Source organism: Eurosta solidaginis, chromosome 1 (assembly GCF_040869045.1).
Source record: "Eurosta solidaginis isolate ZX-2024a chromosome 1, ASM4086904v1, whole genome shotgun sequence".
NCBI lineage: Eukaryota > Metazoa > Arthropoda > Insecta > Diptera > Tephritidae > Eurosta > Eurosta solidaginis.
This window is the reverse complement of record NC_090319.1, coordinates 314,083,237-314,895,800: the sequence shown is the minus strand read 5'-3', so window position 1 is coordinate 314,895,800 and position 812,564 is coordinate 314,083,237. Positions and strand designations below refer to the sequence as shown.

General features: G+C 35.7%; 18 protein-coding genes across 89 annotated transcripts; 8 read left to right on the top strand and 10 right to left on the bottom strand.

Annotated features, from left to right (window-relative positions):
• The first annotated feature begins 6,029 nt into the window (after positions 1-6,029).
• LOC137237672 (protein hook-like) lies at positions 6,030-7,543 on the top strand. Its single transcript, XM_067761633.1, has 3 exons — positions 6,030-6,298; positions 6,374-6,642; positions 6,727-7,543. Exons 2-3 carry the CDS (start codon positions 6,388-6,390, stop codon positions 6,844-6,846), a joined length of 375 nt encoding a protein of 124 aa, XP_067617734.1. The 5' UTR covers positions 6,030-6,298; positions 6,374-6,387; the 3' UTR covers positions 6,847-7,543.
• A 5,635-nt stretch (positions 7,544-13,178) lies between these two features.
• Vha100-1 (V-type ATPase subunit a family protein Vha100-1) lies at positions 13,179-86,405 on the top strand. Of its 5 annotated transcripts, XM_067761626.1 has the most exons (12): positions 13,179-13,232; positions 15,651-15,905; positions 16,077-16,253; positions 23,426-23,554; positions 46,299-46,396; positions 59,795-59,836; positions 63,249-63,375; positions 68,497-69,655; positions 73,427-73,641; positions 74,080-74,302; positions 74,391-74,562; positions 81,952-86,405. In XM_067761626.1, the coding sequence occupies exons 2-12, from the start codon at positions 15,789-15,791 to the stop codon at positions 82,061-82,063; spliced, it is 2,571 nt and encodes an 856-aa protein (XP_067617727.1). In that variant the 5' UTR covers positions 13,179-13,232; positions 15,651-15,788; the 3' UTR covers positions 82,064-86,405. The 5 variants fall into 5 exon arrangements, with proteins under 5 accessions (XP_067617727.1, XP_067617728.1, XP_067617729.1 ...); XM_067761627.1 differs by lacking the exon at positions 59,795-59,836; XM_067761628.1 differs by lacking the exons at positions 46,299-46,396; positions 59,795-59,836 and adding an exon at positions 33,446-33,537.
• A 10,628-nt stretch (positions 86,406-97,033) lies between these two features.
• On the bottom strand, positions 97,034-98,378 carry Slbp (Stem-loop binding protein). Its single transcript, XM_067772267.1, has 2 exons — positions 98,097-98,378; positions 97,034-98,034 (listed from the first exon to the last, which is right to left on the bottom strand). The coding sequence occupies exons 1-2, from the start codon at positions 98,241-98,243 to the stop codon at positions 97,324-97,326; spliced, it is 858 nt and encodes a 285-aa protein (XP_067628368.1). The 5' UTR covers positions 98,244-98,378; the 3' UTR covers positions 97,034-97,323.
• A 10,667-nt stretch (positions 98,379-109,045) lies between these two features.
• Positions 109,046-118,231, top strand: dgt6 (dim gamma-tubulin 6). 2 transcript variants are annotated; one of them, XM_067772254.1, is made up of 4 exons: positions 109,046-110,086; positions 110,950-111,333; positions 111,418-112,079; positions 117,954-118,231. In XM_067772254.1, the coding sequence occupies exons 1-4, from the start codon at positions 109,216-109,218 to the stop codon at positions 118,194-118,196; spliced, it is 2,160 nt and encodes a 719-aa protein (XP_067628355.1). In that variant the 5' UTR covers positions 109,046-109,215; the 3' UTR covers positions 118,197-118,231. The 2 variants fall into 2 exon arrangements, with proteins under 2 accessions (XP_067628355.1, XP_067628347.1); XM_067772246.1 differs by having other exon boundaries at positions 109,047-110,086; positions 110,917-111,333.
• A 6,561-nt stretch (positions 118,232-124,792) lies between these two features.
• On the bottom strand, positions 124,793-126,477 carry LOC137243913 (uncharacterized). Its single transcript, XM_067772234.1, has one exon. The coding sequence runs from the start codon at positions 125,968-125,970 to the stop codon at positions 125,008-125,010; it is 963 nt and encodes a 320-aa protein (XP_067628335.1). The 5' UTR covers positions 125,971-126,477; the 3' UTR covers positions 124,793-125,007.
• A 7,918-nt stretch (positions 126,478-134,395) lies between these two features.
• On the bottom strand, positions 134,396-137,797 carry LOC137237667 (uncharacterized). Its single transcript, XM_067761623.1, has one exon. It carries the CDS (start codon positions 135,562-135,564, stop codon positions 134,602-134,604), a length of 963 nt encoding a protein of 320 aa, XP_067617724.1. The 5' UTR covers positions 135,565-137,797; the 3' UTR covers positions 134,396-134,601.
• A 135-nt stretch (positions 137,798-137,932) lies between these two features.
• LOC137237666 (CLK4-associating serine/arginine rich protein) lies at positions 137,933-159,129 on the bottom strand. Of its 2 annotated transcripts, XM_067761622.1 has the most exons (8): positions 159,089-159,129; positions 158,836-159,032; positions 158,659-158,756; positions 150,438-152,387; positions 149,843-149,966; positions 148,450-148,546; positions 148,242-148,347; positions 137,933-138,979 (listed from the first exon to the last, which is right to left on the bottom strand). In XM_067761622.1, exons 2-8 carry the CDS (start codon positions 158,932-158,934, stop codon positions 138,136-138,138), a joined length of 3,318 nt encoding a protein of 1,105 aa, XP_067617723.1. In that variant the 5' UTR covers positions 158,935-159,032; positions 159,089-159,129; the 3' UTR covers positions 137,933-138,135. The 2 variants fall into 2 exon arrangements, with proteins under 2 accessions (XP_067617723.1, XP_067617722.1); XM_067761621.1 differs by having other exon boundaries at positions 158,836-159,123.
• Positions 159,130-160,789: 1,660 nt separating this feature from the next.
• LOC137237665 (spindle and kinetochore-associated protein 1-like) lies at positions 160,790-167,162 on the top strand. The gene is made up of 4 exons (XM_067761620.1): positions 160,790-161,301; positions 161,359-161,498; positions 165,940-166,112; positions 166,181-167,162. The coding sequence occupies exons 1-4, from the start codon at positions 160,912-160,914 to the stop codon at positions 166,336-166,338; spliced, it is 861 nt and encodes a 286-aa protein (XP_067617721.1). The 5' UTR covers positions 160,790-160,911; the 3' UTR covers positions 166,339-167,162.
• LOC137237664 (uncharacterized) lies at positions 166,803-198,752 on the bottom strand. Of its 4 annotated transcripts, none has more exons than XM_067761616.1 (4): positions 198,372-198,752; positions 171,566-172,045; positions 167,596-168,987; positions 166,803-167,419 (listed from the first exon to the last, which is right to left on the bottom strand). In XM_067761616.1, exons 1-4 carry the CDS (start codon positions 198,375-198,377, stop codon positions 167,255-167,257), a joined length of 2,043 nt encoding a protein of 680 aa, XP_067617717.1. In that variant the 5' UTR covers positions 198,378-198,752; the 3' UTR covers positions 166,803-167,254. The 4 variants fall into 4 exon arrangements, with proteins under 4 accessions (XP_067617717.1, XP_067617718.1, XP_067617719.1 ...); XM_067761617.1 differs by having other exon boundaries at positions 166,803-167,389; XM_067761618.1 differs by having other exon boundaries at positions 167,596-168,876.
• Positions 198,753-258,126: 59,374 nt separating this feature from the next.
• slo (calcium-activated potassium channel slo) lies at positions 258,127-673,890 on the bottom strand. Of its 50 annotated transcripts, none has more exons than XM_067761569.1 (27): positions 673,512-673,890; positions 655,768-656,522; positions 649,855-649,996; positions 601,454-601,792; positions 521,044-521,202; positions 517,695-517,806; positions 517,356-517,507; positions 513,913-514,080; positions 505,857-505,948; positions 449,178-449,288; positions 434,034-434,139; positions 425,643-425,795; positions 416,454-416,609; positions 403,995-404,107; positions 397,924-398,082; positions 394,719-394,795; positions 377,442-377,513; positions 357,847-357,918; positions 349,739-349,771; positions 348,837-348,993; positions 345,370-345,435; positions 277,387-277,564; positions 275,865-276,372; positions 271,137-271,273; positions 270,882-271,024; positions 270,587-270,806; positions 258,127-265,930 (listed from the first exon to the last, which is right to left on the bottom strand). In XM_067761569.1, the coding sequence occupies exons 3-27, from the start codon at positions 649,912-649,914 to the stop codon at positions 265,793-265,795; spliced, it is 3,681 nt and encodes a 1,226-aa protein (XP_067617670.1). In that variant the 5' UTR covers positions 649,915-649,996; positions 655,768-656,522; positions 673,512-673,890; the 3' UTR covers positions 258,127-265,792. The 50 variants fall into 50 exon arrangements, with proteins under 50 accessions (XP_067617670.1, XP_067617668.1, XP_067617673.1 ...); XM_067761567.1 differs by having other exon boundaries at positions 673,683-673,890; XM_067761572.1 differs by lacking the exon at positions 673,512-673,890 and adding an exon at positions 673,245-673,457.
• Positions 673,891-683,615: 9,725 nt separating this feature from the next.
• On the bottom strand, positions 683,616-690,492 carry LOC137237659 (bolA-like protein DDB_G0274169). Of its 3 annotated transcripts, XM_067761561.1 has the most exons (5): positions 690,363-690,415; positions 686,848-686,951; positions 686,583-686,797; positions 686,382-686,523; positions 685,838-686,257 (listed from the first exon to the last, which is right to left on the bottom strand). In XM_067761561.1, the coding sequence occupies exons 2-5, from the start codon at positions 686,870-686,872 to the stop codon at positions 686,193-686,195; spliced, it is 447 nt and encodes a 148-aa protein (XP_067617662.1). In that variant the 5' UTR covers positions 686,873-686,951; positions 690,363-690,415; the 3' UTR covers positions 685,838-686,192. The 3 variants fall into 3 exon arrangements, with proteins under 3 accessions (XP_067617663.1, XP_067617662.1, XP_067617664.1); XM_067761562.1 differs by lacking the exon at positions 686,848-686,951 and having other exon boundaries at positions 683,616-686,257; positions 690,372-690,492; XM_067761563.1 differs by having other exon boundaries at positions 686,256-686,523; positions 690,363-690,408.
• Ppox (protoporphyrinogen oxidase) lies at positions 684,613-686,359 on the top strand. Its single transcript, XM_067761560.1, has one exon. The coding sequence runs from the start codon at positions 684,763-684,765 to the stop codon at positions 686,194-686,196; it is 1,434 nt and encodes a 477-aa protein (XP_067617661.1). The 5' UTR covers positions 684,613-684,762; the 3' UTR covers positions 686,197-686,359.
• Positions 690,493-694,079: 3,587 nt separating the features above from the next.
• Positions 694,080-707,218, top strand: stck (LIM zinc finger domain containing stck). 5 transcript variants are annotated; one of them, XM_067761557.1, is made up of 7 exons: positions 694,080-694,195; positions 703,286-703,405; positions 703,479-703,784; positions 703,861-704,002; positions 704,686-704,802; positions 705,797-705,938; positions 706,005-707,218. In XM_067761557.1, exons 2-7 carry the CDS (start codon positions 703,302-703,304, stop codon positions 706,199-706,201), a joined length of 1,008 nt encoding a protein of 335 aa, XP_067617658.1. In that variant the 5' UTR covers positions 694,080-694,195; positions 703,286-703,301; the 3' UTR covers positions 706,202-707,218. The 5 variants fall into 5 exon arrangements, with proteins under 5 accessions (XP_067617658.1, XP_067617659.1, XP_067617657.1 ...); XM_067761558.1 differs by lacking the exon at positions 694,080-694,195 and adding an exon at positions 694,269-694,287; XM_067761556.1 differs by lacking the exon at positions 694,080-694,195 and adding an exon at positions 694,295-694,588.
• Positions 707,219-707,239: 21 nt separating this feature from the next.
• Ipp (inositol polyphosphate 1-phosphatase) lies at positions 707,240-717,605 on the bottom strand. 3 transcript variants are annotated; one of them, XM_067761554.1, is made up of 5 exons: positions 717,587-717,605; positions 711,623-711,830; positions 711,430-711,562; positions 711,219-711,350; positions 707,240-709,921 (listed from the first exon to the last, which is right to left on the bottom strand). In XM_067761554.1, exons 2-5 carry the CDS (start codon positions 711,827-711,829, stop codon positions 709,287-709,289), a joined length of 1,107 nt encoding a protein of 368 aa, XP_067617655.1. In that variant the 5' UTR covers position 711,830; positions 717,587-717,605; the 3' UTR covers positions 707,240-709,286. The 3 variants fall into 3 exon arrangements, with proteins under 3 accessions (XP_067617655.1, XP_067617653.1, XP_067617654.1); XM_067761552.1 differs by lacking the exon at positions 717,587-717,605 and adding an exon at positions 711,938-712,285; XM_067761553.1 differs by lacking the exon at positions 717,587-717,605 and adding an exon at positions 712,100-712,285.
• Positions 717,606-720,720: 3,115 nt separating this feature from the next.
• FipoQ (F-box/LRR-repeat protein FipoQ) lies at positions 720,721-762,123 on the top strand. Of its 4 annotated transcripts, none has more exons than XM_067761549.1 (8): positions 720,721-720,850; positions 748,029-748,143; positions 749,783-750,107; positions 750,182-750,800; positions 756,941-757,108; positions 757,174-757,281; positions 761,730-761,825; positions 761,891-762,123. In XM_067761549.1, the coding sequence occupies exons 2-8, from the start codon at positions 748,057-748,059 to the stop codon at positions 762,024-762,026; spliced, it is 1,539 nt and encodes a 512-aa protein (XP_067617650.1). In that variant the 5' UTR covers positions 720,721-720,850; positions 748,029-748,056; the 3' UTR covers positions 762,027-762,123. The 4 variants fall into 4 exon arrangements, with proteins under 4 accessions (XP_067617650.1, XP_067617649.1, XP_067617648.1 ...); XM_067761548.1 differs by lacking the exon at positions 720,721-720,850 and adding an exon at positions 739,086-739,243; XM_067761547.1 differs by lacking the exon at positions 720,721-720,850 and adding an exon at positions 739,153-739,315.
• Positions 722,456-730,911, bottom strand: LOC137237654 (uncharacterized). Of its 2 annotated transcripts, none has more exons than XM_067761550.1 (3): positions 730,694-730,911; positions 725,765-726,202; positions 722,456-723,230 (listed from the first exon to the last, which is right to left on the bottom strand). In XM_067761550.1, the coding sequence occupies exons 2-3, from the start codon at positions 726,088-726,090 to the stop codon at positions 722,801-722,803; spliced, it is 756 nt and encodes a 251-aa protein (XP_067617651.1). In that variant the 5' UTR covers positions 726,091-726,202; positions 730,694-730,911; the 3' UTR covers positions 722,456-722,800. The 2 variants fall into 2 exon arrangements, with proteins under 2 accessions (XP_067617651.1, XP_067617652.1); XM_067761551.1 differs by lacking the exon at positions 730,694-730,911 and adding an exon at positions 726,280-726,535.
• A 3,730-nt stretch (positions 762,124-765,853) lies between the features above and the next one.
• Positions 765,854-795,725, bottom strand: Trc8 (TRC8 ring finger protein). 2 transcript variants are annotated; one of them, XM_067761543.1, is made up of 7 exons: positions 794,597-795,725; positions 778,789-779,359; positions 778,185-778,725; positions 777,937-778,111; positions 770,427-770,623; positions 770,172-770,360; positions 765,854-766,760 (listed from the first exon to the last, which is right to left on the bottom strand). In XM_067761543.1, the coding sequence occupies exons 1-7, from the start codon at positions 795,030-795,032 to the stop codon at positions 766,584-766,586; spliced, it is 2,286 nt and encodes a 761-aa protein (XP_067617644.1). In that variant the 5' UTR covers positions 795,033-795,725; the 3' UTR covers positions 765,854-766,583. The 2 variants fall into 2 exon arrangements, with proteins under 2 accessions (XP_067617644.1, XP_067617646.1); XM_067761545.1 differs by having other exon boundaries at positions 770,427-770,608.
• A 2,419-nt stretch (positions 795,726-798,144) lies between these two features.
• Positions 798,145-800,572, top strand: LOC137243908 (transmembrane protein 179). The gene is made up of 4 exons (XM_067772223.1): positions 798,145-798,351; positions 798,434-798,577; positions 798,638-798,881; positions 799,421-800,572. The coding sequence occupies exons 1-4, from the start codon at positions 798,242-798,244 to the stop codon at positions 799,601-799,603; spliced, it is 681 nt and encodes a 226-aa protein (XP_067628324.1). The 5' UTR covers positions 798,145-798,241; the 3' UTR covers positions 799,604-800,572.
• The last annotated feature ends 11,992 nt before the right edge of the window (positions 800,573-812,564 follow it).

The following is an 812,564-nucleotide window of genomic DNA, read 5'->3' as shown; positions in this document are numbered from 1 at the left end:
TTATAGTTTACGCTGCATACTTCTAGGCTCTTCGATTTCCAGAAGTTACTAGTTAGTTTCGGCTACAAAATCGCCAGCCACAACTACGTGCACAAATTATTGCTCGCTCTTGTGACAACTCAGATAAGATATATGCATGTGTTTGTGCATTGCCGCTCCGCTGCTCGTATACGTACATATGTGTAGACGCAATTATTTATTCGTTTATGTAGATACATAATGATTGAATTATTGATGTGAATGTTTGTAGTTTACAGTCTCTCGCGCATACATAGGCGTATAAGTAAATGCATCTGTGTGTGACATCTTTCGGCTGCCTTATATATGTGTATACATGATTTGATTATTGACGTAAATACTGCTTATCGTGGCCTTGGCATCGCCTTAGTGATGGTATAACTTAGTGATGTTAATATCCGTGACACTGCCCTCCACCTAAGTCTGATCGTCCCGATCAGACAAATCTCTTGATCTAAACGCCGCTAGCATCTCCAAATGAACCACCTTTCTATTTCGTGGTTTGCCAATGGTTTGTATGTGGTAGATGGAATTACTGATCTTCTTCACAACCTTGTACGGGCCTTCCCAAATGCACCAAAATTTGGCTGGAACACCTTTCCGCCGGTGAGGGTTGTTTAGCAGTACCAAATCTCCCTCCCGGAAACCTTCCGAATTATTTTCCTGGTCGTACCTGTGTTCCATCTTGCTACTCATTATTCTGGATCGTTCTCTCGCACTCTGTTGCTTGACCAATGAAGAACTACTTTGTAGAGCTTGCTCTTGACGGATTGGCTTCACATACTCAGTATCGTTCCGACGTTTCCCAACAGAAGTGCGCGCTGGCTTGAAACCATCCTTGCATTCTTTCTGAAAAATTCTTTCAGTCATTTTAGTGCATCCATTAGGGTTTGTCGATGCCGCTCTTTTTCTCGCAAGTACTTTTAATTTCGCTTTATTTGGCACATTCGATCCATCAACCTTTCCTTTTGACTTTCGTGGCCTTTGTCGAGTCTTCTCCACCTGCACTCGCTTACTGCTGAACCCTTTTTCCAAACTGAAGTTAAGTGGCGCATCTTGGTTCTCATAATGCATCACCCTTTTCTGCATATCGATCTTGATGTCATGGTCAACCAAGAAGTCCACTCCCAATATGACTTCATCAACGATTTCCGCCACAACGAATTTGTGTAAAACCATGACCTTCCCAATCAGTAATTCACATATCACTTCTCCCTGGACTTGGTTATACTCGCCTGTGACCGTACGCAACCTTGCTCCAGGTAACGGGTTTACTCTCCTGTTGACTAATTCAGATCGAATCAAGGAATGAGATGTGCCCGTATCCACAGTCAGTACACGCTCCTTGCCATCGACATTCCCTCTGACGGTAAGACTGTTCGATTTTCTACCAATTGCAACACAGGTATCACAGGGCATTCAATAGCTGGATCTAGCTCTCGATCTCTACCTCTTACTCGCTCTTGCTCATCTCCTCCAGCTTTGCGTTTACGGCCACACACATTGTTGGAACTATTAGGACCAAGATCGCAATGACGTGCAATGTGACCGGACTTCCCGCATTTGAAGCATTTGATAACTTTTTCACTCCGCTTTTGCGATCCTTTCAGCGCCTCCAATATTGCGTCTACCCACTCTGGCCTTTATACTTCCACACGGCGTGCTTTATATGCTGGTTTACTCAATAGGGAGGCAGTTTCCTGAGTCAATGCATGTGATACCGTTTCAGCAAATGTCAGTCTTGGGTTCGCGTATGTAGCTCGCTTCGTTTCCACGTCTCGTATGCCATTTATAAAACTCTGGATTTTTACCCTCTCGGTGTATTCCACGGGTGCGTCCGCATTTGCGAGATGAGCCAACCTTTCAACATCTGAAGCAAAATCCTGCAATGTCTCATTTGCTTTTTGGTAGCGGTTTTGCAACTCAATTTAGAATATCTGTTTTCTATGCTCGCTTCCATAACGTCGTTCTACAGCAGCCATCAATGCTTCATAATTGTTCCGCTCTCCTTCGGGAATCGTCTGTAGGTTTTCCGCTGCTGGCCCTTCAATGCCACGAACAATGCAGCAACTTTATCTTCCGCATTCCAGTTGTTCACTGCTGCGGTCTTCTCAAACTGTAGCTTGAAGGCCTGGAAAGGAACAGAACTGTCACTGGAGTTTTTACCTTTGTATTACTCGCTGAAGCAGCCGGCCGATTAAGTTGCAATTCCTGTATACGACCTCTCAACGCATCCACCTCTGCCTCGAATTTTTCTTCAAACTGCATTATTTTTTCGTCCATGCGCGCTTCGAGTTTTGATGATATACGCGCCTCTTGTGCTTCTAGTTGTACTGTTATGCGTGTCTCTTGTTCTTTCAGTTGGGTTGCCATATATGTCTTTTGTTCTTCCAGCTGTGATGACATATTTGTGGATATTTGTGATGACATTTCTGTTATACGTGCCTCTTGTGCTTCCATCTTGGATGTTAAAAGTGTCTCCTGCGATTCTAGTTGTGATGCCATATATGTCTTCTGCTCTTCCAGTTGAGATGACACTGTCGATGTTTGAGCAGATATTGCAGCTAAAATCATGTTCAAGTCTGTGCTGGTAACCGTCTGCGATGTTTCGTTTTTCTCATCAATTTTTGTTGTCTCCTCGCCATCAAGATGAAAGACATACTCTTCCACATAAATTCCTTCTGCTTCCATTGCCTCTCGTAGCCGTGCCTGAAGTTCAAGTTTAACGCCGCTTGTATTCAATCCACGGCTCTCCAACTCCTTCTTTAGTTGCTGGATCTTCAATTCACTGAACTTTGCCATGTCCTTGTTGTCCTCTGGAATTTATTCAACAATTCCTCTTCTGACACCAATTGTAACGAATTTGCTTGCAAATCCTCTTATTTGCAATCCTCTGCTAAGTTCGAATCACTAAACTGTTGAATAAATAACTCCAATTTGTAATAATGCAAAATGGCCTTTATTAAAGTACTTCACAATAACAAACTGTGCAACGAATAGCTTGCTTAATAACCACACTGATTGATAGCTCAATGAAACTCTACTATTCAAAATAACACTACTATTGCTCGCTAGATATCGTCTTAATCAAACTGCTTGACAACTCAAATCAAACTGAATTACTTCTTACTCGCCTGCCCCGCTTTTATAGTTTACGCTGCATACTTCTAGGCTCTTCGATTTCCAGAAGTTACTAGTTAGTTTCGGCTACAAAATCGCCAGCCACAACTACGTGCACAAATTATTGCTCTCTCTTGTGACAACTCAGATAAGATATATGCATGTGTTTGTGCATTGCCGCTCCGCTGCTCGTATACGTACATATGTGTACACGCAATTATTTATTCGTTTATGTAGATACATAACACAGTGCTACAAAAAAAAAAAATATCTAAAGAACTTTTGTAGGTACCTAGTGTCCGTTGTAGTTCTTGATGAGTAGATCCAGATGCCGTGTTTCAAAATTTTCTAACACCCCGAAATTTTCAAGTTATTGTTCAAAAACTGTTTTTCTTGTACCTCGCGCATTCAAAAATTCTCTACTCCGTCATTTTTCCATCAATTTTTGGTTGCTTAATAGTCTTGGAAAGCTGAAAGATTGGGCTTTAAAAATATATATACTTGTTCACACTTTTTATAGCAAATTTTTGAGATTTTTTAAAAGTTACCTAAAACCTTACCTTTTTAATGTATCATTTCTGTAATGAATTATTTTTTTTCTTAAAGAGGTTGAGAGAACATTCTATTTCGAGTAAAAAAAGTACAGGTTGATCAAATTCGGTTGAGAATTGTTGAAATGACAACACTTTTTGTGAACAAGAAAATTTTGCTCTCATCGTAGAATCGATATCGCGCCATGTCAGGATTGAATGTATGATTTCAGTATATCTCTGCCATCGTTTTGAACATTCTTATCGTTTCTTTTATTCCACCCATTATTTTTTGTTATAACAAAATTTCATTATTCACTTTAATTATTTAAATTTTTTATTCACTTTAATTATTTAAACAATTTCGATATTTTTTATTTATCTACATATATCATCTCTCGAGTAATTTTATTTCGCTCCTATGTTGGAGAGAAAAAATAAAGAAATAAATAGTTGCAAATATATTTACATAAAATTTTGTTTTATATTATGTACTTAATACAAAAAAAAAACTTCGAATTTCGATAGCTGTTAAAAATGTTTGCTAGATGTTCTACGTTTATAAGCCACATCGTCAGTATTGCGTATTAGAGACCAGCAATAATTTGCCAGAATTCTGATCTGACTTTTTCCGACAAAGTGTTTTTCGATCTCTAATAGTTCCTGATGGAACGTTTCTCCCTGTTCGTCACTGAATTGTCCAAGATTTTCAGGGAAGAAATCCAAATGTGAATGCAGAAAATGGACTTTGTGTCGTTGATTTCTAGGCCGTCAGAGTTTTCTTCATCATCAGCTTCTAATGAATTTTGCAGTTCGGAAATTGCATCACGAATAGTCGATATTTCTGCCTTGATTGGATGAGATACAGTTAACAAATTAGCATATTGTATACGGTCACGGGTTTTGTAGTGAGGACCAACAGTATTTATTTTGCAGAAGTAGCAATCTTCTGGCTTATGGAAAAGTTGACGATGCCATATCATTGGAGTTGAGAATGGTAAAGGTTGTTTGTTGCATTTCCCAGTTTTCCATTTTTTGAGTGCGCTGCAGCACTTCACACAAGCATACTCTGATTCATACAATACATTTTCACTATACACGCGATTAAAGATAGATGTGAAAGCTTCTGTGAGAGCTGCATTGGTTTTTAATTGTATACGATGTTTCGTATCAACGAATAACCCGTAGACGTAACAAAACTTATTACGCTTATCACACATTTTTAAAAAAGTACCTTGTAGCAACACGTACAACCACTGACTGATTTGATTCTACCAAAATGACAGTATCCTAACTTTCGTCTTGTCATTTATCTTACAGAGGCAAAGAGGCAAATGTCTCAGAGAGCAATTAAATAACTGTGTATCTGACTTCCACAAACAAGAAAAACCGTTGTCAAAACCGTGGTCATATCAATTTTTCCTAACACATGATTTGATGATAAAAGTAAATAATTTTGTTTATCTTTGTTTCATAATTAAATCTTAAAAAAAGGTTAAACGGAGCATAGAGAATGCTCAAAACAACGGCGACGATATACTGAAATCATACATTCAATCTTGACATGGCGCGATATCGATTCTACGATGAGAGCAGAATTTTCTTGTTCACAAAAAGTGTTGTCATTTCAACAATTCTCAACCGAATTTGATCAACCAGTACTTTTTTACTCGAAATATAATGTTTTCTCAACCTCTTTAAGAAAAAAACGAATTCATTAAAGAAATGATACATTAAAAAGCCGTCAAACTTTGAAAAATTAAAATAAAACGAGAAAATTTTAGATAACTTTTAAAAAATCTCAAAAATTTGCTATAAAAAGTGTAGACAAATATATATATTTTTAAAGCCCTATCTTTCAGCTTTTTAAAACTGTTAAGCAATCAAAAATTTATGGAAAAATGACGGAGTAACAAATTTTTGAATGCGCGAGGTAAAGAAAAACATTTTTTCAACAATAACTTGAAAATTTCGGGGTGTTAGAAAATTTTGAAACACGGCATCTAGATCTACTCATCAAGACCTACAACGGACACTAGGTCGCTATTAAAGATCAAAATCAGTGTAGCACAGTGTAATGATTGAATTATTGATGTGAATCTTTGTAGTTTACAGTCTCTCGCGCATACATAGGCGTATAAGTAAATGCATCTGTGTGTGACATCTTTCGGCTGCCTTATATATGTGTATCAATGATTTGATTATTGACGTAAATACTGCTTATCGTAGCCTTGGCACCGCCTTAGTGATGGTATAACTTAGTGATGGTATAACTTAGTGATGTTAATATCCGTGACAATATGATTATTACAGCGATGTATTAAGTTATTCATTAGCAGATTTTCCTCGACCTGATGTACAACGTATTGCCGAAAAATGTGGTCTTGGCGAGCTCGAGCGTTTATTAGAGCTTGTACTAGGTAGCGCAGTAAATTGTGCTGCCAAGCAAGATTATATACGACAAATAATGTGCTTGGAAGAAGCACTTCAAGCTAATATTATGCGAGCCCTGCAAGATCTTGAGGAGACTGCCATCTCGTAGCTCGTCAAGTATAGCTAATTTGGATTATAAAATATTGCAGGAAGAACGAGATGGTTTGGCTCAGAAGTGTTTTGAATCTGATAAAAAGGTATTTGGTGGAATTGAGTTTTACTTAAAAAAGGTTATTTGAAATTTGATATTTTACAAATTTTATTACTCATAGAAGAAAAATCTAACATGCAACAAGAGCTCAATAAACTGCAGCATGAAGTTCATCGGTTGGAAAATACAACTGCTGAAATTGGTGATGATATTGTATCATGGTGTCCTGTTCAAGCTGTTATTGTACGTTATTCTGAACTTCGTCGGCAGCTCGATCGAATGAAAAAAGACCATATACAATCCGATGCTGCACGAGAGGACCTGAAATTGAAGGTTCAGCAGCAAGAAGAGGAAATTCAAACAATACAACAGCCTAATGACGATCTGATGGTAAATATCGTCCATATTTATAATGCAACCAAAGATTTGCTATTTTCATTCACGTATTAATTTTATCTTTTTGCATTAAAGAAGTTAATACAGCTTAAAGATGAAGTTGACGTGCTTGCAAAATCTAACAATAAGCTGAAAGACTGCACCATTCAATTGGAAACATATATGAAAAGACTCGAAGAATATAACGATTTATTTTAAAAATTCGTGGAGTAACGAAAATAATTTAAATGAAACGAAACTCGCTGGGTTTTCAAGGCGCCACCCCGTGTTTCGAAGAAAAAATGTTGGTAATTTCCCACCTCTTTTATACTAACATAACGCCAACTTGTTGGTTACAAGTAAAATATTTGCCACGATAAAAGTTACCGTTAGGTAGTATACAAGATTCATTTTGGTTCCAACAAATTAAAAATTTCTCAGGAAAAGCAAAAACCTTATATTTTTATATTCAATACATGGAGATATGACTCTTTAAAACGCCGTTGTTGTTAGTTCTAATACTTTCATATTTTTACTGCAGTGTATTTGAATATATCATACCAAAATCTGTGAAAAATCTATTGGTTAGGGCCTTTGTGAATTAAGCTAACGATATGTACCTGTAAGATAACAAATAAAAAGAATAACAATTTTTATCAGGTCTTTTTTTATTTATAAGCTAAAATCATTACATGATTTTTATAACTAAATTCATTGTATTTAAAAACACTATAGTATTTAAGAAAAGGTACTGCAATTACTACAAATACTGTAAATGTTTTGAAAAGTAACTTAAAGTAAACTTGTTGTTTTAAATTTTATATAAACGTTTTCAGTATTTAGGCTATGTGCGAGTTGACCTAAATTTCTACCTAAATAAATAAGGCAGTGCAAAATACACATTTAGAATTTTTATGAGCATACTTTTCAACCTAAATTCAAATGTCAAATTTCAACAAAAATATTGATTTTTCAATATTGTATATGCAAATTAATGGCGCTTGTCCATTCAATTTAAGTAAATCATAGAGCATAGAGCGATGATCCCTGCTGCGATTAACATCCGATCGATTGTACCTGATGGTGAGCTCAATTTTGTTCAAGCTGATGTTGGCGACACAAGAATGGGATCCTCTTCAAATATGGGCCGCAATCTGAACATATTTGGCAGCCAAGTGTACCAATTGGCCTAAAGAAGTTATTGGAGGTGTACCAACATTACAGTATTGAATTCGAGATTGTGGGAAAGGTCATTGTGCACGTGCTCCACTAAAAAAAAAAAAAAAAAAAAAAAAAGTGCTCCACTATGTCCGAAAAAAAGCCTTATAAAAGGAGCCACTGCATTTTCTTGAACTGCTATCTTGGGATATGTACTTACCGCGGACCCTAATTGACCTCTGTTATTTTTAAGCATGAAAACGCATCAAAAATACCAAATTTGCCGTATTGTTATTGTTTTCTTAGCAGAAATAAACAATTTAGGTTTTCAAATCAACTCGCACAGTTTTGACAGCTTTTTCCTAAATTATTGCAGTGCTGAAATTTCCAGTGGAATATTAGTTTAGGTACCTAAAATTTAGGCGAACTCGCACCCAGACTTAATATATTTTATAAGTTTTGAAAGTAAATTGTAAATCTTTACAAAGAAATACGAGAAAACTATTTGTCAATATTTTTCAACTTGGAAAATTTCAAATTATTTTCATAAATGTTTATTCATGAGAGGGAATGGCTACATTTAAACCGTTTCCTGGATTCCCATTAGAATTGCAGCCATTCTTCATTAAATGTATGCATGAAATTCAGTATACATACACATAGTATGTATTTGTTAATATTATTAAAATGATTGAAATAAAAGTTGTCATTTATTAAAAGCTTTCTTTTAGAAATTACATTGTAAGCTTAAAAGTAAGCAGCCGTTTCGATTATTTCACGTCTAATTCTAAACAATTTTAAAACAAAAAATCAACGTTTTGTAAGCGTTTTGAAATGGGAGATAAATGGAATGAGGTATGGAGAAGAATAAGCAGAAAAATATAGTAGAAGAGAATGGGATTGAGGGTGAAGGGGATGGGGCTCACATTTTAAATGTAGGCAAAACCAATTTATGTGTAAGAACGTCTGCCGGGTAAGCTAGTTATGTAAAAAAAAGTATATAAATTGAATATGATAAAAATGTTCGCTATTTTTTGAGCACAGGTGTACAACATGTAATGCCTTTATTCGGAATCGGAAAATGGATTTAAGTCCCGCTTTCTCAGTTCGATTTCTAAATCGTTAAGGGCACAAACACGTTTGTGTTTTTCTTCCCTAATCTGTAGCGTCCGCTCCTGGATTTGCAATATCCGCTCTTGAATCTCCACGAATCTGCCAAGCTTGGCATCCATATTGAGCTTTGCCTCATTTGCGGATTTTAAATTTTGCTCCTCACCAACTTTTCTCCTCCTCAACGAAGTGGACGGAGCATTATAATCTTCAAAGTCATAATCAGTAACTTTGAACTTCTGTGTCGAAGTTGTTGGGTTGTTGTCCGCATCAATTTCAATTGAAGGCATCTCTTCCTGCAAATACTCAATGGCTTCAAAGTCCTTGCTTACCTCGTTTGGAGATTCAGGAAATGGTTGGGAAGATCTCTTCGAGATGTTACCCCAGGTTTGCACTCTTTGCAGACTCTCAACCGTCGCTTCTAATCCACTTGCTTCAATTATATTTTCCTCCGCTGAAGTAATTAATTTGTCTTCGTTAGGTCCACCACCAGTCCGAGACTTTGAGCTCCAGTTAAGTCAGTTTTCGTTTGGCTTGGTATTTTTGGTCAGCATATGCCTACAAATTATAAATATCAAAAAATTACATATTAGCACTGAACTAAATATGTGTACATATGCGTATGCTTAAAAGATTTCGCCACATTTAAAAGCAAAAACACGGAAAGAGTAAAGAACTTGAAGAAAATGTAAGGAAAATAAATAGTTTGCTTACCTGCGAAACTATTTAAATGTTAATAATTATATCAGTATCTTAAATTTTTGTGTATGTTGGTAGGTGATTTGTGAACAAAACAGATGTTTTATATTAGTGCTACCAGCTCTCATAAAGTTGATCCAGATCGTTCCAATGAGATTTGATCATGAGCCAGAGCTCGATAACTCAATGAATCGCTCCTAATGTCTTTAACCCGTTTATTCGGCGATGACCGGCGGCTGCCAGGAGCTAAACAATGTAATACGATAAATAAACGGACATTTTTAGGTTGCTTTAACATAATATTATTGTGCATTCCTACAAGTGAAAAATTCTCCTATTCCTCAATTGCCAGGTAAGTAACCTGTCAAATAAGGCTCACAGAGAGAATGGCTGTCATGGATAGAGAAAAGAAGAAAGGTTTGGTTTTTGCTCGCGGTAAATAAATTGATTCGCCGTGAATTGCTCATTTGTGTGAACAGTGGTCGACTGCTAAAGCGTCTCCGAAAATATCGGAAATACGCATCTTGATCTTAGCTATAATTATCCGAAGGCGGAACAATTTTAATAATGTCTAGAGATATTTTCTTGTGGTTGTTCAAATTTTCATAATTTTGTTATACACAAAGAGAAAAAAAGTATAGAAAGATGTTTCGCGCGGATTTTTTTTGATCCCAACCCGGTGCTGGTCCTACCCAGTGTAGTTTTTTATAAACTTGGTCAAAGGCCGCCAATACGCAAAAATACTAGGATGCCACCCCCGGTTTCGGGGCGTTTCGGTGAAATTGTTGGTTTTTCATAAATATTGTATGACAGGTTCAATTTTTTTTTTTCGCCATCGGGCTATTGATACGTCAACTGCCTGACAGGATGTTCAAGATGGCTACTTTGAATCGTTCTGGCAGCGTTTTGACAGGATGCTCAATATGTCGGTGCATAGGGTCGGCTATATGCAGCCGGTGATAGAAAAAGATACAGAATGAGACAACGATGATAAATTAAAAATCAGGTGATCAGTTCTGTTTGTAATTTTGACTTCTATTACCTATATGACACTATTTTATTTTCGTGTAGTTTTTCTTGTATTTTATCTTAATTTTTTTTGCACTCCCTCCTATTACGGCTTCAGTACTGCTATAAGTGTGCAAACTATATTTCAAAAACTAACGAAATACAAGGAAAATACAATCTAGTTCATTAAAAACAAACGAGCCAGTTTGTATTTCGATAGGTTTTTTTGACATTCGGCCGATTTTCTTTATTTTTTTCTGACACATGAAAATTTTGTTTTTAGTTTGAAAATTTGGTACATAAAAACACAATTAAAATCAACTTTCTTGTGAAAAAAGTGAACCATTAGAGACCAAAATAATTTTCGCGTGTTATTTGCATTGTTTTTATTGTTAAAAGTGTTAATGTAAAAATAAAATGTAAAACATAAACAAAAACATGTCAAACTCACTAATGTGGGGGAATAGTGGTCTCGCTTTTTCATGATAGAAATTGTTTTTGTCTTTTAAAGTTCCGAAAAAGTTTCGTCAGTTTTTTTAACTTGGAATCCAAGCAAAAATAAAGTAGTGTCATATATGCTTATGCAGAAGTTATCACACTTCTCCCATAACGATTTATAGCATGTTGATTAGCGAACCGTATTCCAACGGGGAGTACCATAACAATTTACAATAACCAAACTGCGAGAATAGTGGTGATTAGTGATGGACGCTACAGCGATTTTGAGCTATCAGTGGAAATAGATGAGGCGATTTTTGAATCGCGGCTATTTTTTGTAGCTATAGCCATCGCTTTCATTTATTTTTAATAGTATGTTCAAACAGAAAAATAAATTGAGGCAATATCAATTCAAATTGAGTGGTGTTCATACAACTCAATTTAGCTTATACAATAGTAATTTGATGGCCGGTTGGCTCATCTCTACAGCAACAACATACTTGTGTTCAGAATGTCAAAATGTGCGTGTTGGAATTAGGTGAATGGAATGGAATGAAAACATATAACTTTGAAATTTGTGTGTGTTGTAAGATAATGTCATGGTTCAATTATGTACAGGTTGGCTCATCTCATCAGCTGATTTTATTTATGTCATTGCATGGTCGAAAGGGATTGTCAAAAGGAGATGGCAAACTTAAAATGAAACCAACACATTGGCAACATTTTACTTACACATACAAAAACTGCTAAGTTTTATGTTTCCATTCCATACCATTCGCACCAACACCAATACACAGATTTTGACAATTTGAACAGACATATTTTGTTGCTTTACAGATGAGCCAACCTGTATATAGTTGAACCATGGATAATGTGTTCAATGTTTTGGTTTCATTTTGAGTTTGCCATCCTCTTTTGACAATTCCTACTCCAGTGAAATGAAAAAAAAATTTCAGCTGATGAGTTGAGCCAACCATATAGTTGAGCCATGCGCAAGTGACGTTTAAATCTACTCAATAAACACACTTTACAAGGTTGTATTTACTGTTTGGAACAATTTATTACGCAATTTTTTTTAAATTGGCAATTTGTTATTACAATTTATTATATGATAAATTGCGTAATTGCCCAAATGGTATAAATTGCCAATTTGGCTTGTGTTTGTACCTAGTATAATAAGCGAATATGCAATTTGTATACTTGGATATACAAAATTAATGTTTAAGTTTGTTTACCGGAGTAGATTGAATGTTATACATTAATTTAATTTAGTATACAGAATATGTGAACCAAAATTGGAATAAAAAGAAAAAAATATGTAGCTTTTATTGTAAACTGATGTAATGTAAAGTTCTAATTTTCTGAGATATTATGATACAATATTATTAACTGGCTGACGACACAATGTTTAGTCTCGTATCACACTCAATGCGATAAAACTAGCTGAAATAGATGTCTATGCATCTTTGTTTTATAAATTTTGCTAATTGATTTTTAAATGTAAGATGAATCAACCCGAAATAAATCTGTATATGTAACACCATAAAAATATGATTTATTACTATAATTTTTATACTACACCGTTGTATTCAGAAGTCCTCCATATGAATTTGTATTTGGCTGCATAATGTTTTTATAGTAAAGTGAATAAATTTTTAATGAAAACTGCAGAGGAAAAATATAATAAATTCTTCAAACTATTATAAAAATATTCTTTGAGAGAAAATTAGCCACCCACTTAAGTAACATCGAAATTAGCTGGAGAATTTAACCATAAAATATGACAAAACTTGAATTGCATTCTCCCAAAAAACCTAAAGTGTGATTTACATCTGTATACAATAAGAAGCGTGATATATATTTCTATAATTATTTTATTTTTCCATCAAAAACACAAATTTTATAAAACTGCTAACGGCTACTGCCTAGAAGTAAGCAACCAATCTTAGACCAAGTCTAAAGACTCAGGTCTATTTGGCATCATTTGTAATTAAAAAGCAACCGAGTGAAGAAATATAGCTTCGAGAAGAAATATCGCTATTTGCGAAATGCTGCCAAAATCGCCAATTACTGATATATTTGGATACCAATAGCTATCGCTATTAGCGATTTTTAATTCACCGCGTTGCAAACAAGAATAGCGAAATATCGTTCCATCACTAGTGGTGGTTAACTTTCTTTGTGCAGCGGATGTAAGTTCTGTGAAAATAAAATTGTTTGGTGTAATTTTCATATTATTTGTGCAAAATTATATTGAAAGCATTACAAAACTGCGCTAGTACCTATAGAGTATCTAAAAAATAAGAAATACAGATGTTAAGTACTTTTTATAAGGCGTATAAAAGTTCTTTAAATGTTGAACCGTGTCAAAGTAAAAATCGATAAGTTCCAGAGCAAATGTATAGGCTCCAGGTGGGGTGGTGGGCGGGAGCCATGTATAGGTCCACGTTACTTATATTCTTTAATTTTTTTGTTCTCTGCAGTGTTCAGTGGGGTAATGTTACCATATGGGAGGTCTATATGCTTTACTACATCAGCATTGCTTTGCTATGGATGCTATGAATAAGCGCTATTGATTTTTATTTGTGTGTTGATTTGGCATAAAAGGCAGCAGAATCAGCAGCAATAATGGTAGCTTGACTTATGCAGTGGTTGAAGGTGCAAACTAAATTGTAATTTATGTAAATTCTTTTGCCAGTATCTGCAGTGTTGTTAAATTGATGGGTTTCTTAAAATATATCCTAAAGTGTATCTTATAGCTTTTTAACCATGGGTTCGGTTATTAGGACAATAAGGGGACGTTAAGTTGGTTGAAAGTTTAAGCGAATCTTATAACCATTTATGCCTCAAGAAGGGGCGGTAATTACAGTGGTTATATTTAAGGTGTACGTTGGCCACTTTAGCTGGAGAGTATGCGAAAAAAAATATACAAATTAATTATCCCAGTGGATTTAGAGAATTTAGATTGGGTAGTATTTTGTGACTACTCTAAAGTGTATCTTATAGCTTTTTAACCAAGGGTTCGGTTATTAGGACAATAAGGGGAAGTTAAGTTGTTGGAAAGTTGAAGCGAATCTTATAACCAATTATGCCTCAAGAAGGGGCGGTAATTACAGTGGTTATATTTAAGGTGTACGTTGGCCGCTTTACGAGTGTATGCGAAAAAAATATACAAATTAATTATCCCAGTGGATTTAGAGAATTTAGATTGGGTAGTATTTTGTGACTACTCTAATCTTTGTTTTCTAGGTAACTCCCCTATATATTATCATATAATATTTGCAAAACCAATAATAGAACATAAAGCCACTCACATGAGCAAACAGAATTAGTAGTTATTACTTATTTCATTAAGGAGTGTGCGTATTGTGTTTTGTGATATCTAAACTCAATTAATCATTACACAAACAGTAATTCGTCATGCCACTGTGTACTAAACCTTAAAATTTCATCAGGGCTAGACTACCGAGACGTTGTCAATAGGAGTTGGTTCCGCATAGCAGTTGAATGGCTGCTTTGTAATAGAATGCTCCACATACAGGATGTACATTATTGACGTGCGGGTGTTTAGTACGAGTAGATAAGAATTGGTTGGTGCATTAGTTTTGCAATGGCCGTGTTTTTGCTGAAGCGCATAATAGTCTAAATCGATGTAGTGGTCATGTCAATGAAGTAATGTTTCTACAACATCAACAATTCACTTCAAATTGTACTTAAATAAAAAAAAAAAAACAAAGTATTTGTTTAACTTGTTGCGTAGATTTCCTCTGGCATTGTTTTTTTTTATAAGAAGCATTTACATACACACAAACATGTCATACATTTATACAGACAACTTGGCTATTTGTCAGTATCAAATACCTTAATTTATTTAACAATGAATTAAGCGCTTTAAAGCAAATTTTTTATGAATTGAAAAGAATGTGAAACTTACAACTTGATAATGATGAAAGGGCAAACCTTTGTTCTCATTTACTTAATGATTCCTGAAAGATTTTAAACGGCTAATGGTTGTTCGTACAGGAACCCTGTCTTTTTAACTGCAAAAGTGTATGTTATGCGAATGAAAGATGACGCTCCGGCTAAAAAAGTATTCATATCGGAACCTGCCTATGGATGCAGAGGTAGAGGGGGCTCCTACGCCTTGTTGGCCAACCATAATTAACGTGTTACGACAGGCATGCCTACCGCAGGAATATTCTAAGCCACTTAAACCTGTTTAATCCCATCGGCTAAGCACCTTGTTGTTGTTGTTATAGCGATTAGGTTACTCCCCGAAGGCTTTGGGGAGTGTTATCGATGTGATGGTCCTTTGTCGGATACAGATCCGATACGCTCCGATAACACAGTACCATTAAGGTTCTGGCCGGACCATCTCGGGAACGATTTATATGGCCACATTAAACCTTCAGGCCATCCCTCCCTCCCCACCCCAAGTTCCATGAGGAGCTTGGGGTCGCCAGAGCCTCGTCTGTTAGTGAATTGACAATTGGGTTGGAGAAGCTATATATTGCGCTACACAATCCCTTGAATCCCTGGCTAAGCACCTGTTAACGATAAGTGGCGATGCAATACTAATTAACTGTTTTCTATTTCTAATTTTATTCCAGCCACATAAAGCAATTCAATTAAATAAGAAATACATATATTGACCAGAAAGCTGAATTAGGAAGTCCGCTGCTTCAGTACACTAGGTTGCTGTTGTTGTAAGCAAAAAAAAAAAACAAAAAAAACGAAACAAAACCAAGATGGGGTCTCTATTTCGTAGTGAAGAGATGACCTTGTGTCAACTCTTTCTACAGAGCGAAGCTGCCTACGCTTGTGTCTCAGAATTAGGCGAATTGGGCCTGGTGCAATTTAGAGATGTAAGTATTCAAACCTCAGTAAAAAAAAGATCTCTGAAGAAAATTCTATCTTAGAAAACTATATAAAAGTGCACCGTCCCGGAATAAAATATGTTAGACAAAGCGTTTTTGAACGAAATTAATTAGCGCTTTCTAAAAAAAGGAATAATTACCACTATATTTATCTTACAGCTCAACCCCGACGTAAATGTTTTTCAACGTAAATTCGTCAATGAAGTACGTCGTTGCGACGAAATGGAGCGTAAATTGCGTTATTTAGAAAAGGAAATTAAAAAGGATGGCATACCCATGTTGGATACGGGTGAGAGTCCGGAAGCACCACAACCCAGAGAAATGATTGATTTAGAGGTATGAAGTAATGGGATACTAATCGAAATTATTCATATATGTATGTAATACTCCTATATTGCTAATAGAAAATGTTCGCAATGTGTTTTGAATTCGAAATCAAAACAAGACAGCCTATAAAATTTGTGTGATTGTAGCAGCATAAGTGTGACAAGAAAAAATTTAAATGATGTATATTGGCACGATTTTCCGTCATCCCTTGTCAAATTTGTTTTTGAGACAAACCGGTTTCGGCGATGTGCCATCATCAGTGTCGATTTTCGTTCTGATCTGTTGTTGTCGTTTGTCCTGTATTTATAGTTCGTAGGTATATGAGCAGGTATTGTCAAATTGATGCTTGTGTATATTTAGTTATGTGTATGTGCTGTGTGTTCGTTCAGAACCGAGGGTGGTTTACTAATCGATTTGTGTGGCTGACTGGGGTAGGTAGAAATCTGTGATTTTAGTCGTTTGACCTTCTTTGTCGGTTTTTTGTTTTGGTGTGTTCATTGTTTTGTGTTTATTTGTTGTTGTGTGTTTGTCTGTTGTACCTGTGTCATTAAGTTGTTTCCTGTAACCAAGTTTTAAAGGCTCGAATATTGTGTCAGAAATTGTGTTTATCTGTTTGTTTATTATTCTACCGTCGAATGTTTTCTGTTTGTAGATTTCCATGTTTTCGAGTACGTCGAGACGTCGGCCCTTTTCTTGTATGTGAAGAACCCTAACTGTTTTATTGATGTTAGCTGGGGAACATTCATTCTCGACCATGTGATTCGCGAAGTTAGACTCGGGTATAATGTTTGGATTCCGTATTTTTTTGTTGTAATCTCTAATATGTTCTCTGAACCTCGTTCGTATTTGCCGTCCTGTTTGTCCTATGTAACTATGCTGGCATCCGCATGTAAGCTTGTATACGCCGTGGCTGCTAAACGGATCCTCTGAGTTAATGTTAGTTCTTAGTTTTCGCCCTAGATTGTTCGATGTTTTGAATGCTGTGTTAATGTTGTATTTTTTAAAGAAGTTTGCCAATTTATATGTTGCTTTTTCAGTATATGTCATAGTCGTCCAGCTATTATTTTCCTTTTCATTATTTCTTTTTGGTTCTCCATTTGTCCTTCTGAGCTTATCTACTAGTGCTTTTTTATATCCGTTGTTTGCAGCGATATTATATATGACCTCAAGTTCTCTCTTATATGCCTCTTGTGTAAGAGGTGTTCTTTCAAGTATATGTACCAAGTGCCTTAATGCTGCATTTTTATGCTGTTGAGGGTGATTTGAGGTATTGTGTATTATTGTGTCGGTGGCCGTTGACTTTCTATATATGTCATAGTTAAATCTTTTGGCTGATTCGATTATGAATATACCCAGCCAAAATTTTTTCAAAATTTTGATCAAAAAATATTTAAATATCATACCCCAAGATGGTTTAAAACGTTCAAATTTAAAAGCATTTTCTATTCGAAAATTAATGTATCGTCGGGAGAAAAATGTAACTTAAATGTGATTATTCTTGAATAATCATTTATGATTCCTATTTCGAAACGCTTTTTATTCATATTTGATATCCATAATCGAATCAGCCAAGATCCCGCATTCCGGAATTGTTGTATTTGTAATCGAATTTGAAAAAAAAGTTTGATGACGTAACGCTTTTGAAATTTTTCGACTTATTACATTTCTCTCATATTTCGCTACCAGTGTTCGGAGTATTTAAAACTGTTACCTGAGTAAACGTCTACGCCGGAGTAAAAATTAAATTTTCGGAGTATATTTTTTCTTCCTTTTTGAAAGCGGGCGAACAAACAACATCAAATTGATTTGGTGGCTTGGCAAACCTTTCGATTGTGTTTTTGGAATGTTTCTCAGCAAAAAAGTTATCTGCCTTAGCAGATGCACATGGAGTCGGCCTAAAACGTGTAGGATTACCAATTAATGCTCCCATTAACACACCACATTCTATCTCCCCGCATATTTATCGCGAAAAGATATTATTATTATTTTCGGTTTACCATACATACTTCATGCTCTTTTAATGACAGAAGGTTTCAAGACCGGGCAGATTCCTGTAGGAACGATAATGGCGACCTGGTAACTGACGTACAGAGTGTGGGGGAAGACGAACCCGATACCCCGATCGCCGATGACGAAAAACACTCCCCCGCATCCAATATCACTGCTAAAAAATCGCAAGGTGCCAAGAAATGACGGCATACCCACCGGGCTGTTCAAACATGGAGGCGAACAGTTGGTATAAGATAAAGAAGCAAAAAAAGTTGCAGTAAATTTTGACAAGGCCTTTGTAGCCACGTCACTGTTGACGGATATAAATTTGAGACTGTGAAGGATTTCGTTCATTTGGGAAGCAACATTAAAAGCAAAAACAATTTCGGCCTAGAAATCAAACGGGGAATAAAATAACTCTTGCCAAGAAATGATTCTTTAGGCAATTGAAAAGTAAAGTCCTCTCTCGACGAACAAAATTCTAGCTCTACAAGCCACTCAACATACCTGTCCTGATGTATGGCTCGGAATCATGGAAGGTGTCGAGAGAATATGAGATGGCTCTTGGAGTATTCGAGAGAAAAATTCTCCGGCAAGATTTATAGTACTATCCGTGATGTCGACGGCGAGTATCGAAGGAGGTATAATGATGAGTTATATGAGCTTTACGCAGACATGACGATAGTGCAGCGATTGAAAATCCAAAGGCTTCGCTAGCTAGGACGTTAAGCGGATGAACGAATACGCTCCGACAGTTTGTATACAGAGGAAAGAGAAAACCTTCACTGAGTTTTGAGAGACAGTTGGAGGAAGATTTGGCCTCGCTTGGTGCCCGCAATGGGCACCTGTTATCGCAAAACAGTCGTAGCTGACCTCAATGCCTCAACGTTCTTCATTTTTATATAAAGCTACAAGAAGAGATGTATGTTGAATTTTGGCAGGATTTACAGATCGCGTCCGGACACATTTTTTGCTATTCCCGTTCCGTACGAAAAAAGTACAAAAACTGAAAAAAGTGTAAAATGTGAAAAAACATGTCTTAAGACACGAAACAGTTAAGACACGAACAGTCATTTCATCCAATCGGCACTTGTAAACAATCAGCTTTTCATGCGTATACAATAAAAACTTCAACCAAAAGATATTAGGTAATGTAGGGTCTATATTTAGTTATTTATTTTATTTATGTTAATATTTTTACTTGTTTCTTAGTTGTGATATTTCAAGTTTTTTTTTTAAATAATTAAGTTACCTTTTTTAAATGAAAATTTTTAAATTAATCAAAAAAAGAAAATTATATAAACAAATAAATTTTGTTCAATAAACATCTAAAAATAAATGAATATGTATAAAGATTTATAAAATAGTTTTTATAATAAACTATAGGTAATTATACTATTCAGTTTCCAACTCGACCCAAATAAACCTTTGAGATATAAAATGTAGTAGGAGGTAAGAGCGGAACAAAATAATCCGATTGGAATATAGTTTGAACACTGCGTCAGCAATGAAACATTTTATCAAAAGCGTGACGCCACATCCAGAAAATTTATTTGACAGCTTACTATGATTTTTTGCTCTCTCATTTTTTAATGCGGGATCTATTTATTGGTTCATTTTTGATATCATTGTAAAATTGAGCTTTAATTGTTTTAGAGTAATATTTGACTGCTTTTCACAGTAATTTTCTGATCATATTCGTCAACATATTTCATTCGTTTAGGTTGAGATTTTTGAACCATTTTTGAATGCGATTATGATGCAATTATTATTCATATCTTATTCAAAATAAGATACCACATAATAATCTTATTTCATCAGCGAAAAAAAGCATGCGGAAGTGAGCTATTTGAACTAAAGGTCACTTGTAAACAAACTTGACAGATATCCCCCTGCGACTACAACATCCAACATCAGCATTATCGTCTGCATATTAAAACACGGATGCTATACTGGATGTTGAAGCCGTATCCAGGTATGTCAAGATAGTTTCACTTAACTGGGGGTCAAATAGCTCACAACCTTTGTATTTTCTGGGAAGCGTGTTACGGTCTGCTGTTATGGTCTACGGTTACGGTCCACTTGGGAGCGTGTTCGCGCGAACACACCTAGTGACTGGTGATGGGGCGAAAGTTGCGATAAAAAGTATCGGAAAACAAGGAAAAAAACAGACCGGCCATCACTAGAGAAAAAATTGGCAATGAGTTTCCGGAAAAAAGTGTGATTGGCTGCAGCTAAAATTGTGGCGGCCTGGCGATATATAAAAAAAAAGGGATCGTGTAACATCGGTTGACACAACTTCAATAGCAAGGCGCCAACTACTTTATTAACATTATTGCTACGTCAACTGCACATCCCCACTTATATTTAACGAATCGCGGAAGAATCAAAAGACTGCAACGAGGAATTGCAGGCCCAACTACTTGAAGAACAAACAAGTGGGAATAAACCTTATCACGGTGGTGTCGTGTTGACACAAGCGCAACGTATATAATATCTAGTGAAGTAAGTCGGCGTTTCACAGTCACACTTAGTGAGGAAAGTTTTAGGATTCCGATACGGATTCGGACGGTACTGAGCTAAATGTTGATGAGAACCGTTGCAATCCGAAGATAAACCCCTTTCTCTACGTTACGAAGTACCCTACCACCTTCGGAAAAACGTCCGACCACCAATTCCGCCTCCAGGGCCAGCAGTACGCTGCCGCGTAACACAACTAACGTCAAAATGGCCAAGTCATCCAGATCGTAAAGGCCAGCACAAAGCTTTATCGCCACCAGGTTCATTCGATTACCTCGGACCAGAGCGCAACAACTACCAACAGTACCAACACGGCGTGCCCGAGACCGCGTACCACAACCAACAACAGCGTCGGCTTCACCGGCAAAGTCACCTTCACACGCCGGCAGAGACCCATGGTACGTACTCTGTCGGCCATGTAAGTACCAGCAAGGTATAACTTTAGATATAATTACCCTACAAAAAATTCTGGTCACGAAACTTACCCACGCCCATGCAAATGTGACTAAGAATATAACCTATGACTGTATAATAACTAGTCAAACGGCGTGGAATGACGAGAGCATTTTTACAGGGTAGTTAAAGGAATTTCCAAGTGGTACTTAGAGGGTTTTATACAGCCCGGGTAAACCATTCGACAAGGCTCGATCTTTTTTCGTCAAAATCACGACATTTTTTAAGAATTATCAGCATAAAAGATGAAAGGATAGTTCAACTTATTATAGAAAAAAAAAGTTACACATAAATGATTTCCACTATTTAAGTTTAGCTTGTATTAATTATCTAACCAAAAGAATTACTACATGAACACTTATGTTTTGCAACTTGACAAGATATTAAAGAATGCAACAACAGATTAATATGCAAAATTATTTACACATTTAAAAAGGGTTGTTCACAAATAAACAGGCAGTTTTGTCTCAGTCAGGTCAAGCAGCACTTACCTGTTAGAACGCTCGACACTAATTCCAACATACGCCGTTTTTTGAGAATGCATCTTATATACATTATATTGAACAAAACTCCTTAAATATAACTAAAATTGTATTCAGCAATTTACGAGTTTAATTCCATTTACCTAATACCTACCTAAGCATTAGCTTTACAAAAAAAAAAAATAAAAGGCATACATTTTTTTTATCATTTTAAGAATATATTTTGTCGCTTTAAAATGTTTGAAGTTAGCTCTATAAATTTTATTGATAATAAGCCGTCGCTATCACGTGAAACATTTTAGCGATTAATTTTTGGGAGCTCAACCATAAATTTAAAGAATTTTTTTTTTTGCGACAGCAACCATTCGTCGATTATGCACGAATTGGCAAAAGGATTTTGAATTTAATTTTTTTTCTTATATCTTACAAATGCAATATATATATATATATATATATATATATACATACATATGAATCCCTATTGCGAACAACAAGACGAAAGTAATCTACGTGCACGTAATACATATTGCTATCGCAATTTCATCCTTATTGCTTTTGTAAACACTCTTCTTGGTACATATTAGAAATTATTATCATTATACTATGCACACTAGCATTATACCAATTTGATATTAGGTTACCCGCAAAATAAGTTCTACTATAACATCATAATAATTTTTGTAAGTGAAAAAAAAAACAGATAATATAGTGATTATCATAACAATGTACTTTAAGGGCAACCCCTTATGATAATAACCAAAACAGAACTTTATATATATTTTTTTGTTAACAAAATATAAGCAAATTATTTGAATACCTTTGTTGTTAGAGAGTGTAGTTTATATTAGAATTTAGCTAATAATTCAATGATTTTTCAGAGAAAAGGTTTAAGGCATTAATAATGAGTATTGAATAAAAATTGTATTTATAATGGGAATGCTGACGTCGCCCTTTATTTAGAAGGGATAGGGTAAACCAGGTAAGGGGCCACAGGAAAATATAGGTGCGTCGGTGGCCATGGATTTTGAGGGTGGGTATAAGCACCGGGCGTCGCAACAACACCCGCGGCGCCCCCATGTATATTCGGCCCTTTTCTTTTTTATTTAAATTTTTCAGCGTTTTTTTTTTTGGAATTTCAGCAGTTAGTAACCGGTCGTGTCCGGTTCGGTAATTTTTTTTTTTTTTGCGCCAGTTTTTTTTTTGAATTTGAATTTAAATTTTTGAATGTTAACTTATTCAGTCAACAAATATAATCAGAAAATATTCAGAAAGGTGAATTAAAAATGATTATAAATACTACTTGATCACCTAAAGTAAACACATTTCATTCAAATATGATTCCAAAATGTCATTGGAAAACTATATTCAGTTTTTGATCACCGAATGTATTTATATTTGATTATTCTTTTTGTTGTTTTTTATGAAATATTAAAATTTAGTCATCAAGGGACTTCAAAAATGATTCCAAAAAGTGATCGAAAAATGTTTTTCAATTTTTGATCATCAAAAGTATTCATATTTGATTATTTCTTTTGTTCAATTGTATGATAACTTATTATTTAGTCAGAAAGAGTAATCAAATTGTATTGATATGTAGAGGAATTCAAAATTTAATCACCTAAATGCTGAGTGGGTATCGACACTGATGTTTGGGAATGTACCTAGCCTTTTGTAGCAATATAGGAGTATTACATATATGGAAGTATTATTATAAAATGTTGTAACTTTAATTTAAAGGCCACTTTTGAAAAATTGGAAAACGAATTGCGTGAAGTAAATCAAAATGCGGAGGCATTAAAACGTAACTTTTTGGAGTTGACCGAATTGAAGCATATTTTGCGTAAAACACAAGTTTTCTTTGATGAGGTAAGTTGGCTGATGGTTAACATACACTTAAACATACATTTATATACAGTATTTTATTTAATTTACTATATAATAGCGTACACAGATATAGATTAATTAATTAATTAAGATTATTAATCATCCGGTTATTTAAATAGTGGGCTAACCGTAACAAATATTTTCAATTGTATAACAAAACACAAACCGTGGCTTAAACACACTTTTACGTATGCAATACAAGGATTTTATATCGTAAATGCTTTTGCAAAGCAACTCATCGAGAGTCATAGATTTTGTTATTCTTAGCTTCAATCATCGATTTACCATGAAGCATTAGGGTGGTTACAAGGTATATGGTGAATAAATTAATTTTTGTTCTATCTTTCGGGCACCCTCCTAAAATATGCCAATAGACCAGAAAACGATTATTGCAAAGTTTCAGGCCAATCCGATAATATTAACACGTGCCTCATTAAGGTCAAAGTGGGGAAAAACAGCGATTTTTCAGAAAAAAATTAAATGTTTCGTCAGTAAAAGTGAAACCATTTATGCCATGAACTTGACTCGTATACCATTGAATATTGTAACGTCCATAGACGTTTGCATGGAAATTCAAAATTATTAACTATGACCTGATCTGATAAATGCTAAATACTGCTAAAAATAACCGTTTTATAGAAATATTATTAAGATCAAAATCAATACAAATAAAATTACCTATCGAATGGTGTACGAGTCAAGTTCCTTGCTTAAATGGTTTCATTTTTACTGACGAAACACAAAAATTTTTTTCTGAAAAATCGCTGTTTTTCCTAATTTTGACCTCAATGAGGCATGTGTTAACATTATGGGATTGACCTGAAACTTTGTATGTATCATTTTCTAATCTATTGGCATATTTTATGGGGGTGCCCCAGCGGAAAATCTAAAATTGATTTCTTGTGGCCACCCTAATGAAGCATGTATAAGTTTATTGAAAATGCCAACCATTCACTGTTAGAGATTTCTTATAAATTTGATTATGCATTTTTTCATTCGAAAGTTATAGCTGATCATTATTTTGAAATAAACGCACTTTGATCCCTTAGTTTGTATTAGGTTGGAGCAAGTTCGAACGGTTTTCCTTAAACCATGTTGTAAATTCGAATTATATATATGAAGTTTACATTAGCACTAAGATGGTACATTTTAGATAAAAACAAATTCATGCTTGATGATGATAAATGTACAAACACCATTTCGAGCATATTTAATATTTAAATTCCAATAATTTTGCAAAAGCATCGGCGGTATAATATAATATACTATAATAACAAATCGAAAGCTTATATTCAATATAATTTATTTTCGAAACTAACTTGTTCATAATAACATGCACCATAAGTCCTAATGTCATATAAAAAATTCAATTCGATCTTTTATCTCTCCACTAATTCTAATAAAACAAATTTTTGTGAAAGTTTCAGATATAGGTATTATGTTGAAGCTAAGCTCTTGTGATAAATCCTTTTTTTTTCAAATATTTTTTCTAATCAAATTAAATTACTAATGCACACATGAGTGAATCTAGAATAACCTTATGATTACCTCCACATCCCGCACTCCACTGTTATGAATGTGTTTTGAGTTGAACGCCCCCCAATACGTCCGACACAAAAACCATTCGCACGAAAAATAAACAAATTGTATGAGTGATTAATAAGCAGAATATAATCACAAATAAAATACACTTTATACCCATCAAACTTTAGCAATCAACTACATAGAAACATGTTTTTTTTTATATATATTTCATTATTCTAACACGCGATTATACCCAAACTAAAAACACCTTGTAGCTTGACCATACACCTACACAGAGTTGGTAGTTAAGGATTACATGTATAACTATTGCATTTATGGTAACGTTTACTTTAACGGTATAAACACATCCGTTTAGTTAAAAAAACAAATACTAAGAGGCCTACATTACCACTAAGCCAAGCATCACGCCCGGCGAACTCCTTTATCACAGTCAAATATCCAGAAGTTTTGCAGAAAAAGAAAGCAGACTTTCCAGAGAGCCACGCGTCGATTTGGCTCGACTTCGATGACATGTTTAACTCTCACTTATTCAGGCTTAATTACGCGACGTGGGATAAGATCTCTAAAGCCTAGGACCAATTCTATAATCAGAACTGAGATTCCAGCCTTTTATATTCACTAGGATCTCGTATGCTTTGGTCAAAGAGTTGGCAGCTGCTTCTATATGCCATTTTTAAGTTATATTATTGTGGCGAATATTAGCAACACTAAGGGATACTATCTTCTCTAAGCCGATACTAAGCAGTCACTGGTATGTACATAAACAAATCAATTATGTCTACACATATGTACATACAAGTAGCGGAGAGATACGCACAAACACATGCATATATCTGAGATACTCACAAAAGTATGCAATCATCGGTGGAAGTATTACTCACATAAACACGCGCATATGGATATGCGAGAGGCTATAAACGTGCTTCTGTAGTTTATAGCTGGTAACTAAGTAGTAAATTCTAGAAGAAGAAACGCCTAGAAGTATGCGAACGAGACAGCAGAGAGTATAGAAGGAGCGAAAGCTGAGTAAGCAGCAATCAGTTTGATTTAACCACGCTATTGGTTGCGAAGTGAAGTTTAATTGCGAAGTACTTTCAAAGTAGTTTAATAAAAGCCATTTTGCATTATTGAATATTGGAGTTATTTTATTCAACAGTTAGCGATACGAACGTTAGCAGAAGGTTGCTAATAAGAGGAATTCCCCGAAATTCGTAGCATTATTTTATGTTGGGTATCACTGAGGCATAAGATCCTGATGGAGTTCATGCATAAAACGCGTGCATATGACCAGATTCCAGACATGAGTAAAAAATCAAAGCTTAGCAAATGCTCACTTTTTATGCATTTGTGATGAAGAATTTCAAAGCCGAAGTGGTTTTTGATCAAACAATTTTTCCAAAATCACGCTTGTTGTTGTTGTTGTAGCAGTGCTTCACCCCATCCAATAGGTGCGACCGATCACAAATTGTCATCAATATCCTCTAACGGGAGTCCAAGGAAACTTGCTGTTTCAACAGGGGTGGACCATAATGAGAGGGGTGTTAGAGGCGTTGGTTCCACATTACAATTAAAGAGATGGTTGGTGTCATGTGGGGACACATTGCAAGCGGGGCATACATTTTGTATGTCGGTGTTGATTCTGGATAGGTAAGAGTTTAACCTGTTACAGTATCCAGATCGAAGTTGAGCTAGAGTGACTCGCGTTTCCCTGTGGAGTATGCGTTCCTCTTCCGCAAGTTTTGGGTACTGTACTTTGAGTACTGGATTCACCGGGCAATTCCCGGCATAAAGGTCCGACGCCTGTTTGTGGATTTCATTGAGGACCTGCTTGTGTTTTTTGGCTTCATACGACTGAGTTCTCATGTGCCGTATTTCCTCATAATGCTTACGTAGATGACTCTTTAAGCCCCTGGGCGGTGTTGGCTCATCAATCAAATGTCTGTTGGGATGCCCATAATTCTGGGTGGGCAGGCTTCTTGGTGGGCAGCACATCACAAATTGGCAGAGAAGCTTGGCATGAATCTCTATAAGGTACATATATCGCACCAAAGTGTCTTCATCATTATACCTAGTTTACATATAACGAGATTATCTTCATTTGTGTACTCAACTCCTAATCGTTAACTAAATTATACAACTAAATTTCTCATACAAAATTTTCGCTTCGGTAATCGTTAATTATGATAAAATTTTAGGGATGCCCATCTTTTTTCATAGAAAAAGTTCCACCTCTAGTGTGTAATCTATAATTGGAAGCACAAAATAAAATAGAAATTTGAAAATTTGACAGAAAATAATCTAGTTCCTAGGGATGCAACATATGTAAACGCGTAGATTATCTATTGACGATGTATAGTAGATTAGGGCATGTGTAAGCGTGGTCTTACTCCAATAAAATTCTAAGTTGTCTGAATTGAAATTACTGTAATCGGCATTGTCGTTTAAAGCTTTTTAGGGCTGCTGCAATAGTTATCGTTATCCAATCGTAATCCCTTTTGCCCAGCTCTGCCTCTATAAATAAATATTAACACAATATCAATTATTACATTGTTGGCTTCCCTGCTATATGTACACACCTCAACATAAAACTGGCAGCCACAATTTTTTAATTATTTACAAATGATATGTGCATTTTTGTTTGTTTTTTATTAAGCGGTTTTAGTATCCTTTCTAGTTCCTCCGAAATATATGTACATATACGACGTATATTATACGTATTCCAATTTTTTATTGTATTTGGTTTCCATCTTAATTTTCTTTGATGCCTAAATGCTAAGTTGTGTTAACTGTTTAAAAGTTGATTTATTTATATATATTGTTTAATACATTTATGATTTAAGTTTCTCATCATTGTATATATGGAACATAGCTTTTGCTTAATCAGTTTCTTTAATGACTATGTTGTTTATAAAGTTTTTGATTTTACTTGTAGATTTTGTCAAAATAACTTTTTGTAAATATTTTAAATAAATGAAAAAAAAAACATGTTTAATATTTGCTTTAAAATATTATAACTTTCGGGCATTATTGTTCACTTCAATAACATTCGGGGTCCCTAGCTTTCAGTGAACCCAGCTCATTTCATTATGAGAAGTTCGTTCTCTTTGCTCAGCAAGCGTATCAATGTATTAAGCCTATTTCATATGTCTGTCAGAGTTTTCAGATGAAGTATTTACTTTTTTAGAAAAAAATCTGCTTTTGAAGATACGGACATCATCAGACAATACGCTTAACTCTTGAGTTATTAGTTTCCAAATTTTCTTAAATATATGATCTTTTCATTGAAATATTGATATAGTCGCTCAAATGCAAGTTATTTTCTCCATTCATTTGTAATAGACTGAATCCTTTTCGAAATGCATATCTCGTGTATTTCGAAAATTTAAGTACGAGAAAAAAATGGCGCCCAACATTGGGCGCACTAATGTGGCTTTGGCCACGGAGTGATTTATCGGAAAAATATATAAGTCACAAGAGATGCCGCCTTGCAGTTTACCACTGAAGTTGGATTTACGAAGGGTGTTTGTGCGAAATAAAAAATGTTTAACATACTTGCAGGAACCGCCACTGATATGCGGAAGTCACCAAGTTTATGTCGTACCATTGGGCGGATTTGTGATGGATGGCTACATGAGAGTGGCTCTATGGTGCTACAATAGGGCTTATAAAGTAGTTTCAGGGAATATCCTAGGAGGGAATGAGAAGAAGGGCCATAGGAACTATATGCGACAAACATTTAAGCAGTTAAAGTTTTGATTTTCGTATGGCTAACTTCACTAAGCTAAACCTCCACGAAGGCGAAAAATAAAAACTTTAACTCGTTCAGAAGATATTAATCAAAAACCAAACACCTTCTGCGTTGACGGCCTTTGCGGCCCGCGCTTATAAAAAATTACCCTGGCCGGTCCACCAATGGGGTGGGATCTAAATAAAAATTGCCATCTTCAACTGGAGATATCTCCTGACAGAGTTACATTTTTTCTTTTCCACCTTCGGATTATTGTTGTCGAGGTCAATACGCGTCTTTTAACACCTCACAATATTTTTGGCGCCGTATTAGTAGTCGGCCCCTGTTCTAGACTTTTACCATAGATTTATCCTTACCCAAATTAAGATTTCTCTTCTTGGTTTGTTTAGTCTTTCCAATTTGTCGTACTGAGTATGCTACATTAGCTTTTTGCGTGAAAAATCATAACGCCGAAATAATGCACATACGAAAAACTTAATATTTAAATACTTTTATTTTTTATTTTACTGGCATGCGATAAAATATCTCATTTATAGGCTGTCTGCTAGTGATGGCAAACATACTATCGATAGTGACTATAGTATTAAAGGGCCAATCAAACTGTCGTAACTATACCCATAATAACCATCTCCATTGTGATCGATTAATGGTGCTATAACCTCAAACAGCTGACATTTTCATAAAAATGAGGAAAACGCAAAAAATTACAAACATATGCCACAAACAATAAGTCTCTTACCCTGCAAAAATTGTTGGATTACGTGTTCCATTTTCTTCATGTTGGAGTACTCTAACAATACTCCTTTGCAATGCGTGTGCGGACCACCATCAGCCGATTGTCGTCTTTCAGTGAGTTTTACAGCTCCGGCTCACGCTCAATTCTCACGGGAATGCTCTGGATCATTGAGAGACTTGAGAAGCAGATGTCGTGAAATTTTCGCACACGTGAAATGTGATAGGCAGATGTCGCCGCTGTTTTTCATTTAACGCATACGGCGAAAGGCTAAGCAGTGACATCTATTTTTGAAAAAGTAGGTATATTAAAGGGCGCGTTGCCAACCTAAAAAGAAGTAATTAACAAATTATCTGGGTCACAAATTGAACCAGACTTCTATCTGGATTTATCTGGCTCAAATCGTTGTTGTTGCATTTACATGCAAAATTATTTATCTGGCTCAGGATTTTGCCACCGGATGATAGCTGATCATTGCTCGTGTTTTAACGGCCATGATCACGACACGATGACGATCGAACAGAGTTGCCAAAAGTTAAATATTGCATACAAATAACTGATAATAAAATTTTACTATGACAACTCTGATAAAATGCAACCGCGCACTGGTTTTATGTATACATACTATAGTATAGAGAAATATTAGTTTCTTTATTCACGCAAATGCTAAATAACATAAGAATATTCGTAGTAAAAAATATAAAAGTTGTATTGCCCCTCTTCATTTACCTTCATTTTAAATTAAATTCACTCCGATAATTCTTTCCGACACAATTCCTCTTTAGTACTTTGGCATATGATCCTCTGTGGGTGCTCCATGGAGTACTATAGTGAAAGTACTTTGGAAAGTACTCTCACGTATGTACTCTATGGAATACTCACAAACAAAGCGAGAGTGGGATCACCTACTCCTCTCCTAGGACATCGCAATGTTAATTGGAGCACATTTTTTGTATGAATACAGATAAGTTTTGGAATACTCCTATACTCCCAAAGGAGTATTCCTTGCATTATTTATGGAGTACTCGCGTTTTTTGAAGGGTAGTCAAAACGTATCCAAAACAATGAATAAAATATACAAAAAGTTAATAAATTCACCAACTCAAATATTTTTAGGTTATGAATATGGCGAAAAACCAAAAACCAATTGGTTGGCTATGGTATGGTTATGGCTTTAGCGGTATGGTATGGCACCATTAATCGATTACATTGATTTCCATAAACAGAAATCAGGTGTTCTATCAATCAATTAAATCTTACAGCTTGCGCTGCCATCTTGCGTATGGGAGCAACTCCCGGTAATGCAGTGCAAATTTTCACAATAGTGCCATAGTACAAATAGATTTCTTTGTGTGCTCACAATCGTTTATTTTTAACAAATTATTTTAATAAAATACAGCTAAACTAAAGCACTATGACCAAAATTTTCGAAAGCTCGCTAATAGCCCGAATCTCCACCATCTTTACAACCAAAACTTTATATATAGATTTGAAATCCAAATAAGAGCGAAAAAGGGACCCGAACATAAAAACAGCAATTAGAAGTAATATATATGATTATAGGTAGCTGTAATGTATATGCTTCGTAATGGTAATTGGTCAATTACAATTACTTTTTACTGGTACTTGGTAATGAATATATCTCTTTTAACTCTTGATCAATTATTTCAAATTTTGTCAATTATTTGCTAATATTTGATAAACTAAAAGCGAAACAGGAATTAGGGTAACGAAATTCCGAAGATTTTGAAATGCAGAAATCAAAAAGTAATACTTCCGTTCAAAACAATAATTACCTTGATCTCTAAAATGATTTTGAAAGTGCGATATTTCACTTTACAAGAAAAGTTACTGTACAAGTTCCGGAGGATGCTGCCAGTTAAGCTAGCTCATAGAAACATCGTCGATAGTATGGATAGTGACATATATACCAATCGATGGTACGTTGGCGTTATTGGACGGTATCTGTTCAGTAAATTGACGTAAAATACTCAACGGTGCGTTCAGAAAATTATAATTTAACGACTGATCCACAGTTGTGTTTTTCTGAAAGCGGCTTTCGATAGTTTGCCATCTCTACTGATTTATGTTAATTATTGTATTATGATTTTTTTAATAACTTCGTTATTTCCGTGATTCAATCACAAGAGGTTTGCTGGACTGACACATTTTTTGACAATTGCAGCCATTTGGTCCCAAATCGAACTGACATCCGTTAACTGGTGTTGTTTCTTTGCGATTTTGTGAAAAATGTTAGTAGTAGAATAGGAAGCAATCAGTTTACAAATACCCGATAAGTACTGAACTGCATAATTCCTTAGAACATTTTTTTCTTTTAAATTTTATGATGAGTTTATTAACTGTGCTACGATCTATTAGTGTGGCTGAACATACGTTTTATGAAAAGTACGGACACCAAGGAATCGTGCACTTTCGAAAACCTATGAACATACGAAACTTTAACCAATTCAAAATTCATCGTTCAACGTCAAAAAATCGAGTAGTAAATCAATTCACGTAAAAATGTCATTAGTAAATAATGGAGATGCCATAACGAAAGGTACTCTTTGAGCATGTCAACTTTGTCATTCCGTATGTTTGGAAAATTCCTCACCATTTAAGCATTTGGGGAATCGGTTTATATTTGGAATATTATGTATATTTATTTGATATTTTCGAACCTCGTGAGGTAGTATCAAACGAATGTGTTCCGAATATTCTAAATTAACGGTTTATCCGAAAGTTCTAAAACAATTAGCAATTTTTTTATTTTTTTTTGTCAGTTCTTTGCGGCTGCTGAGTAGAGTATCACCTCATGTCGGCTGCCTGTTGGAAATCGTCCTCTCAAAAATTTTTAATTTCAGGATTTGTCACAAAAAAGCCCTATATTAGAATTAGATTAAAAAACCCCTTATCTCAGAATGCTTTTCATTGACTCCCTCTTATGTTAAAATGCATTGAACATATGCTAATATAGAGTTTTTGAAACAAATTTTTAAATACTGTACTGTTTTAATAAAATTCTGACGAACGATATTCTTCAAACAATTTCTGAAAGAACGACCATACCAACATAACCAACACAACTCTATCAATTCACGAAATATTAACTGCTAAAGGTACTTTTTAACTACAATTTTCGCTGAATGGGATTAAATTATTCCCCTTTTTCCTAACTTCGTAAAAGCAACCAGTCCAGATTTTAAAATTTGGCAGTGTCAAAGCTCTGTCATCATTGGTGAACAAACCTCTAGTAATTGAACCACGGTTATTTCATTAAATAGAATTAAACTTGAGTTGTTTGCTTTATTTGTTGTGTACTCTAGTGCAAGTTATAATTGTTTGTTTAGGTAGTTACATTTTTGATTTCCGTTTGAGTTAAATTAATTTTTTTCGTTTATTTTTTCTATTGTTATATTTTCTTTTATTTGTTTAAAACGCTCTTCAAACATTATCTACGAATTAAAATACAATAAATAAATATACCAACCACACGCACTCGTAACAAACACCTTCAAACGTTCCCGCAATAATAACAACAACCACAACATGAACAAACTTATCATACGTTCACGCTTTGAAATCCCGAAATCCTATAACGTAATTCACAACGTTTTCAACAATCAACTACCTCTTGCAATCCACAATCCCCATATCAAATCTTTTCCCGACGAATTATATATCCTGAATATGATGCCCACTTTTTCGGTTCGTTATCTATGCGTTTGTTGTGTTGTATTGCCTAAAGACGGTGCCTACAGTTTCTTACAATACTTACTCCTCCTCCTCCTCCTCATACAATACTGCTACTACTTTTAAATCACGCTGGCGTTATGCGCGGAGACAGATGGCCGATAATCAGAACGAGGATGAGCAAGCGCAATTGCTGGGTGAAGAAGGCATACGCGTCAGTCAGCCCGGACAGAATTTGAAGCTTGGGTAAATATGTACTGAAATGAAAGAAAGGAAAAAAAAACTCCAAAACACAATAAATCTCAAAAGATTATATGCTTTTAAATGTTATTTCTTTTGTGTTTTTTTTTACAAAAACTAAACTCAAAAACGTTATGTTCCATGCTAATACTAGCTAAAGACGAAGTAATTTTATACCCAGCTGTACTTGTACACATGGTATTATAACTTTGATTGGATAACGGTTGGTTGTACAGGTATAAAGGAATCGAGATAGATATAGACTTCCATATATCAAAATCATCAGCATCGCAAAAAAATTTGATTGAGCCATGTCCGTCCGTCCGTCTGTCCATTAACAAGATAACTTGAGTAAATATTGAGATATCTTCACCAAATTTGGTACACGAACTTCTAATCTGGACCCAGAATAGATTGGTATTAAAAATGAGCGAAATCGGATGATAACCACGCCCACTTTTTATATATATAACATTTTGGAAAACGCAAAAAAACTGATTATTTAGTAAATATAACACCTATAATTTTGAAATTGGAAGTGTGGACTGATATTGAGACTTGATAAAAATAAAAAATAAAATGTAAAATGGGCGTGGCACCTCCCACTTGTGATAAAATCAATTTTACGAATATTATTAATCATAAATCAAAAATCGTTAAACCTATCGTAACAAAATTCGGCAGAGAGGTTGCCTTTACTATAAGGAATGCTTTGAAGAAAAATTAACGAAATCGGTTAAGGACCACGCTCACTTTTATATAAACGATTTTTAAAAGAGCCGTGGACGAATAAAATAAGCTATATCTTTGCAAAAAACAGCTTTATATCAATGGTATTTCATTTCCCAAGTGTATTTATAACAATAAATAGGAAAAATTTAAATTAAAAAAATGGGCGTGGCACCGCCCCTTTTATGTCTAAGCAATTGTCTATGTTTCGGGAGCCATAACTCGAAGAAAAATTAGATCAGAATAGAACCATATATATATGTATTATTGCGCAGCCTTGTAACACTATTAAGCACACAAAACAAACAACAACAGCATTTCAAGTGTACAGCTGGGTATGTAATGTTCGGTTTCACCGGAACTTAGACTTCCTTACTTGTTTTAAATAGTTACATAAGTACATGTACATATAGTCGATGTTATGCTTTACATTTAATTCATCAACTTTAAAGCACCTCTGTTTTTGCAATTTGCACCGCCACATACTCATAATATTTGCTTGAATAATTATAATTTTCTTTTCTTTATTTGATAAGTTAACTTGGTACTTTCGTTGTTTGTGTTTGTTTAGCTTGTTATTTTGTACGTAGTGTGTGTGAAAAATTAATATACAGTGAGGGCCATTTGAACCGGGTAAATAAGAATTGACAGATGCAACTATGAGGTGTTAATTTGTAAAAAAAAACTATTGCTCCTTGGGAATGAGAAAAGCTAGAAGATCGTTAATTTTAATTGGGAAAACATTTTTAAATTGCGTTTGGAAATGAGAATGGTCCATTGTAAATCAATCGTATGTTTACTAGGGCGGGTCGATTTAAAAATTGATCATTGCTCTGTGAAAATCGTATTCTAGTGATCAAAATAAGAAACTTTACCGAAGGAACCATACCTCTAAAACGAATTCTAATGTCCCCCAATTTGGGTCGAACTTTTGGGTAGGGGCAAATTTTGAAAAATCCCACTTCGACCCATTTAGAGTGCTTCAATCGAGTTCAAATGTATGACCGACCCCCACTAACTTTGGAGGCCCGACCCACCGATGCCAGTGGAACACCCCCTGGAACCCCCCTGGGGGTTCACCATACAAACATTTCAAAAAATCGCAGGTTTTGCACTTTACATGAAAAAATCAGCTAAATGGCTATGTTTTTTCTTTATTTTTATTTATTTATTTATAATAATATTTATTATTTATTTATAATAATATCTATTTTTTCTCTTAAGCAATTTATTAAGCAGAATATATGTAGATGAAAAAATTAATTTAAGTGAGTTATAGAAAAGAAACTAAAAAAAATTATTGTTTGGCACAGTCGCGCCTTTCTTTGCTATCATCAAACAACATTGATAACAAGATATTTTCCGAATTCGCATAATATGAATTATCTTTAATTACTTGATTGACAATTTTGCGTAAACGAGGTTCTAGAAATCGTGACCAACCAATGAACTTGAAAAATAATGCACTGCCGTACACGACAGAGCTGTAATACTTGATATTGAAGTACATTGGCACATAGCATTTAATTATAAATTCAACCAGAATTCTTAAATTTGCATCTGGATTTTCCGTTGTCACATATAATCGCAATAATCTAGCGGCCTTGGTGAGCCACCGAGAATGTACAATTTTCCCTGGTTTGATGTTAGCCAGATCCACCGGAACCACGCCGCTAGAAATTGCATGGGCCATGTCGTATAAGTACTTCGAATCGGTGGAAAATTCAATTTTTTCTGGAGCAGGGGGCATATTTTGCAACTCAATTTTCTGGAAGCCGTCCACCACCTGAAAATATATAATAATAAAATAATTAAAAATGGTTGACAATTATAATAAATGAGTGATAGCAATAACTTACCGGAAGAGTTTCACAAGTTGCGATTTGACGGCTCAGTTTTCCGGTTGCCGATCTTGGTCCAGTGCTGGTTGATTTATCCAAAGCTTCAAACAAATGCCGAAACGGAAGTTCGTTGAAGTATAGAAGGCAAACGAACCAATGCAATGGTCTTTTTAACAGCAATTCGAATCGTCGTATAATTCCACCGTGTGGGCCAGTGTTTGTTGGCTCACCGTCAGTGCATATTCCAATTAATGCATCCAGTGATATATTTTTATGGTTGAAAAAACCATTTAATTTGGTTGTTTTGTAATCAGCGGTTTCGTGTTCCAGTCTTACGTAACCAATCAATTCAGAATTGGGTTCTCTCAAAATAACAAGATGAGGTTCTTTTACCATCCTAGTATGATACTTCTCATCAATTTTATCTATCGTTTCTTCTCTTGATTTGCTCTTGATACTTGTCAAGCAATTTATTCAATTTATTAAATACACTTTTTTCAGCATTATTTCCATACCAAGTTTTTCCCAAATTCCAATCAACTTATCTTGTACTTGAATAGTGAATGATTTATGGGACAACTTTTTTTGTTCTGTTTTAGCACGTTCGCTTAAGTAAAAATAATATCTCAAGATATCCAGATGGGTTGGTAAATTAAGATCAGTTAAATCAAAAGACACACCAAAAACAGTCACATCATGCTTGGGTATATGACTCATTGTTGATAGTTGTTGATGTAGTTGCTTCATCTTGCGGTGTAGAGGATGGTGGATTCATTGTAAACTTTTTGATTTGGAATGGTCACTTCACTTATTATTTTTTTTGAAATATTTTTTTATCTGAAATTAGCACTTCACACTTTGAGTTCTTCACAACGACTTAATGCATTCACAAAAACTGTTGCGTTATATATGGTCTACGAGACGAGGTAATAAGAATGAAATGGTAATTTTAATTCTACCTGCTGTGTCTTGTGGTGGCTTAAAAAAAACAACACAAGCAATTTTACGATCTGCAATTGTGTCACAGTGATACCTTCATTTTTTAAAACGGTTGAATAAAAAACCCACAACTATGTTTACGACATGCAAATGCTTCACAGTGATGCCTTGGTTTTAAAAGGGTTGTAAAAACGCTAATTTCTAATAATTTTTTTAAATTTCTTTTCTATTACTAAGTTAAATTCATTTTTCCATTTACATACATATGTTCTGACTAAATAAATTTCTAAAGAGAAAAAAAACCTCCAAAAAGAAAAAAACATAGGCATTTCGCTGATTTTTTCATGTAAAGTGCAAAACCGGCGATTTTTTGAAATGTTTGTATGGTGAACCCCCAGGGGGGTTCCAGGGGGTGTGCCACTGGCATCGGTGGATCGGGCCTCCAAAGTTAGTGGGGTCGGTCATACATTTGGACTCGATTGGAGCACTCTAAATGGGTCAAAGTGGGATTTTTCAAAATTTGCCCCTACCCAAAAGTTCGACCCAAATTGGGGGACATCAGAATTCGTTTTAGAGGTATGGTTCCTTCGGCGAAGTTTCTTATTTCTCATTTCCATGTGACGCTTTCGCATTTACAATTGACTAATCTTATTTCCAAATGACGCTTTCGAAATTTCATTTACAGTTTTCTCATTTACAAGTGACCATTGTCATATCGAAGTGACACTTTCGCATTTACAATTGACTATTCTCATTTCCATATGACGCTTTCGCATTTATGTATATCTGACGCTTTCTCATTTACAACTGGAAATGGTGTAGTTCTGCTGTAATCTTAGTTGGATAAAGCAATGCTTTCTTTTCCGATTCCTATTAAGTTGTTTTTGCTTTTGTTGCTAAAAGGTTACCCTAAGTGGGATGCCATTTCGCAGACATCTCATTTAAGAAAAGCTTTGTAAAACGCCGAATGTCAGAATTTGTTGAAAAAAAAAAACTGTTTCCAAAAAACACTCCATCTCAGAAATGCTCTCTTCATAAATTTGGTACATTTTCAGCAGAGCTTAAGTGTTTAACAAAAAGAATTCAAAGATATAGATTTCGCATTTACAACTGACTATTCTCATATCGAAGTGATGCTTTCGCATTTACAATTGACTATTCTCAATTACATATAACGCTTTCTAATTTACAACTGACTAATCTCATTTACAATTTACAAATCTTATTTTTAAATTACGCTTTCTCATTTCCAAATGACGCTTTCTCATTTGCAACTGGAAATGGTCGACGATACGGTTTCCTTAATTAAAATATTTTGAATAAACTATATTATATTAATCATAATCATTTAAACGTCGTTTAAGATTGCACCAATCAGAATAAAAATAAAATTTAAACTACAATTGCTGTAATTATGCTTGCTAATACCTAAATTAACGGCTACAGAAATAGTAACTTAAAAATATTTAAAACTACGATTACAGTAATCGTTTTACTATGTACAATCGCTTGCACATTATAAAGATTGCGATTACAAGACGATTACTATTATAGTAATTTTACGTTTTTTTTAAACGAACTTTAACGAATTTAAAAAAATTTAAAAAAATTTTGGAACTATGATTACTGTAATTATTACCGCAGATGTCTAAATCAATGATTACATAATTTTTAAATAATGTGAAATATTTTAAGGTAACCGTAATCATAAAAGCAATTAATTACAGATACCGCACACCTAGATCTAAATATCGATCAACACAAAAATTCCCATGCCCCCGCTCCTCCCATACCTGCGAATTCAATTTTTATCTTTTAAAAAACCTTTTCTCGCTGATAAGTGGTGGTGTTAGTCAATCGAGTATACAGCGAATTGGGAATCCCGGAGGTACTAATAACTTCAAATTTCAAATTTTTGAGTTAGCTCTCTATTGATTTAGATGTGCGATAGATATAATGCTTATCGCCCAGCTCTGACAAATATTCACTTCATCAGACGTTCATGTGCAAAATGTCACAGCAAATTTATGTACATATATACATATGAATGTATTACAATATGTCTATGTATAAATGTGTGTTTATTTTTCCGTTCGCCTTTTTCTTTGATCCTTTCCCTATGTTCCAATATTCTACAAAAGCCTTCGAAATGATTTGTATATCAATAAATTCGTTGATGTTGCGTGTTTAAGCACTTGAGTAATTTCCTGACCCAGAAAAAATCTTGATCGAATATGAAGAAAATTATATACATACGTTAAACAAAAAATAATAAAAAAACGGACATACGTAAAATGCACATATAATTTGGTGCCATTCCCTAAAGTCACAACTATTTAAATATTTATCTCCATACTACTACATACATAATAAGGCATCAAGAATTTAGGTGATTCGAAGTCACATCATAAAGGTCTTAGAATGTTAAGTATTAAACTGATTCATTGTCAATACAATGAATCTATTTTCGAAAACCTTATACTATGTTCAAACAGAAAAATAAATTGAGGCAATTTCGATTTAAATTGAGTGGTGTCCACTCAACTCAATTTAGCTTACACAATAGTAATTTTATAGTTAGTTGGCTCATCTCTACAGCAACAACATACCTTTGTTCAGACTGTCAAAATGTGCGTGTTGGTATTAGGCGAATGGAATAATAAAAACATAAAACTTTGCAATTTTTGTGTGTTGTAAAAAAATGTGTTCAATGTTTTGGTTTTATTTTGAGTTTGCCATCTTCTTTTGACAATCCCTACTCCAGTGAAATGGAAAATATAAAATCAGCGGATGATATGAGCCAACCACATAATTAAGCCGTGCGTAACTAACGTTTAAATCTACTCAATAAACACACTTTACAAGGTTGCATTTGCAGTTTGAAACAATTTATTACACAATTTTTGTTTTAAATTGGCAATTTATTATTGCAATTTATTATATGATAAATTACGTAATAAATTGCCCAAATGGTGTAAATTGCCAATTTTGTGTGTGTTTGTACATAGTATTATTATGAACTTCACTTTGTATTCGCATTATCTGATCTTCAATGTCTACAATCAACGTAAATATCTACGTATCTCTTTTCAAGATTCTGGTTGTGGATGATTTTGTGCTTAAAAATTAACTCTACATTTACTTCAACTAAAACTGCAACAACTTGCTAACTGAGCTAACAATTATTTATTATACATATAGTGGGCGCTAAAGGTCTACATACAGTAATTTTTCATTACAAGGAAGGTCCATACTTGATATAGGAAATTTGTGCTATCTCATTCCCTCTTATCACTAACTCTTATATAATACTATGCACTTTCGGTTTGTCCCATATTAAGCCAAGTGAAAGTCGTAATTTTTTTTAATTCCAACCTTCTCAGGCTGGGTTGTCATAGTTTTTAAAATTTTTGTAGCATATCGTCTATTAAAACCATTTAGTACTACAGCTAAAGGACTATCGAGGTTTTTTTTTTAAAGCATAATTTTTTTTTTTTTTTTGTTGATAGTCGATAGTACTTCTTCGGCAAAGGCTTCTTCTTGGTGGCCGCCGAAAGTCCTGGGTTTAACTGCCGGTAAAAGGAACATCAAAAATTTAGAAACAAGTTTTTTCACTTAGAAAAAAGTTTTTCTTGCATGTCTCTTGTAACTTTATATTGAATTGGCTGATCCGTACCAAATTGTTACAGCATTTAAGTAATGGTACGTGTTAATTTAAAAATGCACTTTCTAGGATTTTTTGATTTGTTTGACCTCCCGAACTTCGAGTCACCTCACTTTATTTATATGGTATTATTTGAAGACGTTGAGATGTGCATATGTGTGTATATTATGGTGGTCCTTACAATTCAAATAAACTATATTTTCCAGTTCCACCCTTTCAAACGGTAATACTCAGGTCCCGGACTATAATTTATGTGGGAGTTTCCACCAAACCACATTCTTCTGAGCTCATAAATAAATTGCATCTTGCGCGATTTAAAAACGTTTACATACGTTCACGTAAGGCTATTTCATTATCATTAAAAAAATTGTTGTATTTGAATATTGTGACGAAATTGAAAGCTCGGTTCAAAGTTGATAACAAGATTATTTAAAAAATCTTTAAAATCATAATCGAAGCTGTAAAGATTTTTTCGAAGTTTCCCTTCTTTTACAAACATAAAATTAAGCTGCTATGAATTTGACAAACTTCTTACCTAATTCGAAACAAATCTCAAGATCTTTGAAAGTATGTACGACTCACAGTAAATATCTAAACTTTAAAAGAAATTGTGTCGTAACAATGGAACATGTCGCGAACGTAACATTTTAATTGCTACCCTGCAAACATCGACTACCCAAACTACTAATACAGTGATACAAATTTTAATGACACTAACACCAATAAACTGAAAGTAAATAAGCATTTGGTAAAATTCCAGTAGCCCTCCTTCATAATTACCAATTTTAGAAATTATTCGGTAATTTTTGAGTAATTTCTACGTATAATATCCGATTTAAACGTAATTACTGCCTCAAAGTAGAATTCTGATATTTGTCCCTCTTTAATACTATATGTGATTTGGAGTATGTTTCAAGTAATTTTTTAGTAAACTCCCAGTATATTCGTAATTTAAAACATAATTTTTCCTGAAACTGTTGAAAATATACATATGTACATAAGTAGGCTGTATGGATTGAATCAAATGGTCTTTCAAATTTTTTCAATAAATAAATAATTTTGGTCGATAAACATACATCAATGTAAACCAATGGTCCGCATTGTCTAGGTGAACTTCATTTCAGGAAACAGGTAAACATATATTTTATAATGATTTATCGTTTCTTCAACAAGCAATCCACAAGTTATTAGACATCTTTTTATATCTTTTAAATTTAGACCTACGTTTGTAAACTAAAAAAAAAAACAAAACAGAAACATATGTAAATAAAATATGCATAAGGTAATTAAGGCATTTAACTTAGAAAAAGATTTCCTGACCAATACGTTACTGGCAAGGAAAATACAAGTAGTCTATGGGAATTTAAAGAGTATTTCATATATAATTTTCAGGGAAAATACCAATATCTTCCTTTATATATTAAGGAAAACTCACCCAAAAGCTACTGATTAATTATTTGAAACATATTTGTAAATTTCCAGAATTTGAAACCAAACTTTGAGGTATGTTACAAGTAACTACTTCGGAAATAGCATATTTTCATGTAGGCTACCAAAATCCTACCTCTTAATGTTCACGTATTGTTTTGGTATAATACCCGAAAATTTCAAAACAAAAAAAAAAAACTTCTGGTTTATTCCAGTTTTTGTATTTCCTATTGTACTTAAATAAATTCACATGTACATGAAGTATATAGAGTAATTTTAACCCGAGACCAATTCTGTTTAACTGAAGAACTACTGGTAAATTATCTAATAATTACCGAATAAATACCAGTAGTATGTTTTCAGGGTATGGCATGGAAATGAGTTCCACACAATTTATGCAGTTTATAATGTCGCGACCGCAACGCTCTTCTGTGACCTTTCCTGCACTCTACAAATTAAATTTTTAAATTTGTAATTTTCCAGACCACATTTCTTACTTCTTGCAGTATTTTTTGGGAATAGTAAAATAATAAGAGTTCTTTAAAATTATAAAAGTATCGCAACCGTAGCAATGGAAACACCCATAAAATTATAAAAGTATCGCAACCGTGGCAATGGAAACACCCATGTATGACATCATCTACTATAGAATTATCGATTTTGGGCTAAAGATATTGTAACGAATATTAGCAGCACTAAGGGATCCCCGGCGGGTTAGGGGGTCAGAATATACCCGCGGTAGGTATGCCTGTCGTAAGAGGCGACTAAAATACCAGATTCAAGGGGCTGTGTAGCGCAACCCTTCAGGTTGCCAGCGCAATATATAGCTTCTCCAAACCCAATTGTCAACCTCACCTATCCGCGGCCAATCCTGTTTCACTAATAGACGAGGCTCTGGCGATCCCAAGCTCCTCATGGAACTTGGGGGTGGGGAGGGAGGGATGGCCTGAAGGTTTAATGTGTCCATATAAATCGTTCCCGAGATGGTCGGGCTAGCACCTTAATGGTGCTGTGTTACCGGAGCGTACCGGATCTGTATCCAGCAAAGGACCATCACATCGATAACACTCCCCAAAGCCTTCGGGGAGTAACCTTATTGCTACAACAACAACAGCACTGAGGGATACCATCATCTCTAAGCCGATGCTAAGCAGTGACTTGTATACACATCAATAATTCAATCATTGTGTCTACCCATATGTACGTACACGCAGCGGAGAAGCAACGCACAAACACATGCAGATATCTTATCTGAGATGCTCCCAAAAGTATGCAATTATAATTGTGGAAGTGTCGCTCACAAATACACGCGCTTATGAGAGCTATACACGTGCATCTGTAGTTATAATTATATAGCAGTAACTAAGTAAATTCTGGAAGAGCCTAGAAGTATGCAAACGAGAAATCACAAAGTATAAAAGGCCGCAACAGTAGAGGCACGACAATCAGTTTCATTTAAGCAAGCTATTGGTTGTGAAGTATCAGTGTTATTGTGAAGTACTTTAATAAAGCCCATTTTGTATTATTGAACCACCGTAATGTATATGTTAAACACATTTTGTTCGGAGTTGGATTTACAAAACTATCGATAGTATTTTTAAAACTATCGAAAATATTGAATGGCGCTGCTATCGATAGTTTCGCAGCTCTAATTATTTCATAAGTTGCCACAATTTTTTTGGTCACAACTGTTTTTTTATTGTCTTTCGCAGGGATTAATGATTGAAATTATATCGAACCCATTTTGGTCTTACCTTGTAAATCGGTTTCGGTGTTGTGCCATTTTTACCAAAAAATAGCAAACCCTTTGGTGATGAAACAACTGAGTTTGACTTGAGTGATCGTTTCCCCACGACCCTTCTGATCTACTCTACTTCTACTTCTGTTGTTGAAAGAGATCGCCATTTTTTCCGCGTACTTAGCTAGTATTCTGTAACCTGTAGTTGTGGCTGAGTATGTAAAGTCGGCTTTACTCGATCTTGTTCTGCCTTTACATAGAATATTCCTACTGTTGCTGACAGCATTGAAGGATGCGATTGGTGAATTCAACGACATGAAACTTGCTTGGCTGATTGAACATGTGCCCATCTAGCGATATCTTATTTCTAAAAAAGTAGAAAGCTTTTCATTATCAAATATAATAAAAATATAATAAAAAAAAATTTAAGCACTTCCTTTATATAAATGGACAAAAATCAGCGAAAAATATCTCCTTATATAAAGACATATTCTTACTACACTTTGGTTTTTAAATTTTGACATTTTGATCTGTTAAGTTTTGTGCTTGTAGTTCAATGAGCACTTACTTAAAAATCAATCCCAAAATTCCCTCCGTTCCGTTCGATTTTTCTAAATATCTTATCTCGTACGCCCCCTACCGAAACTTTTTGTATTGTGTCATCGGCTGACATCGACCTCTGAATTAAGCTCTAAATTTTTAGCCTCTAGCTCATCGAGAAGTTACTTAAAACCCGGTTTCAAAATTCCAAATTATTATCTAATTTTTTTGATCCGTGCGCCACTAACGGAATTTTTTTCTCCTTTTGTTCCTTTGTCACGGTGCCTTAACCTGTCTCTGAGGTTTCATGTTTGTAACTCAATGAGTAGTTACTTCAAAATCGATCTCAAAATAATAAATTTCCAAATTCTTATCTAAATATTTCGACCCGTACGCCCCCTAACGGTATTTGTTCTCCTTTTCTTAAATTTTCTCGGTGTCTTATCCTATCTGTGAAATTTTACAGTTGTAGCTCAATGAGAACTTACATAAAAATCAATCCCAAAATTCCCTGCGTTCCGTTTGATTTTTCCAAATATCTCATCCCGTGCGCCCCCAAGAAATCTATTTTGTATCGTGTCATCGGCTGTCATCGACCTTTGAATTAAGTTTTAAATTTCAAGTCTCTAGCTCATCGCAAAGTTACTTAAAAGCTGGTTTGAAAATTTTCAAATTCTTATCTTATTATATCGATCCGTGCGCCACCTAACGGCTTTTTTCCTTTTTATGCATGGTCACGGTGTTCTAACCTATGTGTAAAGTTTCACGTTTGTAGCTCAATGAGAAGTTACTTAAAAATCGATTGCAAGATTTGTATGAAAAGCGGACAAACATTCAACCGACCTAATATAAAGAAAGTAAAATACTGACCAATATCACAATGATTCTGGGCATGATTTTGTTCGAGAGATTGATCTGAAAAACAAAAATATAATTTAGCAAGAGATTTGGATTATTCTGTAAAATGTGTTCTTTCATTTTCAGAACTATTCTTGTAAAAACTATAGAGATGTGAAGCAGTAAAGCATTCAATATCACTATAGAATTGGTTCCATTAGTGCAATTCTACAGACTATAAGTTCATTTTTCCGTCAGTGAAATTCTCTTACTTGCTTACTTAATTGGCTCTTAACCGCTTAAACGGTTATGGCCGTCCAACAAGCGCGCCAGACGCTTCTTTGTTGGGTTAACTGGCGCCAATTGGTCACACCAAGGGAATTTAAATTGTTTTCCACCTGGTCCTTCCAACGGACTGGTGCCGTCCTCTTCCTCTACTTTCATGGGCTTGTTCCGACAAAAATATTTTCTTAGCCAGAGCATAATCTCTCATTTTCATAGCATGTCCTAGCCAGCGTAGCCGCTGCGTTTTAATTCACTGGGCTATGTTGATGTCTGCATAAAGCTCGTACAGCTCATCATTACATCTTTTTCGGTACACTCGCCGTCGTTAACGCTTAGAGGTCCGTACATCTTTCGAAGAACTTTTCTCTCTAACACTCCCAGAGCCGACTGATCTGATGTTGTCATGGTCCATGCTTCTGCACGATATAGCATGACGGGTACGATAAGTGAGGTAGGCAGTCAAATTCTCAATCAACATTAATAAGGGATTTTGTTTTTTGTTAATAATAAAAGCTAAGCGTACGTAGACTTTTGGCACACACTGTAACTATATATTTACACATAATTAGCACTCCGTTTGGTGATGGACATGACCTATTATTGACTAGAAATAGGCCAATTAATTGTTTAGTAAGTTATGGTTAATGATAAAAACAACCAAAAACTCATATAGTATGTACTTTCATTTATGCCTAGCAAATATCCATTCAACATACTTACATACATACTTGTGACATCTTGTATATGTATTTCTTAAAATTTATAGCAAGAGGGTGGCATCGGTACCACAACTGAATCGATGACACGCGCTTTAATCACCGATGAAGTGCGAACTGGTCACTCAATGGGTCCAGTTCAGCTTGGGTATGTATTGTTAATCATATTAAGAAATTACAGACTATGGTGTCTATTACAAAGTAGGAGATGTCGTCTATAAGCGAAAATGCCTGGCAAAAGCGAAAGTTCTATAAAAACTCGACATACGCAATTACAAGGCATTTACGTACTTGAATTAATACCCTTATTATAGAGAAAAATATTTACATTCATACATATGTACGTTCGGGTGTGTAATTTTTTGTGGTAATTTCTTCTAGACTCGTATCTGCTACTCACATATCTTGTTAGATAAATAAACGGTTTTATTTAGCTTGACAGGCTGGCCGGCACGAATTTTGTAATTGAAATTTAAGTAACTTCCCGATAAGCTACAAGCTTGAAACTTGGAACATAGTTCAGAACCCGATGACAATGCAATAATAAGAGAAAAAACTGCGATAGGTGGCGCATGGATCGAAATATTTCAAAAAATAATATTTGTGGTCCGATTTGGTTCATATTTGGAGCACATAATACATATATGAATAGAAAGCGACCTATGGAAAAAAATCGCCGCTATGTGGCGCAAGGATTGAGATATTCACAAAAATTGTATTTGTGGTCCGATTTGATCCATATTTGGAACACATAATACATACAAGAATAGAAATAGACCTATGAAAAAAATCGCCACTAGGTGGCGCAAGGATCGGGATATTAAAAAAATCGTATTTGTGGTCCGATTTGGTTCATAATTGGAACACATAATACACACAAGAATAGAAAAAGACCTGTGAAAAAAATCGCCGCTAGGTGGTGCAAGGATCGAGATATTCAAAAAATTCGTATTACGTACATGAATAGAAAACGGCTTGTGAAAAAAATCGCAGCTAGGTGGTGCAAGGATCGAGATATTCAAAAAAAATCGTATTGTGGTCCGATTTGGCTCATATTTGGAACACATAATACACACAAGAATAGAAAGAGACCTGTGAAAAAAATCGCCGCTAGGTGGCGCAAGGATCGAGATATTCAATAACATCGTATTTGTGGTCCAATTTGGAACACATAACACATACATGAATAGAAAACGGCCTGTGAAAAAAGCGCCGCTAGGTGGAGCAAGGATCGAAATATTCAAAAAACACGTATTTGTGGTCCGATTTGGTCCATATTTGGACCAAATATTACATACAGTCCGGTAGAAGTGACATCAAAATATTTTGGAGTTCGAGGAGGGACAAGCATACATGGCGCAGAGTTGAGTAAAGTCTTTGGAAGGATTATGTATTGAGGACATAGATTGTAACAAATTGTCAGGAAAGAGTTCTTGTAATAATGAGTCACTAAATGAACTAAATAGAATGAGAAATAATAGGCAATTAAATAAAGACTAAAAACTTAAAAATAAAATAATTAAAAAAAAAGTTTTTAAGTTAAACGGTTTTATTGAAAACAATAGTTACATGAAATAATAATAATACTAAAAGCTAGAAAATAATTACGTAGGTCCTAGGTAGTCACCACACTCCTCATCAATCTAGGGCGTTGATCAGACAATTAAATAAAAGCGTTGAACGCGTGAAATTTCTAAAAAATGTAAGGCGTAGCATAACCTGATTAAGGTTCAGTTGTTCTTATATATGACTATCAATAGAAATTTCACGCGCCCAACGCTTTTATTTCTCTGATCAACGCCTTAGATTGATGAGGAGTGCGATAACTAGTACCTAGGACCTACCTAATTATTTTCTAGCTTTTAGTATTATTATTACTTCATGTAAGTATTGTTTTCAACAAAACCGTTTAACTTAAATTTTTTTTTTTCAATTATTTAATTTTTTTCCTGAAAATTATTGACCTAACTCAGTCACAAACTTAATTTATCATACGATCACGTCGCAACCATTTTTGTTCTTGACAAGACCAAAATACAAAATGGATATCCCTTTTGAAACCACAAATATTGACCTTTCAAATATATGATTTTAACTTAATGAAAGGAGTTCATGTGATAAAATGACGAACCAAAAATAAAAAAATTACACACCCTAGCATACATATGTATTTACATACAGTTGTGTGCAAAATAATGAGGATCAAATTGAAAATAGTAGAAACCACGAGAATATATCTGTTGGGGACTTATTCCGAACGTTACCGGTTTATTTGTTACCGGAGTATTATTTAACCAAAAATCGTTGTCAGCTCATGTAACCGCGATTCTGGCTTACACGGTTATACTGTCAAAAAACAAAGATGCGCAATGTAGAATAAGAGACGTCGAAAAGAATTTCTTTTGCACGTAAGCTCTATGAGACCAAATTGGCAAAAAAAAATTTGTGCTTATGGGGACGACGAAAAGTATTTGAAAATGGACTTAAGAACGTTGCCAGGCTAAACAGGTGTAGAGAGGTGAGGATATTCCTAATTTGGAAAAAACCATATAGATAGAAAGTTTTGCAGAAAGGTTCTGATTTGACAAGGTATTTCTTTAGATGCGTGTATAAATAGACGCCGTTCTTTACCATCAACACAGAAATATACATGAAAGAGTGTCTTGAAAAACGACTTCTGCCAATCCTACGTTCACATTGGTCCAACTATATTTTGGCCGGACTTGACTCCAGCACGTGTCAAACAAAAGCTCGAAGATAACAATGTACATTATGTTAGAAAAAACTTGAATCCACTATGTAAACGTGATTAAAAGGCGGCCAATTGAGCGATATAGGGCTCTGATGAAAACAAAACTTTTGCAAATAGGGAAACCAAAAGAAACTTACAGATGTAACAAGTAAGGACGGGACTGTATGGACTGGTTGTGTCCAAGATTTCATGCCTTTAATAAATAAAGCGCAGCAATAATCTTATCCCATTCGTAACATCCAACCGCTACATATACTGCGATTTTTTAAGACAACAATGTGTGTCATTTACGAAATAATTTCGTGAAATTTGAAGCTTTTATCTGATAAATTGAGGAAGATATATGACAAAAAAACCTCTTTTCTGTAAAATCGGTTGTAGGGGGGATATATGCTATAGTGGTCCGACCCGGTTGTTTCCGCCAAATGTCTAATCGGACAATATACCCGCTGAGCAAATTTCATCAAGATATCTTAAAAAATTAAGTTATGGGCGCTAAGAGAATGTTTGAGGGGAAGTAGTTTAAAAGACTTCTTAAATGTTTAGAATGTATTGCGCTGCGGTCATAAAAAGAAATATTTCTTAAGCCAGAGTAAGTTTGTTCATAGTTCACCGTACTACTCGGCCTTTGCCTTGTGATTTGGGTAGCTGGATTCATGTAACTAACACGGTTAGGAATTTGCCCCCTCCCCTTCCCCTAATGTGGAAGGCATATTTATAAAAAAAGTGTTATTTTTTTAACCTTTTTCACGGCTTCTCCACTTCCATAGGCGGGTTCCGATGAGAATAGTTGTTTGGCCGGAGCATCATCTTTCATTAGCATAACATGACATAGCCAGCGCAGCGGCGCCAGTGGTCTGGATTTGGCTTTCAGTGGACTTAGCGAGTTGAAAAAAATATTAGTTAATAACACAAACACTTTGATGGGGATCGATTTTAAGTCTCATTGACGTTTTTATATATGAGTATTTTTTCATAAAGTCTTAAACAAAAAAGTTATAGCAAATAAAAAAATAGTATGTATGGGAAAAATCACATTTTTACCATTGACTCATTTTCCTCACATTTTCTTAAAACTTGATTAATTTATTTATATAGTTAGGGTTATATACTATGCAATGTACCTCGGTTTCATGGTTCGAAAAGGTTCGCGTTTTTTATACTCAAGAGTGCTTTGCACAAAGAGTATATTAACTTTGATTGGGTAACGGTTGGTTGTACAGGTATAAAGGAATCGATATAGATATAGACTTCCATATATCAAAATCATCAGTATCGAAAAAAAAAAAAAATTTATTGAGCCATTTTCGTCCGTCCGTCTGTCCGTTAACACGATAACTTGAGTAAATATTGAGATATCTTCACCAAATTTGGTACACGAGCTTATCTGGACCCAGAATAGATTGATATTGAAAATGAGCGAAATCGGATGATAACCACGCCCACTTTTTATATATATAACATTTTGTAAAACACAAAAAACCTGATTATTTAGTAAATAATACACCTAGAATGTTGAAATTTGACGTGTGGACTGATATTGAGACTCTTGATAAAAATTTTGAAAAAATTTTTAAAATGGGCGTGGCACCGCCCACTTGTGATAAAATCAATTTTACAAATATTATTAATCATATATCAAAAATCGTTAACCCTATCGTAACAAAATTCGACAGAGAGCTTGTCTTTACTATAAGGGATGCTTTGAAGAAAAATTTACGAAATCGGTTAAGGACCACGTCCACTTTTATATAAAAGATTTTTAAAAGGGTCGTGGACGAATAAAATATGCTATATCTTTGCAGAAAGAGCTTTATATCAATGGTGTTTCATTTCCCAAGTGTATTTATAACAGTAAATAGGAAAAACTTCAAATTTAAAAAAATGGGCGTGGCACCGCCCCTTTTATGACTAAGCAATTTTCTATGTTTCGGGAGCCATAACTCGAAGAAAAATCAACGGACCGTAATAAAATTTGGTACACAAATTTTCCCTATAGCAGGAAATATTTCTAGAAAAAATGGACGAGATCGGTTAAAGACCACGCCCACTTTTATATATGCCCCTATTACCGTTTACAACTCAACTCTGGTTGCGTTGAAATTTCGCAATTTGGTATTACAGATTACAACTCAACCTGTCAAAAAAAAATATCGGTTGAGTTGTCTAGTCTAACAACTTTTTGTGGCATTACCGTTTACAACCTTGTGTTGGTGTAGTTGTCAAAGACGTCAAAATCTTACAACTGATTACTAGCAGTTGTCTCAGAAAATTTTGCAGTTGTTTTGAAAAAATTTAACGTTTTACAAGAAGTTTCACCACCTAATTTTTAACAAAAATTTTCAAAGTTGGTATCAAAAGACACGTTTCGACCTCCGATTTAAGAATCCGAAAACAAAAATTAAAAATTAAATTTCTGTCATATCATTTCGGTTCAAATTTTCATGTGGTTGTTGTATTTTGCCAGATTTTTTGCAGAAAGGCGTTCGGCCCACCCAGGGTTATTTTTACAAATCGCGGTCAAAGGCCGCCAACGCAGAAAGATGTTCTGTGCAAAAAAACTGTGGATCGGGCCTCATATTTGGGACCCTCTCGAGCCATTTTGTGGGGTTTTGTAAATATTTTTCGACAGAAATAACATTTTTAATTTCCGGATTCGAATCCTAAAAACGGAGATCGAAACGCGTCTTTTGATACCACCTTTGATAAGAGTTAGATGGTGCACGGGCCAAAAAAAATGTAAAGCCGGTAGTTAAACCTTTTTTTAAAACAAACAATAATCAACAATTTTGTACACATTTATAGAAAAAACAACGTTTAAACGAAGGATTACATTGAATAACTTTTTGACTTTATGTAGCGACATTCCGAAGTTGAACGAGGCTGCCGGCAGTTCGGATGCAGCCAAAATAGGTGAAATTATGCGAACGTGAGTCCCATTGATACTAATCACTACTACTGGGAATCCTGTTTGAGTAAAATGCATTTTTTTTGTTTGGGTTTTAATCCACTTCGCACAAATATGCTCCTCAATAATATCTAAAACCAGTCCAACACCAAAATCATTTCCACAGCATATTTGATAGCTGCCGTCAGCAAGGAATCGTAGTGGGGCGCATAATTTTAAAATACGAACGCGTATGCGGAAATGGTTCTTAATTTTGTTTAATAATGAGCAAAATGCTTCCTTCAAACCTGCAAAATAGCTTATTTGAAGCTCATCACTTGTCACTTAAACATTTTCTTACTTTGTGCCTGGTAGTTCCAAGGGATTGGAATGATCACGCGAATGTTTTCCGTATTCGCGACATGTCAATCACCAACATTTTTGCCATTATAAAATAGATTTCGTATAATATTAATAACAAAATCACATTTGCAAATGCTTAAATTTCCGCCACAAATTGAACAGCTGTTCATTTATTTGTCAAATCATCACTTGCTGAAGTTGGCAACTCAATTCAACTTCAACTGAAATAAGTTGTAATTCGTAATACCAAACAGGAGTTGAGTTGTCTTAAAGTTGAGTTGTTTTAATTACAACCAAACTAAGTTGAGTAGTAAACGGCAATAGAGGCAATAAAAGATTTTTAAAAGGGTCGTAGACGAAAATAATAAGCTAGATCTTAGCGCAAAAAAGCTTCGTATCAATAGAATTTTACTTTCTAAATTGAATTATAACATTAAATTGGAAAACACTAAAATTTTTGAAAATGGGTGCGGCACCGCCCCTTTTATGACTAAGCAATTTTCTATGTTTCGGGAGCCATAACTCGAAGAAAAATTAACATATCGTAATGAAATTGTGTACACATATTTTCCTTATAGCAGAAAATATTTCTAGTAAAAATGGACGGGATCGATTAAAGACCACGGCAACTTAGATATAAAACAAGGTTAAAAGGGTCGTACACTAGAATAATAAGCTATAACTTAGCAAAAAATAGTTTTGAATCAGTGATATTTCACTTATCAAGTTTTATTGTAAGAGGAAATGGGGAGACATTTTTTTAAACGTGGTATGTAGAAAAGTAATTTATCTGAAATGAAATGTACAATTGAATAGACACCTTTACTTTTTTTTTATTTTAGTATTGCGAATCACTTTAATTCTGGGTAATATTTAAAAACAAAAATATTTGATAATTCATATTATACATTTAATTTTTTTATATTGAATTTAATTTAACAATCCAAAAAAGGTTCAAATCAAAAATTTAGCTATTCCAGCTTGTTCGTAAATTTTTTTGTTTGTTTATATGATGCTTACTATTCCAGCTTGTTCGTTAGTACCAAAAGAGTAATTAAAAGCAAAAATTATTCGATCGGTCAATAGTCCATGAAATCCCCAAATATATGTATATATAGGTATATGACCAAAAAAAAAAACTAAAAGAAAACAATTTTTATTATTTTAAGCAAATGTTGCGTGTCATATGTAGTATGTATATTCGTACCCAATTAAAATTGTGAAACTAAAATATTTAGTTTTCTGTATCATAGTCGAGGCTTTGCGGTAGGAGTAGTCGAGATTTCACTTCTTCGGATATTTCCTCATGCTTACTAGGTAATTTCGATCTCCTCGATGAAATAAATGAGCCAGAAGTAACTAACAAATTATTTAAAATGTCCTCATTTGTGGCTTTGCGGCCAATTTTTCTTGCATGGTCTCGACGATATGCTCTAAAATCTTGTATGTCTGGATTCAGCGGCTTCTTCGGACAACTTTCCAATAGGAATAGAACCAAAATGCTCTATTATTGAAGCTCCGTGTACTAAAATTGTATGCACACTTGAAGGCATGTAATACCATTCATATAGTTCGACGTAAACTCGAATGGTTTCTCTGGCGTACATGTTGAACTTTTGTACATCTATTGGACACCCACATGAAAGTGCCCCTAATATTGTAGATAATCTTTGAATAATATTTTCACTAACACCAGTTATAGAGGCGGTTGTTTTAATGTCAGCGAAAAATCGTCTAACGATATTTCCATCACTCGTTGTACCGTGTCCTTGCTTTACCACGTCTACCAATAAACCAAATAAATAAGAATTTGTCACTAAATCACAATCAATTTCCAAAACAGCGATTCGTAGATAGTAAGTTAATAAGGCAGCCTTAAGCTAATGTCTAATGATTGATTTGATTCTCTGAATTTGAACAACAATCTATTACTTGATTTGTTAAAAATATCGTTTATAGCAAAAAAATATATGTCGCAGGATTAGGATCCTTTATTGCAATATAAGTTAGTTTGACGCGTACATTCTAAAAACTTAATGCCCAAAAACTTCAATAATTTTCTCAACTTTTGTTTCAGGGCGTACTATCAACTCTTGGTAACCTTTTTATAGCAAGTAAATCTAAGTGTCACTTTGATTTCATGGCCAACTATTAACTCTGTATAACCTCAAAGATTCATCGAGTTTTCGCGATTTTTGCACACATTTTTAAAATAAAATCGAAAGCTTCTGGGTTAGACCTTGATATATATTTTTATTGAGAAATAGTAAAAAATTTTTTAGTGAAGCCAAAATTTGCTGAAAATTGGAAAAAATACCTAGATGTACACATATGCTCGTTAGGGTATGTCGATATGAAACCCGATTACTAAAATTGTCATAACTTATTATTATTATATTATAATTAGGTTTTACGAAAAATGTTATCACAGAATCGAAAATGAACATTTAAAGTCCCAAATCCCAACTTTTCAATTTCGGTCCACTGTGCGGCGTAGATGTTGTCATGGTACATGCTTCTGCACCATAGAGCATTATCTTAAAGATATCTCTGTTTAAGTGACTTAAACTATGAACATTTTTCTTTCGTTCGTTTCATTAGCCACTGAATGCGCTTGTAATTCTCAACTGGTTAGCGAAATATTCTAAAGACATAGTTTAAAATTTTTATACCAACGAGAGGTTTTTCATAGCAAAATAAGGTGGCTCAAAACGCAGCCAATACCGTAGAGCCCAAGTGCTCACCCGCAATAAATACATAAACGGTAAAATGGCAGGGCTTTTACAGCGAAATGAGGAAACTTTTCACTCAGAGTCCATGTGCTCGCCCTCATTAAAAATACATACAAATGTGTAACAGGTACATAGCGACCTCTGTTCTTCTACAAGAACAAACAAATAAAGTAAACATATAAAATATCATACAGTCCACTAAAATAATAAATGATATAATTATAAAAAAAAAACTATTCGCCCTCCGAATCACCAAAGCTTAGATAATCTCATAAAATGAGGGACTAGTTTGCGTTCAAGCAGATATACAGACATGGTCTTTCTTATATATTTTAAGGACCTAAAATTTTGAGATTCTTGACAAACTAAATATACCATATAGCTTTCATGAACGGTTACTTCACATCCGATTCATATATTATTTATGTCGTTTAGAAGCTCCAAAAGTCCCTGCATTTCCTTTGCGATTGTTATAATCAGCCTGCTTTGCACACAGAGTATATTAACTTTGATTGGATAACGGTTAGTTGTACAGGTATAAATGATTCGAGATAAATATAGACTTACATGTATCAAAATCATCAGTGTCGAAAAAAAATTTAATTGAGCCATGTCCGTCCGCCGGCCGTCCGTACGTCTGTCCGTTAACACGATAACTTGAGTAATACTGAGATATCTTCACCAAATTTGGTACACTAGCTTATCTGGATCCAGAATAGATTGGTATTGAAAATGGGCGAAATCGGATGATAACCACGCCCATTTTTTATACATATAACATTTTGGAAAGCACAAAAAACCTGATTATTTTGTAAATAGTACACCTAGAAATTTGAAATTTGACTTGTGGACTGATATTGAGACGCTTGATAAAAATTTTAAAAAAAATTTTTAATGGGCGTGGCACCGCCCACTTGTGATAAAATCAATTTTACAAATATTATTAATCATAAATTAAAAATCGTTAAATCTATCGTAACAAAATTCGGCAGAGAGGTTGCCTTTACTATAAGGGATTCTTTGAAGAAAAATTAACGAAATGGGTTAAGGACCACGCCCACTTTTATATAAAGATGTTTAAAAGGGTCGTGGACGAATAAAATATGCTATATCTTTCCAAAACAGGGCTTTATATCAATGGTATTTCATTTCCCAAGTGGATTTATAACAATAAATAGGAAAAACTTCAAATTTAAAAAAATGGGCGTGGCACTGGTCCTTTTATGACTAAGCAATTTTCTATGTTTTGGGAGCCATAACTCGAAGAAAAATTAACGGATCGTAATAAAATTGGGTACACACATTTTTCCTATAGTAGAAAATATTTCTAGTAAAAATGGACGGGATCGGTTAAGGACCACGGCACCTTATATATAAAACAAGTTTAAAAGGGTATTAGACTAGAATAATAAGCTATAATTTAGCAAAAAATTGTTTTGTATCAATGAAATTTCACTTATCAGGTTTTATTGTAAGAGGAAATGGGGAAACATTTTTTTTTAAACGGGCGGTGCCACGTGTTATGTAGAAATGTAATTTATCTGAAATGAAATGTGCAATTGAAGCTCACGCTGAGTATATAATGTTCGGTTACAGCCGAACTTAGACTTTACTTGTTTTCACATGGTCATATGTTTTCATAGCTTAGTTTAACGAGAAGCATACTTTAAAGCTCGTTTAGCATACAAATTAGCCAAGTTGAAATAAAGAAATAATTGAACTGCATTAACAACGATATGAAAAATTATTATTATTTTTTTGTTCTGAGACCCTCTCAGCACGCTTCGATTATAGCCACGAACCTCTGCATCTTTTTTTCGACCCAGTCTCATCTCAAAAAAGCCTTGTAGTTTGAGACTACGTGAAAAATTACATAGCAGTTTATTAAAAAATATCCTTATAATTTTTTCACAACTGTATGCTAAGTTTAAACAAAAAAACTCATTATATTAAGTTAGATATTAGATACTCTTGCTCACAAAAACTTTAAAAGTGCATAATACCAGGAAGTGTTAAAAATACATGCAACTAATAATTCATTTTATAATTTAATAAGTTGTATTATGGTTGACGTTTTTGACGTAAAACGATGTCGATAAGGAAATCTATAACTAATCGGTGTCATCGGTGCATACTTACTTGAAACTTCCCAGGAAGTAATAGAGCCAATAACGAGTTAAAAGCCCTGACAAAGTTGACATATCCATATCCGTACAAAACAGCTGATCCAACCAACCTTATGGAAATCAATTTAGCTAGTCAATGGTGCCATACCGTATCGCTCTAGCCATAAGGGCCAATTAATGGTGACTTATAACCATAAAACCATAACCAGATAAAACAGCTGATCGAACCTACCTTATGGAAATCAATGTAATCGATTAATGGTGCGATACCATAACGCTAAGGCCATAACCATACCATAGCCAACCTATTGGTTTTTGGTTGCTCACTATATCCATAACCTAAAAATGTTTGAGTTGGTGTATTTAATAACTTTTTGTAGATTTTATTCATTGTTTTGTTTACGTTATGACTAAGAGACTTATTTTTTGTGGGATATGTTTGTAATTTTTTGCATTTTCTTCATTTTTATGAAATTTTCACGAATTTTAGGTTAATGCACCATTAATCGATCACATTGGAGATGGTTATGGATATGGGTATGGTTACGATTATGGCATTAGGGTTAAGGAAGTTTAATTAGCCCTATAACCATACCATACCAACCATACCGTATCCATAAGCTATAAATATTTCATTTGGAGAATTCGTTAACTTTTTGGATATTTTATATGTTGCTTTGGATACGTTTTAACTAAGAGACTTGTGGAATTTGTTTGTAATGTTTTGCATTTTCTTCTTTCTTTTGAAATTGTCACATATCTTAGATTAAGGCACCAATAACCGATGCCAATTGATATGGATAAGTAAAAATATGGTTATGACTACATACATATATCAACTTTGCCAGGCCCTTTAAGCGGCATCGTTTGCTGTCGACACTTTTTGCTGATGTTTATTTTTTGGTCGTCGGCGTGATTTTTTGTTAATGATCACAACGATAATAAGGCTGTATATTTCGATATGATTTTGCTTAAGCTCAACATTAATAGCACTGTGCAAATAATATACACGAATTGGAAAATTCTAACCGAAATGTCTAGCTGTATTCGTTTCACTTTGTCTCAAATGTATACTGCAACGATTCCCCGCCATCCCTTGTCGAATTTGGCTTGTAGACAAACCGGTTGTGCCATCTTCAGGGTTATTTTTCGTTCGCGAAATTGGTACAACGCCGAAACCGGTTTGTTTCTGAACCAAATTTGACAAGTATTGACGGAAAATCCTTGTAATACACAGCAGTTATCCACTCTTCGGAACATTAACAAAACAAAATGTCTCACAGTGTTATTTTTACATGGCATAATTTATAGTTAGCTGCTTTTCAATCATGACTAAATTTTCGATTTCCTGGAAACGCGCTGTCTTAACATTACGTCCACAAAGTATCTATCGTCGTTGCGAGTTTGCATTCTAACATTGCGTACTTTATATTCTCAATAGCACAAACAAGTAGTAGCCCAACTACTAACTAGTGATCTGTTCACCGTTATGACGGAATATTTATCTACATATGTAGTTTCGTTTCAATTTCAAGCACTCAATGAAATCTTACTTCAGGGCAGTATAAATCTACGTTCTATACTACCTTTACTCCCTTTACTCCCTAAATGAAAAAATAATAATAAATATTCCTTATGCCGGAGTAAAGTTCGGTCATATAATTCGCCCTACTATTCGGCCTTTGCCTTGTGATTAATACTATGTTCAAACAGATAAATAAATTGAGGAAATTTCGATTTGCAGTTTGAAACAATTTATTACGCAATTTTTTTTTTAATTGGCAATTTATTATTACAATTTATTATATGATAAATTGCGTAATAGATTGCCCAAATGGTATAAATTGCCAATTTGCTGTGTGTTTGTACATAGTATTATTCGTTTCTTCCCACATATTGCCAATCTCATTTTCCATCGCCACGATTTGGGGGGTGTTGGGTTTATCATCTCCCTCGCAATAACGTGTAATTAACACGGTCTTGGCATACATACGTCACCCCAAGTTACGTAATATTAATGTGTCCAAATGTGTTTTAATTCGCTGAAAGAGAAGCTTGGCCTAAAATCTCTTCGGTGGCTATCACGCCTTGCATTTAATTTATTTTTTGTTTACCTGCTCATAACTCAAAAAGTAATAAAGATATCCGGTTTTACCAGTTTCGGGAACGAACTTTCATTTGTGTAAAATCGGTAGAAAATTGTTTTTTTTTTTCAAGTTAGGGGTCCTTTCTGGCGGAGTCTTACATATATAGACCTAAAAAGTTTCAGTTTTAGGGTCCAACTATAAAATCGTGTACGCTCTTCTCGCGGTTACCAGATCACCAGCATTAGTGATGTGAGACTTTGCTTCGGTCTGGAAACCTTCCTTTACCTGTGAGCATAACTTTCGTATAAGATTCCCATCAGCCGGCACATCTATTCCCACGCGTTTCTGTATCTCGGCCTACCGCTCACTTTTTCTAACTAGCGGCCCCACTTCCTTCGTGTTACGTTGGTGATGAAATTTAAAAAAACAAACTGGTATTTATGCACTACACAAAAACGAATCAATAAATTACATGCACATTTTAATAAAAACTGCAAAAACAACAACAACAAAAAAAAAACAAATATGCTGAAAATAGCAAAACTAAAAAGTTACGAAAATTGTATTACAATAAATAAATAAATTTTGCTTGCTTGTAGTTTCGTGGATAAGAGCAATGAGCGCGAAGATTACCTCCCATGGTTTGTACAAAAAATATTTATTTTTTATTTCAAAAACCCATATTAGTTAAATAATGAGAAGAAGGCAAAGAAAAATCGTTTCATATACAAAATCATTATTTGTGTGTGTAATGTAGAAATGCACGCATTTAAAATTCCCAATTCGTGTACAATTCAGATCACCGTTTTCGCTCGTCTAAATGTTTTTGCAAACAACTCACATTATGATATGACCAACTAAACGTACAAATGTAGCACATCCCTATCGTTCGCAAAAATCGCTAAGACAGGCTCAGACGTGGAGACTGGTCGCTGATCTATCATCGGTATACGACTAGCGAGCTGCCGGCCCAGAGGTCTTCCTGGTCTTCCTATCTGAATACTGCCTTATCATTAAAAAAAAACGAAATTTTTTGTTTAAATTTCATGTTTCAATTGTTTGCATGTGCAGCAGTTTACATTTATTTATTTGTTGTTTTTTTTCATGTACGAACACTACATAAAAATAAATTTCCATGCATATTTTTTGTTTGTTTGATATATGTATGTATGTATATGTATTAGAGCGGGTCAAATTATATGGATGGATTTTTCATCAGGAGTATAGCAAAAACGTAATCGTACAGATGATTCTAAAAAAAAATTGCTGAAGACACCATAGCTCTAAGTCCGATTTCGAGTCCCCCACTTTAGCAAAATAGATATTTTGCCATATGAATGTAGGGTTTGGCCAAAAAATATTCATAGCCTCTGATAGAATTATAGGAAAAATATCATATTGGGCTTACTTCAAAGGTATTTTACGTACATTTCAGAATCTGTATTAATATCTATGGTGTTTTTCAATTTTAGTAGAGATATCAGGCTTAAATTATGAGAAATTAGCCTAAAATAAACTTTTAACTACTATATTATTATCATTTTTAACAAATTTCTTATGGAAATTTTTTTTGTTTACAGCTAAAATAAGTTCAAACATTTCCAACAACTTTCATTCAGTCAGTTTTTCTTTTTTCGAATTCGTTTTAGTAGAAAAAATTAAAAAAAAAAACCTATATTTTCAAGTAATAAGCAAACAAACACAATTTTCATAATTTTAATCAGGCATGCTTAACAAACGAACCGATATCATTTCGTTACGATAATTAACGTAATAAACGAAATAAAGTCATTTCGTTTCGTTTATTAACGTTAATAACGTCAAATTAGCGAAATCAAATCGTTTATGTTGATTATTAATTTCAAACTATGCTGGCAAAGCTGATTGATGGCGGAGTCAATAAAGGTGAAAGCATTAGCCAAGCTGATTGCAACTTTTCTCATGAATTTTGACAGTACGAACATTTCTCAGAGTATTTTTGATATTACCACCAACGAATTACACAAACAAATTACATGGATTTTGTGTGTATGTCCGCTCGCTGTTACCACTTTACGGCTTCACCATGGCTATAGCATTGCCAGCGCAATTCAAACATAAAGTATCACATTTTTGTTAACGTTTTTAACGTTAACGAAAGATTTTCGTTTCGGTTAAAAACGAGATACAATTTATCTTGATAATTCCTTTATCGATTATATTTCGAAGTGTTTCAACGGACACGGTGGAAATTTTTTGATAAACGATTAGCTTAACGTTAAGGTGCATCCCTGATTTTAATGAAATTTATTTAAAAAATTATTTTTTACTTTGAATTGATCATTTTAACGTATTTTTTAAAATAAAAGTAATGTTATTATTTTTTAAAATCTTTTTTGCTCTCCATTCGTGGTTGTTTTTCACGGCTTTCTGCTGTAACAGCCATAACACCTTCACATTTTTTTTCTATAACACGTTTGGAAACAGATGTTAACAACTGTACATATCTTTCTGTTCCTTGTAAATGCATTGGAATATTAGGATCATCTAGTGTTGGCTCATCATAATCTAAGAATTGTACCAAGTGACCGTATGGAATATTTCTTGTGATTGCCGGTTCAGATAGTAAATTATCGTCATTCAGATCAATCATATCAGTATAATCTGAAGCAATAAAATTGATATTATATTTTTTGTGAACTCTTGAGTTTAGTTGGATCAAGTATTTTTTCTCAATAGCATACGATTTTTTTGATAGCTCTATCACGTATGGCTTTTCTTTCATGAAATAACATTGTTAATAAAATGTTTTCCGGATCAGCGTAATATGAATTATTTTGGATTACACCATCTACAATATTAAGTAAATTACGTGGTAGGTATCGTGTCCAACGAATAAACTTTGATAAAAGTACACCGCCGTATACAACAGAATTATAGTATTTTACATTGAAATACATTCGCATATAAATTCTAATAATATAAACTGCTAGAGTTTTCAAATTTTCCGATGGTGTATTAGTTGTTGTATATAGACGTAATACCCTGCTTGCTTTGGTTAGCCATCGAGAATGTCAACTAACTGGTCCTGGTTTTATGTTAGCTAAATCAACTGAAACAGCACCATTTGAAATTGCTTTCGCCATTTGATATACATTTTTTTATTTTATTTTGAAAAATACGTTAAAATAGTCAATTCTAACAAAAAAATAATAATTTTTTAAATAAATTACATTAAAATTATAAAAATTGTGTTGTTTGCTTATTACTTGAAAAAAAAAGTTTGTTTTTGAAAATTTTTTTCTACTAAAACGAATTCGAAAAATGAAAAACTGTCTGAATGAAAGTTATTGGAAATGGTCTGAACTTATTTTAGCTGTAAAGAAAAAAAATGTTTCCATAAGAACTTTGTTAAAAATTATAATATAGTAGTTAAAAGTTAATTTTAGGCTAATTTCTAAGAACTTAAGCCTGCTATCTCTACTAAAATTCAAAAACACTATAGATATTAATACAGATTCTGAAATATATGTAAAATACCTTTAAAGTAAGCGCAATATGATATTTTTCCTATAATTCTATCAGAAGCTATGAAGATTTTTTGGCCAAACCCTACATTCATATGGCAAAATATCTATTTTGTAAAAGTGGGGAACTCGAAATCGGACTTAGAGCTAATGTTGTCTTCAGCCATTTTTCTTAGAATCATCTGTACGATTACCCGCCCTAATATGTATACATTCCTACCATGGCTCAACTATAGTTGAGTCATTCATTCCTTCACTCCTACTGACCTTCATCTTGCATCATTTCTTTTTCGTTTTTACAATCACATGATTGTCAATCACTTTATTGATCATATACATCCATATAATAAAGAAATCCTTTATCATTTACTGTAATGCTACAAAAATGAAGCATTCTTCATGACTAAAATTTTTGAGTTTAGTTTTTGCATTTGTAAATAATGACAATCCTATTCAATTTGCGCAGTATTTTGACCCACATAGAACTGTATTTATTATATATTTTATATTTTAATCTAATTGGACTTTTATTTTATATGCAATGCAGTTTTGTTGCCGGCGTCATTTTGCGTGAGAGATTAGCTGCATTTGAGCGCATGTTATGGCGCGCTTGTCGCGGCAACGTATTTCTTCGTCAAGCTATGATTGAAACACCGCTCGAGGATCCGTCAAATGTAAGTATGTACATGTGTAATTAATAGGGCTCTCGTTAACAAACCGATATTCTTAAATTTATTAAAAATTTACTAGCTGCTATTCGATTTCAACTTGAGACGTGATGAACTGTCATTATTCGAATACTGACCATTTTATAAATAAAATTTAAAATTAAAATTTAAAAAATAAAATTTAAAAAATTATGTATTGTATGTGGATAAATAAGACCTAGTTTACATATAACGAGATTATCCTCATTTCCGTACTTAACTCCTAATTAAATAACTAGATTTCCCATATAAATTTTTGCCCTCGATAACACTGGATCACAAATTCCAACTTTTTTTCTGCTCGAGAGACGCCATTATGAAATTCCTATATAAAATCACCCCCTGATTATTTTTAATTCTATGGTAACGTTTTTGAGATATTTACGAATTACCGTTTTTTCAAAAAAAGAAAAAAAATTGGGTCCACTTAATCATATACATACATCAAGAACGAATTGAGCAATTCAAAAACGGTTTGAAGCTTTTAAAAGGTAAAATTTGCTATAAACTGTGCATACAACACTTTTTGCTAGGCCCTGCAGATTCAAAGATAACGAATAATCATTACGGATTTTTAAATTTTTTTTGTAAAAATATAAAAAAGTTGTACTTTGCGAGGAAGGATCTCGAAAACTTTTTTATTTTTTTTTAAGATTTTTTTTCTCTCTAAGCTCTGTTTTATTACAAAAAAAAAAAAAAATTAGATTTCATGCAACAAAATCGATGGACTAATAAAAAAGTTATCAGCATTCAAATAAATATATCCATATAGTAAAACTTAAGTACCCTACAAATAATAGCATATGTATATATGATTCTGTCTTAACTCTATGATCTTATTTTATAATTGAAAAAGTTATGTGTCTTGATGCAAATTTTATTACCTTCAAATTTTAGCTTCAAACCGCTTTGGAATTGCTCAATTCGTTCTTGAGATATATATGATTAAGTGGACCCAATTTTTTTTTTTTTTTTTTTTTTTTTGAAAAAAACGGTTATTCGTAAATATCTCAAATAATTGATTTCGGAATGGGGGGTGATTTTACATAGGAATTTCATAATGGCGTCTCTGGTGAATTTTGGCTGTAAACCAGTGTAATTAAAACCAAATAACGACGGTATTCGGTTGTGCGTGACCATATACATATCGTTCATAAATGTCTGATTGAATTTTAGGGATGTAAGATGCTCGGAGAATATAAATCCTTATATCGAAATAAACAATAATACTGTATAACAATCGCCTGGGTGTTGGGGGAAACGATTTTTATACCCAGTGTGTATCTTACACAAGGGCATTATAACTTTAATTGGATAACGGTAGTACGTAATGTCATTAAGGAACCGAAATAGATTTAGACCCACTTATATCAAAATATCAACATCGCAAAATATTTTGATTAAGCCATGTCCGTCCGTCTGTCCGTCCGTTAACAGGATAGGTTAGGTTAGAGTGGCCACCGGTGCGAGCACCAGCGCACTTAGGCCCAAAAGGTCCCATTGTGATACCACGTGGATCTCTCCCCTACACAAACCAACAGGTCGATTCAGAAAATGTCAGGAATTTCTTAGCCAGATCAAAAAGATCGTCAAAGAAGGGAGATCCCAGAGATTTCATCCTCTTGCGCCAAAGGGCATGACAGTCGCACAGAAAATGCTTGACTGTTTCTATCTCCTCTTCGTCTTTGCAGGTCCTGCAGTAATCATTATAAGGAGCACCCAGCCGTTGTGCTTCCCTATTGCTATGTGGCCGGTTATAAGTCCAACCACCAGATATATGCCCCCCTTGCAAGAAGAAGGAGACTTCTTGTACGTCTCGCGTCCCATTCAGTCCACACGAGCTTGGTGTGGTAGCAGGATTCGAGATTGCTCCATCTCACACTTGCTTCCCTAACGAAAATTCCTTTCAAATTAAGCGTACAGGTAGCGAGCAGCATGCTCAATCCCTTCCAGGACGACGAAAGCGGAACGGATGTGCCCCCTCTTGCAAGTTCGTCAGCCGTCTCATTGCCCGGCATTTCCGAGTGTCCAGGCACCCATACCAGACTGAGGGAAGTTTACTCAGCGATCTCGTTAAGAGATTTGCGGCACTTCTCTACTGTCCTGGACTTACATGTGACCTATCAAAGCGCTGTTAGTTCAGCCTGGCTGTCAGAGTAAATACAAATTTTATTATAGCCGTGAACAGCATTCCTCAGGTGATCAACGGCCTCATTTATAGAAGCCACCTCCGCCTGAAAGACGCTGCAATTATCGGGTAGGCTAAGGGAAAGATTCCACCTAAGTTGAGGTGCAAAGACCCCGCTGCCCACCTTTTTATCCAGTTTGGAGCCGTCAGTATATATCTGCAGCATATCGCTCAGTTCCGGCGGCTCCTTCGACCAATAATCCCTATCCGGGATAACAACCTCGTACTTCATATCGAAAAATACAGTCGGAGCGCAATAGTCCGACGAGGGCGAATCCAGATTCTTAAGGATGGCTGCATGGCGAACCATATTGTTTCTCCAGCCGGATAACTCTCGCAGCCGTAGAGCAGAAAAGGCCGCACATTGCTGGCCATTAAATCTATTGACAACACATTAAAAAGAGTATCCAGCGCCTCCGCAGGGGTGGTGCGCAGAGCGCCCGCCACGCAGACTAGAGCTCTACTTTGTACCTTCTGGCATACTCGTAGGTTCGATTTTGTATCTACGCTCGTCCACCAGACCAAAGTCCCGTATAGAACAGTATTACTTGACCAAAAATTGAGATATCTTTACGAAATTCAGCACACTAGCAGATCTGAACGCAGAATAGATTGGTATTGAAAATGGAGAAATCGAACGACGAAGGATTGTTTTTAAACAAAAAGCATAATCGAAATGTAGTTTAATTTTAGAAAATGGGCGTGGCACCCCCCACATTGAGTAACAGAACATTTAAAAGTTTTGCAAGCCACAAATCAGAAGCTGTTAGTACCACTTATGTATAAATATATCTGAGAAAAATTCGTTAACGACCACGCCCCTTGTTTTTTTTTAAAGTTACTTAAAGTTTTAGTGATGGCTAAAATTGGCAGTGTATTAAAGACACGTATGTAACTACAACACCTTTATAGACATATAAGTACAAAGTACGAAAATTTAAAAAATATTGGTTCTGATACGCTCTTCACAAAATTTTGAATACCAAAGTCGATCAAAAGGTGACCAATTTCAACGAGATTTGGTAATAACATTGTTTTTTGACAGTTACTGTTTTGTAGCTACTTACGGGAGAAGATAATTGCATATTAACAGGCAGTGTGTTCCTTTTGAAGATCTGCCTTTTGACCCCTCATCATACCTGTTCTATAAGCTTGAAAGAAAAATGTGTACATGTCAAATAAGTAACGAAGACAGGCCATTTATTTTTATACTCAGCTGAGCAGAACTCACAGAGTATATTAATTTTGTTCGCATAACGGTAATCCGTAACGGCATAAACTAATCGAGATAGATATAGACTTCTATATATCAAAATGATCTGGGCGAAAAAAGAAATTCATTTAGCCATGTCCGTCCGTCCGTCCGTCTGTCCGTTAACACGATAACTTGATTACATTTTGAGGTATCGTAATGAAATTTGGTATGTAGATTCCTGGGCACTCATCTCATATCGCTATTTAAAATGAAAGAAAACGGACCATAACCACGCCCACTTTTTCGATATCGCAAATTTCGAAAAACCGAAAAAGTGCGATAATTCATTACCAAAGACGGATAAAGCGGTGAAACTTGGCAGGTGGGTTGACCTTATGACGTAGAATAGAAAATTAGTAAAATTTTGGACAATGGGCGTGGCACCGCCCACTTTTAAAAGAAGGTAATTTAAAAGTTTTGCAAGCTGTAATTTGGCAGTCGTTGAAGACATCATGATGAAATTTAGCAGGAACGTTACTCCTATTACTATATGTGTGCTAAACAAAAATTTGCAAAATCGGATGACGAACACGCCCACTTTTAAAAAAAATTTTTTAAAGTCAAATTTTAACAAAAAATTGAATATCTTTACAGTATATAAGTAAATTATGTCAACATTCAACACTAGTAATTCTATGGTGCAATAAAATACAAATCGAAATCGGCTGAAGCAACGCCCAGTTTTTATACAAAGTCGACCGTCTGTCCTTCCGCTCGGCCGTTAACACGATAACTTGAGCACAAATCGATATATCTTTACTAAACTTAGTTCACGTACTTATCTGAACTTTATCTTGGTATTAAAAATGGGCGTAATCCTACTATGACCACGCCTACTTTTTCAATATCAAAAATTTCGAAAAATGAAAAATATGCCATAATTCTATACCAAATATGAAAAAAGGGATGAAACATGGTAATCGGATTGGTTTATTGACGCAAAATATAACTTTAGAAAAAACTTTGTAAAATGGGTGTGACACCTACCATATTAAGTAGAAGAAAATGAAAAAGTTCTGCAGGGTGAAATCAAAAGCCCTTGGAATCTCGGCAGGAATACTGTTCGTGGTATTACATATAAAAATAAATTAGCGGTACCCGACAGATGATGTTCTGGGTCGCCCTGGTCCACATTTTGGTCGATATCTCGAAAACGCCTGCACATATACTACTAAGAGCCTCTCCCTTTTAAAACCTCATTAATACCTTTAATTTGAAACCATTCCATTTGATACCCATGTCATACAAACACATTCCAGGGTTACCCTAGATTCATTTTCCTACATGGCGATTTTCCCTTATTTTGTCTCCAAAGCTCTCATCTAAGTATGTAATGTTCGGTTACACCCCAACTTAGCTTACTTGTTTTTTTTTTACGCTTCGAACCTGCTAGTCTGTGGATTTAAGTTAGCTTTTATGATATGTATGGAGCGGGAATATTCTTAGTCCCAAACCCACTGGGGTTTGGTCGCATAGTCTCATTGTTGGACCCTTATTCGTATTCTAGTAAAGCAGACGATTAACGGAATATACCATTTCATGTTCATGTTATAAATGGATTTCCGGTCGAATAGCAACTTCATTATTATTTATTCATTTCGAATGTGTATAATTAATATTTTTTAATAAAATTACATATTTACAGGGAGATCAGGTGTACAAATCTGTATTTATCATTTTCTTCCAAGGCGATCAGTTAAAGACACGCGTTAAAAAAATTTGTGAAGGTTTCCGTGCTACACTGTATCCATGTCCCGAGGCACCAGCCGATCGGCGTGAAATGGCTATGGGTGTTATGACACGCATTGAAGATTTAAATACAGTGCTCGGTCAAACGCAAGATCATCGGCATCGTGTGCTAGTCGCTGCTGCTAAAAATTTAAAAAATTGGTTTGTCAAAGTGCGCAAAATAAAAGCAATTTATCATACATTGAATCTCTTCAATTTGGATGTGACACAAAAGTGTTTAATTGCTGAATGTTGGGTGCCGGTACTAGATATGGAGACAATACAATTAGCATTACGACGTGGTACTGAACGTTCAGGCTCATCTGTACCGCCCATTTTGAATCGCATGCAAACCTTCGAAAATCCACCAACCTATAATCGTACTAACAAATTCACCAAAGCTTTTCAAGCATTAATTGATGCTTATGGTGTTGCGTCGTATCGTGAAATGAATCCAGCACCATATACAATTATAACATTTCCCTTCCTTTTTGCTGTGATGTTTGGTGATTTGGGGCATGGTACTATAATGGCATTATTTGGCTTGTGGATGATACGTAAAGAGAAAGGTTTGGCTGCACAGAAAACTACAAATGAAATTTGGAACATCTTCTTTGGTGGTCGTTATATCATTTTTCTAATGGGCGTGTTTTCTATGTATACTGGACTAATTTATAATGATATATTCTCAAAGTCTTTGAACATTTTTGGATCACATTGGCAAATTAATTATAATAAGACGACAGTGTTGAACAATAAACATTTACAATTGAATCCAAATACCACAGATTATGAAGGTACACCTTATCCGCTTGGTATGGATCCAATTTGGCAAGTGGCTACAGCCAATAAAATAATCTTTCATAACTCATATAAAATGAAAATATCAATAATATTTGGTGTAATTCATATGATTTTCGGTGTATCATTGAGTCTACACAATCACACTTACTTCAAGAATCGTAATGCATTGCTCTATGAGTTCATACCACAATTGGTCTTCTTGGTAATGATGTTCTTCTATTTGGCACTTTTGATGTTTATTAAATGGAATCGATATGCTGCCTCTAATAAAAGTAAGATTGTAACTAAATATATATTGTTTTAGCTTAATTCGCAAAGCCCTAACCAGCAAATTTAAAATTTTTGAGCAAAAACCAATTCTTTTTGCACTCACTACATGCGGACATGGTGTTTGAAAGGAGGCAAAACGCCGTTATCTCCAAAAATTTGTCGATCAGGTTCTTTATGAATGAAGCTTACTAAAGTTTTTTTTTTAATTTGTATAAACCGCATCCACGGTCTTTTTAACGGCTGTTTTCACAGTAGCGAGTTAACTTACAAAATTAACTTTCGATTTCAAATCGTCATGTCGTGTTCAAGTAACTCAAGCGTCTCGACATACATATGTGAGTTGAAGTCTTAACGTAACTAAACATAAACTGAATTGTAACGAATCCTGGGAAACTGCGCTTATTTTACACCTTTTGCTAACGTTCGAATCGCTAAACTGTTGAATAAATAACTCCAATATTCAAAATGCAAATTGGTCTTTATTAGACTAGTTTGAGCGTACTTCACAACTAATTAATTGTGTATATTGGAACGGTTTTCCGTCATCCCTTGTCAAATTTGGTTTTGAGACAACCCGGTTTCGGCGTTGTGCCATCATCAGTGTCGATTTTCGTTCTGATCTATTGTTGTCGTTTGTCCTGTATTTATAGTTCGTAGGTACATGAGCAGGTATTGTCAAAATTGATGTCTGGGCTGCGTTCATTCAGAACCGAGGGTGGTTTACTAATCGATTTGTGTGGCTGACTGGGGTAGGTAAAAATCCGTGATTTTAGTCGTTTGACCTTCTTTGTGGGTTTGTTGTTTTGGTGTGTTAATTGTTTTGTGTTGTTTTGTTGTTGTGTGTTTGTCTGTTGTACTTTGTTTCTTGTAAACAAGTTTTAAAGGCTCGAATATTGTGTCAGAAATTGTGTTTTTCTACTCGTTTATTATTCTACCGTCGAATGTTTTCTGTTTGTAGATTTCCATGTTTTCGAGTACTTTGAGACGTCGGCCTTTTGTTTGTATTTGACTTGAGAACGTAGAGCTAACAAGGAAGAGCAAATTGGTATCTTTTGACATAAAAGATTTATACCCATCTATACCACTATCGGAGACTTTGGACATAGTTAGCTCAACAATAGTTCATAATACAAAAAACAAAGTGAAAAGTATGCAAATCACAAAACGCTAAGAACCACTTTACGTCAAAACTATTTTCAATTCAACAACAAAAAATAAAGACAAACAAACGGTCTTGGAATGGGAAGCCCCACATCAGCAATTCTTATGGAAGTGTTCATACAAAATCTGGAAGAAAAGTACACACAGGAGATGAAGTCCAAATTCGCCGTGTCATTTTATGCTAGATACGTGGATGACATAATATGCGTTTTAACTACTAATAACGAACATATTGTACTAGAGTACCTCAACAAACAGCACGGAAATATAGAATTTACAATGGAAACCGAAAAAGACGGAGGAATCAACTATCTAGACCTCACGATAAATATTGATAAAGAAGCCAAAAGATTTAACTATGACATATATAGAAAGCCAACGGCCACCGACACAATACACAATACATCAAATCACCCCCAACAGCATAAAAATGCAGCATTAAGGCACTTGGTACATAGACTTGAAAGAACACCTATTACCCAAGAGGCATATAAGAGAGAACTTGAGGTCATATATAATATCGCTGCAAACAACGGATATAAAAAAGCACTAGTAGATAAGCTCAGAAGAACAAATGGAGAACCAAAAAGAAATAATGAAAAAGAAAATAATAGCTGGACGACTATGACATATACTGGAAAAGCAACAGATAAATTGGCAAACTTCTTTAAAAAATACAAAATTAACACAGCATTCAAAACATCGAACAATCTAGGGCGAAAACTAAAAACTAACACTAACTCAGAGGATCCGTTTAGCAGACACGGCGTATACAAGCTTACCTGCGGATGCCAGCATAGTTACATAGGAAAAACAGAACGGCAAATAAGAACGAGATTCCGAGAACATATTAGAGATTACAACAAAAAAATACGGAATCCAAACATTATACCCGAGTCTAACTTCGCGAAGCACATGATCGAGAATGAATGTTCCCCAGCAAACATCAATAAAACAGTTAGGGTTCTTCACATACAGCAAAAGGCCGACGTCTCAACGTACTCGAAAAAATGGAAATCTACAAACAGAAAACATTCGACGGTAGAATAATAAACTAGCAGATAAATACAATTTCTGACACAATATTCGAGCCTTTAAAACTTGTTTACAAGAAACAAAGTAATCACACAGGTACAACAGACAAACACACAACAACAAATAAACACAAAACAATTAACACACCAAAACAACAAACCCACAAAGAAGTTCAAACGACTAAAATCACGGATTTTTACCTACCGCAGTCAGTCACACAAATCGATTAGTAAACCACCATCGGTTCTGAATGAACACGCAGCACATACACAGGCATTGAATTTTGACAATACTTGCTCATGTACCTACGAACTATAAATACAGGACAAACGACAACAACAGATCAGAACGAAAATCGACACTGATGATAGCACAACGCCGAAACCGGTTTGTCTCAAAACCAAATTTGACAAGGGATGACAGAAAATCGTTCCAATATGCATCATTTATGCACCCTGTCGGAAAATCAACAAAACAAGATAAGACAATTAATTGCGTGTTTAAATCAAACTGCATAGTCATGCCTCAGCTTGCTCTGCTTTTATACTCACTGTTTCCTCGTTCACCCATTTCTCCTAAGGTCTAGTAATTTCGTGAACTTCATGCTTAGTTATCAGCTATATTCATGTATTTTTGTGGTTTGTATCCATATGCGTGTGTATATGTGAGTACTACTTCGGCTGATGATGGCATGCGTTTGTGAGTATCTCTCTACTGCATGTGTGTACATGATGATTGATTTGTTTACGTACGAGTGTAAGAGTGCCAGCTTGCTTTATTGTTGTTGTGCCCTTATTTAATAACCGCTAAGTGATGTGAGTATCACTTAGTTATGCTAATATTCGTCACAGAATGTTGAAAAGCGCGTGAGCTTTTCGAGAACAAATTTGAGAAATCGTAAGCTCTATAAAATACATGCAGCGATTAAATTGAATGTCGAGAAGCTCGCGAACAATTCGAGTACTTCGATATTGGAGATCTCGCGAGAAGTCAATACTCCAAAAAAATTACTACGCGTACAAATCGAGAAATTGTAGGCTCTGCAAAATTCGTGAAAGACAAAGCAAAGTACAACTTTAAATATGGAATATTATCTTTATATTGTCTGTTATTTTAGATTCATTTTTTTAAGAAAAAGAAAACATCTAGACTTTCGATCTCGATTTCGATATCGCGCCATCGATTATTCGATAGGATTTGGACTCAGGAAAAAAGTTTCACTACGCATACCCAAAAAAATAATTTTCGAGCCTGCGAAAAAAAATGGCGAAAGGGTCAATTTCTCGACCAAAACACTCCCCAAAACCCAAAAAATATTTTTTTTTTTCAAAAACTGTCGTAAAAACGTTGGCAATAACAGTTTAAAAAAAAAAAAATTTTTTTTGGGTGTTGGGGAGTGTTTTGGTCGAGAAATTGACCCTTTCGCCATTTTTTTCGCAGGCTCGAAAATTATTTTTTTCCTGAGCCCAAATCCTATCGAAAAATCGATGGCGCGATATCGGTTAATAAATCGACCCAGTCTAATGTACATATTAGTTTGCATAATTACTGATAAGTATGCTTTTAATTTATGACAGATCCTTTCGATGCTGCTTGTGCTCCTTCAATTTTAATAACATTCATCGATATGGTGTTGGGCAATACGCCAAAACAAGTTGAAAATTGCAGTCCTTATATGTTTGCTGGGCAATCGTTCTTCCAAAAACTATTTCGTTTTATCGCCCTATGTTGTATACCGGTTATGCTGCTCGGAAGACCACTTAAAATTATTCAGGAACGTCGACAAGCAAATGTAAGTTTAGTAGCTTTAATAGATTGTTATACGTTAAGAAAATATTATAAGTATGATGTTTGTTCATATGTATGCTTCACCAAAAAGCTGCGCTGTTTTCAAACATTCTATCATCACAACATCATCCATTTATTCACTAAATCAATTATCGTTTGAAAACATTTAAACTGAACAGGATTTTATAAGTGCTGTAAATTTTTAATGGTTTTATATAATTATTTTGTACTTTTCCCTCTAATTTCGGCAATTACACCAAAAATTTAATACAAAAATATCCCATACAAATTATATACCCAAACAGGAGGAGGTTAGTTTTATTTGTAGATATTATATAATAAATTAGTTTGTATATATAAAATTGCAATATTTATTAATTATTTGTATATCTATTTAATTTTATTTAATTATTGCCACAACTACATATAAAAATTAAAATAGCGACAAAATTTAACCGGCGCTACCAGTGACGCTGAGGTTGGCATGACCAATGGTACAGCTGGAGGAGTTGCTGGGCATGGTGGTGGCGGTGATCCTCATGAAGAGGAAGAACTTTCGGAAATTGCTATACACCAAGGCATACACACAATTGAATTCGTATTAGGTTCCGTCTCGCACACTGCATCATATTTGCGTTTATGGGCATTGTCTTTGGCACACGCACGTAAGTTGTATTTGCAATTTATCCACAGTAAAGCTGTGCCCGGTGTACGCTGCTATCAATCATACTACTCTTTTTTCACTTTTTTCAGAATTGGCTGAGGTTTTGTGGAACATGGTTTTGTCGATTGGATTGAAGCAAGAGGGTTGGCCCGGTGGCATTATGTTGACTGTAGTATTTGCTTTTTGGGCTGTACTCACCATTGGTATTTTAGTTTTGATGGAGGGTTTATCAGCATTTTTGCATACACTGCGTCTACATTGGTGAGATATATTTTTATGTTTTTATACTCAGCTGAGCAGAGCTCACAGAGTATATTAATTTTGTTCGCATAACGGTAATCCGTAACGGCATAAACTAGTCGAGATAGATATAGACTTCTTTATATAAAAATGATCTGGGCGAAAAAAGAAAGTCATTTAGCCATGTCCGTCCGTCCGTCCGTAAACATGAAAACTTGAGTAAACTTTGACGTGTCGTAATGAAATTTGGTATGTAAGTTCCTGGGCACCCATCTCAGATCGCTATTTAAAATGAACGAAATCGGACTATAACCACGCCTACTTTTTCGATATCGAAAAACCGAAAAAGTGCGATAATTTATTACCAAAGACGGATAAAGCGATGAAACTTGGTAGGTGGGTTGACCTTATGATGCAGAATAGAAAATTAGTAAAATTTTGGACAATGGGCGTGGCACCGCCCAATTTAAAAAAAAAGGCAATTTAAAAGTTTTGCAAGCTGTAATTTGGCGGTCGTTGAAGATATCATGAGAAATTTGGCAGGAACGTTACTCCTATTACTACATGTGTGCTAAATAAAAATTAGCAAAATCGGATGACGAACACGCCAACTTAAAAAAAAATGTAAGTCAAATTTTAACAAAAAATTGAATATCTTTACAGTATATAAGTAAATTATGCCCACATTCAACTCCAGTAATGATATGGTGCAACAAAATACAAAAATTAAACAAACTTGCAAAATGGGCGTGGCTCCGCCCTTTTTCATTTAATTTGTCTAGATTACTTTTAATGCCATAAGTCGACCAAAAATTTACCAATCCTTGTGACTATACTGTTTTCCGTGAAAATGGGCGAAATCGGTTTTTATATACAGTCGACCGTCTGTCCTTCCGCTAGGTCGTTAACACGATAACTTGAGCAAAAATTGATATATCTTTACTAAACGTAGCACACGTACTTATCTGAACTCACTTTATCTTGGTATTAAAAATGGGCGAAATCCGACTATGACACGCCCACTTTTTCGATATCGAAAATTTCGAAAAATGAAAAATGCCATAGTTCTATACCAAATAGGAAAAAAGGAATGAAACATGGTGATTGGATTGGTTTTTTGAAGCAAAATATAACTTTGGAAAAAACTTTATAAAATGGGTGTGACACCCACCATATTAAGTAGAAGAAAATGAACAAGTTCTGCAGGGCGAAATCAAAAGCCCTTGGAATCTCGGCAGGAATACTGTTCGTGGTATCTATATATATAAAAAGAAGTGTACATTTTGATTGTCACTCCATAACTCGAGAACGGCTCGACAGATTGCCATGAAATTTTTAGGAAAGATACAGGAAGGAGAGATGATGGTTAGTTGATTTTGAAATCCCAAATCGGTTTAGCCATATATATATAAAAATGAAATTCTGTGTGTGTGTGTGTGTTCGTTATGGAAACGTATTTCCCACACATCAATCATCACCAAATTTTGGTTATGGGTTCCTTCGATCAACGGGAAGGTTTTAGGCTAAAAATAATTTCGATATATAAAAGGGGCGTGGCACCTCCCATACAAATGGAATCTTTGGTACTGCATACCTTAGAAGGTATACATGCCAGAACATTGAAATTCAATGAGGAGTGATATGAGGTCAATCCCTAGCACCAACAAGAAAATGCGGAATTTGGAGAAAGGGGGCGTGGCACCTCCCATACAAATGGAATCTTTAGTAATGCATAACTTTGAAGGTATACATGCCAGAACATTGAAATTCAGTAAGGAGTTATATGAGGTCAATCCCTAACACCACCAAGAAAAGGCGGAATTGGGAAAAAGGGGGCGTGGAACCTCCCATTCAAATGGAATCTTTCGTACTGCATAACTTTGAAGGTATACATGCCAGAACATTGAAATTCAGTAAGGAGTTATATGAGGTCAATCCCTAACACCACCAAGAAATTGCGGAATTGGAAAAAAGCGGGCGTGGAACCTCCCATTCAAATGGAATCTTTGGTACTGCATAACTTTGAAGGTATACATGCCAGAACATTGAAATTCAGTAAGGAGTTATTTGAGGTCAATCCTTGACACCACCAAGAAAATATGGAATTGGGAAAAAGGGGGCGTGGCACCTCCCATACAAATGGAATATATTATACTGCATATATCTGGATGTCGTAATGGTAGGATAATTAAAATTGGTAAGGAGCTATGTGACGTTAAGTCCTAAAACATCCAGTAAAATGTGGAATGGGGAAAACTATGGCTACCGTACACACTTAAGTTATTTTAACATCTAAAGTTTGACTGCATTGTTGAGTTTAGCTGTTATGCCTTTTGGACGTTTAGTAATCTGCCGCTGTTAAAAAAATAGTTTAGCTTCAGTCTATGTACATCTTCTATAAAAAATCAAATTCTGTGTGTGTGTTCCCTATGAAAACGTGTTTGCTATACTTTGATCATCACCAAATTTTGGCTCGAGGTTCCTTCGATCAAGACGAAAGTTTTTCATATTTCAGAATTAAGAATTTTAAATTTAAATGTTTTTGTTTTTTGGCTATGCGAAAGAACTATCTTAGCTCCCAAAAATGATCATGTTAACAAAATCAATGATCGCTTTCAAAATCAATTTCCTGGTGAAGTGACGAAATATAAATCGATCGATACAGTTACAGATGAAGATAAAATTGTGAATTATCCAAATGAATCTCTATACTCCTTAGAACCAAAAGGAATGCCTGCGCATATATCAACTTTGAAAATTGGCTCACCAGTCATGCATCTTCGGAATGTAATCAAAGCAACAATCATCAGCGGCAAAAGCAATACAATAATATTGTCACGGATATTAGCATCACTAAGCTATACCATCACTAAGGCGATGCTAAGGCCATGCCAAGCAGTATTTACGTCAATAATCAAATCATGTATACACATATATAAGGCAGCCGAAAGAGATGTCACACACAGATGCATTTACTTATACGCCTATGTGTACTCGAGAGACTGTAAACTACAAACATTCACATCAATAATTCAATCATTATGTATCTACATAAACGTATACGAGCATCGGAGCGGCAATGCACAAACACATACATATATCTTATCTGAGTTGTCACAAGAGAGGGCAATAATTTGTGCACGTAGTTGTGGCTGGCGATTTTGTAGCCGAAACTAACTAGTAAGTTCTGGAATGGAAAAGCCTAGAAGTATGCAATTAGAAATCAAAAAGTATAAAAGGCGCGACAGTAAAGGCGAGGAGTTGGAGTTTGATATGAGTTGTCAAGCAGTTACGACTAAGACGATATCTAGCGAGCAATAGCAGTATTATTTTGAATAGTGGAGTTTCATTTGAGCTATCAGTTTGGTTATTAAGCTATTCGTTGCACAGTTTGAGTGTTATTGTGAAGTATTTTAGTAAAGGCCATTTTTCCATTATTCAATATTGCAGTTATTTATTCAACAGTTTAGCGATACGAATCTAGCAAAAGGGCAACTAAGAGGAATTTGCAGCAAAATCGTTACAATTGGTGTCAGAACAGGAATTGTTGAATAAATTCCAGAGGACTACAAGGAAATGGCAAAGTTCAGTGAATTGAAGATCCAGCAACTGAAGAAGGAGTTGGAGAGCCGTGGATTGAATTCAACCGGCAATAAGATCGAACTTCAAGCACGGCTACGAGAGGTAATGGAGTTGGAAGGAATTGATGTGGACGAGTATGTCTTTTATCCCGATGTGGAAGAGCCAGCGACTAAATTGGAAGAGAAGATAGAGACTCCGAATCCATTGGCGAGTGTAGACACTAACGCGATACTAGCAGTGCTGAAGCAAATGTCGTCACAAATATCAACCGATATGTCAACACAGCTCGAAGTGCAAAAGACAGATATAACATCTCAACTGGAATCGCAGGAGACACGCATAACATCCAAGATGGAAAAACAACTAGAATCACAGGAGAACCGTATAACATCGAAGATTGAGGCACAAGAAACGCGTATGCAGAAATGTCGACACAGATAACATCTAAGATGGAAACACAATTGGAAGAACAGAAGACATATTTGGCATCTCAACTGGAAGCGCAAGAGGCACGTATATCTGAAATGTCGGCACAAATTTCGGAACAGGTTCATCGCAGCTCTTTGTGAAACTGGAAGAGCAGTATGCAAAAATTTTACAACTCGAGGACAAAATTGATGCCGAAATAGAAGCGTTAAAAGGTCGTATGGAGCAGTTACAACTAAACCGCCAGCTGTTTCAGCAAGCAATCCAAAGGTAAAAACACCATCATTTGACGGTTCTGTTCCTTTCCAGGTCTTCAAGCTACAGTTTGAGAAGACCGCAGCAGTGAACAACTGGAATGCGGAAGATAAAGTTGCTGCACTGTTCGTGGCATTGAAAGGGCCTGCAGCGGAAATCTTACAGACGATTCCAGAGTACGAACGGAACAGTTATGAAACTTTAATAGCTGCTGTAGAACGACGTTATGGAAGCGAGCATAGGAAACAGATATTCCAAATTGAGTTGCAAAACCGTCACCAAAGAGCGAATGAGACTTTGCAGGAGTTTGCCTCGGATGTTGAAAGGTTAGCTCATCTCGCAAATGCGGACGCACCCGTGGAGTACACCGAGAGGGTAAAAATCCAGAGTTTTATAAATGGCATACGGGACGTAGAAACGAAGCGAGCGACATATGCAAACCCAAAACCCACATTCGCAGAAACGGTATCCTATGCACTGACTCAAGAAACAGCGTCGCCATTGAGTAAGCCAGTTTTCAAAGCACGCCGTGTGGAAGTAGAAAGGCCAGAGTGGGTAGACACAATTTCGGAAGCACTGAAGGGATCTCAACAGAAGAATGCCGGAGTTATTAAATGTTTCAAGTGCGGCAACTCAGGTCACATTGCACGTCATTGCGATCTTGGTCCTAATAGTTCGAACAATGTGGGTGGCCGTAAACGCAATGCTGGCGGAAATGAGCAAGAGCGTGTCGGATGTAAAGAACGAAAACTTGCCCCGGCTATTGAATGTCCTGTGATATCTGTGTCGCAAATTGGAAGGAAATCAAGCAGTCTTGCCGTCAGAGGGAATGTGGATGGTAAAGAACGTATACTGACTTTAGATACGGGCGCATCTCATTCCTTGATCCGATCTGACTTGTTCAACAGGAGAGTAAAACCGTTACCTGGAGCAAAGTTGCGTACGGTCACTGGCGAGTATAACCAAGTTCAGGGAGAAGTGATATGTGAAGTATTGATTGGGAAGGTCATGGTTCTACACAAATTTGTTGTGGCGGAGATTGTTGATGAAGTTATATTTGGAGTGGATTTCTTGGTTGACCATGACATCAAGATCGATATGCAGAGAAGGGTGATGCGTTATGAGAACCAAGATGTGCCACTTAACTTTAGTTTGGAAAAAGGGTTCAGCAGTAATCGGGTACTGGTGGAGAAGACTCGACGAAGGCCACGAAATTCAAAGGTAAAGATTGATGGAAGAAATGGGCCAAAAAAATCAAAACCGAAGGTACCTGTGAGAGAAACACTGGCATTGAAAAAACCTAAAAGACGCAGGAAAACGAAGCCACGAATTTCCGAGAAAGAATGCGAGGGTAGTTTCAAGACGGAGCGCACTACTGTTGTGAAATGTGGGAACGATACCGATTATGCAAAGCAAATCCGTCCAGCGCAAGCTCTACGAAGTGGTTCATTGACCAAACAACAGAGTGTGAAGGAACGGCCCAGGGTAATGAGTAGTAAGATGAAACACTGGCATGACAAGAACTTTAATTCGGAAGGTTTCTTGAGGGGAGATTTGGTACTATTAAACAACCCTCACCGGCGGAAAGGTGTTCCAGCCAAATTTCGGTGCAGTTGGGAAGGCCCGTACAAAGTTGTGAAGAAGATCAGTGATACCATCTACCGCATACAAACCACTGGGAAACCACGGATTAGAAGAGTGGTACATTTGGTGATGCTAGCGGCATTTAGATCGGGAGATTTGTCTGATCGGGACGATGAGACTTAGGTGGAGGGCAGTGTCACGGATATTAGCACCACTAAGCTATACCATCACTAAGGCGATGCTAAGGCCATGCCAAGCAGTATTTACGTCAATAATCAAATCATGTATACACATATATAAGGCAGCCGAAAGAGATGTCACACACAGATGCATTTACTTATACGCCTATGTGTACTCGAGAGACTGTAAACTACAAACATTCACATCAATAATTCAATCATTATGTATCTACATAAACGAATAAATAATTGCGTCTACACATATGTACGTATACGAGCATCGGAGCGGCAATGCACAAACACATGCATATATCTTATCTGAGTTGTCACAAGAGAGGGCAATAATTTGTGCACGTAGTTGTGGCTGGCGATTTTGTAGCCGAAACTAACTAGTAAGTTCCGGAATGGAAAAGTCTAGAAGTATGCAATTAGAAATCAAAAAGTATAAAAGGCGCGACGGTAAAGGCGAGGAGTTGGAGTTTGATTTGAGTTGTCAAGCAGTTACGACTAAGACGATATCTAGCGAGCAATAGCAGTATTATTTTGAATAGTGGAGTTTCATTTGAGCTATCAGTTTGGTTATTAAGCTATTCGTTGCACAGTTTGAGTGTTATTGTGAAGTATTTTAATAAAGGCAATTTTTCCATTATTCAATATTGGAGTTATTTATTCAACAGTTTAGCGATACGAACCTAGAAAAAGGGCAACTAAGAGGAATTTGCAGCAAAATCGTTACAATATAAAATAAGATACAAGAATAAAATGTTTTAACAGAAAATTTCACCAAATATGCGTACAACATTCAATTCAATTTACAGAACAATAAATTAAATTATCAACAAACAAAACAGAAAAAATAACGCAACATCCATTCGATCTCGGGCGTTAAAACGTGCGCCTGGTAAAGCTAGTTACATATATAAATAAATTAGCGGTACCCGACAGATGATGTTCTGGGACACCCTGGTCCACATTTTGGTCTACATCTCGAAAACGCCTTCACATATACAACAAAGGGCCACTCCCTTTTAAAACCCTCATTAATACCTTTAATTTGATACCCATATCGTACAAACACATTCTAGCGTCACCCCTGGTCCACCTTTATGGCAACATCTCGAAAATGCGTCCACCTATAGAACTAAGGCCCACCCCTTTTTAAAATACTCATTAACACCTTTCATTTGATATCCATGTCTCACAAACACATTCCAGGGTTACCCTAGGTTCATTTTCCTACATGGTGATTTTCCCTTATTTTGTCTCAAAAGCTCTCAGCTGAGTATGTAATGTTCGGTTACACCCGAACTTAGCCATCCTTACTTGTTTTGTTTGCAATACATTTTTATTATTTGTATTTATATATGCTTTCTCATTTTTTTAGGGTTGAATTCCAAAGCAAATTCTACAAAGGCGCTGGTTACGCTTTCCAACCATTCGCTTTTGATCAAATAATTGAAAATGGTGACGCTGCTGCAGTTGAAGGCGCTGTGTAAATGAATAACGTGATTTTGGCTGGGGCATGTTATGGTAAAGCTTTACAATAATGACAGCGCCACAAGCACAATACATTAAATAAAACAAAATTAAAAGAATTTATGCACACATATAATTACAGTATAGTAAATATATAATTAAAGTATTCCATTAAGCGTGTATGTATGTATTTAGAACTTGTTGAATTTAATGTATGTATTAGAAGCGCATAGTAAAATTTTGCGCAACAAGCTTGAGGGGAGTGACAAAACTGCATTAATACACATATAGTATATGCATACATTCAATAATCAGATATGAATCTACAAAAAAATTTGAATTTAATAAAAATAAATTAAGACTTCCGAAATGATTTGAATGCAACTTTGAAAAATGGTTTTAGAATGCATGTTAAAGTTTTACGCGCGCCCTTTTGCTTTTAAGGCCCGGTTTTTCAGTACAAGTTTGTCAATTAAACTACGCTTAAATTTATTCTGCAGTTTTTCGGTCTGAACTCAAGTTTAAGCTGAGCTTAAGCGGCCGGTCTGGCAGGGTTAAATTCTAGTTAACCTATCAGTTGTTTGCGTTCGTTCGAAATGGCGTCGAATATACCCAACAAGCATTTCGGCTTGAGTACCTTAGAGCTCATGTTGATAACTAGGCATACTTCTAAAATCTCAAGAGTTGTTTCGAAACAGTGGCTCAACTCGAGGATCATAGCGTACTCAGTAAAAGAGGTAATTTTTTATAAAGCAAAAAATGCTATCACTTAAGTTAACAAATTTAATTAACAACTTGTGGTTCTTTAACTGGCTCAAATGTAAGATTCCATACTACAGTTTTTTCACGTAAAAAATGAAATATATATAATTAAAAAAAATAAAAATAAATGTGACACGAAGAGATTTTAGGCAGAGCTTCTCTTCCAATTTGCGTCGTGCTCCTTTTAATTTTTCCTACAAATTGGCCGGACGGGACCTATTTGTTTTATACCGACTCCGAACGGCATCTGCAAGGTAGATGAGTTTTCACTTAGAGCTTTTCATGGCAGAAATACTCTGGGAGTGTTTGCCAAACACTGCCGAGGGGTGACCCCGCTTAGAAAAATTGTCTACTAATTAAAAAATCTTGTTTCTAAAATTTTGATGTTTTTTTGCCTGGGGCTTGAACCCGGTATCTTCGATGTGGTAGGCGGAGCACGCTACCATCACACTAACTCGGCCGCCTATATAATTTATTTTTGATTAATTACGCTTCGTTACTGCTATCAACCAGGTGTTTATTTCTCACAATAAAGAGCTGTGGGTTTTTATGGTACCACCTTGGAGATTTTTTTCAACTCCACCTCAACTCGATATGCAATGTAGGACATCAACTGGAGAAATGTATTGAATATTCATTTGAGAATTATATATTTTTCAAAATCTCTCGAAATAATAATTGGAAAATATTATTGACGTTGTAGATCAACTAGAAAACTTATAATTTTACAAAACTTCTCAAAGGTTGGATAGTGATTGGAGAATGAAGTTGGATATTAACTCGAGAACTATCTGGTTTAAGAATAATTAAATAATGATGTTGGATATCACTTCCGGAACTAGATATATATTTCGCTGGAGATTTTTTTTTCATGTTTGTTGGTTAAACAAAATCCAGCTGTTGCCGTATCTACGAATTATCTAGATAACAAAAAAACCAATGTTGCCGCACAAAAAAGCATACCCCAAAGGCGGGTTTAATCTGTGACTGAAAAACTGCTCCTTAGTTTAAGATTAGCTTAACCAACTACTGATAAACCGGGCCTAAATGAGATTATCTTCTTTAAATACATATTTACTTTTATATTCATATACATACATATTAAGGCAACCAACTCAACTCAAACTATCAAATGCCTCATACCCATGGAAACCAACATTTGCACGGTTTAGACATTTTACGTGGTCTGGGAGGCGCTTGAGATTTTTCGTGAGTTGCTCTATTTATTTTAAACATGCGAATTTATTACATATACATAAAATATGATTTAAAATTTCACAATAAAAATAACACCGCTCAGAAATATTCTCTAGCATGATGAACAAAACTTCGTTGTCAAAAACTGCATGACACTTTTTCGAGTAAATAGATTTTCGGAATAAAAATTAAATGAAATTAACTTATTTGAATACCTCTTACCACATCGCCTTTTTTAGTTTATATATTTATTTCTAAGGACAAGTAAATGTTCTTTAAGGAATGTGCTGGTCTTAACGAAATATATTCCAAGCAGAAAACTATAAAAAATTTTTGTGATAAACAACTTTTCAAACCTCAGAAAATATTCGTTGAGCCCTGTTATTGGTCAGACTATGTATAGCGCTGTGACACTTTGCGTCCAAGTCACTCACATTTACATTCACCAGTACATAATGCCAAAAATTTTACAAAGGCACTCCGGTATCAAATGTTGTTGTTGTTGTTGTAGCAGTATCAAATCATTAGCATTCGTGGGTGGCTGCAAAGAAAAATATTTCTCGGATATATTTTCGTAATACAGTTCGACTGGTGTTGCTGATCTCAACTTCTCAGAATTGATTCCAGAAGAATCAAACCCAAAATATACACTTAGAGTTAGAATAAATATGAAACCACGTATCTTTCGAACGGAAAGATGTGCAAAATCACTAAGACATTATGGTGTTAAACTTTTCAACAAACTTCCAGTTGAAGTTAAAAATGCAAGAAATGTGCAATGCTTTAATTCGAGGTCAAACGGCCACTTCTTACAAATTTTGATTTTAATATCTAGATGCAAAGTACGTTCTACACTATACTTTTAATTATACTCATATAATATTAAATTATTAAGCTAAATTTTAGTTTTAATTAAATTTTAATTATTATTATTTACTTACTGTTGTCTTTCATTGTAACCTCTCATAACAATTGATAACAAATAGAGTAAAATAGAAATAAGCTATTTTGTCTCGCAAAAACTTCGCTTTTTTTGAGAAATCTTATAATAATTTTAAACTTTGTTGTCAATAAAGAAAAAAACAAAAAAAATTTAAACATTGGGTTAATCTCAAATTGGTGGCAAAGATAAGTGCTAGCCTTGGGTTTCCTCAACAAAATTAATTTAGATGATGCAAGATTTTAGCTTAACACAAAAAAACAACATGTTTTTGTTGCTGTTGTAGCGATCGTCCCTTGCCGGATATATGTAGATCCGGTACGTTTCGGTAACAAGCACCATAGGTTTACAAGTTCGCCCAACTCGGGAACGATTTACTAGGGTGGGTCGATTTATTAACCGATATCGCGCCATCGATTTTTCGATTGGATTTGGGCTCAGGAAAAACAAGTTCCACTACCCTCGCATACCCAAAAAAATAATTTTCGAGCCTGCGAAATTTCATTTTTTTTAACTTTTTTTCGACTTTGATTTTTAAGTTTTTTTTTATGACCTACTAAAAAAATTTCATTTGATTGTACAATTTTCATGTATACCCTGTTCGAACCAAAAATGTCCGCTAAAAACGTTGTCGATAACAGTTTTTAAATAAACATTTTTTTTTTTTTTTTTTTTTTTCAAAAAACTGTTATCGCCAACGTTTTTAGCGGACATTTTTGGGTCGGACATATGAAAATTTTTTAGTAGGTCATGAAAAAAACCTTAAAAGTCGAAGAAAGTAAAAAAAATGAAATTTCGCAGGCTCGAAAATTGCGTTTTTGGGTATGCGTAGTGAAACTTTTTTTCCTGAGCCCAATCCTATCGAAAAATCGATGGCGCTATATGGTTAACTTTCGTCCATACAAATCTACTCACCCTAATGACCACATTGAATCTTCTAGGCCATCCTTATTGCTACAACAACAACAACAACAAAAGAAATGCATAGAGTAGAGTGAACCATTTTGGCAGCTTGTGTTATATCTCTTGTCATTTCTTCAAGAAACACGCATTTTGAAATTTTCATGTTTGGTGTGGTGTTTTATGGGTGGTTTCTAGGGGTTAGGGGATACGGGAGTTGATGGATTAACAGCTAAGTTGGTTAGCTCACTTGTGGTATGAAATGTCTAGATAAATAACACGTATTTTAAGAAAAATGTGCGAGTAAACGCTGTCCCCAGGGTTAAGTGGGTTAGCCTGCTTGCGGTATGACATGCGTAGTTGCTAGGGGTTAGGGTTGTGTGCGACTTAGTACCCGAGGGTTAGTGTAGGGGTCTGGTGAGTTAGCACACTTATGGTCTGAGACATAATTTTAAGAAAAATAAGACTCAATTCAAGAAAATTAGTAATCTACTATATCATGTCTATGTTATCTCAATCGATTTTCAGGAGTAGAAAAATTTAGAAACATGAAAATTTCAAAATGCGATACCTCAGCGAAAAAAAAATGATATTTGAGCAAACTCCGCCATTTGAAAGAAGAAAACTTGTATTTAAAGATGCCACCCTTTAATTTTGGTGAAAGAAAACAGCTATCATCCGTGGCAAAATTCTGAGCCAGATAAATAATTTTGCATGTAAATACAACAACAACGATTTGAGCCAGATAAATCCAGAAGTCTGGTTCAATTTGTGAGCCAGATAATTTGTTAATTAGTTCTTTTTAGGTTGGCAACGCGGCCTTTAATATACCTACTTTTTCAAAAATAGATGTCGCTGCTTAGCCTTTCGCCGTATGAGTTAAATGAAAAACAGCGGCGACATCTGCCTATCACATTTCACGTGTGCGAAAATTTCACGACATCTGCTTCTCAAGTCTCTCAATGATCCAGAGCATTCCCGTGAAAATTGAGCGTGAGCCGGAGCTGTAAAACTCACTGAAAGACGGCAAACATCTGCAAGGCTACATAACCCCAAATATGGGCAAAACGGTGTTTTTTGCACTTTTAGGTTAGGATATATCGTAAACCAGATAGAGCAATTCTGAGGCCAGATTTGAATTCAGCGCATCATACACCTTCGGAAATATATAGTCTGGTTTCTGTATGAATGTTGGTTAAATTTTGTCGACCTGTGTTATTATTATAAGCTTTAGTTTGTTTTCTGAGCGCAGTTAATTAAACACATTTTTAAAGACTTTATATACTAAAAATACATATGTATGTTTGAATATAATGTTGAACATTGCACTTTCTCTTTCAATTGCTTTCAAATGCATCACGTCAAATTTTGAATGCAAAAAATGTGAAGCAAATAAATTTACAGTCGTACTTTCTTAATAAAACACTGTACCTACTGAGCTTGGATTTTGGATTGTATAGAGAAATAAGATAATTTTAATTGAAACCTAACAAACAAGTTAAAAAATCAAGTTGTAACTAAGTGAAAATAGGCCCATAAATAAACAATTTAAATGGTCATCATAAATCGACGGGCTATATGCCAGAACACCTCTTTCAGAAATTGTTTCTAAAATGGCCTATCCCAAAAAAATGACAACTGAGATAGAGCTTTTTAAATGAAATTCTAATAAAGTGCATCCTTCAGCCCATGTCTCAGATAGGGCACACTTTTTAAATAATTTCAAAGTTAAAGTGTTTTTGAAATCGTTTTAAAAGAGTTCGTCGAAATACATACGCATATAATATATATTATAAAACTGAAGTAATTCTATGATTAATTAACTTACTTGATTAGGTTATAGTTAAACAAACATTATTAAAAAAAAAAACTAAAAAAGTGTTGTTAAATGGATTATTTAATAAAAATAAAAATAAAACAGCCCATGGGCGACAAACAAACATAATTTGAGTTCTTTGCAATTGATAGCTCCATACAGCGCGCGGTCGGGTATTGGATCAAAATAATTTTTTTTTAAGAAATCAAGCCATTAACAAACAACTAAAGGTGTCTAAGTTCGGGTGTAACCGAATATTATATACTCAGCGTGAGCTTCAATGGTACATTTCATTTCAGATAAATTACTTTTCTACATAACACGTTTAAAAAAACTTCTCCCCATTTCCTCTTACAATAAAACTTGATAAGTGAAATATCATTGATTCAAAACTATTTTTTGCTAAATTATAGCTTATTATTCTAGTCTGCAACCCTTTTAAACTTGTTTTATATCAAAGGTGTCGTGATCTTTAACCGATCTCGTCCATTTCTTCTAGAAATATTTCCTGCTATAAGGAAAATATGTGTACATAATTTTATAACGATTCGTTAATTTTTATTCGAGTTATGGCTCCCGAAACATAGAAAATTGCTTAGTCATAAAAGGGGCGGTGCCACGCCCATTTTATTAAATTTGAAGTTTTTCCTATTTATTGTTATAAATCCACTTGGGAAATGAAATACCATTGATATAAAGCTCTTTTTTGCAAAAATATTGCATACTTTATTCGTCCACGACCCTTTTAAAAATCTTTTATATAAAAGTGGGCGTGGTCCTTAACCGATTTCGTAAATTTTTCTTCAAAGCATTCCTTATAGTAAAGGCAACCTCTCTGCCGAATTTTGTTACGAAAGGTTTAACGATTTCTGATTTATGATTAGTAATATTTGTAAAATTTATTTTATCACAAGTGGGCGGTGCCACGCCCATTTTAAAATTCCATTCTAAAATTCTCAATATCAGTCGGCATGTCAAATTTGAACATTTTAGGTGTATTATTTACTAAATTATCAGGTTTTTTGTGTTTTCCAAAAATTGTATATATATAAAAAGTGGGGTTATCATCCGATTTTGCTCATTTTCAATACCAATCTATTCTGGGTCCAGATAAGCTGGTGTACCAATTTGGTGAAGATATCTCAATATTTACTCAAGTTATCGTGTTAACGGACAGGCGGACGGACGGACTTATTTTTGCTGAGGTATGCCCAGTCCGTTCAGGGTTTCTGTGGTTAGCCTTCGTTTTTTGACTTGATTTCCGTATGTCCTTGTTACCTTCCTTTGAATATCCTTTTTGTAAAGCCTTGATAATTTCCTTGATCTTTCTTAAGCCTGCTCGGGCGACATATGTGTTTTTGTTTATCGTCCATGCTCGGGCGCCATATGTGATGGACTTATTTTTGCTGAGGTATGCCCAGTGCGTCCAGGGTTCCTATAGTTGGTGGGAGAACCTATTCCGATTGTAAGAAATAAACAAAGGGGTTCTGAAAATATGTTAGAAAATTTATTTAAAATTGAAATGCCCTTAATAGCTACTTCTATTCTCTGGCCCTGTCTCGATAAGAGTAGCTGAGGTAGGACCTCTCTGCCAAGCTCTCCGTCAGTTGGAGTAGAAATCTCCTACTGAATATAAAACTAATCACGAAATGAAGTAGAAACCTTCAGGTCGTGTTCTGGTCAGTGGTAGAAGCCCACTGTTTCGTATGCCTATCTCCTAGCTTTCATCTTACAAGCTAATTTGTCGCCCTTATATACGATTTCGTTCGTCGACGGACGGTTATTTTCTAAAAACAATTTATTAGTAACAATTCCTCCGTTATAAAATTATGTAAGACTGCGCGCGGGCAGTCAGTAATTTTACAATAACAATTATAACAATTATAAAAGGTAGAAATGCAAAAATCGAATACTAGTCTAACGCTACTTTCGCTGTATTCTATTAGTATATACATACCCTTACATGCTAACATACGTTGTCCCTTCTTCCATTATCCCTATGGTTTGTACATATACATATATATGTATATATGCATACTTTCGATCATGTAGGATAATCCGCTATCCCGGCATTTAGCTCTACCCCAATTTTCGGGAGCCGTAATATACATAAAAACCAGTGTACCTAGTGTCGTACATCTGTTTGTTGTATGCCCGCCGTGTTTTCCAACCTTCGCTTTAACTATTGAATTCAACCATTTGTGTTTATGCGTGTGTTCGCTGTCCCTTGGTTCTGATGGTGCCATGGTTCAATTATGTACAGGTTGGCTCATCTCATCAGCTGATTTTATTTATGTCATTGCATGGTCGAAGGGATTGTCAAATGGAGATGGCAAACTCAAAATGAAACCAACACATTGGCAACATTTTACTTACACATGCAAAAACTGCTAAGTTTTATGTTTCCATTCCATACCATTCGCACCAACACCAATACACAGGTTTTGACAATTTGAACAGACACATTTTGTTGCTTTACAGATGAGCCAACCTGTATATAGTTGAACCATGGATGGTGCGTTGGCCTCGCTTGATACTTTCGACTTTTGCTTACGGCGTGTGTTGGTGTGTCGTATGCTTGTGCGTAAGTATGTATAGCAAGATTCCAATTAGTAGCGGCGCTTATTTTTGGCGACTTGCTGCTGATCTCCGTTTATTCAAATTATTATGTATGTTGTATTTGTAGTTGAGTGCATTGGATGCGCAAAGGGTTGGTTGACCGACGCAATCTTATGTTTTGTGCGTATCCCCTTCCCTTCCAAATGTTTTAGTGTATGTTAGGGTGACCTATATTTGAAATTTATGTGGGCGAAAATGTAAATATTTTGTTTGCGCGCAAAAGTGCGCAAGTCTGATTTGTCCTTCAATTTAGTAATTATTAATTCAATATACAACAGAATAGGTATATGTATTTTGACGTGGAATTCATAAAGATATAGTACATGTCGTAAATATGTATAAATGGTAAATTCAGGGTTATAAATTCAATTATTGTATAAAATGTATGTAAAATGAATATGTAAGTATATGTTGTGAGGGTACAAAACCCTCGGTTTTGGGGTCCTCACAGGACGGACATGGCTCAATCAAATTTTTTTTCGACACTGATGATTTTGATATATGGAAGTCTATATCTATCTCGATTCCTTTATACCTGTACAACCAACCGTTATCCAATCAAAGTTAATACACTCTGTGTGCAAAGCACGCTGAGTATAAAAAGCGATTCCCCATTTTTCAAAGTTAGACTCTGAAATGTACATAGGTATTAGGCCTTATGCATAAAATTGTTTAGGTAAAAGGTGGCTTCTTTGTTTTTGGTACACAAACAAAATAGCCACCTTTTACTAAGATTCTGGCCATTGGCTTTGGACCGCTCTTGATACCTAGCAAACATTCGGTGTCAAAAAAAGTGTTATAACACACACCTAAATCGGAGCGCTTACATGCATTATGAGCTCTTTTTAGAACCCGAAATGAGTTTATTTCCCTTCTTACAATGGCCTTCCGATATGAGCCTTATTTCATACATTATGTGAGACTAAAGACCACAGCGAAGATCCTGGATTTACGCCCCGGGCAGAGCACCATCAAAATTTCTGCCATGAAAAGTTTTTCAGTGAAAACTTATCTGTCTTGCTAATGCCTTTCGGAGTCGGCATAAAACAAGGAGGTTCCGTCCCGCCAATTTGTAGGAAAAATTTAAAATGAACACGACGCAAATTGGAAGAGAAGCTCGGCCTAAAATCTCTTTAGAGGCTATCGCGGCTTACACTTATTTATTTATTTATTTTTAAATAGGAGTCCGATCAGACTCCTAAATAGGAGGCCGATCAGACCCCCAAATAAGAGTCCGATCAGACTACTTTACTCTCATAAACAGCTCATGATTTACTTCTTAGGCCCACTTACAGAATGGCAAGTTAGAGGGGTTAAATTCATACATTTCTTTTTTACTTTTGAAATTAACTCTGACCTAAAAAAATAACTTGTAGTTCTGTAAGTAGACCTTAGCATACCAATTTTCAAAATAATTAGCAAGAAACGTTAGGTTAGGTTAGGTGGTAGCTGCCCTGATAAGGATAGCTCACTTGGACAACACGAAGGTCCGTTGTGATACCACATACACCAAAAATAACGGTGACTTAGATCTAGCTACTTAGAGAATCGTTGAGTAGCAACGATAAAGCTCCGAATGATACCGATCTCAACTTTGGATAAATCCTCGGGAGGTCCAAGTGAGTCGCGACCGAAGTACTTTCGCCTAGTTCTGGCAAAAGCTGGGCAATCCAGCATAAAGTGATTTGGTGATTCCACCTCATCGTCCTCCATACAGCTGCAGCAAGAAACGTTATTACATTCAAATTAAATTTGAAAGAAAATTTTCCCAAAATAAAATATGAATATCTGTTCTGAAGTTGCTTTGTTTGTTGAATACCCTTGGCATAAGGCTCAAATTTTTCATCACAATGGAGTCATAAAAGACATTATTATTTCTGAGGCTCATGTTGTTGTTGTTGCGATAAGGTTTCTCCCCGAAGGCTTTGGAGAGTGTTATCGATGTGATGGTCTTTTGCCGGATACAGATCGGGTACGCTCCGGTAACACAGCACCATTAAGGTGCTAGCGCGATCATTTCGGAAACGATTTATATGGCCACATTACACCTTCAGGCCATGCCTCCCTCCCCACCCCCAAGTTACATGAGGAGGTGAGGTTGACAGTTGGGTTTGGAGAAGCTATATATTGCGCTGGCAACCTTGAAGTGTTGCGCTAATAAGCCCCTTGAATCTGGTATTTTAGTCGCCTCTTACGACAGGCATACCTACCGCGGGTATATTCTGACCCCCTAAGCCGCTGGGGGAGGCTCATAGTTTTCATATATTTCGGACTCATATCGGGTTCCTAAATTATTAAAGCTCCGAGAATGACTGGTATAGTTTATTTTTTATTTTATTTTAAAAATGGGTGTAACCTACCATCTTTTCTCGATTGAATTGTCGCTGCTGAACGATTATTCGAATATTTAAATATTCCTAGGCAAACTTTAAGGGCCACTTGTAGACCGGCAAGTTATCGGCCTATACGATTACTCAAACGATAACAATGAAACTGCCGATGGCTTTGGGGAGTGTTATCGATATTGATGGTCCTTTGGCGGATATAGATCCGGTATGTTGCGGTAACAAAGCAGCCAGAGGTAGCAATGATTACTTTAGTTATTAAATTACCATCAATTCACCATTACATGTACTTGAGGAAAGTAATCAATACCTTCCCTCCACAGCAAAGGAATTGATTACATTTCAATTCCTCAAAAAAGGATACCAAAAGTAATTTCGTTTTTTGGAAACGTAATTGAAAAATTCTTAGCGTAAAAAATATTTTTGCGATTCAAGCGGTGATTTTATGAGGCCATAGCAACTCCTTGGACCATACGAAAATTTTTGTAGAATAGAAGCACTGTCTTCTATGACAGGCAATTCATTTCTCCTCGCCGTATATGAGGACGGGTATGGAAAGATTGTATCATTGTAATTTAGATTTGCTGTTGAGCGGCCGGTCAATTGCTTTGTACGTGGCTTTATATTGTAACGAATTTACTGCAATTCCGCTTATTTCAAATCTTCTACTAAGGTTCGTACCGCTAAACTGTTGAATAAATAACTCCACTATTCCATAATGCAAAATGGCCTTTATTAAAGTTCTTCACAATAATACTATTGCTCGCCAGGTGGCTTCTTAAATCAAACTGATTCTCGCGCCTCTACTGTTGTCGCCTTTTATACTGTCTGGTTTCCTCGTTGCATATTTCTAGGCTTTTCCATTCCAGAAGTTACTAGTTAGTTATCAGCTACAAAATCACCAGCCACAACTACGTTTATAGCAGGGCCATTCATTTCATAGCACAATTGTGCCCTCTCAATTCACACGCATATGATTCGCTCTGTCGTCGTTAATTGAGTTAGTCGCTGCTTGGCACATTGTTTACTATATAGTTTGGCAGCTTAAGTAGAGGTTATGTTGCGAATAGAGTGGAAGGCAGTGGACTAGGCAGTCGAATGTCATATAATGAAGGAATGGTGTTGGGAGTTTTTTCAAAGTTAAAAAAAAAAATGTTAAAAGCTTTAATATAAATAAAACTATTGTTTTAATAACAACAAAAACGCCTTATATATTCTATATACATAAATTCGTAAGGATAATCTCACTTTAAAAATTGAGTTAAACAATCTAAAATTTGTTTTTGAAATTGAGTCGAGAACTGTGCGTGTGAATGTGCGAATTTTCACCGATCAGCTGTTAGTTGCGCTACTTGGTAAAATTTACAATGGCTTGGCACTTGGCGTAGCTACATCAGTAATGGGTATCGGCTGATCGGTATCAAAATAGTATGAAAAATTATGCGCGATACACATGCTTGTTGCTTGCTAGTAAGCGACTAAATGAAAAATCAATTCACCCGCACGATCATCGCGACGATTGCGCTCTCACTAATGCAGATGCACTTTCAGTTTTGAATGGCCCTGGTTTATAGCTTCTCATATGCGCGTGAGTAATACACAAATTATTGCCCTCTCTTATGAGCACCTCAGATAAGATATATGCAAATATTATCGGAAATTAAGATGTTGCAGTCGCAAACGTCGGTGGAAAGCAGCGGAGCGTAACAAAATTCTAGTAGGTCACTTTCACCACACCAAAAACTTTAACACAATTTTGAACATAATTTAAGCACAGAAATACACTGATTGGAGTTTTAGAGAGTAAAAGTTAAAATTCTGAACACATTAGCTGAATAAAAAGTGTACAAATAATTGTTAAATAACAAATACGGACAGTGGTAGTTTAACAAATTCTGCTGTGGTAAGTGGTGAATGTGACCTACTAGAATTTTGTGAAGCTTGCTTCACACGATTTTTCGTCCCTGCAAGATCTTTATTTTCGATAATCTTTGGTGAAGATATATACATGGGTTTGTGCGTTGCTTCTCCGCTGCGTGTACGTACATATGTGTAGACATAATGATTGAATTATTGATGTGCATCAAGTCACTGCTTAGCATCGGCTTAGAGATGACAGTACCCCTTAGTGTTGCTAATATTCGTAACAATATTTTCCCTAAGTGCTGCTGATAAGCGACTTGAGGATTTTGTTGCGGCTTTGTACTTTAGATAAAACTTTGATGGCATACGCCTTGAAGGTGAGAGTGTCACCGAATGTTACCTCTAAGATCTTTGCCTGACTAACAATCTTGACAAATTCTGTATACCAGAATGGACAGATTTCTGCAAACCACATACCATCTTTTACAAAGGATATGAGATATTAATCCCTGAGAGGGAACAGTGGGTGAATGACGCAAATTGGCCCACTGACATCATTCAGATCTACACATATGCATCTAAACTGGATAAAAGGGTCGGAGGGGGTGTCTCTTCGGAGCGATTGGACATTCAAAGATTGTTTCGCCTTCCGGATCACTGTAGCGTATTTCAGGCCGAGCTTGCGGCCATACAAGACGCTGTGGACTGCCTTAGGCAGGGGGCAGTGTCTCAGAAGCACATTTATATTTTCTCAGACAGTCAAGCAGCACTGAAAGCCCTTGACTCTATCACAACTAGTTCTGAAACTGTAGTAGGCTATAGCAGATCACTTAACGTGATGGCTGAACAGTTTACTCTGCATCTGGTATGGGTTCCGGGACATAAGGGCATGCCAGGTAATGAGATGGCGATGAGCTTTCAAGAAAGGGTACCTCCCTCCCACTTTCACCATCCGGGAAGAGGTTGGGCATGCCGCTAACCACCTGCAAGCTCAAGATATAGGAGGCTCTACTGATGGAAGCCGGAGCCAGGTGGAAGCATCGTGATAGATACCACACTGCAAAACTCACATGGCCGGAATGGAATGAGAAGAGATTCCGAGAGCTTCTCACCCTCAGTAAGAGTGATATTTCCTTAGTTGTAGGTCTTCTCACTGGTCACGTTTGTATTGGACCGCATGCGAAAAGGATTGGCGCTCCATTTAATGACTATTGTGGAGCTGCGGCAACGAAGAAGAGCCTGAAACTGTTAGGCATCTACTCTGCGAATGTCCAGCGCTCGGTAGAAGAAGGCAACGTTTTATGGGCAAGATGTTTCTCGTAGATCTGACTGATATAGCTAAGGTCAATACACGACGCTTAGTTAGCTTCACAAACTCAACGAAGTAGGAACAAATCCGTGTGGTTTCACAATGGGCCTATGAAGGCCTAGGTGTGCCGCTACGATGCGGACGGCAGCCACTTAAACCTAACCTGACCTAAAATTCGGCAAAGTAACACCATCGACGTGAACGTCCAATATTCCATATCGTAAAACAGCGTGGTCGTGGATTAGGTCGGCTAGGTGCAGATAATTTGCAGTCCATTTTTATCCAAAAGGGGAAAGGGTGAACCTTCTATATTTTGGAGTAGAGAGCCGTGATTAACTGTTTTAAAAGCTTTTGGCAGCGCTGGTAGTGCTATGAATTTTGCGTAAACCATGCTGATAAGTGAAACAGGATTCGATACGGATAGGTGAGGTTGACAATTGGGTTGGGTTTGCAGAAGCTATATATTGCGCTGGCAACCTGAAGGGTTGCGCTACACAGCCCCTTGAATCTGGTATTTTAGTCGCCTCTTACGACAGGCATACCTACCGCGGGTATATTCTGACCCCCTAACCCGCCGAGGGAAGGATAATGAGATCATATTCATTGGTGTTTCCAAATGCCTTCAGTTGCAACTCACAAGAAAAATCTGATGAAATAATGAAAAGTGTGACCCGAAAGTCTCCCACATCAACCGGAGCAAGTTCTTATACACAGATTAACTTGTAGCTTTTCAATAACTTTCGCAATTCCTTTGAAGAATGGAATCGGAAATTCGAAAGTACTTTTTCCATTCCTCGTAACATAATTGAAGGAAATTTCGATTACATTTCACATTCCTTTCGAAAGTACTGGGAAAGAAATTGCAATTGCGCAATTTTTTTTTTTTTTTAATTAATTAAATTAAATTAAATTAATTTTGATATTTTTTTTTTGGGAATTGAAATGTAATCAATTCCTTTGCTGTGCAGAATAGGAATTAAATTAACCCAGCTCTGAAAGGTACCAGCCCGACCATCTCGGGACCGATTAATATGACCAATTTAACCTTCTAGGCCTAAACGCTCTTCCGTATAAACTCATTGCAAGGCGGAGAAAGACTCTATGGGAATCTATCGCCTACAATTTCATTAAATATATACCATGATTTCAACCCATCCTACCCTTCATTGCACCTTATCGGGAACATGACTGCAATATTGCAGTTTGGTGGCTGTGCTATATTAAAAACAAATATTCGTGTTCTTTTCAAAAGCCTTTAATGTTAGGCAACCAAAATATAATATACTACATATATGTAAATATTCAATATTTCACCTTTAATACAAATTTTATATTTTTTGCATATTTAACTTATTTCCAAAAAAAATGAGAAAACAGTTCTAGCGATATAATAAAATATGTAAAACGAAAATTAAGCATTTACTACGAACAAAAAAATATGTTATGTAAACATGCGAACGCACGCAAAAAATAATAATCATTAGTGAAATATATATATAATGTATGTATGTTAACATTAAATACAGCCGCTAATCCGATTCAGTATCATCATCATTCGCCCCACCGGTTGCTGTGCCAGCAGCTGGTTCTGGGTCATAGTAGTGTAGCTGCTTGCGCCACACTTTTACTATCCCATCAAATGTGCGACGACTATATTTTCCAAACTTATCCGGTGTTCGAGGATGATCGCGTGTACGTTGATGTCGCGGTACCATTTCTATATAACGTTCATATGCCAAAGTATTTTTGCCATATTCAATTTGTTTTTGACGACGTGACAATATAGCTGGATCGTCTTCTCTTTCCCCTCTATTTCTCGATGAGGATGCATGAGATCCGTTACTATTATACCGTGAACGTTTTTGTGCGTCATATTGGCATTTGCTATGATTAGTGGAGCGCTTAAAATTTCCGTTTTCGTTAATACAATGATCATTATCAAGCCCGGCGCCATCTCCATCACCATAATCACTATTCCAATCATTAGGACTATCAGAGCGACTGTCATTACTTGGTGTGTGTGAGTAGCGTCTTTTGAAAGGTGTTTTTAATTTATCCTCTTTTAATAAACGCTCATACTTTTCTTCATTAACTCCTTCTATGAACTCTAGTGATATCTCACGATCCTGAGATGCTGCAGATTTAGAAGTATTAACTTCCTCTTGACTACTATCATTGTCATTTGCTATTTCTTGTCCATTTCTATTGTTGATTTCTACACTTTTATTTAGTGACGAACGCTAATTTTAAAATATATGTATATTAGGCATTAATAAATTAAAAGTGATCTAAAAGTACTTACACGACTTTTGTCATGTTCAGCGTTGTGCACCTCCTGCGCCCAAGATCCATGAAAAGACATGATAGACGAAGCTGAAGAATTGTGACTGCATTCGCCGATACTTTTTCGCAAAGGCGATCTTTCTGCAGACGTTGCGTTACGTAACATTGGTGTTTTTTAATTATTTATTTATTATTCAGAAATTTTACAACTTTTATAAATATGTGAAAAATTTACAGAATTTGTACTGTTTCCCGCGCACCTTTTTGTTTATTTTCTAACAAGCTTCTTTCAGTGATGGAAAGTTGCGCTTTGATAGAGATGGGAAAGGGGTAAATACCCAAAAGGTAAATACCCGGCAAATTGGTTATATATGGTGAAAATGCGTAAATACCTAAATATTTACCCAAAAGTAGGGTAAAAATAATCTTTTGAAAAATATGGGAAACAAATTCAATCCAAAATGTGGTAATTTTTTACGACAGCATGACACTGCTAATACGCGTCAAAAAATATCGAGAGAGATGTCAAAAGACGCGCATTAATCTCGAGAACAATAATCTCACAAAAAATTGTGAACATAATTGTTTTGTGCGGATATAGTTTTGGCCTCCAAACCGGTGTTGGACCCACCCAGGGTAATTTTTTATAAGCGCATCCAAAGGCCGCAAACGCAGAAAGGTTTTCTGTGCAAAAATACTATGGATACCTCCCCCAGTTTTGGAAGTACCCGCGGGTCTTTTTTCGGGTTTTCGTTAATATCTTTTGAACGAGTTAAAATTTTTATTTTCCGCCTTCGGATTATTAATACTGATGTCAAGACGCATCTCCCGATATTTTTGGACGCGTATTAGCAGTGTCATGCTGTCGTAAACAATTACCCAAAATGTACACAATTGTGATATATTAGTTTTAATCTGTAATCTAGCGTTTTTCAAAAATATTTAGCCAATAATGCATGGCGTTGCAAAAATTTAAGTTTACCCAGTAAACATTTTAAGTCAAAAAAGAGTCCGAAAAATATCTAAATTGGAGCGTTTACAGTCGGTATGTGCTCATTTGGGAGGCCGAACGCAATATTTTTCGTTCTTGCAATGGTCGTCCTATATGAGCCTATTAACGTATATCATTTGAGTCTAAATAAGAGACCGACATAAGTCTTAAAAGGCGTTTAAACAGCTCATATTATTATCTACTGGAACTCTCCGGCGTCAATTTTAACTGTAATAAACTCTGATTATATGACACATATATGGCCTATTTATTAGGCATCGTCAGCGCTTATTGGGCCATATATAGTTCGACACACCTGGACAGAGCGTGGCAGCTTTGCGGTTACATTAAAAATGTCGAGAAGCGTCCATGAATGGAAAAACGTCGATGCTTATACAAGAAGAGAAAAGCAAGGTTAACAATAATGTACAAATGTAATTCATTTTGTATTAAACTTTGTTCCAAACTTGCTCTGACGAACATAAATAGTTGTAAATGATAATTGTGCATGCTAGGTTTGGAGCTTTTAGGCCGTTAAATAAAAGGCAAAAGTTAAATTTTCTTTTACCCTCCTACGCGTTTCGACGCTTTTCTGATTCCTACATTGCCCACTTATTTTGGACTCGTTTCGGATTCTTAAATTATGAGCGTCGTGAGCATGTTTGAGGGGTAGCTTTGTTTGCGTAAATATGTGTACCCTATAAATATTCTCGTACAGTTCTGGAGTTCAATATGGGTCCGAAAAATATCAGCTTCAAATATGCTATCACCTTAGAGCCTTTTATGACTCCAATTTGATGAAATTATGAACAAACGAAAAATATTAAAATCAGTAAACTAGGCAGTTCCGGAATAAAAACTCAGATATTTTTCTGCGACAATTTATTCTAAATAAATAATTAATTCAACTAATACTTATTTCATTTCTATCTTATCCTCATGGGAGTTTTACCACAACAATTTTCTCCCCTATGTTTTCTGCTTCGGATACAGTAGCATAGATAGGAGGGGTGGGCGATTTAGGGGATAGATGGCCCTCCATCGGAGTCGGTAATGTATATATGTATGTATATGTATATTCAGGTTTAGTCTCAAAAAATTATCAAGGTTCTGCTCAATGTTCCGTTTTCAACTTCATTAATTAAAAAAATATTTGTCTTCCCAATTTAATAATTCATACCGAAAACTAGTAGTTCGTAAATAGTGTTTGGTGATGAGTGCACGTTAGGTTGCGTGCTAATCTAACTCCCCGTGGTAAATGCAATTTGCTTCATGGTGAAGTCATTGATGAGTTATCTAAAAAACCCCCCCGCCGGCTCGATTTTCTGTTGTAATAGACCGACAGGCATTTCGTGTTAAAAACACGTAGAAATGAAAGTTTTACTTTTTATAATAATAAATTTGTTTACTTTTGTTGACTAATATATAAACTAAAATGCTAAAGACTGATTTCCTATGTATTATAGCACTGAAATTATAATTACGTCATTGCACATTCTCTATCCCTCCCCATGTCCCAAGGCTATCTACGCCACTGTTCGGATATATGTCAAAAATTCTTCCTAAAAGCCCTGAAGTATGTCATTAAAAGACTCAAAATTAGCAGTATATGACGCCGATAAGGCTCATATATGATATCGGAAGGAGGCCTGTATAAGACTTGTGTTCGATGCAAAATATGAGCATATAGCATTCGCTTCAGGCTCCTAAATGAGTTCATAACGAGTTCAAACGATCCAAAGTTTGGACTCCTTTCAGACTAATTGTTGACTCCGAGTGTTTGCTGGGTTGTTTGTTTAAAACCAAAACGAAAATTTCAAAGGACGTATAAATTTAATTGCTGAATTGTAATTCCAAGCAGCCCCGATTCAAATGAGTTTTAAATACCCAAAAAAAGATACAAAAAAGGAATATTCCGGGTATTTTCCTGGTATTTACCCATAAAAATGGTAAAAACCTGGTAGAATCCCATCCCTAGTCATATTGTCACCCCGAAATACCGGGACTATATTTTCAAAAAATATGAGATTTGGGAAGTGTTTCGGGTTCTGCTATTGCACAATAAGGGACGCGATATGTTTATACGCAGGCCGGAGAGATTACTGCCGCTTCATATGAATTGCTTGTTGTTGTGGTATTAACGATAAAAGCGATCCCAGAAGGTTTTGGGAAGTGTTATCGAGGTGGATGGTCCCTTGCCGGAAATAGATCCGTTACGTTCCAGTAACAACCACCATCGAGGTAATAATAGCCCGAAAATCTCGGAACCAATTAATATGACTACATTAAATCTTCCGCCACCAAAATCTACGATAAGTAGTTTGACGCAAGGCCCCAACCGTTGACTGGTCGAAAATACTCAACGGTGCGTTCAGAAAGCTATCACTAAACGATTGATCAACACCCACAAATCACACACACAATATTGCGCATTGCGTATGTTTTTTATGGGCAATTTTTACGTAATTTTCCTTGAGCTCTTGTATTTTTCTCTCTTTCTTTCATTCGCTGAAGCAATCAAGTGTGACGTAGGTGCGCAGAACGAAGCAATTTTGAACTCGTGAATGTACAATCTTCTGAGTGTGATTTGTGGTGATCAAGAGCCGTGTTCGCTGAAAGCACTCAATCCTCGTGTTCCAATGGTACATGAACCAGATACGGACACGGATGAACCATATGGATCAAATTGTTGTTGCATTTGCATGTTAAATCTCTATCCGTATCTGGTTCATGTACAATTGGAACAGGAGGAATATAATCAAGCAGCAGCATAACTAGCAGCGCTTCAGGAAAAATTTCTGCACATATATTTGGGATTATGTGCCTAATGCTGCATCACAAATTTCAAAAAAAAAAAAAAAACATAAGCTGTATTTCGTTGCTAACTAGTACAACTAAAACACTAGCTACCTTACCGAATTGCATGGGAAGCAACAATAAAAAGTAATCGAGTTGAGTTGGCTAAGCGCTTTCAGTTGAAACCGCTTAGGGAATTGTCGACCTGACTCATAGTGTACATGTACAAGTGTCTTGACTTCTTTCTAACAGGCACTCGCTTAAGTGTGCATACCAGGAAAATCTGGGTTGCCATTGTTGTTTCGGTTGAAAATGGTCAATTAGGGTTCTGTGCAGAGACGTAAAAGAATGCAACAGGGTTTATGTAGTCACAAAAGTGTTGCTCCTGTTCCACAGCATTTTAATTTTATATCATGGCGAAAAGTGTTCGGTTCAGAGTTATTGATTTTCATTAAAAGTTTAATTTATTACGGAGCGTTACTCCTTTAATTGTAAAAAGCAGAGAAAACGTAGAGTTTTTCAAATTATTCTGAAAAACTTTTTAATTTGAATTTCTGTACCCAAGTTCACTATGAAAAACTGAAAAATGTAAACTTATTGAAAACTCATTTGCACACACAATTTACACTTTGAATTTAATTGTGTTTTTATGCACAAAATTTTGAAACTAAAAGCACAATTTTCATTTGTCAGAAAAAATAAAGAAAAAACTAACTAATGTCAAAAAACCCTATCGAAATACAAACTGGCTTGTTTGTTTTTAATGAACTACGTTCAATTTTTCTTGTATTTCGTTAGTTTTTTCAAATATAGTTCACATACTTTCACTAGTATTGAAACCTTATTGGCTCCCTCGACAAAAAATATAAGAGAAAATACAAGAAAAATACATAGAAAATAAAGTAGCGTCATATAGGAGTTTGATTTATTTGCGTTTACAGCACCATTATACTTGCAGGAGGCTTTCACAGCTACAAAAATTAAGGCGGATTTAAACAGACGCTTTGGTTTTCTTGCATTCATTAATTCATCTGTCGGGCGAAGTATCGAAAAATTTACATAAATGCTTTGGTTGCGTGCCTACGCTAAACTATATTTCAAAAAACTAACGAAATACAAGAAAAATACAACCTTTCATTAAAAACAAACGAGCCAGTTTGTTCTTCGATAGGTTTTTTTGACATTCAGACAAATGAAAGTTTTTTTTTTTAGTTTGAAAATTTGGTGCATAAAAACACAATTAGAATCAAGTTCTTCGTGAAAAAAGTGAACCATTAGAGATCGAAATAATTTGCGCGTGTTATTTGCATTGTTTTATTGTTAAAAATGTTAATGTAAAAATAAAATGTAAAACATAAACAAAAACATAACAAACTCGCTAATTATGGGGGAATAGTGGCCTCGCTTTTTCATGATAGAATTTTTGTTTGTGTTTTGAAGTTCCGATAAAGTTTCGTTAGTTTTTTTAGCTTGAAATCCAAGCAAAAATAAAGTAGTGTCATATATGCTTTTGAAGTGACCAAAGCGTTTTATATAATTTTGCCCTTATGCATTTGTGTAAACAGCCTTAGAATTGAAATTTTTCCATGTTACACGTGTGGCGATTTATATTTTGACTCTAATTTAAATAAATTTTGCTTTCCGTATGTTTCCGCATTGTTGCAGGCTACAAATCTAGTATTCTTATTTCCGCGGAAATATATTCAACTATTACATCTGTAAATACTACAAAGTTTTATTAAACTATTAAATGCAACTCAGCTTGAAGTACTCTTACGTACCAAAAATGCAACTCTAGACCTGAGATTTGCATCAGGTGAGCGAGGCTGTTTGTAGTTTTGACGTTTATCGCTTAGTTGACACACTTGGTATACGTACACTATGACCTGACTGATGTTGTATAGTGTTGCATATTCAAAAATAGGGCACTATTGTGAACGAGCGAATGAAATGAACATACGAATGTGCAGATAAACAAAAATAACAAAATAACAGCGTGGCGGCAGGGTGACATACATACAAAGAAACACACGCATTTCATGTATTTTGTTTTTTTAATTCTCTGGTTGAGTGTCAAAACATACTGCGTTAGAAGTAGAAATGTCATAGCAGCGAAAAAAAGTAACAATTAGGTGATAAACCTCCACCATCTGTATGGTTTTGGCATAATGAAACTGTTTAGCATTGTAAATTTTACCAAGTAGCGCAACTAACAGCTGATCGGTGAAAATTCGCACATTCACACGCACAGTTCTCAACTCAGTTTCAAAAAAAAACTTTAGATTATCTAACTCAAATTTTAAAGTGAGATAATCTTTACGAATTTATGTATATAGGATTTATAAGGCGTTTTTGTTGTTATTAAAACAATAGTTTTATTTATATTAAAGCTTTTATGATTTTTTTTTAACTTTGAAAAACTCCGAACACCATTCCTTCATTATATGACATTCGAATGCCTAGTCCACTGCCTTCCACTCTATTCGCAACATAACTTCTATTTAAGCTGCCAAACTATATAGTAAACAATGCTGTTTAGCTAGTTGAAGCGTTTTCTTCAAGCTCGCTTGAAAAAAAATACACGGCCATAACCGTTTAGACGGTTAAGCGCCAATTAAGTAAGTAAGTAACCTAAAAATCGTGAAAATTTCATAAAAATGAAGAAAACACAATAATTACAAACATATTCCACAAAAAATAAGTCTTTTAGTCATAACGTATCCAAAACAATGAATAAAATCTACGAAATGTTATTAAATTCACTAACTCAAACATTTTTACGTTATGGATATGGCGAGAAACCAAAAACCCATTTGTATGATTTTTAATAATCGGGGATTGCCCATATTGCTTTTTTTAAATGTATGAAAACATTTATTTGAAGCAATTTTTTAATTTTATAATTTATTTAATAATTTGGGAAAAATTTAAACAACGTGACATCAGGACGGACAAGGCGACAGCTGTTTCGATTATACCTTGTAAATCTCTTCAAAGCCTTTTCTCCCGGGAGTGGGAGTCGAACCCGCACCCCTACGATAGTTGAAATGGTTGTAAACGCATTCAGCTACGTCATGCCTGTTGTGAAGTCTTTCCCAATTGCCTTCTTTTTGCATATTTTAATCTTTTACACATTGCATACTTCGTATGCAATTATGTGTTAAAGCTATGCTTGGTACGGCGGTTTTCAAAGAAACTTTGGTTTTGTTGCTGTTTTTCGTTCTATTTATAGAACTACAACGAATTAACCAATTTTGTCTGTTTGTATGATTTTTAATAATCGGGGATTGCCCATATTGCTTTTTTTAAATGTATGAAAACATTTATTTGAAGCAATTTTTTAATTTTATAATTTATTTAATAATTTGGGAAAAATTTAAACAACGTGACATCAGGACGGACAAGGCGACAGCTGTTTCGATTATACCTTGTAAATCTCTTCAAAGCCTTTTCTCCCGGGAGTGGGAGTCGAACCCGCACCCCTACCATAGTTGAAATGGTTGTAAACGCATTCAGCTACGTCATGCCTGTTGTGAAGTCTTTCCCAATTGCCTTCTTTTTGCATATTTTAATCTTTTACACATTGCATACTTCGTATGCAATTATGTGTTAAAGCTATGCTTGGTACGGCGGTTTTCAAAGAAACTTTGGTTTTGTTGCTGTTTTTCGTTCTATTTATAGAACTACAACGAATTAACCAATTTTGTCTGTTTGTATGATTTTTAATAATCGGGGATTGCCCATATTGCTTTTTTTAAATGTATGAAAACATTTATTTGAAGCAATTTTTTAATTTTATAATTTATTTAATAATTTGGGAAAAATTTAAACAACGTGACATCAGGACGGACAAGGCGACAGCTGTTTCGATTATACCTTGTAAATCTCTTCAAAGCCTTTTCTCCCGAGAGTGGGAGTCGAACCCGCACCCCTACGATAGTTGAAATGGTTGTAAACGCATTCAGCTACGTCATGCCTGTTGTGAAGTCTTTCCCAATTGCCTGAGTGATCGGTGAAAATTCGCACATTCACACGCACAGTTCTCGACTCAGTTTCAAACAAAAATTTTAGATTATTTAAATCAAATTTTAAAGTGAGATAATCCTTACGAATTTATGTCCATAGAAAATATAAGGCGTTTTTGTTGTTATTAAAACAATAGTTTTATTTATATTAAAGCTTTATCATTTTTTTTTTTAACTTTGAAAAAACTCCGAACACCATTCCTTCATTATATGACATTCGACTACCTAGTCCACTGCCTTCCACTCTATTCGCAACATAACCTCGAATTAAGCTGCCAAACTATATAGTAAACAATGAAATAGGATATATAAATAAGAGCCACCAGTCTGCTACGAGTGGCGAGTAATTCGCTGGAAATCAAAAAAATTGATGTCCAATGTTTTCTGTGAGGAACATTTTTAATTGTCCCGCATTTATCCATGCCGTTTAGTACCCTTTTGCAAATGTGATTTTTGGAGAGAATTAATTAATTAATACAGCCGGAAAAATATACACAAATACCCCACGAAATGTATAGAAGACATTTATGCACATCTCGCCCAAAAAAAAAACCTGCGTTTGCGCTAACCAAAAACATTAAGCAAAGTAAAAGCCACGACACATAAGCACTTTTTCATATAGATGAGTTTAACACAAGCTTATGCATTATGAGTAGATTGCACGCATTTTTATGGAGAACGGTAGAATGAGCGACACTGGCGACATCTGATATTGAAAAGTAGCCATCTCCCAAATTTTGTTACAAGCAAAGCATAAGAAGAAGAATGTGACATTTGTTTTGGTTAAGGGTGTTGACACATTTTGCAAGTGAAATTATTTTTCCCACTGGTTGGTAAATTTTCTAACATTTTTCGCAGGTAAAAACTGTAATATAACAAATGAATACGACACAAAATATGTTAGCAAGTATCTTTGTTGTATAGGGATAATGTTTATACCAGTGCTTCGCGAAATTTTGTATGTGAATGGGCAAGACGAAATAAACTTCAATTGCCACGTCTGAAGTTCCTTCATATTTACAAACGCAACATCTTGGTTGATTGTGGCGATGTATTGGAATGCATGAGCTTGTGTTAAACGCATCTATATGAAAAATGTCATTGTGGCACCGCCTTAACGAGAGACGTCCTTATTATATTTATTTATTTATTTATTTAAAGTCGACGCAAACACAAAGCGGTCGACTAATTATTGTAATAGACAGATATATATGTACAATACAGAGCCATTCTTAAAATTAAAAAATTCAAAAAGGTACATAGAAAATTTGTATGTTATAAACATTTGACATCGCATTGTATAAGAAAAAATAAAATTTAAATATCAGGCTAAACATAAGAGTATAGCAGTATGTAAAGCAGCAAACGAACATTCAAAGCCAATGCAGTTATACAAATCATTGTACCGCGAGCACCAATGGCGCAGGGGACTGTTTCTAGCAAAATTTTGCCGGCATAGAGGTAAATGAAAAGGCACAAAATGTCTGGACGCCCTAGCAGGAACCGCAAAATTTAGTTGACTGATTAGGTCAGGGGAGTCAATCACACCAATGATGAGCTTGTGAATGAACATAACGCCAAGTAATACTCTACGATTCTCTAGAGATGGCAAATTAATTAGAAGAAGTCTATTCCTGTATGGTGGAAGATGAGTACTTGATTCCCAGTTGAGACCTCGTAATGCAAAAATTAAAAACCGTCTCTGGACCGACTCAATCCGATCAACATGGATTTGATAGATCGGAGACCGGACACATGAACAATACTCGAGAATAGGACGTACCAGCGAGGTATAAAGGATCTTTGTGAAATAAGGGTCATCAAACTCTTTAGCCCAACGTTTGATAAAACCTAATACACCAGTTGCTTTGTTTATAGCAGTTGAAATATGTGTGGTAAAACTTAATTTCGGATCAAAAATAACTCCTAGATCAGTTACAATAGATATCCGCTCCAAGGGGTCGCCGTTAAGTGTATAAGATGATAGGACCGGCTTCACACGGTGAAAAGTCATTTGCTGACATTTAGAGTAATTCAAAAAAAGTAAATTTGCAGTACACCAGCTTTGAAATGAGTCAAGATCGGCCTGAAGCTGATTAAAACAGAAAAAGTTCGAAGGCAGATATGTGTAACAAAGTTTTATATCATCTGCATACATAAAAACTCTAGAATGTAATATAACCTTTGGTAAGTCGTTAATGAACAGGTTAAAGAGTAATGGACCCAAATGGCTACCCTGGGGCACGCCAGAAGTTACATCAAACGACTTTGAAAGATTGTTGTTAAAGAAGACTCGCTGAGTCCTATTTTCAAGATAACTTGAAATCCGACTTAATAGAGGCGCTGGAAAACCCAGAAGATCAAGTTTGGTAACTAAGAGCTCGTGATTAACAGAGTCAAATGCTTTACTAAAGTCGGTGTAAATTACATCTGTTTGTTTGCAAACTAAAAAACCATTCATAACAAAAGACGTAAATTCAAGCAAGTTGGTAGTAGTTGATCTCCGATGAACAAAACCATGTTGGCAAGGCGATATTAAAGAGCTAAACAAGTATTGAAGCTGGTATGTAATTATCTGCTCAAAAGTTTTAGGGATAGCTGAGAGCTTAGCTATGCCTCTGTAGTTCTCAATATTAGACCTACTACCTTTTTTATGTATAATAAACGATTGTTTCCAAATAGATGGGAAAGATGCGGATTCCAGAGACAGTTTAAATAATTTAAAGATAGGCTCTGATAAGCTGACAGCACAGTACTTAAGTACACAACTAGGAACACCATCTGGACCTGGTGAAGATATCGGTTTCAATGCAACAAGTTTATTAAGAACAGTATCTTTATCAATAAATGGGTTTAAAATATTATTAGAACTTTCCAAGCAATATGGATAAAGATTAGACTGGACACATTGGGATGAATAGGTTGATTTAAAGAATTCAGCAAATAAATCTGCGATTTCGTGATCAGAATTTGCGTTTTTGCACCCATAAATAAAAGTAGATGGGAAACCAGAAGTTTTCCTTTTGGAATTAACAAATCTGTAGAAACGTTTCGGATTATTAGTAAATTGGAATTTGCAACATGATAAGTAATTTATCCCCTTTGGAAACACTATATAAATGGGCAATAAGGAATTGAATTGACATTTCGTCGTTTATCAACACCTTAGTCGGGTGTCAAAATTTTGTATGAATTCCAATTTGAAAATTCCGCAATTGTCCATGAAAAATTATATATTTTTGAAGTGACAATCAGTTGCCACAAATGTGTCCGATTTTATTCATTCATTAATAAATAAAGATTGCAAAAACAGAGTGTTTATTGTTATGGATCGCACCGTCATCGCTGTACAGCGTGCTGAAGAGCGGGATATCAGTGAGAAACTGTACAAGAAACTGCGCGGGTTGGGCCTGCTGCATCCTCAAACAGAAGATTTAAGGAAACATTTGAATCAAGATATGTTTATTAAACCAAACCCTCAAGCATTCTTCCATGTTATGCACTATTTGTTTTGTTTATTGGATCCTATTGAATTCAGAAAGCGCTTCTATTGGCCCATAACTGATAAACGTTCAGAGGCAAACTTTCGGACCAGCACAGTCGAATATTTAAAGTATTTAAATGAGAAACATAAACTTCATTGGGGCGATATTAAGTCGTATTTAGTGGTTATGCCGGGCGGTAAGAAATTCATTTTATTTCTATTAGAATTGGTAGCTTTCGTGGTGCAAGAACAAATCCGCCAACGAGAAAAACTTTTGGGTTCAGAGGTAGAAGCTGGAAATATGGCTGATCTTAATTTAAAGCGAATGCGGAAACAAAATGCTTTTCTCAAATGCTATACATCGGATTACATAAGCAATGTAGATGAGCAAATAGTGCAATTTCGTGATAAAACACAACAATTAAAACTTATATTTGATGCATTGGTTGAAGATACGGGTGTAGACAAAGCGCAATTATACAGCAACCAATTTATCGCGTTATTTGAAAAATCAAATAGAGATTTGTTTCAAGATAATTATGTGAAAGATACGAGTATGTTAAGGAATTTAGAGAGACCATGTGCGGTGCTAACAGATCTCATAGAGAAGTTTCAAATAAAAGAATCTGAATTAAAATATGATAAGGGTCGCGTGAGCCAAGCTTTACGAAAGATAAGCGATGCGGTGCCTGAGGAAAATACAGACAACTTAGGTAAGTAAGAATATGTTATATAAAGCTGATAGCAATAGCAGCTACTTCTCTTTTTTTGTTAGCCTTAAAATCTATTTTAAGCCTTGTTGTTGTTATTGTTGTACATGTAGCGATAAGGTTGCTCCCCGAAGGCTGTGGGGAGTGTTATCGATGTGATGCAACTAAATCATGTCTACTTCTCGTAGCTATTAGGTCCTTTGCGGGATATTCAATCGCCTCGTTTCGCAATATTGCACCATAAAGGTACAAGCCCGACCGTACGGGAACAATTTGATAGGACCACGTTGAACCTCCTAGCTAATCAAACCGCCTCCTTCCGTTAGGAGCTTGGGATCGCCAGCTAAATAGGTGAGGATGACAATTAGGTTGTAGAAATTATTAACTACGTTGGGAACCCCTTACAAATTTTGCGTAACACGCTCCCTTGTATCTCTACTTCGCTTCTAACGCCGTTTTGCATTCTATATCGATACCAGTGGCTGCATAATTACATCGCTCGGGTACATTCTTTAAAGAAGAAAACGATTTTTTCTCGCGTAGAGCAAAAAATCCATTTGTACTAATTAAACAAAATTAGATACTGTTTTATACTAACTTAGGCCCTTTCGCAAGACAGCTCACTCCTTATAATTTTTACATTTAGCATACCTACTTTTGAAAAATGTGGCTTAGACTGACAAATATGCCAAAAGCTCCTGCTATTGGCCAGTTATCGAGATATTTATGATGTTAGACCGTACAAAAACCAAAATCGTGTACAGCTTTAGATACTAGTATTCAAAAATTATTATAGTAAGATATTACATCAATTTATCTTTTATATTATTTAGAAGTCTTTTTGCATCCAAATGTAAATAATTTAGATGATGTGAAATTGGATGAACTCATAAGTGCATTTAACAAAATTCAACCGATCTTAGAGAATGCTTTTAGTGAGGTTGAGCAAACGAGAAGTTGTGGCGACTTAATCACAGCTGAACTAACGTCACTCAAGGATGAATTTCAACAAATAGAAGCACAAATAACCGCTTTCCAAATGTCACTAGTAACGCAGATGAAGACGCGTTCTACGCAACACAAACAAATCGAAAATGAAAATTCAAATTCTTTAATGCTGAAGTATATTTGCACACCACCAATAAAATTGGACTCACTCAATTGTGGGCGAATGGATAATATGCGATTACCACTTTTCAATGATATTCCAGCTAAATTTGCTACTGATTCTTTTAGTGGCAACGTGTCAGGTATTTAATGCTCACCATACAATCAAAAAATTCATACTATAATAAGTAATAAAAAAAATATACCCAATAATTTATTTTCCTTAGTGCTGCCACGCTCCGCTCGTAAACATCTACATGCAAAGGACAATTCCATGGATATAAACATAACTATGAATAAATCACGTATTATCGACTCAACACAACTATTACGAACCATACATAAGGGCACAGCGCGCGCACAAAGAAAAATTAATAACAATCTTTCAATATCCTCAACATCTTTGTTAAGTACAAGTTGGCGGGAACGACAAAATATGTTTCATAATGATTTGGTATCCGAACCCATAGCTACTAAAACTGATACATCAGTAAAATCGCATACTAGTGTGAATTTGATCAACACTAACGATCAGTTAGATGGGACAGATGTAACTAAGGGTATACATGGAAGCGAACAATGTCGATCCAGTACATCACCTTATACACCTTTCAATTCTAATGAACGCACACGAATAGCACGTAATCAACTACTCGAGGCGATAAGCAGTAGCAGTGGAAGTGGTAGTGGAACGAAAACAAAACTCTTTTACACAAGGCGGCTGTCAGCATTGCAGAAGGTACAAGGTGATTCATTGAATATTACCAATATGAGCACGAGTCCGTCTGGGCGGCTGGATCCGCTTGTGCCTATATCAATTGAATATAATGAAACTCCAAAACTCATGCTGAATGACATAACAATGCAAGATAAAAGTTTACCTTTCAATGTAAGTAGAATAGGTAATATGTAATAGTAAAACATAATTTCTTAAATAGTGGCGTTTCGGTGAAAAGGTATACAAATTGTGTTCCGAACTTTTCGTCATTATTATCAAGATATTGAAAATGATTGCTTAGATGAAGCAGGTCCTATATTACTTTTTACGATTAGTGACTGAAAACCGTTTTCACTAAAAAGTGAATCAAACCATGATGCAATAAACCAGACAGGTGAAGTCAATATCGAAAAAAAGCGGAGTCGCCCTCGCCCTCATAAATTCAAGTATTGCTTCTTGACTTATCTGCAGCGTTGATTTTTTCAATATCATAAACAAATACTACATTAATATCTTTCTAAAATATGAAGTAACGTTCAGGAAAATAACTCCTGCGGTTTGTATTACCTTTTGTGGGAGGGTTAATTTACTTTTTCTGAGAGGAAATGGAAAAGTTTTAGTCAAAGGAACTGAATTGCTAGAGTAAGGATATACCATTTTCCACAACTATGGCAATGGTCAATGAGATGATTGATGATCTGAAACAATGTCATGAAGGTGTGGATGAGTATGTTGTTGTTGTTGTAGTAGCGATAAGGACACTCCCCGAAGACCTTGGGGAGTGTTATCGATGCTGATGGTCCTTTGGCGGATGCATATCCAGTACGTTCCGGTAACAAGCACCATTAAGGTACCAGCCCGATCATCTCCGGGACGATTTAGTATGACCACATGAAATCTTCAAGGCCATACCGCCCTCCCACCTCCTAGACCCATAAGGAACTTGGGGTCGCCAGAACCTCGACTGTTAAGGTAACAAGATTCGCCACGAGTAGGTGAGGTTGACAATGGGGTACGAGGAGCTATATTTTGCGCTGGCAACACCTTGAAAGGATTGCGCTACACAACCCCTTGAATCAATTTGGTATTTTTGCCGCGTCTTACCTTACGACATACCTGCCCCGGGTATATTCTTAGCCCCTAACCCGCTGGGGTGTGCGGATGAGTGTCTAGAAGGCTTGTAATACGAAAACTTGGGATTGATGGTATACGGTAAACCTATCGTTGAGGTAGACTCATTAAGCAATTTCTACTTTTCTCTTTAAGAAATTTCCAGTGGAACTCTGGGTATAATCTTCCACCTCTTACTAGTCGGTTGAAGCTTATCAATCTTCCAACTCTTGCAAGTCGTAGAGAAATGCTAGGCTTAATATTACGGCTAAACTACTGAATGGATTGATTTCTAGCCCAATTCTCTTGAAAGAAGTAAACTTTTTACCATAAATAAAACTGTCCTATCCTATCTTAACTCGTAACAAAAACAAATAAAAATAAAAATTTTACATACCAAAAATGTTCATTTGTGTACTTAACAATTTACTTACTTACTTAATTGGCGCTTAACCGCCTAAACGGTTATGGCCGTCCAACAAAGCGCGCCAGTCGTTCCTTCGCTCCGCCAGTCGCTCCTTCGCTCCGCCAACCGGCGCCAATTGGTCACATCAGGGGAGTTTAAATCGTTTTCCACCTGGTCCTTCCCTTGGAGTGAGGGCCGCCCTCTACCTCTGCTTCCATAGGCGGGTTCCGATAGAAACACTTTCTTGGCCGGAGCATCATTTTTCTTTCTTAACATTTTACTATATGAATAATTCCTAACTGTTATTTATAATACTCAGCTGATGATTTTTATTCTGTAGCTGAGCAGTTTTAGATCCCAATGCTTAACAAACCTCCCCTCGCGTCGGTTGGGCGGGTTTTGGAGGGTTTTAATCCGTTGGGTATTATTATTATTAAGTTGAAAGAGGTGGTTGGTGTGTCACTGTTAACACAACAACAACAAGGTGGCTTATGTCAAAATATATAGCAACAGAGGTTTTACAACAACGATGGTTCAACAAACCAGAGCTTATAGATTTACCAGATGGTAAAAAAACTTTGGCTTTTAAGAACATAATTTTAACAGCTCTGGCTAACGCTGGAAACGTTTAGACAAACATGATAAAACCCGGCAGACATTGTTCTGTCTTTCTCTCTATCCACCTTGTCTAACCCTCATCTTCTCCCCTATGCATTTTTTAGTTTGCCTTAATCGGCTTATTCTATTTCCCTATTTCTCCCATTCTTCCGCAAATCTTCCTGCTCTCGCTCTTATACAAGTCTCAAAATTATCCCTAATACTACCCTCATTCTTCATTTTCCAATTAACCTACTGTTACTACTTTATCTCAATCCACTACCCTTATTCCTACTTTTGCTCTCGCTGTTTCTCTTCTTCTCTTGTTCCCTTTACCTTTCCGACTTCCCTCGAACTTTCTCTACTTTTTCTCTCCATTTCCTCTGTTTTCTCTTCTCTTTTCCGTTTCCATGGAGTTTGGCCTTTTCCCGCACATTACATTACAATATATTAAAACAGTAGCAAAACAATATCAACAATTTTCCCTCCCCACTACTTTAAAATTCATTTTCGGATTATGAGGGCCGTTACCATGATTCAATCACTACAGGTTTGTTCTCCAATGATGACATTTCGGAAAGCTCTTTTCCGTTAAGTATTCATCGAAGTGTTCCGGATAAACCGTTAATTTAGAATATTCGGAACACCTTCGTTTGATACTAGCTCACGAGGTCCGAAAATATCAAATAAGTATATACATAATATTTCAAATATAAACAGATTCTTCAATTCTTAAATGGAGAGGAATGTTCCGAACATACTGAATGAAAAAGTTAACATGTCAATGGGTACCTTTCGTTACCAACCACCCGTTGCTACCCTGCAAAAATTGTTGGATTACGTGTTCCATTTTCTTCACGTTGGAGTACTCTAACAATACTCCTTTGCAATGCGTTTGCGGACCACCATCAGCCGATCACTGCTCGTTATTTAACGACCGTGATCATGACACCCCTGCAAAAATTGTTGGATTACGTGTTCCATTTTCTTCATGTTGGAGTACTCTAACAATACTCCTTTGCAATGCGTTTGCGGACCACCATCAGCCGATCATTGCTCGTTTTTTAACGACCGTGATCACGACACGATGACCATCGAACAGAGTTGCCAAAAGTAAAATATTGCATACAAATAACTGATAATAAAATTTTACTATGACAACTCTGATAAAATGCGCACTGGTTTTATGTATACATACCATAGTATAGAGAAATATTAGTTTCTTTATTCACGCAAATGCTAAATAACATAAGAATATTCGTAGTAAAAAATATAAAAGTTGTATTGCCCCTCTTCATTTACTTTCATTTTAAATTAAATTCACTCCGATAATTCTTTCCGACACAATTCCTCTTTAGTACTTTGGCATATGATCCTCACTGGGTGCTCCATGGAGTAGAACAGTGAAAGTACTTTGGAAAGTACTCTCACGTATGTACTCTAGGGAATACTCACAAACAAAGCGAGAGTGGGATCACCTACTCCTCTCCTAGGACATCACAATGTTAATTGGAGCACATTTTTTGTATGAATACAGATTAGTTTTGGAATACTCCTATACTCCCAAAGGAGTATCCCTTACATTATTTATGGAGTACTATCAAACAGAGTTGCCAAAAGTAAAATATTACATACAAATAACAGATAATAAAATTTTACTATGGCATCTCTGATAAAATGCAACCGCGCACTGGTTTTATGTTTACATACTATAGTATAGAGAAATATTAGTTTCTTTATTCACGCAAATGCTAAATAACATAAGAATATTAGTAGTATAAAATATAAAAGTTGTATTGCCCCTCTTCATTTACCTTCATTTTAAATTAAATTCACTCCGAGAATTCTTGTCGACACAATCCTCTTTAGTACTTTGGCATATGATCCTCTGTGGGTGCTCCATGGAGTACTACAGTGAAAGTACTTTGGAAAGTACTCTCACGTATGTACTCTATGGAATACTAACAAACAAAGCGAGAGTGGGATCACCTACTCCTCTCCTAGGACATCGCAATGTTAATTGGAGAACATTTTTTGTATGAATAGATTAGTTTTGGAACACTCCTATACTCCTAAAGCAGTATTCCTTATACTACCCTTCAAAAAACGCGAGTGCTCCATAAATAGTTCTTGTTTAGAACACCACTAATGGCCATATTACGGAAATCTTAGGGAAATTGAAGTTAAATTTTTAAACAGACATAAAATGTTATAATTTTGGAATATATAGCATCTAGGACACCTTAATTGCAGTAATTGAAAGAAAATGTTTGCTTATACTCAAGTATTTAATTATTTTTTCTAAATTTATCTTTAATATTGATGCAATGATTGATCCAATGCAACTCTGGTCTTCCTACTGTTCTTCATTCCACTCCATTCGAGTGCCTATTTTCACGGCCTGCGAGTGCCTTCCACTCTATTCGCAACATAACCTCGAATTAAGCTGCCAAACTATATAGTAAACAATGCATTCGACTGCCTAGTCCACTGCCATTGTTTACTATATAGTTTGGCAGCTTAAGTAGAGGTTATGTTGCGAATAGAGTGGAAGGCAGTGGACTAGGCAGTCGAATGTCATATAATGAAGGAATGGTGTTCGGAGTTTTTTCAAAGTTAAAAAAAAATCATAAAAGCTTTAATATAAATAAAACCATTGTTTTAATAACAACAAACACGCCATATATATTCTGTATACATAAATTTGTAAGGATTATCTCACTTTAAAATTTGAATTAAATAACCTAAATTTTTTTTTGAAACTGAGTCGAGAACTGTGCGTGTGAATGTACGAATTTTCACCGATCAGCTGTTAGTTGCGCTACTTGGTAAAATTTACAATGTCCACTGCCTTCCACTCTATTCGCAACATAACCTCTACTTAAACTGCCAAACTATATAGTAAACAATGGTCACACTACTGATTTAACCTGTCTGATTTTATTGCGTCAAACGATAAATATGCTACTGTCAATCAATCAGGCCTGTTCTGAACTCCGACTCGGAATGAAAAGTAAAACGACATTGATTTCGACTCGGTTTCTATTTGGTGTTCTCAATTCCGATTGTAAAAAATCGATTCGAAGTCGATTTCGAATCGTTTTCATTCCGATTCGGTAACCAGTTTAATCAGCTGTTTTTGTTTATGTGTTTTGGTTTAAGTATCATAAAATTTTATTTTAATTAAAAAATGCCTGCAGATATGGTTTTTGATGCGCAGACGCAAAAATACGTGCTATTGTGCGTGCGAATCGTAAAAATGCGCTGGATCGGAATTCAGAACAGGTCGACTTCATTTCGATCAGCATCGATTTGTTTGCCTAATAGATTTCTTGATAGAAGTTTTTAAAGAAAGATTTATTATGCCAATTTAACTCAAATTTAAACAAAAAATACACACAACTCTTCCAAATAAAATGAAGAATTAAAAAAAAATTATTTGAAAGACAAATATCGCAACATTTGTGTATAATCTGCCAATTAATTTTCATTCCGACTGCTCAGAGGCAATACTTTTCACACCGATAATTTTTGTCGGAATCGAAATTGAGAACACCAATCCATTTCGATTCCGAAAAAATTGATCGGCATCGGAATCCAGAACAGGCCTGAATATTTAAAAATTATAAAAATCTACCAATTATTATTTGTCTCTAGTTCACACATGTCATTTAACCGATCGAAGTAGTTTTAGAACTTGAAATTTGTTCGGCTCCATTTCCCTCTACAATGGCGATTATATTTTTTATAAATCTGATTGAGAAGCGAGTAGCTCTAGCAGAAGCCTTTAAAATGTCCTTAATGTATTGCCCAGTATGTAATGGTTCATGTGTTTTATACAAAAAAATATGGTTAGAATCGCCCTGCAAAAAAAGCTCTATTCAACTGTTTTCCTTGTATCGAATGTTTGATATTATAAAATCTTTGTTTAGAACACCAATGAGCGTATGACAGCTATTCAACAAATGGAGGTTTCTTCAGATTGTGGGCTAATAACTGGGGACCATCAAATAGTGCCGCAATCAAATGACGAAAATGATCAAAATATTAACAATAATTCGCTGGATTCACAAACGATGAAATGTGTAACGCGAACACCACATGTGAAAGTCAATGATTATGATGATGATTTATTTAACATAAGTGATACTGTGCTAAAAGATGTTACAATGTAGTAAAAATAAAAATAAACACACTAACAAACACTATAGATACCATAACCTGAGAATTATTAGAAAAAAAAAATATTTTAAGTTGAACGGTTTTACTGAAAACAATACTTACATTAAGTAATAATAGCTGTGTTTTTTTTTTATACTAAGCTGAGCAGAGCTCAGAGAGTATATTAATTTTGTTCGCATAATGGTACCCCGTAACGGCATAAACTAATAGGGATAGATATAGACTTCTATATATCAAAATGATCTGGGCGAAAAAAGAAATTCATTTAGCCATGTCCGTCCGTCTGTCCGTGAACACGATAACTTGAGTAAATTTTGAGGTATCTTAATGAAATTTGGTATGTAAGTTCCTGGGCACTTATCTCAGATCGCTATTAAAAATGAACGAAATCGGACTATAACCACGCCCATTTTTTCGATGTCGAAAATTTCGAAAAACAGAAAAAGTGCGATAATTCATTACCAAAGACGGATAAAGCGATGAAACTTGGTAGGTGGGTTGACCTTATGACGCAGAATAGAAAATTAGTAAAATTTTGGACAATGGGCGTGGCACCGCCCAATTTTAAAACAAGGTAATTTAAAAGTTTTGCAAGCTGTAATTTGGCAATCGTTGAAGATATCACGATGAAATTTGGCAGGAACGTTACTCGTATTACTTTATGTGCTCTAAATAAAAATTAGCAAAATCGGATGACGAACACGCCCACTTTAAAAAAAGAATTTAAAAGTAAAATTTTAACAAAAAAAATTAATATCTTTACAGTATATACTAAGTAAATTATGTCAACATTCAACTCCAGTAATGATATGGTGCAACAAAATACAAAAATAAAAGAAACTTTCAAAATGGGCATGGCTCCGCCCTTTTTTCATTTAATTTGTCTAGAATAAAATTTACCAATCCTTGTGAAATTTGGTAAGGGTATAGCTTCTACGACAATAAGTATTTCTGTGAAAATGGGCGAAATCGGTTGAAGCCACGCCCAGTTTTTATACACAGTCGACCGTCTGTCCTTCCGCTCGGCCGTTAACACGATAACTTGGCAAAAATCGATATATCTTTACTAAACTTAGTTCACGTACTTATCTGAACTCACTATATCATGGCATTAAAAATGGGCGAAGTCCGACTATGACCACGCCCACGTTTTCGATATCGAAAATTTCGAAAATTCCATAATTCTATACCAAATACGAAAAAGGGATGAAGCATGATGATTGGACTGGTTTTTTGACGCAAAATATAACTTTAGAAAAAACTTTGTAAAATGGGTGTGACACCTACCATATTAAGTAGAAAAAAAAGGAAAAAATTCTGCAGGGCGAAATCAAAAGCCCTTGGAATCATAGTAGGAATACTGTTCGTGGTGTTACATATATAAATAAATTTGCGGTACCCGACAGCTGATGTTCTGGCAAAGAGGATAAATAGAATCACCCTCATGGAACTTGGGGGTGGGGAGGGAAGGAATGGTCTGAAGGTTTAATGTGGCCCGTAAATCGTTCCCGAGATGGTTGGGCTAGCACCTTAATGGTGCTGTGGTACCGGAGCGTACCGGATCTATATCCGGCAAAGGACCATCACATCGATAACACTCCCCAAAGCCTTCGGGGAGCAACCTTATCGCTATAACAACATCACGGATGTTACGATTTGGCCCCTGGTAAAAAACAAACTTTGCTAAAATAAAGAGATTCATTTCTTTCTTTTGTCAACTTCACCTATCCGCGGCGAATCCTGTTTCACTAACAGACGAGGCTCTGGACCCCAAGCTCCTCATGGAACTTGGGGGTGGGGAGGGAAGGAATGGCCTGAAGGTTTAATGTGGCCCATAAATCGTTCCCGAGATGGTCGGGCTAGCACCTTAATGGTGCTGTGGTACCGGAGCGTACCGGATCTGTATCCGGCAAAGGACCATCACATCGATAACACTCCCCAAAGCCTTCGGGGAGCAACCTTATCGCTACAACAACAACAACATCACGGATATTACGATTTGGCCCCTGGTAAAAAACAAACCTTGCTAAAATAAAGAGATTCATTTCTTTCTTTCCTTATTTTAATGATCAACTAAATATTGTGACGAATATTAGCATCACTAAGCTGATACAAAATAAATAATCACGCAACAATAAAAAACATGAGGCAGCCACTCGTATATACATGAAAACATTAATCATCATTTACACACATATATAAAAGGCAACGAAGAGATAATTCACACACAGCTGTGGTCATCAGCCGAAGTTGTTACTCACACATACACACGCATATATGTAGGTCAATTACCAAGCAGGAAATACAGCAGTTCTAGAAGGCGAAACGTCTAGACTTTAGTAGAAATATGCGAATGAAGCAACGGAGTATAAAAGCAGCGCAAACTGAATAGGCAGTAATCAGTTTTGATTTATGCCCCTATTACCGTTTACAACTCAACTCTGGTTGGGTTGAAATTTGGCAATTTGGTATTACAGATTACAACTCAACCTGTCAAAAAAAATGTTAGTTGAGTTGTCTCGTCTAACAACTTTTTGTGGCATTACCGTTTACAACGTTGTTAGTGTAGTTGTCAAACGCGTCAAAATCTTACAACTGATTACTAGCAGTTGTCTCATACAATTTTGCAGTTGTTTTGAAAAAATGCAACGTTTTAGAAGACGGTTCACCACCTAATTTTTAACAAAAATTTTCAAAGCTGGTATCAAAAGACGCGTTTCGACCTCCGATTTAAGAATCCGAAAACAAAAATTAAAAATTTAATTTCTATCATATCATTTCGGTTCAAATTTTCATGTGGATGTATTGTGCCAGATTTTTTGTACACACTAATGCAGAAAGGCGTTGGACCTACCCAGGGTTATTTTTACAAATCGCGGCCAAAGGCCGCCAACACAGAAAGAGCTTCTGTGTAAAAAAAACCGTGGATCGGGCCTCATATTTCGGACCCTCGGGTCGATTGCTAATACGCTATCAAAAACTACGAGAGAGGTGTCCAAAGACGCGTATTGACCTCGAGAAGAATAATCCGAAGGCGGAAAAGAAACATATTAGCAGTATTAGTAGTCAACCCCTCAACTAGACTTACCAAAACGGTGATCGAAACGCGTCTTTTGATCCACCTTTGATGAGAGTTAGATGGTGCACGGGCTCATAACACGTTACAAAAAAAAAAAAAAAAAAACAAAAAATTTAAAGCCGGTAGTTAAACATTTTTTAATCAAACAATAATCAACAATTTTGTGGACATTTATAGAAAAAACAATGTTTAAACGAAGGATTACATTGAATATATTCCGAAGTTGGACGAGGCTGGCCGCAGTTGGGATGCAGCCAAAATAGGTGAAATTATGCGAACGTGAGTTCCATTGTTAGTAATCACTACTCCTGGGCATCCTGTTTTAGAGTAAAATACAATTTTTGCTGTTCCACTTCGCTGAAATATGCTTCTCAATAATATCTAAAACCATTCCAACACCAAAATCATTTCCACAGCATTTTTGATAGCAGCCATCAGCAAGGAATCTGAATGTGACGCATAATTTTATAATAGGGGTTCAGCCTTCCCTCGAAAGCGTTTGTGGAATTGGTCCTTAATTTTGTTTAGTAATAGGTAAAATGCTTCCTTTCAAATCTGCAAAATAACTTCATTTGAAGCTCATCATTTGTCACTTAAACATTTTCTTACTTGGTGCTTGGTAGTTCCAAGGGATTGGAATGATCACGCGAATGTTTTCTGCATTCGCGACATGTTAATCACCAACATTTTCGCCATTATAACATAGATTTCATATCATATAATATCTCTTAATAACAAAATTACTTTTGCAAATGCTTAAATTTTCGCCACAAATTGATCAGCTGTTCATTTATCTGTCAAATCAACACTTTCTTAGGTTGGCAGCACCAATTCAAGTTCAACTGAAATAAGTTGTAATTCGTAATACCAAACAGCAGTTGAGTTGTCTGAAGGTTGAGTTGTTTTAATTACAACCCAACTAAGTTGAGTTGTATACCGTAATAGGGGCATTAAACACCCTATTGGTTGTGAAATATAATTGTGAAGTTAAAGGAAAAATTGCAAACTCGTCCAATTACAAGAAAAATGAAGTTTTCACATTTCGGAGCAGTCCTTGAAAGCAAGAGTCTTATTTTATTTTTTATTTTTCGTCATAAAGTCCACCTAAATATTAAGTTTCATCACTTTATTGATCTTTGGTTATGAATTATCGCATTTTTCGATATATTGATATCGTTTATTTTTAAAGTGGGTGCCGTTTATTTCCACAAAGCATATACATATATAATAGTAAGGATACCCTTCGTGCCAAATTCAACATGAAATCTTCAAGGGTTTTTGAATTCGACTTGCAAAACTTTCGAGTTTCCTTGTCATAAATTTAGGCGCTGCCAAGCAAATTTTCCAAGATTTTACTAAATTTCAATTTTTCTTCAGAAAGTCAACCAACATATCAAGTTTTTTCACTTTATCAGTGTTTGGTAATGATTTGACGCAGTTTTCCCATTTTTCGATTTCGATTTTTGATATCGTTTTTTTAAGTAGGTCGCCAACTGATTTTTTTAATTTACATAAAATAAATCTGCAATAGTAAGAATAACCCCGTCAAATTCCCACATTTCCTCTTTGTAGGCGGTGTCACGCCCATTTTCTATAATTTTTTCAGATTTTTATTTCTTATCATAAAGTCAATCCACATATCAACTTTCATCACTTTATAGGTCTTTGATAATGAAGAATCGTGTTTTTTGTCATTTTTCGAAATCGAACAAGTCGGTGTGGTTATCGTGCGATTTCCATACAGCGGTGGTTTGCGCCCAGATAAGCCAGTATACAAAATTTCGTAAAAATATCTTTACTCAAGTTATCGTGTTAACGGTCGTATGCTGAAACTTTGATTCTATATCCAATCAAAGTATTGTAATGAATTCTCGGTATTTCTGATAATTATGCACCTTCTACTAACGCTCGAATCGCTGAACTGTCGAATAAGTAACTCCAATACATATTCAGTATTACAAAATTGTCTTTATTTGGACTACTACAATCATACTTCAATATCACGTACTTTACAAAAGCGTGTTTAACTCAAAACTGATTCCTCAGCCTGCTCTGTTTTTATACTCTCTGTTGCCTCGTTCGCATATTTCTCCTAAGGTCTAGACGTTTCACCTTCTAGAATAGTTCTGTCTCCTGCTTGGTTATTTAGTTATATGCGTGTGTATGTGAGTAAGAACTTCGGCTGATGACTACAAGTGTGTGTGTGATATCTCTTCACTTCGAGCTGCTGTCCATGTGTGTGCATGTTCATAAGCGTGGCTGCTTGCTGTTTTTGTTGTTGTGATTATTTACAAACAGCATAGTGATGCTTATATTCGCCAAAGTATTATTACCCTTGTGTATAAGTACACGTTGGGTAGGTATAAATAACAGTTTTAGCTGTTGCATAAGTTTAGATTTTTTAAAGCTTTTTGTTGATGGCTTTTCTTACAGATGTATTTTAATACAACATACAAATAAATAAATGCAAGGCGCGATAACTCCGAAGAGTTTTTAGGTCGAGCTTCTCTTCGTTTACATCGTGCTTCTTTTAATTTTTCCTAAAAATTGGCGGGACGGGTCCTACATGTTTTAAGTCGACACTCACGAGTGCTTGCAAAATCTTTGCCGAGGGGCGACCCCGCCTAAAATTAATTGAAAAAACTTGTTTCTATAGGTTTGATATTGCTTTGTCCGGGGCTTGAACCCAGGATAATCGATTTCATAGAAGGAGTACGCTACCACCCCACCACGGTGGTCATTGTCTTCACAAGGGTATCTGTAAAAATTTACTACATAAGACAAAAAAGTTCCGATGTACTCACTTCGATCGAGTATACTCGTTACCTTTTATTGCGTATGAGTACTAGCATCTTTACTTTGATCCAAGTATTTTAAGAGAGTACAGTTATCGATAGTTTTTCTTAAAGTTTTATGACTAGCCATTACGTACAACCAAGGCGAATTCATTACCAGGTGGTGGCAAAGCGAATTCAATCAAATCGCCGTGCAGAAGTATGTCAAGTCAAAATAATATTTTCATTGATTCCAATTAAACAAGGCGAATTCAGTACCAGGGGTTATCCCAACAGCTGATTGCTTCTTCTTGATTATTTTCCATACAACGCCTGGCACTAAAGTATGTCTGTTAATCGAAATCAATGAAAAACTTATTTTGGTTTGACATTCTTCTACACGGCGAATTGGTTGAATTCGCTTTGCCACCACCTGGTATGGATTCGCCTTGACTACATGTCAGTTAATTGGAATCAATGAACATTTTCTCTTGACTTGACATTCTTCTGCACGGCGAATTGGTTGAATTCGCGTTGCCACCACCTGGTATGGATTCGCCTTGCAACTAACTGACATGTTGTAGTACAAGGCGTTGTATGGAAAATAATCAAAAGAAGCAATCAGCTGTTGGGATAACAACACCTGGTATTGAATTCGCCTTGCGTACAACCGTTATGCAATCTAGTACACGCTGGGCATACAAATTTAAATAAATTTACAATGGAATTGCCCATATACATTTATACACACATACATTTTATTACATAATTTTGCGATTTGCATTTTTTAAATTTTTTTTCAACATAAAATTTTTTGCCAATAAATAAGTAAAGAACTAAATATTTATTTTAAACGTTTAATCGTGACAATGTTTTAAATTAATACATACATACATATACATATGTACTCGCACCTACATATTTGCATACGAACTAAGTATAATTTATTAATTATTCATGAATGAATGTTGCCTTTTGTTTGGGTTTAAATTTGATCTCATCAATTTCACGTACAATCGGCTTAATATGCGTACAAATTTTTGGTCGTTGATTAAGTTCCATTGTAGCTTTCGATTTTTTATAACTCAAAATATTCATAGCATTTTGACGTTGTGCGTAGAATAAATCATCATAGAGATTAACTTTTTTATCTGTTATAACTGTATCAGTTCCAGCAATGCTCATTGTTTTGGAAGTATCGCCAACAACTTTGACCTCACCACCATCACCACCATCACCATTGTCTGCACATTTATTGGCATCATCTATAACCATTCTTTGCACTACATTACGTAATTCCTCGCGTATCACTTCTGTATTAATTTTAAATTTCTTAGCTTGCAAATGACGCAATTTTGGTACCGTTTGTAGTACAGTTGAAATACGTTCCTCCAAATTGGTGATACGTTGCTCTAATATTTGAAAATTCTCAACAATTAATTTATTCTTATCTGTTTCATTTAACATTTCCACAGTTACTTCGATCTCTTGATTGTCGTCATCGTCGTCGTCCGGCAAGGATTCTGCACTGGTTGTTGAGCTCTTACCATTATCGATACGTGATTTTTCTTTTAAGCAACGTTCGATTAAAGCATCGATCTCTTCTTTGCGTATAAATTGATCGGTAACGCATAATTCTTGTAAAATATTTTGAACTTCTTCGCGCACCAAACTTGTTATTGAATAAGTATTGTAGAAGTTATTTTCCGATAGGCTTGTGCTCGATTGTGAGCCATTAAAATCCATCATTGTTTTAAAGATTTGTTGTGTCAATGGTATCAAACGTAATTGACTATTCCTTGGCGTACGATGATCGTTCGCTAAGCTAATTAAAGATCCTGCGTAGTTTAGCTCTATTTGTTGTTGCTGTTGCTTTGGTAGCTTTTGCTTTGCAGAATGGAAATCCCTTTCCATATACTAAATAATTCGCGCGTTAATCTCGCTTTTATTGTTTGTCCCCCTTTTTGTTAATATAATTAATTAATTGATTTTTTTTCCTAGATTTTTAAATTTTTGGCACACTTTAAATTTAGCTTTTTAAACTTTGATGACAAATGACTTTAAAATTTTATAAACACACGTTCGAGATTTGAAATTTATTTCTTTTTTCTAACGTAAAATTCAAAGCTTTTTGTGTCTATCCATGATGTAATAATAAAGGTGATGTCAACAACATAACCTCACTTTTTCGGCAGCTCTAAATGCCAGTATTTACGTGCATTTCAAAAGTAATAAATTTGGATTGCTTAATTTTTCGTACAAATTCTTCAAATAAATTAGTTTTCTGCAACATTTTGTCTATATTTTGTTAGAGAATACAAAGTTACGTTAATCTTTTTGGCTAAACAATTCTAGTAACGGCTTATATAGTTATAATATTTCTTAACGTACCCTGCAAAAATCGTTGGATCATGTGGTCCACTGGAGTACTTACCATTATACTCCACTGTAATGCAGCAATGGACCATCTCATGTTTCTACACGATCGTATTATAAGCCGATCATTGCTCGTTTTTAACGATTGTAATCACTACACGATGTTTATTGGACTGTGGGTACTCCATGGATTACTCTGATGTAATGCGGAGCTGGAATATATGGTCCAGTCCTAGGACATCGCAATGTTAATTGAACCATATTTTTTGTATGAATTGTGGTTAATTTTGGAGTACTCGGTTGGTCCATAGCGAGTACTCCATACGTGCATGCATGGAGTACTCGCGATTTTTGCAGGGTATGGTAAAATCTACTACGATCGTAGTAGAAATCAAAGGCAGTTCTGTATGATAGACAACCCTCTAAATTATGCATGCCGAACTTGTCAGAATAAGGGAAAACGTCAACGGGATGAGAACACCTGAATATTAATTTCATCATGGCGTCTATCCATGATTCAATTACTAGATTTTTGTTCTCCAATGAAGAGAGAGTTTTGACACTCCCAAATTGAAAAATCTGGACGGGTTGGTTTTACGAAGTAAGGAGAACGGGGAATAATTCCATCCCCTTCAGTGAAATTGTAGTAGACAAGTATCTTTGGTAGTATATTAGTAGTGATAATAAATTTGTAAATGCCAAGAGTTTTTGGGAAAATAATTAATTTTCGTCTAAATATTTCGTTTTATGTTGGTTTGGTCCTTCTTTCAGAAAATGTTTGAAGAATGCCGTACGTTAGAATTTTATTCAAGAATGCACTATCTCAACATTTGTTTCCAAAACTCCCACACGAGCATAAGTTCAATGCATTTTGTCATAAGAGGTAGTTAATGAAAAGTATTCTGAGATGAATCGTTCTTCAATCTAACTCTAATATAGGGCGGTTTTGTGACAAATCCTGAATTGGGAAAATTTTGAAAAATATTTTGAGATAGCATGATTTTGAACAGGCAGCCGACTACTCAGCAGCCGCAATGAACTGACAAAAACAAAAATAAAAGAAAATGGCTTATTGTCTTAGAACTTTATACCTACCTTGACTTTGACAGAAGAGTTAAGCTTTTGTTCGGTCCTGCTACACAGGGAGTATTCACCTTTTTATTCTGAAATTTCGGAAAGCTCTTTTCCGTCAAGTATTCATGGAAGCGTTCCGGATAAAGCGTTAATTTAGAATATTCGGAATACGTTTGATACTACCTCACGAGGTCCGAATATGTATAATATTCCAAATATAAACCGATTCTCCAAATTCTAAAATGGAGACGAATGTTCCGAACATACGGAATTAATAGAACAGAAGGTCGACTTTTAATACGCGCCCAAAAATATATCGAGAAGTGTCAAAAGACGCGTATACACATCGATAACAATAATTCGAAGGCGGAAATCAAAATTTTAGCTCGTTCAAAAGATATTGACGAAAAACCGAAAAATGACCCCGGGTTGCGTTTGCGGCCTCGCGTCGGTTGGGCGGGCTTTGGAGGGTATTAATCCGTTGCGTATTATTATTATTTCAATGCACACTCAGATAAAGACACTTTAGAGGCTTAACTACAAGAAATACGGTTGTATCTGAAATTTTCTTCCCATAAGCTTTAAAGTCCCCTTATAAGATTGCGGGATAAAAGCTGAAGAATTAATTTAAATTGTATTTTGACCTTGTGACCCACAATGACACTGTCAAGGCCACCAATCATCCCTTATGAATCTAAAAAATCTGTATGTGATGCAATGAATTCCTATGCAATGCTATTTTTTAAACATACTCCTTTTGTGTGAATGAGCTAAAACAAGAATTACATACAAACTGGTTTATCTGAACATAAGCATAAAGATACAATACTTGTTTTAGTAGTTATTAACATTTCAATGAACTTTATTATGAAGCAACGTTTTCCATTTTATTATTCTGTTTATTGTGTTTTTAAATAGTTCAACCCTTATGATTAATTCATAAATATTCAATTCAATTCAATTTATTTAAACTTTTTAAATACACGGTTTTAGATGATATGGCTTCTTAAATAAACCTTACAACTATAGTATTATAAGTGAGTTTAAAATATATCGATTACTAAAACTTAAAGTTGATATAAGGGAAAAAATTTAGCTTAGGAGACTTAGGATTTAGCTTAGAAAAAAACCTTGGAAAGTATATTTTGCATTAAAGTTAATACTACCTATAAATACTATTCATAAATATAGTATGCAGTTTAATTATATGATAAACTAAGAGTAATGCGGCAGTTACCCACCGACGTGCGCCGTACGTACGGACGTTTGTCGTACGAAGCACGTTTGACCGAATTCTCAAGCCCGTAGGAATCAATGTGTGCGTCTGTGTACATGTACATAACATATTTGTGTGTGTATTGTTTACAACAAAGCACTGTTGCCATTGGCCAGTTTGTATGCATGCTTATGGAAACATCAACTTTTTCCAATTTAATTTTTGATATTGTAAAAGGCCGGAATAAATATTAAATAAGTATAAATAGATTACATATTTATAATCTTCACTTTTACATAATTATTTCGAATTATTTTCACAATTTTTCAAACTTTAATTAGGTGTTTTTGCATAAAAGTGCAAACGGTCAAAAATTAGCGCACAAAAGTTTACTAGGCAACTCTGTCTAGTGAGAGAGCGATCAGCTGACACGTTCTTACGGAAAAAATCAAAATTGTTTTGATTTCTACGTTCCGGGCTACGTACGTACGGGCGTTGCACGTCGGTGAGTTTTCGTTTACATTGCACACTCATAAGATAGGTCGTGTCAGCTGACACGTTTTTGGTACGTACGTTCGTGAGTAACTGCCGCATAATTTAGATTGTAAATTAGTGGATTTGTAGATATATCACAGAGGCGTTCAAATTTGTCAGTTATTTTTTCAATACGGTCCGAAACGAGACTGATTTTGTTTTGTGTGTGCAACTTTGTAGTTGAAAAATGCCACGGCAAATCAAACATAATTTTCAACAACTTATTTTGTTTAACTTGTATTTTTTCAATGTGCGTTTTGGCACATTTACCCCAGACTGGGCACCCGTATAAAATTATAGATTGAAAAATAACTTTAGCAATTGTGGCCTTATTTTCATTACTGAGCTTAGATTTTCGGTTTATTAACGGATACAGAAGTTTTAGAGCTATACTAAATTTAGTTTGAATATATTGGGTGTGATCTCTAAAGCGTAATTTTGGGTCAAGTACAATTCCAAGATATTTGATATTGGTCGACCACTGCACCTCAGTATTGCATATATTTGGTTTAGAATTGGGATAGTAACAAGAACTTCTTTTTCTTGTGAAAATTCATAAATATAAAGAGAAAACAAATTAACAAAAGAAATCGAGACAATTACTACCCATCGAAGCTGTGCTGTCTTCTTCTCAGTATGCCTAGTCTCTAGTAATCAACGAGTTTCTTTAGTTTTGGTGGTGCAGATATTACAATGCGATTTAGATTCGTATTATTTCCAGTGCTAACGCTACTACTGTCAGTAGCAGCTTCATGTCTATTGTTGCCAGTTGCATCACGTTGATGCCGCTCCTTGCCTCTATCTCTGTCCCTTTCCCTATCACGATCACGTTCCCGTTCGCGCTCCCTGTTCCTATCTCTCTCCCTGTCTCTATAACTATCCCGTGATCGTGGCTCATTTCTTGAACGTGACCGTCTACTACGGTCCCGATCCCTATCACGATCGCGCTCCCTATCTCTATCACGATCCCTCTCCCGTTCACGTTCTTCGTAACGTTGTGTGCGTTGTTGACGTGATGCACGCTCGCGACTCGTGTCACGATGTCAACGGGAACGTGATGCACTTCGACGCCGGCGTCTAGAAGCGCTTCGACGACCACGCGAACGTGAACGTGAGCGTCGTTCACTAGCCGCCGCCGCAGACCGTTGCGTTTGATAATAGGATTGACTGCGACTGCGTGAACGATGGGTGCGATCATGGCTTCTACTTCGTTTTTCTGACCTATGCTGATGAGAACGATGATGATGTGTTGCCGTCGCTTCTGTTGATTGCTGCTTATCTGACAGCTGTTGTTCACTAGAACCAGTTTGTTGTTGGGTTACTTTTTCTATGGGATTCTTTTCCGTTGCTGTAACCATTGTTGTTGTACCGCTACTACTCGCCGATCTGCTGCGCGTTTGCGATGGTTGATTTGATTTAGTTGATTTTGCATCTCCTGAAGCATCACTGTCCGAATCCTTTTCGCTTGTCGGTGTACCATAACGATGGCGCAGTTTACGTTGCCTTTGTCAAACAAACGAACAACATAAATAAATTCAATCTAAACGAGCAATTCTTGCATATTTGTATGTTTGTATAGCCGAACGATCTCGGGAACGGCTAAACCGATTTAAATGAAATTTGGCAGATATAATGTATCACCTTCTAAGACTTTATACCTAGGTGTTGCCACTCAGAATGTTTCACAAGGTTGCCACCTATTCGAAATTAAAAAAAAATTGCATGAGATATGCCGATATGGGTATCAAACGAAAGGCATTTCACTCCGCATTACAATAGGGACATTTTTGAGTAGGGTTGCGGTTTAGGGTTGCCACATATTCGAAATTAAAAAAATTGCATGAGATATGCCGACATGGGTATCAAACGAAAGGTATTTCACTCCGCATTACAATAGAGAAATTTTTGAGTAGGGTTGCCACCTATTCGAAATTAAAATAAAAATTGCATGAGATATGCCGATATGGGTTCAACCGAAAGGTATTTCACTCCGCATTATAATAGGGACATTGGCTCGCCATTTAGGGTTGCCACCTATTCGAAATTAAAAAAAAAATTCATATGCCGAAATGGGTATCAAACGAAAGGTATTTCACTCCGCATTACAATAGAGACATTTTTGAGTACGGTTGCCATATAGGGTTGGGGTAGTTAGACGAAATAGTACTCTACTTAGGCATTGCAATAAGTACATTTTTGAGTAGGGTTGCCACCTATTCGAAATTAAAAAACAATTGTATTACATATGCCGATATGGGTACCGAAAGAAAAGTATTTCACTCCGCATTGCAATAAGGACATTTTTGAGTAGGGTTGCCATTCGAAATGACCTATACGAAATTAAAATAAAACTTGCATGAGATATGCCGATTTGGGTATCAAACGAAAGGTATTTCACTCCGCATTACAATAGGGACATTTTTGAGTAGGTTGGTCATTTAGGGTTGCCACCTATTCGAAATAAAAATTTCATGAGATAAGCCGATATGGGTATCAAACGAAAGGTATTTCACTCCGCATTGCAATAAGGACATTTTTGAGTAGGGTTACCATTTAGGGTTGTCACCTATTCGAAATTAAAATAAAAATTGCATGAGATATACCGATATGGGTATCAAACGACAGGTATTTCACTCCGCATTACAATAGAAACATTTTTGAGTAGGGTGGCCATTTAGGGTTGCCACCTATTCGAAATTAAAATAAAAATTGCATGATAAGCCGAGATGGGTATCAAACGAAAGGTATTTCACTCCGCATTGCAATAAGGACATTTTTGAGTAGGGTTGTCATTTAGGGTTGCCACCTATTCGAAACTAAAATAAAACTTGCATGAGATATGCCGATATGGGTATCAAACGAAAGGTATTTTACTCCACATTACAATAGGGACAGTTTTGAGTAGGGTGGCCATTTAGGGTTGCCACCTATTCGAAGTTAAAATAAAAATTGCATGAGATATGCCGATATGGTTATAAGACGAAAGGTATTTCACTCCGCATTGCAATAAGGACATTTTTGAGTAGGGTTGCAATTTAGGGTAGGGAAAGTTAGGAAAAATAGTACTCTACTTATATCTTATTAAAACTTTAAAGAAGAACATTAAAGTTAAAAATCTTCGTAAAAAAATCTTACACATGATTCGACTTAATTTTCTTAATTTCACACACGGTAATAAAATTTAAATGCAATATCAAGGCACCATGGAAAATTCTAGCAAAATATATTTAAATGCATATTTTTGGTAAATATGAAATGAATAACTGCAATTTCTCACAGATTACTATTAGAAAGATTTCTCACCATAGCAAAAAGATATCTCACCATGGTAATTTGCTACCGTTGAACACTAGAGGCATATGTTCAATTTGAAAACGACATCTAACCATTTAACAACTTTCCAACAGATTGTGCTTAGGGAAGTAAGTTGACATTTAATTAAACTAACTGATAGTTGTCATACTGGAAATTTACAAGTTTTTGGAATGTAATAAAATTGTGAGACTTTCATAATGTATAACTAAAAAATCTTTGAAATTAATAATTCTGCGCATGAAGATACTCGACCTAAATAACTTAGTTCTCGATTTCACTATATGTCATAACAATCAATTATACTATAGGCTGGAATGACACATTTAAAATTTTTCATTCCAGTTCATTTTGCAGTTAGTGATTGATATGTTTTTGCAATCTATTTTTAAGGAAATCAAATATTGGTAAGTAAAAATATCAGCCCTATTCTGCATTTCGACTTGGATTGGAATTTTTTCGATTTGGCAATTTTGGTATTCTGTGTTCCAATCTCTTTCGATCCAACTTCGAATCGTTCGATTTTTTGTATTCTGCATTTCGATCGTAGTTCCGTTTTTCTAAGTTGCAAAAAAGTTGGCGGAAAAATATTTTCTTTTTATTTTTTTATTAATTTATAACAGAATTTTGACAAAAATATAAGTAAAACTTGTTAAGAAACGTAGAAGGATTGATGATGATTGTTTTTTATATGTTTCCAGGTCAAAAACAACATGTCGATGTCGAAGTCCTTGGACGTATTTGCCCCGCAAAAGTATCTAACACATACTTGAAAGCATACTTGTTAAGTCGAAAGTTATTTTTGAACCTAAATAAGAAAATAAGTCATTAAACTATACCACTTTTAAGTTCAATTTCTTACAATTCGTCACTCATCTCAAATGGATTACACAAATTTCGCAATATTTGCCTTTCCATTCTTGCCTGGCAATTTTCGTATGCGTTGCTTTCCAACTCCATAAATAATGCCGCGGCTATTGATTCCATTATAATAGACAGCTAGAATTTGTGTCTGTTCGTTGGGTCTAGTTATATGCCAAAGCAAGCTGCCGGCGTAGAGGAAGGTGAAGCGAAAACGTAAACAATCCGTGCGGAAAGAATAAATAAACCTTTATAAAGTATTTTAGGCCAGTGCAATGAAATTAGCATCCTTAAAATTCAGAAAATGTCAACTATATTCGTGCAGGAATCCGTTTTAACAAAACTTGGTGGCCACGGCAGGGAATTGGCCAAAAGAACGACAAAAACACACTTACAATTATGAAAGAACTTCACTCAAAAAAATATAACACTGCGGCAATATATTCTATTGCTTTTTTTGTACAAAATGGCGTGGATAATAAAATATAAACGTTTTTCAGTGTTTTTTACAAATTTTCTTTAATTGATTTTGTTCCAATGTTCACATTCCGTACCAACAGCTGATTTCGAAAAATCATTTGCTCTTCCTCTTATCTTTACGATTCCGTCGTAATGCAGAATACCAAACTTCGATTGAAGCGGAGCGTAGAACGGGAACGTAATCGAAATGCAGAATAGGGGTGTATATAATATATTGTTACGAATATTAGCAACACTAACATTTTCTCTTGACTTGACATTCTTCTGCACGGCGAATTGGTTGAATTCGCGTTGCCACCACCTGGTATGGATTCGCCTTGCAATTAACTGACATGTTGTAGTACAAGGCGTTGTATGGAAATAATCAAAAGAAGCAATCAGCTGTTGGGATAACAACACCTGGTATTGAATTCGCCTTGCGTTATGCAATCTAGTACACGCTGGGCATACAAATTTAAATAAATTTACAATGGAATTGCCCATATACATTTATACACACATACATTTTATTACATAATTTTGCGATTTGCATTTTTTAAATTTTTTTTCAACATAAAATTTTTGGCAATAAATAAGTAAATAACTAAATATTTATTTTAAACGTGTGACAATGTTTTAAATTAATACATACATACATATACATATGTACTCGCACCTACATATTTGCATACGAACTAAGTATAATTTATTAATTATTCATGAATGAATGTTGCCTTTTGTTTGGGTTTAAATTTGATCTCACAAATTTCACGTACAATCGGCTTAATATGCGTACAAATTTTTGGTCGTTGATTAAGTTCCATTGTAGCTTTCGATTTTTTATAATTCAAAATATTCATAGCATTTTGGCGTTGTGCGTAGAATAAATCATCATAGGGATTAACTTTTTTATCTGTTATAACTGTATCAGTTCCAGAAATGCTCATTGTTTTGGAGGTATCGCCAACAACTTTGACCTCACCACCATCACCACCATCACCATTGTCTGCACATTTATTGGCATCATCTATAACCATTCTTTGCACTACATTACGTAATTCCTCGCGTATCACTTCTGTATTAATTTTAAATTTCTTAGCTTGCAAATGACGCAATTTTGGTACCGTTTGTAGTACAGTTGAAATACGTTCCTCCAAATTGGTGATACGTTGCTCTAATATTTGAAAATTCTCAACAATTAATTTATTCTTATTTGTTTCATTTAACATTTCCACAGTTACTTCGATCTCTTGATTGTCGTCATCACCGTCGTCCGGCAAGGATTCTGCACTGGTTGTTGAGCTCTTACCATTATCGATACGTGATTTTCCTTTTAAGCAACGTTCGATTAAAGCATCGATCTCTTCTTTGCGTATAAATTGATCGGTAACGCATAATTCTTGTAAAATATTTTGAATTTCTTCGCGCACCAAACTTGTTATTGAGTAAGTATTGTAGAAGTTCTTTTCCGATAGGCTTGTGCCCGATTGTGAGCCATTAAAATCCATCATTGTTTTAAAGATTTGTTGTGTCAATGGTATCAAACGTAATTGACTATTCCTTGGCGTACGATGATCGTTCGCTAAGCTAATTAAAGACCCTGCGTAGTTTAGCTCTATTTGTTGTTGCTGTTGCTTTGGTAGCTTTTGCTTTGCAGAATGGAAATCCCTTTCCATATACTAAATAATTCGCGCGTTAATCTCGCTTTTATTGTTTGTCCCCCTTTTTGTTAATATAATTAATTAATTGATTTTTTTTTCCTAGATTTTTAAATTTTTGGCACACTTTAAATTTAGCTTTTTAAACTTTGATGACAAATGACTTTAAAATTTTATAAACACACGTTCGAGATTTGAAATTTATTTCCTTTTTCCAACGTAAAATTCAAAGCTTTTTGTGTCTATCCATGATGTAATAATAAAGGTGATGTCAACAACATAACCTCACTTTTTCGGCAGCTCTAAATGCCAGTATTTACGTGCATTTCAAAAGTAATAAATTTGGATTGCTTAATTTTTCGTACAAATTCTTCAAATAAATTAGTTTTCTGCAACATTTTGTCTATATTTTGTTAGAGAATACAAAGTTACGTTAATCTTTTTGGCTAAACAATTCTAGTAACGGCTTATATAGTTATAATATTTCTTAACGTACCCTGCAAAAATCGTTGGATCATGTGGTCCACTGGAGTACTTACCATTATACTCCACTGTAATGCAGCAATGGACCAACTCATGTTTCTACACGATCGTATTATAAGCCGATCATTGCTCGTTTTTAACGATTGTAATCACTACACGATGTTTATTGGACTGTGGGTACTCCATGGATTACTCTGATGTAATGCGGAGCTGGAATATATGGTCCAGTCCTAGGACATCGCAATGTTAATTGAACCATATTTTTTGTATGAATTGTGGTTAATTTTGGAGTACTCGGTTGGTCCATAGCGAGTACTCCATACATGCATGCATGGAGTACTCGCGATTTTTGCAGGGTATGGTAAAATCTGCTACGATCGTAGTAGAAATCAAAGGCAGTTCTGTATGATAGACAACCCTCTAAATTATGCATGCCGAACTTGTCAGAATAAGGGAAAACGTCAACGGGATGAGAACACCTGAATATTAATTTCATCACGGCGTCTATCCATGATTCAATTACTAGATTTTTGTTCTCCAATGAAGAGAGAGTTTTGACACTCCCAAATTGAAAAATCTGGACAGGTTGGTTTTACGAAGTAAGGAGAACGGGGAATAATTCAATCCACTTCAGTGAAATTGTAGTAGACAAGTATCTTTGGTAGTATATTAGTAGTGATAATAAATTTGTAAATGCCAAAAGTTTTTGGGGAAATAATTAATTTTCGTCTAAATATTTCGTGTTGTTGGTTTGGACCTTCTTTCAGAAAATGTTTGAAGAATGCCATACGTTAGAATTTTATTCAAAAATGCACTATCTCAACATTTGTTTCCAAAACTCCCACATGAGCATACGCTCAATGCATTTTGTCATAAGAGGTAGTTAATGAAAAGTATTCTGAGATGAATCGTTCTTCAATCTAACTCTAATATAGGGCGGTTTGGTGACAAATCCTGAATTGGGAAAATTTTGAAAAATATTTTGAGATAGCATGATTTTGAACAGGCAGCCGACTACTCAGCAGCCGCAATGAACTGACAAAAGCAAAAATAAAAGAAAATGGCTTATTGTCTTAGAACTTTATACCTACCTTGACTTTGACAGAAGAGTTAAGCTTTTGTTCGGTCCTGCTACACAGGGAGTATTCACCTTTTTATTCTGAAATTTCGGAAAGCTCTTTTCCGTTAAGTATTCATGGAAGCGTTCCGGATAAAGCGTTAATTTAGAATATTCGGAATACGTTCATTTGATACTACCTCACGAGGTCCGAATATGCATAATATTCCAAATATAAACCGATTCTCCAAATTGTAAAATGGAGACGAATGTTCCGAACATACGGAATTAATAGAACAGAAGGTCGACCTTTAATACGCGCCCAAAAATATCGAGAGAAGTGTCAAAAGACGCGTATACACCTCGATAACAATAATTCGAAGGCGGAAATCAAAATTTTAGATCGTTCAAAAGATATTGACGAAAAACCGAAAAATGACCCCGGGTTGCGTTTGCGGCCTCGCGTCGGTTGGGCGGGCTTTGGAGGGTATTAATCCGTTGCGTATTATTATTATTTCAATGCACACTCAGATAAAGACACTTTAGAGGCTTAACTACAAGAAATACGGTTGTATCTGAAATTTTCTTCCCATAAGCTTTAAAGTCCCCTTTTAAGATTGCGGGATAAAAGCTGAAGAATTAATTTAAATTGTATTTTGACCTTGTGACCCACAATGACACTGTCAAGGCCACCAGTCATCCCCTATGAATCTAAAAAATCTGTATGTGATGCAATGAATTCCTATGCAATGATTTTTTTTAAACATACTCCTTTTGTGCGAATGAGCTAAAACAAGAATTACATACAAACTGGTTTATCTGAACATAAGTATAGAGATACAATACTTGTTTTAGTAGTTATTAACATTTCAGTGAACTTTATTATGAAGCAACGTTTTCCATTTTATTATTCTGTTTATTGTGTTTTTAAATAGTTCAACCCTTATGATTACATTCATAAATATAAAGAGAAAACAAATTAACAAAAGAAATCGAGACAATTACTACCCATCGAAGCTGTGCTGTCTTCTTCTCAGTATGCCTAGTCTCTAGTAATCAACGAGTTTCTTTAGCTTTGGTGGTGCAGATATTACAATGCGATTTCGATTCGTATTATTTCCAGTGCTAACGCTACTACTGTCAGTAGCAGCTCCATGTCTATTGTTGCCAGTTGCATCGCGTTGATGCCGCTCCTTGCCTCTATCTCTGTCCCTTTCCCTATCACGATCACGTTCCCTTTTCCTATCTCTCTCCCTGTCTCTATAACTATCCCGTGATCGTGGCTCATTTCTTGAACGTGACCGTCTACTACGGTCCCGATCCCTATCACGATCGCGCTCCCTATCTCTATCACGATCCCTCTCCCGTTCACGTTCTTCGTAACGTTGTGTGCGTTGTTGACGTGATGCACGCTCGCGACTCGTGTCACGATGCCAACGGGAACGTGATGCACTTCGACGCCGGCGTCTAGAAGCGCTTCGACGACCACGCGAACGTGAACGTGAGCGTCGTTCACTAGCCGCCGCCGCAGACCGTTGCGTTTGATAATAGGATTGACTGCGACTGCGTGAACGATGGGTGCGATCATGGCTTCTACTTCGTTTTTCTGACCTATGCCGATGAGAACGATGATGATGTGTTGCCGTCGCTTCTGTTGATTGCTGCTTATCTGACAGCTGTTGTTCACTAGAACCAGTTTGTTGTTGGGTTACTTTTTCTGTGGGATTCTTTTCCGTTGCTGTAACCATTGTTGTTGTACCGCTACTACTCGCCGATCTGCTGCGCGTTTGCGATGGTTGATTTGATTTAGTTGATTTTGCTCCTCCTGAAGCATCACTGTCCGAATCCTTTTCGCTTGTCGGTGTACCATAACGATGGCGCAGTTCACGTTGCCTGTGTCAAACAAACGAACAACATAAATAAATTCAATCTAAACGAGCAATTCTTGCATATTTGTATGTTTGTATAGCCGAACGATCTCGGGAACGGCTAAACCGATTTAAATGAAATTTGGCAGATATAATGTATCACCTTCTAAGACTTTATACCTAGGTGTTGCCACTCAGAATGTTTCACAAGGTTGCCACCTATTCGAAATTAAAAAAAAATTGCATGAGATATGCCGATATGGGTATCAAACGAAAGGCATTTCACTCCGCATTACAATAGGGACATTTTTGAGTAGGGTTGCGGTTTAGGGTTGCCACCTATTCGAAATTAAAAAAATTGCATGAGATATGCCGACATGGGTATCAAACGAAAGGTATTTCACTCCGCATTACAATAGAGAAATTTCTGAGTACGGTTGCCACCTATTCGAAATTAAAATAAAAATTGCATGAGATATGCCGATATGGGTTCAACCGAAAGGTATTTCACTCCGCATTATAATAGGGACATTGGCTTGCCATTTAGGGTTGCCACCTATTCGAAATTAAAAAAAATTTCATAAGATATGCCGAAATGGGTATCAAACGGAAGGTATTTCACCCCGCATTACAATAGAGACATTTTTGAGTACGGTTGCCATATAGGGTTGGGGTAGTTAGACGAAATAGTACTCTACTTAAGCATTGCAATAAGTACATTTTTGACTAGGGTTGCCACCTATTCGAAATTAAAAAACAATTGTATGACATATGCCGATATGGGTATCAAACGAAAAGTATTTCACTCCGCATTGCAATAAGGACATTTTTGAGTAGGGTTGCCATTCGAAATGACCTATTCGAAATTAAAACAAAACTTGCATGAGATATGCCAATTTGGGTATCAAACGAAAGGTATTTCACTCCGCATTACAATAGGGAAATTTTCGAGTAGGGTGGTCTTTTAGGGTTGCCACCTATTCGAAATAAAAATAAAAATTTCATGAGATAAGCCGATATGGGTATCAAACGAAAGGTATTTCACTCCGCATTGCAATAAGGACATTTTTGAGTAGGGTTACCATTTAGGGTTGTCACCTATTCGAAATTAAAATAAAAATTGCATGAGATATGCCGATATGGGTATCAAACGACAGGTATTTCACTCCGCATTACAATAGAGACATTTTTGAGTAGGGTGGCCATTTAGGGTTGCCACCTATTCGAAATTAAAATAAAAATTGCATGAGATAAGCCGATATGGGTATCAAACGAAAGGTATTTCACTCCGCATTGCAATAAGGACATTTTTGAGTAGGGTTGCCATTTAGGGTTGCCACCTATTCGAAACTAAAATAAAACTTGCATGAGATATGCCGATATGGGTATCAAACGAAAGGTATTTTACTCCACATTACAATAGGGACAGTTTTGAGTAGGGTGGCCATTTAGGGTTGCCACCTATTCGAAGTTAAAATAAAAATTGCATGAGATATGCCGATATGGGTATAAAACGAAAGGTATTTCACTCCGCATTGCAATAAGAACATTTTTGAGTAGGGTTGCAATTTAGGGTAGGGAAAGTTAGGCAAAATAGTACTCTACTTATATCCTATTAAAACTTTAAAGGAGAACATTAAAGTTGAAAATCTTCGTAAAAAATCTTACACATGATTCGACTTAATTTTCTTAATTTCACACACGGTAATAAAATTTAAATGCAATATCAAGGCACCATGGAAAATTCTAGCAAAATATATTTAAATTTTGGTAAATATGAAATGCATAACTGCAATTTCTCACAGATTACTATTAGAAAGATTTCTCACCCCAGCGGGTTAGGGGATCAGAATATACCCGCGGTAGGTATGCCTGTCGTAAGAGGCGACTAAAATACCAGATTCAAAGGGCTGTGTAGCGCAACCTTTTAGGTTGCCAGCGCAATATATAGCTTCTCCAAACCCAATTGTCAACCTCACCTATCCGAGGCGAATCCTGTTTCACTAACAGACGAGGCTCTGGCGACCCCAAGCTCCTCATGGAACTTGGGGGTATGGAGGGAGGGAATGGCCTGAAGGTTCAATGTGGCCACATAAATCGTTCCCGAGATGGTCGGGCTAGCACCTTAATGGTGCTATGGTACCGGAGCGTACCGGATTTGTATCCGGCAAAGGACCATCACATCGATAACACTCCCCAAAGCCTTCGGGGAGCAACCTTATCGCTACAACAACAACAACAACAGAAAGATTTCTCACCATAGCAAAAAGATATCTCACCATGGTAATTTGCTACCATTGAACACTAGAGGCATATGTTCAATTTGAAAACGACATCTAACCATTTAACAACTTTCCAACAGATGGCGCTTAGGGAAGTAAGTTGACATTTAATTAAACTAACTGATAGTTGTCATCGTGAAATTTACAAGTTTTTGGAATGTAATAAAATTGTGAGACTTTCATAATGTATAACTAAAAAATCTTTGAAATTAATAATTCTGCGCATGAAGATACTCGACCTAAATAACTTAGTTCTCGATTTCACTATATGTCACAACAATCAATTATACTATAGGCTGGAATGACACATTTCAAATTTTTCATTCCAGTTCATTTTGCGGTTAGTGTTTGATATGTTTTTGCAATCTATTTTTAAGGAAATCAAATATTGGTAAGTAAAAATATATAATATATTGTTACGAATATTAGCAACACTAAGGGGTACTGTCATCTCTAAGCCGATGCTACGAGTGACTTGTATAAACATCCATAAACCAAACATTATGTATCTACATAAACGAATCAATCATTATGTCTACACATATGTACGTACACGCAGCGGAGAAGAGATGCACAAACACATGCAGATATCTTATCTGAGATGCTCCCAAAAGTATGCAATTGTAATTGTGGAAATCACAGAGTATAAAAGCACCAACGGTAGAGGCGCGAGAAGCAGTTTTGATTAAGCACGCAATCTTTCGGGCAATAGTACAGTTATTTATTGTGAAGTACTTTAATAAAGGCCATTTTGCATTATTTAATATTGGATTTATTTATTCAACAGTTTAGTGATTCGAACTTAGCAGAAAGTTGCAAATAACAGGATTTGCAAGTAAATTCGTTACAATTGGTGTCAGAAGAGGAATTGTTGAATAAATTCCAGAGGACAACAAGGACATGGCAAAGTTCAGTGAATTGAAGATCCAGCAATTGAAGAAGGAGTTGTAGAGCCGTGGATTGAATACAACCGGCATTAAACTCGAACTTCAGGCACGACTACGAGAGCCAATGGAAGCAGAAGGAATTAACGTGGAAGAGTATGTCTTTCATCTTGATGTCGACGAGACAACAACCAAAATTGGAGAGAAAAACGAAACTTCGCAGACAGTTGCGAGCACAGACTTGAACATGATATTGGCTGCAATAACTGCTCAAACATCGACAGTGGCATCTCAGCTGGAATCGCAGGAGACACGTTTAACATCCAAGATGGAAGCACAAGAGACGCGTATTTCAGAAATGTCGACACAGATTACATCCAAGATGGAATCACAGGACACACGTATAGTATCTCAACTGGAAAGCAGGAGAACCGTATAACATCGAAGATTGAAGCACAAGAGGCACGAATATCCGAAATGTCGTCACAAATATCAGCGCAGATCTCTGCACAACTGGAAGAGCAAGAAGGACGTATTTCTTCGAAGATGGAGGCGCAAGACACTAAAATTTTGCAACTTGAGAACAAAATCGATGCCGAGATTGAAACATTGCGAGGTCATATACAGGAGTTGCAACTAAATCGCCCAGTTGTTTCAGCAAGCAATACGAAGGTAAAAACTCTATCTTTTGACGGCTCTGTTCCTTTCCAGGTGTTTAAGATTCAGTTTGAGAAGACCGTAACAGTGAACAACTGGAGTGCTGAAGATAAAGTTGCTGCACTATTCGTGGCATTGAAAGGATCTGCTGCTGAAATTCTACAGACTATTCCCGAGGGGGAGCGGAACAACTACGAAACATTGATGAGTGCTCTAGAGAGGCGATACGGAAGCAAACACAGGAAGCAGATACACCAAATAGAGTTGCAAAACCGTTACCAAAAAGCTAATGAGACTTTGCAAGAGTTTGCTTCGGATGTTGAAAGGTTGGCTCATTTGGCAAATGCGGACGCATCCGTGGAATACACCGAGAGGGTAAAAATCCAGAGTTTTATAAATGGCATACGGGACGTCGAAACGAAGCGAGCCACATACGCAAACCCAAAGTCAACATTTGCTGAAACGGTATCACATGCATTGACTCAGGAAACTGCCTCCCTATTGAGTAAACCAGCATATAAGGCTCATCGTGTGAAAGTAGAAAGACCAGAGTGGGTAGACACAATTTTGGAAGCATTATAGGGGCGACAGCTGGCTCCCTCAATTGATCTCCATCTCGCAAATTGGAAGAAGGTCAAGCAATCTTACTGTCGGAGGGCATGTGGATGGAAAGGAACGTTTACTGACTGTAGATACGGGTGCATTTTATTCCATTCGGGAAGATTTCGTCAACAAGAAGATAAGACCATTGCATGGAGCAAGATTGCATGGAGCAAGATTGCGTACAGCCACTGGAGAAGACACCACGGTTCTGGGTGAAGTAGCATGTGAAGTCGCAATTGGGAACGTCACGGTAGTACACAATTTTATAGTGGCAGAGATTGTTGATGAAATTATAATTGGAGTGGACTTCTTAATCGACCAAGGCATCAAGATCGATATGCAAAGTAAGACGATGCGATATAAGAACATGGATGTGCCACTTAATTTCGGCTACGAGAGAGGCTACAGCAGTAAACGAGTGCTGGGGGAAGAGAGTCAGAAAATACCACCAAAATCCGAAGCAGTCATCTGGGCAAAGGTTGATGTAGATTGTGGGACAAACAAATTGTGGGTTGTCGAAGCAGCAAACAAATCAGCACTGAACATACTTGTAGGAAAAACCCTGGCTATGACAAAAAAACAAGATGGACGTATTCCGGTAAGAGTGCTCAATGAGTTCAAGTCACCACTCAAACTGACCAAAGGAGCTATTTTGGGAAGATGCCAAGAGGCTGAAGTACTTATTATCTGTGAACAGCTCCAGGAACATGTTTCATCTAGTAATACTGATCTTTCAAATGACATCACGACATAGACGCAGGGGCTAGAGGAAGCCTATCAGAGTAAGGCAAAACAACTGGTCCTAAAGTACGCGAACGTATTTGACCAGGATGGTTCCAAACCAGGCCGCACCAACGTTGTGAAACATCAAATTGACACTGGAGACGCGAGGCCGATACGTCAAGCTCCTCGTAGTGTTCCACTGGCGAAACGGGAAGTTGTGAGTCAAATCGTATAAGAAATGAGCGACAGCGGCGTCATCGAACCATCAGCTAGTCCATGGAGCTCACCGGTGGTACTTGTGAAGAAGAAGGATGGGAAAATGAGGTTTTGAGTGGACTATCGCAAGTTGAACGACGTCAGGAAAATGATAGCTACCCATTGCCAAGAATTGACGACACTCTGGATTCGCTATCTTGTACGAAATGGTTTTCCACACTGGACTTGAAAAGCGGCTACTGGCAAGTTGAGGTGAAGGAGGAAGATAAAGAGAAAACAGGATTCAGTGTCGGTGATCGTCTTTGGCAATTTACAGTGATGCCTTTTGGACTTTGTAATGCACCAGCTGAGAGACTCATGGACCAAGTACTGAAAGGACTACATTGGAAAACATGCTTGGTGTACCTGGACGACATCATCGTATTGGGCAAGAACTTTGATGAACATCTTAAGAACTTGGAGGAAGTTTTCCAGAGAATAGCTAGCGCTGGTCTGAAGTTAAATCCCAAAACGTGTGCGCTGTTTAAAAAGGAAGTAAATTATTTGGGTCACAAGGTAACGACAGAGGGCATCTGCACTGCAAACGGAAAGATAGAGGCTGTAAAGGATTGGCCAAGACCACAGAACCTACATGAATTGAGAAGTTTCCTTGGGCTGTGCACATATTACCGCCGATTTGTACCAAATTTTTCCAGCGTAGCCCATAGCCTCCATGAGCTTACAAGAAAAAATAAAGCTTTTGAATGGAAGAAGGAGTAAGAAGTGGATTTCCAAACATTGAAGGAGCGTTTGTGCACTGCCCCAATGTTAGCATATCCGATTCCAGGAGCAACATTTATTCTAGATACAGATACGAGTGGATATGCTATAGGAGGCGTTTTATCACAACTGGTCGATGGACAGGAGAAGGTAGTTGCATATTACAGCCGTTCGATTGGAAAACCAGAGAGGAACTACTGCGTTACGCGGAGAGAGCTGTTGGCATTGGTAGAGTGCATTAAACATTTTCACAAATACCTCTACGGCCACCGCTTCCGTAATCCGGAAGGATAATTGGCACGGTGGATCGAGCGACTACAAAGCTATGACTTTTCCATTGAGCATCGAAAAGGTAGTACCCATGGAAATGCCGATGCAATGTCACGAAGACCATGTAGTTTGGAATGCAAGCACTGTTCAAAGGCCGAGGCTAAAGAAGACATTATAGATGTCCGGCTAATGACTATAACGTGTGCGGATGAATGGGACAAGAAACAACTAAGGAAGTTTCAGCTAGAAGATACAGATCTGTCACATGTTATGCAAGGGCTCGAACGAAACGAAAGACCAAATAGAGAGGAGATGTCAGCAGAGAGTCCCATTGCGAAATCATATTGGGCACAGTGGGACAGTTTAGAATTGATATCCGGTTGCTTGCATCGAGTATGGGAGAGTGAGGATGGCAGGAATTTCGAATCACTTGTATTTTTTATTTTTTTTTTTGTATTCCAGGAAATGCGTAAATCATTGGGCATTCGAAAAACACGGACAACTGCATCGCATCCTCAGTCCGATGGTATGGTGGAACGATTCAATAGAGCATTGGAGGAGCACTTAAGGAAAGTAGTGGACAAGTACCATAAGGATACCCGCATATCATTATTCTTGATGGCTTACCGATCAGCAGTGCATGAGACAACGGGCCAAACCCCTGCAAAAGTATTTTTTGGCAATGACCTTCGACTGGCAGCTGATTTGAAGTTTGGGATAGATGCCGATGTGGAGAGAAATGTCAAGAAATCCACTGGTGTCTTGGAAGAAGAGCTGAGGGAGATACACGAGCTGAGGGAGGACAACGAGCAAAGATTATGAGTGACAAGATGAAAGCCCGATACGATAAAGCAATTAATTCGGAAAGTTTTCAGGAAGATTTGGTGCTGTTATACAACCCACAACGAAAAAAAGGTTTGTCCCCGAAATTGCAGTGTAATTGGGAAGGCCCATACAAAGTTGTAAAACGGATCAACGATGTAGTGTACCGCATACACACCATTGGCAAACCACGAACCAAAATGAAAGTGGTTCATTTGGAAAGGCTAGCAGCGTTTAGATCGAGAGATTTGTCTGATCGGGACGATCAGACTTAGGTGGAGGGTAGTGTTACGAATATTAGCAACACTAAGGGGTACTGTCATCTCTAAGCCGATGCTACGAGTGACTTGTATGCACATCCATAAATCAATCATTATGTATCTACATAAACGAATTAATCATTATGTCTACACATATGTACGTACACGCAGCGGAGAAAAGATGCACAAACACATGCAGATATCTTATCTGAGATGCTCCCAAAAGTATGCAATTGTAATTGTGGAAGTGTCGCTCACAAATAAACGCGCATATGAGAAGTTATACACGTGTATCTGTAGTTATAATTATATGGCAGTAACTAAGTAAATTCGAACTTAGCAGAAGGTTGCAAATAAGAGGATTTGCAAGTAAATTCGTTACAATATGTACATATAAAAAGTAGAGTTTTATTAATGCTGACATGTAGAACAAAGTATGTTATGCGGCATACTCGAAGATTGCCGAGCAAACCTCGGTCGCCCAGGTACTTTTATTATTATAAGCGTTATTCATTTTGGTTGTACTATAAAAGATCTTACATCTTATTCTACTAATATCGTGCCAATAAATAAATGTAAATGTAAAAAAATCGGTTATTACTGGACACTTTATTCAAAGCCTTTCACGAGTAGAGTTGTACAATAATCTGATGTAATTTGAAAAATTCATTTAATATGAACAATCAGCTGTATGGGACATACATATGTACATATATATATGAAATCATCTAGTGAACATCCAATTTTGTAGCAATCAAATTAAGGAGAAATTGAGAAAAATTTAACTATTAAGATAAGGGCAAAATGGCGAACCCCTCTTATGTAAAAGGTCGGTTGAATGGGAGATGTAGATATTGGTATATGGATCCGGTCGAATCGAACGGACAGACGGACATGGCTAAATCAATTCAGATCTTCATCCCGATCATTTCGGTGTATTTATTGGTAGGTCCATATCTTCTCCTTTAAGGGCTTACAGTTTTAAGATCGTGACAAACTTCATATACCATTATATTTTCATGAAAGGAAAAAAAAAAGACTAATTTTTCGGAGACTCTAACTTCGCATTTCGAAAGCCAATCAGGCCTGTTCTGAATTCCGACTCGTTTTGAAAAGTAAAAAGAGGCTGATTCCGAGTCGATTTATTTTTGGTGTTCTCAATTCCGATTGAAACAAATCGATTCGAAGTCGATTTCGAATCGTTTTCATTCGAGTCGATAATAAAGCGAAACAGCTTTTTTTATTTATTTTGGTTTTAGTTGAATTAAAATTGTGCAAACATTTGAATAAAAGCCAGCACCAATGGTTTTCGGAAATGCAGAGGCAAGAAGACGTGCAATTGTGCACAAAAACCGCAAAAAGCGATCGAAATTGAGAACACGTCAGTTTCCTTTCGACCAGAATCGCTTTGTTTAGCTTGGAAACTTTTTGATAGGAATTTTCAAATCAAGATTTGTTATACTAAATAAACAAATAGTTCAGCAAAAAGTTGTTATAAATCTTCCAAATAAAATGCAAAATTTAATAAACTTATTTGTCGCAAAAATATTGGCAAAATTTTTCAAATCGATCAAGTCTGGTCGGAATCGATATTCAGAACACCAATCCATTTCGATTCCGAATAAATTGGTCGGAATCGAAATCTACAACAGGCCCGAATATCTACATATGTATATTTCGAAGGCTAACTTCGAAAAACGGGGAATTTGGTCTTTTACTAACGGTTCAAACTCCGCAAAAAAATTGGTTTGGTCCAAAACCGAGCCGAGTGTAATACAGTGTTATATAAATATTTAGTATAAATGTCGTACCTTCGTCTAAGTTTCAGTGCCATTTCCCGCATTTCATCCTCACGTTCCTGTTGCAATTGGCGTTCACGTTGCCATTTCTCGATTTCAGCACGTTTGTCCGCTTTGTCTATAAATAACAAAAACAGTTGAGCTTTGTAAACTGCAGCTTGGCATTAACGGTGGTTGAATTGTTGAGTAAATGTATATATGTGTGTATGTATGTACTTACATTGCTTGTTTAGTAAATTTTGCATTTTCCGTTTCAGCCTTTCGCGTAAATTCAAACGAGCGCTGCCTTGAGGCGTTGATAATGATGAGGATGACGTCTGTAAGAAATTACTAGGAATAATTAGCAAAGGTGCTCAACCAGTTTTTTAATGTTTTATACTTTGCATACAAATCGAAAACCCTTACACAAAAGCAATAGTTGTTAATTTTTTGTATGTTGTTCTTGTAAGACGTTATGTCTAAGAAATACATAAGTTAGTGTTGACATTTGGCGAGCTAAATCTATCTATCTATCGCTATACAAAACAAGTTCAATCATGTGCGAAAGGGGGAAAATTATGCTTAAACCTTAGAGATTGCGTTGAGCTTTTAAAGACTAACAGATTCATTGAGCAGTAATTTAGAAAAATTGCAATAGTTTTTCTATATAATTTGCTTAATGTATAAAAAAAGAGTGAATTTTATTTTTTTGTCCTTAATTTAGTAAAGAAATTCGAAAAACTTCTTAAAAATTTAAATTGTTTTTCCTTTGTTCGCTCCCTATGTTGGAATTAAAAAAAACATGATCTTGAATTCAAAAAGGATATTTTTCAGTTTTTAATTTTGGCGGCCATTATATTTAAAAAATCAGTTATATGCATTTTTTGGGAAAATAAAAAAGATGTTTGACGCTATTTACAGATGAAGTTTTCAATAGAGAAAAATGTTCCTCGTTCATTTAGAAACTCGCATATACATTGGATCGGGTCGATTTGCATGAACGAAAGTTAACCGATATCGCGCCATCGATTTTTCGATAGGATTTGGGCTCAGGAAAGGAAGTTCCACCACGCATACCCAAAAAAAAATTTTCGAGCCTGCGAAAAAAAAATGGCGATAGGGTAAATTTTTCGATCAAAACACTCCAAAACCCAAAAAATATTTTTTTTTTTTTCAAAAACCTGTTGTAAAAATGTTGGTAGTTAAAAAAATATATATATTTTTTTTGGGTTTTGGGGAGTGTTTTCGTCGAAAAATTGACCCTTTCGCCATTTTTTTTTCGCAGGTTCGAATATTATTTTTTTGGGTATGCGTAGTGGAACTTTTTTTCCTGATCCCAAATCCTATCGAAAAATCGGTGGCACGATATCGGTTAATAAATCGACCCAGTCTAATATACATATTCTCAAACATTTTCCTAGTTACAATCTTTTGGCTTTTCTTTTTGTGGTTTTTGTTGTAATCTATATGTTAAATTAGAATTTGTCACATAAAAGTCATGGTCCGTTTAGTAGAATTTGTGTAAATGCAATTTAGCATCCTATCCTTCAATATTAAAATTTTGTTTTATGCCGGCATTTCTCGTTATTGTGTTGCTGAAATGGATAAAATATTTTTTGGTGGTTCTTACTGACTTTGGTTTCTGTAGCATTAGAAAAACTTGGATTGGTTTTCGCCAGAGCTGTAGTGCTATATTTGCCTGTTTGTTTACCAGTAATTGACATCGATGATGATGGCAATGGGTTGGAGCGTTCAGAGCTATAAGAAAAGTTGTAAAAGAAGAAAAAAGTTTATTGTTTAATTATTTAGCAAAGGAAGCCAACAAACAAACTCCCTAATGTTGGAGTAATTTCGGTTATCACATTAAATAGTTGCGTAGCGTAGTTCTCTAAACATTATCGAGTAGAGAACGATGTAAGAGACCAAGATTAAAAATTCTATTTGGAAACTATTGGCGAACCATAGCAAATTCGTTGCACATTATAGAGTCACATAAACAGATTTTTCCAGATCTTAGAATTAAATGTCTTTTTTTAATTTCAAATCGAGTTGTTCTGTCTAGCACCAATTCTTAAATCATTGTCTACTCAATTTCTAACCGAAATGCTTGCTGGGTACTTGTCTATAATGATTTTTATGTATTTATGCATATATTTATGATTTTAAATAAAGAACTAAATATGGTGGTTCAACTTTACCATAGATGCCTTCCTTGTGCGCTTAACTTACGTAGTGTCCACATCCATACGTTCGTCACTGTCATTTCCATCGCCAGCATCAGACGCTTTCTGTTTTGCTATATCTTTATTGTCGGCATTGGTATCAGATTCAGAATCGCTGTTAGAGCTTGAAGAATCATTACCCCTTTTTCGACCGTAGTAACGTTTTAGTGGCGGCGGTGGTGGTTCAACCACTTGTGGTAATATGTTCGTTACATTCGTACTACCAGTTGCGCCAATACCTTGTAAGAATGTTGATGTCAAAACCGATTGTGGATGCGGTGGTGCTACCTTGGCCGCAACCGCTGTAGTCATGCCTGCAATTCGCGTTGATAGTGGATAGCTAATCATAGACGGTGCTGTAGTAGTAGTAGAAGTTATAACGACACTTGGAGCGCAAACCGGCAGAGCGCTAATAGGGGCTGTTTTGATTTTTTCGATTATTGCTGTAGCGCCGCTTTCAAGTGTTGTAGCACGAGTTTTCGTTCGCGACCTTGAACGCGTGCGTGTACGGCGGTGATGTTGATCTACAGGCGATTTACGTTGCTTAGAATCCAGTTTACGCCGTCGATCGGAATACCTGCTGTTGCTAGAAACTGAGCGAGAGCTACGCCGTCTCGACCGACGTGATGAACTGCTTGTTGAGCGATAACGTCTTTTACGGGATACATCATGTCTACTACCACGTGACCGTGATCTAGACCGTGAACCAGATATGGTGCTTGAGCGTCTGGAGCGCCGTTTTCTTCTTGAACGTGCATATGAACTAGAGCGCGATCTTCTATGACGATGTCGTCTACTAGGTGATCGCGAGTGTGAACGCGAACGTAAGCGGGAATGAGGGCGTCTGTGTCGTTCGCGGCTACGTCTTTTACTTCGTCGCCGACTCCGACTTCTGCTAAGTGATCGCCTTCTGGAGCGACTACGAGTTCGACTCGTGCGACTAGTCATCTTTCCAGTGGATATTTGACGTCTTGCGCTTTCATTAATTTGTTTTAATTGGTCGAAATTATCTTTTACTTTTTGTGCGTATGTAGTGGTTTGTGTGGTTAATTTACCAGCTACTGCTGAAACACCTGCACAAGATTCCCCTAATGTGTGAGGTGTTCGTCCAATACTTATAGAAATTTTTGAATGCGGTTGTAATTCATCTTCACCACCAAAAGATGTGATATACGTTATTTTGCCGGCATTAGGATCTGGTGATGGTGAATGCGAATCACTCTCTTCATCTTTCCTATCGCCAGTTTCTTCTTTAGCCGCATAGCTTGGCGGGCTAAACGGGCGATTTGCAATTCGACGCTCTTTCTGTGCTCTACGCTCACGACGTGACCTACGCCCACTTAAGAGCATTTTTTCTTGTTCTTCTTCGCGTGCAATACGTAACGCCTCAGCCTCATCTGCATCTCTTGTAAGGTAAGAGTAAAAATCATTGCTTATCATGCCATAATTTCGGCCACATGCATTTAGTTCATGAGCTTGTGCATTATCCAATTTTGTAATATCTATTGAAACATCCATATCCATGTCAGAATCAGTTTCAGAATCGGAATCATTTTCCGATTTCCCTGAAGTTTTTGTGTCTTGTGTAGAAGCATGAAATGGGTGACCACCACCAAGTGCTGTTCCTGATGTCTGACTTTCCTCATATACATAACCAATTGTAGCGCCACTTTTGGATTGCTTTTTTTTATTAGAGCTACGTTCGGTAGTTTCTAAGGGCGCACTTGCTCCGAATTGCTCTTCCAAGTATAGTTGGTGCAGAAATTTATCTTCAGTGACACTCAGAAAATCGTTTTGTGCTAAAATGCGGTATCTTTCATAGTTGCATTGGCGCTCTTCTGCCGAAGGTTCTGTACTCTCTCCTTCAATAAGCTTTGGTACTGGTGGAATAAAATCAAGATGAGCCCGCACATCGAAACGATCAATAAGGTTATCTTGTTGGCCCTGCCATGGCACACTAAAAACAAACGAAAAGATAAACTTATATTCTAAATACGAAGATAGCACTGTACAAGTACGGCGGTGCACCACCTAATTTTGGGCCAAAATTTTCGAGTGTGGTATCAAAAGACGCGTTTTTACCTCCGTGTTAATAATCCGGTAGAAGAAATTATGATTTTTATTTACGTCAAGAGATATTAGCAAAAAACTGTTACAAATTATAGTGAATTTAGATAACTTTTACATGGCGGCACACTACCTAACCTCCGCTTTAAGAATGTTAAAGCCGAATTTACCACTTTTGTTTCTGTCAAAAGATGTTACAAAAAATCTAAGCAAATTTTTTTTTCGGTTGTTAAACCTTGCATGATTTTTTTTGTGTGCACATACAGCAATATAGAAAGGTATTCTGGGTTAAAAAATTTAGGAAGCGTAGCTGGTGTTGGATTTTTTATTCCAAATTTTGTTTTTTTTTTTAATACACACAATTTATTTATTTATTTATTTATTTATTTATTTATTTATTTATTTATTTATTTACAGTCTTGTAGACCTAAATTAGGTACATGTATGTATGAGATCATTATCTAAATGGTAGTGCTTTGCAATAGTTATATAATAATTTCTTAAATTTATTGATATTTGGACATTGTTTTATTTCAAATGGTAGATCATTGTACTCTCTCAATCCCTCGTAGTATATATTGTTCTTGTCGAATTCTGATCGAACAGCTGGCAGACGGAAGTTATTCCTGTTTCTTGTGTGGTAGTCATGAACCTCGTTGTTGTATGTTACTCGGTCATTTAAATATTTCGGCAGGTTGCCTAGTTTCATGTTGTGTATGAATTTTAGAGTGTAGTATACAATGAGTTGCTTTACACTCAGCCAATTTAAACTTTCTAACATTTCATGTATTGGGGTATCCTATCGTTTTCTAAGAATAAACCGCATTGCTTTATTTTGTTTCACCTGTAGTTTTGCGATGTTCGAGTCGGCTAACATGAATAATATCGTAGGGCAGTATATGAAATGAGGTTCTATAATGGACCTATAAACCATAATTTTATAATATTTGCTGACGTGCTTGCATGTCCGGAACATAAATCCAATTTTTTTTGATATCTTTGCCTCTGTATACTTAAGATGCTCATTGAACTTAAGTTTCTCATCAATTATAATTCCTAGGTATTTAATTTCTTTAACTTTTTGTATGGTACTATTTGCTATTTTCAAGGCTAAATTATTTTCTTCTGCATTCTTTCTTCTCATGGTCATCCATTTCGTTTTTTCAATATTTATTTTAAGCTTATTTTGACACAACCAATTATAAACAGCATTCAAGTCCGCTTGCATTTTAGTTATAGCTTCAATCTCCGACGAACAACTTATTGTCAATAATGCATCATCTGCGAAGAGTCGTATCTTGCAGTGGCTAAGACAGCTCTTTATATCGTTTATATATACAATGAATAATATTGCAGCAAGAATAGATCCTTGTGGAAGACCTATGTCAACATCAACTTCCGGCGACGATGTGCTTCTAATTATGGTTTTCTGTTTTCTGCTAGTAAGGTAGCTTTTAAACCACCGCAGTGCTGTATTACGTACCCCAATATTATGCAGTTTCCTTAGTAGGATGACCCTGTCGATGGTTTCAAATGCCCTTTTTAGGTCCAGAAAGACCGACACTGTTACTAACTTGTTTGATAGGCTTTGTTTCCATTCCGCTATAACCAGGTTTAGAGCGCTTTCACAAGAGTGTTTAGTTCTGAACCCTGATTGTTCACATATAATAATTTGATTTTTATTCAGGTAATCGAGAAGCTGGTCTTTTACGATTTTCTCTAAAATCTTTTCATCACTAGGCAACGTATTAATAGGCCGTATTTCCTCTGGTTTTTCAGTCCCTTTAACTTTTTCAACTGGTATCACTGTCGATGTTTTCCAGCATGCTGGGACTACACCTTCTCTAAAGCTCTCATTAACAATACATGTATAAGCGTATCCCAAATATTCCATACTGTCTTTATATACACCTTCTGTTACCAGTTTTTTTCCTCCATACTTATTTTTTAAATTAGTTGCTGTTCTCAACAGCTGTTCCACATTTATTTGCTTCAGTTCAAAAACACTCCCCCTAATATCCTCTGTGGCCTCATCTGATGTAGCTGGTTCAATGGTATTACATATTGTTTTGATGCTCTCGACAAAGAACTGATTCAAATGGGTCGCGATATCGGGGTCTCCTTCAATAACTGTACTATTTATTACTATACGTTTTACTTGGGCTGTGTCATGACTCATGTTTATGGCATCTTTAAGACATTTCCACATTAGTTTCTGATTGTTGCAATTAAGCGCTATTTTATTTTCCATGTATTGCTTCTTTTTTATTTTTACAAGTCTTTTATATATACGTTTTGTATAATTATAACTATCCCACTCATTTGTACTCTGTGCTATTTTGTAAAGCTCATATTTTAATTTGTTTAACTCCGTAAGCTCCCGGTCATACCATTTATTTACTAATTTAATTTGCACTCGTTTCTCGTAGGTAAGCGTTGCCATTATATCCCCTAATATATTGTTAATAGTTTCAACTTTAAGTCCTATATCACATTTATTCAGTTCCGATATATTGTAATTCCTAAGGAGAGCAACCAGACTTTCCTTTGTATAATTATCCCAGCATACGCGGTTTTCATATATTCTCATTTTGTGTCTTTCTTGAACAGGCATTTTGAAGCAGATCGTTTCATGGTCTGATATTCTATGGTTTTCTAGATTTTTTATTTCAATTTTATCATTGTTACTATAAAGAAGGTCTATTTTTGTCTGTGACACTTCTGTTACCCTTGTATTAAACTTAATTAGTTGGTGCATTGATGCTATCGCGAATATATGATTTAGCTGGTTTGTGTACGTTGACTGTACATTCACATTTATGTTAAAATCGCCTATAATAATATTGTTTTCAGTTTCACAAAAATATTCTTCTAACACCTCGCCCATATGGGTTATAAATTCAGCATCGCTTGTGTTTGGTGAGTGGTATACTACACCTATTTTCCATTTAATCGTGTTTTTTATGGTTTTAATCACAATACACCATAGGTTATTATTAATGCTGTTATTAAATACTACTTTAAATTCGATCGATTTATGAATGTATATAAGGACACCACCTGTGTGTCGGCTATGCGAATCGCATCTAACGTGATTATATCCAATAATATTTATTTCTGTGTCACTTATATTCTCTGTGGTGTGGGTCTCAGCACATAACACAATACTGGGATTTTCTTCTTCAACCATTCTTTGGACTTCGGCTTTGTTTGCCGTAATACTGTTAGTATTGAGGTATATACACTTCAACTCTGCTTTCACTTTATTTTGTACTTTTATATTGGTACCTTCAATATTTCTTAATTGCTAATAACCGAGCTTTTGTTTTTTTATTTGTAGTTTATTGATATAGCATGGGCACTCTTTATCAAATGTGTCGTGATTAAAGTCTATTTCTAACTTCAACTTTTCTTTGGCCTTTATACAATTTAGGCATTTATTTATGGGGGTTTCTTCACACGTTTTTGAGCTATGTTTTCCATGGCACCTATTGCAGGCTTCATCGCTTTTACAATCTGATGCTCTATGATTGAAACCTTTACATTTGTAGCACATTAGTACGCTAATCGCGTCATACACTTTGCATCTTTCCCACCCGATGTTAATTCTCTCAGCTGCCAAAATCTTGGAAAAGTCCTCTTTATCAATTTCAAAAATTATATCTTGCACCATTGTGTTACCTCGTTTTCTCTCGATTTTTTTTACAATTTTTAGTGAACTCTTGCTTACACATTCATTTTGTTTTTTTATGGTGTCTATTAGCACATCATTTTCGTATTTAAAAATTATGCCCGAGACTACAAAACTTGGACGAATCTGCTCAGGCACTTTTACTTCGTATTCTCTACCAATGTTGTTTTCAATTGCTAATTTTATTTTTTCACGCTCATCATTATTTTCACTATGGATTACCATCACCCCATTATTTCTTGTTTCGATATTTGAAATCTTTAGGTTTTTCGGATCAACCTTGTTGTTCAGATCTTGCTTTGTTTTTTCACTAGTTTGTTTTCCTTTCGGTTTCACTATTATTGCGACATCTTTTTTAAGCTGTGGTACTTCACTCTTTTTATTATTATTTCTTATGGCATCAGCATATGACACTCTCTTTTCATTATTATTGCTGTTTATTTTTTTTATTTCAGTATGCACTTTTTCATTGTCTTTACCAATTAACTCTGCATGCTTTTTCACTTCTTCAACCATATTCTGTACCTTTTCACTGCCTTTGCCAATTAAATCAGTTTTATTTTTTATCTCTTCAACCATGGAATATAAACTTTTCATTTCTCCTATTTTCTTTTCAAATTGCTTTTGCGATTTTTCTATCATCGCAGCACGTTGAGTGTAACGACTCTCAACTGCTTCCAATAGAGCTTTTATTTCATTTTGGCTTGTTTTCATTACACTTTCAAACTCAATTTGTTGAAAAAAGCGTCGCAAATTTTCCAATTTTTTTTTTTTTTAAATACATATTTGATCTGGAATCATGGAAGGGACCTATTGTGCGAAAACAAGTTTTCGAGAAAACCGCGTTTAAAGTTTTTGTTTAGCTTGACTCTGTGTATCGGGCGGCCGTTGTGAACGAATTTTGTAATTAAAATTTAAGTAAATTCCCGATAAGCTACAAGCTTGAAACTTGGAATATAGTTCAGAACCAGATGAAAATGCAATAATAAGAAAAAAACTCCGATAGGTGGCGCATATTTCAAAAAATCGTATTTGTGGTAGCTGGATTTTTTATTCCAAATTTTTTTTTTTTTTTTAATACACACAATTTGTTGAAAAAGTGCTGCAGGCAAAAATTTGGAATAAAAAAGCGTAGCTGGATTTTTTATTCCAAATTTTGTTTTTTTTTTTTTAAATACACACAATTTGTTGATAAAAGCGGCGCAGGCGAAAATTTTTTTTTTATAAATAGGTACTATATATATACAATTTGTTGAAAAAAGCGCCACAGGCGAAAATTTGGAATAAAAAATCACGCGCTCTTTTTTAAACGGTTTTATTTAGACTTGACAGGCCCGTTGTGAACGAATTTAGTAATTAAAATTTAAGTAACTTCCCGATAAGCTACAAGCTTGAAACTTGGGAATACAGTTCAGAACCCGATGACAATGCAATAACAAGAAAAACCTCCGATAGGTGGCGCATGGATCTAAAAATTTCAAACAATCGTCTTTGTAGTCTAATTTGGTTCATATTTGGAACACATAATACATACATGAAGAAAAATCGCCGCAAGGTGGCGCAAGGATCCATATATTAAAAAAATCGTATTTGTGGTCCGATTTGCAACACAATACATACATGAATATAAAGCGACCTACGATGGCCGATTTGGCTCATACTTGGAACAAATATTACATACAGTCTGGTAAAAGTGACATCAAAATATTTTGGAGTTGGAGGAGAGACAAGCACACGTGCGCAGAGTCCAGTAAAGTCTTTGAAAGGATTATGTATTGAGGACTTAGATTGTAACAAATTGTCAGGAAAGTCTTTGTAACAATGAGTCACTAAATGAACTAAATATAATGAGAAATCATAGGCAATTAAATAAACACTAAAAAAATTTAAGTTAAACGGTTTTATTGAAAATAATACTTACATGAAGTATTATATTCTCTTCTCTTTATAGAAAAACGTGCCTGTAACGGCATTTTTTAAAATTACACTGCCTGTTTTCCTTTTTCCCACATTGTTTGTTCTACGAAAAACCCAGTAATTTTTGTAAACACTTCAACGTCTATTGCGTTATCGTTTTGTTTGCAATCACACCATAGCTTCACAAAAATTGCTTCAAAATATTTTAGTCATGTATGGAAATTAATAATAGATATGGTCAAGTCAATGCTTATGTTAATGTGTAATTGTTTGCAGTCTTCGTGTTTCCGAAGTTTTGTTAGGAATTGTACTTTTGCAGTTTTTTGTGCATATCTTTTGGCAGATATAAAGAATTTAATTTCCGCTTTCGGATTATTAATACGGAAGTTGAAGCGCGTCTTTTGATATCCCCATTGCCAAATTTTGACCACAATTAGGCAGTGTACCGTCATCTAGTACGTATGTATAAATTACAAAATAAATATTCACTACGAATTTAATCATATATCTATGTAAAAACTTAAAACTCGGATATTTCCGAAATATGACTTGCATGATGGCGGCTCCATCGCCGGCAGCTGCAGTTGTGGGATCAAGGTGTATTTTGCAACGCCGTCCATGTAACTGTATAAATTGTGTAGGGTCCGCTTGCTATGTAGGATAAAAAAAAAAGAGTGTTTTATTTTCTTTATAGTTGTAAAAGCACTTGTCATACACTTTCGTCACTCACAATTTTCTCGTAAAAATCCTGTCTCCGTTCAGCACGCTTACGATAATCGACAATCATGCCGCGTATCCGGCGCTCCTGCTTGCGTGCCTCGTGCCACATTTTCTACACTGGTACACTTAAGGAACTTTGGAGTGTGTAAAACCGCTTTTTTAAACATCCGTGTATTGTGTAAGGATTTTTGTTAAAGACTAACTCCACTGAAGGCGGAAAATAAAATGAAATTAATTTTTTAAGGGTACTATTACAAATTTACCATTTTTTTATAAAACGAAGGATTGGCCAAGTTGATTTGACGTGTATTTGACATTTCGTATATGCCGCTTGCCGGTCCCATTTTAGGGTTGCCGGAAATCTGTGCAGTAAAGCTTAAGGGCAAATTAAACTTCCTTAACCCTAACGCCATAGTCGTAACCGTGCACGTATCCATAACCATTCCCAATGTGATCGATTAATGGTGTCTTAACTCAAAAATCGTGAAAATTTCATAAAAATGAAGAAAGCGCAAAAAATTACAAATATATTCCACAAAAAATAAGTCTATTTGTCATAACGTATCCAAAACAATGAATAAAATCTGCAAAAAGTTATTAAATTCAGCAATTCAAATATTTTTAGGTTATCGATATGGCGAGAAAACAAAAACCAATTGTTTTGGATACGTTATGACTAAGAGACTTTTTTTTTGTGGAACATGTTTGTAATTTTTTGGGTTTTCTTAATTTTTATGAATTTTTCACGTTTTTTAGGTTAGGGCACCATCAATCGATCACATTGGAGATGGTTATGGATATGGTGATGGAAGTTTAATTGGCCCTTTTAGTTTTCAAATCAAACTATAATTCGACATCAGTTCTTTTAGTTTCCCTAAAAGATGGTTGAGAGCCCCTTGTTGTTGTTGTTGTAGCGATAAGGTTTCTCCCCGAAGGCTTTGTGGAGTGTTATCGATGTGATGGTCCTTTCCCGGATACAGATCCGGTACGCTCCGGTAACACAGCACGATTAAGGTGCGAGCCCGGTCATCACGGGAACGATTTATATGGCCATATTAAACCTCCAGGCCAACCCTCCCTCACCCTTCCCCCCCCCCCCCCCCCCCCATCCAAAGTGTTCTGCGCAGAGCGCCTTTCTGCTATGGAGGCCTTCGGCCGCTATTTTTAAAAATTACCTTCGGTGGGTCCAGCAACGGTTTCGGGATCAAAACTTAGCCCACGCAGAACAATTTTACTCGTACTTTTTTGTGGGTACCACAAAATCATCAAAATTACAACAACCACATGTATATTTAAATTTTGTTTGCAAATATCTTTGGAAAGATATTAAATTTTCAATTTCCGCTTTCGGATGCATGATCCTGCATTTAAACCGCGTTTTTTGACACCTCTCCCGAATTTTTTGGACTAGTTTAAGCGGTTGTGAGGTAAAGTAAAGAATTATATCTTATATATATCAAAATCAGTGTTGTTGCTGCATTTGCTTGTTTATTTTTGATCGGGGTCAGTGCTCGTTGGAACTCAGCTAATAACAGTAGTTTCTGCCGCATGCATATGGCTGCATCATTGACACCATTGTTTACTATATAGTTTGGCAGCTTAATTCGAGGTTATGTTGCGAATAGAGTGGAAGGCACTCGCAGGCCGTGAAAATAGGCACTCGAATGGGGTGGAATGAAGAACAGTAGGAAGACCAGAGTTGCATTGGATCAATCATTGCATCAATATTAAAGATAAATTTAGAAAAAATTATTAAATACTTGAGTATAAGCAAACATTTTCTTTCAATTACTGCAATTAAGGTGGCCTAGATTCCATTTATTCCAAAATTATAACATTTTATGTCTGTTTAAAAATTTAACTTCAATTTCCCTAAGATTTCCGTAATATGGCCATTAGTGATGTTTGTGTATGTGTGCAAATTTTGAGCGATCAGCTGTTAGTTGCGCTACTTGGTAAAGTTTACAATGATTGGGACTTTTCTAAGGAAATCTTATGTGAATCGCCCTCTACGTTTTTAAAATTAACATTTTAAAAAGAGTTGAATTTAAGTTTTTGGAATTTTACTGAAAATAGTCCGTAAAATATGGAAGAAATAACATCCGCAATAGAGGAAAAAATTACCCTAATAGAAAACTTTATCTCCTTAAGCTTACGTCGTGAGAAAGTGCACGATGTTGCTGCCACATTACTTCGAGAAGCAAAGCATTTGCAGACGCTCATGGACAAAGTGCAAAAGGCGGTAAAAGATTTAAATAACTTGGAGGAAGATCATGGAAATATTTTAATACGAATACAAAGACAACAAACACAGATATTGGAACATGTATTAACCGAGCGTAGACGTAAAATAGGGGAAGCAGAGAGGAGGAAGAATGAGGTCAAAGTTGCTTTCAATATATCAAACTTGCCAAAAACGGAAGAAAAACTACCTTTAACTGCATTAGAAAAAGGTTTCAATCGATTAAATTTCAAGGTTGTAAATCTAATCCTTTCTATCGTAAAAGATATTCTCAAAAACCAATCTTTATAGAATGCGTTAACACCAAAACTTACTTTGAGCTCTTATAAAGAATCGCCTCTGGTTAAACAAAGGCCTCTCTATCCCGTGCCATTTACATTTGTCGATTTCGAATACCATATAACAATAGAAAAATTTGAATCAATACCTAAGTAAGTACAATTAGTATTTAAGTGTGTGCCAAATCCAGGGCTTATTGGTTAAATATAGATGATTTTGTTAAATCCCATGATTGAAAGAAACTTCCTTCGCGAGCAGCATCAGCGCCGTTGTTGTTGTTGTTGTTGGTGTAGCAATGCTCGCCCCACCTAATAGCCGCGACCGATCACAAATTGTCATTAATATCCTCTAACGGGAGTCCAAGGAAACTTGCCGTTTCAACAGGGGTGGACCATAAGGAAAGGGGTGTTAGCGGCGTTTGTTCCACATTACAATTGAAGAGATGGTTGGTGTCATGTGGGGACACATTGCAAACGGGCCATACATTTTGTATGTCGGGGTTGATTCTGGATAGGTAAGAGTTTAACCTGTTACAGTATCCACAACGAAGTTGAGCAAGAGTGACCCGCGTTTCCCTGGGGAGTATGCGTTCCTCTTCCGCGAGTTTTGGATAATTTTCGTTAGGTACCGGATTCACCGGGCAATTCCCGGCATAAAGGTCCGACGCCTGTTTATGGAGTTCACCAAGGACATGCTTGTGTTTTTTCGCTTCATACGGCTGGGTTCTCAGGTGCCGTATTTCCTCAAAATGCTTACGGAGATGACTCCTTAAGCCCCTAGGCGGTGCTGGTTCATCAATCAGATGTCTGTTGGGATGCCCAGGTTTCTGGGTATTCAACAGGAACTGTTTGGTCAGCATCTCATTTCTCTCCCTGATGGGGAGTATTCTCTCCTCGTTATGCAGATGGTGTTCTGGGGACATAAGAAGACAGCCCGTGGCGATTCTGAGAGCAGTATTTTGGCAGGCCTGTAGTTTCTTCCAGTGGGTGATTTTTAGGCTTGGTGACGCGTAGCACGTAATCGGCTGGCTAATTGCTTTGTATGTAGTCATGAGCGTTTCTTTATCTTTTCCCCAAGTACTGCCAGCGAGGGATTTGAGGATTTTGTTACGGCTCTGAATTCTCGGAACAATTGCGGCTGCATGCTCACCAAAATGTAGATCCTGATCAAACGTCACACCCAAGATTTTGGGGTATAGGACAGTCGGTAGCGTAGTGCCATCGACGTGGATGTTCAAAATGGTCGACATTTGGGACGTCCATGTGGTAAATAAGGCCGCGGAAGATTTAGTCAGTGATAATGCCAGGTTTCGCGAGGCGAAAAAACCGGAGAGATCAGGGAGGTAGCCGTTTATTTTATTGCATAGCGCATCGATCTTTGGGCCTGGGCCTGTGGCCATTATTGTGTAGTCATCGGCGTAGGAAACGATTGTGACTCCTTCCGGTGGTGAAGGTAGCTTAGATATGTAGAAATTAAACAAAAGTGGGGGTGGACACCACCCTGTGTGGTTGTTTAATTCTTGGTTTTGATGTTTCGTTTCTAAATTGCACCGATGCCTGCCGACCACCCAGATAATTTGCGGTCCACCTTTTAAGACATGGGGGAAGAGTAGACCCTTCCAGGTCTTGCAGTAACGAGCCATGGTTGACCGTATCAAAAGCTTTTGATAGGTCTAGCGCTACGAGTACTGTTCTATGGTGGGGGTATTGATTTAAAGCGCAATTTATATGGGTGCTAATGTCATTTAGCGCGGTGGTAGTGCTATGGAGTTTTCTGAAGCCATGCTGATGAGGGGATAGCTGCAAATTTGCTTGGAAATAAGGGAGCAAAATGGCTTCAAGCGTCTTTGCCACTGGCGATAGGAGAGATATCGGACGATACGACTCACCTATGTTAGCTGGTTTCCCAGGCTTTAGTAGCGGGACCACCTTGGCCATTTTCCATTTCTCAGGTATGATAAAGGTGGAAAGAGACAGGTTGAAGACATGCGCTAAATATTTGAAACCCTCTTTCCCTAGGCTTTTAAGCATCGACATGGCTATGCCGTCTGGGCCCACTGCTTTGGATGGGTTAGCACGACCAATGGCGTCCTCAACCTCTTTAGCGGTGATGGTGATTGGGGACGCGCTGAATTTGTGTTTATGTGCGTGTCTATTGGCTCTCCGTCTATCTTTGTCGACCGTAGGATGCATTATATATTGTCGGCAGAAAGCGCTCGCGCATTTTTTCGCGTCCGACGGCACTTTGTCGCCAAAGGCGATGGAAACTTTGTCTTTGTGCTTAGTCGGATTCGATAGGGACTTTACGGTGGACCAAAGTTTACCCACACCGGTAGAGAGGTTACAATCTCTTAGGTGCTCCTCCCATTTCGCCCGCTTGTGTTCATCCACAAGCAATCTGATGCGTTGGTTTATATCCCTTATTTGGGGGTCGCCTGGATCAAGCTGTCTTATAAGGTCACGTTCTCTCACTAAGTTTGCGGTCTCCGCTGGGAAGTGGGGCCGTATTTCGGGAATTCTCCCGGCGGGAATGAAATGTGCCGAGGCGGATTTAATGACCTTACGGAAGGCACGCTCCCCTTGGCGGGCATCAGTCGGGATAGGGAGGGCAGCAAAGCGGTTGTCTGTAAAGGATATATATTCTTCCCACTTTCCTTTTTTGAAGTTTATGAAAGTGCGTTTTTCAGTGACGATGAAGTCGGCGGTACGATCAAGCGAAATAAGTATGGGCAGGTGGTCGGATGCCAATGTTACCATTGGCTGCCAGTTGACGCAGTTTCCGAGTTCTGCACTCACGATTGAGATATCTGGCGAGCTGTGACAGCTTCCTACCATACGTGTGGGGGCGTCTCCGTTTATTGTGCAGAACGTCGTTTCTTCTATTTGATCCGCCAACATCTCACCCCTATTGTCCGCCCGCAAGTTTGCATGCCATAGATCGTGATGGGCATTGAAATCGCCTAAGATAATGCGATTGTTGCCAGTGAGTAAGGCCCTGATATTAGGGCGGTATCCACTGGGGCAAGGAGGGATGTAGATGTTGATGATTTCTAGGTTTGCATCGCCTGACCGGACAGATAGGCCTTGACGTTGTAAGACATTGTCCCTGCGGTCGATGCCAGGATCAAATATATAATATTGCACAGAGTGGTGTATGATAAACGCGAGAACGCCTCCATTTCCGCTCTCGCAGTCTTTCCTGTGGACATTATACCCAGAGCAGGTCTGCAATGCAGATCTTGCTGTGAGTTTAGTCTCTTGAATCGCAGCAATGCGGATGTTGTGCCGCTTCATGAAACCGACTATCTCCGTAATCTTCCCAGTTAGTCCATTACAATTTAACTGCAGAATTCTGAAGTGCATAAGGGGAGACGCCGTCACTCTGGGGGTAAGTGACGGGTGACTACGCCTGGGTTGTGGAAGGCCAGGACGCAATTGCTGTTGTGGACCTGGGACTGGGCGTCCTTGGGCAAGCATTGGGGTACCCGGATGATTTGGGTTTGCGACCTGGCAACATGGCGCGATGAAACCCGTCGGGGGGTTGCCGTCGCGGAGACCAGAACATCTAGGAAAGTGGCAACACCCAAGGCAGGAGCTGCATTGGGCGGATGTCGCAAACCTATATATTCTGTGCTGGCAGACGGTGCAAACGGAGGTAGGGACTAAGAGTCTGTTTCCCTGACCTGCACGATTGCTGCCGGAAAAGAGGGGGGGGGGGAAGACGGGGGCAGGGGCTGATGCTCAGCATTGCTACTAACTCTACTACGAAGGTAGTAGTTATGAGTGGTATCAGCTGTTTGAGTTGTTGGCGCCGTGGGGCGCGAGCAGCAGCGGGTACTTGTTGTGGCTTGCTGAGCAGCGGGGCTGCTGGAAGGTAGTGGGGGCGGTTAGGCGTAGGCTACGGGACGCCCTTGGGCGTGAACAGCAAGGAGCCACAAAAGATTTATAAAAGTTACGTGGACGTCGGGTTTTGGGATCAAGCCCAGAACAACCTGTCTGATGCAACCATCCCTTGCACGAGACACACTGAACAGAGTATGACCGTCCTAAAAATATTCTTTTCCGGCAGATGCAGAAAAACCATTTCTCAGGACCGGGGTCAGGAGACGGACCCGGATTGGATTCGATGCCTTCCCGGAGTAAGAGAATATGGAGCAGTCCTGCTGCAAGGAGCTGCTGGGAGGATGACAATTTGTGGGAGGGACGAAACAAATTAGATGTGGTCACACTGAAATGACAGTCCTTGGTCGGGAAAAATCCCGAGTCGCTCCGGTACATAGAACCGACTGCCTTGGGAAGCGCCGTCTTGTTGTTTTATTAGGGATGGAGTCACTCTCAGAAGTTCTTTGGGAGTGTTATCTAGTATTGGATAGTCCTTGCCGGATATTGATATGGCACGTTTGGAAGTTATCACTATTAAGGTACATCAGTCCGACTATACTAGGAACGTTTGATACGACAAACTTCCTAGGGCATCCTTTTTCGTTAACGCTAAGTCCAATTTCTCGAGCGTGTTTTGGATATGCATCAATTTTCTTCATAAAACTACATTCCCACCCATCTTAATTTTTTATTTATGTATCGTTTTTGTCAGATATATGCGTGGACGTGAATCTGTAGATGAGTTACGAAGTTTTCTTGATACAGTAATAGTTCCTTGCTTTAATAAAAAGTATCAGCTAATGCATCGCCAGCGAAGTACAGTAAAAAATCGTAATGATTTAGATATGTGGAAGGTGTACAATCAGCAGTCATCTTATGTACCAGGTTCATTTAAATAATTAATAAACTAAAATGAATTATTGTTTTAAACTGCTTTCAATTCACCATTACAGGGCGGAATTTTATTACGACCGGCGATATTTCACAGCATATCCATAGAATGTTGGATAAGAAGCAACAAAATCGTATCGTTATGCTGAGGCATATTGGCGTCCTGCAAGAACAGCGCGTTGGTCAAACTGTTTGTTATATATGGAATGCTGGAGTATAATAAATACACAACTAATCTAGTGGTGCGCTATTTTCCTTTCCAAAAAAGAGCATACTGTATTTTAACCGCATATTTTATATTAACTTTCTTGCTTTCTTATTAATGAAACAAGATTTAAACGCCAAACGGTCTTAAGTAACAAAATGTTAAATATTTCAATTCGATAAAAATCAACATCTTATATACTTATTGTCAAACACAGAAAAACTCGAAGTAACTTTTGCTTCAGACCCTAATTTATCCATTTCCATACTTTTGTTAAAATGAACAAATGTGTTAAAATATTTTTCTCGTTTAACGATTTGAAAAATTCTACATTTCCCAAAAAGCATTAACGATTCTTTGTTAAATGTTCGATTGAACTTGGGATGAACTAACGGAAATTCTAGAAAACTATAGTTGCAAAGTTCTGCATCCTTTAAAACAAACAGCTACTGATAAAATTGTTCGGGGTCGATAACTGGTTTGCTTACACTAACTCCTACTTAAAAAACAAAAATCGTAAATATAGAAATGCGAAAATTGAGTTACGAAATACAAAAAATATCGTTCGGGCATCTTTGTTTTGGAATCGAGTACTTGAAAAATTGCATTGTATGAATGCTTTTTTGTAACTTCGTGACATTTAGACAGCTTATAAGACAGGGCTTAATAATGCTTATGATTGGCTATAGTTAACAATGTATCCTATCAAATGTATGTAGTAGGTATTGCTGCAAAAAATATAATATAATATAATATAAACTGAAAATATAAAGATTAAGTTAAGTACTAAGTATAAATAAATATATTTTCTTTTTTATTAAAAGCTACAATACAATATGTATCTTTGTACGTATGTACTTCAACATTTCTTTGCAAAATGTTATTCGTTAAAATATGTGACTAAAAGCACGGGGTTTGCTGCATTCAACATCTACTTATTGTCAGTCGTTTGTTCGGCTTTTTGGCTCTCATTTGATACCTCAACAGATGACGATACCTCGAATAGGTCATGGTCGGATGCAGTGATGTTTCCGTTGGCCGTGCTCGCATCTTGTACGGTACCTTTCTTGATAATATCGGAACGTTTTTGCAAGCGCTAAAAATTTAAGCGAAAATAGGGATAGTTTTGATTATTTATTCAAATAAATAAAGTAAAATATTTTACGTTACTAATCAAAAAGTTTTTTTGAAAACCAGTGTTATTTTTTTAATAATCTAATATAAAGCATTTGCTGATTTTCTTGCAAGCGATACATACATGAGTAAACTTACCGTTTCTCCAGCCGCTTCATCGTCTGGCACGAATATTCGCAAAGGTGTATCGGCACCCAATTGTTGTTGTACTAAGCGTTGATGTTCGTGGAAAGCGGCAGCAGCCGTATCTAATGATTGTTGCTGATGATTAATATATTGATGCTGTTGTTGTTGCTGTTGCTGTTGTTGCTGCTGCTGCAACTGCTGTTGTTGGTGTTGCTGCTGCAATTGATGTTGTTTCTGTTGCAATTGCAGATGGCGCAGTTGCTGCTCTTGCAATTGCTGTTGCTCGGCAAGTTGTTGATGCAGTTGTTGTTGTTGTTGCAGTTCCTGTAGTTGCTGTAACTCCTGTTGTTGTTGTTGCTGTTGATCGTGTTGCTGTTGCAATGCCAAAAAATGTTGCTGTTGCTGCTGATGCTGTTGTTGCTGCTGTAGAGCATATTGTTGCTTTTCTTGCTCAGCTTCGATTTCTAAACGTTGCGCTTCCTCTTCAGCATACGCTTGCAGCAACTGTGTGTTGTCTTGGTCAGAGTTGTCATAATAATTGGATACAACAAATCCACTTGCTGGCGCTGCAGATGTGGCAGTTAGAGCAGCAGCTTGTGGTTGTAGGCTATTATAGTTTCCAGTTGCTTGTTGTTCACTCAATAACGGTGCAGCTATAAGCGCAGCAAATTGTGGCGCACCATCCAACACTGGATGAATATTATGATGTGGATCTTTCGCTGCTTGTAAGATTTGTCCATCACTAGCGATTTCTTGTGTCAGGTCGGCATTCGGATAACCATTTTGCACTAAATTAATACTGGGATGGAAAAGTTGTTGTTGATGTTGGGTATATAACTGATTTGACTGTGTCACCAGATATGTTGGATCGTAGAGTGGTGCTGAGGCCGCATGAATGGCTGCTACTTTGGCACTTACCAACGGTTGAAGTTGGGCTTGTTGTGTGAATTGTATTGGATATATTTCTGGGGTAGCCACTTCTTGACCACCGATGATCTGTACTAACGGCTGTGCGGGCACAAGATAATTAGTTTGTACATCAACTGGTAATGGCTTGCCATTGCTGGGTTGATTGAAGGATTCTGTGACTGGACGCAAATGTGCAGCTGGTAATGATGGATCTGGATCGGGAGCGAACAATTTCTGCGAGCCAGAATGCGGATCACGTATGGTGTTATCATTGGTGCATTCTTCCGTGACCTGATATTGATTGTCGGTATTATGATTGACTTGGGTTTGGTGGTAGGTGGATTTTTCAGATTGTGATTGTGATTTTGGTGGCAGGTACGTTTCATGGGAATGATTTTCAGGTAAGGAAAGATTTGGTGCGGGTATTGTATGAATGGGTGCGAAATGATCGTAGTCGAGTGCGTGCTCAGTGATGAAATTGCTATGTGTCTCCAACTGTAAGTGAAGTGATGTGATTTTGTTGTTGTTTTTTGTTTGATTTTTGTTCTTGTGTTAAGTGTATTTTGGTTTCCCATTCCAAATAGCACATCTCGAATATCAAGAAGAGCTCTCGAATATTTTTAATGTTGTTTGCTTCGGAAGGTTCAGGAGGGGGCGTTACGGCTATGGGCAGTTCTTTATCAGATTTGAAAACGGTACGCTTCAGCACTAGCACCTGTTGTACTAACCTGACTACCGCGGAAACGGGTCTGTGGCCTTTATCGCTTCTTAGATACGTCAGACATGCTTCAGCGCGATTATATTATAAGCCTCTTAATCCGTTGAGAAAGTATTCATGCCGTTCGTTCGACATTAGATATTTATTACAGCAAATAGTATGATAAACAGTAGAAAACAGGCAGTGCGATCACAAACCCAGAGCCCTGAAAAGGTTCCGAAATTGATAGAATCAGGCAGGTAACTCTATAAGACCAAGGGTGATGAATTCTCAAGCTAAACGAAGAAGAAGAAAAGTGGCTTTGTCACTGCTTTGCCGATTTGTAGAGAGTCAATTGAGTTATTTTTTTAAATGATCAAAACCAAGAAGAGTTAAACAAAGGGTGCCACAGAGTTGTGTCATATCCCCACTTTTGTTTAACTTCTACATATCAATGCTACCTTCCCCACCAGAAGGAGTTACTGTCATCTCCTACGCCAATAATGGCCCAGGCCCACAGATCGATGAGCTGTGCAACAGAATAAACGGTTACCTCCCTGATCTCTTCAGGTTTTTCGCCTCGCGAAACCTGACATTATCACCGACTACATCCTCCGCGACCTTATTTACAACATGGACGTCCCAAATGTCGACCATTTTGAACATCCACGTCGATGGTACTAAGCTACCGACTGTCCTACACCCCAAAATCTTGGGTGTGGCGTTTGAGCAGGATCTACATTTTGGTGAGCATGCAGCCGCAATTGTACCGAAAATCCAGAGCCGTAATAAAATCCTCAAATCTCTTGCTGCTAGTACTTGGGGAAAAGACAAAGAAATGCTCATTACCACATACAAAGGGGATTCAAGGGGTTGTGTAGCGCAATATATAGCTTCTCCAATCCAATTGTCAACCTCACCTTCGAGCGGCGAATCCCGTTTCACTAACAGACAAGGCTCTGGCGACCCCAAGCTCCTCAGGGAACTTGGGGGTAGGGAGGGAGGGATGGCTTGAAGGTTCAATGTGGCCATATAAATCGTTCCCGAGATGGTCGGGCCAGCACCTTAATGGTACTCTGTTACCGGAGCGTATCGGATCTGTATCCGACAAAGGACCATCACATCGATAACACTCCCCAAAGCCTTCGGGGAGTAACCTAATCGCTACAACAACAACAACAACAACCACATACAAAGCAACACAGCCGATTGCGTGCTACGCGTCCTATAAATGGTCGCCAAGCCTAAAAACTACTCACTGGAAGAAGCTACAGGCCTGCCAAAATACTGCTCTCAGAACCGCCACGGGCTGTCTTCTTATGTCCACAGAACACCATCTACATAATGAGGCGAGAATACTCGCCATCAGGGAGAGAAATGAGATGCTAACCAAACAGTTCCTGTTGAATACCCAGAAACCTGGGCATCCCAACAGACATCTGATTGATGAGCCAACACCGCCCAGGGACTTAAAGAGTCATCTCCGTAAGCATTATGAGGAAATACGGCACCTGAGAACTCAGCCGGATGAAGCCAAAAAACACAAGCAGGTTCTCATCGAACTCCACAAACTGGCGTCGGACCTTTATGCCGGGAATTGCCCGGTGAATTCTGTACTCGAAGAACAGTACCCAAATCTAGCGGAAGAGGAACGCATACTCCCCAGGGAAACACGAGTCACTCTAGCTCAACTTCGATCTGGATACTGTATCAACCCCGACATACAAAATGTATGCCCGCTTGCAATGTGTCCCCACATGACCACGAACCACCTCTTTAATTGTAATGTGGAACAAACGCCTCTAACACCCCTCTCATTATGGCCCACCCCTATTGAAACTGCAAGCTTCCTTGGACTCCCGTTAGAGGATATTGATGACAATTTGTGATGGGTCGCACCTAATGGGTGGAGCGAAGCACTGCTACAACAACAACAACAACGGATTAACCGCTGCAGACAATCCGACTCAGGTTTCTGAAAACACGTTTCTTCGATATTCTGTTGGAGGAACCGGAGGTTTCGCCACTTGTTAAGTCGGCAGGGCAAAGTAAGTGGTTGAAGAGAGATTAAGCAGGAAATACCTGATTGGTTGTGTGTGACCCAGTCATCATTTACTGAGGACATTCACATTGGTAACAAATGTCTTCGAGTGGAATTGTGTTAACTTTACATAGCCTAAACCAAACTAAGTATAACAGAATTGATACTGTATCAGTGTACGAAAGAAGGGGATTTCTCCAATTGATAGGAAAAAATACCTTAGGAATGATAGTCGCGCCTACCACAGTTAAAAAGATTTTATCCTCGAGGAAATTATTCGAATCGAAGACAAACAACATTAAAAACCTACCACCCTTTCCAAATTGATTACTCACCGGTAATTGCTGTGCTTCATTACCCAAGGGCGGATAGGCAATATTATTTGTGGGCACCTCAAAGCGGAATGGCACATCGTAGCTAGACGCCGGCTTAGTTTTTAGCTTCGAGTTAGTTAATTTAATTTTCAGCGGGTTTTGTTGCAATTGCTTATATCCCATTGGTGCAGCTTTCAAATAAATTGGGCCGGTTAACTTTAGAGGGCGCACGCCACGTAAATGATTCAAGCCATATCTCAGTTGTGAGTTACGTCCTCCTTTTAGTACCAGCGGCACCGGTTGATCGCTGCGTATTTGTACCACCAACGTACGTTGTTTGCCTCCCAAAAGTGCCGATTTCTGGCGTCCGAGCGCTATTTGCTTGGCACTCTTCCCCGCCCATTGCGGATAACTAAAGTGACGCCTCAGCAGTTGTGGCTCGCAATGGATGACCACAAGCAAAAGAGATGAGAGGCCGATAAAGAAAACTGGCGATTGCAACTGTAAGAAATAGAATGAAATACGTTAAAACAAATAATTTAAAAATAAAAAAGTACAACTTTTAAAGCAGGTTGTAAAATCCCAGAACGAAAAGCTTTTATTTGAGCCTTCGAGCCATTATGCTGTCTTTCCATTTCTGGAGTTGTTTTAGTCGGTTAACAGAAAAAAAGAAATACATAAGACTCATAAAGTTTCCTAAAAATTTTGAGCTGCCGTAAAACGAGACTTAAAAATCATTGTACCACCGTTTCCACATATACGCTTGCGTGAGCTGACTACTTCCGGGCATAACTCTCATCCCTCTAGCTGTATGAATGGTGCTGTCATGTCGTGTCACTCTTTGCTTCGCAAGGGGGACGAGATGAAACCGTTTGGGTTATTTCGCTCGTAGGAAAGAGCTTGCTGCTTTATGACTACAAAATTCCTTCCCCTTAGCTTTGGCTACGGCTGTAGACCGATATATGAACGCACGGGGTTACCGCAGTTCTTTTAGATCGCATTGTACAACTCTGGCCTAAAATCTGTCAAGTTTAATATAAGGCGCAGCTTTGAAGGCGGTGGTGTCCAGCAAGGCAGTCTGTACTAACCTAAGACTTCGCATTTCGCTTACTTGACGAGTGGTCATCAAGTACAGTCCAACGCATCTACGCGCAACGCCTACCGTGCAATAGCAGCCATTAGAAAGTAACACCCGATCTCTACAACTCCTGCTGCATCACCGACGCTTACTTCCCTCCGGGTTTGCTACTTGTACAGTAGAGATATACGCCGCCGATAAACGCCGCCGCCGCCGCCGATTTTGGTCGTTTTTCGCACGCCGCCACCGAATGTCAAAAATATCGGCGCGTCGGCGCGGCGTCCGGCGCGTTACTATATTTTCTACTCGTTTAACACTGTTTAGGCCATTTATTGTTCATGTCGAAAATTGGTCTGATATGGTCGAAAGTGGTATAAACGGATGCGCATCACTGCCAGTTATAAGATACTAATTGCGAAACTTAACTCTTTATAACTATTCAAAAGTTATTTAAAATAACAGGCGCTTTCGATGTCAGCTTAACACGGACTTTGCATCACCCAATTCAGCAAGTTATTAAAACAAAACACTACAAGGAAAGTTATGTAATAAATTTATATGCTCACTTTACATTTTTGAAAAAATTAATAATGAAGAATTAATTCAAATAAAATGACCCAAGGCGAACATGTTTTTAAATTGTCCTCAAGAATAAGCGAAATCAGTGATGCAAAATCCTTTAGTAGGTTCTAGGGGCATAAACACTCCTTTGAAATTATTCTTACCTCATACTTAAGTTGAGGATATATGTACTTATGAGAAGGGTTTGAAAAATCATTAATCTTGCATTCAAACATCTGTTGTTTATTTGCGAAACTATACAATAGCGTCTGAAATGTTAATTTTGATTTTCACACTTCATCCTTCAACACCCAAGTCTCCCGGTTTGACATTTCCTAAAGTTGGCGGCCCTATCCAAAACTAGTCCCTTGGAGTGAATCGCATTGATTATAGCCTATCAACCAAGTTTAAATATCACCAACACGTTACGGTTCCTTTTACAAATGTCAATACGTAGGCACATATATTTACCAGGTGAGGCTTTGTCCTTCGCAAGAACACTCAAAGTGGTGAAGCAAAAACTTTCCCAAGACAGTGGAACTAATGATCGTGTGTGATACTACCCTAACGTAGTGGACAGTCGAACTTGTCTGAAAACTGAAGCTACGCGGTCATCCATAATGAGCTCCTATATCGTAAGGCCGGAAAACAGTAGTTAACAACTTTCAACTTAAAATCCGTCGACTTTCATTCTAAATTTGATTTAACGAAGACTATTGAAGTCAATGTTGTGAACACAAACGTCTGCAATCTTTGGTCTACATTTTAAAAATTTTATCCAGGGTCCTTGTAATACGATTTTCACCCATTCCGCAATGACATACACTTAGACGAGGGCGGCATCCTTGGCCGAATAGTCACTCCCTAACATTTGAAGGTCCTTCTGTTGTGTAGATCGGAAGCATAGCTCGACAAAAGCATCCGTTGGAAAGTCTGCGGAGCTACGCCTAGAGCTTCTAGGAAAGTGACGTACGAAGGTATGAGTTCGAAGCCGCAGTGCTATAGCTTCTGTGCTGGCATATGGTGTGAGGCTCAGGAGGCGTGGTAGCGACTGTTGGTAGGGATCCCTACTGTTCGCACATCGGGAATTATAGCTCTTAAAAACAGCCGAAAAAACTGGAGGCACCCTGTGCCACGAGAGTCATGAGTATTAATAGACCATTAGTAGCAACCCTAAGTCGCCTTTATGCGTGACCGCCAAGGAGCGACATATGATTTAAAGAAATTGTATTCGCGACGATTATTAGGAGTTAACACTAGGTGAAACTATTACGCTTTGCACGAGATATACAGGCAAAAGTGTGACTATTTTATGTATCTCTATTTCTTTTCAGCAGACGCAGCAGTACCAATTCCATAGACCGGGGTTAGGTTCAAAGCCTCTCTAGAGCAAGCGAACGAGGGACAATCCCTTCGCAAGGAGCTACTCCTGAAAATTTTTGAACGGTCTTTTGATGCAAAAACCCCGGATCTTTCCGAAATGGCCAACACGTTGATGTCCTTAAATACATATAAACAAAACCCTTCCTAAATATTATTTATATAAATAGAAAAATCAAGATTTTAAAGTAAGAACACCGGCGTACGCCGGCGCGCCGCCTACGCCGCCGCCGCCGGTATATAATAGAGCTTACGCCGCCGCCGCCGATAAAGTGATCGGCGTAAACCTCTATTGTACAGCACCTCTTCACTGCAGCTGTTGGTCGCGCAACTGTTACCGTCTCGAAATTCCCTACTCCGTGATCGTTTGCCCTACTCTTGTCGGCCGCTGATCATCCCACGAATAATCTCGCTAACATTTCGTCCTCAACTGTTCAAAAAGTAATAGAAACACATTCGAGTAAAAGTATAAAATAACTAAGTACCTACGTACATACATACATCATACATACATGGATAAACACATGTGCATATGCATACATGAGCAGAAAATAGTTATAGTAAAAAAGTAGTCAAATATCAATAACAAAGGTGAAACTTTGTTTGCAGTTGAACGACGCATGGCACATTTTAAATAGCATTGGCGCGTCCATACACACATGCATTCACACAATTCACACATTCATACTTAAACAAAAAACATCTTCTTTGATCGCATACATTCCTTTGCAGTGATCATTTTTTTCATTATATTTGTTTTTAATCTGGTATTTAGCGTATTTCACGCATATAAACATATATTTTAAAGCATAAAGTTTTACGCACCAGTTAAATTTACTATCTAATTATGTTTATAGCAGCTATATAGATAGCTACTTATTAACCTGCTTATTGATTCATTCCGATTACTTGCAATGAAATTTTGTAAAAGTTCGTGCTTAAGTCTTTTGTATGAAATTGAATAGGCTGTTGTAAAGGAGCGCACTTGTAGCGAAATGAGTAGATTTACTGATGATATCGATTTTAGAAACAACTTGTTGATATACTACATATAAATATTAAGAAAATATATGTAAAATACAACTGTGTAATGTGTATAAACATCTTTGTTCGTGGTATTGGAGAGTTCAGCTAGTTACGGGAATCTTTTCCAAGCCGAGGTCTATGCTATAGACAGAGCGACAAAGCTGCTCCAAGATAGTTCGATCTCCAACACCGACGTAACAATTTTTGTTGACAACCAAGCCGCCTTAAGGGTATTAGAGTCCAACATGATAAAATCGGACATCGTGCGGAGGTGTAGAGCCTCTCTGGCTTCTATAAGTCATCCCAACGTCTCCCCTTGCTGGGTCCCTGGGCACAGCGGCATTAAAGGGAATGAACTCGCGGATGAGATGGCTAGGAAAGGTTCCGTTTTAGACGTAAGTGAGGTGGACAGATCCTTCCGACCGCCGCTGAGTTATCTCCTAGGAAGAATCGACGAATATGAGAACAGGACAACGGACTTGCTATGGACCAATATGGTTGAGTGCAAAGTCTCAAGGTCCTTATGGTCATGCTTGGATAGGAAAGGCACCAGTTTCTTCTTAAACTGAACAAATCTGCGGTGACGGTACTTACCGGTGTCATCACAGGTCATTATGCTATCGCACCAATGCTCCGACGGTGGCGAATACCAACAAGCTCCCTCTGCAGAAGCTGTCAGGATGAGGAGGAAAAGGAGTCGATCTACCACTTTCTCTGCCGATGTCCGGCGCTTCAAAGAAGAAGGCTCAGATTTCTGGGCTCACGCTTCTTCGACAGCCTGGCAGAGGTTGTGAAGGTGGACGTCTCGCTTCTTCTTGGAAAAGCAATTTGTTCGTTGAGGACCACTAGGAGGTAATGGGGCTACACGAATTTGCCGCCACCCTGTACTTACTTAGGGCACTCACAATGGACAAAAATGTCTCCAAGTGGAAGTGTGGGTAACACTCACGCACGCCCTCTTAACCTAACCTAACCTAACCTACGGGTATATTTTTGCATTACTCGTTACATGTAACTACATAGGAGTTGATATTAGTGAAAATAGACATCACGGTAAAATTTAAGGGGGGCATAATCCAAATCAGCATAGCAAATTAAATATTAAGTAAGCAAGGAAAAAAAATACTAGCCCTTATTTGTTTATTCCATTGTAAACCTGCTGGTCACATAGTAGTGAAGAGTCCCGTAAAGTGCTTCTCGATGCATATCACGCAGACAACACTTACACTTCGATTATGGAGCGGGTAGTGATGGGCTTGGTGACTGATACCCGACTCTAAATTGAAATCGCCGTGCATAGGTGATATTATCCCGGCTATGCTAAAAATTTCGAGTAGAGCGATCGTGGAATGGCTTAAAACTAAATTCGACGGGTGCATAAGACTGCATCATGTACCCAACTCTTGCAGAACTGCTTGTGTCGTTTTCCTATCAAAGGCAGGGAAGGTCAGTCCTATCGCAAGAACTATAGACCAATTAACTTAACTTCGTTTCTGCTCAAATCATTTGAAAGGCTGATAGATGTGCATATAAAGTCCAACATGGATGAAACAGGGCTCAAAAGCACAACACCAAAGGAAAGTTGGTAGACATGGAACTGTATAGGGTGGTTATAAATATAAAGAAAGCTTTGGAATATAAGGAGAACTTCTTGGTTGTATTCTTAGACATAGCTGAAGCTTTCAACAATATCTCTAAACAGAAAATCATGGAGGGTTTTAAGTGCATTAAAGTACACAAGCCCTAACCAAATGGATCGGCTGCATGCTTAATTGCAGGAAGATAACTTCGCAGCAGGGGCTGTATGAGACCATAAAATCAGTGGACAGGAGCACGCCATGGGGTTAACAACCAAATGCGCAGTCGGTTCGAAGATCAGCCCGTTATCATAAGTGGAAAGTTCGCTCCAATTAGCTCTTTTATGGATGGGGCGCTTCGGAATATACATACTTCGGCATCTAGTGTCCTGTTGAGAGGAGCTTGAAGGGGTGCCTCTGCAGTAGAATACTTCTAGAAAATATCTAGGTATCATTCTGGACAGTTAGTTATCGTGGAAGCACAACATAGAGGAGAGAGTTCAGCAGGCCGCGACGCACTTTATGCATGTAAAAGAGTGTTGGGGTGTACGTGGCGTCTATCGCCCTTCTCTCTCATTGGGTATTTATAAATATGGGAATAGATGAAAATGAAAAAGTGGATAAGCTAGCTAAAAAGGGAGCATCCCTCGAAGCTTGTACCGAAGACGTTCCAATAATATTGAGCGAAATTAATAGAGCTGCACATGATACACCAAGCAGGAAAGGCGTGGACACAACAATGGGGCTGCAAAGTGCCGAAGAACATATGCAGGTTTTACACGCATAAACCAAGAAAGTTACTCTTATTATAAAAAAAGAGAAATCTGCAAGCCCATGAGGGGTATTCTGACTGTGCACAGCCTTTTGGCGTCACGTGATTTCAAATTAGGTCTAGTTAGTGATAGCAGATGTAGGAAGTACGGGATGGAGGAGGAAACTATCGAGAACGTTTTGTGTTCGTGCCCTGAACTCGCCAGGCCAAGACTCCCACAACTTGAAGTGGTACCGGGTTCAAATCGAGCTCAAGTGGTACCATTTCATCACCGTCATCAGATCCAGAAGCCGCAAGTGGCATAGGTCCTTTAAAGTTTCTAGTATTTGCAAAGAGTTTATAACATAGGTTCTGGTTTGTGATAGGGTTTTTCAGTTTGGTCCTTGAGAAAAGTTCTGCTGACACTGTTGAAGCAGATTAATTCAATTTGTATTTCTTTGATCCACTGCTATACCACTGTGCCAGTGTTTTAGGCATACATATCTACATACATAAAGCACATCATGCGACGGCCGCCTGGGGCTTACCTTACTTATGTATATGCATATTTACATACATATTTACAATAATAATTACTCATTGATTTGTAAGTTAGGCTTTTGTCCATGGATATACAAATGTACACATAAGAACATTTCTCAACCTGAAAATAACTGCATTCTTATGTAAATTGTTATTACTATTTTTTCACTCAACATCATTCGATGTCAATTAACTGGACTTTTCCAATATATTTTAGGCTTATAAATTTCTTTCGCAATATGTAACAGTCAGTCGTAATAAATTTGTGAAACAAACCATTTGGGGTTTTATTATACCAGGCTCATTAAATTGAGTTCATACATTTGGCGACCGTGACAGGACATATACCCGGCAAAAGGTTAAGTCCTGAGTTCGTTTATTTGGTTGAATTAAATTTCGTATTATTTTGAACAAGTGTTCAAAGTACAATTATAGCGCTTTTAAAATACCATTCGAGGTAATTAAATCGAAAGCGTCACCGCTGATTCTATTATCGTTGGAACAGCATTAATCACTACACAGTATCGTTTGGATTTGTCAACCATTTCATAACTAGCTACATCTGTGTACTAGTAAAATGAGCAAGGGAAAATTGGACAAGCCAGAAGAGCAGTTACCGGCACTGCTTCAACAGCGCGCCACTATGGAAAGAAATTTGAAGAGCATTGCCGCCAAAATCAATCAGGAGAAGCAGGGTGATCTTGCAGTCGTTGAATGCCAAGCAGATATTTTGGAGGCATATTTTCAACAAATTTGCAAGCTACAATCGCAGATAGAGAAATATGATCCAGAAGACGAGACTCGCTCGGAAATTGAAGATTTGTTCATCGCTGCAAAGGCAACTGTAATAAAACGTATAGGTAAGAGTACGAAAGAGAAAGTTGTTGACTCCACTGTAGCCAATGTTTCAAATTGCTCTAATATATTGCACCAAAATCGTTTACCCCCATTAAAATTACCGAAGTTTGATGGAAAATACGGTGAATATAAACGATTCATTACTTCATTTAACAACCTGGTTCATGATGATAAATCTATACCAACAATTGACAAGTTTAACTACTTATTGAGTTCTTTGTCAGGCAACGCATTGAATGTCGTCGCACCTTTCCAAGTATCGGAGAATAACTATGAAACTGTGCTCAAAGCCCTTGCGGAGCGATACGACAAAAAGGTATTAATATTTTTAGAGCACATATCTAGTTTGTTCAATATTCCAACCATTCCTAAGTCGGATCCATCAGGTCTTCGCACATTGTTAGACACAGTTTCTGCTCTCCGAGGTTCATTGTTATCTTTGGGCTCCGAAGAAAATGTGATGAATGCTATTATCATTCACCTGGTTCTATCGAAGGTAGACCTTCAGTCAAAATTGAGTTATGACAGGAAGCAAGACTACGAAAAGTTACCTTCCTGGGAGTTCTGTTACGACACATTAAGTCGACATTGCCAATTTCTTGAAAGTAACATGAAACCGCAACAAGAAAAGAGCAAAGGTGCAAATAATAAGCAATCGTCAAACTCTTTCGTCACTACACAGAGCAAATCAGCGTCATTTTGTTGCAAATGTCAGTCAGCAGATCATTATTTAGCCATTTGTCCACAGTTCTTGTCGCTATCTGTAAGTGATAGGTATAAATTTGCCAAGCAACTAAATCTTTGCCTCAACTGCCTTCGTAAAGGCCACATGATTTCAAAATGCCCTTCAAAATCAAAATGCCGTGTATGCCAAAATTCTCATCATACCATTTTGCATCGTGTTACTTCAGGGGATAACAATAGACAGCGAAATGCTGACACAAACTCTATGCAACCACCACTTTTGTCGTTAGTTTCACAGAGCTCGCGACGTGCCCTTATTCCTACAGCTCTAGTGTTAATCAAGGATAAGTATGGGGGCATTCAAACAGCACGAGCTCTTCTTGATTCGTGCTCCGAAATTAATTTCATAACTGAGGAGCTGGCTAAAAGACTTCAACTTGGGTTCCAGCGAAATAATCATGAAATTTGTGGCATTGCGGATGTTCGTACCAATTTGAGGTTTTCAGTGAAAGCCGTGATAACATCTAGATTCTCTAGTTATGAATTCACTTCAGACCTTGCCGTCACAAAAAGAATTTCGCTTCATCAACCAGATCATTGCTTGGACACAACCAACTGGAACTTACCAAAAGGGATTAAACTGGCTGATCCGCTCTTTTTTAGACCACAAAAAAATCGATTTGTTGTTAGGCGCGCAAATATTCTTTGACATTATCTCTGAAAACACCTTAAGTCTCGGTGAAAATTCCCCGCGTCTGATCAATACCACATTGGGCTGGATTGTTGGTGGAAAGCTCGATAACAACGTTAAATCAAGTCCATACACATGCAATGTCATGAGGAGTTGTGGTCTCGATACAATTTTGAAGAAATTCTGGGAGCTCGAAGATTTCGCATGTGACCAGGTTACACCTCACAAATATACACCCGAGGAACAAGAATGTGAAAATCATTTCAAAGAGTACGTAAAGGTACTAGAAAATGGTCGCATTCAAGTTTCATTGCCATTTAACCAGTCTCCAAATTTACTTGGAGAATCTATCGAGTTTGCTAAGCGCCGTTTTCTCCAACTCGAACGTCGTCTCGAACGCGATGCTACATTAAAAAAAAATGTACACATCTTTTATGCAAGAATACTTGGATCTTGGACACATGAGCCCAATCCACAATTTGGATGTGACTTTATCACATTACGTAATCCCACACCACTGTGTAGTTCGGCCAGAGAGTTCAACAACGAAGTTACGTGTGGTTTTCGATGCGTCCGCTAAAACTACAGCTCGTTGCTCCCTCAACGATTTAGTTATGGTTGGGCCCACAATTCAGCAAAATCTTATATTAACATTATTAGCATTTCGATTGCATCGTTACGGCCTTACCGCAGATATTTGTAAAATGTATCGTCAGTTTTTAATACAACCAAAAGATCGTAATTATCAATTAATTTACTGGAGAACATCTGTAAATGAGCCTCTAAGTCTTTTTCAGCTGAACACAGTGACATATGGCATGGCATGTGCACCATTTTTGGCCATCAGGTGCCTATATTTCATTGCTGATCTTTACAAAGAACAATTTCCTCTTGGATCCGCAACTATTCAGGAAGATATGTATGTAGACGATCTTTTGACGGGCGCAGATAACATTAGGGATCTACAGATAAAGGCCATAGAAACAACCAAGTTGTTAGCAAAATCAGGTTTGCAGTTGGCCAAATGGAAATCTAATCATCGTGAGTGGCAACCCGACTGTGAAGAGTTCCAAATAAGACTCGAAGAGCTGGACGTGACTAAGGCTCTGGGCATGTCATGGAAACCACAGGATGATGTTTTCTGTTTTAAATATAACTTGCCAGTCATAGAGTATCCAACGAAACGGTCTGTAATTTCTACAGTTGCCCGTTTGTACGACATATTAGGCTTGGTAAGTCCAGTGACAGTTCGCTGTAAAATCTTCGTTCAAGAGCTTTGGATACGTCGCATTGGCTGGGACGAGCCACTACCCAATGAGCTTATCACTCAATGGAAGCTAATCGAGGAAGACTTGCAACATTTGAACCACATTGAAGTACCCAGGTATGTACAATCCGCTTTGACTTATAAATGTGATGTACATGGGTTTGCAGATGCATCTCAGCGTGCGTATGGCTGTTGTATTTATCTTCGCACAAATATAAACGGCCAACTTACCACAACGTTGTTGATATCAAAATCAAAGGTGGCTCCACTAAAGGCAGTCTCACTTCCCCGCTTAGAGTTGTGCGCAGCTGTTTTACTGTGTTCAACATGGAAAAAAATCAAATTTAAACTATCTCAATATATTAAAGGTATCCACTTTTGGACCGATTCAACCATAGTTTTACAATGGATCAAGATGCATTCATCCACTCTTAACTGCTTCGTTGCCAATCGAGTTGCGGAGCTGCAGGACAATTCAGTAGGCATCAATTGGAAATATGTACCAACCAAACAAAATCCAGCAGACATTGTATCACGTGGTTGTATGGCACGTGACCTATTGAATACAATATGGTTTAAGGGACCGACATTTCTCTCTTGCGACTCGGAATCATGGCCCAAAGAGCCAACAAAAATATCTCTCAGTAACCTCGAATTAGAACAGAGGAAACATGTTACTCTCAACTGCAGCATAGGTTTCAGTAATGATAACATCATTGAAGGTGTCATTGCAAGATATTCATCGTACCGGCGCATATTGAGGGCGATGACATTCATACTGAGGCCGTTCAACAAAATTCCACCTAGCAAAAATTCATCACAAAATTATGCATTCATATCACCATATGAACTACAGCAGACGTTTTTATACATAGTTTCATCTATTCAGCACTCACACTATGCCCATGAAATAAAGTTGCTCAAGGAAGGCAAGACACTAAAGCTTGAACTACAGAAGCTGTCCCCGTTTTTGGTCGAGACACCGTTGCAAGTTTCAACTAAGTTAGTTCTACGGGTGGGAGGCAGACTCAATCAAGCACCAATCGAATACAATGCAAAGTTTCCTGCCTTATTGCCAAAACAACATAAATTTACGCGCAAATTTGTAGAGTACTTGCATGTAATGAACAAGCATGCAGGGCCCAAGGTGTTAATGGGAATTATGCGTTCTCAAATTTGGGTAATAAATGCACGCGAATTGGTCCGAAAAGTAGTCAACTCTTGCATGCATTGCTACCACTACAAGCCGAAGTTGGTGCAACAAATAATGGGCTCTCTTCCAGCTGATCGCTTACTTGCCCAACGTCCATTTCTGGTCGTAGGTGTAGACCTATGCGGTCCATTTTTTACATCGTATCGCATTCGCGGAAAAGCACCTTACAAAACATACGTGGCCATATTTATCTGTTTTTCGTCGAAAGCAGTTCATGCAGAATTGATTTCTGATTTATCTACGAATAACTTTGTTCTTTCTTTAAAGCGTTTCATTGGCAGACGTGGTATACCGCAGCGTATATACTGTGACAACGCTACAAATTTTGTGGGCGCACAATCACAACTTGATGAATTCAAGCGTCAGTTCTACAACCAGCAATCATTATCTGACTTGGAACAGTTTAGCAGCGAGCACGGTTTTGAATTTCGATTTATTCCTCCGCGAGCTCCGCACTTTGGTGGTTTGTGGGAAGCTGCTGTCAAATCAATGAAGACTTTGCTGATAAAAAACATTTCGCAGTCCAATTTAACATTTGAAGAGCTTCAAACCGTTGTGATTGAGGTGGAGGCCATATTGAACTCGCGGCCTCTAACTCCATTGACTGACGACCCAAACGATGGAGAGGCGCTGACACCAGCACATTTGCTCATTGGTACTTCATTACACACAATACCGGAGCCACAACTCAATGACGTTAAAGAATCGCGTCTAACTAGTTGGCAGCGAATCACTTATCTAAAGCAACGATTGTGGGACTTGTGGCGTCGCGATTATCTTCATACATTACAAGCGCGCTCCAAATGGCTGGAGACGCGGGAAAACATCGTTCCTGGTCAGCTAGTATTTATTCATGATGACAATTTGCCACCACAACAATGGGCTCTTGGTCGTATTACAAATACATTCCCAGGGACAGATGGACGTGTACGTGTGGTCGATATTTTAACCAAGCGAGGTACCTTAAGACGTCCAGTGCATAAGATAGCCCCATTACCAGTTGAGTAAAATATTGAATGGAACCTTTCAACGGGTGGAGTATGTTGAAGCAGATTAATTCAATTTGTATTTCTTTGATCCACTGCTATACCACTGTGCCAGTGTTTTAGGCATACATATCTACATACATAAAGCACATCATGCGACGGCCGCCTGGGGCTTACCTTACTTATGTATATGCATATTTACATACATATTTACAATAATAATTACTCATTGATTTGTAAGTTAGGCTTTTGTCCATGGATATACAAATGTACACATAAGAACATTTCTCAACCTGAAAATAACTGCATTCTTATGTAAATTGTTATTACTATTTTTTCACTCAACATCATTCGATGTCAATTAACTGGACTTTTCCAATATATTTTAGGCTTATAAATTTCTTTCGCAATATGTAACAGTCAGTCGTAATAAATTTGTGAAACAAACCATTTGGGGTTTTATTATACCAGGCTCATTAAATTGAGTTCATACAGACACTATGAGCTCATTCAATCTATGTGAGGTCCTCACGGACCGGCTAGTTCAACCTAACCTAACCTGCAAATTTTGAAAGGTAAAAGGATCTGCGTAACTTATTATCTTTAAAATAAAAAAATACAAAAATTTTAAACATTCTATACAGATAAATGGTTCAAAACGCAGCGGAATATGCAAACATTTTAGGTTGGACTGGCCGGTCCGTGGGCATCTCACATATACTGAATGAGCCCATAGTGTTTATAAACAGTTAAGCAGAAACAAAACTATAAAAGTATATTATAATTCATAAACATATGTGTAATATCTTCTTTACTGCGAAGTTTCCAATCCAGATGTACTTTAAGTAATTGTTCACCTGGGTTTGGTAGTTGCGCCCTATCTTTTTGGATTTGTTTCTTAAAAGCTATTTACAATAGTCATTCACCCTTATTGTCATTGTCGTCGTCGACATCGTGGTCGTTTTTCAGTCAACGTCACATCGTATCGACGTCGTCGGCACTTCGACACCAAATCGGTATTGGCTAAGCTTGTTGAGACGACGACGAAAATCGATAAAACGAAAGGAAAATATACCATCTCTGCCATTTCTGGATCAGCTGTTCGCTTTTTTATTTTACTATTTCTGTATCTTTTTCGCGATTTGAGATTTGTTTAAATATTTCTTTTCAAGATTTTACATAAATGTTTTATTATGACAGTCGTGGGAGCTCTAGTGACGAAAATAATAAAGAGGAGCTTAGACTCAAGAGAAACCAAATCAGAAATAACTCCGATTTTTTCTAGCCCAGCTACAAGAACCGCGAATTGTTGCGCACTCGTTATTTTCATTTTGAATATCTAAAAAACAATGCATATTACATGTTCGAATATTTAATTAATTAAAAAAGAAATGTTTTACTTACAAATTTTCTTTCTGTCGTCAGTAAAAACAGCGTCGATAAAACTGGCGTCGTGTGAGGGCGACGACGACAGCAAATTTGCTTAAGCGCCAAATACACGACACGAACATTTCCGCGAACATTCCCGTTATGTCATGTTTCTGCGACCTTTGCTGTCGTGTATGGTGGTGTTTGCCAGTTCGCGCAAATGTTCGCCAAAAATCAAAATATTTTAATTTTTGGCGAACATTTGCGCGAACTGTTCGTGCGTGTATGGCGAAATAGCTCATAATCGTAGTAATTTCTGAACGGAACAGACGTGCGCGGAAAAGTAAAATGGACAATAAAAAATTTCTGAGTGAATTTATTGAAATGTATAAATTTTTTTTACGCTTATTTGCCACAGCGAGCAATTGCAGCACAATTGTTGTCCGTATTCATTGCTGTCTGAAAGAGAACTAATGTTCGGCCAAAAGTTCGTATAGTGTATGGCCAAAGCTGCGAACAAGATTGCGGAATGTTCGAGGAAATGTTCGTGTCGTGTATTTGGCGCTTTAGCCAATACCAAACATGTGTCGATAGTCGTCAATAGTTACCGAAAACGACGATGGCAATACCGAATTTAACACGTCGTCGTGAGTCATCGTCGTTCAGTGACGACGACGACAGTGACAATAAGAGGGATTGTTAATGACATATTTTCCAGCAAGGATGACTTGATTGAAACTCTCATTTTTTGCGCTCTCACGAGGGATTTATCTCAAATTTGTGCTGGCAACAATCACAGATAAATCCCTCGCGCCAGCCGAAGCGGGTGCCAGAACAAAAAATGTGCCAGCTAAAACGAAAAACAGGCCAAAATTTTCGGTAAACTTTAGGTTGACCCACAACTGTAGAAAAGCGTTCAAAAATTATGGGAAAAATAAAAAAATACTTCTTTTGGTGTAAATATTATTAATTCGAAGGCGGAGGGTAAATATTATTTCCCATTCAAAAGTTATCACTAAAAACAGGGTTTGTAAATAAGAAGTCCCGATGCAACCAGTCCATTTTGATCACAGAACCTGGAACGTCAGACATGTAAAATAAGCCTTATCCACTAAATAAAGTTGACTATTATATCCTAGGTCCGATTCATCTATGTTTTCCAGTGCGTTTATAAAAAAGAAGTACTTGTCTACACAATTTTTACATACTTAGTTGAAACATACAATTTATGTATGATTGCGTAGATTTGATTCCACTTTCCTTCTTACTTTACTGTAAGCAAAATTTTTATGTTGAAAATAAACATAACCAATAAACACAAATAAATGTATAATTGGTTAAGTTAAGAGAAAGAAAGTAAAGCGAATTAAACGCTACTTACTTATTACTTTTACATACATACATATCGCTCATTTACTTCAATAGTGTCATAACTGAAAAAACACAATTTTTCAGGAGAGCCATTCAAACATTTTAACTGCCATATGTTGCGCATATAAAGGCATATTTTCATTTCTATAGCACGTGGTAAATTATTAACTGGATCACAAAGATTTTTTTATACAACGTAGATCATGATATTGGGTACGTTTATATGTTATTAACTCAAAAGTCGTGTTTTTTGAGTTATGATACTATTGAAGTAAATGAGCGATATGTACTTAAGCATCTATTTCTATGTACATCGGTAAGTGCACATTTACGCCAAGTTGATTGCAAGCCTGAGTTTTTCAAACGCATGACTGGTTTTTCTTGCCAGCACATAAACACTCCTAACTGTAATTTACAAGTTGATAAGTGACGTGCTGCTGCCTTATTGGCAGCCAAAAACATTACTGTCACGTACGTAACATGCCATCACTCCAAACACTTACATATGTATGCCCGTAGGTTGGTTCGGAACTTTTTGTATTATCCCTGCAACCAACTCAACAAGTATCTGACCTCTTCAATATACTAAAGCTACAGTTTTTCTACTCGTTATCATATTTTATGAGTCAGAGCATTTTCGCTTGCCTGGGTTATGTAAATTTCTAGCTCATCATAAATTTTTTTCGGCATTAGCCGTCGGCAACAAAGCGAGGTTTTTAAATATTGTAACGAATTTAGGGAAATTCTTCTTATTTTGCACCTTCTGCTAACGTTCGAATAGCTAAACTGTTGAATAAAGCACTCCAATATTCTGTATTGCAAAATGGTCTTTATTAGACTACTTTGGGAATAGTACAATTATACTTCACTTCGCAACTGATAGCGTGTTTAAATCAAACTGGTTAATCATTCCTCAGATTGAGCTGCTTTTATACTCTCTGTTGCCGCGTCCGCATATTTCTATTAAGGTCTAGACGTTTCGTCTTATAGAACTGCTGTATCTCCTGCTTGGTAATTCAGCTACACATATGCGTGTGGATGTGTGAGTAAAAACTTCGGCTGATGACTACATCTGTGTGTGTCAGGTATCTCTTCGTTGCCTTGTACATAAGAGTGGCTGCTTCATGTTTTTGTTGTTGCGTGATTTTTAACTTGCCTAGTGATGTCAACATTCGCCAAAATATGGTACGTATAGCTGCCATGCTTCTGCACCAGATAGCAGGATAGGGGGCCAGTTTATGTTCTGTGAAGTTATAAAATTGCCTTCTATTGCCTTCTTTATCGAAGGTATATGAGAAGTTATTGGCAACGCAAATAACTGAACATATAACTACAAATAATTTGCTATCGGACGTCCAGTCGGGATTCAGAAGAGGGCACAGCTGTGCGTCATCCGTGTTAAAGATTCTTGAAGATATACGACCAGCCTATGACAATAATGAACTCACTGTGTTAGTACTACTGGATTTCTCCAAAGCTTTTGATACGGTTGATTTCAAAATACTTCTTTTCAAGCTCGAAGCCAGCTATAATTTCAGCACTTTTGGAATCAGGTTAATGAGAAGTTATCTCCTCGAGCGATTTCAACAGGTTCAATGCGATAACCAAGTCTCTAGTCTAAAACCAATCACATCTGGTGTTCCACAGGGATCGATCCTAGGACCATTATTGTTTACACTCTTCATCAATGACATAGTTACTTGTTGCCACAATGCCTCCATACATTTATATGCAGACGATACCCAATTATACATGTTTCGACCTATCGGTCTTTCCGAAGACTTATTTGCTAGACTGAATGAAGACTTAAGACGTATAGCAAACTGGGCTAACCTAAATAAACTATCTCTCAATGCAGCTAAATCTAAGGCGATTGCGTTAGCAAACACATCAAGTAAACAACTTTCCTGATATTATTCTCAATGGAGATAAAATCATTTTTCATAATGTGGTAACTAATTTAGGTTATAAAATCAACTCTAAACTGACTTGTGTTGACCATATCAACCTTGTGGTAAGGAAGATATATAATACCTTGCGTAATTTATACAGAACTGCCTATTTGTTACCACGAGACGCTAAGATGAAACTGGTCAAAACTCTAATAATACCTCAAGTCTCTTATGGTGAACTAATATACGGTAACCTGGTCTCAATGTCACTCAACAAATTGCAGCTGGCCTTTAACAATGTTGCCCGGTTTGTTTTTTCTAAAAAGAAATTTGAGCACATATCTTCATATGCAATGCAGATTCTCGGATGCGGTATTTATAATTTCCTAAAAATGGGAAATCTCTGTTTTTTGCATAAGCTAATACACTCACAAAAGCCGCCGTACTTATTTAACAAACTCAGTTTCTGCCAATCTACACGGACTTTGAATCTATTAGTCCCGAATTTTAAGTACACAACGTCATCCAGAATGTTCTTTGTCAGTACAATCCGTCTATGGAACTCACTCCCATACGCAACTAAAGCTATTAGGAAAGCAGGATGTTTTAAGCAAGCAGTATTATCTTTTCTCAACTCTTAACTTACCTTTTAATTATATATCTTTATCCTTGTCACAAAAATTTGAACTGAGGATGTTTAATTGTTAAAAAATAAGTTTATTTTATTATCTTTTTAAATCTTGTATTTATGTTATATTATATTATATTATATTATATTATATTATATTATATTACTCTATTTTTATTTTTGATAATGTGATACGAATGATGTACTATCTAAAATACTATGTCTTACTTGTACAAAAATTCAAATAAATGAAATGAAATAATGAAAAAATTACAAAAAATTTTAATGCACTGGAACAAATTTTTGTATGAGCTTTTTTTCTTTTTATCACTTGGAGCGACACTTCGGTGTTCTTTTAAAATCAGTTACAAAATGATATTTTCTGCAGGAATAAGCTGAAAACTTAGAACCTACTGCCAATTGCGGAGTTTTCTTGAAACATTTTGTGGCATTCTCCCACCCACGGATTTAAGCCCATTTATAATTGTCCTTGCTTTCCATACTACCATCCCACAGTGGCCGGTTTCATAGGCCAAAAATAAAAAAATCTAAGTGAAAAGTGTGTCACCAAATTTGCCGTTAGTATCTCTTATTAGAACAACCTTTAAAGAGGTATATTTGTTTTTGTTGTATTCGAACTGTAATCTTTAAGAATAGCTTCAAAAGTGAGGTTATGGTATTAGTTGGTTTTTGCAGTGTGAGCAAGTTAAAAATAAAATCCAAATTTAAGCTATTTAAAAATACATAAAATCTCATTGTATTGAAATAAGTAAAAATGAATATTGAAGTCAAAAATATTTACTTCATTTTGAAATAATTTTTGTGTCTTTAGCTTGCTGTGTTTTTTGTTATTTAAAATTTCACCAGTGCCTTTATTTGCGTTTATTTGCACAAATAGTTAAATTTCAGCTAAAGTTTTAGTTGGGTTCCTCATCGATCCTCACGTTATTATTAGTCAAAGTTTTAAGATTCTCAAGTGTTAATATCAGCTGCCACTTTCTGCCACTAACTATGTCTTGCGACAGTTTTCTGATAGCGTCACCATGATAAATTATTGTCGTATGTTATATGTGCTCACATGTAACATACGACATTATTTTATCCAGTCGACGATATACAAATGTAAACTTTTGTGTGTGCTTGTTGTTTTGTTATTTTATGCATGCAACATCTTTTAATAACTTTAATTTATTTATTTAATCCTATTAAACATAGTATTTGCGATAGACACATCTTACCAATTTTCTTTGTTTTTTGTATGTATGCGGTGAAAGTGGGTGGTTGTGGGTCGGTATGAATGTATCACCCGCACCAGTTTTATGAAAAAATAATTCTCATATATTTGTAAAGCCTCGACCAAAGTTTCACGTTGATATCTCTACTGGAAGTATTTTTGGCCCCCAACTCCGTATAAGACCGATCAGTGTGCATCCGTTTTTCCGGGCTCATTAGAAATCAATCATATCCTGCTTTCTGTTGCTGCTTAGGTTTATAGACGAAACATTTTTACTTGCGAAACTTTTCCTGGTTGTGATGAGATCTGTAGTCTGTGTAAATTTATCTCGATTGATTACAGCTGTTACATTCAAAAGGACGATGAACTATTGACACATCGGCATCTTTACTAATAAGGGTGCTGATAAGTCAGGTGCATTAAATCAAATTGGTTTCCTTGAAATGCTTTTCGTCGCTACTTTTGACATCGCTATTGTTGTGATGCGCGACAAATCTAACGCACGAAATTGGCTACATAAATTTTCTTGAGTCTTATCGTAATCATCATTACGGACGAGACAATACATCTTTAGTAGAACTTTTCTCTCACACACTACAAGGGCCATCTCAACACCGTCCATGCGGCATTAACAGCTATTAAGAGATTTCGGGCACGTTAACTGGAGGATGGAAGAGCAGGAGGAATGAAAAAGCAGATGAACTAGATAAAATGGGTGCATGCCGTGAAGCTTGTTCCGTATACGTCCCAATTAGACTGGGCGAGATTAAGAGAAGGCGAGAGGTGCACATGATCGACCAAGCGGGAAAGGCGTGGGTTCAAGCGCGGGGGGCTGTAAAGTGTCGAAGATTATGTGTAGGTCTTACAACCTTGGACTAACAAAGTTGCTTCCATCTTTAAAAAGAGAGGACTGTAGACTCATTACTGGTATTCTGACTGGACACTACCTCGCTTTTGCCTTTAAATTAGGCTTGGTCAGTGATAGCTGATGTAGGATTTGTTGGAGGAGGAAACGATTGAGCACGTTCTGTGCTCATGCCCTGCGCTTGCCAGGCTAAGACTCCAGCTATTAGGAGTAATACAGCTGTCAGATCTAGAAGCAGCAAGTGGCTTAAGTACTAGAAAGCTTCTAATATTTGCGAAGAGGATGGAGTAATTTTATAACATAGGTCCTGGTTTTTGATAGGGGTTTTCAGTTTGATCGTTAAAACAAACTTCTGGTAACACTACGGACTCATTCAGTCTATGTGAGGTCCTCATGGACCGGAGAGTTCAACCTAACCTAACTGGAAGATTGAGAAGAAATGTTGGGACAGTGTTTATATTTTTCTCTATTTGGCAACTCTCGCTACCGTTCCACTGATTTTCAAAAATGCGCTTCTAATATATTCTCCAAGGACAAGTAGCTCAAAATTGTAGGTACAGATCACTGCTTCCCGTCCTCATAGCAAGTCAGATATGCTTAATTCTTACACTGTGCACAGTCACCGTTTGAATACACCCAACTAACACCTAACTGAAGCAGAGCTGCTTCTCAGGCGTACACAGAGATGTTTTAATTGGAGACCAGGCTATTACAAAAATTGTTTGTGCTTTTTTTTTTTTCGAACAGAAATTTATCGCGATTATCGGCTACTTGCGAGGTTCTCGAATCTTGTAATATTCGCAAAGGCCGCGAGCTTCTTGAGATTTAATTTAATCGGTACATTGGCAGTTTTATATAAAGCGTGTAATATCTTCTTGAACAGCAGCGCGTATTTCGAGTATTTCGAGATTCGAGAATCTCCCAGGAAGCCAAGTTCTCATGTAAGCTATACATGAGTGTTTCGAGATTTGGGAATCTCGCGAGAAGCCAAGCTGTCGATTTCTCGAGTCGCGAAATACTCGCTTGTGATTGAGAAGAAATCTCAAACTCATCCAATACCACCTTCCATCAGCCTTCATACTGTCGAAACAACCTGTTTCTTAGTTCTTAGTTGGACAACCTCGATCAACAAACTCATTTCCTTTATAACCTTTCTCATAGACTGAGTATCTGCATGCACTCCGATTTCATAAAATGCGCTATAATTTATTAAGATAATTCAATTAATACTGTGGCGAATGTTGACATCACTAGGCTGTTAGTAAATAATCACGCAACAACAAAAACATGAAGCAGCCACTCTCATATACATGTCCACATTACAAGTAGCAACACTTATGTAGAAAGCAACGAAGAGATATCTCACACACACACATATATAGTCATCAGCCGAAGTAGTTACTCACACATACACACGCATATGGCTATAAATTACAAACATATACGTATATGGCTTGTAACCAAGCATGAGCTACAAGAGTTTTAGAACGGAGAGTATAAAAACAGCGCAAGCTGTGAAGTACTACTCCCAAAGTATTCTAAATAAAGACCAGTTGCCATACTGAATATTGGAGTGATTTATTCAACAGTTTAGCGATACGAACGTTAGAAAAAGGTTGCGTAATAACCAGGATTTCCCAAAATTCGTTACAACACTTTAGTATCTTCTGTGGCGGATGAATGCATATTACGTAAGTGGAATATACAAAACACCGTCAGATCTAATTCATAATTCAATGATTGATACCTTAACTTAAGCACGTACTTATACAAATATTTCGATACGAGCGCAGAAGTAATCATCACGTCCCTATTTACTAACACCGAGTAAATGCGGTAAAACTTATTTTTTGCCTTTATGTAAGTGCAAAAAGAAAGTGACGTTTAGTACGAAAATTACCGCTAATAATATTGCAGTCAACATCGTTTTTACAGTTGACCCAACGTGGTTGGGTGAAGTAGTTGATGAGGAAAATTGGTTGTAAGTATTTAGGTATTTTACGAGTTTTTCCAATTGGAAAGAGTAGTTTTTGTAAGATTTTGACTTATAACGGAAGTTGTTTATGGTAAAATTTTTATTTACCAGCTTATTCAAAAATTGCCAATAACTGAAAAAAACGAGCCATAATAAAAAAAGCTAAAAAATTGCAATGTTTACAATCGGCAATTGTTATTAGGACATGTTTCTGGTACATACTTATTTTATATGCTTTTTAATCCTACTTGTGTGGAATAAGTATAGGCGCGCTTAAGAGCTTAGTAATGTTCGATGTTCGATTGTCCTCGGTGTAATTATGAACAATCAGCGTGGTGATGAGCTAAAAAGAGAATGGGACTCTGCAACAAGTCCACACCGGCATATTCGTAATAAAGACAGGCTGTAAGTAGTCGGCTGTCTTTGAGCAAGCTGTTTGTTGTATATAAAATTGTAATGTAAACGTAACGACGCAATTTAAGCTAAGTACTACACTAAGGATATGCACATTAGGCTGGGTCGATTTGCATGGACGAAAGTTAACCGGTATCGCGTCACCGATTTTTGGATAGGATTTGTGCTCAGGAAAAAAAAGTTCCACTAAGCATACCCAAAAAAATAATTTTCGAGCCTGCGAAATTTCATTTTTTTGACTTTTTTCGACTTTGATTTTTAAGGTTTTTTTCATGACTTACTAAAAAAATTTTCATATTGACTGTTAACGGAAACAACAAACATTTAAACTATGCATGGTGTTAACGGTCCAAGCCATACATGGATGAAAAGCTGTAAAGCTGCAATCCGTAGATACGGCACTGCATAGTATGGTTATAAACATAGAGAAAGCTTTGGAATATTAGGAGTGCTCCTTGGCAGTCCTCTTAGACATTGCCGGGGCTTTTAACATCTCGCCAAACAGGCGATCATGGAGGGTTTCTAGTACTTTGAGGTACATCCAGCCCTAGCCAAATGGATAGGAGGAGGAGAGCGGTATATCGCCCCTCCCATTTGATATTTACAGCGATTACAAAGCCCCGTCCCATACTATCAAAGAATTAGAGACGGTATTTAGGCTATCAATGCTTTACATAACAACCCCGACGGTTGCACTGTGTACCATTCTGCACATTCCATCTGTTGACATGGTGGCGAAGAACATAGCGTTAACAACTGCAACGAGACTCAATGCCTAGGGGCAGATTGAGCGCAGACCATACGGCCGTAGTAGCATAGCGCCATAAAATCTTGAACGGACAGACTACCTAGTTCTCAAACTGCGCTTCGTTGGGTCTCTTAAAGCCACAATAGAGGTGGAAGGTTGGTGCAAGGGCGCTCAAATGGCAGACGATGCGATACACGTGTATATCGATGGTTCCAAAGTAATAGGAAAACGTAAGATCTGCGGTGTAATGTGCTGGTCCGGAATTGAGATCACTGTAGCATTTTTCAGGCGGAAGCATTATTCGTGCCTAAAAAAATAGAAACACTGAAGGAAAATAGATTAAACTGCAGCCGCATAAATGTTTGCATTGACAGCCAAGCGCGATACGAGATTAAAAGAAGACGAGAGCTGCACTTGTCAGTTATAGCAGTTGTAGGAAGTGGGTTAGAGGAGGCAACGACCGAGCACGTTTTGTTCTCACGGTCCAGCGAGTCCAAACTTACCTAAGGTGTTTACGAATCGTTCATTGCCAAACAACAGCTTTTACACCAGCGGGTTAGGGGGTCAGAATATACCGGCGTTAGGTATGCCTGTCGTAAGAGGCGACTAAAATACCAGATTCCAGGGGCTGTGTAGCGCAACCCTTCAGGTTGCCAGCGCAATATAGAGCTTCTCCGAACCTAATTGTAAACCTCACCTATCCGTGGCAAATCCTGTTTCACTAACAGACGAGCAGCTTGGGGGTGGGGAGGGAGGGAAAGCCCGAAGGTTTAATGTGGCCATATAAATCGTTCCCGTGATGGTCGGGCTAGCACCTTAATGGTGCTGTGTTACCGGAGCGTACCGGATCTGTATCCGGCAAAGGACCATCACATCGATAACACTCCCAAAGCCTTCGGGGAGCAACCTCATCGCTACAACAACAACAACAACAACAAACAACAGCTTTTTATATTTATTTTTTATTTCCTTTATATTAGGTCGGTTGAACGTTTGGCCGCTTTTCATACAAATCTTTACACATAGGTTAGAACACCGTGACAATGCAACAAAAGGAGAAAAAATCCGTTAGGTGGCGCACGGATCGGATTAATTAAATAAGAATTTGAAAATTTTCAAACCAGCTTTTAAGTAACTTCTCGATAGCTAGAGACTTGAAATTTCATACTTAATTAAGAGGTCGATGACAGCCGATGACACGAAGAAAGAAAGAATCGCTAGGGGCGCACGGGATGAGATATATAGAAAAATCGTACGAAACGGAGGGATTCTTGGGATTGATTTTAAGTAAGTTCTCATTGAGCTACAACTGACAGGTTAAGACACCATCACAAAGGAACAAAAGGAGAAAAAAATTCCGTTAGATGGCGCACGAATCGAAATATTTAGATAAGAGTTTGGAAATTTGGTGCTTTGAGATCGATTTTAAAGTAACTCCTCATTGGGCTACAAACATGAAACCTCAGAGACAGGTTAAGACATCGTGACAAAGGAACAAAAGGAGAAAATAAAAATAAAATAAACAAGTAAGGAAGGCTAAGTTCGGGTGTACCCGAACATTATATACTCAGCTGAGCACTTTAGAGGCAAAATAAGGGAAAATCACCATGTAGGAGAATGATATGGGTATCAAATGAAAGGTGGTAATGAGTATTTTAAAAGAGGGTGGGCCTTAGCTCTGTCGGTGGACGCCTTTTAGAGATATCGCCATAAAGGTGGACCAGGGGTGACTATAATGTGTTCGAACGATATGGGTATCAAATTAAAGGTATTAATGAGGGTTTTAAAAAGGAGTGGCCCTTAGTTGTATATGTGAACGCGTTTTCAAGATATCGACCAATATATAGACCAGGGTGACCCAGAACATCATCAGTCGGGTATCGATAATTTATTTATACATGTAATAACACGAACAGTATTCCAGCCATGATTCCAAGAACTTTTGATTTCGCCCTGCAGAACTTTTTCACTTTCTTCTACTTAATATGGTAGGTGTCACACCCATTTCACAAAGCTTTTTCTAAAGTTATATTTTGCGTCAAAAAACTAATGCAATCACCATGTTTCATCCCTTTTTTCATATTTGGTATAGAATTATGGCATATTTTTCATTTTTCGAAATTTTCGATATCGAAAAAGTGGGCGCGGTCATAGTCGGATTTCGCCCATTTTTAATACCAAGATAAAGTGAATTCAGGTAAGTGCGTGAACTAAGTTTAGCAAAGATATATCGATTTTGCTCAAGTTATCGTGTTAACGGCCGAGCAGAAGGACAAACGGTCGACTGTGTATAAAAACTGGGCGTGGCTTCAACATAGTTCGCGATTTTCACAGAAAACAGTTATCGTCATAGAATCTATGCCCCTAACAAATTTCACAAGGATTGGTAAACTTTTGTTCGACTTATGGCACTAAAAGTATTCTAAACAAATTAAATGAAAAATGGCGGAGCCACGCCCATTTTGAAATTTTCTTTTATTTTTGTATTTTGTTGCACCATATCATTACTGGAGTTGAATGTTGACATAATATATTTATATACTGTAAAGATATTAAATTTTTTGTTAAAATTTGACTTTTGAAAAATTTTTTTTGAAGTGGGTGTGTTCGTCATCGGGTTTTGCAAATTTTTAGTTAGCACACATATAGTAATAGGAGTAACGTTGCTGCCAAATTTCATCATGATGTCTTCAACGACTGCCATATTACAGCCAGCAAAAATTTTAAATTACCTTCTTTTAAAAGTGGGCGGTGCCACGCTCATTGTCCAAAATTTTACTAATTTTCTATTTTGCGTCATAAGGTCAACCCACCAACCAAGTTTCATCGTCTTAAAACGCTTTTCTTAGCCGTCTTTGGTAATGAATTATAACACTTTTTCTGTTTTTCGAAAATTTCGATATCGAATAAGTGGGCGTGGTTATAGTCCGATTTCGTTCATTTTAAACATCGATCTGAGATGAGTGCCCAGGAACTTACATACCAAATTTCATTAAGATACCTCAAAATTTACTCAAGTTATCGTGTTCACGGGCAGACAGACGGACGGATGGCCATGGCTAAATGAATTTCTTTTTTTGATATATAGAAGTCTATATCTATCTCGATTAGTTTATGCCGTTACGGATTACCGTTATGCGAACAAAATTAATATACTCTGTGAGCTCTGCTCAGCAGTATAAACATTTTAAGCACTTCCTTTATATAAATGGACAAAAATCAGCGAAAAATGCCTCCTTATATAAAGAAATATTCTTGCTAAATTTTGATTTTTAAATTTTGACATAGAAATTTCCAAAATATTTATGAGAAGTAAAAATATAAAGGTGGAGCGCAATTGATTGATTAATAATCCTCGTGCTCCAATGAAACGTGAACCAGATACGGATAAAGATTTCTATTCGTATCTTGTTCATGTTTTATTGGAACACGAGGAATATCTCCTTACCTACCAACATTCCAATCTAATTAGTGTGCGCTCCTCTTTTATATTTTTACTTCTCATAAATATTTTTGCAATTTCTATGTCAAAATTTAAAATCAAAGTTTATCGAGAATATGTCCTTATATAAGAAGACACTTTTCGCTGATTATTGTCCATTTCTATAAAGGAAGTGCTTAAATTTTTTTTATTTTATTCTTATTTTTGTTTGTATCTTATAATTGAATTAATTCTCTTAAGAGAAAATATTTGGAAAACACAAAAAGAGCACTCACCTTCATAGTTTTTTTTATATGGTTTATTTATTAATATTCCAATAAATATTCTTAAGATATTTAAATGACTTATTAACTTTTCTTATATTTGGAGGATGAATTTGCAGCACTCAAAAAATTTCCCTTACACACTTTACTCCTCCAAAAGAATGTACAGAAAAATTAGAATCGAAATTAAATAAAAAATAACGTCCAATATCTTCATGTCCGCAAGCTGGTCTCCTTATTATATATATCCTTTATTAACGGTTAAAATTGGACTATATTTTTTTTGTTTAGTTCACTGCTTATCACAAGCTCGACAACTAATTTAACGCAGGCGCGAAATTTGAAAAGCTAAACGTGTGTATCGTACCGTCAAGTGCGTTAGAAATTTCAAAGTCGACTGAAAGAAATTTCAACTAGCAAATCAAACAAAACCCTCAATGCCATCGAATGCTTTTGCTGCTGCTGCCACTGCCAAGGATGCAATTGTTGTTGCCATTGTTATTGCACTTGTTGCCATTCGTCACACTGTTAGCTGGCGGCTTTTTTCTCCAGCTATAGCATGCAAAAAAACCATACCAAACTGGCGCTGCATTACATATTGGCAAATAACTAAAACGCTTTTTCCAGTAATAATTTGTTATTGGTTTCTTGTTTTGTTGTTTGCTTTGATTTTTCTTTTTCTGTTATTGCTTTCCAACCAATTTTGGTATTACTGATGAAAGTGCTGTCGTTTATGTTGAAGAACGCAGGCATGTTTATGTATGTATTAGGGCGGGTCAATTTAAAAATCGCTCATTGCTCTGTGAAAATCGTATTCTAGGGATCAAAATAAGAAACTTTGCCGAAGGAAGCATACCTCTAAAACGAATTCTGATGTCCCCCCTTTGGGTCGTAGGGGCAAATTTTGAAAAATCCCACTTATTTTGATCCCTAGAATATGATTTTCACAGAGCAATGGGCGATTTTTTTGCCTCCCCACAAATCGACCCGGCCTAGTATGTATATATGTATGTTGGAATTGTTGTCTGTTTTTTGTTTTGTTTTGTGGAGTGGTCAAGACGCTTTCACGGTTGTCTGTTTTTGCCAGCGTTGGTCTACCACATCAGCTGTTGCAACTATGTCTGTTGTGGGCAATGGCATTGGCAATTGCCGGCAACAGTAACGGTTATAAACGATATACCACATACATACATACAATATTGATAGTAATTTTTTTAGCGTGTGCTATCCATATACCATTCATTTACTTACCTCCCCACTCCTTGCATCTTCTTTAGTCAGCACGCGATTTTGCGCATGCGTAACGATGAAGGCTATGATAATAAGCGCTGAGCTTTCATGTAGTAGTAGGTGATGGCGCAATATTAAATGCGCTGAGTTATTGGCGCAAACGTTATATATTGTGCTGAGTCCAGTGATTTGAAACATTCTTAAGGCGGAAAAATAAATGTATCCCAACACACAACTGAACCATCCAATCCGATCTATATATCTCACAAAGTTTGAAATGATCTCAAAAATATACTACCTTTTGCAAAAGATCAGTGTGCGTTTTGATAAGTTATTAAATTTAAATTTATTTAAGGCTGTCTTGTTCTCTGCGCCTGAGTCTTGCATAAAAGCAATCAAAATCATTTCACTGTATAATCTCTCTGCCAATCTCTCTGCGTTTTCTCTTCCTTTTCTCTGTAGCAATACTCTTGCTCTTATTCTTTCTCATCCTATAGCATTTACTCTTTCTCTTCTCCCACTCTCGACTTCACTCGTCCTCTCCAGCTTCTCTCTCACTACATTGCTGTCTGTTTCACCTTATCGTCTTCCTCAGTTTGTTTCTTTTGTCTATCCTTTCATATCTGTCTTTCTTATTTCACTTCGCTTTGACTGCTTTTCTAGTTTTCTGCTCCTTTCCTGTCATTCTTTCGTACTCTTTCACTTACTATCCGTACCTCTCGCGTTCTTTCTCTTATTCCTCTATCCTGTTCGGCCTTTCTCCTTTTCCTTCCGATACCTATACCATTATTTCATCCTTTTCCTTCTGTTTCTCATCATAGTATTTTTGTGCAAGGTTTACAATACCATATCGTAAAAGTTGTTCTATCTCTAAAAAAAAAAAATTGAGACTCATGATGATCATACTAATACAAAACAAAACAAGTAAGGAAGGTTAAGTTCGGGTGTAACCGAACATTACATACTCAGTTGAGAGCTATGGTGACAACATAAGGGAAAATAACCATGTAGGAAAATGAACCGAGGGAAACCCTGGAATGTGTTTGTATGACATGTGTATCAAATGAAAGGCATTAAAGAGTATTTTATGAGGGAGTGGGCCTTAGTTCTATAGGTGGACGCCTTTTCGAGGTATCGCAATAAAGGTGGTCCAGGGGTGACTCTAGACTTTGTTTGTACGATATGGGTATCAAATGAAAGGTGTTAATGAGTATTTTTAAAAGGGAGTGGGCCTTCGTTCTATAGGTGTTCGCCTTTTCGAGATATCGCCATAAAGGTGGACCAGGGGTGACTTTAGAATATGTTTGTATGATATGGGTATCAAATGAAAGGTGTTAATGAGTATTTTAAAAGGGAGTGGGCCTTAGTTCTATTGGTGGACGCCGTTTCGAAATATCGCCATAAAGGTGGACCAGGGGTGACTCTAGAATGTGTTTGTACGATATGGGTATCAAATTAAAGGTATTAATGAGGGTTTTAAAAGGGAGTGGTGGTTGTTGTATAGGTGGTCGCCTTTTCGAGATATCGCCATAAAGGTGGACCAGGGGTGACTCTAGAATGCGTTTGTACGATATGGGTATCAAATGAAATGTGTTAATGAGTATTTTAAAAGGGAGTAATCCTTAGTTCCATAGGTGGACGCCGTTTCGAGATATCGCCATAAAGGTGTACCAGGGGTGACCCTAGAATTTGTTTGTACAATATGGGTATCAAAAGAAAGGTGTTAATGAGTATTTTAAAAGGGAGTAATCCTTAGTTCCATAGGTGGACGCCGTTTCGAGATATCGCCACAAAGGTGGACTAGGGGTGACCATAGAATTTGTTTGTACAATATGGGCATCAAACCAAAGGTGTTAATGAGTATTTTAAAAGAGAGTGGGCCTTAGTTCTATAGGTGGACCCCGTTTCGAAATATCGCCATAAAGGTGGACCAGGGGTTACTCTAGAATGTGTTTGTACGATATGGGTATCCAACGAAAGGAGTTAATGAGTATTTTAAAAGGGAGTGGGCCTTAGTTCTATAGGTGGACGCTTTTTCGAGGTATCGCAATAAAGGTGGGCCAGGGGTGACTCTAGACTTTGTTTGTACGATATGGGTATCAAATGAAAGGTGTTAACGAGTATTTTTTAAAGGGAGTGGGCCTTCGTTCTATCGGTGTTCGCCTTTTCGAGATATCGCCATAAAGGTGGACCAGGGGTGACTTTAGAATATGTTTGTACGATATGGGTATCAAATGAAAGGTGTTAATGAGTATTTTAAAAGGGCGTGGGGCTTAGTTCTATAGGCGGACGCCTTTTCGAGATATCGCCATAAAGGTGGACCAGGGGTGACTCTAGACTTTGTTTGTACGATATGGGTATCAAATGAAAGGTGTTAGTGAGAGTTTTAAAAGGGAGTGATGGTAGTTGTATATGTGAAGGCGTTTTCCAGATATCGACCAAAATGTGGACCAGGGTGACCCAGAACATCATCTGTTGGATACCGCTAATTTATTTATATATGTAATACCTGCAAAGATTTTAAGGGTTTTTTATTTCGCCCTGCAGAACTTTTTCATTTTCTTCTACTTAATATGGTAGGTGTCACAACCATTTTATAAAGTTTTTTCTAAAGTTATATTTCGCGTCAATAAAACAATTTTTAATTTAATTTTTTTTTTTTAAAACAATCCAATTACCTTACCATGTTTCATCCCTTTTTTCGTATTTGGTATAGAATTATGGCATTTTTTCATTTTTCGTAATTTTCGATATCGAAAAAGTGGGCGTGGTCATAGTCGGATTTCGTTCATTTTTCATACCAAGATAAAGTGAGTAAGCACGGGAACTAAGTTCATTAAAGATATGTCGATTTTTGCTCAAGTTATCGTGTTAACGGCCATGCGGAAGGACAGACGGACGACTGTGTATAAAAACTGGGCGTGGCATCAACCGATTTCGCCCATTTTCACAGAAAACAGTTAACGTAAAATCTATAAATCTATGCCCCTACCAAATTTCAAAAGGATTGGTTAATTTTTGTTGGACTTATGGCGTTAAAAGTATCTTAGACAAATTGAATGAAAAAAGACGGAGCCACGCCCATTTTGAAAATTTCTTTTATTTTTGTATTTAGTTGCACCATATCATTACTGGAGATGAATTTTGACATTATTTACTTATATACTGTAAAGATATTAAATTTTTTGTTAAAATTTTACTTTAAAAAACTTTTTTTTTTAAAAGTGGGCGTGGTCCTTCTCCGATTTCGCTAATTTTTATTAAGCGTACATATAGTAATAGGAGTAACGTTCCTGCCAAATTTCATCATGATATCTTCAACGACTGCTAAATTACAGCTTGCAAATTTTTAAATTACCTTCTTTTAAAAGTGGGCGGTGCCACGCCCATTGTCCAAAATTTTACTAATTTTCTATTCTGCGTTATAAGTTCAACTCATCTACCAAGTTTCGTCGCTTTATCTGTCTTTTGTAATGAATTATCGCACTTTTTCGGTTTTTCGAAATTTTCGATATCGAAAAAGTGGGCGTGGCTATAGTCCGATATCGTTCACTTTAAATATCGTTCTGAGATGAGTGCTCAGGAACCTACATACCAAATTTCATCAAGATACCTCAAAATTTACTCAAGTTATCGTGTTAACGGACGGACGGACGGACATGGCTCAATCAAATTTTTTTCCATCCTGATTATTTTGATATATGGAAGTCTATATCTATCTCGATTCCTTTATATATGTACAACCAACCGTTATCCAACCAAACTTAATATACTCTGTGAGCTCTGCTCAACTGAGTATAAAAAAATGTAAGGCCCGACAACCGCCGAAGAGATTTCAGGCCGATCTTCTCTTTCAATTTGCGTCGTGCTCCTTTTAATTTTTACTACAAATAGTATATAGTATATTGTAACGAATTTACTTGCAAATCCTCTTATTTGCAATCCTCTGTTAAGTTCGAATCACTAAACTGTTGAATAAATAACTCCAATTTGTAATAATGCAAAATGGCCTTTATTAAAGTACTTCACAATACACTCAACTGTGCAACGAATAGCTTGCTTAATAACCACACTGATTGATAGCTCAATGAAACTCTACTATTCAAAATAATACTGCTATTGCTCGCTAGATATCGTCTTAATCGCAACTGCTTGACAACTCAAATCAAACTGAATTACTTCTTACTCGTTGGCGCCGCTTTTATAGTTTACGCTGCATACTTCTAGGCTCTTCGATTTCCAGAACTACTAGTTGTTTCGGCTACAAAATCGCCAGCCACAACTACGTGCACAAATTATTGCTCACTCTTGTGACAACTCAGATAAGATATATGCATGTGTTTGTGCATTGCCGCTCCGCTGCTCGTATACGTACATATGTGTGGACGCAATTATTTATTCGTTTTTGTAGATACATAAAGATTGAATTATTGATGTGAATGTTTGTAGTTTACAGTCTCTCGCGCGCACATAGGCATATAAGTAAATGCATCTGTGTGTGACATCTCTCTGGGCTGCCTTATATATGTGTATACTTGATTTGATTATTAACGTAAATACTGCTTGGCATGGCCTTAGCATCGCATTAGTGATGGGATAATTTAGTGATGCTAATATCCGTGACACTGCCCTCCACCTAAGTCTGATCGTCCCGATCAGACAAATCTCTCGATCTAAACGTTGCTAGCCTTTCCAAATGGACCACCTTCATTTTGGTTCGTGGTTTACCGATGGTTTGTATGCGGTACACTACATCGTTGATCCGTTTTACAACTTTGTATGGACCTTCCCAGTTACACTGCAATTTTGGGGACAAACATTTTTTTCGTTGTGGGTTGTATAGCAGCACCAAACCTCCTTCCTGAAACCCTTCCGAATTAATTGCTTTATCGTACCTTGCTTTCATCTTGTCACTCATAATCTTTGCTCGTTGCCTTACCAGATCGTGTATCTCTCTCAGCTCTTCTTCTAAGACATCAGTGGATTTCTTGACATTCCTCTCCGCATCGGCATCCATCCCATACTTCAAATCAGCTGGCAGTCGAAGGTCATTGCCAAAAATTACCTTTGCGGGAATTTGGCCCGTTGTGTCATGTACTGCCGATCGGTAGGCCATCAGGAATAATGATATGTGTGTATCCCAGTCCTTATGGTACTTGTCGACTACTTTCCTTAAATGCTCCTCCAATGTTCTATTGAAACGTTCCACCATACCATCGGACTGAGGATGCAATGCAGTTGTCCGTGTTTTTCAAATGCCCAACTTCTTGCACAGTTCTTGGAACACAGCTGATTCAAAATTCCTGCCTTGGTCAGAATGTAACTCCATTGGTACACCATACCTTGCAACCCATTCGTTTTTAACCACTTCTGCTACTGTTTCTGCTTCTTGGTTTGGGATTGGGTATACCTCTGGCCATTTACTGAAATAATCCATAACCACCAGTACGTATTTGTTTCCGCGGTTGCTAGTAGGAAATGGACCTGCGACATCCATGGCGATCCTTTCAAATGGTGCACCTGAAATATACTGCTTCATCTGGCCACGACTTCGGGTTTTGGGCCCTTTCGCTCTGTTGCATACCTCGCAATTAGCAATCCACTCGGTGACTGACTGACGGCAACCAACCCAATAGAATCTCTGCTTAATTTTCTCGAGTGTCTTCGTGATTCCAAGATGGCCTCCACTTGGACCATTGTGCAAATCGCTGAGCACGTCAGGAATCCTCTTTCTGGGAACAACTATAAGTTTCTTTTTGCATTGACCATCCTCACTCTCCCATACTCGATGCAAGCAACCGGATATCAATTCCAAACTGTTCCACTGTGCCCACTATGACTTCGCAATGGGACTCTCTGCTGACATATCCTCTCTGCTTGGTCTTTCGTTTCGTTCGAGCCCTTGCATAACATGTGACAGATCTGTATCTTCTAGCTGACACTTTCTTAGTTGTTCCTTGTCCCATTCATCCGTACACGTTATAGTCATTAGCCGGACATCTATAATGTCTTCTTTAGCCTCGGCCTTTGAACAGTGCTTGCATTCCAAACTACATGGCCTTCGTGACATTGCATCGGCATTTCCATGGGTACTACCTTTTCGATGCTCAATGGAAAAGTCATAGCTTTGAAGTCGCTCGATCCACCGTGCCAATTGTCCTTCCGGATTACGGAAATGCAGAAGCCATTTCAATGCTGCGTGATCTGTCCTGACATGGAATCGCTGGCCGTAGAGGTATTTGTGAAAATGTTTAATGCACTCTACCAATGCCAACAGCTCTCTCCGCGTAACACAGTAGTTCCTCTCTGGTTTTCCAATCGAACGGTTGTAATATGCAACTACCTTCTCCTGTCCATCGACCAGTTGTGATAAAACGCCTCCTATAGCATATCCACTTGCATCTGTATCTAGAATAAATGTTGCTCCTGGAATCGGATATGCTAACATTGGGGCAGTGCACAAACGCTCCTTCAATGTTTGGAAAGCCACTTCTTGCTCCTTCTTCCATTCAAAAGCTTTGTTTTTTCTTGTAAGCTCATGGAGGCTATGGGCTACGCTGGAAAAATTTGGTACAAATCGGCGGTAATATGTGCACAGCCCAAGAAAACTTCTCAATTCATGTAGGTTCTGTGGTCTTGGCCAATCCTGTACAGCCTCTATTTTTTCGTTCGCAGTGCAGATGCCCTCTGTCGTTACCTTGTGACCCAAATAATTGACTTCCTTTTTAAACAGCGCACACTTTTTGGGACTTAACTTCAGACCAGCGCCAGCTATTCTCTGGAAAACTTCCTCCAAGTTCTTAAGATGTTCATCAAAATTCTTGCCCAATACGATGATGTCGTCCAGGTACACCAAGCATGTTTTCCAATGTAGTCCTTTCAGTACCTGGTCCATGAGTCTCTCAAAAGTAGCTGGTGCATTACAAAGTCCAAAAGGCATCACTGTAAATTGCCAAAGACCATCACCGACACTGAAGGCTGTTTTCTCTTTATCTTCCTCCTTCACCTCCACTTGCCAGTAGCCGCTTTTCAAGTCCAGCGTGGAAAACCATTTTGTACCAGATAGCGAGTCCAGAGTGTCGTCAATTCTTGGCAATGGGTAGCTATTCTTTATCGTTACGTCATTCAACTTCCGGTAGTCCACGCAAAACCTCATTTTTCCATCCTTCTTTTTTACAAGTACTACCGGTGAGCTCCATGGACTAGCTGATGGTTCGATGACGCCGCTGTCGTTCATTTCTTGAATGATTTGACTCACAACTTCCCGCTTCGCCAGTGGAACACTACGTGGAGCTTGACGGATCGGTCTCGCATCTCCAGTGTCAATTTGATGTTTCAAAACGTTGGTGCGGCCTGGTTTAGAATCATCCTGGTCAAATATGTTCGCGTACTTTAGGAGCAGTTGTTTTGCCTTACTCTGATATGCTTCCTCTAGCCCCTGCATCCATGCCGTGATGTCATTTGAAAGATCAGTATTACTAGCTGAAACGTGTTCCTGGAGCTGTTCACAGTTAATAACCACTTCAGCCTCTTGGCATCTTCCCAAAATAGCTCCTTTAGTCAGTTTGAGTGGTGACTTGAACTCATTGAGTACTCTTACCGGAATACGTCCATCTTGTTTTGTCATAGCCAGGGTTTTTCCTACAAGTATGTTTAGTGCTGATTTGTTTGCTGCTTCGACAACCCACAATTTGTTTGTCCCACAATCTCCATCAACCTTTGCCCAGATGACTGCTTCGGATTTTGGTGGTATTTGCTGACTCTCTTCCACCAGCACTCGTTTACTGCTGTAGCCTCTCTCGTAGCCGAAATTAAGTGGTACATCCATGTTTTTATATCGCATCGTCTTGCTTTGCATGTCGATCTTGATGCCCTGGTCGATTAAGAAGTCCACTCCAATTATGATTTCATCAACAATTTCTGACATGACGTTCCCAATTGCGACTTCACATTCTACTTCTCCAATTACCTGGGTGTCCTCTCCCGTGGCTGTACGTAATCTTGCTCCAAGCAATGGTCTTATCTTTTTGTTGACTAAATCCGCTCGAATGATGGAATGAGATGCACCCGTATCTACAGCCAATAACCGTTCCTTTCCGTCCACATGTCCTTCAACAGTAAGGTTGCTCGATCTTCTTCCAATCTGCGAGATAGAGATTATGGGGCATTCAATTGCGGGAGCCAGCTGTCGCCCCTTGCGGCTGACTCGATTTAGTTTAACGATTGAGTGGTCTTGGATATTTGCTCATCACCTTCTGCTCTGCGTTTACGACCACCCACATTGTTGGAGCTATTGGGACCGCTGCTGCAATGTCGTGCAATATGACCTGGGTTGCCGCACTTGAAACATTTAATAACTCCGGCATTTTTCTGTTGTGATCCCTTCAGTGCTTCCAAAATAGTGTCTACCCAATCTGGTCTTTCCACTTCTACACGATGAGCTTTGTATGCTGGTTTACTCAATAGTGAGGCCGTTTCCTGAGTCAATGCATGTGATACCGTTTCAGAAAATGTCAGCTTTGGGTTTGCGTATGTAGCTCGCTTCGTTTCCACGTCCCGTATGCCATTTATGAAACTCTGGATTTTTACCTTTTCAGTGTATTCTACGGGTGCGTCCGCATTTGCAAGATGAGCCAATCTTTCAATATCTGAAGCAAACTCCTGCAATGTCTCATTTGCTTTTTGGTAGCGGTTTTGCAACTCAATTTGGAATATCTGTTTCCTATGCTCGCTTCCATAACGTCGTTCTACAGCAGCCATCAATGCTTCATAATTGTTCCGCTCTCCTTCGGGAATCGTCTGTAGAATTTCCGCTGCTGGCGCCTTCAATGCCACGAATAGTGCAGCAACTTTATCTTCCGCATTCCAGTTGTTCACTGCTGCGGTCTTCTCAAACTGTAGCTTGAAGACCTGGAAAGGAACAGAACCGTCAAAGGATGGTGTTTTTACCTTTGGATTACTCGCTGAAACTGCTGGGCGATTCATTTGCAACTCCTGTATACGACCTCTCAAAGCTTCTATCTCGGCATCAATTTTGTCCTCGAGCTGCACAATTTTTGTATCCTGTGCTTCCAGCTTTGATGTTACCCTTATCTCCTGTGCCTCCAGCTGCGAGGATATGCGGGCCTCCTGTGCTTTCAACTGCTCAGCGAACTGAGATGTCATATATGTCTTTTGCTCTTCCAGTTGAGTTTCCATCTTGGATGTAATCTGTGTCGACATTTCTGACATACGCGTTTCTTGTGCTTCAATCTTCGATGTTATGCGTGTCTCCTGCTATTCCAGTTGAGATGACATTTGTGACGACATTTCTGAAATGCGTGCCTCCTGTGCTTCCATCTTGGATGTTACTGTCGATGTTTGAGCAGTTATTGCAGCCAATATCATGTTCAAGTCTGTGCTCGTAACTGTCTGGGATGTTTCGTTTTTCTCTTCAATTTTTGTTGTTGTCTCGTCCCCATCAGGATAAAAGGCAAACTCGTCCACATCAATTCCTTGCGATTCCATTACCTCTCGTAGCCGTGCTTGAAGTTCGATCTTATTGCCAGTTGTATTTAATCCACGGTTCTCCAACTCCTTTTTCAGTTGCTGGATCTTCAATTCACTGAACTTTGCCATGTCCTTGTTGTCTGCTGGAATTTATTCAACAATTCCTCTTCTGACACCAATTGTAACGAATTTACTTGCAAATCCTCTTATTTGCAATCCTCTGCTAAGTTCGAATCACTAAACTGTTGAATAAATAACTCCAATTTGTAATAATGCAAAATGGCCTTTATTAAAGTACTTCACAATACACTCAACTGAGCAACGAATAGCTTGCTTAACAACCACACTGATTGATAGCTCAATGAAACTCTACTATTCAAAATAATACTGCTATTGCTCGCTAGATATCATCTTAATCGCAACTGCTTGACAACTCAAATCAAACTGAATTACTTCTTACTCGCTGGCGCCGCTTTTATAGTTTACGCTGCATACTTCTAGGCTCTTCGATTTCCAGAACTTACTAGTTGTTTCGGCTACAAAATCGCCAGCCACAACTACGTGCACAAATTATTGCTCACTCTTGTGACAACTCAGATAAGATATATGCATGTGTTTGTGCATTGCCGCTCCGCTGCTCGTATACGTACATATGTGTGGACGCAATTATTTATTCGTTTATGTAGATACATAAAGATTGAATTATTGATGTGAATGTTTGTAGTTTACAGTCTCTCGCGCGCACATAGGCATATAAGTAAATGCATCTGTGTGTGACATCTCTCTGGGCTGCCTTATATATGTGTATACTTGATTTGATTATTAACGTAAATACTGCTTGGCATGGCCTTAGCATCGCATTAGTGATGGGATAATTTAGTGATGCTAATATCCGTGACAATATGCTTTACGCCAACTTCGAATCGCATCCGCAAGGCAGATGAATCTTCACTGAGAAGCTTTTCATTGCAGAAATACACTTGGAGTGCTTACCAAATCACTGCCGAGGGGCGACTCCGTTTAGGATAACTTGTTGCTCTTCCAAATTTTTGATGTTGCTTTGCCCAAGGCTTGAACCCAGTATTTTCAGTGTGTTAGTCGGAGCACGCTACCACGGGTCGTACTTACAAGGCAGCAATAGTAGATGTAGGAAGTATGGTCGAAACAAATGTCCTGCGTTCGCGAGGTCAATTACTTCAGCCGCAAGGGACGGCTGGGCTCTAAAGAGCTCCCTTTGCCAAGAAGACTGAGCTATTTCATAAAATAATTCCATAAACCTAACTAGAATTTTCCTCTTAAGTTCTATGGGCGCATTAAATTTATGCGAGCCTTTCCCAAAACATGTACACCACCTTATAAGGTGTCGTACTTGGATAGTCTCCAGTTACAGTGAGCTGTGCTAACATTTTATACCGATATAAAGTGTTTGCATTCGAAGTGACCTTTCAATTCTCATCATCATAGAAACATAAGTCTTAGTAAACTTTAGAACTTCGGCTGACTGCTTTTCGTTACCATCCGGTCAGCAGAATCTCGACACCGTGTGAAGTAAGCTGTTTGCTTAGCTGAATCAAAGGCAACTTGTCCAGCAAGAGGTAACAAGTGTTCGCCCGTGATGCTGTTTTGTTCTAGCACTCATAAGATTTTATCCTGCTTTACCTCCGCTTGACATTCCGAGTAAACATTTAACTCCTTAAAAGGGTGCTGCACTTAAAAGTCGTCGCCCAATCCAAATTTCTTGACTACTCCGAGGCAATGACGAAACACGTTCTTGTTAAGCTGCCTCAAAAATAGGCCTGCAGCGCCGTCGACAGTCGGTCTCAACGAATCATGAAAGGATATTTCCTGGAATTTACGGCTGCAAGACCGAATGATGATGCTGCAGCTAATCAGCTACAAAAAATCGTCAGAGATCTCTGGAGTAACACAGCATTTATGCTATCGGACCGCATTGGAAAGGCTAATAGATTTAACCAGTTGGGGTTCCTCTAAGGAGTAACTAGTATCCGAACAGAACCTGCAAATGGTGATAGTACGCTGTCTGACGCCTGTGCAATCGAAACGTCAGGAGCAACTAGAGTGAACATATGGTAGGGATTCAAGGGGTTGATAAGCGCAATACAAAGCTTTATAGCTTCAAAACTTTCTCAACCCAATTGTCAACCTAACCTACGCAAGGGGAATCCTGTTACAAATATGAATGTATCATACACGGGCTAGTACTTTAATGGTGTTTTGTTACCAGAATGTACCGGGTCTATATCCGGCAAAGGACCATCAACATCGATAACACTCCCCAAAGCCTTCGGGGAGTGTGTTTATCGTTAATACAACAACAACAGAGTGAGCATAAGGACCGCTTACTGTCGGGCCTCCTTTGAGGAACTTTTAGAAAAATAATTGACAGATTTTGACAAAAAATCGAAAACTATTCTATAACAATCCAATAACTTCCCGATAAAAATCGATAGCTCATCCATAACCTCTATTATCGATAGCAGGTTTATACCACTTTGATAACAAATGAATAACGCGTCGATAACAAATGGATAACACCACCATATCCTGTCGAAACTATTTGACAACACGCCATCCGGTTTCGGTTTTGATTTCTAATATTTCCCTTCCTCTGCCCTCCTTTTCTTTTTCCGTTTCCTATTATTTCCTTTACTCTTTTTTTAATTTACTTCCCTTTACTTTCTTTTCCTTTCCTTTCATTTCCTTTCCTTTCCTTTCCTTTCCTTTCCTTTCCTTTCCTTTCCTTTCCTTTCCTTTCCCTTCCTTTCCTTTCCTTTCCTTTCCTTTCCTTTCCTTACCTTTCTTTCCTTTCTTTTCCTTTCCTTTCCTTTCATTTCGTTTCCTTTCTTTTCTTTTCTTTTCTTTTCTTTTCTTTTCTTTTCTTTTCTTTTCTTTTCTTTTCTTTTCTTTTCTTTTCTTTTACTTTCCTCTCGTTTGCTTTCCTTTGCTTTCCTTTCCTTTCTTTTCCTTTCCTTTCCTTTCACTAAACTTGCCTGTGCTTGACTTTACTTTACTTGCCCTACCTTACCCCAATTTGCTGTCTGATTTCGTTCAAATCAGCGCTACAACGTACACGTTTTCACACTACGCTACAAAGCAGTGATTACACCTATTTCTTACATTTCATTTCACTCGTATAGCATAAAAATTCTAAAGATTACGCTAACCCTTACACCTACCCTACGCTTACATTGTGAACTCCCATATACCGTGAACAAAACCACTTACAAGACTCATAAAGGGAAGTGGACACCTCACCGATGTTATTAAGTAATTGTGTTATTACATTTCGTTGCTGAAATCACATGTCTAACCAATTACTGGGTATCAGTGCACAACGCAGCGTTACCCAGCTCTAATTTTGTGTAAAATCGCATTTGAACTAATAAATACATACTTACCCATGTGTATATACAGACATGTGTACACATAGGTTTAGTAAAATATTTATCTGTGTAGTTATCATTCGTTGTTTTTATTGTACAAGTAGTTATTCGGCATCGTTAACTCATTAATTACGTGTATGAATGCTCTGCTACCTACACACACACAATTTGATTACTCCACTTTCGTCTGGCACGCGCCGAAAGTATTCCAAGTGGTATTTTGAATTTAAGAAGTCTCAACATATTGCTTCTCTATCGGGGACATAATACAGTTAAAGAATCATCATTGTCAAAAAAATAGTCATCACTGCTATATATGTAGGTTTCATTGATCGAACTAATTTGAAATAAATATCGTTCGAACAGCTTGCATTTGAACCAGCGACCATTTATTTATGGGTCTTGCACTATACTATTTACATATAGCTGCAATGGTTTCCTTACTTTGTTCACGGTAAACTCGTATGTTACGAAAATCACATTATCTATAATCGTGGTTTCAATAGACTCAAAACACGCTTTAGAAGGGAACGAAAGACTCAAGACACGAACTTTTATTCATAACTTTATTAGTTATGTTTATTGAAATTTTTAAAATATTGATACACATTAGAGAAAAATTACAAAGTTTACAAACGGCGATGGTAACTAGGAGATGTATTTGCATTTCACTTCATCAGCTAGCTTATCGGGAGCTGAGGATTGAACTCGAAATCTCCAACATTCATACTTTATACTAGTGTAAAGGCAGATGCCCTTACACACTCAGCCAGATGAATGCCCCGCTGCTCGCTTTGCAATTGGTCTCCAAGTGTTGCCTTTTTGTTGTTTTCTTATCGACTGGTTACAGATGCGTCAACGAAATATTGAAATTTTATCTGTTTTTGTTTCATAACAAATCGATTAGTCTTTGATAAGACGTTGATAACAATTCCATAGCACTCCGGTGATAAATCGATAACTCTTCGATAGAAAATCTAAAACGACAATAAAAAATTAAAACACTGCTATAAAAAATCCATAATATTTCGATATCAAATCTATAACTTTGTATAATACGCCGATAAAAAATCTATATCTTTTCGACAACTTTTTGATAACAAATCTAATCTTTTTTATAGTTTTCGATAAGATATCGATAAATGTTTGACAACAAATCCATTACTTATTAAGAAAAAAACGATAACATTTCGAGAAACAATCTTTAACTTTTCAATAATATTCTACAAATTTTCGATAAATAATCGATAACTCGTCGTGAAAAATCTATAATTAATTGCTGACCTTTCTAACAAATTTTTAACACTGCGATAATTCGTCTATACCTCGTTGCCAATCCACCTACATATAACAAACCGATAACTAGTCGATAAGAAATGAATAATACTCCCATAAACCTTCGATAACGACCGATAAGAAACTGTTAACAATTCGATGACAAATTAATTACATGCTGTTCGGTTTCGACTTATGTATGTATAATATTACCTTTTCTCTCCTCTAATTTTATTTTTTCCTATTTTTCGCTTCCTTTTCTTTTCTTGCATTTCCTTGCCTTGATTTGCTTTCTGCTTTTGTTCATATTAACTACCACGTATATTGTTCCAACATTACGCTAGCGTGTTGTGACTACGCCAACTCTTACGTTTTATACTCCTCCATATAGCTAATTATCCATAGTTCCATAGAGTACTTTTACGCTTACTTGTACTTCACGATTACCTTCTGTATTCTCTCATATCGTGAGCAAAGATGTTTAACTTCAAAAAGGGCTCTGTACATTTGAACAGAGCCACATGTCGACATATATTTTGACGTGATGAACTCGTGTTTGAGGTCTAATTATCTCGTACACCTCCCAAATTTCTCGTACTTTGCTAAACACCGTTAATAATCGACACGCAAAATAAATGCCGATAGATGAGTTTGGTCAAATTAACATACTACTTTCTTATTTTTTGTGAGCAAATGTAATTATTAAAAGACGAGTCAGTCGACAGGCATACATACTAGACCGGGTCAAATTGTAATTATAAGTAATTTTTTTGAAATTTTTTTTCTACTAAACCGAATTCGAAAAAAGAAAAACTGTCCGAATGGAAGTTGTTGGAAATATTCTGAACTTATTTTAGCTGTAAAAAAAAAAATTTTTTTTCCATAAGAAATATGTTAAAAATGATAATATAGTAGTTAAAAGTTCATTTTAAGCTAATTTCTCATAATTTAAGCCTAATATCTCTCCTAAAATTCAAACACACTACAGATTTTAATACAGATTCTGAAATGTACGTAAAATTCCTTTAAAGTAAGCCCAATATGATATTTTTCCTATAATTCCAGGCCAAACCCTGTATTCATATGGCAAAATATCTATTTTGCAAAAGTCGGGGGCTCGAAATCGGACTTACAGCCATGGTGTCTTCAACAATTTTTCTCAGAATTATCTGTAGGTTACGTTTTTGCTATAATCCGCTCTAATACATTCATATCTGCGCATGTACAAACTAATCAACATACTCGTCTAATATGACATATCTATAGTTACTGTAGACCGATACACCTGAATTAATAAAAAAATTTTCTATTCTGCTTTTACCATAAGGAGGCATAAAAACCAGGCAAACATGAATGGGCGAACGGGTTTCTTCTTCCATCCGCTTTAGATTGGCGATAACACAATTCACAATTTGTGGCGCCTCATTTTGCACGCAGATCTAACACGGCATGGCGCTTAAGTTGCAGGTTACCGCCGCACCGTACGTACTACAGTTTGTATTCTTTGCTACATAACACAAGACGCTTCCTTTAAATGTTGACTCAAAAAAAAAAAACTCAGTTGCTCGCTTGTTATATGACTTGTGCTTTTTGTGCTAATTTTTCTTGATCCCAAGTAAAAGTGTTGCTTCGTATAGTTGCCAACCAAACCGTTATATGTAGCAGTGCATGTTTTCTGTTTATTAATTTCTCACTTCAAATTCGCTACAAAAAAGAAGTTGTAGCTGCGGTGTAGTCTTTTCGAGACATACCACATTCAGCGGGCTAACAACTATTCTTGATATTCACTCTTACTTGAATAAGTGATGCTCACAGAGTATATTAAGTTTGATTGGATAACGGTTGGTTGTACATATATAAAGGAATCGAGATAGATATAGACTTCCATATATCAAAATAATCAGGATCGAAAAAAAATTTGATTGAGCCATGTCCGTCCGTCCGTTAACACGATAACATGAGTAAATTTTGAGGTATCTTGATGAAATTTGGTATGTAGGTTCCTGAGCACTCATCTCAGATCGCTATTTAAAATGAACGATATCGGACTATAACCACGCCCACTTTTTCGATATCGAAAATTTAGAAAAACCGAAAAAGTGCGATAATTCATTACGAAAGACCGATACAGCGACGAAACTTTGTAGATGAGTTGAACTTATGACGCAGAATAGAAAATTAGTAAAATTTTGGACAATGGGCGTGGCACCGCCCACTTTTAAAAGAAGGTAATTTAAAATTTTGCAAGCTGTAATTTGGCAGTCGTTGAAGATATCATTATGAAATTTGGCAGCAACGTTACTCCTGTTACTATATGTACGCTTAATAAAAATTAGCAAAATCGGAGAAGGACCACGCCCAATTAAAAAAAAAAAAATTTTTTAAGTAAAATTTTAACAAAAAATTTAATATATATATAAGTAAATTATGTCAACATTCAACTCCAGTAATGATATGGTGCAACAAAATACAAAAATAAAAGAAAATTTTAAAATGGGCGTGGCTCCGCCCTTTTTCATTTAATTTGTATAGGATACTTTTAACGCCATAAGTCGAACAAAAATTAACCAATCCTTTTGAAATTTGGTAGGGGCATAGATTTTATGACGTTAACTGTTTTCTGTGGAAATGGGCGAAATCGGTTAATGCCACGCCCAGTTTTTATACACAGTCGTCCGTCTGTCCTTCCGCATGGCCGTTAACCCGATAACTTGAGCAAAAATCGACATATCTTTAATGAACTTAGTTCACGTGCTTACTTGAACTCACTTTATCTTGGTATGAAAAATGATCGAAATCCGACTATGACCACGCCCACTTTTTCGATATCGAAAATTACGAAAAATGAAAAAAATGCCATAATTCTATACCAAATACGAAAAAAGGGATGAAACATGGTAAGGTAATTGGACTGTTTTATTGACGCGAAATATAACTTTAGAAAAAACTTTATAAAATGGTTGTGACACCTACCATATTAAGTAGAAGAAAATGAAAAAGTTAATAAAAACACTTAAAATCTTGGCAGGTATTACATATATAAATAAATTAGCGGTATCCATCAGATGATGTTCTGGGTCACCCTGGTCCACATTTTGGTCGATATCTGGAAAACGCCTTCACATATACAACTACCACCACTCCCTTTTAAAACTCTCATTAATACCTTTAATTTGATACCCATATCGTACAAACTCATTCTAGAGTCACTCCTGGTCCACCTTTATGGCGATATCTCGAAAAGACGTCCACCTATAGAACTAAGGCCCACTCCCTTTTAAAAATACGCATTAACACCTTTCATTTGATACCCATATCGTGCAAACAAAGTCTAGAGTCACCCCTGGTCCACCTTTATTGCGATACCTCGAAAAGGCGTCCACCTATAGAACTAAGGCCCACTCCCTTTTAAAACACTCATTAACTCCTTTCGTTTGATACCCATATTGTACAAACGAATTCTAGAGTTACCCCTGGCCCACCTTTATGGCGATATCTCGAAACGGCGTCCACCTATGGAACTAAGGATTACTGCCTTTTAAAATACTCATTAACACCTTTTATTTGATACCCATATCGTACAAACACATTCTAGAGTCACCCCTGGTCCACCTTTATGGCGATATCTCGAAACGGCGTCCACCTATGGAACTAAGGATTACTGCCTTTTAAAATACTCATTAACACCTTTTATTTGATACCCATATCGTACAAACTCATTCTAGAGTCACCCCTGGTCCACCTTTATGGCGATATTTCGAAACGGCGTCCACTTATAGAACTAAGGCCCACTCCCTTTTAAAATAATCATTAACACCTTTCGTTTGATGCCCATTTTGTGCAAACAAATTCTAGGGTCACCCCTGGTCCACCTTTATGGCGATATCTCGAAACGGCGTCCAACTATGGAACTAAGGATTACTCCCTTTTAAAATGCTCATTAACACCTTTCTTTTGATACCCATATTGTACAAACAAATTCTAGGGTCACCCCTGGCCCACCTTTATGGCGATATCTCAAAACGGCGTCCACCAATGGAACTAAGGATTACTCCCTTTTAAAATACTCATTAACACCTTTCATTTGATACCCATATCGTACAAACGCATTCTAGAGTCACCCCTGGTCCACCTTTATGGCGATATCTCGAAAAGGCGACCACCTATACAACAACCACGACTCCCTTTTAAAACCCTCATTAATACCTTTAATTTGATACCCATATCGTACAAACACATTCTAGAGTCACCCCTGGTCCACCTTTATGGCGATATTTCGAAACGGCATCCACCTATAGAACTAAGGCCCACTCCCTTTTAAAATACTCATTAACACCATTCGTTTGATGCCTATATTGTACAAACAAATTCTAGGGTCGCCCCTGGTCCACCTTTGTGGCGATATCTCGAAACCGCGTCCACCTATGGAACTAAGGATTACTTACTTACTTAATTGGCGCTTAACCGTCTAAACGGTTATGGCCGTCCAACAAGGCGCGCCAGTCGCTCCTTCGCTCCGCCAACCGGCGCCAATTGGTTACACCAAGGTAGTTTAAATCGTTTTCCACTTGGTCCTTCCAACGGAGTGGGGGCCGCCCTCTACCTCTGCTTCCATAGGCGGGTTCCGATAGAAACACTTTCTTGGCCGGAGCATCATCTTTCATTCGCATAACATGGCCTAGCCAGCGCAGCCGCTGCGTTTTAATTCGCTGGACTATGTTGATGTCTGCTTATAGCTCGTACAGCTCATCGTTAAATCTTCTTCGGTACTCGCCATCGCCAACGCGTAGAGGTCCATAAATCTTTCGAAGAACTTTTCTCTCGAACACTCCCAAAGCCGCTTCATCTGCTGTTGTCATGGTCCATGCTTCTGCCCCATATAGCAGGACGGGTACGATAAGTGACTTGTAGAGTATGATTTTCGTTCGCCGAGAGAGGACTTTACTTTTCAATTGCCTACCTAGTCCAAAGTAGCATTTATTGGCAAGATTGATTCTTCGCTGGATTTCAGTGCTGATGTTGTTGCTAGTGTTGATGCTGGTTCCCAACGAACTACTAAGGATTACTCCCATTTAAAATACTCATTCACACCTTTCATTTGATACCCATATCGTACGAACGCATTATAGTCACCCCTGGTCCACCTTTATGGCGATATCTCGAAAAGGCGACCACCTATACAACAACCAAACTCTCTTTTAAAACCCTCATTAATACCTCTAATTTGATACCCATATCGTACAAACGCATTCTAGAGTCAACCCTGATCCACCTTTATGTCTATATCCCTAAATGGCGTCCACCTATAGAACTATGGCCCACCCCTTATAAAATACTCTTTAATGCCTTTCATTTGATACACATGTCATACAAGCACATTCCAGGGTTTCCCTCGGTTCATTTTCCTACATGGTTATTTTCCCTTATTCTGTCACCATAGCTCTCAACTGAGTATGTAATGTTCGGTTACACCCGAACTTAACCTTCCTTACTTGTTTCGATTAAAAAATACAAACTTATATCTTTCATAAACATTTTATTGTCACAATGTAATAATATCAATAAAATTACTATCTACATTTTTAACATGTCGTTTTCTACATTTGTTTTTGGCCAATTCATCAATATCGATTTGGTTCAATAAATCTGACCCAATGCAAAGTATATCTAACATCTTGTCATACCTAACGCTCTTGTCGCATTGTAGCTGATTCTGTTTAATTGCGAGAAGGATCTTTCGGCAGAACAATTTGTGAACATTAATGCTAAAAAAATCCGAAGAGCTATTCCTGCGTTAGGAAATACATACATAGGCTAATTGATCTTCCATTAGAATCTTATACAAATGACTATGAGGTTTTTGTGCATCAGTGTGTCTGGAGCTCACGTAACTTTGGAATTGTTTCATTTCAATGAAAAATTCTTCCAAATCTCTAAAATAAAAGCGAACTAATTTATTTATAGCTTCGTGGAGAAAAGTTGATGAGAAATTCAAATCTCTCTGAAACTTCCATATACACTTTCGCACGCCGTTTGATTCACTGTGAAGATTGTCGATGATTTTACGACGAGTACGTTTTACGATTTCTGTATAACCTACACCAGGAAATAATTGTTTTGTTTTTTCTCGAAATCATTGAACTTTTCACGGAATGAAACTAAACTCTTTTTAACAATCCGTACAAAAAACCACACGTTTGCAAATCTGCTTTTTCACTTTGCAATGATTTACTTACTGAACGCATAGCAGTCAAAAGAGAATTCCGTAAAATCAACATGAAATCAAATTCTAATTTTTGCATTTTATTCGCGATACACGTCGCCTCATAACGAGTATCAGTATTTTGTGATTCATCATCAGCAATGATCTGTAGAGCCTCTAATATGATATAAAATGCATCGTAAACTGCATTCGTCGCATTCGAATGTGCTTCCCAGCGTGTAGTTGAAAATGTCTTCCAAGTTTTCTCATTGTTTTGTTTTATTTTTTAATACGCTCCAACGATAGGTGGAAGCGGAAAAAATTATATAATGTCTGCAATTATATAATGGCGAAAAAATATACTGCATAAAAACAGCTCTTCGCAGCATGCTCTCCAACCAAATTAAGGGAATGCGCGGAACAGGGAACATAAATCGCATTCTCATTCAAACGCACTTGCTTGGACACCTTTATACTTCCCGGACATCTTTAATGCGTTGTCATATTATTGTCCTCTACAATTTTGAATATCTAAACCACAGTCTTCAGTAAGAAAGTTTAAAGTTTGATTCGCTAGACTTTCACCAGAATGACCTTCAAACTGAAGGAAAGCTATAAACCTTTTTTATTATTCAATATATTCTCCTTTCACTTCGATACACTTCTTTGCACACTCATAAAATTTGTTAAATGAGTCGGAAATGTCCTTTTTAGGAACTTTGTCTAGTTTGTCGGTCATCGCCTTTTGAACGCAGTCAATTGAGTTTTATTTATTTGTGTAAAATTTATTTTCAGTGCTGATAGTATTTTTTTTCACTCTCTAGAATTTTCTGTTTGTAAGAAAATTTTAGAAGTCTTTTTCATTTTTCGGGGGCCCTCTAAAATCGGGGGCCCCAAGCATTTGCCTATTCTGCCTACCTGTTAATCCTGCCCTGTGTGTAAGCGTAGTCCTTGGAAGTGATATGCTATACCAGGAATGTAGAATGTAAGTGTAGTCACTGTTCTAATCTGTCACTGCAGTGTAATGTGAGAAAAATTAACGTGGTAGACTTGACATGAGCGGAATCGGACAGGAAATCCATTAACGATGATAAGTGCGTTTTTATGAAAAAGAAAGTGAAATGAAAAACAAAAGGAAACGAACAACCGAGCAACAATGCATGGTAAGGCAAGGCAAGGCAATAAAGGACAGGAAGGTAAAGAAAATGAAAGGAAAGGAAAGGAAAGAAAAAAAGAAAAGCAGGGGAAATAAAGATTATAAGTCAAAGTCGATGCCGACACCGGACAACGTGTTATCAATTTGTTATCGAAGTGTTGACCCTTTGGTATGTGAGCGTTATTGAATAGTTATAGGCGAGCTATCGATGTGTTATAAATTTGCTATCAACGACAAAAGTTTTCAAAGAGTTATTGATGTTTTATCGAAAAGTTCTCGGTTTGTTTTTGGAAAGTTATAGACTTAGTTGTTATCTAAAAGTTATTGATAGTCCATCGAAAAAAATTAGCGATTTGTAATCTGAAAGTCTACTATTTGTTATCAGAGTATTACCCATTTATTATCGCCTTGTTATCGATTTGTTAAAAAATATCGGTTTGTTATCGAAAAAATATCGATTTGCTGCCGAATTTTTTTGGAATTTATGTTTTGCGTCATAAAACCAATCCACCTACGAAATACGTTTTTGAATTAGCTTATATTTTCCATTTCTCAAAATTTGCGATATCGAAAAAGTGGGCGTGTTATGGCCCGATTTCGCTCACTTTCAATACCAATCTATTCTGGTCCAGATAAGCCCATGTACAGAATTTGGTGAAGATTTCTCAATATTTGCTCAAGTTATTCTGTTAACGGATAGACAGACGGACGGACGGACATGACTTAATAATTTTTTTTTTCGATACTTGTGATTTTGATATATGGAAGTCTATATCTATCTCGATTCCTTCATACCTGTACAACCAAGCGTTATCCAATCCATGTAAATATACTCTGTGTGCAAAGCACGCTGAGTATAAAAAGTTATCGGTTTGATAAAAAAAAGCTATCGATTTTTATCGGAGTGTTACTTATTCTCTATCAACCGCGACAGATAAAGTTTCACTAAAAATTTATAAGACATACATATATAGCCCGGCGACAAAAAGGCAATAAAAATTAAAAATACTTGGTGCCGATAATAATAACACGCCGTCGATAGTAAACCGGTAATAAAATTATAACTGAAAGGTATCAGTTGCTAAGATCAGAAACCGAAATTATTTGTTTCTGGTAAAGTTGCCTTTGTTGTTTACATCGAATTTCACGAGAACCAAGTACTTTTTTTTGGATATTATAAAAAAGATCGCCGACCTAAAAAATGTTTTAAAAAGTGAATAGTACTCGCCATTCGGATGAAGCCCGGGTGCCGAGAGAATCTTTTCATGCCAAAACACTGCAGAGAGGTAAACTCCGCCGCCAACAATGAGACCGAAAAAAACGGTAGTGGCATCTCTAGTCACCCTGTATCACTTCTGGGATGTAGTTACTTGTAGATATGTTTTCATTTCTGTGCTTCGCGTAAGCAAACAATTTAAATTGTAACAATCAAAATGCCAGTTCTTCCAGCTGGTAAAACGTGTCGATCCGAGAAAGTACTAAACTGTGGCAACATTAACAACATTCCTTCCAAGAAAATGTAGCTGGAAGTAAATTTATGATTATCATAGACTAAAAAAAAAAACGAAAGCTTTTAGGTTATTAATTTCGAAACTATAAAAGCTGGAATTCGCTTTTGAATCTTCATGAACGTGACCGAAATTTGGTAAATATTTTTATGTCCGCTTAACCTTTTTGCTTTGATTAATAATCGTAATCAATTTCACTCTCACTATTTCATGAAAGTGTCGCCATAACAGGAATACTACTTACTACATATGTAGTTGACAATGTGTTTTTGTAAGCAATCAGTGTTATTATGAAATTTGCATAAATTTAAAATACGCTACCCTTACTTAAACACACCGTTATATATTTGTATACACAATAGACTGGGTCGATTTATTAACCGATATCGCGCCATCGATTTTTCGAAAGGATTTGGGCTCAGGAAAAAAAGTTCCACTACGCATACCAAAAAAAAAATAATTTTCGAGCCTGCGAAATTTCATTTTTTTTTTCGACTTTGTTTCTTAAGGTTTTTTTCATGACCTACTAAAAAAATTTAAATTTGATTGTAAAATTTTCATGTATACCCTGTCCGACCCAAAATTGTCCGTTAAAAACGTTGTCGATAAGAGTTTTTTGAAAAAAAAAAATATATATATATTTATTGAAATATTGAAAAAACATATGAAAATTTTTTAGTAGGTCACGAAAAAAACCTTAAAAATCAAAGTTGAAAAAAGTAAAAAAAAAGAAAATTTCGCAGGCTGGAAAATTATTTTTTGGGTATGCGTAGTGGAACTTTTTTCCTGAGCCCAATTCCTATCGCAAAATCAATGGCGCGATATCCGTTAACTTTCGTCCATACAAATCGACCCAACCTAATACACATAAAAAATATTTTTTTCAAAAAACTGCTATCGACAACGTTTTTAGCGGACATTTTTGAGTCGGACAGCGTATACATATGAAAAAAACCTTAAAAATCAAAGTCGAAAAATAGTAAAAAAATGAAATTTCGCAGACTCGAAAATTATTTTTTTGGGTATGCGTAGTGGAACTTTTTTCCTGAGCCCAAATCCTATCGCAAAATCAATGGCGCGATATCCGTTAACTTTCGTCCATACAAATCGACCCACCCTAATACACAACTTTACCTTTCATAATATTACGAATTGCCTACTGTTTATCAAAATTGACATTTGTGCTGTCATATTATTACATTTGAATTTGCATTCGGAATTTCGATGTTTAACTTTCTGTTATTCTTCATTTATTTACAAAATGAGATTTAATTAAGCGGTTGCTTGGCCCATACCCATGCAGCTCTTTTTTTGTCGAATTTCACTAAGCAATGGTGACGGAATTCATGTACATATGTATGTTACTTAAGGCCGCGGCGCAATGACATTTTTCATAAAGATGCGCTTAACAAAAGCTTATGTATTCCAATAACATCGCCACAATCAACCAAGATGTTGCGTTTGTAAATATGAAGGAACTTCAGACTTGGCAATTGAAGTTTATTATGCGTTGCCCATTCACATACAAAATTTCGCGAAGCACTGTTATAAACATTATCCCTATACAACAAAAATACTTGCTAACATATTTTGTGTGGTATTGGATTGTTATATTGCAGTTTTTAATTGCGAAAATTGTTAGAAAATTTACCAACCAGTGGGAAAAATAATTTCACTTGCAAAGTGTGCCAACACCCTTAGTCAAAGCAAATGTCAAATTCTTCTTCTTATGCTTTGCTTGCAACAAAATTTTGGAGTTGGCTACTTTTCAATATCAGATGGCGCCAGTGACGCTCATTCTGCCGTTCTCCGTAAAAATACGTACAATCTACTCATAATGAATAAGCTTCTGTTAAACTAATCTATATGAAAAACTGCTTATGTGTCGGGGCTTTTACTTACCTTATTTGCGCTTAACCGTTTAAACCAATTGTAATTGTTGTTGTAGCAGTGTTTCGCTCCATTCAGTGGCATGGTTTCTAGGTGGGCCCACCTTAGTAGTGAAACAAATTTACTGTAGTAATCAAAAGTAATTTTAATCATAGATACAAATATAAACAATCATAATTTGTATGATTTAAATTTTTAAGGTTTCCCAGATAATTAATATTAATAGTACCTGGGCGACCGAGCTTTGCTCGGCAATCTTCGAGTATGCCGCATAACATACTTTGTTCTACATGTCATCGGAATTTACTCTTTCTAATGTGCGCTGCCGCTGATCCTCAAGCCGTTGGTATCTCTTCGATATTTTCAGTGGCCATGCGTATGAACGCACGTTGACGCAAATCCCCCAAACGCTACGTACGTTCCTCGAGTAATTCGTTAGCTAACCGTTGCGCCGTGCGGCAAAAATATGCATTTAAATATATTTTGCTAGAATTTGCCACGGTGCCTTGATATTGCATATCAATTTTATTAGCGTGTGTGAAATTATGAAACTTAAGTCGAATCATATGTAAGATTTTTTACTTTAATGTTCTCCTTTAAAGCTTTAATAGAATATGAGTAAGTAGAGTACTATTTCGTCTAACTACCCCAACCCTAAATGGCAACCCTACTCAAAAATGTTCCTATTGTAATGCGGAGTGAAATATCTTTCGTTTGATACCCATATCGGCATATCTCATGCTATTTTTTTTAATCCCAAATAGGTGGCAAAACCTTGTGAAACATTCTGAGTGGCTACACCTAGGTAGAAAGTCTTAAAAGGTGATACATTATCTCTGTTCCGAATTTCATTTAAAACGGTTGAGCCGTTCCCGAGATCGTTGGGCTATACGAATATACAAGAATTGCTCGTTTAAAGTTATAAGATAATGGTAAACGTTGAATTATGTCACTTTGAATACACGCCTAGCTTTACGTTCAGCAAATAATTCCATTGCAGAGTCCTAATTGATCAACGTCGCTACTGATCTTTCGATGTACAGAATTCAATAATTGTTCAGCATATCCTCAGCTACAGAAGCTCGGCGATATTTTTTTAACAATTTTCAACGAACTCATGACTCGTTCGGCACTAGCTGAACCGATAGGAAAAGTTAAGAACAGTCGAAATAAACTACAGCATTCAGAAACACTGTCCATCATATTACTTATAACTACAAACTTCAAATACTGTAATGAACTGTTGCCAGTAACATCCCCATTTTTTGTAAAATATATGTCAGTAAAAGCGACCCGTTCATTTTTCAAATCAGTAGTAAAAAACTCTTAGTACATCTTTGATAAAGTAATAACACAGTTTTTCAAATCATGCTGATCGAGATTTTTGAAAGTTTCAGGCATCAAAAAACTGAAAACGTTGTTTATTTCTTTGAATCCTTCAGCTCTTTCTTGCAGTTCGGTAGCCATTCAGACCAGTTCTAAATATTCCCTCGGAATTTGGTTCTCGCGGATATTTTTATTCCCGCGGAAAAATTCCTCCAATTCTTTTCTCCTAGGGAGAACAATAATAGGGGAATAGGAACTTCGAATTTTCGAGGTCAGTTGTTTTGTCAATTGAAATTTCGTTGCGCATTTCTTATTTTGTTTAAAAAATTTAAAAGTTTAATTATTGTTGCAAATTTGTTTGAAATTAAGAAATAAAATATAAACAATGCACAGTATTGCATTTCATGTGATATTCATTGAAATGAGTAATATATTGGTGCCACAGCAACATCAACAGAGAAGCATAAGAGGAAGAAGACGGCGGGATAACACAAATCTGCCGGAGTTACCTGCTTCCATTCAGCAACAAAGTCGAGTTGAACTTGTCTATCGTCATATGCCAAAATCTATTTAAGTCTTCTTAAAAAATCCTTGCGCAATTTCTGGATGGCTGCATCAAATATACCAAGAGCTCTTCCGTTGCTTATGATATACTTTTCGACTTAAAATAAAGAATATTGTGGTAGAATGTATGTGAAAGATGGTTCTTCCTTCAACTATTTTGATGCATTCCCTTCAATTTAACAAGTGAAAAACTCCTAAGAAATGGCAGAGAAATCTCCCTCTCACTCACATTCATAATACCTGTTTTTCTCCCATAACCGGTTTTTTGAACATTGTTCAGAATATAAGGAAAGGGAGAAGTGAAAAAATTCACAAGGAATTTTTATTTAGAATACGAGGAACGGGAGAAGGGAAGAAACTCGCACGGAATTTTTGTTTAGAATTGGGCTGATTGTGTCCAAAACTTCATAGTAGTCCATTCGATGTTTTGCATGGGATTCTAATGCTGAATCGGCAGTCTTCTCATCGAACATTTTCTTGACTATACGTATTCTGATAATGGGAAAATCAGCATTTTCCCAGCCCATTTCTAGTAATTTCTGCCTAGCTTTCATCACGAAATTTTCATACGTTCATTCATCTCTCAGATCTCTCGATTTTTTAAGGCCGTTGCCATGCACCGCTGTGCATTAATTAGATCGAGTTCCTTTTTTATACTCAGCTGAGCAGAGCTCACAGAGTATATTAACTTCGCTCGCATAACGGTACCCCGTAACGGCATAAACTAATCGAGATAGATATAGACTTCTATATATCAAAATGATCTGGGCGAAATTCAGGAAATTCAGAGAAGAAATTCATTTAGCCATGTCCGTCCGCCCGTCTGTCCGTAAACACGATAACTTGAGTAAATTTTGAGGTATCTTAATGAAATTTGGTGTGTAGGTTCCCGGGCACTCATCTCAGATCGCTATTTAAAATGAACAAAATCGAACTACAACCACGCCCACTTTTTCGATATCGAAATTTCGAAAAACCGAAAAAATGCGATAATTCATTACCAAAGATGGATAAAGCGAAGAAACTTGGCAGGATTGTTGAACTTATGACGCAGAATAGAAAATTAGTAAAATTTTGGACAGTGGGCGTGGCACCGCCCACTTTTAAAAGAAGGTAATTTAAAAGTTTGGCAAGCTGTAATTTGGCAGTCGTTGAAAACATCATGATGAAATTTGGCAGCAACTTTACTCCTATTACTATATGTGTGCTAAATAAAAATTAGCAAAATCGCATGACGAACACACCCATTTAAAAAAAAAAATTTTTAAAGTCAAATTTTAACAAAAAATTGAATATCTTTACGGTATGTAAGTAAATTATGTCAAAATTCATCTCCAGTAATGATATGGTGCAACAAAATACAAAAATAAAAGAAAATTTCAATATGGGCGTGGCTCCGCCCTTTTTCATTTAATTTGTCTAGAACGCCTTTAATGCCATAAGTCGAACAAAAATTTACCAATCCTTGTGAAATTTGGTAGGGGCATAGCTTCTATGACGGTAACTGTTTTCTGTGAAAATGGGCGAAATCGGTTGAAGCCACGCCCAGTTTTTATACACAGTCGACCGTCTGTCCTTCCGCTCGGCCGTTAACACGATAACCTGAGCAAAAATCGATATATCATTACTAAACTTAGTTCACGAACTTATCTGAACTCACTTTATCTTGGTATTAAAAATTGGCGAAATCCGACTATGACCACGCCCACTTTTTCGATATCGAAAATTTTGAAAAATGATAAAAATGCCATAATTCAAAAAGGGATGAAGAATGGTGATTGGATAGTTTTTTGACGCAAAATGTACATAACTTTAGAAAAAACTTTGTAAAATGGGTGTGACACCTACCATATTCAGTAGAAGAAAATTAAAAAGTTCTACAGGGCGAAATCAAAAGCCCTTGGAATCATGGCAGGAATACTGTTCGTGGTATTACATATATAAAGAAATTAGCTTTACCCGACCTATGATGTTCTGGGTCACCCTGGTCCACATTTTGGTCGATATCTCGAAAACGCCTTCACATATATAACTTAAAATACTCATTAACACCTTTCATTTGATACCCATATCGTACAAACACATTCTAGAGTCACCCCTGGTCCACCTTTATGGCGATATCTCGAAAAGGCGTCCACCTATAGAACTAGGGCCCACTCCCTTTTAAAATATTTATTAACACCTTTCATTTGATACCCATATCGTACAAACACATTATAGAGTCACCCCTGGTCCACCCTATATCCCGAAATGGCGTCCACCTATAGAACTATGGCCCATTCCCTTTTAAAATACTCTTTAATACCTTCCATTTGATACCTATGTCATACAAACACATTCCAGGGTTACCCTAGATTCATTTTCCTACATGGTTATTTTCCCTTATTTTGTCTTCAAAGCTCTCAGCTGAGTATGTAATGTTCGGTTACACCCGAACTTAGCCTTCCTTACTTGTTGTAATTGAATTTGGACAGAATTGATTGCGCTAAGAACTGAATGCCGCCATAACAAGTATAGTAAAAATAACCAGTTCATACAACGATTGAGTTTTGATTATATCTTCCCCAGATTCTCCGACTCTTGAAATTTCATTCTCCAGGCGGTTAACGATGCATTAAAAATTTTAATTCGAGATGCCCAACGTGTTGTACTCAATCCTTTATCGTGTAGTATCCTTACACCAGTGACAGATTCCTCACCAATTCGATCATAAGATGCGTCCTCTCCAGATTTATTAGCTAAACCAAATATTTTTTTCTTCATTCTTTTAGAACCTTGATGCCAAAATCGTCAGGAACTTTCGTTCTTTTTCAAAATTTCTTCTCACCATCGATATGAGTGAGCGAAATATACAAAAATGCTTTCAATTGTGGCGAAAAAAACTTTGATTGACGAAGTTGCATATTTTTTCTGCTGCATGAATCAAAACCAAGTCCTTATATGAGTTAACCGGGGATCGCCCGTATCGCTTTAAATGTATGAAAACATTTATTTCAAGCAATTTTTAATTTTATAATTTATTTAATAATTTGTGAAAAATTTAAACAACGTGACATCAGGACGGACAAGGCGACAGCTGTTTCGATACGGGCAATCGCCGGTTAACTCATATAAGTAGACAACATTTGGTTAATTCGTTGTAGTTCTATAAATAGAACAAAAACAACAACAAATACCAAGTTTCTCTGAAAACCGCCTTACAAACAGGCATAACTTCAACACATAACTACATACGAATTATGTAATGTGTGGAAGATAATATATGCGAAGAAGGCAATTGGGAAAAACTTTACAACAACTAAGGCATGACGTAGCTGAATGCCTTTATAACAATTTCAACTATCGTAGGACTGCGGGTTCGACTCCCACTCCCGGGAGAAAAGGCTTTGAAGAGATTTACAAGGTATAATCGAAACAGCTGTCGCCTTGTCCGTCCTGATGTCACGTTGTTTAAATTTTTCCCAAATTATTAAATAAATTATAAAATTAAAAATTGCTTGAAATAAATGTTTTCATACATTTAAAGCGATACGGGCAATCCCTGGTTAACTCATATAAGTAGACAACATTTTGTTAATTCGTTGTAGTTCTATAAATAGAACAAAAACAACAACAAATACCAAGTTTCTCTGAAAACCGCCTTACAAACAGGCATAACTTCAACACATAACTACATACGAATTATGTGATGTGTGGAAGATAATATATGCGAAAAGAAGGCAATTGGGAAAAACTTTACAACAACTAAGGCATGACGTAGCTGAATGCGTTTATAACCATTTCAACTATGAGGTGGGTTTTGTCGAAGGCTGAAGTAGCACTCAGTCAATCCAGGGTCAAGTAGAGGTCCCACAAACCCCCACTTAATAAGAACACAGTTGTTATGTGTTAATGACGAATACACGCACACACACGGCTTGACGGGTAGTGAAGGCAGCAGCTTTCTGTGCAAAGATGGCGGGGGAGGGAGGCGAGCGGCGGATAACGGTCGTTGTACTAGCAGAGAGGTCGGTGCGGCGGTCGAACGGCGGTAGGATCAGCACGGTGGCCGGACGGCGGACAGTATTAGCGGACAGATTTGTACAGCGGTATGCAGTGGAGGGATTAGCACGGCGGCTGGACGGCGGACAGTATTAGCGGACGGATGGATGTAGTGGTATGGACGTAGTGACGGTACCAACGAGCTGGTTGGACGGTGGTGAGGTAGCAGCGGCTAACGGTCGTCGTAGCAGCGGCGCAACGGCGGTAGGATAGCAGGCGGCCAACGGTCGTCGGAGCAGTAGCGCAACGGCGGTAGGATAGCGGGCGGCCAACGGTGGTCGGAGCAGCGGCGCAACGGTGGTTGGAGCAGCGGCGCAACGGCGGTAGGATAGCGACGGCAACAACAGGGCGACGGAGCGCGTACCAGTGGCGTGGCCAAGGCGAGGTGGCGGTGCAAACGTTCTACTTGGTTACCTTTTCGGGGGGTTACCAGTAGCGGCGGTTGCGGGTGGCGGCTTCCCGTGATGACGCTGTCCCAGTGGTGGCAGCGGGGGGACCTGCGAGGAATGAATCAGAGTTGTGGTTAATGCCGGTCCGGCAGCTGGACACCACCGCTTCCATGCCCGCACGAATGCAGGGCTGGACGCGGAGTTGTACCAGCAGGAATTCCGAAGGCCGATCCATGGGCTGAGGGGGAGTGCACCTTACGGAACAGCGGTAGCCCCTTTAGCTGCTGGACCGGTCGACGGCCGGGCCGGGGTGGAGGGGAAAAGGGCCGGATGGTCATAAGGCGGCAAGCCCCACGCTACGCAGCTGCCGAAGGAAGGGGCGGGGTAGCCCTAAGGCGGCGGGCCCCCGCTTACTTAGCTGGGACACGGGCGAGAAAACCATAAAGGCGACGACCCGTTGTCCCCGCAAGCAAGGGGTGACCAGTGCCAAGGCAGCACCCCTTCTACTCAGCTAGTCAGGAGGAGTGACTGGGTTGCTTAATAAAGCAACCACTTCCTCTGACTAACCTGCGAGGAATGAAGTAACAACAGCCAATTCATTCTCTTTTATACTGCTTCTGCTATGATGCGAGTGAGAAATGAACCGTTAATTGGGTACTTCAGTTTGCCATTTACTGTGAGTTGGCGTGCCGTGTGCATATTATTGTTATCGCCAAATGCTATTCGCATGCATTGGTATGTAGCTGCTGATGTTGGCTACCTGTTAATGTACTATGTATGTATACTCTCAGGCGTAGGTGAAAAAGGGTTAGAGTGGGGGTCTCAGGCGTAGGAGTAAAAGGGTTACAGTGGGGGTCATACTATTGTAACACTACGTTACACAACTATCGTAGGAGTGCGGGTTTGACTCCCACTCCCGGGAGAAAAGGCTTTGAAGAGATTTACAAGGTATAATCGAAACAGCTGTCGCCTTGTCCGTCCTGATGTCACGTTGTTTAAATTTTCCCAAATTATTAAATAAATTACAAAACCAAGTTCATTTGATGGCTGGGACAGGGACTATGCCGTAGAAAAGATCCATCGCCGTAGTCGAGAAAGTCTTTTAATTTCACTTGAAAACCTCTACTACCCACAGACATGACAGGGGAACCGTCATAACTTTGAGCACAAAGATATTTTTTCTCAAAATTAAATTTTTCAAACAAGATTGCTGCGATTTCATTGCAAATGGACGTTGCATCTCCTTTTTTCAATCGTATAAAGCACAGACAACTCTCTTTGATTACAACTTTAGGAGAGTTTGAAATATCTCTGTTAATCACAACATTTCTTACCAAAATAGCCATTTGATCTAAATTGTTATTTAGGGCCAAATTATGTGTAACGCCTACATAAAAATTTTATAGTAAGATTACTAAGTAAGCCTGGGACAACCCAAAGAGGGTGTCAATGTGGAGGAACTGGAGGAGTCGAATGAACTCCTAACAAAGGCGCGTATGACTGCGTATAACAAGGCTTGCCCTCTAAGAAGATTTAGGGGAAAAGCAAAGCCGACATGGTGGAGCAATGAGCTGGTTCTTCTAAGAAGACAGGTAAAAGAAATGTTTAAGCTCTCAAAGACCGCGGAAAGCGAAGCGTGTCGGGACGAGTGCAGGGATCTACTGAAGATCTACAAGCGTGAAATTTCCAAGGCGAAGAGAATCTCATGGAAAAGTTTCTGTACGGACATAGAGTGCTCCAGCGAAACAGCACGGTTGAAAAAAGACCTAACAAGGGGAAACATAGCCCAGGGAGTAATAAAGAAAGAGAACGGGGAATGGGCACGTAATAGTGAGGAACCCCTTGATGTGCTTTTCGACACACGGGGGACGGCTTAGAACAGCCAGCAGACATCACTCACACTTCAATCACGGAGCGGGAAGGACCGGGCTTGGTGACCCGTACCGAGATCGAATGGGCAGTGATGTCGTTTTCTAAGTTTAAATCGCCGGGTCCAGATGGTATATTCCCGGCCATGCTACAAGTTTCAAGTACGGCGGTCGTGGAATGGCTTAAAATAATATTCGATGGGTGCATAAGGCTGAATCATGTACCGCACTCTTGGAGAACTGCTCGTGTAGCTTTCCTATCAAAGACGGGGAAGATCGGTCACGTGTATGCCAAACATTATAGACCCATTAGCGTAACATCATTTCTACTCAAGACCTTTGAGAGGCTAATAGATGTGTACATAAAGTCCAACGCGGCTGAAAAGCTGCTCTCCACAACACAGCAAGCGTACACCAAAAGCAAGTCGGTAGACACCGCATTGAATAGGGTGGTAATAAGGATAGATAAATCCTTGGTATATAAGGAATATGCTCTAGGAGTCTTCTTGGACATTGCCGAGGCTTTCAATAATGTTTCTAAATGGGCGATTATGGATGGCCTTAATTACATTAAAGTACATCCAGCCTTAACCAGATGGATCGGCTGCATGTTAAATTGCAGGAAGATTACATCACAATGGGGATCGTACGCGGCCACCTCAGCTGTGGACGCTGGTCATCAATCAACTGCTCAGTCGATTCGATGAGGGACCCGTAAAACTTACGGCTTACGCAGATGACGTAGCAATTGTCATAAGTGGAAATTGCCTTCCAACGATTAGTTCTTTGATGGATCGCGCGCTTCGGGATATTCATACCTGGACATTTATTGTCGGGTTGAAAGTCAATTCGGAGAAGACGGATATGGTCTTGTTTACAAAGAGGTACAATGTCCCAAATTGGACCAGGCCTAAGTTAGGAGGGATGACCTTACGCTGTCATGGAAACTCAACGAGGATGAGAGGGTGAAGAAAGCCTCAACGGCACTTTATGCATGTAAAAGAATGCTGGGGTGTACGTGGGGCCTATCGCCCTCTCTTTCTCATTGGGTTTTTACAGCGATTGTAAGCCCTACGCATGCGACACCATTTCATTTTTATTCATCGGGATTAACCTCATTACATGGGGTGGAACGGTTGAGGGCCTATTTCTGAGGAGGGCCCAGTCGGTAATGTTCCTTTTGCCGCCCGTTAAATCCGCGACTGGCTCCATCCAATTGGTGCGACCGATTACAAATTGTCATCAATGTCCTCTAACGGGAGTCCAAGGAAACTTGCCATTTCAACAGGAGTGAACCATAGTGAGAGGAGTGTCAGAGGCGTTGGTTCAACATTACAACTGAAGAGATGGTTGGAGTCATGTAGGGACGCATTGCAAGCAGGACATATATTTCATATGTAGGGATTGATTCTGGATAGGTAAAAGTTTAGCCTGTTACAGTATCCAGATCGAAGTTGAGCTAGGGTGACGCGGTTTCCATAGGAAGAGTGCGTTCCTCTTCTGCAAACTCTGGGTATTTTTCTTTAAGGACTGGATTCGCGTACATAGAGGTCCGACGGCTGTTTGTAGATATCACTGAGGACCTGCTTGTACTTTTTTGCTTCATACGGCTGTGTTCTCAGGTGCCGTATTTCCTCATAATGATTACGGAGATGGCCCCTTAAGCCCCTGGGAGGTGTACCCTCATCAATCAGATGTCTGTTGGGATATCCAGGTTTCTGGGTATTCAACAGAAACTGTTTGAGCATTTCATTGGGGAGTACACTCGCCTCATTGTGTAGGTGATGATCTGGGAACATAAGAAAACAGCCCCTAACGGTTGTGAGGGCAGTATTTTGGCAGGCCTGTATTTACTTCCAGTGAGTAACCTTTAGGCTTGGCGACCATATCGGGGACGCATAAAACACGAGGAAGCTCGTAGCAGGGCATAAAAAATGATATCACTTTTTTTAGCTACGGCTCTGCTCCATCCTCTGCTCTTGTTAAGAGCCTGTGTCATAGCAAACAAGAAAGGTCCGGAGTTATAACGCATTTTCAATCACTGGTTTAAAAGGTTATGGCCGTCCAACAAGGTGCGCTACTCGTTTCTTCGTTAACTGGCGCCTAAATCGTTTTCCACTTGGGCCTTTCAGCGTAAGGGGGCGTAGCGGCTGTGTTTTAATTCGCTGGACTGTTTTGATATATGCGCAAAGCTCGTGCAGCTCATCATTTAGCCTTCTTCGGTACTCACTGCCACCAACGTGTAGAGGTACGTAAATCTTTCGAAGAACTTTGCTCTCAAACACTCTCAGAGGTGCCTCATCAGATGTCAGTGTCTATGCTTCTGCTACATATATATTGGGAGGGGTACGATCAGTTACTTGTATAACACGATTGTCGTTTGCCAAAGGAGCACGTTACCTGTAAATTGCCTACTTAGTCGCTGGATTTCAAAGCCGATGTTGTTTGTGTTAATGCTGGTTCCCAAATAAATGAAGTCTTTTAAATATTGATGATTTTTGATAGCCTTGTAAGTACTTATTATTGTAAAAAATTTAATGAGCTGATAGGCCTTAGTTAAATAAAACACCATATTTAAAGTTGTGTTTTAGTTTTACTTCGTCGATATTTCGATTTCAGTCTGAAATCATCTTCAGGACTGTCAAACACAAATAGAAAAAAGGACTATTAGAATAATATTCTATTTTGCATATAGGTATATAATAAAGGAACTTACACATATGACTATGTTTGATCGACTGATCAGATGTTCAAAAATTAAGTATAATAAAGCATAAGAACGAAAGTAAACAATAGAAAATACCGCAAGTGTAAACAAATTTTTGCAATAACAATAATACATAGGACAAAGAACAATAAGACAGAAAAAAATGCATGAGCCATAACTATGGTGTTTAGTTGTTGTCATTGGATAGATTTTTAGCGGTATGTTGGCTGGACGCTGTTTGAATTTGCTGAGCACCGTGAAGCTTGCACAGCATTTTGTCGTTGTTTCAGCAATAGATGTCGATAAGCATATGCACATTGGTCGGTGTCGCTTTTAAAATTCATTCTCTTATCATTAGGTGTGCTCATAATATGGAGCATTTCCAAAGTAAAACGCTTATTATAATGTTTCTCAATATCCAAAATAGAAACATTTTTGAAGTCAGGATAGTGACCAGTATCCTTACAATGCGCTGTCAAGGCCGTCTTATTGCCCGAAGCATTGTTTCTAAGCTTTATATTGGACTTATGACCGGAAATCCTTGTCTTTAGCTTTAATTTGGTTGTCCCTACATATACCTTATCGCATAAGTGGGACCCGTCACCGTTGCATGGAATTTTATAAATGATGTTGGATTTCTCATCTTTCGAGATTCTGTCTTTAGTATTGCTGTAAACCTGTCGTAACGTATTGTTATATGTGAACGCTAGTGTAATTTTCTCTTTATCATATAATTGCGATGTCTTTATTCTCTCCGATATTCCTGGAACATATACTATAGACTTGTATATTTTACTTTTCGTTTCACGTGTTACCTCATCATTAGAGGTTCTAATTTTGAAATTTCGTATGAGTTTGTTGATGAGATTACTGGGGAATTCATTTTCTTCTAGAGTTTTCTTTATAATCGCAATATTCTTTCCGTGGTATATTCTGTCGCTAATAGTGAGTACCCTACTGATGAAGTTTTTGGCTGTATTTAAAATTGTTTTCCTTTCATGGTGTGAGTTCTAGTTGATTAATCTTCTCGAAGCTGTGGGTTTTTTGTACCAGTCAAAATATATTTTATTGTTGTGCGTGTTTATTAGCGTGTCAAGGTATGGTAGTTGACCGTCTTTTTCGACCTCCACTGTAAATCTGATGTTCTTGTTGTAGCTGTTGAGTTCCTTCAGCATATTCTCTACTTCATCCGTTTTGACAATCGCAAATAAATCATCTATATATTTAGTTAGTAGGCGTGGTTTACATTTGGCTTCCATCTCAAATCTTGTTAGCAGCTCTTCCATGACGATGTCTGCTATGACCGTGGAGGCTGGGGAACCCATGGGCCTTCCTGTCCGTTGTTCATATATCTTTTCATTGTATTTGAAATATCTATTCTCCTTTATACAAAATTTGACAATCGTTAAAAAAAGTTCCCTTGTTAACGTTGTGTACTCTTTTATTTCATCCCACTTTGAAGAAATGATTTCCAAGGCCACATCAACTGGAATGCTTGGGAACAGGGAGACTACGTCGAAGGACACCAAGCATTCATCATCATATATCCTGACTTCAAAAATGTTTCTATTTTGGATATTGAGAAACATTATAATAAGCGTTTTACTTTGGAAATGCTCCATATTATGAGCACACCTAATGATAAGAGAATGAATTTTAAAAGCGACACCGACCAATGTGCATATGCATATCGACATCTATTGCTGAAACAACAACAAAATGCAGTGCAAGCTTCACGGTGCTCAGCAAATTCAAACAGCGTCCAGTCAACATCCCGCTAAAAATCTATCCAATGACAACAACTAAACACCATAGTTATGGCTCATGCATTTTTTTCTGTCTTATTGTTCTTTGTCCTATGTATTATTGTTATTGCAAAAATTTGTTAACACTTGCGGTATTTTTTATTGTTTACTTTCGTTCTTATGCTTTATTATACTTAATTTTTGAACATCTGATCAGTCGATCAAACATAGTCATATGTGTAAGTTCCTTTATTATATACCTATATGCAAAATAGAATATTATTCTAATATTCCTTTTTTCTATTTGTGTTTGACAGTCCTGAAGATGATTTCAGACTGAAATCGAAATATCGAAGAAGTAAAACTAAAACACAACTTTAAATATGGTGTTTTATTTAACTAAGGCCTATCAGCTCATTAAATTTTTTTACAATAATGAAGTCTTTTACTATTTCGAAATTATGGCTGCCAACAGTGGCGTGGTTGCCAAGGCGCATGTGCGCTGACTCTTTTTGGTTGATAACAGCATGTACTTCGTTTTATCCTCGTTCACCACCAAAACCATCTTCAGGACATTCGATCCGATGATATTAATATCATCAGCATACGCCAGTAAGTTTACGCTTTTATAGAATATATTGTTCCAGTGCGACCAAGCTCTGCAGCTTGTATAGTTTTTTCCAGCATCAAACTAAAGGAATTGCATGATAGGGGGCTACCCTGTCTGAAACCTCATCAAATTTCAAAAGGATCGGAGTTGTCCTTCACAATTCTAACTAAAATGATGGTTTTGCTCAACGTCATTTGGAACAGCCGTATAAGTTTTGCGGGTAAACCAAATTCTGACGAGCGGCATATAGCCAGCTCCTTTTGGTGCTGTCGAAGGTTTAAAATCGTCGAAGAGGTGACGGTGAAAGGCTAATTCCGCGTTAGTTGGTGCATTTTGCAGGATCCCCCTCTTGTTGACTGAGCAAATAACACAGAGTTTCCAATAGTTAGGCAGGCACTCGTCCGACCATATTTGGATGCATACGCATTACCAACTCCCCGCCACCGTATTTGAATAGCTCCGCAGGCAATTCATCAGAGTCCGCTGCCTTGTTGTTTTTTAATCTGGTTATTGATGTCTTGACTTCTTCATAATCGAGGGGGAGGTGGGGGCTGGGGGAGAGAGGACAATAATTCCATCATAATCGATTGCGTGCTCCGTCTCATCACCACAGGGCAGAGAAGTGTTCCCTCCATAATCTAAGTACTCTCTACTACAGGAGTTTTCCCCCGGGACTTAAAAGCTTTTGTCTCTCACCAAATTTCTGGTAAAATTTGAGGGCGTTATTCCTGGCGGCTGGCAGCTCAAACACACTACGCCTCTGCTCTTTTCTTTCTGGCTTTATTTCAGCTCTTGGTATCGTTCACACACTTTTGTATATATTTGAGGGGATACTGACTGCACGCATATTTGAATGGTCTACTTTTATTCGTTAAACCTGCAGTAAAATTTCAGATATACTCGTACTATTGAAATTTGATATGCGGATTACTTAATGCTCATCTAACATCGCTTTAAAAAATAAGTAATGTACAAGTATGGCCACGCCCATCAAAGCGAATATTCAGTAAATAACGATATCACAAAAACGAAGTTTGCCTTTTGTGGTACGTCGTATTTCGGCGGAGTCGTTAGGCTGATGTTTTTGATGTTTTAAAATACTTGCTCACAGTATGAGGGAATCCTGGATGTAACCGCAAGGCGTATGGGTAAGTGAAAGCGTAGTCGTTGTATGGTATGCTATATGGGGGATATATTTAGAATGTGTGGAGTACTAGAGAGAAAGAGAGAGAGTAGTAAAAAAATAATTAAAATAAAATAAAATAAAATAAAATAAAAAAATAAAATAAAATAAAAAAATAAAATAAAATAAAATAGAATAGAATAGAATAAAATAAAATAAAGTAAATCAAAATAAAATAAATTAAAATAAAATAAAATAAAATAAAATAAAATAGAATAAAACAAAATAAAATAAAATAAAATAAAATAGAATAGAATAGAATAAAATAAAATAAAATAAAATAAAGTAAATTAAAATAAAATAAATTAAAATAAAATAAAATAGAATAAAACAAAATAAATAAAAATAAAATAAAATGAAGTAAAATAACATAAAATAAAATAAAATAAAATAAAATGAAGTAAAATAACATAAAATTAATAAAATAAAATAAAATGAAGTAAAATAAAATAAAATAAAACTAAACAAAAAAAAATAACATAAAATAAAATAAAACAAAATAAAAATAAAATAAATTAAAACAAAATAGAAAAGAAACAATAAAATAAAATAAAAATAAAATAAATTAAAATAAAATAGAAAAAAAAACAATAAAAAAATAAAAATAATTAACACCGACAACATCGCTCACGCATACAGACATTTGGTAATGAAGAGAAGTTAGCAACAATAATGCTGAGGGTGTCCAATAAGTTAATATATACGTTGTTGTTAGCAGATATTTTGTTTATTATTACTGTTTATTATTTGTATACATCTTTGTTTTCTGTTTATGATATTCTGTGTTCTGCACTGAAATTTTAAATTAGTCGACAAGGTGCATTCACAAGTGTAAGTGTTAGATTATGTTTGTGCATTTATGGTTTTTATAGAAAAATGTATTTTTTTTTTTATTTTTTTATTTGAAGATGATTTCTAATTGAAATCGAAATATCGACAAAATAAATAAATACAACATATATGGTATAATTAATTGCATTTTTATTACTAATATATATGTGTGGCCTAGAGCTCGGAAATTCTTCTTGAAATAATTAATTTGAAAATAAATACTGTTGCCCCTGGTGATGCTGGAATATTCAGCGAAACGTAGGGCTCAAGGTGAGTTAAGCGTGTTATTTGCATAAATTAGATAAGTCTAGCCTACAAATCATAATAAATAATAAATTATTGAATTGATCGCAAAAAACCCACAAAAAAATTTATAAAATAAAAAAATTTAACGAAAGAAAAATTGTATAAACAAATAATATAACATAAATTAATATAAAATAAAATAAATAAATCATAAGAAAAAATAATAAATAAAGTTAAGTAAAAAGTAAAATAAAATAAAATTTAACAAGGAAAAAAACGAAGGTAAAGAAAAGCAAAGGAAATTAAGTAAAAGAAAAGGAAATGAATGGAAAGAGAAGGAACGGAAAGGAAAGAAAGCAAAAGTAGATTGACGTCTGTGGGGTTAAATGTCCTTCATTGTGTGGTAAATTTTTGTAAAAATAAAACACCAATATTTACTTTCATTTGACGTTTTTATTATATTTATTTAATCTTTTTAAGTTTTACTTTCATTTAAATATTGTTATTATACTTTTAAATATTTTCATTTGTTTAACAATTAAACATTAACAACATAATATCATTCTGATAATTTGTTTACATTATTTATAAATTTTTTTTTTAACTTAATTTATGCACGCGTCTTATAATTAACTATGTTCATATTTTTTTTTTTGTTATATATTAGTAAATTTTTACGCAATTTTCGGGGTCATTTAGCTTTACACACATATTAAAATTTTCAATTTTCTTATTAATTTTGCTATATATATTTTTTTAGTTTTCTTTTGTTGTTTATTTCATAAAAATTTTAACAAGTTCGTTTTAAGACTAACTGTTGAGTTTTTGTTGTTGTTGTTAAAACGCACGAATGCACTTCTTACGATTCACGTTAATTATGGTGGTGGTTTCATTGTTGTTGCTGTAAGTATGATTGAAAATGATTAATTGTGTTGTTTTTTGGTTATTTAAGCTGCCTTTGTATTCTAACATTAATGATTTATTTCAGATTTATTTATTTAACGTTTTTTTTGGTTCAATATATAATTGCATATCCTAGGTATTTTTGTATATATGTATGTATGTAAGGATTTTTAGCTAACGAGTATAAAACGGTTGTGAAAAAAGAAATTTGATTAATAAGTTATGTAATTTCGATTCGAAAATTCGATTAATCGTACATTCGGTTTTTGTGTGGCAAGATTTTTTATATCTTTTTGTCAATTTTGTGATTTGAATTACTCTTGCTGTAGTAAATTATAAAAATTGTTATAGCACTACTTTTTTTTTGCAAATTTTGTATACGCGTATGTATTAATGTATGTATGTAAATACATTAGGGTGTACCCTTTTCCGCCAAGTTTATGCTATCGGATATTGCATAAAAACCATTGAAATATGAAATCCGCAACTGTAGTTGTAAGAATTGGCTGCGCTATTTTTTCCAGAGTTTTTTTTGATTCAATATTAGCACGTTTTATATTACTTTTTCGATGTCGACCTATGGTGACTTTCTCTTAGATTTTGGATAAACTTCTGATAAAAAATTAGAGAAGGAATTTATTTCACAAAACTCACGACAAAACTGCTAGCTAAATATCTTCGAGTGAAATAATTCGACCTCAAAATTGTCTATACAATTTGAGATAATTCGGCACTTATACCAAGGTAAAATGACGAAGTGTATATTGACTTACAATATCATATAAAGTACGTCGTTCGCATAGTTCTTGGCATATACAGAAGGGAAAATTTATAGGAAATCCCATATGCCACGTGACTTTGAGGTGCCCATTGTGGGCAATTTTTGGGAATCCATGTACTGATCATAATTCAGAGGTCTGGTTCACGGATGGAGCGATGTTTGATAACGGAAAAAACCGGAGCTATGGGCCATGAAATAGCAGTTTGCGGCAGGGAATGTCTATGAAGAGGCTTATCCTCGAGGAGTATTTTCATTATGTCAGACTACAGCCAGCAAGAACCGATGATCTACTAAATAGGTCTAGGCAGGAAATACACAGAATCACGGCCACTATTACAGGGCACTGACCATTTGGCCCGCACGCGTGTAGAATGGGTATCCCCTACAGTGAGAGGTGTAGGAGCTGTAGACAGGAGGGTGCCGAGGAATCGGTTACCCACTTCCTCTGCGAGTGCCCAGCCCTCGCGAACTTTCGGTTCCGAACTCTAGGCAACTATGTGTTTCCCGACTTAAGGGCGGTGACAAACTGCCGCATCAAGGACATCAGTAAGTTTATAGTTTTAACCAAGTGGTTTGAGTAAAGCAACACGCACGGTACATCAGCCAACACATAATTGGTTCAAGGAGAAATGCATCAAAATGGCGCCTAGAGCAGCACAGCAACCAACCAACCAACCAACAGCCAGCCTTGCAGTCCTGCACAATTACTTCTAAGCAAGTGAATGGATGCACTGGCGTCTTTAATAAACTGGAAGGCAAAAACAAGGTTTTATGTGGTTGGGTTTCCGGGAATCAGGGGCATGAAGGTGATGAACAGGCAAGCTATCCAGCCAATCAGGATGCTACAGTAGCATTCTATGGTCGCGAGCCTTTCTGTAGACTCCAAAAGGCATACACTATGGAAACCATAAGTAACTGGGAAACAAAGCAGTTCGGACAACACCGGATTGCATGCGGACGGCAAAGACAGGCCAAACTGTTCATACTCCCAGCAACGAGAGTATCAGCCAAACTCATTAATTCAAGCGGAGAGGTCCTACGAACTTTCAATGATTACTATACGGGAAACTGTTGTCGACGATATCACTTATGTAAGTTTAATGTATCCGATACACAAATCTGTCGCTTTTGTAAGCTGGAGCACGAAATGCCGCTCTGACAAGACAGAGACTCTCCCATCTAGGTGGAGTGATTCTTAATCCTTTAGTGATATGGAGTAAAAAGCCTGAAGAAGTACTTACATACAGTACTAGGCTAAAATCTCAAGCATAATAGATCTATAAAGATGTCGCAGTGCATCGAGGCCTAATAATATTAATAGTAATATACCGAAGAGACTCTCGTATCATGCCTAGCGAACAAGATATGGTGCAGCCTATGCATACCTTAACGCAGCCTAAAATGAACTATAGCAAAATAAACACAACACAGTTATCAGGTCCTTAAACGCTTCGATACACAACAAACGTTTTCAATCGCGAACAAAATGCACATATGCCATTTTTGGTCAACTCACCGAAATCAACATTTTTAGCCATGGTGTGAGACTAGGTGTGAATGGTGGTGGGTGAGACTAGAAAAATTCGTTTATTTGTTTTGCAAGGTGCACCCTAATGTATGTAACTAACATTTTTTTAACATGCACATTAAATTCAATTTTAATGGTCTTTTATAAAAATCTGCTAGCTACCGAAAATTGCGCCCATCACTGCCTTAAAACCCATATTAAATTTTTATTTTTTTTGCTTGTTTTTCTTAAAAAAAGATTTTTTTCTTCTAATTTATTTCCATCTAGTTCTATGCAATTCTATGTAATTATTGGTGGTTTGGCGGCCACCGTGGTGTGATGGTAGCGTGCTCCGCCTATCACACCGTATGCCCTGGGTTCAACTCCCGGGCAAAGCAACATCAAAATTTTAGAAATAAGGTTTTTCAATTAGAAGAAAATTTTTCTAAGCGGGGTCGCCCCTCGGAAGTGTCTGGCAAGCGCTCCGAGTGTATTTCTGCCATGAAAAGCTCTCAGTGAAAACTCATCTGCCTTGCAGATGCCGTTCGGAGTCGGCATAAAACATGTAGGTCCCGTCCGGCCAATTTGTAGGGAAAAATTAAGAGGAGCACGACGCAAATTGGAAGAGAAGCTCGGCCTTAGATCTCTTCGGAGGTTATCGCGCCTTACATTTTTATGAGAAATATTTTTTATTATATATATGTAAGTATTTCTTCGAATCAGTATAAGTATATTATGTGTACGTGTGTATTGGAATATGTGTTACTGGTGTGTGCTTCATGAGAAAAAAGTACAATAAAAAATCATTTAGAAGTTTCTCAAGCTAGGTAAGTAAATATGGTAGTTATATTTACATATTTGTATGTATGTATACATATGTTTTTTTGTTTTTAATGTCATTATCTATAGTTTGGGTTTTGTCTTCAAAGTGCTTTCATCAAGTTTCACAACATCGAGAGTTTCTTTGTTTATGTATAGATTTTTTCGTTTTTTTCTTCTGTTTTGAGTTTTTTTGGCGTATTAAAACTATGTTTAACTTTTTGTGTTTATCTCATGTTTGCAAACATTCTAACTAATTTAGTAATGTTTTTCTTTTTTGTAAGTTTTTTAAATTAATTCTTCTACGTCTAAGCTATTATCTACTACTCTTGGCTTTGGTTGGCTGATAGAGGGATGCTCTTTTTTCTTTTTCTATATATTTCATGAGCGAAAGGATGAAAGCATTTAATGCTCTCCAAATCATGATAAAAACACTCACAAGGTACAATCGTTTCTGACGTTATTGACATTTTTCCGCAATGAAAAAAAACTGCAAATTTCTCAACTGCACACAAACAAATTTTAATATTTTACTTCGCTTTTTTTTGATATCCTTTTGTTCTGAGATGATTTTTAAATTTTATATTGCGCAAAAAAAAAAAATAAATAAATAAAAAAAATGACCAACCTCATAAGTGTTTTTTCATGCTCCAAATAATAACGTCATTAAGGATAAAGCAGTCAAGCTTATTTAAAAGGTAAAATAATAAAAATAATTGACTCCAAATTTTATTAAAAAAAAAAAAAACAAAATTAAAAACAATATATATATGTTTTTTTTATATATAAAATTTAAAATGTCTAATAGATTTACCTTTCGTGTCTTAAACATTTGATAATCAAACATTTTATTCTTATTATTTATTTCTTTCTTATAATTTTTTAGATCTAAAAACAATAAACAACTATGAAGGCGCATCATATTCACAATTTATTCTCTTCTTGCCTGTCTAATGATTAATTTCATTTAACTTTATTACAATGTCTAAGTTTATCTCATTTATTTGCTTGTTTACTATGTTTTCCGTTTTATTTAATTTAATTTAATTTTATTTTAGTTTTAATTAATTTAATTTATTTTATTTTATTTAATATTATTTTATTTTACTTTCTTTTATTGTATTTTTTTATTGTATTTTATTTTACGCTACCTTATTTTATTTTAATATATTTTACTTTATTTCATTTTAATTTTTTTTAAATATTATTTAATTTAATTTTATATTTTTTTTTAATTTTAGTTTGATTTAGTTTATTTTATTTGATTTTATTCTATTTTGTTTTAATTTATTGACTTAATTTTATTGTATTTTTTATTTCATTTATTTTATTTTAGTTTATTTTAGTTTGATTTAAATTAATTTATTTTATTCTATTTTATTTTACTTTGCTAACTTTATTTTATTGTAGTTTTGTATCTTATTTTATTTTATGTTATGCTACTTTATTTTATTTTAATATATTTTATTTCACTTAAGTTTTTTTGGTTTTATTTTTATTTTTATTTTGGTTTACTTTATTTTATTTAAATTTATTTTAATTTTCTTATTATTTAATTTAATTTATTTTTTTATTTTATTTTATTTTCATTTTAGTTTAATTTAATTTATTTTATTTTATTTTATTTTACTTCACTGACTTTATTTTATTTTATGCTTCCTTATTTTATTATATTTTACTTCACTTAAGTTTATTGGGTTTTATTTTATTTTGTTATACTTTATTTTATTCTAATTTTCTTATTTTATTATTATCTAATTTTATTCTATATCATTTTATTTTATTGTATTTTATTTTGATTTAGCTTTATTTCATTTAACTTTATTTCATTTAATAATTGTTTTTGTTTTTATCGGCCTAATGATAAGGGATTCCTGGTTCGAATTCGAGCTCAAGGCATATAACAATACCTTTTATGATAAATATTTTTTATTTAATTTTTCGAAAATTTTTTGACATTCCAAATTAAAAAATTATCGAAAAATTAAAAAATAGTTATCATAAAAAGTATTATTAAGGGCCTTGAGCTAGAAATTTTCAGTCACCCGCCATAGCTGCGCCATATGAAATTATACAATTTTTTTATAATTCATATTATTTTATTTTAATTTAACCTTTTTTTTATTTTTTGCATATTATTTTGGTTTGTTTTATTTTATGTTATTTTGTTTTATTTTATCTGTTTTTTTGTTAATTAAATTATTCTAATTTTTTCAATCCAGCTTGATTAAACTTGCCTCTTGTTTCAATTACTTAGTTTAAATTTAATTTCAATATTCATTTATTAAATTTTTTTGAATTATGTTTAAAATTTTCTTTCCCTATTATTATTTTGTAGCGTCATACTTATATTATCTTGGTCCTCCTGGCATTATAGATACCCCATTTTCTGTTTTCTTTTTTTAATATCCTGTGTTAGATTTTTTTGTTCATTTTTTGGTTTTCGATTTTTTAATATTTTCTGTTCGTATTTTTTTGTTTAATATACAACTGTTTAGTTATGTAAAAGCTCGTATTCGTTTTGTTTTCCTAAGGTTTGGTATATTTTACTAATTTTATTTTTATATGCCTTTATTATTTTTTTTAAATGCCGACTATTTTTATTTTTCTTACTTTTTAGAGAAGAAAAAATGTTGTTAAGTGCTTAAAAATTTTGGTTGGCTAAGGTATCGTAGACTGGGTTGGTCCCCATAAAAAAAAAAAGTTGCTAATGTCCGCCCATAAGTTTAAAGATTATGTTGAGAGGATTTCGGAAAATTTTTTTTTTTTTATCCTTTGAAATACAGCCGAAAAGGTTTTTTCGTTGTAACTTGGTTATTTGACGTCCGCTTTTTAAAATTGGAATGTCATTATTTTGGCCTTGAGAAGCTTCACATTTCCGTTTAAAGTCCTTTTAAGCTATGAACTCGTTTTCACATGATTAGGTCAGCTAACAAATTTAGGGGCGGACATTAGCAACTTTTTTTTCGACCCAGTCTAAGGTAGCGTCACCCGATTTGTTAGGAATCCTGTATGTAAGATTTTAACACTTGGCGGTCCGAAGCTGCTCAGTTTAGCATAACTGCACTATTAACTCATCCGAACGATGATCAACGTATAGAGTTTGCCATTAAAGAACTCATTTTTATTTAATAAATTTCTTCAAAGAAAGTATGCATTTCTAAATTTGCTTTGCGATTTTGAGAAAAATATATTTCGTTTACCAAAGCTGTTTAGCAAAAAGTTGTATTTTACATACACCAAAAGAAACAAAGCTAGTTAAATCAACAAATCGAATTTTTTGTTCTTGAATCAACAGACATTCGGTAAAATTTATCGCATTATGGTTAAATCCACTGAGTTTTTTGTCAATCGAACAAATTTGTTTAGTCATTTCAACATAAGGAAAACTGTTGTTCTCAAGTTTCCAAAATTATGTAAAAATTACATATTCTCAATCAATATAACTAATTTGTCTGTTAAAGGAACTGATTTCATTGGTAATTTTAACTGCGAAAAAACTTAGGATTATGCAAATGCATTACATAATTTTAAAGAGAAACTTGCGCCCACGACGCTCACTACTTTGTTCTTATGCACTTCACTGTCATTCTAATGCAGACGGAAATCTGTTATTTTCATTGCTATTCTTAAGGTGACTGTAATAACAATTATTATAAGGTTAGGGTGAACTTTGAACTTTAGAATTTATTCGTCCCATAAATACAACTTTTCTTCACAAAAATGCTTACATCGGACAGATAAACCTTAAAGTTTACTAGAGGAAACGGTTCTTTGAGAGCTTACTTATCAGTGTAATTTTTTTTTGTTGTATTCAAAGCTGGAACGGTTCAATCAGAATCAACAATTAGTTCAAAGTTAATTTAACACTTATTTGCGCTAGGTAAAAATTTACAGAAATTTTTTTGAAAAATGGTTTTCTTTGAGGCATTCTATTCTTATTAATATAACTGCGCTCAATTAATTAATGCATTGAAAGGCAAGTGAATTTGAACAAGAGGGTAATTCCAATTCTATTAAGTGAAAAAAATGCATACATGTGAATATAGTTTTTGTTTAATTATTACATCAAATGTGAATTGCCCGCAGTTTAAAAATATATTTTTAGTTTTTTTTTAACGGAAAAAGAAAATTGAAAATCTGCGTCGATTACAAAACTGTATTTTACTGTTTTCGCTTAATTTTTTGTTTTCATTCTTTTGGCAGTGTCATAATTAATAGTTTTTGCTACATTCTTTTCATACCATTTGCAAAATTATTTTTAATATTTTTTTTTTTCAATTTATTAATACTTAAAGAATTTACAAATTTAATTTTTATTAATGTTTTTATTTTATTTGTTTGAACATTCGAGGCTGCTGAACAATATTCGAGTATATTTTATTTAGATATATACATATATTTTTTTCAAAAGCTCATACATATGTACATACAAATAATTCGTGATTATATCTTTGAATTTTTACTGCTTTCTAGCTGCTGTGTATAAAAACATAGTAAAAACTAATGAAATATGTATGTATGTAGTTTAGCTATGTATTTACAAATTATTTACAAAAGTTTTATTTAATACATTTTCTTTTATTTTTACATATAAATACGCAGCGCGCGGCTGAGTGCAGGATTTCTTTCAGAAACGCGATATCTTAATATTAAATCAGAGTTTTTTTACGCGTTTCCTATGGTATGACGTTCTTTCACTTACCCTTCAATATATGTATATGTAAATTTTTTATATACATACATGTGCATAGCAATAGCTCATATGTCAATGTGTGAGAATTCAAAATATTCGAGTGCGAAAATTTGTTTAATGAGAATTAAAACTACAAAAGAGATGACCCTACTATATACGTATGTATGTGGGTTTATATGTTCATGTGTGTATTGAAGTTGTTTTTAATTATTATGACTTTGAAGCCGTATTTACAAGCTGTATTACATAGACACATACATATGTATGTATGTAAAACAACAACGTTGGGGGTTATACGATCTGTGATCGAAATCAATTTTCTAAATCACAATAGCTGTGAAATGGGGAATCTCTTGAATGACATATGATTACTAGTGACCATACGTACTTATTAGATCCATGTTGTATTACAATTTTTATAAATAGTTGGACAGACTCATAATTATCATTTGAGTGAAAATGGTTTGCAACCGTGATCGTATAACACGATACCGGCCCTGGTCGAAAGAATACCAGAGATTGTTAATTGAAATCAAACTTGTTCTGAAAATCCAATCTGGTTTCATGTAAAAAAAAGGTTTCTCGAGAAGTATGCAAAATCTAGAGATGGGTTTTCTAGGTCTAATTGCGCACCAATCTGCTATAGAATTACCATCCGTGTCTCTGAGATCAATTTGCAAAAGCTCTACAACAGAGATGCCCTCAAAAGCTTCGTAAAGCGTTGGAAATTCATTCGGCGTTCGTCTTCATATTGTGTGAGCGTAGCCATAGTACAGGTTTACAAGTATGATATGTATGAGAAGGAAACAATTCCTTTCTCTTTCTAACACACTGCCGTTTGACACTTCGGTCAGTGTCAAACTATTGTGGAACTCATTGGAACCTGCGTTTGATACTGAACGAAGTGTCAAAATTACCGGGGTTGCTGTAGTGGAAAGAGACGCAGGGAAACAAAAAAAGGAGCGGAATATCAGAGATGGGTTGTTGTGATGGTACATTTTTTTGAACGAATGAAAATGTAGTGCACCTATATGGATCCTACAGAAAATTATACAAAAGTCTTGAATTGGGGTATCTGAGGACGCGTAGTTATTCCAGTATTAAGAATACAAACACGGGTGCTAAGTTTTTCTACCCTTTCAAAAGTTCTCCGCGAAAAACAGTTTGAAACCGAGATCGACTGCAATAACCCGTCCAAAAATGTGTAAAGCGAAATGAAAACACGCGCTTTGTCCTGTTATCAATAGTCCAAAGGCGAAAAAGTATTCGAATTATTGGAAGCGAGGCAAAAATGCGTCTATTAATACCTCCCCCGACGGTTTTGGAGGTGTCTTAGCAATCGTCCCCGGTAATCAAGTATCACAATTTGTTAATTAAAATTGTCCAAAACATATGGATTTTAAAGAGAGATGTAATTAAGTGCTTGTTTGAAAGTAAATACGGATATATCTTTGTAATTTTACGATAAAAATTTTACGCAGTTTTCGTTAGCAGCTATTACACTTTTCTTGGACCTAAGAAGTACAACAGTGCCAAATAGCACCCACCAAAAAAAAAAACGAACAAGAACAAGCATTTTATCAGGTGAGCGTGGCTGTGTATGTGCGTGCTGCTACATATCCTACTTGTAGACCTGTACTATGCTTCAAGCAGCGTAAACTTTTCGCTCAACTTATTTCGCAATTCTTCAATATGTGTATAATAGGGCGGGTCGATTTAAAAATCGCTCATTGCTCTGTGAAAATGGTATTCTAGGGATCAAAATAAGAAACTTTGCCGAAGGAACCATATCTCTAAAACGAATTCAGATGTCCCTCCCTTTGGGTCGAACTTTTGGGTAGGGGCAATTTCAATTCTACCTGCTGTGCCTTGTAGTGGCTTAAAAAAAACAACACAAGCAATTTTACGATCTGCAATTGTGTCACAGTGATAGCTTCATTTTTTAAAACGGTTGAATAAAAAACCCACACAACTATGTTTACGACATGCAAATGCATCACAGTGATGCCTTGGTTTTAAAAGGGGGTTGTAAAAACGCTAATTTCTAATAATTTTTTTAAATTTCTTTTCTATTACTAAGTTAAATTCATTTTTTCATTTACATATGTTCTGACTAAATAAATTTCTAAAGAGAAAAATAAACTCCAAAAAGAAAAAACATAGGCATTTCAAAGTGGGATTTTTCAAAATTTGCCCCTACGACCCAAATGGGGGACATCAGAATTCGTTTTAGAGGTATGGTTCCTTCGGCAAAGTTTCTTATTTTGATACCTTGAATATGATTGCACAGAGCGATTTTTTTTGCCTCCCACAAATCGACCCGGCCTAGTGTATAAATATGCTAATATATGTGAAGCTTTGCAAGGTTTGGGCCCCACTGTTCTACAAGAAAGTTGACCGGCATTTGATTGGTCATCTGCATGCGAGACCTGCAGTGCTATCGAGTCTTAATTCGTGACAGATCATTGTAAATTTTACCAAGTAGCGCAACTAACAGCTGATCGGTGAAAATTCGCACATTCACACGCACAGTTCTCGACTCAGTTTCAAAAAAAACTTTAGATTATTAAACTCAAATTTTAAAGTGAGATAATCCTTACGAATTTATGTATATAGAATATATAAGGCGTTTTTGTTGTTATTAAAACAATAGTTTTATTTATATTAAAGCTTTTATCATTTTTTTTTTAACTTTGAAAAAACTCCGAACACCATTCATGACATTCGACTGCCTAGTCCACTGCCTTCCACTCTATTCGCAACAATACCTCTCTTTAAGCTGCCAAACTATATAGTAAACAATGTGACAGATATTTGGGAAACATTAATAACACGGTGCTACAGTGATTTTGCACTTTTCAAGTGACCTAGTGTACGTTGTACGCCTTGACAAGTACATCACAATAATGTGTCTCAAAACTGTCTAACACCCCCAAATTTTCAAGTTATTATTTAAAAACCGTTTTTCGTTTACTGCGCGCACTCTAACAATCATAAAATTGTCATGTTTTAATCGATTTTCGATTGCTTTACGGTTTGGGAAAGAAGATTAAAGCTTTAAGCTGATATATATTTGTTTACACTTTATAAAGAAAATTGGGACATTTTCTAAAGGTTATCTAAGGTTTACACTTTTTTCCCCGTTTTTCACAGTTTAACGTCTTTTTTATGTAACATGTCAAACAAAAATTTACTTTTTTACAGTCATTCTCAAAGAACTATGTATACAGAGTAAGAAAAGTCATGGCGTATCAAAATCGGTTGATAAATGTTTAAGTTACGACGCTTGTTGTAAACAAGAATGAAGTCGTTTTTAGCACAATTACATTAGTCAGTGGTTGTTGTCGTTGGTGTAAAGGTCTATAGCTGTTTTATTTTTTATACAATGTATAATAATAGTAAGAAGTTTTTTTATATCTGTAGGTTGTTCGTTGGCAAGCAACATCGCGTAAAATTAGAGACAAATAAAGCTGTAGAAAAAGCTTTTAACAATTTTTTCGACCGCGCGTATGATAAAAGTGTTTGGTATGAACCAAAATACGCCTGTCCAACGTGCTCCAGTGCACTCAAAAAATGTAAAACTGAAAATGCCACAAGCAAACTTTACCATTTTCAACCCCAATGGTTTGGCATCTTCAAATTTTCCATAAGGAAGAATATTGCTATTTCTGCCAAACAAACACCGTCGTTGGTCATCACTATAAAACTGGGGACCGCATAAAATATGTTGATATAGTAACCATATCTCACCCAATAAAGGAAGAAAAAACGAATACTCTTGAATCGAAAAATGCATTGCAATCTGAAGAAGAAAATTCTGACAGTTCAGAAATTGACAAGAAATTTCTTTCAACTGGGGTTATAACAACGGAACGTCATGTAGTCTCAAATGAAGATTTTCGTGACCTTGTGGAATATCGTGGAAAAGAACATTCAGGCTATATTCCCGAGGGATGACAACCTATCGTCCTTCCAAAAAATATTCCGATCCGACGACGTCAACAATAAACTTGTTCATTTTTCGGATACAGATGAGCACTTTGTTTGCCTTGATCACCAGCACCAACCAGAAGAGTGGTTTATTTTTGGACAGTTCGTGCAAATGTAAGTGTTGTATCGAAAATGTCAGTTTTTCATTTTTTGAGTGCACTGGAGCACTTTGGACAGGCGTATCAGCTCCGGAACTAGATATATATGTCTCTAAGGCTGGAGAAATATTTTTTTCCATGTTTGTTGGGTAAACAAAATCCGTATGCCGTATCTACAAATTATCTAGATAACAAAAAAACAGTATTGCCGTACAAAAAAGCCTACTCCAAAGGCGACCTTAAACTGTGGCTGAAAAACTGCTCAGTAGTTTAACTGGAGTTTAAATTTGACTAGAGTTTAAGCAAACTTAGTTTAAGCTTAGCATAACCAACTACTGAATAACCGGGCGATTTTGATAAACCATATCTTTTCTTACTCGGGAAAAATAGTTATTTGAGAATGGTTGTAAAAAAGTATTTTTTTTTAAGACATGTTACATAAAAAGGCGTCAACCTGTGCAAAACGGGGGGAAAAAAGGGTAAATCTTAGATAACTTTTAGAAAATGTTCCAATTTTTTTGTATAAATTATAAACAAATATATATCAGCTTAAAGCTTGAATCTTCTTTCCAAAACCGTAAAGCAATCGAAAATCGAATAAAACATGACGACGTTATGATTGTTAGAGTGCGCGCAGTAGACGAAAAACGGGTTTTAAATAATAACTTGAAAATTTGTTTAAAAAGTGTTTTGAACTTTGTTTTTGTAGCACTGTGTATTCACGAATTCTTTGTGTCTTGCATTTACTTTTAACATATGGGTGATTGTGTGCGAGAACAGAGCTTTGCAAGTTAGTTTCAGTTTTTGAAAAAAAAAAAAAATATATTTCTATATTTTTTGAAAACGTTTGTAGAGCCGCCACTTTGTTGATAGAGAACCGAAAAACTGGTGTGCGAAACGTTAGAAACAGAAAGTGTAGGATGTACCGAAATAAATATTTACGTATGTACATATGTACAAAACAGGAAATCTTTAAACCTTTGGTTTGTTACTGTAATTTTAAGTTTTTAATAAATAAATATATACAACATGTTTATAACTATTTTTTGTGCTGATGTCCTACTGTAGTAGTTTTTAATTTAATTATAGTTTGTGTTTTCGAATTTCTATGTACATATGGATTAGTATTTATGTATGAAATTTGCTTTTGATTTCGATAAATACATTTCAGAATACATACATACATATCATATATGTGTTTTATGTACATGTAAGTATTTAGAATTTTTTTTTTTAAATATTTAATTTATCATTTTAGCGCCTCTATTGCAAAACTCATCAGTGATCAGTGATGAGTCATCACTAACTAAATTTGTCAGCATATTTGTATTACGTATAGGCGACGTATATACATTAGACTGGGCCGATTTTTAACTGATATTGCGCCATCGATTTTTCGATAGGATTTGGGCTCAGGAAAAAAAGTTCCACTACGCATACCCAAAAAATAATTTTCGAGCCTGCGAAATTTCATTTATTTGACTTTTTTCGACTTTGATTTTTAAGGTTTTTTTCATGAACTACTAAAAAACTTTCATTTGATTGTAAAATTTTCATGTATACCCTGTCCGACCCAAAAATGTACGCTAAAAACGTTGTCGATAACAGTTTTTTGAAAAAAAAAACCTTAAAAATCAAAGTCGAAATAAAGTAAAAAAAAAAAAAATGAAATTTCGCAGGCTCGCAAAATTATTTTTTTGGGTATGCGTAGTGGAACTTCTTTTCCCTGAGCCCAAATCCTATCGAAAAATCGATTGCGCGATATCGGTTAACGTTCGTCCATACAAATCGACCCACCCTAATATACATATTTCTGCAGCTCATTATACGCTTTGTTTTATATTTTTAGATCATACGAGTTTATGTAGGATCTCGATTTAAAATTTATTTTATTTATTTCTTATTTTTACTTTATTTCGTTTATCTACAAAATTTGGTGTTGATTGTTGTTTGACTTGTAGTTTTCAGTAGGTTGTATAGTTGTTGTTTTATTTTTGTTCTTGTTTTTTTCTTTTCGGTTTTCAAATTCCTTTGTTTAATGTGTAGCTAACCTCACTAATGGTTCCCAGTTGCTTACGTCACACCATTTGACTTCGTTTTAAATGATTTGTGTTTTTTTTGAAGAATTTTCGTCGATAATGAAACTCAAAAATGGCGACGAAGATTAAATGAATGTTAACGTTTGACGTAAATATTAATGCTGTTATTATTAGATTAAAATGAACAGATGTTAAGTTGAAATAAATATCGTTTAATTGAAATGTGCATTCCTTTATTTTTCATTCATAAATGTGCAATTTCTCCAAATACTTAGATGACGTCCACTGTACAAACTTTGAAGTGCGCAATGAAATGTCAAAAACAAAATTAATAAAAGAAGGCAATTGAGTTTTAATTTTTGTGAGTTGAGGACTTTTTTTTCCAACTTAAGTGTAATACATGCGTGTAATACATGCGACGCCCAGGGTTAGTGCACCAAAACAAGCGAGATTTGTTATTTGTCAAATACTGAAAGGTATTCAAGCTGATGTTTAAAATTGTGCTCATTACAATCGCCTATTCAGGCCTAAATCGAACCCTAATGAAACGAACAAATAAAACAAAGAGTAAATATAAAAAAAACAGCTGACTCAGGCTCTACTTCTCGTACTATACTTTTCTTCTATTGTAGTTATTATAGCTGTAATTAGCCCTGGCATGTGAAAATTTCATGTGATCTTTCTAGAGCAACATTGTGAATTCATACAAGTGGCGAATGTTTGAAGAAAACGTTCACAATAGTAAACAGCATTGTGAATCAAACTAAGTGTGATATCTTATCTGTCAACTGCCTAACAGGATGTTCAATATGGCTACTTATTAGCGTTTTGACAGGGTGTTCAATATGGCGGCGCATAGGGCCGGCTATCTTCAGCGGGTGATAGAAAGAGATACAGAATGAGACAGCGATAGTCAACTACAAATCAGGTGATGCAATCCCTTTGGAATTTTGACGTTTATGCAGAAGATATAACACTTAGTTTAATTCACAATGGTAAACAGCCTCGATCACCTGTCTAATCGCTGATCGATTACTTAAATTATTTTCTCAGTAGTGTTTTTCAAATCGTTTTGTAGGCGACTGGTACATTGCATTATTTATATATTATAAAATGTTTGCTTATCTGGATGCTCATATTTTCTCTATTAACTAGGTTTTAAAAATGAATATCAATTTGTAGTCTCATTTTCTGTAAAAGAAAAGTTGGTTTGAAGCACAAATGGGCAATTCATGGCACTTCAATTTATGAACCGCAAGCAAAAAACAAACCTTTCTTCCATTCTCTGGCCATTCGCGACAGCCGTTCTCCCTGTCAGCAATTACTTGACAGGTAGGTATGGCAATGGAGGAATACAAAGACTTTTCACTTGTATGAATTCACAATGTAGAGTACCATCGACTAAGTAGATAAAGTCGATTCAAATGCTGTGAGGGCAAAGAGTTAAAGTAGAATCGATATTTTGCGTTTCTCAAGAGCTGTATATTTAGCTTAGGAAAATTTTACAAATAAAACTTTTCCTCCGCATTTCTTGAACGGCGTTTAAACTAAATTTTGCATTTCCTGATAGATGGATAACAAATACATTGAGGGAGCTGAAACTTTCAGGTTTTCGAACAAGATAGAAGCGATAGAAAGTGCGCTTTCTCCTCACATCTTAACATGGTATAAAAAAGAAGGCAGTTCAACTTACAAATTTTTGAAGTATTTGGCGATTTTTGGAGTTTCATAATGTTTGTTGTTTTGCTAGAAGCGTTGCCATACCGTAACTGTTTAAGGCAAAATTGTGTTTTTTTGGGATGGTGATTTCTTTCGGGATGAAAGCGCAATGGTCATCTGAGAAATAGTAATATGCTTAAGCATAGAATCCGGTAACACATGCAATTTTATTGAAACATAGTGGATAATGTCTCATATATTGGTTAATTGCTCATATCTTTATAGCAGCGTGATGCCAGGACAGAAAAAAATGCACGAAAAACCCTGTTATTCTAGCATGGCTGTTTAGGCAGGATGCCCAACTCTGCCTCAAAAACTTAATAAATACCTTCTTTTCTAAGCTGATATTTCGTATTAAAATATTTGTATTTTTATAAAACGCATGCGGCTGTGAAAGTAATTGTGTCGTATCCGTTAATATTATATAATATTAGAAAAATTTGTAACATTTTTCAATCTGGTAGCTTGTTTTTGGTGAAATTGTCATTGTCCCCCCAAAAGTCAAGTGGCTAATGTTACATTGAATGGAACTACCACCATTTTTGGCATCATGCATCTTAAAACTGAAAAAAAAAATATATATTTTGTAAACTTAAATTTTTTTTGAAAAAGTAATAAGTCTACTACGATTCAGTCTGGTTCTAACCCATTGTACAGGTCTACAAGTAGGATATGTAGCAGCACGCACATACACAGCCACGCTCACCTGATAAAATGCTTGTTCTCGTTCGTTTTTTTTGTGGATTCTATTTGGCACTGTTGTACTTCTTAGGACAAAAAAAAGTTTAGTAGCTGCTATCGAAAACTGCTTAAAATTTTTTTTTCTTATATTACAAAGAAATATACTTATTTACTTTCAAACGAGCACTTAATTACATCTCTCTTTAATAACCATATATTGTGGACAATTTTAATTAACAAATTGTGATACTTTATTACCGGGGACGATTGCTAAAACACGACCAAAACCGTCGGGGGAGTTATTAACAGACGCGTTTTGGCCTCGCTTCCAATAATTCGAATACTTTTTCTCTTCGGACTATTGACAACAGGACAAAACGCGTCTATTCATTTTTCTTTCCGCTTTTTTGGACGGGTTATTGCAGTCGACCTCGGTTTCAAACTGTTTTTCGCGGAGAACTTTTGAACGGGTAGAAAAACTTAACTCACGTGTTTGTATTCTTAATTCTGAAATAACTACGTGTCCTCAGATACCCCAATTGAAGACTTTTTTATAATTTTCTGAAGGACCCATATGGGTGCACTTAAAATTTCCTACTAAATTCGTTCAAAAAAATTTTCCATCACAGCAACCCATATCTGATATTCCGATCCCTTTTTTGCTTCCCTGTGTCGCTTTCGACGAAGCAACCCCGGTAATTTTGACACTTCGTTCAGTGTCAAAACTCATGTTCCACGCAGGTTCCACTGGGTTCCACGCTAGTTTGACACTGACCGAAGTGTCAAACTGCCGTGTGTTAGAAAGGGAAAGAAATTGTTTCCCTCTCATACATATCATACTTGTAAACCTGTACAATGGTTCTAACCCTGATGACGCAATTACGTGTAATTATATATAATGCATACAAGCATACATACCTTCTCGGATTGCCAAACAGTACAGTACTCGTATGAATATATTTCGTTTGGTGCATGAAGTGCTCATGAGTAATTGAAATGTTTGGTGCGTTTCGAATTCGGTGCATAAACAAGTAGTGAACGAAATCATGAGGTTGCGAGGTTGTGTGAGGGTGTTCAAAATTGTTTTTTTTGTCATTTTATTATTAATGGAGTGAATTGAGTGCAAAAAATGCGAGTTGATGTGAGTTTTATTTTTGAGGTTTGCGGGAGCTGGGAGCATGTGGTGCGGTAAGCTACGACTAAAAAACCCTTGTATTTTTTTAGAAAAAAGAAAGAATTATCAAATCGTCCAATATTCCTGGGTACTTTAATATACCAATGGGGATTAAGTTTTACTCTTAAGGCAAATTTAAGACGTATGCGACTTTAATGCAAATTTGGTACAGTTTGCTGAGATTTTAGATACTGTTGTGCGTTAGTTTTGAATTATTTTGAAAGGAATTATAGAATGGTTTAAGACTAATTTTCGAAAATATTTTGAAAAATCAAACGAAATTAAATGCGTGCTAAAATTAAAAATAGAAAATAAAATACAAATAATTTTTATGTGCGTTTTAGAAAAAATTTACGTTGGATAGATAGACACATAAAACTATTTCTAAAACAAAAAATACGATTTAGTAAACCTAAAACCTTTAGGCCAAATAAATCAATAAAAACATATTTAAATTGTTTTGAAATAAAAATATTTTATTTTAAATTTTTTAATGATTTTTCACACAAAAGAGCTTTTTACTCTCATTGACTTGGAGATCTTCCAGTTGGTATTAGTTTTAGTACGCTGATTATTGATTTTAGCTGAAAATCATAAATAATATACATTACTCTAACATGAAAGTTTTGAAAATAGCAAAACTTGTACGCAGTCTTAATCTAGGAATCTGCATTTTAGCTTATATCCCTCTAGATATGCCACAATATATAGTTAAATTAGTGAGGTATTTGGAAAAGTTTGAGTAGAAAAACACTGATTGGGTACATTGATTAATCTTAATAATGTGGTTTGTCGAAACGCCAATCACCATTGATTGATGAGTCCGGTGAACTCAAAAATTTTAGCAGACCACTTGCCTGCAAACGGTAGCGTATGCTTACTTGACTCGAGACCCATATATAGAGGAGGAGATCACAGGTGGCCAGGGGTACTCTGCATTCCCTACAGCCATCTATATTCTGCTCAGAATTAGCCATATGCGGTAGGAGATCCGCGCGACAGTCTCTGAGGCCAGGCATTGCTACACCACCCTCCATGGTACCGCATTTGAACTTAGGTATTTAATGGCCGCTTGACGGCAACCTCCACTTGGAATACGTTGCAGTGATCAGGAAACTTAAACCCATGGCTTACATTAAGCTACTGACGGAAAACACCTCCTCCAACTTCGACCCATTCGTGAACAAGTTAATAAGTCCACTGTCCGGTATAAATTCCTTTCCCCACTCCTCTCTCGAGGGGTTGACTTGTATGTGTGATTCTAGGAGTACTGTAAGTTATACTGACTCTAACAATTTAGTAATATTCGTCGTGACTGCCACTTCATAAAGCGAGTGATCTATTCTTGACGAAAGTCCTCAGCTCTTATACATGGCCCCCTGCAGCAGTACAAGGCAACCGAGGCCCTCTTAGTGCTATCCTTCACATTTGCTCCTCGAGACAGTTTATGCACATATAATATAATTCCCAGATACTTAACCCTATTAGAAATTATCAACAGTATTCCCCCAATAGAGGGCGTTCTGAAAGTGGGAGTCTTGTCTCTCCCCTTAAAAATAATCAGCTTTTCAGGGTTGATTCCCAGTCCACATGAGCAAGCACACCTAGTCACCGAGCCCACATAGCACATCATAATATGGCACAGGGTGTTCAGAAACTTACATCTCACAATAATTGTCCGGTCATCCGCATAGGCCACCTTTCACTTTGCTCCTTCAATGTCAAGAAGCAAATTCTTTTATTATATTTGTCAAAAATCCGATTATGTGACCGTTCTATGAAAAGGTGGCTTATGACTCAAAAAAGAAATTGCGAGAAACAGCTGTTAAAAATAAACAATGCATTTCTTCAGTTTCTTAGTAGTTTTTCTTTTGCATTATGAACAGTCATTCCCAAAAGGCAAAGCACAAACCAGTTTCTGACCGATATTTTGGCTCCATTGCCATCGAAAAAATGCTATCAAAAAATCTGAGGATGCTTCACCAGCCACCAAAGTGGCATCGAAGGAACCAAAGGCTTCATCGCGTTTCATTTGTGCTCTTCTTTCTCTACGTTTTTAGTACACTTCTAAGCAAGTTAGGACTTTCTAGTTTTCACATATACTTTTTCTGAAATGAGAATACTCTTGTAGAGGTAATTCTAACCAGAATCATTGTTAAGTTAAACTAATTTCCGCTAGATAGGTCTCTTTGCGCGCCCAGCCTAGAGAGTTACAAACATACATCATGTAAATTTTTCACAAGCGATTACGGATACACTCATGTTTTCAAGCTTAAAAAAAATATAAATGTAAGGCGCGATAACCTCCGAAGAGATATAAGGCCGAGCTTCTCTTCCAATTTGCGTCGTGCTCCTCTTGATTTTCCCTACAAATTGGCCGGACGGGACCTACATGTTTTATGCCGACTCCGAACGGCATCTGCAAGGCAGATGAGTTTTCACTAAGAGCTTTTCATGGCAGAAATACACTCGGAGCACTTGCCAAACACTGCCGAGGGGCGACCCCGCTTAGAAAAATTTTCTTCTAATTCAAAAACCTTATTTCTAAAATTTTGATGTTGCTTTGTCCGGGGTGTTAACCTAGGGCACACGGTGTGGTAGGCGGAGCACACTACATACCACGGTGGCCGCCGTTTCAAGCTTACAATGTGGAATAAAAATCTTCTCGGCGTTCGATGTTATAATAAATAAGAACAATTTTACACTTAGGAAAACGGGAGAAAATATCACTGGTGAAGAAGATAAGAGTAACGGGCCATAACACTACAATGGAGATGCACAGCGGAAGCAAGGAAATCAAGACGAACAGCGCAACATTTGTTGTCTAGGTAGTAGAATTAGTACTTACTTAATTGGCGCTTAACCGTATAAACGGTTTTGGCCGTCCAACAAGGCGTGCCAGTCGCTCTTTCGCTCCGCGAACAGGCGCCAATTGGTCACAGCAACGGAGTTTAAATCGTTTTCCACCTGGCCCTTCCAACGGAGTGGGAGCCACCCTCTACCTCTGCTTCCATAGGCGGGTTCCGATAGAAACACTTTCTTGGCCGGAGCATCATCTTTCATTCGCATAACATGGCCTAGCCAGCGCAGCCGCTCCGTTTTAATTCGCTGCACTATGTGGATGTCTGCGTATAGCTCGTACACCTCATCAATAAATTTTCTTCGGTACTCGCCATCGCCAACGCGAAGAACTTTCCTCTCGAACACTCCCGAAGCCGCTTCATCTGCTGTTGTCATGGTTCTTGCCTCTGCCCCATATAGCAGGACGGGTACGATAAGTGACTTGTAGAGTATAATTTTCGTTCGCCGAGAGAGGACTTTACTTTCCAATTTCCTACCTAGTCCAAAGTAGCATTTATTGGCAAGATTGATTCTTCGCTAGATTTCAGTGCTGATGTTGTTGCTAGTGTTGATGCTGGTTCCCAAATAAACGAAGTCTTTTACTATTTTGAAATTATGGCTGCCAACAGTAGCGTGGTTACCAAGGCTCGATGACAGCAAGTACTTCGTTTTGTCCTCATTCACCATCAAACCCATCCCGTCGGCGGGAATACCTTTATTAAGCCTTAGCATTACATTCTTGTCCAAAACAGCAACTGTCATAAAATTTTCCTGAATCTGTTCTGGTCTATCTTTCCCAATTTTTTTTTCTATTGTCAATTTTCTATCCTAATAGGGTCTACACGGTGAGTCTGACTCGCGAGTCAGCTTGTGCATGCGTTGAATCGCCGTCAAAATCGAATTCATTCATTTTGACTTGACTCGTGGAAGTCAGAGTCATGCCTGTGTGATTAATACTAAAATATTTTCATTAATACATCGAAACTGACTCTTGACTCTGAGTCACTGTTTTTAAATACTATAAAAAATATTGAAGTAAATTTTAAGTAAATTTTTTTTTAAATAGCTGAAACATTATTCTTGAATTTCATTTTTATTTTCTTGAAACCAATGTCAATAACAAAAACAATTGTATAATTTGCAATTCGAGCATGTCTCGCTAATTAAATACAGATAATAATATGGACATAATAGTGAACAGCGGAAGTACTACTTATAAAAGTAATGCTATAAACCAGGGCTTTTCATTTCATAGCACAAGTGTGCCCTCTCAATTCATACGCATATGATTCGCTCTGTCGTCGTTAATTGAGTTAGTCGCCACTTGTAGTGATGGGTAATGACATTATTTTTTGTGTGTTAACACAGTATCACAGGCACACTTTGCAGTGTTAACACATTGTGTTGACACAATTGTGTTATAACTGATTATCGAAAGTCGATATGAGTGTAGGCACAATATCAGAGCACAGTACTGTGTTACTTACCTCTAACGCCACGTTTGACGCCATTTAGAAGAGTAAATCATGGCAACATTTATCTTCTTTCATACTCCAATTTTTCAAAGACATATCATCTGGTCAAGAGGATAGTAAGTGCCCCTGTGGACACCATTTTTTTATGAAAAATCAAAATAAAATAAAAATTTTGAGAGCGCAGTTAGAATTTCAAAATCTTTTTAAATGTCATTATCCTCTTACCGGTTTTATCTTGTAATATTTGTATCATGTGTATAAATATGTTTTGAGTGAAGTGTCATTGGAAAGCAATACAATCAACACACAAGCACAATGGACTATCTATGCATGTGCACTCTGCATGATCTGAGTGTCATTCTCTGTGCTATATAGGCTGTTACTGTGTTATGAGCATTTACCAGTTTGAGCGGCATTGCACAGTCAGCTTTGTGCCATCGAGTGTGCCACTGTGTTATAAATGAATCGATAAGTGTGCGTGTGCGTGCCGCACATTACTGTGTGTTAACACAATAACACAGCACAGTGCTGTGTTACTCAGCCTTAGCCGCTTGGCACTTGGCGTAGCAACATCAGTAATGGGTATCGGCTGATCGGTATCAAAATATGTATGAATAATTATGCGCGATACATATGACGACGACGATTGCGCTCTCACTAATACAGGCGCACTTTCAATTTTGAAGAGCCCTGCTATAAACCCAATGTTACTAATAAGCTCTTAGGGCGCGCCTATAATTATTCCACACAATTAGGATTAAAAAGCATATAGAATTAGTATGTACCTAAATGGTGAATAAAGGAAAAGCAACAAAAAGGCAACACCAAAAATTGAGCCAGACTTGCTTCACACATATTCTTACTCTCTATCATCAGACGTAAGCGAGACAGCAACGAATAAATACTGTGCACGGCTGTCGCAAAAATGTTAAGGTTCCCTGTGAGAAATATTACCATTGGGAAACGCAACTGGTATGACGGCCGTTCCATATGCAGCTCATCTGCCAAACATGTGTACGTTTTTACCTTTTAGGTATGTTATATTAAATAGCTTTTCACTACAATATGAGTTTTTTAAATTATTTTAACAAAGATTGTAGCAATTTCATTCTGAACTCCTTTTTTTCTGAGCAAAAAAAAAATGTAAAATAATGTAACTTCAGCACTGCAAAAAACTACTATAGAATGTTAAAAAAACTTAGCGAAATAGTAAAAGAATTGGTTTCAATGTATCTTTATGTTTTCATTTCTTTCAGTTTTTTTCAAATTTTTTCTATAAATGCATCCTCTGCACGTTGTAATTTTACCTTTAATTTCCTACAGTGATGCTCATGCTCCCGCTCTCACTAATACACTTCCATTTTAATATTTGCCGACCACTGGAATAAAGGCATCTGCCTTTACACTCGTATAAAGTATGAATGTTGGTGATTTCCAGTTCAATACACAGCTCTCCCGAGAAGCTAGCTGATGGAGAAGTGAAATTCAGAAACATGTCCTAGTAACCATCGCCGTTTGTAAACTTTGTAATTTTTCTCTAATATCAATAACAAAAACAATTGTATAAAGCAATTTGAGCATGTCTAGCTAATTAAATACAGATACCCAAAAAAAAAGATAAAATTGATTGAAAACAGCAAGTCGACTTCAATACCTGGAGGTATTATCCCATAAGTTGATTGCTTCTTCTTGACATTGTCCGAGCAAAGCCTTGATTCAGATATATGTCAGTTAATCGAAATCAATGCAAATTTTTTTTACTTGACATTCTTCTATGTAAGGTGATGGCAATTCAAAAATTTTAAGTTTATCTTTTTCAGTTAATTACAGACAGATAAAAATAAAAGTACACAAATTTGTTGAAAACGCTCTTTTGTGTGCTTATACATATTTACAAAAAACATTTTTACATTTTAAATATATGTATCTATAAAAAAAAAAAAAAAAAAATAATTAAATTAAATACCAAAATATAGCATAAGAACTTACTTAACAAGTCATCGGCTAAATTCTACTTAAATAATAATTTAAATCTACAAGAGTTCAGATATAGCAAGGTGTTTTTTTAATATAAGCTAATTTCAGGTATATAGGTGGAGCTAAGCTATAAAATAGGTCTTTGAGATTCGGATAGGTTGCAAGTGCATTAAATAGTTAAGAATAAACTAAAAACAATTATAATATGAAGTAAAATTAAATTACTTAACAGTTAAATGAAAAAACAAAAACAATAAAAATACTTAATAAGAAAGTAGTAAACATACAATAAAGGATATCATATTTTTTTTTTTCGAAAAATTAACTAGGCATTTTGCGGAATGGTGTGGGAAGCAATCTTTTAACCATTTGAACGATGGATTTTACTTCAACTGATTCATTGAATCAGACATCTGTTGGAGCTTTGTGTTAATTTTAATTTGCAAAGACATTTGCTTAAATTTTTTTTTTAAAATTAAATTTAAAATTTTCACTTTCCTCACACAAACAATTGTAGTGAGTCGTGCATTTGGCGAATGTCTGTGCAAATATAAACGTACAAAATAGCGCATTTACTAGAATAATTATATTATTATTTTAAATTCATCTTGTTTCTGCCAATTTATAATCAATTTTGTAATTATCTGCGGTAGTTTGTTTTTTTCTTTTTAATAATTTTGTGATTTTAACACAACACTTTTCAATCACAAATCACACAAGAAGATTGCGCATGGCGCATGTAAATATTAGATCAGCTGTTTTTTATTTTTTAATTGACTCTTTTCCTTTAGCCCTTTTTTTCTCGCTCTTTTTTTTATTCGCTCGAGAGTCAACTATGATGTAGATGCGCAGAACGAAGCAATTTTGAACTTGTGAATGCGCAATCTGGGTAGGTGATTTGTGCTTTTCAATATTTGTTTGTTAGATTTTGCGTTGCCACGCGTATTATTTTTTGCCATATTTTTTCGATTATTAATTGCCAGAAATACGCTATTTTGTACCCGATCATTAGCTCCATCGTTCAAATGTACGAGTAAGGACCATCAGTTAAGGCGCTACACAGTAACAATCAAGAGTTATCATCCTTGTTTGAACCACCTCCACCGACCCCGGAACCTTGTGTATTAACAGCACGACCGCCAGCTGGCGCACGCACAGCGGCCGGTTTATATTCTAAGCCCGGATCGAATTGCATTAATACGAAAACCTGTAATGAAAAAATTAAACAAATATTTAAATCATTAATTTATACGGCAGTGAGACTTTAATTAACTCTACAAATCAAATCAAAAGGATTCGACTTAGATATGATTTCCAGTTCGAATTTTGACAACAGTTAGGCCCTCACCCTTTCGTGGGAACAAAATTTGTCTAGTAGCATATAAACAATGTCCGACAATTACAAGATTATAAGCGTCAACCCCGCGCTAGTGAGGTTACAGCACATTCGGTGATGGGAACTCTCCAGGTCGATGTCTGTTTATTATTTCTTCAACAAAATTAGGGCTAAAGTGCTAGACCTGGTGTCAGGCCTATGCTTCTATGCGAATAGTGGCTTAAGGGTTGTGTGTAAACGTGAGAGCTTCTTGTAAACGCTTCAAAAGCAGAGAAAGTACTTTGCCCTACCAACAGCTACCTAGACTACCGCTCTGAGCAAAAAGGCAAGAATTTCAATGCCAATAAATTTTTGCGATTATAATTAAAATACTCATTGACTAAACAAACACTCGTTTCGGGATCCCGTCAGGGTTATTTCAGGACATTTTCGGGACATTTCGCTATCATTAGGGGATCCTTCCGGGACCATTTCTGGATGGTTTTCGGGATCCATCCGGGATCCCGTCAGGGTCATTTTGGGGATTTTTCGGGACTATTTCGGGATAATTTGGGGTCCCTTCCGGCATAATTTCTGGATGGTTTTCGGGATCCGTCCGCGATCCCGTCAGGGTTATTTTGGGACTTTTCGGGACTATTCCGGGACCATTTGGGGATCCTTCCGGGATCACATCTGGATGGTTTTCGGGATCCGTTATGTATCCCGTCGGGGTCATATCGGGACTTTTTCGGGAATATTTCGTTATCATTTAGGGACCCTTCCGCGATCATTTCTGGGTAGCTTCCGGGATCCGTACGTCATCCCGTCGGGATAATTTCGGGACCTTTGCGGGATTATTTTGTGAACCTACCGGTATCATTTCTGGATAGTTTTCGGGATCCGTCAGGGATCCCATCGGGGATATTTCCAGACCTTTTCTGGACAATTTCGGGATCATTTTGGGACCCTTGCGGGATAAATTCTGAATGATGTTCGGTATCCCTTTAGGGTAATTTCGGGACTTTTTCGGAACTATTCCGGGATCATTTGGAGATCCTTCCGGTATCACTTCTGGATGGCTTTCGGGATCACGTCAGGGTCATTTCGGGGCTTTTTCGGGATCATTTGGGGATCCTTCCGGGATCCCTTCTGGTTGGTTTCCGGGATGCCGATGGGGTAATTTCTGGACTTTTTGTGGATGATTTTCGCAATCCGTCCGGAATCCCGTTTGGCTCATTTCGGGACTATTTCGGGATAATTTCTGTATAGTTTTCGGGATCCATCTGGGATCCCATCAGCGTTACTTCGGGACGTTTTCGGAATCCTTCCGGTGTCATTTCTGGATCCCGTGAGGGTCACTTCGGGGTCGGGGTTACTTCGGAACTTTTTCGGGAGTATTCCGGGATCATTTCTGCATAGTTTTCGGGATCCCGTCAAGGTTATTTCGGGAGTATTCCGGGATCATTTGGGAATCCTTCCGCCATCATTACTGGATAGTTTTCGGGATCCCGTCAAGGTCATTTCGGGACCCTTCCGGCATCATTTCTGGATGGTTTTCGGGATTCGTCCGGGATCAAGTCAGGGTAATTCCAGGACTTTTTTTGGATTATTTCGGGTTAATTTGGGAAGCCCTCCGGCATCAGTTCTGGATGGTTTCCGGCATCAATCTGGGATCCCGCCTGGGTCATTTCGGGATCCTTTAGGGCCTCTTTGGGTATCATATCTGGATGGTTTTCGGAATCCGTCCGGGTCATTTCGTGACTTTTTCTGGAATATTTCAAAACTATTTGTGGACCCTTCTGAGATTATTTCAGGATCCTTCCAGGATCATTTCTGGATGGTTTTTGCGATCCCGTCAAGGTCATTTCGCGACTATTTCGGGATCATTTGGGGACCCTTCCGGCATCATATCCGGATGGTTTTCGGGATCCGTCCAGGATCCCATCAGGGTCATTTCCTGACTTTTTCAGGACCATTTTGGGATCATTTGGGGCCCTTCAGGGATCCTTTCTGGCTGTTTTACGGAAACCCGTCAGGGTAATTTCTTGAATTTTTCTGGATTATTTCGGGTTCAATTGGGGATCCTTCCGGCATCATTTCTGGATGGTTTTCGGGATCAATTTGGGATCGCGTCGGGGTCATTTCGGGAGACTATTTCGGGATCATTTGGGGACCCTTCCGGCATCATTTCTTGATGGCTTTCGGGATTCGTTTGGGATCCCGTCCGGGTCATTTCGGGACTATTTCGGGATCATTTGGGGAGCCTTCAGAGATCCTTTCTGGCCGGTTTACGGAATCCCGCATTTCGTGACTTTTTCTGGATTATTTCGGGTTCATTAGGGGAAACTGCCGGCATCAATCCTGGATGGTTTTCGGGATCAATCTGGGATCCCGCCAGGTTTATTTTGGGGCCATTTAGGGACCCTATCAGGGTATCAGCTCATTTAGTTCTTTTTTTACTCCATTACAAAAATAAAATACGTTAGATAGAAAAAAATTTCTAAACAGATAACTTGATAAGCAGGCTAACGTGACCTGCCTATATATTTAATTTTATCCTCGCGGACGGGGCCGCCGGTAAAGGCTAGTAATATTATAAATGGGAAAGTTTGGATGTTTGGATGGCCAGATGTTTGCATTTGTGACTCAATCACGCTAGAACGGCTTGACGGATTTGAACGAAATTATATATAATTACATATATAACACATATAGCCAATAGTCTAGAAGGATCTACTAGCTATATCTTATTGAAAAGGGGGGAGGTCCCCGCCCCCTAGGAATAGTTATAATTTAATTATTCTATTTTTTCGTCTTTGTGACTGAATCACGCCAGAACGGCTACACGGATTTTGATGAAATTCCGGACACAGATAGACAATAGTCTACTGGCAAACTTTTTTTTTGAAAACTGAAAGAGGGGCTGGGTCGACGACCCCTCGAACAATTACTTTTTAATAATTTTTACACGTTATAACTTTAAGTATACTGACCTTCACCAATATTACAAACTCAATGGGTCAAATAAGTAGAGGACTTACAAAGTGAGGAGTGATACCCTCCGCCCCAGCTTAGGACCTCTCTGGCACCCTTTCTGGATGGTTTACGGGATTCCTCTGGGATCCTGTCTGGGTAATTTCGGGACTTTTTCTGGACTATTTCGGGACCATTTGGGAACCCCTCTAGCATCGTTTCTGGATGGCTCTCGGAATCCGTCCGGGATCCCGTCGGGGTCATTTCGGGACTATTTCGGAATCACTGTGGGACCCTTCCTGGATTATTTCTGGATGGTTTTCGGGATCCCGTCAGGTTCATTTAGGAACTATTTTGGGATCATTTGGGGACACCTCTGGCATCATTTCTGGTTGGTTTTCGGGATCCGCCGGGATCGCGTTGGGGTCATCTCGTGGCTTTTTCTGGATAATTTCGGGAGCATTTGGGCACCCTATCAGGTTATCAGCACATTTGGTTCTTTTTTTACTTCATTACAAAAATAAAATACATTAGATAGAAATAATTATTAATAAATTATATTAAACAGATAACTAGATAAGCAGGCTAACGTGAATAGCCCACATTTTTTATTTTCTACTTGCGGACGGGGCCGCGGGTAAAGGCAGGAAAAAACATATAACTATTTTAAGAAATTTCTATAGAAATGTCATTTCAAAAAGCTGTATAAATATTTTGTATTTTTATCATTAAGGGCATTGAAATTTTAATTAGGCACTTCTAACCAAAAATTTACTGAAGGAAGGTTAAATTGGTTTAATCAAAATTCAAATTGTTCAAATTCCTGGAATCTATTTTTATTTATTTTTCATTCACACGAGCCAATTATGTATAAATAGCGTCCACAAAATTGATTTTGTTGTTGTTGTAGCAGTGCCACAAAATTGATCTTTGTGTACTTTATATTTAAGAAGCGAATATCGGGATAATTTGGGGACCCTTTCGGCATCATTTCCCGATGGTTTTCGGGATCCGTCCGGGATCCCGTCGGGGTTATTTCGTGACTTTTTATGGATTATTTCGGGATAATTTGGAGACCCTTCCGCAATCATTTGTGGATGGTTTTCGGTATCCGTCCGTGATCCCATCAGTGTCATTTCAGGACTTTTTCTGGATTATTCCGGGACCATTTGGAAACCCTTCCGGGAGCATCTCTGGATGGTTCTTGGGATCCCCGGGATCGCGTTGAGGCCACTTCGTGGCTTTTCCTGGATAATTTCGGGATCATTTGGGTACCCTATCAGGTTATCAGCTCATTTAGTTCTTTTTTTTTAATCTATTATAAAAATAAAATACATTAGACAGAAATAATTTCTAAACAGATAACTTGATAAGCAGGCTAACGTGAATAGCCCATATTTTTTATTTTCGCCTTGCGGACGGGCCGCGGGTAAAGACTAGTAATATATAAATACCGAAAATCGGAAAGAGTTCTTTCATGGCCCCCAATCTAATTGAGATGTTTTTTTTATCCAAAAACGCATATATTTTGAAAAATCACTAGAAGTAGTGTACTTAGATTTTCTATAGACCCACCTGATCTGTTGGCAGTAGTGAAAAATCATCGGGTGGGTTCGTTATAACGTAACGTTTACTACTCGCATCACAACTCGAACTCGTGTCCCGAAATCGGTAGAGGCCAATACATAGCATTCCATATGATTTAAGCGCTGCCACAAATAAATCACCATATTTGCCACATTCGCCAAATTGTGCCAATGGACCGTCGTATAAAGAAATTTGGCCAACACGACATCTGTGAATAACATGGAAATTATTATAAAGGTATCTTACTGATAATGTTACACGAGAATATGCTTGGTAGTACTACCTGTCACGATTACTAAGACTCTCTACAGTGCTATAACCGCCCCGCAAACCAGCACCTTCGGCGAGTATGAGCTCCAGCTCTGGTGTAGCACCACCGGTAATCAGTGAGCGTATCAACGTTAAAGCGTTTTGATTAAAGTACGTCTAAAGAGAAATAAAATTAAAAATCAATATGCTGTGATCAAAAGAAGGCGCAGTTTTTTTTTCATAAGATAGCAGATTTCAACATTTATGTGAGTCTATTATTATAAATTACCGTAGACATCAGCGAGTCGAGAACACTAACGGCGAAGGCGGTTCCGCAGGCAAACGGCTGCGTCAGATATAATTCAGTATCCGGATCATCGTCATCGTCTTGATCGAGAAACTGCACGTTACTATCGTTGACCAGTTCTTGAAAGAACAACCAAAACATAGTTTAACGCTTTGACCTTTAACCAGCCGCGGACGTAGAATATTGGCGAGAACAAACAGCGACTAATACATACATTCACGGTCGGAGCGCATAGTTGGTACGAAGTTGACTCATTTTCTTCCGTGCAGAAACGCCTGGCAATGCCTATTTTTTCCTTGGTAAGGATGTAAGCCATTGCAAAGCGTTTTTGTTTGTTTAATGAACGACAGGTGTTTGGCAACTTAATAAGTTCACATAATAAGCACCTACATATGTACATATATTTAACTATCCTACTTAGAAGTTTTAATAAATATAATAACAGAAAGTTGAAACTAAGCTTAGTTAAAAAAAATATCAAAAATTAGTTGCCATTTATAAAAAATTTAAATTATATACGCGTTCAATATTTAATTTGAACAATAAAATTACAAATTTTTAATATTAAAAACAAAAATAATTTCGAAACGAGGTGCTGCGATGAAATAAGTTCCAGTAGTTTAGAAATTATTTTAAAATAACTAAAATTAGTTTAAGTGTCAAATTATTATAAAAAACCAGTCATTATTATTATTAGGCCTCGATGCACTGCGACCTTAATTTAGATCTATTGTGCTTAACCATTCAGCCTAATACCGTATGTGAAGGCTTTTTACGTATTTTAGTACATCCTCAGGCTTTAAACTTCATGTCACGAAGGGATTAAATAAAAGTCACGCTAGATAGTTGGGATAAACTCCGCCTTGCCAGAGGGCCGCATACGCAGAGAATGTGAAGCGGCGTTTCATCCCCCAGCGCACAAAAGCAACATCATTGTGTATCGTATAGATTTAACTTACTTAGGTGATATCGTAGACTACATTGCCATGTATAATACCCAAAGAGAGTTCGTAGGTCTTCTTTGCAAAGATTAATGAGTTTGGCTGATACTCTCGTTGCTGGAAGTATAAACAATTTGGTCTGTCTTTGCCCTGGGCAATCCATGCAAGGTTGTCAGAACTGCTTTGTTTCTCAGTTGCGTATGGTTTCCCTAGTGTATGTTTTTGTGGGTGTACAGAAGGGCTCTGGACCATAGAATGGTGCTTTAGCACCTTGCTTGGTTAGGTAGTCTTCCAGACCATTTAGGACTCCAATGCATTCGATCAATATCATAGAAGGAATTGTGTAAGACTGCAAGGCAGGTAAGGGTGCCTGACATAATGAGATACTTCTCGAGGACATTCAGCACCCCATTGGTAGTTGCCACGTATCAGAAATATATATTAAAAATTAAATACAAAATAAATCAACCCAATTTGTACTAAAGAGACTTTGATATTAACTATAAAAACCGAGAAATATTTACCTTCAAGCTGAATTTGTTTAAAAAAGAGATATGTGGAAACTGTTTTCTTTATTAAAATAAAGGATATAAGTTAAGCTATCGCTGCTAAAACGAGGGACGATAAGCTTTTAAGAAATCGGAAGAGAGTCTCCACCTTGTAATAAATCTAATTAAAATCATAAATAAATTATGGAAGAGCCATCTTAACCAAGCTTGATTGAAACGAAATATATTCAAAAATTCACTGGGGGAGAAACTGCCAGATGTTTTAATATTACGCATGTCAGACTAAATTAATAAATTTTATGAGCTTCGGCGAAAAAAAAAAAATATTAAAAAAAAGGAAAGCAAAGCAATAACAATATTAGCGATGTTAGTATAGAAAAGGGAAACATTGTTTCTTACACATTTTTTTTAAACAGAGTTGCCACTTAGTAAAACTTGATTGCGCAATAGAAAACCCGGTTACGTATTAAATGATAGCTACTACCTATAAATAAAAAACTGCAATATGGCCGTAAATGTCAGTGATGAAGAGGGCTATGAAGATGGTTAAGAAGAGGATTGCCACCTTATTTTAATTAAAGTTATGTAACTAAATTATAAGTAATACCAATTATGTACTACAAATTAGGCCTAAAAGTTACGATAATGCTTTGTCTCAAAAATAATTTTAATAGAGAACTGCCACCTGTTTAATTAGTTCAATTATATATGATTAAAAAAATTGTCAAACAGTTTAAAATAGTAAGAAATAAAAAAAAGCGAAAGCCATTATATTTGCTTGTTGCCATTATCTTTTCAAAAATAGTGATGTAATTTTCTAGTACGTTTAGCGAACTGTTTGTCAAAAACAAAAGCGTCACTCTTTAGAATAATAATAGGGTTGCCACTAATTATAAAGTTTAACACTAAGTTTATAGGCTACCAGGCTTGACCAAGCTTTATTTAAAAGTAGTTTTTACGCAATCTGGCAACTGATAAGAATATTTGATTAGCCTAAATTAATAAATGGAGTAAAGTTGAAAGGGCTTCCATAATATGGTGAAAGGTTGTTCGAAATTTATTTCAAATTGAATTGCCAAATCGTTCAAATCAAATTGAGGTATATTATATTAATTGTAAAGTAGTGATATCCATATGCATACCATTTTTTTTACATATTGGAACGAATTTTGGGAAATTCCTCTTATTCCAAACCTTCTGCTAATGTTAGAATCGCTAAACTGTTGAATAAATAACTCCAATATTAAATAATGCAAAATGCACTTTATTAGGCTACTTTGAGAGTACAATAACACTCATACATCACAACCACATAGCGTGCTTAAATCAAAACTGATCACTGGCTACTCAGCGCATTATACTCTCCGTTGCTTCATTCGCATATTTCTACTAAAGTCTAAACCAGACATCGGCAAATAGTGGCACAATTGTGCACACTCAATTCACACATATTCTTATTCTCTTTAGTTTAGTTGTCGCTGAGCATTTGGCGCAGTAACATCGATTGTGTTCGCCGCTCACTATGTTGACGAATGTTATTAGCAAGCAACAACAATGATCTTTTGTTAGTTTTTTCAATGCGCACAAGCGAAAAATATTTAATGTTGACCAACCCTTTTGCGCAAATACAATGTGTTTAATTGTATAAACATTTTGCTTGCCATTGTGCGCATTAAAAATATAATAACAAACGATCTTGTCTTGTTGCTTGCTAATAAGCGAATGAACTACGCAAACCAATGCATCAAGTGATGTGCGCGATTATCGCGCTCTCAAACACATCTATATTTTGATTTTGCCGATGCCTGGTCTAGACGTTTCGCATTCTAGAACTGCTGTATCTCCTACTTGGTAATTGAGCTACATATATGCGTGTGTATGTGTGAGTAACAGCTACATACGTGTGTGCGAGATAGCTCTCCGTCGCCTTCTATGTATGTGTATAAATGATGATTTATGTGTTCATGTATACCAGTCTGGCTCGCTTTAATGTTTTTGTTGTTGCGTGATTATTTACTAACAGCCTAGTGATGTCAACATTCGCCACAATATTATGTAAAGCATTATTACTTAACCTATTAAAAAATCATCACAATATAAGCGAGGTTATCGTTTATGACAAATTTAAAGAGCGTGCCAGCTGTTCAGCTGACTTGAATAAACATAAATTTAATCAACCACACTGTTTACAAAAAATGATGCTAGTAAAATTAAGACATCAGCTTTTTTGTTGTTGAATTAACAGGCATTCGGTTAAACTGAACGCATTATGGTTAATTCAACCGAGTTTTTTCTTAAGGAAAGAAATTTGTTAAGTAATTTCTACAGAAGAGGAACTGTTGGCCTTATGTTAATAATATTCTGTAAAATTTAGAGATTCTCAATCAATCTCACTGATTTTTTTGTTAAAAGCATTGATTTTATTTCGCATTTCAACAGCGCACAACTGCCAAAATTACGCAAAAACGTACGTTGTTCCTATCAACACGGTGTCACAGAAAGCACTGTCATTTCAGCAGCCGTCGCTGTTATTCTAATATTGCTAGAAACCTGTTATTTGGATAGTTTTCATTGGTATTCTTAGGGCGTCAGTAAGAATTGTAGGTTGAGAGCTATGGCTTACGTATGATGATTTTTTTTTTTGATAGGACTGTTGAAACGACAATTCTGAACACAAAATTTGGGTGAAAGTGATTTGACAGTTGTTTAAGTATTTGTAATGGATAAAAATCGAAAAAAATTTCGATAGAATTCACCTGTAGTTCCGTTGATTTTACAACTTTCTTTCTTTAAGTGTAGATATATTATGAAATATAGCTACTCAAAAACGATGCTAATGAGGCATAGTTTGGCCTTTATAAAAGCCCGTCCTAATGTTAAAATATATTGAATTTGAACTCAGATAGGGCGTTTTTGAAACAAATTCTGAATTAGGGAGTTATTCAAAAGTTTTCTGAGAGATAGTTATCTCAACACAATTTGATATTTCCGAAAAAAATTTCGACATATTAAGGCCTATCAAAAAGTTAGCTAAACTCTAACTTTTAGAGCACATGTGTTAAGAGCATTTTTAAAAGTATTTTTAGTAAAATAAAACTAAAATCGAATGCAACACATATTTACATAAAAAAGCTCGCTCATATTTATAAATATATATATCAGCCAACTTTGTACCCACGCCACCGACCGGAAGAGAATGTGTCGCATGTGATTTGGTCGTTTAATCGCAAACACAGCCAACTTAGTGCGATGCAGTTTACCTGTTATCATGGGCACATTCGCCCCGTAAACGGAGCCGCGCCGTTGCAACACAATTGGGCTGCCAGCGGTCGCGCTCAGATTATCGAATTCGGGCCCACGTTGACTCAGTACACCGATCGTATCGTCAAAGGTCATTGCCTTGATATTCAGCGATGCTAGAATGGCCTCCTTATCGGCCAATGTTGGATCATCGTTGCTAGGAACTTTCGCCGACAATATACAACACATATCGCATAAATTTACATTCACCGCACGTAAATCGGCACGACTTAACGGTGAACCATTCAATACCGATATTTTTGGTAAATTTTGTAACATTTTCCATTCACGTCGTATATAATCAACTGAACCGACTATTACTACATGCTTCAATTCGTGATAGTGAAAGTTAGAAGCACGCAATGGCATAACTAGATTACGTAAACCGATTAACGGCGAATCTGGATCGGCAAAAAGACATACGACCACATGACCATTTAAAACGGTCATTGCCGCTTGATTGCGATCCTGTAAGGAATTTTGAAAAAATAGTGAAAATAAATACTTGTTGTGAAAATAAAAAAATATTTTATTAATATTTGCAACGGCGAGTGTTACTAGAGCATGTTTTTGAATTTAAATTTTTCATCAGCTAGCTTTTCAGGTGATGAGTTTTGAAATCGAGTTCACCTACATTCATACTGGTTTTGAGGCAACCCATTGAACCCCCTTTTGTGGCCACTTCTTTAACCTACGATTTGGTCAATATATACTACAAATTTTTAGCCCAAATTGTGGGGAATATTTTTAGGCTCATTCAGTAGAACTTACATTTTTAACATATAAATAATATTGAAATATCGGTGAATAGCGAAAAGATTGCTCATGATGCATTGCTTTAAATCCAATGTCACTGATCAAGTTTTGTTGAGCGTACTTAATAATATTCCACACCATTTCGACTGCTGAGTGGAGTATCACCCTACTTCAGCTACAGTTTCAAAAGCTTCTATCTCAAAAAACTTTTCATTAACTTAAATTAAAAACTCTTTTTATCAGAATTCCGTTGAAGAACGCAAAATCTCAGAATTTTTTTCAAAAACGCTCTATCTTAAATTCAATACAGTTTGACATTAGCTGAGGCGTTTATGAAAAAGATTTGGAGATAACGCTTTTATGAAACAAACACAGGGTGCCATTCAAAAGTTTTCTATGAAAAGGTGTTTTCGAAACGTCAGCCGAGATAGGGTGATATTCCACTCAGTCGTCGATTTGGGATTAAAACATAAGATATACATATATGTACCCAGTTATAAATAAAAAGTAAAAGCAACAAAAAAGCAATACTTAGGGAGAATTTGCAACGCGCGCAGCGGAGCATTGAAATGATTGAATGGATAGAGGCATCTGCCATTACACCAGTATGAACGCAGGTGAGCTCGGGTTCAGAACTCAGGACCCGAAAAGCTAACTTTTCTGTAATATCAATAACAAAAAGAAAAATTGTATAAAGCAATAACATTTTAATCTGATTCGACTTACCAGTATGCAGTCTTCTAGATTTTTAGCCGGACTCCAATGGAACATACCCGTTGAATCGTATTTCATTTCTGTCTTTTCAAAATCGAAATCTTTCGATTGATCGTCCGCGATACCGGCTGGTAGTGTAACGCCACCGTTTTGATTTTGTGTACCACCGCCTGAACTGCGGCTGGTTGGCCTAAGCATCGGGAATGAATGAGAAAGTTTAAGAAATTTTAAAGCTAAAATTAAGTTTTAACAAATTAAATGTCAAAATGCAAAGTGCTTCACTAAATATTTATGTTTTTACTTATGTGATTTGCATATGCACAAATGAACGCTTACAAAATGTTCAAATACTAAAATAAGTAACTTGATTAAAATGATTAATACTTATGCAAAAATTATTATAAAATGTGCTTAAGTATATGTGCTAATATACAACAAAAATCTGCATTCATCAGCATTGTCTATTTAATAAGTTTCAAAAGTTAAAGTTCTCTAAATGAAAAACTAAAAAAAGAAAAAAGAAATCAACAAAAAAATCAATAAATGAATTTAATTTGCGCTTCGTATGAAAACGATGAATACAACGACCGAATCTAAATAAAACTTGAAACAAAATTGACATACTTAGGTATCAAACAATCTTATATCGAGAAAACGGTTACTCAAAACGAAAAGTATTTATCTAAGGTTATGGAACTATTTCTGCAACATTTCATATGCTGTGAAAAGCGTCGAAATGTGCTCTATTAAGCGACATAAATTTTTTATTCATAAGGTAAACAAAAATAAAGTTATCAAACTGAACAAAAAATAACTCTGAAGATGGCACAGCGCCGAAACCGGGTTGTCTCTAACAATTGACAAGGGATGACGTAAAACCGTTCCAACATACATTAGTTGTCGCACAATATATAATAGTATTTTTGAAGTAGAGGGTTTAGACCTTGCAGTGTGGAGGAAAGTGGATTACTTTTGACACATTTTTGGGAACAATATTTCTCGAAATATTATTGTAGTATCTTAAGGTACAATGTTGCTGTTTTCAAATAGAATTTTCAACATTTAAATATTCCAAAAATAGTTTTGCATAAGAGGTGGCTGTTGTGTTAACAGTGCTTCACCCCATTCGAAGTGTGCGACCACTCACAACGGGCGACCACCTATAACGGGACTCCAAGGAAACTGGCAGTTTCAATAAAGGTAGAGAATAGAGGCCGTTAGTGGCGTAAGTTTCACACAATAATTGAAAAGGTGCTAAGTGTCATGTGGAGACACATCGTATGCAGGACATACATAACGTACGACTGGGTTGCTTCTGGACAGTATCCAGAACGAAGTTGGGCCAGGGTGACTCGTGTCTCCCGCGGTAGTCTGGTTTCTTCTTCTGCAAGTGTAAGGGCGTGTATGTGGATAACGGGGTTCATCAGGTGAGACCTTGCAAAGGTGTTTACCGATTCAGTGTGGATTTTGTTTAGGTCCTATTAATGCTTATCTGGATCAAACGGCTGCGTAGGCAGGTCGCGTCTTATTCCTTTTGGAGGCGGTGCTAGATCAAACAGTTGGTGACACGTAGTGACATGGGCGGCCGGCTAAATCCTGTGTGATTAGAAACGTTATTTTTATATTTTCCCTAAGTGCTGCCGATAAGCGAATTGGGTATCATAACACCATCGACGTGAACGTCCAATATTTGAGTCATCTGTTACTTCCACGTCGTAAACAGAGTGACCGTGGAGGTGAGGAAACTAAAAAGACTGGGAAGATAGCTGTTTATTCTAGAAAAAGTCGCAGTTAATTTTGATTTTACATTTTATGGGAAACCCCATTTGGTGAATTATATTCTATTTAAGCGGGAGCCTTGACTCTTTTGGAGGCACATGGGCGAAAAATTTGTTTGTTCAATGAGTTTTATACCGTTTTCTAAATTCAAGAATCATAATTTAAATTAAACTGCCAAATGTAAGGCATGATGTAATTGTTTTATGTTCTTTCAAACACTTTAGACCCCTGAAGAAGAAGAGAGGTAACTTGTTTTTTTTCCTCAAATAACCGGACTTGATGCGACTCAAAAATTGCACATACTTTTTATTTACACTTATTTTGCATGCACAGATTTCGAATATTGCATTAAGAAGTGTATGAAAAAAAAAAAAATGAGATCTCTAATAATAGTCGCTCAACTGCTCTATCCTATGTAGTCATACATAGCTCATGTATCTCGAGGAAATAGCAAGGAGTTCGATATTAAAATTTTTTGCTAAAAAATAGTCAAATGATCTCAAATGTCGAATGCATACCCAAAACGGTCTTAGATAAGCAACAAAAGTTTACTTTTTAACCTGAGAAATGGTAAAACGGAATAAGGGCCATAACTATCCAACTTTCTTAGGTTAAGTGGAAATGTAATGGTATATATTTCCTTCTCGTTTCAAATTATTGCGCAAAGTAGAGGCGGAAAACTATCGATAGTATGTACTATCGATATACGCCAATAGTATCGAAGGGCAGTATCGATATATCGATTCTATCGAGAAATTTTCGTAGCGGCGGAGAATCTCTTATGGAGCACACCTGAGTTTTACAAAAAGACAAAACTGAAGATATTTGGGAATTGATGCTGTTATTTTTGTAGTTATAGTCGACTAAAACAAGAATTCTAATTTTCAAAACAATTATAAAGTTTCGAGTTACCTGTAAAAATAGGTTTTTATATTCAAAAAGATTGACGCAAAGCAATGCGGCGGTTGCAAAAAAAAACTAGAAAAAAATGGCGTATAGTACTGTACATACGTATTAATACTTTTAAATATGCAATTCAAGTCATTGCAGGTGTGTAAAGATTTTGGAGGAGTTTAGAAAATTAAGGTTCTTGTTCTAGTCGACGATACCTTCAGAGAAAGCAGTATCATCTTTCCAAAATCGAAAAATAACCATGCACCCCTCCGAAATCGGGGGTGGGATCCAGATCACTTCCTGCATTAGCGGTTTCTGTCCGAGCTTATACAAAATTACACTGGGTTGGACAAAGAAATCAAAGATCAAATTGAATCTGAGCAAAATACCTCAGTATCAATAATCCGAAAGCGGAAAAAAGTTGTATGTCTATCAAAAAATGTTGACGAAAAACCAGACATGATCCCGGACCACTCCGAAACCGGGGGAAAGGATCCATAGTATTTTTGCGCAGAACATCTTTCTGCATTGTAGACCATCGGCCGCGATTATAAAAAATACACTTGCCGGTCCAACGCCGTTTTGGGATTTAAATTAAATACGTGCAAAACCTTTTCTACACCAATTTTCTTTCTATGTGCAACAACCACATGAAAACTGTTAAATTCAACTTTAAAAAATCTCCACACAGAGCTTACATCTTTGTGTCGATACGTGCCGTTTGATACCCATCCCGATATTTTCGGACGCGTATTAGCAGTCGACCGCTATTCTAGATGTTTACTAATTTTTTTTTGGACGTGTATTAGCACACTTGCTAACGAAGCCAGTCCAGCTTTTGAGGTCGAGTACAAAGCGCAATGTGGAGATGATCCCACAAATTGCTTGTGTTGCCGCTTGATTTGAACTCCTTTTTTCAATAGAAACAAATCGCGGTGGGTTTATTTTTATTCGATTTGGAAAAATTATTCCAAATAGCAGACATCTTTACTTTCTTTTTGTGGGACACACTATTCATTTTGTTCAGAATGTGCGACAGCTGACGATTTATATAAATAATCGTGAACTTCTTCCTTATAACATTAAATTTATAAGAGTATAACAATGCGAAAACTCGTTCCAATAAGCGTGTTTTACGCACTTCTATTGCTTCTGTAATTTTCGCTCATTTGAAAAAGTCAAAATAAGAGCTACGAACATGCCAGCAATATATAAACTTACAATTCCTCCACTACAGTACTCTAGACGATAGTATTGATAGTCATAAAACATCGATAGTACCATCGATAGGTAAAAACTATCGATATATCGATACTATCGTCGATAGTTTCCCACCTCTAGCGCAAAGACCAAAGTCAGACGTGCTTCAAAGACTTTGCCTTTACCCTAATATCCCAAAATTTGGATAGTTACAGCAGCGAACAGAAAAAGAGCAGTGACAACTTTATTAAATTTAGCCAATCAAATTCCTCTCGGATTTTTTTTGAGTTTTCAGTTTTGTAGACCAATCAATTTTAGTCTCACAAAGTATAAGCTATAGATGTTTAGCCTTTCCCAACTTTTGAAATGAATACAGGGGAGTATTGGATCCTCCTTTTATAAGAAGTCAACTATATCCTTCCTTCTCTTTATCACTGTGTGCGACAGCGAGTGTTTCGCGATTTGTTGGGATTATTTAAAGATTATTTTCTGGACGGTCTCGGTACTTTTTTCAATATCATATCTTGGCATATCGTGCGGACTGGAACGCTATTTTAGGCTAGTTTTACGAATATGTGAAAGGTCAACAGACGTTTAAATCCAAAACAAATTAACGCCTTTTAACATTTAACGAAATATATTGATTATGTGAGCCCATTAAGTTCGGGCAGTGTTGTTGCTCATTGTTGTTGTTTTGTGGCAGTATACAATAGAAACTATTAGCAGCTTGGAAACAGATAAAACTAATTAAGTGCACGCTTTGCACACATCAGTTTGATAACACAATTCAACTGTGCAAATAAAAATATATATATAAACAAACGACTACTAGGAAAATTTCTTTTGAAAAAGTATAGCACAATATTTTGTCAAAGTTGCGTTCATTTCATTTCGTTGGAATATGCGTAAATATGAATATGTTTGTTTAACTAATTAAACATTTCCATTATAGTTATTAATTGAATATGCTTATTAGGCTCCTATAACAGAAAATTTATATGGAAATGTCATTACAAACGCTTAATAAGCTTTTTGTATTTGCCATAAGCATTTAGCAATCTATAATTGATCGAGGCGGCCGCCGTGGTGTTGTGGCAGCATGCCTACCACACCGAGGGTCCTGGGTTCATTTCCCGAGCAGAGTAACATCAAAAATGAAGAAAAAAATTTTTTCAATCAGAACACGTTTTTCTAATCGGCGTCACCTCTTGGAAGTGTTTAGCATACACTCCGAGTCCCTCAGTGAAAACACAGCTGCCTTGCAGAAGCCGTTCGGGGTCGGCGTTAAAACATGTAAGTGTCCATTTTGTAGGAAAAATTAAAAGAAGCACGTAGCAAATTGGAAGATAAGCTCGGCCTAAAATCTCTTCGGAGGTTATCGCGCCTTGCATTTATTTATTTATTTTGTTAACAATGGACCGAGTGAAAACACTCATTTTCTTATTTATAGCCTTGACTTTAATTAAGATGCACTGTTGTTAATTCAAATTCCTGGAATTTTGACAGAAATGTTTTTGTTTATTTTTTAGTCACATGACTCAATTAGGTATAAATAGCGCCCACAAAATTGATATCGGTGTACTTAATTCTTAAAAAGTTGTGTAAAGTTCTTAAACTAAAATTAATTCGCGCATATATTTGGTGCTCCTGTTTGTCGTTCTGAGCTGCCATTTATCCTTTACGAATGCGCAATTTTTCATTGTAAATGGTGTAGGTGTCAGAATACACGACAATACGGTTTGTGGTATCAATATTTATTTCTAACAAGTATCGCTGCGTTGGTACGTTAGTGTCTATGATATCGGTGGTTACAAATGGGCATTGCTTATACAAGGTAGTACCGAGTGATCTCCTCGTTCTAGCTGGTAAGGTCGATTTACGTGAAATGGAAACAGGAGGAGGGCAACAACGCAAAGCGCAGAGTATAATTCATCCTCGTGATTTTAAACACAGATTTCTATTGATGGATGTAGCTGTCGTTAAAGTGGTTAGCTGTTTTGAAAAGAGTGAGACAGTAGCATCAGTAAGCCTTTGCAGTTCTGCATTAGAACCGGGCATGGATATACAAGTTAGTGGATGGGGTGCGGTAACTTTACATGGAATGGATCCTCACCCTGTTCTCATAACTACTAAAATGCCCATAATAAAACGGGAATAATGCCAGGAATTTTATATATCAATGATTCTACCAAACACAATCATTTGTGCTGAAGGTGGTAAAAGCAATATGGGTTTTGGAGATTCTGGAGCAGGGGCAATTGTGGATAACAAACTTTGTGCGGTGGCACACAGTAGTTCTGATGCACAAAATGCTGTGAATTTATTTACAGATGTAACAAATATAAGCGTTTTAAAATTTTTAAAATCCAATATAGAATGAGAGATGTTGTTATATGTAAATTCACTGTTGCGTGGAATACATCCTTACTCGACAGAAACCTTTTGAGATATGTCTCTTTCGAAACAGCAGTTGAGATATGGTGACATTCCACTCAGCAGTCGAACTGACGATATTTTTTTATATATTTATACTGTACAAATAAATTGTTATAATTGCGACTAAATAAATATTTTTGATTTTATGCAATTAAAGTGGTACGTATTTCAATGCCTTAAATTGTGAGACCAAAGTTTGATCAGGACTGTAAAGTTCCCTGGTTTATGAATAGATCAGGAGATAAAAAGAAAATTGTGGGACAACTACTTTCAGACCCTGTCAAACTCCGTGTAAAACAGCTAATCAAACTTTAGCTATAAAGATACCATAGCCAACCGATTAGGGGTTTCTCTTCCCCCATCCCCATAATCTATAAATTTTTGTGCTGGCGAATTTATTCACATATTGGAGATTATATTTTTCGTTTGGAAATTTTTTATATTTTCTATTACATGAAGTCATCACATATTTTAGGTTAAGGCACCAATAACCGATGGCAGTATACATAGATCTATGGTTAAGTGAAAATATGTATATTTACAAATTCGGCGTTATGAATATGGAATGCTTTCCAGGGTTTTAAGCAGCTGATATATTACCAAAATATGATTTAACTTTGGCAAAAGGTGTTACTGGATGTCTCATTGATCAAACTATTTTGAAAACCCTCGGAAAGCGGAGTCGCTATTATAAAAAATACTTGGCACGATGTAAGCCTAAACTTCGCTTCCAATTTACGTTCTGCTTCTTTTTAGGTTTTCTTAAAATTCTTCTTGTTATATCGGCCTACTGATTTGTAAGATCGCGGTTTTGAATCGAACTCAAGGCCTAGCAATAATTATTTTATCATTATTATTATTATGATAAATTTTTCTTAATTGAAAAAAATATTAAATTAGAATAGAAGAAAGAAACAATTTAGACAACTGCCAAAACTCGTTGTATAGATCCAGTTCGGGAACTGCTAAATTCCTTCATCGGCAGCGTTTAGGCGCCGCTGCTATAACCATTCAGCCATCAGAGCGGTTTTTTGTTTGTCTTCATTATTTCTACTTTTGTTCTGGTTCTTGCCAATTGATATTCACAGCAGTGCGACATTATGAATCGAGCAAACCCGCGATCTTATTTTTCCTACAAATCGGAGGGACGGGACCTACTTGTTTAATGCCGACAGAAATACTCTCGGAGTATTTGCCAAACTATTGCCAAGGGCACGACCCGGCTTGGAAAAACTTGTTTCCTTATTGAAACAACGTTTTTATTAGTTGTTGATGTTGCTTTGCGCGAGCTTTTAACGCAAGATTTTCAATGGGTTTGGCGGAGCACGCTACCACCATCCCAGCGAATAATTAAATAAATGTAAGGCGCGATAACTTCCGGAGTGATTTTAGGCCGAGCTTCTATTCTAATTTTCGTCGTGCTCCTTTATAATTTTCTCCTACAAATTGGCGGGACGGGACCTACTTGTTTCAAGCCGACTCCGAACGGCATCTGCAAGGTAGATAAGTTCTCACTGACATCTTTTCATGGCAGAAATACACCCAGAGTGCTTGCCAAACACTGACGAGGGGAGACCCCGTTTACAAAAATGTTCTTCTAATTGAAAAATACTTGTTTCTAAAATTTTGATGTTGCTTTTCCCAGGGCATGAACCCAGAATTTTCGGTGTGGATGGCGGAGCACGCTACCATAACAGCACTGCGGCCCCACGAATACAGTATCTAAATTTGGATAAATATTGTGATTTTTAGAATTCTAATTTTGTTCCGTAGTGCATCTCTTATCCAAATCTGGGTCACGTACTTGGTTATAATTCGATTAGAGAACAATTTAAGAAACACTGAAGCCGACGTTGTCACAGTTATCAATCGAAAGTTAATCAAAAGTGTTGGTAGCTGCAAAATCAGTTTTTCATTTGTAATAATTAAAAGTAGTAAGAGAAAATGAGTAAAAAAAGTAAAATAGCGAAAGTGAGCAAAATATTGGCATGCTGTTTGACTGGTTGGTTTCGTTTTCCACAGTTCACGCAGGAGCCGCAATAGAGAAAACAAGTAATGAAGGTTAAGTTCGGGTGTAACCGACCATTACATACTCAGCTGAGAGCTTTGGAGACAAAATAAGGGAAAATCACCATTTAGCAAAATGAACCTAGGGTAACCCTGGAATGTGTTTGTATGACATGGGTTTCAAATGGAAGGTATTAAAGAGTATTTTAAAAGGGAGTGCGCCATGGTTCTATAGGTGGACGGAATTTCAGGATATCGCCATAAAGGTGGACCAGGGGTGACTCTGGAATGTGTGTTGTACGATATGGGTATCAAATTAAAGGCATTAATGAGGGTTTTAAAAGGGAGTGTGCCTTAGTTGTATATGTGAAGGCGTTTTCGAGATATCGACCAAAATTTGGACCAGGGTGACTCAGAACATCATCTGTCGGGTACCGTTGATTTATTTATATATGTCATACCACGAAAAGTATTTCTGCAAAGATTTCAAGGGCTTTTGATTTCGCCCTGCAGAACTTTTTCATTTTCTTCTACTGAATATGGTAGGTGTCACACCCATTTTACAAAATTTTTCTAAAGTTATATGTTACGTCAATAAACCAATCCAATTACCATGTTTTATATCTTTTTTCATATTTGGTACAGAATTATGGCATTTTTATATTTTTCGTAATTTTCGATATCGAAAAAGTAGGCGTGGTCATAGTCACATTTCGGCCATTTTTTATACCAAGATAAAGTGAGTTCAGATAAGTACGTGAACTAAGTTTTGTAAAGATATATCGATTTTTGCTCAAGTTATCGTGTTAACGGCCGATTTTACTAATTTTATATTCTGCTTCATAAGGTCCAACCCACCTACCAATTTTCATCGCTTTATCCGTTTTAGGTAATGAATTATCGCTTTTTTTCGGTTTTTTGAAATTTTCGATATCGAAAAAGTGGGCGTGGTTGTTGTCCGATTTCGTTCATTTTAAATAGCGATCTGAGATGAGCGCCTAGGAACCTACATACCAAATTTCATCAAGATACCTCAAAATTTACTCAAGTTATCGTGTTTCCGGACGGACGGACATGGCTAAATTAATTTCTTTTTTCGCCCAGATCATTTTGATATATAGAAGTCTATGTCTATCTCGATTAGTTTATGCCGTTACGGATTACCGTTATGCGAACAAAGTTAATATACTCTGTGAGCTCTGCTCAGCTGAGTATAAAAATTCATACCCTTAAGTGACACAGAAGTAATCACTCCATCGTTGTACTCAATATGGAAGATGACTACATTTCCGTCTTATATGCTATCACTTGATACGGTTTTGACATTCAATTCTTCTTCATACTATTCAATTCATGATCAAGACAAAAGGATCTTGATATACAAACTAGTGATATTTCGAGATCCGAGAATCGGAATTAGTTTATGGGGTATCGGCTATTAAAACATATCTGTATGCGAGCCCTAACCTATATTCCAATCACTAATCAACTGATCAATATATAAATCTACTCATACAAATGCCAATTCTATAATTCATATTTACACGGGATTTGTGTGTACTTGTGTGACTTGTACCTTCTGCTAACGTTCGAATCGCTAAACTTTTGAATAAATCACTCCAATATTCAGTAGTGCAATATGGTCTTTATTTAATCTACTTGTATCACAATTATGCTTCACTATTATACTGCACTTCGCAACATATAGCGTGCTTATATTAAACTGATTCGTTCTTACTCAGCTTGCGCTGCTTTTATACTCTGCGTATCTCGTCCGCACATTTCCACAAAGGTCTAGACATTTCACCTTCTAGAACTCTTGTAGCTCATGCTTGGTTACGTGTTATATACGTGTATATATGTAGTTTATAGCCATATGCGTGTGTATGTGTGAGTAACTACTTCAGCTTCCCGGAATGCAGATAACGTAAATTAATCTATATGTGCATATAAATTTACTGCTACGTTTATTGTCGCGGCCACATTGAAACTTATGTTCACTTTTATAGACAAACTTCTTCGGACATTCACATCAGTCCGCCATTCTCCTTGCTGGCTATCTCCAAAAAGAAACTTGTTACCGCTTTCAGGTTGCTTGCCATTAACTCATAGCGCTTTCTTTTCTGGCTATAGTGTTACGCTTTTTGTACGCCGCGCAAGGGTTGTTGTTCTATTCTAAAAAACAGGCAACTCCTTTATGGGGTATTTCGTTCTTTTGTTAAAATTGTTGCCTGCTCGCAACGCAAAAGCGTTACACTTTTACCCTGTATAAAATGGCAGTCTGGCAGTGCAACTCTGTGAAACTCTCAATTCCTGAGCCAGATAAATAATTTTGCATGTAAATGCAACAACAACGATTTGAGCCAGATAAATCCAGATAGAAGTCTGGTTCAATTTGTGAGCCAGATACTTTTTCAAAAATAGATGTCGCTGCTTAACCTTTCGCCGTATGATTTAAATGAAAAACGGCGGCGACATCTGCCTATCACATTTCACGTGTGCGAAAATTTCACGACATCTGCTTTTCAAGTCTCTTAATGATTCAGAGCATTCCCGTGAGAAGTGAGCGTGAGCCGGAGCTGTAAAACTCACTGGAAGACGGCAAATATGAGTGCAGATCAATTACCAGATTGCGCATTCACGAGTTCAAAATTGCTTCGTTCTGCGCAGCTACGTCACAGTTGACTGTTTGAGCGAATGAAAGAAAGAGAGAAAAAAGCATGAGCTAAAGGAAGATGACGTAAGAATTGCCCATAAAAAAGAGATGATCGAATGTTTATATGCGCAATGCGCAATCTTCTTGTGTGATTTGTGATATGAGTGAATATGGTGAGATGAAATGTTCTTTATATGCACTACAAATGTTGACAATTTTCTGGGGTAGGAGTAACACTATTAAGGCTTTACCATTTACTTAGGCAACAACTTTTTTCAGAAAAGAAAACGCTATCAGAAATTTGGCGTCGGCAATATCGAGCTAATCAATGTGCATATGGCGCCGGCACACGCTCACGACCATCGTCAAACAGGACCGACGAGATGCGTTTTAAGGTCCCATTGGCTCCACGATCCTACGATTGACAGCAAATGGTGGACCTGGTAAATTTTTGAGGCTTTGATGACACGGCGCTTGTTTTCAGCGTGTCACAGCGTGCCGCATGATCGTGTCTGGTACGTTTTTTCAGGGTAATGTTCGCACTTTTCGCTGAGGGAAGCTAACGCAGGTCTGTAATATTGGATAAAGGTTGGTTGTACTGGTATAAAGGAATCGAGACATATATAGACTTCCATATATCAAAATTATCAGTATCGAAAAACAATTTGATTGAGCCATGTCCGTGCGTCCGTCCGTCCGTTAACACGATAACTTGAGTAAATATTGAGATATCTTCACCAAATATACGAGCTTATCTGGACCCAGAATAGACTGGTATTGAAAATGAGCAAAATCGGTTGATAACCACGCCCACTTTTTATATATACAACATTTTGGAAAACACAAAAAACCTGATTATTTAGTAAATAATACACCTAGAATGTTGAAATTTGACGTGTGGACTGATATTGAGACTTTTGATAAAAATTTGAAAACATTTTTCAAAATAGGCGTGGCACCGCACACTTGAGATAAAATCAATTTTACAAATATTATTAATCATAAATCAAAAATCGTGAAACCTATCGTAACAAAATGCGGCAGAGAGGTTGCATTTACTATAAGGAATGCTTTGAAGAAAAATTAGCGAAATCGGTTAAGGACCACGCCCACTTTTATATAAAAGATTTTGCTAAAAGTCTAGTCGAGGGGTCGACTGCTAATACGCTACCAAAAATATCGAGAGAGCTGTCAAAAGACGCGTATTAATCTCGACAACAATAATCCGAAGGCGGAAAATGAAAATTTTATATATGTCCGGAGATATTTGTAGTTGAAGTTGGCGATTTTCATGTGGTTGATGTAATGTTTTGTACCCACAAACAAAATTGTGAACATTAGTGTTTTGCGCGGATATAGTTTTGTTCTCCAAACCGGCGTTGGACCCAGCCAGGGTAATTTTTTATAACCGCGGCCGAAGGTCGCCAATGCAGAGAGGTGTTCTGCGCAAAAATACTATGGATCCCACCCCCGGTTTCGGAGGAACCCTCGGGTAATTTTTCGGGTTTTCGTTAATATATTTTGAACGAGTTAAAATTTTTATTTTCCGCCTTCGGATTCTTAATACTGATGTCAAGACGCGTTGTTTACACCCCTCTCGATATTTTTGGACGCGTATTAGCACTCGACCCCTCAACTAGACTTTTAACAAAAATTTCAAAAGGGTCGTGGACGAATAAAATAAGCTATATCTTTGCAAAAAAGAGCTTCATATCAGTGGTATTTAATTTCCCAAGTTCATATATAACCATAAAATAGGAAAAATTTAAAATATTAAAAAATGGGCGTGGCACCGTCCCTTTTATGACTAAGCAATTTTGTGTGCTTTGGGAGCCATAACTCGAAGAAAAAATAGTTCAGAATAGGACCATATATATATGTATTATTGCGCAGCCTTTTAACACTATTAAGCACACAAAACAAACAACAACAACACTTCGAGTTCACAGCTGGGTATGTAATATTCGGTTTAACACGAACTTAGACTTCCTTACTTGTTTATTTTATATTTATATTAAAAATCGCTTAGGTATGTACATTCGCTCACTATATATTTCTTATGTTATACAGCCGATTATTTGCATATTACGAATGCGATAAAATTATTGTTCAGCCCCATTCATGAAAGGCACAGCCGTTAGGACAGTCCCGTCCTTACTTGTTTTTAATTAATTTTTTCGCCGACCAATACGATGCTGTCAATGGGAAGACTAACACTTTTCTGTTTTTCACGTAGAAACCTAGCACAGATCATTATTGGCGTGGAAAACTAGCATAGTTTGTTGTTTGAGTGGAAAATTAGGACACTTTAATTGTTCGTTGCTCCACGTGAACATGTTAGTGTTCCAAGGAAAACTGAAACGTGCTAGTCTTGCAATTAACAGGAAGCTCCACCAAGCAAATTTTGGGGTCGCGTTCAGCACTTTTACCGCAGAGAAGAAGAAAAAAAAATACCAAAATTGTGACCCTTTGCTAAAATGGACCAAAACTGACAAAAAGGGAATAGCGGACCAAAGAGGGTTGGAAAGGACCATTTTTGGTTCAAATTGACCAAAGTGGCAACCGTAGTCATACATAGCTCATGTTTCTCGAACAACTAGCAAGGCGTATAAGAGCACGATATTAAAATTTTAGATAAGCAACAAAATATTATCTTTTAAACGGTCAAAAGGAGTAAGGGGCTATAGCAAGCCAAAACCTTAGCGAAAACTATCCAACTTTTAATAGGCTAAGTGGAAATGTTTAATATACCATTATTTCCTTCTAATTTCAAATTAGTGCGCAAAGACCAAAGTCAGATGTGCTTCAAAGTCTTTGCCTTTACCCTAATATCCTACTTTGGATAGGTGCTGTACGAACAGAAAAAGAGCAGTGACAACTTTTATTAAATTTAGCCAATCCAATTCTTCTCCGAATTTTTTAAAGTATTCAGTTTTGCAGATCAATCAATTTTAGTCTGACTAAGCATAAGCTATAGATCTCTCAAAATTACCATTCATTTTTGCCAAATTTTTTTGCAAAGTGTGAACATTTCTCTACCGACTCTCCTTTGGGCAATCAGATGGAATTTTTTTGATTTCAAAGCTTTATGGAAGTGCTCTGTACAGCCTTTCCCAACTGTTGAAATGAATACAGGGGAGTATTGGATCGTCCTTTTTTAAGAAGTCAACTATATCCTTCCTTCTGTTTATCACCGTGTGCTTATCTCCGCGACTGCAAGTATTTCGCGATTTGTTGGGATTATTTAAAGATTATTTTCTGGACGGTGTCGGTACTTTTTTCAATATCATATCTTGGCATATCGTGCGGACTGGAACGCTATTTTAGGCCAGTTTTTGGAATATATGAAATATGAACAGACGTTTAAATCCAAAACAAATTAACGCCTTATTAACACTTAACGAAAGATATTGATTATGTGAGCCCATTAAGTTCGGGCAGTGTTGTTGCTCATTGTTGTTGTTTTGTGGCAGTATACAATAGAAACTATTAGCAGCTTGGAAACAGATAAAACTAATTAAGTGCACGCTTTGCACACATCAGTTTGATAAACCAATTCAACTGTGCAAATAAACATATATATAATCAAACAATTACTAGGAAATTTTCTTTTGAAAAAGTATAGCACAATATTTTGTCATAGTTGCGTTCATTTCATTTCGTTGGAATATGCGTAAATATGAATATGTTTTGTCATAAATAAAACTTGAATTTTAGCACGCATTTTCAGCCAAAAATTTACACAAGCTCTAATTGATCGAGGCGGCCGCCGTGGTGTTGTGGTAGCATGCTCCGCCTACCACACAGAGGGTCCTGGGTTGATTTCCCGGTCAGAGTAACATCAAAAGTGAAGAAAATAGTTTTTTCAATCAGAACAAATTTTCCTAATCGGCGCCGCCTCTCGGAAGCGTTTAGCGAACACTCCGAGTGTATTTCTGCCATGAAAAGCTTTTCAGCGAAAATTCAAATTGCTCGAAATTAAAATCTCCTCGGAGGTTATGGCGCCTTGCTTTTCTTTTTATTTATTTATGCATATATTACTAAAAATGGGCTTAACGTGTCCCTATGTTAGATGATATTAAGCCGGTAGACGAACTTTTTTATTGGAACTCTTTATCTATGGTACGGATAAAGTCACTAACTTACAGGCACGATGATAGAAAATATGGACGCACCGCATCCAATGGTTCTCAGAACGTGAGCTTAAATCCACAATTGCAATTTATATATCAGCGTATAACACGATATGTAAGATTTTCAAACATTTAACAAAGTGATCATTTGCAAACATTTTTTAAAGTGTTACTTTTTGTATGGCACGTCGATATATTTCTAAGCAAAATTTCAATACCTTCGGTATGCTTGCACGCCTAATAAATTCTGTAAGTTGCTAAATGTATACATTTTATTTAACCTTTCATGAAAATGAAATCGGACATTAACTTCGTCACGAATCCCAAAATTGTAAGTCATTAAAGGAAAATAGATAGACCCCCCATTAAGTATACCGAAATAATCAGGACGAATAGCTGAGTTGATTTAGTCATGCCTGTTTGTCCGTCTGTCCATTTGTCTGTTTGCATGCAAATTAGTCCCTCAATTTTTGAGATATCTTGATAAAATTGTGTGAGCGGGTGTACTTAGGTGTCCGATTAGACATCTCTCGGAACCAGCCGGATCTCACCACTATAGCATATATCCTCTATACAACCGATTTTTCAGAAAAAGAGAATATTTGTCATATCTTCCTGAATTTATCAGATTGAAGTTTCAAACATCACCATATGCTTCGTATATAGCATATATTGCTGTCTGAAAAAATCAGGGGCGGAAAATAATAATATTTTTTTTCGGAGTCGAAAAAGTCCTGGTTAAAAAATTGTGCTACGTAAAAATGTTTGAGTTCCCAGGTATCCCTATAGAAATATCATATCGAATCATGCATCCTTTTTATTTTTCAAACTTTTTCCATAAAAGTCCACATATAAAAGTAAAGTCTGTATTTTTATTTTTTGAGTCCGATAGAACTAGTTAAACTCGGGCTTTTAAAAGGAAAGGTCCGGAAATAAAAGTTAAATCCGGACTTTTTTGTTTTAAGGCCAAAATAAAAGTCCGGCTTGATAACAAAGAAACGGCTGATCCGAATTAAAACAATTAAGGAAGGCTAAGTTCGGGTGTAACCGAACATTACATACTCAGCTGAAAGCTTTGGAGACCAAATAAGGGAAAATTACCAAGTAGCAAAAGTAGCAAAATGAACATAGGGTAACCCTGGAATGTGTTTGTATGGCATGGGTATCAAATGGAATGTATTAAAGAGTATTTTAGAAGGGAGTGGGCCATAGTTCTATAGGTGGACGCCTTTACGAGATATCGCCATAAAGGTGGACCAGGGGTGACTCTAGAATTTGTTTGTACGATATGCATATCAAATGAAAGTTGTTAATGGGTATTTTAAAATGGAGTGGTGGTAGTTGTATACGTGAAGGCGCGACCCAGAACATCATCTGTCGAATTTATTTATATATGTAATATCACGAACAGTATTCCTGCCATGATTCCAAGGGCTTTTGATTTCGCCCTGCAGAACTTTTTCATTTTCTTCTTAATATGGTAGGTGTCACACCCATTTTTCAAAGTTTTTTCTAAAGTTATGTACATTTTGCGTCAAAAAACTAATCCAATCACCATTTTTCATCCCTATTTTCGTATTTGGTATAGAACTATGGTATTTTTTTCATTTTTCGAAATTTTCGATATCGAAAAAGTGGGCGTGGTCATAGTCTGATTTCGCCCAATTTTATTACCAAGATAAGGTAAGTTCAGATAAGTACGTTAACAAAGTTTAGTAAAGATATATCGATTTTTGCTCAAGTTATCGGGTTAACGGCCGAGCCGAAGGACAAACGGGCGACTGTGTATAAAAACCGGGCGTGGCTTCAACTGATTTCGGCCCATTTTCACAGAAAACAGTTATCGTCATAGAAGCTATGTCCTTATCAAATTTAACAAGGATTGGTAAATTTTTGTTCGACTTATGGCATTAAAAGTATTCAAGACAAATTAAATCAAAAAGGGCGGAGTCACGCCCATTTTGAATTTTTTTTTTACTTCCGTATTTTGTTGCACCATTTCACTAGTGGAGATGAATGTTGACATAATTTACTTATATACTGTAAAGATATTCAACTTTTTGTTAAAATTTGACTTAAAACAATTTTTTTTGTTTTAAAGTGGGCGTGTTCGTCATCCGATTTTGCAAATCTTTATTTAGCATACATGTAGTAATAGGAGTAACGTTCCTGCCAAATTTCATCATGATATCTTCAACGCTTGCCAAATTATAGCTTGCAAAACTTTTAAATTATCTTCTTTTAAAAGTGGGCAGTGCCACACCCATTGTACAAAATTTTACTAATTTTATATTCTGCTTCATAAGATCCAACCCACCTACTAAATTTCATCGCTTTATCCTTCTTTGGTAATGAATTATCGTACTTTTTGGTTTTTTCGAACTTTTCGATATCGAAAAAGTGGGCGTGGTTATAGTCCGATTTCGTTCATTTCAAATAGCGATCTGAGATGAGTGCCAAGGAAACCGCATACCAAATTTCATTAAGATACCACAAAATTCACTCAAGTTATCGTGTTTACGGACAGACGGACGGACGGACGGACATGGCTAAATGAATTTATTTTTTCGCTCAGATCATTTTGATATATAAAAGTCTATATCTATCTTGATTAGTTTATGCCGTTACGGGGTACCGTTATGCGAACAAAGTTAATATAGTCTGTGAGCTCTGCTCAGCTGAGTATAAAACAATTTATTTCGGATCAGCCGTTTCTTTGTTATGAAGCCGGACTTTAATTTTGGCCTTAGAACATAAAAGTCCGGATTTAACTTTTATTTCCGGACTTTTATTTTTAAAAGTCCGAGTTTAACTAGTTCTATCGGACTCAGGTAATAAAAATCCGAAAATAATTTTTATCTTGATCCAAATATATTAAAAGTCCAAAATTAATAGTTTTGCAAGGAATTATATTATAAAAGGAATAACACTTTCCGCTCCTGGAAAAAATTATAGAGATCGGTGGTATATATATTATATACCCCATACAAATTGTCATTTTTGTCCCTTTTTTACGGCTAGAAGTTTCTAATTTCATCAAATACTTACGCTTACGTCATATATTGTTGAAATAAGTCATTCGTAGTCATAGTTTTACATGCAGACCACAAAAAACGGGAAGCTTTGCATCCTCACACAAAGACCTACCTATTTTTTATACCCAGATGTACTTGTACCCAGGGTATTATATCTTTGATTGGATAACGGTTGGTTGTACAGGTATAAAGGAATCGAGATAGATATAGACTTCCATATATCAAAATCATCAGTATCGAAAAAAAAATTTGATTGAGCCATGTCCGTCCGTTAACACGATAACTTGAGTAAATATCGAGATATCTTCACCAAATTTGGTACACGAGCTTATCTGGACCCAGAATAGATAGGCGTGGAAAATGAGCGAAATCGGGTGATAACTATGCCCACTTTTTATTTATATAACATTTTGGAAACACAGAAAAAACCTGATTATTTAGTAAATAATACACCTTGAATATTGAAATTTGACGTGTGGAATGATATTGAGACTCTTGATAAAAATTTGAAAACATTTTTTAAAATGGGCGTGGCACCTCCCACTTTTGATAAAATCAATTTTACAAATATTATTAATCATAAATCAAAAATTGTTAAACCTATCGTAACAAAATTCGGCGGAGAGGTTGCCTTTTCTATAAGGAATGCGTTGAAGAAAAATTAAAGAAATCTGTTAAGCACCACGCCCACTTTTAAATAAAAGGCTTTTAAGAGGGTCGTGGACGAATAAAATCAGCTATATCTTTGCAAAAAAGAGCTTTATATCAATGGTATTTCATTTGCCAAGTGGATTTATAACAATAAATACGAAAAACTTCAAATTTTAAAAAATGGGCGTGGCACCGCCCCTTTTATGACTAAGCAATTTTCTATGCTTCGGGAGCCATAACTGGGAGAAAAATTAGTTCAGATCAGAACCATATGTATATGTATTATTGCACAGCCTTGTAACACTATTAAGCACACCAAACAAACAACAACTGAATTTCAAGTGTACAGCTGGGTATGTAATGTTCGGTTTCACCCGAACTTAGACTTCCTCACTCGTTTACTACTTCCTTTAAATTAGGTCGGATGAATGATTGTCCGCTTTTAATACAAATCTTGCAATCGATTTTTAAGCAACTTCTCATTGAGCTACAAACGTGAAACTTTACACATTGGTTAGAACACCGTGACAATGCAACAAAAGAGAAAAAAATCCGTTAGGTGGAGCACGGATAGAAATAATTAGATAAGAATTTGAAAATTTTAAAACCAGCATTTAGGTAACTGCTCGATGAGCTAGAGACTTTAAATTTCAAACTTAATTCAGAGGTCGATGACAGCCGATGGACACAATACAAAAAGTTTCGCAAGGGAGCGCACGGACTAATATATTTAGGAAAATCAAACGGAACGGAGGGAATTTTGGGATTGATTTTTAAGTAATTTCTCATTGAGCTACAAGCGTAAAATTTAACAGATAGGTTAAGACACCGAGAAAATGTAAGAAAAGAAGAAAAAAAAATACCGTTAGATGGCGCACGGATCGAAATATTTAGTTAGATAAGAATTTGGAAATTTGGAGTTATGAGATCGATTTTTAAGTAACTTCTCATTGAGCTACAAACATGAAACTTCATAGATAGGTTAAGACACCGTGACAGAGGAACAAAAGTAGAAAAAAAAATTACGTAAGGTGGCGCATGGATCGAAATAATTAGATAATAAATGTTTAGATGCGAATTTCGAAATTGGGAGTTAAGAGCTCGGGTTTTATGTAACTTCTCGTTGAGCTAGAGACTTTAAATTTATTTAAATTTATCCAAGCCTGGCATATATGAACAATTTTCAGGAGTTTAAGAAATAATGTAGCGGCCACCGTGGTGTGATGGTAGCGTGCTCCGCCTACCACACCGTATGCCCTGGGCTCGCACCCCGGGCAAAGCAACATCAAAATTTTAGAAATAAGGTTTTTAAATTAGAAGAAGATTTTTCTAAGGGGGGTCGCCCCTCGACAGTGTTTGGCAAGTGCTCCGGGTGTATTTCTGCCATGAAAAGCTCTCAGTGAAAACTCATCTGCCTTGCAGATGCCGTTCGGAGTCGGCATAAAACATGTAGGTCCCGTCCGGCAAATTTGTAGGGAAAATCAAGAGGAGCACGACGCAAATTGGAAGAGAGGCTCGGCCTTAGATCTCTTCGGAGGTTATCGCGCCTGACATTTATTTTTTTATGACGCATTTCTTTAATATATACTTTATTGTATAGATACAAGCGTTGTACGCATTCTTAATTAATAAGAGTAAGTTTTTCACCTTGTAAATCATAAGGTATAAGGAATATGCGTACTCTGTTCCACCTAGAACTGAAAAGGGAAAATAAAAATAAAATAAAAAAATTTTGAACACTTCTTTTATATAAATGTACAAAAATCAGCGAAAAATGTTTCCTTATATAAAGATATATTCTTGCTAAACTTTGATTTTTAAATTTTGACATAGAAATTGCAAAAATATTTATGAGAAGTAAAAATATAAAGGTGGAGCGCAATTGGTTGACTAATAATATCTCCTTTTCTACCAACTTTCCAATCCAAGTAATGTGCGCTCCACTTTTATATTTTTACTTCTCATAAATATTTTTGCAATTTCTATGTCAAAATTTAAAAAGTTTAGCAAGAATATGTTTTCGCTCATTTTAGTCCATTTATATAAAGTTTATAAAATTTTTTTTTTTAATTTATCCTAAAAATCGCTTAGTTATGAACATCTGTTCACTATATATTTCTTATCTTATACAGCCGATTATTTGTAAACTAGCTTTACCCGGCGTACGTTGTAACGCCCAAGATCGAATGAATGTTGCGTTATTTTTTCTATTTTGTTTGTTGATAATTTAGTTTTGAATCGAATTGATTTTTGTAAGCATATTTGGTGAAATTTTCGTTTAAAACATTTTATTATTGTATCTTATTAGCCGTGTTTTTTTTTACACGAGTAGGTATACGTTTACGCGTAAAACAAAACGCTTATCCTCGCTTAGAATACCCATCTAGCGGCAGTAGGTAAATAACTAGCTACAGCACAGGGTGTACCGAAAAGCGGAGACACAAACCACTGTTGCATGGCTGTGTATAACATATAGCTGAATCGGTTGCGCTGAATAGTGAATACACACCATTTTTAGAGGTGAAACATAGACACATATTTCAGTTGCATCTCAGTATAATGCGTATTGAAATTTAGTAGTACTAATTTTATGCGTACCAATTTCAGAGGTGTATTTAAAGTTTGTCGCTTAGCAGTCCATATAAAGTTTAAGCGTAAACGTATATAGATGTGAAAAAAAACACAGCTATTGTTATGCAAGTGGGTACACAATATTTTTGGTTTTTTTGTTCAGTGCAAAGATAAACAAATTTTTTGGCGTTCCAACTCTAGAGCAAGCAACATATAACTGGCCATGGGAAAAGCTCTAAATTTAATCCTGCATCAGCAAGCCATTGTCCCTGTGCTTTGTTGATTATAATTGCAAAAGCAAGGTGTACAGGAAACTATAAGCGCTTAAAATTGAATGGCAAATCTGTAGGAATCATTGGGATCCGTGATATGAGCATATCTTCACCTTTGCTTTTACCGCTGATGATTGTTGCTTCGATTACATTCGGCATTAATTTCTAAACGCAAAGTGTGGTTCCATTGCACAACTTTGGTGGGTCTAAATTCCGAAGAAGCATGATTGATGAGCCAATTTTCAAAGTTAATATATGCGCAGGCACTCCAGGAGGCGCTAAAGAGTTTAGAAATTCAATTGGATAATTCACAATTTGATCTTCATTTGTAACTGTGTCGATCGATTTATATTTCGTCACTTCACCAGGAATTTGGTTTTGAATGCGATCATTGATTTTGTTAACATGATCATTTTTGAGAGCTAAGATTGCTCGTTCACATAACCAAAAAAAAATTGAATTTTAAATTCTTAATTCCGAAATATGAAAAACCTTCGTCTTGATCGAAGAACCTATAGCCAAAATTTGGTGATGATTGAAGTGTAAATACGTATCCATAGGGATAGAAGATGTAGATAGACTGAAGCTAACAAATTTTTTTAACGGCGGCAGATTACTAAACGTCCAAAAGGAATAACAGCCAAACTCAGCAATGAAGTCAAACTTTATGTGTTAAAATAACCTAGGTTTGTACAGCAGCCATAGTTCTGAAAAATCCCATTTGTAGGAAAGGTGCCACGCCCCTTTTTTCCCAATTCCACAGTTTACTGGAGTTGTTAATGCTTAACATCATATAGCTCCTTACCAATTTTCATTATCCTACATTACTACATCCAGAGATATGCAGTATGATATATTCCATTTCCATGGGAGGTGTCACGCCCTCTTTTTCCTAATTCCACATTTTCTTGGTGGTTTTAGGGATTGACTTCATATAACTTCTTACTGAATTTCAATGTTCTGGCATGTATACCTTCAGAGTTATGCAGTATCAAAGATGCCATTTGTATGGGAGGTGCCGCGCCCCTTTTATATATCGAAATTATTTTGAGCCTAAAATCTTCGAGTTGATCGAAGGAACCTATAGCCAAAATTTTATGATGATTGAAGTGTGGGAAATACGTTTCCATAGCGAACACACACAGACACACACACAAACACACAGAGAATTTGATTTTTATATATATAGATATTACCAATGCGACAAGATTATTGTTCAGCCCCATTCATGAAAGGTATGAAGTCTTCGGCACAGCCGTCAGGACAGTCTCGTCCTTACTTGTTTTTAATTAATTTTATCGCCAACCAATACGATGCTCTGTCAATGGGAAGCTTTGTAAAATTTGCAAGAGGCAAAAATTCTTTATTCAGTGATGTACAGGATCGGCATCATTTTTATTTTTATTTGACTTGGCTTGCGACAAAAGCCTACCAAGATGAGTGCTTGAATGAATGAATCTATGTGATACATAGCTAGCAGTCGTGGGAAGAAATCCATTTAAGTAAATGGAAGATGATATCGTCGGTCCCATAGAAGACTAACACCTTTTTTTCACGTAGCAAACTAGCACAGTTAATTATTTGCGTTGAAAACTAGGATTTTATTTGATGTTTGAGTGGAAAACTAGCACGCTTCAATTGTTCGTTGCTCCACGCGAACAGGTTAGTGTTCCATGGAAAACTGAAATGTGCTAGTCTTGCAATTAACAGGAAGCTCCACCAAGCAAATTTTGCGGTCGCGTTCAGCACTTTTACCGTAAAGAAGAAAAAAAAAAAACCAAAATTGTGACCCTTTGCTAAAATGGACCAAAACTGACAAAAAGGGAATAGCGAAAGAGGGTTGGAAAGGACCATTTTTGGTTCAAATGGACCAAAGTGGCAACCATAGTCATACATAGCTCATGTTTCTCGAACAACTAGCAAGGCGTATAAGAGCACGATATTAACATTGTTTGCTACAAAATAGTCAAATGATCTCCACTGCCGAATGCACACCCAAAACTGTTTTAGATAAGCAACAAAAGTTTATCTTTTAAACGGTCAAAAGGGGTAAGGGGTTATAGCAAGCCAAAACCTTAGCGAAAACTATCCAACTTTTAATAGGCTAAGTGGAAATGTTTACTATACCATCATTTCCTTCTAGTTTCAAATTAGTGCGCAAAGACCAAAGTCAGACGTGCTGCAAAGTCTTTGCCTTTACCCTAATATCCTACTTTGGATAGGTGCTGTACGAACAGAAAAAGAGCAGTGACAACTTTTATTAAATTTAGCCCTTCAAATTCTTCTCCGAATTTTTTAAAGTATTCAGTTTTGCAGATCAATCAATTTTAGTCTGACTAAGCATAAGCTATAGATCTCTCAAAATTACCGTTAATTTTTGACAAATTTTTTTGCAAAGAGTGAAAATTTCTCTACCGACTCTCACTTGGGAAATCAGATGGAATTTTTTTGATTTCAAAGATTTTTGGAAGTGCTCCGTACAGCCTTTCTCAACTTTTGAAATCTATACAGGGGAGTATTGGATCCTCCTTTTATAAGAAGTCAACTATATCCTTCCTTCCGTTTATCACCGTGCGCTTATCTCCGCGACTGCGAGTATTTCTCGATTTGTTGGGATTATTTAAAGATTATTTTCTGGACGGTGTCGGTACTTTTTTCAAGATCATTTCTTGGCATATCGTGCGGACTGAAACGCTATTTTAGGCTAGTTTTTTGAATATGTGAAATATGAATAGACGTTTAAATCCAAAACAAATTAACGCCTGTGCCCGTGCCCTGCGCTTGCCAGGCTAAGACTCCAGCTATTAAGAGTTATACAGATGTCAGATCTAGAAGCAGCAAGTGGCTTACGTCCTAGGAAGCTTCTAGTATTTGCCAAGAAGACGGATTTATTTTATAACATAGGTCCTGGTTTTTGATAGGGTTTTTCAGTTTGGTCGTTAAAACAAACTTCTGGTAACACTACGGACTTATTCAGTCTATGTGGGGTCCTCATGGACCGGTCAGTTCAACCTAACCTAACGCCTTATTAACATTTAACGAAATAAGTTCGAGCAGTGTTGCTGCTCATTGTTGTTGCTTTGTGGCAGTATATAATAGAAACTATTAGCAGCTTGGAAACAGATTAAACTAATTAAGTGCACGCTTTGTACATATCAGTTTGATAAACCAATTCAACTGTGCAAATAAACATATATATAAACAAACGAATACTAGGAAATTTTCTTTTGAAAAAGTATAGCAAAATAGCTCTAATTGACCGAGGCGGCCGCCGTGGTGTTGTGGTAGCATGCCCCGCCTACCACACAGAGGATCCTGTGTTCATTTACCGGGCAGGGTAATATCAAAAATGAAGAAAACAGTTTCGTCAATCAGAACAAATTTTTCTAATCGGCGTCGCCTCTCGGAAGTGTTTAGCATACACTCCGAGTGTTTTCTGGCATGAAAAGTTCTCAGTGAAAACACAGCTGCCTTGCAGAAGCCGTTCGGGGTCGTCGTTAAAACATGTAGGTGTCGTCAGTCCAATTTGTAGGAAAAATTAAAAAAGCACGAAGCAAATTGGAAGATAAGCTCGGCCTAAAATCTCTTCGGAGGTTATCTCGCCTTGCATTTATTTATTTTGTTAATAATGGACCGATTGAAAACAAACAAGATTTTTTATTGTATAGCCTTGACTTTAATTAAGATGCATTGTTGTTATTTAAAACTCCTGGAATTTTGTCTGAAATGTTGTTGCTTATTTTTTAGTCACATGACTCAATTAGGTATAAATAGCGCCCACAAAATTGATATCGGTGTACTTAATTCTAGAAAAGTTGTGTCAAAATTCTTAAACTAAAATGAACTCGCGCATATATTTGGTGCTCCTGTTTGTAGTTCTAAGCTGCCATTTATCCTTTACGAATGCGCAGTTGCGCATTGTAAATGGTGTAGGTGTTAGAATACAGGACAGACCGTTTTCGGTATCAATATTTATTTGTAAGGAGTATCGCTGCGTTGGTACCTTAGTCTCTATGAAATCGGTGGTTACAAATGGGCATTGCGTATTCGGGGTACAACCGAGAGATCTCGTTGTCCTAGCTGGCACTGTCGATTTACGTGAAATGGAAAGAAGAGGAGGGCAACAACTTAAAGCGCAGAGTATAATTCATCCTCGTGCTTTTAAACACGGATCACTATTGATGGATATAGCTGTCGTTAAAGTGATTAGCTGTTTTGAAGAGAGTGAGAAAGTAGCATCAGTAAACCTTTGCGGCTCCGTATTAGCACCGGGCATGGATATGCACGTTAGTGGATGGGGTGCGGTAACTTTACAGGGAATGGATCCTTATACTATTCTCAAAACTACTACAATGCCCATAATAAAAAGGAAAAAATGCCAGAAATATTATAAATTAATGATTCTACCAAGCACAATCATTTGTGCTGAAGGTAGTAAAAGCAATATGGGTTTTGGAGATTCTGGAGCAGGGGCAATTGTGGACAACAAACTTTGTGCGGTGGCACACAGTGGTTGTGATGCACACAATGTTGTGAATTTATTTACAGATGTGACAAATAAAAAAGTTTTAAAATTTTTAAAATCCAATATAGAATGAAGGGCGTTGTTATAAATTCACTGTTGAGTGGAATGTGATCCTTACCCGACAGGGACATTTTGAGATAGGTCTTTTTCGAAACAGCAGTTGAGATATGGTGACATTCCACTCAGCAGTCGAACTGGCGATATTTTTTTTTATATATAATGTACAAATAAATTGTTGTGATTGCGACTAAATAAAAATGTTTGATTGTATGCAATACAAGTGGTACGTATTTAAATGCCTTAAATTGTGAGACCAAAGTTTGATCACGACTGTAAAGTTCCCTCATGTATGAATGCAAACTCCGTGTACAACACCTGATCCAACCAACTCTATGGAAGTCAATGTAATCGGTTATTGAAGTCATAACGATACCATACCCAACCGATTAGGTTTTGCTTTTCCCCCATAGCCGTAATATATAAATTTTTGCGCTGGCGAATTTATTCACATGTTGGAGATTATATTTTTCGTTTGGAAATTTCTTACATTTTCTATTTCATGAAGTTATCACATATTTTAGGTTAAGACACCAATAACCGATGGCAGTATACATATACGTATCTATGGTTAAGTGCAAAAGTATATATTTACGAATTGGGCGTTATTAATATGGAAAGTTTTAAACTTCGCTTCCACTTTACGTTGTACTTATTTTTAGTTTTTCCTACAAATCGGAGGGACGGGACCTACTTGTTTAATGCCGACAGAAATACTCTCGGAGTGTTTGCCAAACTATTGCCAAGGGGCGACCCCGCTTGGAAAAACTTGTTTTCTAATTGAAACAACGTTTTTCTTAGTTGTTGATGTTGCTTTGCGCGGGAATTTAACGCAAGACCTTCAGTGTGTTTGGCGGTACCACCATCCCAGCGAATACAGTATCTGAATTTAGAGAAATATTGTGATTTTACATAAGAATTCTAATTTTGTTCCTTAGTGCATCTCTTATCGAAAACTAGGTCAGAGTACTTGGTTATAATTCGATTAAAGAACAATTTAAGAAACACTGAAATCCGATGTTGTCACAGTTATCGATTTTTCGTAGGACATGATAGGGAGAAAGTTAATCGAAAATATTGGTAGCTGCAAAATCAGTTTTTTATTTGTAATAATTAAAAGTAGTAAGAGAAAATGAATAAAAAAAGTTAAATAGGGAAAGTGAACAAAATATTGGCATGATGACTGGTATTATGAGAAAAACTTGCCCTATCCTTATTTCATAGCAGCGCAGAGCTAAATACTGAAGGAATAAGTGTTAGCAAACATTTAGTTTAGGCTTTGAATTATTATAAAAAGCATTTGAAATATATGGTGCCACACATAAATTCAGAAAACAAAAATTCAGAGGCAAATTTTTTCAGAAAACATTGGTCAAACCATTAGTTTAGAAAGACAAAATTCAGAGGTCAAAAGTCAGAAGTCAAATCATGGAAGTCTTATTTCAGTAGTCAAATTGCAGACGTCAAAGTTCAGAAGTAAAATTTCAGAAGGCAAATTTCAGAAAGTAATCAGATGACAGAAAAGCTTTATTAAACAAAAACAAGTAAGGACGGGACTGTCTTCGGCTATGCCGAAGACTTCATACCTTTCATGAATGGGGCTGAACAATAATCTTATCCCGTTCGTAATCTCCGAATAATCGGATGTATAGGATAAGAAATATCTAGCGAACAGATCTACACACCTAAACGATTTTTAAGATAAATATAAAAGAAAAAATAGGTAGGTACTTTGTGTGAGGATGCAAACTTTCAGGTTTTTTGTGGTCTGCGTGTAAAAACTATGACTACGAATCACGTATGTCAACAATATATGACGTAAACGTAACTATTTGATGAAATGTTTTGAATTTTGAAGCTTCTAGCCGTAAAAAAGGGGCAAAAAAATACAGTTTATATGGGGTATATAATATATGTACCACCGATCTCTATGATTTTTTCAGACAACAATATATGCTATATACGTAAGCATTTGGTGAAATTTGAACATATCTAAACGATTTTTAAGATAAATATAAAATAAAAAATAGGTAGGTACTTTGTGTGAGGATGCAAAGCTTCACGTTTTTTGTGGTCTGCATGTAAAAACTACTAGTACGAATCACGTATTTCAAAAATATATGAAGTAAACGTAACTATTTTATGAAACTTGATGAATTTTGAAGCTTCTATCCGTAAAAAAGGGGCAAAAATGACAGTTTGTATGACAACAATATATGCTATATACGTAAGCATTTGGTGACATTTGAAGCTTCTAACTGTTAAAACGTGGCAGAAATTGCGCAAAGTTTCTTATCTGAACAATCGGTTGTATGAGATATATACTATGTATACACCCGAACTCAATGATTTTTTCAGACAACAATATATGCTATATACGTAAGCATTTGGTGAAATTTGAAGCTTCTAACTGTTAAAACGTGGCAGAAATTGCGCAAAGTTTCTTATCTGAACAATAGGTTGTATGAGATATATACTATGTATACACCCGATCTCAATGATTTTTTCAGACAACAATAAATGCTATACACGTAAGCATTTGGTGAAATTTGAAGCTTCTAACTGTTAAAACGTGGCAGAAATTGCGCAAAGTTTCTTATCTGAACAATCGGTTGTATGAGATATATACTATGTATACACCCGAACTCAATGATTTTTTCAGACAACAATATATGCTATATACGTAAGCAATCGATGAAATTTGAAGCTTCTAACTGTTAAAACGTGGCAGAAATTGCGCAAGGTTTCTTATCTGAACAATAGGTTGTATGAGATATATACTATGTATACACCCGATCTCAATGATTTTTTCAGACAACAATAAATGCTATACACGTAAGCATTTGGTGAAATTTGAAGCTTCTAGCTGTTAAAACGGGGCAGAAATTGCGCAAAGTTTCTTATCTGAACAATCGGTTGTATGAGATATATACTATGTATACCACCGATCTCAATGATTTTTTCAGACATCAATATATGCTATGCACGTAAGCATTTGGTGAAATTTGAAGCTTCTAGCTGTTAAAATGGGGCCGAAATCGCAAAAAAAAATATATATACTATATATATATACTATATATACTATATATATATACTATATATACCATCATATATATATTATATATATCACCGATCTCTATGATTTTTTGACACAACAATATATGCTATATACGTAAGCAATCGGTGAAATTTGAAGCTTATAGCTGTTAAAATGGGGTAGAAATTGCGAAAAGTTTCTTATCTGAACAAGCGGTTGTATGAGATATATACTATATATACAACCGATCTCTCTGATTTTTGCAGACAACAATATATGCCATATACGTAAGCGTTCGTTTGAATCTTCTAGCTGTTAAAATGGGGCTAAAATTGCGAAAATATATATATATATACTATATATATATACTATATATACCACCATACATATACTATATATACCACCGATCTGTATGATTTTTTCAGACAACAATATATGCTTTATACGTAAGCATTTGTTGAAATTTGAAGCCTCTAGCTCTTAAAATAGGGCAGTAATTACGAAAAGTTTCTTATCTGAACAATCGGTTGTGGGGGATATATACTATATATACGACCGATCTCATCAATTTTTTCAGGCAACGATATGTGCAATATATGAAAGTATATGATGAAGTTTGAAGCTTCAATCTATTAAATTGAGTAAGATATTACAAAAATCCTCTTTTTCTGAAAAATCGGTTGTATGGAGGATATATACTATAGTGGTCCGATCCGGCCGGTTCCAACAAATGTCTAATCGGACACCCAAATACACCCGCTCACCAAATTTTATCAAGATATCTCAAAAATTGAGGGACTAGTTTGCATACAAACAGACAGACGGACAGACGGACATGGCTAAATCAACTCAGCTCTTCAACCTGATTATTTCGGTATACTTAATGGTGGGTCTATCTATTTTCCTTTAAGGACTTACAATTTTGGGTTTCGTGACGAAATTAATATACCATTTCATTTTCATGAAAGGTATAAAAATAAAAAATGAGGACATGTAGCCAATTTATCAAGAAATTGCGGTGTCGGTTTATAAGGACCTCCTTTGAGCAAGCAATTGACAAACGTGTAGGTATGTTTTGTCAAAATGTTCTGAGCAAACCGGACACTTAGGAAGGCTGTATTCCCTTGTTTTGCATACTTCGATCCATGTTTGCTCCACCAAAGCAATTTTCGGGAGCTCGAAAAACTTATTAAATACCATCTTTTCTAGGCTGATATTTCGTATTAAAATATTTGAAGCGCATGCGGCTGTAAAAGTAATTGTGTCGTATCCGTTAATATGAAATCCCTCAAAATTAGAAAAATTCGTAAAATTTTTCAATCTGGTAGCTTGTTTTCGGTGAAATTGTCATTGTCCCCACACAAGTCAAGTGGCTAACGTCACTCTAAATGGAACAACCTCCATTTTTTGTAGCATGGTCAGACCCTTTTTTCAGAAAGCCAAAATTCAGAAGTCAACTTCCAAAAATAAAATTTCAGAAAGTAATCAGACAGCAAAAATTTAATGTTTTTCTTTTTGCTTCTAAATTTTTGTTTTAACTTGGAACAAGGCAACGTCGAAAGAAAGTGTTCTAACCAATCGAATTATGGAATATGTATAATATCACCAAATTGGGTGAAGTCCGTACAAATAATTCTATCGAAAGGTGGCACAACGTCATTCGAAGTGCGTTTGGGATACACTCCACCACACCACACCACCATTTCATAAATAAAATTAAAAAAACGAAGAGGCAATAACAGAAACAAAACTGCAGCAATTTTCAACTGGAGGCGAGCCATATCGGAAACGCCAAAAAAAATATAAAGACTTCGCCCAGCGTTTGTTTAATATTAGCCGTGTTTTTTTTCTTACACGCGTATAAGTTTACGTTTGCCCGTAAAAAAAACGCTTAGACACATATTTCAGTTACAACTGAGTTCAATGCATATTGAAATTTAGTAGTACTAATTTTATGCCCAGCAATTTCAGAGGTGTATTTAAAATTTGAAATTTAGCAGTCCCTAAAAAGTTTAAGCGTAAACGTCTATAGATGTAAAAAAAAAAAACACAGATATTGTGAAGATAAACGCGAAAAGATGATTTAATTAATTACATGCTTGCCATTGCACACAATTTAAAATTTTTAATTGTACTACTTTTCATTTATACCTTATACCTTCCAAATAAATAAATACATTTAATCAGAATTTTGTGTATTTGGTGTTGGAAACGATGCTATAACAAATGAAAGCTACGAATGGTGAACAACTTTTTTTCGTTTTAAGTTTTTTCTTCGAATATTTGGTTTTGTTATACCTTTCATGAAAATGAAATGGTATATTAATTTCGTCACGAAACCCAAAATTGTAAGTCCTTAAAGGAAAATAGATAGACCCACCATTAAGTATACCGAAATAATCAGAATGAAGAGCTGAGTTGAGTTAGCCATGTCCGTCTGTCTGTCTGTCCGTCTGTCCGTCTGTCTGTTTGTATGCAAACTAGTCCCTCAATTTTTGAGATATCTTGATAAAATTTGGTGAGCAGGTGTATTTGGGTGTCCGATTAGACATTTGTCGGAACCGGCCGGATCGGACCGCTATAGCATATATCCTCCATACAAACGATTTTTCAGAAAAATGAGGATTTTTGTAATATCTTACTCAATTTAACAGATTGAAGCTTCAAACTTCACCATATACTTTCGTATATTGCACATATTGTTGCCTGAAAAAATTGATGAGATCGGTCGTATATATAGTATATATCCCCCACAACCGATTGTTCAGATAAGAAACTTTTCGTAATTACTGCCCTATTTTATGAGCTAGAGGCTTCAAATTTCAACGAATGCTTACGTATATAGCATATATTGTTGTCTGAAAAAATCATTGAGATCGGGTGTATACATAGTATATATCTCATACAACCGATTGTTCAGATAAGAAACTTTTCGCAATTTCTACCCCATTTTAACAGCTATAAGCTTCAAATTTCACCGATTGCTTACGTATATAGTATATATTGTTGTGTCAAAAAATCATAGAGATCGGTGTTATATATAATATATATATGATGGTATATATAGTATATATATATAGAATATATATTTTTTTTTTGCGATTTCGGCCCCATTTTAACAGCTAGAAGCTTCAAATTTCAGCAAATGCTTACGTGTATAGCATATATTGATGTCTGAAAAAATCATTGAGATCGGTGGTATACATAGTATATATCTCATACAACCGATTGTTCAGATAAGAAACTTTTCGCGATTTCTACCCCATTTTAACAGCTATGAGCTTCAAATTGCATCGATTGCTTACGTATATAGTATATATTGTTTTGTCAAAAAATCATAGAGATCGGTGATATATATAATATATATATGATGGTATATATAGTATATATATATAGTATATATATTTTTTTTGGTTGCGATTTCGGCCCCATTTTAACAGCTAGAAGCTTCAAATTTCACCAAATGCTTACGTGTATAGCATATATTGATGTCTGAAAAAATCATTGAGATCGGTGGTATACATAGTATATATCTCATACAACCGATTGTTCAGATAAGAAACTTTTCGCGATTTCTACCCCATTTTAACAGCTATGAGCTTCAAATTTCATCGATTGCTTACGTATATAGTATATATTGTTTTGTCAAAAAATCATAGAGATCGGTGATATATATAATATATATATGATGGTATATATAGTATATATATATAGTATATATATTTTTTTTGGTTGCGATTTCGGCCCCATTTTAACAGCTAGAAGCTTCAAATTTCACCAAATGCTTACGTGTATAGCATATATTGATGTCTGAAAAAATCATTGAGATCGGTAGTATACATAGTATATATCTCATACAACCGATTGTTCAGATAAGAAACTTTGCGCAATTTCTGCCCCGTTTTAACAGCTAGAAGCTTCAAATTTCACCAAATGCTTACGTATATAGCATATATTGTTGTCTGAAAAAATCATAGAGGTCGGTGGTATATATATTATATACTTCATATAAACTGTAATGTTTGCCCCTTTTTTACGGATAGAAGCTTCAAAATTCATCAAATTTCATCAAATAGTTACGTTTACTTCATATATTTTTAAAATACGTGATTCGTAGTCATAGTTTTTACATGCAGACCACAAAAAACGTGAAGCTTTGCATCCTCACACAAAGTACCTACCTATTTTTTATTTTATATTTATCTTAAAAATCGTTTAGGTATGTAGATCTGTTCACTAGATATTTCTTATCTTATACATCCGATTATTCGGAGATTACGAACAGATAAGATTAATGTTCAGCCCCATTCATGAAAGGTATGAAGTCTTCGGCATAGCCGTCCTTACTTGTTTTATTTATTGTATAATTCAAGCGTTGCGCTTTAGGAGGGGGAACATTACCCTGTAGCTCTGCAGGTTAGCCACTAGTTATGAGAGTGTTTTTGCCCGTTGTACCAGGGGTCACCTGGGGGCAGCCGCGCCTATACGCATTCTGTGCCTTTTAGCATTGACATAGATGTGCAGACTTTGGAGGTACACTTTTTCTCAACATGCCGTGAGAAATATCCACTGTAGAGGCATAATAATAGGGCCATGCTAGAACAACAGGATTTTTCGTGTATTTTTTATTCTGTCTAGCGTTAGGCTAGCTGCCATAAAGATATGAGTCATTAACCAATGTATGAGTCGTTATCCACTACTTTTCAATAAAATTGCATATCTTACTGTATTCTCAATCGACATATATTCACATAAATCGTGCTAAAGCATATTATTATTGTCTCAGATGACCATTGCGTTTTCATCCTAAAGGAAATTTCCATCTCGAAAAAACACAATTTCGCCTTAAACAGTAACGGTATGACAACGCTTCTGGCAAAACAACAAACATTTTGAACATTCAAAAATCCCCAAATACGTCAAAGAATTTTGAGTCGAACTACCTTCTTTTTTGTACCATGGTTCTGACTAATGTTTCTCGAAACCTTATTGAAGTATCTTAAGGTGCAATGTTGCTGTTTTAAAATCGAATTTGCAGCATTTAAATATTCAAAAAATACTTTTCCATAAGAGGTTGTTGCTGTGTTAAAAGTGCTTCGCCCCATTCGAGGTGTGCGACTACTCACAACGGGCGACCACCTATAACGGGTCTCCAAGGAAACCTGCAGTTTCAACAAAGGTGGACAATAGAGGCTCTTGGCGGCGTAGGTTCCACATAATAATTGAAAAGGTGCTAGGTGTCATGTGGAGACAAATCGCATGCATGAAATACATAACGTACAATGGGGTTGATTCTGGACAGTATCCAGAACGAATTTGGATCAGGGTGACCCGTATCTCCCTAGGTAGTATGGTTTCTTCTTCTGCAAGTGTAGGGGTGTGTATGTGGGGTTCATCTGGTGCGACCTTGCAAAGGTGTTTACCGATTCAGTGTGGAGTTTGTTTAGGACTTCTTTATGCTTATCTGGATCAAACGGCTGCATAGGCAGGTCGCGTCTTATCCCTTTAAGAGGCGGTGCTAGATCAAGCAGTTGTATGCTAGGGTATCCCAGTTTGTGACAATTTACTTAGAAAAAACTGTATGTTCAGCATTTCGTTCTTTAACGTGGAGCTCTTTTGCCTCACTAGTAGTTGATGACCAAGGGTCATAAGAAGAAATCCCGTGACAATTTTGAGTGCAACATTTTAACAGCGGTCGGCCAAATGCTTTGTAAGTGGTTAGGAACGTTATTTTTATATTTTCCCTATGTGCTGCCGGCAAGAAAATTTAATAGCGTAAAACCATCGACGTGAACGTTCAATATTTGCGTCATCTGTTCCTTCCACGTCGTAATCAGAGTGACCGTGGAGGTAATGAAACTAGAAATATTGGGGAGATAGCTGTTTATACTAGAAAAAGGTCGGAGTTAGTTTTGATTTTACATTTTATGAGAAATCGCATTTTGTCAATTATACTCTCTTTAAGCGGTACCCTTGACTATTTTGGAGGCACATGTGCGAAAAATTTGTTTGTTCAATGAGTTTTCTACCGTTTTCAAATTTCAGATAGAATCATAATTTAAATTAAACTGCCAAATGTAAGGTACAATGTAATGGTTTTATGTTCTTTCAAACACTTTAGACTCCCTAAAGAAGAAGAGGGGAAACTTTTTTTTTGCCTCAAATAACCGGACTCAAAAATTGCATATACTTTTTATTTACATTTATTTTGCATGCACAGATTTCGAATATTGGGTTAAGAAGTGTATGAAAAAAATGAGATCTCTAATAGTCGTCGCTCAACTGCTCTATCCTATGTAGTCATACATAGCTCATGTTTCTCGAGCCAAAAAATAGTCAAATGATCTTAAAACTTTATTTTTTAACAAGAAAAAGGGGTCAAACGGGATAAGGGGCTATAGCAGGCCAATACCTTAGCGATAACTATCCAACTTTCTTAGGCTAAGTGGAAATGTTTAATATACCATTATTTCCTTTTCGTTTCAAATTAGTGCGCAAAGACCAAAGTCAGACGTATTTCAAAGTCTTTGCCTTTACCCTAATATTCCACTTTGGATAGAAAAAGAGCAGTGACAACTTTTATTAAATTTCGCCAATCGAATTCCTCTCCGAATTTTTAAAGTATTCAGTTTTGTAGACCAATCAATTTTAGTCGAGTATAAGCTACAGATCTCTCAAACAGTTAATTTTTGAAAAATTTTTTTGCACAGAGTGAAAATTTCTCTACCGACTCTCATTTTTTCTTTATTTATTTAATTATTTAAAGTCAACTAATAAGAGTGATCGACTAATAAAATACAAAGGAAAGTAACATAAAAAAAAAAGATAGCGTAAAAATATATACAAGTATAGAATTAAAAATGGAATTAATTAAAAATTTACAATTTTGTTTAACATTGAACAAGAACTAAAATTAAACTATCATTACAAATTAAACAAGTAAACTTTAAGATAACAGTTGAGACTAAAAAGTATAGCATTGCGTAAGGCAACAAACGAACATTCGATACTAATGCAATGATACAAGTCGTTATAGTACGAGCACCAAACACGTATAGGATCATTTTTGCAAAATTTATACGACACAGGGGTAAATGGAAGGGCACGTAGTGTCTGGATACCCTAGCAGGAACTGCAAAGTTCAATCGGCTTAGCAGCTCAGAGGAGTCAACCTCACCTAGAATTAGCTTATGCAGGAACATTACCCCGAGTAATATTCTACGATTTTCCAGAGTTGGCAAATTAATGAGAAGAAGTCTACTTCTATAAGACGGAAGATGAAGATTTGAGTCCAAGTTAAAGGCCCGTAGAGCAAAAATTAAAAATTGTTTCTGCACAGACTCAATACGCTTTATATGAGTAATATATAATGGACACCAAACACACGAGCAATACTCAAGTATTGGGCGGACCAGCGAAGTGTAGAGGACTTTGGTCAGATACGGATCCTTGAACTCCTTAGCCCAGCGTTTAACAAAACCAAGGTACCCATTGCTTTATTAGTAATAGCTGAAATATGTGAATTGAAGCTCAGTTTCGAGTCAAACAGAACCCCTAAATCGTTAAGATATACGCTCCACAAGAGTGCCATAAAGTGCATAAGACGACAGGACAGGCTTCACGCGATGAAATGTCTTGAACTTACATTTGAAACAGTTTAGAACTAATGCATTTATTGTACACCAACGTTGAAATGAGTCCAAATCAACCTGTAGTAGATTTGAGCGAGTTAAATCCGAAGGCAAGCATGTATAGCAAATTTTTACATCATCGGCATACATTAGAGCTCGTGAATGATTCAAAATCTGTGGCAGATCATTAATAAAAAGAGTAAAAAGCAATGGATCTAAATGACTGCCCTGAAATACACCAGAGATAACATTAATTGATTTTGAAATAATATTTTTATAAAGCACCTTTTGGGTTCTATTAGAAAGATAGCTTGAGAGCCATGAAGTCAGATTCTTCGGAAAGCTCAGTAAATCAAGCTTCAGAATCAGAAGTTCGTGATTCACTGAATCAAAAGCTTTACTAAAATCCGTATAAATCACATTTGCTTGCTTGCTCGTCAAAAAACCATCCCGAACTAAAGAGGTAAACTCAAGTAGGTTTGTGGTGGTTGATCTACAACTCACAAACCCACGCTGAAAAGGTGATAATATGGAAGCACACGAATGTTGAAGCTGACAAGTAATTATTTGTTCAAAGGTTTTAGGAATAGCTGAAAGCTTAGCAATTCCCCTATAATTCTCAATATTAGATCTACTACCTTTCTTGTGCAGAGGTATGATAAATGACTGTTTCCAAATTGATGGAAATGACGCCGATTGCTCTGTTAAGTTCACAGCACAGAACTTAAGCACACAGCCAGGAATACCATCGGGCCCTGGAGAAAAAATCGGATTCCGAGCTAAAAAACTCTGAAGTACAGTGGCACTATCAATGACTGGATTGAGAATACAGTTAGAACTAACTATTTCGAACGGATAACCACCGGTTTGGGTATAGGTTGACGAATAGGTCGATTTGAAAAAGTCTGCGAATAAGTCGGCAATATCATGGTCAAGGCTAGCATTCTTGCCACCCAAAGACAAAGATGATGGAAATCCCGAAGATTTGCGCTTTGAATTAACAAACCCGTAAAATTTTTTAGGATTGTTAAAAAACTCCATTTTGCATCTTGTTAAATACGATTTGTAGCAGTTTTGATTTAGGCGTTGGAAATTAGAACGGGCAACTAAATATTTAGAAAAATCTTCAGAAGAACCAGATCTTTTAAAACGCTTATAGAGCCTCGACTTAATATTGTTCAGGTTAGCAAGTTGCCTCGGGAACCAAGGTGGTTTACTACTTTTAGCCTTAACAAAATGAACCGGAACGCAACGATTAATAAAGTCACTTAGGTAACTATAAAAAATAGACGTGGCAGCCTCAACATCAGTACAAGCATAAAGGCAGACCAATCGTGGGAAGCTAGCAGTTGATTAAGCAAATCAAAGTTAGCCTCTTTAAAACATCTCGAACGAGAACGACATGACACTTCCATGAAATTAATCGTAGGCAGTAAATTGTCCAGTGTTACCTCAAGTGTGGGGTGCAAGGGATCTTCAGGCAGGGATTCGACTGAGACCAGTACCTATTGAACTATCACCAAAAACTAAATCTAACAACTTATTTTTAGAGTTCACCACATTATTAATCTGAACTAGCGGCAATTCCATAAGTGAACCAATAAAATCATGCTGAGTAACAGGAGTCAAAAAGTTTGAATCATCGTTGCCAATCCAACTAACGTATGGTAAATTAAAGTCCCCAAGAACCACTAGGCGATCGTTATCACGCAAACGAGAATGTAGGCTGTGGATAACTGCTTTATGGCAATCATAAACGTACATATCTGACCAAGGCGGTATGTAGGAATCAGAAATATATAAGAAAAAATTCGGGAACAAGAGCTTTACAGCTATGAATTCAATGTCAAGCACGTCCTCAAAGCTCAACAATTCAGTAGAAATACTGGACAATACAGCTATCAGGACACCGCCTGCTCTCGACTGACGATCACACCGAAAAACAACGTAGTCATTTGAAAATAACTCTGAATTTAAATTATCAGGTTTTAGCCAAGTCTCTGTGAAAGCAATCACTTCCGCTGTAAAAGTAAAACTGTTAAGGTAAAACACATTTAATTTAGAACGTAAACTACGAACATTCTGATAGTGAATAGTTACTTTTGAATCGTATTGGCTGGGCTGGTAATCAAGTTTTTTGAAACTATACGTGCGCGAGGCTCAGCCTTCGACTTTGTGGTGTACAAATGTACCACCGAATGTATAGGCCAAAAAGATTTGTCAAGAACCATATCAAAATATACATCTGGAACTGATATTTTAAATGAAGAAAAATCCCTCACATACTTAAAAACAAATTTATGTGCACTAATGTTAATAGAACCTGTACTATTAATCTTAGCTAAGATATAATTAACCACATCAGACTCCGTCAGAGATGGATGCAATTCGAAAATTGCCCGTCGGGGCGGCACGGCAGTAACCAACTTAGGACCAGCCCGATCTAAATTAGTATCACCCAAATTTCCAGCAACATCAACAATGTTATCGTTATTCGATACAGCGTCATTACCATTTAAATTACGCGCAGTGTTGCTATCATTTACAATATTTTGGTTATTAACATGGCGAAACGATGCAAGGTGGCAGCATGGTTACATACCTACAAACATATATAAAAATTCTATGTACTTTTTTTGTAAATTCGTTGGACAAATGACAAAATCGTACTGCGCCGAAAGTTGATGTATCAAATCAAATAAAAAAAGTTTATAATCAGCTGTCCCATGCTGCCATCTTGTATCGTTCCGCCATGGTTATTAACAGCATGAGAAGAGGCAGTGTTCATAGAAATGGTAGCGCCGGCATTAGCAGTGTTAGTAGCGCAAGGCACTTCGGCAGAGCTAACAGCATCATTGAAATTGCTTTGGACATTAGCACCAGAAACGGGGCCAGAACTCTTTTCAATGTTAGCGTCGGCAGAATTGTTAACCATGATTGTGCCTTTGTCTTTGTTTCGTTTCTTTTTTTTGCCAGCACTACCACGCAGTACACCACCCACCGCTTCATCATAGAGCTTATGTAAATTACTGAGCTCAGAACGTAAAATTTCTAATTCGCCTAATAACCGGTTTTTGTCCGCTTGCAGAGAGTGTATACCGGCAACCGCGCCTGCTTGCTGTGCTCGCAAACTTTTCACTTCGGCAAGAATAGACGATAACATAAAATTTAGATAATTATCATTTACATGTTGTTGCTGTTGTTTTTGTACAGCAATAGCATTGTCATCAACAGCACAATCGCCACAATATACATTTCGTCCGAATTTATAAAGTGCTCCAAATCGGCAGCTAAGGTACCAACAACACACTGCAGGTGATAAACTTTTTTACATTTTTCACACTGCACACTGCTTTGAGCGCGTTCAACTCTGTGTCCACAGAAACAGGGCATATTGTTTGTGTAAAACAGCTATGAAGACAAAAGCAACGTGTAGCCAAGGCAAAGAATATACGAAGCAGACAAACTGTCAACAGCTCAAATCAACATACATATTAGGCCGGGTCGATTTGTGGGGAGGCAAAAAAATCACCAATTGTTATGTGAAAATCGTATTCTAGGGATCAAAATAAGAAACTTTGCCGAAGGAACCATACCTCTAAACCGAATTCTGATGTCTCCCCCTTTGGGTCGTAGGGGCAAATTTTGAAAAATCCCCACTTTGAAATGCCTATGTTTTTTATTTTTGGAGTTTATTTTTCTCTTTAGAAATTTATTTAGTCAGAACATATGTAAATGAAAAAATGAATTTAACTTAGTAATAGAAAAGAAATTAAAAAAAAAATGATTAGAAATTAGCGTTTTTACAACCCCCTTTTAAAACCAAGGCATCACTGTGATGCATTTGCATGTCGTAAACATAGTTGTGTGGGTTTTTTATCCAACCGTTTTAAAAAATGAAGGTATCACTGTGACACAATTGCAGATCGTAAAATTGCTTGTGTTGTTTTTTTTAAGCCACCACAAGACACAGCAGGTAGAATTGAAATTGCCCCTACCCAAAAGTTCCACCCAAAGGGGGGGGGGGGGGGGACATCAGAATTCGTTTTAGAGGTATGGTTCCTTCGGCAAAGTTTCTTATTTTGATCCCTAGAATACGATTTTCATAGAGCAATGAGCGATTTTTAAATCGACCCGCCCTAATACACATGCACTGCTTTATAATTTATATTGTTTATATATATAATGAATTGCACGGAATTGATTTAAATCTGCTTTGCACAATTGTTAATATTTGATTATATTTGTTAATATTTGTTTAAGCACAAAATACATTTGTATTACACAAATAGAAAAATATCGTGAAACGAAAAACACAGAGCTCTACTTAGTGAAACACGTCCGTACACAGCAGAGACTGATATAAGTAGATTTGGGCAATCAGATAGAATTTTTTTGATTTTAAAGATTTTTCGAAGTGCTCTGTATAGCCTTTCTCGCGATTTGTTGGAACTATTTAAAGATTATTTTCTCGACGGTCTCGGTACTTTTTTCAAGATCATATATTGGCATATCGTGCGGACTGGGACGCGGTTTTAGGCAAATTTTCCGAATATGTGAAAGATGAACAGACGTTTAAATCAAAAACAAATTAACGCCTTATTAACACTTAACGAAAGATATTGATTATGTGAGCCCATTAAATTCGAGCAGTGTTGTTGCTCATTGTTGTTGCTTTGTGGCAGTATACAATAGAAACTATTAACAGTTTGGAAACAGATAAAACTAATTAAGTGCACGCTTTGCACATATCAGTTTGATAACACAATTCAACTGTGCAAATAAACATATATATAAACAAACAATTACTAGGAAATTCTGTTTTGAAAGAGTATAGCAAAATATTTTGTCGAAGTCGCGTTCATTTCACTTCGTTGGAATATGCGTAAATATGACTCTGTTTGTTTAACGAATTAAAAATTTCCATTATAGTTATTAATTAAATAGGCTTATTAGGCTCATATAACAGAAAATTTATATGGAAATGTCATTATAAACGCGTAATAAGCTTTTTGTAGTTGCCATAAACAAAACTTGAATTTTAGCGCACACTTTCAGCCAAAAATTTACACAAGCTCTAATTGATCGAGGCGGCCGCCGTGGTGTTGTGGTAGCATGCTCCGCCTACCACACAGAGGGTCCTGGGTTCATTTCCCGGGCAGGGTAATATCAAAAATGAAGAAAACAGTTTCGTCAATCAGAACAAATTTTTCTAATCGGAGTCGCATACACTCCGAGTGTTTTCTGGCATGAAGAGTACTCAGTGAAAACACAGCTGCCTTGCAGAAGCCGTTCGGGGTCGGCGTTAAAACATGTAGGTGTCGTCAGTCCAATTTGTACGAAAAATTAAAAAAGCACGACGCAAATTGGAAGATAAGCTCGGCCTAAAATCTCTTCGGAGGTTATCGCGCCTTGCATTTATTTATTTTGTTAATAATGGACCGAGTGAAAACAAACAAGGGTTTTTATTATATAGCCTTGACTTTAATTAAGATGCATTGTTGTTTACTAAAATTCCTGGAATTTTGACTGAAACGTTTTTGCCTATTTTTTATTCACATGACTCAATTAGGTATAAATAGCGGCCACAAAATTGATATCGGTGTACTTAATTCTTAAAAAGTTGTGTAGTTCTTAAACTAAAATGAATTCGCGCATATATTTGGTGCTCCTGTTTGTCGTTCTAAGCTGCCATTTATCCTTTACGAATGCGCAGTTGCGCATTGTAAATGGTGTAGGTGTCAGAATACAGGACAGACGATTTGTGGTATCAATATTTATTTCTAACAAGTATCGCTGTCTTGGTACGTTAGTCTCTATGATATCGGTGGTTACAAATGGGCATTGCGTATTCGGGGTACAACCGAGCGATCTCGTTGTCCTAGCTGGCACTGTCGATTTACGTGAAATGGAAACAGGAGGAGGACATCAACGCAAAGCGCAGAGTATAATTCATCCTCGTGCTTTTAAACACGGATCACTATTGATGGATATAGCTGTCGTTAAAGTGGTTAGCTGTTTTGAAGAGAGTGAGAAAGTAGCATCAGTAAACCTTTGCGGCTCCGTATTAGCACCGGGCATGGATATGCAAGTTAGTGGATGGGGTGCGGTAACTTTACAGGGAATGGATCCTTATACTATTCTCAAAACTACTACAATGCCCATAATAAAAAGGAAACAATGCCAGAAATATTATATATTAATGATTTTACCAAGCACAATCATTTGTGCTGAAGGTAGTAAAAGCAATATGGGTTTTGGAGATTCTGGAGCAGGGGCAATTGTGGACAACAAACTTTGTGCGGTGGCACACAGTGGTTGTGATGCACACAATGTTGTGAATTTATTTACAAATGTAACAAATAAAAAAGTTTTAAAATTTTTAAAATCCAATATAGAATGAAGGGCGTTGTTATAAATTCACTGTTGAGTGGAATGTGATCCTTACTTGACAGAAACATTTTGAGATAGGTCTTTTTCGAAACAGCAGTTGAGATATGGTGACATTCCACTCAGCAGTCGAACTGGCGATATTTTTTTTTATATATAATGTACAAATAAATTGTTGTGATTGCGACTAAATAAAAATTTTTGATTGTATGCAATGAAAGTGGTATGTATGGAAATGCCTTAAATTGTGAGACCAAAGTTTGATCACGACTGTAAAGTTCCCTCATGTATGAAGAGATCATGAGATAAAAAGAATGTTGTGGGACAACTACTTTGAGACCATGCCAAACTCCATGTAAAACAGCTGATCCAACCAATAGAATAACGCCTTAGTCATAACGATACCATAGCCAACCGATTAGGTTTTGCTATTCCCCCATAGCCGTAATCTATAAATTTTTGCGCTGGCGAATTTGTTCACATGTTGGAGATTATATTTTTCGTTTGGAAATTTCTTACATTTTCTATTTCATGAAGTTATCACATATTTTAGGTTAAGGCACCAATAACCGATGGCAGTATACATATACGTATCTATGGTTAAGTGCAAAAGTATATATTTACGAATTGGGCGTTATTAATATGGAAAGTTTTGCAGGGTTTTAAGCAGCTGATATATTACCAAAATATGATTTAACTTTGGCAAAAAGAGGCGTTGGATGTCGCACTGATCAAACTGTTTTGAAAACCCTCAGAAAGCGGAGTCGCTTTAAAAAAAAAAAATACTTGGCGTGATTTACCTCCGAGGAGATGTAAGCCTAAACTTCGCTTCCAATTTACGTTGTGCTTCTTTTTAGTTTTTCCTACAAATCGGTGGGACAGGAGCTACGTGTTTAATGCCGACAGAAATACTCTCGGAGTGTTTGCCAAACTATTGCAACAACGTACGCTACCACCTTCCCAGCGAATATAGTATCTGAATTTAGAGAAATATTGTGATTTTACATTAGAATTCCAATTTTGTTCCTTAGTGCATCTCTTATCGAAAACTAGGTCAGAGTACTTGGTTATAATTCGATTAGAGAACAATTTAAGAAACACTGAAATCCGATGTTGTCACGCTTATCGATTTTTCGTAGGACATGTTAGGGAGAAAGTTAATCGAAAATATTGGTAGCTGCAAAATCATTTTTTCATATGTAATAATTAAAAGTATTAAGAGAAAATGAATAAAAGAAGTCAAATAGGGAAAGTGAGCAAAATATTGGCGTGCTATTTGACTGGTATTATGAGAAAAACGGTGCCTTAATCCATATTTCATATCATATCATACTGCAAGAAGAAGTGATAGTAAAAATTTAGTTTAGGATTGGAATTATTATAAGAAGCATTTGAAGTTGTATATGGTGCCCCACATAAATTCAGAAAACAAAAATTCAGAGACACATTTGTTGAGAAAACATTCGTCAAAACCTTTTTTAGAAAGACAAAATTCAGAGGTCAAAACTTAGAGGTCAAATTTCAGAAAGTAATCAGACGACAGAAAAATATTAGGGTAGTTTGGGATTTTGTGCAAATGATCTAATATCATTGTATTTCGATTTCGGCCCCATTTTAACAGCTAGAAGCTTCAAATTTCACCAAATGCTTACGTGTATAGCATATATTGATGTCTGAAAAAATCATTGAGATCGGTAGTATACATAGTATATATCTCATACAACCGATTGTTCAGATAAGAAACTTTGCGCAATTTCTGCCCCGTTTTAACAGCTAGAAGCTTCAAATTTCACCAAATGCTTACGTATATAGCATATATTGTTGTCTGAAAAAATCATAGAGGTCGGTGGTATATATATTATATACTTCATATAAACTGTAATGTTTGCCCCTTTTTTACGGATAGAAGCTTCAAAATTCATCAAATTTCATCAAATAGTTACGTTTACTTCATATATTTTTAAAATACGTGATTCGTAGTCATAGTTTTTACATGCAGACCACAAAAAACGTGAAGCTTTGCATCCTCACACAAAGTACCTACCTATTTTGATCAAATGATCTTAAAACTTTATTTTTTAACAAGAAAAAGGGGTCAAACGGGATAAGGGGCTATAGCAGGCCAATACCTTAGCGATAACTATCCAACTTTCTTAGGCTAAGTGGAAATGTTTAATATACCATTATTTCCTTTTCGTTTCAAATTAGTGCGCAAAGACCAAAGTCAGACGTATTTCAAAGTCTTTGCCTTTACCCTAATATTCCACTTTGGATAGAAAAAGAGCAGTGACAACTTTTATTAAATTTCGCCAATCGAATTCCTCTCCGAATTTTTAAAGTATTCAGTTTTGTAGACCAATCAATTTTAGTCGAGTATAAGCTACAGATCTCTCAAACAGTTAATTTTTGAAAAATTTTTTTGCACAGAGTGAAAATTTCTCTACCGACTCTCATTTTTTCTTTATTTATTTAATTATTTAAAGTCAACTAATAAGAGTGATCGACTAATAAAATACAAAGGAAAGTAACATAAAAAAAAAAGATAGCGTAAAAATATATACAAGTATAGAATTAAAAATGGAATTAATTAAAAATTTACAATTTTGTTTAACATTGAACAAGAACTAAAATTAAACTATCATTACAAATTAAACAAGTAAACTTTAAGATAACAGTTGAGACTAAAAAGTATAGCATTGCGTAAGGCAACAAACGAACATTCGATACTAATGCAATGATACAAGTCGTTATAGTACGAGCACCAAACACGTATAGGATCATTTTTGCAAAATTTATACGACACAGGGGTAAATGGAAGGGCACGTAGTGTCTGGATACCCTAGCAGGAACTGCAAAGTTCAATCGGCTTAGCAGCTCAGAGGAGTCAACCTCACCTAGAATTAGCTTATGCAGGAACATTACCCCGAGTAATATTCTACGATTTTCCAGAGTTGGCAAATTAATGAGAAGAAGTCTACTTCTATAAGACGGAAGATGAAGATTTGAGTCCAAGTTAAAGGCCCGTAGAGCAAAAATTAAAAATTGTTTCTGCACAGACTCAATACGCTTTATATGAGTAATATATAATGGACACCAAACACACGAGCAATACTCAAGTATTGGGCGGACCAGCGAAGTGTAGAGGACTTTGGTCAGATACGGATCCTTGAACTCCTTAGCCCAGCGTTTAACAAAACCAAGGTACCCATTGCTTTATTAGTAATAGCTGAAATATGTGAATTGAAGCTCAGTTTCGAGTCAAACAGAACCCCTAAATCGTTAAGATATACGCTCCACAAGAGTGCCATAAAGTGCATAAGACGACAGGACAGGCTTCACGCGATGAAATGTCTTGAACTTACATTTGAAACAGTTTAGAACTAATGCATTTATTGTACACCAACGTTGAAATGAGTCCAAATCAACCTGTAGTAGATTTGAGCGAGTTAAATCCGAAGGCAAGCATGTATAGCAAATTTTTACATCATCGGCATACATTAGAGCTCGTGAATGATTCAAAATCTGTGGCAGATCATTAATAAAAAGAGTAAAAAGCAATGGATCTAAATGACTGCCCTGAAATACACCAGAGATAACATTAATTGATTTTGAAATAATACTTTTATAAAGCACCTTTTGGGTTCTATTAGAAAGATAGCTTGAGAGCCATGAAGTCAGATTCTTCGGAAAGCTCAGTAAATCAAGCTTCAGAATCAGAAGTTCGTGATTCACTGAATCAAAAGCTTTACTAAAATCCGTATAAATCACATTTGCTTGCTTGCTCGTCAAAAAACCATCCCGAACTAAAGAGGTAAACTCAAGTAGGTTTGTGGTGGTTGATCTACAACTCACAAACCCACGCTGAAAAGGTGATAATATGGAAGCACACGAATGTTGAAGCTGACAAGTAATTATTTGTTCAAAGGTTTTAGGAATAGCTGAAAGCTTAGCAATTCCCCTATAATTCTCAATATTAGATCTACTACCTTTCTTGTGCAGAGGTATGATAAATGACTGTTTCCAAATTGATGGAAATGACGCCGATTGCTCTGTTAAGTTCACAGCACAGAACTTAAGCACACAGCCAGGAATACCATCGGGCCCTGGAGAAAAAATCGGATTCCGAGCTAAAAAACTCTGAAGTACAGTGGCACTATCAATGACTGGATTGAGAATACAGTTAGAACTAACTATTTCGAACGGATAACCACCGGTTTGGGTACAGGTTGACGAATAGGTCGATTTGAAAAAGTCTGCGAATAAGTCGGCAATATCATGGTCAAGGCTAGCATTCTTGCCACCCAAAGACAAAGATGATGGAAATCCCGAAGATTTGCGCTTTGAATTAACAAACCCGTAAAATTTTTTAGGATTGTTAAAAAACTCCATTTTGCATCTTGTTAAATACGATTTGTAGCAGTTTTGATTTAGGCGTTGGAAATTAGAACGGGCAACTAAATATTTAGAAAAATCTTCAGAAGAACCAGATCTTTTAAAACGCTTATAGAGCCTCGACTTAATATTGTTCAGGTTAGCAAGTTGCCTCGGGAACCAAGGTGGTTTACTACTTTTAGCCTTAACAAAATGAACCGGAACGCAACGATTAATAAAGTCACTTAGGTAACTATAAAAAATAGACGTGGCAGCCTCAACATCAGTACAAGCATAAAGGCAGACCAATCGTGGGAAGCTAGCAGTTGATTAAGCAAATCAAAGTTAGCCTCTTTAAAACATCTCGAACGAGAACGACATGACACTTCCATGAAATTAATCGTAGGCAGTAAATTGTCCAGTGTTACCTCAAGTGTGGGGTGCAAGGGATCTTCAGGCAGGGATTCGACTGAGACCAGTACCTATTGAACTATCACCAAAAACTAAATCTAACAACTTATTTTTAGAGTTCACCACATTATTAATCTGAACTAGCGGCAATTCCATAAGTGAACCAATAAAATCATGCTGAGTAACAGGAGTCAAAAAGTTTGAATCATCGTTGCCAATCCAACTAACGTATGGTAAATTAAAGTCCCCAAGAACCACTAGGCGATCGTTATCACGCAAACGAGAATGTAGGCTGTGGATAACTGCTTTATGGCAATCATAAACGTACATATCTGACCAAGGCGGTATGTAGGAATCAGAAATATATAAGAAAAAATTCGGGAACAAGAGCTTTACAGCTATGAATTCAATGTCAAGCACGTCCTCAAAGCTCAACAATTCAGTAGAAATACTGGACAATACAGCTATCAGGACACCGCCTGCTCTCGACTGACGATCACACCGAAAAACAACGTAGTCATTTGAAAATAACTCTGAATTTAAATTATCAGGTTTTAGCCAAGTCTCTGTGAAAGCAATCACTTCCGCTGTAAAAGTAAAACTGTTAAGGTAAAACACATTTAATTTAGAACGTAAACTACGAACATTCTGATAGTGAATAGTTACTTTTGAATCGTATTGGCAGGGCTGGTAATCAAGTTTTTTGAAACTATACGTGCGCGAGGCTCAGCCTTCGACTTTGTGGTGTACAAATGTACCACCGAATGTATAGGCCAAAAAGATTTGTCAAGAACCATATCAAAATATACATCTGGAACTGATATTTTAAATGAAGAAAAATCCCTCACATACTTAAAAACAAATTTATGTGCACTAATGTTAATAGAACCTGTACTATTAATCTTAGCTAAGATATAATTAACCACATCAGACTCCGTCAGAGATGGATGCAATTCGAAAATTGCCCGTCGGGGCGGCACGGCAGTAACCAACTTAGGACCAGCCCGATCTAAATTAGTATCACCCAAATTTCCAGCAACATCAACAATGTTATCGTTATTCGATACAGCGTCATTACCATTTAAATAACGCGCAGTGTTGCTATCATTTACAATATTTTGGTTATTAACATGGCGAAACGATGCAAGGTGGCAGCATGGTTACATACCTACAAACATATATAAAAATTCTATGTACTTTGTTTTTGTAAATTCGTTGGACAAATGACAAAATCGTACTGCGCCGAAAGTTGATGTATCAAATCAAATAAAAAAAGTTTATAATCAGCTGTCCCATGCTGCCATCTTGTATCGTTCCGCCATGGTTATTAACAGCATGAGAAGAGGCAGTGTTCATAGAAATGGTAGCGCCGGCATTAGCAGTGTTAGTAGCGCAAGGCACTTCGGCAGAGCTAACAGCATCATTGAAATTGCTTTGGACATTAGCACCAGAAACGGGGCCAGAACTCTTTTCAATGTTAGCGTCGGCAGAATTGTTAACCATGATTGTGCCTTTGTCTTTGTTTCGTTTCTTTTTTTTGCCAGCACTACCACGCAGTACACCACCCACCGCTTCATCATAGAGCTTATGTAAATTACTGAGCTCAGAACGTAAAATTTCTAATTCGCCTAATAACCGGTTTTTGTCCGCTTGCAGAGAGTGTATACCGGCAACCGCGCCTGCTTGCTGTGCTCGCAAACTTTTCACTTCGGCAAGAATAGACGATAACATAAAATTTAGATAATTATCATTTACATGTTGTTGCTGTTGTTTTTGTACAGCAATAGCATTGTCATCAACAGCACAATCGCCACAAATATACATTTCGTCCGAATTTATAAAGTGATCCAAATCGGCAGCTAAGGTACCAACAACACACTGCAGGTGATAAACTTTTTTACATTTTTCACACTGCACACTGCTTTGAGCGCGTTCAACTCTGTGTCCACAGAAACAGGGCATATTGTTTGTGTAAAACAGCTATGAAGACAAAAGCAACGTGTAGCCAAGGCAAAGAATATACGAAGCAGACAAACTGTCAACAGCTCAAATCAACATACATATTAGGCCGGGTCGATTTGTGGGGAGGCAAAAAAATCACCAATTGCTATGTGAAAATCGTATTCTAGGGATCAAAATAAGAAACTTTGCCGAAGGAACCATACCTCTAAACCGAATTCTGATGTCTCCCCCTTTGGGTCGTAGGGGCAAATTTTGAAAAATCCCCACTTTGAAATGCCTATGTTTTTTATTTTTGGAGTTTATTTTTCTCTTTAGAAATTTATTTAGTCAGAACATATGTAAATGAAAAAATGAATTTAACTTAGTAATAGAAAAGAAATTAAAAAAAAAAATGATTAGAAATTAGCGTTTTTACAACCCCCTTTTAAAACCAAGGCATCACTGTGATGCATTTGCATGTCGTAAACATAGTTGTGTGGGTTTTTTATCCAACCGTTTTAAAAAATGAAGGTATCACTGTGACACAATTGCAGATCGTAAAATTGCTTGTGTTGTTTTTTTTAAGCCACCACAAGACACAGCAGGTAGAATTGAAATTGCCCCTACCCAAAAGTTCCACCCAAAGGGGGGGGGGGGACATCAGAATTCGTTTTAGAGGTATGGTTCCTTCGGCAAAGTTTCTTATTTTGATCCCTAGAATACGATTTTCATAGAGCAATGAGCGATTTTTAAATCGACCCGCCCTAATACACATGCACTGCTTTATAATTTATATTGTTTATATATATAATGAATTGCACGGAATTGATTTAAATCTGCTTTGCACAATTGTTAATATTTGATTATATTTGTTAATATTTGTTTAAGCACAAAATACATTTGTATTACACAAATAGAAAAATATCGTGAAACGAAAAACACAGAGCTCTACTTAGTGAAACACGTCCGTACACAGCAGAGACTGATATAAGTAGATTTGGGCAATCAGATAGAATTTTTTTGATTTTAAAGATTTTTCGAAGTGCTCTGTATAGCCTTTCTCGCGATTTGTTGGAACTATTTAAAGATTATTTTCTCGACGGTCTCGGTACTTTTTTCAAGATCATATATTGGCATATCGTGCGGACTGGGACGCGGTTTTAGGCAAATTTTCCGAATATGTGAAAGATGAACAGACGTTTAAATCAAAAACAAATTAACGCCTTATTAACACTTAACGAAAGATATTGATTATGTGAGCCCATTAAATTCGAGCAGTGTTGTTGCTCATTGTTGTTGCTTTGTGGCAGTATACAATAGAAACTATTAACAGTTTGGAAACAGATAAAACTAATTAAGTGCACGCTTTGCACATATCAGTTTGATAACACAATTCAACTGTGCAAATAAACATATATATAAACAAACAATTACTAGGAAATTCTGTTTTGAAAGAGTATAGCAAAATATTTTGTCGAAGTCGCGTTCATTTCACTTCGCTGGAATATGCGTAAATATTTTTGTTTAACGAATTAAAAATTTCCATTATAGTTATTAATTAAATAGGCTTATTAGGCTCATATAACAGAAAATTTATATGGAAATGTCATTATAAACGCGTAATAAGCTTTTTGTAGTTGCCATAAACAAAACTTGAATTTTAGCGCACACTTTCAGTCAAAAATTTACACAAGCTCTAATTGATCGAGGCGGCCGCCGTGGTGTTGTGGTAGCATGCTCCGCCTACCACACAGAGGGTCCTGGGTTCATTTCCCGGGCAGGGTAATATCAAAAATGAAGAAAACAGTTTCGTCAATCAGAACAAATTTTTCTAATCGGAGTCGCATACACTCCGAGTGTTTTCTGGCATGAAGAGTACTCAGTGAAAACACAGCTGCCTTGCAGAAGCCGTTCGGGGTCGGCGTTAAAACATGTAGGTGTCGTCAGTCCAATTTGTACGAAAAATTAAAAAAGCACGACGCAAATTGGAAGATAAGCTCGGCCTAAAATCTCTTCGGAGGTTATCGCGCCTTGCATTTATTTATTTTGTTAATAATGGACCGAGTGAAAACAAACAAGGGTTTTTATTATATAGCCTTGACTTTAATTAAGATGCATTGTTGTTTACTAAAATTCCTGGAATTTTGACTGAAACGTTTTTGCCTATTTTTTATTCACATGACTCAATTAGGTATAAATAGCGGCCACAAAATTGATATCGGTGTACTTAATTCTTAAAAAGTTGTGTAGTTCTTAAACTAAAATGAATTCGCGCATATATTTGGTGCTCCTGTTTGTCGTTCTAAGCTGCCATTTATCCTTTACGAATGCGCAGTTGCGCATTGTAAATGGTGTAGGTGTCAGAATACAGGACAGACGATTTGTGGTATCAATATTTATTTCTAACAAGTATCGCTGTCTTGGTACGTTAGTCTCTATGATATCGGTGGTTACAAATGGGCATTGCGTATTCGGGGTACAACCGAGCGATCTCGTTGTCCTAGCTGGCACTGTCGATTTACGTGAAATGGAAACAGGAGGAGGACATCAACGCAAAGCGCAGAGTATAATTCATCCTCGTGCTTTTAAACACGGATCACTATTGATGGATATAGCTGTCGTTAAAGTGGTTAGCTGTTTTGAAGAGAGTGAGAAAGTAGCGTCAGTAAACCTTTGCGGCTCCGTATTGGCACCGGGCATGGATATGCAAGTTAGTGGATGGGGTGCGGTAACTTTACAGGGAATGGATCCTTATACTATTCTCAAAACTACTACAATGCCCATAATAAAAAGGAAACAATGCCAGAAATATTATATATTAATGATTTTACCAAGCACAATCATTTGTGCTGAAGGTAGTAAAAGCAATATGGGTTTTGGAGATTCTGGAGCAGGGGCAATTGTGGACAACAAACTTTGTGCGGTGGCACACAGTGGTTGTGATGCACACAATGTTGTGAATTTATTTACAAATGTAACAAATAAAAAAGTTTTAAAATTTTTAAAATCCAATATAGAATGAAGGGCGTTGTTATAAATTCACTGTTGAGTGGAATGTGATCCTTACTTGACAGAAACATTTTGAGATAGGTCTTTTTCGAAACAGCAGTTGAGATATAGTGACATTCCACTCAGCAGTCGAACTGGCGATATTTTTTTTTATATATAATGTACAAATAAATTGTTGTGATTGCGACTAAATAAAAATTTTTGATTGTATGCAATGAAAGTGGTATGTATGGAAATGCCTTAAATTGTGAGACCAAAGTTTGATCACGACTGTAAAGTTCCCTCATGTATGAAGAGATCATGAGATAAAAAGAATGTTGTGGGACAACTACTTTGAGACCATGCCAAACTCCATGTAAAACAGCTGATCCAACCAATAGAATAACGCCTTAGTCATAACGATACCATAGCCAACCGATTAGGTTTTGCTATTCCCCCATAGCCGTAATCTATAAATTTTTGCGCTGGCGAATTTGTTCACATGTTGGAGATTATATTTTTCGTTTGGAAATTTCTTACATTTTCTATTTCATGAAGTTATCACATATTTTAGGTTAAGGCACCAATAACCGATGGCAGTATACATATACGTATCTATGGTTAAGTGCAAAAGTATATATTTACGAATTGGGCGTTATTAATATGGAAAGTTTTGCAGGGTTTTAAGCAGCTGATATATTACCAAAATATGATTTAACTTTGGCAAAAAGAGGCGTTGGATGTCGCACTGATCAAACTGTTTTGAAAACCCTCAGAAAGCGGAGTCGCTTTAAAAAAAAAAAATACTTGGCGTGATTTACCTCCGAGGAGATGTAAGCCTAAACTTCGCTTCCAATTTACGTTGTGCCTCTTTTTAGTTTTTCCTACAAATCGGTGGGACAGGAGCTACGTGTTTAATGCCGACAGAAATACTCTCGGAGTGTTTGCCAAACTATTGCAACAACGTACGCTACCACCTTCCCAGCGAATATAGTATCTGAATTTAGAGAAATATTGTGATTTTACATTAGAATTCCAATTTTGTTCCTTAGTGCATCTCTTATTGAAAACTAGGTCAGAGTACTTGGTTATAATTCGATTAGAGAACAATTTAAGAAACACTGAAATCCGATGTTGTCACGCTTATCGATTTTTCGTAGGACATGTTAGGGAGAAAGTTAATCGAAAATATTGGTAGCTGCAAAATCATTTTTTCATATGTAATAATTAAAAGTATTAAGAGAAAATGAATAAAAGAAGTCAAATAGGGAAAGTGAGCAAAATATTGGCGTGCTATTTGACTGGTATTATGAGAAAAACGGTGCCTTAATCCATATTTCATATCATATCATACTGCAAGAAGAAGTAATAGTAAAAATTTAGTTTAGGATTGGAATTATTATAAGAAGCATTTGAAGTTGTATATGGTGCCCCACATAAATTCAGAAAACAAAAATTCAGAGACACATTTGTTGAGAAAACATTCGTCAAAACCTTTTTTAGAAAGACAAAATTCAGAGGTCAAAACTTAGAGGTCAAATTTCAGAAAGTAATCAGACGACAGAAAAATATTAGGGTAGTTTGGGATTTTGTGCAAATGATCTAATATCATTGTATTTGGAAACTGCTGTACTGCTACGCCTCACATTTTTAGACGTTGCCTTGTTCCAAGTTAAAAACAATTTAGAAGTAAAAAAAAAAAACATAAAATTTTTTGATGTCTGATTACTTTCTGAAATTTGATTTTTGAAATTTGACTTCTGAATTTTAGCTTTCTGAAAAAAGCGTTCTGACCATGATACCAAAAATGGAGGTAGTTCCATTTAGAGTGACGTTAGCCACTTGACTTTTGTGGGGACAATGACAATTTCACCGAAAACAAGCTACTAGATTGAAAATGTTACGAATTTTTCTAACTTTCATGGATTTCATATTAACAAATACTATTAAATTATTTTCATTGTTATTTTAAATAAAAAAAGAAAAAAAAAAAATTAGCACCATGCCTTGGAAATATTTTAATACGAAATATCAGCCTAGAAAAGAAGGCTTTTAATAAGTTTTTCGCGCCCCGGAAATTGTTTTGGTGGAAGAAACATGGATCGAAGTATGCAAAGCAAGGGATAATAGCCTTCTTAAATGTCCGTACGCTTGCTCAGAACATGTTGACAAAACATACACGTTTGTCAATTGCTTGCTCAAAGGAGGACCGACACTGCAATTTCTTGATAAATTGGCTACAAGTCCTCATTTTTTATTTTTTTATCTATTGTATAATTCAAGCGTTGCGCTTTAGGAGGGAGAATAATACCCTGTAGCTCTGCAGGTTAGCCACTAGCTATGAGAGTGTTTTTGCCCGTTGTACCAGGGGTCACCTTGGAGCAGCCGCGCCTATACGCATTCTGTGCCTTTTAGCATTGACATAGATGTGCAGACTTTGGAGGTACACATTTTCTCAACATGCCGTGAGAAATATCCACTGTAGGGGCATGATAATAGGGCCATGCTAGAACAACAGGATTTTTCGTGTATTTTTTATTCTGTCTAGGGGTCAAGCTGCCATAAAGATATGAGTCATTAACCAATGTATGAGTCGTTATCCACTATTTTTCAATCAAATTGCATGTTTTACCGGATCCACAATCGATATATATGCACATAAATCGTGCTAAAGCATATTATTATTGTCTCAAATGACCACTGCGTTTTCATCCTAAAGGACATTTCCATTTCCAAAAAACCACAATTTCGCCTTAAACAGTAACGGCATGGCAACGCTTCTGGAAAAACAACAACAACTATGAAACTTCAAAAAAGCCCAAATACGTCAAAAAAACTTGAGTGTAACTACCTTATTTTTAAACCCATGGAAAAGTTTCTGTACGGACATAGAGTGCTCCAGCGAAACAGCACGGTTGAAAAAAGTCTTAGCAAAGGGAAACATAGTCCAGGGACTAATAAAGAAAGAGAACGGGGAACGGTCACGTAATAGTAAGGAATCCCTTGAGGTGCTTCTCGACACACATTTCCCACCGGGAGACGGTTTAGAAGAGCCAGCAGACATCACTCACACTTCGATAACGGAGCTAGTAGTGCCGGGCTTGGTGACCGATACCAAGATAGAATGGGCAGTGAAAACGTTTTCTAAGTTTAAATCGCCGGGATCAGACGGTATATTCCCGGCCATGCTACAAGTTTCAAGTATGGCGGTCGTGGAATGGCTTAAAATAATATTCTATGGGTGCATAAGACTGAATCATGTACCGCACTCTTGGAGAACTGCTAGTGTAGCTTTCCTACCAAAGGCGGGGAAGATCGGTCACGTGTATCCCAAAGACTATAGACCCATTAGCTTAACATCATTTCTACTCAAGACCTTTGAGAGGCTAATAGATGTGTACATAAAGTCCAACGTGAATGAAAAGCTGCTCTCCACAACACAGCATGCGTACACCAAAAGCAAGTCGGTAGACACCGCATTGTATAGGGTGGTAATAAGCATAGAGAAATCCCTGGAATATAAGAAATATGCTCTAGGAGTCTTCTTGGACATTGCCGGGGCTTTCAATAATGTTTCTAAATGGGCGATTATGGATGGTCTTAATTACATTAAAGTACATCCATCATTAAGCAGATGGATCGGCTGCATGTTAAATTGCAGAAAGATTACATCACAATGGGGATTGTACGAGGCCACGAAATCAGTGGATAGGGGCACGCCGCAGGGAGGGGTGCTATCACCTCTGCTGTGGACGCTGGTCATCAACCAACTGCTCAGGCGATTCTGTGAGGGCCCCGTAAAACTTACGGCTTACGCATATGACATTGTCATAAGTGGAAAGTTCCAACGATTAGTTCTTTGATGGATCGGGCACTTCGGGATATTCATACCTGGGCATCCAATGTCGGGTTGAAAGTCAATGCGGAGAAGACGGATATGGTCTCGTTTACAAAGAGGTACAAGGTCCCAAATTGGACCAGGCCTAAGTTAGGAGGGGTGATCTTACAGAGGTGATCTTACCTTGCACAAAATATCTAGGAATCATCCTAGACAGTAAGCTGTCATGGAAGCTCAACGTTGGGGAGAGGGTCAAGAAGGCCTCAACGGCACTCTATGAATGTAAAAGAATGCTGGGGTGTACGTGGCGCCTATCGCCTCTCTTTCTCATTGGCTTTTTACAGCGATTGTAAGCCTATTCTATACTATGGAGTTCTTGTTTGGTGGAAAGCCACACAAAAAACAACATACCTCAAAAATTTAGAGGGGGTATGCAGACTATCGATGCTTAGCATTACGGGAGCCCTGAAAACAACCCCGACGGCTGCACTGTATGCCATTCTGCACATTCCACCTGTAGACCTGGTAGCAAAGAACAAAGCATTAACAACCGCAACCAGGCTCGGTGCCTCGGGGCAGTTTGAGCGCCGACCAGATGGCTATAGTACTATAGCGTCATCAATCACAAGACAAACAGACTATCTGATTCCCTATCTGCGCTTCGAGGGAAATCTTAAGGCCACAATAGAGGTGGACGGTTGGCGCAAGGGTGCGCAAATGGCGGACGAGGCGATACATGTGTACACAGATGGTTCCAAAGTAGTGGAATGAGTAGGGTCTGCGGTATACTGTGCTGATCCGGAAATAAGCAGATCCTACAGGCTGCCGGATTACTGCAGCGTTTTCCAAGCGGAAATATTAGCCGTAACCAAAGCAGTAGAAACCCTGGAAGAGAAAAGCTTAGACTGCAACCGTGTTAGCTTTTATATTGACAGTCAAGCAGCAATTAAGGCAATAATCTCGCATAGCACAGCATCTAAATGCGTGTTAGGGTGTAAGCAGTCTCTGGAGAGAATCGGGACAGGGAGAAGCATACATCTATATTGGGTCCCAGGGCATATGGGAATAGATGGGAATGAAAAAGCGGACGAACTACCTAAAAAGGGCGCATCCCTCGAAGCTTGCTCCGTAGACGTCCCAATTAAACTGGGCGAGATTAAGGGAAGGCGAGAGGTGCAGATGATCGACCAAGCGGGAAAGGCGTGGGTTGAAGCGCGGGGCTGTAAAGTGTGGAAGATTAGGCTAAGACTCCAGCTATTAGGAGTGATACAGCTGTCAGATCTAGAAGCAGCAAGTGGCTTAAATCCTAGGAAGCCTATATTATTTGCCAAGAGGACGGAGTTATTTTATAACATAGATCCTGGTTTTTGATCGGGTTTTTCAGTTTGGTCGTTAAAACAAACTTCTGGTAACACTACGGACTCATTCAGTCTATGTGAGGTCCTCATGGACAGGCCAGTTCAACCTAACCTTATTTTTAAACGGTTTTATTTAGCTTGACTTGACGGATGGCACGAATTTTGTAATTGAAATTTAAGTAACTTCCCGATAAGTTACAAGCTTGAAACTTGGAATATAGTTCAGAACCCGATGACAATACAATAATAAGAAAAAAAATTGCTGCTAGGTGGCGCAAGGATCGAGATATTCACAAAAATCGTATTTTTGGTCCGATTTGGCTCATATTTGGAACACATAATACATAAAAGAATAGAAAGCGACCTATGAAAAAAAATCGCCGATAGGTGGCGCAAGGATCGAGATATTAACAAAAATCTTATTTGTGGTCCGATTTGGCTCATATTTAGAACACCTAATACATACAAGAATAGAAAGCGACTTATGAAAAAAATCGCCGCTAGGTGGCGCAAGGATCGAGATATTCCAAAAACCGTATTTGTGGTCCGATTTGGCTCATATTTGGAACACATAATACATACAAGAATAGAAAGCGACCTATGAAAAAAATCGCCGCTAGGTGGCGCAAGGATCGAGATATTCACAAAAATCGTATTTGTGGTCCGATTTGGCTCATACTTGGAACACATAATACATACAAGAATAGAAAGCGACCTATGGAAAAAATCGCCGCTAGGTGGCACAAGGATCGAGATATTCACAAAAATCGTATTTGTGGTCAGATTTGGCTCATATTTGGAATATTTGGCGCAGAGTCGAGTAAAGAATTTGGAAGGATTATGGATTGAGGACTTAGATTGAAATAGAAATAATAGGCAATTAAATAAAGACTAAAAACTTGAAAATAAAATAATTAAAAAAAGTTTTTAAGTTAAACGGTTGAACAGTTGAAAACAATACTCACATGAAGTAATAATAATACTAAGAGCTAGAAAATAATTAGGTAGGTCCTAGGTACTAGTCGTCACACTCCTCATCAATCTAGGGCATTGCTCAGACAATTAAATAAAAGCGTTGGACGCGTCAAATTTCTATTGATAGTCATATATAAGACCAACTGAACCTTAATCAGGTTTTGCTACGCCTCACATTTTTGGAAATTTCATGCGCCCAACGCTTTTATTTCTCTGATCAACGCCCTAGATTGATAAGGAGTGTGATGACTAGTACCTAGGACCTACCTAATTATTTTCTAGTTTTTAGTATTATTATTACTTCATGTAAGTATTGTTTTCAATAAAACCGTTTAACTTTAAATTTTTTTAATTATTTTATTTGCATCATGGTTCTGACTAATGTTTCTCGAAACCTTATTGAAGTATCTTAAGGTGCAATGTTGCTATTTTAAAATCAAATTTGCAGCATTTGAATATTCCAGAACGAAGTTGGGCCACGGTGAATCGTGTCTCCCTCGGTAGTCTTCTTTGTTCTTCTGCAAGTGTAAGGGTGTGTATGTGGATAACGGGGTTCATCAGATGCGATTTTACAAAGGTGTTTACCGATTCAGTGTCGATTTTGTTTAGGACTTATTTATGCTTATCTGGATCAAACGGCTGCGTAAGCATGTCCCGGCTATCACCATAGTGTTTACGAAGATGTTTTCTCATCCCTTTTTGAGGCGGTGCTAGATCAAGCGCAGTTTTCTGCTAGGGTGTCCCGGTTTGTGACAATTTACTTAGCAAAAACTGTCTATTCAGCATTTAGTTATGCTCTTTAATGTGGAGCTCTTTTGCCTCACTGTGCAGGTGAGGTCCAGAGGTCATAAGAAGATATACCGCGACAGTTCTGAGTGCAGCATATTAACAGGTCTACAACCTTTTCCTTCCGGTGGGGGTTTTTAAGACCAGTTGACCAGGTTGGTGACGCGCACCACATAAACAGTCGGCCAAATGCTTTGTAAGTGGTCAGAGACGTTATTTTTATATTTTTCCCAAGTGCTGCCGACAAACGAATTGGGTAGCGTAACACCATCGACGTGAACGTTCAATATTTGCGTCATCTGTTACTTCCACATCGTAAACTGAGTGACCGTGGAGTTGAGGAAACTAAAAAGACTGCGGAGATAGCTGTTTATTCTAGGAGAAAGTCGCACTTAGTTTTGCTTTTACATTTTATGGGATATCCCATTTTGTCAATTATACTCTATTTAAGCGGTACCCTTGACTATTTTGGAGGCACATGTGCCAAAAATTTGTTTGTTCAGTGAGTTTTCTACCGTTTTCAAATTTCAGATAAAATCATAATTTAAACTAAACTGCCAAATGTAAGGTACAATGTAATTGTTTTATGTTCTTTCAAACACTTTAGACTCCCTAAAGAAGTAGAGCGGTAACTTTGTTTTTTGCCTCAAATAACCGAACTTGATGCGACTCAAAAATTGCATATACTTTTTATTTACATTTATTTTGCATGCACAGATTTCGAATATTGGGTTAAAAAGTGTATAAAAAAAAAATGAGATCTCTGATAATCGTCGCTCAACTGCTCTATCCTAAGTAGTCATATATAGCTCATGTTTCTCGAGGACATAGCAAGGAGTTCGATATTAAAATTTTTTGCTAAAAAATAGTCAAATGATCTCAAATGTCGAATGCACACCCAAAATGGCCTTAGGTAAGCAACAAAACTTTATTTTTTAACCTGAAAAACGGTCAAACGGGATAAGGGGATATAGCAGGCCAAAAACTTAGCGATAACTATCCAACTTTATTAGGCTAAGTGGAAATGTTTAATATACCATTATTTCCTTCCCGTTTCAAATTAGTGCGCAAAGACCAAAGTCAGACGTGCTTCAAAGTATTTGCCTTTACCCTAATATTCCACTTTGGATAGTTACAGCAGCGAACAGAAAAAGAGCAGTGACAACTTTTATCAAATTTCGCCAATCAAATTCCTCTCCGAATTTTTTAAAGTATTCAGTTTTGTAGACCAATCAATTTTAGTCTCACTAAGTTATAAGCTATAGATATTTCAAAATTACCGTTAATTTTTAACAAATTTTTTAGTGTGAAAATTTCTCTACCGACTGTCATTTGGGCAATCAGATGGAATTTTTTTTTGATTTCTAAATTATGAATTAAAATATGAGACTGCGATTTTAAAATCAATTTAAAACTTTGCGATCCTGTTCTAATGTTCGGAAACCTGGCTCAACACAGTAAAAGTAGGATATGAAGCAAATGAAAATGAAGCTAATGAGTAGATCGAAAAAGCGCTAAAGTTCAAGGTATTCAAAATTTACAAACACTTGTACACAGAAAAAGAGATTGAATAAAGAGTTTTATATCACTTTTGAATGAAATGATTGCTGATATGCATATTGACACAATGCATCGATGACATAGAATGGTTCGAATGCAGTTATATTAGCTTTACTGTGAAAATAACCTAATGTTTCCTTTCGTTGTGCCGATTTTCCGTCAGTATGTGTAGTTAATGTCTTATCAAAATTGTGTTGGAAATAACCCGGTTTCTGCGTTGTGCCATTTTCGGTGCAATTTTTGGTTATCACATAATGATGTACAGCAGCGAACAGAAAAATAGCAGTGGAAAATTTAATCAAGTTTCGCCAATTAAATTCTTCGAAAATATGCAAACCAATATAAAAAACGTTTTCGAAAAAAATCGAAAATTGTGAAAAATTTTACGAAATTAATTTTTTAAGCACTGGGAGCATTTTTATGTATGTATATGTAAGAAAATCAGAAACACCTTTCGGAGAAAATGTAATATATTAAAATATCTTGGTGTATATTGGAAATACAACATTAACACAGCGTTCAAAACATCGAACAATCTAGGGCGAAAACTATGAACTAACACTAACTCAGAGGATCCGTTTAGCAGCCACGGCGTATACAAGCTTACCTGCGGATGCCAACATAGTTACATAGGACAAACAGGACGGCAAATTAGAACGAGGTTCAGAGAACACATTAGAGATTACAACAAAACAACACGGAATCCAAACATTATACCAGAGTCTAACTTCGCGAATCACATGGTCGAAAATGAATGTTCCCCAGCAAACATTAATAAAACAGTGAGGGTCCTTCACACACAAGCAAAAGGCCGACGTCTCAACTTACTCGAAAAATGGAAATCTACAAACAGAAAACATTCGACGGTAGAATAATAGACGAACAGATAAACACAATTTCTGACACAATATTCGAGCCTTTAAAACTTGTCTACAAGAAACAAAGTAATCACACAGGTACAACAGACAAACACGCAACAACAAATAAACACAAAAATATTAACGCACCAAAACAACAAACCTACAAAGAAGGCCAAACGACTAAAATTACGGATTTTTACCTGCTTCAGTCAGCCACACAAATCGATCACCCTCACCACCCTCGGTTCTGAATGACCACACAGCACATACGCATAACTAAATATACAAAAGCATCAATAACTGCTCATGCACCTACGAACTATAAATACAGGACAAACGACAACAACAGATCAGAACGAAAATCGACACTCATGATGACGCAACGCCGAAACTGGTTTGTCTCCAAACCAAATTTGACAAGGGATGACGGACAATCGTTCCAATATACATCATTAATCCACCTTGTCAGAAAATCAACAAAAAAAAAAAAAAAAAAATAAGCCAAACTATATTGGGCTTCAAGACTGCATACTCAAAATATCTAGGGAAATTCAAATAAAATTAAAAACTTCGAAAATTTCGTACAATTTACTCCAATTTTTTTCGAAAACGTTTTTGAGACAGGTTTGCATAGTTTCACTCACAAAATTCACAGAAGCTCTATGAGAGAGTCGAAAATAAAAAATTAAGATTACCACTACTATTATTCTGTTCGCTGCTGTACATCAACTAAGCAGTGTATTATCCAAAGAGTTTGAGAATCGAATATCTAACCTTTGAATTTGGCCAGAAACAAAGATTCTGAATGCAGTTGCATGAAACTCTCATAATTTGCTTCTTAACCATACAACAAGCTACAATAACACTACAAAAGCACACAATAATTGTAAGTCAATGAATTTTCTTGCCCCTGTGTCACCTCTAATGTCTCTATGTATACGTTAAGGAAATTGTTAATTGTCAGAATGATGTAATGAGTGCGATTATGCGTTATTTTAGAGTCATGACTTATGAGCTAACTGCATTATGTATATTCATATGAAGAGTGCATATAATATTAACTGTTTCTTCGATTATGCATAATGAGGTTTATACTGTCTGATGATTTGATGTCAATACTTAACTATATACAAACTATTTATATATCATATACACTCACGCTCACTGGAATAGGTTCAAAAATTTCTGTAGTTTTAAATGTGAAATATAAAATATTTTTTTATTAAACCAGCACTTAATATTTTGGACTTACTATAATTATTTTATATTGAGTTATTTGGTTTTATGTACATTCACTCATGATATCAATAGAAAATTCGAATCTTCTCGGACAAAAATAATTACATTTTTTAAACGAGCTGTTAAAAAGCTAATTTATAAAAAAATAAATCAGCTGTCTGTAGATGGATAAAAAACATAACAACATATATTTTTAATTAATTTAAATTTGTATCTTCGAAAATTTCAAATTGGTTGTACCCTTTTTCGACAGCCACACTTAAATAAGACAGCTAAGAATGTTGCGCATCAACTGCAAATACAAATCTTTCAGCCGGTAAGGAAACAAGTATTACTCCCGACATAATACGTAAAATAGTCCCGATATGGTGGGGAAATAGTCTCGTATTTATCGCGAAGACAATTCCGAAATTTTTCTGAATCAGACCCAAAACAGCCTTGAAATGGCCAGAAAATGCTACCGAACCCAATGCCGAAATTATGCCAAAAGGGTTTCTAAACTATTGAAAAAGATCCGAAACCTCACTAAATTTTTCTCGGAAAAGACCCCAAGTAGTCCTGATACAATTCCGAAATGGTCCCAAATCGGTGGCAGTAATTTCTCCAATATTTCAATAAAAAAGAAATGCAAATATGGTGCGAATCTGAAATATTTTCGGAGTGGCATCAGCATGGTAAGAGAGTCGTTTTTTAAGAACTAGCGGAAGTAAAGTTTCTCGAACTCAATTTGAAAAGTTGACTAATAAAGTTGACGCCTAATTATGTTACTCTATTCGAAAGAAATTTCTTTCGTATGCGAAGCAAATAATGTACGCAATTTGATAGTTTTTAAATCGCATTTCCTTTTGAATCGAGTTGCAGAAAAAGTCCCCTGTTCTCATTTTGAATTCAATATAATTAAAAAATTTCAAAACGGGTTTTAAAACAGTCAAAATCAAATATTTCCATGTGGGTTCAATCTCGAGTCGATTTTTTTTTGAAAACCGATTGTTTCTCCTTTTATGACATATTTTTAGAAGGAAAAATTTCCAAACCTATTCAAATGACCAGCAGTGTATATGTATTAAGACATAATAAAAACATTTACTGTGACTAAGTATAGCAATCACAAATAATTTTCATAAATAGATAAAGTGAAAGAAATGCGAGCACTAACAAACAAACATACATATGTATAGGACATTCCATGCCCACTGATCCTACCTGTGGATTTCACTAAATTTGGAACATATTTCTATGATTTTCTTAAAACTTTTCCTTCCAGCTACACGAGCGATATGAATTTTTGAAAATTTTGGGATTTTTATTTTAATTTTATAACTTGGTGAAAAATTATCATAATAATTAATAAAACTTGATTAAGCGTTGATTTCTTAATCGTATTTTTTATGAGTGCGTAAATGTGCAGAACGTAAATTATTTCGTCTCTCTGTTGGCCAAATCCTGTGGCGTACATGCGCAGACCGTATTTTTTGAGTTTTGAAGTAATAAAACAAACTTTGATTATTTCTAAAAATTAAAATACTATTTAGATTTTTTTACAGTGTACTTTTTAGTAGGTCCGTCGCCATTTTTTTTTATTTTTGGATATCAATTTTTCTTTCAAAGTAGGTGTGGTCACGCTTCCATAAGAAGTTTTTGGCGATCGCCGCTTTATAACAAACTGCACAAAAAGTTATTTTGATTTTTTTTATTCAAAATTATCTTAACAATTTTGGTAACCTTTGACAAATTAAAAAAAATCTAAAAAATACAACAGTAAGAAATTAAAATTCTAAGCCTAGTATTGTGATGCAGGCACCTTGTTGTTGGTGTGAGGACTTAGCCCAACTCCATGGCGCCCGACTATAAGGCTGAGCGCTGTAGCGGCCTGCATATACGTCGTTTTTTTCCTTAAGAGAGCGGTGGCTGTTATGCGCACCGTGCATGTTGGACAATTTGCAGCCAGGGGATATTTTCGGCTATAATTGAACGGAGCCACACAGGGGCCGCCTCATGAAGTAATGATGGCCTTTCTACAGCAAGGGCAGCGCTCCTGTAGCGGACGGTTTCTATTCCTTCAACACAGGATGGATGAGAAAGAAAAGGCGATTGTGACGCAAGCCGGGGAAGAGAAAATCACTATCAACGATGACTTGGACGCGGATAGCGGTGATGGACTGCAGTCAGTGGGCTTGGTAAAGGAGCGGTCTGCCTACACGGACAAAGAATTAATGTTAGGGCAGGTACGAGACAGGTAACTTAGGAGAACCCTCTCACAATACCGGGAAACATTAAGAATTATGCAGCGGTTGGGTGCAGTGGTCGGCCAAACCACCCACGAAAGCAAGCGTTTAGCATGGGCCCGTGAGCCATTGCAAGAATGGTAAAGGCAGCTCACTGACAAAGAACTTACTACGAGCAATCCTCAATTTCGTAAGCACATCGAGGAGGAAAAAGCCCCGACAGGCAACAAGCCTGCTTTTAAAAGGCAGAAGGAAGGTGAAGGGCAAATCCCCTAGTCCCATAAGCAGGAGTCGAGCTAGCCAGAATGAGAGGAAACACACCTCTTCATCTGCAAAGCAGAGCGTAGAGGGAAGTCTTAGTACTGAAAAGCCAAGTATAACACAAGCTGCAATGAAGAAAGAGGAGGGAAATAGTGGCATAAAGAGTAGAAACGAAACGGCTAATAAGCTAAAGGAAGGTAACGATGTCTTCCCTAAGGTGGAGATCCGTAGAAGGGGAACTGATTAGTATCATGATCAAAATGGTGCATAATGAACCGATTGTACAATGGGGCTAAACTGATGACTTGCAACCATAACGCGACGTGAGAATGGCTGCAGAGAGCTGCTCAAGAGTTGCTCAAGAGACAAGAAGCCGCGGGGTTGAAGGTGGTGGATAGAGCACTGACACCAACGATACCAAAAGCCAAGGTTTAATACCACGTGTGGTGAAGTCGGAGAATGCGTTAAAAATGCTGCCGCGTCAAAACTCGAATATACCAATACGGGTTTGGAAGGTGCTTCATTTGGGCCAGAACTACATCCTCCAAAAAAAATAAGGAATTGGAGAATGTGTTGCACTCATAGGTGAGGTGTATGTTCTGGGGCGCTAGCAGTACTTATTTGCGCCTTACAAACAGGTGTCTTAGGGACAATAGCCCAATATGAAAAGAAGGAGAGATAGAAAAAAACCGCCAGAACTTGAAAGTAGTGGCAAATGACGATAGCATATTCGAAGTGGTTGAGGTTTTGGATGAAGACAATTAGATCAATGGTGCTGTCAGTCTTGGAAATAAGTACAATATGCTTAAAGTAGAAGAGGTAGAAAGGGACTACGAGAACCTGGAAGTAGCGCCAAATGACGAGGGTATAGCCATAGAGACGGCGGTGCTGATAGTGAACAAACTGCTCAAAGGTGCTGCGAGTCTTAAAAATAACTATAAGACACTACGAGCAGAGGAGGTGGAAACGAATCTACAGAGCATGAAATCAGCTGCGAAAATCAATTGCGTGAGCACAATGGCGGATAATTAGGAGAGACAAACAGCTCAATGATGCAGATAAAATTAAAAAAAAAGTCATTTATATCTCTAGTTTTAGTGGAAGAAAAATTTAACAAATTTAAATAAAAAAATTTAAAACAAAATCCAACGGAAGTTCTGAACATGGAAAGCCCCATATGTAGATATAAACATTCAAGGAAGTACGAAGAAATTACGGTTATCATATTTATTGTGTATCAACTTAATAAAAATGATTGAATTGTAACACTTTAATTATTATATAATAATTCAACGGCAAAGAGGAAGCCATTCAAAGCTGGTATACAAATAGGGGTGAACGAGGTAAAAAACTCATACAAGCGAGCAAATATTGTATGCATGTGTATGTCTGTGAAAATGAAGTATAATACAGACGTGAAAATATGTTTTAATGTATAAAAAATGTATCAAGAAAGATAAAAATATTGCAATGACGAATTTGTTTTTAAGAACGTATACTTATTGTTTTTGTTTTTTCCAAATGTTTTTTAAATGGCTTATGCACAGATGAAAAATTACAATTAATTGTAAAGCGTGCATATTCACAAGTGCACACAAATTGTAGAAAGAGAATGTTTTTCATGAAATCAATTTACGCACATTTACAGCCTCAATTATTTACAACAAATATGTACATAAATTATTTAACAAAAATTATTTGGTTTTTCTGTTTTTAAAAATGTGGCATTACAACAACACGAGAGTCATTCAAAAGTTAAATAAGTATAGAGTAAATATATATGTACATAAGTATGTAAAAAATACTGAGTAATAGACAACAACTATTGTGTGAAATTTAGTATTGAAAGTAGTTAAAGCATTCACAAATTTAGTTTGTTTTTATTAGTAGTTTAGAATGAACGCATACATGAGCTTTTTAACTTCGTAAGCGAGTTGATAGCCCGCATATGGGTTAGCATCGTTTTCTGGCGGCCTGAAACAAAATTTTCAATTAAGAACTTTCTTCTTATTGTTATTATTTATAAGTGTTATTAGAATATATTTATTATGCATTTAACATTGCTTACAAACATATAAACGTATACATATACATAATTAGAGTAGAAAAACATAATGGAGAATATGAGCTTAAGAGTAATAGCCTAGACAGATGGCAGTGTTAATGCTGATTAAAGAGGTAATTAAGAATATATGAAGTATTTGTATTTAATAAATCAAAATCACTGTTAATCTCACACACTGAGTATGCAGCTTTAACTTAACAGTGATCGGTTAGGTTCATATTAAAGTTTAGTTCTTCTCGAAGTTAAAGCTGCCATATGTCTTAGCTACAAGTAAGTAAGTATACAACATTCGTTTTTTATAAATCTTTTCTCTGCAATTTTTTGAGACAGTTAAAAAGCTGCATATTTTACAAACGCTTGCTGTTAGTTTTAAAACACAAATATAAATAAGTTCGAAAAATTGGAAAAAATGCGTGAAATGAAATTGTCGATCGATGGTTTGGCAAATTGTCGCAAAAAATAAATAAAATCAATAAAAGATTTAAAACAGTATTGCTTCGCACAATCTAATTAACTAAATTTTGTTGTTTAATTAAAATCAATTGGAATAATTAGCTTTTCTAACTAAATTTGCTTGTAGGTTTGCTTTTAATGTATGCAGTATTTTAAAAAAGCTTGCGTTGCGAATTTTTTAAGTTTTTGCTATTTAATTCATTCATTTAATTTTGTTCAGTTCATATATAATATTAATTTTAATTTGACTCATTTCCATTCACGGCAGTAACATTAATTAAACTTTACTAAATTCAATAACGTCAATTCGAATTAGGCCAAAGACAAATTTTGTATCTTTTTTATTTAGCTCATTTGAAATTTTATTCATAATTCAACTATGTATTATTAAATTCACGGCAGGTTAAGTCCTTAACTTAACAACTCGCCTGACAAACATTTAATTAACTCAATTCAAATTCCTTACACTCAGTGATATTCAATTAAGCTATATTTAATTAAATTCAATTTTGTTCAATTCAATTCAAACCGACTTAATTTTGATTAAATTCATTGGAACGCATTTCCATTAAATTTACTTTTATGTTATTTGATTTATGTTCTGAGTTACTTGGTTTCATTTAATGTAATTTATTTATGTTTAGGTTTTTAATTGGGTTTAATCAAATTTATTTGATTTACTTTATATTTAATTATATAGAATTTATTTTCGTTTATTTCAATTTGGTTTAGCTCGACAAATTTGTTACAATTTATAATTTTTTCTTTAAATTAAATTCCTTTCACTCAAATAAATTTAAATTAAATTCAAATTTTCATCAGTTTAATTAATTGCACTCATTTAATTCACTTCGAAAAAAATAAATTTATTAATATTTTTGGAAATAATTGAAATAGTGCAACATCAGAACGGAAAAGCCAAAAAGTGTTTACATTACACCTTGTAAATGTTTTCGACCAAGGAGTGAGATGAAAATCCGCACTCCTGCAATTCTTGATCTGTTGACAAAGAGACTCGAAATGGCAATGTTTATAAATCTGACAAATTTGGCTACTTTCAGTAGGTTATACGGGGATGCATCGACAGATCTTCAACGCCAATCGTTCAGAGTTCCTTAATTGTGTTGTCAACTTTGGTCCGAAACATGTCGCAATTGGAGCTGATGTTTCCACCATAGTAAACGCGAGGTACTCTGAACCATTCAATGGAATTCCCTACCAGTAATGTTTACTTTACATTGAGTTTTAATATATTGTAGCGATGCTCAAGAATTTTCGATTATTCTCTCCCTTTTAGTCCTTCAGATCACTGATCAAATTTTATGTATGACAAATATTCTTTCCTTACATCACTAATATGGTAATAGAACTTCACAGTTGAAATTATTCACTTACAACGTTTTAAATTTAAACTGATGCACCATCACTTGGACCGCGCCACTTTTATACTCTCCAATGACTCGTTCGCCAATTTCTCCCAGGGTTTAGACTTTTCGCGAACAGGCTTTTCGTTTAGTTGCTCATTTACTTCTCTCATATGTCGCGTCTTATATTTGGCGTTGTCTGTTATGTGTATGTGTGAGTCATGTCTGCTCTTGTTGTTACCGTGTATATGTGTGCGTAATGTCGTCTGTTACTGGGTGCAATTTTTTGAAGTATATCAAGATTTTTCGATAGTCCACTCTTGGGTTTTTTCTTTATAATTTTTTGGTTTACATAAATAAATAAAATACCATATTTGACGATTTTTCGAAATTTGAATCTTTTTCGCAGTTATAACACTTTTTTTGGTTTTTTTAAATTTTTGCTAATTTTTGGCACACTGCGTGGTAACATAAACTGTTGCGTTTTATAAAAAAAGTAGAAATAACTTGTGTCCGTTAAAAAGTTTTCATGTTTTTATTTTTGACAGCAACTAATTACAAAATAAGTAAAAATACAAAAATATCAAAACGTCATAGGGTCATAGAGAAGTTAATAATATCACTATTTACCAACAAAAATATTCGCAAATAAAAAAATTTTTTTTTTAAAAAACATTAGCAGAAAATTAAAGTGATGTCAACTAAGTGTTCAAAAAATTAGCAAAATCGGCCGACGATATTACGAGTTATAAAGAAAAGCTATTTAGTTATGTCAACCAAAAAATTATAAAACAAAAAAAAAAAACAAAAACAAAAAGTCGATCATCGAAAAATCTTGATACACTTCACAAAATTTCACCCTGCTCTTTGCATGCTGTAGTTATTGTGTAGCATTTATTTACTAGCAGAATAGTGATGTGCTGAAATTGCTAATATTCGCCACAGTATGGAATAGATGTGACTTCACCCCTGACTGCCAGCTAATACTGCCTGTGTGAGTCGATGTTTCTACTATCTAAAGTAACAGGGACTCAATTAGATCATTGAAGTTATGAGCATGTTCACAAATTGGTCGAATTTGGACGGAAAGGGTGATGTTCCGCGATTCTCTTGGGCAGGCTGGATCGACTTGAATCGAAGGTCGCATTACTTAAAATTTTTTTTATAATAACTTATGTTTTGTTATCAAATTTATTTCATTATTGTTATATTTTAAAACTTTAACATAGTATTTTGTTTTATTTTCTGTACTTTATTTAAGTTTTTTTATTTTGCTTTGACTAAATTTATTTTGGTTTGATTCAAAATTTAATTTAACTTACTAAGCTAATATTGTGGGTATAATTTTTTTTGTTCATTCAGCTCAGTTTTAACAAAATATTGAGTTAAAGCTATCTTATTAGGAATTATATAAAGCCTTTAAATCAATTTTCAAAAGCTTCATTTATTTATAACATGTATTTCTTGTTTTGTTGTTGGTTATTGTTACTCACCTGTTGTATTGTGATGGTGATATCACTTGACCTTCAACCTGTTGCCGATTGATGGTTGGCTTCACTTTGTTAACTTGTTTCGCTGCTATCGAATTCATATGCATCCCTGTACTACCGTTACCGGTACCGTTTGTACGACGGAGATTACGATTAATGACTGCAAATACAAATTTTAAGTTTAGTTAAAATTGTTTGTGATTTAGGCGTCGACATTAATTGTGATTTGATTATTTCAGTTAATTTGTTTAAAGAAGATTAAATCTAATTATATAGAATGTCTCAAGATTTTTTAGGTATTAGGTTTAGTAATTTTTTTTTTAATTTGCATTAGCATTTCAAGAGCTTATTATGCCCGAAGTATATTAAAGTTCTTTTTATTTCGAAAGTAGTTGGATACCTCTCACATTGTATTTATGTTAATATGAGTATGACACCGGAATTCTGTCACAATAGACAGCGACATTTTAAAAATATTTCTACTAATTTGAGAGTCAAATAATATTCTTTTTTGAGTAGGTATAGAACAAATTAAATTTTTAGAGGCTTAAAAAAGCCGTCTATCCGTTTTCGAAGTTAGTTTTAGAACTTCTGCAAACAAACGAAAAAAAAAAAAAAAACTTCTCTAAAAAGGGAGTAAGCAAGTATTTTTCATGATATTTAATTGTATTTATGTTTTTTGTTAATAAATTGTTTCTAAAATAAAATTGTCCCTGAGGATGACGTGAGAGCGCCGAACGAAATGCCATCAAAGCAAACAGCAAAGTATAAAATTTGTGGAAAAAAAAACAAACGACCTATTTTAAAATTTAATTTTTCGAATATATCGCTGGTTATGTTTCTTTTTTCGACAATATTGCAGACAAATACTTGAACAACAAAGACAACCATCTTCAGATACTTACGGTTCACATCCTCTCTATCGCGTGTCATATCACCTAAGCACCACCCAAGCAATTATAAAAAATATATATACAAAAGAAGAAATTAAATATTAGTAAAATTGGCATTAGTGATATTTTTGCGTTGATTAGTTGGAAAAGAAAGTTAAATTTTCATAAATTATTGTACGAGTGTGTAATATAAATAAAACATTTGGTGTTTTTTGTAGCAAAACATATAGTACTAAGTATGTTTAAAGAAAAATATTATGTATGTTTTATCGTTCAAAATGTTAATTAGAGAGTTTGTGAGTTTGAAGCTACTAAATAAGTACTAAATATTTAGCACTGGTTGTGAAAACATTGATTTTAGCAATTTTGTTTTACATATTCTAGTGATGTGCAAACATTTACTAGTACTCTTTGACAGTTAGCATGTAAGCACAAATAACGGTGGTGTTTTGTTTAAAATGTTGTTGTTACAAGTAGTTGAAAGGTTTTGGAACGTTAGTAGTTCCTGTCTAAAACATTTCGTATATGAGCTATGAACTTTTTTCAGTTTATTCTGTACCAAAGTTATTAAAAATGAAATTGAAGAGAGACATAGAATTATTATAGTGGTTAAAGAGAGTGTAAAAGAGAGAAAGTAACTGAGGAGATGACATATATTTTAGTTATATTATGACGAAATGCTTATTAAAAGGTAAAATAAAACAACAATACTGAAATAACCTATTTTACAAATTAACTATATTAGTACATATAGATACAAGAAAATTTGATATGTACGAATACAAGTTATGGTATATATTAGTATAAAAGGAATTGAAAAAAAGTAAATAACAAGCATTTTATTGGTGTTATATTTAGTAAAAATGAGTTCAGTTGAAACACATTATAAACTAGAGATATACGAGTACGAACAATTATTAAATACACTTAGTACTGCATTTAGTACTATGCATTTAACAGAACAATAGTTTTGAAATTATTTTATTACAAAAAAAAAAAAACACATTATTATTAGATTAGACTAAAGATTTTAACGACACAACTTATAGTCAAAACAATTGCAATTTAACAAAACTACAAATTATTATTAATTTTTTGATTAAAACGAATATTAGTTAGTCGAAACCAATACTATTTCGACTATTAGTGATCGTGGCTGATTTTTTTTAATTTTTATTGATGATTTTTTATAAACACACATTAGTGACTGTATATTTGTTATATAACTAAGAATAAGTGATTAATCAGTTTTTCCAATCAAACACATTTTAAATAGACAATTACAATTGACAATAACTATAACAGTTAAAACATTACCGTTGATAAGAACAGTGCCGATTTTACTTAAGTTATTTTTGAGTTAATAATGCACTCTTTCATATTTTGCAACTAATACATAAAATAGACATTAAGGCTGTACAACTAGTTCATGGATTGGTTATAGTTTCGATTAATAAAATCTGCTGCTTTCCAAACTAAACGATTAGATCCATTTTAAGTTTAATCGAAAAGCAAATAAATTGAATAAAGTGTTCAATCATTCATTGATTAATCAAGGTTCGATTCGAGCTTATTTCGACGTATACTAAAAAAAAGGTTGTAACTTAAAAGTTTTGTAAAGAAGAACGTATCTCGGACAAACTGCTAATAAGGCCGTATCTGAGAGAAATCGTGAATAAAGTCGTATCTCAAGATTTCGCAAGGAGAACTCGATTTCTTAAATTTTATGGCATAGCAAGAGAAAAAAATAAGTTACTTTGTTGCAAATCTATGGGGTTTTATTACTGATATGGATAGATATAATTTTTGGATTTTGATTCCGAACCTGGAAAACTTTTTGAAAGTACTTTGAAAATCGTTTCTGTGTCGACTTAGGATTTCTTAGAGATTGTTATGAAAAAAACAAGTAAGGAAGGTTAAGTTCGGGTGTAACCGAACATTACATACTCAGTTGAGAGCTATGGTGACAACATAAGGGAAAATAACCATGTAGGAAAATGAACCGAGGGAAACCCTGGAATGTGTTTGTATGACATGCGTATCAAATGAAAGGCATTAAAGAGTATTTTATAAGGGAGTGGGCCATAGTTCTATAGGTGGACGCCATTTAGGGATATAGCCATAAAGGTGGATCAGGGTTGACTCTTGAATGCGTTTGTACGATATTGGTATCAAATGAAAGGTGTTAATGAGTATTTTAAAAGGGAGTAATCCTTAGTTCCATAGGTGGACGCCGTTTCGAGATATCGCCATAAAGGTGGACCAGAGGTGACCCTAGAACTTGTTTGTACAATATGGGTATCAAAAGAAAGGTGTTAATGAGTATTTTAAAAGGGAGTAATCCTTAGTTCCATAGGTGGACGCCGTTTCGAGATATCGCCATAAAGGTGGACCAGGGGTGACCCTAGAATTTGTTTTTACAATATGGGCATCAAACGGAAGGTGTTAATGAGTATTTTAAAAGGGAGTGGGCCTTAGTTCTATAGGTGGACGCCGTTTCGAAATATCGCCATAAAGGTGGACCATGACCCTAGAACTTGTTTGTACGATATGGGCATCAAACGAATGGTGTTAATGAGTATTTTAAAAGGGAGGGCCTTAGTTCTATAGGTGGATGCCGTTTCGAAATATCGCCATAAAAGTGGACCAGGGGTGACTCTAGAATGTGTTTGTACGATATGGGTATCAAATTAAAGGTATTAATGAGGGTTTTAAAAGGGAGTGGTGGTTGTTGTATAGGTGGTCGCCTTTTCGAGATATCGCCATAAAGGTGGACCAGGGGTGACTCTAGAATGCGTTTGTACGATATGGATACCAAATGAAAGGTGTTGATGAGTATTTTAAAAGGGACTAATCCTTAGTTCCATAGGTGGACGCCGTTTCGAGATATCGTCATATAGGTGGAGCAGGGGTGACCCTAGAATTTGTTTGTACAATATGGGTATCAAAAGAAAGGTGTTAATGAGTATTTTAAAAGGGCGTGGGGCTTTTCGAGATATCGCCACAAAGGTGGACCAGGGGTGACTCTAGAATGGTCGCCTTTTCGAGATATCGCCATAAAGGTGGACCAGGGGTGACTCTAGGATGCGTTTGTACGATATGGGTATCAAGTGAAAGATGTTAATGAGTATTTTAAAAGGGAGTAATCCTTAGTTCCATAGGTGGACGCCGTTTCGAGATATCGCCATAAAGGTGGACCAGGGGTGACCCTAGAATTTGTTTGTACAATATGGGTATCAAAAGAAAGGTGTTAATGAGTATTTTAAAAGGGCGTGGGCCTTTTCGAGATATCGCCACAAAGGTGGACCAGGGGTGACTCTAGAATGTGTTTGTACGATATGGGTATCAAATTAAAGGTATTAATGAGGGTTTTAAAAGGGAGTGGTGGTTGTTGTATAGGTGGTCGCATTTTCGAGATATCGCCATAAAGGTGGACCAGGGGTGACCCTAGAGTTTGTTTGTACAATATGGGTATCAAAAGAAAGGTGTTAATAAGTATTTTAAAAGGTAGTGGGCCTTAGTTCTATAGGTGGACGCCGTTTCGAAATATCGCCACAAAGGTGGACCAGGGGTGACTCTAGAATGAGTTTGTACGATATGGGTATCAAATTAAAAGTATTAATGAGGGCTTTAAAAGGGAGTTGTGGTTGTTGTATAGGTGGTCGCATTTTCGAGATATCGCCATAAAGGTTGACCAGGGGTGACCCTAGAATTTGTTTGTACAATATGGGTATCAAAAGAAAGGTGTTAATGAGTATTTTAAAAGGGAGTGGGCCTTAGTTCTATATAATATATAATATATAAATATCGCCACAAAGGTGGACCAGGGGTGACTCTAGAATGAGTTTGTACGATATGGGTATCAAATTAAAGGTATTAATGAGAGTTTTAAAAGGGAGTGGTGGTAGTTGTATATGTGAAGGCGTTTTCCAGATATCGACCAAAATGTGGACCAGGGTATCCCAGAACATTATCTGTTGGATACCGCTAATTTATTTATATATGTAATACCTGCCAAGATTTCAGGGGTTTTTTATTTCGCCCTGCAGAACTTTTTCATTTTCTTCGACTTAATATGGTAGGTGTCACAACCATTTTATAAAGTTTTTTCTAAAGTTATATTTCGCGTCAATAAAACAATCCAATTACCTTACCATATGTTTCAACCCTTTTTTCGTATTTGGTATAGAATTATGGTATATTTTTCATTTTTCGTAATTTTTGATATCGAAAAAGTGGGCGTGGTCATAGTCGGATTTCCTTCATTTTTATACCAAGATAAAGTGGGTTCAAGTAAACACGTGAACTAAGTTCATTAAAGATATGTCGATTTTTGCTCAAGTTATCGTGTTAACGGCCATGCGGAAGGACAGACGGACGACTGTGTATAAAAACTGGGCGTGGCATCAACCGATTCCGCCCATTTTCACAGAAAACAGTTAACGTCATAAAGTCTATGCCCCTACCAAATTTCAAAAGGATTGGTTAATTTTTGTTCGATTTATGGCGTTAAAAGTATCCTAGACAAATTAAATGAAAAAGGGCGGAGCCACGCCCATTTTGAAATTTTCTTTTATTTTTGTATTTTGTTGCACCACATCATTACTGGAGTTGAATGTTGACATAATTTACATATATACTGTAAAGATATTAAATTTTTTGTTAAAATTTTACTTTAAAAAATTTTTTTTTTAAAAGTGGGCGTGGTCCTTCTCCGATTTTGCTAATTTTTATTAAGCGTACACATAGTAATAGGAGTAATGTTCCTGCCAAATTCCATCATGATATCTTCAACGACTGCCAAATTACAGCTTGCAAAAGTTTTAAATTACCTTCTTTTAAAAGTGGGCGGTGCCACGCCCATTGTTCAAAATTTTACTAATTTTCTACTCTGCGTCATAAGTTCAACTCATCTACCAAGTTTCGTCGCTTTATCTGTCTTTTGTAATGAATTATCGCACTTTTTCCGTTTTTCGAAATTTTCGATATCGAAAAAGTGGGCGTGGTTATAGTTCGATATCGTTCATTTTAAATAGCGATCTGAGATGAGTGCTCAGGAACCTACGTAGCAAATTTCATCAAGATACCCCAAAATTTACTCAAGTTATCGTGTTAACGGACGGACGGACGGACGGACATGGCTCAATCAAATTTTTTTTCGATCCTGATTATTTTGATATATGGAAGTCTATATCTATCTCGATTCCTTTATATATGTACAACCAACCGTTATCCAATCAAACTTAATATACTCTGTGAGCTCTGCTCAACTGAGTATAAAAATAAATGTAAGGCGCGATAACCTCCGAAGAGATCTAAGGCCGAGCTTCTCTTCCAACTTGCGTCGTGCTCCTATTGATTTTCTCTACAAATCGGCCGAACGGGACCTACATGTTTTATGCCGACTCCGAACGGCATCTGCAAGGCAGATGAGTTTTCACTGGGAGCTTTTCATGGCAGAAATACACCCGGAGCGCTTGCCAAACATTGCCGAAGGGCGACCCCGCTTAGAAAAATTTTCTATTATTTGAAAAACCTTATTTCTAAAATTTTGATGTTGCTTTGCCCGGGGTGTGAACCCAGGGCATACGGTGTGGTAGTCGGAGCACGCTACCATCACACCACGGTGGCCGCCAGAGAGATTGTTATAGAATAACTTAAAAATCTACTTTCTGAAACATTTCTGGGTAACTTTTGAAACAAATTTAAAATCCTCCGCAGAACAATTTAAAATAATTAAGCACTGCTTCGGAGTTTTAAAGAAACAATTCCAGGTACGTTTTGGTTTATTTCGATATAGCTTTTGGACAATTTTGGTATAATTAGCGGATTATGTCGGTATTATTTTTGAGGTGGTTTCCAGGAGTGTGAAAATTTTCAAAAGAAAAACTGCAAGTGATAGTAGCCTGATGAAAAGTAAGTAGTTTCTAGAAAGAAACCAGTATCAGTCTTTAAAGGTAACCAGTTTCTTAAACCGTAACCAATTCCTGTTCTTCAAAAGTAACCATTCTTCTAAAACCTAATCAGCTCTTATTCTTAAAATCTAATACCTTTTTTACACAGAAGCTTAATCGAATCACAATCCTATTTAATGAAATAATTAAGTTCCCTTTTCACACGGGGCCTTTTGCTTCATTAAGCGAACATCTGCCAAAATATTTTGTTTTTACAAAAAATAGTTAAAATGGAAAGCAGCCGTTTCCTTCTTAATTATAAATACAATCAAAATGAAATGCATGCGCAATTACCCATAGATGTTGCACCTAACCAAATATGAGCCTAATTTCGAAAAAGCCATATTTTCTTTTGCAACGTGTGCAGCGAATATTCAATTTTGAATTTTTCCTGTTTTTCTATTTTTTGTAAATTATTGAAAATAATTTATTTTTGATTTATTTAATAATTTGGGAAAAATTTAAACAACTTACAAATTATTAAATAAATCATAAAATTAAAAAATTGCTTCAAATAAATGTTTTCATACATTTAAAAAAAAAAGCAATATGGGCAATCCCCGATTATTAAAAATCATAATTTATTTTTGATTGTCATTTGCTACATTGACAATAAAAATAGAAGCACCAAGCAAAACCGACTGGATTTTTCATTCGACTAGGCATTCAGTAAAGCAATAATGAGATAATTAAGGATTTGTATTTTGTATGGTATACTGAGTTCAATTAGGGCTTTAATGTAGAAAACTTGACTAATTATTTCATTAAGCCTCTGTGTGAAATTGGCATAACCAGTTCATTCACTCATTCATTACAAACAAGTAACTAGTTGTCCTCGCCAAAACCTAATAAGTTTCTAAAAAGTTACCAGTTTTTGGAAAGTAGCCGATTCCTACAGAGTAAAAGTACCTAGGTTCTTAGCACTAACATGGAAAGCAAACAGTTTCTGTCCTTAAAAAGCAACTAGTTCTTTTTACTGAAAATTAACCAGTCGCTAAAAATTAACCAGTTCCTAACAAGGTAACCGTTTTGTAAGAAGAATCTACCTCCTGTTTTTCAAAAGTTAACAGTTCCTTTCCCTAAAAACTAACCGAATTTCGAAAGTAACCAGTTCCTGAAAAAGTGACCAGTTTCTGTTCTTGAAAAGTAACCAGTTTCTATAAAGGAACTAGTTCCCGGTCGTAACCATTTCTTTTTCATAAAGCTAACCAGCTCCTAAAAAGTAAGCAGTTTCTGAAAAGGTACGAGTTCTAAAAAGTGGTCCTATATACCAAAAAGACAAAAAAGGTATAAATGGTACCGGGCTTACTACAAGATTAATTGAAAAAATGTAAGGGTAAGTGTTTTCAGCTTTTATTTTGTATTAATATCTGTATTGCCGATTTGTATGGACGAAAGTTAACCGATATCGCGCCATCGATTTTTCGATAGAATTTGGGCTGAGGAAAAAAAGTTCCACTACGCATATCCAAACAAATAATTTTCGAGCCTGCGAATTTTATTTTTTGACTTTTTTCGACTTTGATTTTTAAGGTTTTTTCATGACCTACTAAAAAAAATTTCATTTGATTGTAAGATTTTCATGTATACCCTGTCCGACCTAAAAATGTCCGCTAAAAACGTGGTCGATAACAGTTTTTTGAAAATACGTTTTTAGCGAACATTTTTGGGTCGGACAGGGTATACATATGAACATTTTTTTAGTAGGTCATGAAAGAACCCTTAAAAATCAAAGTCGAAAAAAGTGAAAAAAAAATGAAATTTCGCAGGCTCGAAAATTTTTTTTTTGGATATGCGTTGTGGAACTTTTTTCCTAGCCCAAATCCTATCGAAAAATCGATGGCGCGATATCGGTTAACTTTCGTCCATACAAATCGACCCACCCTAATATATATATATACATGTCAAGAAAACACACTTTTGAATGAAATGTTTCGTTAAGATATCTACTTTCTTTTAAAACAAGATTTATGAGTTTTTATGAATATAAAATAATGGATTTTTAGAAAACGGACTGATTTAATGTTTTCCTTACAATGAAATAGTCAAGCAAGTATGTATTTTTGTGTGTATGTATTTCTGTATGTATGTAGGTATTTGTGTATAGATATTTGTATGTGTGTAGTATAATTGTATAATTGTATAATTGTATAATTTTTTTATTACCCGTTACTGATCCGCGCATATGCACCCGCTTGGGCAGCTCTGGCGGCGTAAATGTGGGTGGTTGGAAATCATCTGTAAGATAGTCACAAATCAGCAAACTCGGTAGGAAAAAAAATTAATTTTTGATTTTTTTTCTTCTAATTAATACTTTGTTTTAAATTTTGTTTTTGTTTTCATTTCATCTTGGTATTTGTGATAATAATATCAATGGATGAGCAAATAAATAATTGCATGGGCGCATTTTTTGTTTAAGTTACTACATGTTGATGTTTTTGTTTTTTGTTTTAAATAAAAAAAAATAATTAATCTTTATTTTAAGTTCATTGTTTAAGATAATTACTAATTAAATAATAAAAAAAATATATAATTAATGTACGAGGAGATAATAATAAAGAATAACTTTAAATAAAGTACACAAACTAATATAAATAAAATCAAATTGAAAACTGATATTAGACCTCCTGATTTCACAGATTCCTGAAGTTACTATGAAAGGTTTACTTCGAGCAATAGAAAAAATAAATAACGGAGCTTCGTACAAGGATAGTATGAAGATACCAACGCTGCAAGCATTAGCCTATTATTAGCATGATTCAACCCGTTAAGCTTTTCCGCTCCAGATCCGTAACAGTGAAACGTTTCTTAAAGAGTACTTTGTTTAATTACTAGGTCTTGACACACTATAGCCACCAGTAAGATTTACTTAATTTTTAGGCTGTTACACATAGGCATTTTATAAACTTAAGAATGTACTCCAAAAACTTTCTGTTCGATATCGCTTACGGTTTAGGAGTAACGCCACCATCTAGCTAGGAGAGAGATATGCCTTACAAAAACTATATTTTAGCAGAATGTTTTATTGTCTAGTTTAGAATACAGAGCGGTTTGTATATCTATTAGACTCAGCTTACTCACATGGAAACTTGCAACACAGTGTCACATGTAGAATCTGGTGAGAGTGCGTATGTTGTCTCTGCTTAACTTGTCCAGTATTTTTTTTTACTGAAAGTTTCCCTGATTTGTACTTTGGTGTTCCCACAGTAAACAAATGTTAGCGTGGGAGGCAGCCCGTACCAGCAGAATTTTTTTTTGGCTTTCAAATCGTAATGCATTCATAGACAAGCTTTGTCGTAGCTGCGTAAGACAAATAAGCGTCTCTTCAAAGGCGCGCTTTCTCCTGCCAAATTTCACTGCATCTGATTAAGGGGATTTAGATATATATTCCAGCGGTAGACATGCCTGTCGTAAGCGGCGACCAAAAGCCACAGACCCAAAGAATCGAGGGGTTAAAAAGATTAGTTCCCGAGACAGTCAGATATATTTCTGAATTCATGTATGGCAAAGGACTACCTACATCTACAACATTCGTTTAACCTTCGGGGAGTGTTTTTACAGCTACGACAACCAATAAATGGATTTCTACCTGATAGTGGGGTACTATTATGATCCATGTGCATACTAGTATTCTGAATAGGGATCAGCTTAAGGATTCCCCCGTTTCGTGAATCACTCGGTTAACAATTAACACTTCGCAGTTCCGACAGATCCTGATCATAGGAGTTTTCGCATCACGTATCTAAAAAAATTTAACTCAGCTAAGTAACATTCAGGCAGAAAACTAGATAAGCTCAAAACTCTTTGACGTCTCTACGAGGTCGCCCAATTAATGCATTCATCCTTCCACGGTGATGTCATTAGAGGTAGAAATTCTTTGCGGAGAGTTTAAATTGGCTCCGTTTCGGCTAGTTTTCATGCTCTGCCCTTTTGGATACTTTAAAGTGTAGAGGCATATGCGAAATTTGCAGCTCTTGGGCGGTAGTTCATAATATTACTATAGAAATTGAGTTCTCGTTCCTGCTGCAATTAGACAGTAAAAAGCTCCAGCTAAAACAAGAATTCTCCGGCCGGTTATTTTCAGCGTGTTATATAAATAGACGCAGAATGAGACCGCGATGGTGGTGAGACTGTCTGTCAGTTACTTTGATTTCTTTGCCATAGATCACACTTCTCTTATTCAAAATGCTTCCTCTGTCGAAAAAAAAGCATTTTCTCTATAAGTTCATATGCAATTCAGAGACATTCTCTTAATGCCATTACTTATATTCAAGCTCACTGAACCCAACCTAACTTTAAAAGACTTTTTTTATAGCGGAGAAGGCATTGGCTGGAAAAATCAAGCGAATAGTTCAAAATCATCCTATAACCATTATAACCAAAAAAACAAAATAATAATAATAAAGAGAGGAGAAAACGGGAAACATTGCTTTGTTATTTAAAAGTTTGATTTTGTATAAATAAATTTTAAAATTATAAAAAATTGTAAATATTTTTAGAATAACTATTTATACATGCAAAGGTAGCTTTCAAGCCACTGAGCTTGTGACTTAAACAAATAAAGCAATTGGGAGTAAAAGGGGGTGGAGGTGGAACATACAGAAAGATAATCAATTACAATAGTTGCATTTGCATTAAATTTGCAAGTGAAAAAAGCGGATATTGCGACATGCAAGTAACAGTTATTTACAACAAACAAAGTAAATTTACATTCAACATGCGAAAGCTACAAAAGTACTACACGTAGTAGTTTCAAAGCTTGTGGGTGGTGGTCAAATTAAAGCGACATGCATACATATAAACGGCGACTTAACCGTAAATATATATGAAAAGTTTGCATTATGTGTTATAACTAATACATGCATATATGGAAAGCTATATACGTTAAGTTTACTTAGTTGTTACAAGTTTATATAAATATTTCTGTTCAGCTTCGCTAAATGGGCGAAGTATTTGTTTTAAAGTGTTTTGTTTACAGCCTAACAAAAGCAATATTGTTCAAAACGTTAATGCACCTTACCTAATTGTTCTAGACTAATTAATACACAAATTTATAAGCAAATCGTGAAAACGTGTGTATTCCAATACTATACTTATGTGAAAGTACAAATGTAAAATCATGTAACTTCATATAATACATTTCACTAAGTATTAAATATAGACAATAACCATAAAAAATAAACTGTATATGTGACTCGGTCTATGAAAAGGTGGCTTATGACTCAAAAAAGAAATTGCGAGAAACAGCTGTTTTTTTTGAGTCATAAGCCACCTTTTCATAGATAGGGTCATATATATTTTATGTTTATACTAATTCTTGGGTACACTCGTTATACTATGTACAAACACACACCAAGATGGCAATTTATACCATTTGGGCAATTAATTACGCAATTTATCATATAATAAATTGTAATAATAAATTGCTAATTTAAAAAAAAATTGCATAATAAATTGTTTCAAACTGCAAATGCAACCTTATAAAGTGTGTTTATTGAGTAGATTTAAACGTCAGTTACGCATGGCTCAACTATATGGTTGGCTCATCTCATCAGCTGATTTTATTTTTTTTTCATTTCACTGGAGTAGGGATTGTCAAAAGAAGTTGGCAAACTCAAAATGAAACCAAAACATTTAACACATTTTCTTACAACACACAAATGCTTCAAAGTTTTATGTTTTCATTCCATTCCATTCGCACGCACAGTCTGACAGTGTGAACAAAGTTATGTTGTTGCTGTAGAGATGAGCCAACCAGCTACCAAATTACTATTGTGTAAGCTAAATTGAGTTGTATGAACATCACTCAATTTAAATCGAAATTGTCTCAATTTATTTTTCTGTTTGAACATAGTATTACAAATGTACGAGTTTATAAAAAAGCATTGCGCCTCATGCATAAAAATTGAGCATTTGCTCGTATTCGAGCTTCTGAATAAAAGTTGGATATTTTCTTTCTGTACCAAGAGTATTCAAGCCACCGTACACTTGAGGAGTCAAGTATGAGTAAATGCTCGCTAGCACCAAAAAAAAAATTATCTCTTAAGCGCTGCTTAAATAGTAATTACAGCTCATGGGAATGAATACTTTTTATACGCGTTTTTTGGCCCAATCTATAACCAACGTTTGGAATCGCTCTTTCATCGACCAGACGCAGACGCAGAGTGCAAGTTCATACTTTAGGATCTTCGAAAAAAAAAAATATATTCGAAAAGCCAAGAAACAGTCACAATAGAAATTGTAAAAATAAAAAAGTGGAGCGCACATTACTTGGATTGGAAGGTTGGCAGAAAAGGAGTCAACTTATCAATATATAGCCAATTAATTGCGCTCCACTTTTATAATTTTATCTCTCATAAATATTTCTAAAATGTCTATGTCAAAATTTTAAACTCAAAGTGCAGCAAGAAGATGTCTTTTTATACAGACACATTTTTCGATGATCTTGTCCTTTTATATAAAGGAAATGCTTAAGACTGTTTTATTTTATTTCTATTTTCAACTTTTTAGTTCTAGGTACAAAGCTACTCTTTGCCTTATTTATTAAAAGGTGAAAAACTTACTTTTATTAATTCAGAATGCATACAATACTTGTATAAATAATATAGTACAGAAAATACGTCAAGCTACATTAGTTTTTAAGCTACTTGAAAAGTGTTCATATATGCCAAGCTTGAATTGCTACAAGTGAGTATGTGGATGAAGTTCCAAGATTGTAGCTCAATGGCAAGTCTTTTGAAAATTGATCGCAAGATTCTCTCCGTTCCGTACGATTTTTCTAAATATCCCAATTCATACGCCTCTATTGAAACTTTTTGTATTATGTTTTATACTGTCATCGGGCTCTGAATTTAGTTTGAAATTTCAAGTCTCTAGTTCATCGAGAAATTACTTAAAAGACTTACATCCAAATTCTCATCTGATCCGTGCGCCACCTGACGGAATTTTTTTCCTTTTGTCCCTTTGTCACGGTGCCTGAACCTATATGTGAAGTTTCACGTTCGTAGCACAATGAGAAGTTACTTAAAGATCGATTGTAAGATTTGTATTGAAAACGCGTACAAACATTCAACCGACCTAATATAAATATTTTTGTACCAAATTTGGAACATGTCAGTTTACTACAACGTTTTTAATTTTGTTCGGTTTAAATCTTAAACTTAACTGAAAAATAAGATTAAAATCGCAAAATTGTTTCAAAACCTTTCAAAACAAAATGTTTGAAAAAATCTTAAAATAGAAACTAGGCATTTCGAGTTCTAAAAAAAGCAAGGTTTACAAAATTTAAACATTTAAACTTGTATACACTTCTGATTTTTAAGCGAAACAAAAAGGTTTAAAAAATCTAAAAATTTAAGCTTGTACACATTTCTGGTTCTAAAACAAAACCAAAAATTAGAAAATCCTGGAAGTTGTAATTTGCAGACACTTCTGGTTTTAATGCAAAAGCGAAACTTAAAGTTTTAAAAAATCTAAAAATCGCATTAAAAAAATCTAAAAATTTAAACTTGTGGTTTCAAAATGAAACCAAAATGTTTAAAAAATCTAAATATTGAAACTTGTAGACAGTTCTGGTTCTAAAACAAAACAAATGCAAAAGAACTTAAAGTTTTAAAAAATCTAAAAATTGCATTGAAAAAATCTAAAATTGAAACTTGTGGTTTCAAAATAAAAGCAAAAAGCTTAAAAAATTTAAAAATTGGAGCTTGTAAATAATTCGAATTTTAAACAAAAGCACGTGTCTGATCTCGAGAACTTCCACTCGAAACCTGACGGCGAACTGCACAATTTTTGTAGTTTAAAACTGAAACCAAGTGCTACCAAGTTCTTCAACGAGTTATTTTTTCTCGTGTGAACGAAAGTTCGAACACTTCAACTGAATGCTTTTGTGAAATTTTTGGCATTATATATTGATAGATGTGAAAGTGAGTGACTTCGTCACTGCGCCATACATAATCTTGCCATAAATGCTCTGGATCAAAGTCGTACGCTGAACCCACTGAGTACCACATTTGTATAATAAACAAATCCAGAAGTGCATGCAAGTTAATATTTTTAGATTTTTTAAACTTTTTAGATTTGCTTTAATCCAATTTTGAAATTTATTATTCAGTTAAGTCTCAAATTTAAACCGAATAAAATTAAAAAATGTAGTAGTACATTTAGAGGTTTCTTGTTCAGATAAAGGCATTTTGAAAATTGCTTAAATTGATGAATGGTTTGAAATTTGGGCACACATTTTTAACCGTATATATACTTTAAAAGAAAACGCTATTGTTTTTGTTTTGGAAAATAGCTATGTTTTTATAAATTTAGTACATTACGAAATGTTGGCACTATTCACTAAGCATTCGAAGAAAAAATGAATGGTTACATAGAGGGCAACCCAAGATGTGGAAAAAATGAGTTATTTTAGGCGCTTACTAAATCCCTTTAAAATGTAAATTTATGCTTAACGGTATGCATTTGAGGTACTTATAAACCGTAAAATATGCTTTTCATATTCCGAACGTACCGGCTATACCAAAAGTAATAACGCTATTAGAAATCGCTATAACTTTTGCAAATGGCACTTCGGTTTTAATATTTGTAAGGTAAACAAACAAATCAGACTACAAACCTACATAAACTGGTTTCTTCTGCAAGAACGTGAAATATTTTGAAAGAAGAATTTCCGCCTCGCTTAGTCCCTTATTTTGAGGGTTTTGACTGGCCGGCCAGGGGCTTGACAGGGACAATTATGTCACTACAGAATTTTGTCGCTATGCAAGAGACAATTCAAGAGGTGTTTGATACACTTGTTGTATAGAAAAATTTTTAAAGTTTACCTTTATTTTATGTCAAATTTCATTAAAAGGTGACAAAATTGTCTCTTTCGGGTTTCAAAATGGTCGCTTACATAATTGTCATATTGCCAAAAGTCTTTTTTATTCTATATCAACAACATTTATGGACTTAAAAACATTAAAATTACAGAAAAATAAATAATCTGTACTCAATATTATACAAAGAACTGTGCAAAGTTTGCTTTCGATAGAACCATTTAGGTTTGTCATTATTGTCTGCAATAATTTTATCTGATGTAATTCTTCAGAAAGAAAACTTAACCTGTCTGTCGCCATTGTTGCTTCTATGTAACAGGCCACATACCACACAATTTTAACCGAGCCATAGGTTTTTGTGAAGTCCGGAATTATGTGAATACAAACTTCAAACTCTTGAAGCTCTTAAGATAAGATGCACAGGGATGACAGAACCTTTCGCCTAAGTTCTTGCAAGGGCGATAGATTCACCATAAAACGGGTCATCACCTTTGGCGGCGACGACTTGCCCGATGTTATTTTATTAAATGAACGCATTATACAAGCCGAACCAAAGTTTTTTATCAAAAAAATAAATGCCAAAAATATTCGATTGAGTCTCCTATGTATGCCAATTTGACAAAGAGGATAAAAACGTCGGTTTCATCGAATATAAATATTTTACATATCTTTACCTTAATGTGCAAAGATTATATTCTGGCATTACTAAAATTCATATTTTAGCTCTGACTATTATAAGTAAACAGGTTTTGAAATTTTTGTTTAATTAAAATTTTTTTAATTGGACATTGTGTTAGTGCACTGCCCTCAAGTGGCCCAAAGAATTTTGTTATTTATTTTTTTTTTATTTTTTCTTCTTTTTTGGCAAGTCACTGATGGGCAGTGATTTGTCAAGCGTCGAGATCTAAAACTGATCAGCTACAGAATAAATATAATCAGCTGAGTGTAAAACTAAATTAATAGAATAGAAACAAACATATACAACATTAATTATTAAGAGAGATAAGAACAGTACTTTTATTGAAAAAATTTAGTCCGTAATGCTATGTTCAAACAGAAAAATAAATTGAGGCAATATCAATTCAAACTGAGTGGTGTTCATACAACTCAATTTAGCTTACACAATAGTAATTTGATGGCCGGTTGGCTCATCTCTACAGCAATAACATACCTGTGTTCAGAATGTCAAAATGTGCGTGTTGGAATTAGGTGAATGGAATGGAATGAAAACATAAAACTTTAAAATTTTTGTGTGTTGTAAGATAATGTGTTCAATGTTTTGGTTTCATTTTGAGTTTGCCATCCTCTTTTGACAATTCCTACTCCAGTGAAATGAAAAAAATTAATATCAGCTGATGAGATGAGCCAACCATATAGTTGAGCCATGCGCAGCTGACGTTTAAATCTACTCAATAAACACACTTTACAAGGTTGTATTTACAGTTTGAAACAATTTATTACGCAATTTTTTTTAAATTGGCAATTTGTTATTACAATTTATTATATGATAAATTGCGTAATAAATTGCCCAAATGGTATAAATTGCCAATATGGCGTGTGTTTGTACCTAGTATAACATCAAATGTGTTTGAATGAGAGTTGTAATCTTGGCACAAACGCCGGAAAGGCTCGCTAAGTTTGAAATTCGTTCTAAATTATTTTATAAGAAGAGGCTTGTAGTGTCTCGTAGTTCGAGATGGAACACTAAAGTTCACTTCGTTGAGAATAAATGCGCTTGAAATCGATCCATTCAGTAGTTTTGTCATAAATATTACGCCAATTTGACTTCCAAAATATGCAGAAATATGCATTTATGGTAAAATATGCTATATATAAAGTATAGCCCAAAATACATATTTTTTGTGAATTGATTATGTTTTTGCATATTTTCGGTTGCCCTGGTTATGAAGCATGAAGTTTCTCTATTAACTATTCGTCCTTCTTGATGAAAAACTATTGCCCATCTTCCTTTTCTGTGTTGCCTCTAGTTAACGGCTAACTTTGATAGAAATTTGAGATGGAAAACAAGTTTTAGTCTTAACACAACAGACGGATAAAGCTTACATTTAAAAATAAAACATTAGGGTGGTTCAGTATTTTGTGCAAATGGTCTAGCTTCTTTGTATTTGCAAACCGGTGTAGTATTTTCACATAAAACGCAAACAAATTATTCCGCTACGCATTTGCTACTTCATGGCAAATACGCAACATCAAAAATCATAGTATATTTTTTCAACGTTGAATAGCAAATCAGCAACTGTCAATACAGAACAAAATATGAAAAAAAAATTTTTTAAATAAAAAAGTTTTTCACAATCCTTAGTTTATATTTGCTATTAAAAGTTTCCTATATCAAATGCACAATACTTTTAACTGCGCTATTATAAATATCAATCTCTGTTTGCTCAGCCTTTATAACAATTACTATAAATGATAATTTAAAAGCGAAGCTTGCTATGCTATGTTATGTTGACCATTAAATTAAATTTTTAATAGCATACATAAATAAATATATCTCATACACAATAAGTTGTTTATTCAAAATTTATACATAAAATTTTGCTTATATGCTTCAAGCTTTAAATAATGAATATTACAACAATTATAAAAAAATTATGCTCACTTAAAATACCTAAATATGTATCAACAAAGTTTTTTGATCCAAAAGCGTATTTGATATATAAAATACAAGACTAAACTCTAAAATATATTTTAAAAACTATAATTTTTCAATATTTTTCATATGCTTTCAAAACCCTTGCAAAACGAACATTCATATGTAGCGTATTTCCATTAATCTCATAACTAAACGATTTTAACAATAAAGCATTTTCGAACCTGCTGTTTATTCTATTTATAAATCGGGCCCTAACTGCAAAAAAAAAAAAAAACTCAAGCAAAGCTGCTTAAAACCATAGAGGAATTATTATTTCAGCAGTTTTGGTTGTTAGCAAAAATATTGTTTTTTATACCTTTCATGAAAATGAAATGGTATATTAATTTTGTCACGAATCTCAAAATTCTAAGTCCTCAAAGGAAGAGAGATAGACCCACCAATAAGTATACCCAAATAATCAGGATGAAGAGCTGAGTTCATTTAGACATGCCCGTCTGTCTGTTTGTATGCAAACTAGTTGCTCAATTTTTGAGATATCTTGGAGAGCGGGTGTATTTAGGTGCCCCATTAGACATTTGTCGGAACCAGCCGGATAGGACCGCTATAGCATATATCCCCCATAAAACCGATTTTTCAGTAAAGAGGATTTTTGTCGTATCTTCCTCAATTTATGATATTGAATCTTCAACCTTCACTACATGCTTTCGTATATTGTACATATTGTTGTCTGAAAAAATGAATGAGATCGGTGGTATATATAGCATATATCCCACACAACCGATTGCTCAGATAAGAAACTTTTTGTAATTCCTGCCCAATTTTAACAGCCAGAAGCTTCAAATTTCACCAAGTGCTTAGGTATATGGCATGTATTGTTATCTGAACATATAATAGAGATCGGTCGTAGATGTGGTATGTATCCCATGCAACCGATTGTTCAGATAAAAAAGTTTTCGTAACTTCTGCCCCATTGTAACAGCTAGAACCTTCAAATTTCCCATATGTTTTCGTATATAGCAAATATTGCTGCCTGAAAATTTCGAAGATATCGGTCGTAGATACATATAGCATATGCCCCCTACAACCGATTGTTCAGATAAGAAACTTTTCGCAATTTCTACATCATTTTAACAGCTAAAAGCTTCAAACTTCACCAAATGCCTACGTATATAGCATATATTGTTGTCTGAAAAAATAATATAGATCGGTGGTATATATAGTATATACCCCTTATAAACTGTACATCCGAAGACAGTCTCGTCCTTACTTGTTTTAATTATAATAATAATTAATTTAATAATTACAGCATCGCTATTTATTTTGCCACAAAACAGCTAAATGGTGGTTAGGGCTCGATATCATATAAATACAGATATGCACGTATACCTACTTAGTACAAAGGTATTTAGTATCTTCTCAGAGTTTCGCATTTGATTGCAGTTTTACAAAACACTAAGTGCGCTATGTTGTTGTGTATTATGTTTATGTATGTACGAAGTATTGTTTCACTTACTTGAGTAGAGCGAAAACTCATCATCTTCAAGCCATTTCGTTTAAAATTGTTGTATTTTTTGTTGTTGTAGTTTTTTTTTAAATTTTATTTGTTACAGATAAGTAATACACATACATATACGTAAATTAATTAGTTTAGCATAAATATTGTACGTATAGTTTAATACTTAACGAATGCTATGAAAAATTTTAGTAGTGTTTATGCCTGTGGGACAATTTTTGTTCTATGGAGTGATCAGAGAAAAAAAAATATTTATTCAAAAAATTAAATAAAAGGTATGAACATTTATTTTTAATTTGATCACTTCATAGAGCAAGAATTTCCATCTGAATTGCTAATTCGTTAGACGGTTGTAAATTTTTTTAAGTATATTTTGTTCTTATAAAATTATCGAATTTCAGTTAAAAAAAAAAAAAAAAAATTATAAAAAATCGATGTACAACCGACTAACAAGTTAAACGAATTAATAAACTTAAGACAAAAAATTCTAAAAAAACTAAACTGATATGTAAGCAAATTATAACTTAAGATGATTTATTGCGCTTATATGAGTGAAAGAAAAAATATGTTGTATGATTGTAAAAATTTAAAAAACAAGGTCACGGTTGACACTAAAGATTTTTCGCTATCAAAAGCATTCTCAAAAACTTTGAAAAATTGCGTTAAGTCTACCATTTTCTAAAAAATGCGGCAAAACTCGATTTGAAACACCATTTAACCCAAAAGGGTTCTCATAAGGGGAGCGTATTTAGGCTAGTTGGATCTTATAAGACCAAAATAAAACACAGCTGAAAATCTAAGTTTACTCATGGGGACATTGAAGTATACCATTTCCAAAAGATAATCGAAAGGACCAGTTACTACATTGGCGACGAAAATATATGCAAGAAATGAGAATCTACTTCTTACCGTTTTAATATTGAGAATAGACTGCGGTATTCATTAGACGGTATCGGTTTAGTGAAGTTCAATGGTCTTAATGCAAATTTGATAAAAAAAGATTTCAAGTCTCTAGCTCACTTAAAATACGATTCCAAACCTCCAAATCTCGTAATAGTTTTCTAATTATCCGTGCGCCACCTAACGGAAGTTTTTTCTTAATTTCTTAAGACATATCTTAGCACTAAACTTACAAGTTTTACGAGTCATACTTTGCGAGAAGTTGCTCGAAAACCAATTGAAAAATTCCTCAAGTTTGTACTGAGATTTCCGGAAAAACATGAATCTGATCTAATATATAAGAAGTAGAAAATTAAAAATCTGATTTTAAAAAGTATTTTAAGGCCCGGTTTTTCAGTACAAGTTCAACTCAGCTTGTCAGTTAAAGCTACGTTTAAACTTATTCTGCAGTTTTTCAGTATACTTTAACTGAAGTTTAAGCTGAGCCTAAGCGGCCGATCTGACAGGATTAAACTCTAGTTAACCTATTAGTTATTTGCGATCGTTCGAAATGGCGTCGAGTATACCCAACAAGCATTTGGTCTTGAATACCATTAAAGCTCATGTTGATAACTAGACATACTTCTAGACATAAACAGTGGCTCAACTCGAGAATTATAGCGTACTCGGCAAAAGGGGGATTTTTTTATAAAGAAAAAAGTGCTATTACTTAAGTTGAAAAAATTTAATTCCCAACTTGTGGTTCTCTAACTGGACTCAAATGTAAGATTCCATAATACAGTGTTTTCACGAAAATAAAATAAAATATATATAATGTATTTTTGATTAATTACGCTTCATTACTGCTACCAATCAGGTGTTTATTTCTCACCATAAACAGCTGCCGGTTTTGGTGGTACCACCTTGGAGATTTTTTTTTTCAACTCCACCTCAACTCGATATTCAATGTAGGACATCAACTGGAGAAATTTGATGGGTATTCATTTGAGAACTGTACATTTCCCAAAATCTCTCAAAATTAGGATAATAATTGGAAAATATTAACCACGTTGGAGATCAACTCAAAAACGTTTAGTTTGACAAAATTGTTCAAAGATTGGATAGTGATTAGAGAATGAAGTTGGATATCAACTCGAGAACTATCTGGTTTAAGAATAATTAAATAATGATGTTGGATATCGCCTACGGAACTAGATATATATTACGCTGGAGTAATATGTTTACTATGATTGTTGGGTTAACAAAATCCACCTGTTGCCGTATTTGCAAATTATCTGAATAATAAAACACCAATGTTGCCGTATAAAAAAGCCTACCCCAAAGGCAGCCTTAAACTGTGTCTGAAAAACTGCTTAGTAGTTTAAGTGGAGTTTAAGTTTGACTAGAGTTTAAGCAACTACTGAAGAACCCACCCTAAGGCTTCCAAAAAAATTGTTTGTTGTACAATAGAATAGAATTTTTTCGAAATCTTACACAACATACTGTAACGAAAACTAACAACACTAAGGGATATTATCATCTCTAAGCCGATACTGAGCAGTGACTTGTATGCACACAACCAAATTAATCATTATGTCTACACATATGTCCATACAAGCAGCGGAGAGCAACGCACAAACACATGCATATATCTGAGATACTCCCAAATGTAGGCAATAATTTGTGCAAGTATCACTCACATATACACGCGCATATGAGAAGCTATACACGTGCATTTGTAGTTATAATTTTATAGCTGGTAACTAAGTAAATTCTGGAAACGCCTAGAAGTATGGAACGAGGAAATTGAAGAGTATAAAAGAGCGCAATCTAAGGAATCAGCTTGATTTAAGCGCCCTATCTGTCAAAAAGTAGTAGTATTGTGAAGTACTTGAATAAACGCCATTTTGCATTATTGAATAGTGGAGTTATTTATTCAACAGTTTAGTGATTCGAACGTTAGTAGAAGGTTGCAAATAAGAGGAGTTTCAGTAAATTCGTTACAATACTATATTCAGGATATCATAAAAAAATTAGAGATCATGTAAAAGAAAGAGTATAGAACGAATACATGAATATGACAATGATTAAATATAGATGTATGCAACTCAGGCGGGGGTATGAAAGTAGAAACTGGTAATTACTAAATAAACAGACATTGAGGTATTAATGCACTCATAAGTACTACATACAGATAATACGCAAAAAGAATTATGTAAAAGATACTTGAATGTACATATAAATAGCGTAGTGAATTAACACATATGTATGTATGTATTTATGTGTGAGTATATAGATTCATTTAAATTTGTTGGTTGTAATTTTGGCTGAATAAAAAAAGAAGCGTAGCTTACGAAATTGAAAAATAAAGTTAATTGTTTGCAAAAATTTCGAAAAACGCATTTACTTAAAAAAATTTAAGAGTTTTGTTGTAAATTTTTTTTACAATTAACACTAACACACGTACACACACATAAACACATATTAATGTAAGAACAATTAAACACGCATACAAATGCTTGGAGGAAGAGAGAGTGAAAAGGAAAATAGGAACTTAATTTCGAAATGATTAACTTATGTTTGCATGTTTGTATGATATTTAAATAAGATTTTGAGTGTGTCTGTTGGGTTTAAGGATAACGCACACATTTAAAGCGGGAAACATTGTGAAAAGTGGCGGACGTGACGTTCAAACCTATTTATGTTTAAGCAACATTGAAATATAGCTGCAATCTCTAATTTTAATTTTTTTTCATTAAATTTGCATTTTTCAATCTAAGAATAACAGAAAGAAACAAAATTTTACTTTCATTTAAAATTTGCTTTGTTTTTGTTCATATTCATAATTAAAATAACTATGAGGTGTACAACTTTTTTGCATAGTTGTATTCGTATTTGTGTTTGCATTAATATGCGCTTTAAAATGTGTATGTGTATGCACGTGTGTGTGTATGCGCCTAAGTTATATCAGAAGAGTTGTTTTTTTGCTAGTTCGAAATCGCCCGAAGTTGCAGAAATATTGTTCTTGTACACAAAACAATACCAAAACTTTCAAACTGTGCAACTACTCACAACTTCAGTCGACCAATCGAACACAACAAAAACTATAGAAATATTTCTGAATGTGTGTTTTTAGCTAGCTAACAAAAAAAAATGCAGCTTGAAATGGTAGAATATGTAAGAATAGTACAGATAAAAAATACAAAGGCTTAAGTAAAAAAAAAAAATTGATAAACGTTTTTAAATGCATATTGAATTTATTTTATACGTACTTGCACGCCCCACCATTTGGACGGCGCGAACGCCTTTCCTGAATGTGGCCACTGAACATTTCGATCATAGAAATCAAATTTTTGATTTGATTTGCATTGGTTTAAAAAGGAACGTGTGAAAAGGTGATGACAGAATAATGAAAGATTTTTGATGATTCATATTTGTAATGAAAGTCATTTTAAGGGAATTCAAAACAAAATCGAGTACACAAAGATATTTGAAAATATGAAAACGATAAAAAAAAATCATTACTAAAATGAGTAGAAAACAAAAAACAAAAGCTAAGCTATAAGTCACACAAAAACAAGAAATACATAAAAGTATATAACGGAAGGTAAAAGAAACAAATATGTATGACATATACTTTATTGAGTACCCTACTTAATAAACGTACGCGAGTAAATCGTAGTTTTTATGGTTCACATGCTCTTTACATCTTTAGCTTCGCTTTTTCAGTGCAAGTTTAGACTCTTGTCAGGGTTGACTAGGGTTTAACATTGCCACTTTTGACGTTAAAGATGAGCTGAGCAGCAAAATCTTATGTTATCGAACAAAGCTTAAACTATTGTAAACTTTGATTGGAGTTTAAACTCGCACTGAAAAACCGGGCCTTAATCAACCCATAAGTGGTTGCGAAATTTTATTATTCTTTGAACGAAATACTAACTGTACTTAAAACTAAGCCTTCCTTTCAAAAATTCATCCAAAAATTACAGATCGCTAGAGTTTTAAAATTTTGAGGCGTAAATATTTTGTAAATTGGGACATTTTTTACTCTTTTATTCACGCCAACGAAAAATAAAATATTTCAAGCACTTTTGAATGATAATGTTTGCGTGGAAATTGTATTGGAATGATTGGTTGTGCCACCTTCAGTGCTATTTTTAAACTAAACGAACGACACAACACCGAAATCGAATAAAATTAAGGATATAATTTTGTATTTCAAACGACAGCTCTTCGAACGCACCGTTTCTTAGCGATTTCGTCTCTATAAATTTCGTTCGGTTTTTACAATTCTTACACTATGGTCGAAATTTCTCAAATGGGCCACTCTAAAATCGATTGTCTCAGTTTTCATTGACTAATATGGTTTTTAATCGGTTTGGAGGTAAAGACGATCTCCCCCGTTTTTGCAACACAATTCTTTTTTCCTCAGTTATTAACAGTTAGAGTTTTTGATCATGTTATTATCATGTTATTTTAAAAAATTAATAACTCGTGAACGGTTTATCGAAACTTAACATTTTCTACATCAAAATTCTCGTCAATTAATATACTTTGCCACAAAAAAATTGATTTTTATAACAAATTATTATTTTGCTAAAAAAAATCCTGTTTGTTTTAAATAATTAAAAATTAATAAAACTTCTCCGCATGCGAGAAAATTTTAACACATTTCATTCAATTCTACAAACCCTTAAAAAATTTTTGGTGAAAAAAATCATTATTTTGCATTAGGTCAAAAGTTATACATCTTTTTGTGACCGCGCTTCTACCTCCAGTGCTAGACAAGCACAGTTTATCTCATTACTACATTAACAACACAATTGAGATATTCTGTCTCTATATTAATTTGTGTGTTATGTAGATTTGTTTTTGTAAAATTTCTTCTTCGTTGCGAATGAGAAGCTTTGTAAACTCGGGCTCAGTTTTACAGTGGTTAAGGCAACTGCAGTTTCACCGTGTGATTCGCGGTTCGAATCTCGGTGAAACCTGTGATAACATTGCGAAATTGCCTGATGATGATTACGTGGCGGTTTTCGAAATGGTACCATCGCAATATGCCAGTAAATGTGTCTTCCTTTCTTTTCAGTTTCTCTTAGAAAAACATAATAATTGAATATTCAATTATTATAAGCCGGTTAAGCTCATGAATTCTTAATAATAAGTATAAATTGAAAAAACCATTAAAACAAAAAAAAAGAACGATTAAAACCCGTATTAATGTATGAAAACTGAGACAATCGATTTTAAATAGGCCCACTTGAGAAATTTCGACCCATTATGCAAAAGCAACGGCCGAATAATATGTTGCCACCATGTAGCATAATGCTTCGTCTATGAGGCCCAAATTTTCCTATGTTTTACTGCATAGGGTGATGAATCTTTAAGAAAAATCAAAAATCGATGTGTGCCTTACGGGAGCTTACCTAATAATGCTTGGTGGTGCTATGGATGCGTTGCTGCAACCACCACCACTTCCATATTGAAAGAAGATTCTTCACTTTTGGTATCACTGAGCCATAAATTTGGTTTGGTCTCAGTACTGAGACTGGGCTTACACATTTTAAGTGTGGGTCGGAAATGAGCTTCTCAAATTAAGATGGCTGACCACATTACCAGGGATGGCTTCAAATAGGCATTCCTGGGTCCGAAAGCGTTTAAGCGTCAACGAATCCACAGTAAACAACTTAGTGAATGTTTCATTAGATACTTTGAAAATTATGTCTAGCTGTGACATCAATCACCAGAGGTCTAAACACAACTTGTGGAGCGGCTGCCATGCCCCGGATAAATGCGGTGTGAGCACAATACATGAAAACAAAATCTGTCCTACCTGCCTTGAGGAGGATGAAATGGTTGAGAATTTTCTTTCAGTCTATCCCCTCCGCTTTAGGATTAGAGAAGAACGCCACAACCTATTTGCCATTAAGAAACCTTTCATTGTTTATAAGTTAATCAGATTGAGTTGAACACGCAAAAAGTGCACCTATACATCCATTTGCCGATGATTGATACGCAGCCACTAAAACAACTAAGATAATGAAACAGACTCAGAACGTATCTCTATGTATTAGCAAAAAAAAAAAAAAAGGAAGATGTGGGAGCGCACTGAAGAGCTTGGTCTATCTGACGCCCGTTATTGAACTCATCGTCAAAGATATGGGACAAATAATTTAATCCTTTACAACACCAGGCCACGATGAAGAGTAAATTCCTTTAACTTGGATATTTACAGGGTTGGGCATATTGCCCTAAAATTAAAGTGTTTAACTATCATTTTGGATTTTTTAATAGTAATAAGATACTGTACTTAACACAATTTTAATGTTTGTTCCAGAGTTGGGGTAGTACATTAATGCACCAGCCTTCACTCACAGTTGAGTGGTAATGCTAAAAATATCAGCCTCACTCAGCTATAGTGGCGACGAAGCTGACAAATTTTTCACTTAAATATTTTCAGCTTCAGCTTAGTGCACATACATTTTTCTTCACTCATTTGAGTGGAGCATAGAAAACTTTCAATAATTTTATTTTTTTCTTAGTGAAAAAATATAAAATGACTGCAATCGTTTTTTTAGGTGTTGTAGAAAAAGGCAGCCTTAGCATTAAGTTGAAAAATGTAGGGCGCACTAAAAATTTTGCTAGTGCAAGTAGAATGCAATCAACATTAAGCACACTACCGGCACTAATATGGTTTGTTCGGTTATTACACAAAATTATTTTTGAGCAATTTTAGCTACTGAAGCAATTTCAGAGTGTTTTATTTATGATTTAAGGTTTTTTTCAGGATGAGTTCGGTATAGTTTTGGTACCATTTCGAGATTATTTTAAGGAGTTTGAGATTAGATCGGTTAATTTTAAGACGCTGTTGATATAGTTTCGGCATTATTTCAGAATAATTTTAGAGTACAATTTCCAGTTAACTCTGAGACTGTTGTGAGATTATTTTCTAATGGTTTTTGGGGCTACTTCAGCATTATTTTTTGTATATATATATATTTGATATTTATCATCAAGGATCACTGCTCCGATGGCGAGTATGAAGAAACATGCTATAAGATTTATGCAGACATTGGTTGATTTTAAAAGGGAGGCAGGTGATAATCGTAGAGCATTATGATGAAATCTTTACTAATCATTTCGTACATACATAGGTATGTTTTTGTTGTTGTCGATGTCGTTTTTGTACTAAAGTTTTAAAATTTTCTTAATATCGCGCTTGCAATTAATTTCTTTAGAAATATGTAGTTTTTCTTACTTTTTTGTGTAATTATTAAGTATATTCTCTGACTTAATACTAGAACAAAATTCAGCTAATGAATGGCAAAAATGTATGATAGTCTACTAAGCATAGAAGTTAAGTCGCACATACTACATTTAGAGTTGCCTACAGCCTGGGTGGTAAATAATCGATAAAATTGTTTGAGAAAACCATATTTATAAGCAAAATTTGATTTGTATTAAAAGATCACATCTCGGTAAAGAATTTTATTAATTACAGCTGCATGAAGCAGTCTACATAAAAAAATTGAAGCTGGTTTGATTTTGTTAGACAGTTACCGTTAGTTTTATTGCATGTAAGCATTTCTGGCTGATTAAAAATGTTGCTAAAATTTTTATTTTTTACAATGTAGGTGATATTTAATTTCGAAATTTTACATGGATTTGCGGGTAATTCATGGCTAATGCATTAATTACATAGCTTGGATTTGGCACTAATTGGCATTAATGCTTTTTAACTATTATTTTGTAAGTCTTTAAAGCATTTACTTCGAATTAATGATTTCAGTTATTTTATTTAATCAGTTATCAAATGCAGCATTAGAATAGCTTTTTAAATATTTGGACTAAAGCATTACTGATTGATTATTGTTATTGTTAGTTAGTAATAGGGTTATTTGTTTGGAGTTTGTTTGACTCATTGGCATACCCTCTAATTGGTTAAGGACTGATGCAATGCCTTCATTCACCATTCCAGTCTGCATCATAATCATGCCCACATCTGCAATATGTTTTACAATTTGTTTGTTGTTGTTTTGTTATATTTAACAATGATTGTATATAAATATATGTATGTAATTGTACGTATAAAAACTCGATAAATGACTTAGAAGTTTTGATTTGAATACCTCCGAAATTGTGTGGAAATGTATAAAATATGATAATATTTAGATATTTTAAGGATGCCAGTGAATTCTAAAATTTTTTTTATAGTTAATTCAACACAATTTCCGCATACCTGTGGAAAACTTCTGTTTATATTGGGGAACAATTTATAGTCGAATGATTTCAAACGCGTTCGAAACCCCATATCCAGGTAATAAAACCGAAGAACCATTTTACATTTGCAGGAAAAAAATGTTTGCCATTATCAGAGATTACGTATCGTTTCTAAAAAAGTACCCGCGTCCGAAATACTATCCGGCTCCGAAAACGTACTCAGATTCCAAAAACGGCCCAATCATATAAAACTACCCGGATCTACCCGACCAAGAAGTGCCAGGTTCTGAAAAGTACCCATTTGTTAGAAGGTATTCGCCTCCGAAAGAGTACCCCGTTATGGAAAAGTACCGATTCTAAATAAGTTCCCTGATCCAAAAAAATACGCGCTTCTAAAAAAGTACCTGGTATGAAATTACCGGTTATAAAATTCGTCAAAGTACTCAGATCCGAAAAAGGGCTTGGTTTTGAAAAGTAGCCGGTAACAAAAAAGTATACGTTACTCAAAAATTACCGGGTTCTAAAAAATTACCTCTATCCCGAAAAATTTCCATTTCTGAAACATTACCCGGTTACAAAAAGTGGCCGAATCCTACAAGGTACCCGGTTTCAAAGCGTTACCTGGTTCTGAAAAGTTACACGGGGTCACCAGGTATCCGCTTCTAAAAAGTATCCTGATCCGAAAAAGTTCCCGGCTCTGATAAATTTCCCCGATTCGCAAAATTCCACAGTTCTGAAAATCTTCCCTATGCTGAAAAACTAGCCGGCTCTAAAAAAGTACCCTGATCTGAAAAAGTATGCGCGTCCGTAAAATTACCTGGTTTTTAAAAAACGTGCCCGGTTCTTATATAACATATGGTATTATAACTCAAAAACTAAAACTTTTGAGTTAATCTTATCTTACTTATGTATAAGTTAATCGGGGATTGCCCGTATTGCTTTAAATGTATGAAAACATTTATTTGAAGTAATTTTTAATTTTATAATTTATTTAATAATTTGGGAAAAATTTAAACAACGTGACATCAGGACGGACAAGGCGACAGCTGTTTCGATTATACCTTGTAAATCTCTTCAAAGCCTTTTCTTCCGGGAGTGGGATTCGAACCCGCACTCCTACGATAGTTGACAAATAGACACAATTGGTTAATTCGTTGTAGTTCTATAAATAGAACAAAAACAGCAACAATACCAAGTTTCTTTGAAAACCGCCTTACCACCTAGCATAACTTTAGCACATAATTACATACGAAGTATGCAGTGTGTAAAAGATTAAATATGCAGAGAAGGCAATTGGGAAAAACTTTAAAACAACTAAGGCATCACGTGGCTGAATGCGTTTGTAACACTTTAAACCAAAGCCGGCCAAAAGTTGCACATTGTGCAATTTGAGTTCGTATTTTCACACCGACACTAACGATGTGTGATCACGATCGTTTGCTTTCGTTTGTCACTCACTAAAATCAACAGTGAATGCAAAAGGAAAAGTTCATGTTACTTTTTGGGCACATAATAAAAACAATATGCTGTTATGTTAAAGTGACTTTTAATATGTTTTAGTTAGTATTATTAAGTTCCTTTGACCATACATATTAATATTGACAATTTAGATATTAATTATTAATAATAATTAATTAATTATTAATAAATATTGACAATTTAATATTAATATATTTTTATACGTTCTACTTAGTTTTATTAATTTTCATAAATTTTTTTTTTATTGAATACCTTTATGTTTTGAAAATATATATTTCTATCTTTACATTTACTTTGTTTTATAGTTCCTTCTTAACGAAAAAGTGAATTTTTTTAAGTAAATTTTGCTTTGAATAAACACCATCCCTTCTTTTATAAAAAAGTTTTATCTGACTAGCTCGACCTCCGCGTTCTTAGTTATACGAATATAAGTAAATATAGTCAGGATTAGCTTGAAATCAAATAACCAAAGTCTTTTTTGATTTCAAACTTCACAGTCCACATTTTCTTTTAGCACACTGTGGGGAGTTGTCACTCAATTTTTACACATACTTATGCAATTGTTTTAGTATTTGTGTGGCCGGCTCTGCTTTAAACTATCGTAGGAGTGCGGGTTGAAATCCCATTCCCGGGAGAAAAGGCTTTGAAGAGATTTACAAGGTATAATCGAAACAGCTGTCGCCTTGTCCGTTCTGATGTCACGTTGTTTAAATTTTTCCCAAATTTTTAAATAACTTATCTTACTTATATTAAAAATACCAAAGTGTGTGAGTATGTTTACAAGAGCAATCTTAGTGAATTTCTTTAACTTATTTTTGGATCTTTACGGTGTTAAGGTTGTATATCGAGCCCGGATCACACAATTTTGGGCCCATGTCGGGCCTATTACCTAGTCTATTTTTGAATCATGCGAAGATTTTAAGCGAGACCAAGTCGAGAACAATTTGTCAACTTTTTGGGCCCATTTCGTTATGATTTCGGTACCATTTCGTGTCAAGAGCAAACAACTTAAGTGGCAGGGATACACTTAAGTTCTCGTGGAAAAAGAAAAATGGCGCCAGTGCTACGAAATCCGAATTTCTATGATATTTAGCAGAACAGGAGCACAACGATTTGACCCATATTCCTCATTCCGATGACTTTTACTTCAGAGTGCAAAAAGATGTTTCAGTTTTGTTATGTCGGTTGGTATACAATCCTGGCATGCTGTTGTACTGTATCTATTCCCGAATTATTGGTACGTCATTGGCATCCCTAAAATAATCCTTTTTTCAAAAACGTACAACTAAATCATTCAGTAGGCTACAGAATTTGATCGTACATATAAATATACCTATACATAATATTAATAAGTAAATGTGTGCAATATTTTTTGTGAACGCTATATTGATAGTCGAATAAAATATGCAAAGGTCAGTTTTACGGTTGTCGTCAAGCTTTGTTTTATTGTGGTTGTGGTCTATAGGCGCAGTGTTGAATGTAATCAGCCCTACTGTTGGGCGGCGCAGATAGAGCATATATAGGCCTTCCACATAAGACTTTACATGCAGCATCGTGCACTGATAGATTAGTAGATTGAATGTGCTTGTATCGCAAAAGTAGCAAACTTTCCACTTTTGTTGCAAGCAAAGCATAAGAAGAAGAATTTTTCATTTGTTTTGGCTATGAGTGCTTTCAGACTTTGCAAGTGAAATTATATTAACCATTCGTTGGTACTTTTCAACAAATGAATAGGAGAAAAAATATGTCAGCAACTATTTTTCTTGTATAGTCAGAATGTTTGTAAATAGGCAAGTTGAAATAAGTTTCACATGTTAAGTCTGAATTGTTCTTTATATTTACAAACGCAAAATATTGCACGATTGTGACGATGTTCGCCTCCATAAAAAATTGCATGAATATGATCAATTCAATTCGGACGAGGCCATTAATACGATTGTGTTAACGAGTTGCGTTAATACCAAGCATGGCGCTGACTTCATTGTATCAGAGAAAAAAATGGGACCGAATACCAAACCACAAAGCAGTTAGGATACGTGCCAATTTATTTTGGTTACTGATTGAGAATGAAACGATAAAACAACAAATAAACTGATAAAAAAAAGATATTTAAAAGTCGTCTACAACATTAATATGTTTTGCATAATTTATTGGACTATCTAATCCATATACTAATTTGAATATCGCAGCATTTAATAAAACCTTTCAAATATCCTTAAATATTTACGTCCTTACAAAATATCATATGCGTTTATTATTCAGGCATAATTGCAATACGAACTCATGAAGCTTGCGCTACTTTTTTAAAATTTAAACTCGCAGTTAGTGGAGAAGCAGCTCGCCAGTATATCCTTGCTTAGCGAAAGCATCATTCAGTGCCTTCGTAATTCGTGAATGGGTAAGAGTCGCCGTTTATTGGGTAGCGATTAGTCACAATATGATTTCTAGAGTTATAGTATCTACGCGTAACGCAAACTATTTCACTTTGTAATCAATAGGATACTTAAGTAACTCAGTAATATTTATTTATTTACAGTATACGGACGACTGCCAATTTTTTTAGTGCAATTGGAACAGCAGCCGTAACGTAAACGCAACTACGAACGTTAAGTCTATTGTCTAATTGTTGGTATGTAAAAATTGCTCTACGAAAAACGTATTTACAACTTTTTTCTCACTAGTAAAAGTGAATAAACTACGCTAATTAACAATATTATTTAATTTTTTTTTTAGTATTTATGTTTCGATACAATGATTTTGAATTGATGAATCCTAACCATATTGGAAATTCCTAATTAAATAATTCTTTACGTCGATTTTTAGAAATAACATATATTTATATTACGGAGTTTAGAATTGGTGCCTATGAAGGGAGATGTCTTTAAGTTGCTTATTTAGTAATTTAATAAACATATTTATGACTTAACTTTCAGCTGTGTTAAGATAAAATAAAATCTAGAAAACACGCTGTTGTAAAACATAGAAAATATAATTAAAAACGATGTAAGACAGTAAAAAAAAAATAAAAAGTTAAAAATAAAACATATTGAAAAAGAAAGTTAAAAAAAATAACTAAACAATTAAACAAATAATTTAATAAAAATACACGAACTAAAATAATATAAATTAAAATAATTAAAAATAATGAAAAAAACTAATTAAAATAATATATATATAATAAAAAAACTAATAAAATAAAATTTAATCTAATATATAAATAAATTCAATAAATAAATAAATTACAACAAAAAAAAATTGAATAAAACTAAATTTAATAAAATAAAATAAATGTAAATAAAAAAGATTAAATTAAAATAATAAAAATGAGCTCAAGGCCTAACAATAATTTTTTTATCATTATTATTGTTATGATAAATTTTTTCTTAATTGAAAAAATTTTTAAATTAGAATAGAAGAAAGAAAAAATTTAGACAACTGCCCAAGCTCGTTGTATAGATCCATTTCGGGAACTGCTAAATTCCTTCATCGGCAACGTTTAGGCGCCGCTGCTATAACCATTCAGCCATCACAGCGGTTTTTTGTTTGTCTTCATTAATCCTACTTCTATTCTGGTTCGTGCCAATTGATATTCACAACACTGCGACATCTGTTGCAGAATGGCTGTGAAAATTGGACTTGTTTGTTGGCAATGCTGCCATAGTGTCATATTTTATTGACACTTTTTCCCCGTGCTCTGGGATGTATTAACAATTTTTGTTGTTATATCGGCCTACTGATTTTAAGATCGCGGGTTCGAATCGAGCTCAAGGCCTAACAATAATTTTTTTATCATTATTATTGTTATGATAAATTTTTTCTTAATTGAAAAAATTTTTAAATTAGAATAGAAGAAAGAAAAAATTTAGACAACTGCCAAAGCTCGTTGTATAGATCCATTTCGGGAACTGCTAAATTCCTTCATCGGCAACGTTTAGGCGCCGCTGCTATAACCATTCAGCCATCACAGCGGTTTTTTGTTTGTCTTCATTAATCCTACTTCTATTCTGGTTCGTGCCAATTGATATTCACAACACTGCGACATCTGTTGCAGAATGACTGTGAAAATTGGACTTGTTTGTTGGCAATGCTGCCATAGTGTCATATTTTATTGACACTTTTTCCCCGTGCTCTGGGATGTATTAACAATTTTTGTTGTTATATCGGCCTACTGATTTTAAGATCGCGGGTTCGAATCGAGCTCAAGGCCTAACAATAATTTTTTTATCATTATTATTGTTATGATAAATTTTTTCTTAATTGAAAAAATTTTTAAATTAGAATAGAAGAAAGAAAAAATTTAGACAACTGCCAAAGCTCGTTGTATAGATCCATTTCGGGAACTGCTAAATTCCTTCATCGGCAACGTTTAGGCGCCGCTGCTATAACCATTCAGCCATCACAGCGGTTTTTTGTTTGTCTTCATTAATCCTACTTCTATTCTGGTTCGTGCCAATTGATATTCACAACACTGCGACATCTGTTGCAGAATGGCTGTGAAAATTGGACTTGTTTGTTGGCAATGCTGCCATAGTGTCATATTTTATTGACACTTTTTCCCCGTGCTCTGGGATGTATTAACAATTTTTGTTGTTATATCGGCCTACTGATTTTAAGATCGCGGGTTCGAATCGAGCTCAAGGCCTAACAATAATTTTTTTATCATTATTATTGTTATGATAAATTTTTTCTTAATTGAAAAAATTTTAAATTAGAATAGAAGAAAGAAAAAATTTAGACAACTGCCAAAGCTCGTTGTATAGATCCATTTCGGGAACTGCTAAATTCCTTCATCGGCAACGTTTAGGCGCCGCTGCTATAACCATTCAGCCATCACAGCGGTTTTTTGTTTGTCTTCATTAATCCTACTTCTATTCTGGTTCGTGCCAATTGATATTCACAACACTGCGACATCTGGTCAATTAAGAAAAAATTTATCATAACAATAATAATGATAAAAAAATTATTGTTAGGCCTTGAGCTCGATTCGAACCCGCGATCTTAAAATCAGTAGGCCGATATAACAACAAAAATTGTTAATACATCCCAGAGCACGGGGAAAAAGTGTCAATAAAATATGACACTATGGCAGCATTGCCAACAAACAAGTCCAATTTTCACAGCCATTCTGCAACAGATGTCGCAGTGTTGTGAATATCAATTGGCACGAACCAGAATAGAAGTAGGATTAATGAAGACAAACAAAAAACCGCTGTGATGGCTGAATGGTTATAGCAGCGGCGCCTAAACGTTGCCGATGAAGGAATTTGGCAGTTCCCGAAATGGATCTATACAACGAGCTTTGGCAGTTGTCAAAATTTTTTCTTTCTTCTATTCTAATTTAAAAATTTTTTCAATTAAGAAAAAATTTATCATAACAATAATAATGATAAAAAAATTATTGTTAGGCCTTGAGCTCGATTCGAACCCGCGATCTAAAAATAAAACAGTGAAAAATAAAATAAAATAAAATAAAACAATATAATATTAAATAAAATAAAACAAAGTTTAAAAAAATATACTAAATTTAATGAAATAAACTAAATTAAAATAAAAAAGATTAAATTAAATTACATTAAATTAAAAAAACAAAAACAAAACATAATGAAATATAATAAAAAATAAACTAAAAGGCAACAAAATAATACAAAATAAAAAAAAACAAAGTTTACAAAAAATTAAATAAAATAAAATTAAAAAAATATAAAAAGAGATAAATAACAGAAACTTAAATAAAATAAAAAAAAAAAAAAAAAATAGAATAAAAAAATTGAAGTAATTTAAACAAAATAAAGTAAAAAAAGATCGCGGGTTCCAATCGACAAACAACAAAAAATTGTTAAGTAAAAAAAAAAAATAAAATTATATATAAACTGAAAGAAAACAGAATTGAATTAAGTTAAATAAAAAACTAAATAATTAAAAATTAAATAAAAAAAAAAAAAACAATAAAGCAAAACTAAATAAATAAAAAATAAACTAAAATAAAATAATTTAGGAATTCATGAGCATAACATCGGCTTATAATAATTGAATATTCATCAAGCTCAGGAATTCTTAAATAATAACTGCAAATTGAACACACTATTAAACAAAGAAACATAAATAGATCAAAGCAAAACAAAGTAAACAAAGTATAAAATAAACTTAACTATAAAAAAAGGAAATAAAAAAAAAATTAATAATAATATGAAATACAATGAAATCACATCAAATAGAATAAAATAAAATAAAAAAATAAAAAAAATTTACTCACATAGGTGAAGTAAATCAAAATAAAATAAAATAAATGAAAAGTGTAGGGAAAAACAAAACAAAAACAATTAAAAGTAATAGGAAATATAATAAACAGAGTACGATTAAAATATAAAATATGAAAAAAAAAAATTAACAATAACTTAAAAAAAAATTTAATAAATGTACAATAAAAAGTATAAACAAGGCAAATCGCGTGTTTTTTAAATGTTTCCTTTTTCACACTTACTTTTGTGTAAATACTTTAAACCTCAAAAGTTTTTAAATAAATGTTTATAACATCAAATATCTGATCTAAAGCTTATATTATTATATAACCTACCACAACCCAGAGAATCAATACAGGTCCAATATTATTTCTACGTTTTATGTTGTATATACTTATAAACTAACAAATAGTAGGTGTAAAAAGTGCTTAGTATCTAAAAAAATAGGTATTTTTTGTTATAATTCTTTTTATTTTTTATACTTCAAAATTTAACTGTTTCCCTATAACTTGAATATATATTTGTGCCAGTTCATGCACTTTTCATCAGATATCATAACAATGACGAGCTAACCAAGGGAAAAGCAACTTAAATTCAGGTGCAAAAGGGGAAAACTTGATAAATTCTTAAACAAATTAATAGTATTTATAGGGTTTGTAAATTCGTTAGTTGGTATTTCGGTAGAATGAATAATAGTATACAAAATCACAAAAAATTTACAATTTCCTTAATGGAAAAATATTGAATTAACAATTGTTAATATTCATTAATTTTAAAATAGCATAACTGGAAAGTACCGACTAACGAATTAACAATGCATATGATAGCAATTGGTATTAAAAATTTATTTAAAATTATATTATGCTGAATTTGAATGCCTGTGTGGAATTAAATAAGAGTGAAAACATAGGTTGACATTAAGTGATGGAGAGCCAATTATGTTTTATAAAAGTGAGCGCTTTTAAAGATCCTCTCAGATGACAATGTAGCAGAACGACTGAAAAGAATGTGGTGTCTTTTATTTCCTAAAGTGTGCAAATTAAACCGCTTAGAAGCCATAGGAAAATCTGTTGAGAGCGTTCTTCATGTAGTTGTTAGCGTTTTCGAGTCAAAACGGTAAACACTAAAGAGCACATGGACACCCTCACGGACTCAATGCTCGGTTGTGGCGTAGGTCATTTCTATGATGAACGCAACTTTGGGTACGGATCCGGTGCTGAAAATGAATACCAGAGTCAAGATGACAACCAAAATCAAGGACGAGTTTGTGTCTCATGAATGCTGGTATTGCGGTAGTATGATATTCTGTAAATCTTTGGAGCAGAGGTCGTGAAACAATAATTCGCGCTCACTTCACACATATTATTCTCTTTCGTGTATTAGTCGCTCACCAAGCCGAGTAGCAACATCGAAAGAGTTTCTTGTTTATTTGCGTATTTCGAGGAACATATTTTGCAAACAAACGCTGGTGCGCATAATGTTTTAGGAAAATACTATTTTTAAAGCATGTTTGCGAATTGTATTTTGAGTCTTAACAAACATGCCCTGCAAAAATTGTTGGATTACGTGTTCCATTTTCTTCATGTTGGAGTACTCTAACAATACTCCTTTGCAATGCGTTTGCGGACCACCATCAGCCGATCATTGCTCGTTTTTTAACGACCGTGATCACGACACGATGACGATCGAACAGAGTTGCCAAAAGTAAAATATTGCATACAAATAACTGATAATAAAATTTTACTATGGCAACTCAGATAAAATGCAACCGCGCACTGGTTTTATGTATACATACTATAGTATAGAGAAATATTAGTTTCTTTATTCACGCAATTGCTAAATAGCATAAGAATATTCGTAGTAAAAAATATAAAAGTTGTATTGCCCCTCTTCATTTACCTTCATTTTGAATTAAATTCACTCCGATAATACTTTCCGACATAATTCCTCTTTAGTACTTTGGCATATGATCATCTGTGGGTGCTCCATGGAGTACTACAGTGAAAGTACTTTGGAAAGTACTCTCACGTATGTACTCTATAGAATACTCACAAACAAACCGAGAGTGGGATCACCTACTCCTCTCCTAGGACATCGCAATGTTAATTGGAACACATTTTTTGTATGAATACAGATTAGTTTTGGAATACTCCTATACTCCCAAAGGAGTATTCCTTACATTATTTATGGAGTACTCGCGTTTTTTGAAGGGTGCGTGCATACGTTTTGCTTCTTTGCTCGTTTATCAACGACCAAACAACTATCACTACGAAAATAAATTTTACTTTTACAACCACAGTCACAGCTTAAATTTTGTTGAGCACTGCTTTATTACGCAACATGTCCCATCCTTTAGTTTTCTGCTTTTGAACTGAATAACTAACAGAAGTGTATAAGAAGAGTTTAAGAATACCATGCTTCACCTGAACATTAGTTCCTGGCTCTCAGGTATAGCATATTGAAGTGCCTTCGCGTGCGGAATGGGACCAAAGCTAAGAGAGCGGTATGTAAATTACATAATCTATATGGAAAGCAAAACGATTAGTCTATATGTGAAATATAAGCCAACCAGGCAATTTTAACGACATCCCGACCTTTGGCGTGTCTTCCAATCGGCTACTTTTGTCATAAGAGAAAATTATAGCATATTAGAGTTCCAGTGATTAATATAATGATTTCAATTGACACTCAGGCGGCGTGCCATGATGGCTTCTATGGGACATCCACCAATGTTTTCCCTCCTAAGGTTCCGTAGTAAACCCCTTCGAGAATAGAAATCGTTATGGATCGAGCGGTATGTTTGCGAGGTCTCAGGTTTCCTTGACTATGTTTGGATAAGAGAAAAATGAGCTTTCTTCTCAAACTATATAACTCGTGACATAATATATGTAGCTTCACTCTTCGACTTTAATAACAAAATTTGTAAGACGTGCAGAGGAATATTGAAATGTTTTAGTCTTGCCTCAGACGGGCGACACCTTAGTGCATGGAGTGGTAGATTCCAGCACATTCATCCTTTTTAAATATGTTTTTTTTTATTATATTTTAGGTAATTTATTCCTTAATATTTATTTATCCTATGTGTTCCCATGTATATTATAATTTTTGATAATTTTGAAAACATTTTTTGTTTTATTCTGCTTTCACCATTTCTTCTTAGGTCAAAATTTAACTGTAGGATAACATTTTTTCACTTCATTTGACATAGTCGTTTTAACCAACTCTGGGTGACCCATCCCTAGTTAAATCTATAATTGTAAGTATTTTATTGTAAAAATCGCAAAACTCTTTTGTGAATACGAAAAGCAGCTGACTTTTGCTTACACTTTTGTATTGCACTTAACTGAAAGCCGATGCCTCAGTTAGCATGCTGAAAACGAGAATCTCGTTAACTTATAAGTAAATGAATAACTGAAAATGGTGAAAACGGTCCTAAGTATTCTATAAATTTGGGCGTGATGCTAGTGATGGCAAAAAAAAAAATAATATTTGTGTCGTAAATTTTCTTTGTGTGTGATAAAATGCCTTAAGTATGAACTAAACGGTGATTAATTAAAATTGCCTTTGTAAAACTAGGGAAGAGAATGCAACGCACGCAAACATATTTACAGAAAAAAGTGTGAGGAGAAAGTTGTTATTATTTAAATTATTTAATAAGTAGGAATTAAAATTCGCAGCCATTTGATAGTGTAAAGGGCCAAAACATACCATAACGAGTAGTAATTGGAAGAAAATGAAATTTAAAGGTTGTGAAGAAAGATTAATATAAAAAAAATGTATGCAAGTGGAAATGGGAAAGAAAATATTGTGTAAATATGAGCGTGTGTGTATCTTTAAAAATTGAGACAAAAAAACCTTAACTAAGTAGTACCTACCAAAAATTTTTAAATTAATATAGGTTTTATACAATTCGTAACCCAAGTGCTTTAAAATATTATGATATAAGAAATATAAAAAAAAAAAGATTTTGAATGCCCCTAATTTAAAATAAATAAAACAAGGAAATTCGCATGTCCTCGTGGTCTTTTAAATTTAGTTTTTTTTACTTTTTTTATTAATTTAAATATATAAATGCAAACATACTTTTTAGTATATAAACTTATAAAAAATTATATTATTTAATTATTTATATTAGAGAAAAATGACAAAAGTCGCACACGTTAATGGTTACTAGGACATCTTTCCGAATTTCAATTCTTTCATACCAGGGTCCGTATCATATCGATATCCATTATTCACTCAATTTACAAATATGAAATTAGTACGTTAAGTCTAAGTATAGTTCACACATGTCTTTATTCGGACTCACGATTTCAGAGCTATTTTGATTTAATGTTTGAGTGAAATTACGAATACGATACGAATTGTAACATACGATACGGGCCCAGCTTTTTGGGAGCTGAGTTTTAAACTGTAAATCCCTCCATTAATCATATATATATTATTTCTAATTGCTGTTTTTATGTACGGTTCCCTTTTTTCCTTTTATTTGGAATCCAAATCTATAAATAAAGTTTTGGTTGTAAAGATGGAGATGCGGGCTATTAGCGAGATTTGGGCAATTTTGGCCGTAGGGCTTTTGTTTAACTATAATTTGTTAAAAATAAACGATTGTGAGCACAAAGAAATCTATTTGTACTATGGCACTATTGTGAATATTTGCACTGCATTACCGGTAGTTGCTTCCATACGCCAGATGGCAGCGCAAGGTTTAAGTTTTAATTGATTGATAGAACAGCTGCGCAAGATGCGCACGGGTCCGGCTCGTACTGGTTTAAAGGTAAATGCCTCTAGCCACTCAGTCATATGAATACCCCGATGCATGCTTTGTGAATCGGCTCTAATAATTTGCTTTTTGTTGCTATTTCTCTTAACGTAGAATTAAGTACATATATATTATGTGTTTTTAGTCAAAATTGAGGGGAATTTTTGTAGGCTCGTTCAATAGAACTTCATCAGTGGTAGAGAGAAATATGTCCTAGTTAAACATCGCCGAGTGCACATTTTTAAAATTTTCGCTAACATAAATAACAAAGCCACTGCATAAAGCAATATGAGCTTATCATACATATTATATTAATTTTAACAGAAAATTTTCAAATAATCATGTTAAAAAGAAAGATAGTTGGAGGATTTAAATGTTTTTAATTGTTGTGTTCTTTCAATTATTTAATATTGAAAAGTTAAACATCATGAAGATAGGGGCATATACGAATTTAGGAAAATAAAAACAAAACTAAGATATAAAAAAGAAAAGAAAAAATATAAAAAACAACACTTTTGTGGGCAAAAGTTGAAGAGCTGAGTGTAACAAGTTTATAGAACCCAACAAATTTCGTGTCGATCCAAAAATAAGTAGATCCTACAGGCTGCCAGATTACTGCGGCGTCTTACAGGCGGAAGATATAACCGTGAGGAAAGCAGCCAAAATTCTGAATATGAATATATATTGATAGTTAGGCGGCGATTAAGGCAATTACCTCACACATTACTTCGTCAAAAACCGTTTTGGTATGCAAAGTAGCATTGAAAAAACTTCGCTCAGGCCGGATCATATATCTATACTGAGTTCCCGGTGATAAAGGGATAGAAGGTAATGAAAAGGCCGATGAGTTGGCAAAATCATATACAAAGCCCACGATGTTAGACTCACAAAGTGGAAAACTTAATGCCTAGAAGCTGGAAGAAACGGTTGACCAGGTTCTGTGTTCGTGTCCTGTGCGATCGTCAGGTCAGGGCTCCAGCTTTAGGGGCGGCAGTGTTGCCAGATCTCGAGGCAGCAATTAAGCTAGGTCCTAGAAAACGTCTAGTATTTGCCATATAACATAAGTCCTGACACTTGATTGGGTTGATTTCGTTTGGTCGTCAAACAAATTCTGGTAACACAATGGACACATTCAGTCTATGTGAGGTTTTTGTTAACCGGCCAGTTCAACCTAACCTATAGCTTGTTTTCAGACTGTTAAAGGGTGAAGTGACATTTGATAAGCTACCTTGTGAATGGTTTCAACAAATTAAAAAATAGGCGTGAGCACCGAATACTCGTGAAGTTCGATGTTTTAACATATCCTAAATCTAATGTTTGTAAGTTTACTAGGAGTTAGGTTTGTTATCGGCTTTTTATCGATGGCTTAAAGATGTGTCACTTATTTTATTTAAAGTTTAATGAATATCTGTTTTATAACAACCCGATGAGTCGTTGTTGACAAATCGGCATTTATCGTATCGAAATTGGTAACATTCTGATAAGAAATCGATAACTTTTCGTCAACAAATCTATAAATTTTTGATAAGAAATCGATAACTTTGCGAAAATGTTTCGAAAAAAGATAAGTTTTCGATAATAAACTCCATAAACTTTTAATAAAAAATTGAGAATACACCGACCAAATATTAGTAGCACTCCGAGTCATATTTCAATAACAAACTTATGCCTTTTTGATAAAATCAACGACAAACATTTTTCGATATCAAATTAATAACACATCGATAGCAAGACGATAACTAGTTTATCCCTCATTGTTAACATACCTATAACCATATACATTTGTAATACTCCTATATTGCTAATAGAAAATGCTCGCAATGTGTTTTGAATTCGAAATCAAAACAAGACAGCCTATAAAATTTTTGTGATTGTAGCAGCATAAGTGTGACAAAAAAAATTAAATTTAGGTACATTCGATTATTGCATACAAAAACAAAAACGTTTAAACAGCAATATATCGGCATTCTGATGTTTGGGAATGTACCTCGCTTTTCGTAGCAATATAGGAGTATTACATACATAATTGCCTATAACAAATCTTTATTTTTTCTCTCCTTTGCTTTATATTACTTGCCTTGACTTGCTCTATGATTTGTTGTTGTTGTAGCGATCAGGATACTCCTCGAAGATCTGGGAGAGTTTATCGATGTCGATGGTCGTTTGCCGGATGCAGATCCGGTACATTCCGATAACAAGCACCATTAAGGTACTAGCGCGACCATCTAGGGAAAGATTTGGTATGGCTACATGAAATCATTGAGGCCATGCCGCACTCCCACCCTCTAGATCCATGAGGAACTTGGAGTGGCGGTTTTTAAATTATGTTCTTTCAAATTATTTGTTGGAAGGCTTCAATCTCACTGTAAATGACAACCTAACCACAGCTGAAATCACTATATTACCGATATGCAATGGCTTTTGATAGTGGCTACATTGCTACACCAAGATCTGAGTTCATCGAAACCTTTTGCTGAGATAATTTACTTGGATTATTTTGGGACTATTTCTTGGGTGTTTCGTGAACTTTTCGGAATGACTTCAGGAACATATCGATATTGTATTAAGGATTATTTCGAAACTATTTCTATACAATTAAGGATCACAACTGAATGAGTTTAGAACTAATTTGGAACAAATTCAGAAACACTTCAGGACACTATGTGACATTTCGAGATAATCTCTTGAGCACTTGGTACTATTTCGGGATCACTTTAGGATCATTAGGGACAACTTCTGAACATATCGAGACTATTTCGAACTAATTTCGGGACATTTACAGCATTATTTCAGGATCACTTCGGTATTGTTTTCGAAAATATGTCAAGACTGTTTGGGAACTAGTTTCCAATGATTTCAGGATCATTTAGCTAATATTTAAGGTATCACTTCGGGATAGCTTTTCATATTTTTAAACTACTTTAGGACTGTCATCGTTCATGGCTCAATAACCCCAGCGGTTAATGTGTCTTAGAATATATGCATTGTAAGGCATGCCAGTTTCAAGGAGGAATTCAAATCTAAGGATCTGAAGATTTTGGTGTTCAAAGAGAGTGTTCCCTAAAGAGTTGGGCTTGTACCAGAAGCTTTTCGTACCGGATAAGGTTTTATTCATATACGGAAAAGAACTGTTCATATCAGTAACACTCCCTTAAACTTTCGGGAAGCATTTTTGCGTTCTTCCCCAAATAATACTAATGTTATACAGTAGGGCTTTAAATAAGGGACCACAACCACATATGTATTTATAATTCGTTTTTAGCCACGCGACGATTGATTAAATTTTGTGGTTTTGGAAACGAACTCATAACTTGACTGACTCTTGCTATACCAGTTTTTAATGTGAATGTTATTCACTTTAACTCTTTTGATTTTCCAAAGTTCTTATAATCTCATTTCACTCAGCTCTACAAACACAACTAAATTTTGATAGAAAACTAAACTAGAAAGGCTTTTTTGTTGAAAAATAAATGTGTAAGTAAGTGTGTTCACTTAAATTGTGTGGGACTTTATTGAGATGACTTTTTTTGTTCTTATTTGTCTTCATATCCTAATTAAAAATCAAAGATATTTTCAAAAACGGGTATTTTTCTTTATTATTTTTTGAATAATTTTCTTATTCTAAATTAGTAAGAATAAAAATAATTTACCATCAAATGTGGTCCTTGGCTGTACTATCACTGTTCGGTTGTTGCATATCGATTTAATTCAAGTGACACATTTTTTTTTTAATATTTTCGAATAGAGATGAATGATTTTTAATTTTTTTCATGAAGTTTTATGTTAAATTATTAAGTTAAATTTTTTCACGCAGTTATGTTGAGCAGTGTTGGTGGACCGTAGAGGAGAAATTTTTTGTTTGGATATTGCGCAGGATCAATTTTATTATACATAGTAAAAATAATATAAAGAATATATTTGAAAAAGTGAGTATTTTAATTTAGCGCGTTTTAATCATAGACCATAATCAAGGTTTTTTTGTATATCTATACTATAGTTGTCGTAAATAAATGGCGTATTTTGTAGGTATAATATTTATATTTATATACAATTTATTTGTACATAATAAATTTATTATAGAAAAACATTGTTTAGAATTTTGAGTTCCCTGAACTGAGTTGAGTACTTCAAATCATAAAGACATAATACTATTTATAAATAATATATGCAATACATACATACATACAATAATAATAAATTTATACAATAAAGAGGTTTTCATAATTTTTTCTTTGTACTCTTTGACAATCACAAATGACGAATACATACATAACTATTACATCTATACATACATTTTCATATTTTTTTTTTTTCGTGACTCTTCTATAGTAAAATTAAATTTTAATTTGTAACCACAAAAAAAAAAAAAAAAAAATTAACTCAAATTTTCTTGCCAAAGAATCAAAATTATCGATAATATTTATTTTTAATAAATAAATAGTAAATAAGTCCTTTTTGGAAATCATATAATATATATCTGCATAATTATGAAAGGTGTACTTACAGTTTTTACATTTACATTTCTTTATCAACGTTTCATCTTTGATGTCTTCGTGACAAGCTTTGCAATAGAACCATGCGCTGAAAAAAAAGAAGGCAATTGAATTTATAGTAAACAGTTAGAATTCAAGGGCTTGATAAGCGCAATGCAAAGCTTAATAACTTCATAGCATTCGCAACCCTTTTTTCAACTTTCACTACCCGAGGGGACTCCTGTTACAGATACGAATGTATCACGCACAAATTTAGCATGCAAGGCTATGGCGAGGAACTTGGTGGCGAAGGAGGGTGGTAAATCCCAAAAAGTTCAATGTGGATACATTAAATCGTTCCCGAAATGATCGGGCTGTTACCTTAATGGTGCTTGTTACAGGAGCCAAAACTGACAAAACCCATCGACATCGATAACACTCTTCCAAATCTTCGGAAAACGCTACAACTACAACAACGACAGATTTAATACTACAAAGTTCCATTTCTCTATTAGCTTGTCAATATAAAATTTTAACTGCAAAACTTCAAGTGACCTTTGTGTCACTTAGCGCAAATTTTTTGTGAAGCCGATATATATTTTCTGCATACAATCAAAATCCAATGGTAAAGACGAGTTTTGTTTTTTTTTTATCGACAGCTGCGTCACTAGCGGAATATCAGGACTATTTCAATATAATTTTCATCACCTCGGCACTATCTCGGGATCATTGTGGCATTGTTTTCGGTATAGCCTCGGGGCTGTACATCTTTCTTGAGTATTAGTTAGCTGTGATCCAAGATTTATTGAAATTAGTTCAGCCGTTCTGGTGCGATTGTACCACCAAGGTAACAACTGGTAATGACGACATCAAAACATTCAGATATCCAGACAACCCAATTTTCACATCTTTATATATAAAAATGAATTTCTATCGCTAAATCTCAAAAACCACTTGACCGATTACGATATTTTTTTTTTTTTATTCGTTATGGTTCAAGGATGGTTTAGGAAAAAAATGTCTGGAAAGTGAGCGGGACCACGCTTAATATAAATCTGTGAAGAATTTTGGAAAAGTGGGCGGTGAAACGCCCGCTATTAGGAAAATGCGAATTCGATTTATCTTTGCAATTGTTAGACAAAGGAATTCAATATTTGGAACAGAAATTCCATTTAAGAGGAAATTGATGTGAGAGGAGTTGGAGTAAAAAAAGGAAACGGAAGTGGGTTTGCGAGTAGGAAAGCAACTGGGAGTGGACAACAATGAGATGTGCTGAAGAAGAAATGAATGAGAACAAAAAAGGAAAATAAAGTAGAAGAGAATGGGATAGTTTGAGAGCAGAGCAAAGCAATTTTCGGACAGCACAATATCTACCGCGTACGCTAGTAATAGATGTATGCTTCATGGTTAATAAGATTTTGATGGAAATAATTTTGGAAAAGTAGTCAGTTTTCGGGATAGTTAGAGAAGAGTTTCGGGATCATTCTTGGATTTTATGTCATTTCGCGACATTCTTCAAGTTCTTCCAGGGTCATCTTGAGGCAGTTTATGGATCACGATGGATTATTTTTGAACTATTTCATTACAGTTTTCGGACTATTTTTGGAAATATATCGGATCTTTTTGACGATGATTTTAGATTTAAATTTGAGGCTACTGGATTATTCTCTAGATTATTTCAAGATTGTTTTAGGAACCGTTTTGAAACAATTTCATGACAATTTAAAGGCGGTCCCTTCGTGATTATTTTAGGAACCCTTTCGTGGCCATTTCAAGATTTCTTTGGAATCGTTTAACGAGTGTGATCCGGATATTTTCGGGACTGTTTTGGAGCAGCTTCTTGGTTGTTATAGTAATAATATCACCGAGGCTATTTCGAGACCATTTCGGATTTATATCCGTATAACATTAAAATTGTTTTCGTAATTAATATCGGGATCATTTCGTAAAAATGTGTTTTTAGGAGGCTATTAGACCTTACCTTAAAAAAAATTGCTCTTTTATATTTTTCAGACTATTGGCTATCTGAATGCCAAATTTTTATTATTAAGTCACAAAAGAAAATATCTAGATATCCCGACATTGAAACATCTGAACTTTTTCACATTTTTAAAAAAGTTAGAAAGTTTTCATATTAATTACAGGATCATTTTGTGACTATATCGTGATCATTTCGGGACTTTCTTTGGATTATTTACTTAATTGGCGCTTAACTGTTTAAGCGCTTATGGACGTACGAAAACCAATGGAATTTAAATCATTTTCCAACAGGTCGTTTCAGCGGAGTTGCGGTGGGGTTTCTGACGGCGGGTTTCCATATTATAATTTATTATTTAGAGCCGTATTATTTCGAGACTATTTCGAATTATTTTAATGTTTTCTTATTATTTTGAGATGATTTCGGAACCATTTTTTGATCATTTCGGGTTTATCACCGCACTAGTTTTAGAACCATTACAGGACAGTTTCAAGACTATTTTCTGGAATGTATTTTTATTGTGTACAAAATCAAATCGGGACTTTATCGCAATAATTTTGTGTTATATTTTTATAACTTTCATGAAAATGCAATGGTATGTTAAGTTTGTCATGAATCTCACAATTGTAAGTCCTTAAAGGAAAAGAGATAGGCCCACCAATAAGCATACCGAAATGATCAGGATGAAGAACTAAGTTGATTTAGCCATGTCCGTCTGTCTGTTTGTATGCAAACTTGTCTCCCTAAATTCTTGAGATATCTTGATAAAATTTGGTGAGCGTGTATATTTAGGTGTCCGATTAGACCCTTATCGGAACCGGCCGGATCGGACCACTATAGCATATATCCCCCATACAACCGATTTTGCAGAAAAGATAATTTTTCTCACATCGTCCACAATTTATCAGAGTGAAGCTTCAAACTTCATCAAATACTTTCGTATATTGCACATATTATTTCTGAAAAAAAAAAAAAATAGATCGGTCATATATAGAGAATATATCCCATACAACCGATTGCTCAGATAAGAAACTTTTCGTAGTTACTTATGCCCCATTTTAACAGCTAGAAGCTTAAAATTTCACCAAATGCTTGCGTATATAGCCTCTATTGTTGATTGAAAAAATCATAGAGATCGGATCAGCTCCATTCATGAAAAGTATGAAGTCCTCGGCACAGCCGAAGACAGTCCCGTTCGTTGCTTACAGGGTTGCGGGTAAAGGCTAGTAAGTTATAATGCTAATTTGAGTTTTACTTACCGTTTGACTTCATCAGCACTTTGTGCTATAAAGAAGCCTTGCGTGTTGGCTTGGATTTTGGCGTTGCGCGGATTTATTGAAATTTTACTATCGGCGCCCTCTTCTGCTCCTTTAATTTCGATAGCGACCAACAATAATTTCAATTTTGAAAAGCACAATCTAAAGACATGATGTTTGAAGAAATGAACATATATTAGTAAACAGATATTAGTTAATTAAATTAAAATTAATATAAATAAATTGTTTTTCCACTTTAAAAAAATTAAAAGTAAAAAAATTTATTGCTATTAAAGAAAAATTTTGTATGAGTATTTACATTAACAAAACGTACTTTGGAGTAGAACAAAAATTCATGCATTATATGTAACGTAATATACAATATTTTGTGCTATGTTTTTTTTAGTGTGAAAGAAGCAGAAAAAACTAAGAAAAGAAATTAAGAAAAGGACGAGTAAAAATCAATTTCATTTTAAAATATCAATAAAAATCTAAGGCTTAAGCATAGGCCTGGTTTCTCCAAACTCTATTCAAATACCTCAGTCACTTGTTTGCTAACTGAAGCTTCTCGTCTCAGTCAGCTGTTTCGCCAGTTTTCGTGTATTCACAATAAATCTTTGCGATTTGTATTGAAAAATATTCACAATTAACGATTTAACCGCAGGTTGGTCACCCTGTGTTGGTTAAAGCGAAAATATAAATTGAAGCTATCCTCCAGGTAAAATCTAACTTAACGACCCTTGTTGGAGAAACTTGCCTTCAATTTTTCATTGCTATGAAAGCATACAATTAGTTTAACTACTTACAAAAATTCTTTCATAAGTGTATGGTACAAAATACATTCACATTTTGAAAAGCGAAGTAGTAGGGTTATGTAATGCGAGATTTCAACACAGGATACATGCCAAAGAAAATATATTATTTAGGGATTCCGTTGTGTTAGAGGGTTATGTAAGGAATATTAAAAAAAACATGCAGCAAGTTGTGAGATTTTCAAGATCAAAAATGGTGCTGGATAAGTGCATGGGGCAATGGGTAGTAAGTTTGACAGCATCGAGGAGCTACATTTTCTGTTAATATTAGTAAATTTTTTACGTATATAGGATATACTAAAATTTATACAAGCAATTATTATTAGGTTGGCATTTGTAGTCCGTGACTGTACAGCGCTGGTACGTACAATGTTTGAACTACTTCGGGGTTCAATACATACTAATACAGCAGCGAGCATGAAAGTAGTGAAATTTTTTATTATTTTCATCTGTCAAATTCTTAGTTTTCTTAGTTTCGATAATTAAAAAAAAAACTACTTTGAGTTTTGTAACTGAAACTATGCAAACTAATCTTTAAAACGTCTTGGAATAACTTAAAAAAAAAAAATTCAGAAACCTTTACGAACATTTTTTTGTTAGACACTTCTCAATTTTTCTGAGTATGCTGTTTTGTAGCACACTCAATTTCGCATTGATTTTTGACAAATCTTTTTTCCGAAGGTCGTCTGGAAGAAGATATCAAACACCCTTCTGCGAAAAAAATTGTCAAAAATCAATATGAATTTTGAGGCACTTATAACTTTTACTTCGTTGGACTTAAATTGATTTGGCTACAAAGCTGGATACTCAATAAAAAACATTCAGAAAACTCCAACCGATAAGTTCGAAATTTTCGTAAATTTTTTTCGAACGTTTGAATTTTTTTGAAAACTTTTTTGTAATTGCTTTGCATAGATTTCAGTTACGAAATTCATGACAGTTTTGTCTTAAAATATTGAAAAAATTTAATTAATTAATGTAAATTTCCGCTTTTCTTTTCCAGTACGCTGCTGCAAATACTTTGTGTATTGTGTTATATAGTTATTCCTCAAAAATTTCCAAATATTTTCTTTAAATAGAATAAACATTATTTATGAGTTTTTATATTTAATAAAGTACAGATGTTCTGTATTATGACTTCGTAAAATTTCGAGATTTAAATTAATGTGGGTTCTAAAACAATCAGAGTAAAAATTTCTTTTTTTATGTTTGGTGTTTCACTTCTCTTGAGCAAAATTTTGCTCCGCAAATTCTAAGATTCACTTTCCATATTTATAATGCCTCTCTAGTGCCTTTATAATTAGCTCTCCTGCGGGTCGAGTGCTTCGGGAAGTACATCGCGTTGACCTCGAACATGGAAAAGGTGGACGTAGTCATGTTTACAACACCTTTTCCAGTTTGAGTTCAGAAATTTGCAACTCAAGTTCAAAATATTGCAATTCAAGTTCAAAAATTCCAATTTAAATTCAGACATCTACAATTGAAGTTCAGAAAATTCCAATTCAAGTTCAGAAGTTCCAATTTGAATTCAGAAAATTTCAATTCAGAATTTTCAAGTTCAAAAAATTATAATTCAAGTTCAGAAAATTACACTTCAAGTCAAAAAATTACAATTAAAATTCAGAAATTTATAAGTAGGGTGCTATTTTTCAAAAGTTATTCCAATTCATACCAAGTAATGTAATACTTATATGTTATTTGCGGAAGTATTGATGCTTCGTTGACAATGGTAGCTTAGATATTCTGTACCCCAAATTTTCTCCAAGGCGTGTACATCCCGAGCTAAGAAATCAAACGATGATAACTCTTTGATAAAAGTGTTTGAGGACGCTCCGGCCATGAAGGTAATTCAGTCGACACCGCAGTTTGGAAGCAGTGGAAGGGGAAGACCTCCACAGAGTTGCCAGAGGCAGGTGGAGAGACTTGATCTGTGCACACAGTACTTATGCTCGGTTGACTGTGTGAGTGGTCATATCTTCGTCATCACTGCTGTTATACTCAATGCAGATCAATGCTTGTGACCCTTAGAATATAGCTGGATGCCCTTGTAACTGACCTCTTATGTTGGAGGAGGGAGAAGAGAGGAATAGGTTTTTTTTTAGCTATCTACTTCATGTGAGCAAAATAGATTTAAGTGAGTTAAGAAGTCGAATGCTTCCTTAACAGATAGTAGGCCTTCATATCCATGTATAAAATTATTAGCGCTAAAATTTATCATCATACATACTTTTATTCCATTGCATGAAAGAAAAAATTCCTGACAAACTTTTAATTGTAATTTTCTGAACTTGAATCATAATTTTCTGAACTTGAGTTTTAATTTTCTGAACTTGAATTGTAAATTTCTGAACTTGAATTGTAAATTTGTGAATTTAAATTCGAAATTCTGAACTTGAATTGTAATTTTCTGAACATAAACTGGAAAAGGTATAGAAAATATATAGACAGGGAGTTGTAGTGGCAGGTACAAGGTAAAGGTACAAGACACTGTCTGCATGTAAAATAATGCTGGGATGTAAAAAATATGCTATAGTAAGGGCATGTTAATATGAAGTATTTGTGTACAATAGAGTGCCCATATGAAATTTTTTTTTTTTGTTTTGTTGATTTCCCGACGGGATATTGGAATGATTTGTGGTTTCAGTGCTGTGCCAATTTCAGTTCCATTTTTGGTTCGGAGAAAAAATTTACTGAAGATGGCATAATGCCGAAACCTGTTTGACTTTGTTCCAAAACAAAAATGGAGAATATTTTTAATAAAACCTTCGGAAACTTTTAGGATTAACATGGGCTACACCAATTTGAACATAGTAACATAATTTGAAGCTTTAGGGCTTCATTCTCTATTGCGAACGATAACTCAGACGAACGATTCTTCCCCAACGATTTCGGGTAACAATGGTATTCTCTATCATTTTCGTTTCGCCTTTAGGTTTCTTACGTTATGTCAAACAGGCGAAAGCAACTGTCAAATTATATGCTTCCATCGTTTAACATAGTGCAAATACACTAGCGATTCGTCTCTGAGGCGAAACATACCTTCGTTATACTTTAGAATGAGGCCCTTAATCTTTATATAAGTAAATATTGGTTCTGGATGCTAAAAGTACTCAACCGATATATTCAAAACCGATGTGAGCTGTGGGCATGTTTGTCTTGATAATTTTTGACAATTTGGTAAAAGTGGGAATGGAAGAAGGAATGAGGGAGGGCGTGGCTGTGAGGGTGATAGTAATAGTTGGAGTGGGAGTGAGAATTGCAGTACATATTATGATGGTATTTTCTCATAGTACATTGAGGCAGGGAGTAGGTGTGAGCGTGGTAATAAAAATTGGAGTTTGAGTGAGTAAGGAACGGGAGTATGCCCTAGGGTGGGTTTTTCTTTTAGTACATGCGGTCAAACGGCCAGGTAGATGGGTAAGGCCTAATCGATACCGCTAGTCGTTCTAACTGTATGATTATGATAACGTACGCATATGGAATTTTGTCGGCATATTCAAATTAATTCTTTACACAAGACTAGATCAAAAATGTAAATCTCGAAATTTTACATTACATCATTGGACAGGGCGGGCGACTACATACTACAGCCATAATTAAGCAAAGCTAACTTTGATTAAATTAAAGGCGACAGTCCCAAATGTACTATGTTATAGCAAACAATGGTGAAAAATTTAGAAAAAATATTGTTTGAAAAAAATGTCCCCAAGAATGATGTCGCCTTGTAGCTGCCGTCGTGCATGTAATCAGGCCCGTCCTTGTCATGCTAAAATGTACTACAAATGTAGGAAGCACGCATTCTGCAAGAAGGCAAGTAGTTAAAATATGTAGGATTGGAAAAATTCATTTTGAAAAGGATATACGAACATTCCAAAAAATTAATAAAAATATTTGGAATTTAATGTGAGATGCACTAGAGAAAGAAAATAGGGAAAATAAGTAATTTTAATGCTTTTAAAAGAAAAGATATATGCGTTAGGTTTGAAAAAAATTAATAAAATATTATGTACAAAGTATACAAATATAAGTAAAGAAAATAATAAAGGAAAACTTTGAAGAACTTTCTACCGATTGTTCGAGCAAGATGATTGCTTAGGGGTAAATTAAGTGTAACTTAACTAGAAGTTTTTTCTCGCGTGAACAAAATTTCATGTCATAGGAGTATTCATTCACATCAGTGAGTGGGAGTAAACCTGTAACGCTATTCACTAACTTTTGCCGATTTTTAAAATCGACATTTTCATTTGTTAAGTATTTATTAATTTTGAGAAAAAGTGGCATCTCTGGTAATGATGTGTCAAAATTTACGAAAAGGTCAAAGAGGAACTGTAAAAAACAACTAATCATTCGTTCGCGCAACAAGTTTTGTGCAGAATTCAGCAAAGTTAAGTATTTTTGATATTATTCGAACATTTTCTGCCATTTTTTTAGGAATGGCGTCCAGCAGCGTGGTTCACCACTCTTGCATTATTTGCAGTTGCGACAAACTATACGCCACAAACTCAAATGCCATTTTCTTATTAAAAAAATCACAAAATAAACTTCAAAATAAAAAAAAAATTGTGTATTTAAGTCAGTAAATTAATTTTACCAACTTTCTCGACACTGAACCTTCGTCTTTGAATTGTCAAAATCCACAACGAAAACAGCTGGTTTATTTTGTCGAGCTTTGAGGTTGACAAAAGTTAGTGTATAGCAGAAATTATTGTTAAGCTGCCAAATGTTGTTTAAAAAGTCGGTGAAACGCGCTACTGAATGCCTTTAAGAAATTGTTGGTATTATATAGTGGTGACTGTGAATACGCAGTGTAATGGCGTCATGCATAATCTGGCCCTTAGTTAAGAAATTATAAAACTGATTAACAAAGAATTATAATAAATATATTTATCAATTAAGTAATTTGAGATAGGACTAACAAAACTTTTGCGTAATGAAACAATAAAATAAATTATATAAAGTGCTTATTAAAAATATTTGAACTAAAATAAAATTGGCATATAATTTGAAAATAAATTTACATTCAAAATTAAAACTATTTATTTTACAAAACAATATTGTTATATTTTACTTTCAGTTAAACTAGTGCATCTCGATTGTCTGATTATGACGCTAACTATTTTTTCTCTTATCAAAATGCAGTTACTATTCGACCAAAAGATGGATTATATTTGTAAGTGTAAGTATTTAAGTAAACTTAACAAAAAAAGAACTAAGTAATTAGAGTACAATTAGCTATTTAAGTTTGCTTGTTTCGGGTCTTACTCGCTGGCTTGTGGGAATGTCATGCCGGTAAATGAAGGTGAGAGGGTTTCGGTATACATCTCACACCCGGTACCTTGGAGATAATCGTTTTGCCAGGCCTGTGTATCTGGTGACTGAAAGTTAAAAATTATGCGACCGTGGTACGGATTTTAGTAACCAAAATAACAAAAAACACACTAAGAAATCAAAATTATAGCAAATTTTTATAAACAATCGACACTACTAGTAAGTAAGTAAACGGTGGCCCTGGAGTGGGGCAGGTATTTATGTATATTATTTAAGGATATGCAGCTTACTGCAGGTCGACAGGCGAAATTCACAAATTCTGTACATTGGATAGTTTTTCAAATGGTTAATTTTTTCTATAATTTGTGCACTTGTTTCTATAGCGTGAAGTAAATATGTAGTAGAGCTGGTAGCACTTTGGAGCACCTCAGTATGGGAGGATTCTTTGCGCATGTTTTCAAGACGAAGGCGAGGACTAAGTAAGACTTTTCAAAGCCGGTTACTGTTTTTCGTGTTGGCAAACACTATTTTTTATATTATGCCAGTAATTACAGCGGCAAGCGTAAACATTCAGTAGAGCATATATGCCTTCAAGTCCCATTCTTTGCATTCAGCATTTTGAATTATATTTATAAAAGTAGTGGGCATAAAATCGGCGTATTGTTTTATGTACAAACCAAAAAATATGCTTTTATGTAAAAAATTAAAAAAAAAAAAAGAAATAAGTAAGGAAACAAAATCGATCTAAAACTCTGTAAACTCATAAAATGTAAAATGTAGCAAATTATAAAATGAATAATATACATTATTTTATATTCATATGTGTGTGATTTGTATATTTATGTGAATTAAGCATGTAGTTGAACAATTCATATCTTTCTTTGGAAGTTTTTTCTTTACTTTAAGTATTAACTTTACCAACACAATATATTGAAGCAAAAGCACCACTTTTTCGATTTCTTAATTTTGTAGTTTTTGTTAAATAATTTATTACTTATAAATAATTAATTTTAAGTAAGTCCTATACAAATTAATTTATAAAAAAAATCGCATATTTAGGGGCTAATTATGTATAACGCAACGAGTAATTTTTTCTCGTGTAAACCAAAATTTCTATCATATAAGGGCATTCATTCACTTCAGTGAGTGACTGTAAGCCTGAATGCCTTAATGAATTTTTTGGTATTATATAGTGGTGGCTGTGAATGCGACTGATTACGCCGCAAAGTATCATGGCGTCATATATAATCTGGCCGCTAATATTTCCTCAGCGCTTAACTAGTGTTCTTGATCTGCACTTTTTTTAAACATGAACTTCTGTTAAATTTATAAAAAAAATTTTTTTAATTATCTTATCTACAGAGTGTGCAAATATATATATTATAATCTATCTTTTGTGTTGTTTCCGGCTCTCAATAGTGCACAATATATCTCCGAAAAGATTTAGGCCGAGCTTCGTACGAATTGGGCGGATGAGGACGACTTCGAACGGCCAGGCGGATGAATTTCTGATGAGCAGTTGTTCATGGTAAAACCCTCAGTGTGTTTGCCAAACCACTGCTGAGGGGTGACACCATTAGACAAGCTTTTCTAAAGTAATACGATGTTACTCTTCCTGGGACTTGAACCCAGGACCTTCGGTATCATAAGCGAGCACGCTAGGTCCATGTTCGAATACTTAAATAGTTCGTAATGGTGGTCAGGGCAAGAACTTCAGCTTAGTTGAAAAGAATACACTAGGACCGACTTGGGTTTTATTTTTGATATGGACAGACATATCTTTTGAGTTACAATTTGCGGACAATTTAGATACTGAACGCCAAATTTGGTAACATTTAGGGCCTGTTTTCAAAATAGTCTCAGCATAAGGTTGGAAAACTTCCTCAGGATCAGTGTGAAACTCCTTTCGTAATGATAGGGAAGCCTTTTTGAGTTCGGTCCTCTTTGAAGTCAAGTATTTCGATTAGCTTGGAATATATTATTATTAATTTTTTAATAAATTTTTTGGAAAGCTTGGGAATTTTTATTTTTTTTTTAGTATTCTAGTATTTATTAACATATAAATGTTTATCCTGACACATCAATTTTATTTTAAGAATTTCATAGGAAACCTAAAAGGAACCAGCACAAAAAATAACTGGCTTCAAGAAGGAAACGGGTTGCTAAAAAGTAAATGACTAAAAAAAAGGCTCAAAGAAGGAGCAGGTTCCAGAAAAGATGGTATTTTTAAAAATCAATGGCTCTAAAAAAGTAATTTGTTCCAGGAGGGTACCTTGTTTTAAGTAGGCAACCGGTTCAAAGAAAGTAACCGAATCCAAAAGAGTAATCGTTTTCACATATGTAACTGATTCGAAAATAGTTGGATTTTATTTTTTTAAGATATGTATTTTTCCTCATTATTATTCATTTATCTCACAAAATTTCGTTTAAGGTACGGAACGCATGCATGCACGTGCCCAGATTTCATGGGCATTTTTTGAGCATTTCTTCAAGGGTTCAGAATTGCTCAAGAAATACTTCCAGGCTTAAATTTATGGTTACAACACTCTTCTCGGCAGCCATTTTAGTTTGGCGTATAGGAGAAAAATGAAAAAAAAAAATCGTGAGCGTTTTGTTGTGATCTGTATACCACGCTTTAAATATGATCACAGGTTGAAGTTTAATTATAAATTCAATAGAAACATAGACAAGGATTTGGTGAAACCAATATTATGGATAACGAGGTTCTCTTCAAAGGTGAAGAGTAAGAGAAAATTAGTATGTCGAAACAAAATTGCCTACTGATATGTTAATATATTTAAACAGTGGACATAATACAGAATTAAATTGATAATAAGTTGATTTGAAACCTAAAAACAAGTACGTAGAAATAGAACATGAAAAAATTCGGTTAAAATTATTTAACTCATATGAAAGTTATAAAGGGTGTCTAATTTTTACTGAACTTTTTTACATTCCCTTTTTACTGGATTTGCTTTAGAGGCTTTATTTGTATTCGCTCTTAATATAAATACATTTTTTATTGTCGTCAATTCAATTGAATGGGGGAATTTACTAACTCTTAACAATAAGATTTGTGGAAATTTTAAATAACGATTTTTCGCTAACTCAGCTTTAACATTGCTTTCGAGGCGACCACTATTATTAGTTCAAATGGCAGAATAATGGAATTCCACCTAATTCCGTTGACAACCTTAAAATTATCTTCAATAGTTTAGCGATAATAGCTAATCAAAGTTTAACGAATGTCGATAAAAAGTGGCTACTGAATATCAAGATCGTTAAAGTTCTCCATTCGTCAATTATCGATCACGAAAATCGTTAAAAAAGTTAATGAATTCCATTACTGCTAATAACGTGTATAAATTATCCGTACAAGTTAGAATTGAATTAGCTGTAACCTTGTCCATCCTGATGTCGTTTTGTTTATATTTTACCCAATAGATTTAAGGATTCAAGTTTCGATTAGAAAAAAAAACAATTGCCAATAGATTTAATAAGTTTACCTTTTTTTGTTTACTTATACAAAGAATACGCGTTCCATAAAATTATTCAAAGAAGTTTGGAAACACAGCTGAAATACACATTTTGATAAGGATATACATACATACTTGTGTGAATGTGGCACCGGCTTGGTGAAACAACGTAAATATCTTCAAATGCAGGCCACAATAGGTAAGTTACTACACATACGCAGAAAAAAAAAAAACACTCACTCTCGTACAACAAGGCGTACAAATCAGGAGTAAAAAAAAGCTTTAATCTTTCCTTAATTTTATCGGGTCATATTAAAAACGATAATTTTTAGTAAAGCTATACAAAACAATAATTTTAGGTAAAGCTCTAAAACTCTTGTTTTTGATATGAAAATAATAAAAAAAAATTTTAAGTGTGAGTTAAAATTAACTAGAGTTTAAATCTGTTATTTTGGCCCTTTCAACGGCCAAAGCGTTTGATTTGATTGAGATTAACTCTAACAACAGCTTAAATTTGCACTGAAAATTGAGCCAAAGCATAAAAATGTGCTTGTTTAAATTCCAGTCGAGTTTAACTGTAGTTTAAACTCACACTAAAAAGCTGGTCATAATAATTCCGCTTTGATTTCGTTTTCTGACCTACAAATTCAAAATAAAAACATGACTATTTTTCTGTTTGTTTTAATGGTGTGTTCAATTTGTACTTATTATTAAGAATTCATGAGCTTAACACCGGCTTATAATAATTGAATATTCAATTATTATGGTTTTCTAAGAGAAACTGAAAAGAAAGAAAGAAACATTTGGCTAAACTGAATTAAGCAAGGAAACAAATACAAGCAGGATTAAGGCAACTAGAGTTTCACCGTGTAATTCGCGGTTCGAATCTCGGTGAAACCTTTGATAACATTACGAAATTGCCTGATGATGATTACGTGGCGGTTTTCGAAAAGGTACCATCGCAATATGCCAGCAAATGTTTCTTTCTTTTCAGGTTCTCTTCGAAAAACATAATAATCGAATATTCATTGATGAATTCTTAATAATGACTATTTTTAATTTTTTCAAGGAAATGTAAAAATTTTTTGGTCTCTTATATTTTTTGTCGATAGTGATCAAGGCAAGGCGAATTCAGTACCAGGTGTTGTTCTCCCAACAGCTGATTGCTTCTTTTTGATTGTTTTCCATACAGCGCCTTGTACTTTAATATGTCAGTTAACCGAAATCAATTCAAATTTTTTTTTGCCTTGACATTCTTCTGATCCAAGGCGAATCCATACAAGATGATGGCAAAGCGAATTCAATCCAATTCGCGGTACAAAAGAATGTCAGTTCAAAAGGAAATTTGTATTGATTTCGATTAACTGACATATTATTGTACCAAAGCGTTGTATGGAAAATATCAAGAAGAAGGAATCAGCTGTTGGAATAACAACACCATGTATTGAATTCGCCTTGATAGTGGTGCTGATGCAGATGTAGATTTAACAGTTCATTTAAATGTGAGAATAAGAATAACCTTTAATTATGTATAAAATGTATCTCTTGAGTGGATGAGTGCCTTTAAAAGAAAGCTCAACCCAATTCTAATATAGGCAAATACTTGTGAGTACTAATTTTTATTTCGAAACACATATCGCAGATAAGTGAATAAAATAAAAAACTAAATTAATAAAAAGAAATTAAAATCGGTTGAGCTTTGCTCAATTCTTGCAGCAATTTTCAAAGCTCTGTGCAAGTTCTTAAATAACTGCTAACAAAAAGCGCTTACTCATTTATTTCTAATTGATAAATAACGAATTGAAACACAAAGGGTTTTTTTTTAATCAAAACCGCGTTAACTCCTCTACTATCAATCGATAAATCCCAAATTGATAATTAAAATTAAATAAAATTAAAGAATTTTGTAATTTAAATTTTGACTACTTATTTATTGTTTTGTTTAGTAAATTTTGATAAAAACATTTTACAACATCGAAATGCATTTCATTTAAAGACACATAAAATTCATTTAACAAAACATGAGTAATTGAAAAATTAAAATATCATTTTTGTTAGTACAAATTTTTGCATAAAAAATATATATTTATATGTAAACACGAAAGTAAAAATTTTAATAGGCAAACATATTTACGTTACATCAAAAGAAAATTTTTCAGTTGAGTTTTCATATTTAATTACTCACAACAAATTAGTAAATACATTTAGAAAAAAGTTATTGCCCAACAACAACAACAATTAGAATTACGCTGAAAAAAACATCTATGTGGAAAAAAAGTTCAAGAAACTGAGCATTTATTGTTTAAATAATTTTGAACGAATGTATTTATGTATGTATGAGTTTCAGTGATGTGCCTATTTAATACAGGGACGTCAACCGATCTTGAAACAATATCGAATGAAAGGTGTTATTCTTGTACGCACTTCTAGTAAAGCTATAAAAAGATCGGGCACGTAAAAAAATTGTAGTTAATGTTATCAAGTACTACAAATCACTACGCATTTCCATCTTCTGTCACAAAGACTCATCTGCCGGTACAACAACAACGACGCCAGAGAGAAGGAGGAATTATGATATTCTAGGTGCAAAAATCATAGCACTGCCAGACTATAAAAAGCGGCGTACAAGCAATCAAATAGAGTAAAGCGTAACGATTACGTTAGACTGATATGTGGATTTCAAATTTGTGATCCTGAATAAAGTTAACTATACTATACTGTGAAGCGCATACATTTAGAGCTGTGAACTATTTCTGGGCCAGCTATAGCATTGAAACACTTCCAGCGGAGAAATCTAAGTCAACAAGTGCTACTTGGATTGAGAAGGCATGCTCTATAAGTCGGCCATCAAACATATCCGAATATATGGGCAGATTCATGGACAGTATAGACAAAAGATGGGATGGCCCTGGAAGCATTTGGAATAAAAACAAGTAAGGAAGTCTAAGTTCGCGTGAAACCGGTCATTCATACCCAGCTATACACTTGAAATGCTGTTGTTCTTTGTTTTGTGTGTTTAATAGTATTACAAGGTTGCGCAATAATACATATGGGGTATTCCATCCCATTTCGACCAATTTTGAACCCGACCCCTTTTAGAATTGGCTGAAAGTTTTTCTTCTTTTTCTAGCTTACGAAAGACGTTTTTCAGAAGTTTTTCAAATTTTTTCATCCAACTCAAAAGAAGTTATAAAAACCGTTTTTGTTTTCAAAATGCTATAACTTTTTCAAAAATTGACCGTTTGGGATCTTTTTTTTTAAAATTTGTTTCTAAATGTACTTTTCGGAAAAAAATTTTAAAGTTTTTTTCCTGTAATTTTTCAGTTTTTCGAGATTTTTCGAATTTCGCCCTTTTTTTCTCATAAAAAACTTCAATCAATTCTGCAATCATCCCCACTAATTTTTCAAAATTTTTAAAACTTATTTTGAGTTGGAAAACGGTGTTTTTTTCAAAATGCTATAACTTTTTCAAAAATTGACCGTTTGGGATCATTTTTTTTTTTTAAATATGTTTTTAAATGTACTTTTCGGAAAAAATACAAGAAAAAATTTAAAGTTTTTTTTTTCACTTAAATAAAAAAAAAAAAATTCTCGGCCCACTCCGGCATTAGTGGCGATGATTGCAGAATTGATTGAAGTTTTTTATGAGAAAAAAAAGGGCGAAATTCGAAAAATCTCGAAAAACTGAAAAATTACAAAAAACAACTTTAAAATTTTTTTTGAATTTTTTCCGAAAAGTACATTTAAAAACAAATTAAAAAAAAAGATCCCAAACGGTCAATTGTTGAAAAAGTTATAGCATTTTGAAAACAAAAACGGTGTTTTTTTAAAATTCAAAACTTTTTTTGAGTTGGATGAAAAAATTTGAAAAACTTCTGAAAAACATCTTTCGTAAGCTGGAAAACGAAGAAAAACTTTCAGCCAATTCTAAAGGGGTCGGGTTCAAAATTGGTCGAAATGGGATGGAATACCCCATATACATATGGTTCTATTCTGAACTAATTTTTCTTCGAGTTATGGCTCCCGAAACATAGAAAATTGCTTATTCATAAAAGAGGCAGTGCCACGCCCATTTTTTTTAAATTTGAAGTTTTTCCTATTTATTGTTATAAATCCACTGGGGAAATGAAATACCATTGATATAAAGCTCTTTTTTGCAAAGATATAGCTTATTTTATTCGTCCACGACCTTTTTAACAATCTTCTATATAAAAGTGGGCGTAGTCCTTAACCGATTTCGTTAATTTTTCTCCAAAGCATTCCTTATAGTAAAGGCAACCTCTCTGCCGAATTTTGTTACGATAGGTTTAACGATTTTTGATTTATCATTAATAATATTTGTAAAATTGATTTTATCACAAGTGGGGCGGTGCCACGCCCGTTTTAAATAATTTTTTTCAAATTTTTATCAAGAGTCTCAATATCGTCAAATTTCAACATTCTAGGTGTATTATTTACTAATAATCAGGTTTTTTGTGTTTTCCAAAATTTTATATATATAAAAAGTGGGCGTGGTTATCATCTGATTTCGCTCATTTTCAATGCCAATCTATTCTGGGTCTAGATAAGGTCGTGTACCTAATTTGATGAATATATCTCAATATTTACTTAAGTTATCGTGTTAACGGACAGACGGACGGACGGACAGACGGACATGCCTCAATCAAAATTTTTTTTCGACACTGATGATTTTGATATGTATATGGAAGTCTAAATCTATTTCGATTCCTTTATACCAGTACAACCAACCGTTATCCAATCAAAGTTATAATACCCTGTGTACAAGTAGAGCTGGGTATAATAAAAAAGCACAAAGGACACGCCGCCGAGGCATATTATATGAATAAATGCCCGAAATTTGTCATGCACCAGTCAATGTGGAGGGGAAATAAAGGACGTGAAACCAATAGAACTGGGTCTTAACAAGGTCATGGCAAAGAGCTGCATCTGCATTTTTAGTCTTAAATCCTACAAACGATTCCCGTGGGCAACGGAAACACTAAGAAGACTTAGTGATCACCATTCGTAGCAGACGTATCAGAAGCATCTGCAAGATAATTTTCAGTAAAAAACAAAAACATGTTCTAATTGGAAATTTTAATACGGCCTGCAAGCACATAGAAAGATTAAGATTCAAGGTTTTATTCATCGAATACGGGATGTGGGCATGTATTTTTAGAATTTTGGTTTGAGGTATTGTTCTTAAGGCAGCGTTTGTGTCATGCTATTGAGCAGATGGCAGAGAGTTTATACCCTGTAATGGCTATCTAGAGAAGGTATTTTTAGGCGGCAGAGTTTCTAATGTTTGGGTGAATAGCATTGCTCAGTATGAGGAGGATCGTGGAAGTCCCATCTTGCCGATATAATTATGTGGAATGTGATAACTTCGACGATATACACTTTATTCGTTCTCTTTCTTATCGTGAAGGCAATTTTGAACAGGGGCAGCCATGTCTATGTTGGCACATCGTTGTTGAAAACCGTAATAAACTTGGAATATATTGTGTTATCATCATGAATACGACGGCAAACAAGTGCCTAGGGTTGATAATTGGCATTCGACTATTTGCAGGAGTGTCAAATGGGGAGGTCTGGCTGTGGATGTCGATCCCAAGTTCTTTACGGATAGTCGGGCTAGTATCTTAAGGTGCTAATTCCGAAGCGTTATCGGTCTATATTAGGCGAGAGGCTATCAACATTTATAAACCTCTCGAAAACCTTAGAGGAATAGTGTTATCGCTACAAAAAGAGTTTTGTGCCTCTAACGAGTGCTGAGGATACAATACAAGTGTTGCTTCAAGTGTGCTCATATCTGCTTGTTATGAAAAGGCCTGTCGGAAATTTTTGCATTGTTGTTACATTGTAGTGCTTCCACTCTAAGCTTTGATAAATTCTGCTTATTTTAATACGTTGTGTGTTTGAGAGCCGAAAGGTGTGTTCTAATGTCGTCAGATACTCGTTTTGCTTTCAAAATCTGGCGATGTTTTAACCCATACCGAACGGCATCTGCAAGGTAGATAACTTTTCACTGAGAAACTTTCCATGGCAGAAATACACTCGTAGTGTGTGCCAAATAACTTATGAGGGGTGAAATCACTTAGAAACACTTTTTTTTTTTTTAAATGGAAAAGCTTTTCCTAAATTTTCGATGTTTATTTGCCCAGTATTTGAACCCAGGACCTGCGGTGTGTTAGGTGGAGCACGCTAATACCACACCACGGCAGAAAAATGTCATAGTGGCTGATATTATCGACTAGCGGTGTATTCATATTGGAGCTGAAAGAGTTATGAAATAAATGAGAGTATTGAGTTAGAGCTCTGTGCTAGTATCATATCTGGAATATGAACGCAATCTAAGTCATCATTTAGCTGGATTTCGATGACTAAAGACGAATTGTTTGGGAATCATTCTTAAAAAAACTGCTTTTTTAACACGCTTATATTAGCTTCACTTGTATGTGTGCCTGTTTGTAACTCTCTAGGCTATGCGCGCAAAGGAGAGTTAGACCCATCTAGCGGCAATTATTGAAGACTCGTGACAGTGGTTAAATAACTCGCTACAAAATGAGCTATACTTAATAGCAGAGACACATACCTCTGTGCTACGGTGTTATCAACATTAAACTACGAGCCGGACCCGTGCGCATCTTGCGCAACCAATATAAAAGTCTCTTATCAAATATCAACAGAAATCAGCTGTTCTATCAATCAATTAAAACTTACAACTGGCGTATGGTAGCAACTGTCGACAATGCAGTGCAAATATTCACAATAGTGCCATAGTACAAATAGATTTCTTTGTGTGCTCACAATCGTTTAAAAATAAAACAAATGTAAGGCGCCATAACCTCCGAAGAGATCTAAGGCCGAGCTTCTCTTCCAATTTGCGTCGTGCTCCTCTTGCTTTTCCCAACAAATTGTCCGGACGTGAACCCAGGGCATACGGTGTGGTAGGCGGAGCACGCTACCATCACACCACGGTGGCCGTCGTTTATTTTTAATAAATTAATTTAATAAAATATAGCTAAACAAAAGCATTACGACCAAAATTGCCCAAAGCTCGCTAAGAGCCCAAATCTCCATCTTTACAACCAAAACTTTGTTTATAGATTTCGATTCCAAATAAGAGCGAAAAAAGAACCCGTACATAAAAACAACAATTAGAAATAATATATATGATGATAATATTTATTTAATTCCTGAGTCATGAAACCGACCTACCAATATTAATGTTCAAGAAAACGATTCGCCGGAACAATCTAAATTTTAAAAGCAATTCGAACGTTTGAACCGTATCGACTATATTTTTCAGTCGGTTGACTTCCCTGATTTTAATCAACGTTTTCGTGGTGTTGTATGTATGTATCTATTTCGTACATGTCTAGATTTGATTTTAATGAGCATTGAGTGTACTTAAAAAAATATTAGAACAAAAACAATAAGCTAACAAATGTTTATATAAAATATGTCAACGAACAAATGATATGCTTTAAACAAATTAAACGTTTGTGTGTATTTGTAGTATTTAAAGACTTTATAAAACACAATAGAAATACGAAAATACGAAAATATTTATGAGCGAATATACGCGTATTAAATAGTACGTGTGTAATGTACTTAGTACATATTCATATTCATATATGAAGGTACATAAGTGGTTCGTTAGACGCCAATATCTCCGTTCAATAACTTACTCAGTGGCCTGAGCAAATGGTATTCCAATAAATGTGGGACTCAATGTTTCAGTATACATTTCCATGCCGGTGCCGCGTAAATAATCATTTGTCCAAGACTGCATATCTGGTGACTATATATTGTATATAGGTAGTGGATTAAAAGAAATGTGATAGGCTAATATTGTATTTATAAAAAAAACTGATCTGCAAGGATACTGTTTGAATCTAGAGACGAGTAATTTAAAATTGTATTAAATACTAAGAAAGATTATTTGCTAAATATTTAGAGCGAAACCAATAGGAAATAATTGTTGAGTATTATCTTTGCGTAGCCTGTCTTAAAGAGAATCGGGCGTTTTAAACCCTTAAAAGGAAACTTTAATAGAAAATATAGCAATGTAGGAAACACAAAAATGTATCGACATGGCATACGAAAACCAGCACTTTCAAAATTTTTGGCATCACTCAGTTATAAGGTTGGCTCATTCTATCAGCTGATTTTATTTTTTTAATTCCACTGGTGTAGGGATTGTCAAAAAAAGATGGTAAATGCGAAATATAACCCAGAGATATAAAGCTATAGAGAATCGCCAACGACGCGTCGCGACGGACAGCAATCGAAATTGTCAAACTGGCCACTTGAAGATTAGCCAAAAACGCGGTGTTTTCGTTAAAATTTCACAACAGCGTTATTGAAAACGTTAAAAAGTAGTTAAATTGTGGTTATTATATCAAAATAAAATTTTTCTAGCGTTGGAATTGACGAATTTCATGCCACATTTCTGAAATGGTAAATTAACTACCCGCGATTTGATGGTTTACTGTTTCTCACTATTCGTTCTGTTGGTGGTTCTTATTAGTTTGACATTCTCTGATATAACCAACGCATTGACAATTATTTAATTATTTATTTTATAAAAAAAAAAGTAGTTTCACATCACTAAGTTATTTTTTTTTTTTCAGTAAATGCGTCTAATCTTTAGCGCATTATTTTCCCACAACATGCAAGAATTGCAAAGTTTTACGTTTTCTCTCCATTCCATTCGCCTAACACCAACACGCAGATTTTGACAATCTGAACAAAGTTATGTTGTTGCTGTAGAGATCAGCCAACCATATAGTTGAACCGTGGTTTTTAAAAAGGAATTCAATGTAAACAAATTTGAAAGTGCTAGTTTTGGTATGATACGTCGGTATGTAAAAGCTACATACTGATTGTCGCGCACCCTTTTTCTAAAAATTTTATTATCTTCATTTTTATTAAAACTTTTCTATTCATTGATCTGTTCACAAGTACTTACAGTTTTAAATGAACGCATCGCAAATAAATTCGCCATCATTGTTGAAAAGCCTGGCGCCAAACAACTTTGCGCTATAAAGCCAAGCTTAAGCTCAGCTAAGCAGATAACATCGTCACCTTGTTTCCAATCCCATGAGGGTATGTTAAGTAAATAAGCCTGGATGAAAGGAAAGAAAATATGATAATTTTTTAAATTATCTAAATTTTATCCAAACTAACTCATTATATTAGGTTAGGTTGAACTGGCCGGTCCATGAAGGCCTCACATAGACTGAATGAGTCCGTAGTGTTACCAGAAGTTTGTTTCAACGACCAAACTGAAGAACCATATCAAAAACCAGGATCTATGTTATAAAATAACTCCGTCCTCTTGGCAAATACTAGAAGCTTCCTAGGACTTAAGCCACTTGCTGCTTCTAGATCTTACAGCTGTATCAGTCCTAACAGCTGGAGCTCGATGGTTTAACTCCAACCCGCACTTCCTACATCTGCTATCACTGACCAAGTCTAATTTAAAGGAATGTGACGCCAGAAGGCAGTGCCCAGTCAGAATACCCGTCATGAGTATACAGTTCTCTATTTTTAGTAACTTTGTTAGTCTAAGGTTGTAAGACCTACACATAATCTTCGACACTTTACAGCCCCGCGCTTTAACCCACGCTTTCCCGATTGGTCGATCATGTGCACCTCTGGCCTTCGCTTAATCTCGCCCAGTCTAATTGGGACGTCTACGGGGCAAGCTTCAAGGGATGCGCCCTTTTTAGCTAGTTCATCCGCTTTTTCATTCCCATCTATTCCCATATGCCCTGGGACCCAATATAGATGTATGCTTCTCCCTGTCCCGATTCTTTCCAGAGACTGCTCACACTCTAACACGCATTTAGATGCTGTGCTATGCGAGATTATTGCCTTAATTGCTGCTTGACTGTCAATATACAAGTCAACACGGTTGCAGCTTAGGCTATTCTCTTCCAGGGTTTCTACTGCTTTGGTTACGGCTAATATTTCCGATTGGAAAACGCTACAGTAATCCGGTAGCCTGTAAGAGCTGTTTATTTCCGGATCAGCACAGTATACCGCAGACCCTACTCCTTCCACTACTCTGAAATTATTATATTAAAACGAACTATTTCCTTGTTCTTAAAACTGCTTAAGCACTCGAACACTTCTCTGTGCTCCGTAAAGGAGATAGCGATGAAACGCCCAGGGAAGATGATGAGCCCGGGTCCGTAATCGATGATAATGGAATTATTGTCCCCCACCCGACTATGACGAGGTAAAAATAACGATAATTAGACTAAAAAACAGCTAGGTCACGAGCGCTGATGGATTACCTGCGGAGCTATTCAAATACGGCGTCAAGGGGTTGGTCAGGCACATGCATCAACTTCTATGCAAAATATGGTCGCACGAGTGCATGCCCGGTGATTGGAATCTAAGTGTTATTTACCCAGTCCACAAGAAGGGGGATCCTACAAACTGCGCCAACTATCGAGAAATCAGCGTTTTTAGTATCACATATAAGATACCGTCAAGCGTATTGTGCGAAAGATTGAAGCCCATCGTGAATCGGCTGATTGGACCCTATCGGAGCGGTTTCAGACCTGGTAAATCTACTACCAATTAAATTTGTACCATGCGCCAACCCTTAAACCGGCCTGAACACCCTCGGTGTAAGTTCTGCTTACTAAAAATTGGAAAATACGTTAATTCATTACCAAAGGAAAATTAAGTGACGAAGCTTGAACATGTTGCTTAATTTTATGAAGAAAAATGAAAAAAGTAAAATCTTAGAAAATGGGCTACAATTTTAAGATGAAAATGGTAAAGTTTTGTTATACGTAAATCAAAAGCCGTTGACGACATCATATTGAAATTTGGAGCGAAGGTTATCCTTACTATTATATACATATGTGACCAGTTAAACTTTGGTGCGAAGAAGAAAACTCTCGCCTTTTTTGTTGATTTTTCATGTGCTTTTGACACAGTTCCACGGAATATGCTTTTCTATAAGTTAGCCCAGCTCGGCCTCTCCATCCACATTATAGAGGTTTTGCGCTCCATTTATGAAGAAACAGCCAGTCAGGTATGGATGGATGGAGTGCTTTCAGATCCTTTTACTGTTAACCACGGTGTACGGCAAGGTTGCTTGCTGAGTCCAACTCTGTTCTCATTATACATCAACGATTTAAGTGGCAGTCTCTTCGGCGGTGTAGAGGTTGCTGACACAACAGTAAAATTACTTATGTACGCCGACGATATCGTTCTTTTAGCAGACTCTGCCACTGTCTTATAGAAAATGATAAATGAGCTTTACGTGTATAGTATGCAGTGGGGTTTGAGAGTTAACCTGGCCAAATCTAAAATATTACTGTTCAGGGAATGTAGCAGGTGTCCTTCTTTTCGTTGGTCTTAATGTAGCGATGTTATTGAGATTGTAAATGACTACAAGTATCTGGGAGTTCTCTTCAATTACAAATTATCTTTTACAAAGCACCTCGAAGCAAAACTAGCTGAGGTTAAAACCGCGATAAATGCTACCTGGTCAAAATACATAAATAACCCTCGCATTTGTATCTCAAATAAGATGAAAATTTTCGAGGCAGCATTTAGGTCCATTATGTTTTGTGGTGCGCAAGTCTGGGGTGTTGATAAGTTTGAATGCGTAGAGAAACTTCTTCGCTTATTTTTAAAAAAATTAATTTTTTTACCAGCTTGTTTTACCGTCGCTATTCAGTCACATAATACGCATTCACATGCTTTATATTACGCGCTGTTTAAGTTTGGCAGCAAATAGACTGCCCCAAGTTGTAGCAGAGGAGACAGGGAGACAGGGGTCGTACTGGGTCAAAAAGTAAAGAAACGTTTATGAAAGTGTCGACATGGTGCCTCTGTCTGACTTTTCTTCCGCATCACTTAATATGAGCATACCAATTTTACTAGAGAAATTAATTCAAAAAGGATGTTTGCAGACTATGCCGATAGTTCTTTTCAATCGTCACGTGATCTTTACTCCGACTTGCTCCCTATGTACTCTACCTATTTTAACGATGAGTATTCTGGGTACGCCATAAATCCGATTTTCCGAGCAAGGGGTGGCTTGCTAAATCTTAATGCTCGATGTTTTAAAAAAGTTTTTTCCAAAAACTGTTCTTACTTACTCCTCCTTCGCTCCGCCAACCGGCGCCAATTGGTTACACCAAGGGAGTTTAAATCGTTTTCCACCTGGTCCTTCCAACGGAGTGGGGGCCGCCCTCTACATCTGCTTCTATAGGCGGGTTCCGATAGAAACACTTTTTTGGCCGGAGCATCATCTTTCATTCGCATAACATGGCCTAGCCAGCGCAGCGGCTGCGTTTTAATTCGCTGGACTATGTTGATGTCTGCGTATAGCTCGTACAGCTCATCATTAAATCTTCTTTGGTACTCGCCATCGCCAACGCGTAGAGGTCCATAAATCTTTCGAAGAACTTTTCTCTCAAAAACTGTTCTATGTGCAACTTATGTGTAGCTGAAGACACCCATCACTTCATTGGGATATGCCCTATATATAATTAATTTTAATTGTTTTGGTGAGAAAGTTTTAGATCTGCAGAAGGTGGTGAATATCCTTAAGGGTTATAACTATAACTCACTCTTTGTTTATATAAGAAATTGCCTTAAGTATAGAGAACTTATTGTCAACGAATTTTCCTAAATGAGTTGTTTAGTTATAAGAGATTTGTAAAGAACATTGTTTCTATGACCGTAACTGTTTTATAACTTCTTACCATAGACAATATTTGCATTTATATAAGTAGTATAGAACAACGCTCTTCAGATCATTCTTGATATCGTTCCTTTGTATCTAGATGGTAATCGAGCAGCGGCAGCGTCAGCCCTACGTTTAAGGGAGTTATCCTATTGGAACAATAAAACCATGGGACACTCTAGTAGACTAAACAAAAACAATTTTATAATAAACATTATCAATAGGGATAATAGGCGGACTCGGAGATAGGTGTTTGCTATTGACGACAGCATTTCCATATACACCGATGGCACTAATCTAAACGGCAGAGTTGGAGATGGAGTCAAATCAAGGGAACTAGACCTCCGACTCTCCCTCAGACTATCCGATCATTGTTGCGTCTTCAAGGTAGAAGTCACAACCATCATGGAGGTCGCAGTTAGCATATTTAATTACAATATCGGCAAAGAAATCTAAAATTGTCGCCGATCTCTTCAAGAGATGGCCCAACAGAACCGTGTACACCTCACATGTGTACCTGTACACCGGGACATCGAGGTAAACTGCATTGTAGACGAACTCGCGAGGCAAGGTACGAACAGGCAGATTCTTTCTGCCCAATAACGCTAAGGTGTGTCTCTTGCCACATGTAAGCTAATGCTAAAAGAGCACATTCACTGTCAAGCCGACGAAAGATGGCTACAAACACGGGAGTGTCGGACATCGAAGGAAACCTAAGTAGAGATAAAATTTCTACACTTTTCGGGGAAGTAACTGGGCATGCAGAATGGTTAGGAGCGCCTTATCTTTGATGTTTCTGGAGTTATAAAGAAGAGGAGGAGGAAACGGTTGTTCACCTTGTCTGCAACTGCCCGGCGCTGTAAGTTGAGAAGGGCAGCGCTTTCTGGGAGTTCCAGAGATTGCACTTCCGCAGAAATTTTTGGGCCCGGTTAGTAAGATAGCTTTTCAGACACATTAATAGGTGAAACGGAAAGCCCAGTAAATCAAGTTTATGAATGCTTTTCTGTAATCAGTCTATATGACATCCGTTAGCTTGTTCGCTAAAAATCCTTCCATAACTATAGAGGTAAATACAACCAAGTTTGTAGCGGTTGATCTTTGCCGAATGAAACCGTGTTCGTGTGGAGATAAAAGGGAAGAGCACTGATATTTAAGTTAACTGGTAACAATCTGTTCAAAAACTCTAGGAATAGCTGAAAGTTTACCAATACCGCTGTAGTTCTAAACTTTTGATCTACTACACTTTTTATGCAGGGTATAATAAAATACTGTTGCCAAAGTGGCGGGAATGACGCAGATCCCAAAGATTGCTCAAATAATTTTAAAATAGGTTCATTCGACTGGGTCGATTTATTAACCGATATCGCGCCATCGATTTTTCGATAGAATTTGGGCTCAGGAAAGAAAAGTTCCACTACGCATACCCAAAAAAATAATTTTCGAGCTTGCGAAATTTCATTTTTTTGACTTTTTTCGACTTTGATTTTTAAGGATTTTTTTTCGACACCTACTAAAAAAATTTTCATTTGATTGTAAAATGTTCATGTATACCCTGTCCGACCCAAAAATGTTCGCTAAAAACATTGTCTATTACAGTTTTTTGAAAAAAAAAAAAATACTTTGTATATTTGTATTAATTTTTATTTTTCTTATTTTTTTTTATCAAAAAACTGTTATCGCCAACGTTTTTAGCTCGACATTTTTGAGTCGGACAGGGTTTACATAAAAAATTTTTTAGTAGGTCATGAAAAAAACCTTAAAGATCGAAGTCGAAACAAGTAAGGAAGGCTAAGTTCGGGTGTAGCCGAACATTACATACTCAGTTGAGAGCTATGGTGAGAACATAAGGGAAAATAACCATGTAGGAAAATGAACCGAGGGTAACCCTGGAATGTGTTTGTATGAAATGTGTATCAAATGAATTTAAAGAGTATTTTATGAGGGAGTGGGCCATAGTTCTATAGGTGGATGCCATTTAGGGATATCGCCATAAAAGTGGATCAGGGTTGACTCTAGAATTTGTTTGTACGATATGGGTATCAAGTGAAAGGTGCTAATGAGTCTTTTTAAAAGGGAGTGGGCCTTAGTTCTATAGGTGGTCGCCTTTTCAAGATGTCGCCATAAAGGTGGACCAGTGGTGACTCTAGACTTTGTTTGTACGATATGGGTATCAAGTGAAAGGTGTTAATGAGTCTTTTTAAAAGGGAGTGGTGGTAGTTGTATAGGTGGTCGCTTTTTCGAGATGTCGCCATAAAGGTGGACCAGGGGTGACTCTAGAATGTGTTTGTACGATATGGGTATCAAATTAAAGGTATTAATGAGGTTTTCAAAAGGGAGTGGTGGTAGTTGTGTAGGTGGTCGCCTTTTCGAGATATCGCCATAAAGGTGGACCAGGGGTGACTCTAGAATGCGTTTGTGCAATATGGGTATCAAACGAAAGGTGTTAATGAGTATTTTAAAAGGTAGTGGGCCTTAGTTCTATAGGTGGACGCCTTTTCGTGATATCGCCATAAAGGTGGACCAGGGGTGACTCTAGACTTTATTTGTACGATATGGGTATCAAGTGAAAGGTGTTAATGAGTCTTTTTAAAAGGGAGTGGGCCCTAGTTCTATAGGTGGTCGCCTTTTCGAGATGTCGCCATAAAGGTGGACCAGGGGTGACTCTAGAATGTGTTTGTACGATATGGGTATCAAATTAAAGGTATTAATGAGGGTTTTAAAAGGGAGTGGTGGTAGTTGTATAGGTGGTCGCCTTTTCGAGATATCGCCATAAAGGTGGACGAGGGGTGACTCTAGACTTTGTTTGTACGATATGGGTATCAAGTGAAAGGTGCTAATGAGTGTTTTAAAAGGGCGTGGGGCTTTGTTCTATAGGTGGTTGCCTTTTCGAGATATCGCCATAAAGGTGGACCAGGGGTGACTCTAGACTTTGTTTGTACGACGACCACCGTGGTGTGATGGTATCGTGCTCCGCCTATCACAATTTTAGAAATAAGATTTTTCAATTAGAAGAAAGGTGGACCAGGGGTGACGATATGGGTATCAAGTGAAAGGTGTTAATGAGTCTTTTTAAAAGGGAGTGGGCCCTAGTTCTATAGGTGGTCGCCTTTTCGAGATGTCGCCATAAAGGTGGACCAGGGGTGACTCTAGAATGCGTTTGTGCAATATGGGTATCAAATGAAAGGTGTTAATGAGTATTTTAAAAGGGAGTGGGCCTTAGTTCTATAGGTGGCCGCCTTTTCGAGATATCGCCATAAAGGTGGATCAGGGGTGACTCTATAATTTGTTTGTACGATATGGGTATCAAATGAAAAGTGTTAATGAGTATTTCAAAAGGGAGTGGTGGTAGTTGTATATGTGAAGGCGTTTTCCAGATATTGACCAAAATGTGGACCAGGGTGACCCAGAACATCATCTGTTGGATACCGCTAATTTATTTATATATATATTACCACGAACAGTATTCCCGCCAAGATTTCAAGGGTGTTTTATTTCGCCCTGCAGAACTTTTTCATTTCATTCTACTAACTATGGTAGCTGTCACACCCATTTTGCAAAGTTTTTTCTAAAGTTATATTTTGCGTCAATAAACCAATCCAATTACCATGTTTCATCCCTTTTTCCGTATTTGGTATAGAATTATGGCATTTTTTTCGTTTTTGGTAATTTTCGATATCGAAAAAGTGGGCGTGGTCATAGTCGGATTTCGGCCATTTTGTATACCAATACAAAGTGAGTTCAGATAAGTGCGTGAACTGAGTTTAGTAAAGATATATCGATTTTTGCTCAAGTTATCGTGTTAACGGCCGAGCGGAAGGACAGACGGTCGACTGTGTAGAAAACCTGGGCGTGGCTTCAACCGATTTCGCCCTTTTTCACAGAAAAAAGTTATCGTCCCAGAAACTAATCCCCTACCAAATATCACAAGGATTGGAAAATTTTTGTTCGACTTATGGCATTAAAAGTATCATAAACAAATTAAATGAAAAAGGGCGGAGCCACGTCCGTTTTGAAATTTTCTTTTATTTTTGCATTTTGTTGCACCATATCATTACTGGAGTTGAATGTTGATATAATTTACTTATATACTGTAAAGATATTAAATTTTTTGATAAAATTTTACTTAAAAAATTTTTTTTTTTGTAGAAGTGGGCGTGGCCGTTCTCCGATTTTGATAATTTTTATTAAGTATACATATAGTAATAGGAGTAACGTTTCTGCCAAATTTCATAATGATATCTTCAACGACTGCCAAATTACAGCTTGCAAAAGTTTTAAATTACCTTCTTTTAAAAGTGGGCGGGCCACCCCCATTGTCCAAAATTTTACTGATTTTCTATTCTGCGTCATAAGTTCAACTCATCTACCAAGTTTCGCCGCTTTATCCGTCTTTGGTAATGAATTATCCAACTTTTTCGGTTTTTCGAAATTTTCGATATCGAAAAAGTGGGCGTGGTTATAGTCCGATATTGTTAATTTTAAATAGCGGTCTGAGATGAGTGCTCAGGAACCTGCATACCAAATTTCATCAAGATACCTCAAAATTTACTCAAGTTATCGTGTTAACGGACGGAATTCGAGCTATCTAAGCGATAAGGGTATTGACCGGAATGAAAACCGCTGGAGGAATGGGTGGACTTAAAGAACTCTGGAAATAGGTCTGCAACGTCGTCAACAGTGCTAGCTTTTTTACATCCAAACTGTAAAACTTTTTGATTTTTAAAAAATTGAGCTTTACAACAACTTAAGTAAATTTTATAACACATTTTATTAAGACGGTGAAAGTTAGAACGAGCTACTAGATATTTTGAGATGTCTGCAGTTCTTCTAGATTTCTTGAATCTCTTACAAAGCCTAGATTTACTAAGTCGGATAAGTTGCCCTGAAAACCAAGGCGGCTTATTCGCACACAGGGCATAGCGAGTAGGAATGCAGGTCTTAAAGAAGCCGTAAAGTTTACTGTAAAATATGGAGCTTCCCGAATCGACATCAGCCATAGAGATCCGACCAATCAAAGGAAGCCAACAGATTATTCAGCATAATGAAATTCGCTTTGTAGAAGCATCTAAAACGGGGTCGAGACTGTACTTGAATCCTGCGGGGTAGGCTGATACCAAGTGATATCTCAATCGCAGGGTGCAGATGGTCCTCTGGAAGGAATATAGTTGGAATTTGAGTAAGGGCAGTACCCACCGAGTCATCCATAAATACTAAATTCATCATTTTATTTCTAATTGGTAGCCTTTATCAGATCCTTAAAATGGTTCGTAGAGGAAAGGTAATGGTGCCTATTGGGCAGTCACTTCAACCTAACCTATATTTCAGCTTTCGTTATATTTATTCCGATGAAGCAATTTACTTTTGTAAAATTCCGTTCAAGTTAGAAAGGCTACGTCTTCTTCAAAGTTAAATTATGTTAGTTTTTAAAATCAGATTTACCTTATTATGATATTGCATAAGTTGTATAATAACTCGTATATCTTCGCTGTAATTTTTAATAGAGATGACACGCATAATATTGGCAGCATCTTCAGCATCGGGATCTTGGCAATATTTGTTAGCTAGTACCAGACAGGCATCGGCTTCGTGTACCTTTTAGCAAGAAGCACAACAAAAGCAAACGAGCAAACGGAGCGAGACGAGAGAACAAATAAATATTTATATAATTCCGACTATAAATATTGTCAATTAATAACATTTATGCATATTTGTGGTGGTGAAAATGTGTTGAAATGAGAAGCTTTTGAGAATAATTAGTGATGTGAACACTGAAAGCAAATGTTATGCGTGTGAATGCTTTGTGAGAACTTGTGTTAATATAATTTTAGGAAGTTCATAATAATTTAGTGTAGCTTCTTTTGTTTTATGTATTACATTGCATGTACAAAGTGAAAAATATTTATATAGGGTTACTTCTTTTGGTTCATTTCATAAAAAATGATGGAAAGGGATTTGGGATATGGAACACTTTTGAGAACAGTTGAGGCATTTGGAATGGAAAGTAGTCACATAACATATTTCAATGGTAATGATAAATTGTTTATTTAAAGATAATAAATAAACAAAATTCATAAACATAGTCAAATAAGCATTAATGTTTGTATCTTATAAGTTATGAAATCAAATTTAATAAATGATATATAAATAAATTATTAAATTGTTAAGAAAAGTGCAGCAAAGATTTGTTTTACATGCAATATTTTATGTATAATTTCGTTTTTACTCGCAAATACCAAAAAACAATGACCAAGCAAAACATGCAGCATGCTTTTTCATGCGATTCTAAAGTTTATAATATAAGCTATGAATATTAGAGTGGGTCGATTTATTAACCGATATCGCGCCATCCATTTTTCGATAGGATGTGGGCTCAGAAAAAAGTTCCACTACCGCATACCCAAAAAAAAAAATTTTCGAGCCTGCGAAAAAAAAATGGCGAAAGGGTGAATTTTTCGACCAAAATACTCCCGTAAAAACGTTAGCGATAACAGTTTTTTGAAAAAAAAAAATATATATTTTTTGGGTTTTGGGGAGTGGTTTGGTCGAAAAATTTACCCCTTCACCATTTTTTTTCGCAGGCTAGAAAATTATTTTTTTGGATATGCGTAGTGGAACTTTTCCTGAGCCCAAATCCTATCGAAAAATCGATGGCGCGATATCGGTTATTTTTCGTCCATACAAATCGACCGAGGTTAATGAATATATATAGATGCAGTGAATCACAAAAGTAATTTGCATGATATCATGTGTGCACAAATTTAGAATATCTTACAAGCTAGGTATACATATTTCATTTTTCATATACGTGTTCTTATCACTGTACATTAGGGTGGGTCGATTGAAAATCGCTCATTGCTCTGTGAAAATCGTATTCTAGGGATCAAAATAAGAAACTTTGCCGAAGGAACCATACCTCTAAAACGAATTCTGATGTCCCCCCCCCCCCCCCCCCCCCCCCTTTGGGTCGAACTTTTGGGTAGGGGCAATTTCAATTCTACCTGCTGTGTCTTGTGGTGGCTTAAAAAAACAACACAAGCAATTTTACGATCTGCAATTGTGTCACAGTGATACCTTCATTTTTTAAAACGGTTGAATAAAAAACCCACACAACTATGTTTACGACATGCAAATGCATCGATGATTCCTTTTGGTTTTAAAAGGGGGTTGTAAAAACGCTAATTTCTAATAATTTTTTTAAATTTCTTTCCTATTACTAAGTTAAATTCTTTTTTTCATTTACCCCAAAGGGGGGGGGGGGACATCAGAATTCGTTTTAGGGGTATGGTTCCTTCGGCAAAGTTTCTTATTTTGATCCCCAGAATATGATTTTCACAGAGCAATGGGCGATTTTTTTGCCTCCCCACAAATCGACCCGGCCTACTGTACATATACTTAAAGCCCCGTGACATAAGCAGCTTTTCATATAGATGCGTTTAACACAATCTTATGCATTATTAGTAGATTGCACGTATTTTTATGGAGAACGGCAGATCGAGCGACACTGGCGCCATCTGACATGGAAAAGTAGCCATCTTCCAACTTTTGTTGCAAGCAAAACATAAAAAGAAGAGTTTAACATTTGATTTGGCTAAGGGTGCTTTCACACTTTGCAAGTGAACTTATTTTTTCCACTTCTTGGTACTTGTCTAAAATGTTTCACAGTTGAAAACTGCAATTTAAGAAATGAATAGAATCTGTAGTATTTTTCTTGTGTAGTGAAAATGTTTATAACAGTGTTTCGCCAAATTTTGTATTTTGTGGCGATGTTACTGGAATGCATAAGATGGCATTGAACGCATCTACATATATGAAAAACTTTATTGTCTCCCGTAAGGCTACTATAACAAGAAAACAGCTAGGCGATAAGGTTATTATCTCACAAAAGTATTTTGTTTGTTGCTTTGAAAACCGGTCGAAGCTGCGACTTGTTTGTTTTTCTATGTTTTGTTATATTAGTAACGTTCCAGTAACGCGTGAACCAGATACGGATAGAAATTTAACATGCAAAGCAACAACAATGTTGTGACCCTGATATTTATCTGGTTCAATTTCTGGGTCGTATAGCAGTTCTGTTCGTTTTGTTTGCTGTAGTTGATTTTTTGACAGCTAACCACTTTTGAGTTGGTAGCACTGAAATAAATATGTGTACATATGTGTATACATAAAACATTTCGCCATATTTAAAAGCAAAAACACGAAAAGAGTAAGTGCCTTGAAGAAAATGTAAGGAAAATAAATAGTTTGTTTACGTGTGAAACTATTTAAACGTTAATAAAATAAATTTCGCTGTTAGGAAAAGAGGATGTCGACCACCACCATCAACAAAACAGATGTTTTATATTAGTGCTGCCAGCTCTCATAAAGTTGATCCAAATCGTTCCAATGAGATTTGATCGCCAGAGCACGCTCAGTGGAATGCTCTTATTGGTGGCTGCAAATGCGTATTATTACCGGTATTTCTCATAAATAGATACATTTCATTTTTTATTGCGCTGTTGGAAACATCACAAATTCCAGTAGGTAAAGAACTAACTGCTTTTAAATAAAAAAAAATGTGTTTTACATCTGTATAATGAAGCAAAAACTGTTAAGTATAGCCACGTTCCATTGAGTCATAGAGCTCTGGATTACGATTAAATGTAATTGGAATGATCAGGATCAGTACTATGAGAGTTGGGGAAGCAGTCAACGAATGTGTTCACATAATAGGGTGGCTGTTATCTTCAACTTTTTTCCCGAATTTTACTTAAAAAGTTAAAACAAATTATCAAACTAGTAACTAGTATTATTAGTTCTTTAAAACATGCCACAAATGCTATATATTTTCCTTATAAAATCGTACGGGATCTTTCACTTAAAAAATAGCTAGAATATTAATGATTAAAAAGGGATCGGCAGTTAAAACACGTCCAAAAATGGCGGGAGAGGTACCAAATGAAATGCTTTGAACTAAATAACTTTCGTTCTAAGACTGATACTAAAAATTTTACTTCTGGCAAGAGCTTTGTGCAAAAAGCATTTGCACATTATGTTGTAGTTTTTGTATTTTTCATATAAAAAATGTATGGTTTTTCTATCATGATTTAAAATGAATGTAATGGAATTATTTTATGGCCTTAATAATTAGTTTTCAGACTTAAAGTTTTATTTTATGCATAGCCACCCTGTTGATCCGAAATTGATCCAGATAGATATCAGGATCACACCGTTGTTGTTGCATTTGTATGTTAAATTTCTATCCGTATCTGGATCGCGCTTCATTGGAACGCAACTAATGTCAGTGAAATGTTAAGTAGGGGTCGGTAAACGATTGAACGATTAATAAAACGGCGTTAAGAGTGCGGTTATTTAGAAAATATGACAAGGAGCAGTCGGCCAAAATCGTTGAACGTCAAATTTTAGTAGAAAAAAGTGGAAACCGATACACTTCGGCTCCGAAAGAATGACAGTTATACAAGGACGAGTTCTACGCACATAGCCTTTAATTTCAAAAGTTAGTAAAGAAAAACGCCTCAATTTCGCTAGCAAGTACAAAACCAAGGGTTTTGAATCCTGGAAAACGGAAGTTTTTAATGAGGACTCAGATGGACGTCGCATATTATGGCAGAAGCGAAATGATAACCTGCAACTAAAAAATATTAAAACAATTGTGAAGTATTGTGGAGGTTCTGTCATGCTGTGGAGCTATATATCCGCTCAGCAAGTTGGAAAACTAGTTTTTTTAGAAGGCACAAACGATAAGCATGCTTATTTGTTCATCTTAAAAGAAAATTTACACTCCAGTGCCTATTACAACAGGACACCGGCCCCTAGAACATAACCCACGATGTTAAAATATGCATACTTTTCAACACCAAACCCTTCTAAAAGTCCTGACCTAAAAACGATAGAAAATTTTTGGTAATTTCGTTGAAAAGTGGCCTTAAATCTGTTTTGCTCGTAGAGTGGAAAAAAAATCCGACAGACTTTTCTAGAAAACTGGTGCAATCTATTATAAAGCATTTAGATTCTATTTCCAAAAATGATGGCTACCATATAAAGTATTAAATAGCATTTACTAAGATCCTGGAGAAAAGCAAAATACTTTTGTGTGCAAAGAGATGTTTATTATACCTTTCATGAACATGAAATGGTATATTAACTTTGGTCCGATGTTTGTAACGTTGAGAAATATAGAAGATAGATTCACCATTAAGTATGCCGAATTGATCAGGGCGACGCACTGAGTTGATATAGCCATGTCCGTCTGTCCGTCCGTCTGTCTGTTTGAACGCAAACTAGTCCCTCAAATTTTGAGATATCTCAATGAAATTGGGCACAAGGATGTATTTTTGTATTATATTAGACATTTGTCGGATCCGGTAGGATGGGACCACTATAACATATATCTCCCATACAACCGATCATTCAGATAAGAAGGTAATGCCTGCCGCAATTTAGAAAGTATAAATGTGAAACTTGGTGATATTTATTCTAATATATCATAGAAGATTTCGTGCAAAAATCATTTCGATTGGCTCTATATATAATATATATCCCATACAACCGATCGGTCAGATAGAAAGATTTTTAGCCATTTCTCCCTTAATTTCCAATATAAAAACGTTAAACTTGGTGATATTTATTCTAATATATCATAGAAGATTTCATGAAAAAATCATTTCGATTGGAGCTATATATAATATATATCCCATACAACCGATCGTTCAGATAGAAAGATTTTTGGCCAGTTCTCCCTTAGTTTCCAATATAAAAACGTGAAACTTTGTGATATATATTCTAATATATCATAGAAGATTTCCTGTAAAAATCATTTCGATCGGAGCTATATATAATATATATCCCATACAACCGATCGTTCAGATAAGAGGGTTTTTTGCCATTTTTTTTATTTTTTTATTTTAAAAATCGTTTAGGTATGTACATCTGTTCACTGTATATTTCTTATCTTATACATCCGATTATTTGGAGATTACGAACGGGATAATATTATTGTTCAGCCCCATTCATGAAAGGTATGAAGTCTTCGGCACGGAAAAATTAAAATATATTTTTAAATTTATATAAATTATATCAGTAGTTTTAATCATTAGCTTTAATACCAGTGAAACTTTTTTACTGAGTAAATAATAAAATATAAAATTAATCTAAGGTTTTCATTATCAGCATCGAATGCAAAATACTTTTGTGAGCCACTGTACTAGGTATACATACATATGTATACTATTTTTCGTCGAAGATTAATTCACATTTTTACTGGAGCAAGTTTGCTAAAATTTATGTTTACCCCGATGTTCAAGAAATATACATATACTTTTAAATGTATCAGAAACCACATATAAACAACACGGAAATAAAAAAATTCTCCCTGAAGAAGGCGTTGTAGCGTAGAAACGCATAGGAGGGTAGAGGGAATATGTAAAAATGTTTGCTTTATATTTATCGGCTCGAAAACTACAAATCCAATCGGAATGTATGTACTTGTACATAAGGGAGTAAACACTGTACTGGGATAGCGGTTGTCTATAACGACATAAGATAATCGAGATAGAAATACTGCCGCCTTATTAAAAAAGGTTTGTATCTATATTTTTTTTCGAAGATTATTTAATTACATTGGCGGAATCGTCGTGGATACTCTAATTTATAAAAATATATAAATGTAAGGCGCGATAATCCCCGAAGAGATTTTAGACCGAGTTTCTCTTCCAAAAAAAAGTCAAGAAAATCTTGCTTGGTTGAAGAGCTATGCGGCAATTTATGTGCTGGGCCATTTCTGTACCGATACATTCCCATATTGCCTTGGAGGGGTTAATGAGACATTTTTGTCAAATTGTGGATTAATCTTCAAGTGAGTACCAATATACTGCAAAGACAAAAACTTGGCCATTTGTTTTGGCTCCAGAGATATACACAAATCGAAAGTAGTTACCGAAAAACCGATTAATCCATTTAGCGCCTTTACCGTTAACAATAGAATATTAAATCAAATCGTGCCATAATATACAAGAAGGTAGCTAAATAATGTAGCAAAAAAAACTTGGTTTTCTTGGTTCAAGAGATATACACATTAATCGGTTTAGTCGTCAGTAGTTGTCGATAAAATGGATATCTCAGTAGCTCTTGAACCGGTAACGATAGGACCTTGAAACGAATTGTGTATTGAATTACAAAAAGATGGCTATTTAATGCAAAACAAGAGTTAAGAAAATTGTATAGAGCAATTCAGGTGCTGGGTAATTTGTGTACCGATATTTCCCATTTTCTCTCTGAAGGGTTAATGATGGAACTTTATATCATATTGCATTAATCTACAAGTAGGTATCTCTATAATGCAAAAAACAGCTTAAAAATCTTGCTTGATTCAAGATATATAGGACACTTTAGTCGCTGGGTCATTTGTGTACCAATAAATTCCCATTTAGCGGTGAATGATTAATGATAGAAATTTATGTTGAATTGTGGGTTAATCTACAGGAGTACAGATATATTGCAAAAACAAAAGCATTGTCTTTTAGCTTGGTTCAAGAGATAATTGACTATAGTTATCATTAAACCGGTTAAATCACGTAGTGCCTTAATCGAAAATGATAGAACCTTGAAGCAAATTTTGGATGAATCTAGAAGTAGGTAGCTTTATGAATGCAAAAAAATATTTGAATTTTGCTGTGTTCAAGAGATATACACAAATATCAGTTAGTATTTAGCACTGATCGATTAACCGATAAATCGCACGTAAAACCGTTAATGATAGAACCTGGGGTGAGATTGTAAAATAGTCTACAAGTAGGTGGCTATGTAATGTAAAACAAGAGTTAAGAAAATCTTGCTTGGTTCAAGAGATATAGGACAATTTTGATGCTGGGTCATTTGTGTACCGATACATTTCCAAATTTTTCCGCGAAATATAAAATTGCGTATCAAACGATGTTCAAATTTTATTTATATTTATTTGTACAATAGGAGTTGCATCTATAATAGGGTGAGTCTAATAAATCAAAAATTTCTCCAGTCTTACTTCTGCAACCGGTTATAGCAAGATCAAAAATGTAATACATGAATTGTTTTACTGATTTGAGCCTTAAAAGATTGATATTTGTTTTTGTTGTTTGTTTTCTAACCCTAGTACTGAACTTTTTAACTCAGAATTAATATTAAAATTTGTCAAAATTTTATGAGTATAACACTTCATGGAAAGCTTACTCTTATTAAAAAGATAACTGGTCTTTCTGCAAGTCGGCCAAATGGCTGAAATTAATAAAACGATATCAGACGGTATCAAATTCAGATTACCCCATGAAGACCCTATATATTTATAAAACTTTGAGCTTTAACTACTATGAAAACCCAAACTTGTATATGTGATATTTTTGACCTTTTCACAGCCTTTTGAAGGAGTGAGGATGGAAAAAATCGTTTATTTGATTTTTAAGGACCACCCTTGTGTGTACATGTATCATATCTGATGTTTGTCTGTTTCTATCAATAGTTGAAAAACATAAACCAATATTTAATTCTTTACGCAAATATTTATATATACATACATAGATACATATATATATTTATCCTTGTATTAAGCCTATGACACATTTTTTAATAATTCATAATGACATATTGCAATAATAAATGAAACAAACAAAAAGAAAAAAATTAATATTGTTAAGCGATAACCAATAAACAACGACAAGTTAATTGAAAAATAAAATTCAAATATAACCAATCAGCTTTTTTTTACGATGTTTAGGTTTAGTATGTGAATTTTACAGTGTGACAATTTCAACCAACTAAACGATGACACAATAACAAGTGAACAAACAAACGAATGTTTACCTTAACCCTTTGTAGATCAATTGGATTCATAATGGTCCCTTGAAAGAATTCCACTGTGGTGAAATGACGCTTGAATAAACCCTCAAGTTCCAAATCAGGTGGTTTACTTTTTAATTTTTTTTAAACAACGTTTTTAGGTGTATATTTTTTTTTTTGTTGTGTGCAGTTTTGTGAGCGAGTATGCATTTATAAGTTTATTTTCAGGGGTTAAAAAATAATCATTTGACAAGAAAAATGTATTTTTATTTATTTTTATTTTTATGTTTATTGGAAAAAATATTCATAATAAATATTGAGTATGAAAGCGATGTTTGGAAATTTTGCCATTGCGTTGTGTAATTTTCAATTAGATTTGTTGTTTTATGCACATCAATTTTTGTTTTTTTTTTTTGTATTTTAATTTATAGTTGGTAGTTTTGTCAGTTTACAGAAATTTTTTGGATCAATTTAAATATGGAATGAAAGAAAATAAAATATGCAAATAATTTATTTTTTGCTTTGCTGAAGTGGAGAAATAGTAAAATTATTTAAATAAAATTAAAAATTATCCATCGAGTGTAACTAAAAATAAATCTAAAAATACTTATGACGTACTCTAAATAAATATGAAAGCCTTACAGTTTTAGCATGAATTATTGATTTTGAATGCTATCAATTTACCCATTAGTGTGCAATAGCTGTAATCTTTAGAACCGTGCTGCGAAAAAACATTACCAGAAAGAAAGCAAAACTTGGGATGTTGCCTATATAACTGATGAAGTCTGAGGTCTGGCAACACAGTCAAGGTTTCTCCGGACATTAATGCCCGAGACTAGTATCTTTTTGACTTTATCTTCTTTAAAAAAATGTAAGGCGCGATAACCTCCGTAGAGATTTGAGGCCTAGCTTCTCTTCCTATTTGCGTCGTGACCCTTAATTTTTATTTCCCAAGTTTTCGACATTGCTTTGCCCGGGATCTTCAGTGTGATAGGTGGAGCATGTTACCACCACGCAGCGGTGGCCGCCAGTAATCTAAAATAAATTAATCTCGCACACCAACCTCTGTTACTACAAATGAAAGTAAGACCATCTTCTCGTCTAGCTTAAAGAAATTGAAAACGAACTAATTGGTCCATTTTTAAAAGGAAACCATTAAATTCTGTATGTTTTTAGGCTTCCACAGTACGTACCCAAAACCTTCGTGGAATCTCTTTACAGCTACAAGAAGAGAAGGAGGCCCACACTTTTGATGTTGCACCACATCACCACTAACAACTGTAAAAGACAGTCGCGAGTGAAATGTGAGCTCTAAAGCCAAACATAACATGCTGGCTAAATATCACAGTAGAAAGATCATTCTTACTCACGGTTTGGCGGCCGGCTTGCGAATGAAACAGCTTAGTTTGCAGGATGAACCACAAGGGCTTTGGTACTATGCACATCCTTCTCCCGCTAGATCAGGTCTTTCTCTGGAGACCATTCGCGTAAACTTATGTCAACTATATTATGAGACCGCGATCCTCTCTCTAGTAAATAAATTCTCCACTAGAACGCCGTTGAGGCTCAAACGGATTTACATCTACATACTTTAGTCCTACAAACTGTCTACAAACTTAATAGCAATGTGGGCTGTGGTATCTACACAAACGGTTTTTCACTTCTGACTAAGTGAAATTTGTACTGAATTGAGACCACCCATCCTGCGGAGGGATGAATTTGACGCTTAGTTCAAAGAGTTCTTCTCATTTCAAAGAAATTATCGTTGAATAAGTTTTTAGTCCGAATTCTCGTCGCAGGTCAAGATTTGAAATGAAAAGCGAATGTTTATTTTCACAATGTCAAAATCGTTAACATTGTAACCATTTAAAATTTACAGTTGTAACCATTTCATATGGACAAAATTTCAGTTGACATTAAGCCCATTTAAAGTGGTCAAAAAGTCTCGAATTTGTGTTGTCGTCGTTTTAATTGCTTTGGGATATCCAGTGTATGTGTTTTGCAACTCGATTACAAAAGATTGCAACGCACCTTTACCTTGGGCGACAATTTTTTTCTTTTTCGTTTAAATGTTTTCGTTTTTCAATTTTGTACCCTCCATGATAAATTAATTTGTTTTTAGAACTTAATTAACAATAAAAGTTTTTATAGATAATTAACAAACTTAGCCCAAAGTCTATTAAGCGCTAAAACGCAAAAAGAAACACATTTAAATAAAATTTTAAATATTTTTTGAATATTTCACTTTACTCTATATAAAAATGCATTTAAACATAATTTAAAATTAGTTTTTTACTACTTATGATATAAAAAAATGTTATCAATAAACTATTTCGTGTGTTAGTATATAAGAAAATATTTACATAATTTTAAGCTTTTTTCTAATTTAGTAAGTAATAAGAGTAACATCCGCAAAATTCTTAAAAGAAATTACGTATTTATGTAATATATTTATGATAAGCTCTAGAAAAAGTAACAAGAAATCGTTGTCATAGAAGTACTACTTAGAACTTTCAAACAAGGCAATATTGTTTAAGGAAAAAACGTCATTCCAAATCGAAGCAGTGATAAGTAAAAGTTCTGATGTGAGAAATGCAGCATTTCTATGTCTACTAAAATTTATTAAAAAAGGAAGAAAAATAAAGAAAAAAATGTATAGTCATTTATGAAGTAGTGACGGAGGTGTTATGTCGCTCCCTTAAATGTTTGCTGTTTTTTGTTTCAGGTCAAATCAAAGTTGTTTCCAAAAATATGAAACTTTTTTCAAAGCAAGTGAAACTTTTTTCAAATCAAATGAAACTTGTTTCAAAGCAAGTGAAACTTTTTTCAAAGCAATTGACACATTTTGCAAATAAAACAAAAAAAAATCAAATCAAATGAAACTTTTTTTACCAAATGAAACTTTTTTTGTCAAATGAAACTTTTTTTAAATCAAATGACATTTTTCCTTCGAAGCAAATGAAAAAAGTTTAATTTAAAATGAAAAGTTTCATTTGAAGTGAAAAAAGTTTTATTCGAGGGGAAAAAGTTTCACTTTAAAACAAAAAGGTTTTATTTGAAATGAGAAAAGTTCAATTTAAAATGAAAAAAGTTAAATTTTTAAGGAAAAATGTTTCATTTGAGATAAAAAAAAAGTTTTATTTGAAATGAGCGGTTTAATTTGAAATGAAAAAAATTGCAATTGAAATCAAAAATGTGTCATTTGAATTGCAAAAATTTTATTTGAATTGAAAAAAGTTTTTTTTTGAATTGAAAAAAGTTTCATTTTAGATAAAAACGGGCTCAATTTGAAATGGAAAAGTTTCATTTGAATTGAAAAAAGTTTTATTTGAAATGAAAAAAATTTCAATTGAAATCAATTAAGTTTCATTTGAATTGCAAAAGTTTTATTGGAATTGAAAAAAGTTTTTTTTTTGAATTGAAAAAAGTTTCATTTCAGATAAAAAAGGGCTTAACTTGAAATGGAAAGTTTAATTTGAATTGAAAAAAGTTTAATTTAATTGGAAAAAGTTTAATTTGAATAGAAAAAAGTTTAATTTAAATGAAAAAAAGGTTTCGATTGAAATGAAAATGAGTTTCATTACAAATGAAAAAAAGGTCAATTAAAATCCAGAAAGTTTCATTTGAAATGAAAAAAAGTTTCAATTAAAATAAAAAAAGTCTCATTTGAATTGAAAAAGATTCCATTTGACCTGAAAATGCTATAACACCTTCAATCACATATATTTTCAACTGCAAGAGCGGTTTTTCCCAACGTACTGTTATTACGCCTTTAGAGGTCATTTATTTATGGTCAAATAATATTCAAAACGGCGCTCATATAATGCAGAACAGAATTCGGTTAGAAAATAGGCTGAAAAACAAAAAAACTAGTAATTACAAAAAAAAAAAAAAAAAAAAAAAAAAAACTAAGGCGCAATTCGCTTTAAAAATCATTGACAGTAAATTGAAAACAAAAATTGATTTATGATTTTTAATAATCGGGGATTGCCCATATTGCTTTTTTTTTTTTTTTTTTTTTTTTTTTTTTTTTTTTATTTAATACAACCAACAACCGAGTAACAGAGATTGCGATATTCAGCGACGATCTGGGAAACTACGAAATAAAATAATAGCTGAGTAATGAGTTCTAATGGACTTCGAAAGAAAATGTAATGGTGTAATGGAACAATGGAGACAAGTTTTTGGTTATGTGTAATGGAAAGAATTTAAGTGTACAAAGTTGCCGGAGTACCTAAAGTGTTGTGCAATAAAATACTAAAAAGAGCGCACGAATTACGAATCCATGTTAAAAGCAGTAAATTTTAAATGGTTTGTGACTGTGCTGGACAAGCAGTTACAGTAGTGGGGCTATGCTGAACCCCCATTCGTTAGTCCTCGCCTTTGCACTATGTGTCACTATGGGCAACGTCACCAATCTAGTAGTAAGATGCAGTGACAATCCCTGTGAAGCCTAGGATGGCGGCAGAAAGTGAGGGGCTTCGGAAAGCCAATCCGGCATACCAAGTTTAAAGGATCACCGAGGTTTGCATAGCATTTGCGTTGTGAGTTTCAATTGTAAGCGGGCGTCTGTCTTATGTAAAACCACTTCCAATGAAAAATCTAGCAGTAAAGGATCCGGTAAGAATTCTTATGTGAAGACCATCAAGGAGTGTGTTAGCACATTGAAAAGAATGTACCGATGTCCGTTGCTTGCTGTACTCGCGAACGTAAAAGCTGACATAATCGCCATATAGAAAACGTAATGATCGCTCCAAGGAAAGATCTGGCGACATTATCCACAGGGGCCAGAAAGCAGAAAGCGGGTTTTCAACATACTATTTTGCTGCCCCTACTCATCAACAGATGATGCGACCGACGTGAAAAGAACTGTTGTAACGCCAAGAGCCCGTATTTGGCACTACCAGTAACCACGATGTAACATTACCTAGTGTTAAAGATGAAACCCAACGAATGAAATCGTTATGGACATCTACGTGATCGAAATACCACCTAGAACTATTACCTTGTTGCCAACAAGATACGCGCAGAGATACGTGGACAGTTTGCCATCGAGAAACTGATCACGCTGATGAGTACTCCAATTCTTTTTACCAAATCGTGTGTGCACCCAATTGAATCAGTGGAAAAAATATTGTTACGAATATTAGCAAAACTAAGGGGTGCTGCTATCTCTAAGCCGATGCTAAACAGTGATATCATGCACATCCATAGATCAATCATTATGTATCTACATAAACGAAACAATAATTGCGTCTACACATATGTACCATGTACGTATACGAGCAGCGGAGAATCAATGCACAAACACATGCTTATATCTGAGATACTCCTAAAAGTATGCAATGAGAGAGGCTATAAAATCGTGCAATTGCAGTTACAGCTGAGAAGTTTGAGAGCTGATGGCGTCTAGTAGATTCTGGAAATGGAAGCGCCTAGAAGATGCGAATGTTGAAATCAGAGAGTATAAAAGGCAGCAAATGTAGAGGCGCTGGAATTCAGTTTGATTTGGGCTATCAAGCAGTTTCGATTAAGACGCTATCTAGCCAGCCATAGCAGTATTATTTTGAAAGTCAGTTTTCATTTGAGCTATCAATCAGTTTGGTGATTAAGCCAGCTAGTTGCAAAGTATAAGTGTTATTGTGAAGTACTTTAATAAAGGCCATTTTTCCATTATTCAATATTGGAGTTATTTATTCAACAGTTTAGTGATTCGAACTTAGCAGAAGGGCAAATAAGAGGATTTGCTAGTAAATTCGTTAAAATATAATTTGATAATCAAAGAAAAGCAAAGCGCTCACGCAATCTTTTGATTCAAGCGTTTTGGTGGGTGTTCAGAATCCAAACTGAGATTACTACATTCCTTCAACATATCCCCTTTGATACATTATCCACCAAAGGATCTAGTGCCACCACCACCATAATCAACCATCACCACTACGTCATCGCTATCACCGCAGCAGCCGTGTCCATCAGCTACATCCAGCAGCAGAAAAAGGAAGGTAAATTTTATCCTGCAAACCCCCGGCCATCACATACCGCTACTGCGAACGCCACTGCCTGGTAAACCAACTAGTGCGATGAAGAAGTCGCACGCTCACACCTATGTTTAAGGGTGTTCTGTGTGGCTAAAATTGTGATCTCTACACCCCATGCATTTTTTTTATGGCAAACGGTGTCCGGTGAAATAGAAGTATGGAACCTACCCCCTATTTTGGAACAGTCCGGGCTACTTTATTAGCAGTTGACCCGTGTTGTATATTATTACACTACTTTAAAATTAGTAGATACTTGAAAACTAGAAAGGAGTTGGGAGGGAAAAGTGAAGGAAGGCTTCATCTCTCTTGGTGTTCCCAATTGAAGCCAGTTATTACAAAGTAGGGATGACTATCTTTGCTAGTTAAGCAACGGCCAAAATCTACGAGGCGTCTAAGTGCCCAATATTGAATATAGCTAAAAATGAGATGTATACGCTTTAATGAATTTTGATTGCATTCACCCCGAACTTAAAAGCTCCAGTCATTCATATTTTTTCTAGTAGGGATTTTCCTGAGGGAAACCATCTCCATCTAATAGCGCTCACGTTAGCTTCTATAGCTTCTTTGCTCTCAAATAACATCTGCGATATTCGAATTCATATATTACTTATTAGGTTTTTCGATATCAGATTTTCCTTGCACTACTATGGACTACTGTAACCACTTTTTAGGACCTCGTGTATTGAACTTGCGATTAATCTGCTACTCATTGCGATGTGGTCAATTTTGTTTCGAATTTTTTACTTCAGATGATCATATTTCGAACTAAGTCTATCAACCTCCTCCGTTAAGAGAAGTTACATATTGGAACCCTATTTTATTGCATGTCATTTGAATTTAGATAGGGCTACATAGCATGATTTTGTCTAAGTTAAAAGCAGAACTCCATTCATTGCCTCTTGGGCTTTGTAGTAGACTTTGACATCGCTTGTCCAATATTTCATATGATAATAATAACAATTTGACGCAATAAAGATACCTCTGGGAAACAAGGTATTTTTTATTCAAGCATTTCTTGATTAATGAATAACATTTTATCGTTATTCAAAATATTCCGATTGATGAAAGAGCTGAGTTATTATTCCAAAATTTACTACAAATTTTCAATAACATTTAAGGCAAGAGATTGTGGAAGTGAATTCATGAGGTGTGGACAGTTTAGGGTCTTTGTCTTGGTAATTGCGAAATCGATCATCTGCGCCTAAATTAGGGGCACTTTGCAACAAATTGTCTTTTGGTAGGGTTGAATACAAATTTTTGCCCACTGTGCCATCAAATAAAGTTATTATGCCAACTCCAGAACTCCCAAAACCATCCCGAAATGACCCCCAAATGACCCCGGGAGGACACCAAGGGAGTTTCCAAACCCTTCCGAAATGACCCCTATAAGTCCCCGAAATGACCTCCAAAAGGCCCCAGGAGGGTCCCGAACGAGCCCCTGGAATAACCCTCAAAATACCCGGGGAGGACCCCGAGGGAGTCAACGAAATTACCCAAAAATTTACCAAAAATTTACGCCAAAATACCTCCGGAGGATTCCCAGGGTGTCGCAGAAATTATCCCCAAATGACCCCCAAAAACTCCCAAAAATGATCTCAATATTACCCTAAGAAGCCTAAGTACTACACGTGAACTGTTTAGGCATGTGGGTATATTTTCAGGGCACCTCGACGGCTTATTTTTTTATTTTTAAATCACTGAATAAAAACTTTAATTTTATTGTTATTCCATATTTTTATACTCAGTTGAGCAGAGCTCACAGAGTATATTAAGTTTGATTGGATAACGGTTGGTTGTACATATATAAAGGAATCGAGATAGATATAGACTTCCATATATCAAAATAATCAGGATCGAAAAAAAATTTGATTGAGCCATGTCCGTCCGTCCGTCCGTCCGTCCGTTAACACGATAACTTGAGTAAATATTGAGGTATCTTGATGAAATTTGGTATGTAGATTCCTGGGCACTCATCTCAGATCGCTATTTAAAATGAACGATATCGGACTATAACCACGCCCATTTTTTCGATATCGAAAATTTCGAAAAACCGAAAAAATGCGATAATTCATTGCCAAAGGCGGATAAAGCGATGAAACTTGGTAGGTGGGTTGATGTTATGACGTAGAATAGAAAATAAGTAAGATTTTGGACAATGGGCGTGGCACCGCCCACTTTTACCAGAAGGTAATTTAAAAGTTTTGCAAGCTGTAATTTGGCAGTCGTTGAAGATATCATGATGAAATTTGGCAGGAACGTTACTACTATTACTATATATGTGCTAAATAAAAATTAGCAAAATTGGATGAAGAGCACGCCCACTTTTTAAAAAAATTTTTTTTTAAATTCAAATTTTAACAAAAAATGTATTATCTTTACTGTATATAAGTATATTAAGTCAGAATTCAACTCCAGTAATGATATGATGCAACAAAATACAAAAATAAAAGAAAATTTTAAAATGGGCGTGGCTCCGCCCATTTTCATTTAGTTTGTCTAGAGTACTTTTAATGCCATAAGTCGAACAAAAATTTACCAATCCATCTTAAATTTGGTAGAGGCATAGACTCTATGACGGTAACTGTTTTCTGTGAAAATGGGCGAAATCGGTGGAAGACACGCCCAGTTTTTATACACAGTCCACCGTCTGGCCTTCCTCTCGGCCGTTAACACAATAACTTGAGCAAAAACCGATATATCTTTACTAAACTTAGTCCACGCACTTATCTGAACTCACTTTATATTGGTGTAAAAAATGGCCGAAATCCGACCATAACCACGCCCACTTTATCGATATCGAAAATTACGAAAAATGAAATAAATGCCATAATTCTATACCAAATACGAAAAAAAGGATGAAACATGGTAATTGGTTTGGTTTATTGACGCAAAATATAACTTTGGAAAAAACTTTGTAAAATGGGTGTGACACCTACCATATTAAGTAGAAGAAAATGAAAAAGTTCTACAAGGCGAAATCAACAGCGTTTGGAATCTTGGCAGGAATACTGTTAGTGGTATTGCATATATAAATAAATTAGCAGTACCCGACAGATGATTTTCTGGATCACCTCGTCCACATTTTGGTCGATATCGCGAAAACGCCTTCACATATACATCTAAGGGCTACTCGCTTTTAAAACCCTCATTAATACCTTTAGTTTGATATCCATATCGTACAAACACATTCTAGAGTCACCCCTGGTCCACCCTAATGGCGATATCTCGAAAAGGCGTCCACCTATAGACCTAATGCCCTCTCCCTCCTAAAATGCTCAGTAACACCTTTCGTTTGATACCCATATCGTACAAACATTCTAGAGTCACCCCTGGCCCACCCTAATGGCGATATATCGAAAAGTTGTCCACCTATAGACCTAATGCCCACTCCCTCTTAAAATGCTCAGTAACACCTTTCGTTTGATACCCATATCGTACAAAGATTCTAGAGTCACCCTTGGTCCACCTTTATGGCGATATCTCGAAAAGGCGTCCACCTATAGAACTAAGGATTACTCCCTTTTAAAATACTCATTACCACCTTTCAATTGATACCCATATCGTACAAACACATTCTAGAGTCACCCTGGCCCACCCTAATAGCGATATCTCGAAAAGGCGTCCACTTATAGACCTAATGCCCACTCCCTCTTAAAATGCTCAGTAACACCCTTCGTTTGATACCCATATCGTACAAACATTCTAGAGTCCCCCTGGCCCACCCTAATGGCGATATCTCGAAAAGGCGTCCACCTATAGACCTAATGCCCACTCCCTCTTAAAGTGCTCAGTAACACCTTTCGTTTGATACCCATATCGTACAAACACATTATAGAGTCACCCCTGGCCCACCCTAATGGCGATATCTCGAAAAGGCGTCTACCTATAGACCTAATGCCCACTCCCTCTTAAAATGCTCAGTAACACCTTTCGTTTGATACCCATATCGTACAAAGATTCTAGAGTCACCCTTGGTCCACCTTTATGGCGATATCTCGAAAAGGCGTCCACCTATAGAACTAATGCCCACTCCCTTTTAAAATACTCATTACCACCTTTCATTTGATACCCATATCGTACAAACACATTCTAGAGTCACCCTGGCCCACCCTAATGGCGATATCTCGAAAAGGCTTCCACTTATAGACCTAATGCCCACTCCCTCTTAAAATGCTCAGTAACACCCTTCGTTTGATACCCATATCGTACAAACATTCTAGAGTCACCCTTGGTCCACCTTTATGGCGATATCTCGAAAAGGCTTCTTTCCACCTATAAAACTAAGGATCACTCCCTTTGAAAATACTCATTAACACCTTTCATTTGATACCCATATCATACAAACACATTCTAGAGTCACCCATGGCCCACCCTAATGGCGATATTTCGAAAAGGCGTCCACCTATAGACCTAATGCCAACTCCCTTTTAAAATGCTCAGTAACTCCTTTCATTTGACTCCCATATCGTACAAACACATTCTAGAGTCGCCCCTGGTTCGCCTTTATGGCGATATCTCGAAACGGTGTCCACCTATGGAACTAAGGATCACTCCCTTTGAAAATACTCATTAACACCTTTCATTTGATACCCATATCGTACAAACACATTCTGGAGTCACCCCTGGCCCACCTTAATGGCGATATCTCGAAAAGGCGTCCACCGATAGACCTAAGGCCCGCTGCCTCTTAAAATGCTCAGTAACACCTTTCATTTGATACCCATATCGTACAAACAAATTCTTGAGTCAGCCCTGGTCCACCTTTATGGCGACATCCCTAAATGGCGTCCATCCATAGATCTATGGCCTACTCTCTCTTAAAATACTCTTTAATACCTTCCATTTGATACACATGTCATACAACCACATTCCAGGGTTACCCTAGGTTCATTTTCCTACATGGTGATTTTCCTTATTTTGTCTCCATAGCTCTCAACTGAGTATGTAATGTTCGGTCACACCCGAACTTAGCCTTCCTTACTTGTTTAAACAATGATTAATAACTCAACCCTTTACTTAAAATTTACAAAAATAAGAATGAGCGGTTATGATCAATCAGAATATATTGAATAACGATAAAATGATTTTCATTATTCAAGAAATGCTTGAATAAAAAATAGCTTGTTATTCATCAATCAGAAAATTTTAAATGAAGAATAATTTTTTATTTTGATTTGTTTTATTTCAAAATGACTCAACCCTGATTAAAAGTCTACTACACCCGTAATGCCCGGAGGGCTTATTGTGGAGTTGTGGCTTAAATATTTGGATATGAAATAAATATAAATAAATTGATTGAAAGTTTAAGATACCAAGGGAGTAGGGTCTAGCGTTGGTTTTGGTATTGGTGAATTTTATTTGTAATGATGATGACGTACGATTATCTACTGTATGTTAATTACTACGAACGATTATTACAATCTGAGTGACGTTTGAGCTTAAGCGATTGCTTAGGGGAAGTAGGGCGGAGATGGAAAGATAAATAATAGCTTTACTTGCGCACGAGGTGATGTGTGATGTAAGTTGGACTATGAAGCCGCAAAAGGTTGGGTGCACTCTATATAGAAAACGCACATTCATACATACACATAAGCACTCATTTCCGCTTCAATCTCACTGCTTGACATGCACGCAAATATTTGACCTTGAGCAGCAGTTTGGTTGTAATATTGGTAGAAGAACAAGTGTTTCTTTTTTTGTTGTTGTTTGTAGTTTTAGAGTGTTTTGTATTCTTGTATTCTAAACTTTAAATAACAAAGCACTTTTGTTTGTACATCGCAATTTTTTCTGCTTCTTATCAGCAGGTGTAAAAACTACAAAACCTATTTATTTTGTGGTTTTTTTTTTTTTTTTTTTGTTGCTTGAAATTTAGGATTTGGACTTGTATTTCGCTTTTGCTTCTTTTGAATAGTGTATGTGTAGGTGTGTTTGTTTGTGGTTTTCATAACAGTACTATTTGGTTTTGTGTGCTTGTGTATGTGTGTACCTTGACTCGTTCCAAATCGACGGCATTCATCATGGTGCCCTGAAAAAACGCCACTGTCGTGTAGTGACGCTTCAGCAGACCTTCTAACTCCAGATCAGGCTCCTTGCTATTTATTGGTATATACATATGTATATAGATTTTCGTTTGGCATTTATTTATACTATATACATATATACTTAAGTAAAAATAATTAAACCAAAGATATTTTTTAATTTCTTCTACATACATACTCGTAATAAATGACTTAGAAGAAATTATGTTATGTCTTAATTAGCTGGATAAAAATATTTTGAATCAAATAATTAAAATTGTTTTAGCTTAAATTTATATGGTAAAATTATTTAAAATATTTCATCTTGTGTAAAAAAACTCGCTGCAAATATTTCTATATATTGTAACGAATTTAGGGAAACTCCACTTATTTTACACCTTCTGCAAACGTTCGAATCGGTAAATTGTTGAATAAATAACTCCATTATTTAGTATTGCAAACTGGTCTTTATTTAGATTAATTCAAGAGTAGTACTTCAGAATTATACTTCACAACCAATAGCGTGTTTAAATCAAAACCGATTCCAGACTACTCAGCTTTCGCTGCTTTTATACTCTCTGTTTCCTCGTACACCCATTTCTCCTAAGGTCTAGTAACTTCGCGAATTTCATGCTTGGTTGCCAGCCATATATATACATGTATATTTGTAGTTTATAGTCTCTCGCATAGCCATATGCGTATGTATATGTGAGTACTACTTCGGCTGATGGTGAGTATCTCTTTGCTGCCTTGTATGTACATGTGTAAATTATAATTGATTTGTTTAGCTACATAGAGTGGCAGCTTGCCTCATTGTTGGTGTGCCTTTATTTAATAACCGCTTAGTGATGTGAGTATCATTTAGTGATACTAATATTCGTCACAATATGAATACGCCACGCGCAAATTTTTCTACTCCTTTTTCGAACCCATCGTTCGGCCGATTTGGATGCAATATGCACCAATTTGTAGGAAATAGAGCTCACCAGTGCATAGAGGGTAATTTTGGTACATAGGAGGCGTGGCATCTGATATATACATATACGAACATATACAATTTCAAATATATTTGAGGGTAGCAATGCCAGGGCAATGACCCTGCTATAGCGCAAGTCGCTCATTCGATACGACTTGTCTGGAGAAATGATCGCCAGAGATAACGCCTTTGTTTCGAATTCTTATCAGTCTGCGGGAAGAACAGTTCTCCCAATGTGTAACAAAATTTAGATACGAAAGTAACACAGCATTTAGAAACTCTTTCAATACGAATAGAAATAATTAAAGCGATAAGACGAAAAGTGTAGAGGAAGATAGTATCTTTGTATCGCGAAAGTAACTTATTCGATAGGATATTTTGGGAAGTTGTGTTTAGCAAAGAAGATTCATAATGATGTGCGAAAAACTTTTGACAAAAGTTGGCAGGTGGCTGTTCCTGAATTTCTGTGAATTTTTTTTTCAAATGAATTTAGTTCGCCTTAGTAACTACAAAACGTATTGAATTAAATACTTCTTGGTGATGGACGACTAAATTATCAGAAAACTGCTGACAGGTGATACTTGGCAAGCAGATGCCCAACATCGGTATTATATCAGTGGGTGAATTGGAAAAGCGTGTGTTGCAGCTCCTATACAATTTTTCATTTGCATACTGCATAGCTCGTGTACAGATTGATTCATATTGCTGAAACATGGCAAAGCATATACAAGTTTTAACAAAAATTGGGCTCCTTATGATGAATTCAGACTGAATTCGAAATATCGAGTGATAATAGATTAAAACAAAAACACATTTGTTTTATTTAAAACCGGCCTTGAGCTCATTAAAATTAAAAAAAAAAAAAAAAAAATTAAAAAAAATTGGGTTAAATTTGAAAAAGGTGTTTGGCACGTCCCATACAAACTCAAATTTCCATATACATACATCCGTAACCACTGAATCTACATCACTGATCTTCGCTGAAAATTGTGAATATGGGAAGTCTTGCAGAAGTATACATTATTAAGTAATACAAAAGATATTCAACTAGATTTAGGTGTATTCCATTCGCACCTTTAAGCATATTTTAGGGCCGTTTTCTCGACTGTCTGTTTATGTGGGAACTATGCAACTGGCGAGTGAACTGAATAAAGACAAGAAATTATAAAATTATTTGGCTCAGAAATTGAACCAGATTTCTATTTGGATTTATATGGCTCAATTCGTTATTGTTGCATTTACATGCCAAATTATTCATCTGGCTCATGATCTTTGTGAGAAAATGATGGCTAATCGTGCTTTTGATTTTGGTCAACTGTTTTGCTTAAGCGATTTCATCTCAAACCGCTTAGCCAACTGAACTAGCTTACTTTGTGTTGTTGCTGCTTTCTATTCAATTCGCTTATCTAGGTGTAAGGTAAATAAGAGAGCTGTGGGATATGGTAAAATCTTTTGGCTGGCATCACTGAGCCGTTTTTCAAATAATCACCAATATCTGCAATTCACTCATAAATCAAAGCATAAGTCGTTTCGAGATGCGACATTCAGGATCTAACGAAAGATTTGGCCATCCTCCCATATAAGACCAATTCCCTGTGTTCGTAAATATTCGTGTATTTGCAACAAGTTTTAATAGCTCAACACTTACTTTTATAAAAAATATGAAAAGGAGATAACTTTAAATAAAATATAAAATATTTGTCACCTTTATTGATAAATGCATATATAAGTAATAATAATTAAGGTTACTATGTATCTTTACACATACATATATATACATAGGTTTAAATTTATATACAATAATTAAAAACGATAATATATAACACAAAATACTTAGGCTGTAACTATTCGTATGGAAGTTTGTGTACTCTAATATGGATTTTTTGTTTTTATTCTTCTTGTTTCGTATTTTGCTTATTTCCGTCACAATGATTATCAGTTTATCTTTCTAGAGCATTTTCTTGTATAAGAGAGTAGAAAGATAACTAGATAAGCAGATAACTTGATAAGCATGCATACGTGAGTAGTCCAAGTGTTCTTATTTCCGACAGTAAAAATATTTTTCCAGACGAATAGCCACTTTAACAAAAATATTTAATCGCGTATTAAAAAAAACTTGGAAAATTCATATACTTACCGATGTAAAAATACGACCTCCACATCCACATCCTCACGATCCTCGTGTAGAAAATCCTTTAAGAAATGCGACACCGACTCATACGTTATATGCCCGCAAACGACAATGTGTCTATGCATTTTTAATAGACAAACAATCGAAGCCAATTTTGACGATATTAAAAGTAGCAGAAAGTATAATTGCGGCAGGACGTCGATGGGCCAACAACATGTCATCAGCCAGACAGCCACAATTAGGATGTCGTATATGTTACGCGTACATGTATGTGTGTCGTAGAATTTTGCATATATTATGCAATGTAATTTAAATGAATAGAATAAAAGAAATATCGATTAGAAAAATTTTGATAATGGCAGGTGGTCAGAGAGAAAAAAATAACATTCGATGCATATAATATATATAAATAAGTACTGGTGTTATTGGTATATGTAAATATGTATTAAGTTGTTATAAATACTATAAGTAATATGTAGTATAGTTGTATGATATTAGTGAACCTAATGTTTTTTAAATAAGTGAAGGTATATACGAATATTTAAATACTTAAATATATAGCATTATTACTAGTGTCCGTATACTTAAATACATTGGTGTTTGTATGTAAAGAAATAATTATATATTATAACAAAAATAAATATACTATCTAGCAACATTTTACTAGGAGGCAGAATAATTCTCACTCTGACTAAAAAAATACACACTAAAACAAACTTTTTGTTAAGCGCATTTTACCCTATAATTTAACTAGTGAATAGGGCGGGCGGAAGGTTTAATGAGAACATTTAATGAGGCCATATTAATCTTTCCCGAGATGTTCAGAATAGTACTTTAATGGTGTTTTTTACCGGAATGTACCGGATCTATATATGGCAAAGGATCGTCAAAATCGATAACAAGCCCGAAAACCTTAGGGGAGTGTCTTTATCGTTAACACCACAGCAACAAAATTTAATAAAACAAAATATTTTGTAAAATTGGATCTCTTTTATAGAGATTCACTCTGGCCAATAAATGTTAGTTTGGATTAGGTTGTCAATTGTAAAATGCAAATGAAAATCATGCTCTACAAGTCATTTAGCGTACCCGTCCATGCAGAAGCATGGCCCATCACAACATCAGATGAGCCGGCTCTGGGATCGGTTGAGAGAAAATTCTTCGAAATATTTACGAACACTACGCATTAGCGCTGGCTATTACGATGAGCTGTATGAGCCTTACGCAGAAATCAACATAGTCCAGCAAATAAAAAACAGCCATGACCACACACCATGTTTAGCGAATAAAAGAAAAAATGCTATGGCTGACAAATTATTTGTATGGAAACCCGCCCATGGAAACAGAGGAAGAGGGCAGCTCCCATTCCGGTGGAAGGAGGATGTGGAAAACGATTTAAATTCTCTTGATGTTCCCGATTGCCGCCAGTTAACCCAACGATAAAGCAACTGGCGCGCCTTGTTGGATAGAGATAACCGGGTTTACTCTTTCTAATCTATCGATTACTTCTTTTATGCCTCATTTGTATGAAGCAGTTGTCTTACACTTAAACATTTTACATTAAATTTAACTTTTTATCGGTATATCTCATTATCTATATTGTTTTAAAAAAATCGCTTATTATTGATATTGATAACATTGATCAAGTTCTGTTGAGCGCGCCTAAAGATATTCTTCGAAATTCGGGTTTAAAAAATGTCGACCACTAAGTACAATATCACCGTTTCGAAAATAACCTATTTTAGGAAACTTTTTAATAGCGCCCTATTTCAGAATTTGTTCCCGTCTCAGAATTTGGCTGGTTAGAAGAAAGCACCATATCTGAGGTTAAGTTCAATAGTGTGGGATGATATTCAGCCAACGTGTTTATAAAATGAATAGCAACAACATGACAAAAGTGAGAAGCAAATTGTAAAATGGTCAGCGGGGTATTCAAATCCTGCCTTAACGCAGGATGAATGCAGGTGTAAACGAGTTCAAAGCTTGGCACCCGCAATGCTAGCTGATGAAAGAGTGAAATTAAGAAATATGTCCTAGCACCATTGCCGTTGTAATTCGTTAAACTTTTGAATTTAAGCTTTTTACATATTTTCCTGAAATTTGCATTTTTACATATAAGTTTTATACTTTCGTAGTTCTTTTGTTATTAAATTATTTTTCTTTAGGAGTTTAAATCATTCTACCTCCAAAACGATCGTTGCATCGTGTAATCACTCATACATAGGCAATTAAGTATATTGAAATATGTATGTAAGTGGATGCAATTATAAAAAAAATACATACTTAGCTTAATTATTACACAAATACTTTTACAGATATATATGTAAATGCATGTATTTATGAAGTACGGGTGTCTGTTTTAATGGGATCTTAATTTAGGTGTATGTTAGAGAATTACGAATTGGCGGATACCGTGTTATTGTTGTATATTGTATGTATTTGTTTGGTGTAACTTTTTTTTTATTGGAATGTAGCATTTATTTAAGTAGTATGCGTGTATGTACATGTGTTGTGTTAAGAACGTATTTTGCGCATTTTCAGTATCGATGTGATTCTTCCAGTAGATAATTTTTTTTTTTGGAAAGTCCATTTGATTTAAAAACTTTTTTTTTATTGTTGAATTATTTATACAATTGTGTTAGTGTGTTGGTCATATGTTTTATATTTTTATGTGTAACTGTTTATGTATATACAAATTACATTTAAAGTTTTTTTTTATAATATTAAATGAAAATATATTGAAATATAAAAATATAAGAAAGTAATACAAATATTTGAATATTAAATATTCATAAATTAAATATAGATAAATCATAATAAGAAATAGATTTGGGTTTAAAAAAATAATATAGCCTAAATAAGAAAATACTTATTTAAAAAAAATAAAATTTAAAAAAGTTAACATTAAAAATATTTAGTCTGCTACCCCAAAAGTTTATTTAGGAAAGGTAAAAGCATTCAAGTTGCACTTTTCTACCGACAAAATTACAAAAAAAAAGGTGGAGGGTAAACACTTTTAAACATGCAAATGGTGAATAATCCAACAAGATCAAAAACGTAGATTGTATTATGCATAAACATGAATTTTTTACTTGATTTTTTATTTTTGAACTCTTAACTATATCGAATCTGTATCAACTTCATCAACACACAGCGAGTCAAACTTCAAATCTCAATTTTTATTTGCCTGGAATACTGTGGCACCGCAGATGAACATAAGTTCTTGATGGAGTGAGATTGAGAAGGTCTATAAGCTTAAAGTATGCAAATGCAATCCGACGATCGGCAATCTATCTAGTGCTCCATTGTATTGTATTCTTATTCGGCAAAAAATTGTCAAATCAACAGCACTACGCAATAACTTAGGGTAGCGTTTCTGTCATAACAAAAACAAAGCAAATATTGTGGTTGAATCGGTTTAATAAAGTTAAACGGTTACATTTTTGGATGTAAGTGCTTGGCCAGGATGCAAGTGGAAAGTTATTATTTGGTAAAGCCAACTCAAAGCCAAGATATCTCAACGCTGAAATATTTCTTCAGCGCACGGCAAAACATGACGAAGAACCATAATAGTGTAGGCATGATTCGCGAAAAGCATTTAATTTGTAATGAAGCTATGAGAAATGCTCGACAACACATCAGGACTTTAGGTGAAACCGTATTTGATATTTATGGCGTTATCTTTTCTGGGAAAATTGTTACATTCATGTTGCATTTTCAATTTCTATCTCTCAAACTACATTACTCAGGGCTTTGCAAAATGACAGAGCTTGTAGATAATGGTACACCTTTTCTCATTCAAAGAAAACTAAGGAACTAACAAACTTACGAGAGAGAAAAGAAAACCCGACAGTGTGATACTATTTACAGAAAAGAAAACGCCTTGGAGTTTAACATATAACTATGAATGCGTCAGCAGGATAACGCACCCAAATTAAGGAGCAAATTAGGAAACGAGCAAAATGCTGAAACTGACAAATAGAAAATTGATGTGAGGTTATTAAAGCCAGTATTGCAATTAGGACACATTCCTGACAATGATTGTCAGCAACCAATGATTTAGACTTTAGAAATTGAATTAATGTGTCAATTGGAAGCCGTCAAGTTCGCCCTTCCTGCCAAAAAGGAAGAAAAAAAATTCGAATACACAGGTTTCTAAAATTCTTTCAGTTATATGATTTTGATAGTACTGGCTCTATTTCATTGAACATTATTGTATATAGATACAAACTTCTTAAGTTTGTCAAGGTTCACTACGAATTTTCCACTTATTTCTGCAAAACCAAATTGAACCATTGACATGAAATGACGACATCCACTTACATAGTCGAATGATTTCGCAGTCTCCCCCTCCCCGTCATTCTTTCACACAAGAATGTTATATATGTATATATATATATTATGTTTTATATGCACTACGATAACTTATTGGTAACACGCCATCCGGTTTCTGTTTCGCCCTCGGTTTTGACATCCTAAACTTTCCTTCCTTCTCCCGTCATTTTCTTTTTTTCCTTTTCTTTCCTTGGGTTCGCAAACTTGCAGATAACCATAAGTATCGTTATTATCATTCGCACCATTACCGACATTGTTATTACATTGTTTTTTTTTTCTTCCTCCTCTACTGTTTCATCTTCTTTGACGGTGGGTTTTAAAAAATTTTAATTTTTCTGCCGACCACCCGAGAAATTTTTCTGTGGGCTTATTCTAGGAGGTGCCTAGTGTCAAAAAAGCCAACCGCGAACCGTTTGAACTTTTAAATTTTTTAAATTTTGCAATCAAAGCTTTCATACGCGTTATTGATAGGGAAATCTATTTTAACGCAATATTAATAACGTCTCTTTGCAAAAAAAAATGTAAACAATTTTTGTTGTTATATCGGCCTACTGATTTGTAAGATCGCGGGTTCGAATCGAGCTCAAGGCCTAACAATAATTTTGTATCATTATTATTGTTATAATAAATTTTTTCTTAATTGAAAAAATTTTTAAATTAGAATAGAAAAAAAAAAAATTTAGACAACTGCCAAAGCTCGTTGTATAGATCCATTTCGGGAACTGCTAAATTCCTTCATCGGCAACGTTTAGGCGCCGCTGCTATAACCATCAGCCATCACAGCGGTTTTTTGTTTGTCCTCATTAATCCTACTTCTATTCTGGTTCGTGCCAATTGATATTCACAACACTGCGACATCTGTTGCAGAATGGATGTGAAAATTGGACTTGCTTGATGGCAATGCTGCCATAATGTCATATTTTATTGACACTTTTTCCCCGTAATGTAAACATTTATTTTATGTAACGTTGCGTACAATGCAAACAGTTATTTTAAACAAAATTTACAAAATAATGCATATTTTTGTTTGAAACCACAAACTTCGTTAATCAGCTTCTCCAATTTATTTGAATCATAAACGGCAACTATTGTATTCGCAAACTGCTCTCAATAAACGACTAGAGTATTCTGGATGAGATATTTTAACACTGTACTTAACCCACGTCTTCTTAAAATCTGCATGCACAGATTCAAAAACTTGCTCTCTCCAAAAAGCGAGTCCTTTTCCATGTTTTGAACAAAAGTAAGGCACGTGTTCAATTACAGCATGAACTTTAGATGTAATACTAATTTGCAAGTCCTCATAACTTGTTTAAATTTATTAATATGTACTTTGAATTGCGGGTCTAGATTATGCGAAAAGCAAGGGTTAACTACCATACCAAAATCTTGAAAACACTGAACATATTTCATATATTTACGGCCATGTTTTTCTGAAATTCTTCTCAAAATATTTACATTTTTTGGCAATTTTTTGCAGGAATTGCTGTTAAAAGAAGACTGTCCGAAGTAAAATTCACGATCTACATTGCATTATTTACCCCATTCATTGCTTTATATTTCAAATTCTTTTAACGTGCTTATTGCGTTAAAATAGATTTCCCTATCAATAAAGCGTAGAAAGCTTTAATTGCAAAAATTAAAAAGTTCCAGTGACTCTAAAAATAAGCGCCGAATATGCTATTTCGCGGTTGGCTTTTTTTGACAATAGGCACCTCCTAGAGTAAGCCCACAGAAAAATTTCCCGGGTGGGCGGCAGAAAAATTTAAATTTTCTAAAACCCACCGTGCGCTTTACATTTACTTCTTTTCTTTGTCATTTCAATTTCACCTTTATACATATTTCATCGATTTGTTTTTATGCCTTCGTTTATTTCCAATTACTGATTTGCTGTCACATTTCGCTTATTACAACTTTGCCATATTGTGCCCTTACATTCTGGATTTCCCCATAACGTGATCAAAGATGTAAACACATCAAATATATTCTTCCCTTTTTTTTAAATATCACAAGTATTGGAACTTAATGAGTAGAGATCAGCAGTTGTAATGCTTCAGCGGAGTACAGCAAATTTTGTTTTATTAGTGTGAAACTAACTGAAAACTACACTGGCCTTTTCCTTTAACATGAAGGCATACTACGCCCATAGTAGCCTTATATGGCATTTTTCACCTAAGGGCCATTCCAGCGAAGAAGACACCACGGGTGAAAAGCCCAAGTGTTAAGATATCATTTTATGCAGCAAAAATAATAAAGCAGTTATAACGAGTTTAAACAACTCACCTGCCATCTTGGAACAGCTCTTATATATGCTTTTTAAATTCCTTAAAATAAAATTTAGTTCATCAATCACGTTTGTTTCACTATTCACCATTTGCTTGTACATACAAAAATCTAACTTTTAATCTCAAACTAAACATGCTAACATACAATTCAATCCATAAAAAGTTTTAATATATTCATATTATTTCTTATTAACTACGGCAATAGAAATTCACTCTAGAGATGCATATAATCGCAAGCAATTAAAAAATTCTTGCATACTTTAAGGCGTCTCAAGTACATATACTCATGCCGCGTTTGGTGAAGGTGCTGGCAGATGCTTACACATAAACTACTACATACATAAATAGTATAATTTTGGGTCACAAGCTAAATAAATATTAACCGTTTTTTATTTGCAGGCAATCCTATTTTTACTACGCATGCACACACACAAATGTATAAAAGCAAGCAAGATACCTACATACATGCAAATATGAATATGATTTATTTATGTAAATGTAACATCGTACTTATGTAGTACGAGGAACTTGACAACGAATTGATTAATGATTATACATATGTACGTATCATTTTTTCCATAACGAATATGTCATGAATTAAAAGTAATAGCTTTGATGATCTCATAATAAATAATGATTGATCAAATTTGGAAAATTTTTATTTTATACACCCGCGCGTAAAATAATAGCAGCAAAAGTTATATTGCAAGATTTATCTGTTATTTACATATTTCTAATCAATGATACATAAACTATGTCAGCCTATTTCGAAAATATTAACGAAAAATAAGAAAAATTCTAGAAGTTATTAAAAGTTTTCGAAACAAATTTGTTTGTTTTTGACATTTGCGAAAAAATTACAAAATGTTCACACGTCGATGGTTACTAGGATATGTTTTTGAATTTCACTTTTTTATCAGCTAGTTTTTCAGGAGTTAAGTTTTGAACTCGAAATCCTTGCCTTTTATACACAATTCGGTACATATGTATGTATGCTATATGATTTAATCAAAATTGTGTAGAATATTTTCAGGCGCGTTCAACAGAACCTGGATTTTTTTTTTTAGAATTTTGAAAAACATTTTGAGTATGCCGCAGAGTAGTGCATACTTCGCCTGCCACACAGAAGATCCTGGATTTAAGTGCTGTGAAAGGAACACCAAACACTTAGGAAAAATGTATGGTTTGGCAAATACTACGAGTGTACTACTGCCATGAAACGCTTCTCAGTGCAAATTCATCTATGTTGCATCTGCCGCTCGGAATCGGCGTAAAGTATATAGGTGCTGTAACGCCAATTTGTAGGAAAAATTAATAACAGCACTATTCAAATTGGAAGAGAAGCTCGCTTTATAGCTCTTCGGGGGTAAATAGCGCCACGCATTTATTTCGTTAATGCAGCTTTGTGATCCAATCCATTTTAGTCCGACAAAGTGGAAGTTTTAAAGGTGTTTTATATTTGATTTTATAAAAAAAAAAAAAAAAATTGTTCACACTTTGTATGGAGGGAAATCGAAAACAGCCTTCAAAAAAAATCGGCTTAAATCAAAGCGAATTTTGAATAATTTGCAACTTCATCAATTTCAGCCTAAAATGAATTAGACTGCAAAACTGTTTTAGTGAATAGTTTCCTAAAACTCTAAATAACAGTTTGGACATTTTTCTCAAAATTTTTTAAAACTTCTAGAACTTCACAAATGTTTCGAAAACGTTTTCGAAATTGATTTCCATAGTTTTCTTTGCATACATAATTTACTAAAGTTTTTTTTTTTTGCATATGCGCAAATAAAAGAATAATAAAATAACGAATACAATTTGCAAACCATTCTAGCTCTTATTATATCACCTGCAAGTGTATTTAATTAGATGATAATATTTTTTTGTATGAGTTAATCGGGGATTGCCCGTATTGCTTTAAATGTATGAAAATATTTATTTGAAGCAATTTTCAATTTTATTTATTTAATAATTTGTTTAAATTTTTCCCAAATTATTAAATAAATTATGATAATATTTTTTTTTCATTTCATTTAAATGAAATAATATTTTGTATGTATTTGTGTAGAGATATTTTGTAATTCGTTAATTTACAGCTTTACTGAAGGTGTTTGTTTTGATTTTCAAATTTTCATGCATTTCTTTTCACTGAGCAAAGAATTACAGATAGAAAATGTTGTGGGTGAAGTGCTGCGTTTTATTGTATGTATGTATGTAGGTATGTTTAAAATTCCATTCAATAATTAACAACTAATGCACGGCGCTATAAAAAAATTCCATTTGTATTGGTGTGTGTGTATGTGTACTTTGAGCGTTTAAACTAGAAGTAGAAGTAGGCTTTTACTAAGCAATAAAGTTTGTGATTAGCAAAATGTAAAACATCTAAAATCTTGTATTGCATCAATAAGTGCACAAACAGAAGAACGAGCAAATATAACTCAGTGTTATTTGGAATTTCTTTTATTTTCTACAAACGATGCTTGGCCACGCATTTTTTTTTTTAGTTTTTAATATCTTTTACAAGTGTCTTTAATTTTACATTATAATAACATGAAACACTCAGTTTGAGTTGGGCTTCTTTTTTTAATATTTTGAATATTTCATTTTCGTTAGTCTTTGGACCAAATAATAATGAAAGATTTGTATAATTATTGGTTAGGATTATATGCGTTAGGATGGATGTCGGCTTTGTATGTGAGTACATCACGATTCAAGTGACAAATTAGGCCTGGTATAGGTAGGGAGCATAAATTTACGCTTAAAGTATTATTTTTTTTTTATTTATGGTCATGATGAGAAAATTCACAAAAAATAAGAAACACCTGTATATGTAGCTGAATATGGATCTTTTCTAACAACTAATGACTACATTTGCAATGCAAGTAACGATCCAAGAGTTCCTTAAGGGAAATATGCATGTGGTACGTGTGGCTTGTGTTGAGATTTTTCATAGATGAAATTTGAAGCAAATGTGTTGGAGTTCTTTATTCTTGTTGACTTGTAGATTATTCTTATTCGTATTATGTAACCACCGACGATCGGGCGTAAAGGAAAGTTAAATGAGGATTACAAGTAAAGAAATTTTAAAAACTTTCCACAAAAATAATTCACAATTGAATACAACAATTTGTATACTCAGCTGAGTAAAGCTCACAGAGTATATTAGCTTTTTGACATAAGGGCGGATTAAAACGGCATTAATTAATCGAGATAAATATAGACTTTCATGTATCGAAACAAGTAAGGGCGGAGGCCTGATACCTTTCATGAACGGAGTTGAACAAAAAATCCGATGAAATTTGAAATATTTATAAATTCTGAACAATCAGCTTTATGGGATATGTATTATATATTTAACCGAACTTGGGGATTTAGATTTAGTACCAGATTATGTATGACGCCGTGGCACTTTGCGTCGCAATCATTCACATTCACAGTCACCACTATATATAATACCAAAAATTTCATAAAGCCATTGGGGTTAAATGCCAACCACTGAAGAGAATGAATGCTCTTATATGATAGGAATTTGGATTCACACGAGAAGAAATGGCAGGTTGCGTTATAAATAATTTGCCCCTTAGACAATAATATATGCTTACTAGAAGACCCGGCAGACGTTGTCCTGCCATAAATTTGGCCAATCTGCATACAGTTAAATAAGCCTTTTCCGTCTGACCTTGCCCTCCCCCCTCTTCACTTTTTCCTAATCCTTTAATTCACTCCTCGCTCCGTCTTTTGAGCTTCATCTATCTCCATCTTCGTCTCATTCTATCTCTTTCTCAATCTCCTTCTCTCTTTTCTCCTTTCTCTTCTCTCAATTTCTTCTCATTCTTCTGCATCCCTTATTGCCCGTCCCAGAAGGTGGTATGTATTTTATTCCAGTCCCAGCCCCAGTCCCACTCCGAGTCTCAAGTCCTAATCTCAGCCCCAGTTCGTCTCTGAATAATATATTACTCTGTACTAAAGCACTCATCAACAGCTTTCATTTGATATCCACATTCTATAAACATATTCTAGGGGTACGCGGGTCCACGTTTTGGCCTATAGCTCGAGACCTTAGTCACCCAGGAGTATGAAAAATACCCTCTTCTAAAGCACGCATCAACAGCTTTCATTTGATACCCATATTCTATACACACATTCTAGGGGTACCCAGGTCCACGTTTTGGCATATATCTCAAGACCCTAGTCACCCAGGGTTATGAAAATTACCCTCTACTAAAGCACTCATCAACAGCTTTCATTTGATATTCATATTGTATACACACATTCTAGGGGTACCCAGGTCCACGTTTTGGCCTATATCCCGAGACACGAGTCACCGAGGGGTATCGAAATTACCCTCTACTAAAGCACTCATCAACAGCTTTCATTTGATATCCATATTCTATAAACACACTCTAGGGGTACCCGGGTTCATGTTTTGGCTTATATCTCGAGACCCTAGTCACCCAGGGGTATGAAAATTACCCTCTACTAAAGCACTCATCAACAGCTTTCATTTGATATCCATATTCTATAAACACACTCTAGGGGTACCCGGGTCCACGTTTTGGCCTATATCTCGAGACCCTACTCAACCAGGGGTATGAAAATTACCCTCTACTAAAGCACTCATCAACAGCTTTCATTTAATATCCATATTCTATAGACACACTCTAGGGGTACCCAGTCACCTATCTTATATTTCAAGTTAGATCAAACTACACACGGGGTGCAAAACAAATTCAAATCGGTTCAGTAGTTTAGGAGTCCATTGGCCTCAATTGTGTGACACGGTTTTTTTTATATATTAAGATATGGCATAAGGTGCTTAACCCTGTGAAATTTCAAGCTTCTAGCTGTTGAAATATGGAAGAAGTGACGAAACTTTTCTATTTGAACAATGGTTATGTGGAAGATATATACCATAGTAGCCCAATCCAGTCGGTACCGACAAATGACCAATAGGACACGAAAATATACCCGCTTCATCAAGAACTCTCAAAAGATGAGAGACTAGTTTGCGTTTAAACAGACAGACAGACGGACAGACATACAAAAATGGCTAAATCAACTCAGTTTTTCATCTTGATCATATCAGTATGCTTGTTGGTGGCTCTCTCTCATCTCCTTTAAAGACTTACATCTCTGAGATTCTCTCTGAGATGCTATCTCATTGCCACGAAATGTATTCACTATAGGGTCAGAAAAATAATTCACCTCGCCATGTCCGTTGGTCCGTCTGCCCGTGAGCACGATACCTTGAGTAAAATGTACCATGCAGAAACCTTCGACAGTTTGAACCCTTAACAATTGGGGTTTCCGGAAGTATTTATGGTGTAAATGCTCCTATTTCTAGGGCTTGTACTGATCTGAATATATTTTTTAACTCCTCAGGTGCTGACTACACTTTTCCTTACGCTGCCTTAATTAACAATCTAAGATCTTATTTGTCTTAGGATTAATTTAATGTAAAAATTTGCATAATATAGTCTGTAAGAATCTATAAATTCAAAGACCCAACTTAAGTAAATAAAAAAAATTTGAGACATCTTATTGAAATTTGGTAAGGGTGTTCCTTGACACACATCTCTAATCACTTTTTAATATAAGCGAAACGGCTCGATAACCACGCCCACTTTTTATAATGATGAAATTGTGATTATTCAGTTAATAATGCTGGAACAATAACCTAACTCCCTTTTAGGCCAAATATTAACACTAAGTTAAATTGTTTTTTTTTTAATTTTCAAAGAGGGGCGGGTGACACCGCCAACTTCTGAGAAAATAAATTTTTCAAATATTGGCATAAAATCAAAAACGGTTTAAGCGGTCACCACAAAACTTGGTAAACTAGTTAGACTTGTCATAGGAAAAAATGAACGAAATCAGTTAAGGGCCACACTCACTTTTGTAGTAAAGAAGCTTAAAAGTTTATATTAATCCCATTTTACAACTACAAAAGAATAATTTTAAATACAAATATTTCGGAAATGGGCGTGATAATGCCCCTTTTTGGCAAAGTATTTTTAATGTTTCGGGAGGCATCGCTCGAAGGCCATTTGTAGCATCTTGACAAAAATAAAATATCCGTGACAAAAAAAAACCAAATCGGATAGTGACCACCCCCACTTTTATACAAAAGAAATTTTTAGGGTTGTATCATAATAGGCTATATCTGTGCGAAAAGTATAAATAACAAGGAAACAAATAGACTCAATTTTTTTGCAAATGGGCGTGACAACGCCCCTCATTTGAGCAATCATTCCTCTATGTTTCGGGAGCCATAACTAGAAGAAGAATTGACCTGTCGTAAAAAACTCAGAATACTTGTTTCCTTTATAAAGAGGAATATTTCTAAAAAAAAAAATGATTATTAAAAGTCTCCAACACATTCACTTCTAATTTTATTTAGTGAAAATAACTATTATTTTAAAAACCGATAGCTGTAATTATAACTGTGTATGGTTGTGTTTTTTTTTGAATTTATATTGCTTCACGCTTCCTTCGATTTGTTTACGACTTAGCTCACTCAGCATATCCTAAAAGGCATTTGATTATATATACCTATATATTAACCTGGGTCGATTTGTATGGACCAAAGTTAACCTATATCGTGCCATCGATTTTTCGATAGGATTTGGGCTCAGGAAAAAAAAGTTCCACTACGCATACCCAAAAAAATAATTTTTGAGCCTGCAAAAAAAATCGATTTTTCGACCAAAATTCTTCTAAATCTCCATAAAAGAATTTTTTTTTTTTTTCAAAAAACTGCATTTACCAATTTTGCATTTGCCAATTGACACGAAAAAAAATACATAAAAAATGATTTTGAGCCTTGAAAATGAAAAAATGCATAAAAATCGAAAAAATCGTTGAAATTTTGCAGGCTCAAAAATTATTTTTTTGGGTATGCGTAGTGTAACTTTTTTTTCCTGAGCCCAAGCCTATCGAAAAATCGATGGCGCGATATAGGTTAATAAATCGACCCAGTCTACTATATATAATACATACTTAAGATTAGTTCTCGGTACAATTTATACCCATATGTTTAAAAAATAGTATATTCAAAGAGCTGAAATTGCGTACAGTCACACACAATATTTTAGTAAAACTAAAGCATACCAGGGATTCGCTCTTTTGTGTATGCAGTGTACAGAACTTGATGTTGCACTTTCATCAGAATTTTACAGCTGATGTTTTTAGGAATATGTAGAACGGTATGTGTAAGGTAAGTTTGAGCAAATTAATTTGTTTCTAAGCAGCCGCCGTGATGCGGTTATAGCGTGTTCCATCTAACACACCGAAGGTGCTGGGTTCACGTACCGAGAAACTTGCTGATAAAAAATTTAAATTTAGAAAAATGACCTAGTAACCATCGCCGTTTGTAAACTTTGTAATTTTTCTCTAATATCAATAACGCAAAAATTGCTTTATACAATTATGAGCATGTCTCGCTAATTAAATACATATAATAATATTAATCCAATGTTACTAAGCCCTTGAGCGCGCCTATAATTATTCCACACAAATAGAATTAAAAATCATATAGAATTAGTATATACCTAAATGGTGAATAAAGGAATAGCAACAAAAAGGCAATACTTAGAAACCAATTGCAACTGCCTTTACACTAGTATAAAGTATGAATGTTGAAGATTTCGAGTTCAATACTAAGCCTCCGAGAAGCTAGTAACTATCGCCGTTTGTAAACTTTGCAATTTTTCTCTAATATCAATAACGATAATACAAATGTCTTGTAGCTGCCGTTCTGAGTCGGCATAAAACATAGAAGTCCAGCCCGCCGAATTGTTGGAAACCTACCCTGCAAAATTCGTTGGATCATGTGGTCCACTTGTGTCATACTGGAGTACTCCATGGATTAATCTGATGTAATGATGAGCTGGAGTATATGGTCCAATCCTAGGACATCGTAATGTTAATTGGATCATATTTTTGGTATGAATTGTGGTTAATTTTGGAGCACTCGCTTGGCCCATAGCTCTGAAAAAATCGTTGGATCATATGGTCCACTGGAGTACTTACCATTATACTCATGTTTCTACACGAAGATGTTGTAAGCCGATCATTGCTCGTTTTTAGCGATTGCAATCACTACACGATGTTTATTGGACTGTGGGTACTCGATGGATTACTCTGATGTAATGCGGAGCTGGAGTATATGGTCCAGTCCTAGGATATCGCAATGTTAATTGGATCATATTTTTTGTATGAATTGTGGTTAATTTTGGAGCAATCGGTTGGTCCATAGCATACATGCATGCATGGAGTACTCGCGGTTTTTGCAAGGTAAAGGATCACGACGCAAATTGGTAAAGAAGCGCGGCCTAAATGTCCCGGCAGGTAAATAGCGCCAAGTATTTATTATTTTTAAAATATTAGTTAATATTTGCATAATTTTATTATCTTTCTTTTTTTCGACATTTTCAGATGCAACAAGGTATGCTCACCGAAGTTACTTTTGTGTTCCGTACACTGAATACACAAAGAGGTAAATTCCACTCTTATAAATTCATAATATTATATAAACCCAGCCACTCACAACCAAAGAAAACTTCGCACACCCAGCTCAAAACGGCGTTCCTCTCAAAAAATCGCAATGCTCAGAAAACGCGAAAAACGACATGCGCCAATACAGTTCTTTTTACAATGCATTTTCTCGCTGATTTGTGGAAGTATAACCAATCGAGTATACATTTCGGTAGTTAATTAACTGGAAAGCGCGGTGGCACTGAAAACTTGAAAATTTCAGAGTTTTGAGTTAACTCGCTATTGATCTAGGTGTGTGATATGTAAAAGAAGTAACAAATTCGGATGAAATGTGTTTAAGCGCCACAAAACTTTGTTAACTCGCAGTTACTCTGTGCGCGTTTGAAGATAGGGCATGTTAATATTAGTTGTTTCTTATAACCTTGAGTGATAGATTTTTTGCTTTTAGAAAGCGTCGTTTTCTTACGTAAAAAATAAAACTTAATAAAAAAAATATATACATATGTATGTATAAAAATTACATTTAAGTGAAAGATAATGTACACTCATATTTATAATTTTAAGTATGAATATGTATATTAGACTGGGTCGATTTATTAACCGATATCGCGTCATCGATTTTTCGTTAGGATTTGGGCTCAGGAAAAAAAGGTTCCACTACGCATACCCAAAAAAACAATTTTCGAGCCTGCGAAATTTCATATAAATATTTTTTTAGTTGGTTATGAAAAAAACCTTAAAAATAGAAGTCGAAAAAAAGTCAAAAAAATCAAATTTCGCTCGAAAATTATTTTTTTGGGTATGCGTAGTGGACATTTTTTTCCTGAGCCTAAATCCTATCGAAAAATCGATGGTGCGATATGGGTTATCTTTCGTCCATACAAATCGACCCACCTTAATGTATATTTCATATTGATATATTTTATTAATTCAAAGTTGTCTTCTTGTAACAATAAAATATCAAGAAGATATTGTATTTAAATTTCCACAGACACGACCTTGTCGTATAATATTAGTTACAACTCATTTTAACGTAACACACGGCATGATTGTAATATTTATTAAAAGGGTTAAATGTGGATTTATTAAATGTCAATTTGACTCGAGTTAATGAATCCTAACTAAAGTTAAAATACATATCTAGTAAAATATCTGTGGACATTTGAAAAATAACATAAGTCGAGATAGGAATGCTGTGGACGATTTTAAAATAGAGGTGCATATACAGGGACTATGTTTACTATTTTAGTTTCTCTAAATATTTCACTTATATTAAATTAGCACTGCCTTGCCTAGCGATGCCGATGATTCATAATATAACATTATAAACAGACTTGACCAAAGCCACGAATTGTCGTTGTACAATTTTTTTTCAACTACCTTCTGCTGCATATGTTAACCCTTCTGTTACGTTGACGTAATTTGTTGACCTTTGTTTTACTCTGTTTTTCTGATATCTCTTGATAGGAGAAAATATTTGGAATTTCATTTCATGACTTTGTTTATTTAACGAAACTCCTTCTAAAAAGCAAGATTTAGCCTATTCCAATAACTGATAATAAACAAACTTACGTGGACCATAAGGTCATTCAGTGATCAAAGCTGTTGTTCTGAGCATAAAAAGAAATTATCGCATAAAAAATATTAAAAACAAGTAAGGAAGGCTAAGTTCGGGTGTAACCGAACATTACATACTCAGTTGAGAGCTGTGGAGCAAAGTAAGGGAAAATCACCATGTTGTAAAAAGAACCTAGGGTAACCCTGGAATGTGTTTGTATGACATGTGTATCAAATGGAAGGTATTAAAGAGTATTTTAAAAGGGAGTGGGCCTAAGTTCTATAGGTGGACGCCTTTTCGAGATATCGCCATAAAGGTGGACCAGGCCTGACTCTAGAATTTATTTTGTACGATATGGGTATCAAATGAAAGGTATTAATGAGTATTTTAAAAGGGCGTGGGCCTAAGTTCTATAGATGGACATGTTTCTGAATTTCACTTCTTCATCAGCTAGCTTTTCGGGAGCTGAGCGTTGAACTCGAATCTCCAACATTCATATCAGTGCAAGCCTTTAGCTGCTAAGCCATATGAATATCCCGTTGTTCGCTGTACAATTGGTCTCTAAGAGTTGCCTTTTTGTTTATATTCCTTTTGATCACCATGTAGGCACATACACTATGTATGTAGTTTATTCCTAATGGTGTGGATATGATTTTTAGGCGCGCTTTTGAAAGCTTAGTAACATTTGTTCGGATTTTTACAGTATTTGTTTTTAATACTTCCGCTGTTACTATTATATCAATATGATCATATGTATTTAATTAGCGAGCTTTGCTCACATTGCTTTATACAATGGTTTTTTGTAATTGATTGAAAATCTTCTTTTTACTCGAAATTCTTCTGCGCGGCGAATTTGCCAAATTCGCTTTACCATCACCTCGTATGGATTCGCCTTGATCTCATGCGTAAGTTCTATGCTGACAAGTTTTTCGCTTATCACTACTACAAAAAATCTTGGCTTTGTCGAGACAGGGCATTTTTGAACAGGTTTATAGTTATGGTCTTAGCAGATACAAGCCGTCACCAGCCGTGGCGTAAAGTAGGGCACATAGAGACTGACATGGATACTTTTATACAACAATAGTATTTTATATTGTCTTTAAAAATAATAAAAATGTGTCACCTAAAAGCATTGCCAAATGTTTTACACACACGTACTGTAAATAGTAAAAAGTTCAATGCAACAAAAGACGAGAAAAGAAGAAAGAAAACAAAACAAAAAAGTTAAATGCAGAATATTTGCAAAGTATGACAGTTGCGACAGCTAATACATAGCCAAATCAGTTGTCAGTTTCTGCCTTGTACGCCAAGTAAGTGATATATTGTATCTGTTTAGTCCATTAGTATTTTCTGAGCTCTGATATTGAGAAAACCATATAAACTTATTTCTTATGAATAGATACACTTAATAGCTATAAATGTTAGTAAATATACGACTAATTTTCGTTAGACACTTAATAATGCGATGCTGAGAGCGATTGAGTTACAGGTTAGAGAAGAGAGAATTAAGTTAGTTAGTTGTTAGTAGAGAAAAAAGTTAGTTTTGAAATAAATTGACTACAAACATAAATAAAGGAAATAAAGAAACCTAGGAAGTCACAATTTTTTACAATTACAGTAAAATAATTAAAACTAATGAATTAAAATTGTAGTCAACATAGAAATATGAAAAAAAAAAAAAAAAAATTCAACTGCCGGTTTGTATGTTGAATTGAAGAAAATAAATCAATTCATTACATTATTTTAATAATAATATTAATTACACGCTAACAATTACATACAATTTGACGACGACATTACTTTACGAGTAATTTAAACAAAACAATGTATATATACACACAATAAACACCAAACGTCAATTAAATTTCAATTAAGGTTTTATATAAATATATATTTATATAATTAAAGCTTTTTTTTTTTGGTATAATTTTTATTTTAAGTACAATCCACATATTTAAGAAAATAGTAAGATAGTAAGGTATTAAGAGAATAGAAAGACAAATTCAAATTTGGTTTGAGATGCAGGTACAACAAATATTTATGCACTCGAAAAAATTTAAATGCAACTGATTTACGCTATTAGGGCGCTTTACTATGGACAGAAAATAGGCAAAGAAGTTGTTTTGAGTTCTGAAAAACTATTGAACACAAAAACGTATTTGGAAATGTTATAAAAAAAATCTTTACAATAGCTAATTACAATAATAATAACAACACAACAAACACAAAGCGTGCAATATGAGAAATGAACTATTTAATCGTAAACTGTTGCAATGAAATTGAAAATAAAATTGCAATTTAAAAATTAATTGTACTAAAATTTAAAGTTAAATTGCAATTAAAATTAAAAATTTAATTACAATTTAAATTCAAAAACAAAACTGCAAATAAAATCTTATATATCGTGTAAAACTGTTTAAAAAAAAAAAACTTAAACAATTTTTATTTTAAAGTTTTATTTTTCTAATTTGTTTCTACAACTCATTTTACTCGCAATGAAGTTTTATAAAATTAAACAATTAAGAGCGAGCAATCAAAACTACACGCCACTTAAGGCGTGAGCAAAATATTCTCTAATTTCAGGTTTCTTTTGTTTGACAGAATAATCATCTACCAACTGATTGAAAACGCCACATTTCAGATATCGTAGAGAACACTGTATCAAAAATAGGGATGAAATGATACAATGATATGGGACCGAAAGTATAGTTTTACTTATTTTGTTACTTTTTTTTAATACATAATTTACAACAGGAGTTGACTGCTAAACACGTCCAAAAATGCATGCGTTTATTGAAAACACATAAGCCGAATTTACATAAAACTCTTACCGCGTTGCTACGCCTTGAAGCTTTGTCGGCACCATAAAGGCGGACTTATGTCGAATTTACATAAAACTATGGCTGAACGTCTTTCAAATTTTGTGAAATGTAAATATGACGCTGTCAAAGCGAAGAAAGCGGCTATGCGTTTAGTTCTTGTTTATGTAAATGCGCCTTAAGTTAACAATATCTTAACATTTTTCCTTGCCTAACGATCCACATAATTTGTTTAACATGTTTGTTTGTTTAATGGTGTGTTCAATTTATACCTATTGTTTAAGAATTCATGAGCTTAACACCGCCCTGTATTAATTGAACATTCAATTATTATGTTTTTCTAAGAGAAACTGAAAAGAAAGATAACATTATGAAATTGCCTGATGATGATTACGTGGCGGTTTTCGAAATGCTACCATCGCAATATGCCCGTCAATGTTTCTTTTCTTCTTTTCAGTTTCTCTTAGAAAAACATAATAATTGAATATTCAATTATTATATATCGGTGTTAAGCTCATCAATTCTTAAATAGTAAGTATTTGTTTAACATGATATATTTTGCGGTTATACCTTGAACAAAACGTTCTATGAAAATCCGGTAATATATATGCAGAAAGGTGTGGAGAAATACTGTGGATCGCGCAGCCGTTGTTGAGCAACTACAGTAAATTATTTAAAGCAAGACCGCGGTTTTAAAAATTTCCTGGTTAGATTTTTTATAAACCACCATCTACAATTTCTGATCAAAAATCGGCAGACTTGTAAATCGGTACCCGCTATGCGTTTATAACATTTTGGGTTTCTACTTTAAAAAGCTATCATATCACCTCAGCTGGAATAATTTACAAAAGTTCATATGAAATAAATTCACCGGATTTGAGAAAGAATTCCTGGTGTTAAAGCAGTTTCCTTAAAAGTTGGAATTAAATTATTAAATACAACTACTTTTTTCCAGATATCAACTCAGTACTCGATGCAAAAGTATCGATTAAAATTTTTCTTGGTATTGTATCAAAAGTATCGATACGTATATATATCTACTAGCATCGTTTCATCCCTAATCACAGACTTTGGTTCAAGTATCCCACATATTAATTTTAAGTGAACCCATCGCATTCTCTAAGAATATTCTGAAAAAATGCTTTTTTTCGGCAATGATAGTTTTCGAAACAATATCTGAGGTATGGCGTTCTTCTAACGTCGATATTTAAAAATTTTTATATATATTCTTTGTTTTATAAAAGCATTAGCCGAGTTTTTTACATGTACAAAGGTCTACATTCGCGTGTTAAAAAAACGCTTATCATCACTTAGATAATATTTAGGGACCCATCTAGCGGCAATTATTGAAGACACGCGGCAGTGGTTAAATAACACGCTACAAAACGGGTTGTGTTCAATAGCCGAGACACGCACATCTGTTGGCCATAGTGTATAACCCATAGCTGAATCGGTTGCGCTGAATCTTGGAGATACACTTTTTCGGTCACAGAAGTGGAGAATAGTGTAAATATAAGTTGAGATCAGTTGGAACTGAGTATAATGCGTACTGAAATTTAGCAGTATTAATTTTCTGTAGATAAGTACTTTGAATAGAATAAGAACTTTGTCTAAGTTATGCACTTGACAGTTCACATAAAGTTTAAGTGCATATGTATATACATGTAAAAAAACACAGCTATTTTTTGCGAACGCAATTTTAATTTTTGACGCAGATAATTTTCAAGTTCACACGAATTAATGATTGTAGGTTTGTTTATTTAAACCCAAAATTGGCAAATTTTCAATTAACTTTATTACTCTGTCCACTGTTGTGTAATTTTAATAAATTCATATTAAGTTAATAAGCCATTAAAGCGGGATTAGTTTGAAAAGGTAGAAAGCGTTAGATGAAATTTCTATTGTTTTAATTAAAAAAAGTATATATATTAAGCAAACCAATTATTGCTCTGTTTGAAAATAATCTACCAATTTTTTATTTTGTGAATTATCTTGGGTTTTTTTTTTAATATTTTGTTTTTTTTTCGCCGATATTTGTGATCCAATTATTTTTCTGTATTATTATTATCGGTTATTTGGTGAATAATTTTGATTTGATTTGTTAGTGCTGTGGTGAAATGTGCGTGTGCTAATTTTTGCTACCGCTGGTGTATGTTGTAAAAAAAATGTTGTTGCTTTTTTTTACTTTTTGTGATTTGTATGAGCATTTAACTGCTTTTGCAGGTGTATGTGAGCGAGGTGCTTGGCTGGTTTGGTTTGCGTGCAGAATTTTTCTCCGCCAATTGCATTTTCCTGATTTGTAATTTTTTTTCGATGTACGCATGCAAATATTGTATGTTGTTGGCTGGTTATAAGGATATGAGGGCCGCTCATGCGTTGAATGAGGGTATGGTGTGGTGATTTAGTATTTCAAATTTTTTAATAATTTTTGTTCTGATTATAAGGATAAGCTAATTTGAACGTGTTTTTAACATATTAAATTAATGCGTATACAATTTTCTGAGTTGTTTTTATTTTTAGTGTTGCTTGGGATTGCAGTGAAGATCAAAACAAAATTTCATACACTTTTTTTACTTTGAAGCAAACAATAAAAAATTGCAGATTCCAATTGGTATTTTTCATATTATGGTAAAGTTTTTTTGCCTACATTTTTCTTATTGTTCAAAATAATTTAATTTTTTAAATAGCAAAAATTCGACTTGATTGTATGAATGAATGGCAAAGAATAATGAAAATATACTTACTAAAATTAAGGTAATAGAATTAGAGTAGTTTAGTACTTTTTGATTTGAAGTACTATTTTTCAGAAAAGGTAGTTTGCTTTTGAAACGTTTTTGTTGCATGTTTTTACTTCTGTTTATATGGAAATTGAAGTATCTCATGTTGTTTTAATTTGACTGTGTGACAAAATGAAGCAAATTTGAACATTTTATTGTAGCCAAAAAAAAAAAAAATTACAGGAGAAAGTGTTTAAACTGCCACAAATGTAGTTCCAAGTAATACAATTCCAAGGAAGAAAATTTACATTATGTTACTATACAAGAAAAGGGGGTAATTTTAAAATTTTTTCTTGGAATATTTTCCCTTGAAAACATTGACATCTTGAAAACCTTCTTCTGTAAATTATATTTTTTTTGGCTACATTAAAGTTGTTGTTACGGTTTGCTGTGTTGTAGGACTCTTCAAGCATAAAATCACTGCGACCTCTCAGTTTTGAATGTACCCCCAAAATCTGGAGTTAAAGTTAAAAAAAACTGCAGTTTCATATGTTGAAACATATATGGATTCATAAATTTACTTATTGTTTTCGTTTGAACACAACTCTTTTGTGGAGGCGAGAATTTCGAGACTCGAAAAATTTAGATACTCGCATCTCGAAATACGCGTAAATCTCGCGCGTTTCTAGAGGTTCACTTTAGTCGTGACTTTGTCAGTGTTATATGCAAAGCTTATGATTTCTTCGCGAACACAAGCGGTAGTTTCGAGACTCAGGGAATCTAGAACTCGGCTTCTCGCGAGATTCTCGAATCTCGAAATACTCGTAAAGATGCATTGGCAGTATTAAATGTAGAATTTATGATTTTTCTCGAAATTCTCGCTTGTCGCAAACCTTACGAGTATTTCGAGGCTCGATAATCTCACGCAAATTCGTATTGGCATAGGCTGACTATGTTGCTTCTTTGCAAATTTATATAAAAAAAAAACAGTAGTATTAGTGAAAAAATTACCCCTTGTAGTATTGAACTTTATTATAAGTCTTATATTTTTCTGACTTCATGTTTAATGTTTTTAATATACTAAGGTAAAGTAATGTTCATTAAAACTTTCGGTGAAGGCGATTGAATTATGCTCCATTTCCTTACTTAGTAAAAGCAAACATTCCTGATTTTTTTTAGTTCTGGAGAACAAACCTCAAGTAATCGAATTGTGATACAAAATATACCAAAAATTTTAATTTTTCCAACATATAATAAAAACTGTCTGGCTACTATAGCCTGCTAACTTTATATTTTGAGGTTATTTTCGAGTATGCGGTGTTTATATACTTTACTAGAGCTACAACTTAAGGGTTTATCTCAAAATAAGTGCTTTCGTATTGTCACGCAGTCTTATAACTATTTCTAGTTTTTTTTTTTAATTCAACATAATTCTGCTGAAATTTCATTTTGATTTGGTGTTTATTTGCTAAAAGTTCGTTTTTGTATTAATACACAATAATTAAAACACAAAAATTTCAAACAAATTTCTTTATTTTTTTCCACTAACTAATAAAAATTAATTATAATTTATGCAGACGCTATTCTTATACTTTTTTTTTTACCGAATTTGCGTTGCATTAATTTATTATTGGTTTTTTCTCACCTTCGACCCTTCTCATTTTTCAACGTGCCCCCATATTTGGCCCGCGTTCCAATCAAGTCTATTATCTCAGGTATACAACTTGCAAATATCGCCTGTTTTTTTTTTTTGCAGTGTGAGAAATGAATTGATAGTGAAGAATTTAAATAAAATTAGTTTCCTTAATAGAATTTTGATAATTTTTTTTTTAGTAAATTTCTTTCATTACGCCGGTTGCTGAAAACGAAAATAATTGGTATTTGTTTATAATTTTATCATTTTTCGTTTGCTTTTTACTTCGCCAAACAGCTATGAAACCCTTACGTACTGGCAGCGCTTTTTAAACCTGGCTATATTTAAATGTGGTTGTGATACACTTTATTTTATATGTATGTATTTCTTAGATTTTATGTAAAAATATAAAAAAATAAAAATAAAAATACTTCACAAATAAGTTATGAGATACTTATCTAATACATACGTCGTTATATGTATTATAAAATGTGTACAAAAATTTAAAACCATACATAAGAAAAGTTCTTGACTACAGTACAGCCAAACAAGAATTAAAATGGAGAAAGTACTTAATTCGAGAGACCATCTTGATTGGCAGTGCTAAGTTACCATTATTTTTTGTTCTGCTCAAGATGATTCAATACAAAACTTACTGGAAGGGTTTCGAATAAATTTGTGTCCCTTAAAAAAGTTTGGCTTTAAAAGAAACGTTCTAAGTCTTGTTCAAATTTGTTTAAATGGGAACTAAATGTCGGAAGGGCATGCTTTTAGGCGGGGTACTACCACGTAAGCAGTGGACCTTGGCCATCGATTAATTGCTCAGACGATTTGACGAAGAGCACGCCAAACTCACGGCGCACGTTTCGCTTTCTGTTAAATCGGGCCGTTCGGGATGTATAACCCTTGGAATTTGTCCTTGGATTGACCGCCAATATCCAGACAATGGAGGTGGTCTTGTTTAATAGGACGCAGACGGGCACGAGATAAACTAGACCTAGACAAGTATCTCTGCGGGACAAACGCAGCACCATATCTCTAGCAATCATACTAGAAGCAGAAGGTTTTCGTTGAAGCTCAATGTGCATCAGGGAGTGAAGAAAACCCAAACGCCACTTTAAATATGTATGCAAAAGATTGCCGGGATGTACTTGGGCCTTTTTCTTTCTTTTGGTGGCCAGAAAATAATCAGTATAGGAAAAACTGTACAGATAGAGAATGAGATGTGAGAAGGCGCAGGGGAGGCCTGGTTTCGCTAATAAATATATGTGCGTCTCATATTTCCTGGAGTAACGACCCGTAGGAACACAGTCGCTGAAATGTCAGACATGGTAATGTCTGTATTTATGAGTTTTTTTAATGGAATTGACAATTCTACAAATTTTTTTTATGTATTGCTGGGTCTTAGTTGTGTGAATTGCAGGGAATTGACGATCTTCATAGGGAACGGAGAGATAAAGAAAATGCCAAAATTTCTTAGTCAAAACCCTGTAAAAATGCCACTGACTAGGATGAATCTGTGTTGAGTCCCAAAGGAATATGCGACTATAGCTAGTTTTGATCTTTTTATATGGGTTGGAGTGACACCTTTTGTTTGAGCATCTCCTATGGAGACGCCAATTTTATCTGTTTATGCCTAAACGGTAGTGTCAGACCCCTACGGGTACTGTCGGACAGACACTTTTTCAACTATCCTTTATACCTTTACCGTTACCGTACGACGCGTCGTCTTGATACCCCAAGTCCTCTTTATATACATTCGGGTACTGCTCGACATGTCACACGGTAAGTGTCGGGGAGGTCCTCTTTGTGTCGCTACGGGCACTGGCAGACAGATTCTCTACGTACCCCTACGGGCACTGTCGGACAAGTCGCTTTTGTTCACCTATGGATACTTTCGGACCCTTCCTCTTTATACCCGTGCGGCAGTTCTTAGGGATGGTATAATTTTTTAAACTCTAGTAGAATATTTTAAATTTTTTTCTTATTGGTGTTTCTACGACAACAGCAAAAAAGCAAATACTACGATAATGGAATACATGTATGATCCTATTTTAGATGTGGTATAAGGCTACGCATTTTTCTTAAATAACTCGATTCAATCACGTTTTTTTGTTTTTTAAAATTGGCTACATAAATTTCAAACTTACTGTGGCCAAAAAGTACTAGAGTCAACCAATTATACCCGAATGTAGACAAAAGAGATCAATCGCAGACCAAGAAAGTACACTAAATTTTTCTTTGAGCGTATTCTTCAATGTGGATGCTAAGCCTAAGTTCCTTTAGCAAACTTCTTGCAAAAGGTAAAAAGGCATCTTTGGAGATAGACGTTGAAGCACCCGTTGTGTAGCATCAATACTGCCTATTCTGAATTTGGCAAATAAAAAGTGATTTTTAAAAGTTGCTCAAAGTTGTACACCTTGTAACAAAAATTTTTTTCCCAATATACTTACATATACATATTTACTTTTTTTTTGAAAGCAGCAACTAAAACCTCTTATGGCTATTATACAGTTCTCTTGTAAAGCACGATTTAAAATATAAATTTAAAAAATTTACAAGAAAACGTTTACTTGGTAATTTTTTTAAAACGTCGCTTTGCAAGAAACCATGACTGCCAAATTTTAATGATTAATAGTATTTAGGAAAAAATATTTTCTGGTTTATTAGACGTAAAAAAATATACATAAATGTACTTAAAAAAAAATTCAATTTAAATAAAATAGAATATAAAAACCGATATTTCTACGTCAGCAGGAATTTATGTATGAGTAAAATTAAGTTAATATACAGATTTACAATGCAATTCAGATGTATGTAAGTTGAACTGTTTTCAGATTATAAGTTGAAAAATACAAATTAAAGAAATAATTCTCCTAACTTGTTTATTTGTTTGTACGCTAAGTGGCCAGAGCTTTGCTTTAAAGGCGTTGATTTCTTGAGAGGCTTGTGTTTTTTCTAAACAATTTTCATGAGTATGAAAAAAATTTAATTATGTACTAAACTACATGTAGGGGATTAACAAAGGAGCCATAACTCGCCTAGGTTAGGACAATATGATAGTATATGACACTTTATGAATGTAATAAATGAGTGGACTCACAAAGTGTAATAAGCATTCTTTTTGTCATAATATCAATAAGTTAATAACATTATGACGCGTTATACCACTTTATGAATCCCCTTAAAGTTTTATAAGCATGTATGTAACAATGACTGCATTTAGATATATATATGGGGTATTCCATCCCATTTCGACCAATTTTTGAAACCCGACCCCTTTAGAATTGGCTGAAAGTTTTTCTTCTTTTTCTAGCTTACGAAAGACGTTTTTCAGAAGTTTTTAAAAAATTTTCATCCAACTCAAAAAAAGTTATGAATTAAAAAAAAAAAACGCCGTTTTTGTATTCAAAATGCTATAACTTTTTCAAAAATTGACCGTTGGGATCTTTTTTTTTTAAATTTGTTTTTAACTGTACTTTTCGGAAAAAATTCAAACGAATTTTTAAAGTTTTTTTTTTGTAATTTTTCAGCTTTTCGAATTTCGCCTTTTTTTTCTCATAAAAAACTTCAATCAATTCTCCAATCATCCCCATTTATCCCGGAATGGGCCGAGAATTTTTTTTTTTTTTTATTTAATTGAAAAAAAAATTTTAATTTTTTTTGTATTTTTTCCGAAAAGTACATTTAAAAACATATTAAAAAAAAAAAAATGATCCCAAACGGTAAATTTTTGAAAAAGTTATAGCATTTAAAAAAAAAAACACCGTTTTTTTTATAAATATTTAAAACTTATTTTGAGTTGGATAAAAAAATTTGAAAAACTTCTGAAAAACGTCTTTCGTAAGCTAGAAAAAGAAGAAAAACTTTCAGCCAATTCTAAAGGGGTCGGGTTCAAAATTGGTCGAAATGGGATGGAATACCCCATATATATATATATATATATATATATATATATATATGAAGTATATACAGCAGCTAACCCAAATTAAAAGCAAAAAAAAAATATTAAAAAATGTGTTTTAATGAAATAAAATTAGTATCTAACAAAACGCGCTCTATAATTTTTTGCTTGTATATGACAGGCTTAGGCCACAAAAAAACAAAAAAAAAAAAAAACAAATTACTGGTTAGCGTTTGCTATTATATTCCCTCTGAACTCGTTATATACTAAGTGTGCATGTTCAGTATTTATCGTTAAAGTCCTTCAGAAAAAAATTGTAAATACGGGCTTTTATTTCTTAAGGAGAGAGTAAAAGTCCGGCTCTATATCTATGGAACCGCTCATACAAATGAAACGAATTTTTTTTTTCATACGAGTTTTTCAAATTTGTTTCAACAGAAAGCGGTGTATAAAATTTCAAGGTAACATCTCAATAAGTTCAAACTTTATGGCGAAAAAAACAGGCACAAGTTCACTAAGGAATAGTATAAATATACTACTAAGAGAGTTGGTTGTGGCTTTTCTATGAAACTAAAAATAAATAAAAAAAACATGTTTAGTATTATTAACAAAACATTTAAAGTGCTCGTACAGTTTTCAAATGCAGATATTTGGGAGAATATATTTGTATAAAAACTCGCTTCGTTTGGATGTGCCGTTTCTTGGTTATGGAGCCGGACATTTATTTTGCGCTTAAAAAATAAAACTCCGAATTTAACTTTTATTTTAGGACTTATGAAATAGAAGTCCGGATTTTACTTTTATTTGAGGATTTTTTTTTTTTAATAAAGTTTTAAAAATAAAAAGACTGCATGATTCGTTATGAAAATACTATGGGTATCCCCGAGATCCCATAAACTTTCAACTTGAACAATTTTTTGACCCGAACTTTGCCGACTCTAAAAAGCAGGGTACTATTAAAATGGGCCGCTGCTTTTAAGCTATGCGGTTTCCCGTTTAATAAAAGCTGATTAAGTTGTTTAGTTTTTAATAGATTTTTATGATATTTTTCTAATAAATATGACGTACTAGTACTATATGGCTGAATTGTGTTATTAAAATTATATATTACTTCTAAAGTTGCTTTTGATGAACGATAAAAATACGCACCCTAAAAAAATCTACGAAATCCATTTAAGAATAATTATTAATTTTTGCGTATAAATGTCAATAACTTAACTGATTTGAATCATTGTTATAAATAATTTATCTAAGAAAGAAAGAAATGAAATGTTACAAATGTATTTCACATCAAAGGTGCACTAATTGTGATTGAGTAAATGTGTGCGCTTTGTAATGATTTATTCATGTAATGACCTAAAAAAAACACACATACATAGCAAGTCTGCATATGTTTATATACTGTATGATTATGTATTATGTACATACTTTTACAAACTAGATGATGGAATTCTTTTTACAGCATGTATAATATAAAGGTTTATGAAATAAGTTTGGGGAATTTTGGAACAAAAATCGATTATGGAAGAATTGAGATTTTGGGTTGATTGATAGCTTTGCGTGTTCTAAAAAGCTGACAGCTAGGGAAAGGCAATGGATATAAATTAATAATTTTTTCGAATTTTTGTCTTGATTTATTAAAAAAAAAATGTACCTAATATTTTTTGCAATGCGTGGCTGCGGCATACAATGCGAACCAGAACGAACCAAAGAACGAACGAGAACGGTGCAAGCAATAAAATTTAACGCATTAAAAATACATATTTCAACATAATTTTTACACTATTTATTTATTTGTTTTTTTTTTTGCTTAACTTGCTGTGTTTTTGTTTGCTTTACAGATAATATACGTTTTTGTAAATAATTGCTTAAGTAAGTGATAAGTTATGCAATGGTGTTATAACGATTTAATTTTTATCAATTTATAGAATCAAAAGCTACTGCATATTCAACTATACAAATTCGTGAAAATTTATATATAAAAAACGGGAATAGCAAATTGTGAACGTTTTACTTAAACCTTAGGGTGAAAAGCTTGGACAGGTTTTAAGTTTGGATTATTGGAAATTGCACTAAAATTTTATAAATCTCTTTAAGTGAACGCAAGAAAAATCAGAAAAATTTTTTTTTTGGTAAATTATATAAAAATACACTTTTATAATTGAGAAACATAACAAAAAAAAATATAAAAATAACAGTTATTGCAAAAATTTTAATCAAGCTATAAAATAGACATTTGATTTCTTTCTTCTCGCTGCATAAATTTCTGTCAGATTTTATTTTCTCTATTTTAACAGTTGTATATGATAATTTTTGTTATAAAAAAAAAAAAAATACTTATAATGACTTTTATAACTCTAGCAACAAGATTTTTTGATATATATCATCTATTCCTTGTTCGCGTGTTCAAAATTTGAAAATTGGCTCATTGAGGTCCACTTGCAGAATGACAAGTTATCTTTTTAACTCAGAGCTTGGTTCTGATGGTGTGTTAATGCTACGTTTCCACCAAACCCATGCTACGTGTTTGCTTACTGTTTTGTGCAAAATGTCTCTTGACAGAAATGAGATTTTTTATTGCCTCTTTCGAATTATCCATATTGCAGCTAAAGCGCGTATTTCGATACCGCTCCCGTTATTTTTAAACGTTTCTTAGCTGTCGGTTGAAACTTACAAACATGGAGTTTGGGTTTTGTGAAAACCTCATCGGCTTTTATCAAATTTAAAAAGAAGAAGTTAATTTGCTAAACTGAAGAAGAAACTTCTTTTTGATAGACTTTTTAAACGCGGAATAAGTAGACGCATTATGTTTTTTCTTAAGTAATGCTAAACAAAACTATGAAATAGGAATGATTCATGAGAATCTACAATGAATTAGCTCCAGACAGTATTGTGAACGCAATGCTCAAATACTTTTAGATTATTCACTCATCAAAAGATTAATGAAGCTTCTATTGCTGTTTCATTGCAAATAAAATTTCCCCTACTTTTTTGCAGGAAAAATATGAGATAGTTAAAGATTCCCCTCAAAGCACATTTCTCAATGTATCTTATAAAGTATGGTTTATTTTTTGTTTAGAAGTGTTAGTTTTGCTCGAGCCCGCACGACACTAATATGGTTGAGTTTTTCAATTATAAACTTTACTTGCATAAAATATACTTTGATAACAAGAAAGCAAATCTTGTTTGAGCAGTTTAACTATTGAGCCATCATTAAATCACAAGAGGTTTGCTCAACTAACAAATTTTTTGACAATTGCAGCCATTTTGCTCCCAAATCGAATTGATATCCGTTAACTGTGTGTTTCTTTGCGATTTTTCGAAATATATTAGTAGTAGAAATAAGAAGCAATCAGCTTACAATTACCCGATAAGTACTGAACTGCATAATTCCTTAGAACATTTTTTTAAATTTTACGATGAATTCATTAACTATGCCATGATCTATTAGTGTGGCTGGACATAAATAATTTTATGAAAATTACGGACAACAAGAAATCGTGCACTTTCGTAAACCTATGAACATACGAAACCTTAACCAATTCAAAATTCATCGTTCAACGTCAAAAACTCGAATAGTAAATAGATTGATGTAAAAATTTAATTAGTAAATAATGGAGATTCCATAACAAAATGTACTCTTTGAGCATGTTAAGTTATTCATTCCGTATGTTCGGTACATACATCTCCATTTAAGAATCGGTTTATATTTGGAGTATTATGTATATACTTATTTGATATATTCACACCTCGTGAACTAGTATCAAACGAATGTGTTCTGAATATTCTAAATTAACGGTTTATCCGGGACACTTCTATGAATACTTAATGGAAAGAACTTTCCGAAACTTCAGAAGAAAAAGGTGAATACTCCCTGTGTAGCAGGACCGCACAAAAGCTTAACACTTATGACAAAGTCAAGGCCGGCATATAAAGTTCTAAGACAATAAGCCATCTTTTTTTATACTCAGCTGAACAGAGCTCACAGAGTATATTAACTTTGTTCGCATAACGGTAATCCGTAACGGCATAAACTAATCGAGATAGATATAGACTTCTATATATCAAAATGAATAAAAAATAAAAAAAAAATAAATGTAAGGCGCGATAACCTCCGAAGAGATCTAAGGCCGAGCTTCTCTTCCAATTTGCGTCGTGCTCCTCTTGATTTTTCCCTACAAATAGGCCGGACGGGACCTACATGTTTTATGCCGACTCCGAACGGCATCTGCAAGGCAGATGAGTTTTCACTGAGAGCTTTTCATGGCAGAAATACAATCGGAGCGCTTGCCAGACACTGCCGAGGGGCGACCCCGCTTAGAAAAAATTTCTTCTAATTGAAAAATCTTATTTCTAAAATTTTGATGTTGCTTTGCCCGGGAGTTGAACCCAGGGCATACGGTGTGATAGGCGGAGCACGCTACCATCACACCACGGTGGCCGCCAAATGAGCTGAAAGAAAAAAAGAAATTCATTTTGCCATGTCCGTCCGTCTGTAAACACAACTTGAGTAAATTTTGAGGTATCTTGATGAAATTTGGTATGTAGGTTTCAGGGCGCTCATCTCAGATCGCTATTTAAAATGAACAAAATCGGACTACAACCAGGCCCACTTTTTCGATATCGAAAATTTCGAAAAACCGATAAAGTGCGATAATTCATTACCAAAGAAGGATAAAGCAATGAAACTTGGTAGGTGCGTTGACCTTATGACGCAAAATAGAAAATTAGAAAAATTTTGGACAATGGGCGTGGCACCGCCCACTTTTAAAAGAAGGTAATTCAAAAGTTTCGCAAGCTGTAATTTGGCAGTCATTGAAGATATGATGAAATTTGGTAGGCACGTTACTCCTATTACTATATGTGTGCTAAATAAAAATTAGCGAAATCGGATGACTAACACGCCCACTTTAAAAAAAAAAAATTTTTTAAGTCAAATTTTTACAAAAAATTTAATATCTTTACAGTATAAAAGTAAATTATGTCAAAATTCGACTCCACTAATGATATGGTGCAACAAAATATAAAGATAACAGAAAATTTCAAAATGGGCGTAACTCCGCCCTTTTTCATTTAATTCGTCTAGAATACTTTTAATGCCATAAATTTACCAATCCTTGTGAAATTTGGTAGGGACATAGATTCTATGACGATAACTGTTTTCTGTGAAAATGGACGAAATCGGTTGAAACCAGGCCCAGTTTTTATACACAGTCGACCGTCTCTCCTTCCGCTCGGCCGTTAACACGATAACTTGCGCAAAAAACGATATATCTTAAATAAACTTAGTTCACGTACTTATATGAAGTCACTTTATCTTGGTATAAAATATGGTCGAAATCCGACTATGACCACGCCCACTTTTCCGATATCGAAAATTACGAAAAATGAAGAAAATGCCATAATTCTGCACCAAATATGAAAAAAGAGATGAAACATGGTAATTGGATTGGTTTATTGACGCAAAATATAACTTTAGAAAAAACTTTTTAAAATGGGTGTGACACCTGCCATATTAAGTAGAAGAAAATGAAACAACTAAGGGCTACTCCCTTTTAAAACCCATATCGTACAAACACATTCTAGAGTCACCCCTGGTCCACCCTTACTGCGATATCTCGAAAAGGCGTCCACCTATAGAGCTAAGGCCCACTACGTTTTAAATAATCATTAACACCTTTCATTTGATACACATGTCATACAAACACATTCCAGGGTTACTCTAGGTTCATTTTACTAAATGGTGGTTTTCCCTTATTTTGTCTCCAAAGCTCTCAGCTGAGTATGTAATGTTCGGTTACACCCGAACTTAGCTTTCTTTACTTGTTTTTTTGTCAGTTCATTGCGGCTGCTCAGTAGAGTATTACCCCATGTCGGCAACCTGTTCAGAATCGTCCTATTTCAAAATATTTTTCAAAAATTGCCCAATTCAGGATTTGTCACAAAAGCGCGGTACATTAGAATTAGATTGAAGAACGCCTTTTCTGATAATGCTTTTCACTAACTCCCTCTTATGTCAAAATGCATTGAACTTATGCTCATAAAGGGAGTTTTTGAACAAAATTTTGAGATAGTCCATTTCTGAATAAAATCCTAACGTACGGCATTCTTCAAACTAATTCTGAAAGAATCATCAAACCAACATAACTCCTTATCAATTCACGAAGTATTGAGTAGAAAATGAATTATTTCCCCCTAAAACCTGTTGGCATTAACAAATTGCATCTACTTCATCGCTACTAAAAGTACTTTTCTACTACAATTTTCGCTGAAGGGGATTGAATTACTCCCCGTTTTTCTTACTTCGTTCGTTAAAGCAACCTGTCCAGATGTTTCCATTTGGAAGTGTCAAAGCTTTGTCATCATTGGAGAACAAACATCTAGTAATTGTTTAATGCTATTGAGCACAATTCGATGAACGAAAATATTTTGCTATTAGGCACTACGTTAACAACGTGTTTCCAACCGTTGAGTGATAGAAATTTTGTTTTGTTAACGGAGTGTTGCGACAATTTCAAAACGATAATTGAGCCTTTAGTTTTAAAATGTTGACTTGTGTCACTTTCGAAAAATATGAGTTATTGAAAATTTAAGTAAGCCACTGGTATCTAATTTATCGCGTCCATCAAACATGAGTTCTATACAAACTAAAATTTTATTATTTCTTGTAGTATATTTTTGTATTCTTCAGAAAATCATAAAAAGTTTATATTTTTATGGTAAATATTTTTCAAAATCAAAGACAAAGTTAATATGAGGTTAAAACGTTGACGTGTGTACGTGAACCTATGCAGTACCCGTTGTACGTTGTACGTTGTACCCGTTGATATGAATATCATTCACTCCGATATAATGCAATTACGATTTCAGAGCTATTGTCGAAAATGATTTATGGCATGGTCCGATAGAAAAATAATGTTTTAAGTCGCCATAAACATGAAACCACCTAACTTGTTATAAAAATAATAATAAATTGGATGTGTTGTGCGCATATGGCCCAAATCACGAGAATGGAAACCAGAGCCGCTATTTTTTTTGTTTTTGTGGATCTTGCACATGTTTTATCAGAACATAGTCAATAGTATCGAGCGACATGACAAGCAAAACAACACGTTTTGTTTCCTTAAAGAACTTTAGTAAATTTCATTGCTACTTCACCATTATGAATAAACTCAGTCTATGTGAGCTCTTTACTGACTGGCCAATTCAACCTACTGCTGCTTCTCTCTCCTAGAAAAGGTGGAGGATATTCTACGCTATCTTCAAGTTCTCGATTTGAAGAATTATCATAATGTTTACTAATGAGTGTTATTTCTATATAATAAAACAAATTTTCTTATTCCAGAGTTCCTTTTAACTTACAAATCGTACATGTAACGTAATAAACATTTTGTGTAACGTAGCAGTCCTAACGTTATTAAAAAAAAAATAATTGTTTCGTTGTGTTTGATATATTATCCATTACTTACATCCTAATGCTTATAGATAATAAAATACATGCTAATAGAGCAGAGTTTTTCAATGATGTGAAGCATAAAAATAAAATATTTCAAATGACGTATTCTCTTTTAACAGCATATAATGGCGGCCACCGTGGTGTGATGGTAGCGTGATCCGCCTTTCACACCGTATGCCCTGGGTTCAACCCCCGGGCAAAGCAACATCAAAATTTTAGAAATAAGATTTTTCAATTAGAAGAAAATTTTTCTAAGCGGGGTCGCCCCTCGGCAGTGTTTGGCAAGCACTCCGGGTGTATTTCTGCCATAAAAAGCTCTCAGTGAAAACTCATCTGCTTTGCAGATGCCGTTCGGAGTCGGCATAAAACATGTAGGTCCCGTCCGGCCAATTTGTAGGGAAAATCAAGAGGAGCACGACGCAAATTGGAAGAGAAGCTCGGCCTTAGATCTCTTCGGAGGTTATCGCGCCTTACATTTATTTTTTATTTATACAATTATCAAAGGCTAGGCATTACTAAACTTTTTATGTCGAAATGCACGTACGAATGTAACGAAACAGCCCGCGATGTGAGTCATATATAATAGCAGGCGGTCAAGTTTTTAAATTTAATATAGAGGCTAAGATTAAGAAATAACCACTCGTATGGTAATTTCGGACAAACATTATTTTCTTATTCGCCCGGAAGAACATTTGCAACAAAAGCACCGCCAAAAGAAAACCCATCAGCGTTATGACAATAAAACCAACAAAAACACGAAAGAAATTACGTTAAAATAAATATTGCGGACGAATAAGAAAAAAGTACACAATGTTACAGTAAAGATAAAAGTGAAAATACCTGTGAAGTAATACAATTTTTTTGGGATATTACGGCAGACAAGATTTTCTTCGGACACCATCAAAATCGTGAGTTGCTGCCAAAAAAATGGTTTTGCGTACGTTTGGACTCTTTCGAGCCTATCTTTGTTGGCTAATAACCGATTTTTATTGGCTCTCCGGATCGTATAAGTAGAGATTTAGACCATTTTAACGCTATATAGATCAACTAGTAAAGCATAACACGACTCTGAAAAGTTTGAATATGAATAAATTTATCCCCACTTAGTTTCGGATTTTGTCTACTTTGGTGCTATCTTTAGGCACTTATTTAAAAAAGGACTTTACCAGCTCTGAATTGCATCAAAACTGCAGATCAGTTGTTGTTTAAGTAGTTTTAATTTTCTTACATATGCTAAAAAACTGACTGACAAAATACAAATTTGTATCAAAACGACTAAGAAATGTACTTAGCCCATTGTTGTCTAAATTTAGAATCGCCCTTTGTAGACTAATATGATTGAAACTTTTTTAGTTACCAGCCGATTTTGAATCCCTCAACAGTTCTAGATACATAAATTTTCTTTATTTAAATTTACATCGTCAACAAATTTATAAGTACAAAGGTATGAAAAACCGGGTTTTCACGTAATTCATGAGTTTGAGGTGCACGGAGAAAATCTTGTATGCTGTCATTATTGGTCTACCAGAAAAATGCTTTTTATTTTTGGTGTCGCACAGTGTTATTGGTACTTATATAATTTGTATCTATCATTGGCTACCAGAATATGTAAAAGCAAAGCGAGGACCTTAAATGTATAATTGACTCAGGCACATCGTTAAAAAGTATAAAGCATACAAATAAAAAAAAAAATCAATGCTTGGTTGAAGATCACATTAAATCGGTTGGTCGTTCGAAAACTCTCTATATCAGACTTGTTTGAATAAGGAATTCGTTTCAAAATTGCCCTTTCTCAATCGAACTCTTAAACAGGGCGCGGTTCCATAAAATACTAAAATAGTGCGTTTTTTTTTTTTAATTTTGCTGAGATAGCGAGTTCCGAAATAGCTGGCGGGATATTTCGATATTTCACGTTGTATTGTAAACAGAAGTAATCCAAAAATTGTATATTCTGAAAAACCGCGAACGAAGTTTAATTTATCATGCAATTTCATTATAGAAATTAATCTTAAAACCAGCTATGGCGGTAATTTTTGTTCCACGAATTATTCTTTATCTCAGAACAGTACACTGAAAGAAATGGTGCTAGTAAAATCAATAAATATGTTTTGTTGTTCTTGACTTAACGGAGATTCGGTGAAATTGATCGAATTACGGTTAATTCGACCGAGTTCTTTGTCAAGCGAACAAATTAGTTTAGTCATTTAAAAGAAGAGACATTTTCGCTCTTAAGTTAACAAAATTCTGTAAAATTGACAGATTCCTAATCAATCTAACTGATTTTTTTCTAAATACAACTGATCTCACTGGTCATTTCAACAGCGATCAACAGTCAATACATGAGCAAATTTCAAAGAGAATTTTACGCTCACTGCGTTCTCTACTTTGTACTTATGAAGATGGTGCCACTTGTTAAAAAAAAACACCAAAATAAGAAAACCACCAAATCGAAAAAACACACAAAATGGGAAAACAACAAAAAACTAATTTTTAGTTATCAATACAAAACGAAAACCCCTTTTTTGAATTTACTGTGCAAAAAATTATGAGATATCAGGACACCTATTTATCGGGTACAATTTTGCAACTTCTTCTCCAAGCGAAATGTAAAATTGCGCCCTCTTTTTGCAAAAATTTTGTTTGAACGAACAGAATTTTTCCAAAGTTAGTAACATTTTGTTCAAGTTTTTACGAATTTTCACGAACGAATCTAATAAAATAATAAAAAAGATCTTTTTAAAAAAAAACATAAAAGTTTGAGTTGTTTTGGAATCGTTTCAACTTAAAATGTTACGAAAATTAAACTTGCCGAATTACATGTAAAGTTAATCCAGTGGTGAATTACCTTCCTGCGATTTGATTCTTTACTTTTCTATAACTTACAAGTTCTCTATTTCAATGTTATGTCAAACATTTATACTACAAGTTTTGTTCGACCCAATCAAGTGTGGCAACTACATGCGAGAGAAGAAATTGAGAATGAGCTGAGCTGCAACTGAAAGAATTGAGAAACAGTTTTGTGACTACTATTTTCATTTCTATTTGCAAAGCGAAGTTCAAAACTATAAATTAAATAAATTATAAAATATAAAATTCGGTAAAGTGTGTTTAATAAAACAAAATAATGAAGTGTATAATATTTAATGTGTGCCACCATATTTGATGTGCGCCCAATTGAAGTTCGGTTAGTAAGTGCCACCGTGGTGGCCTACCACTCCGAATGCCCTGGGTTCACATCCCGGTTAAAGCAACATCAAAATTTTAGAAATAAGGTTTTTCAATTAGAAGACAATTTATCTAAGCGGATTCGCCCCTCGGCAGTGTTTGGCAAGCACTCCGAGTGTATATCTGCCATGAAAAGCTCTCAGTGAAAACTCATCTGCCTCGCAGATGCCGTTCGGTGTCGGCATAAAACAAGTAGGTCCTGTCCCGCAACTTTGTAGGAAAAATTAAAAAGGAGCACGACGCAAATTGGAAGAGAAGCTCGGCCTTAGATCTCTTCGGATGTTATCGCGCCTTACATTTTGTTTTTTGTTTTTGTTTTTAATAAGTGCGTACATATGTATATATATGTGGCATGCATGCGTATTTATGTATTCAGATATTTACGTATGTATGTATATGGCAGCATAGGTACTTACGTACAAAGCTGTCGCAACAACTTTTTTTTGTTCATTTGACTACTAAAACGGTCAATTACGAATCAACGATTTATGCGCAGTTGATTCAACATCTTGTTGCGATGGATAAAAATTTACAGAAATTTCGGTTGAATTGACCCGTATTTCGGTTGATTTTACTAGTTTTTTTCCTTCAGTATATCTCAAAACATTAAATATGAAATAGAAACTAGGTCTGAAATGTATCACCCCCTCCCTTTGCAGAAACATGCGGGTGAAAAAATTTTAATACTGGGAGAGGACGACAATATGTATATGTGACGCTAACTTTAAAAAATTTACTTTTTTAACGATTTATTACAAACTAAAGTTCGTTCTCAAAATTGGTAAAAAAAAAACCGAAAACAAATGCAAGTTCGTTCTCGATATATCGATATCTTTATTACTTATTACATCATTTATATTAGGTCGGTTGAATGTTTGTCCGCCTTTTTTGCAAGCACAAATTTTGCAATCGATTTTTAAGTAACTTCTATTGAGCTACAAACGTGAAACTTTACGCATAGGTTAGAACACCGTGACAATGCAGCAACAGGAAAAAATATCAGTTAGGTGGCGCACGGATCGAAATAATTAGATAAGAATTTGAAAGTTTTCAAACCAGCTTTTAAGTAGCTTCTCGATCAGCTAGAGACTTGAAATTTCAAACTTAATTCAGGGTCCATGACAACCGATGACACGATACAAAAAGATTCGCTAGGGGGCGCACGGGATGAGATATTTAGAAAAATCGTACGAAACGGGGGGAATTTTGGGATTAATTTTTATGTAAGTTCTCATTGAGCTACAACTCTAAAATTTCACAGATAGGATAAGACGCCGAGACAATTTAAGAAAAGGAGAAAAAAATTCCTTTAGATGGCGCACGGATCGAAATATTTAGATAAGAATTTGGAGATCGATTTTAAAGTAACTTCTCATTGAGCTACAAACATGAAACCTCAGAGACATAGACAGGTTAAGGCACCGTGACAAAGGAACAAAAGGAGCAAAAAATTCCGTTAGGTGGCGCACGGATCGAATAAATTAGATAATAATTTGGAAATATGAAACCGAGTTTTAAGTAGCTTCTAGATGGGCTAGACGCTAAAAATTTAGAGGCGCACGGGACTGAGATATTTAGAAAAATCAAACGGAACGGTGGGAAGTTTGGAATTGATTTTTATGTAAGTTCTCATTGAGCTACAAACGTAAAACTTAACAGATAGGTTAAGACACCTTGAAAATGTAAGAAAAGGAGAAAACAAAAATAAAATAAAAAAAATTTAAGCACTTCCTTTATATAAATGTACAAAAATCAGCGAAAAATGTCTCCTTATATAAAGACATATTCTTGCTAAACTTTGATTTTAAAATTTTGACATAGAAATTGCAAAAATATTTATGAGAAATAAAAATATATGGGTGGAGCGCAATTTATTGACTAATAATATCTCCTTTCCTACCAACTTTCCATCCAAGTAATGTGCGCTCCACTTTTATATTTTTACTTCTCATAAATATTTCGAGTTAGGAGCCTTTTCTAGCGAAGCGTCACACAAAATATACAAAAGACTTAAATTTAATCAATAAATAAAATTATTTTCGAAACTTCTAAACATGTAGATATATATATTTAGTAGCATATGGTATGTGAATAGAAACCCCCAAAATGTATATATTTATTCCAGTGAAGAGATTGCTTTTTTTGTAACATATAAGGGATAATTGTAAACTGTTCCATAGATCAACGCAGTTAAGCGATTTTACAAATACGCAAGGATCATTTTGAGCTTTCAGCAGTGTTTTTTAGTATTTGCAATGATTTTATTCTACAATGTCGCATTAGAAATATTAAAAAGCAAATAACTGTGACCCGCAAATAAGAGTATTATCAAAAAGTTAAAACATCAATAAACGAAAAGAAGCGTAACTAGAACTAAATCAAATAAATGTGTGTATAATTTGCTGTTAATGCTTTGTTAATTTTTTAATTTAGCCTTTCCATTTAGGTAAGTGTAATGTGTCAGCAAAAACTTAATCCAATTATTTGCAAACGTGAAGAAGTATAACGCTTGTAAAGCTATTTGCACAAAAAACAAAAACAAAACTGTTGCGTTACACACAATTTTCTTGTAAAATGCCTTTTTACAAGTAACTGTGACTCCTATAAAAATAGTTTTAATAGAAGTTTTGATGTTTTATAACCAGTAAAAATTAGTTTCTATTCTATTTTTTTTTTTTTCGTTCAACTCTAGAAAGCTAAAAGGGATCTTGTGACTTTTCGGTTGTTAATTTTTGAAAAATTGATGATCTTATAAATAGAATAAGAGATGTAAATCTTACTTCTTAAAATAATATATGTCCCTTCCATTCATTTTTGAGATTTCCCTTCTGTATGTTAGTAAAATTTATAAATTATGGGGCACAATCAAGTAGCAAGAAATCAAATGAGTTTCAACGGCTTTTGGAAATTAAAAAAATGTTTTCGTGTGATACGAAATATTTTTGTTTACTCTGCAATACTGAAGTGCGCTTAAGGTCAAGAACTTATTGGAATAATTTATGCACATATAAATATATGAAATTTTTGGATCGAAAGTACCGAGGCGATTTTAAACACACTTGAAGTAACGCTCTACTCATTGGAACCTTATCATATGGGAGTTACATATACTATTTTTTACTTTTTTACTAATTTTTTTTTATTTATTTACATATACTATTAGAAGTCCCATTTTAGCAGAGTTGTATGTCGTTTTTACGGATAAGTTTATAAGTTTTTCTTTTATTCACTCTTATCATATCGCGCTACCGATAGTATCAAAACAAAAAGAATTGATACAAGCCAAAATATGTTTTTACAGCACGAATTACTATTCAAATATCTAAAACATCCGTCTACTCAAAGTAGTTACAATAGCCCAGTCCGAAACTGTAAGCATAGCAAATAATTTAGTTAAAAATACCGGGTCAATTAACTTATTCTATGATCATCACATTACAGAAAATTTAACTACCAAACATTTCAATCAGGAGGAGCTGCTTTCCCTTATTAGTAAAATAGTTTTCATTATTCATGTAAAAAGAGAATATTGTCAAAGTTAAAGAATAATGTATAAAAGATATAGTGATTTCCCAGCTGTGGTAAATTTCGAACTCAAACTCTATAAGATACCAGAGCTTGGATCCCTATAATATTGGGGAACTATAAATGTATCGCGTAGATAATATCAGTGATAACTTGATAAAATCAAAGGAACAAGGCATGACTACCAGGTACTCGTGATAATCATACAAAAGTATTTCTAGCAGACTAATATTTTCAAACAAAAGCTCGCTCAGGGATTGAAGATAATCAACCACAGAGGTGCTTTAGCAGGAAACAAATAAATTCGAGTTTTCTGAGAAGAAGCTTCGGAGGCTTCTTATCAGTAACAACGGATTCCTAGAGTTTATTATTTCTTTATCGGCTTACTATCGATAGCGAGTTATTATCGTCGAAAGTTCAGTTAATTAGTGCCGAATTATCGGCTTCCTATTGTTTTCTTATCTGCTTGTTATCGATGGGTAACAGATGTGTCATCGGTTTTATATTAAAGTTTTATCGTTATCTGTTTTATAACAAACCGATGAGTTGTAGTTAACAAATTGATAAACCGCCGATAAGAAATAAATAACACCCCGATAAGGAACTGATAACATTTTGATAGCAAATCGATGACTTTTTAATATCAAATCAATAATTTTTCTTAAAAGAATCTATAAATTCTTGACAGCAAATCGATATCACGCCCTTAAAAAATCGGTAACATTACTATAGCAAATCGATAACTTTTGATAACATTTCGATAAATAATCGATAACTTGCCGATAATAATTGGAAGGGGCTGAGAAGAGAAGACTGATACAACTGCGCTCGAATGCTATCGTTCGGGCGGTCTTCCTGTATGTTGTCTTATGTTTCAGATCAAGAAAAAATTACAAAAGTAAAAGCAATTAGAAAACACGAAGGTATCGTTGGATAAAATAAATGTAGAAGTAAAATGGATGGATGGTAAAATTTCTAAATTATTTAGCTGAGAAAAATTGCACTGAACAGAAGGGTGAAGCGACTTCCGGAATGAATCTTTATGCATAGTTATGTGGTTTTTTATAATCTTTTTATTTCTCTTAAATCTAAAACAGTTTTATTTAATAAAATAACTATAGTAATTGCATAAATTACAGGTAAAAGTATTTTCTATGACACCAACGTTGTAACTCTTCCAGATTCTTTACAACTAGACCAAAGTTTGTTTGGGGGATGTGATCTTTTTCGTCTATTTTATGAAAGTTACATCGTTACTGTGTTGCAAGAAAAAGCTACAATTCAATTTTAGGGTTTTTTTAAGTAAATGACATGTATTGAGCTCACTCCAATATTAGGCGCTTTCAGCGTACACAATTTTTTTTTGGACACATTGCAAACATGTTTCCGTCAGTTGAATGATAAAAAATGTGTTCTATGAACGCATATTGCTTGAGCCAAATGTCAAATTAAATAGTTATCCTTCTTAAACTATTTTTCACACTTCACACACAACCAACACTTTAAATGTCAAAGAACTGTCAGACAGCCGATTAAACTCGCTAAGCGAATGTAGTGAACAAAATGTACTATCAGTAATTTGACGTAAAGTCCTCACCATTGAGTGGATCAAAAATACTCAACTGTGCTTTCAGAAAATTATCACTCAATATTAAGGAAAACGAACCTGCTTTTAAAGCCTGATATTAACATGATGAAGCATTGATATCAGCCTGTTCAAAAATTTTATCACTTCTCAAAAAACTTTATTTAAAGCACGAGAACCCTTTTAATTTCCCAGGCCAAATTTTTATTGCATTTTTTTTATTAAAAAAGTACTTCAAAAGTATTTAGTTAAAGCAAATAAAAAAATGTAAAATTTTTTTTTGGTTTATTTGCTTTGCAATTAATGAAGTTCTGCTTTACTAACTGAATTTTTACTGCTTGCTGGTATATTCTTCAAATGGAGTAGAAAGTTCAAGTAGGTAAATGTAAAACTAAACACTTAAGAAAAATTGTAAAAAACACATGCCGCCAAGAAACCAATGCCTTTTTTATTAACGCTGTAGCTTCTAACTCATTTATACTAATGCTGCTGATTTGTAGAATTTTTTTTTAAAATACATTAAAATAAAAATTTGTATGAAAGTATATAATAAAAATATTTGAAAAACCAATAGACAAAAATCACACACAAGTGCGTTCGATATAAGCGAGCTGATTTGGGAAGTAAAGTTTTTTTTTCTGTAGATTTTCACATTCCGTTTTTTACCAGTGTATTTATAATATGAGTTCACATGGTTTAATGCATTGCTGCGAACCATAACGATTTATCATTTAATTCAGCGAAAGAGAAAGAAATCAAAAGTGTGTAATTAAAAAATATGCTAACTTAAAGAAAGAAAAAAACTAGACTGAAAAAAGGTAATAACAAGTTTTAAAATATAAAGTTTTATATATACTTAATAAGTTAATTGAGCAGTAAATATATATATATTTTTTTTGTGTTTGTTATAAAAAAATTGCGTTCGAGTGGAATGTTTTTTCCTTTTTGGTTTTACATATTAAAAAAAATAATAATAATATTACTTAAAATACTAAATAAATGATGATGTATAACTGTTGTTGTTGCATGGCTAATTGTTTATTAAGTATAGATATATATGTTTTTTATAAAACTTGATTTTATTATATTTTAATGTGAGTGGTTGTTATATATGTAGTACAAGAGTTACGCTAGATTGTGGTACAACGCATTGCGCGTTGGTGTACCTTTTTCTAGGATCCTTGCTATAAGTTCCACCATATTTGCTTCTTTGCGCTGCCAGTTCAGTGATTTCTGGTATCCAACTAGCGAACACAGCCTAAAGTTAACACACACATATACATTTATATATATAAATAAATATTTATATATTTACATTAAAAATATTCACAGGGTGAGAGGCATAAAAAAATGTATGTTTTTATACAAATATATTTGTGAGGACAGAAAGAGTACAAGGGTGGGTCGATAAATATATTTTTTTATTGCTCTAATTACTTTTTTGTTTTATGTTTGCTTGTTAAAATATACATTTTTAATTTTCTTATTCATATGGAAAAGGCGTTGTAACAAAAAGTGCATACGAAGATATTTACACTTGCTTTACTTTGTTTTGGATTTTTTACCTTTTCATATATAAATCTTTTTTATTAATTTTTTTTGTTTTTCGTAAATTTTTTTATTTTTTTGTCTTCGTTGGCAGATGTTATTATATTATTTTTATAATTTTACTTTAAAGTTTACTAATTTCAATGTTAATTTAATATGAAGCATTATTTATTTCGATATTTTTTTTTTAGTTTTTTATTTTGTATTTTACTTTTAGTTTTTTGTTATTATTGCAATTCGTATAGTTACAGCATCACTAATATTGAATTTTTTATCCATTTATACCATTTCTTTTTAATTCATCTCTTAATCTACTCTGTTTTTTTTTTAAGTTAAAAAATAAATTTCAAGGAAAAAAGGCGCGAGTACCAAGTGATCGTAAAGTTGGATGTGTACAAGCGCATAACAAGAAAATTATTGTTTTTAAATTAAATAGAGCTCGCTCACGCGTTGTAGTTAAGCCAAAATAGAGGAAACTTTACTAAAAGCATATTATTTTGGGCTTTTTTGACAATTGATGCTGATAAATTATTGTTATAGGCTTATTATCGACAGTGAAATACTATCGTTGAGTTATCGGCTTTCCATCGCCATGTTATCGGCTTCTTATTACTTTCTCATCGGTTTGGTAAAGCCGGGTTGAAGATGTGTCATCTTAAAGTTTCATCGGTATCGATAACATGCTGACAGCAAATTGGTGACAGTCCGATAACAAATCGATCACATGATGTTAATTCATCGATGAATTTTGACAGCCAAAGAGCAATTAAGGCTTTAATCTCTCATGGCACAACACCGAAAAATGTGCTAGAATGTAAGCAATCCCTGCAAAGAATTGGGATATGGAGAAGCATACGTACATATATATTGGGTTTCTGGGCATATGGGAATAGATGGAAATGAAAAAAGCGGTTGAGCTATGTTAACTGATCGCTCGAAGCTTGTTTCGCAGACCTTCCAATCAGAATGGGCCAGATAAAAATAAGGCGAGAGTTGCATTTGATCGAGCAAGCAGGAAAGGAGTAAAACCAAGCTCGATGCTGCAAAGTGTCGAAAATCATGTGCAGATCTTACAACCTTAGACTAAAAAAGTTACTTTTACCATTGAGAAGAGTGGATCGTAGGCTCATGATGGGTACTCTGACTGAACAGTGCCTTCCGGCGTCATATGCTTTTAAATTAGATTTTGGCAGTGATAGCTGATTTAGAAAGTACGGGTTGGTGTAGGAAACGCACGTTTTGCGCTCATGCCCTGTGCTCGTAAGGCTAAGACTTTAGCGATTAGGTGTGATGCAGCTATCAAATCTAAAAGAAGCAAGTAGCATTGGCCTAGAAAACTTGCAGTATTTGCCAAGAGAACGAAGTTGTTTTATAACATAGGGTCTGGTTTTTGATATGGTTTTTCAGTTTTGTCCCTGAGCAAACTTCTGGTAACACTATGGACTCATTCAGTCTATGTGAGGTGCTCACAGAATAGCCAGTTCAACCTAAAATAACCATCAATACATTTTTGGTAACAAACCGATAATTTTTCGACAGCCCCTCGATAACTTTTCGTTATGAAATTGAAAACATTCCGGTAGCACCCCGTTGACAGATCAATAACTTTGCGATATTGAATTGATAACTTTTCGGTAACATATCGATAACTTTTTGATAACAAATCAATAACTTGTTGAGAACTTTTTGGCAACATATGGCCAACTTCTCGGTAATTAATCGATAACTTTTAGATAATAAAACCATAAGTTTTCGATAATGAGTACAACAAACAATTAACATTTCGATAACATTTTTATAACACGCCGTGCGCATTCGGTTTTCACTCTTAATCTTTCATTTCCACTCCCCTCTTTTTCTTTTCTTTCTCCGTTTCGCTTTCCTTTTTCTAGTTACTTACTTGGTATTAACCGTGGGCGTTCAAACATTGGGTAGGTATATGTATAATGTTTGGTATTGGCAGGAAAATTGGGAGCCAGTCAAGCAAGCGACAGTTTCGTACACAGGTTACATGACTACATCCGAACTTTTGCTAATTGGTGGTATAGCCGGACTCAAGTTTGAGCTATATGTACTTAAACGAACCAGTTAAGCTCGTTTAAAAGCTCCGCAAAAAGGGGCAATTGTGATTTCGTAAGACATCGAAATGTTAAAAATGTCAGTTGAAAGTACTGCGGGGATACAGTAATAAATAAAATAAAATAAATGTAAGGCGCGATAATCTTGCGTCGTGCTCCTGTTTAATTTTTCCTACAAACTGGCGGGACGGGAACTACTTTTTTTATACCGACTCCGAACGGCATCTGCATGCCAGATAAGTTTTCACTGAGAGCTTTTCAGGGCAAAAATACAATCGGAGTACTTGCCAAACACTGCGGAAATTTTCTTCTAATTGAAAAAATCTGTTTCTAAAATTTTGATGTTGCTTTGTGCGGGGCGTGAACCCAGGATCTTCGGTGTGGTAAGTCGGGCATGCTACAATCACGGCGGCCGAACTAATACCATCTCTTAACGTGATAGTTCTGCGCTCGTACGGAACTAGTGCGATTCGCGGCAGGTAAAAGTCTGTTTGTTTGATTTAAAGAATCTCGATAATTTGTTTACATTCTTCCAAAATTGTTTGAGCTTTTAAGGTTAATGAGGAAAAATAACAAAATTAAAACCAAGTGATATGAGAGGTTTAATGGTTTCAGTATGAGTGGTGTTACAATTATGGGAATGAGTGTATTATTATTTTACTTTTTATTTTTAGGCTTTCCTCCATTTTGCTTTTTTACCTACTATTATTTTATTTTTATTTTTTTTATTACACGCAGAATTTGTTCATTTCTCAGGGTGCATTTTTAAGTTTTAATTTTATTTAAGCCATTTTTAACATTTTTTTCTTTCATTTAGTTTTAATGTTCATTTTATTGCTGCCTTTCTTTTTTTTTCATCTATTTTAATAATTATTTCTATATTTTTTATAGTTATATATTTTGTATGTTTCTTCCTTTTTTTTGTACTGCAATTAGAAGTACATATGCGTTGGCACGATGAGCATAATATACACAAAGAGTTACTCCAAAATTTTTTCTTAATTTATTTAAGCTCATACACACAAAAATAGCACACATTTCACACACATATAGATAGTAAAAAAAAATTATTACTTTTTGCTACACGTAATTCCTTGAATACTCATAACTAAGTGGTTTATCTGCAAACGAAATTCATTAGAAAACAATTTTACTAATTATTATTTACATACCTATGTGTAAGTTAAAAAATTATTATAGATACTCCTCTTTTATAGAAAAAAAGTTAACTGAATTTGAAACACTTTCGAACACTGAAAATACTTAATTACTTTTCTATTACTCAAATTCTAGTTGCCATTGTTAAGTGGAAAAGTGATGTATTTTTAATAAACAAATATTTATAATTGGTTTTCAAATATAGTGGGCGTATACTTACACCTATATGCTTTTACTTCGCTTACTACTAAAAACCTATTTAAAAAAAAAAAATTAAATACATATGTATGTATGACTGTGAATGATCGAAAGACTAAAGAAACGGACTTTTTTGTGATTTGTTTTTATCTCAACTGTTTAAGAAGTTTATATTAATTTTAGTTCTGGTTAACAAGGAAATCTATCTATTATTTCTGAAGTGTGTTATGTCTCCTAAGTAAATTAAGTAAAGTACTATAAACTTTATACATTGAATATATGTGATAACAGGTGTAGTCATGAACTTCTAGCAATATCGAGTGCTTAAATTCTCTAAATTGTATTTTACTTGCTAAATAAATATAAATCTGAACAAAGACGCATAAGAAACATATGACTTATAACTTCTACACCTGATACCACTTAATTCTAACCAAATATACATATATTATGTGAGTGAACTTGTAAACGGGAAAAAATCATAAACATAGTAAGCAAATACTTATCAAATTTCAAGATTCAAAATAGTGTTTGGAATCAACTAATAATGCGGCTATAGATATTAGCGATAACGAAAAACTGTAAATGATGTTCAAATGAAAACTGATAAAACAAAAAGAATTTAAAAAATGGTATCAGTGTTTTTCTATAGAACTTTTTTCACCAAGTTATTTCACACAAAATTTTTAAATTTGAACAAAATGTCTATGTATAGTATAAGGCTGGTTTTCTTGTGTTTAGAAAAAAATTATTATTTTGAGGAAGAAATTCCTAAAGCAAAAAAACATCATTTTTTTAAGTGTATAAAGCATTGCGAGGTATGATCAACTAATGTGTTTTTATTAACCGTTTTTAAGAAAATTGTCACTTAACAAAGTTTAAAAATTAGTCCAATTTAAAAAATCAGTTCTCACATTTGACTATAAGAAAGTTATATTTATGCTAACTTTGTACAGATTTAAGAAATAAGGTGGAAATTTACCGAATTTCGAAACCTATTGTATGGACGTAATGTGATTAAAATATGACACGGTAAATTGAAAACATACTTAAGTGTGCCTGAGGTCAAATGTTGGATAAACATAAATATACCGATTTTAATTTATATTCTTATATCAACCAAAGATGCTGTGACGAATATTAGCTGCATCCATACGTCACTATGCCGCTGAATGAAAGAGAAAATAGCTACACATATATGTACACAGCAACAAAGAGCGCATATCACTCAGCCATGCACACACGTATGCATAGAAAGCAAGAGTAAGAGCGCATAAGAGCTCAGACTTTATGACACAAACATGTAAACGGCAGCTAAGCAGAAGGTATTACTCACACATACACCTAGAAAACAACAGTGAATATGACATACAGAAATGAGAAATAAAAAGGCAACTTTTCGAAAGGCTGTTCACGAAAAGCCTGGACTTTGGGAAAAAAACTAAGAATATAAAAGCAGCGAGAGCTAAGGAAAAGTCCATTAGTTTGATTTTAGTAGTTTGTCGCGATCGACGGAAGGCATGGGAACAGTGTCTTGGATATTCTCACTCTTAAAGGTCAAAATACGAGCTTTGACCATTATTTGACTATGCAACAAGTAGCTTTTAAAGCAATTTCAGCATAGTAGTCAACGCTTCGTAGAAAATGGAACACTCCCACACTTAGTACATGTTTAATAACTATCTTTGAACTGGTGCTAATCGGATGCAGAGCGGAACAGTTGGTGTGCCAACAGCGCCTAATTATAAGCTGCTGTATCTAAATTAAAAGTTCTTCGAGAGATTTATGGACCTCTACGCGTTGGCGATGGCGAGTACCGAAGAAGATTTAACGATGAGCTGTAGATATACGCAGATATCAACATAGTCCAGCGAATTAAAACGCAGCGGCTGCCCTGGCTAGGCCATGTTATGCGAACGAAAGATGACTCTCCGGTCAAGAAAGTATTTTTATCGGAACCCGCCTATGGGAGCAGAGGTAGATAGCGGCCCCACTCCGTTGGGAGGACCAGGAAGTAAGTAATTTAAGTTAATTGAACAAAGGCAGCGACTATATTAAAGCGAGAATCTACAACTTTAATACTGCGAAAGTGCTGCGCTAGTTCAGAGCTACTTCGATTCGCTGCAGGGAAACAGAGAAACACCCATGCCAACAAGTACTACTTTAAAATGAGTAGGCACTTGCAAATTAAATTACAACGATCAAAAACCACGATCGATAAGTTTCTCATCGTTTTTATCTTGATGTATACTCGTATGTAGGAACCATAAACTATTTCGAAGCAAAATGAGATGCCTCTTGGAGTTTGCGAGAGAAAAACTCTCCTCAATACAAATACTCTTTCTGGCAATGCAAACTGCATGTAATGGAGAAGTTCTAATGATGAGCTGTATGAGCTTTACATAAATAAGAGCTTCGAATAAAAACCGGTAGACTTAGCTAGCTAAGACTTCTTAAGCGAATGGATAAAAAATCGCCAGGCAATAATGTATTACTATCGATATTCACAGCATTGAATACGAAAATAGCAGTGCCAATTTTTATTAAATTTGGTAAAAAGTTCTTTTTTATTTTATTTAATAATTTGGAAAAAAATTTGAACAACGTGACATCAGGACAGACAAGGCGACAGCTGTTTCGATTATACTGTGTAAATGCTTTCAAATCTTTTTCTCCCGGGATTGGGATTCGAACCCGCACTCCTACGACAGTGTTTTTTTTTTTTTTTTTTTGACAATTTAAGGAAAAACTTCAATAAATTTGTAACGGAAACTATACAATCTCAAAAAAAATATTTTCGAAAACTCAAGAAAATTTTACGAAAATTTCGAACTAAGAGCTTTGTGAATTTGTTTTGTAGACCAAATGATTTTTGATTTTTTTTCTAAGGGGGGTTCAAATTTTTTTTCATATAAAAAATCAAGCTACGTATGCTATGAAAGAAAATTTCAAACAGCCTTCGAAAAAAAATTTTCACAAATCAATACGAATTTTGAGATACCTATAACTTGCTTTTTGTTAAACTAAAACTGATAAGACTACAAAATTGGGTACTCCAAAACATTCAGAAAACTCTAGTATAAAATATAAAAATATATAAAATTTTCTTAAAATTTAAAGTTTACAAAGTTTCAGGAAAAAATGCATAGCAAAAATTATTGTTAAGGCCTTGACCTCGATTTGAATACACGATCTTACATCCCAGAGCACGGGGAAAAAGTGTCAATAAACATGATACTATGACATCATTGCCATTAAAATAAGTCCAATATTCACATTCTTCGATAGATGACACAGGCACATTAAAAATCAATTGTACAGAAACAGAATAGAAATACAAACAACCGCTGTGATACCTGACTGATTAGAGCAGCGACTTCAAAACTTTGCAGATTAAGGAGTTTAGCAGCTCCCGAAATCAATCTATACAACAACCTTTGGCAGTTGCCTAACTTTTTTCTTTATACTATTCTAATTTAAAAAACTTTTAATTAGGAAAAAATATATTATAACAATAATAATGACATTTTGAATTCACGATCTTAGTATTCAGAGAAGTTTTTTCTTAAATTAACGAAAATAAAAAGAAGAAGAATTGATACGAAGAATTAGCTCCCAATGCTATTTTCGTATTTGCTACTGTATATTTGACAGCTAGTGAAGGGAAGTGGCGTAACTTGCAACGCAACAGCCAAAATCGTCTAAGTGGTTATGATGAAGATGATAGTTAAATTGGTTAAATCAAGTCAACCAACAATGAAATAATAAAATCTAGTGGTGATTTAACACTGAATTTAAAAACAAAACAAAATATTTATTTCGGATACAAAAAAGAAAAAACACAAACATGTGAACACACTGAAGGACAATTCACTTACTAGGGACAAATAACACAATTTTCCATTTATTTATTATTTGCTTCATAAACTTATTGCCGGACACAACTTAGTGGTGTTTAGATTTGCCTTACTTCGAGCTCAATCTCATTGTGGATAAAACAAGTGTTATAGCTTCTGCATAGGCGTCAAAATTACAAGTAGAACCGATCAACTGATTTTTAATTGACTATCGTCGTCTCATTCTGTATCTCCTTCTATCACCCGCTGAAGATAGCCGGCCCTATGCGCCGCCATATTGAATATCCTGTCAAAACGCAAAAAACTAGCCATCTTGAACATCGCGTCAGCTAGTTGACAGATAAGATAGCAAACCTGTTTTATCCACAAAGCTTCATCTTAATTCGCTCCAAGAGAGTTTTATTTTGGCTGGTGCTCACACAGCACGCACCAATGTTTGGTTTGTGACTTTGCTTACTACAACAGTGGTGGTTAATTAAAAATGTATTACAAGCAAAATATGTTGGTCTAGAATTGTTTGAAACTAAATAAGATTTTTTTTCTCAAAAAATTTTACATGACTTAGTTTCTAGCTATTGTGAGCTAAAATAAAATTGAGGCCGAAATTAAGAAAGTGTTAATAGGTATGAGTAAATCTTTACGACAAAAAAAAAAAAATAAACAATAAAAATAAAAAATATATGTGTTTATATACTATGATATAGGATATACAAATAGTTAACACTACCTATGGTAAAACTTTCGACAATATTAAAAAGTTAAAAATAAGTGGTGGACGCAAAGATATGTGGAAATGGATTATTTAACTTGTGTGTGTGCGAACTACAGCAAAATTAAAATTAAATAAATTTAGGGTACACAAAACAATAAATTTAACAATTTTGTTGACTCGAACAGTTTTGAAAATCATGATTAGTTGAATAACGTATATGACGATTTATTTTAATTTTATTTAGTATATTTTTTTTGGCGTATAACTGCATACTTTTTATGTATACTTAATTTTATAAAACAAATTAACACAAATTATTGAATAGTGTTAAATATATATTTTCATATGAGTTTTAAAAACATCAATATTAAATATGTGTTATATGTTTGAAAATAAAAGGGTAACAGACTATTTAAAAAATAAAAATAAAAAAAGTGAATTTAAATCGAACAAAATATGTATTTTATGAGTTTTGCAAGAACTTAGAAGTGAGTAAAAGCATTGTTTTTGCTAAATAGAGTTGCTAATAAGTTCAATTCAATTGGTTTTTTTACACATGTTTTCAGGTACAGTTATTTAATTTTTTGTTTTGAATTTACTGTCCACTAAAGAAACAGAGACGGCTTGCTTTAAAGCTTTATAAATAACATCCTAGTAAAACCGATGTTAAGTCTTTCTGGAGTTAATTAAATGAATATTTCTTTTAAAATTACAAATGTTTCTGCAATTTTGTCAGTTTAAAGAAAAAAATTTTAACAAAAAAATTTAACAAGGCAATTTGAAAGTAAAAATATTTATTTACTAAGCGTGTGAAATAAGTAGTATATATAATTTAATTTGAATGTTTCCATGAATCGAAACACGTGCTATAAATTTCACTTAAAATGCTCTACAACTGTTTTTAACAACATATACCTATGTTAAAAAAAATAAACAAATGATTAAAGCTACTTCCTTATTAAACTCAAAACTACTTTGATGGTATAACTGGCACGGAAATTCACAACCATTATTTATTAAATTGTTAATTATCGTGGCCAAAAGACGGAACAAGCATATATCGATTTTACTATTTTTGTGTAATCGTTTTTTGACATTCCTTTCGGAATGCCATGCTTCGAAAGTAACATAAAATATATTTTCAAATCTCTTTAAGACCAAGCTTGTTTGTTCGTAGATTTCTAAGCCGTCACCGAAAGCTGAACGTTTTAAAATAAAAATTATCTTGAGCATCAGCAAGAGCTCGGTCAGAACTGAGAAGTACCTTTCCGAGCTATTCGAAATGCCAGCTAGGGAACTTTAGCAGAGGAAAAGGTGGCCCAGGCAGAAAACGATTTGAGTTCCTTCAGTGTTTTCAATATGTGTCAGGTCGTACAGCAAAGGAGTTACTGCGATGCTCAGTTCGGCTGAAAAACCACTTAAGAGGGTTAAGCTAAATAAAGTAAATAAGTAAGTTGGTAACAGCATTAGGATTGGTTTTGGTATATACGAACACGAATTGATTTAACTGCTCGATGACTTTTGCGGTAAGTAGAGGTAGGTAAGCAACTGTAGTTCTAATATTTTAGCTTACTTTTGTGTTTGTTCTGCTAATGTTCATAGTAACGCGTTCGTTTGCAACCAGACCACAGTTTGAAGTACTGTTGTTATACTTTAAAAATACAACATTACCTCTCCTCTTCGAACCATTTCGAGAACCTGATCAAGGCTATTAAGTCCTTTATGTCATACTACACCACCTGGTGGAAATTGTCCACACCCACTTGTGGTGATCCACCGTTTCCTGCTCATCATCATTTTTTGCAATTCATAAACAGTGCTCAGTGCTCAACTTGTACTCAAGTGTAGTTCGCTAAATCCCTACTTAGGGTGTAAAGGTGATGGAATTTGTTAAGATCCATTTTCTAGAGGTTTTTTAGATGTCCGACAACCTGGGGTTTGTAGCCATCTATCGTTGTCTTACCGGCAGATGTAGCATTATTTGTCAGGAAAAATCTGCTTTGTCGTGCCTTGGCTAGCAATTTCGTCTGCAATACAGTTTCCCTCATTGTCCCGGTACCCATGTGAGGTGTATACGGTTCTGTTAGGCTACCTCCTGAAGACATTCGCGACTGTTTGGTGTTAGTTAAGAATTTAATAAGTGGCAACCAAGGGATTTGATAATGGCTTTCATGGTTGCTGATACTTCTGTCTGAATGATAATCAGATAGCGAAGCACCGATTCAACCTCACACAATCATGCGTGCTGGAATGTTTACCATAAATTTGCCGCCCCGACTGTTGTGGTCGCACAGCGGTCTGTGCTTTAAGGATAAAAGCTATAATTGTTTAGTACGATACGAGTGTCCTTTGGTTTTAGCACTCCAAATCTACGGCTCTGTTAAGCGCAGGGCTGACGTTGCCGATGCTCGGTACCATTAAGGCGCCCTCTTCTTCTTGCGTCTGAATAACACTGACTGTTTTATAAATTTTTGCTGTGGAATAGTATGCAATTTTCCTTTATATATAGATATCGGCTAATTAAAAATTTATTATATAATATAATGTTGAACCCCTATTTGAGGACAATATCTAGCATTGTTCCAATGTTATTAGTTTAGAATACATGGGAACTAATTCAGTTGTACTTGCTCCTGTGGATGGACACTTTTTCTGTGGATGTCCAAGAAAAAGATATAAAATAACAGCTGTCCAACATTATTTGAAAACTTTGTTGAATACAGACAATTATAACAGAATCGTACGTCTTCTAAATCTTGGTCAAGCTGTTTAAAAGCATATCAAAAGTTAATAGGACTTATCATAATATTCCGATTTTATTTTTTGGGGCGTTCACCTGCCTACGACTAGGCATCGTGAGTAGAGTTGTATTTTGACTATTCTGCATCTTAATTTTTTATTTTTACTTTGGACAGTTTTTTTTTTTTTGTATTGGGTTTCGAGCTCTTTTAGCCTCCTTCGCGTTTCGATGGAACCGCTAAATTTCTTCCTGAAGAAGGTGCGGTAGCGTCAAAAGGCGTAAGAGGGAAGATAAAAATAGTCGCCTTATATTTATCGGCCGAAAAGCTTCAAATCTAAATTAAAAATGGAAAATTCTTAACAACGTTCTCCAGAGCTCTTTTCTTTCCTATAATATTTAGTACTACCTATTGATTCAAAGGTAGAAAGGAGGTTAAACTGCTAAGCAAAGTTATAGAACTGGACTCATTTTGAAGAACCAACCAATTGGTTCGACAATTTAACTTAACGGAAAAGATTCTCAAAAATGGATATTAGATAATACAATCATAATGGTTGTAAATTTCAAAAGTTCTGTGAGGAATTTGAAAGTAATTATAAAAACATAATACTTCTTTGATTCGCATAAATTATAAATGGTGTTCAAAATTTTGTATTTAAGGGTAAATAAAAGCACAACAAGTTATATTAAATTATTTTAAACTCTTTTGGAAATATAAAATAAACTAATGTGTAAATATGTGTATAAATTTAATGTATAACGATTACTTAGTATGATTACTATATTATAACGACTTAGTATATATCTTTTGATTATTTGTTGCTTTGAACATTTTTTTTTTTTTTTTTTTATAGACTACCTCTTTCCATGTTCTCTTTTCAGTTCTCCTCCATATTTATTGCCACTACCGACGAGTTCTATTATTTCTGGTATACTGCTGGCAAACATTGCCTAAAATTTTATATGATTTATTTATATGTGTACACGATCAATATATGTACATATTTAAGTATGGATGTGTGTGCTTAAAAGCAAATAAAACAAATAGTTAACTACAATTAACCTTAAACGCCACGAATAAAAGCACATATTTTTCATAAACTATCTAACTTATTTAGTTTTTGTAGTTTCGGTTAGACCTTTCGATTTGATACAGTGTCGAACAAAACTAAAGCACCGAAATAGCGTTCAGAAAATTTTAGTCAGTGAAACTTCATTGGTAGGTTATGGGATACTTTCTTAATTCTATTCAGGAAAGACACTTAGCAGATATTAGAAATTAAAAATAATAAAATAAATTTAACGGCTCCCTATAAAAGTTAACTAGAAAGCCCTCTATTAACTCAAAAAATTTGGTGAAAAACTATTTCATTAATAAATAAACATTAAATAGAGGGTGCTGTTTGTGAAAGCTTTATATATATTGCTACTAATTTGTTATTTTGTTTTGTTGCCTTTCCGACAAAGTGGATAAATGATGTATATTGTCAAATTTGGTTTCGAGACCAACCGTTTTCGGCGTTGTGATATCATCAGTGTGATAGAGAATGAAAATCGACACTGACGATGGAACAACGCGGAAACCGGTTGGTCTCGAAACCAAATTTGACAAGAGATGACGGAAAATCATTGCAGTATACATCAAATAAGTGCAGATACTTACACACACAAAAAGATATCAATAGTTAACGCTAATATAGGGATTGCCGAAGAAGCAAGAAAAAAGTCTAATATTAAAGGCTGGTTTACGGATTGGAGATAGAAACAACGACGTAGAAGTGTAGATGCAATAGTTGCAAAAATAGAGAATGTCTGGAGATAGATTGGAGACAAGGCCTCTTCAATCGGGGCAACTATCGACAGCGGAGGGGCTTCATAATAGTAAAGTATTGAGAAAAAACGGGTATCTAAAATTAACAACAAAACAAATAAAAAATACAAAAACAAATGAAAACAAGTAAGAACGGGACTGCCTTCATATCTTTTATGAATGGGGCTGAACCATAATCTTATCCCGTTCGTAATCTCAAAATAATCGGATGTATAAGATAAGAAATATATAGTGAACAGATGTACATACCTAAACGATTTTTAAGATAAATATCAAACAAAAATGGCAAAAACCCCCTGATCTGAACGATCGGTTGTATGGGATATATATTATATATTGCTTCGATCGAAATGATTTTTACAGGATATATTAGAATATATATCACCAAGTTTCACGTTTTTATATTGGAAACTAAGGGAGAAATGGCCAAAAATCTTTCTATCTGAACGATCCGTTGTATGGGATATATATTATATATAGCTCCGATCGAAATGATTTTTTCATGAAATCTTCTACGATATATTAGAATAAATGTCACCAAGTTTAACGTTTTTATATTGGAAATTAAGGGAGAAATTGCCAAAAATCTTTCTATCTAAACGATCGGTTGTATGGGATATATATTATATATAGCTCCGATCGAAATGATTTTTTCATGAAATCTTCTACGATATTAGAATAAATGTCACCAAGTTTAACGTTTTTATATTGGAAATTAAGGGAGAAATTGCCAAAAATCTTTCTATCTAAACGATCGGTTGTATGGGATATATACTACATATAGCTCCGATCAAAGCGATTTTTTCAGGAAATATTAGAATAAATATCACCAAGTTTAACGTTTTTATATTGGAAATTAAGGGAGAAATGGCTAAAAATCTTTCTATCTGAACGATCCGTTGTATGGGATATATATTATATATAGCTCCGATCGAAATGATTTTTTCATGAAATCTTCTACGATATATTAGAATAAATGTCACCAAGTTTAACGTTTTTATATTGGAAATTAAGGGAGAAATTGCCAAAAATCTTTCTATCTAAACGATCGGTTGTATGGGATATATACTACATATAGCTCCGATCAAAGCGATTTTTTCAGGAAATATTAGAATAAATATCACCAAGTTTAACGTTTTTATATTGGAAATTAAGGGAGAAATGGCTAAAAATCTTTCTATCTGAACGATCCGTTGTATGGGATATATATTATATATAGCTCCGATCGAAATGATTTTTTCATGAAATCTTCTACGATATATTAGAATAAATGTCACCAAGTTTAACGTTTTTATATTGGAAATTAAGGGAGAAATTGCCAAAAATCTTTCTATCTAAACGATCGGTTGTATGGGATATATATTATATATAGCTCCGATCGAAATGATTTTTTCATGAAGTCCTCTACGATATATTAGAATAAATTTAACCAAGTTTAACGTTTTTATATAGGAAATTAAGGGACAAATTGCCAAAAATCTTTCTATCTGAACGATCGGTTGTATGGGATATATATTATATATAGCTCCGATCGAAAGTTTTTTTTCAGGATATCTTCTATGATATAATAGAATATATATCACCGAGTTTCACGTTTATACTTTCTAAATCGCGCCAGGAATGACCAAAATCGTCTTATCTGAACGATCGGTTGTATGGGAGATATATGTTATAGTGGTCCGATCCTAACGGATCCGACAAATGTCTAATATAATACAAAAATACATCCTTGTGCCCAATTTCATTGAGATATCTCAAAATTTGAGGGACTAGTTTGCGTTCAAACAGACAGACGGACGGACAGACGGACATGGCTATATCAACTCAGTGCGTCGCCCTGATCAATTCGGTATACTTAATGGTGAGTCTATCTTCTATATTTCTCAACGTTACAAACATCGGACCAAAGTTAATATACCATTTCATGTTCATGAAAGGTATAAAAATAAAAAATTTTAATTAAAATAAAAAAAAAAAATTATAAAAAAATAAAATAAAAACTTAATTAATAAAACGAATTAAAAATTGGAAAAAAATTTAAAAAAAAAAATAAAGAAAAAAAATCCAATGCAAGGAGGTGATTGTCCCACTTTAATAAAAGACACCTAAAGCAGCGAAGGCATGGAATCTAGGCAAGGCCTGTACGACCGCTGGAACATGCTTCCTTAAGGTACAGTGAATTTGAATCAGAGCGACACACGCCTGCTCAATACAATAGCAATGGAGCATAAATATTGATAAATAATGAAAAAATCATGTTTTATTAACACATGCATACATAGGGGATTTTAAGAAACGTTTCTTTATGCTTTACCAGTCAAGACATTTATGTAGTTGACAAGTTTGGGAAATAACCGGCGCATACGTATACGGTTTCTGTTCCAGCTTATACAACGCCGTGCGACTGAGAAAGTACTGCAAGGTGATCCCAACAAACGTAGAGCCTAATGCTAAATCCATCTCACGACGAAATTTCTGACGGCACACCTGAGGGAAAGGATACTGTGACAGTAGAAGTCTTAGTGCTGGTTAAATCCCAACACTCACGTTGTATGGGGTATACAGGGGTATAACGAGATTTATTCCAACGCGTCACCATCATGGTGACTTAACAAATGGCTCTGCATATGAAACGATCAAATATTATTTTAATCGGAAAAACATACATAACAAATAATCACGTTGTTTTATCATGATCCACCCAACTACACGCAAGCATTACTCCCCCAGCGGAAAAGGGGACCCCGGGCTGGTATGCCTGTCGTTAATGGCGAATAAAATATCCATTTATGTGGACATATTAAATCGTGTCCGAGATGCTTAGGCTTGTACTTTAATGGTGCTTGTGACAGGAACGTACCGGATCTATATTCGACAAAGGACCATCAAAATCGATAATAATCCCCAAAACTTTCGAAGAGTATTTCTTTTTTCGCTACAGCCATAACAATAGCAACGCAAACATAACCGTACCACCTGAAAAGACGGGTACCGGTGCGTATATGTAGCATTTTTTTATTAGGAGGTATAGAAGAGAGTTGAATACATACAAACAAAAAAGCTCATATAAGAGTTTTAATTATATTGTTTCCTTTGTATTTAGCCTAACTAAGTGCGTGTTGTATCATCGGCCTGAGCACGGACTTTGTGGATGCTCGTTGTCAATAATAAAGCGAGCAGAAAATCGTTCCAGAATTAGGAATCTTTTCCCCTGATCGGAAATCAACAAAACCAATTTTCTATACTGTACAAAGGCACCCAAAACCTATTAGCAATTACACTGTCAGGGGTACTATTGGATCACCTGTACCACGACAGAAGTGTTAATGGAACAAACAAAAACAAGACCATCCTTCGTTTAGTGCTTTGGTATTGTTGCAAAAACTTTAAATATAGCTGTTAGCAAGGAGGTGCTTTAGTATTGCTCGACATAGTTTGTATCAGTTTTTTTTTGCAAATATGTTGCTTTATCAGGTTTAAATGTGTTTTTGGTCCGTTATTATTATTCAAAAGCATATATTATTCAAAAGCCATATCTAAAATATTTTATAATGGGCTCCTGAAACAGGGCGGGATTCAATGAACCCTTAGTTAAAAGTTTCCCTTTTAGTTGCAGGTCCAACGAGTACAATTATATAATTAGTCCCAATACTACCTGTCTACCAAACCAAAAAAAAAAAATCATTAGAAAAGTGCATAGGTGGATTTTTTTTTTAATATTTGTATGTTTAATTGTAATCGTTGTGTTAGCATAAACTCTTGATTGCATGCTTATGAAAAGCGATATTTTTTTAGATAAATCAAATCAGTACTACAAAACATACCAAAAACAAACCAAAACATTACTAATTCTAAATTTTAAATAATGGGATGTGCATTGCAAGGGCCGAAAATAATTCTCTTAAACTACTATGAATAAAACTTATTTAAATAGCAATATTCTGCTATGCCGGCAAAATTCTTTTGATAAATCTTGGAAATTCCGAAATAGATTTTTTTTATTGTCTCTACAAAAGAAAATCGTCGTTTAGAGATTTCAATATAGGTATTTGATCAACAATAAAAATATTGTTGGTTTACTTTATCCTTCCATCACAATATAAGCTACAATTTGTTTTTTTAATTTATCGTGATCGATTTGATTCTAAACCAAAATAAGATCATTTGAGGAGTATGAGAGCAATCAAATTTTCATACTCCCTGATGAAGAAGTTTAAACTTCGAAACTTGTGCGAGGGATACAGAAAAATTTCCTTTGCATTCTCATTTATCAGCCGTTAAGCTGCAGACCAACAAAAAAATATTACTATTTTTTCTGTATAAGAAAATTGGAGGCAGAAAACGAAGTAAAATGAAAAAAAAAAAAAAAATAGCAAAGTAAGAAACAAAAAAAAAACGGGTGAGCAACAACTTAAATATTAGCTGTGCTTTCATTTATTCCTGGACGTTGGGTAACTTCAGGGAGTTGTGTGTAAAAAAATATTTTTAAAATATATAAACTAAGAACTAATGAATTTTGCAGATTCTAAGTTGTTATACATATGACTAATGATTTATATTTTTTTTTACTTTAGTTAATATTTTTCATTTACTTTATTTTATTACTTTTTAAACACGGAATGATTTGCTTTATAGAGGGAGCACTATTTTTTTGAGATGATAATTCACGACTTTCTGTATATAAATAATTTTCTTTACAATAAATGTTATTGACATTTGTTTATTAATTTTTCATGATCAAAGTTTTACAAAAACAAAAAAATAGAAAAAAAGTTATACTAAAAATTTTCAAACAGTGAATTAATAAAAAAAAACTGCATTATAGTAGCAAAATAGTAGCAAATATATGTAAATAAAGAAAAGGGTGGGGAATTTTTAGTAATATAAATTTACGTTTAGACTGGATTGTTATTACGTATGTATAATAGGGTGTCCGTTGTTTACCACGTTGGTTTTATATCGTTTGTTAAAGTTTTAGTTTTAAACACAAAACGAATTATCGAAAGACGTTATCAATTTTCCATATAAAATTGTATGGATATGCAACTTTATTAAACATAAGCGCTTTCGTTTATTAAAAACCAACCAGTTACATGCAAACATGAATAAACCACCGGAAAAGACGGGTACCGGTGCGCATAAGTAACATCTTTCTTTTTATAATTTATTATAAGCGAGTTACATACACACAAACATTTAAGTGATAACAATATAATCGTGTTAAAAAAGTCTAGAATGTGTGAATTTATTTAAAAATATAGGAATGACTTTTTTTTTTTTTTTTTTTGAACGTTTAATTTTTCAATTTTTGTGGTTATCCCAGAGCACGGGGAAAAAGTGTCAATAAAATATGACACTATGGCAGCATTGCAATCAAACAAGTCCAATTTTTACATTCATTCTGCAACAGATGTCGCAGTGTTGTGAATATCAATTGGCAAGAATCAAGAATAGAAGTAGGATTAATGAAGACAAACAAAAAACCGATGTGATGGCTGAATGGTTATAGCAGCGGCGCCTGAACGTTGCCGATGAAGGATATTAGCAGTTGCCGAAATGGATCTATAAAACGAGCTTTGCCAGTTGTCTAAATTTTTTCTTTCTTCTATTCTAATTTAATAATTTTTTTAATTAAGAAAAAATTTATCATAACAATAATAATGATAAAATAATTATTGTTAGGCCTTGAGCTCAATTCGAACCCGCGATCGTTTAATTTTTCATTTAGCTATTTATTACGCCTTTTCGTTGGTAAAAAATTTCAAAACGCCAATAAAACTCTAATGTAAGGAACATATCGCACATCTTTGCGGTATGGTTAACAATTATACATATTTTTGGTTATTGATATTAGAGAATCCAATGTCGCTGATCAAGTTCTGTTGAACGAGCCTAAAAATATTCCCCATAAACAAGTATAAATGTGTGAGATTTCGAGTTTAAAACTCAGCTGCCGAAAAGCTAGCTGATGAAGTGTGAGTGATACTCAGAAATATTTACTATTAACCTGCACCATGTGCAAATTTTGTAAGTTTTCTCTAACATCAATAACAAAGAAATATGAGCCTGTCTCGCTTAGTAAGTGCACATCCATATTTTGGTTCATTGAGTTGTTTTGTGTATAAAACTAAAAATTTTTGGTACGTCTGAAGACCACAAACAGACACCCCAATTTTAAGCATTTGCGCCAATTTTATAACAATTTTTAATATTCCTCGGGAAAAGCGATTTAAAGCTAAAAACTAACTAATTAATTTAAATAACTAATAAATATAAAAATTGGAAAATGTTTTTAAAAATATTTTATCACTATACCATTCACACCACTATGCATAAATTTTATCTTACACACTTTTTGTTTTCTTGTTTGTTGACACAACAAAAAAAAAGTTGAAAAACTAGTTTGTTTGGATAATGTATGTTTTTCAGGGAAATAATTTGATTATTTTGCAGCTGACATGCTAATCTAACGAGGGAGCGCCCACTGCTATCAAAGCGTATGTAGTTTGTCTATATGGTAAATGATATATGGTGTATCTCAAAAGCTTCGTATGAACAAACTCATTCATAACATTGCTCAGTACAAAATTGATTACATTGCACTTATAGAGTTAAATTGTGTAATAAAGCAATATTTAGATATGTTTCCTAATTCGAACCATTCATTTCAGATTAAAAACAAAAAATTTTATAATAATCTTTTAATTTGTATTAACGCTTGAGGAATGTGGATTTCAATCGTTGCTGTTGCAACTTCTTGAGCCAAAAGTTGTCTTCGTTTTACAATAACACTTTTCATAAAATCGGATAAAAAAAAAATTGACTTTAAACTAAACTTATAAAATATTTATACTCATATTTTGTGTTTGCTTCGTTAAAAAAAAAAATTGTTTTCTTTTTTTAATGATTGCGGCCCTAACACATTTTATTATCATTATTTTTTTCTCATTTACCCAAAATTATATTGAGCACAAAAAATATATAAATTTTTTTTAAATTTTTAGCACTTTTTTCTATTTTATATAAACATTGTATTATCAAGTGAATTGTATGTATATGTGTATTTATGTAAATTACAACTTACCAAGCCGACGAGCAGAAAGAACACAAGGAATGTCCTTCCTAATACAGTCTCACAGTAAACGTCACCATATCCTACCGTTGACATGGTCACAATTAGGAAATAGACACAGGTCCAATAGGATAATCGATGAGCATTATTAAAATCCAGCGGATCGCCAGAGTTCTCCAGCTAAATTTTAAATAAATGCAGCAATACAAGATAAATAAAAATATTTACACAACATAGATACATTGTTAACGCAAATACAATTACAATTCTCAAAAAACGGATGGCAATGCAGCTAATTGGAGATTGGCTTGAAAATACTTGAAATGTTTCTTTTTTATAACTTACTGTCAGTGGTGTAGAGGGTGGGAGGGGGAGAAAGAGGGAATCTTGCCCCGGGCGCTACTCACAGGAGAGCGCCAAATAGTCTGCAAAGCAGAACTTCCTGGATAATTACTATTTTTTTATAACTGATTTCTGGAAAAAATTGTCTATACTAAAAAATGCATGCATATATCCAGAACACTTGCGACAGGCCAAAAAAATATTTGCCACGCCACTGCCTACTTTATAATTTTTTTCATACCACTGTAGTTTGTAACAAACTGCTCAGACTGTGAAGAGAAATCAATTAAGTCATCTCTTTCTGCATATCATTCACTCTGATCCAGTGGTGCACAAAGCCAGCAGAGCTTAAAGTGCGAATGCAACATTTTATGTGGGAGTAAGTATGTACATGGAGAATGGTGAAAGAAATTCGGGCATAGAATTTACGCATGAGATGTTTACTGCTTGAAGTAGAAGTGGAAACTGATTCACACGACATGAAGTTTGAAAACGAATAGTTTTAGGAAGCCCTACGAAGCTCTTGAGAACAACGTTGGGCTAGTCTGCATTGACCTCGCAACAAACGCAGGACCAAAGCAGCATGCGTAATGTGACCTAAACCTGCATAATAAATGCAATATACGTTCTACGACCGGCCCTGGTGTGGCGATAGCGTGCTCCGGCTACCACACCAAAGTGATTTGGCAAACACTCCGAGGTTCTCACAGTACTCGAAAAGTATGTAGGTCCCGTCCCGCCAAGTATTAGTAAAAATTAAAAAGGAGCACGAAGCAAATTGGAGGAGAAGCTCGGCTTCAATCTTTTCGGAACTATATCGTGCCTTGTATTGTTTTTTTATGAGAACTTTCACTCACCAAAGAAAATATTTCGGCAATGCACGCAAAAAGTCAGTGTAGAAATAGCTGAGGGTCTTCGTGGGGAACTGTGTTGGGCATAGTAATTGGCTGATACTAACGTTTGCAGGTTTGAGACGCAAAAATGGCTATTAGACTACGGACACGGACACGCAAGAATATAAGATAACGGAAATGAATCGGCCTAAATTTTTTTAATTACTCAATAATTTTCGACTTCCAGGTTCACTATATATAAGTCAAAAGTGTGCAAGGGAACTTTGTCGGGGCTGTGCATGGACTACTCAAGCTTTCTCATAGGGTATCAGGAATGACAACTTGAGCAAAAATGTAGATAACTTTACGGAATTCGCTTTACTGGGTTATCTGAACTTTGAATACCAGGAAATGAGCGAAATTGAACTATAATCACGTCTCATTTTTAAAAACCGAAATTTCGAAAAATGGAAAATGTGATTATTCATTATTAGAGCTTACGATTTCTTCTCGAACACAAGCGAGATTTTCGAGACCCGAGAAATCGAGAACTCGACTTCTCGCGAGATTGTCGTATCTCGAAGTCCTCGTTAATCTCGCGAGCTTCTCGATATTCTTACTTAATCGCTGTATGGGAAGTATTTATACACTTCTTTTTTTTTTTTACTTGTGACTTTTATGTTGATTATATTGCTTCAATGACATTTAACTCAAAACATATTTATTATACATACAATTTTGTTCGCAATATTTTATTTTTCAACGAGACATCAAGAACACGACTCCTCGCAAGATTCTCGAATATCGAATTACTCGTAAGGCTCGCGAGATTCTCGACTCTCGAATTTCTCGTAAGGCTCGCGAGATTCTTGAATCTCGAATTATTCGTAATACTCGCGATCTTCTCGACTTTCAATTTAGTCGCTGCATTGGCAATATTCTATACATTTCGGGGTTTTTTACTTATGGTTTTGCGGACATTTTGGCTTGGGCTCCAGAAGAAATCGTAAGCTCTATATAAAACAGCCAATTAATCGATTAAGTTGAATGTCGAGAAGCTCGCGAGCCTTACGAGTAATTCGAGATTCGAGAATCTCGCGAGAAGGCGAGACTCGCGAGAAATCCCTTCTCGAACATGTTCGAGAAATCGTAAGCTCTATTCATTATCAAAGACCAATAAAGTGATGAAACTTGATAAGTGTGGAATGACTTTATAAAGAAAAAAGAAAAATTTGCTAAAATTTTGGTAGATGGGCGTGATACCTCCAACATTTGGAAGAAGAAAATTTAAAAGATTTGCAAGCGTAAATCAAAAACCATCCAAGGTATCATTTTGAAATTCGGCATGGAGTCTGCCATTCCCACTTAAAAAAAATCGATATCGAAATTTAGAAATATGGAAAAAATTCGATGATCCATTATCAAAGTTCGATAAAGTGAGTAAACTTGATATGTGGATTGACGTTTTGACTGAAAACATATATATTTGATAACATTTTGGAAAAAGGACATGGCCATCACCTACATTTAGAAGAAGAAGCTTACATAAAACCACCAATTTCAACTAACTAGCCATCCGTTATAAGAGCAATTACATATTTTAATAGTAAATATAATAAATTTGGAAAATATATATATTTTTTTTAATTTTAGTTACTTAAAACTAGAATTTTTATTTTATAGCGGCCTAATTAGAACTAAAATATCTAAAAAATTATAACTACATTTCTGAGATGTTTGTATTTGCGCATTACTACTATTTCGAGTAAGTATCTAAGTGATTTATCTACATGTACAAATGAAGCAGTGGTGACCAAGCTGACTTTACCACAAGACACTGCGTTTTGACGTGAGCTTCAGGTGAATGGCACACCACTGCAACTTTAGCGATTTATACTATTGGACTATTTTAATATTAATATGTATAACATAGGTACATATGTATTTCATATACATAATGATCGTCAACTAAATGGGTAGCACCATTTACAGTGCAGCCTTGTACTATGATCAAAATGATCAGCAACATTGAGCTACACTGTTAAAAAATATAACTCTGGCTATAATTGGACACTACTCAAAAAGTTTGACAGTCATTAATTTAAAAGTTTAGATAAATATGTATGTATGTTCAATTGTAAATCAAAATTAAGATAGTAGTTTATATTTATAATACTAAATGAGTAAACCAAAACTGTACTCTACAATAGTATGTAATGTTTTACGAACAAATCATAGCAACAAATTGTAGTACAAAGAAAATTTAACAATCATACATACCAAATGTATTATTCCCGCTGCTGTTAACCATACTGATATAAAAATTGATACTAATTGAGCCAAACGTATCGAGCTCGATGTTTTTAGAACGTTTAAATATTGTAAAATATCCGGTACAGTCATGAGGCGTAATGCTCGAAGAAATCGAAGACCTGTGACGTTTCACCATTAGGATCGTTGAAGTAGAAGTAATAAGCCAATATTTATTTATATAAATGATGTATGTATGTTATTTTATTTTGTAAGCGGTAATGTTGTATTTATAAGGTAAAATAAAAACAGTTTTATGATTTGTTGTTTAATTTTCTCTTAATTTTATGTCAAGTTAATATTGCTTACCGATCCATGTCCGATCTAAATATATTGATACAAAGGACGGGGGTATTGTAAAATAATCTACAAAGCTGTACATTTCTAACATAAACCACAGTTTGTCGGACGCCGCTATGAACTGAAAGTATATAGAAAAAAAAAAACGAGAAGGATACATTAGAATTCATTCAAATATTGCTTCTTGATGAAATAATTTAACGATAGTTCTCAAAATGAGCTCCCAAGATTGGGATTCTCAAAATAAGCTAATAGTTCTAAAGATTTAAAATAAATTTCCAACTAATTTTCAATCATCTAAAGGCGTACTTGCCTTTCTCTTTTATTATTAAAAAAAATAGATTTTAAGAAGGAAGTTGAGAAGTTAAGCAGATTGCCAATGATTAATATAATTAGAGCCTTGAAAAGTACTCAGAGATCAGCACTGTACAATTTTACAGTTTTTAAATTAGTTCTTGATGTAAAAAAAATGTGGAATTTGCATTATGTCTTCTCTTAACAAAAGATGCATCAAGCAGATGTATGTCTGAATGTATCTATTTTCCAATCCAGTGACAGTGATCGCGTAAGAACCCTTTCCGAAGTTCATGTCCTCGTCAATATAAAAGCTGAAACCGCCTATATGTCAGTCATGCGAAGCATCAGGCCACGCGTGGAAAGATTACGTAAGCTATGATGTCAGATTTATGGTAAAACGTGGTTTCTATTAGAGCTCAAGGAACACAAAGATCACATTTCGAAATATAAATAAGCTGATTTACTAGCCTACCCCGAGATATAGTCATGACCTATACCGATCTATAGTCGTTCATAAAATAAACACGAAATTATGCCGACAGCCATCTTGAAGAGATCTAGAAATAGTATGGAAATGGCCCTAAAAGAGCGCCGAAGTTAGACGAACCAAAGCTCACCGCATGGTCTACAGTTTGTTGGGGGAAATTAATGTGGGAAATATTTACCGTCATCAATTGTCAAATTTGGTTTGGAGGCCAATCGGTTTCGGCGTAGGGCCATCTTCAGTGTAATTTTTATTAATTAATTAATATCTTTAAAACTTAACTCATTTCGAAAATTTCCCTATCAGCACTGAAATTTTTTTTCAAAAGCAAAAGCCTTTATTAGAATACATACATTTTTATACCCGGCTATACTTGCGAAGCTGTTAACGTTTTCGATAAAGCTGCCTTGAGAACTTACATCATGGCCTTCGATATGGAGCTCAAATATTATACCCACTATTACAAGGCGTCATGTTCAGAGCATGGCTCATCATAAACGCTGCATCCAAACACTAATATTTTCGTTGATATTTATCATTCGAATAGTCATTCGAAAAACGTCTATCTGACTTTAAAGTAGCTGTCAGAACGGGTTTGCTCTCTTAAGAAGACGTTTTTTTTTCTGAAAGAGGGTATTGAATTTAAACCGAAGATATTGAGGTCATACAGAGGAGCTAGCATCTAATATTTTGGGTATCAAGTATTATGGGCAAAGATGGTAAGGAAAGGGTAAATTAGCTGGCAAAGTAGAGTACAGCCCTTTTAGATTTTACCTTAGATGTCCTAATCAGAATGGGTGGAATAAAAAATTCGCAAGACTTGCGGATGATAGCCAGGCATGAACAAGTCAAAGATTATGCCTAGGTCTTACATTTGGTTGCTAAATAAACACTGGTTACACTATGAAAACATCCTGGAAAAACCTGATAAGAGAATCGATGCGCACTTTCTTTTCTTTGACTGACAGCGCGAAAAACAGTTGCTTATTTGCTGCTCTATCTGAATTCACGTTCCCTGCAAAGCTTATAAGGCTTTTAAAAATGATGCTGAGGAACACCATCGGATTCGTAAGAATTGGGGAGGACCTCTCCCAACCATTCGAAAGCAAACGAGGCTACAGAAAAAGCGATAACCTTTCGTACATTTTCTTTAATAATGCTGGAGAAGATATTTTTACAATAAAAGCGTACAATTTCTTGCATTTGCTGTTGATATTCATATCTTAGAATTTGCTTTTAGTGGAGTAGATAAAGAGGCACAGCAAATGAGTCTTCCATAAATGAGAACAGGACAAAGTACTTTCTGTAATCTAGCAAACAATGTTTAAGGAATATAAATTCGAATGTGACGGACATCGTCTAGACGGGGACCATCCTAAATATCAAAAAAGAATGTCAATTTAGAAATCAAACGAAGAATAATTCTCGCCAAGAAGTGTTATTTTGGACTGAGTTGGCAATTGAAAATTAAAGTCCTCTCTCGGCGAAAAAATCACGGTATTCAAGTCGCTCATCATACCTGTCCGGGTTTATACCTCGTAATCACGGACAGTGTCGAGAGAAGATGAGACTGTTGGAGGGTTTGAGAGAAAATTTCACTTGAAAATTTATGATCCAGTCCGTGATGTGAACGGCAAGTATCGAAGAAAATATAATGATGACCTTTATGAGCTTTACGCAGGCTTGAAGATGGCGCGAATAAAAGCCCAAAAGCTTCGCAGGCTAGGTTATTCTATTCGATTAAAATCAAATATGTACGTTTAGAAAGTATTTCTATTGACATCCGTATTTGGAAGCAGAGGAAGGAGGAGACTTCCACTCAGTTAGGAGAGACATTTGGATGAAGATTAGTATATCTTGGAACTCCTAACTGGTATCAGATATCTCGAAACAGGGATAGCTTTATGCCAGATCAGTCTAAAGTGGAGTTTCATTCAAAGAAGTAAGGAAGGTTAAGTTCGGGTGTAACCGAACATTACATACTCAGCTGAAATATTACAGCTTGCAAACTTTTAAATTGCCTTCTTTTAAAAATTAGCGGTATCACGCCCATTGTCCAAAATTTTACTAATTTTCTATTCTGCGTCATAAGGTCAACCCACCTACCAAGTTTCCTCGTTGTATCCGTCTTTGGTAATGAATTATCGCACTTTTTCGGTTTTTCGAAATTGTCGATATCGAAAAAGTGGGCGGACTATGTTTCGTTCATTTTAAATAGAGATCTGAGATGAGTACCTAGGAACTTACATACCAAATTTTATTAAGATACTTCAAAATATACCCAAGTTATCGTGTTTACGGACAGACGGACGGACGGACATGGCTAAATGAATTTCTTTTTTCGCCCAGATCATTTTGATATATAGAAGTCTATATCTATCTCGATTAGTTTATGCCGTTACGGGGCACCGTTATGCGAACAAAATTAATATACTCTATGAGCTCTGCCAGCTGAGTATAAAAAAAGAAAGAAAAGGACAAAAGCGCGAGATTTACTGTAATTATATAGCTCAATTCTGCAAAATTTGTACAAACTAGGAAAAAATATTTCATTTTAAAGAACAGCGTTAAACTTACTCGTATAAAAAAATAGACCATAAAAAATATATTGAATGCGAGATCGATTTGTTGCGTAATGTTGTTACTCCAGTTTTGACATCTTTCGACTTCTTCGCTAGACGCATCCACGAAGTAAATAATGAGTGATGCAATGCTGAGTATAAATACAAGTACAACCTGAAATTGGAAAAGAAAATAACAAATTGAAATTTGAAAGTGTTTAACAAATACAAAAAATTAGTTAATTTTTAAATTAAAATAGCTTAAGATCAAACCCTGCTACTAGTGATAAGCCTTAAGTATTTCATTAACGACACTTCAATATATCTGAATGAGTTGATGTAATAAATGCTCAAAGATTAAATAAACACTTATAAACTAATTTGAGTATGTATCTCGCAGTAACAGCAATTAAGTGACATCATAAATTAAAAAATATGTCAATATTTTCCTTTAATGATATACTCAAAGGTATCGCCGCATTATTAAGTGCAATGGTTTCGAGCACAGGCAATGTATTTCTTAATTCCATATACATATGCACTTCATATATACAGACAACTAAAAAGAAAAATCTTCCATAGAATGATGCTTCATTGCAGCTGATGCTAGTTTATAAAATTTCCACTTTTCCCTTTACCTCGTCGATTATCCAGCAGACAAAAGTGGACAAATTCCAAGTGGCAACCAGCGATTAAATCTGAGTCAATTTGCCCACATAAGCAACAAGCGTGAAAAATTTACGTTTAATTGCCCTATAATACTTAGACAATCACACACAAACTACGTAAAATAAAAAACAAATGGAAAGAATATTGATATGTCACATATTTGATTTACGATGCGCATACTCGTAACCTACTGGCCTTTCGATACTTTAACTTCTTCACTAACCCTCCCTCACCAACAAGTTTTCTTTGCGGTGGAAGATTTCGTAGTATCTCTGGGGTATTCCATCCCATTTCGACCAATTTTGAACCCGATCCCTTTAGAATTGGCTGAAAGTTTTTCTTCTTTTTCTAGCTTACGAAAGACGTTTTTCAGAATTTTTTCATCCAACTCAAAAAAAGTTATGAATTTTTAAAAAAACATCGTTTTTGTTTTCAAAATGCTATAACTTTTTCAAAAATTGGCCGTTTGGGATTTTTTTTTTTTTAATTTTTTTTAAATGTACTTTTCGGAAAAAATACAAAAAAAATTTTAAAGTTTTTTTTTCAATTAAATAAACAAAAAAAAAATATCGGCTCACCCGGGATTAGTGGGGATGATTGCAGAATTGATTGAAGTTTTTTATGAGAAAGAACAAAAAAAATGGCGAAATTCGAAAAATCTCAAAAAACTGAAAAATTACAAAAAAAACTAAAAATTTTTTTGTATTTTTTCCGAAAAGTACATTTAACAAATTAAAAAAAAAAGATCCCAAACGGCCAATTTTTGAAAAAGTTATAGCATTTTGAAAACAAAAACGGTGTTTTTTTAAAAATTCATAACTTTTTTTGAGTTGGATGAAAAAATTTGAAAAAATTCTGAAAAACGTCTTTCGTAAGCTAGAAAAAGAAGAAAAACGTTCAGCTAATTCTAAAGGGGTCGGGTTCAAAATTGGTCGAAATGGGATGGAATACCCCCTCTGATTTGTAATATAATGCGATTGTCACCTCCATAGATCAATTGGTTACCATTAATATACATTTTTGTCCACAGTCAGCAAATAGTATAAGAGAGATATGTTGCAGAAAGGAGGGAGAAAGAAGCGGATGATGAAATTATTCTGGTATGCACGAGTAATTATTTAAATTCGTTGAACGAGTAGCCTGTAGCATACTTTTTGGCGTCATCTCTGTTTGCTAATAGTTGAATGGACAAAGATTGTGTAAAGCGCTCTCTGAATATTATAATTCTTGCAAAGTAAAAAACAATTACAGATCTCTTTGATTAATGGACCAAGTCAGTGGTGGGCAACCAATACCTAGATTTTATACAGATGTCTATACCCGTTCCTGCACTAGAGCTGCAAAAGAATCGATATAAATATCGATACATCAATACCAGGTTCGTGGTGCGAATATCGATGGTTTTTTCTAAATATCGAGTACTTTATTCCTATTTCCTATTCCTTTTTCTAGCGGCAGGATTACCAGCTTCTAAAACTTTGGTAAGACAAATAAAACATGAATAAATAAAATTACATACATTATGTCAGTTTTGTGTTTATTTTAGATGAATACCTAACAAGTCGGTGGCTCTGAATATTGAGAAATTCTTGCAATAGTTCAATGTGAAAGTTACGTTATTTTTTTCATATTATATACACATATATACATGTATTCGTATATGTAGATATACACGCAACAGAAGACATCATTGAGTTTGAAGACGAAAATTGTGTTGCCAAAAAGCTACGAAGTACAAAGTCAGACATTTTGACCCATTTTGACAAAATCAGTATTACTATTGCAAAAAATGTTATACAACTAGTGGTAATACGTCCAATTTGTTTCACCATCTGAAACGATCGCATAAAACTGCAAATTTAGATTCACATAGCTCGCCAAGAAGATTAATTTTTATATGAAAAAACATATGAATATCCCTCGTCACGTAAAAGGCTTTTGCCAGCACCCTACTGGGGTTTAGCCACCGCAGACGTTCGACTCTTTCCCATAGTGGATGGCAGAGGGTGTCGTAACTTTGTATATACCCTCGCTTCGCTGTATAAGCTACCACCGCGGAAAACATTGCAGAATGTGTTTTATGATCGTTTCGAAGTTATGAAGACAATATTACATGGATATATACATGTATATATTATATTTACATAAATGTCTGATATATACTTGATATTGCTTTTAAATTGAGTAAGCGCTTTTCACTATAACAAAAAATTCGATATATATCGCGATATATCGATACCCTCCCTCTTAAATATCGAAAATATCGAGTATGCCGAATATCGATACTTTTGTAGCTCTATCCTGCACGCTTCGTTTTCCGTGACTTTTAGTAGTTTAAATATTTATTTTACCTGTCTTCTAAGAATAATTTTTCTGACTTGAAGCTTACGAGGTTGTTGTCTTCGAGGTAGTGAATTCATCGCTACAGATATATCTGACGTGCCGTGTTAATTCAGCCAACCTGCCGCATGGCCCTGTGTCTGGGTCCCTTTTGCCGCTAGAAAACAGGCTTATCACTCTAAAGGGGCGATGCCAGGCCCATTTTATAAAATTTGAAGTTTTTCTATTTAAATCCACTTGGGAAATGAAATACCATTGATATTAAGTTTTTTGTTTTTTTTTTTTGAAAAGATATAGCTTATTTTATTCCTCCACGACCCTTTTAAAAATCTTTTATATAAAAGTGGGCGTGGTCCTTAAGCGATTTCGTTAATTTTTCTTCAAAGCATTCCTTATAGTAAAGGCAAACTCTCTGCCGAATTTTATTACAATTGGTTTAACGATTTTCGATTTATGATTAATAATATTTGTAAAATTGTAGGCGGTACCACGCCCATTTAGAAAAAAAAATTTTCAAATTTTTATCAAGAGTGTCAATATCACTCCACACGTCAAATTTCAACCTTCTAGGTGTATTATTTACTAAATCAGGTTTTTTGTGTTTTCCAAAATATTATATATATAAAAAGTGGGCGTGGTTATCATCCGATTTTGCTCATTTTCAATACCAATCTATTCTGGGTCCAGATATGCTCGCTTACCAAATTTGGTGCAGATATCTCAATATTTACTCAAGTTATCGTGTTAACGGGCAGACGGACGGACGGACGGACATGGCTCAATCAAATTTTTCGATACTGATGATTTTGATATATGGAAGTCTATATCTATCTCCATTCCTTTATACCTGTACAACCAACCGTTATCCAATCAAAGTTAATATACTCTGTGTGCAAAGCACGCTGAGTATAAAAATAAAAAAATAACAAAAACAAGGTGTGATATACCTCCGAGAAAATTTAGACTGGCCTTCTCTTCCAATTTGGTCATGCTAATTTTTTAATTTTTACACAAATTGGCAGATTTTCGTTGAAAAGCTTTCCATGGCAGAAATATAATCGCAGTATTGCCAAACCACTGCCGAAGGGCAATTTCGCTTAGATAAATTTTTTCTTAAGTATTTGTGTGATGGTTTTTTCGGCATTTGCACTCAGGACGTTCAGTGTGGTTGGTGGTACCACCGTGACCCACCCTTTAATAAAATTTAAATAATGTTTTATTAAAACTAGTTGGCGTATTACAAATATTCAAGAAAAGGCATCGGCTCGGGTTGGTATTTGGTCTTGTGTATCGGGAACTTGAACTTCGGGATAGTGTAAGTCGTATCTGGTATAATCAAACTAGACCTTATGTTAGCTTTAAAGCTCCAGGCTCTCTATCCGAATGTACTAGATGCACGTCCGGCCAATAACTATTCCACCAGCAAGACAATCTAAACAAAGGAGATTTGTTTAATTTTTAACTTCATGGCGTTCTCTGCTAACAATCAATTTCGAAACAATGTTTTTGTTACAATTTATTTGATAGTTTTTTAAGAAATACTCGTAACTTAAATATTCTCATTAGTTTTTACTGCCACACCCCAAACTTCATTAAACCTTTTTATTCACATTGCGTGTATGCAATTACGTTCAATTAGCCTTGTAACTCACTGTTTATCGTTCTTGAAATTTAAACTATATTTTAGTTGCATTTAAAGTTTCTTATGTGGCTTATACAGTGTTTTGTTACAAATACTTGCTTAGTAAATACTTGGATAGTACATATTGAATGTAATAAGTATTTGCTAAGAATTTTTGTAGTTGTAGTAATGTTTTTGGCGCATTTTCTGCTTTAATTGCAAGGTCATCCCTTATCTGATATTTCACATGCAAATTTTGTATTCTCCCGCCATGTTGTTTCATTTTATATTACTTATCATGTTTGCTTATGGGTATCCATCTGTGTTGTTGTCGGTTAAGGTCAAGTAATATACAAATTTTCTAATAAAATATCTAAACGATAATCGATTTTTATATGAATGTATTTACGAGCAAGCAACCAAAAAATTAAGATATGCAGAGTTATGGACGAGTTATCGAAGTGTTATAAATTTGCTATAACAAAAGTTATCAATGAATTATCGATTTTTCATCTACTAGATATCGGTTTGTTACAGAACGATATATAATGTAAAAGTTATCGATTATTTACACAAAATTTATCAAAACTTTATTGCTTGGTTAAAGAAAAACTAGCGATTTGTTATAGTAGTGTTATTTATTTGTTATGTATCTAACTTAGGTTGATCAATAAAGACTTCACATCGACTGAATGTGTCTAGAGTGTTACCAGAATTCGTTTGACGACCTAACGGAAGAACCCCAATCAGGTGCCAGGACTTATGTTATAGAATAATTCCGTCCTCTTGAAAAATACTAGCAAATTTCTAGGACCCAGCTTAATTGCTGCCTCGAGATCTAGTAACTATGCAGTACCTAAATGCTGGAGCTTTGATCTGGCGAGCACAGCACACGAACACAGTACGTGCACAGCCGTTTCATCATGCAGCTCGCATACTCTACATCTGCTGCTACTAACGTGGCCGACTGATAAGCATGTGACGCCAGAAGGTAGTGTCCAGTTAGTATGGCCATCGTGAGCCTTAAGTCTTCTCTATTCAGATACATAAACCATTTGGTGAATCTAATATCGTAGGCTTTGTACATGATCTTAGAGATCAGTCCCGCGCTTCTGTCCACGCCTTTCCTGCTTAATGGATCATGTGCAACTCATTGTCTCCTTATGATTTCTCCCAAACGGATTGGGAGGTCTGTCGTCGATTCAGCGAGTGTTGCTTCCTCCTTTGCCAACTCCTCGGCCTTTTCGTTACCTGCTATACCTTTATGACCGGAAACCCAGTATAAATGTATGGTCCGGCCTGAGCAAAGTTTTTCAAATGCTTCTTTGCATTCCAAAACAATTCTTCAATATATATATTGACGCGACTGCAGCTCGCTAGTTTATTATATCAAGAAAGTTATCTGAATTATCGATTATTTATCGAAAAGTTATTGCTATATTATCTAATACTTATTGACTTGTTATGAAAAAGTAAATTATTTGTCATCATAGTGTTATCAATTTGCTATGAGCATGTTGTCGATTTGTTATAAAGAAGTTATCAGTTAATTATCGATGATTTATCGAAAAGTTCTTGATGTTTAATTTAGAAGTTTCCCATGTGTTATTGAAATAACCGATTTGCTATCAGACTGTTGCCAATTTGTTACCGTCGTGTTATCGATTTACTGTCGAGTAATTATCGGAGTGTTATCAACTTGTTATCGGCGTATTATCGATTTGTTAACGACGACTCATAAGATTTTAATAAAACAAATACCCACTAAACTTAAATATAAAATCGAAGTCAATATTTCGCTGTATATAATAAGCCGATGATTAAACAATAACTTACCGGTATCGGTTGCTAGCGATATGAAACCGACGGAGCTCTGTTAAAAAAGCCAGAAATTATTTATTTCTTATAAAGTGGCTTAATAACTGTATGCTTATACATCGAACTTCATCAGCACTTGATACTCCTTTTTTTTAATTTTAACTCCATTTTTCTGGTGATTCATTTATGTAAGTATTTTGTAAGTATATGTCTTTCATAAAAATGAAATGGCATATTAAATTTGTCACGAATCTCGAAATTTTAAGTCTCTAAAGAGCAAGAGATAGACCCACCAATAAGTATACCGAAATGATCAGGATGTCGAGCTAAGTTGATTTAGCCATGTCCATCTGTTTAAACGCAAACTAGGTCGAAAAAGAAGGTTTTTTGACATTTATTCTTCATTCTAACAGCTAGAAGATTGAAATTTCGCAAGAAAAAATCGTCAAGATCCGTCATATACATTATACTAGCAAACCCAGTAGACGTTGCTCTGCCCTAGCTTTTATCTATCTGCGTAAGTTTTAAGCAGTTTTTACATCTTACTCCCCATTCCCCTCTCCCACCCTTTTCCTTATCTTTTTATTCACTTTTCTCTTCTTCTTCTTCTCCTTTTCTGCGTCACTTTCTCCTTCACTTCTGCTCCGCTCCATCTATATATATCTTTCTATCTTCGTCTAACTCTAACTCTCGGCAAAAAACCCCCTTATCTGAACGATCGGTTGTATGGGATGTATATTATATATAGCTCCGATCGAAATGATTTTTACAGGAAATCTTCTATGATATATTAGAATATATATCACCAAGTTTCACGTTTTTATATTGGAAACTAAGGGAGAAATGGCCAAAAATCTTTCTATCTGAACGATCGGTTGTATGGGATAGGTATATATTACATACATTAGGGCGGGTCGATTTAAAAATCGCTCATTGCTCTGTGAAAACCATACTAAAACGAATTCTGATGTCCCCCCTTTGGGTCGAAATTTTGGGTAGGGGCAATTTCACGGTGTCACAGTGATACCTTCATTTTTTAAAACGGTTGAATAAAAAACCTACACAACTATGTTTACGACATGCAAATGAATCACAGTGATGCCTTGGTTTTAAAAGGGGGTTGTAAAAACGCTAATTTCTAATAATTTTTTTTAAATTTTTTTCTATTACTAAGTTAAATTCATTTTTGCATTTACATATGTTCTGACTAAATAAATTTCTAAAGAGAAAAATAAACTCCAAAAAGATAAAACATAGGCATTTCAAAGTGGGATTTTTCAAAATTTGCCCCTGCGACCCAAAGGGGGGGACATCAGAATTCGTTTTAGGGGTATGGTTCCTTCGGCAAAGTTTCTTATTTTGATCCCTAGAATATGATTTTCACAGAGCAATGGCCGATTTTTTTGCGTCCCCACAAATCGACCCGGCCTAATATACATATAGCTCTGATCAAAGTGATTTTTTCAGGAAATCTTCTATGATATTTAGAATAAATATCACAAAGTTTAACGTTTTTGTATTGGAAATTAAGGGAGAAATGGCTAAAAATCTTTCTATCTGAACGATCGGTTGTATGGGATATATATTATATATAGCTCCGATCGAAATAATTTTTTCATGAAATCTATGATATATTAGAATAAATATCATCAAGTTTAACGTTTTTATATTGGAAATTAAAGGAGAAATTGCCACAAATCTTTCTATCTGAACGATCGGACGTATGGGATATATATTATATATAGCTCCGATCGAAATGATTTTTACAGGAAGTCTTCTATGATATTGTCACGGATATTAACATCACTAAGTTATACCATCACTAAGGAGATGCCAAGGCCACGATAAGCAGTATTTACGTCAATAATCAAATCAGGTATACACATTTATAAGGCAGCCGAAAGATGTCACACACAGATGCATTTACTTATACGCCTATGTATGCGCGAGAGACTGTAAACTACAAACATTCACATCAATAATTCAATCATTATATATCTACATAAACGAATAAATAATTGCGTCTACACATATGTACGTATACGAGCAGCGGAGCGGCAATGCACAAACTCATGCATATATCTTATCTGAGTTGTCACAAGAGAGAGCAATAATTTGTGCACGTAGTTGTGGCTGGCGATTTTGTAGCCGAAACTAACTAGTAACTTCTGGAAATCGAAGAACCTAGAAGTATGCAGTGTAAACTATAAAAGCGGGGCAGGCGAGTAAGAAGTAATTCAGTTTGATTTGAGTTGTCAAGCAGTTGCGATTAAGACGATATCTAGCGAGCAATAGCAGTATTATTTTGAATAGTAGAGTTTCATTGAGCTATCAATCAGTGTGGTTATTAAGCAAGCTATTCGTTGCACAGTTCGAGTGTATTGTGAAGTACTTTAATAAAGGCCATTTTGCATTATTACAAATTGGAGTTATTTATTCAACAGTTTAGTGATTCGAACTTAGCAGAGGATTGCAAATAAGAGGATTTGCAGCAAATTCGTTACAATTGGTGTCAGAAGAGGAATTGTTGAATAAATTCCGAAGATTGGGAATACAACTTGGGCATGGCAAAGTTCAGTGAATTGAAGATCCAGCAACTGAAAAAGGAGTTGGAGAACCGTGGATTAAATACAACCGACAATAAGATCGAACTTCAAGCACGGCTACGAGAGGTAATGGAGTGGCAAGGAATTGATGTGGACGAGTTTGTCTTTTATCCTGATGGGGACGAAACAACAACAAAAATTGAAGAGAAAAACGAAACATCGCAGACGGTTACCAGCACAGACTTGAACATGATATTGGCTGCAATAACTGCTCAAACATCGACAGTAACATCCAAGATTGAAGCACAAGAAACGCGTATGTCAGAAATGTCGACACAGATTACATCGAAGATTGAAGCACAAGAAACGCGTATGGCAGAAATGTCGACACAGATTACATCAAAGATGGAGACACAACTGAAAGAACAAGAGACACGCATAACAGTACAACTCGAAGCGCAAGAGGCGCGTATATCATCAAAACTCGAAGCACGTATGGACGAAAAAATAACGCAGTTTGAGGAAAAAATCGAAGCCGAGGTGGATGCTTTGAGAGGTTGTATACAAGAGTTGCAATTAAACCGCCAGCTGTTTCAGCAAGCAATACAAAGGTAAAAACACCATCCTTTGACGGTTCTGTTCCTTTCCAGGTCTTTAAGCTACAGTTTGAGAAGACCGCAGCAGTGAACAACTGGAATGCGGAAGATAAAGTTGCTGCACTGTTCGTGGCATTGAAGGGGCCAGCAGCGGAAATTCTACAGACGATTCCCGAAGAAGAGCGGAACAATTATGAAGCATTGATGGCTGCTGTAGAACGACGTTATGGATGCGAGCATAGAAAAAAGATATTCCAAATTGAGATGCAAAACCGCTACCAAAAAACAAATGAGACATTGCAGGAGTTTGCTTCAGATATTGAAAGATTGGCTCATCTTGCAAATGCGGACGCACCCGTGGAATACACTGAAAGTGTAAAAATCCAGAGTTTCATAAATGGCATACGGGACGTGGAAACGAAGCGAGCTACATACGCAAACCCAAAGCTGACATTTGCTGAAACGGTATCACATGCATTGACTCAGGAAACGGCCTCACTATTGAGTAAACCAGCATACAAAGCTCATCGTGTAGTAGTGGAAAGACCAGATTGGGTAGACACTATTTTGGAAGCACTGAAGGGATCACAACAGAAAAATGCCGGAGTTATTAAATGTTTCAAGTGCGGCAACCCAGGTCATATTGCACGACATTGCAGCAGCGGTCCCAATAGCTCCAACAATGTGGGTGGTCGTAAACGCAGAGCAGAAGGTGATGAGCAAATATCCAAGACCACTCAATCGTTAAACTAAATCGAGTCAGCCGTAAGGGGCGACAGCTGGCTCCCGCAATTGAATGCCCCATAATCTCTATCTCGCAGATTGGAAGAAGATCGAGCAATCTTACTGTTGGAGGACATGTGGACGGAAAGGAATGGTTACTGACTGTAGATACGGGTGCATCTCATTCCATCATTGGAGCGGATTTAGTCAACAAAAAGATAAGACCATTGCTTGGAGCAAGATTACGTACAGCCACGGGAGAGGACACCCAGATAATTGGAGAAGTAGAATGTGAAGTCGCGATTGGGAACGTCACGGTAGTACACAATTTTATAGTGGCAGAAATTGTTGATGAAATCATAATTGGAGTGGACTTCTTAATCGACCAGGGCATCAAGATCGACATGCAAAGCAAGACGATGCGATATAAAAACATGGATGTACCACTTAATTTCGGCTACGAGAGAGGCTACAGCAGTAAACGAGTGCTGGTAGAAGAGAGTCAGCAAATACCACCAAAATCCGAAGCAGTCATCTGGGCAAAGGTTGATGGAGATTGTGGGACAAACAAATTGTGGGTTGTCGAAGCAGCAAACAAATCAGCACTAAACATACTTGTAGGAAAAACCCTGGCTATGACAAAACAAGATGGACGTATTCCGGTAAGAGTACTCAATGAGTTCAAGTCACCACTCAAACTGACTAAAGGAGCTATTTTGGGAAGATGCCAAGAGGCTAAAGTAGTTATTAACTGTGAACAGCTCCAGGAACACGTTTCAGCTAGTAATACTGATCTTTCAAATGACATCAAGGCATGGATGCAGGGGCTAGAGGAAGTATCTCAGAGTAAGGCAAAACAACTGCTCCTAAAGTACGCGAACATATTTGACCAGGATGATTCTAAACCAGGCCGCACCAACGTTGTGAAACATCAAATTGACACTGGAGGTGCGAGGCCGATCCGTCAAGCTCCACGTAATGTTCCACTGGCGAAGCGGGAAGTTGTGAGTCAAATCATTCAAGAAATGAGCGACAGCGGCGTCATCGAACCATCAGCTAGTCCATGGAGCTCACCGGTAGTACTTGTAAAAAAGAAAGATGGAAAAATGAGATTTTGCGTGGACTACCGGAAGTTGAATGACGTAACGAAAAAGGATAGCTACCCATTGCCAAGAATTGATGACACTCTGGACTCGCTATCTGGTACGAAATCGTTTTCCACGCTGGACTTGAAAAGCGGCTACTGGCAAGTGGAGGTGAAGGAGGAAGATAAAGAGAAAACAGCCTTCAGTGTCGGTGATGGTCTTTGGCAATTTACAGTGATGCCTTTTGGACTTTGTAATGCACCAGCTACTTTTGAGAGACTCATGGACCAGGTACTGAAAGGACTACATTGGAAAACATGCTTGGTGTACCTGGACGACATCATCGTATTGGGCAAGAACTTTGATGAACATCTTAAGAACTTGGAGGAAGTTTTCCAGAGAATAGCTGGCGCTGGTTTGAAGTTAAGTCCCAAAAAGTGTGCGCTGTTTAAAAAGGAAGTCAATTATTTGGGTCACAAGGTAACGACAGAGGGCATCTGCACTGCGAACGAAAAAATAGAGGCTGTAAAGGATTGGCCAAGACCACAGAACCTACATGAATTGAGAAGTTTTCTTGGGCTGTGCACATATTACCGCCGTTCAATTGGCACGGTGGATCGAGCGACTACAAAGCTACGACTTTTCCATTGAGCATCGAAAAGGTAGTACCCATGAAAATGCTGATGCAATGTCACGAAGACCATGTAGTCTGGAATGCAAGCACTGCTCAAAGGCCGAGGCTAAAGAAGACATTATAGATGTCCGGCTAATGACTATAACGTGTACGGATGAATGGGACAAGGAACAACTAAGAAAGTGTCAGCTAGAAGATACAGATCTGTCACATGTTATGCAAGGGCTCGAACGAAACGAAAGACCAAGTAGAGAGGAGATGTCAGCAGAGAGTCCCATTGCGAAGTCATATTGGGCACAGTGGAACAGTTTAGAATTGATATCCGGTTTCTTGCATCGAGTATCGGAGAGTGAGGATGGTCAATGCAAGAAGAAACTGATAGTTGTTCCCAGGAAGAGGATTCCTGACGTGCTCAGCGAGCTGCACAATGGTCCAAGTGGAGGTCATCTTGGAATCACGAAGACACTCGAAAAAAATTAAGCAGAGATTCTATTGGGTTGGTTGCCGTCAGTCGGTCACCGAGTGGATTGCCAACTGCGAGGTATGCAACAGAGCGAAAGGGCCCAAAACCCGAAGTCATGGCCAGATGAAGCAGTATATTTCAGGTGCACCATTTGAAAGGATCGCCATGGATGTCGCAGGTCCATTTCCTACTAGCAACCGCGGAAACAAATACGTACTGGTGGTTATGGATTATTTCAGTAAATGGCCAGAGGTATACCCAATCCCAAACCAAGAAGCAGAAACAGTAGAAGAAGTGGTTAAAAACGAATGGGTTGCAAGGTATGGTGTACCAATGGAGTTACATTCTGACCAAGGCAGGAATTTTGAATCAGCTGTGTTCCAAGAAATGTGCAAGAAGTTCGGCATTCGAAAAACACGGACAACTGCATTGCATCCTCAGTCCGATGGTATGGTGGAACGCTTCAATAGAACATTGGAGGAGCATTTAAGGAAAGTTGTAGACAAGTACCATAAGGACTGGGATACACACATATCATTATTCTTGATGGCCTACCGATCGGCAGTACATGACACAACGGGTCAAACTCCCGCAAAGGTAATTTTTGGCAATGACCTTCGACTGTCAGCTGATTTGAAGTATGGGATAGATGCCGATGCGGAGAGGAATGTCAAGAAATCCACTGGTGTTTTGGAAGAAGAGCTGAGAGAGATACACGATCTGGTAAGGCAACGAGCAAAGATTATGAGTGACAAGATGAAAGCGAGGTACGATAAAGCAATTAATTCGGAAGGGTTTCAGGAAGGAGATTTGGTGCTGCTATACAACCCACAACGAAAAAAAGGTTTGTCCCCGAAATTGCAGTGTAACTGGGAAGGCCCATACCAAGTTGTAAAACGGATCAACGATGTAGTGTACCGCATACAAACCACTACCAAACCACGAACCAAAATGAAAGTGGTTCATTTGGAGAGATTAGCAGCGTTTATATCGAGAGATTTGTCTGACCGGCACGATCAGACTTAGGTGGAGGGCAGTGTCACGGATATTAACATCACTAAGTTATACCATCACTAAGGCGATGCCAAGGCCACGATAAGCAGTATTTACTTCAATAATCAAATCAGGTATACACATATATAAGGCAGCCGAAAGATGTCACACACAGATGCATTTACTTATACGCCTATGTATGCGCGAGAGACTGTAAACTACAAACATTCACATCAATAATTCAATCATTATGTATCTACATAAACGAATAAATAATTGCGTCTACACATATGTACGTATACGAGCAGCGGAGCGGCAATGCACAAACTCATGCATATATCTTATCTGAGTTGTCACAAGAGAGAGAGCAATAATTTGTGCACGTAGTTGTGGCTGGCGATTTTGTAGCCGAAACTAACTAGTAACTTCTGGAAATCGAAGAACCTAGAAGTATGCAGCGTAAACTATAAAAGCGGGGCAGGCGAGTAAGAAGTAATTCAGTTTGATTTGAGTTGTCAAGCAGTTGCGATTAAGACGATATCTAGCGAGCCTATTTTACTATTATTTTGAATAGTAGAGTTTCATTGAGCTATCAATCAGTGTGGTTATTAAGCAAGCTATTCGTTGCACAGTTCGAGTGTATTGTGAAGTACTTTAATAAAGGCCATTTTGCATTATTACAAATTGGAGTTATTTATTCAACAGTTTAGTGATTCGAACTTAGCAGAGGATTGCAAATAAGAGGATTTGCATCAAATTCGTTACAATATATTAGAATATATATCACCAACTTTCACGTTTTTATATTGGAAACTATGGGAGAAATGGCCAAAAATCTTTCTATCTGAACGATCGGTTGTATGGGATAGGTATATACTATTCATTCATTTTACAATGAGCTTAATAATATTTTAGATCTTATCTTTGTAGATGAAAACTTGATTTTTAGTGTTTCGGAGGCCACTTTCCCTATATGCAGGTGCGATGTGCACCATGTCCCACTCTCCTTAACTCTGGAATTTTTTAATTTTGTTTCAGGCCCGAGTATAATCTCCACTGCAAAGTTTGATTTTCGTGCCGCCGATTTTAATGCTTTAAATGAAAAAATTTTGAATTTAAAATGGAATTCAATTTTCTCCTCTAAAAGCGTAGCGGAATGTTACGATGCCTTTCTTCTTAATATACTCGAAATTTTCTCTGATAATCTACCCTTACTTCCCGCGAGAATGCATAAACTTTCGTGGTATACGAAAAATCTAAAAAAGCTTAAGAATCTTAGAAATAAATATCTTAAACTCTATAAAGCTTCGAAGGATGTCTCTCATAAAGAAAAATATATTTATTATAGTAAAAGCTTTAATGAACTTGACAAATTTTTATACAAGCAATATATTTCTCGGTATGAAGTAGAGATGAAGGAAAACCCTAAGGCGTTCTGGAGATATATACGATCTAAAAAAGGTTGCTCTAATATCCCAAATTGTATGTCCTACGGCGGTATATCTTCTGAGAGCTTATTGGATACTGTTAATCTTTTCGCAGATTTCTTTAAATCAAACTTCGTAACTAGCAACTCTGCTAATAATTTTTCCGCCGATGTCGAACAAATGGTTGACTTCGGATCCATGTTAGTCTCAGAGGAAGACGTTATGAAAGCCATCCTAGCTCTGGAAACGTCGATAAAAAGCGATGCTGACGGGCTTTCGTCGTTTATTCTAAAGAAATGTAGCACGTCGTTTTGCCTCCCATTAAGTTACATTTTCAAATTTTCCCTAGCAAGAGGTGAGTTTGTTTATAGGTGGAAAATAGCCTCGATTTCTCCTGTCTTTAAATCTGGCAACAAAAACATAGTAACTAACTACAGACCCATCTCTAAACTGCCCACTTGCTCTAAGCTCTTTGAAAAAGTGGTAAAAGAGAAGCTATCCTTTGTAATAAAAGGTTCCATAGATGAGTGTCAACACGGGTTTCTCCACAGTTACGAACCTAGCCTCATTTTACCATTTTTGCATTTCGTCGTTCAAAAATGGACATCAAGTTGATGTTGTATATACTGACTTCGCGAAGGCATTTGATACTGTCACCCACAGCATACTATTAGGCAAGCTTGAACTATTGGGTTTCCATTCTACCTTTTAACGTTGGATTGGGTCCTATCTCAATAATAGAACCTCGTTCGTCGAAATTGAGAATACCAAGTCTTATTCATTCATTGCCACATCTGGGGTACCTCAGGGTAGTATTCTCGGGCTAATGTTATTTCTTTTTTTTATAAATGATATAGGAACCTGATTTAGGAGTTCAAAATACCTGCTCTACGCAGATGATCTAAAAGTTTTTAGAAAAATTTCGAGCATGTCAGATGTGTGTCTTTTACAATATAATCTAAATAGATTAACTAATTGGAGCATTATAAATAATCTACGCCTTAATATAAAGAAATGTTTCTTTATGACGCTTTCGAGAAACCTCAATACGATAAATACCGCGTATTCAATTGCTGATGATAATCTCTCTAGCGTCAGGGAATTCGTTGATCTTGGAGTAATGTTTGACTCTGGTTTTACCTTCGCGAATCATATTAGCTCCATTCTTCCTAAAGCCTATTCCAATTTGGCTTTCCTGCGGCGATATGGGCAAGCTTTCAAAGATCCATACACCAGAAAAATTTTATATAATTCTTTAGTTCTCTCAAAGCTGGAATATGCTTCCATAATTTGGAACCCAATTTATTCCTCTCATTCTCAAAGACTGGAAAGAGTACAGAAAAGTTTCACTCGATTCGCACTCCAACCGCTTAACTTTTTAGAACCATTACCTTCTTACTGCGCCCGCTGTGCCCTCATAAACATGAAGTCGCTTGCGGCCAGACGTTATATTCAATCTCTGCTGTTTGTGTATGATCTTATATGTGGTTGGGTTGCCTGCCCGGAACTACTAGTGCAAATTGGCTTCAATGTCCCGAGCAGAACCGTTCGTGCCCAATATCCGTTCCACGTGAAAGTTATAGGAGCTAATTATCACAATTTTGAACCAATCTCTAGGGCCCTCAGTGAATATAACAGGATCTTTTTTTAGCCTTGAGCTTGACTTCGCACTCCCGAGAGCATCCTTTAGCGCTAAACTTTACTCGTATTATGTATAAAATAAATTTATTAGCATTTAAGTTGAATGAATGTAAATCTTGTCTGTAAGATTAATGAAATCATAGACTAATAAATGAAATGAAATGAAATATGCATATAGCTCCGATCAAAGTGATTTTTTCAGAAAATCTTTTATGATATTTAGAATAAATATCACCAAGTTTAACGTTTTTATATTGGAAATTAAGGGAGAAATTGCCAAAAATCTTTCTATCTGAACGATCGGTTGTATGGGATGTATATTATATATAGATCCGATCGAAATGATTTTTACAGGAAATCTTCTATGATATATTAGAATATATATCACCAAGTTTCACGTTTTTATATTGGAAACTAAGGGAGAAATGGCCAAAAATCTTTCTATCTTAACGATCGGTTGTATGGGATGTATATTATATATAGATCCGATCGAAATGATTTTTACAGGAAATCTTCTATGATATATTAGAATATATATCACCAAGTTTCACGTTTTTATATTGGAAACTAAGGGAGAAATTGCCAAAAATCTTTCTATCTTAACGATCGGTTGCATGGGATAGGTATATACTATATACATATAGCTCCGATCAAAGTGATTTTTTCAGAATATTTCTATGATATATTATAATATATATCACCGAGTTTCACGTTTATACTTTTTAAATTGCGGCAGGAATGACCAAAATCGTCTTATCTGAACGATCGGTTGTATGGGAGATATATGTTATAGTAGTCCGATCCTAGCGGATCCGACAATATAATACATAAATACATCCTTGTGCCTAATCTCATTGAGATATCTCAAAATTTGAGGGACTAGTTTGCGTTCAAACAGACAGACGGACGGACAGACGGACATGGCTATATCAACTCAATTCGTCGCCCTGATCAATTCGGTATACTTAATGGTGATTCTATCTTCTATATTTCTCAACGTTACAAACATCGGACCACAAAATAATGGGCATGTAATACAAAGCCTAATGAAAGCTGTTCTTCTATGTTGGTATTACATGCACATTCATATATTTTTTATTAAAATATCTAGTCCAGTTTTAATTATAAAACTTTTTCCTTGCACATTTTCTCGTTTACTTTCTATTGCAATTGCTTTCCAGCTCAGCACAAAGGTAAATATGCGCACACCTGGTGAGATATTGATTTTTAATATCCCACACGTAAAAGAAACAAATCCCAAACGGCTGCACGGGTCTAAATAAGCAATCAAGTGCGCTTTCAACATTTCAATAATTAATGAGCTCAGTGCTGCTAGAAGCTTAAGTACATAAGTACTTGTATATGAATGTATGTATGTGTATTAACACATGAAGCAGCACAAATACACGCAAACTGCCAGCTGGTCAATCAATAAAATGACAATAAATGATTTGAGGTGATTCCCATGTGAAAATGCCCCTACAATCCACTTAACGTAAACATGAGGACACAAGTAATATAGAAAATGTAGTCAATATTTTTTGGGGCACTTAACCGATGTATAGAAATTACATAGCAACTGACTACTGCAGGTGTAATTATGGAAAAATTTTGTATACGAATAATGTATACAATGTGAATGGACAGGGACACGCCGCAGGGTGGGGTTCTATCACCTATGCTGTGGACGCTGGTCATCAACCAACTGCTCAAGCGGTTCGATAAGGGACCCGTAAAACTTACAGCTTACGCAGATGACGTTGCAATTATCATAAATGATTAGCTCTCTAATTGATCGGGCGCTTCGGGATATTCACACATGGGTACCTAATGTCGGGTTGACAGCCAACGCAAAGAAGACGGATATGGTCTTGTTTACTAAGAGGTACAAGGTCCCAAATTGGACCAGACCTAAGGTAAGAAGGGTGACTTTACAGGAGAAACCCTGCACAAAATATCTAGGAATCATCCTATACAGTGAGTTGTCGTGGAAGCTGAACGTGGAGGAGAGAAAGAAGAAGGCTCCGACGGCACTTTAAGCATGCAAAAGAAAATTAGAGGGGGTATGCAGGCTATCAATGCTTAGCATTACGGGAGCCCTGAAAACAACCCGAATGGCTGCACTGTATGCCATTCTGTAGAACATTCCACCTGTAGAACTGGTAGCAAAGAACATAGCGTTAACAACTGCAACCAGGCTCAGTGCCTCGGGGCAGCTTGAGCGCAGACCATACGGTCATAGTAGTATAGCGTCATTATAGGACGAACGGACTACCTGATTCCGTATCTGCGCTTTGAGGGGGCTCTAAAAGCCACAATAGAGGTGGATCGCTGGCGTAGAGTGTAAAGGATCCCTCGATATATGGGAATAGATGGGAATGAAAAGGCGGATGAACTAGCTAAAAAGGGCGCATTCCTTGAAGCTTGCCCCGTAGATGTCCCAATTAGATTGATGGAGATTAAGAGAAGGCGCGAGGTGCACATGATCGACCAAGCGGGAAAGGCGTGGGTTTCAGCGCGGGGCTGTAAAGTGTCGAAGATTATGCGTAGGTCTTACAACTTTAGACTAACAAAGTTGCTTCTATCATTAAAAAGAGAGGACTGTACACTCATGATGGGTATTTTGACTGGACACTGCCTTCTGGCATCACATGCCTTTAAATTAGGATTAGTCAGTGATAGCAGATGTAGAAATTGCGGGTTGGAGAAGCACGTTCTGTGCTCGTGCCCTGCGCTTGCCAGGCTAAGACTGCAGCTATTAAGAGTGAACACATGTCAGATCTAGAAGCAGCAAGTGGCTTAAGTCCTAGAAAGCTTCTAGTATTTGACAAGAGGACGGAGTCATTTTATAACATAGGCCCTGGTTTTTGATAAGGTTTTTCAGCCAATAACACTACGAACTCATTCAGTCTATGTGAGGTCCTCATGGACCAGCCAGTTCAAACTAACCTAATGTATACAAGCCATTGAAGAAATAAAAACAAAAAAATGTAAATTTCAAAACTGACACTGACCCTTCGGATGTCGCCCTTGATATCTTCATGAATGAACATTAAATTGACTGCAACCTCTTATCGTTAAATGTTTCCCCATGTTAGGGTTTCACCCCCGTTGTTTTTGTTGTGTTAACAGTGCTGCGCCCTATTCAGTGGGCACGACTATTCACAAATTCTAATCAATTCCTCTAACGGGATTCCAAGTAAACTGGCAGTTTCAACAGAGGTGGACCACAGGGAGATTGGTGCTAGAGGTGTAGGTTCCACATTAAAATTGAAAATATGGTTGTTGTCATGTGGGGACACATCGCATGCAGGACATACATTACATATGACGGGGTTGATTCTGTACAAGTAAAAGTTTTAAGAGGAATCAAGGCTTAAGTTACCTGCCTCTCTTTACTCAATGGAAGTCTCCCATCATCTTTGCTGCCGAATACGGGTATCGATAAAAATACTTTCCACCAGGGCCGGTGGAAGGCGTGGGTATGGTGGATAGTACTACCCACCCCGGAGACCTGAAGGTGGGTAATTACCCATCCCGAAATCAAAGGAAAATTTTTTTGATATGATCTGGAGTCTAAATTAAATTTTCAAATATGCACGCGTAAAGGTCGATTCATAGGTCAACAAGTCAGCGCTCGTCAGTCAGGTGATGCGCGCTATATGTGCGTGTGAATAACTATGTTTACAGTCAGTGTTGCTCTTTGGATACAACTATATCATTTTGGAGTGAATACAAAGATACAAAAAATATCAAATGGATACATTTTTAATAGGTCAATCAATTGACAAAACGATGTTTGATTGTGTTCATAGCGTTCGAGTACTGTGTTACTCCTGTATTAAATACATATTTGTATTCCCTGCTCCTGGACAGTTTCTGACTTTTTCTTGGAGTACAGGAATAAACCGAATATATCATAGGCATTCCCATTCATTTTTTTTGTTCTGTTGTCAGATCACAAAAGTATTGTGTCACAGCTGACTGCTGGCATTGCCATGTTCGCTTTGCATAGTACTATAAAGTAGAAAGTAATACTTTACTTTAAAGTCGTAGATTCGTCTCGTAAAATTGAAGTTGTAATATAAACGTTGGAAATTTCCGGCGATTCCAAATTTGAATCAATTTGGCTAAAATGTATACAGTTATCAAAGAAATTTGAAATCAGGGAACCGAATTTTCCACGTCAACGGAAAATTTCAAAGCGAATTTACAATAAAAATGATAACGACCATGTTTTCAACACTCCAAAAGAATGTTATCATAAAATTGTATGTGAAATTTATGACCTAGTACTTTGCTCTTTGAAAAGTAGATGCGACACAGAGTTCAGGTTAGTCAGTGACAGAGATGTATTTCCAAAAGCATTGAAAGTTATTGTGCAATTTATGAAAGAAAATAATTGGTGTAGAGGACTTGTTCCTAAATATTTAAGTTTTATACAATTGCTCATTACTATTCCGGGGTCAACTTGCTCCAACGAGAGAAGTGTCTCTGTTTTACGTAGAGTAAAAAATTATTTGAGATCGACTATGGCGCAAGATCGAATGAACCATATCGCGATTCAACATTCGTACTCGAAAGGGAACTGACGAGCTTTATCTTGAAATCCCCATGAATAAATTTATTTCTAAATATTCGAAGCGAGCTGCAATATTCGCGCTTCAACAATGATATTAGTTTAAATGGTAGTTTTACGAAAATTATTTTTTGTAACTTATGGCTGGTTTTTCAGTGCGAGTTTAAACTCTAGTTAAAGTTGACTAGAGTTTAACCTTGCCACTTTGTTCGATAACATAAAATTTTACTGCTCATCTCAGCTTAAGCGGCCGAAGTGGCAGGGTTAAACTCTAGTCAACTTTAACTGGAGTTTAAATTCGCTCTGAAAAACCCGACCTTAAAGTGATGAATAAAGTTGGTTGAAAACAGTATAATGTTATAATTTTATAAGAATAACAGAAAAAGTCAAAATAAGGGGAAGTTTTTCGGTGCGAAAAATTACCCACGCGGAATTTTTATGTTTTGCCGGCCCTACTTTCCACCAGAGTTTTTTTGACCATTCGTATAACCGGACTTAACTAGCGAAGCCTTTAAGTTAGTATTCGCTGTCACAGATAAATATATATGTATATTAGGGTGGGTCGATATGTATGAACGAAAGTTAACCGATATCGCGCCATCGATTTTCCGATAGGATTTGGGCTTAGGGAAAAAAGTTCCACTACGCATACCCAAAAAAATAATTTTCGAGCCTGCGAAATTTCATTTTTTGAATTTTTTTCGACTTTGATTTTTAAGGTTTTTTTCATGACCTACTAAAAAAAAGTTTCATGTAACCCTGTCCGACCCAAAAAGGTCTGCTAAAAAAAAAATTTTTTTTTTTGGGTCGGACAGGGTATACATGAAAATTTTAAAATCAAATGAAACATTTTTTAGTAGGTAATGAAAAAAACCTTAAAAATCAAAGTCGAAAAAAAGTTAAAAAATGAAATTTCGCCGGCTCAAAAATTATTTTTTTCCTGAGCCCAAATCCTATCAAAAAATCGATGTCGACCTAGTCTAATGTGTATATTAGGGCGGTTCGATTTAAAAATCGCTCATTGCTCTGTCAAAATCGTATTCTAGGGATAAAAATAAGAAACTTTTCCGAAGGAACCATACCTCTAAAACGAATTCTGATGTCCCCCCCCCCCTCCCTTTGGGTCGAACTTTTGGGTAGGGGCAATTCCAATTCTACCTGCTGTGTCTTGTGGTGGCTTAAAAAAACAACACAAACAATTTTACGATCTGCAATTGTGTCACAGTGATACCTTCATTTTTTAAAACGGTTGAATAAAAAACCCACACAACTGTGCTTACGACATGCAAATGCATCACAGTGATGCCTTGGTTTTAAAAGGGGGTTGTAAAAACGCTAATTTCTAATAATTTTTTTTAATTTCTTTTCTATTACTAAGTTAAATTCATTTTTTCATTTACATATGTTCTGACTAAATAAATTTCTAAAGAGAAAAATAAACTCCAAAAAGAAAAAAACATAGGCATTTCAAAGTGGGATTTTTCAAAATTTGCCCCTACGACCCAAAGGGGGGGGGGGGGGGGGACATCAGAATTCGTTTTAGAGGTATGGTTCCTTCGGAAAAGTTTCTTATTTTGATCCCAATATGATTTTCACAGAGCAATGGGCGATTTTCTTGCCTCTCCACAAATCGACCCGGCCTAGTGTATATATGTATATATGAGAATATATGTTTGAGTTATACAAAAGTATATATGCAAATCAGTAGCAATTAAGAAATTAAAAAAAGGTATAAATACTAGGTATGAGGACACAAAATAAATAAAATATTTCCTTCCATGCATTAATGCTTCTCTGTAATTAAAATCACTTTACTTTCAATTCAGTAATTTCAACCCATTTTAGTCATTGTTGGCACCAAAACGGCTGAAATGATTTTATCGTTGGCTATATATCAAGAGGACTGAATTAAGGAATATGGATATGTAGAAAACCGGCTCGCCGTAGGATGTGAAAAGCTTTATTAACCCACTCACGTACCAATACGACATACTTTTACTAAGGCAATAACATAAAAGCAATTTTATATTATAAAAGCTAACACACACATACGCACTCACAAAATGCATATGCAAGCGAATATCGTGCGTTTAATTGTCGGAATATGCATTGTTATGAAGTACGTAGGAGTATAATAAACCAAAGTTGAGACATTAGAATGACTGCTTGTATGTATGTATGTAAAGGATAAAGAAGTTGAATGAAGTAGTGCATACAGACTACAGAATTGTAAGGATATGGAATGCAGTTGAGCACTAACGGTGCGACGATAGAAAATGTCGTGAAATTGCTATGAGCGCGTGCCAACAAAACGGAAGCTTTGTCGTTATGAACAGTAAATCGCTCGTAGCTATGCTAGTGTGTGTGTGTGTGTGTGTGTGAGTGGTGTATGTTTTAACTCCTTTGAAAAGTGAAAATGTGTTATTTATGCGTTCTACTTCTATTATTGCCATTGTTGAAATAAAACGGAAACGTGCAACAATTGAAAGAGCATTAATATCTTCCTGAATTCGTTACGGATGCGACAAAATGTGAAAAATTCTTATAAACAATTTAAATTAATGAACTGCATCAACACAAATATGCATAAGTACGTATTTGTGAGCGCACATGGTGAAACTTTAAAGAAGTAGGATTTTCAATGCTCTTGTGAAGGATAAAGTAGGACAGTAATTTGTTAAGCTCTATTAAGTAATGTGTAATGCACAAATAGCAGTAAAAATTTGTAAAAAGTTGTACCGGTTATTTTATTCGTCCTCTTGGCAAATACTAGCAGTTTCTAGGACTTATGCCACTTGCTGCTTCTAGATCTGACAGCTGTATCACTCCTAATATGTAGCTGGAGTCTTAGCCTGGCAAGTGCAGGGCACGTGTACAAAATGTGCTTGATCGTTTCCTCCTCCAACCTGCACTTCCTACATCTGCTGACCAATACTAATTAAAAGGCACGTGACGCCAGACGGCAGTGTCCAGTCAGAGGTTGTAAGGCCTACACATAATTTTCGACATTTTACAGCCTCGGGCCTGGGCCCAAGCCTTTCCCGCTTGGTCGATCGTGTGCACCTCTCGCCTTCTCTTAATCTCGCTCAATCTAATTGGGACGTCTACAAAGTAAGCACAATCGATGCGCCCTATTTAGATAGCTTATCCACTTTTTCATTCACCTCTATTCCCATAAGCCCTGGGACTCAATATAGATGTACGCTTTTCTCTGTCCTGATTCTTTCCAGGGATTGCTTACACTCTAACATACTTTTAGAGGCTGTGCTATGCGAGAGTATTACCTTAATTGCAGCTTGTCTGTCAATATAAAAGTTTACACGGCTGCAGTTTAAGCCATTCTCTTCCAGTGTTTTTTACTGCTTTGGTTAGGGCTAATACTTCTGCTTGGAAAACGCTACAGTACTCTGGCAGCTTGAGGGATCTGTTTATATCCGCATCAGCATAGTATACCACAGACCCTACTGCTTCATTAATTTGGAACCGTCTGTGTACACATGTATCACCTCGTCCGCCATTTGAGCACCCATGCACCAACCATCCACCTGTATTGTGGGTTTAGGAGCCCCTCGAAGCGCACGTATGGAATCAGATAGTCTGTTCGTCTTGTAATTGATGACGCTATACTAGTACGGCTGTATTGTCTACGCTCAAGCTGCTCCCAGGCACTGAGCATCGTTGCAGTTATTTAGATTAACTGGAAAACGATAGTTCGAAAGTTTGGATTTATCCAAATGATATTTTTTCCTTGCTGTGTCAGCTACCTTGGATAGCAGCACTTCATGTAATAAATAAATTAAGCTACCGCTTTTAGTTCGAGTTTATAGCGATTTTACTCGTGCTGCTCATTGGTTTGCCTAGCGAATAATTTTCTGGAACCATGTGTGCAGTAAGGATTATACTGAAGGGTTAGACCATAACTCTGAGAGATCTGCGGAATTCAACAATTGACTTTGTGTTGTCGAAACATGAGTTCCAGGTTGCCAATGCCAGGCTGTCTGAGCTTAATATACGCTCCAATAGCACTGTTCTACAAAATTAAACTTTTTGCATTACCCTGGATCACCACATTTTTTTTTTTTTATTTGCTATAGTCCCCTAATTATGAAAATGGTCGAAAATTAAAATTCTATGGATACGTTTTTGTTAGTTTTTTTTTCTAAAATTTGCCTTTTTTGAAAAGGGAGATCCATTGATTTTATCATATTGTAACGAATTTACCACAAATCCTCTTATTTTCAACCCTCTGCTAAGTTCGAATCACTAAACTGTTGAATAATTACTCCAATATTTAATAATGCAAAATGGCCTTTATTAAAGTACTTCACAATAACACTCAAACTGATTTTCAAAATAATACTGCTATTGCTCGACAGATAGCGTGCTTAGTCGAAACTGATTCCAGCGCCTCTACATTTGCTGCCTCTTATACTCTCTGATTTCCTCGTTCGCATCTTCTAGGCGCTTCCATTTCCAGAATCTACTAGTTGGCCATCAGCTATCAAATTTCTCAGCTGTAACTACAATTGCACGATTTTATAGCTTCTCTCATTGCATACTTTCGGGAGTATCTCAGATATATGCATGTGGTTGTGCGTTGCTTCTCAGCTGCGAGTACCTACATATGTGTAGACATAATGATTGATTCGTTTATGTAGATACATAATGATTGATTTATGGATGTGCATACAATCACTGCTTAGCATCGGCTTAGAGACAGCAGTACCCCTTAGTGTTGCTAATATTCGTAACACTGCCCTCCACCTTAGTCTGATCGTCCCGATCAGACAAATTTCCCGATCTAAACGCTGCCAGCCTTTCCAAATGAACCACTTTCATTTTGGTTCGTGGTTTGCCAATGGTTTGTATGCGGTACACTACATCGTTGAACCGTTTTACAACTTTGTATGGGCCTTCCCAATTGCACTGCAATTTCGGGGACAAACCTTTTTTCGTTGTGGGTTGTATAACAGTACCAAATCTCCTTCCTGAAACCCTTCCGAATTAATTGCTTTATTGTACCTCGCTTTCATCTTGTCACTCATAATCTTTGCTCGTGTATCTCTCTCAGCGCTTCTTCCAAGACACCAGTGGATTTCTTGACAATTCTCTTCGCATCGGCATCTATCTCATACTTCAAATCAGCTGGTAGTCGAAGGTCATTGCCACAATTTACCTTTGCGGGAGTTTGGCCCGTTGCCTCATGTACTGCCGATCGGTAGGCCATCAAGAATAATGATATGTGTATATCCCAGTCCTTATGGTACTTGTCTACTACTTTCCTTAAATGCTCCTCCAATGTTCTATTGAAACGTTCCACCATACCATCGGGCCGAGGATGCAATGCAGTTGTCCGCGTTTTCCGAATGCCCAACTTCTTGCACATTTCTTGGAACACAGCTGATTCAAAATTCCTGCCTTGATCAGAATGTAACTCCATTGGTACCCCATACCTTCCAACCCAATCGTTTGTAACCACTTCTGCTACTGTTTCTGCTTCTTGGTTTGGGATTGGGTATACCTCTGGCCATTTACTGAAATAATCCATAACCACAAGTACGTATTTGTTTCCGCGGTTGCTAGTAGGAAATGGTCCCGCGACATCCATGACGATCCTTTCAAACGGTGCACCTGAAATATAGTGCTTCATCTGGCCATGACTTCGTGTTTTAGGCCCTTTCGCTCTGTTCCAAACGTCGCAGTTGGCAATCCACTCGGTAACCGACTGACGGCAACCAACCCAATAGAATATCTGCTTAATTTTCTCGAGCGTCTTCGTGATTCCAAGATGACCTCCACTTGGACTATTATGCAGCTCGCTGAGCACGTCAGGATTCTTCTTTTTGGGAACAACTATCAGTTTCTTCTTGCATTTACCATCCTCACTCTCCCATACTCGATGAAGGTAACCGGATATCAATTCTAAACTGTTCCACTGTGCCCAGTATGACTTCGCAATGGGGCTGTCCTGACACGGAATCGCTGGCCGTAGAGGTATTTGTGAAAATGTTTAATGCACTCTACCAATGCCAACAGCTCTCTCCGCGTAGCGCAGTAGTTCTTCTCTAGTTTTCCAATCGAACGGCTGTAATATGCAAGTACCTTCTCCTGTCCATCGACCAGTTGTGATAAAACGCCTCCTATAGCATATCCACTCGCATCTGTATCTAGAATAAATGTTGCTCCTGGAATCGGATATGCTAACATTGGGGCAGTGCACAAACGCTCCTTCAATGTTTGGAAAGCCACTTCTTGCTCCTTCTTCCATTCAAAAGCTTTATTTTTTCTTGTAAGCTCATGGAGGCTATGGGCTACGCTGGAAAAATTTGGTACAAATCGGTGGTAATATGTGCACAGCCCAAGGAAACTTCTTAATTCATGTAGGTTCTGTGGTCTTGGCCAATCCTTTACAGCCTCTATCTTTTCGTTTGCAGTGCAGATGCCCTCTGTCTTTACCTTGTGACCCAAATAATTTACTTCCTTTTTAAACAGCGCACACGTTTTGGGATTTAACTTAAGACCAGCGCTAGCTATTCTCTGGAAAACTTCCTCCAAGTTCTTAAGATGTTCATTAAAGTTCTTGTCCAATACGATGATGTCGTCCAGGTACACCAAGCATGTTTTCCAATGTAGTCCTTTCAGTACCTGGTCCATGAGTCTCTCAAAAGTAGCTGGTGCATTACAAAGTCCAAAAGGCATCACTGTAAATTGCCAAATACGATCACGGACACTGAATGCTGTTTTCTCTTTATCTTCCTCCTTCACCTCAACTTGCCAGTAGCCGCTTTTCAAGTCCACTGTGGAAAACCATTTCGTAAAAGATAGCGAATCCAGAGTGTCGTCAATTCTTGGCAATGGGTACCTATCCTTTTTCGTTACGTCGTTCAACTTGCGGTAGTCCACGCAAAACCTAATTTTCCCATCCTTCTTCCACAGGTGAGCTCCATGGACTAGCTGATGGTTCGATGACGCCGCTGTCGCTCATTTCTTGTACGATTTGACTCACAACTTCCCATTTTGCCAGTGGAACACTACGAGGAGCCTGACGTATCAGCCTCGCGTCTCCCGTGTCAATTTGATGTTTCACAACATTAGTGCGGCCTGTTTTGGAACCATCCTGGTCAAATATGTTTGCGTACTTTAGGAGCAGTTGCTTTGCCTTACTCTGATTTGAAAGATCAGTATTACTAGATGAAACGTGTTCCTGGAGCTGTTCACAGTTAATAACTACTTCAGCCTCTTGGCATCTTCCCAAAATAGCTCCTTTGGTCAGTTTGAGTGGTGACTTGAACTCATTGAGTACTCTTACCGGAATACGTCCATTTTGTTTTTTCATAGCCAGGGTTTTTCCTACAAGTATGTTCGGTGCTGATTTGTTTGCTGCTTCGACAACCCACAATTTGTTTGCCCCACAATCTCCATCAACCTTTGCCCAGATGAGTGCTTCGGATTTTGGTGGTATTTGCCGACTCTCTTCCACCAGCACTCGTAGCCGAAACTAAGTGGCACATCCATGTTCTTATATCGCATCGTCTTGCTTTGCATATCGATCTTGATGCCTTGGTCGATTAAGAAGTCCACTCCAATTATGATTTCATCAACAATCTCTGCCACTATAAAATTGTGTAGTACCGTGACGTTCCCAATTGCGACTTCACGTTCTACTTCTCCAATTACCTGGGTGTCCTCTCCCGTGGCTGTACGTAATCTTGCTCCAAGCAATGGTCTTATCTTCTTGTTGACTAAATCTGATCGAATGATGGAATGGGATGCACCCGTATCTACAGTCAGTAAACGTTCCTTTCCATCCACATGTCCTCCGACAGTAAGATTGCTTGACCTTCTTCCAATTTGCGAGATAGAGATTATGGGGCATTCAATTGAGGGAGCCAGCTGTCGCCCCTTGCGGCTGGCTCGCTTTAGTTTAACGATTGATTGGTCTTGGAGATCTGCTCATCTTCATCAGCTCTGCGTTTACGACCACCCACATTGTTGGAACTGTTAGGGTTGGTGTTGCAATAACGCGCAATGTGCCCTGGCTTTCCACACTTAAAGCAGTTGACTGCATCATTATTCTTCTGCTGCGTACCCTTCAATGCTTCCAAAATTGTGTCTACCCAGTCTGGCCTTTCCACTTCCACGCGACGAGCTTTGTATGCGGGCTTACACAGAAGCAATGCTGTTTCTTGAGTCAGTGCATGGGATACCGTTTCTGCGAATGTGGCTTTTGGGTTTGCATATGTCGCTGGCTTCGTTTCTACGTCCCGTATGCCATTTATAAAACTCTGGATTTTTACCCTCTCGGTGTACTCCACGGGTGCGTCCGTATTTGCCAAATGTGCCAACATTTCAACATCCGAGGCAAACTCCTGCAAAGTCTCACTCGCTCACGTTCCGTTCGTCTGTAAGATTTCCGCGGCAGATCCTTTCAATGCCATACTTCTTTCTTACGAAAACCCGCGTTGGCAACTTAAATTGTCCATACAGTATGAGGCATTTTTTCTTATGATCTGCGTTTGGCCTTAAGAAAAATTGACGGGGAAACATTTCTTGAGTGTCATTATGGAGATTTCTCATTTCTGGCGATGCCCGTAGTAAGCTTTAAAAAGACAAAGTTGCGCAAAGTGTCATACCTAAATAAAACAAAACGAGGCAAACAACAATAATAGGCTTGATATGCAAAATTTTCGCTTAATTGGGTATTTTCACTTTATTGTTAATAAAACCAACATTTATTCATGTATTTTCACGAAATAAGGTTTCAATTATTCATAATGTTTACAGTTTTAAGAACGTGAAATAAAAGAAGTAAGTCTTTGAAACCTTCGATTTTTTATGAATTTTTGAAAAATGAAAAAATGTTCGATTTTGCAAATACAAATTTTTTTTTATATTTTTATGTGAATAACTCCACAACCGTCGATCATATAAAAAATTTTCTTATCAAGACTTGAAGGAAAATTTGCGGTGAATCCACTGGTGTTTCTGTCAACGAATTTAGATAAGTAATTTCCAAGATATGATAAAATAAATGGAAAGAAAAAAAATTTATCCATAGAATTTTAAATTTTGGGTGTTTTTGTACTTAGGGGCCATAATACATCGAAATTAAATAGTTGGACTTGAAAGTAATTTCTCTTGTTGACTAGCGTAGTCAGAAAGATTTATTTAGTCATAAGCTCATCGACTTCTCACAACTTTTTACTAAGCCCGGTGATACGTTCAGTAAGTATTGCTATTGACACGAAGACATCATCATGTCTAGTTACTTTCTTTTTCCGAATTATCTGATTCGCAGAGCTGTGTTCACGGCCATTTCTTTCGCCTCCATATCAGTAGGTGGGTAGGTGCAGTATAGTATACAGAGTTTCGAACTAATTTAGACATTTGGCATCCACGTTGACGGCATTACGCTACCGACTATCCGGCATCCAAAAATATTAGCTGGGACGACCGCTAATGACCTGCATTTTAGTGAGTATGCAGCTGTAATTGTACCTAAAGTTCAGAACCATAACTGAATCCTCAAGTCCCTCGGTCGCAGTACTACAGCAAAGACGAATAAAGGCTTATAGCTACCTATAAAGCAATTGCTCAGCAGCTCGTGTACTTTGTGTCTCCGATACGATAGTCAGCTCAAAAGAAAAACACTTCAAGAAGCTAAATGTCTATCAAAGCACTTATGTCGACAGAAGATCATCTACACAGTGAAGCAACGGAGTTCTCCCCATAAAAAGGAGACACGAAAAGACAAACAATCTGTTTGTGTTAATTACTCAGAAACCTGGTCATTCTAACAGACACCTAGTTGAAGAGATCCCGCCTCACAGTGACATAAGAAGTTCTCTCCATAACTATATAAGTACTAAATCCGACACACAAGAACTCAACAGTTGAGAAGCAGATGGGCATAAATATGCCCTCAGTGTCATCAACGATGAGTCGACAAAGTTGTAATGTTCTCCGAATCCCGTTAACAGAGTCCAATACCCGAAACTCGCAGTTGAGGAAAGCCGATTTCGACTCTTAAGCCGCAGACATTGGTGCTGTATCGGTAACCGTACCGGTAACCTTATAACAGATGATTCGACCAACCTTATGGGAATCAATGCAATCGATTATTGGTGCCGCTATGGGCGTAACCGTCTCGTAGCCAACCAATTGGTTTTTGGTTTACCGTCGTAACGATAAACAGCTGATTACGTTAGGGATACGACTACAGCGATACGACAAACGGCACCAATGACTCCGGTTTTACTTATCCTGAATCAACCCCGTCATACGCAGCGGTTGTAATGTGTCTTTATATGGCACCAACCATCTTTTCAATTGCAATGTTGCACCAACACCCCTAACACCAATGCCTGTTTGATCCAGCCTTTGTGAAAGTGCAAGATTCCCTGAATTTCCGATAGAGGATACCGATGATATTTTATGAGTGATCCCACCTAATAGATGGGGTCAAGCACCGCTAGAAGGAGGTGAAGAAGATAACATTCGCCTTCTTTCAGGAGATGACAAATATGCGGATGAGACTAAGTCTCACAAGTGATTTAATTCATCAGTAGACCATAGATAGTAGATCAATGCATGCAGAATATTGTGCATCTAGAACAGTGGTGGGCAAAAATTAAAATGCTGGTTTATTTGTGAGAGCGAGAGCATGAGCATCCCAGCAGGAAATTAAAGTTGAATTAGCAACAGTTTTATCGAAAGCAATCTAAAGTGATATTTTGCAGAGCAGAAGCTCAATTTATTTTTTGCCTCAGAAAACAAAGTGATTTTTGAACAAAATTGCCACAACTTTTGTTAAAACAATTAAAAAAAAATCATATTGATTACCTATAACAGATTTCCAAAGTTAAAAATGCACCCTAAACATGTTTAGACTCTGAGTTAATTACCGAAAGGCCGTCTTAACAGTAGCGTTTCCCCATCATAATACTTCTCACATTTGTGCGACAGCCGTGCGTCGCTGTCTCGCTAACGACTAAACGATGGAGAGTAAGAATGTGTGTGAAGCAAGTCTGGTTTAATTAATCTATGGCCACTGATCTAGAAGTAAGTTGATAATGTCCGGGTGGAACCGGAAAGCTCTTCTATATGTTTTCTCAACGTTACCCTGGGCAGACGAACACTATTTTTTACGAACTATGCCTCTTATAAGATTTTCTTTTCCTTTTAATCTTCATATATTGCATACAAAAAAGTATGCTCATATTGAAATTTATATTTCATTATTATTATTAATATGATTTTACATTCAAAGTCGCTCTCACTGAACGCTAGCATCAATCGCTTTGAATCGCTGCCAGACAATTATAAGAGTTGCTCCTTCGCAATATGCCAAAACGAAATATTTGACAAAAAAAAAAAAAACAAAAAATATACAAATGTGTGATATGAGTAGAACGTTAGGCAGATTTTTCATACTGACGCAGCAATTCTTGGACATTTCAATTCAATACACTTTATTAAGTCTATGATTACATAAATCTTACAGACTAGCAATTCTAAATTATTTTTTACACAAAAATATATTCCAATATATGAAGATTAAGTATAATATGATTCAACTTTAGTACCAAAACATGATCTCAGGACTGCGAAGTCTCGATCTAGAGTAGAGAAAATCTTGTTAAACTCCGCGAGAGCCCTTGAAATAGGGTCATAATTAAAATAGTTAGCTCTGATTACTTTGACGAGAAATGGATATTGCGTACGAAGCGTTCTGCACGGAACATTAAAGGTAATTTTCCACAGAAGTTACGGGCAGTCAATCAAACCACAAACTAAATCATAAATAAACATGAGGAATTGGCTAGACCGTCTAGACACAAGTGACTTCATGCTTATGAGGGCGCATCGAGCACTATACGAAGGTATAGGATCAGAAAAATTAAGGGGTTGAAGAGCAAATCGAACGAATCTCTTCTGTACTCTTTCCAGTCTTAGTGAATGAATAGAATAGATTGTATTCCAAATAATAGAGGCATATTCCAGTTTTGAACGCACCTAAGAATTATATAATATTTTTCTTGTGTATGGATCTGTAGAATTTTTGCCATAGCGCCGTGTGAAGTCCAGATTCGAATAGGCCTTGGGCAAGATGTAGCTGATGTGATTAGCAAAAGTAAAGCCCGAATCGAACATTACACCAAGATCAACAAATTCGCTTACGGTAGAAAGGCTATCACCAAAAAGGGTGTACGTGGACTCAATTGTATAAAGGTTTTTCGAAAGTGTCATATGAAAGCACTTCTTTATATTCAGCCGTAGGTTGTTTTTAATGCTCCCACTAGTTAGATTATTAAGATCATTTTGTAAAAGAATTACATCAGACGCACTCGCAATGGTTTTGAAAATTTTAAAATCATTTGCGTAAAGCAGATACTGTGAGTTCCTGAAACAGGAACCTACCCAGAAAAAAATCGGTAATCGCTTCTAAAGTAATGTCTTCTAAGGGTAGTTTCACTTCACCAACCCATTGCTGGTAATGCTGCAAAGAATCGCTATTCAGTTCGAAGAATAATTTATTCTATTAGGCATTGATTAAAATGCCTTCAAATTATTTCGCTTCTCCTACTCATTCCTGGTAATACATAAAATAAGCAGAGACGCGCATATTTACACTACCTTAATTTATATTCACTTCTGTTATCAATTACGGGTAATGCAAAAAAGCGCAATAGGTAGATAAATAGAAAAAAATCTTAATTTCCGTTACCTTCTGTGAAAATTTCTGGAATTGTTTAATTCAGTCTGCAATTGTTATCCGTGTGTGACGCGTCTTTTATAAGCGATCAAATAAAAAAGTGAGTTATTAAAATAAAATAAAAATGTTAAGCAAAAGACAATTAAAACGTTTAATAAAAATAAAAAAGAGCGAAATAGACCTAAAATTTAGTGAAAGTGTTGAACAAAATGAAATTAATATAGACAATACTTCGTCAGGAGTAGGACAACATAGTGACCGTGAAAGTATTAAACAAAATGAAATTAATACAGAAAATATCGCGTTAGGAATGATACCACTTAGGAACAAGTTGAGGGGCTGGTTTCTGGAGTTTTTTCCCCCGGTACCATGTGTTACCAGTTTGGGTGAAGATATAATATTACAACATAATATGGATGGGAAACAAGGGAAAACGCCAATACTTCGATACGCGAAACTAATGAAAGTACTTTTTGGTAAGTATATTTAAAAAATATAAATATATCAGTAAATTAACACCCTTTAGGCTGATTTACACGAGTCGATTTTCAATTCGATTTTTGTCGTTCCACTGCGTTCAGCCATCAAATACATGCTTTATATCAGTCGAATTGCTTATTTGCATAGTGGAACGACAAAAATATACCAGTAAAATCGACTCGTGTAAATCAGCCTTTAGGAACAGTTTTTCAGTGCAGGTTTAAACTACAGTCAAAGTTGACTAGAGTTTAACCCTGGCAGTATTGCCGCTTAACCTAAGTGATGTTATGTTATGTTTGTTATGCAAGGTTGAACTCTATTCAACTTTAAATGTAGTTTAAACACGTACTGAAAAACTGAGCATTGTTCTGGCATGGTTATAGTTTAATGAACACCCTGGTTACAAGAAATTTTACAATCTTTTGGTGATCTATCTGCAAAAGTTTCTAAATTGTAATGTTGCCAGAAGGTAATAAGAGTATAACCATGGCAGAATAAGGGGGTAAGTCGAGTTATTAAAGAGCTGACAATTCACGTTTTAAAAGATGTTTATTTTATATATGTTTACCAACTTTTCATATTTTTATTTCAGAAGCTGCTAACAATTTGGGAATTGGGGAAAAGGAATGCAAAGACCAGCTGCGACACGCAATGAAGGCCGTAAAAAACCGCTACCACAAGGCCTCAAGTTTAAAGAAAAAGCGCACCGAAGCTACTCCCGAATAAAAGCAATGAAACAAAGCCAAAATAATGTTATGTCATAAAATGTTTAATTTGATAAGTATGTATGCAAGACTAAATTTTATTGATATACTGCGTACAAGACTGAATTCCTAACAATTTTTAATTTCTGTAACAATCAGGGACTAGAAATAATGATTTTTTTTTTTTTTTTTGTTTGTTTTACTCAATAATGAGTTTTTCATAATAAAACTAAAATAGTCATATATCCTGAACTATGATGAATGTCGCCTTAAACATTTGAACGAACACCCTCTTGCTCTGAAATTGCTGATATCAAAGATAAGTTATTGAAAATGCTACTATAAGTGTCGGAAAATCGGTACGAATAGAATACCTGCTCCCCAATTTAAAGTAAAATTTTCAAAAACATAACTTTAGTATGAAGAATTGAAAATTTTTAAGGCGAAATTCCGCATAGTTCAGGATATATGACTCTTTGAGTTTTATTATGAAAAACTGATTCTTGAGTAAATTAAAAATATAATCATAATTTCCAGTCCTTCGTCATAATTGGTAATTAATTTTTAAGATCTGCTATCAAAAAAGATAAAATAAAATGTAAACTTTTTAAAACACTGTTTATATTATCCTATTAAATACACTGAACCAAAAAAGTACATGTTTTCTAAGAAAAAGTTCATGAAAACTTCACCAAAAACCAGTTTTCATAGAATTAAAAAAATATTTCTTAGAATATAAATATTTTTTCTTCAAATCTATAAACCCATTCATAGAATATAAGAAAAAATATATATATTCTAAGAAATATTTTTTTTAAATTCTATGAACACCGGTTTTTGTAGAGGTTTTCATGAAATTTTTGGTTCAGTGTAGTTCTAGGTGTTTCACTCTATTTCTCTGCAAGGCATTCTTGCTTCGCTTCTATAGATTTAATATAGGAAGGCATTCTAAACCTTCTTCTAGGTAAGGGGTTGTTGCTTCGATTCTATAGATTTAAAATAGGAAGGCATTCTTAACAATCTTTTCCGGAAGGGGTTCTTGATTCGCTTCTAAAGATTTAATATAGGAAGGCATTCTAAACCCTCTTCTCCGGAAGGGGTTCTTGCTTCGATATCATAGGTTTCATGAAGAAGGGCGTTCTGCATTTGTTTTTACCGAAGGCGTTCTTGCTTTGCTTCTATGGATTAAACATAGCAAGGCGTTCTACATCCGCTTCTCTGTAAGGCATGCTGCAGTAGCTTCTTCAATAGTAGCTGTAATTGGTTCCCAGTTCGTTTGACGGTGATCCAGAAAGTAGGAGCTTACCTCCAATGACATGCCCATGCTTAAGTAATAAAGAAAAGAAGCGAAAGGGAAAGCGATTCCGAAAATTTATCTTGATTGCTCTTTCCCTTCTAAGGTAATCGTGTTTTTGCTGGGTATATCATTAATACAAAGAAGAAAGGGAATCGGTCCAAGAATACTTCCTTGTGGAACGCCAAAAGTGGCTTCAAAGGAATAAGACTTGACATTCTCTATTTCAACAAAAGAAATTCTATTAGAGAGATATGATCTAATCCAGCACAAAAATTTAGAATGGAAACCCACCAATTCTAGCTTACGCAATAATATGTTATGAGAATCAGTGTCAAACGCCTTTGCGCAATCGGTATAAACAACCTCTACTTGATTACCAATCTTAAATGCAGTGACGCAAAATTGGGAGAATGAGGCAAGGTTCGTAACAGTGGAGCGCCCACTGAGAAAACCATGTTGGTCCTTTATTGCAAAGGCAAGTTTTTCTTTAATGAATTTCTCAAAGAGTTTCGAGCACGTAGACAGTTTAGAGATGGGTCTATAGTTTGTCACATCATTTTTATTGCCTGACTTAAATAATGGTGAAATCGAGGCCATTTTCCATTTGTCAATAAACTCACCACTTGATAGGGAAAGATATAATATAGTTTAATGGAATGCATTTCTTTAAAATAAATGAGGACAGACCATCAATGTCACATTTTAAAGAAGATTGTAGAGCGGTGATGCCTTTCATCTAATTCAGTAACGAACAAAGATCCAAAGTCGACCGTTTGGGCAATATCAGCTACACGTGGAGCTAGTGTCAGTTAAAAAATTTGATTTGAAGTAATCAGCGAAAAGGTTAAGAGAATCCAATAAGCAATCCGAGGCTTTGTCAAGAAACGACATACAAGTAGGAATATTTGAGCAACCTTTTTTGGAGCGTATACAAGTCCAAAAAGCTTTTAGGTTTACTTTCAACTCATCTTCATATCGAGTAATATATTAATATATAAAAAACACGTGTCACACAATTGAGGCCAATGGACTCCTAAACTACTGAACCGATATTGAATTTGTTTTGCACCCCGTGTGTAGTTTTATCTAATTTAAAATATAGGATAGGTCTCTAGGGTTTCTAGGGTCTCGAGATATAGGCCAAAACGTGGATCCGGGTACCCCTAGAGTGTGTGTATAGAATATGAATATAAAATGAAAGCTGTTGATGAGTCCTTTAGTAGAGGGTAATTTTCATACCCCTGGGTGACTAGGATCTCGAGATGAAGGCCAAAACGAGGACCCGGGCACCCCTAGAATGTGTTTATACAATATGGATATCAAATGAGAGCTGTTGATGAGTGCTTTAGTACAGGGTAGTTTTCATACCTATTGGTGACTAGGGTCTCGAGATATAGGCCAACAGTGGACCCGGGTACCCCTAGAGTGTGTTTAAAGAATATGGATATCAAATGAAAGCTGTTGATGAGTGCTTTAGTAGAGGGTAATTTTCATACCCCGGGTCTCGAGATATAGGCCAAAACGAGGACCGGTACCCTAGAACGTGTTTATGCAATATGGATTTCAAATGAAAGCTGTTGATGTGTGTTTAAGTACAGAGTAATATATTATCCAGAGATGGACTGGGACTGTGATTAGGACTAGGACTGGGACTGAGACTCGGAATGGGACTGGGACTGGAACTGGAATAAAATACATACCACCTTCTGGGACAGGCAATAAGGGATGCAGAAGAATGAGAAGAAATTGAGAGAAGAGAAAAGAGAGAAGGAGATTGAGAAAGAGATAGAATGAGACGAAGATGGAGATAGATGAAGCGAAAAAGACGGAGGGAGGAGTGTATAAAAGGATTAGGAAAAAGTGAAGAGGGGGGAGGGCAGAGTCAGACGGAATAAGCTTATTAAAATGTATGCAGATTGGCCAAATTTAGGGCAGGCCAACGTCTGGCAGGTCTTCTAGTACTGCTTATATAAAAATTTATCTAGCGTATTGAAATTTGTCATATAATAAGTACATTTATCTTTATGAAAGCTATCTTTGTACGCCTTATACAATTTAAAATGTTTATTCCTAAGATTTTTTAGCCTTTTTAAATTTTTTTATACCATGGGAGTTTATGTATACGCGCTGGAAGTAAAGAAAGGTTATGAGAAAATATGTCGTGCGTTCTATTCAGAAATGCATCATATCACCCACCAACACTTTTTGAGCTAAAAACTGACTCCCAATCCAAGTTGGAAAATTGCGAGTTCAGGCAGTCAAAGTCAGCTTCGCGAAAATTAAAACTCACATTGGAGCTATCACTTGGACCAGGAATAAAATCAAGGAATACTAGGGAAAGAGAAAGCGGGACATGGTGTTTATCAGACTTTGAGATCGGGAAAGTGGATTCCGATATTTGAAATATTAAATTTTCGTGTTAGAGAATCGTCATCTTCCAATTCAACAACAAAAGAGCGAAACTTTCGATTGACTGCAATCAAAACCCCTCCACCTCTCAAGCAATTTGTTTTAATTGCGTCTCTATCTTTACGAAATGTAAAAAAAAAAATTTTGGATCCATCACACAGCATGTATATGGGGTATTCCATCCCATTTCGACCAATTTTGAACCCGACCCCTTTAGAATTGGCTGAAAGTTTTTTTTTTTCTAGCTTACGAAAGACGTTTTTCAGAAGTTTTTCAAATTTTTCATCCAACTCAAAAAAAGTTATGAATTTTTAAAAAAACACCGTTTTTGTTTTCGAAATGCTATAACTTTTTCAAAAATTGACCGTTTGGGATCTTTTTTTTTTTAATTTGTTTTTAAATGTACTTTTCGGAAAAAATTCAAAAAAAATTTTAAAGTTATTTTTTCCAATTAAATAAAAAAAAAATTCTCGGTCCACTCCGGGATTAGTGGGGATGATTGCAAAATTGATTGAAGTTTTTTATGCGAAAAAAACAAAAAAAAACGGCGAAATTCGAAAAATTTAAAAACAAATTTAAAAAAAAAAAGATAAAAACGGTCAATTTTTGAAAAAGTTATAGCATTTTGAAAACAAAAACGGTGTTTTTTTAAAAATTCATAACTGTTGAGTTGGATGAAAAAATTTGAAAAACTTCTGAAAAACGTCTTTCGCAAGCTAGAAAAAGAACAAAAACTTTCAGCCAATTCTAAAGGGATGGGGTTCAAAATTGGTCGAAATGGGATGGAATACCCCATATGCATATCTATGTGCTTTGTTCTGATTTAATTTAAAAGTAGAAACTCTGGCTTCGATTTGGCGTTCGAAATGCGCCTTTTGCATTTTACTACTTGGTTTATGAAATAATATTTAATAGTACTTATATTAAGTCACCGTAGACATCTCAGCCACAATGCATGGCATCAACTTGCTAAATGTTTGACTTCTAGCCAATTTGGCCAATTTTCAATGAGATTATGACAAATATGGCTTATTGAAATTTAACTTATTATTAAATATATTTAAGTATTAATTTACTTTCTATGCAATCCCCCTTAATTTATATTGAGGATGCGATTTGGCTGCTGTATTCAGTTGTTGCAGCTTGTAGTTAGAACTCGCCAAAATAACTTACAGAATGAAGGTCAAACAGTCGGTTTTTTTCTTCAAGCATATTTAAGTGAAAGATGTATACATGCTTCCTGAAATTTATTAGCGAGTTTAATTTTCACCCACTGCAGTATGAATCTGTGATATATTTTTTCCCTCTTAAATTGGAAATATCCATAAATTTGGAAGCTCCACTCCCATTTTGATTAATAAAACTGGTAGGGCAAACTTGAATGCGTTGTTGCGCCTTTTCATATTGTAGTGTACCCATACGTGGCCAAATTTTACACGACGGATATCCTCGCATTCCTCGATACGATAATCTTTTGCAGCTTCCAATTTAAAGTTTCATTTTCCTCAGTAAAAGTTCCTCTGGTTTTTGGTCGAAGTGAGTCTAGTGAAATTTCGGCCAAACTAATGCTTTCAAAAAAAATCATTACCTTTGGTAGTATATGCATAGCATTTTCAGCTCAAACGAAACTTTTGTCAAGTCATATGAAGTTTTTTTAAATCAAATGAAACTTTTTTCAAATCATTCTAGACCAGAGGTGCTCCACCCCTATACACTTGTAGCACTTTTGTTTTCGTTTCGCCACGAAGAATATGCACAGATACAAATTCACACTTTAAATTTAAAAAAAATTGTCATATGCCCTCACATATAAATTCGATTCATATGTATGCAAGTGTCTAAATTTTATATGAAAGTGCAAAGAAAAATCCTTTCTATATGAAGCCAGAGCACACTATCAAATTGACAACAAAAATTTTTTCAAAAATATTGTAGCACTGAAAAAGATTTTAATTGAAAAATTTATTCCTTCGGGGATCATCAGAATTCTTTGAACATTTAAAATACCTAAATTTTTTTTTAATTTTTAAAAATTTCAGTGTACATAAAATTTTGTGTATGTATTGTGATTTGCACTTCAATACAAACATTTTTGAACAGCCCTGCTCTAGACACTTCGGCACTATGGAAATATCCTTTTTCTAGATTCCAGCTCATAGGGGAATCGAAGGAAACAAGATGTCTGATGAGCTGGCACGTAGGGGCAAGATAATGATGGAATAACCAGCATCAAAGTAGACATACCCCTACGGGCTGTGCATTATCAAAAGCTATATGGCCATACCACAAGGACAAGGAGGTTACTGAGCAGATCTAAGGCCACATCCATAAACTTATAGTGGTTTACACCGTCTTTGGGCTTTAAGTATGCATGTGGAAGAAACGTATTTAAGACTTACCTACCAAGGAGACTGCTAAGCACTTTCTGTGTAAGTGCCCGGCCCGGCGATAGAACACGTCATAGATGCTTCGGTAGCTCTTTTTTGGAAAATCCGGATAGATTTTTGGAAAAAGTTATTTCAATTATTCTTGAATTTTATAAAAACGGGTTTTCATTGCTTACTTGGACGACCTAGATCGCAGCCATTATACCTAGCTACCTACCTCTGGCGAAATTGGTACTAGCCTTATCCTAGACGAGAAGACTCTGAATATTTGTAGCTATTTAGTGGTGATGAATAGCTCAGCAAACGTTGGGCGGACATCACCTCTTGCAGGTAGCAAGATCTTTCTGGCCCAAAGTGGATGGCAGGGGGTCTGCCGAAATAACTCGGTGACCTGAAGACTCACCTATCAATGGTCATTGGGGTTTTGGCAAGGCAGTGTCCCATGGGTATCCACGCGGTACGTCTCAATATACTGGAAACTCCATCCTGCTGCAGCTGTATGGAGGATGATGAAGTGTAATCACAAATCACTTTATGCTTGATTGCCCAGAACGTCGGTCGCGACTCACTTGGATCTCCCGAGGATTTATCCAAATTTGAGATCGGTATCATTCGGAACTTTATCGTTACTTCCCAACGATTTTCTAAGTAGCTATTTTATAGTATGTTATTTTATTGTATTGGTATCACAACGAACCCTCATGTTGTCCAAGTGAGCTTCCCTTATCAGGGCAGCTATCACCTAACCTTACCTAACATAGTATTGATGAATAAAATCAGAGCTGCTCAAATTATAGTTTTAAATGTTTGGAATTATTTTCGAAAAAAAGGTATCTGAACCAACGAAAATCTCTGTTTAACGCTGACTTTTGAACTTGAACTTTGCGATTGTACAGAATATTCTCGAAATACCTATGTAAAAATATCTGCCTAGGGCACCACACAAGCACCTCACAACCAATGGAATATCTGAGCTTCTCAGACAAAAAGTGGAAAAAAGTCCCCCACGCCCCCCGCGCAATAATAATATGTTTTGTGTTTTTGAGTTCAAAATGCTTTGAATACATAAAACACTAATAACAAGTAAGGAAGGCTAAGTTCGGGTGTAATCGAACATTACATACTCAGTTGAGAGCTATGGAGACAAAATAAGGGAAAATCACCATGTAGGAAAATGAACCTCGGGTAACCCTGGAATGTGTTTGTATGACATGTGTATCAAATGGAAGGTATTAAAGAGTATTTTAAGAGGGAGTGGGCCATAGTTCTATAGGTGGACACCTTTTCGAGATATCGTTATAAAGGTGGACCAGGGGTGACTCTAGAATTTGTTTGTACGATATGGGTATCAAATGAAAGGTGTTAATGAGTATTTTAAAAGGGAGTAGGCCTTAGTTCTATAGGTGGACGCCTTTTCGGGATATCGTTATAAAGGTGGACCAGGGGTGACTCTAGAATTAATTTGTACGCTATGGGTATCAAATGAAAGGTGTTAATGAGTATTTTAAAAGGTAGTGCGCCTTATTTCTATGGGTTGACGCCTTTTCGAGATATTGCCATGAAGGTGGACCAGGGGTGACTCTAGAATTTGTTTGTACGATATGGGTATCAAATGAAAGATGTTAATGAGTATTTTAAAAGGGAGTAGGCCTTAGTTCTATAGGTGGACGCCTTTTCGGGATATCGTTATAAAGGTGGACCAGGGGTGACTCTAGAATTAATTTGTACGCTATGGGTATCAAATGAAAGGTGTTAATGAGTATTTTAAAAGGTAGTGCGCCTTATTTCTATGGGTTGACGCCTTTTCGAGATATTGTCATGAAGGTGGACCAGGGGTGACTCTAGAATTTGTTTGTACGATATGGGTATCAAATGAAAGGTGTTAATGAGTATTTTAAAAGGGAGTACGCCTTAGTTCTATATGTGGACGCCTTTTCGGGATATCGTTATAAAGGTGGACCAGGTGTGACTCTAGAATTTGTTTGTACGATATGGGTATCAAATGAAATGTGTTAATGAGTATTTTAAAAGAGGGTGGGCCTTAGTTCTATGGGTGGACGCCTTTTCGAGATATCGCCATAAAGGTGGACCAGGGATGACTCTAGAATTTGTTTGTACGATATGGGTATCAAATGAAAGGTGTTAATGAGTATTTTAAAAGTGGGTGGGCCTTAGTTCTATGGGTGGACGCCTTTTCGAGATATCGCCATAAAGGTGGACCAGGGGTGACTTTAGAATTAATTTGTACGATATGGTTATCAAATGAAAAGTATTAATGAGTATTTTAAAACTGGGTGGGCCTTAGTTCTATGGGTGGACGCCTTTTCGAGATATCGCCATAAAGGTGGACTAGGGATAACTCTAGAATGCGTTTGTACAATATGGGTATCAAACGAAAGGTGTTAATGAGTATTTTAAAAGGGAGCGGGCCTTAGTTCTATAGGTGGACGCCTTTTCGAGATATCGCCATAAAGGTGGACCAGGGGTGACTGTAGAATTAATTTGTACGATATGGTTATCAAATGAAAAGTATTTATGAGTATTTTAAAAGGGAGTAGGCCTTGGTTCTATAGGTGGACGCTTTTTCGATATATCGCCATAAAGGTGGACCAGAGGTGACTATATAATGTGTTTGTACAATATGGGTGTCAAATTAAAGGTATTAATAAGAATTTTAAAAGGGAGTGGTGGTAGTTGTATATGTGAAGGCGTTTTCGAGATATCGACCAAAATGTGGACCAGGGTGACCCAGAACATCATCTGTCGGGTACCGCTAATTTATTTATATATGTAACACCACGAACAGCCATGATTCCAAGGGCTTTTGATTTCGCCCTGCAGAACTTTTTCATTTTCTTTTACTTAATATGGTAGGTGTCACACCTATTTTACAAAGTTTTTTTCTAAAGTTATATTTTGCGTCAATAAACCAATCCAATTACCATGTTTCAACCCTTTTTTCGTATTTGGTATAGAATTATGGCACTTTTTTCATTTTTCGTAATTTTCGATATCGAAAAAGTGGGCGTGGTTATAGCCAGATTTCGGCCATTTTTTATACCAATAGAAAGTGAGTTCAGGTAATTATGTGAACTGAGTTTTGTAAAGATATATCGATTTTTGCTCAAGTTATCGTGTTAATGGCCGAGCGGAAGGACAGACGGTCGACTGTGTATAAAAACTGGGCGTGGCTTCAACCGATTTCGCCCTTTTTCACAGAAAACAGTTATCGTCCTAGAATCTAAGCCGGTACCAAATTTCACAAGGATTGGTAAATGTTTGTTCGACTTATGGCATTAAATGTATCCTAGACAAATCCAATGAAAAAGGGCGGAGCCACGCCCATTTTGAAATTTTCTTTTATTTTTGTATTTTGTTGCACCATATCATTACTGGAGTTGAATGTTGACATAATTTACTTATATACTGTAAAGATATTATATTTTTTGTAAAAATTTCACTTAAAATTTTTTTTTTTTAAAGTGGGCGTGGTCGTTCTCCGATTTTGCAAATTTTTTTTAAGCATACATATAGTAATAGGAGTAACGTTCCTGCCAAATTTCATCGTGATATCTTCAACGACTGCCAAATTACAGCTTGCAAAACTTCTAAATTACCTTCTCTTAAAAGTGGGCGGTGCCACGCCCGTTATCCAAAATTTTACTTATTTTCTATTCTGCGTCATAAGTTCAACGCACCTACCAAGTTTCATCGCTCTATCCCTCTTTGGTAATGAATTATCGCAATTTTTCGATTTTTCGAAATTTTCGATATCGAAAAAGAGGGCGTGGTTATAGTCCGATATCGTTCATTTTAAATAGCGATCTGAGATGAGCGCCCAGGAATCTACGTACCAAATTTCGTCAAGATATCTCAAAATTTACTCAAGTTATCGTGTTAACGGACAGACGGACGGACGGACATGGCTTAATCAAATTTTTTTTTCGATACTGATGATTTTGATATATGGAAGTCTATATCTATCTCGATTCCTTTATACCTGTACAACCAACCGTTATCCAATCAAAGTTAATATACTCTGTGAGTTCTGCTCAACTGAGTATAAAAATCACATTGTTGTATCAACAATTGCATAGTACAAACAATTTGACCAAAGTACACCGTTGCGTATACGTAACTGTTAATATAATAAATAATAAGGTGGGTAAGTTTATAGCAATTATGTCACAGAACACTTAACGGAACCGAAATTGCGATATTAAAAATTTGCTTTATTTAGTAAAATATAAAGACAAGTGCTGGAAAAATGAAGGAGAACGTGTTATCGACGGGTTATGGGAGTATAATCGGTTTATTTTCGACGAGTTATCAATTTCTTTTAAATTATAACAAACATGATCGATGACTTATCGGTTTTTTATCGACAGGTTAATTATTTGTTATTGAAAAAAATTTCGATTTGTCAGCGAAAAGTTATCGATTTCTTAACGAATTGCTGCTAACGACGAATTATCCGTTTGCATTCAGTGTGTAATCGATTTTTTATCGAAAAGTAATCGATTTGTCATAGAAAGATGCAACTTGGTTGGTTTTTCCCGCAAGGTAGCTCCTACTCATGTGCAGCTATTAGGCTGAGGAAACTGACCACATGGTCTCACTGCAACCATACTGAGATTTTAGACAGATTCTGCTTATCAGAATGGATAGATTTCTGCAAACCACATAACAACTTTAAAAAGGGATACGAGATATTAATCCCTGAGAGGGAACAGTGGGTGAATGAAACATATTGGGCCACTGACAGCATTCAGATCTACACAGATGGATCTAAACTGGAAAACAGGGTCGGAGAGGGTGTCCATTCGGAACGATTGGGCATACAAAGACCGTTTCGCCTTCCGGATCACTGCAGCGTATTTCAAGCCGAGCTTGTAGCCATACAAGACACTGTGGACTGCCTAAGGAAGAAGGTAGTCTCTCAGAGGCACATTTATATTTTCTCAGACATTCAAGCAGCGCTTAAAACCCTTGACTCTGTCACAACTAATTCTGAAACTGTAGTAGGCTGTCGCAGATCACTTAACGTGATGGCTGAACAGTTTGCTCTGCATCTGCTAGGGGTTCGGGGTAATGAGATGGCGGATAAGCTTACAAGAAAGGGTAACTCCCTTCCACTTTCGCCATCCTGGAAGAGGTTGGGCATGCGCTCTCCACCTGCAAGCTCGAGATAAAGGATGCTCTATTGATGGAAGCGGGAGCTAAGTGGAAGCATCATGATGGCTGCCACACGGCAAAACTCACATGGCCGGAATGGAATGAGAAGAGATCGCGTGAGCTTCTCACCCTCCTGTAAGAGGGATCTTTACTTAGTTGTGGGTCTTCTCGCTGGTTACATCTGTATTGGACCGCATACGGAAAGGATTTGCGCTCCATTTAAAGATTATTGTAGAAGCTGCGGCAACGAAGAAGAGTCTGAAACTGTTAGGCATCTACCTTGCGTCCAGCGCTCGGTAGGAAAAGGAAACGTTTCATTGGCAAGATGTTTCTTGTAGATCTGACTGATATAGCTGAGATCAATACACGACGCTTGGTTAGCTTCACAAACTCAACGAAATGTTTTGATTAGGAGAGTAAGAACAAATCCGAGTGGTTTCAGAATGGGCCTATAAAGGCCTGAGTGTGCCGCTCCGATGCGGACGGCAGCCACTTGAACCTAACCTAGCTCCTACTTTAAGGACACGAGACTAGCACCCAATAGAACAGAATCGGCTTGACTACTAACAATGATGTCAAACATTTTATCTGGAAACTATTTATAAACAAATGAAATGAAGTAGACAATTTATTTGCATTAGGTATTGAAATGAATTTGCAAAATATTTCGATTTTACTAACAGAAATTTGCTCTGACGCAGTTAGAGTATAAACACTAGCCAGCTAAAGTACCTAATATTATAGTCTCAAACGCAGTTGAAGAGTATGCCATGTCTGATGAACAGATTAGACAAGAAAAAGGAATCACGAGCCTAAGTCAAGCAACATTCCGACATCGCGAGTCGAATCTGTAACATCCCTACAGACCTCCCATGACGTGATTAGTATTAGATACATACAAACGACTTTGTTATAAATGCAGGCGCACTAAAAATAAGCAATGCCACAGGAGTTCAACACACTGGCTATAAATAATGTTGGCACAACGACGTCATCGATTGGCAGGTGTGCTCGTTGTTCGCATAGCCAATACATAAGAAAAAAGTCAATAAAAAAAAATCGAAAATAACTGAACACCTACATATTTGCATATACATATAGATTCAAAATACGTGTACGTGCACCTATTGCATTACGCCCATCTTCCATATTCGCTTAACCTAAAAACAAATAGTAAATCTGATCTTTTATTTGCAATAAATATATTACACACATACATACATTCTAGTCATTGCTGACACTTTTATCGATGGTCGTGGTATTAAGTTGGTTCATGTGCCTGCTTTACGGTACAACTTCTATTCGCTTTATCGATTTGCTTTGTTATCTATACTTTATTTTTGTTTTCAGGTCGATGGACGGCACCACTCACAGTAACCTGGTTAATAAACTGCTAAGAGCAGTTGGCTCAGTAGGTGAGTGGCAGATTGGTATGTGATATAAATGCACATATGTATATGTATATAGCAATGCTCATAGTAATAACACAATATGCTCCGATATATTTTGCTGGCAGTCATGCACACGTTTGTAACAGTCCTTATAATTCATTTGTTCACTCAAAGCAGTTGACAGTGTTCTCAAACTAATGTGGGATATTTTTACTTCTCAAAAAATGTAATTCGCAATAACTACGAAGTATGTGGCGGCCGCCGGGGAGTGGTGGTTGCTTGCTCCGCCTGTCACAACGAAGATCCTGGGTTCAAGCCCCGGACAAAGCAACGCCAAAAATTTTGAAACAAATTTTTTCAATAAAGAAAAACGTTTTTCTGAGCGGGGCTGCCCCTAATTTGAAGGCACACCGAATGCATTTCTGTCATGAAAAGGTTCTCAGTGAAAACTCATCTACCTTGCACATGCCGTTCGGAGTTGGCGTAAAACATGTAGGTCCTGTTCCGCCAATTTGTAGGACGTATTAACAGGAGAACGGCACAAATTGGAAGAGAAGCTCGGGCTAAAAACAGTTCGGATGTTATAACACCTTGCATTATGCATAAAAGAGCGGAGTTGGGAAGCATGCATTGGTTTCTAATCTTGTAACGATGTTTTATAGTAAGTAGCATACTAATTCAATGGCTGAACAATCAATAAATAAGGTAATCTAGTGGCTGGCTCTTAGAAGTGACACTAAAGCTTGCTAAGAAATTCTGATTCGAGTTTTCGGGATCCGAATGTTTAAGATTATTTCAGAATTGTCTTCAGGACTGTTTCGGGAAATTTTCTTAACGTTTTCGGGATCGTTTCAAGACCAATCTGCGAAATTTTTCGAAATCATTTTAAGAACGGTTCAGGACCCTTTTGGGGCAATTTCGTGATTTTTTTTCAGGTTCCCTTCCGGACTATCTCAGGAACAAGCCCGACGACTGGGATAAAAGAACATATTAATGTAACTTAAATATTACTTAAGGATAGAGAACCGATGTGGAATAAGTTAAATCTTAATCTAAAAAATAAAAAAAAAAAATTCTCAGCTCACTCCAAAACTAAGAAGTAAGAAAGGCTAAGTTCGGGTGTAACCAAATATTACATACTCAGCTGAGAGCGTTGGAGAAAAAATTGTCTTTTTCATAGATACATACAAATAGTAATACTAAAAAGTGGAGCAGCTTGCTTTTGCTATCTTTCTTCAGCTATCAATTCGCTTTATTTGAATATTTTTTTTTTTTAATTTCTTTATCATTTTTTTTTAAATCACCCTGAAATATTTTCGAAGCGCTCTTAATTATGAGTCCAATAATAGTCCGAGAACGTATATCAAGGGTGACGTTTTCGGAACAATTTTCCTTCATCCTTTGTCAATTAAGGGAACACCATCATGTAGGAAAATGAACCTAGGGGTAACCCTGGAATGTGTTTGTACGATATGCGTATCAAATTAAAGGTATTAATGACGGTTTTAAAAGGGAGTGGTGGTAGTTGTATATGTGAAGGCGTTTTTGATATATCGACCAAAATGTGGACCAGGGTGACCCAGAACATCATCTGTGGGGTACCGCTAATTTATTTATATATGTTATACCACGAGCAGTATTCCTGCCAAGATTCCAAGGGCTTTTGATTTCGCCCTGCAGAACTTTTTGATTTTCTTCGACTTAATATGGTAGGTGTCAATGCCATTTTACAAAGTTTTTTTTAAGTTATATTTTGCGTCAAAAAACCAATCCAATCACCATGTTTCATTCCTTTTTCCGTATTTAGTGTAGAATTATGGCATTTTTTTCATTTTTCGAAATTTTTGATATCGAATAGTCGGATTTCGCCCATTCTTAATAACAAGATAAAGTGAGTTCAGATAAGTACGTGAACTAAGTTTAGTAAAGATATATCGATTTTTGCTCAAGTTATCGTGTTAACGGCCGAGCGGAAGAACAGGCGGTCGAATGTGTATAAAAACTGGGCGTGACTTCAACCGATTTCGCCCATTTTCACAGAAAACAGTTACCGTCATAGAAGATATGCCCTTATCAAATTTCACAAAGATTGGTAAATTTTTGTTCGATTTATCGGAGCCACGCCCATTTTGAAATTTTATTTTATTTTTGTATTTTGTTGCACCATATCATTACTGGAGTTGAATTTTGAAATAATTTACTTATATACTGTAAAGATATTAAATTTTTTGTTAAAATTTTACTTAAAAAAATTTTTGTTTCGTTAGTATTCGTATATCAGTTAGTTAGTTTTTGCAGATTTTTTTCTTTTCTTTCTAAGCTCTGTTTTATTTCAAAAAAAATAAGCTTTCATTCAACAAAATCCATGGACTAATACAACAGTTATAAGCATTCAAGTAAATATATCCATCTAATACTTAAGTACCGTACTGGTGCATATGTGTTAGTATTCGCTAACTAACTGATATACGAATACTAACGCATATGTACCAGTAGGGTACTTAAGTATTAAATGGATATCTTTAATTGAATGCTTATAACTTTTGTATTAGCCTATCGATTTTGTTTAATGAAAGCTTATTTTTTTTTTTTGTAATAAAACTGAGCTTAGAGGGAAAAAAATCTGTAAAAAATAAAAAGTTTTCGAGATCCTTCCTCGCAAAGTACAAATTTTTTTATATTTTTACAAAAAAATTTTAAAAATCCGTTATGATTGTTGGTTATCTTTGAATCTTCAGGGCCTAGCAAAAATTGTTGTGTGCATAGTTTATAGCAAATTTTATCGCCTTTTAAAAGCTTCAAACCGTTTTGGAATTTCTCAATTCTTGAGATATATATGATTAAGTGGACCCAATTTTTTTTTTTTGAAAAACGGTAATTCGTAAATATCTCAAACACGTTACCATAGAATTAAGAATAACCTTGATTTTCGGAATCAGGGGGTGATTTTACATAGGAATTTCATAATAGCGTCTCTGGTGCAGAAAAAAAGTTGGAATTTGTCATCCGGTGTTTTTATTTAGAACGCATATAGTAATCGGAGTAACGTTCCCGCCAAATTTCATCATGATGTCTTCAACGACTGCCATATTACAGCTTACAAAACTTTTAAATTACCTTCTTTTAAAAATGGACGGTGCCACGGCCATTGTCCAAAATTTTACTTATTTTCTATTCTGCGTCATTAGGTCAACCCACCTACCAAGTTTCATCGCTTTATCCGTCTTTGGTAATGAATTATCGCACTTTTTCGGTCTTTCGAAATTTTCGATATCAAAAAAGTGGGCGTGGTTATAGTCCGATTTCGTTCATTTTAAATAGCGTTCTAAGATGAGTGCCCAGGAACTTACATACCAAATTTCATTAAGATACCTCAAAATTTACTGAAGTTATCGTGTTCACGGGCAGAAGGGCGGACATGGCTAAATATATAAAAGTCTATATCTATCTCGATTAGTTTATGCAGTTACGGTGTGCCGTTATGCGAAAAAAATTAATATAATCTGTGAGCTCTGCTCAGCTGAGTATAAAAACTACAACACTTCAGGGCATATTTACGTTATTAAGCTTGAATAAAGAAGGGCAATATAGCGAAACTGATAAGCGCGTTGTTCGGCAGCGAGTAATGTAGGACAGAATCAGGTCAGAAAAATTAAGAAAGCGTCATGCAAAAAGAAAAACAATACTTCTTAACTCTCCTCAAACTCCCACTACGTGGTATGGTCTCCACATATAAGCTGTGCACTCAAGATAGGAATAAACAAAGATGGACTGTTGAGTCTAATAAATATATGACTATTTTTCTCCATCTGCCTCCCTCTTTTTTACTCTGAGCACTTATTTACAGAGTTCCAATTACCTATGCTCCAAGGCAAATCGTTCTATTTCTTCATGTGCACTTATTACATACCACCGACTGTGTACCAGCTGTTTTAATTCCCATGTATTGGAAGAGCACGTCTTAATTAAAAATGCTCAGCGTATAATGAGAACAAATTAATTCATTGATGTTAGCATGTGCTGGAAAACTATTATCCTACATATATGCATTCGGTCGGTTTATAATATAAACCAACTAAGTTAGGTTAGGTTAAAGTGGCCGCTCTGTGAAGACCTCACATGGACTGAATGAGTCCTTGATACAACCAGAAGTTTGTTTAATAACTAAATTTAAAAATCCTACCAAAAGCCAAGACCTATGTTATAAGGGCACAAGCAAAAATGTTCCATCGTTGATTCGTCCAACCCACACTTCCTGCATCTGCTATCATTAGTCAAGCCTAATTTATAAGTATGTGACGTCAGAAGTGAGTGTCCAGTCAGAATATCTGTCACGAGTCAAAACTTCTCTCTTTTTAATGATAAGAATAATTTCGTAAGTCTAAGGTTGTAAGGCCTATTATGATCTTTGACATTTTACAGCCCCGCGCTTGGACCCACGCCTTTCCCGCTTGGTCGATCATGTGCACCTCTCACCTTATCTTAATCTGATATAATCTAATTGGGAGGTCTTCGAGGGATGCGCCTTTTTTACCTAGCTCCTTGTTTCATCCTCATCTATTCCCATATGCCCTGAGACCCAATATAGGTATATGCCTCTCTACATCCCTAATCGAAGTAGTCCCGAAATAATCCGGAATTAGTCCCGAAATTCTACCCTAAAAAATCCCGAAGTGATCGCTTAAAAGTAAACTATTCAGAAATAATCTCGAAACGTCCCGAAACGATACCTAAAATAATCCCGAAGACATCCTGTAAAAGTTATAAAATGCTTTCGAAATAGTCTCCAAATGGTCCCAAATTTGTAGAAAGATTGATTAACCACAAAACGTTGTGGACTTGCTCATTCACTCATCTGAAGCTTATTTGACAATAGCGGAAACTAAAAATTTCTTTTAGACTTCTGATTTTATGGCTGGTCTTCACCTACCAGCCAGTTCAGCCTTACAAAAAATAGAGCACCCTAATGTGAATATATATTTATACACATACAAGTGCTCTTTATATAATTTTGCATGCAGATGAGTATGTGTATATGTATATATTTATTATATATAACTGCTTTAGAGGGATTGGATGCTTGTAGAGTCCTACCACAAATTTCTTGTCTGAGAAGCAAATAAAGTTCTCCCCCATAGGGGGAACTGGATAAAACTAAGCAAGACAAAAAAAAGTAGTCAAAAGCGAGCGCGTAGAACAAAGTAGTGTATTTTTACAACAACACGGACTTAGTTCTACACAAAATTTAATACTCACCAAACTAGGTCACTGCAGGATAATTTTTTTGTGTTTCCGAATATCTTTTGGTAGAAGCAAAGTTCTAAATTTCCGGGACTTAGGCTGAAATTTCTGATTGTGGTATAAAATGATGCATTCTCATGCAAAAATTATCATTTTTTAAGAAGTATGAATTGAAAAAGGAGAAGAAGAAAAATAGAAAAGGGTGATAGAGAGGAAAGAAAGTGGCCTCCTCCCAAATAGAGAAAGTGGAGGGAAATATATCAAAAGAAAGTAGCAAGAAAAGGGAACAAAATGAAGAAAAATAGATTTAGGTTGAGGTGGAGTAAAGAAAATGAAAGTAGAATAGAGAAAAATTGAGAAAATGAAGTAGGGAACATACCAAGGAAAGACAGGGATCAATTATGGAGAGAAGGAGGGAGAGGCAAGAAGAGACGCTGCAATATGACGAAGGCCTCTGTTTACTGAGAGGGGTGCATCGCGGAGAGTAATAACGGCTCAATCGAGCAGGATAGGGGCTCAATCATATATCTATATCTTATTTGTAAAAATGAAAGCGATTTTAAATATTGTACATGCCTCAGTTTCATAAAATTTGGTAGTGGCTTATAAAAGCAAAAGATATTGAAATCGGTAGGTCAGGTGAAGCAGGTATTCAATAATGGTATAAGAATGAAATGGAATATACAAAACGGGGAATAGGATAGAAAGTGAAGATACTAACTTTTTAAATGTAGGCAAACCAATTTTCGGGCAAAACAAAGTCTGCAGAGTACTATAGTACATACATACATACATAATTTTATTGAAAATAATGCCATTCCAGCTCGATTTGATAACGTTTTTTAAATGACAGATTTTCAGATGTAAAACAGCAGTGCAATGCATATGAATAGAATTCACAAGGTTTTCTATTCGAGGTATGTGGTATGCTTTAATCAAATTTTATATTGGAAACCATAGAAACAACTCAGATCATAAAATATTGCATGAATAAGGCACTATTTTGAATTGCTTAATTGATTTCATAATTGTACGGGTATAATGGAATCGAAATAGATATAGACTTCCATATATAAAAACCATCAGCATCGAAAAAGCAATTTGATTGAGCCATGTCCGTCCGTCCGTCCGTTAGCACGATAACTTGAGCAATTAATGAGATACCTTCAGGAAATTTGGTACACGAGTTTATCTGGACCCAAAACAGATTGGTATTGAAAAATCGGATGATAACCACGCCCACTTTTTATATATATAACATTTTGGAAAACACAAAAGAAACTGATTTTTAGTAAATAATACACCTAGAATGTTGAAATTTGACATGTGAGACTCTTGATAAAAATTTTAACAAATTTGCTTAAAATGGGCGTGGCACGGTTCACTTGTGATAAAATCAATTTTACAAATATTATTAATCATAAACCAAAAATCGTTAAACCTATCGTAACAAAATTCGGCAGAGAAGTTGCCTTTAATATAAGGAATGCTTTGAAGAAAAATTTACGAAATCGGTTAAGGACCACGCCCACTTTTATGTAAAAGATTTTTAAAAGGGTCGTGGACGAATAAAATAAGCTAATATCTTTGCAAAGAAGAGCTTTATATCAATGGTATTTCATTTCCCACGAGGATTTATAACAATAAATAAGAAAAACTTCAAATTTTATGACTAAGCAATTTTCTATGTTTCGAGAGCCGTATGTCGAAAAAAATTAACATATCGTAACGAAATCGTGTACTTATTTTCCTTATAGCAGAAAATATTTCTAGTAAAAATGGACGGGATCGGTTAAGGACCACGGCAACTTAGATATAAAACAAGTTTAGAAGAATAATAAGCCATAACTTAGCAAAAAGTAGTTTTGAATCAATGATACTGCACTTATCAAGTTTTATTGTAAAAGGAAATGGGGAGACATTTTTTTTAAAAGGGCGGTGCCACGTGTTATGTAGAAAAGTAATTTATCTGAAATGAAATGTACAACTAATGTTCACGCTGAGTATATAATGTTCGGTTACACCCGAACTTAGACACCTTTACTTGTTATTATTGGAAATTAAAGAAAACAGTGGAAAATATGGAAGGTAATTAATTACCCTAATTCTTTTAATGAATTTTGCTAAGCAAAAAATACAAAGTATATGTAGGGTAAACCTAAAACGAAAAATAAATTTTAGTTGATAAACAATTTTTTTTTAATTATATTGTAACGAATTTATGGGATTCCTGTTATTTCACACCTTCTACTAACGTTCGTATCGCTAAATTATTGAATAAATAACTCCAATATTCAATTATTCAAAATGGTCTTTATTAGACTACTTTCACAATAACACTTCTACTGCAACAGATAGAGTGCTTAAATCAAACTAATTCCATGCCACAGCTGACGCTCTTTTATACTCTTCGATTTTCTCGTTCGCATACTTCTAGGCGTTTCTAGAATTTAACTTAGTTACCAGCTATAAAATTACCAGCTATAACTACAGATTCACGTTATAGCTTCTCGTATGCGCGTGTATATGTGAGCGATACTTGCACAAATGATTGCCTACTTTGGTGAGCATCTCAGATAAGATATATACATGTGTTTGTGCGCTTCTCTCCGCTGCGTGTACGTACATTTGTGTAGACATAATGATTGATTCGTTTATGTAGATACAAGTGACTGCTTGCTTTATTGTTGTTGTGGCTTTATTTACTTAGTATCAGATTAGTGATGTGAGTATTACTTTGTGTCACTAATATTAGTCACAATATTTAAAACTGTCCCAGATGTACCTATTTATTAATTCATGCATACAAATATATTTGACGCTCAACATTTGTATGTTGTGTGAATGAATAAATGCAGTATGCCAAAAATGCGTCAAAAATTAGCTTAGCTAGCGACATTCGGTTTTTTTCTACGCCCTTTGCATGTTCTTGAATAGGAACGACGAGTGATTTTAACACGCGATATTGACATTCAAACTATTTTTCGTTAGCCACTATGTAAAAATTATGAATGTACGCGTCTATACAAAAACAAGAAGAATATCTAAGCAAATTGGTAAAAGCATAAATAGCACAAAAACCGAGTAAATAATGAAATTTAAAATTCAAGAGAAAAACAGAAATTAGATGCAAGCCACAAGAAGTGTGTCAATGTTGAAAGACCAATGAAATATTTATTTATTTATTATTTACCGGTTAAACTTAAATACGCTATATGCGCGTGCGAGAGTGCAACAACAATTTCAATACAAACTGACACGCAAAAATTAATGCGCAAAATATGTTCCCAGCAATAAACTAAGCCTAGTATTTTTGAAAGAACTTCTTCGAATTTTGAAACTGAAACTATGAACACCAAACTCAAAACTGTTTTCGAATAAATTCGAAAATCCAAAAAAAACGGAAATTTCGCACTTTTCATTTAGAGTCTACTGGTTTTGTTTTTGAATATGCAGTTTTGTGTCATATTTTGTCTAACAAAAAAAAAATCGCATTGATATTCGACATTTTGTTTTCGAAGGGTTTGATTGGGCTACAAAGCTGAATGCTCAACTCTAAATAAAAAAAGTCGAATTTTTCGTAAAATTTTCTTGAGTTTTGGAATTTTTTCAAAAACGTGTATAACATTGGTTTGCAAACTTTCATAAATTATACATATTTTTTCTCAAATTATAGAAAGTAAAAAAACAAATAAAGGTGTCTAAGTTCGGGTATAACCGAACATTATATACTCAGCGTGAGCTTCAATTGCCCATTTCATTTCAGATAAATTATTTTTCTGTATAACACGTGGCACCGCTCGTTTAAAAAAAAATGTCTCACCATTTCCTCTTACAAATAAATTTGATAAGTGAAATATCATTGATTCAAAACTATTTTTTGCTAAGTTATAGCTTATTATTCTAGTCTACGACCATTTTAAACTTGCTTTATATCTAAGTTGCCGTGGTCTTTAACCGATCCCGCAAAGATATAGCTTCTTTTATTCGTCCACGACCCTTCGAATCGAGCTCAAGGCCTAACAATAATTTTTTATCATTATTATTGTTATGATAAATTTTTTCTTAATTGAAAAAATTTTAAATTAGAATAGAAGAAAGAAAAAATTTAGACAACTGCCAAAGCTCGTTGGTTATAGCAGCGGCCAACGTTGCCAATGAAGGAATTTAGCAGTTCCCGAAATGGACCTATACAACGAGCTTTGGAAGTTGTCTAAATTTTTTCTTTCTTCTATTCTAATTTAAAATTTTTTCAATTAAGAAAAAAATTTATCATAACAAAAATAATGATACAAAATTATTGTTAGGCCTTGAGCTCGATTCGAACCCGCGATCTTACAAATCAGTTGGCCTATATAACAACAAAAATTGTTAAAAATCTTTTATATAAAAGTGGGCGTGGTCCTTAACCGATTTTGTTAATTTTTCTTCAAAGATTTCCTTATAGTAAAGGCAACCTCTCTGCCGATTTTTGTTACGACAAGTTTTACGATTTTTGATTTATGATTAATAATATTTGTAAAATTGATTTTATCACAAGTGGGCGGTGCCGCGCCCATTTTAAAAAATGTTTCCAAACTTTTGTCAAGAATCTCAATATCAGTACACACGTCAAATTTCAACGTTCTTGGTGTATTATTTACTAAATAATCAGGTTTTTGGTGTTTTCCAAAATTTTTATATGCAAAAAGTGGGCGTGGTTATCAGCCGATTTCGCTCGTTTTCAATACCAATCTATTCTGGGTCCAGATAAGCTCCTGTACCAAATTTGGTGAAGATATCTCAATTTTTACTCAAGCTATCGTGTTAACGGACAGACGGACGGACGGACATGGCTCAATAAAATTTTTTTCGACACTGATGATTTTGATATATGAAAGTCTATATCTATCTCGATTGCTTTATACCTGTACAAGCAACCGTTATCCAATCAAAGTTAATATACTCTGTGTGCAAATTTTATATTTTCGTGTTCGCTGCTGTACATACATACGCATATATGTATACATATTGTAAGGAATTCTGGAAAATTATTAATTATTTTGCACCTTCTGTTAATGTTCGAATCGCTTAACTGTCGAATAAATAACTCAAATATTCTGCATGGCAAAATTTTCTTTATTTACAACTCTACTGTGGCAGTAGTACTTCACAATTAGAATTATCGCATATTTCACTAACAGCGTGTTTAAGTCAAACTGACTAATTCTTCCTCAGCTTATGCTGCTTTTATACCCTTTGTTATCTCGTTCGCATATTTCTCCTAAGGTCTAGATATTTTACGAACAACAGCTTATTTATATCTCCTTTATGTACCTGATATTCACGTTTATCTTCTAGTTATATGCATGTGTATGTATGAGTAACAATTTCTGCTTTTAGCTACTGCCTGCATATATGTATGTGATATATTCTCTTCGCTCTTAGCTTCCCTGTTTGTATGTATGTGTAACTGCTTGCTTTGATGTTTCCATGACGACCCGAAATGGTATTCTGGACATTTAGTACTGTTGTGAAGCCAATCTTCACCTACGCTTTCGGAGTTTGGTGGCCGAAGACCACACAAAGAACAGCAATTATAAAATTAAGCAAACTGCATCGACAAATTTGTATTAGCGTAACGGCTACGATGAGAACGTCCCCTACTGATGCTCTTAGTGCTTTAGTGGAATAACTACCTTCTCTATTCAAATAGAGAGAGAGGCAACATTCGCTTCACTTAGACCGTAAAATATCTCTGATGCAGAGAGCGGGAAAACGGGAATTGGGCCAAATTGTATGCAACCAATAAAAACAGTATGCTACCCAACTATTTGTCAGGCAGAAATCCGTGCAATAGGAATTTGCGGTAAATAATGGCTTATCCTCGAGGAGTATCCACAAAATTTCAGACAGCCAGGAAGCCGTATGTGCCTTGAAGTCTTACACAATTAATTCTTAGGTACTGGATGAATGATGCGAGAACCAAAAACAAGGGTTTGTTAGAATGGGTTCTCGTTCGTCACAAACATGAATAGAATGAACAGGCAGATAACCTAACTAGTCAGTTCCAGAGCCCTTTTGTGGACTCACAAAGGCATACACAAGGGAAACCATAAGTAACTGGGAAATACAAAGTTTAGACAACACTGGCTTGAATGCCCAGAGCAAATGCAGGACCAACTGCTTAAACTGGGAGCAACGAGAGTATCAGCCAAACTCAATGATCTAAGCAGAGAAGACCTATGAACTCTCACTGTAGTCTACGATATCACCTAAGTAAGTTAACTCTACATGATATACAAATCTTTCGCTTTTGTGAGCCACAGGATAAAACGCCGTTTCACATTCTCTGCGAACGCGTCGCTTCAAAAAGGCATAGGCTCACACATTTAGGTCATATGGAGTTAATAACCTAATACATACTTTAAAATTTTGGCTGAAAATTAAAATATGCGACTTTTTTTGTATATGCATTTAAATACTTGGTAGATTATTCTATTTTGAACAGTAACAGCGCTACGAGTCAGAAGGACCTGATGTGCTTTTTCATTAGGTGCTCAACATTTAGCTAAGAACATATTAAGTTTTTTAAAGTGTACCCATATGTAACACCACATACATACCTACTCGCGTGTACAATATGTAACTTGCCACACAAGTAAGCGCACTTGACCGTATCCAATTTTTCATTTTTTCAAGGGAAAGCAATATGTGCAACGAAAAATCGCGAAACTACACAACAATGACTTTGCAAAAACTGTGAATACAAGAATGAAAATTAAAACGGATAGCAAATGTAAAAATTCACTGGCACTTCAACAGTGGCATAGCAATGTAATATTTGTTGTAATTGACTGCTCTGAGTCAATGGCATACACATATGAATGTATCTCGTATATTTATGTTTGTATATAACGGTTCATATGTGCTGTACGAAATGGAATACATGCAGTTACATGTGTAATGCCCTCGAAGCAACCTCTTCGCACATCTACCTGAATCTTTAAATGTTGTAAGTGTAATTACTATTGGTGGAATGGGCGGCTTGCCGAAAAGTGTAATAATTTGAAATAAAACTGCATGTAGATGTACAGAAAAGCGCATCACACAAAAATTTTAAATGTTTACCCAAAAGAATTGGCTAATTCACTTGTTAGGCTTTTAAAAATGGAGAAACAACTTTTCCGGCACCCTATAAAATAGCGAATGAATCGGTATTTTAAAACATTACCAAACAGTGGATGACAGAAATCTTTACAATATACATACATCAGGCAGATTTTAATTAAATAAACAGGTTAGATTGAACTGGCTGATCAATAACGACCTCACATAGACTGAATGTGTCCATAGTGTTACCAGACTTTGTTTGACGATCAAACGGAAGTGCCCCCATCAGGTGCCGGGCTTATGTTGTAGAATAATTCAGTACTTTTGGCAAATACTAGAAGTTTTCTAAGATATAGTTTAATGGCTACCTCGAGATCGGGCCACTCTGCCGCCCCTAAAAGCTGGAGCTTTGACCTGGTGAGCGCAGGGCACGAACACAGAACGTGCTCAACTGTTGTTGTTCTTTTTGCGATAAAGACGTTTCCCAAAGGTTCGGGGGAGTGTTATCCTGCCATAGGTATATTCTTAGCCCCCTTACCCGTTTCTTTCTGCTGCCGCACTTCCTACATACCCTGTTACGGGCGAGCCTAACTAAAGTGCAACCAGACACGAAATCGCAAAAAAATGTATTGTAAATAATTTTAAATTAATTTATTAAACCTGTGTGCAAAGCGGGTATATTAACTTTGATTGGATAACGGTTGGTTGTACAGGTATAAAGGAATAGAGATAGATCAAAATCATCAATATCGAAAAAAATTGATTGAGCCATGTGCGTCCGTCCGTCCGTCTGTCCATTAACACGATAACTTGAGTAAATTTTGAGGTATCTTGATGAAATTTGGTATGTAGGTTCCTGAGCACTCATCTCAGATCGCTATTTAAAATGAACGATATCGGACTATAACCACGCCCACTTTTTCGATATCGAAAATTTCGAAAAACCGAAAAAGTGCGATAATTCATTACAAAAGACAGATAAAGCGACGAAACTTGGTAGATGAGTTGATCTTATGACGCAGAATAGAAAATTAGTAAAATTTTGGACAATGGGCGTGGCACCGTCCACTTTTAAAACAAGGTAATTTAAAACTTTTGCAAGCTGTAATTTGGCAGTCGTTGAAGATATCATGATGAAATTTGGCAGGAACGTTACTGCTTTACTATATGTACGCTTAATAAAAATTAGCAAAATCGGGACCACGCCCACTTTTAAAAAAAATGTTTTTTAAAGTAAAATTTTAACAAAAAATTTAATATCTTTACAGTATATAAGTAAATTATGTCAACATTTAACTCCAGTAATGATATGGTGCAACAAAATACAAAAATAAAAGAAAATTTCAATTAATTTGTCTAGGATACTTTTAACGCCATAAGTCGAACAAGAATTAACCAATCCTTTTGAAATTTGGTAGGGCATAGATTTTATGACGTTAACTGTTTTTTTTAATGGACCTTGTGGCAGCGCACTGCCCTCAAGTGGCCCAATGAAAGCAGGCTAATCCTGTTCACGCGATCGATTTATATATATATAATAACTATTTTATTTTTTTTTTATTTTGCTGAGTCTTTGATGGGCAGCGGTTTGTCAAGCGTCACGATCTGAGACTGCTCAGCTACAGAAGAAATTTCATCAGCCAAGCGTAATACTTAAAGAGAACAGAAGCAAACGTATTATACATTAATTTAGAGAGGTGAGAACAATCTTTTTTATAGAAAAAAGGGAGTCCGAGCTATCAAATGTGTTTGAGTGAGATTTATAATCTTGGCACAAACGCCGAAAAGGTTCATTTTGTTCGAAATTCGTTCTACATTGTTTCAGCAGAAGAGGTTTGAAGTGTCTCGATGTCCGAGAGGGAACGCAAAAGTTCACTTCATTCAGAAGGAATGGGCTCGAAATTGATCCATTTAAAAGTTTTGTCATAAATATTACACCAAGCATTTCCCTTCGACTAGCAAGAGTTGGAAGATTGATAAGCTTCAATCGATTAGTATAAGGTGGAAGATTAGTTAAAGAGTCCCATTGGAAATTTCTTAAGGCAAATAGTAAAAATTGTTTTTGTATTGATTCGAGACTGTCTGCATGGACTTGATAATGCGGATTCCAAATTATCGAGCCGTATTCTAATATTGACCTAACTAATGTTGTAAAAAGTGCTTTAGTTATGTAAGGGTCGTTAAATTCTTTTGACCACCGTTTAACAAATGCAAAAACACCTTTGCCTTTATTCACTGTAGCATTAATATGAAGATTGAAATGTGAAAATGGGCGAAATCGGTTGATGCCACGCCCAGTTTTTATACACAGTCGTCCGTCTGTCCTTCCGCATGGCCGTTAACACGATAACTTGAGCAAAAATCGACATATCTTTAATGAATTTAGTTCACGTGCTTACTTGAACTCACTTTATCTTGGTATGAAAAATGAACAAAATCCGACTATGACCACGCCCACTTTTTCGATATCGAAAATGACGAAAAATGAAAAAAATGCCATAATTCTATACCAAATACGAAAAAAGGGATGAAACATGGTAAGGTAATTGGATTGTTTTATTGACGCGAAATATAACTTTAGAAGAAACTTTATAAAATGGTTGTGACACCTACCATATTAAGTAGAAGAAAATGAAAAAGTTCTGCAGGGCGAAATAAAAAAACCCTTAAAATCTTGGCAGGTACTACATATATAAATAAATTAGCGGTATCCAACAGATGATGTTCTGGGTCACCCTGGTCCACATTTTTGTCGATATCTGGAAAACGCCTTCACATATACAACTACCACCACTCCCCTTTAATACTCTCATTAATACCTTTAATTTGATACCCATATCGTACAAACGCATTCTAGAGTCACCCCTGGTCCACCTTTATGGCGATATCTCGAAAAGGCGACCACCTATCAACAACCACCACTCCCTTTTAAAACCCTCATTAATACCTTTAATTTGATACCCATATCGTACAAACACATTCTAGAGTCACCCCTGGTCCACCTTTATGGCGATATTTTGAAACGGCGTCCACCTATAGAACTAAGGCCCACTCCCTTTTAAAATACTCATTAACACTATTCATTTGATACCCATATCATACAAACGCATTGTAGAGTCAACCCTGATCCACCTTTATGGCTATATCCCTAAATGGCGTCCACCTATAGAACTATGGCCCACTCCCTCATAAAATACTCTTTAATGCCTTTCATTTGATACACATGTCATACAAACACATTCCAGGGTTTCCCTCGGTTCATTTTCCTACATGGTTATTTTCCCTTATGTTGTCACCATAGCTCTCAACTGAGTATGTAATGTTCGGTTACACCCGAACTTAACCTTCCTTACTTGTTTTTTTTTTTAATTTTAACCAACAATTTCCAAAAGTCTAAAAAAAGAAATTACATCCATCCAACCTCAAGTGCATAAACGCGTTTCTGAAAATTTAAATTTAAATTTTCTTACAAAGATGTGATAGCTCAGTAGAATTTGTGGCACGTCGGCTCGAAACCGCCCACTAGATTTTTCGATTTTTCATTACTGTTTGTATGCATTTCTGTAGTTTCAAATTCAAAGCCGAACTCATCTACAGATATTTGAAACGAAATTTGGTTTGGTAATATATATGTATAGTACAAAAAAGTTTCATATTAAGGCTCAAACTTAGTCTTTAAGAAGATTTTGAAATTTTCTAGTTACATCCTGTAACAATACCGAAAAGATTCCATTATATTCCCAAAGTGATTCTAAAATCATCCGAAAACAATGCTTAAGTGATCTGTAAAACAATTCCTGAGTAATCTCAATAATCATGTTCACTGTCCCCATAATAATCCCGAAAATCTTTAGAAATTTTTCACAAAGCAATTGCACCAAAATGGCGCTGAAATCAAAACTGAAATGATTCCTTAAACAATTCCGAAATATCTTGAAATAATTCCGGAATCATCACTAAATATTAGCGAAATTGACCAAAAACCAAGCTCGAAATGATCCTTTGGGCAATGCCAAATGCCAAAATGTTTCCAGAATAATCGCGAAAGCGTAAAAAAAAGTAACGATTTTGGCGGGAGTTTTATTTTGTGTACTCAGCTGAGCAAAACTCACAGAGTATATAACTTTTGTCCACATAACGATAGCCTGTAACGGCATAAACTAATCAAGATAGATATAGACTTCCTTATATCAAAATAAAAAACAAGGTGGAAAAAAATTTATTAAGCCAGGTTCCTCCGTCCGTACGTCCACGATAGCTTGAGTGTATTTCAAGATATCTTACCGAAATTTGGTACATCGGTTTCTTGGCATATATCACTTTTTAAAAGGGGCGAAATCGGATGATAACCACGCCCAATTTTCTTATAAATAAAATTTTTCAAAACACCAAATACGTGATAATTCAATAACTACCTAATTTCATATGCATTATTAATATATATATATATATATGGGAAACCAAATTCTACTTGTTACAAATTGTGGAAAAAGGGCGTGGCGTCGCCTGCCTCTGACAAAACCAATATAAGGCAGTATCTATGCGAAAAATAACTTTATATAATGGCTGTTTTACTTCTGAAGTATAATTAAAAGAAAAAAATTAGTTAATGAATAAAATGCGGAAATAGGCGTGGCACCGCATTTTTACCAATAACTTTCTCATGCTTCGGTAGCCATTGTTCAAAAATAAATTGGCGTATATGACAAAATTTTCTACATATATTTATACCTTTCATGAACATGAAATGGTATATTCACTTTATTCCAATGTTTGTAACGTTGAGAAATATAGAAGATAGACTCATCATTAAGTATACCGAATTGATCAGGGCGACGAACTGAGTTGATATAGCCATGTCCGTCTGTCCGTCCGTCTGTCTGTTTGAACGCAAACTAGTCCTTCAAATTTTGAGATATCTCAATGAAATTTGGCACAAGGATGTATTTTTGTATTATATTAGAAATTTGTCGGATCCGGTAGGATCGGACTGTTACGAACAGTCTGGCAGTTGCGACGAATAAAGCACATCATATGTCGATCGCCGATCGGTTGTTAAATAAGCCAAGCGACAAAGGAGAGAGGTCCGTAATTATTCATGCGGCGTGTCTAGCAACTGGCAAACGGGAGTATGAAAAATCATTCTGAAAACATCGCTTGAAACGGACAGCAGCAAATCTAAAAATTTTTTAACCTGCGGCAAAGTTTGTCAAATAATCGAAATAAAGTTAAAGTATTTTAATTGAAGAGTTTTATTTATTTGCTAAAGCCGGGTTCAAGAAATTTAGTTCATTTTTTACAAAATTAAAAAAATTTGTATTATAATTTGCTGCCGTTTCCTTAAATATGTCGACAAGTACGGAATCGCAAAATCATATTGATGGACATACCGCTGCCAATTTTGCAGCTTTGAGTGATATATCTCGAGATCTGGAAATACACCAGAACGCTGAACGTAATATATTTTCCGGAGAAAATACCACTGCCAATCTTGCAGCTCCGCAGAATACGTTGCCGAGTCTATTTCAAAGAGAGTTTACGTCGGGTGCAAACACAAGTGCGCCAACATCGCTGGCATTTGCTATGGCCACCAACAACTGGTTTGGAGAGGCTATCGGAGAGCAACTCCGGCCATCTACCATCGTATCGGGTAAAGTGACCGCCATCAATTCATGTGCACCACCATTATCCATACATCGTCATGCCAGCCGTAGTGACTCAGTATCTTCCACTAGTTCGCGATCGGTGCAGCTTAAAGCACACGAATATCGCCACAGAGCTGAAGACCAGAGCTCAAGAACAGGGGAAGATACTCAAGCAGAGGGAAGCTCTGGTAGTACAAGAACGTGAACTCTTGGATCGCATCGAATCAATATGCTTGGATGATCACGCTAAAGACGTATCAGAGCAACCGCGCGAATGTTCGACCTTGATTCCAGGCAACTTTAATGCGAACCAACCCTTTAAGTCGCATGTATCGAATTCAGCATGTGCATCGAACGTAGGTCACCTAAATACAGGTAATGATGTTTTACCCCTGAAATTCGTAGAAGCCAACCGGGAGCTATCAACCCACCGGCGACTGACATACAGACATTATTAAATAGAATATCGTGTTTGGAACAACAGCTCCGAATAACATATGCAACGAATCAGGTTTGCTTTCCTCTGCAAAACTCATCAGTACCTCCTGCTGATCTACCATTCATTACGGCATGCTCCATGGTTTCTCCTCATCGACTAACCAGAGAGAAAATCGCCGCTCGAAGTAGCATCGCTAAAAAAATACCTAAGTTCGATGGCAAGCCATCAGAAAGGCCACTCTTTTATGCCACTTTCAACCAAACAACTGCGCTATGTGGGTTTTCCGATGCGGAGAACCTTTTGAGGCTCCGAAAATCTCTAGAGGGCCCGGCGCGCAATGCGGTAAAGTATCTGTATATATTCATTCTTCCTGTGTACCACAATTCATCTCAACTTTAAGAATGCGGTTTGGTCGCCCCGAACTAATAATCAATGAACTCCAAAATCAGATCAAGGATTTGCCACTTCTTTCAGAAAGTCAGCTTGAAACTATAGTAGATTTCGCCATCGCTGTGCAAAATATATGTGCAACTATGAAAGTGTCAGGGCTAGATAATCATTTGACCAATCCGGATCTGGAGTAAAAACTAGTATCGAAGTTACTCGGACTATTACCGGCGTACTGGGGCATGCACAAACAAGGTCTAACGATTGCAATCTTCAGATTTTCAGTGATTGGCTCTTTCAACTGGCACAAGGAGCCAACTGTGTTCTCATGCCAACTGAGCACACAAAGATGCGGGAACGTGGTTCTATTATTCACCACACAAAATCGGTAAGCTGTATCATATGTAGCGAGAATTGTAGTTCTTTGTCTAATTGCACCTCTTTCAAGGATATGACGCGACCTCAAAGGTGGGACACTGTACGTCGAAATAAATTGTGCTACAAATGTTTGAGGAAACATACAGTTTATGACTGTACATCTAATAATACGTGGGGTAAATGGCAGCACGCGGTACCACCACCCACTATTGCACCTATTAGTGGCAATCATTCGTCTACCGTTACAAAGAAAACACAAACGGCTAATATTAACTCTCATAACTTAAGTGAGGGGAATACGTTTTTCCGTGTATTACCTGTAATTTTGCATGGAGGCGTTAACAATGTGTCGACATATGCGTTTATAGATGATGGATCCTCTGTTACCCTCATCGATGAAGAGCTTTGAAAAGACTGGACGTAAGAGGCACACCGCGACCTCTTTGCTTACGGTGGACAGGCGACACGCATCGCTATGAGAATGACTCCATTATGGTCGACCTAGCCATATCTTCCAAGAATGGCAATGAAAAGTTTCCATTAAAAGCTGTACGTTCCGTAAAGAAACTAGAATTGCCTACTCAATCTCTCGACGCTTTGAAATTAAAATCAAAGTTTAAGTATTTAAGGGACATTCCATTTCATTCTTATCACAACGCAGTGCCGCAGCTTTTGGTCGGACTAAACAATGCTGCTCTTGGCCTCGCAGTAAAGTCTAAACAAGAGGGTGATAATTATCCTATTGTCGAAAAAACTAAGCTAGGTTGGACCATCAAAGACCAGGGGTCACCGCCACTCCACGTCACAGGACAACATATTTATCACATATGTGATTGCTCTGAGCATAAAGAGTTGGTACAAGTCGTTAAATCATTTCCATGCCTCGACAATTTAGGCGTGGTAGCTAACGATGCAGCTCTGATGTCCAAAGAGGAGCAGCTCGCCGCCCAACAACAAGAGCAACTCACGGTTCGAGTAGGTGAACGATTTGAAACCGGACTGCTTTGGAAGCACCCGAATGTGCGGCTACCAGACAGCCTGCCTATGGCAAAATACCGAGCTCAATGTTTACTAAATACTTCAAGCCAAAATGTTTGACTACCTTCGAAAGGGATATGCAAAGCGAATAACACCAGACGATACTGCAGTCGAAAGTTATTGGTACTTGCCAGTATTTGCCGTGTGTAATCCCAATAAGCCAGGTAAGGTTCGCCTTGTTTGGGACGCTGCAGCTAAAGTGAATGGCGTATCACTCAATTCTCTATTGTTCGCCGGTCCAAATCTGACAACGCCACTGCTATCAGTTCTATTCAAGTTTCGTCAAAAACGTTTCGCCATTACCGCCGATATTGAAGAAATGTTCCATCAGGTACGGATCCGTTCTGAGGACCAAGATTTTCTCCGATTCCTCTGGCACGAGCCAAGAAAACTCGAGCCAACTCATTTTATTGTGTCAGTGATGACATCTGGGTCCAAATGTTCGACAAGCTGCGCACAATTCGTTAAAAATAAAAATGCAACTGAATTTCAGAATGAGTTCCCTAATGCCGCGAGATGCATACTTGAAAACCATTACGTGGACGATATGTTAGATAGCGTGGACACTGAAGAAGAGGCCGTTCACCTGGCGCTCGATGTCAAACGTGTCGATGAAAAAGGGGGGTTTCATATCCGCAATTTTCTTTCGAACTCGGACAAAGTACTGGAGGCCCTAGGTGCAAAGACGAATGAATCTCTTTGCCTCAACTTTGACAACGAATTACCAATTGAAAAGGTCCTAAGAATATGGTGGATCGCCTCAACGGACCATCTCGCCTTTAGAGTATCAGCCAAGCACAGGGCGTCAGATTTGCTGATCAATCAATGTCGACCAACCAAACGTGAGATATTAAGTCCCGTAATGACTATTTATGATCGACTTGGATTCATCGGATTCTGAGTGGCTTTTGCTAAGATAATCTTGCAGGAGATATGGAGATCGGGGTGCGACTGGGATGAACGCATTTCTGATGGTCAGTTCTCGAAGTGGCTTCGAGAAGATGCGAATTCCACGCCAGTACACCAGGGTCAGTTTCATCAGCCCACCTCAAATTGAGTTACACACATTCGTTGATGCTAGTGAGTCTAGCTATGCAGCTGTTTGTTACTTGCGCTTTTCAGACGGGAAAGTCGTTGACTGCGCCATGTTTTCTAGTAAAACTAGGGTAGCGCCCTAAAGGTTATGTCTTTTCCGCGGCTAGAATTGAAAGCTGCGCTACTCGGAGCTCGTCTTGCAAAGCACGTAAAAGAATCACACTCCATCTCAATTACAGCCTCCATATTTTGGTCCGACTCGAGGACAGTCTTGGCGTGGCTACAGGCCGATGCTCGAGCTGCACGATAGAAGCTCTCAGCTGAGTATATAATGTTAAGTTACGCGCAAGGGTGCTCACATTGCGGAAGAGGCGATATATGTGTACACAGATGGTTCCAAAGTAGTGGTAAGAGTTAGTAGATATATACAAACATGAAAAAACACTATATAAAAAAATTGGAATTGAGTATTAACAAGTAACCGGGTGTAACCGAACATTATTTATTTATTTATTTATCTATTTATTTATTTATTTATTTAGTGTTTGTACAAGGAAGACTTAGTCTTTTAGGCAGTACATCAATCCGATTAAGTAATTATACCTAAATGTTACAAAAAGGAATTTACTTATTCATCTAAAGATATAACAAAGCATATATAAAAACAGAAAAGTTAAATACATGCAAATTTTCAATAGTATATATTACCAAACATTCACTTAAAACTTTAAAGATTTAGAGTAACTTAAGAGTTAAGAAAAGAAAATGCTGCTAGTTTGAAACATCCTGCTTCTTTAATAGTTTTTTTTGTTTTGGAGGGAAGTGAGTTCCATAGACAGATTGTACTGACAAAGAACAGTCTTGAGGATGTTGTGTATTTAAACTTAGGGACCAATAGATTTAGGGTCCGAGTGGACTGACACAAACTTAGTTTTTCAAATAAGTAAGGTGGATTTTTGGAATGAAGTAGCTTATGCAAGAAGCATAGATTTCTAAGTTGTTAGAAGTTATTAACATTACTTCCGAGAATTTGTACGGCGTATGAAGAGATATGATCAAATTTCTTTTTAAAAAAAACGAAACGGGCAGCATTGTTTAAGGCAAGCTGCAATTTATTATGTGAAGACGACATTACATACTCAGCCGAGAGCTTAGCTGTGTTGGTTTCGTAGGGTTTGTAGATGGTTTATTAGTGGTTTTTAATTCCATATCACATACTCTTGGGAAATATCGACCAAATTGTAGACCAAGGGGGACGTTTTTTGGAACGATTTTCCTTCAGCCTTTGTGAAATAAGGGAAAATCACCATGTAGGAAAATTAACCTAGGGTAACCCTGAATTTGTTTGTATGGCATGGGAATCAAATGCAAGGTATTAAAGAGTATTTTAAAAGGGGGTGACCCTTAGTTGTATATGTGAAGGCGTTTTCGAAGTATCGACCAAAATGTGGACCAGGGTGACCCAGAACATCATCTGTCGGGTATCGCTAATTTGTTTATATATATGTAATACCACTAACAGTATTCCTGCCATGATTCCAAAGGCTTTTGATTTCGCCCTGCAGAACTTTTTCATTTTCTTTTACTTAATATGGCAGGTGTAACATCCCTTTTTACGTATTTCGTATAAAGTTGTGGCATTTTTTTTCATTTTCCGAAATTTTCGATATCGAAAAAGTGGGCGTGTTCATAGTCAGATTTCACCCATTTTTAATACCAAGATAAAGTGAGTTCAGATAAGTACGTAAAGATATATCGATTTTTTTTTTCAAAATTATATTTTGCGTCAAAAAAAAATGCAATCCTCATGTTTCATCCCTTTTTACGTATTTCGTATGAAATTGTGGCATTCTTTTTCATTTTTCGAAATTTTCGATATCGAAAAAGTGGGCGTGGTCATAGTCGGATTTCACCCATTTTTAATACCAAGATAAAGTGAGTTCAGATAAGTACGTAAAGATATATCGATTTTTGCTCAAGTTATCGTGTTAACGGCCAAGCGAAAGGACAGACGGTCGACTGTGTATAAAAACAGGGCGTGGCTTCAACCGATTTCGCCCATTTTCACAGAAAACAATTATTGTCATAGAATCTATGACCCTACCAAATTTCACAAGGATTGGTACATTTTTGTTCGACTTATGGCATTAAAAGTATCCTAGACAAATTAAATGAAAAAGGGCGGAGCCACGCCCATTTTGAAATTTTCTTTTATTTTTGTATTTTGTTGCACCATATCATTACTGGAGTTGAATGTTGACATAATTTACTTATATACTGTAAAGATATTAAATTTTTTGTTAAAATTTGACTTAAAAAAAAATTTTTTTAAAGTGGGCGTGGTCGTTCTCCGATTTTGCTAATTTTTATTGAGCATATATATAGTAATAGGAGTAACGTTCCTACCAAATTTCATCATGATATTTTCAACGACTGCCAAATTACAGCTTGCAAAACTTTTAAATTACCTTCTTTTAAAAGTGGGCGGCGCTACGCCCATTGTCCAAAATTTTACTAATTTTCTATTCATAAGTTCAACTCACCTACCAAGTTTCATCGCTTTATCCGTCTTTGGTAATGAATTATAGCACTTTTTCGATTTTTCGAAATTTTCGATATCGAAAAAGTGGGCGTGGTTATAGTCCGAATTCGTTCATTTTAAATAGCGATCTGAGATGAGTGCCCAGGAACCTACGTACCAAATTTAATCAAGATACCTCAAAATTTACTCAAGTTATCGTGTTAACGGTCAGACAGACGGACGGACAGACGGACAGACGGACGGACGGACATGGCTCAATCAATTTTTTTCGATACTGATGATTTTGATATATGGAAGTCTACATATATCTATCTCGATTCCTTTATATCTGTACAACCAACCGTTATCCAATCAAAGTTAATATACTCTGTGTGCAAAGCACGCTGAGTATAAAAAATTCACTAAAAATCATACAGAACTGAAAAAGATCTTGTTTGGGCTCGAAAGTCCCTTTGTTGTTTTTAGTTCACCAACAAATGCAAGCTAAGACGTTTCCATATAAATTCCGTATTTCATTATCGGTTTTTATGATTGCTACGTTTTTGTTAAGATATTAATTTGGGATATATTTCGGTTAAAGGATATATTAACCTATGATGCTAGAATAATCTATTATCGATGGTCTAACAGAGAACGTCATGATACGTTCTAATGTACATACATACAAACTTGTAATCATTAGTATTTGACACCACGAGCATGTTCTGAGGTACTGAATTTTGTTGCCATATTTTCTCTAAAAAAAATTTAAATGCGCATAGTCATTTTAACAATCAATAAACACCACACATAATTTTTTGTCATTCCAAGTCAAAACTTCTTTTAGCGTAATCAAGTAGTAATTTATAACTTCCGAATTTAAAATGGTCATTTCCATAGTCGTAAGTTATTCTTATTATATTTAAAAATAAAAAAAATAAAAATAGAAAAAATAAGCTTTTTCTAAAGTTATACCAACGATTACCTACTGAAAAGGCAACTTTTAGCATGTCAAAAATCGGAAGTTTAAATGCCACAATTTCCGACTGACTTCATTACAAACATACATATACATATTTGGGCTTTAGTTTTTTATGCAGGTGGCGCTTAGCCACCGGTAATGGTCACTTCTTTTTTTTTTTTTGCTGAATTTGCATACATCAAATAAAGTTTTCCGATTGAGTTTTATAGAATGTGGGTGTCATAAATATGTACCCTAGGGTGGCCCTTCGTTGTATGGAGGGAAAAAAGTGTTTGGATTCTTGATCTCACCCCTTAAAAATATGCGAATAGCTTAAAAACGAATATATACAAAGTTTTAGGCCAATCAAAAAAGATTTAGAGGTGGCGCAAAGGGCTTGAAATCCTGAAAAATTACGAATTTTTACAATTTCGTGTTTCAGGCTTCCATATTTCTAAACCCTACAAAAATTTACTGTTTTTACATACCGTCATAAGATCTGTATTTTATTACTTTTCTAAGATGGCCACAATCTTCAAAATCAATCAATAACAGAGCTACAGGGCAAAACATATATTCCTTTCGAAAAACAAATATGAAAAGTAAATTTAGTCTGTGCAAATGTGTTTATCAGTGAATCGTGGTATTCGGGTAAAACACGCTCAAATAAACTTTTTTATACACAAATACATATATCCCTTGAAGCCAAACTTGAAATTTATTTATTTAAAAAAGTAAACACATATATTTTTTTATAAATTTTTTTTCGAAATGCGTGATGCCACAACAAATTTAAGCCTGCACTGCAACTTGTTTTTGCAACAAGCATGTCGAAAGAAATTAGAAACAAAAAGTATAAAGAAATGAAAATATATATTTTAAAATTGCAAACAACTACAAAAAATGTCTTTGACGTTTTCTTATTAAAACTATACTGCTCTTGAGTGAACAAATTTTGAATAGTAGGTTTTTTTTAAATAGATTAATTGCGGCACTTTGCATTGGAATGGAAAACCACTTTCAGAAATAACAGGTCGTGAAAAGGTGAAATGACTTCCAGTTGTTGTTATTTACAGGAATGGTGAACAGTTAATGGGAGCTCCAAAATTATATGCTGCAACAGGCTCGGAAATAGTATCAGCTATTGTATTGTTGTATGAACTGTTATTTGAATGGGATCTGAAGGATGATATTGTGTCCTGTTGTTTTGATATGACATCGGTTAACACAGGCGTTATAAAAGGAGCTGCAACGTTATTAGAAAAAAAAATTGAGGGAACATTTTTTTATCTACCTTGTCGTCATCATATTTATGAAGTTCTGCTGAAAGTTATTTTCCAGTAAATACTAGTAAGGACGTTCAGTTATTTCGGCGATTTCAAGAAAATTGCAAAAACATCGACAAAAATAGTTTTAGAGATAGTTGAAAAACAAAATAGTAAGAGATGACTATAGGGAATTATTGGAATTAACGTCTATATGTCTAGGAGCAAGCGATGGCATAAAGTTTCGTACACCAAAGCCCACTCATCATGCTCGGTGGATGTCTAAGGCATTGTATTGCTTGAAAATCTATTTATTTCGTGAACAGTTTAAACTAACGGAGTATGAAGAGAATTTGATAGCAAGTATATGCGTGTTTATTATACAATTCTATGTTAAGCTTTGGTTTTACTGTACCAATCCTCATAGAGCACCTCTTCAAGACCTATCTTTTATTAAAGAAATTTATAAATACACTAATGCTAATAAAAAAATATCTGACATTGCAATAAAAAAGTTGTGTAACCACCTATGACACCTGTCTGAAGAATTTATTGCATCGGCATTGTTCGATGGTGACATCTATTGTACCATGAAGAAAAAGATTGTGGAAAAATCAAAAGCATAGACAACTGCGACAAGGAAACAGAAAATTTACAGAGGTTACACTTAAGGTCCAGTGAAATCAATAAATTCATAGAAAAAGAACTACACGATTTTGTAACAGGAAATACAATTGATTTTTTGGTCGGTTTGGCATATCATCTCAATTTCTGGAGGTAGATACACTATACTGGGGGGATACAGGAACCTATAAAAAAGCTAAGGATACTGTTATAAATATAAAAGTAGTTAACGATACAGCAGAACGGGGTGTAAAGCTTATGGAAGAATATAATAGAATACTTACAAATGACGAACAAGAAAAACAATATTTTTTACAAGTTGTAACTGATTACAAAAAACAAATCATTAATTAGATCCTTGGAAATAATATCATATTATATACGTGCAGCTAAATGTTCACAAGATATATGTATATGTTTTAAAAATGTATTTTCAAAAAAATTTATTTTAAATAAATTTGAAACACACTCATTTACGTATACTCATTATATACACATTCTTGAAGTAATGACACCGTGTTTAAGGCATAATTTATTTTATAACTTTATTATTATTTGACCAATTTTTGTTGGTTTAGATTTATTTGAAAGCCAAATATCTCTAGAACTTACTAATACGATAAATTACGTCTCACCCATAACAAATGAAGTAGGGTTGACCAAATTTAAGAAATTGTGAAAATTCGTCATTTTTCAGGACTTCAAGCTCTTTGTGCCACCTCTAACCCTTTTTCGATTGACCTAAAACTTTGTATATTCTAGTTTTTAGGTTATTCGCATATTTCTAGGGGGTGAGATCCAGAATCGGAACACTCTGGAAAATAAGGGCCACCCTAATGTACCCATACACTTAAAACTATTCTCGTCAATTGGTTGTTGCCGCTTAGATATAAAATAAAATTAATACTAAGTCACGCATACGCCATGTAGCACCTTGTTTGGGAAGCCAGCACAGGAAAATGTAAAAGTGAAAGAGTATTTTTTATAACGAATCACAGAGCGTCCAATTAACCGCATGCAACACAGCTACCATACAACTTAATTACAGTTTTAATATATATAACGGAATTCACGCACACAACAAAGGAAAATACTCGTCGATTGGTATTTAATAGATAGTACAATCTGAATACAACGGACGGCGCTCTTAGAAGAACATCTACCTAGGCATTGAATTACATGCTGAGCATACATCCAGTAGATATTACGGGAAAGACGGCCAAGCCCGGTCGTTTCTGACTTCGGGCACTCTAGCCTTATTACCAGGTTCGACTTATCCATGACAGGACAGGCAATTGTGTGCCGATAACTGCTGCCTTCATCCGAGATTTTCCACCGAGAGGGGATTGAGGAAGGCGACTCACCTGCGGCAGGGGACCAGTTAACTTGTTCACCGATCGGTCAAAGTTTGAGGGAATGGTTGGTGGGAGGAACTTTTGTCAAGCTAAATGTAAGCCGCATGGTTAAGTTGGCTGATCACTGCAGCGTCTTCCAAGCGGAATTTGCCGCGATTAATGATGCGGCGGTTGAAAAGCTATCCAGTGCTACTACAGTTAGAGAATTTAATATCCAAGCGGCTATCAAGGCCTTGAGTTTAACTATAGTGCGATCGAGGGTAGTTTGGGAGTGGCTGACCTCGTTTACGATTGCATCGAACTATTTTATGGGTGCCGGGTCATAGTGATATCCCGTGCGATATCAAGTGGATTTCTGTACAATTGAACCCTGGATTAATATGGCTATAGGGATTTCGAGATTCCGCTGGCCACCTGTGGTCTACTCTAGATGGGCTTCAAGTCAACTCAGCAACCGTTGGGCGAACACCACCTCTTGCAGGGTAGCAAGATCCTTCTGGCCGGAGGTGGATGGCAAGAGGTCTGCCGAAATCTTTTAGTTTACTAACGCTCATCTATCAATTTCTATTGGGGTTTTAACAGGGCACTATCTAATGGGATTCCATGCGGTACGGCTTAATATACTGGAAACCCTATCCCGCTTTATGTTTGTTTGCCCCGCGAATCATTGGATCTCCGAAGAATTAGAAGGTATTTCAGTCGCGACTCACTTGGATCTCCGAAGGATTTATCCAAGATTCAGATCAGTCTCATTAGAGACTATATCGTTGCTACGCAATGATTTCCTAGATAGCTATAGCTTCGTCACTGTTATTTTATGTGGTATCACAACTGACCATCATGCTGTCCAAGTGAGCTTCCCCTACGATATGAACTCATTTCTTAATTGTGAAAGTACAAGGGGTTCACACTTTCCCATTAGTTACTGCTCATTACAAATTATAACCTAATTTCAAGTTATTGCTTTTAAGAGCTGGTGGAGAGCTCGTATTTTAAGGAAAGAGTACCATGATCGTTTTTAAAATTATATTTATACAGTATAACTAAAACCACTAAATTATTAAACTTAACATACCTAAGCCCTCTTGGCAAATGCAAGATGTTTCCTAGAACTTTGTGGCTTCCTCATGTCCTGACAACACTGCTGCCCGTTTTACTTGGACACGAACACAAAATGCAATCAACCATACTCCCTCCAGCCCACACTTCATACATCGGCTTTGAGATGACTGATTAGGCCAAGCAAAGGATCGAGAAGTCCTTAAATAAAAAAGTCGATCTCATTTAGTTTATTAAGTGTGCTGAGCAGCTCGTCATCGCATTGGGCTTTTTTTCATTTCACAACGTTGGGGTTATAAATATGATAGTCCGTATCTCTAGACTGGTTGCGAGTGGTTTGTGTTGTATACAGCATACTGAGTCAACTAATTAGCAGTTGGGTGACCCTTAAAAACGACAAATTGGTATTGGCATCCAGTATACTGAAAAGGCTATTACTGAAAAGGTATTGGTAAAACCCCATTGCTCAATGAAATTACCTTAAAGGTAAGGCGAAGAACTTTTTTCCAATTGTTGATAGAGGATAAATCCTTGCAAGGTGTGTGAAAATCAGAGGATGGTTGCTATTACAGGATCAGAGGAAGTTTTTTTTTTATGTTTGAACCTTGTTTCGGTTATCGTTGGATAACAAGCTAATAATAGGTAGGCCGGACTGCAGTCATGCAGGATTTGTAAAAACATTTGTCAATTAATGGTACAACGAAACAATTATTGGGTCTCGTGCTATATTCACCGCTCCCTATCCAGTTGAGTAGGATGAAATGCTCTGAAAACTTTTTTGCGAATCACCAAAGAGCTTTGCATATTAAGGGTTCGAAATTCTTCAAATATATAAACTCAATAAGACTGTGGTAGAAGAAGAGGAATCATGCCTGTACAATATTAAATACTAGGTATAATCCGGAGGTTATCGCGCCTTCCATTTATTTTATTTTATTACCGGCGCCTTGCTACCGCAGAAAAACTAATTTTATACATCACTCTCTATTTGGAAAATCTATTTTATTTAGTTATAACTATACTACGGTTCTTTTTCCCATTTATTCTCCACCAACTATTCTCTTTCGTATTTCTCCTATTTACTCACCTTCTTTCTTTTCCTCCCTGCACTCTTTTACCTCTAAATTGCCCATCACTTTTCCCTCTCGCCCTTTTTCTTCCTGCTCACAACATATATTCTATGTCCCTCCCTCTTCTTATGATTCCCGGAAATAAAGGTATCCCAAAAACGGATTAGTCAATAGGAAATGAAAGTCTCCACACCAACTAAACAAATCAGTTCATTGATGAGTTGGCAGGATTGCGAGACCTCAAATGAGCAATACTGAGCATATTTAGATAAGTATTGCTAATAACGGTAGTATTTTATATAAAATAAAAATCCGGTACTTCGTTACTAATACTTTTGATGTTAGCCTGACTTGACGCAGGAGCGATTATCCCCTCTTATGAGGGGACATCGGATCGCCCCTCATTGCTTATTGCTTGAAACAAACCAGAAGATGGAAAGGGAGAATGGAGTTGCGAATATATGTAGATCAGCTGTAGAGTTGCACGTTCTTACTTTAGCAGAACCGCGGTTAGTATAATGATATATTGTTGTCTTGCCAAGAGAAGCCGAAAACAACTCGACAACTGCTACAGCCAATGCGTACTAAAGTCACTTTTTATACTCAGCTGAGCAGAGCTCACAAAGTATATTCACTTTGTTCGCATAACGGTACCCCGTAACGGTATAAACTAATCGAGATAGATATAGGCTTCTATATATCAAAATGATCTGGGCGAAAAAAGAAATTAATTTAGCCATGTCCGTCCGTCCGTCCATCTATCCGTAAACACGATAACTTGAGTAAATGTTGAGGTATTTTGTTGAAATTTGGTATGTGAGTTCCTGTGCACTCATCCTAGATCGCTGTTTAAAATGAATGAAATCGTATTATAACTACGCCCACTTGTTCGATTCGAAAAACCGAAAAAAAGCGATAATTCATTACCAAAGACCGATAAAGCGATGAAACTTGGTAGGTGGGTTGAACTTATGTCGCAGAATAGAAAATTAGTAAAATTTTGGACAGTGGGCGTGGCACCGTCCACTTTTAAAAGAAGGTAATTTAAAAGTTTGGCAAGCTGTATTTTGGCAGTCGTTGAATATATCATGATGAAATTTGGCAGGAACGTTAGGAGTAACTGTATATGTTCAAAATAAAAATTAGCAAAAGGGCACGCCCAGTTAAAAAAAAAATTAAAATTTCATATCTTTACAGTATATAAGTAAATTAAGTCAACATTCAACTCCAGTAATGATATGGTGCAACAAAATACAAAAATAAAAGAAAATTTCAAAATGGGCGTGGCTCTGCCCTTTTTCATTTAATTTGTCTAGAATACTTTTAATGCCATAAGTCGAACAAAGATTTACCAATCCAATAGAAATTTGGTAAGGGCATAGCTTCTATGATGGTAACTGTTTTCTGTGAAAATGGGCGAAATCGGTTAAAGCCACGCCCAGATTTTATACACAGTGGACCATCTGTCCTTCCGCTCGGCCGTTAACACGATAACTTGAGCAAAAATTGATATATCTTTACTAAACTTAGTTGACGTACTTATCTGAACTCACTTTATCTTGGTGTTAAAAATGGGCGAAATCTGACTATGACCACGCGCACTTTTTCGATATCGAAAATTTCGAAAAATGAAAAAAATGCCATAATTCTATACCAAATATGAAGAAAGGGATAAAAAATGGTGATTGAACTGGTTTTTTAACGCAAAATATACATAAATTTAGAAAAAACTTTGTAAAATGGGTGTGACACCTACCGTATTAAGTAGAAGAAAATGAAAAAGTTCTGCAGGGCGAAATCAAAAGCCTTTGGAATTATGGCAGGAATACTGTTCTTGGTATTACAAAATTAGCGGTACTCGACAGATGATGTTCGGGCTCACCCTGATCTACATTTTGGTCGATATCTCGAAAACGCCTTCGCATATACGACTAGGGGCCACCCCCTTTTAAAACCCTCATTTATACCTTTAATTTGATACCCATATCGTACAAACACATTCTAAAGCCACCCCTGGTCCACCTTTATGGCGATATCTCGAAAAGGCGTCCACCCATAGAACTATGGCCCACTCCCTTTCAAAATACCCTTTAATACCTTCCATTTGATACCCATGTCATAGAAACACATTCCAGGGTTACCCTAGGTTCATTTTCCTACATGGCGATTTTCCCTTATTTTGTCTCCAAAGCCTCAGCTGAGTATGCAATGTTCGGTTACACCCGAACTTAGCGTTCCTTACTTGTTATACATCAAAAAGAGGTACTACCTGGCATGCCTAAAGTCGGAGAAAAATATGTTCAAACTGAGTGGCTGTATTTACTTTTTTTCATTTCATGCAGGTTATAGGGTAGAAAAAGTTTTCTGTACCAATAGTCGGCCTACTTATTAATAAGACGACAGCAATAATTTCCGCTGGGTTGGATTAATGTCAAGATAGTTTAGTTTAAATTGTATTCACGTTCTTATTTTGGTTCTATACGAAAATTTTGTTTCTCCTAGATCTTATTTTGGTTCTATACGAAGTTTTGTAGCTCTGCTCAAAAAAGTGTAACCATAGAAGAATTACTTACTTACTAGTTCTACTTATTTGAATATATACACATACAACTTTTTTACTCACCAAAATTCGTCCAGTTGTTGTTTGTCCCGATATAAGCTCGCCAGCCCAATCTTTTGCTTCTGTCATAAAAGTACCCTCGAATTCTTGTTTGTTCCGTGATGCCTTCTGCTCTTTTTGTTTGGGATCGTTTGGTCCCAAATCGGGCTCTTTGCGACAACAAATGAATGCAAATGCACGCCATAATAACACAATAAATAGGCCAGTAAGAAAAGTGAATATACTGGAGAGCAGAAAACACCAATACTTTCGTACTTTGAGACAATCATTGGCAACGAATGGTGAATCTGTTTGATCTTCTGCCAATGATTCGACAGTGCTTTGGTCACACCCCGACATCCCCTAAAGTGAAGAAAGCAAAAATAAAAGATTCGAATATGAGATAGAATTTATGGTAATAATGATTTTGGATGTGTGCATTTATATATATAATAAGCAAGACGTATAGAATATGATATATTAAGCCTTCTTTAATTTAAGTGAAAGTCTTATTTTGTTTTAGCTTTTTTAAAATTACTTTTACATAAACACTATCATGCATGTGAAACAAAGATTGTCATCTCTACTATTTAATGAAGACGATCTTGATGCGAGGATTTTGAGACGTACATTAGCAATAAAATTACCGTTTCAAAAGCTCAACTCGTGATTTAGCCTACAAAAAGGCACGGCCGAACAAGAAATACGCTCTAATAAATTAGGCAACTAGGCACAGATCTTGTCTCTACAGTATCCAACTTGTTCATTGTAAATACCTATGTAAATTTCCTGTGAAACAGCCCTTATTCATTACAGAACGTTTCCCAAATTTGACACCACAGTTAATCCCTTTCCATCTATCCTGAGAATTTCTGAATATTTTTTATCATGATATGAAAGACTGATGTTTGCATACTGTCAGGAGGGTTTAGGGGAGCATTACCGCCGTGGAGAGTACATTACCAGATATGTATCGCGGACACTCCATTACTAGTAATGAGTTATTTCCGAACTGTTGGAAGAACGATTCAGCTAACTTCACTAGCCATGTGATTGTTCACCTTCTCCAAAAAATGCTTGAAGCTATCAGTGCATCTACGAAATCAGAATTTAATAGTGAGGGGTGGAAGGCATCTAAACCGAAGATCAGTCATCAAGTTGCTCATTACTATACCTTGTAACACTAAATCTCTTTTAGCAAGCAATTCCTTGCACGTAGCCCTTAGATAGAAAGCGATACTCCGTGATGGGCTAAAACTGAGTGGCATTCCTAGCTACATATTGTAACGAATTTAGTGCTGTCCCTCTTATTTGCAACTTTTTACTAACGTTCGTATCGCTAAACTGTTGAATAAATAACTCCAATATTGAATAATGCAAAAATGGTCTTTATTAGACTACTTGAAAGTACTTCACAATAACACTTATACTTCACAACTGATAGCTTGCTTAAATCAAACTGATTCGTCGTGCCTCAGCTGGTGCTGCTTTTATACTCTTAAGTTTGCTCGTTGCCATATTTCTAGGCGTTTCTATTTCTAGAATTTACTACTTGTTTACCAGTTATAAATTTATCAGCTATAACTACAGATGCACGATTATAGCTTCTCGCATAGCCATATGCGCGTGTATATGTGAGTGATACTTCCACCGATGATTTCCTACTTTTGGGAGTATCTCAGATATATGCATGTGTTTGTGCGTTTCTCTCCTCTGCTTGTATGGACATTTGTGTAGACATAATGATTGATTTGTTTATGTGCATACAGGTGTGGCAGCTTGCTTTATTGTTGTTGTGGCTTTATTTACTTAGTATCAGATTAGTGATGTAAGTATCACTTATTGTCACTAATATTCGTCACAATATGATATATCCACTGCAGCACATATTACAGTTACACCAGTGCTACACAGCACTGACATTTTCCTTGCAAAATAAAAGGCAATTTGGAAAAAGTTGAACAGCAACAAGATATGGCTGCGGCTGTGGTAGAGTATGTTTGTCAACATAGCATGGCAGGAGTGCGGGTTCGGATCCTACTCCATGCAGAAAAGAAAATATTTACAAGATTCACTCACTAAGTTCAACTCAAGGATCTAACCTATAACTTCTTCATAGTTTGTCAACTGTGCGAAATTCTACGTCACCTCAAATACCCTAAAAGCTGCTCCCTAAAGAGTTCTTCCTTTCAGCGCTGTTTTATTGTGGCATTTTGAAACTACAAAAAACTGCAAGAAGTCTGACGAATTTTTGAAATTATTAGGAATGCAGTTCAGAAAGTTATTTAATAACGTTTATTCCGCCTCCGACAGACGGCTGCGACATGCGATATTATATTCAAGTTCCATGTATATGCAGAATAGACCAAAAACCTCCAAATCTCCTGCATTATCAACAACCGATCCATGTCGTACTAAGTATACAGTCATCTTGTTTTACCTTATGTAACGATGACGCCAACAACAAAACATTAATTTTAAATCTTCCTTATGTAGAAGAGTTTCACTTAGCTTGTAGCGAAGGCTTTCATAGCACATAAATATGAAGTCCATTTCTATTGCAATATGGGTGTTATTAACATTAAGTATGAGAAAAACATGCCCGTATTTACGTTTTTTCAAGGGACCCAACTCCCAAAACCTAAACGTACTCTGTACTGCCGATGCCTTGATAAAGAGATCGATCTGTAATACACTGCATATTACATGAAAGCCTCGAATTGGCTTCTAGTCTCTCCTAAGATCACACCGTATGTCTGTAAGCTTTCTCTAGCATTTAGTTCACCTTAACTGGCCTTAGATTCCAAATTTTACCTGACAAAATTTTGTAGGTATACCTAGCCCCGTAAACGCGGTTGTTTTGCTTTTTTGACCTGTGCTGCCCATTTATTTCAGCTTAGATGTCGGAAGAACTTATAGGTATTTAGCGATATCGGACAGACTAAACTGTTGCCCATTATAAAAAGACTTGGAATTTGCATTCTATTTGTAAAAACACTAGCTAAAACCAAAATCTGAAATCTCCGTTCATCCTCTGAGCTTCTTAAGTAATTCCTACATAATGATGTTTCTGATGAGTTCACGCCTGGCTAGGCCATGTTATGCGAATGAAAGATGACGTTCCGGCCAAGAAAAGGTTTCTATCGGAACCCGCCTATGAAAGCAGGGGTGGAGGGCGGCCCCCACTCCGCGGGAAGGACCAGGTGGAAGACGATTTAAACTCCCTTGGTGCGACCAATTGGCGCCGGTTGGCAGAGAGAAGAAGCGACTGGCACGCCTTGTTGGAAGGTCATAACCGTTTAAACGGTTAAGCGTTAAGTTAAATCGTAAACCTTTGATATGAAGATTCATGGTATCTGTCAAATTAATTTCCTTGCATTCCAGCTATAGTGTCAATAGGGAGTAATTTTTAGAGCATCACTAGAAAGATTCAAGACCTGGAAATTTTTAAGTTGAAAAGCTGTTGGTTTTTGGTGGTTAGATGTGCTTAGTTCATCTATTAGGACATGATTGTTATGCACAAGTGAGACGAATAGAAGGGCTTCACTGACTACGTCATGTTATATTGGATAAAAGGCACCAATTAATAATTATGGTTTGGTTCTGTTGTAATCGGAAAATAATTTGGCGATGCTATAGGAAAGAGCTGCAAATCTATATCTGTAACTTATTTGCATAAGTATGTATGTAATTATTTATATTATGGTGGTCCCCGAAAGTATGTGTGAACCATTTTCTATTTTTTTATTGTTTGTTCAGACCCAACCTTTCAAGCGGTAATAACACGGTCATAGATATCAGAATTCGGGTTTAAATCCCACTCCCGGGAGAAAAGTCTTTAAAACGATTTACATGGTATAATCGGAACAGATGTCGCCTTATCCATTCTGATTTCACGCTTTATACATTTTTTCCAAAATATCCGATATTACATATAAATTTTGGTTCCAGTCTATATATATATATATATATATTGTAACGAATTTTGGGGTATTCCGATTATTTTACACCTTCTGCTAACGTTCGAATCGCGGAACTGTGAATAAATACTCCAATGTTCAGTATTGCAAAATGGTCTTTATTTAGTTTAGTTTGTGAGTAGTACTTCACAATTATACTTCAAAACTAATGACGTGTTTAAATCAAACTGATTAGTTATTCCTTAGCTTACGCTGCTTTTATACTCTCTATTTCTTGTTCGCATATTCCTCCTAAGCTCTGAACCTTTCACGAGCATGGAACAGTTGTATCGCATACTCGGTTATTTAGTTAAATGCGTATGTATGTGTGACCACTATAACATATATCTCCCATACAACCGATCGTTCAGATAAGACGATTTTGGTCATTCCTGCCGCAATTTAGAAACTATAAACGTGAAACTCGGTGATAAATATTGTAATATATCATAGAAGATATCCTGAAAAAATCACTTTGATCGGAGCTATATATAGTATATATCCCATACAACCGATTTTGCTTAAATTTTCTTTGTGAATTTAAGCTGCAGTTAAGGTCGGCTTAGTTTAGCCTTGCCTTTTGATCGTTTCAATTTTTAATAGATAAAGTAGCAGGGTTATACGCTAGGCAACTTATATACTACAATTTAACCACCCACTTAAAATAAGCACCTATATTTTTTACTTGTATCTACTCCTCTTATATATAGCATTTTCAGGTCAAATGAAACTTTTTTCATTTTAAATGAAACCTTTTTCATTTCAAGTGAAACTTTTTTTGATTTTTAAGGTTTTTTTCATGACTTACTAAAAAAATGTTCGGAAATTAAGTTTCCTTTAAACTATTCTGATCTATTTCGTTGTAGTGCGAATAAAACAAAGTTTATTCCACCTTACGGCCCAACATTTCGCCAAATTTCCTTGGCATCATCAGGATCGTAATATTTTTAGATGTAGCGGTTGACAAAATTACAAATTAAAATTAAATAAAATTTACAAAAATTCCACCATTAATTACATAGAAAATCGGTACCATCGATTTTTGGTACATTTTGTTACATTAAACATTATGAACACTATAAAAATTTCATTTGATTGTATAATTTTCATGTATACCAACGTTTTTAGCGGACGCTATTGGGTCGGACGTATGACGTACCCTTACCCTACGTATATGACGTACCCTTAAAAATCAAAGTCAAAAAAAAAAATTTAATCTCGCAGGCTCGAAAATTATTTGTTTGGGTATAAGTAGTGAGACTTTTTTTCCTGACCCCAAATCCTATTGAAAAATCGATGGCGCGATATCGGTTAATAAATCGATCCATTCTAATATATATATTCTAAGTATTACATTACATACAATACACAATGAAAAATAATGGAATAAAAACAAATATATATGTTTTCAAAGGCCCAAACGAGTGAAGTGCAATGTAACTATGCCATAGAGTAGAAAAGATCACTTTTTACCGTTATGTTTTTCAGCATAGTTAAAAAAGATCTCTACACAGTCCACATGCTCTACTATATAGTTTGTTTGGTTCCTTCCATTTGTCCTCTGCGTTGCTTTATTCCTACGTTATTAACGAAGTATATGTAGAAGAAGAATGTGCTTTATATATAAGAGGAGTAGATACAAGTAAAAAATATAGATGCTTATTTTAAGTGGGTGGTTAAATTGTAGTATATAAGTTGCCTAGCGTATAACCCTGCTACTTTATCTATTAAAAATTGAAACGATCAAAAGGCAAGGCTAAACTAAGCCGACCTTAACTGCAGCTTAAATTCACAAAGAAAATTTAAGCAAAAATTTTGCCTTCAATGTGGCTAATTAGAAATAGTTGTCTTAAAGAAAAATTTGATAAATACTTAGCGTTATAAAGTACGATATAAATATATTGACAATTACCTTAGTAGTATGGTTTCATTTGAAATGAAAAAAGTTTCATTTAAAATGAAAAAAGTTTCATTTAAAATGTAAAAAGTTTCATTTGAAATGAAAAAAGTTTCATTTAAAATGAAAAAAGTTTCATTTAAAATGAAAAAAGTTTCATTTAAAATGAAAAAAGTTTCATTTGAAATGAAAAAAGTTTCATTTAAAATGAAAAAAGTTTCATTTAAAATAAAAAAAGTTTCATTTAAAATGAAAAAAGTTTCATTTAAAATAAAAAAAGTTTCATTTAAAATGAAAAAAGGTTCATTTAAAATGAAAAAAGTTTCATTTAAAATGAAAAAAGTTTCATTTAAAATGAAAAAAGTTTCATTTGAAATGAAAAAAGTTTCATTTAAAATGAAAAAAGTTTCATTTAAAATGAAAAAAGTTTCATTTGAAATGAAAAAAGTTTCATTTAAAATGAAAAAAGTTTCATTTAAAATAAAAAAAGTTTCATTTAAAATGAAAAAAGGTTCATTTAAAATGAAAAAAGTTTCATTTAAAATGAAAAAAGGTTCATTTAAAATAAAAAAAGTTTCATTTAAAATGAAAAAAGGTTCATTTAAAATGAAAAAAGTTTCATTTAAAATGAAAAAAGTTTCATTTAAAATGAAAAAAGTTTCATTTGAAATGAAAAAAGTTTCATTTAAAATGAAAAAAGTTTCATTTAAAATGAAAAAAGTTTCATTTAAAATGAAAAAAGTTTCATTTGAAATGAAAAAAGTTTCATTTAAAATGAAAAAAGTTTCATTTAAAATGAAAAAAGTTTCATTTGAAATGAAAAAAGTTTCATTTAAAATGAAAAAGTTTCATTTAAAATAAAAAAAGTTTCATTTAAAATGAAAAAAGGTTCATTTAAAATGAAAAAAGTTTCATTTAAAATGAAAAAAGTTTCATTTGAAATGAAAAAAGTTTCATTTAAAATGAAAAAAGTTTCATTTAAAATGAAAAAAGTTTCATTTAAAATGAAAAAAGTTTCATTTAAAATGAAAAAAGTTTCATTTGAAATGAAAAAAGTTTCATTTAAAATGAAAAAAGTTTCATTTAAAATGAAAAAAGGTTCATTTAAAATGAAAAAAGTTTCATTTAAAATGAAAAAAGTTTCATTTAAAATGAAAAAAGTTTCATTTGAAATGAAAAAAGTTTCATTTAAAATGAAAAAAGTTTCATTTAAAATGTAAAAAGTTTCATTTGAAATGAAAAAAGTTTCATTTAAAATGAAAAAAGTTTCATTTAAAATGAAAAAAGTTTCATTTAAAATGAAAAAAGTTTCATTTGAAATGAAAAAAGTTTCATTTAAAATGAAAAAAGTTTCATTTAAAATGAAAAAAGTTTCATTTGAAATGAAAAAAGTTTCATTTAAAATGAAAAAAGTTTCATTTAAAATGAAAAAAGTTTCATTTAAAATGAAAAAAGTTTCATTTAAAATAAAAAAAGTTTCATTTAAAATGAAAAAAGTTTCATTTAAAATAAAAAAAGTTTCATTTAAAATGAAAAAAGGTTCATTTAAAATGAAAAAAGTTTCATTTAAAATGAAAAAAGTTTCATTTAAAATGAAAAAAGTTTCATTTGAAATGAAAAAAGTTTCATTTAAAATGAAAAAAGTTTCATTTAAAATGAAAAAAGTTTCATTTGAAATGAAAAAAGTTTCATTTAAAATGAAAAAAGTTTCATTTAAAATAAAAAAAGTTTCATTTAAAATGAAAAAAGGTTCATTTAAAATGAAAAAAGTTTCATTTAAAATGAAAAAAGTTTCATTTGAAATGAAAAAAGTTTCATTTAAAATGAAAAAAGTTTCATTTAAAATGAAAAAAGTTTCATTTAAAATGAAAAAAGTTTCATTTAAAATAAAAAAAGTTTCATTTAAAATGAAAAAAGTTTCATTTAAAATAAAAAAAGTTTCATTTAAAATGAAAAAAGGTTCATTTAAAATGAAAAAAGTTTCATTTAAAATGAAAAAAGTTTCATTTAAAATGAAAAAAGTTTCATTTGAAATGAAAAAAGTTTCATTTGAAATGAAAAAAGTTTCATTTAAAATGAAAAAAGTTTCATTTAAAATGAAAAAAGTTTCATTTAAAATAAAAAAAGTTTCATTTAAAATGAAAAAAGGTTCATTTGAAATGAAAAAAGTTTCATTTGACTTGAAAAAGTTTCACTTGACCTGAAAATGCTATATATCATAGAGGATTTCCTGTAAAAATCATTTCGATCGGAGCTATATATAATACATATCCCATACAACCGATCGTTCAGATGGAACGATTTTTGGCAATTTCTCTCTTGATTTCCAATATAAAAACGTTAAACTTTGTGATATTTATTCTAATATATCAGAAGATTTCATGAAAAAATCATTTCGATCGGAGCTATATATAATATATATCCCACACAACCGATCGTTCAGATAAGGGGGTTTTTTGCCATTTTTTATTTTATATTTATCTTAAAAATCGTTTAGGTATGTACATCTATATATTTCTTATCTTATACAACCGATTGTTTGCAGATTACGAACGGGATAAGATTATTGTTCAGCCCCATTCATGAAAGGTATGAAGTCGGCACAGCCGAAGACAGTCCCGTCCTTACTTGTTTTTATTTGTTATATATTCGACTGTGGTATGGCCATTTCAAGGGGTGAAAATGAAAAACATTGTTCACGGGTTTTTAAGGACCAACGTAATGTATAAAGTAAATAAAATAAATCATACTAAGATGGAATAATGTTAACGCTAAATTCACACATCACTTATAATTATAAATATTAGAATAAATTTGGCAGTCACGCGCAGTTCCGTTATTTTATTTTTATTCTGCAAACATTGAAAATGACTGAAATAAAGAGTCAAAAGGAAATGTAAGAATGTATACAAGAGTATGCGTAATTTTCTCATATAGCCGGCTTCATAACCAATTAATTGACAACTATGTTTGTGCACTGAATCTTAATAGCTTACATGCAAACATATACATACATATATTACATGTATTGTCAATAATATTTATGATTGAAAGTACACAAGAGGTTATGAGCAGAAAATAAATATTAATTCGCTTGCTTAATTGTGCACAGTCTCATATTTGTAATACATACAAACATATATATTTTTAAATATACTCCTTCGCTTATTTCGCAAGCTTGTATGTACATAAGTATGTTACTTAATGATACAAATGTATATTTATTGAAAAATTTATTTACATTCGATGACGTATAAAAAATAGGTTATATGCAGATGTATAAAAGAATCAAATGATTTATAAACCTATATTAGGGTGACTCGTTTGACTCTACTCAGGGAATTTTGCTTAAGAAAACAAAAAATTTTTCAACAAAGGTTAGATCTTTTATTTTAATGATCGCAAGGTTTCTCTTTGACTCATTCTACTGTACTCAGTAATGAACAGACCGAAACAAACTTCAAATTTTAACAGAATTATTCATAGTAAGTAAAAATAAAAAGATCCAGCCCCGGATATGTCAACTCTGTTTCTGAGTATCCATCCAATACCAAAATAATAGGAGAGCTTAGCCTGATAGATACTTAAAAACCAAACCGAAATATAGGCACATAGGTATCTTCGGAACAGTTTTCATATCGGATAAGGAGAAGCTTTATATATAGATGATGTTTATTGGAATGATTTGCCGTCATCACACGTCGTGCTGAACGAAAATCGACACTGATGATGGCACAATGCCGAAACCGGGTTGTCTTGAAACCAAATTTGACAAGGGATGACGGAAAATTGTTCCAATATACATTATTTATCCATCCTGTCGGAAAATCAACATAACAAAATAAGTTATATATAAATTGTTGAATTCTAATTGCAAAACCACTACGACTTTTGTTATACTCTAGTTAAATCTAATTAATTAGCACAGCAAAACTGACGATTTTTTCAAAGCCAAGACTAAAACTTTTGCAGTCGCCGAAGCGTTAAAGAAAGTTGCCTAAATTTAGATTTTTCTATCGATGTGTAAACATTTTTGCTTACGGTATGGGTGAATACAGAATGTTAACGTAAATGTAGTCTTTGGAAATGGTATGTTGTATGAGGGAATACAGAACGTAAGCGTAGAGTAAGTGTAAGCGTTGTGTGTGGAATTCGTATGCTGTATAATACAGACTGTCAGCTTAGGTGTAACCTTTAATGTGAGTACAATAAAGTACGTGGTAGGTATACACCAGTTATCGATTTTTTATCGAGATGCTATAAATTTGTTAACGATAACAAAAGAGATCAATGAGTTACCAATTTTTTATCGACGAATATTCGATAAGTTTGCTTTCAAAAATCTATCGATAATTCATCGAAAAGTTATCGATTTTTATCGAAAAGTTATCGATTTTTATCGAAAAGTTATGTATAATTTTACCACAAAGCTATAGATTTCCTTTCAGAGTTTTAACAATTTACTATCGTCGTGTTATCTATTTTGTTTTGAAGACTCATCGGCTTGCTTGTAACAGACACAAAAAAAATTTCAATATAAAATCGGAAACACATATGCAGCCCATCCACAAACAAGTCCATAAGAAAGCAATAACAAGCCGCTGACTTGGCGATAACAAGCTTGTAAGAAACTGATTATTCGACGATAATTTTCCGATAATAAAACAATAGCTGCTGTGCAAGTCGGCATTACCGTAGTCACTCGCTAGCAGGACTCCTTGCGTTCTTCTCTTTGGCGGAGCCTATAAAGGTCTCGACCCGCACGTGCAATCAGCCTTATTTTATCAGCGAAAATCAAGGTGTTTCTATATACACATACATTTTTTAATAGGTTAGGTTAGGTTAAGAGGGCGTGCGTGGGTGTTACCCACACTTCCACTCGAACAAATTTTTGTCCATTGTGAGTGCCCTCAGTAAGTGCAGGGTGGCGGCACGTTAGTTAATCCCATTACTTCCTAATGGTCCTCAAGGAACCACTTGATATCTCTGATGAGCCCAAGTAGAAGCGAGACCTCTGCCAGGCTGTCGAAAAACCGTGCACCCAGAAATCTGAGCCTTCTTCTTTGAAGCCCCGGACATCGGCAGATAATGTGGAAGAACGACTCCTCTTCCTCCTCATCCTGACAGCTTCTGCAGAGGGAGCCTGTTGGTATTCATCACCGTCGGAGCATTGGTGCGATAGCAGTATCACCTGTGATGACACCCGTAAGTACCCTCACCGCGGATTTCTTCAGTTTGAGAAAGAAACTGGTGCCTTTCCTATCCAAGCATGGCCCTAAGGACCATGAGACCTCGAAATCAACCCTGTTGGTCCATAGCAAGTCGGTTGCCATGTTTTCATATTCCTCTATTCTCCCCAGGAGATAACCCAGCGGTGGTCGGACGGAGCTGTCCACCACATTTTTTATTAAAGATTGAATATCGTCATATAGTCATATCCATATCGGTACATAACTTTCCAGTATATTTAACTGTGTAGATTCTCTTAACTTGAATATATTCTTTTAAGTGCCGGCTCAACTCGTTCTCCGTCTCCAGAATCCAAGAGGGACTACGGCCTTTGTTCTTTTTTGTTTATCGCCGCTCGAACAGCTGCAGAACTTAACCGCTCTGGAACAATATTCTACACAAGCCTGCAATAATTGGCGTACGCTGACCCCATTGATATCATCGACCTGAAAACCCGCGCCGCATTTTCTGCTCACTCCAAAATCAAAAAAGAACGCGGAAAAGATGGGTTTGAGACTTCGTTTATTTGAAATCCAACGAAGAATTACTCTTGCCAATAAATGCTACTTTGACTAGGTAATCAGTTGAAAAGTGAAGTCCTCTCTCGGCAAAGGAAAAACATGCTCTACAAGTCACTTATTGTACCCGACCTGCTATATGGTGCAAAAGCATGGAGCATGGCAACAACAGATTACGCGGCTCTGAGTGTTCAAGAGAAAAGTTCTTCAAAAGATTTACGGACCTCTACGCATTCGCGACGGCGAGTACCGAAGAAGGTTTAAGGATGAGCTGTACAAGATCCACCCAGACATCAACATAGTCTAGCCAATTAAAAAGAGGGGCTACGCTGTTAATGTGTGCGAATAAAAGATGTTGATTCCATGAAGAATTAAATGGGGTTAAATGGAGGAACGCACCCTCCCTAGGGAAACGCAAGTCACTTTAGCTCAACTTCGATCTGGATATTGCAACAGGTTAAACACTTACCTATCCAGAACCAACCACGACATACAAAACATATGTCCTGCTTGTAACCTGTCCCCACATGAGACCAACCATCTCTTTAACTGTATTGTTGAACCAACGCCTCTAACATCCCTCTCATTATGGTCCACTCCTGTTTAAACAGCAAGTTTCCTTGGACTCCCGTTAGAAGATATTGATGACAATTTGTAATTGGTTGCACCTATAGTATGGGGCGAAGCACTGCTACAACAACAACAACATCCCGTGAAGAAAGTATTAGTAGAGTGCTAATACAGAACGATTTAAATTCCCTTCATGCGACCAATTGGCGCCAGTTAACTCAACGAAGAAGCGACTCTTGCGTTTTGTTGGATGGTTGTAACCGTTTAAACGGTTAAGCGCCATTTAAGTTAGCGAGAACGTAATAAAACAATAATTTGTCGGTGTTGGTCATTTAATAGATGTGCACTTGTATGTTAACACATCGAACTAGCCGAGTGCTTGGAACTCACGCCTTTTTGCTCTCGACACATTTTTTCCGGCAATGTGTGATGCATAATTCGGCTGACAAGGGGCCTACCCAGCCTCCTTGAAGTCACCGTAAACAGCAGGATTAATTTAATTAAGGTACGCGAGTAGTTTCGGGAAAATAACTATAATCAAGAAGTCCTTCCTTATCACATTTCCCACTTAAAGTGTTTAAAATGGCTTATGATGTAATACACTGAATTCATACTTCATTTAAATATTAGCAATTATTAATACTTAATTTAAGCAACAATTTAATCTTACATTGCCCATGACGTTCGTTGAAGTGCTCAGATCAAATTCCCAATCATCCAATGCCAAGGCACGTTTTCCGCGCAATAACAAAAACCAAGAATGTTTACATTTTAAGCACGAACACTTTAATTATATATTTCAAAATAGTTGCGCTTTTTTGGACAAAAACAAAAAACAAAAAACAAACACAAAAACAATTTCACAGAGATTTAAATAACCAAACTTTTTTTAGCAACTAAATTTATTTGACTTTTTTATTTGCTAAATATTTTAATGCCGTTTTTCCACTTTAAACGCAGGCTTTGTATATAATAAACATTTTTGCTCGTGAGATGCTGTGCCGTTGGGGTTGACAACATTTGCATATTCGCCATACAGTCACATTATGTCACACACATTAAAGAATATTGTTTTTTTTTTTTTTTTGTATTGTTTATAAGTTTTTTAGAATATTCTTCTTTATTTTCTCTACTTTTTCTCTATATTTTGATTGCTTTGGCGCGTTTTCTTCGCATCATCTAATTTTAAGCTAATGAACGCATCTCTTATTTTTTTTTTTTTTATACTTTAATTTTTACATTTTTATATATCTACATACACATAGTATTTGTTGTTATTTGTGTGCTTGCAAAATTTTCTTTTTTCTGCTAAGAATAACACAAACTGAATTAATTATTTTTGTTTGCGTTTCGTTGTCCATTGTCATGGCATGTTTTCTAAAAGTGACAACAACAACTTTATGGGTATTTTCAAAAACACAGCAAGCAAAATATCAAAAATACGTTAGCAACGTACGCGTAACTAGGAAGAATATTTAGAAAGGCGGCTGAGAGCGTAGAAGAGCTAGCGAAAGTTCACCAATTAAATATTTACGTGTCTCCATACTCAACGAGTGCGAGTATATAATTTAGTAGCACGATCGTGAATCGGTATCACAAAACACAAACAACTGAAGCGCTGACACTTGGGCGCAACAATTTTTATTTTTTTTTCGAATCTTCACTTTGATTATTCAATATTTTAAATTTTCATACACGGCTAAAATTTATCGCCTTAATTTTAAATCCTTCATCGGTTAAGATATTTTTTCATGTATTTTTTTACTAAGTTAGAAACTTTCTAATTTATTAAAGCGATTTTTAGTTTTATCAGGTTTAAATTTAAAACTTAATTCAACAATTTTCAGACTACAATTTTAAAACCCAAAAGTTAATAAAATTAAAAAGTAAGGAAAATGAAAGGAGAAGAAAAAAAGAAAGGGGAGTTAAAGGACAGGAATTCGAGGAAAAAAAGAAGAGGGTGGCAGTGGAAGGGAAATATTGAAAGTCTAAACTGAAGCCAAAACCGAAGCCGGAACCGAAACTAGACGGCGTGTTATCAATTTGCTATCGAAGTGTTAACGGTTTGTTATCGACTGGTTATGAGAGTGCATTTCCTTATAGCTTTGTTATCGAAAAAGTATAGACGAGTAATCGATTAGTTTACGAAGTCATACACTTTTTCTTTCAACCATAAAGCTTATTGATGAGTTATAGATTTTAATATCGGAAAGCAATCGATTTTTCTTCGAAAATTATCGAAATGTGATTGATTTGTTAATATATACTAAGGATTTGTTATCGAAAAGTCCATTTTCTATCGAAACTTATAAAATTTTAAACAAAACATATAAATTTGTTATCGAAAAATTATCGATTACTTAATTACATAATTTGTTAACAAATTTATGAATTTTCTATCGAAAAGTTATCAATTTGTTATTGAAATGTTATCGATTTGCTAACAAAAATGTATCGACTTATTAACAAAAAGTTGTGGATTTGTTGTCGAAAAGTTATCAATATCAATCTCTTATTGCAGTGCTGCCAATTTTTTATCGGCGTGTTATTGATTTGTAGCCGATGACGCACCTGTTTTTATGAAACCAATACGAGCCGTCTTGGTGTGCTGATAGTGAAGATCCTCGGTTCGATCCCCAGGCAAAGAAACATAAAAAACTTAGAAAAAAGTTTTTTCAACTAGAAAAAGGTTTTCGTAGCTTGGTCACCCCTCTACGATGATTTGACAAACACTCCGAGTGTATTTCTGTCATGAAAAGCTTCTCAGTGAAAATTCATATGTCCTGCGGATGCTGTTCAGAGTCGGCATATACATGTGGATTGCGCCACTTTGTAAGCAAAATTAAAAGGAGCACGACGAATCTGTTCGGAGGTTATCACGCTTTACATCTATTTTATTTTTATAGGTTTGTTATCGCCAAGGTATAGACGGGTAATCGATTCGTTATCAAAGTGGTAAAATTTGTCTATCGATGACAAAGCGTATCGATGAGCTATCGACTTTATTGGTAAATTTATCGGTTTTCTACGATTCACTATCGAAAAGTAATTGGTTTTTTGTGGAACAGTTATCGATATATTATCACAACGGGCTCGATTTTTTACCAAAAATTAAGGATTTCTTATCGAAAAGTTATCGATTTATTTTCGAAAAGTTATCGATTTATTATCGAAAAGTTATCGATGAATTATCAAGCGTTATCAATTTTCTATCAAAAATTTATCGAATTGTTAACAAAACATATGTGTTTGTTGTCGAAAAGCTATCAATTTGCTAACAAAAACTTATCGATTTTTTATTGAAAAAATATCGATTTGATAGCAAAAAATTATGGATTTGTTGTCAAAAAGCTATCGCTTTCTTGTCGGAGAGTTACTAATTTTTTATCCGCGTGTTACCAATTTGTTATCCACGACTCGTCGGTTTGTTATGGAACCAATACCAATAAGACTTCAATATAAAACCGGTAAAATTCTTTAAACCGTCGATAACAAGCCAATTAGAAATCAAAAAGACGCGGATGACTCGGTGGTAACAAGCCGACAACAAACCGATAGCTTGACGATAACAATATTTTATCGGTATTAATTGTTAGCGATTAGAAGCGGACAAAGGTCTTCTCAAAGAGGTTATTTGTTTCCGGTAAAGCTAGTTAATTGAAAAATTTGTTTTTTTAGGCGTACACCTGGTTTGGTTACATACATACATATATAGTACAAAAAAGTTTCATATTTAGGCTCAAACTTTTAACCGTGTATGATTTCTTTTGGCAACAGCTGGCAGAATTTTTTTGTAGCTTTTATATTTTTTTTTATATAAACACTAAATACACAGACACATTTTTTATATTTTTGCACACAGTGATTCATATTTTTTCAAATATTATTGTTTTCAACTTTTTTTAAAATAGTTTTATAGAACTTTTTTTCACAGCTTCTTCTATTTGTAGTAAAATATTTTTTATAACTCATAGGAGTTTTTATTTCTATGGATCCAATACATACAAATACACTTCAATATTTTTGATAGGAAAGATATTTTCTTCCTCTAATGACCCGCCTTATAGACCATCATCAGTCACATTACATACAATAATCTCGCGGTACGCAACGCTCGCCACAACTCACTCTTTACAACTGAAATGAAAATTTGTCAACGCAAGAGTATCTTCTCGTGTAGAGGATTTTTGCGAAAAGCTGTCGCTATTCCTAGCTGCTGCCGCTGCAACAACACAGTCAGCTGCTTTATTGCGCCAGCAGCGTTGTTGCAAGCAGCATCGTCATCATTTTCTTGTTTATCACGTCACTGTTGGTCGACTAAAAATAAATCAACAACAAAGATTTAAGTAGCCAGCAGGAAAATGCGTTCTGCTGATTGCAATGATCATTGAACGGGCATGTCAGTGTTCGTCTTAATCTATTTTAAATCTACTTAATTTACGTCTTTCAACAAATCTTTTCTAGAATGGTCATGTTTGATTATAGGGATGGTGAGGCAGACGCATAGAAAGTGCGCAGACGTTTCATCTGCTTCATGATGTGAAGCCAGGGTTGGGTTTTCATTCACTCTGATGACTGCAGTCGCGTCTGCTGACTGAAAGCAGACACCTATCAAGAACGTCTGCCATCATTATGAGTTTTGCCTACGTACAAACTTTCGATGGGATTCAAGGGGTCGATAGGCGCAATTTAGAGCTTCTGCCACCCAATTGTCAACCTCGCCTACACGAGGCAAATTCTGTCACAGTTATGAATGTATCGTACACATATTTAGCAGGTGAGGCTCCGGCGACTCCAAGGTTCAATGTGGTTATACTTATTCGTTCCCGAAATCGTCGGGCTAGTACTTTAATTGTGCTTGTTACTGGAACGTGCTGGATCTATATCCGGCAAAGGACCATCAACATCAATAATAATCCCCAAAAACTTCTGGTGTATCGCTGCAACAACAACATACGCTTCAGTCTCGACTTGCAAACTTTTTGGCCGAAGATATAACTGCTAACAATATAGACAAATTTAGAGCCCCCCACTTTCGCATGTGCCGACACCCAGAATGTAGTAAGTGCGTTCTATTTCAAGAAGCTACTGAATAGTTCAATGACTTAGTGCCCAGGAGCTTAAGGATTGCGAAGAAAAGAGTATCAACAACATTATTTTCAACAAACACCCTCAAGATCATTTTTGATCCGTCAGTAAATATTTGTTACGTGTGAGGCTGGCCTCAGTATTGAGATTAAGCCAATATTATACCTCACTTTCTAGAGCTAATAAGACTATATTTTGGGTATCAGGTCTTATGGGCATAGTAAGGAAAGGGGTAATTAGCTAGGAAAGTAGAGTACAGCCCCTTTAGATTTTACCGTAGACGTCCTAATCAGAATGGGTGGGTTAAAAAATTCGCAAGACTTGAAGATGATAGCCAGGCATGAACAAATCAATGATTATGCCAAAGTTTTACATTCGGTTGCTAAATAAACACTGGTTACACTATGAAAACATCCTGGAAAAAACTGATAAGAGAATCGATGCTCATTTTCTTTTTTTGACCGACAGCGCGAAAAACAGTTGCTTATTTGCTGCTCTCTCTGAATTCACGTTTCCTGCAAAGCTAATAAGGCTTTTACAAATGATGTTCAGCAACAACACCAGCTCCGTAAGGATTGAGAGGACCTCTTCGAGCCATTCGAAACCAAACGAGTCTTCAGACAAGGCGACTCCCTTTCATGCGAATTTCTTTAACCTGATGCTGGAGAAGATAGTTCTAGCAGCAGAACTAAATCGTAATAAGTCAGTGTATTATAACAGCGCACAATTACTGGCGTATGCTGTTGATATTAATATTATTAGCCTTAAGAAAAGTGTCGTGAGTTCTGCCTTCTCCGGATTTGATAAAGAAGCAAAAAAGGCGACTTTGCGTTAAATGAGGAGAACACGAAGTACTTGCTGTCATCCAAAAAAGAATCGGCTGTTGACGGATATAACTTCGAGTGCGTCCGTCTCTCTCCTTACTGCAACCTCTCTCTCCTATAATCTGTTTCTATTACTCAGTTTCGAACTTTGCTTTCTAATATCTCTTACTACATACCCCTTTATATTAAATTTTTTTTAATTTTATGCTCTCTCTCTCTCTTCCCCTCCTTATTCTCACTTTCCTTACCTGCATTTCTATTTGCACATCCCTATGCATCTCTGTTTCCATCCCTATCTACATCCCAATTGGTGTATCCAATATCTGCCTGCCTCTACCCTTAATTTCCTCTTAATTTTAAATAGAGGTCTCCACGATCCTAGATATGAAGATTCCAGATTTGCATCCTTTTTCCCACCTAAGAAATCATGTCATTTACAATCCTTCTGTCAGTCTCCTACACCATCGTAATTCTCATATCTAACTCTATTACGTACTTTTCTCCGCTCCGTCTTCTTCGTCATCGCTAACACCTCGCAATATTTTTCCAGTCTTTCTCTTTATCTTATATACCCTCTACACAACCCTAATAATATGTCAACAGGGATCAACCACTTCATCTATTTAGTTAATTAATTTTATAAATTATGACTTCAAACATTCTTTCAAGAAAATATTTAGTAGCCCCCTAATGCCATGTTTAAATTAATGAAATTTTTTGAACATTCAGCGAAGAAGAATAACGCACTTCGTGGCATTAGCTGATTAAATTTTTAAGAAGTGCATTTTGTTTTCATTAAACATAAACTAACAGAGGGTGTGGTGGAATGCACTCCAAGTCATTAAAATTCTAGCACGGCGTTCGTCGACTGGGAGCGATTTATTTTAGATAATGCAGGGAGCGGAGCACCTTGGCTTCCAGCGCGCATATTTTCTCTTATTAATTAAGTATTTTGACATATTTTTTGGACTTATTTACAATGTTTTAATATTTTACATTTTATCAACACTAAGCATTTTAGCTGCAATAAGTCATTCGAAATTTTTAGTAGTCAGCTAATCCCCTTTTCCTGCAATACTTTAGGTGCACAGCAATTTTCTCGTTCCAGATAAAAAAATCAAATTTTTTTCTGATTTTTAATAATCGGGGATTGCCCATATTGCTTTTTTAAATGTATGAAAACATTTTTTATTTGAAGCAATTTTTTAATTTTATAATTTATTTAATAATTTGGGAAAAATTTAAACAACGTGACATCAGGACGGACAAGGCGACAGCTGTTTCGATTATACCTTGTAAATCTCTTCAAAGCCTTTTCTCCCGGGAGTGGGAGTCGAACTCGCACCCCTACGATAGTTGAAATGGTTGTAAACGCATTCAGCTACGTCATGCCTGTTGTGAAGTCTTTCCCAATTGCCTTCTTTTTGCATATTTTAATCTTTTACACATTGCATACGCCGTACCAAGCATAGCTTTAACACATAATTGCATACGAAGTATGCAATGTGTAAAAGATTAAAATATGCAAAAAGAAGGCAATTGGGAAAGACTTCACAACAGGCATGACGTAGCTGAATGCGTTTACAACCATTTCAACTATCGTAGGGGTGCGAGTTCGACTCCCACTCCCGGGAGAAAAGGCTTTGAAGAGATTTACAAGGTATAATCGAAACAGCTGTCGCCTTGTCCGTCCTGATGTCACGTTGTTTAAATTTTTCCCAAATTATTAAATAAATTTTTTTCATTTCATTCAAAATTTTACACTGACAAAATTTTGGTCGCACCAAAAAGTCACAGCCTTGGCATTAATAATAATTAATGTGGATCATAAATTGCGCACGCAACCAACTTCAGCTATCCCTAAAAATATCACACACACACACACACACACATGCTCGCATGCAGAAAAAGAGAAAAAGCAATAAATTCTCTGTACACTAACAGCGCACAGTGTTTCGTGTAGAACAAGCTAGCTGGACAAAATTACTTTATGAGATTTTCCGTTTCATATGCAGTCATTTATTACAACTACGTCATTTTTTCAGCCATATGTTCTTTTTTTTTTTTTATTTTTTTCCAAAATTTTACTTCATATGCATACATTTGCTTATTTCATATACAGTAACTCATCTGAATAAGTGACATAGATCCAAAAAAATTTAAAGGACTTAAGAATATTACTTTATTGTACTTAAATTGAATGGAATACAAATCTCAATACTCTAAAAAATTCTAAAAATTCGGAAAAAAAAATTAAAATTTTTTATGAAAATTCGTCGAATTTTTTAAATATAATTTAGTTTTTGTTATAGATCGTGACAAATTGTCTTATGGGAAATTAGTTAAATTAAATTTGCGAAAGCGAAAATTGTAAGAATTATCCAAAAAGGGGTGTCTACTTATTTATGTGAGTGACTGTACATATGTACATACATATTTTGTATTTATTTGAGTATTTATCCTGGCACTACAATTTTTACAGAATTATTTTATAGTACCAGTCAGGAATGTAAAAGTGAATTACAATAATAATAATAACAATGTAAATAATTAAATTAATTATGTAAAAATTACTTATTACAAAAACTTAAAAGTAAAGTATCATACAAAGTAGAAAAGACAATAGATTTAAATTGAATAAAACCTGATCCAACAAAAAGTTATAGGGTAGGTTATCTTTTAAAATTATGTTATTATTCGCTATCATCACTTTCATTGGATAAGTCACTTGTGGAATAGTCATGAACATCAGCAACACTACTGTGAACGCTTGAAACAACTGGGGTATTTATTGACTCCTCAACATTATCGGGGGGCAGTAAATTTAAGACTTCTGAAGTCAGACTTTTAAATTTTTTCTTAGGTATCTCCCTAAAACTGTTAACTAAAGGATCCCATGTTATAAGCAACATATTCATAAGATCTCTATTCGTGGCTTCACGCGACTGCTTTTGTGTGTTATCAGCCCTGAATCGTCTCAAATCTTTGTTACGGGCTTCCTGTGCTTCCTCGGGAAGTTGACCAATAGGTGAAATTGCTGATTTTATAATATCAGTACTATGCACTAAGAATTTATGAACTGTAACAGGCATATTAAACCATGGATAGAGATCTATGTATAGTTTTTTAGCTTCGACCGCAAATTTTTCAAATTTTTGGATATTTATATTGTACCCAGATGCTAATGTGCGAAGGAGAGTGTCGAATCTTTTGATGAGCGTTACATCCAATCCCGTAATCTCAGCACTAGCCTCAGAATTTTCGAAAAACCTACGAGCAGTGTTGCCGTCATTGGTATTGCCGAAACCTGGTTTTGGTTTATCTTCATCAATCCATTGTATGTACCTGTTTTTATGCCTTGGTGACTGGTGCGGTAGGTTGTGACAGGTTGAAGTCAATGATCTTCGCCTTTTTGCTTTTGGGTGTGATCTTGTTGACCTTGCGCGTTTATTTTTGTATGTTTTTTTTTTGGCTACGTGTTTGTTCCCTGTACCAGGGAATTGGTTTTGCCGTTTGTAGATCAGCTTTAAAGGTTCAAATATCTCGTCGGAGCTGGTACGTACATACATCCTATTTGATATGTAGAGATAACTAAATCTACAAAAAAAAATTTAAAATAGATGTGCAAAGAATTCGAAATGGTTTTTTCTTTCGACTATTAGAGAATACTTGCGACTATAACATATGTAAAATTTAGCCCGGATGTCCGCGGATGTATGTAACTTTTTTGTTTCTAAAGTTAAAAATATAGAGAAAAAATACCTTTTCTTCTTAATAACGGAATGTTAAATATATTGAAAATACTCTTATTGCGAAATAATTACTATTAAACAATTTTGCTTACCTTCGAGCTTAGAATTCATCAAACAAATTATGTAAAAGTGTTCACTTAAAAGAAATATGGATCTTAATATTCAACAAGAATTTTGCAAATTAATCAATGCATTTTACAGCCACTCCTGCCTTCTTACTTCAATTACTCAATATATATGAGCAAAAATATCAAAAAAAAGCAAAAATCCCGTTATTTTGTTTGTTTTCTTTCATTTCTCATTACACTTTTCTTGGAATAAGAACTTTGTTTTTGTCCAGCTAGCTTGTTCTACACGAAACACTGTGCAGCGGTTAAACATAACATAACATATCCCAACAAGCATGTTGGTAGGAAAGGAAAAGTAAATTGCAGCGTTGTGTTCGTTAAGAGTTTGAATAAAGCTGGGACAAAAGCGAAGAGTGTTTGTATTGCGATCTATAGCATATCCAAAATATATATAAATTTTTATATAGCTAAGGCAAATAATTGGAAATGCATGAAGAATTTAGATTTTTCCTAGTAAGTGCGTGACATCGCCCACTTTTCCAAAACTATATACATATTGTGGCGAATTTTAGCATCACTAAGCTGTTAGTAAATAAAGGCATATTAACAATAAAGCAAGCTGCCACTCTTGTGCACATGAACACATGAATTTAATCCATTTACACAAGTACATAAAAGGCGATGAAGAATAACTCACGAACACACATGTGGTCATCAGCCGAAGTTGCTTCTCACACATACACGCGCATATAGCTGGTAACCAAGCAGGAGATTCTAGAAAGTGAAACGTCTAGACCTTTGAAGAAATATGCGGACAAGGCAACAGAGAGTATAAAAGCAGCGCAAGCTGAGGAATGACTAATCAGTTTTGATTTAAACACGCTATATAATTGTGAAGTACTTCTCTCAAAGTAATGTAAATAAAGACCAGTTTGCAATACTGAATATTGGAGTGATTTATTCAACAGTTGAGAGATTCGAAAGTTAGCAGAAGGTGCATAAATATCAGAAATCCCCAGAATTCGTTACAATATGTAAAGCATATTCACGCTTAAAATCACGTAGTAACGCATATTCCGCTATAGACTGTGACGACTCGAGGTTTGTATATCGTTCGCTTAAGTAACAAATACCGTAGCCAACAAATTTGAAATTTTACGGTAGAAGCAAAAAACCTTTTATTTCCGCATTGACTACATCCAGATTTGGCATTTAAGCTCAAACACTTTCAAATTTTACTGGGACTGTATTTTTACATATCATACATAAAAACGTGGTTTCAAAAAATCTGTATTTAAGAGCTTATGTGAATTAATTGGGAACCAGCATCAACACTGGCAACAACATCAGCACTGAAATCCAGCGAAGAATCAATCTTGCCAATAAATTCTACTTTGGACTAGGTAGGCAATTGAAAAGTAAAGTCCTCTCTCGGCGAACGAAAATCATACTCTACAAGTCACTTATCGTACCCGTCCTGCTATATGGGGCAGAAGCATGGACCATGACAACAGCAGATGAAGCGGCTTTGGGAGTGTTCGAGAGAAAAGTTCTTCGAAAGATTTATGGACCTCTACGCGTTGGCGATGGCAAGTACCGAAGAAGATTTAATGATGAGCTGTACGAGCTATACGCAGACATCAACATAGTCCAGCGAATTAAAACACAGCGGCTGCGCTGGCTAGGCCATATTATGCGAATGAATGATGATGCTCCGGCTAAGAAAGTGTTTCTATCGGAACCCGCGTATGGAAGGAGAGGTAGAGGGCGACCCCAACTCCGTTGGAAGGACCAGGTTGAAAACGATTTAAACTCCCTTGGTGTGACCGATTGGCGCCGGTTGGCGGAGCGAATGAGCGACTGGCGCGCCTTGTTGGACGGCCATAACCGTTTAGACGGTTAAGCGCCAATTAAGTAAGTAAGTAAGAATTAAACTAACGATATAAAGCAGTGAACAGAAAATCAGCAGTGGCTACATTTATCGAATTTCGTCAATTAAATTTTTTTCTTTTTTGTTTACGATATTTACAAAAAGTTTTATGAATTTTTTAACTGAAATTATCTCAAACCCGTTTTTGACAATATTCGAAAATTCCAGAAAATTTTAAGAAATTTGTGAACCTATTTTTTATGTTATTGAGTCGGAAATTTTGTAGCCAAATCAATTTTATCCTAAAAAAGTATAAGCTATGGACCATTTAGAATTCCCCTTGATATTTAACAATTTTTTTTTTTTCGATTTTCCTCTGTACAAAGAGTATACCATTTTTTTTATATTTCGAAAATTATATTTAGAAATTACAAAAATCAAAAGGAATTTTGAGAGACCTTTAACTCATACTTTGTTGGACTAAAGTTATTTGGAGTACAAATCTGTATGCTCATGAAAATTCAGAGAGCTCCAAAAAGCTCCAAATATACTTAAATTTTTGAATTTTTTCGAAAATTTTGCGTAGTTTTATTAACAAAACTCATAATATCAAAAATTAAAATTTCTAATTACTCAAGCAAGCCGAAAGTCGCGAAACCATCATCAAAGTGCTCACTGGGTTGTGTGCAAGTGCCTGTTGTGGTTGCATGCTGCTTCGGGCGCCTTGGTTAATATAAATAAACGCAGCGATCACAACAAACACGAATATCCGCAGTCTACAAAGGTCGCGGTTAGTTGCTGCTGTTAGACAAACAGCCGTGGCGCCAATTCGTCAACCTGTCAACCAACCACTCATTCTCTAATATAATTTCTTTTCACTGAATAGTGCGGGTACTATGTAAGCATAGTAAAAAGGAACTAAAATTATAAAGGTGCATTTTCAAAAACGTTTTGGTCGTATTGCATCGACTTGATGAGATAACAATGAACCATCCTGCCGTTTTCTTCGCTTTGAAGTGAGCTAAGCGTTTATGATCTGGCCATTTGTTTGAGCAGATAGATGATTGCCTAATGCTTCATTAAACTTATTTTTTGAAACAGAAAATGCTTCCGAGCTTCGCCGATACCTGTCCGAAACAGTTATTCTTTGTTCTATCATTGAAGCATACATTTGATATGTTTATTCATCCTGCTAAAGCTGCCACCATGCCACTATGTCTGAATTTGGTTTCACCGCAAAATTTATACGGCAGTGCAAAATGACGTTGAGCAACACCATCAGCTCAGTCAGAATTGGGAAAGACCTCTCCGAGCCGTTCGAAACAAATCGAGGTTTCAGACAGGGTGACCGCCTATCGTGCGATTTCTTTAATTTGATGCTGGAGAAAATTATACTAGCTGCAGAACTTAACCGCACTGGAACAATATACTATAAAAGCGTGCAATTACTGGCATATGCTGATGACATTGATATCATCGGCTTAAAACACCCGCGCTGTTAGTTCTGCTTACTCCAAACTGGAAAAAGAAGCGGAAAATATGGGTTTGGTGGTGAATGAGGACAAAATGAAGTACCTGCTGTCATCGAGCAAAGAGTCTGCGCATACGCGTCTTGGCAACCACGCTACTGTTGGCAGCCATAATTTCGAAATTATAAAAGACTTCGTTTATTTGGGAACCAGCATCAACACTAGCAACAACATTAGCACTGAAATCCAGCGAAGAATCAATCTTACCAATAAATGCTACTTTGGACTAGGTAGGCAATTGAAAAGTAAAGCCCTCTCTCGGCGAACGAAAATCATACTATGCAAGTCACTTATCGTACCTGTCCTGCTATATGGGGCAGAAGCATGGACCATGACAACAGCAGATGAAGCGTCTTTGGGAGTGTTCGAGAGACCTCTACGCGTTGGCGGTGGCGAGTACCAAAGGAGATTTAATGATGAGCTGTACGAGCTATACGCAGACGTCAACATAGTCCATCGAATTAAAACGCAGCTGTTGCGCTGGCTAGGCCATGTTATGCGAATGAAAGATGATGCTCCGGCCAAGAAAGTGTTTCTATCGGAACCCGCCTATGGAAGCAGAGGTAGAGGGAAGCCCCCCCTCCGTTGGAAGGACCAGGTGGAAAACGATTTAAACTCCCTTGGTGTGACCAATTGGCGCCGGTTGGCGGAGCGAAGGAGCGACTGACGCGCCTTGTTGGACGGCCATAACCGTTTAGACGGTTAAGCGCCAAATAAGTAGGTAAGTAAACGGAGACTACAACCGGAATCGAAGTGGAAACTGTAAACTGTAATAAAACTGTAACTGAAGCTTGAATTCGAAGGGAAACTAACTGAACTTAGGACAGAAGCTGAAGCTGCAATCTAAACTGGAACGTAAACCAGAAGCAAAGTCGAAACTGGAACTTAGTGGAAACCATAAGCGGAGAACGAAGTTATACCGCACGTGAAACTAACATTGAAACAGGAATTAACTGAAATTAGAACTGAACCTGAAGGTCAAAGCAAAACCTGAATTAAAGCGCAACAGATGTCGAAACCTTAAATGAACTATGAAATATGGATCTTCGTAGCCCATAACTAAGTTTTAGATGCTAGCGCGGAAAAAATGAAGAAAGGAAATTTTTGCTTACGCCTATTAAAAAAAAAAATACCCAATCAGGTGCTGTACAGTGTAATCGTTTAATGTTTACAAAAACACTTATTCAGCACAAGAAATTTTTTCACCTGGAATGAATGTAAGTATGTATGTGCGTCTTTAAGGGCCTGGCAAAGTTGACATAATCATAACCATATTTTTATACTCACCATGCTTTGCACACAGAGTATATTAACTTCGATTGGATAACGGTTGGTTGTACAGGTATAAAGGAATCGAGATAGACATAGACTTCCATATATCAAAATCATCAGTATCGAAAAAAAAATTGGTTGAGCCATGTCCGTCCGTCCGTCCGTGTGGCCGTTAACAAGATAACTTGAGTAAATATTGAGATATCTTCACACACGAGCTTATCTGGACCCAGAGTAAATTGGTATTGAAAATGAGCGAAATCGGATGATAACCACGCCCACTTTTTATATATATATTTTAGAAAACACAAAAAACCTAATTATTTAGTAAATAATACACCTAGAATGTTGGAATTTGACATGTGGACTGAAATTGAGACTCTTGATAAAAATTATCAATCGGTTAAGGACCACGCCCACTTAAAAGGGTCCTGGACGAATAAAATAAGCTATATCTTTGCAAAAAAGAGCTTTATATCAATGGTATTTTATTTCCCAAGTGGACTTATAACAGTAAATAGGAAAAACTTCAAATTTAAAAAATGGGCGCGGCACCGCCCCTTTTATGACTAAGCAATTTTCTATGTTTGGGGAGCCATAGCTCGAAGAAAAATTAACGGATCGTAATAAAATTGGGTACACAAATTTTCCCTATAGCAGGAAATATTTCTAGAAAAAATGGACGAGATCGGTTAAAGACCACGCCTACTTTTATACAAAAGATTTTTAAAAGGGTCGTAGATTACTGTAATGAAGAATATAATACTAATCTACATAGTAATTTCTTATCGCAAAACGGATTTTTACTAATTTTTAATTTTTCTTGCTTTTTTACGTTATTATTACATACAATATGATCATATGTATTTAATTAGCGAGCTTTGCTCATATTGCTTTATACAATGGTTTTTGTAATTGATATTAGAGAAAAATTGTAAGTTTTACAAACGGCGATGGTTACTAGGACATGTTTCTGAATTTCACTTCTTCATCAGCTAGCTTTTCGGGAGCTGAGCGTTGAACTCGAGTCTCCAACATTCATATCAGTGCAAGCCTTTTTTAGCTGCTACGCCATATGAATGTTCCGTTGTTCGCTGTACAATTGGTCTCTAAGAGTTGCCTTTTTTGTTTATATATTCCTTTTGATCACCATGTTGGCACATACACTCTGTATGTAGTTTATTCCTAATGGTGTGGATATGATTTTTAGGCGTGCTTTTGAAAGCTTAGTAACATTTGTTCGGATTTTTACAGTATTTGTATAAAGCAATATGAGCAAAGCTCGCTAATTAAATACATATGATCATATTGATATAATAGTAATAGCGGAAGTATTAAAAACAAATACTGTAAAAATCCGAACAAATGTTACTAAGCTTTCAAAAGCACGCCTAAAAATCATATCCACACCATTAGGAATAAACTACATACAGAGTGTATGTGCCTACATGGTGATCAAAAGGAATATATAAACAAAAAAGGCAACTCTTAGAGACCAATTGTACAGCGAACAACGGAACATTCATATGGCGTAGCAGCTAAAAAAGGCTTGCACTGATATGAATGTTGGAGACTCGAGTTCAACGCTCAGCTCCCGAAAAGCTAGCTGATGAAGAAGTGAAATTCAGAAACATGTCCTAGTAACCATCGCCGTTTGTAAAACTTACAATTTTTCTCTAATATCAATTATTACATACATTTAAAAAAAAGCCCCCCCGCCCCGTCCTAGAACGAAAAAAAGCAAGAAAAATTAAAAATTAGTAAAAATCCGTTTTGCGATAAGAAATTAATATGTAGATTAGTATTATATACTTCATTACAGTAAATACAAAAAAAAAAATTCCCCCCCCTGGAACCACGCATGAGACCTGGTAGCAAAGAACATAGCATTAACAACTATAACCAGTCTCGGTGCCTCGGGGCAGCTTGAGCGTCGACCATATGGCAATAGTAGTATAGCGTCATCAATCACAAGACGAACAGACTACCTGCTTCCCTATCTGCGCTTCGAAGGAGATTTTAAGGCCACAATAGAGGTGGACGGTTGGCGCAGGGGCGCGCAAATGGCGGACGAGGCGATACATGTGTACACAGATGGTTCCAAAGTAGTGGAAGGAGTAGGGTCTGTGGTATATTGTGCTGATCTGGAAATAAGCAGATCCTACAGGCTGCCGGATTACTGTAGCGTTTTCCAAGCGGAAATATTAGCCATAACCAAAGCAGTAGAAACCCTGGAAGAGAATAGCTTAAGCTGCAACCGTGCTAACTTTTATATTGAAAGTCGAGCAGCAATTAAGGCAGTAATCTCGCATACCACAGCTTCTAAATGCGTGTTAGAGTGTGAGCAGTCTCTGGAGAGAATCGGGACAGGGAGAATCATACAGCTATATTGGGTCCCAGGGCATATGGGAATAGATGGGAATGAAAAAGCGGACGAACTGGCTAAAACGGGCGCATCCCTTGAAGCTTGCTCCGTAGACGTCCCAATTATACTGGGCGAGATTAAGCGAAGGAGAGAGGTGCACATGATCGACCAAGCGCGAAAGGCGTGGGTTCAAGTGCGGGGCTGTAAAGTGTCGAAGATTATGTGTAGGTCTTACAACCTTAGACTAACAAAGTTGCTTTTATCATTAAAAAGAAAAACTGTAGACTCATGACGGGTATTCTGACTGGACACTGCCTTCTGGCGTCACATGCCTTTATATTAGGCTTGGGCAGTGATAGCAGATGTAGGAAGTGCGGGTTGGAGGAGGAAACGGTCGAGCATGTTCTGTGCTCGTGCCCTGCACTTGCCAGGCTAAGACTCCAGCTATAAGGAGTGATACAGCTGTCAGATCTAGAAGCAGCAAGTGGTTTAAGTCCTAGGAAGCTTCTAGTATTTGCCGGACGGAGTTATTTTATAACATAGGTCCTGGTTTTTGATAGGATTTTTCAGTTTGGTCGTTAAAAGAAACTTCTGGTACCACTGCGGACTCAATCAGTCTATTTGAGGTCCTCATGGACCGGCCAATTCAACCTAACCTAAATTGAATTATAACATTAAATTGGAAAATACTAAAATTTTTTAAAATGGGTGTGGCACCGCCCCTTTTATGACTAAGCAATTTTCTCCAAGAAAAATTAACATATCGTAATGATATTGTGTACACATATTTTCCTTATAGCAGAAAATATTTCTAATAAAAATGGACGGGATCGGTTCAAGACCACGGCAACTTAGATATAAAAGGGTCGTAGACTAGAATAATAAGCTATAACTTAGCAAAAAATAGTTTTTTTTTTTTCTCGGACGTTGTGGCAGCGCGCTGCCCTCAAGTGGCCCGATGAAACCAGGCTAATCCTGTTTTTGTTTTTTTTTTAATTCATACATACTTTGTTTTTTTTTTTTTGTATTCTAATTCCCATTTAATTTTAATTTAATGTCCATTTTAATTTTTTAATTATTAAGAGAAGATAGAACCGTCTTTTTTATGGCAAAGAGCGAGTCCGAAACATCAATTATTCTCGAGTGAGAGTTATAATCTTCACACAAATATAAAAAAGGTTCGTGTAGTTGGAAATTGCTTCTGCATTGTTTAAGAATTACAGGTTTATAATGCCTTGAAACTCGGCATGGAACATTCAAGTTTACTTCGTTCAAAAGAAATGAGCTTGAAATCGATCCATTTAAAAGTCTGGCCATAAATAGTACACCTAGCATTTCTCTACGACTTGCAAGGGTAGGAAGATTTATTAGTTTTAATCGATTAGTGTAAGGAGGAAGATTATACGGAGAGTCCCATTGAAGATTTCTCAAGGCGAAAAGTAAAAACTGTTTTTGAATTGATTCTAGTCTATCCACATGAACTTGATAACGCGGATTCCAAATTATCGATCCATATTCTAATATCGGCCTCACCAATGATGTAAAAAGGGTTTTTGTAACGTAAGGATCACTAAACTCTTTTGCCCATCTGTTCACAAATGCTAAAACCCCTCTCGCTTTATTGACTGTGGCATTAATATGAGGGTTGAAACTAAGTTTGCAATTCATTGTAACTCCCAAGTCGACAAAAACATCAACGCTTTCCAGAGTTTGGCCATTAATTGTGTAGGAAGCTGGCTGTATGTTCCCACGTGAAAAACACATGGATTTACATTCTTCTATGTTGAGAGGCATAAAATTCGCATTACACCAAGTAACTAAACGATTTAAATCCGCCTGGAGTACAGAACGTTCTTCAACCGCGTATGACTTAAAAAGTTTTACGTGGTCGACATATATTAAAATTTTAGAATATTTTATAGTTGTGGAAACATCGTTTATAAAGATCAAAAACAGAATAGGACCGAGATGGCTGCCCTGAGGCACACCGGAGGGAACATCGATGACATTCGAACAAATGTTTTTAAAAATGAATCAATGATATTTCACTTATCAAGTTTTATTGTAAGAGGAAATGGGGAAACATTTTTTTACGGGCGGTGCCACGTGTATTGTAGAAAATGAAATGTACAATTGAAGCTCACGCTGAGTATATAATGTTCGGTTACACCCGGACTTAGACACCTTTACTTGTTACTTACCCACATCAATTGGTGGCTTAACCTAAAATATGTGACAATTTCATAAAAAAAGAAGAAAATGCAAAAAATTACGAGCAAAATACACAACTAATAAGTCTCGTAGTTAAAACGTATCCAAGACAACCAATTAAATATTCAAAGTGTTAATGAATTCACCAAATGAAATATTTATAAATTAGAGATATGGCGAAAACCCGAAAACCAATTGGTTGATATGGTATGGTTATGGCTAGAGTGTTATGATATGGCACCATTGACTAACAACATTGGTTTCCATAAGGTTGGTTTGATCAGCTGTTTTATACGGATATGGATATGTCAGCTTTGCCAGGGATTTTAGTCTTTGAGTACGTGTAGGAGGGAGCTGAAAAAGAATTGAAGTCACGACGCATTCTCAACTATATTTTTTTTGTTTAGCCATGTGAATGGCCAAAAATGCCTTGGAATCGCTATCAACAGTCTGCCTGCTAGTGAATTGTTTTTATTTTAAGATAATATTTTTGGTGTATAAAAATAAACGAAACTCATAAAATTTTATGGGAAACATTTCATAATTTAAGTGCTTCAAAGAGCAATCAAAAGTCTATTGACGCTGGTGCATATTTAAAAATATTTTTCGCATACACAAATAGGCACTCTTGTTTTAGGCACGCTCGTGTTAAGTAAATAAATTGATTTCTCATTTTTGAAATTATTTTATTTTTTATAGAAATGCATCGCAAGAAGCACAGTGGATGAAAGAGATGATTTTCTTTTTGTAATTTTGGTGATGTATTTAATGCTTGAAAAAATTAAGCATGAGTACAGAGTTCTCAAGTACAAACTACTCATGAAGCTCGATGTTTTAACATACGTCTAGAAAAGTAATGTTTTAAATTAACTAGACCTCGTCCAGGGATTGAATTCAAAGAGAGGCTACTTTACCTTTCTGGGAAAAAGCTTCGTCAGTTTCGAATCAGTAATAATCAATACAGACAAAGTATTGTTTTAAGTATTTTCGGCTTATTATCAATATCAAATTATTATCGGTTTGTTATCGTCAAGGCGGCCACCGTGGTGTGATGGTAGCGTGCTCCGCCTACCACACCATATGCCCTGGGTTCGCACCCCGGGCAAAGTAATATCAAAATTTTAGAAATAAGGTTTTTCAATTAAAAGAAAATTTTTCTAAGCGGGGTCGCCCCTCGGCAGTGTTTGGCAATCGCTCCGGGTGTATTTCTGACATGAAAAGCTCTCAATGAAAACTCATCTGCCTTGCAGATGCCGTTCGGAGTCGGCATAAAACATGTAGGTCCCGTCCGGCCAATTTGTAAGGAAAATCAAGAGGAGCACGACGCAAATTGGAAGAGAAGCTCGGCCTTAGGTCTCTTCGGAGGTTATCGCGCCTTACATTTATTTTATTTTTTTATCGTCAAGTTATCGGCTCCTTATTGATTTCTAATAGGCTTGCTATCGACAGTTTACAGAAGTGTCATCGATGTTATATGAAAGTTATATCGTTATCTGTTTCATAAAAAACCGATGAATCGCCGATAACGAATCGATTACGCTCTTATAACTAGAGCTGCTCAACCCCCATATACTTATAGCACTTTTGTTTTGCTTTGAATCATAGGCACATTTACAAATTTACACTCCAAATATAAAAAAAGGTTTAAAGCACTTCCGTATGCCCTTACGTACATATAAATAAAATTCATATGGACGTTTTTGATTTTCATATGTAAGTGCAAAGCAGAAGCACTTTTATATGATCATGGCAGAACTATAAAAGGTGACAGCACGGTGACATACCTACAAAAATAAATAAAAGTTCCATGTATTTTTTTTTTTTTTTTTTTTTTGTAAAGAGATGGATTTATGTCAAAATCGTACTGCGCCCGAAGATGAAGTGTTAAGTCATATTAAAAAGTGGCAATCAGCTGATTCCCAGGAGTCACATGCTCCTGAGCACTTCGGTATAAACAACAAATTTATACTAACTAATTGACAACTAAAAATTATTCAAAAATATTAAAAATATTATGGCATTGAAAAAAATTTGTATTCAAAATTGGTTCATTCAGAACAGGGCTGCTCAACCCAAAATACAAATACACTTGTAGCACTTTTGTTTTTGTTTTGCACTGAATCATAGTCACAGATTCATATTCACACTTCAAATATAAAAAAAAATTTTCATAGCACTCCCATATGTGCTCACATATAATTTCGAATCATGTGAAAATGCTCGAATTTCTTATGAAAGAGCCAAGAAAAAGTACTCCCGTATGAAGCTCAGGCGCTTGTGTATGATGAAAAAAATTTACACTACCAATTTGACAACTAAAAATTATTCATAAATATGATAGCACTGAAAAAAATGTGTAATCAAAACTGATTCATAAATAAAATTAAAATAGATAACTGACGGCAGAGCTGAAATATATGGGGCATATGACCAAAGAATTTAAGCAAAACTGTACCAAAAGAAGAGGAGCCTGTTCGAACTTCATATGATATTAGTTAATTACCCTCAAGGGAAGTCAATAACTAGTGATACAAAATTCTGGTTCAGAACTAAACCTAGAGTGCCAAATAAGTACTATTTTGTTAGTAACTATATTTGCAATTATAAAATCAACAGTGTGGATTTTTTTATACTCAGCATGCTTTGCACACAGAGTATATTAACTTTGATTGGATAACGGTTGGTTGTACAGGTATAAAGGAATCGAGATAGATATAGACTTCCATATATCAAAATCATCAGTGTCGAAAAAAAATTTGATTGAGCCATGTCCGTCCGTCCGTCTGTCCGTCCATCCGTGCGTCCGTCCTTGTGCCCGTTAACACGATAACTTGAGTAAATATTGAGATATCTTCACCACATTTGGCACACGAGCTTATCTGGACCCAGAATAGATTGGTATTGAAAATGAGCGAAATCTGATGATAACCACGCCCACTTTTTATATATATAACATTTTGGAAAACACAAACAAACTGATTATTTAGTATATAATACACCTAGAATGTTGAAATTTGACGTGTTGACTGATATTGAGACTCTTGATAAAAATTTGGAAAGAAATTTTAAAATGGGCCTGGCACGGCCCACTTGTGATAAAATCAATTTTGCAAATATTATTAATCATAAATCAAAAATCGTTAAACCTGTAGTAACAAAATTCGGCAGGGAGGTTGCCTTTACTATCAGGAATGATTTGAAGAAAAATTAACAAAATCGGTTAAGGACCACGGCCACTTTTATATAAAAGATTTTTAAAAGGGTCGTGGACGAAAATAATAAGCTATATCTTAGCGAAAAAGAGCTTTGTATCAATAGAATTTTAATTTCTAATTTGAGTTATAATATTAAATTGGAAAACACTAAAATTTTTGAAAATGAGTGTGGCACCGCCCCTTATATGACTGAGCAATTTTCTATGTTTCGGGAGCCATAACTCGAAGAAAAATTAACAGATCGTAATAAAATTGGGTACGCAGATTTCCCCTATAGCAGGAAATATTTCTAGTAAAAATGGGCGGAGTCAGTTAAAGACCACGGAAACTTAGATATAAAACAAGTTTAAAAGGGTCGTTGACTCGAATAATAAGCTATGACTTAGCAAAAAGTAGTTCTGAATCAATGATATTTCACTTATCAAGTTTTACTGTAAGAGGAAATGGGGAGAAATTTTTCTTTTAAACGGGCGGTGCCACATGTTATGTAGAAAAGTAATTTATCTGAAATGAAATGTGCAATTGAAGCTCACACTGAGTATATAATATTCGGTTACACCCGAACTTGGACACCTTTACTTGTTATTTTTATATTTAAAAATTGGCCACCAACAAAAATACTGCTACCAGCTTTAACAAGCTACGATTACATATGAGTATGCCTATTTTCAAAACTATTCCACCAGTCCGGAGCTATCGAAAAACGCGACAATATCATACTAGAAGCAATATGTAGAATTTCGCTCCGGTTCGCCGCCAGTGCAATATTACCAAAAAAGAACTAGATATCAGCTGTAAAATTTTACACTAGTTCGTAACTGTCCAAAAAGTGCCAATAAAGAACTAGTTCTAAAGTGGAAATTTGTATATAGTTGCCGGGACAATTTACGCCGCCTAGGACAACGCAATGTTAAATTCGCCAGTTGAAAGCATGTGAAAGAGACAGATGGCGAACTGTTTGTGGTTCAGAATGCAGTAGAAGTGCACTAGTTTTGAACTAGAGATTCTCTTACGGGGTAGCTTCTGTGATTTTGTATTTTATTTCGGTATATTATTTTTCGTGGTTATGAGACATTTTTTACTGAAAGTGGGGGGAACCATTAAGCAACTATGCCTATCATTTATTTGTTTAACATTTTATTAAATACAGGTGGTATTTCAGCACCTCAGTAGTCTCTATTGTTAATATATGTAAATTTTAACACAAATTTAAAACAAACCGCGCAAAGCCCTCTAATTAAGCATTTCGAAAGTTATCAAACTCAATTTCTAATGCAACATTCGCGGAAATCTCCACATTCACTTTTAGTATGACTATTGAAAACCAAATTTCGACGATATATATAAAATATGTTAATACAGAAACTGAGGCTATAGGTCGATATAATTTTTCGTAACTTTCAGAATTAAATTTATTGGCTCTTGAATGTTGACGATATAACTATTTAAGTAATATTTTAAGGTTCGAAACGAGCTGAAGGCCAGAACAATAATTTTTTTTGTAATTATTATTGTTTTCTTTTTAATTTTTCTATAATTGAAAAATTGTACTTTGTGTTTGGAATAATAAGTAGAAAATTTTTCAGACAACCTGCCAAAGCTGCACAAATAGATCCATTTCGAAGTGTGCTAAGCCTTCATCATCAGTACGCTTTAGGCACGCTGCCCTAGCCATTTAGCTATACAGCGGCGTTGGGGTTGACTGATAAATTGCTCGAAATGGATCTATCTGCGCAGCTATGGCAGGTTGTCTGAAAAAATTTTTACTTACTGTTCCAAACACAAAATACAATTTTTCAATTATACAAAAATTAAAAAAACAATAATCATTACAAAAAATTACTCTTCTGGCCTTGAGCTCGTTTCGAACCCTGAATCCTTTGTCAATAGGCCGATAAAACAAAAAACAATCGTAATATTTAAAGCAAACATTTTGTAACTTGAAACCAAATCTTCAACTTTTCCCGACCTCAAACAATTAAATTTTTTTTTTTTTAAATACAAAAAAATTCCAGTGCACATACAATTTTATACATGTATTGTGATTTGCACTTTCATATAAAAAATTTTGAGCAACACTGATTAAGAAAATTAAAATTACTCCAACCATTTAACTTTATTTTGTCATTGCGTTAATGGTATTAAAAGTCATGACAAGTCACATGTGCGCGCCTTGGGACATCGAGACCTGGGGTCGCTAAATTTAGTACTTCGCAAATGTTTCGCTTCCTAAGTTTTGCTAGAGTTTGCGCTCAGTTCGAAGCTCACATCATGAGATTCTACACAGGTCCAGCCTGAAGTACTTTTTCGTGGTCTCATCCATTTCTGAGTTAAGGCTCGAGCAGTTGCTGATATTTTGCATCGATTAGATATTAATGAAGAGAACTCGTTCAAATATTGTATTTGGACTAACATGTGGGTCGCCAGCAACATCGATTCAAAATTAAAAAAAAAAAATGGGCGTGGCTCAGCCGTCGCTTTTTAGACTCCGCTTTTGACCACAATTCCGAAGCCGTAACTCCGGTAACAATTCACGTATCGTAAAAAATGATGGAATGATCTGAATGTCATATTAATGACTCAGTGAAGTTGTTGTGCTGGACCTTTAAAATTAAGTTTAATTGCTCTTGAATATTCTGGTTATGAGGTGATTTACGAAATATTTCAAGCATATATTGAAATTTTTGGGCTTTTTGAACATTTAGGCCCACTTGCAGAGCTGTAAGTTATCGTTTTATCTCAGAGTTAACATAACACGAGAGGTTAAACTTTTACATTTTTGACAAAATTTTTAATGAACTCTGAGCTAAATAAATTAATTGCCCTTCCGCAAGTGGGCTTTCTAAATTTTATTTTTATTAAAAAAAAAAACAAAAACAAAATAATATGGCAGTGTAGCTAAGCGTGGGGCAGTTGAGGGTGAGCAGTTTAATGTGAGTTATAAGGGAGTAATTTGATGTGCTTGTAGGCGTATGAGTCGTGGCACAGTGGACGACGTACCCGACTCAAACGTTTGGGGTTGCGGGTTCAAAGCCCACTGCAACCAAGCATTTTTATAATCAGTTGAGCAGAGCTCACAGAGTATATTAACTTTGATTGGAAAACGGTTGGTTGTACAGGTATAAAGGACTCGAGATAGATATAGACTTCCATATATCAAAATAATCAGGATCGAAAAAAATTCGATTGAGCAATGTCCGTCCGTCCGCCTGTCCGTTAACACGATAACTTGAGTAAATTTTGAGCTATCTTAATGAAATTTGGTATGTAGGTTCCTGGGCACTCATCTCAGATCGCTATTTAAAATGAACGATATCGCCTACTTTTTCGATATCGAAAATTTCGAAAAATCGAAAATGTGCGATAATTCATTACCAAATACGGATTAAGCGATGAAACTTGGTAGGTGAGTTGAACTTATGACGCAGAATAGAAAACTAGTAAAATTTTGGACAATGCGCGTGGCACCGCCCACTTTTAAAAGAAGGTAATTTAGAAGTTTTGCAAGCTGTAATTCGGCAGTCGTTGAAGATATCATGATGAAGTTTGGCAGGAACGTTACTCTTATTACTATATGTCTGCTTAATAAAAATCAGCAAAATCGGAGAACGACCACGCCCACTTTTTAAAAAAAATTTTTTTTTAATTCTAAAAGAAAACTTAATATCTTTACAGTATATAAGTAAATTATGTCAACATTCAACTCCAGTAATGATACGGTGCAACAAAATACAAAAATAAAAGAAAATTTCAAAATGGGCGTGGCTCCGCCCTTTTTCATCTAATTTGTCTAGGATACCTTTAATGCCATAAGTCGAACAAAATTTACCAATCCTTGTGAAATTTGGTAGAGGCTTAGATTCTAGGACGATAACTGTTTTCTGTGAAAAAGGGCGAAATCGGTTGAAGCCACGCCCAGTTTTTATACACAGTCGACCGTCTGTCCTTCCGCTCGGCCGTTAACACGATAACTTGAGCAAAAATCGATATATCTTTACTAAACTCAGTTCACTTACTTATCTGAACTCACTTTGTATTGGTGTAAAAAATTGCCGAAATCCGACAATGACCACGCCTACTTTTTCGATATCGAAAATTACGAAAAATGAAAAAGATGCCATAATTATATACCAAATACGAAAAAAGGGATGAAACATGGTAATTGTATTGGTCTATTGACGCAAAATATAACTTTAGAAAAAAACTTTGTAAAATGGGTGTGACACATACCATATTAAGTAGAAGAAAATGAAAAAGTTTTGCAGGGCGAAATCAAAAGCCCTTGGAATCTTGGAAGGAATACTGCTCGTGGTATTACATATATAAATAAATTAGCGGTACCCGACAGATGATGTTCTGGATCACCCTGGTCCATATTTTGGTCGATATCTCGAAAACGCCTTCACATATACAACTAAGGGACACTCCCTTTTAAAACCCTCATTAATACCTTTAATTTGATACCCATATCGTACAAACACATTCTAGAGTCACCCCTGGTCCACGTTTATGGCGATATCTCGAAAAGGCGTCCACATATAGAACTAAGGCCCACTCCTTTTTAAAATACTCATTAACACCTTTCATTTGATACCCATATCGTACGAAAAGATTCTAGAGTCACCCCTGGCCCACCTTTATGGCGATATCTCGAAAAGGTATCCACCTATAGAACTAAGGCCCACTCCCTTTTAAAATACTCATTAACACCTTTCAGTTGATACCCATATCGTACAAACAAATTCTAGAGTCACCCCTGGTCCACCTTTATGGCGATATCTCGAAAAGGCGTCCACCTATAGAACTAAGGCCCACGCCCTTTTAAAATACTCATTAACACCTTTCATTTGATATCCATATCGTACAAACAAATTCTAGAGTCACCCCTGGTCCACCTTTATGGCGATATCTCGAAAAGGCGTCCACCTATAGAACTAAGGCCCACGCCCTTTTAAAATACTCATTAATACCTTTCATTTGATACCCATATTGTACAAACGCATTCTAGAGTCACCCCTGGTCCACGTTTATGGCGATATCCCAAAAAGGCGTCCACCAATAGAACTAAGGCCCATTCCCTTTTAAAACACCCATTAACACCTTTCGTTTGATACCCATATTGTGCAAACGCATTCTAGAGTCACCCCTGGTCCACCTTTATGGCGATATCCCAAAAAGGCGTCCACCTATAGAACTAAGGCCCACGCCCTTTTAAAATACTCATTAACACCTTTCCTTTGGTACCCATATTGTACAAACGCATTCTAGAGTCTCCCCTGGTCCACGTTTTTGGCGATATCCCGAAAAGGCGTCCACCAATAGAACTAAGGCCCACTCCCTTTTAAAACACTCATTAACACCTTTCGTTTGATACCCATATTGTACAAACGCATTCTAGAGTCAACCCTGGTCCACTTTTATAACGATATTCCGAAAAGGCGTCCACCTATAGAACTAAGGCCCACTCCCTTTTAAAAATACTCATTAACACCTTTCATTTGATACCCATATAGTACAAACAAATTCTAGAGTCACCCCTGGTCCACCTTTATGGCGATATCTCGAAAAGGCGTCCAAATATAGAACTAAGGCCCACGCCCTCTTAAAATACTCATTAACATCTTTCATTTGATACTCATATCGTACAAACAAATTCTAGAGTCACCCCTGGTCCACCTTTATGGCGATATCTCGAAAAGGCGTCCACCTATAGAACATAGGCCCACTCCCTTTTAAAATTATCATTAACACATTTCGTTTGATACCCATATCGTACAAACAAATTCTAGAGTCAGGCCTGATCCAACTTTATGGCGATATCCCTAAATGACGTCCATCTATAGACCTATGGCCCACTTCCTCTTAAAATACTCTTTAATACCTGCCATTTGATACGCATGTCATACAAACACATTCCAGGGTTACCCTAGGTTCTTTTTACAACATGGTGATTTTCCCTTACTTTGTCTCCGCAGCTCTCAACTGAGTATGTAATGTTCGGTTACGCCCGAACTTAGCCTTCCTTACTTGTTTAAATTTATTGTTTTATAAATTATTATTTTAATGGACTATATTTTATGTGCATATATTTTATGCTGTATTTAAAAACACGGGACGATGCAAAGCATCGGTACACCTTTATATTTTAATTTGGGGCGAGCATGGGGAACTCTGAGGTTTCGCTCTAATGAGCCACCTCATCTTCTATTTGAAGACCCCTTTCAAAATGTGATGTGGAGGCGAGCACTGGGCTCTGTGGTATTGGCACCCCATCTTCTACTCGAAGAACCTCAATTTTAAATTAAAAACTAAAACTATGTCTTTAGAATATTTCATAAACCGAATGAGAATTTCAGCGCTTATGAAACAAACGAAAGAAAAAAACTCATAGTTTAAGTCGCTTAAACACAGTGTATATACAATTTTGTACATTTATTGTGATTTGCCCTTCAATGTAAAAAATTTTGAGCAGCACTGCCAATAACGAATCGATAACAAATCAAAAAATTTTGTTTGATAGCAACCGATAGCTTTGCCATAGCAAATCATCAAAAATTTGAAAACAACTGCTTTTCGATAACACATCCATAACTTTTCTATAACAAATCGATAATACGCCGATAACAAAATCTTTATATACCGATAGCAAATCGATCACTTTTCGTTAACAAATCGATAGGTTTTCCATAACAAGTCAATAACTTTCTTATATATAACCGATAAATTTTCGATAATAAATCGATAACTTGTCGACAGCAAATCGATAACTTTTTGGTAACAAATCGACACCTTTTCGAAAACAAATCGATAAATTTTAATTTCTTACGTACAAAAGTATGTAGTTTTTCCTTTTAATATATGCATAATGCATGGAGATGTTAAATAATGCCTAGAAAAAATTATTTAGAATTATACGGAACATGGTCAGTCTCTTTGTCGATATCTCAAAAATTTGTGCATAATTAAAAAATAGTTGCGGCCATTTTCCAACTAAGTGCCGTGTTATGCATTTGGATTGGTAGAAGGGGTTTCGGTAAATCAAAACTCACGCATAAGTTTTAAACCAATGACATATTTTCAAGAATACCTACAAGGCTTATTTTGATGAAAGAACAGCATTTATAAGAAATCATAAAATGCAAAAAGCATACAAATCGCATATCATATTTCACTGTCCTATTTGTAACTAAACATCGGTCAGTTTGAGTTAGTTTGGCGCTTAACAATTTTCTACACAATAATATATACTGACCTAATTCTTAAATTACAAACTGTGTGCCTATTTTCTCTTTCACCCAGACGTTCGGTATTATCTGTCGTTTGACATTTTCCAGACGAATAGTCGTCAATGCCTAACAAAGCCTATAATTTTTTACCAACACAAACACACTAATATAACACATGTAGAACATTCTTGCATAAAAATCAAATAGCGCGCGATTTCATGTGTGAACATAAATACATACATACATAGGGTAAATGCAAAAATAGTTTAACATTTGTCGACTCCTTTGTATTGAAGTATCGATTTTACAGTGAGTGGCATTTTAGCACTATAAATGCACTGACCACTAAAAATAATGTAAAATTTTTTTAGGTACCTTCGCTATCAATTAAAGTATATCACCCTTTATAATGATCAACACTATAGGAATTTTACCACAGTTTCATGTGCTGAGATAATTTGTATTTGAAAACAATAATTTAACAAAATAAGCTAAACAATTTCTTTATAACACTTGTCCGAGGTATAGAAAAGTTGGATTTTTTTCTATCGATAACAAATGTTATCGAAAAGTTATCGATTTGTTATTGACAAATTATCGATTTTTTATCGAAAGGCTATCGATGATTTATCGATACGTTACCAAAACACTATCTATTTTCTAACGAAAAGTTATCGATATTTTATCGGAGTGCTACCACTTCGTTATCTACCGGTTTTCATCGAAAATATGTGGATTATTTATCAAAACGCTTTCGACTTTTTATCAAAAAATATCGATTTACTATAGAAAATCTATCGATAATTTATCAAAAAACAATAGATATAATATCAAAAAATTATCGATTTGAGATCGTAAAGTTATCAGTTTGTTATTCGAGTGTTACCAATGTGTTACCGGCGGTTTGTCGATTTGTCAATGACGACTCATTGATTTGTTATGGAACAGACACGTCAATATAAAGCCGACGACCCATCACTACTCGCCGATAACCTGCTGGTGACAAATCTATGAATCGGCGATAATACTTCGCTATTGATAATAAGTCGGAGATATCCTTTCAGGTTTTCAACTGATAGCGAGTTGACTGAATCCTTCCCCAATCCTTGTCGCCTTCTTGTCCATCAACTCTTAACAGGAATGTGTTGCCGAGAAAAGGTTTGCCTGACTGTATAGTGGATATATATACATGCATATACATATATACATAAGTACTCTCCAGCTTCGCCGTTGCCCAGTCTAATATAAACAAGCTCTCAAGCCCTTTTAAAATGTTTCTCTCTGCCGAATTTCCCTCCATCTGCCACTTTATTTTATTTGCAGCTGTATTCCTTCCCTTACTCCCACTCTTTCTATCCTTTTTTTCGTCTTCCTCTCCCTTTGTGTGAGTTTCTGCCTTTTTCATTTCCGAACTCTTTCGGTCTTTATTTCCCCTTCGTTTTTTTTTTTCTTTTCTTCTATTCCCCCCCTTTCTCCACCTCTTTAAGTACCCTTGTTCATTATTCGTTTGCTCTATTTTTCTACCTGTTCCCTTTTCTACCTTTACTTGGAATATTTTCAATAGTATGGCGAATTAAATTTTCTCTAAAATGGGCACGGCGCCACCCATTTTCTCAAAATTATATACTAGTTTATCTTTAGGATACATATTTATACTAAACTTTATCAAAATTTAGGCCTAGCATTTTAAAGGGCTTGCTACATTTCTTCTCACCCTCTTTCCTCTATTTTTGTACTGTCAATAGAGTTTGAATTGCCGGTTGGAAATTATTGAAAATTTAGTAAATGCCCGACAATTAGTGCAATTACCCTACTTATTTGTATACCCTGCAAACGCAATTATAATAACAAAATAAATATTTAAAAAATATATCGTTTTGTGAATATCAAGAAAGACTTGATATTTCAGTCGTATAGGAAAGAAAAATCTACAACGAAACCTACAAATCGTGGGGAAATTGTAACTCACGCCGAAACTAGAAATAAAACCGAAACAAAATCCGTAGCGAATCCTGGAGGTAAAACCTAAACCGGAGCCGCGAAAGGAAACCGACCTAGTTTTAGCTCCTATTTGGTATCGTTATAGGCAATCATTGTGATCAGAGTGAACTGAAACCTTGAAGCTGGCTGGGTTAATATGTATGTAGACTGTGGACTGAGAGTGTGCTGTAATAAGCTAGAAAATCGATTTAAGCCTTTGACCTGTCATTTAGCTGGTATTCCACTTAAAGTAGTGACATTTCGTAATTTCGCGCTTGGTACCGGAAAGCACACACAACCATAAACACACATACAATCATGTAAACATTTGCTATCATTCTTCTTCTAAGCTATAAATCAATCGAAATGATTTGCTTGCAAGTAAATGGTCGTTGGTTTCCTTGACATCAAGCGCTATTATTCAAATGAAAGAACAATCGCTTTGGTGATTCCTCAATTTTCGAAATTTTTCTTTTTCCAATTAAAATCATAGCTACTCGTATGTGTCTTGTAGGAGGTGGTGATTTGGTGGTGGTGAATTTTTTTTTTTTTTCAATAAATAACTCAAGTTTCTAAGGCCTGAACTTCCAAGAATTGCCACAGGTTTAAATGTTGAACGATGGCTTGTGATGATAACTAGCGTACTGTATTTGCCGTATAAATTTATTGAATGAACTCATACTCATGGATGTATTTATTGAATCCATACAAAAATTTTATTTGAACTATGAAAACGTCTATGACAATGACTTTTCTAGCAAATTTTCAAATATGAGTTATAATCATTACGCAATAAAACCAGAGAGTACAATAACTCAGTAATCTCAGTAGTACAATAACAAAAATTTAACGGCCCTCATAATCCGGTCATGAATATTAAAGTAGTACTTTTTTAGTACTTTAGCAATTTAATGTGCGAAATATAGTCAAATTCGATATATCTCACACCTTGGAAATGGAAACATGACTGAAAAGTGATGAGATAGCAGAGGCAATAGGAAGAAAAAGTAGAGGAAGTTATAAAAAAGTGGAAGAAACATTTCGCGATGGGCAGAGCAGATGCGGGTAAAACCAACAAAAGCCGAACTTGTCCTGTCCACGACAAAGACAAGGATACCCCCCTTTAACTTACCGAGGCTAAACGGCACAATATTAAAACTATCTTCGGAAACGAAATATCTTGGAATTATACTCGATTCCAAATTAAGCTGGAGAAGGAACGTTGAGATGAGATCAAAGAAATCTCTAGCAGTATACTATGCCTGCAAAATGGCTTTTGGGCGGAACTGGGGACTGTCACCACATGTCATGTACAGCACAGTTATTCGACCGATACAAGAAGATACAAAGGCTGGCATGCCTGGGAATGTAAGGCGCCGTGAGCAGCTCACCTCAGAAAGCGCCAAATGTAATCTTTCACTTGAAGCCTCTACAAGTCTTCGTGCAGGGATTAGCCGCTAGAAGAGCTCTACTACTAAGAGAATCCAACATGTGGAAAACAGCTAAGCACGGACACGCGACGATTCTGGACGACATGACGAAGGGGCAATTAAACGGAATAATAACCGACCTAACATCCAAAACAGACAACATCACAGGGGTTTTGGACTTCCAGGTTCAGAACATACGATATCCTTCAAGGGAGGAATGGAAAGTAGGCCTAGACTACGGCAGGGGCATCGCAATCTACACCGACGGCTCGAAAATGGAAAAGGGAACTGGAGCTGGGATGTACTCAACACATCTACAGTTAAGCCAATCATTCCGACTTCCCGACGCATGCAGTGTATTCCAAGCCGAGGTCTCTGCTATAAACAGAGCGGCAAAGCTTCTCCAAGATAGTGCGTCCTCCAACACCGACCTAACAATCTTTGTTGGCAGCCAAGCCGCCTTAAGGGCATTATAGTCCAACAAGATAAAATCGGACATCGTGCGGAGGTGTAGAGCCTCTCTGGCTTCTATAAGTCATCTCAATGTCTCCGTTTGCTGGGTCCGTGGGCACAGCGGCATTGAAGGATATGAACTCGCTGATGAGATGGCTAGGAAAGGTTCCGTCTGAGACATAAGTGAGGTGGACAGCCCCGTTCGACCGCCGCTGAGTTATCTCCTAGGGAGAATCGACGAATATGAGAAGACGGCGACAGACTTGCTATGGACCAATAGGGTTGACTGCGAAGTCTCAAGGTCCTTATAGCCATGCTTGGATAGGAAAGGCACCAGCTTCCTTCTCAAATTGAACAAATCTGCGGTGAGTGGGTACTTAAGGGTATCATCACAGGTCATTGTGCAATCGCAAGCTCCCTCTGCAGAAGCTGTCAGGATGAGGAGGAAGAGGAGTCGATCAACCACTTTCTCTGTCGATGTCCGGCGCTTCAAAGAAGAAGGCTCAGATTTCTTGGCTCACGCTTCTTCGACAGCCTGGAAGAGGTTGGGAAGGTGGACGTCTCGTTTCTTCTTGGGTTCATCAGGGAAAGCAAGTGGTTCGTTGAGGGCCATTAGGAGGTAATGGGGCTAAACGAATTTGCCGCCACCCTGTACTTACTGAAGGCACTCACAATGGACAAAAATGTCTCCGAGTGGAAGTGTGGGTAACACTCACGCACGCCCTCTTAGCCTAACCTAACCTAGAAGGAAGCGGGAAAAGTAAAGAGACCAAGAGGAATAGGGAGAGTGAGAGTAAAAGTAAGAATAAGGGTAAAGGTTTGAAAGAAATTGGTAAAAAGAGCTTTAGAGGAAGAGTAAGAATAATATAAGGATAATATTGAGAGTAATAGTGATAGTTGACTTGGATAAAAGGAAGAACAGAAAGAGTAAGAGAAAAGCGGAAAGATTTACGGTAGAATGAAAGGGATAGGGAAGTTGAATGGACCGATTAAGGTAAACCACAAAATGCCGAGTGGAAAGGAATTAAGAGATGGTGAAAAGGGTTTGTCAGAGGAGATGCAGGTGGATTGATAAATAAAATCGGAACCATATCCTTCAGGTTTGATCATACGGTAGTTTCATGTTTGTCTGAACGTTTCCAGGGTCAGCCAGTGTTGTTTAAAATAAAGTTTTGATAGGCTACATATTTCTTTCATTCCATCAATGAATTTCTATAAGCTCTGATTTTTTTTAGCATCGTAGCTGTAAAACCTCTGCCGCTTTATATTTTTAAGCCAGCTACCATTTTCTGCTCAATGAACCTACCTTCACATAGATAATGTTGGGTCGCGCCACCATGTACCGCCGATCCCTAGCTTTCGTATTACAAGCCTCCCAGATACTCTTCCGCGATTTCATGGCATTGCTATGCTATAATGCTAAACTTAGTTTCAACCTTCTATTAACGCTAGAGCTGTTATTTCATTCGTGAAACGGTGGTCCAAAGAATTTAGTAGCCCTTATGTAACTAAAGCTCTTTTCATCGAGTTCATGCAGATAGACTTGGATCAATACAAAAGCAATTTTTACTTTTCTCTTGAAGGAATTTTCAGTTGGACTCTGCGTATTAGTCGGTTGAAGCTTATCAATCTTCCAACTCTTGCAACTCGTAGAGAAATACTAGGCGTTATATTAATGGCTTAACTCTTGAATGGACTAATTTCTAGGCCCTTTCTTATGAACGAAGTAAACTTTAACGTCCCATCACGAGTGTCAACACATTACAAGCCTCTTCTTTTGAGGCAGTGTAGAACTAATTTCGAATTAAATTAACCTTTTCGGTGTTTTTGTCATGATTTTAACACTCATTCTAATTCATTTGATATAACGGATACACTTTTTACCATAAAGAAAACTGTCTTATCCTATCTAAACCCATAAAACCAAAAAACAAAAAAAAAAAAAAAAAAAAAAAAAAAAACTCAAATAAACTAAAAAAATGTTCACTTATTTAACAATGTAGTATGTATGTATAATTTCTAACTGTTATGTATTTTCTATCTGTTATGTATAGTACTCAGCTGATGATTTTTATTCTGTAGCTGAGCAGTTTTAGATCTCAACGCGTAACAAACCTCTGTCTGTCGACAACTCGGTTAAAACAAAAACAAATCCGTGCGTCATGCGGATGCGCCCCCCGCGCCAGCCGGGCGGGCTTTGGAGGGTGTGGGAATGGGTTAAGGTACTAAATACTTTAATCCGTTCTACTGTATTTTACTGTATCCAGATTGAACACAGAAACATATTCTTTTGTAACAAATTATTGAAGTAATGTAAAAATATGAAAAAGTTTAGTTATAATATTTAGTATATATATATTTATATATATTTAGTATCGACATATACAGACTTAGATATTTAAATAATTCAATAATTGTTAATTTTGTAATTGGTATTAATTATTTTTGAAAACGAATATAAACGCTGAACATCCCAAATTAAAATAAGTGTTTCATTAAAATAAGAGGTACCACAGAGGATATTAATCCGTTGGGTATTATTATTATTATTATTGTTCCGGGTAGTCAATTATCTCATTGATGCCAAAAGTCTGTTTCCATATTCCTTAGTTGTGGACAATGGGATACTCTGAAGATCCAGCTATTCATTTGCGTTGACTAAAACTTTCCCATTTCCACTCAAGAAAAGAAAATCAACCCTCCCACAAAAGGTAATACAGACCACAGGCGTTGCTTTCTTGCACGTTACTTCATATTTCAGAAAGGCATTAATGTAGTATTTTTTATGATACGGAAAAAATCAATGCTGCAGATAAGTCAGGAAACAGCACTTAGAATTATGAGGGCGAGTATTGTCAAATACGACTCCATTTTTTAATAATGACTTCACCTGTCTGGTTTTATTGCGTCATGAGTTATAATTGAATTTAATGTGTACAAAACTGCATTGCTCCATCATTTTTTATTACCTGTGTGCTGAGCGGAGGTAAAACTGAATCATCATGACAATTTGGACACCAATAAACCATTTGTAATATTTGTTTGTATGTATTTAGTGAGGTGTAGGCTGTTTGTAATATTTCATCAAAATACCATATCTTTCAGTAAAATCTGCACATGCATACAAATATGTGTAAACAATGAATGTTAAACATTGAAAAAGAAAATTGATTAATAAAAATTGTAAAAAGTTATAAATTAACTTAAAATATTATATAAGTACTTATTTAAACGTAAATTAAGAGTCATTAAGAGTTGTAAATTGGTGTACCTTACTATTCATACTACGTTTCCAACAAACTCAAACTCCGTGCTTGCCAACTGTTTTATGCAATACATCTTTTGACAGAAATACAATTTTTACTTTAGACCACTTTTAATCTCCAATAAATCGTGAACAGATAATCTACGCGTACACGTATGTGCCATCCCTGAGCACTAGACTATTTTCTATCAAATTTTTACGTTTATCTTTTATTTTGTGCTTCCAATTAGAGATTACACTCTAGATGTGGAATTTTTTCTATGGAAAAAATTCACGTTTCTAAAAAATTTTTATAATTACCGATTATAGCGGAAAAAATTTATAAGGGAAATCTAGTTATATAATTAACGATTAGTAGTTAAGCACCTTAAGCCTTCTTAATATCGCATATAAGGCCCTGTCAAGTGTATTGTGCGAAAGATTGAAGCCCGACGTGAATCGGCTGATTGGACCTTATCAGTGTGGCTTTAGACCTGGTAAATCTACCATCGACCAGATTTTCACAATGCGCCAAATCTTGGAAAAAAACACGCTAAAAAAGAATTGTCACACAACACCACTTCGTCGATATTAAAGCCGCCTTCGACAGCACGACAAGCAGCTGCCTATATGCCGCAATATCTGAATTTGGTTTCCCCGCAAAATTTATACGGCTGTGCAAAATGACGTTGAGCAACACCATCAGCTCAGTCCGTGTTGGGAAGGAGTTCTGCGATACGTTCGAAACTAAACGAGGTTTCAGACAGGGTGGCCCCCTATCGTGCGATTTCTTTAATTTAGTGCTGGAGAAAATTATACTAGCTGCAGAACTTAACCGCTCTGGAACACTATTCTATAAAAGCGTGCAATTACTGGCATATGCTGATGAAATTCATATCATCGGCCTAAACACCCGCGCCGTTAGTTCTGCTTACTCCAAACTAGAAGGGGAAGCGGTAAAGAACCCGATGGTGAACGAGGACAAAACGAAGTACCTGCTGCCATCGAGCAAAGAGTCAGCGCATTTGCGCCATGGCAACCACGCTACTGTTGGCAGCTATAATTTCAAAATAGTTAAAGACCAGCATCAACACTAGCAACAACATCAGCTCTTAAATCCAGCGATGAATCACTCTTGCCAATAAATGCTACTTTGGACTAGGTAGGCAATTGAAGAGTAAAGTCCTCTCTCGGCAAACGAAAATTAAACTCTACAAGTCACTTATTGTCAATAAATGCTACTATGGACTAGGTAGGCCATGTTGTGCGAATGAAAAATGACGATCCGGCCAAGAAAGTGTTTCTATCGGAACCCGCCTATGCAAGCAGAGGTAGAGAGCAGCCCCCACTCCGCTGGAAAGACCAGGTGGAAAACGATTTAAACACCCTTGGTGTGCCCAATTGGCGCCGGTTGGCAGAGAGAAGGAGCGACTGGCGCGCCTTGTTGGACAGATATAACCGTTTAAACGGATAAGCGCCAATTAAGTAAAGTAAGTAAGTTAAGTACAAAAATAAAAATAATCGTGGTATGTACACTAGGTCTTACGCTTTCGGATTACTGATAGCGATGTAAACCCTCTCCTTCATATAACATGACATTTTTGTAGGAGTTTTAGCGGCCCATCAAAACTAGCAAACGTGGAGGTTGCGTTTGGTGGAAACGTAGTATTATATTACATTAAGGTACCTCAGCGCGAAAGTTTAATTTTTGTCACTCGACGACCCATACAAACACACGCACGGGAAACACTTTTTTTATTTGAAAGCAAAATATTTTTTTATATTTTGAGATTGCGGAATTTCATTTAAGTACTTAAATTAGATTTGTGTATTCATATAAGAGTATTTCTCATCTTCTACCAGGAAAGTTCCCCTTACCCATTAATTAAGTGTTTTTATCAAATAAATTAAAAATTACAATGCAACTTGATGTTACTCATACAAAGGTTTAAGTTCGCCGAAATTTGAAAATAATATTTTTAATTTTTTTTAAAATACTATGTTAAATAAAAATAAAATGAAAAAATTTTAAGCACTTCCTTTATATAAATGGACAAAAATCAGCGAAAAATGTCTCCTTATATAAAGACATATTCTTGCTAAACTTTGATTTTTAAATTTTGACATAGAAATTGCAAAAATATTTACGAGAAGAAAAAATATAAAAGTGGAGCGCACATTACTTGGATTGGAAAGTTGGTAGGAAAGGAGATATTATTACTCAATGAGAACTTACATAAAAATCAATCCCAAAATTCTCTCCGTTTCATAGGATTTTTCTAAATATCTCATCCCGTGCACCCCCTAGCGAATCTTTTTTTATTGTGTCATCGGCTGCCATCGACCTCTGAATTAAGCTCTCAATTTTTAGCCTCTAGCTCATCGAGAAGTTACTTAAAACCCGGTTGCAAATTTCCAAATTATTATCTTATTTTTTCGATCCGTGCGCCACCTAACAGATTTTTTTTCTCCTTTTGTTCCTTTGTCACGTTGTCTTAACCTGTCTCTGAGGTTTCATGTTTGTAGCTCAATGAGAAGTTACTTTAAAATCGATCTCAAAACACCAAATTTCTAAATTCTTATCTAAATATTTCGATCCGTGCGCCACCTAACGGAATTTTTTTCTCCTTTTCTTAAATTTTCTCGGCGTCTTATCCTATCTGTGAAGTTTCACAGTTGTAGCTGTGAATGAGAACTTACATAAAAATCAATCGCAAAATTCGCTTCGTTTTGTACGATTTTTCTAAATATCTCACACCGTGCACCCCCTAGCGAATATTTTTGTATCGTGTCACCGGCTGTCATCAGCCTCGGAATTAAGTTTGAAATTTCACGTCTCTAGCTCATCGAGAAGTTACTTATAAGCTGGTTTGAAAATTTTCAAATTCTTATCTAATTATTTCGATCCGTGCGCCACCTAACGATTTTTTTTTTCCTTTTGTTGTATTGTCGCGGTATTCTAACCTATGTGCAAAGTTTCACGTTTGTAGCTCAATGAGAAGTTACTTAAAAATCGATTGTAAGATTTGTATGAAAAGCGGACAAACATTCAACCGACCTAATATAAAGGAAGTAAAATGGTAATTTTTTTTTTTTTTTTTTTTTTTTTGAAAGCGAAGGAAAACCTTTATTATGGATTAGATTAAAGCTTTATTTTGTAATTTTTTCTTTTTGTTTTTAAACTATGATAATGCGCTTATGATAAACTGAAAAAAACTAAAAAATAATGCTATTGCTTAAAGGAGGCTTTCCTGAACAATTACGATTGGCGCTTCCAACGTTTTTCGAGTCGTCCATTCACTTAGCTGCAATTTTTATTTTGTACTACGGGGCGTATGAGTAACATTAGTTGCATTTTTTTTGCATCAGCCTACCCTTCAATTTATTAAAAATTTTCTATACATAAAAGTTTGTATTCAATTAAAATATGATTGTAGCGACCTTTTTACTTTGACTTTATCAAACTGTGATTTTTGCCGGCTCAAGGTCCAATGTAATAAAAGCTTTTTTAAATATTTCCCAGGAATCTGCGAGGACCAAATTATCAATTTTAATTAAAGACACTTTGACGAAAAACAGAGCGAGCACAACGGACGTAGCCATTAATGACACAGTGGAACAAACACGGTAATTTTTGAATAAAAATAAAAATATTATGATTGTGAATGCAGACAAAGGTAATGTGACGGTAGCAATGGAAAAAAGCGACTAGAGGTCAAAAATGCAAAGTTTGCTGGAAGATTTGTCGTCATACCGAAGATTACGCCAGGATCCGACATTGAAGTTGCAAACGAAAAATAATCAGTTGGTAGATAAATTGCACAAATTAGGTGTTATAACGAACAACGAAAAACTCAAAATGTTTACACACACAGCTCTCCCACCCCGTGTATATGGATTACCAAAGGTCCATAAAGGAATATGCCCTTAAGACCAATCGGTTCTATGTTAAATGCTCCGTCCTATAATTTATGTAAGTACCTGACTAATATTTAAAAAAATCTGACGACGAAATCTAAGTTTAATGTAAAAAGTGCAATAGAATTCAAAGACAAGGTCAACGACTCCTACATTTATGATGATGAATGCCTCGTATCGTTTGATGTTGTGTCACTTTTTCCAAGTATACCAACAGACCTGGCTATACAAACTATACTGACAAAGTGGAAAGACATAAAAGAACACACGAATATTCATTCCAAAACACCTTTTTATGGAAATTGTGAAGTTTTGCATATCGGAAAATAGATATTTCAAGTATGAAGAAATAATTTATACGCAACTCAAAGGACTTCCGATGGGATCCCCAGCATCACCGATTGTTGCCGACATCATCATGGAAGAGATTTTGGAAACGGTGACAAACGCGAGACTACTTAGCAAATACGTAGATGATGTGTTTGCCATTATTAAGGAGGACGAGCTGGAGAAAACCTTGGAGGTGCTAAACTCATTCCACAGGGACATAAAGTTTACGATGGAGCTGGAGTCGGCTAGTAGACTGCCGTTTCTAGACACATTAGTATGTAAAATAGATAATAAAATAAAACTTGACTGGTATCAAAAGCCCACATCATCAGGAAGAATAATAAATTTTAAATCAAAACACCCAAGGGGTATGATTATAAATACGGCGAAAAACTTCATTAGACGAGTATTAGATACGAGTGACACGGTTTTTCACTCCGAGAATAAAAAACGTATAACACACATACTAAAGATGAATGACTTCTCTCCTAACGCAATACAGAGGTTAATAAAAGAATACCCGAAAGATAAATGCCGGAAGAACAGAGAGAACACGACTACAAAATATAGATCTGTAGTATATATACCAGGTTTTTCAGAAAGATTGCAGGGCTCAGACATCTATGACAAGGAGAATATAAGAATTGCACACAAACCATCGTACACAACGAACATATTTTTTAATAACATGAAAAGCACAATAACAAATTCAGACAAACATAATGTAATATATAAGATTACATGTGCGGGAAATGAAAATAATAACTATGGAAAAGAATATGTGGGTACAACAAAGAACAAATTAAAAACAAGAATAGCAGGACACAGATCGGATATTAAATGTAGATCATCTGGCAACATTCATAAAACAGCACTTGCGGCCCACTGTACAGAGAACGGACACCAACCAGATTTTAAAGCGGTGAGCATACTAGAGCAGGAGACAAATTATAGCAAAAGGTTTACGTTAGAAATGCTACACATAGCAAATACACCACCAAGCAAGAGATTAAACTACAAAACGGACACAGAAAATTGCTCACATATTTATAGACACTTACTTGACTCACAAAAAAACAAAAAATTAGTTCTGAACTGCATCGCGAACTAACATGTGTCGTGTATCGGACAAGAGAATTAATGTATGTATGTATGGAAAAATTGTATCCCAATTGTATTCAGTTTTATATGTGAATATTTGTTTGTTATTGTTATAGCCCCTGAAGACGATCTACGAAGGAGATTGAAATATATTGGGAAATACTTAAAAAAGTGTTTTATTACATTGGACCTTGAGTCGGCAAAAATCACAGTTTGATAAGTTTGTATTCAATTTCTACTGCATAAAATGTTAAAATATTTTGTCTTTTTTTAGATTTGATAAACTCACCTAGTCCTAATGCAGGCAAAACCACCGAGGCACGCCAGCGTTGCCAACATTCACACTATGAAATTTTGCATTTTTCAGCAGAAGCGGTTTATGGTGCGTGAAGTACGCGGGAGCCCAAAATTTATACCCAACGCGTACGATTATAACATTATGCACCACAGTTTTTTGTATCAAGTTAATAATGCAAATATATATATTTAGTATTGCTTATGTAGCTTATTTAGGTAAAGTATGTAAATAATAATTAGCTTTTCTTTTTTTTCTTTTTTTTTTTTTAGAAGTTTCAGTGAAAGCTTATGAACACACAAATTTTAAGTTAGATAAATATATATGTATGTATATTAATTAATTTGGTTACACAATATATATTTATTTTAGTAGTTTATTTGTAATTATGTGTTAGTAATAGTTTAGTAATTTTTGTTTTTTTTAGAATATATTTTAACGCCAAGCTTGCATTTAGTTTGAATGCGCGTAGGTATTTTATAATTTTTTTTTATTTTTCTATTATAAATATACTGCGTATGAGTTGTGCGTGTGTCCTAGTTTTTTGTTGTTTCCAATTTTCACAGTTATTTCTTTTTCTCTGCTGCTTCAATCCGCTTGCAACCAAAACAATTTTTCTGTTTTCACGTTTTTTTTTATACTTTATTTAATTGAAGTAGCGACAAGCACTTGACTACTGAAAAGTTAATATAAGCTATTTTTTTCTTTTTAGAAATTTTTATTGCTGGCTTTAAGCCATACAAATAGAGCTGAAAATATATGCAAAGAAAAAAAATTTTAAATTTGTAGTTTATTTATGCACATCATAAATTTTTTGTTCACTCATTCACTTTTATTATTTCTTCTCACTTTTCCATATCAAAATTTTGATACATTTTTGTTTTGCCCTTTAATGTTTACCACTTGTCTTTGTAGCTAAAATTACACTCTCATACTTTTAAATTTTTTCTTGCCCGTAAAGAAAAAGCCAAAACTATTTATTTATTTTCCCGCTTATTCGTTGTTTGTTGGCGCACGTGAAAACGCTTACTGGTTCACAGTTTGTAACCATACCGTGTTATCCTTTCTCACTAATTTTCTTATTTTCATTTCTATTTGCACGTGCACTTCGTTAGCATTCATTCATTCATGCTCTACTCTCTTGTAGGTCTCGCGTTTTTGTGCTCACATTCCGAAAAAGCTTACTGGCACCAACAAAGCTCTATTGTATACATATTTACATACATTAAATGTCACAGATACTCATACATGCATACATACAAAAAAAATAAAAAATTTTATATGCTTGAAACAGGAAATGGTAAAAAAAAATGTATTGTAATAAGCTGTGAACCTAACACATGTTAAAGTAAGTTTAGTATTAAAAATTGTTTTAGCAAAAATTATAATTTTAGTGAAATAACAGCTCTGAGGATTTTTACATACAAGTCCAAACGATACTATCGCGAAAATTGCTAATCTGCACATAGATATGAAATGAATTTCTGTGAGTTAGTCTGGCTGAAATTTCAAAACTGCTTGACCGATTTCGATATATACATTTTTTTCGTTCTTTATGATTCAAGGATAGTTTAGAATAAGCTTTTTGCGTGGAAGTGAGAGTGACCGTGGGAGTGGGAGTGAAAGTATGATAAATAAGGAATAAGGAATGGATAAGAACAAGAACAAAAATGAAAATGGAAGCGCGCCTCACTTTTTAAATGTAGACAAACAAATTTTCGGGCCGAACAAAGTCTGCCGGGTACACTAGTATTCGTATAGAAATAAACAACAAATATAAAACATATGCCTTCAACTTAAAGTCGTACTAATTTAATGGAAATGCTTATTTTCAGTATATTAAAAGAAACAGAAAAGAAAGGTATTTAGTCATATATACATACAGTACCTTTGCTTGGCAACGTTTTGTTGTGCTGTGAAATCTTTCTAATAGTAATCTATGAGAAATTGCAATTATTTTTTTAAAAGAAAATTATTTAAAATTAAGTCGAACCATGTGTAAGATTTTTTAAGAAGATTTTTAACCTTAATTTTCTCCTTTAAAGCTTTAATAGAATATGAGTAAGTAGAGTGCTATTTCGTCTAACTACCCCAACCCTAAATGGCAACCCTACTCAAAAATGTCCCTTTTGTAATGCGGAGTGAAAAACCTTTCGTTTGATACCCATAGCGGCATATCTCATGTAATTTTTTTTTTAATTTCGAATAGGTGGCAACCCTAACGAAAAACGCCCCTATTGTAATGCGGAGTGAAATACCTTTCGTTTTATACCCATATCGGCATATCTCATGCAATTTTTTTATTTCGAAAAGGTGGCAACCCTACTCAAAAATGTCCCCAAAGTAATGCGGAGTGAAATACCTTCCGTTTGATACCCATATCGGCATATCTCATGCAATTTTTGTTAAATTTCGAAAAGGTGGCAACCCTACTCAAAAATGTCCCTATTGTAATGCGGCGTGACATACCTTTCATTTGATACCCATATCGGCATATCTCATGGAATTTTTTTTTTTAATTTCGAATAGGTGGCAACCTTGTGAAACATTCTGAGTGGCAACACCTAGGTAGAAAGTCTTAGAAGGTGATACATTATCTCTGTGCCAAATTTAATTTAAATCGGTTCAGCCGTTCCCGAGATAGTTCGGCTATACAAACAAACAAGATTGCTCGTTTAAAGTTATAAGTATAGAATATATATTTGTCATACGCCATGGTGCACCTAAACAATGTAGCTGCAAGCCAGGTCTTTGCTACGTTCAATTAAATATTAAAATAAACAGCTAAAATCAAGATAAACAGTTAAAATTTAATTTAATTTTAAAAATCTGAGTCATCTTGTGTGCACTCCTAGATTCACCAAAGAAAGCAATTCGATTTATGGCGGATAACAACCGATTTCACAGAGCAAAGAGGGGATATGTTTATTTTAAATTTTTTTCGGTCCTTCGCAGTGATTAATGCTTATTTTTAAAAGTGTTTTCATTATCACTGAGATCTTTAAGTGCGATTTATTGCCAAAGGTTTTTTTTTCGATAGAAATAAGTTTCGGTAATGGGGAATCTCACGTCGACTGCGCATCGTTTGTATATTTTTTCAGACTTTTTTCGGGACTATTTTGAGATCAGTTCTGGAATGTTTGTGGATCATTTTGGTATAGTTTCGAGCCTTTTTTGTTTTAATGTTGAAATTATTCCGGGCTTATTTTGAAATCGTTGGTGATTATATTTCGTTTTTTCGGTATTGCTTTAGCTGCTATTTCGAGATCATTTTATGAAATGTTGGGAAAATTTCGGAACTGTTTGCACGACTATTTCGGGATCATTTTGTTACTACTTCGGGATTTCTACTACTTTGAAATAATTATGGATTGGATCGCTCCGGAGCCTTTTCGAAATGATTTTGGTTTTATATTAGCTACTATTTCGTGATCAATTCGGTACCATAATAGTTATTGTGGCATTGTTTAGAATAATTCGTGTATAAGAAAAATAGGCGGGCTGTTATTGTTATCGCTTTATTACCGGCATGTTATTGGTTTATTAGCGACGTGTTATCGACATTTAGCGAATTACTGGCGAATTATTATTGACGTGCCGTCGGTTTACTATCAGTTTATTATCGAAAAGTTATCGATGTTGTCGAAAAGTTATCAACTTGTTAATGCTATTGGTTTGTTGCCGACACGTTATTGATAGCATCTGTTATAGAAGAAGTTTGCGGTTTATTATCCACAAATTATGGACTTGTTGATTCGTTTTCAAAAAGTCATTGACAATATCTTAGGAAGGAGCTTGTATTTCTCGCTTTATGTTTGCTTAGTTTGAAAAAGAAGGGTATTCCTTTCATATCCAAACATGGCCATGGTACTCCACCTTTATCCCCGGTTGGTACACCAACTCGTGTCCCTATGCGTTCCTCGGGAGGTGGGCCAGTTATATCGATTTTAAAACCATTTCTGGCCATCTCATCAGCAAAATCATATCCCTTAAAATTTCTGTGCCCGTGGACTCTGCAAAAGGAGAGACTGATATGCCCAAACCGGCGATGTTGAGTTAACCTGAGTACTCGGCTGTAATTGAACGGAGCCTTCCTGACACCGATCAGCCTACGGCAGTGGTACAAATTACTGCCGTAGACTGTTTACATTTATGACCACAGCAACAATCGTCAATTAAGTCGGTGCCAAGATCTGATGATATTCCCGATTAAAGGAAACAAGGCAAGAACTGAATGTAAAATAAGATAACTCAATCGCAATCACGAGCAGCAATAAGAATTGTCCAGTGCTTGGGAACTATATTCGCCATAACCGACCAGGAAAATCAGTGCCTGCCATGAGCCAGTGGAGCTGTGTTAATCGGACGAAAGTAGTTCAATGAGGTCCTTACAGGCCGATCTGAAAGGTATTTAACATACATAGTTTTTTTTCGATATGGGACCGGTCGCCCACCTAGCTATAATTTAACATCAGTAAATTGTTGGACGGCCGAAACTATTTTAAGGTTTAAGCTTAATTTTAGAAAGTGAATAAGTTATAGCTGAACATCGCGAAACTGTAGAATTTCTAAGGTGAAGTTAAGTCATGGCAAGCTAAGCGGTGTCACCCAGATACTTTTGATATATGTACATGAATAGGAGTATGTAGTTACATATCTACGTGTAAAAAAAAAAGCATAAAGTTCCAATTTTGTGCTGTTTATTTCTTTTATATGATAAGGCTATTCACACGCATACGTTCAGACAATGCGGCGACAGTTAAGTTTCTTAGTATTCGTATTTTGTTATTTTTTCTTCTCTCATCTGGTCACTCGCCTACTTGCTCGCTCATTTTCTATGTCAAATATGTGTTGTTACGCAAAGTTACGCACATTGTCCTAGTTTCCATGCCGAACATACCCACACACACATATCCATTTAGGAGCATGTTTACATGCCATAGCTTGTTTTTATATAGAATAACTGTGTGACCGATATAAAATAGCGGGTCACATTTTTAAACAAGTAAACAGTCACATTTATATGCATAGATATATGTATGTATATGTATACACATGAAGTTAGTATGTATGTGGATTAGGGCGCTAAACAAATCTTTGTTGGTGAAGTTGAGCTTAAGCCGTTAATTCAGGTTAAGGAGCACCCATACTACAATAAATGAAGCTAACTAGCAGTATTTCTAATACATACATATAAATAAATAAATGTAAGGCGCGATAACCTCCGAAGAGATCTAAGGCCGAGCTTACATACATATATAAAATTAAAAAAATAAGTTATTTAAAATAAAATAAAAGAAAATTATATGAAATGAAATAAGATAAAATAAAATAACTTAAAATAAAATAAAATAAAATAAAATGAAATAAAATAAACTTAAAAAAAATTTAACTAAATTAAATTGAATTTTTTCCCAAATTATTAAAATAAAAAAATAAAAATTATAAATGTTTTTACACTTTAAAAAGCTATGAGGGCAATCCACGCTAAAGTTATGTAAATAAAATAAAATAAAATAAATTTTAATGAAACCAAATAAAATAAAATAAAACAAAACAAAATAAATAAAAAAAAAATTAATTAAATAAAATGAAACAAATTAAAAAATAAAATTTAATTAAAAAAGTAAAATAACATGGAATGAAATAAAATAAAATCAAAATAAAATAAATCAAAATTAAACAAAATAAAAAAATAATATATAATATAATAAAACAAAATAAAATAAAGCTAAATAAAATGAAAAAGGGAAATTATTTAAAATCAAATAAAATAAATTGAAATTAATTAAAACAAGTAAGGAAGGCTAAGTTCGGGTGTAACCGAACATTACATACTCAGTTGAGAGCTATGGAGACAAAATAAGGGAAATCACCATGTAGGAAAATGGACCTAGGGTAACCCTGGAATGTGGTTGTATGACATGTGTATCAAATGGAAGGTATTAAAGAGTATTTTAAGAGAGAGTAGGCCATAGTTCTATTGATGGACGCCATTTAGGGATATCGCCATAAAGGTGGACCAGGGCTGACTCTAGAATTTGTTTGTACGATATGGGTATCAAATGAAAGGTGTTACTGAGCATTTTAATAGGGAGTGGGCCTTAGGTCTATCGGTGGACGCCTTTTCGAGATATCGCCATTAAGGTGGACTAGGGGTGACTCTAGAATGTGTTTGTACGATATGGGTATCAAATGAAAGGTGGTAATGAGTATTTTAAAAGGGAATGGGCTTTAGTTCTATAGGTGAATGCCTTTTCGAGAAATCGCCCTAAAGGTGGACCAGGGGTGACTCTAGAATATGTTTGTACGATATGGGTATCGAATGAAAGCTGTTAATGAGTATTTTGAAAAGGAGTGATCCTTAGTTCCATAGGTCGACGCCGTTTCGAGATATCGCCATATCAAACGAAAGGTGTTACTGAGCATTTTAAGAGGGAGTGGGCATGAGGTCTATAGGTGGACGCCTTTTCGAGAAATCGCCATTACGGTGGGCCAGGGGTGACTCTAGAATGTTTGTACGATATGGGTATCAAACGAAAGGTGTTACTGAGCATTTTAAGAGGGAGTGGGCATTAGGTCTATAGGTGGACGCCTTTTCGAGAAATCGCCATTAGGGTGGGCCAGGGGTGACTCTAGAATGTTTGTACGATATGGGTATCAAACGAAAGGTGTTACTGAGCATTTTAAGAGGGAGTGGGCATTAAGTCTATAGGTGGACGCCTTTTCGAGATATCGCCATTAGGGTGGGCCAGAGGTGACTCTAGAATGTGTTTGTACGATATGGGTATCAAATGAAAGGTGGTAATGAGTATTTTAAAAGGGAGTAATCCTTAGTTCAATAGGTGGACGCCTTTTCGAGATATCGCCATAAAGGTGGACCAAGGGTGACTCTAGAATGTTTGTACGATATGGGTATCAAACGAAAGGTGTTACTGAGCATTTCAAGAGAGAGTGGGCATTAGGTCTATAGGTGGACGCCTTTTCGAGATATCGCCATTAGGGTGGGCCAGGGGTGACTCTAGAATGTTTGTACGATATGGGTATGAAACGAAAGGTGTTACTGAGCATTTTAAGAGGGAGTGGACATTAGGTCTATAGGTGGACGCCTTTTCGAGATATCGCCATTAGGGTGGGCCAGGGGTGACTCTAGAATGTTTTTACGATATGGGTATCAAACGAAAGGTGTTACTGAGCATTTTAAGAGGGAGTGGACATTAGGTCTATAGGTGGACGCCTTTTCGAGATACCGCCATTAGGGTGGGCCAGGGGTGACTCTAGAATGTTTGTACGATATGGGTATCAAACGAAAGGTGTTACTGAGCATTTTAATAGGGAGTGGGCATTAGGTCTATAGGTGGACGCCTTTTCGAGATATCGCTATTAGGGTGGGCCAGGGGTGACTCTAGAATGTTTGTACGATATGGGTATCAAACGAAAGGTGTTACTGAGCATTTTAATAGGGAGTGGACATTAGGTCTATAGGTGGAAGCCTTTTCGAGATATCGCCATTAGGGTGGGCCAGGGGTGACTCTAGAATGTGTTTGTACGATATGGATATCAAATTAAAGGTATTAATGAGGGTTTTAAAAGCGAGTGGCCCTTAGATGTATATGTGAAGGCGTTCTCGGGATATCGACCAAAATGTGGACCAGGGTAACCCAGAACTTCATCTGTTGGATACCGATAATTTATTTATATATGTAATACCACGAACAGTATTCTTTCCAAGAATTCAAGGGTTTTTTATTTCGCCCTGCAGAACTTTTTCATTTCATTTTACTTAATATGGTAGGTGTCACACCCATTTTACAAAGTTTTTTCCAAAGTTATATTTTGCGTCAATAAACCAATCCAGTTACAATGTTTCATCCCTTTTTTCGTATTTGGTATAGAATTATGGCATTTTTTTATTTTTCGTAATTTTCGATATCGATAAAGTGGGCGTGGTTATGGTCGGATTTCGGCCATTTTTTATATCGAGATAAAGTGAGTTCAGATAAGTACGTGTGCTAAGTTTAGTAAAGATATATCGATTTTTGCTCAAGTTATTGTGTTAACGGCCGAGCGGAAGGACAGACGGTGGACTGTGTATAAAAACTGGGCGTGGCTTCAACCGATTTCGCCCTTTTTCACAGAAAACAGTTATCGTCCTAGGAGCCAAGTCTCTACCAAATTTCACAAGGATTGGTTAATTTTTGTTCGACTTATGGCATTAAAAGCATCCTAGACAAATTAAATGAAAAAGGGCGGAGCCACGCCCATTTTGAAATTTTCTTTTATTTTTGTAATTTGTTGCACCACATCATTACTGGAGTTGAATGTTGGCATAATTTACTTATATGCTGTAAAGATATTAACTCTTCTTTTAAAATTTGAATTTAAAAAAAATTTTTTTTAAAAAGTGGGCGTGGTCGTTCTCCGATTTTGCTAATTTTTATTAAGCAGACATAAAGTAATAAGGGTAATGTTCCAGCCAAATTTCATCATGATATCTTTAACGACTGCCAAATTACAGCTTGCAAAACTTCTAAATTACCTTCATTCAAAAGTGGGCGGTGCCACGCCCAATGGCCAAAATTTTACTAGTTTTCTATTCTGCGTCATAAGCTCAACTCATCTACCAAGTTTCATCGCTTAATGCGTATTTGGTAATGAATTATCGCACTTTTTTAATTTTTCGAAATTTTCGATATCGAAAAATTGGGCGTGGTTATTGTCCGATATCGTTCATTTTAAATAGCGATCTGAGATGAGTGCCCAGGAACATATATACCAAATTTCATGAAGATACCTCAAAATTTACTCAAGTTATCGTGTTAACGGACAGACGGACGGACGGACGGACGACTGTGTATAAAAACTGGGCGTGGCATCAACCGATTTCGCCCATTTTCACAGAAAACAGTTAACGTCTAAAATCTACTCCCCTACTCCCCTACCAAATTTCAAAAGGATTGGTTAATTTTTGTTCGACTTATGGCGTTAAAAGTATCCTAGACAAATTAAATGAAAAAGGGCGGAGCCACGCCCATTTTGAAATTTTCTTTTATTTTTGTATTTTGTTGCACCATATCATTACTGGAGTTGAATGTTGACAGAATTTACTTATGTACTGTAAAGATATTAAATTTTTTGTAAAAATTTTACTTTAAAAAAAAATTTTTTTTAAAAGTGGGCGTGGTCCTTCCCGATTTTGCTAATTTTTATTAAGCGTACATATAGTAATAGTAGTAACGTTCCTGACAAATTTCATCATGATATCTTCAACGACTGCCAAATTACACCTTGCAAAAGTTTTAAATTACCTTCTTTTAAAAGTGGGCGGTGCCACGCCCATTGTCCAAAATTTTACTAATTTTCTATTCTGCGTCATAAGTTCAACTCATATACCAAGTTTCGTCGCTTTATCGGTCTTTTGTAATGAATTATCGCACTTTTTCGGTTTTTCGAAATTTTCGATATCGAAAAAGTGGGCGTGGTTATAGTCCGATATCGTTCATTTTAAATAGCGATCTGAGATGTGTGCTCAGGAACCTACATACCAAATTTCATCAAGATACCTCAAAAATTTACTCAAGTTATCGTGTTAACGGACGGACGGACGGACGGACGGACATGGCTCAATCAAATTTTTTTTCGATCCTGATTATTTTGATATATGGAAGTCTATATCTATCTCGATTCCTTTATATATGTACAACCAACCGTTATCCAATCAAACTTAATATACTCTGTGAGCTCTGCTCAACTGAGTATAAAAAGTGAATGAATTGATTTTTAAGTGTAAGTGAATAACACGTACTGACTTTAATCAAAATAAGGTAAAATAAGCTAAATGATCATAAATCAATATGAAAGCTAATTATTTTTTAAATTCAATTAAATAAGAGAACTAATCCCCAAAATATTTTAACTAAGTATACTTCAAGTAAGCTCTTAGGAGTGATACAGCTGTCAGATCTAGAAGCAGCAAGTGGCTTAAGTCCTAGGAAGCTTCTAGTATTTGCCAAGAGGACGGAGTTATTTTATAACATAGGTCCTGGTTTTTGATAGGGTTTTTCAGTTTGGTCGTTAAAACAAACTTCTGGTAACACTACGGACTCAATCAGTCTATGTGAGGTCCTCATGGACCGGCCAGTTAAACCTAACCTAACCTAACCTATACTTCAAGTAAATTAAATATCAATAAAAAAAAATTTGGTAACTAACTGAGAATTTAAGAAACAAAATAGAATAAAAAAACATGTAAAAATTTACAAAAGAATTAAAGAAAGGAGCGTGACTCAATGCATTTGGTTCAAGGTTTGCGTCGTCCCAATCGCTTTTAGTTTGATTCAAAATTAACTAGGCACGAAATTAACTAGGCACAAATTAATCTTTGTATACGTATGTATATGTATAAATGTCTGTATGTTTGTGCAATATATTTTTTACAACAAATTTGTAATGAAGGAAATGGAAAATGGGAAAGGAATACACTGAAATTGGATTTCCGTGCATTGCTTTACATGTTGTTGCGATTCACATCAACACAAATACATAGATGAACCCAATGTATATTTACATACATACATATATGGGCTTAGTTCCCTGCCGGAAAGTTATTTATTTCAAGAGTAGATTGATGGCAGAAACACAAAGTGTGTGCGACTTTATTATTTACAAGAAGATACGAAATAGAGGACTCATGTCTTTAGAAATATTTGAAGACTAACGATTTTCTAATCCACGGTATCGACACCGGTTTCGAAAAAAACAGCCTGCATGTTAAGTTTAATAAGTTCTTCTTACTTTGAAGAAATCCGCACTGGACCAGGTTTTAATCCCAGGTGTCTGAGAAGCCCTAAGGCTGTATTTCTGCCATGAACCGCTTCCCAGCAAATTTAACTGTCTTAGCAGATTGTAATTTGAAGTTGTGTTAACTGAATCTGAAGTCAAACTGAAGTTAAGAGAATCCAACTCAACCGCATTCGGGCACGCGAGGATATAAGATTACATAAAAAGGGAACGATTAAATGGAATCACAACTTACCTAGCGTCCGATACCAAACATATTATTGCCGTTTTAGACTTTCAGGTGCAAAACATAATATATCCTTCAAGGGAGAATTGAGGGGAAGGCTTAAACAATGGTGGGGACATTACAATTTACATTGATGGCTCGAAAACAGAAAATGGGACTAGCCCCAGTACTCAAAGCATTTGTATGTAAATAAATCATACTGACCTTTGCAGTATTTTGCAGGCAATTGAGAGAGCAACTAGACTGCTCCAGGATAGTACGGTCCAAGACATCAATGCAACAGCTAGACCGTCTTAAAAGCATTAGGGCCCAAAGTGATGTGGTCGCATAACGTGCGGAGGTGTTGAGCTTCCCTGGTGTCTATAAAGCACCTAAATGTCTCCCTGTGGTGGGTCCCTAGCGATATTTAAGGCATTGGATTTCGACCACGGCTGGGTTATCAGCTAGGGAATATCTATGATGAGTGTTCTTTGGATAGGAAAGGAACCAGCTTCCTTCTCCAGCTAAACAAATCTGCAATGAGAATGCTTACGGGTGTCATTACAGCTCATTGTGCTATTGCCCCAATGCTCTGCAAATAGCGCATATTAACAAGCTCCTTCTGCAGAATGAGGAGGAAGAGAAGTCGATTCAACACTTTCTCTGCTGATGTTAAGGTCTGCATACAAGCGCATGGTTTTACGACACTCTGGCAGAGGTAAGTGCGTAAGGCAAAGGTGGGGAAAGTGGATCTTACACTCCCACTTAAGTTCATCAGATAAAGAAAGGAGATCGTTGAGGATCACTAGGAAGTAATCTTGTTTGACGAATGTGCCGCTACCCGTTACTCACTGCGAGTACTCACAATGGGCAAAAATGTCTTGGAGTGGAAGGGAGGGAAATTCCCACGCACGCCCTCTTATCCTAACTTAACCTATGAATCTATGGATATGTATACCAGTGACCTGAGAATGTAAATAAACAATGAACTCTTATTGAATTTCTTACTGGGTAAGCACCTACATATGTCCGTATGTATTAGCAAACCCACTTGCCCTCGCATAGACAACACAGGTATGTCAAAGTAACAAAGCAGGTTTCAAACTCGAACGATGCATTCAAACTGAGTCAAGGAGTGAGAGGGAGTGATTACACTGAAATCCAACACTTATAAATATCTACTGTAAGATGAGAAGCGCAGCTAACGAACGACGAGCAAATGTCAAAAGCTGTAAAAAATAAAAAAATAAAGTTAAAAGCAACTCTCAGCTAAGTCAGTAATTCGGTTACTATATAAATATGGGGGAAACATTTGTGTATGTAAGTATGTGTGTATGTAAATAAATTGATGAACGTTAGAGGTGCGCGGAGCTGTAGTAGGCGCATTGTCCTCTTTTATCTCTTTATTTGGGAATGGGTATATATGTTTATCTGTGTGTACTCGTAGCGAACTAACGAGCTTGCAAAACAAGTAATAAGGAAATGGGAGTGAATAGGCGCAAAAATAAGTAAAATTAGGGAGCGTTGATCTGGGTGAGCATTGAACATAAATAAAAAGGAAATGAAATGGAGTACGTTGTAACGCCTATAAAATTATACGGAAAGGGAAAGTATGGATGTATAAAAATTGTAAAGAATGTAGTAGAAATTACTCGAGGGGTATTTTGAATAGATAAGTATATGTTTATGTACCCTGCAAGAAATGCGATTAGTCTAGGATGAGTCCGAGATGAGTCGCAAAGAAATATTCGACTAATGCCAGTTTTGATTTCTCTGTATGCTTTTAACTGTTCCATTTTCTTTGAGCATGTCCTATGAAGACACTAATTGTACCCATAATGGAACGAATGCAGATTAATCTCTTTTTTCTATAAAAAGTGTTTAGTTTTCGTATAGTACGAGGTTATGTACATTTTAAACACATTATTAAAACTTGCAAAAATTTGTTAGATACCTATGTAAAAAAATTATTAAGTCCCCAACTCATACCAAGAGATATGGGTCGACGATAATGGCATATATGGTCCAAGTCATTTAGGTTCGGTAAAGGGCTCCGCGTTTTTCTTAAATAATTCGAATGAATAACTTATAATCTTTTTTTATTTAACTCACTTCGTTGTCGCTTTTTTAGGTTTCTTAGATTGGGCTCCATAGATTTCAACGTAACTAATCTTAACTGTACTCAAAAGGGACTAGAGGGTATCAACTATGCCCCAGTGTAGACAAAAGAGATCAATCGGAGACCGCTCTTTTTAGGGTTTAATCGCACTAGTTTTTGCAGGGTAAAGAATGTTAAATATAAAGCCATAAATATGCGAATAAGAAATAGGAAAAGAAATTAAAAAATGCGAGATTACTAAATGTCAACACCACGGAGGGTTAAAGTTTAATATGTTACTTACATTAAAAAAAATTCATAATAAAGGCCATCAAGATATTTCAAAAACATTTGAATGTTCACCCAAGATGATCTAAGTAGATAAGAAGTGAGATATTAGCTGCAGGGCCTTGGCAAACACTATACTAGCCTATTCACGTGGCCCAGACCGCAAGAGGTAAACAAATATAAGACAGGCACAAAAAAATCCCGAAATTATAGCGCACAGGCTGGCGAAATAGTGAGGTGGTAAACCGCATTAATCTAAAGAAGTTTTTTTTTAATCGAAACGCCCAATACTCCCCTGAAACACTTTTTGCGAAATGATTTTAAAATAATTCCGAAAAAACTTTCGAAATAATTCGGCGACAGTTGAAATACATATATTCCATAGCAATCCTTTCAATAAGATTTTGGACCATCATTAAAATGGCTCCGAAAACAATAGAGAAACATTCCGAAATATGTATCTAACTATACGGCGATATTATTGCGAAAACAGCCAATAAACTGATCCGAAGCAGCTGGAGAAGATCTGGATCACAATCCCTAAAGGGGTTTCTAAAACAATCCAGAAATGATTCCTGAATAGTTCTGTGGCTATATGGAAATGTCCCAAATCAGTTCCGGACACAATCAAGAAACGGCGCCGATATAATCCTTAAGTGATCTACAAATATTCCCGGAAGGGTACCGAACTGACCCAAAGAGCCCCGAAAATCTCACCCCCCCCCCCCCCCCCCCCTTAATAGAACAGAAACGATGCCAAATATATTTGGCGGCCGCCGTGCTCCGCCTACCGCCATTTTATTTTGGAATTGATTGATTTGATTGAAAAATTAAAAAGGCATAAAACGCAAATTAGAAGAGCAGATCGGCCTGAAATCTTTCCGGAGGTTAATATCGCCAAGAGTTTATTTATTTTTTAATCCAAAAAATATCCCGAAATGGTTATTTCGATAACAATCCCAAAATGATCCGAAGATGATCCCGAATCACTGCAAATAAAAAGAAATGTCCATTGTGATCCTTAAAACAGTCGCGCAATCAACCAAATAGCTCCCAAATAATTCTAAAATTACCCTGCTCACTTTGCTACGATTGATTGCGTCTCAATCTAAGTGACCGAAACACAAAAAATTAGAAGATTACGATGAGTGTGACCCATATATCAAAAATATAGGTTCACTAAAAGGCTTATTCGTTTAGAACAAGTAGGCATAGGGTTGGTCACAATGGTTTAAAAAATGAAAATCAATTCTTTAAATGGCAACAAAATAGACTTAGGCCAAAATATTAGAAGTGACTATACGGTATTTGGTAAAATTGAAAATTCAGTGTTGGCTGCATTCCTTGCATTAGCTCCCACCAACGATGACTGCAGCAAGAGAGACAAATAAAAACGAAGCAAGTTTATCAAAGTTTATTTTGACTTCATTAGGTATTTGATAAAGCAAAAATTAAATGCGCAACGGTTTTTTGTTGTGAAAAAATGTATTATTGTTCTCCGATATTGAAATTTGCGAAGCAAAAATGGCATTATAGAACTGGAAAATTGTGAACACAAATTTGTGGAGTAATAGGGATAGTGAATAAAATACTAAAAAATTTGTATTTGGTATGAGGAATTGGGCTCCACAGTGTTTTAATAGAGAAAACTACAAAGACCATTCAAATAAGTATTACATTGAATGAATTTTATTTTATTTTTTTTTTTTTACCTATTTTTCATATAAACTTATTTGCTGATATTAGAGAAAAATTTGGTGATGAGCAAGGATAGGACTAAGGCGATGATTTTTTGTGACCACAGAATTATAAAATGTATATATATACTACGACATGTTTCTGAATTTCACTTCTTCATCAGCTAGCTTTGCGGGAGGTGAGTTTGGAACTCGTAGTCCCCTGCATTCATACTGGCGTAAAGTTAGATGCCTCTATCCACTCAGCCGTATGAATGCCCCGCTGCACGCTTTATAAATTGTCTCTAAGTATTGCCTTTTTGTTGCTATTCCTTTTGTACACAATTAGTTACATACGTATGCTATATGTTTTTACTCCAAACTGTGTGGAATATTTTAAGGTTCGCTCAACAGAACTCGATTAGTGACCAGTATGAATGCAATTCAAAACTCAGCTCACGAAAAACTAGTTAAGCAAGCGCATTGGAGCTCGAAATCTTCAAAGCCGAAAAACAAAGCCCCACGAAATGACGAAAACATTTTTTAATGCAAAAAATTGCGACAGTTTTAAAGGTTGTGAGTAGCTGATAAGAAAATGTATCTTCATTTATATATAAATATTTATAATTATACCCAGCTGTACTTGTACACAGGGTATTATAACTTTGGTTGGATAACGGTTGGTTGTACAGGTATAAAGGAATCGAGATAGATATGGACTTCCATATATCAAAATCATCAGTATCGAAAAAAAAAATTGATTGAGCCATGTCCGTCCGTCAGTCTGTCCGTTAACACGATAACTTGAGTAAATATTGATATATCTTCACCAAATTTGGCACACGAGCTTATCTGGACCCAGAACAGATTGGTATTAAAAATGAGCGAAATCGGATGATAACCACACCCACTTTTTATATATATAACATTTTGGAAAACACATATAACCCGATTAATTAGTAAATAACACACCTAGAATGTTGAAATTTGACGTGTTTACTGATATTGAGAATCTTGATAAGAGTTTGTAAATTTTTTTTAATGCGCGTGACACCGCCCACTTGTGATAAAATCAATTTTACAAAATTTTACAAATATTATTAAACATAAATCAAAAATCGTTAAACCTATCTTAACAAAATTCAGCAGAGAGGTTGCCACGGTTAGGGACCACGCCCACTTTTATATAATAGATTTTTAGAAGGGTCGTGGACGAATAAAATAAGATATATCTTTGCAAAAAAATATTTATATCAATGGTATTTCATTTCTCAAGTGGATTTATAACAATAAATAGAAATAAATTCAATTTTAAAAAAATGGGCGTGGTACCGCCCCTTTTATGCCTAAGCGATTTTCTATGTTTCGGGAGCCATAACTCGTAGAAAAATTAATTCAGAATAGAACCATATGTATGTGTATTATTGCAAAGCCTTGTAACACTATTAAGCACACAAAACAAACAACAGCAGCATTTCAAGTGTACAGCTGGGTATTTAATGTTCGGTTTCACCCGAACTTTGACTTCCTTACTTGTTTTCGTTTAATTCTGAACAAATGCCGCAAGAATCATCTTAAATTTTTTTTGTAAATAGAAGCTTGTAAGGGGTAATATTTATTCAAAATAATCTCAAGAAAAAAGGAGCAAAATTTCGAAGCCCTGGAGCATTGCAGTTCATTAATTTGTCGGTCTTTGCCTTTTCATAGCAAGTGCACCAATAAAAACGCAAAGTAATGGAGGTATCAAGTTTTTTGAGTGGGAAAACTTGAAGCGATAAAACCACATATGAGTGTTTTCAAAATTGTTAAATATTTTAATTTTAGAACACTTTGTTTTAATGATATTTGATATTCAAATGAAATTATATTTAGGTAAAGTTTATTTTATTTCCTTCAATTTCCGTTTAACGTTTTCTGCTTGAAGTCATCAAAGAAACAAAAATAAAAATCAAAACGACCAAGGAACAAATAATATAAAAAAAATAATTTTTAATTTTTAAAGCAACTACAGCATTTCATGTTGTTTTGTTTTGTGATTTGTACAACAAAATAACTCTCAACATCTATCTTTTTATAGTAGAAGTAATTACAATATTTAAACAGCAGTATCTGTCGCACTAACGTTGAGCTTCCGCTCGTTTACTCGTTGTTGGCTTACTCACACGTTTGTTACCTTCGTTTCAATTTCAACGACACGCAGGCATGGTAAGTATGGCAAGGCAAGGCGCACGATAATACCAAAAAAATAACGACGAAAAAATTTGTCCTAGTCACGAAGCTCTAATACACCCCTACAAACAAGTGAACCTTTACATACATATGTATATATGTACATGCAGGCGTGCATGCATATATAAGCCAACAATAAATATGTACAAACGCATATACATAAGTACACGCATACCTACACGCTACCAAATACACACATAACGAAACTTTTCTTGAGAATTTTCACTGCATTTTAATTTGAAAAATTTTGCTTTTGTTCAATAAAAGGAAAAAAATACTGTTTTAATATTAAATCAAAGCTGCTGCTCTTAATGCTAAATGTATATAATTTTTTTGGGTTTTTTTTTGCAAATAATATTTTTAAATATTTTTTTGTTTGTTTTTTTTTTTTTTTTGTTTTTTTTTCTTAATTTTGTCACAAATCTTTTAAATTTTTCACTACCTCGACTGCTTTTCTTTCTAAAACAATGAATTTTTCAGCTGCTTTATAAATTTTTCTTCATGTACAGCCTTTTTGCTGAAATTAGGGCACCAATTCTGCGCAGCAAATTTTTTTTTCATCTCTTCAAATTTTTTTACTGCTTTGCTTGCAGCTCTTTCAACACTTATTCACCTTTAATTTTTAGCTCATTTCCTTGCTAAATTGCTTTTCTTTCATAAATTTTAATTTTTTTTATAAAATTTTTATATATTTTATAAGAATATTTGATTTTCTATTCTCTGGCACAATTTTTTCACTGATCTGCTTTAACACACACACGTCCACGCAGCGCAAACACGTAACGAACCTTTCACAACGGCAGCGGATACAAGTCTGAAAAGTGCAGACTTTCGACTTTCTCCAGGCCATCGTTGACACATTGTCGTCGTGTGTATTTGAGCTTTTTCGGAATTCACCCGATTTAGTTTCGTTATAGCAACAACGTATGCAATTTTTACAGGCTTTGTTTGCCGCTTTGGTGTTTATTTCGTTCTTTAGTTTGTTGTTTACTAAATAATCTTTGTTAATTTGTTTTTCAACCGACTTTTGTTTGAATTCCTTTGTTTCTCTCTTTTATTATTTTTTAATCTGCTTTGTTTAATTCTTTCTGCATAGAAACGTGAAATCATAGTAATCGCTGTTAATTAAGGAAATTCTCACACGAGTTGTGAAATATTTCGCATTTTAAACAAGCTAAGGCTTACTACACGAGCGTCAGCTTATTTGTTTAATTTTGCTTAAGCTAATTTTTCATCAGTTTTTGATTTTTGGGAGTGTATCTGAAGCGTAATTTCAGTCCCTGTCTAAAATTACACAGGCCGACAAAATTTAACTTACATTCAGACCCAGAAGCCACACTGTATACTTCCGAAGGTTTATGATGCGCTGAATCTAAATCTGGCCTCAGACTTGCTCTATCAGGGGCCCTATTCAGTAACTTTGAGTTTTAAAATGTACACTTTTTCTTCATATAATTTGTATGAAAGAAAAATGTACATTTCAAAACTCATAGTTACTGAATAGGGCCCCAGCTCTGGTTTTCGAGATATCCTAACCTAAAAGTGCAAAAAACACCGTTTTTGCACATATTTGAGGTTATGTAGCCATGCAGATATTTTCTTTCACCAAAATTAAAGGATGGCATCTTTAAATCTTTAAATAAGGCGGCCGCCGTGGTGTGATGGTAGCGTGCTCCGCCTACCACACCGTATGCCCTGGGTGCACACCCCGGGCAAAGCAACTTCAAATTTTAGAAATAAGGTTTTTCAATTAGAAGAAAATTTTTCTAAGCGGGCTCACCCCTCGGCAGTGTTTGGCAAGCGCTCCGGGTGTATTTCTGCCATGAAAAGCTCTCATTGAAAACTCATCTGCCTTGCAGATGCCGTTCGGAGTCGGCATAAAACGTGTAGGTCCCGTCCGGCCAATTTGTAGGGAAAATCAAGAGGAGCATGACGTAAATTGAAAGAGAAGCTCGGCCTTAGATCTCTTCGGAGATTATCGCGCCTTACATTTATTTTATTTTTTTTTTTTATCTTGACTTTGATCGAATATCATTTTTTTTTTTTCGCTGAGATATCGCATTTTGAAATTTCTAGGGATTAGGAGATACGTGGGGGTTGGTGGATTAGGAGTTAAGTGGATAAGCCAACTTGTGTTATGAGACATCAAGGAAAATAAGACTTATTTCAAGAAAAATATGCAACTAAACTCGCTGTTCCCAAGGTTTGCCTGCTTGTGGTGTGGTAGAGGTGGTTTCTAGGGGTTAGGGCTGTGTGTGACTCGGTACCCGAGGGTTGGACATTGCAGGGGTGTGGTGAGTTAGCACACTTATGGTGTGAGACAAAATTTTAAGAAAAATAAGACTCAATTCGAGAAAATTAGTAATCGACTATATCATGTCTATGTTATCTCAAGCGATTTTCAGGTGTAGGAAAATTCAGAAACATGAAAATTTCAAAATGCGATATCTCAGCGGAAAAAAACGACATTTGAGCAAACTCACCGAAATTTGAAAGAAGAAAACTTGTATTTAAAAATGTCATCCTTTAATTTTGGTGAAAGAAAACAGCTGCAAGGCTACCTAACCTCAAATATGTGCAAAAGCGGGGTTTTTTGCACTTTTAGGTTAGGATATCTTGAAAACAAGAGCTGGTAGATCAATTTTCGATTGATCGCATCAAAATCCTTCGATAATATATAGTCCGGTTTCTCGTTCTGAGATGATGTCGACCAATGAACTACAAAAATCGAACACAACAACCTTCGATTACATTCGGCAACATGATCGTGTTCAATGATCCAACTTGCTTAAACGAACATAATCGACATTGATTTAAAATCAACCAACTTATTGCATGCATGAATATAATTAATTCAAGCGTTTGCTCGTTTGCCTCAACGGTGATTACATTCATCGGAATGAAATGCCAAATATGAAAACTCCATGCGTCTGAATATTTGCATGATTCTTCTGCCCTTACGTCACGGCGACAAGCTACATATAAATATACATATAAATATACATATAAACATTGCTTACGATTGTGTTTGTTTGCCGAACTAAACGATGCTAATTCTCGTGCTTTGATTTTATTCTCCGCTTGCCTTCGTTTGATCAATACAATCGTACGCAAAACCTGCTCGGCCATTCGATCGCAATCATGCTAACAGAGTCTTGTAAAGACAGATGCTGAGTATATTCAATTACGAGTTTATTCAATTATGAGTTTATTCAATGTGAGTTTATTCGCATGATTGAATATGAATGCAAGTTTTAGTGTTTGATTAAATCAAAAAAATTGTGATTTTTGCAGTTCTCTGCTGTCGACCTGTGTTATTAACACGATAACCACGTAGTACTTTTGGTTGCTCATACGACATGGTGCCTATTGATAATTTTCAGACAATTTGTTCTTATTATAAATTGTAGTGAATTGTTTTAACTATGGGGTTGTACCTAGCAAAGAAATTATTATACCAACTGGATCGAGGTAGATATAGAATTTTATATATCAAATGCTTCGTAGAATCGTCAGAGCTAACACGATAACTTGAGGAAAAATTGAATGCTTACGCGAGTCGAAGTATCGAGTGCGCAGAAAAGTATGCAACATTTAGTACCATATCACAAAGAACAGGCCTTAGGCCCGGTTCTTCAGTAGTTGGTTAAACTCGGCTTAAACTAGTTTTGCTTAAACTCTAGTCAAATTTAAACTCCAGTTAAACTACTGAGCAGTTTTTCAGTCGCAGTTTAAGGGGTATGCTTTTTTGTGCCGCAACATTAGTTTTTTTATTATCTAGATAATTTGTAGCTACGGCAACAGCTGGATTTTGTTTACGCAACAAACATGGAAAAAATTCTCCAGCGAAATTATATATATGTATGTGTAGTTCCAGAAGTGATATCCAACATCGTTATTCAATTATTCTTAAACCATATAGGTCTCGAGTAGATATCCAACTTCATTCTCCAATCACTATCCAACCTTTGAGAAATTTTGTAAAATTAAAAGTTTTCGAGTTGATCTCCAACGTCATTCATATTTTCCAATTAATATCCTAATTTCGAGAGATATTGAGAAATGTAAAGTTCTCAAATGAACATTCAACACATTTATCCAGTTGATTCCTACATTGCATTTCGAGTTGAGGTGGAGTTGAAAAAAATCTCCAAGTCGGTACCACCAAAACCAATAGCTGTTTATTGTGAGAAATAAATACCTAGTTGATAGCAGTAATAAGCGCAAGTAAACAAAAATAAATTATACATGCGACCGCCGTGGTGTGATGCTTGCGTGCTCCGCCTACCACACCGATGTTCCTGGGTTCACCCCCCGGGCAAATCAACACCAAAATTTTAGAAACAAGGTTTTTCAATTAGTAGAAAGTTTGTCTAAGCGGGGTTGCCCTCGGCAGTGTTTGGCAAGCACTCCGATTGTATTTCTGCCATAAAAAGCTCTCAGTGAAAACTATCTGCCTTGCAGATGCCGTTCAGAGTCGGCATAAAACAAGTAAGTCATGTCCCGCCAATTTGTAGGAAAAATTAAAGCTAGCACGACGCAAATCGAAAGGCAACGCTGTTCGCGGAAGGCACCGCTGTTCGTGATAAGGTCGGAAAAATATATCGTCCGTAAAAATATTAAATTTGTTGTGTTTAATGACATTGTCTGCGGTTAGTACTAGAGGCAAACAAATAGCAATACATTTGGTCATTGTGCACAGTGTTACATACTTGGTTTATTGTTTGACAGTGCCATTGTTGTGCGAAAATATAAAGTAATTTGAAAGCACACATACAAGCATACATACATACATTATTATTGCGCCAATCTCTTTTGAGCGAAAGACGACCCAAGTAAGTGTCAAAACATTATTGAACAGGGTTGCCAGTCAACTAACAGATATTAAGGTGACCAGGCGTTCGCACCATTTTTGTAATCCTTAATTTATCATAATCTGAAATTATGTCTGCCACTGCTCCTCAAGCTCCGAAACGTCGCTTGAGCATGAAAGGCTCCCCCTCGGCGAAAACCGCTAAAGTTGATGAGACTGCAGCGGTCACTCTCACAGCGGCTTTTGATTGAAAGTGTCGCCCAGAAAGTTGTTGAGGTGGAGGAAAAGCTAACGAAGAGGATCGAGGACCAGATTGCGCCGCTCAAAGTTGCGTTAACTGACTCAGTTGAGCGTTTTTCGTTACTAGAAGATAATTTTAAGAAATCTGAGTCTGAGGGGGAGCGATTGAGGATGGATTTAGTACAAGGGCTGCAACAGAGGTCGTCTCCTGACATTGCTGCTGACTCTGTCGTCTTCGGTGTTCCATATAAGGAAGGAGAAAATCTGAAAACTATTTTTAATCTCGTCTGTATGTCCATTGGCTTTAAGTCGCCTCAAATTAGAGATATTTTTCGAAGCCATCTCGTGCAGGTGTCAACGGTGCGATTGTGGACAGATTCCATTATCCTTTGGATCGGAATAGAACTCTCCGAGCGTTTGGCGAGTATCACAGGCGTACGAAAACCGTCGTATCCCTGGAATCACTGGGTATAAATGGAAAATTTAGTATTTTTGATAGCCTGTCTAAGCAAAACCGGATACTTCTCCAAGCAGCAACAAAGCTTCGGCGAGAGGGGAAGTTGCAGTCAGTCTTTACTCTTCGATGCTGCGTCCATTTCAGGAAGGATATAAAGCCAAGCAGCCAGCAAAGATCCTGCGAGATGTAGATTTGGAGGAGTTTCGCTAGCCTTAAGCCTGTATGTCTGTTTGTTGTTTTGTTTTTGTTTACTTATTGTCCCTATTGATCTTGTTAAGCTGGTCTGCCTGATGTATTTTTGCCTATATCTCCTGGTACGTGTACTTTTGTTTGTTTGCCCTTGTAGACGTATTCTTTTTAAGTCTATTAAAGATAATGGTTTGAATGTTGGCGAGAACAGATTAGCGTTGCTAAATGTAATATGCAAACGGCAGAAAGGTTTCAATATTGCTCATTTTAATGCACGGAGTTTAAATATGTTGAAAATTGATGATGTCCGATACACATTTGAGTCTGCACTTGTTGATGTTATTTGTGTCTCTGACACATGATTTCTAAGTGATGTAAGTGATTTTCACTACAACATTCCTAATTATAACCTCACTCGAAATGATAGGGTCGGAAAAAAAGAGGAGGGGTAGCCATCTATTATAGGAGTAACCTTAGTGCGAAATTAATATTTCAGTCAAATGGCCAAGGAACTGAATACCTTATGGTTTAAATGCGTAGTGGCTCCTCAAAAACCTTTATCTCGTGTGTGTATAAGTGTGTATATAAGCATATATGTCTGAACCCTTTTTTTGACGTACTGTCTTTGTATTTGTATGTTGTGAAGTATACCAATATTGTGGTGTGTGGGGATTTCAATGTGAATCTGCTTTCTCGTGAATCGTTAAATTTCCTGGATTACGTTGCTTGTGCTGGCCTTTCTGTTGTTAACAAGTATGTACCGACTAGATATGATAATAACTCTGTTCCCAGCTTACTTGACTATTATTTAGTGTCTGATCTGTCTTTAGTTTTCAATTTTGACCAGTTTTCTTTTATTTCTGACCATGACCTAGTCTTTTGCACCCTTGATATTTTTGTGGACTCTATCCGCTTGGGTACAAGTACGTTTAGAGATTATAGAGCCCTTAACGTTGACTCGCTATTTGTACATCTTTCATGTATAAATTGGTCCGATTGTTGGTGTTTCTCGTCCGTTGATGACAAGCTGAACTTTCTCAGCACCAATTTACAAAATGTGCTTAATTTTCATGTTCCTATTCGTGTAAGTAAACCCAAGTCTCCGTCCTGCCCGTGGTTCAACAAAAGAGTTCTGGTAGCACTTAAAATAAGGAATAAGTTGCGATCTCAATGGAAGAGGGATCCAGCGCCGCAAACCTGGGAACTATTTCGATGCGCTAGAAATAATGCTACAGCAGTCATCAAAAGCGAGAAGCTCTCGTTCTATTCGGCTACGCTGGATCCCTCTCTCCCTTCAAATATTCTTTGCCGAAACCTGAAGAGCTTGCGGATATATTGCCGTGATGTCTCCGGCTGTAAGCTGAGCACAAATTTGCTAAACAATGCCTTCATTAAATGTTGTTCTCCTTCTGTCATCCAAGCCCCGCCCATTTCATGTAATTCGTCTGTTTATGTTGGTTCACCGTTCGAATTTGTCTCCGTATCCGAGTTTGATGTGATTAGATCAGTTCTTAAAATTAAATCTAATGCTACTGGTGAGGATGGTATACCAATCAAATTTATTAAGATTGTACTACCATTTATTGTTGGTACCTTAACCCACATTATCAATCACGCCGTCACAACCTCTTGCTTTCCATCCCTGTGGAAAATTGCGTCTGTGCGACCAGTAGTGAAAACAAAATCTGCGTGTAGCCCCAGTGATTTCCGTCCAATTAGCATCTTGTCTGCCCTGTCAAAAGTCTTTGAGCGTCTTCTGTATGATCAAATTAACCTACATACCCATAGCAATGGTTTGGTTTACCCTTACCAATCTGGTTTCAGGGCTGGGCGAAGTTGATCCACTGGTATTTTAAAAATCTTGGATGATAATCGCGTGCGATTTGATAAAAATCAGCCGACCCTGCTTTGTCTAGTTGACTTTTCAATAGCCTTTGATTCTGTTGAACACTTATTACTCTGTTAGCTAGGTAGGTACTTTGGGTTTAGTGAAAATTCAGTCAAGCTTATGCGGAGTTACCTTACTGGTAGGTGCCAAAGAGTAATGACCAGTACTGATATCTCTGGACTAGAAGTACTTACTTCTGGTGTTCCACAAGGCTCAATACTTGGCCCTCTTCTCTTTAGCCTCTTTATTAACGACATATTTTCGTCTTGCAACTATGTAAGTCTTCATGCATATATTGATGATATTCAGCTGTATTTATCAGATTCCTTTGATAATATTGATACCCTCGCTCAAAAGTTTAACACTGATCTGGTGTCGATTGCGAACTGGGCTGGAAGCAATAGTCTGCGCCTGAATCCCAAAACTCTTTTGTCCTGCCTATTGCGAAAAAGAGGTTGCAAGGTGTTACCTTGCCCCTGCTGTACTTGAACATGATGCCTTTGCAGATTGTTAGTAAAATTACTAACCTTGGCTTCGTGATTAATTCTAACTTATCCTGTGCTGATCACACAAATTCAGTTGTATGTAAAGTGTATGCCTCCTTAAGAAGTCTGAGGCTGACTGGTGCTTTTACAACTTTAGTCATTAGGCGGAGACTCGCTGTTCAACTACTGCTACCTATAATTTCATACTCCGAATTAGTCTATTGGTTGGATTCACAATCTGCCCACAAAATTGATGTGTTATTCAATAATATTTATTTATTTAAGCCAATCAGCATACAAATCTAATAGGCTATTTAGACATATATATATATATATATATATATATATATATATATATATATTGTCACGGATATTAGCATCACTAAATTATCCCATCACTAAGGCGATGCTAAGGCCATGCCAAGCAGTATTTACGTTAATAATTAAATCAAGTATACACATATATAAGGCAGCCCAGAGAGATGTCACACACAGATGCATTTACTTATATGCCTATGTGCGCGCGAGAGACTGTAAACTACAAACATTCACATCAATAATTCAATCTTTATGTATCTACATAAACGAATAAATAATTGCGTCTACACATATGTACGTATACGAGCAGCGGAGCGGCAATGCACAAACACATGCATATATCTTATCTGAGTTGTCACAAGAGAGAGCAATAATTTGTGCACGTAGTTGTGGCTGGCGATTTTGTAGTCGAAACAACTAGTAAGTTCTGGAAATCGAAGAGCCTAGAAGTATGCAGCGTAAACTATAAAAGCGGGGCAAGCGAGTAAGAAGGAATTCAGTTTGATTTGAGTTGTCAAGCAGTTTGATTAAGACGATATCTAGCGAGCAATAGCAGTGTTATTTTGAATAGTAGAGTTTCATTGAGCTATCAATCAGTGTGGTTATTAAGCAAGCTATCCGTTGCACAGTTTGTTATTGTGAAGTACTTAAATAAAGGCCATTTTGCATTATTACAAATTGGAATTATTTATTCAACAGTTTAGTGATTCGAACTTAGCAGAGGATTGCAAATAAGAGGATTTGCAAGCAAATTCGTTACAATTGGTGTCAGAAGAGGAATTGTTGAATAAATTCCGGAGGACAACAAGGACATGGCAAAGTTAAGTGAATTGAAGATCCCGCAACTGAAGAAGGAGTTGGAGAACCGTGGATTGAATACAACTGGCATTAAACTCGAACTTCAGGCACGACTACGAGAGGCAATGGAATTAGAAGGAATTGATGTGGAAGAGTATGTCTTTCATCTTGATGGCGAGGAGACAACAAAAATTGAAGAGAAAAACGAATCATCACAGACAATTACCAGCACATACTTGAACATGATATTGGCTGCAATAACTGCTCAAACATCGACAGTAACATCTAAGATGGAAGCGCAAGAGGCACGTATAACAGAAATGTCATCACAAATATCCACCAACATGTGATCACAACTGGAAGAACAGAAAACGTATATGTCATCACAGATGGAATCCCAAGAGACACGAATAACATCGAAGATGGAAGAACAGAAGACGTATATGATATCCCAACTGGAATCGCAGGAAACCCGTATAACATCACAATTGGAAGAGCAGAAGACATATATGGCATCCCAGCTGGAAACACATGAGACACGTATTTCAGAAATGTCGACACAGATTACATCAAAGATGGAAACACAACTGAAAGAGCAAGAGGCGCGTATATCATCAAAACTCGAAGCGCGTATGGACGAGATAATAATTCTGTTGAACTCAATTAAGACTCTAGTAATTGGAGCATTTTTCACATAAAGAGCTTTAGAAATACCAACATGGAAGAACTCGGAGCTACGCAGAGCTCTAGCTGGAATGTTTATTAGAATGCTCTCAAGAAGAACGGGGCAATCAACCACACCCGAAACAAATCAAAAATGAACTACAGCGACAAAATTGTTCTCCTGCTCTGCAATGATTTTAAACTCGATATGTTTATGGTCTTAAGAGATATGATCACATCTCCAGCTGGAGAAATAAACTTTTGAGATGTGATATTTTCCAGTACGGTAAAGCCAGAAGCTGTATTTTTCTGTTTCGTCTTATGTCTTGTAAATCTCCCTCTTACCTGTTTGACAAACTTGTTTTCACGAGGTCTGAACGTACCAGTGATTTAATTGACCCTACCTTTAATTTCATAGCATCTGCGAGGTTGTTCTTTGTCAACACTATAAGAACCTGGAATTCCATACCTGCCTCCGTTAGGGGTAAACTAAACAAAAGTAATTTCAAGCAAATCTTATTTTCTTATTTCGCAAATTCGGACTTAAATTCTGACCGACCATCTAAACATTTTTATTAATAATTTTACACCTCTGTCTATTATTTACTTGATGTAGTTCATTACAATTTTGTTTTTTGTAGTACTATAAAAGATGTTAAGTCTCATTGTACTAATTTTTTATTTAAATAAATGGATGAATGAATGAAGCTCTGCCTAAAATCTCTTCGGAGTTTTCATTTTATTTTCGTGAAAAAGCTGTAGTATGGAATCTCACATTTGAGTCCAGTTAAAGAACCACAATTTGTTAATTAACTTTGTTCAACTTAATAGCATTTTTTGCTTTATAAAAAATTCCCTCTTTTGCTGAGTATACTACGATTCTCGAGTTGAGCGACTGTTTTGAAACAACTCATGAGATTTTAGAAGTATGCCTAGTTAAGGGCCAATTAATGGTGATTTATAACTATAAAATCACAACCAGATAAAACAGCTGATCGAACCTACCTTATGGAAATCAATGTAATCGATTAATGGTGCCATACCATAAAGCTAAAGCCATAACCATACCATAGCCAATCAATTGGTTTTTGGTTTCTCGCCATATCCATAACCTATAAATATTTGAGTTGGTGAATTTAATAACTTTTTGTAGTTTTATTCATTGTTTTGGATACGTTATGACTAAGAGACTTATTTTTTGTGGAATATGTTTGAAATTTTTTGCGTTTTCTTCATTTTTATGAAATTTTCACAATTTTTAGGTTAAGGCACCATTAATGATCACATTGGAGATGGTTATGGATATGGGTATGGTTACGACTATGGCGTTATGGTTAAGAAAGTTTAATTGGCACTTTATCAACATGAGCTTTAATGGTACTCAAGCCCAAATGCTTATTGGGTATATTCGACGCCATTTCGAACGAGCGGAAATCACCGACAGGTTAACTAGAGTTTAACTCAGCCAGATCGGCCGCTTAAGCTTAGCTTAAACTTCAGTTAAAATCGACTGATACTGCAGAATAAGTTTAAGCGTAGTTTAACTGATAATCTGCGTTGAACTGGTACTGAATACCAGGCCTTAATAGACGCAGCCATTTAGCAATGCCACCACTGTTTACATCAATTTCCAATGAAACTCATCAAAGCCCCATAATCAGCTGATGCTGTTATTATAAGGAAATAGGTAAATAAAAACAAAGCAATGACGGGCGATTGTTTTTCGGCTGTCAAGATTCAGTTAATTTTCATAGAAATTTATGATTAATTTTTCTCAATCAACAATTTTTCTTGCGAACGTGTTTTCTACTCCATTGCATTCCTTTAGAGCTTTCTAACAGAATGGCTACTGTGTTAGGAGCGGGTATCAGTGGCCTATCGGCTGCTTATTATTTGCTACAGCGCTTTGGATACCCGGCAACAATATTCGAGGCTTCTAATCGTATAGGAGGTTGGATACGGACAGAACGACATAAAGATAAGGGTTTCATGTTCGAAGTGGGGCCAAGAACAATACGACCGAAGGGCATTCCTGGAGCAAATACCCTTAAATTGATTGAGGACTTGCAACTACCGGTAGATCCTGTTAAGTCTTGGCAGCCGGCAGCGAAAAATCGGATGATATACGCAAAGGGTCAACTCTGCATGCTGCCCAATAGCTTGGGTGGAATTTTTAAGACTTTACCGCCGTTTTCCACATCACTTTTAAATCAAATAAGAAAAGACTTGAGTGCAGGTCCGAAGAAACTCAAATTTGCAGATGAATCGATTTATGATTTCGTTGAAAGACGTTTCGGTACTGAATTAGCAACATATGCGATAAGTCCATTAATATGCGGCATATGTGCTGGCGATGCAAAGGAGATAAGTGTACGTTTTCTAATGAACGACTTATTTGAAAAAGAACAACGATGGGGTGGCATCATAAAGGGCATAATATATGATAAAATTTTTGGAAAGAAAGAAAAAACGCCTGTAGAAGGGATATTTGCTGAAGCTATGCCAAGATTGTATGAAAAAGCACGTGAAGAGAAATGGAGTATGTACAGGGTACCAGATGGTTTGGAAACGCTACCACGTACACTGGGAAACTATCTGCGTGAAAAAGAAGTAGATATCCAGTTGACAGCTGAGTGCCGTGAGATCATTTTTACACGTGATGGCGCTAAAATGAATGTTAAAGGGCGCGTCATTAATCCGAAACATATCATATCATCAATTCCCACACACAAATTAGCATCCTGCGTGAAAAATCAACATCCTTCATTGGCTGCACTCTTAATGTCTATACCCTACGTGGACGTAGCAGTAGTTAACCTGCAATATAGTACAGAAGATTTACTTAAATTTAATGCATTTGGATTTTTGGTGCCGCCCATTGAACGGCTGCCCATTTTGGGTGTCATCTTTGATAGTTGCTGTTTTGATATGGAGGGTAATACGGTACTTACGGTTATGATGGGAGGCCGCTGGTTTGAAGAAAATTTCGGCAAGGAACCAACACCAAAAAAATTATTAGATACAGCACTTGAACATTTGGACCTTGTAATGGGCATAAAAGATGAACCGGCATTTAGTCGGGTGCATGTGCTGAAAAAATGTATACCACAATATACGGTGGGACATAAGCAGCGTGTAGCCGATATACGTCGTTATATAAAACAATATGATCTGCCATTGACATTATGTGGTGCAGCATATGATGGCGTGGGTATCAATGATGTTATATTATCAGCACGAATGCAGGTACAAACACTTCAGGCATTGGATGATTAAGTTCTACGAAATGTTTGGAGTATGTGTGGTGTTAAGTATTGCCTCTGGTTTTGTGTGAAAGCTATAGTATTTTGATCGTTATTTATATTATTTAAACACATTATTTTGCAATGCCCGATTTGATAACGAGATACAATAAATATTTATAACAGTGATAACTTGATATGCAATTTTTAATTATTTACCAAAACCACCGCGACAATTAGGGCTAGGTTCTACAACGTAATCAACATCCCATTGCTTAGGCGTTTTAGCTTCTATGGACAGCGCATGCACAAAGTCACCGGCTAATTTTTCTTTAACAACCGCATTAACCAAACGATGGCGCTTTACATTAAAAAAAAGTATTACATCAAATGTTTGTATATGTAATGTTTTGAAGTTACCTTTATTTGTGACAAATCGTTAAACTTCTCTGAAACTATCATCACTTTGAAGTGTGTCTCTGCGCCCTTCGGTACATTGTGCATGTAGGACTCATTAATTACTTCCAGGTGAACAGGTTGCAAGTTTTCCGTTAATGCTGCACGTATTGCCGTTTCAATTGGCGCTCTTTGCGTTGCTGTTGTCATTCTGTGCAGTTGTGCGGATCGTAAGCTAACTGAGGAAACAAATATCAATGAAAAAATGCAATTAATTTTCTTTACTCACGATTTATGCAGCGAAAAAGATTCATAACTTTTTTGAATATGACTAGATTGTTGATCAAAATTTATAAATCAGCTGTTTTTGTTTAGAACACCAATAGCAATTTATAGTGTTGGGAACTATCGAATGAAAACTATCGAGTTATTCGATAGTACACTAATTTTCATTCATTCGATAGTCATTTGAAATTCGTTCATTACTATTTTTTCGAATTACTAGTTTTAGGTATGAATGATTCGTTCACTACTATTTTTTCGAGTTACTAGTTTTAGGTATGAATGATTCGTTCATTACTATTTTTTCGAATTACTAGTTTTAGGTATGAATGATTCGTTCACTACTATTTTTTCGAGTTACTAGTTTTAGGTATGAATGATTCGTTCATTACTATTTTTTCGAATTACTAGTTTTAGGCATGAATGATTCGTTCACTACTATTTTTTCGAGTTACTAGTTTTATGTATGAATGATTCGTTCATTAATATTTTATCGAACTACTAGTTTTTGGTATGAATGATTCGCTTATTACTATTTCTTCGAATCATTCGTTCTATTTAAATTTTTGCTGTGCATATATCAGTGTTAAAAAGATATTAAAATAAATTTAGCATACGTCAACCTAATCGACAAACGTTTTAAGCGTGGTAATTGTTAAATATTTTTAACTGAGGAAGTGATTTTAACGATTTAATTTGTGTAGATATTTATAATGCGGCCTGGATTGAAGAGATCTTCTGTTTGGGAGTTTTTTTACCAAAAATGGCAATGAAGTTAAATGCCATATATGCAAAAAAAATTTTAAATTTTCTGGCAACACATCAAATTTAAATGACCATCTACGCCGTAAGCATCCGTCTTCCTCAGAACATAGGAATCTAACTTCAGGAGAAATAGCGCCAGTAATTTCAGAAGAGGAACGTAGTTCCACTTCTCTTTCGTCAACTACTGCAGGGAGTGCAGCGCGCAGTTCGTTAACAGTACCTACCGAAAACATTTCCAATAGTGGATGTTTGAGAAGGACTGTCCAAACAAAATTATTTGTTACCAGCACACGTTCTAAGCTCTCAGAGCAAGAAAAAAATAATATTGATGAATCTCTTTTAAAGATGATAACAAAAGACTTGCAGCCGCTTTCCATCGTTGACAATTTAGGATTTGTAGAATATACAAAAAAGCTTCAGCCATTATATTCCTTGCCAAACAGAAAAGTTTTATCAAGTACAATGCTACCTTTTAAATACAATGAAGTAAGAAAGAAACTGCATGACTTGCTCAACATTGTAACACATATTTCAGTTACAACTGATGTGTGGACTTCTGATAGTCAAAAATCTTTTTTGTCAGTTACTAGTCATTTCGTTCGGGATAACAAAATGATTTCTGCAGTTTTATCAACAAAGGAAATCTTAGGAAATCATACCTCCCAAAATATAGCTACATAATTGAAGTTAATATTTGATGAGTGGTCCGTTTTTGACAAAATAGTTACTGTAGTAAGTGATAACGGGGCTAATATTAAAAAGGATATAATTGAAATGCTACAGAAGCACCACCTCCCATGTGTAGCGCATACATTAAATTTATGTGTAATTGATGCCGTCAAAGCTGTTCCACAAGTTCTGTGCTCATAAACAAGTGTCGTGCCATAGTCACTTACTTTAACCATAGTTCTCAAGCGACGGAAAAATTAAAAAATATGCAAAAGCAAATGGGCGTTACTGAACTGAGGTTAAAACAAGATGTCCCTACCCGGTGGAATTCCACCCTTATAATGATGGAGCGCATATGCTTGGTAAAAGAACCACTCTCTGCCATAATAACTTCTTTACCAAATGCACCTGATTTCCTCAATTCATCAGAATGGGAAACATTGTTGGACTACACTAATCTTTTCAAGCCCGTAGAGGCCATGACAACCGAATTGTCAGGAGAAAATTATCCCACGATGTCACTGGTAGTGCCCCTACTCAGAGGTCTTCAATACGCCGTACGAAATCGCAAAATGAAAACTGTAGAGGGAGAAAGTTTGAAGAGCAGATTGTTAGAGGTAGTTTGGAGATGATTAGGGCAGTTGGAGTCTGACAAAATGTTCGCCAAATCATCATTCCTAGATCCTTGGTTTAAAAAAATTGCGTTCGGTAATGAAATTAATGCAAATAATACAACAAAATGGCTAGTGGAAGAAGTAACTTCCCTAATACGGCAACAAAACACAAGTGTTTCTACCAACACCCCAAGAGAAGTATCGGTCGATAAAAACGAAGTATCTCTCTGGGACCTTCGCGATGAAAAAGTTGCTGAAGCAAAAACAATTTGTCAAAACGCGCCCAATGTCAATGCAAATATTCAGTTGGAGCAATATCTAAGGCAAAATTTTGTTGATCGCTCAAATAATCCCCTAGACTATTGGAATCGTAGCCAGTCAACATTTCCGGAACTATATATGCTTTCGAAAAAATATTTATGTATACCCGAAACATCGGTTCCGTCAGAACGAGTTTTCTCGAAAGCAGGGCAAATAATTAACGACAGGAGAAACCGACTTAAAGGAGATAAACTGGATATGATAATACTTTTGAACAGCAATTTATACATTGAAGGTATTTTTCATGTCAACTCGATGTACATACTTGTATTATTTACTTTACAATCAATTTTTTTAGGGGTTTAATAACACAATCAGTTGCCATCTCTGCGGCGAAAATTTAATATAGACCCTCATGCACTATCCGATTTTGGCTAGAACAACTATAGCGACTTTTAGTATTTAAGTGCTTGAAATATTTGTTTTATGTTTCTTTTATAATGTGCAATTTTTATATTAATTAAACGTGACCTGAATTTTGAAAAAAAAAAAAAACAGTAGCTTATGTATAAGTTAAGGCAATCAATAATGCCTCTGAAACAGATTTGAATAATACAGATAAAAATCCATTTTAAGTAACCTTACTTCCTGTTGTTGTTGTTGTCGTTGTTGTTGTAGAGGCATAAAATCTCCCCACAGGTTTGGGGAGACCAAAAAACTCTGTGGGTTGCGAACCAAGGTCATTTGCATATCATTCATGCGCTTTGCATAACATGTAACAAAGGCATTTAAATTGAATATTTTCATTATTTACTTGAAGCACAATTTACACCATTTTAGTCATATTTAACGTTTTTGTTACGTTCCAATGTAGCGTGATCCAGATACGGATAGAAATTTAACATACAAATGCAACAACAAATTAATCAATATGGTTCACATTGTTGTCTCATTTGCATGTTAAATCTCTAGCCGTATCTGGATCACGTTTCATTGGAACACGACGTTTTTTGTCTTATATAGGTTTGTTCTTTAGCTACCCCGAGGGGTAACTAAAACAATCCAGAAATTGTTCTTTTGGCTTCTGGCAAGCTAAAGAACAAATTAAATGAATGAATGAATGAATGAAAAAATTCGTTCGATAGTTAAAATCATTCAGTAACTAACTATCGATAGTTGAATTCATTCGATAGTTCCCAACACTAGCAATTTAGTGCGCTACCTGTGTGAAATGAATATCCTATTGTCAAGCCATGCAAAACATATTTTTCTAAGACGTCTATTACACGAGGATTGCTATTTATATTTTAAGCCCTGGCAACACAAAAGGGCCCATTACTGATACTTAGCATAGACTTGACTTGACTTGGCGTAAACTTGCCAACTTAAACGCCAATTAATGGTGACTTAATCATAAAACCATAACCAGATAAAATAGCTGATCGAACCTATCTTATGGACAGGCATGCTTAACCAACGAAACGATATCATTTCGTTACGATAATCAACGTTAATAAACGAAACGAAGTCATTTCGTTTCGTTTATTAACGTTAAGATCGTCAAATTAACGAAATAATTTCGTTTTCTGCCATATCAAAACGAAATCAAATCGTTTATGTTGATTATTAATTTCAAACTATGCTGGCAAAGCTGATTGATGGCGGAGTCATTAAAGGTGAAAGCATTATCCAAGCTGATTGCAACTTTTCTCATGAATTTTGACAGTACGAACATTTCTCAGAGTATTTTTGACATTACCACCAACGAATTACACAAACAAATTACATAGAGTTTGTGTGTGTATGTGCGCTCGTTGTTGCCACCTTACGGCTTCACCATGGCTATAGCATTGCCAGCACAATTCAAACATAAAGTATCACGTTTCTGTTAACGTTTTTAACGCTAACGAAAGCTTTTCGTTTCGGTTAAAAACGAGATACAATTTATCTTGATAATTTCTTTATCGATAATATTTCGAAGTGTTTCAACGGAAACGGTGGAAATTTTTTGATAAACGATTAGATTAACGTTAAGGTGCATCCCTGCTTATGGAAATCAATGGAATCGATTAATGGAGCCATACCATAACGCTAACGCCATAACCACACCATAGCCAACCAATTAGTTTTTGGTTTCTCGCCATATCCATAACCTAAAAATATTTGCGTTGGTGAATTTATTAACTTTTTGTATATTTTATTTATTGTTTTGAATTCGTTTTGACTAAAAGACTTAGTCTTCGTGGAATATGTTTGTAATTTTTTGCGCTTTCTTCATTTTTATGAAATTTTCACGATTTTTAGGTTAAAGCGGGAGTCATTGGTGCCGTATGTCGTACCGCTGTAGTCGTATCCCTAACGTAATCACCTGTTTATCGTTACGACGGTAGACCAAAAACCAATTGGTTGGCTACGATACGGTTACGACCTTAGCGGCACAAATAATCCATTGCATTGATTCCCATAATACTGTTTTCACACAGACGGCTTATTGAATAATAAAGGCAGTTTTCTACATTAAGACGCTTATTGAGCTCAATCTTCCCTACAAAATTCAAATCTATTATTATTTCATTAGTAGCTAATCGAATGCCTAATGAAGTCAAAAGCACAATGCAACTCTGTTGGCAGCGTTCCGCTTCCGCTTCTTAGTTTTTGGTGTGTTCAGTGCTTAAAAATTCATTTGTCAAAGCAAATGTCATTGTCTGCATGGCGGAACGATACAAGGTGGCCGCATCGAACAGCTGATTATAACCTTTTTTATTTGATTTGATACATCAACTACCGGCGCAGTACGATTTTGACATTTGTCCATCGAATTTACAAGTACATGGAATTTTTTTTTTTTGTAGGTATGTCACCATGCTCCCACCTTGTATCCTTCATACTAATCGAGCAGTTACTTCTGTGTGAAAGCAAAAAATTTACGATTTCATTAGCAGGTGAAATGAGATCATTAAGTTTCTGTGTGAAAACAGTATAAGGTTTGTCGAATCAGCTGTTATATGGTTACTGATACGGTTTCCGATAAAGCACCAATGTCTGCAGCTTTAGGCACCATTAATCGATCACATTGGAGATGGATATGGATATGGGTATGGTTACGACTATGGCGTTAGGGTTAAGGAAATTTAATTTGGCCTTTAGCCACGATTATACTCCTCTTAGCGGATATAATCTGGTATCATAATCAGTTGTTTTCCAACTGTCATTTTGTTGTGAAATATTTGCTACAAAAAGTGGTAGTTTTTAAACAAAATTAATTTTGAGTACTACAATTAATTTATGAGTGTAAAAATTGTTTAAAACGATCAGTAAATGTCAATTTTATGAAAAAATGTCGAAATGAAAGCAAACAAATGGCATCTCAAAATGTAAACGTCACTTAGAACTTACATAGAAAACAAAAATTCAATAGACTTCTAAGTCAAGTTAAGTGTTGCTAAGTTTTGAGTAATCAGTAACATGCAATGTTCATTTAACAGAAATGTAAGTGACAGTTCTCAAGTCAAGTCAAATCTATACTATGAGTAATGGGCCCTTAATTGGTTGTCGGCGCCATCCAGATGTTTTCAATTGAAAGTTTGACGTTTTTAAGCATAACCTTCTTCAGAAAATTTTGACATTTGAGCACAATTTGTGTTGTTTACAGTAACTTAGAAATTGCATCTCAGCGAGAAAATGGAACTAGCTCGTGAAAATTTTCGTGCGATGATTTTTTACGACTTTCGACGTGGTTTATCAAGACAGGAGTGCTCTGAACAACTTAATTCCACTTTTGGTGATGAAGACCCATCCTTTGCCACTGTGAGGCGCTGGTATAATGAATTCCATCGTGGTCGCCGTTCGCTCAGGGGCGAAAGTTGTGAAGGTCGTCGAAAATCGGTTGTTGTGCAACAAAACATTGACACTGTGCGCGAACTAAGTCTTGTGATTTTGAGGCATCCCTGGGCATTAGTATGACGAGCATCAATAAGATATTGCATGAACATTTAGCTGTGAAAAAAATTTGTTCGCGTTGAAGCCCGCATAATTTGACAAAAGCACAACCCTCAATAGCTGAATCGGAGTGGAAAAAGTACTACGAAAATTGGTTTGAACGCAAGCAAGAATGTATTGATTATCATGGAGAATACTTCGAAAAACAATAAAGCTATTTTCGATAATAAATTACTGTCTTTTCATTATTATGCTGAAAATATAAATAGTGACCCTCGGAAGGCTCATCGTTCCGTAAGTCACACAGCATTTTTCGATAATATTTTGCATTTATAAAACCAACAGCCAACAGATTACCAGCGCTGTATGCAGAATGCCTGAACATTTGGTTTTGAGTTTAATTCATTTCCAATGCGCACTGCACTGCCAGTTTTGCTGCTTATCTTTTCTTTTGTAAACACATATGCATCTTCCCTAACCCCAGCGGGTGAGGGGATTAGAATATACCCGCGCAGGTATGCCTGCTGTAAGAGGTGACTAAAATATCAAATTGATTCAAGGAGTTGTGTAGTGCAAACCTTTTAAGGGGTTGCCAGCGCTGTTTATAGCTTCTCCCACCCAAGTGTCAGCCTCACCTACCGGTGGCGAATCCTGTTTCTTTGAAAGCGGAGGCTCTGGCCACCACAAGTTCCACATGGATCTAGGGGATAGGAGAGCGGAATGACCAAGATGGTCTCATGCGTTCATACGAAATCGTTCCTAAGATGGTCGGGCTACTACCTTATTAGTGCTTGTTACCGGAACGTAGAGGACCTGCATCCAGCAAAAGACCATACACATCGATAACACTCCCCAAAGCTCAAAGGTCAAATGTAAACGGGGTTGTCCACAAGCACAACGGTTGAAATAGTTCCTGCAGATGGCGCCTTGAAATCATTATCGCCTTAAGTGGTTTCCTCATTTCAACTAAGCTCATGTTGTCACTTTGACAGTTGTCAGTTAATTTTTATTCATTGTACTCTTTAGCTAATTCGTTTGTTCAATTTTTGGAAATATTTCTTTGTTTTTTAATTTTCATTTTGGCCCAACAAAACAATAGAATAAATAGTAAGTGCAACAAGTAAAAGAAGCTTCTGTAAATATATAAACATTGATTATGAAATATGTGAGGAATTCGCACACAAAATTCCAACGAAGAGGTAGTGAAAATTTGCTACAATTGGAGAGACAACGGAACAGAAAAATCTTGATTTTGCCAAAATAGGGTGTTAATAGCCAAGATCGCAAGCAAGCTCTTACCAATAAACAACAACTGTCAAGCCGCAAAACGATCAATTCGTTTGCGAATCAGTTGGTAGTGTAGTTAGGAGGCAAACGTGTTGTGTGTGAATTGGGCTGTGTTAACTGCTAACGAAAAATCAAGTGCAAATATTTTATAAAAAAATATACAGAAATTTATATAATTTCCCTCAAGTAAACCACCACAATGCCGCCAGTGGAGTAAGAAACATTCCTAAAAATATATGTATATGCAAATAGCAAGATTTAACTTATTTAGCTTTTACAATTGAAGCACAAGCAAAAAAATATACACAGCGCATATGGTCAAGAGTCTACATTCCAATAGATTTCATTCATTAACACATAGCAACATACCTACAGTTTTGTATCACGCCCACGGTGTCAAAGCCTAAGCTATGCATTGAAAGACCCACAATATGTGGAATGCACTAATTTATTACACCTACATAAATGTGATTTATATATAAGTATACATATGTACTGCATATATATGCATACATAATTCTTAAAGTTCAATGAGCATAGCTGCACCATAACCAATCATAAGCGCGATCTTTTCGATACACATTCGTTTGTGCCGTCCCGCCACAGATGAATTTGCTCATCAATGACGTCATCCACCATCTATAAATAAAAATTTACATACCGGAATATCTCGATGTTTTTAATCTATGAATACACAGCGCAGGGCATACATGTATTCATAGGAGTATGCTGTATACATATATATTTGGTTGATCTTTAATTGAATACAAAATTCAAGAGCATTTGCGTGTCTCCATACATAATCATATGCGCTCGTGTGTATTTATTAATTTTCTGATATGTGTAACCCAGCTATAAAAATAATGCAATGAAAATTGGGATTGTGGTCACCTCTTCTGAGTTCAAGGCCGAACTTATCCATGCGAGATGGTCCCACATCTTTTACTATATGGTCCTTCCCTGTTGATGCTAGTTTCCTTAGACATTTGGTCCACCAGCGGGTTAGGAGGTCAGAATATACCCGCGGTAGGTATGCCTGTCGTAGCTTATGTTAGGTTACAAGGGCTGAGCTGGACACTGGTAACAGCTCACTACTTAGGCCACCAATGGGCACATTGTAATACCCTAAACGGTCTCAAAGAGGACCCCTACCATGCCTAAAGCTGGTCAAACCACCTCGTGGAAATTATAAATTTTGCTAGAGCCTTTACTTCATAGCTAGAGACCTCAGCGAGGTCATGTAGAAAAGGTTTACTAAGGATGGCCAACCTACGCCTACTAAGGTGCTGGACACTTCCTCTTCTGTACATCTGTAGCTGCGACAATAGTCGAAGGTCGTTGCCCGCATTCTAGCACCATGCGTGCCTATTAAACAATGCCATGTTAGAACCCTTATCAGGGACGATAGAACTGATTTGTTTAAAATCAGAAGCGCTCCTGTGCGCCCCTTGTCATATGACGGCCAGGTTTGCCTGGATGTCTCACACGATGATGATATGGCTGACCATAGTCCATTTGCAATTCTTATATTGCTTGTGTTCACACGAAGCCTGAAAGTGGCCATGGGTATATCTATCGAATCATTTCCCGGAAGGATATGGTCGGTGGCGCCTCGTCTGGCCAGCTCGTCTGCTCTGCAGTTGCCTTCAATATCCCTGTGCCCAGATACCCATATAAGGCTGATACTGAAGTGCTGACCCATCTCGTTAAGAGATGTTCGACGTGATCATATCAAGTCGCTCCCGACATGGTCGGTCTAGTACTTAAATGGTGCTAATGTCCGGAACTTACAGGGCGAATATCAGGCAAAGAACCAACACCATCGATAATACTCCCCAAAAACCTTCGAGGAGTCTGTTTATCGCTACTAGAAGGAGAAGAATATGAATTAAGTCAACTTCTTTGATCGTATTATGAGATCTTATCGCGGCTATATTATAAGCAATGCTGTATCTACATCATATCGCTGCACTGATGTAGTGAATAATAATAATAATAAAAAATACTTTTACCAATCCCCAGAGGAAGGAAACACAAAATACAACAAACAAATTTACAAAAAAAAGCAGAATACCGTACATTATTATTTTCAATTAGTTGCGTAGTATGATGTGATATCGCTCTTTAAGCATACGGTTATCACACGTTGTTAAAACGAAATTATGATAAGAAAGCTGTTTGTGGTCGCTGTTGCGTCTGCTTATCTACCATTACTTTGATTGGCTAAACATGAAGGGGCTTAATTAGGCCTGGTTATGCGCATTTGAATTTAAACATATGCATATAATACGTTCATATCTACCTACATATAGCTTAAGATTACATATTTAAAGACATGATAGCTTATCTAGCTAACAGAAAACTAGCTCACATATCCACAGTTAAATAAAAGATACCATTCTTAATTACAAAACATAAAAATATTATTAGTTCTGTATTTTTCATATTTTGTTTTTGAGTTGTATGCAATGTTGTAAAATAAAATTCCAGTACAATTTTGAAAATCTGAATTTGTATATATGTATGTATGTGTATATCTTTGAACACCATAAATAAAAATTTGATTATTATTGCACTAAAGCCAAACATAACACAATCTAAATCTGCTTTGGTATATACATATCTACTTATCTATTTATATGCATGTATTAGACTGGTTGATATGCGCCAAAGTTAAATTTTTTAGGTGCTGAATCAAAAAAACCCATACCTACATATTTAAAAACAATTATTAAATGACACAAAAGTGTTATTTCAAAAAACTGAAATTTTACTTAAAGGAATGTAAAGTTCCCTTTAAATTGCATAAAAGGTTTCCCACTGTCTTGAGCAGTAAGAGGTTTGAACCCAAAGAAATGTAAAAGGAACAGAAATTTGAACATATTAAAAACAAATAAGAAAGTCTAAGTTCGGGTGAAAACGAACATTAATTGATTTTAACTATCTTCACTCAGTCTCTTTAATTTGGCAAGGATAGTGTCTGCCAAATTTTAATGTAATGCCTTTAACGGCTTTTGATTTACGGCTTGTTAAATTTCCAAGTTTTCTTCTTCTAAATACATGGGCGTGACCCCAGCCCACATTCCAAATTTTTTATTTTTTGCTGAATTTATGTTTTCCGACATAAAACCACCAAATTTCATAAGCTTAGCGATATTCGTTTTTAAGTTATCTCATTTTTTAATTTTTCCAAATAATCGATATCCTAAAGGTGGGCGTGGTTATCGTCCGATTCCGCTCATTTTCAATACCAATCTATTCTGGGCCCAGATAAACCCATATTCAAAATTTGGTTATGATATTTAAATATTTACTCAAGTTATCGTGTTAAGGGACGGAAAGACGTACGGACGGACGGACATGTTTTAATCAACTTTTTTTTTCGATGCTGATGATTTTGATATATGGAAGTCTATATCTATCTCGATTCCTTCATACCTGTACAACTAAGCGTTATTCAAACAAAGTTATAATACCCTGTGTACAAGTACAGCTGGGTATAAAAACTGGCGTCGCAAACAAATCAGTCTATTGTACTTATATGCACATGTGTATTTTCATATTTGTTGTTATATTTTTCTTAAAAAAAGTTTGTACGTTTTCGTATACTTTGAACATCTGCCAATTTGTGAGTAATCTCCCATCAGGCAAAGTATAGATAATATTTAGATTTGTAACATAGAAATTGCTTGTTATTCATAAATATGTATTATATTTTACAAATGTGTAATTCCATGTCAACTCTCCTACGTTTCGCGTGGTTATTACCTTCCAATCTCAAAATATTTCTATTCTCAATTCGACTTACTTTTTTACAGCTATTGTGATATGTAAAATTTTAATCGAGATGTTGCAGCATGTGAGCATAATCTAACCTAGGTTGCAAATTCGAATTTGCTTACATACCATAAGGGCTTCAAGTTTATAGTATTAGGCGGGTTAGGGGGCAAAATATACCCACGGTAGGTATGTCTGTCGTAAGAGGCGACTAAAATATCAGATTCAAGGGGCTGTTTAGCGCAACCCTTCAGGTTGCCAGCGCAATATATAGCTTCTCCAAACCCAATTGTCAACCTCACCTATCCGCGGCGAATCCTGTTTCACTAACAGACGAGGCTGGTAGGGAGGGAGGGATGGTCTGAAGGTTTAACGTGGACATATAAATCGTTGCCGAGATGGTCGGGCTAGCACCTTAATGGTGCTGTGTTACCGGAGCGTACCGGATCTGTATCCGGCAAAGGACCATCACATCATAACACTCCCCAGAGCCTTCGGGGAACAACCGTATCGCTAAAACAACAACAACAACAGTATTAGGCAGTAGAAAAGTCTTCCAGATCATACCAATTTATTGATTGTTCCAGTTGGCTTCGGATCCAGGCCGACTTCGCATTAAAGCGTGAAGAAAAAATCCGAACGGCGATGCACTAAATAAGAGAGTTATGCATTTCAGTATGAGCGGCGTCAACTTCCTTTCTATTTTCGTGCTCACAGATGTACTCAGATGTGTCTAACCCCTTACTAGCAAAAGGAAAAACTGATGGTATGTCATGGAATTGCCAATACACAATAAATTCGAATGAACGGACACATCATGTACCCTTTCATAACGTCTGCATTGCAATAAATTATGTAGGAGAAGCTTATGCGACTTATAATGACTTTGTGTGGCAATCATAATGCATCTCGGTCCCAATCACCGCGCGCGAAGTTCTAACATTAAGCGTGTTAGGTTTTGTATACATATACCACATACATTTGTATGTATTTTTAATGATTTGCATGTTGTATGCTTAATGGTCACGCTATTCTATGTAGCACACATTCATTTACCATTTTATTTTTTATGTAGCACACCTTCAGTTTGCCCTGATTAAGTATCTAAGCAAACGCGTCTTTTAGTGGGCGAACAACTTTCAATCTCAGCAAAAGCAAGCGAAAATCAGAACGTTTTCATTAATTAATAAAAAATTGTTAATATCAGTTGGTGGTTAGTTAGCTGGTGAAGCAATCATTTGTGTTAATTTTTAATTGAATTTTCGGTGAATTGGAAATTTGGTTCTTTATATAAAATTTTATTTTCTTTCTGACGTCATGTTGTGCATGAAAATTTCCAAGTTTAAAGACATGCGGATATGCTGTGATTTGAAATCGCTCAGTAAAGTGTCGGTATTAATGTGCTAAGGGGAAGCATTTAGGTATCTGCAAATAAAATATTGTGGCGAATATTAGCAACACTAAGGGATACTATCATCTCTAAGCCGATGCTAAGCAGTAACTTGTATGCACATCATTAAATCAATCATTATGTCTACCCATATGTCCATAAGAGCAGCGGAGAAGAGCCGCACAAACACATGCATATATCTTATCTGAGAGGCCCACAAAAGAAGGCAATAATTTACTCACGTCCGAAGAAGATTTAATGATGAGCTGTACGAGCTATACGCAGACATCAACATAGTCCAGCGAATTAAAACGCAGCGGCTGCGCTGGCTAGGCCATGTTATGCGAATGAAAGATGATGCTCCGGCCAAGAAAGTGTTTCTATCGGAACCCGCCTATGGAAGCAGAGGTAGAGGGCGGCCCCCACTCCGTTGGAAGGACCAGGTGGAAAACGATTTAAACTCCCTTGGTGTGACCAATTGGCGCCGGTTGGCGGAGCGAAGGAGCGACTGGCGCGCCTTGTTGGACGGCCATAACCGTTTAGACGGTTAAGCGCCAATTAAGTAAGTAAGTAATTTACTCACGTATACACGCGCATATGAGAAGATAAACGTAGTTTGAGAAGCTATGAACGTAGCTGATAACTAACTAGTAAATTCTAGAATACAAAAGCCTAGAAGTATGCAACGAGGAAACCAGACAGTATAAAAGGCGGCAACAGTAGAGGCACGACAATCAGTTTGATTTAAACAAGCTATTAGTTGCGAAGATAAGTGTTATCATTAAGTACTTTAATAAAGGCCCTGTGCTGATGGAATGTCACGAAGACCATGTAATTTGGAATGCAAGCACTGTTCAAAGGCCGAGGCTAAAGAAGACATTACAGATGCCCGGCTAATGACTATAACGTGTACGGATGAATGGGACAAGGAACAACTAAGAAAGTGTCAGCTAGAAGATACAGATCTGTTACATGTTATGCAAGGGCTCGAACGAAACGAAAGACCAAACAGAGAGGAGATGTCAGCAGAGAGTCCCATTGCGAAGTCATATTGGGCACAGTGGAACAGTTTAGAATTGATATGCGGTTGCCTTCATCGAGTATGGGAGAGTACGGATGGTCAATGCAAGAAGAAACTGATAGTTGTCCCCATAAAGAGGATTCCTGACGTGCTCAGCGAGCTGCATAATGGTGCAAGTGGAGGTCATCTTGGAATCACGAAGACGCTCGAGAAAATTTTAGCAGAGATTCTATTGGGTTGGTTGCCGTCAGTCGGTCACCGAGTGGATTGCCAACTGCGAGGTTTGCAACAGAGCGAAAGGGCCCAAAACACGAAGTCATGGCCAGATGAAGCAGTATATTTCAGGTGCACCATTTGAAAGGATCGCCATGGATGTCGCAGATCCATTTCCTACTACAACCGCGGAAACAAATACGTACTGGTGGTTATAGATTATACGTACATGGCCATAGGTATAGCCAATCCCAAACCAAGAAGCGGAAACAGTAACAGAAGTGGTTACAAATGATTGGGTTGCAAGGTATGGTGTACCAATGGAGTTACATTCTGACTAAGGCAGGAATTTTGAATCAGCTGTGTTCCAAGAAATGTGTAGGAAGTTGGGCATTCGAAAAACACGGACAACTGCATTGCATCCTCAGTCCGATGGTATGGTGGAAGGTTTCATTAGAACATTGGAGGAGTATTTAAGGAAAGTATTAGACAAGTAACATAAGGAGTGGGATACACACATATCATTATTCTTGATGGCTTACCGATCGGCAGTACATGAGACAACGGGCTAAACTCCCGCAAAGGTAATTTTGGCAATGATCTTCGACTGCCAGCTGATTTGAAGTATGGGATAGATGTCGATGCGGAGAGAAATGTCAAGAAATCCACTGGTGTCTTGGAATAAGAGCTGAGAGTGACAAGATGAAAGCCAGATACGATAAAGCAATTAATTCGGAAGGGCTTCAGGAAGGAGATTTGGTGCTGTTATACAACCCACAACGAAAAAAAATTTTTGTCCCCGAAATTGCAGTGTAATTGGGAACGCCCATACAAAGTTGGAAAACGGATCAACGATGTAGTGTAAGGCATACAAACCATTGGCAAACCACGAACCAAAACGAAAGTGGTTCATTTGGAAAGGCTGGCAGCGTTTAGATCAATAGATTTGTCTGATCGGGACGATCAGACTTAGGTGGAGGGCAGTGTGACGAATATTAGCAACACTATCATCTCTAAGCCGATGCTAAGCAGTGACTTGTATGCACATCATTAAATCAATCATTATGTCTACCCATATGTCCATACGAACAGCGGAGAAGAGACGCACAAACACATGCATATATCTTATCTGAGATGCTCACAAAAGAAGGCAATAATTTACTCACGTATACACGCGCATATGAGAAGCTATAAACGTAGTTTGAGAAGCTATAAACTTAGCTGATAACTAACTAATAAATTCTAGAATAGAAAAGCCTAGAAGTTGCAACGAAGAAGCCAGACAGTATAAAAGGCGGCAACAGTAGAGGCACGACAATCAGTTTGAGTTGAGTTATCGTGAAGTAATTTAATAAAGGGCATTTTGCATTATTGAATAGTGGAGTTATTTATTCAACAGTTTAATGATTCGAACGTTAGTAGAAGGTTGCAAATAAGAGGAATTGCAGTAAATTCCGTACAATATTAAGATATTACTCATACGCCATGCGACAGCGCATTATAAGAAGTTTGAATTTACATTTGACGTCTTGACTCTGTTGCCAAACTGTTAGCAACTGGTTGAGGGTTATTCAGGGACTCTGATCTTAAACACTTTTGTACGCTTATGCATTTAGCTAAGTATGGATTGAAATTTCCAAAGCAGAAGTACACACAATCGAAATATGATTAATCATTTTAGCCTTAATCCTACAATCCTATTCGCATTAGCTGATTCGCAAAAATCCAGGCTACAAATTAAACAAAACAAAGTTATGCGTTTCATATTAAGAAAACGGTATGATACCCCAATTAAGGATTTACTAGACAGCTTAAACTGGCTTAGTGTAAAACAGAACATCACTTACTACACATTGAAGTTTATACACAACATAAAGTTGGGAAACTTGCCGAATTACCTAAGTGAACGTGTCAGACTAAACAGAGAGGTCCATAGCTATCAAACAAAACACAATAACAACTTTTACTTGCCGGTAGTGAGATCTGAATTCGATAAAAAAAGTATATACTACGAAGGAATTAGAGAATATAATGATCTGCCAATTGATATTAAAAACTGTAATAATACCAAAAAATTCAGAAAGTTATTATACAGCTACTGTAAAGCGCTACCTGTAAAGTAGTTAAATTTATTTAGTAAATATTTTATAGATTATTATATAGTTGAAGTCAAAGAAATTCAATGAATTGAAACAAATATGGAAACATTAAAAATACTTTGTACCTTATTAAATTATATAGATCTTCAAGATCGTAAATAAATAAATAAATAAATTTAAACAAAGCGGAGCTGATAAAAAATAATTTGCAAAGCTCTTGATTATTAACAAAATTACTCATTTACTCAGTGTTAAAGTTGCATTGAATGCGTGCGGTTGATACAAAAAAAAAGGACATAATGTCTTCAAGAGCAAAAATGTATATTTTACAAAAATGTTTACACTTAATTTACTTTTTAAATATTCACTATAACTTGTAAGAAAATTTTGTCTATTTGCTTTAATTTCAGAGTACAAGCAGCTAACATGTCGCTAGCTGCTATGCATTGCGCCCGATGTGCCGACGGTTTCGAGCCCAACGAGAAAATCGTGAACTCCAACGGCGAACTCTGGCATACACAGTGCTTTGTGTAAGTAAAAGAGCTGAAATATTCCCAATTCTCTTATCTTATCACTCTCTTTTTTTTATTCTTTTCTCGGTAGGTGTGCGCAATGCTTTCGCCCTTTCGAGGATGGCATCTTTTACGAATTTGAAGGACGTAAATATTGCGAACGTGATTTTCATGTACTATTCGCGCCATGTTGCAACAAATGTGGTGAATTCGTTATTGGGCGTGTTATCAAAGCGATGGGTGCTAGCTGGCATCCGCAATGCTTCCGTTGTCAAATGTGTGCCAAAGAGCTGGCCGATTCCGGTTTTATACGTAATCAGAATCGTGCTCTATGCCATGAATGCAATGCCAAAGTGAAGGCCGAGATAACGGGTCGTTATATGTGTCATAAGTGTCAGTAAGTGACGAGAGAGCAATACAATACTTTTTTTTGTAATTTATTTATTTTACTTATTTCTTACTTCTTTGCTTAGTGGCGTCATTGATGATGCACCATTACGTTTTCGTGGTGAAGTATATCATGGTTACCATTTCAATTGTACTGCCTGTGGTCTTGAGCTGGATTCGACGGCACGCGAAGTCAAAAGCAGGCCGGGATTAACGGCGAATGATATGGTAGGGCATGAATCAAATAACAGTTTACAACATCAATTTTGCAACAAAGTAGCCATGGTATTTTTGTGGAGGGTGACATCACACAGACAATTTTTGCTGTTCGTTTTTACAAAGTTGATAACATTTTATACTCACAGTTGAAAACTTCCTCATTTCTCCTTCCACCACTTTTCCAAACTTTGCCCTAAAGCACCAGGTAGTGGCACATGGAAGGAGGAGTAGATTAATAAGAGGCGTCAGTTCGTACTTTTTACGAAATGCATTTGTAATGCACCAACTTTACCTTCTACACATTTTTCAGAAGTTTATATTAATATATATTGTAAGTCTTGGAAAGAGGATGAATCATTTAATTAATACATTCCCTTAAAATAAACCGAAATACCCCATGAAAATGTGTAGAAGGAATTTTAAGATACAGAACAAGTAATACATTACAAATATATTTCGTAAAAAGAAAAGGCTCATATATAAACCTCTTGTGATCACTTAATCTTAAAGTGCAAATAAAGAATTCCTCAGGCGTTCTAGACCATGAGTATGTTCAGCGAAAATGATTTGTACGAAGTACGTTTTCTGAAAAATTGCATGGTTACTCTGCTGCAGGAAAAAGTTTTAATTTTGATAGGCTGTGTAATTAATACCTTTGCTTTTGAATAATATATTCTTTTTATAATTTTAAGAACGAATTATATTGCTTGCGATGTCATGACAAAATGGGCATACCTATTTGTGGCGCTTGCCGTCGTCCAATCGAAGAGCGTGTTGTTACAGCTTTGGGCAAACATTGGCATGTTGAGGTGAGTGTTTTTATACATTCATAGTTGTGTATGGCGTATGAAGTGTTACTTAGTTTGGGCTCTGCTTACCATTGAATGTGGGCTCAAGTGCTACAATAAGCTCGATAGAAGCTTTGCCAGACTTATAGAAGCGATACTTACCAGATTTATTCCCCTGTAATTGGTTACGCGATCGATTGTCTTATGAATTCATTTGATCACACTCAGGTTTCATTTTAGAGACATGCTTTTCCTTAAGAGTACCTGCCATAAAAATAAATGCATAGCGGTTACAAACTTTTTACCTCAATGATGAGACACTTATTTCAGACGATTTATTATTATTTTTACATTGCTCACTGTGATTTTTAATATAATACGATGTGATATGATATGTTATAATACGGTAAGATATGCATAGTAAAACGCGATGTCTGACCATATGAAATGAAATGTTTCGATAAGATATTATCTGATATGATTTAGATGTGAGGCTTAGTCGAAAGGCTGTCCCTGTTCCATCGAGTTCCTTATATTTATGTGACAAGAAGTAAAGATATGATATTTGATAAGATAACTCATGATATGACTTGATGATGTGATATATCCATATAAAGAAATTGTATGATGTGATGTGATATCATATCCTTAAATATCATATCACATCATATTGTAACATATCGTCGCTCTCTTGCCAGAGGCGTGAATGTGCATTTTTTAAATTTTGAGGTAAAGGGTTCATTAGTTTAAACATTGAATTTTCTATGTTACTTCAATCCTGACTACCAAGCTTTAAAAGAAAAACACGTTTTAAAGGCAAAAATGTGGTAAATAAACAAGTTTAAAGAAGTTTTGAAAATAGTAAACTTCATGATTTGATTTACCAACATTTTGATTTTTGCACATTTATGTTTTCGGCAAGAATTTGACAATCAGTTCTTTACTTTTTAACTGGCTGACACGATTTTGAAACAAAAGGTAACTGTTATCTTTTCTGCTTTCTTTACACTTGCAGCATTTTGTGTGCGCCAAATGCGAGAAGCCATTCTTGGGTCATCGTCACTACGAGAAGCGTGGCTTAGCATATTGTGAAACACATTATCATCAATTGTTTGGAAATTTGTGTTTTGTTTGCAATCAAGTCATTTCTGGTGATGGTAAGTTGCTGAATTTTTCTATTAAGAAACAGTTATTTTATTTCTTCCATATCTTACCTCCTACAGTGTTCACAGCGCTCAACAAAGCATGGTGTGTGCATCATTTCGCTTGCTCGATTTGCGATATGAAAATGACACAAAAATCAAAATTTTACGAATATGATGAGAAGCCAGTATGCAAAAAATGCTACGAACGTTTTCCCAACGAATTAAGGCAACGTTTACGCAAGGCACATGAATTATCAATGAAAAAGAATTTCTAAAACTTTATATAATCGAAGCATGTGTTTGAAAAAGTCCAATAAGAAAATCAAAAAGCAAAACAGAATCGCTTGTAATACTTTTGAAACGAAGAATAATCCGTTGGCCATTTGGAGACGTGTTAACTTAAGTGCCTACACATTTTATTCGTATACTATATAGCAGAGAATTTTATACAGTTTAAGCTATAGTCCGATTTAAAACATAAACGCAGAAGCACAAAACGCAAATATGTATGTTTATATGTACATAAATATACAGACATAGTAAATGAAAATAGTCAATATATACAAAAGAAATTTCATTTAAGCTTGTAAAGTTTTATTTGCATAAATATTACAAATAATACACGTACGAAATAGCTTCCATTACCAATTAAAACATTACATAGGTACATACATATATATATGAAGGTCTAATACGTTAGCGTTTTAATACGAATCAACAAACACAACAACCAATTTATATGTGACAAACAAAATTTACTACTGCCAACGTTTTTATAAAATCTTTCTTATACTTAATTTTTGATTAAAATTTTTGTGTTAATATTATGGTGTCAAATTTCATCTTAATGTGTCTTGAGCTATTATGCCTTTAGCTCAATTTTTTATTGATGTGATTAAAAGCAATAATTTCTTTTTTGCAAAGAATAGATGTAATGTATTGTGTTTGTAGTAATTAACACTTTCATAAAAATATATGTCTCTGTGTAGTGTAATATATAATGAGTATATATTTATACTTAACACGATTTGCAGCTAATAAAATAATGTAAGTGTAAGCAGTATGTACATACGTAGTATTTATTGTGAAAATCCAATTTATAATATTGCACACACTCAGTTTCAACATTTTAATCAATTAATTAATTAGTATTTTTAATAAATTTAAATTTATGTTCATAACAACGTACAGTAATAATATCTATGTGTAAATGTTAATTTATTTTAATTTGCAATAGTGGATAATACATGTAATGGAAATGACTAAAATAAATCAATTAAAGATTTCAACAATGACTTTCGTGTTTTTAAGGTCTTGCATCCATCGAAAACAAGAGAGATTTATTTAGACAAGTTGATTTTAAATTTCAGCAAATATCCTATTGGTTGGTCTGTGTTACTTTTTGATTTCCGCTTATTCTCAGCAAAGTATTAAAATAAATCGATTAGTAACCATTTTTATACCCAGCTGTACTTGTACACAGAGTATATTAACTTTGATTGGATAACGGTCAGTTGTACAGGTATAAAGGAATCGAGATAGATATAGACCTCCATATATCAAAATCAATAGTATCGAAAAAAAATTTGATTGAGCCATGTCCGTCCGTCCGTCTGTCCGTTAACACGATAACTTGAGTAAATAATGAGATATCTTCACCAAATTTGGTACACGAGCTTATCTTGACCCAGGATAGATTGGTATTGAAAATGAGCGATATCGGATGATAACCACGCCCACTTTTTATATATATACCATTTTGGAAAACACAAGAAACCTGATTATTTAGTAAATAATACACCTAGAATGTTGAAATTTGATGTGTAGACTGATATTGAGACTCTTGATAAGAAGTTGAAAAAATTTTTTAAAATGGGCGTAGCACCGCCCACTTGTGATAAAATAAATTTTACAAATATCATAAATCAAAAATCGTTAAACCTATCGTAAAAAAATTTGGCAAAGAGGTTGCCTTTACTGTAGGAAATGATTTGAAGAAAAATGCCCCAGCGGGTTAGGGGATCAGAATATACCCGCGGTAGGTATGCCTGTCGTAAGAGGCGACTAAAATACCAGATTCAAGGGGTTGTGTAACGCAACCATTCAGGTTGCCAGCGCAATATATAGCTTCTCCGAACCCAATTGTCAACCTCACCTTTCCGCGGCGAATCCTGTTTCACTAACAGACGAGGCTCTGGCGACCACAAGCTCCTCATGGAACTTGGGGGTGGGGAGTGGGGAATGGCCTGAAGGTTTAATATGGCCACATAAATCGTTCCCAAGATGGTCGGGCTAGCACCTTAATCGTGCTGTGGTACCGGAGCGTACCGGATCTTTATCCGGCAAAGGACTATCACATCGATAACACTCCCCAAAGCCTTCGGGGAGCAACCTTATCGCTACAACAACAAAAACATTTGAAGAAAAATTAACGAAACCTGTTAAGGACCAGGCCCACTTTTATATAAAAGATGTTTAAAATAAGCTAGATTTTTGCAAAAAAGGCTTTATATCAATGGTATTTCATTTCCCCAGTGGATTTGTAACAATAAATAGGAAAAATTCAAATTTAAAAAAATGGGCGTGGCACTGCCCCTTTTATGACTAAGCAATTTTCTATGTTTCGGGAGCCATAACTCGAAGAAAAAATATTTCAGAATAAAACCATATGTATATGTATTATTGCGCAGCCTTGTAACACTATTAAGCACACAAAACAAACAACAACAGCATTTCAAGTGTACAGCTGGGTATGTAATGTTCGGTTTAACCCGAACTTAGACTTCCTTACTTGTTATAAAACATTTTTGCACAGATTGAGCGGTTTCTGCGATCAAAGACTGTATTAAAACCTTGAACAGCCTGCGACAAAAAGTACTTAAATATACTTAACGAACTAAATCTAAGTAATATAGTATTTAAACACTTGCTTTCAACTTTAATATACAAGCAGAATTTATCTTAAAGCTAAAGAACTTAATTTGATTGATATTTAAAGCCATTTTAATAGCAGGCATACATAAGTACATACATACACCACATATTTAAATTGTTTTCTTTTTTAACAATAAATTTGCCGAAAATTTCGATTCAAATATAACAACCATATTGTTACAACATTAGCATTATTTTAATAAAGTCGTAATTATAAAATAATATAATAGCAACAGAATTTGAATCAATTTTTTAATAAGTTTAATGTACTTAATTATATAAATGAATAAATATATTAAAGCAGTTGAGGACAATATTGTGATTGTGATTTTTTCATATTTCTTTGACACTTGAAGCTTTTCGTATCCATATACCTGGCTATATATGTATATACTGTTATGAATTCAATCCATATATTCCCTCTATTTATACCGCTAATTTTTTTAACAAATCCTCCAATAAGCTTACATCGCGCACAGCAATAAGACCGTCTTTGTTACATTTCTTATTCTCCAAATCATTATCAAGTTCTTTATAGCTTAATGGCATTGGTTTACATTCATTTATACTCTCACGATAACTAAAAATATCTCCACCCAACGAACGTAATATGGCCTGTGGTGCACATGTATCCCATTTAAATGTTGATCCTTTGCTCAACAAATATAAATCAACCTCCCAGGTAATTACTTTGACCGCTTTATGTCCAGCGCCTGCAGCAAATGCGAACTCGTAGCCCAGATCCATAATACGCTGTAAAATATCACCATTTTCAGAGCTGGAGAATATACCAATACGATTATCACGTGTTGGATATTCAAATTGACAATTATTGGCACATAAATCGAAATCAGGTAGGGAAATGCCCCAGAACACTAGCGAACGATATACATTTTCTCCTAACTTATTATGGAAAGGCTGTGATACAACACCGATAACGGGTACACCAGTCGTACGATCGTAAACACCAACCAATACCGTAACACAATCTAGACCTGTGGAAGTGATGCCTGGAAAGTTGGTAAATATGCTGTCGCCAGATATATACTCGGCGGTGCCATCTGTTGAGAGAAATAAGAAAACCGTTAGTTTAGTTTTGTTTATGACAAGTTATGTAAAATATTTTAAGTCACATTTTCTTGATTGAAGGAATTTTACTTCACAAAAATTAGTTGAAGATTTAATTATTTAAAGCGCTTAACATGTGGTGAGAAAACGGTATTGCTGCTGGATCTTTAACTGTTCCAAATTGTACTAGGAGAGGATTGCTCTTCTCAATTGTAAGCCAATATGAGACCCTTAACTCGTAGGCTATCACTTATGTATAAGTTACTCAGACGTTTCGTCGCAAGTCCAATTGTTCGGGACCTTATTGTCTAGTTCTCCCCTTATCGACTCTGGTTATCTTTCCGTTACGTGGCACAATTAACTACAAGCACCTTTTTAAAAACTGATTATTTCGAGTGAGTCGACCAGAAGGAGAATATATTTTTGGCTTTATTTATACATATGTATGTATATTATTGCTAACATTTTGAGCACAATCTCTGTTTAAGTGCCGACAGCATGTTTGTGTGGCTGGTAGTCGGTAGACGTTGGCACTTGGTCATGGGGCCACCACCATCTCCACCATCTTAAAGCTATGAAAACAGTTCCCGACGATTTGCAAGTGTTCACGATATTAATGGCCTACCGCATTTTCATCCTGTACATTCTGGAGGAGCTCATGGCCGCCTGCTAAATAAAAGGGATTCGCTACGTCTAGGCGAGGCTGAAAATCGGGTTGGAAAAGCTATAAGTTTTTCTGCAAACCCTTAAACGGTTTTCATTGGTATTTCCATGTTGGTTCCTAAGAAGATCTCCGCTGCGAATACCACTGGTGTCTTCTAGCCGTTGGTGTACCATATGAGAGTGTGGCCCTGGGGAAGTGTCCCACATGGCTTTGTCTTTTAACTCTATTTTAAATTTGCATATGGCATGTCAAGCTCTACAGCGTTTGCATTTTATTGCTATTGTGGTCTCTGACATAGTGTTGTAGTAATCTGGAGTCCAAAGTGATTCCCAAATATTTCACTTCGGTCAGATGCTCCAACAGTACTCCATTCATTACAATTTGATTCATTCCTTCCAGTGTTCTTTTCGTCCACAAGGGTGATGGTAAGGGCATTACCGAGATAAGATTGGCAGGCTGGGTGAAGTTGGTTCGTAACTCATTTTCGCGCAGCAGTTTTACATCATCTTACATACACACAAATTGAAACTGTGTTAATGACCCCCTACTACGAGGAGGACTGAATATCACTAAATAATACATACATACATATATGTGAGAATGAATGCGTATAAGATCAAACTTGCCGATTGGATCGATCCAAATGCCCATATTGCTATAATCTAAATCTGCAGGCAATGTTGGTATTTCCCCAAGAAGCTCTTCCTCATATACGACATTATTATGCACCTCATTGGCAAGAGCTTCTGCTGCTTCAGCTGAGTGGTAAAAAGAAGTGTAGAAAACTTATAAATTTATATGAAACTAAAGAGAAATTGTAAAAAAAAGCACAAATACCATTCAATATTGCCTCCAAACAGCGCGCTGTTTCCTCTATCGTTGCACCCACCGTAATTGTTAATGTTTCGCCCTCCTTACTAGTGAAAGTTGGCGATTCTTCGCCTTTAATTGCCTCACGTAATGCTGGAAACTTGAATAGAAAAAGTTGTATTTAAATTCAACTCAGAACCAAATCTCCCAGTCCACTCACCAATTCGCCAATATCATGTTTGATGGTCTCTTGTATTAATACATCAGCGAGCGTTTTGAAATCATGTTCAAAACGTTCGTTCGCTTCCGATCCGGTCTTTTCTTGCACTAACAATTTTAATAGCACTTCATTTGAGCGACAGAGACGCGCTATATTTGCTGCCTTTTCAGTTGCATTGATTAGATGCTGCACAAGATTGGTTTCCATACTTTTTGTTTGTTTTGTTGTTATGGAAGAAATTGGCAGTCCAAAAGAATTTGTATGAAACTTCCGCTTATTAAATATGTTTATATGTATGTATGTATGTCGTTCTACCTAATTCAATTAGCGGTATATATTGCTAGTAGGCAATAAGCGAAATTCATTGATGTTACTGTTAACACAACTCCAATCAGTCACTAATTAACTTTTTATTAGTAGTTTATATTTGTGGGAAGAAGTGTTACTCTTGTATGGCCTCTTAGTTTAAGTTTTTACTCATATTATATATGTATATGTATATATGTTTGTATGTATACTTATTTCCATGGAATTGTATAAATAAATACGGCACAGTGTTTTCTTTAATTTAGCCCTGATCCTGATTATTAACTTTCAATTATTGTACAATATCGCCTGTTCACTTCACTTCCTCTAAAAGTTTTGCCTATTTTTAGGCGAGCATGGTAGTATTCCGCGTACTGTTTTTTAACACTGGGGAAATTCCCCAAAAAGCTGCCAAATATAATTTTTTTTTTGATATATCGTGGTTTTTGGGTTACATTTCTTTTTTCGCCATAGCGGTGTGGTGGTAGCGTGCTCCGCCTATCGAAGCTACTGGGTTCAAGTCATGGGCAAAGCTACATAGAAAACAGTTTTTTCAATCAGAAACAAGTTTTTATAAGCAGGTTGGCCCCTCGGAAGTGGTTTGGCAAATACCGAGTGTATTTCTGCCATGAAAAGCTTCTTCAAAATTTAACGGCAGCTGCGTACGGAGACGGCATAAAATATATAGGTAGGAAAAATTAAAAAGGGGCATGACGCCCTTACCTCTTCGGAGGTAAATAGTGCCAAGTATTTATTAATTTTTTTCAATTTACGCAGTTGTTGCATATTTGTTGTGCCAAGGTATATCTGTTTCATTAAGTGCTGTTAATCAAGAAATTACAAAGCCTTACATTCTTTCTATTATCTGCTCCGCAGTGGCTACTACAGAGACAGAGAGAACGTGCTTTCCGGAAAGGGTGTTGCTGGAAATTCCCCTCTGCCAAAACACTGCTAGAAATTCCCCTCGAAATCCCTACTGTCTCCAGCAGCGAAGACATTGGTAACCCTCCCGCTCCCTTAACAAAGATCGAGAAACACCTCATCATTGAATAGTATTTTTTGCGTTAGGCCTGTCAAAGGCTTTTGGCACAATAAACAAGAAAAAAGTTCCATTATCCCAGTCTCAAAAGGTGGAATGTGAGTTACTTGAGTAGTTGGCAGGCATCAGTACAGTATAGCAAATAAAGCCAAGAATGGTTAAAAAGGGAAGCTACAGGGCGGAGGGGCGGCGGTCTATCTCGTAATCTGTTTATTTTGTATACATAGAAGTCCCCTTCTCACGGCGGCGGTCTATCTCGTCATCTGTTTATTTTGTATACATAGAGCTCCCCTTCTCACCAGAAGGAGGCTGTATTGTTTTCTATTCGGATGACTTTATGATAATGGTGAGGTGTTCGGCTTCTATCGCAAATAAAAATTAATGATTATTTCTCCAGTCTACCCATTTTTTCATCTCGAACAATAAATAAATGAGCTGTTGAACATTGACTTTGTTTCCACTGGTCAGCTGATAACACATAATCATAAACAAACTGGAGAAAGCTGCAGCTCTGCCAAAACACTGCGCCAAAGCGGATAGATATAACAAGAGCCATCACTCGTTATTTTTTAGGCATTTACTCGATGTAAACTGTGAGGTAGTGGCTACTTTTTTTGGGCGAGATGTTTATAAATGTCTTCTATACATTTTCATGGGGTATTTGTGTTTATTTTTCCTACTGTATTTAATTAATTATTTAATTGTCTTTCCAAAAATCACGTTTGCATAAAGTGACAACACCGTATAGATAAATGGGAGCAATTCAAAAATGTCCCTCATAAAAAAAGTGGCGACTACCTCACAGTTTACATCGAGTAAATGCCTAAAAAATAACGAGTGACGGCTCTTATTATATTTATACTCTTTGTTATATCTATCCTCTTTGACTGCGCTCAGAACTGCAACGGGACGTATCTACACATCACTTAAGCGCCAAATACACGACACGAACATTTCCGCGAACATTCCCGTTATGTCATGTTTCTGCGACCTTTTCTGTCGCGTATGGTGGTGTTTGCCAGTTCGCACAAATGTTCGCCAAAAATCAAAATATTTTAATTTTTGGCGAACATTTGCGCGAACTGTTCGTTCGTGTATGGCGAAATAGCTCATAATCGTAGTAATTTCTGAACGGAACAGACGTGCGCGGAAAAGTAAAATGGACAAAAAAAAATCTGAGTGAATTTATTGAAATGTATAAATCTTTGCCATCATTGTGGCAAGTAAAAAGCAAAGATTATATATATATATATATATAAGATATTTTTTTACGCTTAATTGCCACAGCGAGCAATATTGCTGCAGTACAATTGTTGTCCGTATTCATCGCTGTCTGAAAGAGAACTAATGTTCGGCCAAAAGTTCGTATGGTGTATGGCCAAATCTGCGAACAAGATTGCGGAATGTTCGCGGAAATGTTCATGTCGTATATTTGGCGCTTTATACAATGAGTCGAAAAGAAATGAACGAAATTCCGCACAGGCAGCTTCCCTTGAGATCGCTGAAACCTGCTCATCCAAATAACAATTGATTTACGCGACCCTGTCTCCCTAGCAAATTAGGAACCTTTTCCGTAATCACCATGAAAAGCTTCGGCAAACGACATTTAGTCTAAAAGACATGTAAAGACCCTTAGATGAGTTCAACGTATGGCCGCACCTATACCTTGCTAATAATGCTCTGAATAAAATGTATTTACTAATAGCGTAAATTAAAGCGATATAAAACTTCTTATAAATAAAACAAGTAAAGGTGTCTAAGTTCGGGTGTGACCGAACATTATATACTCAGCGTGAGCTTCAATTGTACATTTCATTTCAGATAAATTACTTTTCTATATAACACGTGGCACCGTCCGTTTTAAAAAGAAATGTCTCCACATTTCCTCTTACAATAAGACTTGATAAGTGAAATATCATTGATCCAGAAATATTTTTTGCTAAGTTATAGCTTGGTATTCTAGTCTACGACCCTTTTAAACTTGTTTTATATCTATGTAAGTTGAAGTGGTCTTTAACCGATCCTGTCTATTTTTACTAGAAATATTTCCTGCTATAAGGAAAATATGTGTACCCAATTTTGTTACGATATGTAAATGTTTCTTCGAGTTATGGCTCCCAAAACATAGAAAATTGCTTAGTCATAAAAGGTGCCACACCCACTTTCAAAAATTTTAGTGTTTTCCAATTTAATGTTATAATTCAATTTAGAAGGTAAAACTTTATTGATATAAAGCTCTTTTTCGCTAAGATGTACCTTATTATTTTCGTTTACGACCCTTTTAAAAATCTTTTATATAAAAGTGGGCGTGGTTAAAGACCATCTCGTCCATTTTTTCTAGAAATAATTCCTGCTATAGGGAAAATTTGTGTACCCAATTTTATTACGATCCGTTAAGTTTTCTTCGAAACATAGAAACTGGCTTAGTCATAAAACTAAATTTGAGTTTTTTCCTATTTATTGATATAAATCCGCTTGGAAAATGAAATACCATTGATATAAAGCTCTTTTTTGCAAAGATATAGCTTATTTTGTTTGTCCACGACCCTTTTAAAAATCTTTTATATAAAAGTGGGCGTGGTCCTTAACCGATTTCGTTAATTTTTCTTCAAAGCATTCCTTATATTAAAGGCAACCTCTCTGCCAAACTTTGTTACGATAGGTCTAACGATTTTTGATTTATGATTAATAATATTTGTAAAATTGATTTTATCACAAGTGGGCGGTGCTACGCCCATTAAAAAAAAATTTTAAAATTTTTTTTCATAGTCTCAGTCCACATGTCAAATTTCAACATACTAGGTGTATTATTTACTAAATAATACGGTTTTTTGTGTTTTCCAAAATGTTATATATATAAAAAGTGGGCGTGGTTATCATCTGATTTGGCTCATTTTCAATACCAATCTATTCTTGGTCCAGATAAGCTCGTGTACCAAATTTGGTGATGATATCTCAATATTTACTAAAGTTATCGTGATAACGGGCGGACGGACATGGCCCAATCAATTTTTTTTCGATACTGATGATTTTGATATATGGAAGTCTATATCTATTTCGATTCCTTTATACCTGTACAACCTACCGTTATCCAATCAATGTTAATATACTCTGTATGCAAAGCACGCTGAGTATAAAAAATCTAATAATTGTCCAAGTGTTGGTTACATTTCGCATCCACCATATCCTTTTGTCAATCCCTACGCCAGTGCAATGAAAAAAATAAAATCAGCTGTTGACATTCAATCATTTTTTTTTCCGTTTTGGGAATTGAATCTTCCAATTCCAATAAATGGCAAGAGGACTCTTAAATCGCCAGGTTAACAAACGTATAAGGGTAATATACTTGCAACATTTAGACGTGCCTACGCAGCTAACACATGTCGCAAAGTATAAACCCGTAGCACAAATTTTTTCCTTGTAATTGTTAATGTACTTTTTGTAATGTACTTTGTAAATGTACTTACTTGTTGCAATGTACTTTTTCAAGATTTGTAATTCTTTGTTTGAATTATTTTTTTATATCAGTATTATAATTTCACTCCCATCCAGCAAGTGATACCCCCATCATGCCCAAGCCAGTGGCTTCAGACATCCTCCCATTGTCATAGAAATACTAATTTAGTCATCATGTGTCGTGTTGATTTGTTAAATAATTAAGCGTTTTCGATAATTCCCAGTGGTGACTTGTTTTCCTTATGTAGATTATTAGTTTTTTAATTGTAAAGTTGTAATTATAATCTTATTTTTGTAAATAAATTTTCGTCATATCAGGTGTTATATTTTAATGAATTTATATTCATTCTGGTATATATTAGGTTTATATAGCGTAGCAATTATATGTAAAATGTGAATATATGTACATAGCCGTACATTTAATTATGTATTATGTGAATTTCTATCCGGTTACATGTGTACATGACTGTACATTAATATATGATAAGGGTATTTTCAATCCCGTTACTTGTACTTTTTGTCCTTTGTGGAGTTATATGTTATCACAATTTATATGTAAGGTATAATCTCTACCCCGTTATATGAATAGTTCATATAATAAATTAAACTTTTATCGTATCCAATCTTTGTACTTTTGTCCAATTTAGTTTATATTTTTCCAATTTACATTTAATGCCTCATATCAAGTTGTATTCATACACAATTTAAAAAGATCCAGAGTAATAGATATATCTCTTTTGATTATCCATGTAGCTTCATGCGAAGATTTTGTATTAAATGTTGTCCATAACTGTTTTATTTATCTAGATTACTAATTTTTTTTTAGTAGTATTTTATGTATTTATTTTAACTTTCGATTTTAATGTTACGTAGAACTAATCGCACATGCAGTAAAGGCAATTGATGAAGTAAAGTAGCATAAAGCCGGAGTCATTGGTGCCGTATGTCGTATCGCTGTATCCGTATCCCTAACGTAAGCAGCTGTTTATCGTTACGACGGTAAACCAAAACCAAATTGGTTGGCTACGATACGGTTACGACCTTAGCGGCACCAATAATCGATTGCATTGATTCTCATAAGGTTGGTCGAATCAGCTGTTAAAAGGTTACCGATACGGTTACCGATAAAGCACCAATGTCTCCAGCTTTACTGTTCTTTTTACAGTTTCGTAGCTCCGTTATTTCATACAGCATTTTTCTTCCATTATACAAAGTTTAAAGTCTTGTTTTGTAGCTCCATTATCTTCTACAAATTCAATTTTAATGTTACATATTATTAATGTTTTTTATACACGAATGCCTTTTTAATTAGACAAAAAGTTAATTTTAATTAAACAAAATCTATAAATTTTACTCTACATAGCACATTTCTTTTTCACAAAACCGTTTTACACTTAAACGAATGCGTAATTATGGCGACATTTTTAACAAAACGATGTTACTGCTTCGGCGGTATACTTGCGATTATGTATAATTCAGTCATGAAGTACGGGAAATCACTTCGTTTTTTAACGTCGTCGCGTCAAGTTCGTTTCCCCACAGCTCAACCGCGTGTTATAAAAGGACGCTATTCATACGGTTGAGAACAAAATAGCGGATAGTGAGGGAAGCGACTTGACAAAAAATTAATAAAACAGTTGACAAACTTAAAATTTATCGTACTTGGAGCAAACCATTAAATCAAATTGAATATAACATGGCGTGGTGCCAAGTAAAAACCAACCCTAATTGAAAATACGAAGAATTAAAATAATTAATACCAAATTGCAAGCTGCTACACATGGTTCTGGCCATTGTAAATTTTACCGTTCTGGCCACCTTGGTACTACCATTGTGTATTAGTGGAGCTAAAATTACATATACAACAATCTGAAAAAAGAACAATCCGACACACAACCTGGCGTTATGGACTAGCGTCCGTGACATTCAACCAAACCCAAAAAAAAATAAAAAGTACGGGAAACCCACAAATCACACAAAGAAGATTGCGCATTCTCGAGTTCAGAATTGCTTGGTTCTACGCATCTACGTCACATTTGACTGCCTGAGCGAATGAAAGAAAGAGAAAAAACAAGTGCTAAAGGAAAATGACGTAAAATCGCCTATGAAAAACAGCTGATCTTTTGTTTACATGCGCCATCTTGTTTGTTTGATTTGTGCGGGAAACCAACTAAACCCATAAAGAGCTGTCTAGGCCATTGTAAATTTTACCAAGTAGCGCAACTAACAGCTGATCGGTGAAAATTCGCACATTCACACGCACAGTTCTCGACTCAGTTTAAAAAAAAACTTTAGATTATTTAACTCAAATTTTAAAGTGAGATAATCATTACGAATTTATGTATATAGAATCGAGACATAAAATTTTTTATAACAGAGTTTCCAAGCGATGGATTTGTACTCCAATGGGCACGGTAACTTGTTGTAATGCATTATAAGGGAAACTCCAAGAAATAGCAGAATTTCATTGGGGTCCGTTAAATTTCTTTTTTACTGAGCTCGGCGATTCAAACCTGTCAATCGCTGATTGGTGCATTCCGCAATTCTAACACACAAGCTGTATAGAAATATTTTTGAAAATACTTTGAAATCCCTGTCATCTGGAGCCATGTCTATTAGAATTTTACATTCTCGCTCAGAAGGAAATTCATGCTTTGGATTAATAAAGCTCTGGGTGTCATCAGAAAAACATTTAACCACTGGGCAGCTAAACTAGTTTCGTTGTTTGCTCCAGAAAGTCCAGGGACCGTATCTAGATTATCATCATTTTCTATTTGCGAAATTAAACCGTTAACCTCAGCATTCTCTTGGGTCACATTAACACAGTCCTCAATTTCTGAAGCATCTTCAGTATCTGCGTCGCTACTGTCTAGCAAGTAATCGCTTCCTGATTCCTCAAAATCACTACCCAAGTCTGATTTCTCACACAGTATACGCCCCAAGTCCTCAAGATATAACTTACGTTTCGCCATCTATTGGGACAAATAATCCCAGGTAAAAAGAGTATTGGGACAAATAATCCCACATAAAAAGCTTATTGGGATTATATATCCCACCTTCATAAACTGTATTTTAACTTACCCTTCTTTATTAAAAATTTGATTCAAATCAATTGATATTACTTATTAAAGTCTTTTTATCATAAACAAAATACGAAATTTCTGACCACACGTCTATTTCGACTAATTTTGCAAAAAAACGAAGCCAGACTGATAAAATCTGATGGTAGTGCGCGATTCCGTGAAATGTGATATCAAAACGCAAAAATTTACCATTATAATTTTGTTTACAACTCATAAACGATACCTAAATCTGTTCTTGGGAGTTTTTGCTTAACCAATAGCGAACATAGAAAAGAAAATACAGACGTTTGAAATTTGCTGGGATGTATTATCCCAGTAGTCCCGAAAGAGTTAAGCTGCAAAACTATATAGTAAACAATGGTCTAGGCATTTGTTATCATTGTCATAGATGAATGGATTTGCAACTCTTTGTTTCGAGAGAGCACTGTCAAAATGCAAATTTTTTATAACATTTATCAATGATGCCACTCCAAACAAAAATGAATAGATCTGAAAATGGGGATTTTTGACATACATTTCGGCGATTATAGTTTCAATCATTTAATAAAATGATAGTCGTAAAATATTTATTTCCTTAAAGTTATTTTACAATAATACGACCAGTTAGAGTTAAATATAAACAAATCTAAATAAAACTAACATTTCGATTAAATTAATTAGTCAAATATTGTAAAGCATTTAACTCGCAGTGAAAACCACATATTCTTCTGAAATTTCAGTAAATCGGACCTATGATATAACAGTTAACATTATTTAATGGATAGGGCTTATCCTACATGTCTGGCGTTCCAGGTTCTGTGATCAAAATGGACTGGTTGCATCGGGAGTTCATATTTACAAAACCTGTTTTTAGTGATAACTTTTGAATGGGATATAATATTTACCCTCCGGCTTCGAACTAGTAATACTTACACTAAAACAAGTATTTTTATCCTTTTTCCCATAATTTTTGAACGCTATTCTACAGTTGTACGTCAAACTAAGGTTTACCAAAATTATTGGCCTGTTTTTCGTTTTGGCTGGCACATTTTTTGTTCTGGCACCCGCTTCAGCTGGCACGGGGGATTTATCTGTGATTGTTGCCAGCAACAACTAGAAGATAAATCTCTCGTGAGAGCAAAAATATGAGAGCGTAAACAAAAGATTCGTATCAATCTAATCTATGTCATTGTTTACAATGTTTGTTATCTTTCTGTTGGTGCGGTTTTTAATAAATTATTTTTATTTTGCGGGGTAAAATGAATGACCAAGAAGCTCCAGACGCTAAGAAAATGAAGCTTCAGGCTGATGAAAAGAGCTGCCATCCACAGGATCCTGAACTAAAAAATTGTAAAGATATAAATGGTAAGCTGGGGCCCTATTCAGTAACTGTGAGTTTTAAAATGTACACTTTTTCTTCATATAATTCGTATGAAAGAAAAATGTACATTTCAAAACTCATAGTTACTGAATAGGGCCTCTGATGCTCAGTACGGCTTAGATGCCATGCATCATACGGATTAATGTAATGTGTCCTAAATTCCTAGGCGTGATTTTCCTCTTATGCCAAAAGTCCCAGACTAGGAAATTAGAAGACCAGTTCAAAATATTACTATATTTTCGGTCTTCAGTAGGCGTGGTTGTATTGCTTGATTCCATATGGGGGAAAAAACATTTAAAATTGAAAACCTTTACCAAAATTTAGAACTTTGGTATCATCAACACCTTGATACCAAAGTAATATAAATACACCATTATCAAGCAGAACGTAATTTGCCTCCCAATCAGGCCTCAAAATGCCCATTAGAGCAAGTTATCCTTTTACACCAGTCTCCCTTTCGTCCAATCCGTTGGAAACGAATGGCCCCTATGACACATTAAATGAAAAATGAACGCTTCCCAAGCAGGCCGTTCTATGTACCGGAGCGACTCGGGATTTTTCCCGACCCAGGACTGTCCATTCAGTGTAACACCATTCAATTTTTCCATATGATAAGATTGGCAAGAACGATGAAAGTAAACGGGATAACACGCCATATCCGTATTTACACAAATCGAAGGTATCGCGTATGTCATCAATGGATTATTTATCAAAAAATGAGCTTATTGCATCCGAAGGAGACTCACCTGCATTGGAAAATGAACTTGTGCGAGAATATGTTGTATCTGAAAATGAATTAGCTTCATCAGAGGATGAGTCAACTCAGTCAGAAGATGAATCAATCGTATCAGATGGTGAACCAGCTCTATCAGAAGTTGAAGAAACTGACACTGATGAAACTTTTGGTGATGGCAAAACGCTAAGCTTGCTTTTGGCCTTGCAAGAGAGAAGACTTGCATTTGAAAGAGCTAAACTAGAATTCCAACAAAAGTGACCTTGAATCCAAACGAATTGAAATGGAACATAAAAGGATAGAAAAAGAAAAAGAGCTAATAAACCAAGAATTTGAAGCAAAGATATGTGAGATTGGAAGGGTTTTAGATAAACTGAGTAATGACTATATCCATATGCTAGCTCGCTGTGACCGGCAATTGTTATAGTAAAATTCCAAGTATTTTTTTAATTATGAATGTTGTAGTGAAACTGGATTTTGACAATTGCTAGTAACCACACTCCAACAACCAGCGTCCTGACCAATATAACGAAGATGTTCAGGTAGGCCTTGAACTCCAACAAGGTTGATTGTTGCGTCCACCACAGTGCAATCAGTTGGAACCAACATGTATGCTGGGTGTACATCTAACGCATATTTTATCCGAGTATTTGGAACAACACGTCGAACTACTAGCTTTATCATACATACAAGAGGTAGTACCAGTCTTTACTGGTCTCGTAAATTCATTTCGCTAAATGATCATTCTAATCGAATTCTAACCACGGTCTAAATATAAAAAAATAAGAAAATAGTATGAATGATAGCTAAGCGGTGTTTAGATTTATAAATGTTTATTTAAAAATGGAAATGTTCGTTAGTTTTGACTTAAACTAGTCGATGACGTCTTTGTAATGTTGGAACTTAAATTAAATTAAATATAATAGTAATATACGAAAAATATAAATATTTTAAAATTTCTTGTACGTTGTTTATGGACGTTTTTCTTTCTATGGACCGGTTTCCCAATGGCTTTTTAACATTTTACCAGATTTAAATTGGCAAAAACCCCTAGCTTCCTCTCAAGAAAGCTCCGAGAAAATACTTCACTGCCAATCGGAACTAATTGACAAAATGCAAAAAGTCTAATGTATTCTTATTTCGAAATAAAAATGTCATGTTTCCGCTGATCTCTTTAGCTTTCCTGCACAAGTCGATATTTTCAAACTCGTGCCGAACGTGTACGTCGTGCATGAACAATATTTACCACCGATATCATAATCCAAAATATGACAGCTAACCAACTACATATAAGTGTCATATAGAGACATGCAGCGGTGTTAATGCGTCCATACTTGCGACGTTCATATGAAATGCTCTCTACCAAGTAGTCCATGAAATCAAAAATTGCTGCACATGAGAGACGACCCTTTATAACTGGTACAATATTCCCAGCTCCTTGAATCTCTTTTACTAACGTTTCACTATATTGCTTACAGGTGACAAGAAATCCATCGGTATAGATCGATGCATAGACCAATGTGTATACGGCCATGACGCATGAAATGACACCAGCTGGTGTCCAGTAATACGGAGAAATGCCGTTATGTGTTAGCTCGGATTCGGCGGTCACCACAATCATATCACCGGATCTGTAAATAAGAGGAATTTTATTATTGCGTGTGCACTAGATATTTGTAATAAAATATGTTGGAGTGAAATGAGGTATGCACAAATCCGTATGGTAATTAGAGTTGGTAGACCAGAGAGAGGAAAACCTGCGGCTATCCGTTGAGGAAGAGGCCATAAGAATGTAGCAATGACCGACTCATACGCAAAGGTTGCCCCGAACTATCTAAACTATGCTAAAGCCGCTTCGTCGGTCACAGCACGCAGATTCGTCTAGAAAGTTCAAATTAAACTGAGGTCATCCCGCTAGAGAATAGCGAAATTGGTATTCATAACCAAGAAGGAAAAGTGGAATTAAAACTTTTCAGATAACGGAATCTGGTGTCAGTTGTATGCGGACGGAACTGATAAGATGATAACCATACCTTGACGATAGAACTACGTTTCAACCACGCGACTATCACGAACTGAGAATCACAATATTCTGACTTAATAAATAATAAATCTTGATAAGTGACGGACTACCTCTTAGCTTTTTGCACGTGGAAGTAAAGAGTGAGTGCATGCCTCCCGATTCTAATTAAAGGGTAAGAAAGACAATCCCAGTGACATACTACATAGATACCGCGCATGTGGAACCCCCGCATCACCTTTTCTCAGGCTTCATAAAATAAACTAACATCAGTATGCTGATCACTTATCGAAAAGAATCTCAGGTGGTCTGAAGGTTTAATGTGGTCATATAAATCGTTCCCGAGATGGTAGGGCTAGCACCTTAATGGTGCTGTGTTACCGGAGCGTACCGGACCTGTATCCGGCAAAGGACCATCACATCGATAACACTCGCCAAAGCCTTCGGGGAGTAACCTTATCGCTACAATAACAACAACAACAACAACAACAACAACAACAACAACAACATGGAATAACGTCAAAAGTTAATGCGAAAACTGCCTGGTTGCCACAAAAACCTTCAGTTCCTATGACTTTTTTACTTCTACCTATCCAAAGACGGTTGCGGAAATATAGCAACTTGAATGACCCCATTGTCAATTATATTTTGTGTTTGTTTGGTACTTCCATGTTCTCTTTACGTTTGCCACTTGTATATATTGATCAATACTTACGGCGTAAACAATTTTTTTAAAATTAAATTAGTATTTTAAAATTAAATTAAATGCGATCCTCAGTACACCCACATATACATACATACATGTGTGCAAGTATTCAAAAGCATAAGACCTTTTGATCGCAGTTTACTTTTATGGTTATTAACCTTTGACAACATTTAAATTAGTAGCCAACGAGGCTAATTATTGGACTGTTGATGTACGGATGGTACGAAGTGATGCTGTTAATCTTTATGTAAACTTACTTTGCTCTATATTCATTTGCTAGAAGCTTAGACCTCACAATGCACAATTGACATGTAGATCTGCCTTCTTAAAATATCCGCCTGGCAGCTACAAGACATACTTTGTTAAGTTCACTGGGAACCAGCGAAACGGCCAAAATCGCTTATCGATAAATCATTCTTGTACACATATGCCAAAGTTTTGAAAAGTTCATGAGACGGACTTTTTGTAGAAATTTCGGACATTATTCCTATTAGATGCCGTGGATAATATATTGACTATCGAGTCATTTTGATTTCGATATAAAAGGTTCTGTCTGGCATATTGTGCGAATAACTTATCTACCAAGTCCACAATCTGATTAGACTTTGTCAGTGAGACTTTTGAGCTTGTGAATCTACTGTCGATGAAAATTCTCTAACACGGAAGGCATTCCTACCTATACTCGCTTGTGGCATTGAAGGAAAGGAGTGCCCTCGCCACATACCACTGTTGTTTCTAACCGGCGTCAGTTATCGCGAAGCCGCTGATTCAGTTGGATTCAGCTACACTGAGTTAAAGGGTTAGTAGGTTCTAAAGAAATACGAAGATGTATAAAAGAAAGTATTTTGTAGTTAGGGAAATGTTAAAAATTTCAAAAGTTTGTATGACATACCTACATATAAGAACGCTTGACTGGGAGGTTATCTTCCTTCCTAAATTTACACTTAAATAAATTCCGAATCGTCAGCCGAGATAGGATGACCCCCCATGGTTAGGGGGTTAGAATATACCAACGGTAGGTATGTCTGTCGTAAGAAGCGACTAAAATACCAAATAGATTCAAGGGATTGTTTAGCGCAACCCTTTCAGGTGGCAAACGCATTATATAGCTTCTCCAAACCCAACTGTCAACCTCACCTATCCCTGGCGAATCTTATTACATTAACAACCGAGACTCTGGCGACCCCGAACTCCTCAAGTATCTAGGCGGTGGGAGGACGGTATGGCCTAGAAGCTCGCATGTGGTCATAACAAATCGTTCCCGAGATGGTCGGGCTTGGTACCGGAACGTACCGGATCTGCATCCGGCGAAGGACCATCAACATCGATAACACTCCCCAAGACCTTCGGGGAGTGTCCTTATCGCTACAACAACAACAACAACATAGGATGATATTGCCGATATGTTCATAAACATACAATGTGCAATTTTAACTTACCTCTGCCGTATAGTGGTTGTTCCCGTTTTCCGTTTTGTTGTGCCCATACAAATCCGGTATGCATGATAAATGCCCAGTACAGTGGCGAATATTAATGGAAATAGAAGTCCATATGTAGCAAAATGGCAATAGGCGATGTGGCCACCTTCGAAGCTTGTGTAAGTGGATCGCCCATGTAGAAAGCAACCACAATTTGTTTCCGGACAAGCATTCAGTACATAGCGCCAATGTGCCCATGCTACTGCCGATGTGACGCAGCATATAACGGAGGTAGCTATGATCAATGGATACAAATAGGCAAGCGCCCTCTCAGCGCCATAAGACATGATTTTGTGGGAATTTTGTTTTTATTTAACCAAAAAATGTCGTTGAATTTAAGAACCGTTTAATTAACGAAATAAATTTAATTATTCTCTCGGCATAAGCAATATTTTTTGGCTGCAATGTGCAAGAATTAGAAATAAATTATTAGTAATAAACAATAACAAAATTAGAAGCCAACTAACGCCACTCACTCATTCACTCTATATTGTATATCTTTTAAATACTCATTCTACAGTCTGATAAGATAGCGACGATGCAGTGGGTTAATGATGCATCTGTGTGTGTTGTGCTGTACGATCTTAGAATATTGAAATATGTGTGTGTGTGTCCGTTTGAGTGAGGAATTGAACAGGTAAATTCTGAGAGGTGCCACTATGGACTGAACTGTACTTATATACATATACCCTGCTGCAGTTTTTGCACTAAAAAGATTTTTTAGTAAAAAAAGATCTGTAATTATAAGAAAAATTTTGTTGCTTGATTAGCACTAGGTCAAATTTGACCACAAACCTTTTCATACCTTTGATAAGTACATAAGTGAAAACGGCAGTTGGCCAGTACTATGGCAAATTTGACAATATTTTGCCAATATATTGGCAATTTTTTTTTGGTTACCAAATACTTAGCGTCCATTAATTATAATTGGCGGTTAATTTATTTCATTATTATATTAGAGGCGGAATATTGCCGTATTACGTAACCAGAGAGTGTGGTATCTAAATCGCCCTGTTATAATTTAAGCACGCTCTCTACGTCAGTTATCGTTCCTGCAAAAAATTTCTTTAAACTGCTTTTGGAAAGATAACCTTAGCAGCGGACCTAGTTTGCTCTAAAATTATTTATTACAACATGGTTAGGAAGACAAACTTCTTTTGGTCAGGTAGAAAAGTCCTATGAGAAATCGCACTTTCCAAGAAGGGTGTTGGATTGAGAGGGAAAATCGGAAGTAAAGTAAAAGTAAAAAAGTTTTCCGTCATGGCAACGAAAGGGCTGCCCTTACTTAGTTGGGAAGGCCAAGAGATAGATAGATTTGATAATTCTTGTGCTTCCAAATAGAGCTCGCAAACATGTTCGAGAAGAGATTCCTCGCGAGTCTCGCCTTCTCGCGAAATTTTAGAATCTCGAATTACTCGTAAGGCTCGCGAGCTTCTCGACATTCAGCTTAATCGATTCATTGGCTGTTTTATATAGAGCTTACGATTTCTTCTGGAGGACAAGCCAAAATGTCCGCAAAACCACAAGTAAAAAACCCCGAAATGTATAGAATATTGCCAATGCAGCGACTGAATTCAAAGTCGAGAAGATCGCGAGTATTACGAGTAATTCGAGATTCGAGAATCTCGCGAGCCTTACGAGTAATTCGAGATTCGAGAATCTCGCGCGAAGACGTGTTCTTGATGTCTCGTTGAAAAATAAAAAATATAGAGAACAAAATTATATGTATAATAAATATGTTTTGAGTTAAATGTCATTGAAGCAATATAATCAACAAAAAAGTCACAAGTAGCAAAAATTAAGTGTATAAATCAGGGTTGAGTCATTTTGAAATGAAACAAATCAAAATAAAAAATAAAAAATTATTCATCATTTTAAATTTTCTTATTGATGAATAAAAAGTTATTTTTTATTCAAGCATTTCTTGAATAATGAATAACATTTTCTCGTTATTCAAAATATTCTAATTGATGATAACCGCCCATTCTTATTTTTGAAAATTTTGAATAAAGAGTTGAGTTATTATTCATTATTTACGAAATATGGAATAACAATCAAATTTTAGGTTTTATTCAGTTATTCAAAAATAAAAAAATAAACCATCGATATGCCCTGAAAATATACCCATATGCGTAACCAGTTCGCGTGTAGTTCTGAAGCTTCTTCGGGCAATATTGAGACTATTTTGGTGAGTACTCGCGGGGTTTTTTGGGGGCCGTTTGGGGGTAATTTCTGGGACACCCTGAGGATCCTTCCGGGGTCTATCGGGTCCATTCCAGGGGCTCCCTCACGACCCTCCTAGGGTTTTGGGGCCATTTCGGGATGGCTTTTGCGACTCCCTCCGGGTCTTTTGGAGGTCATTTTGGCATGGTTTAGGGGAGTACCTCGGGGTCCTCCCGGGGTCATTCCCTGATCTTTTTGGGACTCCCTCGGGGTCATTCCTGGATGATTTTGGGGACTCTCTCGGGGTCATACGTGTGTCATTTCGGGATCTATTTGGGGACTCTCTCGGGGTCATTTGGGGGTCATTTCGGGATGTGTTTGGGGACTCCCTCGGGGTAATTTCGGGGTAATTTCGGGATGGTTTTGGGGACTCCTTCGGGGTCATTTCGGGATGGTTTTGGGGACTCCCTCGGGATCATTTCGGGATGGTTTTGGGGACGCCTTCGGCGTCATTTCGGGGTTATTTCAGAATGGGTTTGGGGACTCCCTCGGGGTCATTTCGGGGTAATTTCGGGATGGTTTTGGGGACTCCTTCGGGGTCATTTCGGGATGGTTTTGGGGACTCCCTCGGGATCATTTCGGGGTCCCCAAAGCCATCCCGAAATGATCCCGAGGGAGTCCCCAAAACGATCCTGAAATGACCCCCAAATTACCCCGAGGTAGTACCCGAAAATATCCCGGAATGATCCCGAGGGAGTCCCCAAAACCATCCCGAAATGACCTACGAATGACCCCGAGGGAGTCCCCAAATATTCCGGAATGACCCCGTTGGAGTCCCCAAAACCATCCCGAAATGACCCCCAAATTACCCCGAGGGAGTCCCCAAAAAGATCTCGGAATGACCCCGAGGGAGTTGCAAAAGCCATCCCGAAATGACCCCAAAACCCTAGGAGGATCGCGATGGAGCCCCTGGAACGGACCCCAATAGACCCCGGGAGGATCCCCGGGGTGTCCCAGAAATTATCTCCCAAACGGCCCCTAAAAAACCCCGCGAATACTCCCCAAAATCATCTCAATATTAACCTAAGAAGCTTCAGAACTACACGCGAACTGGTTACGCATATGGGTATATTTTCAGAGCATCTCGATGGTTTATTTTTTTATTTTTGAATAACTGAATAAATACTAAAATTTTATTGTTATTCCATATTTCGTAAATAATGAATAATAACTCAACTCTCTATTCAAAATTTGCAAAAATAAGAATGGGCGGTTATCATCAATTAGAATATTTTGAATAACGAGAAAATGTTATTCATTATTCAAGAAATGCTTGAATAAAAAATACCATGTTATTCATCACTCAAGTTTTCTTGAATAATGAATAAAAATTTATTTTTCATTTTTTCGTCAATGGTTATTCAAATTTGTTGATAATGCCCATCCCTGGTATAAATAATGTCCATACAGCGATTTAGTAAGAATGTCGAGAAGCTCGCGAGATTTACGATTACTTCGAGACACGAGAATCTCGCGAGAAGTCAAGTTATCGATTTCTCGGGTCTGGAAAATCTCGCTTGTGTTCGAGAAGAAATCGTAAGCTTTACTTCCAAATGCCTTCAGTTGCCACTCAGAAGAAAAATCTGATGAAATAATTAGGCATTTCACAAAGTCTCCTATTCGCTGTATGTGCTATGCTTCATGCTTTAATCAAATTTTATATTGGAAACCATGGAAACAACTTAAATCTTAAAATTTGACATGAATACGACACTCTTGTAAATTGCCCAAATGAAAAAGAGTGACCCGAAGTCAACCACATCAACCGGAGTCAGTTTTTATCCACGAATTAATGTCTAGTATTTCAATTACTGTAACAAATTCTTTGGAATGGAAATTTCGAAAGTACTGAGACAGAAATTATATTTTTACAGAGGTTTTTTTCAGTTACAAAAAAAATATATATATATAGTAGAGCCTCAAAAGTAATAAATTACATGAAATGTAAGCAATTCTTTTACGGAGGAATGAAATTGGTAATGTAATGGAAGTGCATCTATACAGTTGGCAGTTAAGTGCCCTCTCGGAGAATGAAAATCAATATCTTCAAGTCTATAACCGAAGATTAACGCGTATATGGACATAGTTCAGTGAGTCCGAATTTCGCGGCTTTGATATGGCAGTGAGTAAAGATACTCCGGCTCAGAAAGTATTCCAATCGGAACTCGCTTATGGAAATCGAGAAAGAAGGAAGGCTGAAGTGGAAACCGCAAAGCAGATGAACTTTCACTGAGGAGCTTGTCACGGCACAAAGAAACACTCGGAGTGTTGGCCAATCTACTGCCGAGGTCCGACTTTGCTTAGAAAAGCCTTTTACTAATAGAAAATACTTTTTCTAAAGAATGTTGATATTGACTTTCGCCTTCGGTGTGGTACGCGACAACGGTTGCACCTCACCACGGCGGCGACACAGCTGGATATAAAAAACAAATATTTCTTGTTTCCAATGACTTGCCAGGTGGCAACTATCTTGAGTTTGCGTCCAATAAGTCATTTTGAACTGAACTAATGTGTATGTATAATTCCCTTTGTTGTAGTGGTTAATCTGTGTGAATACTACTGCAACGCCTGAATATATTTTACACCTGAGAGGTAGATGCACTATTTCTCACTGCGCACACTCACTCACGTCTATGAAAACAACAAGTGCTTGGACACGAGTTTTACCTTTGTTTAAATTTTAATTTTTCCAAAGCACAACTAAATTATTTAAAAATGTTTAAAATATAAATAGCTATATTTTAATAATTATATATAAGTCCGCCCAGTTTGTATCGTTTTAACTCACTAAACTTATGACTTCGATGTCACACTCAGACTGACTTGTTTTGGGTTTTCTTTTACCAAAGATGATTTTTTTACACCGCAGTCGCTTGTTTGCCTACACGCTCCCAAACAATCTCATGCGGTGATCATTTGTTTTTCTTCAAGTGTATGTGTGTAAGAGTAATTTTGGAGCAAACTGAATTGTGTTCCTCTCACAAAAACTTAGGACGTCACTAACTACCTACATATATTGGGTGATAGTTGTTGTTGGGTGGTGGTTTATTAGTAAACAAATACTTAGGGGCAAATGGCATCTTTGAGTTAAATTTACGTTACGCATAGTTTGTAACTGTCTCCCGCGCTACTTTTCTTCAATGAGAATGATTCATGCGGCGATCGTACATGCTTATTACCGTATCTCATACATGCAGTTCGAAAAGTATTTGGACATTTGCCAGCTAACTACAAGAAAGGGTACACACGACACGTACTGACATTGCTATCAACGTTATGTCTGAAGGACGATCAGGTCCAGTCAATTGTAGACCAGAAAATAATATAACTTAACTTCACTACTTCTGACAGTTGTGTCCTGGCATTTTATGCATAGATAGAAGGCAAAAACCTGACAAGATCGCTCGGAAGCGACCGTGAGTCTTAGATCAAGCGGTTCTCTATAAGCTACATAAAACCACATTCCAATTAAAATCCACACAAATCCTCGGAAAATAAGACGCCCCTCTTTTGATCTTTTAATGGCGGCCATTGGAAACATTTCTTGGCCTACGATTTGAAGGCATATACTCGAAACTTTCGGACCTTTAATGGGAATGGTGCCTCTGCCCGCCTGATTGATACCATTCAAAATATACGATGCACAAAACTGAAAAAATGTAACATTTACTGGAGTGGTAAGCAAATATGCGTAATTTCGGTGTCGGATTCGTGTTGCTAGAGAAGCTTACTAAGTATCGGCGTTCACCGAAGTGGACGGACATCTCGCAATTATACACATACGGTAAACAGTTTTTACTATATAATTTAAAAGATGCATTTGGTCCCACAGAAACCTCACCTAATGGATTGAGGCTGATCGGCTTATCTGGTGACTGAAACAAGATCATCCAGTACCAGGTTTAAGACAAAAAGATTCACGAAACTATAATGGTTTCCCCAATCGAAAAGCAGGCAATTAATTACATCGAGCATGTTGCGATAAATGAACGGCATGTCTCAAGTGTTTAAGTTGTGCGCACCATGCGAGGTCCTAGCTTAACATCATATCTCGTCTCAGCCAAAATCCTAGCCCGCCTCTGCGGGTGCAAAAAAAAAAAACACAAAGAGAGCTAGACGTCGAAAGGCTGCAATCGCAAACGACTGCTTATTGCCTCGCCACACGGCTCTCATACCTGCTCTCTGATAACGCAAGTCCACTAGACTCGTGACCGGTGGGAACATATTTCTGTAGAACTTCGTACCGCTGCCGAGGAAAAAATAGTTTTTTGGCAACCTCGAGAATACTAATGGTATTATAAAGAATATGGCGTTACAACCGAAAGAAAAAAGTGTGCGAACGCAACGATGAGATGAAAAGGGGGTAATGTATCTTTTGAAAATAGAAGAGTAAGAAAGTCGTGGTGGCGAAGAGCTCGAGCTGCTAGCCAACAGAAATAGTGATCGAAAAAATATAAACGGATGTTAAGGCCAAGGGTCTATAAAAACGAAAACTGCGATCTGATAACATATGCCAAGAGAGCGGTAAGATTAAGAAACGTACTCTTCTTTTTGCCCTCTTAAACGGGAGCAGCAACGTAGCACCCAAGAAAGATACTTACGAGCTGACTGAACGTTTTTTAGGCAGCAATATAGTTCAGCGAAGTAAAACATAGCGGCTACACTGGTAAGGCCATGATTTTCGAATGAAATGAGATGTTGTGGCCAAAAAGGTATTCCGAAGTAGGTAACGGAAGGTAGCGCCGTTTAAACGGATAAGGGCCTTTTTTATGGGAGGTTACCTTCAATGGAGTTCCAACCTGATTTTCGCTTGTTTTTGCCTAGGTAGGTAGGTTGAACTGGCCGGTCCATGAGGACCTCACATAGACTGATTGAGTCCGTAGTGTTACCAGAAGTTTGTTTTAACGACCAAACTGAAAAACTCTATCAAAAACCAGGACCTATGTTATAAAATAACTCCGTCCTCTTGGCAAATACTAGAAGCTTCCTAGGACTTAAGCCACTTGCTGCTTCTAGATCTGACAGCTGTATCACTCCTAATAGCTGGAGTCTTAGCCTGGCAAGTGCAGGGCACGAGCACAGAACGTGCTCGATCGTTTCCTCCTCCGACCCGCACTTCCTACACCTGCTATCACTGACCAAGCCTAATTTAAAGGCATGTGACGCCAGAAGGCAGTGTCCAGTCAGAATACCCGTCATGAGTCTACAGTCCTCTCTTTTTAATGATAGAAGTAACTGTGTTAGTCTAAGGTTGTAAGACCTACACATAATCTTCGACACTTTACAGCCCCGCGCTTGAACCCACGCCTTTTCTGCTTGGTCGATCATGTGCACCTCTCGCATTCGCTTAATCTCGCCCAATCTAATTGGGACGTCTACGGAGCAAGCTTCAAGGGATGCGCCCTTTTTAGCTAATTCGTCCGCTTTTTCATTCCCATCTATTCCCATATGCCCAGGGACCCAATATAGATGTATGCTTCTCCCTGTCCCGATTCTCTCCAGAGACTGCTTACACTCTAACACGCATTTAGATGCTGTGCTATGCGAGATTATTGCCTTAATTGCTGCTTGACTGTCAATATAAAAGTTAACACGGTTGCAGCTTAAGCTATTCTTTGCCTAAGTGTCTCATTTTATGTTCGCACAAGTTTATAAATTTTGCAACAAACTCAACTTTTGTTTATCAGAACTCTGACATACTTTACGTAATTTCTGCATGTGAAGAGTGGTTGTATGAATGGAGCAACCTAGTCATATAAAAGCCCGTCATAATTATCTTCTTGATCGGCATCAAGGATTGCGCGTATTTCTTAGGTCTTTCCCGAAATTAACTCGATGGCAATGAAATGAGGAGTTCACTAAACAGAGATAAGTGCTTTTGAAAACCCACAACATCTAGACCCAACATTCACCGAAAAATTTTTTTATTGATACCCATATCGATTTGAAGTGCAATAACGTTCTACGATTAATATCGTTACTGGCAGCTAACAGGTCTATATAGGACGTTTTCGGTCCAGACATCAAAAAGCCTTGATAATTAATTGCAAACATGTCTGTAATTCCTTTCAATGACACTGTATTGATATTAGTAGTTGTGGAATCTAACGCTACATTCAAGCCTAATGCTTGAGTATGGTTAAAATGGAACGAATCTACACAATTTTTCTTACGACTCCAATAGCGGAAGGGTTAATTGAACTTACAAATGCCAATTTAGTTATGAATGATTATACGATAATGCCTACACAAAGAAGTGAGCGCATTGTAATGCTTGGTTTTCACTAGGTAAAATTTGGCCGCGCATTTACCTTTGGCAACCACGCCACTGTCGGCAGCCATAATTTCGAAACGGTAAGACTTCGTTTATTTGGAAACCAGCATTATCAAAAACAACCACATCAGCTTTGAAATCCAGCGACTTCTTTCGACTAGGTAGAAAATTGAAAAGTAAGGTCTTCTCTTGTCAAACGAATATCATGTTCTGTAAGTCTTTTATCGTACCCGTCGTTGTTGTTGTTATTGCGGTAAGGACACCTCCCGAATACCCTGGGGAGTGTTATCGATGTTGATGGCCCTTTACTGGATGCACATCCGATACGCTCCGGTAACAATAACCATTAAGATACTAGCCCGACCATATCGGGAACGATTTGGTATGACCCCATGAAACCTTCTAGGTTATCCTACCTTTATATCCATGAAGAACTTGGAGTCGCCAGAGCCTCGGCTGTTAAAGGAACAGAAAGAAATAAGGTTCACAATTGGGTTGGAGAAGCTATATATTGCGCTGGCAATCCCTGGAAAGGATTGCGCTACACAACCCCTTGAATGAACTTAGTATTTTAGTCGCCTCTTACGAGAGGCATACCTGCCGCTGGTATATTCGAAGCCCCCTAACCCGCTGAGGTTATCGTACTCTTTCTGCTATATGGTCCAGAAGCATGTACTACGACGTCAGATCCCGGTTCACGCCACGGACAAAGCAACATCAAAATTTTAGAAACAAATTTTCCAATTAGAAGAAAGTTTTTCTAAGCGGGGTCGCCCCTCGGCAGTGTTTGGCCAGCACTCCGAATGTATTTTTGCCAAGAAAAGCTCTCAGTGAAAACGCATCTGCCTTTGGAGTCGGCATAAAAAAATTAGATTCCGTCCTGCCTATTTGTAGGAAAAATTAAAAAAGGAGCGATGCGAAATGGAAGAGAAGGTCAGCCTTATATCTCTCCGGAGATTACCGCGCCTAACATTTATTTATTTCATTTAAACGCCCCAGGTCATGTCAAAGTGATAGAGTTTTGATTAGAGTCCTGAAGAAGGTCGTACGGCTAAATTTACCGTTATCGCTGCTCACTAATATATGTATGTACATCCCAATGCAAAAACAGATGCATGATTTTTTCATTCATCCGTATGCTTGAAGAAGTATTCAAAGGCTTGGAAAATATTTGAACTGAAATTTTTTTGAAGTATCCAAATTAGGGTGATCCTAAAAATTGAGTAAACTATTTTTCTCAGTTTAATTGCGTTGATTGGAGGTTTGAATTAAGGAAATTTTCCGTGAAATCCGAGGCTAATCTCATATTTTTTTTTACCAAACCATGTTCTACCACTATCCGAAAGGTTCCGACAACATATGTGCTGCGACAATAACCCGCCCAGCGGCGTGGTCCTGATCACTGACCTTATTGCGAGATAATCTTCTCTTCCCGAAACTTAGCTTGGGAAAAATTGAGACAACGTGAAATCAGGACGGCCGAGGCGACGACTGTTTCGATTATACCGTGTAAATCTCTTCAAAGTTTTTCTTCCGGAAATGGATGATGCCACGTTGTTTAAATTTTTCCCAAATTATTCAATAAATTTAAATTAAAACATCGCTTAAAAATGTTTTCATTCATTAAATGCAATAAGGGCTTAAAAGAAATACTTGGAGCGATTTATTATTCTTTTCCAATTTGTGTCGTTATCCCTAATTTTTCCTACAAATTGGCGGGACGGGATCTACATGTTTTTAGCTAACGGCATCCGCAAGGCAGATACATTTTTACTGAGCAGCTTTTCATGACAGAAGAGTAGGAAGCAGACACAAATTTTAATTCTTCCAAGTTCGCCATCCACGTCAAATGGGACTGCTCGTTTATTTAATAATTCCGGTGTATATTAGGCTGAACTGACGGGTCAATAAAGATCTCGCATAGACTGAGTGTGTCAATAGTAGCCGTGTTTTTTTTACACGCGTATACGTTTACGTTTGCGCGTAAAAAACCGTTTATCCTCGCTTAGATAATCCTTAGGAGACCCATCTAGCGCCAACTAGCTACAGAACATGTTGTACCGAAAAGCGCAGACACAAACCTCTGGGGCCATAGTGTATAACATATAGCTGAATCGGTTTCGATTAATAGTGGACACACACCATTTGTAAAGGTGATACATAGAATTAGGGTAGAGGTGAAACACAGACACATATTTCAGTTGCATCTGAGTGTAATGCGTATTGAAATTTAGGAGTACTAATTTTATGCACATCAATTTCAGAAGAGTAGATAAAGTTTAAAGCTTAGTAGTCCATATAAAATTTAAGCGTAAACGTAGATAGATGTAAAAAAAATCACAACCAGTTTCAACTGACTTGCCTTTGGTGTAAGCATGTTGTGCTGAAGAGAGTAATGCTTGATTCATATTCGATTTTATATATACATCTACTAGCAGACCCGTCAGACGTTGTTCTTCCCTAAATTTGGTCTATCTACATAAATTTTAAAAAGCTTTTCCCGTCCAACTCTTCTCCCCCCACACTTTTTCTTAATCCTTTTATTCACTCCTCCCTCCGTCTTTTCGCTTGATCTATCTCTATCTTCGTCTCACTCTATCTCTTTCTAAGTCTCCTTCTCCTTCCATCTTTTGTCTTCTCTAAAGTTTTTCCCATTCATCTTCATCCCTTATTGCCAGGCAAATCGAATAGGACGTATGTAAATAGTTATGTGAGTAATTCATGTCTTTATTTCGGCTTCGCATGCATTTTTATCAGTTTTGCCAGGTTGATGCGACTAAATCGAATATCACAATGAAAATTAGTTTAAAGTTCTCAGCAACAGCTTCCATTTGATATCCCTATTACACACACATTCTAGGGGTATCCGGGTCCAGGTTTTGGCCTATATCTTGACACCCTAGTCACCCAGCGGTATAAAAATTACTCTGCACTCATCAAGAGCTTCAATTTGATAACCATAATGTAAAAACACATCCTAGTGTTACCGTGATCCACGTTTTGGCCTATATCTCGAGACCCTTCACAAATAGGTATGAAAACTACCCTGTATTAAAGCACTCATCAACAGCTTTCATTTATTATCCATATTGTATAAACACCTTCTAGGGGTACCCGGGTCCACGTTTTGACCTCAATCTCGAGACCCTAGTCACCAATAGGTATGAAAACTACCCTGTACGAAAGCAATCATCAAAAGCTTTCATTTGTTATCCATATTGTATAAACATATTCTAGGGGTACCCGCGTCCACGTTTACGCTTATATCTCGAGACCCTTGTTACCTGCGGGTACGAAAAATATCCCGTATCAAAGTACTCATAAACAGCTTCTTTTTGATACCCATATTGTACAAACATATCCCAGGATTACCCGGGTCCACGTGTTGATCTCAAGACCCTAGTCAGATTGGGATAAAAATTATCCTATGTCTGTCCCCTGGTTCTAAGCTACCCCTCCACCAATTTTCAGCCAAATATGTTCATCCGTTCCTTCCTCTTCAATCACTCCTTATCTATTAAAAAAAAGCGCATCAAAATCCGTTGCGTATTTTTAAAGGTTTAAGCATTCAAAGGGACATAGGGACAGAAAAAGCTACTTTGTTTTGTACTATGTAGTGATGTACATCCATACATACCTATAAACCTACGCGAGAAGTTAAAAAACACAGCGAATGCTATATATGTACGTATGTATGTGTCGCATCATGCCTCACTCAAAAGCAATTATCGCGCACAATTCACAGCGAACAACCACACAAACACATTTTTTGGTAAAAACGTTACTTTTGTTTAAACAATTTGACTGATATAAGAAATGAATCAAGTATTTTTTTTTGATGCAGATCGAAGGTAAATATTTCAGTTTTACTGAAAAGTAGAATTTTTTAAATCCATCCATCCGTTTATGAGTTATAGCTGTGTACACAAAAATTTTATGATTTTTTACTACATTTTGGTAATTTGCCACGCCCCTATAATATCTTCAAATTATATTAACTACCATTTCATGTAGCTAAGCTTTCAAATGCAAAAAACCGTTTTAAAATCGGAGCATTATGTGTGAAGTTATGTGCATACATGGCATTTAGCGACTTTATTTTATAAGATTTATAGATTAATTTCTCTAGAGTTTTAAGCGTAAATGATGTCAAACTAATAGGCCTGTTGTCTTTCGGGTGCAGATGACTGGTTCTTTTGGCTTTCTGTTTGAAGCTGACTAGAGCCGTTCTACTAGATTGCGGGACATGGTTCAGTTTTATACAACTCTTCAATATTTTTCTAAGCCTTTATACAATCTTTCCACCTGCCATCTTCAACAAACCAAGGAATAACACATTTGGACCCGGTGACAGCGCTTGCAGTTTTAGCATTTGTCACCAATGCCGGTACTGCCTGCCCCGTATTTGGATTTGATTTCGGCAGAGAAAACGCAATTTTTACGGACGAAACATCTTAATGCACACTCATAGAAAAATAATTAAAATAAGAAAATATTAGAATGTCGAGAGTACATCTAGCAAATGTACATTTTTATAAATATAATAAACATATGTACTTATGTACAAATGTTTAATACGATCGACATGATCGCTGCTTGCGGTCCAAATGATGAATATACCCAAGAATTGATGATTTGTTTGGCGAAAATTTTATGGCGGATGTTGGTCGCATTTTCTGGTTTACTAGGGCCGTAAAGTGTGTTAAATCGTTCATACATACATATGTTGGCCTGTACTTCTTATATATTATGTACTTTATATTTTGTTCAAGTATCCGTACTGAAAATATATGTACATATTTACACAAATGTATGTACAAAATGTAAATTTTCGCAAACTCACCGACAAGTTCAACATTCAGTTGTTCGGGATTTTTGGTGTGGCTAACATCATGGTTGGATTGTTGGTTTAATGCAATTAAATAATAGTGATATAAATAAAAGTAATTGAATTAGATTAAGAAAAAAAAAAAACAAATAGTAAAATTTGTGTTACTTTCGAGTGTTTCTAAAGGGTAATTTAAGAAATCGTGAATACCTAAATAAATATCTAACGGCATACAATACGTGCATATTTGCATTTGGGTATATCATACATAAGTTTCAGTTAATTCTTAAGTGAATATAAACAAATGACTAAGAATAAAAAAAGATATGTGTAGAATGGCAACTGTAAATTAAATTCGAGTTTTTATTTGGTGTTGAAATCTGGAATAAATTAGCTTTTTAATTTTTTTGGTTTGCTAAAATTTGCATTCAAATTTACGCAACTGAAAAATGCGTATCAATCATGGTTCCTTACATAGTTTTTTACCCATTTATTAGCCCAGAATAGTTCCATATTAAAATAGCGTATTTAGGTAGCTCGAATTGTATAGAATGCTAAATTATTCTCAAAATACATGTAAACTATTACATAAAGAAACATTATTATAACAATCTATCTATCTGCATCTACATCTACATTAACCTGGGTCGATTTGTATGGACGAAAGTTAACCGATATCGCGCCATCGATTTTCGATAGGATTTGCGCTCATGAAAAAAAGTTCCACTACGCATACCCAAAAAAATAATTTTCTAGCCTGCGAAAAAAAAATGGCGAAAGGGTAAATTTTTTGACCAAAACACTCCCCAAAACCCAAAAAATATTTTTTTTTCAAAAAACTGTTGTAAAAACGTTGGCGTATGCGTAGTGGAACTTTTTTTCCAGAGCCCAAATCCTATCGAAAAATCGATGGCGCGATATCGGTTAATAAATCGACCCAGTCTAATCTACATATGTATATATAAATACGCCACAAGCAAATTTTCAACTCCCTTTTTTGAACGCACCGTTTGGCCGATTTGGATGAAGTATGCACCAATTTGTAGGAAATGTTGTTGTTTTGTTGTAGCGAGAAGGACATTCCCCGAAGATCTTGGAGAGTGTTATCGATGTTGATGGTCCTGCATCGGATGCAGATCCGGTACGTTCCGTTACCAAGCCCGACCATTTCGGGAACAATTTGTTATGACCACTTGCGACCTTCTAGGCCATACCGCCCTCCCACCTGCTAGACCAATGAGGAGTTCGGGATCGTCAGAGCCTCGGCTGTTAATGAAACAGAATTCGCCACGGATAGGTGAGGTTGACAATTGGGTTGGAGAAGCTATATATTGCGCTGGCAACCCCTTGAGGAGGGTTGCGCTATACAACCCCTTGCCTCTATTTGGTATTTTAGTCGCCTCTTACGATAGGAATACCTATCGTGGTTATATTGTAACCCCCTAACCCGCTGTTGGAAATAGAACTCTTCAGTGCATTGGGGTATATTTGGTGTTAAGGGGGCGTAACATCAATATATATACATCAATATCGGGATAATCAATATCTCTAAGAGTATTAATACCAGGCAAATGGTACTTGGCCAGATGCCCAACATCGATATTATATCAGTAGGGAAAAGCGATAAAATTGGAAAAGAGGGCGTAGTACCGCCCATACAAATTTTTCGTTCCATACCACATATCTCGTAAGCCGGCCAGTAGGGAAAGGCGATAAAATTGGAAAAGAGGGCGTAGTACCGCCCATAAACATTTTTCGTTCCATGCCACATATCTCGTGAGCCGATTAAGTCACATTACCTAAACATGGCATAGCTGCTAATATTCCGAAAGTCAAAGTTTTAACGAAAATTGGAGAATATTGGAAAAAGGCGTGGTACTTTCCAATTTTCGTATCACACATATTCAATTAGTTAATTAGATGCCTATTTTAATGGTCAACGATTATTTCAATTGTTTTCCAAAAAAATGCAATTACTGATTGATTACCATCAGAAAAAAATCTAATAAATCATGATTTTATCGGATTATTAAAAAAAATCAAAAATAATCAAAAGTAATCAAAAATGCAATTTTTTTTAATCAATTGGAAAGTAATCATTAAAAATAGAAAGGAATGGCAAGTAATGATTCAATGACTTTTAAAGACAATAATCAAAAAAACGAGTAATCATTACCATTAGTAATCAAAGCTCTTGGTAGCACTTACAGACAAATCCATTACGGTTTCGGATAGTTACCATTTTTTTTCACTCGACACCCCATACAAACATATTTACTTCAAGTCTGACAGAAAATTATAAAGCCATAATATAATTACATTACATTCGTTTCAAGCCATGCTGGAAAAACGATACATTTAAAAGATAAATAAATGTAAGGCGCGATAACCTCCGAAGAGATTTTACACCGAGCCTGTTTGCGTCGTGCTCCTTTTAATTTTTCCTACAAATTGGCGAAACAGAACCTACTTGTTTTATGCCGACTCCGAACGGCATCTGCAAGGCAGATGAGTTTTCACTGAGAGCTTTTCGTGGCAAAAATACACTCGGAGTGCTTGCCAAACACTGTCGAAAGCAACCCCGCTTTTCTTCTAATTGAAAAAACTTGTTTCTAAAATTTATGATGTTGCTTTTCCCGGGGCGTGAACCCAGAATCTGATGATCAAAAGATTGTCAACATTTCATTAAACGAATGCGCGACGCTGCCACAGCTGCTCAAACTTTGTCTCAGAACGTGATGCTCTGTCATAAAATGTAACACTGCTGCATTAACTGCAGTTCGGACACACCCTATATTTAAATAAACTTTAAGGCCCTTTTTGAGCTACATCCTAACTGATTCGTTTTGTTTTGTTGATTTTCCAAGAGGGTGGATATTTGATGTATATTGGAACTTGGATTTGAGACAATGACAATGATGATGGCGCAATGCCGAAACCGGTGTGTTTCCAAACCAAATTTGACAAGGGATGACGAAATACCTCTCCAATATGCAAACATCATAACCTAACTCCGATCGTTTCTGATAATTTTTATTGAACTCTTCTCTCCCCTTACTTTCAGTGGCGTAGTGAAGGGGGGCCGAAGCAGGGCAAGGGGCATCTTCCTGGATAGTTTGTATTTTTATTATAACTGATTTCGGAAAACAATTTCTATACTAAAAAATGCATGCATAGGTATATCCGGAACACTTTCTACAGGTTGTGGAATAATTGAAAGCATATATCTTTTTTTCTCACGTTCTACGTTTCGACGGGAATTATTAAAAAATGTGTTAATAAAAACTGTCAAACGCGAATCTGAAACACGATGGGGCGCCAGAGTACAAGCGGTTAGAGTTATCGTCGATGGGCTAGAGAATTTAGTAGAACACTTAGAACAATTAGCAGAGGGCACTAACACCACAGTGACACCAGAAGCGAAGCTACAATTCTGGTGCAAAATATTGTAACGAATTTATTGAAATTCCTCTTATTTGCAACCTCCTGCTAACGTTCGTATCGCTAAACTGTTGAATAAAATAACTTCAATATTCAACAATGCAAAATGGTCTTTATTAGACTACTTTGAAAATACAATAACACTTATACTTCGCAACAAATAGCGTGCTTAAACCAAACTGATTGGTCGTGCCTCAGCTGGTGCTGCTTTTATACTCTTTGGTTTCCTCGTTGGCATATTTCTAGGCGTTTCTATTTCTAGAATTTACTAGTTCGCTGAAGATTGCATACTTTTGTGAGTATCTCAGAAATATGCATGTCTATGTGTGAGAACTACTTTGCTGATGATTGCATACTTTTGTGAGTAACTCTCCGCTGCTGTATGTACATATGTATAGACATAATGATTGATTTGTTTATGCAGATACAAGTGACTGCTTAGTATCGGCTTAGAGATGATAGTATTCCTTAGTGTTGCTAATATTCGTCACAATATACTAAATTTTAGTTTAATAAAATTGGTTCATTTAGGTATGACATCTTAAGGAGGATTGATCGTGTGCAGCTTAGATTACAAGATCCGGGGATGAAATTTAGAGAAGCGTATCATGATCTTAAATTATTAGACTGAAGTATACGAAATTCGAGATACTCTTTGTGAAGAAGCAATAGAAAAAGCAAAGTCTCTTTGTGAAAAATGGGATATTGATATAATATAGTAAAACGAGTAAGGCGCCGTAAAATACCCGGAGAATCGGCTAGAGATGTTGGTCTTTCCGCAGAATATGAAATTGGAAATTTTTTAAACAGATTTGGATGGAACAGAACTTTTTATCGAACTATGTGACTGCAAAATATTACTCCGTTAGAATTACCTACTTTTATAATCTCGTATGGAGAAGATGTTTTTCCAAGCATGCGAGTGGCACTTCAAATACTCTTGACTATCTAAGTATCAATTGCTAACTGCGAACGTTTATTGAGCAAATTAAAACTGATTTTGACATATTTACGATCGACGAAGGAGCAAGGTCGCCTAAGTGACCTAACATTATTAAGTGTAGAAAAAGAAAATTTTGAAATACAAATACATGCGTATATTCAAACCTCCTATGTAATATAGTTTCGGCTTCTGGGTACATAGAAAATGGGTGCGATGACATCCAAACACTTTGAACATGGTGTGTTCACGTTTTATTTATATTAAAATTAAATTTCTGTTTCACTTAAAATTATGTCCATATCAAAATGTGTACGTTAGGGTGCTTCATCGAAAATTGAAACGTGCTTTCATAGGGGTTACTTAGATTGGCACATATATTTAAAAATTTCAGTAAAAACTTTTACGAACAAAATTTCTATTTATGCCACCATTACTTTTCTTCAAAATCGCGGCCTTTTTCCTAAAAGCCCCGTCACATAAGCAGTTTTTCATATACATAGATGCATTTAACACAATCGTATGCATTATGAGCAGATTGCACGTATTTTTATGGGAGCGGCAGATCGAGTGACACTAGCGCCATCTGACATGAAAAAGTAGCCATCTTCCAACTTTTGATGCAAACCAAGCATAAGAAGCAGAATTTGACAATTTATTTGGCTAAAGGTGGCTTCACACTTTGCAAGTGAAATTATTTTTCCCATTTGTTGGTACTTCTTAAACATTTTTCACAGTTAAAAACTGCAATTTAACAAATGCATAGAACACAAAATATGTTAGCAAGTATTTTTGTTGTATAGTGAGAATGTTTATAACAGTGCTTCGCGAAATTTTGTATGTGAATGGGCAAGGCGAAACAAGTATAAATTGCTATGTCTGAAGTTCCTTTATCTTTACAAACGCAACATCTTGGCTGATTGTGGCGATGTTACGGGAATGCACAAGATTGCCTTGAATGTATCTATATACATATATGAAAAACTTCATTGTGGCTCGGCCATAAACAAAAAGAAGACGATAGTTGATCGTATGTAAGACTTTTGAGAAACTCGATATGAAAAATGTTGAAATGCTCGATTGAAAATTCTGAATTTTGAAGTTTATACAATAGCCATTGGGAACAGACAAAACTTACAGTTGAAGCGCAATTACGGAACTACCCTACAAGAAACGCTGATAGTTTTACTAATACATTCACACTTGTAATTGACAATGCTGATCCTGCGATGACGTAAACATTGATACTCAAATTTATGTATGTTCCTTTGTTCGCTCACGCATGTCCGCATGTTCCCAACTACAGCCTATAATCATGAAAAAGGACTCAAACTGGGAAAGCTTCGGACACCTGGTACTGAACAAAAGAACATAGAGCAGATACCATTATGCATGTTAGACAGATACATAATTCTCAACGGAATTTCATGTATGCGAGAACAGTTTATCCGATTTAATCATGTTGTCACTATTGACTGTCATATGACAATCAAATGATTATCACGGTTGTTTTGTTATTTTTTAAATTCCGCCATTTTCAACCGACGAAAACCATACAAAAAATAAGTTTAAAAAATGAAAAAGAGTGCATTTCAAAGCTCCATGCTAAAAGAAAAAAGATCGAAAATAATATTAAAAAATACCAAAAACTGTCGGAATGTATGGGGCGCACTAAAAAAATTGATACGCGAAAAATAATAGTGGTTAGTGGTGATTAATTTTTAAATGTGTTTCCGCATGAGGAAAGCGCTCTTCTGTTGTTTTGTTATTTTCTGAATTTAAATTGAACATTCTGAACTCTAATTCTTATAAAACTATTTATTTTAAACGTATGCTTTTATCACGTAAAAAATTAAAAACGTAATGAAATAAAGTAAATAAAAAGCAAAAAGCATTTTTTAATTTTTTGCGGAATATAACAATGGTCATTTATGATAGTATAACAGTCAAACCTGATATCTACAGTAAACTATCATTTATGACACTTTTTGATAGTTAGAGTGTCAGCACTGATCGAGGAAAAGAAATGAGAGTGAGCAGTACGGCTATATACTTAATCAGTAGGCCATGTTGGTGTATAAGAAGGAGACAAAAACTCACACGTACACAGTTGTTTACATCACATTTGCGCAAGTCCCCTTAAGTTTGTGATAGAAAGTTTGTATGAGGCGCTGATCGTTAGGTTGACATTGCTGACAATCAGATGATAGTCATATGATAGTCAGTGTTCTTGTAGGGTAGGTAAACAAATATTTAATTGAAACTACATAGTAAAGATGATATAAAAAGTGTATTAACTATGGAAGGCTTCAAGTCTTGTAAGGGGTTTTTAATTATCTTGACTCGTTAGTCACCAGCGAATTTTATATTTCTGAAAAAAATTCCAAGTCATATACTCTTATTCACAACATTTTGTTATACAAATGAAGCGTTATGATATGTTCTGCTACACAGATCTGATAGCTCAGTGGGTAGAGCGTACAACTGCAATCCGAAGTTTGGTTATTTATGCAATAAAAAATAGTTTCAGATTTAGGCTAAAACTTTTTACCTTTCGACTGATCAACTTTAGGTATCGGATGCATACTACTATTATCTCGACTACATGGACTTTTCCGAAATATTCAGTTCTACAAAAACGTTGTCAAAAACCAAATAAGAACCATAGACTTTTATCACATTTTTTGAAAATATTTGTTAAAAGATATGTCGTTTAACGGCAAGTGCAAGTGTTTTATGTAGGCGTGCAACTTGTGAATCAGAAGAGGATAGATATTTATTATTGGCAGTGTCCATCTACGAAAACTCGACGTCGGTAACAGATTTCTTCTTCACCGATCGGTAGGTAAGACGGCGACGAGAAAAGAAGATGGGTACCGAATTGCCCGTACCGTGCTCTGGCCAGCGACACACAGAGGCTTAGGTTGTACTGACAAGCGGCAAAAACATAATATCTACGGCAAACTTTGAAATATTTGTGCATAACTTAAAAAAGGGGGTTTCGAGGTCGCTGCTTACAAATTTGAAATTTTTTTTGAAAAAATTCCAAATGGCGACCAAGTATTTAGTATATGGGCGATTTGAAGGTCGCTTATTATACTGCGTTACAAAACCGAGCTTTAGTTCTGTCCTATGAACCAAATATACTTTTTTGGAAAGGGGAGAAAAAATAAAAATTCACTTGTATCGGCGATTTTCTTGTACACGTCAGAATTTTTTTTTATGTATAAAGTATAAAGCTCGTAGTGTCCGTCTGTCCGGCTGTGTGAAAGACTTTGGATCGATTTTTAACCCTTTTTCCGTGATCCAATCGAGCTGCAGGCAGACTCGTTGAAATGGCTGTATCACGTAAAATAAAAAAAAATAGATTTTTATCAATTCTCAGATTTTCCTGTATTTAAAAAAAAAATTTTTTTTCACTGTTTTCGCTTTAGTAGTTTAAAAATTTGAGGTGGAATCACCAAATCACTTTATATTTGATTGCCCAGCTTTTGTCAGAACTAGGCGAAAGTACTTCGGTCGCGACGCACTGGGATCTCCCGAGGATTTATCCAAAATTGTGATCGGTATCATTCTCAGCTTTATCGTTGCTACCCAACGATTTTCTAAGTAGCTAGATCTAAGTCACCGTTATTTTTGGTGTATGTGATATCACAACAGACCTTCGTGTTGTCCAAGTGAGCTATCCTTATCAGGGCATCTACCACCTAACCTAACCTAGTTTAAAAATTTGGAGTCCCTTCAAGTTATGCCGAAAGAGTAAAAAAAAAATTAAAAAAAAAATTTAGGAAAATCTGCGAATTGATAAAAATCTATTTTTTAAAAAATTTGACGTGATGTGATTTCCACGAGTCTGCCTGCAAAAAACAGCTCGATTGGATCACGGAAAAACGGTTAAAAATCGATCCAAAGTCTTTCACAAAGGCGGACAGACGGACACTACGAGCTTTATACTTTATACATAAAAAAAATTAGGACGTCTACAAGAAAATCGCCGATACAAGTGTATTTTTTTTTTCTCCCCTTTCCAAAAAAGTATATTTGTTTCATAGGACAGAATGTGTGTAACGCGGTGTTATGAATCAGAATTCATTTTTAAAGAGTCCAGCTGACGGATATATATATATTAAGATATGTATATTTAAGATAAACGTATTTATATATGCAATTCATAAATTATAAAATACTGATAAAATTATTCCCCATATGGCAAAACTAATTAAATAAACTTTAATTGGAACTATTACAAAACAATAACTACAATTTCTCCGATTTTTCTTGAATACTACATATATATCAAACAAATTCGAAACACTCATTCAATTAGCTAATCAGTAAAAATATGGAAATATAGGTTTTACATTTCCTACATCTATCCATTTTTTCGCTCCTGAACCACTGTGCGACTTTTCGCTCCCCGCACTAATATTACGTATACGCAATGTGGCGCTCGAAAGTGCACTCAAAAAATAATTAACTTCAATTATAATTATTAATTATAAATTCAAAACATATTTAGCTGTTAAACAACATTTTGCCAAATTGCGATGGATAATTGGAACGTTTTAGCGGTGCAAACATCTTCCTCAGCCATTGGACGCGATGATATCAATGTACCATCAAAGGAGCGTTTGGTGAGTAAATTGAAATGTTCATGCATATTGTGAACAGCTGAGCATGCATGTTAGTGAAAAATTTAGTAGTAGACCCAAAAACAAGATCCATATTTACATGTCTACTTTTAAATGAGCATAAGAAACAGCGCTCTCACCGATTTGGGGTGTTTAGCCAAAATTTCAATGAAGCCAACATGTTGGTCAGACCGATTTTTTTAATATTTTGTTTTTGTTTTAGCTCTAACATATGTAGCTATATTCAAATAGACGCCGAAATTTTTCGAAATATACAAGAGAATCTCTCAATTTGTCTAAAAATAAATATCCACTTGCTGCTCTTCGTTATTACTGCGATCATCATGGAGCTGGCGGCCGCATGTGCCAGCAGTTCGTAAGAAACATTGTGTTCGTTGTGATTTGTGTTGGGTTTGGGCCACTTGAAGAGGCAATATATATTTGTTTTACATAAGACAATTGAAAGAAAATAAAAGTTGGTGTTTAAAGAATTTATACATAAACATTTGATTAAACATTAACATTAAATTGTTTTAAGTAAATAAAAGAAAGAAAATTGTCTAAATGGATTTATCAACTGATATATGGGGTCAACTCGCTGTTGAAGCGTCACAGGTGTATCTCTCCGATGGTACTGTGCGTACGCCCTTTGCTGATACGGTATGAATAAAACTGAAGTTATGAATATATATTTAAATTTTAATTGGCAGAAAATACCAACAAAAAATAATAATTAGATAAAACATATGCACTTACTAATAGATCTATACAAAGCAACAATGTGCTTAAGCTATTTTTGTGCTTTTTCGGGGGTGCAACAAAATTTGTTTTTTCTATACAGGGTTAAGCAACAATAAATGTCATACATTACTGTAACAGTATTCTAAAAAAATATGACGATTACTACTCCTGTAATATTAATCGTATTTTTTATTATTAAAATTAGTTCTATTGTAATTCTAGAAAATTAGTAAATACTGCTTGGAATAGCTATAAAATCACTCGGTATATTTTGGTTAGTTTTTCGGTTGTAGAATAAAAGATGTGTAAAACTCTCAATTCAACCAAAACAAAACTGATTGTATCTTGAAACACATTTTCCGTACCTATTTTCGGTCCTTTCAGTGATGCCTACTCTGCGGCTTTAAGAGAGCATGAATAAAAGCACAATGACTTCGCTGGCTAGGTCATTTTATGCGAAAGAATGAGGGCAGTCCGACACAGAAAGTATTCCTAGCGACAGCCCTAGTTGGCAACAGAGGAAGGAGGAGACCTTCACTGAGTTCGAGGAAACAGAATAGAAGCAGATTTGATATACCGTCGTACTTCTAATTGGCTTCTGTTATTTTGAAACATAGATAACAGGCGTGACTTAGATGGTAAGGCGACGATCAATGTCGATGATGTGTATTCATTCCAAATTCATGCTGCTTCAGCGCCATATATGAAATGAGGCCAACTTAATTAATTCCAGCTCAGGAGCATTCCTGTGAGACCATTTCTGCACTGTTTTGTTTGTCTCAATCCAGTTGACTCACCTAGTATTATAAGACGATCGTTAGTCCACACATCTTGTAGCAGTCAATTCATTTAAAGCATGCATTCTGCAAATTAAAAACATATTCGAATCTCTTTTCTTCAGACAATCGAAAAATTAAATGACAAAGTACTTCTCCACATCTTCTCCTACCTGTCGCATCGTGAGATATGCCGTTTAGCTCGCGTTTGTCGACGTTGGCGCCAGATTGCCTATGATACGCGTCTTTGGAAAAATGTATCGCTCCGCCCTGAGGTATCCGGCTTACATGTTGGATCAATGGAATCGCTACTTGCTCTCATTTCAGTGCGTTTTGGTCCAACGTTGCGTTATATTGAGTTACCAATCGAATTGATCACGCACACCGTATTGCACGAGCTTGCTGCTAAGTGTCCCAACCTCACGCATATGCTCCTAGATTTTTCAACGGGTAAGTTATTAAATTTTTCAAACATAAACAATTTTTCATAACATTTCTCTCACGCCCTTTCTCCATCTTAATAGCTATGCAGTTGCACGATTTCAGTGAAATGCAGGCTTTTCCCACCAAACTTCGCTACATGTGCATTTGCCTCTCGGAGGTGATCTTTATGGAAGGTTTCATGCGCAAGATTTATAATTTTATCAATGGTCTGGAGGTATTACATCTTATTGGTACCTATGAAAAGTGTGAAGAGGAAGAGGAGGAAATTTATGAAGTTATTAATGTTCATAAACTAAAATCAGCCACACCGAATTTGCGTGTTATTAACTTGTATGGTATTAATTTTATCGATGACTCACACATAGATGCTTTCAGTTCGAATTGTATTCAATTAGAATGTTTGGCTGTGAACTATTGCAACAAAGTCACTGGCAGCACCCTAAAAACATTAATACAGCGTTCGAAACGCTTGAATTGCTTACTAATGAATGGTACAAGTTTAAAGTCGGAGTATGTGATGCAGGTGGAATGGGATAAATGTGCTTTGCAGGAGCTCGACATCACGTCCACTGATTTGTCTAGTGAATGTTTGATTGATCTATTAACGAAAATACCAAATTTGAAGTTCCTCTCGGCAGGGCAAATTAATGGATTTAATGATTCTGTGCTAAAGCAGTGGATGGAATCTGGATTAGCAAGGTACGTGGCTTTGACTTTGGTTGAAATAATTAGACAGCTTGTTTCCCTAAATATATGTCGTACCCTTAACGTGAAAAGGCTAAAACTCGCCACATCGCTTTCCATGAGCTCTTGATACGAAATGCAATTGTGTAATTATTTTCGTCCTAATCCAAATATACCAGGAGCAAAGTGCACAAACTTGATTAAGAATGTATATACACTTTTAGACCGAACCTCCTAAAGGTATTTAGTGTATAACGCACTAAAACCTAATCTACAGCCTGATGCTTTATTAAAGCTCAGTTCTGTGTCGAGAAATAAAAACTAACGGGTCTCTTCCAGTTTAAAAAAAAAAATGGCGTTAAGAGGAGCAAACTAGAAATCAGTTGACGGACGCATTGACGCTAGCGTTGTTGTTGTTGTAGCGATAAGGGTTCTCCCCGAAGGCTTTGGGGAGTGTTATCGATGTGATGGTCTTTTGCCGGATATAGATCCGGTACGCTCCGGTAACACAGCACCATTAAGGTGCTAGCCCGACCATCTCGGGAGCGATTTATATGGCCACATTAAACCTTCAGGCCATCCCTCCCTCCCCACCCCCAAGTTCCATGAGGAGCTTGGGGTCGCCAGAGCCTCGTCTGCTAGTGAAACAGGATTCGCCGCGGATAGGTGAGGTTGTCAATTGGGTTTGGAGAAGCTATATATTGCGCTGGAAACCTGAAAGGGTTGCGCTACACAGCCCTTGAATCTGGTATTTTAGTAGCTTCTTACGACAGGCATGCCTACCGCGGGTATATTCTGACCCCCTAAACCGCTGGAGGATAGATACCCAAGAACCTATTTGCTTTACAGGTTTATAGAGCTTGCCAAAATCAATTAAACTATGACAGACTAGGTAAAAAAGCCTCACTTTGTATCTCATATAAATAGAAAGATAAAACTGTAAAAAGACGTTCAAAATTACCGTCGATAGTTCTTTACAAATATCGAAAAACATTAATAATCCATGCACACTATATAACTTTTCAGCTTTTTTGGAGTGTTTAAAAAGTCAATTCCATAAATCATACAGGAAAAACTTCTTCTAGAGTATTTATGTTCAAACCGCCGCATGGCGGTAATGTTATTGTCCACCAGCGGCCGCTAAGCTCGCCGAGTCTATTTCTGCTTTGAAAAACTTCTTAACAAAAACATAACCAAGTTAGCACACCGAGCCGTAGCAGCACATGGAAGAGAAACTTGGCCTGGATCTCCTCGGAGGTATTAGTACTATTTTTGTTATGTACATATATGTAATACTTCTATATCGCTACTACTGAACTGTGCAGCCTGTCAAACATTACAGTACAGATATACAACGAGAGAAGGAGACAATATCTCAAGGCTGTCGTTTAATTTTTATGAAAAAGGGCCTAAATATATGTATATTTCAACAAGCCGTCTTGCTTCTATCAATATTGTACATTAGGCTATTTCGTTCTCCAAGTAAGCTTTTGTTTTCCATTAGTATTATAAAATTTTTATTGTTTTAAGAACTCCGCAGAATAGTATTACCGATTTATGCTGAGTGCGCAGATATACGTATGTAAATGAGCCCTTAGCCTCGTTTGTTTTTTGAAACGAAAAAAAGCACGGACGAAAAAGAGTATGCTAGAAAAAAATTTACAAAACTGATATTATTTCAACACCAATAGCAGCCAGCCCAGTACTCATATTTTTGTTTACAAAAATTTACTTCATTAAAAAACTCAAAATAAGTAAAATTTTGGGGTTCCGTTTTGGAACCTCTGAAAAAATGTTCTTGTGCGCTTGCACACTGAACGCGCACGCACTTCTCAAAAACCAAACGCACTATTTTTTTAGTTTAAGTTCTTTTAAGTTAGTTTTATAAAGAAAATATATAGTTTTAAATTTGAATTTCGGTTCCTAATTTTATCACTAGACTTAATTTTTAGTTTGTCCAATTAAAAATAGTGTTTAGTTTTTTCACTTTATTCGTGTGTCTTCTTCGTGCCAACTTATAATAATGATGGCCGCTCTTATTTTTCGAGCCGATCTCCCCGTTTCCAGATTGTTCCAACACCTGTTGTCCATTCACAATAGATAACAGGATTGCACCAACTTGTAAACAGGGTGAGACTATAAGGATGCTGTTACAAAATGCTTGTTGGGATGTATGTATAAGTATATTTTTATACATGTATATTTAAATTTTTTTCATTTCAAATATATGAATTCTTCGGCTTGTTTTTTTACTATTTACGTAAATAATGTACTTTGTATGGCTGCAGCCCATGTTTAAATAATAAATACATCAAGCCTTGTATTGTATTTGTTGGCATTTTCATTGTTTTACCCTTTCGAACCTGAAAGCAACCATCAGGAAAATTTCTGGTTTATTGATTATTTTAGCTTTAGTATAGGCCTTAAAAGTAGAAAATTTTGAAGTGGAGTCTCTACCCCCTCCAGGGAGGTTTAGGGGGTGGGACATATGTGTCCCATTCGATGTTTTGAGCGGGACGTATAGGCCCCGTTGGGACAGGAACAGGTTTATGATAAATTTTTTTTAATTACTAAAAGCTAGAGAATGTCGGCAAGCTCTAAAACGGGACATATTTATACCAACAATTTAACCTAATGGGACACATAGAACTGTTACCTACACTTCAATGTCCGGTCTGGGACAGTTTTTAATGAGTTTAAATGGAAAATTAAGATTTTAGTTATAAGAAAACTTTTTCTGGGATGTATGTGTCCCAAAAGGTCAAAAAGGGTTAATCGACTAACTGAGATTTTATAACAATTAGTATGCAGAAGTTGGGTAAAGGGGATAGTGACCCGTTGAACCCCTTTAATACTTTTTTTTACACACGCTACAATTCACTAACACTAACAAAGTCCGCGCATGCGCAGAACATACATTTGCACAGTTTCAGCAAATAATGATTGACAGAAAATTTGCACATTAGGAAGATAGGAAGGTATTGATATAGAAGTATTATATATATGGTTATGTACCGATATGGTAGCAGAGTTAGGAGTGAAGTTGTGCCTGTTCTCTCAAGTTTTCATTATTCTGTGTAGAAAGATCTTCCCTAAGTCATACATTGAACGCATTTGCCAAAGGCAACGAATTCATTATATTCAGGTCATAAGCCAGATGTGAAGAAGGGTCAACCGGTGATTACATCCAAAACTTTTCATGTATTCCAGAACTGTTAATAGTAGCCTGAATTCCACTTCCGAAAGAAAGCTATTACTCACCTAAAAACGTATTGCTGACAATTAAAGCGAAAGTCGATATGCGGGTATTGCAACCATCATTCTTACAATAATGGTGTGTATTCTACGAATGCATAAGGGGCTCCCAAAAAGGAAATTATGTCCTGAAAAAAGAAAAATTACATTACAAAATAAAAATATGTTAATCACGAGAATGTTTTAAAAATAAGGATGCCCTGAGAACGTCTTACTTTTCTATTGTGTGTTGAACATTAATCAGCCTTATACACTACCACAGAAAACGACTCACAACTGAACCAAATTTTATCTACAGTAGTTTGGCCCAAAATACGGTGCAGATATTGACAAAAACGTTTCTGACTTCAATGTCATCATTCACGCTATTCTGGAAAGACATGTACCTAAGCGTAAACGTGTTTCTACTGAACTAGTCCAAATATGGTACACCAAAGAACTGAAATCTTTAAAAAACAAAAAAGCGCGATCCTTCAAGCTGTACAATAAGACGGGTTCACACTCCGACTACTTGAAGTACTCTATATTGCGTCATAAATATTTTGAATCAAATAAAAAGTGTGCGATGAAGAAGAAAATAATTTGCAATCCGAATGATTTCGTGAACTCTAAACGTAGGGTTAAAGGGTTTCCTTCTGGTATGAAATACCGTGATGATTTCTCTAGCGGAGATCAAGATATTGCTAACTTCTTTGCACAATTTTTCAAATCTAACTATTCCGCTGAATTAATTTCTTTCTCTAGAGAATACCCGTATCAAATTAACTCACTTAACGCAATTAATATTCCAGCAATATCTCTAGAAGGAGTTTTTACATATTTAACGTCTTTGAAGTAATCTTATAAATACGGTCCTGATCTAATTCCCACATGTTTTCTCAAAACACATTTATCACCCCATAACTGATTTATTCGACATGTCTCTAAAACATGGTGTTTATCCTGCTGCTTGGAAGGAATCTTTTCTAATACTGCGCCACAAAAACGGCAGTAGGTCATGTGTAGAAAATTATGGAGGAATTGCAAAATTGTCGTCCATCCCAAAGGTATCTGAAGCCATTATTACCAATCAGCTAACATTTTCCATTTCTACATTGATTGCAGACCCTCAACATGGATTCTGTAAAGGCAAATCTACCATTACCAACCTACTTGAATTCACAACTCATGTTTCTAATGGAGAGAAAATCTTCACACCGATGTTATTTACACTGATTTCAGTAAAGCATTTGACAAATTTTCCCACTCCTTGCTTATCCACAAGCTGGATCGACTTGGCTTCCAATCTGGTCTCACCCAGTGGATATCTTCGTATCTCTGCGGTAGAACGCAACAAGTAATTTTTAAAAATACTCTTTCAGATGACATTAATGTTCCATCTGGCGTCCCACAGGCCAGTTATCTCGGTCCAATTCTTTTCTTGCTATTTATTAATGATATCTGTACCACAATAAAATATTCCAACATTTTAATGTATGCTGATGATGTAAAACTTTTTACGTCCTATGCGTTTATTGATGAACATCCCTTGCTTCAAGCGGATTTAAACTGCTTAGTTGCTTGGTGCAACGCTGAACCTCAATAAATGTAAATTCATGTGCTTCTCTCGAAAATCTTTGCCTGCAGCCTCTTACGTAATTAATAATTTTTGTCTTGCATCAGTAAATTAATTTGTTGACTTGAGAGTTACGATGGATGTTAAACTTAGTTTCAACCTTAATATTATGGCTACTGTCAATAAGGCTAGAGGTGTTCTATCACTCGTGAAACGATGGTCTAAAGAATTTAGTGACCCTTATGTAACTAAAGCCCTTTTTACCACATTAGTTAGACCGATACTAGAATACGGATCAATAGTCTGGAATCCGCGATATCAAGTTCATGCAGATAGACTAGAGTCAATACAGAAGCAATTTTTATTTTTTCTTTAAGGAATTTTCATTGGGACTCTGGGTATAATCTTCCACCTTATACTAGTCGGTTAAAGCTTAACAATCTTCCAACTCTCGCAAGTCGTGGAGAAATGTTAGGTGTATTATTCATGGCTAAACTACTGAATTGACTGATTTCTAGCCCCTTTCTTTTGAACGAAGTAAACTTCAATATCCCATCACGAGCGTCAAGACATTACAAACCTCTTCTTTTGAGGCAATGTATAACTAATTTCGAATTAAATCAACCTTTTCGGTGTTTGTGTCATGATTTTATCTCTCATTCCAGTTCATTTGATATAACGGATTCACTTTTTACTATAAGGAAAACTGTCCTATCCTATCTTAACTCGTAACAAAATAAAAAACATAAAAAAATCTTTATATGCTAAAAGCGTTAACTTATTTAACAATTTTCTATCCGTATAATTTTCAACTGTTATATATATAATACTCAGCTGATGATTTTTATTCTATAGTTGAGCAGTTTTAGATCTCAACGCTTAACAAACCTCCGCCTATCATGCGGATGCGCCCCTCGTGTCGGTTGGGCGGGCTTTGGGGGTATTAATATGTTGAGTTTATTATTATTGTATTAATTAACGAAAAAATCAAAATACTTTGATTTTCACGAGTCATGCCAGAGTCATGTCGGTGTAAGTAATACTAACTCCAACTCCTTGAAATTGACTATTGACTCAGACGCATGGTGTGTAGACACTATAAGACCAATGACTCCTTAAATTATTTTAAACATTCCAGTAAAATATTAAAACACAAAATTTATAAAAAAAACACTCCGAAATGTGAGCGCTTGGATTCAGTAAACGGACATCCAACCCGTTGAGTGGACTAAACGATGCTTTTTTTTAAGTTAGCACAAAGCAGTTTGATATTAGTTGCATGTTTGAAAAGCAACCATTGTAACATTTTATACTAAATATTCATAAATAGTATTTAATTAAGCAGGTCTCTATTCTCATTGGACTTGGACTCTTCTGATAATATTTCCGATGAAGCATTACAAAAATTTTTGACACGTCATGGTCATCAATTGATTGCATGCTGTCTCTCGGGTATGCCACATATTACTGATCAACTTTGGATGAGCATACTTCCTGTGTTGAGCAATGCTAAGTATGTTATTAAATAAAAATCATATACTATTGTGCTCGACTTAATTGATACTTTTATATTTTAAGGATTATTGTTATGGGCACTGCTGAAAAATTAGGAGTCAATATACATGTCGATCAGTTGATGGATACGATTGCGTCGAGTTGTGGAAATTTGGAGAGATTGGAATTGAGGTAATTCAAGTGTAAGGTAAGAAGTAACTCAAAATATTAGACAAAGCTGTGGGTTTGAACCTCGCTGCGGACAGTTTTTGGCTCGAAAACGCCTTATCTCAGCAAACTTTTGAAAGAGTCCGATCTTACAGCGTTTTTGAAGTGTGTCCAACATCGATATATTTAAAAAAAGGGCCTGCCAACGACTTGATCTAAGAATTCGGTTTAAGTGCGCCGTTTTTCAGAATTTGTTGCATAAACTGCATACAATTCACAAGTTAATATATGATAGAGGGCAGTTTTAAAACATCTTATATATTATTCCTAATTGCTGTTTTTATGTACAGTTCTCTTTTTCGCTCTTATTTGGAATCCAAATCTATAAATAAAGCTTTGGTTGTAAAGATGGGGATTCGTGCTATTAGCGAGCTTTGGGCATTATTAGTCGTTGAGCTTTTGTTTAGCTATATTTTATTAAAAATAAACGATTGTGAGCACACAAAGAAATCTATTTGTACTATGGCACCTATTGTGAATATTTGATTAGAACTAGCACTGCATTACCGGCAGTTGCTAACATACGCCAGATGGCAGTGCAAGCGCATATAAGTTTATAGATGTTTGATTGATAGAACAGCTGATTTCTGTTGATATTTGATAGGAGACTTTTATATTTGTTGCGCAAGATGCGCATGGGTGCGGCCGTTGTAAAGGTCTACATGTAGGATATGTAGAAGCACGCACATACACAGCCACGCTCACCTGATAAAACGCTTGTTCTTGTTCGTTTTTTTTTTTTGTGGATGCTATTTGGCACTGTTGTACTTCTTAGGTCCAAGAAAAGTGTAGCAGCTTCAAACGAAAACTGCGTAAAATTTTTATTGTAAAATTACAAAGAAATATCCTCATTTACTTTCAAACGAGTACTTAATTACATCTCTCTTTAAAATCCTTATGTTTTGGACAATTTTAATTAACAAATTGTGATACTTTTTTACCAGGGACGATTGCTAAAACATGACCAAAACCGTTGGGGGAAGTATTAATAGACGCGTTTTTGCCTCGCTTCCAATAATTCGAATACTTTTTCGCCTTTGAACTATTGATAACAGGACAAAACGCGTCTTTTCACCCCCCTTTCCACATTTTTGGACGGGTTATTGCAGTCGACCTCGGTTTCAAACTGTTTTTCGCGGAGAACTTTTTAACGGGAGAAAAAAACTTAGCATCCGTGTTTGTATTCTTAGTACTGGAATAACTACGTGTCCTCGTATACCCCAGTTCAAGAATTTTGTATAATTTTCTGTAGGACCCATATAGGTGCACATTTTCATACTAAATTCGTTCGAAAAAATTTACCAACACAGCAACCCATATCTGATATTCCGCTCCTTTTTTTGTTTCCCTGCGTCGCTTTCCACGACAGTAACCCCGATAATTTTGACACTTCGTTCAGTGTCAAACGCATGTTCCACACAGGTTCCATAGATTTCCACAATAGTTTGACACTGACCGAAGGGTCAAACGGCAGTGTGTCATACATATCATACTTGCAAACCTGTACTATGGGTCCGGCTCGTATTCTGTAATGTGTGAGAGTAGATGTTTCCTAAAAACATGTTGGAGCCGGTAGACGAAATAGGGCGCTCTTTCGCGCAGCAGACAAAATGTTTTGGTTACAGTTAATTGGAAAGAGAAATCAGTTTACGGCATGGCTGTTCAAAACGCAAACTGTGATTATGTTAGAATGGGTATTATATTAATACGCTAACAAAATTTCCATACAGTCAATTGACAGGCTGTTCCGAATACTTAGCATACGTAAAATCATATAAAAGTTATATGAATCGATTCGTATTGATCAGCCGCAGTGCAGAGGCCTATTTTGGTTAACAAATATAACTCTATTTGTTTATAATTAATAGAAAAAGTTTTTTGTAAATTCGAACAATTCATACAAATATCGTAATTTATTTTCGTGCACAAGCGCGCCATCTTTGGGAACAATTATCTAAATGTTCTAATGCGAATTTCAAAGACCTAAACCTTAATGCACAAGCGCGCCGTCTTTGGGAACAATTATCTAAGTGTTCTAATGTGAATTTCAAATTTTATGTATCCCCGCTAAATTCGAAAGCACAAATGTTTCACCTACATACAAAAATGGTTTCCCATTGTTGCCACCTACCTATAATAGCCTCTACCAAAATCCTAAAAATATATATAAAATATAATAATAATTTGTAGCGTACCAAAAAATCTTAAATAGAATTAATTTTTGACCGGCCCATTTTTTGTGGCAAATTTCACATAAGTTTTTATTTAACAGATTCTTTGTTTTTTATTTTAGTTGTTTTCAAAAAAACATGAAATCACAAATAATGAGTTAACTTTTATTGAAACTAACTAATTTATTTATAACAATTAATGGCAAATTTGACTCAAAATTTTTTTGCATCTGCAGATTTAATCCTTATTTTAGATAAAGTACGTCTCATACTGAACAAAAAAGAAAAAAAGTTACAAAAATATAATATTACATTTTTTATATTGCCTTTTATGCTAATTACGAAACAAAAAAACGTCCCAAAAACGTTTTTGATTTTAGGTTTTAGGTCAAAGCGGCAACCGGCATCATAGCGGCCGTCTTGCATAGGCAGTATATTACCCACTTCTATATATTAATACGCTAACAAAATTTCCATACAATCAATTGACAAGGCTGTTTCGCATACTTAGCATACGTAAAATAATATAAAAGTTATATGAATCGATTCGTATTGATCAGCTGCAGTGCATAGGCCTATTTTTGTTAACAAATATTACTCTATTTGTTTATAATTAATAGAAAAAGTTTTTTGTAAATTCGAACAATTCACACAAATATCGTGCACAAGCGCGCCATCTTTGGGAACAATTATCTACGTGTTCTAATGCGAATTTCAAATTTTATGTATCCCCGCTAAATCCGAAAGCACAAATGTTTTACCTACATACAAATATGGTTTCCCATTGTTGCCACTTACCTATAATAGCCTCTACCAAAATCCTAAAAAATTGTTCCAAAATAATTTGTAGCGTACCAAAAAATCTTAAATAGAATTAATTTTTGACCGGCCCATTTTTTGTGGAAAAATTCACTTACACGTAAATACATAAGTCTTTATTTAACAGATTCTTTGTTTTTTATTTTAGTTGTTTTCAAAAAAACATGAAATCACAAATAATGAGTTAACTTTTGTTGAAACTAACTAATTTATTTATAACAATTAATGGCAAATTTGCGCGAAAATGTTTTTGCATTTCCAGATTTAATCCTCATTTTAGATAAAGTACGTCTTATACTGAACAAAAAAAAAAGTTACAAAAATATAACATTACATTTTTTATATTTGCCGTCTTCCAGTGAGTTTTACAGCCCCGGCGCACGCCCAATTCTCACGGGAATGCTCTGGATCATTGAGAGACTTGAGAAGCAGATGTCGTGAAATTTTCGAACACGTGAAATGTGATAGGCAGATGTCGCCGCCGTTTTTCATTTAACTCATACGACGAAAGGTTAAGCAGCGACATCTATTTTTGAAAAAATTGGTTTATTAAGGGCAGCGTAGCCAAACTAAAAAGAAGTAATTAACAAATTATCTGGCTCTCAAATTGAACCAGACTTCTATCTGGATTTATCTGGCTCAAATCGTTGTTGTTGCATTTACATGCAAAATTATTTATCTGGCTCAGGATTTTGCCACCGGATGATGGCAATTACCTTTCATGCTAATTACGAAACAAAAAAACGTCCCAAAAACGTTTTTGGTTTTAGGTCAAAGCGGCAACCGGCATCATAGCGGCCGTATTGCATAGGCAGTATATTACCCACTATATTTATTATTAGGCTAACTTTGTTGGATTATATATCCATTAATCGGAAGTAAATGGACGATATATATATATGGGTGATATAGGCCTACTGGGGAACCGAGCTCCCAAAACTAACTTCGGTAGCGCGCCAACGGGGACCTTCCGGTATGGAAAGACCTATTGTTCAATTCAATTTCAAGTAATTTCACCATAATTCTATGTCAATTTCATTTGATTTTACATAATTTTTATATTTTGGTTTAAGGAGCTCCATACCAAAACGTTATAATTACGTGTGAAAAGTTTGTAGAAAATTTAAGAAAATACAATCAAAAAGTACAAAGTCTTAGATCAAATTAAAAATTTTAAAGAAAAAGTTAAGTAAGTTAGACCAGTTTGCTATATTTCCAACACTTGATGCATAGACTGAGTTGGAAAAAATACACGTTGGTCGATTTTTCAACCGCAGGCGATACTAGTGGGTATTATTATCGTGGTGGTTTAGTCGTTGATCAACAAACAACGAAACAAGACAATGAATGCACGAATTGTTTGCTAACATTAAAAAAAATATTTTTATTAACATGCAATTATTTATAAAAACATATTTACAGATGGGACCCAGATAACCTACGTTTCTCGGACAAGAGTCAAAAAGCCATCGATTTGCTGCGCGTGAAATGTCTGAAGTTGCGTTGCATGGTATTAAGGTGAGTTATGCTACACTACAACAAGATAGGACATCTGTCATATTATCATATTTTTTATGCTTTAGTGACGGACGATACTATGAAACGGTAAAAGCGAATTTTGAGCGTGCTGATCGAGTGACTGTTGTACGTACCACAACTTGTTGCCGTGTCTCACCTTATCATTTGTTACGCAACTATAATGAGTTGATTTTCAATTAGTAAAAAAACAATTAAATTGATTTCTAGTCATTTTGCAATGTAATTTAACATTAAATATATTAAAAAAAAAAAAATAAAAATATGTTTGTAGCTGAAATCGATTATTGTTCCCCTGCTAGGTTCATATAATTCAAAATTTTATTTATTTCCTTCTGTTTTTCCAAAAAGGAATAGAATTAAAAATTACTCCAAACCTTTAGTTAAATAGCTACGACATTAGTTTTGTTGTTCTTTAATAAACATTTTGATCATTGCATTAATTATTAAACTCACAACGCCAAAAGCTGTATGAATGTATGTACATAAATGGTTTATCCATAATTTCCAACGATTTATCCACAGCCATCATGAGCTCGTCAGCTTGCAATAGCAACCAAAATCGTATACAAATTATGAATTTTCTTTACTATTTTTCAAAATACAATACAAAATTATACGTTTTTTTAATATTAATTATTTTTGACTAAATTCTTAAACATTTATGATTTTGTTAACGCGTTTTGTGCTGTATATATGGGGTATTCCATCCCATTTCGACCAATTTTGAACCCGACCCCTTTAGAATTGGCTGAAAGTTTTTCTTCTTTTTCTAGCTTACGAAAGACGTTTTTCAGAAGTTTCTCAAATTTTTTCATCCAACTCAAAAAAAGTTATGAATTAAAAAAAAAACACCATTTTTGTTTTCAAAATGCTATAACTTTTTCAAACATTTTTTTTAATTTGTTTTTAAATGTACTTTTCGGAAAAAATTCAAAAAAATTTTTAAAGTTTTTTTTTTTGTAATTTTCAGTTTTTCGAGATTTTTTGAATTTCGCCCTTTTTTTTCTCATAAAAAACTTCAATCAATTCTGCAATCATCCCCACTAATCCCGGAGTTTTTTTTATTTTATTTAATTGAAAAAAAAAACTTAAACATTTTTTTGTATTTTTTCCGAAAAGTACATTTAAAAACATATTTAAAAAAAAAATGATCCCAAACGGTCAATTTTTGAAAAAGTTATAGCATTTTGAAAAAAACACCGTTTTTTCAAAATATTTAAAACTTATTTTGAGTTGGAAAACGGTGTTTTTTTCAAAATGCTATAACTTTTTCAAAAATTGACCGTTTGGGATCATTTTTTTTTAATATGTTTTTAAATGTACTTTTCGGAAAAAATACAAAAAAAATTTTAAGTTTTTTTTTTCAATTAAATAAAAAAAAAAAAAAAAATTCTCGGCCCACTCCGGGATTAGTGGGGATGATTGCAGAATTGATTGAAGTTTTTTCGAAAAATCTCGAAAAACTGAAAAATTACAAAAAAAAACTTAAAAATTTATTTTGAATTTTTTCCCAAAAGTGTATTTAAAAACAAATTAAAAAAAAAACTCCCAAACGGTAAATTTTTGAAAAAGTTATAGCATTTTGAAAACAAAAACGGTGTTTTTTTTAAATTCATAACTTTTTTTGAAAAACTTCTGAAAAACGTCTTTCCTAAGCTAGAAAAAGAAATAAACTTTCAGCCAATTCTAAAGGGGTCGGGTTCAAAATCGTCCGAATTGGGATGGAATACCCCATATGCATTTATGTATGTATATGCGTAGTGTGATTTTATGGATGTACGTAAATAAGTTTTGTTCTTGTGGACGCCAAGAATTCGTAGATGCACATATCCACAATGTCGATTTTCATATTTAGCGCACAGTGGGGTGGTTTGAAGATTTTTTTCTGAAAATCAAAAACGTGTGCAAAGCTACTTTTAAGAACATATTTGTAGCGATGAGAAAAGGACAATAATAAAAGTTAGCTAAACACAGTTTCTAACATAACCAATTTATTCGATTATACATATTTAATTCATGAAAAAAGTGTTTTTCTGAGTTTCGAAAATTTATATCTCTATAAATTACACTGTGCAACACTCGCACACTAGGTATTGGATAAAACCAATTTTTGTTTTTAGAAATTGATCCAGAAGCAACAAAGTAATTTCGCCGTGTTTCGAAGTTAGACTCCAAAACATACAATATGGGATTTAGACCCTTCCTAATGTGATTTATTTTGGCACTATATTTAAATCTTAAAAGGTAAAATTATATGCAGACCGAATCTAAATATTCCTTCGGAATTTTATTCTCGCGGTTTTTTTTATTCCCACAGAAAAATTCTCGCTAGGAGAAAGGAATTGGGTAATAGCAGTTTCGAGTTTTCGAAGTCAGCTGTTTTGCCAAATGACATTTTGTTGGGCAATTCTATTTTTATTTAAGAAATAGAAAAGTATAATTATTGTGACGAATTTATTTAAAATTGATAAATAAAGTATAAACAATGCACAGTATTGCATATGGTATTGGACGAAATGGGTAGCGAATTGGTGCCACAGTAACATCAACGGAGGAGCATAAGAAGAAGAAATACCCTGGGGTCGCCTTCTTCCAGAAAGAGGCATATCGTCGAATTTCATTTAGCATTGGCCCGACGGGTCCCGTTCGAGCCTAACTAACTTCAAAAACTCTGAAAACGCCAGTGTTTTTTGCTCTCCGTTTTGGTGGACACGACCGAACCATGATCCGTTAGGCTGGTTTGGATGGTGGATTCGAATTCAGCGCATCAAAATGCGTAGCAGTACATATGTCATATGATAACGTTGTACCCGCTATAAAAATTGGCTGCGTCGTGGTTCGGTCATAGCCGAAAAAATGGTAGAAACTACGGTCGATTGAACGCATTTTGAGGTTACGGGTCAATTCTGAAAGCGTATTCGGATTTAGCATATTAAAATGCCTGCGAATACATGTGTCGCAGATCTCTCAATTTGAATTGCGTAGTTGTGTAAGCTTGCGCTTTTAATATTTTCGAAGACCCCTCATAGTACCTGCAATATAAGATTGGAAAAAAAAAAACTAGACAATTCATATAAGAATAGAAGAAATACCACGCCTACATCATTAGTTTTGTTTGAGTACAATTATATTTAATAAATTGCACATGGTCAATACCGTTGACTAAGTAAGAGATCGCCGAGTCGAAAATGTTAATTTCTGCAAGCTGCGAAAAAAGCGCCGTAATTAAGGTTTTTTTTAAAGGCGTCCAATCTCATTTGGAAAATGTTTTATTGATTTTTGAAATTACAGTTAACAAGTTCCAAAGCCACGCACCATCTATATCTGATATGGGGCGTTCTTTTTAAGCATTATAAGGAATTATGGCACCCGAGAACACAGTCGTGTGAAGCAACAAAGCACAAGCAGGTACTCAGTGATATCCATAAAGAGGCGTCGGACCTCTGTGTCAGGAATTGCCCGGCGAATCCAGTTCTTAAAGAAAAATACCCATAACTTGCAGAAGAGGAACGCACTCTCCATAGGGAAACGCGCGTCACTCTAGTTCAACTTCGATCTGTGTACTGGAACAGGTTAAACTCTTACCTATCCAGAATCAACCCGGACATACAATATGTATGTTATGCTTGCAATGTGTCCCTACATGACACCAACCATCTCTTCAATTGCAATGTGGAATCAACGCCTCTAACACCCCTCTCACAATGATCCACCCCTGTTGTAACTGCAAGTTTTCTTGGACTCTCGTTAGAGGATATTGATGACAATTTGTGATCGGTCGCGCCTATTGGATGGGGCGAAGCACTGTTAGCCCAACAACATGTGGCATGTGTGGTAAAAATTTGAAATTGGATAGGGCGATCTTTCACACAGCCGAGGATTTGCCAACATTAACACGTATTTCATCTAACTTTTCTGATCTCCCTAGAAGTTTCTCTAAAACTTCCCCACTGTGCGTTGCCTACGAAATTTCCCCAACTCTAACGCTATTTTAGTATCATATCGCATTGTATTATTTTTAAATATATTTATGTGTAAGTAGTTTTATTTACAAATCATACATACATCTCATAGAACATATCTATATTTTGTGTTTATTGTTTATCTCAGAGACAAAACATTGTGTGAAGCGTTTTGCGCGGCTCCACTAAACTAATTGCCACATTACCTCATTCCATTTGATGGACCCTGTGCTTCTCTACCTTCTTACTTGGTTTTCGTGCCCTCTATGTTGTGAATGTTTTTTTTTTATTCAGTGTGAGTAAGCAAATTTGCTGCCAGTTGCGGGGGTTTCTGCTTTTCTCAGCTTTGCGTTCATATGCGGTACTTCCGTATCCTAAAATGTGCATGAAGCACAATTCAAAGACTCTCGCCCGCTTATCCTTTGGACTATTTGCTGTTTTTGATGCATTTTCTCATGTTTATCCTTACTAAGCCTATTGGTTTTCATATATTAATATTAATATTATTATAGAATATAGTGTTTACATACAGACTAATTGTATTGTGTTTTTTTTTTAGTTTACATACATTCATAAGTACATACTAGTGACTCAAACACTGTTGTTTTTGAGCGCTTTTATGTCTTTTTGTTTGTTGTGCCTGTGTGAACACACACACCCACCAAACCAGTGAGTTTCACATGCATTTTTCATTCAATATCTCATTTAGTTTTTTTTTCACTAATATTCGTTTAATTAAAAATATTTTTAACTGTATCCCACATTTTTTTTTGTTTTATTCCTGCACCCCAACATCTGGTGACATTCGAAATGCCTGTGTTGTATTGCTGGCAGCTGCTGTAGCTACTGCGGCAGCCGAAGTTGTCGTAGCTGCAGCTGTTGATGTTGTATTGCTCGCTAGTCTGGGTGTTGAGTTGGCAGAACTGGATGTTTGCTCATCCTCGACTTCATTCTATAATTTTTTATTTTAGTTAAAAATTGTTAGCTTGGAATACAATCGCTCATAGTAAAAATCAAACAATTTTGTTTTTATAAAATTTCCTGGAACTTATTTGGCGAGACAACGTCAAAGAGAGTTCTCAGAGTGTTAAACGTGTGAGTTAACAAGTTAATACGAAACTGTGATTGCCATAATGGTAGATAGACAGCCAAAACGACGATTGAAATGGTCGAAGAAGAAATTGTAAGAAAAAATTAATTGTATTCAAAATGAAATTATATAAAACCTCATAAATCTTGTTTGAATTTGTTTTTTTTAGCCTCTGTTATAAAACCAAGGCGAATTCAGTACCAGGTTTTGTTATCCCAACAGCTAATTGCTTCCTCTTGATTATTTTCAATACAACGCCTTGTACAACAAGCTGTCAGTTAATCGAAATCAATACAAATTTTCTTTTGACTTGACATTCTTCTGCACGGCGAATTGGGTTGCATTCGCTTTGCCCCCACCTGGTATAGATTGGTCTTGTAAAAGCGCTACGAAATTTCATGATGGTTTTTATTTCCATCTCAAACTTCATAAAAAATTTCGTAATTTTCCTTATACATCTCAGTTTTAGCGTTACGCCAAGGCGAATACTTTTTTTCACTTTTCAATAGTATTATTCACTTCAGGAATAATATAAATTTTTTTTTATTTCAAAAGCGAAATGCTCTCAAATGTTTCCATTCCCCGTAAAGAGTGCAAAAGGAATAATATGTCCGGAGTAACAAAGCGTGCAGCTGGGCATTCATATGGCTGAGTGGATAGAAGACATCTGCCTTAACATCAGTATAAAGAATGAATGTTGGAAATTTCGAGTTCAATTCTCAGCTCCCGAAGAGCTAGCCGATGAAGAAGTGAAATTCTGAAACATGTCCTAGTAACCATCACCGTGTGTAAATTTTGTAATTTTACTCTAATATTAATATTAAAAAATTTATAAAAACCAAAAAATTGTATAGAAAGTAATATTTAACATTTTTCGAATCAATATATTTCGGGTGTAACCGAACATTACATACTCAGCTGAGGAAAATAACCACGTAGGAAAATGAATCTAAGGTAACCCTGGAATGTGTTTGTATGACATGGGTATCAAATGAAAGATGTTAATGAGTATTTTAAACGGGACTGGATCATAGTTCTATAGGTGGACGCTTTTTCGAGAAATCGCCATAAAGGTGGAGCAGGGGTGACTCTAGAATGTGTTTGTACGATATGGGTATCAAATTAAGTGTTAATGAGTATTTTAAAAGGGTGTAGGCCTTAGTTCTACAGGTGAACGCCTTTTCGAGATATCACTATAACGGTGGACCATATAATGTGTTTGTACGATATGGGTATCAAATTAAAGGTATTAATGAGGGTTTTAAAAGGGAGTGGCCCTTAGTTGTATATGTGAAGGCGTTTTCGAGATATCGGCCAAAATGTGGACCAGGGTGACCCAGAACATCATTTGTCGGGTACCGCTAATTTATTTATATATGTAATACCACGAATAGTATTACTGCCATGATTCAAAGGGCTTTTGATTTCGCCCTGCAGAACTTTTCCATTTTCTTCTACTTAATATGGTAGGTGTCACACCCATTTTACGAAGTTTTTTCTAAAGTTATATTTTGCGTCAAAAACCGGCCATGCTTAATCCCCTTTTTCGTATTTGGTATAGAATTATGGCATTTTTTTTCATTTTTCGAAATTTTCGATATCGAAAAAGTGGGCGTGGTCATAGTTGGATTTCGCCCATTTTTATTACTAAGATAAAGTGAGTTCAGATAAGTACGTGAACTAAGTTTAGTAAAGATATATCGATTTTTGCTCAAGTTATCATGTTAACGGCCGAGCGGAAGGACAGACGGTCGGCTGTGTATAAAAACTGGGCGTGGCTTCAACCGATTTCGCCCATTTTCACAGACAGCATTTATCTGCATCATCAGGCTATGCCGTTACCAAATTTCACAAGGATTGGTAAATTTTTGGTCGACTTATGGCATTAAAAGTATTCTTGACAAATCAAAAAGGTCCGAGCCACGCCCATTTTGAAATTTTCTTTTATTTTTGTATTTTGCTACACCATATCATTACTGGAGATGAATGTTGACATAATTTATTTATATGCTGTAAAGATATTCAATTTTTTGTTAAAATTTGACTTATACAATTTTTTATTAAAGTGGGCGTGTTCGTCATCCGATTTTGCAAATTTTTATTTAGCACACGTATAGTAATAGGTGTTAACGTTCCTGCCAAATTTCATCATGATATCCTCAACGACTGCCAAATTACAGCTTGCAAAACTTTTAAATTACCTTCTTTTAAAAGTGGGCGGTGCCACGCCCATTGTCCAACATTTTACTAATTTTCTATTCTGCGTCATATATTCAGCCCATCTACCAAGTTTTATCGCTCTATCCGTCTTTGGTATTGAATTATCACACTTTTATGCTTTTTCGAAATTTTCGATATACAAAAAGTGGGCGTGGTTATAGTCCGATTTCGTTCATTTTAAATAGAGATCTGAGATGAGTGCCCAGGAATCTACATACAAAATTTCATTAAGATACCTCAAGAATTAAGAATTTACTAAAGTTATCGTGTTTACGGACAGAAGGACGAACGGACATGGCTAAATGAATTTCTTTTTTCGCCCAGATCATTTTGATATATAGAAGTCTATATCTATATCGATTAGTTTATGCCGTTACGGGGTACCGTTATGCGATCAAAGTTAATATACTCTGTGAGCTCTGCTCAGCTAAGTATAAAAATATTAAATAAAATATTTTTGTAGTTTTAAATTCTATTAACTAATCTTATGAAAATCAATAATTTTTGAAAAAAAGAAAATTTTTTTTTTGGAATATTGATTTTGCTATTCAGATTTTGTTTCAATTTTAGTATTTTTCTAATATCCTTTTTTCAAATTCTATTTTGATACTAGTCATAATTTTAGCACAATATTCCAATTTCAGTATTATGTGAATGCTATAAAAGAAAAAAACTGTTGCTTTGATTGGTTTATTCTAGTAATATGCAAATCTTTAGCAAAGAAATCTTTTTTTTGCCAATTTTCAATTATTTTCTTTTTGCCGGTCCCTCTTCGTACGATTGTGTCAGTGCAAAAATTTCGGATTATATTTTATTCTTTTAACAAATGAAAACAAAGTTTCCGGACGAATATCCACTCGTTTATTGATTTCACACTTTATAGAAATTCCGAAACAAACACAATAATTAATTTTTATACATGCATTCAAATCCTTGAAACCTTCGCAGATTTGTAAAATATCCAAAGCGATTCTTTTTGTTAAATACAACTGAATCTTTTGTACTATGAGCGACAGTTATTGCATCGATTTCAAATAAGATAACAAAACTTACATTATATTGATGAATAGCGGGCGGCGCCGGACTATCGGCTGGCGTCTGAGCATCACTATCTTCACTTTTATCCGAGTACATCATAATTTCGTGACAGAGTGGACAACGATCTTGCACATACAACCATTTCCGTAAACAAACGCCATGGAAATAATGGCGACAGCGTGTAATTTTAGCTGAATACATTTCCTGCAGAAATACCAATGATATTGATGGTTAATTTGAAATTGAAATTCAGAAGCCTTAATTACTTACCTGATAGCATATAGCACAAACATCATCGAAAACATGCAATTGTGCAGGCGTCGCTTCAGGCAATGCAGAAATCTTGTGAACAGCTGAACGTCGCTTTATAAAGACAGACCAACCAGCACGGGCCTCACACCAAATATTGAAGTAAGCATGTATGCACATCATTATGGCTCGTATAGCGCCGCCTATAACATTTTCGGCTATCAGGTTATATATGTATATGGTATAGATTATATGGGAAAAAATAAAGAAAACAAAAGCAAAGAAAGACACATATGCACACACACCCCACAAAGGATGATAACGCAGAAATGCGAGAAATGAAAATAAAAATTACTTGCAATTTTCGCTTCCGAGATAATTGGGTTTGTACCCAAGAGGGTAGTTCCGGAGCGTACTGGGTTTTTAACCAAACAATTTTATTTTTAAGAAATTGATCCAAAAGCAAAAAATTATTTCGCATGGCTTTCGATGTTCGCAACTAGACCCATTCTAATATAACTTTTTATTCAATGTGTTTAAAAAATTTAAAAAGGAAGCGTGGTCTGGTCTGTCCCCTTTTCTTATTTCTTATTTTTATACAACAACTAGTAGACCCGGCAGACGTTGTTCTGCCCAAAATTTGGTCTATCTGCATACATTTTAATAAGCTTTTTCCGTCTAACTCTGCCCTCGCCCCTCTACAGTTTTTCCTAATCTTTGTATTCACTCCTTCCTCCGTATTTTTTGCTTCATCTATCATCATCTTCGTCCCATTCTATCTCTTTCTCAGTCTCCTTCTTCTTCTCTATTTTCTCTTCTCACAAGTTTTTCTCATTCTTCTTCATATCTTATTGCCAGTCGCAGAGGGTGGTATGTATTTTATTCCAGTCCCATTCCGAGTCTCAGTCCCAGTCCCACTCCGAGTGTAAGTCGTAGCCTCAGTCCCAGCCCTAGTCCTAATCCCAGTCCCAACCCGTCTCTGGTCTACTTCCCGGAAAAAAGCATCGTAAATACTAATATAAGCAAATTTATATACCAAATTTCAGGCAAATCGAATAGGACGTATGTAAATAGGTATGTGGATATTATGAATTCATGCTTTATTTCGGCTTCGCATGCATATTTATCAGTTTTGCCAGCTTGATGCGACTAAATCGAATGTCACAATGAAAAGTACTTTAAAGCCCTCAGCAACAGCTTTCATTTGATATCCATATTCTATAAACACATTCTAGGGGTATCCGGGTCCACGTTTTGGCCTATATCTCGAGACCCTAGTCACCCAGGGGTATGAAAATTACGCTCTACTAAAGCACTCATCAACAGCTTTCATTTGATATCCATATTCTATAAACACATTCTAGTGGTATCCGGGTCCACGTTTTGGCCTATATCTCGAGACCCTAGTCACCCAGGTGTACGAAAATTACGCTCTACTAAAGCACTCATCAACAGCTTTCATTTGTTATCCATATTCTATAAACACATTCTAGGGGTACCCGGGTCTACGTTTTGGCCTATATCTCGAGACCCTAGTCACCCAGGGGTATGAAAATTAATCTCTACTAAAGCACTCACCAACAGCTTTCATTTGATATCCATATTCTATAAACACATTTTAGGGGTACCCGGGTCCACGTTTTGGCCTATATCTCGAGACCCTGTGCGTCGATCCTGAATTTACTTTGCTATAAACCTCACGGAGCCCGAGACCTTTCCAACGAATGCAAAACCGTGCAAATCGGTTCATGCGTTCTGGAGTTATAGCGTCAGGAAAGAAAACCCGACTTATTTTTATATTAGCCGTGTTTTTTTATACACGCGTATACGTTTACATTTGCGCGTGAAAAAAAAAACGCCTATCCTCGCTTAGATAATGCTTAGGAGACCCATCTAGCGGCAGTGGTTAAATAACTAGCTACAGCCACAGGGTGTACCGAAAAGCGGAGACACAACCCTCTGATGGCCATAGGGTATAACATATAGCTGAATCAGTTGCGATGAATTGTTGACACACAGAGAAAACATAGAATTAGTTTAGAGGGTGAAACTCATATTTCAGTTACATCTGAGTATAATGCGTATTGAAATTTAGTAGTACACATTTTATGCGCAGCAATTTCAATGGTGTATTTAAAGTTTGACGCTTAGTAGTCCATATAAAGTTTAAGCGTATAGACGTTTACGTGTAAAAAAAACACGGCTATATAGATAAAATAATTTAAAAAAATTTTTTAGTTAAACGGTTTTATTGAAAACAATACTTACATGAAGTAATAATAACACTAAAGGCTAGAAAATAATTAGGTAGGTCCTAGGTACTAGTAATCACACTCCTCATCAATCTAGCGCATTGATCAGACAATTAATCGGCAGTGTTGGCAAGCGCTCCGAGTGTACTTCTGCCATGAAAAGCTGTCAGTGAAAACTCATCTGCCTTGCAGATGCCGTTCGGAGTCGGCATAAAACATGTAGGTCCCATCCGTCCAATTTGTAGGGAAAATCAAGAGGAGCACGACGCAAATTGGAAGAGAAGCTCGGCCTTATCGGAGGTTATCGCGCCTTACTTTTTTATATTTTTCTTTCTCATTATATTTAGTTCATTTAGTGAATCATTATTACAAAGACTCTTTCCTGACAATTGTGTAACAAATCTAAGTCCTCAATACATAATACTTCCAAAGACTTTCCTCGACTCTGCGTCACGTACGCTTGTCCCTCCTCCATCTCCAAAATATTTTGACGTCACTTCTACCGGACTGTATGTAATATTTCTTCCAAATATTAGCCAATCGGACATCATAGGTCGCTTTCTATTCATGTATGTATTATGTGTTCCAAATATGGACCAAATCGGACTACAAGTACGATTTTTTTGAATATCTTGATCTTTGCGCCACCTAGGGACGATTTTTTTCATAGGACGCTTTCTATTCTTGTATGTATTATGTGTTCCAAATATGAGCCAAATCGGACCACAAATACGATTTTTGTGAATATCTCGATCCTTGCGCCACCTGGCGGTGACTTTTTTTCATAGGGCCCTTTCTATTCTTGTATGTATTATGTGTTACAAATATGAGCCAAATCGGACCACAAATACGATTTTTGTGAATATCTCGATCCTTGCGCCACCTAGCGGCGATTTTTTTCATAGGTCGCTTCTACTCTTGTATGTATTAAGTGTTCCAAATATAAGCCAAATCGGACCACAAATACGATTTTTGTGAATATCTCGATCCTTGCGCCACCTAGCGGCGATTTTTTTCTTATTATGGCATTGTCATCGGGTTCTGAACTATATTCCAGGTTGCAAGCTTGTTCTTATCGGGAAGTTATTTAAATTTCAATTACAAAAAAAGTGCTGTCCAACCAGCCTAGCCTGTCAAGTCAACCTAAATAAAACCGTTTAAAATGTAGATCTCCGAAAATCTTAAAACCAATAAGTTACACAAACACAGAAAAAAAGCTGGCGGATATGGTAATGCGACACATAATTGACTTAGCAATTTCCGGTTTGACGCTCAATATCAAGTGATTTGTTTCCGTTTCGAGAGGATAGGGCCGAATGCTAGACAACGCCCACCATTTTAATTTTTATAAATGGAACAAATCTACTAATATATAAAATTCTTCTGTCACGGTGTTAGAGGCTTAACTCCTCCGAAACGGCTGAACCGATTCTGATGAAATTTTGTGAGCACATTGGGTAGCTCTGAGAATCGGCCAACGTCTACCTTTTTTTCGCTACGTGCCTAGGGTCTTGAGATCAAAACGTGGACCCGGGTACCCTAGAATTTATAAAATGTGGATATCAAACGAAAGCTGTTGATGAGTGCTATAGTACAGGATAATTTTCATACAACTGGGAGGCTAGGGTCTCGAGATATAGCCCAAAACGTGGACCCGGGTACCCCTAGAATGTGTTTATACAATATGGATATCAAATGAAAGCTGTTGATGAGTGCTATAGTACAGGATAATTTTCATACTCCTGGGTGACTAGGGTCTCGATATATAGGCCAAAACGTGGACCCGGGTACCCCTAGCATGTGTTTATACAATATGGATAACAAATGAAAGCTGTTGATGAGTGATTTAGTACAAGATAATTTTCATACCTCTGGGTGACTAGGGTCTCGATATATAGGCCAAAATGTGGACCCGGGTATCCCTAGAATGTGTTTATACAATATGGATAACAAATGAAAGCTGTTGAGTGATTTAGTACAGGATAATTTTCATACAACTGGGAGGCTAGGGTCTCGAGATATAGCCCAAAACGTGGACCCGGGTACCCCTAGAATGTGTTTATACAATATGGATATCAACTGAAAGCTGTTGATGAGTGCTATAATACAGGATAATTTTCATACAACTGGGAGGCTAGGGTCTCGATATATAGCCCAAAACGTGGGCTCGGGTACCCCTAGAATGTGTTTATACAATACGGATATCAAATGAAAGCTGTTGATGACTGCTATATTACAGGAAAATTTTCATGCCTCTGGGTGACTAGGGTCTCGATATATAGGCCAAAACGTGGACCCGGGTATCCCTAGAATGTGTTTATACAATATGGATAACAAATGAAAGCTGTTGATGAGTGATTTAGTACAGGATATTTTTCATACAACTGGGAGGCTAGGGTCTCGAGATATAGCCCAAAACGTGGACCCGGGTACCCCTAGAATGTGTTTATACAATATGGATATCAAATGAAAGCTGTTGATGGGTGCTATAGTACAGGATAATTTTCATACAACTGGGAGGCTAGGGTCTCGATATATAGCCCAAAACGTGGGCTCGCGTACCCCTAGAATGTGTTTATACAATATGGATATCAAATAAAAGCTGTTGATGAGTGCTATAGTACAGGATAATTTTCATACAACTGGTAGGCTAGGGCCTCGAGATATAGCCCAAAACGTGGACCCGGGTACCCCTAGAATGTGTTTATACAATATGGATATCAAATGAAAGCTGTTGATGAGTGATTTAGTAGAGGATAATTTTCATACCCCTGGGTGACTAGGGTCTGGAGATATAGGCCAAATGTGGGCCCGTGAACGCCTAGACAATATTTTTACATTGTGGGTATCAAATTGAAGCTGTTGATGAGTGCTTTAGTACAGGGTAGTTTTCATACCTATTGGTGACTAGGGTCTCGAGATATAGGCCAAAACGTGGATCAGGGTAAAACTAGGATGTGTTTTTACATTATGGGTATCAATTTGAAGCTGTTGATGTGTGCTTTAGTACAGAGTATGTTTTACACCTCTGGGTGACTACGGTCTCGAGATATAGGCCAAAACATGGACCCGGATACACCTAGAATGTGTTTTTATATTATGGGTATGAAATTGAAGATGTTGATGTGTGCTATAATACAGAGTAAGTTTTACACCGCTCAGTGACTAGGGTCTCGAGATATAGGCCAAAACATGGACCCGGATACCCCTAGAATGTGTGTGTGTTATGGATATCAAATGAAAGCTGTTGTTGAGAGCTCTAAAGTTCATTGTGATATTCGATTTAGTCGCATCAACCTGGCGAAACTGATAAATATGCATGCGAAGCCGAAATAAACACAAGAATTAATAATACCCACATACCTATTTACATATGTCCTATTCGATTTGCCTGAAATTTCGTATATAAATTTGCCTATATTAGTATTTACGATGCTTTTTTCCGGGAAGTATACCAGAGACGGACTGGGACTGGGATTAGGACTAGGACTGGGACTGAGACTGAGACTCGGAGTGGGACTGGGACTGAGACTCGGAATAGGACTGGAACAAAATACATACCACCCTCTGGGACTGGCGATAAGAGATGAAGAAGAAAGAGAAAAACTTGAGAGAAGAGAAAAGAGAGAAGGAGACTGAGAAAGAGATAGAATGAGGCGAAGATGGAGATGAAGCGAAAAAGACAGAGGGAGGGGTGAATAAAAAGATTAGGAAAAAGTGTAGAGGGGTAGGGCAGAGTTAGACGGAAAAAGCTTATTAAAATGTATGCAGATAGGCCAAATTTAGGGCAGAACAACGTCTGCCGGGTCTGCTAGTTAATATAATATATATATAATAACTGTGTTTTTTTACATTTATCTACGTTTACGCACAAATTTTATATGGACTGCTAAGCGTTAAACTGCACAGCAATTTCAGAAGAGTAGATTCTGAAATTGCTGTGCATAAAATTAGTACTCCTAAATTTCAATACGAATTATACTCAGATGCAACTGGAATATGTGTCTATGTTGCACCTCTAAAAATGGTGTGTGTCCACTATTCATCGCAACCAATTCAGCTATATGTTATACACTATGGCCACCAGAGGTTTATGTCTGCGCTTTTTGGTACAACATCTTCTGTAACTAGTTGCCGCTAGATGGGTCTCCTAAGCATTATCTAAGCGAGGATAAGCGTTTTTTTACGCACAAACGTAAACGTATACACGTGTAAAAAAAACACGGCTAATATTACTGGCAAAGGTCCAATTCCGAACATCGAAAGCCAATATCTATGCTTCGATGACTGGCTTCGAAAAACAGAGAATATGCTCTTTCGCGTATGGATCACTCCTTTATAAAGAAATGGGGGGACAGTCACGAAAAGCGACAGTTTGCTTGAATAGCACCAGAAAAGCTTAAGTCGGAGCAATATGTACTTAAATTAATTATTCAAAGCAAATAGAACGATTATTCCAGAATCGTCTTCTACTGAACCAGTTAAGAACGCGTTTAAAAGGCCTGCAAAGGGGACAACACAACGTTAAAAGTGTCAGTTTAAAGTATCGCAGCGGGAAAGAATTAGAATGCAAAAATTCTGCGCCAAGTCGAAGCTCGTGCGATTCGCTGAAAGGTTTCTAAAAAAATTGGTTTGGAATACCCGGAAGAAAAACTATTTTGTCGTTTAGGGTTATTTGAAGATGATGTGTTAGACGACACGTGATGAGTGTTTGATGGGTAAGAGCTAAATACGTAGTGTTATAAATTTGGAATTAACTACAACGCCCAAAAACATAAAAGAACAAGTAAGAAAAAGAATTTTCGTTACCATAACGTTTGAATTTCTTTTGCTGGGGTCACATAAACTCGTGTACTAAATTTGGTAAATTTTTTTTAAATTTTTAGTCAAGGTATGGTGTTAACAGATGAACGAACGGGCATCTTTTCCTGCACTTATAAATTTGATATACGTGACCGGGTCTATGAAAAGGTGGCTAATGACTAAAAAAAACAGCTGTTTCTCGCAAAAAAAAAAAACAGCTGTTAACAGCTGTTTCTCGCAATTTCTTTTTTGAGTCATAAGCCACCTTTTCATAGACCGGGTCAGTCACATATAGACAAGTCAATATCTATCTCGATTTCCTTATACCACTACAGCTCACCGCTATGTAAATAAAATTTCAATACCCTGTGTACAGCTAGGTAAAAAAAACGCACCAATAACCAATAGTGTTAGGATTTAGATTACAAAACAAAAACATAAATCATATTTTGCCAGAATAAAAAGAAGGCACTTACCAGACTCGAAAATTAAAATCCAAGCACCATTAAAGAAAAGCAATATACCAAAGCAAAATTCTACCGAGTTACCAAATGCGCGCACATAATACAAATAATCATCTAGTTTTTCCCAAAATGTTTGACGTCGGGCATCGAGCAGAAATAGAGTGTATGTGGCTAGAGATACTAGAACCTGAGGAGCAAATAGAAAAAGTCATTACATAAAAAGAACAAAAGTCAAATTAAGAATTATTAATGAAACGCACCTTTACAACCACTTCAACGGAAAAAGCGGTAACAGCAAGCAACCAAGTGGATGGTGAGTGACGCGACCAAAGCGCAGTAAGCAAACAAATTGGTGTAACAATAAGAAAAGCGCAAACAGTGAGAGCACGTATATGACGTTTTCGTGAAGGGTTGCGTGCTGCACTCAATGACATCAAAATCGGCGACACAATGTTGTGAAGAAAATGTAATAAAGCTGTAATCAATAAACATAAATTGCGACATAAACGCACAAAACGCTTGTCGGGTGCTAATGATGTGAGTCCCGTTTGTAGTGCGAGTATATAGAAAAGTACAGCCGAAACAGTGCCCAATGACTTTTCCTCATCATTATCGAATGTTAATAAATACCATTGAAATGCGCGTCCAATATAATGACAAATCACCGAGATGATTGAAGTCATGCCCAAAACAGCGGTGAGTGTTTCACAACCATCGACAAGCAATTTTTGTACGGTGGGAAAGAAATTTATTGCTTTATCAGTGTCAGCTACAACAATTGAAATGAATTCCTGACCAATTCTAGAATGCAAATTTTCAATATGAAGGCTTAAATTTGTTTAAACAATTATTGATCGCTCTTACCTTATAGTCCAAAAAACGCGCAATACAGTGGGCACATTCAAACGTTGCCATTCATTTTCAATTAAAGCTGATAAACCAAAATTTGAAACAAAATTCATTGCATATTGATAACCGTTATAGACAGTTTTAGCTGCATCTATAGCGCTGCTCAACATTGTGATTTTCGTTAATATTAATGGTACAGCAGCGGCCAACACTGGTAAATCCTTAATAACACGCGGTGGTAGCGGTAATATCGCCAATAAAATAGGACTTATAAATATGATTGGCATAATTTTTTGTAAGGTCGTATGACGTGGCCCTAAATGTACATAAGCGAATAACATTCCCATGCACCATTGTGCCATTACATGTGGTGCTAATGCAACAGCAACACCCCCTGTATCAAGCAGTCGCGTTCGATTAAAAGAAATTAGATCTTCTAATATGCATGGTGACTTTTCCATTAAAGCGAGCGCCGAAACATTTGACCAGTACGAGAGAAAGGTTAAACCCAATGATATCACAAACATATAAACCATAACCAGGTGGCGGGTCCATAGCATAAATATACAAGCAGCACTTAGAAAAACTGAAAGGGGAGAGAAATTCATATAAAAGAGATTATTGTGATTAGATTCATTTTTCATTATGTTGGAGGCTTTATCTAAAAAGTCGAAGGGAAAACGTCAAAAAATTGTCATTCACTTATTAAGGCTATGTGCGAGTTGACATAAATTTCTACCTAAGGCTGGGTGTGAGTTCGCCTATATTTTAGGTACATAAACTAATTTTCCACTGGAACCTTCCAGCACTGCAATAATTTAGGAAAAAGCTGTCAAAACTGTGCGAGTTGATTTGAAAACCTAAATTGTTTATTTCTGCTAAGAAAATAATAACAATACGGAAATTTGGTATTTTTGATGCGTTTTCACGCTTAAAAAGAACAGAGGTCAATTAGGGTCCGCGGTAAGTACCTATCCCAAGATAGCAGTTCAAGAAAATGCAGTGGCTCCGTTTTATAAGGCTTTTTGGTAATTCTTTACGACAGCATGACACTGTTAATACGCGTCAAAAAATATCGAGAGAGGTGTCAGAAGACGCGTATTAATCTCGAGAACAAAATCCGAAGGCGGAAAAGAAAAATTGTATCTCTGTTCGCAGATATTTGCAGTTGAAGTTGGTGATTTTCATGTGGTTGTTGTAATGTTGTAGTACCCACACAAAAAATTGTGAACATGTGTTTTGTGCGGATATAGTTTTGGTCTCCAAACCGGTGTTGGACTCACCCAGGGTAATTTTTTATAAGCGCGGCCAAAGGCCGCCAACGCAGAAAGGTGTTCTGCGCAAAAATACTATGGATACCACCCCCGGTTTCGGAGGTACCCGCGGGTCTTTTTTCGGTTTTTCTTTAATATCTTTTGATCGAGTTAAAATTTTTATTTTACGCCTTCGGATTATTAATACTGATAATATCTCTCGATATTTTTGGACGCGTATTAGTGCCATGCTGTCGTTAAGAATTACCGGCTTTTTTTCCGGACATAGTGGAGCACGTGCACAATGATCTTTTCCACAATCTCGAATTCAATACTGTGATGTTCGTACGCCTCCAATAACTTCTTTATGCCAATTAGTGCACTTAGCTGCCAAATATGTTCAGAGTGCGGTTCATATTTGAGAAGGATCCAATTCTTGTGTCGCCAACATCAGCTTGAACAAAATTGAGCTCACCATCACGTACAATCGATCGGACCTTAATCGCAGGAGGGATCATCGCTCTATGATCTATGATTTATTTAAATTGAATGGACAAGAGCCATTTATTTGCATATGCAATATTGAAAACCCAATATTTTTGTTTTTGAAATTTGACATTTGAATTTAGGTTGAAAAGTGTGCTCATAAAATTCTAAATATTTATTTTGCACTGTCTTACCGACAGTTTCCAGTGATTTAGGTTTTTTCTATATTTAGGTAGTAATTTAAGCAAACTCGCACACATCCTAAATAGGGAAAAAACCCAAATCACTGGAAAATGTCGGTAAGGCAGTGCAAAATAAAAACTTAGAATTTTATGAGCATACTTTTCAACCAAAATTCAAATATCAAAAATATTGATTTTTCAATATTGTATACATATACAAATAAATAGCTGTTGTCCATTCAATTTAAGTAAGTCATAGATCATAGAGCGACGATCCCTGCTGCGATTAAGATCCGATCGATTGTACGTGATGGTGAGCTCAATTTTGTTCAAGCTGATGTTCGCCACACAAAAATTGGATCCTTCTCAAATATGGACGGCAATCTGAACATATTTGGCAGCCAAGTGCACTAATTGGCCTAAAGAAGTTATTGGAGGCGTACAAACATCACAGTATTGAACTCGAGATTGTGGAACAGATCTTTGTGCACGTGCTCCACTATCTCCGAAAAAAGCCTAATAAAACGGAGCCACTGCATTTTCATGAACTGCTATCTTGGGATAGGTACTTACCGCGAACCCTAATTGACCTGTTCTTTTTAAGCGTGAAAACGCATCAAAAATACCAAATTTCCGTATTGTTATTATTTTCTTAGCAGAAATAAACAATTTAGGTTTTCAAATCAACTCGCACAGTTTTGCTAGCATTTTCCTAATTATTGCAGTGCTGGAAAGTTCTAGTGGAATATTAGTTTAGGTACCTAAAATTTAGGCGAACTCGCACCCAGCCTAACTTAATATTTAAGAATTCATGAGCTTAACACCAGCTTATAATAATCGAATATTCCATTATTATGTTTGTTTAAGAGAAACTGAAAAGAAAGAATCATTTTCTGGCATACTGCAATGGTACCATTTCCAAATACGCCACGTAATCACCATGAGGAAATTTCGTAATGTTAATAAAGGTTTCACCGAGATTCGAACCACAATACCATGAAGATAACGGAATTTGGCAAATGCTAAACCGTTCAAAAAGTATATTTGTTAAAATGTGGGCAGTTTGTTAGTTTTCTCCTAGCCTACATATAAATAAGCAGGAACGGCTATTCTAAACTAGCTTTACACGGCGTACGTTGTAACGCCCAAGATCGAATGAATGTTGCGTCATTTTCCCTGTTTTGTTTGTTGATAATTTAGTTTATTGTTCTGTAGATTTAATTGAATTATGTACACATATTTGGTGAAATTTTCGTTTAAAACATTTTATTATTTTATCTTATTGTAATGCAAGTGGGCGCACAATATTTTTGGTTTTTTCGTTCGGTGCAAAGATAAACAAATTTTTTGGCGTTCCAACTCTAGAGCAAGCAACATATAGCTGGTCATGTGAAAAGCATGGACTCTCTAAATTCAATCCTGCAACAGTGAGCGATTGTCCTTGTGCTTTGTTGATTGTAATTGAAAAAGCAAGGCGTACAAGAAACTGTAATAGCTTAAAATTGAATGGCAAATCTGTAGGAATCATTGGGATCCGTGGTATGAGCACATCTTCACCTTTGCTTTTACCGCTGATGATTGTTGCTTCGATTACATTCGGCATTAATTTCTTAAAGCAAAGTCTGGTTCCATTGCACACTTTTGGTGGGTCTAAATTCCGAAGAAGCATGATCGGTGAGCCAATTTTCAAAGTTAATATATGCGGAGGGATTCCAGGTGGTTCTACAGAGTTTAGAAATTCAATTAGATAATTCACAAATTGATCTTCGTGTCGATTGATTTATATTTCGTCAGGAATTTGGTTTTGTATGCGATCATTCATTTTGATAACATGATCATTTTTGGGAGCTAAGATTGCTCGTTCACATAACCAAAAAAAAAATTTATTTAAAATTCTTAATTCTGAAATATGAAAAACCTTCGTCTTGATCGAAGGAACCTAAAGCCAAAATTTGGTGATGATTGAAATGTGGAAAATACGTTTCCATAGGGAATACACACGTAGAATTTGATTTTTATAGAAGATGTAGAAGATGAAGCTAAAAAATTTTTTTTAACGGCGGCAGATTACTAAACGTCCAAAAGGAATAACAGCCAAACTCAACAATGCAGTCAAACTTTAGGTGTTAAAATAACCTAAGTTTGTACGGCAGCCATAGTTCTGAAAAATCCCATTTGAAGGGAAGGTGCCATGCCCCTTTTTCCCAATTCCACATTTTATTGGAGGTGTTAGGACTTAACGTCATATAGCTCCTTACAAATTTTCATTATCCTACCATTACTACATCCAGAGATATGCAGTATGATATATTCCATTTGTATGGGAGGTGCCACGCCCCCTTTTTCCTAATTCCACATTTTCTTGGTGGTGTTAGGGATTGACCTCATATAACTCCTTACTGAATTTCAATGTTCTGGCACGTGTACTTTCAAAGTTATGCAGTACCAAAGATTCCATTTGTATGGGAGGGGAGGTGCCACGCCCCTTTTATATATAAAAATTATTTTTAGCCTAAAACCTTCGTATTGATCGAAGGAACCTATAGCCAAAATTTGGTGATGATTGAAGTGTGGGAAATACGTTTCCATAGCGAACACACACACACACTGAATTAGATTTTTATATACATATATAGATTGGAACATGATATCAACGACTTTGCTTTACAGCATGCAAACCTTTCGAATTTTCGTCTACGAAATGTGGGCGGGCCACGTCCATTTACCGGAATTTTTCTAAATTTCTGTTTTGCATCATAAAGACAATCCACTAGCATCACTTCATCAGTATTTGTTAATAAATTATCTAATTTTTCGATATCGAAAAAGTGGGCGTGGTTATAATTTGATTTCGCCTCCTTTCTTAACACATAATACTATCTAAATAAGTCATGTAAGAAAGTGTACTAAATTTGGTGAAGATATGTTATTTTTTTTCTCTAGGTATCGTGATAACGGGCGGACAGAAGCACAGACGGACGACTGTCCTTTTTTAGTCCACCATATCACTCATGTGGTTTGTCATAATAATATATTTACATCACGATATGATATTTAATTTTTGTACAATTTTGTCCATTTTCATCCAATAAATACATTTACAGTTTTTCCAGCATTATTTTATCAGTCTTTAGCAATGAATTATCGTATTTTTTCCATTTTTCGATATCGAGAAAGTTGGCCTGGTTATATATAGTCCAATTCAAAATCAAGCTCAATAGTAAAACAAACTTTCCCAATTTTATCGAAACTTCTTATGATGTGAATGTTTCATTTTGGCTTAGGCCTCCACATCTATACTTTTCCGAATTGTACCATTGTGTTACGGCCGTCGACCTTTTCATGGGTTTACCCATTTCAGGGCTAACCTTAGAGTAATTTAAATGCAAAAGCCATATGTTATCGCGTCAACAATTTATTGCTCTTCTTTTACCCTATCAATGTTTTTACGACAATATTAATTGTTTGTTGATATTATTTGGGATGCATTTGCTAAAAAAAAATTACACTCAAGTTCTCCGAGTGTTTTTAAATTAAAGAAAAATGTATTTGCCTTAGCAGATGCCATTCTCAGTCGGCATAAAATATGTAGGCACACCTAGTGTTGTTTCAATACCACCTTGTACTCGATACCAGTACTCATATAAAAGGATCGGGGAAAGTAATCGATGCCAAAAAATTGTCGAGGGAGAGTACTTGACACTTTCTCGTATCGTACTCATTAAAAAGCTTAGTAAAACAAGTAAAGGTGTCCAAGTTCGGGTGTAACCGAACATTATATACCCAGCGTGAGCTCAATTGTACATTTCATTTCAGATAAATTACTTTTCTAGATAACACCTGGCACCGCCCGTTTAAAAAAAATGTCTCCCAATTTCCTCTTACAATAAAAATCGATAAGTGAAATATCATTGATTCAAAACTATTTTTTGCTAAGTTATAGCTTATTATTCTAGTCTATTTCCGTTTTAAGCTTGTTTTATATAAAAGTGGGCATGGTCTTTAACCGATCTCGTCCATTTTCCCTAGAAATATTTCCTACTATAGGGAAAATTTGTGTACCCAATTTTATTACGATCCGTTAATTTTTCTTCGAGTTATGGCTCCCGAAACAGAAAATTGCTTAGTCATAAAAATGGTGGTGCCACGCCCATTTTTTTAAATTTGAAGTTTTTCCTATTTATTGTTATAAATCCACTTGGGAAATGAAATACCATTGATATAAAGCTCTTTTTTGCAAAGATATAGCTTATTTTATTCGTCCACGACCCTTTTAAAAATATTTTATATAAAAGTGGGTGTGGTCCTTAACCGATTTCGTAAATTTTTCTTCAAGGCATTCAAGGATAGGTTTAACGATTTGTGATTTATGATTAATAATATTTGTAAAATCGATTTTATCATAAGTGGGCCACGCCCATTTTGAAACATGTTTCCAAAGTTTTATCAAGAGTCTCAATATCAGTCCACATGTCAAATTTCAACATTGTAGGTGTATTATTTACTAAATTATCAGGTTTTTTGTGTTTTCCAAATTTTATATACATATATATAAAGTGGGCGTGTTTATTATCCGGTTTCGCTCATTTTCAATACCAATATATTCTGGGTCCAGATAAGCTAGTGTACCAAATTTGGTGAAGATAGCTCAATATTTATTCAAGTTATCGTGCTAACGGACGGACGGACATACGGACGGACATGGCTCAATCAAATTGTTTTTCGATACTGATGATTTTCATATATGGAAGTCTATATCTATCACGATTCTTTTATACCTGTACAACCAACCGTTATCCAATCAAAGTTAATATACTCTGTGTGCAAAGCACGCTGAGTATAATTAGAGAAATAATTCATTACTTCGATATTAAAAGAACTCACTCAAATTGCCAATTGCTTCGTAACAATGGAAACCTCGCAAATGAAACGTTTTTTACGAGTTTTCTTGAGTTGTGCCATTATAAGAACATTGGATAAAAAACCCGGTAGTCTATTGAAAATTTTTGTGCGTTGGTTAATTTTCTCATAACTTTAGGAAGGCCAAAATAAGTTAGGTTCAGTATTCAAAGCCCTAAATACGCTTTTCTGGATACTCCTCCAAACTACAAACTTATTTCTTAGCTTAAGGCAATATTCTCAAAATCTATCGCTTTAAAGTCGCTTTTTTCCACGAGAAAAACTGAAGCCCAAATTCAAAGAACTGTTATCAATATCGCGTTAGTCATAGTAAATTTACTTTCACCAGCTCTTTACGATATGACAGACTCTGAAGAGGACTCACCGTAAGAGAATCGACACGGGCCATCCCTATGTTTACTTCAAAGCAACTTTAGATAGCTGGATAAGGAGTTGATTATATGATGCTTTGTTCGCATTTAAGGTCCCAGCAAAGCTAATGAAGCTTTGCCAAAGAGTTAGCAACACCACCAGCTTCATAAGGATTGGGACTTGTCCGCTAAACCAAACTAGGTGTCTTCAAGCTAATGCTGTAGTTATCGAACGCTGGATTGGATTAAAAAAATATGGGTATTTAGGTCAATGAGGACAAGAAGGAGTACTTGCTGTCGTGAAAGAAATTATCGGCGCGTTGACGTCCCTTTTCACTAATAGAAACCAAACGCAGCACAACCCTTGCTACTTTGAACTGAGTAGGCAGCTGAAAAAGAAAGTCCTCTCTTGCAGAAAATCACGCTCAATATGTCTGTCATTGACATGTGAGGTTTTTATTGACTGGACTGGACCGAAGGCCTTGGGGAGTGTTATCGATGTTGATGGTGCTTTGCCGGATGCAGATCCGGTACGTTCCGGTACCAAGCCCGACCATCTCGGGAGCGATTGGTTATGACCACATGCGACCTTCTTGGCCATCCCTCCATCGGACCCCCTAGATCCATAAGGAGTTCGGGATCGCCAGAGCCTCGGCTTTTAATGAAACAGGATTCGCCACGGATAGTTGAGGTTGACAATTGGGTTTGGAGAAGCTATATATTGCGCTGGCAACCTGAAAGGGTTGCGCTACACAACCCCTTGAAGCTGGTATTTTTGGCGTCTCTTACGACAGGCATACCTACCGCGGGTATATTCTGACCCCCTAACGCGCTGGGGAATCGTTAAATCTTTTTCGGTACTCGCCATCGCCAACGCCTAGAGGTCCATAAATCTTTCGAGGAAATTTTCTCTCGAGCACCCCCAGAGCCGCTTTATCTGATGTTGTCATGGTCCATGCGTCTGCACCATATAGCAGGACGGGTACGATAAGTGACTTGTAGAGTATGATTTCCGTTTTCCGAGAGAGGACTTTACTTTTCAATTGCCTACGTAGTGCAAAGTAGCATTTATAGGCAAGAGTGATTCTTCGCTGGATCTCAGAGTTGATGTTGTTGCTAGTGTTGATGCTGGTTACCAAATAAACGAAGTCTTTTACTGTTTCGAAATTAAGGCTGCCAACAGTAGGGTGGTTGCCAAGGCGCTTGTCCGCGACTCTTTGCTCGATGACAGGAGGTACTTCGTTTTGTCCTCATTCACCATCAAACCCATCTTTACCGCTTCTTTTTCCAGTTTGGAGTAAGCAGAACTAACGGTGCGGGTGTCAGGCCTGTTGACGGCTATAAATTCAAGACTGTGGGAACCAAACGGATAAAAACTCTAGCCAACAAGTGCTACTTTGAACTGAGAAGGCAATTGAAAAGTAAAATTCTCTCTCGACGAATAAAAATCACGCTCATTATACCTGTTATGATGTTTGGCTCGGCTCTTGGAGTGTTCGGGAGGAAAGTAGTAGTAGTAGTTTATTTATTTTCTTTTAAAATGGAATTACAAAAGTAAAAGCAAAATTAACCTGAACTAGATATAAAATAAATACAATTTTTTTTAGACAATAACAATAAATATTGTGTGTCTTAATATCACTTATATCTAAACAAACATTTAGTAAAATTCGTTCATAATAAGACTTCTATATTTAAGACAGTTGCTTATATAAACGTAAAGCGAATGGTAGTTACAACCTTTACGAATATTTATCACCATCTGCAAATCTAAAACTTTCTCACCAAAACAATTATACCGAATATCTTTATATATAGGACATATGCCAATGAAATGGTATGTGTCTTCAACAGCATTTAGATTGCAAATAGAGCAGTTTACGGAAGCAACGTTTTTGAAAGTTCTAGCATTAAGTTTTAGCAAGCCACCCCTTGCCCGGAAGATCAGACTTATGGCATACGCAGAATACGTATCATTAAAATAGGTGGAGTTCGTAGGAATCAAGCCGGAGTAGAGGTCATGTGACCTAGACTGGCGTGCACTTTCGGTGTAGTTATCAAACTCTTTTTGAATAAATTTTTCTAGTACTATTGGAATACTAAGCTTGAGCGATGCGTGGGAGAAGTCCGACTGGGGAATCACGTTAACACTTTCGTAAATGTTTTTTCACTTTTTGACCCAGTAGGAACCTTGCCTTACTTATTCCTCTGCTACAACGCGGGGGAGTCTGTTTGGAGTCAAACTTAAACAGCGTGAAATATAAAACATGTGTGTACGCAAAGTATGTATGAATAGGGAGCATAAACCTGATTGTAGGTGTATCATATAATTTGGTGTGTTAGATGGCAGAAAGATTAATTTTTTTACAAAGAAACGCAGAAGTTTCTCTACGCATTCAAACTTATCAATCGGGAGGAAAGTATTTCGTAGGAATTCGGTCCTCTCCGTGATGCCGATGGCGAGTATCGAAGAGGGTATTACGATGAGCTGTAAAAGTTTTACGAAGATATGAAGATAGTGCAACGAATAAAAGCCTAAAGGTTTTGCTCGCTTGATCAGGCTATGCAAAAGGACCAAGATTCACCCACCAAGAAAAAGTGCAAATTCATGATGACATGCTATTAGAGACAAAAATTCAAAATCACTGAGTGTTTATTCCTTTATACCTCATCGAGGTAGTTTTAATTCTCCTCAAGTAAGTACAAAGTTTTTAATTCATTTAATATTTATTGCTGTTTTAACCCTAAATCGCCCACCCTAAAAAATACGTAACCACTGTCCTGAGTCCACAGGACCCAGATTTTGAAAAACAGCAAAGCCGTTAATTTTTTTAATCGTTTATAAATTGAAATGTAGAATTCAAGCTCTTATAACATAAAAAAATGTTTATTTAGCATAAATTTCATTTATGGCATTAAAAAAATTTTAAAAACAAGTAAAGATGTCTAAGTTCGGGTGTAACCGAACATTATATACTCAGCGTAAGCTTCAATTGCACATTTCATTTCAGATAAATTACTTTTCTACATAACACGTGGCACCACCCCTTTAAAAGAAAAATGTCTCCCCATTTCCTCTTACAATAAAACTTGATAAGTGAATAATCATTGATTCAAAACTATTTTTTGCTAAGTTATAGCTTATTATTCTAGTCTACGACCCTTTTAAATTTGTTTTATATCTAAGTTGCCGTGGTCTTTAACCGATCCCGTCCATTTTAACTAGAAATATTTTCCGCTATAAGGAAAATATGTGTACTCAAATTCATTACGATATGTTAATTTTTCTTCGAGTTATGGCTCCCGAAAAATAGACAAATTGCTTAGTCATGAAAGGGGCGGTGCCACGCCAATTTTTTTAAATTTGAATTTTTTCCTATTTATTGTTATAAATCCACTTCGAAAATGAAATATCATTGATATAAAGCTCTTTTTTGCAAAGATATAGCTTGTAATTTTCGTCTACGACCATTTTAAAAATCTTTTATATAAAAGTGGGCATGGTAATTAACCGATTTCCTTAATTTTTCTTCAAAGCATTCCTTATAGTAAAGGCAACCTCTCTGCCAAATTTTGTTACGATAGGTTTAACGGTTTTTGATTTATGATTAATAGTATTTGTAAAATTGATTTTATCACAAGTGGGCGGTGCCACGCCCATTTAAAAACTAAATTCCAAATTTTTATCAAGAGTCTCAATATCAGTCCACACGTCAAATTTCAACATTCTAGGTGCATTATTTACTAAATAATCACGTTTTTTGTTTTCCAAAATCTTATATATATAAAAGGTGGGCGTGGTTATCATCCGATTTCGCTCACTTTCAATACCAATCTACTCTGGGTCTAGAAAAGCTCGTGTACTAAATTTAGTGAGATATCTCAATATTTACTCAAGTTATCGTGTTAACGGGCAGACGGACGGACATGACTCAATCACATTTTTTTCGATACTGATGATTTTTATATATGAAAGTCTATATCTATCTCGATTCATTTATACCTGTACAACCAACCGTTATCCAATCAAAGTTAATATACTCTGTGTGCAAAGCACGCCGAGTATAAAAATCATACCTGGGAGAATACTTCTTCATTTTTTATACTCAGCGTGCTTTGCACACACAGTATATTAACTTTTATTGGATTGGTTGTACAGGTATAAATTAATCGAGATAGATATAGACTTTCATATATCAAAATCATCAGTATCGAAAAAAAATTTGATTTAGTCATGTCCGTCTGTCCGTTTACACGATAACTTGAGTAAATATTGAGATATCTCACTAAATTTGGTACACGAGCTTATCTGAACCCAGAATAGATTGGTATTGAGAATGAGCGAAATCGGATATTCACGCTCATTTTATATAAAAGATTCTTAAAATGGTCGTGGACTACATCTAAGCTATATCTTTGCAAAAAAGAGCTTTTTATCAATGGTATTTCATTTCCCCAAGTGGATTTATAACAACAAATAGGAAAAAAATTCAAATTTTAAAAAATGGGCGTGGCACCGCCCCTTTCATGACTATGCAATTTTCTATGTTTCGGGAGCCATAACTCGAAGAAAAATTAAGATATCGTAATGAAATTGTGTACATTTATTTCCTTATAGCAGAAAATATTTCTAGTAAAAATGGACGGGGTCGGTTAAAGACCACGACAACTTAGATATAAAACAAGTTTAAAAGGGTCGTAGACTAGAATAATAAGCTATAGCTTAGCAAAAAATAGTTTTGAATATGTGATATTGTTAGATGTTACCCTCAGATGAGAAAATTATGGAAATGGTTGTGAATAATCAATTAGTGGCATACCTAGAAAATCACAAAGTAATTATACCAGAACAGTCTGGATTCAGGAAGAGCCATTCTTGTGAAACAGCACTTAACATGGTTATTGCAGAATGGAAAGAAGATATATCAGATAAAAAAGTTGTAGTGTCTGTCTTCTTAGACTTGAAACAGGCCTTTGAAACAGTTGATAGACGGGAATTGTTGAATGTTTTGTTCAAAACTGGTGTCAGAGGTAAGACTTTGGAATGGTTCCGAAGTTATCCCAGTGACAGAAAGCAAAGGACGGTAATTGGAAACGCAGTCTCATCGGTTGTGGATGTAGATATCGGATTGCCACAAGGTTCAGTACTTGCACCGATACTATTTACATTGTACATAAATGATATAAAAAAATGCTTAAAATATTGCAATATACGTCTATTTGCGGATGATGCACTGCTCACCATCAGTGAGAAATATGCCAACTATGTAATGCAGAAAGCACAAGAAGATCTTGACTCTCTATACAACTGGTTGTGCCTTAAAAAATTGAAGTTAAATATAGATAAGACTAAGTTCATGGTATTTTGCAAAAACCAGAACATCATACGTAATAACGATTTAAACAATATAACCTGAAGATAAAAAACAACTTAACTCAAAGAGTAAATGAAATGAAGTACTTAGGAGTTTTAATTGATGAAAACCTGATTTTTGGAGAACATATAAATTATCTTGAAAGAAAAATTGCGCAGAAAATAGGATTCATGTACAGAACATGTATACATATTAGTCAGCGTCATAAAATAATGGTGTATCGTTCAATTATTGAGCCGCACTTTATATACTGTCCTACAATTCTGCTGATAGCGAGTGATATGCAAATTAAAAGACTACAAATACAACAAAACAAGGCAATGCGATTTATATTAAAATTTCCCCCAAGAACATCAAAAACTATAATGCTGAATCGGTTAAACTGGCTTAGTATAAAACAGTCAATAAGTTACTTCACTTTGAAATTTATACATCATGTAAGATTAGGAATGCTACTGAGTTACCTGAGCAATAAAATATTATATAATCACGATATCCATAGTTATGGAACTAGATACTGCAATAATATAAGACTGCCTAGAGTAAGAACAGAGTTCGCAAAGAAGACTTTAGAATACACAGGGTACAAAATGTACAATGAACTACCTACTGAGATAAAAGATTGTGAAAATATTAATAAGTTTAAAGTATCATTATTTCTATATTGTAAAACACTTGATGTTTAATGAAGCAAATGTTTACTTAACATCAACTAGGTCTTGAAGACCGTAATAAATAAATATAATATAATAATATTTCACTTATCGATTTTTATTGTAAGAGGAAATGGGGAGACATTTTTTTTAAACGGGCGGTGCCACGTGTTATGTAGAAAAGTAATTTATCTGAAATCAAATGTACAATTGGAGCTCACGCTGAGTATTTAATGTTCGGTTTCACCCGATCTTAGACACCTTTACTTGTTTTTCTTCTAAATTTTATTCAGCAGTTATTAATGCATGGAAAGTACGTAGAGCCCACAAATATTATGCTAGGTAAAGTTTCAGCAGCTTCTTGTATTGCGTTTACAGCTGCAATTAGATCGTTCTTGTTTTTACTATTTTAAAGATTTCCGAAGAACGTTCCGAACAACTATTTGCGTTTCAAAGTATTTTTGAAGACTGCCCCCATTCAGCAAGCAATTTTTGTTGCATAAAATAACTTATTCAGAAAATTTGTTTTGAGATAATTTTTTTCTTGTTCTCTTCTTCAGGGCGAGTATCTACTTTAATGTAAAAAGCAAAGTCATGTTATTTAGATACATTTTAAAACTTTTAGAGAGCTTTCTTATTGAGACGAAGGAGGTTTTTCGAATATACTTAGGCAGCGCCGTGGTGTGATGGTAGCGTGCTCCTCCGCTTACCACATTGAAGGGCTTGGATTCAACTCCCGACAAAGTAACATCAAAAATATAGAAAACAGATTTTTAAATTAGATTAAAGTTTTTCTAAGCGGGGCGCCTCTCAGCAGTCATTTAGCAAGCACTCCGAATGTATTTGTGCCACGAAAACTATTTTCAGTGAAAGTTCATCTGCCTTGCAGAGTCGACATAAAACATCTCGGTCCCGTGCCGCCAATTTGTAAAGAAAATAAAGAGAAGCACTACGCAAATTGAAAGAGAAGCTCGACCAAAATCTCTTTCGATAACAATTCATGAGTGTTCGTTGTATGAAGTTAATACAACAACAAGTGGCCATTTGCATCTTGCCACAGATGTACTGATTTCAGAATATCAGAACGCAGACCCTTCATTAACTTAAAACTCCTTATTGAGACGATTTCAAAAAATATGCTGTGTCCTCCATTAGTGCCCTTCCCATATCTACCCCCGGATAATTGATTCTGCCTCTCTGCTTGCCTTATTTTCTTTGTTGGAATCTACCTTAACGAGCGAGCGTGATGTTCGACCCCAGCGGGTTAGGGGGTTAGAATATATCCGCGGGTAGGTATACCTGTCGTAAGGGGACTAAAATACCAAATAGATTCAAGGGGTTGGGTAGAGCAACCTTTTCAGGTTGCCAGGGCAATATATAGCTTCTCCAAACCCAATTGTCAACCTCACCTATCCGTGGCCAATCGTCTTTCATTAACAGCCGAGGCTCTGGCGCGAACACCTCATGGATGTAGGGGGTGGGAGGGCGGGATGCCTTAGAAGGTCGCCTGTGGTCATAACAAATCGTTCCCGAGATGGTCGGGTTTGGTAGCGGAACGTACCGGATTTGCATCCGGCAAAGGGCCATCAACTTCGATAACACTTCCCAAGGCCTTCGGAGAGTGTCCTTATCGCTACAACAACAACAACAACGTGATGTTCGACAACTAAATCGGCGAAACACCCTATTAAGTGACAAATTCGGAGACTAACGCTGTGTATACGAACATAACTAACCAAATGGGAAGTGAATATCCAAAGAGTTAAGAGACGAAAAGTATGTATGCGGCAGGGATGCCCGGGAGGCGACTAAAATTCATAGAAACGAAGATTCGAGTGAAAAAATCGGCGATTTTGGGGTCACCAGATCATCGATATGTATGATATATCAATATTTGTTATAGGATTTCCCTCACGTAGATAAGGTTGACAACTTGGTTGCGGAAACTCTGGAGCTATAAAGCTTTTTATTTCGCTTATCAACCCCTTGAATCCTACGCTCATATCTCTAATGCTTGGGAGTGTGTTTGCAAACCTACAAAACATGACCGGTAACGCATAAGGCCTTATTCCTAAAAAGCGATAATTTGCTCAGACTCAGAAAATTCTATTGCCACCTTTCATTCAGAAATTCTCTTCACTTGCGAGTATTGCCGGAGTGGTAATATTTGTCCTTTCATGAACCTCTCAAATACTTGGCCGGCGCTATTGTGTTTTGCTTTGCAACTAAAATAAAAGTACAAGTGACTAAACCTAAGAGAAAGTAAAACGTATAACTACCAGGGATGAGCAGTTTTTTCTTTCTTGAAAGCAGCATTTTCATCGTATATGACACACTTTGGGAGCCAATTCGTTCACGAGGTGTGACGGTGTGACTGGAAGCTTTATTCATCATTGATCAATGCATATAATAGCGCTCTTGCAGGTAAGAGCACTGCACATTTTAATACTGACACGGCTCGGTAAAAACAGGTGCCTAAACTTCTCAATCATAATAAGGGCTGTAGTTGCCGCTGAAGGAATTGTTTTAAACAAAACCCCATAGCCAATGATTTACACAAAGCAAGCGTATATATACATACATATGCGCAAAAAGCCAACTTACCAATTAAACAAATAACAAACTTTACAGAGGTCAATGACAGCACATCCGATAGAAATGTTTCTTGCGTCAATTCATTCATCATATTGCCAAATGAGCTACTTAGCACACCATTTGTTGCAGCCGTTGTTGAAGCATTAATTATGGCTCGCTCTAGTTGACTTTCGTCGGCAGGACTTCCAGGATTTGTGCTATTTACAAGGCCGGCATTCATTTTGTTGGCTAGATTTGATGGCGTGTTCGTAAAAATTTTATTTTCAGTTTGTGTTTGATTTTCACTAAGTTCACTACCAGCACCAACAACGTCAAGATCTGTAGCTGCAGGATAGAAGCGAGTCGGTAATCCCATACTAATTTTGAGCACTTCATCGATAACCAAAATGGGTGGAACACGCATCATAACGTCCACCAGACCTAGTACTTTGGTGCGTAGAGACATTTTTTAATTTTTGTGCTGAGCAGTGTGTATGTAAATATTTTAAATGTGAAATAAGGCGAGCTTGTGCAAGCTGCTTTTTGAGGGGAAACCGTTGAGTATGTATCAATGACGTGCAGTTCCTTCACCTCCAAGCGTAATATTCAGTCCAGTTATAAATTTTTGCACTAAGAAAGAGTTTCACTGAATACGTTTTCAAGTATGTCCCTACATACCACAACCAATCAACATCCAAAATTGTTGCTGAATTTTCCTTTTACAAAATTAGCAAAACGATTGTCGTGGCCTTATCGCAATAATATTGTAGCAAGTGTGTTTGTGTACACACCTTCGCCCTGTTGTTAATTTATTCCACATGCAGTAGCAGCACAAACTATAAACGAATGAAGGTTTTGCACTTTTTTTCTTCTGCCAGCAGAGATCTACTCGATTTCCAGACGCACTACAGCTGCTGGCACTTGTGAACCAATCACTGTTTTGTTTTTTACTTTTTACTCGCTATTCACGCGTTATAAATAAATAAAAAATCCTGTAATTGGTTTCTTTTTTATTAGCTATTGCATTTATATTGCAGATTTCGTGAATTCTTAACACTTTTTATTTTTTTGTTCGTGTCGTGGTTTGACTTTTGTAATAAATTGTTTTTTATCTTTTTGCTTTTCCTGTTCACTTGTGAATGGCTATCTCTTTCCGACAAAAGTAAGCTTTGCTTTTGTTCTGGTTGCATTTCAAATGTCAATTTAGCCAAGCTGCCATATCAATTTAGAAAAAATTGTATGGTTGGACTAATGGCCAAATTAAAGTTCTTTAAGGGTGAATTAATGGTGACTTATAACCATAAAGCCATAACCAGATAAAACAGCTGATCGAACCTACCTTATGGAAATCAATGTAATTGATTAATGGTGCCATACCACAACGCCAACTCGATTACATTGATTTCCATAAGGTAGTTTCGAACAGCTGTTTTATCTGGTTATGGCTTTATGGTTATAAGTCACCATTAATTCGCCCTTTATGTTGACCATTAATGTTGACTTATAACCATAAAGCCATAACCAGATAAAACAGCTGATCGAACCTTCCTTATGCAAATCAATGTAAACGATTAATGGTGCCATACCATAACGCTAGCTCGATTACATTGATTTCCATAAAGGAGATGTGATCAGCTGTTTTATCTGGTTATGGCTTTATGGTTATAAGTCACCATTAATTTGCCTTTTAACCCTAACGCCATAGTCGTAACCATACCCATATCCATCTCCAATGTGATCGATTAATGGTGCCTTAACCTAAAAATCGTGAAAATTTCATAAAAATGAAGAAAACGCAAAAACTTACAAACATATTCCACAAAAAATAAGTCTCATAGACAAACCATATCCAAAACAATAACGAAAATATACAAAAAGTTAATAAATTCACCAAATCAAATATTTTTAAGTTATGGATATGGCGACAAACCAAAAACCATTGGTTGGCTATGGTATGGTTATGGCGTTAGCGCTATGGTATGGCACCATTAATCGATTACATTTATTTCCATAAGGTAGAATCGATCAGCTGTTTCATCTGGTTATGGTTTTATGGTTATAATGGCCGCGACACAGGGACTTTTTCATATCGATGCGTTTAACACAAGCTTAGGCATTCCAATAACATTGCCACAATCAATCAAGATGTTTCGTTCGTAAATATGAAGGAACTTTAGACTTGGCAATTGAAGTTTATTACGCCTTGCCCATTCACATAAAAAATTTCGGGAAGCACTGTTACAAACATTCACCTTATACAACAAAAATACCTGATAACATATTTTGTGTCGTATTCGACTGTAATATTGCAGTTTTTAATTGCGACAAATGTTAGAAAATTTACCAACCTGTGGGAAAAATAATTTCACTTGCAAAGTGTGCCAACACCCATATCCAAAGCAAGTGTCAAATTCTTCTTATGATTTGCTTGCAGCAAAATTTTGGAGTTGGCTACTTTCCAATATCAGATGGCGCCAGTGTCGCTCATTCTACCGATCTCCATAAAAATACATGCAATCTACTCATAATGCATAAGTTTGGCTAAACTCATCTATACGAAAAACTGCTTATGTGTCGGGGCTTGAAGCTTCGTAAGGAAATGCTTTAAGGGCTAATTAAACTTCCTTAAGGGCTAATTCAACTTCATTTACCCTAACGCCGTTATCGTATCTATACCCGTATCCATAACCATCTCAAATGTGATCGATTAATGGTGCCTTAACCTAAAAATTGTGAAAATTTCATAAAAACGAAGAAAACGCAAAAAATTACAAACATATTCCACAAAAACTAAGTCTCTTAGTCATAACTTATCCAAAACAATGAATAAAATTTAAAAAAGTTTTTAAATTCACCAACTCAAATATTTTTAGGTTATGGGTGGCGAGAAATCAAAAACCAATTGGTTGGCTATGCTATGGTTATGGCGTTAGCGTTATGGTATGGCACCATTATTCGATTGCATTGATTTCCATAAGGTAGGTTCGATCAGCTGCTTTATCTGGTTATGGTTTTATGGTTATAAGTCACCATTAATTGGCCCTTTAACACTAGCGCCATTGTCATAACCGACTAATGGTGCCTTAACCTAAAAATCGTGAAAATTTCATAAAAATAAAGAAAACCCAAAAAATTAAAAACATATTCCACAAAAACTAAGTCTCTTAGTCATAACGTATCCTAAACAATGAATAAAATCTACAAAAAGTTTTTAAATTCACCAACTCAAATAGTTTTAAGTTATGGATATGGCGAGAAACCAAAAACCAACTGGTTGGCTGTGACATGGTTATGGCGTTAGCGTTATGGTATGGCACCATTAATCGATCAGCCAATTAATGGTGACTTATAACCATAAAACCATTACCAGCTAAAACAGCTGATCGAACCTACCTTGTGGAAATCAATGTACATAAGGGAGGTTCGATCAGCTGTTTTACCTGGTTAAGTAACCATTAATTGGCCTTTTATGCCAACCCTGCTTTATTAATTATGAAATATCAAATTGTTTATTGGTGTGGGTTAAAGACCAAATATATCGATACTTTTTTGTCTTTACTAGTATTGTTTCACCTCTATGCAATTCCAAAAATTTTGAAAGTTTGTTGTCATTTTTGATTTTCTAGCAGCCAGTTAAAGTTATATTAAAAAAAAATATTGTACACCTGCTGCAAAATGGCATTGGGCAACGTATTTCTGCTTAGCCAAATCGCTGGCCATGTAATATTAGTCATATTATCATTATGTATGTTGGTGCCAATGGCTATGAGCATTCATGAATTTGGGTGAGTACTTCACTGCATAACAATGAAATGTGCATATTGTTGCTAAATGCGTCACGAATAATTTTTGTATTTCTCCTATAAGTGGGCATTGCTTACTTTTCACAACAGGAAAATGGCGTGAGGAAGATGGAATGTTCGAAGCGAATTGGTCGTCGACTGGCCTATGCGACTTCCCATTATTTACGGCAATCTTTCTTTTCCTGGTTTCGACTATGCAGATTTATCGGTAAATATGTAAAATTTAATTATACTTTATACCAATCCTGACTTTAATGGGTTTTTTTAGCTTTGCAAGAATGAATGATGAAGCATCATTCCTGTCTCTATTTGTCGATGTTGTACTAGGAATTTGGATGTTGGCTTCTTCTATTCTTTCAGCGATTATGATCACTTTAGGGTTTATAGTTTGGTGTGATGGTATGACGGAACGTTTTCCGTCGTGTGAAACCGCTGCTGGTCAAAATATCATACATGGGGATCAGGACAAAATTGATACATCCGGATTTTACATCGAAATGGGCACAGCTCAGGTGATTGTTTATTAAAGCATTAATAAAAAGAGGAATTGTCTATTTGCTAATGACCCTACGGAAAAGCAGTTAAATTCATAGTCACCAAATAAATCACACACAAAGGTGTGTAGACATGTATAAAGCATAGCCGAATTGGGAATTATTCTTTGAAGAGCTGGTGATGCAAAATCGCGTCTGTCGTGTAAATACTAAGACCGTTGTGATTTTTTAGGCCCTGCCGAGGCCCCTCGAAAATGTCCTGCTAGGTCGCTGCGAGGTAGTTTTAATTTTTTAAATGCGTCTCGGCAAAAGTAATTCACAGTATTGATTAAAAATAGGAATATTTCGGCTTGAAGCTCTTAAAATTAAAAATTTTTGTATGGACATGTAATTTTAAAAAGCATTATAAACCTTGTATAAATTTGTTCGGAATTAAATTTTCTATATTACAAGACTGATCTCATCTTGTACACGATATCATATATCTAAGCAAGGTCATAAGCAAATAGCCATTTTCAAAAAATTTATAAAAAACTTAAACCAACATATCTTCACAGTTTGGTGCTTGGGGTGCGTTTGCCATATCTGTTGGTGTCGGTGTTATAGCGCTACTAAAACTCATTCAAAACCACCAAGTTCGTAACATCAAAGTTTCTATGTATTTGGAACGTCAGCGGGTGGTAAATCAAATAGATGACAGATCTACGACACCAATAATTTCAGAAACCAACAGTAAATAATTATATTGTACCTTAAGCGAGCTTTTTTATTGTGATTATATATATTATATTCAGCCCAATCACGCAATCCATCGTAGACTGCTTTTTCGGGATTCGTAACATTCGAATTCGTAACATTGCTACGATGGATTGCGTGATTGGGCTGTTTGTTTTAAATATTTTTCGCGTTTCGTAAATTTTCTCCGTTGGCAAGAACTTGTCGTAGAAAATTTCAAATAAACGTCAAAAGTTTACGTTCCGAGTGAATTCAGTGATGCCACTGTACGAATTTCGAATTTACTTATTACTTTCGGAGATGTTCGGAAACACGGTCGAATTGTATGATAGCAATTTCGTACCTTTCCCGACAAAACAGTCTACGATGGATTGCGTGATTGGGCTGATTATGTTCATAACTGTAACTTCACTATATTGTGATTCAAAAACTTGTTATGTATCAGGCATGTTCTGCAAATCATTTTCGGTTGGTAATTTCAAATTTCCCGTTTTCAATTCGGTTGTCCCAAAACCTTTTAAATCATTTGAAGCATGTTGAAATGTTTAAGATAATTATAACGGTAAAAAGTTGAAAAGAAAAATTACAAAAAATGGTTTTTTAACATATAACATAAACAATATAAAACCATAAAAAATTAAAAAAAAAAAATTATTCGAATCAAGGTTTTGAACACCACTTCTCTCGAATGCAAGTCGTACGTTCATCTTTATTCCTATACAAAAAAAAAAAAAAGCCTATGAAATTCGAAGATCAAATGTGTAATGTTTTTGATAAAAACAAATAAACTCAAAGTAACTTCGAATTTCCATAAAATGGAACAACAATTTTCAGAATTCCCAAAAGGAGACCGCCACGCAAATTCTTGTATGTTTATATTATTGTATATTGTATTATTGTATATTTCATTTTGATTCTTTTAGACATTTTCATAATTGATTTTTATTCAATAAATATTATTTAAAAGCATATAACTATACCAGTAAATTTATATTATAAAGCAAGGTACCTATAAGTCTTGAAGGTAGTTTCATTTAAACAAAAATTTGACGTATACGGCAGTTTTATTCCCCACTGGTGAAAAAATTATGCAATTTTGTTTGGAAACTTAAAAAAAAATTGTTTGAACTCTAATGTTTTAATTGTTTTTTTCATTTACTTACGAAATATTCGTACAAAATTCCCCAATTTGATATTTGGGTAACTATTACTTTGTGGCCTAAGTCGATACCGCAGAAAACGTTCCCGTGCACTTGTAGCATGAAAAATAAAATACGAAATACCTCTCACATAGGTATTGGTGTACCAATAAATTCTCATTTTTGCCTTGAAGGGTTGATGCTGGAACTTAATATGTTGTTGTTGTTGTTGTAGCGATTAGGTTACTCCCCGAAGGCTTTGGGGAGTGTTATCGATGTGATGGTCCTTTGTCGGATACAGATCCGATACGCTCCGGTAACACAGCACCATTAAGGTGCTGGCCCGACCATCTCGGGAACGATTTATATGGCCACATTAAACCTTTAGGCCATCCCTCCCTCCACACCCCCAAGTACCATGAGGAGCTTGGGGTCGCCAGAGCCTCGTCTGTTAGTGAAACGGGATTCGCCGCTCGAAGGTGAGGTTGACAATTGGGTTTGAGAAGCTATATATCGCGCTACACAATCCCTTGAATCCCAAGGCATATGATCCTCTGTGGGTGCTCCATGGAGTACTACAGTGAAGGTACTTTGGAAAGTTCTCTCACGTATGTACTCTATGGAATACTCACAAACAAAGCGAGAGTGGGATCACCTACTCCTCTCCTAGGACATCGCAATGTTAATTGGAGCACATTTTTTGTATGAATACAGATTAGATTTGGAGCAGTCCTATACTCCCAAAGGAGAATTCCTTACATTATTTATAGAGTACTCGCGTTTTTTGAAGGGTATGTATACTGGGTCGATTTTTAACCGATATCGCGCCATTGATTTTTCGATAGGACTTGGGCTCTGGAAAAAAAGTTCCACTACGCATACCCAAAAAAATAAATTTCGAGCCTACGAAATTTAATTTTTTTTACTTTGATTTTTAAGGTTTTTTTCATGAAAAATCGATAGCGCGGTATCGGTTAACTTTCGTCAATACAAATCGAGCCACCCTAATGTATATATCATTATCGGTTGAGGAGCTACGTCGTTTTGTGTATATCTCTTGAACCAAAGCAAATATCAAAGTGTTTGTTTTTGCAATATATATGTAGGTATTCACTTGTAGATTAATTCACAATTTGACATAAACTTCTATTATTAGCCCTTCAGAGCAAAATGGGAATTTATCGGTACATATGTGATCCAGCACTTAAATTGATCCATATTTCTTGATCAAAGCAAGTTTTTTAAGGTTTTTTTTTGTATTATATAGCTACCTACTTGTCGATTAATCCGCAATTTGATATAAAGTTCTACCGTTAACCCTTGACGGCAAAAATGGGAGTTATGGGTAAATAAATGACCCATCACCTAAATTGCCCAATACATCTTGAAGCAAGCAAGATTTTTTAAACTCCATGTCTGCTACTTCCAGATTAACATACAATTTAATCCAAGGTCCTGTCATTAACGGTTCAAGCGCTACGTGAGATATCCGCTTATCGAACCCTACGGACGGCCAACTCGATTATTTTGTATATCTCTTGAACCAAGCAAAATTTCAAAAATTTGTTCGATGCATTATGTGTCTGTCTACTTGTAGATTGAATCCCATTTTCTACCATTTGTGTATACCTCTTGAACCAAGTCAAACATAACCATGAATCAAGTTGTGTCTTAATTTACAAATAGATGTCTAATTCAAACAATTTCACCGCCGCCGATAATGTACATACTGTCGTCCCACATACTAATAATGATGCCGTCGACACCTCAAGTACCTCTTATGCTGTAATTACCAATGATACGCCTCATTCCGCTATTTTGGGTCTGCTGTTAACGCTGATAATATTATTAATGATGTTAATACTGGAGTGCAACCTGAGGCCCACAGAGAGGTTACTGCTGTGCCGCCTCGTAGGTCAATATTTGTATCACGGCTTCACGCATCGTTGACGGAAGATGACATAATTTACTATATTGTATCCAAGCTTGATTCTAAACCTATTAAATTAAGTGTTTACAAATTTAATTTTAAGTATGAAAGGGACATCTCGTCTTTTAAAATATCAGTGCCTGATGCATATTTTGACAAAATTCTTGAACAGTCTTTTTGGCCAAAACATTCGGTGGTACATTTGTTCAAAAAAAGGCAAATGTAAGAGTTTCAAAAAACTTACCGGACTCGGCAAGAATACCACAGACGTAAATATCGGGTTGTCTTATATATCTATTCATTATCAGAATGTTCGTGGCTTACGATCCAAATTGAGTTCGTTATTTCTAAACAGTTTTTCGTTCACAGCGCAAGTGATAGCCTTTGCTGAGACCTGGCTTAAGGAAGATAATTATAACTCTGAGATCTTCTCGTGTAACTATGTCGTGTATAGGCGCGATCGTGTATCTAGAGCGGGTGGTGTCCTTATAGCCGTAGACTCTAGCCTACCGTCAGAATTACTGTCGTTGGACTATGACTCTGATATTGAGTTTATAGCAGTAAAGATCTCATTACGTAGTGCTAGTCTATTTATTTGCTGCTGCTATATTCCGCCACGTTCGGATATGCATGTTTATACTCAACATAGCTTATCTATACGTAGTGTTTACTCTCAGTTGCGAGATAGGGACCGCCTGGTGGTGCTTGGTGACTTCAATTTGCCTACAGTAAGTTGGATTGGCAACAGTGAATTAAACTTTTTGACGTCCACCACTCAGCATGATTTTTGTAAGAGTCTGCTTGATATACATTTACTACAATTAAACAATATATTAAATTGCAAAAATAAAATGCTGGATTTGGTATTTGCGGATGACCCTGTGGGTATTTCTCTCAAGCGAATTCCCCCATTATCACTTCCAGAGGATCCACTTCATCCTACACTTGAGGTAATGCTTGATTATCTCAGCCTGTGTTGTTTGATGCAGCAAAAGTAAAATCTAGCTTTCGATCAAGATGTTTTTGTAAGGCAGATTTTAATAAGCTGAATTATCTTATTTCCACCCATGACTGGCCGGATCTATATGCTTGTAAAGATGTTGAGTCAGCAACTTCTATTTTTTACAGTTCTTTCGATGGTTTCTTTGCATGCTGTGTGCCTCTTCGTCATGGCAATGCTGGAACGGGCAAGCCCCCGTGGTTCTCAAGACATCTTGTAAGACTATATAATATTAAATCTAGGCTATACAAACGATTTAAAATATCAGGATCATGCTCCGATTTTTCTAAATATTTAGTTGCTAGATCAAACTTTCATCGTCTTAATCAGCAGTGCTATAAACGTTACTTAAATCGGTGTAAGCTTCAATTTTCTAACAACCCGAAACATTTCTTTAGTTTTGTCAATTCTAAGAGAAAAACCTCAGGGTTTCCATCTGCTTTGGCCTATGGATGTAAGAACGCAAGCTCGGATGATGATGTTGTCAACTTCATTGCTGAATACTTTAAGTCGACCCATTCATCTCAACTTTTTCAATCGGATCTCTATCCTTACAACTTAGAAAGTTCTAATTGTATTCTGGTTCCTGTCGTAGATATAGATACTGTTCTGAAGAGTCTTCTGGAGTTGAAACCAATTACCTCCCCGGGTTCAGATGGTGTTCCTAGTTGTGTTCTAAAGTTTTGCGCTGTCGACTTATCTAAGCCGATCCTTAAATTATTTACACTATCTCTTGAATCTTCTGTATTCCCTTCAATTTGGAAGCAATCATTTATTATTCCCTTACATAAGAAAGGTAGTAGGTCCAATATCGAGAACTACAGGGGCATAGCTAAACTTTCGGCTATTCCTAAAATGTTTGAAAAGATTATCACCTGCCAAATTCAATATGCATGTACTTCTTTATTATCACCCAGCCAACATGGTTTTGTGTGTAGAAGATCAACCACAACCAACTTGTTTGAGTTCACCTCTCTAGTCATGGATGGATTTTTATCGTATAAGCAAACCGACGTTATTTATACCGACTTCAGCAAAGCATTTGATTCTGTTAATCATGAGCTTTTAACTCATAAACTTGACTTACTGGGTTTTTCGAAGAATTTATTACTTTGGCTTCGCAGCTATCTCTTAAGTAGAACTCAGCGAGTTATGTTCAAAAACAGTCTCTCAGAGTCGATAGAAGTAACTTCTGGTGTGCCTCAGGGTAGCCATCTGGGTCCATTACTTTTTACCTTCTTTATAAATGACTTACCAATGGTTATCTCGTATTTCCCGTTTTCTAATGTGATGATGTTAAACTATGCTATTCATACTTGCCTTCTGACTCTTCCCGTTTGGATTTACTTCAGGCCGATTTGGACTCATTTCAATTATGGTGTACAGTAAATATACTAGTTTTGAACTGCTGCAAATGTAAACTAATGTGACATCATGACGGACAAGGCGACAGCTGTTTCGAATATACCTTGTAAATCTCTTCAAAGCCTTTTCTCCCGGGAGTGGGAGTCGAACTCGCACTCCTACGATAGTTGAAATGGTTATAAACGCATTCAGCTACGTCATGCCTTAGTTGTTGTAAAGTTTTTCCCAATTGCCTTCTTTTTGCATATTTTAATCTTTTACACATTGCATACTTCGTATGCAATTATGTGTTAAAGCTATGCTTGGTACGGCGGTTTCAAAGAAACTTTGGTTTTGTTGCTGTTTTTGTTCTATTTATAGAACTACAACGAATTAACAAATTTTGTCTGTTTGTATGATTTTAATAATCGGGGATTGCACATATTTCTTTTTTAAATGTATGAAAACATTTATTTGAAGCAATTTTTTAATTTTTTATAATTTATTTAATAATTTGGGAAAAATTTAAACAACGTGACATCAGGACGGACAAGGCGACATCTGTTTCGATTGTTACAACAACTAAGGCATTACGTAGCTGAATGCGTTTATAACCATTTCAACTATCGTAGGAGTGCGAGTTCGACTCCCACTCCCGGGAGAAAAGGCTTTGAAGAGATTTACAAGGTATAATCGAAACAGCTGTCGCCTTGTCCGTCCTGATGTCACGTTGTTTAAATTTTTCCCAAATTATTAAATAAATTATAAAAAATTAAAAAATTGCTTCAAATAAATGTTTTCATACATTTAAAAAAGCAATATGGGTAATCCCCGATTATTAAAATCGTAAACTAATGACATTTCACAGAGTCAACCCAGTTTTAAAATCCTATATGCTAGATAGTGCTCCCTTGGAGCGTATATCTGAAGTATGTGAGCTTTAACATGCATATTTCATCTATTGTAAACAAGGCGTCGGGTGTACTCGGATTTATTAAAAGATGGGCTAAAGAATTTGATGATCCTTATTTAACCAAGACCCTTTACACATCTTTCGTTCGCCCAATACCTGAGTATTGTTCCTGTATTTGGTCCCCGGGGTATAAAAATCATATAGATCGGATTGAATCGGTACAGAAGCAGTTTCTAATCTTCGCTTTACGCGGTCTTAACTGGGAATCAAATCAACATCTTCCACCTTATAGAAATAGACTTCTTCTCATTAGTTTGCCAACTTTAGAGAATAGAAGAACATTACTCGGAGTAATGTTCCTTCATAAACTGATTATCGGTGAGATAGACTCCACTGACCTTGTAAGCAGACTGAATTTTTCCGTTCCTGCGAGAACTACAAGACACTATGTACTCTTTCATTTACCCATTCTACGGCGTAATTTTTCCAAATATAGCCCTCTTCGCAATTGGTGCTCGCGCTATAACGAACTGTACAACTGCTTTAGTTTTGAGTATTCGATTGCTGCTATCCGCAAGGAAATACTCTCACGTCTGGCATGATATTTTTAAATAAGGTCACTTTTATTTTAATATTAATTTTAACTAATCTTTATTTTTGATTTGATTTATGTATTAATTAAAATTTAACTTAATTAATTTGATTGTTTATTATTTAAATTTTTACTTAAAATTTTGTTTTTTACGCTTATGTTTTCTTTCCTTGTTATATGTATTGTATCTTATATTCAGTAGTCGACCGCTTTGTGTCTGTGTTGACTTTAACAAACAAATAAATAAATAAAAAAAAAATATAATGCAAAAAAAATGATAAGAAAATCATGCTAGGTTGAAGAGATATAACGTGATTAAGTGCTGGGTCATTTGTGTACCGATAGCTGCCATTTTTGCTCTGGAGGGTTAATGATGGAAGTTTATATCAAGTTGTGCATTAATCTACGGAGGAGTATCTATAATTGCAAACAAAAAACTTTGCCAATTGCTTTGGCTGAAACGATATACGAAAATCGACAGTAGTAAACTGATTAGCCCTCATAGCGCCTTTACCGTTAAAGATAGAATATTGAATCAAGTCGTGCCTTAATCTTCAAGTAAGTAACCATATAATGTAATAAAAAAAAAATTTAGAAATTTTGCTTGCTTCAAGAGATATACCAATTAATCGGTTTAGTCGTTAGCAGTTGTCGATAAGCGGATATTTCACGGAGCGCTTGAACCGTTTATCACAGAACCTTGAAACAAATTGTGGATCAATCTAAAAGTAGTAGCTATGTGTATGATTGCAAAACAAGAATTTTGAAAATCTTGTTTGGTTAAAGAGATATAGGGAAATGTGGGTGCTGGTCATTTGTGCCCGACAAATTCCTAGCTATGAATAGAAGGATTTATGATGGAACATAACATACATTGACTATATCCCTGCAAATCGTTGGATCATGTGGTCCACTTGTGTCATACTGGAGTGCTCCATGGATTACTCTGATGTAATGCTATGCATGGAGTACTCGCGATTTTTGCAGGTATACTACAACTTTGTCGTTTGACTTGAGTCAAGAGATAAACACAAATTGACAGTAGTTATCCATAAACCGATTAACCCCCTTAGCACCTTAACTGTTACGGCTTTTAAATTACGAACCTCAACAACAGACAGCTTTAGAGACTTAAGGCCGTTTTCGCCAACCTCGGTTGAGCCAGCTTTATTTGACAGAAACTTTCGATGATCTGTCAAGTGGAGTGTGAGGTTATGTTTTCGGGTTCTTCCTTCAATCAAAGATTTGGAGCCTTTAGTCAATTGGTACAACAGGTATATACTCCACCGCTTTGCTTATTAGGAGGGCGGATATATGTATTAGATGTATTAGATAGATATATTTCGGTAAATGCAGGCCTTGTTTATTCTTGGACATGTAAAAAAAAAAATGAAAGAAGCGGACGAAGAGTTAATTTTTTAAGGATTTGGTAGCGTTGCTTCAAAAGGGAATGCCAAAACACATTTGTGTCAAATGGCCGTAATAACGGAGAAGAGGTGGAACTACCTCTCTATATTTGTATCATGAGTGTACCTAGTATAGCATCAACCTGGTGAAAAGTTAAGTCAAAAATCATTGTGAATGATAACTAAGTGTGATATCTTCTGCATAGACGTCAAAATTCCAAAGTGATTGGATCACCTAATTTGTATTTGACTATCGCTGTCTCATTCTGTATCTCTTTCTATCACCCGCTGAAGATAGGCGCCGCCATATTGAACACCCTGTTAAAACGCTAAAAAGTAGCCATCGCAGACTCGACAAAGCTTCGCACTCAGAACTGCCACAGCGTGTACCATTTACATAGTCAGCCGGAAGTGTTCAATGAAAACCTGAATCGTAGTCCCATTCCCCCTGCTAGATAAAGTTTAAATACCTTATATGTCCGCAAATATTTGAGTGGGGCTGCGTGAGGATTGGAAAGGACCTCTTCAAATTATTCGAAACAGAACGAGACTTTAGGAAAGCCGACTCCTTTCGTGCGATTTCTTCAACTCAATCCTGGAGAAGATAATTCTAGCATCATTCTGTTTTAAGAGCCCTGCAGCGAAAATGGGAGACGGTACGCAAAGCACCAGTATCTCACTACAGACTTAATAACTACCTCAGAACTGGTGCCAATCGGGTGTAGAGTGGGACAGCTGGTAGCCACACCTATCCCAACAGCGCTTAAGCCAGCAATATGAATACACACTTATTATTCATAGGCATCAGAACCACTTACGGTTGAACCAGTTAAGAAACGTTCATAAGGTCTACAAGGAAGGACATCACAATGTTAAAAGCCAGTTGAAAGCACTACCATGGGATATAATTAGAACTAGTACCTTCTCTGATGAGATAGATCCATAATCGAATCAGCCAAGATCCCGCATTCCGGAATTGTTGTATTTGTAATCGAATTTGAAAAAAAGTTTGATGACGTAGCGCTTTTGAAATTTTTCGACTTATTACATTTCTCTCATATTTCGCTACCAGTGTTCGGAGTATTTAAAACTGTTACCTGAGTAAACATCTACGCCGGAGTAAAAAATAAATTTTCTGAGTATATTTTTTCTTCCTTTTTGAGAGCGGGCGAACAAACAACATCAAAATGATTTGGTGGCTTGGCAAACCTTTCGATTGTGTTGAATGTTTCTCAGCAAAAAAGTTATCTGCCTTAGCAGATGCACATGGAGTCGGCCTAAAACGTGTAGGATTACCAAGTAGCTCCCATTAACATACCACATTCTATCTCCCCGCATATTTATCGCGAAAAAATATTATTATTATTATTTTCGGTTTACCATACATACTTTATGCCATTTTAATGACAAAAGGTTTCAAGACCGGGGCAGATTCTTGTAGGAACGATAATGGCGACCTGGTAACTGACGTATAGAGTATGGGGGAAGTTGAACCCGATTTGCCGATCGGCGATGACGAAAAACACTCCGCGGCATCCAATATCACTGCTAAAAATTAACAAGGTGCCAAGTAATGACGGCATACCCGCCGGACTGTTCAAACATGGAGGCGAACAGTGGTATAAGATAAGCAAAAAAAGTTGCAGTAAATTTTGACAAGGCCTTTGTAGCCACGTCACTGTTGACGGATATAAATTCGAGACTGTGAAGGATTTCGTTCATTTGGGTAGCAGCATTAAAAGCAAAAACAATTTCGGCCTAGAAAGAAGTGATTCTTTAGGCAATTGAAAAGTAAAGTCCTCTCTCGACGAACAAAATTCTAGCTCTAAAAGTCACTCATCATACTTGTCGTGATGTATGGCTCGGAATCATGGAAGGTGTCGGGAGAATATGAAATGGCTCTTGGAGTATTCGAGAGAAAAGTTCTCCGGCAAGATTTATAGTCCTATCCGTGATGTCGACGGCGAGTATCGAAGGAGGTATAATGATGAGTTATATGAGCTATACGTAGACATGACGTTAGTGCAGCGATTGAAAATCCAAAGGCTTCGCTAGCTAGGACGTTATGCGGATGAACGAATACGCTCCGACAGTTTGTATACAGAGGAAAGAGAAAACCTTCACTGAGTTTTGAGAGACAGTTGGAAGAAGACTCGGCCTCGCTTGGTGCCCCCAATTGGCACCTGTTATCGCAAAACAGGCTTAGCTGACCTCAATGACTCAACGTACTTCATTTTTATATAAAGCTACAAGAAGCGATGTATGTTGAATTTTGGCAGGATTTACAGATCGCGTCCGAACACATTTTTTGCTATTCCCATTCGGTACGAAAAAAGTAAAAAAACTGCAAAATGTGTAAAATGTGAACAAACATGTCTTAAGACACGAACAGTTAATTCACGCCATTTCATCTAATCGGCACTTGTAAACAATTAGCTTTTCATGCGTATACAATAAAAACTTCAACCAAAAGATAATGTAATGTAGGGTCTATATTTAGTTATTTATTTTACTTGTTAATATTTTTACTTGTTTCTTACTTGTGATATTTCAAGTTTTTTCTAAGTAATTCAGTTACCTTTTTTAAATGAAAATTTATAAATTAATCAAAATAAGAAAATTATATAAACAAATAAATTTTGTTCAATAAACATTTAAAAATAAATGAATATGTATAAAGATTTATAAAATAGTTTTTATAATAAACTATAGGTAATTATACTATTCAGTTTCCAACTCGACCCAAATAAATCTTTGAGATAAAAAATGTAGTAGGAGGTACGAGCGGAAAAAATACTCCGATTGGAATATAGTTTGAACACTGCGTCAGCAATGAAACATTTTGTCAAAACCGTGACGTCACACCATGAAAATTTATTTCACAGCTTACTATGATTTTTTGCTCTCATTTTTTAACGCGGGATCTGTTTATTGGTTCGTGAGATCAGCGTTGACAGATTGACGACGCCGTCGTCATTTTGACGATTTTCAACTAGAATGACGCTTGGACGATTCTGTTATGTAAAATTACGATTTAAGCCTGCCTTCTATGTAAGATTTATTTTAAATATTTAAACATCAAGAAATAGATCCAATAATGTTGAATTTAGAGGGACACTACAGTAATAAATATTGAAGTGATCAACTTAAGGGCGAATTAATGGTGACTTATAACCATAAAGCCATAACCAGATGAAACAGCTGATCGAACCTACCTTATGGAAATCAATGTAATCGATTAATAGTGTCATACCATAACGCTAACGCCATAACCATACCATAGCCAACCAATTGGTTTTTGGTTTCTCGCCATATCCATAACCTAAAAATATTTGAGTTGGCGAATTTAATAACGTTTTGTATATTTTATTAGTTGTTTTGGATACGTTATGACTAAGAGACTTATTTTTTGTGGAATATGTTTGTAATTTTTTGCGTTTTCTTCATTTTTATGAAATTTTGACGATTTTTAGGTTAAAGCACCATTAATCGATGACATTGGAGATGGTTATGGATATGGGTATGGTTACGACTATGGCGTTAGAGTTAAGGAAGTTTCATTTGCACTTTAGCTCGTGAAAACGGCGGAGTGGTGATGATATATTTGCCTCCGCATTCCACTCATAAAGGGCGATACGCAGATCACAAGAACGTAAAAATTCCATATAAAAAACGCTCAAGAAATGCTCAAGAAAATTCCTTGTAAATTTTCTTGAGGTAGTACGCAGTTTACAAGAAATTTAGTACGCTACTTTACTACTATTTTTCCATCAAATTTGCATACGGCAACACCGGTTTCCGCAAGAAATATGTCAAGTTCCATATGTTTCTTGAAGAAAAAAGATAAACAAACTGGAAAAATTAGGTAAGCACATGGTTTTTAAATTTTTCTGCAATAAATAATTATTATTTTATTTTAGAAATGGAAATAACAATAGCTGCAGCACCAAAACGCAAAAAGCACATAGTGAATTTCACGGCGGATGAAAAACGGGCACTTATAAGGGAAGTGACATTCTTTACATTACTTTTGTTTATGTGCTCTTCTTCTTGCTTATTTCACTATTCACCCTGGATTTTTAAACGTCAAATTACTTCCATACTACTATTTTTCACGCAAGATAAAAGGCAAAATTTTTCTTGAGCAATTACTTGTGATCTGTGTACCGCTCTTAAAATGCAACCGCTAGACAGAGGATTCATGAGCCCACTCAAGACTTATTACAGTAACGAATTAAAGCGTTTTATGAGAGAAAAGTTACTAAATTCCAAAGCGTTTTAAAAGGCTCAGACTGGCCACGTTGCAGTTAACGGTTTTAGATGTACGGGTATATACCCATTCGATCGCAATATTTTTACTGATGTAGACTATATTGCTGCAAATGATATGTATGACCACCTAACTGCCGAAAACTCTGAAGTTTCCGAGCAAAATAACACAACTTCGGAGACTGGATGTACTCTTACTTCACCGACAGCTAACACAAATCGAGTGACTTCTCCAGAAGCTGTGGTATCAACCAGTAAAGGAGTCGTTTCACCATGGAACCTTCAAAAAACCAGCAGCGAAAGCTAGAAAAGCTGAATGTGAAGAATTAAGCAATGACTCCGAAGTAAGCGTCGCCTACGCAGAATCGAACCA

What these genes read in the sequence shown, in the direction of transcription:
- LOC137237672 (XM_067761633.1), top strand. Translation starts at nt 6,388, where the DNA reads ATGCAACAAGAGCTCAATAAACTGCAGCATGAAGTTCATCGGTTGGAA. An exon ending in AGCCTAATGACGATCTGATG is followed by an intron (nt 6,643 to 6,726) that starts GTAAATATCGTC and finishes GCATTAAAGAAG; the next exon opens with TTAATACAGCTTAAAGATGA.
- Vha100-1 (XM_067761624.1), top strand. Translation starts at nt 15,789, where the DNA reads ATGGGGTCTCTATTTCGTAGTGAAGAGATGACCTTGTGTCAACTCTTT. An exon ending in GAGAAATGATTGATTTAGAG is followed by an intron (nt 16,254 to 23,425) that starts GTATGAAGTAAT and finishes TTTAATTTAAAG; the next exon opens with GCCACTTTTGAAAAATTGGA. An exon ending in ATTGTCTTTGGCACACGCAC is followed by an intron (nt 74,303 to 74,390) that starts GTAAGTTGTATT and finishes CACTTTTTTCAG; the next exon opens with AATTGGCTGAGGTTTTGTGG.
- Slbp (XM_067772267.1), bottom strand. Translation starts at nt 98,243, where the DNA reads ATGTTACGTAACGCAACGTCTGCAGAAAGATCGCCTTTGCGAAAAAGT. An exon ending in CTGAACATGACAAAAGTCGT is followed by an intron (nt 98,035 to 98,096) that starts GTAAGTACTTTT and finishes TTTTAAAATTAG; the next exon opens with CGTTCGTCACTAAATAAAAG.
- dgt6 (XM_067772246.1), top strand. Translation starts at nt 109,216, where the DNA reads ATGGATCGCACCGTCATCGCTGTACAGCGTGCTGAAGAGCGGGATATC. An exon ending in GGAAAATACAGACAACTTAG is followed by an intron (nt 110,087 to 110,916) that starts GTAAGTAAGAAT and finishes TATATTATTTAG; the next exon opens with AAGTCTTTTTGCATCCAAAT. An exon ending in TTTTAGTGGCAACGTGTCAG is followed by an intron (nt 111,334 to 111,417) that starts GTATTTAATGCT and finishes TATTTTCCTTAG; the next exon opens with TGCTGCCACGCTCCGCTCGT.
- LOC137243913 (XM_067772234.1), bottom strand. Translation starts at nt 125,970, where the DNA reads ATGGAAAGGGATTTCCATTCTGCAAAGCAAAAGCTACCAAAGCAACAG.
- LOC137237667 (XM_067761623.1), bottom strand. Translation starts at nt 135,564, where the DNA reads ATGGAAAGGGATTTCCATTCTGCAAAGCAAAAGCTACCAAAGCAACAG.
- LOC137237666 (XM_067761622.1), bottom strand. Translation starts at nt 158,934, where the DNA reads ATGTGGCACGAGGCACGCAAGCAGGAGCGCCGGATACGCGGCATGATT. An exon ending in CGTATGGATGTGGACACTAC is followed by an intron (nt 149,967 to 150,437) that starts GTAAGTTAAGCG and finishes CTTTTCTTATAG; the next exon opens with CTCTGAACGCTCCAACCCAT. An exon ending in GCACTGAAACTTAGACGAAG is followed by an intron (nt 138,980 to 148,241) that starts GTACGACATTTA and finishes TGTTTGACACAG; the next exon opens with GCAACGTGAACTGCGCCATC.
- LOC137237665 (XM_067761620.1), top strand. Translation starts at nt 160,912, where the DNA reads ATGGAAGAAATAACATCCGCAATAGAGGAAAAAATTACCCTAATAGAA. An exon ending in TCAATCGATTAAATTTCAAG is followed by an intron (nt 161,302 to 161,358) that starts GTTGTAAATCTA and finishes CAATCTTTATAG; the next exon opens with AATGCGTTAACACCAAAACT. An exon ending in AAATTTGAATCAATACCTAA is followed by an intron (nt 161,499 to 165,939) that starts GTAAGTACAATT and finishes CGTTTTTGTCAG; the next exon opens with ATATATGCGTGGACGTGAAT.
- LOC137237664 (XM_067761616.1), bottom strand. An exon ending in ATGAAGCACAGCAATTACCG is followed by an intron (nt 168,988 to 171,565) that starts GTGAGTAATCAA and finishes CTTCACTTACAG; the next exon opens with TTGGAGACACATAGCAATTT. An exon ending in ATGAAGCGGCTGGAGAAACG is followed by an intron (nt 167,420 to 167,595) that starts GTAAGTTTACTC and finishes TTAAATTTTTAG; the next exon opens with CGCTTGCAAAAACGTTCCGA.
- slo (XM_067761569.1), bottom strand. Translation starts at nt 649,914, where the DNA reads ATGGTTTATTGGTGTCCAAATTGTCATGATGATTCAGTTTTACCTCCG. An exon ending in TGGTCTATTTTTTTATACGA is followed by an intron (nt 517,807 to 521,043) that starts GTAAGTTTAACG and finishes ATATACTTTCAG; the next exon opens with TTCATAGCGGCGTCCGACAA. An exon ending in CGATGCGTTCATTTAAAACT is followed by an intron (nt 404,108 to 416,453) that starts GTAAGTACTTGT and finishes TTTAACTTTCAG; the next exon opens with TCACCAGATACACAGGCCTG.
- Ppox (XM_067761560.1), top strand. Translation starts at nt 684,763, where the DNA reads ATGGCTACTGTGTTAGGAGCGGGTATCAGTGGCCTATCGGCTGCTTAT.
- LOC137237659 (XM_067761561.1), bottom strand. Translation starts at nt 686,872, where the DNA reads ATGAATCTTTTTCGCTGCATAAATC. An exon ending in ACGATTTGTCACAAATAAAG is followed by an intron (nt 686,524 to 686,582) that starts GTAACTTCAAAA and finishes TTTAATGTAAAG; the next exon opens with CGCCATCGTTTGGTTAATGC. An exon ending in TAATTGTCGCGGTGGTTTTG is followed by an intron (nt 686,258 to 686,381) that starts GTAAATAATTAA and finishes AAAATACTATAG; the next exon opens with CTTTCACACAAAACCAGAGG.
- stck (XM_067761555.1), top strand. Translation starts at nt 703,142, where the DNA reads ATGCGTGCGGTTGATACAAAAAAAAAGGACATAATGTCTTCAAGAGCA. An exon ending in ATGTCTTCAAGAGCAAAAAT is followed by an intron (nt 703,195 to 703,285) that starts GTATATTTTACA and finishes CTTTAATTTCAG; the next exon opens with AGTACAAGCAGCTAACATGT. An exon ending in GCAAACATTGGCATGTTGAG is followed by an intron (nt 704,803 to 705,796) that starts GTGAGTGTTTTT and finishes TTACACTTGCAG; the next exon opens with CATTTTGTGTGCGCCAAATG.
- Ipp (XM_067761554.1), bottom strand. Translation starts at nt 711,829, where the DNA reads ATGGAAACCAATCTTGTGCAGCATCTAATCAATGCAACTGAAAAGGCA. An exon ending in TTTGGAGGCAATATTGAATG is followed by an intron (nt 711,351 to 711,429) that starts GTATTTGTGCTT and finishes TTTACCACTCAG; the next exon opens with CTGAAGCAGCAGAAGCTCTT. An exon ending in CATTTGGATCGATCCAATCG is followed by an intron (nt 709,922 to 711,218) that starts GCAAGTTTGATC and finishes TTCTCTCAACAG; the next exon opens with ATGGCACCGCCGAGTATATA.
- LOC137237654 (XM_067761550.1), bottom strand. Translation starts at nt 726,090, where the DNA reads ATGTCTTATGGCGCTGAGAGGGCGCTTGCCTATTTGTATCCATTGATC. An exon ending in ACAACCACTATACGGCAGAG is followed by an intron (nt 723,231 to 725,764) that starts GTAAGTTAAAAT and finishes TCTTATTTACAG; the next exon opens with ATCCGGTGATATGATTGTGG.
- FipoQ (XM_067761546.1), top strand. Translation starts at nt 748,705, where the DNA reads ATGGATTTATCAACTGATATATGGGGTCAACTCGCTGTTGAAGCGTCA. An exon ending in GCTCCTAGATTTTTCAACGG is followed by an intron (nt 750,108 to 750,181) that starts GTAAGTTATTAA and finishes CCATCTTAATAG; the next exon opens with CTATGCAGTTGCACGATTTC. An exon ending in ATGGAATCTGGATTAGCAAG is followed by an intron (nt 750,801 to 756,940) that starts GTACGTGGCTTT and finishes TTAATTAAGCAG; the next exon opens with GTCTCTATTCTCATTGGACT.
- Trc8 (XM_067761543.1), bottom strand. Translation starts at nt 795,032, where the DNA reads ATGTCTCTACGCACCAAAGTACTAGGTCTGGTGGACGTTATGATGCGT. An exon ending in GTTTGTTATTTGTTTAATTG is followed by an intron (nt 779,360 to 794,596) that starts GTAAGTTGGCTT and finishes CTCCCCTTTCAG; the next exon opens with TTTTTCTAAGTGCTGCTTGT. An exon ending in CGCGTTTTTTGGACTATAAG is followed by an intron (nt 778,726 to 778,788) that starts GTAAGAGCGATC and finishes TTTGCATTCTAG; the next exon opens with AATTGGTCAGGAATTCATTT.
- LOC137243908 (XM_067772223.1), top strand. Translation starts at nt 798,242, where the DNA reads ATGGCATTGGGCAACGTATTTCTGCTTAGCCAAATCGCTGGCCATGTA. An exon ending in ATGAGCATTCATGAATTTGG is followed by an intron (nt 798,352 to 798,433) that starts GTGAGTACTTCA and finishes TTCTCCTATAAG; the next exon opens with TGGGCATTGCTTACTTTTCA. An exon ending in TCGACTATGCAGATTTATCG is followed by an intron (nt 798,578 to 798,637) that starts GTAAATATGTAA and finishes GGGTTTTTTTAG; the next exon opens with CTTTGCAAGAATGAATGATG.